General features: G+C 43.3%; 1 protein-coding gene and 2 pseudogenes across 5 annotated transcripts; all 3 read right to left on the reverse strand.

Moving 5' to 3' along the window:
* Positions 1-276,024: 276,024 nt before the first annotated feature.
* LOC124723795 lies at positions 276,025-276,142 on the reverse strand (annotated as a pseudogene).
* Positions 276,143-319,356: 43,214 nt separating this feature from the next.
* LOC124723704 lies at positions 319,357-319,474 on the reverse strand (annotated as a pseudogene).
* Positions 319,475-352,077: 32,603 nt separating this feature from the next.
* LOC124721332 (ribosomal protein S6 kinase 2 beta) lies at positions 352,078-952,535 on the reverse strand. Of its 5 annotated transcripts, XM_047246246.1 has the most exons (18): positions 952,329-952,535; positions 950,205-950,248; positions 520,045-520,086; positions 401,878-402,042; positions 401,224-401,305; positions 400,957-401,117; positions 400,746-400,852; positions 400,488-400,665; positions 392,303-392,468; positions 392,064-392,225; positions 391,801-391,934; positions 391,529-391,654; positions 378,222-378,311; positions 377,753-377,911; positions 366,124-366,362; positions 363,813-363,930; positions 356,410-356,547; positions 352,078-354,371 (listed from the first exon to the last, which is right to left on the reverse strand). In XM_047246246.1, exons 1-18 carry the CDS (start codon positions 952,357-952,359, stop codon positions 354,243-354,245), a joined length of 2,271 nt encoding a protein of 756 aa, XP_047102202.1. In that variant the 5' UTR covers positions 952,360-952,535; the 3' UTR covers positions 352,078-354,242. The 5 variants fall into 5 exon arrangements, with proteins under 5 accessions (XP_047102202.1, XP_047102203.1, XP_047102204.1 ...); XM_047246247.1 differs by lacking the exon at positions 950,205-950,248; XM_047246248.1 differs by lacking the exons at positions 950,205-950,248; positions 952,329-952,535 and adding an exon at positions 809,959-810,021.
* Between the last annotated feature and the right edge of the window lie 22,640 nt (positions 952,536-975,175).

Below are 975,175 nucleotides of genomic sequence, written 5' to 3' on the forward strand. Positions count from 1 at the left end.
TTGTGTAATACTGCTGTAATAAAGATTTAAAATGGAACAAAAATAATTTTGAAGAATTTGTAAATTTATTGCAAGAACAATTGGATTAATTATTGAGCTGTAACAAGTTGTTACAAGTAAAATGAAGTTTTCTAGCCGCTGAAGTGTTGTTTTGCAACAACTGTTACGAGTGAATAAGAACTGTGGTATACTGCAGTTATGTTACTAATTTTGAATTAAGTTCATCTCACGAAAGTTGAGCAGACGTGGCATTTAAAAGAATATTTTGAGCCTCAACGGACTTGGTATTCATTCTGGAAGGGCTACCTATAAACGTAAGAGTGAATTAATCATCCAAGTAACAGTTCGTAAACGACCAAGCAGAGACAATCTTTGCCACTGAAGCGAAACGTAAGCAAGCAACAGTACTAGTATCGCTAAACGTTATAAATTACGACAAATACAATATTAATATGGAATATCAGCTTACTCATGAAAGACTTATGATAAATAATTTCTTGCAGCCAAATAATTTCTTAAAAACTATTAACTGAGTTTGTACTTCGTTAATTATTTGCAGATTATTTTAAAACTGAATATTGGAAGAGCAATCATAGTAAAGTTCGCCGGGTTCGCTTCAAGTTAATATCTGTGTGTTGCTATATAAAAGAAATAACCAAGGCTGTGACAACATTAGTGTCAAATCTCAAGCATTACCAATGCTATCAATTATAAAAAGCTTAAGCCGTCAACGATCTGCCTTGAAGTTAGAACCTGCTACCTAATTAAATATTATCTTCAGAACCATAGAGCGATGTGCGCCTTCGGTGCCATTTATGCACTGCCGCAATAGTACCTCGTAACTGAAATGTAGCGTATTCCGTTAACGTGTAAGAAACGAGACAGAAACGTGGCTTGTGGCATGGACGTGACCGGACGCGATTCGGGGGCAACAGCAGTTCAACGAGCAAGACAGAAGCAGAAGCCATTTGGCGTAGGGGTCCTGGATTGTACTCTGTCGAGGTGGTGTTAAAGTGAGTTGGACGCGGCGCGGGAGAACCTGGTGCAAATTAACGCTCACCGGAGACGTAGTCGGTATTTGCAATACACCGGCGTCACGTTGCAGTTTGAGTCGGCACTTGCAGTACACCGGCTTCGCACTGCAGTTGCTGTCGATGTTTCGCATCAGAGGTGCAGTCGGAACGGTTGTCGTAACATTCAGTACAGGTGGCACATGCAGATGCATAGCACAGCAATAGCTGCCAATACTTAGTAATTTATACAACGAAGCTGGTGAGTAAAATCCAGTGACTATTGAAGGTAACTTATACTGACAAGGTAACCTTCCCAAGTAGCAATAAATGATCTTAATGAAACTTGGCGGATGTGTAGAGGGGGACAAACAGTGCAATATGCATTTTTTTGTTTGAGTCCAGCTTTACTTTTGAGGGGTAAAACGCACCTCGACAGGAAATTTGGCATTTCAGGTTTCGAGGGGACATCTACAGAATGATGATTTATATAGATGTATATACGAAATATTATTCGTATAAAAATTGATATGTAATTAATGATGTTGAAAACTATATAATCAACTGTTGTAATAATTAGAACATAAAATTAATTGAAAATGGTAAGTTACTCATTATTATGACAAAAAGTAATTACAATTATGATAATATGTAAGGAAATGCTTAAATATAGCGTTCTTACACGATGCACATAAAATGAATCAAATTTTTTCACGTAATATATACAGAGGAGAAGACAACATAAAACAAAATTCAGCTAGATTAAAAATTATCACAGGTGATCCTCCAAATATCCTGAATTGTATCTGACATATTTCAGTTCATCGGAAAGCTTGTTGAAGAGAACTGCTTATGTGCAAATGAATGCAGCTCGATTTTTTTTTCAAGTGGAGATTGACATTATAATCATTCAACAGAACTAGATCAGAAAATCTTCTCACAAAGTTCTTGCAGCTTCGAAAGTCGTATACGTTCTTCGGCTGTACCTGAGCCATCGAGCCCTTCGGGACCACCAGATGTTTGTCCTCACGGGCAACGCTCAAAACGATTTTTCTCACACTGACCACACACTTTCTTATAATTTTAAAAGAAACTAGTGATGATTTTGGCTCGAAAATTCGAGACTCCCTTTTTGAAACTCCGAATGTCCTCGTGATAGCATCTAAATCTGGCGAACAAAAATTTGACCACGTCAAAAGGTATTTAAAAGATGTTTTATTTCCCCTTGAAGGAGAAATATCTGTATTAATCTTAGATTCCTTGGATGATTAGTGTGAAAGAACCGTTTGGAGCACCGTACTTGTGAACAAGGAACTTTTTCACAGGTGATCCTCGTATATGACGTGACAAAATTTCATTCATTTTATGTGCATGGTACAAAAAACGTTATATTTTATGCATTTCCTTGCAGATTGTCATTATAGTAACTGTTTTCAATCAAAATGTAGTATTTTCAGTTAAAAATACGCATATGTGAAATGACAAAAAAATATAAAAAACTTTGAATGTAAAACGTAAATTAACGATTTTAAACATAAAAGAAATATAAGTAAAATAAATAATTAGAATAGTAATGAATGTTTAGAGATTTTAATTAGGTATATTAAAATACTCTGACAGCACATTGTGCACAGCTTATTTTCCAAAAATGGTATTTCAGAAACGAGCTTTATTACACGGGGTTGTATATGGCTTGAAAGTTTCTTTAATTTATGTTGTAACAAAAGTTCTCGTTTTTCAAACTTAGTTAATGGTTGGTGAAGTATTTTTCATAATTTAAATTATTACAAAAGTTGATTATACAGTTTTCAAGAACATTAATTATATATCCACTTTTATATGGAAAACATTTTGTATATATCAACTTTTCGAAGAGATTTCCTCTAAACCTAAAAAGCCAAATTATATATCGGAGTGTGTTTTACCCCTTAAAATCGAAGCTGGGCACAAACAAAAAATATGTGTTGCACTATTTTGTCTCCTCTAAATATCCACCAAGTTTCATCAAGACCGTTCATTGACACTTTGAAACGTTCCGTTGTGCGTTGTGATTGTCGGGGAAGTGAGAGACCTGTATAGTGAGTAGAGGTCAATAGTAAGACTAACATCGTGTGAGATACACATACTTGCAACATTGGCTATTTAAGGAGGATATTAATTACAATAGTAACATTCTTGTAAACAAAAGTGGAAGACTGAAGTCTTAAATTAGATGAAATCTTACTTCTAATGGATCGTAAAAAACCAAATTATCTAATAAGATACAAGCTAACGAAACTGACTTGGCTAATAAGATCGACAGTAATAATGATATTTAAAAGTAGAAATAAAACAGTTGTGACACGATCTCATTGAGGCACTATTAAAGAATACAATGAGGGTACAAAGTAAGATAGAAACATTAGACCAGAAGTTAGATATACACATTGAAGAATTTAGACAAGAGAAGGCACAAATCAAAATGCATGTTAACTAGCGACTTTTGTAAAATGTAATTTGAGACACGCAAAGAAGTAGAAGAGGATGTAGTGGTAGTGTAAGAATGAGTGACTACTGAAATCAGTGCACTGAAGGAAGAAGCCTCGGAAGCTTGAAGTGAAATATAACATAAAGGTTCCAGATTGCTGCGAGAAGGGTTTAGAAGAGTAAAAAGACATGTAAAGTATTTACTGGATAAGGCAGAGATTATAAAAGGACAAAGAGACCTAGATACAAGAAATTTAACGAATGTAAAGTGAAAATTTAGTAATCTTAGTGTGCTATATAATCTAAAGAATCAGCATGGTAATGTGAAGCATGGGGAACAATTCCTAAAATGGGACAGAAAACGTATCGTTGTATAATAATCTGGGTAAATTTCCAATGGTAGTTATACTAGCATTACTGGAGGTGAGACTAAAGTAAATAATAATAACAAAGAAAATTTGTGTGGTTTAATAGTCGGGAGAAAACGTACAGTGTCTCTAAATTTAGCTAAGGAAAGCACTGAGGGATACTCTAACAAATTTCTATACTTAAACCAGGGAACTTATTACATACCATAATATTCTTCAGGACTTCTGAGGAGGAATTCCCAAGTTCATCAAACCATCGCAATAAAATTCAGTTTTTCATAGTACATTTAAGCGGGTGGCGACAGTGTGGGATGTACTTCATATGAGTGAAATTACGGACTGGGAAAGATTTTTGGAAATTATTTAATGAAAAATAATGGACAGCAGAAGACCAACGAAAGCTCACTTCAGAATTTTTCGACCCTAGCCCGCATGATAGAAGATGGGAAGGTTTACGTAAATACTTTTAGTGGCACACGAATAAAGTTATTGGACGAACCAATAAGTGAATGCCATTTAATTAAAATACTTTTTAGTCAGTTACATACTCATGTAAGAGAAAAGAATGGACTAAAGTAAGTGCCGTATTGAGTTATCTACAACTGTTAGATTTACTCTGGAAAGATCGCGAAGATAAATATGCGCGTACACAGAAAAGTGGATTTAATAATAATGGAGGCGGAATGAAAATGTACTTTGCGATGGAAATCGGGACCAGGACTGTAAAAAATGTATGTCCCTTGTTTCGTACGAGCGTGGAGAGTGGCAGTGGCGGAAGGAGCAGTCTTCAAGTCATGACGCAGCCATCATTGCTGGGCTGCAGTGGCGTCGAATCGGCGGCCGTTTTCCAAAGAACACAACCTGCAGCGACTCCCCTATCTTCACGGTCATAATGATGACAAATGAAATTTCTAACTTTGAATAATAATACACTGACATATGTATTCAGTTCTTGTTCAGATTTGACCACGTCCAGTTGGAATCTGTTAATATACGTTGTCAATGTCTGACACGTGGCTCGATGGTCTATGAGTGTAACATTGGTGTAATAAAAGTTTAAAAAGCGAACGATAATAATTTTGTATTTTGAATTTCTATTAAAGAACCGCTGGATTAATTATTGATTGGTACAAAGAAATTGTTTTAGGTCAAGTGACGTTTCCTTGGAGGTGAAGTGTTGTTTACAACGTTGCGCAGCAACTGATGCGAGAGGGTAAGGTCTATGGTTTACTACAATTACATTACTAATAATGAGTTGACTTCATTTCACGAACGTTGAGTGGCAGTGACATTTAGGAAAATTTTTCAAATCAAAACAGACTTGGTGTTCATTCTGGAAAGGATAAATATAAAGTTAGGGGTCAATTAATCATCGAAGTGACAGTTTGTAAATAATCAGGCCAATATAACTTTTGCGACTAAAGGAAACTTAAGCATGTAACTGTGCTAGCATCGCTGGACGTTATAAATTACGACAAATACAATATTAACATAGGATGCCAACGTACTCATGAAACAACTATGATAAATCATTTGTTATAGACAAGGCATTCTTAAAACCGGTTGTACAGATGGAGTTTTAATTAGTTACAAACTGTTCCAAAATTCAACATTGAAGGACAAAAAACAGTAATGTTAGCTGGGCTTGTGTGAAGTTAATAGCTGTGAGTTGCTATATCAACGAAATAGACAAGATTGTGATAACACGGTTTTCACATATCAAGTATTACCAACGCTATCAATGATTAAAAACTGAAGCCCGACGATCGACCTTCAAGACAGAGCTTGCTGTATAATTAAATATTATCTGCTTGACTAAACAGTAGTGTTCACCTGTGGTACGAATTAATAATTGCCGCAGTAACATAACAGACACCACATTCCGTTACGACGTAAGAAATACGGCAGAAACACTGTAAAATGTTGCGTGGACATCAGAACGGTCTATGTTCTATTAGTCCCTCCTGATCACTGAACGCAACCATTTACCTTTCCCTACAAGAATTTTTTACAAACTCATACATCACCCCCTCTCTTCACTCACACTGAACTCCCCTGTACAATGTACACCATCCACAAACTTGGCTCCAATACTAATATAGTTCCCCCTGTACTTTCTAATCCTAGTACACTGCCGTTCCCCTACAGACACATCCCACCAACCGTACACCTGTATACACCCTGCATACTGCCCCAAAGAAATTTCAGCGATTTCCTCTTCCAGATCATGAACTCCGTCCCACTGTTTATCCATCCTGCCAACTTTAAATCCACCTGACCCATGCCGTCTCATCAGGGTTCCTTCTCTCTCCCCTCCCCACATCGCCGCACCAGTTTTCCCCTTCCTCCCTTCTTACCCTTCCATCCCCATTCCCCTTTCAATTTTAGCTACACCGATATCCCCATCTACTCCCCCTTTCTTGTCACCCAACAGCCAATCCTCCGCCACCGATATCACACACTAGTCCTCCATCCATATACCACAACCCTCATACCCTCCTCAATGATCAACATTTTGCCCTTGAATAACTTATCCCATGTCATGTTCTTCCAGTTTAAGTGACAGTGAAGTGCTTCTTTTTAACATCAGTGTTTTGTATGTTTCAAATATACTGTTCTGGTTTCTCGTTTTGCTAGTTTTTATTAATACCACTACTAATAAAAATGAATAAAGGCATAATCAGTTTACAGACTCCATCCAAGGCGACACTGTCCCCATCCCACAGAACACCCATCCTGAAAGCAACACCACTCCAGATGTCGTCCAAAGATCGGCCAACCAACTCTTCAGCAAAGTGGATGTGTGTGTGTGTGTGTGTGTGTGTGTGTGTGTGTGTTCATTTTACGCAAAATGTCGCTCCTCTGCACATTGCATAGCCAGTGAAGCAGGTGATCCATAGGAAATTTGGAAATGCTAGATTTATCAGCCGTCATTTCCCTACAGCCCGGAGATCCAGATCACCTGATATTAATCCTTTTGGTTTCTGGCTGTGGAATTATCTGAAAGGTGCTGTGTTAAGTGCTCCGATTACAAATGTAGCTGGATTGAATGCACACATTGCCCAACGCATTCTGAATGTGCCCCTGAGAGACTTAGACCTGTTGTGGAGTTTTTCAACTTGTGGCAGAAAACGATGGATAGCGTACTCAACATGTATTGCGCCATTCTCACGACAGTTAAAAAACGATGTTACTTTTGCTCTATACGGTTTTTGGCCTCAGGACAATTAAAAACCGATTTCATTGTTGATTTTTATGTGTTATTGATCTCAGGACGAATATAAACCTTTTTTTCACATCCGATGTGGTACGACCTTGCCGTGGTGGATGGGCTTACCTAACAGCGCCACAACTGTTGAATACCAAAGTTGTGCAGTCATGAACACTGCACAGCACATTTGGTTTTCTGTGCAACTCATACCATAGCCATCGTATTGTGATTCGTCATTTGTACCCGAACCAATTTACATTATGGCTCTTACAGCGCCACCTAGCTGGAAAATTTTCATTAAATTCGTTTCCGCAACTTTCCTCCCTTCTTCGATACTAATCCTTTCAAATTTGATGTCATTGCGAGCATCGGTTCCTCTTTTTATTCCAGTGTTTTGAAACTGGAACTTAAATTTTAATCGGCCTGTATTTTCTTATTACATTTTTAAATAATGACATTCACTTTTTATGTGCATCAGTCTTTTTCAGAAGCTACAAAAACTACTCCGGAAAATTAAGGTTTCTCCAAATGTCAAAACATGTTCCACGGTGCAATATGGTCATGTACCTACCAACAAATAATCCAATGAAATTTAAATCCAATAATCAGTAAGCGACATCAAATGAAGCAGAAGTATTTTCAAAGACCAGTTACAAATAAAAAAATTTCAAACTGAATTTTTTGGAAACTAACGCAAATTTCAGTATCCAATACAAGTAAAATTGTTAAGACATTAATGAAATTCAGTTAATTTGAAAAATCACGTGTTCCACAGTAAAAGCCCTTCTTTTATTCCCAGGTAAGAGATGGTGCACGAGCTACGAAGTATGGCTTAACCGTCCACACGATATGTAGCTAGTTTTAAAAATGCATAGAATATTACTTACATAGAATTTTATAACTTAACAATTAATAATATATTCCAAATACTGCAGCTTTGATGTATTATACAACAATTAAATATCAACACCTCGAATTATTTACAAATTCGGCACAAAAAACAATCTTGCGTCTAGCAATAAAAGAAGCTGTGGAAAATGTCAGAAACCGCTTATGGTGGTCTCTAGTGAGCATTCGTTCATATTATTCTCAAACCTGTTACCAGAGTGAAGTACCGACCAAAGAACACGATGCGAACATAATGTGCTTCTAGGCATCCTGTAGGTATAACACTCTACCCTATACACAGGGTGTTCGGAAATTTCCGTTACAAACTTTTAGGATTTGTAGAAGGGAGTCAATACGTAATATTTTGAATAGCAACCCATCTACGAAAACGTACCGTTTCCATCCTACAACGGTTTCAGTTCAGATGTGCAACGCGTCGACGTCTGCTGAGGTAAAGAGAAAAGTCTTGGAAATGCTTGTGCTCGTATGCTATAGGGTAGACACGATGACATGTGTTACGTCAGACGGCCACCTCATGTCACTTAACGTCTGTCTTGCCGCGAGACTTATTTAGTGCCTCTGCGTCTCCGATACAGTAAGCATGGTTCAGTATACATTTTCAGAATATACAGACATGCTCCTTATGGATGACGAAGCTCGAGGTAACGGAACGGCTGCTAGTCGGCTGTATCACGAACGTTTCCCACAGCGTAGCAAGCCTTCACACAAACTTTTTGCCTAAGTCACGCAGCGGCTCCGAGAAACATGTACCTTCACTGTGAGGAGGCAGGACGGTGGTGCTCCAAGTCAACGTTACACGCCCAAATTTGAAGATGTGCTGCATCGCGTTGAAGAGAACCCCGCAACGAGTATTCGAACAATTGTGCGTGCTATGGTTGTTAGTCATACTATCGTCTGGGACGTTCTACGTGAGCAACAGTTGCATCTGTACCCTTTACAAAAGGTACACGGTATGGGTCAGGTCAATTTTCCACAACGCGTTGCCTGCTGCACGTGGTTCCTGCACCGCTCCATCAACACACCCATGTTTCCACGTCGCAATCTGTTCAAAAATGAATGTACGTTCACTAGGATTTGTGTTCTGAATTCGTGAAACAGCCATATCTGGACAGACGAAAACCCTCGTGCCACACATGTTCACGGATTGCAGCACCAGTTTGGTATTATCGTTTGTGCAGGTATTCTGGACGGTCATGTGATTGGGCCATACCCCCTTCCACTGAAGCTAACTAGTTCTGCATACTTGATCTTCCTACAAAACGTACTGGACCCGTTCTTGGGAGAAGTGCCATTGAATTTCCGAGAGGAAACGTGGTTTCAGCATGATGGTGCACCACCTCACTTCTCACGTGCGGTTCGGAGACATCTCAGACGATATCGTGAAAGCTGGACAAGCCGATGTGATCCAAGAGTGTGGCTGTTGCGGTCGCCGGATTTAACTCCTATGGACTGCTTCTTGTGGGATCGTATACAAAGTTTAATTGACGAGACTTCTGTGGAGACAGAGGAAGATGTTCCGTCACGAGTTCCGGCCGCTGAAATGGAAACTGAAGAGAGACAAGATGGAATGGAGAGTGTGTACCAGAACATGCTTCGGAGGTACATTGTCTGTAACAACGTTGGTGTTCGCCACATCGAGCCGTTGTTATATTGTATCAGTACTGTTCTGGACGTACAGTATGCTTGGTTCTTTTCTGTTTCGAAATAACGTAAACACGTAAGTCTTAAGTGTTAATACAAACAAATGTGCTTAAATGATAAATGGATGTTTCGTTATGTTTCCTTTCTAATTGTTACCTAATAATTATACTGCGTCACACCTAATTCAGTTCCTCAAGCAGAAGTGGATGAGTTAAACATCTGAACTGAAACCGTCGTAGAACGTAAATGGCACGTTTCCGGACATGAGTTCCTATTCAAAATACTACGTACTCACTTCTCTCTACAAGTCCTGGAGGTATATAACGGGAATTTCCGAACACTCCGTGTATAAGATAAACCGGAAACAGATGACATTCAGGCTATCGACACGCTGTATCTTTTCAGTTCTTATGCACACGTGTACCATAGGCTACTAATTTTTAGTAAGGCAATCTACGTTAAACAGCGATCTGTGGCAGTTAGGCGGCGTTAAATGCAAACAGATTCGTCACGTTAAAATTCAAATAAACGTCTGCTGTAGACGTTAATTTGTATTTAGTATTACACCAGCTGAATGCTTTATTGTCGCTGTGTAACGTACTCACCTCAGTGACGGTACTGAAACAATTTTGAACTGAAACGTTGGCCGTTGCCGTGACTGACAAGCAGTGACACGTACGACATTGTCACAGTTTCTGTCACGCTGTGCGCAGCACACAAACACACGCCCTCAGAACCGATGCTGCCTTCTACACACACAACCCTGTTCTTTTATTTTACCATTGTGCTGCTGCACCGCATAGCCACTCCATTGTACAACAAACATCAAAGAGTACGAGATATTGCCAGCAATCTTGTGTAAGCCTGGAAATGTGACGTTCACATTTAATTTATAAAGATTATAAAATATTTACGGCACAGGATTCAATACCCATAAGACAATCTTGATAAATAATTTACAAGTATTTAAGAAAAAATCGATTAACACTGAAAAGCAATAAGAAATATTGTTTCAAAAAAAGACTCATCCTATTTCACAGGTCCACATCTTCCACATGAAAGACGACAGAACCTCGAGGCAAATTTTAACTTACACATCTAAACCAAAAGTTTACCTTGGCGTTAGTTATAATTTACTGATTCATGTGGTTCCAGCAGGAGTGTCCTTACTGCCGCCAGACTGCTCGGCTAAAGGAATCACATACCTGGACGTGTTAGAGATATGGATTTTCCTGAATTGCGAGAGCGTGCTGTAAATTACTTTTTTTTTCAGTAGCACGGAGCACCACCGCAGTGGTAACTGCATGCAAGACAATTTTTAAATAGTGAGATGCATCAACGATATGTTGGCTGCACGGGGCGCACGTATCTCGCATTGTTCTTTTCGCGTCCAACATCGCCTGGTCTCACCCTTGTATCTGGCCGTTCGTCGGCCACTCTTGTTTCCGGCGCAACGGCCGTGTCGAGCAGGTAGTCTCCTCCAGGACCGCAGGCGCTTCTTCTGCGAAGACTGCTTACGTGGCTTGCTAGTACACCACATTTTCTGGGCACATCACTTTTAGAAACCATCTTTTGTCAGCGGAGAGGCGCTCTACCACGACTACGATTCGGTGGTTTTGGTGCATTGCATAAATGACGTAGTAAATGGCTGGTTTACCGGCATGTTGGTATAATAAGTTGGGAAACAAACATAAATGAATATGCAAGAGAGAAAATTTGAGCCGACGATTATTTTCTTTATTTGGTTGTTTGACACATAATTAGAAATGCACATTATTCAGTATTAGTCCACTGTGTATTTTATGTTCTTACAAAATATAAATTGCATTTTATACATAACAAAAATTAGTTGATTGTGTTACTTGTTTTAGGTAACCAAAGCAGTTACTTTTGATGCAAGTACAGTATACATGCACGACCATAAAAATAAATAATTATGGTTGGTTGGTTGATTTGGGGGAAGAGCAGCAAACAGTGAGGTCATCAGTCGCATCAGATTGAGGAAGGATGGGAAAGGAAGTTGGCAGTGCCCTTTCTCCAAGTTACCATCATGGCATTTGCCTGAAGCACTTTAGGAAAATAATGGGAAACCTAAATCAGGATGACAACACACGGGCTTGAACGGTTGTCCACCAGAATGCGAGTCCAGTGTGCTAAACACCACGCCACCGTGCTCGGTTACATAATTATCATTACTTTGTACTGAATAGAACGTTCTTCACCATGACCAGAGGCAAGAGTATCCTGCTATTGCTGATAAATGCGAAAGTTGCTTGTGAATAACTGAAACGTGTTTTATATAAGATCGACAAACTATTGAAGCGATGTTTCATGTATTTTTGTTTGGCTATTTTTACCTTTTTGTAGTGGAAATTGCGCTTTCGAGCGCTATAAGATAAATCTCTATTGGTTTCTCTATTTTTACGACATCTAGCTGTTTGTCGTTGCATATCAATAGTTTTCGAATAAACCCTGAACCAAACATCGACAATTGCAGTTTTACTATAAATACTGTTTATTCCAATGTACCAGACAGGAGGCTAACCATGTAGAAAAAAAATGTTCCGTAGGCTACTCGTCATTTTATACATTCCCACTGACTTTCTAGACGTTTCACGACATCCGAATTTTAGAAGAACCTAGTAAGACACTGATAACATACGTAAAGAAAGCGATCGCTATCAGGGAACGCCCGATAGGTATGCAACTCACCCAATTTACAGGCAACGTAGGTACGACCTTCACTGACGAAAGTTACTAGGTAAACTATCGCAGTCTACGGTAGTTTTACAGCTCCAATTTGCAGGCTAAATGCTAGCAGGCGCCACCTGGGACTCCAGGAACGCTAAGAGGCAGAATGTGTATCAGCAAAGGCGGCGCTGCAATCGAGAGAACTGTTCACGTGTCAGTCAAGCACTCGCGCGTATTCCTCCACTTGTTATACACACACACACACACACACCAAAAGAAGTTTAGCATCACCTAGGTTCCGAGATTTCTGGAACCTGTACAGAAAAATTGGAGTAGACATCAACATAAGCATCCTTTTCGCCCTTTCCATTGCTCGAGTTAGCCCTTGGTAGCTGAGTGGTCAGCGCGACGGAATCATACCTAACGGCCGGGGTTCGATTCCCGGCTGGGATGGAGATTTTCTCCTCTCAGGGACAGGGTGTTGTGCTGTCCTTATCATCGTCATTTCATCCCCATCGACATGCAAGTCGTCGAGTGGCGTCAACTCGAAAGACTTGCACCAGGCGAACGGTCTACCCAACGGGAGGCAATAGCCACACGGCATTTCCGTTTTATTGCTCATGAAAACCACAAATTGCACGTTGTACCACCATAGAGCGAGACCTTCAGAGGTGATGGTCCAGATTGCTGTGCTCACTGCTAGCTCTAATACTCAGTAGCACTGATGCATGCCTGTATTCGTCGTGGCATACTATCCACAGGTTCATCAAGGCACTGTTGGTCCAGATTGTCCATCTCCTCAACGGCGGGTCGGCGTAGATCCCTCAGAGTGGTTGGTGGGTCAAGTAGTCCACAAACACGCCTTTTCGATCTATCCCAGGCATGTTCGATAGGGTTCATGTCTGGAGAACATACTGGCCACTCTAGTCGAGCGATGTCGTTATCTTGAAGGAAGTCATTCACAAGATGTGCACTATGGGGACGCGAATTGTCGTCCATGAAGACGAGTGCCTTGCTAATATGCTGCCGATATGGTTGCATTATCGGTCGAAGGATGGCATTCACTTATCATACAGCCGTTACGGGGCCTTCCATGGCCACCAGCGACGTACGTCGGCCCCACATAATGTCACCCCGAAACAGCATGGAACCTCCACCATGCTGCACTCGCTGGACAGTTTGTCTAAGACGTTCAGCCTGACAGCGTTGCCTCCAAACACGTCTCCGACAGTTGCTTGGTTGAACGCATATGTGACACTCATCGGTGAAGAGAACGTGGTGCCAATCCTGAGCGGGTCCATTCGGTATGTTGTTGGGCCCATCTGTACCGCGCTGCATGGTGTCGTGGTTGCAAAGATGGACCTCGCCATGGACGTCAGGAGTGAAGTTGCGCAACATGCAGCCTATTGCGCACAGTGAGTCGTAACACGACGTCCTGTGGCTGCACGAAATGCGTTATTCAACATGGCGTTGCTGTCAGGGTTCCTCCGGGCCATAATCCGTAGGTAGTATGCCTGAGTTAGGCATGTCATCGACAGTTCCTGTCTCTCTGTATCTCCTCCACGTCCGAACAACATCGCTTTGGTTCACTCCGAGACGCCTGGACACTTCCCTTGTTGAGAGCGCTTCCTGGCACAAAGTAACAATGCGGAAGGGATAGAACCGCGGTATTGACCGTGTGCGCATGGTTGAACTACAGACAACACGAGCCGTGTACCTCCTTCCTAGAGGAATGACTGGAACTGATTGGCGGTCGGACCCCCTCCGTCTAATAGGTGCTGCTCATGCATGGTTGTTTACATCTTTGGGCGAGTTTAGTGACATCTCTGAACAGTCAAAGGGACTATGTATGTGATACAATATCCACAGTCAATGCCGGCCGCTGGTGACCGAGCGGTTCTAGGCGCTTCAGTCTGGAATCGCGCGACCGCTACGGTCGCAGGTTCGAATCCTGCCTCGGGCATGGATGTGTGTGACGTCTTTAGGTTAGTTAGGTTTAAGTAGTTGTAAGTTCTAGGGGACTGATGACCTGAGATGTTAAGTCCTGTAGTGCTCAGAGGACTTTGAACCATTTTGAACCACAGTCAATGTCTGTCCTCAGGAGTTCTGGGAACTGGGGTGATGCAAAACTTTTTTTTGATGTGTGTATGTAAGAGGTAGCTCAACCTTCAGCAGACAGCCCTTGGCTCAGCTCCGATTGAAGACGCGGCTGCACCCCTCGGTCCATCTGTCGGACGTACGTACGGACTCTACACCACACCATGACCACCACGGATAACACTCCACATCAAACGGCCAGCAATCTTCGTCGGAGCCTACCGCTTCCGCCGACTCTGGTCTTCCCAGGACTCCATGTCACTGTAATGCCACTGTAACGGTAGTGTTACTGTGAAACCACCAGGACCACCAGGAATTCCACTCCACATCGAGCGGCCAGCAATTTTCGTCGAAGCCTACCACTTCCTCCGACCCTGGTCTTCCCAGGACTCCATGCCACTGTATCGGTAGCGTTACTGTGAAGCGTTTACTGTGTACTTATGCTCGTTTAATGGTTGGACCAAAGTCACCAAAGACTTTGATTCTGTTACTCATATCTGATCAAGGAATACCATTTCAGTTATTCTGTTTCATGCTGAATTCATCTTCCCTGCGCTGCTGTTATAAGTGTACTTAAACGCAAACTGGGACTATCGTTCACCAACAACGTGCGTGCAGTATACAATAAATGGTACAAAACACACAATACGTGATTTTTATGATGTTTCACGGAAGACACCGTCTGTGCCCACCATTACAACGACGGCGGGTGAACTACCACACCGCTTAGTAACAGTTTTGCATAAGTGTAATAAGATTATACCCGCAAAGAAAGAAAGGAATTTTACACTTCCGGCATAATATATTTTACGTAAAGTACATAAAAATCATTCAGTGAGTACCAAGGATGAAACAGGTGCCATCGAAGTTCTTTGGTACATATTCTCTTAACTTCCTTCCTTGTTCACGATAAATTTACTTCGTTTAAGGTGGTAGACCAGGATGACGCTCGATTTTGCAACCGATATTCATGATTTTTTCAACAAAATAAATTCAAAACTGACTTTCGACCTTTATTGTACACCCTTAATACTGTATTATGCATTCTTTTTAAGTAAAACCCTTGCACCCAAAGGACACTACAAGACATGGACGATATTCCTTCGTGTATTGCGAGGGCGGTTGGTTGGAGCTCTGTACGGCACAGTATTCAGTCTAGAACAAAATTCCAGAAACGGCTTTCAAACTGATGATACTGTCGAACTTAGTACGTAGGGATGGTTACAAAAAAGGTTTTCAACAAAATGGCGATACTCTGAAATAAAAGCCAATTTTGTCGACAAAAAGTCGAAATAAAAACGTGCACCACAATCGAAATAAAAGTTTATCAAAAAATCCTACGAACTACACTACAAAAGTCGTCGACTCCCAAATTACAAAAAGATATAATGCAATAACATTCATGTTTCACGAGTTACAGCTCCCGCCAACTTGAAAAACATTATTTTGAAAAAATAACGCTTTTAAAATTTCAGCTTGTGTTTTTTAATAACGAAATTGAACATACCTTTAATCCGCAAAGCCAGCACCGAACAATTGGCCTTTTTCTCACTGATGTCGAGGAACTCTCATTTTGATGAAATTATCTTGATTAAATGGCTTCCGCTTACTAATCGAAACGTTTTTTCCGCGAGTGGAATTACCTTTTGTATCAGTATATATACGTTTGTTTGTAATTTTCAGCGCCCGCGTTTTACTTCGTACATAAAAAATAAAACAAGCGAAATGATAAGTTAATCAGAAGAGAGACAAGCACTTGCTTTCAGGCTGTTTACCATAAACTAATCACGTACGAAGAGAACTCCTCTACAGAATAGTATTTTAGTTGATACTAATGCACTCTGTGATACTATCCGAAACTAACAGGTCCCCTGTCCTGTCGGTAACTACTGTTGCATTGGAGCGAGACGAATGGGCACAACATTCCGGAAATCGTTTGGGAATTAAATATTCCCAGATCCACAGCGTCAATAGTGTGGCGAGAATATAAAATTTCAGACATTATCTCTCACCACAGACACCACAGTGGCTGACGACCTTCACTTCACGAGCAAGAGCAGCGACGTTTGCTTCGAGTTGTTGGTGTTAAGATGCAAGCAACAACACTGTGTGAAATAAAAGCAGAAATCAGTGTGAGACGTACGCCTAACGTACCTGTCAAGACCGTGGGACGAAATTTGGTGGTAATAGGCTATGGCAGCAGATGAGTGACGCCATTGCCTTGCCAACACCAAGACATCGCCTGCAGCGCCTCTCATAGGGTCGTGACCATATCGGTTGGACCCTAGACGACTGGAAAACCGTGGCCTCGTCAAATGAGTCCCAATTTCACTCGGTGGGAGCTGATGGTCTGGTTCGAGTGTGGCGCAGACCCCACCGAGCCGTGGACCCAAGTTGTCAACAAGACACTGTGGAAGCTGGTGATGGCTCCATAATTGTGTGGGCTGTGTTTACTTAGAATGGGCCGAGTCCTCTGGTTAACTGAAGCGATCATTTAATGGAAATGGTCGCTTTCAGCTACTTAGAGACCAACTGCAGCCATTCATGGACTTCATGTTCCGAAACAACGATGAAATTTTTATGGACGTCTATGCGTTATGTCATCGAGCCACAGTTGTTAGCGATGAGTTTGAAGAACATTCTGGATAGTTCGATCCCGACATGAATTCCATCCAACATTTATGGACATAATAGAGAGGTCAGTTCGTGCACAAACTTCAGCACCATCAACAATTTCGCTAGTATGGGCAGCTGTAGGGGCAGCATGGCTCTGTATCTCTACAGAGGACTTTCAACGACTTGTTGAGTCCTTGCCACGTCGAGTTTTTGCACCATCCCGGGAAAAAGGAGGTCCGACACGATATTAGGAGGTGACCCATGAGTTTTGTCATTGTAATTCAGCGCTTGTGGAACACTTTATGTGAACAAATCTTAAAAAATGTACTCCTTAACGAACATTTGAAGCCAATAAAAAAAGAGGCTTAAAGAATTCTACCCTTGTCCACCCGCTTAATAGAGTAATACATAACTTTCGAGGCAGCTTTATTTCTCTGAACACAGAGAAAGAATATCGCAGAATGTGCTTTTGACCCTTGTATCTCCTGTCCACCACAAACATAGCAACGGCTTTCCTCCTTACAGACATCTGCAACCGATCACACTAGCCAGTTCTTCAATTTATCTTAAACTGTTAGACTGCGGGAGTGAAAATTAAAAATAAACTCCCCGTTTTTGCTAATGTACCAGGATTTCCACTAAGTTCCGAAACGGACCCAGTAGCGTGATATTTGATACGTATATTTTCATAAACGGAACTGTAGTAGTCTAAATCACTTCACTGAAAATTCTGGCTAGTGGCCCCAAGCATTATGCCGAGTGTTATTTTACTTATAATCTGTCCTGATTGCAAAATTTTTTTTATTCATATGACCGGTTTCGGTTCATTCAGAACCATCTTCGGATCTGATATTTCAGTTACAGGAGTAACCCGTCGAAATCCAGCAACTTTCACATGATGCTGATGTGATGCACCATGTGAAAGTTGCTGGTATCGTAACTATTGTTCCTCGCGATAATTCCTGAAGGCGATCTTACGTTGTCAAACAGTCCCTGAGCAATCAAATTTACACACAAAAAATCGACCGTTCACAGTCGTATGATTCTGGTTATCGTTGTGGTATGCAAAGTTGACGTCTCGATTTCTGCGATGCTGATGTGATGCACCATGTGAAAGTTGCTGGATTTGGACGGGTTACTCCTGTAACTGAAATATCAGATCTGAAGATGGTTCTGAATGAACCTAAACCGGTCATATGAATAAAAAAATAAAATTTTGCAATCAAGACGGATTATAAGTAACATTATACAATCACTGATTGCTGCTATCCCATCAGACATTATGTCTGTTTTTGCATTATGCCGAGCTTCGTTGAAATCTATAATTGCAGGGTGTGGCCTTTCTTGTTAGACTTGGGTGACAATAGCAGTCTAAACAAGATGGTTTCTTAATGAGTCTTTCTAGAGCGTCCCCAACACGTACGGAACAAGGCTGTTTTCCTGTGAGACATAGTACTTCTAGAATTTCTGCGAGGTTTTAAAACGAGAATGATAATTTGAGGATCCTAATCCACCATCAGCTCCATCTTGGTCAACATATCGTTGAAGATCCCTGTAAGCTTGTAAAATTCTGAGCACTGCTTAATGACCTAGTATCAGCGCCTGGCAAATGTGTCCCGAGAGGTTTTAATGGCTTATCTGATTTTTAAGGTATGAACGGAGTGGAGAAAGGGTTATTACCTGCACGAATCTGACAAAAGGATGGAGCCATTTTATCTGCAGAATCTTTCTGACACAGAGGTTAGAGATCTGGCGATGTTTCTCTACACAATGTCTGTAGCTCTCGGCCTCTTCTCTAAAGACCAATGATGCAATACTACTGAAACAGTCGAGCCAAGAGCCCTTCTTACGGTGCCTAACGTTTCCGTTGTGGCGTCCACCTTTTATTATTGATGGTATCATAACTATTGTTCCTCGCGATAATTCCTGAAGGCGATATTAGGAGGTGACCCATGAGTTTTGTCATTGTAATTCAGCGCTTGTGGAACACTTTATGTGAACAAATCTTAAAAAATGTACTCCTTAACGAACATTTGAAGCCAATAAAAAAAGAGGCTTAAAGAATTCTACCCTTGTCCACCCGCTTAATAGAGTAATACATAACTTTCGAGGCAGCTTTATTTCTCTGAACACAGAGAAAGAATATCGCAGAATGTGCTTTTGACCCTTGTATCTCCTGTCCACCACAAACATAGCAACGGCTTTCCTCCTTACAGACATCTGCAACCGATCACACTAGCCAGTTCTTCAATTTATCTTAAACTGTTAGACTGCGGGAGTGAAAATTAAAAATAAACTCCCCGTTTTTGCTAATGTACCAGGATTTCCACTAAGTTCCGAAACGGACCCAGTAGCGTGATATTTGATACGTATATTTTCATAAACGGAACTGTAGTAGTCTAAATCACTTCACTGAAAATTCTGGCTAGTGGCCCCAAGCATTATGCCGAGTGTTATTTTACTTATAATCTGTCCTGATTGCAAAATTTTTTTTATTCATATGACCGGTTTCGGTTCATTCAGAACCATCTTCGGATCTGATATTTCAGTTACAGGAGTAACCCGTCGAAATCCAGCAACTTTCACATGATGCTGATGTGATGCACCATGTGAAAGTTGCTGGTATCGTAACTATTGTTCCTCGCGATAATTCCTGAAGGCGATCTTACGTTGTCAAACAGTCCCTGAGCAATCAAATTTACACACAAAAAATCGACCGTTCACAGTCGTATGATTCTGGTTATCGTTGTGGTATGCAAAGTTGACGTCTCGATTTCTGCGATGAACCAATGCAACGCTAGCGGTGATAATTAAGTCGAATTTTATTTTTTTATTTCTTTCTCGACTGAGCTTACGCATTAAGACCGAGCGGCATCCCGATCTCTCCAAGGGTTTTTTCATGCAATATATTCATCTTACTTACAATGAAACTTTCATCCTGACAACAAAATATTCATTTTATTTCTTCCTTATGCGTTGCGGCATTTCGTCACCGTCGAAGGAACTGAATGTAGGCTAAAAGGAGAAGCACATTTACATCATATACTGAATACAATAGTACAGATACTGCTGCTACATAGGGTATAGTACAGAGAGCGGACTTTGCACCTATCGGAACGCTGTTAATAAAAAGTGTCACGTCCAACTTACTCTTACTAATCGTTAAGGGAAACAGTGACGCCAGATGGCCCTAACGTACAGTAAATGGAATACATGTTTTTCCGCATTTCCAAAACTCACAAGTGTGTTTTACAATGATATACACTCCTGGAAATTGAAATAAGAACACCATGAATTCATTGTCCCAGGAAGGGGAAACTTTATTGACACATTCCTGGGGTCAGATACATCACATGATCACACTGACAGAACCACAGGCACATAGACACAGGCAACAGAGCATGCACAATGTCGGCAATAGTACAGTGTATATCCACCTTTCGCAGCAATGCAGGCTGCTATTCTCCCATGGAGACGATCGTAGAGATGCTGGATGTAGTCCTGTGGAACGGCTTGCCATGCCATTTCCACCTGGCGCCTCAGTTGGACCAGCGTTCGTGCTGGACGTGCAGACCGCGTGAGACGACGCTTCATCCAGTCCCAAACATGCTCAATGGGGGACAGATCCGGAGATCTTGCTGGCCAGGGTAGTTGACTTACACCTTCTAGAGCACGTTGGGTGGCACGGGATACATGCGGACGTGCATTGTCCTGTTGGAACAGCAAGTTCCCTTGCCGGTCTAGGAATGGTAGAACGATGGGTTCGATGACGGTTTGGATGTACCGTGCACTATTCAGTGTCCCCTCGACGATCACCAGTGGTGTACGGCCAGCGTAGGAGATCGCTCCCCACAACATGATGCCGGGTGTTGGCCCTGTGTGCCTCGGTCGTATGCAGTCCTGATTGTGGCGCTCACCTGCACGGCGCCAAACACGCATACAACCATCATTGGCACCAAGGCAGAAGCGACTCTCATCGCTGAAGACGACACGTCTCCATTCGTCCCTCCATTCACGCCTGTCGCGACACCACTGGAGGCGGGCTGCACGATGTTGGGGCGTGAGCGGAAGACGGCCTAACGGTGTGCGGGACCGCAGCCCAGCTTCATGGAGACGGTTGCGAATGGTCCTCGCCGATACCCCAGGAGCAACAGTGTCCCTAATTTGCTGGGAAGTGGCGGTGCGGTCCCCTACGGCACTGCGTAGGATCCTACAGTCTTGGCGTGCATCCGTGCGTCGCTGCGGTCCGGTCCCAGGTCGACGGGCACGTGCACCTTCCGCCGACCACTGGCGACAACATCAATGTACTGTGGAGACCTCACGCCCCACGTGTTGAGCAATTCGGCGGTACGTCCACCCGGCCTCCCGCATGCCCACTATATGCCCTCGCTCAAAGTCCGTCAACTGCACATACGGTTCACGTCCACGCTGTCGCGGCATGCTACCAGTGTTAAAGACTGCGATGGAGCTCCGTATGCCACGGCAAACTGGCTGACACTAACGGCGGCGGTGCACAAATGCTGCGCAGCTAGCGTCATTCGACGGCCAACACCGCGGTTCCTGGTGTGTCCGCTGTGCCGTGCGTGTGATCATTGCTTGTACAGCCCTTTCGCAGTATCCGGAGCAAGTATGGTGGGTCTGACACACCGGTGTCAATGTGTTCTTTTTTCCATTTCCAGGAGTGTATAATAATTCTTGCATGCACTAATCAGCCAGAACCTTATGACTACCTTCCTAATAGCCGATTTGTCCGCCTTTGGCACGGGTAACAGCGACAACGCGTCGTGCCATGGAAGCAATGAGGCCTGAGTAGGTCGCTGGAGGAAGCTGGCACCACATCTGCACACCCAAGTCACATAATTCACGTAAATTCTGGGAAGGGGGGACGATCAGCTCTGGCGTCACGTTCGATCACATCCCAGTTGTATTCGATCGGGTTCAGATCTGGCAAGTTGGGGGTGGTAGTGTTGCGGGCAGGGGGGGGGGGGGTATTAGCACATCAATTGGAACTCGACACTGTGTTCCTCGAATCATTATATCACACTCCCGGCCTTGTGACATTGCGCATTATCTCGTTGCAAAAATGTTACTGCCGTAGAGAGATATGATCGTCATGGAGGGGTGTACGTGGTCTGGAACTGATCTACGATAGTCCTTGGCCACCAATGTGAATGTTCCCTGGAGCATAGTGGAGCATCGCCAGTTTATCTCCGTCTCGCAGTACAGGTGTCAATGAGCTGTTCCCCAGGAAGATGACCGATTCGCAGTCTCCCATCGGCATGATGGAGAAATTATCAGGCTTCATCAGAAATGCAATGCTCTGCCACTGTGCCAAGATCGGGTACCGATGGTCACGTGCCCATTTCAGTCGTAGTTACCAATGTCACGGTGTTAACATTCGCACATGCATAGGGCGTCCGTCAGCTGCGGAGGACCATCGTTAGGAATTTTCGGTATCCCGTGTATTCAGACACACTTACACTCTGCCCAGCCTTAAAGTCTGATGTTAGCTCCGCCACAATTGGCCGCCTGTCCTGTTATACCAGTCTGCCCAGCCTACGACGTCCGACATCTGTAATGGGGGATGGCCGCCCAACCCCACGACATCTGCACGTGGTTTCTCCTTGGTTTCGCGACTTGTTGGAATCACTCACCACAGCACTCTTCGAACACCCGAAATGCTAATGTCGATCCTCTGGGCCCACACAATCTGCCCTCCGTCAAACTCAGATAGATCGCGCGTCTTTCCCATTCTACACACGTACAACACGCTCACTGATACTACACGCACCGTGCGTGTGTCTAACTAGCAGTCATTCCTCGCCAGGTGACGCTGCTATCGCCTGGACGGGTATATATCGATAGTAGGTGGGTGGTCATAATTTCCTGGCTGACCAGTGTATGTCATTCACTTAATACACAGTGATGAGTCAAAACATTATCATCACCTTCTTAACAGCTTGTTTGTTCGTCTTTGGAACGAAATGCATAACTGATTCGGCATATCAGAGATCCGACAGTTTGTTGGTAGGTTTGTGGAGGTATATGGCATTAGATGTCTACGCACAGGTCATGTAATTCACGTCAAAAACGGGTCGCCGATTTGCGTACGCCGTGTTGGCGCCCGACAGTGACCCAGATGGGTCCAATAGGATTTACATCAGGCTAATTTGGTCACCGGGGGATCAACGTAAGTTCACAATAATGCTCCTAAACCACCAAAGCACAGTTCTGGCTCCGAAACAAGACAATTATACTGGGAAGACATTAGGCATGAAGGGATGCAGGTGGTTCGCAATTGTCAGCGTGCCTTCGATTACTAACACAGGTCCCCTGCAAACACAGGAGAATGTCTCTCAGAGGGTAACACTGACCCCATCAGCCTGCATCCGTGGCGCTCTGCTCGTTTCCAGTCGCCGTTCGCTTTGATGACGGCGTTTGAAGAGACGATCAGCGACCTAGTGGAGCAAAAATGTGATTCCCTATAAGAGCCGACACGTTTACATTGATCGACGTTCGAACCCCGACAGCCCCGTGGTCACTACAGTCGTAACTGACGATATAGTTGGGCCAAGAAGTGAACATGTAGTGATCGTCTGCTGTGGAGCTCCATGTTCGCCCACGCAGTTCACCGCGCCATGAAAAGGGTTGACAGAGAATCAGTGCCAACCCGCACTCTATTCCTCACATTTGACTCTGTGGTACTTCGATCAAAAATTAAGGCTGGCAACGAAGTCATTACTGTCAGAACATATATCCCGAATTCTACGCGTTGCTATAAATGTCAGTGCTACAACCACATCTGTGAAACTTGTGAAAATGCAGCCAAATGCGTAACCTGCAGCACGGACGCAAATGAGGGTGAGTGTTCATCTCCTTCCTCTCACTGTATCAACTGCAAGGATGCTCACGTTGCTTCCTCCCGTGACTGTCCAATCTACCTCGAAGAGAGAGCTTGTCAGGTGATCCGGGTAAAGGAAGAAGTTCCTACTCACATTGCTCGAAAAATGTTGACTAGCCACAAACCATGTACATAGTCTTCTGCCAATTATAGTACAGTTCTCGCTACACCCCGACTTACGAAGAACATGGCTATGCAGACTTGCGACTACCAGTTTAGTGTCACGGTTGTGAAATCTTCGGCTCCCAGATCACACCCTCATCTTTACCTGCTACGTGTGGACATCATAGCAACTAATCTTCACCTGCGCCTGCTCCTCGCAAACAGAAGCACGAAAATCCAAAAAGGAGTATTCCCACAATGACTTTCTGCGCACATATAGATAGCCAACATCTAGGTCTGCACCTGTTAAACGTCAAGGTTCTAAGCAGTCAAACAAAGGCAAACAATCTTCCCCTTCTCCACCGCCGGCCGAAGTGGCCGTGCGGTTAAAGGCGCTGCAGTCTGGAACCGCAAGACCGCTACGGTCGCAGGTTCGAATCCTGCCTCGGGCATGGATGTTTGTGATGTCCTTAGGTTAGTTAGGTTTAACTAGTTCTAAGTTCTACCCCTAGAACCTAATGACCTCAGCAGTTGAGTCCCATAGTGCTCAGAGCCATTTGAACCATTTGAGCCTTCTCCACCTCTGTGTTCTTCAGTGGTGTCACCACGCCATACCCTCACCCAGCCGACCTCTGTTTCACCGGGACACACCGTCAACAACCAGTCCGCTGGCCAATTGAAAGCGAATATCGACATCTGTGTCGGACTAACGCACCAGGATCCTCCAGCCTCTGAACCTGGCCGTTGTGCCCGTTCTAGTTCTGGCACTCAGCAGCCCCCACGGTCACTTCCCCCTTATTTGACCCAATTCTGTCTGCCATCGAATATGGTTATTCTCCAATGGAACATTCGCGGCATCAGATCGAAAAGGGTTGAATTACAGCTCCTCTTGCGATCATACTGTTTAGTTGCTTTCTCCCTCCAGGAAACAAAATTACGCCCTCGCCATCGCTTTCACCTCTCACACTTCACTTCAGTCCGTTTTGACCTTCCCCCTGAGTCGGCGACTCCGGGTCATGGGGCAGTAATGTTACTCGCTCCAGTGGACGTCTATAGTTACATCATTTCCTTGCACACTCATCTTGAAACTGTTACTGTCCGTCTTTCCCTTCCCGGTTTCACCTTCTCTCTTTGCAATTTCTATTCACTCTCGTCTTCTGCTGTCACCAGGACTGACATTTTGTAACTTAGTGCTTAACTTCCTCCTCCCTCTTTGCTGCTGGGCGCCTTCTACGGCCACCATTCCCTTTGGGGCTCTCCATGCCCCTGTCCGACAGTTAAATGGCTCTGAGAACTATGGGAATTAACATCTATGGTCATCAGTCACCTAGAACTTAGAACTACTTAAACCTAACTAACCTAAGGACGTCACACAACACCCAGTCATCACGAGGCAGAGAAAATCCCTGACCCCGCCGGGAATCGAACCCGGGAACCCGGGCGCGGGAAGCGAGAACGCTACCGCACGACCACGAGCTGCGGACCCTGTCCGACAGGCTCTCTCCTAGCAGATATCTTCAATCAGCTCAATCTAATCTGTATACGGGTACACCCACATTTCTTTCCGAATTACGCACTCCTTTTCCTACCTGGACCTTTCGATCTGTCTTGCTCAGCTTTCTCGTCGTCTCGAGTCGTCCGTCATCTCCGACACATACTGGGGTGACCATTTCCCGTGTGTCATTCGTTTGCTAACGCCCATCCCAACTGTGCATCCAAACAACTGTCTGTGTACGTGGACAGGAAGAGAGAAGAAGGTTGTTGGAGTATTCTGCTTAGAACGATAACATACAGGAGGTCGAGCGGTCAGGACGTGTGAGTGGGCATCCAGGACTGACGTTAAATGACAGAACGGGAAATTAGGTAAAATAAAGAGAATACATTTCAGTGTACGGTATACAAGGGTCGTGCCTAGGGTCGGAAGTTACGAGGTTTACGCCAATTTAGGACGTCGAACAACTAATTGAAATTGGCAGCGGAAGGGGAGGCGGTTCATGTTATCTGATGTCAGTGGCCGGTAATGGAACGGAGAGCCAGAGGCTCTGCCTTACGAAAAGACGTCTACTCTGCTCTAGGTCTGGATCACAAGAGAGCGAAGCAACTGCGTTCTGCACTGTGGAATCCCCCAGAATCCACGCACGTGACCTGTATCCACGCTTGCTACTGGCTAAAACAGATGGCTTGAATTCGCTGGCAGTTTCAGCAGAGGGCTCAAGGCGTCCCTTGTCAGCAGCTTTAACTTGACAGAACTGCCTTGAATGTGAAACAGAGGCAACTTGTGTCATATAAGCACAGCCGAAGTTGCTCTGGGAGAAAACTTGTTAAGATCTAACTGGGCCTTTAAAATAAATGTTGTAAAACAATTCTCTAAAATATTCCTTGACTGGTTGCCACCGTGTACATTGCTTCCACCTTTCCAGAGGGTTCGTAACTCACATTGTTTACAAAAGGGTGTCAGTTACTCCCAGGAAAGACGGTTTGCCCTAATAGTGGCCCATAGTGTGACTATGGGAGGAATCTGTTACAATATTTCATTTAGTGTAAGTGGGAGGGGACTTACATATAGTCAGGTTCATCAAATTCATGAGCTAAGAAAACAGAGTTAAGAAAACAGTAAATACTAACTGCTCAAATTTTGTGCAGAAATACAATAGCTCCTGTAATAACTGAAATCATCATCAACCAGATAATCAGTTCTTAAATTAAACGAAGGTAAAATTGTGCCAGAGACTTTCACAAAACAGGAATGGTTTCTGCTAGTTTGAGGGAAAAATGTTATTAATTTACTGTAGCAGTACTAAACTCAGTGTCATAGGAAGTATATGCTCGCAGAACTGAATCAGCACTGATCTTTTAATGGTTTCCAGGCGTTATTAGTATTGTCTGGCAAATATTAATCTCGCTGCTACATATTGGAAATAATACCAAAATATAAAATGCATCAATAACATGACAGAATACTTAGTTCTATGATAAAGTATTTGGTTAATAAAGGTAATAAATCAGCTTGCTGCAGAACATTAACACCTGGCCAGGGTTAGAACTGGATTAAGTACATTTGAAAAAGGGTAATAACCTAGGTAAAATCTTGCTACGTCATCTGACTATTGTTGCTGGTAATAAATGCACAAAGTTCCACTGGCTAAAAAATATTAACATAATTTGAATAAAATGTAGAATCCAGTTGGCAAGTTTAAGAGATGATGTACCATAAAGCACATAACCCAAACCTTATTTATGCTAATCCATGTTAAAATACAGAAGTTCAAAATCATTTCTTATTTTATACAGCACTTCCCCATTTAGAATAACGGAAAAATTTCTAATTACTGGATACAAGCAGGTGGTTGATTTCCTTAGAACGCCAGTAACGATAAAATAACAGCTCATGAATATCTGTAGATTTGTCCACTTAAAGGGATAGTTATGGTTTTAAGATTAAATAGAGGGTGCAAAAGCTAATTCACAAGATTAACATTATTCGAAATGGTAAGTTCAGCTGCTTAAATCAGTTGAAAGAAAAAGTAAAATTAAATTCATAAAAGCATTCACTGAAATATGTAGCCTCTAGGTTGATCCCATTACTCAGGATCACTTTAAATGACAGTATACTGACAAATTACTGGATTTATGGATAATATTAGGGGACAGCGATGGCTGCACCACACAACCACGAATTTCTAACATTAAAATTCTAACTACAACATTTAAAAAACCTTCAGTTGCTTCATAAAATAGCAGCCCTGCAAAACATGGCATATCCAAATACTGAGGAATAAACAGCAAGAGACAGTGAACTATTGCACATAGATCAAACTATACAGGAGTTCCAACTGGAAAAATAGTAACATAAAGTAGCCGATGCATCTGATAAACCATCACTGTCTCAATTTCGATACATTGTTGGAAATGTCCAATGCAGTCAAATAATAGTGAAAATCTCACAAAAGCAAAAGAAAATATATTAAAAACCATATGAAATTGCGTCATGGGGTAACAGTCCTGATGCACATCACTTAATTTTTCATGTAAATTAATTTTTCATAATAGAAAAATTGGAACTAACAGGGTTGAAATGTGACTAAGTTGTGGCCTGAATGGTTACTGGTTTGTCCTAGAAATAATATAGTCTCATAAATGAGTACCGATATTCAATATTTCTCATAAGTTACTGCTCAAGGTGCAGCATAACATTGTCCAATTGCGAAATGAGGATGTGGTATGACTTTAAATATTTGTAGGGTGAATGCACCTAGTGTAAGGGCTTCCTAGTCATAATACAGTTTCGACCTATATTCATTAACTGTAGAAAAAACACTCATTTAAATGTTTATCTAATTCCCAGGACCACAAAATTAGATAATCAACATGTATCACTTCATTACATTACAGCTATAAAAAGAACATAAGGCATAAGTACTTGAGGGAACAGATCTATGGTAAATCGTTATTCCATAGGAATATTGCTCATTATCTCATCATAACCATTGTACTACTCTAAGTCCCTTTATAAGAAAAACACACGAAATCTTATTAATTCACATTAATATAAGGAGACAAAATACGAAAATACACCAAGAAAGTAAAAGATCTAGTGCTCAGAGTAACACACGGACTTAATATTTTTCCCAATACTGGCACTGAAACGTAATGTTCTGCAAAAATGTTACAATAATTATTAACAAACTGTCCGCTATACCTAAAATTACCACTATAAATTCAGGACAAGACTTGTTGGAGTGTCAACTGAAAATTACGGTCCGTTACAGCCTCGTTTTTTCCTCTAAAATGATAAAGTTCTAGAAAAGCTATCTGTCTTGTCCACTACTATTAGAGTTTACTGTTTTCAGATTATCAGGGGGCCTTCATATGGCATAAAATAAGCGAGTAAAACGAAGTTATAGGCATGGAGGAATACACAGGCAAAACTCTAGAAAGGGTAAATAAAATGTGTGTCCACAGTGACAAAACAACTAACAATATCATCGTCCTATTCAAACTTCACATAAAGGAAGCAAAAGAATGCAGCTCATAAAATACGAAAATATTCGCAGATAGAATACGGTTCTGCGCGACAGAAGCGCACGAACTGTTTGTAAACTTCCGACTGGCGGGAGCAGAGCACGTGGACTGCACGGCGGGAAAGAACAGAGATGCGCGTGTGACGTCGACAAACTAGAATATGCGCAAATTGAGACGCGTATGTCACGAGACCCACGAGAAAGACAGGCCGCGGCGCGTACGCCATAAAGATAGGCCTGAACTCGTTCGCTCCCTCAGCTCAGCAGACAAATTGCGTTCCTAAACCAGTTAAATCGCAGCTGGGCGTGTACCTATTAACGAGAATTGCATCTTCTACTGGAATCTGCTATTACGAAGTCCTACTCATTAACAGTACCAGAACAAAATTTAATTTAAGATCAGTACTGGATATAAATGGTATAGCGGCTTGTTTATAGCATTTAGTCTCTTCTGCTTAACAGTCCTAAAATCCTACAAGAACTGGAGCGTAATGCAACTGATAACCATTTTGGCATTAATTCAGTCTTATTGTACCACAGTACAGCCTTAACAAATTATAAGAAAGCCTATGGACTTCCGATCGTTGCAGGACTAATAACAGTAAGACTCCACAGTAGCGGATTCCAGTAGAAGATGCAATTCTCTTTTGTACTTAAACACCTAGATACGAGTTAAAAGGGGTAGAAACAAAGTTTGTCTGGTGAATTGAGCGTGTGCGTGAGCTCAAGCCTACCTTCGTGACGTACACGCCGCCACGTGTTTTTCTCGTAGGCCTCGGTATAGCACGTGTGACGTCACAAGACACTACAGTGCGACGCGCACGTTCCGCATATGCCGCGCTAGTCCAGCGCATATTGAAAATCGGACACATACTTCGCACGCGCCGGTTAGCGACACTGCGCTCAAACGATTTTACAGAAACTATTCAGTAGAAATATTTGATTTTTGCCTTTGTTGTAGCGTTATATGTCAGTTTCGTGGAGAAGTGCCCATCATCTGTCTAGTGGACATACTTAATGTGATATACACATTTTAGTAAGAGACTACGCAAAATTCGAGAAGTTTGCAATGAAAAACAGGGGTCTCTATGATTTTGCGTTTGGTGTGTGTTACACCTTATATTGCTGGGTATGAAATTTATCTAACATATTGAGTTTTTCTTTAGAGTTGGGAGGAGGTCTCTATCAGTATCCGATCTCACGCACGCAAGAATGAAATATTCACATCTCTCATATCTCCTAAACCGCTCGAGACAACGAAACGAGATTTTGCCGAATGATAGCGCATAAGGAGGAGAGTATTTTGCAATTCGTAAGCACACGGAACTTTCTTATCTATGGCGATAAATCAGAAATTATATTTCCAGTTTTATTTTTTTCACTTCAGTGACTAATCTTTTAAGTTATTGAGAGCTAGTGAAAAAGAAGAGTTTCTGTTGTGTTGGCAGAAGAGCCAACACCGTGTTACGAATGGAGGCCGAAATGCACACGTTTTAGCTCACGCAGGCTGTCGTGAGGAGGGAAGAACTATACTGACGTGAGGTCTGGAACATGACAAGGAATTAGAATTCAGAAAGCGGACGTAATTAGTTTGATACTTACCTTTAATCCATTAGTGATGAACGTCGCTCTTGACGGTACATGATTCACAATATTATCTGTTCAGATTATAGTAACTGAATATGGCGCCTTGCTAGGTCGTAGCAAATGACGTAGCTGAAGGCTATGCTAAACTGTCGTCTCTGCAAATGAGAGCGTATGTAGACAGTGAATCATCGCTAGCAAAGTCGGCTGTACAACTGGGACGAGTGCTACGGAGTCTCTCTAGACTAGACTTGCCGTGTGGCGGCGCTCGGTCTGCAATCACTGATAGTGGCGACACGCGGGTCCGACGTATACTAACGGACCGCTGCCGATTTAAAGGCTACCACCTAGCAAGTGTGGTGTCTGGCGGTGACACCACAGTTTCCTAGTACGCAAATAAAGATGATATTTCTTCTCTTATGTTACTGCAAACCGACACAATGAGGTTTTTCGTAAGCTATTTAGCTCTCTGGTCACCAATTACTTGTTTAATGAGACACTCTGTTTTAGAATTCTGTCGCAATAGCTGCTGTAAGATGAGTTTGTGCAAATTGTGCTGTGTTTTGGCAAAGGGAGTACAATTAAACATGTCAACAAGAGAAATGTGGCCGTTACTCATAAATGATAATGTTTCTTTGAATGAGAAAAGGTTAACAATTCACACAAAAATAAATTGCCAATTCTGTTGGAATTTTGGTTGACTCCCCGTAACTTCTCGTATTTTTAACACTCAACGACTGGAATGGAAAGTTACCAAAGGATTTTGTTTTTTTTTTCTTCATCTGAGCAGCATTGAAACAATTTCCCTTCAGGTGGAATGACAGGCACATGCCAGATGCTGGTTACTCATCTACAGCTTGCCCAACTGACAGTTCAAAATGGTTCAAATGGCTCTGAGCACTATGGGACTTAACTTCTGACGTCATCCGTCCCCTGTAACTTAGAATTACTTAAACCTAGCTAACCTAAGGACATCACACACATCCATGCCCGAGGCAGGATTCGAACCTGCGACCGTAGCGGTCGCGCAGTTCCAGACTGTAGTGCCTACAACCTCTCGGCCACTCCGGCCGGCAAACTGACAGTGGGTGATTGTTGAATAAAACAGTTGCTATTGAGAAAAATAAACAATTGATCAGTCGCACAACACAATGGTCAATGTATTGTCAGCAGCTGAGAATAATGCGCGCGACAGGGACGTGGAAGCTAGCCAGGCGTGCCTTGTGAGCAGGAATCCACGTCTTTCGAAAAACATTATCATGAAAGTAGATCTGCCTTTGTCAGCAATACATTTCAACAAATTAAATATATCAAATCACCACACTCTTTTAGGACACTCATACTTTCGGAATAATACTGACCATTTTTTTCATTTGTGTGGCCTGTTGTATAATTAGTTTATTAACGCTGATAGTGTGTATGCAACCACTGAAACGCTTTTTCTCGTCACAACGAGCCAATTTAAAATTGTTATTCTCGAGGGTTTCTTATGTCTAGGTTGCAGTGGAAATGTGATGTGAGTCCGCACAGGATACTGTGGCCGATGCGCAGACACGATTTTCCGTCCGTAATGCTGAGCAAGTCCATTCCGTCGTTCAGGAGGGGAGGCCGTCTCATTGTACTTCCGCTTGTCGGCTAGTGCACGTCGAGTGAGCACAGCGGTATACACGGCATGGCATCACAGTCTGCATAGCCAGGCAAGAGAGATTATTTTCAATGTAATTACATTTATGTCAGACGAGGCAAAAGAGGGGAGACAAATGCCAGTAAAAAGTGTTCTAGAAAGAGTGCCGGCTGCTACTGGTGTGTCACTTCGAACAATACGGAGAATAAAGAAAGAGGGAGAAAAAGTAGTTGCCGGCAGTTCCTAGGGTTTCTCTACTCCCGGAAAAAAGAGGAATAAAGAGAAAAAAATTTTACATTTAGATGATTTTGATGAACAAGTTGTGCGGAGACTGATATACAGGGTGAAAAGTATTTAAACCGACAAACTCTGGGAGGTTATAGGGGACATCAAAAAAAAATATTTTTCCCTAATGTCATTTTTTCTTACGTGGATTATTTAAACCGGTGGAGGCCGTATTACACTCTTCAGTTGTTAGAGGCCGTATTACGATGTTCAGTTGTCAGACGGCGTATTACACTCTTCAGTTGTAGGCAATTGCTGTCCACCAGTATACTAGTGCATTGTCTCTGTTTACTAATGGAGCGATACACATGGGGTGAGTACACTGATATGGTTGGTGCGTACTACGTAGCGCACTACCACGGACGAACTACACAGCGGGTTTATCAACAACAATATCCTAATCGCCGTAGCCCGCATCATACGACCTTTGCTGCTGTGTACCAATGTCTGCGTGAGACAGGGTCATTTAGCAGATTACCTGGACAGGGACGCCGTCGCACGGTAAGAACGCTGCAATTTGAGGAAGATGTCTTGCAGCATGTGGAGTGGGGTACTTCAATCAGGATCCGTGCAATTGCACGTAACATGGGGACGAATCAAACGAATGTAAGAACAGTCCTTCGAGAGCAATTGTTACGTCCATTTCATTTACAGCGTGCCCACAACCTGGAACCAGTTGATTATCCACCCAGAGCACAGTTTTCGCAGTGGTACCTGAAACAGTGTGAAATGCATCCCACATTTCCATCCTCTGTGTTGTTTACCGGTGAAGCAACCTTCGGGCGTGGTGGAGTCTTCAACATGCACAATTCACATGTTTGGAGTGAGGGTAACCCACATGCCACAGTTACTAGCACTCATCACGTGCGGTTCTTCGTTAATGCGTGGGTCGGTGTTGTTGGTTCCTGTGTAATTCGGCCGTACCTGCTACCTAGGCCATTAAATGGCGGGCACTATTACAATTTTCTCGCCAGAGCATTGCCAGAATTGCTGGAAGACGTCACGCTCTAGCCGGCCGCGGTGGTCTAGCGGTTCTCGGCGCTCAGTCCGGAACCGCGCGACTGCTGCGGTCGCAGGTTCGAATCCTGCCTCGGGCATGGATGTGTGTGATGTCCTTAGGTTAGTTAGGTTTAAGTAGTTCTACGTTCTAGGGGACTGATGACCACAGATGTTAAGTCCCATAGTGCTCAGAGCCATTTGAACCATTTTTTGAACGTCACGCTCCCTACAAGACAACGCATGTGGTTCCAACATGACGGGGCGCCGGCACATTTCAGTCGTCGTGTGCGTCGATTCCTGGACCGACGCCTCCCAGAAAAGTGGATTGGCAGAGGTGGTCCTGTACCATGGCCTGCTTGATCCCCAGGTATGTCCCCTCTGGACTTTTTTGTGTGGGGAGAGATGCACAACATTGTTTACGTAACTCCTGTTGCATCGGAGGAGGATCTGGTTGGCCGGATAGTAGCAGCAGCAGGAACAATTCAGAATACTCCTGGGGTTTTTCCCTTTTCAGACAGAACATGATCCGACGGTGTAACCTTTGTTTACGTGTCAGTGAAGGCATTTCTGAAAATCTACTGTAATTGAAATTGGGTTGTGTTAATGTGTTTTGTCTTGGTCATAAAAAAATGGAAAAGTGTTTGTTGGTTTAATTAATTTGCCGCCAGAGAAATCTTCCTCTACCGGTTTAAATACTCCTCATAGGAAAAAATGACATTAGGGAAAAATATTTGTCTTGATGTCCCCTATAGCCTCCCAGAGTTTCTCGCTTTAAATACTTTTCACCCTGTATAATTTCCACGTGACAAACAGTGTCCCACAATAAAGGCACTTTATCCCGTAGTAAGAGAAAATACGTCTTTTGAGGGAAGTATTTCTTCATAACGGCACCTACTTCAAACTTCAGGCTTCAGGTACGTTGGTTTTTTTAGGGTCAAAGTATTATTTATATGCGTCAATTTTTGTGTAATTAACGTGTTTAATATCTGTCAGGTGGCGAAAAATAACAGATACCAGGAAGGTGCTTGTGAAACGTTTAGAAATACGCAGTAAACGTGTTAAATATTTAAAGAAAATAAAAAAGTACCGTGAAGATGGTAGACCTATCATATATGTCGATGAAACCTATATTCACAGTTCGCACACTACGCCCAAAGAGTGGACAGATGGCTCAGGTAAGGGAGTAAAGGCGCCACTTTCAAAAGGACAACGTCTGTTATAGTACACGCAGGTAACAAAAATATCTAATAAGGACACGTAAATCTGTAGACCGTAACGTATTAATGTGTCTAAACGTCAAAGGAAACATTCGCATTCTTCTGGTCTACAATACTGTAGGTCAGGAGATAGTGAGCATTCCTTTGAAATTTCGACATGTTCTTCAAAACAGCGACAGAAATAACGTCCGTGTTATTAACTCATTTATGTCATTTTTCTGACCACAGGAGGCAAATCAGGTTTTGTGCCAAATGCACTTTTAATTTCCAAATCCGGCACTAAAACAGGAGATTACCATGCAGAAATGAATGCTGAAAAATTTTCAAGGTATTTGTTTTATCTTTTACTATCTGATTGTGGTACACATGTAAAATAGTGTCATAATTAGACTGAACGACTATATTTGTTATCAGGTGGCTGGAAAACAAAATAATACCGAATGTGCCGCGAAACTCCGTTGTTGTGCTTGACAATGCTAGTTATCGCAATGTTCTGCATGAAAAACCACCAACAATGTATACCAGGAAAGCTGACATGGCATATTGGCTAAATTCCCGAAACATTCAATTTGACCATGGAAGCACAAAGCTCGAACTGCTTGACTTAATAGAAAGCAACAAACCCACAAAGATTTACACTGTGGATAAACTTCTGGCACATTATGGTCTTTCTGTTCTCTGTTTACCTCCTTACCATCCTGGACTAAATCCTATGGAAATGGTATGGGCTACGGTAAAGAACTGGGTGGCTACAAAGAATGTTACGTTCAAGCTGGAGGATGTGCGGAAGCTAGCTGAAGAAAAATTTTCCTACATTACTTTACACGAATGTGAGGCAGTTTGCAGGAAAATGTGGAAGAAACATATGCAATTCACGAAAAAATGACAGACGAACTGGAAGAAATGGTTATTGAGATACGTGCCAGCGATACTGATGACACTAGCGATTATTATGATGATGATGATTTCCAACCTTTCCAGTCTGAGGACGGTGAATAAATAAAAGGTCAGTAGACAAAAAACAGACGTTGTGCATTCTCTTTGTTTTACAGTCTGAACATAGTAGTCAGGGACGTCGTCCGCTACATGTATTATCATATTAACTATGAAGCATGTGAATTGTGACATGTCCTTCGTGATTTAGTATTGTTCTCACTGATTGTTTAAGCACTATCCAGGTTCCTATTTGCAGGTTCAACAGAACTTCCTGCATGCACCACAAATCAGTCCATAACCTATATCGCAAGCATTACATAACTAATGTTTAACTGACATGTATTTCGTAGCAAGATTCATAATGTTAATAACATAATAATAACAATAATAAAATAATGTTCATAAAATTGGGTGTAGTACTTAAAAAAAGCTTATTATTTTTATTATCCGGTGTGCCATTCCTCCGCATTACGCCAGATGGTCGAGCGCAGGCTTTGCTGTAGGGCGGCACTTCCCGTCTAGCCGTCTAGCGCTGACAAGGGAACCTCCCCATCCCACGCCCCTCAGATTTAGTTATAAGTTGGCACAGTGGATAGGCCTTGAAAAACTGAACACAGATCAATCGAGAAAACAGGAAGAAGTTGTGCGGAACTATGAAAAAAATAAGCAAAATATACAAACTGAGTAGTCCATGCGCAAGATATGCAACATCAAGGATGGTGTAAATACAGGAGCGCCGTGGTCCCGTGGTTAGCGTGAGCAGCTACGGTACGAGAGGTCCTTAGTTCAAGTCTTCCCTCGACTGAGAAGTTAAATTTTTTATTTTCAGACAATTATTATCTATCCGTCCGTCTTGTGCGAGGTACCTGCGCCGTAGTATGGGGACGCTACACCTAAACAAACATCGAAACACACGATTTGCTTGGACATATGCAGGATTTGAAGGTCTACACATGGAAAACATTTGAAAACGTGAAAAACACATGTTTTGACAGAGCACAGGGATAACTGTGGCTCTGAGCACTATGGGACTTAACATCTATGGTCATCAGTCCCCTACAACTTCTTAAACCTAACTAACCTAAGGACATCACACAACACCCAGTCATCACGAGGCAGAGAAAATCCCTGACGCCGCCGGGGAAAACTGTGCTTCTGTGAAACTGTTGCATTCATTTGTTGCAGTTTATGTGACAAACTCTTATGTTTTCATCACTTTTTTGGGAGTGATTATCACATCCACAAGAAAACCTAAATCGGGCAAGGTAGAAGAATCTTTTTACCCATTCGCCAAGTGTACAAGTTAGGTGGGTTGGCAACCTATTCCTGTCATGTGACGCACATGCCGTCACCAGTGTCGTATAGAATATATCAGACGTGTTTTCCTGTGGAGGAATCGGTTGACCTATGACCTTGCGGTCAAATGTTTTCGGTTCCCATTGGAGAGGCACGTCCTTTCGTTTACGAATCGCACGGTTTTACGGTGCTGTCGCAAAACACAGGCACTAAATTCATTACAGTGAACAGAGACGTCAATGAACGAACGATCATAACTTTGCGAAAATAAAAAAAGTAAACTTTTCACTCTAGGGAAGACTTGAACCAAGGACCTCTTATTCCGCCGCTGCTTAAGCTAACCACGGGACCACGGCGCTCCTGAGCTCAGACTCTCCTTGATGTTGTCTATCTTGCGCATGGACTACTCAGTTAGTATATTTTGCTTATTTTTTTCATAATTCCACACAACTTCTTCCCGTTTTCTCGATTGATCTGTGTTCAGTTTTTCAAGGCCTGTCCACTGTGCCAACCCAACTTATAACTAAATCTGAGGGGGTGGGGGTGGGGGGGGGGTGCGATGGGGAGGTTCCCTTGTGAGTGCTTCCCCTCCAGTGCTCGCTCACTGCCCAGCCGCTACCCCACCACTTCCGCTCTCGCCACGCTTCCCCGGCCGTCTGCGCATCTACCGGCCAATTTATCCTGCCTGCACTCTACTTAGTATAATGTCTCTTATTATATCCATATCCAAGTAATTATAGTGAATCTTATGTACTTCATATCTTGGACGCTTTTTACCTGGAGCACAAAGAGGTCATATCTGTGGAAATTACGCCTTCCCGACTTTTTTCAACAGATCGTACAGATACGTCGGCATAACAGGCAGCAAGTAGTTAACCTTGTTTTACGTCCCTGCCCTGCTTCTAGATAACATGATTTTATAACATTTCTTACTTCTTTATTCACTACCCTCACGATGAATCGGTTCTCCCTTCTTACGATCTGAAAACATTGTGGAGGCAGAAGACATAATCCCAATGGCTAATGGCTCACAAGTTATTGAAATGTGCATTGTTCCAGACAAAAGAACAAACAAACCAAAAAAACTATACAGATGCATTTAACTGAAAGCTATTATGTACTAGCGAAAAGAAATTGAGCTCTTAAAAAGCGAAAAACAAAACACTACTTGTTGCTGTTGTTGTGGTCTTCAGTCCTGAGACTAGTTTGATGCAGCTGTCATAAAATTCAGTATACTGTAAGTCTGTATTTTTCGGACGGGCAATACTTCCACTGCCCATATGCGCCGTGCCGAAGGGAGCATATGGCAGGACTGCCTTAACGCTCCCCGCCTCACCCCTCCCGCAGTGCTCACACGGCGCGCAGCGCAAGAAACTGCCAAGACCACAACACCACACAACCTGGCGCAGGAGAGCGTCGCGTCGCGTCCCTGCGCGATCCCATTTGAAACCTTGAAGTTACAAAAATGCGCGCTGCGTTGCATCACACCACACGCGCTATGCGCGTCTCAAATTGCGCCTTGCGTTGGCGCTTCTGTCTAGTCAGGTGATGAAGGGGGGTTATTATCTGCAGTGTAACACACGTCTTGCGGGAGGGGAAAGAGCGGAGATGTAGGCGCAAGTGAGGGGGAAAGGCGAGAGAGGTGATGGAGAAGTGGCACGGGTGCTTGCCAAAGAGATCTTCAAGAACACTTTTTTGAAGCATAGCTGGTGGGGTGTACCGGCGGTATAACACTTAAGTATGCGCAAAAAGAGAATAAGACAGTGCTGTCTGAATGCAGGTTAAACACCAAGTACAGAGCGACACCAAATTTGTACATGAAAGAAGCTGAACTTTTGTATGACAAAAAAACAAGGGTTACTTCGGGCAGTTAGTACAGCACTTGTTTTAAATTTAAACTAGAAATAGGGTGACAGAGTGAATCTCTGTGTTGTATTTCAGCAAACACAAAATTCAGAAAACACCTCTCAGTCGTTTTAAGAATTAGTTGTCTGCATTAAAACTACAACAGGGTCGCCTCAAAACGATGAAAATTATGATAAATAACGGTTGGAGTATGTGATAGGGTAGTGCAGAGCTTAACACAGTGTAAAACGCGTAGGTAACAAAAAAGTAAATGTTCATTTCACTGGGCACAGATCAGGAAAGTTCTGTAAAGAGGGACTGAAGATAAACAGTCAGTTCAGCGGATATGAGGATTAAAAACGTGCAATCATTTTTAACTCTTAGTTACAGCTTGAACAGGGAAATAAATGCTTCTAAACCTACAGTCGACTTAGCTCATCTGCAAAGCAGTGGAACAGTGGAACATTAGTTGCAAAAGTTAGATGAAAATTCTAAGTATCACTATCTATTGAACAATGAAAGACCAATAGAATAGACACCACAAAGAGGGTCTCCACAATCTAGATTTGACAACAAAGCGAAACATTCAACGAAGCCGACTTGTAATAAGTAGCATTGTAGAAAAACTTTAGTAAGGTTAACTTGATGCATTCGTTCGAAAGACAAAACAAAAACCTTGTCAATGGTTCAAATGGCTCTGAGCACTATGGGACTTCACATCTGAGGTCATCTGTCCCCTAGAACTTAGAACTACTTAAACCTAACTAACCTGAGGACATCACACATATCCATGCCCGAGGCAGGATGCGAACCTGCGACCGTATCAGTAGCGTGGTTCCGGACTGAAGCGCCTAGAACCGCTCGATCACCGCGGCCGGCCCTTGTCAATAAGAGAAATCTACAATTGAAATACGGTACAACACCAAAATTCTACAACAAAGCTGTCTAACGTAAATAGCTTAATTCATCACATGACAAAGACTTATACAGTAGTTGGGAAAGGGTATCTTCAAACATTTCAAAATCTTCAAAATACCTAAACTTTCCACATAGTACAAATAAGCATGCTCCTAAGCCATCCTTCTCACAAAAAACATTAACGGTTACTTACAACCACTTAATATTTTTATTCTATATAATACTCTCAGGACATTATCAGTCTAAACATATGCAATAAATGACTTTTAAATCATGTAAAAATATTAAAATTAGGCTTACTTACAGGAGAGAAGACAAAGAAGAGTGAGAGAAGTGGTAGCACGTGCGGCATGACTGGCTTATCGCAAGGCGACAGCTGTGCCAGTCCATTGCACCATGCCTTCTCTGTTTACAGTAAGCATTCACTGGTAATTTTGCCTGTAAGGTAAACGACTAAAAAAACCTATAGTATCAACTGGAAATTCGCTGCATGGTAGAATGAATCAAGGTTAACGGTTCTGCCCTGACCTTTGGGGCGACAGCATAAAACAGACCATTTAACATCACTCGCTGGCCGCAGTGGCCGAGCGGTTCTAGGCGCTTCAGTCTGGAACCGCGCGACCGCTATGGTCGCAGGTTCGAATCCTGCCTCGGGCATGGATGTGTGTGATGTCCTTAGGTTAGTTAGGATTAAGTAGTTCTAAGTTCTAGGGGACTGATGACCACAGAAGTTAAGTCCCATAGTGCTCAGAGCCATTTGAACCATTTGAGCATTGGGTTAACCAGTTAAGCAACTACTAATTACGAAAAACAGAAGCCATGGACGCAAAAAGAATAAAAGGTCGGGAAAGAGAAAGTGGATAAAGAACAGAAATAGAAAGCAGAAAAAGTTAATTTATTTCACTCCGCAAACCGGCATGCCACCCAGCACCCTATAGGTTTAGGCAACACAAGAGCTAATCGTGCAATTACGACTGCGTATGCGCTTGGGACATCAAGTCGCCTATTACCAGTGGTAAACTGATAGACAATACCAGGATCGTCAGAATCTATGGTTTGCCGAATTTCTTACAAAACATAGACGCTGATATCGCGTCTGTGCCAGGTCTTGCAATAAAAACAAACTCCCATCAACGTAAAAATATTTAGTGCGCCAACGATTTTCGAAACCTTGCAGACGCGGTTCGGAAGTGTAGGGGGTTACAGAGCCCTTAAAGCGCTCACGTCTGTGGAGCAAGGAGTAGGAACCTACTTTCACCAGAGGACACAGAAATAATGCTTGTAGGAAAGATGATAGAAAATAGAATGGATCATGACACGAAAATGAAAGGGAAGAAAATGTCATGAACCACTGGGAGACTCTGTGGTTGGCAAACACATTGTGCAAGCTGCATACCCCTGGATATTAATCGAAAACTCTCAAAAATATACCTCAAGAAACTTATCATCACAACAACTACGCATGAAATTCTTAAACGACAATGGAATTTAAAACAATGATAGTAAATCCCCTGCAGCATACAGGTACAACGGGAGTATGTTTTTAAATTACACGCGCATTAACCACCCAACCAACATACATCTGAAATGTTTATCTAGGGACAATTACGCATTCAACATACCTCCCAATAAGTATACTCACAAAAATTCAAAGTTCGAACCATTCTTGTAAGTAACTGTATAATATGCAAAATTTATACTATAATCTTCTGATCTCTACGTTCTTCTCTGAGCAAATGACTACAAGTGCCTCAATATATCGAGTGATCAAAAAGTCAGTATAAATTTGAAAACTTAATAAACCACGGAATAATGTAGATAGAGAGGTAAAAATTGACACACGTGCTTGGAATGACATGGGGTTTTATTAGAACAAAAAAAAAAAAAAGTTCACAAAATGTCCGACAGATGGCGCTGGACAGCAAACCGTCAGTGACTGCGCATGACAATCGTGTGTAAAAGGAGCTGTAATGAGAGAGAGAATCAGATGCGCCAGCAGTCGCAGCATGTTGACGTTACCTGAAAAGGCGATTTTAGTGAAGCTGTATTATCAGAATGGGGAATGTGCTAGTTCAGCGTTACGATCCTGTCGCCATAGGAAGGGGATTCGAACGGGTAAAGGTCCGTTGACAAATGCTGCTGTGGTGAGAATGATTTCGAAGTTCGAAGCCACGGGTTGTTTAGACGATAGACCCAGTAGTGGCCGACAGAGCACAAGGCGTATTGCTGCTGAGACAGATCAGGAGGAAATGGAGACCGTAACGCGTTCGTCTATGCACGGGGAAGTCAGCGCTCTTGCAGTAACACGTCGCACCGGCATTCCATACACTACTGTTTGGTTGGCACTTTGGCGTACCCTCCGATGCTATCCGTACAAAATCCATCGGCATCATGAACTGTTACCTGGCGATTTAGTGAAGCGGAGGGCATTCGCGGTGTGGGCGTTTCAAAAGATGGCGGGAGATGACGATTGGTTGAGTAACGTGTTGTGGACCGACGAAGCTCATTTCACTCTCCGAGGGTCTGTCAACGCCCACAGCTGCAGAATTTGGGCTACCTAAAATCCTAGAACTGTCGTGGAAACTCCACTGCACGACGAGAAAGTCACGGTATGGGTTGGATTTACCACATATACCGTTATCGGGCCTTTTTTCTTCGAGGAAATGCGTGGTTTTGTAACTGCTACCACGTCGGGTGAGAGGTACGCCGATATGTTACAGAATCGCATCATCCCCAGCCTGGCTGATAAACACCTGCTGGAACGTACGATGTTTATGCAGGATGGCGCTCCACCCCATATTGCTATACGCGTGAAAGATCTCTTGCGCGCGTCGTTTGGCGATGATCGTGTGCTCAGCCGCCACTTTCGTCATGCTTGGCCTCCCGGTTCACCAGACCTCAGTCCGTGCGATTATTGGCTTTGGGGTTACCTGAAGTAGCAAGTGTATCGTGATCGACTGACATCTCTAGGATCTCTAGGGTTGCTGAAAGGGAATATCCGACGCCAATGCCTCACCATAACTCCGGACATGCTTTACAGTGCTGTTCACAACATTATTCCTCGACTACAGCTATTGCTGAGGAATGATGGTGGACGTATTGAGCATTTCCTGTAAAGAACATCATCTTTGCTTTGTCTTACTTTGTTATGCTAATTATTGCTATTCTGATCAGACGAAGCGCCATCTCTCGGACATTTTTTGCACGTTTGTATTGTTTTTGGTTCTAATAAAACCCCATGTGATTCCAAGAATGTGTGTTAATTTGTACCTCTCTATCTACATTATTCCGTGATTTGTTCAGTTTTCAAATTTATACTGTCTTTTTGATCACCCTGTGTATCAACACTCACAGTACAGTCGTCACGTCGCGACGCATTGAAGCGGCGGCGACGGTGGGGCGGCGGCTGGGGTCCGTACTCACGCGGTACCCTCGTAGCAGTGGCGCAGGGACGGGACGGCAGGCTGTACGGCAGCGAAAGTACGTGCCCCGGGCGTTGAGGCCAGGACCCTAACGCAGATGGTAGCGGGAGGCTGACCAGCAACGAACGTGGGGCGGCACGGCCGGAAGTTGGCCGCGTAGCTAGTCGGCAGCAACAGCAGAGACCGCGATGCGGTCATCTCGGCAGGTGCGTGGCGGCAAGGCTTCGTTGCCTGCCACACTGCACTCAGCGGTGGGACTGCATCAGGGGCGACGGGATTGGGCGGCGGCAGCTGTAAGGAAGCCGCGCCGACCGTGAATAACGCGTACGTGCGCTCCGTCAGCCACAGCAGCGGCACGGACGCCTCGCCTGTTTCTTCATGTCTCGGGGCCGGCTCAGAGTTTAAGGGCAGCGACTGAGAAGCTGGGCCGGCTACTACCCTGAAATGGTGCCGCCGAACACGGTGTGCTCAGTGCGTACGTGTAGGTGCGGCTTGCTGCGACAGGCAGGCGGTAGACGTTGCCCGGCCCCTGGAATGCACGAAGACAGCGTCTGGGCGGCATCGTAGCTGTCGCGCTGCAGCGCCCAGGCTCGGCTCGCAGCGGCATGTTGTTGTTTTGGTCTTCAGTCCTGAGACTGGTTTGATGCAGCTCTCCATGCTCCTCTATCCTATGCAAGACTCTTCATCTCCCAGTACCTACTGCAACCTACATCCTTCTGAATCTGCTTAGTGTATTCATCTCTTGGTCTCCCTCTCCGATTTTGACCCTCCACGCTGCCCTCCAGCACTAAATTGGTGATCCCTTGATGCCTCAGAACATGTCCTACCAACCAGTCCCTTCTTCTAGTCAAGTTGTGCCACAAACTCCTCTTCTCCCCAATTCTATTCAATACCTCCTCATTAGTTATGTGATCTACCCAACGTTCAGCATTCTTCTGTAGCACCACATTTCGAAAGCTTCTATTTTCTTTTTGTCTAAACTATATATCGTCCACGTTTCACTTCCATACATGGCTACGCTCCATACAAATACTTTCAGAAACGACTTCCTGACACTTCAATCTATACTCGATGTTAACAAATCACTCTTCTTCAGAAACGCTTTTCTTGCCATTGCCAGTCTACATTTTATATCCTCTCTACTTCGACCATCATCAGTTATTCTGCTCCCCAAATAGCAAAACTCCTTTACTACTTTAAGTGTCTCATTTCCTAATCTAATTCCATCAGCATCACCCGACTTAATTCGACTGCATTCCATTATCCTCGTTTTGCTTTTGTTGATGTTCGTCTTATATCCTCCTTTCGAGACACTCTCCATTCCGTTCAGCTGCTCTTCCAGGTCCTTTTCTGTCTCTGACAGAATTACAATGCCATCGGCGAACCTCAAAGTTTTAATTTCTTCTCCATGGATTTTAATTCCTACTCCAAATTTTTCTTTTGTTTCCTTTACTGCTTGCTCAATATACAGATTGAATAACATCGGGGATAGGCTACAACCCTGTCTCACTCCCTTCCCAACCACTGCTTCCCTTTCATGTCCCTCGAATCTTATAACTGTCATCTGGTTTCTGTACAAATTGTAAATAGCCTTTCGCTCCCTGTATTTTACCCCTGTCACCTTCAGATTTGAAAGAGAGTATTCCAGTCAACATTGTCGAAAGGTTTCTCTAAGTCTACAAATGCTAGAAACGTAGGTTTGCCTTCCCTTAATCTATTTTCTAAGATAACTCGTAGGGTCAGTATTGCCGCAAGTGTTCCAACATTACTACGGAATCCAAACTGATCTTCTCCGATGTCGGCTTCTACCAGTTTTTCCATTCCTCTGTAAAGAATTCGTGTTATTATTTTGCAGCCGTGGCTTATTAAACTGATAGTTAGGTAATTTTCACATCTGTCAACACCTGCTTTCTTCGGGATTGGAATTATTATATTCTTTTTGAAGTCTGAGGGCATTTCGCTTGTCTCATACATCTTGCTCACCAGATGGTAGAGTTTTGTCAGGGGTTGGCTCTCCCAAGGCTATCAGTAGTTCTAATGGAATGTTGTCTACATCCGTGGCCTTGCTTAGACTGACGTCTTTCAGTCAAACTCTTCACGCAGCGGCATAACAGCGGCGAATGCTGATCGACCACACATCAGACATGAACCAAAAGTAGACGGCCACCCTATGGATCGAACGGTGGCAACGAGTCGGGTTTCTGACACCAATTTACATGGTCAGGGAGAGGGGAAAAGGTTGTTGGATTCTCCTTACAACGACAATGTACAGGAGGTCCAGCGGTCAGGTCTCTTGAGTGGGCATCCAGGGCTGCCGTTAAATGACAGAGAAGGAAATTAGGTAAAACAAAGAGAATATATTTTACTGTACGGTATACAAGGGGCGTGCCTAGGGTCGGAGGTTACAAGGCTTACGCCAATTTAGGAGGTCGAACAACTAATTGAAATGGCCAACGGAAGAGGAGGCAGTTCATGTTAACTGATATCGTTGGCCGGTAATGGAACGGAGAGCCAGAGGCTCTGCCTCACGAAAAGACGTCTGTTCTCCTCGAGGTCTGGATCGCAAGACAGCGAAGCAACTGCATTCTGCACTGTAGAATCCTCCATAGTCCACATACGTGATCTGTATCCCACTATCGCTGTTGGCTAAAACCGATGGCGTGAATTCGCTAGCAGTTTCAGTAGAGAGCTCAAGGCGTCCCCTGTCAACAGCTTCAACTGGACAGAATTGCCTCGGTTCTGAAAAGTAGGCAACTTGTGTTACATTGGCACAGCCAAAGTTGGTCTGGGAGAAAACTTGTTAAGATCTGACTGGACCTTTGAAGTAAATTTTTTAAACCAATTCTCTAAAATATTCCTTGACTGGCTGTCACCCTGTACAACAGCTTTCCAAAGCTGACTGGCAGCTCTGCTCTTCACTGGCCATCTTCGATAAATATCAATTCCCCTTCATTGATGACCAGATAGAGTACCTTACAAATGCTATCCTTACTGTCGCGCAATATTCCATACGTCGCACCTGTTCTTCGCCGTGACGTGGCTCCGTCCCATGGTGGACTGAGCCATACCGCAACGCAATCCGAGCGCGGCGACAAGGTCTCCAATTTTTTAAACGCCATCCTACGATGGCTAACTGTATCCATTACAAACAGTTACGTGCGCATCGTCGCCGCATTTTCAGGGATAGTAAACAAGCTAGTTAGCTTTCTTTTCAAAGCTCTTTTAACAGTTTTAGGGGTAATCTCCGTCGGCTTTAAGGAACCGCGGTTCATTGCCCGGCTCCTGGTCTGACCATTGCGAACAAAGTCATTGTAGACCCTCTTGATGTATCCAGCACCTTGGGCCGGTGTTTTGCACACATTTCGTGTTCCACCCACTGCCATTCTCCCTTCCTTCCCCTGAAATGGACGGCGGAGGCAAGGACGGTATCTTTCTACATCTACATCTACATACATACTCCGCAATCCACCATACGGTGCGTGGCGGAGGGTACCTCGCACCACAACTAGCATCTTCTCTCCCTGTTCCACTCCCAAACAGAACGAGGGAAAAATGACTGCCTATATGCCTCTGTACGAGACCTAATCTCTCTTATCTTATCTTTGTGGTCTTTCCGCGAAATGTAAGTTGGCGGCGGTAAAATTGTTCTACAGTCAGCCTCAAATGCTGGTTCTCTAAATTTCATCAGTAGCGATTCACGAAAAGAACGCCTCCTTTCCCCCAGAGACTCTCACCCGAGTTCCTGAAGCATTTCCGTAACACTCGCGTGATGATCAAACCTACCAGTAACAAATCTAGCAGCCCGCCTCTGAATTGCTTCTATATCCTCCCTCAATCCGACCTGATAGGGATCCCAAACGCTCGAGCAGTACTCAAGAGTAGGTCGTATTAGTGTTTTATAAGCGGTCTCCTTTACAGATGAACCACATCTTCCCAAAATTCTACCAATGAACCGAAGACGACTATCCACCTTCCCCAGAACTGCCATTACATGCTTGTCCCACTTTCTCCTCGCAGAATCGTGAATGTTACAATACTGCTTTTACTATAAGGGAACCTAAATGTGCAGTGTCTTCGTCCCGGTCATCCGCCCAGGAACGGACGGCGTTCACATTCTGATGTTGCAACATCTATCCCCTGAGGGCATGCGCTTTCTCCACCATTGCCGTTCCGTTGCCCATTTCCATTAGTTGATTGGACCTCCAAAACTGGCGTAAACCTGATAACTTCCGACCCTAGGCGTTCCCCTTCTATGCTGTACACTGAAATGTATTCTCTTTGTTATACCTAATTTCCTGCTCTGTCATCTATCGGCAGTCCTGGATGCCCACTCACAAGTCCTGACCGCTCGACCTCCTGTACATTGTCGTTGTAAGCAGAATCCAACAACCTTCTTCCCTCTCCCATCCCACGTACATTGGTGTCACAAACGCGATTCGTTGCCATCGTTCGGCCCATAGGACGACCGTTTACGTTTGGTTCCTCTTTGATAATGTGTGGCCGGTCAGTATTCGCTGCTGTAATTCCGTTACGAGCCGAACCTGCGTGCTGCAGCGCGTCGGCTAAGATGTCGCGCCAGACATTTGTTCAGAGAACAACGTAGAGATCAGTAAATTATACAGTAGACAGCTAAATTTTATTGCGTGTTTTTTGGAGCTGTCTTTACCTAGGACGATTTGAACTTCAAATTTTTATGAGTCTAATTACTATGAGGTATAATGAATTTAAAAACGCACTTCTGTTTAACCTGTGTGCTGCAGTAAATTTCTTATACCTGTTTTAAACTCTTTTGTCTTGGAGTTGTGATGAGAAGTTTCTTAAGGTATATTTTTGAGAGCTTTCAGTTTATCTCCAGGGATGTGCAGCTTACATAATGCGTTTGAAACCACAGAGTCTTCCAGCCGCTCATGGCATTTTCTTCCATTTCGTTTTCGTGCCATGATCAATTCTTTTTTCTTTCATCTTTCCTATAAACATCATTTCCGCGCCCTCTGATGAAAGTAGGTTCCTACATTTTGTTCCACAGACGTGAGCGCTGCAAGGGCTGTATAACCCCCTATGCCTCCGAACCGCATCTGCAAGGTTTCCGAAATAGTTGGAGCACTAAATCTTTTTACCTTGATGGGAGTTTGTTTTTGTTACAAGACCAGGCACAGACGCGAAATCATCATCTGGATCTTGTAAGAAAAGCTACAAACCTTAGAATCTGACGATCCTGGTATTGTCTATCAGTTTACTATTGGTACTAGGCGACTTGAGGCCCCAAGCACGTACACAGCCGTAATTACACAACTAGCACGTGTTGCTGAAATCGATAGGACGTTGGGTGGCGTGCCGGATTGCGGAACGAAAGGAATGAATTTTTTTCTGCCTTCTGTTTCTCTTCTTTCTGCGTCTCTCTAAATTCTCTTTCCCGACCTTTTTTTTCCATTACTGTCCATGCCTTCCGTTTTTCGTAAGTGGTAGCTGCTTGACTGGTTCACTCAATGCAAGAAGCTACAATGTATTTAGCGATGTACAATAATAAGAGTTACAATAATGAGGAAAGAGAATTAAGCTGCTGTACCCCTTTAAGTTGACTGTAAGTCGATAACAGACGATATGATGCCTTCCGTCTGTTATCCCCAAGAGAACAGCGGAGTTTTGTTGATATGAATATATGTAAGACGTTGTTTTATTGAGATCATTTCAAAAAATAGTTCAAATGGCTCTGAGCACTATGGGACTTAACTTCTGAGGTCATCAGTCCCCTAGAACTTAGAACTACTTAAACCTAACCAACCTAAGGACATCACACACATCCATGCCCGAGGCAGGATTCGAACCTGTGACCGTAGCGGTCGCTCGGTTCCAGACTGTAGCGCCTAGAAGATGTTATTTGTGAACAGGCAAGAGGTCCTGTCGTTCGTGTAGTTGAAGGTAATTATGTGCCGGCAAGAGTTCCTGTGTCAGTTGTTTTAAGTGTTGATTGTATGAGAGTAGATGATGGAATTCGGAAGGAAATTACATAGCGGCAGCCAGTCAAAGAATATTTCAGGGAATTGGTTTAAAAAATTTATTTCAAAGGTCGAGTCAGATCTTTACAAGTTTTCTCCCAGACCAACTTCGGCTGTACCTACGTGACCCAAGTTGCCTGTCTTTCAGAATCAAACCAGTTCTGTCAAGTTAAAGCTGCTGATAAGAGACGCCTTGAACCCCCTGCTGCATCTGCTAGCGAATTCGCGCCATTGGTTTTAGCCAATAGCAAGCGTGGGATACAGGTCACGTGTGTAGACACTGGAGGATTCTGCACTGAAGAACAGTTGCTTCTCTCTCTTTTGATCCAGACATCGAGTACAATAGATGACTTCCTCGGGAGGCAGAGCCTCTGGCTCTGCGTTCAATGACTGGCCACCAACGTCAGTTAGCATGAACCGCCTTCCCATCCGTTGCCCACTTATTTAATTGTTTGATCTCGTAGACTGGCCAAAACCTGGTAACTTCCGATCCTAGTCGCGCCCCTTCCATAGCGTACACTTAAATACATGCTCTTTATTTTACCTAGTGTACTCTTCTATCATTTAACGGCAGCCCAGGATGCCCACTTAAAAGTCCTGAGCGCTCGACCTCCTGTACATTGTCGTCATAAACAAGATGAAACATTTTCCTCTCTTCCCTGCCCATGTACACTAACGCCCAACGTGTTTCCACGTTCATCGCTCTACAGTTGATCATCTCGTCACCTTTTCAACTCATATTATGAACAATCTTTTGAGGAAATTCGAAATTAGCGATGTTTTTTTTATTTTGGTGGGCGACGCCTGCTGGATGACGGGTTTCGTCCGTATTATGTGCGAGTGTGGCTTCCGAGGTCGCCTGCCCCTTTTTATCTGGGAATTTTTAAGAAACGATGTTTTTAAGGTACGTGTGGGCTCGGCTCTGTCGAACAGTTTTATCCAAGACAACGGGTTGCCTCAGGACTCTGTGCTCAGCGTCATCTTATTTGCCATAGCCGCTGTCCCTATTATGAATTGTCTCCCCCCAGGTATCTCAGGCTCTCTTTTCGTTAATGGCTTTGTGATCCGTTGCAGTTCTCAACGAACCTGTCTACTTGAGCGGCGTCTTCAGCGATGTCTTGATCATCTTTACTCGTGGAGCATCAACAATGGCTTCCACTTTTCCGCCGACAAAACTGTCTCTGTGAAATACTGGAGGCGCGGGGAGTTTTTCACCCGTCCCTACATCTCGGCCCATTTCTTCTTCTGTTCATTGACACAAAGAAATTCTTGGGACTCAAGTTTGACAGGAAACTCTGTTGGTCTTCCCACGTCTCTTACCTTACAGCTCGTTCCACTCGCTCCCTCAGTTTTCTACGTATTTTATGTGGTACGTAGTGGGGAGTGGGTCATGAGAGAGGCCAGAGACACATCGACAAGAAACACGCCGCCAACGCCGTCTCGACAGCATGTATTTAGGCCACCTGCCGTTGACCGGAGGCCTCACTGACTCGACTCATTACTCCAGTTTGGCGTCTGTCATTCATTCGCGGAGCAGCATAGTTCAGCTCAGGCTACGCCAGTACATAGCGACCAGATTAGTGTAATAGCAAGATACTCCTGCCTCGGGCATGGATGTTTGTGATGTTCTTATGTTAGTTAGGTTTAAGTAGTTCTAAGTTCCAGGGGACTGATGACCTCAGATATTAAATCCGAGCCATTTGAACCATTTTTTTTAATCCACGTGTGCATTTTTGTTGTAGAAAGAGGATACCGGCCACCCGTAACAACATCTTTCATATCAGCGCACACTCCGTTGCAGAGTGAAAATCTCATTCTGGAACCATTCTCTCCTTTGCTTCCTACGGCTCAAGACTCTACAATAACTTCTGAACGATTTGCGTTAGGACGCCCAAACTGCACGGTTGACCGTGGAATTAGTACGCGCATGCGCACGCTGCTTGTTGTTGTAGGCCATTTGCCCGTGAAAATGTGATGATAGTGTGTACCTGAGCGTATAGCGTTTGTGAAGGCCTACTATGCGAGCAATAACAGCCAGCTCAAAGGAACAGCTGCTCAAAGGAAGTTTGCGACCGAGTTCTAGCTGAAGACAAACAGTAAAGGGTACTAAAAGTCAAGAATTTGATTCGCAAGTTTGCTAGAACGTGTTGTGTTTGTGATGACAGCGTTGGCAATATCGCTCGTCCAAAAAGGTGAAAACGCCTGAAAACATCGAGAAGACAAGCGCTGTATTTCAAACCAGTCAACCGGGTGGGAGTCAACCAGGAGACACTGCGACAAATGGTTGTAGAAGACCTACATCTCTTCACATACAAAATTCAAACCCATCAGCCACTAAGCCCCACGGCAATGGAACAGCGGGTGTGTTTCGCTAACACTACTGTCCACAGAACTGACGAATACGAATATGGTTTGGTTTAGCGACGAAACGCACTTTCGTTTGAATGGGTTCGTCAGTAAGCAAAATTGGCGCATTTGGGGGACTGAGAATCCTCATTTCGACATCGAGAAGTCTCTTCACCCTCAAAAAATGGTTCAAATGGTTCTAAGCACTATGGGACTTAACGTCTGAGGTCATCAGTCCCCTAGACTTAGAACTACCTAAACCTAACTAACCTAAGGACATCACACACGTCCATGCCCGAGGCAGGATTCGAACCTGTAACAGCAGCAGCAGCGCGGTTCCGGGCTGAAGCGCCTAGAGCCGCTCGGCCACAACGGCCGGCCTTTCACCCTCAACGGGTGACTGTGTAGTATTCAATGTCCAGTCAGGGAATAATCAGTGCGATACTCCTTGATGGCACGGTGACTACCAAACGGTAGGTGAAGGTTTTGGATGATAATTTCATCTCCATTACCCAAAGTGACCCAGATTTCAAAAAAATGTCGTTCATGCGAGACGGAGCTCGACACCATTGAAGGAGGAGAGTGTTTGATGTCCTGGAGGAGCACTTCGCGGACCCCATTCTAGCTCTGGGGCACCCAGAGGCAACTGGCGTAGTCCTCCATTGGCTGCCATATTCTCCGGATCTGAACACATGGAACTTCATTGTGTGGGGCTATATTAATGAGAAGGTGTACAGCAATAATCCCAAAACCATTGCTGAGCTGAAAACAGCCATTCAGGAGGTCAGCGACAGCATCGATGTTCCGACACTTCAGCGTGTCATGCACAATTTCGCTATTCGTCTGCTCCACATCATCGCCAATGATGGCAGGCATGTCGAACATGTCTGTAGTGACGTTTACATGTAGAGTAAAGTGTGTGCATGACCTAATTTGTAACTAATTTACGTTTTCTTCGTATAGTTCAATAATTGTCAGCCTATACTTTGGTATGTGATAAGCATCTTAACTCTTGTATCGATATATTGAAGGAAGTATGTTTTTTTAATCAGAACGATATACTTTTAGGCGGCATCCAAAAGCTCTTGAAAAGACAAGTACTGTGACATAATGCTTATTAATGTTGAGGTTAAAATTCTTCGCAAAAGAATCCGATAATTATTCTGAAACTGAAAGGCAAATCGGCCGGAATCGGCTATTACGTTGTAAACACGTTCATCCCAGGCTACGTCGTTGTATCAAGTCTTTCGATTGTTTAGTTGTCTGCACTGGAGAACTATTAGGTCTACAACTTTGTTTCTGCCGTTTAGCAATAGATGGCAGTAGCAGCAAGTGGTGGTGCAGGTGACAGATCACAAGTGTCATACAATAACTTAGAGACTTGTATATACAACGCCATCAGAATATTAGTTGATTTGTGATTGCATCATAAACTTTTTCTCGGTTGAATGTGTGAACTTACGAGTCCAATTTCTGTCATCTGCAGTAAGTTTTAATTTTCTGCTGTAAAGTGAAGAAGTCTGCAACTGAGGCTCATAAAATTATGGGTAATACCTATGGCGATGTTCCTATGAATGAAAGAACGTTCAGAGAATAGTTTCAACGCTTCGAGAACGGTGATTTTCACATCGAAGTCCGGCATGGTGGTGGAAGAGGGAAGTTTTCGAAGCTACTGAAACCGACGTAAACAACCTCAGAAATTCGTTATCGAAAGCAATTGATACGTTTTAACTGAGCACTGAAAGACAAGCGGCCACAACATAGTGATAGGCCTGAAAAGGTGATTTTGCGGCATGACTATGCTCGACCCCATGTCGGAAAACCCATCAAACATATTTGGAAACATTTAAATGGGAAGTCCTACCCCACCTGCCGTATTCTCCAGTGCTCCCTCTGATTACCACCTTTTTCGATAGTGGCACACGGCCTGGTTGACCAGCACTTCCGGTCATATGAACAAGTGCAGAAATGAATCTATACATGGATCTTCTCAAAAGACGCTCACTTCTTCCGCCGCGGGATTATGTTTGCTGCCCGAAAGATGGAAGAAAGTGGTGGCCAGTGATGGCCAGTACTTTCAATCGTAAATATTTTGTAAGTTTTTCACAATAAAACTTCGAGAAAAAACAGCGGAAGTAATGGTGTAGACCTAACAGCAGCAACTGTGTCGTCCAACAGTAGGTCGTTTCTGCTTCAACATTCCTTGCATGCAGACATGTATGGTAATGAGAAGACGTTAGACATGATAGTTTTTATGCGATGACTGGTGGCACGAGACGTATTGCCAAGGAATTGGGGTCAGCCAAATGAGTGTCATTTGCATATTGCATCGGCATAAATTCCACCCGTATCGTCTATCACTACATGAGCCACTCAGAGGACATGATTTCGAAAGTCGTATAGAATCTCGTTGGTTTGCTCTGCATCGCATACGAGACGACACTACGTTTTTCCAATGTTTGCTCTTTACCTACGAACTGCGATAACATAGATTTACGTAACATGCCCTACTGGTCAGACAAAAATGCTCGCTGACTTCGTCAGGTACAACAATAGCAACAACAGCAACAGTAACAACCGCGAAGAGTAAACCTATGATGCAGCATCATAGGAAATTCAATTGTGGGACCTTACTTCACCCCAGGGATGTTAAATGGAAATACATTTGCACACTTTGTTACGAACATTGTCTGTTTTTCTAGAAGAGATAACCCTGGATAAGCGACAGTATATGTGGTTCCATCACGACAGCTGCTCGGCTCACTATTCGCATCTTGCAAGCCAAGTATAAATGAAAAGCTTCCTGAGCATTGGATGGGACGGAATGCTGTATTACAATGACAGATCAGGTGTCTTGATTTGACTCCTCCCGATTTCTTTCTGGGGGTAGCACTAAAAGTTGCAGTTTATCATGAGGCCCCATTGGCGTCAGACGATGTGCACCGTTCAACCACCACAGAACGCAACGGCGTATCATCCAAAGCACTTTCATACGTTCATCTATCTCTCAAACGGCGATTGCAGTTCTCCCTTGCAGTTGATGGTAAGCAATTTGAGGACATACGTAAGTAAAATGTAAAATTACTTTTTTTATTATTATTACTGAGTGGAGCCCCTCCACGCCCACACCGACGTGGTGCCATCGCAATAGTTCTACTGTCGCAACTGTATTTGTTAGTTACCAACCAAGGACTTCACGGGATGTGGGGCCGTGATATCATCCATACGTCTGGTTAGGATTACCAACTAATATACGAGGGTTGGACTTTTAATAGTAGCAACTATTTATTTACAGCTCGTACAAAATAGGGAAGAGTTTCAGAGTTTTACTGACCTTCAAAGTAGTCACTAATATTGTGTATAAAGGGCTGCCAGCGATGTGGAAGTCGTAGGATACTCTTAGTAGTGCCAGTTGTGTTGACAGTTCGAGAAGCGTGGTCTATTTCCCGAAGCATTTGTAGCAGTTCTGAAACGAATGCCGTGAAGTGTTTCCTTCAGTTTAGAAATCGAGTTGAACTTACGAGGGCTTAAGTCAGGGGAGTGCAGTAGATGGTATGGCACTTACCAGCCCCATCAGTCAAACAAATCAGTAACAGCTTGCACTGTACGTGCTTAAGCATTGTCCTGCAAAATGATGGTCAGGTCCTGCAGAAAGTGTCATCACTTTTGTCTCTACGCTGTTCGTTTTTGGAACACAACCTACGACTTCCACATCGCTGGCAACCCGTTATACACAATGCTGGTGACCACTTTGAAGGTCAGTAAAACTTTGAAACACGTATCTATTTTGTACGAGATGTAAATAGATAGTTGCCACTATTAAAGTTCCAACCCTCGTAGTCGCATCGAGTAGATAGATAGTGGACGAAAAGCGAACGAAGGATAGCGGTTTCAAGGGCAGAGGGAAAAAAAGTGCCAAGACAACAGCCAAGGGAAAAAAAATCTCTGCGATTGTCTGCTCGAGTAGTAAGCGCAGTAGCAGTTTTTTTTGCGCCGGCCGCAGTGGTCTAGTGGCTCTAGGCGCGCAGTCCGGAACCGCGGGACTGCTACGGTCGCAGGTTCGAATCCTGCCTCGGGCATGGATGTGTGTGATGTCCTTAGGTTAGTTAGGTTTAAGTAGTTCTAAGTTCTAGGGGACTGATGACCACAGAAGTTGAGTCCCATAGTGCTCGGAGCCATTTGAACCTTTTTTTTTTTTTTTTTTTGCTAGCTACGACAGATCATGCAAAGATTGTTAGTTTCGGGTATCGTGCAATGCTCGGTGCCGTTGTCACAGATTAGGTCGACACAATGGGTGTCAGTCCTATCGAGGAGGGGTACTGCTGGGTTGGAACCTAAAAGTCTCCCCTGGCCAGCTGCAGCGTCTGTACCTGTAACAAACCAAGGTCGTTATATGAGTGGTTGACTGGTCATAAATGGATCGCGGTGTATAAGGATTTTGGTTGGGTTTGCTTGTGTTTCAGTGTGCAATACGCCTTCCCTGCGTTGCCCTTGGTCGGTGGATTACAGCTGGCAATGCCAGTTAGCTTTGCTCTGCTGCAAGGGTTCACCAGTACTTGCTATGTCTGTGTGTTGCTGCTACCCATAGGTGGTTAACTGTCGCTAGCTAGTAGTGTTTTTGGACGATTATGTTTCCTCCTATGTTTCGTCAGAAAAAGTATTTTTTTGTGTGGTTGTAGTAACCAAATAATACTTGTAACCGATCCAAGTAACACAAATATGACTTTATTCATGGACGTCTGAACAAAGGAAAACACGCCTCTCGTGAACCCACACATTATAAGACAGAGAACAACTATCGTGAGCGGTACAAATGGAAGAACATGATCGAGAAAACTACACATTGGATCGAAACAAGTTATAATTCAAATTTGTTTGCCTAGGAGGGGGACATCCAATTATACCATTTCCCCCCTCCCCCTGCCCCTCCCCCTCCCCCCCCCCGACAACCCGTGCTTGGGTGGATGGAGGTAACTATGAAATCTTCACTAGGAACCTCCGTTTTTTATTGCAGATTAAGATTCTACGGTAAAATCTAAATACGTTTTGTCCGAAGAATGTTCTTCGTTTCGCCACAGATGGCTCAAATGGCTCTGAGCACTATGGGACTCAACTGCTGTGGTCATAAGTCCCCTAGAACTTAGAACTAATTAAACCTAACCAACCTAAGGACATCACACACATCCATGCCCGAGGCAGGATTCGAACCTGCGACCGTAGCAGCCCCGCGGTTCCGGACTGCGCGCCTAGAACCACTAGACCACCGCGGCCGGCTTCGCCACAGATGGCTCTGTTATCAGAGGACTAGAGACGGGTACACAGCTCAGTGGCACGTGAGACCCTATCTCCATGCTGTGAGGGTAACTTTTAATTGGGAACCCACTTCGCAACGTTGCATCCCTCCAATAAAACAAACAGAGGACAACTCGAGGCGCCGCTGTGGCCGTGGCTCGAGGCGAACGCTACTATACTTTCCCATTTAGAGTTAAGTATTCAAACGCAGTACTGACAACTTAGTGATTCGCTTTTCTAATGATCGTATACATGACAGAAGCATACCTGCGGGAATGTCAGAGTAGGCGTTCCTGATGCGGTCGACCATGTCTTCACAGCGTATTGGCACTTGCTGTTACATCTTAACTTCTAAATATCCCCACAGACACAAATACGGCAGCGTTAAATCCGGCAACATAGCAGGCCAATTAAAAGGGTCACCTCTGCCGATCCACCGACCACTGTAAACACGGTCTAATACCTCCTGTGTTTCAATTGCGTAATGCGCTGAGAAACCGTCATGCTGAAACCACATAAATTTTAGAACATTCAGGCTAACATCTTGCAGTAGTACCGGTAATTCCTACTCTAAAAACGTTCGATATTTGCGTCCGTTCAATGTGCCGTTGATAAAATACGGATCAATGAGTTTGTTCTCCATGATGCCACACCATACATTAACCGACCGAGGACGTTTGTGGTTAACTTGCCATAACTGGTGAAGATTGCCTACACTCTAGTTATGCATGCAATGCCGGTTAATGCTACCATAGTTTGTGAATGTAGACTCATCGGAAAATTGTACCTCGGCAAAGAATGTGGGGTCTTTTGCATTTGGTTCAAATGGTTCAAATGGCTTTGAGCACTATGGGACTTACCATCTGTGGTCATCAGTCCCCTAGAACTTAGAACTACTTAAACCTAACTAACCTAAGGACATCACACACATCCATGCCCGAGGCAGGATTCGAACCTGCGACCGTAGCGGTCGCGCGGTTCCAGACTGAAGCGCGTAGAACCGCACGGTCACACCGGCCGGCTTTTGCATTTGCCGAGCGGTCTAAGGCGCTGCAGTCATGGACTGTGCGGCTGATCCCGGGGGAGGTTCGAGTCCTCCCTCGGGCATGGGTGTGCGTTCAAAAATGGTTCAAATGGCTCTGAGCACTATGGGACTCAACTGCTGAGGTCATTAGTCCCCTAGAACTTAGAATTAGTTAAACCTAACTAACCTAAGGACATCACAAACATCCATGCCCGAGGCAGGATTCGAACCTGCGACCGTAGCGGTCTTGCGGTTCCAGACTGCAGCGCCGTTAACCGCACGGCCACTTCGGCCGGCATAGGTGTGTGTGTTTGTCCTTAGGATAATTTAGGTTCAGTAGTGTGTAAGCTTAGGGACTGATGACCTTAGCAGTTAAGTCCCATAAGATTTCACACACATTTGAACATTTTTTCTTTTGCATTAGTTGACACTAGCCGCTTATGGAAATTGCCGCCATGGAGTTCTTATTGCAGTGACGCGTGTTACGGATGATACCTATGACGATGCAGTATTGTGACAATACTACCTACAGACACACCATAATCGCTATGGAATTACATGGCGCTTCTCCGTGGGTTGTGGTTCACTGCCGCTGGTACAGCTATTTCATTAACTTTTCCTGTAACTGGTTTGCTTCGTTTCCTTTTGCTGGTCTGTACGCTGCCATCAGACGTAAAGGCGTTCACAACCTTATAAAACAACGAATGAGAGCGAGCTTTCTCTGGACAACGCTCAGCATACAAGGCAACAGCAACCTCAACATTTCTCCTACATTCCCTATAAATCAGGATTATTTCAGTTTTTTCTTCTACGGTTGCAACATTCATCGTCCACTTGCAAGGCTGTTCTCTAAATGACAGGTAGATGTGCAGGCAATAAACACTGCACAAGTATTGTAATGTTTAGAGCCGGTATGTGTTCTACGTCTGCACGATACGTGAGCTCCAGTTGCAGTGTACTGCCTGTTATGATACGTCGCAGTTCGCTACACGGCCACTGTGGAGCGTCAAGTAGTCCCCTGTTTGATATGTCGTAGGAATATAACGTTGCAAATACGTTTTCCAATTACAAGTTATTAAATACAGGCTTGTCCTACCCTCGCAGCATGGAGGCGAAGTCCCACGTGCCACTTGATATTCAAGGGCTATTGAAACACATGGTTCAAAATATAACGCCTATCTATGCAGGAACTGTTAATGACGCCCACTGGCCTTCGTTAATGTTCGACTTAGTAAATGTGATGGCCAGTACTAAATAATAATAATACCACTCAACAAATTGTAAAATACAAGATCGTTATTGCACTTGGGTCAGAATAAAATTTCAACCACAGATAATATCTTAGGTTCAGTTATTAAGGGACAGAGAGTTAACACTTTTTTCTAGTGATAGTTACACTTGACAACATATGAGCAGATCACTGAATCGGGATTTCGGGCACGCCTGAGCCTACTAAAATTGCGAAACACCATGGCACACGACCTTAGAGCAAAACGCACCCGACGACACGGGTAGAAGTTGAGTGAGACACATCAAGTCAAGAAATCCTCACCGTTAGTCCAGAAGGAAGACAAGCATTCGGCGACAGGTTGAAACCCTCACCAACTCGAGTTATGTCAATCGCCCCAGTTCCGCCATAGCAACGCGGACACGCCGCGTCAACAGTTGCCACGCCGAGCTTCCTTATGACACAGCCCGTCCAGAACGACTGCCGCCATCCCGAGTACACACGCTCGTAGCAATCACGTGCGTTCACAGGAAGTTATACCACCTTTCCCGCAACATTGCGCTGCCACACAACCGGAAACTAAACTCCCTGTCTCACTCCGGCAGCAGCACTCGATACTCTCGTCGTCAGAAGGTCTCCCCCCAGAACTCAGCGCCGTCCAAAATTTAAAAGCAAACGGACCAATCGCGGCAGAGCAAAGCCAAGGCTCCGGAAGACGACACACCACACCTAGGCAAAGATGAAGATGATACGGTTCAGCTATTTAGTAGCATGTCGTAAATTACGATTGGGTACCCACTTCAGATCCTGTAATTACAACGCCATCTGTGGCGAAACGAAGAAAATGCTTCAGATAAAACGTATGTAGATATCACCGTGGAATCGTAATCTGCAATTTAAAAAATGGGGTTTCCCGTGGAAGATGACAAATCCCCCCAACTGCCCACGCACGGGGTGGGGTAGCGGGTCGAGTGTGCGATGTCCCTTCCGAGACAAACAAATTTTAATTTTAACTTTTTTTGATCCAATGTGTATTTTCCGAGATATTTCAGTGTCTTCAGTGCATGGGTGTGAGTCGCCGGCAAATGGCACGGTGGAGACGGCGCCATACGCACGCATCCCACAAACGGTCTTCAGCGACCGGCCTGCTCTGATTCGGTTGGCGGCCGATTCAAGCACACACGAGCGGCGCCACCACAGTCGGCGTACTCGCACTTACACCCATAACCACTAGTAGCAGGATATAGCACACCTCTCCCTTGTGCGACGTGGGCCCCCAGGTGACGGAGATGACGGCGGTTGCCCGACGAGAGGCACATCCATATGATCTGTAGCGGCGGCATCCGGTGCCGCTGGAGGGGGCGGGGCGACGTGTGGTGCGGGTACCGAAGCTTAGTGCTGGAACACACGGGGATACGGGCACGCCCGAGAGCGGTGGACCCTCGCGGCGCCCGACGATAGCACCGGAGAGTGTCATCACCATCTCTGCGTCGTCACCAGCAGGCGGGTCCCGTTGCGGAGGAGACGGGATTGGATTCACTGGCGAAGATGGCTGAGGCGATAATTGTGCGGGGCCCGGTGGGACGGGGGCGCCTCCACAGCAGGTGTCGACGGGCTCGAGGCAGAGGGCGGTGGGGCGGGCTGCGGTGAAGGGCGCTGCACCTGCAAACTGGTTGCTTTCGGCGGCGAGCGGGCGCGCAACTGATCAACGTTGTGTGCCACCAGCCAAAACGTGCCCTTAGCGCTAGGATTTCACCCGGAACAAGTCCCGCCCATTCACCCCCCTCCACGCCTATCCATAGTGTAAGGCCCTCTCCTAAACGGCCGCCAGTTCCGCAAACTGGAAGCTACAACAAAGTTGTTATCGTCGCAGTCCAACACGTGTTATACTGTGATGAAACTCAGTAACGATAAGAAATTTAAGCTTTTCTGGATAGTAATGTAATATGAATCTGCATTATTAAAGAAATAAAAATATTTATAGAGAATTGAAAGCATCGCCAGCAATAGAAAACAAAAAATAACGTGATGTTATTTAAGGGCAATAAGGAGAAATTTTCATTAACTAATTCACTTACTATAATACATTTATTTGAGGGAAACAGCAGAGCAAACATACAATGCGAAAACAATGGTCTTGAATCTGTCATGTCGGCAGTAAAGCCACGGATGCACTCGAATAACTCTGTTGTCTAAAATCACCGTTATATAGAAATAAGTGAAGGTTGTCTTGTTTATGTAGGCCCTCATGGTAGCTCACGAAAATTAAAGAATATGAGAATGTCATAAAGTAGAAATGCCTAATGAAAGCAGTAAGATATTTGCATGTATGACATATTTCGTTAGTATTTGCAAGGGTAATGGGTGAATTTTAACTTGTAAATTCTTCCAATACCATACCTGCGCATTATAAACGAGGTTACAAAGAATTGTAGCTGTTTCCGTGTGATTAGTGACCTATATGCTGTTGCAAACGTCGCAGGAAAATAATGTGTCGTTATTCTTTGTCCTGTCTGTTTTTAACCAAAAGATTTATTAATTTCGTAAATGTCATTCAAACCATTTTAAAAAAATAATAATGTGATGTTTATGTTTGTCACAGAGCAGTCATGGAGGAAATATATGCTGCGGTGTTTCATGGCTGTAAAACGTCCTTCATGCTGTGCTAGTTCTTCTTTCACCCCTAAAATTTTTCAGCAAAACTATTCAGTGAATAGCACGCGAAATCAGCTTGGATCGATCTAGCAACAACGAAGTAATTTTGATGCCCTCTGGAAGTATAGTGAACATTGGTGCTTGTTTCACGTATACTGTCTGAGTTCTGAAACTTAAGTGTCAAGTATACTGTGGTTCCTCTTTCTCCAAACAAATTATTCTTTGAGGGTAGGTTTATCCTGTTTTAGCTTTGGGTGCTTTTCCTCACATAGAAGTATGTTTCTCCAAAGGCTATTCATCTGGATACTGAGTTCTCGTATTTAAAGAATTCAGTGCTACATTGTTTTCTGTTATGTTTGCTGTGGAAGTACCTGGCACAGCTGAGGCCAATTGTGCACGTTTCTTGTAATGTGTCTTTTAACTACCTGGGAAAATTTAAGACCTAGCAAGATATTAATGTAACATTCACTCCAAGTGCAGCCGAACGCGGTAAGCCACGTGGGTCAGCTGAAACGATGCCCAGGCGCCGAACAAAGACCGGGAAAACCGGGGGTGAGTGGGCGGGAATTGTTCTGGGTGAAATCCTAGCGCTAACGATTCCTCCAGCCAAAGCCTTCTGGATACGAGGCCTACGCACAGCGGCCATATTGGCACGTGACGTCACAACTACTGTTGACCATCTTATCTGTAGTCGGCAGTCCTGTTGGCGTGTATGTTGTGTTGAAAGTGTGTGCCATGTGAAACTGATATACATTTCATACAGTATTCGCGTACAGTTCATCGAAGCATAGGATACAAGTGTTGCGTTCTCTTTTGCCAGGGAAATTATAAATCCCGAAAAGGCATGAAAGTGCACATGTTTCGATTTCCCAAATGTGTGAAGTTGAGAAATCGCTAGATTGCAGCTATTCCCAGACAGCAATTTGTGTCTACGCATCATTCAAGGGTAAGTAAATGATAAAAAATTTATAGCGTGTTATTTGGTCCCATTGCACCACATTTGCCAATTGTTTTTAAAAGCAGTTATGTATCATGTACCAATATAATTTGTTTCTTAATTCTGGAACATTGCTGCGAGGTTAATACGAAGCTGGCAGTGAAATGACTCTCATATTTGCAACTATTGTCACACAGAATAGTTATATTAATTAGTGTGGCTCAAAAATGTTTAGTATTCCCTATCATTCTGACCAGATTATTGAGTTTCCTGTACTTTTATTTGAAAGAGATACAGAATGATTTTGTTCAGTTTTACATATACAGCTATTCGGAAATAATTTCAATTTCAGTAAACTACTTAAACTACCTTAGAAAATTGTTTTAATGAATTCAGTGTTCCTCAGATTAAGCAGTATATAAAGCAGAATTTCGAGGTAAGTGCATTGTGATTAAATTAACAGCACTCTGTGACACGAATTTCAGTCAAGGATATAGGAGAAACAATCCTTTCATGATTAAGGTTGTAAAGGTCTGGAGAAACAGGGAAATAAAATATTTTTTCGGGTTTTTTGATTTATTAAACATTATGTCAGGAAGTGCTCCATTTCGTCAAATGATCTGAGTTTCGTGTGAGGTCAGCAAATTTTGAAGTGAAGAGGAGAATTTACGAAAATAACCGGGGAAAAAACAAATTCTTAAATTCTGTAAGAGCTCCAGCTGCTTTATTTAAAACCGAAAACGTCTGCTTGTTGTTGCATATTGCCGATTTTTTACTGTAAGAAAACATAGCTTCTGAGGTAAAAGGCAGAATTTAAAATTACAGTTTGTATTCAAGCCTAGAAACGCGTATTTAAGGCAAATCGTCAAAATAATTTCACATCTTGAAATAACATAGGGCAGTTCTGTTCAGTTACTTTACGCAATGGTATAAATTTCCATACTTTCATTACAAGAGCATGTAGAAGAGGAAAGCACGAGAATCCCTATACAGTCTCAGGTCTGAAACTAGTAAAGTTCGTATAGTTGCAGAGTGCTTAACAGGAGCGTTCCGATACAGACCCGGCCATCAGTATGTGACGTCACAAGTGTGCGCGCAGGCCTGTAGTCTAGGTGGTGTTGCACCAGCCCGTTGGCCTTATAGACGTCACAGAGACGGTGTCCCCAGCCGCAGACAACAGTGGCCGGTATCCACTTGGGCCAGCGACGTAACCCTCGCACCCGCAATGGCGATCCTGACGTGAAGTGGCCGGACGAACCCGACAGTGGCAGGTGCGACGCAGGCCGCTGAAGGTGGAGGAGCGTGCGTGGCAGCCATTCGTGAAGCAACTCAGCCACGCTCCACTCTCCCATAGGCGTGAAGCGGTACGTGCTCAGAAAATGGAGAATAATCCACAACAAACTTTGTCATTTGCGACTTGAACATACACACTATTCGCTCTGCCTCACCATTTTATTGAGTGGGGAATGGCGGAGCCGTAACATGATGAAAGCTGTGACATGAACAAAACAACTGAAAGGTGTGAAAAACAAACTGGGGCCCACTATCGGAAACTAACGTACAAGGCAACCCCTCAATAGAAAAAAAAACACTCACAACCATATGAATGCTGACATCAGCCAGCGTCGACGCACACTGGAGAATATAAGGAAACTGGGAAAATGCATCCACAACCAAGATCCAATAGGAATTCAAGAAGGGCTCCGAAAAGTCTACATGAATGTGTATCCATGGCCGGTGGGGAGAGGGCCAGGGAATAAGGACGCCCTGGGAGCTAGCTATTGTCAGGCAGCTGCTCACAAGCCGAGTAAAAACGAACAATTTCGGCATTAATCCTTGGCCAAAAACCATGTCTCTCAGCTAACAGTTTAGTGCGCGTCACTCCCCGATAGCCCTGGTGGAGAAGGTCGTGCGCCATAGTGTGGTGGGAATGACTACTCTGGGAGAGAGGTCTTCTGTGGTCAACAGCAAGACATCGTCAAAAACAGGGAGGCTATACTGTAACGAAAATTATTTGCCCAGGGTGTCGAAGTCTGACCCGGTGGATTATCTGCCGAGCCTGTTGAACAAATCGAACCACCTGGCAGAGAAACGGATTGGTGGCAACGGCAGTTGCTATGCGCGAACTCGTAATGGGAAGCCCTCGACCGTGACCTGTGGTTCAGCATCAAAATGGAAGCAATGCAATTCTTCATGATCAAAGGCGGCATCAGGATCCACAGGAAGGTGGGACAAGACGTCCACACTGGCATGTTTAGATATAGGTCGAAAATGGATTTCGTTACTGTAGCGAGACAAGAACAGCAACCGGCTTTGCAGGCGATGTGCTGCCTTGTCAGGCAAGGAGGTTTGAAAGTTAAACATAGAAACCAAAGGATTATGGTCAGTAATAAGGTGAAACTTGGATAAAAATGGTTCAAATGGCTCTAAGTACTATAGAACTTAACATCTGAAGTCATCAGTCCCCTAGACGTAGAACTACTTAACCCTAACCAACCTAAGGACATCACACACATCCATGCCGGAGGCAGAATTCGAACCTGCGACTGTAGCAGCAGCGCGGTTCCGGACTGAAGCGCCTAGAACCGAGTCAGAGAGAACGTAGCTAAACAAGAGACCAAGAGTAGTTTGGAGCCGGCCGCTGTGACCAAGCGGTTCTAGGCTCTTCAGTCCGGAACCGCACGGCTGCTACGGTCGCAGATTCGAATCCTGCCTCGAGCATGGTTGTGTGTGGTGTCCTTAGGTTAGTTAGGTTTAAGTAGTTCTAAGTTCTAGGGGAATGATGATCTCAGATGTTAAGTCCCATAGTGCTCAGAGCCATTTGAACCATTTGTTGTATAGGAAATGAGATCCTTGTAGTGTAGCACAGTCTTGATGCATGTTACGACAGAGCCTCGCATGAGAGCTTTGCTTGGCGGTGTTTACACCGAAACAGCTGAATCTGACCAGTAGAGATCAGAAACGGAGCGGCTACGAACCTAGCATTGCGGGTTGCATACACTAGAAATCATAGGCGTCGCCGTTACTTTAGCGTTATACCCGCTAATACGGCTGTTGATAAAATATCTATAAATCGATATTACCCCAGAATATATCATGATATATATAGGCGATATTTTCTTCCCTGATATATAACTATGTCGATATCAAAATGACAATATCGAGTGCAGATATTTCTATCAGATATTTCAGTTTTTCGCAATTTTCTGTCAATATTTGAAATTGTTCTTTTGAAATTGCAGTACAACATAATTTTGCTTTCACTGTGTGGAGGAATCTTACTACTGTTTGAGCTTTCATCACGTCCAGTCTTCCTATTTGAGTGAATCAAATATAGGTGGTACAAAAGAAGTAGTCCGACTGTACTGGGGATGGCGGTGAGAATGGAATAACAAGACTTCCGATGTGAAGAAGAACTACACCAGTTGTGTTAAAAAAAAAAAGTAGCCCAACTTGTGTCCTATTTCTTAACATCGACAGTCTTCAAAAAGAACTGCTGAAAATCATGAACAAACATCTAAATGACAAACTTGGTCTTTGCGAAGGATGGAGACCTGTGAGGGGAAATGATGACGTAATCGGCGCTCGGCGCTATCAACAGAAAACAGAAACTGCAACATTCCTTTTCACGACGCAGTTTTTCTACATAGGCTTGAAAAAAAAAGGTTTATTTCGACATATAGCCAATGACAAATTAAGAAAATAAGATATGGGAGTTTAACTGGAATGAAATATTGCATGACAATGCACCACATACACAGTTGTTAATTAACAACACAACAGTGGACCACAAAATTATTGTAATACAAGATTTTCATCTGCACAAAGTCGCATTAGTAACTTAAAAGTTTTCAAAATAAGTGTTTTCCTTTCAATTCTTGCCCTAATGAGATACGCGGGCTGCTAACTTTTTGATGTACAGAATATCTAATACTGAATCAATACTTAAATATACAACGCTAAAACCGACAGTATATTTACAATGTTCAGGCGATATTTTTATAAGCCTAAATTTCACCAGTTTTTTTCGAGAAATCCATATTTTTAACGATTTATCTATGGCCAGGGATGATATATCTCTAAATATCGATATATCGGATTGCCGATATTTTTAAAAATATCAACAGTTCAATCCGCTGCCTCCGTTCCTATTGCAATTCCGTGTGTATGACGACTCTGAGAAGGTGACGCTGCGGTCGCTTCATACTCGTCGACTCGTTCCCTTTGTGAAACGTGCAGGAGTGTAAGTCTAGCTGGGACGTAATACGCAAGTTAAGCGCACAAAAAAATGGCTCTGAGCACTATGGGACTCAACATCTGAGGTCATCAGTCCCCTAGAACTTAGAACTACTTAAACCTAACTGACCTAAGGACATCACACACATCCATGCCCGAGGCAGGATTCGAACCTGCGACCGTAGCAGTCACGCGGTTCCGGACTGAAGTGCCTAGAACCGCACGGCCACCGCGGCCGGCCGTTAAGTGCACGATCTTGCTGTGTTGTGTAGCACTGACAGGGTGAAAGTGACCAACTCTAACAAAGCTATGATTTATGAGACCGTAGAGGATGTAGAACGAAAATTACATAATGGAGTGTACATAATTACGAATGTGCTGCAGAAGGGAAACAGTGACGTCTGGAAAAATTCGACGCTGTTTTGTACGCTGCAGAAGGAAAACATACGACGTTAGTGCAGTGCAAACAAAATGATTGCTTTCTTGGTTATTTTACTTCCTGATGAGGAATGGTACGTCTTTCATCAGAAAAAAACGGGACACAAATCAATCCCACTGTTATGTCCCTGAAACCAAAAAGCCCACTATCTGTGATTCAGTGGCTCTCTTTTGCCGCGAAGATATTAAACCATTCAGTATGGTTCATGGCTCTGGTCTCAAAAAGGTAGCCCAAGCACTCATATCTGTAGGAGCTGAAGGGGTTGTAACGTTGATGTGGAGGCTATACTACTTCATCCAATTACGGATAGGAAAAGAGTAACTGCTACTGCAGATGCTATTAAAAAGGTACTGGTTATTACTGTTATTACCGATAAAAGAACCGCTTCCGAAACTGATATATGGATGAAGGGTACATGTAAAATAACATACACTAAAGTGACTACCCGCTATTAGTGAAACGTGGCATATGGAGAACAGAGTGCCGTGTTCCTACCCATTTTATCGGAGCTTGTTTGCCGCGTTGAGTGCTTGACAATTTCTCAGAACTTAATGAAGTCAACATCTATCAGAGAAGATCAACATTCTAATATAATGACAGCTCTCAAAGACGTCACAAGACTTCCTGGCGCTTGGCATGGTCTTAGCACTTCGTTCGAATTTTTAACAAAGCAGCCAGATCTAACTTGTGTAGGAGGGACACTAAACTCTTGCAAAGCAGTAGTGCCATTTTATAAGAGAGTTGGATTTTCAAAGAGGCTTACAAAATCACTGAACCAATAGATCGAAGTCCGATGGAACAGTTTATTAGACATGTTAGTTCCAGTAAGTAATACTTTGATCGAGGTCAAGGAATTTCTCCCACAAAAAGAGTCAAGTAGACTTCATAATATAGATGAGCATACCCTAAATGAGATCGTCATGTTCCTCAAGCCATTTAAAGAAGCTAGTTATGATCTAGAACGTGACAACTATTCAACTCTCCGTTTAGTGCTCCTTTACGGACATAAACTTCTGGATGAGCACTTGAGCCCTAATGAATTAGACAGTGATGCCATGGTAATACTTAAATTAAGGTGCAGAAGTTACGTGGAATGGAAAATAAGATAAGATTAAACTGCACTTGTTCCACAACATCGTAACATTTTTGTGTCCCCTATATAGTCATCATTTGATGCTGAGCACTGAAGACAGATAACGTTGCTCTGTGTGCAAATATTTCAGGTTCGTGAACAACTATAACGCCTAATATTCTTTTCTCATGGATCATGATTACCAACGAAAGTTACTACAAGTTGCGACATCCGTTCTTTCTAGTTACTCGTGGTTCACATGAAAGTGCACGAGACGCATCGAAAGTGCCTCAGTCGAAATTTCAGAGGTATGCGAGAAGATTGGGCCACGTAGACAAACACCGCTAACTATCGTTGTACCTCTCAATCGCCATTACCGAAAAAGATGCAGGGGCGAAAACTGGTATCCTTGGATAGTAGACAGAACATGAAACGGCAGTACCCTTTGGAACTTGTAGCTAAGAGCATACTGTGTATAACACACACAAGTGGATCTAGACACTAATTTTGTGGATTATATTTTATTGGTTCACAGAAACGATAATCAGTTAAATACTTGTGACGAAGATTAGCTGATGTCGATGCTATTCAGATATGAAAATAATAATTATGACATTATGTTATTTAAATTTAATTATATTTTCCATCCATTTCCTAGAAAGCCTCGTTTATTTCTGTAATTTTTTGACGAGTGCTGAAAATTTATTTCAATCGCTATTCACGTGTATATATATATATATATATATATATATATATATATATATATAGTGTGTGTGTGCTCATACACGTAACATATATAGATATATACGTATAGACAGAACAATATTCACTGCCAACAGGTCAGTATCAGCAAATAACCAGCGATCAACCCTGGATTCGTACGCGTGGCACTAATAATGTATAACCGGACGACTTGTCTGGCGTGGCGGTAATTATATACACAAATCGTCCTTATGAATCAGTCCATCCCTTAGTGACACTGTATCGAAATTCCTTAGTAGTTTCTCAGATTATTCTTCACATAGTCACAGAAAACCGTGGAGGGGACTTTTAAGTTACACTTTGCATACAGAGTAAGAGCGTACAAAAATGTAACAGGAAATAGAGAGTTCTCCACTGAACAATTTGAGGTAGGGAACTTGGGATCGGAAAAGTCAGCTTAAAGAGATATGGAAGTAAACTTGTCTACCACTTTGTCTAGCAGAACTGTTTTCCAGCTTATTTACAACTAGCATGAATACAAATTTACAGGTAACTGTGCTGTTTATTTATGTGTACATTCTTAACTGCCTGCAAGGAAACAACGGGGACGAACCTGGTTACTAGGAGCCGGCCGCGGTGGTCTAGCGGTTCTAGGCGCTCAGTCCGGAACCGCGGGACTGCTACGGTCGCAGGTTCGAATCCTGCCTCAGGCATGGCTGTGTGTGATGTCCTTGGGTTAGTTAGGTTTAAGTAGTTCTAAGTTCTAGGGGACTGATGACCTCAGATGTTAAGTCCCATAGTGCTCAGAGCCATTTTTTGGTTACTAGGAAGTCATGATGCAGGTTTTGTTTACTTTACTTATCCATAAGGTGGCTCTGCTCTATCGTATTTACATTGGCCCAAAGCATAACGTGCAATGAATCAACGACAGACATGTTCATTACTCAGCGCTATTCAGAGACGAACAGTACGATACCGTGAAACAGTACCGGTACAATTCCGCAGAACTCACTGAAATGCACTTTGTATGTGTGGAAGTACGTTGCAATGCTCTCGCTGCTGAAAGGCTGTACAAGGAACGATTTGCCGAGCGGGGTAGCCGCGCGGTCTGGGGCGTCTTGTCACGGTCCGCACGGCTCCTCCCGTCGGAGGTTCGAGTCCTCCCTCGGGCATGGGTGTGTGTGTGTGTGTGTGTGTGTGTTGTCCATAGCGTAAGCTAGTTTAAGTTAGATTAATTAGTGTGTAAGCTTACGGATCGATGACCTAAGCAGTTTGGTCCCATAAAATCTTACGACAAATTTACCAAGGGAACGATTTCCTAACAGGCATCGTCTTTAGCTATGAGTGTTTATTTCTCTCGATCGACGAATGCAGGAAAGAAGAAAAGCGAGACCTGGCAACATGAGGACTACTCTCACACCTGATTTTGAAGAGAAGGTGCTGGAACGTGTTGCAGCGGACCCCACTGTAAGTATCCCTACGGGGATATCTAAAATCGCTTGTGTATGAGACCTCAGTGGATAAGGAGATGCAACTATTTGCCAGAATTGCAGCTGCTTGTGATGTGATGCGAAACACACCAGAGATATTTGTCAGGGTGAATCAGAATCTTGTTCGTCGATGTCATGCTTGCATTGAGGTTGATTGCCGTCAGTTTCAGCACATTTTGTAAGACACAAAACAAATGCTACGTTCATTGTGTCAGTGATGATATTTGCAGTTGACTGTAATTAATGTAAATAAAAAAGTACACCATAATGTGATTTTGTTCCTATTATCTCTGGCTTCTTCGATCCCAGGTTCCCTACCTCAAACTGCTCAGTGGAGCTTCTTCTAAGTTCTGTTACGTTTTTGCACACTGTTACGGAAACATCCGGTAGATAATCGTCATCCCTGACCATGTACGTGAAACGGCAATGCCGCGAGTCTTCGGTTATACTCGCGAACTCGTGTAGTCGTTCTCCTTTCCGCGCTGGCACAGTACGGTTGTACCCGACTACAGATTGTAATGCCGTGTTGTCGGTTACAGGGGCAGCAGCGCAGTCTCGCGAGTCGAGCCTCCGAGCACACAGAGACGGTGAGTTCGGAGATGACGTCAGAGGACTCGCTAGCGAGTTTAAACAACACCGACTGAAAGGAAGGCCTCGGCGCTTGTTCGTCACGTCACGTCAGCTAGGCACGGCGAACGCCATGTATGTTGCAGGCATACTCATAATGGTGGTGTCTCCCTCTCTGACACAGGAAAATGTGAAACTACTGGCGGTAGTTGACCAATACACATTGTTCTGAGAGATTTCTACAATCAATTAACTGTGCAATTCATTACACTTCTTAACAAATAGTGTACTCCTCAACTTAAATTTCCACCTGTTGTAAGGATTGACATACAAACACAACTTCATGGTCTAGCAGCAACAGAATTAGTGCTTCTTTTCCTTATTTGATAATCTGAGGAAGTTACTTTTCTACTGGGTTGCTTTTACAAGAAACTGTGAACATATTGGTGCTCTTCTTTACGTAACATTGGTTTACTATGGGGTGAGGAGCAGTAGCTGTTGGGGGAAGGGGTGGAGGACAGAAGAAGAGGCATAAGAGAGATACTTGTTTTATCAAATAATTTTTTTTTATCTTATAAAGTTTCTCCTTTCAGTTGCAAGAGGGGAATATTTATCTTTTCTAATGCGCATGTTTTAAAAAAGTTTAAGCTCAGCAGTATTTTCGATGTATGAAGCTATATTGTTCAAAAATGGTTCAAATGGCTCTGAGCACTATGGGACTTAACTTCTGAGGTCATCAGTCCCCTAGAACTTAGAACTACTTAAAACTAACTAACCCAAAGAATAATCACCGTGGTCTAGGGATGCACGGGACTTCCCGTGGAGTGCGTTACACCTCCTTGGTAGTGCTTTCCACGAGCCGCCTCGCAGCTGGAATGTGTTACGCCAAGAGTGAAGAAGGTTTCCTGTTTGAACCAATGAACATTTCTGAACAATTCAACGGAACACATCAATTTCGAGAAGACGTGACTCAACATATTACCATCGGGGCGCAGAAGGCCTCTGATCAAATACGCAACGCCGGCCGCTGTGGCCGTGCGGTTCTAGGCGCTCCAGTCCGGAGCCGCGCTGCTGCTACGGTCGCAGGTTCGAATCCTGCCTCGGGCATGGGTGTGTGTGATGTCCTTAGGTTAGTTAGGTTTAAGTAGTTCTAAGTTCTAGGGGACTAATGACCACAGCAGTTGAGTCCGATAGTGCTCAGAGCCATTTGAACCATTTTGAAATACGCAACAAAACTACACAAAATAAAATAAAGAAAATAAAACTAAAATTCAAAAAAAGGAAGATTTTGTTGTTTGTAAGGATAGCCCTAACCTTAATTTCCCATATTTCCCCTGGTATATAGGCAGCTCTCTGGAGTAGTTTTAGCCAGGAGCCAACGCCTGAAGTGGACAAGTTTTTTTTGTTATAGGATGAAAAGTGGCGGTGGCACTTAGGTATTTTTTTTAGTTTCATTTTATTAAGGGGCTTTCAAAAACGAAAAGTTGGTAGAAAAAAGAAAAAAACAAGAAAAAAAGAAACAAAAATTTAAAAAATAAAAAAAACAAAAAAGAAAAAAAAGGGGTATCGTCTTTGATTCATAATCAAAACGTCTTCGGTCCCGGGTTCGATCCCCGCCACTGCCTAAATTTTGATAAATAACCAGCATTGGCGGCCGAAGACTTCCGGTATAAGAAGTCAGCCTCATTCTGCCAACGGCCTTGTCAAAGAGGACGGAGGAGCGGATAGAAGTTCAGGGCACTCTCTTCTCCTAGGGGTGGGAAATTGCCCCTAAAGGCGGAAGAATCAGATGGCTCTGAGCACTATGGGACTCAACTGCTGTGGTCATAAGTCCCCCAGAACTTAGAACTACTTAATCCTAACTAACCTAAGGACATCACACACATCCATGCCCGAGGCAGGATTCGAACCTGCGACCGTAGTGGTCGTGCGGTTCCAGATTGTAGCGCCTTTAACCGCTCGGCCACTCCGGCCGGCGGAAGAATCAGCAATGATCAACGGCATGAGGATGCTGAAGGCAATGGAAACCACTGCATTAAAGACACGTAACGTGTATCCACAGGACATGTGGCCTGTAATTGAAGAAATGTCATGATGATCTCTCCATTGGCAAAAGATTCCGGAATAGTCCCCCATTCGGATCTCCGGGAGGGGACTGCCAAGGGGGAGGTTACCATGAGAAAAAAAAGATTGAATGATCTACGAAAGGATAACGTTCTACGAGTCGGGGCGTGGAATGTCATAAGCTTGAACGTGGTAGGGAGACTAGAAAATCTGAAAAGGGAAATGCAAAGGCTCAATCTAGATATAGTAGGGGTCAGTGAAGTGAAGTGGAAGGAAGACAAGGATTTCTGGTCAGATGAGTATCGGGTAATATCAACAGCAACAGAAATTGGTATAACAGATGTAGAATTCGTTAAGAATAGGAAGGTAGGGCAGAGGGTCTGTTACTGTGAACAGTTCAGTGACCGGGTTGTTCTAATCAGAATCGACAGCAGACCGACACCAACAACGACAGTTGAGGTATACATGCCGACGTCGCAAGCTGAAGATGAACAGATAGAGAAAGTGTATGAGGATATTGAAAGGGTAATGCTGTATGTAAAGGGGGACGAAAATCTAATAGTCATGGGCGACTGGAATGCAGTTGTAGGGGAAGGAGTAGAAGAAAAGGTTACAGGAGAATATGGGCTTGGGACAAGGAATGAAAGAGGAGAAAGACTAATTGAGTTCTGTAACAAGTTTCAGCTAGTAATAGCGAATACCCTGTTCAAGAATCACAAGAGGAGGAGGTATACTTGGAAAAGGCCGGGAGATACGGGAAGATTTCAATTAGATTACATCATGGTCAGACAGAGATTCCGAAATCAGATACTGGATTGTAAGGCGTACCCAGGAGCATATATAGACTCAGATCACAATATAGTAGTGATGAAGAGTAGGCTGAAGTTCAAGACATTAGTCAGGAAGAATAAATACGCAAAGAAGTAAGATACGGAAGTACTAAGGAATGACGAGGTACGTTTGAAGTTCTCTAACGCTATAGATACAGCAATAAGGAATAGCGCAGTAGGCAGTACAGTTGAAGAGGAATGGACATCTCTAAAAAGGGCCATCACAAAAGTTGGGAAGGAAAACATAGGTACAAAGAAGGTAGCTGCGAAGAAACCATGGGTAACAGAAGAAATACTTCAGTTGATTGATGAAAGGAGGAAGTACAAACATGTTCCGGGAAAATCAGGAATACAGAAATACAAGTCGCTGAGGAATGAAATAAATAGGAAGTGCAGGGAAGCTAAGACGAAATGGCTGCAGGAAAAATGTGAAGACATCGAAAAAGATATGATTGTCGGAAGGACAGACTCAGCATACAGGAAAGTCAAAACAACCTTTGGTGACATTAAAAGCAACAGTGGTAACATTAGAAGTGCAACGGGAATTCCACTGTCAAATGCAGAGAAGAGAGCAGATAGGTGGAAAGAATACATTGAAAGCCTCTATGAGGGTGAAGATTTGTCTGATGTGATAGAAGAAGAAACAGGAGTCGATTTAGAAGAGATAGGGGATCCAGTATTAGAATCGGAATTTAAAAGAGCTTTGGATGACTAACGGTCAAATAAGGCAGAAGGGATTGATAACATTCCATCAGAATTTCTAAAATCATTGGGGGAAGTGGCAACAAAACGACTATTCACGTTGGTGTGTAGAATATATGAGTCTGGCGATATACCATCTGACTTTCGGAAAAGCATCATCCACACAATTCCGAAGACGGCAAGAGCTGACAAGTGCGAGAATTATCGCACAATCAGCTTAACAGCTCATGCATCGAAGCTGCTGACAAGAATAATATACAGAAGAATGGAAAAGAAAATTGAGAATGCGCTAGGTGACGATCAGTTTAGCTTTAGGAAAAGTAAAGGGACGAGAGAGGCAATTCTGACGTTACGGCTAATAATGGAAGCAAGGCTAAAGAAAAATCAAGACACTTTCATAGGATTTGTCGACCTGGAAAAAGCGTTCGACAATATAAAATGGTGCAAGCTGTTCGAGATTCTGAAAAAAGTAGGGGCAAGCTAAAGGGAGAGACGGGTCATATACAATATGTACAACAACCAAGAGGGAATAATAAGAGTGGACGATCAAGAACGAAGTGCTCGTATTAAGAAGGGTGTAAGACAAGGCTGTAGCCTTTCGCCCCTACTCTTCAATCTGTACATCGAGGAAGCAATGATGGAAATAAAAGAAAGGTTCAGGAGTGGAATTAAAATACAAGGTGAAAGGATATCAATGATACGATTCGCTGATGACATTGCTATCCTGAGTGAAAGTGAAGAAGAATTAAATGATCTACTGAACGGAATGAACAATCTAATGAGTACGCATTAGACTAATTTCGGTTTGAGAGTAAATCGGAGAAAGACGAAGGTAATGAGAAGTAGTAGAAATGCGAACAGCGAGAAACTTAACATTAGGATTGATGGTCACGAAGTCAATGAAGTTAAGGAATTCTGCTACCTAGGCAGTAAAATAACCAATGACGGACGGAGCAAAGAGGACATCAAAAGCAGACTCGCTATGGCAAAAAAGGCATTTCTGGCCAAGAGAAGTCTACTAATATCAAATACCGGAATTAATTTGAGGAAGAAATTTCCGAGGATGTACGTCTGGAGTACAGCATTGTATGGTAGTGAAACATGGACTGTGGGAAAACCGGAACAGAAGAGAATCGAAGCATTTGAGATGTGGTGCTATAGACGAATGTTGTAAATTAGGTGGACTGATAAGGTAAGGAATGAGGAGGTTCTACGCAGAATCGGAGAGGAAATGAATATGTGGAAAACACTGTTAAGGAGAAGGGACAGGATGATAGGATATCTGCTAAGACATGAGGGAAATACTTCCATGGTACTAGAGGGAGCTGTAGAGGGCAAAAACTGTAGAGGAAGACAGAGATTGGAATACGTCAAGCAAATAATTGAGGACGTAGGTTGCAAGTGGTACTCTGAGATGAAGAGGTTAGAACAGGAAAGGAATTCGTGGCGGGCCGTATCAAACCAGTCAGTAGACTGATGACAAAAAAAAAAAAAAAAAAAAAAAAAAAAAAAAAAAAAAAAAACTAAGGACATCACACACATCCATGCCCGAGGCAGGATTCGAACCTGCGACCGTAGCGGTCGCGCAGTTTCACACTGTAGCGCCTAGAACCACTCGGCCACCCGGCCGGCAGCTATTCTGTTTCCTGTTTAGGATTCCTTTCGTTGAAAACGACTGTAATATAATAACTGGCAACAGTTGGTCATTTACACATGTAAATTGTTCACATTTCCAGCGCCGATGTCAAACGAAAATAAATAAATAAGTAAAAGAAACGAGTTCATTGTAAGGGGGTTGGGGTAAGTTTCGATAACAAAATGGATCAAGTAAATATATTATCTTGAATGTAAAATTTCCGAAGCTTGCAATGTGGCAAAGCATCTTCTCATATTGATCTACGTTTGTTTCGACAGGATTCAGTAATACAGAACTATGATCTTCATTTGTAACTTTACGATAGTAAGAAAATCTTTCATCTAAATAAAACTGCAGAATCGAAAATAATACCGAACAGTTTGTCCAAAAATAAGAGATTTATAGTGATAAGCACGCCCAGGCGTTTCTGCCTGCAACAGACCTGGCGCTCGCCGTGCCTAGCTGACGTGACGTCACGAACAAGCGCCGAGGCCTTCCTTTGAGTCGGTGTTGGTTTAAAGCGAGTTCACGGAGCGCACCTCTGATCTCTACAGGTGTGTTCTAGTAAATTTCTCGAATTCTTTTGTGAAGAGTTTCAACTCAACATTAACAAGCGTTAAGTCACAGTACTTGCGGTTTCGAGCGCTTTCAGATGCCGTTAAAAGAAGTATATCATTCTGTTTCAGAAATCATTCTTGCTTCAATATTTCGATCGCTACAAGAGGCAAGACACTTTATCACACCTAAGATACACGCCCCTTATCGTACTATCACCTGCCGAAAACGCCATTTCGACGACTGGAACAGTACACCAAATAAAAGGGGTGTTACTACTTACATGACCGGTTGTCTCTCCTCTGGGTCCAAAGGAGCGTTTCCTCTGGTGTTTCGGCACATATTTGCGCTCTCGTTTTTGCAGCGTGTAGCTGGAGTCAGCCGAAACAAATCGTTCTCATCACTTCTTTCATAAGATGCCCGTGTCGACAGGAGGGTCGGCTGGTCTCCCATTACAAACAAAGTGATGGAATTTTACGTGTCCACTCGAAACAGTGGTTATAAATTAGTCTAGGCATTATTCGTTCTGTGGATACGTATTAACAGGAACAGACAAACAGGAACAATAATCAGTGTGTGTATGTATGTGTGTGTATTAAACTAGGGACCTAGAAACGACCTCAATGGTTCACAACCCCACAACAGCCTACAGCAGTCCACTCACCCCACCGCCGTCCCATATCGAACCCAGGGTTATTTATTGTGCGGTTCGCCTCCTCAGTGGAAACCCCCTCCCCCCCCCCCTCCCCAGTCCCCCACGGGAGCGTCTCATACCAGATGAGTGTAACCCCAATGTTTGTGTGGTAGAGTAATTATGGTGTACGCGTACGTGGAGAAAGTGTTTGCGGAGCAATCTCCGACATAGTGTAACTGAAGCGGAATAAAGGGAACCAGCCCGTATTCGTCGAGGAAGATGGAAAACCGCCTTAAAAACCATCCACAGGCTGTCCGGAACACCGGACCTCGACACTAAACCTCCGGGAGGGTTCGTGCCAGGGACCAGCACGCCTTCCCGCGTGGGAAGTAGCTCATTAATCCACTCGGCTAGACGGGCGGGCTAGAATAATCAGTACTGCGGCAGCGAATGAGCAGACGTTCACCCTGCCGATAGCAGTCGGCACGGCCAGAGCGGAACTGCTGCATCTGGCGTACTAATTGTTCTTCGGATTTTGCTGCCTGTCTTAATATATATCGATAAAATGAATATCGCATTAGACTAATTTCGGACTGCTCTGTCGAAGGTGCACGTAAGATTCTACTTTAAAAATCACTTCTTCATAATGGGAAGCAAGCCGACAATTTCCATTTACGCTGGACGTCGCATGAAAGATGTGATGAGCAGTATTTGTTTGTGCTGACTCCAGCTACTCGTTGCCAAAAAGAAATTGCTAATATCAGCTGAAATAGCAGATAAAATGCGTCTGACGATTCTTAGGAGAAAAAATACCGTGTGTTTGTTTTAACCTGAGGCAACTAATCGTAAGGAAAACGTGTTCTTCGTGCAACGTTAATATTAGTACAGGCGACATTTGATTGTGCTGCAACTGACCGCCTCTTAACCACCCATCCTTCGTGGGCAGGGTCAACTTTAGATTTTCAAATGGGAGCCCCTTATTTTTATTGCGTATTCGGATGTTACGCCAAAAACACGTACGGTATACACAAACCATTGTTTCCCATTCGCAGTACGTAGCACTGTAATCGACCAATAGCAAGTACGCTTCTTTTTGCAATTAAGAACCTACGCATTTGATTTTACATTTCATTTACGATGTAAATGTAAACATTTTTCATTTAATGGTTGATACTGATGTTCAAAAGTTACTTGAGTGTTGTACATGTCTTTGTATAGTATAAATAATATGGCTAGACACTGGCATTTGTGGAAAATAAGCGACTTGAATGGTAACTAGTTTTCTGTTCATTACGGGGTTGATTTCGGTGAAGCGGTTCTGGCGCTGCCGTCCGGAACCGCGGGACTGCTACGGTCGCAGGTTCGAATCCTGCCTCGGGCATGGGTGTGTGTGATGTCCTTAGGTTAGTTAGGTTTAAGTAGTTCTAAGTTCTAGGGGACTTATGACCTAAGATGTTGAGTCCCATAGTGCTCAAAGCCATTTGAACCATCTTTTTTTTTATTTCGGTGAGTCCCCGAACCACCGGAATGCTGTATTTCGGTTGCCGCCCTCGAAACACAGTGAAATTTTTATTGAATATGTATTACATATATGCCTCCATTTACAAACTACCTCTTATGGATTTGCAGAAAATTTGGTTTTAGTCTTTGACTAATAAAACTTCACTTTTCTCATACATTAACTATTATTAAACAATTTCTGTTGGGTTGGTGTTTCTCAATTTACGTTTAATAACGTATTACCATCCTGAGCGCAAACTGACCAAATTTCATATTTCTAACCCAATTACTATAGAAAATAATGATACCTGAAAGCCAAAAAACTTAGGTTTGAGAAAAATCAGTTTAAAAGTTAGTATTGAAATTTTAGTTTAGTTATTGACGAGAATTACTTGCCACTGATATTTTCCTGCACCATACTGAGCATTATCTGAATCATACTGATCTCCTTTTCCTGTCTCGGTCCCTCTTCATTCCTGTCTAACTTCTTTTGCGCATTTTAAATTAGCAATTTTAGCTCCAAGTCGATAAAGAAACTGTTTTCTCTAACGATTTTATACTACTTCCACTACATTTCATGCCCAATGCTTCCAAAACATCCAGTTTTCTTGTTACACCATCACTGAAGCATCAAATAGCATCATAAACACCAAATTTGACGGTTGTAATCTGTACAAATACAGTTTTCGGTAACCGGGTCGAAATGACAGAATTCAGACATTCATTTAAAAGATAGCCCATACAGCTTTCTTATATTTTCTAAATTGCCAGTATTTCTTCTTATGACCATAAAAATTCTGTGATGTCATGCGACCTTTACCACCTATATTCTTACCATCTTCCAGTATTATTTTTGACTTTTTTTAATAATCTTCTCAAATTGGACCCCATTTTCTTTTGGGCGTACCCAATGCATTATCCTTTAAAAATTATGACATTAGGACCATAGGGTTTTTCTGCACATATTCGGTCATAAGCCTTGCTATCACTGTCCCCTAAATACTATGTGTATCTGACATCACCGTTTGCAACTGAACTATTAAAAATCCTGAGAACTCCGACTCCACCCATCTCACCACGTGGACCACTATAATTTATCTGACAGTTATGTTCTTCCTCTCATGAATTTGCCTGCCTCCATCCCTTTACCAGCAGATCTGAGATCATAAAATAGCCTTATGTTATTCTCATACAAATTATTATTTGCCGTTTCTGATGTCATTGATGTAGCACCTGCACCACATTTTGTATAATTCAACGTCAATTTTGACACTATCCCTTTACGAAGATATTGATTCTCTCCTAAGGATACGTCACCACCACATACTTTGCATACAGTGTTTTTGGAAATGAAATCACATAGCACGTTCAGATTCACCACAATATATCCAGACTGCAGTTTTTTTCCTGAGGTGCTGATTATCTTGACATCTAAGCAAAGGACTTGGATGGGCAGTTGAATGGAATGGATAGTGTCTTGAAAGGAGGATATAAGATGAACATCAACAAAAGCAAAACGAGGATAATGGAATGTAGTCGAATTAAGTCGGGTGATGCTGAGGGAACTAGATTAGGAAATGAGACACTTAAAGTAGTAAAGGAGTTTTGCTATTTGGGGAGTTAAATAACTGATGATGGTCGAAGTAGAGAGGATATAAAATGTAGACTGGCAATGGCAAGGAAAGCGTTTCTGAAGAAGAGAAATTTGTTAACATCGAGTAGAGATTTAAGTGTCAGGAAGTCATTTCTGAAAGTATTTGTATGGAGTGTAGCCATGTATGACAGTGACGATAAATAGTTTGGACAAGAAGAGAATAGAAGCTTTCGAAATGTGGTGCTACAGAAGAATTCTGAAGATTAGATTGGTAGATCACATAACTAATGAGGAAGTATTGAAAAGGATTGGGAGAAGAGAAGTTTGTGACACAACTTGACCAGAAGAAGGGATCGGTTGGTAGGACATGTTCTGAGGCGTCAAGGGATCACCAATTTAGTATTGGAGGGCAGCGTGGAGGGTAAAAATCGTAGAGGGAGACCAAGAGATGAATACACTAAGCAGATTCAGAAGGATGTAGGTTGTAGTAGGTACTGGGAGATGAAGAAGCTTGCACAGGATAGAGTAGCATGGAGAGCTGCATCAAACCAGTCTCAGGACTGAAGACCACAACAACAACAACTAACATTCTTGGTTCCTTTGACCTACTAACCTCATTTACCTTTACGTATATATTTCCTCTTAATTTTAATTTAGGTGAGAATTCTCTTATTCCTGGCCTTTTTATGAAAAGTGCGAAACCACAGAACATACAAATCAACACTTATTTCACTCGCAGTAAACTTCACTAAGTACTACCAATAGCGCTCGAAAACAATAACAAACACGATCAGAACCGATCAGAACGATGAGTATCGATAGTAGAAACAGGGTAGGAAACCTTGAAACGATAAATCAATAGATGCAGGAAATAACGCACAAGGAATAAAAGAAACCTGTACATTATCTCTGCATGGTGCAAAAAGAAGGCGTGGCATTTAAATTCCAGATCGCACAGACTGCCAGGAGAGCCATCATAACTCACGAAAAAATTGTATTTATATGAAACGAAAACTGTTTTACACAGGACATAGCGGATATTTCAAATATGCAGAAATGTAAAAATCAATATTTTTGGGCCCGTTTGCCTTCCGTGTTCCCTTAATATATACGTGTCCGCAGCTCGTGGTCTAGTAGCTAGCGTTGCTACCTCTGGATCACAGGGTCGCTGATTCGATTCCCGGCCGGGTTATGGATTTTCTCTGCCTGGCGACAGGGTGTTTGTGTTGTCATCATCATAATTCCTGAAAGGCGCTTGATTGGAATGTGTAAACATTGGACTACGTGAAAAATTGGAACTTAGTACGAGCGCTGATGACCGCGCAGTTGAGCGCCCCACAAAATAAACATCATCATCATCATCATCTATATACAAGATGTATTATAATTAATGGCGTAAACGCATACAGTTGAAGGCACATGATACTAGAAGCAAAAAAGTCTCAGTACACAAAGGGTCGAAAATGCACACCTTAAGGGCTACGAGCAATTTTTCATCTTCGATACTGTGAAATAAGTCTCTTTTACTGCAAGCTCTTTGCTTTCCGTATTTTGGGAAGTGGCACTATGGAGCAAAACAAGGAAAAAATGTCCAGTAAGCATGTGCTCTAAAATGTATACGTTAAGGGCTTTGAGCACTTTTTTACCTTCGCTACTTTGAAACATAACTCCTCTAATGAACAAATGCTCATAGCTTTTAAAGTATCCATTTTAGAACACATGTTTACTGGACATTTTTTCTTGTTTTGGTCCATACTGCCACTTCCCAAAATATGGAAAGCAAAGAGACTTTTTTGCTTCTAGTATCGTGTACTTTCAACTGTATGCGTTTACGTCATTAATTACGATACACTCTTTATATATATATATATATATATATATATATATATATATATATATATATATATATATATATATATAGTGGTCCGTAGATCGTGACCGGGCCAAATACATCACGAAATAAGCGTCAAACGAACAAACTACAAACAACGAAACGTGTCTAGCTTGAAGGGGGAAACAGATGGCGCTGTGGTTGGCCCGCTAGATGGCGCTGCCATAGGTCAAACGGATATCAACTGCGTTTTTTTAAAATAGGAACGCCCATTTTTATTACATACTCGCGTAGTACGTAAAGAAATATGAATGTTTTAGTTGGACCATTTTCTTCGCCTTGTGATAGATGGCGCTGTAATAGTCACAAACATATGGCTCAAAATTTTAGACGAACAGTTGGTAACCGGTAGGTTTTTTAAATTAAAATACAGAACGTAGGTACGTTTGAACATTTTATTTCGGTTGTTCCAATGTGATACATGTACCTTTGTGAACTTATCATTTCTGAGAACGCATGCTGTTACAGCATGATTGCCTGTAAATAGCACATTAATGCAATACATGCTCATAATGATCTCCATCAACCTCAATGTATTTGGCAATACGTATAACGACATTCGTCTCAACAGCGAGTAGTTCGCCTTCCGTAATGTTCGCACATGCATTGACAATGCACTGACGCATGTTGTCAGGCGTTGTCGGTGGATCACGATAGAAAATCCTTCAACTTTCCCCACAGAAAGAAATCCGGGGACGTCAGATCCGGTGAACGTTGAAGCATCCCCAACTCTCTTGTGGTTCCCTTTTGAGATACTCCACGTCGACGTCTGCTCGTAGATACGTATCGTCGGTAGGTTTTCCGGCTTTACTTCCCGACGAGACAGCGACGACTCTCCTATGAGGCTCGGGACTTGTGTTTTGCTATTACTGCGAGTCTTGTAAATATCGCTTTTATTTAGTAACTTGCCCTGCTACAACTCTCCCCTTTTATGATTAAGACAGCCTGTGCCACCTTTCGGAGGGAGTGGGGACGTCAAAGAGTCAAAAAAGTTCATATTAAGCAGTCCGTAAAACACGTAAACGTTCACTTCAGTTAGCGTGTTAGTTAATGCCTACGCTTTCCACTGCCTACGCTTTCCACTAGATGGTGCTTACTTACTGCTGAATATCTTTGGTTCCGTAAAACCTTCACTGATTAGTACAAGGTAAATGAAATAAGTACAACACTCTTGTATTTCACTTTCACTCTATATTCAAGGATTAAGATGGTGATGGATGATGGTCTATTTAAAAGGTTCCTAGCCTGTAGGAATCTAAATAGTCCGCAAATGCCGATATGCACGCGCTCTACGTCCAGATTCGCATCTAACGGCACACTACACTTTCAAATTCCACACGTTAATATCTGAATACCGGTACCTCTGAATTCACTCGCATCAGCAGATAATTTGAGTTTCTGTCGTCTATATGTCCGTAAAGTTCCAATCTAGCACTAAAGTCCTAAAATCCCCTTAATACTCCGTGCTACCAACAGTCAAAGATCGTTCACTACATCACTTTTAATCTCCGTAATATTCTAACAGTTTATCGTGAATCTTAACACAATAAAGTCCAATTTAATTATTGTCTCGCTGACTGGCACGGGTTCCCCGCCCTTTAACGAAACAGTCAAGGAAAAAAGGCGGCAATAATGACGATCAGGCCTTTTTATAGGTTTTTCATCACAAGAGTTTAACGTCACTGCCTTCTCCATGACGGAGCTTCCGTGGCTTTGCTGTACTTAGACGTTAAACTACTAGCTGATATACTATAATTTTGATCTGCAATTACTAAACTCTGATTCTACACTATTTTCCCCTCTAAAAATTCTATTCTTAATTTTAAATTATTCTTTCTATAGCTTTTATCACTGTAAAATGAACCGAGGTGTTACAACGTGCGGGCCATGGTATGGTACTTCGACGACCAATCCACCTGTCATGAAATATGCTATTCAATACCGCTTCAACCGCACGCGACCTATGTGCCGGACATCCATCATGTTGTAAGTATATCTCCATTCTGTCATGCAGTGAAACATCTTGTAGTACCATCGGTAGAACATTACGTAGGAAATCAGCATACATTGCACCATTTAGATTATCATCGATAAAATGGGGGCCAATTATCCTTCCTCCCATTATTTCGCACCATACATTAACCCGCCAAGGTCGCTGATGTTCCACTTGTCGCAGCCATCGTGGATTTTCCGTTGCCAATAGTGCATATTATGCCGGTTTACGTTACCGCTCTTGGTGAATGACGCTTCGTCGCTAAATAGAACGCGTGCAGAAAATCTGTCATCGTCTCGTAACTTCTCTTGTGCCCAGTGGCAGAACTGTACACGACATTCAAAGTCGTAGCCATGCAATTCCTGGTGCATAGGAATATGGTACGGGTGCAATCGATGTTGATTTAGCATATTCAACACCGACGCTTTTGAGATTCCAGATTCTCGCGCAATTTGTCTGCCACTGATGTGCAGATTAGCCGCGACAGCAGCTGAAACACCTATCTGAGCATCATCATTTGTTGCAGGTCGTGGTTGACGTTTCACATGTGGCTGAACACTTCCTGTTTCCTTAAATAACGTAACTATCCGGCGAACGGTCCGGACACTTGGATGATGTCGTCCAGGATACCGAGCAGCATACATAGCACACGCCCGTTGGGCATTTTGATCACAATAGCCATACGTCAACACGATATCGACCTTTTCCGCAATTGGTAAACGGTCCATTTTAACACAGCTAATGTAGCACAAAGCAAATACCGCCTGCACTGGCGGAATTTTACGTGATACCACGGACTTATACGTTTGTGACTATTACAGCGCCATCTATCACAAAGCGAAAAAAGTGGTCCAACTAAAACATCCATATTTCTTTACGTACTACACGAACATGTAATAAAAAAAGGGGGTTCCTATTTTAAAAAACGCAGTTGATACCCGTTTGACGTATGGCAGCGCCATCTAGCGGGCCAACCATAGCGCCATCTGGTTTCCCCCTTCAAACTAGACGAGTTTTGTTCTTAGTAGTTTTTTCGTTTGATGCTTATTTCGTGAGATATTTGGCCCGGTCACTATCAATGGACCACTATATATATCGCGTACAGGGTGAGCAGCAGTGTGCTTTTGTTTACTGATTATGCTAGGGTATATGGAAAGGTGTTGTCGATAAGTGACTGTAGGAGGATACAAGATGACTTGGACAACATTTATAGTTGGTGCGATGAATGTCAGCTAGCTCTAAATGTAGAAAAATGCACTGGTAATGTGCGGCTTTACACAGTCACCTCGTTTAAATGTCTGGGCGTAACGTGGCAATGCGATATGAAATGCAAGGAGCACGTGAAGACTGTGGTAGGGAAGGCGAATTGTCGACTTCGGTTTATTGGGAGAATTTTGGGTAAGTGTGGTTGATCTGTAAGGTAAAGGAGACCCATAAAGGACGCTAGTGCGACATATTCTTATATTATCCGAGTGTTTGGGATCCCTATCAAGTCAGACTAGAGGAAGACATGGAAGCAATTCAGCAGTTTGTTACTAGTAGGTTCGAAAAACACGCAAATGTTGCGTAGACGCTTCAGGAATTCAAATGGGAATCTCTGAAGGGAATGAGACGTTCCTTTCGAAGAACACTACTGGGAAAATTTAGAGAACCAGGATTTGAAGTTGACTGCAGAACGATTCTTCTGCCGCCAACATACACTGCGCGTGAGGAGCACGAACGTAAGATACGACAAATTAGGGCTCATACGGAGTCATATAGACAGTCATTTTTCCCTTCCTCTATTTGCGAGTGTAACGGAAAAGGAAACGACGAGCAGTTACACATTTTACGTGCTGTAAGGTGGCTTGCGGGATATTTATGTAGAAGTAGTTGTAGATTGTTGTTCAGTACACTGTGCTCAGTCATCACTAGGAATATCTGCACTTGTATCCCTAACACCCTGTATATACATATACATCCATCATATGTACAGGGTGATTATAATTAAACTTTCAAAACGCTGTAGAAATAACACCACTGATCACAATGACGTCAAATTGTAACGAAATATTATCGGAGAAGGTGGAAAACGCATGGCAGAAGAAACAAAATAGTATGAAAGTTGATCAATAGATGGCGCTGTATGTGACAGACTACGTAAATGAAAACACCTGTCATGCGCACGACCCACTGAAGATGGTATAAACACGCCGAGTACACGGTTTTTCCTTAGGTCTTCCAGATCATCCTCTCCCGCCGTATTCACCGCCACCTTAACCAGTACCACCTCCTTCCCCTTACCCAGTGTGGCTTCCGGCCTTCCTTCTCAGCCAAAAACCAGCTCCTTAACCTTACCAATCTTCTTTCCCTCCAATTTAACTCCCGTCGCTCCGCTATCTTTGTTTCCCTTGACCTACAGAGCGCCTACGACCGTGTCTTACATCTAGGGCTCCTCTTCAAACTCCAGACCTATGCTCACCCTATCAGTTTCGTCGATCTCGTTGCTTCCTTCCTCTCCCGTCGTCCCTCCTATGCCAATATCCACAATTCTTAATCCCATACCTTCTATCCCTCCACCGGCGTGCCCCAAGGCTCCGTCCTTTCCCCTCTCCTCTATCTCCTGTACACTGCTGATATGCGCAAACCTCCCCCACCTGTTCATCTCCTCCAATTTGCTGATGACACCACCTTCCCAGCCCTTTATCATACCCTTCAACGGCCCCAACGTACCCTCCAAACCCACCTTGACCAGTTCACCACTTGGTCCAACAGGCGGTTCCCTTGTATCAACCCCTCCAAGACCCAGGCGATTATCATAGGCTGCACCACCAACTGCTTCCATCTCCATGATTTCTACCTAACCATTTATGGTCGTCCTATCCACCTCACTCCTACCCTCAAATATCTTGGCCTCACCCTCGACTACCACCTCACCTAAACTCCCCATCTTACCATCCAACACAAAACCCACAACAGACTCTCCCTCCTGAAACTCCTGTTCAGCCAGACATGGGCACTGCATCCTTCCACCATCCTTGAAACCTATATATACTTGATCCGCCCCAATCTTTGTTATACCCACATTGCTTGGATTTCCGCCCTCCCAGGTTCAATAACACCCTCCAAATCCTCAAGCGCCATGCACTCCACCTCGCCTTCCACATCCTTCCATCCCCCATGGGCATCCTCTATGACCTCATCCCCTTCCCCACCTTCTCCTTTTCCTTGAACACATCCATACCCTGCATATTGTGCGCTGACTCGATCCCCCCCACCCCACTCCCTTGTGTCCCCCTTCCTCTCCACTGCCAGCCTGTTGCCGTGCCTTTACCGTTGTGTCCCACCCTCTCTCCATCTCCACACCCTTCGCCTCCTTTCCCAACGCAACTTCCAGCACCTACCCCTCCCAGATGATGAACTTCGCCCTGACGTCTATTCCTCCTACCAACTCTAACCCCACCTTCCTGTTGCCTCCTCCACAGGGCTCCCTCTCCTCCCCCTCCCTTCTCCTGAATGGGTTTCCCCCTCCTACACCCCATCCCTCTCCCATGATACCCTTCAGTGTCTCTGCACTCTTTCCTGCCTTGTCTTCATCTTCCACCCTGCCCATCTCCAGCCTCTTGGGGCGCCCCCTGCCCCCCCCCTCCCCTTTTTTCCCTTTGCTGTCCATTCAAAATTACCCATGTGCACGAGTTGCTTCCTGTTGACCTGCCAGCAAGAGAGACCTTTGCCATAGAATTTCTTGCTCGCATGAAAGTGGACAATCATTGGCCGTGGAAGATTTTGTGGACAGATGAAGTCCACTTCCACCTGACAGAATATGTCAGTACACAGAATTGTCGAATATGGGCAATGGAAAATCCACACACACATCAACCAGTACCACTTCATCCAGAAAAGGTCACTGTTTATGGCATCATCTATCATAGGGCCATATTTTTTCGAAGAGACAGGTGCTTCTGGTCCTGTTGCCTATACCGTCACTGGTAATCGCTGTGAGTGTCTTTTGTGGAACCACGTCATTCCAGTTCTCCAACAGTGTGGATGTGAGGATGGGATCCCTTTTATGCAAGATGGCGCACCTCCACGCATTGCAAATCCAGTTAAGCAGCTGCTGAAGCGCCATTTCGGAAATGCTAGAATTATCAGCCTCCATTTCCCCACAGCCTGGCCGTCCCGATCACCTGATCTTAATCCACTTGACTTCTGGCTGTGTGACTATCTGAAAGATATTGTGTTCAGTGTTCTGACTGCAAGCTAAGTTGCATTCAATGCACGCATTGCGCAACACATTCTGAACGTGATCCCGGAAACGCTTCGATCAGTTGTGCAACATGCTGTTTCTCGATTTCAACTTGTTGCAGAAAACGATGGACAGCTTATTGAACATGTTTTGCGCCAGTCACACGGAAATTAATAATCCGATTTGATTTGGATTGATGCTTTTTATGCGTTTTTTGGCCTCAGGACAATTAATAACCTGTTTTTCCCATCCGATGTGTTTATGACCCTGCTGTTGTGGATGGGCTTACGTAACTAACAGTATCACACCTGTACACCCATGCACACTGAGTACTACTGTTTGTTTAACATCAAACGTACACCTTAGGCATTGTTGTATGATTCATTTGACATTTGTAGTCGTCCACTGTTAAATTATGATGCTTACAGCGCCATCTATTGCTACATTTTGTAACTATTTGTTTTTCTTCTGCCATACGTTTTCACCCTTCTCCGATAATATTCCGTTGCAATTTGACGTCATTCTAACCAGTGGTATTATTTCTACAGCGGTTTGAAAGTTTAACTTTAATTATATTCACTCTAATCGTTTTCAGGCGCAGTTTCTTTGGTTTTGGGCAGATATTTGTAATTTAGTTTTCGCATTGTGTAGCTGGGACAGCACAAACAATTACTGCTCGTCCCGTTTTCGTACGACGCTCACTGACAGCACGAAGAGTCAGTTTGTTTCCCGTTACAAAGAAAATCATTTTTAAGCCGGAATTTCACGTGCACATTAGATATTCGTTATATCGATATATATTAACAGAGACAGTAAAACACGAAGAATAAACAGCAGTCCAGTAGCATTGCATGCTTGGCAGTAGCAGTCAGCGCGGCCGCGGCGGTGCTGTAGCTGCGGGAGTACCGTTATACCTCGCGATTTGCTGCGTCTGAAAATACATATCGACAAAACAAATATCACACTACACTAATCTCGGATCTTTTCACGTAAAATTCTGCATTAATTTCTTTTTTTTAGTTTTTTTCCCCGACTCCAGCCACGCAATGCAAAAACGAAATGGAAATGTCTGCTGAAAAACCAGAGAAAATGCGCCTGACGGCTGTTGTGAGAGATACCCTGTTGTGTGTGTGTGTGTGTGTGTGTGTGTGTATGTGTGTGTGTGTGTGTGTGTGTGTGTGTGTGAAATATATAAGTACACATCTATATAAACGTATAAACAGAAAAATATTCACTACTAACCGATCAGGCCTTATATTGCTATATATTAATCATCACGCCTAATAGTTGCTTATATAATTTAGGCAGGTCGCACATTTTGTGACGTTTCAACTTGCACCTGTAAATGGCTATAAAAGCAAAATCATAATTCTGTGAAATAAATGAATAGTAATTTACAGTGCAATGGAGGAAATTTCTTTTTAAAAGTCGCATATGTAGTGGGAATGCTGCGGGTCCGCGGTTACACTTGAGAACTCGTATACTCGCTCTTCTTTCTGAGCGAGTCGAGTGCACTTCTACCCGACAACAGGCGTAAGTGACAAGTGAGCAACACAGGAGTCTCAGAAGTCGAATCTACGAGTACACGGAGACGACGAGTTCGGAGACGACGACATAGTACTCGCTGGTGCGTTTAAAGTGAGCATATGAGCTCATTTCTGATCTCTAATGTATACTCGGTAGGAGAAAAGTATTCGCAATTGCGAATATTGAAACCATCTGCTGTATAATCTAATGACGACAATGAAAATTTGTGCCGGACCGGGGCACGAACCCGGATTTCCCGCCCGCGATATGCGAGTTCCGATCCGGCACAAATTTTCATTCTCGTCATTCTGTTATACAGCTAATGGTTGTCCATATTCTCAATTGCAAATACATTTCATGTATTTTATAACGGCTGTAGTGTGAGCTATCTTTGGCAGTTGTTGTTTGAATTTTGAGCGAGTGAGAGTGTAGCACAGATCAAATATCTCATATCACTGATTATACCTAGCATCACAATAAGCCCTACTTTTTGCAATACATAGTCACTGAGTGAAATATTGCGTAAAGGGTAATGACATTCACTTCAGTGCCTGTTCCTTTGAACATGGATGCATGTCCAAAGGAACACTGCATTGTAAAGTGGAACAACACTGGCGCTGGTAGATTAAAGTCGCCTCCAATAAATACTGCACGGTCTGTGTACTTCCGCGCTACGTAGCGTAAACTTTCCTTGAATACTTTTATAACAATTTTGGCGGATTCAGGTGGCCGGTAAAAACATTCGATAAGTAACATGAATTCATCTAAGTCTGCTACGCATGTCCAGATAACTTTACAGCCGGACTCAGTATCGACCTTGGTAGACAGAATATTTTTTGTCGACAGCAATGAACACTCTCCCTCCTATGGCGTCTAATGTGTCTTTCCAATATACGCTCCATGCCTCGCTACATATTCCGAAGCTTTTTTTACGCTACTGGCCATTAAAATTGCTACACCAAGAAGAAATGCAGATGATAAACGGGTATTCATTGGACAAATATATTATACCAGAACTGGCGCAATTTGGGTGCATAAATCCTGAGAAATCACTACCCAGAACAACCACCTCTGGCCGTAATAACGGCCTTGTTACGCCTGGGCATTGAGTCAAACAGAGCTTGGATGGCGTGTACAGGTACAGCTGCTCATACAGCTTCAACACGATACCACAGTTCATCAAAAGTAGTGACTGGCGTATTGTGACGAGCTAGTTGCTCGGCCACCATTGGCCAGACGTTTTAAACTGGTGAGAGATCTGAAGAATGTGCTGGCCAGTGCAGCAGTCGAATATTTTCTGTATCCAGAAAGGCCCGTGCAGGACCAGCAACATGCGGTCGTGCATTATCGTCCTGAAATGTAGGGTTTCGCAGGGATCGAATGAAGGACAGAGCCACAGGTCGTAACACATCTGAAATGTAGCGTCCACTGTTCAAAGTGCCGTCAATGAGAACAAGACGTGACCGAAACGTGTAACTAATGGCACCCCGTAGCATCACGCCGGGTGATACGCCAATATAGCGATGACGAATACACACTTCTAATGTGCGCTCACCGTGATGTCGCCAAACACGGATGCGAACATCATGATGCTGCAAACAGAACCTGTATTCATCCGAAAAAATGACGTTTTGCCATTCGTGCACCCAGCTTCGTCGTTGAGTACACAATCGCAGGCGCTCCTGTCTGTAATGCAGCGTCAAGGGTAACCGCTGCCATGGTCTCCGAGCTGATAGTCCATGCGCAAACGTCGTCGAACTGTTCGTGCAGATGGTTGTTGTCTTGCAAACGTCGCCATCTGTTGACTCAGGGATCGAGACGTGGCTGCACGATCCGTTACAGCCATGTGGATAAGATGCCTGTCATCTCGACTGCTAGTGGTACGAGGCTGTTGGAATGCAGCACGGCGTTCCGTATTACCCTCCTGAACCCACCGATTCCATATTCCGCTAACAGTCATTGGATCTCGACCAACGCGAGCAGCAATGTCGCGATACCATAAACCGCAATCGCGATAGGCTACAATCCGACCTTTATCGAAGTCGGAAACGTGATGGTACGCATTTCACCTCTTTACACGAGGCATCACAACAACGTTTCACCATTCAACGTCGGTCAACTGCTGTTTGTGTATGAGAAATCAGTTGGAAACTTTCCTCATGTCAGCACGTTGTAGGTGTCGCCACCGGCGCCAACCTTGTGTGAATGCTCTGAAAAGCTAATCACTTGCATATCACAGCATCTTCTTCCCGTTGGTTGAATTTCGCGTCAGTAGCACGTCATCTTCGTGGTGTAGCAATTTTAATGGCCAATAGTGTCCTTCGGGGTTCAACCAGCTCTTGGTTTCGAGAACAATTTGAGTGTGACATTATTCCTGATAGACAGTAAGTTCAGGAACTTTGTTCCGAATACTTCAACGTTTTAAGTTTTAACAGTCGAAGTTTCTTTACATTGTATGCGACCTTATTTCGCTCTTTGTGTATCAATTGGTGAGAATTCATCACAAGACCTCAAATTACGGCCTAGTCTAAAACACTACCATGCTCACTCCACAACTACTCTGCTACCTGAGTAGCTGCTTGCTTTGCATAGAGCACCCCTGACCTATTGGGGGGAGTTCCACAAGTCTCTGCACCATAATGCAGGAATAGAAATCTGCAGCCATGATCATCACAGAATCGAGGGATCCTCTGGTTGAGGCCCTCGACTTGACTCCAAACCAAAGGAACCCTATGGACTCTGGGTACAATGCTGCAAATTGTGAGCTCTGCTTGCACCCCGCGAGTGAGGCCTGCAGTCTTGATGACATCCGCCAGTGGCCTGCAGGAACTGAGGATGGCCACAAAACCCAAGCAACAGGTGCCGGCCGGAGTGGCCATGCGGTTCTAGGCGCTACAGTCTGGAACCGCGTGACCGCCACGGTCGCAGTTTCGAATCCTGCCTCGGGCATGGATGTGTGTGATGTAATTAGGTTATAGGGGACTGATGACAGATGTTAAGTCCCATAGTGCTCAGAGCCAAGCAACAGGTATCATTGGTACTGGCATGTGCAACATCTTGCAGACTATTGCACCATCGATAGCTGCAGGCAGGGCTTCCTCCACATCCCGGATGAGTCTCCCACACAAGCACACCAGATGCACATTGGAATTATTTCTGACCCTGGACGCTGTTTCCCTAAATGGTTCCATAACGTACCTAACGGCGAAGCTCCAGACAACTAGTAATGCCCTCCCACCGCGTGGCTGCTCCGATCCTGCTGAAGGAGCGCCCACGTGTCGACTCACAGAGTTCGAGCGTGTGAGACCAGACAGACAGCCTCCACATCGACTCTCCGCCTCGAGAGACGCGACCGCATCACCACCTGCCACTCACTCTGCAGCGAATGCAGATCCCTGAGTCGGGTACCTTGGAAGGTGCATCGACAGCAGAGCCCGTAGGCGAAAGAAGTGACATATGAGGTGTCCCATGCAACGCGCCAGTTTATCCGCTGCCGCCACATTCCTAGGCAGCAGGCTGCAGACGGCTGACGTTGTCAGAAGTGTCTTCAGCTGTTCACGAACTGCAGCCAACTCCTCTTGCATCCGCACACAGCACGCACACATCTTATCTACTAACGTAAGAATTAAACCGTAAAAACAAATAGTAAAAACTAAGTTCAGATGGCTCTAAGCACTATGGAACTTAACATCTGAGGTCTTCAGTCCCCTAGACTTAGAACTACTTAAACCTAACCTAAGGACATCACACACACATCCATGCCCGAGGCAGGATTCGAACCCGCGACCGTAGCAGCAGCGCGGTTCCGGACTGAAGCGCCTAGAATCGCTCGGCCACGGTAAAAATTAAGCATGTGACTTCCTAGTCTCCTGGTGCTTCACCAACGGTGGCTGACTGGTTGTGACAAACGGTTACTGGCCGCCCAAATCAAACAAACAAATGACAACTGCGCTAGAGACTGCGCCGCTGTGCACGTTATCATTATCAAAACGCGATACTACACTTCTCAAATACGTAAATAAGCAATATATTTAAGAACTAAACTTGTAAAGCACCGACAAACATGCAAAGAATTTGAGGATTTAATTATGAACACAATCAGAAAAGGTCATTATGTCACTTGCCAGTCCCCTGGTGTTTCATCAATCAAGGCTGACAAATGACTGCCTGTGATCAATGGTTACTGGCCGTCCAAAACATACAAACAAATAACTACTGCGTTACATACTGCGCGAATGTACACGTTACCGTAAATAAAACGCGATACGTCACGTCGCAAATCCAAAAATGCGCAATGAATTCAAAATTTAAACTTTGCAACCACACAGAAACAGGCAAATAATTGAACAATGAAACTATGAACACAGACATACCAGCTAAATACGTGACCTGATGGTCTCCTGGTGCTTCACCCCCGGGTTCCCGGGTTCGATTCCCGGCGGGGTTAGGGATTTTCTCTGCCTCGTGATGACTTGGTGTTGTGTGATGTCCTTAGGTTAGTTAGGTTTAAGTAGTTCTAAGTTCTAGGGGACTGGTGCCCATAGATGTTAAGTCCCATAGTGCTCAGAGCCATTTGAACCATTTTTGTGGTGCTTCACCAACGAAGGCTGACGTCTGATAAAGGATAAAATAAATTTATTCATAGCAGAAAATATCTGTGACGACAGAAGACGCAGGGAGATGGTTGAGAGAGAACTGAATGGTGATAAATGAAAAGAAAATAGTGTGGATGATATTTAGAGATAAGTTTAAAAAAGCCAGAAGCAATATAATATAATATTTAGGATTCTGTCCCTTTGAGCAAACATATTAGACAAGGTATCTAGGGCTACGGTGAGATGATCGTTTAAGATGACGAAAATGTAAATGAAAAACACTATATTGCCTATGTTCTACACAACTGTGTTTACTGCCTTTACTTTTAGTTCCAATAGTCTACTGTAAAAGACAGGGAATTGTGTTGTGCTGGCACATTTAATCGTCTTAACTGATTCTTTGGTTGCTTCTTGGTGGAACAACCTACTTGTAAATGATAAAGTGCAATACTGTGCATGTTCTACACATTTCTGTGGAACGTACACAATACTGTGTGTTTGTTTACAATTATATTGCTCTGCCAAGAAGTGATGCGAGAATACGTTAACGGAAATAAAAGGTTGAACTGCTGAACTAAAATTTTCGTACGTGCTGTTATGCCTTAATAAGGGACTACGGTTACATTGAAACGACAGCATGCACATGTCCATAAACATAGCACGTTGTTCTGCAAATTACAAATTTTAGAAAACAGTCATTTAAAGTTAATTAATGAAGATCATCTTAATAATTGAAAATTACGTCTCTTCCAGGGTTATACACACACAGGTATATTACTTGAAATCACACAGAGGATGTTTAGCATTAAACATCTACACTCACTTATGAAACTAGACGTAAGAGTGATTCTCGTAGAGAAGAATGTAACAAGGTCCTGCATCCGAGATGTACACTGTATCAACCTAAAATAATTTTTAATGCTTTGCCATCAGAAATAAATAATATCAAAATGTTAGATTTATTTAAGAAAAATATTCCAGTAGTTAATAGTTTATGCAGCATTCAGGAATGCATTTATTATTCACATTGACTCTGGTATGTCTGTTTGATTAACGATATGTGTAATGTGTTATACCTTTCATAAAAGAATATTTTTGCTGTTGCTTCCCTGGTTTGATAGTTACAGTGCAGTTATGTATCCGAGTGCCGAAGGACTGTAATGATGATGTAGGTGAAGTTGAATGTGTTAAGTGGTGAGGAGTGTACATAAGGTGAGTCACGTAAGACGTTAAGGCATCTTTTATTTCGTGAACGATTACGCATATCGAAACGCGGTTTTCGGCAAATGTTAGACCGTCGAGGAACACTTATGTTTTTGTCTGGTTAATGCTCTTAGCGCTGATATAAAAGTAGGTATTGAAGCAAGTAAGTTTTTTTAAAGGTAACCATGTACTTTTTATAACTGCATTAGATAGCTCTTGAGAAGACAGTTCCAGTAATATAGCGTTTGTTAATGTTGACATTGCAACCTGTCATAAAAACATTCCAGAAATGTCCTACAATTTGCGATCACGATCGGTAGAATCGGCATTAGCGGTGCAAACGCCGCCAAGCAGTCTCTCGTACTACGCTGTTTCAGAATGTCAACACATTTGCCTGTTTACTTGTCTGCACTGTAGGCAGCTCATTCCTGCGTCAACCTTCGTTGCGTGCAGACATGTACGCCAATGAAGAGAAGTTGGATATACTGTTTTCTTATGGCGAACGTAAAAGAAATGCCTTAAAAGCAGTACAGCGGTATAGGGCTATCTATCCGGATCGCCGCAACTGCACAAATTATTAAAACTCTAGTGCCGACAGGCTGCTTGAACGTCAAAAAGAGAACGAGAAAGAAGACCACAAGTGACGGAGAACACAAAGAAGCAGTTCTGGTTATGACGCTAATGAATCCGCACAGTGGCACGAGACATATCGACAAGGAATGTGGAATCAGTTAGACGAGTGTTATTCGCATCCTTCAACGACAAAATGTCCATCCCTGTTATCTGTTCCTACTTCAGGCACATGACGACTGTAATTTTTAAAGTTCTACACAATTTTGTCGGTTTGCCCTCCAGCAACTGACAGACGACCCTACGTTTTTCCAACGTGTTCTCTTTGCGGATGAAGCAACGTTTACTAACCACCCTAATGTAAATTTGCCGAACATCCACTACTGGGCGTTGTAAATCCACAGTGGCTTCGTCGGATGCAATATAATTGGCCGTGGAGCGTAAATGCATGGCGCGGCCTCAGAAAATTGACATTCGTACGGTACCTTTCTGACGGATATTCTCCCGGTTCTTCTAGAAGAGGTGCCACTGAATACTCGACGGCGTATTTGGCTGCAACACGTAGGTTCTCCGGCTCACTTGTCCCGTGTTGCAACGCAAATACTGAATGAGAACTTACTTGGACGTTGGATAGGACGAAATTCTGTTGCCAAATGGCCTGCGAGGTCACCTGATTTGACTATTCTTTATTTCTTTCTTTGGGGAGTATTCAAAGATGCAGTCTATGACGAAGCCACAACTACGCCAGACGATATGTGTCGTCGAATCGCCAGTACATGCTCTACCACATCATCCACTGTAATTACATCCGTTCATCGTTCTTTCGAACGCCGACTTCAAATGTGCCTTTCAGTCCATGTCAAAAGTTTGAACACATACTTAAATAAAGGATAAAGTTTGTTTTTTTTAACCACAAAGTTCATGTGATATGATTTGGTTAGTCACCAAATCGTTGTTAGTAAATCGTTTATTTCGTTTATGTGTGTACGGAATTACATTGCAATGTCAAATAACTCGACAGCATGTGTTGCACGTAGCTGGTAACACTAACATTATGCGCTTACGTTCAGTTTGAAATGATGCTTCGTTAAGAAGAATATTTATTTTGCGGTGTACAGGTGGTCTACATCTACATCTACATACATACTCCGCAATCCAGCATACAGTGTGTGGCGGAGGGTACCTCGTACCACAACTAGCATCTTCTCTCCCTGTTCCACTCCCAAACAGAAAGAGGGAAAAATGACTGCCTATATGCCTCTGTATGAGCCCTAATCTCTCTTATCTTATCTTTGTGGTCTTTCCGTGAAATTTAAGTTGGCGGCAGTAAAATTGTACTGCAGTCAGCCTCAGATGCTGGTTCTTTAAATTTCCTCAGTAGCAATTCACGAAAAGAACGCCTCATTTCCTCTAGAGACTCCCACCCGAGTTCCTGAAGCATTTCCGTAACACTCGTGTGATGATCAAACCTACCAGTAACAAATCTATCAGCCTGCCTCTGAATTGCTTCTATGTCCTCCCTCAATCCGACCTGACCGGGATCCCAAACGCTCGAGCAGTACTCAAGAATAGGTCGTATTAGTGTTTTATAAACGGTCTCCTTTACAGATGAACCACATCTTCCCAAAATTGTACCAATGAACCGAAGACGACTATCCGCCTTCCGCACAACTGCCATTACATGCTTGTCCCACTTCATATCGCTCTGCAATGTTACGCCTAAATATTTAATCGACGTGACAGTATCAAGCGCTACACTACTATTAATCTGAATTAATTTACATTTATCTATATTTAGAGTTAGCTGCCATTCTTTGCACCAATCACAAATCCTGTCCAAGTCATCTTGTACCCTCCTATAGTCACTCAACGACGACACTTTCCCGTACACCAGAGCATCATCAGCAAACAGTCGCACATTGCTATCCACCCTACCCAAAGGATCATTTATGTAGATAGAAAACAACAGCGGACCTACCACACTTCCCTGGGGCATTCCAGATGATACCCTCACCTCCGATGAAAACTCATCATTCGAGGACAAGTATTTTTGATAAAATGTTTAGTTCAACGAATGTATCCCATATGATAGAATTTAGAGCAATGTGGGTGGAGACAGTTGTCCGACAGCATGTATTTCACGTCTAAGAAGCACACAGTCGCGTACAGGAAAAGATAACTCAAATCTTCCTGCTAACATTTAGATATTTAATACAGTAGTTGCTTTTTGCAGCGTATAAGACAGCTCTATTTTTGAAGAATGAATAGCTGCTTTCTCTGTTTCAGCTCCGTAAATCTGAGAGGATACACAATTGTGAAATAGTTTTCTTAAACCCTTTGTGATACGTTAGAATCTAGCCTATGTCGTATTTCCATATATAACGTTCGTAGGTGAACCTGCATCCATGTCGTAAGTTGGTTCAAGGGGAAACAAAGCTTTATTCTCGTAGCACAGATTTACCTTACGGTATACAACTAAGCAGCCTCGTCCGAGATGCCTGCTTGGCAGTGTTTGCACCGCAAATGCCGTTTCCGCCCACCTTTCTAAAATGGCTTTGAATACTATGGGACTTATCATCTGAGGTCATCAGTCCCCTAGAACTTAGAACTACTTAAACCAACTAACCTAAAGACATCACACACACTCATGCCAGAGTCAGGATTCGAACCTGCGACCGTAGAGGTTGCGAGGTTCCAGACTGAAGCGCCTAGAACCGCTCGGCCACACCTGTCGGCCGCCCATCGTCCTCTCACACTCTATATTTCTCAATTTTTTTTTTACGAAAGGTTTCAACGTCAACATTAACAAGCGCTATATTACTGTAATTGTCTTCTCAAGAGCTATCGAATGCAGTTGTAACAAGAACACGTTTCCACTTTAAAAAAAACCTACTTGCTTCAATATCTCCGTTGGTAGCAGCGCTAAAAACATTAATCAAACAAAACCATGCGTGCCCCTCGACGCTCTAACATTTGCTGAAAACCGCTTTTCGATATGTGTTGCCGTTCACGAAATAGAAGATGTGTTACGTCTTACGTGACTCAACCTGCATATACAGGGTGTTACAAAAAGGTACGGCCAAACTTTCAGGAAACGTTCCTCACACACATAGAAAGAAAATATGTTATGTGGACATGTGTCCGGAAACGCTTACTTTCCATGTTAGAGCTCATTTTATTACTTCTCTGCAAATCACATTAATCATGGAATGGAAACACACAGCAACAGAACGTACCAGCGTGACTTCAAACACTTTGTTACAGGAAATATTCAAAATGTCCTCCGTTAGCGAGGATACATGCATCCACCCTCCGTCGCATGGAATCCCTGATGCGCTGATGCAGCCCTGGAGAATGGCGTATTGTATCACAGCCGTCCACAATACGAGCACGAAGAGTCTCTACATTTGGTACCGGGGTTGCGTAGACAAGAGCTTTCAAATGCCCCCATAAATGAAATTCAAGAGGGTTGAGGTCAGGAGAGCGTGGAGGCCATGGATTTGGTCCGCCTCTACCAATCCATCGGTCACCGAATCTGTTGTTGAGAAGCGTACGAACACTTGGACTGAAACGTGCAGGAGCTCCATCGTGCATGAACCTAATGTTATGTCGTACTTGTAAAGGCACGTATTCTAGCAGCACAGGTAGAGTATCCCGTATGAAATCATGATAAGGTGCTCCATTGAGCGTAGGTGGAAGAACATGGGGCCCAATCAAGACATCACCAATAATGCCTGCCCAAACGTTCACAGAAAATCTGTGTTGATGTCGTGATTGCACAATTGCGTGCGGATTCTCGTCAGCCCACACATGTTGATTGTGAAAATTTACAATTTGATCACGTTGGAATGAAGCCTCATCCGTAAAGAGGACATTTGCACTGAAATGAGGATTGACACATTGTTGGATGAACCATTCGCAGAAGTGTACACGTGGAGGCCAATCAGCTGCTGATAGTGCCTGCACACGCTGTACATGGTACGGAAACAACTGGTTCTCCCGTAGCACTCTCCATACAGTGACGTGGTCAACGTTATCTTGTACAGCAGCAACTTCTCTGACGCTGACATTAGGGTTATCATCAACTGCACGAAGAATTGCCTCATCCTTTGCAGGTGTCATCGTCGTTCTAGGTCTTCCCCAGTCGCGAGTCATAGGCTGGAATGTTCCGTGCTCCCTAAAACGCCGATCAATTGCTTCGAATGTCTTCCTGTCGGGACACCTTCGTTCTGGAAATCTGTCTCGATACAAACGTACCGCGCCACGGCTATTGCCCCGTGCTAATCCATACATCAAATGGGCATCTGCCAACTCCGCATTTGTAAATATTGCACTGATTGCAAAACCACGTTCGTGATGAACACTAACCTGTTGGTGCTACGTACTGATGTGCTTGATGCTAGTACTGTAGAGCAATGAGTCGCATGTCAACACAAGCACCGAAGTCAACATTACCTTCCTTCAATTGGGCCAAGTGGCGGTGAATCGAGGAAGTACAGTACATACAGACGAAACTAAAATGAGCTCTAACATGGAAATTAAGCGTTTCCGGACACATGTCCACATAACATCTTTTCTTTATTTGTGTGTGAGGAATGTTTCCTGAACGTTTGGCCGTACCTTTTTGTAACACCCTGTATATCTGAGATGTGTGTATTAATTAGGACGAGTTATAATGATAGATTTTCATTATTTTCCACATAATTTGCAAATGATAGTGTCTCCATTCTGTGTGCTAGATTGTATACCTCATTATAAAGTGACCTGTCTATACCGCTGTACGGAAGATTCAAGGATAAATAAATATTTTTATTATTACTGTTGTTATTGCTTTTAAATTGCTTTTTGTTTACAGTCATGCATTTGCTACTACCGCTGTACGGAAGATTAAAGGATGAATAAATATTTTTATTATTACTGTTGTTATTGCTTTTAAATTGCTTTTTGTTTACAGTCATGCATTTACTACTTCATATATTATATTTTCACTTAATATTTATATACTTATCAATAGCTTAAAAATGAAATACTTATGTCTATGGTGATTCCTAAAAGGATGATAATTTTTAGTAGCTTACATGAAAGTTTTATGTGCCTCGTAGCATATTTCATTTTCGTTTCCAACAAAATAAACAACAGCACATGTTGCTGTTCCGACTTAGATATAATGTTTCATTAGAGTAACAATGCTAACTGTGTGACAAACTAAACAGCTTTGTATCCATTACTAAATTTAAGAACAAAAAAACTGTAGTGAAAAACGAAGATTTCGATGGACAATGAGCGTTGCCGCTGAGGGAAATCTGTTACTCAGAGAACTGTGGATTATCGCGTAATGAGGCGACTGTACAGATGCTCCTTCATGCTCAAACAGCGTGTGTCGTCCTGTAGCCTAATGAATGTATCTAATAATAATATAGTGGTTAATACGACATCCGCTATCTCTAGACTCTTTGTTGTTGCTGTTTCGCCCATATCTGTGGCTTCTTTTCAAGACTAGTGTCACCCCACCAAGTCAGATTTTTAACGTAGCTGTATAGCTCTTTTATTTACGTTAGCAGGTTGACGATATGTCGATATTGCTGGTTACCTTTCGTGGAATTCTCGCCAAATTGAAATTCGTGAGGAAAAGAAAGCGTGTTTCACTCGAGGCAACGCGCTTTTTGTACCACCTCTTTTCGCGGAAGCACTCAGCCGAATGTTTACTCTCGCACAATTATATTTACCCGTCACTTTCCGATACACTCGCAACATCTACTGAAATACGTGAGTATTATGCGAAATCCCTTACGTCGTGTGCAATAGCCAAACCGTCGAACATACTTCACTGCAGAGACAAAGACTAAAAAATTCCACTCCAGACACAGTTCGGAAATAACTTTTAAGCCTTTCTGAAGTTCTGCTCGACAATTCTTAGCCCTTTGTTTCTGGTTTTCTGACTATGATGTTGAAACGAAACTTGTTGTCCCGTTCCATATTCTTTCCAATAAATTCCGGTACAAGGGAACTACAGCCAGAGTGTTTTGACTGTGCAGAAGCGAATTCTGTGTATGACACACAGAAAAGAGTGGACCAAGTGGTGCTTATCTATTTATTTATTCATTTTATTTCATGTGTGCCACGTTTCCTTGTATCCTTTCCCTTATGCGACCTTAGACTGTATGAACGATATAGTATGTCATGTAGCAGAAAGCTCTGGTCAGAGGTCGTAGCATTGAATGTGCAGAGTCGTTCTGTGGTAGGATAGTATCAACCCCGTAAACGTGAACAAGTTTGGCAAAGATGGTGGGCAAGTCAGGTCAGAGAGATCGCGAAGGCCAGAGGATTGGCTCTGTTAGGTTGGCGAAACATCCCCTCTACCACCTTTTGAACGAAGAACGGTTAGGCGAGGTGTCCGGTGGAGCACTTGTTCCTGGGACGCGGCGCTGGACAGACATGGAGACGCAGCTCTCGTTTTGTTAATGTTAAGGAAGGTATTAGATTGCCTAAAATCTGGTCGGTAGTGAGGTTCAGATGTTGAAATCAGGTGTGAGATTACCACTTAACCGCATGAGGAAATTTATTTTCGTAATTTATTCGAATTTCGGCCCCTACCACCACGGCACAGCGCGTGCCCAGTTTGCGGATAGGGGATACGGCCTTCAGATATGAAAGGTAGCTGCGAATACAAAAAATAAGCAGTCGCGGACAGACGGTGGGGAGCAGGCGATGGCGTGATGAACCATCCCTGTTTCTTCTTTTCTTACTATCAAATCTATTCATCAAGAATCTGCAACATTAATGGGCATGGGTCCCTTTGAAGTAAAGTATTCCGGAGGTAAACTAGGTTCCCATTCGGATCTCCGGGCGGAACCTACTTCGAAGAGATTCAGGCCCAAAGGAACTTTCAGGTTGGGAACATGGAACGTTAAAAGTTTGAGCCGGCTTTCGGAGGAACAGATCAACTATAGACCAAATATTCACCCTGCGTCAAATTTTGGAAAAGAAATAGGAATACAATAAACCAGTTCATAATCTTATCATAGATTTTACAAAAGCATATGATTCAGTATTGCAGTCAAAATTGTACAGATTTCTTTTGGAACTTGGAATACCAAAGAAGTATGTTAGACTTATAGAAGCGAGTTTGAAAAACACAAAAGGTAGAGTACGCGTGGGGAAATTGGAGTCAGGAGAATTTGTAATAAAGAACGGACTTAAGCAGGGAGATGCCCTGTCTCCGCTACTTTTTAATTTAGTCCTAGAATATATTGTACCAATGGTAGCAGATAATTCAGAGGGTGTGGATTTAAATGGAAATATTAAGCTATTAGGGTATGCAGATGATCTAAACATCATTAGCGATAGGAAAGAATCTGTAACAGCAAATGCAAATGCGTTAATCAAGGCTAGTGAAGATGTAGGTCTAAGGATAAGTGAAGAATAAACTAAATACCTGGTTACTACTCGAATGCCAACAGCAGTAGATCAGGAAATGTTAAGAGTTGGAGACACGCAGTTTGAAAAAGTGAACACATTTAAGTATCTAGGCGTGGACATCACTTCGAGAAATGAGATTGAATCCGAACTGAAGAAGAGATTACGGGCGGGAAATGCGTGCTACTTCTCACTGAATAGATTACTTTCATCACGGATATTGTCTAGGAATTTAAAGATTAGAATACACAAAACTATTATTCTACCAGTTATGCTGTATGGGTGTGAGACTTGGTCTCTCACTTTGCAAAATGAAAAGCCGTTTCGAGTATTTGAAAACAAAATGTTGAGGAAAATTTTCGAAGCAAAAAGGGATGACATTAGCGGAGAGTGGCGAAAACTGCATAACGAAGAGGTTCACGAACTCTATGCAAGCCCTGACATAATCCGTATTATTAAATCACGTAGGCTGCGATGGGCGGGTCACGTAGCTCGAATGGATGAGGGCAGGGCAGCGCGCAGAGTACTGGTAGGGCACCTAGAAGGAAAACGTCCTGTGGGGAGACCGAGGCGTAGATGGAAGGACAATGTGAAGGATGATTTGAGGAGCCTAGGTATTGAAAGTGAATGGAAGGAAATAGCCCAAGACAGGGACAGATGGCGAAAATACGTTGCTGCGGTAATGGACTCTCGAGTCCGGTATGACCAGTGAGTAAGTAAGTAAGTAAGTAATTTATTCGATTTTCAGTAGAACTTTGCGTTTGTAATTTTATCAGGCCATGTACCATGGGCCTTAACCTCACGGTCATATTTTTGCTCTGTGCTTAATGGAAATTCACTCATTCAATGTATTTTAATCTGCTCTTTCATTTACAATATTTTGGGGGATTTTTATTCACTTTTCACATGTTTTCTTTGTGAACTCGCTTTCGTACCACGTGGACGCTTAGAGCAACCGCCACATTGATAAACTGTAGTTTCGGTCTGAAAACGTATTGTACACGGTGAATGATCATACGATAGTGGGCAAGTGTAGATTAGGGAAGGAATAATCTTGTGTGTCCGTATTTTTCTGGATTTCTGTTGGCCACCGAAACTTGGCCACGTGTGTTGAATAGCATTGAAGTGATGATGTTTCTTGTGCTACCCCTTAACTATTTGATTTGTTGGCGATGTTGTGCGATAAGTAAAATACATGGTTTAAACTCGTGCCACTAAGAAAAGTATCGGATTTTAATGCCCACTGATTTGATAAAGACTTGCGAAATACTCTTCCACCCTGACCTTGTTTTGCTCGTAGTCTCTTTGCTGAACTTGTCACCTATAGCAATTGAATGTAATAAGCATGGGTTTAGGTATAATTGTGTGTTTGTATAAAATTACATTGAAGCCAGGTATGCGTTCCCATGTCCCATTCCATAACGTGGCGATACTGAACCATGTTAACTAGAGAGACCAGTTTTGATTATGTATATTGCAAGAACTGCACGACTAGTTGTACGGAATAAATATCAATTAATCTCTACCTTCGACTGATTATTTGCTACCTCCATCATAAACAATAGGTGAAAGTCAGTACCGCAGTCGAATCCTGGGTCATGAAAGCAAATAAAAGCTATAGACTGCCTATTACGCCCTGTATCGGTGCCATCTGTAGTGGTTCAAAAAAATATTGCGTTATCCGTTGCGTTTAAATTTTTACCGGTTGGTTAAAACCTTCCGACATAAATTATTGATACCCGGAAATAACTCGCAGGGGCCAGTAATTCTGTGGACCACACGAATTTAAGAAACCATTTACTACAGACGGTAGCTTGGAGGAGCGCTAGGACATGACAAAGCGACGATAATCTTCCTACTTAGGTAGAGTTTTACCACCACCAGTACTGGAAGGTTACGTTGCAATGTCTTGTTTGTCAGTCCCGAGTGTCAATTAATTGACTTGAACCAGAACTACAATAATAAGGGCGACATATTTCTTTTTAAGCATAAGGTTTTTGCTTTATTTATTTACTCGTAGTGATACGTGTTACATCATTACGTAAAAAGCACAAAAATACTATCTATGAAAAATTAAACGTAATCACGTACTTTCCCCGAAACAGAAATTCCATTGTAAATATACAGCACCGCTAAGCTGAAGCTGTCAGAAAAGCTGTCAAAAAATAACTTTACAAGATCTCGCAGATTATGAGTAAAGATATAAATAACGTGATCGTATCATAGCAAGAAGCCAACTGACGTTTACACAGATGGACTACGTCTTATCAGCTAATATGTAAGCATAATGTGTCATATGTAGACACAGACTAACATACACGTAACAATATTATACGTATCATACCATCGTCACAAGTAGATTTGATAATGGCAAATGCCAAAAGGAGCTCGTTGTGTAACTTATATCGCCGGCCGGTGTGGCCGAGCGGCTCTAGGCGCTTCAGTCTGGAACCGCGCGACCGCTATGGTCGCAGGTTCGAATCCTGCCTCGGGCATGGATGTGTGTGATGTCCTTAAGTTAGTTAGGTGTAAGTAGTTCTAAGTTCTAGGGGACTGAAGACCTCAGATGTTAAGTCCCTTAGTGCTCAGAGCCATTAACTTATATCACTACGAGTAAATAAATAGTGTAGCAAAAAACTTGTACGTAAAATAAAATATGTCGTTCTTCGACCTCACGCAAGTTGCGAGCCCACTGGAAAGGAAATTGTTGAATAAATTAATAAGGAAAAAGTTAAGGGTTAATTTTTTAGTTTTCCTATTTTCTGGGCACTAAACGCTTGTGTGAGAGCCTCTTACGACTCTCCCAGGAGACAAATTTGGAGCCACAGCCCGAACGTTGCCACGACTGTATCGGTTACAGATGACGCTTTCGAATACACACCCAGCATGCCTTCACTGTTTAAGAGACCCCACAACAATACCTGTTGGTCAACTCGTCTGTGCAGTTACATCTTTGAGTTGATTATAATACTTACAGATAGTGGCAACGTGTTTGGGAAGCGGAAGATGACTTCCAGGAAACTTAATCATTATAGCAGGAGCCAGCCAGATGTGGCCTCCTACGTGAGTGTGGGAAAGTCGATCGAAGGTGCGGTAGCGGAGTCTTGTTTAGTGCGGGGGTTGGGGGGAGGGGGGGGGGGGTGGTAATGAGACATTCAGTTAAGTCATTTATTCCCGAGAGTGTTGCTATCACGCTGTCTTCTCAGTGCGGACTGACGGCAACCCTTCTGAGCCTATGTTCCGCTTTTCTTAGCAATCATATACAACCGCTCACTTGACGAAAGGTCAGTTCCTAAAGACTGGAAAGTAGCATAGGTCACACCAGTATTCAAGAAAGGAAATAGGAGTAACCCATTGAATTACAGACCCATATCACTGACCTCAATTTGCTGTAGGATTTTGGAGCATATACTGTATTCGAACATTATCACCTTGAAGAAAATGACATATTGATACATAACCAACACGGATTCATAAAATATCGCTCTTGTACAACACAGCTAGCTCTTTATTCCCATGAAGTAATGAGTGCTGTTGACAAGGGATCTCAGATCGATTCCATATTTCTAGATTTCCTCACAAGCGACTACAAATCAAATTGCCCCGGCCGGTGTGGCCGAGCGGTTCTAGCGCTTCAGTCTGGAACCGTGCGACCGCTACGGTTGCAGGTTCGAATCCTGCCTCGGGCATGGATGTGTGTGATGTCCTTAGCTTAGTTAGGTTTAAGTAGTTCTAAGTTCTAGGGGACTGATGACCTCAGATGTTGTCCCCATAGTGCTCTGAGCCATTTGAACCATATATTAATCAAATTGCGTGCATATGGAGTATCGTCTCAGTTGTGTGACTGGATTCGTGATTTCTTCTCAGAGAGGTCACAGTTCGTAGTGACAGACGGTAAATCATCGAGTAGAACGGAAGTGATATCTGGCATTCCGCAAGGTAGTGTCATAGGTCCTCTGCTGTTCCTGATTTGTATAAATGTTCTAGGTGATAATCTGAGCAGCCCCCTTAGATTGTTTGCAGATGACGCTGCAGTTTACCGTCTAGTAAAGTCATCAAATGATCAATTCGAATTACAAAATGATCTAGGGAGAATATCTGTATGGTGCGAAAAGTGGCAATTGGCACTAAACAAAGAAAAGTGCGTGGTCATCCACATGGGTAATAAAAGAAATCCGATAAATTTTGGGTATACGATAAATCGCACAAATCAAAGGTCTGTCGATTTGACTAAATACCAAAGAATTACAATTACTTGCAACTTAAATTGGAAAGACCACATAGATAATATTGTGGGGAAGGCGAAACAAAGACTGCACTTTGTTGGCAGAACACTTAGAAGATGCGACAAACCCACTAAAGAGACAGCCTACTTTACACTTGTCTGTCCTCTGCTGGAATATTGCTGCACAGTATGGGATCTTTACTAGGTAGGGTTGACGGAGGACACCGAAAAAGTGCAAAGAAGGGCAGCTCGTTTCGTGTTATCGCGCAATATAGGTGAGAGTGTCACTGATATCATACGAGAGTTGGTGTGGCAGTCATTGAAACAAAGGCGGTTTCCTTTACGGCGAGATCTATTTACGAAATTTCAATCACCAGCTTCTAACACTCTGCGTGGTGTCTGTTTGTTCTAAGTCGTGTCTCCCAACAACGCTCTGAGCGTGTTTTTTTAGGGAATTGACTAGTTTGAACCTGGGACCTGTTACTGGTAAGGAGACGCCAGACCACACATAACATGTAGAGTTCAGTGAGACTAGCGACGATATAATCGAATACTTAATGATTTCAGCGTCAGCTCCACTGCACTTCCTGTAAAAGAATCTCAATACTAACTAAATTTAGTGGAAGGGGTTCAAGGATTTCCTATTTTTAGTTAGCTGGTAAAATAACGTCGAAAAAGCACTTAAGTTTAGCATTGGAATTTTTATTCTACTCACAAAACATTGTTTATAAATTGCGCTATTGATGAAAGAAAATATTTCAATACAGGGGAAACCAACTGCGTTCAAAAAAAAGAGGAACGAATATTCCCTGAATGGGTTTCCAAGTTCTACAATGGATCGAAGGCTGACCTATGCCATATCACATCTATAATCTAGGTTTAAATTAAGTTTCATCAAAGAGAAAACTATCAGAATGGTCTACAGTGACCCTCAATTATCTTTAATTACTTATTTAACTTGTCATAAATTACAGTGGCTGATGTGGCTTCTCAATAATTATATAACAGAAAAATCATCGCGTTTCAGATTTTAACTTCAAGTAGCAAATGTGAATACCACGATAATTGACGATCGACACTAGTATTACATAAAAAGGGGATGTAACAGATGAGAATTCTGCAGTTCTGCGTGAAGCCTTATGCGCTCGCATTGCGTGGGTTCATTACCTTGTCGTTGGTTAGGCAGCGTCAGGGGGCGGCGGGCGGCACAGCTCCACACACCTCGCCATCTCAGAAGCAACTCTTTCTAACTTCCCTTTACTACAAGTTACCGAAGCTGGTTTTAGAAAAGCTATCTGGCTGTGTTTTCAACTGACCAGTCAGGGTCTCAATGTTAACCTTAAGCTCCATCTACAAAAATTCTGTCTATCCAATGGGAAACGTTATACTTTTCGTGGTGGGGCAATATGTTTAACGTTTGCAACGTAACAGAGACGCGTATAGTCTCACGCTAAAACTTGCAGCTGGTGTGGCCCTTTTATCGTAAGATCTATACTGTTCTTCTGGAGGGCTCTATCTTTTAACATGGGCTGGGGGGTGGTCTTGACGGTCGGCCGGAAATGTAGGTGTCCGTCCGTTATCGTAGGGCCCTCTAGCTTAACACGGTTCTGCTCTCGGCTTCTGTTCTCGTTTCTCCCCTCGGAACTGCGTCTGTTTCACGGTGGGGAGGTATGACATGCATTTACGCGTTCTTGTTAGTCTGTGTTATTCCATTTGCTCACTCGTTGATCGTATTAATGTCACAATTTATTCGGAGCTGTGTGACATACTGCCGGATTTGCTATCATGTCAGGGTTTTCATGGAAGGTGTTGGATTTGCCTGACACCTTACATCAGCTTTCTCTTCAGAGTGTGTAAATATTTTGTTGACACCCATATATGTAGGGAGAATTGACCTTAATAAAATAAGAGAAATCAGAGCTCGAACGGAAAGATTTAGGTGTTTCTTTTTCCCACGCGCCATTCGAGAGTGAAATGGTAGAGTAGTATGAAAATGGGTCGATGAACCCTCTGCGAGGAACTTGGGTGTGTATTACAGAGTAACCATGTCGATGTAGATGCACGGAGGCGCAGCGTACCACGTCAGCCGCCCGGTGAGGAACCTGCTGGCATAGTCCCCTAGCGGTGTCTGTGGCTATTGTCACAGCCCTGTCGTAGGCGTAAACGGCGGCTGGTGCGCCACTAGAGGTCGGTGTGGCTGTGGACGGCTGTCGGAGCCTCAGCGCATTCACGCAGCGAAGATGCGCTCGGGCACGGCCTCAGAAATCTGCGGGTCACTGTTGCCGGTTGTCGAGATCAGTGGCGTAGCGTGGTTGTAAAGGTTGGGGAGATCCTGCAATTATTATAGGGAGACAAAAATGCTATACTCATTTGACTCTTGCATGACAGGTCTAATGTTTCATCAGCCTGAATCGAAATGAAATTGCAGTTCTGAATTTCAGATTTTATTTTCTCATTAACTGCCAGAGTTATCATTTCTATTACATTATTCTGTGTATCTGGAGAAATTCCTTTAAAGGTTGAAGATGATGACAGATAGTCTCGGATTAACTGCTCTCCTTGAGCTAGTAAATCCAACAATTCCAGATAGTTACCTTTGTTGCTGGAGGATTCGTCTTCTCGATGGCCGCGAAAGGCTAGTTCTTGTTTACAAAGAAATACAATTGCCTGAATAAGACGAGTCAATACACTCCTGCTGGATGCAACTTGTTTGTTGTATTTTATTGCTGTCAGATGAACGGCTTCAGAAAGGGCGTGCTCAATTCTACTTTTGTCCAATAACTGAAATTTCTGCAGGTGACGTTTAGATATCTGATGCTTTTGTGCTTTCCTGTCAAAGTTCTTTACTGTACAAATGCCCTCATTGCATCATTCCTTTTCACCACCAAACAGAAGACATATATAACAATATAATCTGTTATTAACTGCATTCGCAGTCAGCCAAGCATACTTTTCGTACCAGGCTGTCTGAAAAGTGCGTTTTTGTTTGGCTTCACTTAAAACTACACTGAGTATAGGAGTAGGTCGTTTGTCCTTCAATTCGCACTTTTTTTCGTACGTTAATGTAGAAAAAGGCATTTTTAATAAAAATTCTATAAGGTTTTCAGTTGCTGGCACACACATGTTGGCGACACAACGAAAATATGTACTAAAATCAGACAAGAATGACTATGAACACAAACCGCGCGACTGGTCACTTCCGTGTTAAAAGCCAGCATAGAAGCGGCAGAGACTAGTCTAGATACCTACTAGCAAGTGCAGCGCACCGGCTTTCGTGGAAGTGGAGGCGACTCGAGAATGCCACTAACACAGCCAGGTAAGGGAAGGGAGGCAGAGACTGAGAGCAGTCGAGTCTCAAGCAGGCAGATACACCAATACACAGGGTGCGGTGGCGCAGGCTACAAATCTGTCTTCGCACATTTAGTGCTCTTAGTAGAAAGTTGTTTATATTTCTGTTATGAATTACTATTGCAGCTTTTTTAAACACAAATACAGGGGAGACTAAGTCTCAAAGACTCCCCTCACGCTACGCCACTGGCCAAGATGCCGTATAGGCGGTGGACCCAACAGTGACACGAAGGATAATACGAGAGGCTGTCGCAGCCTACAGTCGATACGGCAGTACACGTACTGCCCAGGAGTGGTGGAACAGGAGCTCTGTAGTCAAGTTGAACAACTCATATACGGGCGGATCGGTTCTTCGTTCACGAGAGATCGGCCAGGCCCTTATCTTCGGATAGTCACAGGTGTGACTGGCAAGAATACAGCGTGCAGAGTTACAGTTATCTTCATAACCAGATAGCTGCGGACTCGTAGCATTGGACTTCAAGCTGGTGACGGCTGGTGTAATTTCGTCGAATCCATCAGGTCGTCTTGTAACTTGCATTTTGCAGGCCCTCCATCGGTATTAGTGATGCAGATAGTGTCGAGACTCTGAGAATGAGTGGAAGGGAGGCACGGGTGATTCCCTCCATACTGGTGACCGAATGTGTTCCCGTTTTCTGAGTCTGTCAGCGCTCTTGGTTGGCTTAATTTTTAAATTCAGGGCTTCAGATCGCTCCTTTATGCAAAGTTTGCAGCCTGAAAGGCGATCTTGTGTCTCCCATATGTTACGTTACTACATGTAGCCTCGTTATAGAAGAGCATCGTTTCAGCTCTGTGTTGTGGGTTGGCAGGAGAGCCAACACCGGGTACTAGAGGAAGCCGAAAGGCACGCGTTTTAGCTCACGCAGGCTGGCGTGAGGTCTGGAACAGGGCAAGGAAATTAGACTTTAGAAAAACGGACGTAGCTGGTGGAATACTTAACTTTAATCCATTAATTATGAGCGTCGCTCTTGACTCTACATGACTCAGCATCAGTAGTAACTGGTAATGGCGCCTTGCTAGGTCGTAGCAAATGACGTAGCTGAAGGCTATGTTAACTATCGTCTCGGCAAATGAGAGCGTATTTTGTCAGTGAACCATCGCTAGCAAAGTCGGTTGTACAACTGGGTCGAGTGCTAGGAAGTCGCTCTAGTCCTGCCGTGTGGCGGCGCCCGGTCTGCAATCACTGATAGTGGCGACACGCGGGTCCGACGTATACTAACGGACCGCGGCCGATTTAAAGGCTACCACCTAACAAGTGTGGTGTCTGGCGGTGACACCACACTCTGCACTGTTGTATAAATGAGATTATCCTGACGTTCTCTCTCGAACACTCTGAGGTAATGAGCTTACGGCTTTTTTTTAATTCACTTCTTCTCATTGTTGACAATGGTTACGCTATCGTTGCACACTGGACGGACGTGCTCCACTAACACTGTCGGTTCCAAAAAAATTTTATTTCAACACTTAATTACTATTCTGCTGTGCAACACTATTACACATTAAGATTTGCCACTTTACCTGAAATCATACACTCATCAAGAAAGGATGGAGATGCAGTTCTTTTTAATAGATGTGATTTTATAATGCTCGTAAGTAAGACGTCGTGGTCTCCTGACCTTCATTGCTTACATGTTCCGCCCTCACAATCATGTTCCGCACATCAAGACGCTTCATTCGAACCCAAACTCGATAAGATAAAGTCAATGTTATATAAATTCATGTAAACAATACGCAATTAACAAGTGAGCGCACAGTGGTTGAAATACTCGAGGCTGGCGTGCACACATACATTCCAGACACGACGCTCACAGAGGCTCTTAGTTCGGGAGAGAGGCCACATAACGGGACTCCAGGCCCTTCAGAGGACGACCCAGCCCATGTCCGCCGGTGACTGCCTGTAGCGGACAGTGTGGGCCCGAGTGAAAGGGGGAACAACCCTGTGTTCGGTTTAAAAGTAAATTCCGCTACATTGTGTGGAAGCGGCCAGCCTACGCATTCTTTACACATAGCACGCAGTTTCAGAGATTTTCACAGGGAGACAGCAAACGCCAAACGCCAAACGCCAAAGCTTCAAGTTTCCGGATTGGTCGCCTTAAACGAAACGTCATTCTCCCGTTTTAGAAGAGCAATGCTGATTGGCAGACGATATTTCTGACGCATTGAGCTGAAGGAATAATGGAAGAGACCGAAAGATATACCCCTTTACGTCTGGCGTGGAGAGGCGCAGTTCCGTTGTCGCTCTTGGAGGGAGAACACGTAACGAGAGCGTGCGCGCTCGGACGTGTACCCAAAGAGCGAGGAATAAGTCTCTCCTCAGTACTTCACTGGGAGAGCACCTCTGTCGAGAGTGAATCAAAGGGCTACTCTATATTGAGTCCTTGCGATTAAGTGTTGTTCACTGTGTTGGCCGACACACTTATTGTGCGTTGTGAATGGGCAGAGTTATAGTTAAATGCCTGCGAGCGAATTTTGAGTGGCATCGTGGCGGACTGGTTATCTGACCTGTGTACCATGCCAATAGTTAGACTAGGGGCGAATAGGAATCCTTGACTTCATCAGGGCATAGGGAGAGTTTGATTGGCGAAGGTCAATCCAGATAGAACGAGAGTTATCTTATTTGTCAGCAGCGAGTGGCGCAGACAGCAGTCATCGCAGCTTACGGTATTGTGCGCTACAGCTATTGCGAGCCCCATATTTCCTCCACAACAGTACACTTCACTGCATTTCACACGCAACAGCCTCGACCGTACCTATCAACATTGTAAAGGATAATTATTCAAGTTGAGCAGGCACGCCTCTAAGCCATTCTGCCAAGGCAACAAGCATCTTAAACTTTGTATAGAAATTTCACTAGCGAATCCTATCCTTGAAAGGTAACTTCACATTCCGAAAAGAACCAGGATATAACATGTTCAATTCATAACTAAAAGTGTCATTGTGGTTTCTCAGAATTTTTGCAAAATAAATAATAACTTTCGTTAGTTTCATGTTTTTCATACACTAACTAGCACTACTCCAGTACACAAGTATCCCACTAGTTACGTAAGTAATTTTGTGAATTTTTGTGTCATTTCCTTACAGCGGACGACTCCAGAAGATATTTATTGCTGAAAGTTTTTCAGGCATTTCTCTTTAGAACGCTAGGAGCGTCTGTCTGACTTCTGTAGTAGTGTGGGGGTGGAAATTGCATCTTGCAGGAGCCACAGGGTAAAGGGTACATCTCAGATTAATCCGTTGCGCAGAATAACAGAATAATAGATCGACCCCACACCTCAGACGTATCATACAGTTAAGTAATTTCAGGTGTGTATTGTATCGTGCATTGTGTACTGAACCGGGGACCTAGCAACGACAGAGAGGCTTAGTGCCGCCGTAGCCCTCAGTGGTTCACGGCCCCACAACAGGTCACAGCAGTCCACCCACCCCACCGCCGCCCCACACCGAACCCAGGTTTATTGTGCTAATTTCAGGTGTACTGTATCTTTGCACGATTCTTCAGCTATCCATCATAATGATCCACATAAGACTTGATAAAAAAATTAAAAAATCTCAAATCCAGTGATGCAAAGAAATAATTAAATAAACGAAAAAGTGATCCAGTAGTGGCTGTGATAAGTTCGTTAATTGCCTTTCATAATGCCTGGCCAGGCAGAATGCGGCCAGCTAGTGAGGCTAATGGTGTACCGGATGGCACGGCTTTTAGCGGCAAGGGACACCACACAGGAAAGTAGCGAACGGTTCCCACAAAGCGGCCCACAGCAGTACAGTCAGTGACAGAATTCCAAAGACCTCTCGCCTCATCGTTATGCTGAACTGCACAGTTTAATTGTGTATTAATGCAGCATAACATGCAGGGCAGGGAGATGAAGTGCTACCAACATATAACCTATAGGCTTGAAGTCGGAAGACAGTTCAAACACTGTTTCAGATAATATAGGAGAATATATTGCAGCTGATTTATTTATCTCTTATGTTTATCTGCTGTGTTCAATAAACTATTGAAAAAACTTTATCCAACATGCAATTTTCTGCTGCAAATTAATTACAACTTCTCATGATAACACTGCGAAAAAGGTATTTTTTAATAAAAAAAATAAGTATCCCAAATTGTCACCAGTTAGCTGAATACTACGCTCTTTCGGCTTAGAAACGGTGTGTCTATGATCACTCCACAGTCATACTGAAGTAACGTCACAGGACTACCACGAGAGCCGGCCGAAGTGGCCGTGCGGTTCTAGGCGCTGCAGTCTGGAACCGTGAGACCGCTACGGTCGCAGGTTCGAATCCTGCCTCGGGCATGGATGTGTGTGATGTCCTTAGGTTAGTTAGGTTTAACTAGTTCTAAGTTCTAGGGGACTAATGACCTCAGAAGTTGAGTCCCATAGTGCTCAGAGTCATTTGAACCATTTGACTACTACAAGAGCATGCAAATGTAGCAGCAGGGATAGATACATAACGAAATCTAGTTAAAAAACACTCAGTGCGACACTTAAGTCAATACAATTGAAAGAAACACAAGAAACACACTAACATCAGAGTTCAGCAAGCTTTCAACCTGTAGATCTAATGGGTACAGAATCAAGACAGCGACAAAACTTATGGGGAAGAAGTTATCTTAGGATATGCTAACTGATTGTCGATCTGCTTGCTAGTGGCTTTTTCAAAGAAGAGGTAAAAATCTCACCTCCAGCAAGATTAGAATCAAAAAGTAACAAACTCTACCGCTTTTTTTCCATGAACTTGTTTATGCCATGCCAGGACGCAAACTTTTTTTGTAGTTTGCAATGTCTGCACAGTAATGAAAATGATCATACATGATAAAGAATTTTTAACTCTCACAATCATGAAAAAAGAATATAAATATTTTAATATTAATAAAAGGAAGGAAGTTTAATTTGTTGTTTTTATATATACTTTTTATACTGATTTTTATACACCGAAAAGGAAAGACAAGTGACAATTCTCATTAATGGAGGGAATCAAAAGAAAGCAATCATCATCACATTCCCAGCAGCACGGCATGTTGCATCATAGATCTTGCGTCCAGCAGTATAAAATTATTCGTCCCCATCATGGGGGGGGGCATCCCCATTTTCGATGCCGACCCTTTGTCGGAACGTCATGTGGGTCGTTGTAGCCGTTTACCATCGTTCCTAGGACTCGTAAACATTATCCAGTCACATTGAGCACCAACAGCAGAGGGCCAGTCGTCTTCTCCACGTGCAGTACGCCAACATGCATAAACCTTGTACATTATCGTCCTTAAAAGTTCTTTTGGACAACTCCTTCTACTCCATGGACGAATTTCTGTTTCAGAAATGGTAAAAAAATATTGTACCTCTAAATGTAGTTGCATGTGTAGAACTAAAAATTTCAGTAATATTAATATTAGCACTATTCAATCTGCCTTGTTGCACATCATATCGATAAAATAATCGGGAAAATGATGTACGGAACATGACATAACTAAAACTAAAACTAAACTAAATCCCACGAGTCGCCACATTTCTGGGTCACACCAGTTGGCGGGCGGATTGTGAAATACACTTTCTAAACAGTTGGCAAAATAAGTTCTGTATTCCGTATGATAACGAATGAGCTAATGGCAGGTATATCCAATAATCCATCACAGACAGTACATCCCACGAAAACATGTACTGCGTCGGGTATCCAGCGATCCAGTTGACCGCATACTTCTTACGTCTTGGAAAGAACGTCGTGTCCGATAACCCAAGTGCATCTGATATGATTTCCGTATCGGTGCTGTGCCAAAGGAAGGCCAGTATATGACGCGCCAGCATCCAAACGTCCTTCGTCATCCCGCGCACTGTCACGTTTTTTCGTGTCCAACAAACCACAGGTGCAAAGGGGAGAATCAACCATTTGAATGACGTTCAACTGGATCCGTGTGACAATTTTATGGTTGGTGTGCATATACCACGTCTATCGCGCTGCCATTGACAGCAGTGGCATATGCACTCCACGCCACATATGCTCCCAAGCTGTCGTTGGAAGTTTGATTTCCACGACGTTGCGGCCGTGGTGACTCATCCAGCAGCGATGTGGCTGTTCTCATGGAAGATACTTCCTGACGAACATAACTATAATACACAAAAAATGAGGTTATGTTTGCAAGTAGAGGCGAGATGTTGTCCACCACTATCGGAGTTTCATCTATCAGAGCTGATGTTATGGTGTGCTTTTCTGTAGCCAATTCCGAATCATCGCTCGCGGGTAAAGTGCCAAAGCATTGTTGCCCACGTTCGTGAGGCTGAGGTCGCCGTTCCGGAACGGTAGGGTTACTGTGTCATACATGATCTAAAATAACGTCACCGTACTGACATAGTACATGCGAATACATAGAAAGAAGGATCCTTTATTGTATGGTTATATGATACCGGAACAAACACTGGTAGCAGTTACTTCTGTAAAATATCTGGGAGTATGCGTGCGGAACGATTTGAAGTGGAATTATCATATAAAATTAATTGTTGGTAAGGCGGGTACCAGGTTGAGATTCATTGGGAGAGTCCTTAGAAAATGTAGTCCATCAACAAAGGAGGTGGCTTACACAACACTCGTTCTACCTATACTTGAGTATTGGTAATCAGTGTGGGATCCGTACCAGGTCGGGTTGACGGAGGAGATAGAAAGGATCCAAAGAAGAGCGGCTCCTTTCGTCACAGGGTTATTTGGTAAGCGTGATAGCGTTACAGAGATGTTTAACAAACTCAAGTGGCAGATTCTGCAAGAGAGGCGCTCTGCATCGCTGTGTAGCTTGCTGTCCAGGTTTCGAGAGGCTGCGTTTCTGGATGAGGTATCGAATATATTGCTTCCCCCTACTTATACCTCCCGAGGAGATCACGAATGTAAAATTAGAGAGATTCGAGCGCGCACGGAGGCTTTCCGGCAGTCGTTCTTCCCGCGAACTATACGCGACTGGAACAGGAAAGGGGGGTGCCTTCCGCCACACACCGTTCGGTGGCTTGCGGAGTATGAATGTGGACGTAGATGTAGTACCCAAAGGCAACCATGAAGCCGTCCGCGATACCCTCCGGTATCGCTAGGGTCTGCGCTAAATGTGGCGGTCGTGACGCGAGGTGAACGTTGGACTATGTCGAAGGTTCTCAATGAATTGCTGCGTATGAACTATCGAACAATCTGAAGCGGCAGCCGATAACTCGCCTTAGCTGACCCCCGCAAAGAACGAGTGAATGTGATCCCTAGGCACCGTAGCTTTTCCACCGTCTGAGACGGTTCTGGGACGGCTTCCAGACTTCGTACAATGTGTAGTATCCTGGACTTCGTCATGTAACGACACTACCTACCGCCGTCCCGAAAGCACTGAGTTGTCCAATAGCCTGACAAACTTCATGTCCTGAGCGGACGAGGTCTACCATCTCGTCCGCATAGGCATGACAAATGAATGAGGTCTCGTGTAGCGTTATTCCAGTGAGAGAGCATTGCATAACATGCATTAACGGTTGGAGTGCTATCGCAGAAAGCACCATTGAAAGCGGGCACTCGTGTTGGCGCTAGCTGTTAATGTGAAGTGAGCCCACTTCCTCACCGTTTACTATCACCTTTGATGTAGTCCTTCGGATCAATTTCGTAACTGTAGAAATGAAGACCGGTTCCACCACCAATCGGCTCATAACTGACAATAAAAAATCATGGTTTACCCTGTCGAATGCATGATCAATATCCAACGATATGAGAGCTGCTCGCATTGGACATGTTTCCGCAAGGGCTATGATGTCACGGTATTCACCTAAAACTGAGAGGACGTTGCTTCGCAGCTACAGGCATGCCTGATCAGGGGAGATAGTCCTCAATATCGCCAGTTTAAAATGAGACACTAGCAGTCGTGAAAAGATTTTGTAGTCGTTTACCATGGTGGGTGGCCGATAGTGATTCGCACTGTGACTCCCCTCTGGCTTTGGAATGGGAAGAATAAAATCTGTCACAAAATCCGGCAGTACGCACATATCAGGGCGCATCAGTTCTTTCTACATCGACACCCATTGTGGCATCATCATTTCCGCGAATTCCCTATAAAATTTCAGTGTTATCCCATCCGGCTCTGGGGATTTCTGTGCCGCTTATTTTTTGAGTGCCCTCATTATTTTTTTTCTGTGTGGGGCTCCATTAGTGTAGGCTTATCCATCTGTCAGTCTCGTTGGCAACTGTTGCAATATGTCCTCCTTCATCCGGTGGTCCGTCGGTGTACCGGCAAAGAGGTAGTGGAAATTCTCCAAAAATCCAGCCGCAAGTCCGCAGCTCGTGGTCGTGCGGTAGCGTTCTCGCTTCCCACGCCCGGGTTCCCGGGTTCAATTCCCGGCGGGGTCAGGGATTTTCTCTGCCTCGTGATGACTGAGTGTTGTGTGATGTCCTTAGGTTAGTTAGGTTTAGGTAGTCCTAAGTTCTAGGGGACTGATGACCATAGATGTTAAGTCCCATAGTGCTCAGAGCCATTTGAACCATCCAGCCGCAATATCCTTTGTGACATCCCTCTGAGTTACGGAGCACTGCTCCTAACAATCGGCGGTAACTTTTGCGTTCTCGTGAGACATGATCCATCGAGGTGTGTGTTCCATAGCGATGTTGTTAGACATCTTGCCCGAATCGGGATGCCTCCCAGTCGACGTCGCGTGATCAGTAGGATGGAGACGAATTCCGAAATGACAGTGTATGAAGCGTCGTGAAATAATAAGCAAGTGTGTCCCTTATCCATCTCGTCTTATCCCGACCATATTGTATAAGAGCTTCTCGTATCATAGGTTTAGCACGTACTAACTACTAACGAAGCACCGAGGAGTAAGCTGGAATGCGGCGTTGACACGTCGCCCACACATCCTCGACTATCTGAGGACATTCAGAGTCCACCAACAGTGACGAAATGAGCTTACATGACCCGAGGCTGTTCCACACATTTTGTAATGGGAGGGATATGAAACACAAATAACTAGATGTTCGGTAAAGGCAGTGAGCCATCGTTCAGCATGGACCACCTTATCTCGTAGACCAAAAGAAACATATATCCGATAAAGTCGGTTCGCCGAGTGACTGGTAAAAAATTATATTTCTCGCGATTCCCATGGATTCTCCCCCATGTGTTGGATAAGTCCATTTCCCGGAATACCGCTTGTAGGTCACAAAAGGTACTGTAATGTGGAGTTCGATCCCTTGGGGCTAATAAAGAGGTGAAGCCTCCACCCACCAGTAAACGATCGAATCCTCCTGTAAATAAGGGCGCGATCTCTTCCGAATAATATTTCGCACGTGCTGGTATGTTTTCTGTTCCGGATGGGGTGTAAGCATTGACAATACGGGTACCATCAACTGCTTTCGCCAGTCCCCATGTCGGAGATATCTAAGCGTAATCGCATATGTGATCCTCTCTCGGACCAGTATCGCCATTCCACTGTCGTTGTCAGAGATCGATGCGGCGTGGGATGTATAGCCGTGTACTTCTTGGAACGCAGTAGTACAGATTTCCTGCACCATTAGTATATCCACATCTGAGGCATAGAGCATGTTCTGGAAAAGTTGTTGTTTCACAGGCGGTCTAATAGTACTAACGTTAACGGTCCCTATTTTGTACGCCTGGTTCCGAGTAGCGGCTATCTTTGCACAATGGTGAACTGACGAAAATCTAAAAAGTCGTTGGTCTCATTGCACGTCCTCAGAAGGTTGCCCGTCCGACATCTTCCTGCGGCATTACTTGCTCTGAATTGTGGAAGAGGGATCCGAGTCCCCCCCCCCCCCCCAAGGGGAGGAGTCACATCGGCGACATCTTCGTCCTGTCAGGATCTCTACTACGCGGGGACTGTACTGGTATGTAATTTTCGTGAACTTTCAGCAGAACCATCGTCATCCACTGCTGAAGGGTCAATGGATGCCTAAGAGAATGGATCGTCGGAACGACACTACATCTTTTCGCTGTCTCTATCCACTTTTTCAGCAACATCGGGTGGCTGTTGGCCGATATCAAGCAGGTATATATTACTCGAGTCATCAGGTGTCTCAGGATGAGGTGGGAATGATTCTCCAGAGTCGAGGCGGTGCTCCTTGCGACGCTTTGAGGAGCGTTGTTTACGCTCCCTGATCTTGACCCTCGGTGCTGTTGAATCATGTAGCTCCTGTTGCCACAGCGTTCCTGGTTGTGTGATGTGTGGTCGTCATCACCTATCACCTATATCGTCTGGGGCTGGAGTGAAGTAGGAGTCGTCTCATCATCATTGTGACCCGATGGCCCTTGCATCATCTCCTCGTGGAGTGTCGACGCGTAAGTCAGACATAGTGTCATGCGGGTAGCCTACATCTTTGTTTCTGTTTGCGACGGAACACTCTGTGTTTCACTGTCACTGAAGTAAGTTGCAAATTGATATTCACCTACCTCATATTGGCGTCTGCTCAGTGTCCCTTCACTCTGCAACGTAGATACTTACTAGGTGATGAAAAAGCAGCGTTGCTCAAAACAGCACCTAAAATCCACAATTACTGAGGGCCGCGTAGATCTCGTTATGATTATTCCTGTAAATAATGATAATAAATTTTAGGGCGTAAAACAGAGTCCTAATCTTCATTGAAAGTTCGGAAATCTGGTAAAAGTAGGTTTTATTTTCTTTGCTTAAACATGTCATCAGCCCACATTTAGTATGCAAAACTGCTAATATTAGTTCCCAGTTTATGTCACACGTAAAGCAGCCAGAATTCTCCTAAGTCCATTCCGAAAATAATCACGCGAATATGCAGTCACTTTCTACACAAAACGTTGATTTCTTAGATAAGTCATTCAATGGATTTCTTACACAAAGATTGCTCGCCAAATATATTCTGTGGTAGAAGACAGAACATCGGCACACGGAATTTAAGTCCAACAAGTCACACTCGTATATCTCCCGAACAAAATATCCCACGACTCTCAAACTTTCACAAAATGTTCATAGCAACAAAAGCTACCATTTTAAATCCATCTGAACGCGAAGGACCGAACATTTCTTCATCTTACACATTTTACGGACGGACACATTTAACATGACCTTCGCGTCTGATAAGTTAGTCCACGATTGACTCCCTCTAGCTACTGATGCAACCTAAGTATCTCGCAGTGCGCGGGAACCATACTGACTTCCGATTGGCTGTTCTAAAAGACCAGCCAATCCGATCACACCTTGTAGATCTTATTCGTGCCAAAACTGTGCTGGGCTAATCACTACATCAGATTAATTGGCGTCACTTCGACAAGCAAACTATTACTATAATGTTTATTAAATGAAACTAAACGAAAATTAATCTTGAGAACTTTAGAAAACTGATTATATCGTTACCGACTTTCTGGCTGCTTTATTACCTAAGCAAACACTCAGACATACGTCATCCGCCAGTTAGGGCGATTTACAATTTTCGTGACACCCTGGTGGCGTAACACTTGCAAGTTACGTAAGGTGTATCACCATATAAATTTGAAATTTGACGTATGTCTCTCATAAGCACTCACATTCACTCTCATTTACTCTCAGCTTAACACAAAATATAAATATTAACTTTTAAACTGTTATTTTCATTACGAAAGAAAAATTATCGAAAGTTTAGAATCGAAAACCTTTATGAAATAAATCGGCACACTAAAGGTGCCATTACTGTTTTCAAATAACAAAAGCAATATAAACTGTTATGCTTCGTATCTGAATTTACTTACTTACTTTTTTAATGGGTTTTTCATATCTCCGAAACTATTATAGGTAGCAGTATCAAATTTTGACACACTGTTCGTCTGAATAACAAAAGGTCCTGTACCACTTTTGAAATAAAAAAGATAATATTTAACATAGTTATTTAGCTTCTTATGTGAGGTGAATAAGTGGACTCTATACGTGGCACACAAAAGCATTCCCACGCTCGGCCAGAAGGACATGTAGCTGATGACGCAATCAGCAGACCACAAGTCGACCGCCGCTGGATGTTACTATACTGCAGGCTTCCAATACAATTCGTCATAACTGCAAAAACGGCGGTCGTGGATTAACCCGGGACGCTACAGTAATTGCACGAGTCTCCGATTCATATACTGAGATCGAAAATGTCCTTCACCACCACATCCAGAGCACGTCCGGGGTTGGCCACCATGGCTGACAATTGCTCTACAACCATCTATATTTAAACAAAAGGGCACATTTGGTTAAAGCAACAGTCGGCTCGCGATAACATTTGTTTAGTATGACCGACTTCGGCTTCTTTTGTGGTATCACGTGAAAAACCGACGAGCCACCAGCACCACCCATTGGGGGCCCAAAAACAATCTGATGATGGCTTTAACATAAGCCGAAACCGATTGCAATAAGCAAATGTTATTGCGATCTCGGCTGTTCTTCTAACCAAAGTATCGCTGCGTTCAACGGACAATGTTGTCTAAATCTGTGAGGAAGGCACATGTTTTGTAAGGGCGATTCGCTCCTGACGAACACAAACATCCTAAAACTTGCCTAACATTCGGCTGGAGTGGTCCAGTTATCAGTGATTCAGCTACTTCGAAGGGCAGTTCGAAGATTCGAACTCGGCGATGCCCGCACGAGCCAATAACACGTCGCTAATATGACTATCAGAGTGTCTAAACCGGAATCCTGGTTTGGCGGCTTCTATAATTACTGCATCACATACTGTGTCATCGACCATCTCGAGGTATACGGTACTGCTCACGATAGTTAAATGTATTCCAATGAACTCCGTGTAATTAATACCCACCTCATCCCTCAAGAAGCATTCGATTTCGAATGCTTTCGGTCTTGCTTACTCATTAGAGAACGTAAACTGTACCGTGGTTTTTCCAAACGCATGTGCTATTGCTATCGGTTCAACAAGTAACACACGCGAGTACCAGTAGAGTAAACACTGTCTCTTCCTCGGACGCTTCGCAGCCGAGATCTAAACGGGTCCGAGCTGCTCTGCTGCTAAAGACAGATAGTGCTTGAAGAACAAGCAGTTTCCACTAAGCTAGCATACGGTTTTGTCGAACAGCGCTCCCTAGTCGTCCTAGTGATTGTTAAGACAGAGAATTAGCAAAGTAAATGGTGAAGTAAGATGCAGTTTCTGCTGGAAACAGCTTCCTGGACTCGAAAACAGAAATTTGCTCCCTTAAGTGGCAATAACTAAGAATAATTAATGTAAATGATAAGAAAATACATAGTGAATTTACCAGGATAATGCTGAACCAAAACAGGATGTAAATCGATGGTCACATAGCTGCCAAACATATTCTACAATGTTGCCAATTTTCCATCAGACTAGCGACAGACAGAACACGTCTGCTCAGGAGATGTGAATCTTGAGCTGGCTGACACAGGGACAGCACGTCCGTGTTGACAGCTGCCACTGCATTGACTGGGAGCAGAAATACCCAGTATAGGCCAATGAGTTATACTCGCATTTCTGTAACTACTATTTGGGTTTACAGTCTAGATACGAATAATATCCATATGCACCAACTACAACTCAAACATTAGTTTTTCTGTACATTATTGACTAGTGGTGCGTGAAAGGCTATCCTTCCGTATACGACTGTTTAGTAGTCGATGGAACCGGAATACCGGCGTGTTCATTAAAGGTGATTCCGCCCAAGTGTACTTCGCCGCAAGAAGTGGCCGCGGGATTCGAGGCGCCATGTTGCGGATTGCGCAGCCCCTCCCGCCAGAGGTTCGAGTCCTACCTCGGCCATGGATGTGTGTGTGTTGTTCTTAGCGTAAGTTAGTTTAAGTAGTGTGTAGGTCTAGGGGCCGACGACCTCAGCGGTTTGGTCCCTTAGGAATTCACACACATTTGAGCATTTAAGTTTACGTCATTCTGTCAACCCTAGGATGTGTATTTTTACTGGCAGGTAAAGAATTACATTCGTCAGTTACAAAAGTGCATTGTTCTCATCGCATACGAAATGGGATTCAAACGTAGAAGTTATGAAATTCATGAAATACACACTGGATGCACAATCAATTTCAGGATACAGCATTCTAGAAAATGCTTTGATATGCTTGTTTTGCCGCGAAATTATGGCCAGATAGGGAGGTATTTATAATGTTAACGAAGCTGCTTTTCATAGTGATAATCACACTAAAGAACGTGAATGTGGCATATGTGCCTTCACACACTGCTGGAGGTACTCACATTTTTTAATGATAGATATTAGCCTCCGAAGTACACTGGTTCTCCTGAAGTATAATTGTAAAAATCAAAACAAAATGTAATGTGTTAGAATTCATATGTTTCTCGTTCTCAATTACTGTTTGTTACAAAACGTTATCAGTCATGATAAAATCTAATTTCAATGAAATTTGAAATACTTTATTTTGTGAATAATTCCATTGAACCTTTGCAAAGGTCCCGAGTCCGAGTCTCGGTCCGGCACAGTTTTAATCTGCCAGGAAGTTTCATATCAGCGCACACTCCGCTGCAGAGTGAAAATCTCATTCTGGAAACATACCTCAGGCTGTGGCTAAGCCATGTCTCGGCAATATCCTTTCTTCCGGGAGTGCTAGTTCTGTAAGGTTCGCAGAAGAGCTTCTGTGAAGTTTGGAAGGTAGGAGACGAGGTACTGGTAGAATTGAAGCTGTGGGGACGGATCGTGAGTCGTGCTTGGGTAGCTCAGATGGCAGGGCACCTGCCCGCGATAGGCAAAGGTCCCGAGTTCGAGTTTCGGTCAGGCACACAGTTTCATATTATGGCGCGCTCCGCTGCAGAGTGAAAATCTCATTCTGGTAATTCCATTGTATATCTCGGTGTCACAAAAATGTCATTGATGTCACATACTTCTGTAACAAGAAAATTAAACACAACGGAAGGGTGCAAATTTATTTATGATGTTCGAGCTACAGTCGGTGCAACTGGATTGTATTCGTAACTTCGCTTTAGACCCAAATCATAGCTACAGAAATGTGAATATAACTCATTGATTAAAATAGGTATTTCTGTTCCTAGTAAATACAGTGGCACCTGAGGACACAGTGTCTTCGAAGGGCGAGCTTCACCAGTGCCAGCCAGCTCAAGATTCACATCGCCTGAGCAAACGTATTGTCTGTCGCTAGTCTAATGCGCAACTGACAACGCTTCAGAATACGCTTGCCAACTATGCAATTGTCGATTTACTTCCTGATTTTGTTTAAAATTATCCTGGTAAATTCACTCGATATTTTCTTGTCATTCAGCTTAAATATTATGAATTATTATCACTTAAGGGATGACGTAGGGTAGCAGTTTTATGATTTTGAGTACTGGAAGCACATTCCAACAGATTATTGTATTGATTTCATTGTCTCTCTGAATGATCTGTTACGTGGTTCTTATCTAATCCTACTGTTACATTTGCATACTTTTGTGGTAGTCCTGTAACGCTGCTTCTCTATGACTGTGGATTGAACTTAGACACACAACGTTTTGAAGCCAAAAGAAAGTGTTGTCCTGCTAATTGGTGACTATTTGGGATACTCTATTTTATTAAAGATTTTTTTCGTTACGTTATCATGATAAGCTGTAATTCAGTTGTATTAGCAAAGTGCGTACTAAATAGCGTTTTTTCGTTAGTTTATTGAACTCAGGAGATAAACATAGGAGATAAATAAATCAGCTGCAATCTGATCACCCACATTCTCTAACACACGCTGTGTTAACAGACAGTGAAGTTGTTCAGTTCAGCAAAACGATGAGGAGAGGGGTCTCACGAATTCTGTCGCCGATTGTACGTTAGAAAAAAAGTTTTCCGATTTTCTTGCTGCAAAGTATAATGTATGTAAATGAAGCAGAGCTACGTTTGCTCTCAGAGTTAGTTTCTTCCGTAGAGGTTCATCTTTCCTTCAAAAATTTAAAAACGACTTGTTTCGGATTTGCACGTTTTATACTTTTCATTTGATTCTGAGGACTCTATTTTAGTTCATATCACCGCATGAAAATGAAGGGTCAGTTTTTTCGATGTTGATCATAGTTACTGTGTACTTAATTTCTAAGTACTCTGTAGCATAAAATTTGAAGAGTTTGCAGTGAAAAATGTCACTGATTACTTTACATTTGATTCATTTTAGGTGATACACAGCTGTGTACTAAATATAACTGACATATCAAAAAAATTTTAAATTGGAACGAAAACCATATCCCACTTCAGTACGGAAATAATTGAAGTTAAAGTGTTTTATTTGAATGTGCTGGCACTGAGTACACCTCACAAGGGGAAGGCCTCAGACGCAGATAACTGATTCGGATCATATTTTTCAGGTCGCTTGTGTAAAACCTAAGATGAAAGACTAAGATATTTTGATTCAAGATTCCCCCACTTTTGAGAACAGCACTCCTGGAGCTCATGGCGAGCAATCGACTCAGAGTTGACGGGATTGAGAGATAAATCACAATTGAGCATATTCTATTATCATACGTGGGGTTCACAAACGCGTATTTTCTAGACAGTGAGGAAGGATACAATTACGACTGCCGCTTACATACCCATAAGATAAACCCTGTACAATGAAAGCGTTGCTGGTGTCGCGACCAAGGCAGTGGGATGGTTAAGAGAGCCTCTGTGTTCCATTTCCAAATGCATTCTGTAGTTTTTTCAGTTGTATTTTCTTAATTAATTTGATAGGAATAGGAAGTTTAGTAAGGTAATAAATAAGGAATAATAACAAGAAAGAAAATTAAATTTCTCAGATGATCCGCATTAGTAAATAATTAAAATGTTCATCTTGGTCGCCTTACAATGGCTCTTTCACTCACTGTGTTACATGTCCTCGTTTAGTTTCAAACAGCTACATGAATGGTACTAGTCACATAAACACTCAAAGCAAATATACTCGAGGCACCAAGAATATCTAACGAATGCAGTATTCGCTCCACTACATCATTCTTTCCAAATATTTGGCGGAAAACAGAACTGGTTTATATTTAAAAATATTTCGTTTGCGAGAATTAATTTTAATGCATACCACGCATACAATAACATAACCTGAAAATAGGAACTGAAAACTCATCATGAAATATGCTATCAATCGTTGCTCCATCCGTGCGGTTGTGCAATTCCCGCTGGGTTTCCAAAAGCGAGCTGCACTTTTGAAGCACGTCTAAATAAAATTCTATACCGCACCTCGCTGTAAGCAAGCATCGTGTGGTCGGCTACCTGCGCTCTCTTGCAGCAGTATTACTAGGAATTATTTTCATACAACAGTTTTAATTTTTTACTAACCCAAGTCTGAGAAATTTATTTGCCTATCTTGTAATAGTTCCTTAGTGTTAACCTTATTAACGGTCCTGCTCCCACCAATTTAGAAACGCAAAAAATACAAATGTAAAAAGTCTGCAGAATACATTTGGGAATCGAATACAGATTCTCTCCTCCCCAGCCCAGTGCCTCGCCGGCCGAAGTGGCCGAGCGGATCTAGGCGCTGCAGTCTGGAACCGCGAGTCCGCTACGGTCGCAGGTTCGAATCCTGCCTCGGGCATGGATGTGTGTGATGTCCTTAGGTTAGTTAGGTTTAAGTAGTTCTAAGTTCTAGGGGACTGACGACCTCAGAAGTTGTCCCATAGCGCTCAGAGCCATTGGACCCAGCACAGTGCCTCGATCGCTACACCAGTGACGCTTTCGTTGTACAGGGTGCATTTTCTAAAAAATAAGCGTTTTCCGACCCACACATATAATGAAACATCCTCAGTTTTCAATTATCTTTCGATCTTGTCAGTTTTGTGCCGATTACGTGTCGTGAACTTTAGAGGTGGTTTTCTCATAAACAGGGGGATGCTGAACCGAAATATTTTAGAGCCTTTCATTTTAGGTGGCACTCAAGCGGCCTGCAAAAATGCGTCGAATCGGTTTACCGTGTCTGAGGCTTTCCCCTTGTCCGTTATGTACAGTTCGTAGAAGTAAGTGCACGATTTTCAAATTAATGATCGCAATTTATTGATGTACTTATTGCTGGAAGAAAATTACGAAAAAAAAGACATTCTACACCAGCATTTACATAATAGAAAACCTGAAACGCATTCCATACTTACAACAAAGCTTGACAATAGCTTCTTTATGACACTAATCAATCGTCATTTATTAAACAAAGACAAAGGTCTGTCAGTCCTTCAGGTTCAATACTGTCCAGTTTAACTTCGTCCTAGATCTGGTCAAAGATGATACCGGGAAATATTCAGCAACTAGGTATTTGCATCCAGCAACATAACATAAAATTACCCATAACACTAAACTAAGAAAAGTCAAAATACTTTGAAGGCTACAGTGGATTCTCTAACATTCATTTTGCTGTCAATGACGTTTTTCCACATACCTGACAACCACAAACAAAATCAGAACAATCTCATACTCACTTGAGGTAGAACGCTGTACAAAAACATGGTTCAAATGGTTCGGAGCACTATGGGACTTAACATCTTAGGTCATCAGTCCCCTAGAACTTAGAACCACTTAAACCTGACTAACCTAAGTACATCACACACATCCATGCCCGAGGCAGGATTCGAACCTGCGACCGTAGCAGTCCCGCGGTTCCGGACAGAACGCTGTACAGTTTTCAAGACATTGAAGAAAGTGAGTATTGAAATTTGGAATGTTTTGCACAACTACGTAGGAAATTATCTGCTCTGCGTCAATACTCAAAAACTGAGTTTCTCCTAGCCATAGAGAGACACACTCTAGTATCTCATAACGTAGTTAACTGCAGAGCAAACTGTGTGGCATTTTCAGTGAGTTGCATTTTCGCAGACTACTACAGAATCCTTGAAGGTATTTTTGGCCTGTCGTTGCAACTACAAAAACTAGTAATTTTTTCACCAGACGCGTTTCGCTTTATTGAGGTAAAGCATCATCAGTGGTCTGTAATTAAGTTATTTACATTTTAATTGCTTTTTAGATCGAAAAACAGTTCGTTAACAATAGGTTGATTTGTACTCGCTTACATCGGGAAATGCGGTCTGCTAGCACATCATTGTTTCCTGTTTAGGCACTGATAATTTTCGCATAATTTTTAGATGTTCTGTAGCACTATGCATTTCTCACAACACACTTCTATGCACACCACTGCATTCTACTTAGTTTTGTATTTAAAGTATGTGTTGTTGTTTGTGTTTTGTAGTGTTGCCAACATAATTTTCCCACTACTTTGTCTTTGACCTGCAACATTTTTTATTTAAATTAGATTGTTGTATGTGTGTAATTCTATTTATGTTTCTGTGTATTTATGTACTGTGTAAGAGTAGAGATTTTTTCTTTTGGTTTTTGGGAGGGAGAAACTATGATGAGTAGACATAAGTATATAGCAGTGCGATGAAGTGTGAGTTAGAGGAGAAGGTGAGGAGCGAGAAGTGAAATGAAACTGTGAGGGGGGACGGGGGGTTGTGGGAGAGTGGGAGGGGGGGGGAGTGAAGTATGAAAATAGCTCTTTTCCTTTTCATATTGTTTCATCAGTTATTCTGTATAGAGTCTGGTTTCCAATATTTATCTGGTCATTGAGCAGCTGTTCATTTTGTGTTAATGCTTTTTGTATGTGGAAATTTTCTTCTAAAGGGAGAAGGTGTCTGTCCTTACTGATTTTTATGATATTTATATCGTTTTTAATATTGCTTGGTCTATGGTGTTCTTCTTTTAGATTGTCCACAAATGTTGAATAATTTGTATCGTATTTGAATGCCCTGATGTGTTCTTTATATCTTCTGTCAAATGTCCTGCCAGTCATTCCAATGTATATCTTCTCACAATCTCTGCACTGAACTGATAGATACCACATTGTTGGTATCTATCTGGTTTTTTGTGGTATGTCATTGTACGCCATTTTTTGTAGTAGTGCAAGTTGTACGAGTTACTGTGGTTTGGTTAGCTCTCCCCCCCCCCACCCCCCCCCACCCCCATCACAGTTTCACTTCACTTCTCGCTCCTCGCCTTCTCCTCTAACTCACACTCCATCACACTGCTGTATACACTACAGGCCATTAAAATTCCTACACCAAGAAAAAATGCAGATGATAAACGGGTATTCACTGGACAAATACATTATACTAGAACTGACATGTGATTACATTTTCACGCAATTTGTGTGCATAGATCCTGAGAAATCAGTACCCAAAACAACCACCTCTGGCCGTAATAACGGCCTTCATACGCCTGGGCAATGAGTCAAACAAAGCTTGGATGGTGTGTACAGGTTACAGCTTCCCATGCACCTTCAACACGATACCACAGTTCATCAAGAGTAGTGACTGGCGTATTGTGGCGAGCCAGTTGCTCGGCCATCATTGACCAGACGTTTTCAATTGGTGAGAGATCTGGAGAATGTGCTGGCCAGGGCAGCAGTCGAACATTTTCTGTATCCAGAAAGGCCCGTACAGGACCTACAACATGCGGTCGTGCATTATCCTGCTGAAATGTAGGGTTTCGCAGGGATCGAATGAAGGGTAGAGCCACGGGTCGTAACACATCTGAAACGTAACGTCCACTGTTCAAAGTGCCGTCAAAGCGAATAAGAGGTGACCGAGACGTGTAACCAATGGCACCCCATACCATCTCGAAGCGTGATACGCCGGTATGGCGATGACGAATACACACTTCCAATGTGCGTTCACCGCGATGTCGCCAAACACGGATGCGACCATCATGATGCTGTAAAAAGAACCTGGATTCATCCGAAAAAATGAGGTTTTGCCATTCGTGCACCCAGGTTCGTCGTTGAGTACACCATCGCAGGCGCTCCTGTCCGCGATGCAACGTCAAGGGTAAACGCAGCAAACACTGCAAACGTCGTTGAACTGTTCGTGCAGATGGTTGTTGTCTTGCAAACGTCCCCATCTGTTGACTCAGCGATCGAGACGTGGCTGCACGATCCGTTACAGCCATGCGGATAAGATGCCTGTCATCTCGATTGCTAGTGATAAGAGGCCGTTGGGATTCAGCATGGCGTTCCGTATTACCCTCCTGAACCCGCAGATTCCATATCCTGCTAACAGTCATTGGATCTCTAACAACTCGAGCAGCAATGTCACGATACGATAAACCGCAATCGCGATAGGCCACACTCAGACCTTTATCAAAGTCGGAAACGTAATGGTACGCATTTCTCCTCCTTACACGAGGCATCACAACAACGTTTCACCAAGCAACGCCGGTCAACTGCTGTTTGTGTATGAGAAATCGGTTGGAAACTTTCCTCACGTCAGCACGTTGTAGGTGTCGCCACCGGCGCCAACCTTACGTGAATGCTCTGAAAAGCTAATCATTTGCATATTGCAGCATCTTCTTCCCGTCGGTTAAATTTCGCGTCTGTAGCACGTCATCTTCGTGGAGTAGCAATTTTAATGGCCAGTAGTGTATTAAACGTGCTCCGCGGTTATTTTTTCTTTAAGGAATCGCCATCACATTCTTTTCGTAGAATACTGGCTCTGACTCGCAACACATTTCTAGGGGAATCCTCTTCACATTTTTTTCCGAGTAACCATTACTCTTCTCTCGCTAACTCAAATATTAAGGATTTAAAAACTGGCCTTTCAACCAATTTTCCAGTTTCCACAACTTAACGAAGAATACCTACTCTGCTTCTGGACAGAAAGAGAGAGAAAGAGAGATAGAGAAAGAGAGAGAGGAAGAGAGAGAGAGATAGAGAAAGAGAGAGAGAGAGAGAGAGAGAGAGAGGAAGAGAGAGAGAAAGAGAGAGAAAGAGAGGCTGGAGGTTTTTGCAGTCCGGCGATAAGTTCTAGTAAAAACCTGTGGGAACAGGTATCAGCTCATTTGTTTCTTGTCTCAGCTTGCTTAGGTCTGTTTCCTCATCTCATTCAAGGCAATTTCACTGCGCAATCTCTGATTCAGCACATGAGATACGATATATCTGTTGACATAGCAGTGACGTGTGGGTATGAAAAGGAGGCAAACACGCTTAGAAGCTTTCAGTTGATGCTGAACTGTTAGTCAATACCGTGGGATCAGTTGCGAGTTGATAGGGCATAGCTAGAAATTCGACGAAAAAGTGTAAGTATTCTTCTACTTATTCAAATATTTTCTTTCTCATATGTATGAATATACACTGATGAGCCGAAAAATTATGACCCCTGCCTACCGTAACGTTGGATGCCACCAGGTGGCGTTGTGGATACGTAACGTGGTAACAAAGTATGTAAGCGAAGCAGATACGGACGGGGGATCATCCTAGCGAAGATATGAGCTGCACATTGGGAACTCCATTGAGATAAGAGATTCTGAAAAAGGGCAGATTATTATTATTCAGAGCCTGTGAACTAGTATCTCGAAAACGACAAGCTGATCAAATGTTCACGGGCTAAAATCGTGAGCATGTATGGTAAGACGTAGAAGTTGAACTATCCCTAGCGCTAAATGGTTGGACGTTCATGACTCTTCACAGAACGTGGGGTTCGGAGGTTTGTCTAAGCTGGAAAGTAGGATAGATTGTGGTCTATGCAATCTCTGCCAAAAGAGCACAAAGTTGGTGCACGCACAAGTGTTTCGGAGCACACCGTTCACCGTACACTATTGATCATGAAGCACCGCAGCAGACCACCCTTAAGTGTTCATATATTGACCCAACTACTTGTCAGTTTTGAACCGACGACATTGCCAATTACGACTGCAGTGGGCACGGGACCATAGGGATTCGACCGTCGGTCAATGGAAACGTGTCGGCTCTGCGGGTGAATCACATTTTTACTACAATAGGTCGATTGTTGTCTCCACAAATGCCGTCATCGAAGTGAACAGCGGCTCGAATCATGCACGCAAGCTAGTGGGAGCAGTATTACGCTAAGGGAGATATTCTCTTGCGCTTGCGTGGTACATGTTGTAGTAATCGAAAACACGTAGGCAGCAGCGAACCACCTGCATCCCTTCATGCTTGACGTCTTGCCCGACGGCGATGTCGTCTTTCAACACTATAGTTGTACATGTCTTGGAGCCAGAACCGTGCTACAGTGATTTGTGGAGCATTATAGTGAACTCACGGTGATGTCTCGGAGGTCAAATTCGACTGATGTAAATCCTATGGAACGGATGTGCGTCGCTATTGGATGCCATCAGAGAGTACGCAATTCAGTGGCCCGTTATTTAAGTGAATTATATGATTTGTGCTTAGACGTCCAGTGCCACATACCTCCACAAACCTGCCAACAAACTGTCGGGTCACTGATACGCAGTGTCAGTGTTGTATTCCGTTCCAAAGATGGACAGACAAGCTATTAAACAGGTGAACATAATGTTTTGGCTCATCAATGTATGTTTTTTCACTAACTGTTACAGAGCCTGCAGCCCGCATCTCGTGATCGTGCGGTAGCGTTCTCGCTTCCCACGCCCGGGTTCCCGGGTTCGATTCCCGGCGGGGTCAGGGATTTTCTCTGCCTCGTGATGGCTGGGTGTTGTGTGCTGTCCTTAGGTTAGTTAGGTTTAAGTAGTTCTAAGTTCTAGGGGACTGATGACCATAGATGTTAAGTCCCATAGTGCTCAGAGCCATTTGAACCATTTGAACAGAACCTGCAGTCCTCCTGATTGAGCAAAAGAGATAATAACATTGACACAGCAGCAAAAGCAAGAAGTTTTCGAAAGTGTTCAGAAGTATTCATAGAATATAAAACTCTCAGTTTCATCTCGCAGAAGTCATTTCTGCTTTATCTTCGGAGCCGTGAACATCTTTTCTGAGCTCCTGGGGCAGCTAGGGGAGAAAGGAAGAGATTCGGAGTTTCAGGACAAAAAGCAGTTTGAACTCAGAAAATCAAGGGAAAAATGTAAGTTTTTGCTCTTCTCATTCAACTATAATTCAAAAACATTGTTTGTCACATCTATAAATACATTTCTTTTGTCACTTAATGTTACAGAAAATACAGCCCTCCGGATCAAACATCGGAGTGATCGAGCAGCAGCAACAGAAGACCACTTGAACATTTTGTATATCATCGTTGTCGTTGGCTCGAGAGCAAGTAAAGTAGTACTTTCCATAAATTCCAGCGAACCTGGTAACGCAACGCAATTGTTAAATATGTATTGATATTAGATATTCTATCTCTCTCTCTCTCTCTCTCTCTCTCTCTCTCTCTCTCTCTCTGTGTGTGTGTGTGTGTGTGTGTGTGTCCCATCTTCCCACTCTCGAGGTCCATTTCCTCCCTCCCCCCTTTCTGTCCGTCTCACCTTCCCCTTTCTCCGACATTGAGCCTTGTTTATTGTTATTGCAATCGAAACCTTGACTGGGAGCTGAAGGCGCTTGAAACGAATGACTAAATAGGTTGAGATAATTGGTATATGGAAAATGAGACCTCTCCAGCTCTTGGCTGTGTAAGCATAGCAGCTACAACGACAGTATTTTGCACAGTTTTACTCTGAAAACTGGAAGGATTACAAAGTTTAAGACGATTCATGTTCGTTAGTAGTGTCCTAATCATAACCTGATAAGCCATAAATACAGCTTAAGTGATACCTTTTAAAAACGACTATGATAAAGAACACAAAACAACACAATGTTGTGTACGCAGTTTTTGTTTCAGTTATATATACGCAGGAAGAATACATATGTGAGAAATAATTTCCCTAATGCTTTAAATGACCTGCTACCGTAGTTAAAACCGTTTGCAAGAAAGGAAACGAAACAGCACATTTTCACATGACAGCATTTTCGTTATTGTAAACGGTTTTAACAGAAATCCGTCCATTGGTGTTTTAAAAATGTATAGTCTATGCCTCTCTGAATATTTGTTACAGTATGACGTATAAATTTCAAGTAAATTGGTCGAGAATTTTTCGAGAGTTTTGGGAATAACGTTAAACAACGTCTTATCTTTTTACGGTACTGTAGATAAGTCATGGTTGAGACATCTACAAAGCGTATAAAAGTGAGTGATTATAGTATAGAATGTGTTTTTGAGGATTAGGCTTAAAAATCGAATATGTACTGGCGTAATAGTCCATCGCGATGTGTTTAATGATCCCAAACAATTTCTTATCAGAAGTCTCCCAGTTTTCATCAAGAAAGTGCTGGAGGTAAATTGGTCTGTTAGGATAAGTGGATCACTACTCTGTAGGCTCCTTTTGCCAGAGACGGGTGGGATAAGGAAAATATATATGAACAATAAAACGCCTCACCTTGTAATGACATCAGCGAATGGCACTCAGCCATAGTCACAGAGAAACTTTTGAAAAAACTTTGAAACATTCTAAGTTCGCGATTCTTGGTGGGCATTAAAAAAATCATGAAATTTTGCGTTAACATCAGAGTAAACAAAACATTTTATACCGGGACACAGAAGATTACCAAAAGTAATTGCAGACAAAGATCTGTCAAATGGTTCAAATGGCTCTGAGCACTATGGGACTCAGCTGATGAGGTCATTAGACCCCTAGAACTTAGAACTAGTTAAACCTAACTAACCTAAGGACATCACAAACATCCATGCCCGAGGCAGGATTCGAACCTGCGACCGTAGCAGTCTTGCGGTTCCAGACTGCAGCGCCTTTAACCGCACGGCCACTTCGGCCGGCGATCTGTCATAGATGTAGAGTCAAAGAATGATGATTATTGCTTCAAATAGTCAATTATAACTCGCTTGTACTCAGCAAATGGTCATGTGGCCCACATCTTCCATATTTACATGGATTAAACTTAGCAAATATTTCGTTTCCTACTGAACTGGCTCATTAGGGAACATTCGTGAAAAACATTTCAATGTCTCTGTTACTGTGCACAGCATACAATACAGAAAAATATAAATCATTCTCTAAATCTACACTGATTATCCAAAACATTATGATTATCTGCTTAATAATTTATTTGTTCGTCTTTGGAAGGAAATACATAATTAATTCTGCGTATCAGGGATCCAACAGTTCGTTGGTAGGTTTGTGGAGGTATGTGGCATTAGATGTCTACGCACAGCTCATGTAATTCGCGTAAATAACAGATCGCTGATTTGCGTGCACTCTGATGGCGCTCGATAACAACCCACATGCGTTCCGTAGGATTTAAATCAGGCGAATTTGACCGCCAACACATCAACGTGAGCTCACTATAACACTCCTCAAACCACTGTAGCACGGTTCTGGCTCCGAGACAGGGACAGCTATATTGCTGAAAGACATCGCCGTCGGGGAAGACATCAAGCACGAAGGGATGCAGGTGGTTCGCAGCTAGCACATGTCCCATGCAAGCGCAAGAGAATATCTCCCACAGCATAATACTGCTCCCACTATCCTGCGTGCAAGATTCGAGTCGCCGTTCACCTCATTGACGGCGTTTGTGGAAACGACCACAGACCTCGTGTAGCAAAAATGTGATTCACCCAAAGAGCCGACCGTTTCAATTGATCGATGGTCGAATTCCTGTGGTTCCGTTCCCACTGCAGTCGTAATTGACGATGTCGTTGGATCAATATGTGAACACGTAGGGTGGTTTAGTGCGGAGTTTCAAGCTCAACAATGTACGATGTACGGGGTGCTCCGAAACACCTGTGCGTGCATCAGCATTGTTCTCTTTCGCCAAAGAGGTCACTGATCACCATCTATCCTACTTTACAGAGCAGTCAAGCCCCGAACCCCACATTCTGTGAAGAGTCGCGGATATCCAACCATTTAGCGCCCAGGGGTTGTTTCACTGTCCTACCTCTTTCCATAGATCCTCATGACAGTAGCACATGAATATTTGACCAGCTTCGCTTTATTCGAGATACTCGTTCTCAGGCTCTGCGTAATAATAATCTGCTCTTTATCAAAGTGGCTTTTCTCAATGGATTTCCCCATTTACAGCCCATATCTTCGCTAGGGTGATCTCTCGTCCGTGTCTGATTCGCTTACATACTTCGCTTACCGCCTCACGTTTTCGCAACGCCGCCGGGCGGAATGAATCGTTACGGTGGGCAGTGGTCATATTGATTTGGCTTATCAGTGTGTAGGATGTGGAATATTGTAACGATATAAAATTTTGGTTTATAGATTCTTTCAAGTCTCTGGCATGCTCTCTGGAGAAATGTATTTCATATTTAAAGCCTGTGGAGTTGAAGACAATAAGAGAGCAAATTCCTGTCAGGCAGCGGTTTAATCAACAAGAAAGATATCTTTTCCTACGAGCGCGTAATTGACGAATACATTTTGCTATAGGAATATCTGCAGCAGATTGATGCCCTCAAAAGCCTGCTCAGCGGTGAGTCATCGATCAAAGAACAGGAATAGCAGAGAGCATGCGAAGTGTGGAGCTTATCTGCATGCAATACCATGGGAGATTACGCAGACATATATCTAAAATGCGACGTCCTGCTTGTGGCCGATGAGTTTGAAAACTTTCGCACATTCCTTTTTAAACATCCTAACTGGATCTCCTCTGTTATGGGGCCTCAACTGGCTTAGCATTTGATACGTTGTTGAAAATCGCTAAAGAAAAATTGTAGCTTATTACTGATACTGAGAAATTGCAATTACTTGCCTCAATTAGTAGCATCAGACGTAGTACTGTTCACTGTTCCCATAGACATGCGGTCGCAAACGACAGATTCGTGGTTGAATATGACGAAAATGAGTCCTGTACTATATATCTCGATGTTAATAATCTATACAGCTGGCCTACAACATGACACCTATCACACTCCGTGTTTACATGGATGCCTTTTGAGGATTTTGATGCGATGAGCGAAGCAAATGTTTCAAACATAGGTTATATTCTAGAGGTAGATCTAGAGTACCCAGAAAATTTACATGAACTCCATCCAGATCTATCTTTACGTCCAGAGAAAACTGTGCCATCATCTAGCAACAACAAGCCAGTGATTCTAAAGAAACTTATTTCCACATTGTACGATAGGCAATATTATGTAATTCATGATAGTTATTTAAAGCAATGTATTAAGATAAACTGCTCCGCATAATTCACCCTATATTGTCATTCCATTAATCAGCTTGGATGAAACCACACACACATATTAATGCTGAGAAACGCATGAATACAAAGAACTATTTCGAAAAAAAATTCTTCAAATTGACGAATAATGCTAATTTGGCAAAGCTATTCAAAGTATTAGGAAAACAGGCGACATGAAGCGGGTAACGAGTTGTGAAGGGAGTGGCAGAGCTGCTGCTCTGGTTGCAAGACCTAATTTCAAGATTATCGTGATGTTTAATGAAAATTTAGTCGTGATTGAAATGAGAAGACTCAACATCGCTTTCAACAACCTATAGCCGTATGAATGGCTATTCTAGACAGTCCCAAGACACTGCTCGCAGATTTTCATTATGACTACATTCTGGAAAAATCTGACACAAAAAATGTTTAAATACGTTACACCGATATATCATAGAAGCACATAAAATATTTACGATTGTATCGAAAACGATGTGCACAGGTAGTTCGATATGTCGGCTTATGCTGACATCATCATTTATAACATCACGTGTGTAAACAAAAAGAAAGTTGGTCCAATGAAAGATGAACTGTCAGTAGAGATAATTACTGAATTCATCGGACTGAGAGCAAACTGTATGCTCTGGAAACTGAGATGCAATGTGTAATTTGTAGATCAAAAGGCAAAAGAACTTACCGTTGATGACTATGGGGAACACTCGTTAAATAACACGGAAAAATCGACTGTGAAGTACATAATTAAATCTAAGCAACATGTTTCTACTATTAGACAACATAAACTTGTTTTCTCTATACAAGAGTTTGATACTAACTGGTAAGGTCAATACAGTGGCTTCTGGTCACTATCATATGAAAAAATATTTTACGTAAAAATGCAAACAATTGTAAACTACCTATAGATTGTAACGTGAGGCGAATACGATAAATTTCTGATGGAAAAATTTTGCGATCCATCGTAATTTGATTTTATTGCGAATAATGTATATTGTAGGTTGTAACTTGAGGTGAGTACCACATTTATGGTGGAAATTTGGTGAGACATCGTAATTTAATTTTATTATAAAACGAAAATATCTGCAAAAATGTGTCGGCCGATGTGGCCGAGCAGTTCTAGGCGCCTCAGTCCGGAACTGCGCGACCGCTTCGGTCCCAGGTTCGAATCCTGCCTCATACATGGATGTGTGTGATATCCTTAGGTTAGTTAGGATTAAGTAGTTCTAAATTCTAGGGAACTGATGACCTCAGATGTTAAGCCCCATAGTGCTCAGAGCCATATTCTGCAAAAGTGTGTAAATATCTGTATTACGAAAATAATGAAAGCACCTATAAAAATGTACAGTGAAATTTTTAATTAAAATATTAAAAAATTCATAAATAAATTCAATATGCAGCATTTTTTGGGTTAAAAGTTTGCCTTTCTATTCACTCTATAGTTTGTCTCCACACAGCTTTAGTGAGTGTCCATTTGTCTCTCAGGTGGATTGCATTTTTATCAAGACAGCTGAGACGTGCAGAGATATCTCCCTCTCTACGACCTGCGTTTCTCTCCCTACCACGCAGCAGTTAGTGAAGGCGTACGCTGACGCTCCGCAACATATGTACTCTGCACATGTGTGTGAGTCACTGACGAAACACGCTTGAGAGATCAGAGTATTTATACTTTTTCGTAAAAAAGTTATGAGAAATTACATTTAATAACGAGATATAGGCGCAAAGATATGCACACACACACACACACACACACACACACACACACACACACACACACACACACGTGTGAAATGTCAATTAGAGAGCACAATTTTTTTTATTAGATATCTAGTGCCATTTTAATTCGACGCACTGATCAGTTGGAATGGGTAGAGGAGCTGGTATAAGGTACACAGGTAGTATGTACTTAAACAATCTAACTTGACACCATTTTACACTTCTTTTCAATATTACGTCGCATGTATGTGACTTTTAAGGAAATATTGTATTTTCTTTTTGTACTTTCAAGTGGAGATTACGTAATTGTTACTGCATATGCTGCGTCATTTTTGAATACTACACTCTGACTGGTTAGGGAGAGGAGAAGGGGAAGAAGGGGAAGAGGAGGCTTCTGTTAGTAATAATGAAATTTGATAAGATATCTATGCACAATTTGAGCACATTATTCTGATTAGCTGGAGACAGGAAGTAGGGGTCGTTGAACAACGGGCAGCATTGGTCTGCTTCCATCATCTTGGATTTTTATACTGCATTAGGATTGGCTGGAGATAAGGAGAGCGAGAGGAGGAAGGGCGCCACATGATACGTAATCGGAAATAATGTAATTTGACACATTTTTACGAATAATTGAAATACGCTCTAAGACAAAAACACGGCGAACCACGAACGAATTATCCGAATGGGACGGAAAGGGCACCCAAGACCATCACTCCTGGTTGTTGGGCCATATGGAGGGCGACAGGCAATTTAGTATCCAATCGCAGTCCAGGGTGTCTACAGACACGTCTTCGGCCTGGAATCACATTGACTGAAGTAGAATTGTCGTCAGTGATGACTCCCGCTTCGCACTGAGCCCCGATGAGCAGCGAAGACGTGTCCGGAAATTCCCCAGACATCAGTGCGATACCATCCTGTCACCCGCCATACGGCCCGACAATCGGGAGTGATTATGAGGTGCTATTTCGTTTCATAGCAGCACCGCTTTGGTTGTCATCAGCAGCACTTTTACAGCACAGCCGTACGTCGACAATATTCTACGCCACGTTTTGTTGCCCATCTTTACAAGCCATCCTGGGCTTACATTTCGACGATACAATGCCCGCCCGCACACTGAGAGTTTTTACTGCTTCTCTCCGTGCTTGCCAAACCCTAAATTGCTAGTATGGTCGCCGATCTGTACCAAACTGATAACGTTTGGAGCGTTATGGGGAGGGCTCTCCAGCCATCTCGGGGTTTTGATGATTCAACGCGTCAATTGGACACAGTTTGGTACGATATCCCTCAGGAGGACAGCCAACAACTCTGTCATTCAATGCCAAGCCGAATAACTGCTTCCGCAAAAGCCTGACGTGTACCTACGCATTGTCGATACTTCAATTTGTGAATCTCTTTCTTTTGAACAGATCATCCAGTTTGTCTGAAATTGCATCACTTGTTTGTCTGTATTTGAACATCTACCGATTTCAGTCCCATTCGAATAATTTATTCTTGGTGCATCATTTTTTTATTGTTATTTAAATCCTAGAGTATACTACATTCTGACTGGTTGGGTAAGAGAGGAGAGGAGAGACGTGGGCTACAAAGCACAGTGGTTTGTTTCCATCAACTTGGGGTGTTTCAATACTGCACTATAATTAGCTAGAGATAGGGAAGGGGAAAGGGTTCTTTTTAATTCCGAGTAGCGCAAAAAATGGTTCAAATGGCTCTGAGCACTATGGGACTTAACTTCTGAGGTCATCAGTCCCCTAGAACTTAGAACTACTTAAACCTAACTAACCTAAGGACATCACACACATCCATGCCCGAGGCAGGATTCGAACCTGCGACCGCCCAGCAGCACAAGTAGGGTATTTTCTAATACTATCCTCTCACTAATTTGAAGGAGGAGAGGGTATAAAGCACACATGGTCTCTTTACATCATCTTTTGATATTTATTACTGCGCTCTGACTAACTGGAGACAAAGAGGAGGGGAGGGTTTTACAGGGTGTTACAAAAAGGTACGGCCAAACTTTCAGGAAACATTCCTCACACACAAAGAAAGAAAATATGTTATGTGGACATGTGTCCGGAAACGCTTACTTTCCATGTTAGAGCTCATTTTCTTACTTCTCTTCAAATCACATTAATCATGGAATGGAAACACACAGCAACAGAGCGTACCAGCGTGACTTGAAACACTTTCTTACAGGAAATGTTCAAAATGTCCTCCGTTAGCGAGGATACATGCATCCACCCTCCGTCGCATGGAATCCCTGATGCGCTGATGCAGCCCTGGAGAAGGGCGTATTGTATCACAGCCGTCCACAATACGAGCACGAATAGTCTCTGCATTTGGTACCGGGGTTGCGAAGACAAGAGCTTTCAAATGCCCCCATAAATGAAAGTCAAGAGGGTTGAGGTCAGGAGAGCGTGGAGGCCATGGAATTGGTCCGCCTCTGCCAATCCATCGGTCACCGAATCTGTTGTTGAGAAGCGCACGAACACTTCGACTGAAATGTGCAGGAGCTCCATCGTGCATGAACCACATGTTGTGTCGTACTTGTAAAGGCACATGCTCTAGCAGTACAGGTAGAGTATCCCGTATGAAATCATGATAACGTGCAGCGTTTCCGGACACATGTCCACATAACATCTTTTCTTTATTTGTGTTGGAGCAATGTTTCCTGAAAGTTTGGCAGTACCTTTTTGTAACACCCTGTACATTATTTGGGCTGTATCCACCATGTTGAATTTTTCATTGGATTCTTTCACTTCTCATACTGCAGTATGACCAGCTGGAGACAAATAATACTACAGTGTAATGTGTTAGATATAGGTAGTGGTGAGGATATGGCTTTCCGTTTTACACTACCACAGTTGGGCTATTTCTAATATCGCATTATGTTTGGCTGGAGGTAAGGATGGGGTCGTACTGCCCACAGGTGAGCATGGTTGTATCACTGATGAGGCGATGACATAATAAGTTCAAGGTAAGCGCAGGCCGGAGTGGCCGAGCGGTATTTGAACATCTATCGAATCCTGCCTCGGACATGGGTGTGTGTGATGTCCTTAGGTTAGTTAGATTTAAGCAATTCTAAGTTCTAGGCGACTGATGACCTCAGATGGCCATTTCTCGAAGTAAGTAATGCCATGCGTGGCGTCACTGATAATCATGACGTCACTTCATCCTCACAGGCGCTAGTCGCGTGGATTTATCACAGTATCATCATAGTAATCCTACCAGGCTATTTTGTTCATCTCTTTTACTTCAACATAACTTTCCAAACAGCACTCCTCATTTAAATAACCAACGTCTGCTTTTATTTCATACGTTAATCATGGATCCAGGAGTATGTAGGACCCCGTGGAATATCTCTATTCCATAAAATCTGCTTGCTACACTGAAATGCTCCAGTATGTTTGTGTTTTACAGAGTCACTAATTAGTCAATGTTTATTTAAACGGACACCTTTTTTTCCTTCATTGAATTCAATTTTGGTTCTACCTGCCTTATAGCCATTTATATTCCGTTGCATTAAGTAATTTTAGCAGATTGGTTTCCTGCTTCCATTACACCCACAGTGTGCAACACGCGCTCACCGATACGACAGACCTGCCTCCCTGCGCCGTGTGTGGGAGAACACAGCAAAAAGTGCGCAGGCGCACACAGCCGGCTGCCGCGTCCGCCAATCTCCATTATGAGGCAGCCCTGCACTGGCCGTGCCGGCAGGCCGCTTGCCGCCTCGTCAAAGCCGCTCTTTGTTTGACCGACACGATGCAATAACACTTCAACGACGCAGCCTGGTCGCCGTCGTTCAAGGTAGCAGGCCACGCCGCTAGGACGCATTATGTCAGCCAGGCCTTTAACAATTTCTGCTTTTCAAAACATTTGTTTTTTGATGACTTCAACGTTCTGCCAGTCCAATATACAGAGTCATTTAGCTAAACTGTCCATCCGGCCAGACAGCAGCGCTTGTGAACACGCCGCTTCCGTGCTACCGCCAGGCGCGCCATCCCCGGATCGATCCGCCGAGCGGATTAAAGACGAGGGTTGTGTGCTACCCAGTCTGGACGTGGTTTTCTGGCGGTTTCCCACATTCGGATAGGTGAATACCAGGCTTGTACCCCCGACCCACCCCTGTTACACTATTCGCATACGCTTAGAAAACGTTCACACACTATCACATGGATAATGCTATATGCAGACTGTTGGGGTGCACAAATTCCGTCCCAGTGGATAAAGGGGCGGCGATAAGAAGCACATCTGGCCATCCTCCAACATTAAAAATGTCAAATCCTATAATAACCTTGCCGATCTCGCGCAGGTATGTGATACAGGAAAAAGAAAAAGATTTCCCTAACCTATCCTCGCTAATATTCCTAGAACAGTTTATAATACCCTAAGACCTCATTAAACAAGATCTGGTCGCATGTCGTAGTTATATTAATTACCATATGTAGAACTTAGGATTTATCTATTTTGGACATCAGTCTGGTTGCTGCCTACAGCAGTAGTTCGTGATTCCGTACCCAAATAAGAAAGTATCTACGTTGGATAAGAAGAAAACAGAGTTGCACGCCACGATACCGGTATACCAGAACCAGATGAAATACAGATTTCTATCCTGTATTGTATGATTTACACTATTGGCCATTAAAATTGCTACACAACGAAGAAATGCAGATGATAAAGGGGTATTCATTGGACAAATATATTATACTAGAACTGACGTGTGATTACATTTTCACGCGATTTGGGTGCATATATCCTGAGAAATCTGTACCCAGAACAACCACCTCTGGCCGTAATAACGGCCTTGATACGCCTGGGCAATGAGTCAGAGCTTGGATGGCGTGTACAGGTACAGCTGCCCATGCAGCTTCAACACGATACCACAGTTCATCAAGAGTAGTGACTGGCATATTGTGACGAGCCAGTTGATCGGCCACCATTGACCAGACGTTTTCAATTGGTGAGAGATCTGGAGAATGTGCTGGCCAGGGCAGCAGTCGAACATTTTCTGTATCCAGAAAGACCCGTACAGGATCTGCAACATGCGGTCGTGTATTATCCTGCTGAAATGTAGGGTTTCGCAGGGATCGAATGAAGGGTAGAGCCACGGGTCGTAACACATCTGAAATGTAACGTCCACTGTTCAAAGTGCGGTCAGTGCGAACAAGATGTGACCGAGACGTGTAACCAATGGCACCCCATAGCATCACGCCGCGTGATACGCCAGAATGGCGATTACGAATACACGCTTCCAATGTGCGTTCACGGCGATGTCGCCAAACACGGATGCGACCATCATGATGCTGTAAACAGAATCTGGATTCATCCGAAAAAATTCGTGCACCCAGGTTCGTCGTTGAGTAAACCATTGCAGGCGCTCCTGTCTGTGATGCAGCGTCAAGGGTAACCGCAGCCATGGTCTCCGAGCTGATAGTCCATGCTGCTGAAAACGTCGTCGAACTGTTCGTTGTCTTGCAGACGTCCTCATCTGTTGACTCAGGGATCGAGACGTGGCTGCACGATCCGTTACAGCCATGCGGATAAGATGCCTGTCACCTCGACTGCTAGTGATACGAGACCGTTGTGATCCAGCACGGCGTTCCGCATTACCCTCCTGAACCCACCGATTCCATATTCTGCTATCAGTCATTGGATCTCGACCAACGCGAGCAGCAATGTCGCGATACGATAAACCGCAATCGCGATAGGCTACAATCCGACTTTTATCAAACACGGAAACGTGATGGTACACATTTCTCTTCCTTACACGAGGCATCACAACAACGTTTCTCCAGGCAACGCCGGTCAACTGCTGTTTGTGTATGAGAAATCGGTTGGAAACTTTCCTCATGTCAGCAAACTGTAGGTGTCGCCACGGGCGCCAACCGTGTGTGAATGCTCTGAAGAGCTAATCATTTGCATATCACAGCATCTTCTCCCTGTCGGTTAAATATCGCGTCTGTAGCACGTCACCTTCGTGGTGTAGCAATTTTAGTGGCCAGTAGTTTATGTGTATTGACCGCTGTTTACTTTGGAGAAAAAGTAGCCAACACACATTATTTACACTAAATTAACGCAACCTATACCAACATATTTTACTTCCTTAATGCTCATTATCAGGAGGAGGAGGGGGTTGTTCACTAAAAAAATTTAGAAAAAAAAACAAAATTTGTTAAATGTTGGCGATATATATTAAAACCAAACTTTTTAAGAAGATACTATATACTGATGTGTAAATAGGGTCCAGAACCTGAAAATGTCTTAGTCCTCTCTTAAAAATATCAGCGCACTTTCAATAACCTTTAACCTGTACTACCGACGAGCAGGGGCAGGGAGGGGGGGGGGGGGGGGGGGAGGGAGGGTTGGTTTTACTTTATATCCACCATAAAAAATTAAAAAATGCAAAAATCGTTAATTGTTGTTCAGCTTCACTCACAACATACTTTATAAAGAGATACTGATGTGTAAGTAACATCTCGAACCTAAGGGGAGTAGGAGGAGATTAGTGTTTAACGTCGCATCAACACCGATGTCATTAGAGACGGAGCACAAGCTTGGATTAGAGAAGGATGAAGAAGGACAGTGGCCGTGACCTTTCGAAGGAACCATCCCGGCATTTACCTTAAGCGATTTAGGGAAATCACGTAAAACCTGAATCAGGATAGCCGGACGAAGGTTTGAACCGTCGTCCTCCCGCATGCGAGTCCAGCTTGCTAACCACTGCCCTACCACGCTCGGTATCGAACCTGAAAATATTTGATATCACGTTCATTGGGAAAAGTGGCATCTGTTACCAAGATTTAAGTGTTTAGTTCATTTTAACCAAAAAATTTATAATATTTATGCAGCCTGGGAGAAGAATTTATTGAAAACAAATATTTTTCAAAATTTTGAAATGTAAAGTAATTGGCAAGATTACCGTATTATCAAAAGGTGGGTGCGAAGTGCCCTCCCCCCTCCCCCCCCCCACCCCAAGGTATTGCGTTGGTTAAAGTCCCTCGCGCCGGCCGCGGTGGTCTAGTGGTTCTAGGCGCTCAGTCCGGAACCGCGCGACTGCTACGGTCGCAGGTTCGAATCCTGCCTCGGGCATGGATGTGTGTGATGTCCTTAGGTTAGTTAGGTTTAAGTAGTTCTAAGTTCTAGGGGACTGATGACCACAGATGTTAAGTCCCATAGTGCTCAGAGCCATTTGAACCAAAGTCCCTCGCCTCGTTTTCCCATCTGTATGTGAAGGCCAATCTAAAGAACTACTGTAGAGATTTTGAGACGGTTTTTCTCATAGATAGATTGGTTCACGAGGAAGGTTTCGGTATGTAATTCATTACCGCTACGCCAGACCATTCGTCCGCTAGCATTTTCTCAATCGTTACACAAGGGTATGCCGAGAGTCGACGTCCAACAAGAATGACAGATATGAAAAAACTCATTATTTGAAGAGGACTGACTGGAACGCTACACACAGGATAAAGGACAAACCAAAACAAGCGAAACGGACGAAATACATGTCGTTGCACTGTAGACCATAGATTATTTATGCAATAATACCCAGTAGGGCTGTATATGATCTCTGACTGTGAGAAGTGAGAATAGTGTGAACTCTCCACTGTCGTCAATCAAGGCCGTTAAACGTATTGAACTCAAATGGAGGCCTGGCTAGATTCCTGGGGAATCTCCCACAATGTGATTTGTATGAGTATCCACAAAGATTTCTCAGTGGTTGCTGAACGAGTTGCCGACTTATCAGACATGTATGGAGAGAGAGACATGTCAGGTGGATGTGCAGGCTAAGAGTGCTCGTCGTCCTTTCAAGAAATCTTAAGTATTCTTCACCAGGCTTTATCCTGATGAAACATGACAGTATCTCCATCTCTAAGATCTCCCTTACGAAATGGCTGCACTTGAAAGTGCTCTTATACACATGTGTTGAGATCACATGTTGTATCCTGTGGCGCTATAAAGCATTACGGAATTTACGTGCTATGCTGCTCACCAATGCGACTAGCATATTGTGACCACCTCAACATTCTATAACACATATGCCACCACTACTGTAGGACATTTTAAAGTAGGGCTCGTCTTAAACATTACGTATGGTGAACTCTAGCACATCAACAGCGGCGTTCACATGGCGTAGCACTCAGAGGAGTTTGCGATTCCGGATAATGGATACGGCCGCAGTTGTTTGTAAGGCTGTACATACCTTTGGACCATTGTGCTCAGAAGTGTCGAGTAACGGACACAATTGTGAGCAATGTGCTTGCAATGTGTGAGCCGCTCGATTTGCGAATCTAGACACACCTGAAACTTACCGCTCAGCCTGCAGCATTTTGTTTCGAACTGTCGACGCAGGCAGATCCATACACGATATAGCATGGCAGTGCTCTCAAATGTGTGCACTTCTGTCTCGCCTGGATGCACACTTCCCCCAATGTCACGCCTCGCTCTCTGCGTGGAAGAAGGAGAAAGAGGGGAAACTGCAAAGAGATTTTTTATATATTTCGTATTTCTCAATAATGTGGATTACAAACAAAACATCTTTAGTATTATTTAATTATTTTTAGTATGCCGAAAACATAACAAAATTTTTATTTGGTACAAACTGTTGGCATACAGACGGACGCAGACAATTTCGCAGAATTTCGGAATCTGGATGGCACATAGTTGTGACCGATTTACTGTAGTTTCACCATCGAAGAGAGCCTTTCGTACACGCATGTTGATTGAAATATTGTATTAGATTTGCACCCTCATCATGGTGAAGTGAAAACTTCTTGAGGGAAACGACGTAGAACTCTTGGACAGTTTTGATGTGAAAGAATTTCTCTTTTAAACTGGAATTACTCTGCATATCAAATGGTTCAAATGGCTCTGAGCACTATGGGACTTAACATCTATGGTCATGAGTCCCCTAGAACTTAGAACTACTTAAACCTAACTAACCTAAGGACATCACACAACACCCAGTCATCACGAGGCAGAGAAAATCCCTGACCCCGCCGAGAATCGAACCCGACACTGCAGCTCAATCAGTTCCATCTGCCCATGCACATGGGTTCTTCCAACTGAAACGGCAAACGGTCTCGAAAACAGTTCAAAAACAGATTTAAGATTGGCAATGCCCTAAAAACCTTTAGAAATATATTCATCTAACTGTATCAAGGCCACAATGAATCCCTCAAACCTCGCCTTTTCTCTATGCCCAGTGAGCTTACGGAAATGCATAGCGTTTTTGTTTTTTTTTTTTTGTCACAATTTGCCCCTCCCATAATGCGATTTTCTTTTTAAATGCTTCTCCGTCAAATCAGAAATTAGTTGTTTCTTGTGGGCAGTGTGCAGTCAAATCCACTCAAAATGCAAAGTCTGTAGCTCATTCCGGATGTTCTAATTTTTGTTCCTGCTTTCCTTTTTCCTTCATAAATTAAACAATACCGGGTTTTTAATTAAAAATTGTTCCAGGCATGCTCCTTGACTGAACCGAAGTACTTTCCAGTAGTATATAAAGTCTCTTTTTTCAGTTCCAGCGAAAATTGTTGCCACTGATAGCGTGATAATATGTGCGGCATGAGAAAATTTATTAATCGTACCACAAGTTTCATTACGGGCTCCATGCCAGCGAATTTGGCATAAAGTGCTTCTTGATGCGCGGAAGAATGGATCCCATTCAAATGTCTGTCGATCGTTGTAATTTTTTGCCCTGTCATCTTGAACTAAATCTTTAAATTCTCTCTGCATGATGTTGTATTGTTGTTCCATAGCAAACCGTATCCGTCGATTATGCGACTGCGTAATGGATCCTGAAAATTCTCATCCTTTTCTTCTGTCTTTCCTACTTATTTTTAAAAGCTTGTGACGATAGTTCGCTAGATTGCCCCTTTTTGTGCAAACAGTCATTGAACTAGTGAACTTCCTTTATACCAGAAACAACTAGACAAAGGATACACAGCAATGACCCCACGATACAGCCGAATTCACGAATGTCGTACCGACCGAAATATGCCTCACCACACTGCTAAATGAAATGTCGCGTTGTACCGAGTACAACCGAAAAGGATCAAGAAAAGCCGAAACAGGCCGAGCCTTACACCCAATACCTGCACCACATCATGCACACGTACAGTTTTGTACCCCGTGGGCGATTCTGTGATACAGGTTCGAGCGTTGTACCATCAATGTGAACGAAATTGTACAGCTCACGATAGTCACTCACACTAGACTGTGGTCATTCCATACAGTGGTCACGATGTGGTCCACTTACCCATTCGCCACTGTATACAATCATCTTCAGTCTATTGTTCTCCGTTCATGACGCTTTTCGGTATGATGACACAATTTCCCAAAATTGAACACAGACTTTTCCAGCCACACAACAGAGAGCCCTTCGTAGCAACCTTCTGCAATCTTTATCAGTTTCTTTTTTGAAGGACAAAATTTTCACCTTTAACTGTCGGCATATTGTGATTGCAGATTCGACTGTTGGGTCGTTTGTACGAGGAAGAGCTTGTGCTTAAGCACACGTCAAAAAATTTTTAGTATCCTCTCCTAAATACGAACATTTCATGTTATTGTCGTTACAGGTTGTCTCCAACAACATTTTCGCAACATTTGCCTAAATCGTAGAAACTGGCGTGCTGCTGTTTGCAGATCCATACTCTAACAGGAGCTGCAATCGTTTTCATTCTAAAGATACCGATGTGAGATTGCTGAGAACGTTCGTAACGATCTCGAGATGACTATTCCCAACAGTTACAGATTTGACCATATCTCTCTGAATTCCGTCTACCTTTGTGTTCTGCCTTACGGCAGGTCTTGTCATGGGGGAAGCCTCGTCAGAGGGGTCCACCGCATGAGCGTCTAGGGAAGTGATTCCAGTGGCGGTTTCCCGTTGCCTTCCACTGATGATGATGAAATTATAATGAGGACAACACAACACCCAGTCCCTGAGCGGAGAAAATCTCCGACCCAGCCGGGAATCGAACCCGGGCCCCTTGGCATAACAGACCGCCGTGCTGACCACTCAGCTATCGGGGCGGACAATTCCGTCTATGGTCTCCTTTAATACGACCTGATGATGATACCGTAAGTTCGAGCAGTGCACGAGAATAGATCACAAAAGAGTAATGAACACGATCTGTTTGATAGTTACACTGCAAATTTTCGAGGATTTTAATAATATGTAGATGATGATCAGTTTTGTTTCTTAAAATCATTAGATTTTGTTCACCCCAGTTTACATCGATTTTTACCCTAGGTATTTGAAAAATATTAGTGAACTCAAGGAAGCATCATCAATAATATACTCAAAAGCTACAAGATTTTTTGCCCCAATCCATCATGTTATTTTGCATTTATTCATAATTAATGCAGTCTGCCATCCAACGCACCGATGTCAATATCTTGTTTAAAATGATCTGAATTACTCTTCAGCTGAACGAGGAAACTCCTGCATGCAGCTACATGGTCAGCAAACAATGAGTGCGTTGATCGGCTTCTGACAAGTGGTTTCTGTAGAATGTTCCTAATTCCTCTCACAGACAATTAGAATATGTAGAAGACGCCAGGGAGATAATGATTCAAGTAGAAAGCCACGTCTAGATACGAAATAATTCTCAGATACACGAACAACGTACAAAATGATATTTCCCACTTCCTCTTTTCTGCTGGATGAAAAAGTATTAGGACGTATTTAAATCTGACTCTGGTAATTACCACACTGATAATCGTTATATTCGCGAGAGCAGTATACAGTATATTGCATAGTATTTCCTGTAGCACTGAAACGGTATGTCTCCGGAATTGAGTTTCTAATCAAACCATTATCTATCCAGCACCTTCTACACATGTAAGGAGTTGGTAAGGGGACTTCACGGCCTGATGTTTTCTACATGTTCGTAACTGTAACAGTAAGCAGACTACGCCTGCCAGTATAGACTACCCGTTTCACGTTCACGCGTCGACACTTCAATTCCCGACCAGCTGCCCAGGCGAAAATACACAATAATGGCTTGATGGCTTGATCTTGTCGCATAATTGGAGGTACTAACCAGCATAAAAATATACGACTTGTAATTGTTATGAGTCTGCAAATGATATAAATACTGTTCTTCAGTACATTGTCCTCAGTTACCAATAGAAACATTAGCACTTGTAGCCGTTACAGCCTGTATTTTATGCAGGGTGGTCAGAAATAGATTGAAAATCTTGTAAGGATTATCACGGGAAGGTGTGCTGAGAAATAACTGTTAAGAAAAAATTTAGATACGTGGCGCCATTTACGAGTTAATTAGCATTGAAGCTAGCCAGTCACGCCGTTGTGATTCAAGCAACCTGTCAGATACAACTAGTGTCAGTATTCTCGTAGTGTAGGTGATAGCGCAAGAGACTGCTCAGCCTTTGGCTCGGGTTCGATGCTTACCTCCGTCCCATGTCCAATTTTTGTATTGCTCTCTTGTTCAGTATTAGGAAACCAAATGAAGAACACGTTTGGTGATACTGACTCTGGCGGGCCTCTTGAACTTCCGCGTGCAACGGTCTCATTCGCTAGCTTCAACGCTAATTAACTCGAGAATGGTGCAACATATCGAATATTTTCTTAACAATTACTTCTCAGCTCTACCTACCCTGCTACACCCTTTCAAGCTTTTCAGACTGTTTCTGGGCACCCTGTATGTACGTTTATATATTATTTACGTATCACTTAATTTTATAACGTTACTTTCGCATAGACACACTATCTCTAGAGTATAGATCCCTATTTGTTCCTTTGATGTTCAGCAGTTCTGATAGGGCTGTATTAATATCAATTGCATATTGATAAGACACGAACTGCTATGTGAATAATACATAAACGTTTATACTGTGATTTAAAGGCTAGGCAAGCCTCAAGTTAATTGCAAGTAGCTTTGGAGGATGTTCAGATTGACCATTGCCCAACACTTAAGGATTTAGGATTAAGTATGGATTGCACCCTTCCATACGAAAAAAGTCAATGTGCACTCCGTGTGCATACCGGGGTCATCCAAAACGTCTAAAGGGTCCTTCCGGATGCCACTTAGGGTACAGGGTGCAGCAAACTGCAGGTGGTGGCTCATGTCGGCACTAATGACGTGTGTCGCTATGGGTCGGAAGAGAGTCTCTCTGGTTTCCGGGGGCTATCTGAGCTGGTGAAGACTGCCATTCTTGCTAGCGAGATGAAGGCAGATCTCACCATCTGCAGCATCGTCGACAGGACCGATTGCGGACCTTTGGTACAGAGCCGAGTGGAGGGTCTGAATAAGAGCCTCAGACGGTTCTGAGACCGTGTAGGCTGCAGATTCCTCGACTTGCGCCATAGGGTAGTGGGGTTTCGGTTTGCGTCAAATAGTGCAGGTGTCCGCTACACACAGGAGACGGCTACACGGGTAGAAGGGGTTGTGTGGCGTGGACTATGCAGTTTTTTAGGTTAGACAGTCTCAGGGAAGATCAAAAAGGGCTCCAGTCTCAAAGGATACAGGGCAAAGAAACGAAGAGAATCGGCCAGGCAATAGTCAGTATTGTAGTTGTAAATTGTCGTAGCTGTGTTGGAAAAGGACCAGAGCTTCAAGCACTGAAGCTGAAATTGTTATAGGAACAGAAAGCTGGCTAAAGACGGAGATAAATTCTGCCGAAAATTTTACAGAGGCGCAAACCGTGTTCAGAAAGGATAGATTAAATAAATTAGGTGGTGGTGTGTTTGTGTCTGTTGGTAGTAGTTTATTTTGTGGTGAAGTTGAAACAGATAGTTCCAGCGAATTACTATGGGTAGAGGTTATACTCATCAGCCGTACCAAAATAATAATTGGCTCCTTCTACCGACCCCCCGACTCAGATGATATAGTAGCTGAACGGGTCAAAGAAAACTTGAACCTCATTACAAATAAGTACCCCACTCACGCAGTTATTATTGGTGGAGACTTCAATCTACCCTCGATTTGTTGGCGAAAAGACATGTTCAAAGTCGGTGGCAGACAGAAAACATCTTCCAAAATTGTAGTAAATGCTTCCTCAGAGAATTACTTTGAACAATTAGTTCATGAGCCCACACGAATTGTTAATTGTTGCGAAAACACACTTGACCTCTTAGCCTCAAATAATCATGATCTAACAGAGAGCGTCATGACAGATACAGGGATTAGTGAACACAAGGTCATTGTAGCGAGGCTGAAAACCATATCAACCAAAACCACTAGAAATAAACGAAAAATATGTCTATTTAAAACAGCAGATAAAAATTCTTTTGATGCCTTCCTAAGAGAGAATCTCCATTTCTTCCAAGCTAATTATGTAAGTGTAGACCAGATAGGGCTCAAATTCAAAGATACAGTATCGACAGAAATAGACAAATTCATACCGCATAAGTTAATAAGAGATGGGACTGATCCACCATGGTACACAAAACACGTCAAAACACTGTTTCAGAAGCAAAGAAAAAAGCATGCCAAATTCAGAAGAACGCAAAAGCCCCAAGACAGGCTAAGTTTCACAGAAGCTCGAAATTTAGTGCGGACGTGAATGCGAGATGCTATTAATAATTTCCGCAATGAAACATTGCCTCAAAATATGGCAGAAAACCCAAAGAGAATCTGGTCGTATGTTAAGTACACCAGTGGCGAAAACAGTCAATACCGTCACTACGCGATAGTGATGGAAATGTTACCGATGATGGTGCCACTAAAGCGGAGTTAACTACAGTTTTCCGTAATTCCTTCATGAAAGAAGACGAAGTAAATATTCCAGAATACGAAACCAGAACAGCTGTTAGCATTAGTGACATAAAGGTAGACATCTTAGGTGTTGCGAAAGAACTCAGATCACTTAAGAAAGGCAAGTTTTCCGGTACAGATGATATACCAATCAGGTTCCTTTCAGAGTTTGACAGACACAATAACGCCTTTCTAAGCAATCATATACAACCGCTCACTTGACGAAAAGTCTGTTCCTAAAGATTGGAAAGTAGCTCATGTCACACCAATATTCAAGAAAGGAAATAGGAGTAAACAATTGAATTACAGACCCATATCACTGACCTCAATTTGCAGTAGGATTTTGGAGCATATACTGTACTCGAACATTACGAATCACCTTGAATAAAATGACTTATTGATACATAACCAACACGGATTCCGGAAATATCGTTCTTGTGCAACGCAGCTAGCTCTTTATTCCCATGAATTAATGAGTGCTGTCGACAAGGGATCCCAGATCGATTCCTAGATTTCCAGAAGGCTTTTGATACCGTTCCTCACAAGCGACTATTAATCAAATTGCGTGCACGTGGAGTATCGTCTCAGTTGTGTGATTGGATTCACGATTTCCCCTCAGAGATGTCACAGTTCATCGTGATAGACGGTAAATCATGGAGTAGAACGAAAGTGATACCTGGTGTTCAGCAAGGTAGTGTCATAGGCCCTCTGCTGTTCCTCATTTACATTAATGTTCTAGGTGATAATCTGAACAGCCCCCTTAGATTGTTTGCACATGACGCTGTAATTTACCGTCTAGTAAAATCATCAGACGATCAATTCCAATTACAAAATGATCTAGAAAGAATTTGAGTATGGTGCGAAAAGTGGCACTTGGCACTAAACAAAGAAAAGTGAGAGGTCATCCTCATGGGAACTAAAAGAAATCCGATAAATTTTGGGTGTACGATAAATCGCACAAATCTAAGCGCTGTCAATTCGACTAAATACCTAGGAATTACACTTAAGAGCAACTTAAACTCATTTCGTGTTATCGAGCAATAGGGGTGAGAGTGTCACTGATATGATACGCGAGTTGTGGTGGCAGTCACTGAAACAAAGGCTGTTTTCTTTTCGGCGAGATCTATTTACAAAATTTGAATCACCAACTTCCTCTTCCGAATGCGAAAATATTTTGTCGACACCCGCCTACGTAGGGAGAAATGATCATCATAATAAAATAAGAGAAATCAGAGCTGAACGGAAAGATTTAGGTGTTCCTTTTTCCCACGCGCCCTTCGATAGTGTAATGGTAGAGAAGTAGTGTGAAAATGGTTCGATGAACCCTATGCCAGGCACTTCAGTGTGAACTGCAGAGTAACCATGTAGATATAGATGAAAAGCACTGCATAAACACCAAACACCAAGTTCAGGCAGAACCAGTATCCTTCGCAAATTGACTGCAACTAACTGGTGTACCCTACCCCCATAAACCATGGACCTTGCCGTTGGTGGGGAGGCTTGGGTGCCTCAGCGATACAGATAGCCGTACCGTAGGTGCAACCACAACGGAGGGGTATCTGTTGAGAGGCCAGACAAACGTGTGGTTCCTGAAGAGGGGCAGCAGCCTTTTCAGTAGTTGCAGGGGCAATAGTCTGGATGATTGACTGATCTGGCCTTGTAACACTAACCAAAACGGCCTTGCTGTGCTGGTTTTATGAACGGCTGAAAGCAAGGGGAAACTACAGCCGTAATTTTTCCCGAGCGCATGCAGCTTTACTGTATGGTTCAATATTGATCGCGTCATCTTGGGTAAAACATTCCGGAGGTAAAATAGTCCCCCATTCGGATCTCCGGGCGGGGACTACTCAGGAGGACGTAGTTATCGAGAGAAAGAAAACTGGCGTTCTACGGATCAGAGCGTGGAATGTCAGATCCCTTAATCGGGCAGGTAGGTTAGAAAATTTAAAAAGGGAAATGGATAGGTTAAAGTTAGATATAGTGGGAATTAGTGAAGTTCGGTGGCAGGAGGAACACGACTTCTGGTCGGGTGACTACAGGGTTATAAGCACAAAATCAAATAAGGGTAATGCAGGAGTAGGTTTAATAATCAATAGGAAAATAGGAATGCGGGTAAGCTACTAAAAACAGCATAGTGAACGCATTGTTGTGGCCAAGATAGATACGAAGCCCACGCCTTCGACAGTAGTACAAGTTTATATGCCAACTAGATCTGCAGATACGAAGAAATTGAAGAAATGTATGATGAAATAAAAGAAATTATTCAGATAGTGAAGGGAGATGAAAATTTAATAGTTATGGGTGACTGGAATTCGTCAGTAGGAAAAGGGAGAGAAGGAAACGTAGTAGGTGAATATGAATTGGGGGTAAGAAACGAAAGAGGAAGCCGCCTGGTAGAATTTTGCACAGAGCACAACCTAATCATAGCTAACACTTGGTTCAAGAATCATAAAAGAAGATTGTATACATGGAAGAAGCCTGGAGATACTGACAGGCTTCAGATAGATTATATAATGATAAGACAGAGATTTAGGAACCAGGTTTTAAATTTTAAGACATTTCCAGGGGCAGATGTGGACTCTGACCACAATCTATTGGTTATGAACTGTAGATTAAAACTGAAGAAACTGCAAAAAGGCGGGAATTTAAGGAGGTGGGACCTGGATAAACTGAAAGAACCAGAGGTTGTACAGAGTTTCAGGGAGAGCATAAAGGACCAATTGACAGGAATGGGGGAAAGAAATACAGTAGAAGAAGAATGGGTAGCTTTGAGGGATGAAGTGGTGAAGGCAGCAGAGGAGCAAGTAGGTAAAAAGACGAGGGCTAGTAGAAATCCTTGGGTAACAGAAGAAATATTGAATTTAATTGATGAAAGGAGAAAATATAAAAATGCAGTAAATGAAGCAGGCAAAAAGGAATACAAACGTCTCAAAAATGATATCGACAGGAAGTGCAAAATGGCTAAGCAGAGACGGCTAGAGGACAAACGTAAGGATGTAGAAGTTTATCTCACTAGGGGTAAGATAGATACTGCCTACAGGACAATTAAAGAGACCTTTGGAGAAAAGAGAGCCACTTGTATGGATATCAAGAGCTCAGATGGAAACCCAGTTCTAAGCAAAGAAGGGAAAGCAGAAAGGTGGAAGGAGTATATAGAGGGTCTATACAAGGGCGATGTTCTTGAGGACAATATTATGGAAATGGAAGAGGATGTAGATGAAGATGAAATGGGAGATATGATACTGCGTGAAGAGTTTGACAGAGCACTGAAAGACCTGAGTCGCAAAAAAGCTCCGGGAGTAGACAATATTCCATTAGAACTACTGACGGCCTTGGGAAAGCCAGTCCTGACAAAACTCTACCATCTGGTGAGCAAGATGTATGAGACAGGCGAAATACCCTCAGACTTCAAGAAGAATATAATAATTCCAATCCCAAAGAAAGCAGGTGTTGACAGATGTGAAAATTACCGAACTATCAGTTTAATAAGTCACAGCTGCAAAATACTAACACGAATTCTTTACAGACGAATGGAAAAACTAGTAGAAGCCGACCTTGGGGAAGATCAGTTTGGATTCCGTAGAAATATTGGAGCACGTGAGGCAATACTGACCCTACGACTTATCTTAGAAGCTAGATTAAGGAAAGACAAACCTACGTACCTAGCATTTGTAGACTTAGAGAAAGCTTTTGACAATGTTGACTGGAATACTCTCTTTCAAATTCTGAAGGTGGCAGGGTTAAAATACAGGGAGCGAATAGCTATTTACAATTTGTACCGAAACCAGATGGCAGTTATAAGAGTCGAGGGACATCAAAGGGCAGCAATGGTTGGGAAGGGAGTGAGACAGGGTTGTAGCCTCTCCCCGATGATGTTCAATCTGTATATTGAGCAAGCAGTAAAGGAAACAAAAAAAATTCGGAATAGGTATTAAAATCCATGGGGAAGAAATAAAAACTTTGAGGTTCGCCGATGACATTGTAATTCTCTCAGAGACAGCAAAGGACTTGGAAGAGCAGTTGAATGGAATGGATAGTGTCTTGAAAGGAGGATATAAGACGAACATCAACAAAAGCAAAACAAGGATAATGGAATGTAGTCGAATTAAGTCGGGTGATGCTGAGGATCTTAGATTAGGAAATGAGACGCTTAAAGTAGTCAAGGAGTTTTGCTACTTGGGGAGCAAAATAACTGATGATGGTCGAAGTAGAGAGGATATAAAATGTAGACTGGCAATGGCAAGGAAAGCGCTTCTGAAGAAGAAAAATTTCTTAACATCGAGTATTGATTTAAGCGTCAGGAAGTCGTTTCTGAGAGTATCTGTATGGAGTGTAGCCATGTATGGAAGTGAAACATGGACGATAAATAGTTTGGACAAGAAGAGAATAGAAGCTTTCGAAATGTGGTGCTATAGAAGAATGCTGAAGATTAGATGGGTAGATCACATAACTAATGAGGAAGTATTGAATGGGATTGGGGAGAAGAGAAGTTTGTGGCACAACTTGACCAGAAGAAGGGATAGGTTGGTAGGACATGTTCTGAGGCACCAAGGGATCACCAATTTAGTATTGGAGGGCAGCGTGGAGGGTAAAAATCGTAGAGGGAGACCAAGAGATGAATACACTCAACAGATACAGATGGATGTAGGTTGCAATAGATACTGGGAGATGAAGAAGCTTGCACAGAATAGAGTTTTGTGGCGTAGTAAGACAGCCACGCCGCTCGGAAGTAGCCGAAAGGCACGCGTTACGCTCACGCAGATTGGCGTGAGGTCTGAAACAGGATACGTAATGAATGCTATAAAGAAAAGTACGTAGCTACTGGAATACTTAACTTTAATCCATCATTGTTGTACATCGCTCTTGACGATACAAGTGAGACTCTTTAGATACATGCAATGTAATACTAATGACGCCTTGCTAGGTCGTAGCCATTGACTTAGCTGAAGGCTATTCTAACTATCTGCTCTGCAAATGAGCGAGTCTTCGTCAGTGTGCATCGCTAGCTAAGTCGTCCGTACAACTGGGGCGAGTGCTAGTAAGTCTCTCGAGACCTGCCGTGTGGTGGCGCTCGGTCTGCGATCACTGACAGTGGCGACACGCGGGTCCGACATGTACTAATGGACCGCGGCCGATTTAAAGCTACCACCTAGCAAGTGTGGTGTCTGGCGGTGACACCACATAGAGTAGCATGGAGAGATGCATCAAACCAGTCTCAGGACTGAAGACCACAGCAACAACTGGTGTACACATCCACAGATGCTGAGAACTACTGCCCTGGCAATGTGTCACTTTGCCACAGAGTCTGCTTGTCCAGTCTGGTACAGACCTAGCCACGCTAAACGAATTCAGACTTATCTGAATGAAACACGTAGCATCATCACTGATTGCTTGAGATCAATATCGTGATAAAGTTTACTTTTTGGCAGGAATCGACCCAACACATATTAGGAACAAAAGTTTCGTCCATGAATGGGAGATCTAAAGCACTTGCCTCATAGGCGCACCATTGTATGGATATCAACCTGTCCACCAACTAGTGATGTCTAGGAGGAGTTTCCCCCTCAGAACAGAAAATCTAAGTCAACCTCGTGAGACTGCAGGATTATAATTATGGAGGACGAGAAATACTCACCTTGCTGGTTGAGTGCTACCAATCGAACAAATGAGGAACACTGGTCTACCTGAAAATCGTTAAACAGACTTTGTGTTGGTGTTGGCAGATCAACAATTATTGTTTTAAAGTGGGGCTTCACTAGACCACTAGTCTGTATGAATGCGGCGAACATAAAGCCATAGCCCACGTCATGATCTGCAGTAGCCTGTAAGTGCAGTTTGAGATGTGCAACGGTTAACATTAACGCAGCGATACTAATGCCCGTGATTTGGCCAAATTCTTGGCCAACATCTGGTATGTTTTATGTGTTTTGTTATTAAGTATCATTACGTAATGCAGTTTGTATTTCTATCACTGTTTGATACTGATACGAATACACAAATAAAACCGAAACTGGAGTGATCGTAAAGGACATATAGACGGCCATCTGTCAAGCATTTCATAGGGTAAATACTTGTAATCGTGAGCAGTTTTTTCTAGTGTAACACAGTCAGCAGCGTAAGGTAGTGCTGACCCCATAGGTGGTTCCGGCCTCCACACAAATTCAACAATGTTCATGTTGCATTTACTCAATCGAACACGCATAAAAATATTATATTACTTCTACAAAGGTGGCTAACGCAATTACTGAGTGACGGTTCTGATTAAACGTTCACAGCATTATAAATAAATCAAGCATATAAATAAGGTATTTAACTCTCGTTTGAAGAGTACCAGCAGTAGGCACAATATTTGATCAGTAATCACTTCGTACCAAACTCCTAATCGGGTTCGTTCACCTTTACACAAAGTGTTATGAGCTGTTGGATGAACAGCAGCCGCCGAAGACGGGTGGTAGTCTCTGGTCCACTGGCCCTGTCGTACTAGGTGACACGACGTCGGTCCCGGAAATAAGGCGGCTAACTCTCCAGTTGAAATACAGCTGGCTCTCCACTTCGCTCTGCTGTCGGTGAGCGGCGCAGCTCTTACATACCCAGCGAACGGAACGATACTGAGCAACACCCTAATTCTGGCCACAGGTGCTGCAAAACAGTGTGGTGGCGCCTCAGTACGCCCAACCGGGACTACAGCGTCGTCTGGCTGATTAACGCCTGCCGTGGCAACCCCTCTGACTCTGCTGTACCGCGTGAAGCCCCGAACACCGTAGATACACAGCTGTATACACCAGGGGTTCTCAACATTTTTGCCGCGGCCCTACTTTTTGGAAAATGAATTATTTTGCCTTCCTCCACCGACCATATTTTTTCTTTCCTCCCTAAGCACTTCTCACACTTCGCACAAAAATGGTCCACTGTTGTATTTACTTCTGTGTAATTATTGCAACTGTCAGTTACAACAGCCGGCCGGAGTGGCCGTGCGGTTCTAGGCGCTGCAGTCTGGAGCCGAGCGACCGCTACGGTCGCAGGTTCGAATCCTGCCTCGGGCATGGATGTGTGTGATGTCCTTAGGTTAGTTAGGTTTAATTAGTTCTAAGTCCTAGGCGACTGATGACCTCAGAAGTTAAGTCGCATAGTGCTCAGAGCCATTCGAACCATTTGAAGTTACAACAATAATAATCAAAGTTAAACATTTTTTCCAAGTTATCATACATTTGTGTTACTCAGAGGCGGTGAAAGTCGGTAATTAACTAAACAGCTGGCAGCCCGAAATGATTTTGTTAATTCATATCCACGCGAAACTACACTTTCATAAATTACAACAAGTTCATAAACAACCACTGCTGCATGTGCTGTTATTGGAACTGAGTAAATGTGTGTATTTCACTATATATTTTTTTACAAATTAGTTCACAGATTTGTTGGTTAAGGTTTAACTGTTTCCCTCTATATTGCTTATACTCGTAATTCATTTTGAACGTTTCTATATCTGAAAGATTATGACGTACAAATGAAGAAAGAACAATAGTTAACAGTTAAATGCCTATTTTAAAGAGTGTTGCATTCAAATTGGTCATCAGAAAGGGAAATAAACATGAATGGAATAGTACAGAGTTCAAATTTCGGAAATTTTCTAACATTTGCACATGTAGTGTGATGGGTGCGATTGAATTTGTGAAGAAAACAGATCCAATCTTGGTTGGTTCTTTGAAAAAGCAACCCGCAAATCCCTTCCAGCTACAATCGAAAGCGGTGTTCTTCGTCTCCATTAATATCATTGCGGAAAATGTTGACTCACACGAGTAAGTTGAAGCGAAGGGTAGTAAAACGTCTACTGTTCTTCTAGCTGATCTTGGATATTCATACCGAGTGAACACCCAAAACTTTCAAGAGACGGCAATTTAAAATCAGTTTGAAGTGTTGTATCACGAGAGTCCGCAGCTCGTGGTCTCGCAGTAGCGTTCTCGCTTCCCGAATACGGGGTCGCGAGTTCGATTCCCGGCGGGGTCAGGGATTTTCACCTGCCTGGAGATGACTGGATGTTGTTGTGTCGTCTTCATCGTCATCATTCATCCCCATTACGGCCGGAGGAAGGCAACGGCAAACCACCTCCACTAGGACCTTGCCTAGTACGGCGGTGCGGGTCTCCCGCATCATCCCCTATGCTCTGTTACGGTGTATGGCACATCATCATATTAGCTCCTCCTGTGCCACTGTTGACAAGTGGTCTGTTATGATCGAACCGAACGGATTGTGAATCTAGTTATAGTCACACGAAGGTTCAGGGAATTTAACCTCGAATTGTCGAAGAAGGTTACCGAGAGGTACTACGCCAGTTTTACTAGCTTTACCTATATCCGACTCATTTTCCTTCACGATACCATTAAGACTAGAAAACACCTCGCCGCTACCCTTCCCCATCTGGGTTTTCCGAAGTTCAAGTCTTCTCTTAAAAACAATCACTTTGTCGCTTAGAAAGACGATCTCACTATTTCAGCCTTGAAGTGATCCGTTAATATGTCAGTTTCTCAAAAACTTCGGCCAAGTAGCACAATAAAAGAAGCCATTTTTCATCCAGAAACAGAGCTACAAGTGCAGGAGTGTTGTTCAACAGATCATCCTTCATCTCCACAACGCGACAAAAAACTTTACCACGATACAACCAACATACTTCAGCGTGCAATGGAAGCGAATCATGAGCACCCATCTCCTCGCAAAGAATGGAAAATAGCCTACTGTTTAAAGCTCGAGCTTTCACAAAATTTATAACTCTGAGTGCATCGTTCAGTATTTTATTGGCTTCCTGTTGTACTACTTGAAAAGCAAGTCCCTCCATGTGTATTGGGTAATGTGTGAATTTTACAGGAGAAACTGAACACCCTCTTGCGATGAGCCCCTTTTTGGTACCAATAAATACTCACCAGTCGGTACACATATCAAAACAATTTGTGCATGATACTGTGTTGTCAAAGAAAAAGAAATTCACAAGAAAGAAAATATGGGGATCCAGGCTTTCTCTGCGAATTTCGATGATGAAGTCTTGTCGGGCTATCAGCCGAGTCAAGGCGTCACTCCGCGGAAACGTTTCGATAAATTTCTTACGCGCCATCTTCAGGCGAAAGGACATATCTTCGCCTGTATTCCTACAGTCCAGAGCTTTACAAAATAGAAATTCCTAGTGCATTACATTTTCATAAAGGTAGCTTTCGAAAACAAGAAGTTGGGAAATATTTCCGATGTCAGTAGTGTCATCAAGCTGTAGGCCGAATTTTGGGCTATCGTGAAAACGTGGTGACAATTGATTTTTCATGTTAGCGTCTACTGCATGAATACCACGAGCCACGGTATCATCTGAGACTAGTATAAACAGAATCCCACCAAACCTTTCTCCATTTATGATTTCGCACATTTTGACGGAAAGAAATAATTTCCACCAATCGCGTATAGTGGCTTGGATTTTGCAATTTATGTAAGATACCTCTAGGAATGTTTTTAGGGCCTTATTAGGAACTGATATCTGTTTTTTGAGCAATCTGACATTTTCTTACCGTTGCTGCTCATGACGCTTAAAAAATTCGCTGGCTTACTCTTACACGGTCTGGATGTTTTGTTTGTAGGTATCTCTTTAGTTCTATAGGCTTCCAGCTATCGTTGGCTAAACTCTACAAACAAAGAACACATTGCAGTCGTTCCACATTATTCAAAAGAGTACTGGTAAAGCATGATGTCAGATGACCAACTTGATATTTACGCACTTTCGTTTTGCATTTCTAATTAACATTGGTGATGGAAACAGATAAAGATGAGAAAGAAATACGTACTTGGATTAAATTGGGATCTTTTTCAAATGGCTCTGAGCACTATGGGACTTAACATCTGAGGTCGTCAGTCCCCTAGAACTTAGAACTACTTAAACCTAACTAACATAATGACATCACACACATCCATGCCCGAGGCAGGATTCGAACCTGCGACCGTAGCAGTCGCCTGATTCCGGACTGAGCGCCTAGAACCGCTCTGCCACCGCGGCTGGCTGGGATCTTTTTCCTTGTCACAAACTCATACTTTCGAAGGAGAAGAGACACTCGGCGAATCACATCCATGGGATCTCTCGTTATCACTGCTAATCAGCTAGGTATTGATGGGAATGGCGGACTTGTATAACTTTATTTTAAATTCTCTTAACTGCTTCCGCTGAGCACACAGAAGAATTCGACTTCTAGCTAACTCAAAACCTTTGAACTTACTCGGGGGGCCTGGCTGAAATCGAGCGGACGGTCACAGTGGCTGTGATTAACAATCTATTCTAGTAGTCAGTGTTGCAAGGGAGTGACGGTTACGTTGTCAAGTGGCTTATTGTCATCGATAGTTATTAAATGTTTGGTAAGTAGGTAATGCTGCGGGAGATCGATGACAGGGGCTGTGTGATGAAATATTACTCGTGATTTTTCTCTGCATTCCTACTGACGGGATCTACTGGTCAGTTCTTGTGAAATAATTTAGCACATTAACGATGGGGCTGCTTCCTAACTTTGTTCATAGAAATGATAATCTGACATTAGAAATATTTGTTCACTGAAAATCTTTTTCTTAGAGGATAAGAAGCCGCGCGGGATTGGCCGAGCGGTCTCGGGTGCTGCAGTCATGGACTGTGCGGCTGATCCCGGCGGAGGTTCGAGTCCTCCCTCGGGCATGGGTGTGTGTGTTTGTCCTTAGGATAATTTAGGTTCAGTAGTGTGTAAGCTTAGGGACTGATGATCCTAGCAGTTAAGTCTCATAAGATTTCATAAACATTTGTACATTTGTTGAACAGAATAAGAAATAAAATATTTCAATGAAAGCCGTACCCCACCCTTCTTTGTTGCTCTCTGCCCCACCTCCCCCATACCCACTTCCCCCCGCCCGAGGAGGCTGCGCCCCCACTTTGAGGATGGCTCATATAAACCGCCGGAAAAAACGTAACACGGTGAAGGACTGTGTTCAGTGGCACTAGGGTGCAATATGTGCATGTTGAGGGGATTTAATGTTAGGGATTTATTCGTCAAGGTCATTGGCGATCAGATGGTGCTCAGCTAGCCTGTCTGTGCATCCTATGTTTTGACTCTGTAGGCAGTAATCATGTGAGTTTAGAGGTGAACAGTTTTCGAAACATTCGTTCTAGGGTGCAGCCATGCCGTGCGGATAAGTATGCGCTCCTGCTGAGCAACTTCGACCACTGGAACGGGGTTCGCACTGCGGGCATGCGGGAAGCTGGATGGACGTACTGATGGATTGCAGCACGTGTTGCGCACAGTGTATCGGTGGTGCGTCGCGGCTTTCAAAAGTGGTCTGTGGAACATCCCCACATCTGTAGACCAGGTTCTGGACATCCGCCGGCCACGGTGGCCGAGCGGTTCTAGGAGCTTCAGTCCGGAACCACGCGACTCCTACGGTCGCAGGCTCGGACCCTGCCTCGGGCATGTATGTGTGTGATGTCCTTAGGTTAGTTAGGTTTATGTAGTTCTAAGTTCTAGGGGACTGATGACTTCAGATGTTAAGTCCCATAGTGCTCAGAGCCATCTGAACCATTTTTCGGGACATCCGCTTAGTACAGACATGTCAAGATCGATGGACTATCCGAGTAGCTGTGGCCGACCGAATATCATCCAGGGACGAAATCCGGCCACATGTTGCACCTGCTGTGTCGTAATGGACCACTGGGAACCCTCTGCTTCCAGCAGATTCTTAAGATCACGTATATATTAGGGCAGGCTACTACTGACACCACGACACCGCCAGGCGTGGTTCCTCCGGTGTTGTGAAAAACTTGGCTGGAGAGTGGAAATAAAATGGAATGATCGTGTGGCATCGATGGCCAGGCGGCCCCATCCGGGGAAGTTCGGCAGCCGGGTGTAGGTCTTGTTTCATGTGACGTCACCGACTTGCATGTTCAAAAATTTGTGTGAAATCTTATGGGACTTAACCTCTAAGGTCATCAGTCCCTAACCTTACACACTACTTAAATTATCCTAAGGACAAACACACACACCCATGCCCGTGGGAGGACTCGAACCTCCGCCGGGACCAGTCGCACAGTCCATGACTGCAGCGCCTAAGACCGCTCGGCTAATCCCGCGAGGTGACTTGCATGTCGGTGATGATTAGATGATGATGATGATGAGGGCAACACAACTCCCAATCCACTGCTGGAGAAAATCTCCAATATGACCGGAAATCGAACCCGGGCCTGCTGCATGGTGGGCAAACACGTTACCGCTCAGCTAAGCAGGTGTGATGGGGAGGGGAATAGTACTCTGTTGTCTTCAGTGACAGGAGTAAGTTACCTCTGTATGAGGGTGATGGACGTATACGTACGTGGCGTAGACCTGGTGAGCAGCCTATTCCAGTCTGCATTCACGGAAGACACATACGTCCCATTCCAGGCTCCCAGGCTACGTGGTGTGGGGAGCCCATCAATTACAACTCGCGTTCACATTTAGCGTTTCTGCAGGGTAAAGTAGTCTGTGCGCACTACATTGCACAGGCTGTTATCCATATGCTAAAGCCAGTTCTTCGACAGGAAAGATAGTGTCGGAAGTTCCATGCGGCTTTTCGCGGATGATGTTGTAGTACACAGAGAAGTTGCAGCATTAGAAAATTGCAGCGAAATGCAGGAAGATCTGCATCGGATAGGCACTTGGTGCAGGGAGTGGCAACTGACACTTATCCTATACAAATGTAATGTATTGCGAATACATAGAAAGAAGGATCCTTTACTGTATGATTATACGATAGCGGAACAAACACTGGTAGCAGTTACTTCTGTAAAATATCTGGGAGTATGTGTGCGGAACGATTTGAAGTGGAATGATCGTATAAAATTAATTGTTGGTAAGGCGGGTGCCAGGGTGAGATTCATTGGGAAAGTCCTTAGAAAATGTAGCCGGCCGAAGTGGCCGTGCGGTTAAGGGCGCTGCAGTCTGGAACCGCGAGACCGCTACGGTCGCAGGTTCGAATCCTGCCTCGGGCATGGATGTTTGTGATGTCCTTAGGTTAGTTAGGTTTAACTAGTTCTAAGTTCTAGGGGACTAATGACCTCAGCAGTTGAGTCCCATAGTGCTCAGAGCCATTTGAACCATTTGAACCTTAGAAAATGTAGTCCATCAACAAAGGAGGCGGCTTACAAAACACACGTTCTGCCAATACTTGAGTATTGCTCATCAGTGTGTGATCCGTACCAGGTCGGGTTGACGGAGGAGATGGAGAGGATCCAAAGATGAGCGGCGCGTTTCGTCACAGGGTTATTTGGAAAGCGTGATAGCGTTACGGAGGTGTTTAGCAAACTCAAGTGGCAGACTCTGCAAGACAGGCGCTCTGCATCGCGGTGTAGCTTGCTGTCCAGGTTTCGAGAGGGTGCGTTTCTGGATGAGGTATCGAATATATTGCTTCCCCCTACTTATACCTCCCGAGAAGATCACGAATGTAAAATTAGAGAGATTCGAGCGCGCACGGAGGCTTTCCGGCAGTCGTTCTTCTCGCGAACCATACGCGACTGGAACAGGAAAGGGAGATAATGACAGTGGCACGTAAAGTGCCCTCCGCCACACACCGTTGGGTGGCTTGCGGAGTATAAATGTAGATGTAGGTGTAGAAAGTGGCGTGCGTATTCAGCAGGGCAATGTACGTCCACATACCGCTGCTGCGATGCAGCATGCTTATCGTGGTGTGCAACAACTGTCCTGCCCAGCACGATCACCAGCTGAACACGTATGGAACATGATGAGGCGGGATCAGACTCGTTCTCCAGCGCCTGCAAGGATCGTTGCTGAGTTCCAAAAAACGGCGCAAGATGCTTGGGATAGTCTTATCGCAGAATGCCATTTTCCACCTTTCGGATCTTTTGCTTACAAGAATAAGCGCCTGCGTCGGCAGCATTGGGAAGTACACTGCGTACTGACGCGATTGTTTGGGCACCCTTTACCATGACACGTGTGTTTCATTTGGTCTGAATTTGTAATCATACACTCCTACAATGATGAACTACCTGTCACCTCACTTTTCAAAAAAATAAACTTGTCCTTGAGTGTGTTGCATTTTTTCCAACAGTTTACATTTATCAGAACTGAACGGGATACAGCGATTCTCCAGAACGACGTCCAGCGGGTAAGAGCGCTGTCAAGATCCCGGCCTCGGCTGTAAAAAGTGCAACCTGGCTTGGAGCGGAGCGTCTTTGCTAGGCAGGTGGTCCACCACAGCTGGCCTCACAGCCACACGACGGGTGGCAGACGTCTCTAGTTGGCCCCGCAGCGGCCTGAGGCGGCGACGATCTCATCTAAGGAGCTACCTCCGGCCCCCAATGTTTGCCTGCCTGCGTCGCACGACAGCTCTCATTAAAGCTGCGGCCGCAGTGGCCTCGACATTGGGAGATTCCGCTGAGACCTATATAGGCTGAATATTGTCAGTCTTTTCCAAGCAGGACGGCAGAACACGCACAGACCAGTGCTACTGATCTCAACATCCGATCATACAGACTTGGGACGACGGCATTCAAGTGAATAGGTTTTCTCCGTTAGAATCGATCGACTTTTCATATAAAAAACATCGACTGTTGAGAAACTTATACACTACTGGCCATTAAATATGCTACACCAAGAAGAAATGCAGATGATAAACGGGTATTCATTGGACAAATATATTATACTAGAACTGATATGTGATTACATTTTCACGCAATTTGGGTGCATAGGTCCTGAGAAATCTGTACCCAGAACAACCACCTCTGGCCGTAATAACGGCCTAGATACGCCTGGGCATTGAGTCAAACAGAGCTTGGATGGCGCGTACAGGCACAGCTGCCCATGCAGCTTCAACACGATACCACAGTTCATTAAGAGTAGTGACTGGCGTATTGTGACGAGCCAGTTGCTCGGCCACCATTGACCAGATGTTTTCAATTGGTGAGAAAACTGGAGAATGTGCTGGTCAGTGCAGCAGTCGAACATTTTGTGTATCCAGAAAGGCCTGTACAGGACCTGCAACATGCGTTCGTGCATTATCCTGATGAAATGTAGGATTTCGCAGGGATCGAATTAAGGGTAGAGCCACGGGTCGTAACACATCTGAAGTGTAACGTCCACTGTTCAAAGTGCCGTCACTGCGAACAACAGGTGACCGAGACGTGTAACCAATGGCACCCTATGTGTGATACGCCAGTATGGCGATTACGAATACACGCATCCAATGTGCGTTCACCGCGATGTCACGAAACATGGATGCGACCATCATGATGCTGTAAACAGAACCTGGATTCATCCGAAAAAATGACGTTTTGCCATTCGTGCACCCTGGTTCGTCGTTGAGTACACCTTCGCCAGCGCTCCTGTCTGTGATGCAGCGTCAAGGGTAACCGCAGCCGTGGTCTCCGAGCTGATAGTCCCTGCTGCTGCAAGCGTCGTCGAACTGTTCGTGCAGATGGTTGTCTTGCAAACGCCGGCAGCGGTGGTCTAGCGGTTCTAGGCGCACAGTCCGGAACCGCGCGACTGCTGCGGTCGCAAGTTCGAATCCTGCCTCGGGCATGGATGTTTGTGATGTCCTTAGGTTAGTTAGGTTTAAGTAGTTCTAAGTTCTAGGGGACTGATGACCACAGTAGTTATGTCCCATAGTGCTCAGAGCCATTTGAACCATTTTTCTTGCAAACGTCCCCATCTGTTGACTCAGGGATCGAGACGTGACTGCACGATCCGTTACAGCCATGCCGATAAGATGCCTGTCATCTCAACTGCTAGTGATACGAGACCGTTGTGATCCAGCACGGCGTTCCGTATTACCCTTCTGAACCCACCGATTCCATATTCTGCTAACAGTCATTGGATCTCGACCAACGCGAGCAGCAATGTCGCGATACGATAAACCGCAATCGCGATAGGCTACAGTCGGACCTTTATCAAAGTCGGAAACGTGATGGTACACATTTCTCCTCCTTACACGAGGCATCACAACAACGTTTCACCAGGCAACGCCGGTCAACTGCTGTTTGTATATGAGAAATCGGTTGGAAACTTTCCTCATATCAGCAAATTGTAGGTGTCGTCACCGGCGCCAAGTTGTGTGAATGCTCTGAAAAGCTAATCATTTGCATAACACAGCATCTTATTCCTATCGGTTAAATTTCGCGTCTGTAGCACGTCATCTTCGTGGTGTAGCAATTTTAATGGCCAGTAGTGTAAATTTAGTTCAAGAAAGGATTTTGCCGCATACTGAGGATGAGACTTATAGCAAGGATATATCTCCGAATCTGTGGTCTGAAATCGCTAAAGTCCGAAAAAATTCAGAAATCGTATCTGCACTATAAAAAAAACATAAAAAATCAATTCTAAGGATGTTCGGAACACTACAGTGCTTTACTAGGAATGGCCCTGTTGGAGACGATATGTCGATGTTTTACTCCGACCTGTGAACTGACTTACCAGTCTGTTATAGGACGACATGCAGATTTCGAAAATCGGCATTTTTCACGTCAACGGAGGTCAGAGGTGAAAGAGGTGAAAACAGATAGAAAAATCCTAGAACTGAACAGGGGTCGAAACCGAGAGATTTGATGTCGCAGTTTGGCACTTTACCAATCAGCCACCGAGCCACTACCACACCATTCGGCTGCAAATCCAGATTCACACGGTGTAACACATTCCTTGAATTGGGCCGAATGATGAATACCTCCAAAATGCAAATCGATTCCCTTATAACGAAACTGTTTTCATTCCATTTTCATTTCCAATCTGTCACATTGTTTCTTTATTAACTATGAAACACATGTTGATGATCGGTAAATCAAAATTATTCTATTACAATTATCTGATTCCAGAAATTTAAAAATACAGATGATTTGCGAATTATGTTGGAACTTTCTTATCTGCATATTATCTCACACCACCATTCTTACCATGGGACCACGTCTACTCGTCATCGCCGATTGTTTTCCAAATTTGTTGTATATCATGGGCTTGGCTAGTAATGACAGTGACAGAATTGGGAACTCCAGATGCCTACTGGTTTAGGAAAAAACTGTCGCGGGTCAGATGAGTCATTACCATTTACGTTGCATAAGTTTCCACGCAACTTTTGGCGCAGCGGAAAGACTACAGAATGGCACCGAAGGCCTTGCGTTCGACTCCCGGTACGAGAAATTCTTTTTATTTTAAATTTTACGCTACTTGCACAGCAAAAAAATAACTAGAAAATGGTCAATATATTGTATTTTATTTGATGGAACGCTATATGCAGGAGAACAAATTCCTTCTCTTAACTGACTTGTGGTGAAGACAAACAAATCCACACTTCTACGACGAGATTTTTCAAGATGAAGAAGGATTGCCATCGTGCAGTGTTACGGTGATTCCGCCCAAATACACATCACTAGTGCAACCTTGCAATGTCTGTTGTCGTCAGCTAAAGAATTTGACCAACAAACTTCACAACTGCACGTGTCTCCTCGTGAGAGAGAAAGAAATTACATCCCGAAAAGACTGCATCAAAATATATTCCAGTGCACATCACAAGCTAACGTCGCCCAAATTTGGCGAAATGCTGTGTTACGCGCGGATTACTGTCAAACTGTGGGATGAGGGAGAACCTACACTATGTGATCAAAAGTATACGGAGACCTGCCTGAAAATGACTTACAAGTTCGTGGCGATCTCCATCGGTAATGGTGGAATTCAATATGGTGTTGGCCCACCCTTAGCCTTGATGACGGCTTCCACTCTCGCAGGCATACGTTCAATCATGTGCTGGAAGGTTTCTTGCGGAATGGCAGCCCATTATTCAAGGAATGCTCCACTGAGGAGAGGTATCGATGTCGGTCGGTGAGGCCTGGCACGAAGTCGACTTTCCAAAACATCCCAAAGGTTTTTTATAGGATTCAGGTCAGGACTCGTGCAGGCCAGTCCATTACAGCGATGTTATTGTCGTGTAACCACTCCGCCACACCCCGTGCATTATGAAGAGGTGCTCGATCATGTTGAAAGATGCAATCGCCATCGCCGAATTGCTATTCAACAGTGGCAAGCAAGAAGGTCCTTAAAACATCAATGTAGGCCTATGCTGTGATAGTGTCACGCAACACAACATGGGGCGCAAGCCCTCTCCATGAAAAACACGACCACACCATAACACCACCGCCTCCGAATTTTTGCTGTTGGCACTACACACGCTGGCAGATGTTCACCGGGTATTCGCCATACCCACATCCTACCATCAGATCGCCACATTGTGTACCGCGATTCGTCACTCCACACAACGTTTTTCCACTGTTCAATCGTCCAATGTTTACGCTCTTTACACCAAGCGAGGCGTCGTTTGGCAGTTACCGGCGTGATGTGTGGCTAATGAGCAGCCGCTCGACCATGAAATAAGTTTTCTCACCTCCCGGCTAAATGTCGTAGTACTTGCAGTGAATGCTGATGCAGATTCGAATTCCTGTGTGATGGTCTGGATAGATGTCTGCCTATTACACATTACGACCCTCTTCAACTGTCGGCGGTCTCTGTCAGTCAACAGACGAGGTCGGCCTGTAGGCTTCTGTGCTGTTCGTGTCCCTTCACGTTTTCACTTCACTATGACATCGTAAAAAGTGGACCTAGGTATGTTTAGGAGTGCGAAAATCCCGCATACAGACGAAAATTGAAATTTGTGGCAAGGTCTTGCAGGACCAAACTGCTGAGGTCATCTGTCCCTAAGCTTACACACTAGTTTACCTGTCTTAAACTAACTAATACTAAGGACGACACGCGCACACCTATGCACGAGGGAGGATTCGAACCTCCGTCGGGGGAAGCCGCGCGGACCGTGACAAGACACCTAAGACCGTGCGGCTGCCCCTCGCGGTGCGCGTACAGACGTATGACACAAGTGACACCCAATCACCTGACCACGTTCGAAGTCCGTGAATTCCGCGGAGCGCCCTATTCTGCTCTCTGACGATGTCTAATGACTACTGAGGTCGCTGATATTGAGTACCTGGCAGTAGGTGGCAGCACAGTGCACCTAATAAGAAAAACCTATGTTTTTGGGGTGTGTCCGGATACTTTTGATCACATAGTGCATTATGAATGCAAAACAAATTTGCTTTTGCACAGAAACTTTAAAACGACAACGTAATTGTAAAAATTCGGCTTTGATATCTTATGCAACATGTCTAGAAAATTATTGCTTCCCTTGTGTTTTCGATGAATATTACCCCAGAACGTATAAATCCTCAACTGCAAAATAATAAATGTATCTAATTACGTATTCGAAGTTCTTCTGTACGCCTTACAATCCTTTCATCGTCTCTTATTTGTGATCAAAAGGGGGGGGGGGGTTCAAAGGGCTCTTGGCATTATGGGACTTAACATCTGAGGTCATCAGTCCCCTAGAACATAGAACTACTTAAACCTAACTAACCCAGGGACATCACACACATCCATGCCCGAGGCAGGATTCGAACCTGCGACCGTAACAGTCTCGCGGTTCCGGACTGAAGCGCCTAGAACCGCACGGCCGCCGCGGCCGGCTCTTATTTGTAATCCCCAATTTTTCTTTGGCATTCTTCTTCACACCTTTTATGAAAATATTAATAAATACAATATATTATTCCGTATTATTTACTGTGTAAGTACTGTAAAAGCTGCAAATAAAAAAGGTTTCTGCATAGGGACTCAAACCGATGCTCTTCAAATTGCTATTATGTCTTATTTCCGCTGCGCCGGATACCGCCTGGAAACAAATCTAAAATGAATGGCTCATACCACACACAACTCGAGCCCAAACTGCTATATTTTTCCAAACTTTTGGCCATCTGGAGGTTCCACTTCCATACTTTTATTTCTGGCCAAGCACTGGATACGCCATAAATTTGGGATATATTGGTGATGACGAGGAGGCGTGGTCCCCACGTTAGTGTGACTTCTCTTCGGCATTGTTCTCTGGTGGAACTGGAGTTAATGACAGACATAGAGCAACCTCAATTTTTTGAACTATGTATTAAACGGATAGGATAAAAGCCATCATATTTTTACGACTAGCCTCTCTCCCCTGAAATGCATTTTCTGAAGTTGGACTTCTTTCCAATGTCGCGATGAATCATGCCGAGGGTGTAATGGAACGTTTCTCTACTCATTCTCACACATTCGTAAAACTTTCCTGATAGTTCCAGTGACTGGGAACAGATGATATTCACCACGTTCTTCTCTTAACAGGTGTATCTCATTCACATGCATTCAGTGTAGTTCTAAAAACAACAGCTGCTACGTAGGACTCGTCTAAACACAGAAACGTCGTGGCACCCATCCTCCTATTTCCTGACGAAGGAGATGGGACGCATGGTGAGCAAACTATCGGCCGATTTTATCGTATGACTCCTGGCGACCGTTGTCGATGTCACTGTGACCCCAGCCTAAGCGGGTTCCAGTTCAGACCTCGCGACCATCGGTGCTACGTGCAGCACTGTATGGCAAGGGGTCCCATTGAATAATGCCGACTGACTTTGTTGACTGTCCCAGAAAGCGATGCTTCTCTGCACCACATGAAGGTAGCCGGCTCAAAAGAGGTGGGCGGGCGCTATTTATACGATCCCAGACCTGGCGTGTTGTTGTATAGACTACCCAGTGTCACATAGCACTTTTTTGGAACACTGAAGTGGCGTCCTGTGTTTCGGTAACACCCCTGGGTGCCGAACAGTGGCCGTACATACGTACTGGGGCTTGATGCGTGGCGTAGTACTGAAGCAGCTGCCTGCAACAAACTTAGCAGCAGTTATGCGGATATGACGAGTTGGCAAGAGGTGGCTTAGAGCAGCACCTCCCTGGCGTTTTTTCTATTCACAGCTCAGAAAACCACCATGCACGAAATAATCAAAAAACAAGAACTTTCTCGTTTCATCACAGCTATGCCTAGCCTTATGAAAATAGGGTAAGACGTTTTAGATCAGGGTCAGAGATAGAGTCGATAAATATGAAGTTCGACTGCTGCCCTGGCCAGCACGTTCTCCAGATCTCTCACCAATTGAAAACGTCTGGTCAATGGTGGCAGAGCAACTGGCTCGTCACAATACGCCAGTCACTACTCCTGATGAACTGTGGTATCGTGTTGATGCTGCATGGGCAGCTGTACCTGTACACGCCATCCAAACTCTGTTTGACTCAATGCCCAGGCGTATCGAGGCCGTTATTACGGCCAGAGGTGGTTGTTCTGGGTACTGATTTCTCAGGATCTATGCACCCAAACTGCGTGAAAATGTAATCGCATGTCAGTTCTAGTATAATATATTTGTCCAACGGATACGCGTTTGTCAGCTGCATTTCTTCTTGGTGCAGCAATTTTAATGGTCAGTAGTGTAGTTTCGATTGCTGACCTCTTCTAGCTTTTACGAGCGGACAGCTATTCTGGCGTAAAGGCTCAGATTATATACACAAACTTTCCTCGTGAATGAATCTATCCATTTGTGAAAACTGTAACCCTGTAGTAGTTCCTGACAGCAGGCCTCTCGTGCAGATATAAAAAAACTTGGCGTGGAACTTTAATTTGGTAATATGTACACATATGTAGATGCGTAATCTAAATTTTATGCCAGTCTATATTTATTCATATAGAAGATACAGTCATGTGAAATTGGTTCAATCTTTTTGACACCGAGAACAACGGTCAGCTGAATATTAATGCCTGCGAATTTTTTATGTGACAGCTCTTGAAGATTTTTAAATAAAACAAATGTTATTGAAATTCTATGTGTATATTCTTCATGACTACGTATTTATTTATTAACGTAGTTACCCTGGTGATGAACACATTTCTCTCAAAGAGAGAGATGTTTGTTGATACTGTCACTGAAGAATGTGTGACTCTGTTGACGGAGTCACATCCTCACCTCTGCTTGCAGCCCTTAACATTATCAAAGTGAAGTCATCGAAGAGGGTCTTTAGGTTTTGGGAACAGATGATAATTGTATGGAGCCAAGTCCAGACTGTATGGGAGAAGATCGATGACAGTGCATCCAAGGCGTCGGATTGTTGCAGATGTCGCAGCGCTGGTGTGTGGTCCGGCATTGTCATGGAGAAGGAGAGGGTGCTCGATGTGTGGACGGACTCTTCGAACACGAAACTCGATTACAGCACACTGTTACACCGTTTGTCACTCACCAACATAGTTACGTTACACGCAGTCGTGTTACACGCTGCAGTTCGGACCCCTCTAACGGCAGAGGGCTGCAATTATCAAAAATAAAAGCGTAGAATGTCAATAACGTTTTTCTTATTCAAAAAGCATTTTAAATTTTCATATAAAATTTTGGAAACACTACTTTTCAGCACTTTCTCGTATAATAATACGGAAAACCTGGCAGTTGGAGACGGAGGCGAATTGAAGTTGACAGTGAGACTGCTGCTATTTGGAGACGAACTGAAGTCGAAAGGAGACTACTGCTACAACAGATTTAATTATCTAAAAGACACTGCGGTCGTTTTTATTTTCATGTTCTTATTTTCTGTAGTTCTTTACTTTAGGCGTGTATCATTGTGCTCCCTGCAGCATAACAATCGTGTACATTTGTGGATGAGACATTAAAGTGAAAGAAACGTAATCAAGAATACCCTGACCAGTCTTAGCAACAGACTGTGATCGCTAATGTTCGAGAGAAATAAGGTATGGAATCTCTTTTCGTTCACTGATTTCTTGTGGAATAACATACTGGAGGGAACTATATTTCAGAAATAAAGAGTTTATTGTCCACAATTTTGTCAGAATAACAGAAATTCGGTACTCACCCATTATCAGCTTTTAGACATATTTTTTCGGAGTTGGTTATTTTAAGATAGGTTCACAGTGCAAATATTCTCTAATCTTATTGTACGTGATCAGTTGAATTTGAAAAAGAATTGCTGTCTATAATTAGAGTACTGAATATTAAGGAGGTTGACATATACGCAACTTTTAGTAAACTTGAGCAATTTTCGTTGCTACATGGAGTCATACATTAATGAGCAGCATGTATCAATATATGAAAATTACGATATGTAAACTATAAGCATATGATGCGTCAAGTTTATTATATGTCAGCATTTTATTCATAGTACGAGAGGATAAATGAGTAAGTAACTCAATGTGTAATCATTCTCATTTTTGTATATGTATGTGATGCGTTCACTGAATTTTAGTAAGTGCCAAATGATTTGTAGAGTTTGCGAAAACTCTTAAGGTAACGGATGTGAGCGGTGTTGTCGCGAAGGTAGTGTGCAATACACGCGACTCCATATCGAGTGCTGTCTTAGGAGACAAGGTTTGTGCGGGGGGAAGTGAGGAGAGATGTAATTATAGCGGATCCGCCTCGCGGAGCCTTTGCGAGCTAGGCGTTTGAGTGGTTGCTGGTCAACACAGCCTAAAAGCACTTGCATGTCATATTGAACCAAATAACCAAAAACATGGAAAATGATTAAAAGCCGATTTCCTCCTGTAGGTTTTGTGTTTTAGAAAATTCCGGGAAAGGTTATTTAAGTTGTCGCGTTGTCAAGCGCAAATTATTCCCAGTATCCATTAAAGATAAAAGCATTACAGAAATAACCGGAGGTTTCGAGGAAAAGCCTGCTTACTGCGTATTCAGAAGCCACGCAATATCGCTGCTGTTTTTCAGTTTTCCCTTGCGGAAATTTTATTACACGTATTATAGAGTGTTTTACACAGTGGCTTTTGTGGCAAATTTCCAGGTAAAAAGTCAATGTAAACTTGTATCCAAGAATTAGTGGTTCTTGAGTTATCTTTGTGAAGCTGGTGCAAAAACACGGGCGTAAGTCTGAGATAAATAAATAAACAGGACATTTTTTCTTTAAAATACTGTCTTTCGGGACGTGCCCATACAGCCATCTCGAGAGTGGAAAGACGATACGATAGAGTGTTACGAAAATTGAGAGCATTCCGTATGGTCAAACAATACCCTGGAACGCAGTTACATAGGCTAAGACGTGTCATGTGACGCAGGCAACTTTCATGTCACTTATAACGATACGAAGATAAGGACAACACAACACCCAACCCCGAGCGGAGAAACTGCACACACATTTGTCTGCAGACATATTACCATAATTTCTTTATAAATGTGGGCCCATTGTCCAACTAAATCAACAGCACAAAATTTAGGAGATTTCTTGAAAAACCCTTATTGGAAGAAAGTACCTTTGGCAACAAAAAGGCATGCTCTTACAGAATGACATAACACCAGCACATTCAACTTGTTCACTGAACAACGACTCGCCGGACAACTTAATTTCAGTAGCCACCAAAGTCGTTGGGTCTTGCTCCATTATGTAGGGTGTTATGTGTGGAAGCAGGCAAAAAGGAAAATATGCAGAGAAAAAGTTAAATATGAGATGAGTGAATCACTCTTACTATGAACCGCCTGCCTGAAAAAATGGGTGAAATTTATAATGAAGTTAGTATCGTTATTTTTCAAATTTTAGTTTGTAGTTTTATAAATAAGTCGTATATTTTATGAACTACTAGGTCTTGCTCCGGTAACATATGTAGTATTGATGGATTTTGAGAGATTTCTTTCATAATTAAACCTCAGACAGCTGTAACTCAAGACTTACAAAAGACAACAGGACAAATGCGAGCAGGACCCGCACTCTGAGGGTTCCGTTAAAACTTAGTTATGTGTACAAAGACTTTATCTATAGGCTTTTACAAGTGAGCAACGGCCTTGCCGCAGTGGCTACACCGGTTCTCGTCAGATCACCGAAGTCAAGCGCTGTTGAGTATGGACGGCACTTGGATGGGTGACCATTCGGGCCGCCATGCGCTGTTGCCATTCTTCGTGGTGCACTCAGCCTCGTGATGCCAACTGAAGAGCTACTCGACTGAACAGTAGCGGCTCCGATCAAAGAAAACCATCAACGACCGACAGATCGGTGTGCTGACCACACGCCCCTCCTATCCGCATCCTCCGCTGAGGATGACACGGCGGTCGGATGATCCCGATGGGCCACTTGTAGCCTGGAGACGGAGTGCTGCTGATGTGCTATTACAAGTGAGTTTTGAAGTATCAAAATATGTGACATAAATGACCATATCTTTTTCGATTTGCACTGAATTACAAGTTTAAACGTTTTAAACCGCAAAGAGACCGCAGACAAGGGGGCGCCCATCCGATAGTTTGTCGAGTGGGGGGAGGAGGGGGTCTGCGGGGGGGGGGGGAGGTAGATAGACCTCGGGGTAAGGAGTATTTTTAATATTTTGAAAGGGGAATGGATACTTGTAAGTAGCCTGCGTAATCCTGACTTTCCTGAGAGCTGTAGGGGGCGGGGTGGGGCGGGGTAGGCGGGAGGGGGGGAGGCGGCTGCGGCCCCACCCCGCCCCCGGAGGTTATGGGTGCCCTTGATTGTGGACATTGCTACACTGTAAGGCAGGAAAAACGACGCACCACGAAGCAATATCCGAGTGACGCGTAAAGCAGTAAATGTGATGTACATGTTCAGAGAGACAAATGATTACAATTTCAGAAAGGGTTGATGAGTTATTCAAGTGAGAAAGCTTCGCGGATTGAGCAAGTCAAAAACGGACTGGTCCACCTCGGCCCTTATGCAAGCATTTAATATAGAGTTGTTGGATGTCATCCTGAGGGATTCGTACAACACTCAGTCCAATTGAAGCGTTAGATCGTCAAAATTCCGAGACCGTTGGAGGGCCCTACCCACAGGTGCTCCAACCTTTCTCAATTGGGGAGAGATCCTATCATATTGCTTGCCTCCGTAGGGTTTGGCAAGCGCGAAGACAAGTAGCAGTAATTCTCGGGCATTATCTTGCTGAAATGTAAGATCAGAGTGACTTACAACGAAGCTGTGAGATACTGTTCATGTTGATCAACTCCAAGGCAAGGAGGGCCACGTTCGAATTCATCCGTCGACAGGTATTTAGATTTACCTCGGTTTCCGTAAGTAGCTTAGGGCAGAAGCTGGGATGATTCCTTCTTAGAGGACGCGACAGATGTTTTTCTCTTTCTTCGTCCAATACGAGACGCCCCAGCTGTCAGGTGTGATCCATCGCTGCCCACTTTGTCGTTGACAGGAGGTGAAGTTGTTTTTTGAATTACCTAAGTGCGTAAAATACAAAAAAAAGATTCATAAATACGTTGCTGTAAACAGAATCTGGATTCATCCGTAAAAATGAAGTTTTGCCATTCGTGCACCCAGGTTCGTCGTTGAGTACACCATCGCAGGAGCTCCTGTCTGTGATGCAGCGTCAAGGGTGACCGCAGCCATGGTCTCCGAGCTGATAGTCCCTGCTACTGCAAACGTCGTCGAAGTGTTCGCGCAGATGGTTGTTGTGTTGCAAACGTCCCCATCTGTTGACTCAGGAATCGAGACGTAGCTGCACGATCCGTTACAGTCATCTACATCTACATCTACACCTACATTTATACTCCGCAAGCCACCCAACGGTGTGTGGCGGAGGGTACTTTACGTTCCACTGTCATTGCCTCCCTTTCCGGTTCCAGCCGCGTATGGTTCGCGGGAAGAACGACTGCCGGAAAGCCTCCTTGCGCGCTCGAATCTCTTTAATTTTACATTCGTGATCTCCTCGGGAGGTATAAGTAGGGGAAGCAATATATTTGATACCTCATCCAGAAGCCGGCCGTAGTGGCTGTGCGGTTCTAGGCGCTACAGTCTGGAACCGAGCGACCACTATGGTCGCAGGTTCGAATCCTGCCTCGGGCATGGATGTGTGTGATGTCCTTAGGTTTAATTGGTTCTAAGTTCTAGGCGACTGATGACCTCAGAAGTTAAGTCGCATAGTGCTCAGAGCCATTTGAACCTCATCCAGAAACGCACCCTCTCGAAACCTGGACAGCAAGCTACACCGTGATGCAGAGCGCCTGTCTTGCAGAGTCTGCCACTTGACTTTGCTAAACATCTCCGTAACGCTATCACGCTTACCAAATAAGCCTGTGACGAAACGCGCGCTCTTCTTTGGATCTTCTCTATCTCCTCCGTCAACCCGATCTGGTACGGATCCCACACTGATGAGCAATACTCAAGTATAGGTCGAACGAGTGTTTTGAAAGCCACCTCCTTTGTTGATGGACTACATTTTCAAAGGACTCTCCCAATTAATCTCAACCTGGTACCCGCCTTACCAACAATTAATTTTATATGATCATTCCACTTCAAATCGTTCCGCACGCATACTCCCAGATATTTTACAGAAGTAACTGCTACCAGTGTTTGTTCCGCTATCATATAATCATACAACAAAGGATCCTTCTTTCTATGTATAATAAATACGTTACATTTGTCTATGTTAAGGGTCAGTTGCCACTCCCTGCACCAAGTGTTTATCCGCTGCAGATCTTCCTGCATTTCGCTACAATTTTCTAATGCTGCAACTTCTCTGTATACTACAGCATCATCCGCGAAAAGACGCATGGCACTTCCGACACTATCTACTAGGTCATTTATATATATTGTGAAAAGAAATGGTCCCATAACACTCCTCTGTGGCACGCCAGAGGTTACTTTAACGTCTGTAGACGTCTCTCCATTCAGAACAACATGCTGTGTTCTGTTTGCTAAAAACTCTTCAATCCGGCCACACAGCTGGTCTGATATTCCGTATGCTCTTACTTTCATGCGGATAAGATGCCTGTCATCTCGACTGCTAGTGATATGAGGTCGTTGGGATCCAGCACGGCGTTCCGTATTACCCTCCTGAACCCACCCATTCCATATTCTGCTAACAGTCATTGGATCTTGACCAACGCGAGAGCAACGTCGCAATACGATAAACCGCAATCGCGATAGGCTACAATCCGACCTTTATCAAAGTCAGAAACGTGATGGTACGCATTTCTCCTCCTTACACGAATCATCACAACAACGTTTCACCAGTCAACCTCGGTCAACTGCTGTTTGTGTATGAGAAATCGGCTGGAAATTTTCCTCATGTCAGCACGTTATAGGTGTCGCCACCGGCGCCACCCTTGTGTGAATGCTCTGAAAAGCTAATCATTTGCATATCACAGCATCTTCTTCCTGTCCGTTATATTTCGCGTCTGTGGCACGTCAACTTCGTGGTGTAGCAATTTCAATGGCCAGTAGTGTAAAAGTTTAGCCAGGCGCCAGCTGTAAGTTGCCGGTTTATGTCGTTGCCAGTAGCCTTCTGCCTGATTTCAACTCGTTCACTCTCTATCTCTTACATCTCTCTTTTTCCACAATTGCACGAGCAAGCCGAACAACCCATTTTTCAACAGGACGGAGCACCGCCGCACTGGGAGCTGTATGTAAGAGCATTTCTTACAATTAATTTCTTCAACGACGAATCAGGTGTATGGGGCGTATGGATTTGTCGTTACACTATTCGCCAACAATGTCATCTGATCCCACCATACGGGCTTTTTGTAGGAGCTTATACCTCCCACTGCTTCTTTCATCACTAGGTCTAAAAACATGAAGTCGACACTAGAACTTCGACATTTTCATGACGCTTGACTACTGTCTGTACACTGGTGACAGAAGCAACTGAAATTGGTTTGGCGATGAATTTGATTAACAGAGATAGCAGTTTCAATTTGGACAAATCGTGAAATCCGGCGCTTTCGTTAATAAACTCGTAAAGACGTCGCTATAGTGGAGATAATAATGATAGATTGATAACCCAGTATGACCGCAAGCGTAGCCACAGATTCAAGTTATGCATACTCTATGCCGTCAACGACGTCTCTGGCACTTGTGTACGGTGGAGGGGGGGAGGGGGAGGAGGTGGCGGCCCTCTCCGGACCTCTGGTTCTGAGGGGCATCAACAACCCCAAAACCCAAACAAAACCAAAATACTTTCACTAAATAAGAGTCAGTTTGAAGTTCGAGGCCTCACACATATGAAACATATAAACGTATGTATGTGCTTACCTATTATCTGTCGTCGAAATGATTATTAAAAGTGTTCAGAACAATAAAAATTTTTGTAAAATGTTACATGGAACTTAAAATATGGAGATTAATACACTACTGGCCATTGAAATTGCTACACCACGAAGATGACGTGCTACAGACGCGAAATTAAACCGACGGGAAGAAGATGCTGTGCTATGCAAATGACTAGCTTTTCAGAGCATTCACACAAGGGTGGCGCCGGTGGCGACACCTACAACGTGCTGACATGAGGAAAGTTTCCAACCGATTTCTCATACACAAACAGCAGTTGACGGGCGTTGCTTAGTGAAACGTTACTGTGATGCCTCGTGTAAGGAGGAGAAATGCGTACCATCACGTTTCCGACTTTGATAAAGGTCGAATTGTAGCCTATCGCAATTGCGGTTTATCGTATCGCGACATTGCTGCTCGTGTTGGTCGAGATCCGATGACTGTTATCAGAATATGGAATCAGTGGGTTCAGGAGGGTAATACGGAAAGCCGTGCTGGATCCCAACGGCCTCGTATCACTAGCAGTCGAGATGACAGGCATCTTATCCGCATGGCTGTAACGGATCGTGCAGCCACGTCTCGATCCCTGAGTCAACAGATGCGGACGTTTTCAAGACAACAACAATCTGCACGAACAGTTCGACGACGTTTGCAGCAGCATGGACTATCAGCTCGGAGACCATGGCTGCGGTTACCCTCGACGCTGCATTACAGACAGGAGCGCCTGCGATGGTGTACTCAACGACGAACCTGGGTGCACGAATGGCAAAACGTCATTTTTTCGGATGAATCCAGGTTCTGTTTACAGCATCATGATGGTCGCATCCGTGTTTGGCGACATCGCGGTGAACGCACATTGGAAGTGTGTATTCGTCATCGCCATATTGGCGTATCATCCGGCGTGATGGTATGGGGTACCATTGGTTACGCGTCTCGGTCACCTCTTGTTCGCATTGACAGGACTTTGAACAGTGGACGTTACATTTCAGATGTGTTACGACCCGTGGCTCTACCCTTCATTCTATCCCTGCGAAACTCTACATTTCAGCAGGATAATGCACGACCGCATGTTGCAGATCCTGTACGGGTCTTTCTGGATACAGAATATGTTCGACTGCTGCCCTGGCCAGCACATTCTCCAGATCTCTCACCAACTGAAAACGTCTGGTCAATGGTGGCAGAGCAACTGGTTCGTCACAATACGCCAGTCACTACTCTCGATGAATTGTGGTATCGTGTTGATGCTGCATGGGCATCTGTACGTGTACACGCCATCCAAACTCTGACTCAATGCCCAGGCGTATCAAGGCCGTTATTACGGCCAGAGGTGGTTTTTCTGGGTACTGATTTCTCAGGATCTATGCGCCCACATTGCGTGAAAATGTAATCACATGTCAGTTCTAGTATAATATACTTGTCCAATGAATAGTCTTTTATCATCTGCATTTCTTATTGGTGTAGCAATTTTAATGGCCAGTAGTGTAACTAGTTTTCTGGTAGGCGCAGATATTCTACAGTAAAAGTTTTTCGACACCGGTGCCATCTATTCAGACGTATTGTAAGTACATTCTAAAAATACGTGGGTAAGTTAAGGATGAGACCAAGAAATTGAGAAACATTTTCATCACCTTTTTGGTGTTACACTATTTCTAGCCCAACAAAACCTTACTTACTTCCTTGCTTTCCGCCGTCATCGACATGACGTTTCACCGGAAAAGTACTTAGAACTAGTGCAGTTGATGGCGAAATATGATTTAGCAATGAAAAAGCACTGTTTAGAACTTCAAGAGTGTTCTGGTTGGTAAAAGAGGGTACCTTCTTATTTGTGAAAATGGATTCAAAAATAATTTATTTTTATTTTTGGAGGAAATGGGACGGAATTTTTTTTCAGTTATAAAAAAGGGTGAATATTACGGAATAATTTTTGACGGCACTCCCTATGTAAGCAGAAGTGACCAAATGAGCCAAATAATTAGATACGGCCATACAGAAGGCAACATTGTGTATGTCCGAGAATTCATCTTAGGTTTTGTATGTCGAATAAGATTGCGGAAGACACGTAAAAAGAAATTCACTAGTTACTGGAAAAAGACTTCATTGCCCACTGTGCACTGACTGTTACTTTTAATCACTCACGACAGTCGGCGAAATTATTTCGGTCGCTCTGGATGCTGAATGTGGCGCACTTGGAGGCTCGCTCTCTCGATGAGGTGATCCGGGAAGTGTAGGACATATCCGTACAACTGTGCGACGCGCCTCAATTTTGGAATGGTGGGTTCGACTGCCAGTGCCGAGGTTCAAACAAACGCTGAAACGATTCTGCACTGATAAAGCAGGGAAATTTCGGAGGACGCAAGAATTTTACTATCGCTCTTGTGTGATCTTTATCAAAGTACGCATCAGGCCCCGCTACGGATTGCAGACGTCACCTGTGTAAAGGCGCAACTGTTACGGCTGAAGCAGCACAAATTGAAAGATTAAGGATGCGATCCAAACTACGCTCCATGGTAGTGGATGAATTGACATCTTTATATCATCTAATTCGACATCAGACTCGTCGTCTTCGGGCGTTTATTACATCTCTCAAGACATAGGGTAGCAGTCTTGTGACATCACAAAGGGACATATTGCATGCTCTATATCGATTCTGTGTAGGGTTATATGAGGTAACCGACCCCGTCGATACGTCATCCGATTTATTTGTTCAGGCTATGGGTCGTAGACTTACACCTGCCGTTAATTCTCCGTTTTTAGAAACTGTTCGGTGTGACGATATCTATGACCTTATTGTCAGATGGCCTTCTCGCAAGTCGCCGGGGTTGGAACGTCTGCCTGAGAAGTTTGATGTGCGTTTTTGGCCTTTGTTTGGTACTACTTTTACATTGCTTTTGAACGACGTGTTGAGAGAACGATTTGTGCCCGACTACTTCCTAGAATCCGTTAGCTTCTCAATTGATGGGCGCAGTCTCTTACATAACGTGTTTATGAATATCCAAGCTTCGGTGGCTGGCAGTAGCCAACTGAGACCACCTATTATCATCGGTAGCGGTTTTCCGCAGGTAAGTACGCCTTAAATGTCATTGTTTGTTATATCACTTGAGCCCTTTCTTCGAAGGATCGTCACTCAGTTATAAGGATGGACATTCTAGGGCGAGACGATTTTGGTGCGAACATACGCGGATGATGTGATGTTGTTACTCCGTTCTCCCGCTGAGATTCCATGGCTCGAAGCTACGTTGGGTGTCTTTTGCCTTGTATCTGGTGCCTGCATCAGTGCAGGCAAATGTCTATTGCAGAAATTACGGGGTTTTGATAATGCTGTCATTTCGTGGGCGACGGTGGTCTAGACATAAATCTTAGGGAGTCATGATTGATCTTTCTCCACTCCCATTGGCTACACTTAATTGGAAGCCGGTTACGGAGAAGGTGCAAGGAGCAATGCTGGAACATTAACGACGTTCCCTTAACTTACTTCAGAAAGAATTCTGGGAACCTACAAGCTGCACAAAGCATATTACATCGTTCAGATCTTTCAGCTTTTCGCGATGATGGTTAGGAAACTAAAACAGCTGTCTAGTCATTTTTTATGGAATTATCACGTTTTTCAATTACGATACAAGGTGTTTGCGCGTGCGCCTTCTCTCGGGGGTGAGAGACTTCCCGGTATTCAAAGGAAAGCGTCTTTGTTGTTTCTTCGGCGCACCGCGCTGGCTATCTCTCACGCAATCCACACATTCACGTCTCTGTTACTGTACTGTCTGCGGCCGGGCAGTCTCGAGCCACCTGTTGATGCTCGTTGAGTGAATTTTCAGTTAAAACATTTCTGTGAATTTTATATTGCTGTGAGTTATTTGGGGGTTGATATTCTAGAGAGGCATATCTCACTACCACATTTTTTTTTAATGCGCGGAAGAGGGATTGGCCGTACGGTGCCGATTGAAAGGACATCACCGCAAACTTCATGGATGACAGCGTGGTTTTATCTTAGACTTCCTGTTTTACTATTTTACTAATGGCGGTGACGTCCTCGTGGCATCACGTAGTACACAATCAGTTATCCACCAATGAGCGTCTTTTCGTATTGGACTTACTGTCACGGATCAGTGTACTCACTGTCCCGCCATAGATACGCTATTACATAGATTTACCTGTCTGGGCACGATGCGAACTGGCACTGGATTAAAAAACAACTCGATCCTTTGAGGCTGCCTTTTCGTGTGATATCCCATTGCGTCCAGGCTCCTTTCCGAGAGCAAAGTCAAACATCATTGAATGGTTGTTAGGCCACTACGTTCATTGCATTGTACGAGGGTAATTCCAAAAGTAAAGTCTCCTATTTTTTATAAGTACATAGACCTGTTTATTTCTACAGTGGTTTACATCAGTTTACAGCTTGAACATTTAGCTATTTTTCGATATAATCACAATTTCTGTCGATGCATTTTTGTAGACGCTGTGGCAGTTTTTGTATGCCCATGTCATACCAGCTCGCCGCCATGCTATTCAGAAAGTTATGAACCTCTTCTTTCACCTCGTCGTCGGAGCTGAATCGCTGGGACCACAGTTAACGCTGACAGGTACTGTGAGACTCTAAAAAATCTCAAACGGGCTATTCAGAACCGGAGAAGAGGAATTTTGAGCAAGGTCGTACACATTCTCCATGACAACGCTCGCCCACACACCGCTCGGCAAACCGTTGCTCTCCTGCAACAATTTCGGTGGAACATAACCACCCACCCACCCTATAGTCCTGACTTGCGCCCAGTGACCATCACCTGTTCCCTAGGTTAAAAGAACATTTGGTCGGAAAGTGATTCAGCTCCGACGACGAGGTGAAAGAAGAGGGTCATAACTTTGTGAATAGCATGGCGGCGGGCTGGTATGACATGAGCATACAAAAAGTCCCACAGCGTCTACAAAAACGCATCGACAGGAATGGTGATTATGTCGAAAAATAGCTAAATGTTCAAGCTGTAAACTGATGTAAACCATTGTAGAAATAAACAGCTCTATATGCTTATAAAAAAATAGGAGACCTTACTTTCGGGATTACCCTCGTAGATGGAGAATGCCAAAATATGGCCACGGCATGTTGGAAGTGTTTGTGCTACCAAGATACCGCGACTTATTCGCCAATATGTTTAACCTTGTATTTCGTCGTCAAGGTATCAGTTGAGTTAACCCGTCATTGTGGTATTCTCGGCATGATCCCTTTCCAAGAGTAATGTTTTGCACGTTATTTCATTTTTGTGGCCCTGTTTGTATTGTTTTCCTTTTTTAATCAATAAAAAGAAACTAAAAAAATTGTTCCACGCATCGACTGGAAATGAGGTTTTTTTTCTTGTTTAAGTGGCGGAAGTCATGTGGGATGAACTCCGACTCCATTTCTTTTTTTTTGTTTTATGTGTGTGTGTGTGTGTGTGTGTGTGTGTGTGTGTGTATGTTTTTAAAATTAAAATTGTAAGGTGGCCATAATTTCGCACCTTACAAGCACTCATCTACATACTTTGCCGAGATTTACACCCGGAATTAGGTATCATTTGATAGGTTGTACATCGTGTATATGAATATTTAAAGAAGACTGACACTGTCACGTACACCTTACAAATAGTTGTTAACGTTTGTTGCATGAAAGGTGACGGAGTGTCTTTATTATCAAAATGGCGTAACGAATGATTGCATATACTAGTAGAGGTTGGAACACCAGTGGAAAAGAACAGCAGGCGTAACTCAAGCCCTGGGTGGAAACGACCGCACAGGTGTGTTGGTCCTGCTTGACACAGGAAGTAGCCAAGACGGACGGTCGGGGCACCTGAGTGCTGAAGCACAATACAGCGGCGGTTAGCCGTTATTGTAGCGGGGCCGGAAGGATAGCCGGATAACACTTCGGAAACTCAGAAAATCTTGGATGCAGCAGAGAGGAACGAGGAAGCATTACCTCGGAAACCACGCAGGCTGGGTTATTTCTGAGGATTTTTACTCTGAGAAGCGTACCACTGTATGTATTCCTAATTAACGGGGATACGTATTTCCTGGCAAACTTTCCGCGTTGGATGACATAAGACCAAAATATGGTTGATCGGCGTTCAGAAGAATCTGTAGAGAGGGAAAATGTTCGTGGTTTCAAGAATATGATTCGCCTTCAGCACTTATGAGGAAGGGGAACCAAGCATTGCTGGGAAGTCAGCGAGTGCCCGCCGAACCGTTTCTTTATAAGAGGCCCGACTGGCTTCCTTGATTTTCCACGTACTATTAGAGTAACAGATGTGCGAAGTATGATGGTAATGTGAAACTCTATTGGGAGATGATCGGATCCCACTGAATCCTTTTTAACGCACCAATTAGATATTTCAGTAAAGCAGGGAGTGCAAAGAGTTACATCAACTGCGGAGGGTCTACGGAGAGGTGAAGTTATCATAGTAGGAGGGCCATCGTTGAGTATCACTGGGTTATTATCTTCGATAACGCTTAGCAAGGTCCTGCCGTTCCTGTCTGTCACGTCTCCTACCCACGCTACATGGTGGGCATTCACGTCTCCAGCTACGATAAGGGGAGGACGAAGCTGACTTATTAATTGTCTCCAATCATCTTCCACGATACTGTGGTGGGGAGCGTTATACAACGAGACAACTGTAAAAGTTGTGTGGGCAGTTCGTATCTCCACAGCAACTAATTCAAGGTTGGTGACAGGTACGTGTAACGGGTGTGGTCGATGCGGCAGCGAAGTTTTTACCAGTATAGCTACGCCGCCCCACCCATCGAGACGGTCTTCCTGTAACGCCGGAAATGCATATCCTCCTATTTCCATCTATTGTATAAGTTTTTTCCTTATTTTGTTACCTGAAGATATGATATTTCTGTGTCTTTATATATTGTAATTGTTTTACTATTTGTATATGTATATTTATGCATTTATGTCGATGTATAATTGGTTTGTTTTGTAAATACTATTTGTATTTTTATGCTGGGTCTTGCTTAGGGAAAACTATGGTATCGAACGATTACATCGATAGGTCGTGTGGAGAACCTAAGTGTTTAGGATCTATGGTAGTGTGAACTCGGCCGCGTGGAGTGCGGGCAGAGGACAGTCTGGCTGGAGTAGTGCAGTGGAGCAGGTGCGTTTTGTGACGCTCCCCCGAGTTGCCGCGCTTTCGGGGTTTGGCAGCATGTAATTGCGCTCGACTTGCTATAATAGCTTCTGACACGGTGTCGCGGACGGGAAGCACTAGCTGGCGCACATCAAGAGCCCGTTTCGCCTGGTGACCGTGTCGGGAAGGAGGCGCGCCAACATCCAGCTTCTGCAACAGCGACGGCCGACAATGAGTGACTGTCGCCACCTCCTCGATCGACGGCTTCAAACCTTCAATCAACCAACAAGGAAGACTGGATGCAAGTAAAGTTTTAGAACTGTGTGGCAGACCTCAACTTTTAAAACTGTTGCATCACAAAAGTACAGCAACTTAGCATGAACCTTTGTTGCTCATTGTCCCAATTGCATTACCAAGTAGGGTCCCTTCCTTTCCTGGAATGAACCCGACTGTCGTTGAAATTCATACGCCAGCATTAAAGTAATATCATTCCATTTCACTGCTTTAATTTCAAAGTTCAGTTAAAGTATTCATAGCTGGCTACAATATTTAGATTACACAAGCAGAAATTAAGAGTGCGAGTTTTGATACCATATTTTAGCTTACCTGTGACTGCAGCTCAGCTTGGTACGTACTAAATTTTTCTATTGTTAATTGTTCAGAATCATTTAATTCAAGTTCAACGTTAAATCTCTTATTTCTAAATTGCGTAGATTCAAGTAGCTTTTGAAATGATTGTTGAGGTAGCCCAAGAGTAACCTTATTATTGAATTTCGTAGCGCTTCAGAAACAAAATTCACTATTAATTTCAGTCACTAAATTAACTTTCAGTTTTCCGATTTTATTAATTCTTTTGGTAAATTAAGTCAGAGTGTAGAGAAATTTATTACTTCTGACAAACATTCAGTTTTCACGAGTGTCAACCTTCAGTTGCCACGCTTTTAGTGCTAATTATATGTGCATTAATCTTTCATTTTCAGTTATTATAGTAGTTGTCCATAGGACTGGCGACCGTAATTTTCCCGAAATCTCAAATATCTAATTAACGCCAATTACTTGTTAACGTAACGACCGCACAATTACTTTCTTTATTAATTTTACCCTTTTCTCAAAATTAATTTCCACCAATTTCATTTGCATTTTTCCTTTCATTTAGATGTAACCCTTTCCTCCCTCTTTACCGACAGATTAACTTCGGTGACGATTGCTTTTCCCAAATTTCCATTAGGTGCACGCGGTTTAATTTTTCACTGTCATTAAGGTCGATAAGTGAGGGGGAGGTTATATTCCCTTACTATAGAATAATTTTGAAAGGGAACAGTTCGTTCGAATTTGAACCAAGTTTCACATAACACAACGATATCAGGCTGACTTACGAACAGTTCTCGTTGCAAGCTTTCTCTATTAGAATTAGCCGATCTCGCATTCCACTGCAATACTTTTAAAGCCGCCATAATTTAGGGAGAGAGAGATTGAAATATGCCAGTAACGAGGTGCCGGATATCGGAATTGTTCATAGCACTGCCGGCCGAAATGGCCGTGCGGTTAAAGGCGCTGCAGTCTGGAACCACAAGACCGCTACGGTCGCAGGTTTGAATCCTGCCTCGGGCATGGATGTTTGTGATGTCCTTAGGTTAGTTAGGTTTAACTGGTTCTAAGTTCTAGGGGACTAATGACCTCAGCAGTTGAGTCCCATAGTGCTCAGAGCCATTTGAACCATTTTGTTCATAGCACTATTTTGTCTCATGTTTTGCATGACAATATCAATCACATTTATTATCTTATCTATAAGTTCAGCATGACCTTGAGGCTGTCGTTGATTCGGTGCTTGTGGGGTTGCTAATCTGTGAGCAGCAGGCTGGTATGGATTTTGGCTGATAGGAGTGAATGAATGTTGCATGGGATATAACAGGCTGCGGTACTGAGACCACTCACGAACGTTACTTTGGTTGTTTACTTGCGCCTGCCGCCGGGGAGGCCGGTAAGCGACGTGTGTCTGCTGGGGCACAGTTGCACACTGAGTTGCGTCCCCACTTCCGCGTTGTTGACTCTGCATGCTTGCGGCGGGCAGCGGCGGGAAGAGTTGTGGATTTTGAAAGTCCGGAGACCTCAAATTTGTTGGAGCAGGAATGATCGGAGCCGGCAAGTGATGTTGTTGAACCCGGTGACGGATGCATAGGTTGGCATACGAGCAATAGACAGCGCATCCCTGAAGACCATGTTGTTGAACGTAGCTAATTCTTGAGCTCGTCGCCATATATGGTATTCCGGGCAGGAACGGTCCGTGGATGCGTGTTGTCCCCCGCAACGAGCGCAAATAGTGATAGGTGAGACACAGGATTCAACATTATGTGGACCACTACATTTAATGCATCTCATCTGAGATCGACATTGTTTGCTGATGTGCCCTTAACGAAGACAATTAAAGCACTGCCTGACAGTTGGTACATAAAGGTCTACGGGACATCTTGTTCCGTGAATAGACACGGCTTCCGGTAAGGTTTGAGAGTCGAAGGTTAACAAACAGATCTGCAATTTAACGATTTGGTCTTTACCATATCTCTTCGTAAACCTCCGAACACCTACAACAGGGAAGGGAGATTGTACGACTTCCAAAATCTCCGCTTCTTCAAAGTAGGTGTCTACTTTCCTGATTACTCCCAGCTTATGGACAACAAAGGAAGGAATGTAAGCTTCTATATTTTTTGGCTTTAATACCTCACTGGTAACTAGGAAATTAGCCTTGTCTGGGGTTTTCAGTTCCACCTTAACTTTTGTTTTTCCCGCTGAAGAGATGTTAAGTATAAAATTCTTCACTTCTGGCAAGGAAATATACAATAATTTCCCTAGTGCCATAGGGTGCAAGTGGCCTAAGTTTTTGTCCAAACATTCCATGTAAACTACGAATGGTCCCCTATCTGTACGTTTGTAAAAGTTGAGACACCTCGGAGTAGGTGCAGGTCCCACAGGAGGGGTGTTAGTTGCAGCATGTTGGTTAGGAGTGAGCCCAGAAGCAGTTGCTACAGGGGGTCAGCTACATTTGAAACGTCAGTTACAGGTAAGAGTTGATTAGCGTCTGCTATGAAGGTTTTGGAATTTTTTAAATCCAGACTGACCTCGCTTTGTCACTTGTTTCTCGTAGCGGAGAAGCTGGAAGAATCCTGTTCCGAAAAATCCATATGCTCTTCTGCCGGCTGTATTCCAGATTCTCCCCGAACAACTGCTAACGAGTGGCTGACCACAGCCGTCGTGTTGTCCAATGTAGTTCCTGGAGGAGCTGGTAAGGGTGCCGCATCTGGATGTAGCCGTTGGGCAGGTGGTTGTTGTTGATGTTGTCCCATAGGGGCGTCGAAGTCACCACCCCCTTCTCCATACACCCCACCATACATGGCGGGGCTTGCCGTCACCGATAGTATGTCAGGTGTTAATGTGCCTAACAGAAAACCGTACCAAACGAAAGCTGTTACGCGCGTAAACACAAGCGTCACACGGAACAGCGACCGCGTAGCACGTCTTAACACTTCCGCGTCTGCAAGCGAACTGCTTATTGGGCCTATAAAGCTAAACAGCTGTGATCACGTAAATTTTATTTCCACTGAGGTTGCACACCACTGTAGATCGTGTTTGAACGTAGTGTCTTCTAGTGTTTGGTACGTAGATGATGTCAGTCATTTAGCGTTAATTATATTGGATCGCGTAGCCATAAAAAGGGGCAGATTTGGGCAATTGATCAATCGTATTAGTTAGGAAATTCATTTGCATCTCTTTATGTCTATTGGACACTGATATATAAACACTTGTAATACATGAAGACGCTTTAATCTACAATAAATGTACAGGCAGAAACAGCATTTATCATTTTGTAGTCACTAGTTCCCTTAATCATTCATTTATGTTTATGTTGTAATTTATTTGTTAAAGAGCAAGAAGGAGGAGATAATATCACCATTAATAGTCCCTAATCTCTGCTTCAGGGGTTAGTCAAACAGGGCCAAATCTTCATTTTCGCGTTCAGTATTTTCTGTTGCGCACATTCATTTTACACCAGCCTGGATTAGCATCTTGGAAAATAAGGCGAGACCCAAGTGAGACCCCAGGCAGTGATAGGCGAGGGAAAGGGGGGGGGGGACATTGTTGCCAGGCCTCGGGATTCGACCCCTGACCACCTTGTCTCCACCCAGCCTGAGGATGACTGTGTCAGTTCTTTCCTGCCGGTACAAGCATTTTCTGTACCATAACAATAAAAAAAAAGTGCTGTCGAGTGTGTGGCAAAGAAAAAAGCTAGTAAACAGTTTCACAAACGCAAGGTCAAAACAAAAAAATTTTAAGAAATACAAGTGACGTCTTAGACCAGTGATCACGAATATCATGGGTTCTGAGTTCGATCTCAACCACTGGTTAAATTTTAAATAAATATCATCAATAGAGGTAGCAGAAGACAAAAACGTGGGAGAAGCTTCGTGCTCTGTAAACATAAATTCGAGGGTAAAATAAATTTAAAAAGTGGTTAAGACGAGCGCTCACATAAAGCGGGAAATTCGGATTCGACTCCCATTCAGACATAAATTTTCACTGTTAATAGCCGGCCGTTGTGGCCATGCGGTTCTAGGCGCTACAGTCTGGAGCTCGGCTGGTCCCGGCGGAGGTTCGAATCCTCCCTCGGGCATGGGTGTGTGTGTTTGTCCTTAGGATAATTTAGGTTAAGTAGTGTGTAAGCTTTGGGACTGATGACCTTAGCAGTTAAGTCCCATAAGATTTCACACACATTTGAACATTTGAAATCTGGAGCCGAGCGACCGCTACGGTCGCAGGTTCGAATCCTGCCTCGGGCATGGATGTGCGTGATGTCCTTAGGTTAGTTAGGTTTAAGTAGTTCTAAGTTCTAGCGGACTGATGACCTCAGAAGTTAAGTCCCATAGTGCTTAGAGCCATTTGAACCATTTCACTGTTCATAATACATTGCGCAGCTGGAGTTTTTAACATTCGCAAGTGCGAATATAATTTTTGTATTTCGTACAATTGACGTTCGCATAGCTGCCTGTTCCTCCAGACATGTATACATGTCTGACAGAGTTGAAGGGTATCTCGGAATAACATAGACACTGCGATACGGTAATAAAAAATTATCTTCACCCTATGATAAATCAAGAACGACTACCCATCCGGCCATTTTATCAACTGAAAGAAAAGTTTCAAATGAAATGAATTTCAACGACATTATTGAGAATTCCAGTAAATTAAATGCACAAAAACATCTACTCTCCTGTACTAATGTTACTTATTGATACTGTAGTTGTAAAAGCTTCTTTTCCAGACATATGCAATAAAAGGTAATTCTTTTATTCTATTCTGCATTATTTCTTTACACTCTACCTGATGGTTGCTGTGCTAAATGCTGTGTACACTAAATACACAATCAGACTGGGTGCCTCATTTAGTTCCGCCGTCCCAGGTCTCCAACGGGATTAGTTCAAAATGGTTCAAATGGCTCTGAGCACTATGGGACTGAACATCTGAGGTCATCAGTCCCCTAGAACTTAGAACTACTTAAACCTAACTAACCTAAGGACATCACACACATCCATGCCCGAAGCAGGATTCGAACTTGCGACCGTAGCGGTCGCGCTGATCCAGACTGAAGCGCCTAGAACCGCTCGGCCACACCGGCCGGCAGAGATTAGTCCGCCACTGACTCGTATATCTGTTTTTTAAATAGCGGAATGAGTACGGTGGCATCAGTCTGTCGGCTCCCTCTGAAGATGGCCGATAGGTATATGGCCGAAATATTATAAACGAAGAAACAGAATTTGTGTGACTGCACTCTCAAAATTATATTGATCTATCATCTGGGTGTTGTCCGCCTCTGGTAACTGAGTGGTCAGCGCGATAGAATGTCAATTCGAAGGGCCCGGGTTCGATTACCGACTGAGTCGGAGATTTTGTCCGCTCAGAGACTGGGTGTTGTGTTGTCCTCATCATCATCATTTCGACCCCATCGACGCACAAGTCGCCGAAGTGGCGTCAAATCGAAAGACTTGCACCAGGCGAAAGGTCTACCCGACTGGTTGCCCTAGTCACACGACGTTTATTATCTGGGTGTTTCTTATGCGTCCAATGGAGAACATATTGAACATCTGTGAAAGGTGAATGAAAATTTTGATCCTAAACGTAATTGTAAAATGTACCCCAAGGTTTTATGTGCATGCACGTAAAAGATATGCCTTATCCTGTAAATAGTTCGCAGCTCGTGGTTTTGCGGTAACCGGGTTCGATTCCCGGAGGGGTCGAGGATTTTTCCTGCCTCGAGATGACTGGGTGTTGTTGTCTTCATCGTCATCATTCCTCCCCATTACGGTCGGAGAAAGGCAATGGCAAACCACCTCCACTCAGACCTTGCCTAGCATCGCGGTGCGAGTCTCCCGCATCGTCCCCTACGCTCCTCGGGGCATGGGACCTCATGATCATATCCTGTAAATTGAAGGTGCAAGGGGTGGGGGGGGGGCCGAGGGGGAGGAAAGGAAAGGGAAGGAACTGATGATGTCAGCTGTATCAGAACTTTATGCAGGATCTGCAGTGACGAGTGAAAATGAGCGGCGAACTCGGATTAGAACCCGGGATCTTCTGCGTAGTAGGCATCTGTGTTAATCACTGCGCCATCGAGAGACAGTAGTAGGGTAATGTACGAACTATCTCGGCACGCTCCCTGACCGACCCACATTCCCATCCAGCTCCACCTATCCACAGTCCTCTTCCATGTCCTCCGCGCTCGCTTAATTTAAATTCCCAGTGGAGGTCGTATGAGACTGTGCATCCGTAGTGAAGGTTGTAGATTCATTGTCCATCGAGGCGAATCAGTTATATGAATCTGTCGACATTTCCGAAAGAACAGACGCCACACATTAATATAAAAGATATATCTGTTATCCCGACCCCGCGAGTATTAAAGCCCGTCGGCAACCGGGGAACTGACACTTCCTGGCAGATTAGAACTGTGTGCCGGGCCGAGACTCGAACTCGGGACCTTTGCCTTTCGCGGGCAAGTGCTCTACCAAGCTGTGAGGACTAGGCGTGAGTCGTGCTTGGATAGCTCAGTTGGTAGAGCACTTTCCAGCGAGAGGCAAAGGTCTCGAGTTCGAGTCTCGGCCCGACACAGTTTTAATCTGCCAGGAAGTTTCATATCAGCGCACATCCCGCTCCAGAGTGAAAATCTCATTCTGGAAACCGGGAAACTCAGTTACGGCCACAAGATTGTACCACTACATCTGCGGGCATTGGCGTCGCCTCTTTGCATCGCTGACCACAGAGCCAAGCCTATCTCGCCGATCTATCAGTGCTCGCGTCTGCCCTTTAAAACTGACAATACAGTATATCACTCATCAGTCGTGATTCCGCTGTACTCTTGCATCTTTGTCACTACGAATCGTTGTTTTGGTCACAGGATCCGCTATAACTTGCGTTTTCTTTCTTGGATTATCAGCCCGGCCTTGTTATTCTTCCATGTTGTTTCTTTCTTTTTGTTGTCCTTCTCGGAGACTCACTGCTGACGGTTTTGGACAGTTGTTCAGTATCTGAGGACTCTAGAGACGTTCCCGACCTTGCCAGATTCTGCTCACGGTAACTAACGACGAGGAAAATGGTTAGCAGCATCCCGCGGACGCAAAACTTGCGCAACACGTGAAACAGCAACAGCAACAGCAACAGCTGCCCATGGAGCAGCAATTGCAGCAGCAATGCCGATAGCAGTTCCATCAACAGCAGCAACAGCAGACTGAATTGGTCTGTCAGGAAATTCAACTTTTGAAGAATCAACTAGAGTTTCAGGCAGTATTCACATCCCAGGCCGACAGCTACCCACCTGCGTTTCCGCCTTTTAAAGATGCGAAAGAGGCTTGGAAGATGTATTTGCAATGCCTGCGTGTGTGTGTGTGTGTGTGTGTGTGTGTGTGTGTGTGTGTGTGAAATCTTATGGGACTTAACTGCTAAGGTCAACATTCCCTAAGCTTACACACTACTTAACCTAAATTATCCTAAGGACAAACACACACACCCATGCCCGAGGGAGAACTGGAACCTCTGCCGGGACCAGCCGCACAGTCCATGACTGCAGCGCTCAAGACCGCTCAGCTAATCCCGCGCGTGCAATGCCTGAAATGGCACTTAACCACCCTTCACGTCTCTGATGATGCATTCCAACGCTCGCTCTCACTTTTTTGGGCTTCCCCAGAAACGTTTTATTTTTATTGAATAAATCGGCTCCTTTCTCGAATTCAGTCGCACTTACTTTCGAGGAAATGTGCTCGTTGCTATCGAATTATTATTCACAACGATTCCATGTGGTTACATCGCGATTTGAGTTTCATCAACGCCACAAGCAATATGGTTAGTTGTATCATTCGTGAGTGACTGATTTTCAATGTAGTATAGTCATTGTTGCAATTCCACTTGTGCAAACTCATTTTGCAGAACCTCGTATGCAGACTCCTTGATTCGATACGTTGTGATCCAATTGGATCTCGATCCTAAAGTACCCATGGTAGCCCTCAAGCTGGACATCCCTTCCTTGGACGATATTTTTTTAAAATTGTACACTCCTTCGAAGTCGAGCAAGCATCAAATGAACGCATCACAGTTCGCCTGCAAATAGCAGCGGTCCAACCTCCACATCGCATTCCCCGACGGGAGGGGGGGGGTTCCGATTGTGACTCCGCGATTCATCGATTTCGGACGCGTCGATGGCCTCCGAACAGCTAGTCACACCATGTCGGTGGGCGCAACACACCCGTGTGTAGTGTGTCCTGATCACTGGATGCAATGCACCTGTTGTGGTAAAGATAGGCATCTCAGAACTGTCTGTCGTAACCCATAAGACATCGGACCTCACTCCCCATCGACATCAAGTAACTGTACGCGAACTGCAAGCAATTGTTCTCCAGAGTGATCCTTCCGCTACTAAGTTGTTTGTAAAATTCACAATTGCGAACCATGACGTCCGTTTCGAAGTGGACACAGGTGTCATCGTTTCCTTGATAAACCTCAAAATGTATGCTCGTCTGGGCTCCCCAAGAGTGGCCCCGCCCTTTCGTATTTTGGTCGTGTGTGGTGACATTTGGATTCCCCTCCGTGTCAGTTCACAGTCACAGCTGCCGACAAAAAGGTCACATAGCTCATAACGCTGTTTATGGTCGACAGTCACTCCGCTGGCAACATTTTAAGTTTGAATGCCTTCTAGTTATTTGGATTCTCAATCACCGACGAGGTTCACGTCGTCTCTGACATGGTTCTCTTCCAGGAACTAGACGACCTTTGTGCATATTCGAACACGGCCTTAAGTGATCCACAGATTTCCAGGCTCATGTGTCCATGAGTCTAGACACAGTGCCCCGTTTCTTGCGGGCACGACCCAGTCTCGTCTCCCTACCAGCAGCTGTTAAGCAGGAACTCGACCGACGTGATTGAACCTGTTAAAAACAGTGCTTGGGACACATCGATTGTAACGGTAAAGAAATCCAACGGCTTCCTCCCGCTCTGCGGAGACTTTAAATCGGCAATCAATGCCCAGAAATAAGTGGAAACTTATCACATACCACGTCCATAGGATCTCCTCACAAAGATTATCGCAGATGAATATTTTTACAAGATAAACCTTGCGTTGCATATTTGGGGATTCTGCTGAATGAGGAGTCGCAACGCATCATGTTTATTAACACTCCCTTTGTCTTATACGAATACAAGTGCTTGCCTTTTGGGATCTCTTCCACTCTGTAAATCGTCCAGATCTACATGGAAGAGTCCATCCATGCTTGTACTAATTATCTCAGCGATTTAATTGCCGTGGGCACTGCGTCTCAGGACATCTTGGCAATCTTTGCACCATCTTTACTATACTGTGTGACGCAGGATTCATGTTCCACTTACACAAATGTCAGTTTTTCAGAAGCAAGTAGAACGGATCCAACCCACTGACCGCTACGTCACATCGCAACTATTGACTCTCTACCCGGCCCCCAAAACATACAGAAGCTGCAGGCTATATTTTATTTATTTATTTATTTTTGGAAAAGCGAATAAGTATTCTAAGCAGCCCATTATTATGCGTCCTCCAAAGCAGTCGCGGAAGAAAGGCGTTCAGTAAAGATGGACGACTGTCTGTGATCATGCGTTCGTACGGCTGAAGCATTTCCTGCGCTCTTCACCCTGCCTTACGCTCTTTTACGCATCACGTCCATTAGTTTTGGCTACAGATGCTTCATCATAATACACAGATGAACGTTGGCACATAGGAATGATGACGGCACTGAGCAACCGATTTCCTATCTGTCAAACACGCTGACACCGGTTCAAAAGAAGTACTTGGAGATCGAAAAGTAAGCTCTTTGTGATTTATAAACTCCATCTTTACCGGATGGGGGCCAAGTTTACTCTCATTACAGAACACAAACCGGTAGTGACACTCTTTGGGCTACGCTCCCTACTTACAAAGTGGACAGCACAATGACTCCAGCGTTTGGTGCCTTTCCTCAGCTCCGCCATTAAATAAAAGCCCATAGTGCAACACGTAAATTGAGATGCCCTATCTCACCTGCCTCCAAGATCAGACCCCGCCTTTGACGAATTCTCCTGTTTCTACGTCAACATGCAACGGCGGCAGACAACGGACGATTTTCCCATTTTGGCTCTTGATGCGATGCAAACCGTTTTTTACTCATCACCGATATTCTCCGACTTGACACAGAGGCGGATAGTCACCGTATCGTCATCCCAGCTATTCTGTATTCTCAAGCTTTGCAGCTCCTTCATCACAGGCGTTAGGATATATAACGTATGAAAGCCCTTGTGAGGTGACATGCCTACTAGCCTGCACTGAACAAGGATATGGAGCCCACGGTGTGCAGCTATTCCACCAGCACCAGGCTGCTCTGCCCCATCTTTCACCTCCAACCCCCTCCCTCTCCCCACCCCCACCCCAATTACCCCTGGGACCACATTCATCTGGAATTAGCTGGCCTGTTTCTGGGCTCTATGTGGCTCACAGTCGTGAACTCTTCTCTACCTACTCATATGTGGCCAGCATGGTAGCCACCACCACTAACACCATTCTTCTCATCCAGATCCCAGCCATCAAAGGGCTTCTCTGAACCATCCTGTCGGAGAACGTGCCCCAGTTCACAACAATTGCTCTTGAACAGCTATGAGCCTCAAGCGGCACAAAATACCTATTTAGTTTGTCATTTCACCTGTCCTTCAACGGCGAAGCACAATGTATGGTGAGGATATTTAAAGAGCATGTGTTAAAAGAAGTGGTATCCACCACCACCATAGCTGTGCTCACGATCTTTCTGAGCACGTACAGAACCACCCACGTCTACCATGTGGCCGAGCGGTTCTAGACGCTTCAGTCCGGAACCGCGCTACTCGTACTGCTACGGTCGCAGGTTCGAATCCTGCCTGGGGCATGGATGTGTGTTACGACCTTAGGTTAGTTAGGTTTAAGTAGTTCTAAGTTCTAGGGGGCTGACAACCTCAGATGTTAAGTCCCATAGTGCTCAGAGCCATTTGAACCATTTGAACGCCTTACTGTAGCCCAGCAGAACTCCTCCATGGACGGTTGCCCTGTACACTCCTCCATCTCCAGATCCCACAGCCCCAGGAACACCATACCTGGTACACCAGGCGTTATGTGTCAGGCACAGCAGCATGAGCACGTTCGTATGAGGCAAAGGATGCATGGACACCGGCTACGATGGTTGCCACCCATGGGCGGCGACTTGCGACATTGACGCATTAAGAGATTTGGAGCAACATCGTGATAACCAACTGTGTACACGCCTACTAGCTCAATCGATCCGAGAACGCTCGCCGTTGCCAATCCCACACTTACAGGGAAAAACCTGCGCTCCAGAGTGCCAGTGACTGTTCCTGTGGCCAAGAGCATAGAAGTGGAGATCTCGCTGCAGCTCCCACACCCTCAGCCATCGTCGTCCACGCCGCCGCATTCCATCACGTTGCCAGAAAGGACAGGTTCCTATTACCATATAGCGGGCTTCAGTGCGCTTGCAGTTCATCTTCCGTAGAATCGTCCAGGGCTTCCCGCCCTACACATCCGTTTCAATGGGGAGGGATCTGGTAGCAGACGGCTTTGGATAGCTCATCAAGAGTATAAGCTCAACAACATTTTCCTTTTTCAGAATAAAGCGTATGTAACAGTCCTAGTCATACAAGGTATGCAAGATTACATCTGTGAAGTTTGGAAGGGGGAAAAGAGATACTGGAGAACGTGAAGGTGTGAGGGGGATCGCGAATCGCGTTTGAATAGAGCCGCGTAAGACAAAGCGTCACGGGCTCGAGTCCCAGTCTGCCATACAGTTTTAAACATTAAGAGAGTTTCAACGTATTCCATTGAACAACACAAAGAAAATACTTCACAGAATTCTTTACTGTCACTTAAATTAGTCTATATTTCACATGAATGATGGAAAGCAGTTAGTAGCAGGAACGTCGAAGCCCGTCAAGCGCTTGAGGACTGGCGCTCTTTTGGTACAAATAGCTACATCCCAACAGTCAAACGACCCTTAGAGCTGAAAATTCCTTGAGGATGCTCAGGTGTGTGTTGAAACACAAAACAGCCTTAATTCTAGCGAAGATGCTGTGTCATACAGTCACTTGGTGCATATACGGAGTATATCATAATTAACAGCGACGACTTACACGAGAGAAAGTATACAATGAAATTCCTCCTTGGCGGACGTAGCAACTGTTCACTGTTACGTGCTGTTCGTGCCGTCTCATATGGTCACTACGACACAGCTTCGTTAAGCGAAGAGTGATAGCCTTTATACTTCCCTAGAAGTGTGAAAAATTATGAACAACAATGAATACCTAACCCTGTAAGAATACTGTGAAACTGAAATTCGTTAAGGCCAACGAGCCACCAACAACTCTCGAAATTCAGAAATGGGCGCCTGCCTACATTAAACTAACAAGAGACCAAGTAGACAGTGTGCAACTTAACACTGACGAGTTGATCAATTATTTGAAACCTTATTCTAACTTTGTGTACGAAGGAGTAATCCGTGAGTGTATTGGTAAGATTTCAGTGTCCTCAAAACGTTTAGGATAACACCATTGTAATTGTATGAAGGCCACAACGAATTCTTCAAACCTCGTGTATACTTTACTGAGTTTGTCAGAATTTGTCCATTCTGCACTGCGATTATCTTTTTAAATGCACTCCCATCAAATCAGAAATAAGTTTTTTCGCAGCTTTAAGTGTCTTACTGTGGACAATGTGTAGTCACGTCCACTTAAAATGTGAGGTCTGCATCTATTCCGGATGTTGTAATTTACGTTTCTGCGCTCCTTTTTCCTTCATAAATTCAACGATAGCGGGTTTAAAACAGAAAAATCGGTCCACGATTGTCCCTTGACTTAACGAATTGACTTCGTCGTAATATATAAAGTGTCCTATCCTGCGTCTATTTTGGTCGGAAACTGTTGAAACTGGCAGTGGATAAATGCGTGCATCTTAATAAATTTTACTATTCGTACCACCAATTTCTTCACGTGCTCCATGCCTGCAAGTTTGACGCAAAGTGTTTCTTGAAGTACACAACAATGACTTCCTTGTGTCGATCAGAGCTCTCAACTAAGCCTTTAAATTGGTGTTTCAATGTCGTTCCATAGCAGATTTCAAATGGTTAAAATGGATCTGAGCACTATGGGACTTAACTTCTGAGGTCATCAGTCCCCTAGAAATTATAACTACTTAAACGTAACTAACCTAAGGACATCACACACATCCATGCCCGAGGCAGGATTCGAACCTGCGACCGTAGCGGTCGCGCGGTTCCAGACTGTAGCGCCTAGAACCGCTCGGCCACCCCGGCCGGCACATAGAAGATTCGTGGTACCCATCAGTGTAATAGACATGGAGCATTCTCAGACCACTCTTCTGTCATTTGCATTCCTTTTTAAAGGCTTGTGGCGATACTTCAGCAGACTGCATATTTTAATGCAAACAGCCACTGGACTTGTGAACGTACTTCACACCACGAACAAACAGCAAACGGTAAACAGCGCTGACATACCGATTCTGCCAAACTGAAGAGCTTTGTGCTGACTAAGAATTTCCGCACCACAATAATGAATGAAATGTTGCGCTGCACCAAGTACTTCCAAGAAGGACCGAGCAGAGGCGAGACAGGCCCAACCAAAACCCACACGCGGCCTACACATCCACTTCGTGTGCGGTTTGCACCAAAGATCGACGCGGTACTAGATGGACTATGACTAGTGTCACAGGTTTTAGACTGAAATTAGATGGTAGCACAATACAGTCAGTACCAATGATCGACGCTGTACTAGATGAAATATGACTAGTGACACAGGTTTTAGACTGAAGGTAGATGGTAGCACAATATAGTCACTAATGTATCTCGGAATAATACTAAGGTTATTCCATCACAATTTTCAACTCAAAGCTCAGTGGTTTTGTTAATTTGGCAAATTGCTACGATAACAAATAAAATTGGAGGACGGGTGAAATGTCTTACGTGAAAACACATACACTACTAGCCATTAAAATTGCTACACCACGAAGATGACGTGCTACAGACGCGAAATTTAACCGACAGGAAGAAGATGCTGTGATATGCAAATTATTAGCTTTTCAGAACATTCACAAAAGGTTGGTGCCGGTGGCGACACCTACAACGTGCTGACATGAGGAAAGTTTCCAATCGATTTCTCATACACAAACAGCAGTTGACCGGCGTTGCCTCGTGAAACGTTGTTGTGATGCCTCGTGTAAGGAGAAGAAATGCGTACCATCACGTTTCCGACTTTGATAATGGTCGGATTGTAGCCTATCGCGATTGCGGTTTATCGTATAGCGACATTGCTGCTCGCGTTGATCAAGAACCAATGACTGTTAGCAGAATATGGAATCGGTGGGTTCAGGAGGGTAATACGGAACGCCATGCTGGATCCCAACGGCCTCGTACCACTAGCAGTCGAGATGACAGGCATCTTATCCGCATGGCTGTAACGGATCGTGCAGCCACGTCTCGATCCCTGAGTCAACAGATGGGGACGTTTGCAAGACAACAACCATCTGCACGAACAGTTCGACGCCGTTTGCAGCAGCATGGACTATCAGCTCGGAAGCCATGGCTGCGGTTACCCTTGACGCTGCATCACAGACAGGAGCGCCTGCGATGGTGTACTCGACGAACCTGGGTGCACGAATAGCGAATCGTAATTTTTTCGGATGAATCCAAGTTCTGTTTACAGCATCATGATAGTCGCATCCGTGTTTGGCGACATCGCGGTGAACGCACATTGGAAGCGTGTATTCGTCATCGCCATACTGGCGAATCACGCGGCGTGATGGTTTGCGGTGCCATTGGTTACACGTCTCGGTCACCTCTTGTTCGCATGGACGGCACTTTGAACAGTGGACGTCAGATTTCAGATGTGTTGCGAACCGTGGCTTTACCCTTCAAAAAAATGGTTCAAATGGCTCTGAGCACTATGGGACTTAACAGCTGTGGTCATCAGTCCCCTAGAACTTAGAACTACTTAAACCTAACTAACCTAAGGACATCACACACATCCATGCCTGAGGCAGGATTCGAACCTGCGACCGTAGCAGTCGCGCGGTTCCGGATTGCGCGCCTAGAACCGCGAGACCACCGCGGCCGGCCCTTTACCCTTCACTCGATCCCTGCGAAACCCTACATTTCAGCAGGATAATGCACGACCGCATGTTGCAGGTCCTGTACGGGCCTTTCTGGATACATAAAGTGTTCGACTATCGCCCTGGCCAGCACATTCTCCAGATCTCTCACCAACTGAAAACGTCTGGTCAATGGTGGCCGAGCAACTGGCTCGTCACAATACGCCAGTCACTAGTCTTGATGAGTGGTATCGTGTTGAAGCTGCATGGGCGGCTGTACCTGTACACGCCATCCAAACTCTGTTTGACTCAATGCCCAGGCGTATCAAGGCCGTTATTACGACCAGAGGTGGTTGTTCTGGGTACTGATTTCTCAGGATCTATGCACCCAAACTGCGTGAAAATATAATCACATATCAATTCTAGTATAATATATTTGTCCAATGAATACCCGTTTATCATCTGCATTTCTTCTTGGTGTAGCAATTTTTATGGCCAGTAGTGTAGTACGCCTTTTTTATTTGGTGACGCACTGTTCCAGGAAGAACAGTATCTCCATGTCATCACATTCACACCCATCACTCAACCATGACTGTCAAAGCTTCGTGTATATACTGTAGAACTGCAAGATTAAGTATCAGATGTCTGTAGCGAATTGCAGGGATATTTGGAATTGACACTGGGTAGTCGCCAACACATGCGGTGTGATATTCTAGTAACGTTAAATATTGCATATGTTTTGCAAGCTACACAAACGAGGAAACTCGGCAAGTGCCACTAACCCGATTTCGCAGAAACTACACTCGGTAGAAGAGGGATTAAGATAAGCGAACACGTGTCTCGGCTTATCCAAAGATACTCGACAGTTTCTGAGAAAACGATGGTCAAGGTTTTAGAGGTACTTTTTGTGCCTCTTTTAGCGAGTTTGTAGCTCAACTAAAACCGTGGCTTACTGACTAGCGACACGGCTTCACAATTTTCGCTCCGCGTTCGAAACCTGTTAATGATTTTTTTCTTATTTATGTACCAATGTCCATAGAAGATTACTACACGAATGTTTTTTACAATATATATGAAAACAACGTTGTCTTTATTTGGCTACTAAATGTATGATGAATGAATTAATGCAGTATATGGAGACTTCATATATTACTGCAAAGTAAACTGCCTAAGTCAAGGACAAGCCTGGAACAATTTTTCCATTTAAAACCCGCTATCGATGAATTTATGAAGGAAAAAGGAGTGCAGAAGCACAAATACAACGTCCAGAATAGATCGCAGACCTCAAATTTTAAGTGGATGTGACTACACATTGTCAACAGTGAGACTCTTAAAGACGAGAAACAACTAATTTGTCTGATTTGATGGGGATGCATTTAAGAAGAAAATCGCAATGTAGAGGGAACACAGTAAAGAATACACGAGGTTTGAAGAATTCGTTTTGGCCTTGATGCAGTTACAAGGCTAGTATCCTAAACGTTTTGAGGACACTGACGATCTTACCATCACAGTTACGGATTACTCGTTAGTACGCAAAGTTAGAGCAACGTTTCAAATAGTAGATCGACTCATCAGTATTAAGTTGCACCCTGTCTACTTGTTCTCCTGCTAGTTTCATGTAGGTAGGCGCCCTTTTCTGAATTTCGGGAGTTGTTGGCGGCTAGTTGTCCTCAGCTAATTTCAGTTTCACAGTATTCTTACGGGGGTAGGTTTTCATTGTTCATAATTTTTCACACTTCTAGGAAAGTATAAAGGCTACCACTTTTCGCTTAACGAAGCTGTGTCGTAGCCGCCATGTGAGACGGCACGAACAGCACGTAAATGGATGAAAAATTTATTTCAAATTGTTTTCAGTGAAATTCCTGTGGTGTATATTGATACATAATCAACTGCAAGAGCCATTTTTCGAAAAAGTCATCCGTTATTCGTGGTTTCCATGACATTTTTGCGAAAGTGTGAAATCTTCAGCAACATTAATGACGTTTCTTTGCCAAGTGAGACTCATACGAAGAAATGTCACTTACCTTCACGCGTTGCTCGCATTGACTGGAATTTCTGTTTCAAATGTTTCTACGATCTGTATCATCCAAGGGGGTGCACCAAATATTCCTGAAAAATAAACATAAGAATAAAATATAGGAATTAATAACTGATATAAGAATGAAGTACAAAAGTAGGAGAGAACATTTCTGTTGGAGAACAGCGGTTTTTTTTTACTACCTAAAAATGAACATGAACCGTCACAACCACAAGGAAGGCCTTTTTCTTGTATGAGGTTACCGATTTCGGTCTGTTTTTGAGCATCTTCAGATCTCACCCTGAAACACGTACAAACAATAGAATTAGAGGGGTATAGTAAGACATAAAACAAATTTTACAGAACAAATAATAAAAGAAGAAATTATACCCCTGATGGCAGACGGTGGCTGTCAATGAAGAAGGTGCTACGACACCACGAACGCTAACTGCTAAGGAGACCAATGTAGCTGTTGCTTAAATACGAGATGCTTCGCCCACTGCACACCAAATTATATCAGGCATACAGGACGTAAAACGGTTGCTACTATAAATTATATACAAAATTGTCACACTAAAGCTAATAACAGATGAAGAAATAGGTGTATTATATTATATAAAGTAGTGGTATAAATAGCATTACGTCAAACTGTGTTAAAAATGTATATAAACGAAATAACCAATCATAATCCGTTGTGAGAAAATCGATAGCAATATGTGGTTTTTTATCGCAAACTCGTAGATTTTATGGCAGCGAAGATGGCGGCTAGGCGACGCTAATCGTTCCCGTGGTCATATCGATATGCGCGATCCAGCAGAAGAAGATCTGAGAGCTGCAACAGCGACTGGATGCCAAATACGTGCTGGCATGCAGTTCGACAAGTAGAAATACATGCATGACGCCGTTATTAATCATCGAAGTGGTTTGAAGGTGAGGATGTGCATATTTCACACGAGCCGATTTCAAAGTTGGGACAGCGACAAGTTGTTACCAACTATTCGCATGCAAGTAAGACGACTGTCGTAATATGTGTCAGATCACCCAGATGATATTAACGAGGTAACTAGCAAGATAACAAATAAAGTATAACACCTAAAGCATAAAAAAGGAAAAATATATACGCACGTTACATCAAAAGAAATGTGGCTCGAAATCTCATTGATCCATCAAGATAGTCAAAGACATAAGACAATGACCATAAGAAAACTGAAGTTTAAAAAACTGAACATAGTTGTTTACAGTCATTCGATAAAATAGGCGTACAAAATGTCAGATGTACAGAAATACAGGTTACAACACCACGTTATAATACATCATGGACCCATCTAAACAGTCATAAACATAAAACACATGCATAAGCAGTCTTAGGCCGCGCGGGGTAGCCATGCTGTCCGAGGCGCCTTGTCACGGTCCGCGAGGCTCCTCCATCGGAGGTTCGAGTCATCCCTCACGCATGAATGTGTGTGTTGTCCTTAGCGTAAGTTAGTTTAAGTTAGATTAAGTAGTACGTAAGCTTAGGGACCAATGACTTCAGCAGTCTGGTCCCACAAGACCTTACCACAAATTAAAATTACCACATAAGCAGTCAAGAGTTAAAAGATACTGTAACTGTAGTTGTTTACAGTGACGAAAAGTCACTAAAATTGCAGTAAGGATTACGTTACAATTATTATTTGGAGAAATAAAAGAAGAATAAATACGAACTGAAGTAAGATAGCTTTCCTTAGTTAGCCTAGGGCACATTCATCACATTGTATGAAGTGAGGCACTACCCACAAACTGGGCCTATTAAGACAGTCATGAGTAAGCATCCAAGAGTTTAGAATAACGTGCACACAGTTTATTACAGTTATAAAGACATTCCATAAAACGTAACAGAATGAACAAAAATAGGAACGGAAGAGCAGGAACATTCTATAATAAGTCTTGAAAAAGATCATAGAAATATTTTTCTCTGAAGTCTAGCTGCTCGTTGAGTATGGTTCAAATGGCTCTGACAAGGGAACCTCCCCATCGCACCCCCCTCAGATTTAGTTATAAGTTGGCACAGTGGATAGGCCTTGAAAAACGGAACACAGATCAATCGAGAAAACTGGAAGAACTTGTGTAGAACTATGAAAAAAATAAGCAAAATATACAAACTGAGTAGTCCATGCGCAATATAGGCAACATCAAGGAGAGCTTGAGCTAAGGAGTGCCGTGGTCCCGTGGTTAGCGTGAGCGGCTGCGGAACGAGAGGTCCTGGGATCAAGTCTTCCCTCCAGTGCAGAATTTTCAGACAATTATTATCTGTCCGTCTGTTATGTTTTCATCACTTTTTTGGGAGTGATTATCACATCCACAAGAAAACATAAATCGGGCAAGGTAGAAGAATCTTTTTACCCAAGTTAGGTGGGTCAACAACATATTCCTGTCATGTGACGCACATGCCGTCAAAAATATCGTATAGAATATATCAGACGTGTTTTCCTGTGGAGGAATCGGTTGACCTATGACCTTGCGATCAAATGTTTTCAGTTCCCATTGGAGAGGCACGTCCTTTCGTCTACTAATCGCACGGTTTTGCGGTGCGGTCGCAAAACACAGACACTAAACTTATTACAGTGAATAGAGACGTCAATGAACGAACGGACAGATCATAACTTTGCGAAGATAAAAAAATGTAAACTTTTCACTCGAGGGAGTACTTGAATCAAGGACCTCTCGTTCCGCAGCCGCTCACGCTAACCACGGGACCACGGCGTTCCTTAGTACACGCTGTCCTTGGTGTTGCTTATGCTGCACATGGACTACTCAGTTTTTACATTTTGCTTATTTTTTTCATAGTTCTACACAACTTCTTCCTGTTTTCTCCATTGATCTGTGTTCCGTCTTTCAAGGCCTATCCACTATGCCAACTTATAACTAAATCTGAGGGGGTGCGATGGGGAGGTTCCCTTGTGAGCACTATGGGACTCAACTGCTGAGGTCATAAGTCCCCTAGAACTTAGAAATACTTAAACCTAACTAACCTAAAGACATCACACATATCCATGCCCGAGGCACGATTCGAACCTGCGACCGTAGTGGTCCCGCGGTTCCAGACTGTAGCGCCTAGAACCGCTCGGCCACTCCGGCCGGCCGTTGAGAATGGATGAGGGTTTATTTTTGTAGTGAGCTTAAATTTCCATCCCCTCTAATTTGTTAAGTAATTATGTTGTAAGCGCATTGTTAAGGATTTTTGAGTTATTCGTTATATACAGGGTGTTACAAAAAGGTACGGCCAAACTTTCAGGAAACATTCCTCACACACAAATAAAGAAAAGATATTATGTGGACATGTGTCCGGAAACGCTTGATTTCCATGTTAGAGCTCATTTTAGTTTCGTCAGTATGTACTGTACTTCCTCGATTCACCGCAATGATTTCATACGGGATACTCTACCTGTGCTGCTAGAACATGTGCCTTTACAAGTACGACACAACATGTGGTTCATGCACGATGGAGCTCCTGCACATTTCAATCGAAGTGTTCGTACGCTTCTCAACAACAGATTCGGTGACCGATGGATTGGTAGAGGCGGACCAATTCCATGGCCTCCACGCTCTCCTGACCTCAACCCTCTTGACTTTCGTTTATGTGGGCATTTGAAAGCTCTTGTCTACGCAACCCCGGTACCAAATGTAGAGACTCTTCGTGCTCGTATTGTGGACGGCTGTGATACAATACGCCATTCTCCAGGGCTGCATCAGCGCATCAGGGATTCCATGCGACGGAGTGTGGATGCATGTATCCTCGCTAACGGAGGACATTTTGAACATTTCCTGTAACAAAGTGTTTGAAAACACGCTGGTACGTTCTGTTGCTGTGTGTTTCCATTCCATGATTAATGTGATTTGAAGAGAAGTAATAAAATGAGCTCTAACATGGAAAGTAAGCGGTTCCGGACACATGTCCACATAACATATTTTCTTTCTTTGTGTGTGAGGAATGTTTCCTGAAAGTTTGGCCGTACCTTTTTGTAACACCCTGTATACTTATGTGTGATTGTGATGTGTTAGGTGTTGGTCAAATACTGATTTATTGATGTATCTGAAGTGTGTTCCTTATAACGAGTACTGAAGATCGTACCTGTGTGGACAATGTACTGTTTGTCGGTACCTTTACATAATATTTTTTAAACACCGGAATTAAGATAGGCGTTATTGCAGTTTCTAATTGTATGTTTCATCCTATCCTGCAAAATATTTTTGGTAGAAAAGGCTATTGTCAAATTGGTGTTCTTGAACAGTTTATTAATTGAGTCAGATGTTAAGGCTATGTATGTCATTTTTGTGAATTTGCTGTTGGGAGTAGTAAGAATGTTGTCAGACTGTTGCAATTTACGAAACAAATAATTTACTTCGTTGGGCCTAAAACAGTTGGCTTTGGCAATTTGCTTTAAAATATTTAGTTCCTTATGGATTGCCATCTGGTTCCAGAGGTACTTTAGATATTCTGTGAACCATAGTTTTGGAAAACGCTTTTTTGTATTTAGAAAGATGATATGAAGTAGTATTAATATTTACGCCAGTAGCAGTCGGCTTCCTGCAAATGGCAGAACAGTGTTCACCGTTGCAATTTGAAACTGTTACTATGTGTAGAAGTATTAAATCGGAATTTCCCTATAGATGGTGCTAGCCGTCAGTGTAGGCCCGTGAGACTGCGTCTGCAGCGTCATTTGCTTCCTTTGACGGCTGACGACGAATCTCAACACACAGTAACCCAAGTTTCTACATCGGTAGCTGTTTCCGTTCCGTAAACATGTCGAATTTTGTGCCTACGAACTACGATTTGCGGACAGCATTGGTTTTCTGTTATCGTTTGAAGAAACCTGCTGCAGAATCGCACCGAATGCTTGTCCAAGCTTTCAACGAACATGCTCTTGGGAAAACTCAGTGTTTCGAGTGGTTCAAAAAATTCAAAGGTAGTGAGTTTGACATGAGAAACGACGAGCGCGGGAAACCACCGGAAAGTTCGAAGACAACGAATTGCAGGCCTTAATGGATGAAGATGATACTCAAACTCAACATGAACTCGCTGAACAATTGGATGTCTTCGGTTGAAAGCTGTGGGAAAGGTGCAGAAAGTGGGAAAATGTGTTCTGCATGAACTGAACGAAAGACAGCAAGCAAATCGAACGACCACTTGTGAAATGCTGCTCGCCAGATACAAAAGAAAGCAGTTTCTACATCGAACAGTGACAGGTGATGAAAAATGGTTGCATCTTGAGAATCATAAGCGCGTTAAATCATGGGTGATTCCAGGCAAACCATCGACATCCACTGCAAGACAAAATCGGAAAGATGACAATGTTCTGTGTTCCGTGGGATAGAAAGTTGTCATCTATTATGAGCTGCTAAAACCTGGTGAAACCGTTGACACTGATTGCTACCAACAGAAAATGAACCATTTAAATCGAACATTACGTGAAAAAAGAGCGGAATATGGAAAAAGTCATATTGCTCCATGATAACGGCCCATCACACACAGGAAGACGGGTCATGGAAACTATCGAGGCGTTTAGTTGGGAAATACTAGGGCACGCGGCTTCTTCTCCAGACCTGGCTCCGTCCGATTATCATGTATTTGCACACTCTCGCTGAACTATGCTTCAGTTCGTATGAAAATGTACGAAAATTACTCGCTGACTGGTTCGCTTCAAAAGAAGAACTGTTTTTTTTTCTTTTTTGCGTGTCATTCATAGCCTACTGGAAAGGTGGGGGAAATGTATGAATAGCAATCGAGATTATTTTGAATAAAATATTGTTTATGAGTTTCAAACAACGGGCGTGTAATTATTGCAACCAAATTCCGGTTTCATATCTCTCGATCTGGTAGCTCTAAAAAGTTAATGCTAGTGTTGTTTCCGTGTTCTACTGTAAAAACAAGATTAGGGTGAACCTTATTTAAAATATTAGTGAATGAGTCCAACTCGTCTCTGGAACCTACATATATCAGCACAGTATCACCAACATACCTCTTACAATATAAAATTTTATTCGATATCTGTGGATTGCTTTTGAAAAACTGTAATTCTACGTGACTAAGCCGGCCAGAGTGGCCGAGCGGTTCTAGGCGCTACAGTCTGGAACCGCGCGACCGCTACGGACGCAGGTTCGAATCCTGCCTCGGGCATGGATGTGTGTGATGTCCTTAGGTTAGTTAGGTTTAAGTAGTTCTAAGTTCTAGGGGACTGATGACCTCAGATTTTAAGTCCCATAGTGCTCAGAGCCATTTGAACCATGACTAACAAATATGTCAGCTATGGTACCTGTCAGTTGGTAACAACTGGTCGCTGTTGCAAATTTGAATTCGGCTCCTGTGAAACGTGCACATCCTCACCTCCACGCCGCTTCGATGATAAATAACGGCGTCGGTCAAGCAGTATTTTCACTGGAAATACCATCTACGAACAATACGCAAAACACTTGCATGTATTTCTACATGTCGACCCGCATGCCAGTACGTATTTGACAGACAGCCGTTGTTGCACCTCTCAGCTCCTCTTCTGCTGGGTGGCGGATATCGATATGACCACCCCGTCTCCATGCGAACTATTAGCGTCACCTAACGGCTCTCTTTGATGCCTTACAGTCAACGAGTTGACGTAATGCTATTTATGAAAGTTACTTTATATAATATAATGCACCTATTTCTTCATCTGTCATTAGCTTTAGGGCAACGACCTTGACGCAGTGGTTACACCGGTTCCCGTGAGATCACCGAAGTTAAGCGCTGTCGGGCGTGATCGGCACTTGGATCGGTGACCATCCGGGCCGCCATGCGCTGTTGCCATTTTTCGGGGTGCACTCATTCTCGTGGTGCCACCTGAGGAGCTACTCGACCGAATAGTAGCGGCTTCGGTCAAGCATACCATCGTAACGACCGGGAGAGCGGAGTGCTGACCCCGCGCCCCTCGTAGCCGTATGCTCCAAGGAGGATGACATGGCGGTCGGATGGTCTCGGTAGGCCACTCGTGGCCTGAAGACGGAGTTATTAGCTTTAGTGTGACTATTTTGTAACGAACTGTACGCCTGACTGGCTATCGTTAATGTAGTTCGGTGTGCAGCGGGCAGAGCATCGCGTACTTACGCAACAGCTACATTGCTCTCCTTAGCAGTTAGCGTTAGTGGAGTCGTAGCACCTGCTCCTGTCACAGCCACCGTCTACCATTATGGGTATAATTTCTTCTTTTATTATTTGTTATGTAAAATATATTTCATATATTACTACATCCTTCTAATTCTATTGTATGTACATATTTCAGTGTGAGGTCTGAAGATGCTTAAAAACAGACCGAAACCAGTAACCTCATTAAAAAAAACTATCTTTCGGTTTTCACTGTTAACGTTCATTTTTAAAGAACAGGAGAGTTTAGAATGATTATAAATCCTGAAAATACCAAAACACATACACTTCTGGAAATTGAAATAAGAACACCGTGAATTCATTGTCCCAGGAAGGGGAAACTTTATTGACACATTCCTGGGGTCAGATACATCACATGATCACACTGACAGAACCACAGGCACATAGACACAGGCAACAGAGCATGCACAATGTCGGCACTAGTACAGTGTATATCCACCTTTCGCAGCAATGCAGGCTGCTATTCTCCCATGGAGACGATCGTAGAGATGCTGGATGTAGTCCTGTGGAACGGCTTGCCATGCCATTTCCACCTGGCGCCTCAGTTGGACCAGCGTTCGTGCTGGACGTGCAGACCGCGTGAGACGACGCTTCATCCAGTCCCAAACATGCTCAATGGGGGACAGATCCGGAGATCTTGCTGGCCAGGGTAGTTGACTTACACCTTCTAGAGCACGTTGGGTGGCACGGGATACATGCGGACGTGCAATGTCCTGTTGGAACAGCAAGTTCCCTTGCCGGTCTAGGAATGGTAGAATGATGGGTTCGATGACGGTTTGGATGTACCGTGCACTATTCAGTGTCCCCTCGACGATCACCAGTGATGTACGGCCAGTGTAGGAGATCGCTCCCCACACCATGATGCCGGGTGTTGGCCCTGTGTGCCTCGGTCGTATGCAGTCCTGATTGTGGCGCTCACCTGCACGCCGCCAAACACGCATACGACCATCATTGGCACCAAGGCAGAAGCGACTCTCACCGCTGAAGACGACACGTCTCCATTCGTCCCTCCATTCACGCCTGTCGCGACACCACTGGAGGCGGGCTGCACGATGTTGGGGCGTGAGCGGAAGACGGCCGAACGGTGTGCGGGACCGTAGCCCAGCTTCATGGAGACGGTTGCGAATGGTCCTCGCCGATACCCCAGGAGCAACAGTGTCCCTAATTTGCTGGGAAGTGGCGGTGCGGTCCCCTACGGCACTGCGTAGGATCCTACGGTCTTGGCGTGCATCCGTGCGTCGCTGCGGTCCGGTCCCAGGTCGACGGGCACGTGCACCTTCCGCCGACCACTGGCGACAACATCGATGTACTGTGGAGACCTCACGCCCCACGTGTTGAGCAATTCGGCGGTACGTCCACCCGGCCTCCCGCATGCCCGCTATACGCCCTCGCTCAAAGTCCGTCAACTGCACATACGGTTCACGTCCACGCCGTCGCGGCATGCTACCAGTGTTAAAGACTGCGATGGAGCTCCGTATGCCACGGCAAACTGGCTGACACTGACGGCGGCGGTGCACAAATGCTGCGCAGCTAGCGCCATTCGACGGCCAACACCGCGGTTCCTGGTGTGTCCGCTGTGCCGTGCGTGTGATCATTGCTTGTACAGCCCTCTCGCAGTGTCCGGAGCAAGTATGGTGGGTCTGACACACCGGTGTCAATGTGTTCTTTTTTCCATTTCCAGGAGTGTATATTATAAGCTGTAGTACTAAAAAACTGGTATAGGCACGCGTATTCAAATACAGAAATATGTAAACAGGCAGAACACGGGTCTGCGGTCTAAGACAAAAAATCTCCGCCGAAGTTGTTAGATCGGTTATTGCTGCTACAATAGCCGGTTATCAAGGTTTAAGTGAGTTTAAACGTGACGTTATGGTCGGCGCACGAGCGATGGGACACAGCATTTCCGAGGTGGCAATGAAGTGGGGATTTTCCCGTACGACCATTTCACGAGTTTGTCGTGTATATCAGGAAGCCGGTGGAACATCAAATCTCCGACATCGCTGCGGCCGGGAAAATATCCTAACAACGACTGAAGACAATAGTTCAGCGTGACAGAAGGGCAATCCTTCCGCAAATTGCTGCAGATTTCAATGCTGGGCCATCAACAAGTGTCAGCGTGCGAACCATTCAACGAAACATCATCGATATAGGCTTTCGGAGCCGATGGCCCACTCGTGTACCCTTGATGAGTGCACGGCACAAAGCTTTACGCCTCGCCTGGGACTGTCAACACTGACACTGGACTGTTAATGACTAGAAACATGTTGCCTGGTCGGACGAGTCTCGTTTCAAATTGTATCTAGCAGATCGACATGTACGGGTATGGAGACAGCCTCATGAACCTATGGTCCCTGCATGTCAGCAGTGGACTGTTCAAGCTGGTGGAGGCTCGGTAATGGTGTGGGACGTGTGCAGTTGGAGTGATATGGGACCCCTAATGCGTTTAGATATGCCTCTGACAATGCCAGGCATCCTGTCTGATCTCTTGCATTCATTCACGGCCATTGTGCATTCCGACGGACTTGGTCAATGCCAGCAGGACAATGCGACACCTTACACGTCCAGAATTGCTACAGAATGGCTCCAGTGACACTCTTCTGAGTTTAAACACTTCCGCTGGCCAACAAACGCCCCAGAGATGAACGTTATTGAGCATATCTGGGATGCCTTGTAAAGTGCAGTTCAATAGAGATTTCCACCCCTTCGTACTCTTAGAGATTTATGGACAGCCCTGCAGGATTCATGGTGTCAGTTCCCTCCACCACTACTTCAGACATTAGTCGAGTCCATCCCACGTGCCGGCCGGAGTGGCCGAGCGGTTCTAGGCGCTACAGTCTGGAACCGCGAGACCGCTACGGTCGCAGGTTCGAATCCTGCCTCGGGCATGTATGTGTGTGATGTCCTTAGGTTAGTTACGTTTAAGTAGTTATATGTTTACCAATAAATGTGAAAATCATTCCTTCATTACAAAGTGGTTTCGTCCTTCCAATGATAGTTTTGTCGATTGGATGTTCCTGCCACTAGTCTAAGGCTGTTTGTTTTACAAAAGTGTCTGTCATGTGACAGACTGGAGAGACTGACTTGACTTTTGATAGAGTGCCGCGCTTTTTATTAATTTGTAATTGTGCCAATACATTATTTTTTTATCTCCTTGGTTTTCCCCAACTTTTGTAAAGTTTTAATTTTGTATTGTTCCGCTCGATGACTGGTTTGTAGGATGAAGCCATTCAACAACTTTTTCACTCACAATTGTTGCCCCCCGTTTTTCGCCATTATGTTCCTTAATTATTGGGCTTATACTTTGGTGTCTTGTTGGTCTCCGCACACTTACCTTACTTTTCACTTTTTCCATCCCCGTACTATCTATCGCGATACAGCTTGCTATGTGTCAGTTCCTATTTGGTTGGTTCGTCATTTTATATATAGGTCGATAGTGTGATACCTTATATTCCCAGGGAAATAGTATTAGATTGTCAGTTGAGATTTTGGAGAACACTCCTTAGTTAATATGGATTTGAGGTCCTTGTTTGTTTCACGCTTATCTTTGCCCGCCTATCAATTGATGTAAGGGACACCGAGCCATATTTTTTTTTAATTTGGTGCATAACAAACACTCTGCAGGTATTTTATGAGTGTTCCTTGCGTGTTCTTTTTAATACCGATATTCACTTAACATGTTGTCTGCCTTTGGTTTTTCAGTCTGGTTGCGTTTTTGATGTTGTGACAACTAATCCTGATATAGCACCAGTAGTGATAATACTTGCGAGATAGATATGCACACTATTGTGTACTTCATAGATTATATCGTGAAGTTTTACTTTGAATGAGGATAGGTCTTCATATGAACTAGGGTGTTTCTCGTCTATAAGAATTATTTAGGATTTTTATTAAAAAGTAGGCAAGCTTTATTCAGTTGTGCTTTTGATTGTATATTGCCCATTTTTGCCCTTTTTCAATGTTTGGCATGTTCTGTCATAACTCTGTGATGTTGAAACACTTTCAGTGCCAGCCAAAATGTGTACATATTCAACTTTGTTGTGCTGTATGTGCACAGGTACTTGTCTTAAAGCTGCTAATTGCATTTTTTAAGCTTTTAAGACATTTTATTATTAAGCTTCATTTTCTGTAAAGTCAACTGTGGCATACCTTGATATACACTAAACGTATATTCATTTTTATAAGCAGGGGCCTGTAAATGGCACATTGAAATGCCGAAACTTGTAGGCAAAATAAAACAAAATAAAATAACTTCTCAAAATATACGGCTGTTTGGCGATTTTCCTTGGTAAATGTTTGACCAGCCGCTGTCCCGCGTCCACAATGAAGCAACAGAGAAAAAATATTTAAGTAACCTCGAAAACTCTGACTGTTGTTTTCCCAGAAACGGTCGAGTATCCACAAATAAGCCGAGACACATGTTCTCCTATTTTGACTCCTCTTCCACTGAGCGAAGTTTCTGGGAAATCGGGTTATGGCGTTTACCGCGTTCTCCTCATTAGCACAGCATGATGAGGACTACCAATAGTTTACAAACTGTTATAGCAAGATCATAAAGAGAGAAAAGTTCCTGGAGTCAAGATACGCGCATTTAAGTTGTTCCGGAGAGGAGGAGTATTTTGTTGCAAGAGCCGTCTCTAGCAGAACCTTTCCCTCACGCCCACCTCACTCCATGCGTTTGAGCATTACGTTAACATAAGTTTTTTCTTGGCAAACATTTGGAAGAAGATGTGCTCTTCAAACACTTTGTAAGTAGTAGGAAACACTATATCAAACATCCTATGTTGACGCTTCAGTGTGTAGTCAACGGTTTTAAAAGATTAAATAGTATACTCGACCTTTAACAATGAACCTGACATACGTTGACCTACAAGGATTTAAAGATGATGTGAATAATTCTGTGCTGAAACAAACATCTGTTATTCTGACAGTAGATTGGAAGGAAATTATCGCTGAGGTTTCCCACGTAATAGCACAGGATTCGTTATTCAGCAGACTACTGGATAAAACGCAGAAGACGAACTCTTGGTTGTCACAATATCATCACCATCAGCAGTGGAGGAATTACGGAACGTAACCACTTACTGCGAGAAACATGTTGTGAGAACTGTGCAGGTGTGCAGATTACACCATGGTAACGAGCCATGAGATAGTAGAATAGCTGTCACCTCTGCTAGGTGTGACTTCTGTCAAAAAAAGGGCCTGCCCCCGTAGTGCAGCGGTAGCGTTACCGCCTACCACGCAGGGGACCCGGGTTCGATTCCAGGCAGCGGATTGGGTGTTGTGTGTCCATCATCAGTGACTATCAAGTCGCCGATGTGGGTCACCTAAAAAGGATTTGCAATACGGCGGCCGAACTCCCACGAATGGGGCCTCCCGACCAACAATGCCATACGATGATTTCATTTCATTGTCAAAAAAGTTAATATGATATCTCATGGTTGTCCATGAGTCAAAAACAAGAAGAAATTCTTCAGTACAACTGAAAATCAATATTGAGCAATGTAACAGTAATGTTGAGATGGTATTTGTAGAATAAAAATTCCTTATAAAGTATCTCTTTTATGTACTTTTTCCCTCCAACTCCAGTAAACTATGGCTTCATGCTACAAAAATTGAAACTGGACAATATGATGTAACACACTGAAGGAAAAAAATCAGAACACCAAAAAGAAGTTGTATGACGTAAACGAAAGTTGGTAGGCGTGTTTTTGCATCTTGATACAAAATGTCTATTCAGATTTCGCGGCAATCGCGCAAGAGTGGCGTTAATAGCGTCACTACGAGGATGCAAATCGGATTTGCTTCGAATGCACGCTATAACGGTCGTGAGCCATGTTATCTTCGAGATTCGACGTGGTGAGTTGCTGTTAGCCACGAATGCTTTTAAGGCGGTAAAGACGCCATTATCAGCACCTCGCTGAGTTTGAACTAGATCGTGTCATAGAGCTACTAGACGCTGGAAGACTAGGCAGGAGTGTACCCACTGTCCACGATCGCTGGCAGAGGCAGTCAGGAGACTGTACGGTCGCAAGATGGTCGGGCCAGAACAGCTACGTGGCGCTGCCGAGAGGGACGACCATCGTGTTCGGCATGGGGCTCTGGTGCATCATACTGCATCTGCAGCAGCATGTTGAGCAGCAGTTGGCACCACAGTGACACAACGAACTGCTACAAATCGGTTACTTGAAGGATAGCCTGTAGCCTGTAGCCCCGTAGCGTGCTTTCTACTGACCCCAAACCACTACCATTTGCGGCTTAAGTGGTGTCTAGCAAGAGCTTATTGAAGGACATGATGGACGTCTATTATGATGTCTGATGAAAGAAGTTTCTACCTCGGTGCCGGCGATGGCCGTGTGTCGATTAGTTGGAGGCTAGTTAAGGGCCTACAACCACCCTGTCTACGTGCTAGACGCAGTGGATCTACATCTGGAATTATGTTCTGGGGTGTTACTTCGTATGACAGATGGAGCACTCTCGTGGTTAGTTTACGCACCCAGATTCCAAATTTGTACGTCAATCTGGTGATTTGATTTGTTGTGCTGCCATTCACGAGCAGCATTCCAGGAGGTGTTTTCCAACTGGATAACGCTCGCCCACATACCGCTGTTGTAACTCAACATGCCGTACAGAGAGTCGACATGTTACCTTGGACCTCTCAATCACCAGATCCGACTCCAATCGGGCACATATGGGACATTATCGGAGAACGTCCTCCCCGGTAGTTGCCGGCACGGTAGCTCAGCGTGTTCGATCAGAGAGCTGGTTGGCCTCTGTAATAAAAAAACTGAGTGCGAGGGTCAACAAACGAACGTGAACGGATGTCATGTGACGTCCGCAACGACCAAACACAACGATCAAAAAAAAAAAAAAAAAAAAAAAAAAAAAAAAAAAAAAAAAAAAAGCTGAGTGGTCAGAGTGACGGATTTCCGTCCTACGAGCCCGAGTTCGATTCCCGGCTGGGTTGGAGATTTTCTCCGCTCAGGAACTGGCTGTTGTGTTGTCTTCATCATCATTTCATCCCCATCCGGAGCGCCGGTCGAATGTAATAAGACCTGCGCCAAGGCGGTCGGGCCTGCCCCGCAAGGGGCCTCCCGGCCAATGACGCCAAACGCTCATTTCCATTTTTTTCATCGGACAAAAACTCTAGCGTAATCCACAACCATTATTAACCGTACTTGTATTGAACAACCAAGCTCAACAAGCATGGAACTCCAGTGCCGCAAACTGATATTCGGTATCTGTACAACAGAATGCACGCTTGCATTCAACGTTCTGGAGGGTACACCGGTTATTAACCTATCAGAATTTTATGTTTGCAATAGCTTATCTCGCACTTACATTAATCTGTGATCTTGCAATGTTAATCACTTAAATATGTTACCTAGACAAATGTATTCCCGAAATTTCATTACTCTACATTAATAATTTTCTGGTGCTGCGATTTTTTCCTTCAGTGTATGTTACACTTTTGTTTGTAGTTACAATGAAATGAACACCCTTAGCTGCTTACAGGCGTTGACATACGTCAACTGGAACAGATGAAAATATGTGCCCAGACCGGGACTCGAACCCGGGATCTCCTGCTTACATGGCATGGCATCCTCTGTGTCCTCGGTGGTTCAGATTGTGCCGGCACGGTAGCTCAGCGTGTTCGTTCAGAGAGCCGGTTGGCCTCTGTAATAAAAATCGAGTGGAAGGATCAACCACCGAACTTGAACAGGATGTCTTGCGACGTCCGCAACGACCAAACACAACGATCAATAACGAACAAAAGGTATCTGTTCTTTCGGACATGTCCGAAAGGACAGATACCATCTTAGTGTATATATATACTTTTGTTTGCTCCTTGTATGTAACTAACAATACTATTCGCGATCGGATGCATCTACTGGTTTATTGTAATAATGGCTGTGTTCATCCTTAGTTGTAACGTGGGTTACACTGCTGAGCATTATTCATTTTCATGCGTATACAAAACGAATTCACCAACTCTCGTTTCAGTAATGCAGGATGTGAACGTTTTTTGTTAAATATTGAGCTGCGGTAATTAGAATGGAAATAGACCCCGAAATCATTAATCGGAAGAAAACTCCGTGCCAGTGCAAACGCAAATAGTCACAGTAGAAGGCCGTGTCAGCTGACCGGTGGCCCGGGACGCGCGGCGACCGCAGATCAGGTAACCCGACGTCTCCCGGCCTGCGCCGGCCTCCGGGGAGCGTCACATTTCAAAGTGACACGATGCGGCACGTGTGCATGCCCAAGGGGTAGACGAGTTTCCCATCACACGTACGAAACCGATCACCTGCAAAAATCAGTGCGCCTGCGACACGTGTATGTCAAATACAGCGCAGTGTTCAATTCCACCTCCATAGCGCTCGCTCTACAGCACGTGGCGTCTGTGTACTCGCGTCAAGGCTAATGACTTCTCAGCGGTCTCTCTCTATGCTGAACCGCTTTATTGAATAGATTCTATAATTATTTAGCTAATTATGCTAGTACTATCATGTGAGCATATACAGGGCGGTCCATTGATCGTGACTGGGCCAAATATCTCACGAAATAAGCGTCAAACGAAAAAACTACAAAGAACGAAACTTGTCTAGTTTGAAGGGAGAAACCAAATGGCGCTATGGTTGACCCGCTTTATGGCGCTGCCATAGGTCAAACGGATATCAACTGCGTTTTTTTTAAATGGGAACCCCATTTTTTTATTACATATTCGTCTAACGTAAAGAAATACGAATATTTTAGTTGGACCACGTTTTTCGCTTTGTGATAGATGCCGCTGTAATAGTCACAAACATATGGCTAACAATTTTAGACGAACAGTTGGTAACAGGTAGGTTTTTAAATTATAATACATAACGTAGGTACGTTTGAACATTTTATTTCGGTTGTTCCAATGTGATACATGTACATTTGTGAAATTATCATTTCTGAGAACGCATGCAGTTACAGCGTGATTACTTGTAAATACCACACTAATACAATAAATGCTCAAAATGATGTCCGTCAACTTCAATGCATTTGGCAATACGTGTAACGACATTGCTCTCAACAGCGAGTAGATCGCCTTCCGTAATGTTCGCACATGCATTGACAACGCGCTGACGCATGTTGTCAGGCGTTGTCGGTGGATCACGATACCAAATATCCTTCCACTTTCCCCACAGAAAGAAATCCGGCGACGTCAGATCCGGTGAACGTGCGGGCCTTGGTATGGTGCTTCGACGAACAATCCACCTGTCATGAAGTATGCTATTCAGTACCGCTTCAACCGCACGCGAGCTATGTGCCGGACATCCATCATGCTGGAAGTACATCGCCATTCTGTCATGCAGTGAAACATCTTGTAGTAACATCGGCAGAACATTATGTCGGAAATCAGCATACATTGCACCATTTAGATTGCCATTGACACGATAGGGGCCAATTATCCTTCCTCCCACAATGCCGCACCATACATTAACCCGCCAAGGTCGCTGATGTTCCACTTGTCGCAGCCATCGTGGATTTTACGTTGCCCAATAGTGCATATTATACGCGGTTTACGTTACTGCCGTTGGTGTATGAAGCTTCGTCCCTAAATAGAACTTAATGTCTCTTGTGCCCAGTGGCAGAACTCTACGCGACGTTCAAAGTCGTTGCCATGCAGTTCCTGTTGGATAGAAATATGGCACGAGTGCAATCGATGTTGATGTAGCATTCTCAACACCGACGTTTTTGAGATTCCCGATTCTCGCGCAGTTTGTATGCTACTGATCTGCGGATAAGCCGCGACAGCAGCTAAAACACCTGATTGGGCATCATCATTTGTTGCAGGTCGTGGTTGACGTTTCACATGTGGCTTAACACTTCCTGTTTCCTTAAATAACGCAACTATCCGGCAAACGCTCCGGACACTTGAATGATGTCGTCCAGGATACCGAGCAGCATACATAGTACACGCCCGTTGGGCATTTTGATCACAATAGCCATACATCAACACGATATCGACTTTTCCGCAATTGGTGAACGGTCTATTTTAACTCGGGTAATGTATCACGAAGCAAATACCGTCCGCACTGACGGAAAGTTGCGTGATACCACGTACTTATACGTTTGTGACTATTACAGCGGCATCTATCACAAAACGAAGAAAGTGGTCCAACTAAAACATTCATACTTCTTTACGTACTAGACAAATATGTAATAAAAAATGGGAGTTCGTATTTTTAAAACCGCAGTTGATATCCGTTTGACCTGTGGCAGCGCCATCTAGCGGGCGAACCTTAGCGCCCTCTGTTTTCCCCCATCAAGCTGGACTAGTTTCGTTCTTTGTAGTTTTTTCGTTTGATGCTTATTTCGTGACATATTTGGCCCGGTCACTATCAGTGGACTACCCTGTATACTTGTTAGACATGTCGATTATAATTTCAAATTAGTGGTTGAGATATACCGCGTTATTGTTACACGCATTACTTCAGAGAAATCAGTGTCGCACTTATCAAAAATCACGAAATAGCTCTCAAATAGTTTCTTTATAAATTAAACCATACACTGATGAGCCAAAACATTATAACCACCTGCTTAATAGCTTGTTTGTCCGTCTTTGGAGCAAAATACATCACTGATTCTATGTATCAATATCCGACAGTGTGTTGGTGGGTTTGTGGAGTTATGTGACATTAGATGTCTACGCACACATCACATAATTCGCGTAAATAACGGGTCGCTAATGCGATGATGGCACCCGATAGCTTCCCAGGTGGGATCCATAGGGTTTACATCTGGCGAGTTTGGTCGCCGAGACATCAGCGTGAGTTCACTGTAATGCTCCTCAAATCACTGTAGCACGTTCTGGTTCCAAGACACAGTCAGCTCTATTGCTGAAAGACGATATCGCCGTAGGGGGAAGTCCTCAAGCATGAAGGGATGCAGGTGATTTGCTGCTGTCAGCGTGTCATCGATTACTGCCACAGGTCCCATGCAAGCGCGGGAGAATGTCTCCCATACCATGATACTGCTCCCACCAGCCTCGGTTCTTGGCGCGCTGCACGTTTCGAGCTGCCGTTCACCTCGATGGCGGCGTCTGTGGAGACTAACATACACCTAGTGCAGCAAAAATGTGATTCACCCGGAGAGCCGACACATTTCCATTGACTGACGGTCTAATCCCGATTGTCCCGTCCCCACTGCAGTCGTACTTGACTATGTCCTTGGGTCAACATGCGAACACGTAGTGTGATCTGCTGCGGAACTCCATGTTCAACGTTATACGATGAACGGTGTGGTCTGAAACACTTGTGCGGTCGCAGGTTCGAATCCTGCCTCGGGCATGGATGTGTGTGATGTCCTTAGGTTAGTTAGGTTTAAGTAGTTCCAAGTTCTAGGGGACTGACGACCACAGCAGTTAAGTCCCATAGTGCTCAGAGCCATTTGAACCATTTTGAACACTTGTGCATGCACCAGCATTGTGCTCTTTCGGCAGAGATGCCACAGATCACCATCTACTTTGCAGAGTAGACAAGCCTCCCAACCCTACGTTCTGCGAAGAGTCGTGGATGTCCAAACTTCTAGAGCCTAGTCGGAATTTCACTCTCTTCCTACCTCTTTCCATAGATGCTCACGACAGTAGCATATGAAAATTCGACCAGCTTCGCCGTTTTCGAGATGCTCATTCACGGGATCTGCATAATAATACTCGCCCTTTGGTAAAGTTGTTTTCTCAATGGATTTCCCGATTTGGAGCCCTATCAAAAAATTGTTCAAATGGCTCTCAGCACTACGGGACTTAACATCTGAGGTCATCAGACCCCTAGACTTAGAACTACTTAAACCTAACTAACCTAAGGACATTACACACATCCATGCCCGAGGCAGAATTCGAACCCGCGACAATAGCAGAGGCGAGGATCCGGACTGAAGCGCCTACAACTGCGCCGCCACAGCGGCCGGCTAGCTCATGTCTTTGATATAGTGATCCCCCGTCCGTGTCTGCTATGTTTACATACTCTCGGTACAGCTTCAAGCCCCCGCAGCGCCTCCAGGTGGCATCCAACGTCGTGGTGGGCAGTGGTCATAATATTTTGACTGATCAGTGCATATCGGCACGGTGACACAACTGAGCAGGTATGGTAAAAACTTCCTCCTGTGAATACCCCAGAAAAGAGAGAAATATCACACTTTTCCAGCATGAGCACACCATCTAGTGACCAAATTTGAACTACAATCTCCACTGAGGGAAGATCAGACAAGTGAAAATGGGAAGAACATTGAAAGGACTGAAGGAGGAATAACGAGAAAGCACAGCCACAAAATCAGAGGCATCGCCCTAATGACGTCTTATGGTCATTGACTCAAGTATTAATTATTATCTGAACTCTTTATTCTAGCTTTATATTAGTGTGGTATCAAGGTGCTACATAAATCTATTTGTCCCATGATCCAAGGTTTACATTTTTATAGCAAGTTACCCAGTACAGTTCTAACAATACTTCCCTGTAAATGTGTGAGTGATGTTTTGTTCAATGAAAAGTGCACAGTGTTTCTTGAAGTGACTGGAAAGCGAGAGGAAAAGTGTCAGGGTGAAAGAAAAAACTACTGCCACCCTATTAAGAATCCTAGAACGGTGCGGAAAAGTGACGATAATTATCTTACAGTCAGTACCGGTAACACTCGTAACTGCTCAAATGGTTCAAATGGCACTAAGCACTATGGGACTTCACATCTGAGGTCATCAGTCCCCTAGACTTAGAACTACCTAAACCTAACTAACCTAAGGACATCACACACATCCATGCCTGAGGCACGATTCGAACCTGCGACCGTAGCGGTCGAGCTGTTCCAGACTGAAGCGACTAGAACAGCTCGGTCAGAGTGGCCGGCCTCGTAACTGCATCCGCGCATTACGCAATGGAGGAAGTCCGTATTATTTTTGTTGTTTGGGTAACAAGCTCTTTGGCTGGCAAGACGCTTGCGCTGTTCTTTTCATTTCAGAATAACTAATGCAACTCAATGTAATGAAGCTAAACGTTGTGAGCATCTGCTTAGTAGCTTTTTGTTACACCTCTGGAACACAAAACAACAGCGATTCTGCGTAACAAGCATTCGGCAAGTCCTTTGCAGGTGTCTGCAGGCATCTGGCACCGGCCGTCTACGCGCAGGTTACGGGATTCCTGTTAATTTAGTCGCCGGTGGTTTGTGGGTTCAGATTTGGAGGCCAATGGTGCCCCAGTTTAGTTGTATCGGCTTCAGATCGTGTGAATTCTGTGGCCAAGGCATCAACTTAAGTTCATCACCATTTTCTTCAAACCACTGTAGCAAGCCAGTTATACAGATAATTATACTGCTGGAAGATGCCATCATTGTCGCTGAAGACAGCAGAGGTGCAGCTGATCCGCAACAATGCTCACGCAGTAATCAGTCATAATGTTGCCTTCGGTTGTATGTATTGTATTGTATGTTAACCGGGGACCTAGAAACGACGGAGAGGCTCCGTCCGCGCCGCAGCCGCAGTGGTCCACAACCCCACGACGACTACCGCAGTCCACTTTACCCCTCCGCCGCCCCACGCCGAACCCAGGGTTACTGTGCGGTTCGGCCCCCGGTGGACCCCCAAGGGAACGTCTCACACCAGACGAGTGTAACCCCTATGTTTGCGTGGTAGAGTAATGGTGGTGTAAGCGTACGTGGAAAACTTGTTTGCGCAGCAATAACCGACATAGTGTAACTGAGGCGGGATAAGGGGAACCAGCCCGCATTCGCCAAGGCAGATGGAAAACCGCCTAAAAACCATCCACAGACTGGCCGACCCACCGGACCTCGACACAAATCCGCCGGGCGGATTACTATCACAGATTCCACGGAATGTGAAATGATTGTCTTCCCATAGCATAATACTACCCTCACTGACCTGTATCTTTGACTCAGTTGGTGGTGGTGGTGGTGGTGGTGGTGGTGCCAAGTTCCTATGGGAACAAACTGCTGAGATCATCGGTCCTTAGGCTTACACACTACGCTAAGGACAACAGACACACCCATGCCCGAGGGAGGACTCGAACCTCCGTCGGGGGGTGCCGCGCGAACCGTAGCAAGGTGCCGTAGACTGCGCGACTCCCCTGGCGCGGGTTCTCAGTTCATGTTTCGAGCAGTCGTTCGCCTCGATAACGGCGTATCCGCAGAAAACCAGCGTCATGACAAGTCTGATGTGGGGGGTGCTTGATGTCGCATTAGGCTATGCACAAGCCAAAGGCCTTGCAGCAGTGGTGATAGCGGTTCCCGTCATATCACTGAAGTTAAGCCCTGTCGGGCTTGACTGACATTTCTGCCGAGTGCTGTTGATAAGATGGGTGAGGCCAATTGAGGAGCTACTTGACTGAGAAGTAGCGGCTCCGGTCACGGAAACTGAGAGCGGTGTGCTGACCACATGTTCCTCCACATCCGCGTCCAGTGCCTCCTATCGGCTGAGGATGACATGGCGGTTGGTCGGTACCGTTGGGCCTCCCGAGACCTGTTAGGCTGCATACAGGGTGCCGCAGTTAGCAGTAGCCCACCTCGTCTTTGAATGTGAATTCAATCTTTCGACTTCTTAAATACAGTAAACAGCTACAACAATGGACAGTTCTATGCAATAATCGATTGTTAGCATTTCAGTTTATTTCATCAGTGAAGCTAGACGTTTCTCTTTGCGTTATGGAAAATGACTTTTTCGATAGATGAAAGAACTGAAAATGTGGAAGCATATGTGGAAACAAGTTCGATTAAGGAAACTCGCGAAATTTTCGGGGTCAAGTATCCGGATAGAAGACTACAGCAAAGAGAGCAATACAAAGTCGTATAAAATTAGCACACCTGCGTGAAATATAAAACTACAAAGAAATCATTCAGTTCGCACAACAGAAGTTATTGTAGACGTTCGCCGAAGAATTATTCAGAGTCCAGAGATGTCTACACGTAAACTGACCCAACAGGCGCACGTAAGCAGGAGTAGTTTCATCCGACACTGAAAAGTCTTATTTTGAAGCCATATCGTGTAACGGTTGTGCAGCAATTACGGAAGGATGACTGTCAGAAACATATAGATTACTGCACTTGGCTTTTGAATAACGTCAACAATGATTTGTTAGACCCTTTCCATTATGTCATGAGTAACGAAGCATGGTTTCATTTGAATTCACTTATGCAGGTAAGTGGAATTCATTATTACTGTGTCGTATACTTAAGATTTTCACTCTCTCCGTCGCCAACAGGCGAAAGTATCGCAGCGTATTCAGCGGGAGTTTTGTACATCTTGACTAGGGTCTCTTGCCACAAATTGTCATCCCAGAATCAGCCTGTATACATTTTTTAACTATTATGTGAGCATGTGTAATTTTTTCATTCCAAGGATTCTTTTTCATACATATTGCAGCTAAAATCCAGAACCGCATAGGCAGACCCTCCATTTATGAAGAAGAAAAATAATTAATAATATGTATATATTTTGAAGGAAATGAAAAACTTTTTAACGCGAAAAGGTTTGTTTTCACCGGCTATTCTGACAAGAGTGCCGTCTCAGCTACATTATGCCACACGCTCCGAGGCAGATGCTGAGGTGGCAGAAACGACAGCCAATGTGTAGATGTCTCTTTCTTTCATTTTAAAGTTTGTCGTTTGTGTATGTGTGTGTATGTGGGTGAGGGGGTGGGGGGCGGTTTGTGTGTGTGTGTGGGGGGGGGGGGGGGGTGTGAGACACTTGGTTGGTGATAGCGGCAGTGTCTTCCCAGCTTGAAAAGTTGTAAGTCGTTTATTTATGAGTATACTAGGGGAGGTACTACTCAACAACGATATTGTACTATTCAATCACGATATTACTACACTGTCAATGTTATAGGTTAGTTGTGCATACACAGTCAACCCCAGCTACACGCTGACTCGTTATAAGACAACCAAATCGCCGTCACTCCCAGCTGCAATAACCGCGCGGGATTAGCTGGTCGGTCTAAGGCGCAGGAGTCGTGGACTGTGCGGCTGATACCGGCGGAGGTTCGAGTCCTCCCTCGGGCATGTGTGTGTGTGTGTGTTTGTCCTGAGGATAATTTAGGTTAAGTAGTGTGTAAGCTTAGGGACTGATGACCTTAACAGTTAAGTCCCATAAGATTCACACACATTTGAACACCAGCTGTAATAACTAATAGCCTCACAGCAACCTTGCACAATTACAACGTATCCTTCGTGCGTATATGTTTTGCGTGTGTCTGTGGCACACAGTAACAGTTTTTAAATAATAATACAATGCAGACTGCAGACATTGATTTATAATTTCAGCTAGCACCATAGGGCGTACATATACACATAATTCATTACCTCCATCAGGTATTGACTATGTACAACAGATATTGCGTACACACGACTAACATTCATCACAATTCTTTGCAATAAAAACTTATGAGCTTATCAGTAGTATTATAATGGATAGCTGAAAAGCAATACCTCCGAATTTTTTATGTGACAACTCTTAAGGCTTGTAAAATGAAACAAACCCTGTTAACCTTCTACATCTTTATTCTTCATTTCTACATATTTATTCCTCAAGACAGTTATCCTGGTGATGAATACAGAGAGAGACCTGTTTGTTGATACAGCCACTGAACAATGTGTGACTTTGTTGATGGACGCATATCCTCACCTCTGCTCGCAGCGCTTCATCATTATCAAAGCGAAGTTCTCGGAGGGGTTCTTTATGTTTTGGAAACAGATGAAAATCGATTGGGGCCAAGGATGGACTTTATGGACAATGATCGATGACAGTCATCCCTAGGCATCAGGTTGTTGCAGATGTCGTAGCACTGGTGTCTGGAGTGGCGTTGTCAAGCTGAAGGAGGGGATGCCCCATGTGTGAAGGGACTCATCAATTCGATTACAGCAAGCTGTTTCTCATGCACTGACATAGTTACCTTACACACAACGTCCAATTTGGAGCCCTCTAGAGGCAGGTGGCTGCAAATATGTAGACATCAAAAATAAATGGTTCGTATGGCTATGAGCACTATGGCACTTAACATCTGAGGTCATCAGTCCCCTATACTTAGAACTAGTTAAACGTAACTAACCTAAGGACATCACACACATCTATGCCTGAGGCAGGATTCGAACCTGCGACCGTAGCAGCATCGCGGTTCCGGACTGAAGCGCCTAGAACCGCTCGTCCACAACGGCTGGCGATGAATTAATATTTAGAATGTTAATAACGTTAGTTTCATTCAAAAAGTCTTAAGAGTTTTCACATAAAAAGTTCTGAGGCATTACCTTTCAGCATGCCCTAGTAATTAATACATTCTTGATTGTCATTCTTTTTCAGAAATTCAAGATGACGGACTGTTTGCAATGTTTATTCACCTTGGACACGTTGAATTTGTAAAGGAGGATTTGGGCGGTGATTTGAATTTACAGGACACGTTAGGGAGATGGATGGAGGGTTTACATCCACTTAAAAGTAGCCAATGTAGTCTGTTGAGACACAGTGCTCTATGCATCCAGTCGCCTCCAGTCTTCTGTTCGATGTGTTGGGCATTTTGCCAGTGAATTTAGTGAGTGTGCATGGCTAGCACTATGATGTAACAAACAAAAGCAATGTAAGTGCCTACATTTTGCGTCAATTCATGGTCTAAGAATGCAACCCTTATTCTGATCTTTGATGTTCTATATGGTTTATCGCTATCAGAATGTGGATAACTTTATAAATAGCAGTTTTCTCTGCGTATATTACACAGCACAGGACTGTCATGGTTATAAAATATAACGTTAAGATTATTACACACCTTTCTGCAGATGAACTCCGTCACAAGTCTCAAAAGCACCTGCAATATATTTATCTTAATGTTTTTTTTTTTCTTTTCTCCAGTAGTACTACACGCAGTCCCTTCATCCACATTCACCTGCTAAATGTGTTTGAAATGGCTCAAATGGCTCTGAGCACTATGTGACTTAACTTCTGAGGTCATCAGTCGCCTAGAACTTAGAACTAATTAAACCTAACTAACCCAAGGACATCACACACATCCATGCCCGAGGCAGGGCTCGAACCTGCGACAGTAGCGGTCGCTCGGTTCCAGACTGTAACACCTAGAACCGCACGGCCACCCCGGCCGGCAAATGTGTTTGAAATTTGAAATTTGAGGTACGATCCTATGGGACCAAACTGCTGAGGTCAACGGTCCCTCAGCTTACACAGTACTTAATCTAACTTTACCTAACTTACGCTAAAAACAACACATACACCCATGTCCGAGGGAGAACTCGAACCTCCGACGGGGGGAGCCGCACCAACCGTGACAAGGCGCCTAAGACCTCGTACCTACACAAGGGGGCGGTAAATGTGTGTGTACGCAAGACTAATCATCACAGGTGTAATATCCAGCCTACTTCCACTTCATTAAGTATCTGTGGCGTACTGATTTTAAAAAATTTAATTAGTTGTAAAATGTACTGTAATCAGAAAATTATTAATGAACCATTAGTTATTATTGTTGTACCACAGTTATCATTATTGTCCGGCCCCGGTAGCTGAGTGGTGCCAGCACGGTAGCTCAGCGTGTCCGGTCAGAGGGTTACCTACCCCCTGTAATAAAAAAAAAAAAAACTGAGTGAACGGATCAACGAACAACCTGAGCGGGTGTAATCGGACGACCACCCCGAACAAATTCAACGAACAATATCGAACAAAATGAGATTATTAAAAAAAAAAAGTGGTCAGCGCGACGGAATGTCAATCCTAAGGGCCCGGGTTCGATTCCCGGCTGCGTCGGAGATTTTCTCCGCTCAGGGACTGGGTGTTGTGTTGTCCTGATCATCATCAATTCATCCACATCGACGCGCAAGTCACCGAAGTGGAGTCAAATCGAAAGACTTTCGCCCGGCGAACTGTCTACCCGACGGGAGGCCCTAATCACACGAAATTTATATTTTATTTGAAGTTATTATTTTATGAACGCTCCCCCCCCCCTCCCCTCCCCCCACCCCATGAACTAGGCTTGCGTGCCTCAGCGATACAGATAGCCGTACCGTATGTGCAACCACAACGGAGGGGTATCTGTTGAGAGTCCAGACAAACGTGTGGTTCCTGAAGAGGGGCAGCAGCATTTTCAGTAGTTGCAGGGGCAACAGTCTGGATGATTGACTGATCTGGCCTTGTAACACTAACCAAAACGGCCTTGCTGTGCTGGTACTGCGAACGGCTGGAAACAAGGGGAAACTACTGCCGTAATTTTACCCGACTGCATTCAACTTTACTGTATGGTTAAATGATGATGACGTCCTCTTGGGTAAAACTATTCCGGAGGTAAAATAGTCCCCCATTTGGATCTCCGGGCGAGGACTACTCAAGAGGACGTCGTTATCAGGAGAAAGAAAACTGACATTCGGAGCGTGGAATGTCAGATCCCTTAATCGGGCAGGTAGGTTAGAAAATTTAAAAAGAGAAATGGATAGGTTAAAGTTAGATATAGTGGGAATTAGTGAAGTTCGGTGGCAGGAGGAACAAGACTTCTGGTCAGGTGAATACAGGACTATAAATACAAAATCAAATAGGGGTAATGCAGGAGTGGGTTTAATAATGAATAAAAAAAATAGGAATGCGGGTAAGCTACTACAAACAGCATAGTGAACGCATAATTGTGGTCAAGATAGACACGAAGCCCACACCTACTAAAGTAGTAAAAGTTTATATGCCAACTAGCTCTGCAGATAACGAAGAAATTGATGAAATGTATGATGAGATAAAAGAAATTATTCAGATAGTGAAGGGAGACGAAAACTTAATAGTCATGTGTGACTGGAATTCGATAGTAGGAAAAGGAAGAGAAGGAAACGTAGTAGGTGAATATGGATTGGGGGTATGAAATGAAAGAGGAAGCCGCCTGGTAGAAATTTGCACAGAGCATAACTTAATCATAGCTAACACTTGGTTCAAGAATCATAAAAGAAGGTTGTATACATGGAAGAAGCCTGGAGATACTGACAAGTTTCAGATATATTATACAATGGTAAGACAGAGATTCAGGAACCAGGTTTTAAATTGTAAGACTTTTCCAGGGGCAGATGGGGACTCTGACCACAATCTATTGGTTATGAACTGTAAATTAAAACTGAAGAAACTGCAAAAAGGTGGGAATTTAAGGAGATGGGATCTGGATAAACTGAAAGAACCATAGGTTGTACAGAGTTTCAGGGAGAGCATAAGGGAACAATTGACAGGAATGGGGGAAAGAAATACAGTAGAAGAAGAATGGGTAACTTTGAGGGATGAAGCAGTGAAGGCAGCAGAGTATCAAGTAGGTAAAAAGACGAGGACTAGTAGAAATCCTTGGGTGACAGAAGGAGTATTGGATTTAATTGATGCAAGGAGAAAATATAAAAATGCAGTACAAGAAGCAGGCAAAAAGGAATACGACCGTCTCAAAAATGAGATCGACAGGAAGTGCAAAATGGCTAAGCAGGGATGGCTAGAGGACAAATGTAGGGATGTACAGGCTTATCTCACTAGGGGTAAGATAAATAATGCCTACAGGAAAATTAAAGAGACCTTGGAGAAAAGAGAACCGCTTGTATGAGTATAAAGAGCTCAGATGGAAACCCAGTTCTAAGCAAAGAAGGGAAAGCATTAAGGTGGAAGAAGTATATAGAGGGTCTATAAATGGTTCAAATGGCTCTGAGCACTATGCGACTCAACTGCTGAGGTCACCAGTCGCCTAGAACTTAGAACTAATTAAACCTAACTAACCTAAGGACATCACAAACATCCACGCCCGAAGCAGGATTCGAACCAGCGACCGTAGCGGTCGCTCGATTCCAGAGGGTCTATACAAGGACGATATACTTGAGGACAATATTATGGAAATGGAAGAGGATGTAGATGAATATGAAATGGGAGATATGATACTGCGTGAAGAGTTTGACAGAGCACTGAAAGACCTCAATCGAAACAAGGCCCCGCGAGTAGACAACATTCCATTAGAACTAATGACAGCCTTGGGAGAGCCAGTCCTGACGAAACTCTACCATCTGGTGAGCAAGATGTTGAGACAGGCGAAATACCCTCAGACTTCAAGAAGAATATAATAATTCCAATCCAAAGTAATCGGATGTTGATAGATGCGAAAATTACCGAACTAACAGTTCACGGCTACAAAATACTAACGAGAATTCTTTACAGACGAATGGAAAAACTAGTAGAAGCCGACCTCGGGGAAGATCAGTTCGGATTCCGTAGATACATTGGAACACTTGAAGCAATACTGACCCTACGACTTATCTTAGAAAATAGATTAAGGAAAGGTAAACCTACGTTTCTAGCAATTGTAGACTTGGAGAAAGCTTTCGACAATGTTGACTGGAATACTCTCTTTCGAATTCTGAAGGTGTCAGGGATCAAATAAAGGGAGCGAAAGGCTATTTAAAATTTTTACAGAAACCAGATGGCAGTTATAAGAGTCGAGGGACATGAAAGGGAAGCAGTGGTTGGGAAAGGAGTGAGACAGGGTTGTAGCCTCTCCCCGATGTTATTCAATCTATATATTGAGCAAGCAGTAAAAGAAAAAAAGAAAAATTCGGAGTGGGTATTAAAATCCATGGAGAATAAATAAAGACTTCGAGGTTCGCCGATGACATTGTAATTCTGTCAAAGACAGCAAAGGACTTGGAAGAGCAGTTGAACGGAATGGACAGTGTCTTGAAAGGAGGATACAAATGAACATCAACAAAAGCAAAAGGAGGATAATGGAATGTAGTCGAATTAAGTCGGGTGATGCTGAGGTAATTAGATTAGGAAATGAGACACTTAAAGTGGTAAAGGAGATTTTCTATTTGGAGAGCAAAATAACTGTTGATGGTCGAAGTGGAGAGGATATTAAATGTAGACTGGCAATGGCAAGGAAAGCGTTTCTGAAGAAGAGAAATTTGTTAACATCGAGTAGAGATTTAAGTGTCAGGAAGTCATTTCTGAAAGTATTTGTATGGAGTGTAGCCATGTATGACAGTGAAACATGGACGATAAATAGTTTGGACAAGAAGAGAATAGAAGCTTTCGAAATGTGGTGCTACAGAAGAATTCTGAAGATTAGATTGGTAGATCACATAACTAATGAGGAGGTATTGAATAGAATTGGGGAGAAGAGGAGTTTGTGACACAACTTGACTAGAAGAAGGGATCGGTTGGTAGGACATGTTCTGAGGCATCAAGGGATCACCAGTTTAGTATTGGAGGGCAGCGTGGAGGGTAAAACTCGTAGAGGGAGTCCAAGAGATGAATACGCTAAGCAGATTCAGAAGGATGTAGGTTGTAGTAGGTACTGTGAGATGAAGAAGCTTGCACAGGATAGAGTAGCATGGAGAGCTTCATCAAACCAGTCTCAGGACTGAAGACCACAACAACGACAACATTTTATGAACAGATCCTGACCCCTACAAATGGCTAGACTTATTGCTACAGCAGCCACAGAGATCTGTGTTAAGTGTTATTTGCTGGTGTTGCGATTTTTTGCCGTTAGTGTAGATACCTTGGCCACAGCGTCTACAGAAAACGTAGACAGACCGACCAGTACTTGCAGGCTATCAGCTATCATCAACCGGCACAGAAGCGCACTGTGTTTACAAACGTTGGTACATGGTTCAACAACATCAGACGCCGATAACCCACCCTACCAGCTGAGCCACCTACGCAATATCTTTAGGAACAACGCCTACAACTATCATCAAACAAAGGAAATTATGTCAAGTGAGAATCACTATAAGATCGCCGACGCGGAGCAGGAAAATGAACTTGCTTTCTGTCATTCTGTGGCTCCGCGGCGTGTAAGGTAAGTCGCGTGCTAAAGGGACCCAAAATCAAATCGATTTTCATGCCGCTGTAAAATGGTCTGCAAAATAGCATGTGTGTTGTCAGTCTTACGTCGGACAAAAAGTGCAGGAAGAAGCACGGGAGATTTTATCGCCTATGCCACACCGCAAAATCCACTTCAGCTGAGCATGGCCTAGGAAACAGTTACCGAATCAAATTTCGTGAAACCTCTGTGTGGCTCGTACTGACGGCTTTTGGGACAGTGTATTTAAAGAAGCCATCGAAATAAACGTTACTGATGACACCCTTAACAGAGATGATTGCCTACAGCTCAGTGCGGCGTGGGATCCAGCGATCGCGCGGTTGAAGCGGGAGCATCGAACGCGGAGCCAGCATGTTCCCTTACAGGGCAACATTGTGAGCGCCAGTGACGTCACAGCCAGCAGCTAGCGTATACAAGCGCGTACCAGCAGCCCATCAGCAGTCATTCCTCTTGACAATGACCAAGGAGTACTTCGTGGGAAGTTTGCGGCATTTTAATCACTTTATGTGGCTGGAATCTCTGGAATATTTGTTCAATGGTATCGCTGCAAGACTACTTTGTTACAAGTATGATTGTGTTAGGTACTGGACACATTCTAACCCGGGGAAACGAAAAAAAAATGGTTGAAATGGCTCTGAGGACTATGGGACTTAACATCTTAGGCCATCAGTCCCCTAGAACTTAGACCTACTTAAACCTAACTAACCTAAGTACATCACACACATCCATGCCCGAGGCAGGATACGAACCTGCGACCGTAGCAGTCCCGAGGTTACGGACTGCAGCGCCTAGAACCGCACGGCCACCGCGGCCGGCCGGGGAAACGAGTAAGCTGACATAGTTGCTAACTAAGCCCGCGATAGACACAGAGCGATGTAATATGACACTCCCTTGTGGACTGTTGCCTCGCTGTTGAGCCAAGGGGTCATGCATGTGTGAGTCGAAGAGAGGCTAGTGAGTGAAAACAAGGTGTCGCCATGCAAAATGGCTCAAATGGCTCTGAGCACTATGCGACTCAACTGCTGAGGTCACCAGTCGCCTAGAACTTAGAACTAATTAAACCTAACTAACCTGAGGACATCACACACATCCATGCCCGAGGCAGGATTCGAACCTGCGACCGTAGCGGTCACTCGGTTCCAGACTGCAGCGCCTAGAACTGCACGGCCACTCCGGCCGGCTGTCGCCATGAAAAGCAACTATATGGGCGTGATGTACAGTATCATGTATGTCAGCAAAAACTGCTCAGTATTCTTACTCGCTTTTCCATTTTCACTTTTGCTCAAAGGGTATCAAATTTTTAATAGAAAACCACAGTAGAAATAAAGAAAAACAAGCAGTCCACATCTAAAACCGTGCCCATGTCATCAAAGATCGTAGGTAGCTTTGTTCATAACTACCCCATCGTTCCTACTGACGACACCATAACCCCCTCTCCATGTATATGTGCAGTGGCTGGTTTCTCGGAAACTGTTAGCTTCCACAGATACAAACAAAATTTATTTACGTTTTGGTGTTCTGATGATTTCACCCGGTTCGCATTAGTTCATTTATCATAAATATGGACCTCTATCTATTTGGAAGGCGCAATCGTAGCTACATTTGAGTGTAACCCACTTAGTACACTGGACGTCGACGAAATCTGTATTCTGTAGATTTTGTCTTCCTGCTGTAAGGCTCACTACGAGTATCTGAGCGCTCGAAAAATGAGGAAGAAAGACGGAGATGTCCGGCAGCTGTCACGCATTCTAAAAATGGCTCTGAGCACTATGGGACTTAACATCTGTGGTCATCAGTCCCCTAGAACTTAGAACTACTTAAACCTAACTAACCTAATGACATCACACACATCCATGCCCGAGGCAGGATTCGAACCTGCGACCGTAGCAGTCGCGCGGTTCCGGACTGCGCGCCTAGAACCGCTAGACCACCGCGGCCGGCTGTCACGCATTCTGCAGTGGTTGTGGAGTTCAATAGTCGCTGGCGATTGAGGCTATTGAGAATTTTCAGTTTGTCAAGTGACTTTCAGTTGACCTGCGAAACACAAAATTGAATTACGTCTCCGCACTTCGTAAAGCGGCGACAACGTCTGCTACCAAGCCTATACAGCACCCGTCAAATACTTTTGTTAATTATTTTCTCAGTCGCATTTTTTAAATTTTTCAGTCAATGGCAACTGAGAGGCCAGTAACAGCGCTGCCCTAACGAGAAAAGAGAATGGCACATTAGGTTTTGTGTACCTTGCTCTTTGTCCTTTCTGTTAACCGGAGCGCAGTACGGCTAAATTAGCGCAGCGTTAATTCTTTTCCAAAACTCGCTGTGCTGCCGGAATGTAGGCCACAGGCCAGCGCAGCAAGTTCGTTCCGATCTCACGGTCGGCGCGCCGCCGCCGGCGATAAGGCACGTTTATGTGTCTTTTATGAGTACAGTGTCCATTCAGACACTGCAGTTGCTCATTTATTCGAAGGCGGTACACCGTCCGCCACTCCACAATATTAACTATGCAATCGATAAACCGATACAACACTTGCTTTAAAGCTGCTTTGCACGTGGCCTTTCTAACAGCGACAGTTAAAGGATATAATGGATCGCACATTGCAACCCCAGGTTGACACAGCACATTTTTCGTGCAGCACCAGTAATTTTAGCACACAGAAAAGGTAAGACTCAGGTTTCGGTATTTTACACACATTGGTTATACGAAGTGTGTACATTCTAAAGTTGGTATATACTAAAGTTACAGATTCTGTATTACACTCCTGTCGTAATTTACTGTGCAGAACTTATATAAGTAGGTTTAATACGTTTCACTGCCCCAACTACGCAACCAACGTAATTAATGTTGTATGTGCTGGCCGGGGTGCCCGAGTGGGTCTAGGCGATACAGTCTGGAACCGCGCGATCTCTACGGTCGCAGGTTCGAATCCTGCCTCGGGCATGGATGTGTGAGATGTCCTTAGGTTAGTTCGGTTTAAGTAGTTCTAAGTTCTAGGGGACTGATGACCTTAGAAGTTAAGTTCCATAGTGCTCAGAGCCATTTGCGCCAATGTTGTATGTTTTCTGTTTTTTTTTTTTTTTTTTTTTTGCCTAATTATTCTACTAGGACATGTTGAAAAGCTACACCTCCGAATTTTTATGCAAAAACTCTTACGGCTTTTTAAATAAAACAATTGTAATCAAGACTCTACTGCTTTATTCTTTATGTCTATATATTTGCAGCCCTTTGCTCCGATCTAAAGCGTGTAACATCTACAGCTACATCTACGTGATTACTCTGCTATTCACAATAAAGTGCCTGGCAGAGGGTTCAAGGGTTCAATGAACCACCTTCAAGCTGTCTCTCTACCGTTCCACTCTCGAACGGCACACGGGAAAAACTAGTACTTAAATTTTTCTGTGCGAGCCCTTATTTCTCTTATTTTGTCGTGATGATCACTTCTCCCTATGTAGGCAGGTGCCAACGGAATGTTTTCGCAATCGAAGGGTAAAACTAGTGAGTGAAATTTCATGAGAAGATCCCGTCGCAACGAAAAACGCCTATGTTCTAATGATTGCCATTCCAAATCACGTATCATGTCTGTGACACTATCTCCCCTATTTCGTGATAATACAAAACGACCTGTCCTTCTTTGTACTTTTTCGATGTCATCCGTCAGTCCCACCTGATTCGGATCCCACACCGCACAGCAGTACTCCAGAATAGGGCGGACAAGCGTGGTGTAAGCAGTCTCTTTAGTAGACCTGTTGCACCTTCTAAGTGTTATGCCAATGAATAGCAGTCTTTGGTTTGTTCAACCGACAGTATTATCTAAGTATTTAGGCGAATTTACAGCCTTCAGAGTTGTGTGACTTATCGCGTAATCGAAATTTAGCTGATTTCTTTTAGTACTCATGTGAATAACTTCACACTTTTCTTCATTTAGGGTCAATTGTCACTTTTCGCACCATACAGATATCTTATCTAAATCATTTTGCAAGTCGTTTTGATCATCTGATGACTTAACAAGATGGTAAATGACGGCATCATCTGCAAACAATCTGAGACGGCTACTCAGATTGTCTCGTAAGTCGTTAATATAGACCAGGAACAATAGAGGGCCTATAACACTTCCTTGGGGAACGTGGGATATTACTTCTGTTTTACTCGATGCCGGTATGTAACGTCACTATGTAGGTGCGTGAGAAACAGCGTGCTCTAATCGAGTTTGGAATTCGAAGAGCTCGTCCACACATGGATCACCCACTCCTTCAGTGTGACAATGGCAGATCACACACCAATGCTGCGACATCTGCAACAATCCAGCGCCTCTTCTTCACTGTTGCCGCGTGGGATTAGCCGAGCGGTCTCAGGCGCTGCAGTCATGGACTGTGCGGCTGATCCCGGCGGAGGTTCGAGTCCTCCCTCGGACATGGTTGTGTGTGTGTTTGTCCTTAGGATAATTTAGGTTAAGTAGTGTGTAAGCTTAGGGACTGATGACCTTAGCAGTTAAGTCACATAAGATTTCACACATTTGAACATTTTTGAGCTTCACTGTCATCAATCATCCTACATACGCCGCGATTTGGTCCAAGCCGATTTTCATCTGTTTCCAAATATTAAAAAACACTTTCGATTAGTTCTCTTTGATACTGATGAAGCGATGCAAGCGCAAATGAGGTTGCTACTCCATCAACAAAATCAAAACATTCGTAGACACGTAGACACGAAGAATGAAGATACAGAATGTTAATAACGTTTGTTTTATTTAAAAAGCCTTCAGATTTGTCATGTGCATTACTTTTCAGCACGCTGTCGTAACCAAACATCAAGTAAAGTGACAGGACACTTACTGCATCTATTATTTGTGTTTGAGATGTTGAATATTTTGGATCTGGACTGGGTTTGAACTCGGATCTTCCCTTTCAAAGGATTTGATCCATAAGTGACAGTAAAAACCCATTAATTCGTTGTTTACTCAAGATTCCTAACTCCTCAAAGTCGCCACGTAATTCGCGCGTTTGGGCTCGAATCCAGGTCCGACACAAAAATATTCATTATTTCATTTCAAGCTGTAGCATCTATATATCTAACTCCTGGTGGAAAATAATTTTGGCGTTTAACGTCTCCTCATTCATTGTCAAGAATAAAAATATGTGACGGTTTTGAATCCCAGTGAGACACAGACCTTTAAGTCACTTCATTTTACATGCCACTCTCAGCTAGTTGTGGAAAAGAATTCGAAAGTTAACGTCTCAACGTGTGTAGTCAATGACGACATTTTTGGCGTTCGATTCGCTGTCAGCACTGAATTCTTCGGCACGTTATTTCTATTTTAAACATGCGCAAATCCCGCCCACTACGTTACACGCTACAAATCGAAGCTGTCTAGTGGCAGAGGACAACAAATACATGAAGAATGAGACGTAAACTGTTAATGAAGTTTGCTTTACTTAAAAAGCTTCAAAGGGTTTTCACATAAAACATTAGGAGGCATTACTTTTCAGTATTCCCTTGTATAAAGATGCATATTGGTTATTACAACATAATGATTTATTGCGTTTTTATAATTCTTTTGAGTGTCCTGGTCTGCATTGCATTTGGTCAATATGGTAGTACGAGAGGTAGTCATACAATTTGTTGTGCCAGATAAAATAACACTCGTCGGCACAATGGTGCATTCTTAGATTTAATTCTGGTGGAGGCAGACTGGATACTAAACACACACAAAATATTAGATTACTTTATTGTAACTTGAACAAGATGAAATACATAACTTTAAAACAATCCATGTCCACAAGAATATCATGTAGTTATTACTGTAACTGAGCACTAACTTATCATTTGATACAGTGCAAGATAATAGTCTTTTCTCTCAAAATGCAACTGACTATAAATTTTGCTGCATGCTTCAGTCTAATAGAAGTCCCGCACTGCTGGCTCGGTAGCGAGACAATGCAGTCGTCTTCGGCAATGACTGCAGACCGGTCTGAGCAGCACACCGTACTGACGTTAGCAAGCATGCTGCAGGGGTTACGTATGGAACTCTTCAGGGTGTGTCTACGCCGACGTCTCTCATTGGTCGTTGCTTCTGGCAGCGACAATACTTACTTGCGATTCCGTTGCGAGGTACCAACTTTGCCACAGGACCCCATTCTTCGGATGACATCACAAAATTATAATTATCTCCTCGAAACATTCAAGCTGTGACCATCAAATATGGTGATGATGTTAGTCCTTCTCTACATACCCATCCTTCAACGTGACTTCTTTCTCACGGATGGGTGCGTTGGCGGAGACATTGAGTGTAGAAACATGCAATTTGGCTGTTCAAGGAACAACTCACCTTGAAATTCACCTCGTTATCATTCTGTAAATTTCTGTCTCGTAATGGTTTCTTCGTCTGAAGACAGAGGAAGAAGTCGCTGGGTACCATCTCAGGAGAACAAGGGCGTGGGGCAAGCTCTGATAGTTCAAAGAAGCCGTTTGTGGAGTGTTGTGAACCAAAAAGACACTCTTCAACACCTTCTCAACGGCTCATCTTCACAGCCTGCCACAACCCCGTCACGATATTTTGTTAGTATGCTACTCTGATGGCTTATAATCTACAAAGACCAAAAAAGGTTTGGCATCACCTCGCTTCTGAGAGTTCCGGAACCCATACAGCAAATTGGAATAGAGATCAACATGAACATCACTTCCACCCTTTTTATTGATCATGAAAACCACACATCGCATGTTGTGCCACCATACAGAGAGACCTTCAGAGGTGGTCGTCCAGATTGCTGTACACACATGTACCTATAATACCCAGTAGCACGTCCTCATGCATTGATGCATGCCTGTATTCGTCGTGGCATACTATCCACACGTTCATCAAGGCACTGTTGGACCAGATTGTCCCACTCCTCAACGGCTATTCGGCGTAGATACCTCAAAGTGGTGGTCTAGCGGTTCTGGCGCTGCAGTCCGGAACCGCGGGACTGCTACGGTCGCAGGTTCGAATCCTGCCTCGGGCATGGGCGTGTGTGATGTCCTTAGGTTAGTTAGGTTTAAGTAGTTCTAAGTTCTAGGGGACTTATGACCTAAGATGTTGAGTCCCATAGTGCTCAGAGCCATTTGAACCATTTTTTTTTTAACCTCAAAGTGGTTGGTGAGTCACGTCGTCCATAAACAGCCCTTTTCAATCTATCACAGGTATGTCCGATAGGGTTCATGTCTGGAGAACATGCTGGCCACTCTAGTCGAGAGATGTCGTTATCCTGAAGGAAGTCATTCACGAGATGTGCACGATGGGGGGCGCGAATTGTCGTCCATGAAGACGAATGCCTCGCCAATATGCTGCCGATACGGTTGCACTATCAGTCGAAGGATCGCATTCATGTATCGTACAGCCTTTACGGCACCTTCCATGATCACCAGCGGCATAAGGTCGGCCCCACATAATGCCACCCCAAAACAACAGGGAACCTCCACCTTGCTGCAATCGCTGGACAGTGTGTCTAAGGCGTTCAGCCTGACCGGGTTGCCTCCAAACACGACTCCGACGATTGTCTGGTTGAAGGCATATGCGACACTTATCGGTGAAGAGAACGTGATGCCAATCCTGAGCGGTCCATTCGGCATGTTGTTCGGCCCATCTGTACTGCGCTGCACGATGTCTTGGTTGCGAAGATGGACCACAACATGGACGTCAGGAGTGAAGTTGTGCATCATGCAGCCTATGGCGCACAGTTTGAGTCGTAAAACGACGTCCTGCGGCTGCACGGAAAGCATTATGATACGTGGTGGCGTTGCTGTCAGGATTCCTCCGGGCCATAATCCGCAGGTAGCCCTTGGTCGGCCTGAGCGAGGCATGTCATCGACAGTTCCTGTCTCTCTGTATCTCCTCCATGTCCGAAAAATATCGCTTTGGTTCACTCAGAGACGCCAGGACACTTCCCTTGTTGAGAGCCCTTCCTGGCAAAAGTAACAATACGGAGCTATCGAACCGCGGTATTGACCGTCTAGGCATGGTTGAACTACGGACAACACGAGCCGTGTAACTCCTTCCTGATGGAATGACTGGAACTGATCAACCGTCTGATCCCCTCCGTCTAATAGGCGCTGCTCATGCATGGTTGTTTACATCGTTGGGCGGGTTTAGTGACATCAGTGAACAGTCAAAGGTACTGAGTCTGTGATACAATATCCACAGTCAACGTCTATCTTCAGGAGTTCTGGGAACCGCTGTGATGCTAAACTTTTTTTGATGTGTGTATTAGCACCACACCATGACAGTCCCAAAAAGGACTCAGAATCGCCTTGCCCGATTATGGCTGTGCCTTCGCCGTTTTTGGTGGTGATGTAACTGTAGGTTTCCAGTGTTTGGTTTGCTCCTTTGTCTCGTGGTCATAATGACACACCCAGCATTCACTCATGGTGATTAGGCGAGTAAAGAAATCATATGTGTTGCCCTGTGACAGTTGCAACATTTCTGCTGCTGCCACGGTTCGGCATGCCTCCGAATAGGTGCGAGAGTCGCAGTACCCAGCAGCCGGTGACTTTCGTCATTTTCAAAATGCCGCGTAAGGTTTTTGAAATACATCCGTGACAGATTTTCACTTTTGCCTTATCACCTCGAACATAACCTATATTCGAGCACTAGGGGCTCCAGTTCTCTGTAACTCCCTGTTCTTCACAGAGGGATGGTCTGCCTTTTCATTCTTCGTCATTCAGGGTTGCTTGACTACACTCGAAGCGTGCGCGCCAGATGACAACTGTGTCATGTCATGGTATATTTTACCGTAAAATTTTACCAACTTGACATTGATTCACTTTAATAACTTTCAGATATCTTGACCACATTTTTATTATTTCCAAAATCGCCTTACGCTTTTCGACATTCCGGCATTTCCGTCATTTCAGAACTCGTATAGAAAGATATAAAAACATGTTACATTTGACGACTAGTTAGAGACAGAGTATAATGAGTAGAATATGGCTTTCTAGCTTACCAGTGTTATGTCAATCATATCAAATTGTTCATTAGAAACATTGTATCTCGTCGACATTCTCAATCACAAGACAAGTGCAAACTGCTAGAACGGGACTAAACCGCCAAGCCCCGCTGCATGCCTGGTACCCGTTCCATTTCTTTTTTTACTACTACATTTTCATTGATGTATCGTATAAAACAATGCATCAGTAAACAATTGATGGAAATCACTTTTCAATGTTTCAAAAAAAAAGGAATTTCTCTACAATGTGTGACATATCTTTCGAGTGGTCAAAGCTAATACATTGGAAGACCCCACTGAGTGGCGCTAGGGTACATGAGGTCAACTGTCTGTTAACAAACAATTTTACAACTTGCAGCGTATAAATTACACTACTGGCCATTAAAGTTGCTACACCACGAAGATGACGTGCCACAGACGCGAAATTTAACCGACAGGAAGTAGATGCTGTGATATGCAAATGATTAGCTTATCAGAGCATTCACACTAGGTTGGCGCCGGTGGCGACACCTACAACGTGCTGACATGAGGAAAGTTTCCAACCGACTTCTCATACACATTAGCAGTTGACAGGCGTTGCCTGGTGAAACGTTATTGTGATGCCTCGTGTAAAGAGGAGAAATGCGTACCATCACGTTTCCGACTTTGATAATGGTCGGATTGTAGCCTATCGCGATTGCGGTTTATCGCATCGCGACATTGTTGCTCGCGTTGGTCGAGATCCAATGACGGTTAGCAGAATATGGAATCGGTGGGTTCGGGAGGGTAATACGGAACGACGTGCTGGATCCCAACGGCCTCGTATCACTAGCAGTCGAGATGACAGGCATCTTATCCGCATGGCTGTAACGGTTCGTGCAGCCACGTCTCGATCCCTCAGTCAACAGATGGGGACGTTTGCAAAACAACAACCATCTGCACGAACAGTTCGACGAGGTTTTCAGGAGCGCCTGCGATGGTGTACTCAACGACGAACCTGGGTGCACGAATGGCAAAACGTCATTTTTTTCGGATGAATCCAGGTTCTGTTTACGGCATCATGATGGACGCATCCGTGTTTGGCGACATCGCGGTGAACGCACTTTGGAAGCGTGTATTCGTCATCGCCATACTGGCGTATCACCCGGCGTGATGGTATGGGGTGCCATTGGTTACATGTCTCGGTCACGTCTTGTTCGCACTGACGGCACTTTGAACAGTGGACGTTACATTTCAAATGTGTTACGATCCGTGGCTCTACCCTTCATTCGATCCCTGCGAAACCCTACATTTCAGCAGGATAATGCACGACCGCATGTTGCGGGTCCTGTACGGGCCTTTCTGGATACAAAAAATGTTCGACTGCTGCCCTGGCCAGCACGTTCTCCAGATCTCTCACCAATTGAAAACGTCTGGTCAATGGTGGCCGAGCAACTGGCTCGTCACAATACGCCAGTCACTACTCTTGATGAACTGTGCTATCGTGTTGAAGCTGCATGGGCAGCTGTACCTGTACACGCCATCCAAGCTCTGTTTGACTCAATGCCCAGGCGTATCAAGGCCGTTATCACGGCCAGAGGTGGTTGTTCTGGGTACTGATTTCTCAGGATCTATGCACTCAAATTGCGTGAGAATGTAATCAAAAAATGGTTCAAATGGCTCTGAGCACTATGGGACTCAACTACTGAGTTCGTTAGTCCTCTAACCTAAGGACATCACAAACATCCATGCCCGAGGCAGGATTCGAACCTGCGACCGTAGCGGTCTTGCGGTTGCAGACTGCAGCGCCTTTAACCGCACAGCCACTTCGGCCGACAGAATGTAATCACATGTCAGTTCTAGTATAATATATTTGTCCAATGAATACCCGTTGACCATCGGCATTTCTTCTTGGTGCAGCAATTTTAATGGCCAGTAGTGTACTACCATCGGTAAAAGTTCATAAACACCATTCTTATAAAATGGTATTTATGAAATTGTTCCCTTTCAAATGTAGAGAACACCCCACTTCATCAATGCGTACTTTAGGATCCGAGTGTTATTCAGATTCCCTGCCTGTAGCTAGCATCGATACGGAGAACACTTCAGAGATACTCGAGATTAAGGCGACTGTGGCGGCTCGCGCCCACACGAAACGGAGCCGCATCCGGTGCAAGCACTCGAGGCGGGCCGCCCTCTGATCTTCATTTACCGCTAAATACCGCAGCCTGCCTACTGCAAGCAGTTTCTCGCTAGTCATTGAAGCCATTAGTCACACATCATTGAGTAGCGGAGTTTGGTATTGCCTGATTTACGTTTGCAGTCTGGATTGTTCTCTGGACTGCTTTGCCGGATGAAAGCCCCCTGCACAATAGGGGCAGTACTGGCATTCATTGAAGCGACGGGGGCAGTAGGCTTACACACGAAACGCAGTAATGGCTTCCAGTGAAATTGTTCTAATTGCAGCGAGCAGCTATTTTGTATGAGAAGTTTGTGTGAAAACATGGAGGCGATTGATGAAGAGTACGAGGAAGCTTTTGGTGAACCTGTGAGTGCAGTTGTATATTGTTTAAGTGAATAGCTCGAATAAATACTAACCACAAATACGTCGTACTGAGTGTAACGTAGAGAGCAGCTGGGAACTTCTGGAGGAGGATCCTCTAGAATACAACAGAATTTTGAGAGTGAGTGTGGGGCAGCTTAGCAGACAGCATAAAGCAACTGAACATAAAACAACGAAAACAGAAACTCGAATGAGAAACGCAGTTCCTGCCCGTCCAAAACTAAAGGCTCCCTCACGATTTTTAACTATTGGTGACAGTTACCTAACTCTATCCATCATTTTTGGAATACTGGCCAACTTCATTTGAAGTTTTATACCCGAAGTACTTACAGCAATAACTACAGCATTACAAGAATGCCGATATATGATGGTAACATCTCACAAGCTATTCTACATCTATATCTACTACTACACGGATACTCTGCAAATCACATTTAAGTGCCTGGCAGAGGCTTCATCGAATCACCTTGACAATTCTCTATTATTCCAAACTCGTATAGCGCGCGGAAAGAACGAACACCTGTATCTTTCCGTACGAGTTCTGATTTCCCTTTGGTGATCGTTTCTCCCTATGTAGATCGGCGTCAACAAAATATTTTCGCGTTCGGAGGAGAAAGTTGGTGATTGGAATTTCGTGAGAAGATTCCTCTGCAACGAAAAACGCCTTTGTTTAAATGATGTTCAGCTCAAATCCTGTATCATTTCAGTGACACTCTCTCCCATATTTCGCAATAATATAAAACGTGATGCTCTTATTTGAACTTTTTCGATGTATTCCGTCAATCGTATATAGTAAGGATCCCACGCCGCGCAGCAGTATTCTAAAAGAGAACGGACAAGCGTAGTGTAGGCAGTCTCCTTAATAGATCTGTTACATTTTCTAAGTGTCCTGCCAATAAAACACAGTCTTTGGTTAGCCTCCCTCACAACATTTTCTGTGTGTTCCTTCCAATTTAAATTGTTCGTAATTTTAATTCCTAGGTATTTAATTGAATTTACGACCTTTAGATTTGACTGATTTATCGTGTAACTGACGTATAACGGATTCCTTTTAGCACTCATGTGGATGACCTCACACTTTTCGTTATTTAGGGTCAATTGATAATTTTCACACCATACATACAGGGTGGTCCATCTGAAGTTTCGGATGAGATTATCTCGAAAACTATACATCAGGTAAAAATAGTGGGTAAGACAAGTTCGTAAACCCAAAGGGGGACATCAAATGATACTACACGTGAGCCCCAGCCCTCGCCCCCTGGATGGGGCGGGGGGCAACTTTTAAATCTTAAATGGAAACACCCATTTTTTATTGCGCATTTTGATTCTCCATAAGAAATTAATCAAGTTTTGTCTGAAACATTTTTAAACCATTGACAGATGGCGCTGAAATCGAGAAAAAAGTAAAATTGGGGAAGAACTCTGATTTATTTAGAGTTATCCGAGAAAGACGCATCAAATCGCTAAAAAATGTGCACCAATTCTTTCGTTACGCCAAATTAAGCTATTTTTGTACAAAATGTACTGTATCTTACTTTTAAATACCAAGAAACAACGACATGGGCGTAGTAGAATGATGTTCCCATTGGGTGGTTCGTTAGTGTGAGTCCCCTTGCCTCTCACATGTTGGGGTGCTTCATTAGTGTGCATCCCCTTGCCTATCACAATTTGGGGTGCTTAATTAATGAAATTAGCCACGAAGAAATTGTTCAAAATTATCTCCATTTGCTTTAATGCATAAAGTCAATCGCCTGTGAAAGTTGTCCACTGTTTTGAGCAGCACATCCCGTGGTACGGTTTGACATGCTCTTCGAATGCGTTACTCCATATCGTTTCTGGTTGTGGGCTGTCTCTAATAAACAATCTTTTTAAATAACCCTACAAGAAAAAATCAGGAGATGTTAGGTCTGGTGAACGTGGAGGCCACTGAATTGGACCGCCGCGTTCTGTCCATCGAGCAGGGTACCAAAATTTTAAAACGCTCCGCACGTTTTTAGCATAATGGGGAGACGCTCCGTCCTGTTGGAACCACATTCGTTGCCTAGTTTACAAATCAACATCTTCCATTAGCTCCAAATAATAATCGCGGAGAAGTTGTAGATAAGATACCCCAGTAACATTTCGGTCAAAAAAATACGGTCCTATCAAGTAACCGTTTAAAATTCAACACCAGACCATTAACGACCATTTGTGTTGATTGTCAACGGGTCTGTGCCAGTGTGGATTGAGAGGGGATCAATAACGACAATCATAACGATTTAATTCGCCATTGTTTTTGAATGTGGCTTCATTGATGAACATTACGTATCTAAAAAAAATCATTGTTACCTCTCATCATTTCCAAGACCCATTGGCAGAAATGCACGCTTATTTGCATACTTTCGACGTTAATGCCTGTGTCAGTGTGGTATGATACGCATTATATTTATGTGCCTTCAAATTCCTCAAAATTGATTTCGGCATTCCAGTTTGTTTCTGAATCGCACGACTACTAATTTTGGGATCCAGTCGAACATAGACGACGAGAACGGTAAGGGTATTAGCGTCATTTTTATTGTATTCGCGATGACGAGGTGGACGGTGAATGCATCCATTTCGAGCTCGTTGAGTGCAATTCCGAATAATGTTTTCGCTTGGATGTCGTCTGTTTGGGAAACGATACGCATACAATTGCGCAGCAGCAGCGTAATTGTTATGGCATTCACCTAAAATTAACATCATATCAACAATCTCTGTAGGAGGACAGTGAGCCATTTTTCGCTAAATATAATTTACTTTCGTCTGTTGATGTTTACGGTTTACAATCTGAAAGTGAAGTGACGTCACCGCGCGACCGCTACGGTCGCAGTTTCGAATCCTGCCTCGGGCATGGATGTGTGTAATACCCTTAGGTTAGTTAGGTTTAAGTAGTTCTATGTCTAGGGGACTGATGACCTCAGATGTTAAGTCACATAGTGCTCAGAGCCATTTGAACCATTTGAAGTGACATCTGATCGCATTGCACTGACCTTTATACTGAGCCGTAGTTCGCAGTTTGGCCACGGTAGCGCCACAGTCGGGTGAGTAATATGAAGAGTTCCCTAACCAGGTTTTAATACCATTCCGCCTCCCTCTATCAAAAACCGTGGCGGGTAGGATACATTTTGTAAAAAAAATGACTTAATTTGACGTAATGAAAGAACTGGTGCACATTTTGTATCGATTTGCGACCTTCTCGGATCATTCTAAATAAATCGGAGTTCTCCCCCAATTTTAATTTTTCTCGATTTCAGCGCCATCTGTCAATGGTTTAAAAAAATGTTTCAGACAAAACTTGATTACTTTTTTATGAAGACTCCGAATCTGCAATAAAACATGGGGGTTTCCATTTAAGATTTAAAAGATGCCCCCCCGCCCCACCCAAGGGGGCCCCGATGTATAGTTTTCGAGATAATCTCATCCGAAACTTCAGATGGACCACCCTGTATACCTTTTCTAAATCATTTTGCAATTTGTTTTGATCTTCTGATGACTTTACTAGTCGATAAACGACAGAGTCATCTGCAAGCAACCTAAGATGGCTGCTCAGATTGTCTCCCAAATCGTTTATATAGAGAAGGAACAGCAAAGGGCCTACAACACTACCTTGGGGAACGCCATAAATCACTTCTGTTTTACTCGATGACTAGTTGATGGTTGTTGGGCCACAAACAATTTGAGTCTCTCTTGTCAGCACTGATTGAATATAGCAGTCCAAGCAAGTATGTTTATTTTTCAAGGGTAGGATCATTAATTGGGCTGCAAAATGCAGTAACTCCTCAATGGGACTCTCAACTTTTGCCAACTCATTTACATGCTGCTTTTTTCCAGTGGTTGTTGGAACAGTAGTGGCGGTTGTGATGAGCTCTTGACATTCTATTCGATGGCAATAGTTTGAGGATCAGGTGCGTCAGTTTCGTCGTGCGTCCCATCATCTTTAGCACTGGCAGCTGGTGCAACCTGAAATTAAAAGACTACCAATAATTAATTGCACTCACAACACTCAATGTTTGTATTAATGAGTTTGTACACACTTGCAAATTTTAGTTCCTTTGTAATTAAATTTTAATTTCATTTTTAGTTTACACAAACATCGGAGGAATGGGTGGAAATAGAAAAAAAAGGAATGAAAAAAGTGGAAGTTCCCCTTATGTTGACGGAAAGCATGGGCCACAAAGCGTCCGTCTGGGAGTTGTTTTGAGTTTTATAACTACAGGGGAGATTACAGCGTCATCCGTTTGCACCGTTAGATGCTGATTGTAACTTTCTATACACAGATGTGGGAACCAATGGAAGAGCCGAAGACGGAAGTGTATTCCGGTTGTCAGCCTTAGACAATAGTACATTAGATTTCCCTAATGACCACTGTGTTTTGGACGATGACGTATTCCCTTTGCAAACGGACTGAATAAAGCCCTGTTCCAAATGAAATTTGACATTAGGGGAAAGTACACTGGTCAGCCAGAACATTATGACCACCTGCCTAATAGCCGGTATGTCCATCTTCGGCACGGATAACCGCGGCGACGCGTCGTGGCATAGAAGCAATGAGGCCTTGATACGTCGCTGAAGGGAGTTGGCACCACACCTGCACACAAAAGTCACCTAATTTCCGTAAATTACGGTTGGGGGGGGGGGGGATGAGACCCAACGTCCAATCACATCCCAGATGTGTTCGATCGGGTTCAGATCTGGCGAGATGGGGGGCCAGCACATCAATTGTATTGTATTGCATGGAACCGAGGACCTAGAAACGACGGTGAGACCTTGTCCCCGCCGTAGCCATCAGTGGTACACAACCTATGAAACGTCCCCTTTTGAGCAATTATACATGACTGTCCTTAAACTGACACACAATATTTTTAGCGCAACCCAATCTGACTTTCAATAGTCCCTACAAAAGAATGGCCCTGACTAACATTAACCTACACCTTTCACAAATCACTTATCTCACAAAAATCTTCGTTACTCGAACTACTGCAATACAGCGAGCGTCACTACTGGCAGCTAAATAAAAGATTCAAACTACGGAAGGCACTAACTACTGATAGGCATAGTTAGCAAATGAAAGATTTTAATAGAGAACAAAAAATGTATTTACCTTAATAGTGTTGAAAAATCATAATATACATAGCAGTTCATGACATCCAGTCTTACAAATTTCAAAACTCCGCCATTTCTCTCCCCACATCCACCACTGCTGGCGGCTCACCTCCAACTGCGCAACCTACGCGCTGTTAACATCCAGCTGCTCAACACTACAATGGCAGACAACAATGCAAACTAGCCACAGACTGCACGCAGCACAGCCAGTGATTTTCATACAGAGCGCTACATGGCGTTACCAATATAAAAACCTAAACAGCCTACTTACATAGCCCCCATGCTCCCCACAAAAAAATTTTTCAAATTGTTTTGGGCAGAGGCCAATACAGATTTGAAAAAAAATTTTATAATTACAATAACAAAGAAATCAAACGCACACACTTATTGATACAATGTTGGTCAAAAGCTAAAATTTTCTCACAGTCAATAAAGACAGTCCTGATTATTCGTCACAGTAAAATTGTAGTGTTTTTCTCAAAATCTGAGCAATAAAGGAAATTCACACGGAAGTAGTGGATTTCCATGCGGTCTTGAAGAAGTAGTGTTGTCCTTCCAACGGAAAGACAGTGCTGACTCTTGACATGCAGACAGGTAATGGGCCACAACAGAGCAAACCCACAGCAGAGTCAATCGAAGTTTTGAAGAATATTGGTAGGTAGGCCATCACAGAGTAGACCCACTGTAGTCCTGGTAGAGATTACGGTATTGGTGGGCCACCAGAGGTGCAGACCCACTGCAGTCTTTGTAGAAATAATGGTAGTGATGAGTCATCAAATGTGTAGATCCACTGTAGTCCTTGTAGAGATGGCTAGTAGCCATCCGTTGCAACTGCGCAGGTGCACAATCACCATAGAAGAGTCTTGTGGACAATATAGCAAGTCCACGAACCACCACTTGTGCTCTCACAATTTTTTTTTTGAAATGTCCTTAGAACCAGCAATGCTGTTATCCAGTCCCTTGCTGAATTATTAACACACGTGCAAACAGTAACAGTCCCTACTTCTCACATATTGTCCATATACGATGACCAACAGACACGTGTACAGTGAAATGGAACTTACAAGTTAATAATATGATGAACTGGTGTCAATTACAATTTTATAACATAAGAATACAATTACAAAGGTACAAAATACATCATTAAAGAACATAACAATACAGATAACTCTGCAGTAGTACAGGCTTTACAAAAGAATAGAAATAAACAGATACATCAGTGTTACAGGAATTATGACATAAGTACATACATAAAGATCAGAATAACTTTTGAAACATCACCTTCACATATGAGCAACAAAATAGAATAAATAATGTCCAAACATCTTTTCAAAGTAAATAACAAATTATCAGAAAAATTCTACAATGTAACTCTCATCAGATAAACACATAAAGCCAGGAAGAACACAAATATACAAGAGTACACAAACACATAGCGGAATAACAGAAAGGGAAAGTACAGGGTTTGTTTTACTGCAGTATCTTGCAAACAAAACTTTCTTTACTTCTTGGAGATCTCCCTTTGTTCTTCATTATTTCAAAAAGTGCTATCTATACCTGCTTTCTGTACTTTTTTCGTAAAACTTCTCAATGCATTTCTTCCAATTCATCGCAACTCATTCTCTTACATAGTCTACCCCCTCTTAAGCTAACTTAAATCTACTGAGCTCAGATGCTAAACTAAGGGATGAGGCAAGGCAGCAGCATAAAACAATTAATACAAACAGCAATGAAAAAAATGGAAATTGTCAATGCAAGCTGCAGTAAATCTAAATTACCAAGCAATGCAACTTTACAACTAATATGAGCCAATGTGCAGCAACAAGAAAAATAAATCAGTAGCAAAACTAGCTAAACAGAGTAACACAAAGTGAAATTTAGTAGCACTATGCCTAACAAACAGCTGCAGAAAATACAATAACTTATATCTAAATATGACAAAGCTCAAGCAGAATAAATACTACAGTAAAAATGGCCATGTTTAATACCTATGTCACATCTTAACACCAGAGTGATGCATCACGAGAACTTACTCTAGCAGACAAGTTACCAAATTGTAAAAAAAAATTATTTATGCAGTTCCTGTGAAGGGAAATGTCCATTTGTGCTCTCTTTTCTAAGAAAGTACGTCATAAATGTATTCTTTCCTGGGTCTGTAGACAGAAAATAGTGATATTAGTACAGCTATTAAATTTTATAATAACCAATGCTGCAGTGCAGCTAGCAACTAGATATTAAACGAAATGAGCAAATATATATAGCCTATATAGAGTAATGCATGAAACGTCATTCACTAGGCAAATGGCGTCTCCAAAGGCAAAAGAATCTCTCAACTAGAAAGACAATAAATGTAAAATGTTTCTCATCATTTCATTAGGCATTTCAGTAAATATCATAAATTAAGAACTCCACAGTGTAATCATACGTTTTCAAGTTTGAGTGTGTCGTATTTGCGATGCTTTCTACAAAGAAATGTCAATAGCGAGGATAATGGCCCCCCTTTTTTTTACTTGTGCCTCTGAAAAGGCATACACTAATGGCATTTTCTCCAGGCGTCTGACACAGCTGGCCGCTCAAGACGCATTACGTGCAGGTGGTCACTTAACTTTCTTACCGAAATACACTCCTGGAAATGGAAAAAAGAACACATTGACACCGGTGTGTCAGACCCACCATACTTGCTCCGGACACTGCGAGAGGGCTGTACAAGCAATGATCACACGCACGCCACAGCGGACACACCAGCAACCGCGGTGTTGGCCGTCGAATGGCGCTAGCTGCGCAGCATTTCTGCACCGCCGCCGTCAGTGTCAGCCAGTTTGCCGTGGCATACGGAGCTCCATCGCAGTCTTTAACACTGGTAGCATGCCGTGACAGCGTGGACGTGAACCGTATGTGCAGCTGACGGACTTTGAGCGAGGGCGTATAGTGGGCATGCGGGAGGCCGGGTGGACGTACCACCGAATTGCTCAACACGTGGGGCGTGAGGTCTCCACAGTACATCGATGTTGTCGCCAGTGGTCGGTGGAAGGTGCACGTGCCCGTCGACCTGGGACCGGACCACAGCGACGCACGGATGCACGCCAAGACCGTAGGATCCTACGCAGTGCCGTAGGGGACCGCACCGCCACTTCCCAGCAAATTAGGGACACTGTTGCTCCTGGGGTATCGGCGAGGACCATTCGCAACCGTCTCCATGAAGCTGGGCTACAGTCCCGCACGCCGTTAGGCAGTCTTCCGCTCACGCCCCAACATCGTGCAGCCCGCCTCCAGTGGTGTCGTGACAGGCGTGAATGGAGGGACGAATGGAGACGTGTCGTCTTCAGCGATGAGAGTCGCTTCTGCCTTGGTGCCAATGATGGTCGTATGCGTGTCTGGCGCCGTGCAGGTGAGCGCCACAATCAGGACTGCATATGACCGAGGCACACAGGGCCAACACGCGGCATCATGGTGTGGGGAGCGATCTCCTACACTGGCCGTACACCACTGGTGATCGTCGAGGGGACACTGAATAGTGCACGGTACATCCAAACCGTCATCGAACCCATCGTTCTACCATTCCTAGACCGGCAAGGGAACTTGCTGTTCCAACAGGACAATGCACGTCCGCATGTATCCCGTGTCACCCAACGTGCTCTAGAAGGTGTAAGTCAACTACCCTGGCCAGCAAGATCTCCGGATCTGTCCCCCATTGAGCATGTTTGGGACTGGATGAAGCGTCGTCTCACGCGGTCTGCACGTCCAGCATGAACGCTGGTTCAACTGAGGCGCCAGGTGGAAATGGCATGGCAAGCCGTTCCACAGGACTACATCCAGCATCTCTACGATCGTCTCCATGGGAGAATAGCAGCCTGCATTGCTGTGAAAGGTGGATATACACTGTACTAGTGCCGACATTGTGCATGCTCTGTTGCCTGTGTCTATGTGCCTGTGGTTCTGTCAGTGTGATCATGTGATGTATCTGACCCCAGGAATGTGTCAATAAAGTTTCCCCTTCCTGGGACAATGAATTCACGGTGTTCTTATTTCAATTTCCAGGAGTGTATTTACGATACCAGTTTGCACTACAGTGACAGTCTCATATAAAAATTTCACAGTTCGAGAATTTGCATTGCAAATCTGTAGAAACAAAATCCTATAAATATAACAGTGTCCAAAAAATATTCGTCGGCATTGTGATACATTCACGCATTTAGACACATTTCATAATTCTTAAAGTACGATTCTTGGTTTCCAACATCCTTTTTCACACATAAGAGACCCTAACCACTGTTCATTACTCCTTACTTTATTACACATATACATATTCGTCGACACTTCTTCAGTATTTCATCATAAGAAATAAATAGCATAATCAAATTCCTCATATACGGTAGCATCATCTTATTGATCATAAACGTACCTCAGCAGCATAATACACATCGTCGTCGTAATAATATCATAACACCTCAGTCAAATCTTGAAAACGTCGTAGCTTTCTGCAATAATTTCAAAACCTAAAGAAAATTCTCTGCTCATTTAAATAGTGTCATCTACCTCAAACTTACTATAAAAATCATGATGCCATATCAGATACATCATTCAAAGTTCTCATAGTATCACAATGGTTCTGAAAAAGTATGAACAGTTCACAAAGTAGAGACAAAATACAATTTCATAAGTATGAAATTATCCAACTGTGTAATTGCGTAAACATGTGTTACTCATGTAGTAAAAAAAAAGTTTGTCTCTCAGTTAAATGATCAGATAGCTGTGTAATTTATGTGTTAGAGAAATATGGTACCGAAGAGTAAAGTTGTATAAGTAAGGGTGTACCCCCCTTAGGATTAATGCAATTATACCCTCAGGTGTTACAGATTACAGCAATGGAATGAAATGTATCACGGAAAACCTTTGTATCATTGTACTTCAAATATCTTTAAAAATAAATGATTTAAGTACAATATTAATCACTCAAATACGTGTCCTGTAGCGCTAAATGTGCGTCTTGCTGTAAGATAATCTATGTGGAAGTGTCGTAGTTATTGTCCTCCGAAAGGTAAGTTCTGCAGAAGCCAATGTACTTACCTCATGATAAACAAAAGTGAAATGCTTTGCGTATAGATATCTTCGTTATTACGCTTATTGCCGTGATGAAGAAAGTACTATGCTGTAACGTATTGCTGTGCTACAGACAAGGCAGTCTCATTGTTGCTATACCACAAAAAGCTATACTAAAACATGATTTACTTTCCAGAATAATACAGAAAAACTGTGCAGATACAAAACAGAAACACTGCAAAAGCAACATTGTTAATTGTCACTCATTAGTAGCGTCGTGATAAAATCGTGTAGCTGTCACATAAACTAACCACTGTGTCATCTGGTATCTCACAGAAAGTACTTTAAATCCAGAATGTATTTTCAAGTAAACCAAAATGTTGCATTAAAATCTCATTAGCAGTACCAGTATATGTTCTAAGTATGTAAGCCTTATAGTCGTTACGTAATCGTGCAACTAACAAGCAAGAATGTACACACACAATAACACTGTGACATCTGTTCACTATAACAATGCATTCGTAATTTCTGTTTAAATACGTTCTCTTGGTTCTTGACTGGATAGTTAACTTTAAACATTGTTGCATGGTAACAGTTTCTAAGTCTGACAATGCATACTAGAAATGTGAAGTGAAAAGTTTTATGGCAAAGACAAAGTTAAAAAGCAGATCATCTTTCAATAAACGGTTTTACATGTGAAATGTGGTGCAATGCTTTACTCTTCCTAGTACGCAGAGTTTCAACTTCAACGAAATTATCATGTGGTATACGTCGGATTCTGTAAGGTCCACTGTAAACTAGAAAGAATTTGTGACTCAAGTGTTTCCTCTTATGTGACAATGAATGAGCTTTAATGAGAACTTTCTGACCAATGTATAATTTCTTTGCATTTGCTTTACCGTGTAGTTTCCTCCTTTTGTCTGCTGCAGATTCTATATTTTTAATAGCTAAATCAATTATGTCCTTGTGTCGAAGTTTACGTGTATTCGGGAAAGGTACAAGCTCTCTGATTCTGTTCGGTGGTTCTTCATTCTTCAGTACAAGAGTAGGTGGTAAAGCAGTGGAGTCATGAGGCATTTCATTCAGCACATTTTGAAATAAGTGTAAATATCTGTCCCAATGCTGATGCTTTCTGTGACAATAAAGTCTGCAAAGCTTATTGATTTCTTTCATAATCCGTTCAGACGGGTTACAATGTGGTGAGTACAATGAAATAAAAACAGGTTTGATTTTATGATTCCGAAGCATGCGTGACCAAACAGCAGATCTGAATTGCGGTCCGTTATCTGAAATGACTTTACTGACGTGTCCAACTTCACGTAAGAAATTTTTAACAAAGGCGTTGGTTACAGACCGTCCAGTGGCTTTACGTAATGTTGTGAAAGAAACAAATTTTGAAGTAAGTTCAACAGCGACTAGAACGTACGAAAATCCATTAGATGTTCTGACAAGCGGTCCCAAGAGATCAACAGCAGCAAATTCTTTTAATTTAGAAGGAATAATAGGAAACAACGGAGCACGATGTGAGATAGTAGATGGTTTCACCTTTTGACAAAGTTTACAAATAGACAAGACTCTTCGAATTCTCTTTTCCATATTGTTAAAATAACAAGTCGTTCGAAGAATATGATAACATTTTCGTGGACCAAAATGTGCGTAGCTGAAATGAATGCACCAAATGAGCTTATTAACAAAATCGTCTGGAATGCAAAGTACCCATAGCTTGTCATCAACAGTACAGCGTTTGAAGAGTATGTTGTTTCTAACCAGGTAATAATGCCGAATCTGAGTGTGTGTCTTTTCATGCCATTTACTTTTGATGTCTTTCCAAATCGGATCTTTATCTTGTTCATGAGCAATGTCCTTTAAAGATGTGGTGATGAAGTTTTCAAAGGCGACTTTCTGAATGTAAAGAATACTGAAATTTTTCTCGAGGTTGCCTTCTGTGTTACTTTTCTCAAGCCCAGCCGGTGCGCGTGACAGTGCGTCCGAAACAATGTTCTCCTTGCCGGGAATGTAGACTATTGTGAAGTGGAATTCTTGCAGAAACAATGCCCAACGTTTTAACCTGTCATGATTTAATTTTGAAGACATAAGAAATTGTAATGCACGATGATCACTGTATACTTTTGCGTGCTTACCAGAAAGAAAGAAACGGAATTTGTTAAATGCCCAAACGATAGCTAAAGCTTCTAATTCAGTAACGGAATAATTTTTTTCAGATTTTGTTAGCACTCGGCTAGCAAAAGCAATGGTTTTCTGAACAGTTGTGTCATTTTCTGTGGTTTCTTGAAATAAATGGGCACCAAGACCGACTTTAGAAGAATCCGTGCTAAGGCAGAAATCTTGTGACAGATCTGGATGAGCTAGTATTGGCGCGTTAAGTAACGCTTCTTTCAAAGAATTGAATTCCAACTGTGGTTGTTTGTCCCAGTTCCAAATAGTATTTTTTCCAGTGAGAGAACAAAGTTTTGGTGTAACAAGAATTTGCATATTCAGAAAACGACGGTAAAAATTTACGAGACCTAGAAAACTGCGGACTTGTTTTTTTGTGGATGGAACTGGAATGGCTCTGATTGCTTCTAACTTTTCAGGATCCGGCTGAATGCCTTCAGAAGAAATAATATGTCCCAAAAACCTCACCTTTGACCTACCGAACTCAGACTTTTCCAAGTTAACTGAAATTCCAGATTCTGCAAAAATATGTAACACGCTATCAGAATATCGTCCACATATAAGGTGATGTGACGTTTTAAGAACTCAGGTAATATGGAATTTAGCCCGCGAATGAACGCTGCCGAAGAAATGTTCAAACCAAAAGGAAGTTTCCGAAATTGATAACAAACGCCGAAACAAAGGAAAGCTGCGTATTTTCTATATTCTGGATGAAGTTCGATCTGATAAAAGCTGGATCTGAGATCAATAGAAGACAACACTTTTACACCATTAAAATTTTGAAGAAGTTCTTCCAACGTTTGCGGCCTGTCTGATTCAGGAATGATGATAGTATTGATTTGTCTCTAATCTAAGACAAGCCTGATCGATCCATTTTTCTTCTCAACAACATGTAATGGATTGTTGTATGAGCTTACTGCAGGCTCAATAATGCCCTCGTCAAGCATAGATTGTATTTCTGTTCTAACACGGTCCCTATAATGTGCCGGAATTACGTATGGTCTAACACAAAATTTAGTATGCTCACGAACACGAAATTGGTATTGAAATCCCTTGGTTGTTCCTGTTTTGTGAGTAAAAACTGTGGAATGTGCTTGTAAAATCTCAAAAAGGTTTTGCCTATCACTGTCATTACAATTCTCAATTGTTTGAATTTTATTCTGAATTAACTCATTAGTATCAAATGCGCCGTCGATATCATCCCTGTCAGTACTTGCAGAGTGATTGTTAGTGTCAATTTCCGTCGAAAATTCCGAACTGTTGTCTAACAGGAGGTAAAGCCGATTAATTTCTTCGTCATGGTTTGAGAGCCAATCTTCAAATTTCAAAGCTATTAACCTACCTTCTTTCTCTAAACTTATTTCAGCATCGTGAAAGTTTAAGATTACTTTGTATTCATTCAAAAAGTCTACTCCCAATATAATTTCCGTCGACAATAATGGAACAATAAGAAAGTTCATAGAGAAGCTGTGGCTTTGACAAAAGAATTCTAAGTTGGTTTGTTGGCGTACATCTACACTTTTTCCAAAGATTGCACCTTGTAATTTAATCTTACGTAACGGAAGTGAGGGACAATCGTTCGATTTGTTGCATTTGCTAAAGACTGTTTCACTAATTACTGAAATGGGACTGCCAGAGTCTAGTACTGCCGTAAATTTTACGTCATTTACTGTAATGTGAATCACAGGATATGCAATGTTGTTATGTTTTACGTCGTGCTCCTGGAGTAAGATGTCCCTAATGTCTTCCATTTTCACGTAATTACTAGCTACGGCAGCTGCGTCGTCAGTTTCGTAAGTACGTTTTGTGGCTGCCAGCGGTATGAGTCATTGCCCATTGTGTCTTTGTTGGCGCGCGTCGTTATTGGGATTTGGAGACCTAACGTCTACAAATTCACCTTGTCGAGAGGGCCCTGCTCTGTTTGAATCCCGCCAGTTCTGATGCAATTCAGCTCTGTCGTTACGATCATATCGTCTGTCGTCATGTCGGTAGATTCCATAGTTTCTTTCTTGTCGGTCACGTGGTGGAGAATTTCTGCCTGAGTCGTAACTGCGCGCTGGACCGTTGTGTCTAAAGTTATTCTGTCTCCTTTGATAATAATTATTTTGGTTCCAAAATTGTCTGTTTCTCTGATTCTCTGTTCATTACTATGGAAATGCGATCTTCCTCTGTAACTATTACTCTGCCAGTGGTTGTCATACGGGTGGTGTCTGTTTTGGTCACAATTTGCATTGTAAGAAAAGCCTTGTCGTGTCCACTTATTATTTCTTTCATCGCGGAAATGTGACGGATGTGACCTGTAACTGTTGTGTTCCTGTTTTCGCGTTCCGCGATTGTCAGTGTCAATTTCTAATTCTTGTAAGAGTCCCTGAAAAGCTTCAATGTCGTCTTTGCAATGTCCTGCAAAAATAATATGTCGTAAATGTTCAGGCAATTTGATTAAGCAAACGCGGATGAGTTCTGAAGGGCTGTATGGGTTTGAAAGATATTGATTCTTATGCAACATGTCTTCCAAATATTTCACAAGACTGAAAAATTCAGATTGTTCGAAATGTTTCATCATTATGATGCTATGTTTTACCCGGTCTTGTGTAGCTTGAGACCAATATGCTGAGAGGAAGGCATGATAAAATTCTCCTTCACTGTGGCAATCGTGAATGACCGATCGCATTCTTACAGCTGGTTCATTATCTAAATAGCCACACATAAATTCTAATCTGTGCTCTAATGACCAGTTGGGAGGAAAACAATGAGAGAATTAATGGAGCCACGCTTGTGGATGAATGTCGTTGCCAGAATTCTTAAATGTTATAAATTTACGTGTAGTAATGAACAGCTTATAGTCAAAATCATCATGTCGGCGAGTCGCATATCGGTCATTGTTACGTCGTTTCGGCGGTTCCATTTCAAAATTCGGTGCACCTTGCCAACTTCTTTCATAATTTCCGAAATGCGCTGTGTTATTATTCTGTGGCTGTTCCGTATTTTTATGTCCCTCTTCCCGTATTTGATGTGTCCTCTGAAATACGTAATTCTTTTATTACCTGTGTCAGCTGATCTTGTACTTCCCGGATTTCTCTTTGGTGTTGCGTATTAATTTGATTCTGAATTTGTTTGAATTTCCTAATTTGTTCTTCTGTGTCATTAAAGACTACCTTTCTTGTGTCATTCAGATTATCATCTACCTTCGTAGATAAATTGTTGAGCTGATCCAAAAGTTCAACTACTTTCTCTGATAATGAACTAATTTCCTCCATGTGTCTTTCTGAACCAATTTTCAGAGTATCTACTGTGTCCTTTAAGTTTTCCTGAGTTTTTGCAACTTGCGTAACCAAATCGGTATATGCAACTGAGTCAATTTTAGCTTGCAAGGTCTCATGATTTTCATGAACAATAGTTTGCAGTTCTTTTATGGCTGTTTCGTGATTCTGTAATGCATTTTCATGCCGCGAAAAAATATGTTGAAAATGCTCACAAATTTGTGTTTTTACGTCATTACAGACTTTTTGACATTTCGATTCAATGTTATGTAACTCAGTAGTTAAATCATCACGTGTTTGTTCAAGCGTGGTGTCTAACTTCCGAAGATTTTGTTCCATTGTGTCTAACTTTTGAAGCTTTTGCTGTGTTTGTCTCTGATTTTGTTCCATTGTGTCTAACTTTTGAAGCTTTTGTCCCATTTGTTGCATTAATTGTAATAAAAATTCACGGGTGTCTGAAACATGTTCCTGAGTGCTTTTCGGCAGTGAATTTGCACCGGCAACATTCACATTTTGACAAGCGGAAAATGTGTCTTGACTTATTTGAGAAAACGGTGAGGACGCAAAACCTGAATCTTCAGTATTTGCGAGGTTGTGTCCTGTCATTTCGGATTCCTGAGGCGAACTATTGATAACCGATCGATCGATAATGCTTCCCTGTTCACTAATTGTTTCACTGTCTACGCCATTATTTGCCGCCCGCTCCATTTCCCTATGCACAATTACCAAATTACTACTTTGAACATTAGTTAATTCATTACTCGGCGGCGCTAACACATTGCTTTCGTCTACACTGTCATTTCTCAGTTTACTTTGGAGCCTAGTATTACGTTTTTCACACGCCATTATTGTCACAATATTTCACATGACAACACAGAAAAGCACAATTTGAAGAGCAAAATAAGAAAACACATTAACATAGCACTGAAAATAATATCTAGTTAATTGCAAGCGCAGCTGCGAAATACTTGGTGCAAATCTACATGCATGCCACAACAACAATGAAAGACTGCCACTACAAAGGAGATTCTCTCTACAATTACGCTCTAGGAATAAACAATAGCTACACTAACTACACAAACTACAAGAAAAAAATCAGAAGATTCCAGTGAGGTATCCTCGGCTAAGGGTCGACATATGAAACGTCCCCTTAGAACAATTCTACTTGACTGTGCTTAAACTGACACACAATATTTTTAGCGCAACCCAATCTGACTTTCAATAGTCCCTACAAAAGAATGGCCCTGACTAACATACCTTTCACAAATCACTTACTTCACAAAAATCTTCGTTACTCGAACTACCGCAATACAGCGAGCGCCACTACTGCCAGCTAAATAAAAGATTCAAACTACGGAAGGCACTAACTACTGATAGGCATAGTTAGCAAATGAAAGATTTTAATAGAGAATAAAAAATGTATTTACCTTAATAGTGTTGAAAAATCATAATATACATAGCAGTTCATGACATCCAGTCTTACAAATTTCAAAACTCCGCCATTTCTCTCCCCACATCCACCACTGCTGGCGGCTCACCTCCAACTGCGCAACGCTACGCGCTGTTAACATCCAGCTGCCCAACACTACAATGGCAAACAACAATGCAAACTAGCCACAAACTGCACGCAGCACAGCCAGTGATTTTCATACAGAGCGCTACATGGCATTACCAATATAAAAACCTAAACAGCCTACTTACAACCCCACAAACGTATCACACCAGACGAGTATAACCCCATTGTTGCGTGGTAGAGTAATTATGGTGTCCGCGTACGTGGAGAAAGTGTTTGCGCAGCAACCGACGACAGTGTAACTTAGGGGGAATATGGGGAACCAGCCGCATTCGTCGGGTCAGATAGAAAACCGCCTTAAAAACCATCCACAGACTGGCCGGCACACCGGACCTCGACACTAATCCTCCGGGCGAATTCGTGCCGGGGACCGGCACCTCTTCCCGCCCGGCAAGCAGTGCGTTAGACCGAACGGCTAACCGGGCGGGCACGTTTTAAATCGCCACTATGTTCCACGAACCACTCCACACACTCCTGTCTTGTGACATGCCACATTATTTTGTTGAAAAATTCCACTGCCGTTGAGAAACACGATTGTCATGAAGGGGTGTACATGATCTGTGGCCGCCGCGCGGGATTAGCCGAGCGGTCTTGGGTGCTGCAGTCATGGACTGTGCGGCTGGTCCCGGCGGAGGTTCGAGTCCTCCCTCGGGCATGGGTGTGTGTGTTTGTCCTTAGGATAATTTAGGTTAAGTAGTGTGTAATCTTAGGGACTGATGACCTTAGCAGTTAAGTCCCATAAGATTTCACACACATTTGAACATTTGATCTGTGGCCAATGTACGATACTCCTTTACCATCACGGTGCCTTTCAGGAGCTGCACTGGACCTATGAATGCCCACATGAATGTACCACAGAGCATAATGGAGCCGCCGACAGCTTGTCTCCGTCTCGCAGTACATGAGTCAAGGAGCTGTTCCCCTGGAAGACGACAGATTCGCGCCCTCCCATAGGCATGATGAAGAAGGTACCGGGATTCATGAGACCATACAACGCTCTGTCATTGCGCCAACATCCAGTTCCGGTGGTCACTTGCCCATTTCAATCGTAGCTGCCGATGTCGTGGTGTTAACATTGGCATCTGCATGGGTCGTCCGCTGCGGACACCCATCGTTAGGAGTGTTCAGTGCACTGTGTGTTCAGACACACTTGTACTCTGCCCAGAATAAAAGTGTGATGTTAGTTCCGTCACAGTTGGCCCCTGTCCTGTTTAACCAGTCTGTCCAGCCTAAGACGTCCGACATCTGTAATGAGGGGTGGCCACCCAACCCAACGACCTCTTGACCTAATTTCATATTTGTTTGCCACGTGTTGAAGACACTCACCACAGCACTCCTCGAATACCCGACTAGTCGAACAGTTTCCGAAAGCCTTGTGCGGAGCCTCCGGGCCATCACAATCTGCCCTCAGTCAAACTCAGGTAGATCGCGCGCCTTCCCCGTTCTACACACAGAACAGCACTCACTGACACTACATGCGCCGTGAGTGTGTCCGGCTAGCAGTTATTCCACGCCAGGTCACGCTGCTGTCGCCTCGACTGTTTTATATCGATAGTAGGTCAGTGGTCATAATGTTCTGGCTGATCAGTGTATATTCAACTATCTTTTCTCGCGTGCACGCAGAGTGGTGGAAACGCGTTGGGTATAATGGCAGCAAGATTTAGAATCTTCAAAAAAGAAATCGAAATTGATTTAGAAACTGTAGGTTTGACAGTACAGTGTACATGTGTTGCGAATGACGTTGCCAGCAACGTACTTTGAAAGAGGGTAGGTTGACCATGAAGACACTGACACGAGTTTTCACCCTGGTCAGTGGCGTTGCACTGGGACACAACTACCGTCATTGGCAGTGGCTCGCTCGACAAACACATATTCGAAAACTGCATCAGAAACAAGGAAGAAACTACACTCCTGGAAATGGAAAAAAGAACACATTGACACCGGTGTGTCAGACCCACCATAGTTGCTCCGGACACTGCGAGAGGGCTGTACAAGCAATGATCACACGCACGCCACAGCGGACACACCAGGAACCGCGGTGTTGGCCGTCGAATGGCGCTAGCTGCGCAGCATTTGTGCACCGCCGCCGTCAGTGTCAGCCAGTTTGCCGTGGCATACGGAGCTCCATCGCAGTCTTTAACACTGGTAGCATGCCGCGACAGCGTGGACGTGAACCGTATGTGCAGTTGACGGACTTTGAGCGAGGGCGTATAGTGGGCATGCGGGAGGCCGGGTGGACGTACCGCCGAATTGCTCAACACGTGGGGCGTGAGGTCTCTACAGTACATCGATGTTGTCGCCAGTGGTCGGCGGAAGGTGCACGTGCCCGTCGACCTGGGACCGGACCGCAGCGACGCACGGATGCACGCCAAGACCGTAGGATCCTACGCAGTGCCGTAGGGGACCGCACTGCCACTTCCCAGCAAATTAGGGACACTGTTGCTCCTGGGGTATCGGCGAGGACCATTCGCAACCGTCTCCATGAAGCTGGGCTACGGTCCCGCACACCGTTCGGCCGTCTTCCGCTCACGCCCCAACATCGTGCAGCCCGCCTCCAGTGGTGTCGCGACAGGCGTGAATGGAGGGACGAATGGAGACGTGTCGTCTTCAGCGATGAGAGTCGCTTCTGCCTTGGTGCCAATGATGGTCGTATGCGTGTTTGGCGCCGTGCAGGTGAGCGCCACAATCAGGACTGCATACGACCGAGGCACACAGGGCCAACACCCGGCATCATGGTGTGGGGAGCGATCTCCTACACTGGCCGTACACCACTGGTGATCGTCGAGGGGACACTGAATAGTGCACGGTACATCCAAACCGTCATCGAACCCATCGTTCTACCATTCCTAGACCGGCAAGGGAACTTGCTGTTCCAACAGGACAATGCACGTCCGCATGTATCCCGTGTCACCCAACGTGCTCTAGAAGGTGTAAGTCAACTACCCTGGCCAGCAAGATCTCCGGATCTGTCCCCCATTGAGCATGTTTGGGACTGGATGAAGTGGCGTCTCACGCGGTCTGCACGTCCAGCACGAACGCTGGTCCAACTGAGGCGCCAGGTGGAAATGGCATGGCAAGCCGTTCCACAGGACTACATCCAGCATCTCTACGATCGTCTCCATGGGAGAATAGCAGCCTGCATTGCTGCGAAAGGTGGATATACACTGTACTAGTGCCGACATTGTGCATGCTCTGTTGCCTGTGTCTATGTGCCTGTGGTTCTGTCAGTGTGATCATGTGATGTATCTGACCCCAGGAATGTGTCAATAATGTTTCCCCTTCCTGGGACAATGAATTCACGGTGTTCTTGTTTCAGTTTCCAGGAGTGTATAATGAAATGAATACCCCTAGCTGCATACAGGCGTTGATATAAGTCAACAGAGACTGTTGAAAATGTGTGACTCAACCGGAACTCGAACCCGGGATCTCCTGTTTACACGGCAGACGCTTTACCCATCTGAGCCACCGAGGAGACATAGAATAGTGCGACTAACGGGACTTATCTCTGGCACGTCTCGCGTGAGACCCACATTCGCATTTACTGTCCCGTACTATATTCGCAGTGCCCCTGCCCATTATACTCACTCGCTGCTTTACTGCCGATTAACACTGGAAAATGTTTCAGAACACAATGGGTTCGTTAGTTGTGGTCGTTTGACATGGCCTAGTGTGTTAATAAATCACATATTCTGGAAAGTGTTTTCTTTTGAAGTAATTGTTATTATAATTTTCTCCTTATGTTTACAAAAATGTTTCTTGCGTTTGATTCTGTTTTCTTAAGTATTAGAAATTATATGACCTAACGTCTAGGTAAGTGACAGTTAATTGAATACGTACATGGTCCAGTCACATTAATGTGACCACCGCTTACGTCCAACGTCAACGTGCAATAAAAAAAAAATGTGTGACTGGGGCCTCCCGTCGGGTAGATCGTTCGCCGGGTGCAAGTCTTTCGATTTGACACCACTTTGGTGAATCGCGCGTCGATGGAGATGAAATGATGATGATTAGGACAACACAACACCCAGTCCCTGAGCGGAGAAAATCTCCGACCTAGCCGGAAATCGAACCCGGGCCCTTAAGATTGACATTCTGTCGTGCTGCCACTTTTTTTTAAATCTCCTTTTTCTTCTACGAGGGTCGGTCAAAAAGTAATGCCTCCCATTTTTTTTCTACTTAAAGAAATTAAGTTAAGTGAAAAATTTGAATTTGGCGCCATTCCTCAAACCTTCTTCTGCAATCCACTGCAGTAGTAACATTCTGTGTCAACAGGTGGCAGCACAGCAGAAGTTTGTAAGATGGCCGACATCGATGTTCGTTTGAGACAGCGTTGTGTGATTGAATTCTTGAATGCAGAAGGTGAAACGCCCATACGCATTCATGAAAGACTGAAGAAGGTGTATGGTGTTGTGACAGTGGATGTCAGCACTGTTAGACGATGGGTTCGTCGTTGTAAGGAAGCTGAAGGGCAAACACCGTTGACTGACGAAAAGCGGAGCGGCAGGCCGGTGAGTGCAGTGACTCCACACAACATTCAGCAAGTTGATGACATCATTCGTGGTGACCGTCGGGTGACTGCAGATGAAGTGTGTCGCATTATTTCTCTTAGTAAAGGCAGTGTGATCACGATTATTAAACAATTGGGGTACTCAAAAGTTTGTGCACGGTGGGTTCCAAGAATGTTAACCGATCAGAATAAAGAGGCAAGGAAAACAATAGCCTCCCAACACTTGCAGCGCTTCCGTTTGGAGGGAGATGAGTTTCTGAAAAAAATTGTGACCGGGGACGAAACATGGGTGCATTTTTTTGAACCCGAATCAAAGAGGCAGTCAATGGAGTGGCGTCACACAAGCTCGCCGAGGAAGAAAAAATTCAAAACTGTGCGATCGGCAGGGAAAGTTATGGCAACAGTTTTCTGGGATACAGAGGGTGTGATTCTGGTTGATTTTTTGGAGCAGGGATGCACAATAAATTCTGTTCAATACGTCACAACCCTCAACAAACTTAAAGCACGTCTTCAGCGAGTTCGCCCAACAAAATCAATGGCAGATGTTCTTCTTTTGCATGACAATGCAAGACCACACACCAGTCGTCACACCTCTGACGAGATTGTCAAAATTGGATGGGAAGTTTTGCCTCATCCCCCATACAGCCCTGACCTGGCACCATCAGACTTCCATCTGTTCGGGCCACTAAAAGAAGCTCATCGTGGGATTCATTTTGAAGATGAGGAGGCCGTCAAAACATCCGTGCGTCAATGGCTTAGGAAGCAGAGCTGTGATTTTTACCGTGCTGGGATACATGCCCTTGTTCAAAGATGGACCAAAACTGTAGAGATGGGCGGAGATTACATTGAAAAATGACAAAATGATCCTCAATGTTGTGGTTTTCAACCTATGTAATTGCATTTAAATTTCCTGACAATTAAACGTAGAAAAAAAAATAGGAGGCATTACTTTTTGACTGACCCTCGTATATTGTTCGTAGACTTCGTTCGTGGCGGACTTCCAATGACACTCGTTGAGGTTGTTCGTTGATCCGTTCACACAGTCTTTTTTTTTTTTTCTTTATTACAGAGGGTAGCTAAACCCTCTGACCGAACACGCAGAGCTACCATGCCGGCTATAATTAATTGAACCCTCAGCTGCCTAGAGGCGTTGTTGATATACCTCGATGGAGACTGCTAAAAATGTGTGCCCCGTCCGGGACTCGAACCCAGGATCTCCTGCTTACACGGCAGACGCTCTATCCTTCTGAGACACCGAGGACAATAAATGATGGTGATGAGAACGACACAACACCTAGTCCCTGAGCGGAGAAAATCTCCCACCCAGGCGGGAATCGAACTCGGGTCCTTAAGATTGACATTCTGTCGCGCAGACCACTTTTTTTTGTCTTACGATTCCCTTATTGAGTTTCTACCTGCTTGCTTGTAGCTGTGCTACAAAAGAATTAAAAACCTGGCGTTCAGAGAGTCTCGACAAGCGAACCAAAGCTGCTTGTAGTTGGTAGACTGGCACATTACCTCTTTTTTTTGGAGGGGGGGGGGGGGATAGTGGAACGGTGGAAGCTCGGGGGACAAAGTGGGCAGGGGTCGAAACCCGAGGCCTGGCCACAGTGTCACCCTCACCACCACAGAGCCTGTGGTGCTTAGGGAAGTGGGAGACACAGGAATCAACACCACTCAGCTACCGGGGTTGGACAAGACCACTCAGAGTCCAGTAGTTGTTCTGCGGAAATAGAGCGATTTATCTGATGTCCAAAAGGATATGATCTTTCGCTTTCGGGCCAACTGGGGAAGCATTTCCGAAACGGCTGAGTCTGTAAAGTGTTTGCGTCTCGCCATGGTTTAACTATACCGTACATGGCAAAATGGTGCTATCCACGGCGCCGGCAGGAGTGACCGAGCGGTTCTAGGCGCTTCAGTATGGAACCGCGTGACCGCGCCGTTCGCAGGTTCGAATCCTGCTTCGGGCATGGATGTATGTGATGTCCTTAGGTTAGTTACGTTTAAGTAGTTCTAAGTTCTAGGGGACTGATGACTTCAGATGTTAAGTCCGATAGTGCTCAGAGCCATTTGTTATCCACGGCGCTGAGGCAAGTGTCGTACACCATGGGCCATACACGACATCGATGAACGACGGCTGCGGAATCGTGTTCGAGCGAATACATTCGCAGCTGTTGAGCAACTGACCGCTCAGATGAACCAAGGCACCACCAACAGTGTCTCCTCAACGACCGTTCCGTAAAAGTTGCTGCGCATGGGCCTTCGCAGTAGGCGCCTGGTTCATGCACCCATGCTGACAGCTGTTCATCGGCGGCAAATGCTGGAATCTGCATGTCAGTAACGCAACTAGACGTCCAATGAGTGCTGACAGGCGGGCTTTTCAGAAGAATCACGTTTTATGCTCCATCGGACTGAAAGTTAGCACACTGCCACAATCGTTGGACGGGACCAGTTCGGAGGAGGGAGCATTATAGTCCAGGAAATGTTTGACATCTCCTGTGTGATCTCATCATTCTGGAAGAATCAATAGATCAACACAAGTATGCATCCATCCTTGGTGATCATATCCACACCTATACACACTTGGTTTTTCTCGGCACGATGGTATCGACCAGCAGGTCAATGCAGTGTGTCACACAGGTCATAGCATATGTGCATGGTTCGAATAGCACCGGGATGAGGTTGCCGTAGTTCTCTGGTCACCAAACCCCGCGGATTTCAGTTCAATCGAGAATCTGTGGGACCATCTCTAGCGGGCTGTTCGCAACATGTATCGTCAACCAAGATATCTGGCGCTGCTGGCCGTGGAACCGTACTCGGCATGGCTCCACATCTATATCGGTGGCTTCCAGAACCTCAGTGACTTGCTTCCTGCTAGTCTCGCAGCGGTCCGCGATGCAAAAGCTAGTTATTCAGGCTTTCGACAAGTAGGTGTATTTACTGATTTAACTGGGTTTATAGTGTTTATTTGACACACTAAAACTAAACTAAGCTAAACTCCTCCCGGACAGGCCATGAAGACAAAAAGGTACCGACCGGCTGTTGTGTATCCTCGGCCCACAGGCGTCACTGGATGCGGATGTGCTGGGGCATGTGGTCAGCACACCGCTCTCCCGGCCGAATGTTAGTTTCCGACACCAGAGCCGCTACTTCTCAATCAAGTAGCTCCTCAGTTTACCTCACAAGGGCTGAGTGCACCCCGCTTGCCAACAGCGCTCGGCAGACCGGATGGTCACCCATCCAAGTGCTAGCCCAGCCCGACAGCGCTTAACGTCGATGATCTGACGGGAACCCGTGTTACCACTGCGGCAAGGCCGTTGGCTACTTGACACACACGAGGATAAAAAACCAAACGTACCAAATTCGATGTCGACCTCCTCATGATGAGTACATCTCTCAAGAAACTTTCGGCTGTTGTGAACCATGGTAGTTGTGGTACGTTCCATAGTACTTCATAGTTTACCAAAGTTTCTAAACTACACCTATATTGACCACATTCCATTTTGCACTAGCAGATGGTTTTTTGACTGCGCTTCTTCGGATATTGAAGAATTTCTCCTCTTGTGGCATACTATGTTTCTGTATAGTGAGTTTCCAATGTGTACCAGAACTGTAGATGTGTACCTACAAATAAACGAAAATTATCTGCTTAATGTTATTCTGCCGAAGTGATAGTCTAAACTTACACACCTGCTTCAAACGTCTTGTAAAGTATACACGCATGGCACTGTTTCAGGCTTAAGCTGTCTTGGTTTAAGTATTTGTTATTCCTTCTTTTTTTCGTATGTACACAATTTTACTGTTTTTCACAAATTTGATTGGCTGGCTTTACAGCCTGTGGTCGTGACTCTGTGGACTTCTACTGTCGACTTTTACTTTTAGTGATGTCTTTGTTGGGTTTCTCCATATTTATAGATGAATGTGTGTATTTTGGGCCGGCCGCAGTGGCCGAGCGGTTCTAGGCGTTTCAGTCTGGAACCGCGCGACCGCTATGGTCGCAGGATCGAATCATGGATGTGTGTGATGTCCTTAGGTTAGTTAGGTTTAAGTAGTTCTAAGTTATAGGGGACTGATGACCTCAGATGTTAAGTCCCATAGTGCTCAGAGACATTTGAACAATTGTTTGTGCATTTTGAGACTTGGAAACATTGTACGATATGTCTGACAACACTGTGATAATCGAGTTACTTCCTGGAGTGACACAGTATTATCCTGCTAAATTCATTTTATATTTTCTTGGTATATCAATTACATATGCTAAATGATTATCGCTTATGGTGAATGATTTCTGTTCACAACCATCATTTCACACAGAAACTACAACTAATTTCGTATTTTTCGTTGCTAATTATCTGTCTTAGCAATCATTACGACAATGAGGCAGCACTGAATGTGGCAGGTGTTGGTTAGGTCTGAGGGAAACATCGTTGCGTTTTAATTCCAAGGCTATGTTGGTTCCAGGATAAAGTCTCAAGGGAGAAAACCATTTTATTGCTTACATGGCAGAGTTAAAGCTGTTAAGCTTCCCGAATGTAGCTAATAATTCATGTTAAAACAATCCTACATCAAGCGAGAAATCTGTTTTCTGATGTGATTTGTTCGATACTCCTCACCACATACGTGGCACTAATGTTCGAGCTTCCTCCGCTGCCTTCAATCCTCTATTAAATTCCAAGAAAGTAAAATAACACCAAGTTAAGCGTTCGCCCGTCTAACGCTCCATTTTCTAACCCACAAACAACGCTACTCACAACCTTCAAATATGCACATTCGAGATAACATTGCAAAAACAATACTATAACCTGAAATATAAAAGTAAAGTTGATAAATTCACTGATATTAACATGCGTACCAACACACCAGACACAAACACCACGACCTTATGCACCATCCTAATTTTTCTGAGAAAATTTTGCCCACAATTGTAGATTACATACTTAGTATTCATCATGTCATATGCTGCGTAAGCACTGGTTACAACGTTCTTGTTACCGCGTAGTGTACACTCACAAGGAGACCGTCAGACCTGTTGATCATGGATTTTGAAGGGTCTTAGGTATGTTGTAGAGCACCTGTCCTCAGTACTTGGCTACCGGGTTTTCATGAGACGGCCCCTGGTTTCCCACAAAATTACTGTTCAAGTTTTATGCGAACGCTCTCATCGGTCACGATAATGGTGTTTTTTAATCCGGGCGAGTATAGCGCAGGAGCTCAGGTTTATGGCTTCCATGTCGACGGGGTGACGGTCCGAGTACAAGTGTCCCCCCCCCCCCCCACAACGCCCGTGGGTTTATTCCATTCCCTTTTTTTTTTCAGGAAATTTCTTCAAATATGTATTTCGTTTGTTACATAATAGATTAAAAAATCGTTTACTCGCTACGGTTTGCATCACTTGCTGTGACAGAACAGAACTTCGGGTGGGATTTGTCGTAGAAGCAACTGAAACACTTAGAGCACCACGCACACTTAATGAATGTAACTGCATTGCTGGCACTCAAACTTTTCAGAAACTATACCGGAAAACAATTTGCTTAAATTCAAAAAGATTCCCTTTCTTCTATGAACGTTGATGCGAACCACGCATATTTGATCATACCTGTGAAAGCAGATGCACTGAATTGATGCAGAATTAAAGAATGTATTTTTTATGGAATCTTCCCTAGAAGAGATTTCTCTAACAGTCTTTAGAAAGTCGGAAGCATTTTAAATTTTTTTCGTGAAAGTTTTAACCTGTCTGTAAAAATAAACGTCACAGGTCTGGCAGAGGGCATTACGTTTGGGTGGGATAAGTTTCACGTTGCAGGTGCATGCTTTACTTTCATCTACAGGGATTTTATCATCAATTGTCTGAACACACTGCCCTCCCCCCGAATCAAACTGTGAAGTTATTTTTCTTGTCTCACTTAGAGAAGAACGAAAGATTTTAAAAATCCTTCTTACAGCACTTTCGTGAAATTACCTCATATCATGTAAGTCACAATTACATTTTTTTTTAAATTTATGAATCAACTCTTCAATTCTTTTTTGAACAAATCAACCAAACTTCCACGATGGTTCTTGCATACATAAGAAAACTTAAGGGAACACCTTCCTGACGCAGTTATAGTATATGTGCTGTGGATGTAGGACTAATTTTGTTCAAAAAGTTTTCCTCTCCTTGTTCCACAAGGGATGTATTGTGCATCAACTGGTACTGGCAACCGGTTTGATCTGTGTTAATCACATAATCGAGTTCAAAGTTACGGATGAGTACCTTTGTCTGTATCTGAAATGCTTTCGCCGCTGTAAATACCTCGTCCATCGTAGCGAACTCTTTGGAGCTGTCCAAATGTTTGGGATTTTAACTTCTAACCACAGGCGGAATACAAAGTTATTGATTGAATTATTAATGTAATTAGTACGGCGAAAATTATTTTTGAGTTATTTTGTTTGACATACTATTTAATAATAGTATGTAGGCCTACAATGAAATTGAAAAAAAAAAGAAACAACCGCGGGGGGGGGGGATGTAATCCGTACCGCCAGTGTGGCAGCGGTAACCCTTAGCCCCTGCGCGACGCTTATTCGCCCCATAGACATTTAACGTACCAGAAAATGCGTAAAATTTCAACGTGGATTTTCTCGGAATCACACCGGCGAGCGTCAGGCAGACGTAGGCCGGTGGAGCAAAAATCGCTCTGACCAGTACAGGTTTTGCTGTTACCGACGGATTAGAAAATAAAGTCAATTATCTCTGAGCTTCGAGCAGATTAATACTATTAGCGGACAGATGAGGTGTGGTTTACTAAATTATGGACAAATAGGGTTCAATAACTCAGCTTTTCTTTTGCAGTGCGCGACGCTTATCACGAACGGATAGTATAGCAGAGTACCTCAAGAGAAAGGCATCACTTCATGTGGAAACTTAAGTGCATTCTGCAGTGCTGGCAGCTTGTGCAGAAGGCCGTTACGTAGAGTTGTAAAACAACAACATACTATCATAAGCAAGCGTAGGCTATGGTAGCTTTCCTAGTAGCTTTGGTCAGTTAAGGTCATAACCACATTACCTCTATACTGGCTGTATCGCGTAACTATCGGGCGTTACCTCATAACGATCGCTGTCTTTACAAATGCCATCAGTATCTTACTAGATTTTCCTAAGCCGGCCGCTGTGACCGAGCGGTTCTACGAGCTTCAGTCTGGAAAGGCGCGACTGCTACGGTTGCACGTTCGAATCCTGCCTCGGGTATGGATGTTTGTGATGTCCTTGGGTTAGTTAAGTTTAAGAAGTTCTAAGTCTAGGGGACTGATGAGCTCAGATGTTATGTCCCATAGTGCTCAGAGCCATTTAAACCATTTTTGATTTGATTCTCCTAAAAACGGTGAACCTTCTTGGAACTGAATGAAGATTTGTAAAGGACTGCGTGACTTACGAAACATTTTGTTCTAAATATATATCCTCTTCTGTTGCTTAAGAACAAATAGTATTTGTAGCAAAACTGAAACCGTCAAATTTCAATTCAAGTTTTATTCGAAAATTTTATTTGTAGCTTGAAACGGAGGGATGTTGTAGTAAAAATAAAGCAAAAAATACATATTTATCATACAGCGCTAGAAAACGTAATTTCCTCAACGAAAAAGTAAAATAAATAAACGCGAAACAAAAATACATCAAACATCGCTTCAATAATTCGTCCAATTTATATGAAACATGTTTCTGTTATTCATAACCAACTTCCGCATTTATCAATAACAACAGGAAATGGTTGTCTTTGATCATGCCGAAGAACGTTCTATTGAGTAAAAAATAACAACAATAATTATATATGTAGGTATATAAACTGTACTTGCATCAGAACTAACTGCTTTGCCTACATAAAAGCGCAGAAGTTTCCCGACCAATTAATTTTTATTACTTGTAAAATGCAATTTATATTCTGTATGGATATAAAATATACAATGGACAAACACTGACTGATGTACGCTTGTAATTATGTGAAAAACAAACAAATAAAAGAAAAACAGAGGAGTCGACGGCTCCCATTTTCTCTCTTACACATTCATTTATGTTTCTTTCCCTACCAATTCTACCAAAACTACCGATAGTCCAACCATTTACTATGTCATTGATGCAGTGTACCAAAACTAACGAATCTTAGTTTTAGTAGAGCGCAGCTCTACCGTTATGTGATTCAATTTCAGTGATTACAAAATCAAATTAAAAGTACGTATTGGGTAGCTGGCAGCTTTCAATGGCCGTCCTGTCTAACAAGGAAATGAATGTATTGAACAGACTGTCATTTACTCCAGGGAGTCAGAATCCTCATCCAGTGTGGCGCATCTGTGATAGGACAAAATCATGACGAAGCCACATTTGGAGTTGGGTGATCTGGTGGTTAATGTTCGATTCCCACTTTATGGGAGAGTTTTTAACAGGCACAAACAGATTCTATTCACCTCTGGTTAAGCCATGTGAATAACGTAGGATTCCATAGCGTTCCCAAACTCAATTTAACACGATGGCCGCGCAAAGTGGCCACGCGGTTTGAGGCGTCATGTGACGGGTTGCGCGGCCCCTCCCGCCGGAGGTTCGAGTCCTCCCTTGGGCATAGGTGTGTGTGTTGTTCTTAGCATCAGTTAGTTTAAGTAGTGTGTAAGTCTAGGGTCCGATAAGGGTAGCAGTTTGGTCCCTTAGGAATTCACACACATTTTCAGGTGATATCCCTTCGCTACTGACTACAATTTAGTTTGGGCCACATCTGATGTGCAGGTGGCAGCTTATAGAAGCTCTGCCACGAGCAGTTTCTCTTACACTAGTAATTTTATTTAGTTAATGAACCAAACTTCAAGTAAAGTCGCCGGCCGAAGTGGCCGTGCGGTTAAAGGCGCTACAGTCTGGAACCGCCAGACCGCTACGGTCGCAGGTTCGAATCCTGCCTCGGGCATGGATGTTTGTGATGTCCTTAGGTTAGTTAGGTTTAACTAGTTCTAAGTTCTAGGGGACTAATGACCTCAGCAGTTGAGCCCCATAGTGCTCAGAGCCATTTGAACCATTTTTTCAAGTAAAGTCACAGGTCACAGTTCACTATTCCATATTTTATTTGAGATGGAGATACTGAAGATATTGGATTGGGATTCGAACTCGGATTTTTCCGTGTGCGGTGTTTGATTCCATCGTGACGATACAGTTCCATCAATTCGTTGTCTTTCCGAAATTCCAAACCCATCAATGTCTCCAAGCAACATGCGTGGTTGGGTTCAAATCCTAGTCCAGCATAAAAACTTTCATCACGTCTTTTTGAGGTCTAGCATTAGCACACCTAGTTTGGGATGGAAAATAACTTTGATTTTTAACGTCTCTTCATTCGTTGTCATCAATAACAATATTGGACGGTTTCGATTTCCAGTAAGACACAGAACTTTTTGTCACTTATTTCAAGTTCATACATGCAACTCCTAGCTACTGGTAAAATAGAATTCGATAGTTAACATGCATTCGTGTGTAGTCAACGACGACATGTGCGGGGTTTGATTCCCAGTCACGTTATTTCTAGTTCAACCGTGCGCTCGTCTTCCCACTAGTGAAAGAAACCAATTTTCGCTGGCAAACAACAGTGATAGATGCCGGGTTCGAATCCCAGAAAGGAAAAAATTATTCACTCACCTCGTAATTTCAGTTCAAACATTTCGTCAATACTAAAAAATTCGATATCAAACCTTTAACTGTGCTTAGTTAACAATCCGAGTAGGTGATGTGTTCGAATGTGAATGAAACCATATTTAAATTCTTTCGTGGTTTGTTAACAGGAGCAATAGTTGCTGGATAGGAGACCCGGTCTAGCACAAATATTTTCGTCATGTAATCAGAAGCTCAGGTTTTACTGATACTAGTTGAAAATGAGATATATCAAGCCTTTTTACGCCTAATTAGCAACTAAGATAAGTCCTGTGTTCGAGTCTCGGGAAGGTACGAAAATTTTGCTTATTTTGCATTGCTTATAGGCACTAGGTTTGAATCCACAACCAGAACAAAACGGATGGTCATGTTTTTTGAAGTTCAGACGTATCCACAGCTAGCTGCTCTTGAATAACTTAGCGTTTTAATGACACTTTGTGTTAGATAACAAGAGCGATAGCTGACTTTCGAATTCCACATACATCCACGTGCCATCGTGAATACAATAAAATTATTAGTCATAAGTTGTCGATGGTGAGGTTTCCATAATGCATCTGACGCTGGTACTCGCGGTTTTCTAGCTGATTAGTAGACGAGGTTGGAAAACCTTTAAGAGAGCAGGAATACTTCGAAATATCGTCGAACTTTGGAAGTCTAGATACTCTTGAAAATGCTCTTATTCGCAAACAAAACAGACAAAGGGAAAGGATTACGGCATGATTTATGTGATTCAGTCAGGAACATTAGTTATCTCAGATATTAATACGAATGGTAACATTTTAAAAGTGTCATTGAACGCAATTAACCTGAGCTTACAAACGTTAAGAACTGGGTCATCTCTAATAACGTGTTCCCCGATATTCTAAGTCACATTAATTTACTTACATCTGGTGTTGTTGCCAGACAAAGCAATGTTTTCTAGGGGTCAATTGTGGTAACCATTTTGCATAGTAACGACTGTAACGAAGAGAGATTAAAGGATCTGCAAGACAGTTACGTTATATGGGCTGCATACATATCAGGTAAAACGCAATTCCGGTCGTTCGGATACTTTTGAGCATGTTAGTACTTTAGAACATTTCTGCTAGAAGCTATCGGAAAAACGAACAGCAACAGTGATAATAATGTGCGCAGATGTGCTCGTAAGTGCGATTACTGATCAACCATTTACTTTGGCTCTCACACTGCAAAAAATATACTTAGATACATTACATAGGTTTGAAATATCCTGAACGAGTTGTTGCTCAGATGATATCCAATGACAGTCCACGTCCGCTGTCACTGGGCTCTTCCGATCGACCCACGCTGCTGTTACTGCTTTCCTACTGCCAATATACTACTACCTGCCTGCTTATACACTGGCGGGTCTTCCAATAGAGACATCTAGTGGTCAGTTCCGCATTACGTAGGGATGTCCGGATTCTTCTAATCAGATAACGTATCTGCAGTACTCCGAAGTGAAGAACTTGCGTGTGCCGCAGCACAAAATACAGATGTGAAACTAAGTAGATGGAAGTTCCGGCTGAATACTGCACTGAACTGTGTTGTGAAACACCTGACCGAATACTAGGTTATGGAGAGGACGATAACAAACCTCTCGCATTGCATCCTTACTGAATAGAAGTAGAAACTTAAAATACACCAATACAAGTCTTGTTCCAGAGTGTTTTTACTACTGTGGCCGACTCTTAACCTGTGCATGTCCACTCAGTGTCTTCTCTGAGTTTTGAAGAATCGCCAACTGTGTTTTTTTTTTAACTTTCTGGTGAATTTTTTTTTAACTGTCCTCCATGAACGTCTCCGTGTTAGTCTATTTTTACCTCCATTTTCTCCCATTATTTTGTTTTAAGTTCCCCTTTATCGCCTTATGTATGTAACATTTTATTCTTATTTTAAGTTGTCATGTCACTCGGCTGAAGAGCGGCGGATTGTGCAGCTGACAGCCCTCCCCCGCCCATACGGAAAAAAAAGTATACAAGTCCATTCGTATTACTAGCTTCCAAAAAAAGACATGGAACACATAGCACAAATATGGTCGATTTCTGTTGCATTATCTTGTAGCGACCCTCAAGTCTATAAAGGTTTTTGATGTACCATCTAGTGCATTTATCGGCTTGGATAAAACACCCGAAGTGAAAGTTAAGGCAACTAATTTTAACTGTCTAAAATGCGTGGTGAACAGTTTCAAAATATTTTGCATCCGAACAAACAAGCCTGTTAGTGGGACCTGTAACCGTTACAGTATTCACAGATGGCTTCAAAACACGGGTGGGTGATTGCTTAAGAACACGCAAACAGGACGGAATAGCACAAACAGATAAACAAGGCTGAGGTTTGATGAGATGCATAGGTATTTTGAACACAAATACTCGGGAGAGCCCCAGAATATACCAAGGAAAGTTAGGAAATTGTACAGGGTGACAATTCATCATAATCATTTTCTTTGGGCCTTTGTCCCACTTCAACTCGGGGTCTGCCTTGTTTCCTATGGATGTGACAATGTTAATATCAGAGGGTGGCCAAACGCCCTGCCTGTCACCACCCCATACCCCCCAGGACGGAATTAGTGTATCCCAGCTATATGCGGCTAGTGGAAGCCATGAAATAAGGCGAACGGTTTCAGATGTCTGCGAGTTGTGTAACTGAGGTGGGACGTGGGGACCAGCCCGGTATTCACCTAGTGGGCTGTGGAAAACCGCCCTCGTCGTTAATCCGCCGGTCGGATTCGATCTGGGGCCGGCGCGCCTACCCGAGTCCAGGAAGCAGCCCGTACATTGTGGCAATTATCGAAGTATATGAAAAAAGCTAAATTACTTACAAACTAAAGCGTGTACACACTTTATTCAACATGCAAACGTCACTATCGATATTCGGATTTAGGTTATGACATGTTCAATATGTCTGCCATCATTATTTGTTACGAAGCCATCGTACAACTCTCTCATGAATGACTACTGGGAATGGTACGCCACTAGTTGTCAAATATGTGATATTTTTACCACAAAATTATTCGGGACTACGTTATCCCTTTATCAAGTGCTTAAAGATTTTGTGCCATTAGGCACCGCCGAAAGTAAAATCCAGCATCAAACATGCACTGCCAATCATAAAACCCTTCATAGAGCAATTAGTGTTGGCGTGTTATTACCTCAACTCATTTTTGTAAACTTAACAGACCACGTACCGGAAACGCGAAAAGTACATTATGTGGGTTCATTGTACGTTACTTAATGTTTTGTTTTTGAAGTCTATATTGAGCTAATAAAAAAATTATTTTCTGTTACATCTCTTCACTAAAATAACCTAAATTTACTGAGCTACTTCCTTTCAGTTTGAAGAGCAATGAACAACCAGGTACTTCTCGAAATTCTCTGATATCATAGAATGTCACTGATTAGAAAGAATGTTTTTGTAGGAGGAAAATGAAGACGGTTCAAATGCACTAAGAGACTTAACATCTGAGGTCATCAGTCCCCTAGACTTAGAATTACTTAAGCCTAACTAACTCAAGGACATCACACACATCCATGCCCGAGGCAAGATTCGAACCTGCGACCGTAGCAGCAGCGCGGTTCCGGACTGAAGAGCCTAGAACCGCTCGACCACAGTGGCCGGCAGGAGGAAAATGATCTCACCACATAACAGGACATTGATGGTGTAAATCTTAGGAGATGAAATATTCCTGGAGAGTTGTCCACTGAAGAAACTTCTTCCTCATTGAGGATATCACAGATAATAGCAAAAGTCAAGTAGCATCAATTTCTTGCAAAACAGCGTCAAACTTGTTCACTTCCCTTATAACGTACCTATCTACACTCTACGGCATATGTAAGATTTTATTGTGACACGTGTCCCTAAGCAGTAATTGTGAATGCCACAATATGATCTGAATGAATTTAGATCGCAGAATAAGACGGTCGTCAGCTCCAGAAACGAGCAAAAGTTAATTTTGGTAAATGATTGTAGTGACTTTGAAATCACGTATATGTCCTGTGAGAAATACAAAGCAGCAAACTGATATAAAGCACACGCACTAGCTTACTTGTAAAAGACATGAACACAAAAGAATTAATATGGAATGCACTGATATAAGTTACCTTAATGATCACCAATAAAAAGTAGCCTGCCGCTGTAGCCGAACGGTTCTAGACGCTTCAGTCCGGAAGCGCGCGACTGCTACGGTCGCATGTAGGACTCCTGTCTCTGGCATGGCTGTGTGTGATGTCCGTAGGTTAGTTAGATTTAAGTAGTTCTAAGTTCGCCGGCCGGTGTGGCCTTGCGGTTCTAGGCGCTTCAGTCTGGAACCGCGTGACCGCTACGGTCGCAGGTTCGAATCCTGCCTCGGGCATGGATGTGTGTGATGTCTTTAGGTTAGTTAGGTTTAAGTAGTTCTAAGTTCTAGAGGACTATGACCACAGATGTTAAGTCCCATAGTGCTCAGAGCCATTTGAATAAAAAGCAATAACTAGAAAGAATTTATGGAGATTCTACAGTGTTACATAACTCACGATGATGCTATCTATTTGAAAAGCTGCCTAAACCTGATAAAAACTGTCTGTCATTCTTTACTTATTACGTTGCAAATGTTTGCTGTAATAGTTTGCTTTCATGGCAAAAACTATTTTTTAGTACTAATGTCATTTACAAAACATATCATTTACAAAACACATATTTCTAAAACTGCTTTGACGACGAGAAAGCTAGAATACTTGTATCATGGAAAACGAATTTCAGTTAAATCACTTTTAATTGAAGTTGATTTTCTGCAGTGCTATCTGCACCACTATAGTTACTACTGCTTTTTTACGCAATAAGTACTTGACTGAAAATCAGCTGCAAATTTAATTAGATTTGGCTTCTTTTGACTATTTCTTTCACTTTGTGACCTTCTCGGGATTGTTACACGAAAGATGTTCTCTGTGCTTTATACAATAAAAACTTTACTGTCACGACCACTGTTGTTCTACAGTGGTCTGACATAAATAATTCGTACTTATCGTGTCAACATGCATTACAGTATCATAAACACTAATTACTGACAAAATTCATTAATACATATATTTACAAGAAGTGGTTATAAGCTCGAAAAATCAAGTACCTGAATAATACTTGAGGCACTGGCTTATAGATTTGCAACCTCTGCTCGATATCACCTCCAACGCCAGTCAACATTTATTTGACGTTCCGAATTGCAGAGGCATTCCGACGAATTCTAATTCTTTGCTGGCCGGAGTGGCCGAGCGGTTCTAGGCGCTACATCTGGAACCGCGCGACCAGGGGCATGGATGTGTGTGATGTCCTTAGGTTAGTTAGGTTTAACTAGTTCTAAGTTCTAGGGGACTGATGACCTCAGAAGTTAAGTCCCATAGTGCTCAGACCCATTTGAACCATTTTCTAATTCTTTAATCATACTGGCAAGGAGACCGCGGTTGCTATGGATATACGCTGGGGCATTTTTAGCTACAGGTTCAGTGAAAGCATTTGTTCCTCTCGTATTGTTCTGAACACTGTTACGGAAATACGAGGAAGTACTGAAAGGTAATGCCACCGAATGTTTCTGTGAAAACTCTTAAAGCCTTTTAAATAAAATTAACAATCTATATTTTTATTCATCATGTCTGCACATTTATTCCTCAGCGTAGTCACCCTGCCGACGAACACATTCCACCCAAGACCATTTTGTTAGTACTACGGCGTCGTCGATGATCGATAACGTCCCACCAGCAGTTGCCGTATTTCCACACAGTGTCATCGGCGGCCCCAATCCGGTCAAGACTTGAGCAGAAATGCGAGGCGCCACGGCCGTGCAGCGGTTATGAAATACGGCCGCAAGGGACAAGCACGGCAGTTCCGTCTGGAGTTCAGCTCGAATTCTACTTGCAGTGGGCGGAGTTTACGCGTCATCGCTCAGCCGAGCTTATGTCAGATTTGAGTGTACAGCGTGTTGTGACCAACGGACAAGTGTTTGTTGAGACATTCAGACTTCGACATCTACAAACTTTCATTTCATGCAGCTCATTGTGTTTAGCTGCTTCTTTGTATACTTAGCAATTAAGAGTCATATCCGTATAAATACATTGCCAGAAAAAAATTAATACGTCCGTTTAGAGGTTCCAATTTCACTCAAGATCTATTGTTTCAACAGTGAATAAGGAGTACATGAAACAATTAGATTTACATATCAATACCATAAGCTGTTCTGAAGTACCAGGTATTGAGCCACGTTGAAAGACCCGTAAAACAATACTGGCCATTAAAATTGCTACACTACAAAGATGACGTGCTACAGACGCGAAATGTAACCGACAGGAAGAAGATGCTGTGATATGCAAATGATTAGCTTTTCACAGCATTCACACAAGGTGGGCGCCGGTGGCGACACCTACAACGTGCTGACATGAGGAAAGTTTCCAACAGATTTCTCATACACAAACAGCAGTTGACCGGTGTTGCCTGGAGAAACGTTGTTGTGATGCCTCGTGTAAGCAGGAGAAATGCGTACCATCACGCTTCTAACTTTGGTAAAGGTCAGATTGTAGCCTATCGCGATTGCGGTTTATCGTATAGCGACATTGCTGCTCGCGTTGGTCGAGATCCAGTGACTGTTAGCAGAATATGGAACCGGTGGGTACAGGAGGGTAATACGGAACGCCGTGGTGAATCCCAACGGCCTCGTATCACTAGCAGTCGAGATGACAGGCATCTTATCCGCATGATTGTAACTGATCGTGCAGCCACGTCTCGATACCTGAGTCAACAGATGGGGACGTTTTCAAGACATCAACCATCTGCACGAACAGTTCGACGACGTTTGTAGCAGCATGGACTATCAGCTCGGAGACCATGGCTGCGATTACCCTTGACGCTGCATCATAGACAGGAGCGCCTGCGATGGTGTAGTCAACGACGAACCTGTGTGCACGAATGGCAAAACGTCATTTTTTTAGATGAATCCAGGTTCTGTTTACAGCATCATGATGGTTGCATCCGTGTTTGGCGACATCGCGGTGAACGCACATTGGAAGCGTGTATTCGTCATCGCCATATTGGCGTATCACCCGGCGTGATGGTATGTGGTGCCATTGGTTACACGTCTCGGTCACCTCTTGTTCGCATTGACGGCACTTTGAACAGTGGACGTTACATTTCAGATGTGTTACGACCCGTAGCTCTACCCTTCATTCGATCCCTACAAAACCCTACATTTCAGCAGGATAATGCACGACTACATGTTGCAGGTCCTGTACGGGCCTTTCTGGATACAGAAAATGTTCGACTGCTGCCCTGACCAGCACATTCTCCAGATCTCTCACCAATTGAAAACGTCTGGTCAATGGTGGCCGAGCAACTGGCTCGTCACAATACGCCAGTCACTACTCTTGATGAACTGCGGTATCGTGTTGAAGCTTCATGGGCAGCTGTACCTGTACACGCCATCCAAGCTGTTTTACTTAATGCACCGGCGTATCAAGGCCGTTATTACGGCCAGAGGCAATTGTTCTGGGTACTGATTTCTCAGAATCTATGCACCCAAATTGCGTGCAAATGTAACCACATGTCAATTCTAGTATAATATATTTGTCCAATGAATACCCGTTTATCATGTGAATTTCTTCTTGGTGTAACAATTTTAATGGCCAGTAGTGTAGTATGTGGTGTAGCCTCCACGAGCGGCAGTGCAGGCTCTGACTCTGGCATCCAGCCGATCGTACAGATTGCGAATACTGTCCTGGAATACGTTATGCCACATCCGTTCGACCTGCTCATGCAGTTCTGTAAGAGTTGCTGGTATGAGTCACTACTGGTCCCATCATATAGCACACGTGCTCGACTGGAGAAAAGTGTGGATATCGAAATGGCAGGAAAGTAGCTACATGTCTTGCAGAGCACGTTGAGATTCACTGGCAGTGTGTGGGCGAGCATTATCCTGTTGGAGCAACACGTCACCTTTCTGCTGTTAAAACGGCAGAAGAAATGGTCTAACAACGTTCTGCACGTACAGAGGGCTGTTTGGCGTCCCATCCAGATACAACAAAAGTGAACGAGAGTTGTAGCTTATTGCATTCCAGACCATAAGGCCTGGGGTGAAATGGTTCAAATGGCTCTAAGCACTATGGAGCTTAACATCTGAGGTCATCAGTCCCCTAGACTTAGAACTACACTACTGGCCAGTAAAATTGTTATACCAAGAAGAAATGCAGATGATAAACGGGTATTCACTGGACAAATATATTATACTAGAACTGACATGTGATTACATTTTCACGCAATTTGAGTGCATAGATCCTGAGAAATCAGTACCCAGTACAACCACCTCTGGCCGTAATAACGGCCTTCATACGCCTGGGCATCGAGTCAAACAGAGCTTGGATGGCGTGTACAGGTACAGCTGCCCATGCAGCTTCAACACGATACCACAGTTCATCAAGAGTAGTGACTGGCGTATTGTGACGAGCCAGTTGCTCGGCCACCATTGACCAGACGTTTTCAATTGGTGAGAGATCTGGAGAATGTGCTGGCCAGGGCAGCAGTCGAACATTTTCTGTATCCAGAAAGGCCCGTACAGGACCTGCAACATGCGGTCGTGCATTGTCCTGCTGTGAAGGGTAGAGCAACGGGTCGTGACACATCTCAAATGCAACGTCCACTGTTCAAGGTGCCGTCAATGCGAACAAGAGGTGACCGAGACGTGTAACCAATGGTACCCCATACCATCACGTCGGGTGATACGCTAGTATGGCGATGACGAATACACGCTTCCAATGTGCGTTCACCGCGATGTCGCCAAACACGGATGCGACCATCATGACGCTGTAAACAGAACCTGGATTCATCCGAAAAAATGACGTTTTGCCATTCGTGCACACAGGTTCGTCGTTGACTACACCATCGCAGGCGCTCCTGTCTGTAATGCAGCGTCGAGGGTAACCGCAGCCATGGTCTCCGAGCTGATAGTCCATGCTGCTGCAAACGTCGTCGAACTGTTCGTGCAGATGGTTGATGTCTTGCAAACGTCCCCATCTGTTGACTCAGGGATCGAGACGTGGCTGCACGATCCGTTACAGCCATGCGGATAAGATGCCTGTCATCTCGACTGCTAGGGATACGAGGCCGTTGGGATCCAGCACGGCTTTCCGTATTGCCCTGCTGAACCCACCGATTCCATATTCTGCTAACGGTCATTGGTTCTCGACCAATGCGAGCAGCAATGTCGCGATACGACAAACCGCAATCGCGATAGGCTACAATCCGACCTTTACCAAAGTCGGAAACTTGATGGTACGCATTTCTCCTCCTTACATGAGGCATCACAACAACGTTTCACCAGGCAACCACAGTCAACTGCTGTTTGTGTATGAGAAATCGGTTGGATACTTTCCTCATGTCAGCACGTTGTAGGTGTCGCTACCGGGCCGGCCGAAGTGGCCGTGCGGTTAAAGGCGCTGCAGTCTGGAACCGCAAGACCGCTACGGTCGCAGGTTGGAATCCTGCGTCGGACATGGATGTTTGTGATGTCCTTAGGGTAGTTAGGTTTAACTAGATCTAAGTTCTAGGGGACTAATGACCTCAGCAGTTGAGTCCCATAGTGCTCAGAGCCATTTTGTCGCCACCGGCGCCAACCTTGTGTGAATGCTCTGAAAAGCTAATCATTTGCATATCATAGCATCTTCTTCCTGTCGGTTAAATTTCGCGTCTGATGCACATCATCTTTGTGGTGTAGCAACTTTAATGGCCAGTAGTGTATTTTATTCACTTCTTCGGCGATACGTCGTAGGGCGTGGGTCAGACAGGTGAAGTGGATTAAATGCTGATAGGATACGACTTGGGCAATTGCAGACTTCAGTATGTAGGTCCAGCATCCAAATACATAACAAGAATGTTTTGTTTGTTTATTTCCACGGGCCACAGCACTTCAATACTGTCATTCACAAGACGAACTGTTGTTGACTGATTTTTGCGTTCCAGCACTTTGCAGGAAATTAATAAGGGCTTTGAAGGTGGTTGTCCATTGAATTTTCCCAATGAAACGCACATATACGTTCATTGTTTCGTCGACAGGTACCGATATATGGTGTTAACTCATATAACGCCACACACTAATCACAGCACACCCTCCTGGTAACAAAAATGTAAGCAGTTTTCCTTAATGTCGATTCACCGGGAATCTGTTGCCCAGAGTACTTCTGTAGAAACACACGACATACAGGCACTTGAATTTTGTGCCATGGAATGTTCGCAACATCCATAACGGAGTGCTTATCATGGAAAAATTCATTTGTGGAGTTTGAAATCTTGGCTCTCAGACGATTGCACCACCTTGTTTTTTGTGTGCACTTTACCAAGTATATCACTTGAAGTTGAGCCTTCATAGAGCACCCGATGTGCTTAGCACACTCTCGACATAGAACAATCTCACCATGAACAGTGATAGTGTCGTCCATCGTAACCCAAGATCTTAATTTAGTTGATAATTTTGATGCAACAGGATTCATCACGAATATAAAGAGTAGTGAACTCTTAAGAAGTATCATTTGGCGAACTTTTCTTAGCGCACGCAGTTTCTAGTTCTGAATTGGCAGGAGTCGCTAGGAGTCCCAAAACTTCGGGCCGCTAACCTTTTATTGGCCGCACTGCCTATCTCGATAGCACACGAATTCCTTTACTACACACAATTATGGTTGCTACAATACTACACATAGAATTGCTATTGCATCTGCTTCTCTTTTGAGAACTGAAATTCTGAATCTTAGAAAATTAAGCAAAGCGCATCCTTAATGTGCAGTTAACCACATTTTATTGTACTTGAACGTGTTTCTTAGAGATAATTTACTTCCCACTTCTACTTTTATGGTATTGTATGTCGGATATGGATTTTTTCCAAGAGAGCGGCCTATTGTTTGTGTGGGGAACTATGAAGCAGTGTAAAAAATCAATAAAATGTAATTTTCTGTAACATGAAGTTAAAACATGGAAAACAATAATTATACTGAAATTTATACAGGGTGTCCAAAAAAATGTATACCTTGAGAGGTGATAGTACTCATCGAAACAAGAGAAATAAGTGCAATAAACATGGGTCCGGAAATACATACTTTCTAATTCCAGTAAACGTGGGTCCAGAAATGTATACTTCCTGCGATAAACACGTGTTTACAGGAGGTGTTTAACGTGGCGTACCTTCATGACAGTGCAGCCCTCCGCCCTCCGGCGTAAGGAATGAAGCACACTTTGAAATATGCCCGGTTGTAGTTGTACCTGCTGCCACGCATTGAAGACGAGACCCTAAAGTGGCCGCACATCGTTGATCGGCGTGGCGCACGCCAATTCCATCAAGTGTCCCCATAACTAAAAATCTAGGGACTGAGGTCTGGGCAACGAGCAGGCCAAGGTGTGAGAAAGTCCAGATAATGTGCCCCATTTAACCTTTGTGGCAGCACGAATGGACCTTTTAATCTATCGTCAGGTACGCCTGCCCATACGTTGATTGAGAATCGGTGTTGATGCCCTCTTTCCTGAATTGCTTGGGGATTTACACCTACCCATACATGCTGGCTATGTCAGTTCACGACACCCTCTCTTGTGAACCCTGCCTCATCCGTAAACAAAATCTTGGATGTAAACAGTGGATCTGCGGCACACTTCTGCAACAACCATTGACAGAACCGCCATCTGCCATGATGATACTGTGGCCTTAGGGCAGGGCTTCACAACATACGTGCTCGCAGAGCAAGCTGTGAGCAGCAAGGCGCGAGCACCGAGCAGCGCGAGCACGCTACCCCCACTACCGGACCAGAGCGGAGAGTGGGGAGAGTCACGTGGGGCACACAACAGCTGCCACCAGTCAATGTAAATCCGCGGCCACCTGCGGGGATATCACTCACGAATTATTACTGCGACAAATGAAACAAATAAAGGAGAATGTACACGTGCCACATAATTTTATTAGCTTAGTGTATGCCTCTACATTAGTATTAATTTGTGAACTGTTACACAATAAAAGGTGTCACTGAAGTGTGGGATTCTCGGTTATCTTGTACTTTTTGCCCTTTAAAATTGCGTCTATGTTCGGAGTAATTGTTCTTGTGCATAGTAGGCGCAGCGTGCAGTTTAAATTTCGATCAGACAATGCGTTTCTCAGGCACGTCTTGTTACATTTCATTGCAGAGAACAGTTGTTCACAAACATACGTGGAACCGAACATTGATATTATTGTAGCCGCCAGTTTGTGTAAACTAGGAAATCTATCCGGAGGGAAGTGTCTGTAGAATTCCAAAATGATTTCTTGCTCTGAAATTTGTCTCCGTATTCTCTGTCACACTGCAGGACAATAATTTCTAGTTGCAGCTCAGGACGAATCTCTTCAATATTCGCTGAATATGGAGATGAGAACAGATCAAAATCACTGTCTAGTGCTGTCAGTTCTTGAAAGCATTGGTCAAATTCTTCCTTAAGGGCAACTAAACTATGTGAATAACGTTCACAGTCTTTGTGAACATCTTGCATGGATGATAATTTAGGAAAATGAGCTAGATTTTCTGTTTCCAGCTGACTCACCCAAAGTGTCAGTTTCATTTTAAAAGCTCGTATTCGATCTATGAAATGAGTAATTAGCAGATCTTTACCTTGTAGTGAAATGTTCAAAGCATTTAGATGGCTAGTTAAATCTGCTAAGAATGCGAGATCACATTTCCATGAAGGCTCTTTCAATTCAGGAACACACATGTTATTTATTTCCGTGAACATATTTATCTCATCTAATAGGCAAAAAAATCGATTTAATAATTCGCCACGACTAAGCCAGCGGACCTCGCTGTAATAAGGCAGGCTACCATACCGGCTTTCTACATCCTCAAGAAAGCTTTTAAATTGTCTGTGTTACAGCCCATTCTTCCTTACATAATTGGTTGTACGAACAACAATACTCATCACATTTTTTTAGAGTGATACTCTTTGCACATAAGTTTTCCTGGTGGATCACACAGTGCACGCCCCATATTTCATTCGGCACGGTCAGTTTTTGCATTTTCTCCTTCAACAGCGCAACGAAACCTGATTTTTTTCCCTGTCATCGCTGGTGCACCGTCTGTATACGCTGAAACTAAAGAATTCCACGACAATCCTATATTTTCAACACTTTCTTCAACACTACTTAAAATATCACCTCCGATTGTAGTGTTCTTCATGGCTACTACATCGAGGAGCTCCTCCCTCACCTGAAGATCTCTATTAACACCTCTAATAAATATAGCAAGCTGCGCTGTTCCAGTGATATCAACACTTTCGTCCAGAGCTAGAGAATACGCCATAAAATCTTTACAGATATTTGCAAGCTGCCTCTGCACGTCGTCTGCCATGTCCTGTATGCGACGCATATTGGTCATGTTAGATAATGGCACAATCCGAAACTGCTCAACTTGATATGGACACAAATGTTCTGTTGCAACCACCAAACATTCTTTTATTAAATCGCCATCAGTGAAGGGGCGCAGGGATTTTGCTAAAAGCAAAGCAATTTTGTAACTCAAATGGCTCGAATGGCTCTGAGCACTATGGGACTTAACATCTGAGGTCATCAGTCCCCTAGAACTTAGAACTACTTAAACCTAACTAACCTAAGGACAGCACACACATCCATGCCCGAGGCAGTATTCGAACATGCGACCGTAGCGGTCGCGCAGTTCCAGACTGAAGCGCCTAGAAACGCTCGGCCACACAGGCCGGCTTTGTAACTCACTCTGAGAGCTGCCTCAGTTGATTTTTCTTCGTCGTCCAGATCTTCTTCGGATAGCTTCCTTTTAAGTTTAATAACTTCCTGTGCACGATCTGGTCCATCACATTTTCCACTTGCGTAGTCTTTCGCGAGGTACGTCATATAATGTCGCTGCAAATTAAATTTCCTAAAAGAATTCAGCGTTTTGTGACATACTAAACATTTTGCAAGACCATCTTTTTCTGTAAACAGATACAATTCCTCCCAATGGGGGTTGAACTGCGAAAGCATGGTTGGGGTTACAACAACGGCGACTTGACATGATTCTTAACCAGCGAAGTGACTGTTAGAGCTGATCGTAGTACTTTTAACGTTACACAGTCGGCTTGAATTCAATAGGTACGCTGCGGCCCTATTCAAACGTGCGCGCGCATTTCCTCTCCCTCCCCTCCCTCCCTACTCCGCGACCTTGCAACTGCTCGCGAGCAAGTGCCTGAGCAGACGCGAGTACTCGCGCTCAAAACCTGCCAGTTGTCAAGCCCTGCCTTAGGGCCTGAACGCGCTGTAGATGATGCAGGTACAGCAACTGTTCCTGAAGTGCTCCCCAGATAAGAGAGTGAGACACGCCTTCTGCTGCTGCTATAGTTCAATTCTTTTATCTTGGCGGCTCGCGCATGCCCGCCCAGACGCTGGAGATTGCTGCGTTGCCAGTTGCACACGACGCACGCGGCAATTGGAGCAGCGCCATAGTATAGCATAGTTCGCAAGCTTACGTGTAGGGGGGAGCGCGCAGTTCATGAAGTAAAGCCACCACGGCCGCATTAACCCTTTCGCTACTACAAAGACGTGCTCCCTGCATTCCGCGCTGTGCGCGATTTTGTCACTGCACTGCTCGCCTGTGCAGACACATCGTGTTCCGACTTCTTTGACACTTATCAATCGATTCCACAAAAACTATTTGGCCCAAAAATTAGATTTTTACACATCTTCTTGACTGATACCTTCCCCCCATAAATGACTTAATTTTGTTTCGATGTTCAACGCAGTTATTATGCAGCATTAAATATAGTAAACCATTGCACGAAGTTTTGAAGAGTTTGCAGAGGTAAAAGTCCATAGAGTATACTTTCTGTATGGTCGATTTTAGTTGCCACAATGTTGAGAATGAAATGTGGACAAGATACCTAAATTTCATATAAAATTTACTGTATAACAATAGCTCATTTAAGTACCACATAGGTGTCGTATGTATTATTGAGAAATATTCCGTCTTTCGCGACTGTAACAAAAGTTTTATTTACACTGAGCACGTTTGGCTTTATTTTAAAGCACTTCAATCAATCAAAAGGAAGTAGACAAAATACATTAAACAAAATTGTGGACTCACAAAAACATTAGGACTTGAATATACCGTCTATCAGTGAAGTGCTCTGAGCTATGTCAAATATAGTTTTTGTGTGTGGCACACACAAACATCATTTATTTGCTAAAACACTGATCTGCCAACACAAACGTTGAATATTGTGTTACCGCAGCACAAAACTACGAAAGGTGACTTGGCAATGGAGGAGACAAAATACTGTTCACTGAAGATGCTTCAAAAGAGAGAAACGCGTCTGGTCTAAATAAGTCCCTTATTACAGTTGCAGAAGAGGAATATATTTCAGTACCATTGGTAAAACTGCGACTGTGGAACAAAAACGAGAAAGAGAACATGAGTACCATTGTGTATGTGCCATACCTTTCCTTGATTGAAGTGCTTTAAAATAAAGCCAAACGCGTCCGGTGTAAATAATACTTTTATTACAGTCGCGAAAGACGGAATATTTCTCTATATTACATACGACACCTATGTGGTACTTAAATGAGCTATTGTTATACAGTAAATTTTATATGAAATTTAGGTATCTTGTCCACATTTCATTCTCAACATTGTGGCAACTAAAATCGACCATACGGAAAGTATACTCTATGGACTTTTACCTCTGCAAACTCTTCAAAACTTCGTGCAACGGTTTACTATATTTAATGCTGCATAATAACTGCGTTGAACATCGAAACAAAATTAAGTCATTTATGGGGGGAAGGTATCAGTCAAGAAGATGTGTAAAAATCTAATTTTTGGGCCAAATAGTTTTTGTGAAATCGAATGATAAGTGTGTCAAAGCAGTGGGAACACCATGTGTCTGCACAGGCGAGCAGTGCAGTGATGACAAAATCGCGCACAGCGCGGAATGCGGGGAGCACGTGTCTGCAGCAGCGAAAGGGTTAATGATGAGACCAAGCACTAGAAATTTCAAAAAATTGCATTCAAACGAATACAATTCGTGAAGTAAGGCACTTCGATATTGTTTTTAAATAATGAAAATATTACACACTGCATAAGGTTTGAATTCATAACCTTTCACATAGTAGCCCAACACCTTAACCGTTACGCTAACGCACCTCGTCTAACTAAACAACGCCATGAGGACTATAACACGTCACGCAAAAAACTGACAAACACTGTTCGTATGACTATGAATTACTCACGCTTCGTCGAAGCGCAATAGGAAATAAACAATTACCGCTGTTCTTTATTGCGAAAAAGCGGTTCGTGAGAGTGATACAAACACCGTTCCTTGTTATCGCCTGAATTAGGAGTCTTATTGCTTGTTTGGTTTAATTAATTAATAGAATATGAAGCAATTGGTATAAAGAATGCTTCTTCCAAACTTTCTATAAAAGAATGTCTGCTATCAAGACATTGCTTTTGTTCTATTACTTTATTTACGACTGAACGTTTCTAAAACTGAAGACACTCGTCCCTGCTCTGCACTGCAGTCGAGATGTGGCAACGTCGTTCTCTGTTCATTGGCTGAGTGTGTTTTGTGACGTCAGATGCGCAGAACGAACTTAAACTCGGCCGCCAACATAAATGACGCGCACTTTAATTGTCGCACACTGGTCCCAGGGGTATCTTCCACAGAACTTAGCACAGTCTCCTCCATGTCAGGCGTGCGGACTGTGCGGGGACTTACACTGTCAGTCTTCCGAGGTGCAAGGGTACCTGTGTCCCTAAGACGCTGGAAAAGTCTGCCGAATAGCTTATCAGAGGACAATGTGTGCTGTGGATATTTTTCAGCATAGAGGGCATGGGCTCGCAGGCTATGTCCATTTGCTAAACCATAGCAGACTATTATATCCGTCATTTCGTTTGTTAATTAGTAGGTTTCCAATGCTAACAATTGGTGGAAGAGAGAAAATGTAAATGTTTTACACCATTTGTACGTACAAACAGCGAAATAACAGTAAACAAATAAGTGAATCCGCTTTGGAAGAAGGGAAAACACCATTATCCATACCCAGGGTTGACAGTACTGTATAATAAAGCACACAAACATGAAGAAAACTAACGTAGCCTATGACACGACTCGAACCACACAAATGACTGCAGACAACCTAATGGTTGGTAGAGTACTGTGAGTAAGACATCATGATACCCTGCCAATACATTTGTCGGAGTGCCAACGCAGCGACTGTGCCAACATGCGCATCCAAGTGTCGCGGTGCCCTTACTACAAATACGTGTTTGATTCGGAAAGTATGTGTCTCCGGACCCATGTTTAGTGGACTTATTTTCCTGTTTCGATGAGTAGTACCACCTCTCAAAGTATCTGACACTTTTTTTTTAACACCTTGTATGCAGACGGAACGATAAAATGATATAAGGGTGTCTCGTGAGACACGGTATGTATTCACAGATACACTATGTGATCAAAAGTATCCGGACACCCCCAGAAACATACGTTTTTCATATTAGGTGCATTGTGCTCACCTGCTGCCAGATACTCCATATCAGCGACCTTAGTAGTCATTAGATATCGTGACAGAGCAGAATTGGGCCCTCTGCGGAACTCATGGACTTCCAACGTGTCACTTGTGTCACACGTCTGTACACGAGATTTCCACACTCCTAAACATCCCTAGGTCTACTGTTTCCGATGTGACAGTTAATTGGAAACGTGAAGGAACACGTACAGCACAAAAGCGTACAGGCCGACCTCGTCTGTTGACTGACAGAGACCGCTGACAGTTGAAGAGGGTCGTAATGTGTAACAGGTAGACATCTATCCAGACCATGACACAGGAAATCCAAACTGCATCAGTATAAACTGTAAGTACTATGACAGTTACGCGGGAGGTGAGAAAACTTTGATTTCTTGGTCGAGCGGCTGCTCATAAGCCACACATCACGCCAGTAAATGCCAAACAACGCCTCGCTTGGTGTAAGGAATGTAAGCATTCGACGATAGAACAGTGGAAAACCGTTGTGTGAAGTGACGAAGCACGGTACATAATATGGCGATCCTATAGCTGGGTGTGGGTATGGCGAATGCCCGCTGAACGTCATCTGCCAGCGTGTGTAGTGCCAACAGTAAAATTTGGAGGCGGTGATGTTATGGTGTGGTCGTGTTTTTAATTATTATTTTGTGTGGCACTATCACAGCACAGGCCTCCATTGATGTTTTAAGCACCTTCTTGCTTCCCACTGTTGAAGAGCAATTCGGGGATGGCGATTGCACCTTTCAACACGATCGAGCACCTGTTCATAACGCACGGCGTGTGTCGGAGTGGTTACACGACAATAACATGCATCTAATGGACTGGCCTGCACAGAGTCCTGACCTGGATCCTATAGAACACCTTTGGGATGCTTTGGAACGCCGACTTCGTGTCAGGCCTCACCGACCGACATCGATACCTCTCCTCAGTGCAGCACTCCATGAAGAATCGGCTGCCATTCCCCAAGAAATCTTCCAGCACGTTACTGAAAGTATGCCTGAGAGAGTGTAAGCTGTCATCAAGGCTAAGGATGGGCCAGCACCATACTGAATTCCAACATTACCGATGGAGGGCGCCACGAACTTGTAAGTCATTTTCAGCCAGGTGTCCGGGTACTTTTGATCACATAGTGTATGGCAGGAACGATCATTCGAAGCGAAAAAGTCTTGTAGCATACCTTAAGAGCTATGAGCATTTCACCTTCGCTACTGCGAAACATAGCTCTTCCACTGCTGTTGGCACCCACATACATAGGGAGAAATGATCATCACGATAAAATTAGAGAAATCAGGGCTCGCACGGAAAAATTGAAGTGCTCGTTTTTCCCGCGTGCCGTTCGAGAGTGGAACGGTAGAGAGACAGCATGAAAGTGGTTCATTGAACCCTCTGCCAGGCACTTTATTGTGAATAGCAAAGTAATTATGTAGATGTAGTGAGGGGGAGGGGGAGGGGGGAAGTGGCGTAGCTCTTAAAGTACGCATTTTAGAGTCCGTGTTTGCTAGACTTCCTTGCTTCGAATGATCGTTCCTTTCATATCCCTGAATACTGACCTTTACACCTGGAACGACCTGCATATCAACACTGACAACATAATTCGTGAGTGTGTACACTTTTCACGTGCATAGGAGCGAAAGGAAGACAACACGTAATTAAATAAAAATCCGAGCTCTACACTTATTGTACATTCTGATATGAATAACGACAAATGCTATAGAGAAGCTAACACGTAGTGTGCATTTTATTTCATTTACAACACTCCATGACTAATAAAAGCTGACTGAAAGAACTAAATAATTTGCCGATCGTACGTGTAACCTTTAAACAGTTTCTCAACCCTATGTTGGAACAGTGGATATGAACTCAACCAAAAATCATTCGTAGTTTCATCATAGACGGTTGCGGTATAGTCTGACATCAGAAAGTGATGGTATCCGATCTGCATCTACACCGGGGTCTTACCGAGTAATTTTATGTTAGTACGTTAGACAAGTAATGTCTGTGGCACCATTGCTGAAGTATTGCGATATCATGAATACGAGGGCGTACTGAAAGAAAATGCCTCCGAATTTTTCACGTGAAAACTCTACAGCTTTTTAAATAAAACAGACTTAATCAACATTCTGTGTCTTTATTCTTCATGTCTACGTATTTAGTTCATAGTCACCCTGGTGACGAACACATTTCTCCCAACGAGAGACTAGTGTGTTGATAGAGTCACTGCAGATTGTTTGACTTTGTTGACGAAGCCACAACCTCACCTCTGCTTGCACCGCTACATCACTATCAAAGTGCAATCCTCGAAGGTGTTCTTTAAGGTGTGGAAACACATGAAAATCTGATGGGACCAAGTCGGGACTGTATGGAGGATGATTGACGACAGTGAACGTAAGGCGTTATACTGTTGCAGAAGTCGCAGCGCTCGTGTATGGTTTGGCAGTTTCATGCTGAAGGAGAGGGTGCTCCATGTGTGGATGTTTTTTTCGGTTAGAAACTCGATACCAGCACGCTGTTTCCCACTCACTGGCATAGTTACGAGAAATGCACACTATTTTTGTAAAAATACAGTTTTCATTCTGCATGTGTGAAAGTTTTACAGTGTGTAGATACATCCTTCCCGCTTGTTTTCAAACTTAGTTCAACCTGTTCCCGTGAGTGGCGCCGTCACAGCATGTCTTCAAGATGGCTGCTACACTTGACGTTCGTCAGAAGCAACGTGCTGTCATAGAATTCCTGTGCTGTGAAAACGAGACAGTGGCAAACATCCACAAGAGGTTGAAAAAGGTGTATGGAGATGCTGCTGTCGATCGCAGTACAGTTAGTCGCTGGGTAAGCAGGTTACGGGATGAAAGCGGGCACGGCAATATTGAGGATTGTCCTCGCAGCGGCAAGCCTCGTACTGCACATATTCCAGACAATGTGCAGAGAGTTAACGAATTGGTGACTGCTGACAGACGCATCACAGAGAACGAATTGTCACTCTACGTTGGGACAGGGAAAGGAAGTGTTTTCAGAATACTGAAAGTGTTGGCGTTAAAAAAGGTTTGTGCCAGGTGGGTTCCCAGGATGTTGACAGCGGCTCACAAAGAAACAAGTAAAAGGGTATGCAGCGAACAGTACGAGAATGGTGGAATTGAATTTCTTGGAAAAATTGTGACAGGTGATGAAACATGGCTCCATCATTTTTCACCAGAGACGAAGAGGCAATCAATGGAGTGGCATCATGCAAATTCACCCAAGGAAAAAAATTCAAAACCACATCTTCTGCTGGAAAAGTTATGGCTACGGTGTTTTTCGATTCCGAAAGACTCTTGCTTGTGGACATCATGCCGAGTGGAACCACCATAAATTCTGATGCAAATTTGACGACACTGAAGAAACGTCAAGCTTGACTGAGTCGTGTTCGACCACATCGGCAAAAGCAGGATGTTTTGCTGTTGCACGACAATGCATGGCAACATGTCAGTCAAAAAACCATGGAAGCGATCACAAAACTCGGATGGACAACATTGAAACACCCGCCTTACAGTCCTAACCTGGCTCCGTGTGACTATCATCTCTTTGGGAAACTGAAGGACTCCGTGGAACAAGGTTTGAAGATGATGACTCCCTTGTGCACGCTGCCAAACAGTGGCTCCAACATGTTGGTCCAGAATTTTATCGTGCAGGTATACAGGCGCTGGTTCCAAGATGGCATAAGGCAATTGAGAGGGATGGAAATTATGTGGAGAAATGAAAATGTTGTTCCTAGAGGATGTATTTACACACTGTAAAACTTTCAAACATATAGAATAAAAGATGTATTTAAAAAAAATATAGTGTGCATTTCTTTTGGAGTGATCCTCGTATGTTACACACCAAAGTTACAGTTAGGAGCCCTCTAGGTGCAGAGTTTTGCAACTTGCGTCAGGGAAGCGAGAAAGTCGACCGAGTAGTATGCAAGACATGTAAGGCTAAACGCAAATTGAGGCGCGTATAGCACGTGAGACGCGAAACGACACTGCAGTGCGACGCACACGTTCCGCACATGTCGTGCGGGTCCAAAGCACATTGAGACGCGTACACGTATTTGCACGCGCCGGTTGACGGCGCTCTGCGCTCACAGAAACGAAGCGCGCACACACTGTAATCTTTCTTAAACGATTTTACAGACTCTATACAGTAAAAATACTTCATTTTTACCTTGCTTGTAGCGTTATATGTCAGCTTCGTGGCGAAGTACCCATCATCTCGCTAATAGTCATACTTTCTGTGGTATACACATTTTAGTAAGACGCTACACAAATTCGAATAGTTCGCAATCAAAAATAGGGGTCGCTATGATTTTGCGTTTGGTGCGTATTACACCATATGTTGCTGCGTATGAAATTTAGCTAACATGTTGAATTTTTGTGTAGACTTTGGAGGAGGTCTCTATCTGCCTCCAATCTCGAGAAAATGGATTCTATGAAGCGCGCCCACTTCCGATCTCACGCCCGCGAGAATGAAATACTAGCAACATCTCTCGTATCTCCTAAACCGCTCGAGACATCGAAACGACAGTTTGGCGACTGATAGCACACAAGGAGGAGAGTATTTTACCAATTCGTAAACACACGGAACCTCCTTATTTATGGCGATATCAGTACTTATACTTCCCGTTTTATTTTTTTCTATCCAGTGACTGTAATTTTTTGAGTTATCGACAGCTAGCGAAACAAGAGTTTCCTAGTGTGAAAATAGACATGAAATTTCTTCTCTTATGTTACTGCAAACCGCCACTATGAGGTTTTTCGTAAGCTCTTGAGCTCTGTGATTGCCAATTACTTGTTTAATAAGGCACTCTGTTTCAGAATTGTGTCGCAATAGCTAAGATAAGTACTTGCAAATTTACTGTGTTTTGGCAAAGGAAGAACAATTAAACCAGCCATCAAGAGGGATGTGGCCGTTACTCATAAATGGTGATGCTTCTTCGAATGAGAAAAGGTTAACAACGCACACAAAAATAAATTGCCAATTCTGTTGAAGTTTTGGTTGAATCCTCGTAACCCATCGTATTTTTAGCACTGAGCGACTGGAATGGAGCCGGCCGCGGTGGTCTAGCGGTTCTAGGCGCTCAGTCCGGAACCGCGCGACTGCTACGGTCGCAGGTTCGAATCCTGCCTCGGGCATGGATGTGTGTGATGTCCTTAGGTTAGTTAGGTTTAAGTAGTTCTAAGTTCTAGGGGACTGATGACCACAGATGTTAAGTCCCATAGTGCTCAGAGCCATTTGACTGGAATGGAAACTTATCAAAGGATTTTATTCCTTCTCTTGATATGAGCAGTATTAAAACAATAATGAGCATTCATTCAGGTGGAATGATAGGCACATGCCAGATGCTGGTTACTCACTTACGGCTTACCAAACTGACAATGTGTGATCGCGAATAAAATAGTTGTTACTGAGAAAAATAAACAATTGAACCGTCGCACAACACAATGGTCAGTGTTTTGACAGCAGCGGAGGATAGTGCGCGCGTCAGCAATGCACAAGCTAGCCATGTGTGCTTTGTGAGCTGGAGTTCGAAAAACATTGTCATGAAAGTAGATCTGCCTTTATCAGCAGTACATTTCACCAAATTAAATATATCTAATCATAACACTCTTTTAGGATATTCCTACTTTCGTAATAATACCGTCCATTTTTTCCGTTTGTGTAGCCTGTTGTATAATTAGTTTATTAATGCTGGTCCGCAGTTCGTGGTCGTGCGGTAGCGTTCTCGCTTCCCGAGCCCGGGTTCCCGGGTTCGATTCTACATCTACATCTACATCCATACTCCGCAAGCCACCTGGCGGTGTGTGGCGGAGGGTACCTTGAGTACCTCTATCGTTTCTCCCTTCTATTCCAGTCTCGTATTGTTCGTGGAAAGAAGGATTGTCGGTATGCCTCTGTGTGGGCTCTAATCTCTCTGATTTTATCCTCATGGTCTCTTCGCGAGATATACGTAGGAGGGAGCAATATACTGCTTGACTCCTCGGTGAAGGTGTGTTCTCGAAACTTCAACAAAAGCCCGTACCGAGCTACTGAGCGTCTCTCCTGCAGAGTCTTGCACTGGAGTTTATCCATCATCTCCGCAATGCTTTCGCGATTACTAAGTGATCCTGCAACGAAGCGCGCTGCTCTCCGTTGGATCTTCTCTATTTCTATCAACCCTATCTGGTACGGATCCCACAATGCTGTGCAGTATTCAAGCAGTGGGCGAACAAGCGTGCTGTAACCTACTTCCTTTGTTTTCGGATTGCATTTCCTGAGGATTCTTCCAATGAATCTCAGTCTGGCATCTGCTTTACCGACGATCAATTTTATATGATCATTCGATTTTAAATCACTCCTAATGCCTACTCCCAGATAATTTATGGAATTAACTACTTCCAGTTGCTGACCTGCTATATTGTAGCTAAATGATATGGGATCTTTCTTTCTATGTATTCGCAGCACGTTACACTTTTCTACATTGAGATTAAATTGCCATTCCCTGCACCATGCGTCAATTCGCTGCAGATCCTCCTGCATTTCAGTACAATTTTCCATTGTTACAACCTCTCGATATACCACAGAATCATCTGCAAAAAGCCTCAGTGAACTTCCGGTGTCATCCACAAGGTCATTTATGCACATTGTGAATAGCACTCCCCTGCGGCACACGTGAAATCACTCGTACTTCGGAAGACTCCTCTCCATTGAGAATGACATGCTGCGTTCTGTTTTCTAGGACCTCTTCAATCCAATCACACAATTGGTCTGATAGTCCATATGCTCTTACTTTGTTCATTAAACGACTGTGGGGAACCGTATCGAACGCCTTGCGGAAGTCAAGAGACACGGCATCTACCTGGGAACCCGTGTCTATGGCCCTCTGAGTCTCGTGGACGAATAGCGCGAGCTGGGTTTCACACGATCGTCTTTTTCGAAACCCATAACTGGCAAACCAACTGACGGAGCCGTCCCATCTTTGGTAGTGTAATTGTTTGTAGTTCCGGCAATCGCAGCACAAGCGTTGTATTGCGTTGTTTTGTTTTGTCAGATGACAGTCCCCAGATAGTCAGTGTTTTGTTCTTAGTTGCACCTAGTTAGCCGAGTAATCATGGCTGGCGCAAGGCTTACATTCGATGAAAGGAAGTCAGTTTTGACCCCGGCGGGGTCAGGGATTTTCTCTGCTCGTGATGACTGGGTGTTGTGTGATGTCCTTAGGTTAGTTAGGTTTAAGTAGTTCTAAGTTCCAGGGGACTGTTGACCATAGATGTTAAGTCCCATAGTGCTCAGAGCCATTTGAACCATTATTAATGCTGACAATGTGCATGCAGCAATTGAAATGCTTTTTCTCATCACGGCGAGGCAAACAAAAGATTGTTATTTGTGACTGCTTTTCGACTGTTTCTAGTTTGCAGTGGAAATGACATGTCCACATGTACAGTCGTGCTCAAAAGTATCCGAACGACCTGTATTGCATTTCGCCTTATTCGCGTGCAACTCGCAAAACGCAGCTGTCTAGCAGGTCCTCTAATCTGACCTCGGTACAGTCGTCTGACCATTGAAAATGGTTCCAACAAGTCACCACTAGAAAACACTGCTCTGTATCGCAATAACTCAAGATGTAAAGTAATACCACGATAAAACAAATATCAGGGAACACCTTATCACAGATAAGACTGTCCTTAAGGCTTGTCAGCTCACATTTATTACAATAAATGACATACCTGAAATGTTACCACTCTCATTATTACGTCAGATAGGTAATGCACGTAGTAAGTTCGTCGAATTCATGATTTCGTCTTCAAAGTAACATACCGTACTTGTTATTTAACACAAAATAACATTAAAAATTTAAGTTATTCATGAGCAGCTAGTTGAGAATATGTATGAACTTCAAATGACACGACGAAACGTCACGTTCTGCATATGGATTCAAACCCAGGTCATGCAGACTAAGCAAAGATTTCGTGACTGACGGAAACTAACAGTCATTCCTGACTAGGCATACAGAGAGTGATATACCTCGATTTTAGACAGTATCAGTTAGTAAATATCAACTTTAAATTACATAACGTAAACATTTTTAACGGACGCGAATTCCTACCTACGAGAGATGTTAAATATTGCTTCTTCACAAGTAAGTTATCTGAAATGCCGTCAGGTAAAGCTTTGTGTTGGACAGGGATTCGAACCCAGAACCGTAATCGGATTATTATCGAAGCACAATCAACTGTGACATATCGGATTTTCTCGGCAGTAGCTAGATGTTTTAACTGAAATGACGAAGCAAAACATTAATTTTTTCCTTCCCAGGACTCCAACCCTGCACCTATCGCCGTTATATTAAATATGGGTTTGCTAAACCAGCAGCGACATGTGAACATGTTTGAACTAGAAATAATATGACGAAGATTAAGCGCTGACTGGGAATCGAACCCCACACATATCGTTGTTGACTACACACAAAGAGACGTCAACTATCAAATTTTTCTCCACCAGCAACTCGGAATAACATCCTTGAGCTTACAGTGATCTCGCAAATAGTTCTGCGTCTCACTGGGAGTCAGAAACGTCAGATATCGTTAGTGTTGACAACGAATAAAAATACATTAAAAATCAAAATTATTACCCAACAGGAGATAGGTGTTCTCATGCTAGTTTGATAATTCATAATGAAAAATTTAGTGCCGGGCCAGGATTCTAACCCATTCACGCGCAATATGTGGAGATGTTGAGGAATCTGCAGTTTTGAACAAACAACAAATTGTAGTCGAGCTGTATTGTCACGAAGGGATCAAACTCCGCGTTAAGGGTGATCTGATTTGCATTCCCAGTTCAGAACCAATTTTATCGACATACAGAACCTCAAATAAAAGATGGAATAAGTGTCCAGTCACAATACATAGCGTTTGTTTCGTCACTAGAAATAAATAACTAGTATAAGAAAGGTTAATGGTGATATCCTGTGATGTCCTTAGGTTAGTTAGGTTTAGGTAGTTCTAAATTGTAGGGGACTGATGACCTCAGAAGTTAAGTCCCATAGTGCTCAGAGCCATTTGAACCTTCGTTACCAACCGGGCAGAGCCGGTTTATGTTGGGAAATGACATAGGCGGAAGTCATGGTAAACAGAAACACTGCCTCCAGTAAACTTACTTACATTAGAAAATTTTATTTGATGAACCGATAGCCATTTAAAGGAACAGGACTCTTATTTTACTTGTACTTGATTGAATTAGAGACGTTGAAAAATTTGGTGCTGGACTGTGATTCGAATTCGTATCTCCTCTTTCGAGGATCTGAATCTCTCGGAACAGTATAGTTCAGTCTTTTCGTTCCTTTTCCCAAGACTGCAATCTTCTTTAGCTCTCCTCCAAAGGTAAGTATGTGGGTCCGAATCCTGATCCAGTACAAAAATATTCATAATTTCATTTCAAGCCCTATCACGTGCACACCAGCCTGCTAGTGAAAATTAACGTGCATTTTTAATGTCTGTTCGTGTGTTGCCAACAATCAGTCCCCTAGAACTTAGAACTACTTAAACCTAACTAATCTAAGAACATCACACACATCCATGCCCGAGGCAGGATTCGAACCTGCGACCGTAGCCGTCGCGCGGTTCCAGACTGAGGCGCCTAGAACTGCTCGGCCACAATGGCCAGTTAAGCCCCATAAAGTTTAGAGCCACTTGAGCCAACAGATCATAGAGATACGTCAGCATAACAGGCAGCAAGTAGGTAACCTTGTTTTACTTTCCTGCCCTGCTTCTAAATCACGTGATTTTATAATATTCCTTACTTCCTTATTCACTCCCCTCACGATGAATTGTCTGTGCCTTCTTACGATCTGGAAACATTGTGGAGGCAGAAGATATAATCCGATTGGCTAATGACTCACCAGTTACTGTGCATTGTTCTTGACAAAAGAAGAAACAAAACAATAGAACTGTGCAGATATTTGTAACTGAAAACTGTTACGTACTAACGATAATAGATGGAGCGCTTAAACGGCGAAAAACTAAACACTACTCAGTGATCATAAAATTCAGTGTACCATAGGGCTGTATTTTTCGGATGGGCGATACTTCCACTGCCCATATGCGCCATGCCGAAGGGAGCATATGGCACGACTGCCTTCTAGAGATGGGCAAAACTGTTCTTTTCAGAGATCAGATCAGAACTGTTCACTCCCTGAAATGAACTAGCTCTTTTTCATGACTCACCACTCATTCACAACAGAAAATAAATGGAAGGCACATTGCCGTTTAAACTTGGTTTATTCCAGTACTATACCTGTATTTTGATCTTATGTGATCCTATTTTGAAGTAAAACAGATAATGAGTAAGAATTTTGTATTGTTTATTGAAATTTCCATGGTATGACAAAGTTTTTGATTACTGATTTATTTTGCACTATCGTGGTTTTTTGGGTGATCAGAAAATGTTGCAACTTGAGATTTACATTAACAATATATTTGGCTATAATGTATTAAAATTTCATTAACCTCGCACAAGTACATCGCAAGCCATATATTTTTAAAGTGAACATTTCCTTCCGAAGACGCCTAAAATCGCAAAACCCGTACTACAATAAGAAAAAAATATATAAATTTGACTGTAAGACCAAAGTGCTGCATATAGCCTTCTGCAGAATAAAACAAGGAAAATATTGGTGTATCACTTTTGCTATACGTTTATCGGTTCGCTCGTAATTAAAGTGTAAATCGAGTGACCATAATAAAAAATCCTATAGTAAGAGGAGCCGTCAGGAACCTAATCTGATCAGTTTAAACAAATAAAAATAAAATAAAAACAAATGATGTATACATAACATAATTATGTAATATACATAACGGTATTACTATGAAGAACAATATCCAGTAGAGACGAACTCCGATGCAGAGGCGCTTAGTCAAGCAGGTCGAGCCGCGAGCTGTATTACTGCGCGAGCTAAGACCGCAGAGACCAGAGTGACACCAGAGTTGCTTTGCTCAACGCTCTGGCTAGAGTCGAGAACGGTGGGTGAACGTTGAGCGGGCGAGTTCCGACGGTGGGGGGAGCGGTGAACGGCCACCACTCACCCGCTCGGAGGCAAATCGTCCGTTCTCTTGCGAGCAGGTTGTTGCAAGTAGTTCTTATGTTCTCCGCTAGGAGGCTCTCAGTCCTGTTGCTCGCATCAACTGCCCAGAGGGCAGGACGTGCGACTGAAACGATCGCCGACGGGGTGCTATGCTAAGTTAAGGTGCACCAGACACTGCACGCGGCAGAGGAAGCACAGAGAGGGCACGGCATATGTGAAACACAAAATCCAATGGGGCACTGCACAATGCAGGCAGCCAAGGCAGAAGCAGGGCAGAGGCCGGCGCTGGCTGTGTTGTGTGGCGTGTAGTGTGCTCTGACCAGCAGAGGCCCCACTGGTCTGCTCCGACTTTCTCTCTCTCTCTCTATCTCTCTCTCTCTCTCTCTCTCTCTCTGCTGTGGGAAACGTTTGGAGCTACCGTTCTTTTTTTCTGAATCGCTAATTGTTCACTCCTTTGAAAGATTCAACTCTATGAATTAGTTCAGGAGCGGATCCCCCATCTCTACTGCCTTCACGCTCCTCACCTCACCCCTTCCGCATTGTACTCGTGGCGGGCGGCGCGAGAAACTGTGCAGCAACCACAACGCCGCGCGAAGTGGGGCAGGCGCGTGTCGCGTGTCAGTCGCGTCGCGTCCCAATTTGCGCGGTCCCATTTGAACCTGTGAAGTTACAAAAACGCGCGCTGCGCCACACGCGCTATACGCGTCTTATTTTGCGCCTTGCCTAATACCTCAACCGCTACTGAAACAGAATAAAAAATTTGGAGGTCTTAGTTTTCAGCAGGCTCTCGTGTATCATTCAACACGATCCCTATTCCTTACTTCCTTAAAACCACTCTAGCATCATCATCATTTTCTAGGGTCTTTGTCCCACTTCAACGAGGGGTCGGCCTTGTTACTGTGGATGTGGCAATGTTAGTGTCAGAGCGCGGCCGGATGCTCTTCCTGTCACCACCCTATACGTCCCGGGACGGAATTAGTTTACCCCAGTTGTCTACCCCGGGAGTAGACAACATTCCATTAAAACTACTGACAGCCTTGGGAGAGCTAGTCCTGACGAAACTCTACCATCTGGTGAGAAAGATGTATGAGACAGGCGAAATACCCTCAGACTTCAAGAAGAATATAATAATTCCAATCCCAAAGAAAGCAGGTGTTGACAGATGTGAAAATTACCGAACTATCAGTTTAATAAGTCACAGCTGCAAAATACTAACGCGAATTCTTTACAGACGAATGGAAAAACTGGTAGAAGCCGACCTCGGGGAAGATCAGTTTGGATTCCGTAGAAATTTTGGAACACGTGAGGCAATACTGACCCTACGACTTATCTTAGAAAATAGAGTAAGGAAAGGCAAACCTACGTTTCTAGCATTTGTAGACTAAGAGAAAGCTTTTGACAATGTTGACTGGAATACTCTCTTTCAAATTCTGAAGGTGGCAGGGTAAAATACAGGGAGCGAAAGGCTATTTACAATTTGTACAGAAACCAGATGGCAGTTATAAGAGTCGAGGGACATGAAAAGGAAGCAGTGGTTGGGAAGGGAGTAAGACAGGGTTGTAGCCTCTCCCCAATGTTATTCAATCTGTATATTGAGCAAGCAGCAAAGGAAACAAAAGAAAAGTTCGGAGTAGGTATTAAAATCCATGGAGAAGAAATAAAAACTTTGAGGTTCGCCGATGACATTGTAATTCTGTCAGAGACAGCAAAGGACTTGGAAGAGTAGTTCAACGGAATGGACAGTGTCTGGAAAGGAGGGTATAAGATGAACATCAACGAAAGCAAAACGAGGGTAATGGAATGTAGTCGAATTAAGTCGGGTGATGCTGAGGGAATTAGATTAGGAAATGAGACACTTAAAGTAGTAAAAGAGTTTCGCTATTTGGGGAGCAAAATAATTGATTATGGTCGAAGTAGACTGGCAATGGCAAGGAAAGCGTTTCTGAAGAAGAGAAATTTGTTAACATCGAGTATTGATTTAAGTGCCAGGAAGTTGTTTCTGAAAGTATTTGTATGGAGTGTAGCCATGTATGGAAGTGAAACATGGACGATAAATAGTTTAGACAAGAAGAGAATATAAGCTTTCAAATGTTGTGCTACAGAAGAATGCTGAATATTAGATGGATAGATCACATAACTAATGAGGAGGTATTGAATAAGATTGGGGAGAAGAGGAGTTTGTGGCACAACTTGACTAGAATAAGGGATCGGTTGGTAGGACATGTTCTGAGGCATCAAGGGATCACCAATTTAGTACTGGAGGGCAGCGTGGAGGGTAAAAATCGTAGAGGGAGACCAAGAGATGAATACACTAAGCAGATTCAGAAGGATGTAAGCTGCAGTAGGTACTGGGAGATGAAGAAGCTTGCACAGGATAGAGTAGCATGGAGAGCTGCATCAAACCAGTCTCACGACTGAAGACCACAACAACAACAGTTGTCTGCGTCTAGTGTAAGCCATGAAACAACGCAAAGTTTCTTTTTAAAATATCTGTGAGTCGTGTAACTGAGGCGGGACATGGAGACCAGCCCGGTGTTCACCTAGTGAGATGTTGAGAAACGCCTGAAAACCACATCCAGGCTGGCTGGAACACCGGCCTTCGTCGTTAGTCCGCCGGACGGATTCGATCCGGGACCGGCGTGCCTATCCCGAGTCCAGGAAGTAGCGCATTAGCGCTCTCGACTAACCTCGCGGGTCTCAAAACCACGCTCTAATCTCACGAAATAAATTACATAAGCACTGCAACAACTCTATCGAAGTGAGTACTTTCTTGGTACGGTACGTACATTATGGTCTTGTACTATGCAAGATTATATAACGACGCACCAAAGACTGCCGCTTGCATCTTCGCTTATTTGTTTACAACTTCAAGGGCTAGGATGATCCTCATATGGCAATCCCGAAGAGATTCTCGCAAACTAGACTTTCTGTATGACCCAAGAAGAAGAAGTTCGTCAGCGTCTTATTCCGTGGCCCTAGGATATTGGCTTACAACTTCAACGTCTAGCGAATGTCGAGGAGAATCTCAGAAACAAGGCTCTTCACATGGCTGAAGAAAAAGTTCCTTCGCGAATTACCAGCAGAACATCTCTCAGGAGGTGTGGGAGATGTGCAAGAAACGTTTTGTAGACTGCTTCCCCGTGAATGTAGCTACTCGATAAAAAGCCAACAGAAAGACTCTATTACAATGGAACCACCCAGCAAACGTGCGCTCTCCCACACCGTCAGCGCGAAAAATGTCAGAAAACTCCTTGAACAATCTTTGAAAGTGGGTTAGTACCATTACAATCAACACTACACGCCCACGACCTGTTGACTACAAATTAAATACTACATGTTGAAGCCAGATAATCTGTGAACTTATTCTCCTATATGTATCATATAATTTCTATTCTCCAGAGATTTAACCATTTATTCCGTACTTTTTTTTAGAACGCCAAATAATTTTTTATTTGTAATTACTTAAGGCTGTCATGAAAAATATGGAAAAGAATACAGTCTTAATTCCGGAAATATACAGGGTGTTACAAAAAGGTACGGCCAAACTTTCAGGAAACATTCCTCACACACAAAGAAAGAAAATACGTTATGTGGACATGTGTCCGGAAACGCTTACTTTCCATGTTAGAGCTCATTTTATTACTTCTCTTCAAATCACATTAATCATGGAACGGAAACACACAGCAACAGAACGTACCAGCGTAACTTCACACACTTTGTTGCAGGAAATGTTCAAAATGTCCTCCGTTAGCGAGGATACATGCATCCACCCTCCGTCGCATGGAATCCCTGATGCGCTGATGCAGCCCTGGAGAATGGCGTATTGTATCACAGCCGTCCACAATACGAGCACGAAGAGTCTCTACATTTGGTATCGGAGTTGCGTAGACAAGAGCTTTCAAATGCCCCCATAAATGAAAGTCAAGAGGGTTGAGGTCAGGAGAGCGTGGAGGCCATGGAATTGGTCCGTCTCTACCAATCCATCGGTCGCTGAATCTGTTGTTGAGAAGCGTACGAACACTTCGACTGAAATGTGCAGGAGCTCCATCGTGCATGAACCACATGTTATGTCGTACTTGTAAAGGCACATGTTCTAGCAGCACAGGTAGAGTATCCCGTATGAAATCATGATAACGTGCTCCATTGAGCGTAGGTGGAAGAACTAAAATGAGCTCTAACATGGAAATTAAGCGTTTCTGGACACATGTCCACATGACATCTTTTCTTTATTTGTGTGTGAGGAATATTTCCTGAAAGTTTGGCCGTACCTTTTTGTAACACCCTGTATATCAAGGGTGGTCCATTGATAGTGACCGGGCCAAATATCTCACGAAATAAGCATCAGACAAAAAAAATACAAAGAGCGAAACTCGTCTAGCTTGAAGGGGAAAACCAGATAGCGCTATGGTTGGCCCGCTAGATGGCGCTGCCATAGGTCAAACGGATATCAACTGTTTTTTTTTAAAATAGGAACTCCCATTTTATTACATATTCGTGTAGTACGTAAAGAAATATGAATGTTTTAGTTCGACCGCTTTTTTCGCTTTGTGATAGATAGCGTTGTAACAGTCACAAACGTATAAGTACATGGTATCACGTAACATTTCGCCAATGCGGACGGTATTTGCTTCGTGATACATTACCCGTGTTAAAATGAACTGTTTACCAATTGCGGAAAAGGTCGATTTCGTGTTGTGTATAGCTATTGTGATCAAAATGCCCAACGGGCGTGTGCTATGTATTCTGCTCGGTATCCTGGGCGACATCATCCAAGTGTCCGGACACCCTATATATGCAAACCTGTGTGCACCTTATCATATTCACTCATACGTTACACTTTTTAATTATACAAAACCGTGTAAAATATACGTCATTAACAAACATTTGTTACGTATAGAAACATAGTTTTAAACACCGAATGAACATCAGTTATGATAGAATTAATAGTACAATCGGAAAGTAGATTTATAGAGGTATAGTATCTATCAAAATAGGTCTTGTAGTTCTGATCCCTTGGAATTTGACTTACAAGGAAAGGCGAATAACAAAGTTTCTAAATGCTTCAATATCTGATCCGAATTCTTGATTATTTTCTTGTCCGCTGTAGGTTTCAGTTTTGCGTGCAACCCCATTTCTCCACACAAACTAGACGTTTATACCACCGTTAATGTTGTTCGTCTTACTTTGGTGGCACACACCTGTTCATCAAGTGACAAACGCTCACTCTTTGCAACTGAAAGTCATTTTTATTCCATGATCAGTTATGGGTTTAATTTTGTAGAATTTGTCATGATCTCGCCTCTCAGGGTGCGACCGCCTCATATTGTCACTGAAAGGCAAAGCTGTCATCATATTCTCAAAGTATCACTGAGACGGTGTTTAAAGACATCATTTAACTTTGCCTTTCCTTGTATTTACTTTTTACGTTCACCATCAAAAGAGAGTAATAAAATATGTCAGAGTGACAATGCTACCTGGAGCAACAAACATTGTCGCGTCTCGAGCTCAGTAGCGCAACCTAGCTGCAGATTCTTTCCTGCTACCTTCATAAAGCAACATTATCATCTGCAAGGCAGTTTCCAGCGTTAAATTTCAAGGAGAACTATGAAATAGAGTTGAAACTTTGCTTTGCACATATGCAAAGCATCGGAGTGAAGTGTTAAAGATTAAAACCGATACTGGTAACATGTATATGTCTAATCCATACGTGCTATAAATTTAGGAAGACACAGTAGCTACCGTGAGTAGGATTGTTAAGAAAGTAATAGTTGCGACCGTGAGTAGGAATACCGTTTGCAATCGAAGAAGAGAAGATTGGGCGCCATCAGCCGACTGTGACGGAACAGTTAACGTCTGCCATCTGCTGGCAAAAAACACAACTGCAACGGACGGAACTGGAATCTTTCGCGCCACTGTGTGATAGGAAGAGTGGCGGATTTAACGCCCTAATCAGGCGGAGTTTGTCATCAGGTAAAGCAAATTTGTTGTTCTACGAGTCAGAGCGTGGAATGATCAATCATTTAATTGGGCAGGTAGTTTAGAGAATTTAAAAAGAGTAACGTTGAAGTTGGTTATAGTGGGAACGAAGACAGCGACCGAACAGCCGGCTGTGACGCATAGTCATCATCTGCCATCTGTGGGCGCAAAACGCAACTACAACGGACGGAGTTGGAATCTTTCGCGCCAGTGTACGATGCGAAGAGCGGCAGATTTAACGGCCTACTCAGGCCTGTATCACACGTATGCGGTTCCAGTCGGTTCGGTTCGTTTTCGGTTCCTTTTCGGTCGCTACCGACAAGTGTGAAACGGTGCTTCGGTTTCTATTCGGTACCTAATACAAACAGTATAGCACCGAATACTCCCTGCACCCGAATAGGTTTCATCAGGTTTCTATAAGGTTACAACTCGCGTCCAAGGAACAGAAATCAATCACGGCGTTTACACACGCACGGTTCAGTTTTTATTTTAACCTGATAGCGAGTGGATGTCTTTAATTTTTTTTTTTTTTTTTTTTTTTTTTTTTTTTTTTTTTTTTTTTTTTTTTGCAGATGTTGTCTCAATTTTCCTGATAAAATGAGCGATATACCAGATGCTGGTGTGGATCGGCTGATCTCTGCAGTGCAGTCTAAACCAGTGCTGTGGGACAAAACTTGTGAAAACTATAAGGATAAATTTAAGACGCAGGAAAGATGTTTGTGACGAAATTTTTAACGACATTGATGAATCTGACGTCTCTAAAAATATAGAATTGGGTAAATAATGAATTCATTTTTGTCGAACAAAAGACGTAGTACATTAAGGCAGTTGGTAAACTCACGGAGAATCTGAGAACATTTAAAAGGAAATGATTTGAAAATCAAGAAAATAACCAGTGACATTTATTTAAAATACATATCAAACTATAATGCAGTACACCATCTTTGTCGTAAGTATTAAGGTAAATCAGATTTTCGAAAATTGCCAACTCACTGAACCCATTTCAATAATGAAGTAATCTTTCAACACATATCTTACATTTTTTGCCAACATAGTTGCCTGATTTCTCTTCATTTCACCCGAGAGGACATCTTCAAAACCCGAGATGGACAACGTGTTTTCCATTTGAAAAGCGTCTTGGTCTCGTGCGAAATTGTGCAGAACTACACAAGCTTTCACTATGTCCGTAGCATAGTCCGGATCAAAGTTAATTGCGCGATGGAACGTCCTCCATTTGTTGCTAAATATTTCAAAAGTGCATTTCACGTACCTGCGAGCTCTTCACACACGATAGTTGTAGATCCTTTGCTCTACCGTCAAACTATTTCCACTGTACGGTTTGAGGAAGTGCTTTTGTAAGCCAAATGCATCATCTTCAATGAGGTAGTGAGGAATTTTTTGGTTATTTGTGCCTGGAAGACACTTGGCCTCAGGTAAATTTATGGTGCCGTTAATGACAGATCTCCACAATTGACAGTTTTGAAAAATATTAGAGTCGCAGTCCTTCCCATATGCTCCAACATTAGCGTAAACAAATCGGTATTCAGCATCAGCTACTGCCATCAGAACTATAGACGAATATCCTAAGTTGATATGCATCGAGTTGAGAGGGTGGACGATCCTTATATGTTTCCCATCAACGGCGCCCAAGCAGTTCTGGAAATTAGCGATAGTTTAAAATTTCTGGGCAATTGATTCCCATTTCTTCTTATCTGGAGCAGGAATGCATTCCAATCGTAATACCGTTCAGATTGCACAGCAAACATCTCTGACGATCCTGCTTACAGTCTAAATCCCCAGGAGATACGTGTACTGCAAATCTGAGAAAGTGCTACCACTTGCCAAATACCTAAAACAGAAAAGAAAAACCACTAGATTAAAATTATTTAAAATATGAAACCACGAACGGGAGATTGACAGGTCTTCTGATTAATGAAATATATATATATATATATATATATATATATATATTTTCAGGTAAACACGTTCTGAAGAAGTGGACGCAAGTGAGACACTCGTACCGAAAATCAATTAGCAAAACTAAGGAGAAATCGGGAGCAGGAGCGTCAAAAGCAAAAAAACTAAACTGAAAACTCCTCCCGAACAGGCCATGAAGGCCCAACGGGACTGACCGGCCGCCGTATCATCTTCAGCTCATAGGCGTCACTGGATGCGAATATGGAGGGGCATGTGGTCAGCATAACGCTCTCACGGCCGTATGTCAGTTTCCGAGACCGGAGCCGCTACTTCTCAATCAAGTAGCTCCTCAGTTTGTCTCACAGGGGCTGAGTGCACCCCGCTTGCCAACAGCGCTCAGCAGACCGAATGGTCACCCATCCAAGTGCGAGCCCAGCCCGACAGCGCTTAACATCGGTGATCTGATGGGAACCGGTGTTACCACTGCGGCAAGGCCGTTGGCGTCAAAAGCAAAAGCCTACATTTATGCATCTCAGTTGCAGTTCCTGAAAAAAATATTTAAAGAAAGAGAAACAAGGGACACTCTCTCACAAAATATTGATGATAATGATGGTGGTATTGCGGATGTAACTGTTGAAAATGTTGAGAATCCTATACAGTCAGTTCCAAGCGTACCACGTTATGCTGCAGCAGCTGAAAAACCTGAATCGTCTTTCAAAACACCTGCATCAAAAACAAACGGAAAACGGATTGTGTTGAATTAGAAATGATTGCATCTCTGAAGGAAACACCAAATTGGTACCTTTCGTTTTTTAAATTTCATGATTTCGATGAATTTGAAACTCTCGATTTTCAAATGGAGGTGCTGCAAGTAGTAAAGAAAATCAGGCAGCGGATGCATCCTCTTCCGTCTACACCCGATACACCATATGCCTCTCCATCTAGTACTCCACCAACGGCCTCTTCATCTGCTACCCCACCGATGTTCCCTAATCAGTTTATACACAGCCAGTCAAATCCGAGCACATTATGTCAGCCTACCTAAAGCCAATTCATTCACAAGTGTCGTCTGTTCAGTTCTACGAGGACTCACACAACCTTGGCCTGAACTGTCGTCACAGTTCTTCTTCCGATGACAGCTCAGAATATGCGTTTCACGATTTGTAAAACATCATTTAACTTTACCTTTCCTTGTATTTACTCTGATGTATTATTTGTAAACTTATGTTATTTCGGTTTTATATTAAAATCTGAATAAAAAAAGAGACTCTTACAAAAAGTAAATTTTTAATTGTACTGTCTTACCTCAAAGTTACGGCCAGCATCTGAATCGCTTGAATACATTCCCTCATAAATGTATCTTGGCACTGAAGACGGTCCTTTAGTTTCACATGTAATTCATCAAATGATTTCATTGACATCCTGAAGTAATTAAAAAATTTGTCTTCGTGCTCTCGCAGCATCGGGTGCTCCCAATGAATTCTGCCATTCCTCCTTCGTTTTTTATTCTTTTATAGAGAAACAACATGGCAACCACTTGGCTTCTCTCCATGATCGCTACTGAGCATGTGTAGGAAGAAAACATAAAACCTCATATGAACCGTGTAAGAATCGTGTATGTGTGAAAGGGTTTCATTCGTTTTCGGTTGCAACTGAAAGCGAATCGAACCGAATGGAACCGCATGCGTGTGAAACAGGCCTCAGGCGGAATTCGTCATGAAGAAAACTAAATCATGTTGGTCTACGAGTTGGAACGTCGAATGTTAAATCCATTATTTTCGTGGGTAGGTTAGAGAATTTAAAAAGAGAAACGGATACGTTGAAGTTGGTTATAGTGGGAATTAGTGCAGTGGTAGGAAGAGCAGGACTTCTGCTCAGGTGAGCATAAGGTTATGATAAAAGTTACGCTTGGGCTCACCTCGCATTTCTGATAATTTAGATGCGGTATACAGGGTGAGTCACCTAACATTACCGCTCGATATATTTCGTAAACCACATCACATACTGGCGAATCGATTCCACAGACCGAACGTAAAGAGAGGGGCTAGTGTAATTGGTTAATACAAAACATAAAAAAAGGCACGGAAGTATGTTTTTTAATACAAACCCACGTTTTTTTAAATGGAACCCCGTTAGTTTTGTTAGCACATCTGAACATATAAACAAATACGTAATCAGTGCCGTTTGTTGCATTGTAAAATTTTAATTACATCCGGAAATATTGTAACCTAAAGTTGACGCTTGAGTACCACTCCTCCGCTGTTCGATCGTGTGTACCGGAGAGCACCGAATAACGTAGGGATCCAAAGGGAACGGTGATGGACCTTAGGTACAGAAGAGACTGGAACAGCACATTACGTCCACATGCTAACACCTTTTTGTTGGTCTTTTTCACTGACGCACATGTACGTTACCATGAGGGGTGAGGTACACGTACACACGTGGTTTCCGTTTTCAATTACGGAGTGGAATAGAGTGTGTCCCGACATGTCAGGCCAATAGATGTTCAATGTGGTGGCCATCATTTGCTGCACACAATTGCAATCTCTGGCGTAATGAATGTCGTACACGCAGCAGTACACCAGGTGTAATGTCGCCTCAGGCTGCCACAATACGTTGTTTCATATCCTCTGGGGTTGTAGGCACATCACGGTACACATTCTCCTTTAACGTACCCCACAGAAAGAAGTCCAGAGGTGTAAGATCAGGAGAACGGGCTGGCCAATTTATGCGTCCTCCACGTCCTATGAAACGCCCGTCGAACATCCTGTCAAGGGTCAGCCTAGTGTTAACTGCGGAATGTGCAGGTGCACTATCATGCTGATACCACACACGCCGACGCGTTTCCAGTGGGACATTTTCGAGCAACGTAGGCAGATCATTCTGTAGAAACGAGATGTATGTTGCAGCTGTTTGGGCCCCTGCAATGAAGTGAGGACCAATGAGGTGGTCGCCAATGATTCCGCATCATACATTTACAGTCCACAGTCGCTGTCTCTCTACCTGTCTGAGCCAGCGAGGATTGTCCACGGACCAGTAATGCATGTTCCGTAGATTCACTGCTCCGTGGTTTGTGAAACCCGCTTCATCGGTAAACAGGTAGAACTGCAACGCATTCTCTGTTAATGCCCATTGACAGAATTGCACTCGATGATTAAAGTCATCACCATGTAATTGCTGATGTAGCGACACATGAAACGGGTGAAAGCGGTGACGATGCAGTATGCTCATGACACTACTTTGACTCAGTCCACCGGCTCTCGCAATGTCCCGTGTACTCATGTGTGGGTTCATGGCAACAGCAGCTGTGTTAGCACCCGCTTCTCATGTGACGGGCCTGTTACGGACCCGTTTGCGAGCTACGACCATACCTGTTGCATACAGCTGGCGGTAGATGTTTTTCAATGTGCGGCACGTTGGATGCTCTCTGTCCAGGTACCGTTCTGCATACACCCTGCAGGCTTCAGCTGCATTTCGTCGACACTCGCCATAGATGAGTATCATCTCCGCCTTTTCAGAGTTCGAATACACCATGGTCACAGTTCCTACAACACTACACTATCACAGACGTCTGGTAACACGGTGTACTACAGTTGGTCTGCGCGCGGAGACGAATGCAGAATAACAATAGCAGCAAGCGCTACATGCGGACACTGTGACAGCTAGACCAAACCACAACAGTGCACTAAAGCCACACTCGTAAACACGGTCGTCATCTAAACATGTCCCTGCAGATGCTGCTCGCCGACCGTGGCCCGTGTTTGTGACAACACGCAACTGAACGTCGGAGGTTTCAAGCGTCAGCTTTAGGTTACAATATCTCCGGATGTAATTAACATTTTACAATGCAACAAACGGCACTGATTACGTATTTGTTTATATGTTCAGATGTGCTAACAAAACTAACGTGGTTCCATTTAAAAAAACGTAGGTTCGTGTCAAAAAACCTACTTCCGTGCATTTTTGTATGGTTTGTATTAAACAATTACACTAGCCCCTCTCCTCACGTTCGGTCTGTGGAATCGGTTCGTCAGTATTTGATGTGGTTTACGAAATACACTCCTGGAAATGGAAAAAAGAACACATTGACACCGGTGTGTCAGACCCACCATACCTGCTCCGGACACTGCGAGAGGGCTGTACAAGCAATGATCACACGCACGGCACAGCGGACACACCAGGAACCGCGGTGTTGGCCGTCGAATGGCGCTAGCTGCGCAGCATTTGTGCACCGCCGCCGTCAGTGTCAGCCAGTTTGCCGTGGCATACGGAGCTCCAACGCAGTCTTTAACACTGGTAGCATGCCGCGACAGCGTGGACGTGAACCGTATGTGCAGTTGACGGACTTTGAGCGAGGGCGTATAGTGGGCATGCGGGAGGCCGGGTGGACGTACCGCCGAATTGCTCAACACGTGGGGCGTGAGGTCTCCACAGTACATCGATGTTGTCGCCAGTGGTCGGCGGAAGGTGCACGTGCCCGTCGACCTGGGACCGGACCGCAGCGACGCACGGATGCACGCCAAGACCGTAGGATCCTACGCAGTGCCGTAGGGGACCGCACCGCCACTTCCCAGCAAATTAGGGACACTGTTGCTCCTGGGGTATCGGCGAGGACCATTCGCAACCGTCTCCATGAAGCTGGGCTACGGTCCCGCACACCGTTAGGCCGTCTTCCGCTCACGCCCCAACATCGTGCAGCCCGCCTCCAGTGGTGTCGCGACAGGCGTGAATGGAGGGACGAATGGAGACGTGTCGTCTTCAGCGATTAGAGTCGCTTCTGCCTTGGTGCCAATGATGGTCGTATGCGTGTTTGGCGCCGTACAGGTGAGCGCCACAATCAGGACTGCATACGACCGAGGCACACAGGGCCAACACCCGGCATCATGGTGTGGGGAGCGATCTCCTACACTGGCCGTACACCACTGGTGATCGTCGAGGGGACACTGAATAGTGCACGGTACATCCAAACCGTCATCGAACCCATCGTTCTACCATTCCTAGACCGGCAAGGGAACTTGCTGTTCCAACAGGACAATTCACGTCCGCATGTATCCCGTGCCACCCAACGTGCTCTAGAAGGTGTAAGTCAACTACCCTGGCCAGCAAGATCTCCGGATCTGTCCCCCATTGAGCATGTTTGGGACTGGATGAAGCGTCGTCTCACGCGGTCTGCACGTCCAGCACGAACGCTGGTCCAACTGAGGCGCCAGGTGGAAATGGCATGGCAAGCCGTTCCACAGGACTACATCCAGCATCTCTACGATCGTCTCCATGGGAGAATAGCAGCCTGAATTGCTGCGAAAGGTGGATATACACTGTACTAGTGCCGACATTGTGCATGCTCTGTTGCCTGTGTCTATGTGCCTGTGGTTCTGTCAGTGTGATCATGTGATGTATCTGACCCCAGGAATGTGTCAATAAAGTTTCCCCTTCCTGGGACAATGAATTCACGGTGTTCTTATTTCAATTTCCAGGAGTGTATATCCAGCGGTAACGTTAGGTGACTCACCCTGTATATATGTACACATATCAAAAAAAGTTTTGCATCACCTCGGTTCCGAGAGTTCCAGAACCTGTACAGAATACAACATAGACATCATTTCCGCCATTTTTATTGCTCATGAAAACCACACATTGCATGTTATACCACCATACAGCGAGATCTTCAAAGGTGGTGGTCCAGATTGCTGTACACACTGGTACTTCTAATACTCAGTAGCACGTCCTCTTGCATTGATACATACCTGTATTCGTCGTGGCATTCTATCTACAAGTTCATCAAGGTTTTGTTGGTCCCGATTGACCCACTCCTCAACGGCGATTCGTCGTAGATCCCTCAGAGTGGTTGGTGGGTTACGCCGTCCATAACCAGCGCTATTCAATCTATCCCAGGCGTGTTCGATGGGGTTCATGTTTGGAGAACATGCGGGCCACTCTAGTCAAGAGATGTCGTTATCCTGAAGGAAGTCATTCAGAACATGTGCACGATGGGGGCGCGAATTGTTGTCCATGAAGACTAATGTCTCGCCAATATGCTGCCGATATTGTTGCACTATCGGTCGAAGGATGGCATTCACGTATCGTACAGCCGTTACAATTTGTACAGAAACCAGATGGCAGTTATAAGAGTCGAGGAGCATGAAAGGGAAGCAGTGGTTGGGAAGGGAGTGAGACAGGGTTGTAGCCTCTGCCCGATGCTATTCAATCTGTATATTGAGCAAGCAGTAAAGGAAACAAAAGAAAAATTCGGAGTAGATATTAAAATCCATGAAGAAGAAATAAAAACATTGAGGTTCGCCGATGACATCGTAATTCTGTCAGAGACAGCAAAGAACCTGGAAGAGAATTGTACAGAATGGACAGTGTCTTGAAAGGAGGATATAAGATGAACACCAACAAAAGCAAAACGAGGATAATGGAATGTTATCGAATTAAATCAGGTAATACTGAGTGAATTCGATTAGCAAATGAGACACTTAAAGTAGTAGATGCGTTTTGCTATCTGGGGAGCAAAAAACTAATGATGGTCGAAGTAGAGAGGATATCAAATGTAAACTGGCAATGTCTAGGAAAGCGTTTCTGAAGAAATTTGTTAACATCGAGTATAGATTTAATTGTCAGGAAGTCGTTTCTGAAAGTATTTGTATGGAGTGTAGCCATGTATGGAAGTGAAACGTGGACGATAAATAGTTTGGACAAAAAGAGAATACAAGCTTTCTAAATGTGGTACTACAGAAGAATGCTAAAGATTAGATGATTAGATCACATAACTAATGAGGAGGTACTGAATAGAATTGGAGAGAAGAGAAATTTGTGGCACAACTTGACTAGAAGAAGGGGTCAGTTGGTATGGCAAATTCTGAGGAATCAAGGGATCACCAATTTAGTATTGGAGGGCAGCGTGGAGGGTAAAAATCGTAGAGGGAGACCAAGAGATGAATACACTAAACAGATTCAGAAGGATGTAGGTTGCAGTAGGTACTGGGAGATGAAGAAGCTTGCACAGGATAGAGTAGCATGGAGAACTGCATCAAACCATTCTCTGGACTGAAGACCACAACAACAACAACACAGCCGTTACGGCGCCTTCCATTGACCACCAGCGGCGTACGTCGGCCCCACATAATGCCGCCCCAAAACAGCAGGGAACCTCCACCTTGCTGCAGTCGCTGGACATTGTGTCTAAGGCGTTCAGCCTGACCGTGTAGCCTCCAAACACGTCTCTGACGATTGTCTGGTTGAAGGCGTACGCGACACTCATCGGTGAAGAGAACGTGATGCCAATCCTGAACGGTCCATTCTTCATGTTGTTGGGCCCATCTGTACCGCGCTGCATGGTGTCGTGGTTGCAAAGATGGACCTCGACATGGACGTCGGGAGTGAAGCTGCGCATCATGCAGCCTATTGCGCACAGTTTGAGTCGTAACACGACGTCCTGCAGCTGCACGAAAAGCATTATTCAACATGGTGGCGTTGCTGTCAGGGTTCCTGCAAGCCATAATCCGTAGGTAGAGGTCATCCACCGCAGTAGTAGCCCTTGGGCGGCCTGAGCGAGGCATGTCATCGACAGTTCCTGTCTCTCAGCATCTCCTCCATGTCCGAACAACATCGCTATGGTTCACTCCGAGACACCAGGACACTTCCCTTGGTGAGAGCCCTTCCTAGCAGAAAGTAACAATGCGAACGCGATCGAACCGCGGTATTGACCGTCTAGGCATGGTTGAACTACAGACAACACGAGACGTGTACCTCCTGCCTGGTGGAATGACTGGAACTTATCGGCTGTCGAACCCACTCCGTCTAATAGTCGCTGCTCATGCATGGTTGTTTATATCGTTGGGTGGGTTTAGTGACAGCTCTGAACAGTCAGAGTGATACAATATCCACAGTCAACGTCTATCTTCAGGAGTTCTGTGAACCGATGTGATGCAAAACTTCTTTTGATCTGTGTGTTATGCATCGTAATAGTCAACAAAGTTATTTATATCTGTAAAACAACATTTCTCCATTTATCTTGCCCTTTTATAAATTTATAACGAAAAATGTCTGAAGTACGGAGCGAAGTTGGCAACGACAGTGTGTTCCGAAACTTGGAAATCGTTCAGCCAATAAGAAAGCCCGGTTCCTGTATCCCAAGAAAGTGTGACAAGATCGTTACTGTTTGCAATATATACAAAAGATGTGGTACAAAGCATCGGATGTTCTTTAAAGCCGTTCGCAGATGATGCGGTTGTCTACAAGAAAAAAGCAACGCCAGAAGGTAGTAACGGTTTGCAGAATGACCTCCAGAGAATTGATGAATGGTGCAGGCTTTGGCGGTTGACCCTGAATGTAAATAAGTGTAACATATTGCGCATACATAGGGAAAGAAATCCACTACTGTACAGCTACACTATTGATGACAAACCCCTGGAAGCAGTATCTACCGTAAAGTACCTAGGAGTGACTATCCAGAGCAATCTTAAGTTGAATGACCATATAAAAAAATAGTTGGAAAAGCAGATGCCAGACCCATAGGAAGAATCTTAAGGAAATGTAACTCAGCCACGAAAGAAGTGGCTTCTAAGGCACTCGTTCCACCGATCCTTCAGTATCGTTCATCTATCTAGGATCCCTACCAGGTTGGACTGTAAGAAGAGTCTTACAACATATTACTTCCCCCCACCTATGTCTAGCCTAATGACCACGAGGAGAAAATTCGAGAAATTGGAGCCAATACAGAGGTTTACCGATAATCATTCCTCCCACGCTCTATTCGCGAGTGTAACAGGGCTGGAGGGCTCAGCTAGTGGTACATGATGTAGATGTAGATACGTAATGTGATTATCTAATTGTTGTCACTTATACAAGCACTCACGGTGGTAGCTGTTGCAGATCAATCTTATGTCAGTTTTTGGACACTAAACGCCATCCGTCTTGTGATATGTTTTAAAAGTATGCTGTGTGTTTCTACCACGGTAGTTGTGGTGAATATAGCAAATATTGCCTGTCAGTGCATAACACTGAACCCAGATGACATTTTAAGTGGAAAAACTATATTAAATCTGAGCTACACATCTTAATCATATCTTCAGGAATCAACAAGTTGAGTGATTAAAATGTAGCCACTAAAGCTGGTTACACTTTTAAGTTTTAAAGTTTAAATATCTATGTTCAATAATAACAAAAGACAATGGGACAGCATTACAAATTCAAGAAAGGATAGCAAGCTGAAACTGATACTATTCCTTGGAGAATAAATTCAAGACCAGAAATGTTAGTAGGAATACAAAAATCCAAATTTATTTTACTACATCAAGACCTAAAGTAATGTATGGATCAGAAAGCTTGGTGATGATTATAAAGGAAGAAGGCTGGTTACTGAGATGGGAAAGGAAGAGTTTGAGAAGGATATTTTGGCAGTGAGAGGAGAAATAAGTTGGATAATAAGGACAAGTGCAGAACTAAAGCCTCAAGTGTGTATAGGAAAGCCTGAGGGGAAAAGGAGAAGAAGAAGACCCAGGAAAAGTTGACTTGAAGATAAGGTGGAGGACTACAAAGCAATGGGAGTCAGGATCAGACAAGGAAAGCAATGGACAAAGGAGGCCAAGGTTCTAAAAGGACTGTAGCGCTGACCATTAAGTAAATAAGTATATGCTATAATCAGATATCTACCATTTTACTTGTTTACACCCTTTCTTGGCAGCACATTGTAGTCTGGAACTTCATTACTTAGACAAACCACAGATCATCTGTTTTGACTTCCTTTTACAACTTTAACATTCAACTGAAGACATACAAAACATGACACCATGGACTCCTTTTATCTCTTTGGATAAAGCAGCTAGCCATCCTGATTTATTGAGAGTGTACAGTCAAAAGTTTATTTTATTTCTGTCTTTCATTTCAAACCACCTCCCTTCCAGTGCCCTCTCTCCCATCCTTAACACAGGCCACCTCCACAATAGGTGCAGTCTGTGCACTTCACTACACCCTACTTAATTTTGATCTTTTGTCGGGGAATGAATGTAGCCAATGTTATACATATCATAAACTGTCCTAATGTTGCCATCCATCACTTCTTAACAATAATAATCATTATCTGAGATTTAAAATAATAAATATTGAGATTTTCTGGTAACTTCATTGAAATAAGAAGTCACTGAATGTCGTTGTGTGACCATTTTATTGAATGGTAGTGTGGAAAGTAACAAAATTTAAAAACCGTACTTAGCTTTTGGGTTGTTGCGTAATGAAGTTCTGACAACTTCACTGACATGTACAAACATATTCTGGCATTTACCAACCAACTGAATATAACATTCAGTTAATGACTACCAAAAGTCATAATTATGTAATGGTTATTGCAGTCTGATATCATGTGTCATGGTGAAAAACAGTGTTCTTTGGAGAATTTTCCTTGTTGTTTCCTTTTGAGCACTTTAGTGACATTATTTTCTCTGTTTTCTGGTTACTTATTTGTGTATAGTAGTGGTAACAATGAATGTGCATATGAGTGTGTTGGGAAAGTACAATGGTTGCATTTTGATCCTGTTTGTCCAGTGTTTTACAGGGAGCAGTTGTAACACTTCATTTTTAAAATTTGAGATGGGGGGCTGTAACCACTGTCTTCTCTTTAAAATGCAGGAACTAAAATTTTCATATTGGTAGTACATTGTCACTTGGAGAAACAAGTATGTGTAAAGTGATGAATGCCTTCATCTAAAGGACTGTGATAAAAATGATATGGATGCCAAACATGGATGATAAACAGTTTAGACAATAAGAGAATGGAGGCTTTTGGAATGTGATGCTGCAGAAGAATGCTGAAGATTAGAAGCATTGATTATGTAACTGATGAGGAGGTACTCATTAGAACTGGGGAGACAAAAAATTTGTGTCACAAATTGACTAAAAGAAGAGTCTGATTGATAGGACAAATTCTGAGACCTCAAGGGATCACCAATTTAGTATTGGAAGCAAGTGGGGGGGGGGGGGGGGGTAAACAATCATAGAGGATAGAGGGTAACCAAGACATGAACACAGTAAGCAGTTTCAGAAGAAAGTAGGTTGCAATAGTTATTTGGAGATGACGATAGAGTGTAGCCTGTGGAGCTGCATCATACAAGTCTTCGTACAACAACAACATTACAAGGGGCATTCAGTAAGTAATGCAACACATTTTTTTCTGAAATCAGGTTGCTCAGTATTCCAATATACCATATTATTCCCCACTCTTTTGCCTACAAAAACCTACTTTTCAACAAAGTCTCCATTTAATTTGATGGCCATATAGCACCTTACTGGGAGTGGCTGTACGCCCACATGGTACCACTCTACTGGTTAATGTCAGAGCCAGCGTCTTCCTTCATAAATAACCTCCTCCTCATGCACGTACTGCTTTCCACAGAGTGCATCCTTCATTGGGCCAAACAGATGGAAGTCGGAAGGTGCGAGATCCGGACTGTGTGGTGGATATGGAAGAACAGTCCAATGAAGTTTTGTGAGCTCCTCTCAGGCACACTGACTTGTGTGAGGCCTTACGTTTTCATGGAGAAGGAGAGGCTCATTTGTATTTTTGTGACAATGAACACACTGAAGCCATTTTTTCAGTTCCCTGAGGTAGCAAACTACACTTTAGAATTGATCATTGCACCATGAGGGAGGACATCAAGCAGAATGATGCCTTCAGACTGTCATCGTGACTTTACCAGATGAGGGTGTGGCTTTTAACTTTTTCTTTGGAAGAGAGGTGGTGGGGCACCACTCCACAGATTGCCATTGTTTCTGGTTCGAAGTGATGAAAGTGTGTTTCAATACCTGTGATGATGTTCAACAAAAAACTGTCACTATCATCCTTGTAAAATGCAAGCACCTCCACACAGAAGGTCCTTTGTTGATCTTTATGGTCTTCTGTTAGGTGGCGAGAAACTCAACAGGCACACATCTTTGAGTACCCCAACTGGTGGATGTGTGTGTCAGCACTACCAACAAAGACATCTAGTGGCGCAGCCAGATGTTTGATTGTGACCCATCAGTCACATCGAACGAGTACGTCCGCATGTTCCCATATTGCAGGAGTCACAGTTGTGCACGGCCAGCCAGCATGCAGGTTTGCACGATCTTGTTGTGATGATGACAGATGCCTTACCCAGTCACGTCTCCATAGGCATTCTGCAAGCACCTGTGAATATCTGCCATGCTCCGAGTTTCCAGCACAAGAAACTCAATGATAGCTCTCTGTCTGGAATACACATCCATAACAGACACCCTTTCGAAGGCTACATATAGCACAGCCACCTATCAGAACTTCATGAAACTATAGGGGCTGAAGTGGGAATATTCCACAATGTCCCACAGTAAATTTCAAATTTTTTTCAACTGAGAGTGGCGGAGGTAAAAATGTGTTGTGTTACTTATTGAACGCCCCTCATATTTTGTTTCCAAACTTTAACTGGTCAATAAAACACGATTACTGTAAATTACTAGCACAGGTAGTCATTTCACCAAATCAGGCCTTGTTTCTACTTTCATCACAGTAAGGGTGACACTGATTGCTCATTTATTTGCGAATCAGAAGAGGATAGCTTCTTTTCAAACCTTGGTGCAAGGAAAAGGGCACCAATTTTGGCTTTTAGGTGTATGTATATCAACTTTTACAACAGTTTGGCACTAGGGGCATAACATGGGTATGTTCTTTTTTTTTTTTTTTTTTCCACTATGTTGCCACATCTTGCCAACTGTTGGTGGTGTTTGCATTTAGCTTGTGTAAGGTAACTTTTGGGATGGTTCCTCCAGGGCACACCACTTGAGATGGTAGCCAGAACCAAATGCTGCAGAGCTAGCCTATTTATAAATCTGAATGACAAAAATATAAAGCTATCAGTGTCCTGTTGTCCAAGAAGCAGTTACTCAGTTGCGCAGCCCATTTCCGCTGGAATTCTGTTGAGAGCTGCATCATTGTATGAGCAGCTTTCCACATGAGGTGAGCCCATTTCTTCTTTGCTGTCCTCATTGCATAGCTCTCTCTTTCAATTCTTGTTAAGCCCTTACTAGTTTTTTTCTGTGGGTGATTAGCTGTTCAAAAGCAATGTTTTTTTCTGTAAAATGTGTTTGTATGTAGAGGGGGAGGGGGAGGGAGGGGGGTATGGGTTTGTTTAAATCTAAAGCACCTTTTTCCCCTCAGCTGGTATGATCATTAACCTAGATAACATGGTTCTGTTGTGTTCCATTGTTCTATTCTGCTATCACTTCTGAAGACAATACTGATTTTTTTTCTTAATATAAATTTTGGTGTTGAGTGTATGTGGAAGGAAGGAGATGTCACTTCCCTTGTACACCACAGTCAACATGAACACCTCTGTCATCAAATGTACAGAACATAAAGCACTTGTGCAGGGTGGTAAAGAAATCTAGATTGCTAGTGCAAGGAATAACACCATTACTTCTAGATTGCAGGATAACTTACAATTATTCTCATCCTGTATGGATTAATTTTATATGTGCAGCAACACTTTCCGAAATTAACCACCTATTCCTCTTTCTGCATTGCCACAATGTCTGAAGTTAAATCTGCAACTTGCCTGAGACTGCTCTTCATATTATGAAACAATTTCTTCTCTTTTGTTTCATGCTTTAATGCCATTAGTTACTTGTTAGAACAATATTTCTGTTAGCAATATTTGAATGGAAAACAAGTATTAAAAGAAGTGATGAAGTTTGCCAGAATGGATTACATTTTACATTCAGATGGTTTGTATTGCATAATTCCAACCAAGTTATCATGAAAATATAGCAATAATGGTGTTTACTATCTCCGGAAAAACATTTGCTTCTCATCACAGAACTAAGTATAACAACAAATCAGATATAATTTCTCCAAAGAATAATCAGATAGTCTCTCTCTCATAACAGGGATCTTATTCCTTGACATCCTCCCCACCCCAACATTCTCTAAAAGTATGATCAGACGTCTGATTGTGTGAACTTCTGGTACATGGAAGATTATTGGTCTTATCTTCACAACTCTCCTGGGTAGTGCTCTCTCTATTCTGGTCTTCCTTCATGTGTGTCATGGGAATGTGTCCTCATGCATCAGAATGACATCCCCAGGACAGAATTTGATGACCAATCCCCAGTGGACATTTAACTTCATGGAAGTGTCCCATCTCCAACACATATTCTTGCATCCAATGTTTCCAAAAGCTGTCAGAGAGTTGCTGTCTCAGCAAGAATTCTTTTGCTAGGTTCATGCTCAACATTGGCTCTGGTCCCATTGGAACTGTTATGAGTTTCTCTCCAGTCAGAAAATGGGAAGGGGTCAATGCATTTACATTGTCTCCTTGTGTGACGGACATTGAGTTCACAGTGACTTCAATACTAACTGAGGTGGTGTTCAATTGTTCCTCACTGAACCTTGCAAATCCCAATATCTTCTACTGGCAATGCCTTATTGTGCCCACCATTATTTTCCCCCATCCCCTCTAACAAGCTGCTTGCAAGGTAATGAATTTCTGTGCAATACCATGATGGGCAAGTCTTTGTGGTAGTTAACACCTCTCATCGTTGTGCTAGTTCCATGTCTGCAGCGTGGAATGTTTTTGCATTGTCTGTGTAAATTGTGTGTGGTGGTTCATGTCTTCCAGAGAATTCCTGGAGTGCCATGAGAAACTTATCTATTGGCAAGACTGTACAGAGTTCAAAAGTGCATTGCTCATGTGTTAGCACATGCAGAAAGAGTGATATGTGACTTGTGCACTTCTCTTTCCACTTTCATAAGTAGTGGTCCAGCAAAGTCTATCCCCATGACAGCAAATGGTTTAGCAGGTCTAACTAGTTCAGATGCCAATAGTGTTTCAAATTGTTGCCCTCATGGGATCTTCAGGATCTTACACATGAAGCAAGGGCCTAGTATTCCTTTGATTGCCTGAAGAGCTCTGAGGATGCAAAATTCATTTTGGAATTTAGGCAGTACACAACAAACACCAAAATGATGAAGGTGGATGTGTGTCTCTTGAATAACCAGTTGCGTGAAATGGTAGGAACTGTGAAGGAGTACCAGATGAATTTGTTCCCTATCAGAGCTAGTGCACTGAATTTGACCTCCTAGGCATATCAGACCATCTTCCATGAAAGGATTGTGCCATGTGACTTTCTACTCTCTTGGTAGTGGCAAGTTATTTTGCAGTGTGTGCAGTTCTCTGGCAAAGGATTCTCTTTGGACTATTTGTATTCAATACATTTGGGCAGCTGTAAGATGTCTCAAAGATTTCCCCTTCTCATGAATGTTGTGTAGAAAATGTCAAGTCTATGTTGCGATGTGAATGAGGCTCCAATATGGAATGAAATTAAATCGGTTCATGGGGCTGGTCAGTATTGTAGATATTGCCTCAACTTGACTGTGGTGGTTCTTCAGCCTCTCCTCAGGAGGTAGATGATCCACTGTCAGAGTATTAGTTGGCCAACACTGAGGAGGGCATGCAAGTCAAGTTCGTCCATGCCAACAAATTTCCTGGGTATGTATTTGGCTGCTAAGGAGTTCTTGAGAAAGGTGATCAACTGGGTTGTCTTGTCTGTCACACAATTACAAATGAAGCTCTTCCATCTTTTTGGATCACAGCAAATCCAACTTAGTGTGACTGTAGCATCTGTCCACAATATCACATGAGCAATTTTAATTTCTGTTGTGTGGGACAAGTAACACAGTACTTGGGTTCCTACTACAGCTACTAAAAGTTCAAACTGTGGCAAAGTCACCTTCTTAACTGGGACAATTCAGTTCTTGCTGCAGACTGAACAAGTTAAGACATTATTCTCTAACACTGGATAAACATACAGAGCTGCTTTATATACATTTTCAGATGCATCGCAGATTATGTGCACCTCAGTATCTCTTCCATGCACTGTGGCTAGCCATCTGGCGACACAGTGACACTGCTGGTAAGCTACATATCCAGGGCATGAGTTCATCCAAGCCAATTCCCCTGCACTATATGATCTAGAATAACAATTTTCCAGCAAGACAGACAAGAGAGGACAGTCCATGTGGATCATAGAACCTAGCCAAAAACTGCAAGAGCTGTTGTTTGGTGGCTGGCTCCTCTGATGACTTCCTGGTGGTTTCATTGGAATTGATACAGAAGCAATCCACAGTGTTCCAGTGTACACCTAATATTTGAGTGTGTGGGTGGGGTTCTCATCCTTCAGAGTTTTAAACAGTTTAAGTTGTACAGAGTTGGTAGCCCATTCAATAAGGGAAGGCTGATCAATTTAATTAGGGCTACTAGTTCATAATAAATGGTGATTGCAAAGTCTTCCATGTATGTATTCATGTTTATAAGAGGTGTCACAGTGGAAAATCATTTCATACCATTGTCAGTACGTCCTCTTAGAGTTGCAGAGAGTAAAAATGGGCTGCATGTCAGGCCAAATGGGAGCCTGGTGCAGCAGTATTGCATTCATCTACGTCTACGTTTATACTTTGCAAGCCACCCAACGGTGTGTGGTGGAGGGCACTTTACGTGCCACTGTCATTACCTCCCTTTCCTGTTCCACTCATGTATGGTTTGCGAGAAGAACAACTGCCAGAAAGCCTCCGTGCACACTTGAATCTCTCTAATTTTACATTTGTGATCTCCTCGGGAGGTATAAGTAGGGGGCAGCAATATATTCGATACCTCATCCAGAAACACACCCTCTCGAAACCTGGACAGCAAGCTACACCACAATGCAGAGCACCTCTCTTGAAGAGTCTGCCATTTGAGTTTGCTAAACATCTCTGTAACACTATCACGCTTACCAAATAACCCTGTGATGAAACGTGCCACTCTTCTTTGGATCTTCTCTATCTCCTCTGTCATCCCGACCTGGTATGGATCCCACTCTGATGAGCAATACTCAAGTATAGGCCGAACAAGTGTTTTGTAAGCCGCCTCCTTTGTTGATGGACTATATTTTCTAAGGACCCTCCCAATGAATCTCAACCTGGCACCCGCCTTACCAACAATTAATTTTGTATGATCATTTCACTTCAAATCGTTCCATATGCATACTCCCAGATATTTTACAGAAGTAACTGCTACCAGTGTTTGTTCCGCTATCATATAATCATACAATAAAGGATCCTTCTTTCTATATATTCGCAATACGTTACATTTGTCTATGTTAAGGGTCAGTTGCCACTCCCTGCACCAAGTGCCTATTCGCTGCAGATCTTCCTGCATTTCACTGCAATTTTCTAATGCTGTAACTTCTCTGTATACTACAGCATCATCCACAAAAAGCCACAAGGAACTTCCGATGCTATCTACTAGGTCATTTATATATACTGTGAAAAGCAATGGTCCCATAACACTCCCCTGTGGTACGCCAGAGGCTACTTTAACGTCTGTAGACGTCTCTCTATTGAGAACAACATGCTGTGTTCTGCTTGCTAAAAACTCTTCAATCCAGCCACACAGCTGGTCTGATATTCCGTAGGCTTTTACTTTGTTTATCAGGTGACAGTGCGGAACTGTATCGAACGCCTTCTGGAAGTCAAGGAAAATAGCATCTACCTGGGAGCCTGTATCTAATATTTTCTGGGTCTCATGAACAAATGGGGGGGGAGGGGGCGGGAAGAGAGAGAGAGAGAGAGAGAGAGAGAGAGAGAGAGAGAGAGAGAGAGAGAGAGAGATAGAGATAGAGATAGAGATAGAGAGAGAGTAACAAATATGGACATAAAATGCATATTTTACAAGCTATGAGCACTTGTCCACCTTTGATAATGTGGAAAATGTATCTTCTATTGCAAGCTCATTTGGTTTATATATTACTTCATGTGTGGAAATAACCACTGTGGGGGCAAGAATCGCCTACCTCTTGAAGGTATTCTTTACAATACTTTTTCTCACTCACACCTTCCGCAAAATGATGAAAGGAAAACAGTTTATTGCTTACTACATTTTCATTGTTCATGTTGCAGCAGGCATAACCTTTTAATTTATTGTAACTTCATTTGTAACAAATTATGCAGACAGTATCCACATACACCACTGGATCTACTCAAAAATTATATCACTGCACGACACAGAGTTCATGATATATGACCTTATAAACATTGAGTGGCTTGAAAATGAAACTGCAAGATGAAATTCACTTGAGATACAGGTGAAATATGTGTCACATGCACATGTGGGCAAAGCCATAGGTAAAAAGATCCTGCAAACCTGTGGATATATTTCAGCCAAACTTCATTCACATATTACTTATCACCTGCAAAGAAATCCTGTGGGTGTGAGAACTAGCAACCTTCTATTATTACGGTGAGTGTATAATATGACCGGGGGGGGGGGGGGGGGGGGGGGGGGGGAGCAGGAGATGGACAGACAGAGAGGAGGAAGGAGGAGCTGCACATAGGGGGGAGGAGAGAGCTGCAGAGAGGAGGGAGAGGAATATGTACAGAGAGGGTGGAGTAGGATACGGGCAAAAGGAGAAAGAGCAGATGGACAGAGGAGAGAGGAGGAGATTGAAAGTGAGAGGTGATGGACTAATGAAAGATTGGAATAAAAACTGTACCCAGGCAACACTGGGTACTCAGCTAGTTTTCTCAATAAAGAGAAAGCACAAACATTAACACATCAGTACAATGATGGACAGAATGACTGTAATGGTTGGGCGTAAATCAAAGTGACAAACAGAGAGATCAAAATAGCCAACATGTATGTCAAAATCATTCATCAGGGCAAACTGGGGATCATCATCAAGAATTACGTGAGTCTTCTAGACATATTCCAACCAGCAACCTTCCACTCTCCATTCGCCCTTAATCCTGACAACCACTTTCACTCCTCCCCTCTGTTGCTAACACTCACACCATCATTACAGTTTTTATGCATATCAGAAAAGCACACATTCCCCTCCCCCCACACACTTACTCACTCACGCACTCACTCTCTCTCCCAATTCCCTGAAGTTTCTGGGAGTTTGGAAATCCACAGCATTACTGATTAGCTAATAAGAAACAAATAAACAAATGATTAAAGTCAGCACATGCAAAATAACATAAACTAAAAAGGAAAACCTAGTGTCAATCCAAACATTCACTGGCATTGTGTTGAACAAGGTTTTGTCAGATTACGGTTCAAAACTGTACTTACATCCCTCTAGTAACTGATTTGTGTGAAGTTGTTTGACTTGCTTTGCACATGAATCCATATCATAGTTTTTAATTGCTTAAGCAAGTAATTCATAAAAATATTATAGGTACTGATTTTGCACTGGGAACTTTCATGAAAGGCACACAGAAGTTCTGATGGAAAAACAGTTCTTTGAAAGGTATCTGATATGTCACAGCAGAGTAACCAAGAATCTGATTATAATAAACACAATAATCAAATATGTTTATTGAAGTTCATTTAAGTATATGCCTCTTATGTCAGGAAACTGATGAGGGGTTATCTTAAACAAAATATGAACCATTGTGAGATTTCTAAAAGCTGTTGGTAATAGTAAGTACCAGAGCCACGAAGTAACATTCGACTGTTTGTTAAAATAAATATGTGACGTAACAGCTAAGTTGACAGGTACTTAAAATAAAACAAAACACGTAATTAAAATCAGTCATTTAATTATATCATATGTAGACTTTGTATCTCACAATAGCTGTAGATAAAACATTAGTTATGGAAGTCAACCATTATAAAACTAAACCAAAATAAATATACTAATTACAATAATCAACAGTAATTTAATTCCATTAATTAAATGTGTTATCTTTTCATTGTTTGGTCCTTTATTGACAGGTGTTAAATTCATGTACAATAAAACTTTATGTTTCCATGTCTTTTTATGTTTTGGGTTTCTTGTCTTTAAACTAAATATGTACACTATTTCAAATAAAATGTCATCATTATGCAGGAAGGCACAGAGATGCTAACAAAATAAATTATAAATGTTGATTGTAGTACTTACATACACTTACAGAAGTCTTCTACAGAACAATACATAAGGCAACATAGTCTCAAAGTTACTACTCACAATTATTTCAGTTTTTACAAATATGAGGACAGGTATGAAAAAGAAAATGAGGATTCCATGTCACTAATTTTATATAATGCCACTCAATAGTAGTTTCCTTTTTCATTTCTGTGTTTCAAGAGAAGCTATCATATAAACTTCTCCCTCAATTGATATTTTTATGTCGTTTACTTTCTGTGGAAGCCCATATCATCTGATCTCACAGCTTGAAACTTGTGTCACAAATAAGTACGCCTATCAATACGATGATAATCATTACCATAACAGTGATTACAGACAAAAATACCATCTTGATCTCTTCATATCAAATCTTTTACAGTGATAATAAAAAAGTGATAAATTTTAAATACATTTTTGAAACAACAAATCCTTCTCTGTGATCACAAATGCACTTTGCATAAACACACTGACATACAAACTCAATTTCTAAAGCTAAGTAAGAGTCCACTATTAATAAAGACTTCAAAAGGGCAAACTCATTTACAGTGGAGTCTGCAACAGACATACATATGTTCTTTTTTGTTTACATATTCTTGGTTATAAGGTACTAAAAGGTCTACCTTTTTTGTGTATAAATGTCCCATGCACACATTCATGCTCAGGAACATGCATACACAAAGACAATCACAAACAATTACATATCAAATGAATTGTGTATTTGTACATTTGCATACCTGAAAATGTAATCATTAATTATGAGAAGTGACAACCTTGTAATTTCCCACTTCCAGATATACAGAAACATTTACTTCAAAAATACTCTACCTTCAGGTAAGATTGATTGAGTTTTTCAGTGTCGACCTTCACCTTTCCTGACATATTGTTAGTCACACATTTCTATATCACAGTTTAAAAGTTCTGTCCTGAAGATAAAACACAAGACAAAGACTAGTTCAGATTTATTGTCTTCAATAGTATGACTTATTTTCACTACTGTATTCCAAGTTACATAAAATATAGGCACACACTTCAGTTATCAAATTCCATGACGATCAATGTGGATTTGTTCTTTTTATATAAATGGACTACAGATATGTAAATTTTGATCACTGCATTATTACCAACTTCCCAAAATTCAATCAGTTTATCAAGTTATTTGTTATGATTGTACAACATTAAGTCATTGATTGAAAATGGGAGTCTAAATAGAGACTAAAGAGGTATTTATGGGATACAAGTTTACTAATGTAAGTAGAGGTTTCATGAATTCATCCACATTTTTATGTATAAACCAATGGTAAATAAATTTCCATACACAGTGACGAAGAAAAAACATAGCTACAAACCTGCCAACATGCTTTAATAATTTCGCACATGTATCATTACCAACAATTCAGTAAACAAATAATGTTAATGACTGATACATTGATGAATGAAGAAATGAAGCCAAATGTTCTTAACTGACGAACGGAGGAAGTGATGTGAAAAAGACAAGACAAACACATAATGACACTGCATAGTGATGTTGTTCAAATAAAGAGATGGTTGATTAGATCTAAAATTTTATATGGAATGAGCTTTTTGACAAGTTGCCTTGCATTAATATGCACATTTCACAATTGTGTCTGTATTCATGAGGTTTAAAATGGCAAGGTCAGCAACAAAATGTTTTATATGTTGTGTTAGTCTAACTTAAGTGATTGCATTGTGAATAAGATTTGTATTAAGATTTTTTTAAAAAACTCACTTTCATCATCATTGTCTAGAGCTCAACTATTCAAAGATTACATTACTGTGCGACACAGCCGAAGTAACTTATTTTGTCTCCACAAATTAGTTCAGGATAACTATTTAGAATAACAAAAACACAACAAAAAATGGAAAATACACATCCTTTGTTTATCAAATAAAATAAGCCCTTCTATTCATTAATAAATTTTACCAAAACAGATTATTGTGATACAATCTATTACCATAAGGTTATCACAATTATGACCGAATGATCCAAAGATCTGTGTGAAAGTGCCATATCAGAAAATAAAATTTGCAATAGGGCCCACTGATGTTCTCTAAGAGACAGAGACAAGAAAGAAAAACAAATTTTATAAAAAGTGTAGTGACAGAGAGATAACTGATCATGTCCTGGGAAATTATTAAAATAACCAAGACTTCATGACTAAATGTCCCAGACTATTTAAATTTGTAAAATTTTGAAACTAGATCACTAACATCATAACTACACTGCTGATATTCCTTAAAAACTGTAATACTTGCTGTCATTGTATTAAACGCATCTCTAAAGCATAATGAAGGATAGGGTTATTATATTCATACAATGACTAGAAATTTAATAATGGCAGTACAACAAATGTGTCATAAAACAGAACTGAAGGTTCTCATTAATACTACCACTATAACAGCTATTGTTGTAGCTGCTGCTGTTACTGCTGCTGCGTGTCAGCTGTACATCTGATCACCCTAACAGAAAATAACCTCTCCCATCTACTATTACTCACATGACTCTTACATGATTAATAGCCTTGTATAAATTGGTAGTCTAAAGATGCATAGCTGCTTTTCCTCAAAACTGAAATAAGAAGGGGACAATGTCATAACAATATTCATGAGAAATGCAAACAAACTGTTGCAATATAGCAGTATGCCTCATTTGAGAAGTCATTGTAAATGAGGCATTAACTCCATTGGAGTGGGGGCTGAGGAATCAAATTGTCATTAACATCAGGAACTCCACGGGAACCATTTCAGCATACAACTAGGGAAATTGTAAAAAAATAATACATGGTGATCACACGAGGGTTTCAGAACTGGTGCCAAAGAAGAGTCAAAAGTTGTATAGTTGTGGTTGGTTCAATCTGCTCTCAGTGAAGTTTAAGTACAATCCACTGGAGAATTACTTAAGACAACATTTCTCATGAGTTTGCATGATAAACTGCAGTATCACATAGAACAGTGCATCACAATGTCAATAACGGAATGGGATATTAGGGTTTGAAGTCCTGCTGATGACCTCATTAGAGAAGGACCAGACACAGTGCTTGTACAAGACTACATGAGGATTTCCTCTGAATCCTCTTCAAAGGAACCACCCCAATAAGCACTTTCAGCAGTTTAGAGAAACCACAAAAAACCTAAATCTGACTGACCGAATGGGTATTTTACCATCCTTCATCTACTTGATAGTCCACTGGTTTAACCACCACACCAACTGCTCAGTCACAAGGGTAATGCACAGCGAAAAAGTAAACAGAAAGAAAAGACTACACCATTATGGATTACATTTCATTTGTTAAAAATTTGCAAAGCAGAGATTAAAACTCTGCTGAAAGCCATTTATAGCACCACAAAAGCAACCTAAGTTTCTTATCGCAAATGTAGTCATTATTATTAAAGTTCCAACTATCGCATGTTATTAGTTTCCATCTCAACTTTGAACAGACAATATCCATCATTTTACAGGCTGCACCAATAAGGTACAGCCATATTTTCAGGACACCTCTCTCACTTGGATGGAGAAAATATGCCGTATGAATAAATCTCTTGAGACACTTCACTTCCACATTAGAGCTTCAATAAAGTAACTATGTGACTAACGTATTGCAATGGGAGGAGTGCACCCATCTGTCCTACACAAGGCTCTGTATGTACCTACAACACAGTGAGCATATGGAGCTCAAGAGAGAACTGCAAACAGTTGGTGGCTGGACCATACCACTCACTTCACTGAAATGTTAGTAATAAATTAATGTATGATGAAGAGCTGTAGAAAATGAGTTCGAACACTGAAATAAGTCATTTCTGGCCCATGACCATATAACAAATTTTCTTCTCTGTTTGAAACATGTGTCCTAAAAAGTCTTGCTGATTTGTTTTTTTTTTTTTTTTTTTTTACACACTCTGTGTGGTAGTAGTCTGTTAGTATGCACCATACATATAGAACAGTGTGTCCATGAACTCCCCACACTCATTCTGACTTTGTACAAGAGGGAGTACCACTCCATATATAGGCTATTGCTATAATGAGGTCATCACTCTCATAGGCCATATGCATCGGAGAACTGGACAGGGACAAGGTGACAGTAGAGCAGAATCCTAGCCACTGAAATGAAATTCCTATGAAGAAACTGGAATAGAAAAGCTAGATGAGAGAACTGATACGAACAGGTTAAAATGGTAAAGAGAATGGAATATGGGAGGATTCCAAAATGAATTATGGAGGCCAAGTCTGAGGGCAAAAGGGCAAGATGGACTGACACAAGAAAGACACGTTTATGAAGAAGGAATCTGGATGGGGAGAAAAACAGTTATAGAAGAGGAATGGTGGAAAGATGAGGGGGAAAGTGGAGAAGTACCACAAATGTTCCAATCCATCCTGATACTTGATAAAGGAGAAATGAAGATGATGATGATGATGATGACAACAGTAGAGCAAATAAAAAGTTGTTTTATAGTTGCATTGTTTCAGATCCATGAAGTCATAGCTAATGTGAGTGGACAGAGTTACACGATTTTGCCTGAGGCTCATTCAGCTGAGCAGTCTCCAGTTAAATCAACTCATAGCCTAACTTCAATTACCATTGTCAACAATGCATGACCAAATCAAGAAAGGGTTTCAATACCAAAAGATTTATAACAATGTTTCTGAATGAATTACCTGATAGTGATATGAAGCAGAAAACTACAGCCTGTTGTGCTTTGTTGGCATGATTTCCAAAATGCTGTATCTTGCTGTAGAGTGTTATTTTGTGAGGAATATGAAATACATCACAGTTCACACAGAAGAAATGCAGTTTTATGGTTTCATTGAAGTCTTAATTCTATGCATGAGTTTTTTGGGAATCCACCTCATGTCGTCATATGGGCCAGGATGTCATCACAATATGTATGTGGTGTGATTGGAAAGTTTTAAGAATGGATCCACTACTGCTTACTGGTTTGGCGGTCAGGTACACGGAGGGTGGGGAGTGAGTCATTGCCTTGTCCTTGAATGCCCCCTAACAGGAAACTGCATTTCCTTTATTCAGTTCATTGTGGCAGCTGGTTGAGTGTGGGTCTGTTAGGGCTTGTTGCCAAATTCTGTCTGCATGAAATTGGATGTAAAAACAGAGCAGCGAGTTTGTGTGGAATTTTGTTTTAAAACCAGGAAATCAGCTTCTGAGACTTACAAACTATTAAAAACAGCTTTTGGAGGTAATTGCATGAGCCAGTCAGATGTTTTTGTCTGGTTCAACAGATTTAAAAATGGCCACGAATCATCTGAAGATGAACCATGGTCCGACCATCCTTCCACCTAAAAAACGAATGAAAATAATGTGAAATTTCACAACTTAGTGTGTTCTGATAGTAGAATTACAATTAGGGAGATGGCTCATGAACTCAATTTACGTTTCTATGCAGTTCAGTCAATTTTAGCTGACAATCTGAATATGCGTCAAGTGTCTGCAAAATTCATTCCAAAAGTGTTTTCAAGTGACCAGAGACAATACTGACTTAAAGTGTGCCAAGAACTGATTAATCGGACTAAAAATGACCCAGATTTGTTAAATAGGGTAATTACAGGTGACAAATCATGGGTACATGGATATGATCCTGAAACCAGAGTGCAGTCTTCACAGTGGAAGACTCCAGGTTCATGACAACAACAAAAAAAGTACGGCAAAGTCTGTTGAGGATGAATACAATGTTGGTGACTATTTTTTATTCTACCGGTATTGAGCATCATGAATTTACCCCTGGAGGAAAGACAATTAACCAGGAGTACTATAAATGTGTCCTTGAGTGCTTGTGCAGAAAGGTGCAGAAGAAAAGGCCTGCATTGTGGAAAGACAGGAGTTGGGTGCTACACCATGACAATGTTCCGGCTCATCATGCCTTCTCCATCGTTGAATTTTTGACCAAATTCAAAATTCCTGTGCTTCCACAACCACCATATTCCCCTGATTTGGCTCCTGTGGACTTCTACCTGTTTCCTAAACTGAAATTTTCACTGAAAGGGAAGTGATTTGCTTTGATTGAAGACATCCAGGCAAATACAGAGGGCGTCTTTAAAACACTCCAGGAAAAAAATTTCCAGGAATGTTTCCAAAAGTGGAAACACAGTTGGAGTTGGTGTGTTCAGTCAGAAGGGGACTATTTTGAAGGAGACACATCACAGTAGCATGCAAGTACCACCATTGTACAATGTCAAGCCCATCCTTAAAACTTTCCAATCACACCTTGTATTAAGTCAATTTTTAAGGTTAAGTGAGTGGAAATTCTTATTTGGATGGTCTGCAAATGTGCTTAGAAATTCAGCTCACAGCTAAGGGAAGCATGGATCGTGTATGGTTACAGCACGATGGAGCTCCTGCACAATTTATTATTCAGGCACAAAACTTCCTTGATACGGAACATGAAAGCCGCTCTCCAGTGCCACTGAAATGACCACGATGAATCCCACACCTTTCCATGCCATACAACTCAGTATGACGAATAATCAAGCCTCATATGGCTCACTTTTGTTGCAAGAGTGATAAAGAATTTTGCAGAAGTGTTGAGGAAAAATTTTGAAGCATGACGTCAAGGAGGGCACGGGACACATCGCTCTGTGTAAGGCACAATGGTACACACATTGATCTGGTGGATACATTGTTTATATATGAGAGTAACAGTATGGCGACTTGTTGGACACACAGTACTATCTTACATAATCTTTTCAATTTTAATCATATTTTTTGTACAACTATGATTTTTGGAATGACTAATATATTCTACTAAATGGGTTGAATGTAGATTATGTGAACAAGGAATGTATTACAGGTATATGATAAAGTGCCAATTGACACTGAATTTTGACGGTATCATCCAATGTAAAGTCACACACCAATGACATGTGTCAATAATTACAATTATTTAAATGAGGATGATCTCACTAATGACAGCTGTTACTCCTTCCACCTACAAAAGAAAAAATGTTACACCCAAATATGAAGTGGCAGAAGAGATGCTGTTGATTTATGGTATACCAAAATGAGAAACTGCAAACACAAATAAGATATTGCTCACTATGGGAAATAATGTCCAAATCCTGTATATGTGAGTCTAGATATATCTGAAATGCAACATATACTCATCATAAAACATGTTGTAGTTAGTATAACAAAACCAAATGCTAAGAGACAACTCTGAGTTTACCTCTTCAACATGGGGATTTCCAATAAGAGTCATAAATTTAATGTCATCAGTACTAGCAGGGATAAAGCACAAAATAGTAAAATAAAAATATCAAGTTGATTCACAGACTCTGTACTGGAATTTCTTAATTAAGGAACTCTGGTATTGTCATTGGAATACTGTTCAGAACACATTAAGATTTTGGCAACAACAAAAAATTTTAACACCAAAAAAGTGTACCTCAACGAAACAAAGTTTGTTCATAGAGTGACTAAAAAGCATTTATTGTTGCATAGCCAAGACAGTCTTCAGTGCAGAAAAATTTCAACTATTTGCATGCAATATAGGGAGGAATAATGCCACAAAAAGTTACAATCTACCTATATTTTTTCAGTAATACCATGTTGTCTTTGTCCCCAATACATTTGTACTACTCCTGCACCAACAAAAATAATATTGATTACTCAATTTTTTTTATTTTCTTTCAGTACACGAGTAACTACCTCAGACAGCACTTCACGAAATGACAGTGCTTGCATCATGCTAGGCACAAATTTCACTTGGGTGAGTTGTGCATGTAGAAAAAGTTAGCAAGTAGTGAATACTTTTTATTCACATCAGCACTAAACTTCACAGATTTTTCTGCTAACTGAACTGCTGGGAATACTTTGTATGCAGGTTAAGGAAGTATCATTAAGCACCTTGACAACAATTATTGCAGGAACCGCAAAGTCTGCCTTAAATCTGAGCTAACATGTAACAAACAGACCACAGAGGTCAGATCTCAAATCTGATTTCAGATTATACTATAAGAGGGAGCAAACGCTCTTTTATTTTTTATGGAGTGACGTGTAATGTCACACACCACAATAGTCTCATGAAGCTGGCACGGGTAGTAAAAACTGTGGGGACAGGAAAAATGAGGCTGCGTCAGATGGAAGAAAAGACATCATATGAAGGAAAGATTGAGAAGAAACTGAGAAATTTTGTGCTGTATGGAGGTTATATAAGTTGTGGATGGAGCTGGGAAGACAATCAACAAGAGCATAAGCCGAAACAAAAGATGGTACACTATACTTGAGTATTTGAAAGTGAAATGGTGAAAATCTGAAAATAATAATAAATGTTTGGATGGCTTTAAGAGCATATACTCAATCACAAATACATACATTATTGACAATATAGGCAGATAACAGAAAACAATAACACAGGCAATTAGTTAAGCCTTAAGATGAGAAAGAGAGAGCTGTAATAAATGTACTCTAATGAATGTAAAATAATGGGCTATTAAGGCAGAGTGTTCCATCAGTGACAAGGCAATTTAAAATCAAGGATAAATTCTGACAGGACACAGATGGTAGTAGCATATGATCAGATGCCTCTGCCACACTCCCACCCCACACAGTAACCATATTGTCATTCCCTGTAACTTATTTGGGAACTCTACCAGTAAACCTAATTCTAGGTCACCAGATGGGCAATTCACATCCTATTCCTCAAAAACACAAGCCTATTATGTTAACAACTGCACTATCTAAACATATGAAACATGGTTAAAGGCAGAGGAGCAGGCAGGCAGGCGGGACTAGCAGCAAGTTTAAGTTACACCTTGTGTCCAATAGCAAGTAATCATCCACAAGTCACTTGCAGAAGCTATTTCTGAAATTTCTTTGATATGGAAACACCCCCTGCAACTCTATTTCTCCAAGTTTCATCAACTTCTAGAAGGAGTTTTCACAAGTTAGTGGAAACAGTTTATTGCGTCTTGCTGCAAGTATCTGCCGAAACTTGTCAGCTGCTGAAAGCTTTTCTCAAACTTGCAGTAGTTTTCTGTGTTCAATACTCACACAGAAAGGCCACTGTTGAAAAGGAAAATAGCACCAAGACAGATGGGCTGAAAAAATGTACCATTTGAACTCCTAATCGTATGTAATTTGCTACCATCAGCCAGGGAGTGTGAAAAAAATTCACGGGTTGTTTTTCTTCTCCACAAGGGAAGAAAAATGGCAGTATGGATATCTTTAGCTTTTAGTTGATTTCTTAATGTTTGTGGACACATACATACATTACATTTAGAACAAAAATAATAAATACTGTTTGCAAAAATCTAAGGTTATTAAAAGGCAATCTCTCGGTCATGCAGCTTACCACATTTTTGTATCCTGCATTCGAATATGTGATTGTAAGCCTAAAAAAAATATGAGTGGCTCGAAGCTTGCATGTGACATTCTCAGAATGTTTTTATTGCGAGCAAAGTTCTCTGATTTTAGTTAATTCAGTATGCTTTATTGGTAACTAAATGTGTGTGCCTCTGTATCCATTTCATCACCCAAACATTTATTTATTCTTAACTTGCACTTACCTATCTCATGATCCGACTAGTAGAAGTACTTCTGGAATTACTTGCACCAAGTTCCTAAAATTAACTTGACCAAGCGGTTTCCAGAATCAAAGTTGCAAAATTTTTGTTCTAATGTAAAAACCTCAGCAACTGCTTCCAGAAGTTACTTGCTAGTGGACACAGGCCTTTAGACTTTTTAAGCCAGGTGAGTCGTCATAAGTAATAAGGTTAATGCTTTGGTTTCTCACCATATCACCACCATTTCTAAATTGTTTAGGTGGGGTTAAGACTTCCAAAATTTGTATAGCTTAGTTTCAGTCAAAGTTAATTTCACCCTAATGATAACATGTGAACTTTCATTCTCATTTATTTTGCTTCATACTTTTCATTTTATTAATTTCACTTATATTCTTGATCTCTTCTACTACTCCTCTTTTTTTTTTTTTTTTTTTTTTTGTACTTTTGTATAAATATCAATAACCTCCTGAATTTATTACTTGTCACATATGAACTATTTCCACACAGTTCCTGTTAATTCTCTGCTTCTTTCCCTGGAAATAATTTAATTTATGTCACCCCCCCCCCTCCCCTCTGCTCCAACACTTCCTGTAAGGCAACCACCTTCAGTAATGGATAAGAATTAACATTGGAGCATAGAAAAGGCTTAAGAGAAGAAAGATGCTGAAATGACAAACTAAATTATAGTGACTCAAGATAATATTACCAGCTGATGATAACAACAGGTGCTTAACAACATAGGAACAAAATGGGATCGTCTAAAAGCACAGATGAAATGAAGACAATGAGGCAAAAGTGAACTAAATTACTTGTGAGAAAGGGAAGAAAGGAACACATCTATTGAGGGTAGCAACGGATGTAAGAAAGGGTTAACAACAAGAAGGGATGCAGCAGGGACTAACATCTCTTTTAAAACAAGGTCATTAGACACGGAGCACAAGCCCATATTGAGGGGAAGATAGGAAAGAAAACAGGCCAGGTCCTTTCTAAATAACCATCCTGGCATTTACCGTAAGTAGTTTAAGTAAACGACAACAAAATTAAATCTTTATGAGCAGACATGGATTTGAACCATTGTTCTTCAAAAGGCACATCCATAAGTTAACTGAAGTTCTGTAAATATTACTCATGTGTGTAAAGGGCACATAGAATGTGCACAGTGTGACAGGACGAATGGTCAGCATTCTGTGATACAACACGAATGATCACTCAAAGCAAAAAATTTCAATACACATGTCCTCTAAAATACATACTTTAAGAGCGATGAGAACCTATACAGCAGGAAAGATGGGTTTCACGGCATCTAAGATGATCAAGTGCTCATGGCTCTTAAGGTACTCATTTTAGAAAATGTGTACACTAGACTTTTTTTGCTTCAAATGAGTGTTCCTGTCGTGTCCCTGAATACTGACTATTCCTCCTACCAACCTATAGAGTTAAAAGAAGTAACAGCTTCTGCAGGAAAAAGACAATTTGTAGCCGATATATATGTGGATAAAGCCATTTGAATAGAAGTATGCAGCATTTTATACAGTCAAGTAGCATATTTGCAGTGTGTTTTCTGATGGTCAAAATTAGACAGAAAGCATAATTAAGTAACGCAGTGCATATGGTAAACAACATGACAGCTTTCACAGGTGTTTAGTATTTCCTGTTACATGAAATGCTCATCATTTAATTTAAGAAGTAAAGGCTATGAGGATCCACCTTTCTGGTGTAAGGATAAAACTGGTGATGCTTACTGTGTTGAAAAAGAGAACAGAGTGAGCCCAAGTCAAGGCCTGAACTAGGCAGGGCAGGTGATGACACTATCGTGAAGTAAGCTACATATTAATTACTGACTGCAAATGTTGAGCATTTCCCATTTCGTGCTACTGGTAATTGTTGCCTTACATCACTATTGATCACAATATGTACACAGAAGGTGCCATTTTCATTGTGATTTTATACTTTGTAAATGTTGCTATGCAAATTGTACAGGTACTTTAATGTAATTGTCATTTTATAGTAGTATGCTAGATAAATCCTTATGGTGCATCACACATTAAAAAACATATCAGTCCAATTATATGGATGTACTGCATATTAAATAAAATATGGACATTTTAAAGTGTGCCACATAGAGTGGACAATAACTGCAGCCCAATAATTTGTAAAGCAAAAACATTGTCTGAAACAAACCACACTCTACCAATAAAAGAAATAATTATATAAAACTGCAGGCATCATGTAATGTTCTGCAGCAATAAAATAATTGCAGTTTTCAGAATTCAATGGCTTTTTTATGGAATAATTTACTAGTTTTATCTGTGATCTCATTATTTGCAATACTAATTTCTTTTTCTTTTTTTTTGGTATAAAAAAAATATCACATTTCCTGCACACAATCTTTGTACAAAATAATGCAAGTAGTGTCCCATTCCTGATTTTAAAAATGTAATGAACATATCTTTTATTGTGAGTGAGAGAAACATTAACAGTAGACCTCATATATCTTACTGTAATATGACACAAGAGGTAGCTGGCAATATTAACTGAAACGACAACTATCCTTAAAACAAAGGAAACATGAAAGACCAAGTAAAAATGCATATAATTAATCCATAAAATAATTTTTTAATTTTTATATCATCTTTGTCATTTATATTCTATTTTATAACAGGTCAGTCAACAACAACATTTTGTCACACACTTATACAGCATTCTACAATGGATTAAATCGTCTTGTACATCAGCAACAGACAACTCTTGGACGAGGGTAGGCTTTGGACACTACGAAATGGACAATTACTTTAAACAGATTTGCATACATTTATGGACATCAGAGTGTACTGTAACTGAAACTATTTGATAAGACACACACAAATATTAAAAAAAAGTGAAGGAGAAGATGTATGAACACTGAACTGAAATTACAGTAGAAGTACTACTTAAAACACAGATATCAGGATTTTGTTATAGATAATGTCTTTGACAATTTAGTCTTTACACTGTGACATATATCATACAATAAAATTTTTCTTACTGAATCTGTTAATTTCATCTTTCTCCCATTTTATTCCGTAACTTATAACAAAATTTTTCTTCTCTCTAGTATGTGTTAGTATTATACCTTAAGATTAACTCTACAGCCCTTTAAGACACAATGCCGTAGTTTATGGCAGACACACAATGGGACTTTATACTACTACTGACGAAGATAACTAGTTGCAAATGTAGTTAGTCTATTATTAAAATGTTCTGAGTATGACTCTCACAGGATAACTACAAACAGCATGTGACATATAAAAGAAATATTTTGAGGCACTTGCATGCCAACCAATTGACAAATGCAAAAGTCTTAGTGTGAATGGTAGTAAAGGTATACAAAGAGTTAGAGAATATGTGCAATTTGTTTTGGCACAATGACATTTACTCATTCTTGAATTCTTGGCAATCATCTGCTTTGGCTAAGTTACACTGAAGTAAAATACTTGTATTACATGGGGAAAAAAACTGAAATATATTACACAGGTCAGAACAGAACAGGAGAAACACACACACACACACACACACACACACACACACACAGAGGGAGAGAGAGAGAGAGAGAGAGAGAGAGAGAGAGAGAGAGAGAGAGAGAGAGAGAGAGACAGACACAGAGAGAAGAGAGAGAGAGAGAGAGAGAGAGAGAGAGAGAGAGAGAGAGAGAGAGAGAGATAGACTAGTGTGTGCTTTATATAAACAAAACAATGAAATGGCAAAAGCACAAAATATAGAACACAATTACTTATAAGCATGTTCTACATGACACACATCAAAAAAGGTTACAGCACAGTGACTGAATGGTTTTTTTGTGTACAATTCTTTCCTGCACATTTTTAATAACAATTATTTTATTTTAGTGAATACACTTAGCAGTGCTAGTTATCTAATAACTCATACATCATGAACACTACACATTTTTATAATTATAATTATTACTATTATTATTAACATTATTATAACTTTACTGTAATTTATTTAGGGGCATTTGCTTTAAACTGGGAGTATATAGGCAATACACAGATGAAACCATGCGTCTAGCTCAACTGCTGAAAAGCCGGACTTACACACTGACACAAAAACAAAAACAAACAGCCTCAGTGCAAGTCATTTAGTACATTAATAATGAAAACTGAATGAAAAATAGCTTTGGTGTGAAGATTTTCCTCTTTCTTCAATTTTGATAGTGTTGAAGTGGGAGCTCCCACAACTCTACTTTTAAAAATTGTTACACAAAGTGATATATATAGAAGTTAGGAACAGAATACTGTAAGAATGCTTCATAAAAATGAAGTTTTTCTACATGTGTATGCTACAATCTGTGACATATTAAAAATAAGGTCCAAAATAGATTAATTTTTATATTATTTCTCTTTCAACTTTCAATATATTTCATCAACAATATTAAACTTTTTGTAGATAAATTTATCATAGAAAGCACTGGTGACATTTAGACAACATTTGTATTGTGCTTTAGACATTAAAACTGCTATCACTCACTAAAATTTAAGAACTTCCCTAATGCAGAAAATTTCCCATTTGCAGTGTTGAGTCGACTCAGTGAAATTATTTTCAGAATATTTTTTCCAGTGTTCTGAGTAATAATGTGCAGCAATCCCAAAGCAAAACCACTATACATCAGTCATTACACTTTTTCATATCTGAATTCAAGTAAGTAAAATGTGTTATCGCACGCATTGCACCGAGTAGAGAAGGAGAACATGAAATAAGAAAGAAATGAGGCCAGTTTGCTTTGCTGTTGAGACACACTCCTGCAGTAAATCAAAGTGGCTACAATCTTCTGCATTTTATTTGGAAGTACTTAACAACAGGGAACCTTCACGAACAGTAGCAATTAACAGTTGGTATGGAAGAACTTAAAACTACTGCTATGACACTCACACAAAATTATGCTGGCTAACTAAAGTCAAACAAACTAAGTATTCCCCCAGCAAAACAAAATTCTACTTCTTTATGGTACACATAGGAGATCAGCACTTGTATTATTCACATGACTAACAGATACACAAGTATAACAATCATTTCAGGCAAACAGTACTTCTTCTAGCTTCACATTAACAATGGTAAACAGGGAACAAAATATATACAGATAGAACAAAGACTGCTTTTCACAGCCTTAAACATGAACGTACAATCTTTCAATTTTTACCAGTCTAAAAGCCAATTAACTCAAATGTAATGCTCTAATAAATGTATATTATGCACACATTTGACAACTACAATATGTAATAATTACACACAAGGGCCACATTCAACACAATACTAAGATACTTGCAATACAATTTCACAGCACCATGGTCCTCATGTATATATTGGACACACAGTTTTTCCCCTGACACATATGAAAAATAAGGTTTACACTTTTTAACATTACACATCTAAAATTGATCTGGGTTTTGTAATAAAAATGTATTTTATTTAGAGAACAGGATAGAAAATTGCAAGAACAGTGCCAGACACTGTCCTTACCAACATGTTCTAGCAGATAATGTATTACATACGGAGTAGAATAAAACTTTTTAAAAAAATGAAAACACACATTGCAAACATCACTCTCAGAAACATTGTGCTGGAAAGAGATTATACAGCACTGAAACACTCCTTCCTCCATGAGAAAGCCACAGTCCAGTGACATTAGGCTTTGATAACTCTTTACTGTTTGATTGAAAATTACACACATACACTTCCTTCAGGTTTCTGGGTTTACGTAAATATGCTACTATTCAAAAACATGTTGGGCATCTGTCCTGCAAGACAGACCTCACACTTCAGTTGATGATTTTGGTCGCGACTTCCTCCTGCGACGGGCAAGCTCCGACATAACTACAGGACCCAAATTAGGAGACCGTGGTTTCTGGCTAACAGCTCTGTATGTTGCTGCCATCGCTCCCTGTGCAAGAAACAACAAAACAATTTTGAAAATAAGATTTTTTTAAAATTTTGTCTCACTGCAGTTTCAATCATGTAAACATTAACTGAGTAATTTTGTGCACCTATAGGCCATCCACTAATGTTATCACCCAACGCTTGTATAATTCTATTACACTGTTACAGAAGTTCCGATAAAGCAGCTGATGGTGAAAATGGTACACAATCCAAGTGCCATGCACCGACGTAATTAAATGAGTTATATAATAAATTTATTATGTTTGAGAGCACTTAAAAACTAAAATATTCACATTAAATGTTGTAGCACTTTATTAACATTTTCAGATGTGGTTCAGCTGCTAACAGTTTCATCAAGATATATAACAATTCCAGTTAATCATTCTGAACACAATGAAATCTTATGCAGTATGTCAATGAATACATCATATAGTCTCTCTTGATGGCTGACAACATGATTTACTCACCAACGTATTTTGTAAGGCTGAATAATGTTCAGAATGCTCATCTGGAATTGTTATGTATCTTGATGAAGCTGTTCATGCATTAATCAGATCTGAAGATGGTAATCAAATCAAGCACTGAAACTAGTAATGAGACCACAGTAATTTTTAAGTGATCTTGGATGTAACAAATTATGATATAAAACCTTTAAAAGATCACATACTTCCATTTGGCAATATCTCATTTTTTGATCAATTGAGTTAATTTGGTACTATATGACAGATTGTGTGTTTTACTGAATACCTGACACACAGCTGTTATTTGGCTCTACGCATGTAATTTATCTGTGACCGCCACCACCACCACCACCACCACCACCACCACCACCACCACCACCACCACCACAAAATACAACAACCCTCTCCCCCCCATTACTGCCATGAGTCAACTGCAAAAAAATATTCTAATAAAGCTGTAACAAAGTAATACCAGTTTCTGTTGTGTAGGATGTGTACTATCAAAACAAAAGTACCTGGACACCACTACGTAATGCAGAATTGACCACTAGACGTGATGAGAAATGGACCTGCTATACAACAGGAAGGCAGAAAGTAGTGTGTTGTCAGCAGACAAGCAGCAGCAGCAACAGCAGCAGCAGCAGCAGCAGAATGCGTCTGTCCAGTGAGCTCAAGCCAACAAGTCATTGGATATCACCTGAGTAACAAATCCATCATGGACATTTCAAATCTTCTAAAGCTGCCTTAGTCGACTGTTGGTAATGTGACTTTGAAGTCTAAACATGAAGGAACAATGGCAGCTAACTGAAGAGCAGGCATACCTCATGTACTAATGGACAGGAACTGTTGAGCACTGTGTAGCATGGTTATAAAAAAAATTGCATAAAATCAGTGGAAGGAATCACTGGAGATTTTTAGGAGGCTGTTATGTGCCATTATGTGTAGTGCAAAAAGTGAAGCAATGAGGAGGTGGTGTTAAAATATAGGTGATTTTTTCATGGTTAGGCTAAGGCCCCCTTATCGGACTTAAGGAAATGCTAAACAGGGAAGGATGTGAATACATTTAACAGCATTGTGTATTGTGTACAGTAGACAACAGGTCAGAGACAGCGATTTATTGCAGTACATTCTGTCACATTGGCATCTGTGAGATGATAATTCGTCAACAATAACATTCCTAAAATGACTGGCCTGCCCAGGGTCCCACCCTGAACACAATGGAACAAAGGTGAAGAGTGTACACACCATATATTAACGATGACTAATATATGTCTGGATACTTGTCATCAACAGGTTCCATTTCTGTCATCACATGATGTTAAAAACATCGAAGACATACTAAACATGGAGGAGTAGTCTGCAAGTGCAGAAGACTGTGGCTAAGAAGCACCAAGGGATTTTAAAAAGAACATGGAAATGAAGTTTTCCTGTCACTGTCTAGAAACAGATAGTAGTAGTCCTGGAGCTGAAGAAAAAACCCTCAATCACCTAATTTATTTCATTTAGTTACTAATATAAATATGGAGTTAAAATAATACAAGAAAGTCATCAATTGAAAAAAAGTTTTAAAAATTACAGTACCTTAACAACATGTGCTTCCTGAAAGATTAGCCGATGAGTTGGAAGGAGGTTTCTATTTTGAATCCAATCATGCTGTAAAATTTGTGCTGCAGTTGGCCGTCTACTGGGATCAAGGTGTAACATTTTCTGCACCAAGTCCTGTAGGCATATCAAAATATCATAGAAAAGTAACAACACAAACATTTATATTTAAATAATTTATTTATAACTGATATTTTAAAGCCATAAAAATGAGTAAATGTAAATATAAAATACCACTCGCATAAGGGAGAATTATATACTGTTGTGGAGTCAGAGAATAGTAGTAGTAGTAGTAGTAGTAGTAGTAGTAATTTAATCTACTGCAAGAAGGAAGCTGAAGATAATAATGAAAGCATACTGCATGGTACAAAAGAGACTTACAACAAAAGAAATAACAATTAAAGATTTACTGGGATAATTAACTGTTTTTCTGCCAATAACAAGATTTTTTATACATTGATTGATTGATAGGGGTTATGGAACCAAACAGCGTGGTCATCAGTCCTGTGATTCCGAAGTTAGTCACAGAAGAAAGAGAATCTGCTAAAAGTGGATGGATCCAGTAAGGGAAGTAAACTTATAAAATAATGAACATTAAACACCCACAGTAAAAGGCATAAAAGGTGAGACCAAATCTAAAAACTAGAAATGGTCAGGGGGTCACAGACCATGAAGACGGGAAAAGATGTCCCAACCACAACCAACCTGCCCCTGCTCCAAGACTAAAGTAGAGCTTCATATCTGGAAAAAAACCACTTCAAAGGAGGAAACTGAGGACCAGTTCAACCACCCATGAATCACCTGCTAATATTAAATTTAAGGAATCAGAACGACTGTACTTAGCACGAAGGGTTGAAAGAAGGGGACATTCCACCAATATGTGAGGTATCGTCAATCTGGAACCACAACCCCAATGTGGGGTGGGTCGTTATGTAGAACGAAACAGTGGGTGAGCCGTGTATGGCCAATGTGCAAATGGTATAAAACAGTGGACTACTTCCGAGAGGAGCGGAAGGAAGAGCGCCAAACTGCAGTAGGCTGCTTGATTGTGTGGAGTTTATTACTATGAGCAGAAGCGCTCCAGATGGCATTCCACTTTTGGGCAAAGAGAGATTTGGTGTAGATCCACATATCCACAGCTGGAATCATGAAAGGAAAAGGGGGTAAGTATCTGGTTCTCTAGCCAAACGGTCAGCCAGTTCATTCCCTGGGATGCCCACATGACTTGGGACCCAGAGAAAGACAACTGAACAAGCGGCATGCCCAAGGGCAGAGAGGTGGTCATGGATAGCAGAGGCCAAAGGGTGACAACAGTAACATCGGTCGATAGCCTGCAGGCTGCTCATTGAGTCTGACCAAATTAAAAGACTGGAGGGAGATCTGAGAAACAAAAAGGAGGGCTCTGTGAATGGCTCGAAGCTCTGCTGTGAACACACTACATGATCCCAGCAATAAATGGTGTTCAAAGCCAGTAGGAGATGTGAAAGCTTATCCCACCTTATCGATGTCTTAGAACCACCAGTGCAAAAGATGGTGGCATCCTAGAACTCTGCAAGGACAGCACATACAGGACGTTGAAAAACCATAGGAGTGACAGAGACCTTAGGACCCTGGAACAGATCAGTCCTGATCCATTGTCTAGGCATCATTTGGAGGGGGGGGGGGGTGTTTATATGAGGAAAGACACGGATGCAGTCCACTTAGTGGAGATGGAGATCCCAAGACAGAGATGCGTACCAACCAGCAATATCCCACCCGTGGGTGAGTGTTAGGAGGGCGACATCCCTCACTAGCAAAGAGCACAGGGTACACAGGATGGTCAGGGAACTGGCAAATGGTGACTGTGTAAGAAACAAGGAGTTGGCTCCATCGTATGTGTAGAGGGGAATCCCCACTTCTACGAGGAGACTGTCAACGGGACTAGTGCGAAATGCGCCAATAGCCAGATGGACCCCCACAATGAAGGACACAGTCAAGCAGTTTCAAAGTGGAAGGAGCTGCTGAGCCATAAACCTGACTACCATAATCTAGTCTGGACAAGACCAGAACACAGTAAAGTTGGAGGAGACTGGAACAGTCTGCACCCCATAATGTTTTGCCAGGAAGTTGAGAGCACTAAGCTTCCGCACACATGCAGTTTTTAGGTGGCGAACGTGGGGCAGCCGTGTCAGCCTGTTATCAAAAATAACACTCAAGGAATGGGACTGTGCTACAACACTGAGGAGTTGGTCGCCTAAATAAAGTTCTGGACAGGGTGTACTGTGGGTCGCCGACAAAAATGTGTAACCCGCATTTTGGGGGGGGGGGGGGGGGGGGGGAATACTGGAAGCTATGGGATGTGGCCCACAAAGAGGCCTGTCGGGCGTGCCTTGGAGCTGGCACTCAGCAGATGCTATTGAGTGGGAGCTGCACCAGATGCAAAAGTCTGTCAACCTACAGTGCCGGGGTAACCAGAGGCCCAACAGAGGTCACAAGCCTATTGATGGCAATGAGGAAGTGTGTGACACTTAGCACAAAACCCTGTGGGATACCCTTCTCGTGAACCTGAGGTGCGCTTGTGATGAAGCAAGCTCTGATCTTTTTACTTCTTCTCTTGTTTTACCATCTGCTTCCATACATTTGTTTTATTTTCATTTTTGCCTAATTACCAGTAACGTACATGAGTATAATCTGCATTTCCATAAAAGATAAAGGCTGGCCCTCAGTCTTAAGAAATATAGTGCCAGATCTAATTTCGCGCTTAGTTTGGTGTATGTCATTAATTTCCTAATTTATATTGACTATTCGCAGTTAATATCTTTTGTTGCAGGGTGAAATCAGTAATCGTTTAGTGACTTAAATTCTATTGTTGACTTATAAACAAATATAAATTCTGTAATAATTATAAACATTAGTAAGAACTACTATTAGGATTCTTGAAATATTTATTTGGCTCTATTCGAAAACACATAAGCAAAGCCAGCCTTAATTAATTCCAAAATAATTACCAGGTTTGTCAAAAGTATTGTTTGTGTAACTACATCTATTAATTTCATTATTTAACCAAGTAATTCGTTCTAACCTCTATAGTAAAATTAACTGTTTAAAAGGAGGATTTTTTTCTATATATTCCGTCAACTGAATGAGTTATGTTTTAATTGTAATTTCTGTAACTTAAACATTTAACAATGTATAGTTTCACTACCTATTATTGTGAGGATATATAAAGGCCCGATTTTTGGTCTTGAGACAGTCAGTCCATGGCTGATTTTCAGACGAGAAACTTGTATTGGTTAGATCAACAACAATGCATCAACTTAACAGTGAAATAAGTGTAACACAAATACGCCGTGTGTTAAAACAATGACAGTGTCTGTTCAATCTATTTGAGATATAGTGAACTGTGCGGTTAGGTATTTACTGCAAACTATTAATGAGGCTTATCAAAAGTTAACCAATAGTGAACTGGCCATATTAACTTGTAATATTGGGAGGGGAAGGGGGTGAACAGTGAAAGTAAGGAACTGTGAACCCCAACTGTCCAACTGCCGGCTACATCATTTACAGTCGCCAGTGTTGAACCCCCCCATTTTTCAGTCAGTATAACAATGCAGTACATCGACACCGAGGAGGACTATCAACAAAGAAATAAAGCTGGCAAAAGTCACACACAGAGTGAAGTGCCAAATTCAGATAAAAACTTGTGGATGAAAATGAGAAGGGGACCACGGAAGGCCCAGTCATGGAGGGTAACCAAAATGTGATGGTGCCAAGCCATGTCGTAGGCTTTATGTAGGGCAAAGAAGACCACAGCAAGATGCAGGCGGTGAGTAAAAGCCTGTCAGATGGCCGATTCCAATCTGAGTAAATAGTCAGCTGGAGATTGTCCTGCTCAGAGGCCACACTGATATGGGGACAAAATACACTGAGATTTGAGTACCCAACATAATCTGAAGCTGATCATCCTTCTGAGCAGTTTACGAAGTACATTCGTCATACTAATTGGGCGGTAGCTATCTAGTGATGTTGGGGTCTTCTCGGGCTTAAGGACGGGGTTAACTATACTGTCTCGCCATTGTCACAGAAAAGCACCCGTGAGCCAAATGTGGTTGAAGACCCTGAGGAGATGTTGCCTCTGGGGAATGTCCAAGTATTGGATCATCTCACTGTGGATGGAATCTGGGCCTGAGGCCGTGTCTCATGAAGAGCTAAGAGCCTGCAACAATTCCCATTCAGTGAAGGGTTCATTATAGGGCTTATCGTGGTGCAGGATGAAGAAAGAGGGGGTCTGTTGAACTCTGCATTTCTGCTGGAGAAAGCTAGTAGAGTAGGAAGAGGACGACGATGCCATCGCAAAGTGTGTCGTGAGGTGTTCTGAGACGACCAATGGATCAGTGCACAGAGCACCTTAGAGGTTAAGGCCTTGGACAGCTGACTGCCACTGGTGGCCCAGAAGGCTATGCAGCTTGGACCAAATCTGTGATGAAGAGGCATACGTCCCCAAGGAGGAAACAGAGCTCCCAGAATTCCTTTTTACTCCACTTAGTAATGTAATGAGCCTTAGCACAGAGATGCTTAAAAGTGAGGAGTTTGGTCTGTGAAGGGTGTTGCTTAAATTGCTGCAGCGCCCGTCAGCGGTCCTGGACAGCGACTGTGACATCCTTGGTGCACCACTGTACCAGTCGATGGCAAGGGGGACCTGTGGATAGGGGAACAGCAGTGCCTGCAGCATGAAGAATAGCAGCAGACATGCCTTGCATGACTACATCAGTGGAATTCGAGTGTCAAAGTGCACAACAGATGTACATAAAGGCCAACTGGCCCTATGGAATTCCCAACGTGGGGGCCTGTCTGCCTGGCAGCAGCAGGGGAACGACAGAATCACCAGAAAGTGGTCACTGTCACAAATGTCATAATGCGATGAACAATGTAGGGAAGCCACAAGAGCAGGAGATGAGATTGTGAGATCAATAACAGAAAAGGTGCCAGGAGCAGCACTGAGGTGGTTAGGGGAATCATCATTGAGGAGACACAAATTGAGCTACATGATAAGTTGGTCAATTAGGATACCCCTACCCGTTGAAGTCACACTCCCCCACAGTGGATTGTGGGCATTAAGTCCCCAAGGAAGAAACAGGGGTGGGAGTTGCTGGATTAAGGTAAACAGTGCAACATAAGGAAATGGCCTACCTGGGAGGGAGGTAGACATCGCAAATGGTGATTGCCGGGATTGTTTGCACTCAAACCACTATTGCTTCCACACTGCTAATTGGAGGATCCAGTCACTAATGACATTGGAGTGAACCAAAGTGCAGACCTCACCAGACGTTACCCAGGGTCAGCACGGTCCCAACAGAATGCTTGATAATGGTCATCAGGGAAATGCATTTCTGGAAAGAACAAGACAGAATGCAGAATAAGAGGAGACAAGACGTTGCATTTCCAGTAGATGACGATAGTATCCGTTGCATCGCTGCAATTCCACTGGATGATCGTGTGGCGAGAATCCAGGTTAGACATAAAGAAGTCGAGAGGTCATGTCACTCAGTCAGTAGTTCTCACTGACAAGGATAGGGTGAAGTCCATAAATAAGATGTCAGACTCAGGTTGCGAGGTGGGAAATGGCACCTCTGGGGGCACCGGGGGGGGGGGGGGGGGGGGGGGGGGGGGGTCCTGTCTTGGGATTTCTTCTTCTTCTCCTCCTCCTCCTCCTCCTCCTCCTTTTCTTTCAGAGGTGGAGGAGGGCAGAGCACACACGGAGAGTAAAAGCTTCTGCAAGATTTGGAACCGAAAGAGAGCGGGCAACCTTGGGGCGTACAGATTGTGGGTCTCATGGCCAAGTGGTGGTAAGAATCTTCTGGCCTGAGAGGCACCAGGGAGGGGTTCCGAGAGGGAGCCCGATCACTGGCAGGTGCCAAAGAAGGGGGGCATTTCTTCGGCAGGGAAGGGGGAGCAGCTCCCTGATGGAAGGTCTTGGGAACTGCAGCAGAGGGGGAGAGGAGAGAGGGATGGGCTGTGGTAAGGAAGAGGTAGGAGGAGGAAATGAAGTAAGAGAGGCAAAATTTGAAGAAAGTGACACTGGATGGAGTCTCTCATACTTTTGGTGTAGCACATAACCCAGACCTTCTCCAGGAGGGTACCCCTCAAAAGCTAGATTGAAAGCACCAGTATCGGAGCAGTTGTCTTTGTGACCCTTCTGCACACGTCCAACAAAATGAATGCTGCACCACTCTAGATTAGGCTCTCCTCCCATGGTATAGCCAGGGAAAGGAAGGTTGCCAGGTCATACGAAGCAGCATTCAATGACCCTTAACCATTCAAAGAGATGACCATTTGAGAACGGTCAGATTTTTGCAGCCTGATACGTTTCATGTGCCAAGCATCCACTCTGATACCATCCACTCCGACCAGGGGCTCTCCCCATGGGCACTACCCAGCTACAGCATGGACCGTCTAGCACAGCACCCATTGCCGGGAGTTCCGATGCTGCAAGAAGATAAGCAACCACTCCTTGACAAACATGGGGAGGGAACCGCTCAGGTATCAGTAGTGTGATTCCTGTGTTTTCAGGGGGCTCAGCCATATGGGTACGTAACAGCCCCACCACACGGACTGGCTACATGTGTTGGTGACCTAGCAAGGTAGAAGAGAGCTATAGTGGGGAAGGGAGAGGAGGTGGAAGGAGGGAGGGAGACAAAATCCACACTGTAGATGCTAGGAAGGGAGTTCTTCCCCATATGGCTCACACTAAAAACCAGAAATTTTGAAGTGGAGGTCAAACCTCAAGCAGAGACCTAAACACCAAGAAAGGATGAAAGAACAGGCAAAGGGAACAAAATTGCAACCAATACAGGAAACCAGGAGGATAGCCAGGTTGACATAAATCACAATGCCGAGAGAGGTAAAGGAGGAGGCAACAGGAAGCAGCAAGGAGAAGGAGGGAGGGCAAAGTGAAAGAAATGCAGTCAAGGAAGGAAGCATTGCCTGCAATAGCTCGAGACCTCATGTGCACCATGCACAAACTTACGAAAGAACCGTGAGCCCCCTGAGAAGACTAGATCTTTGGAGATAGATCTTTTGCACATGTTCATCCTAACATGGTTTCTGCTTCTTCTAATCAGTATGATAGTCCACTATAAATGACTGTCCAAATAATGAAGAGAGTAAAGCCAACTCTCACAAGTCGAGGTACTGAGGTTGAAATACAGATAAAACTATTAAAATTGTTACTAAACTTTCGATGTCCTTCCTCAAAACTACCAGGCTAACTGAAACACATGTACACAAGCTTGAGGCAATTAAGTTGTACCCCAGAGAGAGAGAGAGAGAGAGAGAGAGAGAGAGAGAGAGAGAGAGAGAGAGAGAGAGAGAGAGAGAGAGAGAGAGAGAATGACTTCTCTTACCTTGGCCTTCACTGATACTGATATCCAGTTTCCTGATTCTAAGTCAAATCTTCCTTCACCAATCCTTCGTAAGATCTCTCCAGGAGAATCAGTTGGCTGGTTTGCAAATGGTGTATGCCTGCAATGAAGTACATGAGATGCAATCTGCTGAAAAAGTTTCTGGACAGAGGAAACAGAAGCTATCAGGTCAGTACATGTATCACTATTGTCATAGAACTTTCAGTGCCAATACATAGAACACATTTTATGCAGTTACATTCATCAGCTTCAAAGTATAATGTTTATTACACCTTCTTCAACTGTCCTTGAGAACATACAGCTGGTCCAGGTGCAGCTCATAATTGAAGGCTCCAAGGCACAGCTGTCCCAAAATACATATTAATATAAATTTCTCAATAACATATTACAGAATTTAAATTGTCACAATGCATTACGCATTTTTCCCCACAGGGATTCAAAAAATACCAGTCAACATTTTTGAAACTACTGATATGTGATATCAAATGATGTATATTGAACAGGTAATAGCTATCCTGAAGGCTGCACCTTGAAATGTCACTTAGCTCTATGTAGCAGAGGTTTGGGAGGCATGGCTTCATCAGAGTACATCTCTTAGGTGTGTCCCAAAGGCTCTGGTCTTACAGCCTAAGGGTGTCCTACCAACCTCAACACAATTTTCACATACCACTGCTTACATCAAAAGGGAATGAACAGAGTTGCTGAAACTTTGCTATCAAATCCCTGTCTCTGTCTATCTCTATTATGCTTTGACGCATCATTGATTAACATTCAGTATTACTGTTTCAACGGTGTTTCAGATTTATTATTTTTTTCCTGCCACTGGCTGTTCTATCCACTGCTGGAATAAGTTTGTAAATGTCTTGCTAGAGTGTACTAAAGTATGGCAACAGAAGTATCACCACCTAGCGAGAGTTTCATGAATGATCAGAGGAAAATGGGTATTAAATATGTCACATGCATGAAATATGACCCACTAGTTTTGCTTGATGACCACATTTGCTGGTAATATACATTATTAACGAGTTTCTCTTAGTGAGTGAATTATGCCCGGGTTTAGTGAGTTTCACTTTCTTATGAATAACTGTAGTGTATCACAAATTTGAGAACACCACAATATGAATTCAGTGTGCAATTTATCAGGTTAAATTAAATCCAAGCATAGGAATACACGCAATTGTAACACTTTTCTGTTTCACCTGTCTTGTGACAAATGGTAGTGATAGTGCCAGAGTGAGAATGGTATTACAGACTTAAAAAAATTTCACTCGAAGTGAAAAACCACAATTACAGTGAAAAATATTTAAATGGTTTCACTGAATTTTCAATGATAGGAAAAGTGGATATTATGTGTCAACTAGACAGTGCTTACCACATTCATACAAAGACACACAATAAAATTATATAAAAAAAACAGACTGCATTAAATTTTGTGACAAATTCAAGCTTGCCTTAAGGTACCATGAAGAAACAGAGTATTCCAAAAACTCAGGAATTTTTTGAGGTCTGTTTGATCTGATGTCAGAACTCTGCAGCATCTTGAAGCAGCACATCGAAAAATTACAAAACCGTGTTTTGTTATGACTGATCAAAACAATTCAAAATGAACTGCTGGAATTAGTTTATGAGGTATGCCTTATCTTGTCAGGAGTGAACTGTTGAAGACAAATTTCCTCACAATCAAAGTTGACAAAACCACTGACTGTGCAAATCTGTCACAATTGGTCATAGTAATTCAATATGAGTTACTGGGGAAAATAAACGAAAGACGTATTTCATTTCTATGACCAACAAGTACACTGCAGATGATGTAACTGCAGTTTTTCTCAGTGAACCAGAGAAAGTTAATGTAAATAAAACACCTGAAAAACTGATAGCTCAGTGTAACGATGACGCTCCTGTTATGACCTGTTGCATAGCCTGACATCTATGTTAGTTTCAACTGAGAGATGTAGCAGCCTTCCCCAGCAGGGAAACCATCAGCCATATCTGAGCTGCTCCTAGTATTTATTATTTTGAAAATGATACTGACTGCTGCCCAATGAAGCAATTAGATGACATACAGAAAGAGTAAGATTATGCAGCACTAAGGTTAAGTTTAAAATGGGACGCCTGGATACAATGGCATGTAAGTAACATTTAAATGAACTCTGGAAACATTTTTAAGGCTGGAGCCAAAAAAGATTTGAACAGCATAATTCTGGAACTGATTCACAGAAGGAAAAGAATAAATATTTTTGCCACTAAATATTGTACATCAATTAAGTTTGGTACTGCGATAGCAATAACTCACCCAGCTAACAGAGTATACAACAATACTCCTAGTGACCAAATGTCACATGCAGCATCGTATCCTTGACGTTTCAACACTTCCGGTGCAACAAAATTTGCAGTGTAACAGGGAGTCATGAGAAGACCATTCTCTGCTCTCATCTGCTTGGCAAAGCCAAAATCACAAATGCGCAATGATTCTGGAGTGTATGAATCATTTGCATACAGAATGTTAGAAGGCTTCAGATCACGGTGTACTACCTGTAAAGCAAAAGTTGCAATAAATGTTATTTAAATGATTACTACCTTAACACAAATAACATCACACATGAAATGAACTAATTCAGAACTCTGTGTTTAACTTAATAAGAAACATTATATTTACAATAGATGTCTATACCTACAGCTAAACTCCACAAGCAATCTTGCAGTGTACGACAGAGGATACTTCTGGTAACAAAAAAAATTTCCTCCCTTGCCTGTTACGTTTCCAAATAGTGAGCGAAAGGAACAATTGTCACTTAACCTCCATATGAGCCCTAGTTCCTCTGATTTTCTCATTGCAGTATTTTCCCCAAGATGAATGTGGGATGAAGGAATATCTTGCCAAACTATAGTTTGAAACTGTGTTCTCATGTTCTCAGAGTTTCTTTCATAAATCTCTCTGTAGTGCAAGGGTTCCATTCAGAAGGCTGCAGTTTCAACTTGGCAGTTACTAATGCTGCCCTGTAAAGCAAGTGTAATTACAGATAACTAGCTTCCATACTGCCACCCTTTTTAGTGAACAAGAGTAGAAATAGGTTTTCTACTACAGAGGGATGTTTGGGCTGAATTGACAGCAACATTCACTTACAACATCCCATCACTGGCAACAAGGAAAAGTAGCAACAAGTCAAAGTCCAGATTAATGGTACTTTCATCAGTTCTCAAAACTGATAATGAGGCAGTGCAAACCCATAGAGATATTCTCACGAATAAAGGCAAATAGCAAAAAGAACCAACACAGAAGCCAGAATTACAGAACTAAGCAGGCACTTTTATTTTCAATTTTTCCTTTGACTGCATGTTCTATTCCTTTGATTTCATGGCAACATTGTGTGGCTTAGTATTGCAATTACCATATTTACTTGAATCTAAACCACACTTCTTTTCCGGTTTTTGTAATCCAAAAAACAGTTTGTGGCGTAGAATTGAGTGCAAAGTAAGCGGAAGTTCTGAAAAATGTTGGTAGGTGCCGCTACAACTAACTTCTGCCATCGAATATACGTAGAGCTACACAGGCATGCTTTGCAGGTACAAAGATAAATACTGGCACCAAAACCTCTGTCTCAGTAAATAAATTAAAAGAAAAGGTAGAAGAATGTAAACATTATGCCACGTATTCTTTCGTGTCTGCTGCTATCTCATTTAAATCCTGTCTGCCTAATAAACTACGAAACTAGAGTGAGACAACAGCAATGCAACATATCATGTCATGTTTATACTCTTATTATTCCTATGCCGAATAGTGATACAGTCAGAAATGGGAACTGACTATATTTTTAAATCTAAGATGAATCTGATTTCTGTGCAAAATGTAATGTACTAAAGAGGCGCCTGCAAAGATTTTCAAACGGAGAAAAATTTTCGCTGAACTCTCGTTCAGAACATCATCTATCATACGCACTCTATTATTTGGTTCTTGTTTATCATTATCAGAGTATGCTGCAGTGTAAGTAATAACAAATAGCAGCCTCTTGCCATTGTTTCGCTTATGAGACAATTCCTCTCTTTTTTTATTGTAAGCTGCAGTAGCGCGCACAAAAACAAGCCATGCCGCAAGCGGCAACAGGTCGTAATCACTCATTATCAGAATAAGCAATCAACTCAAACCAGACAAAGCATGTGAAAAAGGAAGGGTACCTGGATAAATACGGACGGAGAGCCCAACACATAGTAACGGCTACTTGGTAAAGCTTAACTGTTAAGCTTACGACTTGCACCAAACTACTGTAGCTGTATCTTCATCCATTCGAACTCAATTGTCTCTCATGTTACAATGAACCAACTTTGTTTCGATTTAGAGGTGCAGTCTAAAACTTTTCTCTCCCCTTGAATTTCGAGTCTCAAATTTCAGGTGCGGCTTAGATCCGGAAAATTTTTTTTCCCTTGATTTCGAGTCATTTTTCAGGTGCGGCTTAGATTCGAGTGCGGCTTGGATTCAAGTAAATACGGTAGCATAATACATATTCTCAGACTGCTAATCCATTTCCCTTCCAGGAAGATTTTTGAGTATTTTGTAAATTGCTCTGAGCATATTTTTCAGACATGGCCCAACCAGAACTCACTACTCTACTGCCCCTGTTCCAATTACCACAACATCTCGGCCAGCAAGAAAGCAAGGGTGAATGTCGAAGATAACCACTACTATTTAAGATGCCACAGTCACCCTTTCTGGCACACGATTCGAAACTTGCAGCCTAAAACAGCTAAATTCAATAACTGGAGCAGCTTTTCATCACTCATCAGATATCAAGTGATGTGCAATGAAAATACTTTTTACTAGCCAACTCCAGCCCTACTGTATTTCATCATCTTCAGAAATTGTCACCACCTTGTGAATCTCTCTTATGCCGTCATCAAAAATATGACTGAGAAGCACAGAAATTTTCAAGTCCATATCGCTGCTACCAGATACGAGATTCCAATATTTCAAGAAATCAAATCATAGCTATAAAAAGTGGATTACTCAGTTGGAGGATCTGACAAGGGAAAGTAAATCACAGGAAGACTCAGTCTTTACATAATTCAACAAAACCTGACATTTTAACTTCACAGAATGGGCATATGATCAGTGAAAATGAACAGTTCAAATTTCTAGGTGTTCAGATAGATTGTAAACTGTCATGGAAAGCCTATGTTCAGCATATTGTTCAAAGACTTGATACTGCAATTTTTTCTATTTGAACGGTATCTGAAGTAAGTGACTGTTCGACACGAAAATTAGTCTACTTTGCTTATTTTTATTTGCTTATGTCAAATGGTATTATATTTTGGGGTAACTCTTCCCACTCTCAAACGATATTTTTGGGTCGGACACAGGCAGTTCAGGCAAAAATTGGTGTAAGTTTGTGAACCTCTTGTCGACCCCTGTTCACTAGTCTGGGCATTCTGACACTGGCCTCTCAGTATATATATTCTTTACTGTTGTTTCTTGTTAACAATATCAGCTTATTCCCAAGAGTTAGCAGTTTTCACTCAGTTAATACTAGCCTGAAATCCAATCTGGATTTGGATCGCACTTCCTGAACTCTTGTGCAGAAAGGTGTGCCCTACACTGCTGCATCCATTTTAAAGAAGCTACCACAAGAATTAAAAAATCTTAGCAGTAATCCACACACTTTCAAATCGAAACTAAAGAGTTTCCTCATGGATCATCCCTCCTATTCTGCTAAGGAGTTCCATGAAAAATTAAGCTGATTCCTATGTAATATTGTTGATTGCATTTACTTAAACTTTTGGGTTCATAAACATTTTATTTTATCTGTTATTACTTTTATGTTGTAATTTTAAGTACTGACACATTCCATAACCTCTGAGATTTGCTCTTCAATTTGGTCCAACGGAACTAGACATGTAAACAAAAATAAAAATAAAGTAGTAAAAAAATGAGTAAATTTCACTGTTATGTAAGGAATCTTATGCAGATTCACTAATTCACAATACACCTGTCATGCACTCCCCTGACAATAAATTGAAGAAGTACCTGCTTAGTCTAACAAACCCATCGGGACAAGACTTTCTGCCACCGATTCGGGCATATGAAAAAATGCACAAGTCTGCTGAACCATTACAGTGCACGGAAGCTTATGTGTTTTACATGTCAACTAACAGCCCTGTCAAACAACCGATGTGGGCAAACCCAAGAAATATAGTGTGAGCATACTACTCTGCAAAAATACTGAATAAACAAGTTTAGGAATGTTTGGTTACAGTCGTGTTCACGCTGTGTCATAAAACACGAAGGGGACAATTGCTCCTGTCAGAACGCACATTACAATTACTGTAAAAAGATTGTGTATATGGCTGAGTTGCGCAATATGAAGAATAAAAGACAGGGAAAAAAAGTTTTTGTATGTCAACCCTTTTGACTGGACGTCTGGGGGACTAGGGCCGTTCACTGTTGTAAGAAAACTTAACACCTACAGCCGTCCTTAGTATCTCATTTATTGTGTAGCTACCAGTTTTGGCACTCCAGTGCACTATCTTCATGCCTTAGTTGATGCTGAATGGGTTATCACGATCCATACATGCAGTGCATTAGTGGCCAACATAACTGAGTTGACAGTTGATGGTTGGCGAGAAGACATCACAATTACAGATGGTCTGAGTAAACCAGTTATGTTGGCCACTGAGCATCGTACATGTGGATAGTGACCACCCCTTCAGCATCAACCAAGGCCTGAAGATGGTGCACTGAATTGCTGAAACTGGTAGCTACACAATAAATGACACCGTAAGAATGGCTGTATGTGTTTCGTTTTCTTGGAGAGAAAAAAGTTTTACACTGAAACATACTGCAGTGGTTAATAGTATGAAGTCACTGTTCACTTATAGCAATCTGAAGTTTCCAGTAATGAGACAGTTTCCAACAAATATTGCATATAACAATTTACAGAACAGGCTGCACTCATAGTCATCAATTCAAATAAAGAGAAATAAAGAGCTGATTTACTAGGATTGGATCTCTTCAATGTTTTGGGCTTCACCATTCATACGGGATCTATAACAGGAAGGAATCTGAATTGCCCGTGTGTGTCAAATGGGTTTGAATCTTCCTGTGGGTGTTGAAGGTCTGTAGGTGGTTTGGCAGACAGGGTAGATGTGTAGAAGTGGTAGACATACCAGCAGTGGACATATACACAGTTCTTTTATTTAATCGACTAACTTGAATCTTCCATGAACATGACCAAGTGTTTAATTATTCCATCTGGCTTGTACAGTCATTGCAGTGCATTTCATTCCTCATAAAATAATTCCATGGTTAGCAGCAGGCACAGTAACAGCCAGTGGGACAGAGAGGCAAGCTGCTTACTCAGTGGAGCGTCAACCTGGTGTGTGGACTTGGCGATTGAGACAGAGGCACCAATGAACAGCAGATGCGGGTGGCTGGCAGGGTGTTTCCTGTCCAGGGTGGGCAGACATGCACTGAAACCTTTTACGCATGCGCAGAGTGAGCTTTGTCGACCAATCACAGCGCTCACTGGCATGTATGCGGCCCCAGGCATCATTAAATGTTAAACTTGCTTTGTCAGTGCACTACCTATTTCATAAGTCGATTTTTGACCTTCAAGTTGTTTTCATTCATCTCTAAACCAAAGACTATTGATACTTCGGGGGGGGGGGGGGGGGGGGGGGGGGAGGGAGGGGAGGGGTCATTGGGAACATGGAACTTGCGTTAAGAAGCTTTCAGTTTCCATGGGTTTCGCTCTGAAATTTGAAGTTACTGTGCTCTTGACTGACTAGGGGTCCACCATGGATTTTCGACTGAAGAAGGGATCCACCTACTGAAAAGGTTGGGAAGCCCTGCACTAAGGTGTCGTAACTGAGCTGTAATACTCATGCAGGTGCATCGTGCATCAGCAGCATGTGTGGTCTATCATCACAGAGGCATTGTGAACCACTGACTGGCAGTCCCCTCATCAGCTGCAACTGACTTGGCTGTGGCCTGGCTTTGTCATGGTGCTCCTCTGCTAGTTACAAGTCTCATTTACACTTTATCCTTTACAGACCAAACCAAATTCAAACTGATGTTCCAACTAGAAAGTTAGATCACCTGTTGCTAAAATATTATATTTTTTCTGATGCAACAAGCAGTATTAAAGGTTATTGGCACAAATTATGCTGAAGCCAAATGTAGTGCCAAAATTTTGGGAAACCCGCAACATTCCTTTCGCAGTGAGAGATAAAGTAAAGCAGGAACTCTAACATCTTGAGCAGAGCAATGTAGAAGCTGTAATCAGCAGCCAACAGACGACACTGGTTTTAGCTGTATAGAAACTGAACTGCTCACTATGTGTTTGCAGACATTTTAAAGTAATCGTTAATTCACAATCTATTATTGACTCGTATCCTATTCCCAAGCAGCATGAACCGATGTCCAAATTAGCTGGTGGTGCGTACTATGCCACGGTGGACTGTAAGGAAGCACACTTACAAATTCCTTCGGGCAAAGACACATGGAGAGGAGGAGGAGATTAGTGTTTAACGTCCCGTCGACAACGAGGTCATTAGAGACGGAGCGCAAGCTCGGGTGAGGGAAGGATGGGGAAGGAAATCGGCCGTGCCCTTTCAAAGGAACTATCCCGGCATTTGCCTGAAGTGATTTAGGGAAATCACGGAAAACCTAAATCAGGATGGCCGGAGACGGGATTGAACCGTCGTCCTCCCGAATGCGAGTCCAGTGTGCTAACCACTGCGCCACCTCGCTCGGTGACACATGGAGATTTATGGTCATGAATATTCCATTTGGTCTCCACCATTACAGTTACCCTTCGAAACTACAAGTGCACCGAGGTAGTTCCAGAACTATTTAGGACAATTAATTCAGAAAACTGTGAATGGTATGAACTACCTGAATGACATAATTATATCAGATGCAATTCCAGAGCAACTCTTACAGAATTTGGAATCTGTTTTCAAAATTCTGTAAGTGGCAAATTTGAAATGCAAAGAAGAAAAGTACCTCTTTTTTTTAATGTGAAGTGTAATACTTACAGTACATACTGTCTGTGAACAGCATCAAGCTAATGCCACAACATATTGACACCTTTAAAAACCTTCTGGTTCTGGGATGTTTAGCAATTATCACCATATTAGGACAGATTAATTATTACTGGAAGTTTCTCCCTCAAGCTCAAGTTGTCACATACAGGCACCAAATGGAACCAGAACAGTGAATGACAATGTGCATTTAACAAATTAAACCTGTGACTGTTAATGCCGAATGTCTCACAACCTACGATATGAACAACATGCTCAACTGCTGCTGATACTTCAGACTATGGGACAGGCACCATTCTGTTGCATCAACATCATGGTTTTAATGACCAATTGTATTCACTTCACGGACTCTGACAGTGGTACAAAGAAATTATACACAGAAACTCTCGCAATTGTACCTGAAATCATGAAATTTCACGATTATATTTATGGACATAAATTTACCCTCCTCAAAGACCACAACTCTTTAGTGACTGTCTTTAGGCCAAATAGTACTGCTCCTACATAGGCAGCTCGATGTTAGCAATTCTGGGTGCCACTTCTGTCAAGTTACAATGATGAGATTATTTTCAGGATCTCAGCACAACATGCAAATGCCAATTTGCTTTCACATCTGCCAATAAGGTAAGACAAAAAGTTTGACTTATCAGCTGATGTTTGTTTCTCAACAGATATCAGTATTGAAGACACTGTGGAAAACTTCCCAGTAAACTCCTGTTTAATTGCAAAACTTATACCTGTAGTTCCTGTTTCGTCTGAAATCAAACAGTTTATTCAAATAGAGTGGCCTAATGGTACAAAGTTAATCATCTACTGATTAAATCTTAATGGAACAGGAGGCATGCACTTACAGTGTCATTCTGGTACACTCAGAAACAGACAAGACATGAGTGCTTACTTCTGCAGCCCTTAAATGTAATGTATTACAGGTGCTATATAGATGCCATTGGGAGATATTTCATACCAAACATATTGCCAGATAAGCATTGCTACTAGAAAAATATTGGCAAACACATTTTGATGTTGTGTCAAAAACACCAGTTGGCTCCGCCTTGACAATATTTTCCATGTCTACAGGCATCAGAACCATGGTCACATCTGATTTTCCTGGACTGATTCTTGGAAGCTACTGGCTCATCCTCATCGATTCTTTCTCCAAATTTCCACTGTGATACGGATGTCATCAATATCTCCCACAAAAACTATTGAGGCTTTGTCAAAGGTGTTCTATATTGAAGGATTTCTGATATTTACCAGCACTGACAACAGCACTGAATTTTCTTCTCAGGAATTTAAATTATTTTGTGAAACCAATAGTATTTCACACTATAGAACTGCACGGTCTCATACTGAGGCCAATGGAACAGCCGAAAGATGCATATGAACTTTCACATCCCACATGACCAAGCTTTCCCAACAGTACAATAAAGACAATGCTCTCTCAGTACAGAGCTACTCCACAAAATGTACAGCCTCCAGCCGAGAGACTCCATAAAAGACCACATTGAATAGTAATGTGAATTTGAAGTCACTCGTGCATCCACAAGCCAAGCTTCAACAACAGTATAAATAAAAATTGTTTAAACTGAATGGCACGGTACTGATTTCAATGTTCAAGTATGCAAAAAAGACATGGGCAGCAGGCATAGTCAAAAAGCAGATTGGAAATGTAATGATTAAAGCTAAATGTTCAAATGGTGCCACAAAGCACATAAAAATCAAATTGGACCACACCATGCTCACACATACATAGGCAGAACTCCTAGGCAGTTTTCTTTTGTATAACCAGAAGACCTGTATGCAGCTAGCATCCGAGGGAAATTCCAATGCGGCCAGCAACTGTCCCCAATTTTCTGCCAGGAGGGCAGCTGGCCAGTGACAAACTGATGGAAATGGAGGTTGTGCCTCACAACTCATCAAAATGGTGAACACTTGATTAGGCACCCCCTCATCATCATTTTGTGTGGATTTCCGACAAGTGCTGTGGGCGAATGCCCAGGGAACCACATGTGTGCACCTACCAAATACACATACTGGCAAGCTAGGAAATAGAACACTAATTAAGCCATCCACCTTCTTTAGCTTCACCCCTCCCCCCCTCCAGAGGAGGAGGATGTTGTGTACATGGCTGAAGTGGTACACAACAATACTAAGGTACCACTACACAGGCACCACGCATCAGGAACCTTCTCGGTTCCAAGCAGCCACCTCCTGATGGCGCTCGCTGATCGTGACTGCTTGCATACCATGCTTATCAGCACATTGTATTCGTCCACCAATAGTGTTGCCAGCTGCCAGAGAGAGCACTGTCAACAGTGGACAGTTCTGATTCCACCTAGTGATAGCACAGATGGAGATTCTTCCATGAACACCAACTAAGGACAGTGTGCCACTGACACTCACAAAGTTCCTGCAATTCCACTACGGAGGAGTCCTTCTCAAAAGACTACAGTTCTGTCTTGGCAGTAACTATTTATGGAGTAATAAATACAGTCAGCTAGGAGTGTCTGCATAATTGTTTCAGTCACTGTGACTGAATCATGTACTGCCAAGGGGACAGTGAAGTTATTTAGATCTTATTGTATAGGGTGTAAGACTTAAGTGGCACACTTCCAACTTTGTATCACAACTATTAAAATATGTTATTGGTTATTTCTTATTGTGTTGCCACATTTACACCATAGTGCCGCCTTGGCAAGCAAGCGTAATTGGAAATAACTAGCTTGCATACCTCCCCTTCTTAAATGAAGTAGAGTAGAAATACATTTTCCGTTACCATGGGATGTTTGGGCTGAACTGACAGCAACGTTCAGTTACAACATCCAAAGAGTACCTTATGAGTATTTTACAATACTCTTGAATTTTATCCAATTATGCTCCACATGATGTTTTCATGAATTGGATAACTGGATATACACTGACCTGTCCAAACATTACAAACACCTGCTTAATAGCTTGTTTGCCTATCTTTCGAATGATACAGATCACCAATTATGCTTGGATCCTTGACAATAGTTTGTTGGTAGGCTTGTGGAGGCAGGTGGCATTAGACTGCGCAATGATCATATAATTCACATAAATAATGGGCTGCTGATTTTCGTATGAGGTGATGGTGCCAGACAGCAACCCAGATGGGTTCCATTGGATTTGTGTCAGGAGAAATGGTCACCGAGACATCAATGTGAGTTCACTATAATGCTCCTCAAACCATTGTAACATGGTACTGGATCCAAAACATGGACAATCATACCGCTGAAAGATAATTTCACTGTCAGGGAAAACAACAAGCACAAAGGGATGTAGACAATTCACAGCTGTCGGTGCCCTTCAACTACCATAGATCCCATGCAAGCACAGGAGAATGTCTCCCATAGCATGATACTGCTCCCACCAGCCTGTGTCCATGGTGTGCTGCACCTCTCAAGCCACAGTTCACCTCAATGATAACATTTGTGGAGTCAACCATTGAACTACTGTAGCAAACATGTGATTCACCTCAAGAGCAACCCATCTCCATTGACTGAAAGACAAATCCCATTGACCCTGTGCCCACTTCAATCATAACTGCCGATGTCAGGTCAACAAGCTCTATGTTCAACAACGTACGATGAATAGTACGCTCTGAAACACATGTACGTGCACCAGCACTGTGCTCTTTTGATGGAGATGCCACAGATCACCATATACCCACCTTTACAGAGCAGACAGGCCTCCGAACCCCACATTCTGTGGAGAGTCATGGACATCCAACCATTAAGCACCTAGTGGCAATTTCACTGTCCTCCTCTCTCTTTCCACAGATGCTCACGACAGTAGCATGTGAACATTTGACCAGCTTCACTGTTTTTGATATACTCTGTCCCAGGCACTGCGTAATAATAACCTGCCTTTTGTCAAAGTTGCTTGTCTCAACGGATCCTACGACCCCCCCCCCCCCCCCCTCCACTTGCAGCCCTTATCTTCACTAGGGTGACCCTTTGTCTGTATCTGCTCTGCTTACATACTTTTGTAATCACATCATGTGCCCGCCGCAATGCCACCAGATGGCATCCTATGTCACTGTGGGCAGTGGTCATAATGTTTTGGCAAGCCAGTGTATGATGCTGACTGTTCAGATACCCTACAATTTACATTTAAAAAGTTGCCTTTGTTTGCAGAAGCCAGTGTAAACTTGAAACAGCTATCTCAATGGTTCACTGCTATATTAAAGAGTTTAAAACTCTGGAATTCCGTTACTGGGTAGTCCTAGGATTTTTATCCATTACTTATTACTACTTTCACATCTGACTATGTTTGTTTATGTGATAAATGCCAAATTACACTGTAACTGAATGGGTAAGTCAGCTAAGCAGTTTGAGGAAGGCAGGAGCATACTATGTCCCACAGGATCATGCCTAATAAAATACTGTGATGTTGAGACCAACTTACAGTTTGATGACTGATTTACTTTTTTATACATCAATATAGGCAATATCATTATTACTAAACAACAGTGCAATATGGAGAGAGAGAGAGAGAGAGAGAGAGAGAGAGAGAGAGAGAGAGAGAGAGAGAGAGAATTTTTGTTAGATTCCTCAGTGAAGATACGTTATGTTTGTTGTATGTGAGAATTAAGAACATAGTTTTACACAGACCTGTCACTCTCCATTCATCAGTTTATGAACAATATTAACAGTTTTGTGATTGCATTTTCCTTACAGCTTATTAATGACCTACTATTTCATAGGTAAATCCATTTACTGTGTGTTGCTGCTACCAGTACAATAGAAGATTCATCTAAAATTTTTGAGCCAAACAAACTTATTTTCTTTAGCATCAAAATTTCCCTGTAAGTATAATTTGGGCACAGTACACAAGCAAAATTAAAAAAAAAAAAATCAGTTACTTACACCATGCTGATGAAGATATTGCACTGTTGTAACTATAACATTCATTATAGCACTGGCTTCCCTCTCCGAGAAAAATTTGTGTTGAAACAGCCTATCGAGCAATTCTCCGCCACGCATCAGCTCCATTACAAGATAAACTGACCGTTCATCTTCATACACCTTTTAAAAATTAGTAAAATAATATATGTCATCTACAACAGAAATTTATTAACACTTTAACTATACCATTCAAAGCGTCTACCAACTAAAATGACATCTCTAACACTGTTCATTATCACATATTGTAATATGGATGTATGTAGCTTATCATATGAACCACAACATGGTTACATAAGTATCATGCAGAAAAAAATAAAAATCATAATATTTTAGTTATTTGATGCCACAGCATTCTGATATGTTTTTTACAGAACAAAATCCATTATTGTTATAAAAAGACAAAATACATTATCTTTGTGTAGTAACTTACATTCCGCAGTGTAACTATATTTGGATGATGTCCCCAGCGCAACAGAATATCTACCTCTTCTTGGCAGTCCTTCTTCAGTTTATCAATGATCTAAAAATAAAAGCAAATAAACTATATTTATCATCTTTTGGAAATTTTTACAGCTGTTGTACTTTGGAAGCACATGATTTTACATTGCGAAAGAGTGTAAAGAAAAAAAACGGGGGGGGGGGGGGGGGGTCACTATTATTCCAGATAACTCTCATCAAGTTTCACAACTCTCACAATACCTCTCCAAGTTCTCTATCCATTATAAGGATATGTAATTTATAGTTATTCACAGCTGTCACATTAAAACAATGCGAACGACATAGACCATTGGGTTAAATGTCTGCCAGTGCCCTAAAAAAACTTTTTTTTTCTTTTTTCTTTCACTGTTAGGATCTGCACTTGTCTCACATGACACAAAAGTCTACACAAGAAGAGACCTGGAATTACGTAGCTAAGTGTAACAAAATTGTCTTGTTGCAATAACAAGTGATTTGCATTAGCAAAGGTTTCCATCAAATTGGTCACAGATCACCTAGAGGTAGAAAATTTTCTGAGTTATATTTTTAACTTGATAATTTATTTTGTTTTATTGACTAGATGTTTCTACCACCCTCATGATCAAAGTAGCTATACCAAGAATCCCACCCTTTCCAACACATTAGTTTCCACTGCAGTGTCTAATGTGTTGTAGAAGCACTTACTGATTACAGTGGTCTCGGTTACAGATTACAGTGCTCTCTGAGTAACTGTGCTGACCAATCCACAGCCTGGGTACCAACATAAAACCTGAATCCTACCTGTGAAAGTAAGGAAATTACCCAGACAAGTATCATTCCACAAGCAAGACTTTATCAACTGAAAAAGCTGCTCATGTTGCACTGAAACATTAATAATGTGTTGTCAGAGGTCAATGATAACATTAAGCAGTAGTACTTCATTAGCTGTTGCCCAGCAAGGCATAATTTAAGTGGAATATTTAACAATCCCGCAATTTTCTTAACAACTGAAAGGGCATGGAAGGGGCACATGAGAAAACATCCCTGTCAGGAGACTTCAGGCCTATCTAGTCTCTATGTGCTTCTGATCTTCAAAGTAAGTATCTTACAGCAACAAACCAAAACATTATGACCACCTGCTTAACAGTGTGTTGGTGCACCTTTGGAACAGAACACTGCGCCAATTCTATGTGCCACAGTTTCCGCCAGTCCATGGTGGGGTTCTGCAGGTATGTGGCACCAGGCACACAAGCCATTCAGTTCCCATAAATTATGGGCTGGTGGTTTGTGGGATTGGAGCTGGCATTCTTTAGAGTCACAAATGTGTTCCACAGGCTTCAGGTAAGGAGAATTTAATGACTAAGACACCAATGTGAATTCACTACCATGCATGTGCCTCAAACCATTGTAGCACGATTTTGGTCCTCCCTGTGACATGGACAGTTATCCTGCTGGAAGATACTACTGCTGCCGGGGAAGACAGTAAGCAAGAACGGATGTAAGTGGTCTGCAATAATGTTCACTAGCCCACAGCAGTTATAGTGCCTTTGATTACTGCCACAGGTAGCATGGAAGTCCAGATGCATGTCCTCCATAACATATCACTGCCCAACCTGCCTACATCACAGCACAGTGCACATTTTGAGCAGCCACACACCTGGACAAGGGTGCATGTGGACACGACTGTTGATGGGGGGGGGGGGGGGGAGTGATTCATGCAACCAGGTGACAAGTTTACCTCAGTCCACAGTCCAGTCTCAATTATCCAGTACCTAATGCATTCCAGTGATTCATGCAACCAGATGACAAGTTTACTTCAGTCCACAGTCCAGTCTCAATTATCCAGTACCTAATGCAGTAACAACTGTCAATATTGTTAGGTTGATATGGCAATATGTAGGGGACATCTGCTGTGTACATCCATGTTCAACAATGTGACCTGTGCGATGTGCTCCAAATCACATGTGCACGCACCAATCTTTTACTCTGTCATCGGATCTGTCACAGATTGCCATCTTTCCAGTTTCACACAGTGAGTAAACCTCCAACCTCCACATTCTGTGATGAGTTGTGGACATCCAACACTTCGTCACCTCTCATGGTTTCACTATCCTTCAATCACTTTCCACAGATTCCCGTGACAGCATGACAGTAGCACATGAAGAGCTGATCAGCACCACCAATTTCGAGATGACTACATCTACATGGATACTCTGAAAAATCACATTTAAGTGCCTGGTAGAGGGTTCTTCAAACCACCTTCACAATTTTCTATTATTCCAATAATGAACAGTGTGCGGAAAGAACAAACACCTACATCTTTCTGTACGAGCTCCGATTTCTCTTATTTTATCATGGTGATCTTGCTTCCTATGTAGGTCGGTGTCAACAAAATATTTTTGCTTTCAGAGGAGAAAGTTGGTGACTGGAATTTCGTCAAAAGATTCCACCACAACAAAAAACACTGTTGTTTTAATGATGTCCACCACAAATCCTGTGTCATTTCAGTGACACTCTCTCTCCCCTATTTCATGATAATACAAAACGTGCTGTCCTTTGAACTTTTTCGATGTACTCCATGAATCCTATCTGGTAAAGATCCCACACCGTGCAGCAGTATTCCAAAAGAGGACAGATAAGTATTGCGTAAGCAGTCTCCTTAGTAGATCTGTTACATTTCCTAAGTGTTCTGCCAATGAAACACAGTCTTTGGTTAGCCTTCCCCACAACATTTTCCATGTGTTCCTTCCAATTTAAGTTGTCTGTAATTGTAATTTCTAGGTATTTTGTTGAATTTACAGCCTTTAGATTTGACTGATTTATTGTGTAACCGAAGTGTAATGGATTCCTTTTAGCACCCATGTGAACAACCTCACACTTTTCATTATTTACGGTCAACCGCCAATTTTTGCACCATTCAGATATCTTTTTAAAATCATTTTGCAATTTGTTTTGATCTTCCAATACCTTTATTAGTTGATAAATGACAGTGTCATCAGCAAACAACCTAAGACAGCTGCTCAGGTTCTCCCCCAAATTGCTTATATAGACAAGAAACAGCAAAGGGCCTATATAACACTACCTTGGGGAATGCCAGAAATCACTTCTGTTTTACTCAATGATTTTCTGTCAATTACTACGAACTGTGACCGCTCTGACAGGAAATCATGAATCCAGTCACATAACTGAGACGATATTCCATAGGCATGCCATTTCACCACACTCTGATTCTGTAGTACAGTGTCAAAAGCCTTCCGGAAATACAAAATCAATCTGAAATCCCTTGTCAATAGCACTCAACACTTCATGCAAGTAAAGAGCTACTTGTGTTTCACAAGAATGATGTTTCCTAAAAGACTTGCTTTTATTAAGTGATTTAAGTTGCTTCACTACTCCAAGGACTCATGTTGGCAGCTGTTCTTGATTCAAATTCTGGAATATTTACTTTATCCTCTTTTGTGAAGACATTTCGGAAGGGTGTGTTTAATAACTCTGCTTTGGGAGCATTTTCATTGATAGTATTTCCATTGCCATCGCACAGAGCAGGCATTGATTGTGTCTTGCCGCTAGCATACTTCACGTACAACTAGAATCTCTTTGGATTTTCTGCCAGGCTTCAAGACAAAGTTTCCTTGTGGAAACTATTATAAGCATCTCACATTGAGATCCGCACTAAATTTCGAGCTTCTGTGAAACATCGCCAATCTTGGAGATTTTGCGTCTTTAAATTTGGCATGTTTGTTTCATGGTTTCTGCAACAGTGTTCTGACCAATTTTGTGTACCAACAAGGATAAGCTCTGTCATTTGTTATTTTATTTGATATAAATCTCTCAAATGCTGCCAATACTATTTCTTTGAATTGAAGCCATATCTGGTCTGCACTTACATACTTAATTTGGAGGGAGTGGAGATCGTCTACCCTGTAACGCGCCTAACCTCAGAGCTCCCAACTATCAATAGCCCCACCGTCTCTGATTGTCCAGATCTTGGAGGCTGAGAGGTTTCCTCTGAAACAGGACAGGAGATGGCATCTGGCTCCACGACAGTGTCAGTCACAGACAGCACCTGAAACCTCTCTGTCAGACTAAAATTCCCAGGCTTTTGGCCATAATAACCTGACCTTTGTCGAAGTTATTCATGTCATTGTATTTCCCCCTTCTGTGTTAATTATTTTCACTAGAACACTTCCCCATCCATTTATGAACAGCTTGTGTGATTTCCCTACCATATCAAGTGCCAGCGGTGCCAAAAAACAGCAATCAGTTTCACAAATGGCATAACTCAATGGTTTGGTTGATCAGTGTTTTATAAAAGAAAATCCATAATCTGCTTCTGGAAAGTGTTCCCATGAGGCTATAAGAAATTTTTCTAAAGGGGGTGAGTTGATAAAAATGGCTGAAGTTTAACCTCTTCACTGACCGTGGAAAATTGGTTACAGCAGCAGCACTACAAGATTAACACTAATGAGTAAACTTTGCCACTAAGTGTTTTTTCTGTTGATTATACAGCTCATTTTACTTGCTTTATGGATAAATAGGCACACTGGGAAAACAGCCATAAGCACCCAGAAGATTCATACATTTACCACAAAAAATAATTACAAACTACCCCTTCTGCAACAGCGAACAACCCATGCAATAATGTTAGGGTGTATTGCAACCACTAATACAATTTAGGAGCAGTTAATCCACTTCCTGTTGCCTCCAAATGATTGATTAAGTTAGAACACAATCTCAGTACTTTTGTTCAACACAGGTATAGAACACAGTCTACTATAATTATGGTGAACATTACAAGCATCACAAAGCACTGAACAGTCTCGTCAGGAAACATAGCCAATTATAATATGGTAGTGATTATTTGAAAACTGTTATATTCCTTTCACTCCATATGGAACCCTGAAAAATCATCCATTACAGATATACCAATTTCCAGAGCATATTACTTCCAGTTACAAAATTCCAACCACTGATTCTTCCACTGTCAAATAAATTTATCCATCACAAGTAATAACACGTTGGAGAGCAAAAACCTCTTAGCTCTACATTTTATATTTCTTTCTTGTCTACTCTATTGATTAAGACATCTTCATATGTTACCATACACTTAGTATACAGAAGATTTAAATGTGCTTTCTTGTGACTGCCCATTCTGAATGATGTCATGAATATTCTGAATAACTCCATAAGCATCTTGCTGCGAAGGCACTATGAAGACCTCAACAGATGACAATTTTGTCATTAGCACTCTCACTGGAAATGTTTGTAACTAAGTCATTCTGTATCAAATACAATGAAATCTGTAATATGTGAGTACTGAAGATTTAGTCAGAGAAGAAAGGAAGCTAACAGTTTGTCTCCCTTATTTAGAGCTGTCAGTACATGTTAAATTAGTATCTACTTGTTAGAATCGTACTACATAAAGCACCTTAAAACAACTAAATCTTTTAATATTTCTCTGGACGTTTCAATCAGTCTGACATAAAATTTTAATGAACTGAGTTGTTCTCTAGTGCAGGCTAAACCAGAACTTCAACATTTGCTTGATAATAATATTGGCCATACTACTCTCTATCACACACACACACACACACACACACACACACACACACACACACACACACACACACACAGCCACACAGCCACTGTTATCCCTGGGTACTGAAACCGAACTGTCACTGTCAAGGGGACAAGAGGATAGGATTAGACAGATGCAATGACAGGATACAACGTCAGTGTAGTACTGGAGTGGGAGCAGGGAAGGGGTTAGGCAGGTGGTTGGTTGGTTGGGGGGCAACCAAACAGTGAGGTCATTGGTCCCATGAGCTAAGATGGGAGAAATCAAGGGAACAAAAACACAAACAGCACTATCTTGTCAAGGGGAAAGGATAACAGGCAAACAAAGAGGGAAAAGGGGTATCAGGGCACAGGACAAGGAAAGAGTAGGAAGGGGGGGGGGGGGGGGGAGGGATGGAAATGGGTGTAGCAGTAGTGCCCCAGAAACACTACATGGGGTGGGGCACCAGCACTGCCACCAACCCGTCCCAACAGGTGAGGATAACCCGGCCTGCATGGAGGCAAGACCTAGGCCTCCACAACCAGTGTCTATGCTAACTGCGGTGTTCAAAATCCAGAGGAAAATTCATGGAGTTACAAGGAGGACAAACCACATTCGCAAAGAAAACCAAGGGCAGACATAACCACCCAAGGGTTGGCCACTAACACCCGAAACAACGAAGGTGGGACGGGATATATTTAGTGCAAAGGGCCAAAAGGCAGGGCAGTCCAGCGAAATATGAATCACCATGAGGGGAGCTCCACAACTACGAAAGGGGGGAGGGGGTGGGGGCTCATCGCAGAATAAAAAAACCATAGGTCAACCTTGTGTGGCCAATACAAAGACGGCAGAGGATGGTAGAGTGCTACCGGGAGAGGCAGAGGAAAGAATGCCATATGGTGGGAGTTTCCCTGATGGAGTGAAATTTATTAAATGGCGGAGGGGGGGGGGCAGTGGGGGAGGGGGATATTCTCCCAAGAGTCGGCCCACAATACACCAAACGGGGATTTGATTAAATCCATCCCTAGACGGTCACAGGTAATGAAAGGTAGGTCACCGACTCTCCAAGCCAGACGATCACAGCAAGTTCATTACCCGGAATACGTAGGCCACCACCCCAAAGGGAATCAACTAAACAAGCAGAATCATGAAGATCAGTGAGAAGCTCGTGGATGACAGACACTAAGGGGTGGTGGGAAAACTCCGAGTGATTGCCTGAACACCGCTCATTGAGTACATACATAACAAAACCCGGGTGAGTGAGGACTGTAATGAAGCAGAGGGTCCAATAAATGGCTATCAATTTTGCAGTTAATACCCCACATGTCACAGACAGGAGATGGTGTTCCACACCACTGGAAGATATCAAGGCATATACCACATGATCAGCGGATATGGAGCCAATGGTGTAAGAAACAACGGGATCCTGAAACTCCTGCAAAAGTGTTTGGAACAACAATGGAACACCATTGGAGGGATGGAGGCTTTCAGACTCCAGAAGAGATCTGTCCGAAGCCGGGGCCGAGGAACTAACCAGGTGGGTGGGGGGTCGTGTGGGGAAGGGAGTAGTGTAGGGGTGTGACTGGGAGAGAACGTGGGGAAACAGACAAGGAAGGAAGATGGAAGTCATGATGGAGAGAAGCGAGGGGAACCCGACTTGTAAACCCACCTGAAAGCGAGCAGCGGATGGGCGAGGCCCGAAGCCATGAAAAGAATAGAATACAATAGTAGGGGTGAGCAGGGGAATAGTGGGTAGTGATGACATAAGAAACCAGGAGCTGGGACTGCTGAATTCAAAGGGGAGGGATCCCAGTATCAACCAGAAGGCTGTCTACAGGGCCACTGTGAAAGGCATCGGTGGCTGAACAGATACCACGATAGTGAACCAGGTCAAAGAGGAGCAGCATGGAAGGGGCAGCTGATCCATAAACTTGGGAACTGTACTTCAGATGAGACAGAGCTAATGCTCAATAAAGATGGAGAATGGTCAAACAATCTGCGCCCCAGGAAGTGTGACAAAGGAATAGAAGAACATAGAGTTTACAAAAACAGCCAACTTTCAGATGACAGATATGGGGCAACCAAGTAAGCTTGCTGTCAAAAAAGAAGATTCAAGAAATGAAACTGGAGGACCACGGTCAGATGTTAGGCATCGAGGTAGATCTCTGAATCAGGATGGACCATAGTACAGTGACAGAAATGCCCCACGCTCCACTTCAGGGGTGCTTGACGGATGGCACCCTGGAGCTGCTGTTCCGCAGAGACCACTGAGTGGGACCTAGCCCAAATACAGAAATCATCCACATACAGACCTAGAGTGAGCAACGATTTGGCGGAGGTCCAAAGTCTATTAAAAACGATGAGAAAAAGGACAATTAATATGGAGCCCTGTGGAACACCATTCTGCTATGTCTAAGGAGAGCTGAAAACTATGCCAACATAAGACACTGAATGAGCAAGGTGGCGGTACTGAAAAAGGCCTGCCACACTGTGGTTTTCAATTGAAGAAGATGGTAAATCGCAGACCATCTCTCCTGTCCAGTGAGAGGAGAATATGCCTTGGAGTCAAATACGGTTGAACATCTGGAGGAGATGATGTTGTGGAGGACCGAGTTGTTGAAGTAACTTTTTACGGATGAAATAAGAGAGCCAGAAGCAGCTCCCATTCAGTAAAAGGTTCGTTGTTGGATTCCACCTGACAAGGGGGTAAAACATAAGCAGGGAGCTTCAGCCCACTGTTTCCAGAGGAGGAAGGCAGCATGCCATGACAAAATATGTCACAAGGTGTTGTGCGAGAACTGATGAATCTGCACAATGGCCATCTGGAAGTGCAAGGCCCGGAATGGAAGACTGCCACTGACAACCTTGGAGGGTGTGGGCAGAAGAATCTAGAGAGGAGAAAAAATATTCCCCACATGCCTGCTTGCTCCGTCTGATTAAGTAACAGGCTATGGCACAAAGATCCTCAATAGTAATAAGACTGGCGGAGGATGGGTGCCACTTAAGACATTGCAAGGTGTGATGAAGATCATGAATGGCAGTAGCAATGACCTTGCTCCACCACAGAACTGGCCAATGGTGAATGGAGCCTGTCAAGCAGGGATCAGCAATGCTGGCAGCACAGATTATTTTATCCAACAGATCACAGATGACTTCCTGACAAAGAGGGCGTAAGCATGACCTGGAAGGTATATAGAGACCAATCTGCATGGTGGACAGTCCAGCAGGGTACCTTGGTCATCAGGAGGTGGGAAGGAAATAAGAGAATCAATGGGAAGTGGTCACTATCAGAGAGGTCATCGTTTGGCGATCCGGGCAAGAAAGAAAGAAGGGGAGAGCTAGAGAGTGAAAGATCAGTGGCAGAGAAAGTGCCATATGCAGCACTAAAATGAGAAGAACCATCATTAAGAAGGCACACGTCATGGTCTGCAACAAATTGGTCAATGAGGAGCCTCCAATTCGATGAAAAGGCACTGCTTCAAAAGGGTGATGGGCATCCCCAAAGAAGAGGAAGGGACGAGGTAGTTGCTGTAGGAGGGCTGTTAGGGCATTAGGTGTAGGTGAACTGTCAAGAGGGAGATAGAGATTGCAAACCACAACTGCAGAGTCCAAGTGGACACAGACAGCAACTACTTTCAACATGGTATGAAGTGAGGTCCATGTAATAATACACTACTGACCATTAAAATTGCTACACCACAAAGATGACGTGCTACATACGCGTAATTTTAACAGAAAGAAGATGCTGTGATATGCAAATGATTAGCTTTTCAGAGCATTCACACAAGGTTTGCACCGGTGGAGACACCTACAACGTGCTGACATGAGCAAAGTTTCCAACCGATTCCTCATACACAAAGCAGCAGTTGACTGGTGCTGCCTGGTGAAATGATGTTGTGATGTCTCATGTAAAGAGGAGAAATGCGTACCATCACGTTTCCGACTTTGATAAAGGTCGGATTGTAGCCTATCACGATTGTGGTTTATCGTATCGCGACATTGCTGCTCACGTTGGTCGAGATCCAATGACTGTTAGCAGAATATGGAATCGGTGGGTTCAGGAGGGTGATACGGAACCCCGTGCTGGATCCCAATGGCCTCGTATCACAAGCAGTCGAGATGACAGGCATCTTTCTGCATGGCTGTAATGGATCGTGCAGCCACGTCTCGATCCCCGAGTCAACAGATGGGGACGTTTGCAAGACAACAACCATCTGCACTAACAGTTCGACGATGTTTGCAGCAGCAGGATCTATCAGCTCGGAGACCTTGGCTGCGGTTACCCTTGATGCTGCATCACAGACAGGAGCACCTGTGATGGTGTACTCAACGACGAACCTGGATGCACGAATGGCAAAACGTCATTTTTTCAGATGAATCCAGGTTCTGTTTACAGCATCATGACGGTCGCATCTGTGTTTGGCGACATTGCATTGGAAGCGTGTATTCGTAATCATCATACTAGCGTATCACCCGGGGGGACGGTATAGGGTGCCATTGGTTACACGTCTCGGTTACCTCTTGTTCGCATTGACGGTACTTTGAGCAGTGGACATTACATTTCAGATGTGTTATGACCCGTGGCTCTACCCTTCATTCAATCCCTGTGAAACCCTACATTTCAGCAGGATAATGCACGACCGCATGTTGCAGGTCCTGCACGGGCCTTTCTGGATACAGAAAATGTTCGACTGCTGCTCTGGTAAGCACATTCTCCAGATCTCTCACCAATTGAAAATGTCTGGTTAATGGTGGTCGAGCAACTGGCTCATCACAATACGCCAGTCACTACTCTTGATGAACTGTGGTATCGTGTTGAAGCTGCATGGGCAACTGTACCTGTACACGCCATCCAAGCTCTGTTTGACTCAATGCCCAGGCGTATCAAGGCCGTTATTATGGCCTGAGGTGGTTGTTCTGGGTTATGGCAGACACCAAAGGGAGTGGTCCAGGGAGGGAGCCCTATCACCAGCAGGCGCTGAAGAAGGAAGGACACTTCTTCGCCCGGGGAGGAGGAGCGGCACCTGGACAGGAGGCCATGGGAACTGCAGGGTACGGGAGAGGAGAGGGGGACAGGACTGGGGTAAGAAAGAGAGAGGAGGGGGAAAGGACATAACAGAGGCAAAAGGAGAAGTCATTGACACAGGATGAAGTTGGTCATATTTCTGATGAGCCTCAGTGTAAGATAAACAATCAAGCGAGTTACACTCTTGTATCTTCCTTTCTTTCTTATAATCTGGGCAATCTGGTGAGCATGGAGAGTGACAGTCATGACAATTAACATATGGGTAGTGGAACACAGTGGCTCTCCTCATGAAGTGGGTGTCCTCATTCACTATATAGTGGGTATACTGTACATCGAGATGTGCCCGAAATGCAAGCTCTGAAAGCACCTCACAGGTGACAGGACGTACAGCTTCTGTTACAGAAGTGAAGTACTGAAGTGAAGAATATCACGTTCAGTGGCATGCTCAGCAACTGGGAGGTCCAGCTGTCTCTGGCCAGTTTTGCAGTGACATTTCAAGTAGGCAGACAGCTTCTTAGTTGGCACACCCATACAGAATGTAGCATGGTAGTTACAGCTAAGTCTGTACAACAAATGGCTGCTTTCACAGGTGGTCCTACCATTGATGGGGTAGAAGATGCCTCTTACAGAACTGGAGTAGGTGGCAGTGGGAGAAATTAAGGTACAGGACTAGCATCTAAGTCTACTGCAGGGATGTGAGTTGTGAGGCGAAGTGTTGGGAGCAGGAGCATGATGGGGGCTAACTAGGATATTACACAGGTTGAGTAAGGGAGGGTGGGAAGAGGGGGGGGGGAGGAAGAGTGCACATATCACTGTGGAAGGGAAGTAGGAATGAGGGCGGAGAGAATATTTCCCATTCCATGACACAATGAGAAGTAGTTGAAATCCTGACAGAGACTGTGATCCAGTTGCTCCAGTCCTGGGTGGTTCTGAGCAACAAGAAGAATGCTCCTTTTTGGCTGGACAGTAGTTATGTGGGGAATGATACGTAACTGGGGACAGAATGTATGGTTTATACTAACCATTTCCTCCACAGACTTTCCACAGTTTCTGTTCCTTTACCAACCAGCACCCTGCTTGTCACTTCCCTCTACATTAACATCCCAAATGCCCATGGCCTTGCCGCTATTTAACACTACCTTTCCCAATGCTCAAATGACTCCAAACCTACCACCTCCTCCTTGGTCATAATTAGGGCATGGATTTAAATTATAAGTCACATTTCTTTTTCTTCCCAAGAAGTCCCTTCCATATGGCACAGCCCCCCCCCCCCCCTCCCCGTATGGTTGCTCCACATGTAGTGACAAGCATCCCCCCTCCAAATATGCCAAGGGTCTTGCTGAAGCCTTCACAGACCAAAATTACCCTCCCAACTTGGTTTAGAAATACATCATCTGTGCCTTATCTCGTAAGTCACCACATACCCACTGGCCATAAAGAAACACTCCTCTTTTAACTCAATAGAACCCACAATTGGAGCAACTGAATCACATTCTCCAGCAGGTTTTGACTACCTCTCATCATGCCCTGAATGAGAAATACCCTCTCCAATATCCTCCCTACCCCCTTCTCCTCTGCTATCCACGCAACCTATGCATTCCCAAACCCTTTCCTGATGGTTCATATGCCTGCAATAGACCTAGATGCAAGACATATCCCATACACCCTCCCACTACCACAGATTCCAGTCCTGTAACAGGCATCTCCTACCCCATCAAAGGCAGCACCACCTGATAAAGCAGCCACATCATCAACCAACCTAGCTGCAAGCACCGTGCTGCATCCCAAATGGGCATGACAAATAACAAGCTGTCTGCCCACAAGAATGGCTACTGCCAAACTGAGGCCACAAGACAGCTGGACCTTCCAGTTACTGAACAATGCCCCCAACATAATATGCTTAACTTTTACAACTTCTTCTTAGACTCCGATATCTGAGTTCTTCCCACCAGTATCAGATTTTCTGAGTTGAGTAGGTGGGAACTCTCTTTTCAACATATCCTTCGTTCATGTAACCCCCTGGTCTCAATATTTGCTAGCCCCTATCCTCCTCCTACCTATCATCTTCCTTGGTCCACTTCCAATACTATACAAAACTTCTATCCCCTCACCAACATAGTTTCCCACTGCTGCACCCAGCAACATTATCCTGTCTCCATGTGTCTCTACATGCTCCCACACAAAGATTTTCCCCCCAACCCTACCCTGCTATTCTCCCCTTTCCACATCACACACCTCACCCGTACCTCCAGCTACATTGCTGCTCACTTCAGACACAGTTGGGCTTTAGTGCCTGAAGATGATAGTGGACGTGGACGTGTGTGTGTGTGTGTGTGTGTGTGTGTGTGTGTGTGTGTGTGTGTGTGTGTGTGTGTGTGTGAGCGCGCGCGCTCGCAAGTTGTACTAGTGTGAATGTGTGCGAGAGTTTCTTACTTCTGATGAAAGACTTTATCCAAAAGCTGTATATTTCTAGCATTCTTTTGGTACTGCCTGCCTGTGTCTCAATGCCACCTTTATGTGGTGAGTAGCAATCTATCCTTTCCACAACCTTGTCCATATTTGTATGTAATTGTGATACTCTTAGTGTTACATCTTCATCCAATGATATGAATCTTAAAACAGAAATTAAATTATATATTTTAGCTTCATTTGTCATTATGTTCATTAGATTTCAGACAGTTCTCACAGTAAAGCTTACCTTCACAGCATATTCAGTACCCGTTGCCCTATGAATACATAATTTGCAAACAGAATAGCTGCCAGTTCCAATGGTCTCTTTAAGTTCATACTCATCTGTTATGGAATTTGGCTTGACATGTGACTGCTGCAGAAAAAATTAGGGAAACTTTTTAGTATTTTTTGTAATCTAACAACAACAACAACAACAACAACAACCACCAATTACTTGTGAAAAAATTAACTTCTGCAACTATACTAACAACAATTACTATTTAGCCTGTTTTGTAATACCTTGAGAACTGATCCCTCAGAAAATTTTTCATTTGTAGAGTTATTGGTCTGTTCTTCAAGAAGACCTGGAGCAATAAAGCTGAAGCCACGAAAGAGTTCATGAGCATTGGCACTAGGTGGAACTCCAGGAGAATCTGCAAACAAGGAAAGAATTTCTTCCCCAATCATTTTTTTCTTTCTCCTGTGAATACTATACATCTCTCTTCTTATGTTATTACTTTAAAAAACAAGAACAAGCATGTAAATTATGAATCCTTCCTTACCTTTAGGTGTTTTTGATGTAAATTCTTTATCGAAGTAAAATGCATCATCTGCTCGACTCACTGCTGGTTTGAAGGGAGGCTGTATTTCTTTCTTTAGAAGTTTTTCCCAGTTTATCGTTGCAAAGAATGCATGGGCTTTGATTTCTTCTACTCCATCAGGACCTTAAATGAAACAAAAAATTAAATGGTCTTTGAACTTTATTTCACTATTTTGGAGTTTTCATGCAGCTGTTACCTACCAGCACCCAATCTGTTAACAGGATTCCTCTTGAACAGTGCCCTCAGCAATGATTGTGCTTCTGGTGAAAGAAACTGAGGCATTCCAAGCTTGGCTTTCAAAATTTGTGTCATTGTATCCTTCCTGTTAGGTCCTTGGAATGGTAGTGTTCCTGTTAGCATCTCAAACTATGGGGGAAAAAATTATTTAAATAGTATGTGTAGAGAACTGAAGTCACAAAAATATGATCTGTATATACACCTTTTACGTATTACATACTTCATTAAAATGTGTGCGTGTGCGAGAGAGAGAGAGAGAGAGAGAGAGAGAGAGAGAGAGAGAGAGAGAGAGAGAGAGAGAGAGAGAGAGAGAGAGAGAGAGAGAGAGAGAGACCTGAAAACTCTGAAGGTTTTTCTAAATAAAGAAAAAACATTAGTAACATTTTACATATTTTACCTCTTTATTCTTTATGTTTACATATTTATTTCTCAACATCACCACCATGGTGATGAATAAACACATTCCTCCCAACAAGACACCAGTTTGTCAATACAGTCACTGTAGAATGTTTGACTTTGTTGATATAGCTGCAACCTCACCTCTGCTTGCACCACTTCATCCCTATCAAAATGAAGTCCTCTAATGCTTTATTTAAGTTTCAGATACAGATGAAAATTGAATGTGACAAAGCCAGGACTACATGGAGGGTGAGAATCCAAGGCTTCGGATTGTTGAACATGGAATGAAGGACGATTGGGTTTAACATCCTATAAAAATTGAGGTCATTTGAGATGGAGAACAAGCTCGGATTGTGTCGAAGTTGGGGAAGAAAATCAGCTGTCCCCTTTCAGTTGTGAATGGAACATTGGGTAGCTACAGGAAGCAGAGTGACAATGTTCATTACTAAAACACTAATAAATGCAGGTGTGTGAACAACTAAATGGAGAAATGGAAGAGTCCATGAAAGGAAGTCATCTATGTGTGCTGCAAACTACAACAGTTTGCGCTGCAGCCAATGTCTTTGTAGAGTTCATCAGATTTCTAGGAGTAATACTATATGAGACCATTCATGCGGCACTAACAGGACATGACGTATCAAATCAGATAGCATTTCAATCAGCACATGGTTCAGAACGGCCATTATCCACTCACTCACTACGAATGTGTAGTTTGTATCTGAAAATCTAGATGATTGTTGGGTGTAAACTGCAACAGCAAATGGTCACTGGTTTATGAAAGTAGCCGCAAAGGCTTAATGCACTTAACACTTACAGAATGGTGATCAAAAGTAAAAGAACAAATTTTTCAACAACTTTTCCATTATTTTAAAAAGAAATCAACTGATTTTGTGCTCCAATTTGTACTGTGGATGATACATGGGACCAAAACTTCATGTCAGAAATGAACAGTAATCAAAAACAACAGGTACAAGCTAGTGCCTGAGCAGCAAAAATTGTATAGCCTATTTGATATGCTGGAAAGATTATCAGTAATCTAGCAACATGTAAACTACTAAATGGGAAAAACTAAGAGCATCTTAAAGATTGACTGAATGGAAAAAAATATGAATTGCAAAGGAAAGGAAAAAAAAAACTTCAATCACAACAATGCACTTTACCTAAAGGTGATCTGGATTGGAGAAACTGAGGGGATCTGAGGTACAGATTATTGCAACTTAACCATATTCAGCATATTAGGCACATTCTGGCTTCCACCTAATCCACTCCGACTTACACCTAGTCTCATATCTAAAGAAATTTATGACTAAAAAAACGTTCTGAGTCAAGTGGAAAGATTACGCAGCAGCAGAGGAGTATTTCACAAACTTCTCAGAACTAAATTTCAGGACGGAGTCTACCCGCTACAAATATTTTGGCCAAGACTGATTCACCAGAAAGGGAACTAGAGTAAAAAAAATGGGCATTTGGGCACTAGAAATAGTCTTTCACTACCATACCAAATTTAACCTTGCCTCAGGATTCCATATGCAACATATTGTTGATCCTCCCAGGAAATTAGTTGCTTACAGGACTGTAACACAAAGCACTAACATAGTCTACAAAGTAGCAAGACACTGGACTCTCATTTGGGAGAATGGTAGTCAAAATGTCTGTCCGGCCATGGTTTGTCCTAATGGAAAGAATGAGAGGCATCTAAACAAGGCACGTGGAAAACGGGCTAAGAAAGACACCATACAAAAATGGAGATCCAAAATTAAAAATTAAATGGCCTTCACCACATTTCTTCAGCAGACAAAAAGTAAAACGCGGGTGACATCTCACGTGTCACTTGCTAAAACAGCTGATAAATCAGATGGCAAACCCAACATGGAAAATAAATTAGTAAAAAAAAAAAAAAGGGCATCCTAGCAGGTAGTGGTGGACAGTTAACATTTGGGTGCAATTTGTACAAAGTGGGCAGCGCCACTGAGCAAATGATGATGGCTAAAAAGGCAGTGCCCAATATTCAGCCGAGTTAAAATAATCTCCACCTGGCATGAGGGCTGAGAGGAGGTCATCCAACGCGCCCAGAGAGGCTTAACAAGCCAAAGCTTATTCCCGTGAAAAGAGGACCATTGGCAGTGCCGAAGGGACACAACCGCCTGACAGATGGCAATGCAAAGATCATCGGAGGGAATAGAGGTACTCATGGGCTGAGGTAAGAGGTCTGCAGCCTTGGCAGCAGTGTCAGCAGCTTCGTATCCTGGCAGACTGACATGACCAGGGATCCACAAAAACATGCTATCGGCTCCACCAAGAGTGAGCAAGAGACAGTTTTCCTGGACCCGCTACACTAAGGGATGAGCAGCGTACAGCACACAGAGACTTTGGAGGGCGCAGAGTGAGTCTGAGCAGAGGACACAATAGGAAAGGCTGTGATGCCGGATGCACTCCGCAGCCTGATGCAAGGTGAAAAGCTCGGCTGTAAATACTGAGGAGTGCCATGGTCAGTCCGAGAGCCATCAGTGTATACAAAGGTACTATCGCTAAGTTCTATGTGCAGATCGTGAAACTGGAGGCGATAGGCTGAGGCTGGAGTAGTGTCCTTAGGAAGCGAATGAATGGCAAGGTTAACATGGGCCGATTCACGAAGCCAAGGTGGTGAAGGGTTCACACCCACTGGGAAAGTTGTAGGTAGCGTGAAGTTAAGCCGCCGTAGCAAGTGGCGAAAGCGGATGCCAGGGGGTAACAGGGAAGAGGGACAAGCCCCATACTGATGATCTAAGGAATCATCAAAGAAGGAGGCATAGGATGGGTGGCCATGCATGGCAGACAAACGGCATGCACACCTGCTGAGGAGGAAGTCACAGCAGTAGGACAGTGGTAGTTCAGCAGCTTCAGCATAGTAATTCTCTACTGGGCGGGTGTACAAGGCACCTGTGGCCAAACAGATGCCACAATGATGGCTAGTGTTGAGACGGCGTAAAAGGGATGGGCATGCAGATGCATAAATAAAGCACCCATAGTCGAGTTTTGAACGGACAAGGGACCCGTACAAACGGAGGAGGGTGGTTCGATCAGTGCCCCAAGAAGTACCATTGAGGACATGTAGGACACTGAGGGACTGTGTACAGTGGGCTACAAGGTAAGAGACATGGGAGGACCAAGAGAGTTTCCTATCGAGTGTGAGACCCAGGAATTTCGTAGTGTCAACAAAAACGGAAGGGCAACAGGCCCAAGATGTAGAGATGGTGGGACAAACCATTCGCGCAGCCAAAAGTTCATACAGACGGTTTTGTCATTGGAAAAGCGAAAGGCATTGGCTATGCTCCAGGAGTGAAGACCATCAAAACAGTGCTGAACATGCCGCTCAGTGAGACAGGTCCGTGAAGAACTGCAAGAGATGGCAAAATCATCGACAAAAAGGGAGTGGGAGACACCCGGCACGAGACAGGCCATGATAGGGTTAATGGCGATAGCAAAGAGGATGACGCTCAGGACGGAGCCTTGAGGCACACCATTTTCCTGAATAGGAGTGTCCGACAAAGCAGAAACCACACGCACCTCGAAAAATCGGTCTTGTAAAAATGCCCAAAGAAAACAGGGCAGGCGCCCACAGAAGCCCCACGTGTAGAGAGTACGAAGGATACCAGTTCTCCAGCAGGTGTCTTAGGCCTTATCCAAATCGAAGAACACGGCCACAGTCTGGGATTTCCACGGAAAACCATTCATGACATGCGTGGGCAAAGTCAAGAGACTGTCAACTAAAGAATGTTCAAAATGGCTCTGAGCACTATGCGACTTAACTTCTGAGGTCATCAGTCGCCTAGAACTTAGAACTAATTAAACCTAACTAACCTAAGGACATCAGACACATCCATGCCCGAGGCAGGATTCAAACCTGCGACCGTAGCGGTCACTCGGCTCCAGACTGTAGCGCCTAGAACCGCACGGCCACTCCGGCCGGCACTGCAGAATGTTTCACCCGAAATCCACACTATGCATTCGTGAGTAAATGGCGACATTCGAGCCACCACACCAGCCAAGCATGAATCATACGTTCCATCAGATTGCAAACGCAGCTGCTAAGAGAGATGGGGCGGTAGCTAGAAGGAAGATTTCTGTCCTTACCGGGCTTATTTATGGGTATGACTGTGGCTTCACGCCAGCGTCCAGGAACTGTGCCCTCAGCCCAGATGCGGTTGTATGTGTTAAGCAGAAAAAGCTTGCCCGCAAGAGAGAGGTGCTGCAACATTTGAATGCGGATAGCGTCTGGCCCTGGGGCAGAGGCCCGGGATGAACTGAGAGCATGATCTAGCTCCCTCATAGTGAAGGCGGCATTGTAGCACTCACGATTCGGAGAAAAGCAGGGTATCGCCTGAGCCTCCTCCACTCGTTTCCTATAGATAACGACAGGGTGATAGTAGATAAAGCTCGAAACTTCCGCAAAAATGGCGGCCCAAGATGTTGGAGATAGCAACAGGATACACGATGACATAGGCACCTACTGTCAGGCAGGAAATGGGGGAATGGATCTTGGTTCCAGAGAGCCGTCGGAGGCTGACCCACACAACAGAGGAAGGTTCAAAATGGCTCTGAGCACTATGGGACTTAACATCCGAGGTCATCAGTCCCCTCGAACTTAGAACTACTTAAACCTAACTAACCTAAGGACATCACGCACATCCATGCTCGAGGCAGGATTCGAACCGGCGGCCGTAGCAGCCGCGCGGTTCCGGACTGAAGCGCCGAGAACCGCTCGGCCACCTCGGCCGGCCAGAGGAAGGTGTGGAACTGTTAAAAGAACTAGTGAACGAAATCCAACTATCTCTTTTGCTATCCCGAAGAACTCAACGACACTTTGCACACATCTGTTTATAATGAAAGCAGTTTTCCAGCGTAGGTTGGAGGTTAAACACACGGAGAGCACGTCTCCGTGCGCGAATTGCGTCGCGGCACGCCTCAGTCCACCAAGGGACTGGGACACGACGTGGTAAAGAGGAAGTGCGAGGAATGGAACGTTCTGCAGCAGTAAGGATAACGTTTGTGTAATAGTCCACCTAGTCATCACAACTGAGGAAATCTTGTTACATGGAAGTTGCCAGGGAGGAGTACAGCTGCCAGTCAAACTTAGTAAGCCACCATTTGGGCATGCATGGGGATGGGGTAGGAGTCAGCAGACGGAGAGCACACGGGAAATGGTCGCTCAAGTTGGCGTCAGAAAGAACGGACCACTCACGACAATGGGCAAGCTGGGCAGCGCAAAAGGATAGGTCCAAATGGGAATAGGTGTGCAAGGAGTTGGAAAGGAAAGTGGGTGCTCCAGTGTTAAGGCAGAAGAGGTTGAGTTGGTTAAGAATGTTGGCCAAGAGGGCACCTCTCTGGTAGGTCCTGGGTGAACCCCAAAGGGGATGATGCACACTAAAGTCACCGAGTAGCAAAAACGGTAGTTAGCTGCCCAATAAGCTGAAGGAAGTCTGCCCTCGTGACATCGAAGGACAGAGATACATAAATGGCACAGAGGGAGAAAGTCAGGTGGGGACGGCGCAGGCGAACGGCAACAGCTTGAAGACGGGTAGTCAGGGAGTTGGGTTGGCTATAAAGGTCATCCCGTATGAGCAGCGTGACGCCCCCATGAGATGGGCTGCCAACACCAGGGGGAAGGTCAAAACGAATAAGTATGTAATGTGGAAGCTCAAAGCGGTCTTGAAGGCGCAATTTTGTTTCCTGAAGGCATAGTACGAGGGGATGCTGCGATGCTAGAAGCAGCCATAAATCCTCTTTGTGGGACCGAAGTCCGCAACGTTCCATTGGAGGACAGTCATGCGGAGGAAGAGATGTATGGGGTGTCAACTCAAGTGTCCGCTGAGGGCAGCCGGTGGAAAGTCGCTACTATAGGGCACATAAGCAGGAGGATCCTGCTCCATGGGGTCCATACAAGCATCGGCGTGCTCGTGCGGTTGGTCGGTGGAGTCCGACGCCGAGAAACGGTTGGTGGTGCGCACCAGCGAGACAGAGGCCGGCCGAACTATGCGACCACGTGGCGACACCGTCAAGCAGGATCTTCGAGTTGGTGAAGGGGAAGACCGCTTGTCTTTAGCGGACTTCCTCGAGCCCTTCTGCTTAGAGGGAGACTTGGGTGTTGTTTGGCTGGAGGGACAGAGGAAGTCTTCTCGAGAGTCCTACTCCTGGCCTTTCCTGCCTGCCTGTTGCGTAGTGGGTAGCTTCGCCCCTTGAGGTGAGAGTTAGACAGTTTGTTGCACAGTGGGACGGGGGGACGGTGATGCTACCTTGACACTGGGCGACTTCACAACCTCAGAGCCAAATTTGAGGTCGAATGTATGTGTAGCCATGTCCTTCATGGAGCGAGGGTAACAAGAACTAAACTGTAAGTGCCAGGCGGAAGAACACAGGCTTTGCGACTAGCCAGTAACTTGCGAGCTACTGGGTAAGGCACTTTTTCCTTTACCCAAATCTCTAGAACAGCCTGCTCATAGAGATACACGGGACAATCCCGGGAGGAGGCGGCGTCGCCGCCACTGCAGTTTATACAGCGGGGAGGAGGAGGCAGACATTCGCCCTCGTGTGCATCCCTGCCACAGGTTACGCATTTAGCCAGGTGTCGACAAGACGTTCTAATGTGATTGAACCGATGACACTGCTTTAACCTTGGACGGCAGCACCACCCTATGAAAGGTGAGGAAAATAGTGGCACCATGGACGAATCGACCTTTGTCATGACACGATGAACGGCAATGACACCCTGATCAGATAGGTAAGATAGTATTTCAGCCTCGGTTAGACCGTCAGGCAGCCTGGTGTAAATTACACCACGGGAAGAATTCAAAGTTCTACGTGCCTCGACTGTAGCGCCTAGAACCGCTCGACCACACCGGCCGGCTTTTGCTATGTATTATCCATCATGTACATACCTACATTCAAACTCCGTAACTCGCCGTATGGAGCACAAAGGGGTACTTTTTACGGAAAACTTGTTAAAGTTCCCCCTAATTCAGCTCTAAGGTTGGGCATGGAAAGATTAACAGCTGATATGCGTCCGTGAAAGCTATCAAGATTAAGATTTTAGCTTCACAAATCTTAGTGGTACGTACTGGTCTAAAGAATATTTGTACATTCTCCTCATAAAATGAGTTACGCAATTTTTTTCAGTAAACCGACTGCTGTTACCTAGTGTCAATCAAATACACGCAACTGTTTTACTTACAGCTGAGTCTATGTGAACATTTCATGAATAATGCACAAGCCAATAATAATTGGTCATTTTCAAAATATTTATTAACAATAGGTATTGGACATGGAGAAATGTTCAATACGAGTTGTTGGCTTTGACCAGTGACAAAGAAGACATGTAACAAATACCATAAGCAATATGGTGACTGTAATGTGAAGTTACTGGCAATTTTTTCAACTGGGCTAAGCTACAGATTAGTCTGGCACTACAACCAAGTTTCTTTTTAGTTCAACATTCGTTGGCTTAACCAACTCACAACCATACTGCCACCTTCCAAACCAATCTAGACAGCAGGCAAAGTTACAGATCTATCTGTCACCACAACCAGTTTTTTTTTTTTTTTTCATACTTGTTGAATTCGATAACAAACTACAGAACTGTGAATACATACATTAAAAGCTGACGACTCATCTAAAACCTTCCTGTTGACCGATGATTATCTATGTTTCAACAAGTAAGTTCCTGCAGCTGTAGTAAATTATTTACAATAACTAAAATAAAAATTTATACAATACCATCAGGACTCCGAGTGACCACCAGTCAGCTGCAAATGAATGCCCCTTTCGATTGACAACTTCTGGAGCCATATACTCCACTGTTCCACAGAAAGAGTATGCTTTTTGGTCATCAAGAGGAAGTTTACTCAGCCCAAAGTCGGTCAGTGATATGTGTCCATCTGCATCCAACAATATGCTGAAAAATATTCACTATTAATTATGACAGGATATGCACACTTTTATTTGAAGCTTTAAACACTGGCTGCTAGCACTTACTTCTCTGGTTTTAGATCCCGATAAATTATCCCTAAGCTATGGATGTGGTCCAGTGCAAGAGCTAATTCTGCTAAATAAAATTTGACATCTTCTTCTGTGAACATCACCTACAAAGAGGGACATATAATATTATTGCTTCTAAAATGTACATTTTAATTTGTATAAGAAAATACTACGTTTTATGAGGCAGGAAAAGAGACAAAAAGCAGACCTCTTTAGACAGTCTAGTGAAAAGATCTCCCCCTCTCAGGAAGTCCAAAATCAGGTACAGTTTTCCTTCGGTCTGAAATGCATAATGCAGTCTAACAATAAAAGGATGACGTACATCCACAAGTATGTTCCTTTCAGTTTTTGTGCGCATGCGGTCCCTCACTAGAAACAAAGAAAGATAGAAAGAAAGAAAAAAAAATTAATAGAAACTTTTTGTTTTGCTGTTCTGCCATTTTTTTCTGAAACTGGACTGATTAAACCAGGTTACCTTTCAATGTTGCTTTCTTTAGTACTTTCATTGCATAAAGAGTTCCAGTGTCTTTTCCAACAACTTTCCTGACAAGGAACACCTGCAAAAAAAATCACCCATAGTAGTTTTATAGCATAACCATGTAGGACACTTTGGGGTGAATGATTAGCTGAGATATAAATGTATCTAATATCTTAGTTGTTAAATTGTGACAGTAAGGGTGATAATATTTCAGACACTGTTCAAAGAGAAGTTGTTATATTTCTAAATAGAAAACTACTGAATTTACTATATTCTTTGTGGATGGTAAACTGCAACTGTGATTTCTATTGGCACAGTATACAACCTTTCACAGTTTCTTAATTTATAATGCAATTTATTTTCTGTACCATTGGCAAGTTTTCAAGCTACAAATGTCCCTGTAACAATTCTACCTGACAATGAACCTGCAATGGCTTGAAACCTAGTTATTAATACAAAAAATAAATTACATCGCAGCTAAATATGTAATAAAATAAATAAATAAAACAGCGGCTGACTGTGTATTTACCCAAATATATTACCAAAGAAGGCTACTAACTCAAAAATAGACTTTAATACAAACACACATCATCACTCTGAACCAAAAGAAAGTTTAAACATAAGAGGCATTTGGTTCACCACAGGAAGTACCTTTCCAAACGATCCTTGTCCAAGGACTTTCAGGAGCTCAAACTGACTGGGGTCGGCTTTCTCGTGGCCTTCTTTTACTACTTCCTTCAACTCAAACTCGTGAGTTTCTCCATTATCATTTTCTCTGCTATTGTGCTGGTTTTGATTTTCTTGTGTATTATGGTTCTGGAATAGAACACAACGTCAATGAAAGCAGTGTTTTGCTGGAGTTACGCAGTATTGGTAAATTTACGATAGCAAAGACATACACATAAGAACTGCCAGTATAAAAAACTCGGGAACACTCTTAATCTATTGGACGATTTATCAACATGTCTTTGTACAGAAAAACATTCTCACAAGTGATTGCCACAATTAGCACAGCTGTCTATTACGAAGGTGTAAACAGTTGTAAGCACGGTATGTTGTGGTACTTTAAAGTTAAGTAGTAGGGCGCACAACATAGATCTAGATAATCAGTCATTAGTTGCTGCTAATGTTTATTCTATTTGTTATATGACGCAATATTAGACTAACAAGCATGTAATCTTAATACTACTAATACAATTACAGTACATTTGACTTATTAGTACTACAGGAGTAAGATTTGTAATGATTAATTTGCAAAACTAATTATGTCGGTAAACAATGATTAGAACGCAGTTCGATGTTTCCAACATTTTGTACAGAACGCAGATGCAGTAATCATCCAGTCACTTCATATAATTAAGGAAAATATGAAATGGTGGAGAGATTTCGGAAATAAATATCGAAAATATTACATCTAACACAGAACTGTCTCCAATAGGTGTGTTCACACGTGCCTAAATATAGAGACATCTGAGTAATGTTAGTGATTACTAAATACTCGATGAAACATCATGCGGCTATTGTCTTCAAGCGATTGTAGTACTGGAGCGTTGCGCAAAGGTGTGGCCGTTACAAAAAGTTCGTTCCGTCTTGTGCAACAGTGCGGAAGGAAACCAAACAACGCATCAAGGGCCCTGTTACAGTTGTTTTCTCGGAATACGTGTCACAACAGTGAGAGATGCTAGCGGAGATAGGCTACGAAACCTGTGTTGCAGCCTGGATTATAAAAGCAACATTAGTGTTTCATATTTTTTTTAAGTTTTCATTCGATTCCATCAGATTATTTTGCATCAAACTGTATCCTAGATTTCTCCTTTCGCGGAAGCGTTTAGAGACCCACGCACGACTATTTTGATTGTCCCCAACGAGTGCGGTAAGGTTTCACGGCAGTATCAGATAATAAATTAAATGCTTTGTTTATCACGTATATTAAGGGCACGATGATGGGTTTTTTATTTTATTGTTTTTTCGCGCGTTATTTTTCTGTTAAACAAAAGGAAAACGATTTACCATTGTGAGAAGACAAATTTTAACCGTTTTGCAGATGACACAAGCGTAGGAATGAGAGTAGTATTATTCGCAGTCCCCTTTACTGGAAAGGCAGATCATGAAGTACTTCACAGTAAAATACAAGGTTGTAACATCCTCTTTTATTTCGTCAATGGTTCACGACATCGAAACGAGGTTTCCGACAAATGGAAAGGTAGAAAATTTCAATGACTTACGAGAAACCCCAAAGGCAGTCACACATTTTTTCCTTTAGGAATGGTCAGTTTCCTGAACGATTAAAGTACTCACAAGGGAACCTCCCCATCGCACCCCCCTCAGATTTAGTTATAAGTTGCCACAGTGGATAGGCCTTGAAAACTGAACACAGATCAATCGAAAAAACAGGAAGAAGTTGTGTGGAACTATGAAAAAAATAAGCAAAATTAACAAACTGAGTAGCCCATACGCAAGATAGGCAACATGAAGGACAGTGTGAGCCCAGGAGCGCCGTGGTCCCGTGGTTAGCGTGAGCAGCTGCGGAACGAGAGGTCCTTGGTTCAAGTGTTCCCTCGAGTGAAAAATTTACCTTCTTTATTTTCGCAAAGTTATGATCTGTCCGTTCGTTCATTGACGTCTCTGTTCACTGTAATTAGTTTAGTGTCTGCGTTTTGCGACCGCACCGCAAAATAGTGCGATTAGTAGACGAAAGGACGTGCCTCTCCAATGGGAACCGAAAACATTTGATCGCAAGGTCATAGGTCAAACGACCCTTCCACAGGAAAACACGTCTGACATATTATATACGACACTAGTGACGGCATATGCGTCACATGACAGGAATATATTGTCGACCCACCTAACTTGTACACTTGGCGAATGGGTAAAAAGATTCTTCTACCTTGGCCGATTTAGGTTTTCTTATGGTTGTGATAACCACTCCCAAAAAAAGTGATGAAAATATAAGAGTGTCACATAAACTGCAACAAATGAATGCAACAGTTTCACAGTCGCACAGTTTTCCCTGTGCTCTGTCAAAACATATGTTTTTAACGTTTTCAAATTTTTCCGTGTGTAGACCGTCAAATCCTGCATATCTCCAAGCAAATCTGAACATGTCATGGAATTTTGGAGAGCGAAGTTGATTATGTGTGAGTGCCTGAACTTTGATAATTGTCTGAAAATAAAAAATTAAACTTTTTACTCGTGGGAAGACTTGAACCAACGACCTCTCATTACGCAGCAGCTCACGCTAACCACGGAACCACGGCGCTCCTGAGCTCACATTCTCCTTGATGTTGCGTATCTTGCGCATGGACTACTCAGTTTGTATATTTTGCTTATTTTTTTCATAGTTCCACACAACTTCTTCCTGTTTTCTCGATTTATCTGTGTTCAGTTTTTCAAGGCCTATCCACTGTGTCAACTTATAACTAAATCTGAGGGGGGTGCGATGGGGAGGTTCCCTCGTCAGTAGTAAAGCCGATTTATAAAAAGGGAGAAAGAGATAATGTACACAGTTTTAGAGATATCACTATGTCATCAGTGTTCAAATGGCTCTTAGAACTATGAGACTTAACATCTGTGGTCATCAGTCCCCTAGAACTTAGAACTACTTAAACCTAACTAACCTAAGGACATCACACATATCCATGCCCGAGGCAGGATTCGAACCTGCGACCGTAGCGGTCGCGCGGTTCCAGACCGAAGCGCCTAGAACCGCTCTGCCACAACGGCCGGGGCCATCAGTGTTTGCTAAAGTTATTGAAAAGGCTGTATATGTAATGATAATTGATTATTTTGTATCACACAATTTGCTATCAAATGTACAGTTCTGTTTTAGAAGTTTGGGTGGATCTTTCCATTCTAAAAGAATATTTTTGGCTCAGAAACGGGCGGTTCGGGCAATAAGTGGTGTAAGTTCACGAACCTCTTGTCGACCCCCTGTTCATTAGTCTGGGTATTCTGACATTAGCTTCTCAATATACATATTCCTTACTGTCATTTCTTGTTAACAATATTAGCTTATTCCCAAGAATAAGCAGCTTTCACTTTCACTCTGCAGAAATCAAACCTGCATTTCGATCAGACTTCTTTAACTCTTGTGCAGAAAGGTGTACAGTATCCAGCTGCATCCATTTTCAATAAGCTACCACTAGAATTCAAAAATCTTAGCAGTAATCCACGCGCTTTCAGATCGAAACTGAAGAGTTTCCTCATGTGTCACTCCTATTTTGTCGAGGAGTTCCTTGAAAAATTAAGCCGATTCTTGTTGTATTGTTGATTACGTTTACTTAAACTTATGGTTTGACTTTTTTGCGTTCATAAGAATTTTATTTGTATCTGTTATTGCTTTTATGTTGTAATTTCATGTACTGACACGTTCCATGACCTTGGAGATTTGTTCCTCAATTTGGTCCAACGGAACTTGACGTGTAAATAAAAATAAAATAACAGGGTTCAATTTCGGGCCCATTCCTATAACTTATGTTGGTGAATAAACTCCCACTCATCATTCAGCACACAGAATTGGTACTTTTTGTAAACAATACTACTGCTATAGTAAGTCCCACTGGAGAGAAAGAAACCGAAGAATTTGTTAATGACTTTTTATTGTTAATGACTTTTTATTCAGTGGTTCTCTGAAATCGGATGCGCTCCCAATTTTGAAAAAAAAATGTATTCCATTCTGTACAAAAAAAGGGTCATTCGAACAATTTATGTAGCACAAGAACAGAGGTCAGCAAATACGGTGGGCTGCTCCAAAGTGCTGGATGCACATGGTGATGAGAACTTGAACTGGTTCAAATGGCTCTGAGCACTATGGGACTTAACATCTATAGTCATCAGTCCCCTAGAACTTAGAACTACTTAAACCTAACTAACCTAAGGACATCACACATATCCATGCCCGAGGCAGGATTCGAACCTGCGACCGTAGCAGTCGCGCGGCTCCGGACTGAGCTAGAACCGCTAGACCACCGCGTCCGGCACTTGAACTGGAAGAATCATATTGTTGAGCTTCTCGAACAATAAAGTTCAGCTAATTTTGTTCTTCGTGTAATTACTAGTCTTGGAAACAAAATTATCCAACGGCCTGACATATTTTGTTGAACTCAATGATGTCTTACAGAATAATTATATGGGGTAACTCACCAGTCAGAAAGATAGTATTGACTGTACAAAAGCGAGCAGTAAGAATACTATAGAATATGCCTCTGGAAGGTGAGATATCTACTAGTACTGGGTTGAAAAAGTAGCATTTAAGACTGATACAGCCCCTGTATCTTCATTATTTCTGTTATGAATAACCTGAACGACGAGAAACACAAACTACTGTTTTTTTCCTTCAGATACTAATAGTCGTTAGGCCGTTCGTTTGATGATTACGTGATAATCTCAATTTATCACCTCCGACTGCAGCAAGCTGCTGACAGAGCCGTATCTAGAAATCGTGGTGCTCTGAGTCTTCCTTCAATCCACTAACAAAAGGACCATACGTAATTCCTCTCTTCGATCGGAATCATACGGACAGGTACAACTAGGACTTCAACATAAGTGAACAGGTAGAGACTACTCTCAACCGTTTTTCGAGAAAACTGAGTTTAAAAATTTTAGGGGTGCTTACATACTTTATATGGTCGCTAGCATGGAAGGAGCCCGCAGCTGAGCGAGTAAGCGGTTAGTTACGCAACCGTGAGGTACCCGGATCGAATGTGACTTCTGGTATTTTGTTTTTCCCTTTCCCACATCATTCTGGCAACGAGCAGTATTAAAGGAACCCGTCCCAAATGTGCTCCGCTGGTGCAGCCTTGCAACGTTTATTTTTACAGGCAGGCGACGAACCTCATAAAATTACTGCAAAATTGCGCGTACATCATCGGACAGAATGGAGATAGCTTCTAGAGAAGACAGCATAGATATTCTGTCAATATTATATCGTCAGTCGTCTATATCAATATTCCGTGCGTGGTACGCCCTTATGTCGTGTAATGACCCAGAACCGTTTATAAAAGTAAATCACTTTTTTTTTTTTGCAATAAGCACATTGAAAAATCATGCTCATGCAAAAACTCTGGGTCCATCACGCGTGGTGTATGTCGCAACAGCTATTGCTGTCGGTGTTTGTTTCTACGATCAGTATTACCCTAATTCGTGCAGTCCTCCATAGGTTACATATTACATTTGTCACAAATGTACATGCAATAATACAAATCAATTGCCTATACTTATTTGATTGAAAGTTCTCATATATTCCTTTTTTATTTTCAAACAACTTAGTAAGAAATTTTCTTCTTCTTTTCTGAGGATGACTTTACGTAAATAGTACATGAATCATTTAATACTGATAATCTGCACAGTCATAAGAAATATGTTAGAATCACGTGGGAATGAAAAAAAAGTACCAACAACGAGATTCGACCCCGAGACCTCGCGCTTATGAAACTATGCGCTTACACGTTCCAGCTGCGGGCTTCTTAAATATTTACGCTAATTGAAAATGTGTAGGCATGCCTAAAATTTTCACACTATTTTCTCGACAACGGTTGAAATGTTCCTATTTACACATGGTGAAGTGCTACACACCCCGTCAATATGGATCATATCGGTGACGAGAAGTTCGTGCGGTCCCCTTGTAAGACTGAAGCACATGTGAACTGGCATTCAATACCGCATGTTGACAGCGGTCCCAGGTACACACTGAAGCGTGCTCAAAAGCTAGTAATTCTAGTGATGCTTGTCATCGTATACACGTTCGTCGCTTCAGAGTTCAAACAAAGGCTTATAAAGCGACAGTACAGCCGGTATCGCATGAGAAGAACTAAAGACAAGTTTGGAAACACCAGATGTTGCAATCTCACAACCCCGCCTCTAGGGCCAATAAGGCCGCAGGAACAGTCTGGCGGCAACGAAGTTTCAAGAGCGTCATTCCAACTCGCCCGGAGGACACCGACTGGTGTTGCCAGTTTTGTAGTAGGAATAGAATACTAAGTTTACGATTATTATGTCGTGCACGGAGTATGCAGCGTATTTTTTCTTCTTTTTAGTGGTTACGTAAGGCCCGTACGATTAGTATTGAAACTTATCAACGCCATCCACGTGTAGGGTACTAGATATCTGTTTTGATTGTTTCATGATCTTCGGATACCAGCGAACCTTCATCTTAGTGAGCCTGGTGAAAGAAGGAACATCATGCTTTGAGTGCGATCGTAAATGTATATAGATGTATTTTTTCTGGTTTTACAGAAGATATTTTCAAATTTGGGTTTATTACGGGTAGGTGAAGCAACGCAGAACAAAATCTTTCCATGGTGTGTTTCATACGATTCCTAGTGTCCATAGAACAAATATAGTTTTGGCTCTCGTTACAAAAACGTGTTGCCTGAAATGTAATTTTATGTGCCTAATACAAACAAAATTAGTAGTTTGGAGAAATTTTCAGTTTCAGGAATCTTCTGGTCAGTGGAGGAGCTGTTTAACTCGCCGATTACTCTCCACATTTTGCTAACACTGTCAACAAATATTTATTTTTCTTGCTCCTTTGTTCGTCATCGGCGCAGGGTCGGCATTGTTAGAAGGATTTTACGGGGTGGCCAGATGCCCTTCCTGTCGCTACCCCGTTACCCCCGGGACGGAATGTGTGTTCCCCGACAGTTTGCGTGTAGTGTTATTGCCCCTGTAGTTAGAAGCATTTCAAAACAACAATACCTTTGCTTGTCGTCAGCAAGCGTCAGTACGTGTACGAAAAAGAAAATTATTCTGCTTCGAATCTTGATTACTGTGTGCACTACTGAGTTTTGATCGTTTGTGTGTGATCTTATAGCATACAGTTTTGTTTTTCATGTAAGAATAACTGGTAAGAAAGTGTATTCGGGCGGAAACCGTACGAAAACATCGTATCCAACGCGGCGTCGAATCAATATGTTATCAAAGCGTCCAAAGAACAGACATGAGGCGGAGAGCTGTTCGAAAGGAGTCAGTGACTGCTACGAAATTGAAAGGTAGTGACCAGACTTTTGATGTGAATTACGGATTCAGCTATAGGATTACGAATTAGCTTGCCGTTTTCTCTAATACTTCTTAACACGTAAAATGTAAAACGTGCATTGAGCCCGTCTCACACGGAGCAAGGTTCGCCGGAAGTTTGCGAGATGGCGTGCATGCCTGCCGGCTTGCAGGGAAAGGAGCCGGCTATCTTCCATGCCGAAGCTCTCCCACGGTACAAGATCGGCAGCTAGTTGTGTTGTGGTCGGCTGCATGTTGTATCGAACGGAAATGGCTGCTTCAGGTACAGATGTTCAGAGCAAACTGGCGTTATTAGCTGTTTTGGTGCTACACGATGCAGAAATCATGCTAATGAGAAAAGAAGAAAGAAAGAATGGAGGAAAAACTGTATTAAGAGGAGAAACGCTGAAAAAGGTGTGCTCTCCATGCTTCATAAAGAGTTGAGGTTAGTTCGCATAACACCTACTTTTGTTTGAAAAGTATCACCATTTCATTACTGTTTGACTTTATAAATATACCAATAATGACTGTTATATACGACTATTTTATAGGATAGAAGATCGTACACCCTTTGCAAATTTTATACGAATGGATGTATTGGTATTTGAAGAACTGCTTTGTATGATTGTGCCTCTGATTCAGAAGAAAGACAGGGTGATGCGTCAGGCAATTACGGCGTACTCCACTTTAAATTGAGTACGTAAATTGTGCATTTTGCTATAGCACTTCTTGCTCGTCGTATATGGTCGAACAAGACACACGGCACTTGCAACTCTTTCGAGTGCTTCTGCACGCAAGTGTTTATTATAATAGTTTGCGCTTTTCACGACGTACAGACACTGTTCTTCCCTATAAGTACATATTAATGCTTCAATTGCTTCCTTGGACCACTGCGGTGCCATTATTTAATAATTAAAAGAACTTCCTACCGCACCTCACAACAGCAGAAAAGCGACTATCAACAAAGGCTTCCCGCCCAAGCTTTCCGCGTCTGACGTCAGAAACGAAACGTCTCATGACTGGCCAACGCAGGTAGCACGCAGGGAACCTTACAAGAAAAATAGCACCGGACCTACCCTGGAAATCTTACAAGGTTCCCAGAAAAGTAGCCCGCTAGCAGACGACGGAGCCCGCAAGGTAACCGTCGCGCGAGCCAGCAAGGAAACTTACAGCGAATCTTGCTCCGTGTGAGACGGGCTTTACAGACATCACGTTACAAGAACGAAGTCCTCTAGGCTTAGCCATCACAATAATTATTGCTTGTCCAAACCGCCAAGATGCAGTTATACTAAGTTTGTACGGAACGCATATGAAATCAACCGTCGGGAGAGCTAAACGGAATTTTACGTTTTGTACGTTCATGGAATTGCCACGACCGATATTTCACTCGTTCTGTGATAAACTAGTGGATATGATTTCCATCACAACGGCAACAGTACGACAGGCTAGTCCAAGTAAAGCAGATTAATGGGAAGCAAAATGTTTTCATTTGTTCATGACTAATGCATTTCTAAACTTCATACGCGTTTTTTCTCGAAATCTGATGTTTCAAAACGGCACACAGCCTAACCAACAATTTTCAGCCTTTTTATTTGATAATTTGACCACAACTTTGAAATAACATTCGAAAGTAAACTTCGTAGGGGATTTTCAATTGGTTAATTTAAACAACATTTATTAATAAATGACCGTCGTTTTTTGTGAATACTGATCAACTTCATTTAAACACTTGGCAATTACACAAAGATCAGTATTTCTAAGATCGATTACGTGGTTCACTTCCTACACTCTTGTAGATCACATAGATTTGTTTTCAGGTTCAAACTGGCATCAGTCCTAGTGCGTGCAGCAGATAGCCTCAAATTCAAACATGCCTCTGGAGAATTGTTGCAGTGTCGCCATTTTGTAATATTTTGTGACAGAAATTGTTTGTAATATTCTGAAATATATGCTGAATACATACCCCAAGTATTATTTCTCTGTCACCTTTCGTTCTGTCAAAACAAAATTAAATAGAAATAAATATAAAAATAAATTCAAGGAAACGCTTCTCTTAAGCCGTTGCCCCTTAACAAGCACGGCCATTCATGCGGGTACCTTGTCAACAAGTACACTGAATCAAATATCGCCCAGGCTCAGTTGTGGTTTTTCTATCGATTGGGCAGAAGACATTACAATTTAGACAATCTCTTCTTTGTAATTAGAACCAAAACGATTTTTTTTCTGTTGGCACACAGCATCACGTGTAACATTTTGTCAGAGCGAATCCACCAATAAAACACAAAAGGTATTGCGCCACTTGCATATCTGCTAAGGTATGCGAGCTTACGTTCATGAGGACAAGAGGATGCAAGAATAAGCCTTATGAAACAGAGAACCTTTCTGTAAAATACAATATCACAAAAACTCAAAAGGACGCCCATCGAAAGCGCATATCTTTGCACGTCTGTGAAATCAGTGTTCCTCCTACGACGCGATGTAATTTTCAACTCGTCCCAAGCATGCTGAATCGGCTTCATGTCAGCATATAGCGCAAGCCATTCTATTCGATTAATTTCTGCTTCCGCGAGAAAGGTGTTCACGAGATGGTCGCTGCATGCTCCTGCACTATCGTCTCTAAAGACAAACATCACTGAAATGTTGGCTGTCGGGCTGGACAGCAGACTGTAGGATACTGTCCTGACGCTGCACAGCTCCCTAATTACCCCCGATATAGCTTACAGGCGTCCTATTTCCACCTCCCTGCTGGACCTGTCTGAAAGCATGCTCGAGATGTGCACTGATACCTAGCCGTTTCCGCACTCTGCTACGACGAAACTGATCCAGGTTTCGTTCCAGATGTTCCACTGATCACGTCCTTCGCGCATCACGATACTGCACGGTTTGTACTGTTGTTCCTCGTGGGCGTGGAGGCCAAATTTATCGTATGGTGACGGTTGGGTACTGCCTTGGTCGACACAGCTTTCCCAGTTACCTCAAAAAAGGCAACTCTCAGTTCTTGAGCAGTCTTCGCGGGATACCTGCGACTTATAATTTGCATATGGTGGCGTTGACCGCTGGCGTCCACGAGGCAGGTATCCGGTGGTTTGTCTCATGATAGCATCTGAATGTTCGAATTACGTCTATGTGGCAAAGGTCAATTTGGCTGGCTCCTTCCCATATTGCAAGCCTTCTCGCCGTAAAGAGACAATGCGCGCATGGTGTAATCCTGAAATGAGCCATCCAGCCATGCTGACAGACTGAACACTGCGCACAAGCCGCTCTGTCCCGCTCACCAGTGGAGACGACTGCACTTCAGTGGGAATACAGGGGTCACATAGGTAAACCGGGTAGAGATTTCTGTGGTCGAAACGGTACTGAGGAAGTTTCAGATTTAAAAAAGGGAGGAAAGAAAAAACACCAACTGTACACGTCATGCGAGTTTTACATAACTTTTTAACAGCTTCTATTATTACATGTGGAAAGACAGAACGCCAAGAGACCATTATTTTGCTCTATGGTAAGTACTGGAGACCCTATTTTTCCACCTGCCTATATATTAAGGCAACTACGCGTTTTTGCGGAATGTGTTATTTTTTTACGGAATTTTATAGTTCGCGGGCAGTAGGGTACTGTGATAAACATTTCGCAGAAAAAGCTGTTGTGTTTTCTTATAATGTGATGTTGTCCATAATGTTCTACAAATGAGCCATTAACATTTTGTTGTCCGACGACACCACAGTGGTGTCGTGCGCGAAATAGCAGTCAACGGCCGGCGACGCCACAGTGGTGTCGTGTGCACAGTATCGTTCAGTGGCCGGCGACACCACAGTGGTAGCGTGAGCATAGTATCGCACAGTGACCGGTGACAGCACTTTCTTCATTCTGTTAGTGTCTTGTTAAGGTAACAATAAGTTACACACACACACGTCATCAACTTTGTTTACACACGTCAGCAACTTAGTTTACACACGTCAGCAACTTAGTTTACACACGTCAGCAACTTAGTTTACACACGTCAGCAACTTAGTTTACACACGTCAGCAACTTAGTTTACACACGTCAGCAAGTTAGTTTACACACGTCAGCAAGTTAGTTTACACACGTCAGCAAGTTAGTTTACACACGTCAGCAAGTTAGTTTACACACGTCAGCAAGTTAGTTTACACACGTCAGCAAGTTAGTTTACACACGTCAGCAAGTTAGTTTACACACGTCAGCAAGTTAGTTTACACACGTCAGCAAGTTAGTTTACACACGTCAGCAAGTTAGTTTACACACGTCAGCAAGTTAGTTTACACACGTCAGCAAGTTAGTTTACACACGTCAGCAAGTTAGTTTACACACGTCAGCAAGTTAGTTTACACACGTCAGCAAGTTAGTTTACACACGTCAGCAAGTTAGTTTACACACGTCAGCAAGTTTACACACGTCAGCAAGTTTACACACGTCAACAAGTTTACACACGTCAACAAGTTTACACACGTCAACAAGTTTTTTGTTTTTATAAATCCTTGTGCATTTTCATCATGGTAGGACGAAAGAGACGATACGATTATTTACGATGAATGCGCGGACGTCTTGTGTGACGTTCCGGACGACTTGGCCGATTGGGAAGAAGACACTGAATATCAAAAAAATAAAAGTGAAGCAGAATCGCCGGAAGATAGTGAAATACGTCCAAGAAGAATTCGGCGAACGCTACGGTTGCCAACTGATTCGGATGAATCAGACGAAGAAGACAGACTATAATTTACTGAGGACCAATAATAAATTTGCTATCCGTATGGGAACTGTAAGAAAAGCAAGGATCGATGATTACTGGTCAACGAATCCGTTGATAGACACACCGATATTTCGCAAAACCATGCCCCGTAACCGATTCAGACAAATATTACAATTTTTACATTTTTCTGACAGCAATAATAAACCGAATAATGCCGACCGGATTTTCAAAGTGCAATTCGTAATTGATTATTTTTTCAAAAAGTTTAAAGAAACGTTTAATCTAAGTCAAAACATCTCAATTGATGAAGGAATGATACCGTGGCGCGGACAGTTAAAATTTAAAGTTTATAATCCGTTGAAAAGTACGAAATATCGGATGCTGTGTGATTCGAGTACGGGATACATTTCCTCATTCAAGATATATTCCGACCTGGACAACCTTCAGCAAAATATAGTGATGGAATTATTGACACCTTCTTATGGAAAGTGCCATCACCTCTACATGGGTAATTATTATAATAGTCTAGCACTTGCAGAGAAGTTACTTGAAAAGAAAATTCGAGTTTGTGGGACGATACGGAAAAACAGTGGATTCCCGGAAAAATTAAAGCGCGCAAAAGTTAATGTGTGCGAAGCTTGCCATCAACGGAAAGGTGACAAGCGGCCGGCGACAAAAGTAATCAAAAGTAATCCGAATTAGCGCTGCCGGCGCCAAGCGAATAAATTAGTACGAGACGTGCGGACGGCAAAGTGTTTATAGGAGCGCAGTTCACGTCGATAACTCCAACGCCTATCTCATGTCACATTCTGCACTGATACATAAGCTTAACTACAACTGCAAATTCTTAGTTCGAAAAGGGTATTTAAAAGACAGCATGGAAGTTTGTGAAACAAGAGGCATGAGTAACAGCTGACTATTCGACGCGCTAAATTCTGCGTATTGTTTTGCTGACGTACTGTAAAACAGTTATGAGCTATCTCGTGCCCATCGTCGATGTAACTGGCCTGCTGTGAGAACGGAAGAGTACAGTCACAGTGTATGAGAGTAATGGCTGTATTATGTATCGTCCTTATTCTCATACACGCAAGCAAAACATTATCAAGATTATCTCGTCTGTGTTATGTGCCAGAACATAATGGCTTCGTAATAACTTAAGAAGGAAACCCGTCGCGAAGCAAAATTTTTTAAAAATACATCATATCATCATCAGGTAAACGATAGAGCACTTAATCAATGAGATACCCCCACATATAATCATGTAGTTCTTATACAACAAATAATACCACCACTGCATAAATGCAACTCTATCTGGAAAAGCTGACAGTTCAGAGGACGGGCTTTTAGGTAAGCTGAACGATTTAGTTGTTCTCTGAAAATACGCTCTTGGTAAAATGAGGTGTAATGGATGTTGCCACAAGCAATGTACATTAGCGGCTCGTACTGGTATAGGAGCGTCTGTGGTAGGTATCCTACAAAGACCCTCTATGTGGTTTATCTGTCAGCTCATCTCGTTAACATTACAAAAAACCACAGCACTCAGCGTACTTAGTTCCTTTTCTTGTACGATTGAATGAGGGTTCCCGAAAGTTTTGTATTACTCTTGGCCGCGTATACTCGGTGGAAAGTTTTTGACAAAAGATGACCCCACACACAATTTTTCGAATTCCTGGAGTCTCATCCCCTCAAGAGAAATAAGATTTTATGCATTACTGCATTTTCTTACTTAAAGAGACTTACAAGAGCTAACATACTTTTTGAGTACCCTAAGTAGTCTCCTATTTAGAAAAATCAGGTTACACAATTGGCAAACGACAGGATTTGAAATTTTGAAAGCAATGTGGACATTTTAAGTAACCAAATTTCTAGCAAGCAATGGTGGTTCAGCAATTTTAAAAAAATACTAGGAAAGAAGCTGGTTTGAAAAGCACCACTGACCAGCTTATAGTAAAAACGCTGCAGCCTGGTGGCAGTAGGAACCCTCTGTTGCCCATGTCATTCGACTCAGACCTTTCTGAATACACATTGACATCAGACATTGTACATACTGAATGTTACGGTACAATACGTATCTTTTTCATGAAACGAGAGCCAGTACAGTCAACGTGCTTTTAAACTGCGGATGATTCATTAGCTAAGAGTTCATAGAACGGTGTACATGGTTAACACAGAAGCAGATTTTATCCCCGTACAGACCCATTCGATGATGTTCACTCCATATACTTGTTCTGGTCAATGGATACGATATTCAAAACTGACACTTTGTGTAAATCTTTTTAATGTGAAAAATATACAGAAACGCAGCACTAGTGTATCAGTAATGTCATAATCCTGTCCAGCACAGAGAAAAATATTTGGGTCCACGACAGCAGATGTGAAATAGTAACTGGGTGGTCATTGCCAGCTGCTGTAGGTAGTGAGAGTCTGTCCCTATTTCAATGCTGATATCGAATTATCAGTACCACAGCGGCAGTGTCACTCATACTAGATCTTGTGATTAATTGAAGCCAAAAGTTTTCAACCTATCAGCCCGCGTCTGAATGGCGTCGTAGGCTGCAAAGCACTGTATCTGCACATCAGGCGGACTCTGCATAGATCTACACATCTGTACTGGTGAACGTACAATGTTTCAGCTCCGGTAACAGGGTGCGTCATGCAACTGTGCCACATCGTCTGATCCATCGATAAATGAGTACGTTGTCGATATGCCCAAAATCGTGGAAACGGGCTTGATTATCACTGTGTAGGCCTAGCAGCCACATGATCTTATATACAACCAAAGGCGTTTCTTCTAACAGGGAATGGAGCATATGACGCAGAAAATGCAAATATCCCTCTCCTGTGAAGCGTCGTGGAAAGACGGCATGTTAATCGAGGAAGTCGCCAATAATGACCGTCCAAACGTTGAGGCTGAAAAGGTACGGACGGTTCGTCCTCCCCACGCCACGGGGATTGTGTACAGCCCACAGTTACGTATTTTGGAAGTGGTTGTCTTTCAGTGGAATGCACTGTATAGGGTGCTGCATGAAATGAATGAAATAGCCTCCAAAGTGAAAACCCTGTGTCTCCGGCCATGTCCTCTTAGTACTTTATTTGTTACTTAACAGGGGTTAAGTAATGTACTTTCCTCATACAGGCTGCCTACAACATCGTTCGGGACATCTATAGCTTTATTACACATAAAGCTATCACACATGCAGAAGAATTTTGCTTCGGCCATGAAAAGACCCAAATTTGCCTCCTGGTTAAAAATCACCCTGTACATTTTGGTGCGTCTGTGAATGCAGTCTTGAACAGTACAACTTCGATAGACAAACAACTTCCTTCCCCTGATATTCTCGTTCGGCGTGTGGTTCGTGATGGTTAATATGAGACTAACTACCAGAGTAAGCAAGAGAACCTCACTGGAACGTGGAAAGTGGCCAGACGCGAAACTTCAATCTTTAAGTACGTCTTTCCTGTTAGGCGTGCCGGGAAAGGTAATAGGGTAAGAAAAAAGTCCGGTTCAAGTCCTGGCCCAGCACACAGTTTTAATTTGTTACGAATCTTCAAAACTCGCGAAATCGCGCTCCCATCTATTCCTACTTTTCAGTAACCCATATGCCTTTTTCCATCGCTGACTAGTCTCTGCAGTTCATGTCGCTAACGCCTGTACCCGATTCTAAATCTAGTGATTAAAGACATAGTCATCACCAGTAATACGCAGGCATGAGGAGGAGAAACGACGGTGTTAAGTTCCATATCAACAGACAACTTCGTTGGTAAAATCCTAAGCTCCCCGTCGTCTCTCACGCAACGTCATCTGACACTGTTGACGGTCTCCCTTGATGTCAATCGGAGGAGATTTCACCCTTTCCCTTCTTTTTGTTCCGCACTCCTCCAGAACACGACTCTACGCAAGCACTCATCACAGTTTTACAATGCCAAAATTAATCATAATCGTAATATGATTAGTCATTCCTCGGCACTGTCAAACTGTTCAAATGCAGCTTGAGTAAAAGTCATAATTAGCCTCACTGGGTGGTTTCTTTCGAGTTTCTCCGTCAGCGTGCGCGCAGTACCGGAACTAGGGGGATCAGATGGAAATAGTAACTCGACATGCTAGTTCAGTATACCTTTGAAAAGAAAATAATGGAAACGTATTTTGATATATAGGTCAGTAAAATCGAATAATATTCCCAGTGGAGCCCCTCAGATGCCTCTGACTTGCACCTAAGATTTCGCCGTGACACACTCAGTGGTAAACTATGCATACCAAGCGTACGTGGAAGCCACACCCCTGTAAAAGACGAGGGATAGTTCTTCTGAAGACCGGCAAATGCACTGCGAGCAACAAGCCCGGCGGAAGCCGCCTCACATTCCACTACAGAGCGTCTGCTATGTTCTTTCTCTCTTGTCGGATATTGGCTGGTTACGACACTGTTATTACGATACTGTTATTAGCCTTTCGGCCAAGAGATGGGTTATCTGGGGTTTGTGGAGTTAGATACGTCATGAAGGAATTCTATCAAATAACAGAAGTATGTGGGAGCTGATGAAATCCAGGCACTGAAGGAAATATTGAAGTTAGAGCGGAGAAATAATTTGGAGAGGTGAAAGTATATAGGTCAGACAGGTATGCAGGTCAGACAGCATATGATGACTCATCCAATACTCAACAGAGGAAAGAGGAAACTCACTCGCATCCGACGCCCCGCCATTGCGATGAAGGGTGACAGTTAAGCCGTCGGCACACGGACCGTGCATCCGAACGGTGAGCGTTGAGCGTGCCGAGTTTCTGACGTCATGGCGTGGAATAGCACGTTCGGCAGTCTTTCCGAACGTGCAGAGCAATATCTGGCATGTCAGATATTCTGAGCGTGCGTCTGAGCGTTGACCAATGAGATGGCGTAACGCCACCTACGTCACACGCACGCCGTCTCCCTTCGGTACAGAGTTGTGAGGCGCCATATTGGCATTCATTTCAAGCCTATATGTATATATACCGTTCCTAGCACCAGAAAATTGAGAATCACTGCAAAACCCGTTGTTAACAGTGTGATTCGTTCCAATAAAATAATGAGCAACATCATATTCGTGGCAAAAGAATTATTGTAACTTGCGTATAATGAGAGTAGGCTATTTGAAGACAGCAACACACTGAAGATCCACCCACAACGCATTGTTCTTGGTACAATTTGTTATAATTAAATTCCAGTTAGTAACATATCTACCATTAAGGTTTTTAGCAAGTGGTAACATACTATGATTTGCAACGAAAGGTGTGATGTTGATTTAGCGTAATGATTAGCGTCACTGTCCTATATTAAGTATTTTTTTGTTGGGGCGGTGGTTCGCGTCCTGACAACCAATTTTTTTCCTTAACATTCGCCCAACACCCGATCCGTTGTAGCCAAAGCGTTAAAGATGGGAACAGCACCAGCTATCTCTGAGGACGTATAAAAACCTGTTCAAATATACTTTCGTCATCAGCTAGTGTCAAGAATAAGAAACCTCTAAGATCTTGCCTTCACCGGAGTGCTACAACTAAAACAGCGTATAAAAGCAATTAAAGTAGAGTACAATAGGAATGACCACGGCAGCTGGAAGAGGAGCTGGTCAAGGACCCCCCAGGCCCAGTCACCCTACCCTCAACCACAGTGTAAATTGAAACGTGATATCTAAGAATCAAAATCGCTTTCTCGCAGAAAACGAAGAACTAGTTCGACCGTCTGTACATCATACGCCAATATTAGAGGCGAACGATCTGGAAGATCATGCTTAGCATGGAGAACCAGGAGGGGGTATTTCACCAGAATGTGAGCTACTGTCTGCAAGGCTCCGCAACTCCAACGAGTAGTAACTTAGTACGTAATATTAAATATGGCTTAACCTGGTACGACCGTTGCGGAGGCGACATGGGACGGTGGATTTCTTCCGGGAGAAACTGAACGTCGACCGCCATAAAGCAATAGTCTCCTTGATACAGCGGAGTTCGAAGCAGTGGGCCAGAAGCCAACCAGATGTAGTTTCATCCCCAAAAGAGAGAGAGAGAGAGAGAGAGAGAGAGAGAGAGAGAGAGAGAGAGAGAGAGAGAGAGAGAGAGAGAGAGATGTCCATTTGCACCCGCACATCCGCACCTATGATCGCAAAATCGAATGTTGGGCGAGGAATCGCTTCTGTAGCCAAATGGTCCGTCACTTCATTCCGCAGGCTACCCACATGACTTGCAATCCAGAGAAAGACAAATGAGCAGCCAGTACGACCAAGGCCAGAGGTCAGACAGAAGAGCGTGAATGGTTCATTCCATGTCAAATCATCCAATAATTCTATGATTTATAACCACGTCAGATTTTCACAAAACTTCTGCATGTTGTTTTGGTCTCAGACTAAAATTTCTGCTTATATTGAATTTTCAGTGTAGTGATGTTCTCACGATTTGGTTCTGCGGGAATGTCCACGGAAAGTGATATTCCTCTACAATGAAACACTCATAATTCAGGTCTTTATGAAGTTTTTTGAGAGTTAAGATAGTTAACAGAAATGCAATTATTTAAGCAGTAAAGTTACGAAGAAAAATACAAACAATATTAATGTAGGGCACTTTTCAATTGCTGGGGAAACTATAAGGGGGTTCAAGACGCTTACACCACATCTCTCCAACCCACGGGGAACCTAGTTTTGGTCTTAAATAATTCCGCAGATTGCAAGTCTTTCTAATGAAATAAAAATATTAATGGGTTTTCTAAGAATGGGTGGCCAAATAAATAGGAACTCAAAATACTTTCTCTACAGTGAAAAAATGCCATTCAAGGTAAGTTCATCCAGCCCTGACACCCACTGCCTCAGATGGAGATGTATCAAATCAGCGTACTTAAATATCAAATACTCTAGGCAGGTAAATTAACTAAGCGTTATATGTTTGTGACTATTACAGCGCCATCTATCAAAGTGAAAAAAGTGGTCCAACTAAAACATTCATATTTCTTTACGTACTACACGAATATGTAATAAAAAATGGGGGTTCTATTTAAAAAAACAAATAAAACCGCAGTTGATATCCGTTTGACCTGTGGCAGCGCCATCTAGCGGGCCAACCATAGCGCCATCTGGTTTCCCCCTTCAAGCTAGACTAGTTCCGTCTTGGTAGTTTTTTCGTTTGATGCTTATTTCGTGAGGTATTTGCCCCGGTCACTAACAATGGACCACCCTGTATATACGTTGCCGCCAGCAGTGACGTATTCTGCCTGTTTACGTATCCTTGTATTTGAATGCACATGCCTATTTTAGTTTCAGTGTAAATGATGATGTACAAAGAACAACTGCATCTAGTGTTTACTGTTTCTGCCAGGTTAACACGTACAAATGTTTCTCCACGTCTTAGAGCGAATCAAGTAGATTTTCTACACATGAAACTCGGTAAGACATTTTTGGCAACCTGTAAAATCCCTGGTACCAGGAGTTTTCACATTTACATACCACTTTACTGTAATTCATTAGAAATTTGAAGAGTAACTTGTTCTGAAAAACCTCCTTTGTCTGTCATAGTCAATGAAAATGCCTTTCAATGGACATGCACTCGACCTCAACAAAACACTTTCGTAGGATCTGTATATGACGACAGGTGGGACTTTGTCTTCGTCAGGAATGTATGTAATGAAGATGGAGATGCCGAACTATTTTTTCTCCACCCATGTGAACAAACAGTGCCTTTTTTTTTGCCTGAGAATGAACACACTTGTGAAATTGGAAGACATTTTATGTACCGATGTTGCATCTGAATGCAGCGCTTTAGGAAGAATGCATTACTTTAATGAAAACGATATGAAGCTGAGAACTTGGGACATTAGATTAAAAACAGACACTATTAAAACTTTCAGTTGAGAACCCCAAGGATGTACAATGCTTAACATGCGCATTTTAAATTTAACATTTGTCTACCTAGAATACGTTATTTAAATGTGTTCACTTGATACCCCTAAATAAAGTTAATATTTTAATAAAAATATTTCGATTAGATAGAAAAATTAGGACACGTTCTGAGGCATCAAGGGATCACAAATTTAGCGTTGGAGGGCAGCGTGGAGGGTAAAAATCGTAGAGGGAGACCAAGAGATGAATACACTAAGCAGATTCAGAAGGATGTAGGTTGCAGTAAGTACTGGGAGATGAAGAAGCTTGCACAGGATAGAGTAGCATGGAGAGCTGCATCAAACCAGTCTCAGGACTGAAGACAACAATAACAACATTTCGACTAAAATAATGATTTCCGGCTTTGTACTTCTATTATTTTAACAAAACGTGTTTTAAATGACTTTCTGAACAGTGATACGATATACTTTATTTTGCATATTTAAGGGATCATTGTTTGGGCCATTACATTTTAGGTTTATTTTCTATATTCCCAGAAGTCGAGCAGAGTTATTAATTTTTTTTCCCATAAGGTAAATCCTTCTTTCGGTATCTCACAAAATTGACAGAACGTATTGAAAATAAGCCAAATTATTTTTCTTATTTTTTAATTTATGTTTTCTTAAAGTAGTGCAATCCTATAGAAATTTCATCCATGGCTTTTATGTATGCTTTTTGAAAATTTTACCATTTTCCCCCTCAAAAACTATATGAAATACAGCTTTAGTAGATGTGTATCATGTTTTGTTAAAATAATAGAAGTACAGAGCCAAAAATCATTATTTTACACCTTTTGTTGCCATGGCTGCAGTAACAAGTAAAAAATGTTTGATGAAAATCTGTGGGCGTGGGTGTCAGGCCTGGATGAATTTGCTTTGACGGACCCTTTATTCATTACAGAAAACGTATTTTGATCTCAGATTTATCTGTGTGCCCATTCATAGAAAATCTGCTAATATTTTTATTTTGTTAGGAAGCCTACAATGTTGGGAATTACTGAAGACGAAAACTAGGTTTCCAGCAGGTTCGAGAAGTATGATAGAAGCGTTTTTCAACGCCCTTTTAATTTTTACAGAAATTGGAAAGTGAAATACTTTAATGTTTTTCGTAATTTTCTTTGTGACTTTGCAGTTTAAATAAATTCCCAAAAGAATTTCAAATCAAAAGCTTCGCAAAGACCTGAGTTATGAGTACATCAGTAAAGATGTACCACTCTGCAAGCACGTTCTCGCAGAGCCAAATTATCAGAACATGGCTACATCGAAAATTCAACATAAACAGAAGTTTTAGCCTGCGACAAAAAAAATGCAGAAGCTCTTACGCTACAAGCAAATTTGCAACGACGGGTGACATGACATGTGTGATTTGACACGGAATGGCCCGAATAAAAGGTATCAAAGGACAGCGATCAATAGCCTGGAGACTCCACAGTCAGTCATTACAAATTTAAACGCGGTCGAGGAAGGTCTATTTAATAAAACACAGGGCTCTGTTAATAGATATCTATCAGCTCCGCCGCAAAATCAAAACTCGTTCACGGCAATAAATGTTGTTTCTGACTGGCGGGTGATGTCCTGCCCACGGTTTTAGAGTCACCAGTGTAAATGACAGTAGCATCGTGATTCTCCTGAATAACTGTGCGAAACAGATGCCGAAAGGGCATTGGGGCGACAAAGTTCAGGTCCTTGAAACAGATCGATCCTAATTCGGGTCTGTGTACTAATCAAGAGGATGAGCGTGTGTGGGGGGAGGGGGCGGGAAAACATGATGAGCACATTATAAGGGGGTTATGCAGAGGTACCAGCGGAGAGCCTCGAGGCGTATTCCAATTAGTAACCCCCCTGAGGGCGGTTGTCACGCTGTCGATTCCTTGTATGCAAAAATAATTTGGAATTTGGTTGATTAAGAAATTGCCAGATGGTGACTGCGTAAGTGAGGAAGAGTTGGCACCGTCAGAACTGAAGATGCCTCTTTTGACAAGTAGACTATCTACGGGCTCTAGCCTGAAAGGCATTATCCGCATCGCAAGAGGTGTGGACAAGGAAGCAGACAGCATAAAGCTCGTATTTAGCCGACGAATATGAGGCAGCCACGTCAGCTTTTCATGGAAGAGGAATCCCAAAAATTCGGACTTTGCAAGCGTTGCATACCCTAGTCGAGTTCTGGATTAGGATGGACTTCAATACGACGACAGAAATGCATGACTCACGTTTCCGCGGCGAAGAACTGGAAGCCATTGGGAAGGGTACAAGCGAAGGCTCTTAAAGTGGTGTCTCGGAATTGGTGTTCTGCGAGGTTACAGCACACAGGCCTGAGGGACGCCTTGGGGTAGGGTGGTGGGGGAAGAGGGCGAGGCTGAGTGATGCACCAAATCTAACCAGAAACAACCGGTGAGACAACATTTGACGAATAAAAATTGGTAGCGAGCTTCGAATGCCCCCGTCATGGAGGGCAAGTAAAATGTGATGGTGTCAAGGGCCTTATGTAGGTCAAAATTGACCAATGAAATGTAGCGTTTAGAAAAAGCCGGAACGACTGCTGTTTCTAATCTAACCCGATTGTTGACTGTGGATCGTTCATCCCAGAAACCACGAAGATAGGAGGACAATAAGTCCCACTATTCGATAACCTAGTACAATCATCTGACTATCATTCTTTAAAGCGGTTTACAGAGCACTTGGACGAGTAATCGGTCGGTAGCTGTCGAGAGACGTGGGCTTTCTGCCTGTTTTAACGATTGGAACGATGATACTATATTGTCATACTGAAGGGAAAACACCTTCTAGCCAAATTCTGTTGAAGACCCGAAGTAGATGGAGTCTTTGAGTAACAATCGGATGTTTGATCACGTGATTATGAATCGAGTGAGGGCCTGGGGGTGTATCATGTGACAAATCAAGAGCCTGAAGAAGTTACCGTCAGTGACATGTTCACTGTATAATACAGCGTAATTGGTCGGCCGGCGGGAGGGGGGGGGGGTGAAAGGTAGCTGGGTAAGAAGAGGATGCCGACACTGTTGCATGGTGGGACGCGAGGTGTTCAACAAGAACCGACGCTTCGGTGGAAATACCACCGTGAATGAGGCGACCCTGGACATCTCTGACGGCCCAGCAACTGAGCTTTCCTCACACCTGGAATGAAGCCATTTAAAAGTGATAAGGGTGGTATGTGAAAAATGACGCTCGAGACGTTGCAGGGCCCTTCTATGACCCTGAGTAGCTGTTGCAATGTCTTTTGTCCACCACGTCATCAGTCGGCGGCGGAAGCAGCCTGTGGAAAAGGGGATAGCAGTTCCAGCGTCGGTGTTGGGCGCGTCGGAGATGTCTCCAGTGATTTCGTCGATGCAATATGACACCGAATTGTTTAGAAGGGACTAACGCAATCCCAGGACTGTGCAGGGTTTGCCGTCTTAATTAAGCTGGAACCACTTCGTAACTTACTAAGGGAAGAGAGTTCGCCAAATATGTTTTCAATATTCTCCACAAAGAACACAGGCTTAGCAGAGAGAAAGGGAAGAATCCATAAACTACGCCCTACAAAGAAGCTAGGTTATCAGTGGGTAATCTGTTCTAGAGAATTAGTCTGAGAGACGATATAGTCAGAGTAAAACTGCAGCACATTGAAAGGAAGAAGTGCTGCATTAGCCTGGGGTCCCATACTCGCCACGCACATTTTTTTTCTTTTTTTTTTTTTCTTTTACAAGAGAGTGGGAGAGTGGTGGCCCCCTGGGGGTATGTTGTCTGAGACATGAATCAACTGTATAGTATTCGATTCGAGGATAACTATTTCAACCGAAAGTGTTGACGCAAAGAATGAGTGCCCGAAGATGTAAGAAGTCAACCAAGTATCTACCTCAACAATCAGCGTGATAATGGAACCACCTCCCAACGCAAAGATGAAAGCAAAAGTCCAGATGAGAATTTACATCTTTTGCAATTGTGCTGCTTCGGTCATACAGCGGACTAATATCTTCTAATACAGGTAGAATATATCATTAAAAATTGGGACGTGCATAATATCATCTTTCTGTGACTTTAGACTGTCATTTCACGCTACAATAGCACTTCAGAACTGCATACCCCGTTTGAGGATAAAAATGGAGAAAAAATTTCCTTCTGAAATGGCTACATAGCGCTCCCTCGTTTTTCATGAACAGGAGCTTAATATACATTAGAATTATATTCCGGATATAAAATTGCACTCTCTCTTGAATGGCCGAGAAAAGATTCAGCCACTCTCTACGCTGTTACTTGGAATGATTTACAGCTTGCAACACTGATCAACTAGGGAGTCACTGCATGGTACTACCTTTCTTAAAAATTTCTCTCACTTACCGCAGATCAATGAAACCTATATTTTGAATTCTTTTCACAAAATTGCCTTCTAATCTCGTAATCCTGCCAGAAAGAAGCGACTGTTTCCAGAAAGTCTACACGAGCATCTTTCCAGCGCAGAACCGATTATATGTGGCACCATGACGTCATCTGCTGTTAATTTCGTTATGATTACCTACGATTTCCTGATAATCTTCATCAGTTTCCGAAATACAGAGATTCAAAGTTACCTTACTTGTACAAGTAAAAGACAGTGTGTGACGAAAACGTGGTTTATAAATAGACGTAGCACGGAGAAATATACTGTGAAGTGAAACTTCCTGGCAGATTAAAACTGTGTGCCCGACCGCGACTCGAACTCGGGACCTTTGCCTTTCGCGGGCAGGTGCTCTACCATCTGAGCTACCGAAGCACGACTCACGCCAAGTACTCACAGCTTTACTTCTGCCAGTATCTCGTCTCCTACCTTCCAAACTTTACAGAAGCTCTCATTCTGGATACTGTGAAGTGTCTCCGTTAGCATCAAAAGGGTTCTGGGAATCCGATGTTGTGGTTCTGAAGCACTTGCAAAATTTTTGTGTAAGTAGAATCCGGTCTGAGGTGTAAAATTAGTTTTGCGTTAATTCAATTTCACATAAGTAATCTATCAAAATTTTACTGACCCATAAAGCTCTTTTCATATTAGTGACATGGCCTGGTACAGCAGGGAAAAGAAGGGAACCAGCGGCAAAATGCTCTTATAGAGACACAAAAAAGCTAATATGCTCCTGTTTTAAATGATTGACTGAAAAGTATGGTACTAGATGCCCCATTCTACCATGCGAATATATTTCCGCTTTTTCATGCTAAAAGAAAACGAGATGGTGGCAGTGGGAAAGAGATGGAGAAGGTATAAATACTGGAAGATATTAGACAGTGATTGTGGTATAGAAAGAGCGAAGAAGGCAAAGGTAGTGTGAGAGAAAGGGAAAGACACAGTGGCAGTGGAACATAGCTGACAGTGGTAGAACACTGCTACGAAAAGAGAGAGACTTTTTGAAAACGATCTTCCAGCATTATTGGAAGACGTTCCTTTGGTTACAGTGATAGGTAGGTTTTTTGAGCATGGCGGTGTCGCTGTACAATCTAGTCGTCAGGTGAAATCATCAAAACCCGGAACATCGATCGGCAGAAATGGTCAAGTCTCTTGGACACTGAGGTCTCTGGACCTCACTACGTCTGATTTTGGCCTGTGCGGACGGCTGGAGGACTAAATCTACAATCAATAAGTGAACACCGACGAAATGATCGTTTATAAATATTGTTCATATAAAAGAACGCCAGGACTACCTTACAAAACTCTCACATAAGAGTTGTCACGAAAATTCGAAAGTACATTGAAATCAGAGGTGGAATTTGTGATAATTAACTCTGAACCTAATAATTTGCCTTTACTTAACACCTTCTGTGACTTTTTGGGCTTCATTCTAAAAGCTGTATCTCTGTTAGCAAAAAAAATTGGACATTTTATATGGAACGTTTCATTCGAATTAGCTTATACTAGCAACTCCTAAAAAACTAATTCTCCCGCCCTGTAGAGGACAGTGACTTGTGGGACATGGACGTATAAGTAGAGCAAAAGGGTGTACTTAAGATCACGGGCATCGTAAGTAACAGAAACAGGCATAAGACACCGCGAATCAGAGAACCGCAAAACACTATGAAATCAGCCAGAAAGGCATTACTAAATATAGAGCGTAATAGATGCGCTGCTAAATCAGGGGCAGAAATATGAGAATTTCTCAAATCCATCAAATACACAGTTTTCAGTGATAGTTCCTTTTATCCCCAGTCTTTGCAATTGTCTGCATTTGTGGATGCCTTTGTTCTATCCGTCTTTAACAGTTACACAAAAATGATCGGTTCTGACAAATCGGGTAGCGCAGTAACTCTTTCGACACAAATCTCACTTGGCAACAACAGTCCCTTTGCGTCTATATACGTTCAGTGCCCGGATTAGTTTAAACAGGGACACGACAAGTCAGCGGCTCAGTATCGAGGTCGAGGTCAGCGCCCAAGGTGGACGTACTTGCACACAATTACCTCGATATGAGATTTGGATCTTCAAGTTCGCCATTACTAGAGATTAACGTCTCAGTTATACGAAACAAACAAAAGAAAAAAGAGAAGGGGCGCATGAAACCAATAAGAGCGCAGCTAGCCGTAAGCAACTCTGCCAGTACAATGTAATGGTCGGAGCAGTATAAATCCAGTTAGGCGCGGCTAACGTAACCCAATTACCTTGTTATTCTTAGACCAAAGAAGCCTTTCAGCAGCGCAGAATAGCGCTCGTAGTCAGTAACGCCACACACTAAGTGACCCAAGAACCTCCACATCGCTGATTATTCAGAAACTGGCCAAGCAAGACAATCAGATTGTGCAGTCTTAGAAACGTATTTTATAATGAAGGAAGGAGGAAGGTGGTTCGAAATGTGTGTACCGATACGATGAGGGGAATCCACCTTACAGAAAGTCAGTATTAATTAGAGTGGATTGAATGGGTTTTCTGTGCTGCTTAACGCCAACGCAGAATATTACTCGTGGTCTTCACTTATTGCTCATATCTGGAAAATAATCTATCCGCTGTAATATCACAATCACGACCACTACATTGAACATGTATTTTTAAATGGAAACAAACCATGCAGATAGGTTCGAAAATACATTGTAATCATGTTTACAAAAACGTAATGCATGAGAAGCATTTTCGAATGTTCTAATGACTACGACCTGACAATACTTCCATTGATGCTATTGCTAGACATACCTCGTAAACATGTGACTTCTCATGAGACGACTGCGTGCAGCGAAATACTGCACAGCCAAGCTACAGTTCATGACAAGTAAAATAAGCTAGTTTATTAGCATGATGATATTCGTGAAGGTTGATTCTTTGCTATATTTACTTGCTGTAATTAGCTAACGTTTATTTTTCTGTGTTACTGAACCGTTCGGGTTTTCAGTTCTTGGTTGGCACATCACGGCATCACGTCCAGAGGAATGCTGAAACTGTGTTGCAGTAATAAGCTGTTTGATGATAAGAATTTCCTTCGCCGACGTAACTTACACACTATTTCTGGAAAATACAGGTGGTTGTTAGAAACTGTTATGGAATTAATTGAACTGGTATGTTTCGGCAAATTTTGCATCCTATGCCCATTATGGCGAATCATGTAAGAAAGCTTTCAACTGAATCATCGAAATAGAACCGCCCTAAAATTTTCAATTTTTGCTGTTGCTATAAAGGTGGGACATTATAACATAAAACTCTTTCATCACTATTTCGCAGGGCACCGCCATGGGCATCCAGAATAGTGTGCATCCTCCTAGGGATACTAATTGTTAATAGTAGACGATGTAGTCTTATACCATCCCTCGCGAAGAAGCAGTTTGTTCTTACAGAGATGCTACGGAAAGTAACATAGTCTTATTTGTTTTTCTAACATAGGACACAATTGCCCGATGGTACTTAAATTTGGCGATTGCGGAGTGCAAGTGAAGACGTTATCTCTTCGTCATGTTCACAGAACTAATCAATTTCCAACGTTTTAGAGCGAGACGCCTATCTTACAATAAGCACTACAATGTTGCAAACAATGTCTCAGATACTGAATAAACACGGACGCTGATTGTGGTCTCAAGAGCACTGTCAGTCATCCTATCAGGGTGACCATAGGTCCTACATAAACACACGGGCACAAACGACGAAGATGTTTTACAAGATGCGTAATGTTTCAGAACTGTATAACAGATGTTTGAACTGTACTTTCCTCTCGATCTTCCCCACAAATCGATGCCTCCTGCGATAGAAAAGCCGAATTGTTTAGTGTTGTATGTTTCTACCGGCCGGTAGTCGCGAGTTTGTGGTCCCTACGCCACTGAATCCTCTTCTTTGTATTCACTCACCTACCCCGGCAATAGCTATATCAAAATGTTTTGTTAACGCACTGAACTCTTTGATTTTGTGTTCTCTAGACGCCTGCTAACAAGAAGACCGCACGAACTTTCCTCCACCGATTTGATTCACACTACAGGGTGTGTAGAGCATATGATCAAGATCACGCAAATAATAATTCTGTTGTTAGAATTACGGGGAAACGACAAAAAAAGGGAGTACTGGCAGAGAGATTCCGTCCAATGACCTCGCGCTTATTAAACCAACAGCTTACTCGCTCGGCTGTAGACTCCCTGAATATTAGCCCATTCAAAGCGTAGTAGTGAGCCCACAATATTCAAACTCTATTTTCTCATCAACGGCAGAGAATTGCGTTTTTCTCTTAACATACGTTTAAGTCCTAGTCGTGCCCTACATACCCTGTCAATATGAATCAAATCTGTGGGGAGAAGTTCGTGGCAGTGATTTTATTAGATGCAATTTCGTTCTGCTTTCTCTATTATTAATTTCAGGTTCTATTATAATATTGTGTTTAGAGAAAGACGTTTCTCCATGAACTCAGTACCGTAACACTAGTTGGCCCTTGCAGGCTTGCGACTGTTGCCACAGCTACATCATGTAAATGGGCACGGACAACATGTCCTCTATGAAAAAGACCCAACAATCGCATACGTAATGACGACGGAGAACACTTCAACCGATGAATTAGTTCTTACGTCTGTGAACCAATGTACAGCCGATTACATGCTACTAAAATATCTTGATGGACGTAAGTAAAGGTAAATTATATCAACTGATAAAATTAATGTAGGGTGCCTAGCACAAAGACAGCTAACCATTCCATACTTTTTAAATTACAGTACGAAACAAAACTAAAATCATTACCAGTGGCGCATCGATTCAGGCGTATTAATGGTAAATCTGTGAATGCCGCAATTCTCAAGACGATGAACCTCGAGCTCTGAAAAGATATCTGCAGTGCATTTGGAAGGCAAATCAGACACACGTTTGTTTCGTTTGAATGAACCATTACCTTATGGAACTTTGTCAAAGCAAAAAGTACAACGGGGACTCATCATTTTGTCAGTAGAACTTTACCGATTACCAATGTCGGCAGCATGCGGCTCAACAGAATGGCAGTGCGCCACGCATTTATGCCATCGAGCCGCCAAAGAACCATTTACTGTGACGTAGAAACCCGCATGTTCGCCAAGGCTGCTTCCAGTGCACAATCGATCCATCTGTGTACAACACTGGGGCTATTGGAGTACAGATATGGAGTTGTTTTTCGTTCCACGTTCCCTCATGCCGTAAAGGCGTCGGTTGTAGTGCTCGAGAAAAGAGCACAACCTCTCAGCTAACATCACGGTTGCACTCATGATAGTCCTATCAACAAGGTTGTGTAGTCCTTCGTCTTAGAGTACTAGGATGTTGTGTTAACTGGACACGCTAATGAAAATGATTGCGAACGATCTGGCTGGGTTTTGCTTCAATGGACGGGTAACAACATTTGTTGTGGCTGAGGTGCATTCTGCGGCCCGTTCGGACGGGCTGTGAGCAAGCAGTAGATAACTGTAGTCTCTGGTATTAATCACTTGGATCATTGCAACTCTGTGCTGCTTCTAACACTTCCTGTATTTCAAATGGATTTGACATTCGTAAAAGTAAATTTTGGCAACTCTAATAACAGCTGATATCTTATGCTGTTTGGCACGGCGACCCATTTTACAGATCGTCTGCCTCAATTTTTTTTGTACTCAAAGGGAACATCAGCACAGAAAACAGACATCTCCTAAAGGTTCCGTGCTTAAGAAACTTTCTGCTTATCAGTCACGTAACTAATCGATGAATGTAGGTGCGTGAAACGGCTTTTTCCTCTCGTTTGGTAACGTACCGACTGGTTGCACTCAATGCTCCCCCATACACAGTGTTCCCAAATTGTTCTGAGCGACGTAGTTCTCGAATATGATGCCTGAAATACTCGTGTTTTCAAAATGTATCCCGTTATTTCCAATAAATATTCATCGCGTTTCAGTCATGGCCTGTGCGGCTCGTCCCGGCGGAGGTTCGAGTCCTTCCTCGGGCATGAGTATGTGTGTTTGTGCTTAGGACAATTTAGGTTACGTAGTATGTAAGCTTAGGGACTGATGACCTTAGCAGTTAAGTCCCGTAAGATTTCACACACATTTGAACATTTTTGAACATCGCGTTTCGAAAGTACGCGTGGAAAAGTTTCCGCATGACGAATTATCTTGTAAATGTAGTAGACATATTCTATTGAATAGGAACGCATATCGAATGTCTAATAAATTATGGGGTCTAGTGTAGCAGGGGATACAAGCCGTCGGCTTTGGACAATGACGTCACAAGTCGCCAGAGAGCAGTTTACCATTTTCGCTTTTGCTGTTATGTTTCAGTTTCGTTTTTTTACTGATTGCTTAATAAAGTGGATCTGTTTATTCTATCTCGTGAGATTTTTTTTTAAAAAGCCAAAAAACACTTATCAGCCACTGAAGGAGGCTACAACACTAAGAAGAATCGCTTCTCGATTGGCGACTTGTGACGTCATTGTCCAAAGCCGACGGGTTGTATCCCCTGCTACACTAGTCCCAAATTATGATCGATCATGGATTTACAAAAATAAAAAGCGGATGTGATTATCTGGTAAAAAGAATTACCGAAACCATTTCTGAAACACAGTTCTCAATAAACGGAAGAATCATTTCCACTTTTAACTAGTGTACTACAGAAGAAAGGAAGGAAGCAAAAGAATGGAATAAAAACAAAACAGATGATACATTAGCGTTCAGATACACACTAAGTACTATGTTTGAATGGAGTATCTCGCACAGGTACTGAAACGAAAGATACAGAATCTGAAGAGTTCGAACTCGAAAGTAAATACACGAACGGTTATGCAGAGATAGTCTACAAATGTAGAAATATAAAAGGATAGTACTGCGTAGGATTTAGAATCGCACAGGGTCTCCATACAGGAACACAAAAAAGGCCTATAGGAACCAATCAAGTTATAAACGAGAACTCTCAGGTGTTCATCGTGGATTGTCCTCCCCCTGGAAACACTAGAAAGGAGGGCGCTAACCTCGAGCGTGATCTCCTCGAAGTCGCAGTCAGACTCTGCCTCGCTGCTGCTCGGAGAGATGCGAGATCCATAGAAGCTTCTGCCCTTCCTACGGGGAGGAACGCAGCGGACAGCTAGCGCCAGCCGCTGCTGCCACGACGCGCAAGTCCACTGGCCTGTAGACCTCATCGCGGTCAAATGCGCCGCAACTGCCTACCACATCACCACCCAAACTACCTTTAGCGCTTGGCCCCCTCCGGGCCGGCCCTCCTCCATCCCCTCCGCCCGCTACTCCCACCGCTTTCCCACAGACAGCTGCTCACTCCTGTTTCGTAACCTCTCTGACAAATCGAATTGGTTGTCTTCCACGCTACAAGTAACCTGTCGTCCCGTTTACGTCACTCAACTGCCAGAAACCCTCTACGTGTAACTCTGCCTTCATAATCTGAAACTAGACGGTAAGTGCACGGTTACGGAACTTCTCAAAATTATTTATGTAAGTGGTGGAGTAACAATCCAATATTATCCGGCTCAGAGTGCAAGGTGTAAAATTTTCTGTTGGGCAGTGAAAAATTGTGCTCCTAGCTCAAAAGTGCTCTTTTATCGATACAGTACCTTTTGGATCATCGCATTTTAACGTTTTTTTTTTTACAATGAATACATCTGCAAAATAAGCATTTTGGGCTTTCTCAACTGTTCAATATTTATTGTGTGTTTTACGTCGCGAGATGTTCAGTACTGCAAGTCAAAGTGAATGTACACCAAAAAGCCGTGCCAAAGGAAGGAATACCTGAAAAATGTGCATGTAAACGACATCGGCGGAAGTAATCACAAGCCCGGCAAAAACGCACTAACTAAAGATGTTTTACATGAGTAAAACGAAACTCGTACGGTAACGAACACACGTTCTAGTAGTTGCAAAGACAGATTTAAAGTATATTATGTAATTACACAGCAACTTCGGCTACCACGGGCGCATAATCGAATTACGTGTATTCTTTGGTAAAGTCGTTTGAATAAAAATACCAGGATACAACGTCGTTACTAGCCGCAAGAACGTTCTCTTCGTCACTAAATGTGAGACTGTAGTCTATTATTATTATTATTATTATTATTATTATTAGCAACGGCCTAACGCTCTGTTTGACAGCGGACAAAGAGGGCGTCATACACGGAGAATTATGATGTATAAGCTACTACAAACAGCATAGTGAACGCATTATTGTGGCCAAGATAGATACGAAGCCCACACCTACTACAGTAGTACTAGCTCTGCAGATGACGAAGAAATTGAAGAAATGTATGCTGAAATAAAAGAAATTATTCAGATAGTGAAGGGTGATGAAAATTTAATAGTCATGGGTGACTGGAATCTCTCCCAGGGGACACCGCCTTATAGTAGGCACCTTCAGTGCCGGGCGGGAGGGTTTGCGTGCTTCGGTGAAGTCGAGAGCTATGCCGGTGGTAGCATAGCTACTGGCAGGGTCTCCCAAGCCGGACTGGTCTCGACAGAGGAGCCAGACAAAGTGTGTCCCACAACATAGGGCAGGGAGGGCTCTAGAGGCGTAGTGAAGCCAGCTTCCCTAGAGGAGTAAACCTCATACAAATCCTGGTCCTCCAGGTTGGGGGTTGGGCATGGGGCTAATAACCCCATACTGTAAAAAAAAGAATATTACGGAAATTCAACAGAAGCCTCGGAAACTGGATGGAAAGCATGTATCACGACCCCGGCAAAGGAAACGGATAAAGGATCTAACAGTAGCATCGTGGAATGTGAGGACAATGCTTCAGCCTGGAAAAATGAAAGAAATAGCCAATGAAATTTTAAAATTCAAATATGATATCGTAGGGCAACAGGAAATAAGATGGCAGGGGAATGGGCAGATAGATAAACCTGAGTACTCATTGGTATATAGTGGCCCAGAAGAAAGAACAGGCCAACTTGGAACAGGGTTTATAATAACTAGGGAAGTTAGGAAAAGCCTTCTAGAATTTGAACCTATAAATGAAAGGATGTGCAGACTCAGACTAAAAAGTAAATTTAGGAATATATCAATAGTTAATGCACATGCACCAACAGAGGAAAAAGAGGATATAATTAAAGAACAGTTCTACGAAGACTTGGAAAAAGTATGCTGTGCAGTACCTAAATATGACCTGATGCTAGTAATAGGAGATTTTAATGCAAAAATAGGGAGGAATGAACATCCGTATGGAGTTTCTGGAAAATATTCACTACATGAAGAAAACAATGAGAATGGAGACTTACTATGCCAATTCGCAGCAAGGAATAATATGATTATTAAAAGTACCTGCTTTCCACATAAAAGGATCCATCTGGGTACTTGGAAGTCTGCAGCCAATGGAGTAGTCAATCAGATTGACCATATTTTAGTGATTGCACGCCACTCTACGTCAGTTACGGATGTACGGAGCTGCAGAGGACCAAACTGTGATTCAGACCACTTTTTGATAAAATCAGTCTTGAGAGAGAAACTGTCACTAACAAAGGGCAACAGAATGGGAAAGATAATGAAATGGAATACAGACAAACTGAACAGCCCTGATGAAGTAAAAAAATACCAAGTAACACTAAGCACAAAGTTGAGCAATGAAGAGACCACAGTAGGAGTAGATGAAAGGTGGAACAGGTTTGAAAAAGCCATTAAGGATGCTGCAGAGGAAATAATAGGCATAAGAAGGAACAGAAGAATCCAGGAGTGGTTTGATGAAGATTGCAGGTCAGCAATAGAGGAAAAGAACAGGGCAAGAACAAAAGTGCTACAGAGAGAAACCAGAAATAATGTGGAACAATATAGAGAATTAAGGAGAAGAGCTAACAGACTGTGCAAGAGAAAGAAAAGAGAGTGGAATAAGAAGAAATTTCAAGAACTGGAAGAACTAAAGGAACAGAGTGAAATAAGAAAGTTCTATCATGCCATAGGCAAAATGAAGAATAGATTCCAACCAAAAATAACGGCCTGCTCCAGTAAAGATGGGAAAATAAGGGAGGAAGAACAGATAGTGGGAAGATGGGCAGAGTATTTCAAAGATACACTAAGCACCAGCCTAGAAGATGAAGAGACCTCTGCACAGGAGGGAAGAGTGGAGCTGGAAGTAGACAATGAAACCAATGAGGCAAGAAAGCCAACACTACAAGAGGTCTCCCAGGCTGTGCACAAGTCAAAAAACAATCGAGCCCCTGGGGAAGACAGCATAATTGCTGAATTAATAAAAACTGGTGGTGAGGCTGTAATAAAGGAACTGCACACACTAATATCAGATATATGGGAAACAGAAACTATGCCAGATAATTGGAAAATTGGAATAATAGTCCCCATTTATAAAAAAGGGGACAGAACAGCATGTGAAAACTATAGAGGTGTAACACTCCTAAGTACAGCTTATAAGATCTTCACAAGTATATTAAACGAAAGGATACAGAAGTGTGCAGAAGGCATACTAGGGGAATATCAGTGTGGCTTTCGACCAGGCAGAGGAACAACTGATCAAATATTTGTGATAAGGCAAATGATGGAAAAGTTCTATGAATATGATATAGATCTGCATTTCTTATTCATCGATTTCAAACAAGCCTTTGACAGCATAAATCGGCAGGAACTATACAGAGTACTGAAAGAAGTTGGAATATGTGCTAAATTAATAAGACTAATCAGAATGACAATGACAGAGACAAGAGCAAAAGTAAAGGTCCTTAGCAGAACAAGTGATAGCTTTGACTTTAATAAAGGTGTGAAGCAAGGGGATAGTCTCTCCACTGTCCTATTCAACATAGCCCTGCATAGTGCAGTAAATAAAATCAACAAACGAGGCACCATATTTATGAAAACTAGCCAGATATGTGCATACGCTGATGACATTGCTATAGTAGGAAGAAATACCAATACACTCCTAGAAACATACCGGGCAATGGAAACAGAAGCCTTAAAAATTGGCCTCATAGTAAATGAAAACAAAACAAAATATATGGTAATGTCACAATCTGAGGCCAGAAGAACCCCTAAAAACCTAAACATCAATGGGAAATGCTTCAATGGAGTGTCCTCTTTTAATTACTTGGGAGCCCTAATAACAAATGATAACAGTATTGGAAAGGCTATAAGAGAAAGAATACAGGCAGGAAACAGAGCTTACTTTGCAAATATGCAGCTTTTCAAAAATAGCCTTGTTACAAGAAAAACTAAACTGCTAATATATAATTCCCTAGTCCGCCCAGTTATCACATACGGCTCAGAGGTATGGACATTGACAGAACACGATAAAAATGCTCTAAGAAGCACTGAGCGGAAAATACTACGCAAAATCTATGGGCCAATAAGGGAGGAAGAAGGCTGGAGAATACGCTACAATGCCGAATTACAAGAGTTAATACAAGGCAGGGACATAGTAAAATTTGTGAAATCACAGCGAATACGATGGCTAGGACACTTGGAGAGAATGGCAGAGGATAGAATTCCAAAGAAAATGATGAAAGGTATGATCCATTCAGTTAGGCGAAAAGGGAGACCTAGAAGAAGATGGGTCGATGAGGTAATAATGGATATCACCAATATGGGAGTCCGGGGGTGGAAAAGAGCAGCAAATAACCGAGAAGTGTGGAGGAAGATTGTTGAAGAAGCCAAGGCTCACCAAGGGCTGTAGAGCTACTGAAGAAGAAGAAGAAGGGTGACTGGAATTCGGTAGTAGGAAAAGGGAGAGAAGGAAACGTAGTAGGTGAATATGGATTGGGGCTAAGAAATGAAAGAGGAAGCTGCCTGGTAGAATTTTGCACAGAGCAGAACTTAATCATAGCTAACACTTGGTTTAAGAATCATGAAAGAAGGTTGTATACATGGAAGAACCCTGGAGATACTAAAAGGTATCAGATTATATAATGGTAAGACAGAGATTTAGGAGCCAGGTTTTAAATTTTAAGACATTTCCAGGAGCAGATGTGGACTCTGACCACAATCTATTGGTTATGAACTGTAGATTAAAACTGAAAAAACTGCAAAAAGGTGGGAATTTAAGGAGACGGGTCCTGGATAAACTGAAAGAACCAGAGGTTGTACAGAGTTTCAGGGAGAGCATAAGGGAACAATTGACAGGAATGGGGAAAAGGAATACAGTAGAAGAAGAATGGGTAGCTTTGAGGGATGAAGTAGTGAAGGCAGCAGAGGATCAAGTAGGTAAAAAGACGACGGCTAGTAGAAATCCTTGGGTAACAGAAGAAATATTGAATTTTATTGATGAAAGGAGAAAATATAAAAATGCAGTAAATGAAGCTGGCAAACAGAAATACAAACGTCTCAAAAATGATATCGACAGGAAGTGCAAAATGGCTAAGCAGGGATGGCTAGAGGACAAATGTAAGGATGTAGAGGCTTATCTCACTAGGGGTAAGATAGATACTGCCTACAGGAAAATTAAAGAGACCTTTGGAGAAAAGAGAGCCACTTGCTTGAACATCAAGAGCTCAGATGGAAACCCAGTTCTAAGCAAAGAAGGGAAAGCAGAAAGGTGGAAGGAGTATATAGAGGGTCTATACAAGGACGATGTACTTGAGGTCAATATTATGGTAATGGATGTAGATGAAGATGAAATGGGAGATCCGTAACTGCGTGAAGAGTTTGACAGAGCACTGAAAGACCCGAGTCGAAACAACGCCCCCGGAGTAAACAACATTCCATTGGAACTACTGACGGCCTTGGGAGAGCCAGTCCTGACAAAACTCTACCATCTGGTGAGCAAGATGTATGAGATAGGTGAAATACCCTCAGACTTCAAGAAGAATATAATAATTCCAATCCCAAAGAAAGCAGGAGTTGACAGATGTGAAAATTACCGGACAATCAGTTTAATAAGCCACAGCTGCAAAATACTAACACGAATTCGTTACACACGAATGGAAAAACTAGTAGAAGCCGACCTCGGGGAAGATCAGTTTGGATTCCGTAGAAATACTGGAACACGTGAGGCAATACTGACCTTACGACTTATCTTAGAAGAAAGATTAAGGAAAGGCAAACCTATGTTTCTAGCATTTGTAGACTTAGAGAAAGCTTTTGACAATGTTGACTAGAATACTCTCTTTCAAATTCTAAAGGTGGCAGGGGTAAAATACAGGGAGCGAAAGGCTATTTACAATTTGTACAGAAACCAGATGGCAGTTATAAGAGTCGAGGGACATGAAAGGGAAGCAGTGGTTGGGAAGGGAGTAAGACAGGGTTGTAGCCTCTCCCCAATGTTATTCAATCTGTATATTGAGCAAGCGGCAAAGGAAACAAAAGAAAAATTCGGTGTAGGTATTAAAATCCATGGAGAAGAAATAAAAACTTTGAGGTTCGCCGATGACATTGTAATTCTGTCAGAGACAGCAAAGGACTTGGAAGAGTAGTTGAATGGAATGGACAGTGTCTTCAGAGGAGTATATAAGATGAACATCAACAAAAGCAAAACGAGGATAATGGAATGTAGTAGAATTAAGTCGGGTGATGCTGAGGGAATTAGATTAGGAAATGAGACACTTAAAGTAGTAAAAGAGTTTTGCTATTTGGGGAGCAAAATAACTGTTGATGTTCGAAGTAGAGAGGATATAAAATGTAGACTGGCAATGGCAAGGAAAGCGTTTCTGAAGAAGAGAAATTTGTTTACATCGAGTATAGATTTAAGTGTGAGGAAGTCGTTTCTGAAAGTATTTGTATGGAGTGTAGCCATGTATGGAAGTGAAACGTGGACGATAAATAGTTTGGACAAGAAGAGAATAGAAGCTTTCGAAATGTGGTGCTACAGAAGAATGCGGAAGATTAGATGAGTAGATCACATAACTAATGAGGAAGTATTGAATAGGACTGGGGAGAAGAGAAGTTTGTGGCACAACTTGACCAGAAGAAGGCATCAAGGGATTACCAATTTAGCATTGGAGGGCAGCGTAGAGGGTAAAAATCGTAGAGGGAGACCAAGAGATGAATACACTGAGCAGATTCAGAAGGATGTAGGTTGCAGCAAGTACTGGGAGATGAAGAAGATTGCACAGGATAGAGTAGCATAGAGAGCTGCATCAAACCAGTCTCAGGACTGAAGACCACAACAACAACAACAACAACAACAACAGAGTGGCATGGAAGCGAAGAAGTAAATTAAGACATGGCTTTGATCACGACACCACTGGAAACGAAATGGCCGTGTTGGAGATGGATAGGGTAAAAAAACAGACCGTCACTTTTTGGAGGAACCATGTCGGTACTCGCTTTATGTGATTTAGATAAATCACAGAAATATAAATCGGGTAGTCGGTCAAGGATTTTAATCTTGCTACAAGTGAATGAGAGAGCATTGTCTTTACCACTGGGTCGTCTTTGTGCGACACGGAAACTAACTGCGCTGCTCAAGTTACACTGTCTTTATTCACATTAAGATGTACAGAAGTCCATTTGTATAGTATGAGAAACTCAAAGGAGAATATTTAGTCCCGTAATAGGAACACACTCCTTCCTGATGTGTGTTTTACCTCACGGTGATATTGTTTGGAGAGAGAAACTCCAATGGTGCCGCATCGCCTTTTGATGTCAAATATATAGTCACGCTCGAGTAATTTCGGTTGACTAAGAAAAAGCTGAAAGCTATATTCAGGTTTCTTCCCGTTCCAGTCACGCTGTTTGTGCGCTTCCCCGCGAGTTATTTGCCTCGTTTTATCTGCATGATCTCTACGAGCTAGATACGCAGATGGTGGGTGGGGGTCGGACTGAAGAATGTTCATAGTTTTTGTAGTGAAAGGGGGTTCTGTCATTTCTCTATGCAATTTCTTGTGCGATGCACATGAGTGTTTGCGCCAGTTGTGATTTTCTAATATTTCAGTTGAACTCTCTCGCCAATGAAACATGCCTGTCCAAGAAAAACCCTTGTCTGGATCCCCAGCTTTCAGCTTTTTCTTAGTCAACCGAAATTACTCGAGCGCGACGCAACTGTTTTTTCAACTAGGGCACAGCGGATTTCCATTCTTACAGTTAAGTCGTCTGAGATAGCGAACCATCTCTTATAATATCAATATCAACGGGACATTCAAGCTTTTACGTATTTTTCTTTCCCCCGTGAGCTACACCAAAGTGGTTTACGAGCTTTAACTTCTATCGGTTCTTATCTGATCACACAAAGTAACGTCGAGCCAACGCTTCTACATTAGCTCTTCCAGATTGGGCGACGGGCAAAACAAGATTGATCAGCTCCTCCCCCCTCCCCCCCCCCCCCCCTCTCTCTCTCTCTCTCTCTCTCTCTCTCTCTCTCTCTCTCTCTCTCTCTAAAATTACGATTTCGGTAGTCCACCCCTTAATCAAATGGTTCAAATGGCTCTGGGCACTATGGGACTTCACATCTGACGTCATCAGTCCCCTAGAACTTAGAACTACTTAAACCTAACTAACCTAAGAACATCACACACATCCATGCCCGAGGCAGGATTCGAACATGCGACCTTAACGGTCGCGCGGTTCCAGACTGAAGCGCCTAGAACCGCTCGGCCAAACCAGCCGGCACCCCCTTAATCCCTCTTATTCTACAACCAAGTAGAAAATGAGCCTTGAGGCAACAGCTGCCCTTGAGAATTCTGCCAAAAACAATATGCAAAAGACTGCGGGTCCACATTCCTTTCCTTTACAGCAGGAATCAAATTTTGGGCTTTGTTTGTCCTCATTTAAAATAAAGGTCAAGTCTTCTTAAAGTTTTATAGACAGTGCTGTCACATAAATAAAATGGCAGCTGGTAGCGTCTCTCGCCAGCGTTGAAAGTCACGTCTTAGAAGACAATATCACACTCAAAGATGGGTAAGGGTAACTTCGCGCTACGTGAGTGAATGGAAGGAGGTTAGGCACAGTGAGATCTGTTAGTCAGCTAGACACTTAATTCAAGTCCGCGCGTTTCTCTTACTGACTGTCTTCTCACTCAACACGGAGTTTGCTTGTAGCACTTCTAGCCAGTCCTCTACACGCTAGTTCAATTGTTATGGCAGTTTCTCATTTAGTTATGTCTAGAGCCAAAGCCAAATGCCAAGTATCCCAGACAAAATACTAATCACACTCAGGAGTCGTCAAGCTAATGCCACTTATCAACGCCTCTCGCTTTGATAGTAGTCTGACTACGGATAGGACGATAATCTACAAGTTTCTTCAGGTATGCCATAAACGGCTAAGGCCATTCGTTAATGATTATATCCTGCAGAGTTACCCAACTGTTTGGATGTTGTAACTACTCTTTGCCCGCTGTTCCAAACAGTCTCAGACTTTTTTTGTGGTATCGCGATTGGGTGATTCAGCGGTCCAGTCGAGATGCGACAGACTGCCTGAGAGATCGTCAAATCAGGAATGAATGCGTGTAGTCCTGGGCACACAGGTTTCGTAATGTTTGAAGGTGTGAGTGTTCATAGCACAGTAAACAGGAAGATGTAGGAGAAATGGCAACACTTGATCAACGAGAAAGTTTAAATAAACAAAAAAAAATAAATAAAAAAAACCTGAGTCATGTTCGCGGTAGCCTGAATGCTAAGACCAAATTATCTTAGCAAAAATACACTCCTGGAAATTGAAATAAGAACACCGTGAATTCATTGTCCCAGGAAGGGGAAACTTTATTGACACATTCCTGGGGTCAGATACATCACATGATCACACTGACAGAACCACAGGCACATAGACACAGGCAACAGTGCATGCACAATGTCGGCCCTAGTACAGTGTATATCCACCTTTCGCAGCAATGCAGGCTGCTATTCTCCCATGGAGACGATCGTAGAGATGCTGGATGTAGTCCTGTGGAACGGCTTGCCATGCCATTTCCACCTGGCGCCTCAGTTGGACCAGCGTTCGTGCTGGACGTGCAGACCGCGTGAGACGACGCTTCATCCAGTCCCAAACATGCTCAATGGGGGACAGATCCGGAGATCTTGCTGGCCAGGGTAGTTGACTTACACCTTCTAGAGCACGTTGGGTAGCATGGGATACATGCGGACGTGCATTGTCCTGTTGGAACAGCAAGTTCCCTTGCCGGTCAAGGAATGGTAGAACGATGGGTTCGATGACGGTTTGGATGTACCGTGCACTATTCAGTGTCCCCTCGACGATCACCAGTGGCGTACGGCCAGTGTAGGAGATCGCTCCCCACACCATGATGCCGGGTGTTGGCCCTGTGTGCCTCGGTCGTATGCAGTCCTGATTGTGGCGCTCACCTGCACGGCGCCAAACACGCATACGACCATCATTGGCACCAAGGCAGAAGCGACTCTCATCGCTGAAGACGACACGTCTCCATTCGTCCCTCCATTCACGCCTGTCGCGACACCACTGGAGGCGGGCTGCACGATGTTGGGGCGTGAGCGGAAGACGGCCTAACGGTGTGCGGGACCGTAGCCCAGCTTCATGGAGACGGTTGCGAATGGTCCTCGCCGATACCCCAGGAGCAACAGTGTCCCTAATTTGCTGGGAAGTGGCGGTGCGGTCCCCTACGGCACTGCGTAGGATCCTACGGTCTTGGCGTGCATCCGTGCGTCGCTGCGGTCCGGTCCCAGGTCGACGGGCACGTGCACCTTCCGCCGACCACTGGCGACAACATCGATGTACTGTGGAGACCTCACGCCCCACGTGTTGAGCAATTCGGCGGTACGTCCACCCGGCCTCCCGCATGCCCACTATACGCCCTCGCTCAAAGTCCGTCAACTGCACATACGGCTCACGTCCACGCTGTCGCGGCATGCTACCAGTGTTAAAGACTGCGATGGAGCTCCGTATGCCACGGCAAACTGGCTGACACTGACGGCGGCGGTGCACAAATGCTGCGCAGCTAGCGCCATTCGACGGCCAACACCGCGGTTCCTGGTGTGTCCGCTGTGCCGTGCGTGTGATCATTGCTTGTACAGCCCTCTCGCAGTGTCCGGAGCAAGTATGGTGGGTCTGACACACCGGTGTCAATGTGTTCTTTTTTCCATTTCCAGGAGTGTACCCCCAAAACATTACAGAACCGCCGCCGGCCTGAACAGCACCTTCCATACACTGCGGGTTAAACGTCTCTTTGGGCCGTCGGTGTACTCGACGTTCTGCATCATTTGAGAAGAGGTCAAAACGTGACTCGTCGGACCACATCACATGTGTACATTCAGCTGCTGCCCAGTTTGGGTGTTTTTGGCCCACTGACGGGCAGCGTTCTGTTTCGTTGCGAGCAATGACGTTTTGCGAGGTACCTGACTCTAATGTTCATTACACGCAGTTCCATTCCCAACGTTCGCCCGGAAGTTAGTTGGGACGAACCTGCATTCACTGGCAGCGGCAACTCATGTCGGTTTGAAACGGATTGTCGTTGACAAGCCGTGATTCTTCTCTCCGGTTCCTTTCGGTTTGGATCTTTTTACGATCACTGTTCTTGCGCTGTGTTATACAGCTGCAACATCTTTCACAGTGTGGCCACAGAGAAGTCCAAATGATGGCTCCCTCCTGCCGCTGTCACTTTTCCACGTCGGCCGATCATACTGCGCTGATTCCAGACAACGGACTGGCGCACTGCCATGACTTACGTCAGCAGTGGAGGGTTACATATCAGCGTGGTCGCATCTATTGCTATTCTTTGCTAACCAAGGAACCGAACTGGTTAATCATCGCGTTCGTCCCTCCACACCTTGTTCTCAAATAATATTCACCATGATCGAGCATGAAGTTCGTATCTCTGCACGAAACCCAAATGACATATCTACTCCTGAATTACGAGGACGTGCTGCGAAACAATGCCTCCGAATTTGTTATAAGAAAAATTTTAAAGCTTTTTACATAAAACAAACGTTACTATTGAATTGTGGCGAGTAACAGGGCGGCGTGTAACGTAACTATATCGGTGCGTGAGAAACAGCGTGCTGTAAAGTGTTTCGAATTTCAAGAGTCCGTCACATATGGAGCATCCTATCCTTCAGCACGATATTGCTAGACCACACACGAGCGCTGCGATATTTGAAACAATTCGATGCCTTGGGTTCACTGCCATCGATCAACCTACTACACTCCCGACTTTACCCTATCCGAGTTTTATCTGTTTCAAAATATCAAAAGAACACCTTCGAGAACTTCACTTTGATAGCCATGAAGCTGTGCAAGCAGAGGGGTGGTTGTCGCTCCGTCAACAAATTCAAACATTTTACAGTGGCGGTATCCACAAACTGGTCTCTCGTTGGGAGAAATTTGCTGGTCACCAGGGTGACTATGTTGAGAAATAAAAATGTATAGACATGAAGAATAAAGATGTAGAATGCCAATAACATTCTTTTATTTAAAAAGTGTGAAGGGTTTTCACACGAAAAATTCGGAGACATTACTTTTCAGCACGTCCTCGTACTATTACAACGGTAAAAAGTGATGATTAATTCATGTACTCAGTTGCAGAGTAAAGGCGGTGTTCACGTACGAATAACACTGCACTGCAGTTAAGATCCGATACGAGATTTTGTGCTATTGCTGCCTTAGTGTTCACACGATCCATCGTATGCCTTTCATTTCTATACACAGTGAAACACCAATACCCGTCACATAACCGCCCAAATCTCAGCTTTGTAAATGTCTTCCACTCTCAGGATTCCAACTGGCATACTCTTGGATGTCAGTCGGCATGTGACACTGCAGCGGGAGTGGACAGATTGTGTGGAAGAAACCTCTCGAATAGATGCTTGTAGTGATTCAAGAAAATTAGAGGAAACCTATGCAAAGACGAGAGCTTACATCAACCATAGAGCCTCCTAGACGCGAAACCAGCGCCATCGCACAACGCCGTCAACTGTTTACTATTACCAACGAAATAATTTTAATTGGGGCAGGGTTAAGAAGACTAACCGTACCTCAACTGCATATTCCTAGATCTTGAAGAATAAAAAATATTACACTAAAAGACCTAAATGTATCTAGAGGTCATAGAGCATTAGTTTGCTCATGCTTCACTGTTGAGATTTGTAACTTGAAGCAACCGAATTAAACAGGTACATGTCACTTCGTCAATATGCAAAATGTTCAGAAAAGTAAAAATATTGTACGATAGATCATCAGGAAGGTAAGGCTCACTAATCAACTCTGGTAACACTGATATGGCTGTCATTCGGCGCAAGCTTCACAAAGGGTGCTGTTTTGGACAGGAATGTTCGCCACGCTTATTTAGTTGGGACTTCTGTATAGTGATAACAGGAGGTTGTACACAGTCCAGTCATTAATGTGACTGTCAAAAGTCTGAATAACCACTTTTTGTAGCACGGACCACTGCGAGACGTGAAGAAAGAGTCGATGAGATTCTAGAAGGTACCGACAGGGATGTGGAGCCATGTCGACCCCACTGCCGTGGCCCGCTGCACTAGGTGTCTCGGTTGAGGATCCGTGGCACGAAGTGATATGAAGATGCCCTGGACAGCGGTAGGGTACCAACCTGAGTGATCCCCACCATACGGCCCCAGCGACCACGAGTGATGGTATGGGGTGCCATTTCTTTTCAAAGCACGGGACTCCTCTGGTTGTTCCTTGGGGCACGATTACAACACAGTGGTATGTCGACGGTATTTTGCGCCCAGTTTTTTTACGTTTCATATAAGCCATTCTTGGCTTACATTTCAGCAAGATAATGCCCACCCGCACACGACTAGAGTTTCACCTGCTTGTCTTCGTGTTTACCAAACCCTAGTTTGGCCAGCAAAGTTGCCATATCTCTCCCCAATTTAGAACGTTCGGGGTATTATGGGCAAGGCCCTCCGACTAGCTAGGGATTTTTACGATCTAGCGCGCCAGTTTGACAGAAGTTGGTGCGATATCCCTAAGGAGGTCATCCACCAATTGTATCAATCAATGTCACGCCGAATCAATGCTTGCAGAAGGGCCACGGGTGAACCAACACATTAATGGCTTACTAAATTTGAAAAGCTCTTTGCTTGAATCAATTTTTCTGAAATTGTAATCATTTGTTTGTCTGTACAAGTACGTAACATCTACCAATTTCCGTTCCATTTGAATAATTCCTTCGTGGTGTATTTTCTCGTCAGTTCCAAGCAATGTCTTTTTTCCTCTCTCTCTTTGCCACAGTTATACAGTTTTGCAATAGTTTCAATGCAGACAATTGGAAGTAGGAAACTATTGTCTTCATCGACTGGTTTGGGAAGAATAATGCTCGGAAACTGTTAAATGGTTTCTCAGAGTCCTCAGAATATGAGCTACATCATGCGTGAAATGAAGCTAATAAATGAAAATAGATATTATGAGATGATATGATACAGACTTTGAAGCTCTGTAAGAATAAAATACACTTAAGAAGACTGTAAGTTTTATGCTCTGACTGAGGACCACTCTTGCGAAACTTGCGTTGGAACTCTAGAACGCTACCAATTATGCTACCGCGATAACATGGTGATCTTGATAAAAAATGGGATATATACGTGCATTGTTAAGTTATCTTCAATGAGAGAAATATTTATTATTTCACACAGTCTAGCTGGCCGGTGTGGCCGAGTGGTTCTAGGCGCTTCAGTCTGAAACCGCGCGACCGCTACGGTCGCAGGTTCGAATCCTGCCTCGGGCATGGATGTGTATGATGTCCTTAGGTTAGTTAGGTTGAAGTAGTTGTAAGTTCTAGGGGACTGATGACCTCAGATGTTAAGTCCCATAGTGCTCAGAGCCATTTGAACCATTTTTGAACATTGTCTAGAAGATTCACTGGATATGGTTCTCTCTTTCAAATTCGATGCAGCCAAATTATGCATCTTTCCGCAATCCTTTCGTCTTGTGGAATTAGGAAGAAACATGCTACCACCCTCTGCCCTCGAATAGCAGTTTACAGCACATCACTTTGGAATGCTTCACCAGAAGAAAGTTTACACGTTTTGTTGGGTTCTTAATTTAACAAAAAATGAGTTTGTACGCTTCACTTGCCTCTGTATACTTAGACAACTGCTAGTCGGAACAATTCTCCCACTTACTCTTTTGTACTACTTGGGTCCATAATGGCTGCCTTGTGCCATGTGGCGTTCAACCGGCCAACGGCAGCGCTCAATTGTTAACAATCCATATATAAAAAGTTGTCACCACTTTCTTCATACAGAACCTTACGACCACCTGCAAAGCAGAGCTGTCATCATCATTACAGGCTGCGAGCAACAGCAGACGTTTCAAGGAAGACGAACAGCACGAAGTACATTTAGAGGCCAATAAAAATTACGTGGCGCTTTAATCCTAGATTTAAGCTACCTTTTCCACTAATTGTAAGTATTAGTATTAATAACTTGGCACAGTTTATTTGTTAGAACAATAAGGAACTGATCCCATAAGGTTACCAAAGATCCTAGAAATTCTGAGTCGGTGATATTGCAAATGAGGTCTTGTGTAAATGTCTGCGCGGCTGTGAATATCCAGAGGAATAGTTTTCAGTGGTTAAAAGTTTCAGGATAGTGTCAACGTTACAATTTTCCGCCGTTTGGATTCAGTATGATCGATAGTAATAATTTTTACTGTTTTAACTCTTTATTATTACCCATTCATGAGGTTATGTCACTATACAGGATGATTCAAAAGGCTGCACACAAACTGAAGAAGCTGATGGAAGAGTCGAAATACGACAAATTTGGAATAGGAACTTTGTGGCTTGAAAGTAATCCTGAGTCAGTGAAAGCGAGTCAGCTAAACCGAAACTTACGGTGTTCATCGCGCAAGTTCTTCCAGAACTGTTAAGAGTTAACATACGTCATCAGTCACCACTTGTAGCTGCAACGAGATAGAATACCTGCACACTTTTCTGTGCCGGTGCGCGAAGAACTCAACGAGATAAATCCCAAGCGTTGGATGGAAAGAGGATGTCCAAATGCATGGCCACCTCTTTCCCTAATCTGACGCCATTTTTTCCTTCTTCTTATGGGCATATCAAAAGCCTCGTGAACCTAACACCATTGCCGACGAAGAATCACTTCTCACCAGGACACTGCCATTGTCCGATGATATTTGTACTATGCCTGTACTTGATGGAGTGCGCCAGAATTTTTTACGAAGAAGTTATGCCCGCATTTAACGTGGTATTTGGTACTTTCAACACCTTCTCTGGCGTGGAACACTGTCGAGTAAGCAGTATATTGTATTTGCGGAACTTAATGCCTATGTGCTTTCACTGTCATTGTTCTTAACAGTTCGAATCTTTCATTGGCTCATAATTCCTTCAACGTTCGCAAGTTCCTCTTCAACTTCTTTATCACCTTCTTCGGCCTGGTAGCAACCTTTGGCATCACCCTGTATTGGCTGGAATGCATAGTGTACTGGCAAGGGAGCGATGCGTTGTTGAAATCGGCAACGAAATAAGAAGGTGGCAAGCCCCACTTCCTGGTTTTATACACAATTACACGTACTACATATTTCTGTCGCACCAACAGCTGCTTTGTGTCTGAGACATTCCTTTTCCGTTTGTTTGAAACGTTGTCACTTGTGCAGTTACCGAAAGCTACCACAAGGTAACATGAAAGTAGTAGGGGCAGTGACAGTTCAAGCCAAAACAAACATCGAAACACGTCTCTCTCTGCGAATAACATTCAAGCTCTCTCTTCCCCCTTCCATTATGATAACAAATCGGTGGGCCTCATCATTCGAGTTCTGTGCTCCATAATGGAAACATCAGGTTTGTTTGTGATCAGCGTGTGGGTATCTGTTAAAAATAATAAGAACACATTAAATTTACTATTTTTCCAGTTACATGAATTTCGTAATTTGAGGTCTGTATATTGCAGTGAGAGGAGTACTTTACATATTCCAAAGTCATTTCCTCATGGAGGCGGGGGGTTGTGATATTCCATCACTCGTAAATGCTCCCACTTAATCATACTACTGTACGGTAGGTTAGGGCGCTGGTGTTACATCGCCGGAGCCATTCCTATCTGAAGCGGTAACAGCCACCTAATACTTTGCGGTGCCCCATGGTTTAACATTAACAATCATGCATTACTATTATTTAAATAAACGAATATACTCTTGCTACAAAGTGGTACTGGTCGACGCTAAAAATGGGTGTTCTAATGGAGTACTATAAGAGATTACGTAGACGAGTCATGTATTATCCATAAGTGCCAAATTATTGAAAAGCTGGAGAAACATATTTTTGGCTCTGTTTACAACACACCACGGTTCGGAAAGCAACTACGGTATAATGCTGCACAAGGCTGCATTTTTTTAACGGAATATTTGTTAATGGATCGAATGATTCGAATGGCTCTAAGCACTATGGGACTTAACATCTGAGGTCATCAGTCCCCTAGAACTTAGAACTACTTAAACCTAACTAACCGAAAGACATCACACACATCCATGCCCGAGGCAGGATTCGAACCTGCGACCGTAGCAGCAGCGCGGCTCCGGACTGAAGTGCCTAGAACCGCTCGGTCACAACGGCCGGCTGTTAATGGCAGGAGGCAGTACTACACGCACCAATACTAGCTGAAGAACCCCATTTTTTTCTCAATCCAGGGAATTCTCGTATATCCAAGGTTCGTTCATCATGTAGGACGATCCTAGGTAAAATCACAAAGGCCTTATTCATATTATGAAGTAGAGCCACTGCCGATAACCACATATCACGAGTACGCAGTACAGGACATTCGTGGCGAATGGCTGACGTTAGTGTGGATAATTTTGGTGCGTATGAAATAAGGATTTATTAGTTGCTTATGCAGCTGTACTAGGCAGCTGAAGTATGGATCATTGTCAGAAGCAAATTCTCTATACAACAACAAAACATACATCTCGTAACAGGAAATTACAGCTAATATTAGGTTTACTGACGATCACTCTAAGTTCGTTGTCCTTTTTTTACATGTGGAATAATTATTTTTAATGAGCATTTGTTTTCGTAGAGTGGAGGACTAAGTGGAAATAGATTAACACCATATGTTTCAGTAGCCAACTTAGTGGTGTTGCATTCTCGCTAAATTATCAATCGAACCGAAACTGTGTGTAACAAGTTACTGTGATGCGCAATGAACAGCTGTACCTTCCAGAGGTTTTTGATACTGGTACGAACATTCGTAGTCAACAAAAAACCGCATTCGCTGGTAGTAGACACACTGATCAAATTGCTATGGTAAATTCATTCCAAGCACGGGAAGATGAATGGACGAATGATGGAGAGAAGGTAGTACGAAGTTTCGATTAATAGCTTCAGTGTTTGACTCTACATACAAAGGGAATATTAACAGAGTCGTGAAAAGCGACAGATATTGACTGACGCAGGATCGAAACGAGCACCTTCCTATCCATAGCCTGAAAGAAATTTAACATGACAAAGGACAAAACTGTGCAATATGTAACACTTTACGAGTCAGAAGTATAAATATTCTCAGGAGGAGATGTGAAGGATATCATTTTCATTGTATGGTAGAAAAATCCACAGAGACTACGAGGTTCACAAAGTTTAAGGACAAGATGGAGACAGATTTTCACAGGTATGAAATACACATACCAGAGAAACGTTTTGATGATAAAAGCAATGTTAAGAACATGGGAATATCTAGTGAAAGTCATCATCTACATATCAGTAGATCTGAGAAAGCAGAGAACACCTATGCAGCTCTAAAAATCAAGATATTAATGTATATGGGTGTCACAGCTTTTGCAGAATTCCACCTCCATACTCGCCGGGAGTACTATGAGACTGCAGGGAAGTACCGTGTCATAAACTTACTTTGCAGACGGATGCCAGCAATTATATCTCGAGCCTTACAAACTGCGGTGTATGTATCATAAGTTGATCACGTGATCATGACATCGCTTCTTATTATGACTGCTAAAATTAGAACACATATAGACACAACTAGTAAAATCGCCTTAAGTGGCTGATTGGTTCGTGATGCGACCTTACAGAAATTCAAACATCCGTGGTTTGGAACACAGGTTCAAAAAAATGGCTCTGAGCACTATGGGACTTAACTTCTGAGGTCATCAGTCACCTAGAACTTAGAACTACTTAAACCTAACTAACCTAAGGACATCACACACATCCATGCCAGAGGCAGGATTCGAACCTGCGACCGTAGCAGTCTCGCGGTTCCGGACTGCAGCGCCTAGAATCGCACAGCCACCGCGGCCGGCTGGAACACAGGTGTAGAGTACCCAACATAAAGCATTATAAATATAATTTGTTCACAGCCTTCTCCTCACGGAAGCATGAGGCACAAACATTAAAGCTACTGGACATCGATTATGGGAAAGTCTTCGATAAAGTCTGCCGTCAATACTTAAGGAGTGTGTTATAGCATTTTCAGATTTACACAGGCAACAATGATGTTAACAACGGATACTGCCGCTCTGTATTTAGCTGGTTTAGCATCAAGGATCATAACCTTGTGCTCTTTGAATGCTGAAGGAAAACTGACAAAACTATAAACAAATTGATGACTGGGTGTTGTGTGATGTTCTTAGGTTAGTTAGGTTTAAGTAGTTCTAAGTTCTAGGGGACTGATGACCATAGATAAGTCCCATAGTGCTCAGAGCCATTTGAACCATTTTTTTTGTAAACAATAATAGGCGGATGCCATCATTAGTAACTGTGCTTGGAGAAGGAAAAAGTAGGAATGTATTTGTCAATAATGCATTGCGAAAACTATTTAACGCAGGATATCGGTGTATTTGCATATGCAATAGGCACCACGGAAAAAAAAATTGCTGGGAAATACTGACAAGGAATGTAAAGAGCCTATGCCTATTCAGTATAAAGTAAAGCTGGCTAATGTTATAATCAAGAGTCTGTTGGCATTTTCAGCAAAATAGAGCTGTGACTACGTAACAAGAAGATAAATGCTCCTTAAACCTACGCACATGTCCCAGCTTTACCATTTTTGATTGTCTCACCTTTGCGTTTCGACTGGATACACTTCCAATATCGAAGTCCACTTTAAGTATTGTATGTTATTACGCTAAGGAAACTATTCTACGGTTATAAACGAGGAAATACGTTTATGTATGAGGGTGCTGTATAAAGAGTGTCGAATTGTGAAGCTGTGAAGCTTTGAAACAAACACACACACACACACACACACACACACACACACACACACACACACACACACACACACACACACACCACGAAGGGGTTACTTGAATGGGACGGAAATCTGTTATTGAGATGTATATACACCCACGAACAAATGACTACAACGTCAGAAAAACTGGATGATTTATCCGAGAGAAAGAGCTTCTCAAATTCAGCAAGTCACTAACGCGTTGGCATTGACACAGTTGTTAGATGTCCTTCTGAGGTATACTGTATCAAATTCTGTCCAATTGGCGCGTTAAATCGCCAAAATCCTGAGATTGTAGGAAGGACCTGTCCATAAAGCTCCAAAACTTCTTAAGTGGGGAGAGATTAGGTGACACTGCTGGCTAATGTATGGTTTGGCAAGCACGAAGACAAGCAGTAGAAACTCTCGCCGTGTGCGGGCGGGCATTATCTTGCTGAAATGTAAGCCCAGGGCGGCTTTCCATGAAGAGCAACAAAACGGGGCGCTGAACATCTTCGACGTACCGCTGTGCTGTAAGAGTGCCACGGATGACAACCTCAGGAGTCCTGGTGTGAAAAGAAATTGCACCACAGAATATCACTCCTGGCTGTCTGGCCGTATGGCGGGCGACTGTCAGGTTGGTACCCCACAGATATCCGGGGCGTCTCCAAACACGACTTCGGCCTGGAATCTGACTGACTGGAGTAGAATTGTCTTCACTGATGAGTCCTGCTTCGTACTGAGGCCCGATGACCAGGGAAGGCGTGTCTGGAGATGCCCCGGGCAACAGTGTGATAGCGAACATCCGCCCGCCATACGGCCCGATAACCATAAGTGATGCTCTGTGGTGCTATTTCTCTTCAAAGCAGGACCTCTTTCGTTGTCATCCACGGCACTCTTTCGGCACAGTGATCGTAAGTCATCCTGTGCTTACATTTCAGCAAATTAACGCCCGCCGCACATGGCGAGAGTTTCTGCTACTTGTCGTGCTTGCCAAACCGTACCTTGTCCAGCAAGCCCGCAGAATATCTCCCTAATTGAGAACGTCTGGAGTATTGTGGGCAGGGGCTTCCAGCCATATCGGGATTTTGACGACCTAACACGCCACCTGGACAGAATTTGGCTCGATATTCCTCAGGAGAACAACCAATATTTCTGTCAATCAATGCGAAGCCGAATAAATGCTTGCATGAGGGCCAGAGGTGGACCAACAGGTTATGCTCTGCGTAATTTGTGAAGCTCCTTCTCTTGAATAAATATCCAATTTTCTTTGGCTGAACAAGTACATCCCATCCACCGATTTCCGTCCAATTCGGATAATTCCTACGTGGTGCGACGTTTTTTCTTTTTGTCTTAAGAGTGTGTAGCGCACAGTATGAAGTCATTAAATTTCTTCAGTATATTTGCAAGGACACACTGCGATCTTTACTACTATATTGATTTATTAAGCGAACTACATTACAATATGCGACAACTTCATCCGACTTTCCAATGTTGCTGAAATAAAACACGCAAAAACAAACCAAATCGGTTGAAGCAATTACGACATAAAACTGTAACCTATGGCATGAATTCAAATACGAAAGGCTACACTGTATGAAGATCTGGCCACGATTAGCCTCTATGTTCCTCGACGGTGAAATATAAATTACGAAGCGAGACTACAGCAGATGAAAAATCGAGTTAGCACAAGCTTGCCGTCATAGCTTAAGTGCACCGAAAGGATTAAAGGGATTTAAAAAAATTTAATATCGCGGACGCGGATAAGGGAGTTGCGAATGCAGACAAAGGGACCGGCCGATGAGCGCTGATAGCGTTTTACTTATCCGCACGGACCTCGATTCGTAAGTAACAAGCAAAGTTCACGACTAACAACGAGAACACGCCATGTGCCGTAACTCAATTTTTCAAAAACTTCCCTCTCAGTGCGAGAGAGGTGGGGGTGAGGGTGGGGGAGCCAAATAAGCGAACACACGTGTCTGCTTATCCGCAGATGCTCCACCGTTTCCGAGGGAACTACTGTCAAAGTTTTCGAGATACTTGTATGTGCCCTTTAGCGAGTCAACATTTCCACCAAAGCGGTTGCACCAGCTGCTAGCGTCGTGGTTTCACAGTTTTGCGCCCTGTGTTCGAAAGTCGATTTATATTTTTGTTTTTCATTTATCTACCCATGACCGTACCAGATTACTACACGAATGTTTTCAATGTATACTGAAGTAACGTGGTCTTCCTTCGTCTACTAAATGTGTGTCTTGTGAAGGAATTAGAAAAACAAAACAGAATATATGAAAAAATTTGAAATTGTTTCCGGTGAAATCACTGTATCGTACTTGATTCGTAATCGATTGCAACCCCAAGTTTTCGACAAACTCATCCGTTAAGCGCGCTTTGCCGCAAAATTACTGCCAACGCGTGAAATCATCAGCAATGTCAGTAAGTTTCTTTCCCCAATAAGATTCATAGGAAGAAATGTCACTGTGGCAAACCTGCCATCGCGCGATGCTCGTGGTGTTGGTAATTTCTATGTTTCGAATGTTTCTACGATCGGTACCATTCCAGGTAAAGCACCAAATCTTCCTGAACAATAAACATAAGAATAAAATATAATAATTAATATAAGAATTCATATAAGAATGAAATATGAAGATATGAGAATAAGATTGTTACCCCTGAAGATACCATACACACGTACATTACACACTGAGGTGATGGAAGTCATTGGATACCTCCTAATATCATGTCTGACTTCTTTTTGCTCGGAGCATTGCAGAAACTCTACGTGGCATCGGCTCAACAAATCCCCTGCAGAAATATTGAGCCATGCTGCCTCTATAGCCGTCCATATTTGCCGCAGTGTTGCCGGTGACGATTTTGTGCACGATTTAACCTCTCGATTATGTCCCATAAATGACCGATGGGATTCATGTAGGGCGATATGGGTGGCCAAATCATTCGCTCGAATTGTGCGGAAAGTTCTTCAAATCAACGGCGAACAATTGTGGACCACTGACGTGGTGCATTGTCATCCATAAAAATTCCATCGTTGTTTGGGAACATGACGTCCGTTAACGGCTGCTAATGGTCACCAAGTAGCCGAGCCTTCACAGGACCCAGCCCATTCCATGTAAACACAGACCAAAACCCCTGTGGAGCCACCACCAGCTTGCTGTGCCTCGTTGATAATCTGGGTGCTTGGCTTCGTGGGATCTGCACCACACTCGAACCGTACCATCAGCTCTTACTAACTGAAATCGGAACTCATATGACCACGCCACGGTTTTCCTGTCTTCTAGGGTCCAACCGATATGATCACGAGCCTAGAAGAGACGCTGCACGCGATGTGCTACTGTTAGCAAAGGCACTCGGGTCGGTCGTCTGCCGCCACAGCCAATTAATGTCACATTTCGCCGCACTCTCCTCACGGGTACGTTCGTCGTACGTCCCACATTGACTTCTGCGGTTATTTCACGCAGTGCTGTTTGTCTGTTAGTACTGACAACTTTACGCAAACGCTGCTGCTCTCTTTCGTCAAGTGAAAGTCGTCGGCCATCGCGTTGCCCGTGGTGAAAGGTACTACCTGAAATTTGGTATTCCGGGCACATTCTTGACACTCTGAATGTCCGAATATTGAATTCCCTGGCGACTTCCGAAATGGAAACTACCATTCCGCTTTCGAAGTCGTAATTCCTGTAGTTAGGCCATAATGACGCCGGAAACCTTTTCACACGAATCACCTGAGTACAAATGACAGTCCGCAGCTCGTGGTCGTGCGGTAGCATTCTTGCTTCCCACGCCCGGGTTCCCGGGTTCGATTCCCGGCGGGGTCAGGGATTTTCTCTGCCTCGTGATGACTGGGTGTTGTGTGATGTCCTTAAGTTAGTTAGGTTTAAGTAGTTCTAAGTTCTAGGGGACTGATGACGATAGATGTTAAGTCCCATAGTGTCATTTTTTTTCTTTAGCAGTGACTTAATGGCTGAATTCAAGGTACTGAGTTGGCTCATTGTTCAGAACCTGTAGTACGTCCTCCTTACCGTCACTTAAATCAACAGCTGTAGCAAATCTAGTAAAGAGACTGCCTACACCATGCCAGTCCCCTTCTACAGTATTACCGGATGGTACGGAATTCTTACCAGATACGATTCGTGGTTCCTCAGAAGAGGACACAACTGACTATCATCCCCGACCTTACCTACTACGGGATTCCTCTATGGATTACAAAAGTAGCATTGGAAGCTTCATAGCTATTGTACATAAGAAGGCTGGAGCGTCAAATATGAAGAAACAAGCAGTATTGATTGCAATCAAGACTGCTTGTTTCTTCGTATCATACATACTGCTTGCTGTACCAAAGGCGGAATGAAATGGAAAAAGTATTGCAACGTCAGAGACTGAATCGAAATGCAGAAGACCTGCAGAGGTTCGAAGATTGATGCAGCTGACATCAGAACGTAAATAAATGTGACATACTGTGTATAAAAATCTGCAAGTGGAAGCTGTATCAACTGTAAAATGCGTATACAGACAACGCTACATGGATCGCGGCAGTGGCCGCATACTTTCATCACGTGAAAAAAAGACGATGCAACACAGTTCTGCGCTCTTCAGGCTCATGGGTTAGGTAACCGTGTTTGTAATCAAACTGAAACCGCAGTATGCTACAAAAATACATTAGCACTCAATTTAGAATGGCTAAATGTGTGTCAGTTGGACAGGACACATGCCATGCAATTTCTATCACTACGCGACAGTACCATTCCGTTAGACAGAAAGCAGGCTTGGCCTCAACCCGTCACTGACTATGTAAGCGGCTATAACAACGAAAAACTGCTGAACAAAGAATTCATCGCCGTGCGAAATTTGCCATCACAACTCCATGGATACGAACATACACGCACGTCAACAGGCAACCTATACAAAAAAAAGATAGAGGCAATAAAATCAGGAAACAAATGCTGACATTTCGCGAACGATGATTAATGCTCAACAAAACCAAGTCCAATTACGAAGTACTACAAAACATGTCTCCCATACTGGAATCGCTGACTGATGGGCGAAATTTCCTCGGATTGTGTAATCGTTATAAAACATATATTGTGTGGAGTTTCGGGCCAAGGATCTGTGTTATGAACTATTTAACATATTTAAAACGTGCACTGCAGAATGTCTTTTCCGTGGTAGTTAAAAGAGTCGACGTAAATCATTCCCATATTATTATTTATAGAACATTGCCACCCTGCCACTGATTTCTTTGCTTAGAAAAGAAATAAAGACTCCATTCTTAAAGAAAGGGAGTGAGTACTTAAAAAAAAAAACCAGTTACCAGTTCTACCATTGCAACATACAGAAACATCACTGTAATTTGCAGAGGTTGTAGTACTGAACGCTGAAAGGCATAATCAGTCTTAAATGATGATGATGATGTAGTATTCTGCTACAAAACATTCAGATGTTCGAATGCCAAAAAGTGTGTGCATTATAGTATTGTCAGACAGGTGATGGCACATGTCTGCTGAGGTAGCTCAACACAATACTACGTCTTGTAGACTTTACCGGATGTAGACACGGTTAAATAAACACCATCCATCTGCATTTTGATTCCTTGCAGAATACTTTTAAGACATTTGGGCCAGTACTATACAGTTCACTATCATATGTAAACAAGTGTGTTGTGAGATATTCGAAATACACATGTCAGCTCGCTGATACTGAGAAAGAATACTGCAGTATTAAGAATTCAATTGAGTCAAGCTCAATGAGCCAACTTGTACACGGCAAATTAAACTCTGCTGACATAACAAGTAATAAAAAAAAAACTCGAGCGATCACTATTCAATGTGATGAATACGATGCAAATACGTGATTCTGTTACCACACTGCCTACACATAATGTCCTTTCAGAAGTGAGCTGTCACTCTTAAGTGAACATTACGTCCCAGCTGTATAGAGCTACTGAAGTAAAATACTTAATTCCAAACAAATATTGTCAGAAGTTACTCTAACATAGTGTTCACTAACTATACTGTATGGTAATGCGCTATTAATTTGCTGTAACATTGTTATATACGGAGCAATATTTTACAATTTTGTCTGATGCTTACATGTGGTCTAGTACCCGACAACGTAAGGGTCAATTTCTTTCAATTTTGCTATAAAATAGCAAAATGTCACTTAGTCTCCACTGCGCGCCAGGATTATCAGCAGATGACGACAAATAGTTTCTACTTGATTGTTTTCTACCCTAGAATGGAGGTAACTATAATGCATGGATGAATTCGGTGCTGGTTTTAGCTGCACTAACAAGAGTTTTTGACAAAATAATACAGGCAACTCAGACATACGAACAACATTCAAGTTGATACAGCCCCATACGAAAATGTAACGGAAATGCCTGAGGAACTGGTGTTCCGTGGAAGAAAACAATGTAATTCAAATGGCTATGGCTCTGAGCACTATGGGACTTAACATCTGTGGTCATCAGTCCCCTAGAACTTAGAACTACTTAAACCTACCTAACCTAAGGACACCACACACATCCATGCCCGAGGCAGGATTCGAACCTGCGACCGTAGCAGTCGCGCGGTTCCGGACTGAGCGCCTAGAACCGCTAGACCACCGCGGCCGGCCAATGTAATTCTCGCAAAATCATGTTAATTATTTACAGAGAACAGTTTAAAAAATACTTTTTGCCTACCTATACAATGTGTAAAGATATTTAACTGCGTGGCACTAGAAGCTAGTAGACAATACACAGCAGCTTTCTAAACAGAGGAGGTGTAACTGGAAGTGACATGATCATCTGCTCAGTTGTGTCAAAAATCTTTGAACTCTGAAGTACGTAATAAGCCTTGATTATCCCCAAATGATACTATTCTGTGGCAGTGTAAGGTGTCAGCAAGCCTTGCCCCAAACTGGTGAATATCCATCAGCTATTAGGGAAGAAGAAGGGATCAACCGGTGAATGTTTGATATGTGTAGTTATTGTTGGAGAAATTGGACGATCTTGTTACTGACGTTGCTAACATCAATTACACCCAAAATGGCACACTCCCTAGCAAGATAAATTTGTATTTGCTTACACCCATTACATAACGGTTTTGAGACATTATTTTGGTGGTTAAAATCAGTGATCAAGTGGACCGTCAAGGACAATTAGACGAGGAATGGTCTGTAATGTTTAAGAAAGAAATGTATGGTATATTCAAAAATCTACATACGAGAGAAATTCTCCAAATTCATCTCTGCCGTGACATGACACCAAGCCAAAACTACCGTTCTCCTACACAGGAATGTCTATACGACACCAAGAGGTATGATAAGAAATACTGGCAAAAAAGCACTGGAAATCATTTCGAGGAAATACAAAAATTCTGTAGCGATACCATATAAAAGTGGAAATGGCCAATGCTGCAATGACTGCACTAATGGGTGAACTGCCTGTATTGCAGCAGATTCATGTAGAGGACTTACCTTATGAACGCGGATGTAATGCAAGATTTTGCTGGGATTTTTAACAAAATGGAGCTATGTTACTATCGAACACGTGTCCAGCCCAGCACATTTAAATACAATGGTAACCATCCTTTTTAAGCACATTTAAATGAGACACGGGGTTTATAAACAGATTTTTCATGTACCCTTTAATGTAGTAAACATCCTTGAATTTACTACCTATGAGAGCACTCAAATGTATCACGATTTTCCATTGATATTCTCAGTAAAAGCTAGTATCTTCCATTGCCCAATCATAACCGGATCTTGCCATATGCTGTGTGCTGAGTAATTTGTAAGCCTTATTTGCATGTTTAAATAATTTGTTATTTTTACACCAGCAGTTTATATTTTTCCTTTATGGCAGTTATGACCCAATAATACCTCAGTTTTATTTTGCATATGCATAACACGTTAACCGATCGTGCAGAAGTAATTCATTTCACATGCAACGTTCGATACACTGGTTTATTTTCCTAAAACCCGTGAATAATACTGCTCATGGGTGGCAACCCTAATACGCCAAAACTACGGGATTATTATAAATGATAGAAGCGATATCACAGATCTGTCGGCTCGATCGGAGCCGCCGGGTATACCGGTATTGAAAATCCGAAGGCGCCGCCCCCACCTGCGGAGGACCTGTCGGTGGCAGCTAAGCATCGCGGGAAGGCGCGGTGGGGTTCTAGCAGGCACAGGGCAACGTGACCCTCGAGAAGAGGCAGGAGGCGGCGACAGCCTCACGGACGGTGGGTCCACCCCCACAGCAGCGACGTCAAGTGAGGTAGGACAGTTGCTGAGGGGGGGGGGAGGGGGAGGGGGAGGGGGCGGGGGCGGACTCGCGGCCTTCGGAGTGGCGCGAGGACGCAGCTGGTCATGACGGCGCGCCACCAGCCCATCACTGTTGCGCACTACACAGAGGCGGCGACCTCGGCAGCTGTCGACTGTGGCCTGAATCCGATTTAGTCGACAACCGAACCCCCGAGCCCAGACTGCGGGGCCAGAAGCGAACCGCAACGAGGTCTCTGCCAACAGGTGTTGATGGGGCGGAATGGAGGAGTGTGCGCGGCTGGCGACCTTCGAGCATATCGCCGGACTTCGATTCCCCACCAGTATAATCCTGTAGGAACTCAAGGAGAGTGCCAAAACGTCGTCCATGGAGGGGACCACCGATGTACTTCTTCATTTAAACCTTCAACGTGCGGTAGAGACCTATCGCTCCATTAAACTGGAGGTGGAGAGGAGGAGCAGTCACATGGCGAATGCCTTTACGGGCGCAAAAAATCGTAGAAAGCCTGACACACAAACTGTGAATCATTATCCATTACAAGCGTATAAGGCAGTCCTTCAAAAGAAAAGATTTTGGATAAGGCCTGAATCATAGCGGCAGCCAACAGCAAAGGGCAATGGAAATTTAGAGAAACCATCGACAACCAACAACCAGTAACACTTTATGAAGGGTCCCGCAAAATCAACATGGACGAATTCTCGTGGACGCTGCAATACGGCCATGAAGAGTGTGTCGTCGACAGGCCAACAACTTGGTATGTGAAACCTCCCAATGTCTCTGATGTAGCAGATGAAGCACATCCCACCGCAGGGTAGTCCCAGTCTTCAAGAAGGGTCGTCGAGCAGAAGCGCAAAATTATAGACCTATATCTCTGACGTTGATCTGTTGTAGAATTTTAGAACTAGTTTTTTGCTCACGTACCATGTCGTTTTTGGAAACCCAGAATCTACTCTGTAGGAATCAACATGGATTCCGGAAACAGCGGTCGTGTGAGACCCAACTCGCTTTATTTCTTCATGAGACCCAGAAAATATTAGATACATGCTCCCAGGTAGATGACATTTTCCTTGACTTCCGGAAGGCGTTCGATACAGTTCCGCACTGTAGCCTGATTAAGTAAGAGCCTACGGAATATCAGACCAGCTGTGTGGCTGGATTGAAGAGTTTTTAGCAAACAGAACACAGCATGTTGTTCTCAATGGAAAGACGTCTACAGACGTTAAGGTAACCTCTGGCGTGCCACAGGGGAGTGTTATGGGATCATTGCTTTTCAAAACATATATAAATGAGCTAGTAGATAGTGTCGGAAGTTCCATGCGGCTTTTCGCGGATGATGCTGTAGGATACAGAGAAGCTGCAGCATTAGAAAATTGCAGCGAAATGCAGGGAGATCTGCAGCGGATAGGCACTTGGTGCAGGGAGTGGCAACTGACCCCTAACATAGACAAATGTAATGTATTGCGAATACATAGAAAGAAGGATCCTTTATTGTATGATTATATGATAGCGGAACAAACACTGGTATCAGTTACTTCTGTAAAATATCTGGGAGTATGCGTGCGGAACGATTTTAAGTGGAATGATCAATAAAAGTAATTGTTGGTAAGGCGGGTACCAGGTTGAGATTCATTGGGAGAGTCCTTAGAAAATGTAGTCCATCAACAAAGGAGGTGGCTTACAAAACACTCGTTCGACCTATACTTGAGTATTGCTCATCAGTGTGGGATCCGTACCAGGTCGGGTTGACGGAGGAGATAGATTGGTTCAAATGGCTCTGAGCACTATGGGACTCAACATCTTAGGTCATAAGTCCCCTAGAACTTAGAACTACTTAAACCTAACTAACCTAAGGATATCACACACACCCATGCCCGAGGCAGGATTCGAACCTGCGACCGTAGCAGCCTCGCGATTCCGGACTGCAGCGCCAGAACCGCACGGCCACCGAGGAGATAGAGAAGATCCAAAGAAGAGCGGCGCGTTTCGTCACAGGATTATTTGGTAAGCGTGATAGCGTTACGGAGATGTTTAGCAAACTCAAGTGGCAGACTCTGCAAGAAAGGCGCTCTGCATCGCGGTGTAGCTTGCTGTCCAGGTTTCGAGAGGGCCCGTTTCTGGATGAGGTATCTAATATATTGCTTCCTCTTACTTATACCTCCCGAGGAGATCACGAATGTAAAATTAGACAGATTCGAGCGCGCACAGAGGCTTTCCGGCAGTCGTTCTTCCCGCGAACCATACGCGACTGAAACAGGAAAGGGAGGTAATGACAGTGGCACGTAAAGTGCCCTCCGCCACACACTTCTGGGTGGCTTGCGGAGTATAAATGTAGATGTAGACATAGACGTAGGGTGGCCAGGATGACAACCCTAGGCGACAACCCATCCGTAGCAAAGAGAACACCACCATCAAATAACGAAAAGCCATGCCAGAGGGCAAAATAGTTACACAAAGGATCCGAGGCCCTGCCCAGAGGCTCGTCCAGCCAACATGCTGAACGAGGTTACAACTTGACGCAGAACTGGATCGGCAGCGACAGCAGCTACAATCCGGGGGCCTGTAAAAATAATGCCTTCCACTGTACATTGCGCCTCCACATCTACGTGAAAACAAAGGACTTCATACTGATCAAAAGCAAGATCTGTCCATATTGGAAGCCGGGACAGCGCATTGGCGTTGGCATGTTCAGTGGTAGACCGAAAACGTATTTCATAATTGTAGTGAGACAGAAACAAAGCCCAATACTGGAGGTGATTAGCTGCTTTGTAGAGCAACGAAGCAGTATTAAACAATGAAACCAAGGGCTTGTAGTCAATAATGAGTTGGAATTTAGACCCATACAAGAACACGCTGTGTGTGAAATCTTATGGGACTTAACTGCTAAGGCCATCTGTATCTGTCCCCAAGCTTACACACTACTTAACCATAATTATCCTAAGGACACACACACACACACACACACACACACACACACACACACACACACGCGCGCGCCCGAGGGAGGACTCAAACCTCCGCCAGAATCAGCCGCACAGTCCATGACTGCAGCGCCTTAGACCGCTCGGCTAATCCCACGCGGCCAAGAACACGCTAAACTTTTTGAGGGCGTTGGCGACAGAAGTAGGGAAGCGCTACTATGTGGAGTTGAGCGGTTTTGACACGTAAACTATCAGACTTTTGGAATCATCCTCAAATCGATGAGTGCCAACGGCCCCTAGTTCATAGTGAGAGGCCTCTGTAGCCAAAATCATATGGTGGGCAGGATGGAAAGTGGCCAAACAAGCAGCAGAATATCATTTAGATTTCAAAAGCATGAATGTGCGCTCGCAAGCAGGCGTCCACTGGAAAGGAACGTTCTTGTTGAGCTACTCATGGAGTGGACGTGCCAATGCAGCCACACAAAATAAATCAGCGACAGGAAGTAATTTTACCTACAATGCTTGGAGTTCTTTGACATTTGTAGGGCAAGATAGAGCTGTGACCATGGCGACAAAGGGGTAACACCATTCCGAGAAATATCAAACCCCAAATACACAATGGATGCTGAAAAAAAGTGCGACTTTGTCAAGCTGCATTTCAACCCTGCAGTATGGAAGACCATGAATAAGCTTCGTAAGTTATGTAAATGCTCTTCCGTGGATGCACCCCTCACGATGAGGTCATCGAGGTAGTTAACGTAGCCCAGAATAGACACTCTCAATTGTTTTACAAACCAACCCCGAAAAGTCGCCAGGGCGCTAGCCACACTGAAAGGGAGGCGCTTACAATTGCACAATCCAAAGATGATATTAATTACAAGGAGCTGTTTAGAATCCTAATCCAACGAACCTGTAATCAGGCGTCAGATAAATCAATTGGGGATAAAAACTCGCCCCTGCGTGTTTAGCCAATAACTCATCTGGGCGGTGTCAATGATAGACTGAGTGTTAACTGAAACTTTAAAAGTCGCCATTGGGGCAACGCTGACCAGTCGGGTTTTTTAGCAGTCATAAGGCGGGTAGATTACTCACTCTATATAATAGGCTCTATGATCCACAACGACGTTAGCCTGTGCAATCCTGGTTTCATTTGATCCCGCAAAGCCACTGGAATGGGGGTACACGGATAAAGGGCCGCAGTGCCGTAGGTTTCAGGGTAATGTTAGTCGTAGAATTAGTGGCACAACCTAACCCCTCTAAGAAAAAGTGACGAGAACTCTGAACACAGAATCTAATAGCTGGGAAGGGACCTGGTCGGAAACGAGACGCACCGTGCCCAAAATGGAGAACCTAATGCATTGAAAGTATCCAGACCGAACAAAATTGCGGTAGCAGTATCATACACAACCAGTGAAGTCAAGGAACGAACCACATGTTTGTACATAGTGGGAGTCGTAAACTGTCCCAAAACTGTAATATGCTGCTTCTTGTAACTCACCAAACGTGAAGTAACCGGAGACAACGTCAGAGATCCCAAATCCACTTACGTTTGTAAGTTCGGCAAAGTCACGGCTGCACTTCGTCCATCACTCGCTTTTCGACAGTCATCTGTTATGATTTGTAAACACAGGCAATACAATTAACATCTATCTCCATGTGTGTAGGAGGGCGTCCGGGAACCACACATACACAACCCCCCCCCCCCACACACACACACACACACACACACACACACAACTATGTTTGTAGTTTTTTCCTACAGTGGTTGTAAGTCTCCCAGCGCTTAGGGCGCGCGGCACTGTCATGTATCACGAAACAGTAGGGGCAAGATGGGAATGAAACTGCCACGTCGTCCTTCCCCCGAAAAGTGACCGACGCCCGACGACCAGGAACAGGAGCCACTGCGGCGACGTCACACCATGCCTTAATCAAATTACCATGTGTACGAGAGTTGAGCATTATCTAACACTTTAGCCAGTGATGGATTCTCGCAGTGTGCGTTGATGCACATCCTTGTTCGGAGCCACCCGAGTGATGGCGTCACGGATCACAGTATCAGTATAGGAATCACGATCACCATCGCCAAAAAACTGTCATTTGCGGCTGAGGCCATGGAGTTCGGCAGCCCAAGCCCTACAGGACTGGTAGGGCTGTTTATGACAACGATAGAACTCTACATGCGCTGCAGTTATAATTGGACAGTAAGTTACAGACTTCGTCTAACGAAAGCGACGCAGGTTCTTGGAACGGGGCTAACTGGCACAGCAACTGATAGACCCGAGGAGAAGTCCAAGGAACAAAGCCTTACACATGTTTTGGCATCAAAAGCGAGGAAGTGTTGCCGAAGTCGCTTCTCCTAAGCCTCCCAGTCTTCGTGCCGCATCGTCGCAAGAGGGAAAGGATGGCGATTATACAGGCAGCGTGGAAGTCCGCAGTCAATGTGGCCGAAAAGTTCGCGACTGCAACCATAAGAGCTTATTGCTGCTACTCGAGGAAAGATTAGAGCACTGCCTCCATGGACAGACGAACAGAAGGAACAACCAAATAGACTAAGCACGCGGAAGTGATCTCCACACTCGTCGCCAGTTATATTCTGTTCATCATTAGAATAAACCTGATGTAAACAATATGCCATGTATTCTTCCGCGTTTGCTTTCATCTCATTGGATTTCGTTTAACGTGGAGCGGAAGCCAAGATGTGACCAGTACAGTCAAGTACGATCATAGTGACGTTTTGTGCTGTGTTACACGTACAAAGACTGAGTGATAATGTGCAGGACAACAGCTTTACCGGCGCATAAACTTTGACAGCACTGGCCAACCAGCGGTCGAACTAGCCAGTAATGATGTGAGCAGCTGCAATCCAGACGTAAAAAGAGACGGGGAAACAAACAATATAGCTTCGAATGTCATTTAATTTTTAAAGAGAATGAAATAATATTTGGCAAAACTCTAGCAATACCGCGCGCTTCTTAGGCGAGCAGACGGAAAGCATAAAATGCTCTCGTTCTAGCACTAGCGTGCTGAAAATTCCTAACCTGAACACGGGGTTATTTTCTGAGCGAGCTGAGTGATGCAAAAGCATACTGCGAGGATTTCACCGTACTGTTGAATACTGAAGCCACTGAAGGTACTACAGTCAATCGTCTGGTTTAGCTCCTTCCTTATACAAATCCGAGAAATACATTTAAGTACTGGAACTGTCATCTGCTACATTGATAACGAGTCGATCAACAACAGGCTCCACGAAGCCATCCGGGCGCCGCATTTTCTCCTATTCTTTCATGACGTGACGTTCTATATTCCGTCAATGTTCGGCAGTGACATGTGAAAAAGCAGAGTACGTTAGTTCCAGTACGTCTGGCAGCTCAACTGTCTTGTTAATTCTCGTGCCAAATCCCTTAACTTGGCTCCATATCAGTTCTGTTGGATTCATATTGTAATGGTACAGTGACCAATGCAAAAATGCAGCATTTTAATGGTGTGCTCGATGCTGTGAAAATTATTGTTTTTCATATTTCTACGACACATATCTACATGTTTAGTATAAAACAATGGACAGAGTCCAAGTAAAGAGTACTTAGTATTTCATTTTTGCCTTAAAAATTAAATGGTTATGTTTTCTTAATTTAAGCAACCTTTATTAACAGTCTTCCATAAAATATCGATATTAGAGGATCTATATTTGAAATGAAAACAGAAATTTCGCGTGCAAAATATAACTAAAAATTAGAAGACGTGCATTGTTCATAAAAAATAACGAAAAGCTATGAAGCTTCCAATGTTATCTTTTGTAATCCATAGAGAAAGCCCGACCACGCAGTAGATAGGGACGAGGGGTGGGGATAGTTGTGTCCTCCTCTAAAGAACTATGAATCCTATCTGGTAAGAATTCCACACCGTAATATAGCATGACTTTAGAAGGTGACTGACATGCATAGAACAGGCAGTCTCTTTAACAGATTTGCTGCAGCTGTTGATTTAAGTGGTGGGAAGGAACGTACACTACAGGTTCTGAACAATGAGCCATCTCAGTACTTCGAACTTATCCAGTAAATCACTGCTAAAAGAGAACAAGACGTCAGTATTTTAACGAAATCTACCGAGCGCTGTCGTCCTAAATATTCTGGGGTAAACTATTCCCAAATATGCCACGATTCTGTAACTCGGAGACTTGAATTGACGAGACAGTACGTTTATGCTTACCAGTTATTCGAGTAGCTTAAAACTAAAAATATTAGATGCTTTTTGAAATTTTTAAAAACTTACAGAATAGTGTCATAACTTGAATCCAATCGACTATTATTTGTTCAGTTAACAAGTGATACCCGTTTTGTGATATTTCATGCAGCTTCCAAAAGTTAGAAGTATTTGTTATTCGCTTTTTTGTAAGTATGAACATTGCTGTAAACATTATGATTTGAATGCTATAAGCCAAACTGATGGACCTCTTCCTACTAAACTGTAGTGTGAGCGCTGTGAAAAAGCAGGAACTAAATTAATATTTTCTCCAAAAAATATTCTTATCAAAATGCACGATCATTGTAGGTTGGCAACCTGAGGTAGGATAGTAATGCGGCTACTCTTATTTGTATAAACCCTGCTGAAGAATCAGTTACCTTACCTACAGAGCTAAAATGATTACTGATCTTTATGAAGTTGCATAATAGAAATTGACAAGATGGGGTGAAATGCAATATTTTACGCTATTCTAAGGAGAGGATGTGTGGGATTATCAGATTCTGTGGTGACCTTCTGCAGACGTCTGGGGCGTCGGGGTCATGGCCTAGGGCATCAGGGGGGAGAGCCGCCACAGCCGTCTGGGTCGCGTGTTCAGAGCTGTCAGACACCCGCCGCTGCTGCCTGGAGGGCTGTGGGCGCGCCGAAGACCACACGTGGCGCTCCAAGCACACGCCACGGCCGCAATCCCTAGCGTCCGCATAATAACGCTGTCTAACGATTGATCGTAACGTCTGAATTAACAGACCGTCCGACATGCTACACACGTATCCTTAAAAGACACCGTGTGTTAAAAATGTTCCTGTATGTTTAAATAAGTAGATCATGTAGTATGTAACTGTTAAACAAGCTATCTTACTTGGATTTCCCGCCGTTCTTTTTTTACACTGGGCTGGCGGACTTCTACGACAATTCCCGGAGGTAGTCATCTTGAGCAGGCATGGTGGCGACCTTTTAACGTTCCGCCATATAAGGAAATCTGGCATGCAGGCTGTCTTCATATCCTCAACCAATAGGGTAACTGTCCCTGAATGGGTAGAGGGGTACAGGGCATAAATCACTGATAAAGGTGACAGGTGGGCGCGATAAGGAACGTTGAATAAGGTATAGGGGTGGGGGAGTAGGGACATAAATCGTTTATGAGGGCGAGGGAGATCTCGGAACAATGCAGTCTGCCGGCCGGTGTGGCCGAGCGGTTCTAGGCGCTTCAGTCTGGAAGCGCGCGACCGCTACGGTCGCAGGTTCGAATCCTGCCTCAGGTATGGATGTGTGTGATGTCCTTAGGTTAGTTAGGTTTAATTAGTTCTAAGTTCTAGGAGACTGATGACCTCAGATGTAAAGTCCCATAGTGTTCAGAGCCATTTGAACAATGCAGTCTGTCCTGAAACCGGTAAAACCACCTATATATATATATATATATATATATATATATATATATATATATATATATATATATATTCCTGGAAATGGAAAAAAGAACACACTGACACCGGTGTGTCAGACCCACCATACTTGCTCCAGACACTGCGAGAGGGCTGTACAAGCAATGATCACACGCACGGCACAGCGGACACACCAGGAACCGCGGTGTTGGCCGTCGAATGGCGCTAGCTGCGCAGCATTTGTGCACCGCCGCCGTCAGTGTCAGCCAGTTTGCCGTGGCATACGGAGCCCCATCGCAGTCTTTAACACTGGTAGCATGCCGCGACAGCGTGGACGTGAACCGTATGTGCAGTTGACGGACTTTGAGCGAGGGCGTATAGTGGGCATGCGGGAGGCCGGGTGGACGTACCGCCGAATTGCTCAACACGTGGGGCGTGAGGTCTCCACAGTACATCGATGTTGTCGCCAGTGGTCGGCGGAAGGTGCACGTGCCCGTCGACCTGGGACCGGACCGCAGCGACGCACGGATGCACGCCAAGACCGTAGGATCCTACGCAGTGCCGTAGGGGACCGCACCGCCACTTCCCAGCAAATTAGGGACACTGTTGCTCCTGGGGTATCGGCGAGGACCATTCGCAACCGTCTCCATGAAGCTGGGCTACGGTCCCGCACACCGTTAGGCCGTCTTCCGCTCACGCCCCAACATCGTGCAGCCCGCCTCCAGTGGTGTCGCGACAGGCGTGAATGGAGGGACGAATGGAGACGTGTCGTCTTCAGCGATGAGAGTCGCTTCTGCCTTGGTGCCAATGATGGTCATATGCGTGTTTGGCGCCGTGCAGGTGAGCGCCACAATCAGGACTGCATACGACCGAGGCACACAGGGCCAACACCCGGCATCATGGTGTGGAGAGCGATCTCCTACACTGGCCGTACACCACTGGTGATCGTCGAAGGGACACTGAATAGTGCACGGTACATCCAAACCGTCATCGAACCCATCTTTCTACCATTCCTAGACCGGCAAGGGAACTTGCTGTTCCAACAGGACAATGCACGTCCGCATGTATCCCGTGCCACCCAACGTGCTCTAGAAGGTGTAAGTCAACTACCCTGGCCAGCAAGATCTCCGGATCTGTCCCCTATTGAGCATGTTTGGGACTGGATGAAGCGTCGTCTCACGCGGTCTGCACGTCCAGCACGAACGCTGGTCCAACTGAGGCGCCAGGTGGAAATGGCATGGCAAGCCGTTCCACAGGACTACATCCAGCATCTCTACGATCGTCTCCATGGGAGAATAGCAGCCTGCATTGCTGCGAAAGGTGGATATACACTGTACTAGTGCCGACATTGTGCATGCTCTGTTGCCTGTGTCTATGTGCCTGTGGTTCTGTCAGTGTGATCATGTGATGTATCTGACCCCAGGAATGTGTCAATAAAGTTTCCCCTTCCTGGGACAATGAATTCACGGTGTTCTTATTTCAATTTCCAGGAGTGTATATATATATAAAAGTGGTCACAAAACGAAATTGTACCTTATACAAAATATCCACTTCGATGTAGACTGTGCACAGGTCGGTGAGTTTGAATATACCTATGTTGTACGACTGTTGCACAATTCCGTTGGAGAGGCAACAAGTCAGCCAAAGCTCTAGTTCCACCTGATTAATGTTAACGTACTGCAATTCATCTCGCACATAATCTTTGACAAAATCTGACAAAAAGCAACCGGAAGAAGGAAGTTCTGAATGACCTGTGAAGAGTATGTCCATTAAGTTCCTAACCGTATTTGTTACCTTGGGAAAGATTGTAACTATCTCAATACCCACATGTAACTCATCTCAATGATCATCGACCACACTAGCTGATTTATTATATTGTCCGATGGCTCTGGATTCCGAACACTTCATGATATTTCAGCAGGATGATTATCTCATTTTAAGTCTGTTTTCCGTGCTAGAGAGGCGCCTTCTCTAACAGAAATGTTGTGCTATCTCTCAATTTATTAATCCGTTTGAAGGCTTGTTCGAGGTAGAGGAGCAGGTTGTGCACATGTGATGCAATCTTTGATTGTATTCATTAAAGGTTTACATGATGAGAGTCTATATAAGCGTGGCAATAGTGACCATAAATACTCCAGCTTTCTAGAAGGTAGCACAATTCTGTAGCTGCTTTATTCAGTTTGAGCAGAGAGTTTAGTTCATCCGTTTTATTGCGTGTTTCGATATGGAAGTTAACAGCTATTGTTTCTTTTTGTGTGTTGAGCAATACATTTTTAATATATTACTTGTTATTTACTGAGCATTAGGATCGCGTATCAAATCTTATGGCGCACAGTGGATAGGCTAGCATTAGCTGTAATTATGGTGTCTCAGATCTTCAAAGTATCAAATAAGACAGTTTTAGATCCCTGACGTCGTTTCTTCTTTCGGTGTGCTTGAACTGGCTAGTTCCTTGTCAAGCGAAGGTGAACCACAGAGTCACTTATCTCTTGGATAATATACACACATCAAAAAAAAGCTTTCCATCACCTCGGTTCCGAGAGTTCCGGAACTTGTAGAGAAAATTTGAATAGAGAACAACATAAAAATCATTTCCGCCCGTTTTATTGCTTACGAAAACCACATATTCCATGTTGTACCTCATACAGCGAGACCTTCAGAGGTGGTGGTCCAGATTGCTACATACACCGGTACCTCTAACACCCAGTAGCACATCCTCTAGTACTGATAGATGCCTGTATTCGTCGTGGCGTACTATCAACAAGGCACTGTTGGTACAGATTGTCCCACTCCTCAATGGCGATTCGGCGTAAATCCCTCAGGGTGGTTGGTGGGTCACGCCGTCCATAAACGGTTTTTTCCATCTATCCCAGGCATGTTCGATAGGGTTCATGTCTGGAGAACGTGCTGGCCACTTTAGTCAAGCGATGTCGTTATCCTTAAGAACGTCGTTCACAAGATGTGCAAGATGGGGGCGCGAATTGTCGTCCATGAAGACGAATGCCTCGCCAATATGCTGCCGATGTGGTTGCACTGCGGGTCGGAGGATGATACGTATCCTACAGCCGTTACGGCGCCTTCCATTACCGCCAGCGGCGTAGGTTGGCCCCACATAACGCCACCCCAAAACACCAGGGAATCTCCACCTTGATGCACTCGCTGGAAAGCGTGTCTAAGGTGTTCAACCTGACCGGGTTGCCTCCTAACACGTCTCCGACGATTGTCTGCTTGAAGGCATATGCGACACTCATCGGTGAAGAGAACGGGATGCCAATCCTGAGCTGTCCATTCGGCATGTTGTTGGGCCCATCTGTACCACGCTGCATGGTGTCTTGGTTGCAAAGATGAACCCCGCCATGGGCGTCGGGAGTGAAGTGCAATCTGTTGCGGACAGTTTGAGTCGTAAGCAGACGTCCTGTGGCTGCAAGAAAAGCATTATTCAACATGGTGGCGTTGCTGTCAGGGTTCCTCCGAGCCATAATCCGTAGGTAGCGGTCATCCACTGCAGTAGTAGCCCTTGGGCGGCCTGAGCGAGACATGTCATCGACAGTTCCTGTCTCTGTATGTCCTCGATGTCCGAACAACATCACTTTGGTTCACTCCGAGACGCCTGGATATTTTCCTTGTTGAGAGCCCTTCTTGCTACAAAGCAACAATGCGGAGACGATCGAACCGCGGTATTGACCGTCTAGGCATGGCTGAACTACAGACAACACGATATGAGTACCTCATTCCTGGTGGAATGACTTTAACTGATCGGCTGTTGGACCCCATCCGTCTAATAGGCGCTGCTCGTGCATGGTTGTTTACATCTTTGGGCGGGTTTCGTGACATCTCTGAACAGTCAAAGGGATTGTGTCTGTGATACAATATCCACAGTCAGCATCTGTCTTCAGGAATTCTGGAAACCGCGATGATGCAAAACTTTTTTTGATGTGTGTAGTACCTGGTAGGATGGCGGTTTTTGTGCGCGTTAACAACAGGTATACGTAATGTCCACTGCTGGAAGTGAAACTGAGGTAACATCAGCCACATCTCCTTTTGAGACTGAAGCCGCCTTCCCTGTTAGGAGCGGACCCCAGACTCGGACAGAGGAACGATTGCTCGTTATCAGCAGCTCTAGTGTTACGCTAGTTACGGAGCGCCTCCGTGAAAGAGTTGCTAGGTCGGAAAGGAAGTTCAGCGAGGGCGTAGTATGACTGCCGGGGAGGGTGAACCTCGTCCTAGTATTCAGGGTCTTTTCCTAAAAATAATCACACTCGCTATCGTTAACAACGTGCACGTAACACTTTGACCGAAACAACTGGTTGAAACCAGAAATAAAGAGCAGTGAGACAAAATGTGAATGGAGTATGCACTAGCTGGACAGACTGGTCACCAAAGGTAAGGACGTGCTTACAGCCACATAAAACGGGATTAACGCTATTTTTGTTCTCGTGACACATTATGAAGTCTGAGTGAGAGATAATGTGGTAGATGCAAAGTGTCAAAGGTGAGAACAAAATAGTAGTAATGTTTTTCTATTGTGCACCCACATAAGGTATCAGCGTTTCTGAATGCTTCTAACAGCATGCAAAATATCACGCGTAAAATCCTCGTCATACCACATGAACAGGCGAACATTTCGCTCTGCCTAGTAGACTGGCAGACGGGCGCGTTTCGAACGTGAGAAATGGACAAAGAATCTTGTGACAACGTATTAACTCTGTCTCCGAAAATTACCCAGCAGCTGGTACGACAACACAACCGTGAGGGAACATTGTAGATCTACTGGCAACAAAACAGCAGGAACCTTTCGATTGGATAAACGGAAAGACGGAAGTAAGTGAGCACATACCTAATCAAATCAATGATGTATGGTCTTGAAAAAACAGATAAGAATGGTACAAAAGTATTTCTGCTTAAAAAGTCCCACACGGATATTACTGGAAATTGAGCCATCAGCAGCGATCATTTTCAGATCTGGAGAGGGGAATGTGGAAATTCTGACGTGTTGTTGGACGTGGGCTAGGTAAATTTATGGCGGGGAATGACCCACAATGAGGTAACAGTACTGGGAAGTTACTATTAAAATGAAAAGCTGCATGACAGATTTAAGGGGAACCGAAACTTAGCTGAACGGAAAAATGCCGAGAAAGCCAGAACAACGGTACGAATAGCGTGCGAGAAGCGTTCAATGAGAATGTGAAATCAGGCCCTTACCTGCCGGATTGTCGGAAAACTGAAAACTCTGAACTACCTTAAATCATAACAACGGAATACCATCTCTCCAGCTACTCGCTCAATATGACGACACCGAAACGGAAGACGATAAAACAAAGTATGAAATACAAAATCTTGCCTTTGGAAATTGCTTCACTGAAGATCGCAACACAGTTTCTAATTTTCGACCGCTGCAAAGATGCGATAAAGATATACAGGACCTGGAAAAAAAAGTCCACTTGGAACATCCAGAATGGGAGGAGGCAACCCATTCATGGACTTAAAGTGTATGTGATATTATAGCGATTACAAAATCGAGACAAAACTACGAACAACTTGACACTTATCAGAATGACGTTGCATCCCCTCTGACCTCGATACATGCCCTGATTCGGTTGGAAAGGTTGTCAAGGCCGCCGATTTATTCTCTCCTGATGCAAACTTCCGCCCAACACAACTGGTTCTTGATATCCTGGATACTGACGCTGGGACGGAGATGACGTCCGAGCTGGACCCATGCAGGTTCCATCGGAGACGGTTCAGGGGATCTTGCTGCCCACATGAGCACCTATGAGTACCTCAGCACCACACAGACAAATCAGAGAGGCGTGCAACGTGTGGACGGGCATTCAATCCCGAAACTTTGCAGCTTGGCACCACCTCTTATCCAAGAAAGTGTAATTCACCACTTTCCTTCGACGAAGTCCTGAGTATTTTCTCGATGATCTGAGGCCCAAATTGTATTAATAAAGGAAAGAATAGAGAAGAGAATAAAAGAGAACGAGAAAAAGATAGAGAGAGAGAGAGAGAGAGAGAGAGAGAGAGAGAGAGAGAGAGAGACTCAGACAAACTGCGTAAAACGTAACGGCTTCGTTGAGTCAGCGTGGGTCTCTCACAAAAATGCTAACATCAGTGCGACACGCATTCTACAATTGACGACGAATGTTTATCGCAAAAACTCTTTATATGAAATAAATACATCGCTGTACACTTTCAAAACGATGTGTCACAATGAGCAATTTACTCTTTTTTCCTATTGCAAAAAAATGGTTCAAATGGTTCTGAGTACTATGGGACTTAACATCTGTGGTCATCAGTCCCCTAGAACTTAGAACTACTTAAACCTAAGTAACCTAAGGACATCACACACATCCATACCCGAGGCAGGATTCGAATCTGCGACCGTAGCGGTCGTGCGGTTCCAGACTGTAGCGCCTTTAACCGCTCGGCCACTACGGCCGGCAGTAACCCAAGTAAAATTTTGAAGTATTTCGTAGAACCTAATGTGCATTTAATTAATCTACTGAGCAATCAGTTTTGACGTTTCCCCCGTCTCGAATACAAATTTATCGTCAGGAGTTCATTTAGATGACGAAATGTTTACTTCCCTCCTTGCATTCCACATTCAGATTCGAAGGTTCCATTGTTGTCTAAGAACGGACCAAAAACACAGCAGTGATATTTTGAAAACTAAAATTTTCCATCGTTTACGAATAACAACATGTGAACCGTCAATAGCTGTATTACGATTTTACATGGTAATGGGATAAAAGGGAATATTTCCGAAACATTCAAATAACCCCATGGTTTCCTTCAGATTTCTGTATTTCGTAATAATGCAACCCAGACGTAAAACAATTTTCAAAAAGTACGTTCCAAAAAACACCAATTTCCTAATATAGATTAATTTTTAAGTGCAAAAAACGATAACGGTAAATTAAAAACATGAATGCATCGTGCCAAACCTAGTACTGGTTCAGGGGGAGGGGGGGGGGGGGGGAATGGAAACTTCTTACATTTAAACTTGGATAAGTATTTTTCAATGATTTTACTTTGGAGTCAAGAGAAATCAAAATCTAGAAGGCAAACAAAAGATGAACTAAGCGAAAATGACCGTAAGAAGAGCAATGTGAGAAGTGTTCAGTGACTTTGGAAGTAAGGTTTTGTCACCCGATCAGACTACAAACAGGTTTCGGCTTATGTAAAATCAGTAAGCGGTTCGAAACCATTTATTCAGTCAGTCAATGAGCATCCAGGCGCTGATAGGGAAGATAACAGAGGACGACGACATGCCGAATTTGGTCTTCCGAAGTTATTTCACCGCGAAAGATCGTAGCACAGTCCCTCTTCTCAACCATCGTACAAAAATTGGACTGGCAGATACTGACATAACCGATCGCGGTATACAAAACAACTACGATCACTTAGTAGTCGAAAATCTTCAGGACCAGTGAGGTACCTGTAAGACTCTACAAAGATGATGCAAAAGATCTTGCTCCCTTTCTAGCAGCAGTTTATCGCAGTTCGCTGTGGCAGCGAAGGGTACCTAGGGACTGGAACAAAGCGCAGATCATTCCCGTTTTGAAGAAGGGTCGTAGGACACACACACATAATTACGTAGGCTCACATCGTTGACGTCAGCTTTTTGTAGAATCATGAAATATGCCTGATGCTCAAGAATTATGACGCTTTTGGAGACAAAAATATCCTCTATAAAAAACCACATGAATTCTGCAGACGGGAATCTTCTCAAATTCAGCTCGCTCTGTACCTCCACGAGATCCGCAGGACTATAGACAACGGCGCTCAGGTTGATGCCGTGTTGCTTGACTGCTGGAAGGCATTTGACACCGTCCCTCACTGCCGTTTAGTGGAAAAAATACGGGCTCATCGAGTATCAGACCAGATCTGCGATTGGATACAAGACTTCCTAGCAAACACATCTCAACACGTCGCTCTTCAGGGAACAAATTCTACAGATTCAAAGGTAATTTCTAGAGTAACCCAAGAAAGTGTGAAAGGACAATTACTGTTTACAATGTATAAAAGTGATCTAGTAGGTAGCGTAGGAAGCACTTTAAGACAGTTCGCAGATTATGCTGTTATGTATGTGAAGGTAACAGCGCCAGAAGATAGTATCTATTTGCAGAAGATTAATATGTGGTGCAGGCTCCGGCAGTTAACCCTCAACATAAATAAACGTAGCACACATACATAGGAAAAGAACACTACTGTAGAATTACACTATTGACGACCAACTGCTATGAACATTAGCTACCGTAATATATCTAGGACTGACTATCCGGGGCGACATTAGGTGGAATGGCCGCACAAAGGAAATAGTAGGAAAAGCAGATGCCAGACAGACCAGTAGGAAGAATCTTAAGGTAATGTAACTCATCTACGAAGAAGTGGCATACAGGACGCTTGTTTGACAGACTGAGTATTTTTCATTAATACGGGATTATTACCAGGTAGAACTGATAGACGACAGACAGAATAACTAACGAAAACCGGGGCGTTTCGCCACGTATCCGTTTAGTCGGCGCGAGAGCGTTACAGAGATGCTTTACGAAACTTCTGTGGCAGACGCTGCAAGAGAGTCGTTGTGCATTACGGAGATGCCTACTACTGAAATTTCGGGGGAATATTTTCCGGAAGGAGTCCGACAACGAACTACTTCCTCCGACATATACTATGTGATCAAAAGTATCCGCACACCTGGCTGAAAATGACTTACAAGTTCGTGGCACCCTCCATCGGTAATGTTGGAATTGAATATGGTGTTCGCCCACCCTTAGCTTTGATGACAGCTTACACTCTCGCAGGCATACATTCCATCAGGTGCTGGAGGGTTTCCTGGGGAATAACTGCCCATTCTTCACAGAGTGCTGCACTGAGGAGAGGAATCCATGTCTGTCGGTGAAGCCCGGCACGAAGTCTGCGTTCCAAAACATCCCACAGGTGTTCTTAGGATTCAGGTCAGGACTCTGTGGATGCCAGTCAATTACGCAAAAACGTGCTTAAAACATCCCGACCACAGCATAACACCACAGCCTCCGAATTTTACTGCTGGCTCTACACACGCTGGCAGATGACGTTCACCGGGTATTCGCCATACGCTGCATAGGATCGCCACGTTGTGTACCGTGATTCGTCACTCCACACAACGTTTTTTCACTGTTCAATCGTCCAATGTTTTCGCTCCTTACACCAAGCGAGGCGTCGTTTGGCATTTACTGGCGTGATGTGTGGCTTATGAGAAGCCGCTCGACCATGAAATCGAAGTTTTCTCACCTCTCGCCTAACTGTCATGGTACCTGCAGTGGATCCTGATGCAGTTTGGAATTCCTGTGTGATGGTCTGGATAGATGCCTACTTATTACACATTACGACCCTCTTCAAATGTCGGCGGTGTCTGTCAGTCAATGACGCTTTTATGCTGTATGTGTCCCTTCACGTTTGCTCTTCACTACCACGTCGGAAACAGTGGACCTAGGAATGTTTAGGAATGTGGAAATCTCGCGTACAGACGTATGACTGAAGTGACAGCCAGTTACCTGACCACGTTCGAAGGCCGAGTTTCGCGGAGCGCCCCATTCTGCTCTCTCACGATGTCTAATGACAGCTGAGGTTGTTGATACGGAGTACCTGCCAGTAGGTGGCAGCACAATTCACCTAATATGAGAAACTTATGTTTTTGTGAGTGCCCGGGTACTTTCGATCATATAGTGTACATCTTGCTAAATGGCCGCGAAGAGAAAATTCGAGAAATTAGGGCTAATACAGAGGCTTGCCGACAATCATTCTTCCCACGCGCCATTCGTGAATGGAACAGGGAAGGAGGGGGCGGGGAGATCTGTTAGTGGTGCCAAAAGTACTCTCCACCACTCACCTCAGGTGGGTTTGGGAGTAGTTATATAGATGTAGAATAATTTGTTATTGGATTTTGCAGTAATGTCGAAAAGGCGAAGTCGTGGTCTCTTAGTTCATTGCGTTAAATGTGTAGAGAATACTGGCCTTTGACATATGAATTTCAGAGCAAACGTTGCTGCGTAATTTAAACTACTTCTCATATCCCTGATGCAGTTCCTCTCTCGCTCTCAAGTTTTTCGAACAAATTGTGTCCATCACTCGGCAAACCTCAAAACCTATCGATAGTGTTAAACGTGAAGGTTGATGGTTTACAAGGGCGAATCGTTACTAGAGAAGAGATACCAACCTCCAGCTTCACAGTCCGTCTTTGTACATCTCGACGTCGCTGAACTTCAGTGGACAGCGGGAGGAAACGCTAACGCCGTCGCTGGCCCCATCAGATAAATACTCTCACTCTGTCAGATTCTTACCTCTTGGCGAGCCCTGCGAAGCTTGCAGTTGTGACCATCGCTAAAAGCATTAACAACAACAGCTACAATAACAATATGTAATAGTAATTCCGTATGACTCAACGGTCTAGTGCAAGTCTTTCAACACGACGCCACTTCGACGACTTGCGTCTCCAACACACACCAGTAACCGTATCGGGGAAAGCTAACCTACAGTTTAACGCGTAATCCGGAACACTTGTCGCTGCTGGCGAATTTTCCCATCACTGAGAGCTGACGGCTAGTTTAAAGACACTTTGAAACATCCTGCGACCTTCCGGTTTCCAGGTAGGAATTTTACCCCTATGCCACCAGGTCCCACGCGGCATTCATAAAAGCAACTGCCCCACAAGAGTATGTGAGCACATGCTCTCCTATTAAACAGGAGTATTCGCGACTAAATGAGCTACAAAATCTGTGAGCATGGGTTAAACAACCGCAATCGAATAAGACGCGTTTCACAGTCTTTTAGCTCCCAGTTAGATACAAGTAGCCAACAGCGCCATACGGATGAAGCACTTATCTTTATGTCCACAGTGCGTAATTTATGTATGAAGTAACAGAGGAAAATACGAGCCCTTACCTATTCGTAGGTTTTGGAGGGGGGGGGGGGGGGGAACGAATTCATTAATATACGAGGCGGTTTTATACGTTTTTAACTGCACTCGTCTCTCATTTAATAGGGGTTTAAGAGACGCTGCTGTTGGAAGTTGTTCTAAAATTATTCATCATAATAGCTCCTCCGGTGGAACTGCGCATAGGGAAGCACCTGTTTGAGCGCAACTCCAGTCAACCCATATTTAAAGTTCCACGGTTTAACTGCCTCACATAACTGACGTTTTAGACGCTGTATTACAGTGTTCTTTGGTCACTGCTCTTTCGCTGAGATCAGCAAAAAGGCATAGCGCAGTCAAGACGATAAATGAAACAGAGCACGTGACAGTGGGTTGTTATCGGGAATGAAATATGTATTCTTGAATCAATACCTCAAAGCATTATGTCAGAAACTTCGTCTTCTATTGAAGCAAATTAGCCACCGAAAACACGTGCTTAGGCGAGTGCGTCTACATCTTTTATGACAGAAATGACATTTGTTACTCTTTGCATTACTGTTCTCAAGCTGAGGTCTATTGACCATTTAAGGCGGTAATCAGAGTCCCAGTCCAGGTACAGGTCCAGGTCCGGCACCCAATTTTAACTCATTAACTTCCTTATTTCCGGTTTGTGGCTACTGCTCGTTCTCTCCCATTACAATAGAACATTAGGTGCTAGTTTTATAATACCGGTAATTCTTCGTTTTGATGAACAAAATAAACGCAAAAGTTACAGTCGTCAATATTTACGATATGACAACATTTTTGTCGGACGACTGTAAGAAATATGAAAACGAATTTATTTTACAATCGACTTCCGTTGTATAACATCATTAAGTGCTTTTGAAGCGCCTCAGAGCATGTCAATCTAAAATCGAACCATAATATGCGAAAATTATAGGAGAGTGACACCCATCAGAATGATAGTATCTCTATTCTGCTCAAAACGCAGGTTGATCGCCCGATGGCTGCGTAAGTCAACAGAAACTGTACGCCCTGCGCTCCTAATATCCTGGTTTTCTACCGATCGCACAAAATACTACTGAGCTACTGCCGGTAACACACTGGCCATACATTCGGGACGCAAGGGTTCTGATTAACGACCAACTAAACGGAATTATGTTTCCGTTGTTGCTTTGTATCAATTGAGGCGAATGAATACAATGCGCATTAAAACGACTTGTAACGAGGAACACACCAAGACATCGTAAGCCGAAATAAATTACTGTAGACCAGCAGATGAGAACGGAGCATCTCGAAATGAGATATGAACTAACAACAAAACGTAAAAATTGTGTAGCTAATTTACCTACTCATTCTCGGTAATAGAGTACGAGTATTTGCAATTTAATCAAATTTTAATGTATACGAAGGAGAACTAACTAATGATAATCCAAATAGGACAGGATTTCTCCCTCTCACCTCTACAGCGCACATATTCTTCACATATTTCTCCTTCTCCACGTATAACTACTATCTTTTTCATAATTCGTGGAAATTTAGTGTACGATCATGAGCACTACAAACTGAAATCACGAATGTCGGGTCCGTCTCTTGCAATGGAGCTGTGACAAGTTCTAAATCGATAATTTTAGACGCTGAAGTGGGTAACTCACTTGTGAATCTGAATAAACTTGATGATTTGCAGAAGATATCTGTGTATCATTCTACAGCAGGGAAGAGCATTTGTTCGTCTGCCCCGTCGCTACGTAGCACCATTCGGCGAATGTGCGGGTTGCAGAGTTCGCAGGGGCTTGCAAGGGGGAGGCCACTCTGCGTCCCGGCGATTTCGAACGTCAACGCATCAGTCGAGAGGCACTCACAAGTAACTTGTTTAAAACGACCGCATGTAATCAAAAAAACACTCAAAATTAAATATATGTTGCTTGAACATGTGGAGTACACATCCTAACAGATTTCGAGAAATCTGGTAAGTGATTCAGATCCACAGTATACATACGTTATGCTATCGTTAACAGGGTAAAATCAACTTACTTGTCTGTGAGCTTCGACTACATGGATTCAAATTTCGGTGCAAAATCCAAGTTTTTCCCTTCATAGTTTCTTCTTACAAAATATATGATTCTTTGACACAGCTGTTGAAAGGAGTACTCTCATGTGCACATAAAATTCTGTTAGAAGTGAGGTCTTGTTTGGCTCACTGGCTGAAGTAAGATACAACTCATGTGTCGATCTGTTTTATTTCGATCACTTATCACTTGACTTACTGAAAGTACCTAGTAGAAAACCAAAAACAGAACAAAAAAGCCATTCAGTCCGTACCAAAACTTGAAGTCACAGGGGTCTAACTAAGTAAGTAGGCCTTGAACGTTCTGAAAAGTGTTACGACTCGGACAGTATTAAGCATTTACCTGTTACGAAAATCAGACTCGGCGTAGGTGCACAGCTGTATCACTGCTGATCCTTGTATAGATACGCCGCAATCGGAACCGATTCGTATGTAAGAAGGGTTAGGCGAGACCCAACGATTATGCACTCACGTCCTATAAGACAAAGAAGTGGCTGTGCAAAAAAAATCCGTCTAATCTGGCTACCAAGAATTCGCAATTTAAACGCTAGAGAAAATCTATCTGAGATCTGAGATTCTAGCATATTGTGTGTGTGTGGAGGGGGGGGGGGGGGGCGCGAAGCGGCACTTGAGTTTCATGTGAGATTTACCACTCGATATCATAACTATGAATATGAAATAAGAACTTCATGCCTTGTCTCTTACTGAAGTGACTAACGATATACACCGGAAGTAATACATAAAAATGTGTGCCAGAAGCAAGACTTTAGCTAGGACCTCTTCCATTTCATCAACAAAACATTAATCAGACCATCACAGCAAAGCCTCTTGGACCGACTTAAATTCTCCTCGTCACCAGAGGAACCGCTCTAAGTTTCCGAGCTAACATGTGTAGAGCTTCTCCTATCACAGCAAGATCACCACTGTCCAGAACTATGGCAAGCAACCTATCTGCTAACCCTGGACCAAGAATGGTGTATCGATGTCTACAGGAAATGAAATACAAAAGTTATGCACCATTTTCAAGCAAAGTTATATTTACGAGGTATCACCACTTTTCTGTAGCTAAGAAATCAGAAGTCTGAAGAACATATCCTCTGCAGATTGTCAACTTGAACCACGAAGTTTCCCCTGCAGCCGCTTGTTCCGATATCCACGAGGCTGTCTTCTCCGGGCACAGGCCGTTTCCAAACAAAACACTTCAGATGTTAATTACTGACAAATCGTTAGCTAAACAAAATAGAATGTAAGAGGAATTTTCGTCTCAAAATAACATTCACTTCCTGAGGACGACGTTTCCATACGCACCGACGTCATCCTTCATATATAAATACGAAGTAATTTTCGTGTATAATTTTAAGCGACTGCAATCTACATCCACGCTCTGCAAACCATTTAAGTGCATGGTAGAGGGTACTTCCCACTAGACTAGTTATTAGGGTTTGTTCCCGTTCAATTCTAGTATGGAGCGCGGGACGTATGATTATTGAAATGTCTTTGTGCTTGCTGCAATTAATCTAATCTTCTCTTGCCTTCACAATCACTACAGGAGCAATATGTAGGTGGCTGTACCGTAGCGTCCCCATTAACAGCCGTTTCTTGAAATTTTGGTAGTAGACTTCCTCGAGATAGTGTACTTCTATCTCTGTCGGTTCACTTTCTTCGTGCTCCCCTTCTCTGTATATATTCAACATCCCCTGTTAGTCCCATTTTGGTAGGGGTCCCACACACTTTAGCAATATTCTAATATGTGTTTCAGGAACGCTTTGTAAGCAGTCTCCTTTGTAGACTGATTGCATTTCCCCAGTATTTTACAAATAAACCGAATTCTACCACCTGCTCTACCCACGACTTAGCCTATGTGCAAGTTACCGATCTTTGTACACTTTCAAATCTTATTCAGATCTGACTGGATATTTCTGAAGCTTCTCTCAGACAGTACACTTCATCATAGGTAACTGAATAATATGCAAAAAGTCTGTATTAATATTGTCCGCAAGGTCGTAACTCCTTGACCTACAATTTAAGTCCGAACGGCCCAAATATAAACACGATGCCCGGCTTTAAAAAAAAAAAAAAAAAAAGGTTCAAATAGCTCTGAGCACTATGGGACTTAACTGCTGAGGTCATCAGTCCCCTAGACTTAGAACTACTTAAACCTAATTAACCTAAGGACATCACACACATCCATGCCCGAGGTAGGATTCAAACTTGTGACCGTAGCGGTCGCGCGGTTATAGACTGTAGCGCCTAGAACCGATCGGCCACACCGGCCGGCGCCCGGCCTTCGAGCCATTCTACGGTTCGGAAAATCGGTTCAACGTTGCAACAGTCACGCACGACTTACGGAATTTAAGTACATGTGTGAGATCTAGCCTGTTTAATTTTGTGAAATAGATCATAAATAATCATAAGCTCATTTCATAATTGTGTTGGAAATACCACAAAAGCTTTATTATTAATCAATATAATACAATATAATATAAATCAATACCATTTATATACAGCTCCTGAAAACACAGTTCACATACCTAGTACACTTACAAAAAGCAGAAACACAAATCAATAATCTTCAATGGTGTGATGTGTTTCGAAACATACAGGTATATCTAATGGAACTTCGTATCTTTTGCAGTCCCACGTTGTTTCTCTAGGTGTTTTTTTTATTTTGTGCAGATTTTACCGGACCGACGTACCACGGGCCAGGACCGTGCGGTTTACATTTTGCCTGACCGGCATATCAGGGGCCAGGCTCGTGATAGCCACATTTAGCCCGAATACCGGACCACGAGTTTTACATATGGTTGTAGGTTTTTTTTATGGTTTTAGGGCGCACAACTTCAACGGTCATTAGCGCCCAGACTACGTTAGGAATGCACCGCGAGTCACAAGTTTAAAACAGCAACGAAACGGAAAACACGATAAAAGACAGACTGAAAGGCATAGGATTAAAAAAAGAAAACAGCATAATCAAATGTCCTTAGAGAGGATTGTCAAATTGATAAAATGAAGAACGCGAGCAGCTGCTCGTGGGTCATCCGCTAAAATGGCTTCTAGAGTACATGGCAGGCCAAGACGCAGTGTGTTAAAATCCGGACAGGACGTTAAAATGTGGCGGACCGTCAGCAATTGCCCACATGGGCAGAACGGCGCCGGCGCAGCCGTCAGCAGATGGCGATGGCTGAACCGGCAGTGTCCAACTCGTAACCGGGCCAAAACTACCTCCTCCCGCCGAGAAGGGCGTGAGGAGGACGTCCAAGCCACGTGAAGAGGTTTCAAGGCCCGAAGCTTGTTGTCTGTAAGTGCAGCCCAATCGGCATGCCACAGCGATAAAATGCGCCGACAAATGACCCTGCTACAATCTGACGAAGGGACACAACAAGAAGCTGTCCGAGGCTGGAGGACCGCAGCCTTGGCCGCGGCATCTGCAGCTTCGTTCCCAGGGATACCGACATGGTTGTAGGTAAATGGGTTAATATACAACGTGAACGGCACGGATCCCAACACACATCCCTGGGGCACACCCGAAGTTACTTCTACATGTATTGTGACTCTACATCCAGGATAACTTGCTGCGTCCTCCCTATCAAAAAATCCTCAGTCAAATCACAAATTTTCGCTTGATATCATACGATTGTACTTTCGATAATAAGCTTGGATGTCTTACTGAGTCAAACGCTTTTCGGATATCAGGAAATACTGAGCCTACATGAATGCCTTGTTTCAAAGCTTTCGTTATGTCACATGAGAAAAGTGCAAGTTGGGTTTCACATGATCTATGTTTTCGTAATCCATGATGACTGGCATGGAGGAAGTCGAGGTACCTCATTATGTTTGAGCTCAGAGAATGTTCTAAGATTCTACAACAAATCGATGTCAAGGATACTGAACGGTTGTTTTGTGGATTATTTCTACTACTACAACTATTGTAAATGGGTATGATATGTGCTTTCTTCCAGCTACTGGGCACGGTTTTTTGTTCGAGTGATCTACGATAGTTTATAGTCGAAAGAAGGGTTAACTGATCCGCAAATTCAATATAGAATCTGATAGGGATTCCGTCAGGCCCCATAGCTTTATCCAATTTTAACGATTTCAGCTGTTTCTAAATACAACTAATTTTTTTCACTTAATTTCTCAGTGGTACGAGTATTCAGTTGGCACAATGCTCCTGGCTTTGTAAAGGAACATTTGAAAACTGAGTTAAGCATTTCTGCTTTTACTTCTCTACCTCAATTTCAGTTGCTGTCTCACCCATGACTGAGAGGACACTAATTTCGTTCCCATTAACAGCCTTTACAGACAACCAGAATTTCTTTGGGTTTTGTGAAACATCAACTGACAACATTCTGCTGTTGTAATTACTGAAGGCTTCGCGCATTGCTCTCTTGAGAGCTAAATGCATTTCATTTAGCTTCTCTCTATCTGTAACTCTATGCTTTGTTCTACACCTATTATGCAGCGGTGTCTGTTTCTTTAGAAGTTTCTTTACAGTAAGTGTACACCATGGATGGTACCTCCGATTATTAACTGTTGTTCTGGGTACATATCTAGCCAGTGCATGGTCAACTATTCTTTTAAAACCGAGCCCTGCTACTAGCTGTGATATACGTTTCAAATTCGTCACTGAGAGATAAAACTACCGCTTTTTTTATAGGTTATTGAACACATAAGTCTTTCTACCTTCCTTAGTTTCCATTTGTAATTTGGTAATCGTTGTTGCCACACCTGACACATGGTCACTGACTGAAGTGGACGTGCACAAAGACGTGCCATTTATTTGTTGCTATCAGATCTAATACATATCATCACGAATGGGGTTCCGAACTTCCTGTTCGAACTACTTTTCAGAGAACGGCATTTAGCAATGTTTAACATGATGTCTTGTGTGTAATTTTCCAAAACGACTGTTGGATTACAGTACGTCCTACCGATGCTAAATCGCAAACGCCGTTACATCAAGATGTGAGTCTGGTCTTCTCAACCTTCTCTGCCAATCGCCGGTATGGTCCAAGTATGACCACCGAGCCCAGATGACAAGCATCGTTTGTTCCAACGAGCGCCACAATCTGCAGTTGGTTGCACCATTGTTCCTTCAATGGCTGCCGGAATAAGCTCTCCATAGCGCTGAATGAGGCCCCAGGTATACACACTGACACCACCTGGTATTTGTTCCTGTCCCTTGCTGCAGTTTCGCTAAAGGTTACTCTAATTCATCGTACGTTTGAAGTGCCTACGATTAATAGATCCTAGCCTTTGCGTTAGCCTTCTCTCGGCACAGGGCACAGCAGGTTTCATAACAGGTGAAGTGAGACCTACTGGCTCAGTTTCAGTTTCAGTGGAATACAGCACCTCGAACCTGTTGGTTGGGGACACACCCTGGGTCCTCCCTGATCCTTGCCTACCGGGTACAGGACGCCTAGACCTACCACTGACACGCCACTCGTAATCAAGTGGACGAGCAGTGGCAGATCCAATACTTCCTGCAGAGGGGAGAGGATTCAGAGAGAGGACAGTACTGGAGATAGTGGTACAAGCCTCCTGGCGGCTCTCCCACCATACCGATTTGCAGCAGCTGACTATCGTTTGACCGTAGCCAGGGCGATTTCCAGCTGCTTACGAGCGTCAACTAACTCATTTAGTGTTTGACAGCAGCATTCACAGTGGGGCTGCATTGTGGCTCGTGTATTGTTTAACAGGACAGTAAACAAATAATTTCAAACTAAACCTGCTCATTATCTTTTTACCAATTGAGCTAATAATACTACTAATTCCGTTTAAGAACTGAAGCAATTAACACACAACAAGTGGTTTATATAAACGAAACAGAAAAACTTGTGGTAAAAATTACTAACCTCTAAAAATTTTAAGGTCATAGTGGCTAACAAACTCTAAAGTGGCGATAACTTGCGATGAATGTAGGTAATATACACTCTTCTTGAAATGGAAAACTAGAATTAACACGATATATTTGTTACAAATCACAAACTCTGACTTACTATGAAGTAAGTTATCCACAACACTCCTAACTTAAGAAAATTTTCAAAAATATACTTTTTTAAACATATGAAAATTCCCAAATCAAACCTATTTCTCCCGTAATTGTAGAATGATATTAGGGAACGATCGATTTTGAACGATGATTGGCCTACTCTTGTCAAGAATTTCTAAAGGAACACAATTTTAGTTTAGGTCTACAATTAACGATAATACTTTGAAGTTACAGCGACACTTGAAAATGTTCAAAATTTCGCAATGTGTTATGATACGAACGCTTATTTACACAGTCAGTGGAAGATGATAAAGAAAAGACGCGAACACTAAAATATTACAATCTATAATTTCGAATCGCCACACGAACAAACCACACGTGGTCTCACACAAAGAAAAATTCTTATACGGAAATAAATCTCCGAAACGCACATACTTTTTATACTTAGCTGATTCGGTGATAACTTCTACACTGGCATGCCGAATTTGAACAGTGCAGCGTCAGTTTCTCATAGTCAAAATTGCGAAACTTGCGCAGCATCAACAAAGCACGTCTTTTGCCAAGAGCCACCAATAATGAGGACGGATATCGGTCGTGTCCTTTCAAAGGAAACATCCCAGAATTTGCAGTAAGTGATTTAGGGACATTGCAGTGAAACTAAGTGAGGACGAACTGTCGTCTTCCTGATTGCGAGTCCAGTGTGCTAACCACCACGCTCGGTCCAGATCATCACTTTTTTACCCAGATCAACTTTCAAGGCACATATCTCTCAGATACATGCTATCATCTGCCTGGTAATTATCTTTTGTAAAATGCACCACATATTTTTTATCTGAATGGATTTAAGGGGCTCCGTACCAGATGAAATCTTGAAATTTTCAATTTTTGTTTTTTTATTGCTCTTAATATACGGAATTTCCCCTTTCCAATCATACATTAATACACACATACATATAATTATTGTCTTATTTGTGGTTTATTCTCATATTTAAACAGATCACTGTATGGGAGTGACGATGTATATTTCACAGTTCTCAGACTGAGAATAAATTTTTTAATCGCCCGCCTCCAAGGACATATTTTTTGGGCACCAGTGACATTACTGCGTTAGCTATACTGCATAGGTATCTATAAGCAGAAGATCGCCTTTTGATCTTCATTTGGTTACTTTCCTTTGTTTTTTTATTATTTTTAGTAAGGTTTGAACTATTATTTGTTTTGCGTATAGCTCCAATTTTCTTCACTATACATTGAACTTATTACTGTTATTAGTATATAATTTAGCCGTTTACGATTATATAAGCAATGTGTAGGAATCATCTGAAAATTATTAAAAAGCGAATGACCGTTGGGAAACCACATGTTCAACCACAACGTCGATGTACCAGTTCTCGGAAAAAATAAGTGGATATACAGCAATACAGTACATTTGAAGAAGAGTAGTGAAAATAATGTAAATGAAATAATTAATATGGATATATTGTGCGATATATTTTTACATAACACTGTTTGTAAACAGTGTGGCGAGTGTGGTCTGCAACTTGACACTGAAGGAAGGGTTGGACTGACTACTACATTCAAGTTAAAATCTGAAAAACATGATTTTAGTACCACATTCTGTAACTCATCTTTTTCTCAGAAATATGATAATTCAAGATAGAAGGTATATGACATAAATCCACGATTGGTCTATGTACTAAGGGCAACTAGTAAAGGTATAGGGGGTAGTGCAGTACTGGCCCAACGAATATCCCCCCACCTCTTAGATTTGCGAAAAATGTAGAACAGATTACTGCTGTTGTTGAAGATGTTATAGCAGAAAACAACAAAAGCAAAAATATTTCAGCTGCCTTCGACGGATCCTGGCCAAAACGGGGCCATACATCATTGAACAGTGTAGTAACAAGTATAAATGTGGACATAGGAAAAGTTCTAGATGTTGCTGTTATGTCTAAACACTGAAGAGGCAAAAAAAAAAATTCGACTGAACGTGCAGAGACCTGTACTGCAAACTGCAGTGCCAGCAGTGGAGGAATAGAGGTGGCTGGTGTTCAAGATTTTCCAAGAATCTTAACAGCCGAAGAAGGTAAGACTCGTCACTTATTTAGGAGAAGGTGATTCAAAAGCTTTCAAAGCAGCTGAGGAAGATGAGTTATATGGAGAAAATTTAGCTTATCACTAAACTGGAGTGCACAGGTCACATACAAAAGCGAACGGCGACTGAAAACTGCATACAAGGGAAAGAAATTGGAAGATGTCAGAGGATTAGATGATAATGATAAGAAGATAGCCATAGAATCTATCATAGATAAAACGCAAAATTATTATGTCATGGACACCATGCAAAATGTTAGTAGCGTAGAAGATACAAGAAAAGCGGTATGGGCAGTTTTGTTTCACCTCTCTTCAACAGACGATAAACCCATTCATGGTGTAAATTTAACAGACCACTGCAAAATGGTGGGAAATTCATTCAGAAACCGGCTCGACAGTGGAGATCTTGAAGGAAATTTTCAGAGATTTGTCACATATAACACTATTGAAGAAACGTCTTCAGGACCGCAGCCAGAATCGTAACGAGTCCATCAACAGCGTAATCTGCACCACAATTTCTGTTGCGGTGTGTGTCAATTAGTACACCGCACTTCGATGCAGTGGCAACGTTCAACGAAGGAAGTATTGTAAGGTGTGAAGTCTTGAACAGACTGCTACAAACTGTTGGTCGTTTAACGCTGAAACTGATGTTGAATTTCGATAAAGAAAGAGTTAGGGCATCAGAGAGAGCTATTACAGACCTGAAAACAAGGGCAAGAAAAGGCAGACGAACAGGAAAAAGGACACAGCGAAATGAGATGGAAGAAGATGCAGACATACCATCTTATGCAGCTGGAGTGCACGGCCTTTTAAGTTTGTTCCTGTAAGTTGTGATTTTTAAGGATAAAGTATACTTTATCTAAGCTTCTACTTGCCATAATTTGTTCAGAGCAACAGGATACACCAATCTGAGTATTGTGCGTACTTTAACACAGGGGTTTTTCTATTTTGTGAATCTGAAAGCAGTTAGAACCTTACGCACATAGGAAAATGTAGACAGTTTCCTATTTTGATATTAACTTTATACAAAAATAATTATCATCTTAAAACTAGCCAATATTTTTAGAAATCCTTGTGTTGAAGAGGTCAGAAGTGTGTAACCTAAAAGCCACATCTTTTACAACTTTTTATTCCCAGTAGTTTCTGACAAAAGGTACCTTTCACATGAATAAATTTTACATTATTTAAGATATAGATTACCAACCTGCTAAGACCACCTTAAGTGATTTGAATTATGGTTTGCGACGTCTGATTTTACAATTCTGTTAATAGAGAACGTTCGTACTCCATCGATCGACGATGCTGTCCTTGAGTGACGTATTGTTCAGATAGCTTACGTATGTATTCTGACTTTGAAGTCCATTACTTTCAGTCTCTTCAAGGTCATCAGGGAGTCAGGGCCAACACTTCGAGAACTTTATTTTCCGCTCCCTTAACATACGGAATACTAAAATTAAGAACATATGATACAAATTATTGACTTACTATTTATCTACCGTCATGATATTTATTCCCAAACGAATTTTAGGGAAATGTGTCGACATGTTACACTTAAATTTCAAGCTAGTATTTCAGTTCATCGAATAGCTTTTATTTTGTTAGCTTTCAGTTATCAAACATCAAGCCAATAACTTTAGCACATTGTACCGCTCTTTAATATGAAAATTATATAACTATTGTAGTAACTGCTGCCATCTGATAAAGTAAATGAAGATAAAATTAGATGAAAAGATCTGCCTCTGAAAACTGCCGACACACCCCTCCTAAACTGACAACATTATTCTTGGAAATTTTATTTAAAGTAGGATCACTACACGAATTTCAAGTATGTTATTCGTCCTTTTAAAAAGTTTGTGTCTGTAAACGCTGGTGATATGAAAATTTCTTTTGGTCCTAAGTTTGATTAGTCTGCGCGTTCTTCCTGATGACATAATATTTTTTAGCATTTAAGATCTTAAAACTTCTATTCGGATGAATTTAGGTTGACTAATACAGTTCGCATGACCAAACACTTCATTCTTTAAAATCTGTCCACACAATCTGTATGATCGAAGATGATGCCTCCGTCTGAAAGAAAGTAAATGTTAACACAATGAAATTGACCACAGAGACCGACATAACGCGATACCTTTTCAAAATTGTTCCGATTTTTGTACCGCGGCATAGTAAAAAATACTTAGAATATCATTTATAAAACGCACGTCTCGGTCGTCTTACAACGACATTCCTCAGGGGAGGAGTGGTTTTAGTTTGACCTATTGTCCGTATAGTGCAGGATCCTAACCGGAGGCATTGCCTACATCACATGCTGGTGTTTAATGAATCTTTTGGAGTGCTGTATGTTAGATGCTAGGAGCTGATCTAATATGAGACTACCGCCTTTCCAGCAGGATAACGGGCCGCTTAAAAACGATCTGTGTCCTCGCTGCGCTGTCCTAGACGTCGAATAAGAGAATTTGGCGAATGGCGACATTTTCTATAGAATTCGTCAGCGTCGTCCTAAAACCGCTGGAGCACTAGTTTTTCCCCTGCTGCTTGTTGTAAGCAGCAGGCTGGAAAATATCGGGGAACGTGCTAAATACGCCGAAGCTCTTTATTCTAGATGTGTTGTACTTTTCCTATGTGTGTCATGGCGGCAGTTCCCCAATCAGGGCAAGCATAACCCATTACGGAAAGTATCGTCGATCAAAAGATCTTGTGGCCGCAATGTTCAGAACGTGCAGATCGCTCATTAAGAAATGGTAACAGAGCACCCACTATGGCGAAAGTTTTCTTCCAAACGTCGTCTGCATAATGTTGCCATGTTAGGTGGCGGTCTAGCTTTACGCATAGATACTTTCCTTTCCGAGTCCATGGGATGTGAGCATGAAACAGGGAGATATCTCCTATTGCTCCCGGTAAGGAGAGGTGCCTAGCTTTTGGCAGCATTAAACTTGATGCGCCAATCCGATACCCATCTTCCTACGTCCCTCCTGGAGTCTTCGTCAGATCACTTCGGGCTTCTGTGCCTGCATAGCAATGCCGAATCATAAGCGTAGACGTGTTTGCTGACACGAGTTAAGGTGCCGTACAAGACGGGGCCTCGCACCAAGCCTTGTGGCGCTCCTGCGAGGGATACTCCGCTCGTCCATGTGGCGTCGACGACACGAACGGCAAAGGAGCGGTCTTCTAGGCAGCTGGTTAGTAGGCGCACAAAGGAGCTTAGGAGCTCCTGCATGAGGAGTTTATGAACCAATACCTACAATCAAATGCGCGCGAACCATCCAGTAAGATCATGCCACAATACTCCATGGAGCTGAACGCAAAGGTAACTTCTACCACCCGTAGCAGTCGGCGAAGTGTGGAGTGTCCTTCATAGAATCCGAACTGATCATTAGTCAGCACATCATCGTCGATCAGTCGAAGGTTGAGCCGTGTCAGCAAAATGTGCCCACAGAGTTTACGCAACATGGCGAGTATGCTGATGGGTAGCCGTCGGGAGCAGCATGATGTTTCCTCGGTTTTGGCACTGCTATGACGATGGGTCTCTCCCACATCGAGGGGCATGTCTTCTGGGTCAAGATGTTGGTTTTACTGGAGCTAAGGTGTCCGATGACAGAAGTCATGGGTACCTTCTAATATCGTGTCAGACCACCTTTTGCCCAGCGTGACATGGCCTCTGCAAGTCGATGGAAGTGCCCTGCAGAAATACTGAACCATGCAGCCTCTATAGTTGTCCGTAACTGCGAGGGTGATGGCGGTTCAGGATTTTGTGCACGAACGAACCTCTCAATAATGTCCCATAAATGTCCCATGGGATTCATGTCGGACAATCTGAGTGGCCAAATTATTCGCGCGAATTGTCCAGAATGTTCTTCAAACCAACGGCGAACAATTGTCGCCCAGTTGCGTGATGCAATGACATCCATATAAATTCCATAGTTGTTCATGAACATGAAGTCCATGAATGGCTGCAAAGGGTCTCAAGTCACCTAATATAACCAGAACCAGTCCACTGAGTGTAAACACAGCTCACACCATAACGGAGCCGCCATCGGCATGCACAGTGGCTTGTTGACTATTGGCGTCCATGGCTACGTGGGGTCTGCGTCACTCTCTAACCCTTCCATCAGCTTTTACCAACTGAAATCTGGTGTCATATGACCAGTTCACTGTCTTCCAATAGTCTAGGGTCCAGCCGATATGGTCACGAACCCAGGAGAGGCGCTGCAGGTGATGCCGTGCTGTTAGCAAAGGCAGTCACGTCGGTCGTCTGCTGCCATAGCCCCTCAAAGCCAAATTTCGCTGCTCTGCCCTACGTTCGTCGTACGTCCCACACTGATTTCTGCTGTTATTTCATGTAGTGTTGCTTGTCTGATAACTCTACAGAAACGCTGCTGCTCTCGGTCGTTAAGTGAAGGCCGTTGGCCGCTCTGTTGTCCATAGCGAGAGGTAATGCCTGAAATGTGGTATTCTCGGCATACTCTTGATGCTGTGGATCTCGGAATAATGAATTCCCTAACGATTATGAAATGGAATGTCACATGCCTCTAGCTCCAACCATTCCGCATTCAAAGGCTGTTACTTCTCGTCGTGCGGCCATGCCATGACAACGGCAGAAACCTTTTCACATGAATCACATGAGTACAAATGACAGCTTCACCAATGTATTGCCCTTTTATTACTTGTGTACACGATACTACTACCATATGTACAAGTGTATTTCGCTATCCCATGAATTTTGTCACCTGAGTGTAGTATAAACTCTGTTCGTAAAGACACTGCGTTCCAAATCATTCACTTTCTGTAGTTCACATGATAACAGTGTCAGCACATCTGACTCGTGAAAAACGAAGGAAGATTACGGTTTTAACGTCTCATTCACAACGAGGCTATCACAGGCAGCACAAGCTACGAGCGGGAAGGTGTGGCAGAAGTAGTCTGCCGTGAGCTTTTGAAGCAACCATACCGGCATGTGCCTTAAGCGATCTAGGGAAACTATAAGAAGCCTAAATATTGATGGCGAGACGAGGATCTGAACTGCCATTGCTCTGCATGTCAGTCAGTGTGTTCCCTACGGCACCTCTCTCAACATGACTCAATAGCTTGCAGACCGAGATACAGAGTGAAGCATAACACCGAAACTCTTTCAGAGGTTGTTCAAGGATAACTTCTGATTATTTTGGCCTAAGAGACAAGGGGCCCACCGCCTCTGGCAGCTCGTTACGGAGTAATAACGTAGTCACCATTTATTCAGTTTGTTGCCTCAATCACCCTTGTTTCTATGAAAATACTTTACAACAGAGGAGAAGCGTGTAATAAGCAATAACCAAAATGTACAACACGCAGCACACGACACAGTGTAACGCTACGACCCTCAGATGCAGAAGCATGGTGATGTGGTTGCCGGCACTGAGGCAACAGCTCAGCATGGCGCCGCCTTGCCGCTCTTCCATTGCATTCAGTGAACCCATTGAGGAAGTGCATATCATCCAACTCTTCATTAGTAAACCTGTCAATACATGGGTACAACTACCATCAGCAGCATATACCGTGAGCGAATGGAAACACACACAGCGCTTACTGTCGACATTTGAACTGTTGTGCACTAGTTACAGTGCAATAAAAATATGAAGCTAATTGGGGCAACACTCAAAAACATGCCTGATCAACCTCTGAAAGGGAATAGTGCAAACGTGTTTCAAATCTCTGCGAGTCGTTACGAGTTGTATAGTGTAGACAGAACGTGGGGAGCAGCCCAGTATTCACCTAGTGGGATGTGGAAAACCACCTAAAAACCACATCCAGGCTGGCCGGCATGCCGGGCCTCGTCGTTGGTGCGCCGCGCGGATTCGATCCGGGCCAGTGCGCCTACCCGAGTCCAGTAAGCAGCGCGTTAGCGCTCTCGGCTACCCTGTCGTGTTTCCATTTGTGTATTTTTTGGTCGATGAAGACTATTCAACGTCTGCGCAGCTTCATCGTCTTGCAAAAAAATAATTAATGGGATAAATGTTTCATCGATTACTATTAAAGTTCACAGTTGTATCTAAGAATAGGGAACATTATTCACAAAAAAAATCAATAATAAAACTAAAACGGGACACAACGATGCAGAGGTAATAGAGAGAGCTGTACAAATCGTGAGACTAGCTTTGTAGATTCCTAATAGAATGAAAAGTTATTCTCATCGGGCGTGCTAGACAAAGGGGACCGACGCTCGTTTTAAAATTTCGAAAAAAACGTTATGTGACAGACAACTGCGTGCTCAGAGGGTAAGACGCAGTGTGTGTCCAACGACAGTTCTTTGTCTAGTGTTTTGACATACTTAATAGTTATGTATTATATTTTGTCCTATTGGCTGTTGGCATTCGTCACGGAATGTTCGGCTGACATTTGGTTAGTAATTTTTGTGGAAGGTGAATCTTTGAGAATGCCCGCCACTCGTGCTGGCAAGACTCAGAAAAATCATTAAACAAACATCGGTCAAATCCAGAGACGAAACGAAACAATAAATATATCGGCAAGTGCCCACGAAAGCCTCAACAGTTCCGTGCGGCACTCTTATTTTCGGTTTCACCGTGTGCACGTACATTACAATGCCGATGACGATTTTGCTTTGTTCAGTTCACGGCTTGTAATATACTACACTTGGAAATAATATAAGACCTCGAAATCGGATTTGGAGTTATATACAGGGTGGTCAGAAACAGTCTGAAAAGCTTGTAAGGGTGTTTGAGGGTGGAATGTGCAGAGAAATAATTGTTAAGAAAAGAATTCGACACGTTGCGCCGTTTCCGAGTTAATTACCACTGAAGTTGGCCGATCAGGCCGTTATGCGCTGAGAGATCTTTAAATCTATGTGGAGAAGATTTGTGTTCCACGAAAGGAAATGAACCCATAACAAGATCTATCAAGCAATTTCAAGCGGCCCTCCAGAGTCGGCGTCGCCGAACATGGTCTTCGCTTGGTTTCCTAAAGTCGAACAAGAGAGCGATACAAAAATTTGACACTGAACGGAAGTAAGGATCGAAAGTGAGCCAAAGGCTGAGCAGTCTCGCCCGCTGCTACCCTCTACGGCCTACGCTATAAGAACAACTAACACTAATTGTATCTGGCGGGCCGCTTAAATTTGCGCGGGCAATGGTCTGATTGTCCAACTTCAATGCTAATTAACTCGGAAACAGCGCAACGTATCGAAATTTTTCTTAAGATTTATTTATCAGCAAAACCTGCCATGCAGCATCCTTACGAACTTTTCAGACTGTTTCAGACGACCCAGTGTATGACGCGGCTAAGATGACTTTATTAAGAACTGTAACGATCATAAGCGCATCAGCAGCCAATAACCGTCACAGACAATTCAATACAAAAACATTATTCATTATCCACCTATGTAGTATGCAAGAACGGCACGAACGACACTTGACCGTAAAAAAAATTACGAAGTATTTGTATCACTGGTAGAACAGGGAACATGACTTTTGAATCATTTCTTACTCATTTTCAGACAGCAGTCACAGTGTACACTAATTTAACACTTACGTGTCATCCATTTTCAGACTGCAGTCACAGTGTACACTAATTTAACGCTTACGTGTCATTTGCTGAAAAACCCGTACACACGTGGCAGGGTAAGAGATTTGGCAACAATGCAGGCTGTCTTACAAGGGGAAGTCCCCATTGCACCCCTCTGAGATTTTGCGGTGAAATGGCCCAGTGGGCAGCAGCTCAAAAACTGAATACAGATCCAGCATCAAAACAGGAAGAACGTGTACTGAATTGTGAAAAAAGAATAAAAATAGAAACAGTGAACGGTCCGACGAAAGGTGTGCAACATCGAGGGGATTTGCAGAGCACCGGTGTCGTGGTTCTGTGGTCACGGTCTTTGAGTGCAGATGGGGAGCTTCGTGTTCGAATCTCCATCTCCCTCACAAAGTTATGAATTGTCCGACGGGTCATTGAGTGTCTGTTCGCTGTATTCAAATTAGTGTCTGTATCGTGGCGTAAAGTCCGCTTGCAACAGACAGGTGTCAGCAATGAACCTCCAGACCTGCGTATCTCGTATCTTTTCTGCAGAAGTACATCATTTTGTGACTCTCGCGTTCCGATTTGTAAGTTTTGACTCTTTAATTCCTTTGTTGCAGCGTTTGTTTGTTGTTTTCATTTCTGTGAGCGGTCTATGCGGCATCTCGCCTGCTCTCACTATTCATCATATTTAGCTGCGATGGTTATATATTCTTATTCCATGACTCAGCCTATAACCAATGCAGAGTATGAGAATTGCGAAGACTACAGAAGGAGAACAGAGACGGCAATGAACGGACGGACAATTCAAAATTTTTTGAAGAAAAAAAAAAGAGCAAGAGGGAGATTTGAATATGGATCTCCCGCTTAGCAGTTCCACACCATGACCACCCAACCACGACGCCACATTTCTGCCAATTCGCTCGCTGTAGAACATCTTGGGCTTTGACCGTTCGCTGTTTCCATTTTGCTTCTTTTTTCACGGTTCAGTACACTTTCTTTCTGTTTTGGTGCTTGATCTGTGTCCACTTTTTGACAGGCTATCCACTGAGCCATCTTACCACTAAATCTGAGGGGGTTGCGATGGTGAGTTTCCGTTGTTAGGAAGGCAAGGGCGTAGCCTTAGTACGGCAAAAGTGGGTTATCCGTGATGTTCACGAAGCGCTCACTGACTGATACAGCACACGCATGTGAGAGTCATGTCAGACAACTGCATATTAACTAAAAAGCTGGGTCTTCAACTTTAAAAGACCTATTTTTGTTGTGCTGCACATTAATTACGATAAAATTAAGTTTTAAGGGTGCGTTGCCTGAAGAACCTATCTGTCTCGTATTGAGGAACTTATGAGGGTAAGTTCTTTTAACCGCACCCAATGAACAAAAATCAGTATAGTCTAAGCTTGAAATTACACATGCATTTCCTTGCATTTTAGCGCTTAAAAGCCAATACATCCACAGGTACCCATGTACTCCTCAAGCCATAATTCATGGTGGAGGGTACGTCCTATAAATTTTAGCTATTTGCTGTTTATTCTAGTCACGAAATTGCATAGAAAAAAATTCTTTTTGTACATCTCTCTCAGTCTCATAAGCTTCCTTATTCCCACTATCCTAATGATACACGACAGAAGTAAAATTTACATACAATCTATGTCAAACGTTTCGATTAAAATTCCCCATCGTATTTCTAAAAAATGGTTAAAATGGCTCTGAGCACTATGGGACTCAACATCTGAGGTCATCAGTCCCCTAGAACTAAGAACTACTTAAACCTAACTAACCTAAGGACATCACACACATCCATGCCCGAGGCAGGATTCGAACCTGCGACCGTAGCAGTCACGCGGTCCCGGACTAAAGTGCCTAGAACCGCACGGCCACCGCGGCCGGCCATGGTATTTCTGTTACACATTATTGCTTATAACGACCTGTTACGATCTTAGCAGGGCAACTTTTGATTTTGTACGTGTGCTGTGAGGTCTATTTGCTGAAGACATCAAATGCTGGAGCAGTAATGTAGAATAGGTCGCCCGATTATGTCGTATGCAGTTTCCTTACGATGCAGCACACTTCCCTAGTCTGTGTCTTCCACTTGCTAGGCGGAACGAAAATTAGGATTTACTGCCTTTTCGACACTGAGGTCAGTAAAGTGGGAGCACTATTTCAGCGAGGGCAAGACTGGAAAACAAATTCGATCCTATCCTTTATCAAAGAAATCATCTCATAATTCGATTTAACTGATTTTGGGAAACCAAGGAAAATCTGAATCTTGGTGGCCGGATGGGTATTTGAACCCTAATACTTCCGAAAGCGAGCCCAGCGCCTCAAACATTACTCCACTCACTTCAGACGGCGCGGTCACTTAGTGCGCATTTGATCGATGGCGTTGCTAAGGGAAGTCAAAGTTTTAATTATAACATCGGCAACAATATAGAGGTACGTAATTAATGTTTTGTTTGTTTAAGGATCGATGTCTGCAGTTGCAGTCCTGGGACAAACCCCCGCCCCACGTCGCTACAGAAACCAAAAAAACGAGGCAGCCAACTGATGAACTGAAGTAACTTACCGCCATTAACATTTATGGCTCCCCGGCGCACATGGTTCATGCATGGTGAACGCTGGTTCACTTTACTGTAAATGTGAACAATAATGAGAATGATATGCAAAGCAGATTGGCAGTTACTTACACTAGAAACTGAAAAGCTCTGATAGCCTGAACGTTACCGCCACCACCATCACCGTTTTCCGGGATTAGACGTGAGAGGCCTCCGTCTTCATTGGTCAGCTTTATTCACGCCATCTGTTCTTGTGTCTTCCATTACTTCGTTTTCCATGTGGTACAAATTTCATGGCTCGCATTGGCAATGGTCGCGCTGAAATTCTTTCCTCGCGATCCTTCCACCTAACTTTATATCCATTGATTACATTGGTTACTGCTTTACTTTTTAACTCAAGTTTCTTATAATACACAATTTTGCAAATCCTTTGAGAGCTCTTAGGCATCTAGTTTCAGATGCTCTAATTTTATCTCTCTTTTGGTCGGTAAATGTGGCGGTCTCATTGCCATAGAGAAGTACAGAAACTGCCACAGTCTTATAAAATTTAATTTTAGTTTCTTTCGGTATCTCATTTTTGATGTTTCCTTTTATAGTGCCACATATATATTGGAATGTTACAAGTTTCTTATCTACATATCCATCTTCTAGATAACTTAATTGATTTGCGATATGATTAAAGCCTTTCACTTGTTCTATTATTTTGTCATAAACGAAAATTTTTCATTTTATGCAGGGTGTTTTAAACAAGTGTCACATATTTCTGCAGGAGATAGTATTAGTCAAAGCAAGGAGAAAAATTCCTATGATAGTTTGTCCGGAAATCAATTCTTGTTGAGATACGAGTCGCTGAAATTCCACCGTTCAAGACCTGCTTTTAATTTACAGATAAAACACAATTCACTAAGATGGTGTAGTAAATTTCCACAATACGCGCGTGTAGACATATGCAAATCCTCGGGCAATCCTGGAGGTGAGGCATTAGCATCGTTTCATTGTCAGTGTATGGGCAGGAATTGTCGGTGAGACACTCAGTGTCATACACTTAACCAAAGAGATTAACAGGTGCTGTCTATCACCTATTTCAGCACTACTGGGGAACCTTACCCTAGCAAAATTACAACTACTGTGGTTTGTGCACGACGGGGCACTACCTCATTTTCTACAGATCATGCGACACTACCTCAACCCAATATCTCATGGGGGAAGGATTGGTCGATGTGGTCAGGAAGCACGGCCTCCCCGTTTACCGGAGTTAACTCCATTGGATTCCTGGCTATGGGGATATTTAAAGGCATTGATGTATGCCCAACCCGTCGAGAATATGCAGACTTTACAGAGAATTTGACTGATGCGTGTGACACAATCCGAATGGAGCCAAGTGTATTTGAAATAGTGTGCGATACACTTAGAAGAATGGTTCAAATGGCTCTGAGCACTATGGGACTCAACATCTGAGGTCATCACTCCCCTAGAACTTAGAACTACTTAAACCTAACTAACCTAAGGACATCACACACATCCATGCCCCAGGCAGGATTTGAACCTGCGACCGTAGCGGTCGCGTGGTTCCAGACTGTAGCGCCTTAGAAGAATAGTTGAAGGGCTTCTCAGGTTGCGTTTTAGTCACATGCAGCACTGGCTAGTGTCTTCTTCTATGTAACAGATGAGAATTAGAGGCTGAACAGGTTTTGGTTCCCGGACATATCATTATACGAACTTTACTTCTAGTTTTGACTAATCTGGGAATATGTGACATTTCTGTTTTTACAGCACACCGAATATTCGATTCCGCTAAACGTCTTTTTTCTTATCGGTAGAGATATTCGCATTGAATTCTTGGTACAGTAGCTCAGTTGACAGACAGCGGTCTATGAATGGAAACTGCGTGCTCTGCTCTGAGGTCCGCCGAAGGTCGCACATTTACTGTGCCTTGACAAATGTGCCGAGAAAATTCAACAAAACATCCTCGAAACACGCCTGGATTACACCAAGTTATATCGTAACGGAATAATTTTCATCGTAAGTAACGTGAAGCTTTCTGAGGTCTCCACAAGACACTCCCGAGCTACACACCGGCGAAGCCTTTTTGTGAGTGGGCTATAAAAAGTGTACCGCCAGCTAAGTTTCCCACCTGAATCAGGCCGCGGAAAATGTCAGCAGGCATGCACTGAGGCCGTCTGGTGCAGGCGCGGTCGCGTGTTAAACAAGCGGCGGGGAACTCAGACTAGGCGCTGCCTAACACCGTCCACCCTCCCCCTTCAATTCAAAGGCGCCAGCGGGCGCGTTCTGGACCATTCGCTACATCTCGTCCCCCGCCCACAAACTGAGAGGAAACGTCCATCCTCTTTCGCGATACTGATGCTGCTACAGTTAGATTTTCTTCATTTATTTTGCTTTGCTAGATTTAATACCATTTTTGTGCTATCAATGTAAGTGGTGGTGGTGGTGGTTAGTGTTTAACGTCCCGTCGACAACGAGGTCATTAGAGACGGAGCGCAAGCTCGGGTTAGGGAAGGATTGGGAAGGAAATCGGCCGTGCCCTTTCAAATGAATCATCCCGGCATTTGCCTGAAACGATTTAGGGAAATCACGGAAAACCTAAATCAGGATGGCCGGAGACGGGATTGAACCGTCGTCCTCCCGAATGCGAGTCCAGTGTGCTAACCACTGCGCCACCTCGCTCGGTATCAATGTAAGACTTTGTGATGTACATAATAGGATTCATCACCGAGTGCAAACTTTAACCTATGAAGTACACTACAGACCATTCAAATAGCGAAACGAGGAATAACACGACTTTACTTGAAACTTCTGGCAGATTAAAACTGTGCCGGACGAGACTCGAACTCGGGACCTTTGCCTTTCGCGACAAGTGCTCTACCAACTGAGCTACCCAAGCACAATTCACGCCCCGTCCTCACAGTTTCCCTTCTGCCAGTATCTCGTCTCCTACCTTCCAAACTTTACAGAAGCTGTCGTTTTCTTTCAGGAGTGCTAGTTCTGCAAGGTTCGCAGGAGAGCATCTGTAAAGTTTGGAAGGTAGGAGACGAGATACTGGCAGAAGTGAAGCTGTGAGGACGGGGCGTGAGTCGTGCTTGGGTAGCTCAGTTGGTAGAGCACTTGCCCGCGAAGGGCAAAGGTCCCCAGTTCGAGTCTCGGTGCGGCACACAGTTTTAATCTGCCAGGAAGTTTCATATCAGCGCACACTCCGCTGCAGAGTGAAAACTCTCATTCTGAGAACTTTACTTGTCGATCGTATAAGAATACATGATTAAATTTGTAGGAGTGTTGGAGGTATACAGGGTGTGAAATTCAGTACACAGAGCTGCCAACTATATCAGCAATAACGGCTCAAATCCGGCTGTGCGTGAGTCAAAATGAACTTGGACGACAAATACGGATACATCACTCCATGCTGCTTCAACTCTGTGCCAGAGTTCATCCTTCTTTGTGGCTGGCGAGTGATAGCATGCCAGTATCTCGGCAAACCACGGCCCTATGTTACCAATCGGTGGGATATATGGAGAACGTTCTGGCCAGGGCAACGATGTAACACCCCACCGTATCGAGGTGGGTAAGGACACCACGGACAACATGTGATCTTGCGTTATCTTGCTGAAAGACTTCAGAGGTTGAGTGCAGACCACCGGACTTAACCTTTATAAATGTACTGTACAAATTACCGGCTATGCAAACCTCAGGTGATCGTGTTGTGTACCTAATGGCATGATACTGATTAACGCCAAGTATGACAATGACGAATGCAACCACGCCACGATCGTTCGTTCTCGGAGCCACCACCCACGGGTACGTCCATCGTGATGCTGTACGCAGACCGGAACTCATCTGGAAAGACGAAGTGGTGCCTCTCCCCTTATCCAGCGTTGTCACTGAATGTACCACTGTCAACGCACCACACTCTGCTGCCGCATCTTTGGAACCGCAGTAAATTATTTGCCGTGTTAACAGTCCGTGATGCTCGGCACGCCATCACTTTACTTTCTGCAAACAAGCCTATTTTCTGTAAACAAGCCTATTTTCAGACTCAAATTACGTGACGTGGTTTTACGGCCTGAACGGCCAAGCGAACAATATAACAATCTTCTCAGAAGCTAGTCGCGTGGCGCCGTTTACATCCTGTGCAGCACTGAGTTATCAACTTAATCTGCACATGCGTTCCATACGTGTTGTTAGAAATAATGATCATGGTGTGTAAGCGAAACTCTAACTCTTTCCCACCAGAAAAGGTTGCGGAGTACAGTCCATCATATTTGTGTCCCTAGTAGTAGTCTCACAGGCGTCTTCAGAAACAAAAAAGTAAATATCTGATGAACACATGAGAGTACGGGGTGGAAGGGATATAACACTTCTGTACTACATTATAATCAACATCAACGTTCGTAAATTTGAGGGGTTTTCAGTATCTTTTGATGGATGGGTGAGCCGTTTTCCCATATTCAGTCAGTACACTAGGGGTGTTCAATAAGTACCGCAACGCATTTTTTTTCTTGACCAATTTCGGCAGAAAAAATGCGGAATTTGCTATGGGACATACTAGACTATTGCTGCTTCAGCTCCTCTATTTTCAACATGTCCGATAGGTGGGCCGTGCTATACGTAGCCTTCAAAATGACGCCTGTAACGGTGGTGCGATCCAAACAGAACGCTGTCACTGAGTTTCTTTTGGCGGAAATTAAGAGCATCGCAGATATCCACAGGCGCTTGCGAAATGTCTGCAGAGACCTGGCAGTGAATAAAAGCAGGGTGAGTCGACGGGCGAGGAGTCTGTCATCATCGCAACAAGGTGGCGCAAAACCTGTCCTATCCCCGGCGTCCCGGCCGGCTGCACACAGCCGTGACTGCTGCAATGTTGGAACGTGTGGACACACTCACTCGAGATGATCGACGGATTCGCAATCAAACATCTCGCTGCTCAACTAGACGTCTCTGTTAGTAGTGCTGATACACTCATCCACCACCTGAGGTACTCAAAGGCGTGCGCCCAATGGGTTCCTCGCCGCCTAACAGAAGACCACAAAGACCAACGAAGGATCATCTATGCGGAATTGATTGCGCGTTGAGAGGCTGATCGTGGACAACGTTTTGATGAACGTCGTCACAGGCGATGAAGCGTGGGTTCATCATTTCGAACTGCAAACAAAGCAGCAATCCACGGAATGGCGCCACCACCACATCTCCTGCGAAGAAAAAATTTCAAAACAACGCCCTCAGTCGGTAAAGTCATGGCGAAGGTCATCTGGGAATCTGAAGTGGTTATTCTGTTTGACGCCCTCCCTCGTGGTGCAACGATCAACTCTGACAGCCGTGTACCGCAAGCCTCTAGAGGAACGGAAGGTTCGAAGTGATTGGAACTACCTGTGCTCTTTCCCACTTCTCAAGAAGGGTCGTCGAGCAGATGCGCAAAACTATATGGGCCTGTATCTCTGACAACGATCTGTTGTAGAACTTTAGAACATGTTTTTTGCTCGCGTACATGTCATTTCTGGAAACCCAGAATCTATTCTGTACGAATCAACATGGATTCCGGAAACAGCGATCGTGTGAGACCCAACTCGCTTTATTTGTTCATGAGACCCAGAAAATATTACATACGGGCTCCCAGGTAGATGCCATTTTCCTTGACTTCTGGAAGGCGTTCGATACAGTTCCGCACTGTCGCCTGATGACGTAAGAGCCTACGGAATATCAGACCAGCTGTGTGGCTGGATTGAAGAGTTTTTAGCAAACAGAACACAGCATGTTGTTCTCAATGCAGAGACGTCTACAGACGTGAAAGTAACCTATGGCGTGCCACAGGACCTATACTTGAGTATTGCTCATCAGTGTGGGATCCGTAACAGATCGGGTAGACGGAGGTGATAGAAAATATCCCAAGGAGAGCGGCGCGTTTGGTCCACAGGGTTATCTGGTAAGCGTGATAGCGTTAAGGAGATATTTAGCAAACTCAAGTGGCAGAGTCTGCAAGAGAGGCGCTCTGCATCGCGGTGTAGCTTGCTGTCCAGGTTTCAAGAGGGGTGCGTTTCTGGATGAGTTATCGAACATATTGCCTCCCCTTACTTATACCTCCCGAGGAGATGACGAATGTAAAATTAGAGAGATTCGAGCGCGCACGGAGGCTTTCCGGCAGTCGTTCTTCCCGCGAACCATACGCGACTGGAACAGGAACGGGAGGTAACGACAGTGGCACGTAAAGTGCCCTCCGCCACTCACCGTTGGGTGGATTGCGGAGTATAAATGTAGACGTAGATGTAGAATTGTATTGTGTCACCCCTCAGACAATGGAAAAAACAACTTTAGCATGTTCGCTGCCACAAAAACGCAAACGCAATTGTCCTTCACGACAAAACGCAACGCCTCACGTAAGTCTGCGCACCCGAGAGCAGCTCACAAAACTTCACTGGACTGCTCTTCCTCATCCACCTTACAGCCCTGGCCTCACACCAACTCCCATTTGTTTCGCCCAACGAAGGGTGCACTCTGCGGGAAGCAGTATGTGGATGATGGGGAAGTTATTGTTGCAGCAACACCTTGGCTCCGACGTGGTCCAATAGCGTGGTACCACGCGGGGTACACACACCCTCCCAGTAAGGTGGCGTAAGGCCGTCGCACTGAACGGAGATGAAGTTGAAAAATAGGGGTTTTGTAGCCAGAACAGTGAGGAATAATACGGTGTACTGCAATCCTGCTTGCAGAAAAAAATGTGCTCCATTACTTGTTGAACGCCCCTCGTACTAGCGACCGTACTGTACACACGTGCCCACATTTTGTGCCTCGAGCTGGAGTCTTATGGCTCTGGAATCTATAGCAATTATATTGGAAAGCAATGAATACAGCCGCTTGGGTGTCAAAATAATAAGATAGTACGTTTTATCAATTTTCGGCCATGAAAGCATCAGCAGCTGTCGTCCCCGCCATCTTCCACCATTGTGGAAGCTGCAATATTAAAATGAATTCAGGTACAACTGTTCTCATTATTCCATCAAACCAAACTAAGGAATCCAGGTCTCTACCGTCATATCACGTCCACTGGTTTTCGGTGCCGAGGTAACACACACCATCCTATCACTGACAGCTTTCTTTTATTGATCGACACAGCACTCTAGGCCAAGTGTGACGTAGCGAAATGCACTCACGCTTCGCCTCAGTGGCTATGACGCGCCGTCGAACACGTTCCCATACTGGGGAGCGTGCCACCGCAGGCCTAGCCAAGTGCGCATAAATTACGCACCGACCTTTCAATTAAAATGTCCAATTGTCATAAACTAATCGATGTGAAATTTGATAGAACCCTTCAGAATAACAATAGCTAATTGTTATTTCATACTCAAAATAATTTCGGAAATATTTCAGATTACATGAAAACTAAAATGTATGACTTCCCACTACAATAAACATTAGGATACGGAGTATGTTTTTTCAACGTGTAGCAGATGATTATAAATCCAACACTCAGTAACATAACGGTTAATTAAATGATACTTTGTTCCGAACGGAGTAAGATACGTGAAGTTTTAATTCTCAAATGGTAATGAATCTTTTAACTTGTTCAGGGTAATTCTTTTCGTTTGTTATGCTGTCGAAAGTGAGTGAGGTCGTTAACGCAGCCTGTACGTTACGTACGAATCTTAATGTTGCGTTCACAGTGGCACCGATAACGAACGCCAGACGCCGCCGCCGCCGCTAGAGGTCGTCCGGTAACATCGGCCGAAGATTTGTCACAGTACGTTCCATCTCCTCCCCAAAGTTATAGGCGACATCAGGGTGTTTAGGGTAAGTTTTAATGTATGCTATTCTATTCTATTAAGGAGTTTAGGATTTATTTCAATTCCCGTAGGCGTGATGGATGCCACGACGCCTCTGTGCTCTGCAACGAGCACTGGCGCTGCTGTTTTTGAATGTATGAGAATGAGCTATGTATGTCTCGAAATGAAAGTGGCTAGTACTGTACACGCTTTCATCGGTTATTGGATTAACATGCCAAGATTGACGAAAATATGAGAGTAAGAGAGAAACGTTGATATATACCACACGAGATGAATCGTGCTGATATTGAAAAGCAAGTTTACAAGTACTTTGTACAACTTCAGATAAATTAGTAAAACTGACATGTCAGTTAAACATCAGTGACTAATTCAGCACACGTTTGAAAGACAAAGAAAAATTTTAGAATAAGATAGTCTTAACGCATAAATCACTTAAAAGTGGAATCGTATAGCTTACGCCACATTTGCAAACCACCTCACGTAAAAAAAACAAATTGCTCACCTACCACAACCCATGAAAGATCCATTGCAGTGACTTAAAGTTTAAGATACGCCACCATTCTCAGCTGAATAAGTTGTTTTTGATTGTTGTCACTATGACCGCAGCCCAAGTTTGTTATAATACATGATTAGTGAACGTATAAATCATGTTTTTTCATCGGGTATTGAGTCACATACTGCTACGATGTATTTAATGTACAGTAGCTACCTTATGGGTCGTACAAGCAAAATCAATATTTCTGTCTCAAATCGAGTGAAGATGAGATTATTTTCAGTTGATTTACTTTTCTGGAAATAAAATATTTGGAAATTGATTGAAGTAAATTCGTGATTGGGGATTGGGGGAAAGTGCCGTGTTGTTCGCGAAAAACTGCGAAGATGATCAGCTACAGTGTTTCAGCCAATCAGAAGAGAGAACGTTTGCGCGTTCCGAAGGAGATAGGAATTTGTGCCCACTCGTGTCTTGAGTCTTTAATCACTTATCGTGGCGTGTGTACCTGATTTTCTGTGTGCCAGTACAAATATTTTAAGTGGTTTTCATTCAGAAACAGTGTGGTTTCAAAACTTTTATTACCTGTTAAAAGCTATGGTTCTTTAGACACCAGGTGCGAAGTCTATACTTACGCTGGCTACCACTGAGTGTGCTATGAGCGTGAATGCGACTGTGATAACTACAGTCATTTAGGGAACTATAAAACGCACTTTTCTCTTCGAAAAATTGCCTCAAAATTCCGGTGCGTCTTACACTCGAAATATAAAAACGTCCAGTGTTTAGTTCAAAATTCCCGCCAGTCTTAAAATGTTCATATATTCGTTGCCGCGGGAAACCTATCTCTATCTCTTTCCCTCCCCCCCCCCCTCCCTCCCCCACCACCATAACGAACCCAGAACACTGTCTAGCCTATGATGCGTCATCGCAGTCTACCGGTGCGAGTGAAGTCTAACTGAAAGTAATTACTATTAAAAACAGTCTTGACCACAATTTATTTAATAAGGTGACCGGTTTCGACCACTACTGTGGTCATCCTCAGACCTATAAGTTGTATACAAAGCTCTAATTAGAGGGCTACATACATTAAACAGAATACATAAAGTTATAAAAGTTATGAAAATTATAGTATTAAAAACAGTTTTGAATTAACTAAGTTAATTTATGATGTGGATATTCCAAAGAACGCAAGGTTCGCATCGTTAATCTTTACACGAATGTACCTATTCAAGAGACTATATCATTAATGATAACTTAACACATCACAAAATCATGAGCCCCAAAGAAATAGTAGAATTCATCGAACTGTTAAGAATTACTCTAGATTTTAATTATTTTTCATTTAATAATAAAATATACATACAGGAAGATGGACTTGCAATGGGGAATTCCCTGGCTAGCACTATAGCAGATATCTTCGTCAACTACGTTGAAATCCAATTTTTCAAAAATAATCCAGAAATAACAAATAAAATTGTATACTACAAAAGATATGTTGACGACACACTGCTATTATATAACGGCTCTAAGGAAGAAATTGATGCTTTTGCTAACAACTTAAATAATTTACATCCAAAACTTGTATTTACAGTAGAACACGAAAGTAACAATAGTATTAATTTCTTGACCTCACAATTACAAATCAGAATGGAAAACATAATATTTCTATTTATAGAAAACCCACATCAACCGACATAATAATAAATGCTACATCATGCCATCCATTAAGATACAAAATGGCATTTTTTTAAAACTATGATACATAGGATACTGAAATTACCCCTCCAACATGACGCAATCCAAAAGGAAATTGATACATTAAAACAGATAGCAGTTGCTAACAATTGTAATTCCCTTCAGGTTGATCTGTTATATCAAAAATTAAAAGAAAAAAATGACGCTGTTATAAATTCCAAGAAGAGATTTACACAAATGACATATATGGGACCTATCTCAGATAAAATAAATAAATTATTTAAGAACACAAGCGTGACAATAGCATTTAAAACTAATAACCCCCTACAGAATGAAACTGAAACACACAATTGGAGACTCAAATAGATACCAAAAGTCAGGCGTTTATAAAATAATATGTAACGGACTGTGAGAAACAGTATATTGGCCAAACTGGCCGTAACTTTTTAACACGTTTCAAAGAACATACTACTGGTACTGCACGCATAAAATCAATATTTGGTCAACATCTTGATGGATACAATCATTCTGAAGGTTGCATTTCTAGCAATTTGAAAATATTACATACTGTGCCAAAAGGAACCACTGCTAAATACCTTAGAAGAAATTGAAATTTTTTCACTTCACAAAAGTAATCCATTATCTGTTTTAAACGAACAACTTCAGTTCAAAGACAAACATTTCTTTGAGCTTTTCGATGATCTGCTTTAGAATGTTTACTCTTCTGTTCTTTGTTTTAAAAGGTTAAATAATATATATATATATATATATATATATATATATTAACTATAAAGACTTTTATCAAATATTTTAGCTTCCACATTGTAATTGTCTTTTACCAAACATTATTTTATGATTGACTATATGTTTTAGAATTTTTGCTTTTATGTTTTTAGACTGCATATTGCTAATTCGCATCGTTTTATTTTTGACACTGGTTCATAATTTTATAATTTTAAAACTCTTTCGTTTTTTATTTGCTTATATGACTGGCATATAAACAAAGGAATAGCAATGCATAAAAAAAAAAAAAAAAAAAAAGAGGCTCATGTAATCTACATATCAACTTCATAGATAATATTTCATATGTATGGACAACTACTTCGTATCATATTTGGGCAGCATGCAGTATACATGTTAGCTACAGATTATTGTAGCTTACTCTTTTCGTTTCAATAAAGACAAGTTGCTACTCAATAATACATCGTCTGACGCACTGTCTTTGCCATTCTACTTCGCAACAACTTCGTTGGAAAGAATCCTGCTGCCACATCTTTGCACTGGTGTTTGTCCTCACCATGGCAACCACTAGTTCGACTATCGACTGTACAACAACTTCAGTGAAGAAAGCCTGCTGCATCATCTTTGCAACGGCGTCTAACTTCACCATAGCAACCAGTGGTTCCAAATGGTTCACTGACAGGCCTCGAGAGGGCAACCCATCTACTGCCAAACCGAAGTTCATTTTCCTACATATTTAAATATTTTTAACGCTTCTTAATTGACAATAGCTGTTTAATAAGCAAAGTTTAGTGTGTATTTATTTCTAATTCTTGACAATGTTCTTTTAACTAAGAAATTTTAAATTTGTAATTCGACTTATAACTCATTGGTTAATAATGACATCATGCAGTCAGAAGTGGGTGGAGCCTCCATTATATATAGTAAGACGTGCACTGGTTTCTCCAGTAGTGATTCTCCAACAAAGAGGTTCCTACTCAATGGTAATTCAACGTTTTATAGCTTTATAACTTTATGTATTCTGTTTAATGTATGTAGCCCTCTAATTAGAGCTTTGTATACAACTGATAGGTCTGAAGATGACCACAGTAGTGGTCGAAACCGGTCACCTTATTAAATAAATTGTGGTCAAGACTGTTTTTAATAGTAATTATTTATAAGACATTGATCACTGCTGTTCCCATAATGCACTCAAAAGTAACTAACTGAAAGTGACTTGTGTTATCGGTAACAATACAATGTGTTTATTAGTAGCTAGTTTTGTAATGGAAAAAAAGGTATTCATATGATGTGGGCTATAAATTTAAAGTAATAGCATATGCAGAACAACAAGGAAACACAGCAGCTGAACGCCATTTCGGCACTCCATCACCACAAAAAAACCATTCGCGATTGGCTGGCTAGTAAAGAAGAACTGAAAAACTTAAGGCTAAATGTACAAATAGATGATGAATCCATAATGGCAAAAACTGGATGACAATTTTCATGGATTTTAAAGGTCACTTCGGTTTTATGAACTAAGAATGTTTTTAGTCTGGCTTTGCAATCTAATAATAAAACTGGTAAAAATGTTACTTTTTAAGAAACTGCTTAAAAATAAAGGTGCGTCTTACAGTCCGTAAAATACGGCATAAGCAAATGTGTGTTTCTACATCAAGAACTGCGTGTTAGAACGGACTTTGTCAGTTTGCCTATCATCACAGTGAGAATATAAGACAAACATTTTAGACAAGAAGTTGTTTTATTCAGCAGCCTCAGTTTTATCTATAATTAAGAACCTTCTTTGGGACAGAAAAAAAAGAACGTTCTATGTTCCCTTCTGACACGTACATTGCAGTTTGTCTTTGGAATAGCTTTTCCAGGTTTAAGTACAGGGCAGGCCGTGATTCTAATGAAATTTACACAGTTAAATGAAAAAATTCCAATAGCCAGACAAACCCGCGGCGTCGCAAAACGCATCGCAATTGTTACAGTAATCAGTGTCTTCCATGCAGCATCACGGGCATGAAGACGGCACTATCGTCACTGAACGAACCGTTCTGTAGCTGTACTCGAGGTGCAAAGGAAGTCTTTTAAACCTGATGACAAGGTTGCCTTGCGACAGTTTCGTACAATGAGAATTGGTCCCCAGTATTGCCTTCACACTTACACCGCACAATAAAATCACTGACAAAGGGCTTGGACACAGTTCACTCGTGCGGAAATTCTCCCATGAAATGCCTGAGCATTTGACCCCAAAAAGCACACTCAAACTACCACCACAGACCTGATGATTACATTATACACGCGAATAGGAAAGCGAATATATATTACGGAACGCAGTAACATGAGATACCATGGGCAACTACAGCCTAACATACTCTTGAAGCCCTGGTTCCACACCGATAAGTTGAGTAAGAAATATGTAAATCCCATAATTCGCGTGAGATTTAATCATGGATCATTCCCCAGCCAGCTTAATGGACTAGACGAACAGAATACCTCTTACTGAAAATGTGTTTTAGCACTAACAGGATACATATTTTCTTCTCACGTCGGCTATATATAAAAACAACAAATGGATTTCTTACAGCAGTTATCTGATATAAACAATCATTATCCACAATACTACTTCGTGAAAAATGTTTTTTTAGTTTTCAATATAATTATGAATTTGTAATGGACGTAATCTTATCCCCAGAAGTCCTATAAAATTCGTAAAAAACACAAACGGCTCCATGATCTGCAAAAAGAAACTTTGTGGCAGCTATCGTTTCTTTCCCTGGCTGTCAATTCTTTTGACTTATTGACCATTATGTATGTCGGGAATGTTGTCGGCCTGCAGTTCGCCCGGAAGTTTGTTCAGTAGCAGTTAGAGCTGAACTCCTCGGCCAGTGGAAGCCATCAGATTTGTATTCTGCCGGAACATCACCGAAGCTGGTTCGACTCGACGGCGCAGTAAGTAGTGCAGATTACCGCAACACACAGCGACTTTATCAAATATTTATTTCGCGCATGTAGCGCCATTTATTTCTGTTTACATTTAATATTTTCCGTGTGCCATGTATTGTTTACATTCATTCATTTCTGTTGTGTGCTGCATTTACGACGTTGCGCGGCCCTTGTGTCGTTTTGTCTGTATCTTTTAGTTTTTTCACAAACGAAAACATGGGAGGCGGTTAAGCGCCGAGCCGACGTAGTCAGCATTTAACGCATCGGATTCGATCGTACCAGCAGGATTCATTGAGCAGTTACAGCCGCCCGCAGTACATATGTTAAATAATAAACAACGGTGAAACAGCGGCGAAGAATCTGTATATACTAATAGTAGCATCAAACTCACTATACAGTAAAATCTTTAAATATTTCCTTCTAAAAGAATCCTCATTAAAAAATGGGTTCAAATGGCTCTGAGCACTATGGGACGCAACTGCTGAGGTCATAAGTCCCCTAGAACTTAGAACTACTTAAACCTAACTAACCTAAGGACAACACACACATCCATGCCCGAGGCAGGATTCGAACCTGCGACCGTAGCGGTCGCGCGGTTCCAGACTGTAGCGCCAGAACCGCTCGGTCACCAGCGGCCGGCAAATCCTCATTAGTCTCGTCATTAATCCAGGAGGTTTGCTACTGCTATGTATGTATTAAAATGGTGCTTCAGCATCCAAACGAGTAACAGTCATGTGGAATGGGCAAGAGAGAACTCGAGAGTTGCTAAAAAGAGTAGTGGAACGGTCAGAAAAAAAGCACTCAATCTGCTTTCGTAGCGTCTGTGGGAAACTTTCCGCTGGAGATATGTTCTCTAATTTTGGTACTGAATAGCAATTTCTCTCCATAAGTCGGGAACAATGTCCACGGCGAGATCTGGACTAAGACTACAAGCATCCCCTAGACCGGGGTTGGGCAATAGTTGGGCTGGGGAGCCACTTCATGGAAGCAGAGGGGGGGGGGGGGGGGGGGGGGGGGCGCTCACCTTTTAAAATGACTGCGTGCGTTAGTTAGATTTGCATTTCAGAAGAGGTATAAACTGCTACATAAAATTTCTGACCGTCTTGGCAGGCCGTATAAGAGCAATTAGCGGGCCGCTATTTGCACACAACTTCTCTAGACTGCATTACCGAGACCGTAGTCGTTCAGAATGAAACTTCAGCAAGCACAGCTGTGACTAGAGGTGTACCGGTAAGTGGCCTATAGACTAGACTAGACCAGACTAGACTAGCTGTAAAATGATATTTTTGGGTACTATGATCGGAGTCAATATACATGCTCTTGCTGGGACCAATAAATAGCCCCCCCCCCCCTCTCTCTCTCTCTCTCTCTCTCTCTCCGTCCGAAGACCAGGCTTTGGTAAGCCCAACGGGACCGACCGACCGACCGCCGTGTCATCCTCACCAACAGGCGTCACTGGAAGCGGATATGGAGAAGTATCTGTTCACCACACCGCTCTCCCGGCCGTTGCCTGATTTCGTGATCGGAGCCACTACTTCCCACTCAAGTAGCTCCTCAATTGATCTCAAAGACTGGGTGCAATCTGCTTGCCAACAGCGGTCGGCGATAAATAGCCTCAGGTCCAGTAATATATCCAGGGGCGACAAAATTTTATCTATTTTATTTAGTGTAGCCAACTGGAAACAGTTAATAAAAAAAAGTATCATCCACGGCGAGTTTTAGACACCAGAATGTCAAGTTGGCACCTCCTGCTTTCCTTAATCGTAACACCTCCCTGATAGGGGAAAGTATCTCGCAAAATCATTTCTTTCTCATCCGCCAAGTTAGAGATTATTAATATTTCCTGAAAGTGGAGCAATATCACATAACCAAAAGCATAAAAAATACTACAGCAGTTGCGGAACACTATGAGATACAGGGGTTGGACAAAAATATGGAAACAGCGTGAAAAATGCACGCCTGAACATAAATGGAGATGCTATCTAAGCCTACTGGCTGCGCTATTGTATTCGATCCCGAAAGGAACCTGTGCAGCTTCTTCAATACGCTGGCAGTCGTAGTCAGAACAGTGTTCTGTTTAGTTGTGAGTGCATTTTGAAGGATCTAAGTGACCGCGAACGTAAGCAAATTGTTTGGTATTCGCATGGTGGGTGCTTCCGTACCCAAGGTAGCCGAGGTGTTTGGCGATTCAAGGGAGACCGTATCTAAAGTTTATACCTTACAAGGAAACTCGAAAAACATCATCCACCAAGTGGCAACGCGGGCGAAAGTGTGTGACGAGTGATCAGTAAAGAAGATTGTGACGAAAAATAAGGGGACGCCAGCTGAAAAAGTCACTGCGGAACAGAATGTCGCACTCGCGAACACCATCAGTATTAAAAAAGCACAAATAGAGCTCCATAAGGAGGGAATTACAATGCGAGCTGGAATTCCAAATCCACTCTTCAGTGATGCAAATGCCCGTAACAGAAAAACGTGGTGCCGAAGCCATAAAAGTTGGAGTATGGAACAATTGAAGAATGTCATTTGGTTGGGTGAGTCTTGTTGCACAGTTTCCAACTTCTGGCCGAGTTCACGTCCGAAGAGTGAAACATGACGGGGGTTCGGTGATGATTTGGGCACCAGTATCGTCGTATTCCAAGGCCCAATGGTTACTCTGCAAGGTCGCCTCGCTGTCAAGTATTTTGTGATCAATTTGGCTCATCAGATCCATCCCATGGCACAATGTTCACTCAGCTCGAATTGCCCAGGACTGATTTTGTGAGCACGAGGATGAATTGTCTCATCTCCCCTGGCCACTGCAGTCACCAGATCACAATATTATTGAGCCTTTGTGGTCTACTTTGCGGAGCAGGGTGTGTGATCGCTACCCACCTCCACCATCGTCACCTAAACTTGCTATTACTATGAAGGAGGAATGGTACACTATGTCCTTGAGAACCATCCAGGACCTGTGTTTATCCATTCCGAGGCGACTGGGAAGCTGTTCTGAATGCCAACTGGTTTCCTTTACCGTATTTGGCATGGTAATGTGTTGTGTCTGTGGTGTTTCCATATTTCTATCCTCCCCCTGGGCGGTCTCTCTCGACTCTGCGCCATAAGAGGAAGGACACACACCTCTGAAAGATTCACAATTAATAATTCATCAGCTAAATCGTATGGAATACTGTTTTCCTCTGATGGGCTTTCTGAGCGAAACCGTAATTTCTTCGCTGTCTGCAAATCACTGTGTAAACAGTACATTAGGTGGAGTTTTGCACCTACAAAGTGTTTCTCTCTAGGCCACATCAGCATAGTGGCAAGTGGATGAAGAAATAAAATTGAATCTTTCTGGAACTTCAGATTGGGCTACAACTATATGATTCACGGCTACCATACCACTCCAACACACTGGGAAAATGAGGGTCAGAGGCTAGAGAGCTCGTTCCACACGATAAAGACGGCAACAAAAGGAGTTAACTTCCAGCGGTGGGTACTCCAGTCAAGAGACACCATTCAGTTTTCGGAAAGTCATCCGTCAGCCTCGCATCCTCAGGCAATTATGCTTGTGCGAATGACTTTTTTATGAAATAAGGACAACGTGATTATTTGATGTTAATTACAAACAGAACAAACGACGACATCTTTCAATTTACATTTAGACTGATAGTTGTAATTGAAATTACCAAACCATCTAGTACAGTTTATAGCATTTCACATAGGTGGATAATGAATGATCTGGTTATCCAAAAGATGAACTCTCACGTCAGCTAACAAAACTTGAAGCCTGTAGGTGAGTCATAGCTTTGCGTATTCATTTAAAAAAAAAAAGAGAGTCATAATTACGGCAGCAATATAACATTGTGAAGACTTTCGTGGACCACTTGTAGACAAACTGCCTGTTGGGTTCTGTGTCGGATTCTTCGGCCGACGTTCGTTTGATTTTTCTGACGTTTCGCCTGCACCAGTGGCTGTCATTATCAAAGCTTCCCCAGCAATGAAGGGTGAAGCTTTGACAATGACAGCCACCATTGCTGGCGAAAAGTCAGAAAAATCAAACAAAGGTCGGCTGAAGAACCCGAGACAGAAGCCAACAGACAGTTTGTTACAGCAACTTAGGAAACTGTAACAATTCAGATCTGATCCTACCCTTTAAGAATCATTCGTCCCCTTCCTGTACCGTAGTGCACATCATAATTTTAGGAATATTAACTGGGCTACTGCTTGAATGGAATTCCTTCAAAAGGCATTCCACTAAATGGCACAAATTTCTTGCTGATGCCAGGGAAGCGTGTGTAAGCTCTTCGAAGCTGTTTACTGATTAGAAATAAAATCAGTTCTATGCTGTACTGAACTTCCTCATATGTGCAGAAAGACAAGAGCTTCATACTTTGGCACGGATGGGCATCGAAATTCTAACCAACATCGCCACCTACGATGTTGTACTGCTGTATCTCGGACGCAACAGCGGCATGAAAAACTTAAAAATGATATTCTCCAGTTACTAATGTCTCACTGAAACTTTGATACCTATTCCAGACACATTGGCAGTGGAACAGCGACCAATACAGTACTGATAAAGTACGTGTTTGTGTCTACTGCTGCAATTTATTTATTTTGCCTACTGACTACCGGCTTGGTACACAGTACCATCCTCTGGTACGCAGTCGTCGTCACTGTTGCTTGCCTGGTAGGTGTGTCAAGAAGTATGCTTTTGAAGTGCCGTAGATAGAAGAGGAAACGTCAGGGCCGATCAGGCAACGCACAGAAAAGCACTATAAATCATTCATTGTTATCAAATTTTGCTGTAAGTGACATTATCTGTAGAACACACAAAAAAATCTCAAATGAACGAGTTTTCTGCGTCCATCCCAATGAAATTCCGCTGGAATTACGGACTAAATTTTTGTTTCTATGAAAGATTCATGTTACTCTGCTATTTTCAAAGCGCCTATGTCCTTTATCAGCCAAAAACAGCTGATTTAGCTGTAGGCACCCGCTTCTTCCGCATGCCGCTTACTTCTTATACTGCTTCCCAAGATGTAGCGAAATCATCTCCCCATCCAACTCTGATCTCATATGCTGTAACAGTTTGTAACAGATCGACAACTCGATAAATGCAAATGTGCATGTAACTTACGCAGACCTTACGTTTGCGTGCTTACTCCAGAATTCATTTGAATAATGAGAAATGTTTTAAAGCACAGTTATTTGCATTTTCCATGACCCAGTATGCAAAAATGACTACACTGCCGTTCAAACACGTGGAGAAGAAATGAATGTTATCCCATCAAGTAGCAAATCCTTACCTCAGTCGGGTCATCTACGACCATTTCTTCCGTACTAGTTGCCTGAAAATAGAGAAACAAGTTATTAATAGACGAGATCCTTAATGCAATAGTATTTAAAATGAGGGTATTAAAAACACACGTAACGATTATCAAGCATCTTCTACAAGTTGGGGTACTAAAGGAGGAAGAAGGCCAATGCTAGGTGCGAACGTGCTCATTCAAATGAATGCACAGCAACTGGAGACAATTTTCGTTTCGTCCAGGACTTACTGTATGTTGCTTTCTGACTGTTTCTTTTCAATCCACGTTGACTCAGTTTCGCGGGAGATAGACGTATCTTGGCCGCGTCAGGGTGCATCCAGTATTTTCCCAGAGAAATCTACGAAGGTAGGAATCGATACTGGTAATAATGTTTACTCGTTGCTTCAGCTGTGGCATTATTCCACGAGTAAGGGAGGGTCTGCGTGGGAACTATCGCCAGATAACTATGGTTACACTTACAAAAAATTTCACTTCTGAACTTCGTAGATAGCTTCAGATATATTCAGTTCCTTTTAAAGCTCGAAAGAAATATCTTCCGAACTGAAGTCCCACGATGTTAATATTCCATTGTACCCGTAAATTTGGGTCATTTGTTACATGCGATGGCCCTATCAAAACACATTCAATTTTTTTTCAGTGTTCAGCATCTCACTGGCAGAAAAGCGTTAGGGGCAGCAGACTACATGGGATGGGTCAGACACTTTGCACATTACGGTCTTCGCTTTAACGAATAGTGAAGACTGAAAAATTGTAAAAATCTAATAACGCAGCCCTCAGTATATGAATGGCTAAGTTTCGTTGAGTATTGGAACGATATTTTGCAGTACAACGTTTTCTACATCTCTTGGTACAAAGGTCAAGTGTATGGGGGAGAGGGGGGGGGGGTATTTACACTATGGATAGCCATTAAAAAAATCCCGCAACTCCTCAATCTCTGGTAGGCATCCTTTTGACAGATTCACTCAGAAATTAGCCTCCTCTGCAGCACGCATCGAATGTTTAAAAAGATCACGTACCGGAATACCATGTCTTTAAACACGGAGCAGAAGCTCGAACTGGACGACGATGGGGAAGTAAATCGGTCCTATTCTTCTCAAAGAAACCATCCTGGCACTTGCCTGAAGTGAATTAAGCCAACCACGGAAACCTAAATCTGGATGGCACAAAGAATTGAACCTCTCCGCCCATATTCAAACTGATATCACACACTATGCGTCACCTTTCTCTGTTTGAATGTATGAGCTCCCTGACAGTCAAAACTGTAATCTCTATTTTTTATCTCACTGACTTAATAGCTGCTTGAAATTAACATAATCCCAAGGTGAATGTAATGTTCCACGCAACTTTTATTTCCAGCGGAAAGCAGAAATTCATCCTTCTACGGATACCACAATGCGTAAACCAGGATGAAAAATAGATGGAGCACTGCGTAAAGATTCAACAACTACTGCAGAAAAATATTAACTAAGAATCTCTCAGAAAACTAGAAGTAATTCTGGCCATATGTAAAGGCTGTTGATAGTACCAAAGATACCGCTAAGACACTCATGGACTGTACAGGAACTGAAATGTAGGGTAGTAAAGCAATAGCACAAATAGTGAACGCAGTTTTCAGATTAGTCCGGAACCGCGCCGCTGTTACGGTCGCAGGGTCGAATCCTGCCTCGGGCATGGGTATGTGTGATGTCCTTAAGTTAGTTAGGTTTAAGCAGTTCTAAGTCTCGGGGCCTGATGACCTCAGATGTTAAGTCCCATAGTACGTAGAGCCATTTGAACCATTTTTGAACCAGGAAATCCCGGGTTAGAATCCCGATCCAGCACACATTTTGACTCGTCGCCGCTGATTCCGCATAAAATCCCGATGCAGTTGATCTCAATAGCTCCTTCCCTTTTCTTTCTCCCCCATCCACTTCCAATTTACGTAGGAAATATGAATGCTAAAAATATTTTTGCGTCCGTGGTGCTGGGACACAGCTGCAGTTTCACTTATCTTTTAACCATTATCTACCGAGATCCTTCAAACAACAAACCATGTCCAGTAATTGGAAGAAACGACGTATCACATCCATTTACAAGTAGTGTGGTAGAATGATCCCAAAAATCACCATTTAATATCCTTGACAGAACGTGTTCTGAGCTCAAACGTCTTAAGCGATTTAGGGAAAGCACAGACAATTTAAATCTGGATGGCCGAGCGGGGATCTAAACCGCCGTACTCCCAAGTGTGAGTTCAGTCTCTCAGCTACTGGCTGCAGTGGAAGGTCAGTGTTTTTGCACCGTAGATATTGAGGACATTAGAGACGAGATCTTTCGGCCAGTTTTAAACTCAAATTTCCGCCAAGCGCTATAAACGACCGAAGGTAGTGGTTAGAGGATTGTTTTCGTAAGCATCTGACAGAAGTTGTCGATCTGTTCCTTGGGCTATAACAAACCAACCTCAAGTCACAGGACGAAAAGCAATGATTTATACGTACAATGTCGAAACAGTGTGACTATGGTGTATGTAACACAAACTGGTGAATCGGATGAACTGTACCTCCAGAAATGAGTGACTGGCCTAAATTATCCTAATATTTTCGTTAATTTGGTCTGGGGCGATGATATTAGTTTCTGGATGCCCGAAGTCACGGTTATTAGCGCTCTTGTAGAATATGAACTAGATGCTTAATGAAATTAAATTCTTTCTTCGTAGGCAACGTTCTTGCGATGACGGTCCATGGACACAAATTAGGCTCTTGAAAGGCTGACTGCTAAGGACAAAGAGACAGTGTTCGCTTATCAACATAAGAACACGGATAATAAAATAATAAAAATGTCACGTATAGGATCGTGTGTGACTGCATGTACGTCCATTTCCTTTCCTAACGCTTAAATAAAGCTAAATTATGTCATTACAAGAAATGCTATATGTTCCAGCGTAACCTCAAGCGCCGGCACGAAGTTGAACGCAAGAGCAGAGAAGGCTTTGAGACAAAGTCAGCCAGCAGTTCGCTGACAAGGACGGCACCACGACAAGAGGGACATCTAGCCGAAGAGAATATAAGCGCCTCTCCCGCCAGCCTCGGCCGGACAGTAGAAGACGAACACTAGTAGACCCGGGCTACAAGAGAGCACTACGATAGCCGTTATTAGCAATTCATATCCATTACTTGCATGGGCATTGTATATAGTGAGGAACAATGATTATTTGCATGTCGCCCATCGTTTACGACACCATTGTAAACCAAAGTTAAGTACTGTTAATCTATTTAATTTTAATAAAAACCATTCATGTGATTTGCTTGAATTATTGCACAGCTATCCGAGAAAGCAGTATCTTTAAGGTACCCTGTAAGGGATGAGTGGGAAAGACCCCACACTAAATAAAACGGGAATTAGTAAAAACAAGGTAAGATCCTATGAGAAAAAGTGTGTGTGTGTGTGTGTGTGTGTGTGTGTGTGTGTGTGTGTGTGTAAGTCAGTCCTTAATCTCGGGTTTAAAAATGAATACATGACTATTACAAGAGGAAAGGACTAGCTGTCAAAATGGTAAGTGTATGTTACAGATAATGGTGGATGGCTTGATCACTGACTACAAAAATAATGTAATGGCCACTCTGAGATACTTTCAAAATAACTTTCCCAACTCTGGGCAGGAGTTCGGACAAGACAGAATATTAAAGCCTTTTCCATACTTGTCTCATTGTTATTTAAAACAGTGGACAAATCGTTATCAAGAAAAACTGCTGCTCTCTTTTCAGAATATAAAAAGCAATCAAGTAAGATGTGGCGAACCGGCACTGGTACACCACACACTGGTACGAGGCGGTGCCCGTGTGTCAGAGGTCACTGCCTTATTCCCAGGTGTGTTGAAGTCACTTCCTTTTCATCTGTGTGATTGGAACAATTTTCACCACGGCAAACCTGTACATTTCACAGGACTTCAATTTGTTTTCTTTTACCTCCAGCCGCACATTCTCCCATTGACACTAAATTTCTTCTATATCAGCGAGGTAACAGCACTCGAGAACGCAGCACGATCAAGTACCTTACTTTACTTTACTTACAGGCGTCCCTTACTGTTCTGTCGCCTCGCCCGTTTCTCAACATTCCCACACTGCTCGGCACTCAAAAATGAGAGACGCTTCATGATTCTGCGTGTAATTCTTGAACTGGCGCCATGCTAAGCTTCAGCTCTTGGGTACAGCAGCGTGTATTAGGAAATCAACACGTGGCTCACCTCCGAAAGATTTTATAAACGTCCACTAGATGAGAGCGTATTCAAAATGTAGAAAAATTGAAGTTAACGCAGATGAGTAGGAAAAACAATTCTGTAACGTTCGTATTGTATTAGTAATGTGCTGCTTGACACGATCACTTCGATTAAATATCTCTACGTAACATTGCAAAACGATATAAAATGGAACGAGCTCGTGAACAGGGAAGGCGAAAGTTGAAGTTCGGTTTACTAGGTGCATTTAGGCATGTGTAACTCATCTATAAAGAAGAAGAGAACCCTTGTGCGTCCCATTCTTGAGTACTGCTCGAGTGTTTGGGATCCACACTAAGTCAGATTAAACGAAGACATCGAAGCAACTCAAGACGCGCGCGGCTAGATTTGTTATCGGTAGGTTAGATGAACACGGACTATTACGGAGATGGTTCGTGAACCTAAACGGGAATCCCTGGAGGAAAGACGAAGTTCTTTTTGCAAAAACGACAGAACAGGCATTTGCCTGACTGCAGAACAATTCTACTGCTACCAACGAATAGTTCGGTAAAGACCACGACGATCAGAGAAATTAGGGGTAGTACAGATGTATATAGACAATAATGTTTCCTTTGCTCCACCTGTGAGTGGAACAGGAAAGGGTTTGTCTGGTAGTGATAGAAAGTGCTCTCAGCCATAGATCGTCTGGTGGCTTGTCGAGTATGTATGTATGTATGTATGTATGTATGTATGTAGACGTACATACTCGTTTGGATTGGTAATATCCCAAACGTTTACCAACAGTGGTTTATCATTCCTTATTGAGTTACCAGTACGATTTTCAAAGGATTCTGCCTCTGTGTATCCTTTGTTACATTTTCGTCTTGTTTACTCGTTTCACGTCGGAATATTTCCTTTGTTTAGCTTATTTAACTTTGTACCAGGGTACGACTTAAACTAATGTGTACTCTCAACTGTCAAAGCAAATTGCAACAGAACATTACCAGTGTTGAGATGGTTGTATGTGCACGTTCCGAAAGCCAGTAAATTAAAAACAATCGCTTGTTTCTTTTATTACACTTGCCATGTCGCGAACATTGTTTTAGAGGAGGGCCTGCCAAGGCATGTCAAACCGCATGCGAGCAGTGTGTGCAGGTTGAGGCTCGGCCAGTCCCGGCCCTAACTCGGCAGTACTCGGTACAGTATTGTCGACTGACCTTTTTTCGGTCGGCACTACTATCTCCAGTTCGACAGAATCGTGGTGTCACCACTGCTTGCCCTTCAGTGTTTGTTCGTAGTATATAGAACATTCACAGGTCCAGTGGCTGTTTGCACAAAACGAGGCAATCTAGCGACCTATAGTCACAAGCGTTTAAAAATTAATGGAAATGTAGTTCAGATCCAACAGCGCCGAAAAGCATATGACGCCATCGAGTGATACATACGCGGCTTGAAACGGAGATCCGACGAATCTCTCGGAGTTGTGGACGGCGATTTACCTGTCGCGAATTGCGATGGCTCCCAATACTTTCTGCGTCTCGTGAAGCTTATGCCACGAGACGTTGCCGCCGTCATGGCCAAAGGGAGTTAGACTATAGGGCAAATGCGTCTAATTAAACTGCTCATGAGCGAATTACGGCGACGGTCACGTTAAGGTATGCAGCATTCAACAAGAATGCCTGGTTAAAATCTGCACCTTGGGATGAACGCAGTCCAAAGCAGGGAACACAACAGTCGTATTATCCTTTGGCGCACGCACATGTAGCCCTACCTAGTAATTTTAGTTGTTACATTCGACAAACATGAAAATCACTATCTTACTCCGCCTAATTTCCCATCTCCTGCATCAGTCACCTTGGCGTATTTCCCGACATACACGGTGTTTGATCAGCACGATCACTAACGACGACATAAAGCTAGAAAATACTACTATGATCTGAAGACCATTTAGATCAATTTTAGTTTACGAAACGAACTCATATTTCGCTTTAACTAATCGTGTCGAAAATATTTGGCATAAAGAAATTTATTTGTTTCACGTAACGAGTATTAACCTGGAGCTTCTTGGCAGATAAAAATTGTGCGAGACGTGACCGCGAAAGGCCAAGTTCCCATGTTCAAGTGCTCTTCAGACTGAGCTATCCAAACACGACTCGCGACCCGCTATCACAGCTGTACTTTCGTCAGTACCCCCATCACTTATTTTCCAAACGTCACAGAAGTTCTCTCTCTTACCTAGCGGGACTAGCACTACCAGAAGAAATGGCGATTAGCGAGTCGTGCTTGAGTAGCTCAGGCGGTAGAGCATTAAACCCGCTCAAGGCAAAGGCGCCAGAATCGAGTCCTGGTCCGGTTCACAATTTCAATCAGCTAGCAAGTTTCACAACGGTGCGCATTCCACTGCAGAGCGGGAATTCATTCTGGAATGTGCACCACTTTGATATTGGCCAAACTTCCGCCTGATCAATGTATGTGTTAGGTACTTTAGACGTGAATTTTAAGGAAGGGGAAAAAGAAATACTCCTGTGAAACGTCATAAAATATACTCCTTATACGGCAGGTATACCATTTCTTTGTTTTATTATCTCACTGCATCCACTGGTGTGTAATTCATTGCCGGCCGAAGTGGCCGTGCGGTTAAAGGCGCTGCAGTCTGGAACCGCAAGACCGCTACGGTCGCAGGTTAGAATCCTGCCTCGGGCATGGATGTGTGTGATGTCCTTAGGTTAGTTAGGTTTAAGTAGTTAGAAGTTCTAGGGGACTGATGACCTCAGATGTTAAGTCCCATAGTGCTCAGAGCCATTTGAACTATCATATACCTGTTATCTACGAAACAAATACCTTTATGAAGTTTTACGAAGCGACATTAAATATAACGATGACCTAAGACCAGCAACAGGATTGGAGAATGGAAGATTCTTGATTTAGGTTGCTGCGCATGAAAAAGCCTCATTTTTTTCTGAAGTACGAGTGCTGGTAGTCCTAACTGAAGGAGACGAGGGAATTTCGAGATATGCTGCTAGGTTTTTCCTAGAGTTCTTTGAGGAGACCCGGAGAAACGAAATAGGAATCGTTAGAAGCAAGCAGTTCTCGTCGCGAAAGACAGACAGGCAAATTTCGAGAATCAGAATTCGACACCGTCTGTTATGTTAGACTATTGCACTACCTCCATGTGAATTTCACATAAGAACCAGGGTATCATTGCTTCTACTTGTGCTTACAGAACGTCGTTGAGACACACATACACAATTATACATACATACACATATATATATATACATACATACACATATATATATACATACATACACATATATATACATACATACACATATATATACATACATACATACACATATATATATACATACATACACATATATATACATACATACACATATATATACATACATACACATATATATACATACATACACATATATATATATATATATATATATATATTATATATTACGGCCACGAAAGGTATGAGCTTAATATGCGACTTCAAAACTCCGTCAGACCGCAACTGCATTAACGTAAGTGATAGAGCTTCTAAACATTTGGTATGTACGACGAATGCACAGAAGAGGCTTCAGTAGACCAAGGAGGGCAATACCTGGAAAACAGAGTAATGGGAACATGTAATATGGATCAACAGTTCTACTTGAATGGTTCTCTTTCACAGTGTGTATCTACAGATCCGGCAAATTAGATGAATTTTCATCGGAGTTAGGTTAGTGGTATGGGCGATTTTCAGTGGACCACATGGACTCACTTATAGGAAAGGTAAAATTATTTTAGGTGCCTACCTTCATTCAATAGCACACTCTTTGTTCCCAGCGTAAGATTACTTCTTCCAAGATAATACCTCCACTGAATGGTGGGAAATGTCTATGGCTGCTTCGTTGAAAACTGGTTTCAACACGTTCCGAATTTGAATATTATCAAGCCACTTGGGCATGTAAAGAAAAATAATGAAGTGCTTATTACTGTCCTTCAGAATCACTTAAGAAAACGCAAGTTACTTTCAATTAATAATGATATATAATCCCATTAGCCAGCATTCACGATTCACATACAGCGATATTAAGGACGATTTTGGCTGTTCATGATACCCAAAGTTCCCTAAGCCATATTACGTGATTTTTGTACCCAGCCCATCGAAACGAGAACATAAATGAACTACATTATTCCTTTCTCTGAGCAGGAAAGTTTAGCACTTATAATTTACGGTTGCTTATTAACACGCAAATGTTTTACTGTTGTCTGTCCTTTTCACGAACTATCATTCATACGTCGCTGAAGTTTGAAATGCTAACACAATGCATCTACGAGCGTTCCATACGATACAAAAAATGTAGTCTAGGTTGTGGTACATCGTACATGCTTGGATTTAAAGCGGCAAGTCTGGAAAGAGAAAAGGTCGCATCAAAGTAATGAGACGAGGCTGTACTGAAGACGATTTGCACTGCAACTAGCAAAATTAAGCAGTTCCGGAATATTATTCTTCCACTTCTATTACGTTCATGAACAAGTAGGTAGAACACACGTGTCTAAAACTAGATTCATGGATTTTGCTGTCATATGCATTTTAAGTAAGCCAAAGAGAAGTTTCCCCCTATTAATCACCACGCATACTGTCACTGAGTGCAAATTAATGACTGGCACTAAAATACAATAATTCATGGCAGGAGCAAAGCTACAAATTATTGGAATCCATATGGTTTCTGTGGGTTTCGACTTTCGGAATACTGCATTCAGATAAGACAATCGAGATTGTACTTAACAAATTTAATTTTGTCGAACACCTTCATAATCATTGTTTATACATGACAAAAAATGTTTTTGCGGTTAGATCGGTCCAACCCTTACGAAGAAAACAATAATTGCTGTATTAGCGGTCACTGCAAATTTACTATTTTTTGAAGCTGAACACATTAAAAACGCATTTTAACATGTTTAACTCTAAGAGATTGAAAGCTAGGTAAGCAGAACTGTTGTCAATATTGTGACAGAGAACAGTTGCAACACACAGCCTATAATAAAACGTTGTTACGTTTACAAGTTGACACCAGGGTCTGTTAATAGCTCGATATGTCATTATTAGATGTTTCTTAATGAATTATTTTACAAAACATTGGTCATCGAATTTTCCTTTTGATTATTTTGTTTTATATGCACCAATGTTACTTAAAATGCAGGTGAGCCATGAATTTACGTCTTTGTTTACAGCCGCTGTTCGATTCATCGTTTTATTGCCGAAAGACTGATTCATACTTCGTTACTAAGAAGAACATTACAGAGCGTTGCAGGATACCTACACTAACACGTATGAAAATTCCAACATGAAGAATAATTCACGGGATTAAAACGAATTTTTATGCCACAGATTAGGTGGCACGTCAAATGTACGTCACTTTTGAATGAAAATTCAGTGTGCTGTGAAGCGATTCCTGCCCCCCTCCCACGCGCTGCAATCAGTCTCTCAAAGTCGTGGCACGGCATCAAAAACGAGCTTATAAAATGTTAGTCAGAAATCCCCTTCCACACGATTTGTATACCAGTCGTCGAAAGATTAATACTATTTACCTAGTTACTGTAGAAGCAAGAAAATATTCGATTAACTGTATTCCAGGGATGTTAGATGGTACCGTATCAGGTGAATGAAGCCAGAGAAGCTGTAGCGCTCGTCCTAACTCAATAAACGCTTGCAAAGGGCGGTGCCGCTGTTGTGCTGTCGCTGGTGGGATGCGGCCAAGTTTGCAAGGTAAGATAACAAGCACCACGAATGCATCCGATTGCGGGCAGCCGCCCCGCACGGCCACTATTGTGTCTTGCGGCCACCCTGCGGTTCTAGGCGCGTCAGTCTGGAACCGCGTGACCGCTACGGTCGCAGGTTCGAATCCTGCCCCGGGCATGGATGTGTGTGATGTCCTTAGGTTAGTTAGGTTTAAGTAGTTCTAAGTTCTAGGGGACTGATGACCTTAGAAGTTAAGTCCCATAGTGCTCAGAGCCTTTTTTTTTTTTTTTGATCGGGAGAAATGTATTATAAAAATTATGTGAGACCTATATTGTGGCACGCAAATAAAACCTGAAAAAGAAAATGTCGGATGCAAGGGTATGATGATCGGTGAAAGCGAATGTAGTACTACACAGGAACAAACCAAACCAAGTTCTTTTATTTTTATTTATATTTTATTAACACAACTTCGGAGGGGCAGATGACCAAGCACTTTGGTCCCTCCCCCCCCCCCCCCTCCCCCTTAAACCAACCAGACAACCACAATTCGGAGAATGTAATCGAACTGCCACGGCAGACAAACTTCATATAAATCAGGGATGGGCAAATAGCGGCCTGCTAAAGATTTTTGTGCAGCCCGACGGGAGAGGCAGAAAAATCGGCCTTGAACATAAATTTCTTCCACGTGCGCGACCTAAGATTTCCACTACACACAAGCGCGGCGTAAATTCTATTACCGCAAACCGAGTTGACACTCGGCGCGGCGGCTGACGGGAGCGGCTGTAAAGGCATTTCCCTTCTACGGGCGCTCCCATTAGCCACGGCGCTGAGTGTCTGCTTGGTTTGCGCGAGTAGTACGATGCGCAGGGCTTTTTTTGGATGGTATGATCTAATTCCATTTTGTCTGTGCAACAGTAAATCTATCGTTTCACTGCAGTCGGAAATTTATAAACAGGCGGTGTCGGATCCGACACATCTTGTTTGCTTCTGTTTGCACAGGAGACAGTGCTAGTGTGTGTTATGTATGTAAAGCAAATGAACCTGATTTATAAGGGGGATTTTTTTATTTTTATTTTTTAAGCCAAGTATCATATACGACACGGCCTTCTGGTACGTGTCCTGAATTCCATCTTGTAGCATGAAGGTTAATACAGGAAATAAAGCAGTGTGTCTATTGTGTCACGAATCGTAAACCGTATTTAGGAAGTACAATCTGAAAAGACATTACGACGCAAAACATAGCGAATTTGGCTGCGAACATTCCAAGGAAGAACTCTAAATAAAAACTGTTGTTCCTTCAGAGCTCTTTCATAAGCAAACACTATTTACAAAGCAATCAACTGTTCATATTAGCGCTACAGAACCAAGTTTAATGGTAACCTATAACCATGTTAAACGCACCATGCCTTTTTCCAATGCCCAGTTTATTACGCATTGTATGCTGAAGTGTGTGAGCATATTGCGTCCTGATCTTAGAAGCAAATTTTAAAAGCGTTTCAATTTTCAGAAGGACTACTGCACTGCGCATTATCCATGGAATTAATGAAAATTTCGTCATGAGAGAGGAAGTACCTGGCCTAGAACAAATGAAAGAAAGAACCGCTGGTAAGAAATTGCTGTGATATGTGTTGAGAAAAAGAGGACCAAAATGGCAACCTTCACACGAGATGGAACCAGATCTGTCAGTGGGAAAAATGTAGGCACTGTTAAGCTTTTAAACAGCAAGTCACAAGGACTAAACACAGACCGTGGAATACTGACTTTTCAATGCACTTTGTATCAGACGAATCTTTCTAAAGCTGTAGTGGTCTTAAAGCATGGCGTACATTGTACTGTTGTTGTAGTGAACACAAGAAGAGCAATGCCACTCGACCACAGACTGTTCAAATATTTTCTTGTCGTGGCAGAGTATGAAGACGTACTTTAACGCAACAGTGAGACGTGGTTGAGCTTGGGCGAAGTTGGTTTTTTTTTTGCGCACAATGAAATCCTCTTATTTCTAGACACAAAGCTATCTCATGATTTTGTTACAAAAAAAAATAGTGTGAAGAGTGTAGACAGGAAATTATACAAAATGTTTAAGGCCTTCGTGGCCAGTTGTTGACAAATTGCCTGTTATCTTCTGTGTGGGATCTTCGGTCGACGTTCGTTTGATTACTTTTCTGACGTTTCACCAGCACAAGTGGCTGGCATTAACAGCGCTTCACCCTCCAATGCTTGTGGTGGACTGTAGTCGAGCTCACGGCCGCAAATTACACGAGGGTGGTTTGAAAAGTTCTCGGCTCGGAATAGAATAAAGTATTTACATCACTGAAATTTTATTTTGTTTTTCAATCTAGTCTCCTTGTTGATTAATGTACTTGGTCCAACGATGTTCCAGTGCCTTGATCCCATCTCAAAAATGAGTTTCCTCCAGGCGTGCAAAATAGTTGCCTATTCCGGCTATCAATTCTCCCTTTGAAGTGAATCTTTGTCCACAAAGAAAAATTTTCTGCTTTGGGAAGAGATGGAAGTCTGACGGAGCCATATGAGGTGAATAAGGCGGGTGTGACAACAATACATATCTTATTTCGTGTAATTTTGTCATGGCGACGGCACATGTGTGCGGGCGCGCATTGTCTTGTCGCGGCACCCATTTTGCAGATAATTTTTTCATTTCTAATTCTTCAATTAAAATGTGATATACCCTTCCAGATGACATCTGGCATGCGTGAGCAATTTCACACACTTTTAATTGGCGATCAACCTCGAAAATTTTGTGCACTTTTGCAATGATTTCTGGAGTAGTGACACATCTAGGCCGACCACTGCGCGTATAATCATCTAAACTCTCCTGACCAAATTTAAATTCATTTGTCCACTTGGCAACAGTTTAACATGAAAGAGCCGAGTCCCCCAGTGTATTCTGGAAATCGGCATGAAGTCCTTTGCTTTCATACCTTTCTTTACGAAGTACTTAATCTCAGATCGAATCTCTACTTTTTCCATCTTCGCATATCACTACGCGGGAACAACAACCGAGCCACGTCATTGCCACAGCTCACTTCCAAGAGCACTGACGTGACACGTGTCTACAGGCAACAGTCCAATTAATATCACGTGAACAACTCGTTGCGCTAGCGCTTAACTCTCGTGGTGATTCCGAGAACTTCTCAAACCACCCTCGTATGTACCTGGCACTCTAACGTCCAAGGCCTTTCCCGTGTTCATTACCGTTGCGGTTCTCCCTTTCCTACCTGCAGCGGTTGTTCGCTGCAGGACGGGACTCCTATATCCGTTCATTTTGAGACTTTTCTTTAAGCTACTGTCATGTTTATGTATTTCTACAGCTTCTCTGAACAAGTGGATGTGATAGCTCTTCTCTATAGCTAGAACTTTCGTGTCAGCGAAGTTTACCATGTGGTCGGTCCCTCACAGCGCGCGCTCCGCCACGGCCGATTTCTTCACCTAAACCAACCTGCAATGGCACTAATGATCGGCGACCTTGGTGTTGACTGATCGTTCAGTCATCACAACTGACTTTTCCCACATATGCATGGAATGAAATATATTCCCGAGGTTGCAAGTGGGTCCTTTCTTCCTTTGCTGATCTGCGACTTTCTTGACTTTTTTTGCCGATTTGTAAATAGTCTTTACGCCGTGTTTGCAAAATATTCGCCCGATTCTCCCCGTAACTCTGGAAATGTATTGCAGAAAGGTTGTACCCGACATCTATTTTTCCGATGCGTCACTTCGCCGGGTGTTTGATTCTGTGACATTTTTTACGTAACTGGTGAAGTACCCATTGCTTCTGAGGACATTTACTACGTGTTGAACCTCGCGTCTAAGGCGCTGCAGCTCACATAATCGTCTTGCTCGCGTTACGAGCTTATTAATCATGCCTCGTTTCTTGTTCTGGTGGTGATTTGATAGTTTGTGCAGGTATCGGTCTGTGTGCATAGGTTTTCGATACACACAGTGTCTCAGGTGTTCACCGCATTATGTTGTGAACCTAAGATGTGGTACACATACGTCTATGATACATTCGTTGTGTGGAGCCACGGTGAGGAAAAGCTCGGTGTCTTCCTAAGATACCTAAACAGTCTCCACAGCAACATAAAATTTACCATGGAGGTAGAAAGGTGCCAAAAGAAAACTGACACACACACACGTAAAACTGTTAAATCACCACCAGTGCCGTAGAAGCGGCTGATTAATACGCTCGTAACGCGAGCAAGACCAATACGTGGGCCGCAGCACCACAGACGCGAGATGCAACACCTAGAAAGCATTTTGAGGAGCAATGGGTACTCCACCAGTTACATAAGAAGTTTCACAGGATCAAACACTGGCCGAAGTGACAAATCGGAAAAAGGAATGTCGGGTACGACCTTTCTACCATACATTCCCATAGTGACGGACAGAATCAGTGGAATACTGTGGAAACACGGAGTAAAGATATTTACAAACCGACAAAGAAGATCAAAGAGTGTCTCGGATCGACAAACGAAAAAAAAGGAACCCACTTGCAATGTCGAGAATATACCGCATACTATGCAAATGCGGAAGTCTATTTTGGAACGACTGGACGATCAATCATTGGCATGATCACTGAACGATAGTGGTATTGCAGGTTGGGGCAGGTGGAAAAATCGGCCGCGGATGAGGGCGCACTGTTTGAGGCCGTCCAAATAGTAAAATTCGCCGACACGAAGTTCCATCTGTAGAAAAGAGTTATCACACCCCTTGTTCTGGGACGCTACAGAAATACACAGAAAACAGCTTCAATAAAAATGAAGACAGCCTCAAGGTGAACGGATCCTGGACTCCAGTTGTGTAACGAAGGACCGCTGTAGGTAGGAAGGGGAGAACCGCAGCGGTAATGACCACAGAAGAGCCCGTTGACGTTGGTGCGACAGGTATATATAATCCGCGGCCGCAAGCTCAACTCCAACGGAACCCAACTCCGCTGGCGCAGAACCGCCACGTACCTTGGCGTAACCTTGGACTCTCGTCTTACGTGGAAACCCCACATAGATGAGGTCCACAGGAATGTCTGTGCCAGAATGTCCATCCTATACCCAATCCCGAACTCAACCAGTTCCCTTCCCTGCTCTGTGGATGTGAACGTATATCAAGCCCTGATACGGCCAGTAATGGAGTATGTATGCCCTGTCTGGGGATACGCGGCGAAGCAGCACCTGGAAAAACTCCAGAGGCTGCATAACCGCGCCCTCAGGGGGACACTGCGCCTACCCCTCGGATTCCCTATTGACGATCTGTACGCCGCTGCTGAAATCCCACTCCTGAAAGAGCGCTTCCAAGATCTGGCAAGGACCTTCTATGAAAGCTCTTCCAGGTCAGGGAACGTCCTCATCCACTCCCTAAGTCCGTATGACATGTCCCGTGACAAGCACAAACGCCCAATGACGATCTTCGACGACTAAGTCGAAGTGAAAATCCCTATATCCAATTCCTGATCCTCTTCCCTCCCCCATAATATCAATCATCTCGCCAACCCCAGACAAGTACCAGACACATGCAGAACAATCATCACATCACACAGACAACCAAAAATCACAGAAATAAACACACACACAAGTACAAAGTGGAGTAACATCCGCAAGGCTACAAACTCCCCAAAACACTTCCCCCAAGGAGGCGTAAGTATCAGATGAGAGTGAGAGTGAGGCTCAACTCCAGTCCTCCACTAGCAGGGGAGTGTGAAGCTTTGATAATACCAGCCACTCTTGTTGCCGAAACGTCAGAAAAATCATCAAACGAACGTAGGCCGAATAAACCCAAGACAGAAGCCAGCGGGTAATTTGTCACATGAAATTATGATTGAGGCTAATATATCTGAGAGACTGAACTGAATGTGACATTACGGGGAAAGGAGTTGTTTGCGCATGACATGTGGGAGCATGTAAAATCACTCAAAGCAAAACTAGATCTATTTGCAAAGCAAGCAAGTGAAGGTAAATTTTCTTCTTTCCCTTTATTAGGAAAACATAACGTGCCTGTAAGTGTTTCTGTTAAGATTATGGCTCTTCTGCAGTGTTTGGAGGACGAGGTCACGAGAAGAATTCAGGACTTGTAGAAAACTGAGCCTCAGTTGAGTTTGCTATCTCATCTAATCATTGATGGTATTGACACAGCAACGGAGGATCTGGAACTTTAACTTATCGACACGCAGTCACATTACACTGTGAAAGAAGTGTTTAATGCTGGGACATCAGACGTATTTCACAAATCGTTGACTGCTGAAAAATATTCATGTCTGAAAAAAATTGCTAGGAGAATGTTGTCTACATGTGTGGGTCTACAAACATTTGCGAACAAAGTTTTTCTGCTTGCAGATCGATAGGTGTTAATATAGATGCTCTTTTACAGACATTAACTTGCAGTCTGTGATGAGAATCCAAACAAGCGGTCTCACTCCAGGTTAAATGAAACTGTAGGAAAGGGTGATAGGATACATTTGTCTCATTGAACTGTTTCTAAAATTAAATATTTCTGAAGCTATAGATAACATGAAATTAGCACAATAAATAAATTGATTAAAGGTGCAACAATTTTACTTAATTGGTATTTGTTGAGTTTTATGATGTAATTTATAAGTTTTCAGAAATGCAGAGTTAAATAATGAATGCAATCCTTTTAGAAGGGGTGGCTCTCCGCCAACATGTGTGTCCACAGCGCAGCCCTCGAACCAAAACAATTGCCCATTCCTGATCTACACAGTAGTAGGTAAATAAGCTTCTGTAGCGTGAATTAGACATATGGACTGCATATTCGTTGTGGAGTATCCTCATGAATTTTAGGATTGCCATACAATGTATCTACAGTTTGTACACCACCTCTCTTTCGTACGTAGTAGTCTAGAATATAACATGCTTTACGAATGTCTACGGTGAAATCCATGTCTACATTCAGAGGCCTACGACATATTCCCCACTTTTTTTTTCATTGCCTCCAACGCGCACACCGCGGAAAGTCTAGTTCGAGAAATACGATAGTTCAATATATCTACATCGACATGACTACTCTGCAGTTAACACTCACGTGTCTAGCAGTGTTCGTCGTACCACTTTCACGCTATTTCTCTATCGTTCCACACACTAACAGCGCGCGGAAAAAACGAACACTCAAATCTCCCCGGCGAGCTGTGATTTATTTTGTTACGATGGTAATTTCTCCCTCTGTACGTGGGCGCCAACAGACTATTTTCTCATACAAAGGAGAAAGTAGTTGATGAAATTTCGTGAAAAGATCTCGTCGCAATGAAAAACGTCTTAGTTTCAAGGACTGCCACCCCAACTCGCGTAGCAGATCCGTGACACTATCTATCATATTTCGAGATAGTACAAAACAAGCTGCCGTTCTCTGAACTTTTTCGATGTTCTCCGTCAATTCTGCCTGGTAAGGATCCCATATCGCACAGCAATACCCTACAGAGGACTGACGAGCATAGTGTAGGCAGTCTCTCTAGTGGACTTGCTGCATCTACCGAGTGTTCTGCCAATAAAACGCATGCGTCACTGCACAATGCAGTTGTACACACTCAACATAGGTCTGGACACGTTGAGGACGGCTTTACTCTTAAAGATGTTTTATCAGAGTAACGACAGTGCTGATGCTCTTCGCAACAATCGATGCATTAAGGGAACACGGAGAGGTCCTCTTTCCGTACCGAGGTTGAAAAACGCAATCCGGAAGTTCGAATTAACTGGCGATTTGGGATACGCCGACGGCCAATTGCGGCACAAGTTGTTGAACAAGTTACTGTAGCCATGGCTGTGAATGCTGGTCACAGTGTGCGATCTTCAAGCATTGCACGAGCTGTGTCACGACAGCTGAACATTCCATGCTCCACCGTTCCGGAGCAGCAGCATAGCACAACTGTAGTGCGGTTGCAGGCTGTCGTGGATGCAGGTGGTCGTCACTGTGAGCAACGTTTGTAACCTGGAATGTAAACGTGGTACGGAATTAACAAATGTTACCCTCCACGAGGAAAATAAAGTGTGTTTCTTTCAATGGTTTACTTGCCTTTTCTCTTCCGCATATTCTTAAAAATGTTTCCACAAAGTTTCGCGGTCTTACAATCACTGGTTTTTATGGGGGCTGTCTCAAGTAGCGATAGTTTAATTACAACCACTATGTACGTAACATAGGACCAGAATCTCTTTGGACTTTCTCGAGGCAGTCAGTTACGCTATGCTAACTGTTAAAAGAATCTCGAACTGAAGTCAGAGATAATTTTCTAGCTTTTGTAAAACTTCGCCAATCTTGGGGATTGTGTGTTCTCTGAAATTTGGCACGCTTTTTCCCGTTGCTTCTGCAACAGCGTTCTGACCTGTTTAGTGTAGACCTGTCATAGGGGATCAGTTCCGTTCCTTATCAATTTATTTGGAATAAATCTCTCAACTGCTGTCGATGTTATTTCTTTGGATTTAAGTCATGTCTTGTTTAGGCTTACGAAGTTACTTACTTCCAAAAAAAAAGTAATTTTTTGTAGTGTGTGATGGCAATATAGGATGTACGCAGTAAGTTTTCTTGTTTCGTTTCGCCTCACGATTGCAGAGTGTACAGCCGTAGCTACCACCATAACCTTCATCGTGTGACTAGGCTGCGGCAATAGACTGCTAGCGCTACCGTCCTAATGTGAAGATATGTGGTCCTTTCATGGATGTGGAAGGTGGGGGACGCAGTATTTCGGATTTGGAAACATCCTTTATACAGCAGTTGTTCTTCAGACTGCCCTCAATACTTACAAATAGGGGTCATATCTACTGTGAATACTGTTCCAAAAGACAGCTTGTGGCGTCTGTCAACAGTGCCACTCAACAACGCAAGGCTGCCAGATTGTCATCACCATGGAAACGTGAAGCGTGGATGCAGCCACCACTTTAGGGTCTCAATTTTGCCTCTCCGCACGCCAGCGACGTTGTTCATGTGCCCATTACTGTCGAGGCGCTTGTGGTTTATCGATGCTTTGGAATGCGTGCCACAAGGCCAGCCCGCACAGGACTGCTTCGGTCTTACAGCGTCGAGCTGTATTGCCCACTGCCGCTAACATGGCGGTCATACCGTGCTAGTGTTATGATGCGTGATACACTAGTCGCTTTTCGCCAAATACGATCGTCTTCTTTGTACATTGGTCACTGAAATTTCAACACCAGTAAAGACTGCAAATAACATAATTGTAATTACAACAGGTCATTCTCCACTGTACTGAGAATGGCTATGATGGGGGGTACAGGTGGGGCACGGTTAAATGGGGTTGGCCCAGGTATCAGTGCTGGGGCCACTCCTGTGATTTTATATATATATATATATATAAATGATATGCCTTCTATTATTACAGGTGATTCTAAAGTATTTCAGTTTGCTGATGTCAGTATCTTGGTTGTAAAGAATTTTGGGTGCAACATCCACACTGTTTCAAACAGTGCAGTTGAAACATACGTTCATAGCTGATAGAAAACTAACGACAAATCATAGTAAGACTCAGTTTTTGAAGTGCCTAATACGCAACTCAACAAAATCTGAAGTTCTAATTACAAAGAATGGGCATATGGTTAGTGAGGCTGGGCAGTTCAAATTTCTAAGTGTTCAGGTAGATGGTAAAAATGAAGTATCTGAAAAGATCCTGAACAATTTACTATTAGAGCAGTATCTGAAATGAGTGGTAGTTTTACACGAAAAGTAGTCTACTTTGCTTATTTTCATTCCTTTATGACGTATGGCATATTTTGGGATAACTCTTCCCATTCTCAAAGGGTATTTTTGGCTCAGAAACGGGCGGTGCGGGCAATACGTTGTGCAAGCTCGCGTATTTCTTATCGATCCCCGTTCATTAGTCTGGTTATTCTGACACTGGCCTCTCAATATGTATGTTCTATAGTGCCGTTTCTTGTTAACAACATCAGCTTATTCCCAAGAATTAGCAGCTTTCACTTAGTTAATACTAGGCAGAAAGCCAATCTGTATTTGGATCGCACCTCCTTGATTCTTCTGCAGAAACGTGTGCAGTATTCTGCATGCATTTTCAATAACCTGCGGCAAGAATATAAAAAAATCTTAGCAGTAATCCCCATGCTTCCAAAACTAAACGCAAGAGTTCCCTCATGGGTCATTCCTATTCTGTCGACGAGTTCCTTGAAAAATTGAGCTAATTCCTGTTTTACGTTGTTGACTGCGTTTATATAAACTTATAGTTTTGGTCTTTTTAGGATTCACAAACATTTTATTTTATCTATTATTACTTTGCTGTTGTAATTTTATGTACCGACACGTTCCATGACCATTGAGATTTGCTCCTTAAGTTGATTCTACGGAACTAGACGTGTAAAATAAAAGTGAAAAAATAAATCGAAATTCCTTCATGGAGCAATACTTGAAAGATGAGAAAGGCAACCACTCACCTATAGAGGAGCGATGCGTGGAGCATAGAAACACTTAATAGGAAACAGCGTTCAAACTAGCATTCGAGCACTGGCTCTTTTTCTCGCAACAGTACACACATTCGCAGACAATCACAAAGACACTCAAACGTACACTCCAGCTAGCGTGAATGCTGCTTTCTGTTACGTGTTTCTGCTTTCCACGCATGAATCCGCTGTAGATGAAGAATTTTAATTACTGTGCATATTAGGACAGTTGATATTTTTAATAATATCGTGAGAACGATATATCGATATTTAAAAATATACCGTTATCGCAACTCGATAAATCGGGAAAAGTATCGATATATTGACGAGAAAATATTGAAGTTTCTACCTATAGAAATATCGGCTGCACATCCTAAATATACTGCTGCTTTTACGGCTGTATAGTTAAGTACTAATTTAGTATTAGATATTCTGTACATCAACAAACTAGCATGTTGCCTATCCCCTTTAGAGCAAGATTGAAAGGAAAATGATACACGTTCAAGCTTGGCGATAACCACTTTGGTAACAATGGTAACTGCATTAAGTGGCACCAATACAAGGTGTCCGATAGATCCGTCGGTCGTTTTCGTCACAAATCGGATTTGTACGGAACACTTCACTTCACGTAGACTTCCCCGTTTTTCATCTTCGCGAATGCCAGCGAACTAGCAGTTGTAGGGTCAAAACTGCGTGGCGAAGCTAAACGTTGCCGTTTCTGTTGGTAGAGTCAAGCGCCGGTTAAATCATTTCCCCCTCACACGTCTCCACCCACAGCGAAGACCAGTCTTGCCACTTACATTTTCGTTCATCATTTTCAGCATCTGTTTTTGAAGAACGCTGATGCGAAGAAATAGCACACTAGATGCGTTAAAAGTGTTTTTTTAACGCAACTGGTGTGCTATTTCCTCACGTCGGATAACTTTTTATTCTATTCACACTGACAACCCCCGTCCCCCGTGCTGCGATCGGACCACTACTTTTGGGCCATATATACTTGCTTCACACAGTCAGAGAGAAAGATTGGACGTGGTGAAAGCTCAAAAAGTAGTAACACTCCTTCACACAGTAAAAGTAAAATTATGTTCTACTACAAAAGAACAACTTTAAATATATCCCGATTGGATTGGATTTTTTTGGGGGGAAGAGACCAAACAGCGAGGTCATCGGTCTCATCGGATTAGGGAAGGATGGGGGAAGGAAGTCGGCCGTGCCCTTTCAAGGAACCATCCCAGCATTTGCCTGGAGCGATTTACGGAAATCACGGAAAACCTAAATGAGGATGGCCGGACGCGGGATTGAACCGTCGTCCTCCCGAATGAAATATATCCCGAAAATCGCGGAAAAATATAATAAAAAATAAAAATATCGGTACTCGATATTGCCATTTTAACACTGATATATCAGAGGAAAAGATGTAGCCGATATATATATATATATATATATATTTCTAAGAGAAAAGTTGGTGTATCGATATATCGATATTTTATGGACAGCCCCAGTGCATATGGAGGATAGAAGCAAGAAGACACGATTACATTTTATGTAAACTGAAGGTGGAGAGGGGAAGAAAGGAAAGAAAAGGGAGGGGAGGGGTCACTGCTGTCAGTTGCAGCGGGACATTACGCGGAATCAGCAGCGACTAGTGAAAATGTGTGCCGGTCTGGGATTCGAACCCGGGCTCTCCTACTTACTAGACAGGGGCGTTAACCACTGCGCCATCCGGGACACCGCGTTATCGCAACTGCGAAGACTACCTGGGCATGCCTCACGGCCGATCCACATTCCCATCGAGCGTCACATATCCGCAGCCACTGTCCATTTCCTCCATGTTCGCTCTCTGAGATTGTCACAGAAGGTCAGACGTATTTGTGCATCCGCACAGAAGAAAGTGGATCCATTAACCAGCTAGGCCAGTCACATTATATTAATGCGTGGCATCTATTCTTTCGGACATGTCCGAAAGAACAGACACGACGCACTCATAACGATTAGATTTGTAGGTGATATCGAGGTATACAGGTTGCGAAATTTAGTACAGATATGCCACCTCTCGTAGCAACAATGCCTCTAATCCTGATGGGCATCGGCTCGAACTCAGCTTGGAACACAGATACGGATACGTCATTCTGCTTTAACGCTATGCCAGAGTTTAACCAGTCGTAGTGGCTGGTGTGTGGTTAAATGGCGAACAATGACTAGAATACTTTGTTATAAGATCGCAGACAGATTAAAGTCGAAAATATACCGCTCTGCAAAAAGCCCAATTGCGTTTTCCTGTGCAGAATGTTGGTCCGGAACAAAACAAGCGGAGCAACAACTTGCTGTAATAGAAACCAAAATACTTCGGTGGACATCTGGTCTGACAACTCAATCATATGACCAATGGAGAAACACGCAGGTGGTACGTACCTCGAAGTAGCGGGCCTCCACACTAAGCAAGCACAAATTTACGTCAAGTAGAGACAGAGGGCCAAAACAGCGTGTCTAGCTACGTGACAGGGCAAACGATGAGGAAGAAGAAGATTGGCTGGTGAGTGGTGGCGTGCCCGTCACTCGTCGACACACAACCAGGTAGGACATCTGGGAAACGCGCTGCCCAGAGCAACATTCGAACACCCACTGTACAGTCATAGGTCAGAACGTCACGGGCAACGTATTTTCTCTTGTCTTGCATTATCTTGTTGAAATATAACGTCACGGAGACCTCGAAGATAGGGCTCGCCCACCGACCTTAGCACGTCGGGAATGTAACGGCTGCTGTCCAAATTACAATCTAGCGCTTGTTGGGTGTCGACTTCATGGTGTTGCGATTTAAATGGCCAGCACTGTACTTGCTTCAGAAACGGGTCGCTACTCTAGTAAAGTCCCTATACACGAAAGTTTAGACATCCATTTTTCCAGGAGAGCGGTTATTCTATCCTGTTCGAAGTCACTTCCCGTGAACGGCTCTTCACGAAACATCTTTTCAGTCACACAACAGAGGACGCTGCAAGCACTATCTGTACGTCTCTTTGTACTTTCAATTGCTTGTTTATTGCTACACTGTTCTAAGGCCACAATGAATGAACAGTAGCATCTAAATCTCCCGCCCACATCATCAATGGAGACGACGGGAAAAAGCTTAGCTCGAGAAAGTACCTCTTTTTTTTTTTAGAGAAACCTTAAGCGATTCAGGGAAGGTACGGTAAACCTAAATGTGAATGGCCAGAACCGTCGTCCTCTCGAATGCGATTCCAGCAATTTGCATCCGTGCGCGCAGCTACACAATAATGATAACAGGATATACTGCCCCAATGCTACGCAAAATAGGTAATACCAGTGGAAAAATGGTGCCATGAATTCTTAAAAGGAGAAAGAATACGTTATTACACTGTAATTTATACTGATCATAATAATAATAATTCAGAGAATAATGCATTTAAAACTATATCACGCTTTAAAAATTTTGGCTTCCAAGAACTCATTCCCCTCACATGTTTTTAGCTAGTTGCGGTACAAATAACTATGCGAGATATTTTGGGGCTCAACCATCAGAGTCCTTGTGTAGATAACAGGAGAGAAGTGGTGTTAGCATCTGTGGAAGGTAGAATCTCACGTGCAAAAAACGCGCACACGCACGAAGAATTATTACGACTATCATTTACGTTCTGGGCAACTGAAGGCGTCCAAAGCGATTAAGAGGGAAAAAATGGTGAGAAAATATAGTAAAAATGCAACTCCAAAAGAGAAGTACAGAAATTCTCAACTACAAGGTAAAACGTATGTCTGACAATTGCAGACGATATATATATATATATATATATATATATATATATATATATATATATATATATATATATATGTGTGTGTGTGTGAGAGAGAGAGAGAGAGAGAGAGAGACGGACTAGGGGCGGGGGTGGAAGCTATTCCAGAAATTGCCGCCCTCTACCCTGCCATCAACAAGTTGTGGCATGTGAATCCGGTACGTGTATATATGCTCTCGCCGACGGTCCCCTTCAAGAAACATTGGCAGCTATTTGCGTTTACAAGGATGAAAAGGCGCTATCTTACGCCTCTCGCGGAAATGGAGCAAGAAAGCGGAAGAGTCCCAGAATTCGCCTCCACATCGTAGAAGGAATAAAATCCAATAAGGGAACTAAAGTGAGTTCAGTCGTCCACGAGCTGAGGCCTGGGAAGCAAATATGCGCATTCGCCTGGCTTAAAGGTGAGCTCCACTCAGAAAACTGAACGAATGACTGCTATTATCTTTACGGCTCCTGTGAAGGAGGCACCGAAAAAGTCACGACTGTTTGTATCTTCTGCGGCGCGCTAAGTGTGCGTTACTGTGCAGGAACGTAAGTTCTTCGTTGGACCTACTCCACGTACGTTCGGTCGGGAAACGCTGATGCCAAGCGAAAACGAGACGAGGATTCGATTTCGGTCTTTCAAACAGTAGATAGTACCTTGTCTATCATGTTTACTGGTATATATATATATATGTGTGTGTGTGTGTGTGTGTGTGTGTGTGTGTGTGTGTGTGTGTGTGTGTTTTTCAGTCTCTCTGGGCTCTTTGCTCTTTTACAGCAATGAATTTTCTGCGCATTCTCATAACCTTCCTACTGATGCTCTCTGTTGCGCCAATTATCGGCATGTACTATAAATATATTCTACCTTTTTGAACTGACACGAAGCTCTTAACTGTCTTTTGTCTTGCGTGCGCATTTTATGTGGCTGAAATGTAGTTTTGACACGAAACTTGCAGTGACACTCCATGGGAAAGTGTCGTCATATAATTTAGCGAAGCTTCCACGTTCGTCACTTCTCTTCTTCGGGAGTGCAGCGGTTTCTTCAGTGGTACGAACACCTCGGCACCACCTTTTTCTACTTCGTCACCATGTATTTACTATAATAGTGGTCAAACGTCAAACCTTATGCGGGAAGTACTGTATATTCCACTGTGTTTAAGCAATGTAAACTGTATTACCCATCTGTAGGGGTAGGTTTTCTGTTGTTGCTGGCGACCAGTGGCCGGAAGTACCTCAGATGTTAAGGGGCGGTCATCTTCACACTGGAGTGGCGGGACACTGGCGAAGGTGCACGCAACCACAGGACTCCTGCACGCTTTTTTTTTTATTTTTGCTTGTTTCAAACGAATTGCATAGCTCTCCTGGCAGCAGCACATGTGTGGGATATTTGTATAATTTAACTATGTTTTGTGTTAGTGTGCATGTCCACAGAAACGCCCTTACATTGATTTTTTTAATTGCCTGCACTTTTTACACATCCACCATAATGTTACAGTGTTAGACTCTTATTCCGTGATCCGACTGTGGCGTTGAAGTATGTCAGACATTGTTTTTCCACACTAATAACGCGAAGAGGGTTCCTTATAATGAAATGTATACTTGGTACGTAGCAAGAGTGTATTTGTTTAAATACTGCACAGAGGTATTCGCTAAACACTGAAGGTCTCATATTTACGTGTTTGAATAGAAGATTTTGAAAGGTATATATTTGGAACACTGGGAGCAATTCCGCAAAATTGGAACCAATAGCTTCCAAAATTTTAACAGATTGCCCTAAAATGGATGGTGGACATAAACTGCAGAAAATGCCAATAGGATAACGTCCCAGCATTTTTCACACGTACACTGGACTGTCGAAGTGTGACTTTCGTGGGTCACAAATCATTGTAATTAATGTAAGAGTGATGTAAATTTAGTAGTATCCTTATTTTTTACGATGGTCATAAATTATACGAAGGTATTTGAAATAACGTAATTTATAGTAATTACGATAAGGGTGACAAATTATAATAAACTAAGAAGGTAATAGATTTTAAGTGACATATACTATACTGCAGCCTATAGGATAACATACACTAACTTACCCGCCAGTTTTATTCAATTATAGGAAAACAGAAGAGAGAAGAGGGGAAGAGGGGAAGAGGGGAAGAGAGGAAGAGAGTGGGAGGCGGCAACTTGAAAGGAAATAAACAAGTGGGACTTAAATAGAAACGCATGTGGCTGTTTCGTTTACATAGGTGATATTGTTTATATAAGGGGCTCTGCCAAGTGAGCAGTTTATTTCTGTAAGCATCAAAGGAACAGGTGGCCATTTTGTTAACATGAATAGGTGATACCACTGTTACACACGAAGGCAAGGTCAAGTAATGTCATTGTTTACATTAATAGTGACCTCGAAAGTAACTGGTGATGTTTGCTTGCATAGAGTTCATTAATCAGTGAGCCTGTGTGCACCCTTTTCCCCTAGTAAATAACAGAGTATGAAACCTGTTACCACTTAACGGACTGTAATAATTACTGTTCAACAGTCGACTCAACAATCAACAGTTTCTCTAAGACTGCTAAATGTCACAAACGTCGAACACCATTGAGACAAATGTTGAAAGCTGCTGCTTCAGTGTTCATGTCTTTTAAGTTTTTATTACAATTAACATGAAAAGATGTTTGTGGTGTGTGGGAAGAAGGCGAAATTAAGCATGTTACAGACACTCCCAAACGCGAACACTGTCACGATGAGTGCATTATGAAGCTGTAGCCATGGCAAGTGTATCTGCTGTGTTAACAGCTCTGTAATATTACTACTGAACCCGCCAATGCTTCGCAATTACTACTTATACATGGGAACTGGATATACGTCCTTATGTTCTTCCGCAGACCCCCCCCCCCCATATATCTCTCTCTCTCTCTCTCTCTCTCTCTCTCCCCCCCCCCTCCCCCTCCTCACTCACTCACTCCTTCCCCATTTCATTCCTTCTCCCCCTCTCTACTTACTTCCTCTTCCACACTGTCGCTGACTTTGGGCCTTGTTTGTTGTTACTGCGAACTGCAACTTGCTTGTGTGCTGAAGTCGGTTGCCGCGCGGTTAGAGGCGCCATGTCACGAATTGCGCGGCTCCTCCCCCCGGAGGTTCGAGTCCTCAAATTCAAATGGCTCTAAGCACTATGGGACTTAACATCTGAGGTCATCAGTCCCCTAGACTTAGAACTACTTAAACCTAAGGACACCACACACATCCATGCCCGAGGCACGATTCGAACCTGAGACCGTAACAGCAGCGCGGTTCCGGACTGAAGCGCCTAGAACCACTCGGCCAGTTCGAGTCCTCCCTCGGACATGGATGTGTGTGTTGTTCTTAGCGTAAGTTAGTTTAAGCAGTGTGCAAGTCTGGGGACCGATGACCTCAGCAGTTTGGTCCCTTAGGAATCCACACAGTGCGGCTGGTCCCGGCGGAGGTTCGAGTCCTCCCTCGGGCATTGGTGTGTGTTTGTCCTTAGGATACTTTAGGTTAAGTAGTGTGTAAGCTTAGGGACTGATGACCTTAGCACTTAAGTCCCATAAGATTTCACACACATTTGAACATTTTTTTTTTTAATTCACACACATTTGAACATTTGAAGTCGCTTAAAACGACTGGGAAAATGGTTGGTATCATTGGTATACGGGACATGGGAGACCCCCCCCTCAAGCTGCTGGGTCTGTGAGGACAGTAGCTTCAATGCCAGTATATTGCATAGTTGTAATATGTGAACGGTTAGGATTTAAGTGTTTCGGACGATTCATATTCCGTAGTAATATTCTAATCGCAGGACAATAATAGGCCATAAAAAGTACTTTCCTATTTTCCGTTAACCATGGAACACTAAACCCAGGGAAATGTTAATTTGCTATTAAACCATCGTGAACTGTACTACTGCAAATTTATCCGAATCAAGTCATAATGTATAGGTTATCCATCGGTTAATGAAAATTATTAGATATCCTATGCTATGTTACATCGCAAATTGAGTACAAAATTTCCAGTTTCATACCCCACTGTAATTGTGTATGTGTGTTACAAAGAACTTTTCGAGATTTTTGGCAACAAAGTTAAACAAAGACTTGCCTCTATATAAATAAAATTACGTCGATGCCCTATTTAAAGTTAAGTAATTGTAACACAAGATATATGCAACAAAATGGATAGCTTTTCTGAGAATAATTCCTCGCAGAAGCTGACCGAAGAAGACAAGACCGTGGTGAAGACAATTTACTCGTAACTTCCAGGATCTGATCTTAAATGTCAGCCAAGCCACATGGATCCGTGTTTCCGCTAAAACATTTCAGGCGAATCTCGGGACTTTCACTTCAAAAATGGACGCGGCCGATTTCGTTCGCCATGCCTAACCGACTGAAATACTGCTCCGTCCCTAACGACCGCGCAATCAAGAGGAAATGGGAAGAAGGCAGGCTTTCGTGTCCCGGAAATGGCGACATCATTAGAGGCGGAGCAGAAACTAGGATTACACAGGAATGGAGAAAGAGGCCTGTGGTGTACCTTTTCAAAGGAACCAGCACGGCCTTCGCCTTAATCGAGTTAGAGAACGCATGGAAAAATCGAACCTTGATAATTCGAAGAGGGGTTTGAGGAAAGCTCGACCCGCGAGTGAATCCAACGTGGTAATAGCTGCACTACTTCACTCGGTGTACCGGAAGTGAGTTAACTGCTTATCTATCTACACCACTTCCTTCCTTACTGAGAGAAGATACTACCATCAACACCTCTTTTCTCCTACGGAAAGTTAATGACGGAGAAAAGTTGAAAGATGTGTACAGATTCTAACGATAAAGTAACAGCCTTCGGATGATGTCAGTCAGTGTACTTCGTCAAATTTTGTTAGAGCACAACACCGAGTTGAAGAATTCGTACATTGTGAAAATCCGTAACATTAAGTTAGTGACTATGAATGAAAATGTTTAAAATGCATTTTTACTTTGCTCCATTGATAGTAAGAATTTGTGAGAAAACTCTCTTTCCTCCGGGAATTCCCATTTGAGGTCACGGAGCATTTCCGTAGTACTCGCGAGTTTATCGAACCTACCGGAAATTAGTTAACAGAACGCCTCTGAATTGCTTCGCTGTCTTGCTCTGATCCGACAGGATGTGATTCCCAAACATTCGAGCAGTACTGAAGTCTTCGGTGGCACTAGTGTTCCATAAGCGCTCTCCTTAATACAGTCCTGGAAATGGAAAAAAGAACACATTGACACCGGTGTGTCAGACCCATCATACTTGCTCCGGACACTGCGAGAGGGCTGTACAAGCAATGATCACACGCACGGCACAGCGGACACACCAGGAACCGCGGTGTTGGCCGTCGAATGGCGCTAGCTGCGCAGCATTTGTGCACCGCCGCCGTCAGTGTGAGTCAGTTTGCCGTGGCATACGGAGCTCCATCGCAGTCTTTAACACTGGTAGCATGCCGCGACAGCGAGGACGTGAACCGTATGTGCAGTTGACGGACTTTGAGCGAGGGCGTATAGTGGGCATGCGGGAGGCCGGGTGGACGTACCGCCGAATTGCTCAACACGTGGGGCGTGAGGTCTCCACAGTACATCGATGTTGTCGCCAGTGGTCGGCGGAAGGTGCACGTGCCCGTCGACCTGGGACCGGACCGCAGCGACGCACGGATGCACGCCAAGACCGTAGGATCCTACGCAGTGCCGTAGGGAACCGCACCGCCACTTCCCAGCAAATTAGGGACACTGTTGCTCCTGGGGTATCGGCGAGGACCATTCGCAACCGTCTCCATGAAGCTGGGCTACGGTCCCGCACACCGTTAGGCCGTCTTCCGCTCACGCCCCAACATCGTGCACCCCGCCTCCAGTGGTGTCGCGACAGGCGTGAATGGAGGGACGAATGGAGACGTGTCGTCTTCAGCGATGAGAGTCGCTTCTGCCTTGGTGCCAATGATGGTCGTATGCGTGTTTGGCGCCGTGCAGGTGAGCGCCACAATCAGGACTGCATACGACCGAGGCACACAGGGCCAACACCCGGCATCATGGTGTGGGGAGCGATCTCTTACACTGGCCGTACACCACTGGTGATCGTCGAGGGGACACTGAATAGTGCACGGTACATCCAAACCGTCATCGAACCCATCGTTCTACCATTCCTAGACCGGCAAGGGAACTTGCTGTTCCAACAGGACAATGCACGTCCGCATGTATCCCGTGCCACCCAACGTGCTCTAGAAGGTGTAAGTCAACTACCCTGGCCAGCAAGATCTCCGGATCTGTCCCACATTGAGCATGTTTGGGACTGGATGAAGCGTCGTCTCACGCGGTCTGCACGTCCAGCACGAACGCTGGTCCAACTGAGACGCCAGGTGGAAATGGCATGGCAAGCCGTTCCACAGGACTACATCCAGCATCTCTACGATCGTCTCCATGGGAGAATAGCAGCCTGCATTGCTGCGAAAGGTGGATATACACTGTACTAGTGCCGACATTGTGCATGCTCTGTTGCCTGTGTCAATGTGCCTGTGGTTCTGTCAGTGTGATCATGTGATGTATCTGACCCCTGGAATGTGTCAATAAAGTTTCCCCTTCCTGGGACAATGAATTTACGGTGTTCTTATTTCAATTTCCAGGAGTGTACATGCTTGAATTCTTCCAATAGACCGAAGTCGACCATAAGCCTTTCCTACTACTGACCTTACGTGCTCATTCCATTTCATATCGCACCGCAACTCTGCGAGAAGTTATTTAATCGACACGACTATGTCAGGCACACAGCACTAAAACTTTATTCGAACATTACAGGATTGTTTTTCCCCACTCATCTACATTAACTTGTATTTTTCTACGTTTAGAGTGACTCGCTATTCAACATACCAACTAGGAAGTCTATGTAAGTCATCCTGTATTCTCCTATAGTCACTCAACGACGATACTTCCTTGCACGCTACAGATTACTGCTCACCCTATCCGTCATATTGCTTTTGTAAGCACAAAAGAGGTCCTATCACACTTTCCTAGAGCACTCCAGGGGTTCTCTCTCCTCTGATGAACACTCGCCGTCCAAGACAACGTACTGGGTACTATTGCTTTAGAAGCCTTCGAGCCACTGACGTATCTGAGAACCTATTCTGTACGCTGAGACCTTGGGAAACTGACTGCAGTGAGGCACTGTATCGTATGCTTTCCGGGAATTTAAGAATACGGAAAATGCCTGCTACCCTTTCTCCACGGCTAGCAGGGTACCGTACGAGGAATCTAGCGATGCTTTCAAAATTCGTGCGGATTCGTGAACAGAAACTTTTCTATCTCACAGAAATTTATTCTATTCCAACGGAGACTATGCTCCAGAAGTCTGCAGCGAACAGATGTTTGCGTCTCTAGGTAGCGCCTGTAAATTATTTTACAGTTCTATTCTCTTACCGGTCTTATACAAAGAGACCCTTTTTTTCAATCGCTGGCGAGATTGCGCTGAGCAAGAGATTCACGTTAAAATCAAACAAAGTAAGGGAAAACTGCGTTGGGATTCCAACTGAACCTGGCGACTCGTTTGTTTTGAAGTCTTTCAGTTGGTTGTCAAAACCAGAGACGCCTATTTCTATGCCCTCGAAAAGAGAGTCCGTGCGACGGTTAAACGATTGTCTGTCTGTACGTGCCTCCTGCGTGAATGAATTTTTTTAAACGCGGAATTTAAACCTTCAGCTTTCCTTTTCGTACCTTCCATTGTTACAGCAGACTGGTCGACGAGTGACCGAACAGAAGCCTTCGACCCGCTTAGTGATTTTGTGCAGGACCATAATTTTCTCGAGCTGCTGTCAAGATTTTTCGTTGACGTGTGACGGTGGAAGTTATTGTGTGCGTCGCGCAGCACTCTTTACAGACGGACAAATTTATATAAACTTTTGCCTGTCGACTTTTCTGCGTTCGTTTCTGAACAAAGTCAACAATCACTTCTGAGGAAACAATTTCCGAATTTTATTATTTAACCACGTTCGGTCTTTTCCATCCTTAATCAACTTACTCGGCACACACTTCTCTGAAGCAGGATTTTCAGTCACTTTAAACTTTGTAATTTCTCTAAGTCTATCACAATGAAACTAAATGATGCGCCTGCGTTGTCTACTTAGTGGATTTCGGAACTTTAGTAATCATCGTCGCTATGACAACACGATCGCTGATTTTCCCCCCCCCCCCCTCCCCCCGTCTCTACACGGACCCTGTCGGTGAAGTTAGGCCTGTTTGTAGCTACTAGGTCTAAAATATTTCCAGTGAGTGTGGGCTGTAGAAACAGAAATTTTTCGGAAAACGTTTTCAAAACTACTTCATAAGCCCGCGGTACCACCAGCAATGAATCCATAGACGTCCCAAACTATATTCGGTACGTTATAATCGCCTCCAAATATAATTACATGGTCGGGGCACTTCCGCGTTACTCAGGGTAAACTTTCTTTGAATGATTGTAAAACTGTTGCGGCGGAATCTGGTGGCCGGTAAGAGCATCCAATGATTAAACTCAGTTCACTTAACCGGTTACTAGCCCCGGGTAACTTTGCAGTCAGACTCAATTTCGACCTCAACAGACAATATTTTTTGTTGTTTTGCAATAGTGTCTAACCCTTTAAATGTTTCAGCGCTTTCTACTTCTGGTTTCATCCAGCTCTCGGTTCGAGGTATGATTTGAGGGGTACAACTTTCCTGGAGGGTGATAAATTTAGGAACTCTGTTACTAACGCTCCAACAATTTACTGCTGTTCTTTACTTTGTACGCGATTTAATTTCGCATTCTACAATTCTCAACCTCATAAACACATGCCCCGAAATCTGCAGTGAATATCGTGATAGAATAGACGAAGCCTCTGCATCGATAGCAGCGCCGTATGTTGAACAGACTATGACAGAGGCCATTGGACTTAATGAAAACTGCCAGAAAACTTTATCTCACGAACCTAAGTCTCCGAAAACGATTCCGAAGCAAAAGTAATATAGACATTTTTCTGAGGTGTGCTTGTCTATTCTTGTGCAGTGCCTCAGACCTTTATTTAGAGCACAGGTGTAAGTATCTAAATTTCCGAAGGAATTATTTTCTTTTGCAATCACCAGTGATTGAATTACTATCACAGTGCGAGAATATTCTGAAAATATGAATGATGAAGTAAGGGACGACGTAACTAAGTTCTTAGGACAAAGAACGACTCATCTACTACGGCCAAGAACTGTATGTCAAGCATGCACTTCCCTGAGAACATTTAGGGCGTAATAATAACGATGGTGCTCGGAGTACACCCACTGTTTTATTACCTGTTGCTTTTTTGGGCCGTTACTACGTAAATCTACGAATATCGAACAAAAAGAAGCTTCGACTTCACTTTCTCCTCTCCTTTTCTTATACCTGTGCCATGTATGTAAACACACACTGGTCTTTGAAAACTGTGCTCCTCAACCGTATAGTAAATGTTGTCGAAAGCCAGGAGCGATATTCAAGCGATGCAGCTTACCGATCTCCAATATGGTGCAAATGTGAAAATTTTTCTACCCGAGACAAATGTACGATTGGTCTTTAACGTTCACCAGGTCACTCAGCTATAGCAGAAGTTCGATGAAAGCTGTAATTGCCACCCTCAATGAGGTAGATGGGGAATTTTCCATTCTTCGTGGAGATGAAAGGCAAAAGAAGATTGTCGGGCAGCTTTATATAGGCATTATCAATTCTAACTGCTCCCTCATGCAAAGGAGCCGTTTCTGCTACATTAAAGCACCCGATGATTAACGCAAAAATTGCCACGGCTCGTGGCATACTTTGCACGCTTTTTTCGTCAGTGCCGCCATGAGGTCCACAGACCATCGCTGACGCATATAAATATGAGGTAACACAGGGTGTACGTTAAGTCCGGGAACACTTTCATTTATTTACTGCACAAGAACAAAATATTGCACAAATGTCATACATATTGCATTTTGAAGAGAAACTCAAAGTTTTTTTTTTACAAACATTCGATATGCGAGCCATGGGTGACCCGGCAGACGTCAATACGGTAATCGAATTCTTGCCATACCCGTCGCAGCACGGCATCGTCGACTGTGGCAGTCACTTCCCGTATTCTCTGCCAGAGCCCTGCTACATCACGTGGTAGAGGCGGTACATACACCAGATCTTTAATGTGTCCCCACAGAAAAAAGTCACATGGAGTGGGATCTGGTGATTGGGGAGGCCATTTCATCAAACTATCCATTGATGCGGCAGCTCCGTGTTCAGGTACTCACGAACTTCACAATGAAAATGGGGTGGAGCCCCATCCTGCCGAAAGATGAACGAAGAGTCCGATTGCATTTGAGGCATCAGCCATTGTTGCAACATGTCCACGTACGAATATCCAGTGACAGTGCTCTCGGCGAAGAAGAATGGCCCGTATAGTTTTCGAAGTGACAAGGCACAAAAAACATTTACCTTTGGGGAATCACGCTCGAATTCAGTTCATTAGCGTGGTTCTTTGTACTCCAGCTTCGACAATTATGCCTGTTCACAGCTGAAGCACACTTGTTTTTGTGGAACTCCAACACACAGAAAGATCGCTCCGCACCTGATTTCGCCATGTTTGCAACTATCGCCGACTATCGGCAAATTATCAAACTACGCTGAGGTGGTATACATGGAGTGAAAAAAAAAAAACCTCTTTCAGGGTTTCTCTTCAAAATGACATGTGTATGATATTTGTACAATGTTTGGTTCTTGTGCAATAAATAATTGAAAGCGCTCCCGGACTTTATGTACACCCTGTATGTTAACAGTATTCGGCAACACAAAATGGATAGTGGAAACAAGAGCACCACGCTCTCATACAATTGATTCTCCTTGATGGTCAATGAATCCACAATAGGAGCCCCTCTCTTTTTCTCGAAGTTCATGCTACAATCTTCTCTCGCGAGTCGTGATTCAGATGGGGGTTCATACTGCTTGCCGATGACCTCTTGCAGGATTTCCTGTCGTGGAGCGGAGCAATTTTTAGCAACAAGCTGAAAAAAAAAGTCAACCTTTCGTAAATACATCCGGCCAAAATTTGAGGGAGAATTTCCTGTAGGGTCAGTTTCCGAACATCGTTGGTATAGCAATATATGAAATCGTGCGTCTCAACACGCCTGCAAACTCTTTTTTTTCCCCCTTTTTTTCTACAGCATGACGTCTGATATGCACACAGTCAATCGCTCTCTCTTCTCAGTCATTAATATGCCTTTCACGTCACAGTCGTATCCACAAGGAATCAATCAGTATAGTGAGATGAACGTATAATTATTGAATAATTCGAATTATTTAGGAAGGGACAGGGAACTTGTGTTGTCTGCACTCCACAGCATGCATACACCAATTTACACTGGGCAAATGTTACGCGCACCCAGATACTAATATTAGACAATATTTTGCAGGTACGTAATTATCTACGTTATGACGTCAATGTAATGTGTACCTGAGGGAAATGCACGCACACGCACACGCACACGCACACACACACACACACACACACACACACACACACACTAAGGTAATTAGTGAGTGTTATTCAGCAAGGAAGTACCTCGAACGGACTTATACATAAATCATAACTTCAAAAAATTATTACGTAGCTGCACAACATTCTATAATATTAATATTACAGCGCCTAACATCGGCCCGGTCGGTGTATTGCGTGTTGTGGAGAGCAGACCACAGATGTCCCTGTTCCTCCCTGCACAACAGCAATTAAGTAATTATACGCCAACCACACAGTAAAAGAATAACCAAGTCAACGTCGTAATGTCAAAGTAAAATATATGCAACTCACCACGGAAGTTAACAAGTCGCCTTATGACCAGTGGAATACAACAGACGTAGAGGGGTCAGGATAAAAGTAAAATAAGAAGCCTGTTATTACTGTTCAGCATACCGCCAATCTGTATTACAAGCAAGAAGGGTGTAAATGGAAAAGAGCAGGAAGAGAGAAAGGAAATAAGAAAAACGAAAGAATAAAAATCTGATAGAGAGGGGAAAAAGAACATACATTATATTCGTAACAGTGGCCATAGAACTTCATTGCATCTTAATATCTTCTTGTCTCATGTAACAGCAATTAACCGTTCTTGGCTCTTTATATTAACAATTTAAACAAATGTAATGAGATGCATAGGGTGCCGTCCATGTCCGAACCCCAATATTGGACCAGGTGACAATCACACTATCTCCATATAATAAAAATATTGCATTGCTGCAATGTGGCAGTTACATGTATGCATTTTTCTTTGAATGCGTAGTCGTATATCACCTGATACGATTTATTCATTGTTTTCTGGTTTTGAGTCAGTTATTATTTTTAGAATATGATGACTGCCAGTGTCTAGACGTATATCGCTAAGGGATTGTCTTAAAATGTTTTACATATTATGAAATATCATCTGTTTGTATCATTTACATTGTTGTACTTGATAACGACCGAAATACATTCATGAAGAGTGTCACGGTGGTTCCACAATAAACTTATTTCATTAATGAACTACGTGAAGTGAAACATACAAAGGGATTTCTGACGCCTCACTCTTTCGTATTCAAACTGAAACAAGAAAGGGAAGGAAAAGAAGGCGGTCCTCAAAAGCACTGGCTGATGATAACCAGATTTGCGAAACGTGTAAAAAATCTGAAGCAAGACAGCGTGTAACAAACCGAAAGGAACGTGAATTGAGAACTTTTTTTATAATTATTAATAATTTTCTTATTAGAGAAAGGGGAAGTTCTTTACCTACCGCCTCCAGTAAAATATCTCGGAATAGATAATGGTGGGAGACAGTTTCTACTACGAACATTACTAAAAAGAGAGAAATCAACAGAACAGAGAAATGGGAAATCAAACAATGTTCATGTCCTCCTTTTGAGCTCTATCCGTCTATTTTGTTTTTATTGCGACAGTTATTTGGATGCGTTCTGGAAGTCAGAAACACTCTTTGGAGCTTACAGAACATGAAATGACAACATGAAAGTGAACAACACTGGCCATCACTTCTTACACTACTCCATATCAAAAAACCCAAACACAAAGAAGTCATCTAGACCATTAAACCTAAGGACAGAGTACGGCGAGAGGCAGAATGAACCCGCCTGTGGAATTCTACGGGCTACACACGCTTTGTCACCTGTTCGGGTGCAACTAGTCAGATTTCATAAGAAAGTGGAAACGTGACGCAAAAGACAAACCGAAAAAAAACCTGTACCAGGCTTTAGAGAGCGTTGTGCTATTAAATAGAGTTCTGCTAAATTGGTAATCTCTCACGTTTGCGGAAAAAAAGATACTTTCAGTTTACGATATGATTACTGGTTGGCCTGGTGGGTTATTAACTTTATTTCCAACGAACAAATTACGTCTACAGGCGACATGCTGTAGTGGCAAATTCTGTTTGGCGCTGTTTCGAGTGTTGTACGGAGCGACGTCACAGAACAGTGGAATGCCGTTTGTGCTGTGATCAAACGCAGAGAGAGAGAGAGAGAGAGAGAGAGAGAGAGAGAGAGAGAGAGGGGGGGGGGGGGCGCTCCTGTTTCCCGTGAGAAGTACTTTCAACTCGTGTTGCTCTGCGTTGCAATATCGCGGTACAAAGTTAAGTGGAAATTCTGCCAATTGGCTACCTACAATCGGAGACTGCTTCGGAACTGAGGACTTTGCGTATAACCATGAAAGAGCATTCGATCGCAGAGCTCAAGTTACAAGGAAGGCACATGACGACTACTATGTATTCGTTATTGACTAACGTACTCAAGAGTTCTGAATGTTTCTATGTATTTCGCAACTAACGGCAAAGACCGTCATCAATGCCTACTCTCAGTTGAGGTTTCCGCAAATAACAGCCACCTTTTCCCAACGAAAAAGTTTCCCATCTCATCAATAATACGATGGAAAGAGTGGGACCCGTCGAAGAGAAGTGTGCAGTCAGATACGTCTTGTCACAGAGAGCCTCTTAGTTTGCGTATTAACACCTTATCTAACACACCAACTGCCCTATCAACATTAGTCAGGTTGTTATATGCATTCTTGTGCTAAAAATAGCCTTGTTTGAAAGTTAATATTACTCCACGTCTTACAGTAAAGCTACCACTTCGTCCTGCGAGACCTTTACTGTGTCAGTTTGACCAAGAACAACTGACTATGTGAGAATGAAAAAGGCAATGAAATTTGTAACATTCAGAAAATAAAATATGTGGTGACGTTTTGAGCAATCATTCCGTTAATAGGTTATCAAAGTAACAGAAAATCGGAACATAAGATTTTCGCATCGGATGAACCTACTGTGACAGGTACTTATTGTAATGAAAAAACGCAAGTACTTACTGTGTCAGGTACCTAATACTTTAACTGTAGCAATTCTGCAGTTAACGAAACTTGAGTTCGGAAATACTCAACTTGCCTCACTTTTCTGAATATGAAACATGTAAAACACAATAAAACACGGAAAATTGCAATAAATATAGTAAGATATTAAGATGGATTGTCATTTAATAGGGACCGTGCTCGATATGTACACTATCCAATTGCCCCCCATTAAGTGAAATTTCTGGGAAATCTTGTTATGGCACTTGCTGTGTTCTCCTGTTAAGCATAAAGTAGCTGCTAATAATAACGTTGGGCGTAAATTTATGGGAACAACGTGCGAGTCACAGAGCTCTGAACTTTTTTTTGTGTCACAATACAGCTGACCACGCATGACCTGTATATGATGGCTACTACTTTCAGGTGGTGTGTTACAGCGAGATCTGCACCAGAGGCATGCCACTGAGTGAAAGGTCAAGGCCCATCCCTGTGCCAAAGTTATATTCTCTTGCTGGAACTGCTTCTCCTAACATTTGACGAAGAGAAATAGCCAATAAAAAAAAGGAGATCGCAGCAGTAAACTTTCTCCTCTGTTTCGAAGCCAGAAAGGAGAATGGTCTGTTTTCGGATGTTCGGTCGAGTTGTTGATTCCAATTTTCTGCGCGATATTTCTTCTTCTTCTTCTTCTTCTTCTTCTTCAGGTGCTGGGAGATGTGTGTGCGTACTTGCTGCCTGGCCTCCAACCAGACTGACGTATTGTTGGTTTTACGCTGCTATTTATTCGTATAGCCAAGTTCGATTACCGGCGCCAGCTACGCCCTTTTGATGTTCCTATGTTTTTCGGAGCCTACACTGACATTCCGTGAAACGAACATCTTTTCAGTGTTTCCAAGCTATGGTGGATGTGATGGCCGGCGATCTCTTACTAAACTGAACGCCGGATCCCAAGCCTTGTTAAAATTTTAACCTCTGTCCCTGTTTATTAGGTTTCCGACACCTTTATTTCGATGAGCACTCTAACTACGCTATCTCAAAAATTTGGCGTCTGTACGATAGTGGTCTCATCGTACTTCGCGATCACATTCAGTGCAGTGATCGAAGACAGCTGATTTGTTTGGTTGTTTTAGTAAGATGTGTCGTTTATGTTCCTTACCCCTCTCCCCAAGTATTCTATTAATTCCACGCAAGAGACACCACACACACATGAAGTGGAGTACAAATCCGGTTTTCGAGGTCTACATCGTCTGCAACTCTACGAAGCCAACTTTCTATATTTGATGGCAAGCGCGAAATACATTTCCGGAGATTTGGCCAATACAAGACAGACAAAAATATTTTTGGCTTTTCTTTTTCTTTTTCAGTTGCTGGCTGACTCCAACGTCCGCTCTGTTTGTCGATTTGAGTACCCATTCCTACGGAACACTAACTACAAGTGTTGTGCTTCTCAGGCGAGACACTTAGTCGGACAGCGTTCGAACTGCTCGAGGAATCTGAAAACGACAGCAGCGTCGGTTGTCGAAATACCGTGCAAAAAATGGAATCAACAACTCGGATGAGCTCATAAAAACGGAACATTAATCCGTCTCGCCCAGGAAACCTCAGAGATCTCAGTGACAATATTCATGACTTAATTGGAGCAACCGTGTCCTCAAAACTGACGCCCTCACAGGACCAGCGCAGCAAGGAAGCCTACTGGCGTGAAGCGCTAGAATACAATTCGAAAGATGGAAGATACCTGAACGAGGCGGCCAATCTGGTGACACGGAAGAACAGCTGTGCCTCGTCTGTGTCGGCGGTACGACACCGCCTGCTGAGAGCTCGACTGGTAGCACCAAGCCTTTACGTCAGCTTCCATTGACACGGAACCACAAAAGTCGAAAAGTTCCTGTCTCATTATAAAGTTATACTTGCAGATGGTGCAGGGGCGACTTGAATAAGTAAGTCGGAAAACGAGGTAGTGACGTCAGGGGAGGCGACAGAAAGGGTATCTGGCCTTGTCTACCACTAACATCACCAAATGCAGATTAACATGTCGGTCCCGTGAAAACACGGAATAAGGCCAGAAATGTGGCTAAGGCCTTGGGAGAATAGATATCAGAGACATTAACGTGTATGCGTACAATATCTGCTGTTACGACGGAATTGTGATGCTTGATGTAACCCGCAGCCGCCCATATGGCACAGCGTCGAAGCATCGGAAGTGGCAGTATCGGGGTCCAAAATACAGAACTGCAATCTACTTTTGTAATGAGAATAATCTGTTACTTCGTTGGAGCAACATAAATCCCGTCAGGACAGCTGTACATAATTGTTGGAAGAAGCTAATCTGGACCAACACTGCAATAACCAGACAACAGGTTTTCCACTTGTAGAACAAAACTGAATCCGGCACGTTCACCTGCACATCAGCCAAGAGCTTAGAGAACTCTTTCATTGCTATTACTTAACTGTCATCTTAAATGTATTTCGGAAAACAGAAATTTGCTTTATAGGTTGCTTAGTACATTTAGTTAACAAAGCTTTGAAACCATTAAAAGAGAAGGAAATCACATTTCGTATTGAGCGCACTCTGGAAAAGCTGACTTTTTCTGTCTAACAAAAACTGCACTGCCTACCTCTGTGACAGGCACTGAAGTACCACACTACGCCATTTGATGCTGATCTGCTCTGAAGATCTTATTGTCATGCACTGTCGTTGCGAAAGCTGACTTACGCATGCATCAATAGACATGTGTGGCAAGATGCATTGTCTACATTGACAGTCTATAACAATATCAACCATATGTAGTATTTAGTTCATTTGCAGCTCGTTAATAACACATGCGGTCGGTATTCTACAACCTCAGTTTTACCAACAGATGGAATGTTCAACTATGATAATTAACTACATTCTTTACACGCATTCAAATTAGATGATTAATATTACGATTTCTTTTTCTGACAGCTGTCTTAGAAGGAACACCACCGTTTTTCTATGAGGCAATGTTCGTTAGATGGCACAAAATGATATAATTTTCAGCTCCTGCATGTAGAACTGAACACAATGGACTACTACTCTCTCATCTATACATATACTACTGTATAAAAGACAAACCGTTGTTTAACGTTGTTACCAAAATTTCAGGAGTATTTGACCGCTTTACTTCAAATTTTTACACGATACTCTAATCAAAGTTCAGAGGGACATAGGCTATATTTTTTTTAACAACAATGTACAGGTTTTCCGTTTAGACCGACTATGGGAAAGAAAATGGTGTGCTGTGCTCTGCTTAGAAAACGTTCCGTTTTGTTTTCTTTTTTGCAGTCAGTTTTAACTACATTAGCACGAAATTTAAACCACTGAACTAATCATTTCTCCTACACATATTCTCTCTCATTTTATATGATGTGCTGTTTTGTTTTCTTCCTCGCAGTCGCTTTTAACAGAAAATAGGAAAGTTGTGTTTATGGCTTATCGGTTTATGATTACAATCCTTTTACAGAATCGGAATTTGCAGTGACAATAAACACGGCTCAAGGTTAGAGAGAGGCGGAAAGAGTGGATGGACAAACGGAGGCGGCAGGAGGGTATAGAGAAAGAGAGAAATAGATACAGAGAGGACGGGGGGAGTAGATGGACAGACAGAGGGTTTAGGAGGTAACGGAATGGAGAGAGATGGGTCAGGAGGTAATGGAATAGAGAGAGATGGGTCAGGAGATCAAGACGTATACTCAAAATCCATACATCTATAGCAATTGCAAGGCATTCCCGATTTCGCTAGTATCTTATAAAACGGCGATAGACACAAAGTCATAACACAGTCGAAAGTGTAATATACTCTACGTCAATACAAAAGAAAAAGATATACATGTACAAACAAATGATAATTTCAGGACACCTGAATGATTTATTCAAGAGAAAGAGCTTCACAAACGGAACAAGTTAGTAAAGCGTTGGTCCAACTCTGCCACTTATGCATGCAGTTATTTGGCTTGGCATTGGTTGACAGAGTTGTTGATTGTCCTCCTGAGGGATATGCTGCCAAATTCTGACCAACTGGCCGTTACACCGTCAAAATCTCGAGCTAGTTGTATGGTCCTGCCCGTAATGCTAGAAACGTTCATTACGGACTGCAATATTTTACACTAGGCAATTAATTTCGGTCCGTTCCCTGGCGTAAAATACTGTAGTCCATAAATGGAATCAATATATTCTGGACCATGTTGTTAACATTAAATTTGCCGAATAGCATTAAGGGCAATAAGTGAATCAGAGCAGATACAGATAACCCGGACGCTATCAATTCTTCCACACCACAGTGCCTTCGGGATCGGGGAGCTCTGGAGAATGAATTTTCAATCTCCTGTTCAGTAGGCAGTCAGGTAACACTTCGAACGGCCAACTGCCTCCGATTACTTGAAGCCATCATTGCAAATTGTTTTTAAGTTGACAGGGTTAATATGAAATGATATAAAATTCTTACCTTAAAACACAATCCGGAGAGCTGCATTTATTCTATTAAAAAACATTGGGCCTCGCTAATGAACACGGAGACTACTGAGTCCAGTCCTGGATCAGGACATTGAAGTCTTAACAAATTTGAAACGTGCTCGATTGTCCGAATCGCAAGAAGGCACTGTTGCCGTTCTCTGAGTTAAAAACTCGTGTCGGCTGATGTTCTAGCATCGAGTTTCAGCACTGAGGACTGGAGGAACAACATCTTTAGAGACGTCTGCCGTTCCTGTGGCGTGCAGCTTGCGCCAAATTTAATTTAACAGCTCATAGGTGAACGGCCGAATGTAAGAGCGAATGGGCACAATATTTCGGCAAGCGACTATATTACTATCGGGTGCGCTGATGAACTGACCGCTTGGGGGTTGGAGCGGCGGTTTCTCTCTTTCTCCCTCCCTCCGACCACGCCCAGCATCTCCTCCCCCACTCCTCCCTCCACTACCTTGCTACAGCCTAGATTCGCGCCCAGGTGCGGGTCCTGGCAGCACATCTGCCGTCCCTCTGCCTGCCCCTCAAGTCGGCTCGTGACGACTCCCTCTTCTGAATTAGAGTAATTACGGGTTCCGGTGCTTTACTATGCATGTAGCCACTATTTCAACTGATCAGCTGTTCCCTTACTCGTATCTCGATAGATTCTTTAGTGAGACAGTCCCAGTAGTTAGACTTCAGTGTCAGAAATTTCGTATGGTTGTAATGCGTGCCTTGTAATTCCGATATTCAATATTCCACAAACTTCTTAGACTGTTGCAATCTGGTGTGCCGCTGGTGTTCTCAGTAACCACCTCCGACAGTACGCACCGTCTGACCTCTATATGTCTTGCCACATTGGCAGGGTATCTGACAGACCCCGGATTTCCGAAGTTCGAGGTAGTCTTTGACACTTCCAAGCCGTGACCAGGTTTAGCTGGTTGGCGGAAGACTATCTGCACTTGGTGTTCGCGGAGAATTCACCTTATCTTTCCGGATAATGCGCCACAAAAAAGGAATAAACTCAGTTACCGCATCCTCCTGATCTTCTGTTGCCGCCGGGTACAGAGTGGTTATAGAACGTAAGACTCTCCGAATTTGTCGCTCCTTGTAACCGTTCTTCCGGAACTGACCTCTGGTGTTCAAGTTCTCTGCTGAGTATTTCATTGTAAGACAGGTAGCAACGTTTTGAGAACCACATCCCTTAGCGCCGGGTACTGGCAGCTACCCGCGTGTAGATATAGGTCAGTGCGCGTCTTCTGGTATGCGCTGTGGCCCAATGTGCCGTCCGTTCTTTTTTTACCAAGACATGCAGAAACGTGACAACTCCAGCCACATCGAATTTCACAGTAAATTCGATGTTCTGGTGTACTGAGCTGAAATGTATGTGAAAGTCATTTAGCTTGTCCCCTCCATTTGGCCATATGACGAATGCGTCTTCTACATATCGGAAGAAACAAGTAGCTTTCCACTGTGCTAATTGCAGGGCTTCCTCCTCGAAATGTTCCACATATCTGTAGGCAACAAGTGATGGAAGTGGGCTTCCCATGGCTACTCTTTCCGTCTGCTAGTAGTAGCCGCTGTCGAAAATAAAGTTTGGCAACATCAAGACACGCTTAAAAAGGTTGGTCGTCTCTCCATCAAATTTCTGGCTAATAAGTTGTCAGTATTCTTATAAGGACACACTGCGGGCTCCGAAATTCTCTTTTCTTACCAAAGACGTCGGTACCTTTAAGTGTAAAGCTGTTAAAGCGTCCAATAAAAGCTACAGAGTTGCGAATATGATCTGAACACTTCCCCACACACTAGCTAAGCATACCTTTCAGATATTTAGCGAATGAGTACATTAGGGCACCAACGTTGTTGACAATGGGGCGTAAAGGCACCCGATCTCTGTGAACTTTCAGCAGTCCATGAAATCCCGGTGGAACTGGTGCGGTCTGTCGTCGCTTGTCATCCAGCTTCCCAGATAATGTTGTTACGGAACTTCGGCCTCTGCTAGTATTTCCGTTCTTCTGTAATTACACTGACATACGGCCGGGGAGAGGTGCGCTGACCACATGCCCCTACATATCCGCATCCAGTGACGCCTGTAGGCTGAGGCTGACACGGCGGCCGGTCGTGCCGTCGGGCCTTCATGGCGTGTTCGGGTGGAGTTTTTTTAGTACATTGACAAATAACATTACTCGTAGTCTGAAATGTCAAAAGCCCGAATAAACTCGTTTTGCAGCGTTAATTACTGCGAGACGTGCAGGACGACAGTCAATGAGATTCTGGACGATATCGACTGAGATGTGGAGCCACAGCCGACTCCCGTGCCGTGGCCAGACGTCCTATGTTCCTCGGTTGAGGATCCACGGCGCGAACAGTCCCATGACAGTGGTTGGGTTGTTTGGGGAAGGAGACCAGACAGCGAGATCATCGGTCTCATCGGATTAGGGAGGAACGGGGACGGAAGTCGGCCGTGCCCTTTCAAAGGAACCATCCCGGCATTTGCCTGGAGTGATTTAGGGAAATCACGGAAAACCTAAATCAGGACGTCCGGACGAGGGATTGAACCGTCGTCCTCCCGAATGTGAGTCCAGTGTCTAACCACTGCGCCACCTCGGTCGGTCATGACAGTGGTCCCACAGATTATCGACTGGATTTTAATCCGCGCAGTTTGGTATCCAGCGAAGTATAGTAAATACATCTTGGTGCTCTTCGAACGACGCACGTACACTGCGAACTGTGTGGCACGTTGCACTGTCCTCCTGGTAGATGTCATCATGATGGGGGAAAACAAACTGCGTACAGAGCTGGGCATGGTCACCAAGGATAGATGCAGATTCTTGTTGACTTATTGCTCCTTCCAGAATGACTACATCACCCACGGAATGATACGGTCTCTCCTTCGGCTTAGACCCCTGCAACAATTGTTGCGGGACCGTACCGCCAACGGCCATCTGTCCGATGGAGCATAAAACGTGGTTCTCTGGAAAGGCAACCCGTGTGCAATTTCCAGTCCTCGTCGCTGATGAACAGTAGTCAGCATGGTCGCACGAACCAGGGGCCTACTATGGAGGCCCATGCACAACAACGTTCACTTAACGGTCGTTGAGGAGACAATGTTGGTAGCCCGTTGGTTCAAACGAACGGTCAGTTGCTCAATAGTCGCCTCGTCTGTTTGCCCATACACATCTCCGCAGCCGTCGCTCATTCGTGTCATTTATGGTCCGTGGTGCAACACAGCTGCCTCTGTGCCGACTTTGGATAGCGCCTTTTTGCCATACACGTATACTTCGACCACGGCGGCGCGTGAACAGTTCACAAACTCAGCCGTTTCGGAAACGCTTCCACCCTTGGCCCGGAAACCAATGCTGGTGCCCGTCTGAACGTCCGAGAAATCGCTACATTTCCGCATTACGACACACACTCCATGTTTCCCGCGTCCCCTCGACACGTTTTGTGTGTCATCCACTGTTAGTGCTGCTACCTGCCGTCTGTGAGTAGTTATGCACGTTCACGTCGAACATAGGCGGTGGACACAATATGACTGGACCTTGTAATTCGTGTAATATTTCCTCAACTAATGATTTAATACTATTCACAATCTCTCAGCCCCTGCCTCCTTCGGAATTGGGCTTATTGCAATCTTACTGAAGACTGAAATTATACGTAAGTGTAGTCAAATTAAAAGCTTTGCGATATCGAGACTGACGATCCAGCAAGGTTGGTGAGCGAGTGAAAGAGCGACCAAAGTGTGAAGTTTTAATTTTTTTCGTTTAACCTGGAAAATTGTTCGTATAAAACTGGCGTAAACCACAATTTTCAGTAGGTGCCAAGTGCTGTGGACCAGAGACATTTGATGTGTCTGTTATAGTACTGAACTGTTATGGACGAATGGTCCCCTCGACTGTCAGTGGGAGTATGTAGACGTCCGTTCGTCGGGCGCGCGGCTCGTCGTAAAGGGAGGAGCATAAATACCTAACACTGGAGCGATCGATCATCGAAAACTGGTGCGCTGTGCGGTGTCAGCGTGAGTTGGAGGTAACACGAGCTGTGTTGCACACTCTAGTTATTCTGTTGGGGTTAAACAGCGCAAAAGTGGATTCGGTCTAGCTAGGTTATGAGTAAAGCAACTATTTATCACAGGTAGGGACTGCGTGTGTAATTCACAAGATATAATGAGGCCGATCTGTATGGCAAATAATTTGCATTTTTCGCCGTCAGCAACCGCGACAGTGGTAATGAAAACTCATGCACTCCCTTCTTAATGTAAAGGGTGATTCTTATTAACATTTAAAACTCTCCAAAGCGACGTAGATTATGCTGCGACAATTACTTTAATGCAAGATACACGTGGCCGCAAATGTCGAGAAATATTTCGAAAGCGGATGACAGAAAATGTTCAGCCTGTGACGCCACCAGGTGACTTACCTCGCCGCACGTGCAATGGTTGAGCCTACCGCTCTGTCATACCTAAGCATTCCAACCCAAGTCAAGTGACGTATTCACGTCGGTGTGGCCCCGGGCGCACGTGCGCGACTTATGTATGTGAGGCTCAGGCATCGAGTCTTGCGTCTGTCTGGTAGTACTGTTTCATTGCGTTGGACAATCGTGAGTTTACACGGAGGTAAGATTTACTATTTTATTTACCGGTCTCGCAGTCTCCGCTGGTTTGTTGCGAAGTACAGTACAACAAAAACATACCGTATTGTGTCGCAAGTAAATGAGCATAAGCTTCAGAATTGCGTAGTTATCAATAAATGACTCACGTTTTCTTTGCTAAATAATATCTGCGAGCAAAGGAAGAAGGGACAAATGGAAAGAAACAGAAAATGAGAACAGCTTTTGCTTGGATACAGAGAGGGCGACAATTTAACTTCTACATTTACGACACATCACACTTACAAGGGAACCTCCCCATCGCACCCCCCTCAGATTTAGTTATAAGTTGGCACAGTGGATATGCCTTGAAAAACTGAACACAGATCAATCGAGAAAACGGGAAGAAGTTGTGTGGAACTATGAAAAAAATAAGCAAAATATACAAACTCAGTAGTCCATGCGCAAGATAGGCAACATCAAGGAGATTGTGAGCTCAGGAGCGCCGTGGTCCCGTGGTTAGCGTGAGCAGCTGCGGAACGAGAGGTCCTTGGTTCAAGTCTTCCCTCGAGTGATAAGTTTACTTTCTTTATTTTCACAAAGTTATGATCTGTCCGTTCGTCCATTGACGTCTCTGTTCACTGTAATAAGTTTTGTGTCTGTGTTTTGCGACCGTGCCTCTCCAATGGGAACCGAAAACATTTGATCGCAAGGTCATAGGTCAACCGATTCCTCCACAGGAAAACACGTCTGATATATTCTATACGACACTGGTGACGGCATGTGCGTCACATGACAGGAATATGTTGTCGACCCACCTAACTTGTACACTTGGCGAATGGGTAAAAAGATTCTTCTACCTTGCCCGATTTAGGTTTTCTTGTGGATGTGATAATCACTCCCAAAAAAGTGATGAAAACATAAGGGTTTGTCGTGTAAACTGCAACAAATGAATGCAACAGTTTCACAGTCGCACAGTTTTTCCTGTGCTCTGTCAAAACATATGTTTTTAACGTTTTCAAATTTTTTCTTGTGTAGACCGTCAATTCCTGCATATGTCCAAGCAAATCTGAACATGTCCTGGAATTTTGGAGAGAGAAGTTGATTATGTGTGAGTGCCTGAACTTTGATAATTGACACACAATCACGTAAACAATACTGCTCTGTGTACCTGTGCAGCTTCGCAAAATAATTGTCTGAAAATAAAAAATTAAACTTTGCACTCGAGGGTAGACTTGAACCAAGGATCTTTCGTTCCGCAGCTGCTCACGCTAACCACGCGACCATGGCGGTCCTGAGCTCACAATCTCGTTGATGTTGCTTATCTTGCGCATGGACTGCTCAGTTTGTATATTTTGCATATTTTTTTCATAGTTCCACACAACTTCTTCCCGTTTTCTCGATTGATCTGTGTTCAGTTTTTCAAGGCATATCCACTGTGCCAACTTATAACTAAATCTGTGGGGGGTGCGATAGGGAGGTTCCCTTGTTACAAAGATGTTCCAGGTTTGCACCGATTGCTTCAATGGAAGTACTGCATCGCTCCATCATCCCTTCACCCACAAGCCGAACTACTGCACATGCGGTGAAGTACGTCATCCCACGACATCAGATGTTCAACATTTCTCATATATTTTTGGGGAATTTTCTGAAATTTACAGCCCCTTGTGCGTCATATCAAATTACTTGTCTCGACCTCATCTACGTCGCTTCAGGATTTTTTAAACGTTAATAATCATTCTATATGCAGATGGATTGTTTTAGAAGCATTTTCGTATTTTGGATAGGTAAAGTAATACGAGTTGCCTGAGCTTTAACGCTCCAAGAATTCCGGACATTCGATAATAAATCGGATGATAAAAAATAAATATGGATATACGCTATGGGGAATTATCAGGAGCGAACAGCCATGACGAGTCAATGGTGGGTAGTATCTTCGGCACTGCTGTTAATATGCAATGAATCCAAGTCGGATTAAAGGGAGATAATGGAGCAATTCAGAGGCGTGCTGCTAATTTATTACCGGTAAATCGGATCACCACGGTGTATTACGGAAATTCTCCGTAAGCTCAAATGTGAATCAATGGAGGGAAGACAACGTTCTTTTCGCGAACCACTAGTGAGAAAATTCAAAGAACCGGCATTTGCGGCTGACTGCAAAAGAATTCTACTACCGGCAACGTACTTTTCACGTGAAGACCCGGAAGACAAAATGAGAGAAATTAGGGGTGTGTAGCCAGTTGTTTTTCTATCGCTCCATTTGCGAATGCAACAGGAAAGGAAATTATTAGTAGTGGTACAAGGCACCTTTCCGCCATGCGCCACACGTGGCTTGCGGAGTCTGCATGCAGATGGAAGTGCTGGTGACGGCATGGGTGGGCGGCAAGTCAATTAGACATCCGCAGCGCAAGCCACGGCCGCAGAACACCGATATTCCCTCTGAGAGTGCCTGCAGCGTCGCCAGGCGCTCAGCGCCTTCTGTTAATTAACCTGAAGCAAACAATCGCGTTTACAGCTTGTTATTAGACCAGAAACGTTAGGAGACGCTATGTAAGGCGAAGGATCCAATTTATGCAAGATCACAGTGTTCGACAACAAAAAACTAACTACGTTAATCGGCCAAAGTTGATGCATATCTAAGATCTCAAGAACTGAAACGTAATGCAACTAGCAGCAGTCGCAATTTAAGCGTAGAACGAAAATAAATAACACGTCTCTGACCAAATAATGTCATACTTCAGCAAAATAATTCACCAGCACCCTTTCCCCGGACATAGATTTCTTGCGATGAGTCGAACACCAGCTGTTTAAAAATTAAGCTACAACTGAGGCGATTTTTCATATTTACTTCACACGAGAAACAGTTTTATCATTTCGCATTTTTTGGATTTTGAAACTACGCGAGCGCACTGTTCTTCCAAACAGTGAAACTTTTACAACGAGCAGCAACAAAATTCCTGTGGTAACTACACAGGCAACACAAAGCACCGTTGCCGTTTGTGGCAGCAAATCCCTTACATTTAAGTCTGCATGCTAACGTAGCACTTCTTTCAGTCTGTAATTTTGCGCAGTTTACATTAGTGGGTCTTACTTAAATTAACTATACTAAAAGAAGAGATCGGTTCATATGACGCATGGTGAGGCACAGAAGAACCGTCAATTTCTAGAGACGGAATCCATTATTAGAGTCAGAATTTAAAAAGAGCTTTGGAAGACGGAAGATCAAATAAGGCAAAAAGAGAGATATAACGTTCCAACGGTATTTCTAAAACAATTCGTGGAAGTGGCAACAAGACGACTGTTTAAGTTGGTGTGTAGAATGTATGATACTGGCGATAACCCATCAGCCTTTCGGAAAAACATCATCCACACAACTCGAAAGATTGCAAGAGCCGACCAGTTTCGAGAATTATCGCACAATCAGATTAACAGCTCAGGCGTCCAAGTTGCTCACAAGAAGAACATACAGAAGAATGGAAAAGGAAATGTAAGATCTCTTAGATTATTATTATTATTATTATTATTATTATTTCTTTATTGTCTCAGACGTTATGTCTGGTTAAAAATGGAAGGTGACACGGACCTTGATCAAGCGTGACTTCCTTTTAACTGTACGGTATATGTTACATTGCATTTAGGAACTTTCGGGTAATTGAACATGTATCAATAATTACAGATTTCTGTTTTTGTTTATACAAGTTTGGATGTAGCTGTATTGCGTTGATGTACTGGTGGATATTGTGTGGTATGACTCCTGTAGTTGATAGTATAATTGGTATAATGTCAACTTTATCCTGACGCCACATGTCCTTGACTTCCTCAGCCAGTTGGATGTATTTTTCAATTTTTTCTCATGTTTTCTTTTGTATATTTGTTGTATTGGGTATGGATATTTAGATTAGTTGTGTTAATTTCTTCTTTTTATTGGTGAGTATGATGTCAGGTTTATTATGTGGTGTTGTTGTATCTGTTATAATGGTTCTGTTCCAGTATAATTTGTATTCATCATTATCCAGTACATGTTGTGGTGCATACTTGTATGTGGGAACGTGTTTTATTAGTTTATGTTGTATGGGAAGTTGTTGATGTATTATTTTTGCTACATTGTCATGTCTTCAGGTGTATTCTGTATTTGCTAGTATTGTACATCCGCTTGTGATGTGATCTACTGTTTCTATTTGTTGTTTGCAAAGTCTGCATTTATCTGTTGTGGTATTGGGATCTTTAATAATATGCTTGCTGTAATATCTGGTGTTTATTGTTTGATCCTGTATTGCAATCATGAATCCTTCCGTCTCGCTGTATATAATGCCTTTTGTTAGCCATGTGTTGGATGCGTCTTGATCAATGTGTGGCTGTGTTAGATGATACGGGTGCTTGCTATGTAGTGTTCGATTTTTCCAATTTACTTTCTTCGTATCTGTTGATGTTATGTGATCTAAAGGGTTGTAGAAGTGGTTATGAAATTGCAATGGTGTAGCCGATGTATTTATATGAGTGATTGCTTTGTGTATTTTGCTAGTTTCTGCTCGTTCTAGAAAGAATTTCCTTAAATTGTCTACCTGTCCATAATGTAGGTTTTTTATGTCGATAAATCCCCTTCCTCCTTCCTTTCTGCTTAATGTCAATCTTTCTGTTGCTGAATGTATGTGATGTATTCTATATTTGTGGCATTGTGATCGTGTAAGTGTATTGAGTGTTTCTAGGTCTGTGTTACTCCATTTCACTACTCCAAATGAGTAGGTCAATATTGGTATAGCATAAGTATTTATAGCTTTTGTCTTGTTTCTTGCTGTCAATTCTGTTTTCAGTATTTTTGTTAGTCTTTGTCTATATTTTTCTTTTAGTTCTTCTTTAACATTTGTATTATCTATTCCTATTTTTTGTCTGTATCCTAGATATTTATAGGCATCTGTTTTTTCCATCGCTTCTATGCAGTCGCTGTGGTTATCCAATATGTAATCTTCTTGTTTAGTGTTTTCCCTTGACTATGCTATTTTTCTTACATTTGTCTGTTCCAAAAGCCATATTTACATCATTGCTGAATACTTCTGTTATCTTTAGTAATTGGTTGAGTTGTTGATTTGTTGCTGCCAGTAGTTTTAGATCATCCATGCATAGCAAATGTGAGATTTTGTGTATGTTCCAGTAATATTATATCCATAATTTGTATTATTTAGCATGTTGGATAGTGGGTTCAGAGCAAGGCAGAACCAGAAAGGACTTAATGAGTCTCCTTGGTATATTCCACGCTTAATCTGTATTGACTGTGATGTGATATTATTTGAATTTGTTTGGATATTAAGTGTCGTTTTCCAATTTTTCATTACTATGTTTAGGAACTGTATTAATTTAGGATCTACTTTGTATATTTCCAATATCTGTAGTAACCATGAATGGGGTACACTATCAAAAGCTTTTTGGTAATCAATGTATGCGTAGTGCAGCGACCTTTTTTTAGTTTTACCTTGATATGTCACCTCGGCATCTATTATCAGCTGCTCTTTACATCCAAGTGCTCCTTTGCAGCAGCCTTTTTGTTTTTCATTTATAATTTTGTTCTGTGTTGTATGTGTCATTAATTTCTGTGTAATGACTGAAGTTAATCTTTTGTATATTTTTGGTAGGCATTTTATGGGGCGATATTTTGCTGGGTTTGCTGTGTCTGCTTGATCTTTAGGTTTCAGGTAAGTTATTCCTTGTGTAAGTGTATCAGGTAATGTGTATGGGTCTGCAATGTAACTGTTAAATAATTTAGTTAGATGTGAATGTGTTGAGGTGAACTTCTTTAGCCAAAAATTTGCTATTTTATCTTTTCCAGGGGCTTTCCAATTGTGCGTAGAATTAATTGCTCGGGTGACTTCGTGTTGCAAAATTATCACTTCAGGCATTTGTGGTATCATCATGTATGTGTGTTTCTGCTTGTATCCACCGTGCATGCCTGTTATGTTGTACCGGGTTTGACCATATGTTGCTCCAGAAGTGTTCCATGTCTGTTATGTTTGGTGGATTGTCTATTTTAATGTGTGTGTTATCTATTGTCTGGTAAAATTTCTTTTGGTTTGTGTTGAATGTTTGGTTTTGTTTCCTTCTATTTTCACTTTTTTTGTATCTTCTCAGTCGTTTGGCCAATGCTTGTAATTGCTGCTTCTTTTCATCTAATTGCTCTATCGCTTCTTGTTGCGAGATTTTACCTAACCTTTTTCGTTTTTTGTCTGATATTTCATTTCTTATAAATTGTGTTAGCTGTCCGATTTCTTTTCTCAGTTTTTCAATTCTGATCTGTAGCCTGTGTGGCCACGCTGGTTATGTGGGTTTCTTCTGTGTGTTGGTTGGTTCTGATCTCTGCCTAGTGTGTATATTTAGTGTAGCGAGTGCTCCTATATAAACCAGTAGTTGTAACTCTTCCATAGTTGTGTTTTCATTTATTTTGTTGTGTATGGTTGTGTCGATAGTTTTTATTGTTGTTTCTACTTGTGGGTTATTTGGCGGTCTATGCAAGAATGGTCTAATGTCTGTATTTGTGTCTTTGTATTCTATATATGTCAGCTGAAATTCTTCTTCTTCTTCTTCTTCTTCTTATTATTATTATTATTATTATTATTATTATTATTATTATTATTATTAGTTTGGTTTTAGGAAAGGTAATGACACCAGAGGGGCAGTTCTGACGCTGCGGTTAATAATGGAAGCAAGACTGAAGAAAAATAAAGAAACGTTCATAGGAGTTGTCGATCTGAGAAAAGCGTTAGACAATGTGAAATAGTGCAAGATCTTTGACATTCTGAGGAAAGTAAGGGTAAGGTACAGGGAAAGACGGGTAATACCGAACATGTACAAGAGCCAAGAGAAAAGCATAAGCCTTGAAGAACAAGAACGAAGCGCTCGACTTAAAAAGGGTGTAAGGCAACGACGTATTCTTTCACCCCTATTGTTCAATCCGTACATCGAAGGATCTATGGTGGGAATCAAATACGGGATTAAAATTCAGGGTGAAAGGATATCAATGATTAGATTGGCTGATGGCATTGCTATCCTCAATGAAAGTGACGAAGAATTACAGGACGTGTTGAATGGAATAAACAGTGGGACTGAGAGTAAATCGAAGAAATACGAAAGAAATGAAAAGTATCAGAAGCGAGAACAGCGAGAAACTTAACTACAGAACTGGGGTTCACGAATTAGACGAAGTCAAGTAATTCTGCTATCTAGACAGACGGACTGAGCAAGGAGGACATAAAAAGCAGGCTAGCAGTGGCAAGAAGGGCATTCCTAGCCAAGAAAAGTAGTAGTTTTTTTACATTATGGCGCGGTACCAAACCCAGAAAACTTTTATGTCGACTGACTCTGACCGCGGAAGCCTACGCAATTATAGAAGTCTACTAGTATCAAACGATAGGCCTTAACTTGAAGAGATTTCTGATAATGTACGTTAGGAGTACAGCACTGTACGGTAGTGGAACACGGACTGTGGGAAAAACGCAACAGAAGAGAATCGACGCATTTGAGATATGGTGCTGCAGAATAATGTTGAAAATTAAGTGGACTGACAAGGTAAGCAATGAGGTGGTTCTCCGCAGAATCTGGAAGAAAAGGAATATATGGAAAACACAAGAAGGGACAGGATGACACGACACCTGTTAAAACATGTGGCAGTAACCTTCATGGCACTAAAGGGAGCTGTAGAGGGTAAAAACTATAGGGGAAGGCAGACATTGGCATAAAACCAGCGAATAACTGAGGACGTAGGCTGCAGGTGCTACTCGGAGATACAAGGTTAGCACAGGAGAGGAATTCGTGGCTGGTCGCGTCAAAGCCGCCGGAAAAAAAGGAGGGGAGAGAAGGAGATTTTAGCTGGAGACCAAGGTTTGTCTACAGTAAGCACGCTCAAATGGATACAGGTTGCAGTAGTTACCTAGAGAAGAAGAGGCTTGCATAGGATACAGTAGCGTAGCGAGCTGCATCACACCCGTCCTCCGACTGAAGACCTCAACATCACTTAAATCAAAAAGTGGTATTCTTGAAGTCCATGTTATATACATATTTAACATTAATCGAACCCACTGTCGATGCTTGGCAGAACCCAGTAGAACCTACTAAGGAAGAATCTCTTATGTTCTGCAGTAAGTTTTCTTTACTTACTACCGGTTTCCGGATACACAGATCATCATCTGCTGACAACTATCGGTCGTAATCTTAAACCAAACATCGTGGAGCACACAGGGGTACTACATAGTAACGAAATTACAGTGTTTACAATGTAAAGTTGATCATAACTAAAGACCATATAGAAACAGGTTATTATAACAACAAACTTTGACATTACTCTGAGACACGTCTATTTTTGTTTGAAATAATCCGCTTATCGTTTTAGTTTCACAGTGTTATGAACGCACGCCAATGCGCGGTCCGTGTACTATAGTTCTTTTCGAAGAACGGAAGCCTACTATGCTCCATAACACCACGTTCGGAACCACCTTTTGGAAACTGAAGACCATAGAAGTTCTCGTTGAACCATGGGAGTTCTCTGAATATTTCGTACAGTGCCACACTATGCTTGGATTTGGGGACAGTCCGCTCCCCCTACAATAGCTGATAGACGGAGCATCCCTGTTCCCATGCATCTCTAACGCAGGTGTTCTCCAACGTTTCCTCTGATGGAACACTTTGAGAATCCAGTTAGTTTAAATTCCTTGTTTATTTTGAAGGTTGACAGATTTTTTTGAAAACGAGGAAACTTGTTGACGTAGCAGTCTGCCGCAACGCAATTAAAGCACATAAAATTACTCTGTTGGCTGAGTAATTACTCCCTGGACACACACCCAAGCTAATCGACATGGAAAAGACAGGATGAATCTTTTACAGCTCTTTTAAATCAAAGTCGAGTAGCATTGTTACCTGAGAGATCATCAGAGAAACGTTTAGACACCTTAAATGAAAAATTTTTCTTTCTTGGTGTACAATAATGTCCCTCCGTAGAGTAGTGTGATTGCTGTAGACAACTACGTAATGTAGATGGCTACTCTGAGTGAAAGTGCTGAACGAGATTACAAGCACCTAGTCACGCAGCAGCAGCAGCAGCAGCAGCAGCAGCACCAGCGGCGGCGGCGGTGCACACTTCTCGCTACTTGTTTTTTGTTTCTTCTTTTGCCCTCAGAAGACCTAACAGTTTTCACAGGAGACAGACTCTTCTCAACTGGGGAAAACAGGCGGAAACAGACGTCCCGCGCTTCCTAACAGGTTTATTCCCAAGTTTCGAGAGTTCCCTCGTTCCTACATGCTACACTGATATAAGAGAATTACTGCCAGCTGACGATGCGCATGGCTCGTCGTGTGAGATCGTACCTTCGGGGAATCAACACTATCTTTATAAATATCGACAACGTATAAAAAAAAATTTCGAAGGAACTTCATTTCGTCTCGTAAAATTTTAATTCATCACCCTATTCGTTAACCTTGATTCCCCTTCCAATACAGTTCCTGGCCATTTTATTTTTAATAGTTACTACATCGATGAAATTGACGTTTCACTGTTGTGATGCAACTATGAAAATATCCCCTTATCCCCTTTTTTGTTGAGTTAATGTACCTTAATGAGCGATAAACTATTTCTACGAAAGAGTTCAGTTTCTTAACGTATCGCAAGATTTCAGACTAACTGGTTTGCCGAATGCTATTCGGCAATCTGTTGTACTTACTCGTCACTCACAGTCTACACTACTCGTTACATAATTTTCTTTAACTCTTCTAAGTCTACGCTGGGTTCCGAGACAAATTAGGACAAGTTTACGCTTAAGTAGAACTCACAAGGAAACATTCCCAAATGTCAAACGATCCTGATGAAACTGGGCGAGTGTGTAGAGGAGGCAAAATTACTGCAATAACTATTTTTTGTGTTCCGAATTTCACTTTTAAGGAGTAAAACATACCCCGAAAGGTAATTTCGCATTTGGGATTTTCAGGAAATATTTTCGAGAAGATGATACATAAAAATGTATTTCATATAAAAGGTAATTTGTAATTAATGTTCTTGGAAAGTGCATAATCAACTGTTGTAATGAAACTTCCTGGCAGATTAAAACTGTGTGCCCGACCGAGACTCGAACTCGGGACCTTTGCCTTTCGCCAGATACTGGCAGAAGTACAGCTGTGAGGACCGGGCGTGAGTCGTGCTTCGGTAGCTCAGTTGGTAGAGCACCTGCCCGCGTAAGGCAAAGGTCCCGAGTTAGAGTCTCGGTCGGGCACACAGTTTTAATCTGCCAGGAAGTTTCATATCAGCGCAGTTGTAATAATTTGAAATTTTGCAAAACACCTCATCACTATTAAGTGCTGTCCACGTATTTTCAACATATCTAAACATTCATTATACTTTAATAATTTATATTACTTATATTTATTTTATTTTTTTAAAGTTTTATTTTACGTTTTAAATTCACGGCTTTTTTTGTTTTTCAGTTTATCGTTTCACACACATGTATTTTGTTAACTGAAAATAAGTAACTCATTATTATGATAGAAAATAGCTACAATAATGATAACCTGCACAAAATGCTTACAACATTAATTTTTTTCGCACCATGCTCATAAAATGAACGAAATTTCTTCACGTAATATACACGACGGAGATGACAATATCAAAAAACAAAATCCAGAAGGATTTCCAAGTTTCACGGGTGATCCTCTAATTATCCCGATTCGTATCAGGCATATTGAAGTACATACACTACTGGAAATTGAAATAAGAACACCGTGAATTCATTGTCACAGGAAGGGGAAACTTTATTGACACATTCCTGGGGTCAGATACATCACAGGATCACACTGACAGAACCACAGGCACATAGACACAGGCAACAGAGCATGCACAATGTCGGCACTAGTACAGTGTATATCCACCTTTCGCAGCAATGCAGGCTGCTATTCTCCCATGGAGACGATCGTAGAGATGCTGGATGTAGTCCTGTGGAACGGCTTGCCATGCCATTTCCACCTGGCGCCTCAGTTGGACCAGCGTTCGTGCTGGACGTGCAGACCGCGTGAGACGACGCTTCATCCAGTCCCAAACATGCTCAATGGGGGACAGATCCGGAGATCTTGCTGGCCAGGGTAGTTGACTTACACCTTCTAGAGCACGTTGGGTGGCACGGGATACATGCGGACGTGCATTGTCCTGTTGGAACAGCAAGTTCCCTTGCCGGTCTAGGAATGGTAGAACGATGGGTTCGATGACGGTTTGGATGTGCCGTGCACTATTCAGTGTCCCTTCGACGATCACCAGTGGTGTACGGCCAGTGTAGGATCGCTCCCCACACCATGATGCCGGGTGTTGGCCCTGTGTGCCTCGGTCGAATGCAGTCCTGATTGTGGCGCTCACCTGCACGGCGCCAAACACGCATACGACCATCATTGGCACCAAGGCAGAAGCGACTCTCATCGCTGAAGACGACACGTCTCCATTCGTCCCTCCATTCACGCCTGTCGCGACACCACTGGAGGCGGGCTGCACGATGTTGGGGCGTGAGCGGAAGACGGCCTAACGGCGTGCGGGACCGTAGCCCAGCTTCACGGAGACGGTTGCGAATGGTCCTCGCCGATACCCCAGGAGCAACAGTGTCCCTAATTTGCTGGGAAGTGGCGGTGCGGTCCCCTACGGCACTGCGTAGGATCCTACGGTCTTGGCGTGCATCCGTGCGTCGCTGCGGTCCGGTCCCAGGTCGACGGGCACGTGCACCTTCCGCCGACCACTGGCGACAACATCGATGTACTGTGGAGACCTCACGCCCCACGTGTTGAGCAATTCGGCGGTACGTCCACCCGGCCTCCAGCATGCCCACTATACGCCCTCGCTCAAAGTCCGTCAACTGCACATACGGTTCACGTCCACGCTGTCGCGGCATGCTACCAGTGTTAAAGACTGCGATGGAGCTCCGTATGCCACGGCAAACTGGCTGACACTGACGGCGGCGGTGCACAAATGCTGCGCAGCTAGCGCCATTCGACGGCCAACACCGCGGTTCCTGGTGTGTCCGCTGTGCCGTGCGTGTGATCATTGCTTGTACAGCCCTCTCGCAGTGTCCGGAGCAAGTATGGTGGGTCTGACGCACCGGTGTCAATGTGTTCTTTTTTCCATTCCCAGGAGTGTAGTTAAGACTTGGCAAAGAGAATTTATTATGTCCTAATGACTGCAGTTTGTATTGCTTCTGAAGTGGAGATTGACACTAATCTCGTTCAACAGAACTAGATTTAGAAACCACCTTATAATGTTCTCCCAACGTTGGAAGTCGTATGCGTTCCGCGGCTGCACCTGTGCCATCGAACCCTTTGGGATTACCAGAGATTTCTTGTCCTCGGGTACGACGCTCAAAACTGTTTTTTCCACGCTGATCACCCGCCTCTTCATAGTTTTAAAAGAAACTAATGGTGAGTTTGGAACCTTTTTTGAAGCCCCAAACGTCCTTGTGAAAGTATCAAAATCTGATAAACGAATGTCGGACCAGGTCAAAAGATATTTGAGAGATATCTGTATTATTATTATTATTAGATTTTTGCAGTGGTCTCTGTGAAAGAACCATTTAGAGCATCGAACCTAAGGACAAGGAACTTGCTCATCTGGTTATCCCAAAGGGCTCGACGGCACAGGTATAGCCGTAGGACATATACAGCTTTCGATGTTGGAACAACTTTGTGAGATGACTTTCATGTCTACTTCTGTTTAATGTTTATGATGCCAATCTCCACTTGAGAAGCAATAAAATCAAGCTGCTATCAGTAGTACACAATCAGTTCTCCTCGACACGGCTTACCGATGTACTAAAACATGCCTGATACAAATCGTAACATTTAGAGGAATCACCCGTAACAATATGAAATCTTCCTGAATTTTGCTTTATATTGGGTTCTACGTCGTACGTAATACGTGAAGAAATTTCGTTCATTTTAAGTGCATGGCGTAAAAAAAGTTATTTTTAAGCAATTCCTTGGTAAATATTTACACTAATGATAATTTCCATCATAATGAGTTATTTTTTCAATTAACGAAATACACGTATGTGAAATGGTAAACTAAAAAATAGAAGGCATGATTCTAAAACGTGAAACAACAATTTGAAACATAAACACGTATAAGTGAAATAAATAATTAATATAGTTACGAATATTTAGATATTTTAATTAGGAATGTTAAACACTACGACAGCACATTGTGTACAGCTTATTTTCCAGAAATGGTATTTCCGAAACCAGCTGTATTACACATATATGTAAGTTGCTTGAAAGCTGTTTTAATTCATGTTGTAACATAAGTTTTCAGATTTCAAAATTAATTAATGGTGGTGGGGTATTTTGAAAAATTACACGTTATTACAGAAGTTGATTATACACTTTTAAGAACATTAAATACGTATTATCTTTTATATGAGAAACATTTTTCATGTATCATCGTTTCCAAGATATTCCCTCTCAACCTAAAACGCCAAATTACCTTTTTGGGTGTGTTTTACCCCTTAAAAAGTGAAACTGGTCTCTCACAAAAAGTACGTAATGCACTAATTTGCCCCCTCTACACGCTCGCCAAGTTTCATCAAGATCGTTTCTTGACGCTTCTGAATGTTTCCTTGTCGCTTCAATAGAGCTAATTACCGTCCACGGCAACACTATGTATGACAGTACGATACGGTTCCTAAGCGGCCCTAGGCAAGGTTCATGTTACCCATTCAGTTCGCCCGATCTGCACATCCGGCTGCAGTGGCAGACGCTACAAGAGAATCGTTGTGAATTATGGCGTGATGTACCGTTGAAATTCCTGGAGTAGTCAATGAATCGTCCTCCTACGTGTGTTTCGCAAAAAGACCATAAAAGTAAAATAAGAGAGATTAGCGCTCATACGGTGGCCCAACAGCAATCTTTCCTCCCGCGCACCACCCGCGACTGGAAAGGTACGTAAAGAAGGAAATGGCAGCTGTACGCAAAGCACCCCTCCCCCCCCCCCCCACACACACACACACACATACACATCATTAGATGATTTGCGGAATACATACATATATGTATATACGGCCTGAGACGACTGTTATTTATCGCGGACAGTATGCGAAAGCATATTTCACAGACTTCCATAAACTCGACTGGCATCAGGACAAGCTGGAAATACAGTATCTGCTCAAAAGTGTCCAGACAACTATTAGTAGACATTAATATGGGGTGTGTCCAACCTATGCCTCTATGAGAACTTTAACTCTGCTCGGGAAAGTTTCAGTAAGGTATCTGAACATCTGTGGAGGAAAGGCAGGTCGTTCTTCCTCAGGAGGTGAAAGTAGAAAAAGTAGCGAGTTGGCCGCTGGGGTCTGGAGTGAAGTAACTCATCCCACAGGTGCTCCGTTGGTTGCAGGTCGGGACTCTGGGCAGGCCCGTCTATTTCAGGAATGTTACTGTCCACAGGCCACTGCCTCAAAGGTGCTGCTTTATAATAGGGTGCATTATCACGCTGATACAAACAACCCGTCTCCCTACTGTTGTTCTACCGTAAGCTGTTCACAGTGCTGTGCTCCTATCATTACGTATTCAGCTTGCGAGAACCACACCCTAACCACGGAAAACACTGCCATACCTTAATACCGTATACTGTGTTCTTCACTGTTGGCACTGCACAGCAAGGCAGCGAACCACCTCCAAGCATTCGCCAAACCCTTCCTCCTCGACCGCCACAGGATATAGCGAGATTTATCAGTCCAAATCATTCGTTTTCTGACGACCACTGTCCCGTGGCGTCGCTCTTTACACCATCTCAAGCGTCTCTTAGCACTGACTACAGAAATGTGTGGCTTACGAGATGCTGCTTGACCACTGGCGGCTAGGCATGGTTGAACCATAGACAACACGAGCTGTGTACCTTTTTTCTGGTGGAATGACTGGAACTGATCGGTCCGTCTATAGGCGATGCTCATGCATTATTGTTTACATCTTTGGGCGTGTTTAGTGACATCTCTGAACAGTCAAAGGGACTGTGTGTGTGATATAGTATCCACAGTCAACGTTTATCTTCAGGAGTTCTGGGGGCCGCGGCGATGCCAAACTTTTTTTTGTGTGTGTATATAATCCGCAAGCCGCCGTACGGTGCATGGCGGAGGGTATTTCGCACCACTTTTACTGGCATTCTGACCTCTTCCACTCACGTACTGACTGAGGGAGAAAAATGCACTACGAATGCGCATCGTCTCTTCTTTCTTATTCTTACTCTTACTTTACCGACACGGAAATCTGGCGTAATATTACTCAGATACCAGATTTTTAAATTTATCAGAAAGGATTTCGCCAGAACAACATCGCCATTTTTTCAGTTAACTATTTAAGTTACCCAATTTGTTACTGTCCAAGAAGTGCAGCTTTGAATTCGTTCGATGGCTGCTGCCATACAAGCTTGGTAAGGACTCCAAAAGCTGGAGCAATACTCTACAATTGGTCGCACTACCGTCTGTATTGTTTGCTTCTCAGATGAACTGCATTTTCCTAGAGGTCCAGAAGCTCCACATGTCCGTCAGTATTCCGGTGATCAGCTACTACCAGGTTTTCCCTGTTACAGGAATGATCTGACATTTGTCGACAGTCAAAGAGAGATGCCATTTATTACAGTTACGATGTGAACACGGCAAGTGCCATAACTTCTCTTATTTTGACTCCTCTTGCACTGTGCGAACTAGTGTCTCTACTTACTCGTAGATACACGACCGTTTCTGAGAAAACGATGGTCAAAGTTTTGGACGTAATTTATGGTAGATGCCTTTTAGCGCGCAGTGTTGCCAGCCGAAATGGTGTGCAATAGCTTGCGTCGCGGCTGCTCACTCTGCGCCCCATTTTCGAAACACGATTCTTCTTCTTTTTTCCTTCATTAATCTACCGGTGTCCTGGTGTGTGTGTGTGTGTGTGTGTGTGTGTGTGTGTGTGTGACGGGGGCCCTTTCAAGGGTTACAGTATTTCTAAATTATTACATTCTTATATTTCATTCTAATATCAATTGCTATTTTAATCCTTATATTATTTTCTTATGATCATTCCTCAAGATTGATTTAATGCATTCCCTTCGATTATATCGAGCGTAGAAAGATTAAACTTAGAAGTTTCGCAAACCACTAGTATTGCGCGAACGCCGGTGTGCCACAGTGATGTTTCTTGATATGAATCTCACTCTGAAAAGAAACGTCTTTAACGCTGCTGAATATTTCACGCGTTGGCAATAATTTGGCGGCAAAGCACGCAAAACAGATCACTTTTCCGAAAACAGGCGCTTGCAATAAAGATACACTACATGATTTTCAAAACAAAACAAAAAATCGAATTATTTAGTCATTCATTTGTTGTTTTTTTTTTTCCTTCCTTTTTTTTAATTCATACACAAGACATACAGTTAGTAGACAGAAATGGACAACATTATGTCAAGACACACTGAATAACATTCGCTTAACTATCTTCTACGGACATGGGTGGATAAATGAAAAACTAAAATAAATGAATAATAATCAGTTTCAAATACGAAGCGCAAAAGTGTGAAGCCACTGTGCCACCCCTTCGGTCTAACTATTTACTCGCTAAAGGGCTCATAAACCACCTCGAAAACTTTGATGGTCGTTATCTCAGAAACGGTCGAATATCTAGCGAAGTTTCTGGCAAGTCGAGTTATGGCATTTGCCGCCTTCTCCTCGTTAGTGAAAAGTTCGTACAAGCCTTTGCGGATTTCAATGGTACCGCCCACCAACGATACTTTCCTATTTTCCATTGTCAAAGCACTTTTATCAGCAGGTTCCTTACCGCAGTGAAACATGATTTTTGTTGCTTTTGCTATCCAAGTCTCAGGTATTTTGTTGTCTAGTTAGCTTAGAAGACGCAGGGAATATTACTTTAGGTAATGTACTGCGTATGTTTTCGAACCCCGCGTCAGTAGACGTAAAAGTTTTCTGGGTATGGTACTGCATGTAATATTGAAAACGGTTACTGGAGAAACCAACGTTTCAGCCATGATTACAGTGACCTCCTGATTCTACCGGTATGTTTGTGATATCCCGAAACACTTTTGTCATTACTATTCACTGAACATGACATTACATCAATAATTTAAAAAATTGTCGTAAATGCTCATTTCAGGCGGAAGGAGTGGGGAGTTTATTGTATTAGGTTACTGCGGTGGAAGGAGTACGTATCTATTGTCGTCTATCGCTTCTTGGGTTGTGTGCCATGATTGTTAGTCATCGGTGAATGAGGTGTTTGTTGTGCTGCCCTCGTCTCGCTGATATAGACTTCTCCAGACATTCACTTTGTACACGCCTGCAGTGTGCGTAGTACCTATTTTGTCGTTGATGGAGCCTAGCACATACCTGGATCTCGCGGATGTTGTTGTGCATCTACATCTACATCCATACTCCGCAAGCCAACTGACGGTGTGTGGCGGAGGGTACCCTGAGTACCTCTATCGGTTCTCCCTTCTATTCCAGTCTCGTATTGTTCGTGGAAAGAAGGTTTGTCGGTATGCTTCTGTGTGGGCTCTAATCTCTCTGATTTTATCCTCATGGTCTCTTCGCGATATATACGTAGGAGGGAGCAATATACTGCTTGAGTCTTCGGTGAAGGTATGTTCTCGAAACTTCAACGAAAGCCCGTACCGAGCTACTGAGCGTCTCTCCTGCAGAGTCTTCCACTGGAGGAGTTTATCATCTCCGTAACGCTTTCGCGATTACTAAATGATCCTGTAACAAAGCGCGCTGCTCTCCGTTGGATCTTCTCTATCTCTTCTATCAACCCTATCTGGTATGGATCCCACACTGCTGAGCAGTATTCAAGCAGTGGGCGAACAAGCGTACTGTTTTCGGATTGCATTTCCTTAGGATTCTTCCAATGAATCTCAGTCTGGCATCTGCTTTACCGACGATCAACTTTATATGATCATTGCATTTTAAATCACTCCTAATGCGTACTCCCAGATAATTTATGGAATTAACTGCTTCCAGTTGCTGACCTGCTATATTGTAGCTAAATGATAAGGGATCTATATTTCTATGTATTCGCAGCACATTACACTTGTCTACATTGAGATTCGATTGCCATTCCCTGCACCATGCGTTAATTTGCTGCAGATCCTCTTGCATTTCAGTACAATTTTCCATTGTTACAACCTCACGATACCCCACAGCATCATCTGCAAAAAGCCTCAGTGAACTTCCGATGTCATCCATTGTTGTAGACAGGTTGTACACGAACCCAGCGAAGTTGCTAATAGCGCTGCTGCCTGCTGTTTGTCGATATCCCGTCTATCTTGTTTCCTTTTGTTCCTTGCCATGGCGGTGAGGATAGATTTATGGCTGTGACCATTGGACAAAAACGTTCGCAGCCTTTCGAGCTAAGGTGTTAAGTTGTGAGCATTACTTACGTGCTGCGCGCGGATCGCCGGAGAACCGATGACTGAGTTGTTCTGCGCTGGGTTGTGGTCCTGATGTGCAGGCTTCCGGTAAACTCTGTGCCCTGATGTGCTACCCATTGTCCTATTTATTTCCACGTCTAGGAGTGGAATGGCGCCATTCTACTCTACTTCGTACACGAACTGTATCTTTCCGTGCATTTTGTTCAAATATTCGTGAAACCTGTGTAAATAGGACAATAGACGGCACACTATGACACAGAATATCTCTGAAGCCGACACGCAAGGACAGGTATTTGTACGCTCATCCAACAATAAGCTAGCTCAGAAAACTCAGTCATCATTCTCTGGCAATCCGCGCTAAGGACGTAAGTGATACAACTTGACACCCGAACTCAGAAGGCTGCGAACAATGCTCTTGGCCAGTGGTTACGACCATAAATCGATCCACACAGCCATGGCAACAAACAAAAGAGAGCAAGATAGACGGGGTATCAACTAACTGCAGCCAGAAGCACGCTTACCCAATCTGAAGAATGTCGGTGACGGGATTGATAAACACATTCGCCGGATTGGTATCCTGCCGGTCTACTACTGCAGCCTCAAGATCGAGGATGCGCTAGACTTCACCAACTGCAGGGTAATGCTTTGTACACTGCAGGTGTGTAGAACAAGGAATGTGAGTGTGGACAAGTATACACCGGCAGGCCCATGGCAACGCGCATACGGGAACAAGCGCCGCGTTCGACTAGAGCAGCACAACAAACCTGCAATGGCTGAACAAAGGAAGAATGCGGAAAGGAAATTAAATTTCCGACACGGTCACAGTGGCCTACTTCTTGCTGTCCAGAGTCAGTTATACTTTGTCATGACTATTGAGCATGACGTTACGCCACAATAAAAAAAAAATAAATAAATAAATAAAAAATTGATGTAATCGGATTCTTGGGGCAGAAGGAGTGGGAACTTTATTGTAATATGTCATTGCGGTACTGCGTACTTAAGCAGACGGTGATGGTGAAACGCAAGATCAAATAAGCCATCGGAACACAAACACCGTAGCAACCCGAATGGAGACGATGGACTCAGGCTTACCCCATTCGGGCTGCCCGCCATCGGAGCCGGACAGGCCGCACTAACGAGAGACCCGAGCGCTCCGGCGAGTAACTGCCACCGCGCGGCCTGTGTGTAGCACAAGGAAACACGAACCCTCGTCTGATTCGCCGATGGTACGAACCAATTAAATCAACGACTTTTTTAAAAAACATTATGTCGTAATGTAATTCTCAGAGAGCAGTTATGACAAAATAAAAGTGACTCTGGACAGCAAGAAGTAACCGTGGCCGAAACGTTGGCTTCTTCAGTAACAGTTTTTCCACTACATGACGTGGCACCAAACCCAGAAAACTCCCGTCTCAATGTTACTTTACCCTTGGCAGTCGCCCTTTCCAGGTGCTAGAGATCCTGAGCAGTTTTGTAAGAAAATCGAAATTCACTTCCTACGGGGCTTAAAAGACACGGTCTGTGCAGTATTTTCGATCGAGGTAGAAGCACCCCGAATTTATACTTGTGCTTTATTTGTGCGTATCTGTTTGGTATATTTCAAACTTGTTGAAAGTCTGGGTGAATTAGTAGTATCATTGATTTGTGCCATATTGTGTGTTCTTTCGAATCAAATTGCATGAAATTTGTGTGTCTGGAAGGGGGGGGGGGGGGTAAAGGAGAGGAAATGGAGGGAGAGAGAGAGAGACCAAGCTATTGGTCTAGGAATGTCGCTCTCAGTAACTAACCCATAAGGCAACTCTCCCCGGCTACTGACGATTATGACGTATTCCTGTCTATTGCACCTTATTCAAACTTTACTTCAGCAAACTGTTTCTATTTCTCCGCACTAATCTGACACTTTTACGAATTCATTTACTCTAAGGAACTAACAATTTGATAACTGAGATCTATAATCAAAGATCTAAAATCTATAATAAAATCTAAATTCCGACTCTAGCACGATGCATGCTTCGTATGCTGTATGATGATTTTAGTGAAGATGCACTAAGGTTATCAGTCGGATAATACAAAGGAACAGCGTATCAAAAACCTTACGTTCTCTACCGGTTATTACAGTTAAACTATTATTTTTTCCACCTAAGTTGGAGTAACAATGGTATTTTTGCATGGCCCCAGTTTCAGGATAAGGAAACCCCGTAACGCACTTTGCATTAAAATAGCAGAAACAATTTCGGAATGTAACTGAAACACCTCTGTTTTGGTTCGAGGCTGAGCATCATTCACACATGTGGTCCTAAGCACTCTTGTCTCTAAAACAGGCAATGAGAATACCTTCAACTCTCACGCCAACCTAAAACCCTTGCCTTAAAGTTCTAACAAATACGAAACTGTTCAAATTCAGAAGAGCCCAATCGATGTAAGTATATGGCAAAAAATCCTACATTCACTCACTGACTATTAACTGTCAAAAATAAAATCATCATCAGGCTACGAGCGATAAAGGACTAAATGACATCGATGAGCAGAAAGAGTGACGTACACTCATCCACACGATAAGTAGTGTCGTATGAGGCAGAGAGATCGTCTTGAAATGGACCCTGAAGTACGATCCTGTACCCAACTGCAGACACATTTTATCCACTGTTCAGTTTTGATGGTAACTTGAACCTTCACAGACCTTCAGATGCAGCAATGAACTGACTGGTGAAAAGTAGTAGTGTAAGTCAGTGTTTCAAGTACAACGCTGTTCAGCGATACATTTAGCACCATATTGTATAATTTACAATACTAGTATGACTTCACTTACCTAAGATCACCGAAAAAAAAAAAAAAATGGCGACCCCCTCCATAGAACACCCTGGTCGCTTTCTGTCTCTGTAGGTTGTGTCGCACTGGTACCAGGCGGTCATGCGACCGCCCCTCATCACTGACGAAAGTCATAGCAGAGAAGTAGTGTATATGTAACAGTCGGTTGTATGGAATCAGCGCAGTGAGATGGGTCGTTATTGAGATGTAATAGATAGCAGAAAGGAGCTATATGTATGGATGCATCCATGTGCACACCGTGATTGTTGCTACATGAACTAGGACTGCCTAAAATGTCTTCAAGAAATGGTTTAACGCTCACAGTCACGTAACACGGCCTAAGGTCAGGGACGGGAAACAAACGTCACGTCTTGTGAACAACCATCAGTTTGTAATCGGACCGGAATTGTTGCTATCAGTGAATACAGCTCAATTTCTACCAGTTTCTGAGCTACCTCTGCGCTGGGAACTGCAGGCGACGGACATTTGGGTCAGGTACGTCACAAAAATGCCATTGCTCATAGTGACACGTCTTCAGCTGCACGTTTCTAGTGCACCCCACAACACGAGGTGGATAGTGGATGATGGGAGGTGTCTACTGTGGTTCGACGGATCATGATTTTGTCTCTTTTCAAAGAATGCAAAGCATCGAGTGCACCGACGTACCAATCACGCGTTGAATCTGCAGTGTGTGGAGGGCTCAGTGTGGTTCTTTGATGTTTTGGGGGTATCTTTCGTACCATCATTTTCACCCACACTATCAGGTTACTGTGAATATCAACCAGGATGTTTATTTCAACGTTCTCGGCGACCAAATGTTGCCCTTTCTTCTAAATATTAATGATGAGCATGCTGTGGGCACACCCAACTTCCACGATCACACATCCGTGTTCACATGGCTACAAGTATACCTTCCTGGTTTGATGAATATTCAGGCATTCTATGACACCTAATCCGGCCTGTTAAATCGTCCGATCAGCATACCATGTAAAATGTCTGGGACTATTTGGAATAGTATGTGACACCTAAAAAACAGCGTTCCACAATCAGAAAACTATTCGGGATCCAATCACCGATGAGTGGCTTCATCTGTATATGGCACACTTCAGGAAACTGTTACACTCTTCCGCACCGAACTGAGGCCATTATCAAGATTATAGGTGATGCGATACGGCATTAGCGTCGTGTCTCCTGCATGTGACTATTTTTTTCTGACGTGCTTATATCTTATGTACTGAGCGAGCTGGCACAGTAGTTAACACACTGGACTCGCATTCACTCTCTGGCTATCTAGATTCAGACTTTTCTTGGTTTCCGTAAATCGTTCAAGTACATTTGAAAAGGACATAGCCAACTAAAGGGAAGGATGTGAACTAACACGAGTTTGTGGTTAATTCCTAACGATTTCTTCGTGTAAGGGGCATTGTGTGGTTGGTTAGTTTCAAGTTTCATAGATTATTTGTACGATTTCTATTGTATTTGCACGGTCCAGTCACCTCAGTGTGACCGCCACCCATTTTCGATGACAATGTGCAACAACCACTCACAAACGGCAGGTGGCAGCACTAGCACTGGAGAGTATATAAAGCGAAGATGGGGGACCAGGAAAACATTGTAGCCGTTGTATTGCGCAAAAGGAGCGATTTATATGACGTACAAAAGGGCACGATCATTGGTTTTCGAGCGAAGGGCAAAAGCATTTCCGAAACGTTCACCACAGGTCTTCGATGACAGGGGTTAACGACGGCTGCGGAGATGTGTAAGGCTAACAGACGTGCAACTGTTGAACAACTGACCACCCAGTTGAACAAGGGGCTACCAACAGCGCCTCCTCAACGACCGTTCAGCGAACGTTGCTGGGATTAGCTTCCACAGTAGGCGCCTGGTTCATGCACCTACGTTGACTACTGTTCATCGCCCACGAAGACTATCAAGTACACGCCAAAACCGCAACTGAACGTCCACTTAGTGGCAACAGGCGACCTTTTCAGGTGAATCACGCTTTATGCTCCCTCAGACAGATGGCCGTTGGCGTGTACGGTCCTGCAACAATCGTTGGAGTGTTCAGCCCGGAGCAGGGAGCGTTATGGTCTGGGTAATGTTTTCGTGGCAGCCTATGGGAGATCTCATTCTATCCACCACCACATGCAGTTAGTCATCGGCACAACGACATCTACCAGCAGGACAATGCAAGCTGTCTCGCAGCTCGCAGTGTACATACATGGTTCGAAGAGCACCAGAATGAGTTTACGTTGCTTTCCTAGCCACCAAACTCCCGGATTTGCAACGTCATGGATTCTCAACCGAGAAACCTAAGGGAGCTGGCCACGGCAGTAGAATCGGCATGGCTCCACATTCCAGTCGGTACCTTCCAGAACTTCCTTCACGTCTCGCGCCAGTCCGCGCTGCAAAATTTGGTTATTCCGTCTTTTTTGTCGGGTGGTCACAATAATTGGACTGGACAGTGTATGCGGAACGAATAAGTTTTCAGGTATGAATACCTGATTTGTCGTATTTACGTAGCTTGGGGGTCATTTAATGTATTTATTTGTATCAATTTAAGACACTGCATTGTTCAGCAATCAGTAGTCTTTATCACTACCTCAACCGTTACAACCGAACACAAAATTTAGCAACAAAGTAAAAATCTCTACTGTTAATTTCTGGCCGCGCGGGATTCGCCGAGCGGTCTCAGGCACTGCAGTCATGGACTGTGCGGCTGGTCCCGGCGGAGGTTCGAGTCTTCCCTCGGGCATGGGTGTGTGTGTTTGTCCTTAGGATAATTTAGGCTAAGTAGTGTGTAAGCTTAGGGACTGATGACCTTAGCAGTTAAGTCCCGTAAGATTTCACACACATTTGAGCATTTTATGTTAATTTCTGTTGATTTCAGTCTGAATTTTATACACTCCTGGAAATGGAAAAAAGAACACATTGACACCGGTGTGTCAGACCCACCATACTTGCTCCGGACACTGCGAGAGGGCTGTACAAGCAATGATCACACGCACGGCACAGCGGACACACCAGGAACCGCGGTGTTGGCCGTCGAATGGCGCTAGCTGCGCAGCATTTGTGCACCGCACCCGTCAGTGTCAGCCAGTTTGCCGTGGCATACGGAGCTCCATCGCAGTCTTTAACACTGGTAGCATGCCGCGACAGCGTGGACGTGAGCCGTATGTGCAGTTGACGGACTTTGAGCGAGGGCGTATAGTGGGCATGCGGGAGGCCGGGTGGACGTACCGCCGAATTGCTCAACACGTGGGGCGTGAGGTCTCCACAGTACATCGATGTTGTCGCCAGTGGTCGGCGGAAGGTGCACGTGCCCGTCGACCTGGGACCGGACCGCAGCGACGCACGGATGCACGCCAAGACCGTAGGATCCTACGCAGTGCCGTAGGGGACCGCACCGCCACTTCCCAGCAAATTAGGGACACTGTTGCTCCTGGGGTATCGGCGAGGACCATTCGCAACCGTCTCCATGAAGCTGGGCTACGGTCCCACACACCGTTAGGCCGTCTTCCGCTCACGCCCCCAACATCGTGCAGCCCGCCTCCAGTGGTGTCGCGACAGGCGTGAATGGAGGGACGAATGGAGACGTGTCGTCCTCAGAGATGAGAGTCGCTTCTGCCTTGGTGCCAATGATGGTCGTATGCGTGTTTGGCGCCGTGCAGGTGAGCGCCACAATCAGGACTGCACACGACCGAGGCACACAGGGCCAACACCCGGCATCATGGTGTGGGGAGTGATCTCCTACACTGGCCGTACACCACTGGTGATCGTCGAGGGGACACTGAATAGTGCACGGTACATCCAAACCGTCATCGAACCCATCGTTCTACCATTCCTAGACCGGCAAGGGAACTTGCTGTTCCAACAGGACAATGCACGTCCGCATGTATCCCGTGCCACCCAACGTGCTCTAGAAGGTGTAAGTCAACTACCCTGGCCAGCAAGATCTCCGGATCTGTCCCCCATTGAGCATGTTTGGGACTGGATGAAGCGTCGTCTCACGCGGTCTGCACGTCCAGCACGAACGCTGGTCCAACTGAGGCGCCAGGTGGAAATGGCATGGCAAGCCGTTCCACAGGACTACATCCAGCATCTCTACGATCGTCTCCATGGGAGAATAGCAGCCTGCATTGCTGCGAAAGGTGGATATACACTGTACTAGTGCCGACATTGTGCATGCTCTGTTGCCTGTGTCTATGTGCCTGTGGTTCTGTCAGTGTGATCATGTGATGTATCTGACCCCAGGAATGTGTCAATAAAGTTTCCCCTTCCTGGGACAATGAATTCACGGTGTTCTTATTTCAATTTCCAGGAGTGTATTTTACATACGACTAGCGTTTAACTAATAATCCTAATTTTCTTTCACCGAGAGAGGTGTTCAAGTGATTAGGACACTGTACTCGTATTCAGGAGGACCGTGATTCAAATTCCAGCTAGACCTTCCAGATTTAAGTCGTTTGTAGGTTTCGTACGTCGATGAAGACAGTGAACGGGATGTTTCCTCAGAGAGGGAATAACAACATATACTTTGTTCCGTAACACCTACACAAGTGCTGAACGAGGAAATGAAATAGCATACTCAAAACCTCTATCCGTTGGGTAGCTGCGCGTGTTAATGCGACCGCTTTCGGGACAGGGCGGCATGCCGGCCCCGGATGGAATCCGACCGGGGGATTAAAGACGCCGAGTCGGTGTGCCAGCCAGCGTGAAGGATGTTGTTTTTAGGTGGTTCCTCACATCCCATTAGGTGAAAACCGTGCTATTGCCATGTTCCGCCGCACATACACGCTACGTAAACATTTAAAAGTGCTTTCTCGCTCTTGCAAACGAAATTTATATTAGAGGCAGATATATTGGGTGGAGGCTTCTGTCCTGCGGAGTATAAAGGCGACTGACGACTTGTTTGGTCTCGTTAAACACTTACACAGCATCAGCAACAAAACATGCAGCACAATGGAATCTCTATTAAATGTCAACCAACTGAAGCACAGTATACCATTTATCAATTTCAAGCAAAACTGTAACATGATATTGCAGTGGCTGTTGTTCCGGAGTACAATGCAGTGGCCGGCCGGTGTGGCCGAGCGGTTCTAGGCGCTTCAGTCTGAAACCGCGCGACCGCTACGGTCGCAGGTTCGAATCCTGCTTCGGGCATGGATGTGTGTGATGTCCTTACGTTAGTTAGGTTTAATTCTAGGGGACTGAAGACCTCAGCTGTTAAGTCCCATAGTGCTCAGAGCCATTTGAACCATTACAATGCAGTGTTCCTTCGGACATGGATGAATGTCCGAAAGAACAAGCACTGCGCAACTACAGCCGTTATGAAATACATGAAATGTACAGTTGTGAATATGGACAACCATCAGGTGTGTAATGGAATGAACAAAGTGAATATTTGTGCCGGACCATGACTCGAAACCTGATTTTCAGTTTTTCGCGAGCAAACGTCTTACCATTAGGTTATCCGGAGAAGACTCACGGCCAGATCCAAACTTCCGTACATCGTCAACCATGTACTCGTACATCCATTACGTATATTCCTGTACAGGGGAAACATTTCAATTTACAGTCGCTATCCCCGTGACGGCGGATAAACGCGATATTGCAGTGCCCATGTTGTTCTAAAGTACGAAGTAATGTTCCTACGAGTATGCATGCGTGCATATCGTATTTATTCGCCGACACCGGGCAGGCGTCTTTCAACTTGAATGTCTCTCCTGGCTCTATACATAATGGTCATATGAGTACAGATTGTAGACTCATGGTTAACGACATATGGAAATCTGGATCTGGTCATGGGTTGTGCTCGGATAGCCTAAAGGTAAGGTGACCGCTCGCGACAAACGGGAAAGCCGGGGTAGAACCCCGGTCCAGCAGAAATTTTCGTTGTCTTCATTCCAATATACATCTGACAGTTATCCAGATTCGCAACTCCAAATATACTTCATTTGAAATAACAACAGTTTGGGAAATAAGTTAATCATGTGCGCCTGAAATGTTAGTCACAGTGCAATGCTAGGACTAGTACCATCGATCTCACCATAAAACGTCTTAGTTGGTAGAATTGGGATGGTAAGGAGCCGCTGCAGTTTCCCTTCTCGCGCAACTTCATTTATTTTTCTATCTGACCGATGTCTGCGACTGCTCGTTAAACAAGACCTGCAGATCCTTCACTTCAGGGGGAGAGCGCTGAAAATTTGAACGCTCTACACATTTGAGACGAAGTCCTGGAATATTTTAAACGTGGGAGATTTATGAGGCTGACTTGCAGACGATCCTGGCGAGTGGGTCGCAGTGGCGAGCCGCCGAGGTCCACAGCGTCGGTGAAGGTCTTTCACAGAAATTCCAAGACAGCAGCGAGGCAGGACGGCGTTCAAAGGATTCCTTTTAGAAAGGAAACCGGTAATGAACGGTCCAGCGCAAGCGGCAGCAAGCGGCTCTGTTTATTGGGCGCGGGCACTGAGCGAGCGTGGACGACAACGACAGCCCAGAAATTTTGCCTCATTACGAAATTTTTGAAGTCGTAAATAGTAACTTACATGCTCGTTTGGAGAGAGAAATTACTGGTCAATTTAATAGACATAAATACATTTTTAACGCGAGAATTTTTGTTTCTAAGCATCGGGAAGTAAAATTCTTTGCTATTAAATGACCATTACAACAGCGATCCTTACTTTCTCTGTTCCCAAGGATATGAATTACAGGGTACAGTGGAGTTAATCTGCTCACGTGGCTAATCTGCCTGAAATAAGAAATGCGGCAACAGTGCCACAGTTCCTCACAGATTCGAGGTCGGTTTGCCTTCTGTGTGAGCCAATATCTCTGTGTCGCCGCATGTGATTGTAATTAGGGTGTTTTCTGTTACATTGTTGACAGGACACAAGAACAAACTTTAGAGGCAAAAAAAATACAACCTGAGAAATTAAGGCGTAACATACACAATAACGTGAAATTTGAAAATCTTCCTGCTACTTGTACAAGAACACAGGTCATGCAGTGTGTGTATTAACAAATATTGCAGGCTTTTTCCACAAATATCCCATTTGCTGCATCTTTCGATATGTCTGCTTGTGAGGCTGTTTGGCCCCGTACATGTGGGATTATTTCCGTTCAGACAAATTATTAGTTTAATTAATGCTTTACTTCGCAATTCTAGAGAAGACTTTTTCTTGGTTTCTTTTCAGATGGCCCGTATATTGAGAAAAATCCAAGTGCTCCGTGGTCCATGGAAGACACGAAGCAAGCAGTAACAGGTGTTACAGACAGCTTCTCTGGATAATGTGCCAGCAATGTGATACATGGTTCCGGGAAGTGTTTATGGGTGCAAAATGGACTAAAAATGTTTACTTCCGGTAGAGACTTGCGATTTTGACACTGAAATACACTGGGCGGGATAGCCTCATGACTGGATGGAACAGCCCCACCATATTTATATATTGTGATTTCTGTCTTCTTCAGATGCTTGTTTAATACATTGTTAGTGTAAAGTAATTTCGAGATTTTATGCACTCGAATGTATTCAAAATTAACATACCATAATTGTATCACATTGACAGATTTTCAAAAAAGTTTCATGTAATATTATATAGGGCTTACAGATAAAATGAGCTGTACCCTAAGCTGCACGTGCGTGCCACTGATTCTCGTGTTTATGGGAAACTGTTAGCCAACTGCAACTGAGTGCAATCCGATCTAATGTTGAATCATATCAAGGCATAGGAAATAGGCGAAGTGGTCTTCTCACTCAGACCAGATACTACCTTCCAAAATTGAGGAAGACACACACCAGAGACGTACAAAGCGCAGAAAGATTTTTTACTGATCAGCTTCGCTCTCTGCCCATTAGGGAAGATTCAGCGTCCACCGGTCACTGTCTGGTGTAAGTAGCTCCTGAATGCTCACCACGTAGTTGAGTGAACACTGTTCCAGTCCTCCCACCAAGGAAAAATTCCTAGCAGTACCGATAATTGAACCGGAGTCCCCCCTATGACAAACTCTGACTAGAAAGGCACGGAGGCGGACTGTTTCTGCGTTACGGAGTGAGAAGTAGAAACTCTGAATCGGATATTTCACGATGATCCGCCATCAACTATACAGATGTAGCGCGGCTGGCATCTGGCGACAGAAGGGGTGGAAGTAACAGAATTAGTAGACAAATTAACGGAGCGCGGAAATAGGCAGCAGTTCGTAATTTCCTTGAATCAGTGCTTGAGCACTTACCGACAATAAGACGTGCATGCGCTGCAGATATTACTCCGAGCGTTCTTTCTGCTTCTAATCGTTTATAGACTACTATTGTTGACATGTGGCCAGCAGCAAAGTTCAGGTTTTAATACAGGAGCTTTTGTGTATTTTTTAGTGAGTAAATTTTCATAAATTCAGGAGTTCAAATGGTTCAAACGGCTCTGAGCACTATGGGACTCAACTGCTGTGGTCATAAGTCCCCGAGAACTTAGAACTACTTAAACCTAACTAACCTAAGGACAGCACACAACACCCAGCCATCACGGGGCAGAGAAAATCCCTGACCCCGCCGGGAATCGAACCCGGGAACCCGGCCGTGGGAAGCGAGAACGCTACCGCACGACCACGAGATGCGGGCAATTCGGGAGTTGAAATCAATTTTTTGCCGGCAGATTTTATTAATGCAATCTGTTTGCGAATACGATTCTTTTTACTGTTAGCTTAGTCTTCTAGAAATGGACCGGACCATACAAGCACTAAGCGTCCTCATTCAGGCACATAGCGAGGAAAGGTGTCTGAATGATCCACACGACACGCTGTATCATATTAAGGTTCGTCGGAAATCTTCTAATTTTGAGTACATTGCATATAACTTTATACGTGTGATTTTCGATTTCCATGCGTAGCGTTTTATTTGACTAAAGTTCCTATTTTATTTGACTTAAGTTCGTATTTGATTTACCTCCATCGTTTGCTTTGTTTCAGCATGCCAGGAAGAAGAAACTGGTAACAGCGAGAGAATCCGATCACAAAATGTATATGCAAAATGGTTTATTCCTTTCTTTCGACAAGGTGAAATTCCTGTGTTAGTTGAGCGAGTTCGTTCTCTATCATCGACAATAGCTTGTCAAAATAAGCTACATCCATTCTCACGAAGTTGAGGGATTCCTGCCAATCTTCGGGCCTCAGTTCCTTGGTTAAAATGAAATATACAAAACTGCCTTCCTCCCTTCTTACCAACCACGGCCGAACCCAACAACGTCTTGCTTTTTGTCTGTCAGAGCAACAGCTCCAGAAACAACTGCGTTCTCTGTGTACAAAATGCTGTATAAACGTAAATTTAGATAAACATATACATATTCAAACTAATGTCGTAATGTAAAACCACAAATTAAATTATACTTCACGACAGTAATAACTTAATTCAGTCATAGCTACGTAAGATAACAACCATCATTTAATAAACAGAAACACTGAGCGCTGTACATGTGCAAAGGCACAGCGCGTTTTATAGCCTGTGTTAAGACAGACTATTATTACAATTACGTATGTTCTACATTTGGTTGGCTCATATATGACGAATTTGTATGTTTGATTCACTGACGTACACTGTTTTTCTCCTGTGAAGATGACTCTAACAATCGAAACCGGTAGAGAACAAACATACAATAGTATAGCTGATGGCACAAATGTACTTATTTTTTAAATTATTGATATTTGTTTCTCCACAACAACAGAGCTAAGCTGTTTTTGTAACACACAAACAGCAATATCAAAAACCAAGCTTTTGCAAGTTAAAAAATGATAAATATCCTAAATGTATGTAATCGGACTGAAAAATACGTGATTAATCTTTATTTCGTTCCATATTGCTGAATTATGAAGTGCGTTAAAATTACTGAAAAATACATCATACCTTTCGCTTTGGACAACAGAACTTCCAAAACTTGTTCTGCAGGATCCTCTCCATGCGGAAGCTGCTACAGGAACAATAGAAAGTAAAACTGGTACGAAAAGTGGTTTATATATTTCGAGACAAAAGATATTTAAAAATCTATCCGAAATGAATCCAAACACAACAAAATATTGCCAAAGTGAATGACAGCCTGCAGGACAGTCCCAGAAAACAAACCCGGTTTGCTGTGAAAGTGTTTCAAAAGGAAGGGAACCACAAACTGTCACAGGTTTGTTAACTCACAGGATTGGGTCCCCAAGATATTAAATAAACTTAACTGCCAGACGCTTGAACATGGACGTCAGCTGCTCTGTGAAAGCCTACGCACAATGTTTCAGGAAGCGGTAGTAAGCGAGGAATCTATGTATATTCTACAGCTTACTATGCATCGATCCCGTAGGGCGCAAGAAAATAAGATTAGACTAATTACAGCACGCACAGTGGCATGTAAGCAGTCATTTTTCCCCTGCTATATACGCAAACGGAACGGGAAGAAATGCTGTACGCGAAAATGCGACGTACGTTTTACTATGCACTTCGCTGTGTTTTGCTGAGTATGGCTGTAAATGATTATCAAAAGGAAATTAAAACGTCTTCGTGTCACAGGCTTATCAAGAAGGACCTGACCCTTTACTACACCAAATTTCGTGCGTGTGGCCATACTGGCTACGTTTGGGAACCGCGGATGTGTGGAATAATTATTTAAATACAAGAGGAAGGGCAGCATCGGTTGTAAATTTTTAGTCTCTTTATTGCAGCTCGATTGCAGGTACTGTACTGCTGTCTTCGGTACAGTTATACCCAGGTCACAGTGACTCATCGTAACTAAAATCGCCCTTGGTACCACATTGACGTTACAGATAACAAACACTGATTGTAATGCCTATGTGGTACCATGTGCGATTTTATTTACAATGAGTCATTATAACTTGGATATAATTGCACTGGAGATAGCTACACATTAGCTGAAATCGATCTGCAATAAACACATTAAAAATTTAGTATCGATTCTGCCCTTCCTCCTATCTTGGATCTCATTAATACAGTCGTGGGGCACGCTCTTCCTCATGAAGACAAACCTGAATAACAATTATTTATTCGTTTTTTCTGCTACCTGTCACTTTTACTTGTTTTACGTCTAATTTAAAGTAACGTATGTTATACCCATCTTCAGGCGATTATGTATACAGAAATTTGCTACTCATAAATAAACGTCTTCAGCCAGATTAACATAGAATTTTTTTGTTTACTGTTCGCTGCTGGAGGAACTTTCGGTGTATTTGGAGTGTAGGGATTGGGGAGGGAGACAGTGGTTGGCCACAAATTGATAACCAGTGATGTTTCCCGCTTCTACGGAGCTATTTCTCGTTGTTTATTATGATTGACACGACAACCTGTGTGGGATGCAGATAGTTTTGCATTAGTCATTGTGTTACAAAAATCGTGTGATACTCATTTCTATGTCATAGTTGCTCACTCACAGCTTCGTCGTTCCTAGGCTACCTTTTCATCTTTGGTACACGGGCGGAGCTGTTCTGTAACATTACACTTTATCTATTTTGTCACTGTTTTTTTTACGTATTACATTACACCAATTTTTTTCTACAAACACACTGTACCACATCAGCAGTACACACATTAAAGACACAGAAGACTTTTGAAAATAGAAAATAACCTCGAAATTTTGCACAAAAGCAGGAAAGTAAAAGAACGGCTATCAGAGAAGAAACGGAAATTTTCATTCATAATACAAAATATGGAGACGATATTTTTAGTGAGACGATGGATTTCAAAAACTCAGAATTCTTCAGCAGTCATAAGCCAGTTCTAATGCAATAGATTTAAAATGTGCCAATGTAAACAAACGACTATCAGACTGTCAGTATCGTGGACACCGATGTAAAATGCGATAACTGCGAATCGTCAACGCTACAAGTGCCATACTATATACTAAGCGCACAATGTTTACAGTTATGTAAAAAAAATTGTGCAGTGAACTACTTCAAAAACAGTGACAAAATAAATAGCACAAAGTGCTTTGCACAAAGTGCTTCGCACAAAGTGCTTTGCACAACAGTTCCACCAGTGTACCAAGGATGAAAAACGAAGCTATGAAAAGCCACTATTTGAAGTGAACAACTGTCATACAAAAAAGTTTATCACACGATATTCGCAACATTTGAATAGAAGCTATCGAAATGTGGTGCTACAGAAGAATGCTGAAGATAAGGTGGGTAGATCACGTAACTAATGAGGAGGTATTGAATAGGATTGGGGAGAAGAGAAGTTTGTGGCACAACTTGACTAGAAGAAGGGATCGGTTGGTAGGACATGTTTTGAGGCATCAAGGGATCACAAATTTAGCAGTGGAGGGCAGCGTGGAGGGTAAAAATCGTAGAGGGAGACCAAGAGATGAATACACTAAGCAGATTCAGAAGGATGTAGGTTGCAGTAGGTACTGGGAGGTGAAGAGGCTTGCACAGGATAGAGTAGCATGGAGAGCTGCATCAAACCAGTCTCAGGACTGAAGACCACAACAACAACAACAACAACAACAACATTCGCAACATAATAACTGATGCAAAACTATCTGCATCCCGTACAGATGGTGGTGTCAGTCATAAAGACCGAGTCATGGCTCCACGCAGGGTAAGACATGATCGAACATCAATTTTTGGCTGCCCCCTCCAAATACCCCAAGAGCCCCTCCAGCAGCGAACAGTACTCAAGAACTTCTAAATGGCTCTAAGCACTATGGGACTTAACTGCTGTGGTCATCAGTCCCCTAGACTTAGAACTACTTAAACCTAACTAACCTAAGGACATCACTCACATCCATGCTCGAGGCAGGATTCGAACCTGCGACCGTAGCAGCAGCGCGGTTCCGAACTGAAGCGCCTAGAACCGCTCAGCCACAGCGGCTGGCCCAAACAGTTCTATGTTAATCTAGTGTAAGAGAATTTATTTTTAAGTAACAACTTTCTCTATACATAAACGCCTGAAGACTGGCAGAAAATGCTCGAAACGCGGTGCCTTATCTTAAATTTCACATAAAAGAAAAGTGATTAGCAGCAGGAAATACGAATAAATAATTACACGTTGTCTGCTGAGCACGAATTGAAACTTCCAGTTCAACCAGCGTGCTACAGTTCCGGTGGATACTGTACGAAGTATGGGGACATTTAGATACTCAGTTCTCCACTTCTTGCAATGAGGCCTGGTTTAGCCCGTCCGAGTACGTGGACTAATACGACACGTGCCATTATGCATCAGAAAATAAGTGCCGATAAATTTTATGAGCAATTAGATTTTCCTCGGATATTCTTACGTATTGCCTTCTGGTGTGTTTGGTGACAATAATAAAAAAACATAATCAACACACGACAATGGCACTTTAATGAGTCGTACCCCAGACATTTATAATTATGCGGCACTAAAAATGGTTCACACAATACTGCATTCCCGTTCCTAACATTTGGCGGATGTTTTCACATTTTTATATTTACTTACTGTTGCCACACTGAAGCGCTTATTTTAATTGACCAACTAGTTTAAAATGTCTAGTGTAATACAATGATTACCTGCTATCATGAGGTAAGTCCCAATCTCAAATAGAGCGGGGCCTCTAAATTAAATAGCGAGAGCAAAATGACAACCTTTATGCCTCTATACGTTACCTAATCCCTCTCATCTTCTTCTCATGATCCGTACGTGAGATACAAGATAATGGCATCATTAATGTCCCATTGTCTTCCTCTAAATTTACCCAACTGGGCTTTGCGAAAACAACAACTTTACCCGTCTCGTAAAGATTCCCGTTGAAGTACCCCGATAATCTCTGTTACACTTCTGCATGGACTACGGCGATCTGTAACAATCCTAGCACAGCTCCTATGAATTCGCTCCACTTCTGGTGCCACGCCTACCTCCGAACGCTGGAGTCAAACTAGTCTCTATAGGATTTAAAATGCGACTTCCTCCAAAAATGCCCTGCTCTGTCCCCCGCAACGCAACAAATCTTACTCTTCAATTGCCTTTTCTATCACTACCAACAGCAGCTGAATTAAGTTTCCCATATATCAGTTAACACGAAAGTAGAGTACTTGCGACTGAAAGAAATCTGCCTGCAGCTGTCTGGAGTATTAAAAATTTTCTAAAGCGAAAAGGACTAATGTCGATTCGAACAGTTAAAATAGACGCAGTGCTGCGGGTACCTAGAAGTGACTCCTCGCAGAAGAAGAGCGCGTGCGGAACAGCGAAGACTTGTCCTCGCAATGAGCAGCAAGACTCCGCGTCTTGGAGCCAGCGCCGTGGCGTGGTGCCTGGTGCGCACGCGCCAGCGCCCCACCCACGCATCCACCCCGTTGCCACTGGGCTCCGCCCTCTCACAACACCCCAGCCCCGCCAAACAGGGATTAACAGTACTGTATTTCTACATTACAGTCATATTTCAAACAAGCGAGAGCGCTTTTACAATAGTTTGCCCTGATGACTGCGACTAAGCTCCCTACGTAAAAAGTGCACGCGGCAAAAACAAACAACGGCCGACAGAAAGCACCGAGTTGGAAGAGGGAGTAACAATGGGCGCATCGTTATGTACTAAGACGTACAGAGGACACATTTTTCCCGTCATCTTCTTCCGATGCATATCCACTAATGGAAGTTTGAGATGAGTTTTTTCCATAGCTTCTCGGTTTCCCTCGACATGTAAAATATTGAATGTAATTTAGTCCCACGGATTGTCTAACGTTTCACAGCCAATATTCGTCTTTCTTCCAGCCCTCTTCGGCTTTCAGTAAATGACAAGGTTTTTCATTTGGCACGATTTATCCTAAAAACACCCCCTCTCTCTCTCTCTCTCTCTCTCTCTCTCTCTCTCTCTCTCTCTCTCTCTCTCCCACTAAATTGGATAGCATACGGTTTCTACTGATACGCTTAAAAACGTCCTCATTTGTCATTCTCCCCGTACACGGTTTCTTGAGTATTATGCGTATATTTTCGTCTTGAAACCAAGTTTTTTGACGTTGCTTACTTTTAATTCCCGCAACTCCACATCGCAACAGAGTATTTGCCAAGCACATTTAGTAAAGTTGAAATCCACGTGCAAAGCTGAACCTATAAGTGCTTCTTTAAAATTTTACGAACGCCCACAAGCTTGTTTATGTGAAATTTTACACAGACATCTGCACCCTGCAAGCCACCTTCTCGCGTGTGTGGTGGAGGGTACTTTGTGTATCACTCTCCTTACCCTCTCCCTCCCCCCATCCTCTCCCCTCCCCCTTTCCTGTTACGATGTGGAAGAAGCGAGGCGAGAACCATTGGTGGCTCTCCATGTGACCTCGATTATCTCTAAATTTGACCTTAATAGTCTTTTCGCGAGATGTACATACAGGCAAGCAATGTATTTGTTGGCTGTTCTAGGAGCGTACTTTCTCGAAATTTCAACAGCAAATAAGACCATGACGCACATCGCCTCTTATAGCGTCTACCAGTGGATTTGGGTGAGAAGCTTCGGGAAGCTTTCGCACTTAATAAACTAATACGTGATGGAACCACACAGTATAGATATCTATGGCATGAGCATTCGGATGCGCAAAACCAGAATTCTTTCCGCAAGACCTCCAGTCCCAGTTACGTGATTTTGGAAGGGCGCATTTTGCCCGTACAGCGCTTGGCTACAGATAGATCACCTTCAGAAGTACCGTGTAACTTTGTATACGCGTTTTAGACATCTTAACAATTTGACACCAGAAACTGAAGTTTGGTTAAAGATATGAAGAGCAATGGTATTTAGCTTTTTCGTCACATTATCAAGCTCAGATTCCGCTTCACTTACGTTTTTCGGTAACGGGATACAACGTAACATCCAAAAATGTATTTTTACGTTTTCCGTTGCACAGATCATATTGGCGAATGACTGTTCGAATTAATTATGTTACAAAGACATTTTAGACGGCGACAATACTGCATTATAGCTGTACTAAAATGTGCAGAAACGTATACAAAACAAGACGAATACGTGTAATATTCAAGTTTCGCGATTGTCGTCCCAAAATCACGTGACTGGCCTGGTCTGATCTGATGTTGAGAATATGCGCAGCAGACTACGACCACTCTACAGATACACATTCTCTATGGATAAAACGGGTTGTTGTTCTTTGGATCGTCTCTATTTTCTTTATGCAACCTCCCTGGTGCGGGTCCCACACTGAGTACGAATATTGGAAGTACAGACTGAACGAGCGTTTCGTAAATTACTTCCAACGTGGGTGGGCTACAGTACCTTATCTCTCTTCCCATGCATCTCTCCTGTATCTGCCAGTCCTAAGATTGGTTTTATGTGGTCATTCCACTTCAGATCGCTCGGAATGCTTATTCTCGGTTATTTAATGCACGTGACCACATCCAGTGCTTGTTCCGAAATCGTGTTATCATAAAATAATGCGCCTTTCTACCTATTTGTGCTCAATAATTTTCATTTCTTTATGCTACGTATCAAACACCAACAGCTGCACCAAGCATCGATCTTCCCGCATTTAGTTACAATTTTATACTATCCTGCATACAACAAAATTTGCCACAAATAGCCGGCCAAATAGGGCCGTGCGGTTAAAGGCGCTACGGTCGCAGGTTCGAATCCTGCCTCGGGCATGGATGTTTGTGATGTCCTTAGGTTAGTTAGGTTTAACTAGTCCTAAGTTCTAGGGGACTAATGACCTCAGCAGTTGAGTCCCATAGTGCTCAGAACCATTTGAACCATTTTGAACCATTTGCCACAAATAGCCTCATAGAGCTTCCGCCGTTATCAGCTAGGTGTTTTATAAGTACAGCAATGAGCCAAACAATTATGAACACTTGCTTAACATCGTCTTTGTTTGCCTTTGGAACGTAACATAGTAGCGATTCCGCGTGGCGATTCTGCAAGTCCCTGGTAGGTTTTCGAAGGTATATGGCACCAGACGTCTACAGGCAGGCCACGCAATTTCCATAAATTACGTGACTTTTTTGTGGACGCGAAGCTGGCGCACGATTGAATACCAGGTGTGTTCTATTGGGTTCAGATCAGGCGAGTTTGGTGGGAAGGTATCAACGAGAGTTCACTATGACCTCCTTAAACAGCTGTAGCACGATTCTGACAGAGCGAGGTGGCGCAGTGGTTAGACACTGGACTCGCATTCGGGAGGACGACGGTTCAATCCCGCGTGCGGCCATCCTGATTTAGGTTTTCCGTGATTTCCGTAAATCGCTCCAGGCAAATGCCGGGATGGTTCCTTTCAAAGGGCACGGCCGACTTCCTTCCCTGTCCTTCCGTAATCTGGTGAGACCGAAAACCTCGCTGTCTGGTCTCCTTCCCCAACACAACCAACCAACCACGATTCTGACCTTGTGACGCGGACAGTTTTCCTGCTGTAAGATGCCACAGACGACGTGGAACACATCAAGCACAACGAGATGCAGACGGCCTGCACCAGCGTTCACTTAGTCCGTAACTCCAGCCACAGTATAATACTGCCCCCATCGGCGTCCCTCCGCCACCGCAACGTCATCCTCCGTAAGACCAACAGTTCTTTGTGGTCGCTGTGATTCTAAGACGTCCAGCGCTGGATCCCAGATCGCGCTGAGCTGGTACCCTGTGCCCCTGTTAAAACAGTCGGGCTGCTAGTTTCCATTGCTTCTTTAATAACGCGGTATCAGTACGAAGACCTCGACAACAGAATTTTGGTGTTTTTGTATTCCATATTGTGTCTTGTACTGAGACAATACTCGGCCACTGCAGGTATCTCCGGCTGGTACAGACGTGTGTGTGTGTGTGTGTGTGTGTGTGTGTGTGTGTGTCGTCGATGTTCGACGCCTCTGTCCTTTACGAACGGACAAGTTTGTCCAAGATATGACGCCCCGCAGCTGCTTGGAATCATAGGACTCCAAGACTCCAGGTCTTCTGAAACCATTATCTTTCACTGACCGTAAAAAGAGCTCCTAATTTCGTTTGTGTACGAAAGACACATTTAACTTTAAGTCTCTCCAATAATCTTCCTATTTTCGAAGAAAAACAGGCAACGTATGGCAAGAGGACTATGCTTCTTTGTTCTTCACTCTTCTTCCGGTTCCTCGCTTTGGCTAGCACACGCCGGACGTAAGGCACGGAAGATTCGCCGCCACCGACTTTGGCGCGTTCATGACTGCGCCGTTTCTTTTCAGACTGTCATAAATAGGAAGCTTCTGTCATACCTTCAGGTGCGGCGAACGCACTACTGAGGCTGTTTGCAGAGAGTTAACGCTAAATCCCAGTTACTTTTCTTTTCACGGGTGGTTCGAGAAATCTGATACTGTTTCCATCTAAGTTTCGACAACAGGTTTGACTGACGATGTACAGCTAACTGGAGGTGGATATGGACGAAGGTACAGACTTGGCGATATTTACTGAACTTTACCAGTATCAGACATAAGACTTAATTTCGTTAAAATTTCTTCCTCAAATGTATATCTGAAGCGCAGTTACGGAAGTTAGTCACTGGAATAAGTGACTTGTAAAACCGAAGAAGAGAGAAACGAAGAGTTTGAAATGATGTGCTGATGAAGGATGTTTAAAATTAGGTGGACTGATACGGAATGAGGTGGTTCTCCACAGAACTGGCGACAAGAGGAACACATGCAAAACATTAACAAGAGGAAGGGACAGGTTGATAGGACATGTGTTTCGATATCAGGGAATAACTTTTATGAGAGTTGTAGAAGTTAAAAACTGTAGGGGAAGGCAGGAATTAAAGTAATACATAAACTGAAGACGGAAATGGGGAGAAAGGAAAGAAAACGGAACGTATTACTGATAGCTGCATCGTAACATTACGCCGAATAAGCGGCGACGAGTTAAAATGTGTACCGGACAGGGATTCGAGCCCGGTACCTCTTGCTTACTAGGTAGGTGCGTTAACCACTGCACGACCCGAAACACAGTGTTGTCGCAACTGCGCGGACTTCGGCACGCCTCACGGCCGATCCACATTCCCATCGGGCGCCACTTATCCTCAGTCCCTGACCATTTGCTCCATACTCTCTACTCTCAGATTTTTGCAGGAGGTCTAAGTACTTGGGCATCCGCACTGTAAAAGGTGGATCCATTGCCCATCTAGTAGAATCAGTTAAATGAATGTAACAGATCGGGGTCGTAACCATCCACTCAACCGTGAGCACGGCGGCAACCGACTTTCTCTCCTTATCAAAAAGATAACAAATTGCATGTCAGGCGTAGCACACAGTACGTAACAAATGTCCAATTGGTTGCGTTCCGGGCAGTCTCATTTCCACGTGCCTAAGGTATGATGTGAACGACGTAGCCGGTTTACAGGAGTGGCATATCTCACTACCCAGGTGGTGTTTAAGGAATTAACAGCGCATCGAAAATGTATACAGAGCAATTTACCATGGACGCTTAAGGCGATACTGTAACTGAGTGGGGAACGGGCACAAAAGGGGTGTTTCACGGTTCACAGAGCTCGCAAAATGCACATGGCTACGTAGCTTCGCTTTGAAATGACATCAGAGATCAGTTTTTCATGGTAAAATAAATAAATGTCGTGTGACTAGGTCCTCCCGTCGGGTAGACCGTTCGCCGAGTGCGAGTGTTTCTATTTTACGCCACATCGGCGACTTGCGCGACGACGGGGATGAAATGATGATAATTAGGACAATGCAACACCCAGTCCCTGAGCAGAGAAAATCTCCGACCCAGCCGGGAATCGAACCGAGCTCAGGTAATTTTATTCTGGTGTGTATCATTAAAAACGACCAACGTTTGCAGATCCAAGCTGTGCTCCAGACAAATGCTCTACAGCGGGTTTTCTTCAATGCCTAAATCACAATTGCCAGTTAGTCACACAAAACTGCCCGCAGCAGATTCAAAGCTTCCACCGAAAGTTTAAAGACAATTTCGATTTTAATTTGTGGACAGAGTACTTGTTGATAACTCCTCTGCAATAGCATGAAATGTCATCAATTGTCAGGAACGAAGTGAACGACATATTTTTTTGTTTCAGAAAGTTATGTTTTTCCAGAATACTCTATGTATGGTGATCTTCAACTTATGTTAAGTATGCTACATACATCACAAGTAATATCTATATAAATTTTCATATTGAAGTTCCAGACATGTGATGACAGTGTGTTTGCATATTGTGTTTTAGATTGGCCAGTTATAATTTTATTCTGCTGGGATATCTGCGTGAATACGTTTCCCGTTTCTAAGTTATATAAAGCTGACTTTTTTCCCCGTGATAACAGAACAATAAGCATTTAGGCTTCAAGCGACTAACTTCCTGGAAACAACTGTCAGTGGGATTTACACAGTCTCCATCTTATGTGCCACTGGAAGCATCAGACCATACAAAAACTGTGAATAACGGGAGCTGGAAAGATCTAGATAAAAATAAAAGAAACCGTCGGAGCCACGCATCCAGGCGATGTTTTGAGGAGCGAAGTAATTACCACAGTTTTAACAAATCTCGGGTCGTCGAGTGGATAGTCGAAGGAATGGAATGCACAGTTGACTGCTTTATTATTAGCCTTTAATTACCTTTTCCAATTTACTTTGAAGCTTAAAATTCTTCCACGTTAGAAACACTGAACCACTTGTGGCTGAACTACTGAATGCAATGGACATTCAGGAAATACTAATAGCAGCCACAGTCGGATCAACCCTCAACCCCCCCAGACCCATTCCCGGGTCCGAGATGCGGGCTTAGCAAATATTCATGTGTGTGCGTGTGCGTAATACAATAAAGCATGTTATGAACGTGCATAAAAACTGATGAGCTAGCTTTCTCGTCATGTAATCAAATGTCAGTTCTTTATATAACAACTTAATTTTGGCCCTACGGAGAGACAGTAGTATGCTTTTATAAGAGTAATTAACACAAATAACTTGATAACTTTCCTAAGTCTCCGATTTATGTTTATAATTGACACTAGGTAACTAAAACGAGATATGATGGACCAAAATAGAACATACGCCACTACTACTTTGGAAAGAGGTTTCTATAAAAAGTGTGAATGAATAGATATTCTACCTCCGAGCTTTCAGTCTCTGTAAAAAGCAGCTTGTTGAATCGACGAACGTAGTGGATTCCTGTTTTGTTACTGGAAATGGGAAGAATTGTGCGGGAGTGCCTCTGCTTTTTCTCACAGCAGGAGCGCAGTATAGATAATTTCCTCTATCTCCTCGTAGTCTGAGACAGATAAAAGACGCGAGATAAGAGGGCAGAATGTGAGTGCCTTGAAGCACGTCACACTAATGACTGGCACTTACTTACGTTGGAGATGAACTCGGGAAGAAACACTGAGAATGGAACTGCCGCATCGTTCGCATACAATTATTTTCTCTTATAAACGGAGCAGAAAACTTGACTGCCGGCGGATCGGGATCCTAATAATGACAAATCTGCATTACGAATCTAATCCCGTTTATCAACAACACATCGTTGTCCAACTCCTACTGTAAATTGCTTCATCAGGGATTTGTCTCCAGATGGCACTGCACATTAAGGGGTCTCTACCACGGTGTAGTCAGTATTACGAAAAGCAGCACCTGTACGAAGTCCCAATTTGCACCCAGTCAAATTTTTGCACAATCCAAATTAGCCACAGTAACGAATGATGACGATGATGATGATGATGACGATGACGGTGACGATGAAAATGAAATGATGAGGACAACACAAACACCCAGTCATCTCGAGGCAAGTGAAAATTCCTGACCTCGCCGGGAATCGAACCCGGGACCCCGTGCTCGGGAAGTGAGAACGCGACCGCGAGTACACGACCTGCGGACCGAGAAAGAGTGAGAAAGGGAGAGGGGGAATGGGGATGAGCAAGGTAACAACCAACAAGGACTTGCGTCAGAGGTAATTTGAGGTTTGATGCGTGTGATGAATTCTGCAGCCGCTGACGCTAGAGTCGAGGTAATACTATTACAGACACTCAACTAGATACTGACCTTGAGAATTTGCGACCAGCTAAGTACGCAAAAATATTGGACGTGTTCTTACCATTACTGCAGGACAATTCCACTTGCGTGACATTTTGCACTACCTTGGTGGGACATGCCCTCAACAGTACGAAAGATACTCAACATGTACAGGCGCGTATAATCTGCAGTGACGAATTTATCCAAAACTTGTTTGTGCCATCTATTTATAAGAACAATTCCATTGAACATGATACGACCATCTCCCGGACCAGAACGCTGAGGCGTCTTGTCACAGTCCGTGTGGCTACCCCCGTCGGAGGTTCGAGTCCTCCCTCGGTCATGGGTGTGTGTGTGTGTGTGTGTGTGTGTGTGTCGTCCATAGTGTAAGTTACTTTAAGTTAGATTAAATAGTCTGTATGCTTAGGGACCGATGACTTCAGCAGTTTGGTCCGATAAGACCTTACCACGAATTTCCAAATTTATCAAAACGCAGCCGTCAATTCCTGATCCTGTATGCTGATTGTTCTCTACGGTTTCTCAACCGGCGAAGCAAAGATGTCCAATTCAGACAATGACATGCGGCGTCAGCCAGATTCCTCTACGGCGTACCTTTTAGTATCTGAACACTGAGCATCCACTTGCAGTTAACTATACACACGGTAAAAGGTTTTACCCAACTGTCTGAAGTCTGGCAGCTGGTGAAATAAGATAATGTGGCGCAGCTCTCTGGACTGATATACACACATCAAAAAGAAAGTTTTGCATCACGCCGGTTCTCAGAACTCCTGAATATAGACGTTGACTGTGGATGTTATATCACAGACACAATCCCTTTGACTGTTCAGAGTTGTCACTAAACCCCCCCCAAAGATGTAAACAACCATGCATGAGCAGCACATTTTTACATCGCTCGTGTTGTCTGTAGTTCAAGCATCCCTAGACGGTCAATACCGCGGTTCGATCGCGTCCGCATCGTTGCTTCGTGCCAGGAAGGGCTCTCAACAAGGGAAGTGTCCAGGCGTCTCGGAGTGAACCAAAGCGATGTTGTTCGGACATGGAGGAGATACAGAGAGACAGGAATTGGCGATGACATGCCTCGCTCAGGCCGCCCAAGGGATACTACTGCAGTGGATGACCGCTTCCTACGGATTATGGCTCAGAGGAACACTGACAGCGCAGCCACTACGTTGAACAATGCTTTTCGTGCAGCCACAGGACGTCGTGTTACGACTCAAACTTTGCACAAGAGGCTGCATGATGCGCAGCTTAACTCCCGACGTCCATGGCGAGGTCCATCTTTGCAATCACGACACCATGCAGCGCGGTACAGATGGATCCAACAACATGCCGAATGGACTGCTCAGGATTGGCATCACGTTCTCTTCACCGGTGAGTGTCGCATATGCCTTCAACCAGGCAATCGTCGGAGACGTGTTTGGAGGCAACCCTGTCAGGCTTGGTTGCATGTAGGCGAGGCATTCGTCTTCATGGACGACATTTCGCACCCCCATCGTGCACATCTTGCGAATGACTTCCTTCAGGATAACGACATCGCTCGAATAGAGTGGCCAGCATGTTCTCCAGACATGAACGCTATCCAACATGCCTGGGATAGATTGAAAATGGCTGTTTATGTATGACGTGACCCACCAACCATCCTGAGGGATCTACGGCGAATCGCCGTTGTGGAGTGGGACAATCTGTATCAACAGTGGCTTGATGAACTTGTGGATAGTATTCCACGACGAATACAGGCATGCATCAATGCAAGAGGATGTGCTACTGGGTATTAGAGGTACCAGTGTGTACGGCAATCTGGACCACCACCTCTCAAGGTCTCGCTGTATGGTGGTACAGCATGCAATGTGTTGTTTTCATGAGCAATAAAAAGGGCGGAAATGGTGTTTATGCTTATCTGTATTCCAATGTTCTCTACAGGTTCCGGAAATCTCGGAATCGAGGTGATGCAAAACTTTTTTTGATGTGTGTAGTTCGACATCACCATCAGATAAACCATTCACAGTCAATTAATACGTTTACTCTGAGATTTAGATACATATAAAAATGTAATCCATTTTCTTGGTCTTCGCGTGTGTTATCGCTTCATTATCCGGAGAGGGTGGTGTTTTGAGGCTGCGAAAACTTCATTTCACATTTTATTTCATAACACATACATGCGTTCCACTGATACATCAGCTTGCTATTAGGTAATGGTTTGAGGGCTGTGTAACTGCAAATGTATCTAAGACAGACACGTGAACATTCAGATTTTAATTTAACATGGTTGTAAATAAACTTAACTATTCCCCATTATTTCATCCTTTATTACTGGTACGAGGAACGAGTGAGAACATAGTTACGAACGTTGCAGAGTTTTTTTTAGTTTCGGGTATCTTCGGAACTAGGGAAAAAATGAGCACAGACGCCAACCTGTGACTATCATAGGCAGTGTAGTGCATCAATATTTTACTCAGCTTGCGCGCCAAGAAGCGACCTTTTAAACTGCTTTCATCTCGATGACAGTGGTTGGTGTATAATTTCACAGTCGTTTCTCTAAACCCGTTATGTCATGACTTCTGTAGTAGCGTGGTAGGTAATGAGATGCGTATGCGTTAATATATAGCACGGTTTGCATTGAACCGTATCGTCCCCAGCTGACGTATGATTCATTTTTTGACTTTTTATACCCTGAATACGTACATAGAATCGGAAAGAGGCGTCAGCGTTGTGTGGCTGTGGTGGTTTAGGAGTTCTGCGCATGCTGTGTTCACACGCCCATTCAAAACGGAAGCTAGGAGACACGAACCCTCTCAGGTCGAAATGAAGTATCTCATTAGGAATAATAATACATTCCAGTTACTGACCATGGACAAGAACAATATATCTAGGAATGAACTAAGCAAGTTTACAGCAGCTATTATTAATAGAAATACGAGTACAAGAAACATGGACAGACGAGACGGTATGAGTGAGAGGGAGTAGGCGAATGATGAGCAGAGATGGAAGGACGGCGGTAAGGCCGAAACAAGGAAGAGAGACTGCGTGGCCAGTGGAGTTTCGGCTGGTGTCTGTTAACTGTAATTTAGCTTTAATATGAATACATTTGTTACTACTAATCATTATTGTGACGATTGGATGTTTTGCGGAGTCGCTAAGCAACTGGACAATTAATTGCAGCTAGCTGAAGCGTAGACTATTTTCACCACTCGGCGTAGGCAGAATTCCAAGCACCGAGGTATCCGCAAACCACAGTTAGCTGGAGAAATTTACACAAGAACTAACGTAATACAGTACGTCATCTCGTTTGTTCTTGTTTCATTACTTACTGTCGTCTTATTTTCTTCCAAACTACTTACGTTATCTTTATACATATGCTTATTATTAAGGGTCACTGTATACGTTAGTGACTTAGTATTGATCATTAGAGTTTAAGAAAAATATGTGAACTATTATGCAGAGAACTTTCAGTGTACTGAGCGCACGGGGTAGCCGCGCGGTCTGCGGCGCCTTGTCACGGATCGCGTGGCTTCACCGTAAGAGGTTTGGGTCATCCCTCGTGTATGTGTGTATGTGTGTGTGTGTGTGTGTGTGTGTTGTCCTTAGCGTAAGTTAATGGGTAAGCTTAGGGACCGATGACCTCAGCAGTTTGGTAACACAGAATCTTACCATAAATTCCCAAATTTTTTCAGTGTACTGATGTAGAGTACGACCTGCTTTAGATACATAAGAGGGCAAGTTTTATGATTCCAATAAATAAATCGTTTGTACTGCCGCATATGTACAAGGAATAGCCACGATTCTGACGATAATTTTAAAAGCGTGAAAAAAAAAAAAATAAAAAATAAAAATGGCTCTGAGCACTACGGGACTTAACTGCTGAAGTCATCAGTCCCCTAGATCTTAGAACTACTTAAACCTAACTAACCTAAGGACATCACACACATCCATGCCCGAGGCAGGATTCGAACCTGCGACCGTAGCGATCACGCGGTTCCAGACTGTAGCGTCTAGAACCGCTCGGCCAACCAGGCCGGCGGACTACCTGCAGTGTCCCAGACATGTCGCTTCGGATACGTGTGGGAGATGAAACAAGCCATTCTATGCGCTGAATTGTATGCTGTAGAAGATATTGTTCCACTCGATAAACATTTGTGTGCTCAGTGTTGTCGTTGTGTTGGGTAAAATCAAGCCATTGCACTGACCTAAGAATAGACATCACCACCAGGTGTATCAGCTTTGTAGATAGGCATGAAACAGCCTAGCCACCTCTCTCTGTATCACACTTGCATCCCTAGCGATCTAACAGTGGCCAAGGGACTGAACTTCCATCAGACAGGAGCGTGGTTTGGTCATTCAGATTTAGGTTCCACTCGGTTCCACACGCTGACTTCCTTCGCTGCCTTTGACCACACGTATCAGGCCCTACTGACGTCGCAGTCAAGCCCATCTTCTTGCCTTCCAATCCGTCAACGGCTCATGATTGCAGTTCGTGAAGTGATGCCTCGATGCCATTCGAACAAGGTGACTGTCAAAGTTCTTTCACTGCACTTCATGGTATCTACTGCCATCATACTTTGAAATCTAAACTTGTCTAACAGCTCCACTTGCTTTGATTGTTTTTTTTTGCGATGTCCCATGTGTGAAGTACAGCGCAAATGTTCCAAAGCAAGAAAAAGGGACAACCTCCTCGCTAGGCTGTGTGTTATCCGCAGGCTTGCGGCGTCATGCGGATACGGGATGGCGGGAGGGAGGGGGGCGGGGGGGAGTGATGAGCACTCCGCCGTCCCGTCCGTTTTGTAGACTTTGCAGACTGTGGAACCGCTACTACTCGTCCAAGTAGCCCCTCAATTGGCATCACGAGGCTGAGTGCCCCCATACCAGGCCTCCTGCCAAGGAAGTATCCGTGGCAGTACCGAACATCCAACCCCTATCCTCCGCATGGCAGCCATCTACGCTGACGACCCAGCTACAGACGCAGACTTCGTGGCAAGACGAAATAAGTGTCCAAGGAATAGAAAAGCAACTGAAATCATTCAACAGAGAAAAGTCCACTAGACCTGACGGCATATCAATTCGACTCTACACAGAGTACGCGAAAGAACTTGCCCCCCTTCTAACAGTCGTGTACCGTAACTCTCTAGAGGAACGGAAGGTTCCAAATGATTGGAAAAGAGCACAGGTAGTCCCAGTCTTCAAGAAGGGTCGTCGGGCAGATGCGCAAAACTATAGACCTATATCTCTGACATTGTAGAATTTTAGAACATGTTTTTTGCTCACGTATCATGTCATTTCTGGAAACCCAGAATCTATTCTGTAGGAATCAACATGGATTCCGGAAACAGCGATCGTGTGATACCCAACTCGCTTTATTTGTTCATGAGACCCAGAAAATATTAGATACAGGCTCCCAGGTAGATGCCATTTTCCTTGACTTCCGGAGGGTGTTCGATGCGGTTCCGCACTGTCGCCTGATTAAGTAAGAGCCTACGGAATATCAGACCAGCTGTGTGGCTGGATTGAAGAGTTTTTAGCAAACAGAACACAGCATGTTGTTCTCAATGGAGAGACGTCTACAGACGTTAAGGTAACCTCTGGCGTGCCACAGGTGAGTGTTATAGGACCATTGCTTTTCACAATATATATATAAATGACCTAGAAGATAGAGTCGGAAGTTCCATGCGGCTTTTTGCGGATGATGCTGTAGTATACAGAGAAGTTGCAGCATTAGAAAATTGCAGCGAAATGCAGGAAGATCTGCAGCGGATAGGCACTTGGTGCAGGGAGTGGCAACTGACCCTTAACATAGACAAATGTAATGTATTGCGAATACATAGAAAGATGGATCCTTTATTGTATGATTATATGATAGCGGAACAAACACTGGTAGCAGTTACTTCTGTAAAATATCTGGGAGTATGCGTGCGGAACGATTTGAAGTGGAATGATCATGTAAAAGTAATTGTTGGTAAGGCGGGTGCCAGGTTGAGATTCATTGCGAGAGTCTTTAGAAAACGTAGTCCATCAACAAAAGAGGTGGCTTACAAAACACTAGTTCGACCTACACTTGAGTATTGCTCATCAGTGTGGGATCCGTACCAGGTCAGGTTGACGGAGGAGATAGAGGAGATAGAGAAGATCCAAAGAAGAGCGGCGCGTTTCGTCACAGGGTTATTTGGTAAGTGCGATAGCATTACGGAGATGTTTAGCATACTGAAGTGGCAGACTCTGCAAGAGAGGCGCTCTGCATGGCGGTGTAGCTTGCTGCCCAAGTTTCGAGAGGGTGCGTTTCTGGATGAGGTATCGAATATATTGCTTCCCCCTACTTATACCTCCCGAGGAGATCACGAATGTAAAATAGAGAGATTCGAGCGCGGACGGAGGCTTTCCGGCAGTCGTTCTTCCCGCGAACCATACGCGACTGGAACAGGAAAGGGAGGTAATGACAGTGCCACGTGAAGTGCCCTCCGCCACACACCGTTGGGTGGCTTGCGGAGTATAAATGTAGATGTACTTTATATGTTACGTAGGTTGTGTGATAATGGGCTGCCAGTATGTCCACTGAAACTGTAACTAGCAGTAACTGTTTAAACAAGCAAGCTATTTCGCATTTTTTTAAAGTGATAATGTCTTTAGCGTGGTTTTTTAATGTGATACTGGTATACACAGGCCATAAATGTTCGTGAATATGATTTTTTTAAAATTTCCAATCTTTTTAACGTCTAACAAGCAGGCTTTACTCGATTATTTGAATTTCTCCCTAAAACTTATCTTGCACTTTCTCACCTTCTTTTAATTCCCCACCGTTTACAGGCATTTCGAAACCTACACTCCTGGAAATTGAAATAAGAACACCGTGAATTCATTGTCCCAGGAAGGGGAAACTTTATTTACACATTCCTGGGGTCAGATACATCACATGATCACACTGACAGAACCACAGGCACATAGACACAGGCAACAGAGCATGCACAATGTCGGCACTAGTACAGTGTATATCCACCTTTCGCAGCAATGCAGGCTGCTATTCTCCCATGGAGACGATCGTAGAGATGCTGGATGTAGTCCTGTGGAACGGCTTGCCATGCCATTTCCACCTGGCGCCTCAGCTGGACCAGCGTTCGTGCTGGACGTGCAGACCGCGTGAGACGACGCTTCATCCAGTCCCAAACATGCTCAATGGGGGACAGATCCGGAGATCTTGCTGGCCAGGGTAGTTGACTTACACCTTCTAGAGCACGTTGGGTGGCACGGGATACATGCGGACGTGCATTGTCCTGTTGGAACAGCAAGTTCCCTTGCCGGTCTAGGAATGGTAGAACGATGGGTTCGATGACGGTTTGGATGTACCGCGCACTATTCAGTGTCCCCTCGACGATCACCAGTGGTGTACGGCCGGTGTAGGAGATCGCTCCCCACACCATGATGCCGGGTGTTGGCCCTGTGTGCCTCGGTCGTATGCAGTCCTGATTGTGGCGCTCACCTGCACGGCGCCAAACACGCATACGACCATCATTGGCACCAAGGCAGAAGCGACTCTCATCGCTGAAGACGACACGTCTCCATTCGTCCCTCCATTCACGTCTGTCGCGACACCACTGAAGGCGGGCTGCACGATGTTGGGGCGTGAGCGGAAGACGGCCTAACGGTGTGCGGGACCGTAGCCCAGCTTCATGGAGACGGTTGCGAATGGTCCTCGCCGATACCCCAGGAGCAACAGTGTCCCTAATTTGCTGGGAGGTGGCGGTGCGGTCCCCTACGGCACTGCGTAGGATCCTACGGTCTTGGCGTGCATCCGTGCGTCGCTGCGGTCCGGTCCTAGGTCGACGGGCACGTGCACCTTCCGCCGACCACTGGCGACAACATCGATGTACTGTGGAGACCTCACGCCCCACGTGTTGAGCAATTCGGCGGTACGTCCACCCGGCCTCCCGCATGCCCACTATACGCCCTCGCTCAAAGTCCGTCAACTGCACATACGGTTCACGTCCACGCTGTCGCGGCATGCTACCAGTGTTAAAGACTGCGATGGAGCTCCGTATGCCACAGCAAACTGGCTGACACTGACGGCGGCGGAGCACAAATGCTGCGCAGCTAGCGCCATTCGACGGCCAACACCGCGGTTCCTGGTGTGTCCGCTGTGCCGTGCGTGTGATCATTGCTTGTACAGCCCTCTCGCAGTGTCCGGAGCAAGTATGGTGGGTCTGACACACCGGTGTCAATGTGTTCTTTTTTCCATTTCCAGGAGTGTATATTGGAGTGAAAACAGCCATATTCTGGGTAATAAATTGCATGTGTCCTGTGTGTGTGTGTGTGTGTGTGTGTGTGTCACTGGAGCGCAGCCGGCCGCGGTGGTCTCGCGGCTCTAGGCGCGCAGTCCGGAACCGCGCGACTGCTACGGTCGCAGGTTCGAATCCTGCCTCGGGCATGGATGTGTGTGATGTCCTTAGGTTAGTCAGGTTTAAGTAGTTCTAAGTTCTAGGGGACTGATGACCACAGCTGTTAAGTCCCATAGTGCTCAGAGCCATTTGAACCATTTGAACTGGAGCGTAGATAGGATGAGAGAGAAATTGTGGGTTAACAGGGTTTTCCTCTTTTATTGTGCCTGGTGGCTGATTGCTGGTGCTGGTGCTGGTGCTGGTGCTAGCACTTCATGATGCTCTCACTACAGTGTGCTATACACAACAGCGATCAGGAGTCCGTGTGATGATTAGTAAGACAGGAGCTGTGATGCGGGCAACCATTTTTTGGCTTTGTGGTGATGGGGAAACACTCGACAGTCCTTTTTGGGTGATAAATTACAATAACTGGGTAACAAATAATGGTGACAGCCATAAATTACAGCAGCAACATGAAAGGTCATTCATCATTTGAATTGCCCTAGAATACAGGGGGAGGAGAACAATGGCGTCTTTGTTATGGCCTCTGATGACAACGATGTACACATGGTGAAAAGTGGAGTCTCAGCCAATAGGAAGCAAATTTTTTTTTTCAAATTTTTTGACTTAAAAAAATTTCCTCAATTTTAAGTCTCATAACTGCTATAGAATGGAGGGGGACAGGGAGGGGGTGGAACCTTGAGCTTTGATCTTGGCGACAATGAAAGTCACACTGAAAATGGCAAGTGCTGATGAGGGTCATAAATCGCTGGGGTTGAACCCTCACTGTTCCACTGTTGTAAGGCAATGCTGATACAATGCATTTGATGCATTCACGACGTTCCACTTATAACACGACAATTCTTGTAGTTGAGCCGTGTTGCAGAAATTGAGAGTAACATTTCCTATTTAATAAAAACATGAAGCGCCAAAAGTTTTCTTCTCACAAAACATTAATAAGGTTTTAATAATTTTAATAATAATAATAAAATAATAATAAAATAATAATAATAATAATAACAATAATAATAATAATTAATGATGCCTAAGGCCCTCTGACAGCCTCTGAATTGTAAATTGCCAATGTGGTTGCTTTTTCCTGTAGGATTTCGGCGCATAATAGCAAAAAAGTTACAGAACGAAACAAAATTCCGTTTTCGGAGCTCTGTTACACGATAGTAAACTTGTACCATACTTCATTTTGAAATTCCGAAGTTGATGTCGTATTCTCCAAACACCAGAAGATTACAGGCAATTTGACTAAAACCTGTTTCCCCCTCCCTGAAAAAATATTAACAAGAGACTGGCTCTGAGCACTATGGGACTTACCATCTATGGTCATCAGTCCCCTAGAACTTAGAACTACTTAAACCTAACTAACCTAAGGACATCACACAACACCCAGTCATCACGAGGCAGAGAAAATCCCTGACCCCGCCGGGAATCGAACCCGGGAACCCGGGCGTGGGAAGCGAGAACGCTACCGCACGACCACGAGCTGCGGACTTAACGTGACACTGAGGAGAAAAGGATTTTACGTACAGAATTTCAGTCTCAATCAAGTGGCTTGCACAGACCAACAGAGTGGCCAATGCTGTGTAACTTTTCATAAATTAGACGTTTACAATGATCCTGTGGTTGAAATGGTAAACTGTTTCATTAACATTATGAGCACAAACCTAAAAATTTAGTAATCGCTAATCCCTAAAGGTAGAGGAAACAACGAACAGATAGGATAGGATACGTGAAAGTGGCGCGTAAAGGCGACACACACACACACACACGCAAGAGAGAGAGAGAGAGAGGGGGAGAGGGGGGGGGGGGCAGGCGCTGGCGTTCTACCCTTTGGGACGCATTACAGCTAATCTGCGTAGCAGGAAATCTGATTGCGGTAAGTAACTCACTTGAAAGTTCTCTCTCTCTCTCTCTCTCTCTCTCTCTCTCTCTGTCTGCAGAGAGTGGAAAGGGGGAGAGGGGGGTATGGAACTCCAGCTAGCTACAAGCAGTGCATCAGGAGTGTTGCAAATTCACGACGCTGATGGTTATAAATTATTATGGTCTGCTGTTATTTCAGTTAGAATGCTGTATGTGATGGACTTTAAGTACTGTATGACGTATTTACTGTAGCCTATTCTAAATACTTATGAGAAAATAGCATTACATTAACTGTATTATAAGCATAGAGTGGTACTTAATGCAGATACTATTTGAACCACTATCAGATAGCTATTGCATCCAGTCTGTACGGCAAAATTCTTTTAGTAATATTCTTAGCATGGAATTGCCGAAAGCAACTCCTATTTGCAGGAATAATCATGTTTTGAAGCAATGTTAAAAACGTAACTAAAGAGACGATGCAAATATATTTATAAAAGCTTAATTTCCACGAGACTTTTGAATCTTTAAGAGACAACACCTCATCTGGTGGCCAGTATGAGTGAGACATTGCTGAGGGCATTCTCCAGAGGTTGCCACGGTATTGCGACTTATGACGGAGACACAATGATGGCGACGTATTTCCGTGCGCCTCCTCACAATTTCCCAGGCGACATGCTGAAGTGCGCAAACCTTGGCCCTTAGCTATCCTCAGGGTGGAACGTCACACTAGGCCAAACTAGGTGGGCCGAACCTTGTCACCATGCAGAGAGGTTCCATGACCGTAAACAATTCGTTTACAGTCGACAGTGAATAAAGAGGAATGTGGCCTGTGGTCCCATTATGCTAACGCCATACGCCCCCTGAGCTGGTCTAACACGCGCCACAGAGTGGGTTGTAACATGTCAATATACTGTGGATCGCTGGACCTTGGTGCCCAGTTCTTTTCTTGGGAAGAAAACAAAAGGCGTCAAGTAAAATCACGAATGGTAACTAAAACCGCGAGTGGTAACTAAAACCGCGAGTGGTAACTATTTTCATTTAGTTGACGTTATATTCGTTCAAGCAACATCGCAGATGGAAATGCCCTTCCTCATTAAAGCGCTCTGACTAATCAATTAATGGTCGCCACTTTTGTCTTTGAAGTAATTTAAAAGAGACTAAACACTACCTTATTTTATAAGGAACGCTGCGTTTTGTGTTCTCTGTGAATAAGAATTTTTATAGACCTTCAAAATATTTAGTGATCCTCCAAATGCCGGCGTTCTTCCTTCTGTGTTATTCGCTGAAATCACTTTTGCAAATAAAAGAAGTTTTCCATTTTATTTAAAAATAAGCAGTGTTCACTAGTTTTTAAATTACTAGTTGCCTGAATTGTATTACAACGGGAGAAGATAATCTACAGTATACTGCCGTACGTCCAACGAAGTACTATCTGACTAGTATATCTGGACACCCCGTAAAGCGGAATTAACCACCAGAACTGACAAGCAGTGGGCACGCCAGTAAAAATGGAGGCGGGGAGTAGAGGGTAGTCAGTAAAAAAGCAGTATTAGCAGAATGGGTTTATCAGGAGATCTCAGTCACTTCGAACATGGACTACTCATTGGATGTCACCTGAGTAACAGACCCATCACGGATATTTCAACCTTTTGTGATGTGATTGTTAAATAGAAACACAAAGAAACAAAGATAAACCAAGACCTGCCGGACCTCACCTGCTGACGGACAGGGACTGTAGATCATTGCGTCATGTCCATGTAAAAAAATAGCATTAAACTCGCGAAAGGAATCCCTTGCGAGTTCCGAAGTGCTGCCAGCAATCCAATACGAATTAGATGGTGTTACAAAATGGGGGTGTTCTTTGTGGTTACGGTGTAGTACCTTTATTGCGTTTCAGAAAACGCAAAGTGAGGAATAATATGAACACATTTTACAGCATTTTGTACTGTGTACAGTAGAGGAAAAATTCAGAGGAGATGACAATGCACCCTGTCATAAAGCAGCACCTTTGAGGCGATGGTTTGCGGACAATAACATTCCTGAAATAGACTGGTTTGCCCAGAGTCCCGACCTGGACCCAACTGAGCACCTTTGGGATGAGTTACTTCTCCACACAGCGTCCAACATCACTATCATTTCTAGTTTCAGTTCTGGAGGAAGAACGGGCTGTCATTCCTTCACTGACTTTCAGACACCTTGCTGAAAGTGTCCGCAACGGAGATCAAGCCAACAATTGTTATAATGGCTCTGAGCACTATGGGACTTAACATCTGAGGTCATTAGTCCCCTAGAACTTCGAACTACTTAAACCTAACCTAAGGATATCACGCACATCCATGCCCGAGACAGGATTCGAGCCTGCGACCTAGCGGTCGCGCGGTTCCAGACTGAAGCGCCTAGAACCGCTCGGCCACAACGGCCGGCAAGCCAATAATGGCAAAGGGTGGACACATCCCATATTAATGTCCACTATTAGGCGTCTCGGGTGGCATACTGCTCTTGACGGTGACACTTGCTAAACTGACCACGAGAGTCACAATCGTTGTATGTCTCTGCACGGACAGCTGCGGGATCCGAGTTCGAATCTGGGAAACATTGTCGGGCTCGCTAGCCCAAATCAGATTTCTAGACCGATTTCTAGGTTCCGTCAGGAAAGAACTGCTATGGCTTCTTATTTCGGCACACATACTTTATTTACAAACGTGTGTACTACGTTCTGAATAACAATGTATCTTACACGTTTCACTCACAGATGAGGAACAGGTAGTTCCCATCCTCTACAGAATTACCAACACCAATTACTTAGGGATAAAGGAGACGACTCACCGGAAGGCAGAAGCGCTGCGGCGATAGGTACATAAACAGATGTACAGAGCTTTACTAGCTTTCGGAATAAGTTTCTCGTTTCAAGCCTGTAAGGAAAACACGTAAGCGCACGCACGCACGCACAGCCTTATCTCCCTACGTTGTGCTCAGTTGACAGCCAGCTCTTTCCTGGCCCACGGCGCAGGGTGGGGTACGGTGAGGGATCGAGAGAGGCGGGAGGCAGGGAGAGGGTTGGGGAGAAGTTCAAATGGCTCTGAGCACTATGGGACTTAACTTCTGAGGTCATCAGTCCCCTAGAACTTATAACTACTTAAGCCTAACTAACCTAAGGACAACACACACATCCATGCCCGAGGCAGGATTCGAACCTGCGACCGTAGCGGTCGCGCGGTTCCAGACTGTAGCGCCTAGAACCGCTCGGCCACCCCAGCCGGCTTGGGGAGAAGTGGCTAGTGGGTAAGTGGGGAGCCGTCTGTCGGCTACCTAGGGGTGCAGGTAGAGTGGCACATAACTAGCTAACACGAATTGGGTGGGGGTACTGGGGCTGTGGATTGTGCACGCGCACGCACGCACACGCACGCATACGCATACACACAAAATTGGGTGTGGGTTGGGGGACAGTGAGTTACCTTAGGGTTAGGTCAGGTAGGTTACGGAAGCAAAGGATATGCTGTAAGGATAGCTCCCATCTGCGCAGCTCAGAAAAGTTGGTGGTTGTGATGGGTTAGGATCCAGATGGCATGGGTTGTGAAGCAACCATTGAAACCCTGCACGTTGTGCCACTGGATGGAATTACAAGTACTTACCTTTGACTACTTCACGTCAAGAAAATCCACATCAACCTTGAATTAAACAAGAAACAAATCATCGACAGTGGTTAGACAGTATTTTCTTACAACTCTGAGCCGTATCTTTTGACTGCACCGAGCAAGGTAGAACAAGTAGTTAGCACACTGGACTCGCATTAGGGAGGACAACGGTTCAAACCAGCGTCCGGCCATCTTGATTTAGGTTTTCCATGATTTCCCTAAATCTCTCAAGGCAACTGCCGTGATGGTTCTTTGGAAAGGGCACGGCCGATTTCCTTCCCTATCCTTCCCCAATCCGAGCTTGTGCTAGGTCTCTAATGAACTCGTTGTCGGCGGGACGTTAAACGCTACTCTCCTCGTCCTCCTCTTGTAACTCTAGCGCCATTCAGGAACAGGCTATGAACCTGTCGGTCATCGTGAACTCCAGAAACACTGGCTGTGACCGGCTGACCTCCTTGACATCACATCTTACTGAGTGTGGCCTGTGGCAGAAGAAGAGGGCAGCGGGAACTCGTACCGCATTCAGTATGTCAACTGTGGTAACTGCGTTCTATCTACGGGAGCCGCACACTTCAGAATGTTTGGAAGAACGCAAAAAATACATTTCTTTCTTGGAAGAGACTAATATTCATCTAATCGGCAGCTCTGTAATTTACAGCAACGTTAACACCGTAGCTGCAGCCATAGAATCTGCCGCTACTAATAGGTCAGGCAGCATTTTTAATATTGTTTGATATCAGCTGTATGCCCACGTATTAAACGTACACAAAAATACTTCAGGTCAACAGAGATATAGCTGTTAATTCACAAATCACCGTTGAATCACTGTACAATATTACCCCAATCTTCGTTAGTTGTTAAATTGGAATTGTCGTAGAAGAATAAATATTTAATATGCGGCCGAGTACCATCATCATGTCTGACGTTCTTTTGTGTAAGTGCACTTTGTGCGTGGTACGATACGGCCTGCTTCTTCCTACTCGGTCAGTTGTTGTTTCGTCCTGGCACGTAGCTTACAAGGTCTCAGTGAGACGCAAATGAAATAACATCACGTTCCATCTGTGACATCATGTTTCACCGTACGAAGAGTCGCAGTCACAGAGATATCGCTACTCTGCTGAATCTACCTAAATGTACGGTTGCGGGTATTGTAAGGCAGTCTGCAGAAGAGGACTGCGCAGAAATTCTCTCTCAAAAAACGCAGCTAAGGGAACTAACAAAACAGAAAGGTGATTACTCATAAGAAACCGTAATCGTCGAATAAAGTACGCCTAAAATTTCAGTCCAGCGGCTGCAACACTGTGGCAAGGAAACAAGTGAAGCAACAGTCCGAAGCGTCAGAGAATTAGGTAACAACAGCAGAGGAGCACGGAAAGAACACACATGAACAAAGTGAACCGAGGCAGAAGAGCTCCTGTTCGCAAAGCAACTCGTTAACAAAATGTCAAAGTGGCCTCATATTATATTTGTTAATGAGGACAAATTTACTGTCTTTTCAACAGACGAATGAAGTGCGTGTAGTGAAAGCAAACTGACACGCAGCAGCGTAAACATTTACAACCTACTGTAAGCACAAAGGGGGCGAATATTTTAATATGGGACTGTACTGGATCAGCTGGTGTGGGGGAGATTACGTCCAATGACAGCACGTTAAGCAACGAGGGATATCTCAACACCCTGAAGCCAAATTTGCATAGGAACGCAGAAAAGCTCAAGGTTGCATCTACATTCACAATTTTCCAAGACCATCACCCGAAGCAAACATTTCTTGTAAAATAATGGCTTCTTTGTAACAGTCCTAAAATTATTCATACACCACAACTCGACCTCATAGAGAATGTTTGGGTCGCATTCAACTGCACGCTCAAGAGAACTACAATGAACCCCGAGCCGGTGGAGGAATGGGACCCGCAGTAGTCGTTGATAACATGTAAGAGCATTTTAAAGTGTTTATAACGAAGAAGCTATATACCACGAAGCACTGAGTTCCAATGTAATTCCCGTAAATTATGTTATCGAATGTTGAAGACATTTATAGTGTACATGTTGTCTTTTAGGCCTCTTTTCCACAGTCGCAGTTTTACAAGTAATGTGGGAGTTTGGCAGTCTTTTGCGACCATACAACGTATTATTTGGACCCGCTGCATTTAGTTTAATCTCCAGTACCTATGTTGTTTTGGCTCCTACTTTATTTTAGTGCTTCCTCTATATGGCACCTGACATTTAAGAAAATTCTATATTATTTTAGAACTTAACTGTATGTCATAGTTTGCATATTTTAAAATTTCGTTATAGGCCAACTAAGAACTACGTCAAGGTAACTATTTGTTTCTTGTTTCCTTCGCCTCCTTTAAAACTCTCATTTTCTCATGAGGAGTTCTCCTCTCGTCCGACACCTGTTATTTTTCCGTTTCTTTTAACTTCCTGAAAAGCTCTGACATTCTTGACTTCTAGTCTGATTTTGCCTCTTGAGTAAGATCTATTGTTCAAGCTGCATTTCCTGTAAGTCCTTTTTGTCTTGTCCCCCACTCATTTTCTTTTCTAGTTTAGAAGACTGTGTGGATCTTGTGTGTTAATGTTCAAATAATTTACGGGAATACAGCCACCAGGTGACGTCATCGACAACCGCCGATGTATCGATAGGTGCATATCATGCCATTTTCAAGGCAAAACTTTATATTCCATAGGATGACCGGTGTCAAGACCGTGTTCTTCAATGGCGGCTTTGCTTCGCCGTTGTAAGGATGTATGCCGCTTCTGCTCAGTACACCATTCCTCCGCAGTCCTGATAGCCTGTCCAACATATGCCACAACTGCAGGGAATAATGTAGACACCCGCCTTACGCAAACCAAGATCATCTTTTACGGAACCTAAACGAACTCTGATCTTAGTTAGTAATCGAGAAACACACTTCACATCATATTTCCACAAAATACGACCAGTCCTGTTCGAAATGCTCACACCACTAGTCCTGTTCGAAATGCTCCCCGGGTAAGGTAGAAAGGCCGTAGAATTTGGTGCCACCTCGGTACTAATATCACTCACCCGCTGCTGTTTGATAGCGCAACGCACATCTAATCTATCTTTCACTATAACCTGACGGCAGGTGATTAGAGGAGGGCTAACTAGACTGACAAACTCTCAGGGCCCGAGATGACAAGGATCCTGTGAACCAAGGTACGAGATACCCTTTCACGTTGAGCCGGATGGTAAGAACTGCGAGCCTGCAGATACAAATCAGTGTGAATAGGCTTCCTATAAACAGCACGTCCCAACGTACCATCCATCTTCCTCCTGACTATCACATCAAAGACGGGGAGGCATTCATCCTTTTCCACCTCCATCGTGAAACGAACACTTTGGTGGATTGAAGTCCGGTACCGGTATTTTAAAACGTCGTTCAAATTCTGAACTGCCATGATGTGCAACAACAAAATTATCGTCAGGTTGCCTTCCATTCGGAAAGAGGTTGCACTCCGAGACTGTTATTGACTTGTAAATTATAGATTGCAGCAATCAGTCATCCTTTTTAAATTTTATTACGCAGTTCTAGATTTCGGCTAGAAGCTAGCCAGTCTCAATGCACTATTATTTTCGCTCAAAACATGGAAGTCCCTGTTGATCGGTCTTCACCCACAGTTCACTGAATACTACTCTACATATCTGGAAAAACACGCAGGGTTCAAAGCCACGGACTCCTAGGCACGTTCCTCTAAATATTTCATAAACAAATTGGCAATAATAGTTGACAACGGGCTTCTCATCGCAACTCTATTCGTCTGCTTGTAGTACTGCTCACTGAATAAAAAGTGGAAGTCAACACATGACGAAGTAAGTTCGTTCATTCAGCACCAACCCTAACCTCAATGAACAGCATGGAATCAGACAGAGGAACACGAGTGAAGAGAGAGAGCACATCAAAACTTGCCAGAGTCATTCAAACGCATTCCCTCTAATCGCTGTACGAAATCCACCAAGTTCTTAATATGGTGCTCACACCAACCTACTACATGGCTCTACCAGTTAGCACGGTGTTTTGCTACACGGTCATGTCGAAGGAACTTCTTGTGCACGTTAGGTAGGCCACATAACATAGTGGGAACAGCACAATAAGAATTGAATCTCTTGTTGGTCTCCTGCGATAGTTAACTTTTCTTCAGAAAGCTGCTAATCTTTCTCTCAACACTTTTTTGTGGGGTCAGCACCGATCCTGCGATACATTCAGACTGTAAACACTTCATCTCTTGAACGTAATCCCGATTGTCCAAAACTACGGGAGCATTGCCCTTATCCGCAGGTAAAATAACAATATCCGGATCAACTCTGAGTGAACGTAAAACAGCCCTCTCAGCCACTGTGATATTACTCTAGGGTGAACGCGCCCCAGTCAACACACGATATGGCTCCCTCTAGCCGCCTCTGCAACGGCAGGAGGAAGTTCGAAAACAGTCTGTTCAATAGAATTAATAAAATCAGCACTGCCAAACGCTTGGGAGTAGGTGTAAAATTTAAACCACTGCCTAGTACGGATAAAGCTGCGCTATCAAAAGCTTTCTCCGCGGGATTCATCACATAACATCGAGAAATAGTATTAGACTCTTAGCCACGGAAACTTTCAAACTTCGCCAAATGTCGGGCAGTTACGGAATGAAATTCCCACTCAGACTGCGATCATGAAGCCCCGTCCAGCCAATCTCAAGAATGATCCAGAATTTTAAATGAAGACGAATCAGTTCCTCGAAAACAAAATCCACCTGTCGATGAGTGCAACGTATCCTTTCGCGAATACGAAATAGGCCAGCACGATTGGCAGCAAGAGAATTAATACGATCCACAAATTTGGCAAACGTTGGAACAATATTTTGATGACGACAGTCCACCAAAAACGACAACGCGCACTGCTATCATAATCTACTACTGCGAAGTTGATCCAACCTTCGCATCTAACGATGCATTTCGGCCCCGTAGAGGTAAACAATGTGAGACGTTTGTAAGAGCCAAGCAAATCCACCATTGCAGAACTTTCCTTGACACACAATACGTAGACTCTGACATGCACTTCCAACTATTGGAACAGCTTTATTAAGGAAGCTGTTTAAATTAAATTAACAAGTTACCTTATAAAGAGGGAACGTGGTTTTTGTTTGAATTTTGCATGGAATCCTGCCCTCTCACTTGTGTATTAAAAAAAAGAGGGACTCAGTTTATACTACCTCAGCCGTTGATTATTAATTTTTCTATCGACGATTTATGACGTCGGTTCGGTTATCTCTCTCTCTCTCTCTCTCTCTCTCTCTCTCTCTCTCTCTCTGTGTGTGTGTGTGTGTGTGTGTGTGTGTGTGTGTGTGTGTTTGTTTTTACATTTACTTTTCACTTATTAATTCTAACTCGTTTGTGCAATGTATATGTGAAAACAGAACATAGTATTATTAGTAGGTATTAGTAGTAGTAACGAATTGAGCCAACACAGTGGAGGAGACGCCGAGCTGGCGGTGGCTTCTCACGCTAAATCCAGTCAGCCGCGTACCATATGGCTCCAAGTATAGCAGACGGTACGAACCGTGTGAAACTCAACTTCCTGCGTGGCTCAGCAAGCGGAGACGTTAATTCACGCGCGAACACAGTACGTTCTGAATAAAAACAACTTCGTTGTAAGGCAAGACTCGTTATGTCGGATAAAGATGCCGTTTAAATGCAATTTTGACTCGGGTGGAATATAACAACCTCAATACGTCAGACCGATAACAGCGACAGAAGATTACTGCGATCAAAATAAGCCACACATTTGTGAAGCTAGTCGCTAGAAGCCCAGTAGCCGACGGCTTTCCTCCAACTCGTATCACTGAAAACAGTTAATATGAAATTTAGTGAACACATTTACCTGCAATCGAAGTGACGATAATTGGTGGTGTTGCCGAACAATTTTCTATTTTGCATTTATTAATTTCTGCGCCGCGATTACTGGTCATCAAGTCACTAAAGGCTTAATAAATAATAAACTGTTCTTCCGATGATTATATTCATTGAAACATCCAACTGTCACATGCGGCTGTATGAAGTCTCATTTTGAAAATGTCCTTTTTTTTCCTTCAGTAGTCAGTTGTTTTGGCTCGTAAATGATTTCCGTGCTGCTTCTATAGCGTCAAGCAGTCAGACAATATTTAAGAAAGCTGTTTCAGAGGCAAAACCAGAGAGCTGCATAAAAGCACACATGCGACAAAACAATTTCGGCAAATAAGCGCTGTCAGGAGGCACAATCAGATTGGGTGGATGTGCATTGAAATTTTTCTAACAACTGTCCTAGACAGAAATATCACTCCCCCTCTACATGTGTAGTATTTGCTGGAAACCTTGTGTCGAAGTATGTAATTCGCCCTGCCCCCCCCCCCCCCCCCACACACACACACACACACACACACACTGTGTGTGTGTGTGTGTGTGTGTGTGTGTGTGTGTGTGTGTGTGTGTGTGTGTGTGTGTGTGTGCGCGCGCGCATTTTTAACGTGATTCCTTTCAAATATTGCATCAATTATACGAAATAACAGAAATGTCTTAACTGAAGTTACATGACGAGATAGAGAACATGTGATTCTTACAACTCAGTGGCAAGAAAATGCAACTAGCACTAACACAGCTGCGTCAGCCACACGGAAGTGAGGCAATGAAGGAACCACCTCTGCTTGCTCACCGACCATGCAACGGTAAGGAATGCCCAGTCTAACGGTGATTCAGAGCATGTGTCACGTTACAGGCTTCGCAAGCTTGCGGACAAAGATCGAGACAAAACGTTCGGCCAAAATCACAAGAACAACCGACAAGTGGTTGATCTCAGCAGCTCTCTTTGTGTGTCTTCGTGCATATTAATCGGTTAAAAGCTTAGTGTGACACCCACTTGGGAGGTTATTCGCTTTTCAACTTGTTCGTTTTTCGTATAAATCCTGGGTGCCCATTATGGCGTGCACTCAACAAAACCAGTGAACTATTTTACCTTCAATGCCGTCAGTTTGGTTCGATCAATACGTCAGGAAGAGCACACTCCTTTCTGTTCATCTTTTGCGCACCGTGTCAGATTCACCATGCATTATTCCAACATTTAAACGAATAGTACGTTGACATTTCACCTATTCACAGTTCAAATGGTTCAAATGGCTCTGAGCACTATGGGACCCAACTGCTGAGGTCAGTAGTCCCCTAGAACGTAGAACTAGTTAAACCGAACTAACCTAAGGACATCACAAACATCCATGCCCGAGACTGGATTCGAACCTGCGACCGTAGCGGTCTTGCGGTTCCAGACTGCAGCGCCTTTAACCGCACGGCCACTTCGGCCGGCACCTATTCACAGTAAATACTTCAAAAACATTACATCTTTGCTACTACTATTTACTGTCTAACTCATGTTTACAGGATTATCTTATAATGGTGACTGTTTAAACATCAAGTTATCACTGACTTTGTTTTCGGAGAAGCGAACTAACTATTCTGCAGAAATAGCACAGCTGCCTTCTCCTGTGGCAAACAGCGCAAAGGATTCAGTTTCTAGTCCTGCATGCTTTGCAGAGTCCGTTTTGGGATAACACAGGGGCTCGACATTATCACAGGGATGATGCGCGAAGTTCTCTTTTTTTCTACATGGCTTTTGGTTGGTTGGTTAGTTATTATGGCACTGAACAGTGAGGTCATCAACCCTCGCCCACAAAATGTCCATCCGGAGTTGGTGATTTCTGCCAGAAATTTGAACCAGTAGTGGGAGTACGTATGAGTCGTACAAATCGATACCTTGAAGGTAAGACGGATGCCAGGGCTGAGAAGTACTTTATGGAGAAGTGAAAGCATCCACATGGATTTTACCTTCCTCTGGCAGATCGTTGTATTTGGCCATCTTCTCACTGCTAGTGGTTTGCAAATTACAGTTGTTAGGTACAGTGATGGTGACTTTTTCATCACCAATGCCATCGTTCATCACCAACGCCATCATCATGTAGTTTTTGCGTTCAAGCTAAATTTTCTGAAACGAATGATTCGTATTTTGTATGTTATAGGGTATGTGAAAAGAAATCAAGTTGACAATACCTATTCAGATAAGAATGTGGATTATCTGGAGTAAACATACTGTGTATTATTCTGCAGCTTTCGTTCATCATCGCCTGTTAGAATCGGGAAGGACGTAATACTGGAGTTTCATGTCCTATCGATGACGACGTCGTTAGAGACGGGACTGATTTGTCAATGCTGGCGAAGGGCATTGGGCGTGTCATTTTCGAAGTAACTATCTCGGCACCTACCTAGGGAAACCACGAAAAACCTCAATCTGGTTGACAAACAGGTCTTTGGACCTTCGTTTTACTTCAGTGTAGGATGGATTGAAAGTATTCGCTTGCTCAGAAACAAACGGGCCATTGAGAACCACAAGGTGCCAAGGCACAGACACGAAGTTTCTAGAAAAATAGCTGTTTGTAAAATTAAATTTGCGGAAAACCATCAGTCTCATATTTCCTATGAAATAAATTATGTACCCACTTTATGTTCTGAAATATTAATATTTAGGATTATATTATTGTTAATTCAGAAAATTTCCATACACTAGTTACACAGCGTCTTTTGACAGTTGTTAAGGCTGTAATTAACGTGAAACGAAAATTACAAAATACACATACACACACACACACACACACACACACACACACACACACACACACACACACACACACAGAGAGAGAGAGAGAGAGAGAGAGAGAGAGAGAGAGAATTATGGCCTATTCCAACACTTCATGGTCGGCTTTATCATCATTTTCATTACGTTCTTCTCAGACAGAAAAAAAATGGCTCTGAGCACTATGGGACTTAACATCTATGGTCATCAGTCCCCTAGAACTTAGAACTACTTAAACCTAACTAACCTAAGGACATCACACAACACCCAGTGATCACGAGGCATAGAAAATCCCTGACCCCGCCGGGAATCGAACCCGGGAACCCGGGCGTGCTCAGACAGAACTGCCGATCTTGAAATACCATCATTGAGAAATACGTGCCTATACAAGCAACTAATTCATTACAAATTACCTTCAGTTTCAATAGTTGCAGTGTTGTAATGCGCAATATTTATTCAGTGGTACTAACATGGGAAAAACCAGAAAAACAAAATACGACTGTGTAACAAGCTATCCCAGTCGACTAGGAGTTAGGAGTAACTCTGAGATGTTTGGCCATATGCAGGCTACTAAAGTGAAATTTAGTGTGTTAATATCCGCAAGCGCTATCAGCAGGCATTTTTAAATACTTTTAACATCTTCGTTTAATTAAAAAAAATTGAAGTCTAAATCGCTTGAACTCAGCATTCATCGTCTGTTATGCAGTAGCCAAACTGGAAAGATGGTAAAAACTGAATGGCGAAAATCCTAAAATGCGTCCCGGACGGAGTGCAATACGAGTGTGTCTCTCTCTCTCTCTCTCTCTCTCTCTCTCTCTCTCCCCCCCCCCCCCCCCCTCCCCCCACGAATTTCTTTCGCAGACCAGACTGAAACCAACTGCGGGCCAGATCCGGTATTGGGCCCACATAGAAATGAATATCCCAGAAATCGGTGAGACAGCTTTTCACGAATGTTCATTTAATCACTGTGGGCCTACAGACACAAAGCTGGTTCGCCATAAGAACAACACATGTCAAGAGCATGCGTATATGGTAAAATCTCAAAATCGATGACGGTGTGCTACAGGCTCTTATGGTTCTCAGCGTCTCAATTGTATTTTATGAGCAGAAACTTTTTTAAAACAATATATAGAACTTATTCAGTAAATAGACAACTACTGACAGTACTTGTTTTTGATGGTATGCACCGGTAACTCTGATGGGGAAAAAAAAAAAAAAAAAAAAAAAAAAAAAAAAAAAAAAAATCAGCACAGATTTCAGATGTGGTACAACAGAACATCTGCTGCGGTTGAAGCGATGTAACAAAGATGTATTCCCACTTGTAAAATGCTTAGAAAAGCGCTATAACAACTTTTTAACAAGTCTAAATTTCAAGAATACCTCCGAGAAAATCACAGTACCGGGATACTTTTTTCTCTTTGTTACAAATCATGCACTGACTACGTACATAAATGTTGAGAGGACCTTTAAGTATTTTATACTTGAAACGACTTTCTAAATACCTCAGTACTGACCCTAATTCTCTATTTTGTCTTTGCGGTGCTTAAGCGAACTGTACGTTTTCCGGAGAGAAATATTCCTGCAGCTAGCCGAAAATGTCTGTCCTCTGAACTTTCTCAATAGTGTTTAGCGAAGAGAACGTCGTCTTGCCTTGCCTTGCCTTCCCTTCCCTCCCCCCCCCCCCCCCCCCCCGAATTCCCACAATAGTGTATCGCGCAGAGAACGTCGTCTTTCGTTAAGGAATTCCCATTTCAGTTCACGGAGCAATTGTGTAATACTTACGTGTTCGAATTCACTAGTAATAAATCTAGCAGCACGCCTATGAATTGCTTCTTGTCTTGCTTCAATGAGACTGGATATAGATCCCAAACGCTGGAGCAGCACGCAAGTACTGGATGGCACTGGTGTTCTGTAAGCGATCTCCTTGATAGATGTACTACACATTGCTGGAATTCTTTCAATAGACGGATGGCTACCGTAAGGCTTCCCTACTACTGACCATACATAGTCGATCTATTTCACACAAAGATACACGGTCCAGTCACATTAATGTGATCATCTGTCAAAAGACTGAATAACCAACGTTTGCGGCGCAGACGGGCGGGAAGAAGAGTCAATGACGTTCTTGGAACCTACCAACAGGGATGTGGAGCCACGCCGATTGCAGTATCGTGGACAGCTGTGGTAGGTTTCTCGGCTGAAGATCCATGGCGTCAAAATCCCGATCGAGGTGTTTACACAGGTTCTCGATTGGGTTTAAATACGGTGAGTTTGCTGCCCACGGGAGTACGGTAAATTCATCTTGGTGCTCTTCGAGTCACACGCGTACATTTCGAGCTGTGTGACACGTTGCATTGTCCTGTTGGCAGATGCCATCGTGCTAAAGAAACACAAACTGCATGTAGGAGTGGGCTTGGTCGCCAAGGATATCTACATCTACATCCATACTCCGCAAGCGGAGGGTACCTCGAGTACCTCTATCGGTTCTCCCTTCTATTCCAGTCTCGTATTGTTCGTGGAAAGAAGGATTGTCGGTATGCCTCTGTGTGGGCTTTAATCTCTCTAATTTTATCCTGACGGTCTCTTCGCGAGATATACGTAGGAGGGAGCACTATACTGCTTGACTCCTCGGTGAAGGTATGTTCTCGAAACTTCAACAAAAGCCCGTACCGAGCTAATGAGCGTCTTCCACTGGAGTTTATCATCTCCGTAACGCTTTCGCGATTACTAAATGATCCTGTAACGAAGCGCGCTGCTCTCCGTTGGATCTTCTCTATCTCTTCTATCAACCCTATCTGGTACGGATCCCACATTGCTGAGCAGTATTCAAGCAGTGGGCGAACAGGTCTGCTGTAACCTACTTCCTTTGTTTTCGGATTGCATTTCCTTAGGATTATTCCAATGAATCTCAGTCTGGCATCTGCTTTACCGACGATTAATTTTATATGATCATTCCATTTTAAATCACTCCTAATGCGTACTCCCAGATAATTTATGGAATTAACTGCTTCCAGTTGCTGACCTGCTATATTGTAGCTAAATGATAAAGGATCTTTCTTTCTATGTATTCGCAGCACATTACACTTGTCTAAATTGAGATTAAATTGCCTTTCCCTGCACCATGCGTCAATTCGCTGCAGATCCTCCTGCATTTCAGTACAATTTTCTATTGTTACAACCTCTCGATATACCACAGCATCATCCGCAAAAAGCCTCAGTGAACTTCTGATGTCATCCACAAGGGTCATTTATGTATGTTGTGAATAGCAACGGTCCTACGACACTCGCCTGGGGCACACCTGAAATCACTCTTACTTCGGAAGACTTCTCTCCATTGAGAATGACATGCTGCATTCTGTTATCTAGGAACTCTTCAATCCAATCACACAATTGGTCTGATAGTCCATATGCTCTTACTTTGTTCATTAAACGACTGTGGGGAACTGTATCGAACGCCTTGCGAAAGTCAAGAAACACGGCATCTACCTGGGAACCCGTGTCTATGGCCCTCTGGGTCTCGTGGACGAATAGCGTGAGCTGGGTTTCACACGATCGTCTTTTTCGAAACCCATGCTGATAGGTTCACATTTGTGTTGATCCACTGTGCCTTTCAGGGTGATAAGATCACCCAGGGAATGCAAACCGGCATGGTTGTTTCGGTTTTTTTTTTTTTTGTTTTGGAGACGTTCCACACCGTACAGTCCAACTGCCATCTGTCCGATGGAGCATAAAACGTGATTCATCAGAAAAGGCCACTTGTCGCCACTCAGCAAACGTCCATCTGAGGTACTGGCGTGGAAATTCCAGCATTCGAAGCCGATGAACAGGAGTCAGCAACGGTGCATGAACCAGGCGCCTGCTGCGAAAGCCCACACGCAGCAACGTTCGCTGAACGGGCATTGAGACACTGTTGGTAGCCCCTTGGTTCATCTGGGTGCTCAGTTGCTCAACAGTTCTACGTCTACTCGCCCGTACAAATCTCCACAGCGATTGTGCACTCCTGCCTTTTATGGTCCGCGGTGCAGCAAAGTTGCCCCAGCGCCGGTTTTGGATAGAGCCATTTTCTCATCCACGGTACACTTTAACCACGGCGGCACGAGTAGAGTTAATGGGGGTAGGACGTCAAACCGGCCGACTTTGAGCAGGGGAGGCACCACTGAACATTTTAATTTCACTGTCTATACTTTGTAAGTTCATAGAAGTTTGTCAGCATCACCAGGAAGGATTCAGAATTCACACTCATAGCAGTGGAAGTTCTAAGACAAAACGAAGTAATTTTTTTTACGTGTGAAATTTCATCATTGTTTTCACTTACTAATGGCAGCATTTGTTGCTATAGGTACACTTTTCTTCATAAGTAAGAGTGATTCTTCGATGAATTTTGCACAGCATACAAACCATACTTAAAGGTGTATGAAGCTCTAGAATTTTCCAAATCTATTAAAAACTGTGGTAAAAATTGAGGTAATTAACTATAAAATTTGTGTTTTTTCTAAACATGAAGTTTAAAATGTAACAGTTCATTCGTTTTTTCATAAATTCTAGATTTTCATACACCTGAGTATGGTATGAATGCTGTGCAAAATTCATCAAAGAATCTCTCTAACTTATGAAGAAAAGTGTACCTATAGCAACAAATGCAGCCAATAGTAAGTGAAAAAATGATGAAATTTCGCACGTAAAAAAATTTATTTTGTTATGTTTTCGAACGTCCACTGCAATGGGTGTCAATCCTGAATCCTTCCTGGTGATGCTGACAACGGTTTATGACTTTTGTTTGTAGAAGTATAGACACTGGAAATTAAAATGTCCTGAGGTGCCTCTCCTGCTCCAAGTCGGCCCGTTTGACACCCTACCCCCCTTAACAAATTCATCCGTTTCGGAAACATTTCCATCTTTGACCCGAAAGCCAATAGTCATGCCCTTTTGCATGTCAGATAAATCGCACCGTTTCAGCATTGCGACAACAACTGTACCGTTTTCTGAGTCCCTACTCCCACCGGACGTACTTATATACGCTGCACTGCTAGCGCTGCCACCAGCCATTTGTGAGTGGTTACTGCACGATGACGTCGAACATAGATGGTGCTCACGTTAACGTAACTGGACCGTGTAACTGATCGACGTGACTGTCATGCAGCACACACAATACTGTATCGAACACTAACAGGATTGTTTTTCCCACTCATCTGCAATAACTTACATTTTCCTACGTTTAGAGCAAGCTGCTATTCACCACACCAACTAGAAATTTTGTCTAAGTCATCTCCGTATCATCCTACGAAGACTCAGCGACGTACTTCTTCGTACACTATAGCGTCATCAGCGAATAATCACAGACTGCTCCTCACCCTATCCGTCAGATACGTTCTGTATTCACAAGAGCGGTCCTACAACTCTTCCCTGTGGCAACCCATTAGCTTCTGCATCACAGTGTGTCAAAGATTACATCAGTACTATGTTGCTACGGTACATTAGGCCGAGTTCTATCGACTATTGGTGATGCGAATTAGTGAACACAGTGACTATTTTTTAGTGAAATATTTTCCGCTATTTTGGTCAATTATTTGAGGTGTAGTTTCCATTTAATTACATTAGTAATGCCCCAGTACGTCAAACGATCGTAGCGTAAAATATGTACCGAATTGCAAAATATGAACGAGTACCTAACTGTTGGCTTGGAGGTAATTTTAGGAGAAATGTCTGAAAGCAGACTCTAGTCTGGTGAATAAATGCACAAATTAACGATATAGGCATGTAAATGACAAAGTTAAATCGACGGTTCAGAGCAGTGGGGTTCAGTACTGACCAAAAACCAGCGGAGATACACCTGACGACTAAGACTCGAGGAACAGCGAAGGCAGCCCCTTGTACGTTGCTCTAACTTCTGCTGTGTCACTTTTATGACGCCGATAGCTACAGAAGCAGGTCCAGATGGATGGATGTTACAGTAGAAGATTCAGGATGTAGGCTGCTGTACTTGTTTGGAGATAAAGAGGTTAGCACAGGATCGAGTAGCTCGGAGAGCTGCATCAAACCAGCTTTCGGACTGAAAACGACGACAACAACAACAACAACAACAACATCTATTAGTCGACCACAATATAACAGAACCTGGAATTGAGAGCGCTTCAGTGGCATTATTTTGAGTTTTTATCGTCATATCTCACGATGGCACGCTGGACCACACGATAGTACGTGCACAGCTGTGCTGAAATCATTTACAGTGCGATGCGTTTTCGTTAGTTACAACTGTACTTGTTTACTGTAAAGTCAAAGCGTATTTCCGAGCGGCCAGGGGAATCGAAGTGCATTAACATCGTGGTCGGATAGTACACAGAAGAGACATCGCTCAGAAAGCGATTTGCGATGGGAAAGAAAAAACGATAATCATTCGGCTTCGCTCGGAACTGTTGCTGTATTGCATACGCACCCATAATGACGACGAACGGCACAATGGAAGACAGGATGGATTTCACCGCGCACGATTCGAGCGCGTAAGCGACTCGGGCGGCACAGCTCTGCGTACGCAGCGGCCTCAGAGTGGGTGTATACTGCGAGGGTGTGGTGGGGGGGAGGGGGAGGGAGGACAGCAGGTTGCCAGTTCGCATTACACAGCACAGCGAACACAGCTGAGCGGGCGAGCCTTCTGGCGAATGGAGCAGCGCCACAACCGCCTCTCGTGGACTTCCGGGCTACACGTCTCAGCCGCGACAGCCGGGATCCATAATGCATCACAGATAAAACAAGGCGTGTGTGTGTGTGTGTGTGTGTGTGTGTGTGTGTGTGTGTGTGTGTGTGTGCGCGCGCGCGCGCGCGCGCGCGTTTGTGTGTGTGTTTTTGCGAGAGAGAGAGAGAGAGAGAGAGAGAGAGAGATATGGAGGTAGGTAGAGGGACACGCTGAGTGAGTGACATGTTTTACTACCTTTAGCTTTGTCAGCTGCAAATTAGTTGTTCTCCACTGATCTGCACTCGGGAAGTGAATGGCAGAGGGTACTGCCCACTGCCCCACTTACTATCGCTTCTCCCATTCTAATCGCGTATTTAGCACGTGAGAAATAATTACTTAAATGCCTCTCTTCACTCTGAAATTACTATAAATTTACCTTCACGGCTGCTACTGGGACGGTATGTAAGGAGCTTCAGTTAATTCCTGGAGTCTTCACTTAATGCTGTTTCTGGAAACTTTGTAAGTAAGCTTTCGCGCGACCGTTGGCGTCTATTTTTAAGCGTCTGTCAGTTCACGTTTTCATTAACTCATTGACGCTCTCTTCCGTGGGTCAAACAAACCTGTTAGCATACGTGCTGCCATTTATAGCAAGCCAGCGTCAGTATCTCGAGACCGTGAGGCTTGGGCTAAAAAACTATGTCAAGTCCGTCCTTGGATTACTACCGTGGTGAAATCTTAAATTCTGCTGCAATCTGTGAGGCAAAATACGTTTATTCTTCAAATTAGAAGTCCGAGGGTACGCACTCCAATCGTTCTATGTACTTGACACTGTCTTCACTACTAATGTTTCGTGCGCATGGAACATGCCGAGTTCGCGTTTAAGGGTGCTGCACCACCTCCAATTCGAACGATGTTTACTGATGCAGAGTACACAAAAAAACTAATTTTGGTTTGATACATGCTTTGCTTAATGGCTTCCAGTAGACCGCGCATGAACAGAACCATATACTTAAACATGAGTGTAGGCATTCGCAGGCGGAGTCAATTTCAATCACATTCTTCTGGGTTTTGTGAGCGCGTCACGATGTGATAAACCTACTGCCGTTTCGGCTACCACTGCAGGCAATATTATCAGGGTGACTACTTGTTATCGTTGGTTACCGTTTCATACAGACTACTGAGTTCTTATCCCTATAGTTTAAAATGATTGGCCGAGCGGTCAAAGGCGCTGCAGTCGTGGACTGTGCGGCTGGTCCCGGCGGAGGTTCGAGTCCTCCCTCGGGCGTGTGTGTGTGTGTGTGTGTGTGGTTTGGATAATTTAGGTTAAGTAGTGTGTAAGCTTAGGGACTGATGACCTTAGCATTTAACTCCCATAAGATTTCACACACATTTTTATAAAAATGATTGGGCTTACTGGCATACTGTGTGTGGATTGTACAACAGGGTCAAGAGAAAATTACAAGGTGCGTCTGAGAAGTTAGGTGAATGGTCTCAGAAAATGTAGGAAACAAGAAGTGCAAACAAAATATTTTTACTGTTATGGAGAATTATCACCATATTACATTTCCGATCTCGGATGCAAAGCCGTTACAAACGCTTCTTGTAGAATCGCTCGAAGCACCGTCGTCATTGGATATCAGCAACGTCTGTATGCCCAACTTTCTCTCTCAGTGCCATGTGACTGTTCTTTAGCACCCTCCTTATTTTTCAGATTTGGCGCCGCCAGACTTCTCTTTCTTCCGCCAACCTCAATTTTGCCCTCAAAGCCTTACGCTTTGCAGACGTTGCACGCAACCACGGAGCTTCCGTAAGAAGCATTTGCTGGCAGTTTCCAGCTACTTCACAACCAATGTCTGAAGCGCGTAGTAGCCGATGCTCATTTCTTTGAAGGGCAATGAAAGTGTTTTGTTTGTAGCTCTTGTTTCCTTTATTTTCTGAGACCTTTCAACGGACTATTCAAACACGCCTTGTAAATCAAACAAATACCGCTTGGAATATCTGATACAATATTGCAGTGCCTAAGTTGATAAGAACGATGCAATGTCCGAAGCGACAGAAACTGCGGCGACTACAGCCGCTATGAAATAAATGAAATGTATTCGCAGTTACGAATACGAACAACCATCAGTTGTATAATGGAGTGACGATACTGAATTTTTGCCAGACCGGGACTCGAACCCGTATTTCCCGATTTGAGTGTGCGGCCGCTTTAATCTTGGAAATGTAGACTCAGAAGGCTACTCACATCCATTAAGGAACATTTTCTATACATAGCAACTGTCTTGAGAGGGGACTGAGAGGCTTGAATGCTGTCTCACACAATAAAAATAACAATTCGCTAAGAGATGGGAGTAGCTGCTGCTGCTTCTTCAGTTATCGATTTTCACCACAGTCGCAGTGTTCTATACATTCCTTTATAGGTGATACCACACTGTCGTTAACTAGGAAAATTAAATTACAATCATATGGAACGACTGGTATTTTATGTTCCTCTTTCACAACATGCAAGGAACCACTTTCAGCACCGTAGCACACACGTTACGCAATTGATGAAACCATTAAAAGGAAGGAAGGAGGCTTTAAATTTAATGTCGCGTCGGCGAGGAGATCTTTAGAGATTGAGCACAAGGTTAAATTGAGGAAAGAAATCGGCTATGCACTTTTCAAAAAAACTACCCGCTATTCGCCTTAAGCTATTTAGAGAAACAGAGAGAGACCTAACTCTGAAGAAGTGGGAAACTATTTAAAGCGCCGCTTTCCCGAAAGCCAGTCCCGTGTCTTGGAACAGCCACAGCGCCACCTCTCTGCAGCGCTAAACAACAAAGTGAATATGAATTACTTAATACAAGAACATGTTATGAGCAATGTGACGCGTTCTTACAGGAATAATCTTGCCACGTCTACGTAAGTAGCTACAGAATTCTAATACAGTACAGTAAAACCTCGTTAAGACGCTCCCGTCTAAAACGCTTTCCCGTGTAAGACGTTCCTCGACTCCAGTGCCGCAAAAAGTTTCGTAAGAGCCTATATAAAGTATCTCCCGTTTAAAGCGCTCCACTCCATTCCACTCCACTCCCCTCCGTCGGCAGGGCGTTTTCATAAAACCGCGAGAGGCTCGCAAAAGCTAGTCAGCAGGTGACGGATGTCTTACCTGGCAAAGCGTGGGATGGTATTAACAACGGTAAACCTCCATCTTCTGCATTGCTGACTTCCAGCTGCCGATCCTATTCCTGAAGCACGTGAAGTCCCTTAACGTTGGGGGCGTTTTTGTTTCGTTACTGTGGTGTTTTAAAATTTCCCGCAATATCTTCGCACAATAAGAAGGAAGCGTTTTCAGTGGCCGAGAAACTGCGAATCGTATGGCAATACTTGCAATGACATAATGAAAAAACGGTAATGTACCAGAATGCTGCTATAATTGTTAACTGATAGACTTTTACATTAGTAACAGGGCTATTGCGGCACTAACGCCATCTTCACATTATCAGCAACAAAACGCTTTAACAAAGCATATTTGCTTGCAGATAGCCTGAAGATGGCGATAATACCGAAATACGCCTATTGCCATAGTAAAAAACCTAGCAATTGACAATTACAGCAGCAGTCTCGTACGTTACCTTTTTTTCATCATGTCACTGAAAGACATCTACCATGCTGCGGGCTAAAGACAAAAAATAAATTGTATGGAAGTACGATTAGAACAAGAAATTGCCGAAAAAAGAATATACGCAGTCTCTTGGAACGCCATTTTTGACATTGATAGGTTTTGTTAAAAAACGGAGAAGACTTGAACAAATTGCTTGTCAAGGGGCAAAAAGTGTCAGAAAATGAAGCTGAGAGATTTCCGAGCTTAAAGGTTTAACTGAGTGTATACATCTAGTGTTGCATCAGTTCTTGCATGTGGATTTCAAAAATATTCGAAATAAATACTTGAAAATTAAGCTGAAAATAAAACATAGTACTGCGTTTCTGAGCTGTGGCAATGCTGACGGGACGAAGAAACTGAAGCTGTTAGTCGTCGACAAAGCTGCAAACAGTTGTTGCTGTAGGTTGCGAGTACACGAATTAATGACGAGCCTGGAAGGTACTACTACAATTTGGTGGAAGTCTCAATCCTTTTCATCGCAAAATTATCAAAGAAAGTCGCTAGACTGTGCTTCTCGTAGGTAACTGTGACGCCCGCATAAAAGTGTTTCACTGCGGAACAGTTAACTTGCTTTCACAGACACTCCCAGTACAGACAACAACCTTCAGCCCAGAACTCAAGGAATTCAAAAATGGTTCAAATGGCTCTGAGCACTATGGGACTCAACTGCTGAGGTCATTAGTCCCCTTTATTGCTCTTTCTACTTTAAGACAACTTGGTTTAATAATAAGAATTTTGGCTATGGGTTATCCAATCATTAGTCCCCTAGAACTTAGAACTAATTAAACCTAACTAACCTAAAGACATCACAAACATCCATGCCCGAGGCAGGATTCGAACCTGCGACCGTAACGGTCTTGCGGTTCCAGACTGCAGCGTCTTTTAACCGCACGGCCACTTCGGCCGGCCTCAAGGAATTAGTGAAGTAACTAAACAGCACTATCACAAGCGCCTTGATCAGCAGCAATTACAACAAACGTGCGGCAATCTGAGGAGATGCGAAATCCCCTGGTTGCACCTAATTTCATTTCAGCATCGAGGGACGTTGTGGAACCTAGCGCCATCGAAAACTGCTGCTGGGAGCCCGAAAGGTTTTGGAGAATGTCTTTTGGTAGTGTACAAAACAGAGGCAGCCGTGTTATGAAGCAAATTTCGATGTTAAACACCCTTACGACGAAGACTTGCAGACAGTTTTGACGGATTAAGAAAACCGCAGGACAGCTGGGTACACGACCGGTTTCGGAACGGTTACAGTTCCATCATCTGGTGTAAAAAATAAAATCGATTATCTGAGGTCATCCTCACCCCGATGTTGTCATGGAACCGCTGGTTCCGTGTCAAAAGAGTAGAAGGGGCAAAAATTCCGTAACAGCCGATCTGAGGGACCGGGGACACAAGCAGGAAAACTATATAGTAGTAGTAAATACCAGCCGTGAGCACTATTACATAGTTCTCCTGTTTGTGCTCCCGGTCGCGCAGCATGGGGGAACGGCTACGGAATTTTTGTCCCTTTGGTTCCATGACACATTGGTGCGAGGACGACCTAAGATGATTAACTGATTTTTAAATTTTTTTTTACACAAAATAATGGAAGTAACTGTTCCGAAACCGGTCATATACCCAGAAAAATACTGTAGATTAAGCAACTGTCCTGCGCTTTTCCTCATTTTTTTAAAAATGGACTTGTACAGTTGCGGCCGACTCGTAAGAAGAACTAACAGTTAAGTCTCCGCAAAACTCGGCAACGTCCACTTTCAAGGTTTTGTTTATATTACTAACGGTGTTATATCTCTGACGCTGGACACGGATGAGATAACAGAAGACGATGCAGAGATGGAATGTGAATTAGAGCTTGTTCCTTCTGAACATCAAGTCATAGGCGAGATTAGTTTGATTCACAGATACACCTTTGCAGGAAACGTTGAATCACCTGACGACGGTGACTAGTTTTGGGCCCAGTTCATACAGAAATGGCCTGGCGCGGACGTGGCTCTGCTTCGTAACACCTCCATGTTAACAGATTAAGCAATACACAGAGAGATGGCGTGTCAGAGACGCGCAGTCTCCATTAGTGGCAACACGTGGCGCGCTGCTGCTTTTGTAAGTTTGAATAGTTCCAAACTGGAAATTATTTTGAGGTTAATGTAAAGTTTTGTGAAATAATGGAAATGTATCCTCAATTACACTATCATTATCGTGCAATCGCAGAGTGCAAGACAAAGCTTCGCAGAACATCGCAAAGAACTAAACAGGGTAGCCAATAAATTTCCATAGTGATAATATTATTATACATCATAATGCCTAATTGAATCTGTTACCCGAAAAACACTAACAAAAACCAAATTGTACATGGGAACAAAATAACTTTCATGCTTACCTATTTGGGCGTTCTTGTTGAAAGAAATGTATGTAAGGTAAAACGCCATTTTACGTACTTTTATAACAGATATTACAAAATTGCTTATGTTATCTTTGAAAAAATAGCACTGCTTTTTATTTTCCTGGAAGAACAATATTGGATCTGGGTGGTTGCAACGTTGTGCTGCTGAAACACTTTTTTTCTATATAGGTCATTGCAGGAATTGAAAGCTTACGTTGAAAGGGTGCACAAGCACAGCTCAAGACACATATTTACTGCAACAGAAATCTGCACAAAGAGCAGCAGGAGTTAGGAAAAAAATGAACATCATTCCTGTAGCAATTACACTAACCATGTACAGTCGGCATTACATTTTCTGTCCTCAATCAATGGGTTTTGCCAAACAGACAAGTAAATCCACTATGCACTTGGTAGTTGCTCAACGCTTTCTTCTTGACAATGTTTACTGGAAGACGTTTATCGAACAAGATAGGGAAAACTGAAACGTTATCTAGTGCCAGTTTCTTTATCTAGTACCTCTCTACTTGTTTGCAATGCTTTGACGAATCCACGGTTGCAAGACGTTATGACTGTCTTCCCCATCTAGTCGTCTGGATGGTACAGAAAGGGAAAGTATGTTTTTCTCCTCTCTAAAACGGCAAAATCTGTATCACGTGGTAGGAAACTGTGTACTGTAAAGAGAAATTTCTGGTATACGGCAGCGAAATATTTACGAATGATCAGATTTTGGAAAAAGGATTCAATATTTTTAACTTCAGTCACAAAATCGGCCACAGTAAAGCGTATGCTCATCGACTAGATGTTTTACTATTACATTACAACTTTCAAAAATTTACCATACAGTTACAGCTTTTTGGTTACGCGAATAATGGGGAAAGTTTCTCTTTACGAGGTTCAGTTACACTACTGTTCGACTCACAGCATCACGTGGCAATTTTCCACGAACAGGACCATTTCTCCTCAATATAATACATCGTGGTGACCGAAGTATGGGATCCTCCTAATATCGTGTCGGTCTTATTCTGCCCGTCGTAGTGCACCAGTCGGACGTGGCATTGACTCAACTAGTCGTTTGGAGTCCCCTGCAGAAATATTAATCCATGCTGCCGCTATAGCTGTCCATAATTGCGAAAGTGTTGCCTATGAAGGATTTTGTGCACGAAATGAGCTCTCTATTATGTCCCAGAAATGTTCGACGCGAATCATGTCGGCCAATCTGGGTGGCATAACTATTCGATCGAACTGCTCAGTATGTTCTCCAAACCAATCGGGAACGGCTGTGGCCCAGTGACATGGCGTATCGTTGTTTGGGATCGTGACGTCCATGAATGGCTGCAAATTGTCTCCCAAGTTGCCAAACATAACCATTTCCAGTGAATGATCCGGTCAGTTGGACCAGAGGAATCAGTTCATTCCATGTAAACACTGCCCACACCATTATGGAGCCACCAACAGCTTGCACAATACCTCGTTGACAACTTTGGTCCATGGTTGCGTAGGGTCTGCGCCACACTCTAATCCTACCATCAACTCTTACCAACTGAAATGAGGACTCACCTGATCAGGACACAATTTTCCAGTAGTCTAGGGTCCAACCGATATGGTCACGAGCTCAGGAGACGTGCTGCAAGCGATGTCGTGCTGTTTGCAAAGAGACTCATGTCAGCCGTCCGCTACCATAGCACATTAATGCCAAATTTCGCCGCATTGTCATAACGGATACGTTCGTCTTACGTCCAACATTGGTTTCTGAGGTTATTCCGTGCAGTGCTGCTTGTTGTTAGCACTAACAAAACTACGCAAATGCTGCTGTTCTTGGTCGTTAAGAGAAGGCCGTCGGCCACTACGATGACCGTGGTGAGAGATAGTGTCTGAAATTTGGTTTTCTCGGCACTTTCTTGACACTGCCGATATCTGAACATCGAATTTCCTAACGATTCCCGAAATGGAGTGTCCCACTTGTCTAGCCCCAACTACCATTCCGCGTTCAAAGTCTGTTAGTTCCTTTCGTGCGACCATAGTCACCTCGGAAACCTTTTCACATGGAGCCAGGCGTCCGTGTCACACAATATCTGGGTCAACTCAGCCTTAATCATATAGATAACATTGTACTGGAACTTTACTGGCAGTTCATCAAATTTTATTAGACACACGTAAATCCTGTATACTTATTCTGGAGACATAAATAGACAAAGCTACAAGTTGATAATCACACCAAGAAATAGAATAATTAGCAAAGGGCTGTCCTTGTTTGGAAGCCACAACTTTACAAGTCCATTTTGTAAAACGAAGAAACTGCACAATAGCTCCTGAATCAATTGTCTCTGTTCCGAAACCGGTCGTGTATACAATAAAAGGCTGTTGATTCATTAACTTTCGTGTGGCTTCTTCATTTTACACAATAGAATAATTAGACTGGGCAAACACAACATATGTGGTGAACTTTTCTGTTCAGATAACATGTGATCACAACTTCGCACATGCATTTCATACAATTTATATTATCTGGAATCCCTTTACGCGGATGCATGCATATTTACGCAGCTTCTTGCTGGAGTAACCACTATGACGCAGAAATCTTTTCCCGTTTAATCAGTTTTCTCACTTAATGCGCAATTCACCAGTGGGCTCCTGAAGAGCATGTTAACAAGATTTTACTGCATCATAGTGACAGTTCCAAACGGTGGTGCTGTATTATTATTATTAATTATTATTATTATTATTATTATTATATTACAACGAAAGTCTCATTTAATCGCTGGGAATTAAAAATCGGCTTTTGGCAGCTAATGGCCACCCGAACAGCAGGGTCAAGTAAGTATTTCGGAAAATGATCTCCTGTAAGTGGCTTCTTTTCCACATCCTGGAATTTGAGCCACTGATTTCACTACGCTATGATATACGGATACCTCAGCACCAATTATACAGATGACTCCAGCTTTTTTTTCTTGGTACGTACGTGTGTTTGCAATGTTGTAATACCTGTAATATAGTAACTTGTATACTGCTTCGTCACTGGTGTTTTTGTCGCACGGGGCTGACAGCAATTAAGAGGAGTGATGGTTCATAAAGCTGTCACGTTGGTTGTGTCGTCAATACATATCGTAAACTGTAGTCGTAAAACACTAATACTTCCAGATGCTATTGCCTTACGCGTATGATCGCACTATTCGTTGGAGAGATCCTGTATTTCAGGGGCTTTTCACGTACGCCAATAATGCACAACACCTTACTGTGCTGTGTTTATTGACAGTTATTGTTAACAGTATAAGGTACTTTAACACAGTGTGGGGCTTCCAAGGATACGCTCTCGTATCGAGGATAGCTTTCACAGTGTTCCGTCCTCAAACCCTAGGAGTAGACCGTTTTCTCTAGATACGAAATTCTGACATTTGCATTAAACTCAACACGTGATCCTAACTGTAACAAATGCTGCAACGTAGGAAGTGTAAGTACCAGATATTACTCATTGCCCCGTCAGCAGGAACAACCAGACATATCTCTCATTAAATACAACAATGCCGTAAAAAACTGCCCGTTTTGAGTTATGTGTACCAGTGGAATGGTCCTTTCATGCCCTTTTAACGGGTAGAACGTCATAACCGTAATAATCTGGAGTACAATAATGCAGCCACAGAGGGCAGCTGTGTCGTTCTTCCACCCCCCTCCCCCTTTTTTTGTTCCTTGTGCACGCGGCCTTGGCACTGTGTGGAATATATTCTACTATGGTTATTAAAGAGTGACATATTTGGAGCTGTGACACCTTTGTTGTGAGTGATTTATGTTATTTCATATAATCTAGCGCGAATAATGTGTTGTTTAGATGTAGTGCAGTATGCATTGAAAATCCGACGAAGCTGTGTGTGTATGTTGTAAGGAAATATGCCATTCTTGCCCCGAGAAGTAGCTACATTATTTGTACTATTTGAACTTGTGACATTATTCGTACAAATAATAGAAAGAATTTCAGGTAAAAATCATGTACTGAATGTAATTATGTCGTCCTTGCTACACAGGAAATTTCCTTTGTAGGAAATATCATTGGATTATTTTTAGTTATGCTGCTGCTGTTAGAATTCTTTATATGCAGTGCTGAGATAGGTCAACATTAATTTGTCCTGTGAGACACCTTTTTATTTTTCGATCTCTGTAGATCATGACATAATCTAATGGTAAACTGATAATTCAGCTAGCCGTTGTTGATATTAAATTAAGCGAAGAAAAAGTTGCAGCTGCGGAGGGACCAGATGGGACAAAACACTGTTTGAAGGAAAATGAGCCCGCAGTTTCGCCATCATCAGAGGAACCAGGTATACACTGCTCGAGAACAATGAAGATACTGCTTATTAAGTGCAGTGTTCACAATATTAGGGTTATAAATTAGTGACACTGGGAACAAAATTAGCAGTACAATCATTCGTTTCACTGTTTTATCGAGGAAATTCCAGTTTTCCAATTCGAGCGCCTGAAGCTTCCACAGGTTTGTCTGCAACAGTAAGTGTCCCTCCAAAACAGCACAGGAACATCTGAAGATTGTAACAACTTTCTTGATGACAATATGTGTTCTCCCAAACGAGAGCGTCGACAATTCTGGCACTGCTGTTTCTGATATGGACAGAATTCAGTTTGAGGATGTGTTCTACCCGGGGTTTCACAAAGATTTCTGTCCAGTAACAAACAGTATTTCATTGTCCACTGCCAACAGCAACACGTCAATAGCTGGCATGCAGGACACAGTGATCTTCATATTAAAGAGCTCTCAAGGAAAGGTGTGGAGGTGGAAGAGAGCAAGAAATACTGGCCAGGCATACGAAATTCACAAAGTAGAAAGGTACGACCCAATAGTGCCTTTAAAACATGACGTAAAGAAAACTGCAAGCATCAATGCCCTTCAAAATAAAGTAACAAGCGCAGACTGGAACTGCTTTCGACGTACTGGTCACTAGGCGATATAGAACTCCAGAGGCAATTCATTTGCAGTTCAATGAAGCCTATTGTTCCTACATATAGTTATACTTTTGTTGGAGGCAGCAAACCTCCACGGCAGTTTAATGTGGCATTTTATTTTTCCCTGAATGGTGAAGAGATTAGTGTATGTAAAGCGTTTTTAAAAACATTTTAAATATCAACGAACGTCCAATCCGAACATTTCTCGAGAAACGTAATGTTCTGGGCTACTCGTTGAACCAGATCGAAAAGCATATGGAAGCTATGACTAAAATTTAAAGCCATTACACCCAGCCTAATACTTCAAGGCATTTTATACATGGAAGCAGGTTAATTACTGATATTCACCAGGATTATGTTGCCATCTGCAAATCAAAAAAGGAGCCACAAGCGAGCTCTGCAGTGTTTCATTGTGGTTTCACCTACGACAATATTTTATCTTTTTTGTACCTAAGAAGGATCTCTAGGCTACATTGCGTTTCTTGAGAGAACTCTATCAAGGAAAGGTACAGCTGAAAGTGAAATATGAGGTACATTTGGTTGAGAAGGATTTGTAGAGAGCAGAAAAGAAATATAATAAAGGAAAATTCGACAGTGTAGAGGCAGTATACGATCTCCAGGGCGTTATGCTGTTGCCAATGGGAGACGTTTTCACATTTTATTATAAAGCCGATATAAATGTCTTAAAGTTTACTATTTATGACATCAAGGCAAATGAAATTGATTGCTATGTTTGGAGTGAGTCAAACAGTGATCGTGGAGTGAATGAATTAGGTTCATGCGCGTTAATGTATTTAAAACAAAATCCAACACTACTCTGCGAAGTCTACTCTAATAGCTCTTGGAAAAACGTGTTGGGTCTGTATTTTTATGCATTTCCTTTTCTTGGAATAAAATCCATAACCCATACATGTCTTATAAACAGCCACACTCACGATGAAAGAGCCTCGGCTCATTCTCTGAATGAGGAACAGGTGAAGTGCCAGTTGAGATATGGACCCATATATACCACCGAGAGATTTATAGTTTCTGTTCCTGTCACAAAGAAACACGGTGAACCCTTTAACGTGCAGGAATTACGCCACGCGGGCTTTTATCAAGTGAAACACATTGCTTCTGTGGTAGGTCCTCTGAACCTGAAACATTTGAAACAGAGATATGTGAAAGTTATCAAAGTCACCAGCGGCTCTCCACATTCTGTATTTTTTCAAGAATTCCTTCAGCAAAGAGTTTCAAGAAGTAACTGCAATTAAGAAATGGAAGATGGTTGGAGACGTGGGCCTGAAACCAGTTTTTCTTTCGAAACGAGGCTTATCTTCTAAGAAGAAAGACGGCCTAGATTTACTGGCAAAGAACTTTCTCCTAAAGGCTTACACACACTTGTGTGTGTCTTTATACACTCAGTGATACGTTAACGAACCCGAAAATTATCTCCAGATTACTGACGATGATTCACAGCTGACGTCTATGTTTAGTTGCACTTAATGGTGCTACTTCAGTAACATAACTATCACCAATAACATCCTAATTTGTGTCAAGAATGTCACATTTTCACATGCGTCATACGTAAAGCAAGATGTTTGTAGCAACAGCGACGTAAATGTGCATGTGCACTACTGTAGGCCTAATACTGTACTTTTGGCAACAGATAAAATAAATCTGATACACTCATAATTACGGTACTGCAATGGTTTACTTTGTCAAATTTTCAAACATGGTACTTTTAAATATTTTTGTCTTGAAATGATAGCCCTTTAAAACTTTCAAATCCTCTTCCGGTAAAATGACGATTTTTGAGCTATGATATTGCTGTATTTAATAAGCGATATGTTTTTATGTCCCCTAGTGGGACAAGTCTGGCACGTTTTTCGGTTGAATGACGTCTTGTGTTGTCTTGAAGAGCTAACCCAATGCAGATCACACTGAAAGCCGACGTTGGTCCACAGGTGTACTCAAACATCTGTCAGGAGATAATAGAATGCTACAAAAGGAACTGTCTCGCATAGGTTTTCGTGTCTTTGAGTCGGACAATAAAATTTCCTGTTTAGTGTAAGACGCGTAACTGAGAGCAACGCTTCTACCAATAAGGCCAACCGAACACACCGCTAGGGCTGGTGCAAGCATTTAGTAGCAGTGAAGTTTTCCTGCGACTTCTTCCGACAGCCGGAGGCTCTCCCTCCGCAACAGTACAACCAGAGGAGTGTGTGTGACAAGGATCATGGCTTACCTTACTAGGGGATACAGATTAAGTTCACGGATATGAAGTGCATGGAATCCGGGGAGACGCATTCTATGAAATGTAATAACAAGAGGGGATAGGTCCGTTGTCTTCCCTGATATACACCGACTAACCAAAACATTATGACCACCCGCTTAATAAATTCCTGGTCCTTCTTTGGAATGCAGTACGTCACCGATTCTGCATATCATGGATTCGACAGTTTGTTGGTAGATTTGTAGAGGTATGTCGCACCAGTTGTCCACACACAAGTCATGTGAGTTCTTTAAATAGCGGGCCGCTGATCTGTGTATGCGGCGATGGCGCATGACAGCGACCCAAATGGGTTCCACTGGATTCACATTAAGCAAACGTCGTGCCCAAGCTATCACTGTGAGTACACTGTCATGCTCCTCAAACCACTGGAGCACGGTTCTCGCTTTGAGAAATGGACAATTATCCTGCTGGAAGATGACACCACCGCCGAGAAAGATATCGAGCATGAAGGGGTGCAGGTGGTCCACAGCTGTCAGCGTGTCTTCGATTACTACCACAGGTCCATGCGAGCACAACAGAATGTCTCCCATCAGCCTGAATCCTTAGCACGGTACACATTTCGAACCGCCATTCGCTTCTATTATGGCGTTTGTGGAGACGGCCATCGACTTGGTGTAGCAAAACCGTGATTCATCCGACGAGGCAAAACGTTTCCGTTGATCCACTGTCCAATGTCGACAATCCGGTGGCCATAGTAATCTTAACTGACGATGTCGCTGGGCCAGCGTGTTAACACGCAGGGGGTCATCTACCGTGGAGCCCAATGTTCAACAACGTATGATGAAAGGTGTGCTCCGGAACACTTATACATGCACCAGCATTGCCCTCATTCGGCAGAGATGCCACCGGTCGCCATCTATCCTGCTTTACAGGGCGGAGTGGCCGCGCGGTTTGAGGCGTCATGTCAGGGACTGCGCGGCCCCTCCCGTCGGAGGTTCGAGTCCTCCCTCGGGCGTGTGTGTGTGTGTGTGTGTGTGTGTGTGTGTGTGTGTGTGTGTGTGTGTGTGTGTTGTTGTTGTTGTTGTTGTTGTTAGCAACAGTTAGTTTAATTAATGTGTAAGTCTAGGGACCGATGACCTTAGCAGTTTGGCCCCTTAGGAAGTCACACACATTTTAACATTTTACAGAGCAGGCAAGCTTCCGAACGTTCTGTGAAGAGACGTGGACTTACCGCCTAGTGGTAGTTTCAATGTCATTCTGTCACTTTCTTTCCATAAATACTCACTACAGTTGCACGTGAACATTCGGCCAGTTACGCCGTTTTCTAGATATTCGTTCACAGTTTCTGAGTAGTAATACTATCACCTTTGTCAAAGTCGTTTATGTCAGTAGATTTCTCCATATGCGGCCCGTGTCATCGCTAGAACCACTCCCCATCCCACTACAAGCCCGCTATATACTTACCTCACCGTGTCATGTTCCCGCAACGCCACCATGCGATATCCAACCTCGCGGTGGGCAAACTGACTTATCAATGTATATCGATGATCTGCCACTACCCGTCACAGATGAAATAAATAAAAAAAAAGGTTCAAATGGCTCTGAGCACTATGGGACTTAACATCTGAGGTCATCAGTCCCCTAGAACTTAGAACTACTTAAACCTAACTAACCTAAGGACATCACACACATCCATGCCCGAGGCAGGATTCGAACCTGCGACCGTAGCGGTCGCGCGGTTCCAGACTGCAGCGCCTAGAACCGCTCGGTCACCCCGGCCGGCGATGACATAAAAAACTTACTTTTTGCAGATGACAATTGCTCTCGTAAAATATGTGTAACGTAATATAAATCATCTAGTTAACAGAGTAATTGATGACGTCTTACTACTAAGAGTAAAAAAAAGCTTTATTGGAAGTATTGCGCTCAAGACCTTGTTCGGAAAATGAATGCTGCTGTCTTCACTGTAACACCAAGCACTGCCTCACACCGAGGTTTACTTTCACTTTATCTTCTATTGTATAATATTTTATGACAACTTTGCGCACTGAACAACAATATTCTTACCACAGAAAATGTCTGCCAAGATGATCTGCGGTGTCAGTGACTGCTAATTCTACCTTTCCTGCAGACACACTCCAGCAAGGATTTGTTGACAAAGCTGGCTCATTCAGCAGGAACTGCAACTTTCTTGCAGTGGACAAAAGACAGAGAAACGATTTTAAAAAAATGTTCAAATGTGTGTGAAATCTTATGGGACTAAACTGCTAAGGTCGTCAGTCCCTAAGCTTACACACTACTTAACCGAAATTATCCTAAGGACAAACACACACACCCATGCCCGAGGGAGGATTCGAACCTCCGCCGGGACCAGCCGCACAGTCCATGACTGCAGCGCCTAGACCGCTCGTCTAATCCCGCGCGGCAAATGATTTTCACTTGAGTAACGCTTTCTTAGGCATTGTACGGAAATGTATGCACTATTCAACTAGTTTCCTTTTCGGTAATCTTCCAGTGTAACTGAAAAAAAAAGAATGAAATCCCCAGTCTTCAAATTTGATGTTTGAAGGTTCCCTTGTGGCAGACTCCCGTATAAAAGTTTCTCGCAATAACTGAGAACTTTTGCCTATAATGTGCTATTTATTCGCACACGCACACACACACACACACACACACACACACACACACACACACACACACACACACACACACACACAAATTTCTTTTCTAATTTATTAATTCTTCAATTTCTTTGGTTAGCATATTTTGCAATCAGCAATCAATAAACTATATACTGACTAGATTCATGACTAAGTAGCTTTCGCTCGCATGGTCCCATGGACTCCGATTGATGGATAAATGACAATACTTAACGCATAAACAGTGACAGTTAACACTTTAGTAGTACCTGGAGGCATAATAAGATTGTCTAACGTTAACGGCGACTGCTCGCAGTAAGTAGGACATCCAGATTTTAATCGTGGTCTAGCACAAATTCTCATTTGTCTCTAGAAATTCTTCACACGGCAGGTTCAGCAGCAGTGAACGGGTTTCACAGGTATCATTTCACGTTTCTAAATTTTCACTGGTTTCAGCCCGTGACAGTCAATAAACATGCATCTGAATTCAAAGGTAGGTCTCTCTCTCTCTCTCTCTCTCTCTCTCTCTCTCGCAGGCGTGACAACAGATTAAAACTCAGCGTAGTTGCACAATTTGATGTTTGACGATCGGTGATTCGGCGTGCGTGAAATATCTGACGTATTAGAACATTATACATAACGAGTAATCTACGAGAAAACCTTTCCCAGATTACTGCCGCCATTTATTTATGATGATCAAATGTAACTGCGCAAAGTAATTTCTCTGCAGTATCTGGGCGCCTTAAAAAAGAGACTGCACTCCGTTTTGTGATCCGATCTGTTACCATCAATGAAAGATGAGTCTGCTGTTTCGTTTCTAACTTGAAGTGGCAATCAAAACAGTGCTTGGAAGCTAATGACCCTGCTGAAGGCGCAGACTAGTCAATGTCATTTGGCGGAAAGGCTGCCAACAGTGTGTTGTGTGAGTATTCGTAAGGGTCATCTTGCAAAAAGGAAAACAGTAACCGGCAATGGTACGCATATTGCCTGGACTATCTAAATGAAATAATATGCAAAGAAAGCAGCGAGGGTTGCAAGAGGAAGAAAACTGAGGACAGCGCAGCAGCCTACGAAAGTGTCTTGGCGAAGAGGAAACCTGCGCAATGTGGAGAACGAATTGTTCGAACCTCTAACACATTCACAAGTTTTGGCGCTCTCTGTTGTTCACCTACCAGACATCTAAGGAAATACGTTGCTAGAAAACCTTTCTAATTCAATGAAGAAGTTGTGAAAGAAATGAGTATTCTGTATATCTTCTAGAGTTGCATTTCAGGGATGGAATCTGCTCACTGGAAAAACGCTGGGCGACGTGTAGTAGCCTAGGAACGACTTACTTCAAAAAGTTGACCTAAAAACAATACAAAATATTATGACACCGAGAAAAACCTCAATTTTACCTCCTATGCAAGAGTCGAGTAAGTCTTATCACACTACTTAACAGATCTGAAGAAACAAGGGCTGAGTACTGGTCGAACACTGGTGAAAACGCAGAAAGCTGGTGCTTGTTGTGGCTGGCAATGCATCAAAACGTGCGACTACTACTAAAGGTACCAAAGTTTTTTCGTGCAGCAGGAAGTTATTAAGAAAGAACGTTCTGAGACAGATATACAGCAACACTTACGATATCGACCATCGTGATCGGGTTATTAAATATACGTTCTGATTACGTATTCAATTGAAAGTTACGACTTCTGTACCACAAGGCAGGTCTACACAAGGTTTCTTGCGGAAAAAAATTGTTATAATAAAAAAGTTTTAGTTAACCCTTGTGGTTCATAAGGTCGCTGACCGCACTTTGTAGCAGTGAACGTTTTGTTGCTTGTGGAAATGCTGTAAACACACTCCTTACTAACTTAGGACTTTACCCAAATAACCAATAACAACGCCGGGCTTGTCGCGGGTAGGATCCATCAAGCTGCTAATATTACATGATCTGAAATTGGACAACTCTTTTTTCACAAAATCACTGTTGAGAACTGACACTCATAGCCAACACACATTTCGCCTAAGTAAAGAGAAGTTAGGGTTCTTACAGATAGACACGTTCCTCTCTAGCTCCATTTCTTGTCAGTGACACGATGTATTACAAGGAGTGTGTGTGGGTGCATTTTCAAAAGAAAATTTTAGGAAGGAGATTTGAACGGGTGATCCTCTTATACACAATATGGGACGTGGATTTCGGAAAAGCATTAAACATGATCGACCTGCGTGTAGGCATGTATGTAATGTTTGTTCCAGACAGTACGTATGTAAACACTGTACTGGGAGAGCTACAATACGAGTATAGTTCTCGCGATAATTACAGCCCGTCTCTGTTAATCCAAACTGGGCAGTGTCTCAGACCGAACTGCAAATCACGTGTTCTTTTTTCGTAACACACTACGAAAATCCTAAACTTGCTATTTATGTGATAAATAATCATAGATTCGATGGGTAATCGTAGAACACCATACTAAAATTATCATTCCCATGTGTGTTACGGCAATACCACTCAGCGCTATGTTTCTGCCAGCCAGAAACGTGAGTGCATAATAAAAAATGGTTTCCCAGTCATGCGTCTAAAGGAAGAATTCGACGTTAGTAACACGGCTGACGAATTAATTTCAATCATCCGGCAGAGTAACATTGAATTCCACCATTAGATCGTCTACAAAACAACTGTCAGTATCGCTGCGTAATAGATTTCCACGTTAAAATTATTAAACCTGCAAGCATACGATGCATAGCTTTACAGTCCATTGTTGTTGTTGTTGTTGTTGTTGTTGTTGTCGTCTTCAGTCCTGAGACTGGTTTGATGCAGCGCTCCATGTTACTCTATCCTGTGCAAGCTTCTTCATCTCCCAGTACCTACTACAACCTACATCCTTCTGAATCTGTTTAGTGTATTCATCTCTTGGTCTCCTTCTACGATTTTTACCCTCCACGCTGCCCTCCAGTACTAAATTGGTGATCTCTTGATGCCTCAGAACATGTCCTACCAATCGACCCCATCTTCTAGTCAAGTTGTGCCACAAACCCTTCTTCTCCCCAATCCTATTCAATACCTCCTCATTAGTTATGTGATCTACCTATCTAATCTTCAGCATTCTTCTGTAGCACTACATTTCGAAAGCTTCTTTTCTCCTCTTGTTCAAACTAGTTATCTTCCATGTTTCACTTCCATACATGGCTACGCTCCATACACATACTTTCAGAAACGACTTCCTTGCACTTAAATCTATACTCGATGTTAACAAATTTCTTCAGAAACGCTTTCCTTGCCATTGCCAGTCTAGATCTGATATCCTCTCTACTTCGACCATCATCAGTTAATTTGCTCCCCAAATACCAAAACTCCTTTACTACTTTAAGTGTCTCATTTCCTAATCTAATTCCCTCAGCATCACCCGACTTAATTCGACAACATCCCATTATCCTCGTTTTGCTTTTGTTGATGTTCATCTTATACCCTTCTTTTAAGACACTGTCCATTCCGTTCAACTGCTCTTCCAAGTCCTTCGCCGTCTCTGACAGAAATACAATGTCATCGGCGAATCTCAAAGTTTTTATTTCTTCTCCGTGGATTTTGATACCTACTCCGAACTTTTCTTTTGTTTCCTTCACTGCTTGCTCAATATACAGATTGAATAACATCGGGGAAAGGCTACAACCCTGTCTCACTCCCTTCCCAACCACTGCTTCCCTTTCATGCCCCTCGACTCTTATAACTGCCATCTGGTTTCTGTTCAAAAATGGTTCAAATGGCTCTGAGCACTATGCGACTTAACTTCTGAGGTCATCAGTCGCGTAGAACTTAGAACTAATTAAACCTAACTAACCTAAGGACATCACACACATCCATGCCCGAGGCAGGATTCGAACCTGCGACCGAAGCAGTCGCTCGGCTCCAGACTGTAGCGCCTAGAACCGCACGGCCACTCCGGCCGGCTCTGGTTTCTGTACAAATTGTAAATAGCCTTTCGCTCCCTGTATTTTACCCCTGCCACCTTCAGAATTTGAAAGAGAGTATTCCAGTCAACATTGTCAAAAGCTTTCTCAAAGTCTACAAATGCTAGAAATGTAGGTTTGCCTTTCCTTAATCTAGCTTCTAAGATAAGTCGTAGAGTCAGTATTGCCTCACGTGTTCCAATATTTCTACGGAATCCAATCTGATCTTCCCCGAGGTCGGCTTCTACCAGTTTTTCCATTCGCCTGTAAAGAATTCGCGTTAGTACATTTTGCATCCGTGACTTATTAAACCGATAGTTCGGTAAATTTCACATCTGTCAACACCTGCTTTCTTTGGGATTGGAATTATTATATTCTTCTTGAAGTCTGACGGTATTTCGCCTGTCTCATACATCTTGCTCACCAGATGGTAGAGTTTTATCTGGACTGGCTCTCCCAAGGTTGTCAGTAGTTCCAATGGAATGTTGTCTACTCCGGGGGCCTTGTTTCGACTCGGGTCTTTCAGTGCTCTGTCAAACTCTTCACGCAGTAACGGATCTCCCATTTCATCTTCATCTACATCCATTTCCATAATATTGTCCTCAAGTACATCCCCCTTGTATAGACCCTATATATACTCTCTCCTCCTTTCTGCTTTCCCTTCTTTGCTTAGAACTGGGTTTCTATCTGAGCTCTTAATATTCATACGAGTGGTTCTCTTTTCTGCAAAGGTCTCTCTAATTTTCCTGTAGGCAGTATCTATCTTACCCCTAGTGAGATAAGCCTCTACATCCTTACATTTGTCCTCTAGCCATCCCTGCTTAGCCATTTTGCACTTCCTGTCGATCTCATTTTTGAGACGTTTGCATTCCCTTTTGCCTGCTTCATTTACTGCGTTTTTATATTTTCTCCTTTCATCAATTAAATTCGATATTTCTTCTGTTACCCAAGGATTTCTAGTAGCCCTCGTCTTTTTACCTACTTTATCCTCTGCTGCCTTCACTATTTCATCCCTCAAAGCTACCCATTCTTCTTATACTGTATTTCTTTTCCCCATTCCTGTCAATTGTTCCCTTATGCTCTTCCTGAAACTCTGTACAACCTCTGGTTTAGTCAGTTTATCCAGGTCCCATCTCCTTAAATTTCCACCTTTTTGCAGTTTCTTCAGTTTTAATCTACAGTTCATAACCAATAGATTGTGGTCAGAGTCCACATCTGCCCCTGGAAATGTCTTACAATTTAAAACCTGGCTCCTAAATCTCTGTCTTACCATTATATAATCCATCTGATACCTACCAGTATCTCCAGGATTCTTCCATGTATACAACCTTCTTTTATGATTCCTAAACCAAGTGTTAGCTATGATTAAGTTGTGCTCTGTGCAAAATTCTATCACGCGGCTTCCTCTTTCATTTCTTAGCCCCAATCCATATTCACCTACTACGTTTCCTTCTCTCCACTTTCCTACTACCGAATTCCAGTCACTCATGACTATTAAATTTTCGTCTCCCTTCACTACCTGAATAATTTCTTTTACTTCATCATACATTTCTTCAATTTCTTCATCATTTGCAGAGCTAGTTGGCATATAAACTTGTACTACTGTAGTAGGTGTGGGCTTCGTGTCTATCTTTGCCACAATAATACGTTCACTATGCTGTTTGTAGCAGCTTACCCGCACTCCTATTTTTCTATTCATTATAGATCCTGATTGTCGTCTTATTTTTATGCAGAGTATCGAGATATGGTACTGCATCCTACCATTACTGAATGTTCCATTAAAACTACTGTCTTCTACAACATGTACACATTCAGCTAAAATATAACACTTATGAACTCTAATTTTAAAAGTCGTAACCAGAAATTATGTCATGATCACGAGATCAAGAACATATAATCTCTTATTATTTCCCAGTAGACACACTGCAGAACGACATTGAAAGTACGTATATGAAAGCTTTAATAGGTAATGGTCTAACAAGGAGAGATTCTCAGCAATGTGATCGAGTTTTTGAAACCATCTAAAGTTGAAGTTGCAAGGTATGACAACCTTCACTATTCACCTCGGTAGGTCATCGTTTGCGATTAATGGACGAAAAAAACTTCGGAATTTTCCGTGAAACACTATAGCTTTTTTAAAGTAGTAGCGGTACGCAGAGTGCTTGGGTAGCGTAACGGTTAAGGTACAGTCGTCATATGCGAAAAGTTGTGGGTTCAAATCTCTTCGTCCGCAGCTCGTGGTCGTGCGGTAGCGTTCTCGCTTCCCACGCCCGGGTTCCCGGGTTCGATTCCCGGCGAGGTTAGGGATTTTCTCTGCCTCGTGACGACTGGGTGTTGTGTGATGTCCTTAAGTTAGATAGGTTTAAGTAGTTCTAAGTTCTAGGGGACTGATGACCATGGATGGTAAGTCCCATAGTGCTCAGAGCCATTTGAACCATTTTTTCAAATCTCTTCAGGTATATTAAGATTTTTTTATTCACAAATACGTATTGAAATGAATGATAATTTGTTTAATTATCTGGTTTAAATTTATTTATTTTTACTTCCATTCCTTCGTCACATCACTAACTTTTACATTTGCTCTCGTGTTTCTTCCTATCACTGTTTTTCCACTCCGAATCTTTGTTCATGTGATTTTAATTATTGTTATTTATTAATTTTGATTTAATTCCTCCTATTTTATCATCTTATATTTCCATCCATGTTACTGCAATCATTATTTCTATTCTTCATTTTGTTTCAATTTCTTTTTACTTATACTCTCTTCTATCGTTTAAATCTTCATCTGCGTTATTTTATACATAGTGCTATAAGAATTTATATTTTAAAAGTTTGCATGACGATTACCATGCAAAAAAACGTACATCTTGTAACGAAAATACACTTTGACACCACTGCATAGTCAGTATAAATAGGCTATTGTGCCTTTTGTTTTTTAACCAATCGATCGGCACTTTCAAATGTTTTAAATATGAGAAATATGATGGAAGTAATGAAAATCAGCTGCACAAATATCTCAGCTGAAACAGAATGACTTGAAGGTAAAAATAAGGGCAAATGAAATAGTTAATACAGTGATTAATATGACGTGACGAAGGCATAGCAATAAAAATTACGTTTAAATCATTAACTGAGTAAAAATGATGATCGAAGTCATTTCGACAGGATTTATAAATAAAATTTAAAGCACCGGATGATTTTTTTTGAACGCACAGCTTTTTCATGTGAGGACCATACCTTAACCATGAAGTTACCCAAGCGGTCTTTGTATCACCACTATTTTTAAAGCTGTAAAGCGTCACATGAAATTCCGATTTTGTTTTCGTCAATTACACGCAAAAGAGGGCCCACCAGGTGAATGGCTGCAGGGTGTGACACCTTGGACTTTAAGCAACATCACCGTATAAATGATTTCACAATGCTGATCCCACCGCTAGGGACCTTCCCTTGTAAGTCCCCTCGACGCACTGTGACACCTTTATCTACCACGAAGGCACGATTTGTTCTATATCTTTGCCAGCGAAACAGTCAGACCCTCAAGAGATGTACAGCTGTTCCTTGCATTCAAATGTTCCATATTCTTAACGAGAGAGAGAGAGAGAGAGAGAGAGAGAGAGAGAGACTTGGGAAGGTATTTTTATTCCATACTGGTTTGCTTCCGACGAATAGATAGTCATCCACCAAGAGTGTGTACACAGATTCATTTTCCTACGATAACTCTTTCTTCATAGAGGTACTTGTTAAGTAACGGAAGTTTAATTTTTGTAACCATCATGTAAATTAACTGCTCAAAAGTCAGACGCACTTCGACGAACGCGCTGTGTAGCTTTCCTGAGTAACAGTGTCGCGTGCAGTGGCACTGCACATCAAGCTCCTCAGGAGAAACGATCACTCAAGCACGCTGACAACGTTTATTTTATGGCGGTTGTGATGGACTTTTATTACTGCGGGAAACGGCCAACAGGTGCCGCACCATTTTATCCTGTTGGCATTCACGGTTTTCAACTTCAAACTGCCACTTTTACATATTTAAGATGGCGCGACGTCGTGATCGGAAAAGAATTACAGATAAGAGTACAGAGTTTCACGAAGAATCACACAGCTGAAAGGGAATGAGAGCTCACGGGCAATAAACCACAATGATTTGTAAAATTTCTCTTTATAAACATCTGGCTGTGATACGAAGAATGTAGGAAGTGCGTATCTAATACACCCAAAGTATTATGCGCAACGTTTCAACCAAATCTGTTAACATAATGATGTAAGTAATATTTTGTATTGTTGGTGTTTGACAGCTTTTACGTGTTTTAAGGAACTTTAATCGTCTGATTACAGTTGTATTTTAACGAACGATATAAGAAGTACTTAGCTGAAAGTCGAGCCTAAGACATTTTACAGACTGTGAAGCATTTCACGGTAGTATATTCACAAAATATGGCACGTTATAATATTTCTGGCTTTACAGTAATCATACGAGGGTAATCCAAAAAGTAATGTCTCCTATTTTTTTTATAAGTACATACAAAGACCTTTTTATTTCTACAGTGGTTTACATCAGTTTACAGCTTGAACATTTAGCTATTTTTCGACATAATCACCATTTCTGTCGATGCATTTTCGTAGACGCTGCGGCAGTTTTTGTATTCCCATGTCATATCAGCTCGCCACCATGCTGTTCAGAAAGTTATGAACCTCTTCTTTCACCTCGTCGTCGGAGCTGAGTCGCTCTCCGGCCAAATGTTTTTTTAACCTAGGGAACAGGCGTTAGTCACTGGGCGCCAAGTCAGGACTATAGGGTGGGTGGGTGGCTGATTATGTTCCACTGAAACTGTTGCAGGAGACCAACGGTTTGCCGAGCGATGTGTGGGCGAGGGTTGTCATGGAGAATGTGTACGCCCGTGATCAACATTCCTCTTCTCCGGTTCTGAATTGGCCGTTCGAGTTTTTTCAGAGACTCAGTACCTGTCAGCGTTAATTGTGGTCCCAGCGATTCAGCTCTGACGACGAGGTTGTAATGGTACTTGAATTACGTAACCATTACGGCAGTTCACCTCAACCTCTCGATACCAGCAATATACTACTGTGTTTCTGTAAAGTAGTTAACATATTTCTGAGACAACATTCAGATTTGATTCCATTAATGTAGAGGTACTTTGATACATCGATATGTTTATATTGCAATGATATTATTCTTATGTGAATTCTTTCTTTTGTCACTATGATCTTTGTCGTACTTGTAACTCTGATTTTTGGGCGCGTAAGCCATTATTAGAGTGTCGGACCTTGAAAAAGTCAAGTCTTGGACGTCATGTTGAAAAGATGCATATTGTAGTCAGCTTATAAAATGTGATGTTTTGTGTGCTACGCGATACTGCAATAAAAAAGAGGTGTAACTTAAATTCGGAGTGCTGATTACTTTTTTACATCACCATTGTGCTAACTTTCAAAGGTTTAATCTTGAAGAATGGTTTATGAAACACATCTATAAAACTTTTGAATATTGCGTAATAACACCTAGGCCTCTTTGCATCCGAGCTTGGAATCATCACCACGTAGATTTTCGACGATTGAGCCATGATTTCACAACGAGACCAGCGTGGGAAACACGAAAAGATGAGTGGCTAGTTTATCCATTATTTCATGAAATGACTATTAGCTGTGCTCTAATGACACCTGCCACATAATATAACTTTGTTGTTGCCTGAAAATGCAGTATTTAGCAGCGTGAGAAACACTACAACCTTAATTTTTGACCTTTGTTGTGGTAGGGTTGTTAGAACGTGAAAGAAGAGTTTCATAACTTTCTAAACAGCATGGCGGCGAGCTGGTATGACATGGGCATACAAAAACTGCCACAGCGTCTACAAAAATGCATCGACAGAAACGGTGATTATGTCGAAAAATAGCTAAATGTTCAAGCTGTAAACTGATGTAAACCATTGTAGAAATAAACTGGTCTATGTACTTATAAAAAAATAGGAGACCTTACTTTTGGGATTACCCTCGTATTAAGCTACAACAAGCTGCTCTTAGACCAGTTGAGAGGACAGCAGTGGGAAGCTGACGTAATGTGGTGTGAGGTACCGGAGACATGATTTATTCGGTACGTGTATCGTGAGAAAGACCGCCTAACTTGTTGTCCTCCTCCGCTATTGGCTGCGGTGTTCGGGAGTAGCGCGCCAAAGAAATAAACATCTGTTATCAAAATTAGAAAAACTAAACACTGAATTTATTTGCATTTCATACAAAAGTATCTCTAAATAGCAGGCTACCATTCCATTTTTCAGAAGTATTAATAACCAGCAGAATAAAAAACAATTGCTAAACAGAATGGCAGACCGAAGACTTGTCGCATCTAACTTTGGTGTTGAGTGCGGTGGTTCGGCTGTGAAAGGAAAGAGAGCTCTATCGGCAGTCGCGGAGAACAGACATGTTGTCTGCCGCGGTCGGTATTGGTTAAGAACTTAATTAGCAATCTCTCGTTTATGGACATGTAATCGAAAACCAATTCGATACTAATTACGCAAACACGCAGTTCATTCTTTTGTTCATTCTCTGCGAAAGCGTGACAAATGGAAATTATCTGTAAGTCATAAAATGGATTATAATTGTGCAGTTTCTCGTATACTGCTAGTAAAAAGCGAGAGGCCTCCCGTTTGAACAAACCGGCTCGAAATTTCATTATTTAAGCAATACTAGTTCTTCGCTCACAGTTTATTACTGGCTCAAGGTAACAGATTCACGACCTACGCGCTGTTTTCTGCGCAGGGAACGATAACTAGAGATGACTGCAGTTTGGTGAACATTATTCAGAGCTTACGCATTCCACTCCGGGCGGTGGAAGCAACTAGGTATCTCGAGTGTACTGAAATCTTAGTACAAATGACATCAGTGACTCGTCATCTGTGGTAACAAAGAGGAGGTATGAAGGCGTGAAATTTTCGAGGGAAGAGTTTTATCATACACACATACATCCCTCTCGCTATCTCTTACTTTCAAAAAATTGCTCTGAGCACTATGCGACTTAACATCTGAGGTCATCAGTCCCCTAGAACTTAGAACTACTTAAACCTAACTAACCTAAGGACAAAACACACATCCATGCCCGAAGCGGGATTCGAACCTGCGACCGTAGCGGTTCTCTTACTTTCACTTGCCGTAAAGTATGATATATGATCTGTAGTTCTCAACATTACGGCTATAGTCTCTATTACTCTGCGTGCTTTCTTTTTTTGGCCGTATGCAGAATAATGACTCAGTTAATTACGTCTTATGTAATCAGAAGATTATCTTAATACCCACCGATATCGGCCGTTAAAATAATGAGCAAATTTAATTGTGTAATTATTCGATGGAGAAGAAAGATGGTTACACTGGCGTTTTAAGTCTTGTCCATATGGAAATAATGAGAGACAGGGCATTACACTGGATTGCAGAGCACTAGCGCAGGATTCCGTAGTGCCACAGTTGAACGAATCAACCCGGGAATTCGTCTTAAGTTATTTTATAACAAAAGAAATCCTTAATCATTGTAGCCGGTCGTGTATTCGAATCCGGGAACACACTACGACTATTCCACTGTCATCCTCACCTATCTCAACGACATGATTAAATCTGTTTTCCTTTTTTTTTCCTTTTTTTTTGAAAAATTGAGGTATTTAACAACTAACAAACTCTTCGAACCACTTAACTCATTTTTTAAGTTGAGGCTCTAAAATATACGTCCCGTTGCCTACGAAGTTTTTCTCAATAACATTTTTATACCAACTTTCGTATGAAACGTGAGTTACTGATCATGCACGTAATTGCTGACCACTTCGTTAACGTGACCACCATGGTACACAGGTTCAAATCGCTCAAATGGCTCTGAGCACTATGGGACTTAACATCTGTGGTCATCAGTCCCCTAGAACTTAGAACTACTTAAACCTAACTAACCTAAGGACATCACACACATCCATGCCCGAGGCAGGATTCGAACCTGCGACCGTAGCAGTCGCGCGGGTCCGGACTGCGCGCCTAGAACCGCGAGACCACCGCGGCCGGCGGTACACAGGTGCTACGCTCTGCGACCTTACATCATAGCGGAACAAATCAGTTCCATGTACTAAAGCCGCACTTTACGCTGAAAATATCAAATCTGCCGGTACGAAACAAATATTTTTGTTCTTACGCTCCAAGCGTGCTTCAATGGAGTTAAATCAACACCTAAAAGTTACACACGGACATGCATGACGTAAAGGTTCATAATTTTCTTTAAAGTAAAATATTACTTCGAAAGTATTGTTTTCTTACTTTTGTTTAGCAGTTATGGTATATTTGAGGCAGTAGTCTGAGGCTGTCAGACTGATCGATGTTACATCATGTCATCCGGTACTACATATATGTTTTGAAAAACTATTTAGATGTAAAATTTAAAGTTAGACGAAGTTTTCCGATTTACAAATACAAACATTAAACAATAACCTAAAAATATTTGATACAATTACGAAAGAAAAAAATACTATCATTTTTGAAAAGACCTTACTCCAAAATCGTAAGTTCTCACGAACTAAGGAAAACATTCCGCAGGTGAGTACCTGGAATGTAACATGGTGGGTTTTACAGTGTCTGAAGAAGATAATGAAATGGATATTTTGCCGTTACTGCAGTTACTAAGTTCTGTCTCTGAAAAAGGTACTTTTATTGAAGAAGGAATATACTCCCATGGTCAAGTTACGTTTTTGGCAGCGTTTTAAGTTGTTTCTGTTTTTACTCTTAGATTTTCACAGTATTTTAACTCTAATCAAAATACTCACAATATCGTTCCATTGAATATCATCAGTAGCAGCATTGTTACGTACAGGCTGTATCATCAAATCATCACAGAAACGCATATATTCATGTGAAATACAAGGAAGTAAACGTTGTATGTCTTGTACTTTGTTCCTATTAAAAGTCACTGGTCCAGTGTAAGTCTTTTCAAAATTAAGAACAGACACTTCCAGAAATAAAGGATTCTTGACACTTCCACTACGTTTTAACTCCATACTTGATGCTATTTTACATCTTGCAGCACTGATCAGAAGTAGCAACAGTTGAACTACGAAAACGATTAGTAATGAATAGTGCATTAGGTATTCGACAGATGGCATGCAAAGATGATCGCCATTGAAAGTGCATTACTCCAGCAGTACAGTCCTTTCAGAAATGACGTCGCTGTACCGAAGTCCCAAAGACACATTTACAGCGTGTGGAATAATGCCCTACACACGCAGAAAGATGTATCTATGAATATAGAATACGGTAACGTTCTTATTTCATTTATCTAAATGTGGAATAAGGCCCTTTCAAAACCGACTGCATCAAATGTGTAACCTGCGATCTACCACTGCATAGTGCCTTACGATCTTTGTGACAGGCAAAGGAAGGTAACAGTGCTTTTGGAAGATAGTATGTCTGGTTTCGTTTTTCACAGAATTATCCAACAAAATTTTAGATCACTCAATTAAGTATACTTACTGATGAAGTTTCGTTGAAACATGTTTAGGGCTGATCACAATTTGTTTCGCACAGGCAGATACTATCGATACACTCTTTGATTTTTATACGGAGAAAGCTTTATATATAAAGAACCTCACAAGATAATTACACAACTGCGGTTCTCTAACGTCCTCTGCATTTCTCCACGAGATTTATATCACAGAGCAATGACCAAGCCATGGACAGTGGGTGTCAGGATTGGCTGAAGGTAATTCGAATCGTGACGAAACGACAGCGGTCAGATTATGAATGAAGGCCGGTACGCCGTTCCTTACCTTTGCAAGCAGCAGAAAGCCCGCCGAGAAGCTTCGCACTGGGACCGCGACTCCTGTGGCAGTGACCGCAATTGGCTATTCGCAGCCGCATTAGCACCACTTCACGACGCTGTTGTCGCTCCAAGACGCCGCGGCGCGACCTAATAGACAGTTTAACGGAGGAGCACAAGGGAGGGGTGCACCGTCACAGGCTCACGCCACGTGACCATCTGGAACGTAGCACTACGTCAAGAATGAGAGAAGGAATTGCGGATAACCTTGTTAACGGAACAGATCCAGAACGTGCGGACGTGGTTTGAAGAAGTACTGGAGTACGAAAAGAAACGGAAGAAGATTACGGTTTGACTTTCCGTCGACGTCAAGGTCATTAGAGACGGAGCATAAGCTCAAGCTCAGAGTAGGGAACGATGTTGAAGGAAATCGGCTGTGCTTTTTTTTTTTTTTTTTTTTTTTTTTGTTTTTTAACGAAGGATTCATATCAGCTTCTGTCTTAACAAATTTAGGGAAGCCACGACAACCTAAATCTAAGCGATTTAATCCACGATCCTCCCGACTGCGGGCCAGTGTCTTCCTATTTCGTCACCTCGCTCATTACAAGGTACATTGAGGTGACGGAAGTCATGGGATATCCCCTAATATGGTGTTGGACCTCCTTTTGCCCGGCATAGTGCACCAACTAGACATTGCATGGACTCAAGAAGTCCCCTATAGAAATACTGAGCCAGGGTGCTTCTAGAGGGTGTTACAAAAAGGTACGGCCAAACTTTCAGGAAACGTTCCTCACACACAAATAAAGAAAATATGTTATGTGGACATGTGTCCGGAAACGCTTAATTTCCATGTTAGAGCTCATTTTAGTTTCGTCCACCTACGCTCAATGGAGCACGTTATCATGATTTCATACGGGATACTCTACCTGTGCTGCTAGAACATGTGCTTTTACAAGTACGACACAACATGTGGTTCATGCACGATGGAGCTCCTGCACATTTCAGTCCAACTGTTAGTACGCTTCTCAACAACAGATTCGGTGAGCGATGGATTGGTAGAGGCGGGCCAATTCCATGGCGTTCACGCTCTCCTGACCTCAACCCTCTTGACTTTCATTCATGGGGGCATTTGAAAGCTCTCGTGTACGCAACCCCGGTACCAAATGTAGTAGAGACTCGTCGTGCTCGTATTGTGGACGGCTGTGATACAATACGCCATTCTCCAGGGCTGCATCAGCGCATCAGGGATTCCATGCGACGGAGGGTGGATGCATGTATCCTCGCTAACGGAGGACATTTTGAACATTTCCTGTAACAAAGTGTTTGAAGTCACGCTGGTACGTTCTGTTGCTGTGTGTTTCCATTCCATGATTAATGTGATTTGCAGAGAAGTAATAAAATGAGATCTAACATGGAAAGTAAGCGTTTCCGGACACATGTCCACATAACATATTTTCTTTCTTTGTGTGTGAGGAATGTTTCCTGAACGTTTGGCCGTACCTTTTTGTAACACCCTCTATAACCGTCCATAATTGCGGAAGTCTTGCCTGTGCTGGATTTTGTGCACGAACTAACTTCTCGATTACGTCCCATAAATGATCGACGGGATTCCTGTCGGGCGATCTGGGTGGCCAAACCATTTGCTGGAACTGTCAAGAATGTTCTTCAAACCAATCGCGAACAATTGCGGTCCGGTGACATGGTGCATTGTCATCCATGAAACTTCCATCGCTGTTTACGAACATGACGTAGATCAACAGCTGTAAATTGTTTCCAAGTAGCCGAACATAACCATTTCATGTACACACAGCCGGCACCATTATGGAGCTACCACCATCTTGCACAGTGCCTTTTTATCAACTTGGGTCCATGGCTTCGTGGGGCCTACGCCACGCCCTGACCGTACCGTCAGCTCTTTCCAACTGGAACAGGCGGTGTGGTGCTGCTTGCAGACGCACTCCCGTCGACAGTCTGCTGCCGTAGTCCATTAACGCCAAATTTCGCCGCAATATCCTAACGGTTACGTTCGTCGGACGTCCCACATTGATTTCTGCGGTTATTTCACGCTGTGTTGCTCGACTGTTACCTTTGACAATTCTATGTAAACGCCACTGCTCGCGCTTGTTAAGTGAAAGCCATTGGTCACTGCGTTGCCCGTGGTGAGACGTATTCCCTGAAATTTTGTATTGTCGGTACACTCGTTACCAGTCATCTCGGACTACTGAATTCCCTAATGACTTCCGAAATGGAATGTCATATGCATGCATCTAGCTCCACCCACGACTTCACTTTCGAAGTCTGTTATTTCCCTTTATGCGACTATAATAACGACAGAAACGGTTTCACATTATCACCCGACAGCTCCGCCACTGCATTGCCCTTTTATACCACGTGGATGTGACAATACCGCCATCTTTGTGTGTGCACATCGCTACCGCATTCCTTTTGTCACCTGTGTGTACAGGACCAAGATGGAAAGGCCACTGTGAAGATTGCGTTGATATGAATGAAATTTTGTTACCTTTATGTTGATACTTAGCCTATTGCGCCCGTCAGGGACATGTTGATCAGTGGAATAGGTTTCTTTATATGCAGGGTGAGTCATTAACTATTGCCATCAAGAATAACTCAGAAAGTGTGATAGTAGCTGAAAAATTTGTGGGAGAAAAGTTGCATGGGACAACGGGGCCCGTACTATGACGTCAAGTCTGCGAACGAGCCGGCCACGACACATCTCCTCCGCGTCTAATCAAAGGATTTGGGAATTGTCTCTGCAACTCATTTCTAGCCATCCGCGAAAAATGTGCCGGATACCCATCGTGTTGATACCACATTCTCTTCCTTGTTCCTAAAGGTATTTCTTCCAATAACAGACCTAATGTTTCTTGCAGAAATGTGGTTTACTTCCTACCATGAAGATTTACTTCGACGAAATATGGGCCTACAATTCTGTCCTCCATAACATCACACCATACATTCACCGACCACGGCTTTTGGTGTGAAACTTGCCGCAATCAACATGGATTTTCAGTTGCCCAATAATGCATTTTAAGCAAATTCACATTTCCATGGTTCGTCAATATAGCCTCGTCAGTAAATAAAATCAAATTAATAAATGTGTCATCCCTCTGAGTCTGAAGCTGAGCCCATCGGGAGAATTCAATGCGACGCATATAATCCGTACCAGTTAATTCTTGGTGGAGACTGGTATGGTAAGGATGATATTTATGGCGACGCCGAACACTAACACTATTACTCTGGCTCATGCCAGATCCCTTGCGATTTGACGCGAAAATACACTTTTTCTGTGCTAAGTGACAGTAGGTTTTCGGTATATTTTCCCTCGGAACTGTAAAACGTATCAATCCTTTGAATGGTTAACGTTCCATACAACCGCGTAGAACTTCCCGGAAAAAGAAAGAAAAGACGGGGCAAAGAAGTTTTGGAGAGACTTTTATTAAAAAAAAGAAAAAAAAAAAAGAAAAGAAAAAGGAGAGAAGTTTTGGAAAGACCTTTGATTTGCAGCAACATATACGCTGCATATTTTCGTATTACGAAAGTATAAATTCGAATTGCACCAAACACAGCGCGTAAGTTTCCGGAGCGTTGAAACCGAGGTTGCGATGTCGTTTTGTAAGCGAGTCATATCTCAAGCCACGAGATCTCGTCAGCCGATGACAGCAGCTATTCAGAGCATAGGACACGTGTTATAGTCAGCCAACAGCAAGATCACTGGTTACATAGCGCGAACACGCAAGAGGAAAAGTTAACGGTTTACATTAATGTACACAGTACCGTATATCTACAAGAAAAGCTAAGCTTTCACATATAATATGGGTCTCTAAGATTAACACGCTACAACAGAAGCTAAGCTATCACATGTAATATTGATCTTTTTTTCGTGTGTTATACTTTAAGACACATCACACAAATGTGCCAGTAAATTTAAAATTATGACATAAATGTCTCGGCTCGCAATTCTTATAAGAGGCTGGTCCTCAAACTGTTCAGTTTCGAACGCTCTGTGATTTAGATATCTGTTCCACTTTCTCACACGTAACATGATTCATCTTGCGTAAAAAGAAATTTACTTTGAAAGTAACGCTTTTCTAACCACCGTTCGCAATACTATCCGGAGACTGTTAGAAATAGGTTCGATTTACCAGTTGCTAGAGAGCGCCAGAAAACAGGCATTATTCTGCGCGTGCAACTGCAGTGGTGTAGGAAGCCCGTATGTTCGTGTGTATAAAGCACTAAGAGAGTTTACATTACACCATAAAAGAAACAGGGCACCAGAGGATACTCCAAAGAGCATCCGAATTTCGTAAACCATACTAAAATGCATAATTCGGCTTGAAGTGCAAATTGGCTTTTTTCAGATTCACAATGAAGTAGGTCCCATCTGATATTAAGCTTTTCAGTGTGGTTTTTGGAATGTAAATTTTCTTGTAGTACCAGTACTCTACGACCTCATTTTTGGTTCTTTATTACGGCATAATGCCACATGTGGCAGAAGATGATAACGTGCACTTGAAATTCAGCGAACAGTTGGAACGAGCCAATACTGTAGAATGAAACAGTTTCAAATAAAATGATTGCCTCGGCGAAAAGATTAACAAAGCCAAATTTCTTTAGCAAACTTGCAAAAATAACTTCACTGTTCTGCAGGGCGATTAATGCTTGACTGCTACTAACTTGGAAATAAAATAAAAATCAAAAATCTGAAATTTAAAATATATTTTCCCCTCCGTAATTATGTGAATGTATTTTAATTCACTTGATAGCTTCCGGCCACAGAAATCCGCTTTGTTTTCATTTGACGTGGGAGCTGTACACGAATGCAAGCAGCGAAATCACTTAACGTAAACACGGGTCACGTGGAGGTTAACCCCCTCCCCGCAACTCTGTGCAAGCGTGAATCTGGCAGTTAGGTTCAAATGGCTCTGAGCACTATGCGACCTAACGTCTGAGGTCATCAGTCGCCTAGAACTTAGAACTAATTAAACCTAACTAACCTACGGACATCACACACATCCATGCCCGAGGCAGGATTCGAACCTGCGACCATAGCGGTCGCTCGGCTCCAGACTGTAGCGCCTAGAACCGCACAGCCACTCTGGCCGGCTTGGCAGCTAGGGCGCGCGAGAAAAATTTTTGTCGTTTGCATCTGGCTGCTTGCTGCTACTACCGATACAGCTAACAGCCAAACTTCAAGTAGCGGGAGAAGGTACTGCTTATTCGCGAGTCAAATGCGCATGCGCAACAGACCGCTGGCAATTGGTCAAACGAACATAATGTGAACAGTTGCGACGTCATGCTCATAGCAAGCAGTTTATTGTTACGAAGAATTACAGTCTGCGCCCTACGGCCTTTGACATATTTTTACTATCTGCAGACGCTTGTGCGTGCACGGTGTTTTGTTGTAAATTGCGCATTTCCTTTGCAATTAAAGTTTTATTTTTTTTCCCCTCTCGTTTATATTTTATTGCTGCAGTATCATTCTCCAGTAGCAGGATACAATAACATTCTTTGCTAGAGAATCAACTCTGCGGTCAAAATTACAAAAATTTAACTGAAAGTTAAAACAATGAAAAATTCACGGGTTTTTCCCGGTTTTCTCCCGGATGAAAATATTCCCGGGTTTTTCCCGGATTTCCCGGTTGTCCCGGGTCGTATACACTCTGGTGTTGTATTGCGAAACCGTCGAATGGTGTTTGCATGTCAATGGCACGTTAGATGGATACGCCGCATTCGGCGAATATTTACTACTGGCACGATATACGAGAGAGAATTGTCAGAGCATATGCTTCGATATGTGCCGAAGTGATAAGAAATACCACTCAAGCCATGATAAGAAGATTGCAGCACTGCACTGATACCAATGGTCATCATTTCGAACACTTTCTGCAAATGGACGTTCATGCCACCTTTTTGACTAAGACCTTACTGTTACACATCATTGGATTCGTCTCGATAGCCGCTATCAGAAAGTAAGTACCAAACTATAGCATCCCATAAAAAAAAAAGAAGTTGACCATATCTCTGACGCGACCCCACCTGGTAACAAAAAACCAACGTCATGTTATGGCCCCCGTTGTCCCATGCAACATCTGTCCCACAGACTTTTCAACTACTATCATACTTCCGGTCCGCAGCTCGTGGTGTCACGGTAGCGTTCTCTCTTCCCGAGCACCGGGTCCCGGGTTCGATTCCCGGCGGGGTCAGGTTTTTTAACATGCCCCGAGGTGACTGGGTGTTGTGTCGTCTTCATCATCATCATCATCATCATCATCATTCATCCCCATTACGGTCAGAGGAAGGCAACGGCAAACCACCTCCATTAGCACCTTGGCTAGTATGGCCGTGCGAGTCTCCCGCATCGTTCCCCTACGCTCTGTCAGGAAGCATGGGGCTTCATTTCCATCATACTTTCGGAGTTATTCTATGTGGCAATAGTTAGTGACTCACCCTGTATAGCTACTTTCAAGCGTGCATGTTGCTCAACTGGAGGAAATGGTACGTCATGCCACTACATATTTTTTTCGGATGATTTATTGCCTACGTCAGTGCTTCCAGAACTTTCAAATGGCATACAAAGAGTCTGTTACTGTTTGCGAATTTATGAGGAGGAGGAGGAGGAGGATATTCGTGTTTAACGTCCCGTCGACAACGAGGTCATTAGAGACGGAGCACAAGCTCGGATTAGGGAAGGATGGGGAAGGAAGTCGGCCGTGCCCTTTCAAAGGAACCATCCCGGCATTTGCCTGGAGTGATCTAGGGAAGTCACGGAAAACCTAAATCAGGATGGCCGGACGCGGGATTGAACCGTCGTCCTCCCGAATGCGACGAATTTATGAAATAGGCAGCTAAATTCAAACGAGGTTGTCCGTTTATTAAAGATGAGCCATATAAAGACGTCCTAAAACTGGCGACACAGAAGAAAACAGTTGATGTGGACGATATTGTATTGGACGATCAGCGATTAAAGTTGTACAGGTTGGTTGCAATTAAACTTTCGCTACTTGAGCCAGTGTAGACGGGAAACTATTTACCGTATGGGCAGCCAACTTTATATGAATGATGTTCAGGCACAACGCTGGAAGATTTTCGTTGTTAGTAGTCTTAGTGTCATGACTTGCCATAAGGCTGGTATGGTGACGCAGGATTGATACACAAGCTTCAGTGCGCATTAAAGTTGCAGTCAGTCAAAATGGGTCTGGATAAGGTGAGCAGGGCTTTACCCGTACAGTAGCAATAGTGCTGCTGCTCTTTGTGAGTGTCGACGCATTAAATGAGTACGGAGATTACTTCTTTCTGCACCGGGCTTAAAGAACACGATTCGAAAGTTCGAATCAATTGGCGAGTTGAGAGAGGTCGACGGCCAGTTGCGCCACAAATTGTTTAAGTCACTGTTTCCATGGCTGAGAATGCTGGGCGCATGCGATCTTCAAGCTGTGCACTAGCTGTGTCACGACAGCTGAACATCTCATGGTCCATCGTTCGAGAAGTGATGCGAACAATTGTGAAACGGTATGTCTAGTGCGGTTCCAAGCTGTTCTGGATGCAGATGGTCGTCTGATTGAGCAGTATTTGTAACCTGATCGTAAACATGGTACGCAATTAACAAATGTTATCCTCTAACGTGGTTATTTAAATGGGTTTCTTTCAGTAGTTTATTCGTTATTTCTCTTCTGGATGTCTTTGCAAATGTTCATTACCCTACGATCACTCGTTTTTCATAGGTCAGTAACAAATCTGTATATTAGAGCATAGGCCATACGCATGCTGTGAGAAAGACTGATGTATTTTACACGTAAAAGTAACTATGAGAATGATTTTTGCATGAAATGTTCCGCATTTTTTGCAACGCATAACAAAAGCAAGTGCGGAAACGAATTTAGAGAGATTATTTCGATACATAATTCGATTGACCTCGTGCGCCAATTTTGTACTCCAGATAAGACGCACGTGCACCTCTCCACTCCTGAGACGAAACAGCCATCTATTGTGCCAGACCATCAGCTTGCACCGACTAAGTTGATTTCGTCTGCCGAAAACGTTATGGCCGGTATTTGCTGGAGTGCAATAGAAATAATTTTTATTTTTAACTTTTGTAAGATAATCAGTAACTGGAGAATACTACTCATGTCTCCCACAACCACTGGACGAAGAAATGTGAGACAAGGCTTCTGAATTTCTGCCCCTATGTCTCTATAGCCTGACAATTTAAACCACGCTGCAGCTGGCCGAGTTCAATACCACCTACACGACTCCGCCACCTCTTGTTAGTTCTTCCACACGAAGGCTGTCACAAGCCGATCCTACTAACGTGCCTCTTACTGATCATGAACGGTTGACTTTTTTCGGCCAATATATCAAAAGCATCAACTGAAGATAAAAAAGGAGCTCGATGGTCCATGTCTACCAACGAAATACGTGAAGCGGAGATTAGTATCATCTGTCATCTCGGTAGGATGATTCTAACGGATGCACGCCACCTGTCTCTGAACTATGAAAATCTAGACCAACTAGTCAACCCTCTGGTACAGTTTTTAAACTAGGCCACCACTGACGTTTTATTAAATTGGTAAAACCTTTATCGTTTTCAGCCACTCATTTTCGTTCAGTCATTTTTCACTGAGTGTAGTGTTTTGAGCTTGTTTAATGCTAGCACTAACTCTTGTAGTAAGTCCATGACACACTTTGTTTAAATGAACGTTTCGTTTCCAGCGTAAAGTAGCCTTTAATGCACTCAGTTCTAAGCCATCCTACAGTCACATTAAAGAGGCTGAAGGTCTCTAAATCTCATACAAAAATAAGGAATATGTGGAACACGAAGACAGAAATTCTCTGAGGTAAAATATGGAAAGATAAGAAGAAGAAATAAATTCAATTACTCAGGAAAAAAGATTCAAGCAAATGGACTGGACAACGAGCCAGTTAAAGGAAGAGCCAGATAGTAAGACCTTGCTTCTAAACATACAGCAGCTGCAACGAACGAGCCCTATCATACAAGGCCAAAATTAAGCACTATAATTCAGTTACAAAACCAGGAAGACTATATACTTTGTAGTGTCTTAGTCTAAATAAAGAAAGTCAGTTGGAAGAACTTCAAAAGAAGGAAAGGAGGATTGTTAGGAACATTCTGGGAAGACAGAGGACTACTGATGGAACTTTGAAGGATAAGAATACAAGTACACCGAAAAATTAACACACACACTTCGGAAACGAAGGTAGAAATTTTATGGACACCTAGCAAGAATGGACGAATACCGACTGAGCAAAAAATCCTCAATTACGTCACATAATTCAAAGCTATCTCCGATTGTATAGAAGAAGTCAGAAGAGATGCACAAGAAACTGGTATTATAATAGACATGATTCGAAATAGAGAAGAATTCAGAAGCAAAGTTAACAGCGTCAAATCATTGGAAGAGAAATCACTGACGAGGAGGTCAACGCGTTAGATTTCCGAGGAGGGGAGAAACGAAGGAGTGAAAGAATGAAAAGCTTATAGGAAGAGAGGGAAAGAAAGGCCAAAAAGCCTGAAGTTCTACACAGTCCATAGTTAGCCAAATTTGAGAGGAAAAAAAGGAGCTAAAGTAAAATCCAAATGAATCTTAGACAGCCTAGGCTGTAGATAAGCCATTTCTATGCAACACCCTGTCTTACTAGAGTGCTAGTCCAGCAACGTATACAGGAGGTTAGGTTAGGTTAGTGGTTTTTAACGTCCCGTCGACAACGAGGTCATTAGAGACGGAGCACAAGCTCGGGTTAGGGAAGGATGGGGAAGGAAATCGGCCGTGCCCTTTCAAAGGAACCATCCCGGCATTTGCCTGAAACGATTTAGGGAAATCACGGAAAACCTAAATCAGGATAGCTGGAGACGGGATTGAACCGTCGTCCTCCCGAATGCGAGTCCAGTGTGCTAACCACTGCGCCACCTCGCTCGGTTATACAGGAGAACTATGAAGCTTAGGGCGTAGGAGAGGTACTGGTAGATGTACAGCTGTAAGGCGTACCGAAAGTCGTTCACGGATTGCTCGGTTGATAAGAGCATTGCCCGCAAATGTCAAGCGTCGTCCCTGTCTGGTACAGTTTCAACGTGCCACGAAGTTTCGCGTTAACCCTTTCGTGACCGAACAATTTAAAATTTCGCATATTGCCATAAACACTGGTTTCCTGATTTTGGAATGGATACTACGTCAGACTATGTTCCTACATTACCACTGTTGTTTGTATTTTTATAATAATTTTACGTCGGATGTATATGTCCCGCTGGACTAGAGGAGGAATAAATGGTTTCCTAAATTTATTGCTGATGTGTGACGTATACGTCCCACTCAAAATAATTTTTTTGCGAGGGATTCAGATCCGCAGAAAGAAGAATGTAAGTACCATTATTACGTCAAACCAATTTATTTACTCATACCTTAACATTTATACGGAATTTTTCAAAACAAGGCTCAATACGCAGTAGTACTTACGTATGAAATTGGTGTTTATCTCTTGCTTCCGTTCGCAGCAGTGTCTGCATCGTCTCCTTATGCTCCTTACCAGAAAATGTTCTCTACATCCATACAAAAAGGTGTGTATCTGCAGTAAAATGGCACGATAAGAAGCCAGCTGTAGTTTTGTCAATTGCTCACCATCCGAAAGATCTAAGATGCGCCACAATAAAAAATAGATATAGTATGGCTTCAGGCTACATCCTGTCCTGCATCCATAACAGTACACAGCTGTAATGGGAGGTCTAGACCGGTTTGACCAGCGGAGACAAAGAACCGCTATTGGCAGTAGGTCACTCAAATGATGGCATCGTCTTTCTTCTTTTCTTTTGGACGCTGCAATAGCAAGCGCTTTTATCATGTGGAACCGTAATAACGGAGGAAAATGTGACCGACTTTCTGTCCACCTTGCTCTTGTAACGCAGCTTTAGAAATATAAAGAGCAGGGGAAGACAAGCATTAATCACAAAAAAATCATATCAAATCGAGGCAAACAAAGTAACATTTAAACACAGAATAACATATATAGATACAAAACATGTAAATATAAAAATTTAGATACACATATGAACAAAAGGCACGAACAGAATTCTCTACATACACTGCCGATAACTGAAAACCACTAACCGAATTTAAAAGTGTTTTATTTCTAAACGTGTGCACAAACACCTAGGTTTCTAGCAAACAGCTTACGAAAGTCAAATACATTTACGGAGTTTATCTACTGCAGATTGGAAAAAAATTACATAAAACAGCCGGAACACGAGGCGCGCAATGTGCAACTGAAAAAAATTACGCGGTATCTAGCGCATGAGGTGCTAATAAATTGGCCTGTTGGCTCTGAACACTTGATACATTCAGCGCTACATCGCGTCACCACACATGTGGGACTTGCATATCCCTGCGAACTGTGGGAATTAAATTTGTACGTGGGACACCCATGCTCCGCTGGTCAGTAAATGGTTAAAGTGAAATTTGCTACCAATGTTTTAGCGGTCCGTCGACTCAACCTCTGCAACACGCAGTCAATAAATCGAAATACACTTACACGAAATAGCACAAGTAGAGCTGTTGAAGCCATTCTCAAATATTAATGAGAAATGCTTAGTCTGTATTGTATACACAGACTGTGTCAGGACACTTCCTCAGAGTCGACACATGGTATTTGCTGCATTTTGTTAACTTCAAAACATTTTTGTCTATAGTTAGGAGTAAAAACTCCCCTCTATACAAGAAAGGGACCTATAGGGTCTACGGAAAGGGGAGATTATTAAGAGTTCCTATAGGTATTTACATTATTTGAGGCAGTCTACTCAACTGTTACTATTTTAAACCGAAGAGGCGGAAGTTTATGCTCCAGAGTACCCATTCAACCTGTCTCAATTTTTTACGAACGGTTATGTAGTTTTTACAACATATTACATTCCAGACCAATAAAGTAAATCAGAGATGCAGTAACTAAATTTAGTTGTGAAACATTTATTACCAACCGTTTAACGCTCATCGATATAAAGCCACCCGGACGATAGCAGCGTCACCTGGCGACAAATAACCACTAGTCACACACATGCACGGTGTATGTAGTATCAGTGAGCGTGCTGTCTGCGTGTAGAACGGGGAAGGCCCGCGATCTGTCTGAGTTTGACGGAGAGCAGAGTGTGATGGCCAGGACGCTCGGCACGAGCATTTCGGTAATTGTACGCCTTGTCGGGTGTTCGAGGAGTGCTGTGGCGAGTGTCTTTAACACGCGGCGAAACCCAGTCCAGAAGTTGGGGGATTGGGCGGCCACCCCTCAATACAGATGTCGGAAGTCGTAGCCTGGGCAGACTGGTAACACAAGACAGGCGGCGAATTGTGGTGGACTTTAATGTTGGGCAGAGTACAAGTTCGTGTGAATACACAGTACACAGAGCAGCCCTATCAATGGGTCTCCGCAGCTGTCGCCTCGTGCGTGTGCCAATGTTAACACCACGACATCGGCAACTACGACTGAAATGGGCACCTAACCATCGGCACTGGACGTTGGCGCAGTGGCAGTGCGTTGCATTGTCTCATGAATCCCGGTACCTTCCTCATCATGCCGATGGGAGGGCGCGAATTCATCGTCTTCCAGGGGAACAGCTCCTCGACACCCCTCTGAGCAACATTCACGTGGGCATCCATGGTTCCAGTGGAGCTCGTGCAAGGCACCGTGACTGCCGAGGAGTATTGTACACTGATTGCAGAGCACGTACACCCTTTCATGACGTTCATGTTTCCTGACGGCAGGGGCATTTTTCAACACGATAATGCGCCATTTCACAAGGCCAGGAGTATGATGGAGCGATGGAACACAGTGGCCAGTTTGAATTGATGTGCTGGCCCCCAACTAGCCAGATCTGAACTCTATCAAACACATCTGGGAGCTCATCGCCTCCTCCCAGAATTTACTGGAATTAGGCGACTTGTTTGTCCATATGTGGTGCCAACTCCCTCCAGCAACCTACCAAAGCCTCACTGCTTCCATGTCACGTCGCGTCGCCCCTATTATCCGTGCCACAGGTGAACATACCGGCTATTAGGTATGTGGTCATAATGTTCAGGCTGATTAGTGAATGCACCCACGTTTTGACGGTCCACATACGGTAGTTCGAATATAATAAACTTTCCTGAAGCTAAGAACCTGATGTCCACGAATCAGCATGGTTTTAGCAAGTTTCGCTCGAGCGAAACTCAGCTTGACCTTCTCTCACATGCTAAACTATGGATGAAGGGCACCAGGAAGATTCCCGATTTCCGGAAAGCATATGACAAGATGCCCATTGCAGAGTGTTAACGAAGGTAAGAGCATAAGGAATGAGTTCACAGATATGTGAGTGGCTAGAAGACTTCTTGAACAATAGCACCCAGTATGTTGTCCTAGACGGCGTGTGTCCATCACAGATAAGGGTATCGTCCGGAGTGCCCCAGGCAAGTGTGATGTTTGCGGTTGTTTGCTAATGATGCCGTGGTGCACGGTAAGGTATCGAAGCTGAGGACTGTAGGAAGAAATAAGAAGACTTGGACAAAATTTCCAGTTGGTGTGACGAATGGCAGCTAGCCCGAAATGTGGAAAAATTTAAGTTAATGCGGATGAGTAGGAAGATCAAACCTGTAATGTTTGGATACAGTATTACTAGTGTCCAGCTTGACACAGTGAAGTCGCTTAAATTTCTGGACTTAACGTTACGAAGCGATATGAGGTAGAACGAGCATGTGAAAACTGTGGTAGGGGAAGACAAATGCTCGACTTCGGTTTATTGACAGAATTTTAGGAAACAGTGGTTCACCTGTAAAGAAGAACGCATATAGGACGCTGGTGGGACCTATTCTTGAATGCTTCTCGAGTGTTTTGGATCCGTACCAGGTCGGATTGAAGGAAGACATCAAAAGCAATTCAGAGGAAGGCTGCTAGACTTGTTACCGGTAGGTTCGAACAAAACTTACGTGTTACGCAGATGCTTCGGGAACTCAAATGGGAATCCCTGGAGGAAAGGCGGCGTTCTTTTCGGGAAACACTATTGAGAAAATTTAGAGAACCGGCATTCGAAGCTGACTGCAGAACGAGTTTGGTGCCGCAAACAAACATTGCGCGTAAGGACAACAAAGATAAGATACGAGCAATTAGGGCTCATACGGAGGCGTACAGACAGTCGTTTTTCCTTCGCTCTATTTGCGAGTGGAACAGGAGGGGAAATGACAAATAGTGGTACAGGGTACCCTCCGCCACGTACCTTACGGTGGCTTGCGGAGTATCTATGTAGATGTTTGCCTATTAGTTGTTAGGGCATCGACACGACGTATTACTGCTGCTGTATTTCAGATACACATGATAATGGGGCTCTAACCCCGAAACCTAGGTAATGTATACGGACTTCTGTCGTGCAAAACTTCGGTCAATAACGTATTTTACAACTGTGGCGGACTTATTTACCATGAACAATTTGCATAACCACTGTGGATGTCCCGCGAATAAAAAATTAATATACAATTCATTAAAAATAATAAGGAAACCAAAAAAATATTACTAAACGCGCTAAAATCTTCCATGCGACCATTAATTACATTAAATAATCTATTTTGCTTTTGTATAATTATTTCTAGAATGGTGAAAGGAAATACCTAATGAACTAATCGAATGCACGAGCGTAGGTCTGATACACCATTATGCCTCAGATCTGCTACCCGCGTGATTTTTCACCATTGTGTTACTGAAGTAAACTTCGCTTACATTTCTCATTGATATACAGTGTTTCCCAGGAGGAATCGTCGGTATTCAGGGATATGACAGGATCGATCATTCGAAGCAAAAATATCCAGTACCCATTGGCTCTAAAAGGCCTATCTTAAGAGCTACGAGGCTTGTTGAGTAGTAGAGATGTGTTTCACAGTAGCCAAGATGAACAACTGTTCACACCTCGTAAGGTAGGCATTTTAGATCCCATGCTTACGATACTTTTTTGCTTCGAATGATCGTTCCTGTCATACACTATGTGATCAAAAGTATCCGGACACCTAGTTGAAAATGGCTTACAAGTTCGTGGTGCCCTCCATCCACCCTTAGCCTTGAAGACAGCTTACACACTCGTAGGTATACGTTCAATTAAGTGCTGTACGGTTTCTTTGGGAATAGCAGCCCATTCTTCACGGAGTGCTGCAATGAGGAGAGCTATTGATGTCCGTCGGTGAGGCCTGGCACGAAGTCGGCGTTCCACAACATCCAAAGGTGTTCTATAGGATTAAGGTCAGGACTCTATGCAGGACAGTCCATTACAGGAATAATCTACATCTACATCCATACTCCGCAAGCCACCTGAAGGTGTGTGGCGGAGGGTACTTTGAGTACCGCTATCGGTTCTCCCTTCTGTCATGCAAACACTCCGCCACAGACCGTGCACTATGAACAGGTGCTCGATCGTGTTGAAAGATGCGATCGCCATCGCCGAATTGCTCTTCAACAGTGGGAAGCAAGAAGGTGCTTAGAACATCAGTGAAGGCCAGTTCTATGATAATGCCACATCAAGGGGTGCAAGACCCATCCATGAAAAACACGACCACACTATAACACCACCGCCTCTGAATTTTACTTTTGGCACTACACACGCTGGCAGATGACGTTCATCGGGCATTCGCCATAACCCCATCCTGCCATCGGATCGCCATACTGTGTACTGTGATTCGTCACTCTACACCACGTTTTTCCACTGTTCAATCGTCTAATGTTTACGTTCCTTACACTAAACGAGGCGTTGTTTGGCATTTACCGGCGTGATGTGTGGCTTATGAACAGCCACTCGACCATGAAATTCAAGTTTTCTCACCTCCCGCCTAACTGTCATAGTACTTGCAGTTTGGAATTGCTGTGTGATGGTCTGGATAGATGTCTACCTATTACACATTACGACTCTCTTCAAATGTCGGCGGTATCTGTCAGTCAATGACGAGGTCGGCCTGCAAGCTTTCGTGGTGTACGTGTCCCTTCACGTTTCCACTTGACTATCACATCGGAAACAGTGGACCTAGGAATGTTTAGGAGTGTTGACATCTTGCGTACAGACGTAAAACACACCCCATCACCTGACCACGTTCAAAGTCAGTGAGTTCTGTGGAGCGCCTCATTCTGCTCTCTCACGACGTCTAATGACTACTGACGTCGCTGATACGGGGTACCTGGCAGTAGGTGGCAGCACAATGCACCTAATATGAAAAACGTATGTTTTTGGGGTGTCCGGATACTTTCGATCACGTCGTGTATCTCTTAATATTGACAATTCCTCCTGGGACACCGGTATGTGCTACACACACATGCGAAAGACGATAGCAGCATTACATGATGTGCAAACGGCATGCGTGGTATTCTCTGTCTGGTAGCTTAAATCAGCTTTATCTACAGCAGCTCGTAATATGCATTTTACAGCAGGCTTGGAAAGCCACTGAACACGGACGCCTAAAATTTCCCCATACTATAGGGTGAAAGCTGGAGCAACATACAGCGAAAGAGATGGGCGGAAAATGTAGTATGTGAAAAGTCTTACTTTGTGTAGTATGTGAAGTATGGACGATGCACTAACATCTGCGTATCCTCCACCCCACACCCAACAGCGTCACCTACACGACTGGCGATGTAACATGTCTGAAGTTTCCGGCGCTACTGCAACAGTACCTTAGAAAGTCAAAACTTTCAGATTACTGATATGCTACATTTTTCTGATTTTGCTTCACGTATTGGAGTCAAATACACGGCACAAGGTATACAGTTTTCTACTACTAAGCAAAATGTACTTAGCGCTCACAATTAAAAAACAAATGGTTGATGACATACGCTACGCAATCCGACAGACGAACGGAAATAATTTTCTCAACATTTGTTCAGCTATGAATGATTCCAGAATATATGTTTTGCAATGGCACTTCCTTAAGTTGTCGGGAGGGTCCAGACTAGTTGGCAGTCGTCCAACCCGGAAAAGCTAAATCGGGTAACCACTGAAACATAACCTGTATGCCCTAACGGCGATTTGAAGCTCGCTCTTCCCTTCGAACAAATAACTTATCCTCTACGCCATCATGTTCAATAGCTCCCGTGAGGGCGTGTTTTTTGTGTAACTGTAGCTTAGCTTGGACTTTCGCATTTTTTTGTGCACCAAATTTAGTAGAAAATAGGAATATGCCTTGTATAAGATGTCATCCGTGTTATGTGCCTTAAGAGATTTAATAAAAACCAGAAATCTGATTTTTCTTTTCATTCTGTTTAAACAAGTTGCTACGAAAGTATGGGCTACGCTTTCTGCCGAAGGAATATTTTCGGCAGCAATTTACAAAGCCCACTTCTACCGCTCATCAGCCGACTAAGTGAACATTGAAAGAAATCTATCTTCAATACTTCACCGTTCGTTGCCTACGTCTACCCTGAGAATTTTCAGACGTTCGATTTTAAGGATTGCACCTATTTATCTACATGTATAAGCATCCACATTTTACCTACTGTCAGAAGATACTGTCGCATACACGTGATCCAACTACAGATCTAATCCATTGTTTTCTAATTAAACTCACAGACACATTAAAACCGAGTGCCGGATTGTGATTCTACCCAGGTTGCTAGCTTTTAGGGAACAGTCCTCGTTGCAACGATACACAAGTCACAATCTCGCTCTAAGTTCAATCTGCCAATAGCTTTCTTTTTTTTATGGAGTCTCCCTGCATCTAGGATTGCCAGGCGTTCAGCTTTAGCCGGACATGCCCGGATTTTCACGGTCGTGTCCGGCTATGTATCGAAGTTCGACCCATCCGGCTTTCTAGTGGCGGAGTTGAGAACACTCGGAACTAAGCTTCGTTCTAAGCTAATGACATAAGCACAAGGAGTACGTACAACGAGGATTGAGGATATACACTACAATGTGGCTGGACAATGTGACCGTCTGTCAAAAGCCCAAATAACCATCTTTCGCTGCGCAGCCCGCTGCGAGACGTGCAGGAAGGCAATCAGTGAGGTTCTGGAAGGCACCGACAGAAATGTGGAGCCAGGCAGACCCCAGTACCGCTGGTTTCTTTAGGATCCATGGCGCAAGCAGCCGGATCGTGGTAGTCCCGCAAATTTTCGATCGGGCTTCAATATTGTGAGTTTCGTGGCCAGGTGAGTACGATAAACTTCTCCTGTTTATCTTCTACCTTCGCACGTACACTGCGAGCCATGTGACACGTTGCACTGTCCTGCTTGTAGATGCCATCGTGCCGAGAAAAAACGAGGGGCATGTAGGGGTACACATGGTCCCGAAAGATAGATGAACACTTGTGCTGATACACTGTGCTTTCCGGAATGACGATATCACCCGAGGAATGACAAGAAAACGCCCAGACCGTACCGCTCCCTTCCGACGAATATCACTGGGCCGTACACGCCAATGGGAATTAGGCCGGTGGAGAATACAACGCGAGTAATCTAAAAAAGGCGGCCTGTCGGCCTGTTCGAGTATAATGACTTTTCTGGAGACTAGACTACAAATCTACTCTGTAGGAATCAGCATGGGTTTCGTAAAAGAAGATCGTGTGAAACACAGCTCGCGCTATTCGTCCACGAGACTCAGAGGGCCATAGACATGGGTTCACAGGTAAATGCCGATTTCTTGACTTCTGCAAGGCGTTCGATACAGTTCCCCACAGTCGTTTAATGAACAAAGTAAGAGCATATGGACTATCAGATCAATTGTGTGATTGGATTGGAAAGTTCCTAGATAACAGAACGCAGCATGTCATTCTCAATGATGAGAAGTCTTCCGAAGTAAGAGTGATTTCAGGTGTGCCGCAGGGGAGTGTCGTAGGACCGTTGCTTTTCACAATATACATAAATGACCTTGTGGATAACATCGGAAGTTCACTGAGGCTTTTTGCGGATGATGCTGTTGTATATCGAGAGGTTGTAACAATGGAAAATTGTACTGAAATGCAGGAGGATCTGCAGCGAATTGACGCATGGTGCAGGGAATGGCAATTTAATCTCAATATAGACAAGTGTAATATGCTGCGAATACATACAAACAAAGATCCTTTATCGTTTAGCTACAATACAGCAGGTCAGCAACTGGACGCAGTTAATTCCATAAATTATCTGGGAGTACGCATTAGGAGTGATTTAAAATGGAATGATCATATAAAATTAATCGTCGGTAAAGCAGATGCCAGACAGATTCATTGGAAGAATCCTAAGGAAATGCAATCCGAAAACGAAGGAAGTAGGTTACAGTACACTTGTTCGCCCACTGCTTGAATACTGCTCAGCAGTGTGGGATCCGTACCAGATAGGGTTGATAGAAGAGATAGAGAAGGTCGAACAGAGAGCAGCGCGCTTCATTACAGGATCATTTAGTAATCGCGAAAGCGTTACGGAGATGATAGATAAACTCCAGTGGAAGACTCTGCAGGAGAGACGCTCAGTAGCTCGGTACGGGTTTTTGTTGAAGTTTCGAGAACATACCTTCACCGAGGAGTCAAGCAGTATATTGCTCCCTCCTACGTATGTCTCGCGAAGAGACGATGAGGATAAAATCAGAGAGATTAGAGCCCACACAGAGGCATACCGACAATCCTTCTTTCCACGAACAATACGAGACTGGAATAGAAGGGAGAACCGATAGAGGTACTCGAGGTACCCTCCGCCACACACCGTCTGGTGGCTTGCGGAGTATGGATGTAGATGTAGAAATGGACGTCCTGTTGTGGATTGGCCTGCAAATGCCAGCCTTCCTCGGCAATGAACGGCAGTCAGATAGGAAGCGTGTGCCAGGTGCCTGCTGCGGAAGCCCTTATGCAGTAATATTCGCTGACCTGTCGTTGAAGAGAGACTGTTGGTTAATTTGGGCGGTCACTTACACTTCTATTTGCCCGAACACATCTCCACCGACGTTGTTTACCCCTGTTATAAATGACCCATCGTGCACCACAGATGCCTCGGCGCTGGTTTTGGATAGAGCCACTTCGCCACGCACGGTATACTTTATGCACGGTGGCAAGCGAACAGATCACAAACTTAGCCGTTTCGGAAATGCTTCCACCCTTGGTGCGAAAGCCAACGATCCTGCCCGTTGGGACGTGCAATAATCACACTCCGTTTCCAAACTTCGACAACGGCTGCACTGACTCCCCCACCCCGTCTTCCCCCTCCACTTTTAGTGTCCCTACCTGCCGTCTGCGAGTGGTTATTGCTTGTTGACGTCCAACATGTGGGGTTGTCTCAATGTGACTGGACCGTATATAAGGATATATAGGTGCATCAACCAATGTTGTTCTTATATACGTTTCCTATGTATCTGTAGGTCGAACCCTTGTAAGATCATACAATTTGTCAAAGTTTACTATGTTTGCCAAAAATTTGACAGTGTAGGGTGACTTGTCAAACACAGTGTAAATCACATGTTTAATAGAAATTCTAACTGACGCAAAATTTCGGAAGATGGCGGAGGTAGAGTGTGCTCATGTTTCGCCGCATATGTTTAGTGAAAAACAGTTTTATTATAATTTATCCCTATGTATCTTGAATTTCCAGAACTATAGAGACGACGGTCAACGATAAAAATTTAACAGCGCTGGTAATTATCAAAATGACAGAGGTACCGATAATTTCCCAACCATGGATTACGCAAGAAGAGGTTAGGAAGCAAATCAATCTACGCACAACGTACAAAGGTAAGTACTATAAAATATAAAAATTTAAATTCTCCGGTTCTCCCATGGAGAGTGTAAGCTGTATATCAACATGTAATGGTTCAAAAAGAAATGTGTGTGAAATCTTATGGGACTTAACTGCTAAGGTCATCAGTCCCTAAGCTTACACACTACTTAACCTAAATTATCCCAAGGACAAACGCACACACCCATGCCCGGGGAAGGACTCTAACCTCCACCGGGACCAGCCGACATGTTATGGTGTCTTAATGAACTGTCATTAGAGGAGCAAGTAGAAGAGTATAAATTTTGGTGTACTTACGTGTTCTTTTTCAACGTGGGAGCGAAATAACGTGTTAATTAATTAAAAGTTGGCTGTCCATTCGCAAAAAGTAGATGTAATAATCAGGTTCAAAGTCTAACATTTTCTTTGACAGGTTTTATGTTTATACACTGAAGCGCCAAAGAAATGGTATAGGCATGCATATTCAAACACAGACAGGTGTAAACACGCAGAATACGGCGCTGCGGTCGGGAACGCCTGTGAAAGACAACACGTGTCTGGCGCAGTTGTTAGATCGGTTACTGCTGCAACAATGGCAGGTGATCAAGATGTGGGTCTGAACGTGGTGTTGCAGTCAGCGCAAGAGCGATGGTACACAAGCATCTCGGAGGTAGCGATGAATTGGTGATTTCCCTGTACGACCATTTCACGAGTGTACGGTGAATATCAGATATCCGTTAAAATACCAAATCTCCGACATCGCTGCGACCGGAAAAAGATTCTGCAGGAACAGGGAAACGACGACTGAAGAGAGTCGTTCGGTCTGACAGAAGTGCAACCCTTCCGCAAATTGCTGCAGATTTCAATGCTGGGACATCGACGAGTGTCAGCGTGCGAACCATTCAACGGAACATAATCGATATGGGCTTCGTGTATCCTTGATGACTGCACGAACAAAACTTTACGCCTCGCCTGGGCCCGTCAACACAGACAATGGACTGTTAATGACTGGAAACAAGTTGAATGGTCGGACGGGTCTCTTTTCAACTTGTATCGAGCGGTAGGACGTGTACGGGTACGGAGACAACCCCATGAATCCATGGACCCTCCATGTCAGCAGCGGAATGTTCAAGCTGGTGGAGGCTCTGTAATGGTGTGGGGAGTATGCAGCTGGAGTGATATAGGACCCCTGATACGTCTGGATACTACTCTGACAGGTGACATGAACGTAAGCACCCTGTCTGATCACCTGCATCCATTCATGTCCGTTGTGCATTCCGACGGACTTGGACGATTCCAGCAGGACAATGCGACATCCCATACGTCCAGAATTGCTACGGAGTAGCTCTAGGAACACTTTCGCTGGCCACTTAACTCCCCAGACATGAACATTATTGAGCATATCTGGGATGCCTTGCAACATGCTGTTCAGAAGTTAACTCAACCCCCTCGCACTCTTACGGATTTATCGACAGTTCTGCAGGATTCGTGGTGTCAATTCCATCCAGTACTGCTTCAGACATTGGTCAAGTCCATGCCACTTCGTGTTGCGGCGCTTCTTTGAGCTTGCGAGGGCCCTACGCGATATTAGGCAGGTGTATCAGTTTCTTTGTCTCTTCAGTATATTTCTCATTTTAAACCATTCCCTGGACCACCATCTTGTTTTCATCTTCCTGTTCTTTAATCACAGTGCCAGAGTCAATGTTATAAAATCTTTATCTGCATTTGTAGCCAATACCAGTACTGTCGAAGTATAGCGTACTCCAACAGCGTTCACGAACTTTGCTGGTACGAGTACGGACTTGTCTGATAAATTTCGTAAGCAAGTTTGAACACACTGTCACAACCACGCTACGCGCAAAGCGTGGCAAAAAGTAGAACGGCCGTAATAAGTTTGCGCGTCGCTCCTACCAGTATTGGGACATCCGTTCTGAAAGACTAGTTGTTTGATTTACGGAAAGGAACCAAACAGCTAGGTCATCGGTTCCATCGGATTAGGGAAGGATGGGGAAGAAAATGGGCCGTGCCCCTTCAACGTAGCCATCCCGGAATTCGTCTGAAGCGCTTTAGGGAAATGACGGAAAACCTGCTTCGGGATGGCCAGACGCGGGTTTTAACTGTCGTCCTCCTGAATGCGATTCCAGTGTTTTAACCACTGCGCCATCTCACTCGGTCGTGCTTACAGAAGATTAAGCTAGGCAGAAGACTGGGATGTTAGTTGCTAATGTAACGGCCAAATTATAAGGCTGTTTATTCATTGCCTTTTGTTTAATCGCGTTTACGGTTGATGTTGCAATAAACTAACGGTAATAAATTATTAATCGACGCTCGAAAATACTCAGCTGACTTTCTACTTAAAATAGGTCCGAGTTTTAGGAAAAAATGTCCGGCTGTTCTGTTTTTGCATCTGGCAACCGTACCTGCATCATTTCGGGGTTCGCACCCCCGGGAAAAAGATACAGCTAAGACTTGTTACCCACAGCTTGAATGTTGTTTCCTGAATAAATTCTTGATTGTCTCTTTAGGTAACTTCAGGTCAGATTAATCGTCAGGTCAGGTTAAACTAACTTCAGGTCAGATTAAACTTACTTCAGACGTTATTCGTCACATTACTCTTTTTATATGAGTGTGAGTCGAGCAAAAAACATGAGAAAGCCTCTGCAGAGTTCTGACAGTAGGGCGGGCAACCAGGAAAGTCCTGAATCGTGCCTAAATAACGCAGACGGTATGAATATTTGGAAGTGCAGGTTGGATACCACGCCCGGCAGACGTTTTAAATCTGGCAAGAAGTTCGATAATAACACACACTCCGATGTAGAGTCAAAAACTCATCGTGCAACAGGTATCAGTCAACCGCGATCTGTGGCATAATGGTAAACCACTAATCTCGTTTTAACCCGCCCGGTTCGCCAAGCGGTTTAATGCACTGTTTTCCGGGCGGGAAGGCGTGCCGGTCCCCGGCACGAATCCGCCCGGCGGATTAGTGTTGAGGTCCGATGTGCCGGCCAGTCTGTGGATGTTTTTTAAGGCGGTTTTCCATCTGCCTCCGCGAGTGCGCACAGGTTCCCCTTCTTCCGCCTCAGTTACACTAGGTCGGCGATTGCTGCGCAAACACCTTCTCCACATTCGCGTACCCCACAGTAACCCTGGGTTCGGTGTGGGGCGGCAGTGGATCGAGTCGACTGCTGTAGCCTGTTGTGAGGTTGTTAATAACTGAGGGCTACGGCGGGGACGAAGTCTCTCTGTCGTTTCTAGGTCCCCAGTTCCATACAGTACAATACAATCTCGTTTTAGTGAAGTTCCTCTTACCTGAGGCACCATTTGTTTGCCATTTCCCTCGTTATACTTGAACGCTACGTGTATGTTATATGAGTCGCTGTCATGAGCGGTAATACAGAGACCTACTGCGCTACTGCAGTACGTTGGGAGGCACTTCCCACGGTCGGCGAGCAGATAGAGAGTATGGTCATGCCAAAATTATGTTGTTGAAGGTAAGCTGGTGGTGTGAGGAACAGGACGAGGCGCCAGAGCGTATCTGTCGTAGCAATTGTAAATGCAGGGGACCACCTGACATTTCGGCGCCAAACACTTTTCCTATATCAAATATTAATTGTCAGAATCCATGTTTCATTTATGTGAGGGGCCGCTGAAGAAATATTGTAGTTCCTTTACCATTGTTATACTATGAAGTAAATATTGTTTTAAGAAGCAGATACGCTCTGGACAAAGTATGAATCCTTCCGAAGCTGTGCCAAGCTTGCTAGTTATTCTTGTCGAGCGCCAAGTAAGATAGTCGGCGTTAGACGTACTCCTGACCTGAACTCTGTGTCACTCAGTCGATGTTTAGTGTTCTACGGAATTGTGTATATTAAACTGATTGTGTATTATTTTATGATGTTTATCAATAAACGCACCGTACTGGCATCCCGAAATGTAATGCAGAGTATATTTGCTACCTGCACAGATAAACAAAGCCACACAATCGGAACTTTCGGAGCTTTTAAGATTTCCAGTGCGCTGCAGTATCTGCTGTGAGGCACGACATCAACGAGAGTACTGCACAGAAAGGTAGGACGATGTCCTACGTATCGATTCGCAAAGGTAATCCGAAAGGAGTTGTTTTTTTCTCCTTGCAGACTCGGATGAACAGGCAAGCTCAGTTCATTTTTATAGCTCCTATTTCACCTACAGACTCACGGCTATTCTCCGAGACAGACTTGTAGAAACTTAGTTCAAGAGAGGATCTTCCGCTTTCAGTTTTCCTGTGATTATTCCGAACGAAGTCTAGGGTAGTTCTTGCGAGGCGGCCACGGTCAGTAGCTCAATCCAGACATCAAAACATAGCGTCTCCATTGACTGCACTGTCGATAGGACTCTCTTGTGCCACAACAAGAAAAAATGCATCAATTATTTGCTACTGGATCCAAACTGGCGTTAAACTTCTCAAAAATAGGTTCGGAAACAGTTTTCTCATGGCTGCTCTAGCCACAGCAAATCGCAACACACAGCCCTCCAAATACCTCCAAAGCATTTCACTCTTAGACCGTTTACGCATTGTCACTTTACAGCAATAAGGGTTGTTAGCAAGTGGATTTGCGTGTCGAACTGGTGTACAGCAAAGCAACTTCTTATGAACATTCGATAGCTAATGTGAGACTCGACTAAAAATTTAGGCGATCTGCCTCGCAGTGGTCCCCGCAGTTAACATCACAGTCTAGTGATTGCTACCTACAAATTGCGTCTGTTGCCCTTCACTGATGAGCTGGAATTTGACGCCTGATGATTACTGTCGATGAACGTCGACATGGCCAAGTACCAATATTCGCGCCAAGCATATACTCCCATGGGTCCATCAAGGATTGGCAAGTCGTCTTTTGGGACTATGTTATGTCTGACACCTCTCATCGTAATCGAGAATCATTTTTATGATATCACATACCGATACCACCCTACCGGCGTATCACAGTTGGTAACGGAATTGCAAGTTTCTGTCCAACACCGATAGCTGTTGTTCAGTATACGGCAGACCCAATGGAGCACGCCCGCTGAGCCTCATCTCTAGTGGCTGGGTACCTCGAGCGCTCTCTACCCCACACGCGCTTGGGATCGCTTCTCTATAGGACACCACTTGAGGACGTGTACTTGCGGCTCCAACATTAACAATGTTGCTACTGTATGTGCAGGACTCTGTTTCTTGTTGCATTATTTGTTAGGAGTCTTCATACGTTTGGAGAAATACAAGTTAAGTAAATCTTCTGTTTGTCGTGTTACATTGTTCGCTCATCTTTTCTGCTACTGTCCAGCTTTCCTACGACGATAGTTGTCGCACCACTCTGTAGACCACGAAGCCGTACACAACAATTTTAGAGCTGTGTAGTACCATGACCCGATCCTTCGATCTACTGGACACCCTATAATCAATAGGCCTATTTCGGTGAAGGTTGGTTGGTCTATCAAGACGACAATGTATGAGCACGGTACCTCGCGAACGCCTTCCCCCAGGAGGAAAGAACGAAGTGAATGGAATGACGCGTGGTACGTACCGAGGTGAGACCAATTGAACATTCTTATAACCAACTGACACCTGTACGTGCAGTGTGTCGTCGCTGGAAACCACCTCAGACACTTGCGACAAGCTCGAGTAGCGACAGTGAGACAAGGAGGATGTAAGAACGTTACAATGCACAGCGCCTAGCAACACAGTACTATATGTGACGCAGGAGCAAGTTTCCACGGGTGCGCATTTTCGAAAAAGACTGCTTTTATTTTGGCACCGTAGACCAGTGGACTAATTTGACACAAGATGCTGTACCAGATGTTTGTGAAATCCTATAGGACTTGACTGCTAAGGTCATCAGTCCCTAAGCTTACACACTACTTAACCTAAATTATCCGAAGGACACACACACACACACACACACACACACACACACACACACCCATGCCCGAGGGAGGGCTCGAACCTCCGCCGGGACCAGCCGCACAGTCCATGACTGAAAGCGCCTGAGACCGCTCGGCTAATCCCGCGCTTCTGTACCAGAGCTCCCATGTTCGAATCTTGCCTTGTGCATTCTGGGGTGGTACGAAGCCCTGCAAATCAGGACAGCGAGAAAACGCAAATTTTGAGTGTTATAGTATCATTACTTTGCACGCTACATATACATGTCAAATCGCCATTTTCTTCTGTTTCCCGTCTTTTCTTTAGTTGCTTTAAATTCTTGGAGGTATGTACCGTCTATGCAATCAATTGAAGGCAGTTGGTTTGTTGCCATACGCGTTTCGCTTCATTTATTTGGGAAGTATCATGAATGGCCTGTAATATATGGTTCCTTTTTTTACTCACAATAAACGTATTATGTGATAGATATAATATGCTGCTATATTACATTTTGTCTTGTCTTTCTCTTATTTTTAGGTTAAAATCAACTTTTGTAGCACGAAGTTCGTAATGTGAACTTATATTTCGGTGTTAACGATTTACACCGCCTTTAACTAATCTGTGTGGTCCTGGAGATGCATTCATTAGTTTTCCATACTCCAACTGGCCGATTTATGGCGCTCTTTCAACCACATTTGTCACATCCCATGTATCACTTGCACTTTCCATTTTGAGATCAACATGTGTTTGTTTTCGATGTGTAGTTCTGCCAAATACTTTTATGTGTTTGTCTTTCTTTTGTTTGTGTTACGGTTTGATTTTTTTTTTCATTTTGTGTGTGTGTGTGTGTGTGTGTGTGTGTTTTATTTTTTATTTATTTTTAATATATACAGGTTGGTCCGTCTGACGTTTCGGATGAGACTATCTCGAAAACTATACATGAGGTACAAATAGTGGGTAAGACAAGTTCGTAAGCTCAAAGAGGGATATCAAATTATACTACACGTGTGCCCTCAGCCCCCGCCCCCTTCTACATCTAAATCTACATGATTACTCTGCAATTCACATTTAAGTACTTGGCAGAGGGTTCATCGAACCACAATCATACTATCTCCCTACCATTCCACTCCCGAACAGCGCGCGGGAAAAACGAACACCTAAACCTTTCTGTTCGAGTTCTGATTTCTCTTATTTTATTTTGATGATCATTCCTACCTATATAGGTTGGGCTCAACAAAATATTTTCGCATTCGGAAGAGAAAGTTTGTGACTGAAATTTCGTAAATAGATCTCGCCGCGACGAAAAACGTCTTTGCTTTAATGACTTCCATGCCAACTCGCGTATCATATCTGCCACACACTCTTTCCTATTACGTGATAATACAGAACGAGCTGCCCTTTTTTGCACCCTTTCGATGTCCTCCGTCAATCCCACCTGGTAATGATCCCACACCGCGCAGCAATATTCTAACAGAGGACGAACGAGTGTACTGTAAGCTGTCTCTTTAGTGGACTTGTTGCATCTTCTAAGTGTCCTGCCAATGAAACGCAACCTTTGGTCTTTCCAACTGAAGTTGTTCGTAATTTTTACACCCAGGTACTTTTAGTTGAATTGACAGCCTTGAGAATTGTACTATTTATCGAGTAATCGAATTCCAACGGATTTCTTTTGAAACTCATGTGGATCACCTCACACTTTTCGTTATTTAGCGTCAACTGCCAGCTGCCACACCATACAGCAATCTTTTCTAAATCGCTCTGCAACTGATACTGGTCTTCGGATGACCTTACTAGACGGTAAATTACAGCATCATCTGCGAACAACCTAAGAGAACTGCTCAGATTGTCACCCAGGTCATTTATATAGATCAGGAACAGCAGAGGTCCCAGGACGCTTCCCTGGGGAACACCTGATATCACTTCAGTTTTACTCGATGATTTGCCGTCTATTACTACGAACTGTGACCTTCCTGACAGGAATTCACGAATCCAGTCGCACAACTGAGACGATACCCCATAGGCCCGCAGCTTGATTAGAAGTCGCTTGTGAGGAACGGTGTCAAAAGCCTTCCGGAAATCCAGAAACACGGAATCAACCTGAGATCCCCTGTCGATAGCGGCCACTACTTCGTGCGAATAAAGAGCTAGCTGCGTTGCACAAGAACGATGTTTTCTGAAACCATGCTGATTACGTATCAATAGATCGTTCCCTTCGAGGTGATTCATAATGTTTGAATACAGTATATGCTCCAAAACCCTGCTGCAAACGGACGTCAATGATATAGGTCTGTAGTTAGATGGATTACTCCTACTACCCTTCTTAAACACTGGTGCGACCTGCGCAGTTTTCAATCTATCGGTGAGCGAGCGGTTGTATATGATTGCTAAGTAGGGAGCTATTGTATCAGTGTAATCTGAAAGGAACCTAATCGGTGTACAATCTGGACCTGAAGACTTGCCCGTATCAAGCGATTTGAGTTGCTTCGCAACCCCTAAGGTATCCACTTCTAACAAACTCATGCTAGCAGCTGTTCGTGTTTCAAATTCTGGAATATTCCATTCGTCTTCCCTGGTGAAGGAATTTCGGAAAACTGCGTTCAATAACTCCGCTTTAGCGGCACAGTCGTCGGTAACAGCCCCTTGGGTGGGGCGGGGGCAACTTTTAAATCTTCAATGGAAACCCCAATTTTTTATTGCAGATTCGGATTCTCCATAAAAAAGTAATCAAGTTTTGTCGGAAACACTTTAAGCCATTGACAGATGGCGCTGAAATCGCGGAAAAAGTAAAACTGGGGAAGAACTGCGATTTCTTTAGAATGATCCGAGAAGGACGCATCAAATCGATACAAAATTTACATCAATTCTTTCATTATGCCAAATTAAGCTTTTTTTTACGCAATGTATCGTACACGCCACAGTTTTGGGTGGAGGCAGGCGGAATGGTATTAACATCTCGTTAGGGAACTATTCACATTGTATTACTCACCCGACTGTGGCGCTACCGTGGTCAAACTGCGAACTATGACTCAGTATAAAGGTCTGTGCAATACGATCAGACGTCACTTCACTTTCAGATTGTGAACCGTAAACATCAACTGACGAAAGTAAATTATTCTTTAGCGAAACATGGCTGTCTATCCTCGCACTGAGATTGTTGATATCATGTTCATTTTAGGTGAATGCCATTACAATTACGCTGCAGCTGCGCAATTGTATGCGGACCGTTTCCCAAATAGACGACATCCAAGCGAAACATTATTCGAAATTGCACTCAACGAACTCTAAATGGATACATGCACCGTCCACCTCATCATCGAGAATACAATAAAAATGACGCTCGTACCCTTACCGTTCTCGCCTGCGTGCAAGTGGATACCGAAACGACTAGTAGTGCGATTCAGAGACAAACTGGAATACCAAAATCAACTGTTTTCAAGATTTTGACGGAACATAAATATCATGCGTATCACATCACACTGACACTGGCATTATTCACTATTATAACTGTCATGTCACATTCCATGTTGGATGGTTTATGTCCATACTTAAGTTTTATCAGGTGTTCAGCGAAGGTAGAATGGCTATTTTCATATTTCCAACTTCTTATATGTTCTTTATATCTGGTTTTTAAGTTCCTGCTTGATATCCCCAGATCTACTGATTTACATTCTTGGCACTAACTGGTATATACCAACTCCTTGGTATTTGTCTCCTTTGTCTCTTTGCAAATGTGATTGGAGTGTCTTTCTTGTTCTGTAAGCTATGTGTATCCATGTTTCTTTAGTATATTTGCTATCTTGTGTGTTGCTTTCTGTTTTTATGTAGGATTGTACCATCTTTTTCTGTTATTCATGTCGTGAGTGTTATTGTTTTGTGTTTCTGTGTGTGCTGTAGTGTCTATGGAGTTCTTTGGTGTTTGTGTTCTCTGCTTGTTTTGATTTTTCTTTAGTTGTGTTTTAATTTTTTTGTTTTTTTTAATTTTTTTGGTTGATTTTTTGTACTTTATGGGCGTTGTAACCAATGTTTGTGGCTATAAGTTGTATTAGCAGCCCTACAACACGTTACACAGACTAAATTACATCCCACTCAGCAAAGAAACCTATGAAAAAGAACTACAAACAATAACTCACAGCCACAAAGAATAGTTGCAACACCCATATAATACAAAAACTCAACCCAAAAATTAAAACACAACTACAGAAAAACCAAAACAATCAGATAACACACACACCGAAGAACCCCACAGACACTACAGCACACATAGAAACACAAAACAACACCACTCATGACATGAATAACAGAAAAAGATAGTACACTATTACATACAAACACAAACCAACACACAAGATAGCAAATATATTTTTAAAAAAAAGGGGGGGGGGGGGGTACACACAGCTTACAGAACAAGAAACACACTCCAATCACATTTGCAAATAACAGACAAACCATATAAATACCTAGGATCAGGTATGTATCAGCTACAGTGCCAAGAATGTAGATCAGTATATCTGGGGATGACAAAACTAGATATAAAAAACATAGAAGTTGGAAATATGAAAATAGCCAATCTACCCTCGCCCAACACCTGATGAAACATGGACATGAATCATCCAACATGAAATGTGACTAGACAGTTGTCATAGTGAATCATCACAACAAAGAGTTCCTGACATTGCAAGAAAACATTCACATACAAATGAAAAAGAAGGTACTCAACGACCAAATCATCATATTTATATCTATTAAAAATAAATAAAAAAATTAAAAAATAAAATAATCACAAAATGGAAAGTGCGAGTGATATATGCGACGTGACAAGTGTGGGTGAAAGAACACCAGAAATCAGGCAGTTTGAGTATGGAAACTAACGAATGCATCTCCAGGACCACACACATGAGTTAACAGCGCTGGAAATCCTAACACCGAACGATAAGTTCACATTACGAATTTTTGTGCTACGGAAGTTGATTTCAATCTAAAAAACAAGAGAAAGACACGACAAAATGTAATATCGCAAGCAGCATATTATATCTACCACATAATACGTTTATTGAAAAAAAGAGAAACGTGTATTACAGGCCAGTGATGATGCTTCCCAAAGAAATCAAGCGAAACGCGTATGGCAGCAAACAAACTAATTTCAATTGGTTGCATAGACGGTACATACCTCCAAGAATAACGTCCTTGTTGATAACGTCAGATGTTACATGAGGGTTTTTTGCGGATGCTGCTGTTGCCTACAGGTTAAGTCGCAACGCAAGAAATTTTTGGGAAGTGTTGGACGACCTACAGCAGATCGACGCTTGGTGCTGGCATTGGCAGTTGACAAGTTGCCTAACAGTCATATCCGTTAACCCTTTGAGTCCCAAAACATGAAAAACTATAATTTTAATTTTTCTCACAAAATTAAGCGTTATTACCATAGTAAGCAACGAATACAAGAAGAAACCGGCAAAATATAAACAGTAAACTGCTTTAAGGAGGTGGTTTCGCTTTGGAACCACTAGGACATACAGTTTTCAACACCAATTATTTCATGTGATATTTGAAAGCAAATTTGCATTTTTCCTAGACACGGTTCCACATCTTTGAACTTCCATGGACTCGTAATACCTGCAACACGTAATAGTTCTAAATAAGAAGCAAAAATAGGCCTACAATTTTATAAATTGTGTGTCAAAGCTACATACTGCCTCTGTGGTTTCATTTCGAAACAAGTAATAAAAGCACCAGAACTCACTAAAATTTGTGTTACAATACCTACTTTCACTGACAACTGTCTCAGTATGACCACTGAAAGCTGCAAATGACTGCTACAATGCACTACATTCGTAGAAGTACATCATTGTACCACTAGATGTCTCTGTCTTGAAACAGCATCTGTGGGTTCATGCTAAAGGCACTGAAACTTCAAGAAATGTCTGTAATTCCTTTGTTTCTTAGTTTATAATGGCTACTGGATCAAAAACAGAAACTGTGTGTGTTCTTTCGAACATGTCCAAAAGAGCATTCACCACATACAGAAACAATTAACGCGAGACGGCCACCAATCTCTTCAGTGTGGATGCACACCACGCTCGAACTGACGGGAATCTGCGAAATGCCGCAAGAAATAAGGAAATGGGCAAGGTGCACTACACTTCTAGTGTGTGTGTGTGTGTGTGTGTGGACAAGTTGAGTATTTGGGTCTGACGGATGTCGTGCTGGAGTACTCCATGCAGCTGCAATGACCAGTGACCGGGCGGCTCTGTGGTTACAGCATTTGCTTGGTAAGCAGGAGACCCGGGTTCGAATACCGGTCCGGCACAAATTTTCAACTTCCCTCGTTGACTTCAATCAGTGTCCGCTCGCAGCCAAGATCTGTAATTCCGTTGTGTCTTAATAAAATGGTGGATTCTGGCAGACACCGCTAGTACTCAAAGGGTTAACGATCTAGGAATAAGCATATGCCAGATTCGTTAGAAGAATCGGCAAGAAATTTAGTCCACCGACGAAGGAAGCAACCTCGACAAGCCTCGTTCGGCGGATACAAGAATACTGTCCGTCAATCAAGGACCTGTACCAGATAGGATTAACAGAAGAAGTGGCAGACGCTTCAAACGAGGCGTTGTGCATCATAGAATGATTTACTGTCAAGTTCAAAGACGGTACGTCCCTAGAATAGTCAACCGATGCAATGCTTCCTTCTGGTAATGTCTCGCGTAAAGACCACGAAGGTAAAATTAGAGAGACTCGAACTCGTGCGGAGGCTTACCTATGATCTTTCTTCCCGCGAACCATTCGCAACTGGAACAGGAAAGGGAGAGAGTGAGTGATACGCCACAAAGGTGGCGTGCTGAGTACAGATGTACACTGAAGGGCCAAAGAAACTGATAAGGCATGCTTATTCAAATACAGAGATATGTAAACAGCCAGAATACGGCGCTGTGGTCGGCAACGCCTATGTAACACAACTGTCTGGTGCAGTTGATAGATTGATTACTGCTGCTACAATGGCAGGTTACCAAGATTTAAGTCAGTTTGAACGTGGTGTTATAATCGGCGCACGAGCGATGGAACACAGCATCTCCGAGGTAGCGATGAAGTAGGGAACCATTTCATGAGTGTACCGTGAATATCAGGAATCCGGTAAAACATCATATCTCAAACATCGCTGCCGCTGGAGAAAGATCCTGCAATAACGGGACCAACGATGACTGAAGAGAATCGTTCAACGTGACAGAAATGTAACCCTTCCGCAAATTGCTGCAGATTTCAATGCTGGGCCATCAACAAGGGTCAGCGTGCCAACCATTCAACGAAACATCATCGATATGGGCTTTCGGAGCCGAAGGCCCACTCGTGTACCCTTGACTGCACGACACGAAGCTTTAAGCCTCGCCTGGGCCCGTCAACACCGACATTGGACTACTGATGACTGGAAGCACGATGCCTGGTCGGACGAGGGTCGTTTCAAATTGTATGGGCGGATGGACGTGTACGAGTATGGAGACAAAGTCATGAATCCGTGGACCCTGCATGTCAGCAGGGGGCTGTTCAAGCTGGTGGAGGCTCTGTAATGGTGTGCGGAGTGTGCAGTTGGAGTGATATGGGACTCGTGATATGTCTAGATACGACTGTAACAGGTGACACGTCCTGTCTGATCACCTAAATCAATTCACGTGCATTGTGCATTCCGACGGAATTTCTCAATTCCGGCAGGACATCGCGAGACCCCACACGTCCAGAATTACTACGGAGTGACTCCAGGAACACTCTTCTGAGTTTAAACACTTTCGCTGGCCACCAAACTCCCAGATATGAACATTAATGAGCCTATCTGGGATTCTTTATAACGTGCTCCTCGTACTCGTACGAATTTATGAACAGCCCTGCACGATTCACGATACCAGTCCCCTCTAGCACTACTTCAGACATTAGTCGAATCCATGCCAAGTCGTGATGCGACACTTCTGCGTGCTCACGGGGGTCTTACACGATATTAGGCAGGTGTACCAGTTCCTTTGACTCTTCAGAGTGTATGTACTTGAGACCATAGATATTCTGTCCTTCCCTCCAGTGTTGAGTCTAAGCATATACGTTCGCAGACATCAAGGAGGCGCAAACCTTTTTTCCAGCAATTTACGCAGAACTGAGGATGTGAGATGCTATCCATGAAGTTGCACGCAGAGAACGTGGACCGGGCACAGTCACAGCGAGCGAACAATGGTAGGCAGCGCCAGCGGGTGCAGCGCAATCGACCGGCATCTCCTCATTTCAATCTTTCAGCCAGCCCACCGCTCGCCACCGGGCCACAGAGAGAACACCCCGTGTCTTCATTTCCTCGTCATACGATTTCCATGCGTAGCACAGTTTCTGAACGCGAAAAAATAGCATACGATAGGCAAAACGCTCTAACAACCGAAGACAACAGGGTTTATTTCGATACTGCACTTAAATATGTAGGTATTACACGTGATATGACAAACATTTGCTTCTGTCTTCCAATGCAAACATTAATGTGCCTGGCACAACTCTACTATCGTGTAGTACTGCTGCAACTGTGCGGTGTGCGAATTGTAGCATTATACAATGTACTTCCGTTGTTCCCGAAGCATTGCTGTTTACACTGGAAAACAGGACAGAGCACTGAAAGGTCTGAGTCGAAACAAGGCCCAGGGAGTAGACAACATTCCATTAGAACTACTGACGGCCTTGGGAGAGCCAGTCCTGACAAAACTCTACCATCTGGTGAGCAAGATGTATGAGACAGGCGAAATACCCTCAGACTTCAAGAAGAATATAATAATTCCAATCCCAAAGAAAGCAGGTGGTGACAGATGTGAAAATTACCGAACTATCAGTTTAATAAGTCACAGCTGCAAAATACGAACGCGAATTCTTTACAGACGAATGGAAAAACTGGTAGAAGCGGACCTCGCGGAAGATCAGTTTGGATTCCGCAGAAATGTTGGAACACGTGAGGCAATACTAACCTTACGACTTATCTTAGAAGAAAGGTTAAGGAAAGGCAAACCTACGTTTCTAGCATTTGTAGACTTAGAGAAAGCTTTTGACAATGTTGACTGGAATACTCTCTTTCAAATTCTGAAGGTGGCAGGGAAAAATACAGGGAGCTAAACGCTATTTACAATTTGTACAGAAAGCAGATGGCAGTTACGAGTCGAGGGGCATGAAAGGGAAGCAGTGGTTGGGAAGGGAGTAAGACAGGGTTGTAGCCTTTCCCCGATGTTATTGAATCTGTATATTGAGCAAGCAGTGAAGGAAACAAAAGAAAAATTCGGAGTAGGTATTTAAATCCATGGAGAAGTAATAAAAACTTTGAGGTTTGCTTATGACATCGTAATTCTGTCACAGACAGCAAAGGACTTGGAAGAGTAGTTGAACGGAATGGATAGTGTCTTGAAAGGAGGATATAAGATGAAACATCAACAAAAGCAAAACGAGGATAATGGAATGTAGTCGAATTAAGTCTGGTTATGCTGAGGGAATTAGATTAGGAAATGAGACCCTTAAAGTAGTAAAGGAGTTTTGCTATTTGGGGAGGAAAATAACTGATGATGATCGAAGTACAGAGGATATAAAATGTAGACTGGCAATGGCAAGGAAAGCGTTTCTGAAGGAGAGTAATTTGTTAACATCGAATATAGATTTAAGTGTCAGGAAGTCATTTCTGAAAGTATTTGTATGGAGTGTAGCCATGTATGGAAGTGAAACATGGATGATAAATAGTTTGGACAAGAAGAGAATAGAAGCTTCCGAAATGTGGTGCTACATAAGAATGCTGAAGATTAGATGGGTAGATCACATAACTAATGAGGTGGTATTGAATAGGATTGGGGAGAAGAGGAGTTTGTGGCACAACTTGACTAGAAGAAGGGATCGGTTGGTATGACGTGTTCTGAGGCATCAAGGGATCACCAATTTAGTATTGGAGGGCAGTGTGGAGGGTAAATATCGTAGATGAAGACCAAGAGATGAATACACTAAGCAGATTCAAAAGGATGTAGGTTGCAGTAGGTACTGGGAAATGAAGTTTGCACAGGGTAGAGTAGCATGGAGAGATGCATCAAACCAGTCTCAGGACTGAAGACGACAACAACAACATGTTATACTTAAAAGGATATTTTAAGAATGATTAGTTATTGTAGTTGTGGAATGCGCACTTGAATACGTCTTTCACGGCCCGAGGATGGTCAGATGATAATTGAAATTTACAGTCAAAATTAAAAATAACTACACCTGCGTATTGCATTATGCAGTTCCTAACTTTTAGTACATCACACATGGTACGTGCGAAACTGCATGCAACCCCTGAAAGTACTAACTGCTGTGTTAAGATTCAGAGCAATAGTTAAACTTCCTTTACATTGTAGAATAAACGCGTCGCTGAACTACAACCGCGGCCTAGCTGAAGGCACTGTTCCAGCATTCAGCTCGTAATACCACGGAAGACCTGTAAGAGAATTGCCGAATCGCAAAACTTAAACCCGGTTGCATTATTACAAGTGCTAACAGAACATTTTGTGACGTCCATACGGTCATGTACGGTAAGGAACTAAGCACTCTCGCCATTTATCATTTTGTGATCAAAACTGACTGAAAACGCTTAATGACATTTCGTCAGACCGTTGCGACCATTATTCCATCAAACGTTAACCGACCAACTAAAATGGTTGACTGACTCTAGTGTCACTCGTCACTTTTCTTTTCTTCTGGTATTGACCCCAGCAACCCAGAAGACCTCGAGATTCTCTGTTGATGACCAGCACTTGAACCGAGCAGTGTTACACTGCCTTGACCTTCGTAGGTCTTGTCGCTCCACCATACGCACGCTAAACCAATTAAGTGACTTGATGACAGACAGCTAATCATCTGATGGCGGCATGAAGCAGACGTAAAACTGGCACAAAGAATGAGGTGACGAAAGTCATGGAATAGCGATATGCACATATCCAGACGGCCGTAGTATCGCGTACACAAGGTTTATAAGGCAGTGCATTGGCAGAATTGTCATTTGTGCTCAGGTGATACATGTGAGATTTCCGACGTGATTATGGTCATTGGCCGAGCGGTTCTAGGCGCTACAGTCTGGAACCGCGCGACCGCTACAGTCGCAGGTTCGAATCCTGCCTCGTGCATGGATGTGCGTGATGTTCTTAGGTTAGTTAGGTTTAAGTAGTTCTAAGTTTTAGGGGACTGATGACCACAGCAGTGAAGTCCCCTAGTGCTCAGAGCCATTTGATTATGGCCGCACGTCAGGAAATAACAGACTTTTAACGCGGGATGGTTGTTAGAGCTGGACACATGCGATATTCCATTTCGGAAACCGTTAGGGAATTCAGTATGCCGAGATCCACAGCATCAGTGTCCCGAGAATACCAGATTTCAGGCATTACCTCTCACCACGGACAACGCAGTTGCCGACGGCCTTCACTTAACGACCGACAGCAGCGGCGTTTACGTGGAATTGTCAGTACTAACAGAAAAGCAACTCTGCGTGAAATAACCACAGGAATAAATGTCGGACGTAAGACAAAGTATCCGTTTGGACCATGTGGCGAAATTTGGCATTAATGGGCTATGGCACCAGGTGACCAACGCGAGTGCATTTGCTAACAACACGACATCGCCCGTAAGGCCTCTCCTGGGTTCGTGGACCCTAGACTATTGACAAACCGTGGCCAGGACAAATGAGTCCCGATTTCAGTTGGTAAAAGTTGATGGTAGGTTTCGAGTGCGGCGCAGACCGTACGAAGTCATGAACCTAGGTTGTCAACAAGGCATTGTACAAGCTGGTGGTGGCTCCATAATGGTGTGGGCTGAATCTACATTGAATGGACTGGGTCATCCGGATATTCGACTGCTTTGACGCCATTTGCAGCTTTTCATGGATGTCATGTATCCAAACGATGTAATTTTTATCGACAACAAAGCGCTATATCACCGGGCCACAACTGTTCGTGATTCTGGACAATCCGAGCGAATGATTTGGCTACCCACATCGCCCGACATGAATCCCATAGAGCATTTATGGGACATAATTGCGAGGTTAATTCGTGTACAAAATCCTGCGCTGCCAAAACTTTTGAAATAATGGACGGCTATGGAGGCAGCATGACTCAACATTTCTGCAGGGGACTTCTAACGACTTGCTACGTCGACGCCACGTCGACTTGCTGCACTAAGCCGGCAAATAGAGGCCCGACACTATATCAGGGGGTATCACATGACTTCTGTCATCTCAGTGTACTGTATACACACAGTAAGTAAAATTCGTTACTTGGTATCATTTCTGGTGTTAATTTTAAGGCATAACAGTGTAGGTTGAAATAGCGTGTGCGGAGTGACACTATTTTATGATAAATGAAAGGAAAACGTTGAACAGCTGTAGCGGTGACGTCAGTTATAAGGAAACGACATCGGCTTTATTGACATCGACAAGTCCAACAAGGGAAAGTGACGAAAATATTTTTAGTTTGGTTCCAAATAGAGCTTCTAAATACTATTTTGTTTCCCGAGAGATCAGAACCAGACAGACGCACGGTATCGCAGCGTCGACGAATTGTGAAGACAGCCAATATAACGGTGTGCTGTAAACATAATCACCTGCTAGATCCGGGACGCCGTGATCAGTATATACTCATATCACGCTGCAAAGGTACTGAAACTGACCTATAATAAACAATAACATTCTTATTATGAGAGAAAATAATTTCAGATGCCGTTGACACCTTAACAGTATCCCATCATGGTGGTACCATCATCATAATGGTATTTCTTTGTTGCGTCGGCTCATACTCAGACAACATCGCTTTTGCGCAGCACAACACCAAAATCCATACACAGTAAGGTCTGGATACCTCGGAGCCCAATCAACAACAGCGTAATGGCTGACATTTAATTCTAAGTGTAGCAAGTCGCAACGTTCATGGCGTACATCAGTAACGCCCAGTCTCACTGCCAGTCATTCGAGAAATTCCTCTTTCCGAAATTTCATGTTCCAGGTCATTGTAGGACGCTTGTACTGAATTAATTTACTCTTCTTCTCCTCATACTACATACCAACAGATAGCCTATTTTTATAGTGTGTTTGAATAACAGCAAGAAAATTTTCGTTCTAATAGCGGTCAATTTGAGGTTTTTATACCATAAGAAGTGGCAGATTTAATGATTCAACCGATTGTTAATCATCCTTTTTATAGAATTTCAGCTGCGTTAAGTGCATCTCTTTCGTACACGTTCCCGAGCTGTCCCTCCATACTTCAAACAGAAATCACTTTCATTCAAATCTTCTTTCCAGTATTTCCGTGGACAGTTTGGTATTTTCTCCGGAAACAATGGGCACACCCACGTCGAAATCTGGAGGTGGCACGCGATTCAGCGACTGAAATGAATGAAATGCTGTTTAAACCGTCAAGTTTCTAACAAGTTACGTAAGTTTTGGAGACTGTGTGAGCGCGTATTTTTGGATTTGCGTCTGTCTCTGGACTCATTTAACGACGACGTACGGCTCTTTACTTCGTTCCTCATCGTGCTCACTGATCGCATCTTCTTGCAGCAATTGAAGGTTCTTCCAAAGGTTTCTTCAGTTTTTGTCCGTTGCAACATACACTGCAGGTACCTGGATGCCAATATCCACTTCTCCCCTCTCCTTGTGTTTGGAAAGCTTATCAGCTCCACACCTCACCTTCGACGCGACTGTTGATTTTCACAGCTACGGTAAACTAACACAGGAAATAACGCAAGTTTATGTGTGCCAGATACACCACATCAAGTCACGGAGAGGTGCTAGCTGTGTTGTGTAAACACAATGCACAACCCACCGTTTCGTTGGAGTGACGCAGTTACACCTCAAAGCAACGTGTTTACGACGCTTCTCGTGGTCTTGTTAAAGGAGGAAGGTTGAAGTTTAACGAGATCGTTAGAGGGGACGCACAAACTCGGATTGGGAAGGGAAATCGGCAATGTCCTTTCAAAGGTACTGCCCCGGATTTTCCTTTGAGTGAGAAACGTTGATATCGATGGCCGGATGGTGATCTCAATCACCTCCCTCGGTAATACAAGTCCAACGTAGTACCACTGCACGAACTCGCTAGGCGCTGTATCTTGGGCTCAAGTCCAATGCTACTGCTCGATTTCTTGGCACTACTGAAATTCACATCTTTTATTCCCATTTACCGAAATTGCGAAGCACAGCAGGAACTGCACTGGTCAGTGTGTTGAATACTTTGTATCTCTCATGAAGCACCTCGCGGCACCATTTAAAACTACTCAGCGATACTAAAAATACCCAAGCTGCTTTCAATGAAGATTATTATACACAGACATGAAGAAAAGCCAGGTAAAATAATATAAGAGTAAGTTCGTTTCATGTAACTTCTGAAACAGATCAGAGGCAATGACAAAACTACCAGCAGAGGCGGTAAACATAGGAACATATTAACAACATTTAATTCAATTTTGGCCTCGTAGCCGGTTCTCTACAATTTACCGCAGCAGTATCGAACCAGAAGTTCATTATACACATATTTTGACACCACCCCCATTAACCATTTGTAATTGTAACTGGTTTCGGAAATACAGACAGCTTCTGAAATACTGAATACGACAATGTATGTTGCTGATGCTTTACTCGCCACATACTGCGCAAGAGTTATGGCTTCTTTATATGGCCAATATATGGCTGAAAACCGGCGTGATTCAAAATGTAGTGGGCGTGTGTTTAAAAGAAATAAAAAGAAGTGTATAATAAATTGAATCAATTTTCTCCACAGCTCTTTGTCTTTAGAAAGACTGTCAGTGATGGGTCTATTCACGAAAACAATGCCGGCAATATCGAAAAACATTTGTCAGAAAGTTCACAGTTTCCGCCGTCACTTGCTAGAACATGTTCACAAATTACAGAAGTAGTTTTGGATTTACACAACACTGTATAAAGACTAAAAAAAATGGTTCTGAGCACTATGATGGGACTTAACATCTGAGGTCATCAGTCACTTAGAACTACTTAAACCTAACTAACCTAAAGACATCACACACATCCATGCCCGAGGCAGGATTCGAACCTGCGACCGTAGCGGTCGCGCGGTTCCAGACTAAAGCGCCTAGAACCGCTCGGCCACACCTATAAAAACTCAGTCCAGAGATTTTTAGATAATTACGCTGCGACAGTGACAACCCAACGTAAAACAAAGAGCACTTGTCAGGTGGGCAGCACGCTCCTACATATTAAGAAATATATAGTTTTATATGCAATATCAGGTGACCGTGACATAACTAGAAGAGAGGAGTATCATTATACCTATACTGAATTTCGCTGTCAGGGTAGAATCATTCCGTAATTTAATCGTGTAAGTCACTGCATTAATACTTTACGGAGGAAAAAAATGACTGCGGGGATACGTCATTCAGCGCATTTTATATCAAATGATTCTAAGTAACGTCGTATTACTATACATATACGAGCTAACTGACTAACCATAGTGTAGCAATGCTTGCTTTCTTTCCGACAAACAGTCCTCGTTGCATAGTCGCAAAAAACATTTCTACAAATGATTTGTATCGTTACTTCATGACAATGGTTACAAAAACCCACAACCTGTTCGTATCAGAATAAAGGTGTACACAGTGCCCAACAAGGAAGCGATTTATTCGCCAATTCTTCTCTTTGTACCAAGCGAAAGTAAAAGTAATAAAAGTAACGAAAAAAAAGTTATGTGGTTCAGTCTGTCATAGGGACAGGAACACGGGAACTATAAATATTTTCATTACGATGATGGAGTTCGTTCCCCGTCATCTGCATAAGTATAAAATATTCATGGGTTACATGTTAAAAAATTGTTCTAATGGCTGAAGGCTGCAACTCAAACTTTGCTGAACAGGCAGGAACACGTTTTTCTCTGGCTGTGGTGTGTCCGCTTTCTCTTTGTTTTCATTAAAATGATGACCCATGTGCGCGACACGAGCATCTGGCGGAGAGTCCAATGTGCAATTCAGATTTCCTCCATTTCCTATGCGTTCCACTGTGGAAAAACGGGGGAAAAAATCCCACCGAGTCGTAGGAAATGAAACGTGTCGACCGGCGAACACAGAGATAGCAGTTGGAAGGACTGCACAAAGGTTCGCTAGCAGAACAATTCTCCAGGTTGGGAGGACCAGCCAGACGTTCATCTTTTTTTTTTTTTGCCGCCAAGGCAGACTCTTGCAGCCGCTAGTGCACTTAATGCTATACCGAAGCAGTGCGAAAACGCACATATAAGGTCTGAAGTTCCCGCAATTGAATGTAATGGGTTATAGTCCATGTACAAGGGGGTCAACGAAATTTCATGAAATACTGCTAAGATCATGAAACAATCTACTGCGTAACACAACTTATTTGCGGGGAAAGGACGACTATGATAATCCGACGTCTGGCACAAAGAATGTCGTGATAGTTTGTATTTTCTTCTGAGCATTAGAACTATATGTGACGCAGTACGGGAGATATGGCGAACATACAAGGGCTCACTACTCAGTTGTGACAGTCACAGGTATAATATGAGAAAAATACCACACAGCAAAAACTACAGAGAAATGCATTTGGTTTCATAAGAGCCATGGAAGTGAAACGTTTCCTGTCATCAACTTCGAAGGCTGCTGGTAGGACTCAAGTGGAAACAGTGACAAGACAGCCATTTCCGTGGCCTTAGAAGCAATTCACTGCAATTTGAAACTGAAGTTCCTTCTTCGCTTTTGCTTAGTGTTGTAGTTCTGCTTCCGAGGAGGTCGTGGGATTGCTGTCTCTGATTTCATAACAAGGCGGCGAAGAAAGGGGGAGGCAGTACTTATCTTCAGTACGGATCAGTTTCTCTGTCAGTGCGCGAAATAATTTAGAAAAACAACAAAAAATTAATCCAAGAATTACTGTGGTACTAATAATGCAGTCAATTTATGTTCAAAAGAGCCCCAAGTGAGAAAGATGTTTGGTAGTTTTGATTTCTTCAACTATATATGTTTTTTGGGGTGCTGAATATGAATCAAATTTTCTAACACAATTTTGTGACGCAACAGTGAAAAGTGGAAAAAAGGTAAATTCACTTCTGGCGGTTTTTGGCTTATAACTCTGAGACTATCCACTTTTCGTAAATAGCCTCACTAATCAAAATGTAAGTACATCAAATTAACCATAGATTTCACCATATAAGCTTTTTTCTCAGACGAACCGTTCGGGCTATAGCGCTAGTGGAAGATAGACGTATTATGTACGCCTCCATAAAAAACCAAGTTTCTCCACTCCAAAACAATTTATTACTAAAGGCTGTAGCTCAGTGAATGTCTCCTGTTTTAAGTTGAATACAATGTAGACTGGTTTCATTTGTTATACCATCTCCCGTACTAAACATTCAGCTGATGAGCTCCGAGAATTTCTGCGTTACAAACTCAGCCCTTACCCCCTCTTTTTTGTCGGCGGGTACGAGATGAAGAAAGGAACAAAATCAAGCTTGTACAAGGTTTTTGCACCACCTGAACAAGCGTACTTGAACGATAGATCGACGGAAGGTTTTTGTTACACCAAGTCAAATGGCATCACGATTAAACGCATGCACAGATTTTCGGCAGTTGTGTATCGTACGTCAAGTTAAACTACAAATCAAATGCCGTTGTCATTTTCGACAGCTACCCTGACGAAACTTGTGAAAGCAGAAGCACACAGAACGACTGGGAAAAGTGCAAAGCCAGCCGGAGTGGCCGAGCGGTTCTAGGCGCTTCAGTCTGGAACCTTGCGACCGCTACGGTCGCAGGTTCGAATCCCGCCTCGGGCATGGATGTGTGTGATGTCCTTAGGTTAGTTAGGTTTAAGTAGTTCTAAGTTCTAGGGGACTGATGACCTCACCTGTCAAGTCACATAGTGTTCAGAGCAATTTGAACCAAAAGTGCAAAGAAAATATACAGAATCCATCGTGCCCATTGTCCCGCAGGAAAGATTCCTTGCACACTCGGAAACAGGAGCCCGTTGAAACCTACACTAACGGAAAAATCTGATGATGCAAAAACTGATTCACAGCTGTCGAGAACGCTGACATCCTAATTATCCCCAACAGTCCTTATGTTGGCCCTTTCAAATTAATATGCGACAGAGGTGGGAGGAAGATATTGACCTACTGATTTTGATTGGCCTGTGAAGCCCTGATATGGAGAATGTCTTCTTCTAGAACCAGGAACAGAAAAAGTATGTCAAAGCCTACACAAGCTTCATATTGCCGCTGACAAATCCTATCAGGCTATATACTGTTCCTAGAAGCTAGGAGTGCTTTTGACCTCAATTCTGCTTTGTTTAATAAGAGGAAATCCAAGTTTCTCAAAACCCTGCAGAAGAACAATTACTTGCAACTAGTCATTAATGCTTTGGAACTGTGATGACTCATGAAAAACTGACCACTGAGTTACGATGTGGCTGCCTATAGCCTTTTGCCTTACACGAATAGTAAGCCTAACTAAATACACACGTCAAAAAAAGTTTTGCATCACCTCGGTTCCGAGAGTTCCGGAACCTGTACAGAAAACTGGAATAGAGATCAACATAAACATCAGTTCCGCCCTATTTATTGCTAATGAAAACCACACACTGTATGTCGTACCACCATACAGCGAGACCTTCAGAGGTCGTGGTCCACGCTGCTGTACACAATTGTACCTCTAATACCCAGTAGCACGTCCTCTTGCATTGATGCCTGCCTGTATTCGTCGTGACGTACTATCCAGAAGTTCATCAAGGCGCTGTTGGTCCAGATTGTCCCACTTCTAAACGGCAATTCGGCGTAGATCCCTAATAGTGGTTGGTGGGTCACGTTGTCCATAAACAGACCCTTTCAATCTAGCTCAGGCATGTTCGATAGGGTTGATGTCTGGAGAACATACTGGCCACTCTAGTCGAGCAATGTCGTTATTCTGAAGGAAGTCATGCACAAGATGTGCACGATGGAGGCGCGAATTCTTGTCCATGGAGACGAATGCCTCACCAATATGCTGCCGATATGGTTGCAGTATTGGTCGGAGGATGGCATTCACGTATCGTACAGCCGTTACGGCGCCTTCCATGACCCCCTCGCCATGGATATCGGGTTCAAATGGCTCTGAACACTATGGGACTTAACTTCTGAGATCATCAGTCCCCTAGAGCTTAGAACTACTTAAACCTAACTAACCTAAGGACAGCACACACATCCATGCCCGAGGCAGGATTCGAACCTGCGACCGTAGCGGTCGTGCGGTTCCAGACTGTAGCGCCTAGAACCGCTCGGCCACCCCGGCCGGCTCATGGACATCGGGAGTGAAGTTGCGCATCATGCAGCCTATTGGGGACAGTTTGAGTCGTAACCAGACGTTCTGTGGTTGCACGAAAAGCGTTATTCAACATGATGGCGTTGCTGTCAGGTTTCCTCCGAGCCATAATACGTAGGTAGTCGTCATCCACTGCGGTAGTAGCCTTTGGTCGACCGGAGCGAGGCATTTCATCTACATTCCTGTCACACTATTTCCTCCATGTCGAAACAACATGGCTTTGGTTCACTCCGAGACGCCTGGACACTTCCCTTGTTGAGAGCCCTTCCTGATACAAAGCAACAATGCGGACGCGACCGAACCGCGGTATTGACCGTCTAGGCATGGCTGAACTACAGACAACACGAGCCGTGTATGTCCTTTATGGTGGAATGACTGAACTAATCGCCTGTCGGACCGCCTCCGTCTAATAGGCGCTGCTCATGCATGGTAGTTTATATCTTTGGGCAGGTTTAGTGACATCTCTGAACAGTCAAAGGGACTGTGTCTGTGATACAATATACACAGTCAACGTCTATCTTCAGGAGTTCTGGGAACTGGGGTGATGCAAAACTTTTTTGATGTATGTGTATTAATTTTACTTGTCCAAACTCAACTGTTTAAATATATTAAAATTTTATAATTAATCGTTCCACATTGCGAGGAATAAAATTTAAAAGATGATGGCAGCAGTGGCAGTCGAACCTGAGTCGACAAATTCCGAATCCAGGCATTTAACCAGTAGCTATGTAACAGTTGTGTACATTGCTGCTCGAAAATCCCTCATATTCTACGCTTAGAGAACTTTAGTGTTATTGGAGTGTTTAGGCGTCCTGTTCCATCGACCCTCTCACTGCTACGCAGGAGTAACTTCACCATCTCTGTGAATAAAAAGGTTTCGAGTATTCATCATAAAATATACTTGCCTCTTTACGTGCTATCATTTATACAAAAGGCGTTCAGGAAGTTTTCACAGTCGTCTCTAAATTTTTAATTTTTTTGCAGGAGGAGAATGAAATTTTTTGTGAAGATACTTCGAAGATTTAGCTATAAGTTGTTTTATTTACAGGTGAGCCATAATGGACCGTGAAGTAGATGTCAGGTTGCGACAACTCATGGAGCATGGAGTTCCTCTTCAAGACCGGCCATGACTCTGCCGCATCGATTCACAGGAAGTTGCTCTCTGTTTATGGGGAGAACACAACGGATCGCAGCAGTATCCAGCGGTGGTTGCAGACGTTTAAAGAAGGTGATTTCTCTCTAGTGGACAATCCAAAAGATTTTTCTATACCCTAGTGACTGTACCAGTGATACCACACTACCCAATGACAAACGTGTCATTTCAGCAAGCTGTCGTGTCGTCACACGTATGTCATTTTGGATGATTTGATCAATGGTCTTCTTATTCACATCACTCACTGCCGTCGATGGTCTACCGCATCGTGGACTGTCCAATAGAGAGAAATCACCTTCGTTAAACCTCTGCAACCACCGCTGGATACTGTTGCGAACCACTGTGTCCTCCCCATAAACAGGGAGCAATTTCCTGTGAATCGATGTAGCAGAGTCATCGCCAGTCTTGAAGAGGAACTCCATCACCGACCGTTGTCGCAACCTGGCATCTACTCCACAGCCCATTATGGCTCACCTGTAAATAAAATAAAATACTTCTATATACCAACTTACAGGTACATGCTCCAAGTGTGTTTAGAAAAAAATTCATTCTCCTCCTGCAAAAAATAAAAAATCGGAGACGATTGTATAATACGTTTTGAACACCCCCTTGCAAAGCACGCAGTTTCGACACCTTTAACCGTTTATGAAATATGACGATGGTTATGACGACAGGTTGCACTGATGCACACTGCAGAAATGGGCACGTCGCATGCGACCGTCCGATGGATATAAAAACCAGTATGTGTGTGAAATCTTATCGGACTTAACTGCTAAGGTCATCAGTCCCTAAGCTTACACACTACTTAACCTAAATTATCCTAAAGACAAACACACACACCCATGCCCGAGGGAGGACTCGAACCTCCGCCGGGACCAGCCGCACAGTCCATGACTGCAGCGCCCAAGACCGCGTGGCTAATCCCGCGCAGCATAGAAACCAGTATCTTGGGAATGAATTGAGGTATCTTTCTGCCCTCAGTTTTAAACAAAATTCCGATACCTTATTTACATTTCAAACAAAGTAATGTTTGAGCTAAAATCAATTATATGCAAAGTTCACGCAATGCCTTTTTGCCAATGCACTCTCTTTAAAATTTCGTGGTATCTACTTAATCTGATGCATCAAGTAATTATGACGAGTAACGAATAGAAATTCAGTCCTTTATCGAGTGGTGATATCAAACTATAAGATGTGCGAAAATCGATTTTCTTCACAACACTATTTTCTTAAAATCAGATGGCAAGTATTTCATAGCAGTATTAGGCGAGCAGTACGGTAACAACAAAGCCGCACTCAGCATGAAATGTAGAGAGCGCGTCAGCAGTAGTCGAAGGGTTAAACTACGTAACTAATAGTTTAACACTGTCAGGAATACAATGAAATCAAAAAGAATGTTAGTAGCAGCGGGATTCAAACCCAAGACAGCAAACCACCAGTATTTACGCTAAATCACTCAGCCACAGCGACGTTCTCACAAGTGCTTCTCCAACACCTTGGACAATAATTCACAGGAAGTACCCAACGAAGAATACTAACCTGGTGCTGTGAGCAACGTACCACCTTCAGCGCCAGGCAGGCATGACTGTCACATCAGAGCATGCGCAGTCGAAAACAGATAGTTGTGTTCATTTTCTGGGTTGATCGTAGCACTGCTTAACGTCATCTCAGCGTTTTACACTAGTACCTAGTTATTGCGGGGAGAGCGCTACAAAACATGTTTTCGTCAATTTTATTTGCAGACCAGCACGCATTCGAAGAGAACTGGCGTAATTTTAGTGCCATTTTCGGTTTGCATTTCAAGAGAAATGGGGTAGTTGCAGTGCGATATTTACAACGAGCCGTAGCACACTGACACATGATCACTACCCACCACTGCTTTTGAAGACTATCATGCACAGCAGGAAGAGACTGCCAAAGCAAGAAACGTGTTTCTCATGACTGTAAGGAATAGGGCATGATACTAGCATTAACGATTTCAGATGTAGGCACTACGTATCTTCATCGTGCCAAAGTAAAACCAACATTACCTCACTACACACCAACTGAAACTGCTGCACGACATTACTGTAAGTTTATTTTCAAATGCATCAGCGGTCATTTGGTCAAACCACACTTGACGAGCAACAAAGGGAGCCGAACGAGTGAGGAAGGAAAACAACAAGGAGTGGCCTCTTGCCAGTGCCAACCACTTTGAACCCTGCACCTGACTTGATACTCCGGCACATTTCTTGTAAATGCAATGCAATTGCAGATGCAGGAAAATATGTCCCCATTTCTGCCCGATCGGCATATCGTGCGGTGTGAAAACGTCAAGCATCCGGAGGACACCACTGACAGACGATGAAGTGAACAAAGAAAGAGACCGAGAGCAGACTGAAGAAAGACGCTTACACGATGAGGGAGGTATGTCTACACTCTCAGTCTATTTTGTAATCATTCGTCTCTCCTTGATACGTGATCACAAGTTGTTTTCTCACCGCCACTTTCAATTTCCAGATGAACAAGCCCCAACGCTGACAAAAGAACAACCCGCGTTCACGCTTCCCGAGCACCGGGGCCCGGGTTCGACTCCCGGAGGGTCAGGGATTTTCACCTGCCTGGAGATGTCTGGGTGTTTGTGTTGTCCTGGTCATTTGATCATCACTCATGAAAGTGGCGAGATTGGTCTGAGCAAAGGTTGGGAATTTGTACGGGCGCTGATAACCGCGCCTTTGCGCGCCACAGAAACCAAACAACATCATCAGAACAACCCGACGAACCTGTGCCAGAATCTCTCACACGACCCTCTAAACAATAATGGCTCATGTAACAGTTGAACTGCTGTTTGCTGATGATGCTGTGGTGTACGGGAAGGTGTCGTCGTTGAGTCACTGTAGGAGGATACAAGATGATTTGGACAGGATTTGTTATTGGTGTGAAGAATGGCAGCTAACTCTAAATATAGATAAATGTAAATTAATGTAGATGAATAGGAAAAAGAATCCTGTAATGTTTGAATACTCCATTAGTAGTGTAGCGCTTGACACAGTCACGTCGATTAAATATTTGGGCGTAACTTTGCAGAGCGATATGAAGTGGGACAAGCATGCAATGGCAGTTGTGGGGAAGGCGGATAGTCGTTTTCGGTTCATTGGTAGAATTTTGGGAAGATGTGGTTCATCTGTAAAGCAGACCGCTTATAAAACACTAATACGACCTATTATTGAGAACTGCTCGAGCGTTTGGGATCCCTATCAGGTCGGATTGGGGAAGGACATCGAAGCAATTCAGAGGCGCGCTGCTATATTTCTTACTGGTAGGTTTGATCATCACGCGAGTGTTAAGGAAATGCTTCAGGAACTCGGGTGGGAGTCTAGAGAAAAGGAGGCGTTCTTTTCGTTAATCGCTACTGAGGAAATTTAGAGAACCAGCATTTGCGGCTGACTGCAGTACGATTTTAGTGCCGCCAACTTGCATTTCGCGGAAAGACCACAAAGATAAGAGAGACTAGAGCTCGTACAGAGGCATATAGGCAATCCTTTTTGCCTCGTTCTGTTTGGGAGTGGAACAGGGAGAGAAGATGCTAATTGTGGTACGAGGTACCCTCCGCCACGCACCGCATGGTGGATTGCGGAGTATGTATGTAGATGTAGATTCTAAACCTGTGTGGAGCGCGATAACACTAAATGAGGGGCATGTGCTTATCAAAAAGTGAAAAATATGAAATAAAAAACCGATTAATTCTCTCCAAGGAAAGCAAGGCAAAATACATTCTGCCTCAATAAAAAAAATTACAATTCACATTTACACCGATATATTGTACTTACCGACACGACTGTATCAATTCTGCACAATGCATTTCATAATTAAATTTTCAGAACTGTATTAAAAATAAGTTTGGTAATTGTTAGTGACTATTGGGCTGTAGAACAAAAGTTTTTAGAATGAAATAATCCATTAACTTTTCGCGCACTACCCGCAGCAGAGAGCAATGGAAGGCCATCGATTCTGGTCTTGTCAATGTACCAAATCGATGTTGTGAAATAGCAGTACATTTCCTTCTTCTTGGTAATATGTAAAATTTGGAACTTTGTGGTTTTGGGTGACCACAAGTAAAGTTCCATTTTAAATGCTGTCGAGAGCGAACCACTGCTCTGAATGATGTCAAGTTTCAACTGTATATTATTGACGCAGGGGAAAACATCATGTAACAAAAGAAAATTTGACAAATATATGGCGCTATAAGCCACAGAATGTGTGTTGTATCCACGGACCCAACCAACCAACCAACCAACCAACCAACCAACTCGGGCACGTGCGCCCTGACCGTGACATTGCTGGCCTCAGTTCCTGTCGCGGCCTTCGGCGTCTCAGGGCGTTACCGCCGACGGAAGAGGTCGCGCCATGGCTGAGCTCGGGTCCGCAGCGCCCTCTGCCTTTTGCATATAAGGAGGAGCGCTGGCCCCGATACGGACAGTCTATTGTCTATTGCTAGCCTTTCGTGGAGTTCATAGCGGAGCCATTGCAGTGTGATATTTGCTATTGTATTCGACTAGGCTCAGTACACGGAGTATTACTTGGACTTGCATTGCTGGTGCACGTTTCGTCAGAAATAAAGATAAGTTATCTCTTCATCCTAGCTGGCGCAATTCTTGTCAATTATTTTTCGGCCAACAGACGTAGCTACATCCTGGTCACTACCCACACTTTATACAATTCGTGGTGGCTGCCCCAGAAGTACCGCCGAGGACCTTGGGTTTGGGAGCCGTCACAAAAATATGCACACCAACGGATGTGCGGCACACGACCGTTTTTCAGTTTGCGTCCGAGGCGCCCAACGTTACTGTCTTCATAAAGGCTCGCGCACTGCTATTAAAGATCTTTTACGAGAACGATGACTCGGTGCCAGTAGCTCTGCAGAAGTTACGGACCCTCAAGGATATGAATAAAAGCACTGGTCCAATGTCTGCCACGGGCCTGGAGAAAATGATTACAAAATTCGAAGAGACATATTCTTTTGAAGCGTACAGTGCAGGGGAAGGAAAGCAGTTGATCTGACGTCTGTCAAAGACGTGGCCACAACATTTCACGAGCGGTGGTATGCAAACATGCAGTGCACGGGGATTGCCCGAACGTTGGACATGCCTGCGAGCGGAGTGCATAAAATCCTACGAAACATCATCCTGCATTGCTATCCACACAAAATAAGAAATGTTCGGGTGTTGCTTCCTGCTGACCTGCCACAAGGACATATGTTCGCTCTGGATTTCTTGCTAGCATGGAAGTGGACAATGAATGGTCATGGAACATTTTCATCTCGAAGGACATGCCTGCACGCACAATTGCAGAATACTAGCAATGGAAAATCTGCACGCGCCTCGACCGGTACCACATCATTCTGCAAAGGTGACTCTGTGGTGCGGGTAGACAACATCATTGATCGTAGGGCCCTATTTTTTTCGAGATGAGTCCTGCGGGGCCTCTTACCCGTACCGTCATTGGTGAACGCTATGGTAGTCTTTGGCGCATCAACGTCATTCCAACATTTCAACTGCCTGGTTGTGTGGAGGAGGATCATTTTTATGCATTTGATCAGTGTAACTTCTGGCTGTAGTGTGATGGGAAAGGTGTTGTGTTCAGTAATCCAATTACGAACTTAGCTGAATTGGAAGGCACGCACTGCTCAACGCACTATGAACGTGATCCGCGAGACTAACCGGTCTGTTGGAGAACATATTGTCTTTCGATTTATACCTGTGGCAGAAAACTATGGACACCATACTGAACATGTCTTACGTCCGTCTCACGACAGTTATAAACCAATATAATTTTATTTTTTACGCGGTTTTTGATCTCAGGACAGTTAAAAACCGATTTTTCTAATCGATGTGGTACGACATTGCAGTGGTGGATGAGCTTACCTAAGTAACAGTGCCACAGTTGTTGACTGCCAAATGTGTGAAGTAATTCACATTGACAGTACGGACGGTGTAATCGGAAACACAAACCACAGTCGTCGTACACCAATTCATCTGTCATTTGTAACTGACGACAAGACGCTTACAGCGCCATCTACTCGTATAAAATTTTCTTATTTTTTTGTCTTCCATGACGTTTCTCCCTGCGTCAATAATATGAATTCCAAATATGACGTCATTATGAGCAGTGGTTCTCTTTGTACAGCGTTTTCAAGATTTTTCGTTAGAATTTTAACCTTTTTGTAATTTAGGACTAGATTAAATAAATCAAGTCTACTCTGGCATGTACAGCAATAATTGTTCCATGTTCCAAATAAAAGAAAATGTCTGTTGCAGTATTTATTGATTAATAACGCATTTCGCGCTCTCCGCGGATCATCAGATTAAATTAAAAAGGCAGTGGTTGCCGCATTAGTCAGGATTAAAAGCCATGGCGGCAGTCCCCTTAGTTAATATCAAACGATGCCGCCATGGCTTTTGCCTCCAGCTTTTAACTTAGTCTGATAATGCACTAATACCTCGAAACGTATTATTAATCAATATTCATTAACTAATTTGAAATTATGTAGTTTCTGAAAAAGATTACCTGTACCTCTACGTAATTACACTAAGTTAGGTATATGCAGTGAACGGGAGAAATTCATTACACGACAGGCGTTAACAATAAATTAGACTTTTGGAATGGAAAAGCCAATTTTTAACTAGTGCTCGAACCCAAACGATTCGTCGGAGAATACACCTGGACAGTAAAATTGTACGTACTTTCACTTTGTACGTACTTTCACTTTGTACGTACTTTCACTTTGTACGTACTTTCACTTTGTACGTACTTTCACTTTGTACGTACTTTCACTTTGTACGTACTTTCACTTTGTACGTACTTTCACTTTGTACGTACTTTCACTTTGTACGTACTTTCACTTTGTACGTACTTTCACTTTACGAGTATTTTCTTTAGGAAAAGTTGATACTTTTCGAGTTAGTAGCAAAAAACCGCCAAACATGAGATTTTTACCTTTTTGTATTGCTTCCAATGCTGCGTCAAGAAGTTTTGTTAGCAAACTTCAGATTCTAATTCAGCGCGAAAAAGTATAGACTGGACGAAATCAAACTATCCCAAAAGTTACCTGGTAGAAACACAATTTGACTGCAGTATTATTTCTTGTTAAAACTGAGAGTTGCAAAAGTTTTGGTAAAGAAGGTAACCAAATTTCTCAAGAATTCTCTGTAAGTAAGAGCTTAAGACAAGGGTGTTCATTGGCATTGACTTTATTTGAAATACACTCTGAATAAGTTTTACAGAACTGAAAGGGGAAGTGCTGTGGAATGTGAATCTCTGTAGGACATGGAAAACTGTATACTTTGCTCTTCGTCGATGACCATATCCTGATAGCGGGATTAGAACACGCCTACAGTTACATGCTGAGGTAACTGCACGAACTGTATCAAAATGGGGTCCGACAAATACACAAAACACATGATGGTGAAGCTGACAAGATCTGGAAGTAGGATTCTGCAAAATTAACTATGTCAGTACATTTAAATACTTGGGCGTCACTTTCACAATAAATGGAAGAAGCACGAATGACATCACAAATAAAATGGGGCAAGGGAAAAGTGTAATTGGCTAACTTCTCTCTTTGCTACGGAGTGACAAAATTAAGAAGAGAACAAAGATCTACTCCTGATACTATGACAACTAATCACACAGCTCCAATCACAAATCAACGAGAAATATCTACTGACGACAAACTCACTCTATCATGAAAGTGAAATTAAACGTTTGAACTAGCACCTACTTGGAACATGTTTACTGTGAAACTGCCGAAATGAGTACTGTGTTCTTGCCCACGTTTTCATGAAGTGTGAAGAGTAAGTAACTACTGCTCGAGATGTGTACCACTGCTCCAACTATTCGCAAGCAGAACTGATATCTGCCTGCAGTTGCAGCCACTGACTTGTACAGACTGACTCAATTTTTTTTTATCTCAACTCACGTTAGAAATTAAAATGCGTCTTATAATAACTTTACAAAATTCACAAATCTGGATACGACAAAATTTCGCAACGAACTACACAGTTCTGCGTTACACGCGACACACAGTTGGCTAACTTTGTTGAAAACGTGGAGCAAAAACTTCAATATTGTGGTTTAAGTTCGTAATAAAATACTGCAACCAATCGAGAATGTTCTTCAAATGTTTGAAAATACAGTTTTACGTCAATAAACTTATTTCCAACGCTTTAAAAATACTACGAAATAATTGGCATACAATTTCACACAGCGTTATTACTTTCAATTCGAAATTTTTGGAAGGTTAGTTCCCCCACCCACCCACAGACAATAGACGATGGACGATGTGGTGCAGGACCCGTAGTATGTGGAGTATGGATAAAGTGTCCTACGAGACAACCGAAGACGAGCGCACAGACCCAAATTCTCAAAATTTATGACAGTGCCATTTATTTGAGGTGAGCATAAAAACTGCTTACACTGTGTGTGTCAATAGTCAATACGGTAGAGATAGTAATAAATGAATAATCTAGGTCCCAGCGCTAGATAACGTGTACGACCAGCTAAACACACACACGCACTCCTATTTGACCTGCCGCATCGAGATTGTATGAGTTGCGTGACCCTAATTTTCACATCTTGAACATCACGCCGCGACTGAAGTGCTGCATTAATTCACAATGCGCCATCAACAGCCAACACGACATCCCGTAACCGAAAAATTTCTGGAGGGCAACAGCGCTATTTTTGAGGTATGTATCCATCACAAAAAAACACTTTTTCCAACGAAGGGCGAGAAATAGCACGGCATTACCGTGCACTCATAGGGCAAAGGAACTGCACGCGTAATGACTCGCTCATATTAAAATGCCACGTCCTTTGCTGAACATTTCAGACTCACGATTCACCCAAGGCAAGACTTCCACAAACCAGCCCGATCGGTAGCACCCCGCAAGTAAACACGATAACGAAGTCAGACCTACCTAACAAATGAAACGTCACAAACATTTCACAATAGCAGCAAGAAAGACATCTCCCGCCTTCGACAGACTGTGCTTCCCAAAGCGAAAAGCCAGCGGAACGTGTAGCGAAAACATCTACGATAATTTAGTTCACATGGCGGAAGGTTCTGCGCTGTGGTCCCAGCAGATAATTATTTACTGAACTGAAGAAGTGGTATTTCAGGTGTAGGAAACCTGAGTAATTGTCTGATATACTCGTACTCCCTAAGTAAGTCGGATTACGGCATGAAATACGAGTTTAGCAAAACGACATTTCGCGTTATCCTGAAGTGAAACGACACCCTTGGTATTTCACAAGTCCACGTCTATACTTGCAAATATTACATGTGCACATTCCAAATGCTGTACCAAATATACTATTTCTCTTTTATAGGGAGGGGGGGGGGGGGTAGGGAATGAGAAACTACAAAATAAATGCTTCCTTAAGAACGGTCCAAGTGGCGTACTAGGAAAATGACATGTTCTAGAAGCCAACAAGAAAGTTTTTATAGGTTTATTCTTGCACAGAAGAAAAACAGCAACCAACCACTGATGATAATGGAATTTATTTACAAAAATAGCGACGTAACTGGTTTCGAACCGAAGGTTTATCTTCAGACCGCTGTTCACTTTCGTATTACTTTTGTTGCTGTTCACATTAGTAGTTGGCTGTTTTTTTCCAACAACTAATGTAAACAACAACATCCATACTAATATTATAAATCCGAAAGTAGCTCTGTTACGCTTTCACGTCTAAAGCGCTGATCCGATGTTTATAAAATCTGGCATTTAGATTGCTTGAACGCTGAGGAAGAACACGCGCTACTTTAGAAAGGATCTAGTATAACACATTTATTGATCTGAAGAATGTAACGCGAAATATGGAACAATAATGGAACAATAATTACTCTTTGAAAAAGCTGTTTATTCTTTGACTTTCGCACCTACCATATTTGTGAAAATGCTTTTATTGTTTGGTATATTCAATACAATACAATTCAATATAATTAATACTATGTTTATACAGACCTCTGTGTTTGATACTAATACTTCCATACTGTATCAGTCACAAAGCCGTCACATTTTAGCCGAGCAGCTGAGCGTCATGCGTCTTTTATAAATTCTTTGTGGCAGTCAAATTTGCATCAACATCTCGAGGTCATGCTGTTAACGTTGCTATTTCCCAATCATGGGGTCCCGGGTTCAGCTCGCGCCCGGGTCGGTTTTTTCAGATCGCGACTGGGTATGTGCGTTGTCCTCATCGTCATTTTATCATCATCGATGTGCAAGTCACCGTAGTGACGTCAAAGAGACTTGCGCCAAGGTCCCGAACCTCCCAAGCGGGGTCTTCCGGCCAATAACGCCATACGCACATTTCATTTCATTTTACTGATACGCGAGTGCAGCCGTGGTTAACAGCCAGGATACAATTCTTATACAATCCTCAGCATGTTTAATCCATGCCAATCCATACTTCCACACTAATATTATAAACGCGAAAGTAACTGTCTGTTACGTTTCCACGACTAACCCGCTGAACCGATATCTATTAAATTTGGAGTGTGAGAGCTTGAACATTGATGAAGATGATGGGCTACTTTACGAAGTGTGTAGAACAAGATATTTATTGATTTGAAGAATATCACGCAAATTAAGGAAAATATTTACTCTTTGAGAAAGCTGTTTACTCTTTCACTCTGGAATTATCATATTTGTGAAAATGTTTTTATTGGTTGATATGTTCTACGTAGTAAGATTCAACGTGGTCAATACAATGCTTATTCAATTCTCAACGTGTTTAATCCACGCCTCCATACTAATACCAGTATTATTAATTGCGAAAGTAACTCTGTTTGTTACGTTTTCACGACTACCGCTGAACCAATTCCGATGGCATTTTTAAACATGGTACACGTAAGTGGCATGTACACGACGCTGGCGTGATGGTCGTCGACCCTTAGTATCTATAAATTATTCCATGACAATGCAAATCCAATGTTATTGTGCGCGTGGTTTATGATATTACGTTCCTACACCACCTGGCATAGCTGGAGAGTTTTGGTGGAGATACAACAACAAAATCGGAAGGTAAGCCCGAGAACCATATTTAAAACTACTATTGGAAGCCTCGCTAACTTAAGTTGGATCAGGCTATTGTTCTCAGAGAGCTCAAGCTGTTAAGGTTATTCGAATCCAACAAACCTCAGAGCTATTGATGTCCGCCGGAATTTGGATGCAGAACGTCAAGTGTCCGTAACAACTACAGAGACACTAGAAGAGTCACAAGAACGCCCCATTGTAGACGCTGTGCGTCACCCGTCTCTTACAGCTTCCAAGGCGCTTGAAGACTCCCAACGATGGCGTCATTCAAAGGCTGTATGACAAACAGTCGTACCTTCACATGTGGATCGTGGGAGGCTTTTGGTGAGATTGCATTTGATTATGATCTATTAACTGACTACGTTAATCATAAATTAGTCATCATAGGGGATGGGTAAAAAAATGTAGGTACCATAACGCATTAAAAAGGAAAGGAAGAAACGGTTGGTATGTGTTGCTCTGGTGCCAAAATCTCACATCTGGTAGTAGATGAGCCTGAGGAATCCCTAAGAACTCTACTTCTGCACGAATGTAACGAATCTATGCATTTTTAAATATAATTAGAAAATGTAATCATGCTTTCAGATTCGAAATACACCAAAATAATAATACGTTCATTACGAATGTACCTACCGGCACTGAATAAATCGTGAACAGCCGTCTGAAGATCAACCTGTGGGTTCGAAACCAATAATGGAGCTTTTTGTTTAAATAAAGAGCATTATCGACAGTGGACCGTTGCTGTTCTTTTCTTTGCTCGAAGCAACTTGTATTTTGTGCTCAGTAAGTCTCACATATACAGAGGGGTCCGTTGATCGTGACCGGGCCAAATGTCTCACGAAATAAGCGTCAAACGAAAAAAATACAAAGAACGAAACTTGTCTAGCTGGAAGAGGGAAGCCAGATGGGCTATGGTTGGTCTGCTAGATGACGCTGCCATAGGTCAAACGGATATCAACTGCGTTTTTTTTAAATAGGAACCCCCATTTTTATTAAATATTCGTGTAGTACGTACAGACATATCAATGTTTTAGTTGGACTACTTTTTTCGCTTTGTGATAGATAGCGCTGTAACAGTCACAAACATATGGCTCACAATTTTAGACGAACGGTTGGTAACAGGTAGGTTTTTTTAAATTACAGATCGTAGGTACGTTTTATTTCGGTTGTTCCAATGTGATATATGTACCTTTGTGAACTTATCATTTCTGAGAACGCATGCTAAATACAGCGTGATTAGCTGTAAATACCACATTAATGCAATAAATGCTCAAAATGATGTCCGTCAACCTCAATGCATTTGGCAATACGTGTAACGGCATTCCTCTCAACAGCGAGTAGTTCGCCTTCCGTAATGTCCGCATATGCGTTGACAATGCGCTGGCGCATGTTGTCAGGCGTTGTCGGTGGATCATGATAGCAAATATCCTTCAACTTTCCCCACAGAAAGAAATTCGGGGACGACAGATCCGGTGAACGTGCAGGCCATGGTATGGTGCTTCGACGACCAATCCACCTGTCCTGAAATATGCTATTCAATACCGGTTCAACCGCACGCGAGCTATGTGCCGGACATCCATCATGTTGGAAGTACATCGCCATTCTGTCATGCAGTGAAACATCTTGTAGTAACATCGGTAGAACGGAGGAAATCAGCATACATTGCACCATTTAGATTGCCATCGATAAAATGGGGGCCAATTATCCTTCCTCCCATAATGCCGTACCATACATTAACCCGCCAAGGTCGTTTATGTTCCACTCGTCGCAGCCATCGTGGATTTTCCGTTGCCCACTAGTGCATCTTATGCCAGTTTACGTTACCGCTGTTGGTGAATGACCCTTCGTCGCTAAATAGAACGCGTGCAAAAAGTGTCACCATCCCGCAATTTCTGTTGTGCCCAGTGGCAGAACTATACACGACGTTCAAAGTCGTCGCCATGCAATTCCTGGTGCACAGAAATATGGTAGGGGTGCAATCGATGATGTAGCATTCTCAACACCGACATTTTTGAGATTCCCGATTCTCGTTCAGTTTGTCTGCTACTGATGTGCGGATTATCCGCGACAGCGGCTAAAACACCTACTTGGACATCATCATTTGTTGCAGGTCGTGGCTGACGTTTCACATGTGGCTGAACACTTCCTGTTTCCTTAAATAACGTAACTATCCGGCGAAAGGTCCGGACACTTGGATGATATCGTCCAGGATACCGAGCGGCATACATAGCACACGCCCGTTGGGCATTTTGATCAAAATAGCCATACATCAACACGATATCGACCTTTTCCGCAATTGGTAAACGCTCCATTTCAACACGGGTAATGTGTCTCGAAGCAAATACCGTCCGCACTGGCGGAATGTTACGTGATACCACGTACTTATACGTTTGTGACTATTACAGTGCCATCTATCACAAAGCGAAAAAAGTGGTCCACCTAAAACATTCGTATTTCTTGACGTACTACACGAATATGTAATAAAAAATGGGGGTTCCTATTTAAAAAACACGCAGTTTATATCCGTTTGACCTATGGCAGCGCCATCTAGCGGGCCAACCATAGCGCCATGTGGTTTCCCCCTTCAAGCTAGACGAGTTTCGTTCTTTGTAGTTTTTTCGTTTGATGCTTATTTCGTGAGATATTTGGCCCGGTCACTATCAATGGACCACCCTGTATATACGATAACGCTACTCACTTTACTTTTATGATCCCCGAGAATTTGGGATTTGTGAGGCCTGTTGTCATACTGCCTCCCCGAATATCTAGTAAAAAACAGCGGCACTGAGAAGATTCTTTTAGTCTGTGCTACTTTTTCCCTTTGAACCTGACTTAACTTATTCAATCTTTGTTAGAGTATTCGTTCGAAGCTCTGTTACAGTTCAAAGTTTCTTAATCATGTATACCTCCCTGAACACTCGAATCTACAACTATTTATCATATTATCTCCACATATCACAAGGGTTTTTTTTACCTGATTTTTCCAGTTGTGCATAGAATAGTTTTAAGTACTACGAGGAGACCACAGTGTACCAGCAAGTCTGATTTGTACGGACGTCTCCACTCGCGGCACATACGTAACTAGTCAGAACAATATTAGCACTTTAACGATAGCCATAACAAATTAAATGTTCACAGCATTTACGTTCGTCAATTTTTGAAAACACGCAGGCTGGTAGACAATGAGAGAAACTAAATCCTATTTCTGTGACACAGTAACCTTGATGAAAAATTTCCGGAGGAAGATATTTCAACCCCCATATTAAGCTGAAATTATTTAAATTAAAACGAGACACTAATTTTAATGTCAAAATGAAACTGATGTGTACATTTTTCTAACACTCTAGACAATGAACGTAATGAAGCCTTTCCCTGCTTTAATGATTTTCTCCTAACGGAAGTGTTGTTTCTTCGTTCGGAAAATTGAGTATAAAAACGTTTCGTTTGTGGTATGCACTGGAGCCGCTTACTGTATTGTGTGGATTGTTGTGGGTGTGGAAAAAAAGCTCGTTTCCACTGTTCTCATCCAGTTGCGAACTTTGTATTTTTTCGCTTACAGTTTGTTATTGCACATACAACAGACACCTCTCGTCTGCATTTGTTCCGAAATTCCGCACTTTATTTCCTTCTTGATGCAGGCGTCTCTTTTTGTGATTACGTCTGAAGCAATTTAAACGTTCTTTTGGCAGCTGAGCTCTTTCGTTTGCGACGTGAAAAAAAAAAAGTGGTCTCGCCGGTAGTAAACGAGGTTTACGTTATCCGGCGACGCTGCGCAAATGAGCACGCTGTCATGGATAAACGAACTGCCGTTCTCTCGGTTTTGACTCTCGCAAAATTATTCTGCAGAGCGAACAATAATACTAAATCGACATGTGGATCTGCAGACCTTTGATGACTTTTTTAAAAATTCAGGACTTTTCTACAAAAACGTAAAATATCAGATTGGAAGTCGGCTACTACGCAGTTTATTTATGCTGTGGAAAAACTGAAACATTTCGAGAACAGTTATCTTTGTGATTCAAGAGATGATTCACGCCTAGTTAAGAGAATATGACGAGAGTGAGCCGAAAATGAATAACGCGTAGCCGATAATCGGACTACCACAAAGTGAGCGTCGGAATCTATGTTTAGATCGCGCCTGTGTATTCTGAAACTGTAATACACGGCAATGAATATGTTCGAAGGGATCACGCCGCAGTCGGCGACTACAGACGTAGCTACTGTTATCTGATTTCACAACTGCAGGAAACAAATGACAAGACTCACCATTAAGAAAACTACTCAGGTTTCACAGCAGTACGCCAGCGGCGTAGAAAGTGATACGCTTCATACCGCAATAAGCTCTGAAGTATCCACAAGGTCATTCTGCTTCACAAATGCGTCACTGACAACCAAGACCAGAGACACTGAGTTACATTCAGTAGTTGTCTTATGTACTAGATGGATTAACATAAAATGAGTTGACTATAATCGACAGATGAGCACTTACTGTTAAATGAAATAGAGTGACAAGATATCTTCCACAAAGACAAATTACCCACGCGCTACTTACTGCACGGGTGATGATTTGTTTATGTGCTTCAGAGACAAATGACACAAATTCCGCACAGCTTTGCAAACAATTAAACGTAGGCTAAAGCAATGAACACACGTACGATATTTCAAGATGTATTGCACAGAAGTGACCTGGGAGGGGAGAGACAGAGGGGGGGAGGGGGAGTGAGAGACAGAGGGGGGGAGGGGGAGTGAGAGACAGAGGGGGGGAGGGGGAGTGAGAGACAGAGGGGGGGAGGGGGAGTGAGAGACAGAGGGGGGGAGGGGGGGGAGAGACAGAGAGGGGGGAGGGGGGGAGAGAGAGACAGAGAGGGGGGAGGGGGGGGGAGAGAGAGAGAGAGAGGGGGGAGGGGGGGGAGAGAGAGACAGAGAGGGGGGAGGGGGGGGAGAGAGAGAGACAGAGAGGGGGGAGGGGGGGGAGAGAGAGAGACAGAGAGGGGGGAGGGGGGGGAGAGAGAGACAGAGAGGGGGGAGGGGGGGGAGAGAGAGACAGAGAGGGGGGAGGGGGGGGGAGAGAGAGACAGAGAGGGGGGAGGGGGGGGAGAGAGAGACAGAGGGGGGGAGGGGGGGAGAGAGAGACAGAGGGGGGGAGGGGGGGAGAGAGAGACAGAGAGGGGGGAGGGGGGGAGAGAGAGACAGAGAGGGGGGGAGGGGGGGAGAGAGAGACAGAGAGGGGGGGAGGGGGGGGAGAGACAGAGAGGGGGGGAGGGGGGGTGAGAGACAGAGAGGGGGGGAGGGGGGGTGAGAGACAGAGAGGGGGGGAGGGGGGGTGAGAGACAGAGAGGGGGGAGGGGGGGGTGAGAGACAGAGAGGGGGGGAGGGGGGGGTGAGAGACAGAGAGGGGGGGAGGGGGGGGAGAGACAGAGAGGGGGGGAGGGGGGGGAGAGACAGAGAGGGGGGGAGGGGGGGAGAGACAGAGAGGGGGGGAGGGGGGGGAGAGACAGAGAGGGGGGGAGGGGGGGGGAGAGACAGGGGGGAGGGGGGAGGGGGGGAGAGACGGGGGGAGGGGGGGAGAGACGGGGGGAGGGGGGAGGGGGGAGAGACGGGGGGAGGGGGGAGAGACAGGGGGAGGGGGGAGAGACAGGGGGAGGGGGGAGAGTCAGGGGGAGGGGGGAGAGTCAGGGGGAGGGGGGAGAGACAGGGGGAGGGGGGAGAGACAGGGGGAGGGGGGAGAGACAGGGGGAGGGGGGAGAGACAGGGGGAGGGGGGAGAGACAGGGGGAGGGGGGAGAGACAGGGGGAGGGGGGAGAGACAGGGGGAGGGGGGAGAGACAGGGGGAGGGGGGAGAGACAGGGGGAGGGGGGAGAGACAGGGGGAGGGGGGAGAGACAGGGGGAGGGGGGAGAGACAGGGGGAGGGGGGAGAGACAGGGGGAGGGGGGAGAGACAGGGGGAGGGGGGAGAGACAGGGGGAGGGGGGAGAGACAGGGGGAGGGGGGAGAGACAGGGGGAGGGGGGAGAGACAGGGGGAGGGGGGAGAGACAGGGGGAGGGGGGAGAGACAGGGGGAGGGGGGAGAGACAGGGGGAGGGGGGAGAGACAGGGGGAGGGGGGAGAGACAGGGGGAGGGGGGAGAGACAGGGGGAGGGGGGAGAGACAGGGGGAGGGGGGAGAGACAGGGGGAGGGGGGAGAGACAGGGGGAGGGGGGAGAGACAGGGGGAGGGGGGAGAGACAGAGGGGGGAGGGAGAGACAATTTCAGAATACACAGGCGCCGCCTAAACAGATTCCAGATCTCAGCTTGTGGTAGTCCGATGCCCCCTCCCCATCGGGTTGCAATCACAGGTCACAATTACGTTTCGCCCAATAAGTTGTATGTCCTGCGCAAATCAGCTATGATAGCATATGCTTGGAACAGACATTCCAGCGAGGCATTAGGATGGTTCTTACTTGGAACTTTTAAATATGCTCTGTAGTTTTCCCTTGGGCTACTCATTCAACGCTGATAATCGAGTAAAATTTCGGTCGTTTTGTTAAAATCTTTCTGATATTGTTTTCTCAGACCAACTTGCTGAATTGGTGGCGTCAAGTTAGAGTGGTGTTGAATACGAATTACCTGAGTTCCAGGAAGCTCCAGGAACTTAAGACTGATAAGACTATCGTAAATAATCGATCACCGCAAGTGAAAAAGAGAAGAGGGTGTCGAACAGTAATGACTACCACGCTTTCAGCTGCCTCTGATAAATGTACGATCAATGACAAGGAAGCAGTTCACATCCTGATTGCTACAATCGAGGTAGTAGATCAAGATATCGACACTTTGCAGTCTACTGGAGATCTAGTCACGAGCCACGAGAGAAATTCCGCGACTAGTGCTACTGAAATCAGTAACAATTTTACGAATAAGAAACTGCAGGCTGCTACGGTCGATTGGGAGGGTCGAACAGCACCAAGTAACGGTACAGAAGAAAAACCTTGCGATTCTTTCAAATAGTGGCAGGGAACAATTTCTTGGAGCATCAAACATTTGGACAACATGTTCCAAAGGGCTAACAGCGATCTAGTGTTACAGCTAGGCAAAAACAACAGTCTAGATCGCAGTAATATTTTATTAATGACCGGTTTCGACTTCATGTAGAAGTCATCTGCATAAAATGAGTACCATCCGGCTGCTGCACCCGGCTCCTCGGGTGCTGACGCGGCAACACGATCGTAAACTGCATTTTCTGAAGATCATTTCTACATCAAGTCGAAAGCGGTCATTAATAAAATATTACTGCAACCTACATTTTTTTTAATCCAGTTTCTCGGAGCGCCTGGAAATAAGTAGGCTGCTGCTGTGCTCGAAACTCTCGCAAAATTGGAGCTTCAATCCAATGCTAAAACAGAACAACATCAAAGACTGGATGTTTTTGAGGTCATGTGTTCTAGTAAAAAATCTTGCAGAAAAAAAAAAACACTTTCACATACCTTGCAGGCATCACAGAAATGATTCACAAAGATGACACGTTAAGCTGCGGACAGGTGAAATTAAAAGCACTTACACATGAGCTTTCAGACTCAGCCTTCGTCCGGACTGCAGGAGTTGGCGGTCATGTGTGCTTAAGGCGTGCTTGCTCGTGTGCATGAATGGTGTGTATTTCTCTATTTCGGACGAAGGCTGTGGCCGAAAGCTTAAGTCGAAGTGCCTTAATTGTGCCTGTTTTCAACTTAATGTGTCGTCTTTACGGTAAGTGGCAATATATCTTTTCCTACATTCTTTTATTCCTTCCTGGAGTTTCCATTTCTTTATTACATCATTCACAAATTGTTTTTGAGGAAAACATCGGTTGCAGAAGCAGAGGTCGGGGTATCACAATCTTTACAAAAATTCAGAACGCTCTGGTATCGGAGTAAACAAATAATACACTGGAATCCAATACGGAAAAGTCAATGAACAACTGGATCATTTCGATGTTTCTCGATTACTCGATTTTTTTCGAGATTCCTTGCGATAAAAGCAATCTACAGAGTATTATAATGACATTTTCAAGAGTTTAGGTGCCATCTTGCGGAGCACCATGTGGTGGAGTATCTTCCTGCGCTCCTGGGGGCTAACCACGATGCAAGATGAATGGCGAAAGCTTTTTTTTTGCTTGACAGTGTTTGTGTTGCGTGATAAACTTGATCTACCACCTCAAGAAGAGATGCAATTTTGTGATATTTGTATTTTGCGCGTCAACGCTGTTGCACAGCAACCCTGTTTCCGGGTGCACTAACAAATTTCCGAAGCTATGGCTCGACATTAACGGTAAAGGATCACAGTTCTACTTAGATTGTGTGTCACAATCATAATCTTGAGCTCGCGAAGAGTGCAAATATAGCAAATGCTGGGCGGCACTTAACACAATAGCACACAGAGAGCAGAGGCATAGCAAGGAGCATGAATGGTGCAGTATGACAGCAGACAGAACGTCGCTCTGCAAACTCTACCATACGGAGTAATAGCATGGAACATCCGAGCTCCGACGCTCCACGGCCTCCTAGTACTGATGTGAAATGCAGAGGCAGGGAAAACCCTAACTGCAACACCACCGTGCGGACAGGACCAGTGACACCACTGGTTAAACGAGGGCAAATGGCCGCATTACCTGCTATAATGACGTCATGTCTGGCTTTAAATATACCTGTTTCAGCCATCTCGTCCTCAGTGTCTGGTCATTCTCCCTTCATCAGCGATCCCGATGGAATGGCAGTCTCAGACTCTGATGACGAACGGTGTTGCGCTGCTTGCTGCATGACTGAAGTGTCCATCCTGGCAGCTGTAGTTGGACTTCACCACTCCAGGCTGCTGCTAGCAACCGGTCACCGCCGTGACTGATCGAAGATGCGGACCTACCGGGACTTTCTCTAGTGAAGCGACAAACCGACTGACTGCAAGCTGCGATATTTTGGTTGCTCGGTGGGCATCCGAAAGCCACCTCCCAGGCTGTGCGTGTACCATATTCCTGGCTATACGCCGCGTGTACTGAAGGACCCCTGGGTTTCCGCCTTCACAACTACCATCCGGAAGTTGCTGTGCTTACACGCGTAAAGGCGCGACCATCTTTGAGAATGCTGAGGTCCATCGTATCTGCAGAAGCGTGTCAGCGGGCCGCCTGCTGGCTCCCGCTAAACGCACCCCGCGTCGCCATACTGTAGGTAGTGTGCCTGACCTGCCGCAAGCTACGTCAGCTGCCATACTGCTGTGACTGCGTTCTTCGCCGACGCTTGAGCGAGCAGCCTGGTCCATTACTTGCGCGCCGAGACGACAATAGTCACTGCAGCAGTCACATTATAAAATGTTATCACAGATACCGCTGTTCCACTGACGCCTTTGGGACTAAGAGTGGAACACTAACCACCCCTCGGAGATCGGACCCGACAGTTCTAACGTCACGATTCACCTGTCCAACCTCTACGCCCAATGACCTACTTACCCGAGGGGTGAACACTGCAGTGCGTATGTCGAAGCGTGGTTCTCTGCCCCTTCCGCAGTCAAACCGTATAATTACACCGATCAGCCAGAACATTATGATCGCCGACATACTAACGAAATAAACCAGTCCAGGCGATAGCAGTGTCACCTGGCGAGAAATGACTGCTAGTCAGACACATGCACGGTGCACATAGTATCTGTGAGGATGCTGTCCGTGTGCAGAATGGGGAAAGCGCGCGATCTATTTGAGTTTGACCCAGGGCAAACTGTGAGGGCCCAGAGGATCGCCACGAGCATTTCGAAAATTGCACGACATTTCGGGTGCTTGAGGAGTGCTGTGGGATCTTCAACACGTAGCGAAACCAAGGTGAAACCACGTCCAGACATCACGGGATAGGACGGTCACTCATCATTACAGATGTCGGACGTCGTAGGCTGGGCAAACCGGTAAAACAGGAAAGATGGCGGAATGAACATCGGACTTTAATGCTGGGCAGAGTACAAGTGCGTGTGAATACACAGTGCACAGAGCACTCCTACCAATTGGGCTCCGCAGCTGACGACCCGCGCATGTGACAATGTTAACACCACGAAATCGGCAACTACGACTGAATTGGGCACCTGGCCATGGCCAATGGACGTTGGTGCAGTGGCAGAGCGTTGCATGGTCTCATGAATCCCGATACGTTATTTATAATACGGGTGGGACTGAGCGAATCAGTCGTCTTCCAGGGGAACAGCTTCCTGACACCTGTACTGCGGGACAGAGACAAGTTGACGGCGGCTCCATTATGTTCTGACAAGTGAGGACATTCACGTGGGCATCCATGCGTCCAGTGGAGCTCGTGCAAGGCACCGTGACGGCCAGAGAGTACCGTATACTGGGTGCAGAGAACGTATACCCCATCATGACGTTGGTGTATCCCGACGGCAGCGGCATTTTTCAAGACAAAGCGCCATGTCACAAGGCCTGGAGTCTGATGGAGTGGCGAGTTCTAATTGATGTGCTGCCCCCTCAAGTCGCCAGATCTCAATCCGATCACACGGAACTAATGAAACGGCACTGATCTATATTTCTGCGTAACTTTTCTCGTTACAGTTGTTGAGCCTATGGAAAGGAGTTCAGCATTTTGCTCACGTCGCAAAGACAAGTCACTGGCCACCTGATTTTTTGTCTCTAGGTTGTGGGCCTTGTTAAAGATCGAACTTGCCATTCTGTAAAATGATTTAGACAAACCGTGGGAGGCATGAATCGGGATAGCTAGTGGAGAATTTTAACCCCATCCCTCCCTCGCATTCGGGAGGACGACGGTTCAATCCCGCGTCCGGCCATCCTGATTTAGGTTTTCCGTGATTTCCCTAAATCACTCCAGGCAAATGCTGGGATGGTTCCTTTGAAAGGGCACGGCCGACTTCCTTCCCCATCCTTCCCAAATTCGATGATACCGATTACCTCGCTGTTTGGTCTCTTCCCCCAAACAATCCAATCCCATCCCTCCAGAAAACTGGTCCATTTCCCTAGCCGCTGTGGTACCTCCCTCGGGTATACCCCGTCGAGCCTCAGCACTTCTGTAAAAAAGAGAGGGGGGGGGGGGGGGAGAGCGCAGAATTCATTGTACGCGATATTGGGTACGTATCATTTCACTCTTAGCGTGTATATTACAAGCATTAAAGGAATGAGTAGTAATCCCGAATATGTTCCAGAATATTTAGCCTACGAACGCATTCGCTTCGCTGTTCGAGGCAGAAAGCATGGAAATGCTTCGTTGACAGTGGGAGAAACTTGAAGTAAGGAATGAGATTTTTTATAATGAAAACAGAATACTATACCCGTATATCCACACAGCAAAATCACTGCAAGTTTCAGTGCAACAATGCGCAAACTTTTGATTCAAAATGCATTTTCAACTCTTCTTTGAACGACTCCACACAATTTAGTCAACATCACCAGTCAGTGATAAATCACAGATGAATTCGAGAAAGGAAAGTAGCCTAGGTGAGTCAAATCTGTCAAAGATGAAATCGGTTGGTGGTTCAAATGGCTCTGAGCACTATGGGACTCAACTGCTGAGGTCATTAGTCCCCAAGAACTTAGAACTAGTTAAACCTAACGAACCTAAGGACATCACAAACATCCATGCCCGAGGCAGGATTCGAACCTGCGACCATAGCGGTCTTGCGGTTCCAGACTGCAGCGCCTTTAACCGCACGGCCACTTCGGCCAAATCGGTTGGTGTATTGACAAACAAGTGACACGCTGTTGCTTTAGTTTAATGCAGAAAAAGTGGCACAGATGTTCACTCCACGGAAGTTAGGTTTACTGTGAGTGAATACTAGCACCCAAACCTTCTTCTATACGTACCGGAGTTTTTCGCCACAAATGAAGGTTCCTACGAACATATTTCCTTCTCTACAGGAACGCCAGAGACCACGTCTCGTTTTACATGAAAATTTTGTTAGTAATTCACAGAACACCGTGGCTGAAACAACTGAGTAAAAACACGAATTGTTTACAAGACAATACGTCAACTATTAATGTGGAAACGGGGAACTGCTACACAGGAAACAGCTGCTGAATCATAACACGAGGAAAATAAGCTGCTTACATCACGCGCACGCGACGCAACGTATCAAAAAGTGCTGTTCCACCAGTTTCCAACGCACCATTTGATGAAAAAGGAATTAGTATCAGAATATCTGGTCTATCAACAGACATATTCAAAACGTGGAAACGTGGCAATTAAAATGCCCAGTAGAGATTTAAATTAAAAGAATGGCTTCCTATTCTGGTAACGACAAGTCATACATGATTCAACAGCATTAATACTAAATGAAACAGACGAACTTCACTGAACAACGTCTCTCAATTCTCGTACTAGCTCTCTCACAGTTTGGACCTTCTATGTAGCGGAACAATCCCTTACAGAAAATAAACCAGCCGAAGACAAATATCTCGCCGTCAGCGACCCATGTGTCCTGCCTGTAAAAAGACAGCGACAGCGCAACATTCCCATAACAAACAGCTACAACAGGCGCTTGTAGGTCACTAACGGCTTAGTCTCCGGCGGTGGTTTATGACAGAATACACCGCAGTTTATGGGCAGTGAGCCTTTACACCTTACGACATTGCACGAAGTAAATATTCTAGACTCCTCTCTCACAGCGACGCCTCGTGTTCTCAGCCCTTCAGTGTCTAGTTCAAATTCGGACTTTTAACTCGCTATGGCAATGCGCCGTCAGTGCCTCAGGCGTGTCTGAACTTTATGTATGCCACTACAACATTTTATTTAACATACCAAGCAGAGCTGCAGCCTGGTTGTTTCCATTTAACTTATCTGTTGTACTCACACATATAAATGAAATGGAGATGCAATGCAAGATTCTTCATTCGGTGGAATTTTGTCCTGTGTCAAGCATACGAAGACTTTCAACACACATCACCGAAATGCATAAAAAATTGCGCCAGTACTGTTCTTATCTTTCTCTTCAACGGCCCATTCCCGGGGATGCAGGTGTACTGTTAATCGCCGGTTAATCCCTACTGTATGATTCACAGAAGAATCACTTTCACTATAAATAGCTTCGGCTACTTTCACTGCTGTCCAAGGAAAATCTACGTGCCACTGTAAACACTCACTCTCGTCATTGCGTATTTTAATAAATATACGGTGAGGCGTGATCGACAAACAGTTACTTTTAGATAGATCTTGTCGAATCCGCGTTCAATACGTTCTTATTCTGTACAACGATCTTCCATCAACATATTAACTTTTTCATTTTCATCTCTTGTCTGTAAAGAATTACCATGACCTTTTTAGCGTGACAGATCCCCCAGTACATTTTAGCAGTGAAGTGAGAATTCATTCAAAGTAATCTTATACAAACAATTTTCTGACCACTGTAATTTGATTTACTGCGTACTAACGTCCCCAAATCTTACTACATTAAATTTCAGAGTGAGAGGATGGGCGGTAATCAAAGTCATGATGTAAAACTAAACTAAGTGTCCGCCCCCGGTAGCTGAGTGATCAGCGCGACAATCCTAAGGGCCCGGATTCTATTCCCGGCTGGGTCGGAGATTTTCTCCGTTTATGGACTGTTTGTTGTGTTATCATGCAACAGATCATCATTTCATCCCCAACGATGCGCAAGTCGCCGAAGTGGCGTCATATCGAAAAACTTGCACGCGGCGAACGGTCTACCCGACGGGAGGCCCTAGCCACACTGAACTAAGTGAGGTCAATACCTTCATAATACCATACTCTGAATACATCAAAAAGTTACATGTACTGATAGAGAGGAAATTGAAAGTTACTTAAGTACGTCCCAAAACTCTTGGAAATTTCATTTGAGCACAGAAGATACTTTATAAATAAAAGCGAAACGTGTCTGCTGTAAAATTGTCTTTAATTAAATTGCAGTAAGCTTTCGACGGAGAAACCAGTAACTTGTTCATCTGAGTTGACTGAAATTATTAGATTTTTTAATAGGGTTTCTATTATGCGCAAGATAGAAAATACACTCAAAACTGAAGACATATAAATGAAACGTTAGGAGTAATTAACCAGATCGATGTTGTTCACCTTACGGGCACTACATGAAAGATCGTTAGCATGAACTTTTTTAGGCAGTGCTGCGGACCTACAAACAGGCCACACAAGCTGAAATTTGAAGAAAAATCTTCGTTAACACACTACCTACGACTTAAAGATTTTATAAACACAAATTTTTGCACATTTTTCATGGGAACTGATTTCAAATGCTTTTACGTGACTTTCTCAACAGCATCGTGTATCTCGCAAATTCTGCCTGCCTCCTTGGTCGTCACAGTTGCCGAAAACTCTGAGAAGTAGAAGCTTGACCGTGTTGTGTTCTCACTACGACAATACATTCAATTTTTAGTGGTAAGAGTTAGACACGGAAAACTGAGAAAAAAAACAAGACATTTAGGAAAATTGGAGCCTAATGATTTCTTAAAAGTGAAGCACTATTTCAGGATGTAACTGAAATGCAAACTCTCTGCCGGCCGGAGTGGCCGAGCGGTTCTAGGCATTCAGTCTGGAACCGCGCGACCGCTATGGTCGCAGATTCGAATCCTGCCTCGGGCATGGATGTGTGTGATATCGTTAGGTTAGTTAGGTTTAAGTAGTTCTAAGTTCTAGGGGACTGATGACCTCAGATGATAAGTCCCATAGTGCTCAGAGCCATTTGCAAACTCTCGTATGCGATTCGGAACTCTACATATACGTGTAGAAGAGACAAAATTAAATTAAAAGCGTGTTTCTCACTGTCATATACACTCTGACCACGCTGAAGCCCTAACAGTTAATTCAGTTCTACGGAAATAGAGGAAGAGAAGTTTGTCACATGGCGAATGTTGCGCTGCAAGGAAGCTAAAATGGTAGGCGCTATGCATATAAATGCGAAAAAATGAACAACACGTCACAGAATAAAAGGCAGCTGGAGCGTTCAATATGCAGCCGACAAAAACACTGTATTGTTGAAGATATAAGCTCATCGTCATTCACAGGACATGTACATTGATTAGCAGTTCTGCAGAAAGTATTAGCATTTCAGTCACCTCGGTTCAACATGTATCCTGTTGCCTAGCAGGCACAGGATCAGCCATGGCCCATGGTAACACGTTCCATGCGCGATGGCATCGACGCTTTTAAGACGCGAATGGCGTCCATTCACGCTGCATTCACCTGGTTTGCTCACAGCGCTGCACCCATTGTTTCAACATATCAAATAAATTTTCGATTGGCGATAAGTCCGGTGATCTGTCGTGCCAGGGAAAAATGCTGACATCCTGTGACACCAAAAAGGCACGTGTTTGTGCAACAACATGTGGCTGTGCATTGCCTGCTGAAAAATGGCGTCTAAGGTGTTGTGCAGGAAGGGTATGGCTATGGTTCGCAGGATTGCATTCACACAGGTCACGGTGTCCTGGACACGCACCAACTGTGGTTTGTAGTTGTACCCAACAGCATCCCACTCCATATGGCCTTGACTTTGGGTTGAATGTCTTGTGCGAATGCAGTCGCTGTGATGACACACCCCCTGCCTGCGGCGAACCAAAACGCGGCCATCATTTTAAAACAAATAGAACCTGGATTCGTTCGGAAACACCATCTGATACCATCGTTGATATCAGTGACGTCATTCCACACACCATTGCCGTCTAGCATAGTTCTGCACATTCGTCAAAGGTAGGCGGAAAAGTGGACGACACGCACGTAACGCTTGCCGTAACAAACGGCGACGGACTGCCACCACTGATAGCGTATGATGTGTTAGACCGTTCCACTGTTGCGCCAGAGCCGAGGAGGATGCAGATCAGTCCTGCAATGCCATTCGGATGAGCTGTCGATCTTCTCGGGGGTGATCTGGGTGGTGCGACCTGACCCATCTCGTCGTGTTCTAGGGCCTTCCGGGAGACACCCATTGGCACTGCCAAAACATTTTGCCCCACACGAGCAGCGATTTCCCGGATGGCTGCATCACATTCTCTCATGCCAATAATGCGCCCTCTTTCAAACTCCCTGATTTGACAGTACGGCTCGCGCATATGTCTGCGATGCATCCCGCACGTCTGCTCAAGTCACACTGATCCATTACCTTTGGTTTATAGCGACAATGAGAGGCGCAGCCACATTTTACCGGTAGGTGGTGTTGACCTTGAACCTACGGGCCGACATGGTTCAAATGATAATCCTTTCGATAGAACACACTATTGTACATGTCCTGTTAATATGGACGTCTTATCTCTAGTTGTTCAAGGTGTTTTGTTTCTTCTCAACATGAGTGTATATGTACTACACGAATTAAAGATGGGTGTAAAGTGATACAAATGTGTGTGTGCTAGATGTAGTTCCTCACATAATAAACAGAAATCCTATTTCCGCGTGCATACTCAACTGCACAAAATTGTGAAAAGTTTACGTACAACAATGACGCAGAGCCTCTACATATACAGGGTATTACAAAAAGATACGGCCAAACTTTCAGGAGACATTCCTCACACAAAAAGAAAGAAAATATGTTATGTGGACATGTGTCCGGAAACGCTTACTTTCCATGTTAGAGCTCATTTTACTACTTCTCTTCAAATCACATCAATCATGGAATGGAAACACACAGCAACAGAACGTACCAGCGTGACTTCAAACACTTTGTTACAGGAAATGTTCAAAATGTCCTCCGTTAGCGAGGATACATGCATCCACCCTCCGTCGCATGGAATCCCTGATGCGCTGATGCAGCCCTGGAGAATGGTGTATTGTATTACAGCCGTCCACAATACGAGCACGACGAGTCTCTACATTTGGTACCGGGGTTGCGTACACGAGACCTTTCAAATGCCCCCATAAATGAAAGTCAAGAGGGTTGATGTCAGGAGAGCGTGGAGGCCATGGAATTGGCCCGCCTCTACCAATCCATCGCTCACCGAATCTGTTGTTGAGAAGCGTACGAACAGTTGGACTGAAATGTGCAGGAGCTCCATCGTGCATGAACCACATGTGTCGTACTTGTAAAAGCACATGTTCTAGCAGCACAGGTAGAGTATCCCGTATGAAATCATGATAACGTGCTCCATTGAGCGTAGGTGGAAGAACATGGGGCCCAATCAAGACATCACCAACAATGCCTGCCCAAACGTTCACAGAAAATCTGTGTTGATGACTTGATTGGACAATTGCGTACCGATTCTCGTCAGCCCGCACATGCTGATTGTGAAAATTTACAATTTGATCACGTTGGAATGAAACTAAAATGAGCTCTAACATGGAAATTAAGCGTTTCCGGACACATGTCCACATAACATATTTTCTTTATTTGTGTGTGAGGAATGTTTCCTGAAAGTTTGGGGGTACCTTTTTGTAACACCCTGTATGTGCGCGGGCGTGTTCGGAGGAAGCGTGTGGAAAGGAGATCTGTCGTATCCTTTCGAGGTAAACATAACGCAATTTGAGATGGAAGGAGTACAGCTGGTATAACCAATGGTCGAACTGCGACAAGGCACCACTTGCCAGCAGAAATGCCATTGGATACCACTGTCAGATAGTAGGTATGTCTAAATACAATCACCGAAAGGGACAGAGCAGATGCGCCTAAGTCTTCATCTACGTGGTATCTATCATAGACGCCCAGCAACTTGGGTCACAGTTCACTGCTCGGAACATGTGGGAAATTTTACAGCTGGTACCCCAACATGTACTCTGCCGCTAACCACTGGAAGATCATTCCCCTCAAAAATGACTTCAATTTCAACTAGCAAACTGAGGCATTATTACTACTAAGCAGACATCGTCTCCGTCTTGTGGATGCCATAAAAATCTTATAGGACGGCACACAAATAATACTGAGAACATGAACCTACCATCCGAAGAAGTGAAGGAAGGAGGGTATCAGGACTATAGCTGATCCCTACACTTTTCAATATTTACATAGATGATGTAATTTGAGAATGAAAGCTCAGGGCAAGCCCAAGAATTAAAATAAAGGAAAGAAAGCACTGAGAAAGAATGATTAAGTTGTTATTCAACATCCTGACGATGACCTTGAGACCTGTATTATGTTCAACATATCTGCTGTGATAATAAGATGAAAATCTCTGCACAACGGACCAAGAATATATCTTTTATAGGCAGTTACACAGCTCGGACAAAAATAACCCCACACAATAAATACACAGCAAGACCACGAGAGGCCGTCAGCTCACGGGCGCAAACAGTCGCCTGGCACCTGCTTAGGGTTTGCCATACCTACCTGAGACCTCATCGGTACACACTGAGATGTGGGTGTAGAAATAAAGTAAAAAGTTTATTCAGTGTAATTACTTTTTATTTAGAACCCAATTACGTGGAACTCGTTGCTGCGTAAGTACTTGGTCCAACATATTTTTCGGAATATTTCACCTTTTTCAGTAAGTCCTTTTCTCTTTTACGTACTTTTAGAACTCCATGCAAGTCAGGTTGTTGTTAAACTGGCACTGGAAGATTTATTCCACAGTCCCTGGCAGAAGTGGTTTCTTTTCCGTTCATCAGTCCACTGGGCCGACATAAGTACTACGTTTAGAAAGAACCGTCTTATCAGATCGCTATTCAAATGGGAGCTGCGTGATTCTTCCGCGTGGCGCTGCTTACATAATTCCACTTTCGTACTACCGGCCACGCAACGCTATCTGTGAAATGACCTTGTCAACATAGACTTGTTGGCATAAATAAAACTGAGGCTGCATTTACATGTTACGCTAACAGGTGGCGTTACTTCCGGACTTGAGCCAAACTCGGAACAGTACTTTGCAAAATGGGGACAAAATTGGGTCTTTTCGGGTTGTCGGGACACGAAGGGCCATAATGGTGACGGTCCCGATATACTGGGACGGATGGCAACCCTACACCCGCTCAGTTCCGAGCGGACGGCTCCACATGGCGATCGTTAATCGGAATTACATTCTACTTCCGCGCCACGTCCATTAGCTAGTTAGCAACAGGCACAAAAGTCGAGACACCGCGGACACACTCCCAGTTCCTGGAGTTCACCCGTTCCTACGGTGGCAACATTTCCCGTAATTACGATACAGAGCAGTTCCGTGGGTTCCGTTCAGATGACTACAGTTCCAATTTAGCAGTCGCTACTTCCGGAGCAACAACAGAAACAGTCAACTATCAGTGTCTGCGTAGTACATTCACTCATTGTTACAATATCATGGACTGCCAAGAGAGAGCAAAGTTCTTTAAATTTCATTGTGCCATCAAGTGGCATGTATCAAACTGTTACCAAAGTTAAGTACAATTTTGAGTAAGACCTATCAATAAATGCTACCGCTTATTTCTGACTGTGTTGCCAGGTTTCTATTATAGTGCCGCCTTGTCAGGCGAGTGTTAAGTAGACTGTAACTAGCGTGCATACAGTCGCGCCATTTTAGTGAATTATAGAAAATACGTTTTCTGCTACCACGGATGTTTGGGCTGAACTGATAGTAAGATTCAGTTACAACATCCCAACAATAGACCTATTGAGTAAGTATTTCGTTCCCAATAACTAAGCTGTGACATGACATACGAAATTCAGAATTAATCCTGATATCACAAACTGAATAATTACCATGCTATATGTGGAGCAACGCACGGAACGCCACATAAGAAGACGAAGTATGAAACGAACGTGAAACTGTATGAAGTAATGGTTGTGCCAGTTTTGCTGTACGGCTTTAAGACATGGGCGACAAATACCAAATATCTTAAGACAAGGGCATCGGAAATATGATTCCCGAAATCTGTGAAACGCTGCACGAGACTGATATATATGTGTAACTGACGACGTGAGCAGAGAGCTGAATATTTTAAAATGGAAGATGGAACCAACGCAAATAATGAAAGTGGTTTTCACACCTGAACAGAATGCAAGAAAGAATACTGATAGGAGTTTTAACAGATAGAACGAATGGTACGACATACATTAGCAGGCTAAGGTAACTTTGGCAACAACTTTCTTAGGGGCCGGAACATACGAATCGCTTATTCCTCGTGAAAGAGAGACGGCGGGCACGTTCTGGTTTGAAGACAATCCCGACCACACAACGAGCAATCAAAAATCTCGCAAATGGACTCCTTCGGGTGAAGCTCTGTGGGCGCGCGCGCTCAGCTTTAAATGTACACACAGTCCACCATGTAATACTGCGTATAACTAGGATTGTGCAGCTCTGCAGATATGCCATCTCTGACTGATCTGCAGTATTAGGTCGAGACTCCACCTCGAAAAACGACAGCATCCTACCACACAGAGCTCTTGTCGTGGCCTAATATACTGAAAAAGCTCAGGATGCTGCCCATGGAGCGTCGGTTCAACTTTCCTGTAGTGAATACCTTGTTCGCCTGTGACGTATAGTTCTGAAATCGGTAATGTTTGGCCAAAACCGGTGATCACTTACCAGATTCTGTGATGGGGTCTGAAGTACATATTATATTAACCACTTTTTCTCCATAGATGATGTCTTTTTTTCAGTTACAGAAAAGACTATCTGTGCCAACTGCTCAGCAATGCTGAACCTGCAAAGTAATCAATATGTCAGACCAATTTAAAATTTGTGCTACGCCATGGTCGAATCCGGATATACTATTTTGCGTGAGCAAGTCACCTTAAACCTTAGCCGAGCGACTGCTCACGAAAAGCAATCTGGATTCGAATCCCGGTCTGGCACAAATTTTCAAGTCCCACGACATACAGGGTGGCGCACGAAATGTGTTACCATTTTGTTTCTGAATATAAACTTTGTCAATAAAATCTGAAAGGAATGTATACTACAATGAAGAGCCGTCAATGGAGATTTGTTTTAACTCAGCACATGCTTAGTATGTCCACCATTTCGTTTCCTAACTTCCTTCAAACGAACACTGAAGTTAGTCTTCCGTAATTTCACTGCAAGCTTGAAGAATAAGTCTTCTGAGCTCTATTACATCGCGTGGACGTTCCGGGAAAATGTTTTCCTTTAGGTACCCCCAAAGAAAAAAGTCACACGGATTGAGGTCTGTACTATTGGGGGGGGCCAATTTTGTCAGTCATTGAAGCGACCTGGAAACCTGAGTGAAATGATCCGCATATCGAAATGCTCGTGTAAAAACTCGAACACAGTGTTTGCAGTATGTGGCCTTGCTCCATCTTGCATGAACCACTGCGTGTTGAAGGGCAAGGCAGTAGCAAGAAGCTGTGGAATGAAGCTATTGCGAAGCATGCTCCAATAACGCTCGCTGTTCACAGTTTCTTCAAAGAAAAAGGGTCCAATAAGTCCGTGACTGGAAATTGCTGCCCACGCTGTAATCCTCGGAGCATAATGTTGTCGTTCATGAGGCACTTGTGGGTTTTCAGTGGCTGAAAAGCATACATTTTGTTTGTTAACCACACCGTCTAAATGAAAATGCACCTCGTCTGAAAAGCAAATGTTGTTGAGAGTTTCTTCCCTATCCTCCGCCCACTGAGCAAACAGTTGTCTCTGCTGCTTGTGTTCTTCAGTGAGCTTCTGTGCACAGGTCAAATTGTATGGGTACGTATGGAGGTCACTTTTAAGAATGCGTTGAACGGAGCGTCTGGATATTCCCAGATGCACTGCTGCCTTTCTACACGATTTCCCGGAACTTCTCTGTACAGCAACTCGTACCGCTTCAATATTCTGCGGCGAACAAATAGGCTTAGGCCGAGGTCGCTTCGCTTCCAATACTGTTGCTTCCTGTACAAATTTATCGTACAACCTGTGGATGGTGTTCTTGCAAGGGACCCATCGTATGTTAAACTGTTGTCGAAAACGCCTCTGAGTCACAACAAGGCTTTTCGTTTCATGAACAAGTAACACAATTGCCGATCGTTGCTGTGTCGTCAGTCTAGCATCGTCAGCCATTGCTGCTTACTAGTCTCCTAGCGGCAGTATCGTGAATTACGTCATTTCATAACTCATTTGTTCTTCCAAGCTCTGCTGGTACTGCTGTAGACATCCCAGCGGGATATCTAATGCGCGTCGTAAATTGTGAAAGAAACAATTGGTAACACATTTCGTGCACCACCCTGTACTCAGATGAATGGTACCCGCTTCATATGGATCTCACAAACACCTGTTTTGGCAGAGTCGGTGATGTACCAAGTGAACACAATTTGTCGTTACCTGAGCAGTGCCTAATTAACACATCAATGTTGTACATTTCCAGCATATTCTACGTTCGAGGACAAAGAATTTAACGGGTTGATATGTTGGCTAATTGGGGATAAGGGCCTAAACACGGAGGTCGTCAGTCTCTCGGTTGAGGTTTCGTTCATCCGGAGGTGGTGACGTCCACGATTAATGTGCTCAGATGAGTAAAGTATGTAGACGCGGTAAAAGCGACGCACTGAAGACAATACTGATGCCAGAGCTGAGAAACGATTTACGGGGAAGTGAAAGTGTATGGATTGGCTCGGTACGTAGGTTAGAGCAGACAAGCGGTCTTCCGGAGCTCAGCTCTGGCGAGAGAAACCCCTCCCCCATTCCCCACCACCCCGATTAAGAGCGAAGACGCTACAGAGTACTGAATGCCTTCTACTCAAGAGATCTAGAACAGTAAAAGAGCACAGACTAACAACATAACGGGCATCAGTTGGACCGTTAATAATAAAACGGGATGTGAGAAATAGTTAAGGCGGCACATGAGCATCTCTCTGAATGTGGAGGGGGCAGGCCCTATCACAGCCGTCCAACCTCCGATCCATCATAGGCAAAGTGTTAAAGAGGATTTTTAGAGAAGAGGTACCGAACAGCTGCTTATGATGAAGAATATTTACGACAAACTGTTTCACCTTGATCGCCATGATGTGACGTCCATATTAAGTCGTCAGTGGACTGTCTTATAACTGTCATTGTTCTAGTAAGATGGTAAATGGTGTCAATCTGTTGAAAATAAAATGTTAATTGCGATGTGACAGTAGTTTGACAGTTCCACTATTACGACGCTATATGTTTACAGATATTGTGCAGATGAGCAGCGGTTTTATTATCAACTAAAATTTGTTACGATTGTCTTTGGTTGTCGCATATGTTACTTCCGATATATCCATTTCCGCCTTCTAAAAGTTGAATAAAGTTTTGAGGTAGTACTTGGTCTAAATTCTGTAGCCTACATTTGTTTAATATTTCTTGTGGCTATTTTATCGTGCACATATGGATTCGTAATACTTCAACAATGTTCACTGCAAAACCTTTTTGGTATTCTGCGCAGAATCTGAAGTGCATCTTCGATCGTATCAGCGGCGTGATTTTGATTTTTTTTTTTTTTTTCCAAGTGTAAAAACAAACTTGATTATATTCGCTCTCTCTAATGAGTTCTTCAAATGTCATGTTAAAACTTCTTTCTGTTTACTCAATGTAGAAGCTATTACAGCTGCCACATGTGATTTTATATATGCCACGGTTATCACATTTCGATGTCCCATTGGTGGCGGAACGTAATTTCATTCAAAGGTTGTTATTGGTTCGAAAGTCTTGTTGAATATTTGCGGCTTTAAAAAAGTGCATTAATTGTGTTGGAGATTCTACCAAGGTAGAGGGCTTGCATGTATCTTATTTTCTGTATCAGTGACGTGTCTCGAGTTTTATTCTGCTTTGGTGTTTTAAATTTGTAGTGTAAGTTTGTGGTTATGTTGGGGTGAAAGTCATTTGTTCTTGCGGCATCGTGTAGATGTGATATTGAAGGGCACGTAGTCAGTACATTGTTATCCCAGTCGTTTTGCACTCTTTCCAGATAGTGGAGGCGCAACTACTCTGTCTAGTAAATCCTCAATTGCCGCCACAAGGCTGAGTGCATCCCATACCAGGGGGAACACAAGGAGTACGTTCTGAGGAGACTGGGCAGAGGTACTGGATGACGGTTGTGAGGCACATACCAATTGGTAATCCCATCTGACGTCGGGTGTTTGGTGGTCGTTGCCCGTAATATGCAAAAAGAATAGCATATGTCGGATGATCAGGAAACTGTCGAATTGTTAGTGCACAGGTACCATCACAACTGAAGAGGGAAGATATCCACTACTGGACTAGTCTGGAAGGTGCCAGTAGCCATTCTAACTCCACAATGATGGACTACGTCTAACAGTTTCAAAGCTGAAGGCACTACTGAGCCATAAATGTGGCAAGCATAGTCCAAGTGGGACTGGACCAGAACCCAGTACATACGAAGGAGAGTAGCGTGACCTGCAACCGAAGAGCTGTGGGCCAAGGTAGTACAGAGTGTTTAGCTTTTGCATGGAACTAGTCTTTAGCTCACGAAAATGGAGGGAACCAAGTGAGCTTCTCGTTAAAGAGGAGGCCCACAAATGAGTACTGTTCAATAATGTCCAAGCACCGGGTACCCAAGTGGAATTCAGGATCAGGGCGGACTGTGGTAAAAAAAAAAAAAAAAAAAAAAAAAAAAAAAAAAAAAAATCACATGACCCGAATTTCTACAGGAGAAAAATGGATACCATGGGAAAGGATCCAAGCAGGGGCTCATCAGATGGAACCTTGGTGCTTGCATTCAGCCAAAGGCTACAGAATGGGGGCTGTACCAAATGCAGGAGGCGTCGACATGCAGAATGGGGGTGACCAGTGGTCCAACGGAGGTCACTAGCCCATCGATAGCGATGAGGAATTGTGTGACATTCAGAACAGAGCCCTGCTGTGGGCCGCCATTCCCTTGGACCTGTGGGCAGCTGAGTGAAGTACCAAAACTAACATACAACAACTGGTGGGCTAAAAACTGACAAATAAGAATTAGTGGGGAGCCTCAAAAGCTGCAGTCATTGAGGTAACTGAAATGCCATGGCGCCAAGCGGTGCCCTATGCATTATGTAAGTCAAAAAAGACTGCAGTGAGGTTTGGCACTTAGAAAAAGCTTGTTGGACTGCTGTTTCCAACCTAACCCGATGACTGGCTATGGATCATCTCTCCTGGAAATCACACTGATAGTAGCATAAAAGGCACTAACAGTCTAGAATTCAGCGTAATTGAGAAGCAACCAGCCTTTCAAGCAATTTGCAGAGCATTTTGGTAGGGCTAATCGGCCAATAACTATTCATGGATGTTGGGTTTTCGCCCAGCTTAAAGAATGGAACAATGATACTATCTCGCCATTGCGAACGGGAGACACTGTCGAGCCAAACACGGTTGAAGAGCCTCAGGAGATAGAACCGTTGAGTAATTGACAGACGTTATATCATCAGATTGTGAATGGAATCAGCGTCCAGTGGTGTATCGTGAGGTGAGGCAAGAGCCTGAAGAAATTTCGTCAGTGAACTGTTCATTATATAGTTCAGCATGCAAAGCGTTGAAGGTGAGGAGAATGTCTTCTCTCAATATGTGACTTACATGTCCACTAGGAAGAGGATGCTGCAGCCATTGCAAAATGGGTTGTATGGTGTTCAGCAAGAGCCAACATGTCTTAACGGAAACAATCCTGAAGAAAGAAACCTGGCATAGTCGTTGATATTTGGTGGCCCAGAAGACTACAGAGCTTAGCCCACACATGGAATAAAGGGGCATACGTTCCCAGGGAGGAGACATATCGCTCGCAGCGTTCTCTCTTGTTGTGTTTAACTACATAGTGAGCCTTAGCAGGAAGTCGCTTGAAAGTGGTAACGTTGGTTTCTGAAGGATGTCACTTGAGATTCTGCAAGGCACTTCAGCGATCCTGAACAGCTATTGCGATGTTTTTGGTCCACATGGCACCAGCCAGCGATGGAGTGGACCTCTATAAACGGTAATAGTAGTTCCAATGGCATGGATGGTCCTTTCAGATATATATCTGACACCCTCCTTGATGCACTCTAACTGAAAAGGATTGAAGTTAACAGCAGCGACACACAACTGCCAGGTGGCTCTTCGGAGCACCAACGGGGCAGATGGTGTGTCTAGCAGTGGCAAGGAAGTGACAGTATTAACAGGATTACCAGAAAGTAGTGAAATTCATGAAGATCGTCATGCAGTCACCAATGTAGCGGAGCCACGAGACTGGGGGGGAAGAGATGGTTAGATCGCCTGCTGAAAGGGGGCCATGGATGTCTTTGAAGTGGGTAGGCGTACCATCATTGAAGAGAAACACATGATGGTCGGTAAGAAGCTAGTCAAGTAGTGAAGTAGAATGCCTCTGCCGGACGAAGTGGTATTCCCCCACAGGGATAGTGCATACTGAAGTCCCCAGGTAGGAGAAAAGAGGGGGGGAAATTTAGATTACAGAAGTCAACTCAATATCAATACGTGGCCTCCCTGGAGCTAAATAAATCTTGCAAATGGTGATCACTGATATCGTTTACTTCTGCATCACTACTGCTTCCTATATGTTACAACAGGAATTGGCTTATTAACCAAGGTACAGATCCCTCCAGATGGCCCCCTGGGGCCAGCACGATCCCGTAAGAATGCAGCATGATAACCACAAAGTGATGGGTAATGTTTATCAGTGAAGTGTGTTTCTTGCAGAGCAATGTGAATTGCAAAGGAGAAGGAAATGACGTGCTGTAGTTCCAGCAAATGAGAGTCGTATCCATTACAGTTCTACTGAATGATCATGTGTCCAGGTTAGGTATGAAGCAGCTAGGAGGACCAGTGACGCCCCCAGATCACCACCTGTCACCAATGGGAGAAGGAATCACATCTAATGACCACTGTTTCAGAATCTGACCATGTGGGGGCATCCGGCGCCTACAAGGTCACTGGAGTAGCCTTGTCCAGATCCAGATCCTCCTCCTCCTCCTCCTCCTCCTCCTCTTCCTCTTCCTCCTCAACCTCAGCCCTTGGAGGCTGACGGTCAATCTGCACTCAGTGTGGGGACGCATCAAGAGTAGGCAGTCCTGAGACCTACAAGCCATAGTTCCTTCACCAGTTGGTTATCATTGGGCCACTGATCTGTGAGTTTCCATGGGAGGTGAGATACTGAGGAGCAGCCCTGTCACGAGTAGACACTGGAAGAGGGAACTGCTCTCTGGCCATGTGCAGAATGTGGTTCCTGAAGATGGTGTCACACAAACCACAAGAGAGGAGGGATTGGTTTGGAAGAAACAGAGGTGGTGAAAGTGATAGCTGTGACTTTCATATAATTCGTTTTCATATCAAAGGGTTGTATGCGTTTGTTTTTTTCCTTCAGGCCTCAGTATATGACAGGCAGTTAACAGATTCATATTCCTGTTTCTTTTCTTTCTGGAGGACTGACCAAACCAGTGAGTGTGGAGGATGGTGTTCAGTGCAACTGCCACACAAAGATGGTTATTCCCACGGATTATCTTCATGGAGGGATCGACTGAAGCTGCCACACTGCAGATCCACCGTGCAGTTGGGATGATACATGAACCAAGTGTACCAAGTGTGCTCAGATGTGAATAGGAATTGGAATTGATGAGGTAGGCACGTTATGGTAGTTCATGCAGTTGTGCAAAGCGACATATGCGAGGATGGCATCGTGGTCAGCGTATCTGCCTAGTGAGAAAGAGACTGGTTTGAATCTCGGCCTTAGTACAAATTTTCTTTTATCACTTACTCAGCATATATATAATATAAAGGCGGTCCGTGTATGTTCGATTATCCTTGGAACCATTTTGGTTGCGTCAGACAAAACATACGCATTGTTGATAGAGATTAGCCTGTATCTCCTCGTCCGTCTGCAGCATAAGGTCACTGTAGAAGACGATTCCTTGGACCATATTCCAAGTTTGTGTGTGGGGAGGGGGGGGGGGGAGGGGGGAGCGTGAGGGGGGCGAGGGAATGGTCACTGGCATGTCACATGGACCTTCACATGCCTGAAGACCTGCCGACTGGATTTCAAACGAAAAGACCAGTGCCAGCCGCAATAGGACATCAAAATAATTCGATGATGAAAGTTCGATCTCCCACTCAACACGAACAGTTACCTGAACCATCTCGGCAACAGCAGAAGCGGCTTTAATCAATACCGATCCACTGCACATTTTCCCCAATGCCTCCTCCAAATTTATCCTCAATATATTCGATAAAAAATAACGGCTTTGTCGCAGTAAAACTATACCCATAAATTCGAGTACATGTTGAGTATAGGATGAATTCTTTCGCTCCCTGACGTCTGGCTTGTCCCTCTTTCAAGGGGTAACCAGGGTAGGGGAAACCGCCAGATTCTAACTGTCTGCACCTAAATATCAATATCTGTGTGATAAGGCGGCCAGGTCAGGACAGTCATTCTTTTGGTCTAATTTAATACATGTCATGTGCGAAGCGTGCGCCCTGATGCCACCTACTCCAATCAAGGGCTCTTCCTACAGACGCCACCCTGCTGCAGCAAAGCTCATGTGGCATGATGGCCATTGCCAGGAGTCCTGATTCCCCAGCAAGACGGGCATCAACTCCTCGGCACACGTGGGGAGCTAGCAGTTCAGATATCAACAATGTGATCATTGTGTTGTCAGAGTACGTAACTGCCCCACCACGTCTGACTGGCTACCGCACTGGCTTTTAAGTACGTATAAGGGCCTACACAGGCACAGTGCGCTGATGGTCGTCACCACTGTACGCTGTTTCCCACTCAGTCCACACTACAGAAAAGTATTTGGAAAAATGAAGGTCAAACCCAGAAGGGGACCAAAAATTACTCCAGCCAAAAGGTGAAAAAGGTGATGCACGAATGAATATTCCAAGCAACAAAAGCAGAACAGCAGGGTTGGCGTCATAGGTTGATTCCATCAGAAATGGAGTAAGAGAAAGAAGGGTAGTCAGAGATGAGAGACTGCAGCACAGGAAAGGAAGTAGGTGCTGCGATAGCTTGGGGCTCCATGCTCGCCACGCACATACTCACGGAACAGTCGTATGCCCCCTGAGGGGTTATCTGGAACTGTGTTTACTGGCTATATTTATACTGCAACACGTTTCCTACACTGTAGCTAAGGTTCATATAATTTTCGGTGTGTTGTTCAGGTTTTTTTTACTTGATCTGTGTAAACCAATGCCGGCCGAAGTGGCCGAGCGGTTCTAGGCGCTACAGTGTGGAGCCGCGCGACCGCTACGGTCGCAGGTTCGAATCCTGCCTCGGGCATGGATGTGTGTGTTGTCCTTAGGTTAGTTACATTTAAGTAGTTCTAAGTTCTAGGGGACTGATGACCTCAGAAATTAAGTCCCTTAGTGCTCAGAACCATTTGAACCATTTTTGTGTAAACCAATCCACTTACACTATACGAGTATACCCTAGGAAGACAGTTGAATGGAAGGTTATGTAAAAGTGTACAGTAGCCAGATGACCGATCTTTAGTAATTTATCTCATCAAATGAATGTAATTCAATCATTTACAGTAGCCTGGAAGTCAAAAGCTTATTTCGATAACCTTTCAGTATCGCACAATACAATATTAGTTTTGTTTATAGTGACGCCCAGTTTTGTAGATGCATCAAAAACTTTCTGAAAGCCAGAATTAATACCTAACGTCGATATCTATACGTTTCCTCCAGAGGCGAGGTCAAGCTAATTTTCACAGATTTTTCTTCCTGAAAAGGTTTGGAAATGCTAATCCACGAGAACGTGAGGACCCCATTTCGCAGGTCATATTGTGTCCACGGATTATCTGCCATATCTGGATGACAGTTCACCCTCCGACAAAGGCCCTATTCATTTGGTTTTTAATGCGGAGCGCAACGCGAAGAGTAATTCCAATTCTGGCAGCACTTTTCCTTCTCCCAAATACCTATACGAGGTCCCGACGGTTGCCGCCTACAGCTAACAGTAAATTATTTGCAGATACCGTAACGAGACCTGGATGTTCAAATAAAGAAATATTCGCCACCACGTTGAACAAATAGTTGGTTATTTCGCTAAAACTGTGTGTACCACTGTACAGAGCATTCCACACAGGTCAGCAGCTTTCGTAATTAGGTCACTATATTCTCTTTCTTCAGAAATTTGCAGTAGATAATAAAAATTCAATCCATCCAACATATTTGAACGAGTAATAAAATATTGAAGTACACGTCTGAATTCCCAAAATTACCTTGAGTTCGAAATATACTGCAGCCAATTCTACAGTTTTTCGAGTGAAGCAGAGGAGTGAAGATAGTATGTAAGAAATCAGTCTTAATTTATTTCGCAGATCTCTCTCTCTCTCTCTCTCTCTCTCTCTCTCTCTCTCTCTCTCTCTCTCTCTCTCTCTCTCTCTCTTTCTCTCTTCCTTTGAGCTTTTGCGTACAAAAGCGCCAGACGAGGACTGGTTGCAAGATGATGTATGCTTTACATCACAGCATGATAGTTCTGTGGTCGCTGCATTTTTCAGCATTCATTTTCTGATACTATTAACTTAGACCCTTTCATAACTTCTTTTGCACAAGCGTATACTTACAGCCTACTCAATGTATATAGGGAGGCGAAATAAAAAGGTAAAAATACAAATTATTAGACAAAATGAAGGGTACGTACAAAACCTTATTTCATGCTGAAATGTGTATCCTATGAAAGTGGAAATTTCAGTAGGCATCAGCTTTTAACCATTACGTCATGCAAGTGCCGTCCATTTCGCCGAACACATTCAGTAAGTTGATTCTGAAAATGTTGCACAGCGCGGCCTAATGTGTTCTCCAGGATGTTCTCTTCAGTGTGAGTTTGATCTGGTCATAGTTTGTTGGTCTATTCTGGTACACAACGCTCTTCAGATGTCCCCACAAAAAGTAATCACAGCCTGCGTGTCTGGAGATGGCGGCGGCCAAGTGATGTCAGCATTCCTTGAAATTACGCGATCCCCAAACAAACGTGTAACCGTAGTCACAGACAGCGGCAGGTGTGAGGTGGCTCCATCCTGCTCACCAGGTGGACTTAATGTCGCGAGCCAAATACATCTGTATCATGTTCACATACAGCTGGAACGTCAGAGTGACGGAGTCTTCATGTTCAAAGAAGTAAGTGGCCATCACCCCACGACGTGGCACTCGACACCATACTGCAACTTTAGCACAGTGCAAAGGGCACTGGCGAAGCGCACCAATATTTGCCTTTGTCCAGTAGCGCAAGTTCTGCTTACTCACGTATCCACTTAAGTGAAAATGCGCTTTATCTGAAATCCCAATTTTTTCAATAAATTTATCATCCTCTATGATTTGGGTAACAGGTTTGCACTAAACTGTACGCGCGAGAGAGCGTTATTAGCTTTCAGTTTTTGAACAATCTGAAACTTTTAAGGACGGAATTGAAGGCTACGAGTATTATTTCCACGTTCCCAATTTTCGCGTCGAATGACGAAGACTCCTTACCACTGAACTCACACCACTGCATCGATGTTTGCTGCGGTACGTACAGACAATACACGACCATCAGGCTTTTTTTTCCCTTCTCCAACCTGAAGCAATCTCTTCAAACCTACGTATTGATTGCATGAAGAAGAAACTTGGCCGCAGGGCGGGATCTCTCAGTAGCGCCGTAACAGCTGTCATAGTCATCTTGGCGGTAATACGCTCTCGCGACGACCGATCGCTCAGCACCGCTCCACTGCAATTAAATTTTCGTTAATACGCGACAATTTGTCATTTTCCCACGTATTTAAAATCTACAGGGTTGCCGACGTCAATTTCAAATGTTCCGGTTTCTCTGCGCCACTCTGAGAAATTCTCTGATGAGTTCAACGACGATTCTATCTCGGCATGCTGCTGTGTAACGTCACCTTTCTGTAACAGATACTTCTATTTCATCAATACTATTTATCCCTTATCTTTTTCTTTCCTTCCTTTCTCTACCTTTAATTCTTCCACAGAATTGTCCAAATGCCTAAAGCTGTATGATGCACTCGTCGTTAATACCTTTCATGTTTGCAGTTATCTTTTCTGTTTTCTGCAATCCATTGTTTACGGGAGTGGTCCTTACAATATACAAGTTAGCTACACTAAAAATGATATGTACTTTAACTTTTACATAATTTATTCTCCAAAACAGAACGAGAGGTAGAATACTACTTCTATGATTAACGTCTTACTGAGAGTTCGAGAATGAAGCATAAATATTAGAACCTGAGAAGAAGCCAAACAAAATTTATGGAAGATATGAAACTTAAGTGCCACGTGTTATGTAACACATTTAACAGATCTGGGAGTAACATTATTTTATTTTACTTCTTGGTCAGTTAATAAATATTTGTACTTTTCGGTTGTAAGTGACTTCAGCGAGTAGCAACCTCTCATATAGCAAATTCAACGATTGTGACGTGTTTCCCTTACTTGGGGATTTAAACTTTGGCCAATCCAACCTACGTGAAATTATCTGACGAATGCTGTGCCTGAATCAGATGAGGGATACATGATGCTGGCAGTTTTCGATATGTGAAGGTATATTGCAGCGATAATTTCCACAGCCATGTCTTGAATAATTAATGAATTTTGACCCTCAATAAATGAGATAACTTAGTCACCATTTTAAACTTGTCCGATACAAATACCTTTGCGTGTGCTTTTCTTCCCTTATTCTAGAGGAAGTACGAGTCGCAAGAAAGAAAGAAAGAAAGCAGTGTCCACTAGCAAGAAATCGTTGCTCCAATCTGTACTATCAATTCTACAACTACACACGCATTATAGTTTTTAACAGCTCACCACAGCATGCGGCTGACCTGTGCAAGTGCGTGCATATACACTAACAGCTCACACTGCACATTCCTTACGTGTGAACCACGTGACTTGACCTAACCAATTTTTTTACGAAAGTCGTGAGAACGTTTTCAAACATCTCTGGAAATAACCATTTTCATTTGTAATGTTACTTAGAATATTTTTGCTGTTAAGTATTTAATAAACAGAAACTCAAATTCAGACGCCAGGATCCAGAAACATCTAGTCACTTCTTTCGTGTGATCCACGACTTTGCATCACACTTAACATTTCTGTCATTCCTGCTACAATGGCATTTAAAACAGTTACTTTTGTACGTTGGGCACATCATTATGCACGTAGCTGCTGCATGTCGAAGTAATTCCGCGACAGGCAGTATGTAGCACAGGCAGGCGTGACGCGACACAGATAGCCAGCGTCATGTCAGCGTAATGTTTATTCGTTTTTGTTGCCTCGCGGTCTTACGGAAAAGAACCACATGAAGTGGAGACGCAGTTTAAGCTGCTTCACCAACACCGTAGCCTTCACGATGCTCTAAACTAAAAATGATACCCTGCGCCAAATGATTTTGTGTTGTTTTTAGGGAGAGGTTCGCGGCCAACGGACACAGGTGATGTTAAGGTAATTTATTTATCCAATACTGCTGTCGTAGTCTTTCTTTCAAAGAAAGCTGTCCGGTTACGAGCTCTCCGGTTTCGTTAGACAAGACTGTGGTTAAATATCAATTCAAAGGAATGTACATTGTCTTGGAAACTGGTTGTTAGACGAATATGAAAAATGTAACGAAACAAGGGAAATTGAGTACAGGCGCATTTAATTAGACGACACTGAGGGAATTTGATTAGGAATTCAGGCACTAAGAGTAGTAGAGGAATTTTGTTATTTGGGCAAAGAAATAAGAGGTAGAAAGGATGTAAGATGCAGACATGTAATGGCAAGAAAAGCGATTTCGGAAAAGAGAAATTTGTTAACACAGAATATAAAATTTACTTTCTATTCTCGAGGGCCTGCAACACAATCCAGAAACACAAATTCACTCAGGGAAAACGAAAGTACCAGTCCACACAAATTCAGGTATACCAAATTCAAATGTCAAGCTTGCGATAAATTTTGTTTAGAAAAAATAGGAAGAAATTTCGGAAGTAGATATCGAGAACACACTAGAAATAGCGATAAGAATCAAACGAATTTCTTCAATCACATGAAACGAAAACCAGAAAGAAGACCAGACAGAACAATGGGAATATTAGACCTAATACCGAAGGGACTAGCTATGAATATTTGGAAATAACAGAAATTTATACGCAAGCTTAAACTACCACACAGCATATTAAGCGAACAAACTGACCTTCACAGTATGAACATTATATTGCAAAGAAATATTGACATCTTAACTATCGATACCGGACAAACATACACAGCCAGTAACATTTTACCCCGATTATCTTATCGGTGTCCAGAGTTTGATTCCCGGCCGGGTTGGGGATGTTCTCTGCCCGAGGACTGGGTGTTTGTGTTATCATCATCATCATCATCATCATCATCTTCTTCTTCTTCTTCTTCTTCTTCATTCGTGACAGTGGCTAGATTGGACTGTGAAAACATGGGAGTGTGAAAAAACTGGGACTCCGTACGGGCGCTGATAACCGCGCAGTTGAGCGCCCCACAAACCAATCATCATCAACCAAAGATAAAATCAACAGCAAAAATCAAACCACTGATACACAGAATCTCTTACATTAATAAATTAAAATTGTAACCATGTAACATCGCTGGTGTTCCGTCGAATGAGGTCACCGAAAGTACAAAAACTAGAAAGCAGAACAAAAGGCCATTGCCAACAAAAATCTAGTCTACAACAACATTAACGATCGAGGCATAGCAGTATAGCTGCCACAATCACATAATCACGCCACTTGTATGACATAACAATCAATTCCTCAGCAAGTGACAACGGCAATCTGTGTGTTATAGACGTCAGAAACAGTTGGACGTAAACACTATGATATAATCACCCAACCATGTCAGTAGTTACGTATAAGAGTAGAAATAAAGGTTAACGGAAGTTATGTATTCTTCGCAGGCAGCTAGAAAATGGCATTTAGCTGAAATAGAGCTATCGCAAACCAATACAACACTAAATACCTTACAAAACAGCAGTGATTTGGATTTTTCTACGTATGTGTCTGCAAGATACAATTAAGTGTCAGCACGTCTTTCCTGAAGGTATTTGTCTGGCGTGTAGCATTCTCCGGAAGTGAAACGCGGAGGATGTACCTTATAAACAAGAGGAGGAGAGAAGCTTTTGGAATGTGGTGGTAGAGCAAAAATGTTGAATGTTAGATGGGCAGACCGGGGGTAACTAATGATGAGGTACTGAAACGAAATAAGGACAAAAAATTTTATGCCACAACCTGACTAAAGCGATTGGTTGATGGGGGACACAACGAGACACCAAGGAGTCGTCGGTTTCGTAATACGGGTACGTTTGTGGGGAGGGGTACTAAATATTGTCGGGGGTGACCTAAGGTTGAATCCAGTAAGAAGGTTCAAATCGACGTTGGTTAGTCAGAAATGAAGAACCTTGCACGGAGCAAAGAAGCGTGAAGAGCTGCATCAAAGTATTTCTCGGACTTAAGACCACAACACTATGGCTGAAAACTCCTGTGCTTCAAAACAGTAACAAAGTGCAAGGGCCAATGGACAATTCTTGCAGAAGTTGTATTTTAACTGAATTGTTTGTCTCAACGTTCGAGACCCGGTTCAATAAACTTTTGCCAGGAGTACAAAACTGTTAAGGCTTTCGTGGCCACCTGTTGACAAACTGCCTGTTTGCTTCTGTCTCGGGTTCTTCGGCCGACGTTCATCTAATGATTTTACTGACGTTTCGCCAGCACGAGTGGCTGGCATTGTCAAAGCTTCACCCTACATTGCCGGTGGTGAACTGGAGCCGAGCTCGCGGCCGCAGACTATATGTACCTGGCGCGCCAACGTCCGAGGGCTTCTCCACGGTCATTTCCGGTGCGGTTCTCCTCAATCGCACCGGAAATGACCGTGGAGAAGCCCTCGGACGTTGGCGCGCCCGGTACATATAGTCTGCGGCCGCGAGCTCGGCTCCAGTTCATGGAGGGTGAAGCTTTGACAATGCCAGCAACTCGTGCTGGCGAAACGTCAGTAAAATCATTAGATGAGCGTCGGCCGAAGAACCCGAGACAGAAGCCAAGAGGTAGTTTTGTCAGTAGGTTTGCATAAACGCTTAAAGACTGATCAATTCCAACTAAATCATTGTTACTAACTTAATATACAGCCGGAAAATAATTGTGCACCCTTTTATAGGTTTCCAGTTTACTCAAGATTCATTGTTGCAACAGTGCACGTGGAGTAAAAGAAATAATTACATTTTCAGACTAACAGCACAAGCGGTTCTGAGGTGCTAAGTATTCTGGCATCCAGGCGATCGTAAAATACTGACCTGGGATACATCAGGCCACGCCTGCTCGACCTGTTCACGTAGTTCTGTAAGAGTTGTTGGCTGACGAGACGCAAGAGTCACTTCTCATCCCGCACGTGCTCGATTGGAGGCATGTCTGGAGTTCGTGCTGGCCAGGGAAGCTGCTATACGTCTTGCAGAACATGCTGAGTTTCACGGGCAATGCGTGGGTGAGCACTGTCCTGTTGGAACAACACATCACCTTCCTGCTGCAAGAGCGGCAAAAGAACGGGCCCAACAACATTCTGCGTGTACCGAGCGCTGGTTAGCGTCCCCACCAGAAACACGAAAGATGAACTAGACTTGTAGCTTCTCGCACCCCAGATCATAAGGCCTGGGCCGGGGCCAGTGTGTCTTGAACGAATGCGCTTTACGAGACAGCCATCCCGCGGAAGACCATGGCGCGCCATTCCATCTTCCAAGCAATATTCTTACGACACCATTTGAGCCGTGCACGTCAACGCTGTGGCGTGAGTCGGAGACGGGCAAGAACTGTGCGTGCCCGTAGCACCATTCCTAATAACCTGTTTACAACAGTTCTCGTTAACACGTCTGGGCTCACAAGCTCTATCTGTGCTGTGGTGGCTGTACGATCTGCCACTGCTGCCCTTACAATAGGACGATCTTGATGGACGTCTGTGCTGTGTGGACGTCCTGAATCTTGTCTATGGGTGTGAGGACGTTCAAGTGACCACTGATACCAGCATAGTTGCACAACCGACGCAGCACGCCCAACTTGTATGGTATTTTCCGAAAGGACCATCCTGCCTCTCGGAAGGCTCTATGCAAACTCGCTCAGCTGGCTATAGGAAGCCCAAGTGTGTGTCCGTGGCGTAGCTGCCTGCTTGCTTCAGACTTTTACACTACACTGAGCTTTCCGGCTATGAGCATTCCCCATTAAAGGGTAGCCGCAGATGGCGTTTGGTAGCTGGGCCACTGCGCTACTTGTTGGGGGACGACGTTGTAACCATTATCAGTGCATCTGGTATCCCCAGGAGGATCGGATCAAAATCGACGCCGTCTTCTTTTTTTAGGAATGTATTTGACCCTTGACGAGGTTCGAATGGTTCAAATGGCTCTGAGCACTATAGGAATTATCATCGGAGGTCAGAAGTCCCCTGGAACTTCGAACTACTTAAACCTAACTAACATCTCACACATCCATGCCCGAGGCAGAATTCGAACCTGCGGCCGTAGCGGTCGCGTGGTTGCAGACTGAAGCATCTAGAACCGCTCGGCCACAGCGGCCGGCTCCTTGACGCGGTACTTTCTGGCCTATTAATCGGTGCAATAAGAACTGCACCAATTATTGTCGTTCGGCAACAGTGTACGATTAGCCACCCTCCACAAATAATTGTTTTCTCTAGTCTTAAAACAGCATAATAAATGTCTGCAGTCTAGTAGCAAAGCATTGCTGGTGGCACGGCTTCAGTTATTGCTATCGAGGAAAATCGGAAAACTAAGCCTAGATATGAAATGCGAGCAAGGGACGCAATGAAACGTAGGTAATTATCTTTCGCAGGCGACTACTGCACGCTCTGACGCTTAAGGTAAATCCCTTATCACTCAAAGGCGTACCTGTCACCGGCCGCAACGCAAAGAGAGGTGCGTCGAGGAAATCCTTAATAAATAAGTTCTGGCGCAAAGACGCAACACCTACCGCTGGCTATAAACTGTTGACTGGACTACTACTGAAATTTCCTCGTTACACAAGTAATACTGTAATATAGTTGAAGCAAATATGGATGTACTTATTTGAACATTTATTTAAATTGTTTGCGTTTGAGAGCCGATGGACTGCGAGGTCATTAGAGAGAAAATAAAGCTACCAACCGTAGGCAGAACGGTTCCAGTGTCAACGTGTTACCGAAACAGGCAGGCTTCGAGAATTTATGACACATTGCTGCCACAAGAACTGCAGAACCGTCGAACTGGAATTAAGTTTTTTACCTGCTTGTATATGTAGTTGATAAGCAACTCAGCACAACCGCACCAAGTTGGAAGAAGTAAGACTACGTGTATTTTATATATATGGATAGATAACATGTGTTGATGTTTGTCGGAATACCGTTTTATGTTTCTCGGAAGAAGAAAATGAAACGTCTACTGACACATTGCGGAATTTGTCATCACCAGAATCGTTGTCTATCGAAACTTTGGTTTATCGTTCCTAGGTATAGTGCTGTGTTAGCCGAGAGCCCACGCCTGACATGCGAATACAGAATCGGCAAGTTCAAGAGTGTCATACTCAGCAGCTCCAAGCGACTAGCGCCTGAGAGGACCGGCCACTGTTTGATCGGCTGTGCAGGATCGTGGACTTACGCCATGTACTTAGAGACTGGAAATAAGCTAGCTTTCAGCACAGCAGACTTTCTTGACTCCGCAGCAAAGAGAAGTTAGCCTAACGAAAACACTGCATAATTTCACGCAGCATCGTAGTGCTATACGCAAAACTGGGACTCGTGTGGAAAGACAACATAGTGTTACTCAAAGTGTGAGAAGACGCGAGTTCATTGAGCTTTGCCAGATTTCATTCGTCATCGTCATAGCCAGCACCTGGAATTATAGTATGGAGTGTCACTGGCTACACAACACGATCAGTTCTGCTTCGCATTGGACAAAAGCCATTGCATTTATTCGCAGCCTTCGTGGCATTGTACGTTCAGGTGACGAAAGTCGTGCTATACTTCCTAATATCTTGTTGGTCCTTTTGTCCTGCGTAGTGTAGCAACTCGACGTGGCATGGCCTCAACATATCGCTCAAAGTATGCTGCAGAAATATTGAGCTATGCTGCCTCTATAACCATCCATAACTGCGGAAGTGTTGCCGGTGCATGATTTTGTGCACGAACTGACCTCTCGATTATGTCCCATCTCGGGCGATCTGGCTGTCTAAATCATTCGCTTGAATTGTCCGGAATGTTCTTCAAACTAATCGCGAACAATTGTGGCTCGGTGACATGGCGCACTGTCGTCAGTCATAATAAATAAGAGGTCCATGAAAGGCTGCAAACTGTCTCCAAGTAGTCGAACATAAACATTTCCAGCCCATGATCGGTTCAGTTTGACTAGACGACCCAATCCATTCCATATAAACACAGCCCACACCATTATGGAGCCACCACCAGCTTCTTCTACATTGGCTTGTTGACGACTTGGGTCCATGGGTTCGTGGTGTCTGCGCCACACACTAACCCTACCATCAGCACTCTAACCCTACCATCAGCTCTTACCAACCGAAATCGGGACTCATCTGACCAGGCGACAGTTTTCCAGTCGTCTAGGGTCCAAACGGTATGATCATGAGCCCAGGAGAGGTGTTGCAGAACCATGAGGTCCTGTTGGCTGAGGCACTCGCGTTGGTCGTCTGCTGTCGTAGCCCATAACGCCAAATTTCGCTGCACCGTCCGAACGGGTACGTTCGTCCTACCTCCCACATTGATTTTTACGCTAATTTCAGGCAGTGTTGCTTGTCTGTTAACACTGACATCTCAACGCAAACGCCGCTGGTCTTGGTCGTTAAGTGAAGACCGTCGGCCACTGTGTTGTCCATAGTGAGAGAGAATGCCTGAAATTGGGTATACTCGACACACTCCTGGCACTGTGGACCTCGTAATACCGAATTTCCTAACGATTTCCGAAATGAAATGTCCCATGCGTCAAGCTTCAACTGCCATTCCGCGTTCAAAGCCTTAGTTCTAGTCGTGCGGTCATAATCAAGTCGTAAATCTTTTCACATGAATCGTCTGATACAAATGACAGCTCTGCCAATGCACTGCCCTTTTATACCTTGTGTGAAGGGACTACAGCCATCAGTATATGTGCATATCGCTATGCCATGACCTGTCACCTCAGTGTATTTCCACAGGGTAACAGAACACCAAATATTTCCTGTGCTGTTTTAACCTACGGTGATACGCACATGCCCCAGCCAGCACGTTCTCCGCCTCTCTCACCCGTTAAAGCATAAGGCCGCCCCAGCCAGCACGTTCTCCGCCTCTCTCACCCATTAAAGCATAAGGCCATCGGTTATCTTGAGACTGGCACACTACCGCTCGCCTACCACTAACATCGATGAACACTGACCTAGAGTTGAAGCAGTATGGAATGACGTATCCTTATCTGACATCCAAGTTCATTTCGACTATGGTGACTCCAGTATCTAAGAAGTGTAAAAGATTGCACCCGCAAAACTACAGCCAACATCCTTAACAACGGTTTTCTGCAAAATTATTGAACATGTTTTCAGTTCGAATATAATAAATTTCCTTGAGATGGAACAGTTTTCGTCCACGAATCAGCACTGTTTCAGAAAACATCACTCGTGCGAAACACAGCTTGCCCTTTTCTCACATCATATACTGCGAACTAGAAGAAGGGATCGGTTGGTAGGACACGTTTTGAGTCATCAAGGGATTACGAATTTAGTATTGCAGGGAAGCGTGGAGGGTAAAAATCGTAGAGGGTGACCAAAGGGATGAATACACTAAGCAGATTCAGAAGGATGTAGGTTGCAGTAGGTACTGGGAGATGAAGCAGCTTGCACAGGATAGAGTTGCATGGAGAGCTGCATCAAACCAACCTCTGGACTGAAGACCATAATAATAATAATAATAATAATAATAATAATAACACATTGCGAAGTATGAATGAAGGGCAACAAAAAAATTTCCAACTCCTAGATTTCCAAAAAGAATTTGACACGGTAGCCTACTGCAGACTGCTAGCGTAGGTACAAGCACACGGAATAGGTATCCAGATACGTGAGTGGCTCTAAGACTTCTACGGAACAGAACCGTGTACGTAGTCCTCCATGGCGAGTGTTCATTCAGCGACAATGGTATCGTCAGGAGTGCCCCCGTGAAGTATGATAGGGTCGATGTTATTTTCTACACACACAGAAGACTTCGCGGACAGGGTGAGCAGGAATCTGCGGATATTTGCTGATGATGCTTTTTTGTACGGAAAGGTCTCGTCGATGAGTGACTGTAGGAGATGACTGGGTGTTGTGTGACGTCCTTACGTTAGTTAGGTTTAAGTAGTTCTAAGTTCTAGGAGACTGATGACCATAGATGTTAAGTCCCATAGTGCTCAGAGCCATTTGAACCATTTGACTGTAGGAGGATACAACATGACTTACACAAAATTTCTATTTAGTATGCTGAATGGCAGTTCTCTAAAGTTTTAAAAAAAACTTAAATTAATGCAGATGAGTAGGAAAAACACATCCTAATCGAATACAGCATTAGTAACGTGCTCGTTGACACAGCCACGTTTAACGTTCAAAGCAGTATGAAGTGGAATGGCAATGTAAGGACTGTGGCAGGGAAGGCGAATGGTCGACTTCGGTTGATTGGGAGATTTTTAGGAAACTGTGGTTCATCTGTAAAGGAGACCGCATAGGACACTAGCGCGACCCATTCCTGACTACTGCTCTAGTTTTTTGGGATCCGCACCAGGTCCGATTGAAGGAAGAGGCGGGTTGCTTGATTTGTTATCGGTAAGTTCGAACAATGCGCAAATATTACGGAGATACTGTGCTTCGCGAACTCAAATGGGAATCCCTGGAGGCAAGATGACATTCTTCTATTGAGAAAATTTGGAGAAGCTGACTGCAGGAAAATTCTATTGCCGCCAGCGCATATTTCGCGTAGGGACCACGATGATTAGAGGAAATAGGACTCGTATGGGGACACGGGACAGTAGTTCTCTCGCGCTATTTGGGAGTGGAACTGGATAGGAAATGATCAGTAAATGCTTCATTTGTATGGCCATGTAGTTCGCAGTTCCTTTACAATTTCTGAGACAATTTTGCTTTCATCGTTTCTTGTAACAACGGAACAAAAATACCCTCAGAAATGACTAATAGTCGTACAGGGTACCTTCCGCCGCCCACCGTACCTTGGCTTGCGGCTTATAGATTTAGATGTACACTCGAGGACCAGTCTGATTAGCGTCGGTGTTGTAGCCAGAGATTGCAGCTCTCTCTACTAAATTACGCAACCTATATAGCCCAAATCAGTTATGAAGCAGATCGCGTACTCTCAGTTACACAGTGTACGTAATATAACAATAATTTATTTACTTGCAATTCATCCCGGTGTTGCCATTTTAAGGATCAGCAGTGTATGGGTGAAGCACTCAAATACTTGCAGCAACTTCGCTTCTTTTTTTCTGTAAACAACTATGATGGGATTTTAGTTGCTGTTCTACTTTGTTTGCTCATGACAAAATTTCAGTCTGATGCATCGTTATTTAAAGACCTCATAGATCAAGTCGTGAGCCGTATTAAACTCAGTAGCCATTCACGTCACGTTTGGAAAGTCAGAACTGGAGCCATCCACGTCCTAACACTATGAGCAAGTAACACTGCGGCAGATATCAAATGAAATTATCATGATCATTGTGCAGCGCGTACGGCTATTGGCAGGTTTTGTAACACTGGCCAAAGAGTAACAACGTATCCTGAAATATAGATTGGAGCTTGTGGCATATTTCCAACGTTGAACTAAAGTGGGATACTTTGGTCAACAAAGAGGAGCGGCATAGGCGAACAGTTTTCAGAGCACGCAAGATAATTGCGTAAATATGTACATCGTTAATCAGTGAACGATGCAAGGGAGACAGTGATCATCATGCAAAATGTATTTACAATCTCAAACTTTTTGTCAGTTATTTACAGATTCACTACAGTCTCTTACATTCTGCTCGAATAGTCAGCTAAACGTCACATACCGATTCAGTATTGTAGTTGCGAAAGCGTTCACAGGCAGCAAAAATTTTCTTAATGGCAACATTTTGCCGCCTTGGCTGTCATCGATTTGATTAAAATATGCTTTCAGTTTGCAGTCAATATAGTGCAGTTTCGGCAGCGTAGCCTGTTTCAAGTAACAATATAGCACACCCCATCAAATGGTCATACTCTGATTACAATCTGAACATTTCTGAAGTCACATGGTTTAAACTGTGAAGTCTGGCAAAACCCGTAGATATTACCTACGGGTTTTGCCAGACTTCTCAGTTTAAGCTATGAAACCTAGGGTTTCTCTAAAGTCCAGCCACCCCCTACGTTTAATGCCATTGCGTGACTTCAGAAATACTTTAACTGTAACCCAAGTATGTCCATTTGGTTGAATATAATACAGAATCACATGAAAATAGCTACACGGCCGGAACTGAACAGCAGTGAACGCCTAACGCAGGGATATATTAGTTCAACCAATGACATCCACTGCGGAAAAAGAGTTGTTGTTGTGGTCTTCAGTCCTGAGACTGGTTTGATGCAGCTATCCATGCTACTCTCTCCTGGTTGGTTCTGAGCACTATGGGACTCAACATCTGAGGTCATCAGTCCCCTAGAACTTAGAATTACTTAAACCTAACTATCATAAGGACATCACACACATCCATGCCCGAGGCAGGATTAGAACCTGCGGTCGTGCGGTTCCAGACTGTAGCGCCTATAACCGCTCGGCCACCCCGGCGGCTACTCTATCCTGTGCAAGCTTCTTCATCTCCCAGTACGTACTGCAGCCTACATCCTTCTGAATCTGCTTAGTGTATTCATCTCTTGGTCTCCCTCTACGATTTTTACCCTCTACGCTGCCCTCCAGTACTAAATTGGTGATCCCTTGACGCCTCAGAACATGTCCTACCAACCGATCCCTCCTTCTAGTCAAGTTGTGGCGCGAACTCCTCTTCTCCCCAATTCTATTCAAAACCTCCTCATTAGTTATGTGATCTACCCATCTAATCTTCAGCATTCTTCTGTAGCACCAGACTTCGAAAGCTTCTATTATCTTCTTGTCCAAACTATTTATCGTCCATGTTTCACTTACATACATGGCTACACTCCATACAAATACTTTCAGAAACTACTTGCTTATACTTAAATCTATACTCGATGTTAACAAATTTCTCTTTTTCAGAAACGCTTTCCTTGCCATTGCCAGTCTACATTTTATATCCTCTCTACTTCGACCATCATCAGTTATTTTGCTCCCCAAATAGAAAAACTCCTTTACTACTGTAAATGTCTCACTTCGTAATCTAATTTCCTCAGAATCAACCGACTTAATCGACTACATTCCATTATCCTCGTTTTGCTTTTGTTGATGTTCATCTTATATACTCCTTTCAAGACACTGTCCATTCCGTTCAACTGCTCTTCCAAGTCCTCTGCTGTCTGACAAAATTACAATGTCATCGGCGAACCTCAAAGTTTTTATTTCTTCCCCATGGATTTTAATACCTACTCCGAATTTTTCTTTTGTTTCCTTCACTGCTTGCTCAATATACAGATTGAATAACATCGGGGAGAGGGTACAACCCTGTCTTACTCCCTTCCCAACCACTGCTTCCCTTTCATGTCCCTCGACTCTTGTAACTGCCATCTGGTTTCTGTACAAATTGTAAATAGCCTTTCGCTCCCTGTATTTTACCCCTGCCACCTTTAGAATTTGAAAGAGAGCATCACGCACAAAATATTGATTCACTTTTCGCACACCCAAACGTGATTGGAACTTTAAGAACAGCTGGCAGTCTTCCTCAACGGAAATCCCCTCTAGTACGCACGCCAGTTATTTGTGAATGTACTGTGTGGTTATTATTTTACAGAGATCTCTACACAGTACATCAAGAGAGATTTTGAAGGCAAACCACGGCTAGAAGACGAGACACTAATGTGATCTTTAACAACCATAGCCACGGGCGAGCTGCTTTGCTAAGAAAAAGGTTATGAACTAAAACGTGAGAATGTGCCGTCCACTTGAGAACAGTCGCTTAACTTGCACGATAATGATATTGACAACTGCCAACTTGTAGTCCACAGAAGTGTATCTCGGGACACTGCAGTTTACGATAGGATCCCGCCACGCTTACAGCGGTAATTGGCAACGCTCTCGATAAAGGCAACTCTCAAGTTTTCGTGGAAGAAGGCTTGCCTGGTATTGATTGCGATTCTCGGTATCATTACAATGCTCGGCTACCACAGAAAATCTCTATTTCTTCTTCGGACTCAATACCAAATACGAAAGAAGTTTAGAGTTAAATTTCCGGTCGATGGCGAGGTAAGTAAAGACTGAGTTAGCTTATGCAACCATCTCGGTATTAGTTTCATTGATTTAGGAAAAATACGGAAAATTTAACTCTGTATGACCATATGGGGATTTCAACCAAGTTCCTGCCAAATGGAAACCGTGTACCTTAAATATTATGCCATCTCACTCGATGGTACTGGACTAACAGCGACTAAATGGATATGAAATACCAGAGTAAGTATTACTGTACAGTGCCCATGATTTTCTATGAGAAATATTTATGTAAACTGGGTGTCGCGAAACTTAAATAACAAAGGTAAACGCGAAAACCACTTACCAACTCTGAAAATACTTCAGCTGATTTTGAACACTGATTTGTCACTGTGGATGAAAATTGGGTAAATAACATTGCCAGAAAAGGAACTGCAATGAAAGGAGTGACTGCACACCAGTGATGGTGCACAATAAAAGCGAAAATCACTCCAGCTGCCTGGGAGCAAGTGGCCAATGAGATGCGGTGCTAAAGGGATTCTACCTGTCTTTCACCTTTTCAGGGGGAAAATGAGCAAATTGCAGGCAAAAAAATGTAAGGTGCTTTACCCAATGTTATGTCCGAGATGCTTCGCGCACCCGTTGTTGGAACATCCACCGTGTTTACCAGCGCACGCACGCACATGCTCTCTCTCTCTCTCTCTCTCTCTCTCTCTCTCTCTCTCTCTCTCCCTCTCTCTAGTAAAAGAGTTATAGTTTGCATGTATCAATTTTTCAATTTCTCAGTAACACTTCGTGGAATACATTACCTTGGAATGGCAAGGGATTCTAGAAATTAGATGTTGTGTCTAACACAGGACTTTCCAGTTCCTTGCGTCAGGGCTACCCCACATGGATGGGCTTTGCGGCCCGAGCAGAGAATGTAGCCCATTCACAGGCGGTGCCTTCTGCCAACAACAAATCCGACGCCCTTGGTGAGTTCACGAGCAGATACCGCAAACCACAGCAATTTATGTCAGGCAAGACAAGAACGAAGTCACATTACCTACGGATTTTTCCACTCTCTCTCTCTACTAAGAAAGACTCTCCACTAAGAAAACAAAAAACGCTGAAGACTGACTTTCCGAACGTAGGAGGAAACGACTGGAGGAAATAGCGTTCGCCTCATTTACACTTTCGCAAAGCCATAGTCTTCAAAACTTGTGTTTACAATCGTAGAGTTAAGTGAAATATCGATAATGAGGGCTGCACAATTCCAATTTGTGTTAGGTCTACTGAACTATGACGTTCTCAAAGTTAAGTGAATGCGTGGAACTATGACGTTTTCGAAGTTAAATTAATGCGTGGTATCTATTCTTTCAGGCATATCCGAAAGAACAGACACCACACATTCATATAATTATTCACATTGATGGGCTATGAATCCATCACCTTCAGTGCAAATGCACAAATACGTTTGACGTCCTGTGGGAATTTCAGAGCAGCGAACATGGATGACATGAACGAGGACTGCAGATAGATGGCGCTATATGAGAGTGGGTCAGCCAAGAGGCGTGCCCACATAGTCCGCATATTCGCGATAAACACTGTGTCCGGATGCGCAGTGGTTAACGGAACTGCCGAACTGCCCTGTAAGCAGGAGATCCCGGGTTCGAATCCCAGCCCGACACACGTTTTCACTCGTCGCCGCTGATTCCGCATAAGGTCCCGATGCAACTGACATTAACAATTCCTTTCCTTCCATTTCCTTTCTCCCACCTTCACCTTTACTTTACATAATATGCAGTCAAAGTTGCTTGTTCCTAAAATTTTCCTTACATCAACAGCATAACACGTGCAATTCTCAAATTTTCAGACGAGCGTTTTCAAATGCTGTTCTTTGACCTTTTTTTTAAGTAACGCTATAGCGATGTGATATGCACTGATGTAAACAAATAATAATTATAATTAAGTAACGACTGCGGGGGTGACAGACAGTTATATCGTTGGCGGGAGGGAGATGGGTTTTTGACAAACTTCGACCCACCCCCAGAATGAGGGTGGGTGACATCCGGACTTTGACGTAAACGGGTCTTTTGCAGGTCATCTATAGTCCTAGATTAATATTGATTCCTTCACTGGCATATCGGAAACTTTTCACGTTGCGGAAGTAATTTGCAACACCCGAGTTAGTATCGCGGAATGGTTGGGATTTTTAACTTTCACTCTCGTGCTAGGCTGCTAGTAGTCTCCCTTTTATCTTTAATGTGACCACACTATCAGTTGCCTCGTCCCATCCAGATGCTCAACTTAATTCCGTCTGGCTGCGCCCATTCTGAAGCCCGCCTCACCTTTGTCTTGTTCAAGGAACAGATAGCCACTGCCGCAAGGCCATCCATTTACTCTAGTGAGTGGTTTAATCTCGACGGTAGCTATTTATGGCTTGGCGTCCACGTTCTCCAGGCAGTCCTCAGCTTTTAGTGTCCTCTGGATCCATACTACCCTCTCGACAAGTCGGACGCCTCGAAAGCTCTTTGACAAAGCGTGAAAGCTAGCCGCTCGCTCGTCGCCACACACATTCCTGTAAATCACGATTCCTGTGAGCTTAACAACGCAAGGAAGTACGCCGCAGTGCACAGCGCATGCGACCGAGGTAGGGCACGGACACACTGCAGTATCTCGCCAACTATCTGAATATCAGGTACTGAAAACACAAGTCGGGAAAGTCTATTGTCTCCACGTAGATATTCGCAAACGATCGATGAAGAAATTAATTCTCTCATTTAAGAATTACCGAAAGAACATTTTATTCCATCGAATATTCAACAAAAGCCTCACGGTATACCTCACTGTTACACTTATCGCTATTTCTGGGTGTATAGGACAAAAGAAGGCCTGTCTGAAGAAATTTTGAGTCATATGCTGGAAAAGTTTCTTCACAGGTTTCCACGAAACGCTTTCAGTGTTTAGTATAACTACTTCTGTGCAACAACAAGACCGAGGGTTCGCTTTTTGAGAATCTGAACAACTGACGCCAGCCAATTACGCAGCTTGTGTACGAAACACATTAACGTATATATCTGAATGGTGCCTTTTGCCGGACATGTCCAAAAGAAAAGACACAATTCATTTACTCACATTTCTTTAAAAAAAAGGAGGGTGAAGTCTCCTCGATGTTTGTTTCAGTGCGAATGCACAAATATCGTTCGAACTCCTGTGGGTATCACGATTTATGCTTAGTGACCTTAACGGGCGGGGACGCCGCACTGAGGCGTGAGATAAGTTGAAAATTTGAGTCGGTAAGGGACAGTGTCGTGCCTGAATGGCAGAAGCGGTTAAGGCATCTGCTCGTGAGAAGCGATAAATTCGGATACGAGTTCCGGTCCAGCACAAATTTTCAACTTTCGCCACTGCATTACCAGAATGCCTGTGCGGCTAGCCGTCACGATTTCCCACCCGTCCACTCCCTTTCCTTCCCCTTCCTACACTTCATGTTTACATGAAACACAAAAGACAGGTTATGATAATCAAGGCACTGACATGGGGAAAGGAGAAAGTCATAAAAAGATAATTTCACAGAAGAAGCAAAAAACGAATTGACACTACGAAATACGAAGTTGCTTTTACAAAATGAGCCAACGGCCTTGCCGCAGTGGTAACACCGGTTCCCATCAGATCACCGAAGTTAAGCGCCATCAGGCTGGGCTGTCACTCAGATGGGTGACCATCCGGTCTGCCGAGCGCTGTTGGCAAGTGGAGTGCACTCAGTCCTTGTGAGGCAAACTGAGGAACTACTTGATTGGGAAGTAGCGGCTCCGGTCTCGTAAACTGACATACGGCTGGGAGAGCGGTATGCTGACCACATGCCTCTCCATATCCGCATCCAGTGACGCCTGTGGTCTGAGGATGACACGGCGGCCGGTCGATACCGTTGGGCCTTCCAAGGCCTGTTCGCACGGAGAGAGGATTTAAAAAATGGATATCCAGATTAACGCAACAAATATATTAATAGCAAGCTGTCACATCTGTATAAGAAATATAATTATAGTGTACAAAGATTGCGGAACAATGTATATTTGATGTCCATGCAGCCCAACATCGCCAGGAGTGTGTTTTTTTTTGTGGTATTACTAATGATGGGCCTTCGTCAAACTAGTGGTAGGTCACGAACTGCAGAGACGTACTTGACAGATATACCCTTCGTCTAAATGTTGTGCTCCCTGCACGGTTCCACTTCACTGAACGAATATTTTATTTCTGTGATAGGGAAGCTTATACCCCAAAATTCTAATCCAAGAGACAGAACTGATCTCCACTGGTGCTGTATGCAGTAATGTACCGCATATCGAGGCGAAATCACAGAAATCTTCCTCTTTCATCTTAACAACATCGCATGGTTCTACGTTCTTTGCTTCGCTGATCATATCAGCTATTTCGTCATGAGTCATTGGTTGTGGAATCTTTTTCTTCTCTACGAAGCAGAAATCTTCTTCACAAGGCATGCACGAATACCCCCTTACTACAAATTTCAAATTGACATGATCAACCGTACTGTTTACTACTGGGCGCATTAACGCCATTAAAACTATCCTATTTTTACTTTGGCCGGCGCAGTTGTCGCTCCACACGGAATCAGAGGCAGTGACACGTATTTGTCTTCTGCTCAAAGCAGGATCGTCGATATCACGCAGTCTTCTTTGTTTTATCACTACGATGATTAAATCAAAAAGAAAATTACCTTTACTTATCCAGTTTTGGTTCCAAAACTGAGTGCAGCTTCCGTGCGTCATTCTCTCCGAAACTATGGCAGTTATATTTGCATTTACAAGTAACCTCCACGAAGGAAGTATAAGAATCGGTTAGGTCATAACAGAACACAAAACTAGGCTGAATGTAATCCAGTAAATTTCACTGCAGACGGAAAATATGACTTACCAGTTTGTATGGAATAGGTTTCGCTGGCGTTCTGTCGTAGCAACTACTCTCAGTAACGTTAGCACCAATCAATGACACAGTAATGAACTGTTAGTATCCGCGCCGGGTAGCCGTGCGGTCTGGGGCGGCTTGTCACGGTTCGTGCGGCTCTACCCCGTCGGAGGTTCGAGTACTCTCTTGGGCATGGGTGTCTGTGTTGTCCTTAGTGTGAGTTAGTTTCAGTTAGGTTAAGTAGTGCGTAAGCCTAGGGACCGATCACCTCAGCAGTTTGGTCCCATAGTCCTTACCATAAATTTCTAAAAGCTGTTAATCACAGAGTAAATGCTGGTAACACGGTGGCTTGTTGACTCTCTCCCCTATTCGTGATAGGTCACGTGATTTTACTATAAGCGTACCTTAAGTAGTTTGTGAGAATGCAGCGCCTCACAGTTTCGACCTTCTGCTACTTCTACGCCACTGACGGCACGCCTTACTACCTTTTCCATAAAGCAGCTGAAAAAAAGTGTGAATTCCTAAGGAACCGAATTGCTAAGGTCGTCGGTCCCTAGACTTACGCACTACATAAACTAACTTACGCTAAGAACATCGCACACACCCACGCTCGAGGGATGACTCGAACCTCCGGCGGGAGAAGCTGAAAAATGATTTGTTTTGACTTACTACCCTTCCCATGTCAATGCCTCAATTTATGAAGGTCGTGAAATGAAACTTGGATGATTAGCAGTATAAATAAGAAGAGAAAAAAGGTATTAAGGAGGGTTGCGACTGATGAATGTTGAAGATTCGGTGGATCCATCTAATGAAGGAGGACTGAGTAGAACTGCAAACTTGCATGTAGCAATAGTCAATTTGGTAATGGGGTGGGGGAATGGGCAGGGCGGGGAGAGTTAAAATTATTGTAGAATGAGACGTAAGTTTGAATATAGTAAGCAGGTTCTACAGGCTGTACGATGAAGTAGCAGATATGAAGATATTTGCACAGAACACTAGCGCTGCACTGACTAGCGCGACGACGACGGTCATCGTCGCCGCTGCCGCCACCGCTGCATCTGTGTGGAGAAAGCAGGATTTGAATGTGATGTTAGTTATTTTCTTATCATTCATATCATATGCTGACAACATCACCGTAACTATAAGGTGAAACAAGAAGCTGGAAAGCATCTGCTATAGAAAAATCAAGCACAAGACGCCATAGAAATAGAAACTATGAGAAACAAAATCTGACACGCTGTCAGCCTAAAGCGGAAGACTTCTTAGAAAGTGCCAGCGTCTACGCTAAAGGCGCTGAAGTCATGCAGTAAACGAACAAATAAGTCTGGGTGAGTAGAAAATTGGAATACTATCAAAATCTAAAAATGGATACGGTGGTAAAGTACAATTTTCCGAAACCTCATTTCATAATTCGCTAGAACAATGCAGTTGTTGCACATTTACAAATTACGGCAGTTTATTGTATCATGCCTCGCCGATTCCCTCACAAACGCGCCTGCCTGCCCGCCCCTCCCCCAGAATTCATCTCGTTGACAGAGTTCGTGTCATTATGGAGCAATCATTCAGTAGTTCAGTTCACACAAGGACGACGGAAAGGTCCGCCCGTGAGCTTTTTAAGATGCTTCCTCGGTCTTTCAGCCAACCATGGACTCTACAAAAGACAATGTGACTATATAAGGCTAGGCAAGCTTTTCGTTTAGCATGGCGACACAGCTCCTGAAGCAGGGGCGAGAGTCCTGGGGGCAACTTTGAGCTCCTCACGGAAACGGCCACTACTTTGCGGTCAGTGGTCCCCGCGGTAGCACGACGAGAAGGAGTGGGCGTCTTTGCCGTACTTCTCTCGCAAAGCTCTGCTTTGTGCAGCTCGCTCCCACACCCAGGCACGCTGTAACCAACATCGCCGTCTTTACACACTGGCAGTCTTTATACGAGCCCTCCACCATCGCCGTTGCGCGGCTTCAGCACTTATCGCCTTTCCATCTGTAAGTCGTCCTTTGATTAACACTGCTTCTAAAGGCTTATCCACACCACTAAGTTTCATCTGCGCAGCACAAGGCGGAAACCTGAGGAGAATTTGATCTATTTTCAGTGACCTCACTTGACCTTCTCTCTTTCTCAGATAACCTCTGAGGGTCAAATATACTAGGTATACAGGGCGGTTAGAAACAATGTGAAACAGTGTTGCGGGGTAGGTTGTGCTCAGGCGTAACTGATTGTTAAGAAAAAAATCAATATGTCGCGCCGCTCCCGAGTTAATTAGCATTGAAGTTCGCCAATCAGGCGATACAGTTAGTGTCAGTTGTTCTCATACGTGTTCTTCGTTTGGTTTCCTAAAACCGAACACGAGAGCGATACAAAAATTGGACATGGGATGGTAGTAAGGATCGAACCCGAGCCAAAGGCTGAGTACTCTCGTGCGGTATCATTTACGTTTTGAAGACAACTGATACTAATTACCGTATCTGGCGGGCCGCTAGAGTTTGCGCGCGCAACGGCCTGATTAACTTCAATGTTAAACAGCGGCAACCATGTATAATCCAGACAAACGACAACCGAGAGAATGTAATAACAATTGTCATATGGGATGACGCGTTACAGTATCGCAATGGGCATACATCGTGAGAGCAAACGGAAAGCGTTGACAGAGATCCGGAGTAAAAAGGATATGTTGTGTAGTAAGAGCGCTCTCACGTGAACTGTGTATTCCACAAGAGAACAGAATGGTGGGAGAAAAGCACAAGCTCCTTGCCGGTAGCGTTTCCCAAAAGAGCTCATGGACTATTTGGATCGTTTACAGCCACCGATTTTTTTTTAAAAATCACTTTCGTCTAAGAAGCCATTCAACTAGCAACGCTTGTTTGTATCCGTCACTAGTGTTAATGGGTAGCCTCATTTGTTGGTACGCTATCAGACACACACATGCCCATTTCCACCCACTTTTAATTATTTCTCATCATGGACACGCACCACATATGGTGTCGTAGCTGAAAATTTAAAAGCTAGAGCCACGACCGGGGTTGCACTTTATGAGTATCTCAGCCTCTGTCTTGTGGAGGTGAAAGAACTGGAAATAAACCAACCCTAAGTGCTTTGTGTCAAGGAGAAACTGCTGTTACATTTGATACACTACTTCAAATCGTAATCACAGAGAGTTCATTTTAACGCCAGACCGAAGTATTATGATGGGGAGAAACCAGTCTTGTCGGTGTTATCTTCCAAGTCATTACAGACTGCGGGTAACTTACGCATAATGGAGATGATGGCAGGAGCAATCGTCCGTGGAATTTATGTATGAACACTCTTGGAATTCTCTTTTAAACTGATGAACAAGAAAGCCGAAAATCGAATTCAAGATGTACCTACAAAAGGCAAGCACAGAACTTTTCCTTTCCGCACTGAAGTGCCAAATGCGTACCTATGTCGTATATATGGTTGGTTTTGGTGTGTGTGTGTGTGAGAGAGAGAGAAGGGGGGGGGGGGGGGTGGAGACGGGAAAGTAAAGTAAAGGGAACGAACTGTTGATGTCAGCTGCATTGGGACTTTGTACTGGGAAAGAGCGGCGACAAGTGAAAATGTGTGTGCGAAACTGGGATTCGAACCCGGGATCTCCTGCCTACTAGGCAGTTTCGTTAACCACTGCGCCATCAGGACACAGTGTTTATCGTGACTGCGCTATCTCAGCACGCCTCTCGGCTGACCCACTTTCTCACCTAGCGCCACCTTTCCGCAGTCCTTATGCATGTCCTCCATCCCTGCTACTTTGATATTCCCGAAAGAGACCGAACGTATTTGTGCATCAGCATTGTAGGTGGTGGATTCATTGCCCATCGAGGCGAATCTGTTATATATGAATGGATAGTCTGGGCTTTCGAACGTGTCTGAAATAACAGACACCATGTATTCACATAGGGCCACATACTGTCAATACGAGAAACCACAGTTTCCGAATTAACTTACTGACACACAGGGATGAAAACTTTCTGCCACTGGTATGATTCGAATCAATTAAGTCCAACGTGTTGGCATCTGGGCGTCATTAACGCACTGAATACTTTGCTGACTTAGCGATGAACAAAAACATTACAAATGAAATGCTCATTATTGTAGGACAACGACAGTATTGTGCTTTTCTACTATAATTATGAAGTTGTTCTACCAAGAAGTGATAGAAGAACCATTTAACACATTAAACACGTTATTTACGTCACACTATGTTCTCTGAACAAAGTCAGTCGTGATGTGGGCGAAAGAACATGCGACACAGACGATAGCACTTGCCTATTATGATATTCACAGTACTCAGCAAAAAGTACTCTTTCTGAGGCACCACCGTATCACACTGAGGGTAGAAAAAGACAAATTCAGTATCAAGTAGCAAAAATAAGTTAATGGTGCTCGTAACTGCACTTACATGTCATTTAAATATGAACATAGAAAGCTTCCGAATAATCTCACAACAACAACAACAACAACAATAACAATAATACACCATTAATTACCATGTGTTTAAGATGGATGACGACGGTTACATTTCTTTCTATAAACCAGAGTGGGGTGTCTAGTGGAGAGCGTATTATCATAATATGGAAGTGACACCATGTCACTGGACCAGAAGATAACTAACTCGTTTGATCCTGCGACGAGATGCTTCCAATGGTTGGATTTGGCGGACTTGGGGAAGCAATGGTACAGTACGCCGTGTTTAAATATCAGATAGTGTGACAACGTCCTGGACGAGATTCCAAACCTATCCATGGTATGATGCGGGAGGACTGCCTTGAATCATCTGTCCTAACGTGCTCTTCGACAGAATGAAGAAAGATTAGGATTTAATGTCATGTCGGCACCGAGGCAGAGACGGAGCGCAAGATAGGAATGGTGGAGTATGTGAAATGAAATCGGAATTTTCCTTTCCAAACAATCATCCCGCCAGTTCTCATAAGTGCTTATGCAAACCGTAAGTCTACCTAAATACACGTGGCCAGAAGAGGATTTGAACAGCACTCCTCCCGAATGCGATTCTACTGCAGTAACTACTGCACCGCCTCGCTCGATTACTCGTTGACAACGGGTTTCAGAATACCCATTTTCTATCCTTTGAATTTCTCGTGAAGCGGATTAGATGCAGTTTCAGAAGAGAGTAACAGGGCCCTTGTATTGTCACTGGCACGTAGGTTTAGTTAAGAAGATGAAGAAAATCTGGGTATAAACTCTATACTCATCAGAAAAGGAACAATTTCGGCTCAAGTAACAAGAATTCAGAATGATTTGTACAGCAGTATACTGTGTTCACCTTCTGAGAGTCTTCAGGTATCATTTCTATGCTGTTTGTGAACATATTTTCAAATAGGTTGTCGTAACATGTAAGTGGAGTCAGCCCAAGCAATTATTCTTCCTGAGATATTTCGTCAGACTTCCTGTGTCCACGGAAACCTTACCTTTGTTCTGATCGGAAACTAAGTGTAGTTTCATGCGCACTGTCTACAGAACCTCACGTTAGTATGGTACGACATTTGGTTGCAAGATGTTTACTAACGTTGACAGAAGCCGGTAAGAATAATGCAGCCAGTAGCGACTGGGTACCGTACGGCTGCCGTGGTGCGCACCTCTGTCTTCACGGTCAAGTGTCACATTGCTGTTATGTGCGGCGTAGCATAGCAAACACAATTGCCGCTGAGAACACTCATTATTTCATCCATTTTACTCAATATTCTTGAACAGAAGATATCACTAGCTTGAAGTATCCATCAATAGGCCACTGTGTAGTAAAATTTTGACAAAACTTCGTTTATAATGAGACCAGAATTTACATTTTTCTTTTATTATGAACATTATGTGGAACACCCAAGGTGCAGTCTGAGTTGACTGCAGTTACAAAGCTCGCAGATTTTAAAATATCTTTAGAAATAACAGAAAAATATCTTTTGATGACTGTTACGAGTGACATCTGAATAACGAGAAATACGTGCATCTGCAGGACGCTATGGGAGGGGCGTAGCTTCTATCCGCAGTGCTACGCTGAACCAGCATATGTCAGACGGGACTTGTGACAGCTTATTCGGATTTCTCTCAACCGTAAACACAGTGCTAGTTTGCAGGAAGTCAGAACTTTGTGTATAGCTTGAAGGATAAAAAACACGCCCGTATACGAGGGATAGTCATGAAGATTCAAGTACCACCTCGGAAATACTCCGACCATCATCTTAGTTCTCTCCTACTATGGGCGACTTGTCGGAGATCTTTGCTGTTGAAGTCTGTGTTTTCCCGGTCTCCGAGTACCAAGACCTCCGCTTCTTCCGCGATACCGGGTTCTTCAAAGAGATGTAGATGTTGTTGTTGTTGTTGTTGTTGTTGTTGTTGTTGTCGTCGTCAGACCTGAGACTGGTTTGATGCAGCTCTCCATGCTACTCTATCCTGTGCAAGCTTCTTCATCTCCCAGTACCTACTGCAGGCTACATCCTTCTGAATCTACTTAGTGTATTCATCTCTTGGTCTCCCTTTACGATTTTTACCCTCCACCCTTCCCTCCAGTAATATATTGGTGATCCATTGATGCCTCAGAACATGTCCTACCAACCGATCCCTTCTTCTAGTCAAGTTGTGCCACGAACTCCTCCGCAATTCTATTCAATACCTCCTCATTAGTTATGTGATCTACCCATCTAATCTTCAGAATTATTCTGTAGCACATTTCGAAAGCTTCTATTCTCTTCTTGCCCAAACTATTTATCGTCCATGTTTCACTTCCATACATGGCTACACTCCATACAAATACTTTCAGAACGACTTCCTGACACTTAAATCTATACTCGATGTTAACAAATTTTTCTTCCTCAGAAACGCTTTCCTTGCCATTGCCAGTCTACATTTTATATCCTCTCTACTTCGACCATCATCAGTTATTTTGCTCCCCAAATAGCAAAACCCCTTTACTACTTTAAGTGTCTTATTTCCTAATCTAATTCCCTCAGCATCACCCGACTTAACTCGACTGCATTCCATTATCCTCGTTTTGATTTTGTTGATGTTCATCTTATATACTCCTTTCAAGACACTGTCCATTCCGTTCAACTGCTCTTCCAAGTCCTCTGCTGTCTGACAGAAATACAATGTCATCGGCAAACCTCAAAGTTTATTTCTGCTCCATGGATTTTAATACCTACTCCGAATTTTTCTTTTGTTTCCTTTACTGCTTGCTCAATATACAGATTGAATAACATCGGGGAGAGGCTACAACCCTGTCTCACTCCCTTTCTTGATACGGCATGACAATTCGTTCTTTGTCTTTCAGTCTCTGACTATACTGGAAGCGCGTGCGCTAACTAACCACTGCGTCATATGACGGAGCATCGTTGCCCAACATTTCCGCCAACACAGCGTGGATTATTGCAACATTGCTTCGTCTTTATGCGGAATTACCGCACGATATTCCACTTTATAAATTCGCTGAGCTATTTGTTCGACCTGTTTATCTAGAAATTTGCAGCGTAGATATGACGCGAGGATTTCAATGTGTACCAGGTTGAAGACATTTATTTCGTGTCGCAACCAGACATTACTTTCATCCAGCCATAACTGTGAGTTCTTCCATTTCTCTGGGAGAAGACTCATCAAAGTACAACACATGATATATTACTTCACTTTATTACATACAAGGTGAGTCACGAGGTTTTCCCCGGTTGATGGAGGTTATTCCTTAGGTTATTTGGAACAAAAAATGTAAATACAGTAATGTGATCAGATGCATAATTAAGTAGCTACGACAGAGTTCCGAAACATGCCACCGTGTATGGAGCGCTACACTTGTGTTCACAGGACACACGGTCAGTCTTAGGTAGATAAGGGAAGCGAGAGGTACGTTTGCATAACAACCACGTTGTTGATACTTTAGCCACTTGTTTACTGTTACTGTCTCCTGTGTGCAGTACACTTTGCGATACCGTACAAGTTTTCATCGCAGGAGTATGGAGAGATGGTGTACATTTTGGGCTTCTGTGGTGGAAATGCGAAAGCTGCTGTTGCCGAATATCACAGTCGGTATCCTAATTGTTCGATTCCCGGTGCCAAAACATTTAGTGGAACATGTCGAACATTGCTAGATACTGGTACTCTTACCAGTATATGTACTCAATCCGAAAGACATTGTGACGTTCAAGAAGAGGAAAATATTCTTAACTCAGTCGAGCGCAGTCCTCGCGTTCAAGACGCCTAGCTACCCGATTGAACGTTTCATAATCTAAGGTATTTAGGATTCTTCATGAGAATGGACTGTATCCTTTTTATCTACAGAAAGTTCACCATTTAGAGCCACATTACTGAGCCAACTGCTTGTACTTTTGCAACTTGTTAAATGGAAATCAGCAGCTCTACCGCTTCATAACGTTCAGTGATAAGGCAACCTTTACAATAGGTGGCATCAACAACATGCATGTCTGGGCAGACGAAAATCCCCATGCCACGGTATTGTGTCGATTTCAACGCAGATTCAGTGTCAATGTCTGCTGTGGTGTTGCGTGTGACCAGTTATTGGGGTCGTTTATTCTCCCGGGAAATTTAAATGGTCAGATTTACGGCAACTTTTTACGATAAGACTTATCGCAGCTTCTTGAAGATGTTTCTCTGGAAACAAGACGCCGCATCTACGTTCAACATGACTGGCCACCTGAACACTTCCACCACGCGTTAACAGCTGATCTTAATCAGCAATTCCCACATCGATGGATAGGTCGCGGGGGCCCTATCAACTGGCCTGCCAGATCCCCATATTCAACACCCCTAGATTACTGCATCTGGGGGTGGATGAAAGACATCGTGTACGAAGTTAAGGTGGAAACACGAGAAGAATTGAGACAACGCATTTTCGATGCCGCAACGTCAATAAGGAACGAGCATGTGAAATTACGAAATGCTACTCGCGCGGTTCACTCCCGTGCGAATCTTTGCCTTCGAATGCAGGGAGGAAATTTTGAACACTTCCTTTAAATCCACTCTGAATGCAAGAGACTGCTACAAAATTATTTAAATTAATCATCATGTGCATTTTTGAAAGTAAATAACCTAAGGAATACCCTCCAGAAACCGGGAGAAAACCTCGTGACTCACCCTGTATATGGACAGAAGATTTACATCAATTTGATGCATTTTTCTAAAAGAGGAGTTTTGTGTTATTTACAACTGTCATTAACCAGCAAAGCGTCATTTTATGCACTTTTAACGAACTGCTCTCTTGCAGTACAAAATGCAACATTTACGAAAGAACATTTCATCAGAATCTTTAAGAACTCTTTGGTTCTACACCATGATGTTAACTCTTTCAGATGAAGTCACCTGCCTGGGGTGGTGATATTTGGTTTGTGGAGCACTTAACTGTGCGGTCATCAGCGCCCGTACACAGTCCCAATTCTTTCACAGTCCACTTTTCTACACAGTCCAATCGAGTCACTGTCACGATTGATGATGATGAAATGATGAGGACAACACAAACACCCAGTCCCCGGGCAGAGAAAATCCCCAAGTCGGCCGGGAATCGAACTCGGGACCCCGTGATCCAGAGACAGCAACGCTAGCCACTAGCCCCACTAGCCTACGAGCTGTGGACTCTAAGCTGGGATGAGCTCTTGAATGCTCTACACTGTATTACTGATCTCAGCATGAGCGCTGCTGTACTGTTGCGGATTGCGGTGAGCCCTCGCTAAAGTCTGTAGTATCGACTCACGTTGTCGACTTTGGTGCGGCATCACCGTCTCTAGACGGTACCACACTTCGAACCTAATAACGTAACTTTATTTTTTCGAGGTGATAAATTACCCCTCATAGTGAATTTGTAGAACAGCCTTTATAGACGAATAGTGTCAATCAACGACATGACATCACTATGCGAATTTTCTTTCTACAAGCTACCCACTTTTCACAGGCATTCGCAAAGAAACAGATTTACAGTCTTGAGCTAAATCATTTACAGTAACGATGCAAAAGAATCTGATCACAATCTTACAAAACTGAGCAACAAACAAATTCGAGACTGGGTGGTGAGATATATGAGGGGATAAATGCCCAAGAAACCAATGCAAGCACGATACAGTTAATACGACGCAAGCCCCTAGTTAGTTACAGCTCATTCCTTCGCCAACATGTCACTGGCTGTTTGTAGACTGACGTGTGAGACTGCTGAACCTGTATAACAGGGCCTGAAAAGTTCTGAACAGCTGAAAGTCAATTGTTCATAAGCTCCCGCAGGCTCTGCGCATGACTAACATAAAATTTTATCAGGAACAGGGAACGTGTACACGCATCAATGAATATTCAGAAGTTTCAGCAAGTTATGCAGATTCGAAATGAGGCTCATCCCATGAATTTAAACGTGCATCGCCCGGAAACAACGCAATACAACTGCCAACTAAAATCCTGCTTCTGAAAATGGCCAATAAAAGTGAGAATAAAGTAAATATTGGTTCTGCAGAGGCAATTTAAAACGCGCTCGGTAACTATGTAACGTTGACAATGTTGATTTTTAATTTTCTGAATTTCACAAACCATGACTGTAGAACGACCTAACTGACAACTTGACCGCTGGGTTTTTTCCTATTCAGTTGTTGATATCCTGGACAACTGTCCATCTTATAGTTTCAGCTGCATCTGTTCTCACTTAGACCGATAGTATGTGGATTAATATTTTTTGTATTCTTACACGTTCAAATTATTACACACAAAAGTTCAAATTATTACACACAAAAGTTCAAATTATTACACGCAAAAGTTCAAATTATTACACACAAAAGTTCAAATTATTACACACAAAAGTTCAAATTATTACACACAAAAGTTCAAATTATTACACACAAAAGTTCAAATTATTACACACAAAAGTTCAAATTATTACACTGAAGTGTGTGGGAGGTAACAATCAATTCCGTACCCAAACGAGGAGAACACAGCTTCAGTGCAGTGAGACTCCAAATAGTTTGTTTAAACTGAAGATTAGACGCCCTTTATTGCTTCGAGTGCCAGCCTTCACTTATCTAGGTTCACAGTAATTGCTGCCACACTGACCACTGTGTATATCATACGTAGGACGCCTAATGACGATCGTATTAGTGGTGTCACTTTCAGTTTTTTTTTTTTAAATTTAAGAACTAGACTATCGTATTAGTGTGCCGTAAGCCTAACATCATTTGCACACTTTGCGTGCAGTTTATTTGAAGAACAGAGGAAAATCAGTCTTCAGTGCTCCATTTCGGCCCATGTTCCGACTGGAAGATAATAGGTGGTTTGTAGACGCAGTATTTTCGTATCTACAGGATGACACACATTCCGAGTCCAAATACTGATCCGGGCAAACATGAAAAGAAAAGGTCCTTGATAAGAACAAGGCAAGCTGTCATCTGTGACAAGTTGAAACTATGTTCTGCACCTAGGTTTTGTGGAAAGCGCGCTAGTAAGTGCGACATCCCAGCACGCTTCAAGGGTTGACGCAAATTTTAAATTTCCTTCTTGTTTTCCCACACACTCAGCTAAATACACACATCAGGAAACGTTTTGCATTACCTCGGTTCAGAGATTTATCAACAGCCGTATGTATTGTAGAAATTTGATTGTATGAACTACCAGACTGTGTCGCTTGGCCACCAAGAGCTGTTGCAGGACGATTGATTCACGGATCCAGTTACATGGCTCCTTCCGTGTATGGCGATTTTACGACTATGAGAGTGGGGCCTGAAGATTGCATCAATGTAATGCCGAGACTGGTTGCACATAGAAGTTCATAAAATGAAATACATTTCTACAATACATACGGCTGTTGGTAAATTATTGCATCAAGTAGTTCATGCCAGCCGTCTTCCCACGATCCATAATGGATCAACGAAGATCGGTTCAGTGTGTTCCGGAACCTGTACAGAAAATTGGAAGAGAGATCAACATAAACATCATTTCCGCTCTTTTCATTGCTCATGAAAACCACACATTGATTGTTGTACCACCACACAACGAGACTTTCAGATTGCTGTACACACCGGTACCTCTAATATCCAGTAGCACGTCTTCTCGCATTGATGCATGCCTGTATTCGTCGTGGCATACTATCCGCAAGCTCATCAAGGCACTGTTGGTCCAGATTGTCCCACTCCTCAACGGCGATTCGACGTAGATCCCTCCATGAACAGCCCTTGTCAATCTATCCCAGGCATGTTCGATAGGGTTCATGTCTGGAGAACATGCTGGCCACTCTAGTCGAACGATGTAGTCATCCTGAAGGAAGTCATTCACAAGATGTGCACGATGGTGGGCGCGAATTCTCGTCCATGAAGACGAATTCCTCACCAATATGCTACCGGTATGGTTGTACTATCGGTCGGAGGACGGCATTCACGTATCGTACAGCCGTTACGGCGTCTTCCATGACCACCAGCAGAGTACGTCGGCCCCACATAATGCCACACCAAAACAACAGGGAGCCTCCACCTTGCTGCATTCGCTGGACTGTGTGTGGAATAGAGTGCTGCAGCGCTCAATGTTTGACCGGTCACTGCTCGCCTGTTGACGTGGGGACCGAGCCACTCGTGTCCGGCCCCACACGACTCGGTTCGGTCACGTACTCGCCCCATGTCTGTTGCCCGGATTCCTGACACGCGGATAACCGAGCATGACCGGTCACCGCTGACGTCTCACCTCGCCTAGCCACGGCTCGGCTCGCTGCACTATACTGTACAAATCTAACGTCTCTCTCTCTCTCTCTCTCTCTCTCTCTCTCTCTCTCTCACACACACACACACACACACACACACACACACAATGTATTTATCTCTGTATCCTCTCTTTTAATACAAAAGTAACGTTTCCAAGAACGGGTACGTGACACAGCTAAATTTATAAAGCACTTCGAAAGTAAAATGATATATTTCAATACAATCGCGGATAGAAGACGAGTCTCATTTCTAAATGGAAGACATATTTTTCCTTTCATTGATAGGAAACATTAAATAAGTGCTGTCCCTGTCATCTAGAAGACAACCATCTTCATAAAGAAAGCATACAAAGAACATTAAACATTTACAGACGTAGCTTGTACTTTTCACTTGTTTGGAAGAGAAACAAAATTTTAGTTATTGTTGAACGGCAGTAAATCACTAACGTGTTCCGGATTCAATTGGCTGCGGCGATTTGTTAGTAACATGCCGGCTTTACTAAAGCATCTTCCACTAGGTGCACTTGTTGCTGGGATACATAAAATACGTCTTGCAACTGCAGACAGGCCTGGCAGGTCTGTTTCATGTCTGCTCCATCACTTTAAGATGTCATCATCGTCATCTCCGGGGTGCATTAAAATGCAGAGATCTACTTCAGCTGCTGCGTATGATCTGTTGTTCCTCCATTCCTTGAAACGATCTCTCTCTCTGGGTGGTGCTGACTCAGTACTTGAAGGATCTATGATTATAAACAAAAGAGACAAGTAATACAGAACTGATGTGGAAATCATCGAAACGTTCCCGTAAAAGCGAGGTATTTTACGTTAATGAAATATTATATGAATAATAACATTCTCGTTTCTCTATAGTACAATATCCACTAACTATGCAAAAACGATTATGTTAATCCATCTGTGGCCTCTTTAAATGGTCTCAGAAAATCCGTAGTTTTTCCTGCAAGCTTATTATCATATCCTTGCAATCTGTAAGCAGAGTCCTTTTCCGTCAGAAAGTAGCAACTTCGTTATATGGCTCTGAGCACTATGGGACTCAACTGCTGAGGTCATTAGTCCCTTAGAACTTAGAACTAGTTAAACCTAACTAACCTAAGGACATCACACACATCCATGCCCGAGGCAGGATTCGAACCTGCGACCGTAGCGGTCTCGCGGTTCCAGACTGCAGCGCCAGAACCGCGCGGCCACTTCGGCCGGCCAACTTCGTTATACTGAGTGTGTGAGAATTCCAGCGTAGTGTACAAGCTGTTCCAGCGTGTGAAGACCTCTTGTTTCAACGATGATTTCAAAGACGAGCAGACGCCACTCTTCTTAACGCACTTCACAATCATTTTACAGTATTTACTGTTCATGCGATGTTCGTGGTATGATTTAACAAGAAGTTATCTTCATCGAAAGTATGGGTAAGTGCTGTGTTTATGCAATGAGCAGCACAAGGAATCCTTTCGTGATTTTCCAAAGCGTTTACTACCCTGGTCGGAGACAAAAACAAAACTGTGCAACATGTCCTGCGAAATGTCCCAATCAGCCATCCGCTCTTCAATTTATTTCATAATATTTACTCCAGTCTTCTTAACGTCCGGGAATTTTGTTATAAATAAAATATTGTTCACTAGAGACCAATCTGTGTTAATGTAATGTGTTGTAAGCGTCCAATAGTGCACCTGATTATGCGAATTAGTCCACATATCAACTGTCGCAGCATATGTTTTATTAATAACTTCTGCAAAAACAGAAGGCATTATGCTGCTTCGTATTGCATCAGCTTGTTCTTTGACATGTCTCCTTATAGTAGAGGGATGTGGCATGACATCTGCCACGTTAACTTCTCCATAATGCGCACCTAGATGTATTAATTCTTGGCCTCGTTCTCTGAAACCATCGCCTGAAACAGCATTAAAAGGTCTCATATCTTTAGCACACATTGCAACACACCTTGCTGTAATTCTATTTTTTATTACTGCCGGTATCTTTGTGAGGTTCCTTGCAACTGTGTTTCTTTAAATGAGTGGTTTCCGACTGGAAACACAATAATGTGGAACAGTTTATGCTTCGATACGTACCCAGTAGACGCACTGATTTCGTCTACAACCAACAGAAATGTACTCCATACTTGGCTTTTTAGACCTTCGCATTTCTTCAATGTGTAACCATTGGTTTCAATCTTACGTCTTACTGCACTGGTTTCTTCGCGCTGCATGATTACAGACACACCGCAAATGAGAAGCCCGTAGTGGCTGTATCTCACACGGATAATGACACGTGTAATGTGATTGAAGTTGCGTGCTGCGTGTTCGGTCACGGCTTGTATGCTCGGTCACTAGAACTAGTGCGGGCAGCCTATCCAGTTAGGGTGTGCTCGCCCCATCTCGTATTTTGTGCTCGCTTACTCGGTCATGCAGGACTCTAGTGTGGAAGGCGTTCAGCCTGACTGGGTTGTTCCAAACACGTCTCCGACGATTGTCTGATTGAAGGCATATCGACACTCATCGGTGAAAAGAACGTGATGGCATTCCTGAGCGGTCCATTCGGCATGTTGTTGGGCCCACCTGTACCGCGCTGCATGGTGTCGTGGTTGCGAAGGTGGACCTCGCCATGGACGTCGGGAGTGAAGTTGCGCATCATGCAGCCTACTGGGCACAGTTTGAGTCATAACTATACGTCCTAAGGCTGCTCGAGAAGCATTATTCAACATGGTGGCGTTGCTCTCGGGGTTCCTCCGAGCCATAATTCGTAGGTAGCGGTCAACCACTGCAGTAGTAGCCCTTGGGCGGCCTGATCGAGGCATGTCATCGACATTACCTCTCTCTGTATTTCCTCCATGTCCGAACAATATCGCTTTTTGGTTCACTCCGAAACGCTTGGACACTTCCGTTATTGAGAGCCCTTCCTGGCACAAAGCAACAACGCGGACGCGATCGAACCGCGGTATCGATCGTCTACGCATGGTTGAACTACAGACAACAGGAGCCGTGTTCCTGTTTCCTGGTGGAATGACGAACTGATCGGCTGTCGGACCCCTCCGTCTATAGGCGCTGCTCATGCATGGTTGTTTACGTCTTTGGGCGAGTTTAGTGACGTCTCTCAACAGTCAGAGGGACTGTCTCTGTGATACAATATCCGCAGTCAACATCTATCTTCAGGAGTTTCGGGAACAAGGGTGAAGCAAAACTTTTTTTTATGTGTGTGGTAACATTTCTTCACGGTAACATCGTTGAAGCTTGTGAACTCCCTGCTAACGTGTGGCAATTTAAAGCTTTTGAATCCGTCCGGGAGGTGTCTTTGGATCCACCACAAACACCTCACTACACATCGTAATTTATGTATCCGGATTCGAGGACTGTGTCGACACACACTTTCAACCTCACGAATTTATTCAATCTATAATTCGACATGAACGATGGGAAGTAGAAACACTCATCTTTCTCCCTTACGAATGTTCTTCACCCACAAGATGGCAACTTCGATTAACGAGGGGAGAGGGGGGAGAGAGAGAGAGAGACAGACAGACAGACAGAGAGAGAGAGAGAGAGAGAGAGAGAGAGAGAGAGAGAGAATGAACACACGAAATCCCAAAAGCTAGCAATCTTCGTGGACAGTATGAATACACTTAAGAAATACATCAGACTGAAATTAAGAAGCGACCAGGAGCAGTTTATGTGCCAGTCTGCCTCGTAAAGAAAACCTGCAATATACAAGGAACAGTTACACTATTGAGCCCGTGAAGTGAGTGTGTGATTACCAACAGTGTCAAGGAGATGAAACAACCAACATCCCTAAATTAGAAACCGATAAACAATAAGCACCCCCCCCCCTCTCTCTCTCTCTCTCTCTCTCTCTCTCTCTCTCTCTCTCTCTCTCTCTCTCTCTCTCTCTCTCTCTCCCCCCCTCTCTCTCTCTCCCTCTCCCCCCCTCCCTCCCATGATTCGCAAATTCCCGTTACGAAGTCGCGCTGGGTAGCCGCGCATCTAAGGCGCCTTGTCACGGTCCGCGCGGCTGCCCCCGTCGGAGGTCCAGTCCTCCCTCGGGCATGGCTGTATGTGTTGTCCTTACGTAAGTTCGTTTAAGTTAGATTAAGTAGTGCGTAAGCTCAGGGACCGATGATCTCAGCAGGTTGGTCCCATAAGACCTTACCACAAATTTCAATTTTCCCGTTACAAACTTCTAGGGCTTGTAGAGAGGAGTGAGTAGACAATATTTTCAACAGGAACGTACACTACCGTTTCCGTTCTACGACGGTTTCAATCCAGATGTTTAACTCATATACTTCTGCTTTAGAAATTGAATTAGGTGTGAAGCAGTATAATCATCAGGTAACAATTTGAAAGAAAGCATAACGAAATATCCATTTGTAAGTACATTTGTTTGTAGAACACTTAAATATTACCTGTTTTCATTATTCCAAAACAAGAAAGGACCCAGTATACTGCATTCACAGCAGTACGTCGATGTGCCGACCACCAACATTGTTACAGACATTGTATCTACGAATCATGTTCCGGGAGTACACACTCTGCATCCCACCTGGTCTCTCTTGAACTTCCAATGCAGCTGACTGAACTCGTGCCAGCGTGTCTTCCTATGTCTCTAGAGGAGCCTTGTAAATTAAACTATATTATACTAGAACTGACATGTGATTACATTTTCACGCAATTTGGGTGTATAGATCCTGAGAAATCAGTACCCAGAACAACCACTTCTGGCCGTAATAACGGCCTTGATACGCCTGGGCAATGTGTCGAACACAGCTTGAATGGCGTGTGCAGGTACAGATGCCCATGCATCTTCAACACGATACCACAGTTCATCAAGAGTAGTGACTGGCGTATTGTGACGAGCCAATTGCTCAGCCACCATTGACCAGACGTTTTCAGTTGGTGAAAGATCTAGAGAATGTGCTGACCAGGGCAGCAGTCGAACATTTTTAGTATCCAGAAAGGCCCGTACAGGACCTGCAACATGCGGTCGTGCATTATCCTGCTGAAATGTAGGCTTTCGCAGGGATCGAATGAAGGGTAGAGGCACGGGTCGTAACACATCTGAAATTTAACGTCCACTGTTCAAAGTGCCGTCAATGCGAACAAGAGGTGACCGAGACGTGTAACCAATGGCACCCCATACCATCACGCCGGGTGATACGAAAGTATGGCGATGACGAATACAAGTTTGCAATGTCCGTTCACCGCGATGTCGCCAAACACGGATGCGACCATCATGATGCTGTAAACAAAACTTGGATTCATCCGAAAAAATGATGTTTTGCCATTCGTGCACCCAGGTTCGTCGTTGAGTACACCATCGCAGGCGCTCCTGTCTGTGATGCAGCTTCAAGGGTAACCGCAGCCATGGTCTCCGAGCTGATAGTCCATGCTGCTGTAAACGCCGTCGAACTGTTCGCGAAGATGGTTGCTCCCTTGCAAACGTCCCCATCTGTTGACTCAGGGATCGAGACGTGGCTGCACGATCCGTTACAGCCATGCGGATAAGATGCCTGACATCTCGACTGCTAGTGGTACGAGGCCGTTGGGATCCAGCACGGCGTTCCGTATTACCCTCCTGAACCCACCGATTCCATATTCTGGTAACAGTCATTGGATCTCGACCAACGCGAGCAGCAATGTCGCGATACGATAAACCGCAATCGCGACAGGCTACAATCCGACCTTTACCGAAGTCGGAAACGTGATGGTACGCATTTCTCCTCCTTACACGAGGCATCACAACAACGCTTCACCAGGCAACGCCGGTCAACTGCTTTTTGTGTATGAGAAATCGGTTGGAAACTTTCCTCATGTCAGCACGTTGTATATGTCGCCACCGGCGCCAACCTTGTGTGAATGCTCTGAAAAGCTGATCATATGCGTATCACATCTTCTTCCTGTCGGTTAAATTTCGCGTCTGTAGCTCATCAACTTCGTGGTGTAGCAATTTTAATGGCCAGTAGTGTATTATGTACTCACTCCATTCTACAAGACCTGGAAGTTGTAATGGGAATTTCCGAACATCCTATAGTGAAACATGAAAGCCCTGCTGCAATGTACAGTAGTCACCACACATAAAAATATGAACAAGTAAACCGAGTTGGGGTAGCACACTTTGTCACCAATACTAGATGCGTGGAAAAGCGCTAATGCACTTTCGCGAAGTAGCAGGAGATTGAGGGAGCTGCGAAAAAACCCGGCGGAAGCATATTGGGGTGGCGGGGCGGGCGCGGGCGGAGTAGGAGCAGCGGTAAGATAAATCGATTTGCCGTCCCCAGAGTGTCACACGGCGCCCCTGACCCGCTGGCACAACATCCTCTCCCTTCGCGCGTGCTGACAACACGAGGCTCCAGCGACAGGAAACTGCCGCCAGGGCAGAGAACACAGTTACGGCGTCTCTGCTCTGGGGGCAGCCGCCGAACGGTTTGGGGCCGAGATTTCGTCATGCACCCCGATCGTTTTTCTCTTTTCTGTGCCAACGTTGTAAGGCAAGAGGCGAGGACCACAAATGCAATTCTGCTCGAGGCAGAATTTCCCCAAGTTTCCTCTCACAGCCACTCTGCGAGTAATACAATGTTGCTTATTAAAATTACAGCACTAGGAATAACAGCAAATGACGAAATTTTACGTATTGTACGTGTAGAATAGAATAGGAAGACTATATTATTACAGACATCGCAGAGAATCCTGTTACTGCAAGGGTCACAATATACAGGGTGTTACAGAAAGGTACGGCCAAACTTTCAGGAAACATTCCTCACACACGAAGAAAGAAAATATGTTATGTGGACATGTGTCCGGAAACGCTTACTTTCCATGTTAGAGCTCATTTTATTACTTCTCTTCAAATCACATTAATCATGGAATGGAAACACGCAGCAACAGAACGTACCAGCGTGACTTCAAACACTTTGTTACAGGAAATGCTCAGAATGTCCTCCGTTAGCGAGGATACATGCATCCACCGTTCGTCGCATGGAATCCCTGATGCGCTGATGCAGCCCTGGAGAATGGCGTATTGTATCACAGCCGTCCACAATACGAGCACGAAGAGTCTCTACATTTGGTATCGGAGTTGCGTAGACAAGAGCTTTCAAATGCCCCCATAAATGAAAGTCAAGAGGGTTGAGGTCAGGAGAGCGTGGACGCCATGGAATTGGTCTGCCTCTACCAATCCATCGGTCACCGAATCTGTTGTTGAGAAGCGTACGAACACTTCGACTGAAATGTGCAGGAGCTCCATCGTGCATGAACCACATGTTGTGTCGTAGTTGTAATGGCACATGTTCTAGCAGCACAGGTAGAGTATCCCGTATGAAATCATGATAACGTGCTCCATTGAATCGAGGAAGTACAGTACATACTGACGAAACTAAAATGAGCTCGAACATGGAAATTAAGCGTTTCCGGACACATGTCCACATAACATTTTCTTTATTTATGTGTGAGGAACGTTTCCTGAAAGGTTGGCCGTACCTTTTTGTAACAGCCTGTATGGCATGGAAACACCCTGTATGGCATGGAGGAAGGCATGAGTACCATTCTAGATGAGACGCATACAGACGTAAATCTCGTTAAGGATAATACGAATGCAGTTATTCTGTTAGTAAGGTAGTTTTCGCGCGGTGCGTGGCAGTGGGTGAATGTAGTAGGCAAAAATCCGCGAAATATGGAGCAACAAATATTCTCAGGTAGAGCTAAATAACATACGACTTACGAACTTTACCGTATATGTGAAAATATTTGTACTGTTTCTTTCACGATGCAATGTAGTGGTGATAGAATCTTCAACGTGTTTCATCCATACTGCGGAGGTGAAGTGGGTGACTGTGGTTGGCAGGTATTTCAATATAATGTGCGATGTGGAACACTTAGTTCTCTTAGAAAAAGGTATATTTCTATCACTTTTGAACTTTACTCTATTTGTGAATATACTCGCTTATACAATCCATACCCTGTTCCATCCACGTTACGCAAACACATTTAGGCACGGGTAACACCACAGGGCCAATGCTCGTTTAGTAGTATTGTCTTAACACAATTGTATTTAAATGCAGCTGGAAAGGAATAGAAATTCCTTTATTTCATCAGGCATTTACTTTTCACTGCATATGAGACTGTGTGAAGACAGTTTTACTAGTCATCATCTACTCTGGAAACGAAATTGTGTAACGAGTAATATTACCCACGAAGAATTATACGAAAGAAGAATATGCTTAATTATGAAAAGAATTATACTTATGAAGAATAAGCGAAATGTTGTCCGAAATCATTCTAGTGCATCCTTCGATTATTCATTTGTTATTTACAAATATCATTATCTTTTGAGTCCATCCATTTGTTTTCCTTCGTGCATTATAGTATGCTTGCGCGGTTTCGTCATACAGGCTTAAATAATGACGTGGAAAATCACACTCATGAGTTTTTAATCTCTCAGCGTGTCTTCGTCAATCAGGCTTTACTGACGATCAACACACACACACACACACACACACACACACACACACACACACACACACACACACACACACGTGTGTGTGTAACCGCGCAAGCGTACTATAATGCTAGACGAATGGAACGGCATTTTCACATGTAGATAAAGTTCCTAAGGGTCTACCTGCCACCAGAACTACGAAATGGTGGCAGTGGGTGGTCACGGAGGAAAGTCTGTCAGTATGTACACACGTAAGCATTTTCTATATAAATATAGATTATGTGGAGGAAGATGGGAAGATTAGTGTTGAACGTCCCGTCGACAACAAGGTAATTAGAGACGCAACACAAGCTCGGATTAGGAAAGGACAGACGAAGAAAGCGGCCGTGCCCTTTCGAGGGAGCCATACCAGGATTTGCCTGAAGCGATTTAAGGAAATCACAGAAAACCTAAATCAGGATGGCCGGACGCAGGTTCGAGCCGTACAGAATGTGCTCCGTAGGATTTGCTTTGTTAGTATTGTTACTGTCATGACTTTACGTTAGGCACCGGTTCTGGTACGACGATGTACGGTTTGAAACACAATCATCAGCGCGCATTACAGTTGCAGGCACTCAACATGGGTCTCGACAAAATGAGCCGGGCTTTACAAGTAAAGCTGCTTGATCAGAGCAACAGCAATAGTGCTGGAGTTCTTCGCGAGTATCGACGCATTAAATCGCAGGGCCTCACACATACGGCAAATCTAGCGTGTGCAAAGCGAGGTGAAGAGAGCGTTTGCACTACGCATCGGTCCAACTCGGCTTAATTCCCCTCAAAGCAGCTTGCATGGTGAAGCAGCTGTGGTATGCTGCCGAGTGCGTTGATAGACGACTTATTGGACACTTAAATCGATAGGCGCAAGATAGTTACTAGAATACTGGAACAACCTGCTCCGAAAAAAGCCAAGATTTCCGGAAGTCCATTTAAATAGGTGAACTTGTTTTTTTTTTTTTGTTAATTGTAACAATAAAGCCAAGTGTCTAATTCGCGGTAATTACGCGCGTGAGAAAATTTCTATTGAAAGACACTACAGCAAATTTAGAAAAGTATAGTGAAATCGTATGGGACGCCATAGAGGAAAAATTAAGGAATTTGCAAATTCTTGGGAAGGGGATTTTTGTATCCAAAAGTAAGGTTCGTATCAGTACTTCAGCACATTTATTTTTGTTAAAGGTCCTGCGAAACGAAATTAAATTTGTTTGCATTTCTCTCAAATGTGTATTCGTTTTTGTTTGTATTATTCCCTAACACAATCTTTGTTCTCTGATTTAGGGCGACGAATATGAAGGGTGCTGCGAAAGGACTCTCAGAGCTAGTTGTAAAGTTCTTCTGCGTTTCGTAAGAGTTGGGTGGCCGTTTATGAAAGATCGATGAATAGAGACCATTTTGTTGGACGTAGTAGAGACAACGAACCCCGCATTAGCTCCAGCATACAGCAGAATACCATTTTCCAGTATAACAATATCTCGACGAGTAAGTGACATTTCTGTTTATTTTCACAAAAATTGGCAGCCATACTGAAAACCTCCTAGCGTACTCCATCGCACTCTAGCCCGCGGATATTAGCGACACGGCTCAGTTTGCCTTTTTTTCCTCTTTCTTGACGGCGTGGATGACAACCTGCAAGTGACGGAAGAGCTCCTGGATATGATTTCGGTGAAGGACACTGCTACTGGGGCAGATTTTTAGAAGCGGTCGAAATGGCGGCTGAAGGAATAAAACTCACTTGGGAAAAGCTCTTTTCCGTAACCACAATGTGTGGTAAAGTAAAAGGGTTTATTCACCTACTTCGGAAAAAGCTTAACATGCCGAATTTTCCTTCAGTTTGTTTTACAGACCAAACGGCCCTTTGTGCAAAAGTTATCGGTCTTGAAGACGTGATGAACATAGCGCATATCATGAACTATACTCGGTCTCACGGGCTCTTAAGTTAAAAGAATTTTTTTTATTTCATTTTACGCGACGTATTCAGATATCCCTTACCATGCTGAGGTATGCTGGTTGAGTACAGGAAAAATGATTTCCCGAGGTTTCCGACGACGCCACGCCGTGGCTCGTTTTTGGGGTACAAAGGAATGGTTAGCTGGTTTACGATTTTTAGGAGATATTAGGGCTTTCCTGAATGATTTTAGTGTGAAACTCCAAAAAGAAAATTTCATCAACATTAAGGTCGGCAAAATAAAAGCTTTCCAGCGTAAACTTCAGCTCTTCAAAAACAACCTTTCAAAGAAAAGTACGCAACACAAAAAGCTAGGTAATCGATATATAAATTTTACTATTAACGAGGCATCCAGATTTCTGAAAGCCCTTTATTCATAACGGTACTACGGCTTTGTTCGACAGCATCTGTGCGGGAAGGAGCGCGCTTTGAAAAATACTTTTAGGGGCTACAATATATTGAAAATGATTTTAGCGACTGAAACCAGGCGATGTACCGAAATGTCTCTAACAGCGAAATAAACTCGAGTTTTTAAATGTACAAGTTGACGTTACATTAAAAACTAGAGTCCATAGCACCTGTTTATTAAAATATATCGCCTTTTACTACTTCAAACCAACTTAATACATTACTTTCAGTTATTAACAACTCGTTTTGTTCTTGTTACAGGAAATCACCAACTTCCAGCCAATACTTGATGCGTTTGTGAAGCCCTTTCCGACAGCAACTGGAAGTGCGCCTCCCGATTTACATTTGGAACTAATCGATTTGCAAACCAATGATTACCGAAAGGATTTATTTTATAATATCAAACGTCTGGTCGAATTCTACTAGAATTTGTCGAAGGAAGAATTTCCTAAGCTACACAGAGACGTACTTGAGTATGTGAAAGATTTGTTTCCCAAGAAAACATATGTGAAGTTTTGGAGAAAGTCGAGACAGACGGAGTGAGCGAGGCAAGCGTATGGGAGGGGCAGGGAGAGGGAATGCGCTACTGCGCGAAGTCGAGGAGTGGTGGTCAACATAGCATAGCCAAGTCGTCTTCTACCCACTACATTGCGCGATACGGTGGTGCAAACACCCTGAGAGGCCCTGCATTGAAACAATACGAAGAGGTTATCTTTCACTACCGGGGCTGCAGCACAACGTTCGGAAGTTCGAGTTAACTGGCGATTTGGGAATTGCTGCTGCGAGAGTTCAACTGCCAATTCCGCCACGAATTGAAGTTACTATTGTCATGGCTGAAAATGCTGGACGCAATATGGGAACTTAAAGCAGTGCACGAGCTGTGTCACGACAGCTGAACATTCCATGGTCCACTGTTCGAAAAGTGCTGCAAACAATTGTGAAATAGTATCTCCAGGGTCGTTCCAGGATGCAGATGGTCACCATATTGAGCAATGATTATAACCTGGAAAGTAAACCTGATTCGCAACCAACAATTGGTACCCTCTCATGTGGATGTCCTTACAAATGTTCCCAGAAAGTTTCATTGGCCTATCACTTGTGTCCCATGGGGACCCTGTCAAGCAGCTATAGTTTGATTATAACCACCGTCTATGACGAAATTACTGATAAACTGTTTACCGAGCTAACTATATCAGAAGCTGATTTACAGACGCTATTCGTGTAGAATAACCGATATTTGATGCGCCTACCAATATCTATTCAGGTCTGAAATACAAACACGACAACAAAAATCTGTTTCTGAAATTCGATTTTCGTCTTCCGCACTAAGTGTACCCACGGACGTGACATCACTCTCCACATTATGAACCACGTAAGACACAAAGACATTAAATACCTCCTATTTACAAATTTCGTCACCATAAAATGGCTCTGAGCACTATAGGACTTCACAGTCGAGGTCATCAGTCCCCTAGAACTTAGAACTACTTAAACCTAACCAACCCAAGGACATCATCACACACATCCATGCCCCAGGCAGGATTCTAACCTGCGCGGTTCCGAACTGAAGCGCCTTGAACCTCTCAGCCACAACCGCCGGCTAATTTCGTCACCATAAATGAGCGTTTTGCGTTCTTTATCGACAACTACTACTGCCGCATGTCTGCAGCCTCTTGCAAAGAACTATTGAACAATCACTTTCAGTTATTAAGAAACGAGATAGAAATTTGCACATTTCTCCCCGATAAAAAACCCGTAAGTTTTTGTGTTCTAAGGAATCAGTTTCTTATTGCACTAAAACCTCATGTGAAAACAACAGAATTCTCACAAAACAATAATCAGAAACATTGCTGGTTATTTAACATGCATTTAATTTTTAAAATCACGGTGTGCCTGTTGACTGAATGTAACACTCCGAATGATGTTTGCGTATAATAATATGAAATACCAAATATAGATGAAATTTACTTACGAAAAGCATATATAGCTCTAAACCTTGATTTTCATTGTGACTACACTGACCTGATAATGCATTTACGCATAATGTCCACGACACACAGTGAAGTTGATGTGGCGCACGGAGATTTCGTAGAGCGCGGCTATCTCGATTTAGTCGCGAACGTGCGATAACAAAGCTTCCCTAAGAAGTTCCAAAATAATTTCAAAGCGTCAGCTATGTTTCGTTTCATAGCCGCCCGGATATCCGGGTGTGTTGAAGCGTCGCTCGCGGGACAGAGAGATGCGCCGGCTCGGGATCGAATCTGCCTGGCGGATAAACGACGAGGATCGGTGCGTCGACTAGCCTGCATACGGTTCTTAGGCGGTTTCCCGCATCCCACTAGGCGAATACCGGGCTGGTACCCAAGTCCCGCAACAATTACACTATTCGCATACGTTTAGAAAACGTTTGCTCACTTTCACGTGAATAACATTACACATAGACAGTTGGCGTATACACATTCCGCTCCGCGGGGATAACTAGGCGGCGACAGGAAGGGCATCCGGCCACCCCTTAAATTAGACACGCCAAATCCGTTAATAGCCATGTTGACCCCGCGTCGATGCGGCACAAGGCCACAATAAAACTCACCAAACGCACAGTGCTCAGGTAGAAAACTATACGACCCATAATCTTAGAATGATATCCGATCAGTTGGTTGATGGTTTTGGGGGATTAAAGAGACCAGACTGCTACGGTCATCGGTCCCTTGCGATCATTTAACACACTTCGAAATATTACAAATATGACGAATAATGAAATCATAATCAGTTCACGACGAAGTTATTATGCGAGTCCATAAGATTTAAAAGCATCGAGTTTGTAAACTGTCGATTCCTAAAACACAATCTCAAAATCAAAGCGAAATAAACAACGTAGAATGAAAAACAGTAGTTTCATTTCAGTTATGTAAAATAGTTTTTAATCTACTGCAGGTGACAGAACTTCCTCGGCAACACTTTTTCCTTTTAATTGTCTTCATGCTCTTACTTGCTCTTGCCTAAGCTGTCGAGGGCCTCTAAAAAGGGCGACACCTTTATTTTTCCCGCCAATTTGAGCTTACTGAGCTTTCCGCGCGTTGAGTGTTGGAGACAGATGAACAACACTCAAGAATCGACAGAACGAGTGGTTTGTAGGCCATATTCACGGAGAGTTACACTTTACTATTATTGGGATTAATTTCAGTTTGGATTATACGCTCCCTACAGACAGATTTATGTTGTCATTCCACCTTAAATCGCTCCGGTCAGAAACTCTTACATACTTTAAGAACGGTTCTGACCAGTTCACGTGACTAACCACCGATCGTGTAGTCAGATGGTATCGGTTCGTTTCAACCACTTACGCGCATTACATTGCATTCGAGATGAATATCTGATTCCAGCATTTCTACTGCAAGTTATCTGTCAAGCAATTTACGTCAAACTCGAAAATTAGCAGTCGTGAAGGCCTACTACCTGCTCGAAATACGTGTTCTGTTGGCTTGGCGACACGAAGTCAAAAACCACGGTATCAATCTGAGCTCATGTTGCGTTTTACACTATTGGTGTCGGAGGATCAGTCCCCAGGAAAAGTAACTATACGCCAGCACAAAACGTGTCCAATAGTAAATTTTCTACGAGAAAGGTATGTTCTGTACCTCTGTCTGCGACCCTGTGTAACTGGAGCAGGGAGAGGAAGGGAAGAAAGGTAAAGGCTCTATGTTCCATCGATCGTTCAATAGTAAAAGGTGGAGCACGAGCTCTTCTTGGACATGGATGTGCAAGGAAATCGGCCGTGGTCTTTTTGAAAGACGAAAGAATCATCGTGGAATATATTTCTGCAACTCTGTTGCATTAATTTAGTTTATGAGAAGGGAGAAAGAGACAAGAGCATCCTCATCTAGCGGAAAATCACCCATCTTGACAGAAAACGGTTGATCTAATGACGACGGAGAATGCAAACGTGAAGACAACAGCTTCCAATACATCAGCATCTTCCGGTGTAATACCATAATGCTACCTTAATAAGAAACCTACGATACGCAGCAAACATTTTCAGATACGCTATTTCCTCTAAGAAGTTTGTATGCTGCAATCAAAGAAGAACGTAATTTCATGATAAGATGCAACTTATAAAGTCTCCGTATAAAATGACAAAGCTAATGAACAGAAGACTATACTGCACTGTAACTGTGGAAATGAAATTAACACTGCTTCAAATAAATTTCTATTGTCTACGTGAACGGAACCAAACAATTTTGCTAGGGGTAGACAGTGAGAGAGAGAGAGAGAGAAGATATGGGGGGGGGGGGGGAGGGTACGTATAATGTGGGATGGAATTAATTAAACGTTGTTAACAGCATGAAGAAGCTGTTGCGCAATACCCCTCTTTCACGCAGTTAATGAACTGGTGTAATTCTGCCTCGTTCAGACTCCTTAATTGGGAAACCTGAGAGTCTTAGCAGCATCGTACCTTCGTCAAGACTGGCTCTATAAAACAGAACTACGGAATTCTTTTATACGACACTTCCCAAAATGAGGATGATGATGCTGTACAAGTCATGAGTATTTTCTAAAACACAGCGCATTAAAAGACACGAATACACAGTGTCATCATGTACCATCCAAATGGATGTTAAGTATGAGCAGGAACAAACAGCGTTTATCTGTTGGTAGGTCATACAGCAGCTGCGTACTGAATCAACTTCACGTTATAGCTTAAATTAACTATTCCTCATTCAACTATTTTCGAAATAGGTAACGAGTCATAAATATCTAAACAAAAAGAACTTAGTGAACGTCGATGGACTGATACTAAGCGCACACTAGTCTAACTAAAGCTATCGTCATCAAATATTAATATTTTGGGTGGGTATCAAACAATACGGAATTGTCCACACAAAAGGGCGTCTCCAAGTTACGTCAAAGTGATGATTCCATGTCCGTACAAAAAACCGGTGAGACCTCTTGGACAGTTATCCAGTGCAAACACATATGTCTAAACACATGAACAGAACAACACTCCTTAAAAATCATTTTATCAGAAGGTGGAACAGCAGGCATTTCGCTTGAATATAAAGAAAACTATCACTCGGTACAGACGTTTCTCACAAACTATGAAAATATTTTCTTTGGATAGAATATTCCATAAAGCATACTCCACTAACTTTACGTCTGTATTTGGATAGCAATGCCTTAAATGAATAATGCGATAGGAAGAACGTGAAACAAATTATTTGAAACGAGCAACAGTCAGGGCAAATAAATGTTCAAACAACTCTAGCTGTAAAATATGCAACGTACAATGTGGGCGTAAAGCTTGCCAAAATGGCAGGTTTAATTTAAAGAGTCTAACGGCCGACATGGCGAGTAATTAATTATCAGCATTCTATAACATGTAATACACGCGCCATTTTATCCACGGTGTATGCCAACGATATCTACACGGACGAAACCCACGAAATTACTGCACCGTGAAACTTTTCAGGCTATTTATCCACAACACATTTTACACGCTCTTTGTTTCATATGGAGGTATATGAAGAGCTGAACGAAAAGAAACATAATGAGTGCGTGCTGAATACTTCTAATACTTGTAGTAAGGAAAATACATCTGTTTCTGGAAATGTGCCACGTCATATACCATTATTTCATAAAATTTCGCGTGATCAAACTTAAATACAGGTACAAGCTCGAAGCCCATCACCAGCCAACAAATTCTGACACTTCACAAATTCACATAGTTTTAAATGGAAGCTAGATGACCGTTCGTTCTTACCTTCACAAAATCTATTTCCAGAGAAACACAAAAATTACAACTGCGCTTATGCTGACATGTCTTTCCCTCCCCGATGGTAATGATACTGGGACTGAATTATAGTACTCATATCCATGAAGCGAATAAGTGTATTCATATGTATGAAGCAACGGGAAGTGCCGAACTGTAGTTTCAATGGCGTTTTTAACCGCGTTTCGTCAAGTATTGTTAAAATTCGCTAACAGCGTAGAGTGAAGGACTTCACAGGTAAAAATCTATTTCCTTAGAGTTCATCATTAATGAACTGCTACTGAAACGATAAATGTTGAACAGTTACTTTGTATCTCACCAAGAAGACACTATATCATGTTTTCGGCAGTTAAGACGATCTAACGACGGTCACGACAAAACTGTTTCTCTGTCGTATAGCCCGTGTGACACCATACCTGCACACCTTTCATTTCATACGCGACTCACCCCTACGTAATTCAAAATCACGAAGGCCGTTTATCTTCACTGTGAAATAATAAATCAGCCAAGATGTTTCAGATTTCTAACAATAGCTAATGATCCTGGAAGAGCCAACGGGATTATTGTTACGAGTTGAGTTTTCTACTCGTATTAGAACGCTCTGTCGCTTAAATGAGCAGCATTCAAGGCGCAAGTAAAAAATGTAACAAATAAATCCGCATGTATGCAGCGGTGATAATACTTTAATTTTTGTAGTCCTGCTTACGTCACTATCTTCCTTTTTCATTTAACTCTACGAAGAATAACCTCTTAAAATTAAATTTTGAAACTTACATCTCCTATTACCAACTTTCACCGTAAAGGCGCGCCTGGCTGAACATTTTCTGGTAGGCTGAACGCTTGCAAAACATTGTCCCAAACGTGCGGTTTGCAGAAAGTAGAAATCGGTCATGGCAGCCCAAGGGAATAAAAATTACAACTACGCATTTATTTCGCTACATCTAGTATTTTATAACTCTATAGCAACTCGTTGTCCTCCAAAATCGTTGGTAATACGTGATTATACGTTACGAATCTAGTCTATCGTTAAAGTTCATTGGCACATATCCTTATTATCGCGAATTACCTTGCAGAGTGGTTGCACGAGGAAGAACTGAAAATACTGAGAAATAGCAAAGGAAACAGTATAACAAGAGGGTGCGAGTGCTGTCTCTGTGTGAGGCAATCTCTGTGTTTGACGCTGCTGCTGTTATGGTGCATAGTGCCGTAGTCACATGGTAACCCGAAAGACTTGACTGTTATCCAAACAACTTGATCTACAGGTACAAAACCGAGGGCGTTTGACATCAAGTTAACTTGGGTGAAGGAGCATAAATTACCCAGTCTCTCGCCATATACGTCGCGAAACCTCTGTACTAAAAATAAACTTGCAGCCTTGTACTGCAGGGCACGGCGCGCTACACACAGCAAGGCTTTTGAATGCCGCGTTATACAAACTGTAATTCAGGATCTGTAACATCCTGTGTGCCTATCAAGGCAGACTCAAGTTGAGCCACTGAAATCGTGTTCCTTCGAGGGAATATGTATATGAAAATGGTGATCAAATTCTTTAATTCTTTGCAGTATTAACGAAAAAAGTGCCTTGTGATTTTTGCAGGCGCAAGTATATTTGTTCCAAGCGGTAGTAACTACGTCTTCGCCTCAAGTTGGGAAATCCACAAACCGAAACTCTGGCAGATCATTTCTCTCTGAAGGCAGCATGAATTACTATCTTGTGAATTCCCTGTGTACTGAAAATTTTAAAGGTGAATATGTTCCTACATAATCATTCTGAAAATATGAATTTCGATCTACTGATAAGAATAGTAAATGTTAACTATTTCGCACCATGTTCGTACGAACCACACTAATGTTATAGCTAAGCGGCTAAAAATGCAGGCTAAAGTCAAGTTAAACTATGGATATTCCTTTGAACTGCACATTGCTCTTATCACGGAATTATACACCAACGGTATTAGGTACAATTCCCTACATTATTTGAAATTCTGATGCCATTTAACGGAGTTTCCGTGGCATCTACAAGCAACACGAAAAATACCACACAGCTCATCGGCCCGACAAAGACAAGTCAAAATTACAGAAATATTTTCGGCATATACTTACATATTGGACAATAACTTAAGTGCCAACCCGATCTGCGGATTCGTTTTGTTTATAAGTCTCTAAAAAATAGTCGTGTGTGTTTCACACAAATGGAGACACTGGAACACCGTGGTCATAAAATTCATTGTTTTAGGTGATTCATCGCAAAAGTTGTGGACAGTCTGTACTGGAATACAAAACTGTCTAAAATAAATAGTAATATTTGTCAAGTGAATATCAAGCACTTTTCTTTTTTCCAAAAACTACTTAAGTCTTCGTGATCACCTGGATGGAAAAGTACTTGAGGATCCTGGGTTCAATAGCATAAAAAATAACTTATCAGGGCTGATGCAAAGAAGGTGATGCATGCATTTCCACACATTACATTATCACTTAAATTTGTCGTTTTATCTTAAGTGATATGTCCTGTTTACAAAACATTCTTTAAACGTTTACTGAAGTCTGTCTGAAATACAGATGCGATATTGGCAAGATTTTTCGAAATCCACGCACGCTGCTTACTAGAAAAAAAAGAAGTCATAATCCACCAAGAGATGAAGCGCTGACCTCCCTAAATACGTCGTCGCTGAAGTCAGTTTCGTTTTGCAAACGTTTCGTTCATAAGCGAAAAATTTTGCAGATCATAAAAATTAACAGCATTCAAACATAAACTTACGTTTTTATACCGTTAACACTATAGGAGCGCAGCACATGTTTCGTTGCGACATTAATTGGTGTGATGATGAATTTATTCTTTCCGACACGAATTTCCGAGCTCTATTACAATACGGAGTAACCGTCGAAACACCTCATGGGCAAATATAATGAGAATTGGCGACACGGAAGTTAAAATTTTGTGCGACAGATTTAACAAGAAATTACTCCTAAAACCTAATTACAGGAACTGTTCTGACCTATGGCACGCGCACTACTGAACCACGTGCACAGTCTCATCAGCACAAAAATAATCGCAGAGTAACGACACCTATATGTGCGGAATATACGAAGAGTATTGACACAAGCAACGAAGAAGCTGTCATTGAAATGCGGATCTCATAGGAGCACGCCCCTAACATCAGACACTACTTGCTTGGATTGTGCGGTACTTACAGACACATCGTCTCTGTTGTACATCGTCGCGAGATGAAAACTTAATGAAACTCGCACAAGGTAGCGCACGCGTCGCTCTCACGAGCTGCCTTGCCAAGCGAGCTGTTGAATTTCATGTTCACTAGGAACACAGCTCGAAGCAGAAGGATGCGGTCGGCGCTGGCTTCCTCTTCAGATACGGTAACACGTGGTACGGATGCGACGATCTCTGTGCGCGAGGACGCAGACACTCCTGCATAAAGATAGCGCTCGCATTTTAAACTACTATGTAACATTTATTTTCCACCCTGTCTTTCTAAACACCGCAAATGAAGTATTGCTTTGTAAAGTAAAAAAACGTAGTAGCTGGAAAACCGCCGGAAATCTGAATGCACATTTTATAATACACTCGAGGTCAAACAACGCCGAAAATCTTCGACAGAGCAGGGTTCGATATCATTATCAGTGGAAGGAGTATATCAGAGCTAGGGAATAAACAGTTGAGCACAATTCCACGGGTATTGTGCCTAAAGAAGGATAGCTGATATACTTTAATTTATGGCAAAACGTACCTAAAACAATAGATAGGTTAATAGGACACATTCTGGGAGCATCAAAGACTTGTTAAACTGGTGGGGCAAAAACTTCAGAAATAGGCCACACCGAAGGCAAATTCTTATTTGGGTATATTTTCTTTAATACCACTCATACATGGCAGCAACTATTGGCGCGTCATTTGCTTGGCAGTCATCTTCGCCATTACAACGTTGAGAGTCTAGCGAGAAACCCTTGGCTGGAAATGAACGTAACGATTACCTAATATTTGATGAAGTCCGCAGCTCGTGCTCTTGCGGTAGCGTTCTCGCTTCCCGCGCACGGGGTCCCGGGTTAGATTGCCCGCGGGGTCAGGGATTTTTCCTGCCTCGTGATGACTGGGTGTTGTGTCGTCGTCTTCATCATCACTCATCCTATTACGGTCGGAGAAAGGCAACGGCAAACCACCTCCACTAGGTTGGTTGGTTGGTGCAGCGGTGCCGGTCTCCTGCATTGTCCCCTACGCTCCTCCGAGTATCGGACATCATCATCAATAATATTTGATGAGCCGTCGGGGTACAGCTCCCATTTGGAAAGGGCGGCCAGGACGTGTTACCAACAGATGACTGTAATTTAACGAGTCTTGGGAGAATCTCGAGGCTGCTGTGAAACATAACGAATAGTTAAGTAGGTCTTTAGTCAGAGTAAATACGAACAGAAGGCTTGAAAATGGTTTCCAATTAGCAGGTACTGAGGGGGTCAACCGCGCTGTACCGCAGGTAGTTTGACCCTAAATACCCTGTAAGGCTGACTAACGTCATACGGACCATAATTTAATAACCCGAAGTGATTGCAGGAAGACCGGTACAGTAAAAGCATGAGCAATAAGTTAACAACGGAATGCAATACACCGTATACAAAATTACGAACTGCAATCATAAAAATATTTACAATCGAACTACCCATTCCATCACAAATGTTTACACTTACTGAGTAGTAAATAACTTTATGATACACAATAAACTATATGTCCAGTAATGGCATTGCCCAGTAGCCATCATCGTGACGAACGGCGGGTATTACACTGAGGTGACAAAAAGTTACGGGATAGCGATACGCACACATACGGTAGTATCGCATACACGAAGAGGTCAATTCACTTGCAGAGCTGTCATTTGTGGTTCACATGAACAGGTTTCTGGCGTGATTATGGCCACACGTCGGGAATTAACAGGCTTTGAACGCGGAATGGTAGTTGGAGCTAGATGCACGGGACATTGCATTTCGAAAATCGTTTGAGAATTCAATATCCCAAGATGCACAGTATGCCGAGAATAACACATTTCAGGCATATGGACAACGCAGTGGCCGACTGCCTTCATTTAACCACCGAGCGCAGCGGCGTTTGCGTAGATTTGTCAGTGCTTACAAACAGGTAACACTGATTGATAGATTCTTGGGAATTACGCCGGATAATATTGTAGAAACCGCACAATATTTCAGCGAGACAACTGCCCGCCATCTTCAGGTGCTACTGTCGCGTCGCTGAGAAGCTCGCCAGTTTATATGTTGGCTTTCTAGAACAGCGCGTCCACGATTGGTCTTCGATGACGTTATGCCCCGCTGGCGCCTGCGCTGTTCTAGAAAGCCAACATATTAATTGACGAGATTCTCAGCGAGGCGACAGTAGCACCTGAAGATGGCGGGCAGTTGTCTCGCTGAAATATTGTGCGGTTTCTACAACATTATCCGGCGTAGTTCCCGAGAATCGATCAAGCAGATGCAGCGCCGGGAAAGCCTCAAACAGCACATCAAGTAACACTGAGTGAAATAACCGTATAAACCAATGTGGGACGTACGACGAACGTATCCGTTCGGACAGTGTGGCGAAATTTGGCGTTAATGGGCTACGGCAGCAAACGACCGACGCGAGTGCCTTTGCCAACAACACCACATCGCCTGCAACACCCGTCCTGGGGTCGTGTTCATATCGGTTGGACCGTCTACGGTCCAACCGAGACAACTGGAAAACCGTCGCCTGCTCATTTGAGTCCCGATTTCAGTTGGTAAGAGCTGATGGTAGGGTTCGAGTGTGGCATAGACCCCACGAAGCCGTGGGACCAAATTGTCAACAAGGCAGTATGCAAGCTGGTGGTGGCTCCATAATGGTGATGGCTGTTTGGAGAACATTCTGGACACTTCGAGCGAACGATTTGGCCACCCAGATATCCTGACATGAATCCCACAGAACATTTACGGGACGTAATCGAGAGGTCAGTTCGTGCACAAAATCCTGCTCCGGAGACACTATTTAGGCAGCGTGGCTCAATATTTCTGCACGGGATCTCCAACAATTTTTTTGAGTCCATGCCACCTCGAGTTGCTGGAATACGCCGAGCAAAAGGAGGTCCGACACGATATTATGAAGTACCCCATGACTTTTGTCACGCCAGTGTATATTATTGTTAAATATTCTGTAATATTAAGTTTATACGCCAAAGATTGTTGTACCAGACAGTTCTCCACATTTACATGGATAAAAATGAAGCAGCAATAGTGAATCGATTTATTAATCTGTGATGAATGCTGATCCTAATACAAATGACAAATGTGGCCATGTTAATGGGATATGTAATTAAAAATAATAATAAATTGTGTAAGTAGATACTGAACCATTAGTGTAGGAATGGTGGCCCATTTGCACGTACATCCATGTGTTGTACGAAATGTGTTGCTTGGGGAACTGCTCAATCTCAAACTGGGTGAGATGATATAACATTGCTGGGCGAAGATGTGCTCTTGGGAGCACGAAGGACGGAAGAAAAGGAGTAACCGAAGAAAAGGAGTAACCGAAGAAAAGGAGTAACCGAAGAAAAGGAGTAACCGAAGAAAAGGAGTAACCGAAGAAAAGGAGTAACCGAAGAAAAGGAGTAACCGAAGAAAAGGAGTAACCGAAGAAAAGGAGTAACCGAAGAAAAGGAGTAACCGAAGAAAAGGAGTAACCGAAGAAAAGGAGTAACCGAAGAAAAGGAGTAACCGAAGAAAAGGAGTAACCGAAGAAAAGGAGTAACCGAAGAAAAGGAGTAACCGAAGAAAAGGAGTAACCGAAGAAAAGGAGTAACCGAAGAAAAGGAGTAACCGAAGAAAAGGAGTAACCGAAGAAAAGGAGTAACCGAAGAAAAGGAGTAACCGAAGAAAAGGAGTAACCGAAGAAAAGGAGTAACCGAAGAAAAGGAGTAACCGAAGAAAAGGAGTAACCGAAGAAAAGGAGTAACCGAAGAAAAGGAGTAACCGAAGAAAAGGAGTAACCGAAGAAAAGGAGTAACCGAAGAAAAGGAGTAACCGAAGAAAAGGAGTAACCGAAGAAAAGGAGTAACCGAAGAAAAGGAGTAACCGAAGAAAAGGAGTAACCGAAGAAAAGGAGTAACCGAAGAAAAGGAGTAACCGAAGAAAAGGAGTAACCGAAGAAAAGGAGTAACCGAAGAAAAGGAGTAACCGAAGAAAAGGAGTAACCGAAGAAAAGGAGTAACCGAAGAAAAGGAGTAACCGAAGAAAAGGAGTAACCGAAGAAAAGGAGTAACCGAAGAAAAGGAGTAACCGAAGAAAAGGAGTAACCGAAGAAAAGGAGTAACCGAAGAAAAGGAGTAACCGAAGAAAAGGAGTAACCGAAGAAAAGGAGTAACCGAAGAAAAGGAGTAACCGAAGAAAAGGAGTAACCGAAGAAAAGGAGTAACCGAAGAAAAGGAGTAACCGAAGAAAAGGAGTAACCGAAGAAAAGGAGTAACCGAAGAAAAGGAGTAACCGAAGAAAAGGAGTAACCGAAGAAAAGGAGTAACCGAAGAAAAGGAGTAACCGAAGAAAAGGAGTAACCGAAGAAAAGGAGTAACCGAAGAAAAGGAGTAACCGAAGAAAAGGAGTAACCGAAGAAAAGGAGTAACCGAAGAAAAGGAGTAACCGAAGAAAAGGAGTAACCGAAGAAAAGGAGTAACCGAAGAAAAGGAGTAACCGAAGAAAAGGAGTAACCGAAGAAAAGGAGTAACCGAAGAAAAGGAGTAACAGAAGAAAAGGAGTAACAGAAGAAAAGGAGTAACAGAAGAAAAGGAGTAACAGAAGAAAAGGAGTAACAGAAGAAAAGGAGTAACAGAAGAAAAGGAGTAACAGAAGAAAAGGAGTAACAGAAGAAAAGGAGTAACAGAAGAAAAGGAGTAACAGAAGAAAAGGAGTAACAGAAGAAAAGGAGTAACAGAAGAAAAGGAGTAACAGAAGAAAAGGAGTAACAGAAGAAAAGGAGTAACAGAAGAAAAGGAGTAACAGAAGAAAAGGAGTAACAGAAGAAAAGGAGTAACAGAAGAAAAGGAGTAACAGAAGAAAAGGAGTAACAGAAGAAAAGGAGTAACAGAAGAAAAGGAGTAACAGAAGAAAAGGAGTAACAGAAGAAAAGGAGTAACAGAAGAAAAGGAGTAACAGAAGAAAAGGAGTAACAGAAGAAAAGGAGTAACAGAAGAAAAGGAGTAACAGAAGAAAAGGAGTAACAGAAGAAAAGGAGTAACAGAAGAAAAGGAGTAACAGAAGAAAAGGAGTAACAGAAGAAAAGGAGTAACAGAAGAAAAGGAATAACAGAAGAAAAGGAATAACAGAAGAAAAGGAATAACAGAAGAAAAGGAATAACAGAAGAAAAGGAATAACAGAAGAAAAGGAATAACAGTTCAGGACATCGACCGAGAAGAAAGACTAGTTTCCTGCACTTGTAGAGTACTGCAGAGTGATGTGATTTTATTTATGGAGCCACCCTTCGAATTGCTTATCGAATCTTGGTTAAGGGCATCTAAGAATACGGGTGAACGATCTGACGTATTGAGTGCGCGTCGTGACTTATCTTGGTTGGGGCTCTGTCATCTTTCGTGTCACACTAGATAATACAACAGCTGTTGATGTATTTCAACTATTGTATTAGCTTTATTTAAGTATAAATCTGCTTGAAGGGGTACCATTCAGTAGGAGTTTGGACCTGACTGAATAAAATATTTGTCCTTAGAAATTAAATCTGGAGTGTTGCCTATGTTTATTACAAGTGTGTCCCTGTTTTTTTATGTTCATTAATTTTTAATTGTTATTACTTGTCTACGCTCAATTAGTTGACCGCAGGATCACCTTTCAGCCTAATAATTTGCTAATACATCAACAAGCCGTGAAGCAGACGCTGTATGTCTCGCCCCTAGGACTCTTACGATCGAGCGGCGTAGCGCAGTGCTAAGCACACTGGACCCGCATTCGGGAGGACGAGGTTCAAACCTGTGTCCGGCCATCCTGATTTTATGTTTTCCGTGATTTTCCTAAATTGCTTAAGACAAATGCTGGGATTGTTCCTTCGAAATGGGACGGCCGGTTTCCTTCTCTATCCTTTCGTGACCCGAGCTTGTGCTCAGTCTCTAATGACTTAGTTGTCGACGGGACGTTAAACACTGATCTCCTCCTCCTAGGACTTTTACGAGTCGAGCTTTATTCGGAAATGTACATTTGCCCCCTGGCACATTAAATGGAGCAGTGACGTCGCACTATCCAAAACCTGTTTCTGTCACTATCTGACCCTCACGAACTTTACTTAAGACTTTACTGCCAGTCTCCCACCAGATAGTCACGTATCTCACACGTATCCAACACGTGGAACTGCCCACGACACAGCCCCCGTTTTGTAATACCGCACGTGCAATAGTAATCAACATCCGCGCACGCGCACCTACATACATGCTGTTCTTGTTAAGGAACGTCTTTACGAAAACATCAATTCAATTAAGACAGGAGTAAATCACTAAATATCAATAACTGACGGTGTAGTCAGCCGTCACATAAACACTAAACAGTTAAATTCTGTGTAGAGTCCTGACACGACGTCCGATGTAGTAAGGAGTTTTCACTCGTTCTGCCTTCCTCGTGGTAGTCTGTCCGAGAAAGGACCGACAGGGCCTACTATGTGGCGTGGTGTATGCTGACTGCTGCGCGGGCGGGGGGGGGCGGGGGTGGGGGTGGGAGGGGGGGTGCGCTGCGCAATGTATTTCCTTTTCCTAACACCTGGAGAAATTAATTATTTCTGGAAAAATGACACTGTCAATGTGTTTTGAGACGAATGACATCATTATACCCTTTTCATTTTAGATGCAATCACATTTGGAATTGGTAACAATCATCAAACGTTTCAGCCCAACAAAGGCCATCATCGGAGTCTACAATAGGTGAAAAAAATTCTACATTACGAACTTAAAATCTACTAACTTTTTGCCAGTTCTGTCTGTAATTAACATAAAGTAAAATCATTTATACGTTTTATACCTACACAATGCAACTCCCACTTGGTGAGCAAAGGGTTGTCACTCGAAACGTAGTAAATCTAAGAACACCAGCGGAGAACGAAGGACAAGAAGCTAAAATTTATTACATTTATACTTTTGAGTCAGCTAAGAGAAGCCAGTACAGACATATACAGAACGAAAAATATACATCGAGGTGCAGTTTCCGCTGAATTATAGCGACAAATGTGGGGAATTTTCTGCGTACACAAATAGATTTCAACGTTTACATCTGCCTAATTAAGACAACGACTTTAAAAAATCGAGCTACATATTTCCCGTGGAATTGGGAAGTGTCTTCGTAAAGGACCTTAACGAGGTAATGTGTATTAAACTTGATGGAATAGTAACACGCTTAAGGTGTTGCAAACCTCTGTGCCACCGTCAGGAAATGGATTCCACAAATATGGCCTGCTATACCAAATGTACGCTATGACGTAACTCAGATACAGTTCTTCTTCTGCTTTTATTATAATCATCATCATCATCATCATCATCCTTTTAGGCGCAAAAGTGCAGAGCCTGAGCACTGAAAGACGATATAAAGAGACTCCGTCACAGGTCCATGTTGCACAGCATTTCACGTGCTGGGTTCGATTCCTGGCTGGGTCGGAGTTTTCCTTTGCTCAAGGACTAGATGTTTGTGTTGTCCTAATAATTTTATCTCATTTTCATCGACAAGCAAATCGCAGAGGTGGCGTGAAACAGACTTACACCAAGCATCCAAACATCCTCAGTCCCAGCCATAATGACATACAGCCGTTTGATTTCAGGTCTTCAGGAGTCGTCTGTGCTTCCTTGAAAACTTGTTTTAATTTTCCTCACAAATAAAAAGTCGAGAGCTGTAAGTCTGATTAGGAGGCAAGACATTTTGTGATTCCCGAACTATCGATCTCCAAATGATGTTAAGGAAATTCATAATTATTTGTGCGGAATGGCTAGGACATCCGTTATGTTTCTAGCACGAGAACTGCCTTATATCCAGTGGGATGACTAAGTCTACTGGTGTCCAAAATTACAGCAACAAGCCGCTATTTCCTTATCCTGTGTCCAAGTCGAGATATAATCATACGAACTGTCAACAGATGTCCGTTCGACCGTGTTTTGCACTGAGGATGGCATTCCGGCCAACGGAGAACCATGTCAGCGATGACATCAGGACACCCATCAAACGGGGTAGTATTTGTCGTGTAGTCCCACATCCACAATTGCTGTGTACACAATCACAGACGGTGCACAGAGAAGACCCCTGCCAGACACTCTGCAGTGGAGAGGTGTAGAAGGCATGGAAGCAGGACAGATGCAAACTTATGTGATCCGATGGCTGAAAGTGAATCATTCCGTTGTTTCTATGATGTGGAGAAACCTAAACTGTACCCCGAAGACAAAGGCTCGGTCGACCACATGTAACAACAGACAGAGAAACCATTATTTGGCTGTAAAGATGGAACGGTATCACCTTAGTATCGCACGGCAAACTGGCATCTGCCCTCGCGCCATCAACTGGAAGCGTCGTACAGAGGCAAACGGTGTAGAGAAGGCTTCGCCAGAGTGGCCTATATTGTCGGAGACTTGCTGTATGTGTACCTCTGACCCGTCTTCACAAAAGGGAACGTCTAGAGTGGAGTTGTCAACATGCCACCTAGACAGTCCAAGAGTGCGCCAATGTTGTTCTCACAGATGAGTCCTGATTGGTCTGGGGAGTGATTCTCGACGGATTCGCATTTAGGGGGACCGTGGAACACGATTTCGGGACCCAGACTTTGTGGAAAGAGACCGATATGGAGGAGGTTCCCTAAAGGTGTGCACAGGGATTATGCTGATCACTCTAACGGCTCTTCATGAAATTGCACGGGTGAATCGGTAAAGTTTAAACTGCTGTCAGGTATCGTGACGAGATCTTGTTACGTCATGTGCGGCTGTTGCAAGGTGCTGTGGGTCCAAACTTTGTACTGATAGACAATAATTCTCGACCTTGCAGAGCACGGGTGATTGATGTTTTCCTGGAAACGGAAGATATTGCACGCATTGATATTGCCTGCTCGCTCTTCCGACTGGAATCCCGTAGAGCATGTCTGTGATGCACTGCGAGCATGGGTTGCCTCACGTCAGCATCCACTGACCACTCTCCAACACTTGTGAGCAACTCTGTAGGAAGAACGGGCGTTATAGCGTTAACATGAGATTGATGACATAATTCACTGCATATCCCGTCATTGTCAGGCCTGTGTTGCTGCCACAGGTGGTCACACACCATACTAAGCACATTAATCAGTTGTCGGAATGTGTGTGGATATCCCTGAAGTTGGAAAAAACGAAGAACATTTCTGCGTACCGTTACGCATGTTGTAGTTCTTTACCTTCTGTTTCTTTATATTGTTTCCACTTCACTACCACCTGTTTATACTGTTTTATGGCAAAATAAATGCAACATTGTAAAAATTCTGTTTGTTGCTTTAATTTAGAACACCTATGTAGTTGCGGCAGCGTAGCTACCGGGAACTGCAAATATTTGCAGCTGTTTGGACTGAAAGTGAGACTAATTTTTGTGATTCTTAAAAAGCAAACACCACATGTTGATTGAAGGAGTTCGTTGTTTATCTGTAGTACTTATCCAACGTGGATCTCTAACTCTAGGCAGTAGTACATCTTACGAAGAGTGACATGGTTCAAATGGCTCTGAGCACTAGGGGACTTAACATCTGAGGTTATCAGTCCCCAAGAACTTAGAACTACTTAAACCTAACTAACCTAAGGACATCACACACATCCATGCCCGAGGCAGGATTCGAACATGCGACCGTAGCGGTCGCGCGGTTCCAGACTGTAGCGCGTAGAACAGCTCGGCCACATCGGCCGGTGAAGAGTGACATGCCCATGGTTTTTAATCTGTTTTAGCAGTAGTAAAATCTTGCATATAAATGTCGCACTACTTCGCACTTCTCGTAGTCATCACTGGGAGAACTGCGAACGATTCTGAAAGGTATTGCCATTAGCCTCATACTGTAGCAAAATGTTGGACGTTGGAAATGCATTAGAATATAGTAGTCACAGGACACTACCCTTGTTGATCCCATTCGTACATTCAAGTTGCCTACGACATATAGTGATGGCACTGCTCTAACAGTTTGACGACATTCGCCATGAACGAAAGCAGTACACACTGTTTCGAATATCGTATACACAATGAAATTTGAATAGCTTCAGGAGCAAATTTTATGGTCGCCAAAGCAATAGCCCATAGACTGATCGACTTCAAGTGCGCAAGTGAACACATTAACCTTACCTGAGTTACGATTTCTTACATTCTATGCACTACGGCAGACCTTTGTAGGGCATTTTCTCCTGATGGTGGGACAAATATTTGCAGCGCTGTTTATCTTGCTACTATCTGATTAAATTTAACACAGGCTAAGTCGTTGAAGTCTTCTTCGAAGGCTCTTTCCAATGCCGAAGAATTAGTATAAAGAGCTATTAAAAAATAAGAGTCGGTTTCATAATTCGGCACCTATAACCGTTGAATATTGCGTATAATGTGCGGTTTTTGATAAGCAATACCAGGAGAGATGGGGAATACGTAGACAATTTCAGGGTGGAACATCCACCAGTTAGGATGTCCCAAGAACTTTGCTGGTTAGTTTTGCATCATCACAGTCATAGTTTGAATACAACAGTACCCACCCCTATTGGTCTTGTCAGATATGGTCTGTCCTCGCCTTCATTCGTCGTATAACATATGCGCACTAACGACACACTGCACGACACGACAAGAGAGACTACAGGAACCAGTAAGTGCAAATGTCACTTCCGGTAATAACTAATTTCTACGCTTGAAGCCTTGTCACTCACATCACGTAGCACCCTGCTCAGCGCATTTCAATATAAGAAAAGCAGTCGTGCCCGAATAGCACTGTTTCCCAAGACCGTTCAACAGACCTCATGTCTGACGCCTCTCAGACCTCGCCGTTGTTTCACGATGGCTCACGGAGGAAAACTACCTGCACTTCCTGTGGGACACATTATCTCCCATGAGGCGTGAAGTATCTTTGACTCATATGCTTGCTATATGACTGTGCTCTGGCTCGCTTCCGCTCTCCGACAGGGAACGACCGCGTGTTGTCAACAGGAATTTATTGTACAGGGAGTGGCGCTGCGGGAATAAAACGCTCTCTAACATGGCGGCCATACATACCTATCTGGTCTTATACTCTTTAGACAGTACGTATCACTCAACCTCTGTGGAATCGGCTCCCCTAAATTTTCCCCCTCTTGACACGATGTCTGAGAATGTAGGGGCCTTCTATTCAAAATATTTTAGGAGACGATTGGTCACTCATTCCGTATTAAATTGCTTAACTGATCACCCGTGTTAACATAATATTGCATAGTTTTATAACAGTGTTTTCAATCAAATTTAAGTGGCATAGACAGTTAATAGAAGCACGGGTGTATGTAAAGCATTCAGAAGTACCTGACTAGGGAACGGAACGCTGGCAAGAGCGCCCGAGTTAGGAGTACACTGTCAGCTGCCGTTTCGTGGATATATCGTCTGAATCGTTATTTGGCAGGTCTTTGAAGGGTGCGAAATTTGGCACGCACCAGGAAGTGTACTGTAGCGCACCACCAAAAATTATTACCTAGAATAAAAGCTTGGCCGGCCACATGCTGTACGAGCTGGCGTACATGCTACTTTGAGTGCTGTCACTTCCCTGCGTATTTTCCGGTGAGCTCTAGCTCAGTAGACGCGCCCAGCGCTAATGAAAGCTCGATGATCAGAAATCGAATATTATCTTACGATTTGGGTCTTTTATACACAGACCCACTGTGTATGCAACTTAAAGACTTATTAAACAAATCTTCATTTGGCTGGTCATGATAGTCCTCTTGGAAAAACAGAAATTTACCTCGTATGTAGCCCAGTTAGGAAAAATGCATTTAAAATAAGACGAAAGTAAATGCCGTCTAACTGACAGATTCGTAATAGGAAGAGTGAGAAAGCGTTATATACAGTATATCAAAGCAATAGTAATAAAATAAGGCGAGAAAAATAACCAGGTCAGTAGGTGAGTTTTACGGTCGTGGTAAATGCGCCAGATTCAAGAATATTTTATCACTAGTACTGGAGAACGTATGATTTCAGATTTTCTATAATCAGGCCCTCCACGATAAACAATGCGTTCCAAGTGTGCATGCCATGGTGTTTGTTCAGCATCAACTCTCTCTCTCTCTCTCTCTCTCTCTCTCTCTCTCTCTCTCTCTCCCTCTAATGCCATTTCCATCGTTAATATCCAAGACTGAGTAGGTCACTTCCGGCCGGGGTGGCCTAGCGGTTCTACGCGCTACAGTCTGGAACCGCGCGACCGCTACGGTCGCAGGTTCGAATCCTGCCTCGGGTGTGGATGTGTGTGATGTCCTTAGGTTAGTTAGGTTTAAGTAGGTCTAAGTTCTAGGGGACTGATGACCTCAGATGTTAAGTCCCATAGTGCTCAGTGCCATTTGAACCCACTGTGTATCTGCAACTTAATGTGTGTACTACTCTAAGAAAACGACACTGTGGTTGTGTAAACCACGCAGAGAGAGAGAGAGAGAGAGAGAGAGAGAGAGAGAGAGAGAGAGAGAGAGAGAGAGAGAGAGAGCAGAAAGGAAGAATGCTGAAAATTCTTAGAAGGAAAATGGAGCAGTAGAGAATGTTACCGTGACGTGAACGGAAAATATTTCAGAATGAAATTTTCACTTTGCAACAGAGTGTACACTGTTATGAAACTTCCTGGCAGATTAAAACAGTGTGCCAGAAAGAAACTCGAACTCGGGACCTTTGCCTTTCGCGGGCAAGTGCTCTAGCAACTGAGCTACTCAAGCATGGCTCACGTCCTTCCTCACAGCTTTACTTCCGCCAGTACCTGGTCTCCTACCTTCCATATTTCACAGAAGCTCTCTTGCGAAACTTGCAGAAGCAGCACTCATGGAAGTAAAGGATACTGCGGAGACACGGCTTAGCCATAGCCTATGAGGACGGGTCGTGAGTCGTGCTTGGATAGCTCAGACGGTAAGAGTTTTCTCGCGAAAGGCAGATACCGAGTTCGACTCTCGGTCCGGCACGTAGTTTTACTCTGCCAGGAAGTTTCGTATCAGCGCACACTCCGCTGTAGAGTGAAAATTTCATTATGGAACTTCAAAGACTACTGGAATATAAACACGTCCAATGATACTGAAGTTTCCACATACCTAGCATTACGCGATTTATTTTTTTCAGCGTTGCTTCTGATCAGAACGTGAGTGGCCTCAGATAGTGCGTCATTTGTTACGTCACAAGTCCCCGTCTCCGAGGCTACCTCTCACATAATGCAATTTGAGCCTCCCATTCGCCGCTGCTCACAGGAGAAGCTGCTTGCAACATACCATGCGAGCCTTACGCTCTTGTCATGCTCCGCGTAGCACCTAAGCGTATCCGCAGGGCCCTGTGAGCGCAGACAACTGGCTGGCAAGAAATGCACAGCAACCATGCCCGTAAATGTAAGCGAATTTAATTTCGGTTGTTAATAAAGCAATGGTTAGGACACACACACACACACACACACACACACACACACACACACACACACACACACACATATACTTTCGTTATGAAGTTAACTGCCCCAGCTGCAAAATCTACAGGGAAAACTTCTACTGTTTATACACTGCCAAGCACGAATGAAGTCAGTGTACAATACATAAATCAAAAAAACACAGAAAAGCAGTGCCCTCCGTTTTTTCGTTTAATTTGCTTCCTGAGGGTGGCAAGATATATTTTTGTTCACAACTGAGGATGGTTGCTCAAAGACTCTGCCGTGCTGAAAACGCCATGCCTCGCAACGACTGAAGCAGTGAAGTGTAAAAGAATTTAAATCGTTTACGCGGGGTTAAAGTTAAACGACTGATCGACGTCGAGGCCATTACTGCCTGAACACTTCCTGAATCGGGCACTGATCTCATCCACACTGCCAATTACTTGCAAATGATGCGAAGTGTAAACGGAAGTACAGAGTACATCAGTGTTTATGAGTCCCTCGAAATACGTATCTGAAATCTGCTCCAAATACGTTACGTTCTTTCAATGGGAAATGAATCCTGGTTTCCTCAGCGAATTTCATTAATTTAATGGTCTCGGGTTACCAGTCTATTAACACCATCGTGTTGAAGTAAGATTTCGAAAGATTTCCTTTTCGTAATCTTTACCTCAATATCGAAGCACACTCGTAGAAACAACGCTTGAAAGAGACGCTGTTACTCGACTGGTAACTTACGACACAATCAACAGATTCTGACCGTTCATTTATTAGCAATTCCAGAGTACTACGTTAGACCACTTGTGATGAACATTTTACACTCTGTGCCTTCAATGTAACAATAAGATTAGCCCTTTTCGCAGATGAGAAGTATTATATTTATGTTAGTGCGGTGTTTCCCATTAACATTTCAAAACCAGAAACGAAATCAGATAACCGAACTATTTTTATTGTGCATTCAAATTATTCTAAGAAGTACGCGTGATTAAATTTGACGCTGATTTTGAGATATACATAGCACGATAGTTAATGCACAGAGCTACCACCTCTGGCAGCAACAATGGCTCTAACCCGGCTGAGCTTCGATTGGAACTCAACTTTGGTAACACACATGATCCTGCAATTCAACGTCGGAGTGAGAGGGGCGTTCAATAAGTAATGGAGTACATTTTTATCTGCGAATTTCGGTTGTGCAAATGAGAAGTCTTGTAATATTTACGCTTCAGCCCGGATAGTTTCATCACGCTCCTATTGGTGGCGGCGCTATAAGTAGCTTTCAAAATGGCGTCTCTAACGAGGTCTATTGATGCCGAGAGCTGTCATTGAGTTTCTTTTGTCAGAAAACCAAAAGAATCGCATGTACTCACAGGCGCTTGCAAGATAACTACCCAGACCTGGCAGAGAACAAAAGCACGTTGAATCGTTGGACAGGCGTCTGTCGTCATCGCAAAAAGGTTGCGCAAATCTGTCCGATTTCTCGCGTGCCGGCAGATTGCACACAGTCGTGATCCTGCAATGTTGGAACGGACACTCATTCGACGTTATCGACGGACCACTATCACCTCACTGCTAGACTGGACGTCTCTGTTGGTAGTACAGCAAGACGCTGGCTCCGACGACGACCACACCCTCCTATTGAGATGGCATAAGGCCATCGCATTGAACGGCGATTATGTCGAAAAATAGGGATTAAGAATGAGGAATAATACCGTGGATTGGAATCCCGAATAAAACTTGCCCGCTTTCAGTAAAAAATGTGTTGTATTACTTATTCAACGCCTCTCGTACATCAATCGTAACGGCTGACGGGTGGTGGCGTGCCAGTCTAACGGTGACCCATGACTGTATCAAAGTTGTTCAGAACAGCATGAGAAATATGCGGTCTTGCATTATCTTGTTGAAAGACAACGCCACGGAGATCACGGAGGGAGGACACAGTCATCAGCCTACACGTAAGACATGTAACGGTTTCTGTCCAAATTACCGGCTGTGTGAATCACAGGTAATCATGTTGTGCACCAAATGTTACGACATATCGTCGCGCCACGAGCTGGCTCTGTATGACGATAAAGAACGCACTCAGACAACGTTCGTTCTCCGAGCGTTCAGACACGGATACGCGCACCGTGATGCTCTATTAAGAACCAGAACTTGTCTCAAAAGACGTCATGACACCCCCGTGTCAAGGTTGGTTGGTTTGGGGGATTAAAGGGACCAGACTGCTATGGTCATCGGTCCCTTTTTCCAAAGACAAAGAACACCCACAGAGAATAAAAACAAGGAACAGAAGAGATCACAGACGATACAGAACAATAGATACTGAGACAAAGACAAGACAAAACAAACTAAAACCACACAGAGTGTGACGGTGGTTGGCCGACCATAGACATAAAAAAGGAAAGGCCAACCACTTAGAAACACATTAAAAAATCAGTGTAAAAGCATAGGCCAAAGGCCAGAATCAACACAAAACAATAAAATAAAACAGAAACACTCAGAGTAAATGATAAAATCCCCCTGCCCGAAGAAAACGTAAAACTAAGTCAGCCATAGTGGAGTCGTCTGTTAAAAGGGCAGGGAGCGTAGCAGGCAGCGCAAATGTCTGCCTGACCACTGCTAAAAGGGGGCAGGCCAGCAAAATGTGGGCCACTGTCAAAGCTGCCCCACAGCGACAGAGAGGAGGGTCCTCCCGGCGCAGTAAATAACTGTGTGTCAGCCGGGAGTGGCCAATGCGGAGCCGGCAAAGAACTACTGAGTCCCTGCGAGTGGCTCGCAGGGATGACCGCCACACAGCCGTCGTCTCCTTGACAGCACGGAGTTTATTGCGCATTGGCAGTTCGCACCATTCATCGTCCCATAGCGCCAAGATTTTGCGGCGGAAGACTGCCCGCAAATCAGTCTCTGGGAGGCCAACGTCCAGAGATGGCTGACTGGTGGCCTCTTTCGCCAGGCGGTCAACATGTCCGTTACCCGGGATACCGACATGACCGGGGGTCCACACAAAGACCACAGAGCGGCCGCAACAGGCGAGAGTATGCAGAGACTCGTGGATAGCCATTACCAAACGAGAACGAGGGAAACACTGGTCGAGAGCTCGTAAACCGCTCAGGGAATCGCTACGGATAACGAAGGACTCGCCTGAGCAGGAGCGGATATACTCTAGGGCACGAAAGATGGCGACCAGTTCAGCAGTGTAAACGCTGCAGCCATCCGGCAAGGAACGTTGTTCGGAAAGGTCCCCTAGAGTGAGCGCATATCCGACACGACCAGCAACCATCGAACCGTCAGTGTAAACAACACCAGAGCCCTGATACGTGGCCAGGATAGAATAAAAGCGGCGGCGGAAGGCCTCTGGAGGGACTGAGTCCTTAGGGCCCTGTGCCAAGTCGAGCCGAAGGCTAGGGCGACGAACACACCATGGGGGTGTATGCAAAGAAGCCCGGAAAGGAGGTGGAACAGTGAAACCCTGGAGCCCAGAGAGAAGCTCCTTGACGCGGACCGCTATTGTACAACCAAACCGGGGCCGACGTTCTGGCATACGGACGACCGACCGCGGGAACAGGAGACGATAGTTTGGATGCCCGGGCGAGCTTAGAACATGGGCAGCATAAGCGGCCAGCAAACGTTGGCGTCGGAACCGCAGCGGAGGTACACCTGCCTCCACTAGTACGCTGTCCACAGGGCTGGTGCGGAAAGCACCAGTGGCAAGGCGTATCCCGCTGTGGAGAATCGGGTCCAGCACCCGTAACGCAGATGGGGATGCTGAGCCATAAGCCAGGCTCCCATAATCCAGACGGGACTGGATTAACGCCTGGTAGAGCCGCAACAGTGTAGAGCGGTCGGCGCCCCAGTGGGTGTTGCTCAAGCATCGCAGAGCGTTTAGATGCTGCCAACACGTCTGTTTCAGCTGCCGGATATGAGGCAGCCAAGTCAACCGGGCATCGAAAACCACCCCCAAAAACCTGTGGGTCTCCACCACAGCAAGGAGTTCGTCGGCAAGATAAAGCCGCGGCTCAGGATGGACTGTTCGGCACCGGCAGAAATGCATAACGCAGGTCTTGGCTGCCGAAAACTGAAACCCATGGGCTACGGCCCAAGACTGCGCCTTACGGATAGCGCCCTGTAGCTGACGTTCAACAGCTGCAATGCCAGTAGAGCTGAAATAAAGGCAGAAGTCGTCAGCATACAGGGAAGCGGAGACAGAATTTCCCACGGCCGCAGCAAGCCCGTTAATGGCTATTAAAAACAGGCAGACACTTAAAACAGAGCCCTGTGGCACACCGTTCTCCTGGACGTGGGAGGAACTATACGAGGCCGCGACTTGCACGCGGAAGGTACGACACGACAGAAAATTGCGGATAAAAATCGGCAGAGGACCCCGAAGACCCCATCCATGGAGCGTAGAAAGAATGTGATGACGCCACGTCGTATCGTACGCCTTCCGCATGTCGAAAAAGACAGCGACCAGGTGCTGACGGCGGGAAAAGGCAGTACGGATGGCCGACTCCAGGCTCACCAGATTGTCGGCGGCGGAGCGGCCTTTACGGAACCCACCCTGAGATGGAGCCAGAAGGCCCCGAGACTCCAGTACCCAATGCAAGCGCCGGCTCACCATCCGTTCAAGCAACTTGCAAAGAACGTTGGTGAGGCTAATGGGACGGTAGCTGTCCACCTCCAGAGGGTTCTTTCCAGGTTTCAAAACGGGGATGACAATGCCTTCCCGCCATTGCGACGGAAACTCCCCCTCGACCCAAAGACGGTTGTAAAGATCGAGAAGGCGCCGCTGGCAGTCCACTGAAAGGTGTTTCAGCATCTGACAGTGGATGCCATCTGGCCCAGGAGCGGTATCAGGGCAAGCAGTGAGGGCACTGCGAAATTCCCACTCACTAAATGGAGCATTGTAAGATTCTGGGTGGTTGGTGCGAAACGAAAGGCTCCGACGTTCCATCCGCTCTTTAATGGAGCGGAAGGCCTGGGGGTAATTCGCAGAAGCGGAACTCATAGCAAAATGCTCTGCTAAGCGATTGGCAATGACATCGGAGTCAGTACAAACTGCTCCATTCAGTGAGAGCGCAGGGACGCTGGCAGGTGGCTGATAGCCGTAGACGCGTCGAATCTTGGCCCAGACCTGCGAGGGAGTGACATGGAGGCCAATGGTGGACACATACCGCTCCCAGCACTCCTTCTTGCCTTGGCGGATAAGGAGGCGGGCCCGCGCACGCAGCCGTTTGAAGGCGATAAGGTGGTCGAGGGAGGGGTGTCGCTTGTGACGCTGGAGCGCCCGCCGGCGATCTTTAATCGGAAAATGGTCACTACCACACAGGTCGTCATGCACACTCCAATGGACAGACGGTAAGAGGCTATGGCTACAGATTGAAAGGTCAATGGCGGAGTAGGTGCCATGCGCCACACTGAAGTGTGTGAAGGCACCATCATTGAACAGCGAGAGATCGAGCTGCGACAATAAATGCTCAATGATGGCGCCTCGACCTGTTGCCACTGACCCACCCCACAGAGGGTTATGAGCGTTGAAGTCGCCCAATAGCAAGAAAGGTGGCGGCAATTGGGCGACCAGTGCAGCCAGGACACGCTGCGAGACATCACCATCCGGTGGAATGTAAAGACTGCAGACGGTAACAGCCTGTGGCGTCCACACGCGTACAGCGACAGCCTCTAAGGGCGTCTGGAGAGGGACAGACTCGCTGTGCAGAGTGTGAAGGACATAAATGCAGACGCCACCAGACACCCTTTCATAAGCTGCTCGGTTCTTGTAATAACCCCGATAGCCACGGAGGGCGGGGGTTCGCATCGCCGGAAACCAAGTTTCCTGGAGAGCAATGCAGAAGAAAGGGCGAAGGCTGAGAAGTTGGCGGAGCTCAGCTAAATGCTGGAAAAAACCGCCGCAGTTCCACTGGAGGATGGTATTGTCCATGGCTGAGAAAGGCGTGAAAGGACTGGGAAGGCAATTTACGCCGCTTGTTCACTCACTGCCACCGATTCAGTACCCGGACGAGAGGCATCCATGGCGTCTGAGGGACCAGCGAGATCAAGGTCCTCAGCGGACGCTAGAATCTCGACTTCATCCTCAGACGCAGAGCGCGAAAGGTGCGGTGGGGTTGGTGCCACCGCAAGTTCTTGAGCCTTAGAGGTCTTTCTCTTGGACTTCTCGCGCTGAACCTTGGGTTTCACCGGCTGGGAAGGCTTCACCGATTCAGTCTCCGGGACAGAGGAGGATCGTGAAGCCCTACGCCCGGCTGCTGGTGAGGACTTATGCCACTGGTGGCCGTCATCCTTCCCGCTGGGGGAACCCTGGGAAGGGAGCGTCCCAAGGGAACTCTTACGGGCGAGAGTAGCCGAAGAAGTTAGGCGCTTCTCCGGCTGAGAAGCGGGGACGGACGTCCCCGACGGGTGGGAGGAGGTTGCTCCTGAGGTAGGTGGTGCAGGAGCAACCGGTTGGGGAGAGCCCCCCACGGGCAAGGGGGCAGAAGGAGTCGTACTGCGTATCGAGCTGGCTGGAAGTCTCGCAACGGATGGAGCTAGCACAGTTGTTGTAGCAGCTGCATATGAAGATGTCATTCTCACAGGATGGAGTCTGTCATATTTCCGTTTGGCCTCAGTATAGGTCAGCCGGTCCAGGGTCTTATATTCCATGATTTTGCGCTCTTTCTGAAAGACTGTGCAGTCAGGCGAGCAAGGTGAATGGTGCTCCCCGCAGTTGACGCAGATGGGAGGCGGGGCACATGGAGTATCGGGATGAGACGGGCGTCCGCAATCTCGACATGTGAGGCTGGAAGTGCAGCGGGAAGACATGTGGCCGAACTTCCAGCACTTGAAGCACCGCATCGGGGGAGGGATATAGGGCTTGACGTCACATCGGTAGACCATCACCTTGACCTTTTCCGGTAACGTATCACCCTCGAAGGCCAAGATGAAGGCACCGGTAGCAACCTGATTGTCCCTCGGACCCCGATGAACGCGCCGGACGAAATGAACACCTCTACGTTCTAAGTTGGCGCGCAGCTCGTCATCAGACTGCAAAAGGAGATCCCTATGGAAAATAACACCCTGGACCATATTTAAACTCTTATGTGGCGTAATAGAAACGTTAACATCCCCCAACTTGTCACAAGCAAGTAACCTGCGGGACTGGGCGGAGGATGCCGTTTGTATCAGTACTGATCCAGAGCGCATTTTAGACAAGCCCTCCACCTCCCCAAACTTGTCCTCTAAATGCTCTACAAAGAACTGAGGCTTCACGGACATAAAAGATTCCCCGTCAGCTCTGGTACAGACGAGATACCGGGGCGAGTATCTTTCGCTCTCATTCATAGCCCTTCGTTCCTCCCATGGTGTGGCCAGGGAGGGGAACGATTTGGGGTCATACACATTAGCCTTGAATTGAGCCTTGGAACGCTTAGAGACTGCTGACGGCTGGCCGCCAGCAAGAGATGATGTACCACGCTTCATTGCGGGTCATCCGCCCTGATGCCACCTACTCCGACCAAGGGCCCTCCCCACGGGCGCCACCCAGCCACAGCAAAGGCCACCTGGCAGGATGGCCATTGCCGGGAGTCCTGATGCCCCAGGGAGATGGGCATCTACTCCTTGGCATACGTGGGGAGTGAACGGCGCAGGCATCAGTAGAGCGATCCCTGTGTTGTCAGGGGGCTACAACCAAGAGGGTACATGGCGACCCCACCACAACGGACTGGCTACCGTGCTGGATCTTAGGTGCAAAAATGGCCAAGGTCGTCGTCACAGTTAAAAGAAACACTGCAGAGTGCAGCGTGGTAATCGCCCATGAGATCGAAAACGAGCGGGACACCATCGCAACGACGAGAAAGACGGCAATAGGTCTAATTGCACGAAGGATACAGTGCACCATGTAAGGTGCCCTTCCCCAATTGGCTCGCTCTTCGGAATAATTTGGATAGATGGAGGTCAAACCCGAGAGGGGACCATCACATAAGGCCGAAACGTTTGAGACTCCTTTTAGTCGCCTCTTACGACAGGCAGGAATACCGCGGGCCTATTCTAACCCCCGAACCCGCAGGGGGGCCGTGTCAAGGGTTGTCGATGGAAGACACCAGTGTCGACGCGCTTCTCGGTGCTGCTGCTGCGTTACGCATATATTATGTAACAGTTTTAAGATATTCCTTTGTTCTGTAAACCTGTTAGTCCAGTAGCACTATTAGTCAATAAAGATACTTCCCCATACCTGATGCCTTCCTTCCTCTCTCTTCCAGTATGGGTATTTCCTAAGGAACCTTTTGTAACGTCAGATTTGCCAGTATGTATTGCTGACTCTGATCTGGGTGTCAGCCAACATTCGACACATGCGGAAAAGAGGCCACCGCTCGGAAGTTCATATGAACCGTAAGGTGGGTTAATGACGTCACAGTGGCACCGAGTTTCATCGCAATTCAGCCCAAAGCCACCACGGACGCATTTCATCCCTTCTTTTGATGGGTGTACTATGGCGATCAGAACAGTGACATCTAGCGTTGAAATCACGTTGGTTTCTTCTGGGTGGCCGAGGAAAACATTTCGGACACACCGCCGGTAAGAATCAACGCGGAAAGCCTAAGAGGATGGCAAAAATGGCGTCAATGGAACCACCCCTTTCCCTAAGATGTCGGTCGAAAACGACAGTTGCCAGTTCGATGTGGAACAGGAAGATGTTCTTGACAGCCTTAGACACTGCAAACACCATCGGACGTTTCAATCCTTCTTGAAGGACACTGTGGCCTGCATCCCAACTGAAGTGATCGCACGCCTTTGTAGTGCACGGCGTCCGACGTTTTTGCTCTCGTGTACAGGTTGAAACCACTATCGACTGTTCAAAACCATTCCACATTTGAACGTGTTTCGAAGCAGCAAAGAGTATTTATGCTCTTTCAACCCTCCTGTGGCGTGATCACGCCGGGGTGCAACAATAACGTGTGCCTGAATAAAACGTCAAAGAATCCTTGAAAAGGAACTTTTCCCCCAAATAAGTGAGTGGTTTTCTAATAACGATGCCATTTTTATGCATGTGGGGCACCTTGCCACAAAGCCAAAAGTGTTTCCAAATATTTGGAAGAAAAGCAACTGAAAGTGTTGCCCCGGCCAGGGAATAGCCCTGATATGAAGCCAATTCAAAATTTATGGGCTATTGTGAAAGAGAGGATAAGCAAATTTACACTATCCACAAAAGAAGATCGCATGGAGAAACTAGAGGACATCTGGTACCATGACAACGATATTAAAATGCCATGTAAAAAGATAATAAAAACCATACCAAACAGGATAAAAATGATGATTAAGAACAAAGGCATGAATACAAAGTATTGAATGTACACACAGAATCTGTATGTGGATATAAATCTGTAATAAATGTAAAGTTTTGGAAAAAAATGTCTTTAGTCTATTAATCTGAACACATAAGTGTGGCCATTAAAATTGCTACACCAAGAAGGACTGCAGATGATAAACGGGTATTCATTGGACAAATATATTATACTAGAACCGACATGTGATTATATTTTCACGCAATTTGGGTGCATAGATCCTGAGAAATCAGTACCCAGAACAACCACCTCTGGCTGTAAGAACGGCCTTGATACGCCTGGGCATTGAGTCAAACAGAGCTTGGATGGCGTGTACATGTATGGCTGCCCATGCAGCTTCAACACGATACCACAGTTCGTCAAGAGTAGTGACTGGCGTCCTGTGACGAGCCAGTTGCTCGGCCACCATTGACCAGACGGTTTCAATTGGTGAGAGATCTGGAGAATGTGCTGGCAAGAGCAGCAGTCTAACATTTTTAGCATCCAGAAAGGCCCGTACAGGACCTGCAACATGCGATCGTGCATTATCCTGCTGAAATGTCGGGTTTCGCAGGGGTCGAATGAAGGGTAGAGCCACGGATCATAACACATCTGAAATGTAACGTCTACTGTTCAAAGTGCCGTCAATGCGAACAATAGGTGACCGAGACGTATAACCAATGGCACCCCATATCATCACGCCGGGTGATACGCCAGTATGGCGATTATGAATACACGCTTCCAATGTGCGTTCACCGCGATGACGCCAAACACGGATGCGACCATCATGATGCTGTAAACAGAACCTGGATTCATCCGAAAAAAATGACGTTTTGCCATTCGTGCACCCAGGTTCGTCGTTTAGTACACCGTCGCAGGCGCTCCTGTCTGTGATGCAGCGTCAAGGGTAACCGTAGGCATGGTCTCCGAGCTGATGGTCCATGCTGCTGCAAACGTCGTCGAACTGTTCGTGCAGATGGTTGTCGTCTTGCAAACGTCCCCATCTGTTGAGTCAGGGATCGAGACGTGGCTGCACGATCCGTTACAGCCACGCGGATAAGATGCCTGTCATCTCGACTGCTAGTGATACGAGGCCGTTGGGATCCAGCACGGCGTTCCGTATTACCCTCCTGAACCCGCCAATTCCATATTCTGCTAACAGTCATTGGATCTCGACCAACGCGAGCAGCAATGTCGCGATACGATAAACCGCAATCGCGATAGGCTACAATCCGACCTCTATCAAAGTCGGAAACGTGATGGTACTAATTTCTCCTCCTTACACGAGGCATCCCAACAACGTTTCACCAGGCAACGCCGATCAACTGCTGTTTGTGTATGAGAAATCGGTTGGAAACTTTCCTCATGTCAGCACGTTGTAGGTGTCGCCACCGGCGCCAACCTTGTGTGAATGCTCTGAAAAGCTAGTCATTTTCATATCACAGCATCTTCTTCCTGTCGGTTAAATTTCGCGTGTGTAGCTCGTCATCTTCGTGGTGTAGCAATTTTAATGGCTAGAAATGTATGAAGATGCCAATCAGGTGTTCTTCAAAGACATGCTGTAGCGGTTGTCAGCATTAGCTACCTTCCGGATTAGACATGGTGAGCTGATGCCTTTAAGGCGACAAAAACACTATTATGAACCCCTTACTGAGTTTTAGCAAAGTAGCGTAATAGGGCTACGAGACGCTGGATTTCCTTCTGAGACGCCGCAGCAAGACTTTGCAGGAATGTAGCCGCTGTACGCGATTGCTGGCAGCGATGGTCACGGGCCCGGACGGCCACGTGGCACTACCAAGAGGGAAGACCATCGTGTTCGGCGTATGATTCTGCCTCATTTGCAGCAGCAATACGAGTAGCAGTTGGTACCAAAATGACAACGAACTGTTATAAACCGATTACTTCGAGGACAGCTCCAATCCAGATGCTCTGTAGCGTGCATTCAACTTAACCCGAACCACAACCATTTGCAACTTCTGTGTTGTCACGCAAGAACTCTTTGGAAGTCTGTTCCGTTTTCTGATGAAAGCTGGTTCTGCCGCGGTGCCAGTGATGGCCATGTGTTGGTTAGCAGGCGGCCAGTTGAGGGCCTGCAATCACCCTGTCTGGGTGCTAGATACACTGGACCCACACCTGGAATTACAGTTTGGGGTGCGATTTCGTGTAACAGCAGCCGCACTCCCGTGGTTATGCCACGCACCCTGACTGTAAATTTGCACATCAATCTGGCGATTCGATCTGTTGTGCTGCCATTCATGAACAGTATTTCAGGGGATGTTATCCAACAGGATAACGCTCGCTCACATACCGCTGTTGTAACCCATCACGCTCTACAGTGTGTCGACATGTTGTCTAGCCCTGCTCGATCACCAATATGTCTTCTACTGAACACACATGGAATACCGTCGAACGACAACTCCAGCGTCATCCACAAACAACATTAACTGTCCCTGTATCGACCGATCAACTGCAACAGGCATGGAACTCTATCCCAGCAACAGACATCCGGCTCCTGTACAACACAATGCATGCACGTTTGCATGCTTGCATTCAACATTCTGGCGGTTACACTGGTTATAAATGTACTAGCATTTCACATTTGCAATGGCTTATCTCATCCTTACATTAACCTACGATCTTGCAATGTTAATCACTTAAATAAATTACCTAGGCAAACGTATTCCCGATATTTCCTTACTCTACATGCATTACTTTTTGGTGTTGCGACTTTTTTCCATCAGCGAACCTTCAATATTATGGTTGTATTATACAACGTGCTGTAGGCATGTAAGCGATGAAATACCCAAACACGAGTAATAGTAACTCGACGAGCAGTTATTTTTTATGAAAACAGTCAGCATTTGCCAGGTGATGCATCTGCATAGCCACTGCTGTACCATATTTCTCGACTGAGTCGATATAGATGCGTCTGCAACGATAACTGAGAACCAATTGTTAGACGTTAAGTAGAATACAAAATGAAGGCATGTGTTGAAAGTTTTTGTGCGAAAACCACCTGATTCCTAGTTCGAATTCCACACACGTAACGATAACAGCAGTACTTTAAGCTTCGCCTAAGCAACAGGTAGCCGCTTCGCGAAGGACGCTGGGCTTACACCGTGGTTCGCTATCTGCGTTGTCCTGCAAGAGCTGTAAAATCCACTACCAGGCAAACCTTCAACTTGTCCTTCGTACTTAACCGTAAGAGGTGGCTCCGAAAAACATACTTGGGCTTTATTTTATTGTGTGCACAATATTCAAACAGGTCACAATACACTGATAAAAAAGAAGTAAACCTGACAATACTCGTATATGTTGCCGATACTAGTGTGTAGGGAAGAACTACAGCACGCCAGAATTCTCTAATCTCCGTTTATTGTGCTACAGATGAGGTTGTCGATTAATGAATTCGTCCCATGTCAAAAGAATGCCAGAATTAACTGAACGAAGAAATTGTTAGAAATTTAGCTCCATAGTCTTAAAGAATGGAAAATGCACATGCCGACTGATGAACCTTTAGTCTGTAAAACTCCCGTCAAGGCTTTCATGACTTCCATTTCACACACTACAGTATAACGGCTTTGTCGCCCAGCGAACAAAAATCAGAGACACGTGTGTGTGTGTGTGTGTGTGTGTGTGTGTGTGTGTGTGTGTGTGAGTGAGTGAGTGAGTGAGTGAGAGAGAAATGTAATAAAATTATTTAAGAAGTGAATCGGTAAACTAGGGTTGAAGGGGTTTCGGTAAGCCGGCAAGCGCTGGCGCTGGATGCCGTAAGCTACAGCAGCGCGATCGAAGAGACGCGACCAACCTACGAAGCTCAGAAGCACCTTAATTTAAAAAGGATTAACGTTTGCTTTCAAGCACCAGAAAATTAATAATACGGCTTAGGCAAACTGTGCGCTTCATTACGCTAACGCTACATTTTCGAGCACTGCGTAAGCTGTGATCGCCGATCAAGCTTTTCTTTCAATTAGCCCAGTCAATGAAAACCAAAAATATCGGACAGCGAAAAAGTTTGCGCCGTTCCAAATTTTTTTTAAAGTGGTGGGAGGGAGTGGTATGAACAACATACTAAAAATTCTGATCTGTGGGGTGTGCGCGTGGGTCGTTTGAATGTCACTAAGTTTTTCTTTAATACACTCCTGGAAATTGAAATAAGAACACCGTGAATTCATTGTCCCAGGAAGGGGAAACTTTATTGACACATTCCTGGGGTCAGATACATCACATGATCACACTGACAGAACCACAGGCACATAGACACAGGCAACACAGCACGCACAATGTCGGCACTAGTACAGTGTATATCCACCTTTCGCAGCAATGCAGGCTGCTATTCTCCCATGGAGACGATCGTAGAGATGCTGGATGTAGTCCTGTGGAACGGCTTGCCATGCCATTTCCACCTGGCGCCTCAGTTGGACCAGCGTTCGTGCTGGACGTGCAGACCGCGTGAGACGACGCTTCATCCAGTCCCAAACATGCTCATGCTCAATGGGGGACAGATCCGGAGATCTTGCTGGCCAGGGTAGTTGACTTACACCTTCTAGAGCACGTTGGGTGGCATGGGATACATGCGGACGTGCATTGTCCTGTTGGAACAGCAAATTCCCTTGCCGGTCTAGGAATGGTAGAACGATGGGTTCGATGACGGTTTGGATGTACCGTGCACTATTCAGTGTCCCCTCGACGATCACCAGTGGTGTATGGCCAGTGTAGGAGATCGCTCCCCACACCATGATGCCGGGTGTTGGCCCTGTGTGCCTCGGTCGTATGCAGTCCTGATTGTGGCGCTCACCTGCACGGCGCCAAACACGCATACGACCATCATTGGCACCAAGGCAGAAGCGACTCTCATCGCTGAAGACGACACGTCTCCATTCGTCCCTCCATTCACGCCTGTCGCGACACCACTGGAGGCGGGCTGCACGATGTTGGGGCGTGAGCGGAAGACGGCCTAACGGTGTGCGGGACCGTAGCCCAGCTTCATGGAGACGGTTGCGAATGGTCCTCGCCGATACCCCAGGAGCAACAGTGTCCCTAATTTGCTGGGAAGTGGCGGTGCGGTCCCCTACGGCACTGCGTAGGATCCCACGGTCTTGGCGTGCATCCGTGCGTCGCTGCGGTCCGGTCCCAGGTCGACGGGCACGTGCACCTTCCGCCGACCACTGGCGACAACATCGATGTACTGTGGACACCTCACGCCCCACGTGTTGAGCAATTCGGCGGTACGTCCACCCGGCCTCCCGCATGCCCACTATACGCCCTCGCTCAAAGTCCGTCAACTGCACATACGGTTCACGTCCACGCTGTCGCGGCATGCTACCAGTGTTAAAGACTGCTATGGAGCTCCGTATGCCACGGCAAACTGGCTGACACTGACGGCGGCGGTGCACAAATGTTGCGCAGCTAGCGCCATTCGACGGCCAACACCGCGGTTCCTGGTGTGTCCGCTGTGCCGTGCGTGTGACCATTGCTTGTACAGCCCTCTCGCAGTGTCCGGAGCAAGTATGGTGGGTCTGACACACCGGTGTCAATGTGTTCTTTTTTCCATTTCCAGGAGTGTAGTTCTAAACCCGCGGCTTCTAGCGAAGATTACTTCCAGTACACAATTAAACAGCGTGAAGTTTTCTCTACAAAAAATTTCTATCATTTTTCCTGTAGTACTGTTGTCCGATCCACGAACGATGGCAGGTTGACAAACGGACGGAGACTGCACTGTTGCCGGTTCTCAGTGACAGTCGCAGTACGCGCATACACGTGTCTTGCGCTTGATGTAAGCGTGTATCCTGCTAATAATGACTCACCTCCATGTGCAGAATTCGTCGTTTCCACCACCATCATACTTGACAACTCGCAAGAAATGGAATGAAAATTCACTAAATAACTCGCTTACATCACTTTTCGTGTTCGCGCAGGGTACGACATTCATAGCACAGAGGTCAGAACACTACTGAACGCTCAGTGGCTGTCGGAGAATGCGTGACACAGTTGCACTCGACCGCCACCGTTTCGAAAAAAATGGCAGGTAATTAAAAATAGTATTTTAGTGGTGCAACATTAATGTTTATTGTTAAATTTAGTGGGTTAAGGGGAAAAATGGAATTTGTGTACCAAATTTATGTATAGTGGAGCCGTATTAAGGGAGGAACTGTGTTCTGGAGCTGTAACAGAGTGGAGGGGGAATGGAGGGTGGAAGAGTGTAGGAAGGTAGGTCGTTGGTTTGTGGTCATACACTTCCTCGCCGCGCGGAGTGGGAGCGTGGGTTGAGGCGTCATGTCCCGGACTGCGCGCCCCCTCCCGCCGGAGGTTCGAGTCCTCCCTCGGGCATGGGTGTGTGTGTTGTTCGTAGCGTAAGTTAGTTTAAGTAGTGTGTAAGTCTAGGGACCGATGACCTAAGCAGTTTGATCCCCTAGAAGTTCACACACATTTGAACATACACTTCCTCCTTCACGGACCTGCAGGCTGAAGAGCAACCCAGGAGATTCCCAACTGTATCTACCCCACTACGGGACAAGAAGGAACCACAATGTGTTTCACTAAGTTATCCCTATCCTCCGCAGTGCACTTTACGGATCAACGGCACCACACTGCACAGACATGGTTGGGTGGTATTTATATTCTACGAAGTGCGCTAACACATCATGGAGTGCAGATATGGGTTACTAATAATACTGACCCAAGAAACGCTTATGGACAGAATCTACGTAATCTCTGCACCCTCTTCTACACTACTAGAGGAGAAACTGAATCTTACTGATCTTGTACAACAGATGTATCGTTCTTGCGGGGAAGACAACTTGCCCCACCACGAGCTCTGCTCGCTTTCCAGTTTACAGACAGCATATACCTTCCCAGCATTTCCCGTCCAGTTCTCTTGTGTGAGTAGACAGAAGTTGATCACCTGGGAGTTATGGAACATCAAATTATTCAACAGAACTTAAACATTCCGTAACAGTGAATTGCTGTTCTAGAATTGAACATTATTTTAACCATTTCGCCACACATATTTACCATCGCCTTGAAAGATATACTGTGGATTTCTGGCGACTCCACTCAGTACGTAACACTCGACATGTCCCAGCAATTCCTGAATGGTTGGTTGGTTGGTTTTGGGGTTTGATGGGGGCTAAACATCGAGGTCATCAGTCCCCAGTTAGAAACAGACATACTTGTAAAAGGCCTATACAGTAAAGACGTAACTTCTGCACCCAGAGGGAGGGAACACCAAGGGGTACAGAGCTAAAATGAACACCGCAGTAACACAAAATAGAGGACACTTAAAAGGAGCAGAGCAAATAGTTGATTAGAGTACAACAGACTATAGTGGTTGATGGATCAGGTGAAAGGTCAACCACTCAACTACGAACGAAGAACCTCCAGCTGGAAAGCGTTGATAGAGGTACCAACACAACTTGTTACCATAAAAGACACTATTTTGGTATCCACGTGACAATTAAAAGTCGCTGGAGTGGGTGTAGCCTAAGAAATCATGCGAGAGCGCCCACACTAGAGCGCGTGATAAAACCCAGCTGCACGGATAAAACGTAAAACTGAGTCAGCTATAGAGGCATCGTCACTGAGAATTAAAGGAAGTGCAGCTGGCAAATTAAAGGACTGCCGCAAGGGGGCTAAAAGGGGCAGTCCATCAGAAGATGGACCACTGTCAGCCCTGCATCACAGCGACACTTAGGAGGGTTCTCACGACGAAGGAGATAGCGGGGGGATCAACCGCGTATGTCCAATTCGGAGACGGCAGAGAACAACTGAGTCCCTAGGCGTGCCCCTCAAGGATGAGTTCCATACGGCCGTGCACGACTTGACCATGCAGAGCTTATTTGGCGTGTTCAAGACAGACCATTCAGAGCTCCAGACATCGTGGACCTTGCGATGTAGGGCTGACCGGAGATCTATTTCCACGAGACCAAGTTCCAGGGGTGGCGAAGTGGTGGCCTGCTTGGCCAACCGATCGACACGTTCGTTTCCTGGAATGCCGATGTGGCCCGGGGTCCACGCAAACGTCGCTCAACGACCACACTCGGCGAGAGCAGAAACAGCATCTTGAATACCTCGCACCAAAGGGTCCCGGGAGAAACACTGGTCGAGTGCTTGCAATCCACTCAGGGAGTCACTGCATATGACAAATGACTCCCCAGGGCAGGAGGAAAGGTGAGCGAGTGCACGATAAAGAGCAACCAGCTCCGCAGTGAAAACACTGCTCCCACAAGGCAGGGAATGTTGCTCAACGTAGTCGCCGTGGATGAAAGCAAACCCAGTGCGTCCATCGACCACAGAACCATCAGTGTGGACTACATCTGCATCGCGAAACGAGGCAAGAAGAGCCAGGAATTGTTGACGAAGACTGGCGGGTGGAACGGAGGACTTGGGGTCGCAGGACAAATCCAAGCAAAGCCGCAAGCGTGGGAGGGCCCAAGGAGGGGTAGAAGAAGAGGGCTGGAAGGATGGAGGAAGGGGAAAGGACTCTAGTGACGAGAGAAGGGAACGAAAGCGGACCGCGATCGCGAGACCCGACCTAGGCCGCCGTCGTGGGGAGGGGAGTGCAAAAGGTATTCCTGAATGGAAGAGATTTATGTTGTCTACCAGTAACATAATTCATGGTGAAAGAAGTGCAGTAGCTTTCTGGTCATTCATTAATTCACCACCTAGTGAATACAACAGAATTATAATTCGCTGTCAACGACAGAGAGCAGCAAGGTGCCTCACTAACCAATACAATCTCTTTCCCACAGACACTACACTTACCAATGACAACATCACACTTACAAATTAAAAATTTCTCAGCCCTTATTTACATAAAGGGTCTCTTCACAACTGCAAATAAATACTCATTTAATACTCTGAAAATACCTCTACTATGTGCACACGTGCTCAGTGAAGTGATTTTGTCTACTCATAGTAGAGAATTGGAAATGAAATTCCGCGAAGGTACAGTCTGTTTGCAAACTGAAATGCGAGCAGTACTCGTGGTGGGGTAAGTTGTCTTTCCCGGAAAAACGAGACAGTTTCCGTACAGAAGACTAAGAATCAAGTTCCCTTCTACCAGGGTAGAAGTGTGTGAACAGATTTACTTGTGTTTCTTGAATTATTATTATTAATTTATATCTGTATTCCAGATAGTATACCGCATTTTGTGGAAAACAAACAACCTTGTGCACGCCTGCACACTGCTTCACCACTGATTGGTAAGGCTTCTTGCGGAGGGTTGGTATCTGTTTGCGGAACACCCTCTGGCTACTTCTTGTGACACAGTTGAGGAGACGGAGTGTTGAATAAACTGATCGAAGTCAGTTTGTAGGCCTATGATGGAGAGAAGCTCATGACCACAGTCTGACGGCCGACCTTCCCTCACGATTCTGCCCTTACTCCTCCCTGCACACTGTTACGCGCCAGAACACAATCTATCCATTAACACGGCTTTACTGCACTTTGATACGTGCTACATACATCTGATTTTGTTCTTAACCCACTTCATTTAAAAATAAACTATTTTATACAACATTATTTTTAATAATCTGCGAGTTTTTTATGCCCTGCAACGCTCAAACTGCTAATCCTACAGACAAAATGAACATGACCTTTTTTGTAGAAAATTTAACATAGTTTAGTTTTGTTCTGGGAAACATTTTCGCTAGAAGCCGCGGTTTTCAAGTTATTCAAAAAGCTTAAAAATATGACCTTTAAACACCCTCTCCCCCAACCCCTAATATTTCTTCTTTGACCGGTCTAAATGTTTGAAGACCCATCGTGGCTAAAACAGGATACTGCCAAGCCTATCAACCTCTATGCTTTTCACAACCACGAGGAATAACAACACATTTACTTATCGCAATTACAAGCACATTTAGAATTGCTAAGGAACTGAGTTAAATTTTTAATCACAGATGGCACACACAGCTATGTTTACGCAATGCGGCATTTAGCTAATTAGCATTGACGACCATTACCCATTAACAAAAACATTTTGCCTTTATGAAACGGCTGGAAGATGATCAGCGAGTTGATGTTACTGACCCGTGATTGCTCAAGCCGGACGTGGCCACCTTTACCACCACTGGTTCGCGACCTCGTAACCTTTAATTGCTTGCGACCTGTACAGGGTATTAAAAAAAAGGCATTCCATATTTTGAAAGGTGGTAGTATGGACCAAAATAATGGCTAAAATGGTTCAAATGGCTCTGAGCACTATGGGACTCAACATCTTAGGTCATAAGTCCCCTAGAACTTAGAACTACTTATACCTAACTAACCTAAGGACATCACACACATCCTTGCCCGAGGCAGGATTCGAACCTGCGACCGTAGCAGTCCCGCGGTTCCGGACTGCAGCGCCAGAACCGCTGGACCACCGCGGCCGGCCGACCAAAATAAGAAAAAATGTCCAGTAAACATGTGCTCTAAAATGCACACAAAGTACATTATTTCTAATGGGACCAGTTTGTGTTTTCGTAGGTTTGTGAAATGCTTTTACAATTTCGTTTTATCCTTCCACTTACCAGCATAATATAAGCCTATTATTCCACACGAGAAATGGCAGAACAAATGAATGCGCTGCACTTCCCCGGAACTGTGAATACGCTTTACAGTAACTACACTATTACATGTTCCCTGCTGCTGTATCCATGGGCAACTACAGAGGAATGTGTCCTAATTTGTTTCGTTTTTTATTTTATTTTTTTTAAAAACTATTCTTCAAAACCCAATATCATACATAACTACCCCACCACCTAAAATCATTAGTGGGTCGAACTTAGCTACAAAATTACATTTCAGCAGCATTTACTGTATCTGTTATATTCTATTGTTAGTATTAGCTACAGGAAGTTAGTTCGATCTACGGGTATCTATATTGTCTATGGGTATCTATGTGATTTACTGTTAGTCAATCATACTATCAACTCTAACCTACTTTCCTACTGACAACTACATCCTGCAGCGTTACAGGTGTGCCAGTATATAATATAAACCTACTGTTTTATGGCCATGCCCACCGAGCTAACCCCAGTGGGCGTGCCCCTGGCACTGGGCTGGCCTTTCAACAATCGCTGCAGGTCTAATAAAATTTTCTAATATCTACTTCTACAAATAATAATAATAAATATTATAAGTCATAGTTGGTGTGCTGTAGTCTTAGCCGGTATGGTCGCACCCTCCCCCTGGTCCTGGATGCGTCGGATCCCGATCGTCGTTGACGGTCGGCCAGCACGCACCCTGGCGGAATGGGATAGTGCGTGATGTCAAAAATTTTCTGGATCCTATCTACTCGATCTCCCTTCTATATTCCCTTACGATCTTGGCGGATACCTCGCTGGCCAGTTTATCAATGATGGTGAAGGTGGTAGGGTCCCTAATGAGATGAAAGGTGTCTCTATTAGGTAATGAATTTCGTAAGTCAGCTGCAACGTCGTCGAAAAGCGGACACTCGTAGACCACATGATCCGGTGTGCCCAGTTCGGCACCACAGTCACACGACGGTGTCGCTCTTTTCCCGAACCGGCAAAGATATGCCGGGTACGGGCCATGCCCAGTGAGGAAGTGCAGCAGTCCCTTGCTTGGCTGGAAATGTTTCATCCCTAATCTTTCCTGAACGTTTGGTAATAGTTGGTGCGTTCTTCTTCCTGTCTCTTCCCCATCCCAAATTTCCTGCCAAAGTTCCATTCCCCTTCTTTTAATTGTAATTTTATTCCCACTCTGACCCCCATGATATCCCTAGTGTTTTCAATTTTCCCCTTTTTCACCCAGTACCATGCAGCCTGCTCCCTGATTTTTACATCAAGGGGGCATAGACCCATGAGTATCAGCAATGCTCCCCCTGGTGACGTTCTATATGCCCCTACTGATCGAAGTATCATATTCCGCTGCACCCTCCTCACGGCCATGGCAGGAACGACCCTCGTGAGCCTGTGGGCCCAGACCCCGGACCCGTAGCCCACGATGGAGACGAGAATGGTATTATGATATAGTTTGGTGAGATTTGGTGGTAGATGAAATCGTCTATGGCCTATGTCGATGAGATTGTGTAACACTTCTATTGCCCTATGTGTAGTTGCCTCAATATGCCTGGCAAAGCTCAATTTTTCGTCTAGTATTACCCCTAGGTATCTAGCTTCTCGACGACGTATAACTGGCGTGCCATCCATCCTAACTGTAGGGTTTCTGACCAATTGGCCCTTTAGGAGTAGATAAGTGGATTTGTTAGGTGCTATTTTTTGCTTAGTTCTATGGCACCACTGTGAGAGTAATGTCATGGTTCTCTCTATCTTTGGTTCCAATTCCTCTAGGATCCGACCGCCAACCAACAGGAGGAGGTCATCAGCGTAAGCTATCACCTCTAGCACATCTGCACAGCTCTCCGAGGTCTCAAGGAGAGGCTCCATATTGATATCCCAAAAGAGTGGCCCCAGGACAGAGCCCTGTGGATACCCCTTTGTTATCTTCTTGCCCACTCTTCCGCTAGGGGATGATAGCCAAACCTCCCTGTCCAAGCAATAGCTCCTGAGACAGCCATAAAGCGGCCCTGAACACTCCTCCCGCAAGCGAGAGAAAAGCGAAGGACACCACAGGTTGTCAAAGGCGCCACTGATGTCCACCATGATGCCAACTATGTACTTATGTGTGGACGACCCGCAGACCTCAGCCGCCATGGCGACTGCGTCAGACGCAGAACGCCCCGGCCTGAAGCCGAACTGCCTGCTGTTCATTCCACAAAGCACTCGGTGTGCCATCAGCCTGTCAGCCAGCAGCCTCTCCAGCAGTTTTCCCAGTAGATCCAACAGACAAATGGGTCTGTAGGACTTGACCTCTTTTGGATTCTTATCCAGTCCCTTTTTTATTATTACAACGTTTGCTTGTTTCCAGATGGTAGGAAAGTTTTTGAGGCTTAGGGCCTCGTTGTAGATTCTGGCTAGAGGTGCTACTAGTTGAGGAGCGAGGTATTGCACCACCTCCGCTATGATGCCGTCTGGGTCCTCATTTGTTTACTGCATTCTGCAGGTCGTTCGCCGGCCGAAGTGGCCGTGCGGTTAAAGGTGCTGCAGTCTGGAACCGCAAGTCCGCTACGGTCGCAGGTTCGAATCCTGCCTCGGGCATGGATGTTTGTGATGTCCTTAGGTTAGTTAGGTTTAACTAGTTCTAAGTTCTAGGGGACTAATGACCTCAGCAGTTGAGTCCCATAGTGCTCAGAGCCATTTTTTTTGCAGGTCGTTCGTAATAGTAAGGAACCTGCAGTAGAAGAGATTTGTTTCACAGTAGTGAAGATGAACAAGTGTTCATAGCTCTTAATGTAAGCGTTCTAAAACCCATGTTTACTGGACTTTTTTTCTTGTTTTGGCCCATACTACCACCTTCCAAAATATGGAATACTTTCTTTGAACACCCTTTATATTCATCGCGAACCTGCGCGCGCTTTGTGGTAACGACGTATACCAGGTGGTCAGAAACAGCCTGAAAAGCTTGGAAGTGTATTACAAGATAGGTTGTGCGGAGATATAATAGTCTTTCAGATTGTTTCTGGCCACCCTGTATGTGCGTCAGGAGTCAGTAGCAAAAGAAGCGCGAACGCCACACCATGAATATACAATTTCACCTGCAGCGCTTCATATGAGTGTTGGTTGTGCTAGTGGCTGAATTAGTAATGTCCACAGTTGGTACTAGAGGTTTTATTAGTTGCGTTTCCCTCATTTTGGTGAAACTACGAAGCAGCTGGGGGACGTGCGAGCGCGGATTATCAAATCCAGAAATGGAAAAGGTTACTAACGAATACAGGTAGTACAGCGGCCCTATACTCTATGGCGTAAGGTTGTATTGTGAAACGTGTACCTAATCTACCTGTTAGTGGCAACGAGGAATCGAATCTGAAGATCAGTGCTTATCGGCAGAATACAGACAGTTACAGCCTCATTGCTATCGCACGAGTTACTACGGTACAACAAAGACCGAAATGGAAAAAAAAAAAACCATAGGACATCATCGTCAAACGTTACGATATATCATTGCATCTGTGATACTCATATGTTTGTAAGCTCTTTGTTTGTATCAAAACATGTGGTGCGTGGTAGAAATCATCTCAGTGACAAATCTGAAGTGTTCAGTGAGAATGAGAACTATTTACGTGTGCAACAACAAGGATGCAGTGAGAATGCATTTACATCTGTTGGACGAATGTTATGAAAACAAACACTTGAAACCGACGTTTCACGTAAGTAACATGCACCGAAAATCTATAACGCAACTATCTGTGTATGGCGTGTTTATAATTATGTATTATTTATATTTTAGGACAATCTGTAAAAAAAAAACACCACATGTCATAAAGAAAGCGTGTGAAACCGTCTGAGGATGGATCACAACGATTCGAAACCGGTAACGGTATCCTTTGAATAAAGGAACTGAAAGTAAATTTGTGGCTGGTTGCTGTCCTACCACCAACAACATTTGTCTTCAAACAACATCCACGGTCTCGATCATGTCATCATATGACAAAATTGCAATTCTTACTTATGCTATGTACAAACATTACCTTTCAGTGAACACTAATTACTGTCAAAATTCATTAACAAATATATTTACAAACAATGGTTATAAACCTGAGAAATCAACAAGATGAAAAATACGTGACACACTGGGTTGTAGTGTTATAGTATGATGAAATTAATTTTTATTCGTCTTTGGATGACGATACTGTGACTATTGTAGATTCCGACCTGTCATCATCTCAGGGTGTTACCAGTAAGATTGATGAAGAGAAGGAAGAGAAGGTAGAAGAAGACGACGGCGACCGAGTTTTCCTCCTGTCTGTGGACAATTCTGAGTAGCAGGGGTAGGACAGAAGTGGGCAGCAGCGGGAGACTGGAGTGAGGCGTGCCCTGCCTCACACAGCAAGCTCAAAGCTGGCCGACACGAACTCAGTGGCGAAAGGGTGAACAGTCGCTGCGGCGAAGGCCGAGAACCACAATGGCGGGGTGGTAGTTGACTGCCTTTCGGCCGCCTCTGAGTCGCGGTGAGGCTGCAAAGGCGGCAGGGGGGCGAGTCCAGTGCTCACTGGAAAGCAGCTTCCTCATCTCGTGCCTGTCGGCTTTGCAGGGAGCGCGGAACTGTGTTGCCGCGGCCACAGCTCACTTGAGCACTCGGAAGTGGCGAAAAAGACGCAGACAGTGCTTCGTGTTCCTTGTCGAGCCACTGATTAAGATTACTTACTTGTTTGCGAAAAGTTCCGACAGTATCTGAATTCAGAAACGCATACACAATATAGTGGAATGGAGATATCAATACCACACAACGATCTGCAAGCACAACAAAGGAGTAGAGATGGGTAGTTCGCGAACGAACATGTGCAAAGGAACGGTTCACCAAGATGAACGAAAGGACCGAGGAACGAATTCCAAGGAACGATCGGTTCATAGTTCACTCTTTATCTCCCTCGGCCGCACTCGAGGTTCTTCGCATGACCAACTGTCTCAGTTCCACTGCCGACTGCTCCTAGTTACTTCAGTATCCAGTTGTTCGATTCGTTCACTGCGCTCGCACATTTTACGTGTGTTCCAAACTGTTATTCCACTTGGGTCTCGCTATTCAGCGTCCACGACCGGTAATCAAAAAGTATTTTATAGTTACGTAAATTACATAAAAATCACGTATGAAATAGGTACCTCTTTTCAGGTAACAAAAGGGCATATCAGCTCACTTCATTATATCGATGAACAGCAGAAGACATACTTGCAACAAGGCAAGGCAGGCCGGAGTGGCCGAGCGGTTCTAGGCCCTACAGTCTGGAACCGCGCGACCGCTACGCTCGCAGGTTCGAATCCTGCTTCGGGCATGGATGTGTGTAATGTCCTTAGGTTAGTTAGGTTTAAGTAGCTCGAAGTTATAGGGGACTAATGACCTCAGAAGTTAAGTCCCATAGTGCTCAGAGCCAATAAGGCAAGTTTTTTTTTGTTATTCATATATTTTTTTGGTTTCATCGACTTGATTTAGCAACTAACTTTCAATAATTTGCTTCATTTTTAGTATAAGAAAATTCATATAAGACGATTTCCGTGTATCTTTCATATACAAAACATTACATTTAGGAAGGCTCTAATTATTTTTAAGTTTGGTTGTTTCCAATTTGCATTACCTGCTAGTTTGGTTTCTTTGAAAAAAAGAAAAGTGGGTTTTGGGTCAGTTTGGCTCAGTAGCAAAAGCGGTGCCTCTCCATTTGAATAGACACAGATTGCCATAAAATCGTATTTACTTATCTAAAAAACATTTGTTCAGAAGGAGCTTTCAAACCAAAAACTTTACAGGGTGATTCAAAAAGAATACCACAACTTTAAAAATGTGTATTTAATGAAAGAAACATAATATAACCTTCTGTTATACATCATTACAAAGAGTATTTAAAAAGGTTTTTTTCACTCAAAAACAAGTTCAGAGATGTTCAATATGGCCCCCTCCAGACACTCGAGCAATATCAACCCGATACTCCAACTCGTTCCACACTCTCTGTAGCATATCAGGCGTAACAGTTTGGGTAGCTGCTGTTATTTCTCGTTTCAAATCATCGATGGTGGCTGGGAGAGGTGGCCGAAACACCATATCCTTAACATACCCCCATAAGAAAAAATCGCAGGGGGTAAGATCAGGGCTTCTTGGAGGCCAGTGATGAAGTGCTCTGTCACGGGCTGCCTGGCGGCCGATCCATCGCCTCGGGTAGTTGACGTTCAGGTAGCTACGGACAGATAAGTGCCAATGTGGTGGCGCTCCATCCTGCTGAAATATGTATTGTTGTGCTTCTTGTTCGAGCTGAGGGAACAGCCAATTCTCTAAGATCTCCAGATACTGTAGTCCAGTTACAGTAGCACCTTAGAAGAAAAAGGAACCAAAAACTTTATTGGCTGAAATGGCACAGAAAACGTTCACCTTAGGCGAGTCACGTTCATACTGAGTTGTTTCCCGCGGATTCTCAGTGCCCCATATACAGACATTGTGACGGTTGACTTTCCCGTTAGTGTGGAAAGTTGCTTTATCACTTCATCATGCGTGCTACATTTTCATCACTCGTTCTCGGCCGTCCAGAACTTTTCCCTTTGCACAAACACCCATTCTCTGTAAATTGTTTATACCAACGTTTAATACACCACCTATCAGGAGGTTTAACACCATACTTCGTTCGAAATGCACGCTGAACAACTGTCGTCGATTCACTTCTGCCGTACTCAATAACACAAAAAGCTTTCTGTTGAGCGGTCGCCATCTTAGCATCAATTGACGCTGGCGCCTAGTCAACAGCGCCTCAAGCGAACAAATGTACAACTAAATGAAACTTTATAGCTCCCTTAATTCGCCGACAGATAGTGCTTAGCTCTGCCTTTTGTTGTTGCAGAGTTTTAAATTCCTAAAGTTGTGGTATTCTTTTTGAATCACCCTGTATTACTGCGAACTTAATTATTATTGATGCTGCATTAACTTTAATAATGCAACATAAAAACCTAAATTTTACTAAGCGCGTGACGCAAGTATGATGAGAAAACCACATTTTACACTCCTGGAAATTGAAATAAGAACACGGTGAATTCATTGTCCCAGGAAGAGGAAACTTTATTGACACATTCCTGGGGTCAGATGCATCACATGATCACACTGACAGAACCACAGGCACATAGACACAGGCAACAGAGCATGCACAATGTCGGCACTAGTACAGTGTATATCCACCTTTCGCAGCAATGCAGGCTGCTATTCTCCCATGGAGACGATCGTAGAGATGCTGGATGTAGTCCTGTGGAACGGCTTGCCATGCCATTTCCACCTGGCGCCTCAGTTGGACCAGCGTTCGTGCTGGACGTGCAGACCGCGTGAGACGACGCTTCATCCAGTCCCAAACATGCTCAATGGGGGACAGATCCGGAGATCTTGCTGGCCAGGGTAGTTGACTTACACCTTCTAGAGCACGTTGGGTGGCACGGGATACATGCGGACGTGCATTGTCCTGTTGGAACAGCAAGTTCCCTTGCCGGTCTAGGAATGGTAGAACGATGGGTTCGATGACGGTTTGGATGTACCGTGCACTATTCAGTGTCCCCTCGACGATCACCAGTGGTGTACGGCCAGTGTAGGAGGTCGCTCCCCACACCATGATGCCGGGTGTTGGCCCCGTGTGCCTCGGTCGTATGCAGTCCTGATTGTGGCGCTCACCTGCACGGCGCCAAACACGCATACGACCATCATTGGCACCAAGGCAGAAGCGACTCTCATCGCTGAAGACGACACGTCTCCATTCGTCCCTCCATTCATGCCTGCCGCGACACCACTGGAGGCGGGCTGCACGATGTTGGGGCGTGAGCGGAAGACGGCCTAACGGTGTGCGGGACCGTAGCCCAGCTTCATGGAGACGGTTGCGAATGGTCCTCGCCGATACCCCAGGAGCAACAGTGTCCCTAATTTGCTGGGAAGTGGCGGTGCGGTCCCCTACGGCACTGCATAGGATCCTACGGTCTTGGCGTGCATCCGTGCGTCGCTGCGGTCCAGTCCCAGGTCGACGGGCACGTGCACCTTCCGCCGACCACTGGCGACAACATCGATGTACTGTGGAGACCTCACGCCCCACGTGTTGAGCAATTCGGCGGTACGTCCACCCGGCCTCCCGCATCCCCACTATACGCCCTCGCTCAAAGTCCGTCAACTGCACATACGGTTCACGTCCACGCTGTCGCGGCATGCTAACAGTGTTAAAGACTGCGATGGAGCTCCGTATGCCACGGCAAACTGGCTGACACTGACGGCGGCGGTGCACAAATGCTGCGCAGCTAGCGCCATTCGACGGCCAACACCGCGGTTCCTGGTGTGTCCGCTGTGCCGTGCGTGTGATCATTGCTTGTACAGCCCTCTCGCAGTGTCAGGAGCAAGTATGGTGGGTCTGACACACCGGTGTCAATGTGTTCTTTTTTCCATTTCCAGGAGTGTATTTTATGCTTCCATAAAGTCTACTTCGCCTACGAACTCAGAGGCAACGTGAAGTATATATAGGGTGTAAAAGATTGTTGTTTACAACGTAGCATAGCTATGTAGTGGAAGTCGAAACGAAGAATTTTATACAAGACACTTGTGGTCTATTAAGTTGGGAAACAGCCACCAACAGGTTTGAAAAACTACACATGTGCTATAGCCCATGCGCGTCGCGTGAGATTTTCATGTTCTCTTCTCCAGCTCTCTACACATCGTCATCGACTGTTTCGCCATTGTTGCTTGAGTTAGCTTGTTATTGCTTCACTGACTAATTGTTACATGTTTGTCTGTTTGTTGTATCTGCTCGGAACGGGCAACACATCGTTCGTAATTGGCGATCAGTCTGTACACGGGGGTGGGGGGAGGCGGTTTTCCGTGCGCCACCCTATATTATTTCCCTGCGATCAGCTACACAACGCTACAGTTGGCTAAACGAGAGGTTCTGCAGAATCACAGAAATTACTTCTAAAAGTGTGTAAGAATTCTGTAATGAATAAAAACTCTATACTCCAGAGGGGAGGCAAGTGCACCCTCTTGGTGCCCTCCAGCCTTCAGTCACCTACACTACTAGTTTTCAGTTTTTCATAAGAACCATATTCCAAGCACAAATGAACGGTGAACGAGTAAAAACGAACGGTTCCCAAAAAAGAACGATTATCAGTGAACTAGTTTCCAAGGATGAACGAGTTTGCCCATCTCTACAAAGGAGTGAAGCGCCGCGTTTATGGTAGGATATCCGCGTAGGTGGTTTACCGCGGCTATAGAGTCGTCAGCATTAACCACAATGAAGTGTCTCCGAATCTCACTCTGTAGAACAGTGCGGAAAGCTGTGTGAAGTTAGGCCGGGGCATCCTCATCGTGAGGAACTGTTTACCAACACGTCTTCTTTCCACGCAGGTCTACTTTCTTCCCACCACTAGGATTCAAAGTGGCGATCTCAACGATGAAGTACCAACGTGCAAAGTGACTGATAGGTGTTTGCCACGCAGGCGGCAATTAGGAACATAATTGTTTTTGGCCAGAGATTATGGCAGCGATGCGTGGCTGGAGCATATGACGATGCGCCTGAGACCAGTCACCATTAAGCGTGGAGGTATCGGCTGTGTTGTTTTATTACTTTGTCATTTTCCTACTTTCCTCTCTTCACAGAATTATTCCTTCTCTGTATTTACTAACACGAGATGGTTCTAGTGCCTTAAAGGGCGAACTACGAACTGCTAATACAATGCTTTAGTTTGAACTTAAACAAGAGTAAATTTCCATGCTGGTCAAGCACCAGTAATGCAACTAGACTATTACATGACAATATTTTTTATAAAATCACAACACACTTCTGTAGTCAATGTTAAGCGACGCTTGAGGTGTTCTAAAGAGCGCCGCCACTGCACAGTGAAAACTAGTGATTTGGAGTGGAGACTCACGCTATGTACTATGGAACAGTAAAGTACGCAGCCGGTGGTGTTTTTCGTGTTTACGCTGTGGCCCCCTCATTGCGCGTAAGAAAACGCTAATGCGGAAGGATACGAACATATAAACAGCATGTAGTACTGCTTACAGCAGAGGAACAGTTCGGACACGATTTTATCAGCACGATAGTGCACCCTGCCATACAGGCTGCGAGGCAACAGTCCTGAAATGCACTGACCTGCCCACAGTCCTGCCCTGAACCCAATGGAATACATCTGGAGTGAGTTTCGACCTCCTTTCAGACCCTGGCGTGCAACATCACTATCTTCTCTGGTTCCGTCTCTTGAGGTAAAATTGGCTGCAATTTCTCCACAGACAGCTCTCTCAAAGTGGTCCCAGGACAGGTCGTGAAGGCGAAGGGTGGACAACTCTATATTGATATCCACTAATAGGTGTTCGGATACTTTTGATCAGGTAGGTATGTACCGTCACCAGATTTCACCTGCTCCATCAAATAGCCGACAAAAACACCAGCACGAGACTACTGCAAGCATTTAACCGTCACCTACAGGAAACAAATACGTTAACGCCCTTAAAGCATTTCCGATACAGCTAACAGGGTCACAAAGGGCATAGCCTGTGAACAGTAACATACGAAATTTACAATTGCATCTCCTTCCACACTACGAAGCAAACTCCCAGCAAAGTCATGCCATTCTGTCAGGAACTATTTTCGGTGAGTAGCCTACTTTTTATCTGCTACAACTTCGCCCATGATTCAGCATTAGATGGCATCTTGAAGAGGAAGTGAAGTTCTCACAAATAAATAAGGAAATAAAATAAAATGATTATATCTTCTGAGTGTGCGATCGTGACGAGAAAGAAGCTGAAGCAAAATAACTGGGTTATTGGCATCACAAACACGAGTATGAATTTCAAGACGAAAGCAATCTCTACTTTACTGCCGGTATATGGTGTCATTAGAGATGCACGGTTTTGTTTTGGCGCGTGTACATAATTTTCTGTTAGCAGTCACGTCGTAACAAACAAGAAACCACTGGTGCTGTATAAATACGATGATTATTTCGGCAGATTTAACACTTCCGTAAATGACGTATATCGGACCAAGTGCTACTAGTACCGAAGAAAAGCTGTCTAAAAACCGGGTTGGTGAAGATAAAACACTTGACACCTTAACGAATTCTCTCCACAAAAATCATCATGCAGCGAGATAACGTAGCGCCCGAATGCGGTCTAGAAGCTTGGATCATTGTGCTCTCTAAAACACAGCAGGTAAATGGCACTATGGTCCTCACGCGAGGCCGGCCGCGGAAAATCAATCTTGCCACAAGCCCCTCCCCCTGCCCCACTCCTCTCTCTCTCTCTCTCTCTCTCTCTCTCTCTCTCTCTCTCATTAATACGGTCAATTCGTAGTACAGCCTCAAACCAATGACGTCTCGATATCAGTATTCACCATTCCTCAAAATGCTCGTAGGTACCACTTACGAGGAGAATACGGTAAGTGCCATAACCTGATTGCCCAGAGACTTCCCTAGGTGGAAGAGGGATCACAATACGTGAACACGTGTCTCGGCCTATCCGTAGATACTAGACAGTTTCTGAAGAAAATGACGGTCAAAGTTTTCGAGGTACTTTATGTGCCTTTTAGCGCGTGATATCTTCAGACGGAATGGTGGCACAGTGGTTAGCGTCGCAGCTTATTAATTTTGCGCCCCGTGTTCGAAAACTGATTATTACTTCTGTTTTTCATTTATATACCCTTGTCTGTAGGAGATTACAACACGCGAACTTAAAAAGCCGCGACGCTAACCACTGGGCCAACATTTCGTTTGAGGATATCACGCGCTAAAAGGCACATACCTCGAAAACTTTGTTGTTTTTTCAGAAACGGTCAAATATCTTCAGGATAAGCCAATACACGCGTACGCTTATTTGACTCTTCTTCTACTGAGCGAAATCTGGTGATGGCACTTGCCGTGTTCTCCTCGTTAATGCTACTCTTTTCTCCGAAAGACAATTTAGAAGGAAGTGCCTTTGAAATGTTAAAATGTTTATTTCGTAAAAAATACTCTCGGTTGCTTAAGGAAGTGGTAGTCGTTTGGCCAGACGTTTCCCTGTTATTCAGGTTGTCATCAGGTACGACATTGTCAGTTTTCTACGATAGGTAAATTGAAATTCTTAGGCATGGCAGCGCTATTTTTCAGGTTAACTACGCCAGCAGCATACCACCAGACATGCCCTGCTCTTCCTCGGAGGAGGCATAGCCATGCACAGAGCGGCGACAGTTATCGTATCACAGCCATTTGTCTAGGTTATCTCTGCTTACCTATTCATTAATTTGTATCCAGGCACTGTGTATGACGTTACTAGGTGTCCGTAGAATGTACTGAGGTGGCATCCTTTACTTTAGGGCGGTGAATCTTAGCAGAGGTCGTTTGCCATTTCCTTTTTTATACGCAGCTGACTTTAATTAAAATCTACAATACTTTTGAACGTCCAGTGGTGCATTTGCAGTGAAGTGTTTTTTTTTGGAATGAAAGAATGAAAAAATGGGTGGGTGAAACTGTGTTATCGAGCTCAGATTCGGGGTCAGATCTGCGTAACACCATGTTGCCCAAATTCGGTGCAGTTCTGTTACATCAGTAAGATAGATTCTTGCAGGAAGTCATACACAATTCTCTCACGAGAATTCAATTACTTGGTTTCCCAACTTTTAATTCTCTTAAAAACTATCATATTTGTCGTACGCATTAGGGAGATGGATAACCACGAACTGTGTCACATTCCCTCACGTCATAGGAGACACCACATATGTTTCGAATTTAAGAGAAAATAATGGTGCACGGTCTGGGCAACAAGAACTTGACGCTACCGACTTCCGTCTCCATACCAGGCAAATAACAGTGACGAAAATTTCTTACACCAACGTATCGGTTATACACGTGAAGAGCGACACTGCAATTCACAGTGTGTTATTGATTATGGCGACCGTGGAGGAGTCAACTTATCACAACATGCAGAGTATGCAGGGTATTTCTATTAGGAGACCAATAGGAACTGTCCACTTCTCGATGACGAGTTCCCTGTGAGTTTATCGAGAACGACGTTATCCAACTTCCTAAACTACTTGAAAATTCTTGGAGTCGGTACGGAATATGTCAGCACGGTCATAGTTTTTGTAAGCATCAACATAGTTGCACGCCCAATACACGACTTTTGTGTTTTTTTATGCGCAGCTTAGGCATTTTTTGGATTCATTACAATTAGACGCTCTTTTTTTTTTAAATCAGAATCGAACCAAAAGCTAGACTGTTAATACATTTTTGAACTCAAATATTGCACCATCACTGAAGATTTGCACGGATTTAGAAATATAGTCACAACTATTAATTAAAGACAATATAGTTACCCTTATCAGCCTTAATGATCACTAAAATACTGTTTTCATATAACTTAATATGCAACTTTTTAACAAAGGTTCTAACAGGACGCGGGTAAGGCGTTTTATGTTAACACGTGAAGGTAAATTAAAGACCAGACCCTTACTTAGAACATGCAGCTTGTCGGCCAAAAATTCAACGCTGGTTAGATCGACCACTCTTTCCGCTAACCTGTGTTTACTTACTTGGCAGGCTCTCCCCGCACTTTCCCAGTGCGAAAAGATTGTCCAATTTCCTCGATATCTACTATAAAATTCTCCACGTTGCCAGCACACAATATCACACGTAAGAACGGAATCATCGGCAAATGAAGAGGCTATGCGAAACCGCAAATCACTAGCTGTACGACTGGCTAATTCTTGGTTTTGTGTGTTGTTTTAACTTCACTTCTCACCCATCCATGTTCGAAACTGATCTTGATTCGCTGTGCACTACATGATATGTTATGCAACTTATTAAACAAATCATTCGGCTGGTCATGATAGTCCTCTTGGGAAAAGAGAACTTTACCTCGTATGTAGCCCAATTAGGAAAAATGTATATTAAAAAAAAAGGGTCAAATGGCTCTGAGCACTATGGGACTTAACATCTGAGGCCATCAGTCCCCTAGAACTTAGAGCTACTTAAACCTAACTAACCTAAGGGCATCACACACATCCATGCCCGAGGCAGGATTCCAACCTGCGACCGTAGCAGTCACGCGTTTCCCGACTGAAGTGCCTAGAACCGCACGGCCACACCGGCCGGCGACGAAAGTAAATGCCGTTTAGCCGAGATATTCGTAACAGGAGGAGTGAGAAAGTTTAAAGCGTTATAGATATCAAAGCAACAATAATAAAATAAGGCGAGAGAAGTAATCAGGTCAGTAGGAGAGTTTTACGGTCGTGGTAAATGCGCCAGAGTGAAGAATATTTTATGCCTAGTGCTGGAGAACGTATGATTTCAGATTTTCGATAATCAGGCCCTCCACGATAAACAATGCGTTCCATATGTGCATCCCATGGTCTTTGTTGAGCATCAACTCACCTCTACCTCTACCTCTAATGCCATTTCCATCGTTCATATCCGAGACTGAGTAGGTTACTTAGAGACTTTTCCTGTAGTTGTTTGTCTTCTAACAACACTGAGTCAGGAATCTACCTCCCCTGAACTTGACTTATTTTCTTGTTGTTGTCCCTTGAACCACTCCAAACACATACTCCTAGATGCATAATAGTTATTAAGATTTCAGTGCCCTACCACCGGTAACGTAATCTAACAACATCAGGTCATTTATCTACAGAAGCCGTCGGCACACGGACCGTGCATCCGAGCGTCGAGCGTGCCGAGTTTCTGACGTCATAGCGTGGAATAGCACGTTCGGGAGTCTTTCCGAACGTGCAGAGCAATATCTGGCATGTCAGATATTCTGACCGTGCGTCTGAGCGTTGACCAATGAGGTGGCACAACGCCACCTACGTCACACGCACGCCGTCTCCCTTAAGCACAGAGTTGTGAGGCGCCATATTGGCATTTATTTCAAGCCTATATGCATATATACCGTTTCTGAGCACCAGCAAATTGAGAATCACTGGAAAACCCGTTGTTAGTTATGTGATTCGTTCCAATAAAATAATGAGAAACAACATATTCGTGGCAAAAGAATTACTGTATCTTGTGTATTATGAGAGTAGGCTATTTGAAGGCAGCGACACACTGGAAATCCACCCAAAACGCATTGTTCTTGGTAAAATTGGTTATAATTAAATTTCTATTAGTCACATATCTACGATTAAGGTCTTCAGCACGGGGTAATATAATATGATTAGATACAAAAGGTGTGTTGTTGGTTTAGCGTAATGAGTAGCGTCACTGTCATGTCTTGACTTTGCTGGGGCGGTGGTTCGCGTTTTGATACTTCCAAATTTTTTTCCTAACATTCGCGTGTTTATTAGGTTCTTATTCTTTATTATTAGTTTAATATAAGTATATACCATAATATTTGATGTTATGTAAATATAAGTTCACTTTTTTTAGGGGTAACTTTATTCGATTGGCTTAATCTACAGGACAGCTTGCGCTACTTGTATAAAGATATTTTGCTCCTTTTTCTTTTACGCTTCGTAATTCACATGTTGCAAAGATTATGCTACTGGGTAGGAATACTGCAAAGATTATGCTACTGGGTAGGAATACTGATCAAGTAAGACTGACCTTGGGGTTTTACTAAAATGTGGGAATGATGAAATAATGTTTATCTTATGCGGAAAAGTATTCCCAATTTGTACCGCACTGTTTGTAATGGAACTTTTATAAGCCTACGTCATGAACATGGTACTTTCCTTTTCGTGGACGATGGAGGAAATGTGCGTTTTAATAGAGCTAACACGGGAATTTTACGCGCGACCGTTATGTAAACAGTGTGATTTACGAACTAGAAACATTCCTCAACTGCCGCTGGAGTGCGTTGGGGCCCCACGTACCGTATGCACAAGTCGCATCGTGTCTGAGCGTTCAGCAGCGCGTTGAACTCGGCACGCTCAACGTTAACGTTCGATAGCACGGTCCGTGTTCCGACGGCTTTACGCAGTTGCACTACCCTTATTAAATAGGATCAGTTGTCACTACGACGTCAACTGGACCTATCGATACCGGATACTGGAATAGGAAGGAACATTAGAGTTCTTCGTCCCGTCGACAAAGAAGTCATTGGAGACGGAGCACAAGCTTGGAAAGTTTTTCTAAGGATGAAGAAGAAAATCGGTCGTGCACTTTCAAAAGAACCATGACAGCATTTTCCTGGAGCGATTAGCGGAAATCGAGGAAAACCTAAATCTGATGGCCGGACGTGCATTAGAACCGTTCGTCCCTTAATGTAATGAAGACGTAGCGTATGACGTCATATCTGCGCAGACAGAGGACACTAACAACTTTTTTTTTTCGAGTATATTGTTTTCTGGAACCTTGGTTGTGGTGAAAACCATCAGAGTGGCCCGAGTCCTAGGTTAGACTTGAAGGTGACAATTTGGTTGAGAGTCGGCGAAGCTGTATCTAACACGTCAGTTAATACAGTTTTTGTATCAAGCGGCGGTAATATTCAAATCTTACAATTAGCAACAATTTCCTAACGAATCGCCTCAGGTCTAAAACATTTGACTGCCACTTCAATGAAATATATTGTTAACAGTGAACGTTCTATCACTCTTGAATGTACCATGAATGTTACTTTCGTCTCTGACCATATTCCCTCATTAACCGTACAGAGTATTTTAATTTTTCCTTTTCGTTACCGTTACGTCGCAGGCGACCTATGGGAACGCCATTGCAGATCCTGTTGCTACAACAGTACCAGTGCGTCGACGCCGGTAAAGGAGAGTAACACGCGTGGGGAAGCACAGCAGTCCGTGGTCCGTGAAACGGCGGCTCAGAGTGCGTTCCCAGCGCGGCCGGCCGTATCTGGGTTTTAAAACGGAAGCGACGATTGCACGTTCCTGCGAAACACCTCGGCCGCTTCCCTCCCCGCGACGGACAGTGCCGGAGCTCCCCAGAGGAAAACACTCCGCTCGGGGCACAAAGACTGGGATTTATCGATATGAGGCAGACAGGCAGCCGTTTGACCGATGAGGCGAGAGCTGTACACTGCGTCCCAAAAGACGGCGCTGCGTGCTACGACAATCCCTAGACTTGTAAGCAGAAAACCAGAACTCAATGTATCTTCCGAGATAATCGAAGTAGCCACTTTATGGACAAGCAACAGTCGACGGAAAGGTACAAACCTATACTGCCATAGTAAAGTAGTGTCGAAGCTGTTCAAACGCTACTCTGCCGCAAAATTTCCAAGTTTATACTTACTTAGAGTTGAAACTTCTATTGCCCCCGATACTGTTGATCTACAATTAATAATGAATTGTGAGTATGAATTATCAGCATTGCTTATTATGGGTATACCACATTTATTGTACTGACGCGAATACCGTAACAGTAGCAGTGGTAGCAGTGGTGGTAGGAAAAAGAAAAAACAATTTCAACTTACCTTCGTTACGGCAACACTGTCCGGTCTAAAAACCCTACCACAACAAAGGTCAAAATTTAATAATGATGGTGGTGTTGCTCACGCTGCTAAATACTGCATTTTCGGGCAACAACAAAGTTATTATGTGGCAGGTGTCATTAGAGCGCAGTTAATAAAGTCATTTCATGTAATAATGAATAAACTAGGTTCTCATCTTTTCGTGTTTCCCACGCTGGTCTCGTATAATCATGGCTCAATCGTCGAAAATCTAGGTGGTGGTGATTCCAAGCTCGGATGCAAAGAGGCCTAGGTTTTATTCTGCTATATTCAAAAGTTTTGTACATGCGCTTCACAAACAATTCTTTAACATTAAACTTTTCAAAGTTAGCACAATTGTGATGGCTCTGAGCACTATGGGACTCAACTGCTGAGGTCATTAGTCCCCTAGAACTTAGAACTAGTTAAACCTAACTAACCTAAGGACATCACAAACATCCATGCCCGAGGCAGGATTCGAACCTGCGACCGTAGCGGTCTTGCGGTTCCAGACTGCAGCGCCTTTAACCGCACGGCCACTTCAGCCGGCACACAATTGTGATGTAAAAAAAAAAAAATCATCAGCACTCTGAAGTTACACTTTCTATTAATTGCTTTTATTGCAATATCACGTGACACACAAACATCACAATACAAAACATCACAATACAAAACATACTTGAAAGCATCTTCCTCACAGTCACTGCTGAAGTTCACATTTTATAAGCTGACTACAATATACGCCTTTCCAACATGACGTCCAAGACTTGACCTTCTCAAGGTCCGACTCTAATCTCTTACGCGCCCAAAAATCAGAGTTACAAGTACGTCAAAGATCATAGTGACAAAAGAAAGAATACACTTAACAATAATATCACTGCAACATAAACATATCGATGTATCAAAGTACCTCTACATTAATGAAATCAAATCTGAATGTTGTCTCAGAAATATGTAAACTACTACTACAGAAACACAGTAGAATATTACTGGTATCGAGAGGTTCAGGTGAGGTGCCGTAATGGTTATGTAATTGAAGTACCATTACACCGGGCCGGTCGAAATTCCATTTTGATACTCCGTAAATGAGGTACGCGTGTTTTTTATTTTTATTTTTTTACGAAATGACAAAATTTTCTGTCACTGTAGTTGATTTATTTCTCCGGCGTTCTTGAATCCAAACACACAACAGTTATCCAACTTTTCAACACAGTGTCTTCAAACCAGATTGCTATCTTTAACATTCAACACTATTTTACGAGACAGAGACGAAACTTATTAACAGGGCGGCGCCACAACCGTAACATATCACAGACTGCCGCACATGGAATCCATTTCCAACGAAAGACTGACTTTAGTCAGTGATGATCTTTCTATAGAAATTACACTGATCGCTTCTGTGACAATTTTGCACGTCAGAAAATATCGTTTCATGTATTTTTATAAAATATAGCTTGTATTAACTTTAATTATTTTTATCTCATTCCGATTACGCTGAATGTAGAAATACCTGGATGACTAGTTTTTCAGAATGCACATATTTTCACATAAAAACCACACCGAATACTTTCATTATAATCCAGTAGGATGAAGTAATAGAAATAATGCATAAATGCAATAAAAAGCAACTCCCAAGAAAAAGTCAGGAATTACGCAAGGTGGTATACAGTGACTCAGTGAGACCAGTACCAACAGAGTCAATTTAGAAGAGAGAAAATTGTCCTGGGGTTATTACAAACTTCATCATACGAAAAAAGATGCAGCCTGCGTCTCACTAAGAATTTAATATGGTCGGCAGAGAGAGAGAGAGAGAGAGAGAGAGATATATATATATATATATATATATATATATATATATATATATATACAGGCTGAACCAGAACAACCGATCAAATTTCAGAGGTTGTTCAGGGATACCTTGTGAGTACTTTGGCATAAAAGACTCAAGATCTTCCGCGCCTCTCTACAAAGTGATACTGTAATAATGATTTATTCGCTTTGTTACTGTGATTACCCTTGTCTGTGTGGAAAAGTGTTCAGACCATTGCAGCAGCCTTCAATATGCAGTAACCAATACGCAGCTTACAACACAAAACCAAAGGTACAGAGTGATTAAACAAACCTCAGATGCAGAAATACGGTAATGTGCGGTGCTGCGTGACCAGCCCAGCACAGCATCTCGTGTCGCTCTTCCGTTGCATTCAGTGAACCCATACACGAGGTGAATATCGGCCGACTCTTCACTGGTGAACTCACCCATAATACCACCCAGCAAGGTGACGCAGTGGTTAGCGCACTGGACTCGCATTCGGGAGGACGACGGTTCAAAACCCGCGTCCGGCCATCCTGATTTAGATTTTCCGTGATCTCCCTAAATCGCTTCAGGTAAATGTCGGGATGGTTCCTCTGAAAGGGCACGCCCGACTTCCTTCCCCATCCTTCCCAAATTCGATGAGACGACCTGGCTGTTTGGTCCCATCCCCCAAACCAACCAACCAATCATAATATCGCTGCGTACACGGTTAATGTACAACTAACACTGCCAGAAGTACAAACCCAACACAAAACTGAGCAGTACTGAATGTAAGCTTGTATGCGAAGAGTAAAATGGGTACTGCCATGTCAACAATAGCGGGTACCATGAGCGAATCTAAACATGACAGCCGCGCGGGATTAGCCAAGCGGTCTGGGCGCTGCAGTCATGGACTGTGCGGCTGGTCCCGGCGGAGGTTCGAGTCCTCCCTTGGGCATGGGCGTGTGTGTTTGTCCTTAGGATAATTTAGGTTAAGTAGTGCGTAAGCTTGGGGACTCATGAACATAGCAGCTAAGTCCCATAAGATTTCACACACATTTGAATTTTTTTTTTTTTTAACATGACACATATACCGTCGAAAACTGTTTTCAGTGCAATACGAATATAAAACTAATTGTGGGGGGGGGGGCAAGAAACAAAATGAATTCAATACCTCCGGAACGATCTGTCCGCGACCGTTGGTCCCCTATACCAAGGTACTCAGAAGGTATCCCTGGAAGTTTGTCGGTGGAGTTTTATAACGTATTTATGGTCTCCCGCTTATTTAAGGTTTTAATGTGACATGTGTACTTAATGTTCCGCTGTTAATGGAAACAAAAAATCGAATCCGAAGATCAGTGCTTAGCGATAGAATACAGATAACTACAACTTCATCGCTATTGCACAAGTACTGCGTACAACGACCGTAATGGGGAAAAAAGAAGGTAAAACATTAAAATTCATTGTAATTAGCCGTAATTCTGAGTGACAGAATACGATCTGAACGAATTTCAAGTGCAAAATAAAATAGCCGCTAATTTCAAAAACGAGCAAAGTTAATGATGGTAAATTATTGTAATGACTTTGAAGTCACGTAAATATCGTGTAAGAAAGACAAAGCACCTACTGAACAAAACGCACACGTGTTTAATTACATGTAAAAGACACGTGTGACACCAACACAAAAGACGTTAATCTGTAATATATTGACGTTAGTTACCTTAATGGCCACCAACAATACACGATGACTAGCAGCACTGTGTGCAAACTGTGCAGCGTTACTTAACTCGTGATAATACATTGTCTGAAAATATGCCTTATCGTGAGAAAAGCTGGTTACCGTTCTTTACTTATTACTCTGCAACTAACTGTTTTTCAAACAGATGCAGTGAAAACTTACTTTCTTTGCAACGACTGTTTTTCAGTAGTAATGTTACATAGACATATGCACATATCATTTACAAAATATAACATAAAATTCTAAAACTACTTTGACTGCTTGAAAACCAGCATGCTTTTGTCACAGGATATGAATTTCACTTTAAATCACCTTTAATTTGAAATGAATGATTGCAGTAGTAGTGCAATACTACACGAGCACCAGTAGTTACTACTGCCTCAGAACACAGTAAGTACATGACTGAAAATCAACTGTAACTTTAACTAGATTTCACTGATGGTTAACGATTCGGGTCAATGAAGATTCTTTGGACGAGGCTGTTCTTTGAATAAACACACTATAATGTTCCACAAAGTTACCAAGAAGCTGGAATGCCTATACACAGCTACAGAATATTGGATGGCTCTTACTTTGCGACGCGTTGCTTGTGGTACGAAGTAGTTCAAATGGCTCTGACAAGGGAACCTCCCCATTGCAAGCCCCTCAGATTTAGTTATACGTTGGCACAGTGGATAGGCCTTGAAAAACTGAACACAGATCAATCGAGAAAACAGGAAGAAGTTGTGTGGAACTATGAAAAAAATAAGCAAAATATACAAACTGAGTAGTCCATGTGCAAGATAGGCAACATTAAGGACAATGTGATCCCAGGAGCGCAGTAGTCCCGTGGTTAGCGTGATCAGCTGTGGAACGAGAGGTCCTTGGTTCAAGTCTTCCCTCAAGTGAAAACTTTAATTTTTTATTTTCAGTTTATGTGACAAACCATTATGTTTTCATCACTTTTTTGGGAGTGATTACCACATCCACAAGAAAACCTAAATCGGGCAAGGTAGAAGAATCTTTTTACCCATTCGCCAAGTGTACAAGTTAGGTGGGTCGACAACGTATTCCTGTCATGTGACGCACATGCCGCCACCAGTGTCGTATAGAATATATCAGACGTGTTTTCCCGTGGAGGAATCGGTTGACCTATGACCTTGCGATCAAATGTTTTCGGTTCCCATTGGAGAGGCACGTCCTTTCGTTTACTAATCGTACGGTTTTTCGGTGCGGTCGCAAAACACAGACACTAAACTTATTACAGTGAACAGAGACGTCAATGAACGGACGGATCATAACTTTGCGAAAATAAAGAAAGTAAAATTTTCAGTTGAGGGAGGACTTGAACCAAGGACCTCTCGTTCCGTAGCTACTCACGCTAACCACGGGACCACGGCGCTCCTAAGCTCACAGCTGCCTTCATGTTGCCTATCTTGCGCATGGACTACTCAGTTTGTATATTTTACTAATTTTTTCCACGGTTCCACACAACTTCTTCCTGTTTTCTCGATTGATCTGTGTTCAGTTTTTCAAGGCCTATCCACTGAGCCAACTTATAACTAAATCTGAGGGGGGTGCGATGGGGAGGTTCCCTTGTGAGCACTATGGGACCTAACTTCTAAGGTCATCAGTCCCCTAGACCTTACAACTACTTAAACCTAACTAACCGAAGGACATCACACACATCCATGCGCGAGGCAGGATTCTAACCTGCGACCGTAGCGGTCACGCGGTTCCAGACTATAGCGCCTAGAACCGCTCGTCCACTTCGGCCGGCCTACGAAGTAGTGCTTATAATTATATTCATACTGGCAACAAGCCCTTCTTAATTAGCGACTAGCTTCAATAAATTTGGGCCACACAGTATTCATTACTTCCAAAATCATCTTGCGACCATATACTATGCCCGCATACTTGGCCGAACACTTGTAACGCCGGAAATGCATATCCTCCTATTTCCATCTATTGTACTATATATTTTTTTCCTTATTTTGTTACCTGAAGATATGACGTTTCTGTGTCTTTGTATATTGTAATTGTTTTACTATTTGTATATACACTCCTGGAAATTTAAATAAGAACACCGTGAATTCATTGTCCCAGGAAGGGGAAACTTTATTGACACATTCCTGGGGTCAGATACATCACATGATCACACTGACAGAACCACAGGCACATAGACACAGGCAACAGAGCATGCACAATGTCGGCACTAGTACAGTGTATATCCACCTTTCGCAGCAATGCAGGCTGCTATTCTCCCATGGAGACGATCGTAGAGATGCTGGATGTAGTCCTGTGGAACGGCTTGCCATGCCATTTCCACCTGGCGCCTCAGTTGGACCAGCGTTCGTACTGGACGTGCAGACCGCGTGAGACGACGCTTCATCCAGTCCCAAACATGCTCAATGGGGGACAGATCCGGAGATCTTGCTGGCCAGGGTAGTTGACTTACACCTTCTAGAGCACGTTGGGTGGCACGGGATACATGCGGACGTGCATTGCCCTGTTGGAACAGCAAATTCCCTTGCCGGTCTAGGAATGGTAGAACGATGGGTTCGATGACGGTTTGGATGTACCGTGCACTATTCAGTGTCCCCTCGACGATCACCAGTGGTGTACGGCCAGTGTAGGAGATCGCTCCCCACACCATGATGCCGGGTGTTGGCCCTGTGTGCCTCGGTCGTATGCAGTCCTGATTGTGGCGCTCACCTGCACGGCGCCAAACACGCATACGACCATCATTGGCACCAAGGCAGAAGCGACTCTCATCGCTGAAGACGACACGTCTCCATTCGTCCCTCCATTCACGCCTGTCGCGACACCACTGGAGGCGGGCTGCACGATGTTGGGGCGTGAGCGGAAGACGGCCTAACGGTGTGCGGGACCGTAGCCCAGCTTCATGGAGACGGTTGCGAATGGTCCTCGCCGATACCCCAGGAGCAACAGTGTCCCTAATTTGCTGGGAAGTGGCGGTGCGGTCCCCTACGGCACTGCGTAGGATCCTACGGTCTTGGCGTGCATCCGTGCGTCGCTGCGGTCCGGTCCCAGGTCGACGGGCACGTGCACCTTCCGCCGACCACTGGCGACAACATCGATGTACTGTGGACGCCCCACGTGTTGAGCAATTCGGCGGTACGTCCACCCGGCCTCCCGCATGCCCACTATACGCCCTCGCTCAAAGTCCGTCAACTGCACATACGGCTCACGTCCACGCTGTCGCGGCATGCTAACAGTGTTAAAGACTGCGATGGAGCTCCGTATGCCACGGCAAACTGGCTGACACTGACGGCGGCGGTGCACAAATGCTGCGCAGCTAGCGCCATTCGACGGCCAACACCGCGGTTCCTGGTGTGTCCGCTGTGCCGTGCGTGTGATCATTGCTTGTACAGCCCTCTCGCAGTGTCCGGAGCAAGTATGGTGGGTCTGACACACCGGTGTCAATGTGTTCTGTTTTCCATTTCTAGGAGTGTATACGCATTTATGTCGATGTATAATTGGTTTGTTGTGTAAAGATTATTTGTATTTTTTCGCTGGGTCTGGCCTAGGGAAAACTATGCTATCGAACGATTAAATCGATAGGTCGTGTGGAGAACCGAAGTGTTTAAGATCGGGGTAGTGTTAACCCTGCCGCGAGGAGCGCAAGCAGAGGGGAGTCTGGCTGGAGTAGTGCGGTTGAGCAGGTGTGTTGTGTGACGCTCCCGCGAGTTGCCGCGCTTTCGGGGTTTGGCAGCATGTAATTGCGCTCGACTTGCTATGTTAGTTTCTGACACGGTGTCGCGGACGGGAAGCATTAGCTGGCGCACATCAAGAGCCCGTTTCGCCTGGTGACCGTGTCGAGAAGAAGGCGCGCCAACATCCAGCTTCTGCAACAGCGACGCCCGACGATGAGTGACTGTCTCCACCTCCTCGATCGACGACTTCAAACCTTCAATCAACGAACAAGGAAGACTGGAAGCACATGAAGTTTTATAACTGTATGGCAGACAGCTTTTCAAACTGTTCCATTTTCATAACTAAAATTACAGCAACGTAGCATGAACCTTTGTTGCTCATTGTCCCAGTTGCATTACCAAGCAGGGTCCCTTCAAATGGTTCAAATGGCTCTGAGCACTATGGGACTCAACTGCTGAGGTCATTAGTCCCCTAGAACTTAGAACTACTTAAACCTAACTAACCTAAGGACATCACACACATCCATGCCCGAGGCAGGATTCGAACCTGCGACCGTAGCGGTCGCGCGGTTCCAGACTGTAGCGCCAGAACCGCTCGGCCACCAGCGGCCGGCGCAGGGTCCCTTCCTTTTCCGGGATGAACCCGAGTGTCGTTGAAATTCAAACCCCAGCATTAAAGTATTATCATTCGATTTCACTGCTTTAATTTCGAAGTTCAGTTAAGGTATTCATAGCTGGCTACAATATTTAGATTACACAAGCACAAATTAAGAGTGCGAGTTTTGTTACCGTATTTTAGCTTACCTGTGACTGCAGCTCAGCTTGGTACGTACTAAATTTTACTATTGTTAATTGTTCAGAATCATTTAATTCAAGTTCAAAGTTAAATATCTTATTTCTAAATTGCGTAGATTCAAGTAGCTTTTGAAATGATTGTTGAGGTAGCCCAAGACTAACCGTATTTTACTGAATTTCGATGTGCTTCAGAAACAAAGCTCATTATTAATTTCAGTCACTAAATTAACTTTCAATTTTCCGGTTTTATAAATTCTTTTGTTAAATTAAGTCATATTGTAGCGAAATTTATTACTTCTGACAAACTTTCAGTTTTCACACTACACGTGTCAACCTTCAGTTGCCACGCTTCTAGTGCTAATTATATGTGTAATAACCTTTCTTTTTCAGTTACTATAGTAATTGTCCATAGGGCTGGCGACCGTAATTTCCCCCAAATCTCAAATATCTAATTACCGCTAGTTAATTGTTAACGTAACGACCGCACATTTACTTTCTTTATTAACTTTACCCTTTTTCAAAAATAATTTCCACCAGTTTCATTTGCATTTTTCCTTTCATTTAGATGTAACCCTTTCCTCCCTCTTTACCGACATATTAACTTCGGTGGCGATTGCTTTTCCCAAATTTCCATTGGGTACACGCGGTTTAATTTTTCACTGTCATTAAGGTCGATAAGTGAGTGGGAGGTTACACACTTATAATTTGCCTGGCCACATATTACAACATTTTAGGCGAAAAACACACTGGCATTTGCGCGTCAAGACGATCGCCTGCTCAACACCACAGGTTCCGCAACTCTTCCACCGCCGTCTCCTCTAGGACTGCGCGCACTCGAGCAAACGATGTTGTTACATGGAAGGTATTCTCTGTACTTTATACAATAAAAACTTCCCTGACATGGCCAACATGTTTACTACAATGATTTGACATAAATAATTTTTATTTATCCTATCAACATACATTAAATTTCCATAAATAGTGACAAAATTGGATATTGCACATATTTACAAAAAAAGGTTATAACCAAGATAAATCAAGCAGCTGAAAGACACGTGAGGCACTGCGTTGCAGTGTTAAAAGTTCTGGCTCTCTCTGTATTCTTCATAAGAGAGGGACATACATTGAAATAAATAGTCTTATATGGTACATAGTGAACTAATAAGACTGCGGCAGTATGGGATTAAAATGAACAGTGAAAAATGTTTTTGAGTTTGTCAGTCCGACACAATCGTGTCCACAAACGAAAGCACTTCCCGGATTAACAAGTATTTCTTCTATGTGCAGGTTATCGACAACGTGTAAAACGAAAGATATTAAAAATATTTTCCGCAGTTTTTTACGAAGAGGTGAATTTCGGAAAAATAATAGTTTACAGCTGGCGAGTATGACTGAAGATATTACAGTCGCAGGCTACAGGGAAGTCGCCAGTCCTAATCCTACGCTAGTTTTATTACATACAATTCCACAGAACAGTCAATCATCTTAACTGATAATGACATATATATCCGTGACAGTCGGCTTGCCTCCTATGCTAACGACGTACAAAGGGTGATTCTTATTTTGACCCGAAGCGACGTAGATAACGCTGAGACACACGGGGTCGCGAATGTCGGGAAATACCTCGAAAGAGAATCACAACCGTTGAACATGTGACGTCGCTATATGACGTACCTCGCAGCACGTGCTGCGATTGGGCTTGTCGAACCTAATCTCGCCGGTAGGTGGCAGTAGTTGTTCTTTTTTGTTGGGTTGTTTTTTGGGGGAAGGAGACCAGACAGCGAGGTCATCGGTCTCATCGGATTAGGGAAGGACGAGGGAGGAAGTCGGCCGTGCCCTTTGAAAGGAACCATCCCGGCATTTGCCTGGAGCGATTTAGAGAAATCACGTAAAACCTAAATCAGGATGGCCGGACGCGGGATTGAAACGTCGTCCTCCCGAATGCGAGTCCAGTGTCTAACCACTGCGCCACCTCGCTCGGTGGTGGTAGGTGGCAGTTCTACATATAGCTCCGCTAGGTTACTCTATTTACATAAATGTAAACCGATTCATAGCACATAAATGTAAACCGATTCATAGCACATAAATGTAAACCGATTCATAGCACATAAATGTAAACCGATTCATAGTAGTATTGGATTACCACAACTGTGTAACATCAGACAATGCAGTAACGAATACAGAGTACCCTAGCGGAGTGATGTGTAGTACTACCCCTCCCCCCCCCCCCTTTCCGGCGAGGGTTGGATCGACAAACCCAACAGCCACACGTGCGGTGAGTTACGTCATCTGACGACGTCTCATGTTCAACGTTTGTCATCCACTTTTGGGGTATTTCGAGACATCTGCGACCCCATGTGTCTCATATCAAATTACTCGTCTCAGCGTCATCTACGTATCTTCGTTTTTTTGTTTTTTCAAACATTAGTGAGTATCACCCAGTATATGCGACGAGCGGTAAGGGTGCCAGGAGTGCTAACGTAACATATACACGTTTCGAGGTTTTCTTAGTAATTGCGAGCGACGTGGTTAACACGATATCCCTTGTAGCGCTCCAAATGATTTTTAGGATTACTAGTTCTTCCTGTAAGTGGCTCACAAGCGGACCGCGTCTACTCATCATCACTGATTTCGTCCGGCGTTTGGCACAGTGCAAAGAGCGCAAGTAGGTCATGGGATCGAGTCTCTATGCCGAAATATTTTTTTTATTTTCCATTTTTTCTTTACTTACACTGCAAATGAAGCAAAATAATGCTCTATATATTTATTACTATTTTTCATAAAAGGCACGGATACGAAAGGCAAAGAAAAATGTGGGATCGCAAGTGCATTGCCAGGAAGGGATTACCGAGGAATACATGAGAATTTCGTGTATAACTATTAGACCCTTATTATTTTACAGGGTGATACTCATTGTAAAAACAGAGCAAGCAATAACTGTCTCGGCATCTTGCATACGACGCGAACGCCCCATTTTTGGGATTCCATAGTTGTTTTAAAGTTTCTATAGAAAAACAAACTGTTTACATTCATAAAAGGTTCCCACTATTCGCAGAGTTTGGTAGCAAACGATGCGTAAAGCAAAACTATTGAAGAGAATAGATTGTGATGTACAGTGGAATCTGTTTTGATGTAGTATTCTCGGGATGTGATTTCTTTCTGTCTCTATGTGCCGATTTTATCTGCACTGATAAGCTATTTTCCGCGTGCAGCTGCCGAGGGCTGCTCGAAGATAAATGAAATTAGTGGAATACAAAATCCTGTATGCTTTTAATTAAATTCCTTCTTGGGAAGTTATTCGCGGAGTCGTCCTGACGCCTAAAGTACAATCCATTCTTGGACATTTATTTGCAATCTCGAATTTTCCTTTGCCTTTCTTTTCGTGTCTTTAATGAAAATATTAATAAATACTGTATGCTGAGAATTATTTCTGTGTATTTGCAGTGTAGGTAACGTAAAAATGAAAAATAAAAGGGTCTCCGCATAATGACTCGGCCCCACGACCGTCAGACTGCCCTTCTGTACTCTTTCCGCTGCGCCAGCCGCTGACTAAGAACTACGTTAACATTAAATTTTGTATTTGTGGGGATCCACTGCCTCCAGATGCTTAATAAACCTAAACATAGTCCATAGTAGGTCGTAATGCAGTGTTTATTTAAAATTAACAGCTGCTAGCAGTTACCATGTTGTTATACATTGAGTAAAGTTCAGAATACGATTTGGAAAGGTTTCACTTTACGGTGAATCCTTTCGTAAAATGACGGAATCAGGCTACTTTTTTCTTCAATTGAGAGTGATTTGAATATAACATGAAATACGCATGTTACAGATGTGCTTGACAATGATGCTTAGTCAAAATTAGATAATCGCACGATTAAATAAACATCGCATTACAGCTTACTACGGACCATGTTTACGTTTACTACACTAACACAGACGGCTCATGCCCTGCCTGACCCATGGCAGAAATGCTATTTCTTCTGAACGCTTTCTCATCTGGAATTGCCACTTCTGTCACTTTCACTCCTGGTAATGCCCTGCATATGCCATAAATGTTGAACAAAATCGGTGACGACGATTAGGCCCGGTGCCCTTGTCGGATGACAGAAGCGGCAGTTTTCTGCCTCGTGGCTTGCTTCATTGTATTTGAAATGCGTAAGCATGCAGTATCGGACAAGAAAACAGACCGTATTCTCATGGAAGGTGGTAGTGACAAAGTGTTCTCGCTTTCGTCGTCTGAAACTGGGAGCCCTGTGCCTCTTGATTCTCGTCCTTCGACATGTTAGGGGCCGGAAAGCTGCTGTTCTCGTTGCATAACGTCGCCTTCCGCAAGCACGACTGACAGCGATCATGAACATGACGTGCAGAACGCTAAGTTTGTGGATGAATTTTAGTGCTACAGGAAGGGGCTGCAACCAGGGTCCACGATTTTTATACAGCATATTCAGGTATGACTCTTGCACTTCCGGAAAACTCTAGTGCAGTACAAGTTTTTCAGACTTTGTTCACAGAAGAATTAGTCTCAATTAATTGTTGTAGAGGAGACTAATAGTTTCTACACTGTTCAGAGGACTACTATTTATGAGATAAACCTTTTGAAGTCCTGAAAAGGTACGTGTATAGCAGAATATTATCCAGGCATGATAAAAAACCATAACATATTCTGAATATTGGTCGAATGATCCACTTCTCTAACCTCCGCTACCGCCAGAACGCCGAATAGGCGAGAAGTCTTGTCAGAGGTACCTGACACCGAGACGGTCCCTCGTACCCTGCGGCACGCCGGTCCAAGAAAAGAATGATGAAACACCGTGCCAGTGCATGAATAAGATTATCTTGTTAATGAAGACTATATAAAAAGCGAAAGAACAAGAGAACAGAGTTAAAATAGTGTCTACCGATGGCGCACATCCACTGACATAGTGACTGCTTGCAGACTGGCTGTGCAGAAAAGAAGCGAGGAGTGCTAGGCATTATTTACAAAAACTGCCACCCCCTTTATATCTCTCTCTCTCTCTCTCTCTCTCTCTCTCTCTCTCTCTCTCTCTCCATTAAGGTCGTCCTTTTTGTGGAGAAGATAGCCACGTAGCTAAGGAGTGTGAGAGAATTTAAAATGTGCCTCCTGGAGACAGTCTATCGTGACTGAATAGACGCAGTTTCTCCAGATACGCCCTGAACCCATTCAAGTTCAAATAAAGTATGGAAGCCATCTTACCGGTGAAGTTTTCCTCTGCAGATGTCGACGTCCATACCATCGATAGTATGTTCATCGTCTCATCCATCAGACAGAACCAAGGTCGCACAGTCTGATGGCTTCGGACCTAATCCCCCCCCCCCCCCCCGTCAGGTTTTCGTCCCGAGATTGGATTTTGGAGCTGTTGCCAAACATTCTGCTTGGTCTCTTCTACCTTCTGCCGTGAGGTTCTGCTATCCTTTGCCCCATTAGGTTTGGCAACCGCCATTATTTCAGTGGTAGGAAGGCTTGGTCGTTGGACTAGCAGTGCAAGCTTGCAGCTACATTTACTAGTAAAGGTTGATGTGCTCTTCTCAGCTGCTGAAGTCTGAGTGCCAACACTAGTCTTACGTACAGGCTGCTAATGCTGAGGCAAACCACCTCACGAAAATGGGTGCCTGTGCGTCCTTAAATGCCTTCACATCAGAATAGAAGATTCTTTGGATAGCTTTAATCTCATTTATTTTCTTCTCTTCTGTACAGACTGGGCATTCCTTGCTCCAAACTGGGTGGGCTTGGGATCAGTTGACACACATCATCGTGGTAGTACAGTGAAGACCTGGTTCCTGGGCAGCAGAGTCGCATCTTCCACACATAGTTTGACCATTAAAAACCATGGTTGTGTGACCAAAGCGTTCACACTTGAAGCGGTGCATTGGATTAGGTACATAGGACCTAAATGTCAGGCGGAGAAAGTCTGTCGCAGTATGCTCGGGTAACTTCAGTAGATCGAATGCCAGGATAAAAGACGCTGACTTTTGTAAATCGCCATAGACCCTTTCTATGAAGTATTGTACTTCTGTGAAGTCGGATAGCACTACCGGTACGGGGGCCATATTGGTTATAAAAGGTTTCTTATTACTAGGCGAGATAAGGGCATCCGGTGTAAAGTTATCCACTTGGTCTACTTATATTCAGTATCACTCTCACTCCTACCGCAGGGTACCACTGGTAATTGAGCAAGGTCACCCAAAATAATCATCCAGGCAATCATGCTCGTTATTTTCGCGGTCATGACGTAGCTCTACAGTCGTCACGTGACAAAAAAAATGACGGTAACCCCTCTCAGCCAATGGGAGCACCACAAAAGGCGGGAAATCCAATCGATCAATAGGAATCGAGCTCTCCCCTTCCCTTCCTTTACGACAGTATGATTCCACCAACCCGACGTCTGAACTTCATAGTAAGACAGAACCCAGCGACTTGAGATGTATGTAGACAGGAAAGTTTAAACCGTCAATGAAATTGTCTAAGTGCGATTAACGGAAACAGATGGTTTTATCAAGGAAATAGGTATGAAAATTGAGTCGTGCGAGTTCGTGATGGGGGAGACGAAGAGCTCATTCGACTCTTGCCCGTGACAGGTATCACATCCTCGCGCTAGTGTGTTAGACTGGTCAGAGCTACTCTTTGGCGCTTCTCACTGGTATTCCTATCACTCAATGTCTATTGAATAGCCTGCTTCCCAATATTCAATCATTTCCACTGCTGTTACCTCTATTCTTCCCTAGACCCTTGCCAGCACCATGAGGCACTGTTTTGCTGACGCCGATGATTGTGTCCCTAACAAGCGACCCTGATCGACATCTAACCATATATGTGGAAATGATTTCTGTTGCTCTCTCCCCCTGTGTGTGTGTGTGTAGGGGTGGGGGTGCTTCCTTTTCTTTATTACTCCCAATCAGATGACTAATTTTCCTTCGTTTGTTGCAGGTACGAGCATCTCATCTCCTCTTTTGAGAACCAATAATTTCTGAAGTATCAATTTCCCACCCTCTCCCCTCTCTTCGGACGGTATGCATTTATTTCACGTCTCGCTGTTTTTGTTTCTAGAACTCTTCAATGGGCTCGACGCTCACACACACACACACACACACACACACACACACACATACACATACACAAAATTGCATTACTAACGTTGTGTGTTCGTGTCTGCTTGTGAGTGCACTTGATAATGAGTCTTAACTGGATGCGTTGACCGCTTTCTCCAGCATTAGCTCATGGGGTATGACGCCGGACGCAGAGGAGCGAATTAGTAGTAGTAGTAGTAGTAGTACACCACCACCACCACCACCACCACCACCACCACCACAATTACATGCATGTCTTACTAACGTAACGTTCGTCTGTCTACAGATGCACTCGGTATGCAGGTCGAACTCTACCGGCTTCTGCTGGAGATAACGGCCAGTAAGATCCCACTGACTCCTTCAGAGAATGTTAATTTTGAACATTAGTAGAAACGCAATATATGGCTACATATATCTTTATCTTTAATTATGCCTGACAATATTGAGCCTTCATTATGTGTAGGTGACACTGAGGAGATGCTGGGCAGTGGACTTGTGCCTGTAGCGGCCCTGTCGATTTTGATGTAGCCGCGGCCGGACAACAGCCCAGCGCGTCATCCGTCTTCCTCCAGTCCGCTCCGCTGACCACATTGTAACACTGAGCGTCATCTGTGCACCAGCAGCCCGCTCCGCCGTCCACGAGGACACATCAAGGCCCATTGACAAATTTTGAAGATAAGAGGAAAAAATATAGCCCCGTATACACACATTAAAAAATTCGGGATGATACTTAATTTTGTCCCTGTCCATGTATATGCAGGTGATACGCTGGGTGCCATACTTGTAGCAGCCCAGTCGACGATTATACAAAAGCGTGCCCCATCTATGAGAAAGATGCATTCAGTTCCGTCGATGTATCCACAGCCAGCCGTGCAGCAGCAGTCGGGCAAATCAATATATCCACATCTGGCCCTGCCGCAGCAGCCGTCAGGAAAGTAGTCATGCAACTTGCCTAATGGGTGTACCCACCGCAGCCAATGACGTGCCAGTAGCAGCCACTAACTTACACACCGCCACCCCCATAATGGAGACCGGTCCATTGATTAATTTCGAACGTAAGTAGAAAAACTATTAGACGCCTACACGCATCTTTATTTTTTTTTTTTCAAATTATGCATGATAATATTGTTTCTTCTTCTGTCTGTGCAGGTGAGCAACTGGGCCACCTACGATGTATCAGATATTGCCTACGGTGTACCCACTGTCGATCGAGGGCACCAGCAGCAGTAGTAGTAGCAGCAGCAGCTGCTGCTGCTGCTGCTGCAGCAGCCGCGGACCCCGTCGAAGTCTGCAACCATGTACCAGCGGCCGAATGCGAAGCAGAAGCAGCCGATTCCGTCGACATCTGCAATGTAGCCCCAGCCGTCCGTGTCCCAAGCCAGCCCATGCCACGGCATCACAACTCTGGCCCATTTGTCGTAGTCTGGCCAGTGATCTCAGTGTCCTGGCCCGTCACTCAAACGTCACCTCCGATCGCTGCAACTCCGTGTCGGGTACAGCAGCAGCAGAAGACTCGCCCGTGATATTAAGGACGACCAAGTGAGTCTTGCTGCCATATTGGACTACTAAGTGATCGCCTGCTCTTTTGAAGACAGGCTTTCACTTGCCTCAATCGATAATTGTAACACTAGTTAACCAGATCATGCCACCTTCCTCCACGCTTGTGAAGCTGTTTTACCAAAGGGAGCTCCCCGGACACAACAACCACCCACGGTAACCCGCCATTAACTGGCAGGCAGTTCTATATTGTGAACTAACGCACTCTCTGAAAGAGGTCAGTGGTATTGAGTGGAGGAGCACTGTCTAAATTTTGGAGATAACTGGCACGATATTGCGGGGCGAGACAATTGCTGATTGGTTCGGAACTTTTACCGAGAGCGTCAACTGTGGCATTTTTCCGAGGTGCAGGAAATGGAGTCCGGTAAGGCGCTAAATCCTTTACTCCACTTTACGTTTACTCATATATTTTCTATCCACTTAATGTCGTGTCCAGTTACATCCTACTTCTGAAATATACTGCTCCTAAACAAGCATGCATTAATGTCCAGAATACAGCTAAGGGAGTTGTACTTTGCTTTGCGCGGTCACTTCTGGTTAGCGATAGAATTTACTCTAGTTAGGGATGCTATAGGAGAAGATACCAAACTGTAGATATCTGTGGGCATTATAATTTCCCAGGCATTGAATTCTCCGTGAAACTCCAGGCTATTCCAAAATTCCGTAGGGATAATCCCGATTATTCGATTTATGTTTACAACGTGGTAGACGACGAGACAGAACATGAATACGACCATGAGCAAACTGTGCAGAACAACAAAGGTCAAGCATAAAGTAGGTGGACGCCTCCTCTTCTCCAAATTAGTCGGTGAAAATGAAATGAAATGAAATAATCGTGTTGGTGACGATGGATTGACGATGAGGACAACACTACCTAGTCCACGAGCGGAGAAAATCTCCAACCCGGCCGGGAATCGAACCCGGGCGCGCTGGATGGGAGGCAAACAAGTCACCACTCAGCTAAGCAGGCGGACAATTAGTCGGTAAACGTCCCGAGCACGTAGACCTGTTGCTGATCTCCGAAGGAAATGAGCAACTCTACGTATGGATGAAAAACATGCTCAAACACGAACATAAACGACGTTTTTGCCGTAAATGTCTTGATTCGTGTACCACGAATGAATATCTTGGAAGGCGCCTCACTGACTTATCGAGCCAGGAACCGGTACGTGCGGAAAAGCCTACAGAGGATAAGTTCTTAAACTTTAAGAACGCTCACCACCCGGAGCGATGTCCTTTTATCATTCACGACTTTGTCGAGAGCCTCCTAGCTTATGTGGTGTGTTGTGAAGGCGACACCACTGCCTACTATGCCACCTTCACAGAACGGCATGAACGGTCGGAACGAATTCGAATCTTACATCGTGGATGATCCTCAGAGACCGTTGCCCGCTGAGCTGGAAAAACTTGCATGGGAAGCTAATCGCGCGCTTATAGCGGCAAAGGTCTCACGACCAACTTGGAGGAGAGTGATGCACTGTGCGAGAAGGTAGTTGAGTGACATTTGTGGGCTGCCTTTGGATAGAGATGTGGGAACTCCCCATAAGGACCACTGTCGTCAAACGGGGAATTTCCGCGGTGCAGCTCAAAATGCAAGCAAATTTAAGCACAAGTTTGAATGGGTACGATGCCCACTTGCTAGTTCAACATTTGGGTGATTTCTGGTTGAAGGATAATAAGGTCAGATTCATTCCTGACAACTGAGAAGTACATCTCATTTTCCAAGAGAATTACGCCAAGAACAACACTACGCTTCCTGGATTCACTTCGCTTCATGCACGCGTTTCTTCAGAAGCTTGCCGAAACGATGCGTCGTGTCCTGGCAGACCGACATGACCAGGGACCCACAGAAACATGACACTGTCTCCACCAACAGTGAGCAAGTGACAACTTTCCTGGACCCGCTGCACTAAGGGATGGGCGGTGTACAGCGCACATAGACTTTGGAGGGCACTGAGTGAGTCTGAGCAGAGGACACAAATGGAAAGGCTGTGTCGCTGGATGTACTCCGTGGCCTGATACAAGGCGAAGAGCTCGGCTGTAAATACTGAGGAGTGTGCCGCAAGCCGATATCGAAAAAACACGGGTTCCAATGACGAAGACACACCCGACCCCACGGTCAGTGCGAGAACCATCTGTGTATACAAAGGTACTATCGCTAAGTTCCATGCGAAGGTCGTGAAACTGGCGGCGATAGACCGAGGCTGGAGTAGTGTCCTTAGGAAGCGAATGAAGGCCAAGGTTAACATGGGCCGCTTCAAGAAGCCAAGGTGGTGAAGGGTTCATACCCACTGGGAAAGTTGCAGGTAGTGTGACGTTAAGCCGTTGTAGTAAGTGACGAAAGCGGACTCCAGGAGGTAACAGAGAAGAGGGACGAGCACCATACTGACGATCAAAGGAATCATCAAAGGAGGAGGACAGCGATAGTTTAGCAGCTTCAGCATACAAACTCTCATCCGGGTTGGTGTAAATGTGCCCGCGGCCAAAAGGATGCCATGATGGTGGATAGTGTTGAGACGGCCTAAGACGGATGGGCGTGCACACACACAAACAACGCACCCATAGTCGAGTTTCCAACGGACAAGGGACCGGTACAAACGGAGCAGGGTGGTTCGATCGGCACCTTAGGAAGTACCAGTGAAGACACGTAGAAGAGGGACCGCGTACAGCGGGCTGCGAGGTAAGACACATTGGAGGACCAAGAGTGTTTCCTATCCAGCATGAGCCCCAGAAAAGTCGTAGTTTCAACGAACGGAAGAGCAACAGGCCCAAGATGTAGAGATGGTAGGAGAAAACATTTGCGCCGCCAGAAATTTATACAGACGGTTTTGTCAGTGGAAAAATGTAAAACCACTGTCGATGCTCCAGGAGTAAAGACGATCGAGACAGCTCTGAAGACGCCGCTAAGTGAGACAGGTCCGTGGAGAGCTGCAACAGATGGCAATATCGTCAACAAAAAGAGAGCCAGAGATGCCTGGCTGGAGACAGGCCTTTGTAGGGTTAATGGCGATAGCAAAGAGGACGACGCTCATCGCAGGCCTTCTCTAAATCGAAAACCACAGCCACAGTCTCGGATTTCCGCAGAAAACAATTCATGACATGGGTGCACAAAGTAACGAGATGGTTAACTGCAGAACGCTGCACAAGAAATCCACACTTTGCATTCGTTTGTAAATGGCGAGACTCGAGAAGCCAGGCATGAATCATACGTTCCATCACCTTGCAAACGCAGCTGGTAAGAGAGATGGGGCGGTAACCAGAAGGAAGGTTTTTTTTTTTCTTACTGGGCATAGATATGGGTATGACGGTGGCTTCACGCCAGCTTTCAGGAAATCTGCCCTCCGCCCAGATGCGTTTGTACGTGTTAAGCAGGAATTGCTTGGCCGCAAGAGAAAGGTGTTGCAACATCTGAACATGGGTGGCGTCTGGCCCTGCGGTGGAGGATCGGGATGCACTGAGAGCATGATCTAGCTCCCACGCATCTGTTTATAATGAAGGCAGTTCGCCAGTGTAAGGTGGTGGGTAAGAACATGGAGAGCTATTCGACGTGCGTGAATTGCGTTGCGCCATGCCTCAGTCCACCAAGGGTTTGGGACACGATGTGGTAAAGAGAAAGTGCGGGGAATTGAACGTTCTGCAGCAGTACGGATAAAGCTGGTGAGATAGTCCACATAGTCATCACAACTGGGGAAATCTTGTTCTTCGAAGGTCGCCAGGGAAGAGAAAAGCTGCTATTTGCGCATGCACGCAGGTGGGGTAGGGGTCAACAGACTGATAGCACATGGGAAATGGTCGCTGGAGTAGGTGTCAGAAAGAACAGACCACTCAACACGATGAGCAGTGCAAAAGGATAGGTTCAAATGGGAATAGGTGTGCGAGGAGTCGCAAAGGAAAGTGGGTGCTCCAGTGTTAAGGCAGAAGAGGTTGAGTTGGTTAAGACTGTTGGCCAAGAGGGCACCTCTCTGGTAGGTCATCTCCCAAAGGGGATGATGCGCATTTAAGTCACCGAGTGGAAAAAACAGTAGAGTTAGCTGCTCAATAAGCTGAAAGAAGTCTGCCCTGGTGACATCGAAGGACGGAGGTACACAAATGGTACACACGGAGAAAGTCAGATGGGGAAGGAACAGGCGTACGGCAACAGCTTGAAGACGGCTAGTCAGGGAGATGGGTTGACTATGAAGGTCATCCCCTATGAGCAGCATGACGCCCCCATGATATGGAATGCCGACCTCAGGGGGAAGGTCAAAACGAATCGGTAAATAATGTGAAAGCTCAAAGCAGTCGAAAGGGCGCAATTTCGTTTCCTGAAGGCAGAGTACAAGGGGCTGTTGCGATGCTAAAAGCACCCGTAAATCCTCTCTGTGGGACCAAAGGCCGCAAACGTTCCACTGGAGGACAGCCATGAGGAGGAAGAGAAGTAGGGGTGTCAACTCGGCGGCCGCCGAGTGACAGCCAGTGTGGAGTGGACAGGGCACAAAGGCAAGATGATCCTGCTCCATGGGGTCCACAGAAGCATTGGCTTGCTTGTGCAGTCGGTCCGTGGAGTCCAATGCTGCAAAACGGTTGGTGGTGCGTACCAGCGAGACAGAGGCCGGCCGGGCTAAGGTACCACGCGACGACACCGTCGAACAGTATCTTCGAGTTGGCGAAGGAGAAGACCGCTTGCATTTAGCGGACTTCTTCGAGCCTTTCCGGTTAGAGGAAGACTCTGATGGTGTTTGGCTGGAGGGATGGAGGTGGTCTTCGCGGGAGTACTCCTTCTGTTCTTTCCTGCCTACTGGTTGTTTAGTTGGTGGCTTCGCCCCTTGAGCCGAGAGTTTGGCGGTTTGTTGTACATCGGGACGGGGGGGATGGGGATGCTACCTTGACACTGGGGGACTTCGCAACCTCAGAGCCGAATTTCAGGTCGCATGTCTGCATGGCCATGTCCATCATGAAGTGAGGGATAACAAGAACAGAACTATAGGTGCCAGACGGGAGAACACACGGTTTACGACTAGCCAGTAACTTGCGAGCTATTGGGTACGGCGCCTTTGCCTTTACCCGAATCTCTTGGACAGCCCGCTCATCTAGATACACGGGACAATCCCGAGATGAGGCGGCGTGGCCGCCATTGCAGTTGATTCAGCAGGGAGGAGGAGGCGGACCATCTCCCTCATGTGCATCCCTGCCACAGGTTACACATTTCGCTGGGTGTCGACAAGACGTTTAGTGTGATTGAACCGATGACACTGGTAGCAGCACATCGGGTTAGAAATGTATGGCCGGGCTGTGGTAATTTCATAGCCTGCTTTGATCTTTGACGGCAGCACGACTATCAAAGGTGAGGAAAAGAATGCGGATGGTTACTAAGGAAGACTCTACCTTTTTCATTACACGATGGATGGCAATGACACAATGACTGGGAAGATAAGATTGTATTTCGGCCTCAGACTGTCTAGCAGCCTGGTATAAATTACACCACGGGAAGAATTCAAAGTGGGATGGGCGTTGACACGAACAGGGTAGCTGTGGAGAAATGAGGCAGCAAGCAGTTGTTGCATTGGGAATCAGAAGCTGTCTCCAAAAGCAAAGTGCCATTCCATAAACGAGAGCATGATTTCACAGGACCATCAATTTCATCAACACCTTTCTGAATAATAAACGGATTGACCGTGGCGAAGGACTGACCGTCTTCAGTACGTGAGACCACAAGAAACTGCGGTGCAGTGGGAAGGGTCTTTGAATCAATAGCCTCATTACGTTTACGTTCAGTAGACGTTGAATGGGGAGATTATTGACTCATCGCGAGAAAATCCCCCGTGATAGCCAGCGTCTCCGATGGCGCGCCCCTTCCAACTGGGGGCTCCCTTCACAAGGGGGCGCACCCGCCTTAAATGACTGTTCACACCTCAAGTCACACTTCCCGAACATCTGACAGAGGGACCGACCGGCAATTTGGGAAGGTTGGAGCTCAGGCAATCGCCCCTCCCTGGGCCTGGCCTGTACCTGAGGGTATGTGCGAACCCTACCCGTCGAGCCGGGGCTGGGAATTACGCGTTACCCAGTCACCTGAAACGCGTCAGACGCGTGGGCAGGCCTTCAGGAGCACACAGTGAGGAAGAATATAGAGGCCCCTCAAACGCCGAAGCGGAGAAACGAGAGGAGAAGGGAAACAAAGGAAGAAAGGAAAAGGGAGCCAAAAACGAAGGGCAGCCTGTTCGTACGTCAGCGACAGAATGCAGTACATTCCCAAGAATTCTCCGGACGTATTCCCCAAAGTAGGGGGAAAAAGAATAGCAAGAGGATAGGCATGCAGCACGGAAGGGAAAAATGCTGCAAAGGCTGTGGCCTCGTGGTAGCCACGCACGAATTCCCCAAAGAGTGGCGAGCTCCCTCCCTCCCCCCCTCGACACCCCCACTCCCCGAGTCGATGTGGGTAACCTTATACAGGACGTCCTTATCTAGTGATAAGAAAACGGTTATAGCCGGTCAGGATCCGTACCGGCAGTGTTATCCTATACAGTGACTCGTTCGCTATACCATCACTGTGAGTATGGCAATTACATTATCATGGGAACCGAAACCACCCTTTGCGAACAAGGCTTGTTGATGCATGATGCAGTGGAACTCAAGAACAGAATGCCTGAAGCGTGTTTCAAATAAACTAGTAAAATATTTTGAACGCCACATTGGGTGCACCATCAGTCGTTATAGAAATAATTTTGCTTAGATCTATTTCTTTTTCACAAATTTTGAGCAGCCGTACAAATACCTGTGCCTATAATACGACGGGCGGTCAATAAGTAAAGCAATACATTTTCTTCACAAAGCAGGTTGTTGGGTTGTTTTTGGGGAAGGAGACCCATCGGTCTCATTGGATTAGGGAAGGACGGGGAAGGAAGTCTGTGGTGCCCTTTCAAAGGAACCATCCCGGCATTTACCTGGAGCGATTTAGGGAAATCACGGAAAACCTAAATCAGGATGGCCGGACGCAGGATTGAACAGTCGTCCTCCCGAATGCGAGTCCAGTGTCTGACCACTGCGCCACCTCGCTCGGTGGCACAAAGTAGGTTGGTTTGATTCAGAATTCCAATAAACCCCATTATTCCCCACCTTTTGACTACGAAGTCGTATTTTTCAAAATGATCTCCGTTCAATGCGACGGCCTTACGCCACCTTACTGTAAGCGCCCGTATGCCCGCATGGAAACACTCTACTGTTCGACGTCTGGGCCAAGGCCTTATCGCATCAGTAACCTCTCCAACATCCTCGTACTGCTTCCCGCGAGATCCCGGCTGTGCGGCGGATGAGCAAGAACAGTTGAATGAAGTTTTGCTAACTCCTCTTGGGTGTTCGAAATTGTGTGATGCCTTGTGTTGTCATGAAAAAGGACAAGTTAGTTTCCATTTTTTTGCCAAGATCTCGCTTATAGTCGTTTTTTCAACTGCCTGTGGGTAGCACTACACTTCACAGTTGATTGCTGCACCATGGGGGAGGGCATCAAACAGAGTAACATCTTCGGAGTCCTAGAAAACCGTCCCCATGACATTACCGGCTTTGGGTGCGGCTTTGAACTTTTTCTTCAGAGGAGAGGTGGTTGCCACGCCATTGATTGGGGTTTTGTTTCCTGTTCGAAGTCATGAACCCATATTTCATAGCCCATGAAAACGTGAGTCAAAAAATTGTCACGATTAGCCTCTTAACGCGCAAGCAATTCCGCACAGATGATCCGTTGCTCTTGTCGGTGGCGAGGAATCCAGCGGGTACACACCCATGAGCACCCCAACCGGTAGACGAGAGCGTCAGCACTACAAACAAAGACGTTCGTTTAAGCAGCGAGATGTTCGTTTGTGACCCGTCGATTAGCTCGAATGAGAGTTCATCGGATAGGTCTGCGCGACCTTGTTGCGATGACAGACGCGTCGCCCAACGACTGAACATTCTTTCGTTCACTGCCAAATCTCCATTGGCATTCGACAACCTCCTATTAATATCTGTAATTTGCCGCCAAAAGAAAGTCAATGAGAGCTCTTTGCTTGGAACGCTCCTCTGTTACAGACGCCATTTTGAAGCCTACGTAGAGCGCCGCCACCCATCGGAACTTCATGAAACTACACGGGCTGAAGAGGAAATATGCTACGATGTCCCACAACAAATTCCGGATTTCTTCAGCCGGAACTTGCAGAGAGAAAAAAGTTTTGTATTAGTTATTGACTCGTACAACAAAATATAGAGTGAACACAGTTAAACGTGCAGATTTAGGTACATCCGTACTTTCGTCAAGACACAGCGAAATATAAACAGGGGACTTTACGTCATTTTTTGTTGTTCTTTTATATATTCCACCAGTCTTAGGACTCTGTCGTTTCGTATGTTTTTAGATACAGGAGTACCTTTGATGAGCTCAGTTATCTTCCCTTTATTTTCAAAATCTTCGAAAGTGATGGGATACATTCTAACCAGGTTTCCTTGAAAATTTTACGGCATCAATGGGTTTATCATTTCGGACAATGACACTTGAAGCCGAGAAGCTTTCAGCGATGGTATGACAATCCTTGTTAACATACTTTATCACAAAAATGGTTCAAATGGCTCTGAGCACTATGGGACTTAACATCTGAGGTCTTCAGTCCCCTAGAATTAAACCTAACTAACCTAAGGACATCACACACATCCATGCCCGAGGCAGGATTCGAACCTGCGACCGTAGCGATCGCGCGGTTCCAGACTGTAGCGCCTAGAACCGCTCGGCCACCCCGGCCGGCTACTTTATCAGACATGGTGGCTTTATTACTGGGCAATGAACTTTTGCTGTGGGTCGCTTGTTTGGCAATGAGTTTTGTGATTCGTTGTGTAGTGCCGTTGTTCAGATGATGTTCTATATACCACTGTCCTGGAACGTGAAACACACGCCGCTTTAAATGCCTTTATTAATCATGCCCTATTTCTCAGTCTACTAAGTTTGAAATTTTCTATTACAGTTGTTTTCCACTTCCCATTTCTTTGGCAAACTAGCCACGCTGAGCCGGCCGCGGTGGCCGAGCGGTTCTAGGCGTTTCAGTCCGGAACCTCGCGACCGCCACGGTCGCAGGTTCGAATCCTGCCTCGGGCATGGATGTGTGTGATGTCCTTAGTTAGGTTCAAGTAGTTCTAAGTTCTAGGGGACTGACGACCGCAGATGTCAAGTCCCATAGAGCTCAGAGCCATTTGAACCATTTTTTAGCCACGCTCCGAAGTTCAAAAGTGGTACTAATTACGCATAACTGCAGCACACGACAGGAGCGCAACAAACAAAACCGGCAAGTGAACACTGTTTCACAGCGAAAATTTGGCACTAAGGTACTTGTCGGCAGCGGTCGGAAGCCGTTCTCATTAGACCAGCTGTGAGCCAACCTATTCGATCGAACAGTGGATGGCGGTGTACTATCACTAAAGCGTTTGAGTTCACCGTGACTCACAGTGAGTGATCATGAGCGAAGATGTGTTATTTACAACTTCACTGGCACCTCGGCACTGTTAGCCCGTTTACGATGAAGTTCGATGCTGTAACTTCACATGCAGACAAAGAAATGAATTACTTCCATTCCGTAGGTATACCTGAATTATTTAATGGTGTGACCAAATTATTTGGTCGCGTGCCACTAACGGCTCACGTACCGTTGGTTCGCTATTCCTGCTCTACGGCTTTATGTATACTGAAATTCGAGAACATTTCCAAGGAACCTTCTGCAGGCTTAACAACAATAAATCTTTATATACCACAGGATGTGGTCTGTTACTATTACTGCTTTCTTTTAAATACACAGACGTCGCAGGTGGGCTAGCCACAAGAAATATCATTGGGTGTGTAACACCTGAAAAAAAAAAAACTGATTTAGGCTTCCTGAAAGTCCCAAAGCAGTTGGTGCAGCCAGCGTCTACCCAGACGCAGCCCAGCTTGCCAGCTTTATAACTGATACATGAAATGTACTCTCAATTGCGAACACGGACAACCATCAGCTGTATAATGAAACGACATCAATGAAAATTTCTGCCGGACCAAGTCTCGAAACCGAATGTTCCGCTTATAGCGAGCGGTCGCTTTACTATTTGGTCATCCGAGCACGACTTACGGCCAGACTCAAACTTCTCCATGTCGTCAACTATGTGTCTACAACCTGTACTCGTACGTCCAGTGTTTAGATTCCTGTACGGCCCGGTTTCGGCGGATATATACGTTATTGCAGTGCCTGTGATGTCCAAAGGAACTTTGCATCGTAATTCGGAACAACACACGCTCTGCAATACCATGCAACAGAGGTGCGGTAGGTTACCCAGAGGTTGCCCACTAACGACTGTCACGCCTCAACAACCATGTCGACAGCGCACAGCACACCTTGAGATCGAGTAATATATCCACTACTGGCAATTAAAATTGCTACACCAAGTAGAAATGCAGATGATAAAGGGGTATTCATTGGACAAAAATATTATACTAGAACTGACATGTGATTACATTTACACGCAATTTGGGTGCATAGATCCTGAGAAATCAGTACCCAGAACAACCACCTCTAGTCGTAATAATGGCCTTGATACGCCTGGGCATTGAGGCAAACAGAGCTTGGATGGCGTGTACAGGTACAGCTGCCCATGAAGCTTCAACACGATACCACATTTCATCACGAGTAGTGACGAGCCAGTTGCTCGGCCACCATTGACCACATGTTTCCAATTGGTGAGAGATCTGGAGAATGTGCTGGCCAGGACTGCAGTCGAATATTTTCTGTATACAGAAAGGCCCGTGCAGGACCTGCAACGTGCGTTCGTGAATTATCCTGCTGAAATGTAGGGTTTCGCAGGGATCGAATGAAGGGTAGAACCACGGGTCGTAACACATCTGAAATGTAACGTCCACTGTTCAAAGTGCCGTCAATGCGAACAAGAGATGACCGAGACGTGTAACCACTGGCACCCCATACCATCGCGCCGGGTGATATGCCAGTGTGGCGATGACGAATACACGCTTCTAATGTGCGTTCACCGCGATGTCGCCAAACACGGATGCGACCATCATGATGCTGTAAACAGAACCTGGATTCATCCGAAAAAATGACGTTTTGTCATTGGAGCACCCAGATTTGTCTTTGAGTACACCATCGCAGGCGCTCCTCTCTGTGATGCATCCAAGGGTAACCGCAGCCATGGTCTCCGAGCTGATATTCCATGCTGCTGCAAACGTCGTCGAACTGTTCGTGCAGATGGTGGTTGTCTTGCAAACGTCCCCATCCGTTGACTCAGGGATCGAGATGTAGCTGCACGATCCGTTACAGCCATGCGGATAAGATGCCCGTCATCTCGACTGCTAGTGATACGAGGCGGTTGGGATCCAGCACGGCGTTCCGTATTACCCTCCTGAACCCACCGATTCCATATTCTGCTAACAGTCATTGGATCTCGAGCAACGCGAGCAGCAATGTCGCGATACGATAAACCGCAATCGCGATAGGCTACAACCCGACCTTCATCAAAGTCGGAAACGTGATGGTACGCATTTCTCCTCCTTACACGAGGCATCACAACAACGTTTCACCAGGCAACGCCGGTCAACTGCTGTTTGTGTATGAGAAACCGTTTGGAAACTTTCCTCATGTCAGCACGTTGTAGGTGTCGCCACTGGCGCCAACCTTGTGTGACTGCTCTGAAAAGTTAATCATTTGCAGATCACAGCATCATCTTCCTGTCGGTTAAATTTCGCGTCTGTAGCACGTCATCTTCGTGGTGTGGCAATTTTAATGGCCAGTAGTGTAGAAGTTTCGTACCACCCTCGTGATTCGGGCAGTTAAGCCTTGTGACAGACAACGTTCCACTGACTCACCACACGGTGGTTGCTGCAGTACGTCCAAGGATCACCGCTGTAGAGGATTGACGGGGCTCACAATCTGGATTCGCCACGGCCGTACCTAGCAAACGAATGCTGAGCCCCCCTGAGGTGTTGAAACGTTGTGGTGGAATCTATTTGATGAACGGATCAGTTTAAACATGGAACATGACTTTACTGGCGCATGGAAATTAAGCAAGTATTGTACCAATAAGGGAGTATCTGATATCTATAAATTAGATGAATATTATCTGGCGTTCAATAAAGAGACTAAGGATACAAAACTGTCCCATCTGATGTTCATCGCTAACAATTCTCCAAAGGGGTGGGAACTGACTGAAGAGAAGGGCGGTGGTTTATTGCTTTATTTTGTGTGTACTTTCATTATAGTACTCGGTAACTATATAATCTAGTGTTGTTAGGGTAATCTTTCGCAAAAATCTGCCAGTTTACACCTTATTTTTAGTTACAACTGTGTGATCTGAAATTGGTATTAACTAACTGAAGATACAACTTGCATCTCACTAAATATTTAATATGATCAATTAAAAATTTCTGTACTCACCATAAGAGAGTGAGATACCTTAAAATAATATGGCACATACGTACATTAGTACGACTGCGACAGTAAGAGAATAAATGGAATCTGATGAAACACGAAGTACGCTACCAAAACACGCAGTATTGACGTCAGCACTGAAATATTGTGGCTGAAACAGCTGCACGTGTTGTGCGCCTTCACGTTTTTGCGATGCACTGACTGATCCATTAAGTTTCGGAAGTGCAGCAGACAAGTGTACGGACGAAATATCAGTGAAGAAATTGAGTTTTCGTGGCTGCACCCCAGACATCTAATGGATCAGCTAAAAGAGTTCATTTTTTGCGAGAGAAGTTTGCCTCTCTTACTATTACTACTGCGGCTACGGCGAAGCAGAATATTCCAGCAGTCAACTGTCAGCTGCAGGCGATGTTACAACAACGCGTACTGACGTTCGCGCATGTTGGCTCATTTTATTGTACTGCACGCTTACGTTTAAATACCAAACGAGTATACCCGTGAGCATAGAGCTACACTGTACAGACACAAACTTCGGTTTTTCCTCTATCGTGAAATGGAGAAATCCTTGGAAAATTAAAAATCAAGAACATATCGCAGCAACTACGTTACAAAGAAAGGTGCGCTATTTATACTGAAAACATCTCCTTCAATTTCAGTTGTGCCAAAGTGGAAGGGGAATTAAATAAGCAAGCTAGGTCATATAATCAACTACTACAGTTGTGGAAATTGGCATAAAGACGCGTGGTTCTTTGTGGAAGAACATGCTTATTTACGTATTTGGTATTGCACGCATTTTTTCGTAGAATTTACAATGAAGCGATGCATTTCACCACTAGAATTACGACGTGTACTTAAAAACTGAAAAAAAGCGATCTTTCGGGTAGGAAGGGGCGGATGGTGGTATGAAGGAAGGTACGCTAGATGACGCGCACAGTATTGAATGTCAACGGTTCGCTGTAGTTACAGTTTGGAGGTGTGCCTGCTGACATCGTATGGCAGTTATTGTGATAATGCCGCATGGAAATTCTATACGGGGTGACAAGCACGCATATATCAAGGCGTATAAAGGAATGAGCCTGTCTAATCGTCAGAGTGCTAAGAAATTGGGCTGTTCCAGTTCTGTTATTGATAATTTTTGTCAGATTGGGTGCACAGTATGGCAAAAATGGCAGGAGACGAAAATTGTCTGCATCTGACACGCGATTGATTTTGCGTAAACCAGACGTCAACGGCTTGTGTTCCTTACAAATCGTGGCTGATCTGTAGTAATCAGTCACTTCTAGATGCGTTAGAGGGATCCTGCCTAAAGACACGAATCTGGCATTCAAGGAACGGCTCCATATGCCGCCTTTAAACAATGCGCGTAAGGAGGCCTGGCGGAAGTGTGCGGAAGAACACATGCCGTTGACAGTAGAATGGAACCAAGTAACTTTCAGTGATGTGAAGAAGTTTAATTTGGATGGGACAGATTGTTTTCAGTATTACTGGCATGATTTACGTACAGAAGAATACATTCGTATGAGTAAAAACTTTGGCGGTGGCAGCATTATAATCTGGGCAGCGTGTTGTGCTAAAGGTACGTCGAACATAGCATGGCTGTACCCCGAAGTGAAGTCCTATGGTTATACAGAAATGTTAGAAACTGGAGTGATTCGTATGTAAGAGGAATCTGACGCTGATTTACTATTCAAACACGATAACGCTGGGTCCGCAGCTCGTGGTGTAGGGGCTAGCGTTGCTGCCTCTAGATCAAGGAGTCCCGGGTTCGATCACCAGCCGGGTTGGGGCTTTTCTCCGCCCGGGGACTGGGTGTTATCATTTCATCACCATCATTTGTGAGAGTGACTAGATTGGATTGTGAAAAGAAAATGGACTGTGTAAAAATTGGGACTTTGTACGGGCGCTGATGACCCCGCAGTTGAGCGCCCCGCAAACAAAAAAAAAACGATAACGCTGGGATTCACAGGTCTACCAAGACAAAGTCGTAGTTTCTGGATAAACGAATTCCACTTATGAGCTGGTCAACGAGAAGTCTGGATTTAAATCCCATGGAGAATCTCTGGGGATCCTGGCACGAGATGTTACTGCAATGAACGACAGTTTGAGACTGGCCGAGATGGAAACTGCGATTCGAATGGAGCGGACTTGAAACTCTGAAGATTTTATACAGTCAGTGCCTAAGAGAATTTTCGCAGTAACAAGAACAATGGATGTTCGACTAAATACTCAGTCATAGTTGTGATCTGATTACTGTATACGTTAGGTTATTCTGACAGCAATTCGTAAGCGCTTTTACATCAGTTTACACCCCTAAGGTTGTCTTGTTTCTTTGAATTTCTGAAGTACCAATGCTAAGGGCAAATGAAAATGAATTTTGTTTCGTTTTGCTGTAAATTTTACGGGAAAAATGCATGCAATACCAAATACGTAAACATGTTTTCTCCGCAAATAATCGCGTATCTTTATACTAGCTTTCACCACTGTAGTAACAGTTTGGACAAGAAGAGAATACAAGCTTTCCAAATGTGGTGCTACAGAAGAATGCTGAAGTTTAGATGAGTGGATCACGTAACTAACGAGGAGGTACTGAACAGAATTGGGGAAAAAGGAATTTGTGGCACAACTAGACTAAAAGAAGGGATCGGTTGGTACGACACGTTCTGAGGCATCAAAGGATCACCAATTTAGTATTGGAGGGCAGCGTGGAGGGTAAAAATCGTAGAGCGAGACCAAGAGATGAATACTCTAAGCAGATTCAGAAGGATGTAGGTTGCAGCAGTTACTTTGAGGTGAAGCTTGCAGAAGATAGAGTAGCATGGAGAGCTGCATCAAACTGGTCTCTTGACTGAAGACCACAAAAGCAACAGTAGTAACTACGACGTACATCATCTGTCGACAAAATAGCGGCATGCTACTGTTCAAGAAAGATTCACACGCGTCGTTAAACATACAGTAAGGGAAGTGTTCGATCAGTGTCTCCGATATTGATACGTGCACAAACATCCGACGCTCAGTTAAGGACTATCCTCAATAGAATGATTTCTACAGCATATGGACGAATATACTGAGGAAGTGTAACAGCAATAAATTTTCATCTCTGGAGTGAACAGAAGCAGCTCACGTACTGTAGTCGCATTTTAAAAACGTTTTATGAGCGAACCACGCTAGAGTACCTATGAAGGACGACATACTGTTTCTGTGCGCGCGCGTTTTTAAAATGCGACTACAGTACGTGAGCTGCGCGCGCGCGTGTGTGTGCGCGCGCGCGTGTGTGCGTACGCGTGTGTGCGCACGCGTGTGTGCGTGTAAAACGGGGGGGGGGGGGGGGGGGGGCGGGGGGGGGGGCAGTGATTACATGAACTTACAGCTGCACGAAGAGTTAGACATATTTGCAACGCGTATCGGGTGTAGCTTCCTCTATGTCCGTACACAGACCGCAGGTTCTACTAATAACGAACCAACTTCATCAAAGTAGCAATTTCCGCCGCCGCCGCAACAGCAGCAGCTTGCTAATCGTTCCTCCGGAAGCTGCGATTCTATGCTGAAGTGAAAATCCTGTTAGCTCTGCTTCGTGCCGTCCTAAAAGGCTTCACTTAACTACTAACGAAATATCTATGCAGCGGGACCAATGGTTCGTTCTAACTGCCCTCGTTTAGTCGGAACCGGCTAGATCGGCGCACAGGCCGTCCTGTGGGATTAAGGGTAACTGAGAATCGGAAAGTAATGAACTCGCACGATTAAATGAAAGCTGATCGAGAAGAAGTACTCCACAACAACAAAAAAGCAACAAAAACTTCGAAGGCATCTCTGAAAAAGTTTATTTTACTGTTAGCTGTAATTAACGTAACAGCTGTACAATTGCAATTTAAAGGTTGCGCAAATATAGCTTCTCTCTCTCGTGATGCAAGAACAGTGCCTGTTTGGATAAATGCACAGGAGCGCCAGTGGCATGTAAGCTACATAGGAAGCGCCAAATCGAAAGGCATAGGCTATGACAAAATGAACAATGTGTCCAGTTCGTTCTCACTCGCATTTTCCTCCGGTGTTATTTCATCTTTTCACTAAATCTCTCATTTTTTCAGGCGACTTCATTCCAGTTCTCTTTTTACTTTTACCTTGAAATCGTAACACTACTTCCCTTGTTAATATTACTTATGTTCTTTATTTCAAAATCTGAATTTCTCAAACCCGGCGTGTAATTAATTTCTGATCTCAGATACACTTTATCTGTTTCGTTGCCCATTATCATTCATTCTATATAAGCGCATGAAATTTATTTATGTAGTATACTTATTTATCGTGTCAAAAACAACGAACTGTGTATAACAACAAGACAAACACAGCAATCGATCTCAAATTTGTTCTTTTAGAACCTTTTTAAGACGGTAGGTTGGATATGTTCTTGTTTTGCAACAGCATAGGCCGTAAATTGCGAGGCAGTGTATCGAACCACGCGATGTGCTCCAGCCTGTACAGATGCGATACTAGCAGCTACCACACCTCACCTCAAACGACTGCCCGCTCCACTGCACTCGTGCTGGTGAAATTTCCCCCACAGCCGAGGATGATCCCGCATTATCTCTACAGCACATTTCTGCTGTCAGCGCACCTTCGTTGCATTAATGCGTAGGTTTCAGCAGTTGAGCCAACGTGAGGGGTGAACGCTGTGGTGTCGTCTGCCCAAGGGCTTTGTCATGTCCCCGAGGCCTCCCCGATAGTGGTGAATCAAATGACTGCCACATTGTGCACACTACAGCTTGTTACGCTAGATGGCCCCAGTGGCTTGTACACAGCAGGCTGCCTTCTGAGGCTCTGAAAGCTCGCTCGCCAGTCAACTTTTTTATTTGCAAGTGCTTCGGTTGTAGTCCAGGCAGTGTTTTCTTTAACTTAGTGGAAATGCTGGTTCGGGACCGCGATGGGCTGTACCAGTTACGTTTTCGCCTTTCACACTCGTAAAACCATTATGCGGCAGGAGTGTTACGTGCCCCATCAATCTTCAGTGTGGCAAAACTTGCGTCACATGCGAAATTAATACGCTAATGCGTAGTAGAATATGCCAATATGCGGATGTATCTACCGTACGACTGGTACGTCGTGGTCATCACGACATTCTTAATATTCACTTTCGGTGGTCCTTATTTTTCCGAATTCAGTGTTTCTTCACTCAACCCCCTCCCCCCAGTTATAGTTATTTTCCTTTTGTTTTACGAAGAATTTTAAGATCTATTTTGTTGAAACCGAAGACTAGGAACCCATGACGCAGTGGCCGAGAAGCTGCGTCATGTCACTACATACTGTTTACTACTGCTTATGCGTGTGCTTGACTGCTAGCATATTCCAGAAGGAAGTTTTCACTCTGCAGCGAAAATTTTCACTCTGCAGCGAAAATTTTCACTCTGCAGCGAAAATTTTCACTCTGCAGCGAAAATTTTCACTCTGCAGCGAAAATTTTCACTCTGCAGCGAAAATTTTCACTCTGCAGCGAAAATTTTCACTCTGCAGCGAAAATTTTCACTCTGCAGCGAAAATTTTCACTCTGCAGCGAAAATTTTCACTCTGCAGCGAAAATTTTCACTCTGCAGCGAAAATTTTCACTCTGCAGCGAAAATTTTCACTCTGCAGCGAAAATTTTCACTCTGCAGCGAAAATTTTCACTCTGCAGCGAAAATTGCGCTGATAAGAAACTTCCTGGCGGATTACAACTGTGTGCTGGTCCGAGACCCGATCTCGGGATCTTCGCCTTTCACGGGCAAGTACTCTACCGACTGAGCTACCCAAGCACAACCCACGACCCGTCCTCACAGCTCTACTTCTACCTACCTACTTCTATCTCCTACCTTCCAGACTTAAAAGACGCTCTCATGAGAAACCTGCAGGACTAGCAGTCCCGGGAGAACGGATACAGCGGAGACGTGGCTTAGCCACAGCCTGGGGAACGTTTCCAAAATGAAATTTACGTTCTGTAGGGAGGTGTTGAGTTCATTTCAGTCAAGAATTTGGATATGTTGAAGTATGGATTTTCATCTCTTAAATGATGTACCTTTTTCTTGAGATTCAGACACTTCCTACTTGGGCCCCCGAAGTGCCAAAGAGTCTACGAACTATCTTATGGTGATATGTGTTTGAGTCCCAAGAAACGAAACCTTATTTAAGAAACCAAATCTCTGCTTAACTTCAGCATGCCCTAACTCATGACAGAAATGAACTCTACATTCCCCTGCAGAGTGAAAATTCATTCTGGAAACATCCATCAGGCTGTGGCTAAAACCCGTTTCCGCTGATAAAAACTTCTAGTCCTACCTCAGTCGGTAGAGCACTTGCCCGCGAAAGGCAAACGTCCCAAGTTCGAGTCTCGGTCCGGCACACAGTTTTAATCTTATAGGAAGTTTCGCGTCAGCGCACATTCCGCTGCAGAGTGAAAATTTCATTCTGGAATATGCTAGCAGTCAAGCACACGCAGTAATAAACAATACGTAGTGACATGACGCAGTTTCTCGGGCACTTCAGCACGGGTTCCTCATCTTCCATTCCAACAAAATAATAGGTCTTAAACTTATTCTAAAAACAAAAGGAAAATAACCGTGTGGTGTACGTGAGAAAACACAAAATTTGACAAAACAAACACCATACTAATGTTAACACTATAGGGTATTCCGAAAAGCTTTATCTGATCCAGGAGACTACATAGAATGTATCAATGAAGATAGAAACTTTAAGAAAATTTTAACATAAGTACAGAGTTACAAAGTTTTTTTTTCCAGAGGAACCATATAATCTTACAAGGGTACATTCTTTACCTGAACGTAGGCACAACCTTGAGGTACTTTGTATAGTTCCGTTTAGGATGAGACTTAATTTACGTTTCACGAATCTTCGATGTGCCCTCCACTGGACGCACGTCAAACATACAGACGATAGTCAAACTCGTGCCACACTTTTGCGACCACGTCTCGAGTTACTGCATTCATTTGTTGCTATGCGGCTTCGCAGTTGTCTAAAGAAGAGCGACATAGACGGAAACTTTTAGACGCCCGCCACCACAAAAAAAAAAGAAAAAACGCGTACATCCGGCCAACTCTGAAGCCCTATGGTGCAGTGCGAGGTGTGCACGCCCCTTACCAACCATCTATTCTCGAGCTCTTACATGCAGATGCCAGTAGAATGGTGTTCCATCCTGTTGAAAAATGAAATGAAATTTTAGCGAAGTTCTGGAAAAATAATCATCTCAAACATAACCAAGTACGCATTCCTGTAACCGCCTTTTCCGGAAAAAAATCCTAAACGTGAAAAAAATTATCTACTTTCAAGTGCAGAATGAATTCACAGAACCCTACACGTTGTTTATCACCATCATGAAGGGCTTGTTAGCAACTGAACCCCATGTGGTTTGAAACACAAACGTTGCCACCAAACAAAGTATGAGGAATGGCTAACTCTAGGCTGGCATGGCGAAGAGACTTCCAAGGACTACGCCCGAAGCATTTCAATGCGCTTTACGTCTTGAACATATGGCTCAAATGGCTCTGAGCACTATGGGACTCAACTGCTGAGGTCAGAAGTCCCCTAGAACTTAGAACTACTTAAACTTAACTAATATAAGGACAACACACACATCCATGCCCGAGGCAGGGTTCGAACCTGCGACCGTAGCGGTCACGCGGTTCCAGACTGTAGCGCCTAGAACCGCACGGCCACTCGGGCCGGCTACGTCTTGAACAAACACAGGAGAAGGGCCTGTGGATTTCCCTTTGTATCACTGGTCGTCAAACTTCCTCGTTCAAGAGTAAACACTGACTTTGTGGGCCGGTATCTCGGTCCGGACGTGTACCGATCTTATTATTCATTGGTAACATACACTGAGATGATAAAATCCATTGGACAGCGATACGCACATACACAGATGGCTAGTGTATCGCGTACACGCGGTATAAAAGAGAAGTGCATCGGCGGAGTAGTCATTTATATTCAGATGAAACATGTGGAAAGGTTTCCGACGTGATTATGGCCACACGACGGCAATTAACAGTCTGAACGCGTAATGGTAGTTTGAGCTAGACGCATGGGACATTCCATTTCGGAAATCGTTATACAAGTCAGTAGTCTGAGATCTAGTGTGTCAGGAGCGTACCGAGAGCGACATTTGCGTTGACATGTCAGTGCTAACAGACAAGCAACACTGTGTGAAATAACCGCGGAAATCGATGCGGGACGTACGACGGACGTACCCGTTAGGGCATTGTGGCGAAATTTGGAGTTAATGGGCTATGCCCCCGCTATGGGAACAGACGACCGACGCGAGTGCCTTTGCCAACATCACGACAACATCGCCTGCTGCGCCTCTCCTGCGCTCAAGACCACATCGCTTGGCCCCTGGACCGTTCGAAAACCGTGGCCTGGTCAGGCAAGTCCCGATTTCAGTTGCTAGGAGTTGTTGGTAGGGTCCTAGTGCGGCGCAGACCCCATAAAGCCATGGGCCCAAGTTGTCGACAAGGCACTGTGCGAGCTGGTGGTGGCTCCATAATGGTTGTGAGCTGTGTTTACATATAATGGACTGGGTCCTCTGGTCCAACTAAGCCGATCACTGACTGGAAACGGTTATTTCGGCTACTTAGACATCATTTTCAGCCATTCACGGACTTTATGTTCCCAAACAACGATGGCAGTTTTATTGACGACAATGCGCCATGTTACCGGACCACAATCGTTCCCTACTGTTGTGAAGAATATTCTGGAGAGTTCGACGGAATGATCTTGTCACCCAGATCGCCCGACATGAATACCTTAGAATATTAATGGGACATAATCGAGAGGTCAGTTCGTGCACGAACTACTGCACCAGCAATACTTTCGCAGTTATGGACGGCCATAGAGGCAACATGCCTCAATATTTCCGCAGGGGATTTCCAAAGACATGTTGAATCCATGCCACGTCGAGTTTCTACACTACTCCGGACAAAAGGAGGGCCGGCACTATATCAGGAGGTATCCTGTGACATTTGTCACCTCAGGGCACATGAACTACTATGTTATGAGTCCCGAGTAGATTAGCAATGGCGCGGTAAGTTGGCCGCCGGCCCCAAAGCATCGATCGTTAAAAGTCTGCACCATTCTGAACACTGACTCGACTGTTCTCTGCTGCGGATTGCTGCCACTCTCAGTGACCCTAAAGCTGTGACACTGTAATTGCCTGAGGTACTGATGTTGTGTTGTCCGAGCAGACGATCAACTGATTAATAACAGTACCAGCACTTACATATAAATGGATTATCTAGTATGAGAGAAGATCACAAATGATTACTAAATACTTTCTGTGTCTGTTTTCTTCTGTTCATTGCGTCGTACTAGAACAGCCTTGATCTAATTTCATATTCTTTGCTACAAAAATGTACCGCATTTGAAGACGACCGTCTCTATAATGCGCATTCACGAATCCGTATCACTTCCATTTGAAATTTATATCAACAGGTTATCGATACGAGGCACACATGTCTGTTAACTTTTCAGCAGAACATTACTCATCTCGTATCCTCCAGACCAGCAGTGGCCGCACTAATTACCCTTCTGCCACTGATGTAAGAGGTCAGTTTTACTTAGCTCATGACATAATTCATCAGCGTCATTTAAAATTAAGCCCATCTTAAAATATTACTGTCTCATTAAGTATTTTTTTTTACTGAACGACAAATTACACCCTTAAGAAGCTCTTAATCAACGTTAGTTGGTAAATGCATATTGTTACGAAATATGTCTGAGAACTGCGGGCCGCACGAATACTTTATTCGTGTTCCATGCGGTTCTTGGGCCACCGTCTGACGACCATTGCTTTATGTAAACAACCAGTGTCTTGAAATTACTGGTTCCATTGTGGAAGACTCAGCTGTAGGTGGTGCAGTGCCGTACCGTCGACGAATATCACGACGCACATTGTCCCTGCTGGAACTGAGAAAGCAAAACGTCTTTTGTTGCTTTGTTTCCGCCATCTTGACTCGGCGCACAATGGGAACTGCATTAACCGGCAACCTACACCTGGCGCCAAGATAAGCTTTTAGTTTCCACGTCTACGTTAAAACTCATCCCCAACTTTCCATCTTCAATCACTCAAAAGATACGTCCTTGCGACATCTTTTTTTGAAAGGCCCTGTATTACTTCTCGTTCCCAAACAGTTGGAGATATTTCATCGTTCTGCTACGTTTTCACTCATCTAATAGACAAATATCTCCACTTTCTTTATTTCAAAAATCTAAACTGATTATTTAGTACCTGTATTACACTGATCATCCTGTAAGGGTTTTCAAAATGTTCAAAATTCTTAAAACTGCTGGCTTGTTTGTTGGCTACTTTGAGGAATTCCAATTCATAGTATTCATAGTTCTTACACGTAATGACTGGTCTCACACACTGCAACTGGCGAGCAATGCTGCTAACACACTTGTCGGCAATTCTGACTATGGCTTCTCTGTCCTCGTCAGCAATTAAATTTCTTTGTGAGTAACGTAATAACCTGCACTATAAATGTCCTCCGGGACGACACTACAGATAATCACCTTCAGAAACATGTGGCGATTCAGCACTTGCGATAGCCGACGTCCCCTTGTTATGAGAACAAAAAGAAACTTCGCAGACGATAAGGAGGAGGAAAAGTCTTTCCGATCCCAGTATCACTGATTCCTACGATCATTCCCATCACCTTCCCGGTAACCGCCTATGTAGTTTAAGTCACCAACGCATGTATGTGTGCTGGAACTCTACCAGCAGGTAGTAGATTGAAATCATGGTATTGGAAAAAATATTTTCACGCCAGCATGTGGAGGAGAGATGGTGGCGTTAAGTCCTCAGCAACCGATTCTGTGCCAATTTAATTGGTTAAACTCCAAATCTTGGCAAACAAATGGTAATGAGATGGGGAGCTATTAATATCAACGGGGGCTACTCTCGGAAGAAGGTAGAGCTGGCAGAGGCTGCAAGTAAAATGGGGCTGGACGTTTTAGCTGTTAGTGGCATTCGGGTAAGGGGTGAGAAAGAAGAGGAAGTGGGAGAATACAAGGTCTACCTGTCAGGAGTCAAAGCAGGAATAGCACAATGGGGTGTAGGGCTTTACATCAGGAAAGAAATGGAACCCAGCGTAGTTGCAATAAGGTATGTAAACGAACGACTAATGTGGATACATTTGACAGTGTCTAGCAAGAAAATTAGGATTGTGTCAGTATATTCGCATTGTGAAGGGACAGATCAAGATAAGATGGATAGTTTTTATGAGGCACTCAGTGATGTAGTTATTAGAGTATAGGACAAGGACAGTGTTCTGCTCATGGGTTATTTTAATGCCAGGATTGGAAATCGAACAGAAGGGTATGAAAAGGTTATGGGTAAATTTGGAGAGGATATGGAGGCCAACAGGAACGGGAAACAACTCTTGGATTTCTGTGCCAGTATGGGCTTAGTAATCACAAACTCCTTTTTTAAACATAAGAACATTCACCGGTATACTTGGGAAGGCAGGGGAACCAGATCTGTCATTGACTATATAATAACAGATCAGGAATTCAGGAAGGCTGTGAGGGACACATGTGTATTCAGGGGATTCTTTGATGACACTGATCATTATTTAATCTGCAGTGAAATTGGGATTGTGAGGCCGAAAGTGCAGGAGGTCAGGTCCATATGTAGGAGGATAAGAGTGGAGAAACTTCAGGATAAGAAAATCAGACACAAGTACATAACAGCGATCTCAGAAAGGTACCAGTTAGTTGAATGTAGTCAATTACAGGCATTGGGAAAGGAATGGACAAGGTACAGGGACACAGTACTAGCAGTGGCTAAAGAATGTCTTGGAACAGCAGTGTGTAAAAGTAGGATGAAGCAAACAGCTTGGTGGAATGACACAGTCAAGGCAGCCTGTAAAAGGAAAAAGAAGGCGTATCAAAAATGGCTACATACTAGAACTCAGGTAGACAGAGAAAGTTATGTTGAAGAAAGACACAAAGCCTAACAGATGATTGCAGCATCCAAGAAGAAATCTTGGGAAGACTTTGGAAACAGGTTGGAAACTATGGGTCAAGCTGCTGGAAAACCGTTCTGGAGTGTAATTAGCAGTCTTCGAAAGGGAGGTAAGAAGGAAATGACAAGTATTTTGGACAGGTCAGGAAAACTGCTGGTGAATCCTGTGGATGACTTGGGCAGATGGAGGGAATATTTTGAAGAGTTGCTCAATGTAGGTGAAAATACGATCAGTAATGTTTCAGATTTCGAGGTAGAATGGGATAGGAATGATGATGGAAATAGGATCACATTTAAGGAAGTGGAGAAAATGGTCAATAGATTGCAGTGCAATAAAGCAGCTGGGGTGGATGAAATTAAGTCGGAACTCATCAAATACAGTGGAATGTCAGGTCTTAAATGGCTACACAGGATAATTGAAATGGCCTGGGAGTCGGTACAGGTTCCATCAGACTGGGCAAAAGCAGTAATCATACCAATCTTTAAACATGGAAACAGAAAAGATTGTAACTACTACAGAGGTATCTCTTGAATCAGCGTTGTGGGTAAAATCTTCTCAGGTATTGTTGAAAGGAAAGTGCGAGTATTAGTTGAGGACAAACTGGATGAAAATCAGTGTGGGTTTAGGCCTCTTAGAGGTTGTCAGGACCAGATCTTTAGCTTACGGCAAATAATGGATAAGTGTTATGAGTGGAACAGGGAATTGTATCTATGCTTTATAGATCTAGAAAAGGCATATGACCGGGTTCCTAGGAGGAAGTTATTGCCTGTTCTACGAGATTATGGAATAGGAGGCAAACTTTTGCAGGCAATTAAAGGCCTTTACATGGATAGTCAAGCAGCAGTTAGAGTTGATGGTAAATTGAGTTCATGGTTCAGAGTAGTTTCAGGGGTAAGACAAGGCTGCAACCTGTCTCCACTGTTGTTCATATTATTTATGGATCATATGTTGAAAACAATAGACTGCCTCGGTGAGATTAAGATATGTGAACACAAAATAAGCAGTTTTGCATATGCGGATGACTTAGTTGTGATGGCAGATTCGACCAAAAGTTTGCAAAGTAATATTTCAGAGCTAGATCAGAAATGTAAGGACTATGGTATGAAGATTAGCATCTCCAAAACGCAGGTAACGTCAGTGGGAAAGAAATATAAGCGGATTGAGTGCCAAATAGGAGGAACAAAGTTAGAACAGATGGACGGTTTTAAGTACTTAGGATGCATATTCTCACAGGATGGCAACATAGTGAAAGAACTGGAAGCGAGATGTAGCAAAGCTAATGCAGTGAGCGCTCAGCTACGATCTACTCTCTTCTGCAAGAAGGAAGTCAGTACCAAGACTAAGTTATCTGTGCACCGTTCAATCTTTCGACCAACTTTGTTGTATGGGAGCGAAAGCTGGGTGGATTCAGGTTACCTTATCAACAAGGATGAGGTTACGGATCTGAAAGTAGCTAGGATGATTGCAGGTACTAGTAGATGGGAACAATGGCAGGAGGGTGTCCACAATGAGGAAATCAAAGAAAAACTGGGAATGAACTGTATAGATGTAGCAGTCAGGGCGAACAGGCTTAGATGGTGGGGTCATGTTACACGCATGGGAGAAGCAAGGTTACCCAAGAGACTCATGGGTTCAGCAGTAGAGGGTAGGAGGAGTCGGGGCAGACCAAGGAGAAGGTACCTAGATTCTGTTAAGAATGATTTTGAAGTAATAGGTTTAACATCAGAAGAGGCACCAATGTTAGCACTGAATAGAGGATCATGGAGGGATTTTATAAGGGGGCTATGCTCCAGACTGAACGCTGAAAGGCATAATCAGTCTTAAATGATGATGGTGAACTCCAAATCTCTCCGCTGTGTTTCGTGGACATCTAACACTGTTGTTGGTGATGCGTCCGTTGGACTGGGTGTTGAACTCAGTGTCATTCGAGGGGCCTATGATGAGATCATGCTTCAGCATGTCCCTGCTTTCTGATCGTCTTCAACAACAAAAACGTGACACTAAACTCTGCAAGTAGCTCGCCAATTATCTACACTCAACTTATACAACAAACACTTTACACATATCAGCGTGAATAAAAACTGTAATAACTCTTCGAAACTTCTTACTTGAAACAATAAACTCTAGCTTTGTCCTAATTCAGCTGCACCAGCTGCTCATTCTACGCCAATCGCACTCACGTGTTGGTATTGCACTGACGTCGGCTGGGTACACTAGCGCTTGCCCCTATCTTCCCTCTTGGTTTACGGCTCATATCTTAGCCATCGTGGTTTAACATTCACCTTTCTGGTCGTGCAAGGCGACACCTCTCCAAAATCTTCATCGCTTATTACTGGTAGTGTTCTACATATTCTCAAAATGTGGGTTCATCGTGGCTATTCTATCTGGGCGTTGGAATCTTCGCAAACTTTAGTGTGTTTATACCCACCAGCTTTAAAGGCACAACACCGCTTTCTTTCAGTACACTACGTTTTCTGTGAATCAAATCAGTCTACGATTTATTGGTATCCTCTGGCGTAGCTTTTAGATACTGGACTCCCATTCTGGAGGATGGCGGTTCAACCAATCCGGTCATCCAGACATATGTTTGCTGTGGTTTTAGTAAACTGCTTATGGCAAATGCCGAGGTTGTTCTTTAGAAAAGAAAATGGCCATAATTTTCCCCCATCTTACCATCAGTCGAGCTTGCGCTCCATCTTTAGTGAAGTCGTCGACGGGTTGTTAAATTCTTTTTCTCCTTCCGTTTCAGGTTATACTACTGCTATCGTGCTAACTTTCAATCCTATATTTCATTCCAAGTACGACCTCTCTCTTACCATTTCTTTTGTTCGTATTACTACCAACGACTGAGCTACATATCTTTCTTTTTAGGAAACAAAGTTATTCGGACATTTCTGATTGTACATCTGATCCAAAATCTCAGTGGTTATGAAACAGGCCGCAGATAACCACATATGTGACAAATGTAGCATTGTTAGAATTGCCTCTGTGCCCCCCCCCTCCCCCCCCCCCCCCCCACACACACACACACACACACACACACACACACACACACACACACACACACACACGAAGGCATCTGTTACACATACGACGCGATTTCCTAGAAACCCGTTGCATTTTAGTCCACGGATGACTTCGTAATATGTTTATCCCGTCTCCAAAATTATGAGTAATGCTTCTCATAGCTCCTGAATGGTTTGTTGAAACTTATTAAATAGAAGTGGACACGCAGACATTCACTTACGTTCAATTAAGCAAATCGAACGAAAGGACTTTATGCATGGAGGAGCTGCTCATAGAATGTCACCAAAATACTCCTTGGACAACAATGGTACCGCATTCAACTTGCATTCTCTCATAAGTAGTTGGTTGCGGAGGGGGTTCTCTAATTTTCATCGAATCCTACTTCAGCGTCCATTCCCCCTGAATAACAAACAGCACTCTCTAAATTCTCTAAACACTTAATCAATAGGGATACAATTCAGATAATGCCATCCAAAATGAAGCCTTTCTGGACTGTACTCTTTAGTTAGTGAAGATGCTGTTATCCGTTCATATGAAGCTTACCAGTGAACTTGCATGGGCTTCAGATTCTGATACGGTACAAATAATGTCCATCTATTACGTATTACCGAATTACAGATTTTCTTTGAGAAGGATTCAGCTCTAGTACAGCTGATAGTGCTGAGACAGGAGTTTGAGTGTGTGTTTCCTTGCGACACAGAGAAATTCTTTTTAAAAAAATACGGAAGACCGAATTCACTAAGATAAAATGCAAACCGAATAATTAAATAAATTAGTGCTTCACTACTTGTTACTTCTATGTATTTTTGGTCTAATCACCTGCTTGTCTTGGTGAATATGACCTCCTTTTGAATACTCACGAACTGTGGGGGGGGGGGGGGGGGGGCACCAGATGCATAGCATTCACAAGTTTAAGAAGAAATAAGTACAGTTTTCTACCTCTTTTTCCTCCTCCAAACCACCAATAAGTTTGTTTTCCATTTAATCGTTGTCTCAATAAAGACACTTAAGCAATTTTAGAAACCAAGAAGTTTCCCCCCTTCATGCTACCCGGATTCGTGTATTGAATCTCTTTGAACAATGCTGTGGACTGAAGCAACAACTGGTATTTTAAAATAAAGCTATTGACCTTCATATACTGCTTGATTTGTCACGTAATAGAATTTTTCTGTCACGCCATATAAAACGCAGCTTCGCATCGGTAATTTTTCCCTGCTGCTGTCATACAAATTTTTAAGTCTCCATGAGGGCTGGAACCGACATGCTAGATTACAAAAAGTCCTTTCTGGTCGTTGCGCTCAAGGACATTCTCTCGGTTCTGTTTTCCCTCGTGTGTCCTGTTTTACATGTGGCACGCTGCCACCCATTTTACCAGTCGCAGAAATTCTCAAGGCCGCTTTGAATTTCAAATCAGCTTCCTCCACTAACAGCCGCATCAATCAGCGACAGTTTTGACTGGCGGGAAGGATCTGTCCTATATCTCTTACGCAGACTCTGAATATTAATGGATTGTTTACAATACCCCGCGGACGCCCCGAGTTATATCTGTTCCAGACTAGTGTCTACCATGTATGACAACCGCACAAGAGTGTCTGTCAAAGAAACTCGTCCGCCAGTTATAAATTTTAACCCACGCAGCGTATGTTATTAGATGAGGAAGCATTTTCACACTTTAGCGGGAGTTTGTATAAGTCAATGTTGTTGAAATGCTAAAAAAAAAAAGAACGTGTCAGAGCGCTACACGTTGGTCGTGAGTGCAGGTACCAGTGACACAGAGCGAACCTGGTGGGCAAGACATCGATGTGAGTTCACTATCACGATCAGTTGTACGATCCTGACCCAATGACATGGACTGTTATCTTAGTGGAAGATGCCATCGCCACCGGGGAATACATCCAGCATAGAGGCCTGCAGGTTGCCCGCAATAATATTCAACTACGCCTTCGATTACTACCACAGATCCCACGGAAATATAGGTGACTGTCCCTCATAGCATAACACTGTGCCCACCGGCCGGCTCGGTGCATGTATCGAGCAGCCATTCGTCTGGATAATGGACTATCTGGACACGATCATCGACCTGATGTAAAAGGAAATGAGATTCATACTACCAGGCAACCTGTTTCCATTGTTCCACGGTCCAATAAAAATGATCCGGTGCCCTCTGACGTCGTCATTCGGTCAACACAGGAACACGTAGGGATCGTCTGCTGCGGACCTCTATTTCAACAATGTGCGCTAAACGGTGAATCTCAAACATTTGTGCCTGCGCCAGCATTTTACTCTGACATCAAATCTGTCACAGATCGCCGCCCATACTACTTCAAAGACTGGGCAAGCCTCCGGGCTCAACATTCTGTCGCTCACTCGTGGTATCACCGTTCTCAAACCACTTTCCTTAGATGCTCATGACAGCAGCACACAAAGAGCAGACCACCTTCGTCGTATCCGAGATGCTCAATTCCAGGAGCCAGGTCATAATTTGCTCTTTGCCAAAGTCGCTTATTTCAGCGAATTTCTTCATTTGCGGCCCGTATCGTTGCCAGAACGATTTCCCATTCGTCTCTAAAAAATGGTTCAAATGGCTCTGAGCACTATGGGACTTAACTTCTGAGGTCATCAGTCCCCTAGAACTTAGAACTACTTAAACCTAACTAACCTAAGGACATCACACACACCCATGCCCGAGGCAGGATTCGAACCTGCGACCGTAGCGGTCGCGCGGTTCCAGACTGCAGCGTCTAGAACCGCTCGGTCATCCTGGCCGGAATTCGTCTCTGCTCCACTTATATACACTATTGGCCATTAAAATTACTACACCAAGATGAAATGCAGATGATAAACGGATATTCATTGGACAAATATAATATACTAGAACTGACATGTGACTACATTTTCACGCAATTTGGGTGCATAGATCCTGAGAAATCGGTACCCAGAACAACCACCTCTGGCCGTAATAACGCCTCGGCATTGATTCAAACAGAACCTGGATGGCGTGTACAGGTACAGCTGCCCATGCAGCTTCAACATGATACCACAGTTCATCAAGAGTAGTGACCGGCGCATTGTGACGAGCCAGTTGCTCGGCCACCATTGACCAGACGTTCTCAATTGGGGAGAGATCTGGAGAATGTGCTGGCCAGGGCAGTCGAACATTTTCTGTATCCAGAAAGGCCCGTGCAGGACCTGCAACGTGCGGTCGTGCATTATCCTGCTGAAATGTAGCGTTTCGCAGGGATCGAATTAAGGGTAGAGCCGCGGGTCGTAACACATCTGAAATGTAACGTCCACTGTTCAAAGTGATGTCAATGCGAACAAGAGGTGACCGAGTCGTGTAACCAATGGTACCCCATACCATCACGCCGGGTGATACGCCAGTATGGCGATGACGAATACACGCTTCCAATATGCGTTCACCGCGATGTCGCCGAACACGGACGCGACCGTTCTGATGCTGTAACAAGAACCTGGATTCATCCGAAAAAATGACGTTTTGTCATTCGTGCACCCAGCTTCGTCGCTGAATACACCATCGCAGGCGCTCCTGTCTGTGATGCAGCGTCAAGGGTAACCGCAGCCATGGTCTCCGAGCTGATAGTCCATGCTGCTGCAAACGTCGTCGAACTGTTCGCGCAGATGGTTGTTGTCTTGCAAACGTCCCCATCTGTTGACTCAGGGATCGAGACGTGGCTGCACGATCCGTTACAGCCATGCGGACAAGACGCCCGTAATCTCGACTGCTAGTAATACGAGGCCGTTGGGATCCAGCACGGCGTTCCGTATTGCCCTTCTGAACCCACCGATTCCATATTCTGGTAACAGTCATTGGATCTCGAGCAACGCGAGCAGCAATGTCGCGATACGATAAACCGCAATCGCGATAGGCTACAATCCGACCTTTATCAAAGTCGGAAACTTGATGGTACGCATTTCTCCTCCCTACACGAGGCATCACAACAACGTTTCACCAGGCAACGCCGGTCAACTGCTGTTTGTGTATGAGAAATCGGTTGGAAACTTTCCTCATGTCAGCACGTTGTAGGTGTCGCCACCGGCGCCAACCTTGTGTGAATGCTCTGAAAAGCTAATCCTTTGCACATCACAGAATCTTCTTCTTGTCGGTTAAATTTCGCGTCTGTAGCACATCATCTTCGTGGTGTAGCAATTTTAATGGCCAGTAGTGTACTTCTCTTGTCACGTCCTGTGACCGCAGGCCCAATAGGCGAACGTTGCGATGGGTAGGGGTCATAACGATCTGGCTCATCAGTGCTGGTCCCCCGTCAACATTTTACACTTTCTTCTTAATGGCTTCCGACTCGCCAAACTAGCGAAGCTATATTTTTTACATAATATTGTGTAACAACTTTTTTGTTGCAAGTGATCAATGTTTTACTCCTTTCCGATTCTGTTCATACTCAGTCAGTAATGAAATTCATTGTACCCTGGACAGTAGATGTTCGTATCAGTCTTATCAGTCTGTCCGAAGGCATATTGCTGAGCGAGGTGGCGCGTTGGCAAGTAACTGCCCTCGCATTCATGAGGGTCAAGTGCGTCATGAAGTATAAACGAACGGATGAACCTTCTGCAGGGAGTTAACTGTAACTTCCGTTTCTATGTCCCATGCCTGACACTTGTTAACAAAAATTTTATCATCGGCAGATGTGCGAACTGTCTCTACCTTTTGCACCCTGTCTTTCAGGTATGACTGGAACCAGTCTTTCACTATTACCCCAACACCTAGCGCTTCAAGCTTGCTTAGTAGCACTTTATGGTCAACCGTGTCAAAAGCATTGAACCAGTCTAAGAATTTGCCTGTAACAGAGTCATTCTTGCTAAGAGCTTAATGTGCCACTTTTGTAGACCGTATAATGATCGATACTGTACTTCTCTCACTTCGGAAATCAAACTTTGCTGAGTCAAATTGTTATCTTTATTCTTGTAACTCAGTGGTCTACTTTCATGATTGATTCAATTATTTTTGGGAATGAAGACAGCAGTGAAACTGGCCTATAGTTCTCAATACTTTCCGTATTACCTTTCTTTATAAATGACAACTGGTGCATGCTCTAGGTACGCTGGAAAAATATCTGAACATAAGGACTCATTTATTATGTTCGTTAAAGGGGCTTGTATGCTGTATATGCACCAGTTTAGAACAGAGACTGGAAACACATCTACACCGTCTGACTTATTTTTTAAATTCTGTATTGTCTGCCCGATTTCAAGCTCGACGAGCGAAAAAACATTGTGCTCGCTGTGCGCGTCACTGGGTGCTACATGTATTTTAGAAAGATTTCGATGCAACTTCTCCGCAGTACCAGTGAAAGTCATTTACAAAATTTCTCAGCGCCCGAAGATTTTCGAGTACTCTGCACAAATCTTTGATTTCTATGTTATTATACTTTTGTCTGTCTTTTCCTGTTTCTTGTTTCTTGTTTTACGACACTCCATACTACTTTGCTTTCATTTTCTGCAATATCCACTGTTTTGTCACAGTATAATTTTTTGAGCAAGCAGTACTCTTCTGCATGTTTTTTTATACCTGTGGAAGTAATCAAAGAACAGTGGATTAGTGTAGTGCTTTTGTAAGGAACTGAGACATTTAAGTGTCTTGGAGAACTTTCTAAACCCTAGTTATCCACTTCTTTTTCCGTAACTGTTGTTGCTTCAGCATAAGTGTCTACCATCAGAAATGTGTCTCGAGAGTTGTCTATGTCCAGTATCGTGATTATGATGAGAATTTTTAGAGCTTACAGTTCTGCACGTTTGTACGTGTTGTTAACAAAGGATGATCACAATCAACACTGTCATACGCCCTTACGCCATGATACACTGAGCAGATATTTGGTATTTAGCCCGCGAAATTGGTGCAAAATCTGGTTACCGGGAACTATACGCCACTACATTTCCTCCTCATTTCGGCAAAATACTGGCGAAAAGTATGTTGTAACACCAGGATTCGAAACCGGCTACCCTCCGTTCTCTCCCCCCTTGCCCCCCCCCCCCCCTCCTCGCCACAATCGCTTGTGGAACATCACACAAGCGTGGGTCGTGGGTCCGTTTATAGGCGTAGTACGTGAGCGCGATTTAATTTGAGGCAGACACTGTCCACCATAAAACGCGGTATAAATCCAATGTGACGTATTTCAAACCTAGTATTAAGCATGTGAAGATTCATTAAGATTCCTGCTGCGATTTCTAGAACTACTGCTGTTAAATGGTGGCATTTCTAATAATGTTCGCCAGTCGATACTGAGCTCTTAAAGGTATCGCCATGGAAAATATAAATCAGAATGCGTGTGAACCGAAATGTGAAACTTCCTGGCAGATTAGAAAAGTGCCGGACCGAATTCTAACTAGAGACCTTTGGCAAGTGCTCAGTCGGCAAAGCACTTGCCTGAGAGCTGTGCCATGATGTGGAGGTTACATATCGCTGCCACTGTTACAGCGTTTGGGCCTTCAGAGAAAGAAAATATTCCGAATGCTAAACCTCTATTAATTAAACATGAGAAATTACCATACATGAGGCAATCCAAATTCTGATGCTTCGTAATACATCTGCTTTGTATAAAATCGGGTCAGTGAAACACTTTACTCCCATTTTATTACAACCTGTGTGTTTTCACTGAAATATGTTGCACATTCATTTATGGAACTTATTATTTACCAGCCTAAAAAAAATGCAGGTTATTAACGGGCATAGCGGACGACTGTTACGCCACGTGAAGCCTGAGCCGCCATTGGAAACCCTTCTACGTAAACTCATTAGCGCTCAAAACGCTGTCATTGTCACAGGCTTAATAAGGCTGTCACAAATTATCATATTTCACGCTTCCTCAGTGTAACAAAGAACGAACCTTCATCAGGAACAGCCGTTGGTGTCTAGGAGCCTAATTGATTGGATCCCTGACAGGCACAACACCTGCATTATTACTTGCAGCATCTGATGAAGACAGCCGCTGCCATCGCACAAATAAAGTTAAAAAAAATCTTACAATCCAACTGAATTCCCGAAAAAGGATTTAGTAAAACTAAAGTAATTTTAAGTAAGTTGTGTCCGTTTACCGTTTTCCCGACAACAGTTATACCCCGGACGAGAGAAAAGCTAGTCTGCCTAACAAATCACGTCAAGTCACATTTTGTTACTGTGCTTTCTGGGCTTTGCTGTATCAATCTCGATATGCTTAACTGGTATCTCACGTCTACTGCACAGGGGCACAGATTTTCGTCAGACAGCATCTGTTATCACCATAATCATTACCGTCTTAAACGATAAATTACACAAATTCGAGAAAAAGACTAACTACATGTACAGCAATAAATCTCACGTAACGAACAGTATAAACTGGTTATAGGGTTTAGCATATCATTTTGCAGATTTGTATTTTAAGCCGGTAAGATGTATATTGTGTGTCCGGCTGCACCTTTTCCCTGGCCTTATCCCGCATCTTCAAGGGGCCGGCATTTTAACGTGGATTTGACAATGTTAAACGAAGGTAGAGCGTGGCCGGATGCCGTTGCTGTCTCTGCTCCATCCTCAACCCCCCCCCCCCCCCCCACCCTCTCCCACAGTCCCACGACGGAATTTGTGCGACCCATCTGTCTGAGTGTAGTGTAAATCCCTGTGAGCACGTTTTCAAAGTGTTAGCGAATCATGCAAATGAGGATCACGTGCTCCGACTTCTGAGGAAAATGACTTGGTTGACTTAACAGAGGTGAATGTACGGTGTGGAACTGAGGATGCTCTAAATACTTATATGTTTCTGTGCGTTATGCACTAAGATATTTTTGATTATTATTATTTCTTTCTTTTCTCCGACATTATGTCTGGTTAAAAATGGAAAGTGATGCGGACCTTGATCAAGCGTGACTTCCTTTTAACTGTACGGTATATGTTACACTGCATTCAGGAACTTTCGGGTAATTGAACATGTATCAATACTTACAGATTTCTGTTTTTGTTTATACAAGTTTGGATGTAGCTGTATTGCGTTGATGTACTGGTGGATATTGTGTGGTATGACTCTTGTAGTTGATAGTATAATTGGTATGTCAACTTTATCCTGATGTCACATGTCCTTGACTTCCTCAGCCAGTTGGATGTATTTTTCAATTTTTTCTCCTCTTTTCTTCTGTATATTTGTTGTATTGGGTATGGATATTTCGATTAGTTGTGTTAATTTCTTCTTTTTATTGGTGAGTACGATGTCAGGTTTGTTATGTGGTGTTGTTTTATCTGTTATAATGGTTCTGTTCCAGTATAATTTGTATTCATTGTTCTCCAGTACATTTTGTGGTGCATACTTGTATGTGGGAACATGTTTTATAAGTTCATGTTGTAAGGCAAGCTGTTGATGTATTATTTTTGCTACATTGTCATGTCTTCTGGGGTATTCAGTATTTGCTAGTATTGTACATCCGCTTGTTATGTTAATCTACTGTTTCTATTTGTTGTTTGCAAAGTCTGCATTTATCTGTTGTGGTATTGGGATCTTTAATAATATGCTTGCTGTAATATCTGGTGTTTATTGTTTGATCCTGTATTGCGATCATGAATCCTTCCGTCTCACTATATATATTGCCTTTTGTTAGCCATGTGTTGGATGCGTCTTGATCGATGTGTGGCTGTGTTAGATGATACGGGCGCTTGCCATGTAGTGTTTTCTTTTTCCAATTTACTTTCTTCGTATCTGTTGATGTTATGTGATCTAAAGGGTTGTAGAAGTGGTTATGAAATTGCAGTGGTGTAGCCGATGTATTTATATGAGTGATTGCTTTGTGTATTTTGCTAGTTTCTGCTCGTTCTATAAAGAATTTTATTAAATTGTCTACCTGTCCATAATGTAGGTTTTTTATGTCAATAAATCCCCTTCCTCCTTCCTTTCTGATTAATGTGAATCTTTCAGTTGCGGAACGTATGTGATGTATTCTACACTCCTGGAAATGGAAAAAAGAACACATTGACACCGGTGTGTCAGACCCACCATACTTGCTCCGGACACTGCGAGAGGGCTGTACAAGCAATGATCACACGCACGGCACAGCGGACACACCAGGAACCGCGGTGTTGGCCGTCGAATGGCGCTAGCTGCGCAACATTTGTGCACCGCCGCCGTCAGTGTCAGCCAGTTTGCCGTGGCATACGGAGCTCCATCGCAGTCTTTAACACTGGTAGCATGCCGCGACAGCGTGGACGTGAACCGTATGTGCAGTTGACGGACTTTGAGCGAGGGCGTATAGTGGGCATGCGGGAGGCCGGGTGGACGTACCGCCGAATTGCTCAACACGTGGGGCGTGAGGTCTCCACAGTACATCGATGTTGTCGCCAGTGGTCGGCGGAAGGTGCACGTGCCCGTCGACCTGGGACCGGACCGCAGCGACGCACGGATGCACGCCAAGACCGTAGGATCCTACGCAGTGCCGTAGGGGACCGCACCGCCACTTCCCAGCAAATTAGGGACACTGTTGCTCCTGGGGTATCGGCGAGGACCATTCGCAACCGTCTCCATGAAGCTAGGCTACGGTCCCGCACACCGTTAGGCCGTCTTCCGCTCACGCCCCAACATCGTGCAGCCCGCCTCCAGTGGTGTCGCGACAGGCGTGAATGGAGGGACGAATGGAGACGTGTCGTCTACAGCGATGAGAGTCGCTTCTGTCTTGGTGCCAATGATGGTCGTATGCGTGTTTGGCGCCGTGCAGGTGAGCGCCACAATCAGGACTGCATACGACCGAGGCACACAGGGCCAACACCCAGCATCATGGTGTGGGGAGCGATCTCCTACACTGGCCGTACACCACTGGTGATCGTCGAGGGGACACTGAATAGTGCACGGTACATCCAAACCGTCATCGAACCCATCGTTCTACCATTCCTAGACCGGCAAGGGAACTTGCTGTTCCAACAGGACAATGCACGTCCGCATGTATCCCGTGCCACCCAACGTGCTCTAGAAGGTGTAAGTCAACTACCCTGGCCAGCAAGATCTCCGGATCTGTCCCCCATTGAGCATGTTTGGGACTGGATGAAGCGTCGTCTCACGCGGTCTGCACGTCCAGCACGAACGCTGGTCCAACTGAGGCGCCAGGTGGAAATGGCATGGCAAGCCGTTCCACAGGACTACATCCAGCATCTCTACGATCGTCTCCATGGGAGAATAGCAGCCTGCATTGCTGCGAAAGGTGGATATACACTATACTAGTGCCGACATTGTGCATGCTCTGTTGCCTGTGTCTATGTGCCTGTGGTTCTGTCAGTGTGATCATGTGATGTATCTGACCCCAGGAATGTGTCAATAAAGTTTCCCCTTCCTGAGACAATGAATTCACGGTGTTCTTATTTCAATTTCCAGGAGTGTATATTTGTGGCATTGTGATCGTGTAAGTGTATTGAGTGCTTCTAGGTATGTGTTACTCAATTTCACTAGCTTTTGTCTTGTTTCTTGCTGTCAATTCTGTTTTCAGTATTTTTGTTAGTCTTTGTCTATATTTTTCTTTTAGTTCTTCTTTAACATTTGTATTATCTATTCCTATTTTTTGTCTGTATCCTAGATATTTATAGGCATCTGTTTTTTCCATCGCTTCTATGCAGTCGCTGTGGTTATCCAATATGTAATCTTCTTGTTTAGTGTTTTCCCTTGACTATGCTATTTTTCTTACATTTGTCTGTTCCAAAAGCCATATTTGTATCATTGCTGAATACTTCTGTTATCTTTAGTAATTGGCTGAGTTGTTGATTTGTTGCTGCCAGTAGTTTTAGATCATCCATGTATAGCAGATGTGTGATTTTGTGTGGGTATGTTCCAGTAATATTGTATCCAGGATTTGTATTATTTAGCATGTTGGATAGTAGGTTCAGAGCAAGGCAGAACCAGAAAGGACTTAATGAGTCTCCTTGGTATATTCCACGCTTAATCTGTATTGGCTGTGACGTGATATTATTTGAATTTGTTTGGATATTAAGAGTGGTTTTCCAATTTTTCATTACTATGTTTAGGAACTGTATCAATTTAGGATCTACTTTGTATATTTCCAATATTTGTAGTAACCATGAATGGGGTACACTATCAAAAGCTTTTTGGTAATCAATGTATGCGTAGTGTAGCGACCTTTGTTTAGTTTTAGCTTGGTATGTCACTTCTGCATCTATTTTCAGTTGCTCTTTACATCCTCGTGCTCCTTTGCAACAGGCTTTTTGTTCTACATTTATAATTTTGTTCTGTGTTGTGTCATTAATTTCTGTGTAATGACTGAAGTTAATATTTTGTATATTGTTGGTAGGCATGTTATGGGGCGATATTTAGCTAGGTTTGCTGTGTCTGCTTAACCTTTAGGTTTCAGATAAGTTATTCCAAGTGTAAGTGTATCAGGGAATGTGTATGGGTCTGCAATGGAACTGTTAAATAATTTAATTAGATGTGAATGTGTTGAGGTGAGCTTCTTTAGCAAGAAATTTGCTATTTTATCTTTTCAATGGTCTTTCCAATTGTGCGTAGAATTAATTGCTCGGGTGACTTCATGTTGCAAAATTACCACTTCAGGCATTTGCGGTATCATCTTGTATGTGTGTTTCTGCTTGTATCCACCGTGCATGCCTGTTATGTTGTACCGGGTTTGACCATATGTTGCTCCAGAAGTGTTCCATGTCTGTTATGTTTGGTGGATTGTCTATTTTAATGTGTGTGTGTTATCTATTGTCTGGTAAATTTTTTTTGGTTTGTGTTGAATGTTTCGTTTTGTTTCCTTCTATTTTCACTTTTTTTGTATCGTCTCAGTCGTTTGGCCAATGCTTGTAATTTCTGCTTCTTTTCATCTAATTGCTCTATCGCTTCTTGCTGTGAGATTTTACCTAACCTTTTTCGTTTTTTTTCTGACATTTCATTTCTTATAAATTGTGTTAGCTGTCCGATGTCTTCTCAGTTTTTCTATTCTGATCTGTAGCCTGTGTTGCCATGCTGGTTTTGTGGGTTTCTTCTGAGTGTTGGTTGGTTCTGATCTCTGTTTAGTGTGTATATTTAGTGTAGTGAGTGCTCCTATATAAACCAGTAGTTGTAACTCTTCCGTAGTTGTCTATTCATTTATTTTGTTGTGTATGATTGTGTTGACAGTTTTTATTGTTGTTTCGACTTGTGGGTTATTTGGCGGTCTATGCACGAATGGTCTAATGTCTGTATTTGTGTCTTTGTATTCTATATATATGTCAGCTGAAATTTCTCTTCTGTATCTAACATGTTTGTCACTTCGTGTTCTATTTGTGCTTGTTCTGGTGGCTGTCTTAAGATTTCGTTTTCCTCTGATTGTTTAATTGATGCGTGTTGGTCTTTGTTTGCTCTGGGATGTTTGAGTCCATTACTGTATTTTCTTCTTCTTCTTCTTCTTCTTCTTCTTCTTCTTCTGAGTGCACATTATTTTGTTCCAGCATTTGTCGTACTTGTTGTTTGATGTTTTCTAATTCTGACTGGGGTATCCTGTCATTTTTGATGATTACACGGATCTGATCAGCTAGTCGTTGTTATGTTAAAAATTTTAATTCTGGGTATCTGGTAATAAATGTTGTGTATACTTGTGATCTGTATCCAGTTGTGTTGGTTCCTAGGTTTGTACCAACAGTGCATGAGATGTCGATTAACTTCATCTGACCATCTCATCCTCTGTCTTTGTTTTCCTTCTAGGGTGGTTGCAGGAAGTATATCCTGCAAAACACCTCTATTTGGATTTGAATCATTTTCCAGTTGGCTAGCAGTGTCGTTAACATTGTGGGCGGGCATAGGGTTCAAGCGTCGACCCCGACCATGACGGCGCTTGTCCGAGGCTTCTTTAGTTCTGTCCTCAATCAACTAATCACACTAAAAGGCGGGTTAGCCCTATTAGTGGTTTGTTCTTTTCGTCGCCTTTTACGACTGGCTGGTTCAAATGGCTCTGAGCACTATGGGACTTAACATCTATGGTCATCAGTCCCCTAGAACTTAGAACTACTTAAACCTAACTAACCTAAGGACAGCACACAACACCCAGCCATCACGAGGCAGAGAAAATCCCTCACCCCGCCGGGAATCGAACCCGGGAACCCGGGCGTGGGAAGCGAGAACGCTACCGCACGACCACGAGATGTTTTTACGACTGGCAGAACATACCGGAGGCCTATTCTTTTCCCGGGCCTCCACGGCACTAAGATATTTTTGATTATTATTAAGCGCAGCAAGAAACTTTAATGCAGTGCAACCTCGTATGGAGAAAGCACGCTCTGATAATATGAAATTACTACGATTTTTAGTAAACAATCCGTAACACACAACTTACAATCGACAGTCAACTTACAGTTCCTTGTAGGTATTGTTATCAAAACTCAGTTTCGTAAAATATCCTCAGCAACCGCAACATGGACATTTAACGCTGGCAGATGACATTCCCGTTCTGCAGTCTATCATATTTCACCGATTTTGTATTATTTGGAGATAACATATATCATGTCTACGGCATCCAGATAAACCTCTAATACGTCTACCTGAGCATTCGCCCAGGGAGCGAAAATAACAATCAGTAAGATAATTAGCTTTAGTATTCCATCACTGAAGCTGTGTGGTGTTCATGTGCACAAAATGAATACCAGAGATAACATAGCATCACAGTCAACTGCATATCACAAATAATACATCCTTGTTGTTGTTGTTGTTGTCTTCAGTCCTGATGCAGCTGGCTTGATGCAGCTCTCCATGCCACTCTATCCTGTGCAAGCTTCTTCGTCTCCCAGTACTTACTGCAGCCTACATCCTTCTGAATCTGCTTAGTGTATTCATCTCTTGGTCTCCCTCTATGATTTTTACCCTCTACGATGCCCTCCAATACTAAATTGGTGATCCCTTGATGCCTCAGAACATGTCCTACCAACCAATCCCTTCTTTTAGTCAAGTTGTGCCACAAACTCCTCTTCTCCCCAATTCTATTCAATACCTCCTCATTAGTTATGTGATCTACCCATCTAATCTTCAGAATTCTTCTGTAGCACCACATTTCGAAAGCTTCTATTCTCTTCTTGTCAAAACTATTTATCGTCCATGTTTCACTTCCATAGACGGCTACACTCCATACAAATACTTTCAGAAACGACTTCCTGACAAATCTATACTCGATGTTAGCAAATTTCTCTTCTTCAGAAACGCTTTCCTTGCCATTGCCAGTCTACATTTTATATCCTCTCTACTTCGACCATCATCAGTTATTTTGCTCCCCAAATAGCAAAACTCCTTTACTACTTTAAGTGTCTCATTTCCTTATCTAATTCCCTCAGCATCACCCGATTTCATTCGACTACATTCCATTATCCTCGTTTTGCTTTTGTTGATGTTCATCTTATACCCTCCTTTCAAGACACTGTCCATTCCGTTCAACTGCTCTTCCAAGTCCTTTGCTGTCTCTGACAGAATTACAATGTCATCGGCAATATCCTATCTGGCAATAAAAAGCTGTGCCATTTCATCCCTGCCATGACAAAAGCAGCATTCAATGTTGAATAGTATCACACACTATCGGTCTATTAATGGATTCCTAACTGGGATCATTCCAACGTTTGCTTACGCTTGAACACGATTTATGAGAGAATCTGGCCAGGTCGTGAACCACGATGTTGTGTTCACCGAATAGCCTTGTTTCTGTGGCTATGTCTGATGACCGTCTGAGAACCTGGAAGCGACATACGCGTCTGACGCATTCTAGGGCGCCGCACAGCATGTCAACGTTGTCCCTCGTCCTGTTGATGTTGCGGCTACAGGCGGAGACGCCTCACTGCGGATTCCACTGCTGGACGTCTGAAGGTGACCACCACGGCTCATGTGAAGCCTGTCGGACAACTCCCGTGTAACACTGCCGGAAGAGACGCTTCTCGTTGGTCAGTGGCTTTCCTCGTTCACTGTTTCCCCCACCGCACCGTGGTCACGACTGCACAACCCATTTGTTGCGCAATGGTTCGTGAAGGCCCTCCAGCTTCACAGAGGCGACAACGCGGCGCCTTTAAGAACATACACAGCTGCTAGCATCACTCTGAGACCTCCCTACAAGGCATATCCCACCTCGAAGCTGCAGCCACTGCGAATGCTTGGATGTTACTGCAAATCAGCACACAGTATACTATTTTTAACATACCCTTTGCTACAGCTACATGATTCCTCTGCAATTCACATTTAAGTGCTTGACAGAGGGTTCATCGAACCACAATCATACTATCTCTCGAAACTCCCGAACAGCGCGCGGGAAAAACGAACACCTAAACCTTTCTGTTCGAGCTCTGATTTCTCTTATTTTATTTTGATGATCATTTCTACCTATGTAAGTTGGGCTCAACAAAATATTTTCGCATTCGGAAGAGAAAGTTGGTGACTGAAATTTCGTAAATAGATCTCGCCGCGACGAAAAACGTCTTTGCTTTAATGACTTCCGTCCCAACTCGCGTATCATATCTGCCACACTCTCTCCCCTATTACGTGGTAATACAAAACGAGCTGCCCATTTTTGCACCCTTTCGATGTCCTCCGTCAATCCCACCTGGTAAGGATCCCACACCGCGCAGCAATATTCTAACAGAGGACGAACGAGTGTAGTGTAAACTGTCTCTTTAGTGGACTTGTTGCATCTTCTAAGTGTCCTGCCAATGAAACGCAACCTTTGGCTCGCCTTCCCCACAATATTATCTACGTGATCTTTCCAACTGAAGTTGTTCGTAATTTTAACACCCAGGTACTTAGTTGAATTGACAGCCTTGAGAATTGTACTATTTATTCAGTAATTGAATTCCAACGGATTTCTTTTGCAACTCATGTGGATCACCTCACACTTTTCGTTATTTAGCGTCAACTGCCACCTGCCACACCATACAGCAATCTTTTCTAAATCGCTTCGCAACTGATACTGGTCTTCGGATGACCTTACTAGACGGTAAATTACAGCATCATCTGCGAACAACCTAAGAGAACTGCTCAGATTGTCACCCAGGTCATTTATATAGATCAGGAACAGCAGAGATCCCAGGATGCTTCCGTGGGGAACACCTGATATCACTTCAGTTTTACTCGATGATTTGCCGTCTATTACTACGAACTGCGACCTTCCTGACAGGAAATCACGAATCCAGTCGCATATGATGTGCGGTCAAGCAAGGTTGTAGAATCGTTTGAAGTTTATTCTAGAGTGGATGCTACTACTCAGATTTTGAAGCAATACCACAGATTTCTTCGAGTTACGGTGTTAGCGTAAAAAAATGAAAATAGTAACTCAAGCAAATAATCTCAGTTGATCGTTATTCTGTGATTCCCACGTTTTACTTTTACTTCGTCCTCATAAGTGGTATTTCCAGCAACTGATTAAATATTAATATACGACTGAAACACAAATTCTCCCAGAATTAGATGCATAAAATTATTTCCAAATTTTAAAATTGCAGACAAAGTTTCTATACTGGTCAAGATCACATGTAAATGTGTCTAACACGCGATTAGCCCATGTGTCACCTCCACTACATCCGTATTCAAAATCCGCAGACCACCATATACTGCATGACGGAAGGTACCCTGTAATCACTATCAATCATTCCCTGTCTTGTTCCACTCGCAAATAGAGCGAGAGAAAAATCGACAGTATATAAAAGTCTTCCCCCGTACGAGCCCAAATTTATCTTGTCTTCGCTGTCCTTACGAGAAATATACAGTGTGTCTGAAAAGGAACTCCCTAGTCTTTGTGTGTCCTAGAATATATACGAAGTGACGTACACTATTCTAGTTTGTGGTGTTTGATTCATCAACTCTCCAAGTTTGGCTCCCCTACATTTGGCAGGTCTGCTTGACCTTGAGAGGGCAGCAGTGTTGTTTTTTTCCTCTGTTCGCTCAGTTCAGTTCACGTGTGCGTGCAGTGCAGAGCAACTCAGCAACAATGTGTACTCCGCAACAGAAAGTGCAGTGCGTTGTTTAGCTTGTGACAACTGAGTCAGTTATAACAGCGCAACGTAATTTTAGACGTCTGTATGGTGGTGAACCACCTACAGCAAAAACTATCCGTCATTGGCTAAAGTCTTTAAAGGAAACCGGTCGTGTTTTAAAAGCAAAATCACCAGGTAAACCAAGAACTTCTGAAGATGATGTTGAACAGATCCGTATTTCGTGTGTTCGGAGCCCGAAGAAGTCATTCGCCAGACGTAGTCTACCATTAGGAGTGCCTAAAGGTACTGTGCGTGATGTGCGCAAAAGACGTAAGTTGCGCGCCTACAAATTGCAACTGTTACATGAAATAAAACCTACTGATAAAATCGAAAGGTATGAGTTTGATGTTTCTACACAGAATTGATGACATCAATTTTTTAAGAGAGATTCTCTTTTCTGATGAGGCTACATCTCATGTCAGTGGAACAGTTAATCGTCATAACTGCAGAATTTGGAAGGGGGCGGGGGGGGGGGGGGGGCAGAGCATCCACATGAAGTTACTCATTATCAACGCGACTCTCCCAAAGTTAATGTCTGGTGCGGTTTGATGGAAGATCGTGTGATTGCTCCTTTCATTTTTGTAGAAAACATAAACGGGGACGCTTACTGTGACGTGTTGACAGAGTACGTCTTTCCCCAAATGGGCGATATTGAGGCGGAAACGGGGCTTGTGTTTTTCCAACAAGCTGGCGCCCATCTCATTACAGTAACCAAGTGCGTGCGGCTCTTGACACTCGCTTTCCAGGAAGATGGCTAGGCAGGGCTGGCCAATACCTTGGCCACCACGAAGCCCAGACTTAACCCCACTGGACTTTTTCTTCTGGGGCCACATAAAATGTTGTGTACAGTGGAAAGATCAGAGACATCAATCATTTACGGTAAAGAATCGTTGCGGCAGTTGGGACAGTTACACCCGAAATTTTGGTGAAGACATGGCGAGAAGTGCAGGGCAACAATTGGATCCCACGTTGAAGTCTAAACATTAAACAAAACTTGAAGGAATTCTCTTTCATGACAGACACTCATTGATGTAATTATTCATTAATTTCCCCTTTAAATTTATACTTACAACTAGGGAGTTATCTGTGGTGTCACCGCAAGACACCACACTTGCTAGGTGGTAGCCTTTAAATCGGCCGCGGTCCGTTAGTATACGTCGGACCCGCGTGTCGCCACTATCAGTGATTGCAGACCGAGCGCCGCCACACGGCAGGTCTAGAGAGACTTCCTAGCACTCGCCCCAGTTGGACAACCGACTTTGCTAGCGATGGTTCACTGACAAAATACGCTCTCAATTGCCGAGACGATAGTTAGCATAGCTTTCAGCTACGTCATTTGCTACGACCTAGCAAGGCGCCATTATCAGTTACTATTGATACTGAGTCACGTACGGTCAAGAGCGACGCTCATCATTTATGGATTGAAGTTAAGTATTCCACCAGCTACGTACTTTATTTGCTAGACTCAAATCCTTTAACTGTTCCAGACCTCACGCCAGCCTGCGTGAGCTAAAACGCGTGCCTTTCGGTTTCCTCTAGTACCCGGTGTTGGCTCTCCTGCCAACCCACAACATTATCTTTCGAACATCCTGTACACTGGCGGCACACAGGAATAATCGTGATCAGGTAACGAACGGTTTCTCCTCCTTTGCGCAACACTACAGTGAGGACGTGATGTATGTTTATCATATGGCATGAAGTTCTCATTCCAACAGATCAATATTTTTTGTCGGTTTCGGAATATCATTCAAGTCATGTCAGTCCCGTAACCATCTGTTGCCGTGAATCATCATCTTCAAAGACCACATGCCATGAACAGTAACTCTGACCTAATGAGATACCCAACGTACATGACTCCGGCAGAAGTGGCCGTGCGGTTAAAGGCGCTGCAGTCTGGAACCGCAAGACCGCTACGGTCGCAGGTTCGAATCCTGCCTCGGGCATGGATGTTTGTGATGTCCTTAGGTTAGTTAGGTTTAACTAGTTCTAAGTTCTAGGGGACTAATGACCTCAGCAGTTGAGTCCCATAGTGCTCAGAGCCATTTGAACCAACGTACATCCCTGAACTTATCTTCAGTGATAGAACCTACTTCACAAAGGGATGGATTCAAATGGTTCAAATGGCTTTGAGCACTATGGGACTTAACATCTATGGTCATCAGTCCCCTAGAACTTAGAACTACTTAAACCTAACTAGCCTAAGGACATCACACAACACCCAGCCATCACAAGGCAGAGAAAATCCCTCACCCCGCCGGGAATCGAACCCGGGAACCCGGGCGTGGGAAGCGAGAACGCTACCGCACGACCACGAGATGCGGGCAAAAGGGATGGACTCACACTGGTAAACTCACATGAAATTTCACTGCACGCACTACATATAGGTTGATCTCACTATCTAGACATCCACTAGAGCCCCACTCTTCCACCGAAGTCATCCATAGTACATTCTGACTTATCACTTAACTAAATGATGTCCAGTGTTTCAATGTCTTGGATTTTATTCGTACACCACGTGAGTTGTGATCACTCTATGTGGAATTTGGACTTTAAATATTTGTGAGGTGAGATTTACGGATACCTGCTTCGCCATAAAAATCCGATGGCTTTCTCCCCAAACAACCATGGTGCCATTAGTTGACCTATACACAACGTGGAATTGTTTGGCGCTGATGGAATTGGAGGAAATCATTACGAACTTTTAAGATTATTCCGATATCGATCTTGTGAGATGAGGACATCCCGTTGCTTTTTCTCTTTACTACGACAATGCGACCTGTTGACTTGGGTAATTGTTCGCATGAAGTTTATATTTGTGGCTACCTTTAACCTGAACAGATAGGAAGTCCTTGCACTGCGCAGAACGACAGCTTCTGTTCTCTGGTGCTATCTCGTAGCGACTACTGTAAACGCGTTACACTCTGACATCACCCGCTGTATTCTCAAGTTGATCACGTAGTGGCTTCGTCATTTGTTTTCAAATTCTACGTCTAACAGCATTCGTCGTGTGTCTGTTTCTCTTTCCCCGCGCCAGAAACACCGTAGTACTGCACTAGCCCATGTTCCGTACCATAATGTAGCCATCAGTGTGGCACGCTTTCCAGCGTTTCAGCAGACGTCAATCACTCTGTGTTGTTATCCATAACAGAGGGGTGTAACTCCGGATCCAATACAGTAATCACTTATAACCAATAAAAGAAAACTGGTTTCATCTGTGATTTAACAGATGATAAGCTTCCAGTTGTAAATTTAAGAGTCTTAACACTGCTGTTACCTGTTCTTTGAACGCTAGTAATGAACAAAATTTCTAACTTTCTGTAGTACGTAACATCCCAACCAAGCGCGAGTCTTTTTAAACCTGTAATACCGAAGGAATGATTGGCACTGCAGACAGGATGACGAAGTATTAAGCGAATCTTCACATTTGCGGCAACAGATGATTATATCGAAAAGTTTGATGAAAGAAATTATGTCACCAAAGCGCAATACGAGATTATGTCTAGATTTATTACACGAGGGACATAAACCGTTGCCTGCAGGCATTAACAACAGCTCATCCGCCGTTTTTCTTTCTTTTTTTTTTGTTTGTTCTGTTTTACGAATAGCATCTTGCATTCCAGTCAGGTAGGACGAGCACTGAAATTAAAAATATCGTATCAATGGAAATGTACGGAAACCGACATCACGGGAAAGGAGTCTCGATTTTGAAACACTCGTTTCCGGCCCAAGATAACACCACACACGTTTCCAAGCGGAGGAACTTGCTTCGCTTCGTCTGACATATTTCTGCCCGACTATTTATGAAAGAAAGAGTCCTGAATTCTATACAGTGCGCAATATGGAGGTTATTTTCAAACCTTTTGAACATTACACTTTTAAAAGGCCCAGTTTCAATAACAAATCTGAGGAGAAAATATTCAGGGTGTACATAAGGCCCGGGAACACATTCAATTATTTATTGCACAAGAACCAAACATTGTACAGGTATCATACATATATCATTTTGAAGAGAAACCCTTAAAGTTTTTTTTTATTCGTGTATACCGCCACAGCGTAGTTTGGTAATTTGCCGATAGTCAGTGCTAGTCGCAAACATGGCTAGTTCAGGTGCGAGAGCATTGTCACTGGATATTCCTACATGGACATGTTGCAGCAATGGCTGATGACTCAAATGCAATCGGATTCTCAGTTCATCTTTCAGCTAGGATTGGGCTCCACCCCATTTTCATCATGAAGTTCGTGGGTACCTGAAGACGGAGCTACCGCATCGATGGATCGGGCGTGCTACAGAAGGGGGACAGCTGTTTCATGAAATGGGCTCCCCTATCACGGGATCTCACTCCGTGTGACGTTTTTCTGTGGGGATACAAAGATCTAGTGTATGTACCGCTTCTAAAACGTGATGTAGCAGAGCTCCGGGAGAAAATACGGGAAGCGACTGCCACAGTCGACGATGCCACGCTGGGACGGATATGGCAAGAATTCGATTACCGTATTGCCGTCTGCCGGGTCACTCTTGGTTCGCATATCGAATGTTTGTAAAAATACTTTCGGAGTTTCTTTTCAAAATTCTTGTGCGACAAATAATTGAAAGTGTTCCCGGACTTTATGTACACCCTGTATGTCTAAGAATATAAAATACTAAGCAAACTCGTGTACACAATTACAGTTGTGTTTGAAAGAACCCCGACAACTAGGTTGTTACGTCCGCAGGTTCAAACACAGTTGAGATTTTGTCAGTATGAATGGCGACCTCCAAGTTTCTTCTAGAGTATCTGTGAAACTGTGCTATCTGCGCGGTAGAAACGACGAAACGAGCGAATAGTATCGCACTGCTGCCCACCTCATATTATGAAACTGATTAATGTGGCCACTCGGCCAACCTGAACAACTCAGTAAACATTTCGGAACATCTAACGGAGAGAAATGTTTGTAGTCTAACGGTACAAATGGACAAGATATCCACCTTCACAGTTTTTTTTTCCTTAGCACCTCAACTTGCCATAATAATTTATACAGCTGCACAAAAACTAAACGTAAAATTCACTAGCTACAAAAAGCAATAAACGCAACATGAGGAAAGAAATGTGACAAGTATAACTAAATGTGTGGTACACTGCAATTAAATAACACGCGTTCTAGCTTACAATCAGGCCTATTATCTTACAAACCGAAGTGTATTGAGCCAATTTCTTAGTGTTCGAAATCGAGAAACAAAGTTGATGCCACATCCAGTAATCCTGAGATCGGTATTTCATACCATCCCTAAATCACTCTTGAGAAACGTGGAGACACTTCACCATGGCCCGTGTTTTATTTCTCCCTCAGTCTCTGATGTCTGACACCGATGAGAAGGAAGACTGGAAATCCTTGCTAGTTGAGCATCACAGTATTCATACTTACTTACCTTTATTATAATGTACATACATATTTCACATGCCATGCTGCATAGAAATGACGGAAGGTGCTTCATACAAATGTTAACCATTCGCTGCCCTATTCAATTCGCCTAGGGAAAGCGAGCTGACTGCATACCTACGTATAAAGTTTTATCTCTGGCATATTAAATTTTTGATCCTTTCACGAGATATACCCTGGAGGTAATGGAATTCTGTCACGGTTATGGAATTTTATTAATGTAAGAAGAGGCATGGCTGCGAGGGAAGGAACAAAACTTTATTAAGAGAGATATTTAAGAAATTGCACAAGGCGTGGTGTCAGGCGTATATCGGAAAGTAGCCCTCTGTTCCGTACGAAGGAGTTGGTTACATGTTCTTTTGTCGAACTGATGTAGAACTAGTCAATTAATGAACATTTTTCAGTCCTACGGCTGGTGTTATACTATCATATTTCTTTGTCAAAGTTGATATCTCAAATATTCATGTCAAAGAAATTTTATGGGGTAATAAGGAACTTTGTCCAATCTTGCCTGTCGTAAAATAAATACGATCAAATATAGGGCCTCGCTGTATATTTGATCATAAAAGCCGCTTGTCTTCTGTTCACTGCAATGTGGAATGTTACCACTAGGAGCGCTAGCATCGCTGCAGTGTCCTGTCACCAGCAGTGTGTTTGTAAACATGGCTGCGACGTTTAATTCGTATATGCCATCAACTGCACAATAAATAGAAATGTATGTATTTTCTGAGCTCTCCAGTCTTCTTGATCTATTTTGTACTCAGGATGCCTCACATTGTAAAGCGCCTAATCACATTCATATGTTTCTATTAATTTTGTAGTTGTTGGACACAAAATGTAATTATTACTTTGGCCTACAATAAAAATAGTTCTTAATGCACGTGAAGTGCATTGAACATTTATTTACTTTCAGATATTGGTACTTTAGTGCTTTAAAAATGCTTCACACGTTTCAGGTATTATTTTAGTTAATGGGCACTGTGGTATTCGAGTGCTGTACTAGAAGCTACAGTAAGTCTCCCTGAAGCAAGAAATCGGAGTGTTACTGTGAGCCTGTCTTCTGCAGATATAGCAGTTCTTATGTGAATATTGTGCTTTGTGATATGACAAGACACATCACTGAGCAAATGCTGAAATGTATGCTCATCGATTCTTAAGTAATTTATGTACGACTTTACGCCCTCCACTAGAAGCTCACGTAACAGATTTTGTTGAATGCTTTTATCGTCTCGTCGTAAAACCCATGGCTTCACCTACGTACGTTTCTTTTTCCCCGCTTGTCTTCCAAATGTGCACACAGTGCAATTGTGGTACATGCAACTGAAGCGCATAATAACAAGTTGCTGTTCTGCTGTTGTCAGCCATCTTGGACTTTGACGAAAAATATGATGGCAGTGTAATACCCTTTTTTAGCGCCATGTCAAATAACTTTGTCAAACAAATCTGACGAATACTTGATGAAATCTTTGTCATAGAAATACGATCGTGTAATACCAGCCTACTCGCACAACTACACCTAAAAATTAGTCTCTTTCGAAAACCTTCTGAGGAAGCGGCAGTGCTGTAATGGCTATTCGAGAACACTACCGTCGGGCGCAAAGGCGACTAGCAGACGTTGGCATACAGCCAGAACATTAAAGAACTGCAAGTATCTTTTGGAAGACCATCACAAGGGTCAGGTACAACTCCCTGAAAAACCAGTATATAAACGGCCAGAGCAGGGGGCCGAAACAGTGATAACCAGCGAGCAGCTAGGGGCAGTACAACAGCAAAGTCGTAGGGAGTGGTCATTACTGAGTGACACTTCGATACTGATGCAGTAAAAAACTACGAGACGTCTGTGCACATTCGAATGAAGACAAATGAGCTTCCGACACGTATCCAGCAACAGTTATCTTGAGTTTTCTGCCTGTTAGTAAAGAACAGGCTGTGTAGAGTTTGTCTCCAGCAGCAGCAATGAGTAGTAGCTGATATTTTCTATTTGTCAGAATATAAAGAGGTACTAGTTCTGTCTCGCACATGTCTCCCTTTTAGGTTAAAGTATTTGGTTGTGTATTGTCGTAACAGGCTGCAAGCAGAGCGCTCGTCTCTGACAGCAACAGGTGGAACACAGGAACCGGGAGATACTGGAAAGGAATAACGAAGTTTTAGGGGGGGTACTCATTGATTTGCGAAAATATAAAGCCCTTGTACGCCACTACTCAGAATAAGGCTGAACTACTGAGAAACAAATTATTCCTAAACTGAATCATTACGTATTTGCACACTTATTCACGTCCTACGAAGCTGACAACTTCTCTCCGTCCCAAGACCACCTGTGCTAAGCATCCTAGCAGACGTTGCCCTCTCACTCTGTTAAAGGTAACTTAGCAGACCTCAGCCCACAATGTCGTCAACGTCCTGACTGCGCAACGCACGCCACACCTTCGTCCAAGCGGGCCATAGAACCTGTGCCGGGAAACGTCAGTTCTTTCACAGTTTACCTCAAATATCTGTGCTGCAAATTATTCCAAGGGTGTACCAAATTGGGTAAATTTAAAGGACCATTCTCGAAGTAGACTGAAAAACTTTTGTCCTGCCTCCATATTATAATCCGCTTAGGTGAAAAGGGAACAAGAGACGGAGAGACTGTGACATGTAAAGGGGGAGGGGGCATTATAAAAAAAAAAAACATGTAGCAACACAGCACTTTGTAACACGTTTCAGGAGTGTTACTAACTGATGCACTGCATTTTTATAGAATGCTGACAAAAAAATCCCAGTCTCTTTCCTTACTGCGGATTTCTTGCACTAATGTTTCAATCTGATAGTTAAAGATTCTTCCTTTTGGTTATGCTATTTATTAACATTAAGGAGGTGCTCTCAATCCACTACACCAAGTGGAAATTCTATCTGTATAGGCGCAACAGTCGTATTACTAAATTTGTACACTTCACTTTTTCCCTCTCTTCAGGAAAACATATTTGTTTATATGAGGAAACATGGAAAACTTTGATTACCCTTACGTGGTAGATGTACATTATTTAGTGCTACGGCAGAGTTTACTGACGTACAAGGATTGTTTATAACACTGTTGCAACTTCACGAGCGTGCATTTTACGCAGGAACAACGGTCCAGTCCTGCATTCATTTACGGGAGAACGCGAAGCAGTTATTATATGCTTCACAGCATCTGGCTGAGAGAGCAGAATTTATCTTAATTACGGCATGCATTCCCTAGCGCTGTAACCTCAGAACATTGCAGCCGGACTCTGGCAAGCATCATTTTGCGTGCAAAGGCGGATTTGTACATCATCTGTTAATTTCTGGAAATGCTATACGGTGTCACGGCATTTTTAAAGAGTACATCCGTGAGACTATTCAGAAGCTAAGCTTATTGAAAAACTTTAAAAAATCACCAAAGCCCAGGTAGCGAGTACGGAGAATACAGCTCGCAGCAGCTGAAGAAAACAAGGACTGGGTCGGTTGTCGAAATATCGTGCACCAAATGGAATCGATACATCGGCTGCACTCCCGCTAGAACACTTAACCACGCCGAAAAAAACTGAGAGAATACTATTTCACTTTGGACTACCTTCAGACCACACTGTATAACCCAGTTATAGTACACTCGTTGCATGTCTGTTCCTCTCACTTCTTCCGATCAATATTTCTTCGCACTTATTTTCTTCCAGAAGCCCCTGCGGTTTGTAACTGAATCTTTACAGGAAGTTCCTGTTATTGTCTGTCTTCTGTAACGGTGACCATATGTGTCTCCATCGTAAGTCCACTTGCACTTCACGTTTTTATGGCGTTCTACCAAATACAGCATCGATCTGGTTACTTGTTCAACGGAAAGAAATTCTCTTTGCTTGTCTACAGAACAGTATTACTTATTTTACTTATACTATCGGCAACATTCTGTACGTGTTTTCAACTATATTCCCCAACTTAATTTATACTGTTCTTAGATTAATAAGGACCAAAGATTTAGCTAAATGATTTTCCTTTTTTCTTTTCTGCCGCCTCCAGTTTTTATAAAAAAAATTAAACCAAGTTCACAGGTGACCGGTCGACTGGTGGTTTCACGCAATCAAAACAAGCAGCGGGAAAGTTGGATAACACACATTCAGCACTGCAGAACAATACCAAGCGAAACAAAGCAAAGTTGGTCTAATAAACTGACAATGTATATGCTTTGAAGATGAAACGCCGTATCCGCGCCAAATATGGAAACGTATCTATTTGCTCTTAGGGAACCTGCAAATAAATAAACTTCTAATTTTGAAATTTTTTCGAATGATAAGCTACATTGTTTCACAGGAAGATGTACTTCGACCTACATGACAACAGCTAGAAAGAAACAATATACAACGAAACGGGATTTGCGTCAAGGTATCATAGTTTAAGTTCTAACATGTCGACATATGAACAAAAAATATCCTACTACTATCATTTGATATTTATGCTTTCGTTTGTTAAAAAAATTTCTGATAAGCATATAATTTTACAAATATGTGGGGATTTTTAATTAGAAGGAGAACCAACCAGCAATTTTATTTAAATCTGTTATTTACGGAGACACCGTGGCGTTAACGAACGAGCCGTATGAAGACTGATGTTTGAAGTCTACAACGGGTCACAGTGTTTTTAAATGCTATATTAAAATCATAACTGTTGTTAGCTGCATCTTTTAGATTAGTAGGATAAGCATAATATTTCGCGGTCGGACAGTGGAGTACCTTAATTAGGTTAAAATTCACGTATCTATCGACAGAGTCCCGTTTTTGGCCCATGCACCACATGCAACATTTTTCCAGCGAATACATTCCCTCCCTTCAGGGCGATTCTGGAAGGTCTCCAATACATTAACCTACAGTTTTCACAAACTCTTCAAATCCCTTTGCTTCTCTACCTAAAAAGCGCCATTGTGGTCAAGTTCGTTGTTCTGAAGGAAAATGATTTTTACGTTCTGCAATTCACGTTTTCGTTAAATGTTGTTCTTTTTCGTACAATGAACGAAAGACTTTCGAAGTAATCGCCAATTATTGTTCTGCTCTTCATTAAGTGATGTACAGGGAGAAAGCATTTCGTAACCCAGGATAAGCTGGCCATAACCTTTCCAGTATATAATATCTATTTCGTCTTTCTACTAGTGCACGGCCACCTTCTTACATCTGGTAATTCGTTCCTGACCCACGTAGGCGCCCATATAATACATATCGCAGTCGTTCTTCATACATGCCTATGACGTCACATCATTAACTTTTAATAACCGATCACAAAATGCCTTATTGTGTGCCGTTTTCATCTGTAGTTGCAATTTTTTTGAGTCCTTTGCGTGTAGATAACCTTTAGGAGAAGTAACACCACGTCTGAACTCAGCCATTAACATCTGAACTGTTGAAAATGAAGAAACAGACTCATTAAAAAGTGCGACAACTTTAAATTATGGTGGTAAAACGTCCGAAACAAAGAATTCTACGGCACGGTATGGTCTCTTATCAATTTGAACAAAACACGCACAGTACAAATCCTTCAAAAAGCCCTGTAAAATTAAGTCGACACTTAATTCACAATCGTCACTTTACTAGTCTTCTGCCTTACTCCTCTAATTCCTTTAGAACACTTATAAAAACAGCATTAAGTTTACGAGTGACCTGCGAATAAATCCACGTGACATCAAGACACACGGGCAATGGCTCCCTCACATTCTGTTGGGGCTTGTATGTTTAGGGTTGCTGGACGAAAGACTCCGCGAGGGTGCGCACTGGAGACTTAACGAACGACAGGCACTTCCGTTGAACGAGCAGTGCTGCTCTGGCGGAAACGTGTCGCCCGTACCCGGAAGTCGGAAGAGAGAGGGGAGAGGAGGGGCAAGCCTTCTCATCAAGATAAAGCCCACGCGACCAGAGCGCTCTGTTAACAACCCTCTGTCCCGCCTCTACGCATACAACGCTAACATAATTAAAATTAAGTCAGACACCAAATTCCTAGCTCACGCCCTGACAGATCGTAGCTCGTCGGAAACAGTCATCTACCCCACGCGTTAGGAAAAATTTAGCCTTCGCCTGCAATACGTTAGGAAAAACACGAGAAGTATGTTTGGAACGTACAGATCTTAATCACTCCTTGATCAAAAGGAAGTAATAAGACGCTTTACCTTTATTATTTCGGTAAGTAAGACAACGTGTGTGTTACATTGATGGCGCACACAATATTTCCCTCAGGGTCCAAATACTACTGACGTCGCAATTGGAACAGCAACTGCAAAATATGCATAACTGCATCCAATTACAAATGTAGAAGGATGACCGAAACAGTTCCTGCAAAAAAGTAACTAATAAATGTTTCCCCTTCTGTTCAGAGGCACAGCGGTTCAAATTCTGTCCTCCTTCCTCTGCAGTCCAGAAATACAATGACGCTTATATGCGATTTAATTTTGATATTGGTCAATGAAAGTAACAATGGAGCCGCGCCTATCGGTCGTTATCTAATTTTTACAAATTTGTGGTACATGCAGGGCTTAGCCAGAAATGAAAATGACCTATCTTTCAGGAAATACCATTTTTGGGCGGGGCGGTAGAGATATGAGCGCCTTACACTGATCAGCCAGAACATTATGACCACCGACCTACTATCGATATAAACCCGCCCAGGCGATATCAGCGTCACCTGGCTAGGGATGAATGCTAGTCGACACAGACGGTGCATGTAGTATCAATGAGCATGCTGTCCATGTGTAGACTGGGGAAGGCGCGCGATATATCTTAGTTTGACCGAGGGCTTGGAGGCTCGGCACAAGCATTTCGTAAACCACACAACTTGTCGGGTGTTGGAGGAGTGCTGTGGTGTTTTCAAAACGTGGCGAAACCAAGGTGAAACCACGTCCAGACGTCGTGGGTTTGGGCGGTCACACTTGATTACAGATGACTGACGTCGTAGGCTGGGCAAACTGGTAAAACAGGACAGGCAACTAACTGTGGCGGAACTAAAATCAGGCTTACTGCTGGGCAGAGTACAAGTGTGTGTGAATACAAAGTGTACCGGGATCTCCTAACCATGGGCCTTCGCAGCCAACGACCCACGCATGTGCCAACGTTAACACCACGCCATCGGCAACTACAACTGAATTGGGCACGTGATCGTCGGCACTGGACGTTGATGCAGTGGCACAACGTTGAATGGTCTGATGAATTCCAGTACCTTCTTCATCATGCAAAGGGAGCGCGCGAATCGGTCGTCCTCCAGAGGAATAGCTCCTTTACACTTGTACTGCGGGACGGAGACAAGCTGGAGCTCGTGCAAGGCACCATGACAGGCAAGTAGTATCGTACAACGGTTGTAGACCACGTACACCTCCTCATGACGTCCATGTGTCCCGGCGGCAGTGGCATTTTTCAACAAGATAAACAAGATAATGGGCAGTGTCACAAGGCCAGGAATGTGATGGAGTTGTTCAAGGAACACGGGCGAGTTCCAATTGATGTGCTGCTGCTGCTGCTGCTGCCGCCGCCGCCGCCGCCGCCGCCGCCGCCCGCCGCCCCACCCCAACTCAACAGATCTGAATCCGATCGAACACATCTACGAGTGACTGAACGTGGCGTAGGAGCTCATCGTCCCCTCCCCGGAATTCACGAGAATTAAGTGACTAACGTGCGCAGATGAAGTGCCAACTCCGTCCACCGACTTACCAAGGCCTCACTGCTTCCATGACGCCACGCGTCGACGCTGTTATCTGTGCCGAAGGTGGACATATCGGCTATTATACAGGTGGTCTTAACGTTCGCGCTGATCAGTGTACGTTAGTGTAGTACCCAGGCAGCGCTTGGTGCAGCGTAAAGAGCACACAAGGGTAACAGCGAGGTGGCGCAGTGGTTAGCACACTGGACTCGCATTCGGGAGGACGACGGTTCAAACCCGCATCCGGCCATCCTGCTTTAAGTTTTCCGTGATTTGCCTAAATCGCTTCAGGCAACTGCCGGATGGGTACTTTGAAACGGCACGGCCGGCTTCCCTCCACATTCTTCCCTAATCCGATGGAACCGATGATCTCGCTGTTCCGTCCCCTCCCCGAAATCAACCAACCAACAACGGTAATACTAGGGTCGTGGGATCGAGTCCCTATGGGGAAACGAGTTTCCCTTTTTTTGTTTTCTTCTTTTACGTTATTTACACTGAAAATAAAACGAAATGATGCTGACTATATGGTATTATTAATAGTTTCATAAACAACATGAAAAGGAAACGCGTACACAAATGTGGTACTGCAAATAAATTTCGAGGAATGGATTGTAGGACGCTCGCGAGGACTTCGTATATAAAATTAATTTCATTATTTTACAACTGATTTACACGTGCTGGGGTGTTATTCGCAGTAAAAACAGGAGAAGCAGTGACTTTCTCGGCATCATGCGTCCGTTGTAAACGTTGCATTTTTACAATTACCTGGTTTTTTTGAAGTGTCTATAAAAAAAGGGCACTTTGTTTACATTTATAAAAGGTTCTCCCTCAACGCACAGTTTGGCAGCAAACCGCGCCAAATATTGGCGAGGATAGCTGGTGATGGACACTGAAATGTATTTTGATGCAGTCTTCTCGGGATGTGGTTTCTTTTGAATCTTTTTGATTAAATTCTTTACACGACCATAAAAGCAGACTTCGCATGGTTCCACTAGCTGAATGCATTGGGGGCGGGGGGGGGGGGGGGTGATGGAGGAGGAGGAATCACTTGAGTACTGCACGATGGCATCCTTACTCATCTCGAAAAATCATGCCTTACAACTGTAGATTTGTTTGCCCTCCCACGAGTCAGTTGACGGAGTTAATTTATTCTCCTACATGCAGGGCTTCATCACATCAGTTTGTATAAGGTGGTTTTAAGTTTCCCAGCTTTTGATGGAGTTATGACGACATTCCTATGTATTCCCGTGTACTCATCCATCGTATTTTTAAAACCTCGCTCCCAGATACTCCATACTCTCTTATACGCATTCGTAGACCGTTGACAATTTTGTCGAAAGGTTATACCATACTGTGCTGTATGCGAGCTGTTTACTTTGTTCATATTCAGTTGTTTCACGAGAATTACTTTTGCCTCTCGATGGTTCAGGGTTTGATTGTAAGTCAACTGGTACTGGCAACCTCGAAATACAACATACGAACGTAAATATTGTATTACACGTGACGTTAAAAACAGTACTTTGACATCGATGAATGAGAATTCTCGACTTCTCTCTCTGATCGGACGTTTTAATTACAATCTCTTTTTGGAAAATTTGCAGACTCCTTGCGGACGCGATACTTTTTTGTAAATTATTTTCAATCCCAAATTTTCGTTTTCCTTTCCTTTTCATGCCTTTTATGAATATATCAACAAATAGAATACACTGAGCAATTTTAAACATGACTGGCAGCAGCAACTGTAAATAGATATTTAATAAAAATGGTTCAAATGGCTCTGAGCACTATGGGACTTAACATCCGATGTTATCAGTCCCCTATAACTTAGAACTATTTAAACCTAACTAACCTAAGGACATCACACACATCCATGCCCAAGGCAGGATTCGAATCTGCGACCGTAGCAGTCGCGAGGTTCCGGACTGAAGAGCCTAGAACCGCTCGGGCACCGTGGCCGACAGATTTTTAATACACTGGGTGATTTTTTTCACCGTGTGCAAACTCTAGGGACTGATCGATGAGCGGACCCGGAACAAAAAAGGGCTAATGAACTAAAATGCCTAGTTTTCATGCTAGAGAGTATTTATTTTATCATAAATTGTTACAGAGGCTGGGGTCTACTACGCGCTGTACCACGCAACCACAGTTACAGTATGTGTTGGAAATGGTTTCCATGTGCTTCAACGCATGCCTGTACGCGCTCTAACATATTCTGTCCCACAAGTTCACATTGGTCAGGCTGCATCCGAACAGTGTCAAAGGCAGCATGAATACGCTGCTGCAGTGTCTCCACATCTGGAATGGGCTCTGCATACGCGATACATTGCAGATGGCACCAAAACCAGAAATTGCACGGGTTGAGCTCTGGTGAACGAGCAGGCCATGCAATTGGACCCCCTCGTCCGATCCATCGACCAGAGAAGACACGATGGAGATGCGTTCGTATGTTAACGGCGAAGTGGGCTGGAGCACCATCATGCAGCAGCCACACAACCCTTCGAACCAGCAATGGCACTTCTTCCAGCAGGGGAGGCAAAGTCACCCGCGAGAAACGCCAATAGTTCCGGCCTGTTAGGCGACGTGGCAGGAAGACTGGTTCTAAAATACGGTCGCCAATTATCCCGGCCCACACATTCCAGCTGCACCGATGCTGATGATTCGCTATCACTATAATCATGGGGGTTCTGCATACTATCCCACAGGTGACTATTATGAAAGATGAAGATACCACTCCACGTAAGGGTAGCCTCATCTTTGAATAGGATGGATGACAAATACCGGAATCGTGGTTGCCTGCTGAAGAAAACACTGACAAAAATGCTTCCGATGTAGAAAGTCTGTCGCTAGTAAGCCTTGCACACGCTATAAGTGGTATGGGTAATAACAATTGTCATGGAGAATGTTCCACACGGTCGTCTGGCTTAACCTGTACTGGTGGGCCAGCTAACTGGTATTGACACGGCGGTCGCCTTCCACAGTGTTAATCACATTTTCCTCCAAGTCTGGTGCCCGAACATTTCGGGTACGTCCTTCATGATTTCCTGCTTCGTGAAGCGACCCTGTCTCAGGAAACGGCGAAACACTGTCGCAAACACTGAATGCTGTAGTGGTTGTCGGCGGGGATAGGTCTCCTGATACAACCTTACTGCCCGCCGCCCCTTGCCATTTGCCTTCCCGCGAATAAACACCATGTCGGCAAGATCTCGATTCTAATACAGAACCATTACGTACAACGCTGTATTACCTCCACTACAAGGTGAGTCAGTAAGAGAAGTGAATCGGATACAACATTACCAATTACTATGGCAGAAGAGGTCGCCAGGGCACAACGTATGAGGAACAGTACGATCCTCTTAGAGGAAACTATGCATACTCTAACTGTGGCTGCATGGTACACCGCGTATTTGACCGCACTATCTGTAACAAAGTATGAATGAATAGTCTCTAGCATGGAAACCATGTATTTCCGGACATTAGTTGATTAGACCTCCTGTGTTCCGCATCCTCTCATCGATAACCCCTAAAGTTTATATGGGGTGCATTGAAGTGGGGTTTATACGAGATGCATTGAAGTTCTAAGGCCTCCAATTTTTTTTCTCCGGACTGGAAAGAGATAGAAACATTCGCACTGTTTTAAAATGAGGCCGCACTCATTGTCAATACATCCCAGAGATGGCAGCACCGTACGGCAGATGGAATTTTACCGCCAGCGGCGAGAATGAGAACTGTTTTAAATACTTAAAATGGCGACGTTTTCCTTACTTGAACAGCGTGCAATCATTCGTTTTCTGAATTTGCGTGGTGTGAAACCAATTGAAATTCATCAACAGTTGAAGGAGACATGTGGTGATGGAGTCATGGATGTGTCGAAAGTGCATTCGTGGGTGCGACAGTTTAATGAAGGCAGAACATCGTGTGACAACAAACCGAAACAACCTTGGGCTCGCACAAGCCGGTCTGACGACATGATCGAGAAAGTGGAGAGAATTGTTTTGGGGGATTGCGGAATGACTGTTGAACAGATCGCCTCCAGAGTTGGCATTTCTGTGGGTTCTGTGCACACAATCCTGCATGTCGACCTGAAAATGCGAAAAGTGTCATCCAGGTGGGTGCCACGAATGCTGACGGACGACCACATGGCTGCCCGTGTGGCATGTTGCCAAGCAATGTTGACACGGAACGACAGCATGAATGGGACTTTCTTCTCATCGGTTGTGACAACGGATGAGACGTGGATGCCATTTTTCAATCCAGAAACAAAGCGCCAGTCAGCTCAATGGAAGCACACAGATTCACCGCCACCAAAAAAATTTCGGGTAACCGCCAGTGCTGAAAAAATGATGGTGTCCATGTTCTGGGACAGCGAGGGCGTAATCGTTACCCATTGCGTTCCAAAGGGCACTACGGTAACAGGTGTATCCTACGAAAATGTTTTGAAGAACAAATTCCTTCCTGCACTGCAACAAAAACGTCCGGGAAGGGCTGCGCGTGTGCTGTTTCACCAAGGCAACGCACCCGCACATCGAGCTAACGTTACGCATCAGTTTCTTCGTGATAACAACTTTGAAGTGATTCCTCATGCTCCCTACTCACCTGACCTGGCTCCTAGTGATTTCTCGCTTTTTCCAACAACGAAAGACACTCTCCGTGGCCGCACATTCACTAGCCGTGCTGCTATTGCCTCAGCGATTTTCCAGTGGTCAAAACAGACTCCTAAAGAAGCCTTCGCCGCTGCCATGGAATCATGGCGTCAGCGTTGTGAAAAATGTGTACGTCTGCAGCGCGATTACGTCGAGAAGTAACGGCAGTTTCATCGATTTCGGGTGAGTAGTTAATTAGAAAAAAAAAAAAAAATCGGAGGCCTTAGAACTTGAATGCACCTCGTACATGGTGGAAGAAGTCACCCTGTATAATGTATACAGCTAACCGGTTGCACAAGATAATGAACATTTACATTATACAACAGGTTGACTGTATATTTTATATATTGAAAACAATACACTGAGCGTTACTTCAGTTAATTTTCATTCGAAGTAACGTAAAAAAACAATGACTGACTCGAACCTACTACCCTCTACCGTTCTGTACTCTTTCCACTGCGCCAACTGCTGCCTGAAACTACGCTTACATAAATCGTTCATGTCCCGCACAGCTCGCACCAAAATTCCTGTTTTTTTCTAAACTCTCGGCCATCTGGAGCTCCCACTTTCGTCACTCATTTCTGGCCAAGTCCTACATATACCATAAATCGAACGAAATCGGCGATAACGAGTAGGCAGGGTGCCCTTGGAAGTGATCGACGTCCTATCGATATTTGAACAAGCGACATTTAAACGCCTGGTATATGTGGGTGAAACTTACAGGGTGGCAATTATTGAACAACATGAAATAAAATCGTCCTAACTTCTGAACGGTTTGGTTTAGCGACGAAGCCCACTTTCATTTGAATGGGTTCGTCAATAAGCGAAACTGGTGCATTTAGGGGACTGGGAATCCCTATTTCGCGATCGAGAAGTCTATTCACCCTCAAGGGATGAGTGCATAGTACGCAATGTCCAGTCACGGAATAATCTGCGCGATATTCGTCCAGGCATGCAAGACGGAGCTCGACACCATCAAAGCAGGAGAGTGTTTGATGTCCTGAAAGAGCACTTTGGGGACCGCATTTTGGCTCTGGGGTTCCCCGAGGACACTGACATGGGCCGGATCTCAACACATGCGACTCATTTTTGTGGGGCTATATTAAAGACAAGATATCAGCAATAACCCCAAAACCATTGCTGAGCTGAAAACGGCCATTCAAGGGGCCATCGACAGCATCGATGTTCCGACACTTCAGCGGATCATGCACAATTTCGCTATTCGTCTGCGTCAAATCATCGCCAAGAATGGCAGGCATATCGAACATGATATAACTTAAATCCGAATACCTACAGTGACGTTTACACTGTGAATAACGGGTTTGCACGCCGTAGTTTGTAGCTAATTTACTTTTTTTCATATAGGTCAATGATTGTCACCCTGTATCATCAACGTGTTCATCGTGAACAATTTAACAACAGTAGGCAAAATCTGTTTGAGAATGGGTCGAAAAGCAACAAAATATCGAGTCTGTGCAGAATAGAGTTTAGACCAAGGCATTCTTTGTTTTTATACGTAGCATAGGATAAAAGTCAGATAATTTTTTGTGAATAACTGTCAAGAATACAATACACACGCGCGTATAATAATTAACATAGCTGCTGCTCTATAGTATGAGGGAATTTTTAACCTAACTGGAGGCATGAAAGCATGAAACTGCGATAATTCAAACAGCAGGAACTGCTACTAAAATACATACATCTATGCAGAAACGGTTACCTGTTAGTGTACAACCTTCTATAAAGCAAATTGCAGCAGTACGCCGTTACCTGTTACGTAGCGCCTGGTGCTTCAGAAGCCGACGGGAAACACTATAAAAGTAAACAAAAGAAGAGAGAGCTACTCTTGTTCTCTTCGAAAGAATCCGATAAGAGCTTTGAAACAGTCCGCGTGGGTGGAATCAATGATGCCCGTCGACGATCGCCCGGCGGAGTAAATAAACAGGGAGACTAAAAGTGTCGGAATGTCAGAGAGCGGGAGCGTTCACAAAATTCCGACATACTACTGCTACTGACGCCGTTAGCTACGAGAACTGAGAAGGGACAAGCTCAGCGTTAGTCTAAAATCGCCGTGGAGCCGAATTTAGGTTTCCAAAATCTCTAAATATCAATTCTAGGAAACATCAGAAGATTTTCTTCAGCAAATAACCGCAGATACTTTCCTCCCCATTTACTGTCCCGCTGAGTTATTGATCTGGTCGTAACTATTCTGTCGACGGACGACTGTGAAAAGAATAATTGTCGCTGACACGATGGCTGGAGAGGTTTGTATGGGCGCCGCTGTCAGGATGAGACAACATTGGCTGTTTTATGCTTTGTATCATCACGCCACAAATGAGAGTACAGATATTAATTTACTTGTTCCTCAAATGACCGGTATGCGCCTGGAACGGTTCATGAAATACACTTGGAATCTGTATCAAGACGTTCATGTGCTTTTATTCGACATGCTGTACCAAAAATAGGTAGATTGGTTGGTAGGGGGGAGGGGACCAAACCGCGAGGTCATCGGTCCCATCAGACTTGGAAGGATGGGGAAGAAATTTGGTGGTGCCCATTGAAAGGAACCATTCCGGCATTTCCTGCGGAAAACCTAAATCAGGATGGCCAAACGCGGGTTTGAACCGTCGTCCTCCCGAATGCGATACCAGTGTGCTAACCACTGCGCCATCTCACTCGGTTACCAAAAAGAAAAGCAGCTTACCAACATACTTTCAGTGCCACTATAAGACTGTTGTGAACTTCAAATACTCAACCACGATATAGTTATATGGATGCAGTGAACTATATGCGATTACTTGTATTAAGGAAGTACGACAATTTTATCTTCTGGCGAGGACTGTGAATGCACTAACATTTTTCCCCAGAGACAGTCAGAATAACGATTTCAGATAACTGGTTTCGACATTCCCATACGGCCTCCTAAGAACCATGTGCTACACAGGACCACCATGGGCGACAAAGCATGGTTCCTTGAGTAGCTGTTTCAGGTGTTATACACTGCGTACCTGAAAACCTAACTGTGACTGTGTTAGAAAATAAAAATCATTTTAACAATTTGTTTTAAGTACAGAGAACATTAACTCAGTACCAGGTACCAAGCAATAATTAACTGCCGCAAGAAGATAGATTCTACACCAATGAACACTTTGTTCAACCCATCGTACAGTGCACAGCGACGATAACTTCGTGTGCCTCAATGATTTGGTTCAAGTCTCAGTTCGACGTCACACAGTTTTCACTCTGAATCCGAGTAGCGTATAATTTCTGGAGAGTGGTGGCTAGGTTAAAGGTATACTAAAAAAAATCCGTGACCGAGTGGGATTCCATCCCGCGACCTTTCTATTTCCAGGCATGCGCTTTGCTGCCAGACCACCAGACGCGACACAGCTACGTTTGTTACCCAACAATATGAGTTCCTCCTTGCACTAATGACGAATGATACAACAATAAACTATATATCCCTGGGAGCCCCAATTTATTCTCACCTAGTTTACGTTATCCATACGATATTCGATAAAGTCAGTACAACTGTTTTAAAGTCTACCCCGAACACCGGTTCTCTACATTTACCCAACAACAAAAAGTGTCGCCTCCACTGCAGTGATTGCCACTTTTAAGCTCCCTGAGCATCTCTGTATATGATATATACCGACGTGTTAGAGCCCTGTAAGCGCGTGCCAGAATTTCTGAGACGTCAGTCAGGCCTTTTTTTTTTTTGTAAGGGCGCCAGACATAGGAGCATTACTCTAAAATAGATCACACTAGCGTTGTATGCAGCTTTCTTCATGAATGTAAAGCACTTTCACAGAATCATAACAATTCTAAGTCTTTCGTAGTTCTGATTTCAGGTGTTCGTTCCCTTTCACATCGCTATGTATGATTTTTGTATTTATTTATGTGCCTCTGTCGACTTTTGACTTCCTGCCTAGGTACTATAGCAGAAGTTATATCTAGCATTACAGTTTTAGTTGATTTGTGTAATGTACTCTAGGCTAAACAAGGTTAGGATACCATGCAGCTTCGTACAGTTACTCATACGTATGAGGACGTCTTAAGCGGCTCCAGTCGAAAACAAATGTTTTAATTTTGTCTTTTAGTCGAAACGATCGTTTCATAACTTCATCTCTGAACTAGAAAGTTACACAGGATCAGCAGTTAAATGTGTTAATGAACAAAAATAGAAAATATGATTGTCGTTTTTCTTTGTTCTACGATGAGCATTCTTAAGTGTACCTAGTTATGGCCATCAAGAACAGTACGTTACTGGAAAGGATAACCCGTAATATAAACGCATCTCGCAATCACATTTTCATTCAGTTCTTTTAATTTCGTCATTACACACTAAGGTACCAACGTCGACAGGCAGATACGACGTACCTGGAGGATTGTGTGTTACCAAGCTCATGACCACATCGGAAAGGCTTTACAATAAGCTTTCTTAAAATTAAAGTAGTGACTGATTTGCAGCTTACTTCAGTAGTCCCCCCAGATAAGCGCATAAAGTAGACTAATGAAATAAATTATCGTGGAACTTTTGTTGAGTAAGATTTGTGAAACGCCTGTTAACTGATTTCTCGGAAATTAGCAGGTACGATTTCAACTAATGATACGACGCTCAAGCTCTTCGCCTTATCAGCAGTGGGACTCAAGTGTAGCCTACAGTGATTGTAGCCACGACCGCTTAAGAGCTCCCGTAATCGAATTTTCAAACTTCGTACGCTTTACAGCAATAGACACTATTCCAAAACGCATCTCTCTTTAATTATAAATATGAAGATACGAAAAGAACCATGGAGCAGATAAAGCTCATTCCTGGAAAGTACACAAACATAGCTAATGCATCAAACACACATGACTCTCAGAAACTGTGCGTCTCATGCAGCATGCGTAAGCAAAGCAGCTGTGCAACTCATTACGCTACTTTTAAAACTACTTGTCTGTTAATTGCATCGGCTTAGAAGCGGCAAACAATGGCAGAGTACAATAATTAACTACATATATATACATACGGATTATGGGAGTTCATCACCGACAAATGCCTATCAACAATCCGTAAGTATTTCTCGCACAAACTGTATGTGTAAACGTAGCAACTTCTGGGTGTTTGCGTTTCAAGTCACGACTTATTTACGTTTATTCGCGCTTCCAGTTGCAGATCCTTGTAAAGGAAGTACAGTCACTCGTGACATCGAATACGTGATGAACTCGGAAAGTAGTTGTAAATAACATCGCCAAGGAAGAAATGATTTGCTTATAAAGAAAAGGAAACGGAAGAAAACATTAAGAGCACAAAAAATTGAATGCGTACAAAGTAGAAAATAGGGGCATTTCCAAGTTACAGAGAGTACGCCATGCAGAAAAAAGTAAGATGCAATTGTCGTTACTTTCAAAAATATACTTAAACCAACCAGGAACACACAACCACTCAACCAAAACCTTTACTCCGCAAAAAAAAAAAAAAAAAAAACAGGAAACTCCTTGCTCAAAACTTTTTCGCTGACCAGTAAGGACGCGATTTTGAAATTGTGTAATATCATTGTATCTTTAACGCCTAATATTTTCAAACTACAGAAATTTTCTCCGAACACGTCGCATGTTAAGAGAGCAAACGCATCAAAAGCCGTCTTCATTTCTCCTGATGCCGAAGTCGCGCCGTGTGTATGAAATCTTAACTGCCTGCGTAAAAACCTGACGATTACCTCCTCGCCTGCGTACTTGGCTGGCTGGAGAACATTTTTCCACACAAAAAACTTATCATTCGGCGCCAACCCCCCCCCCCCCCCCCTTTTCCCCTCATAAGCTTCACGTGTCTGTTTTCGCTACTAATATCGTACGACGCACTGTATAAAAAAATCTTGTCCTTGTCGCTTGGGCCATAAACCGGTCCTGCCTTAATATGCACTAAATAATCTACACACCAGTCCTTATATTCTGATATGAAAGTCTGCTACATTGTGTCGTTTTCCACATCGCAAAGACAAATTCCAAACTGATATCTACTCATTGAAAGAATAACACTAGACCAAATATTTTTCGCCAGCAGGTATCTCGTTCCTATTACGCTTACCGTAGTTAAACCTGGTCTTTCTTACTTAAGCCTGTGAACCATTTCCAGTAACTGCGCTTCATTAGTGACACATGAATTCCAGCTTACGTTGCGTGTCGTTCATTCTAGCCTACAAATTTCAAAATATGCCCTCAACTGCTGATATTAGGGAACTTGTATAATCACTTCACCGTGAAAGATTCTGACAGAAAGACTAGAATTCTAACCGTACTACTAAGAATGATACAATCACTTTCTATCGTGCGGGGTTTTCTTATTGGAGAAACCACTACATGTATCACGAGCTGATAGCTAGATTTTCGGTCTCAGATATTCCTTTGACCTGACTGCACTATCTTCTCTTTCCGACGTCACGAGTTGAAGAACATAGTGCAACTCCACCAGGTCAAAAACACGCAACTGTCCTTATGTATCCAGTGAATTACATTTATGAACTTTTTGCACTGATGATGAATGGTACAAACACATATGCACTTGGCAGAACCTGTATGAAAAAAATTCGCTTTAAAAAGAAACTTACGACGTGACACCAGTCATTTCATCGTGCGACAGCTACAGGGCTTGGGCAAGAATATGGGAACACCGCGAGAAATGCATGCTTTAACATCAATTCAGATGCTAAACAAGCCTCCAGATTGCGCTCTTGTATTTGACCGCGAATGGCACCTGTGCAGTGTCCTAAGCATTTTGCAAGTTAGGTTTGGGTCAGAACAGCGTTCCGTGCAGTTCTGTCGGAGCTACGTGAATTAGAACTTGGGCAAATTGTTGGTGTTCGTTTGGTAGTCGGTGCTTACGTAACGAACGTAGTTGAAATGTTTGGTGTTTCAAGAAAATCGAAAATTTATACTGCGTACAGGGAAAGCGGAAGAATCATCCGTTAAGTCTCAATGTGGGCAAAACTGTGGTTGAGTGATCGTGGCGGACGGTCACTGAAGAGGATTATGGCGAAAAATTTAAGGACCACAGTTTCAAAAGTCACTGCAAAACTGAATGTTGCCCTCGCGAAACCTTTCAGCACCGACAAAACACGAAGGGAGGTCCATAATCTGGAAATTGCAGGACGAACTGGAATTTCAAAACCACTCGTCAGTGATGCAGAAACAGGAAAACGTGGTGCCGAAGCCATAAAACCTGGACTATGGAGCAATGGAAAATGGCATTTGTACTGGATGACATTTGTTTCACACTGATTCCAACTTCTGGCCGACTTTATGCGCCTGAAGAGTGAAACACAGTGGAGGTTCTGTGATTATTAGTGCAGCCATATCGTGGTATTCCATGGGCCCCATGGTTACTCTGCAAAGTCGCATTGCTGTCAAGGATTATGTGACAATTTTGGACGATCAGTTCCATCCCATGGTACAATATTTGTTCCCAACGGCGATGCTGCGTTCCAAGACACAAAGCTCACATCGCCCAGGATAGGTTTCGTGAACATTAAACTGATGTCGCACCTTCTCTGGTCACCAGATCTCAGTATTACTGACCCTTTGTGGTCTGGTAGAAAGAAGGATCCTTTATTGTATGATCATATGATAGCGGAACAAACACTGGTAGCAGTTACTTCTGTAAAATATCTGGGAGTATGCGTGCGGAACGATTTGAAGTGGAATGATCATATAAAATTAATTGTTGGCAAGGCAGGTGCCAGGTTGAGATTCATTGGAAGAGTCCTTAGAAAATGTAGTCCATCAACAAAGGAGGTGGCTTACAAAACACTCGTTCGACCTATACTTGAGTATTACTCATCAGTGTGGGATCCGTACCAGGTCGGGATGACGGGGGAGATAGAGAAGATCCAAAGAAGAGCGGCGGGTTTGGTCCACAGGGTTATCTGGTAACCGTGATAGCGTTACGGAGATGTTTAGCAAACTCAAGTGGCAGACTCTGCAAGAGAGGCGCTCTGCATCGCGGTGTAGCTTGCTGTCCAGGTTTCGAGAGGGTGCGTTTCTGAATGAGGTGTCGAATATATTGCTTCCCCCTACTTATACCTCCCGAGGAGATCACGAATGTAAAATTAGATAGATTCGAGCACGCACGAAGTCTTTCCGGCAGTCGTTCTTCCCGCGAACCATACGCGACTGGAACAGGAAAGGGAGGTTATGACAGTGGCACGTCAAGTGCCCTAGCCACACACCGTTGGGTGGCTAGCGGAGTATAAATGTAGATGGTTTGGAGAGAAGGGTCCATGATCGATATTTACCTCGTGGTTGCTTGACATTGCTCGTATTTTGCACAAAGAATTACGCCATTCTGATTCCTCTGAAAACCACACAGGACCTGTGTTTATCCATTCCGAAACGAATGCGAGTTGTTTTGCATGCCAACGGTTTTCCTACACCGTATTAGGCATGGTGATGTGTTCTCGTTGTTTCCACATTTTTGTCACTCCCTGTACTTCTCCGATATCTCTTTGCTCAGCTTTTTATAAAGCATAAAATGGAAGCCTAACAGAAAAATTACCGTTAGTTAACTAAAGCTAAGCTTCAAACGAACAGTGAACCAGTACTAAAAAAATACTAAGGCCGTAACAGCGTTGGATGCACAAAAGCCGAATATAATTGAAAAGCAACAGTTGACGTACCGGCCGATTTCTTTTAACTGTGCGCCGTTTGATACTCTAACAAACAAAACTGTCGCATTTTGTTCGCTAGAACGTATTGCCCTGCTCGGTGCGTCCCTCGTCATGTAGTCAGCTACAGCGAGCGACGGAGGAAGGTTATAAATGGAAAGTCTCTTATTTACCGTCAGATCACACAGAGCGCTTAAGCTCCTTATCCCTTCCTCTCCGCAAAAGATCGGCCGTAGACGGCGTCCCTCGTCTACACGTAACACCTGACAGTTCTCTTCGCCGGCCTACCAACCCAAGTACGTGTGCTCGCTTCTTGAAAGGAAACTTCACTGAGCAATACAGACTGTGCTCTCCTCGCTGAGGTCTTATCTGCAAACGACTTTGTTATACTTCTGAAATGCTAACAATAAAATGCTGTCTTGACTGTTTAATTTCAGCCTCATCCTAATTTCCTTCCTCCTGCAGTGTCAGATCCACAACCCAGTCTTTGGACTGTGTAGAGACTAGTTCTGGGCCATGATACAGTTCACGGGAAACATTGGCCGAGGTCTCTCTTACCTAACAAAAAAATGTAACTGAATACGCTGAAAGCTTAAAATACGGTTGTTAAACGCATGGCCCAGTGCAAGGTACACGAGATGAGAAAAGGAGTCCCTTTCGTTGCGCAATCAAGATCAACATATCCTTGTGAGTGCCTTATACGAAAGTCGGCTATAGAAAATGTTACTGTTGCAACTACCATTAGAAACTGTCCGGTCATCCCGATTACACATGAGAAAGTAACAAAACAACCTGAGAAAATAAATGATTTTTTCTCTGCTTTACAATTGTCTCCATCAGAAATTAATACCACGGTAATTTGCGAAAGGATGCTATCAGCTTCGATATAGAGCACCGACTGACAGTTCGTACGGCATGTACGGCATGACTTACTTCTCTCGAAGCTAACGCACACTCCCCATGTCGTGGAACATGGATGTGTATACAGGACAGGGTATCCCAGGAGAAATGGTCAATACTCCTGGATGTGACAGGAACGGTCGTTCGAAGCGAAAAAGTCTCGTAAACATGGACTCTAAAATTCGTACCGTAGGACCCAAGAGCACTTCATCTTTGATACTGTGAAACAAATCTCTTCTACCGCAATACCTTTGCTTTCCAGATTCTGAGAGATGGTAGTATGGACCGAAACATGAAAAATATCCAGTAAACATAGACACTGAAGAGAATACCTTATGAGCTGTGAGATGTTACGCAGTAACGAAGACGAACAAGGGATCATCGTTATTAAAGTACGCACTTCAGAGCCCGCGTTTACTATATTTCTTTGTACATACTACGTCCTCCTAAAATATGGAAAGCGAAGAGCTTGCAGTAGAAGAGATTTGTTTCACAGGATCGAAGATAAAAAGTGCTCATAGTTCTTCTGATATGTTTGTATTTTAGAGCCCATGTTTACAAGACTTTTTGCTTCCAGTGATAGTCCCCGTAATATCCCTGAATATTGACAATTCCTCCTTGGACATCCTATGTACATATCGCGGTTCTTGCGACAGGTTCGCGCCGAAGTGGATATGTGCTTCAATGCAGCAAACACTTGTCCATGTGTCATTTCCGAGCTGATGAGTATCGGTACAAATGGATAATTTCAGTTGCCTTTCCACAATTCTTTCCGAGTAAAGTTTTGCGAATATCTGTCGGGTCCACGTGGCAATTTCTTCTAATGATGAGATTTTATTCGATAATCTTGAATGCGACGAGTTTCAGATTCTCACGAGAGAGAGAAGCCCTACACTTCCAGCAAGGAATGAATAATGCGAAATATTAACACAATAAACCTTGCCACTTCAACATTACTGTGCATTCTGCTGGTCCTTCGATTAATTAACTATGGCTATTGTGAATAGAACGGTTCACTACACGAGTGTTCCGCTAAGCCGTGCTAATCTGGCGGTAGAGCTTCCTTGGACACAAAATTACAACGGCTTCAAATTAGGTTGTGTGTTCCATCTATGTTAACAAAACATTAGCAAACCACCTAGCAAAAAATACGAGTCTAATTACATATCTACCATACAATTAAACGACAAGGAGCTACAACGGCATGAGGAATTACATGAGAGAAACTCTGATGTTAAGCAAAGAGATTTTGGAAAATGAGACATGAATACAATTGCATGGCAGTAAATAATATCTTATGGCATTAATATATTCAGAGTTTCTCTCATCATTCAAACTCATCCCAGATTTTACCTACAGAGTAAATCCTTAGTCCAGAAATGGACCTAGACACTCCATTTGCTGCAAAAACAAGGAAGAAAACGTATTTTAGACTTGGAGAACGCCCCCAAAATGATACCTTAATCAAAACAAAATTATACATAAATAAAGCACACACTGTCATTTTCATACTTTTATGTGAACAATATCATGATAAATATAGTGATTTTATCTTTAGTAGTGATATCTGCTTACAGGCATAAATATTTTAAAAAATTGTACGTTGTATGCTTCAACCCTTTGTAATATATCACATGAGCATCTTTCAATGCAGCCATCACATCTCTGGCTGACGAATGCCTGTCACTTGAATGTAAATAAAATATTTACTCCTTCCGGGAAGTGATACAAATCTCCGTCACTCCTGTTTCTAATTAGTGTATAACGGGTCCGGCATAAAATACGAAATATAATATTGGACTGACCGCATTAAACTGAAGAAAACAGTTGAATTACATTATAATTATGTAAACTTGTGTTAGAAAAAAAGGGCGTTATATACATCTCCTACACGAAGAATTTAAAACTCATGAATATTTATGTTTCACTGCTGACAAATCTAGATTACTAATACTACAGCTCAGTCCCATCTTTACAAGGAAACGCAACAGAAGTAAATTAAAAAGGAAAAAACTTAAACTTAATTTTACGTTTCAGAACAAACTGAATGACATCCCAAAACATTCCTGACAATTTAAAAGGCAATCAGTTACAATAACATCAGGGGAAGTCACCACCATATGAAAATAAAATGCTACACAATGCCTATGAAATCTTTTGAATATAAGCATAATTTCATACATAAAAATTGCTAGTAATCTGAGTGAAACTATCTTGTCTCACAAAACTCATCAGAGGAATATAAACAAAAGATCCTGGAAGCACAAACTCAATTACTTAAAATAAAACACTACGCCAAATGTATCAGTATTACAATGCTGCACGTGAAAGCACCTAGTTGTGACTGCAACATGCTTCCAACTACGATGTTGCACTGACATACAGTCAAAAGCTATTTATAGCAAACAGGCAACAAAAGCAGCTTAACTTTAACCAGTAGTAGATCAAGACAGTACTTCAAACATTAAAAGCAATGAGCTTCTGAAATAATTTTTACTGCCAGCACCATGTAAATCTGCGGCCAAACGCCCTAGCATATTTTGTCACTGAATTCGTCTTCTATAACAAACCAAAACATTAAACAACTGAAATTTTATTTTTCCCAACACAAAACCCTAACAGGTGTATAAATTATTCGAGTATTAAAATGTATACAGACAAAAATGAAAATGGGTTAATTTCTTATAAACCTAAAGTGAGAAACTGCGACAGATGTCAACACATGTGCTAGCGAAATCAGATGTTTAGACATCTCCTTTAGTAATTACCATACAATTAAGAAAATTAACTTAAATTCTTAGAGGCACACTGACAGGCAGTATGAAACTTAAAAACAAAATACGATGCCTTCCATTGATATCACAAAAACATAATTCTTCGATATCAATTTACGAGGTTGTAGAGACTCCAGGTTACAGTAGATTTTATGACACCGGAAACTAACTGCTTCCCTTCTAACTACCGGTAATCTGATAGGCGTACATACAGCCGGTAAGATTTTTCCAAGTAACCGTGTGAGGAAACAATAACAAAACACACATCCTCAATATTTACATTTAGAAGACTTAATTCCTGAGGAATGCTCAGGTGTCGAAAAAAGTTTCCAGTATTTCATAACTCGCAATTAACATACCTACAACCGCGGTTTCTTTGAACTAGTTATTCTAAGGGCGCTACTTGAAATAATGATTAACATATCTGAATTTCTCGGCAACAACTGCAGTGACTTGACTTCAATTAAAAATTTGTCAGCTCCACAACACAAGTAGAGGAAAAAATTATATTACACCTAACACCGCTAGCAAAAATGTGTGTGTTAATTTGGTGGCACAAACACACACTTTTTTAGACAGATTTATGAATGACAGCGTGGTAGCATCCCACACCGGTGCTAACTGAGAGACAGTGACAGCATCACAGTCAGTCAGTGTAAACAAAACTTACATATAAACAATTTTATATATCGGTCGCTCCTACTCACCTCGTCTTCTTTGACTGGAACCCGTTGCCATGGGTCTGTCAGAATTGCAAGCGGCATATCCGATCTTTACTCACACAATATTAACGCTCCACACACAGCGATACGGTTCATGCGTCTGTCCTACACGGATGTCGCTATCAATATGGCCAAAAAACACACTGCCAAGTAATTAACAACCACGTTAATGCTACTGACATCTGTATTCTGAAAAACAACAAACATTGCTGCCATCTGGAGAGCAATGCTTCACATCGTCTGTCTTTTGTCTTGGCAACGCAAAAAAGTTGAGTATCTACAACGCGCACTCTTTGAATTCAACTGTATCGTTTTAACTGCAATTGTTAAAAATCGTACGTGATACGTTTACAATGTGGAACAAATGCACGAGTGCGTTATACATTATGAATTATTATGAAACTACCGTTCACTGCTCATTCGTACAAGAGTTATTTTTTCGTATTACACAAATGCTTGTCAGCCGCAATTTCTCGATTGTAAACTGTCAAACACGACTGTGTTTTCGAACTGACACTAATTCAGACTTTAACCGAATGACCACGCACTTATTGTTGTTACCAGATGTTGCCCTATTAGTCGTTTTATCCCAACGCAGCAATATTTTTGTGTTTTTACCGACAAATTCGAGAATATTGTAAGATTATCGTTTTTCACTTTCCGTTTCACTGTCCAGAGACTTTTAATAGAAATTAGTTAATATAAACATTTATCTTGAAAAAGGTTGGGAGTATGTTAGGTCTTCAGATAACAAAACATTCAGACTTCAAAAAAATATAGTTCTTGGCATTACTTTACCGCAGGAATTTTCGCTGTAAGATAAACAGGCTGATCAAGTGTTTTGAACTTTATTCATACTATTCTAGACTTGTGATGAAAACTGATATGTAGCTGTATTATTGCACCGTATACCTGTGAATTTCCACTTCATTTATAGTGAAAATGCAAAAGTAAGGCACACTCTTCAAGTTCTCAAAGAGAAGAAAAGAAAAAGTCCTTGCTTGTACACAGGAGTTGTGACTAGCGCATATGATACGATACTCATAATTCACATAACATTGCTCTTCTTCTAAACAACATCTTTTAATTTATTTTATTTATTCAGCCATATATGATTTTGTATGTGTAACAATTTTGTTTCATGAATTAATAACTTTAAATAGCTGGTAAACTGTGCATAACATTTTGTCTTGAATACACTCGCATTTAATTATTGTATCTTATGTATACTGTGAGAATCAGCCAAAGGATCAAATGAGATATCCTGATATAGTAGAAAACAATGTTGTATCTGTGGCAACCAGGACCACAGCTGCTCAGTTCTGCTACAGGGAGAGGCAGCATGATTTATATTTGGGTAATTGTTAGAGTATTGGAGCTCCAGAAGTTCCCAATGTATGATGGTTGTTTTTACTTTGATAAGGGTAATATCAGTACAGTATCTCTGTGACATTACTTATTGGGACATGTGTTGCGGTAAGCTATTTGAAAAATAGAAGCTGACTAATCACAGTATGACACAAAAATACCATTTGAGTTAGTTAGTTAGTTTCATGTTCCATGAATCACTGGGTATGTGTCCAAAACTTTTTGTTGCAGCATTGTGCATCCCTTTCTGTACTAAAGACAACCTTAATGTTGAGTAATGAATGTCATTTTTTCTTCTAGTGTTGTAATTATGTACCTGATTGTTCCTTTTGAACTGTCGTGGATTATTTACAACAAATTTCATGAGGGAATAAATATACTGTGAAGCAGTAGTCAGAATGTCCAACTCCTTAAACAGATGTCTACAAGATGATCACGGGTGAGCACCACGTATTATTTGCACAGCACGTTTTTGGGCAATGAAGACCTTCTTTATTAAAGATGAGTTACCCCAGAACATTATTCCATATGACATTACTGAATGAAAATAAGAAAAATATGTCAAATTACTGATTTCTCTGTCCCCAAAATTTGCTATGATTCTAAGTGCAAATGTGGCTGAACTAAGTTGTTTTAGGAGTTCCAAAATGTGTTTTTTCCGATTTAAATTCTCATCAATATGGACACCTAAGAATTTTGAAGTTTCCACCCTATGTGTTATCTTTGTCTTGAATTGTAGTTTCATAACTGTGGAATGATTTTTATCCAGTGAATGGCCCTCAAAGATGATCAGTGTTAGGCCATCAGTGAGTAACTGCAGAGTAATTCATCTGTCTCACCACTTATATGAATTGATGACTTGACGCATTTCACCCGCAGAGAGAACTGCTAACAGCTGGATGCAGATTATTATATCATGAGATACAGGCAGTGATTTCACACCATATTCTTGTGTGTGTCGCAGATTAGAACTGAATTTTACACATATATAGCAAGCACTTTTTCATGAAGACTGACAACAAACCTTTCGAGAATTCATCATTTACCTCACTCAATGAAGTCACATAGTTGATGAACGACTGGTGGCAATCTTCAATGACTACACACTGTATAAATGGTTAGAAATTTATTTATTCATCCTTATACCATTCAGCACGAACATCATGGACATGTCAGACACTTCACAGAAATAATATACAGGGTGAACTTTAATAAAACTGACAAACTGCAGAACTGCAGGGACAGATTTATGACTGGAAATGTATGAAAAAAGATCCTATTAACATGTGTCCAGAAATGGATTGTTGCCACATCATCTACTGATGATGAATGACAATTCCTTTGGCACATTCCGTGTGTTCCTTGTGTGTTGCAGGCTGTGTGACTGACGCAGTATACTGTAAGTAGCAAAATGGTCTAGTTCTCATGTCAGAAACAAGCCAAGATGGTGTTTGTGTACGGCTAAGCAGATGAAAATGGTCGAGAGGCAGCACAGCTATACCAAAACAAGTACCCTCAGAGACACCATCCACATCACATAACATTTCAAGTCCTCTTTGCGTGTTTGTATGATCACGGGTCATTTCAGACAGACAAATTTGCATGGAGGCAGTGTACTGTGCGTACACCAGATTTGGAGGACCAGGTTCTGCAGGATATTGAGATGAATCCTTGTATGAGCCCCAGGCAAGTGGCCCACCAACATGGTGTAAGCCACAGTATGATTATGTGTCTCCTGCATGACAACTGCTACTATCCCTATTACCTGTAATCCCATGGAGGCTACTTTGAACATCCATTGTGTCATGGATGCAATGCAGCTCTGTAATGTATTCCAGGATGATTTGTAGTTGTTGTTGCACACACACACACTGTCCATTTCTGGAGACATGTTCATAGGACCTTTCTTCCTCCATTTCCAGTCAGGAATCTGTCCCTGCAGTTTGTTGGTTTTATTAATGTTCACCCTCTATAAATATATAAAAAATATACAAAGTAGGAAATGATTAGGCAAGGATAGGTCAGGAAGTCAGAACGGCCTTGTCAATGGAACCATCCCAGCATTAACCTTAGCAACTTGAGAAAACAATAGGAAACATGAGGCAACATAGGCGGATGGAGTACAAAATCCACTCCTCCCAAATACACTGTCTTAGCCATTGCTTGGAACACAACTGGAAAGGAAACCACAGATACAAGGAGATTACAACATGTATAAGAAGTATAATCAATGATATAACTAGAATATGAATCTTTGATATAACACACTTCTGAAAAATGAAAACACTTGAACATATTATGTAACACTGCTGAAAAGTATCACACCTGAACAACTGCCAAGATTATATACATCACTATTAATCTTGCAAATGATCCCTTCTTTGAGGAGGTGTATTGCACTGAATCTGAAATAGCAAAAACAAGAAACCAAGAGCAGAAGCATTACTGGACAAAGACACACACAGCACAGATGGCACATCTGTCAACATATTCATTCAACAATAAATGAGGGAGTTGTATCTCTGTAAGACAACATATTCATTTACACTGTAGAAATACTTGTCAACAATAAATGATTTTAACTCCGCTCTAAAATCTGTTTCCTTCTCCAATCTCCTTATGTGTGTTGGTGATGCATTTCAAAGAATAACACCAAACTGTCTCACATGTCTTTGAGTAAAAATTGGTTTCTCTCATTCAACATGGAGGAACCCACTGCTATGATTGTTATAACTATGATAATTGCTATGAGTCTGCAGATCTCTAATATTATGTCCGGTCATAAAACACTCATTTGTATATGTATAGGGAGGGTACTGTAAGCACACACAACTTTTTAAATAGGTGCTTACGGTAAGCTATTGTAGAATTATGTGACAAGATTCAAATAGTGCTATTCTGTAATGTAAAAATTTCGTTTAATCAGCTATTAGCTATACCCCAATAAACTATTTTATAAGCTGCAAGGGACTGTAAGTAACCAAAGGAAGCCATTTTAGCACCTTCTGAGGAGAATACTTTAGAAATGATTCTTAGAGCAAAACTTCCAGAACTGAGTCTCTGGGAGAGTTCTGTTACATGATCTTTCCAGTTTAAGTCTTGATCAACATAAATTCCTAAAAGTTTTTTGCATCACACCATTTCTAACTCATTTCCACTGAGTATCAGTTGGAGATCTTGGTTTTGATTCATTCTTCCAAACTGAATATAATTTGTTTTCTCTAGATAAAGGATGAACTTGTTGGCACTGAATGGTGAATGCAAGGACTGAGGACTTGATCAGTTGTAGATGGGCATTCCCTAACATCACTCGCTGTTACACTAGTGTCATTTGCAAACAACATGATTTTAACTCCAGTTTCGGAAGTCTGTACGTCATTTATATAAATAAGGAACAGAAGAGGCCTAACATATTACCCTGTAGTGCATCTATTTTGTCTTCCTCTGCATCAGATATTGTTCTGATATTGTGATTAAAATGAGCTGAAATGAGTTCCACAAAGTGTGATCTATTTTAGTTTGCAAATATGGTTGAAACTACTTTTTTTTCCATCCCATTTATCCCCATTGCTTCAAATTTATGTGAAAACGTTTCAGGACTAACAATATTTGAAAGCTTTAGAAAGATCTAAATTAACTTCTAGAACACTATTGCTGTTGTCCAGGTTTCTAATTATTTCATCTCTGTAATCCATTATTGCTGTTTCTGTACTTCTACCTGTTCGAAACCCGTGTTGGTTACATTCAGTGTCTCTTGGTCTTTTAAATACAAGATGTTTTGTTGTTTCATTAGTCTCTGAAATACTTTACAGAATGCTTGGAGGTGTGATATGAGTCAATAATTTTCAATATTATGCCTATTACCACTTTTGAATAAAGGTATCACTTTCAAATTTTTTTATCTGTGGGGAAACAGTCCATCAGTGAATGGGGAGTTGCTTTGCCTGGTTCTGAACTTTAGCACTACTGAAAATGTTGTCAGCTAATGTCCTGAATTATACAGACAAGAATAATGGAGAACTCATAAAATTTATGAAAGAATATTATGCTGAGTCTGAAAGTATGTAAATATGAATGTTATCAGAGGGAACTGCAGTTTTAGATTGATATTATGTGTGCCAGTTCATCTTATTTCCTAATTGTTTTGACCAATGTGTAGTTTCTAAAGAAAGTGGTGATGCAGTTAATGAAAGTAAAATTCCTCGACATCCCAAGAACAATAATATAGAAATATTTATTGATTTTTAGCAGCTAAAAGAAACTGTTTATTAAATAAAATGTGAAAAGAAAATGTTGTTTGTCTGTCAGTTAATTTCTCTGGTGTTGGCAGTTAATGAACTTTTTAACTGGCTTGATTGTGGATTCTTGGGGAAGCCCTGAAATTAGTGACACAAAACACTTTTGCGTATGCTTCAAAGCTTGTGTGAGGGGTGAAATGTAGCAAAAAATGATCTGTTGTGTGATAGTTCATGATTTTCCTTTTGATGTCTTTGTATTGAGACATTTAATCTGAATACTTGTATCAACAGTGAATGCAATTAACATAGAAGATGTTGGAGTAACAGTGCACTGAAAAGGTGGACTCCTCTCTGCAACAAATCTCGTTCTAGGCATTCTGTTTTTGGTCAGTCTCCTCTTTTGGTGTGTCACAGAAACAAGACTAGTGCTTTATGAGTTCTGATCACACTCTCAACATGATATTAAACCTCAACTGAAAAAATACATTTATGGAATTATCCATCAGTACTTGTAGGAACTGTGAAAATACTTTTATTGAATTTATTTGAAACACCATGCATTTGTTAGATCATTTCTGTAAATTGAGTAAAACCTGCAGGTTAAGTTCCACACTAAGTACATATTTAACTCTCTTGCCATTGTGAACCAAGTTTTTAATTGTTTCCTAGTTTTTGGTTACTTTATGCAATGTTGGAGATGCCTCTATAGCTGTGGCTGCTAAACATGCTTATGTATTGGAAATTGTCTTAGAAATACCCAGCCGGCCGGTGTGGCCGTGTGGTTCTAGGCGCTTCAGTCTGGAACCGCGTGACCGCTACGGTCGCAGGTTCGAATCCTGCCTCGGGCATGGATGTGTTTGATGTCCTTAGGTTAGTTAGGTTTAAGTAGCTCTAAGTTCTAGGGGACTGATGACCACAGATGTCAAGTCCCATAGTGCTCAGAGCCATTTTTAGATATACCCATTTTTAAGCCTGGGTGTGGGACAAATTTGCATCATCACTATTTGCCCAGCTAGAGAAGGAGCTGTGATGGCAGCATAAAGTTGTTAACTGCCAGTTTTTGCACCAAAGTGTGGATTAAACCCCAAATTATCACACAGTCTCTCGTAGAGTGTGAGCTTGTGACATTGTTTATGGAGATGCATCCATTAGATAATGAAATTAACTTTGGTGGCTCCCCTCAAGATGGGTAGGTTATGTACCAGTACTGAATTTCACTCTCTCCCTTGCTTTCATGTCCATAGTTATAGTTATTTTTTTGTCCATAGGGCAAATTTCGCAATGATATGAGACATGTCATGTTGCCAGTTTTTTGTAGAATAAACAAATTTCTTAGATTTTTGGACAACATGGTTGTAGAAAGAAGCAGCGATTAGTATGATTAATCAGTAATTCAAGAACAGTCTTAATCACATTTATTATTGTTATAATACCGCCAACCATTTTCAACCCAACATAGGGGTTATCTTCTGGGCGTTTACACCATTTGTCGACTGCTGGTGGTGTCACTCCTGTCTACATAACGGCAGGAAACTATGCCGTTATGTAGACAGGAGTGACACCACCAGCAGTCGACCAATGGTGTAAACGCCCAGAAGATGACTCCTACGTTGGGTTGAAACCGGTTGGCGGTATTATAACAATGATAAATATGATTAAGACTGTTCTTGAATTACTGACTTACGAATTTCTTAGAAACTTTGTTGTTCATACATAGTAACAATGTTTATATAATAATGTTAACAGATAATCACAAACAATACACAGTGATGATTTATGCTAATAGTCCCCATTAAATTATGCAACAGTCTTGCATAGCCATGGAAAGTCTGCAAAATTACATTTTTTTTCTATAGTGCTGAAAATACTAAAATACATTTATATAAACTGAAAACTACCTTTTTAGAGCATGTATTTTTATGCATACTGCAGAAAATATTTATACATTTATAAATAGTCAGAACTCATGTAAATCATATTTACACCAAATACACTTAGTCTGTATGTCCTCTTCTATATTTGCAGCACTACACTTTGTTTTCCTTTTCCTTCTTTCAGTAAATTTGTTTCCACATGAAAAAGGAAGTGTTTTACTCCATTTACAACTTAATATTTACATTTGTCCTATGGATGTGCCTGCAAGTACCACTTCACCTTATACCAACACCCAGAGATGAGATGTTCCTTCAGTTTTCTTTTGAAGCTGCTCAGTTCCTTTATGCTCTTTCTGCTAAGTGCCAGTCTATTATAAAATAAGCTTCCTGCATTTTTAGGGTCCCTATCTGTCATGTTCAATCTTTTGCTGCTCATACGGTAATTTTCTCTAGCTCTAGTGTTGTGGTCAGTACAATCTCTGTTTCGAAGTTCTGTGTAATGTACAATTAAAAGAAATATTGGCTCATGTCAGTACAAACTTGGTGCAGTTAATATTTTAGATTGTTTGAATTTGTTTTTGCAGGATTCTCGTGGTGTTAATTTTGCTATGCATGTGATAGCTTTCTTTTGAAGTTTTAAAATTCTCTCAATGTGTACACCTGCTGCTTCTCCCCATAATGTGTTCAGTACAATATATGTGGGAAGATACATCTGTAGTACATATTTAGCAAGGTTTCTATGTCCACCATATAGCACATTCCCTTTGTTAAGAATATATTTTTACTTATTTTTGGACAGGTGTTACCAGTGCAGATTTCCCATGTCGCAAGTTTGTTCACATCTATTCCCAGAAAGCTATTGCAATTCACAGTCAGCATCTCCAATGCTCAGAATAAAGTCCTCTGAGCTTTTAGTTCTGTTTGTTTCACATTTTGTGCATATTGCCCAGAAATGTTATGCTTATGAGGAGCTGTTTGATCTGTCTTTTTAAATCCCTGTGGATAGTCCATTTATTAAATGGATTTCTGGTAAAACTTTGGAACTCATAAGTAATTTTTACATTGATTTCTTGTGGTTTTTTGCAGCCATCTTCGGCAATGATTGATGGTGCCTGTCTGGTCTTGATTTAGTTGTTGTTTCACATTTCCATTTGACATTCACATCACCAACAGTCTGCATGGGCAGTTTCAGAAGGGTTGAACTGTCTGTGATGGACTTGTTATTCAGGTGATATCTAATGATTAATCCCTGTTCAAAGGCATTGAGTTCTCCTGACTGACCTATTCTGCTGTTACTATTTCTCTACTGACAACACAATACTACCCACCTCCTTTTATACTGGAGGGTTCACCTCTCATAACATCTGGTGGTCAATTCTGCATTACATAGGGTGTATGGATACTTTCACAGAGAGAGTCTTTGGGTGGAGGTAACAAGCTTTGACGCATCTAGAACTGAATCCTAGATCTGAATCTGCTCCATATTCCATTAAAACTTAACCTCTCTAATTGAGTATTATGACTCTGAGAAGTCACAGATGATCTTTTATTATTTAAAGATTTTATTACATACCCACTAAATTTATAAATAGCTGTCACAGTAGGGTCACACTTTTGAAGTCTAAACAGTGATGGCAAAGTATCCCATTGTTATACAGGTGGTTGACAAACTGGGAGTACAGTACCTTCTAAGAATTTTAGAAAGTATGTAATAAGTGACACTGGCCAGCAGTTATTGATATCTGTGGAGTTGTCTTTCTTATAGAAATGCCTAACAGTGGCATATATTTTAATATGTCTGAGAAAACATCATGAATTAATGATGCATTACAATAGTGTCTAAGAGCATTACATACTATAAGGTCATAACTTTTAGCTATCCATATAACATGAACTTTAACTCTTTAGTAACCATGATGTTCTTTATTTGAGACAAGGATGTAAGATGAATTTTTATTTCACTAAATGTTCTCTGTATTGCATATTTGGTACACTGCTTTGTTTTGATTTCTCTGCTGAACTGTTTGCACCAGTTACATCACTTCATTTAAAAAATGTCTGTTAGAAATATTTGCTACACAAGAACTGTTTTTTACAATGCTCCCATTCTCTTTAACAGAAATGATGTCATCATCTATGGTTTCTTTCCCTGTGTCTCTTTTAACCACGTTCAACATTGGTTTGGTTTTGTATTCTGATCTGTCAATTTTAGACAAGATGTACAGACTCATGGACTTTTTCTACTTTTCTTATTATGTTACATTAATGTTTATATTGTGAAAGTACTTCTGGATCATTACTTGTTCTGGAAATCTATAAATGTCCCATTTTTTGTTCTGAAGATGCATAATACCTGTAATGACTCAAGGTTTTTTGATGAGTTCCCAATATAGCATTTAATTTGCTTTCCAGGAAAATTATTTTCAAAAACGGAAACAAACTTGTTATAACAATCGACCACTAGAACACTATTGTTCATCTTTTGATGTTATGATTTTTGTCTCTTCTCTCTTGGTCTTTGAATCTGTGCACTAGTATGAGTTGTTCAATTGAATTGTGCTACCACTTTTCATTAAAGTTTTTGATAAGGAATTACTTGTTGGTGACTTTCATCCTCTAACATATGAGCATTAGAGGAGGGGGAGGAGATTAGTGTTCAACGTCCCATTCTCAATGAGGTCATTAGAGATGGAGCACAAGCTCAGATTAGGGAAGGATGGGGAAGGAAATCAGCCATGCCCTTTCAAAGGAATCATCCCGGCATTTGCCGGAAGTGATTTAGGACAATCATGGAAAACCCAAATCAGGATGGCCAGATGCAGGTTTGAACTGTCGTCCTCCCAAATGCGAGTCCAGTGTGCTAACAACTGCACCACCTTGCTCAGTATGTGAGTATTAGGTTTGGACTACCACAAACTTACTAAGAAATATATTGAATTTGGAGCTAACATTAGGCTCCTTGCAAACTTCATCCCAGTCAACATTTTTAACTTCCTTTAAAATCTTTGGTTGTTTTGTCATTAACAACCTTCACTGTTTTCTTTCAGTGTCTCTCCACACTGTACATAGAACTAAGACACTGTGGATCGTGACAACACTCCACTTATCACAGAATAGGCATGTGATTCTTTAACATCTGCTTATTGCATTAATTCATTATTATCTTGACCAATTCAGGTAGGTAACTTTCTGGCTGACATTAAATTATAAGCAGCTAACAGCATCTTTACTTTTCCTGACATATACCTTCTGGAAATTAACATTAAAATACCTTAAGCTTTTCTGATGGGCAACACAATTAACCACCAGAACTGTGTATGAAAATTTCCCAGGAACACACTGGGACCTAAATACTGTAATAATCATGAGTATAACATTTCCCAATATTAATTCATGAGCGTATGCTTCTATATTCCAATCTACACAGAATTTACTTATTTGCACATTTTTGTATTTATATTCCTGTTTATGGGCATGATAACTCCTCCTTTGTCAATATTGGATCTGCATTTATATGCAGCTAATTTGTAACCACTTACATTAAGATTTTGTATCCCTAAAGTTATATGGTGTTCAGACAGTGAAGATTGGAGTTTAACGAAATATCTTTTTTTGGAATTCTAACTGGCCAGTATATCAGTACACCTTATTAGCCTTAGTGACTGAGGTGGATACAGTTCCCCTTGCTGCACAACGGAATCTAAGTAGCAGTTTACCATTTGCTGTGGACAAAAAAACCAGTGATGGCTTGCAAATTCTACATTCAGTTTTACACAGCAGAACTATTGCAGGAGACTCTGAAGAACGCAACCATCCATACTTAATCTGTGAGTCCAGATGCTTCATTCAAAACAGAAAATTCCATTTTATGCACTAGAATGTAGGAAAAAATTATAAGATTTATACACTGAAAAAATATGCTCTCCAGGAATTGGAACCTTCTCAACTCTATGTGTGTAACACAATGCCAAATAAAATCATATAGTTATGAATTTCGTAGTCTGGTAGGCTTGACTGCTCAAGAGTGTGACTACCTGGAGAAATTTTTGTAGTCCAGTTGGCTTGACTGCTCAAGAGTGTGACTACCTGGAGAAATTAGGATTGCCTTGATTCTGTCTTAGGCTGTTAAACATGGATTCTACTGGCCAATTTGAGTATGATTTTGGAAGATTTCTCATGTTCATCTATTTGGTTGTAGGTCCTAAGCTTCACTTTGCATGAGCAAGACAAAAAATATAGTTTCCAAAACAAATTTTGTTCAGTTTTAGTAATACCAGTGAATAACAAAAATTGGAAGCATGAAAGTGATTAGATAAATCAATTAATGTGATCATATGTGTTTTGTAAGCTAAAATGGTGTTGCAGATGACATCAGATCTAATAAGCCTTTTTGCAAAGTTGGCAGCTTTTTTCTACAATTTAAGGACTATGAATGTTGCTTCTTTTAGTTGATAAACAATGGGATTTTCTCAATTGTTCTGCCTTTGTTGTGTTTCAGAGTTTTAATTTGAATTTCATATCACATTGTTGTTGTTGTTGTTGTTGTGGTCTTCAGTCCTGAGACTGGTTTGATGCAGCTCTCCATGCTACTCTATCCTGTGCAAGCTTCTTCATCTCCCAGTACTTACTGCAATCTACATCCTTCTGAATCTGCTTGGTGTATTCATCTCTTGGTCTCTCTCTACGATTTTTACCCTCCACGCTGCCCTCCAATACTAAATTGGTGATCCCTTGATGCCTTAGAATGTGTCCTACCAACCGATCCCTTCTTCTAGTCAAGTTGTGCCACAAACTTCTCTTCTCCCCAATCCTCTTCAACACCTCCTCATTAGTTATGTGATCTACCCATCTAATCTTCATCATTCTTCTGTAGCACCACATTTTGAAAGCTTCTATTCTCTTCTTGTCAAAACTATTTATCGTCCATGTTTCACTTCCATACATGGCTACACTCCATACAAATACTTTCAGAAACGACTTCCTGACACTTAAATCTATACTCGATGTTAGCAAATTTCTCTTCTTCAGAAACACTTTCCTTGCCATTGCCAGTCTACATTTTATATCCTCTCTACTTCGACCATCATCAGTTATTTTGCTCCCCAAATAGCAAAACTCCTTTACTACTTTAAGTGTCTCATTTCCTAATCTAATTCCCTCAGCATCACCCGACTTAATTCGACTACATTCCATTATTCTCGTTTTGCTTTTGTTGATGTTCATCTTATATCCTCCTTTGAAGACACTATCCATTCCATTCAACTGCTCTTCCAAATCCTTTGCTGTCTCTGACAGAATTACAATGTCATTGGCGAACCTCAAAGCTTTTATTTCTTCTCCATGGATTTTAATGCCTACTCCAAATTTTTCTTTTGTTTCCTTCACTGCTTGCTCAATATACAGATTGAATAACATCGGGGAGAGGCTACAACCCTGTCTCACTCCCTTCCCAACCACTGCTTCCCTTTCATGCCCCTCAACTCTTATAACTGCCATTTGGTTTCTATACAAATTGTAAATAGCCTTTCGCTCCCTATATTTTACCCCTGCCACCTTCAGAATTTGAAAGAGAGTATTCCAGTCAACACATTATGTGGCCATAAATAATTTTTGTAAACATTTTCAAGCTTTAATTTATAACTCATTAGAAACACTAGATTTAGTCATATGAAAGTGAAATCTTAGATTGATGAATGAAGAAGGTTGCATCCACATTTACATTAATAACATAAAAGGAAATCTAGATCTGCTGTTAAAATACACATTAGATTTGCAACTGATCGCTGAATTTCTTTTCCTTTGTTGCTCAAGGAACCTTTTTTTAAATGTAGTATTCCCTGACAGCTATTTAAGCGTTCTCTAATAGCTGTTTATCACTGTGATTGTTGAGGAGGTAAGACTGTTACAGTGCTTCCAACTGTTCAGATTCATATTCTTTATTAGTTGTTCAGAATTTTTACATGCAATAGACTTTGTCAACATCACAGAGGAACTTCTGTGAAGTTTGGAAGGTAGAAGACGAGGTACTGGCAGAATTGAAGCTGTGAGGACGGGTCGTGAGTCATGCTTGGGTAGCTCAGTTGGTAGAGCACTTGCCCGCGAAAGGCAAAGATCCCGAGTTCAAGTTTCAGTCCGGCACACAGTTTTAATCTGTCAGGAAGTTTCAACATATTTACTTACTAATATTAAAAAAATGCAAATTTACAATGTTGTATTTGGAATTTCTAAAAATTCTTCTAAGGAATGAAATGGGTAAGCTAGCAAGAAATAAAGTTTACCTTGAGTGATTTGATTGGCATGCTTGTGACATGTTTACACAGTTTGTTGTATGTTTTGATTGCCATTTTGGTAGTCTATTTTGCAGTAAGAGCAGAGTGATAGTGGTTCTTTTATTATAATCATGTCTTTGATTTGTTGCACTTAAATTTGGTAGCCAGCCAGTATACAATTAACACTTTCTAAAATTTATAAATTAATTACGGTCAGAATCTTATATCCTGTGTATTAATACACCATTTCAGGTGTACTTGGTCCTTTATTTTTAGACCACTACTGGTTTCATGGTACAAAAAGTCACATCTTGAGGTGAACATATAACTGAAACATTAGAGCTAAAAATCTCAGAACCTTGCACCTAACATTCATTGTCCGCCAGAACAAAACACTGCTAAAAGGCGGTTATGATGTATGACAAATGTTGGGTACAAAGTCCTGAGCTTTTTAGCTCTAGTGTTTTAGTTATATGTTCACTTGAAGATGTGGCTTTTAGAGCCATGAAACTGGTAGTGATCTAAAAATATAGGGTCAAATAAAGCTGGAGCTGTTTATTAATATGCAAGATGATTACTCTTAGCTGTGGTTCTTCTACCTACCAGGTTGTCTGTAAAATCTTATATTTAGTAAACAAAGACTTGCAATGAGTTCTGCTGTCTGCTCTTGTGATTACTCTACTTGCCTTCTTCTGAATTACAAGAATTGCATTTATTTTTTTTTCTGTTTCCCCAGAGTGTTAATCCATATTTTAAAATAGACTGAAAAAAGCAAAATATGCTGCCCTTACATATTCAAAGGTGACACTTGACGTCAGTCTCTTCATGAAATATAATACTCTTAATCAGCTGATTGTTACATATGGATCTTCCATGTTAGTTTGGTGTCAAGTGTAATACCTAATTTGTTTTGTGTCTATTTCCACAGTCTTTGAGAGACTGAACAACATATTCTGCATCTAATTTACATTTAATAGTAAACCATTTGCATTGAATTAGGACACTGCACTTTCTTTCACCAAATTCATTCTTTTGACAAGGTCTTCAAATACGTAGTTTATAGACAGAGAAGTAGTATCATCTGTGTACTTATGTGTTTGTACAACTATATTCTCTGATAAGTGATTTATTTGTACCAGGAGTGGAAAAGATCCTAATTTTGATTCTTCTGGAAATCCATGTTGAGCCTCCAGTATGTTTGATAAGTGACTGAACTCACCACCTACTTCCTTTTATTGAGATATGATTGTGTTAGATTTAGACTCTTACCACAAATTCTGTAATATTCTAATTTTGAGAGTAAAACATGGTGACCAACACAGTTGAAGACCAGAGTCAGATCACAGAAGGTTAGCTACATAGGGGCATGGCCCTCAGATGCTGATAAATTGTCCCTAACTGAGACTTCTGCAGCTTGCGTATGTGATCTTTCTTTTCTGTAATTGAACTGTGACATAATTTGAAGTACTCATACATTTGTTTATACATGATGCTTTCAAAGACTTTGGCTAGTACTAGGATTAGTGAAATTGGCCTGTGGTTCACAGGTTCAGATTTGCTTCCCTTATTAAAGACTGGAATCACCTTGGACAATCTGAGTGAACTGGGAGAAACACCCTCTGTTAGACACAAGTTTATAGTGTATGTTAATGGAGTTTCAATGTAATATGTTATTTCTTTCAGTAGTTTATTTGGCATATTGAAAATGTCTGTATTATCCGAATTTTTGATGTCTTTGAGAATTTCAAGAATTTCCTCTTGGTTAACCTCCCTAAAGTTGCTTCATGAAGTCTGGCCTGATCATGATTTAGGTTTTTCATTAGATTTTCTTACTAACTTTTTGATTTCCTCTGCACAGCTTACAAAGTATTGGTTGAATATGCCTCTTTGTATTGGAACTGTGTTATCAGAGTTTCTGATTACATCTTTAATATTAGTAATTACAGACCAGGCTGCTTTGAATTGGTTTTTACTATTTTTATGAAATTAATGTTGTGTTCTGGTGTAACCACAAGTGCTGGAATGAAGACGAAGATCGCAAGAGCAAAGAAGGCAGTGAGACGACATCAGCCAATAGCCCTCTGACAAGGACTACACCACGACAGGAGTGCCCTCTAGCCAAAGAGAATATAAGTACCGCAGTGTCGTGTGATCCATATCAATTGCTTACATGGACCTTGTATACAGCAAGGACTTTGACTGTCTGCATGTCACCCATCACTTGCGACACGTTATTGTTAATTGCAAAGTTAAGTATTGTCAATCTGCTTTATTGAAATAAAACTATTAATGTTATTTGCTTGAATTGTTGTATAGCATTCCAAGAATGCAGCATGGTTCAGGCACCCCATACGAGACTTTTCTTGTGCCTTTTAACACCAGTAATTTATTCTTTATCTTCCCAGTTCTTGAGTGTTCCATAATTTTCACTTTCTAGTTACACATTTTTCTTTGGAACAAGTTAGGCACTTAAGATACTAATTAAATAATTGTGGAAGGTTTCATAAACAAGCCTGGCATTGGAATCACATCATAAATAATTTGTCCCAGTTTGTTATGCTCAGCAGGTGCAATAGTTTTTTTTCAGATTGTACTTTGTTGTATTAAGGTATTTTTAGACTTAGTTAACTTTTGTTGGGACTTGTTTCTGTTCACTTTTATATAGGGTTGTAACTGTACTGTTTACATTTTGTGATCTGAAAAAATAAATCCTTTCACATTGGTGGAATACATATCACGAGGACAATTAACAAAGGCATCTAAGCATGGTTTTAGTCTAGTACGTTTTGAATTAATGGAAATTGTGCTGCCTGAGGATATTCAGTAACCTTTTTACATTAGATTCGTTACAAGTTTCATCAAAGCATGAATTTATGTCTCTCCCCATTATTATTACACATTCTTTCCTCTTTGTTAAGTAGCAGAGTACCCTGTCTAAGTTATCTAAAAATGTATTTTCATCTCAGTCAGGGGCTCGGTAGATACTTGCTAAAATAACTTTCATTATGTCACACATATGATACCCATAATTTCAAAGTGTTTCTCAACACATGCCTGCCTGAGAGCAAAGGTGCTCTAAAGTCCACTTCACTGGAAACATAGACTACAGTAACGTTGTCCTATAGTACACTATTCTGTGAAGATACTGTGAAGAGGAAGGTGTGAATGACGAGCGTGTTTCTTGTAGCTAACAACTGGAAATGTTATCAAGGACTCTAAAAAAACAAGTTAAATAATTGCACTCACATTTCAGTGTATCCGGTTATTGATAATGCTTGTGACAACCAACAGAAGGGGCTCATTTTTTCCAGAAGGATTGCAGTATTAATAGCCATGACACAAGAGGAAAGTAAAATTTATACAAAGAGTCTATCTCACTGGCCTACTAAACAAGGCACACGTTTAAACAATAATTTTCATTTCTTTCATGAACTAACTACTTACTATGGTGGTTCAGTGGTTAAGGTTCTGTACTTGGGTTACAGGGAAGAATGATTTGTATCCATGCAAGCTACCCTAATTTAGCTTTTTCTTTATTTTCCTGAATCACTTCAGGTGACTGCCAGAGTAATTTCTTAGGAAAGACCATGTCTGCATCCTGCCTCATCCTGCTGCTATTGAGAAACTGCTCCAACTTTAAAGACCCCAATCACAATGAAATGTTATTCTCTCAAAGTCCTTATTTTACATAAATTGATTGAATTTTTAGTGTAGTAAACTATGTTTTAGCATTAATTAGTATCAGTAAGAAAATCTTCCATTTGATTTAAAATTAATATAATATGATAAAATAAATATAGAATAATAGTGCATTCCATTACCAGTAGTCATACCATACACACATTTATTTAACTGTAATGCATTTGATTCATTTCATAACTTATGATGCTGTGGAAGTAACAAAACAGTAGAGACATTATAGCTTCAAGTTTAATATACTAGATCCTAATGATTAATGTGGTATTGAACAACATTTTAAAGGCACCATTACTTTGAAAGATACTAAAACAACCACTTATGCCTCTCAGTAGTATCTAAAGTTGTAACTGAATACTCTGTGATCTACAGACAACTTATATAATTATTTAGGACACACACACACACACACACACACACACACACACACACACGCACACACACAGGGTGTTTGATTACTATATGCACAAATGAAAGAGGTAAGTAGAGGACAATGAAACAATCAAATCATCCTAATAAACATAGCTGTAGAAACCAACAGTTTCCTCAAAATGACATATGCACATGTGCAGCCTTGCCAATGATACAACACCGTTAAATGTCTAAAGCTATGTTTAATATTAAACACTACAAGTAAGAAATCGATTACAGAATGATAAACCACCCTATTTGATTTTATCATTATTTCAGATACATGAGTGTAGGTAAACATTGTTTCCACAACAGATATATTGGTTGTGGCTCACCATTATCCCCAACTTAAACTCACTGGACGTTTTTGTGTGGTGATATTTACAAGCTTTGGTGTATTCCAGCCCTGTTGATAATGTCGATGAACTTTGGGAATGGACTGTGGATGGTTGTCTGTTCACTAGTAACACAGCTGGTATTCTTTAACATGTATGGGCATAGAGGAGGGACATGCTGAAGCTCTTCTATGAATGGTGGCCATGTGGAACACTTGTGGAAATGTATTTGTCTTGAACTGCATATCTATAGTTTGGATCCTCAGGGATCCTGTTACAAGGTGTTCATATACTCAGTTGTAATATGTCATATAGAGTAAACCATATATATATTGCCTGACAAAAAAAAAGTGAAGTACCCAGCAGGAAGGAAGAAACAAAATAGAGCTTCATCGGTTGAGAGGACATGTGAAGTTATTTCAGTTATTACAATACTGAGACAAATTTACTAAGAACTTGGCAATATGAGCCTGCTTATCAGTGTGACATTACCCTCCCTAGCCTTGATGCATTCACTTATTGTGTTTGGAAGGGTGTCTCCTGATCCAAGCAAACCCACAACTGTTGTAACTGGACTTTGATATCTTCTATACTAGTTCTGGGATGGGTTTCGAAAAAGACGGTCATGTGAAACCCAGCTCGCGCTATTCGTCCACGAGACTCAGAGGGCCATAGACACGGGTTCACAGGTAGATGCCGTGTTTCTTGACTTCCGCAAGGCGTTCGATACAGTTCCTCACAGTCGTTTAATGAACAAAGTAAGAGCATATGGACTATCAGACCAATTGTGTGATTGGATTGAGGAGTTCCTAGATAACAGAACGCAGCATGTTATTCTCAATGGAGAGAAGTCTTCCGAAGTAAGAGTGATTTCAGGTGTGCCGCAGGGGAGTGTCATAGGACCGTTGCTATTCACAATATACATAAATGACCTGGTGGATGACATCGGAAGTTCACTGAGGCTTTTTGCAGATGATGCTGTGGTGTACCGAGAGGTTGTAACAATGGAAAATTGTATTGAAATGCAGGAGGATCTGCAGCGAATTGACGCATGGTGCAGGGAATGGCAATTGAATCTCAATGTAGACAAGTGTAATGTGCTTCGAATATACAGAAAGATAGATCCTTTATCATTTAGCTACAAAATAGCAGGTCAGCAACTGGAAGCAGTTAATAGCATAAATTATCTGGGAGTACGCATTAGGAGTGATTTAAAATGGAATGATCATATAATGTTGATCGTCGGTAAAGCAGATGCCAGACTGAGATTCATTGGAAGAATCCTAAGGAAATGCAATCCAAAAACAAAGGAAGTAGGTTACAGTACGCTTGTTCGCCCACTGCTTGAATACTGCTCAGCAGTGTGGGATCCGTACCAGATAGGGTTGATAGAAGAGATAGAGAAGATCCAACGGAGAGCAGCACGCTTCGTTACAGGATCATTTAGTAATCGCGAAAGCGTTACGGAGATGATAGATAAACTCCAGTGGAAGACTCTGCAGGAGAGACGCTCAGTAGCTCGGTACGGGCTTTTATTGAAGTTTCGAGAACATACCTTCACCGAAGAGTCAAGCAGTATATTGCTCCCTCCTACGTATGTCTCGCGAAGAGACCATGAGGATAAAACCAGAGAGATTAGAGCCCACACAGAGGCATACCGACAGTCCTTCTTTCCACGAACAATACGAGACTGGAATAGAAGGGAGAACCGATAGAGGTACTGAAGGTACCCTCCGCCACACACCGTCAGGTGGCTTGCGGAGTATGGACGTAGATGTAGATGTAGAGTTGACATCTGAGCTCGTCCCACATATCTTCTATTGGAAACAGGTCTGGGGATCTTGCTGGTCACATAAGTACCTCAGCAACATGCATACTGTTTGTGGAGACATGTTCCATGTCCAAATGAGCATTGTCCTGTTGAAAACTGGCACTATGATGGAACTGTGTGAGAGGTAACACAAGAGGACATGGGATGTTCATGAGATTCCTCAGTCACTACCAGCTGTGACTTGAAGTCACACTTAGTGGCTTCCCACACTTGTGAATATTTATTTGTATAAGGAAGTAACATACCAAGTGTTTGTAAGAATATGAATCACACAAGGGATTAATTTATTACAGGGAATCAGCAATGCACAATGCATCCAATCAATATGCTTTTAAGTGTGGCAGAGTGGTACAACTGATATCACAGAAGATATCTTTGTTAGAAGACAAAACGCCACCAGTGAGAATGGAATGTCACCATGCAGTGGGACCACCATCAGCAGTGGCTCCAGCTGATAAGGTTGTCAGCAGCCACAGCCAAGCCAGACTGTCCTCTTCAAGACTCCAGCTAACACTGCAAGTGCTTAAGAGTTGTATCACCTGGGCTAATAACGATCAGACAGGCATTAGTCTTGAGGGTAATGATGGCTGTTGATTTCACAGCACCCTAGAGGAAGGACACCATCACTACCATCTTTAAACCTGGCCAAGTAAAATCAAAGACGTTAATTTTAGTAGGGCATTTTAACTACTCATAGGTCTCTGGAAATTGTTCATAGTTACACTTCAGTATATTATGATTAATAATAAATAACACTGACTTTGCACTGAATATCACACCCTGAAAAGAACAGTGACACAACTTAAAATTGCAGTACTTGAGGAAACTTGACTTAAAGAATTAATTTTATAAAACTTATTCTGAAATATTTTATCTTTATTTATATTTCATTTAAGTGTTGTTGGCAGTAAATTCCATTATATTTTTCACACACATTTTGTCACTTCACACATATTTTTCAGTGACATAAGCCAAAGATGCCATTTTTTGACTTGGGTCACTTTTCTTGCTGGGGTGTGATATGTAGGACTTTAATTTACAGTTATACCTCTCAATGCCATGTTGAAATCACTGGTTCCACTCTTTTAGCAAAAACCTTAGATAAGAACAGCCACTGAGCAGAGAGGGAGTCCTCTTCAGTTGAGTCACATAAACAATGTTAAGAAAACATCACAAAGTAACAGACATGTTACACCATCACAGAACTGGGACCAGCAAAGCAAGTGAAAGAATTAATTTAGTATGTCACTGTTGATTGTCTTGTTTTTTGTTTGATTATTTAAATATGCTACATTAACTTCCTTAATTACTTCTGAGATACATGTATTCATTTGTAAACCTTTCAAGTAGAATAGAGAATATGCAGTGTCTCTTGTCTTAATATTAACTGGGCTTAACTTTGAGTCATTTTTTGACATTGTTGTTGAGTGTGTCATTTCCGTATAATCTTCTATGAAGTGCTGCATTTTCCTAATTTTGCAGAAGGATTGAAAAATCACCTACATGCCATGCTTGCACAATGCCCTGGCTACCTAGACAGTGATTAGTCCTTATTTTGTAGGAACACTAGAATGATGGTATCACCTTCCATCTTTTTCTTCTGTCCTTAGACTGTGAGCGCACTTTATTTGTACTTTTAGGCAGCCATTTCTTTGAAATGCTTCTTGCAGGTATTGTAGCTCATAAGGCAACCTCTCTGTGTTGTATCTGGTTTGTGTTAAGTGCACAAGAATGATGAGCACTGGCCGGCCGCGGTGGTCTAGCGGTTCTAGGCGCGCAATCCAGAACCGCGCGACTGCTACGGTCGCAGGTTCGAATCATGCCTCAGGCATGGATGTGTGTGATGTCCTTAGGTTAGTTAGGTTTAAGTAGTTCTAAGTTCTAGGGGACTGATGACCACAGTAGTTAAGTCCCATAGTGCTCAGAGCCATTTGAACCATTTGATGAGCACTGCTCTGGATGGAGACAGCTTTTAGTGTTAAAGTAGAGGACTGTGTGGATCTTCTTAATGTATACTGATTGGCCAATTGTCCCATCTGCTTTCTTCTTAATCAGCATGTCCAGGTAAGGCAGGCAACAATTCGTTTCATTTTCCATGGAGAAAAATATTTTATCATGAGTGCCGTTGAAGTGTTGGGGAAATTCAACCAGTAACACTACCACTCAGTTGTGTTAGTGCAGCAGTTCTATTGAACTAAGTGTTATATCCCAGCTGCTTCTGCTATGACTATTATAGTTTTTCCAAGCACTAGAGTACCTCAAAACTGTCTTTTTCCTAATATCCCAACAGTAGTTTGGCACCAGGATTTCTTTTTATTATAGTGTTTCATCAAGTACATAACACTCCCATCATCATAACCTCATCATTATTGACCAAGGGAAAGTGTGTATTCTGCCACAATCTACTGTCGCAGTTAAAATCTTGCTGGCCACTGTTATTTAGTCATAAAGCTGTATCCAACATTTAGTCATAAAGCTGCATCTTACAAGACACTGTCAACTATGTGTGATGAGTATGAAGTGGACTTCCTTGAACTTCCCTTCTAAGTTCTTAGGTGTGTGGGAGAGAGTCTGCATGCAGCCACTCCAGCTCTTGTGGATGACTGTGACACATAACATGGACTCCTGAGCTACAATATCTCTGAGAAACATTCCATAGGAATGGCTACTCAGAATCAGAAATGAAATGTGCACTCAGGTCTAAGAAGAGAAAGAAAAAGACTGAAGACAAGAGCATCATCCTGGTGTTTATTCTGTACATGGGACTAATCTGTACCGAGACTGCCAGGGCTTTTGGAAAGTATGATGTG

Source organism: Schistocerca piceifrons, chromosome X (assembly GCF_021461385.2).
Source record: "Schistocerca piceifrons isolate TAMUIC-IGC-003096 chromosome X, iqSchPice1.1, whole genome shotgun sequence".
Lineage (NCBI taxonomy): Eukaryota > Metazoa > Arthropoda > Insecta > Orthoptera > Acrididae > Schistocerca > Schistocerca piceifrons.

Coding starts and splice junctions, on each gene's coding strand:
- LOC124721332 (XM_047246246.1), bottom strand. CDS start 952,359: ATGGCAACGGGTTCCAGTCAAAGAAGACGAG. Junction 391,655..391,800: donor CTGAGGGATCAGTTCTCAAG/GTATTACAAAAC, acceptor TTTTTTCTGCAG/CAGTCACATGTCAAGCCAAA. Junction 377,912..378,221: donor ATATAGTTACACTGCGGAAT/GTAAGTTACTAC, acceptor AATTTTTAAAAG/GTGTATGAAGATGAACGGTC.